At 39.2% G+C, this 1,151,513-nt stretch overlaps 9 protein-coding genes, 6 long non-coding RNA genes and 1 pseudogene across 37 annotated transcripts; 10 read left to right on the forward strand and 6 right to left on the reverse strand.

Moving 5' to 3' along the window:
* Window positions 1–15,657: 15,657 nt before the first annotated feature.
* Window positions 15,658–214,229, forward strand: KIF13B (kinesin family member 13B). Its single transcript, XM_078445580.2, has 40 exons — window positions 15,658–15,803; window positions 31,544–31,637; window positions 84,418–84,430; window positions 88,944–89,004; window positions 90,449–90,541; window positions 92,080–92,260; window positions 95,762–95,849; window positions 98,830–98,964; window positions 101,150–101,262; window positions 102,496–102,607; window positions 110,995–111,207; window positions 112,589–112,699; window positions 115,555–115,689; window positions 126,296–126,426; window positions 129,799–129,885; window positions 131,426–131,616; window positions 132,128–132,338; window positions 133,232–133,394; window positions 136,489–136,635; window positions 138,036–138,185; window positions 138,468–138,596; window positions 144,390–144,563; window positions 146,444–146,601; window positions 148,257–148,389; window positions 153,142–153,288; window positions 153,917–153,946; window positions 155,481–155,580; window positions 156,161–156,287; window positions 157,043–157,098; window positions 158,718–158,842; window positions 160,440–160,616; window positions 163,652–163,744; window positions 167,305–167,457; window positions 168,244–168,321; window positions 169,624–169,677; window positions 180,432–180,543; window positions 186,793–186,926; window positions 206,910–206,972; window positions 210,568–211,570; window positions 213,619–214,229. The coding sequence occupies exons 1-40, from the start codon at window positions 15,749–15,751 to the stop codon at window positions 213,906–213,908; spliced, it is 5,820 nt and encodes a 1,939-aa protein (XP_078301706.2). The 5' UTR covers window positions 15,658–15,748; the 3' UTR covers window positions 213,909–214,229.
* A 6,312-nt stretch (window positions 214,230–220,541) lies between these two features.
* HMBOX1 (homeobox containing 1) lies at window positions 220,542–414,167 on the reverse strand. Of its 9 annotated transcripts, none has more exons than XM_078445583.2 (11): window positions 413,859–414,167; window positions 338,585–338,664; window positions 322,203–322,679; window positions 314,210–314,295; window positions 283,124–283,234; window positions 271,790–271,943; window positions 239,563–239,645; window positions 237,904–237,999; window positions 236,662–236,750; window positions 236,350–236,421; window positions 220,542–234,661 (listed from the first exon to the last, which is right to left on the reverse strand). In XM_078445583.2, exons 2-11 carry the CDS (start codon window positions 338,605–338,607, stop codon window positions 234,524–234,526), a joined length of 1,329 nt encoding a protein of 442 aa, XP_078301709.1. In that variant the 5' UTR covers window positions 338,608–338,664; window positions 413,859–414,167; the 3' UTR covers window positions 220,542–234,523. The 9 variants fall into 9 exon arrangements, with proteins under 9 accessions (XP_078301709.1, XP_078301708.1, XP_078301707.1 ...); XM_078445582.2 differs by having other exon boundaries at window positions 236,662–236,753; XM_078445581.2 differs by having other exon boundaries at window positions 236,662–236,756; window positions 413,859–414,166.
* Window positions 401,135–407,682, forward strand: LOC144616119 (uncharacterized). Its single transcript, XR_013555073.1, has 3 exons — window positions 401,135–401,379; window positions 406,284–406,388; window positions 407,451–407,682. It is a non-coding gene; the product is annotated as an uncharacterized LOC144616119 (long non-coding RNA).
* A 244-nt stretch (window positions 414,168–414,411) lies between the features above and the next one.
* INTS9 (integrator complex subunit 9) lies at window positions 414,412–523,548 on the forward strand. 3 transcript variants are annotated; one of them, XM_078445577.2, is made up of 17 exons: window positions 414,412–414,665; window positions 446,127–446,254; window positions 455,277–455,337; window positions 458,661–458,723; window positions 463,448–463,587; window positions 471,557–471,643; window positions 487,088–487,208; window positions 488,048–488,182; window positions 498,355–498,466; window positions 500,706–500,886; window positions 504,734–504,794; window positions 508,256–508,427; window positions 511,453–511,577; window positions 513,862–514,029; window positions 517,642–517,740; window positions 519,009–519,146; window positions 522,861–523,548. In XM_078445577.2, the coding sequence occupies exons 1-17, from the start codon at window positions 414,657–414,659 to the stop codon at window positions 523,035–523,037; spliced, it is 1,977 nt and encodes a 658-aa protein (XP_078301703.1). In that variant the 5' UTR covers window positions 414,412–414,656; the 3' UTR covers window positions 523,038–523,548. The 3 variants fall into 3 exon arrangements, with proteins under 3 accessions (XP_078301703.1, XP_078301704.1, XP_078301705.1); XM_078445578.2 differs by lacking the exon at window positions 446,127–446,254 and having other exon boundaries at window positions 414,413–414,665; XM_078445579.2 differs by lacking the exons at window positions 414,412–414,665; window positions 455,277–455,337 and adding an exon at window positions 414,678–414,953.
* Window positions 523,549–534,444: 10,896 nt separating this feature from the next.
* EXTL3 (exostosin like glycosyltransferase 3) lies at window positions 534,445–572,170 on the reverse strand. Its single transcript, XM_060653684.3, has 5 exons — window positions 569,721–572,170; window positions 557,458–557,585; window positions 552,807–552,951; window positions 544,803–544,931; window positions 534,445–537,712 (listed from the first exon to the last, which is right to left on the reverse strand). Exons 1-5 carry the CDS (start codon window positions 571,866–571,868, stop codon window positions 537,503–537,505), a joined length of 2,760 nt encoding a protein of 919 aa, XP_060509667.2. The 5' UTR covers window positions 571,869–572,170; the 3' UTR covers window positions 534,445–537,502.
* A 36,144-nt stretch (window positions 572,171–608,314) lies between these two features.
* LOC145715424 (uncharacterized) lies at window positions 608,315–614,061 on the forward strand. The gene is made up of 3 exons (XM_081795433.1): window positions 608,315–608,381; window positions 611,223–612,341; window positions 613,207–614,061. The coding sequence occupies exons 1-2, from the start codon at window positions 608,315–608,317 to the stop codon at window positions 612,029–612,031; spliced, it is 876 nt and encodes a 291-aa protein (XP_081651559.1). The 3' UTR covers window positions 612,032–612,341; window positions 613,207–614,061.
* A 66,295-nt stretch (window positions 614,062–680,356) lies between these two features.
* LOC132691869 (uncharacterized) lies at window positions 680,357–714,535 on the forward strand. 4 transcript variants are annotated; one of them, XR_009616034.2, is made up of 4 exons: window positions 680,357–680,633; window positions 683,162–683,296; window positions 683,372–683,478; window positions 714,408–714,535. It is a non-coding gene; the product is annotated as an uncharacterized LOC132691869 (long non-coding RNA). The 4 variants fall into 4 exon arrangements; XR_009616032.3 differs by lacking the exon at window positions 714,408–714,535 and adding an exon at window positions 693,033–693,694; XR_009616033.3 differs by lacking the exon at window positions 714,408–714,535 and adding an exon at window positions 684,618–685,215.
* On the reverse strand, window positions 680,810–686,002 carry LOC132691868 (uncharacterized). The gene is made up of 3 exons (XR_009616031.3): window positions 685,684–686,002; window positions 684,705–684,778; window positions 680,810–680,970 (listed from the first exon to the last, which is right to left on the reverse strand). It is a non-coding gene; the product is annotated as an uncharacterized LOC132691868 (long non-coding RNA).
* Window positions 714,536–715,357: 822 nt separating the features above from the next.
* FZD3 (frizzled class receptor 3) lies at window positions 715,358–816,341 on the reverse strand. Of its 4 annotated transcripts, XM_078445574.2 has the most exons (7): window positions 816,197–816,307; window positions 805,352–806,005; window positions 779,439–779,635; window positions 774,558–775,575; window positions 737,940–738,088; window positions 733,009–733,242; window positions 715,358–721,775 (listed from the first exon to the last, which is right to left on the reverse strand). In XM_078445574.2, exons 2-7 carry the CDS (start codon window positions 805,538–805,540, stop codon window positions 721,562–721,564), a joined length of 2,001 nt encoding a protein of 666 aa, XP_078301700.1. In that variant the 5' UTR covers window positions 805,541–806,005; window positions 816,197–816,307; the 3' UTR covers window positions 715,358–721,561. The 4 variants fall into 4 exon arrangements, with proteins under 4 accessions (XP_078301700.1, XP_078301702.1, XP_060509666.1 ...); XM_078445576.2 differs by lacking the exon at window positions 805,352–806,005 and having other exon boundaries at window positions 816,197–816,341; XM_060653683.3 differs by lacking the exons at window positions 805,352–806,005; window positions 816,197–816,307 and adding an exon at window positions 794,646–794,777.
* Window positions 816,342–819,686: 3,345 nt separating this feature from the next.
* Window positions 819,687–876,827, forward strand: FBXO16 (F-box protein 16). Of its 3 annotated transcripts, XM_078445572.2 has the most exons (9): window positions 819,688–819,965; window positions 824,839–824,973; window positions 833,241–833,276; window positions 844,883–845,089; window positions 848,170–848,334; window positions 854,461–854,690; window positions 862,362–862,464; window positions 875,348–875,373; window positions 875,875–875,987. In XM_078445572.2, exons 2-9 carry the CDS (start codon window positions 824,875–824,877, stop codon window positions 875,882–875,884), a joined length of 876 nt encoding a protein of 291 aa, XP_078301698.1. In that variant the 5' UTR covers window positions 819,688–819,965; window positions 824,839–824,874; the 3' UTR covers window positions 875,885–875,987. The 3 variants fall into 3 exon arrangements, with proteins under 3 accessions (XP_078301699.1, XP_078301698.1, XP_078301697.1); XM_078445573.2 differs by lacking the exons at window positions 875,348–875,373; window positions 875,875–875,987 and adding an exon at window positions 866,517–869,164 and having other exon boundaries at window positions 819,687–819,965; XM_078445571.2 differs by lacking the exon at window positions 875,348–875,373 and having other exon boundaries at window positions 875,875–876,827.
* A 29,581-nt stretch (window positions 876,828–906,408) lies between these two features.
* On the forward strand, window positions 906,409–913,292 carry LOC132693217 (uncharacterized). The gene is made up of 3 exons (XR_009616661.3): window positions 906,409–906,573; window positions 912,683–912,799; window positions 913,119–913,292. It is a non-coding gene; the product is annotated as an uncharacterized LOC132693217 (long non-coding RNA).
* Window positions 913,293–913,561: 269 nt separating this feature from the next.
* Window positions 913,562–915,311, reverse strand: LOC132692936 (uncharacterized). The gene is made up of 2 exons (XR_013555071.1): window positions 915,224–915,311; window positions 913,562–913,872 (listed from the first exon to the last, which is right to left on the reverse strand). It is a non-coding gene; the product is annotated as an uncharacterized LOC132692936 (long non-coding RNA).
* Window positions 914,225–958,966, forward strand: ZNF395 (zinc finger protein 395). Of its 2 annotated transcripts, none has more exons than XM_060653676.3 (10): window positions 914,225–914,346; window positions 942,893–943,139; window positions 944,746–944,951; window positions 946,879–946,988; window positions 950,835–951,070; window positions 951,532–951,632; window positions 952,359–952,635; window positions 953,971–954,063; window positions 954,945–955,048; window positions 955,349–958,966. In XM_060653676.3, exons 2-10 carry the CDS (start codon window positions 942,906–942,908, stop codon window positions 955,458–955,460), a joined length of 1,473 nt encoding a protein of 490 aa, XP_060509659.1. In that variant the 5' UTR covers window positions 914,225–914,346; window positions 942,893–942,905; the 3' UTR covers window positions 955,461–958,966. The 2 variants fall into 2 exon arrangements, with proteins under 2 accessions (XP_060509659.1, XP_060509658.1); XM_060653675.3 differs by lacking the exon at window positions 914,225–914,346 and adding an exon at window positions 914,353–914,509.
* A 1,244-nt stretch (window positions 958,967–960,210) lies between these two features.
* PNOC (prepronociceptin) lies at window positions 960,211–984,275 on the reverse strand. 3 transcript variants are annotated; one of them, XM_060653679.3, is made up of 4 exons: window positions 983,924–984,275; window positions 973,077–973,234; window positions 964,084–964,477; window positions 960,211–961,060 (listed from the first exon to the last, which is right to left on the reverse strand). In XM_060653679.3, the coding sequence occupies exons 2-4, from the start codon at window positions 973,200–973,202 to the stop codon at window positions 960,975–960,977; spliced, it is 606 nt and encodes a 201-aa protein (XP_060509662.1). In that variant the 5' UTR covers window positions 973,203–973,234; window positions 983,924–984,275; the 3' UTR covers window positions 960,211–960,974. The 3 variants fall into 3 exon arrangements, with proteins under 3 accessions (XP_060509662.1, XP_060509661.1, XP_060509663.1); XM_060653678.3 differs by lacking the exon at window positions 983,924–984,275 and adding an exon at window positions 983,654–983,916; XM_060653680.3 differs by lacking the exon at window positions 983,924–984,275 and adding an exon at window positions 983,654–983,916 and having other exon boundaries at window positions 960,212–961,060; window positions 964,026–964,477.
* A 45,929-nt stretch (window positions 984,276–1,030,204) lies between these two features.
* On the forward strand, window positions 1,030,205–1,088,510 carry LOC132693216 (uncharacterized). 2 transcript variants are annotated; one of them, XR_009616659.1, is made up of 5 exons: window positions 1,030,205–1,030,300; window positions 1,033,854–1,033,896; window positions 1,038,923–1,039,017; window positions 1,041,302–1,041,352; window positions 1,088,303–1,088,510. It is a non-coding gene; the product is annotated as an uncharacterized LOC132693216 (long non-coding RNA). The 2 variants fall into 2 exon arrangements; XR_009616660.1 differs by lacking the exon at window positions 1,088,303–1,088,510 and adding an exon at window positions 1,042,471–1,042,736.
* On the forward strand, window positions 1,078,952–1,080,482 carry LOC132693215 (26S proteasome regulatory subunit 4-like; annotated as a pseudogene).
* Window positions 1,088,511–1,151,513: the final 63,003 nt, after the last annotated feature.

Raw genomic sequence — 1,151,513 nt, forward strand, 5'->3', positions numbered from 1 at the left:
TCATGGTTGGCAATTGCTCCTTCCTCAGACAGTATTAAAACATTTGATCTAATTATGTTTTTAAGCCATCAGGCAAATCTACAAGAGAAGGTCTGAAGGATAATTACATCAATTGTCTATGAAAGAAACAATGGCTCCAAGTCTGAGAAGAGCCTGTGAATGAAGACCAGCTTGAATTTTATGCAAAATGTAGCTGAATGAAGTGACCCTAAGGGTAGGGTCCCTTGGTGTCACTCGCTTGGACCTTGGATGGTATCTATCAAAATTGTTTTAACCTTCTCATCTTGACAGTGGCTAATCAAGAAATCTGGCCATACCTTAAAACTGCTCTGATTTCATTATAGTACAGAGAAGTTTACTGTCTTATTTTTATAGCACTTTGTCATTGAAATATGTAATTCAAAAATATGAAATGGTTAAATGTCACAAAAGCAAAAAAGTCAGAAAAAATTTATTGACTATAGAAAATTAGGAAAATATGGAAAGTATAATAAATCATTAAAATTAGCCATAGTCCTCCCAACTAAAATCTAACATTCTGGGGTATTTCTAGTTGTTCTTTTTCTTTTAGTGTACAGGTTTATATATGGGTATAAATGCATATCTTAGGTAAAAATGGAATCATACTGAAAACTGTTTTTAAAAATTATTGTTAGGAGGCACCTGGGTGGCTCAGTCGGTTAGGCGTCTGACTTCGGCTCAGGTCATGATCTTGCGATTTGTGAGTTTAAGCCCCATGTCGGGGGCTGTGCTGACAGCTCAGAGCCTGGAGCCTGCTTCAGATTCTGTGTCTCCCTCTCTCTCTGCCCCTCCCCCACTCACACTCTGTCTCTCTCTCTCTCTCTCAAAAATAAACATTAAAAAATTTTTTAAATTATTGTTAGAATGTATTTTTCCATGCCATTAAATATTTTCCAAAAACATGAATTTTAATGATTGTGTGTAATGACTGCATCCCTTTATAAGAGGTACATATAACAGTTTATCTATGTCCCTATTGTTGGAAATTTAAACTATTTTCAGTTTTTGAATACTATAAATAAAACCCAACTGATTATCCATAATTGTAAATGTTTATTTATGACCTCCTCTAATTACTTCTTTAGGATAAACTTCCTAGAAGTGGAATGACCAGAGGGTTCACAGGTATAAACATGTTTAAGACTCTTTAATGTCTAAGTTGCTCTCTAGAAAAGTTGCACCAATATATACTTCCTACCAGAAATATCTGAAAGCGCTGTTGTCATAGGGACTGTCCCCCTGTGGCTTTAGCACTGAAAGTTCCACATTCCAGGAAACCCCTCTAGATCTCCAAGTTTTCATTCAGTATGGGTGTGGAGGCTTGGGGGAAAAGTATAAGATGCATGTGGTTGCTAAAACATGTGGCTGAAAACAACATTGCTTTTAGCGTCAAATGGATATGGCATAGATTATCCACCCTCCATGGTCACCAACTACCCATGTTGGCTGCCATGACTTTCAGTTCCTTGTGATCATCAGCATGATTTGACTTAAGAGTGTAACTCAAAATGCCTTGTAACTGTGAGGCTTAACTGTCTTTGTCTCTGTCTATGGATTAACTGTTGTGCTTTGTTTGTACTGAGAATTTGTATTGAGTGCGAGTTTAATATTTAACATCGTGAATATTGTGATCATGTTTTCTAAGAATTCAGATTATAATACCAACTCCAGCATGACCCAGAAGTCGCTGAAAACGAGGGCTAAACTGTGTCATTTTACTGGCAGATGAAAAGACACAGGGACGGGGTTGGGGAGGTAAATAACCAAAACAGGGCACACTATGCAGGTGCAGAAAAAAAATTGGAGTCAGGTATGGTGGAGAAGATATAAAATCACAGATGAAGAATGAATCTCAGAAGTCTGGGATGAGACAATCAAAAGTTTGTTTGTTTGTTTCTCCAAAGGGCACCAATGCTTTGTGGAAAAGAGTGGCCATTGAATTAGTGTGAACATACCACACTAAGGAACACACAGTTTCATATTTCTCCTTTTGATTGCTCTGTGACTGAGTGAAGTCACATTTCCTGATTCAGAGGTTAAAACTGAAGTGTCCTGTGGGAGAACGGGAGAACAAAAAGAGGAAATTCTGATAACGAATGTATTGGCCTCCTGCAATGGAGAGCGACTCTGGCAGAGCTCACCAACATTACACTTTCTACAGTGTATCAAGTGATAAGTTAAATCACAGCAACAGTGGTGATACTAAAGGGGATCAGGATATGCCACCCCCAAATATGCCAGCTTGGCATATTCTTTTGAGCTGAAGTCACTAGAGAAACAGCGGATACAAAACATGCTCTCTGCCCTCTTCCATCTGCCTCAAAGCACTATATAAATTTTCCCTGGGGGCACCTGGGTGGCTCAGTGGGTTGAGCATCTGACTTCAGCTCAGGTCATGATCTTGCGGTTTCTGAGTTGGAGCCCTGCCTCAGGCTCACTGCTGTCAGCACAGAGCCTGCTTCGGATCCTCTGTCCCCCCAACCCCCTCTCTGCCCCTACACTCCTCACATGCGATCTCCCTCAAAAATAAATAAAAAAACATTAAATTTTCCCTGGAGAAAGGTGCCTCCCCACCCCTCCCCCCCAGCCCTGCCCCTTGCACCAGGAAGAAGAGCACTTTCATCATCAGAAATAGGGAGTCGAAACTGAGATGGGTTTGCATAAACAGACCTTACTAAAATATCCATTATTTTCCATTAGTTCCCCCATATATTCCCCAATCTCTTCCCTGTGATTTATCATCTCTTGGAACCCAAACCTCCTTTCCTTTGTTCAAATGGTATATACACCCCCAAGTCTAGCTGCTTCTTTGAGTTTCACTTCTTTTCTGTGAACTCCTGGGCACATAAATATTAAATAAAAATTATACCTTTTCTCCTGTTAATTGGTCTTTGTCAGTTTAATTCACAGGCTCCAGCTACTGAACTAAGAGGGCATAGGAAAACTTCCTCCCTGACAGCAAAAAAAGTTCTATTTCTTGGGTACTTTGATAGGAAAAACGGAATTCCAAATCATCTTCTTGATTTCTATGAAGACTTTAGTGCAACTATAGAAAACCTAAAACAAAAGGTTGTTGATATATTATCCAACTACAAGCTGGATCATGCTTATCTGCATATTTGGCAGACAGTTCAAAATGTAAATTTGGGCAAATTACATTCAGTCTATACTTTTTTCACCAAAGACTATGAAAAAAGATCTTTTCTGCTACATATTTTGCATACCTTGTACACCACCACCACATTGCTAAAAGAGGAATGTGATTTGCTCACCTATGAAATTGAAATTTTCATTACAAAAGATTTGGTCCTTTTTCAGGCTCTTGAAAACTGCAGAATAACTTAATGAGATATTTGGCTATAAAAATGGAAGGAGATAGCCTTCTGAGACATGGGCCTGGAGAATGGCTTGCTTTGGAGTGCTCACGAATGATGAGCATTTTAGATATGAATAGTTGATAAGATGGATGTAGAGACGCAAAGACGTTATTGATAAAGACATTGATAAGCTGTTATTTCTGCCAAAACAAGCTTGTAGTTGCAAAGTGGATGAACATTTTTGCAGAGTTGGATACAAATTCTTACATGTCTAAAACCGTGCTATTACTAGTAGGTAAAATCCTAAGTATTCCATGCTGAAATGCTTTGTTGAGAGGATATTAGCTTGTTTCCATCACATTGGAATTAGTGTAATGTGGGCTTGATAGGAGCATCTCTGTAAATCAAACTGACTTTTACATTTGAGTATATTCATTCTATCACTATATAAAACAAAAGGAGGCTCTAAGTTATTATAAAAGGAAACAGAAAGGGTAAAAATATCCTACGGTATTATGGGAGAGAAAGAAACATCTTTTGTTTTTTTTTTTTATTAAACATAGGTTAAGGTTTGTTTAATTAGTCCTACTGTTTTTACACTCCCCTTTTGAAAAGTATTACATTTGTGTATCTTAAGCATACACAATAATAATACAGCCTACAAAATGTAAATATCCAAAAAAAGAGTTTTAAAAAGTTAAAAGTAAGTTGCTGTATCAGAGAATCGAAAGAAACATGATAAAAATATCATTTTTCAAGGCACCTATCTGGATCAGTTGGTGGAGTGTGCGACTTTTGATCTTGAGGTTGTGGGTTCGAGCCCCACATTGGATGTAGAGGTTACTTAAAAATTAAAAACATTAAAAAAAACATATTTTTCCTGCACATCATTTTCTAATTTGTCTTGTTACCAAATATATGTTGCCCTTGTTAACTAGTCTTATTGTGGTTTTGTTTAAATAGCATTTATGGGAGTGCCTGAGTTGCTCAGTTGGTTAAATGTCTGGGTTTGCCTCAGGCCATGATCTCACAGTTCGTGGATTTGAGCCCTGCATTGGGTTCTCTGCTGTAAGTGCAGAGCCAGCTTTGGATCCTCTGTCTCCCTCTCTCTTTGCCTCTCCCCCTGCTCATGCATATGTGTGTGTGTGCATGTACTCACTCTCTCAAAAATAAACATTTAATAAATAAATAAATAGCATTTATGTAATGGATAAGTAAACAATACTAAATAACATATAGTTTTAGATTAATATCTTGTTTTCATATTTTTATGTTAAAATAATAACACATATATCTAGTTATTTATTATATATTCTATTGTTATTAATTGTTTTCTGGAATGATTGTGTCCTGGGTTGGCTCTCTAAAAAAACAGTCCCTTTACCAACTTTATGTCACCAAAAACTAGGCATTAATTTTTTGTTAGAAGTTTGTCAATTTGTTAGAAGGAAAATTGCCATGTCTTTGTCAAATGTGCATTTCTTTTTAAAATATTTTTTATTGTTTATTTTTAAGAGAGAGACAGTGACAGAGACAGAGACAGAGTGCAAGTGGGGGAGAGGCAGAGAGAGAAGGAGACACAGTATCTGAAGCAGGCTCCAGGCTCTGAGCTGTCAGCACAGAGCCCGACATGGGGCTCAAACTCACGAACTTCGAGATCATGACCTGAGCCAAAGCCTGACCCTTAACTGACTGAACCACCCAGGCACACCATCAAACGTGCATTTCTTTACTATGAAGCAGATTGAGCATTTTTCACACGTTCACGAACCCCATATTTTTCCTTTGGAAACAGCCTGTTTCTTACTTTTATCAAAATTTCTATTGGTCTTAAAAATAAATTTAAAAACATTTCTATTGGTCTCTTTCTGTCTTTTTGATTTATAAATCTTCTTTAGGACTGTAAGTCTACGTCAATCAAACTTGCCACACTTCTCAATTTGTGGCTTGGTCTTTCCATTTTTTTGGTGAAGTTTTTGGGCACACTTTAGAAATCTTTGTTTTTTGAACTACCCGTTTTTGTTTTTGTTTTTTCTTAAAGAAGCAGTTTTGTACAGGGTTGAGAATAGAGTTCTGGAGTTGCCCGGACCCACGTTTGAGTCCCACTTCCACCTATACAGACCTCGAACAAGTTCTTGGTACTTGTACTATTACTGATGACTTCTTTCTTTGCTTGCGATCAGCTAGATATTCACTTTTACTTTTCTCTAGTTCAAGTTGATGCATGTAAGCCTTTGATCTGTCTGGAATCATACTGGTGAATGATGGCTACATCTTTCTATATTTCGAAGGAGGTTTTGCTTTTCCTTCCACAGATGATGTGCCAGTGAGAGAATAGTGCAGCTGTCCCCACTCCGTTCTGGGGCTTGCTCAGCTGCCTCTGAGTCATTCTGTGGCATTGGGCGGGTGTTATAGCTCCTGGCTTTCTAGTGGGTAGAATAGCTTCCAGATTGGGTCCCAGCTGAATGAAGTCTCCCTTGGTGACATAGAAAAATGAACTCTATGATACTTCCTATTACAGAGGCCCCCCCAGGCTACAGCTGTCTTGGGTTTCTCTTTAACCACTTCTTGCCTGGTGCCTAGAAGATTAAAACCACACGTGGCATCTATCCTAGCCTGGAACATTTCCTCTCCTCTTGTCTTCCCTCCAGTATCGGGATTTGGGTGCCCCACCCTCATGCTTCCTGCCTAGGTGACACCTTCTAGATCTGAATCTGTGGTGACTCAGAATGGTCCTCTCTCCCCAGCTACACTTTGGCCTCCACCCCACCCACCTGCTACTGTGATATGTGACAATCTCCCCGGGAAAACAGGATCTTAATTACCTCCCTCGTATCAAAGGTGGAATTCTGTGGATATTTCCTTCCATTGTAACAGCATACTTATCTTCAAATAAATTATAACCTTTTGGAAATGTAGAGCTTGTCATACTCATTTTTTGCTTCCTTATCACAGGCAAGTATTTGATCACACACACATGCAATCAAATATTGGTTAGATTAGTTGCACCTGGGTGGTTCAGTCAGTTGAGCGTCCAACTCTTGGTTTCAGCTCAGGTCGTGATCTCACAGTTCATGGGATAGAGTTCCGTGTCCAGCTCTGCACTGACAGTGTGGAGCCTGCTCGGGATTCTCTCCCCCTCTCTAGACTCTGCCCCTCCCTGCTCATGCTGTTTCTGACTCTCTCAAAACGAATAAATAAACTTAAAAAAAACCCATAAATATTGGTTAGATTAAATAATATTTGATTTAACAATATCAATAAGGAACAAAGGGAGGAGAGTATCTTTGATGGCAAAGATTCCTCTCAAGGTATATTCCTGAGAGATTAATTTTCTTCCAGCTCTATACAATATTTCCCAGAGGAGGTTTTTGCTCCTTTTCCAGATAGCCTTCTTTGTGAAAAAGTCAGTCGCTTCCCTTAGGCAAGGAGCCTGAGCCAAATAGTTTACCTCCAGCCTGCCCTAAACTTTCAAAGATTCAAAAAATCCCTTTAAATTCTAAGTCAGATTTGTTGATGAGCTGTGGAAATCTCTGAGTTTAAGGGAGTAGACCACTGCAACCACAGATCTGACTAATCTAATCCCTTAGGTGGTGCAGCGGGTCCCCCAAGCAGTCAGTGCTTTGTGCCATAGCCCATGAATATTTTATAGATGTCCCTTTGTGCTCACTTACGGGCACTGATCTGTACAATCTGGCTTGAATAATATCAAAAGAATACCTCCTCTTGACCTCTGTTCCTGAATGATTTATGGAGATGCACTAAGCCTATCAGAGATTCGTTGTTGATGTCCTTAAGAGATGCTTTTCTTTTTTTTTTTAAGTTTATTTATTTATTTTGAGAGAGACAGAGTGCACGAGCAGGGGAGGGGCAGAGAGAGAGAACCCCAAGCAGCCTCCAAACTGTCAGCACAGAGCCCGATGTGGGGTTCAAACCCACAAACTGTGAGATCATGACCTAATCCGAAATTAAGTCAGATGCTTAACCGACTGAGCCACCCAGGCATCCCAAGAGATGCTTTTCAGCAAAGGGGGAAGTAAATTTATGTTTGTACATAGAGTGAACACTTTGGGGGAGCTTGGTGTAAAATCTGTGTTTTGGAAGGCCATCTTCTGGCTCTTCAGAGATTAGTAGGAATTTAAATTTCCTCAATAAAAAGGGCCAAATGATGTTCTATTTTTTTTTTAATTTTTTTTAATGTTTATTTATTTTTGAGACAGAGACACAGAGCATGAGCAGGGAAGGGGCAGAGAGAGAGGGAGACACAGAATGTGAAGCAGGCTCCAGGCTCTGAGCTGTCAGCACAGAGCCTGATGCGGGGCTCGAACTCACGGACTATGAGATCGTGACCTGAGCCGAAGTCGGACGCTCAACCGACTGAGCCACCCAGGCGCCCCTATTCTAAAGATCTTCTACCCCACTTCCTCTCCAGGCTTATTTATTCCTGGAATTTCTTGTTACTCTAGAATATCAGTCAAAATAATTAACTTAAATCCCTTCTCTTGTCTCCTGGCTCTTTCACCTCTGTGCCTTTTAAAAATGGAAACAATTCAGTCACCTAGTATATGCGGTGTTGGCTGTGTGCTCCTTGCTTTGAGCAATACCAAGAATGAGAAGACATCATCCCTGCTACTGAGTTCTCAGTCTAATTGGAGAAGACAAGACTTATATACATTATTGAAGTCGGCTCGTAACCTGATGCTAACATAGTACAGTACTAGAAAAGTTTCCAGAAGGGAAATAGTAATGTGTGTAGGATTAGTGAGGGATGACTTTACGGAGAAAATAGGGCTTGAATGGTTAGATTTCAACCGGCAGAGGGAGGGCATCCCAAGGACGGTAGCAGTTTTGAGTGAGAGTAATCAAAGCAAGTGTGGGGGATGATAGAGACTGTACCAACAGTCTTGGAGACAGCAGTAAGTGGTAAGGGCAGATGGTAAGGGAATGCCACGCTCCATAAAAGAGTAAAACCCAGGTCTGTGAAGCCAGCATGAAGAGAGGACTCTACTGGAGCAGAACCCAGTGATCTCAAATCTGTACTTCTGATTTGACTCTTGTGGTCTTTTCCCAGTCCCCACTGCCCTTACCACATTGGCCTCAGAGATAGACTTGCTTTTTAAAGATCTGTTAAAAAGCCCCTTCCTTTGCTTCCCCTTAGCATAGGTCAAATAAACATAAGTTTAAGAAAAGTTGACTAAGCACAAAAAGAGAACAAAAAGAACATTAGTACGTAAATAATTGAGTTTACAAGTTACACCTTGCTCTCTGGTCTCATAAACCATATCTCATTCCAAATGAGATCCCAGGGAAAGAGGGCCTTGCCTGGGGCCACCCTACTTAGTATATTCAGAGGACATCTTTTTTTTTTAATTTTTATGAGAGAGAGAGAGAGAGAGAGAGAGAGAGAGAAGGGCAGAGGCAGAGGTAGAGAGAGAGAGAATCCTAAATAGTCTCCATGCTCATGTGGAGCCCAATATGGGGCTCAGGATCATGACCTGGGCTGAAATCAAGTTGAATGCTCAACTGACTAAGCCACTCAGGCGCCCCTCAGAGGAGATCTTTAATCTCCAACCCTCAAGAGCACCCTTCTAATCATCTAAACCTCTCAAAATCCAAGCTAATTCCATTCAGCCTCCTAAACCCCAAGGCTGTGGCCTTACCCTTTTAGGAGAGTGCATACTACTGTTTCTTTCCTTTGCCTTCTTCTGCGCCTACTTTCTCTACCTCTTAGCTGCCCATTCTATCTCTTGGCTCTTCCTTCCCCACCCTGGAACTGGCTGGAGTATCCTTAGCTTTGCCTTCCGTGTGATCTCTCAGGCCTGGCATACTGAGCCTGCCCCTTTTTGAGGCCATTGTCTTTAAAGGGGACTCCTACATGGCACTGAGAAACAAGCAAAGAGGCAGCAAAAGAACTTGAAGAAGTTACTAATTTGCCAGAAATCTAAGCAAATCTTTTAGTTTTTAAGGACAGTTACCATGTCTTTCTTATCTTTGTATCCAAAGCACCTAACACAGTAGTGCCAAGCACATGATAGGGAAGTTTGTTGACTGGGGTAATAAGTTGATTAAAACAAGGAGAACAGAGTGCTGCCATAGAAATCAAGGGACAGACTCAAAAGCTTCAAGAAGAGGGATGGCTAATAACACCAAATATCACAGAGAAATCAAGTATCAAGTAAAATGCTGAAAGATACCCTACTGGGTTTGCAATAGGAAGGCTGATTGCAATGACAGTTTTATTAGAGGGGTGAGGGTGGGTGAAAGCATGATTAAATTAATAGTTGGTTGACTAATGATAGGTGAGGAAGGAAAAACAATGAGTATGGATTATTATTTGGGGGAGGTTGGCTACGAGGCAGAAAGGCTGGTAACTACAAGTGGACCAAGGGTTGACACAAAGTTGTCCTTGTTTTTTTTTTTCCTTGAGTTTTATTTTTTGTTTTGATTTTTCTGTGGGAGATACCAGCTAAAGAGAAGGAGCTAGTGGAGAAGGAAAGGTTGAATTGGTTAGACAGGGAATGACTAACAGAACAACTTTGCCATGGAGGTGGGATGAAAGATCATGGAACAGAGATCTTAGCCTTGAGCTGGAGGCTCAAGAGGTACACCTACCTCTGCAACTGGAGGGGAAAAGTTTGTGCTAATATAGTCCTAGATAAAATTACGGGCATAGGAAATTTAGGGAATTTTCACCTGAGAGCCTTGATCTTTTACTGCAATGTAGGAGTGGCATGATTTGGGAGTGGCCATGCTGGGCTGGGTGGCCTTGTTGGGCTGGGGGCTTGAAGAGAGTGATGAAGATGGTAAAAGCCTCTGGAGGAACAGGAGGGAGACCTGAGCAGGAGAACAGTTTTCAAGCTCTACTGAGGGCCACGCTGAGATCAAAGGCCACAGATTTGGTCTTTGATCAAAGACCACCACTGTGTATGGATGTGTGACTTCCTCTAGCTGGGTTCCTGGGCACACAAGATAAGGGAAATTGATTACATAAGTTTAAGGATTTACAGGTCATGAGTGGTGTTGATGATATAGTCAAGAGCAAGGTTTAGACTAGGGTTGTAAGAAAATGAATCTCTGGGGGCACTTGGATGGCTATCAGTTGAGTGTCCAACTTCGGGTCAGGTCATGATCCCACAACTTGTGAGTTCAAGCCTCATGTCAGGCTCTCTGTCAGCACAGAGCCTGTTTCAGATCCTCTGTCCCCCTCTGTCTCTATCCCTGCACCACTCACTATCTCTAGGAAGAAAGAAAGAAAGAACAAAAAAGAAAAAGAAAAAGAAAGAAAGAAAGAAAGAAAGAAAGAAAATAAGGTAAAAATGAACCCTTGAAGGAGTCTGAGTATGAGGGACACCTGGGTGGCTCAGTCAGTTAGGCATCCAACTCTTGGTTTCAGGTCAGGTCATAATCTCAAGGTTTGTGAGATTGAGCCCCATATCAGACTCTGAACAGACAGCATGGAACCTGCTTGGGATTCTCTCTCTCCCTCTCTCTCTGCCCCTCTCTCTCTCTCTCAAAATAAATAAACTTTTTTTTTTTAAAGGAGTTTGAGTATGAGAAATGAGGTAGGTTGAGGAACTAGAGGCTTAAGAACGATGTACTTGGTCCTTGGGAGTAGGAGGGTGAGGGAGTTTGGATGAAGTTGAGGTTATGGATGAGAGTTATTGAATTTCATAGGTGGAGCAGTCTTAGGTCATGGCAAGATCCAGGTGTGGTCCTGTTAGTGGGTGGTTGATGAGGAGTGTCAGTAAACACTGCAAGACCAGCTGAGCATCAGGCACTACATGAAGAGACAGGGTGGGGTAGTGGTAATGGTTTGGCAGTCTAGACAAGGGACACCCAGGATTTGCATTCAGGAACTTCTTACTCAGGCTACTGTGTGAGTTAACTTGCCTTATTAAGTCTCAGTTGTCCATCTGTCAAAGGCTATAATCATAGCACCCACTTCATGGGATAGTTGTGAAAACTAAATGAGATCATATATGGGGAGTGCTGAGCACAATGCCTGGCACAGAAGCATTCCATAAATAACAGCTATGACATGATGACTGCTATTATGGAGGCCGAGTCTCCCACCAAGGATTCACAAGGTAGAAAAGCATGAAAAATACATGAAAGGACCCATGGGGATGGCTACTTTGTGAAAACAGCCTAGATTTCTGGAATCAGACCAATTTGTGTTTGTCCTCCAGCCCAGCCGCTTACTAACTGTGTGATCTGAGGCAAGTCATCTAATCAATCTGTCTGAGGTCAATTGTGATGCTGTGTTGCTAGTATCTTCATTCCCCTAAATGTATTAAGTGCCTGCTTACTCAGTTTCAGGCATTGTAGTGAGTGTCGGAGACAAAGAGACTTGAAAAAGACACCCTCCTTGTGCTCACAGTATAGCTGAGGAGACTGGAAGAGACAATTCTAATTGGGAAAACTAAGCTCTGGCACAGCTAAGACACACAGGTAAATCCTGATTTATGCTGGAAAGAAATGTTTTGCCTGATGGAGCCATTAGCTCATTCCTTCCTTTTTAAAGGCAAAAACAGAACTTAGTACACAGTTCCCACTTTTTTACAATAATGGAGTTTTAGAAATGATTTTTGGAAAGTAGAATGGTGAAAAATAAATCTCAAGTTCCAAGGGGCTGAGCAATCTGCATGTAGACACCTCCCATCCGGGAAGACTGTGGATGGGAGGTCTGAACAGTAGGAGCACCGTGGCTCCTTCGGTGATTTGCTCAGGTCCTTGGTTTCCCCATCTGTAATGCAGGGATAATAACAGTAAGTGCTTCACAGAGTTAGTGAGTGGTAAGTGAATTAATTCGTGTAAAATGTTTATGACAGTATCTGGCACATAGTGAGCATTCAGAGTATGTTAGCTAGTATTATTCTGTAAGTGATGATCTTATAAAGAGAAAGCAAAATGTATTCCTCAGTCTACGCAGGCGTCTCCAGAAACTGCTGAATGAGTGGATCAAAGTAACAAAAAGTAAACCAGAAATCAGGTTTAGAATGAGTAAATTTGCAAAATGTCAGGGCAAAAAATAAGACACTTATCAACACAGCTCAAAATCAACCTTAAACAGACCTATCACAATGCCTTGAATCTAGTAGGTACCCAATAAATATTGGTTGGCTTCTTAAATCCTTGCTTTACAAAACAAAGGTCCAAGGGAGTGCTTTATTTACCAAGTTCTTTTTTCTCCCCTCATTCCTCTGAGTAGTTAAGAGAGAGACCTGACTTTTCCTGTCTCCTGTTGGAGCCTGAGCCCACACCCCCTGCATAGTGACTAGGCAGCTTTCCAGGTTCGCCTGATGTTAAAGCCCCCAAGTTCCTGGGCTGCAGGTTGAAACCTGTATCTCAGTCCTTTCTCTCTGGTCTACCTCAGGAAGACTTTCCATGGGAAGATAAAGGCACTTCTGGTCTTGGACTCTCTTCTCTAAGAATCCTCTCTCCTCATCTATATTGCAGAAGTTAAAAGAGAGAAGTTGGTGTGAATAGAAGTCAGAACAGAGAATGGCCCACAGGGGTTTTCTCTACAGTCCTTTGGGAAGCTACTATCATTTTCTTCCAATCAAACATTTCCCCAACAATTTAAATGATTTTGGAACTTTAGAGAAAGTCCTCACCTCTTCCCTATTAATTTCTGCCCCACCCCCACTTCACCTCCTTAGGGGCTTTCTTCTGAAATTTGAGCATAAATTCAAACACAAGGTTCCCACAGAAACTGTGCAGCCTTCTCTTTTTCTGCCTGTCTGACCTCGGTTTACAATGCTAGATTCAAGCTATCATCACAACATGCCTTTAAAAAAAATTTTTTTTAACGTTTATTTATTTTTGAGACAGAGAGAGACAGAGCATTAATGGGGGGAGGGTCAGAGAGAGAGGGAGACACAGAATCGGAAGCAGACTCCAGGCTCCAAGCTGTCAGCACAGAGCCCAACGTGGGGCTCGAACTCGCGAGCCACAAGATCGTGACCTGAGCCGAAGTCGCACACTTAACTGACTGAGCCACCCAGGCACCCCAACAACATGCCTTTTAAAACCAACATTTGCCACATTATAAAAGAGATATAAAGGGAAGAATGGCTGCCCAGGAACCTTGACACATTGGAAATCCTTATTTGCTATAATCTGAATGTGGGAAGACGGTTATTAGGAAGAATGTTTAGGACCAGAGTACCCAACTCTGGTAAAGGGGACATAACAAAACCTTTTTAAAAAGTTGTGGTAGGGCCATCTGGGTGGCTCAGTTGGTTAAGCGTCCGACTTCGGCTCAGGTCATGATCTCATGGTCCGTGAGTTCGAGCCCCGTGTCGGGCTCTGTGCTGACAGCTCAGAGCCTGGAGCCTGCTTCGGATTCTGTGTCTCCCTCTCTCTGACCCTCCCCTGTTCATGCTCTGTCTCTCCCTGTCTCAAAAAAAAAAAAAAAAAAAAAAAAGTTGTGGTAAAATATAACATAAATTTACCATTTAAAACACTTTTAAGTGTACAGTGGCATTAAGTATATCCCTATTGTTGTCAACAATCATCACTATCCTTCTCCAGAACTTTTTTCATCTTTCCAAACAGAAACTCTGTACTCTATTAAACACTAACTCACTGGGGCACTGGGTGGCTCAGTCGGTTAAGCATCCAACTTCGGCTCAGGTCATGACCTCACAACTCATGAGTTTGAGCCCCGTGTCAGGCTCTGTGCTGACAGCTCACAGCACAGAGCCTGGAGCCTGCTTTGGATTCTGTGCCTCCCTCTCTCTCTGCCCCTCCACTGCTCGAGCTCCATTTCTTTCTCTCTCTCTCTCAAACATTAAACAAAACAAAACAAAACACACTACCATTCCTGCTTTCCTCCAGCCCCCTGCAACCACCATTCTGCTTTCTGTCTCTATGAATTTCATTTTTCTAGGTATCTCATATACATGAAACCATACAGTGTTTTTGTGTGTGGTGTCTGGCTTATTTCAATGAGCATAATGTCTTCAATGTTCATCTATATGTGGTACAAGAATTACATTCCGCTTAAAGGTGCTTTTAACCTTTTTGACAGGTCAGCGATAGGATGGTTGGTAAAAGGGCAAGTCATGCTGGCTTTCTGTATTTATTCACCTGTAAAATAGTTCTGAGTTTTGTACTATCATTAAAGCATATCCAAGTAGGCATCACAAACCTACAGGATCCAGGCACATGAGTGGTAAAGCCCAGTGGAAGTAGGCAATGGTGAAAGGGAGAAACTTGCCTCTCATAAAAGTGGCCACTGCCACCTAGTTCTAATCCATTATTCTCAGGATGTAATTGCACAGGCCCAGAATTACACAGACAAGTCTCCTAATTTTCATGACAGTACTGTTGGTCCAAATGGAACATATTTACAGGTCAGATCTGGCCAGTAGGCCACCAGTTAGTAGTCTCTGCTTGGGTTTAATAACGAGCTAATTTTAGCGCGGCTTCATGCATGCATTCATTCACTCATTCACGCAATAAATGTTTACTGGGTCTCTACTACCTGCTACGCTACACACATAAGGCATGGTTTAAAAAATATATGGCAGGAGAACAAATAATCGCAGCATAAGTGCTATAACAAAGCGAAGATAATAATGACTTACTTTTATTGATCACTTCTTATGTGCCAGGGAGTTTTAAAAGAACTTATTCGTATTAACTCATTTAAGCCTTGCAACAATCCTATGAAGTAGGCATTAATGTCTCCATTTTAATCATGAAAAGACAAGCACTAAATATCAAATCACTTGTCCATGGTCACACCGCTGGAAAGTGCTGGTGCAGGATTTGAATTCGGATTGGTTCCAGAGCCCAAGGTCAAGACTGGAATAGATTGGTAGGGGCTCAGAGGGCGAGGTCGTATACGGTTAACCTGCGGATCTATGAAGACATCCTGAAGAGGTTAACTTTTGCCTTGTCTTGAAGGAAGATTTCAGCAAACAAGGCCGGGAGTGCAATCCAGGCAGAGGAAGTTGAGGCGGGGATCAAACTTTAAGGTTAGCGGGAAATAAGTCTGAAGAAATCGCTCTCAGGGTCTCCAATGTCATCTATTCAACTATTTTCAGGTGTGGTATCAGCCTACCGACGGCGTATGTTTCAGTACTAGCTGTGAGAGTAGAATGATGTAGAAACAGAGGAGCATTTACACGTTCCAGGGAGCGAAATGCGCCTAATGTCTCCTGCCCCACCCGAGCCCCTCCGCCGCTGTCCTGCCCACTGCCCACGACTGCCTTCAGGGACTACAAGTCCCGTCATGCAACCAGGGAGCGCCGAGAGCTCGGCGACCTGCCTCGCCCCGCCCCGGCTCCGCCCCCTCCCCGCCCCTCCCTCCCGCAGCCCCCTCCCGCCCGGCCAGCCCCGAAGAGTTGCCCGGTGGCCGAGGCAGACGGAAGCCGAGGGAGAGTCTCGGCAGCAGCAGGATGGGGGATTCCAAAGTGAAAGTGGCTGTGCGGATCCGGCCCATGAACCGGAGAGGTGAGAGCCGAGCCCGCCCGGGGCCGCCACGGTCGAGGCGGCAGGTGCCTGGCGCGCCCTTCCCTCACCCGCGGCCGCCGTGTGGGGTCCGGTCGGCCCCGCCCCTGCAGTCCGCGACCAAGCGAGAGGGCGGCCGGCGCACCCCGAATCCTTGTCTCCCCGCGCCCGGCCGTCCTGCGCGGGGACGCCCCTCCCCTCGCCCGCACCGCGTCCGGGACGCGGCGGGCCCCACGTCCCGGTCCGCTGCCCCTTCCGCCGGCGCGCCCGCCCCGCCCCGGCGCCCTTTCGCCCTCACGCCTCTCCTGCCCTTGCGGGAGGGCGCTCTGGTCCTTCGCCCCGGGCTCGTTTCCTCCTTCCCCCGCCCCTACTCCTCGCCCGTGCACCGACGCGTCCCCTGCTTTTTCCTTGCCAGCTGTCAGAGTGGCCCCCGCCCCTCGGTCTTCACCCCTCCACCCTGGCCGGGACGGCCAGGCACCCCGAGGCCCCACGTCTCCGGCCCAGTCACCTCAACCCTGCACTTTTGTGGTCCGCGGCAGGAAAAAATGGCAGGGAATTTGGTTTACTCTTGAGAAAGCACTCAAGTGCAAAAATTCCTCGTCTTGATTTTTCATTCTATACGTTTAACTGGGCGGTCATAAAGAATTGTAAAAACTTTGAAGTGAGAGGAGATGCCCTTCCATCCCCCGCTTTTTTGACTGTTGAGATAGTTTTGTTTTTGCTTGAAGTCATATTCGTCATCTCTCAACAATAAATAGTTTAAGTGCCAAGATTCTTGTGAAATTGTATCTTTCAGACATTCTCTCAATTCTGCAGGGAGGGTAGAGAAAGCAGATAAACCGAGTACATTTTAAATCCTCTTTAGACTGTCGAATGGAGTGAAGAGTACCGCGGTGAGGTGGGCTGGGTTTTGGCTTTAATGCTTAAGCAGCAGCGTGACTGAGCAAGGAACTTTCAATGAGATAATATATTTGAAAACACTTTCTGTACAAGGCTATGTTATTGAGATCACTGTTACAATCCCAGGAGATGACTTTTCAATTGATAAGACTCTTTTTGCAGCTTCTGTGTTCATATTCAAGTGTTAAGTCTATGTAGAAATCACGAGTTTTCCAATTTTCCTTTTCTCTGCTGTCTTTTGTATATATTGAGATATACAGATCAGCCAGTTGACGGTATGTTTTGTTGGTTTGTCCTTCTTTTCCAAGTTGGTTTATGTCTTCCCTAGGAGTCAGATCTTCCCAAAAGATCATTTCTTTTGGCGTTGCTAGGTCAGTGTAAGGCTGTCATGTGACCTAGGAGAGTTTTGTTTTTTGTTTTTTTCTCCTTCCCCTAAGAACTTAAACTAGTGCACATTTTGGGTCTTCAGTCTTTCCTTTGACAAAATCAAAGGGTCTTAGATGAACTCTGAAAGTTTTCAGAAGCTTTTGTTCTTAGGTGCTCAGGCATCTTTATTCAAGTTTATTACCATTACAATGGTTTAAAAAAAATGAAAAAGCAGGCCATATAAAACACAACTTTATCTGGAACTTGATTCTGAAAGGATGATTTCAGCACATTCTTAAAATTTCCTTTTCACAAAAAAACTAGGAAATGTCAGTGCTAAAAAGATGTAGCTAACCATCACAAAAGACCCATCTCAGATCATTAGAATCCTACCCTCTTCCCCTCCCCACATGAATTTCAGTTTTTAAACATTTTTTAAATGTTTTTTTAAATTTATTTTTGAGAGAGAGAGAGAGAGACAGAGCATGAGTGGGGGAGGGGCAGGGAACAAGAGGGAAACAATTTGAAGCAGCAGTTTTGTTTTTTTTTTTTTTAAGTGTATTTATTTTAAGTGAGAGAGAAGGAGGGAGAGCAGGGGAGAGGCAGAGAGAGAATCCCAAGCAGGCTCCACGCTGTGAGTGCAGAGCCTGACATGGGGCTTGATCTCAGAGAACTGTGAGATCATGACCTGAGCCTAAATCAAGTCAGATGCTTAACTGACTGAGCCACCCAGGTGCCCCATGAATCTCAGTTTTTGAGGGAAGGTACTATATAAATTGTCATTAATTAGATTATAATAATTGTTGTATCAGAGTGCCCAGGGACACATAGAATACTAATTTTCACTGTGGAATGGATATTAGCTGTTCCTTTGGTTGAACTCATTTTAAAATTAAGGTTTGGGGTGCCTGGGTGTCTCAGTGGGTTGAGTGTCTGATTCTTGATTTCAGCTTAGGTTATGATCTTGTGGTCATGGGATCGAGCCCCATATGGGGCTCCACGGTGGGTGTGGAGCCTGCTTGGAATTCTTTCTCACTCCCTCTACCCCTGCTTGTGCTATCGCTAAAAACAAACAAACCTGCCCCCCCCCAAAAAAAAAGATTTAAAATTAGGTTTATACATAGATTCATTACTCTGTAAATAGAAGTGCATTATTTTGGTAACTGCTTCCCCCTTCATTTAGTGCCATCTCTTACCTAGCCTTATTTCCTGAATGCATACGGACTTCTTTTTTCTGTAATTACCACAGATAATTAAGATTGGTTCTATTTCTGTTTTGTCATGAAGTAGTCATTTACATAAATCTAGAAGTTGTGGAATTCAGTGTATTATTATTGTGAAGCCAGTGATTTTTTTTTTTTTTTTTAAGATTTCATTTTTAAGTAATCCCACTCCCAGCTTGGGGCTCAAACTCACAACCCCAACATCAAGAGCTGCATGCTCCACCAACTGAGGCAGCCAGGCACCCCTAAAGCCAGTGATTTTTAAACTGCTATCTAGAATTTGTTTAAAAAGACTACAATGGAACTATATTCCTTTCCAGGAATTTTGAGAAGAATCATATTACTTTGTCTAATCATTACTTCTGTGAAAATTAGTGTATGAAGTAGTAGTATATGATTGTGACAAAGAGTAAACTTTTAGTCATAGCTGTTTCTCTCATAGCATATTAGTTCAGGAAGCAACCTCAGATATCACTCCTCACAAATAAGATTGAGATGAGAATGGGTTACAAGGATGTTTTACTGTGTAGTTTCTGATGTTTGGACTCATCGGCTACTTTTTGAGGAAAATTGAAATTTGCAGGAAGCTTCTAATGTACCATTAAGATCTTTATGTGGTTCAGTATCTGCTAAGGTGTTAAGGTAGTTAGTTGGCTTATTATTTAACATTTATCATGGAAGTAAGAGTGTTTCAGTCTTTTTTTTGCTAAATTATACGTGGGTTTGGGTATATGTAAATATACCCAATATAAAAAATTATATGTAATTTTACCTAGTTTTAACATTACAACTTCTGTTTTGCTTTTCTTCATCTGAAATATGAACTCAAATGAGCTGAAGAAAAGCTGTAAACCTGTTTTGTCATGCTCTCTTGAAGTTCTATTTGCAGATACTGTTTGGTTTTTCATATTCTTTTTCAGACATGGACAACTCACCACGTAACTCTGGTTGTGTTCTTCCACTGTAAGGAACACCCATTCATACATTATTAACCAGTATAATTATTAAATGAACCGAAAGGTTTACAAGCATAATTGATGGCACTAGGTAGATCAGTGACACTCTCCTATTCAGGAATTTGATGTTTTATGACTTCAGATGGTTTAAAAAATATTTAGTATTTACTGAATGCCTGCCAGATGTCTAGCTTATATTAGATAGTATGGGATCTTACTGCCTTTTTGCAAGAGGTTTCCCATATTTAAATATGCGTAAAATCAATTACCAAAGTAAATAAATTTACACCAAAAGTGTTTGGAAAATACCTTTGCTATCTATCTGGTCTAAGGTAGTGAAACCAAAAATTACATTAGATGTTTAGCTAGAGAGAAGAGTAGTGAAATGGGTTATTTCAGTTGTTAGGAAACATGGATAATAAATTTATTTCAACAGGTATTTCTCAAGGGTTTACTTTGCACTTTATAGTACTTAATTCAGTGAAAGGCTCAAAGACACAAAGAAGAATGTACTGATAGAAGTCAGTGCTTAAGGAAATCATAGTCTAGTATCTCAGTGGAAAAATTGTTATGTATCTATTAAGAATGATGACAATGGACATCATTTAACAAGGAAGACTTTTCTATGTTAGCAGAAAAACCAGAATGTAAAACAGAATGTGTAACTGTAAGGTTGAATTTGCTGTTAATTTTATTACTGTATAAAAATGTAAACAGGGATGGGCAAGGGCTAGAAAGAAACATGAAAAAATGAGATTGCTTATTCTTGTTGGGAGAATCTTAACATCCTAAAAACTCTTAGTGTTGACTAGTATTGTAATATTCAGTTTTTTAAAATGTGCTTCATGGGTCACGCTCATGAGGAAATGGCCGTCCTGTGAAAAGATAAGATTAAAAGGTAAACAAGCACCTATCACAGATTGCCAGGTGAGTGATCTGGCAATACTGGAATTCAGAGGAGTGAAAGGTCCCTGGAAGCCTGGTGATCAGGGAAGGCTTCTCTGGGGAGGGAGAACCTTGGTTAGACTTAGAGGGAGGAAGCTTAAGATCGGAATGGGTGCATGGTAGGAGGGGAGGAGAGAGCGTTGGGTCTTTGAGGAGGAAGTGTGGCCTGAGAGCAAAGGCACAGAAACAGGAATGAACCAGGCAAGTTTAGGCGGCAGAGACAGATAAGCCTGCCAGAAGGATGAGATTAGAAAGGTAGGGTGGAATTGCAGGGAGCCCTTAATGCTGGCTCGGCCCAGAAGTCCAGGTTAGGGTGGCTGGTCCATGTGCTCTCTTTAGCTCTGTAGAACTTCGCGTGGATCTCGGACACAGCATGGAGAAGGAAGACTGCCAGGTCTCAGAGCAGGATCAAAAGCCTGGGTAGATGCCTGATTCAGGGCACAGCTGGGCAACATTTAAGAGCGGGTTGTGAAAATGAAGCCACGTGAATAGGAAGAGTAAGGAGGCTGGTCAAAACTTAGGTAAGCAGTCATGACTCAGAAGACAAGGTGAAACTACAAGGTGAAACTGAGGAAGTAGGAAGCTTAGAGAACATGCTGACAGTCTGGGAAGACACACGTGATCCTTAGGAAATGAAGGGGCAGGGTAGCAAGGAGATTCTGATACAGGAAGGTGGTTTTGACCCTTAGGACATTGGTGGGCTCAGGGAGATGACTGATACTGGAGTTGAGGACGGCTGTGGATGGAAATTTCTGACATACTTTCTAAAACAGAAGATCCTTGTTTTCTAGCATCTGCTTGATATGCTAATGGAGAATGAGACACACAACTCTTACAACATTGTTTTGTTTCTGCTGTCTACTCAGTGACTGAAATTGGGATTTATACATACAGGGCCACAGGCTTTTGGAGAAGAAAGTACAAGTTTACATGATAAAATAAAATAAAAACTTGTTTGAGTTGGCATTTACTTTTACCCCCTCACCTCCATAAAACAATGACTAATGTCCAACTTTTCCAGTCCTTAAGGTCTGAAGATGGAGGATACTACTGACAAAACTATTCATTAAGCAGATGAATGGAGATGTTTATTGAGTGGAAATGGATTATTATTGATCTCTTGGCTTGCTGATCAGGTTTCCCTTGTGTTCAACATAACATATAAAAAAAAAACAACTTGGCAGAGATGAGCAGTGTAATTTATGGGGAAGTATGTGAAACTAATTGATCTCTAGGACACAAACCCATGACTTAATTGGTACTGGGCTTGAGCTTTTGGGTGCTAGAGATACCTTTATTATTTTTTTAAATTTATTTTTGATTGAGAGCACAAGGTGGGGAGGGACAGAGGATCTGAAGCAGGTTCCATGCTGACAGTAGTGAGCCAGATGTGGGGCTTGAACTCATGAACCATGAGATCATGACCTGAGCCAAAGTCAGACACTCAACTGACTGAGCCACCCAGGTGCCCCTGCTGTAGATATCTTTGAAAGATGGTATTAGCCCATTCAGTATGCGTTGATTGAAGAAAAGAATAATAGCTACTCCTTTTTAAGAGCTGTTTGTTAGCTACAGAGTTCGGTACTTTGTATATGTTATTCTTTAAACAAAACTTTGAAAGGTACTTTATAGAATTACCAGTTAACAAAATCTCAGACAGGGATAAGTAAATTTCCCCAGAATTACAAGACCAGTATTTTGGAGCCTGAGTTTCACCTACTTTCCCATTGAAGCCTGTGCTTTTACTGCTATATTGGATGTGATGATCTTTAAAGGGACCTTGCATTTTTTTGAGTTTATGTAATTTTCAAAGATGTGCAGGATATACGAGAAGCATAAGTCATGATCTTTGACCAAAGGGACTCCCTGTCTTGTTTGTAATAAGAGATGCATGCACAGGTGAGTCAATTACAAGAACATATGTACACAGTGATGCTAGTGCATTACAAATGAAAGAAATGGGGGTGGGACTTGAGAATGGTAAGGGTTGAGTTGAAGACAGTGGGCAGGGAGGCATGCATGGTAGGTGGGGTACATAACACAAGTTGTTGGAATTAATCTATGTATTTTTACCTTGCTCATAAGCTAATAAGTTAGCTAGTTACTGTTTCATGGATGCTAGGAGAAGACATAGGACTTCTGGGTCAGAAGACTTCATGGCAGAGCAGCCATTGTGAGTTGCTCCCCTCACTGGCCAATCCCACAGGGGTGATGTGGAGTGTCCAAATGGATGCCATGCAAGCAATTGGTTTGCGCTGCATCTGAGGAACACAGGACTTGGGGAATCCATTGTTTTAAGTGGTAAGCAAGCCTGCTCTCTGTCCCGAAGGACAAACTTGTCTCTCAAAGTTGCTGACTGCAGACCGATTCTTGACAGAGGTGCTGGGTAAAGAGCATTTATGGCTTAGCTCATACCACCAGCAGGAGCATGTCAAGATGGCATTAGAGCAACTGAAAGTTAGGAAATACAGGAAGACCGTAAAGCTTCTGGTTTAGATGATTTATATGACTAAGTGAACAAATGTTGGGGTCATTAACTGACATTAGAAGTATAGGAGAAGCCGGTTTTAGGGTGGAGGTGTAGGAAATGATGAGTTCTGTTCTTGGGCATTCAACAATATTTAGTCAGTGGTGCCTACTGCACCTACGACTATGAATAAGATATTGTACATAGGTGGAAGAAACTCTTAGGTGTCTGCAGTGCAGTGGGTGGATCCAGAAGGTTATTGCATAGGAGTCTGAACCTAAGGAACTGGAGATGTGTGTAGATTTGGGGGTCATTACTGTAGGTATAAGATAGAATACCAAATTAAGGTGTGTGCAAAGGAGGAGGTCATAGAGGCCAAGAGGAGAGACATAAGTAGAAGCAGGTAAAAGTAATATGGAACCCAGAGAGAAAATGTGTCAAAGGATGAATGGTCAGTAGGAGATCACAGGAATGGCATGTATGATAATGGCATGTATGAATTGTGTTCAGTGGACTAGGCAATATGGTGGTCAGTGGTAATTTTCAGAAGAATAATTTTGACTGAATGAATAAATTAGTGTTGGTGTGTTGGTAGTGGGCTGAGATGTAAGTGGGTTGCCAATATGGTGGAAGTGAGTATACATGAATATTCTTTCAAGAAACTCCATTTATGAAATTCTTTTTTTTTTTTTTTTTTTTTTTAAGTAGGCTTCATGCCTGATGTGGGGCTTGAACTCATGGCCCTGAGATCAAGACCTGAGCTGAGATCAAGAGTCATATGTTCAACTGACTGAGCCACTCAAGCACCCCTCAAAAAACTCCATTTAGAAGGGAAGGATAGAGTGGCATCCGGAGGTGTCCTAGGAACAGACCTTTTTCCCCTTTGAGTCTGAGAGATGTTTGAGCCTTGTGGTAGACAGAAAAAGCCAAGAGAGGGAAATTTTTGAAATATGGGAAGAAGAGGATAATTATATAATGGGAAAGCCCTGGAGTCCTTAATTTTCTTGATGAGGTGGATTGTGACGTTGTTATTTGAGAGTAAGAAGGATTGGCTTGACTGGGATCTTCAGAGCAATGTTCAGAAATTTAATTAAAGGGCTCTAACCATATTTTATATCTGTTGAGGGCAGTGGGGTCATTCTTGCTAATTTTTTTGAGATATAATTGACTCATCAAAAGCGTACAATTCAGTGGTTCTAGTGTTTTTGCAGAGTTGTGTACCCATCACCATTATCCAATGGCAGAACATATTCATCATCCCAAAGAGACTCTGACCCCACTAGCAGTCACTGTCCACCCTCCTGACACCCTCTGTCCTCCAGCACACACCTACCCCTCTCCCCTGTCCCGGGCATCCACTGTTCTACTTCTTGTCTCTATGGATTTGCCTATTCTGAACGTTTCATGTAAATGGAATCATGCAGTGTGTGGACTTCTGTATCTGACTTTTTTCACTTGGCATAATGTATTCAGGGTTTATCCATTGTTGTAGCATGAGTCAGTACTCATTCTTTTTTAAAGTAGAATAGTATTATACGATATGGATATGCTGCATGTGTTTACCTATTCATTAGTTGATGGGCATTTGGCTTGTTTCTACTTTTTTAGCTATTTTGAATACTGCTATGAACATTTATGTATATAACTTTTTGTGTGGATGTATATTTTTACTTCTTTTGGGTATGTGTGTGTGTATATATATGATATATATATATGTACATATATACATACACGTTCGTACATACACATACACACATATATACTACACACACGCACATAGAAGTGGAATTGCTGGGTCATATAGTAATTCTGACTTTTGAGGAACTCCTAAATTGTTTTCCAAAGTGACTGCACCATTTTACATTCCCACCAACCATGTATGAAAGTTTTTCTCCATGTCCTTCCTTGCCAGTACTTGTTTTATCTTTTTGATTATTGCTATCCTAGTGTGTGTGAAGTAGTACCTCATTGTGGTTTTGATTTGCATTTCTCCAGTATCTAATGATGTTGAACATCTTTTCATGTGTTTATTGGTCATTTGTATATCTTTGGAGAGATTTCTATTCAAATCATCATTGTTTTAAAAATTGGGTTGTCTTTTTATTATTGAGCTGTTGGAGTTCTTTATATATTCTGGATACCAGTCCCTTATCAGATAAATGATTTGCAAACATTTTCTTGATTTTTGTGGGTTGCCTTTTCATTTTATTAATGGTGTCTTTTGAAGCACACATTTTTTTTTTAAGATTTTATTTTTAAGTCATCTCTACACCCAATGTGGGGCTTGAACTCACAACCCCGAGATTAAGACTTGTATGCTCCACCAAGTGAGTCAGCCATGCACCCCTGAAGCCTATAAAATTTTTCATTTTGATATGGTCCAATGTATCCGTTTTTTTTTTTTTTTTCTTTAGTTGCTTGTGCTTTTGATATCATATGTAAGGAATCATTACCTTACTCAAGGTCACATGGATTTATGTCTATATGTTTTAAGAGTTTTATAGTTTTATGTATTTAGGTCTTTGGTCTGTTTGGAGTTAATTTTTGAATGTGACGTGAAGTAAAGGTTCCATTTTATTCTTCTGCATATGGATATCCAGTTGTCCCAGCACCACTTATTGAAAAGACTGTTCTTTCCCCACTGGATTTTCTTGGCACCCTTGTTGAAAATCAATTGACTATTGAATTTAAGAGTAAGATACAATAAGCTCTTTAGGAATGTGACTGGTAGGTAAAGGGAAGTACATTTACACTTCTGAGTAGTATATGTGGTTTGAAAATTATTAATAATTTTCTGGAGAATTAGAGAACAGATTAGTAAATGAGCAAGTCAGAATTATTTTATTCACACTGAGAATGATACATTTCCTCAGATGCAACATGAGTTATGTAAAGGGAGTGTCCCAGACCCTGCCTGTCTTTCACTGTGATGTCATTGAGGAACGAGCCATAGTTGATTTATGCATTGAAGAAAGACTTGTTTCAAATGATTGTTCACTTGTACAGGGTGACTAATTTGCTGGCTGAGTAAGCTGAATTGTCAGCTGTTAATATTTTAATATTCATCTTGAGGAACTTGACCTAGAAGAGGATCCTGTTTGGGAAATAATATGGGATCTTTAATGTTAGTGGAGTAAATTTCCTTTTTTTAAGGACTCATGGATACGTCAAAGCATTCATGGCTCTAAGTATGATAAAACTCAATTAGTCATGACATAAACTTATAGTATTACTTAACTTTAAGATCATTCTGGTTTTTTATTGGTTTTCAGACATAGTACTAATTAAATCCCAATCTCATTATTATAGACTTCGCTAGGTATAAGCTGTTGTCCATGTGTTACTTATTATAATAGTCGTGAGTGTTTAGTGCCTTTTTTTTTATTGTGTTAAGTATATATAACAAAATTTACCATCTTAAACCATTTTTAAGGGTGAAGTTTAGCGGCATTAAGTTGTTGTGCAACCATCACCACTATCCACCCCTAGAACGTTTTTTATCTTGTAAAACTGAAACTCTGTATCCATGAAACTCCTCTGTTGACTCTTAGGCCCAGCCCCTGGCATCTACCATCTTACTTCCTATCTCTATGAATTTGATTACTCTAGGTACCTCTTATAAGTGGAATCATATAGTATTTGACCTGTTACAACCAGTATATCTCATTTGGCATAATGTCTTCAAGGTTCATCCATGTTTTAGCAGAATTTCATTACTTTTTAAGGTTGAATAATATTACATTGAATTATACCACATTTTGTTTTTCCATTCATTCATTGATGGACACTTAGATTGTTTCTACCTTTTGGGTATTGTGACTACTGCTGTGCACATGGGTATACTTTAATGCAGTTTTTGCAAAGGCAGCTCATAGAAGTTAGGTCCTTATCTTTAAAAAAAAATTTTTTTTTTTTACATTTTATTTATTTTTGATAGAGAGAGACAGAGCACAAGCGGGGGAGGGGCAGAGAGAGAGGGAGGCACAGAATCCAGGCAGGCTCCAGGCTCCGAGCTGGAGCACAGAGACTGACGCGGGGCTCAAACTCACAAACCGTGAGATCATGACCTGAGCCAAAGTCGGACGCTTAACTGACTGAGCCACCAGGTGCTCCAGGTCCTTATCTTTTTAATCTAAGTATTGCTCCAAACTAAGAGGAAGCTGCTTATCTTTTGAATTTTTGGTAGGTGTTTTAAAATTTTTTTTTAATTTTTAAAATTCACATTAAAGTTAGGGCCTAAATTTGTTACTGTTATTTAACTACTACTTACTTTCTAAGCAGTATAGATCAAGAAGTCTTAAATGGAGAACATATCATATTTAGAATCTTGTTGCAGTATAATTGAATTCAACCAACTAGTAGCATTTGATGGTACTCTAGCTATAGCATTTTATATTAAATGTTTTTCATATATCTGATCCTTAAACTCTCTTCAGATCTCACAGATTTTATTTGCTTGCGTGTGTGTCCTAGATGTTCCACCCATATTCTAAACAGTCTTGTGAAAAGCCTTGTCTTAATATCTATTCATCAATCAACAGAATTGGAGTGGGAATTTTGTTTGATTAAAAACTGAGCTAATGAGGGGTGTCTGGGTGGCTCAGTCGGTTGAGCTTCCAACTTTGGCTCAGGTCATGATCTCGTGGTTTGTGAGTTTGAGCCCCACATTGGGCTCTGTGTTGATAGCTTGGAGCCTGGCGCCTGCTTCAGATTCTGTGTCTCCCTCTCTCTGCCCTTCCCCTGTTTGCATTCTGTCTGTCTCTCTCAAAAATAAATAAACATTAAAAAAAAAAACTGAAGTAATGAAATAAAGATAATTGTGAATATTTTAAAGGCCACCTTTCATGAGTGTTCGATGTAGGGACATTTCTAAGTGTTGCAGTCTTCAGGACAGAATGAATTTAGGTTGGATATTAGTTATTAGGTGATTCTGTGTATTATATAGGATTTTCCAGGCGTTGGTTCCTTCATGATGTCATTAATGCTCCCAAATTATTAGTTGTATCTATTGAAGTCATGAAGAAGAGGCAGAGAAGGGAGGAGCTATGAAGAGAATAAGGAAAAAGTATACAAATGTTGAAGGAAAATGTTTGGATCCCTTTTCAATTCAAGATCATTTAAAATGATGGCAGAGCACTTAGTGAGAAAATACTGGATTTACAGTTTTTCAGGCATGCATTCTAATGTGTACTTTTGCATGCAGAACTATACACACAGCTCCTTTGCTCAGACCAAACACTCTTGCAAGACACTAATAACTAATTTTGTGGTGGGTGGTGAGACAGTAGATTCTGAGTCACAGCACAGTTTCCGGAGGGTTGATAATGCATTTGTGTATAATATAGATTTGACTGTGAGGGGCCAGCCAATACAATGTGGTCAGACACCATTAAGAAGTGGTGTTAACAAAGTATGATTATAAACTTTCTTGAGCTCTGGGGCTATAGACTTTAGTGTCAGTTGACCACAGTGGAACATTTGCTGCTTTGGGATTAGTCTTCCACACCTAACTCTGTAGTTTTCCTTTCAGTTTTCTTTGCCTAAAAAAATGTGTTGGCTAAAAGAAAGACTGCTAAATTTTTTATACTTCTAGAATACATCTTTGAGAACAAATGTAGAATAACCAATATAAGTAAAATTGTGTCAGGTACAGGGAGGGAATTTTTTGTTTTGCTTTTTTTTTTTAAATTTGTCTCAGTTATGTAAGTTAAAATGTAAAAAATAAATGACCTTTCCTGGGAGTGGAAATACTTCTAAGTTATAATGAGGTGACATTGACATTTGGCCAAGGTTCTTTGGGAAATACAAAATAGCTCCAGGGCAGTGCAGCTCCTTTCCTTAGGGTTTATCTTTTGGTAATGGCAATAAGGCAAACAAATGGTTTCATACTTTGGGTCAGAAAAATATTAGAATATAAAAATATGAGAACATAAACATGCCGTGGCCTATACTTACAAAAAAATAGCTTTATTGAGATATAATTCACATATCATACAATTCAACCAATTCAGTGGTTTTTATTATGTGCAGTTATCAGCATAATCAATTGTAATATATCTTCATACCCCCAGAAGAAAACTATACCCATGTAACAGCATGGTTACTATAGTTAGTGATAGTGTATTGCATATTTGAAAGTTGCTAAGAGAGTAGATCTTAAGAATTCTCATAATGAAAAAAGTTTTTTTGTAATTGCATATGGTGACAGATGTTAATTAGACTTATGTGGTGAACATTTTGCAATATACATAAATATGGAATCATTTTACATGTTTTATACCTGGAACTAATACAATGTTATATGTCAATTATACCTCAATTTAAAAAAACCCTGTCATACCCATTAGCAGTCACTCCACAGCCATAGGAATAACTAGTCTATTTTCTGTGTCTTGTTTGCCTATTCTGGACATTTCAAATGAGTAGAATCATATAACATGTGGTATTTTGTAACTGACTTTTTTCAGTTCACACAAGCTTTGTTCATGTCGTGTAGTATGTATCAGTACCTTATTCCTTTTAATTGCCAAATAATGTTCCATTTTATGGATATAATAAATTTATCCATTTATTAGTTAATGGACATTTGGCTTGTTCCACTTTTTGGCTGTTATGAATAGCCAAATACTAGGGTTATGAACATTTATGCACAAGCTTTTGTGTGGACCTAGATTGTCATTTCTCTTGAATATATATGTAGGAGTGGAATTACTGGGTCATATACCAGCTCTCTGTTTAACTTTTTGAGGAGCTGCCAGACTGTTTTCCAAAGTAACTGCACCATTTTATATTCCCATCAGTGATGTATGAGGATTCCATTTTCTCCACATACTCATTAACACTTGTTATTATCTTTTTGACTATCGTTATGCTAGTGGGTGTGAAGTGGTATCTCATTGTACTTCTGATTTACATTTCCTAATGTGTAATCTGTTGAGCATCTTTTCTGCTTATTGGCCATTTTTGTATCTTTTTTTGAGAGATATCTGTTCAGATCATTGCCCATTTAAAAGTTGGATTATTGGTCTTTTTATTATTGAGTTGTAAGAGTTCTTTATATTTTCTGAGGTAAGCCCCTTATTAGATATTTGTTCAATTCTGTGGGTTGTCTTTTTACTCTTTTGATGGCGTCCATTGAAGTACAAAGGTTTTTCATATTGATGCTTTCCAGTTTATCTGTTTTCTTCTTTTGTGTTTGTGCTTTTGGTGTCTAAGAAACTATTACCTAACCCAACATCATGTGCATTTACTCATGTTTTTTTTTTTTTTTCCTTATGAGTTTTATAGTTTTAGCTCTTACGTATTTATTTCTATGATCTGTTGGAATTAGTTTTTGTGTATGGTGTTCATTTTTGTGTGTATGGATATCCAGTTGTCCCACCACCATTTGCTGGAAAGACTGTAGTTTCCCCACTGGATTGTCTTGTCAAAATCAGTTGGCCATAAATGTGACAAGTCTATTTCAGGACTGTCTATTCCATTAATCTATATGTCTGTCCTTCTGTCCTTATAGTAGCACTGCACTGTCTTGATTACTATAGCTTTCTAGTTAAGTTTGACATTGGTGAATGTAGTCTTTCTATTTTGTTTTTTTCAAGATTATTTGGCTATTCCTGGTTGTATGCATTTCTATATAGATTTAGGATTACCTTGGTAATTTTTGTTTTAAAAAAAAAAAAGCTAACAAGCTAACTGGGATTTTGATAGGGATTATCTTGAATTTTGTAGACCAATTTGGGATATATTGTCATCTTAATAGTATTAAGTCTTTCAGTTAATGAATGTAAAATAATTTTCTATGTATTTAAGTCTTGAATTTCAGCAGTGTTTTGGAATTTTCATTGTACAAGTCTTACACTTTTTTTTTTTTGCTTTTAGGAAGAGAGAGTGCAGGTGTGGGAGAGGGGTGGAGGGAGAGAGAGAATCCTAAGCAGGCTCCATGCTCAGCACAGAGCCCTATGTGGGGCTCAGTCCCATGTCTCTGGGATCATAACCTAAGCTGAAACCAAGAGTTGGACTCTCAACCAACTGAGCCTCCCAGGTGTCCCTGTCTTGCACTTCTTTTAAATTTATTCTTTTATATTCTATTTTATATTCTTTTAATACTTTTCAAAAGTATTTAAATCTTTTTGATGTCATTATAAATGAAATTGTTTTCTTGTTTCGGTTTTTTTTTTTTTTTTTAATTGCTGGTGTATAGAAACACAACTGCTTTTTGTATACGGTATTGATCTTGTATCCTACAACTTTGCAAAACTTGTTTATTCTAATAGTTTTAAAATGGGTTCCTTAGGATTTTCTTTTTTTAATTTAATTTATTTATTTAGAGAGAGAGAGAGTGCGTGTGGGAAGAGGGGGTAAAGGGAGAGAGAGAGGGGGAGGGAGAATCTTAAGCATGCTCCATGCTCAGCAAAGAGCCCAACACAGGGCTCCATCCCATGACCCTGGGATCATGACCTGAGCCAAAATCAAGAGTCCTCTTCTCAACTGACTGAGGTACCCAGGCACCCCTGATTCCTTAAGATTTTCTGTCTATAAGGACCATATCATCGCAAGTAGAGATAGTTTCACTTCTTTCTTTCCAATCTGGATCCTTTTTGTTTATCTTGCCTAACTGCCCTGACCAGAACTTCTAGAACAATGTTGAACAGAAGTTGCAGTCATAGAATATCCTTTTCTTATTCCTGATGTTAGTCTTTCACCATCAAATACGGTATTAACTGCAGGCTTTTGTAGATGTCCTTTATCAGGTTGAGAGGTTCCCTTCTAGGTTCCCTTCTTGTTGAGTGTAAAGAGTGTTGGATTTTTGTCAAATGATTTTTTCTGAAATAAACTACTTTAAAAATGACTATTTTCTCTGTTTTTTTTTTCTTTTTTCATCTGCAGAAATTGACTTGCATACCAAATGTGTGGTGGATGTAGATGCAAACAAGGTTATTCTTAGTCCTGTAAATACTAATCTTTCCAAAGGAGATGCCCGGTAAGTTAAGAAACAGTGTTATGTTCAATGGATTTTTATTATTTATTTATTTATTTATTTATTTATTTATTTAAAACAATTTTTTAGTGTTTATTCTTGACAGAGAGAGAGAGACACAGAGCGTGAGTTGGGGAGGGTTAGAGAGAGAGGGAGACATAGAATTTGAAGCAATCTCCAGGCTTTGAGCCATCAGCACAGAGCCTGACATGGGGCTTAAACCCATGAATGGCGAGATCATGACCTGAGCTGAAGTCAGACACTTAACCAACTGAACCCTCCCCCCCCCCCCCCCCCCCCCCCCCCCCCCCGGTGCCCCTGTTCAGTGGATTTTTAAATGACTGAAAGCAACAATGGCTGCTGAGTTGAGTTCAGCTTAGCAGATAACAAATGCCTAATGACTATGTAGAGACATGTAGCTGTCAAGTCAAAGAGGAAGGTCTATAATATGGAATGATTACGTGTTAGAGCGAGTGTTGTAGATAGCAGTTGTACCAGAAGCTCAGAGAAGAGAACTTTAGGTAAGATGGTGGAGTAACTGAGGAAGCCTTGAAGGAGATGATCTTGGCTAAAGGATTAGTGAGATGTAAATGGGAAGAAGTAGAGTAGAAGAGAAGGCCTTTAGGTTGTTCTTCAGCTTGGGCTGCTTTTACTTCTGCCACTTTGAATCCTGTCTGTCAGTTAGAGCCCATTTCAAGTGTTACTTCTTCCTGAAGGCATTGCTGCATCCCTCAGTGATTCCTCCCCTCTAAATCCCTGTAAACTATAATGTATACTACCCAACTGAATTATTATACATTATTTTAGATTGTTACTTGTAGCTCAATGGTGGATTGTAAGGTGTTGGAGGGAAGGGACTGTCTGTCAAGGGTTGAAGATGAATCACTTACAGATTTGGATGACAGTATAAACAAAAAAAGAGCAAGAAAGTGTTAAGAAAGCGAATTTGGGGAAGAAGCAAGAGATTTATTTGGTTTTTCTGAGCAAGTGCAGGGAAGTCAATTTAATAAAATAAGGTATGATCAGATTACAGAAGATCTTGAAAGAAGATAAGGAAATTTGACCTTTATTTTTATGGGTAAGATGTCATCTTTGACAGTTTTTAAACACTGTGGTTAAGCAGGTAGATTAGGAAAAGTTGTTAATTGGCCATATAGAGAATGGTTCCAAGTGGGGAAAGACTGGCTTTTCATAGAGATCAGCTTTAGTCAGAGTGAAGAACATAAATTAAACAGTGCCTTCCATGGTGCTTAGCATGAAGTAGATAACTTAAATTTGTAGAGAAAATGTTGTATGTGGAAATATACACAGAAGGCATTGCATAAATGTTCTTTCACACTTGATCTTAGACAAAAGGCCGAGAAGTGATCCATAAATGTTTTTTCAGATTCTTTGAGTTGAAAGAGCACTGAACTTAGTGTCAGAAAATCTTAAATTGAATCCCTACTTAACCATGATGTTTTTAACTATTAAGTAGCTACTAAATTAGTAGCTAGTTATTTTTGACTTTTTTTGAGCCTCATCTGTATGGCGTATGCCTTACCTATCTAATAGAAGTGTTTTCTGAAGATCAAATTAGTGATTGTTCTGTAATTGTCCAGGTTTATTGTCATTGATGTAGAAAAAAAATTTTTTAAGTTTATTTACTTGTTTTGAGAGGGAGAGGGAGAGAGTGCAAGCAGGGGAGGGGCAGAGAGAGAGGGAGACAGAGAATCCCAAGCAGGCTCTACACTGTCAGCGCAGAACTGGATACAGGGTTTGAACTCACAAACCGTGAGATTATAACCTGAGCTGAAATCAAGAGTGGGATGCTTAACGGACTGAGCCACCCAGGCACCCCAACATAGATTTTGTAAGCATCACTAGGATATGGGTACTGTTAGATAGGATGTTATTAGGGTGTGAAGGGTATAGATGTGTCAAAAATAATGCTAGAATTTTGAGCTTGCTAACTGAATGACCTATTGTCCTAAGTATTAATTGAAGTCATTAATACTGGAGGCTGTTTATTGCTCTTAGAATTCTCAATCTGGAGATTGTTGCTTTATTTGAAAATGTGGGTATCTCGGAACAAACATGGAGGCAATATCCTATGGTAGGAAGGGTATAGGCTTTACCTATAGGCTGACATGGATTCGAATTCTGGCTTTGCCATTTGGTAGATGGTTACCCACCTGTGATCCTTATTTATAAAGTGTTTTAGTTCTTATTGCTGCATAACCAGTTACTTTTAATAGCTTAGTGGCTTAAGAAACAATAATCATTTATTATCTTATGGTTTCCTGTGGGTCAGGAATTCAGACAGGACAAAGCAGGGAGGGCTTGTCTCTGCCCCATGCTGTCTGGGGTGTAGCTGGAAGACTTGAATGCTGGGTATGGGAATCATCTGGAAAAGGCCCAGTCACCCAGGTCTGGTGGTTAATGCTGCCTATTGGCTTGAGTGTAGCTGGGGTGGTAGGCAGAATACCTACTCACAATCTGGTGGCAAGTGTCCTGAGAGAGTGAGAAAGCCAGGTGGAAATAGTACTGGCTTTTATGTCCTAACCTTGGGAGTCACACGGTATCTTCTGTCCCATTTATTTACTCAGGTTGGTATAAAGATCTAAACAGTTTCCAGAAGAGGAGGCATAAACTCATCTTTTTTTTTTAATGTTTATTTATGTTTGAGAGAGAGAGAGAGAGACAGAATGCGAGTGGGGAAGGGGCAGAGAAAGAGGAAGACACAGAATCCTCAGCAGGCTCCAGGCTCTGAGCTGTCAGCACAGGGCCCGACGACGTGAGACTCAAACTCACAGACTGCAAGGTCATAACCTGAGCTGAAGTTGGACCCTCAACCAACTGAGTCACCTAGGCGCCCTTTAAATTTTTTTTTTTAATGTTTATTTATTTTTGAGAGAGAGAGAGAGAGAGAGAACATAGACTAATCTTTTAATGGAGGAACATCAGTGTCACATGAGAAAAGCCTTTGGGATGGGATATGTATTGTTGTGGCTGTCTTTGGAAAACACAGTCTCCCACAAGTGTGTAATAGTATCTACCTGATAAAGTTGTTGTGAGAAAAACATGACAATATAAAAGCTGAAAAATGTTTTCTTTCCTTTTGAGATCTTTAAATCTTAGGGGTTTCTGAAAGAATCAAATAGCTTTTCTTGGTTTCACAGAACATCTTGGATGGCTCTTTTTTTCCATGTGCTGAAAATACAAGTCGAATATCACTCAGTGCTATAGAACATTGTAAAAAAAAGTTTGTTTTTTTTTTTAAAATGACAGCTGCCAGTAAGGTTGATATGTAATGGTTTTTGATGAAGGAAAGTTAAGCACAGACTTAAGAAACAGCTTTTTAAAAAAAGCTTATTTATTTAAGTAATCTCTACACCTAACGTAGGGCTCGAACCCACTACTCCAAGATCAAGCATACATGCTCTTCCTACTGAGCCAGTCAGACACCCATTAAAAAACAGCTTTTTATTGACATATATAATATACATATAGCGAAGTATACATGGCTTCATAATTTTCATAAGTTGAATACACTCCTGTAATTGGCATCCAGAGAAAAAACAAGAACATTGCTGGGATGCCGGCTGGTTCAGTTTGAAGAACATGTGACTCTTGAGCTCAGGGTTGTGAGTTCAAGCTCACATGTTGGGTGTAGAGGTAACTAAAAGAAAATAAATAAACTTAAAGAAAAAAAAAAAACAACCAAGAACATTGCTAGTAAAACAAAAGATTGCCTCTGGGTGCCTGGTTGAGCATTTGACTCTTGATCTTGGCTCCGATCATGATCTCTCGGTTCACGAGATTGAGCCCTGCATCCGGCTCTGCACCGACAACGTGGGGACTGGTTGGGACTCTCCCTCTTCTTCTCTCTCTGCCCCTTCCCTGCTGTCTCTCTTTCTCTCTCTCTCTCAGAATAAAGAAATAAACTTAAAAAAAACAAAAAAGATTGCTTCTGGAGAAATGCTTTTTCTTTTAATATAATATCAAGGTAAAAAGAGAAAATAGAAATTTTGGAATATAGCAGTCTAGTGATATGTGTTGACTTTATTAAATCTGAGGAATAATTGGAAGGAAAGCATAAATAAAAAGCTATTTTATGTGATGTGTGGTTAATTACAATCTAGCTTGTAGAATGGCTAATCCATAAAACAACAAGTTATGCTAGCATATTTATAACTAGAGAGCCAGAAATTTGAAGTTAACATGTAAGTGATTTGAGTCTGTTTAAGGCTCTAGTCAGTTTAGGACTTAAGTTTAGTAGTCAGAAAGACTCAAATTAATATTTTTTCTTTAAAAGCTATAAAATCCTTGCTTTTAGAATAGTATCCAATTTTATTAATGTAAAATCATGACTAATTTTATATGTATACTTAACAACTCAAGTTGGTATACTTTGAAAGTGAACATATATACATTTTAAAGTAATGATTTGTATATTTTTCTGATTAGTTTTGTGTTAACTTCTGGCAGTTGTATGATTTGATGTTTGTGCTTATTAAAACTAATAGAAGCTATAGTTGAATGGGTAAACTATTTCCAACATAACAGCTTCATCATGGGAATTTGGGAAATATTTTTTGCTGTGCTAGATATGGAATTTCAAAACTGTTCTATAAAGTAAGATGCTTAAAATTCAGAAAATTGATAACACAAGGCTAGAGAAGAGATTAAGAATGCCAACTTTGGAGCCAGAAATAGTGGATTAAATCTCAGCCTCACCATTTACCATGTGTGTTGTGGAGCAGGTTACTTAATTGTCCTTTGCCTCTGTTTATTCACCTATAAAGTAGAGATTACATCAGTACCTGCTTGTAGGTTGTTATGGCAATTTAAACAAGTTAAAATATGTAAGATGGCAGTGCCTGGTATATAATAAACCATATATAAATATTAGCTATTACTTTATTAAAATTTTTTTAATGTTTATTTTTGAGAGAGAGACAGAGACAGAGTGCAAGTGGGGGAGGAGCAGAGAGGGATACACTGAATCCGAAGCGGGCTCTAGGCTCTGAGCTGTCAGCACAGAGCCCTATGTGGGGCTCGAACTCACGAACAGCAAGATCATGACCTGAGCCGAAGTCAGACGCTTAACTGACTGGGCCACCCAGGCGCCCCTGTTAGCTATTAGTTTAAATATTACTGTTATTATTATGGGCTGTATTTATGGTATATTCAGTGAGATATAATATAACTTCATAAAGGAAGTAAAAAATTTTAAAACAAAATATATTCAGTTCAATAATAGAGTATATATGCTTATCAAGAAATTACCTAGTTCTATAAAAATTTCAGCTGTGCAAGGTCAGAAACTTAATTTGATCTAGTTTGCCCAAAGTTGATGGAGCACTTAGGGACTAACATGCCATCTGTTAGAAAGCTATGACCCTTCATTTTATGTTTACAGTGAATAAAATAGTCCCTGCCATCAAGCTTCTCCTTAGTATCAACTAATTTGGGAAACCAGATCAAAACATTGCTTATGAGCATAGGGTAAGAACAAAAGGACATTTTATCAAATATGGAAAAGATTACGGACGAAGTATTTCTATTTCTACAATACTCAAAACACTAGAGACTATGGGGCGTCTGGGTGGCTTAGTCAGTTAAGCGTCTGACTTTGGCTCAGGTCATGATCTTGTGGTTCGTGGGTTTGAACCCCATGTCAGGCTCTGTGCTGACAGCTCAGAGCCTGGAGGCTGCTTCAGATTCTGTGTCTCCCTCTCTCTCTGCCCCTCCCCTGTTCATGCTCTGTGTCTCTCTCTCAAAAATAAATAAATATTAAAAAACAAAAACAAAAAAACCCACTAGAGACTGATACATTTGCATCCACCAGACCGATCTTTTTCTTGTGTATGGAGGACTGGGTACACACTCACAGATTTACTCTATGTATTTTCTCATGCGGTGCCACACGGCTTGGACTACTAGTACAATTAACTGTTTTTTTGGAATTACTTTCTTGCCCTGAATCAGTTTAGTTTTCTAGATTCGTCCTGGGGGTTTTTCAAATCTTCATAAGCACCATGTTCACAGATCATCTTTTAGAGCTAATGACCAATTCATTATCTATTTTTGGTACGTTTTTACAATTATAATTCTCAATGTTTGATTCTTAGCATTTAGGAGCACTTTAAGTTACAAATAATACCATGGTATAGAACAGCCTCCTTTTATGTATGTATGTATGTATTTATTTATTTGTTTGTTTATTCAACATCATACTTTTATTTTTTTAAATTTACATGCAAATTAGTTAGCATATAGTGCAACAGAGATTTTAGGAGTAGATTCCTTAATGCCCCTTACATGTTTAGCCCATCCCCCCTCCCTCACCCCCTCCAGTAACCCTCTGTTTGTTCTCCATATTTGAGTCTCTTATGCTTTGTCCCCCTCCCTGTTTTTATATTATTTTTTGTTTCCCTTCCCTTATGTTCATCTGTTTTGTCTCTTAAAGTCCTCATATGAGTGAAGTCATATGATATTTGTCTTTCTCTGACTGACTAATTTCACTTAGCATAATACCCTCCAGTTCCATCCATGTAGTTGCAAATGGCAAGATTTCATTCTTTTTGATTGCCGAGTAATACTCCAATATATATATATATACACACACACACACACACACACACACACACACACACACACACCACATTTTCTTTATCCATTCATCTATTGATGGACGTTTGGGGTCTTTCCATGCTTTGGCTATTGTCGATAGTGCTGCTATAAACATGGGGGTGCATGTGTCCCTTCGAAATAGCACACCTATATCCCTTGGATAAATACTTAGTAGTGCAATTGCTGGGTCACAGGGTAGGTCTTTTTTTAATTTTTTGAGGAACCTCCATACTGTTTTCCAGAGTGGCTGCACCAGCTTGCATTCCCAAGAACAGTCTCCTTTTAAATAACTGAATAAACCTTTAAGCCTTATTTGGTCTAAATCAAAAGAAAATTTTAATTTCAACTCAGGTCACAATCTCATGGTTTGTAGGTTCGAGTTCCGCATTGGGCTCTGTGCTGACAGCGCAGAGCCTGCTTGGTATTCTTTCTCTGTGTGTGTGTCTCTCTCTCAAAATAAATAAACTTAAAAAAAAAAAACCCAAAACTTAAAACTTAAACTCTTAAAACTTACTAAAATTTTATCCTGTAATAAATGTTAATGCTAGTTAGCCTGTCACCATGATAGGGCAAAATAGTTTCTTAGGCTGAGGTTGATCTTCTGCCTTTTGCCTTATTCCTTCCCTCATCTACCCACCAAACAGGCCTTTCCTACTAACCCTGGCTAAAGTCCATTGAAATACTAATATTGTTTTAAAAGGGAGTAAGGTGTGATTTCCCATGGAGAGTGGCAGCATCTACTTTATGAAACAGTTATGTTATAAAATTATGTATAGGTGAATTTGGAAATGGGAATGCATTTTCCCATGGGAACTGACAGTTGTTCCTCGTAAAAATGCTATTCTATTAAAAAAGTGACTAGTTTGGCCCACGACTCATGGAATCAATCACATATTTTTACATTTTGGTATGCAGCAGAAGTGCTTCATTTTGTCACACATAATTTTAAAAAGATTGTATTCAAGAGTTGAGATTGAATAAAATTAATAATTTTTCCTCCTTATTGAGGACATTCTGAAGTGAGACAAAAAATATATATATATATATATATACATATATATATATTTTGGCTCTGGGTGTGTGGCAGTGAATAATGCAAGACTATCAATAACCAGAATCCTTTAGTGTCACCATGCAGAAAGTCCCAGCAGTTAAACCCACTATTGTTTTTGAAACAATGAAAAAGGCAAATAACGGTATTATTATGAACATAGTTCTTACCTCAAGACCACTAGGAGTCCTTACACAACAATTAACATTTTTTAAAATGTTTATTCATTTTTGAGAGAGAGAGAGAGAGAGAAGAGAAGAGATAGGGGAGGGGCAGAGAGAGACTGGGACAGAGGATCTGAAGGTTCTGCACTGTCAGCAGAAAGCCTGATGTGGGGCTCGAACTCACAAACTGTGAGATCATGACCTGAGTTGAAGTCGGAGGCTTAACCAACTGAGCCACACAGGCACCCCATTACATGACCATTTAAGAACCAAATTTAGGCATTCATTCATAGCCTGTAAGAACTGGATGGATGTCTTTGGTTATTTACTTTTAAACTACTTTATTGAAATGTAATAAATATATCATGTAATTCACTGTAATTCATTGTTTAAACAGTTTAGTAGTTTTTATTATATTTACTGAGTTGTGCAACCAGCATCACGATCCAATTTTACGACATTTTAATCATTCTGTCACTCTACTTTCTATCTCTGTAGATTTGAGATTTGACAATTTTGGACATATAAATGAAATAATACAATACATGGTCTTCTGTGATTGGCTTCTTTTATGTAGCATAATGTGTTTGAGGTTTATCCATGTAGCATTTATCAGTACCTCATTCTTTTCATGGTGGAATAATATTTCATTGTATTCTGTTTTGTTTATCCGTTCATCAGTTGATGGATATTTGGGTTGTTCCACTTTTTGGCTATTATGAATAATGCTACTGTGAACATTTATGTACGAGTCTTTGTGTAGACATATGTTTTCATTTCTCTTAGGTAGATATCTAGGAGTGGAATGGCTGGGTCATGTGGTAACTCCATGCTTAATACTTTGAGGAGCTGCCAGACTATCCCAAAGCGGCTGCACCATTTTACATTCCTAACCAGCATTGTTTTTTTTTTTTTTTTTAATTTTTTTTTTCAACGTTTTTTATTTATTTTTGGGACAGAGAGAGACAGAGCATGAACGGGGGAGGGGCAGAGAGAGAGGGAGACACAGAATCGGAAACAGGCTCCAGGCTCCGAGCCATCAGCCCAGAGCCCGACGCGGGGCTCGAACTCACAGACCGCGAGATCGTGACCTGGCTGAAGTCGGACGCTCAACCGACTGCGCCACCCAGGTGCCCCTCCTAACCAGCATTGTATGAGGATTCTCATTTCTCAAGCTTTGAAAGAAGGCTTATTTACTGAAAGGAAAATGGTGGTGACTCTGGCTAATTGGAGAGCGCATACCCTGCCTGAAGGCATTCAAATTACAGTTAAAAAGCAAAACAAAACATTGTGCTGTCCAAACAAAACAGGTCTTGGCCAGATTCAGCCCTTGGCTGCTGATTTGGAACCCCAGGTTCCAGATACTTTCCTACTGAGTCTGACTTGACAGCTTTTTAAAAATTGAGCAAATTTTAAAAAGTAACAATGCAAAAAGGTTTAAAGAATAAAACACTTTTATGTTAATTGATCACGTTAACAAACCATTACCAATACAAACAATTTAAGTCTTGTGTGAACCTCCTTCCAATTTTAATCCCTTTCCTCTCTACTACAGTTAACCACTTTCCTGAAGTTTTTTTTTTTTATCTTTCCCTTGTGTTTCTTTATGTTTTTAGTTTGTGTACTTGTAAATTGTTTGCATATATTACGTGTATGTGAATGACTGTTTCTAGTAAAAGATCAGATAGATAAGTGACTCAAAGTTTGACTATTTATACAGTATAATGCCTGATTGATTGACTGATTTATAGCCTGGGGACAGGACGCGTGGGCAGGAAGAGCTGCCTAATGCCTGATTTTTAAAAGCAAAAAAAAAAAAAAAAAAAAAAAGTGTTAATAGGAGCCAAAAGAAATATAAGTTTATCTTAGGAGGGAAGCTAAAAATTGATATTTAATCATATACCATATTCCTCCTTTTTTCCTCTGAAAAAACCCAGACCTAAACCAAAGCTTTTCCCTCCTCCTCTATTGTTTGCAGTGACTTCCAGACAAGAATGGCAGTGACATTGTATTAGTGTGCCTCCAACCCTTTGAGGAGACTGTGGATCAGTGAGCTGTGCCTGTTCAGAGGTGCTGCTTGAAACACCACAGCTGAAACCTAATAAGAGAAGGAAATTCTCACTAAAAATTGCATTGTTCAGTCCCTTGGTCCACTAGTCTACTTTCCTCTTTAGCTCTGTGTTTTCTATCGTGTGTGTGTGTGTATGTGTGTGTGTGTGTGTGTGTGTGTGTGTGTTATGTAACACCGTAAGAGTTAATACATTAACTTGGGAGTCTTTCTTACAATTCTTTTTCACCCTGTCCCACCAAATGTAAGCTTTGAAGGTAAGAATTTTCTGAAATAGAAAACATTTGAGAGTTAGACTTTAAGACCTTAATGAATGTGAACACTGATTTTTTTGTGGTATTTTGTGAAATGGTTTGTTCTTTAGTACATGGTCTGTATTTTGTGAAATGGTCTGTTCTTTAGAAGAGTTTCTTCAACATGGATGTCATTAGCCATAAATGGCACAGGTATGCCGTGTTTTTCTGTTCTATAGTAAAACTATGGTGCTTCCTTCTTTTTTCCCATTTGGTCATGTTTAACCTAAAGACTAATTGATATGTATGAGGATAACTGCCAGTCTAGTGAGAAAAATACCTGAGATGTTGGTCTCAACCAGTACTGGTTAGTAAGGTCATTAAAAATCTTTTTATTCTTGGGGAACCTGGATGGTTCAGTAGGTTGAGTGTCCATCCAGCTCTTGATTTCGGCTCAGATCGTGATCTCACTGTCGTGGGATTGAGCCTTGAGTCAGGCTCTGTGCTCATAGCACAGAGCCTGCTTGGGATTCACTGTCTCCTTCTCTCTCTGCCCCTACCCCATTTGCACTCTCTTGCTCTCTCAAAAATAAATAAATAAACTTAAAAAAATTTTTTTTATTCCTTTTGATTTTATACTAGACATCAGTTTAGTCACGTCATTATTACTTAATATGAGCAAAACATACTCTGTCTTTCTTTGGAGGTTCATAGTACTCTGATCCTGGTAGAAGAATGAATATGTGCATATACATTCAAATATATACAAACTTTAGTGAGGCTGACCCATGCATATACATTTCTCTTGCAAATGGATTGAGCAATGCTGCCTAGGAGAGGGCCTAATGCCAATAATTGCTTTGAAATATCAGAAGTCATTTTCGGAGCAATTCCTTGTTAGTGGAAGGCATCATTAGGTCATATTAGATGATGACTTTTAAAATTTTCTACTGCTATATGGATACTAATTTAAGTAAAGATTTTAATTGAAGGAAGTCATGCAAAATGTAATTATGGTATGTACAATAGACCTGTTTGTTCTTTCTGCTGTGAAATGACTTGAGTGAGGCTAATAATTCTGCCCAAATAGAATTTACTCCTCTGGAGAACAGTATGTGGTATGTTTTAATTTTATAAAGAGCCTCTTCCTTGGGGAGCCTGTCCACCCTGATTATGTCAGAGTAAAGTGAGGAGAGCATTGTTCAGTATACTCAGAAAGTTAAGATGATTTTTCCCTCTATTTTAAAAAAGTACTATGACCATTGAGTATAGAAGTCATGTACTACTTTTGAATATAGTTATAAAAATGAATCAGATTGTTAAAGCTGAAAAGATAACAAAATATGTATAACTGTATTCATATCTTTATACAGTTAATATAGCAAATAATTAAATAGCTTTAAATATAGATTTTTTTGAAGTTTTGCCAGAAAAGGCTAGTAGATGGCCAAAATGAAATGTGAGATAGTTTGTTAGTAAACCTGCCTGAACAAAAATTAGACTTTTATAGTAGAATTGGTGATATTTTAACATTGCCATTGGGGATATAAATATTAATTATCTCATCCTTTTATTGGTATAACAAGAAATAAACTTTTAACTTTATTTTTTAAATGTCTATTTATTTTGAGAGAGAGAAAGAGAGCATGCGTGTGTGAGCAGGAGAGGGGCAGAGAGAAAGAGAGAGAGAATCCCAAGTGGAGTCCATACTGTTAGCACCGAGTCTGATGCGGGGTTCAAACCCACAAACTGTGAGATCATAACCTGAGCTGAAATCAAGAGTCGGACACCTAACTGACTGAGCCACCCAAGCACCCAGAAATAACCGTTTTTTAAAATACGAGAATAGAGAGTGTCTATCACTAAGTCTACTTGTTTACTAACATTTGCTATAATGAGAACTTAGCGTTATATGTGTTAGTTACTAGGTTAAGGTTAATAGGAATTAAATGTTTTGAATTTATCCAGAATTCGAGATTCGGCACAGAAAATTATCAGATAATATATATTAGATATCTAATTACAAATAAAATTTAGGTAAAACTATCAAGTCTCACTATTGAGGTTTTTAAATTGTCTTTGTTCTTTAGCAATACATTTTTTTAAGGGTTCTTTGTCTCAGTCTCTAGTGTAGGAGTTGTTGCTAACGTAAACTAGATATTATATAAGAATCCAAACTTTTCTTTAAAGATAGAGGTAGCACTACTCCTTGAGGAAGTGTCACATGAGAAACCACTCTAACCCAAAAAGTTGCTGTATCACAGTACCTTAGCAATCTTTATGATCTGTTCAACAGTTCAACATCAGCTCTTTGCCAAGTATCAAGCTAAGAGTTAGGATAATCTTTATTAATCCTTAGTTCCATTACATCGTGGTTAAATTATTTTTAGCTTAGAATGTATGTAAACACTAGTAAAACAAAACACAAAGCGAAACAGAAGACTGAAGAGTTGAGAAGTTGAATTACTCTCTTGTGGACTTTGTAAGGTTAGATTTTTGCAGACTCAGATTTGAAATGATTCTATTGTTTAATTTTGAGCATTGTGCATTTTTTTATGAGAGTGATATTTAGCTAAAATGAAAAATGATTTATTTTGAACATTAGTAGTTTACGGTTCTGGAGCCCTGTTTACTTCTTCCTAAGTTTGTTAAAGAAGTGTCTTGTTTGATGGTGAATTTTACTTTTGCTTCATTTTCATCAAACCTCATTTATATATATTTATAATTAAATAAAAACTTGTATAAAATGGGTAATAATTAAGAGCAATACTGAGTCTTTATCTTCCTGTTTTGGCCCTTATATGAAATAAGTCGGTAATCCCTTTGTTCTACTTTTAGGAAAACTGAAATGGAATTTGCATAAAGATCACTAAGTAGGTAAAAGTTGTATTTGTCACTTAATTTTTAAAAACTTTTTGTTACAGAGAATTTAAAAGATACACCAAAGTAGATAGGATAGTATAATAAACCCCCATGTGCCTATTACTCAGCCTTCAAAATCATTAGCTCGTGGCTAATAAGGTCCTAATCAGATCTTCAATTCTTTCTTCTTTCCTATATTATCATCAAGTTTTCAGTGTTCACTTGTCTAATTATCTGATAAAGTTTTTTCCCTATAGTTTGTTTTGAATAGCATATAAATATGGTCTCTACATTGTGATTGGATTATGTTTTTTGATTTATTGCTCCTTCAGTTGTTGAAGAAACTGGGTTGCTTGTTCTGTAGATAAAGAGGTGAATTTATTACAGAGGATGTGTTATCCTTAGTTAGATGTCAAATCTTCCTGATTTTTCTGGTGAGTATTTTTATCCCAAAATTCCTTTCCTCTCTCTGACATTACCCTAGTTAAGGACCGTAATTGCCTTATGTTTAGATTACAACATAGCTTTTAACTGATTTCTGAAACCCACTAATACCAGACTGATCTACCTTCAAGACTGCCACTACTTCCTGTGTTCTAGAATCTTTTGAATTTAGAGCATTTATTATTTCTAGTAACTAAGAAATGTCACTGTCTAGGTGACATCTTTTATGTTTGTCCTGTCCTATTTTCAAATGCTTATATTGTTTAGCTTTTTCTTGTGTGTTTTGAGGCCCCTCCCCTTTTAGACTGGCTACTTGAAAGCTGAGACCACTTCTATTCTTTGTGTCACTTGAAGTGCTTTCCAGCGAGGTGTTCAGTGAGTGTTTCTTGATTATAGCTATTGTATTAGTGCTTGTTTTCAGAAGCTCCCTCGTTCTGGTATTACCCCCAATTAGTAATTGGAAGGGTGATTTATAAATCAGGGAGTTAGATTTTATGAAGAGTATTTTTCAAGACAGTGGTAGAGCCTGATGAGCCTTCTCCATCCACTTTACCATATGGAGGGCAGTTTTCTAGTATCCTTGCCCACTAGATACAGTAGCTTGTTTATTCCCATAGCACCACGGCTTTTGTTTTATTTTTGTCGTTTGGACAACAACCTTTTGTTTCAATGCTGTTTCATTATATTTAAGTTTACCATTTCCTAGTGATCTAATATTAGGATCATACTGTAGGATAAATTTCCTTTGGGAAGAATTTCCTGAAGATTAAATAACTCTGTAATATAGAAAATACATTTTGCCAACTGGGGTGCCACGGAGTACATTTACCCATAGATGTGTTTTGTTTTGGTTTGCAGTTTCAGTATTTAAAAATCAGGAAGTTTCATATAAAAATTCAGATTTGTAGTTTTTCTTAAACAGCCCCAAAATCTGGCAACACTGGGCTTATTGCCTCCTTTGACAAGGCCATGAGCTCTTCAGGTCCCCAGCTGGTGAACTCCCTTATTTATGTTGTTTACCTGGCCCCTGTGGACCTTTCCATTTATAACCTTTGGTGTAGATTCTTACTGGTTCAGTCACAAAACACATTCTTTCCCGACCTCAGCTTAGGGGTTTGGGGCTCACATTACTCTTTGAGACCATCAGTGTTTGCATTCTAAATATGTTATCAGTTCTTCTTTATTAAGAAATGCGAATTCCATAATTGTTGACATGACTTTATTTATGAATTATTAAGTGTTCAACTTAATACATTGTATACATTTGTAAAAATATAAAACAATACTATCTTCACTAAATGTATAGTTATATTTACATATATAGTTTTCAGAACTGTGTTATTTTTCTTAAAATACTATGTTAACCTATAATCTTGCTATTTTTTAAATTAATTAATAAAATGTTTTAAAAATTTCTCAGTTTTAAATTCTCACTCAAACATGGACCTTAATTTATAAAAAAAAAAGCTCTTTAGGGTCCTCAGTAATATTTAAGAGTGTAAAGGAGTCCTGATACCAAAAGGTTTAAGAATTTCTGATCCTAAAGGATAATTAAAATTGTCTGAGGCACACACCAAAATTTTAGAACATAATTATTTTTCCCCTTCTGAGCAAATCATCTCTAGGTCCCTGCAAAAGCCTATTTAGCCCATGGTATTTCTGAAGTTTATAGCACTATTTAGCTAAGACATTTTAAGCAAACAATTCTTTGATTCAGAGTTCCAGGTTAGCAAGGCCAAGAAATCTAACCCTCTCTTTTATAGTGGGGAGTCAGGGATTACCTGGTTCTAAGCCTTTCTGATTCTCTTGCTCTTGATAGAGTTTGTCGGGTAAACGGTGGGAAGAGGATTTGAAGAAATGAGACGTAATTTTTTGTGATTTGGGATTTTTTGGGGGGCTCTCCTGTGAGATTCAGATGCTAGGGGGTGAGAGAAGGAGTTGTGGAGAAGAAAACAGGTTTCTTAAAGACTTTGGGGGTTTGAAATAATCCTACCTCCTTCCCTTTGAGGAGTGGACAAATTAGGAGAGAACATGCCCTGCCAGGACTTCCTGAAGTTTCTTCTCCCTCTTCTTTCCATCTATCAGTCACCCATTACTTGTCCCCAGCAGAGGATCAAGGAGGGAATCTTTCTTCCTCTCTCCACTTTGGTGTACTTTGTTCTATCATTACAGAGTCTTCACCTTATATTACTGGAGTAATAGAAGAGTTAAGTAAAGCAAGATATGGGTGGAGAAGAGGAATTTCTTTGCTTTTGCTGTGGTGAGATAGACAGGGAGATAGACAGTATGGAGAGACGTTCCCAGCAGCTGTTTGCGGATAGGGGAATTCCCAGGCCAGTTCAGTTGGGCAGCTGTCCAAGTAGAAGGATAGCACGTGTACTCCTGACACATGCTTGGTTTTTTTAAATTCTCTAGTTGCCAACACCTATCTTGTTTCTCCAACTATATTTTAGATCCCTTTGGGTTAGGGATTGAGTCTTATCCAGTTATCCTTCATGTTCAAAGGATTAATAGGTATAGAGTATCTATGTGCTAATATCTAGCATAGGGCTGGACACGCAGATGCTCAAGCAATACTTTTAGATTGAAAAAAATCACGTATATAGTCCTGTTGCCCTAAGAGGAAAGTGGAAAGTCCTCAACCTAATCTCATACAATTTCCTTTATGATGTGGATTGGAACAGGCTCTACAAGTCTTACAAGAGTATATATGGAGAAGACAAATTTAGGTGTATTTTAACTGTAGTGCTGGTCATTGGAGGTACTTTGGCCTGCCATCCCTGGTCTTGAGGAGGGCTAGTTCTGATGGCTTTCTTGGTCTGTGTTGTAGCTTTCAAGAAGGAGCTCCTCCAGGTGTGAGATTCCCGGGACAGGTCTGTTCTTCATAGTGGGTTATGTGAAGTTCTGTGTCTACCAGGGTATTAAAGAGGACAGAAAGGGCAAGAAATGAGTTTATATTAAAAGTGAAGTGAAGAAAGCAAGAAACCTTTGACAAATCAAAATCCTGCTTACTGTCAACAGGATGGATTTATTTGATTGTAAATTTGTATGTTGGAAAATTTATAATAATTTAACAAAAAAATTGAAAAATATCTCTGAATAGATGGGGCGCCTGGGTGGCTCAATCAGCTGGGCACAGGTCATGATCTCATGGTCTGTGGGTTCAGGCTCTGCGTCGGGCTCTGTGCTGACAGCTCAGAGCCTGGAGCCTGCTTTGGATTCTGTGTCTCCCTCTCTCACTTCTCCTCTCCCTGTTGTGTTCTATCAAAAATAAATAAACATTAAAAAAATAATTAAAAAAAAAAATCCCTAAATAGAAAGATTGGTAACTAAAGATTTCAGATGTCAACGGAATGTAGGTACTGTGAGGGAGAAAAGGATGGCCAAGACTAATCTTATTTTTATTTTCAGTTGGAAATATAGTAATTTAAGTTTCAGGATATCTGTTAGTTTTTATGTAGCTGGAGCCTTACAGATTTCTGGGAAGTTGAATTTGTGATGCATAAGCACTTTTGATTAGAGTTCTTTGTTTTGCAGCCTGGGACTTTTATAGCAATTTTATGCAAGAATACATATATATCTAAATCTTTATTAAGGTAAAACCTTTTCCTTTTTATTTCTTAGATGTTATAAACTTAAAAAAATTATCAAGTGTTGTAAAAAAATAAATTTTACCCAACAAAATGAAAACCATCATAAGAACCTGAAGAGTAGCTACTGTTCTTATAATTATACTTTATAATTTTACTTGACTTACATATCCTTCAGTGTAGAAAATTGGGTGACTTGATGTTTTGGTCATATGTAACAAATAAACTTCCTTGTTCAACTTTATTCGCAAAAAACAAAAACCCCGTGTATAAGTAAAACTTAGCCTGTTCAGTTATTACTCTCACTTAGTCTCTGGGCCAGTCATGGCTACCCTTGCAGTCTGCTATATACTCTTTGGGGGGATTGGAAACTGCAATATAATGGAAGCAAGTGGACACCATATACACATTTGGTACTATTTCACATTAGTCATTATAATTAAGTTATGTAAGTTAGTATAGGAAAACCCTATTGTGTGAAAATTCTTTTCCTGAAAGCTTGATTTATTAGAATTGAACCCACATGCTGGCCTTTATCCACTTGCATCAGGAAGGATGCTTAAAAGCAGCATACTGGGACAGAGGCTGGCTCAAGATTAAGTCATACCTTGGCACTGAACTAAGGCCTTGTCATTTCTGTAAGCTTCATAGGTTTTCTGACTCTTTCACCTTCGTCTCCTGTATCACATACTTTTTATGTGTCACTTTAGATCTTCCTGGCCTTATTCTCCCTAGAGCCTTTGATCATGTTGTAGCCCTAGCTGTTGCCAACTCAAACTGGATGCTGACCAACTTCATGTGGACATAATCTGACACCTCATGGCTCCCTCCTCTTCCCCTTTTTCCCTGGGACTGTGTTCTATGATAAGCCTTAGGTTTTGCTTTCTGAGGAATCCATGCTGAGAATGGACATCCTTTTTGTATGCCCTCACTCTATATGGTAATGGGTTCCCTTGATTGTGCATTAAGCTATCAGTTGATCTGATGTATTTTGGCCTAACCTGGTACTAATAATAAAGACTTGGACTTAATAGTTAGGAAGAGGATAGGCTTGTTGATCATAGAGTGAATTGATTTTTAAATTTATCAACCTTGGAAGAATTAGAAATGGTAAGGATTGAGGTGCTGCCAGTAGAGTTAACCATCATCATTGTTTATAAGGATAGGAAAAGGCAAGAGCTGGTTGAAGGGCATTCAAGAAGTAGGACTCAGACTACACTTTGAATTCTGGTCTGCCATTTACCAGCTGTGTGACTTTGGAAGTTTCCTTCACCTCCCTGAGCCTCAGTTTCATTTTCTGTAAAATGGAGGTGATAATACCATGGGCATAAATGAGTTATTTATATCAGATGCTTGGCACATGGTGGGTTAGTAGATGGTAGCTGCTGTTATTAGTCTTTGATTTATTTATCTTGATCAACTATATAAAACTTTTATTTATTGAAATGTCATATTTTAAGTAATTTTTTTTCTTTTTAAAAGTTTTTAAAATTTTATTTTGGAGAGAGAGAGCATGAGCAGGAGAGAGGGGCAAAGGAAGAGAGAGACTTAAGCTCCATGCTCAGTGCGGAGTCTGATGCAGGGCTCAATCCCACAACCCTGGGATCATGACCTGAGCTGAAATCGAGTCAGATAGATGCCCAACTGACTGAGCCACTCAGGTGCCCCAATAATTTTTTTTTTTCAAACAACACTGACATATGCTAGATACTCAGTAAATATTTATTGGCTGGGTTAGACATGTGGTAAACTATCATACCATGTTCCTAATAACAAATAATGCCCTTTTGCTTTTAATTGGCAAGAATCTGAGGTGGTTTAAGCTGTGGTTTCTAGTTTCTTAACCCTCTAGATAGCAACTGCAAGATGTTTATTTCAGGGATTGTGGGTTTCCTCTGAAGTGCATTGATTTGCGTACTGTTTCTCAGAGTTGGTTTCCTTGTTCTGGGCAAAGAACTATTATATATAGTAAAAGGAACTCAGTGGTCAAGGTTTTCGAATACTTGAAGGTGTAGGAAATGCAGAGACAGCTAGTTCAGAGTTCTTAGAAATACAAGGAGTGAATAGAATTTAGTTTTTGGATCTTCTGATTGTTGATAAATAGCACTTATTTATAGGTTGTATTATTGCTTACAGTGTGTCAGATACTTTGCAAGAGTTTTTTAATCTATAGGTATAACAAAAGTACCTACAACAAAAGATACAGGCACCATGCTTTCTCATAATTTTCTGGAGGTGAATGAGGCAGTAGGGCTTTCTGATATCACACAATTAGTAAGTGGCAGAGCTAGAATTGGAACTCAGGTTTTCCTGAGCTCATTTTCTCAAAGTCAGATGAACTCATTGTTTCTGTTTCCTTCTGAGATTTTACAGAAGAGTTTCTTCTTGATTTATAAACATTTGAAAAAATTATAATTGGTTATTTCATATTAGAGCAAATAGGCATTCAGCAGTTATCGATTGATATTTATTATTATGTAACCCTGGCAAGGTGCCTGATAAGGGAAAGATAAATATGACATGCTCTTTTATTTATTTTATTTTTTAAAGTTTATTTTTAGTAACCTCTACATCCATGTAGACCCTGAGGTCTAGAATCACATACTCATCCCACTGAGCCACCCAGGCACTCCTGAACTGCCCTTTTAAAAATGATTTTTAAAAAAATACTTTTAATTTTGGAATAGTTTTAGACCTACAGAAAAATTGCCAAGCTATTATAGAGAATTCTTCTGTTTACCCGTCACCCAGTTTCCTTTACTGTTTATTTTTTATCATTAATTCAGCAAATATTTATTGAATGCCTACTATGTGCCAAGCATTGTTCTAGGTGCTAGGGATATAGTAGTGAATAAAACAAAGTACCTGGTCTTACGAAATTTACATTTTTGAGGAATGAATTCATTTGGGAGCTAAGGCTGGAATAACAAGGTACAAAAGGAAGGCTTATCCAAGATATAACTAGAACTTTTAATTTCAAAACTTAAGTAACCTGAGATTTGTTTAAAAAAATGTTTTACTCTACATCTGTCTTTAGTTTTTCCTTTTCAGACCGAAAAGGTCTTTTATTTTATTTAATTATTCCTCTGTAATTTATTTTTATTTTTTAAAATGCTTATTTTTGAGAGAGAGAGTGAGAGCATGAGCTGGGGAGGGTCAGAGAGAGAGAGGGAGACACAGAATCTGAAACAGGCTCCAGGCTCCGAGCTGTCAGCACAGAGCCTGATGTGGGGCTCTAAGTCACACACGACAAGATCATGACCTGAGCCGAAGTCAGATGTTTAACCGACTGAGCCACCCAGGTGCCACCCTATTCCTTTGGAATTTAAGCAGCACTTTTATTTTTATTTTTTCACCATTTTATTATTAGTTTTCACTGAAATATAGTGGACATACAAAGTTACATTAGTTTCAGATGTACAACATAGTGATTCCACAACTTTATGTATTATGTTGTGCTCACCACAAGTGTACCCACCACCTGTCACCATACAACACTGTTACAATACCATTCATTGACTGTGTTCCTAAGGCTGTACTTTTTATCCCTGTGACTTATTCATTCCATAACTGGGAGCCTGTATCTCCCACTCGCCCTCGTCTATTTTGCTAATCTCCCCTCCCCCTTCCTGTGTGGCAGCTATCAGTTTGTTCTCTGCATTTATGGGTCTGTTTCTGCTTTTTTGTTTGTTTTTTAAATAACATATAGTATATATGCTGCTGAAGCGAGCACTTTAAATAACATATATAAGCAAAATCATGTGGTATTTGTCTTTCTCTGAATGCTCTTTTTTTTTTGTTTGTTTATAGGAACTTACATCTTGGAGTTAGGGAAACCCATACACTGTTAAGTATATCACATTCATTAATTCATTCACCAACTATTTGTTGAGTGACCTCTGTGTATGTCAGGATGGTATTGACCCTAAGAAAGCAATGATGAACAGAAGAAAATTTAGGTTCCAGGCTTTATGGAGCTTTTTAGTCTAGCACGGGTATTATGAACTGCTATCTTGGTTATTTATAATCAGATTAGATATAGATTAGATATAATCACCTAGGATTAGAGCTAGGTAGTCACTTATAGATATTTTCATCCCCGTAACTACAGTACCAGGAAATTCTGACTGAATTCTGCTACATGTTCATTAGCAGGTAAGCACAACATTAGTCAGACAAACCCGTTTGTATGAGCTCAGGGAGGTCACAGCTTTTAAATAAGAATCTTGCTAGAAAGTTTCCCTTGAGACAAATGTAGCAGAATTTGGTACCCCTTGGTTGGAATTATGTGACAGAATCTTAATTCAGGTCAAGCTGGAGCCCTAGGCCAATAATACTGTTCTCACTGGCACAGGATGCTAGGTTTGTGAGAGTCCTGGACTTTGTTCTCCTAAGAATGGAAGTACCTATTATAATATTTCTAACCAGTCTACATGGTTTTAACACAACACTTTTTATCAGTGAAAATTTATTTCTAACATTCCTTGTGTTGATTAACAAACCTTCCACTGTTGATCAGAAAAAAGATTAAAAAAATAAATAAAGAAAAAAGATAGTGGATGGTGTATAAAACCTACTGCTAGAGCAGAAATTCATAACCCATTTTTGCCATGAACCCTTTGGCAGCCTGATAAAGTCTGTGGGCCCTCCTCAGAATAATCTTTCTTTTTTTTAAAAAAGAAAAAATTTTTTTTAACGTTTGTTTTTGCGTGCACAAGAAAGACAGAGTGTGAGCAGGGGAGGGGCAGAGATAAAGGACACACAGAATTGGAAGCAGGCTCCAGGCTCTGAGCTGTCAGCACAGAGCCCCATGCAGGGCTCAAACTCACGAATAGTGAGATGAAACCTGAGCCAAAGTCGGATGCTTAACCAACTGAGCCACCAGGCGCCCCTCAGAATAATCTTTTAAAAGCATAAAATACAAAGGCTTACAGGACACCGAAAATGATGAAATGTAGTTATTAGAAATATTTTATTTATGCGAGGCAGTAATATGTGCTTATTTATTATGGTATTAACTAACAAGATCTAGTGTTGGGAACCATTGCTGCTTTAATTTCAAAATTGTGACAAATGTAAATGTAAGGTATTTGCAGCAATTGAAATGTGATCTGAAAATAGGTGTGATTTTTATTGGTAACAGTGTCACTGCTAATACTGTAATGTATTACCTACATTAATAATTGAGAGTACTTGCTAAACGTCAGTGATAAGTTCATGAAAAATCAAAGTATAACTTTTTCCCTGTCTTCTCAGGCATTCATTCTTTCTATCCAGTTTAATCTTCCCTACTCTAAGGTGTGCATTTTTTAAAATTTTTTTTTAGTTTAGAGAGAGAGAGAGCAAGAGCGAGTTGGGGAGAGGGGCAGAGGGAGAGAGAGAGAATCTTAAGCCCAACATGGGGCTAGATTCCATGACCCTGGGATCATGACCTGTGCCAAAATCAAGAGCCAGATGCTCAACCGAGACTCTTTCATATGCTACCTAATCAACCCTGGAGTGTATATTCATGATTAGGATATCAAATGTTAACTAATTATCCCTATATGTGGATTAAAACAAACACTTGCATTTATCACTGTTTTCCTTTTGGGGGGTATAATTTAGTAGGGATGATGGCATTGTACAAATAATGAATACAGACGGTGTGAGGAGTTCCATAGGAGAGAGCCATAAAGAGGATCTTGTCTAAAATAGAGGCTATATGATAAGAGGAGCTAGGTAAACATGAATACAGTGGTGTGTGCTGTGGGTGTTGGAAAAAAGTGAGGAGAAGGAATGAAGGTTATAATTACTGTAATTCTTTCTTTGAGGTTGAAAAAGACATCAGAAAAATATATGATTAGCAGGCTTTGTTCTGTCTGGTTCAGAAATAAAGATATTTCAGATATAGAGACTAGTATGATGGTGGGGGCGGAAGCTGGAAAGGCAGGATGGAGCCACACGTGAAGAAAGGGAGGGCACAGAAGGTTCTTTCACATGTGAGTGACCCAATTATCCAGGCACAGTTATAAGTACTTTAAACATGTTAAGTTATCTAATCCTCGCAGCAGCCTTATTATTATTTGCATTTTATGGATGAAGAAACAGGCATGGAGGGATTAAGTATCTTGCCCAGAGACAACAACTAGGCCTGTCTGGCTCCGCTGGACTGAGGACAACTCAATACAAGATCACACTGATGATGGTGTGGAGGAGAGGGTAGGCAGGGCACGACTGGAGATAGGAAAATCAGGTCAGAGACTTGTTAAGGTGATACTGGTACAGATGGTTATTGTGGCCTGAACACTGAGCAGTGAGAATAGGTGAAAAGCATTTTCCAGCTTGGAAGTCTACATGTTTGTATTTTCAAGTTAGGCAACATCTTCAAAATTGGAAATGAAAGTCCAGGGTTCTACACAGAGATTTTTACCAGCCCATTTAAAATATGTACTTGGCTGGATCAATTCCTATAAGTATCTCTTACTGCCTGTAGAATGATCATTGTGGGCAGGCTTTTATTGTAAGCACCAGTTAATGTTTACAGTAAGCATCCACTTAGCCACTTGTCTAGATAGAAACACCAGCAGAAAGCTTCCCAAGTGTTACATGGTGACTAAGCTCACAGTTATAAGATACACATACCTAGGCCTTGTCACAGCACAGGGAACATTCAAATTCTGGCTCACTGTTAGCAATCACTTTGAGAAAATTCCAGAGAAGTACGAGGGAAAGTTTTAGGCCAAGGGGAGACTAACAGTGCGCTTCGGACCTGGAGCAGGATTGATTCATACTTGAATGTAAAATGCAGCAGACACCTCAGTGAGTCCTGATTTCCTAGGTCTAAGACAAGTTCCTGGCAGTGTAGTGAGTTCTTTGACAGATTCAAGAGGGCTCAAAAACGTGAACTTGTAGTGCCTGGCAGATAAATAACCAGGGCCCATAGTTCTCTGTATTATAGATGATTGGCGCTAACTGGGAGTTCATAGAACATTCCTAATCCACATTTTGCATTTATAGGGATGAAGTAAATTCATTCCTGGTCACAAAGCTTTCTACTGGCTGTGTCCAGGTTCACCTCCAGGCCTCATAGATTGGATGGACGTTTCTTAGGGGCCTGTGGCAGGTGGGCAGGAAGTCCTGTGATGTCCTTTCCCAGCATGCTTACCCACACAGCTCTTCCTTTGACCTCAGACTGCCTGATATCTCTGCTCAGAAGTATGGTGTGTTTTTTGTTTTTTTTTTAATTTCTTTATTTTGAGAGAGAGAGAGAGAGAGTGAAAGAGGGAGAGAGAGAATCCCAAGCAGGCTTCACGCCTGGCACAGAGCCTGACGTGGACTCCATCCCATGACCATGTGATCATGACCTGAACTGAAATCAAGAGTTGGACGCTTCACCAGCTGAGCCACCCAGGTGACCCTGTTTTTAATCCACCATAAAGCAATGAGGATTTTCAGGTCAGTCAAGACTAAATGTTAAAAATTTCACCCTCATAGTCCTTCAAATATGTTCTCTTCTATATTCCCATTTTTACTTCCATGTTTTTATTTTTCACTTCGATGCTGACAGACTAGTGGTCTGATTTAAACTGTGGTTTCTTGATAAATTGCCTCTGTTTAGATCTAGTTGTTAATTACAGTTACCAAAGTGTAGGTTTCCAGGCTGGAAGGTGCAAGCAATTCTTTTCTATTCTTAATATTCATCCCTGGGACAAGCTGTTAATTGGAAGGCAAGGTACTTTCTGTCGAAGCAGGAAAACTGGAATTATTTCCTTAGGATGCATCAGCAAAATGTACAGGTAAAATTTTTATACCATTTGTTTCAGGTTTTCGATGTACCTTATTTAATAGGGATTCAATAAGGTAGTTAAAATGTACTTTTATTAAATCACATCATGAAGTATTTATTTCAGTTACAGTCGATCCTCATTTCAGGTGATAAAATATTTAATATTTCTGCCACCTGTTAACAGCATTTTATGCCAACTGCTAGAGTAGTTTACAATCTTCCATTAAATATGTAGAAAAAGTCTAATTTGATGTTTAAAAAAGTTAACTGACTGGGGTGCCTGGGTGGCTCAGTCAGTTAAGTGTCTGACTCTTGGTTTTGGCTCAGGTCATGATTTCACGGTTTATGAGATTGAGCCATGTGGGCAGCTCTGTGCTGACAGTGCAGGGCTTCCTTGGGATTCTCTCTCTCTGTTCCTCTCTGCCCCTCCCCCGCTCACGTGTGTACTCTCTCTCTCAAAATAAATATTAAAGAAAAAGTTAATGGACTTCTTTCTCATTCCTATTTAATTATTTTCAAGAACTCAGTATACTAGAGTTTGATATATGTGTTAACTGAATGAATACTATGTCTTTATCATACCCCGTGTTCTGTGAATAGCTTCTAGTTTTAGTTATACATTAAATTTTATTATTATAAATCAATTAATGAGAAACAACATACTGATATATCTTTTATCCATTTTAAATTACTAGATGTATATAATTTAAATCCTTACCTGATTATTTTTAGTGATTTATCTTACGAAATGTATTCCATAATACAGTTCTCCTTGAAATGAATGTTAAAACTTTTATTTAAATTTTAAAAAGAGGTCAGGCTATTTTGTACAGAAATCATGTTTATTTACCTGGTTAGTTTGATAATAAGATAACCAAGATTTGATAAGATATGTAAGATAAGGATTTGATACTAAAGCCACATTCCAGTCATATTATACGGGATAAACTTTCCCATAAATTGAATCAGCTAAAAAGGCTGCTTCAATTTTTTGAGGAAAATATATTTAAAGCATGTCATAAGAGGATATAATTTTGTTAAGTAGTAGTATTTTCTGAAAGGTGTAATGAGTTAAGGTTTGATTTTTTTTTTTCTTTATGAGTTTCAGAGGCTAAGCAAAGTTCCAGTAAGTAAAACTGTAGCAAGTGTGATTAATTTGTTATGATGAAGTCTTTGGCATATATCCATGAATATACTCTGTGATGTGAGTGCAACTCCTCTGACAAGTCAGGCAGTTTCCAGTTCTTTGCTTTCAGGAGCCTAATTGATTCATTAGCTTATAGATCATTAAAAATAATAGTTGATGTTAGATCACTATGTGATTTTTTTTTTTTTTTTTGGCATGTACCATGGCAGAAGTGCAAGGATTTGTGTGATGTTGCTATAACAAACTCCTTCCAGTCTCATACCTTATATATTTGAGCAAGGTTTTCAGTGTTTTGCTTTAGTACAAAAGAAAACAGGAATAGAATTAATGCTGAATGAGCAAATAAATTGAACCAGTTATCAAAAAACTCCCAACAAACAAAAGTCCAGCGCCAGATGGCTTCACAGGTGAATTCTGCCAAACATTTCAAGGAGAGTTAATACCTCTTCTTCTCAAACTATTTCAAAAAATATAAAAGGAAAGAAACCTTCCAAACCCATTCTGTGAGGCCAGCATTACCCTGATACCAAAACCAGATAAAGACTCCATTAAAAAAGAACTACAGGCCAATATCTTGTACATGATATGTACAATGATTTTGAACATGGATGCAAAAATTCTCAATAAAATACAAGCAAGCCAATTACAACAATGCATTAAAAAAATCATTCACGACAATCAAGTGGGATGTATTCCTGGGTTGCAAGTGTGTTTCAATATTTGCAAGTCAATCAACGTGATAAGCCACATTAATAAAAGAAAGGATAAGAGGGGCGCCTGGGTGGCGCAGTCCGTTAAGCGTCCGACTTCAGCCAGGTCACGATCTCGCGGTCCGTGAGTTCGAGCCCCGCGTCAGGCTCTGGGCTGATGGCTCGGAGCCTGGAGCCTGTTTCCGATTCTGTGTCTCCCTCTCTCTCTGCCCCTCCCCCGTTCATGCTCTGTCTCTCTCTGTCCCAAAAATAAATAAAAAACGTTGAAAAAAAAATTAAAAAAAAAAAAAAAAAAGAAAGGATAAGAACTGTATGATCATTTCAATAGATTCAGAAAAAGCATTTGACAAAGCACAACATCCATTCATGATAAAAATCCTCAACAAAATAGGCTTAGAGGGAACATACCTCAACATTATAAAGTCCATATATGAAAAACCCACAATAATATCATCCTCAATGGGGAAAAATAGAACTTTTCCTCTATAGTCAGGAACAAGACAGGGATGTCCACTCTCATCACTGTTATTTAACAGGGTACAACAAATCCCAGCCATAGCAATCAGACAACAAAAAGAAATAAAGGGCATCCAACTTGGCAAGAAAGAAGTCAAACTTTTACTATTTGCAGATGACATGATACTCTATGTAGAAAACCTTAAAGACTCCACCAAAAAATTGCTAGAACTGATACATGAATTCAGTAAAGTTTCAGGATGCAAAATGTTCAGAAATCTGTCACATTTCTACACATCAATAATAAAGCAACGGAAAGAGAAGTTAAGGAATTGATCCTATTTTCAGGAATAAACTTAACCAAAGAGGTGAAAGGCCTATATTCTGAAAACTACAAAACACTGATGAAAAATTGAAGATGACACGAAGAAATGGAAAGATATTCCATAAATTATCATGGATTGGAAGAATAAATATTTTTAAGATGTCTATAGTACCCAAAGCCATCTACACACTTAATGCAATCCCTACCACAGTACCAACAGCATTTTTCACAGAGCTAGAACAAAATAAGAATCTGTATGGAACCACAAAAGACCCCAAATAACCAAAGCAGCCTTGAAAAAGAAAAGCAAAGCTAAAGCTGGAAGCATCATAATTCCTGGCTTCAAGTTATGTTACAAAGCTGTAGTGGTCAAAACAGTATAGTACTGGCATAAAAGCTGTCACACATGTCAGTAGAACTGAATAGAAAACCCGCAAATGAACCCATAAGTATATGGTCAATCTTGGACAAAGCAGGAAAGAATATCAACAAATGGTGTTGGGAAAACTGGACAGCAACATGTAAAAGAATGAAACTGGCCAATTTTCTCGTACCAAACATATAAAAAAATTCAAAATGGATTAAAGACCTAAGTGTAAGATCTGAAACCATAAAAATCCTAGAGAACACAGGCAGTAACTTCTTTGACAACAGCTGTAGCAACTTCTTTCTAAATAGGTCTTTTGAAACAAGAGAACCAAAAGCAAAAATAAAGTTTGGGACTTCATCAAAATGAAAAGCTTCTGCACAGCGAAAGAAATAGTCAACAAAACTAAAAGGCCACCAACAGAATGGGAGAAGATACTTGCAGATGACATATCTAATAATGGGTTAGTGTCCAAAGTACATAAAGCACTTATAAAACTCAACACTGAAAAAGTGAATAATCCTAAAAAATGAGCAGAAAACATGAACAGACATTTCACCGAAGGAGATATCCAGATGGCCAACAGACACATGAAAAGATGCTTGACATCACTCATAATTAGGGAAATACAGATCAAAACTACATTGAGATATCACCTCATACCTGTCAGAATGGCTCAGATCAACAACACAAGAAACAACAAGTGTTGGCAAGGATGTGGAGAAAGGGGAACCCTCTTACAGTGTTGATGGGAATGCAAATTGGTGCAGCCACTGTGGAAAACAGTATGGAGGTTCCTCAAAAAGTTAAAAATAGAGCTACCCTATGATCCAACAATTGCACTACTGGGTATTTACCCAAAGAATACAAAAATACTAATTCAAAGGGATACATGCACCCTGGTGTTTATAGCAGCATTATCTACAATAGCCAAATTATGGAAACAGCCCAACTTTCCATTGACTGACAAATGGATGAAGAAGAGGTGGTGTGTGTGTATATGTATATGTATATGTATATGTATATGTATATGTATATGTATATGTATATGTATATATGTATATACATACATACAATGGAATATTAGCCATAAAACAGAATGAAGTCTTGCCATTTGCAACGACATGGATAGAGTTAGAGTATTATGTTAAGTGAGGTAAGTCAGACAAAGGCAAATACCATATGATTTCACTCGTGGAATTTAAAAAACAAAACAAATGGGCAAAGGGAACAAAGTAGACTCTTAACTATAGAGAACAAACTGGTAGTTACCAGTTGGGGGAATGGGTTAAATAGATGATGGGTTAAAGGCACTTGTGATGAGCACCTGTGATGAGCACCAGGTGTTGTTTAACTGACTGAGCCACCCAGGCGCCCCAAGCACCAGGTGTTGTATGGACATTTTGAATCACTCTATTACACACTTGAAGCTAATATTACACTGTATGTTAACTGAAATTTAGGTAAAAACTTAAAAAAAAGAATTAATGTTTGGTGACGTCTCATTTTAGTAGTAAGCTATAGTCAATCCATGGATTCATTTCATTAAAAGATGTTTTTCCAGGGGTGCCTGGGTGGCTCTGTTGGTTAAGCATCTGACTCCTAATTTTGGCTCAGGTCATAATCTCGGATCTCATGGTTTGTGGGATCACACCCTGCATTGGGCTTTGTGCTGACAGCGCAGAGCTTGCTTGGGATTCTCTCTCCCTGTGTCTCTACCCCTTCTCCACTAGTCCTCGGTCTTGCTCTCTCTCTCTCTCTCACAAAATAAACTTTAACCTCCCCCCCCCCCCAAAAAAACAAAGCAACAACAAAAGAGATACTTTTCCAGTACAGTTTTACTTTTTATGTCTATCACAATTTGTAATATGTTTTATTACATATTACATACAGAAGAATATGTTCTTCTTTTAGAAGAAAAGTAGAGAAATTAAAAATTTAATTTATATAGATTTTTTTGCTGAAAAGAATGGTAGAGTGGTTAACAAAAGATTTTATATTAGGATAAGATACTTTGTGGAAAGTGGAATGGAATGGAAACATGAGTTCATGGGGAAAAAAGTAAAGGTATAAAATTACTGACTATTAAAGAAGAGTTTTTTTATTAAAAAAAATAGTTGATAATATCAATAATAAAAATCATAAAATACCCAAATTTGCAAAAATGTATGGTACTTGGTTTCTGAAGGATATAATTAAGGGAATTTTATTAAAAAAATTTTTTTTACATTTATGTATTTTTGAGAGACAGAGTGAGACAGAGCGTGAGCAGGGGAGGGGCAGAGAGAGAAGGAGACACAGAATCTGAAGCAGGCTCCAGGCTCTGAGTGAGTGTTCAGCACAGAGCCTGATGTGGGGCTTGAACCCACAAACCGTGAGATCATGACCTGAGTCAAAGTTGGATGCTCAACCGACTGAGCCACCCAGGCGCCCCAAGGGAATTTTATTTTAAAATATGGTATTTCAGAAATTTTATCTTTTGTAACTATTTAAATTCAATTTTGAAAAATTTTATATGTCAACTTAAAAATATATTAGAAGTTATAAGATAATTTGGGGGTCTATGAGTGAAAAAGCTTGAGGATTATTGTAAGTAATGGGCATGTACTTTGATTTATTAATCTTAGACATATATTCAATGATTCACTGAAGATTTACTTATATAAAGTATATAGTATAAGGTTTATACCTCTTTTACCACTGTTTGATTTTTGTATTATTTTTATTTCTTCTGTTGGTCATTTCTGTGATGTTTTTACATAACATATTGAAACTTGTATTTCTTATTAAATTAACCTTAAATATTATCTCTTCACTATTTCTTTAACAAACTAAGGACCCTGTCCTCCTCCTGTCTAACTCTTTTCATAATCTACTTGCTTTATTTTTAAGTTGACATTATTTTATATGATATATGTATGTATCCATCTATCTACCCACCTGCCATCTTGCTTGTCTGTCTGTCCATCCATCCATCTACGCATTCACCCATCCATTTGTCTATCTATCTCTCAATGCTAGACCAAATAGTATGTTGGGATTGCTGGTCTTTCTCTGGGTTCAGTATCACAACCCACAGGCTGTTTGATGGAGAGTGTTCTAGCATAAAGTGCAAATAAATTCTCTTTTCTTAAATTCCGTCACTTGTATTAGATTTTACTGCATTTTTGTTTGCGTTGTATTTGGACAATGGCTTACTGAATAGCTTTTTATTTTTCCTGCAGTTTTAAAAAATATTTGATTATCTTTCTCATATTCTTAAAATTTTCCTTCCAAATTCTTAGCTGTACCATTCTACTAAATTCTTCCAGAGATCTCTACCTCAGAGCCTTCTGTCTTGTGGTTGCTCTTTCAGCCTGCTCCTGTGCAATCCCTTATCTGGAATTCAGTGAAGAATAATTAACATTTTCAGTTTCATTTTAATTTTTAGATCAATTCTTAAGGAAATTAGTACTTTGGAGTCTAGTGTGTAACAATTGAGGAAGGACAAGATGTTGACAAAGTATACATAGGAAAAGTGGCTACTGGAGATTTGAGGAGATGCTTATAAGGAAAGATTTTTTTTAGACAGGGCGTAGTCATGGTTAACCTAACTCTTAGTCTCTCATTTCAATAAACAGTCATTGATGCCTACAATTTGGCAGGGACTGAGCTAAATTTAGAGGCTGAGATATCAAGATGAAGGAGCTGGTGTGGAAGCAGCAGGCTGCAGAAGCACCTGTAGGCAGTTGATATAATGTAAAACATGTTATAAGAAAACATATTTAAGGAATTCTGGAAACTTTATAGTATTTTAATCCTTCACTACTGTGATTCTTTTATCTTATCCAGGAAGCATGATGTAGCTATGTTTATAATGTCCTAAGACGCAACGGGTGTTTCAGATAAGAAACAAGTCTAAAGAGGTTCAAGGGGGAATCAATTGATACCATAAAAGAAAGGAAAGGGGAGGGGAGGTGGTATTAGGAAAAGCTGCCTTACTTTAGCATATATTATTAGTGAGTGATCTGATTAATACAGCAAAGTATAAAGAACCATCTTGAGGGGTGTGCCCTGACAGCCCTTGGGCCTGGAAAAAACTTATTTTTGCAAATGAGTTTCCACTTGGTAGAATATGACTGGGGAAATTTTGAACTAGGCACTTGAGTTCCTTGTCTCCTCTGGACTAGCTCTTATTCTGGTGTTTCCTCCAAACTAGTTTACCAGAGAGTAAAATAAGACATTTGCATCATCTTGTCATCGTAGCCAAAAGGCATTCATCCCCATTTTTGAAAGAGATTCATTTTGTCTTTGGGATTTTTGTCCACCCCAACTGTGAACTGAGGTAGTCATGTGGGTTAGTAAGATAGAGGAAATATACAAACCAAAAATAAAAACACTACACGTGGTGTATAATATGCTCCAGGCACTGTTCTAATCTTCATAGCAATCCTGTGAAATAGGTTCTCTTATCATCTATAGGTAAGGGAAACCAGAGCATGGAAAGTTTAGGTTAGTTGTCCAATGTAACATAGTAAGTGGTAGAGCCGGGATTCAAAATCAGGCAATTTGATTCCAGAGCCTGATCTCTTTACCACTATTTTTATGCATCTCATTTCACCTCAGTTACTGATAGAACAGATGGAGAAAATGGCTTTAGGACTGAAACAAGTGGGTTTCCCGATTCCTCACCCCTGAATTACAGACTTTCCCAGGCACAGGCAAACTGGACAACTTGTATGCCTCCTTTGTGGTTGTGGAGGAACAGATCCCGTGTACTGCCCTGTCCCTTCTCTTGAACATCACTGACTGGATAATTCACCCTTCCTTTCCTCAGGAGGATGGAGTGAAGGGACTTAGAGACATCAGGAGTGTTACTTCGAATTTTTCCACATGGAAACACGAGGAATGAGGAATTAAATATCTTCACCTTAGCACTCCTGATTCATTAAAGGCCGAGTCTTTTGGATACTTAGCATAGGTATGCAGGAGCTTACAGAAAGGGCAGCCTTTCCCCAACAGGCAAGATTTAAACTAAGCACCTGAAGCTTACATAACTTCAGTTTTCTGCCACTGTATATACTTATCCATATAGCTTTCTGCAGTTTATAGCTCACTTTGTTATGCCATCCGTTTCATTTGAAGGCAAACAACAAAAAACTATAAAACTCCAAATTAGGTCGTTTTAAACAAACATCCTTCCTCAAGTTTCCTGAAACAAGCAAAGTTGTTTTTTGCTTGTTCCCCCACATCATTTGCCCTAAAAAGAGAGAGGCAAAATCCGAAAGTAGAAAGAGCATAATTTTTAGAACAAGAAACTTAGGTTTGAATCCCAATTTTGCCACTGAATAAATCATTTAATATCTCTGTGCTGTTCTTTCCTTATTAATCTATAAAATAGAGAGTGTAAGACCTATGATGTAGGGTCGGTGTGAGGATTAGAGATAAAGTATGCCAGGTATTTGACAGTAACAAAAAGTAGCTTCTAATGTTAATAAAGATATGAAAAATACAGACTTAAGCTTGTTGAATGCTTAAAAAATAATTTCAGCCTAAAAAATAATTTTATATGAACAGGTTTTTTAGGCAAGTCTCCTTTCAACACTGCTGGGAAACAGGAATACTGATGAATATTTGGGTATTTTGTCTGGTTATCTGTAGGCACACTCATGTATGAAGGTGAGTGCACAAAACTAATTTGCAACTAAGCCTCCAATATGTGGTACTGGTTATCTATATGTTGTATGCAAATCAGGTTTTAAATTTAAGAATTCATATCCTTATCTTTTTTTTTCCTTTTATTTCTGAGAGTCGAAATTTGCATTCAAAAGCTTCCAGTGCTTTTTTTCTTTGTCCTTCAAGCTAATGCATTCAAAGATTGCTGCTGCTTTCTGTAAAACATTTTAGCTTAGTTGAAGAATATCATAAATTCTGATGGCATAACTGTTTCTTTAAGAGTTTGTTGGTTATATCTTGGGATATTAAATAAACAAAGGATGTAGGTGCTTTTTTTCTTTTCTAGCACATTTCCCTTGTTGTCCCTCTCATCTTTACCCCCCAACCCCTAGCTCCCACTGCTGTGTTGCACAAAAATTAATGTTTTTGTTTGTTAGGTAGGCTTGATAAATCTTTTGTACCTGTAACCCCCCTTCCCTGTTCCCTACACACCACTTAGTCTACTTGGGGACTGGAACACATTTCCTCAGGTCTGTTTTCCTATTCAGGAACGGAGGGAGGGAAGGAGGACCAAAACAAAACCATGAAAGACTAAGTCACAGAAGGAAGAGCCACCACACAATTTGCTTTAGCAACTTGGTCCTGAAAAGAAAATTCAGTGTTGATGATCTCACAAGAACTGTATGGTTTCGATTTTGTCCCTCCAGCTGAGTATTGCTTCTGTCTTCGTTTGAATCCCCGTCTAACATTTAATTGTTGACTTTGAGCAAGTTATTTAATCTTTCTGAGCTTTGGTTCCCTCACTTATAAAATGAGGATAATAATAGGATCTACCTTTAAGGTTGTAGTGAGGATTAAAGAAAATGATACACGGGATGCACTTAAAATAATGCTTGGACTCAGGAAGATCACAAACCTTTATTGGATCCAAATTGAAACCCAAGTTGGCTTACTTCCACCATACACATGACATTGTACATTAGTGTCATGTAGGTTATGTATGTAGTAGTAGCCCCACCAGATTACTGAAGTAGCAGAGAGGTTTGATGAGGTTAACTGACCATTAGGATCATGAGCTAGTGAAAGGAAGAACCTAACTAAACGAAGGTTTCTCTTTAACTGCTGGTGTAGATGCCTTTTGCTCTAGCAGCATGCCATGAAGGCAGTGTCTTTGATATCTAATGATGTGTTGTTTTATCCACTGTATTGCAAGGTTCTTGAGGACTTCAGCTAAGTGCATGGTACCGTCTGATTATAGATGCTTACATAGTTAGAAACTGGAGACAAAGCAATAAAGACTACTTTAGCATAATGATTCAGGTGTATTTGTTGAGTCATCCAGTGTGGACATGAGTAATTAAATACAATTTACTGTAATTAATTTACACATGTTGAGCTTGGTCCAAAAAAGATTGGTCTAAATTTCAATAGGCAGTTTTGCACATATGGACCATTAAAAAGTATTAAATGTGAAGTTAAATGTATGCTGAACATATGACCTAGCAGTTTTACTCTTAGCTATCCAAGGGAAATAAACATGAATGTCTACACAAAGATTGTGAAGTAGCTCGGAACTGGTTAAAGAGGTAGAAAAAGTGGACGGAATAATAGAAATGGCACAGGGAAATGAGTATGAATGAGAATAAAGGAAAAGTGTGGATTTGACCAGGAGTTTGCCAGTCCTTATAGTAGTCTAAAAGTAAGGATATGGGAATTTTCCTGTTCTCTACAGTGAAACATAAACACTTCTTAAAAAACTCAACCACTTTGGTCCTTATGGAAATGTAAATTAGCATCTCAGTGAGATGCCACTCCATACCCACTTGAATGGCTGTAATATGAGACAGGTGGTATTAAGTGATGGTACAGAGATGGAGCGGTTGTAACTCTCACCTGTTGCTTGTGGCAATATAAAGCAGTAAATATACTTCAGAAAACAGTTTGTCTCTTGAAAAGGTAGATATACACTATGTGACCCAACATTCCTTCTCTTGGGTATCTCTTCAAGAGAAATAAAAAGAATCGTCTGCACAAAGACTTGTTCTTGAATGGTCACAGCCACACTATTCATAAGATCCCCAAACCAGAAACAATCCAAATGCCTATCAACTGATGAACGGAGAAACAAAAATGCTATTCAGCAGCAATAAAAAGGAACTGAGAACCAATAACATGCTACAACGTGGATAAACTTCAAAAACATGCTAAGTGAAAGACACCAGATGCAAAAGACCACATATTGTATGATTCCATTTATATGAAATGTCCAGAAAATAAGGAGGAAAGAAAACAGATAAGTAGTTGCCTGGGGCTGGGAGTAGGTCCTGGGATTGACTGCAGTCAGGCACGAGGGAACATTTTGGAGCAATGATGGAAATGGTCTCAAAACAGATTGTCATTGAACTGTTCACTTAGAATGGGTGATTTTATGGCATATAAATTATATCTCAATAAGTCTGTTAAGGAACTATGTACACACATATTTAGAATTTGTTAGGTTTTTTTATATCTTTGAAACTTGCTTTTTTTTTTTTTAAGATGCCAGAATTGGCAACTCTTAAGGAAATGCCAAAGATTTACCTGAGCTTTCACTCCTCTGTGACTTAATATTTCACACTTCTTCCTGATCTTCTTTTAGCAGCTGATATTGGCTAATTCACACAAAATGTGAAGGAACATGGGGTGACTGTGCAGATGCATGTAGTCTTTTGGGTTTTGTTTTGTTTTGTAAGTAGGCTTCACACCCAGTGCAGATCCCAAAGCAGGGCTTGAACTTGCGGCCCTGAGATCAAGACCTGAGCTGAGATCAAGAGTTGGACTCTTAACTGACTTAGCCACCTGAGCACCCCAGATGCATATAGTTTAAAGAATCCATTTGGTCTAAAGAAGGAGTTCTTCCGGTTGGCATTCATTTTGGCTCTTGCTGGTCCAGGCATTTTTGGTTCCTCAAAATAACTATCGCCATAGCTTTGTTTCTACATTGTAAAATGTTGCCATTTTTTGCTAGTGGCCTCAATTTAATCCTTAATCCTTTTTCTTCTTTCTATAGCTTGACTCTTTTCTCATTCCACAAATGACCAAGGCTTTTATTGATTTATTTTGCTTTCTCTGTTATTTCTTTGCTTATTAAAATCAATATTTACAGAGATGAAATTAATGGAAGCAGGGTGTTTTTTGGATGATGTAAAACTTATTTCCTTTGGGAAATGTTATAAGGTGAATGAACACAATTCCTGCTTACAAAAAGGAAAAAAAAGACTGTTGTAACTATACAATGAGAAATAGGTGTCTTTTTTCCTTCACATTTCAGGCTTTTACTAAAACAATGGTAGAATATTTCGCTCTGTGATATGTAGCAGAGATTCTAGCAGATAAATCCAAGTTAGTTTTTGGCAGAAGAAATTAATATCAATAGTATAATTAAAATTGATCAAAAATACAAATGCAATTTTGATTTGGAGGTTTTTTGTGAAAATATTCTGTTTACCTTGTCACATTTATCTTTGTAAAGCTAAGTAATTTCCAAATATCGTATTCCTACTTTGTTCTCTGGCACATTTTAGCATTACTTTTTAACGTTTTATGATTTTGCTTTTAGCACATTCCCTCCGATAGTATCTCAGATTATGAAATTTCTTTTAATGAAGAACAAGAGTGTCATGATTCATTAGTGACCTTCACCATGAGCTTGAAATGGGGAAATGGCTGACTGCCTTGTATTTGCTCCATTTTTGTAGCACCCAGCCTTTCTTTTATTTATTTATTTATTTATTTATTTATTTATTAAAAAAAAATTTTTTTTAACGTTTTTATTTATTTTTTATTTTTTTTTTTTCAACGTTTTTTATTTATTTTTGGGACAGAGAGAGACAGAGCATGAACGGGGGAGGGGCAGAGAGAGAGGGAGACACAGAATCGGAAACAGGCTCCAGGCTCCGAGCCATCAGCCCAGAGCCTGACGCGGGGCTCGAACTCACGGACCGCGAGATCGTGACCTGGCTGAAGTCGGACGCTTAACCGACTGCGCCACCCAGGCGCCCCTTAACGTTTTTATTTATTTTTGAGACAGAGAGAGACAGAGCATGAACAGGGAGGGTCAGAGAGAGGGAGACACAGAATCTGAAACAGGGTCCAGGCTCTGAGCTGTCAGCACAGAGCCCGACACAGGGCTCGAACTCAAGGACCGCGAGATCATGACCTGAGCTGAAGTCGGCCACTTAACCAACTGAGCCACCCAGGCGCCCCGCACCCAGCCTTTTAAACGTAGGCTTTGGATCAGGCAGATGCCAGTTTGAATCTTAATTCACCTCCACTAGCTATATTAATTGCTGAGTACTAATTGACTCAGGTGTAAAATGAGGATACTATCTCATAGGGTTTACCATGTTAGATATGATGATTGTGAAGTACTTAATATAGTGCTTGGTGCTTGGTTACCATTCCATAAAATCAGTTCTGTGTTAAGCCTGTATCTACAGGATTCCAAGTTAGAAGAGTCCAGATTGAGTGAGTTGTTGCTCCATCCTTTGTTGGTGTGAGTGAGACACTGGAAAGTCCTCATGGGTAATTTACTTATGGATCAGCTGGATATTGGCCTGTTTATAAGCTTTGTTAGGTTGGGGCCAGAGGAGCCTTTATTCTAGGGCAAGTTTAGCTGTACACCTAAATTGAGGCCTTTTGGGGCTCATCCACTAGCTGCTCTGTAGTGTCCAAGGAGATCTGTCCATTGTGGCTGCTTGTAACTCCTGTCTCCGAACCCTGTGTGAGCTCTGCAAAGTACACCTACTTCTCCAGCAGTAGCTCTTTCCCAGATAGTTTTTATGGCCGGTTGGCGTCTCACCTTCTGCATGTGCAATTTAGTATTCAGTCGGAGACAGTGGGGGCCCCATGCACATTCCTGGAGTTTTTCTTCTGGATTGTTTACGTCTCTCTGGCCAACAAATTCCAGCTGCGTCAGATCTCAGATGTCCAATCTTACCATCTCAGCCCAGGCCAACCTGTTCTGGCTTGGTTCCCTCTTCCCGTACAGAGCGTCTCTAGGTAGAAAGCTCGGGTAGCTGTAGGGCCCATCTTACTTGTTTGCCTTCTCCCCAAGATCATAATCCCGCACTGCCATTTTATGAAAACATTTGCTTCATATCTTTTGGGCAGTGTTCTTGTTTATGGTAGGAGAGCTAGAACCAGTTATTCTGTCTTGGCTAGAGTTGGAGACTTAACTTCCTTGTTGAATACTGAGGAGAAACATTTCCTGCAGCTCTGAGGGCAAACAGCTACTGTGAGTCCGAGTACTCTACAGGGCTTTTGTAGCAAATGGTGCTTTTGTGCAAATAAAGAAAAGGTGGCCCCTCTAGCCAGACCAGTTAGAAATAGGCATTCCTTCTGAGCTGTCCCAGTCTTGTGAAAAGCAAATGGTGCCTTTGTCTTTGAGCCCCTTCCTTTGCCATGGCCCATTTAGTGTTTGGTCATTGTAGCAGGGGCTGTGTTTTAGCTCGCACTGCACCTCTGGGCCAGGTGTTCCTTTGTGCAGTACACAGACATGCAACTGTGTGTCATGGCCAGTGGTCTGGCTTAACGTGGTACAGCTCTTCTTCCAGCCCCACATAGTATGTCAATTGCTGGAGCAAATGAAAATTAATACTGTTATTCTGGAACATTTGTACTCCAATTGTACCTCTTATGAGGAAAACTTGCTGAAAATTTCTTTTTCTACATTCTCCATTCAAAAGAGGGGTCAAATAAATTTGGCAAGAAGTTAAAGGCTAAGGACAGGGAAAAAGGTCCTTGACATTATTTTGAATTACATAGTAGGAAAATGTGTCAGGAACTCATTTTAGTAGATATCTGAAGACCAAATATTTCCTTTGGGTTCTCATTAGTTCGCTTGAAACAAATGTTATCTGCCCCACACATTTTGTTTCTGTCAAACTAATCAAAATGGAGTCCTATAAATTTGGGGGGGAACATGGCATTTTCTTGGGGCATTATTTTGGGGAGTGAGGCTGGAAATGGTATTGGGTGTGTGTGGGTATGACCTCGCCTGGAAGGGATCAGAAAAAAAGTCCTGTGCTGGTGTTCCCTGCAAGAAACATTTAACCACACAGTCCACTGTGTGGGGGATGGCTCTACAAGACTGGCTTTGTGCTCTGGAAAGAAACCTGGAATTCAAGTTTTTTTGTTTTTTTTTTAATTTATTTTTTTTGCAATCAAAACAAAAGTATAATGAATAATAATTCTGTGAACTTTTATTTAAAAAAATTTTTTAATGTTTATTTTTGAGAGGGAGAGAGAGACAGAGTGTGAGTGGTGGAGGGGCAGAGAGCCATGAATACACAGAATTTGAAGCAGGCTCCAGGCTCTGAGCTGTTAGCACAGAGCCTGATGCGGGTCTCAAACTCACAAACCACGAGATCATAACCTGAGCCGAAGTCAAACACTCAACCAACTGAATCACCCAGGTGCCCCTGTGAACTTTAATTGTAAATGTTTTATTTATTTATTTATTTTTTTGAGAGAGAGAGGCAAAACACAAGCAGGAGAAAGGTAGAGAGGGAGACACACAACCTGAAGCAGGCTTCAAGCTCCAGGCTGCCAGCACAGAGCCCAACGCGGGGCCCAAACCCATGAACTGCAAGATCATGACCTGAGCCAAAGTCAGACACCCAACTGACTGAGCCACCCAGGCGCCCCATGAACTTTAGTTTTAGATACCATCCCCTTGAGCCTATTACTGTCTTTTTTTTTTTTTTTTTTTTTTTGGGATATAACTGACATCTAAAATTTTTTTATGTGTACATTATTTCACCACCAAAAGTCCCCACCAAAATTAGGAGGTAGACCAAATGGAGCCTTCTACCCTCCTTAATTTGCTTGTTTTCTCAATACTGTTTGATACTGGTTATGCTTCTTCCTTCTTGAAGTTCTCTTTTTCCCTGCGATGCCACTCTTACCTGGTTTTCCTCCTTTGGTCATTCCTTTTCGGTTTCTTTTGAAAGTACCTTATTATCGAAATAAAAATTTGCAAGGTAGTGTTATTTTCATATTATGCCGATGCCTTTCATTTATATTTGGTCCTCAGTGTCTTTCTTATTTCTTATCTAAAATGTTAGCTAATCAATCTATGGAAATTAAACTAAGATGGGAACAAATAGAGGCTATTTGTTCAGTGTTTACTATAGCAAGGGAGTCTGCCACAGTCACTTGTGTTTGTCAGAGACTCAAAGGCAGGCAGAGGAGCACAAAAGCTTTATAGTAAAAAAAAAAAAAATGAAAAGAAAAAAAGAGCACTTCAGGTGTGCTTCTGATGGAGGTTGTTGGCATGAGGAAGCTGGAGGCTGGTTAACTAGAAGCAGGTGTCATTTGTGGTTGGTTTGGGAGCATATTTGGCTTTTTCTGGTTGGTTCTGAGTTGTAAACAGGGGCAGAAAATAGGGAAGTCACTGACCAATTCCTGACTGTTCTGGGTCAATTGCTGCAGAAGTTGTGGGTTCTAGTTGTCATATATGGTCTGGACATTGTCCATTTGTATATTCAGTCTTTTAAGCCAAACGTGGATTAGGACATGAAACTCCATTGCTCTTCGGAAAATGTCTCTGCAGCACTCTTTCTTAACCTTTTTTTGGGTTATAGACTCTATTTAGAGAATCTGAAAACTATAGCTCTTCTACCCAGAAAAAAAAATCAGGAATTTACTGACCCACTGAAGCCCATCCATGGACCAAAGATCTCACCTATTTTCATGCATATTTACTCATTTTGTTACTATGATACAATATTTTGTTTGTATGAAGTTTTGACTAGTCTTCCCTATACCTTAGGAGTCATTGTGAACAAGTATATGTACAAATGTGTTTAAACAGCACAATTTTTATGCAGTATCATGGGAGGTGACATGCTAGATGAGTCAACATTCCTGGATACTGAGAAATAAGCTCATTCAGCCACAAAAAAGATTGAACTTTTTATCATTTCAATAGTTTTTTTATATAAAGCTTTCTAAAATACATCTTATTTCCCTGACAGGGAAAAAAAATCGATGGAAGATAATGGCTTAGAATCTTTTTCATGAGGAACATGAAGAGCTCCTTGAGGGCAAGGAGTGGTTCCTTATTTATTCTGCAATCTGTCAGTAAATTTTAAAACGAGTACTTGCTCAGGGTTTGTACAGCAAATCGGCCCTAAGATATTGTGCTTTTCTTGTTGACATTTCTTTTCATCCCTTCGAGCAACAACTGATGGCTTCTAGTAAGATGTCACCTCAGATTCTCCTTAAACTGTCAAGATCGTTAGAGGGAAACAGATGAGCCGAACTCCTCTGGTCTACAGCTTTACATTACAGTTATGATATTAAGTCTTTAGGTCCTGGTCTGATAGGTCTGATATCATGAAGATAAGCATGGTGTCTGGTTTTTTTTTTTTTGTTTGTTTGTTTCTGGAAGCATTGTTTGCTTTTGATTTAAACATATTCTGAATAGTTGGTAAATGATATTCTAATCTCTGGTTAAAAAGGTATCTTATTGTATGTACCTAACAGCAAATGTTTTTTGGATGAACATTAGGACACTCAAAGAATTATAGAGACCCTGGGGATATTGTAAATCAGGAGTCCATTTAAGAACTGAACAGTTTGGACAAGCTCATCATCTGGTAATTCCAATAAGCATTGTTGTGCGCCTGCCATATGTCAGGCACTGAGAAAACGAAGAAGAATGAAACATGCCCTGTGCTCTCGAGGAACTCATTATCAAGGAGGAGGAAATACAGCCACAACACTTTCTTAGGAAAGAAGACCTAGGGGACCTAAAAGTTTCTAAAAACAGATAGAGAAGGTACCTTTTTGTAGTTTTGCACAAGAAGGTCATTACTAGGCTGAAAAGTGGGAGAAGTACGCAGGTCGCCGAAAGTACAAAAGTAACCAAGCCTGAAGGACATGACACATCCAAACGTGTGTAAAGCACAAGGCATTAGCAGGGAGGAGCAGTAGGAGACTGAGACTGGAGAGGTGGGAAGAGGTTCAACCCCAAGTTACCACTGTATCAGGACTCAAATCACGATAATGATGATATCTAACATTTATGGAGCGTGCACGAATGTATATGCATCAGAGCCTGTCCTGCTCAAAGAGTGGATTTTACCTTCTAGGGGATAGGGAGCCAGTGAAGGGTTGTAGGGCAGAATTATGACCTGCTGAGACATGTGGCTTAAATACATAGTGGATGAGAGAGGAATTGTAGAGAACAGATAGGAGGCGCGTGAGCACAGTTAGGAAGCTACATGGTGGGTAAATCTAGAGGGAGATGAAGAAATAGGGCATTGCTGCCAATGCATATGCCTTCTTACTTCCCATAGGCCTCCATGCAAATGCCATTCCACGAAGCTTCTAACCACCCTGTTTAAAATGTCAACCCCAGCTTCACTTCGTACTCCCCTTCCCTGCCTTATTTTTTTTCCCATAGCACTTACTGTATTACATATTCATTCATTCATTCATTCAACTGTAATAGGATTTAAGCTCTAACCGGGCTAGGATTTTTGTCTGATTTATTCAGTGCAATTTTGCCAGTACTGAGATTAGCACCTGGCTTTTCCTAGATACTCAGTAAAGACTGCTGAGGGAAAGGGTGAATGTGAGAAGGGACGAGGGGATGGGTTTGAGAGACGTGTCAAAGATGAAAATCATGGGGCGCCTGGGTGGCTCAGTCGGTTAAGCGTCCGACTTCAGCTCAGGTCACGATCTCACAGTCCGTGAGTTCGAGCCCCGTGTCGTGCTCTGGGCCAATGGCTCAGAGCCTGGAGCCTGCTTCCGATTCTGTGTCTCCCTCTCTCTCTGCCCCTCCCCCGTTCATGCTCTGTCTCTCTCTGTCTCAAAAATAAATAAACGTTAAAAAAAAAAATTTAAAAAAAGATGAAAATCATGTCTCAGGAGAAGGATAAACACAGCAATCTTTAGTAAGTTAACTAAGCAGTTCTTACCCTTCTAAGTAGTGAAGTATGTAGTTGGGGAATTCTTGGACATTGAATTTCCACTTAAGGAAGCTAAGGAAATCTTTGCTAAGTAGTGGATTTGGAGAGTAATTATAGTAATGAACTAGAAATTACAGTTTTTCTCAACCTGCTAACTGACTTAACCCCCAAGTTAACGTTTCATGAATCAAAATTGAGCGTGCATGAATGTATGTGCACCGGGCATTATATATATGCTCTTTTTTTCCTTGAAGCCCTCAGCCTTTCCACTTTTAGTCTGAATTCTAGGCTTGTTACTGCTTATAGTGAAGATAAGGACTTTAGCTCTCATTCTGTTTCCTGGCTACTGATTCTAATGTCATTACTGCTGCATGTGACATTTGAGTTTGGGACTCCTTATTTAGGATTTGACAGCCAGGATTATGTGTGGAGATATTAAAGAGGATTGTATTATTTAATTGGGTGGGCAGAATCTGTAGTATAGTCCTGATAGGATTATGATGGCACTCTACTTTGGGTTCTTGAGATTGGATATGGAAACCTTCTTATGTTTGTGAATTTGTAAGCCTCCATTTTCTTTGAGTACGAATAAAATCCAGTTCTACTTTTCTTTCTTAATAGGAGTTTAAAACTCAGCTGCCACCTGGTAGATCCATGTGGAAGACAGCAGTAGTTCAGATGTAGCCAATGTTGATGTGTGGGAATTTAGGCCTTGTGTTTCCAGATCCTCTGAATTTTTAAGAGAATTCTGATGAGGAATCTTCCAATTTTCGACTTTGTTCTATACTGTGAGGACTAAACAAAAGACAGCTGTGAGCTGTATTGGGGCTGTGGACCTTGAGTATGTGACTTCTGGTTTGGAGACTGAAGTCTAGATCTAGCTAAAAAGAGTAAGGGAACAGGAGAGTTAATTTCATACTCAGTAAAAACTTTTTCCTGCTAAATCCAGTCCAATCAAAGAGAAGTCTAATCACAATAAAACTGGAGAAATATGGGTTCATAAAATTAGAAACCCAAGGATAACTACAAACACCGAGAGAAGTAATTATAAGAGCTGCTTTGCTTGGAGCCTAAGAGTCTTTCGGTAATCTATACTAATCTCTTGTATACCTGGAAGTTACTTTAACATATAATTACTAAAATGAATATGTATGATTCTGTTAACATAGATGTGAAATATATTTCACAATCTCCCCCCCCCCCCCCCCCGCCGCCTCCACACACAAAAGTGCACCAATATTGTTGTAATTCTCTGGCCAGATTTAAACTTTCGAGCTCAGGTAGACAATAGATTAAAATTTACTGTGCTCGTGTCTCAGGAGAAAGATAAACACAGAGGGGAAGAAGCAGGTGATTTTCAAGTGACTGAGTTAATAGTGAATGTATTCTTTGAATTGCACTATCCCAATATTGATCATTGAAATTGTATGAATTTATAAATAAGGGTTTTCATATTTCTAAAGTTTTGTGATTGTGAAATATGCCAGTTGTGGTTCACCAGCCATATTTTTTGGATGTTCCCCTGTTCTCAACCAGTTGTAGTTTGTGTGGGTGGAAGATTCTAATAGAAGAGGATTGTTTCTCCAAGGACTGTCAGAGGTAGTGACCCAAATGTTCTTCCATTTCTGAAGACCCCTCCCTGCCTCATTTTTTGGGATATTCAGCATTGCCCATTTCTGATCTTTTCTGGCAGTCCATGGATGCATTTTCTCTCTTCATGTAATGTGTGTCATTTATAATTATCTCCTAGTTTCTCATTGAAGGCAGAATTTGTATTTGTTCTTTGTTTGCTTTATTGTTTGGGGGATGATGTTAGCAGAAATGCTGGAGGAAATGTCTTTATTCTATCCGGGGTAAATGCAACTGGGAATAACATAAGTGACCATTGGATGTTTAAGAAAGATAAATATAGAGAAATAATTAAGCTGAGAAATGATGTATGGATAGGAATTAGCCTCAAGATTTCAGGACAGAAAGAAAGTCACAAATGAAAGCCCTGAGGCTAGAAAACTGGGCACCCCTGGCCAATTAGAGATGGCCAGCGTGGGCCAAAGGCAGACGGTGCCGGATTGTGTGCCGGATTGTGATGCTGGATTGCAGGTGAGACAGAGGCAGGTGCCAGGCCACCTAGAGAGCTTAAAACAGTGTTTGCCGAATAACAAAGAGCCTTGTGTTGGATACTGATAAATTCAGAGAGATATACTCTGTCCTGTAGAAGCCTATGGTCTAGCTGAAGAGATTACCCAGGTATTAAAAAGTTTATATCATGCAGCCAAATGATAGGTAATATGACCAAATGATAGGTAGTAAGTAAACGTAGAGATAGTTTTGACTTGTAGGAATTATGGGAGGAAAACTCACTTTTGGGGTTCTTGTGGAAGGATTCTTTTTTTTTTAAGTTTATTTATTTTGAGAGAGAACAAGAGCAGGGGAGGGACAGAGAGAGAGACGGAGAGAGAGAATCCAAAGCAGCCTCTGCATTGTCAGCATGGAGACCAATGCAGTGCTCGATGCAGTGCTCAAACTCATGAAACATGAGATCCTGACCTCTGAGCCCAAATCAAGAGTTGGACGCTTAACTGACTGGGCCACCCAGGCGCCCCTATGGAAGGATTCTTAAGGGAGCTAGAGTTTGAGCTTTACTCATGGGGTAGGGCTTGAATAAACATAGTTGTTAGAGCGAGTGGCATTGTCTGAGTGTAAGTGTGTGGAATACAGGAAGTATGCTAGCTTGCTGGAGTGGAGGAATCTTATAGGGCTGTGATGTGGGAGATGATGCTCGACTAGTAACTTGGGTTACCTCTACATACCAGGCATCTGCAAATATCAGTGCTAGAAGTAACCAGAAATAGAACTTGTTGAATGCTTGATGTTCATGTTCTTATTATAAGTAAAAAGAGCTATACAAGTGATCTGGTTTATAACTTCTCATTTCTTCTGCAACATCGTTACCAGCTGCTTCTCTCTTCTCTCGTTAGATAGTTCCATTAATGGGGAACTGGCTCTTTAACACAGTGCTAATTATCCTTCTTTCTTTTCTTTTTTCTTTTCTCTTCTCGCCTCTTCTTTCCTTTCCTTTCCTTTTCTTTTTCTTTCTTTGAGAGAGAGAACATGAGCAGGGAAGAGGGGCAGAGGGAGAGAGAGAATCTTAAGCAGACTCTATGCCTAGCACAGAGCCCAACGTGGGGCTCAACATGGGACTCAACACAGGGCTCGATCTCATGACTGTAAGATCATGACCTGAGCTGAAATCAAGATGTTGGATGCTTAACTGACTGAGCCACCCAGGACCTCCCCTACTCCTGCCTTTTTAAAGTAGACTTCATGCCCAGTGCAAAGCCCAGCATGGGGCTCGAACTCATGACCCTGAGATCAAGACCTGAGTTGAGATCAAGAGTTGGATGCTTTACTGACTGAGCCACTCAAGTGCCCCAACACAGTGCTTATTATTCTTGTATTAGAGAGAGATCCCTCTTCTTTTTGCTTTCTCCAGTGGATCACCAAATTCAGCCTCTAAACTGACCTAGAACAAGTCTGTTTCTCCTCTTGGGGACAAGTATGTGAACCCTCTCAAATCAGAAGGTGGTGTCATGTCTTCCTTTAATCTTCCCTGCCCTGTGCCAGGCTACATATTTCCAGTCCTTTGATCTATTCTTTCAGTGGTAGCATTTTCAAACCCTTCTACATCCTGAGTGCTGTTCTCCAAAATATTCTAGTTTATCAATGATGCTTTTAAAATTTTTCTTCAAAAGTGGAGTACTCCAAATGTCAGTAAAACAATAAATAGGGCTTTTAGTGATGTTTATACTTATTAAAGTTGGCTAGAGAAGCAAAGATTGACTCAGGAGTCTGGTCAGTGTCAAGATTTTTAGTCAGATCAGCTTTATTCCTTAAGTGGAAAGCACATTGGGGGAGGGGTGACCAAGAAAAAATAATGATCATCACACAGATTGTTGTTTGGTTGCTGGTACTGCCAGCTAAGTCCAGAAAAGCAACAATATCATTACGTAGCATGGCTGTGTTAGAATAAGCTCTTTGTGATGTATACATCCGTTATGGAGTAAGTTGGAGAGAGATCCCGTTAAAATTGAGATTTCAAATATTTCTAATTGTGAAGGTTTCAGAAACTTAAATCTTTAAAAGAGGTGTTGATATTTGGATATAATGTTTAATTTTGGTAGGTGGACAGCAGTAATTGATTTGTAACTTGTCATTTTTTTAAAAATAAAGTCTTCTAATGTTTATTTTTGAGAGAGAGAGAGTGCAAGCAGGGGAGGGGCAGATAACAGAATCTGAAGTAGGCTCCAGGTTCTGGGCTGTCAGCACAGATCCCAACGTGGGGCTCGAACTCACAACCCATGAGATCATGACCTGAGCTGAAATCAGACGCTTAGCCAACTGAGCCACCCAGCTGCCCCTGTAACTTGTAATTCTACTGATATTGCTTTGTATTTTACACATAGAGGGTACTATGTGGGTTATTTTAGTCCCAAATTGATTTTTTTTGTTATGGTAAAAAATATCAATAAAAATTTCCAAAGATCACTAACATATAAAATCGTCATTAAATTTCTTCTTCATATTGTGGCATTCTAAAAATTAGGAGTGTAATTAGACATAATTTTATGGTATGGATTTATTATTTAAATGAGACATAAGCTGCACCCCTAAACCAGGTCAGTAAAAAGAAGGAGATGAGTAGCTTATCCACAGATAACTGTTCTGTCCAAACTACGCAACTAAATCATTTGTTTCCCAAGTTGACTTCTTCCTGAAAAGCACATCCATCCATGTTCATCCACCTGAGCTGTTAACATCTCCAGTAACTAGACAGTCACCATTTGGGAAACAGTAATTGTTGCAGGCAAGATTCATCAATGGATCCTCAAATTCATGGGTGAAAGTATGATGAGAAATGGTATTTACATAATCTCAAAGTCTCCCCTTAAAAGAAAAATGTTCGAAGGGAAAACTAGTAACATTACTAGTAATGTTAGTGGAGAAACCTAGTAGATACAACCATAAGCAAGTGATCACAGAGTTACTGTCATCAGTTATAAGATGTGGATGGACATCATCATGTGCCTTCTGGTATGAGGCACTGAGAAGGGCACAAGATTTTTTTGTGTGTTGTGCTTGCCAAAATGCTTAACCTGAATTTAGTTCTGAGGAAGCATTAGAGAAACCCAGATTGAAGGATGTTCTACAAAATAACTGGCTGGTCCTCTTCAAGTGTCAAGGTCATGAGAGACAGACTCTCCCAGATGGGAGGAGACAGACAATTGCATCTCAGGTGTGATCCTGGACCAGAGAAAGGACATCAGTGGGACACAATTGGCAAAATGTTTATATAAGGTTGGCTGTAGACTACTTAATATGTTTTGTGTTGATGGTTAATTTCCTGGTTCGATCATTATGACTATGGTTATGTAAGATGTCAACATTTGGGGAAGTTGGGTGAAGCATACACAGGAATTCTTTGTACTATTTTTGGAATGTTTTGTGATTCTGAAGGTATTTAAAGTGAAGTTAAGCAATAACAACAAAAAGTAATTCAGCTCAGCTGAGAGAACTAAGACTTTCAGGTTTTTATTTTGTGACATCTCTCTTGATTGGTCAGGGACTGATTTTCTTTGCTTCCTAAATGCCCACTGTAAGCTGGACACTGGGCACTGTGAGGTTTCTAAATGAGGGATTTGGGGAGAAGTTAGCCATTACTATATTGGATTGCGACTACACTTTTTGAAAGGTTTTGTTTAATTCATTAATTTACTTATTTATCTTTGTACAGAGCTGTAATTACATCTTTGGGTTTCCAATGGCTCTGTAGGTTATTTGAGCTTTGCTGCTGTAGTCACCAGAATCCCTAGCTGGAAACTTAGCTCTGTAATTAATTTGCTGGTTTGTTTCTGTTTTTATTATTAGGTTCTGAATTCAGGTTAGTCTCATGGATTCTTATGTGATGGGTCATATATTACTGAATTTTATATTTGTCGATTGTCTCTTAGGAAGAGCTGAGTTTTGTATAAAATATTTAAACTTGAAATATCATGCTAAATATCATATTTTTACCTCAGAAAAGACTGTCTGGAGTTTTATAAGTATAATGAATAAGTAAACTAACACTGGCATAAGCACCAGGTGGTAATCTTTTATTGGGTAATAATTAGAATGGAGGAAATTAATACATTGGGAAATGTTTCTGTTAGCAAGAGCAGTTGTTAATGTATGACTCATAGATTTTTAAGTCTAGAAGAAACTTGATGAGGCTGTTTTGATCAGTGTGGAAGAGGGGAAGAGCCTGGACTGGGGAGTCAGAAGACCTAGTTTTACATCCCAGACCCATCACTGCTCTTTATTGTCTAAGTCAGGTCATTTTACTTTTCTGAGCCTTGAGTTTCTCATCTGTAAAACTGGAAAAATTATAGTATCTTGCAAAATTATTGTGAGAATTACATGAAGTAGCATGCAATGTCCCTGGCCTGATGTGGGCGTTTCATATATGCCGGCTCTGTTCTTATTTCTAGCTAGCTCTATAAGTAAGCCATCTGCAATGGATGAGAATCTGCTTTGCTTTTAAAGACCTATGCAGAGATGCATATATGCAGTGGAACATTGCATAGTCATAAAAAAGGATGAGATCGTGCCATATTTCACCACATGGATGGACCTAGATAAGTCAGACTGAAAAAGACAAAATACCATATGACTTCACTCATGTGGAATCTAAAAAAATAAATTAATAAACAAACAAAAAGCAGAATCAGAGCTGTAAATATAGAGAACAAAGTGATGGTTGCCAGAGGGCATGCAGTGGATGGATGGACAAAATGGGTGAAGGGGAGTAAGAGGTATAGGCTTCTTGCTACGGAATGAATAGGTCATGGGGATGAAAGGTACAGCATAGGGAGTGTAATCAATGGTATTGTAATAAGGTTGTATAGTGACAGATGGTGGCCCTGCTTCCACCATCTCCATGTACTCACATGGGGTGAGTACAGCATAATGTATAAACTTGTGGAATCATTATGTTGTATGCCTGAAACTAATATAACATTGTTTGTCAACTATACTAAAAAACAACAATAGTAACAAACCCCCGAAAAACAGTAAAACCGCAAAGATGACAGCATGTGTCAGTGATCTCTACCAGTATTTCATAGGGTCTTTTTGTTGGGAAGTTTTTCCATATCTCTTATTCCAGAGAAATTACTTTCTTTTGTATGTCAGCCATAATTGGCTGTCACCCCAGGATCCATTAGACAAGTGTCACTCTTTGGTAGACTTTCCTTGGTATTTTCTTTCTTTTTTTTTTTAATTATTTTAATGTTTTTATTTATTTTTGAGACAGAGAGAGACAGAGCATGAGCAGGGGAGGGGCAGAGAGAGAGGGAGACACAGAATGTGAAGCAGGCTCCAGGCTCTGAGCTGTCAGCACAGAGCCCTACGCGGGGCTCGAACTCACAGACTGTGAGATCATGACCTGAGCTGAAGTCGGACACCCAACCGAATGAGCCACCCAGGCGCCCCTTTCCTTGGTATTTTAATGTTCTTATCTGAAATCATTTGATGTAAGTAAGTATTAAAATTTTTTTAGAAGAAATTTTTTTTATGAGACAAAGGGATAAGAAGTTGTATAGACAATTAGAAGGAAGCATTTCTGTGTTCAGTTTCCTTTAAAGTCTTAGGCTTGAGTTGTCATTTTGATCCTTGGAGAGAAACCAGTTATTCCTAAAATGCCAGTTACTGTTTTTGTCTCACTCCAGTTTCAAAAGTCCTTTCCTTTATTCTTAAACTTTCTGATTTTGACATTGTACTGTGGTGGTGAAAGTGAATATCATTGTTTTTAAGAATTACACACTGAAATGTTTAGCACTAATGGGCATGTCTGCAGCTTACTCTTGGATGATTAAGAGATGGGCGGTGGGGGGGAATGATAGAGTAGCTGTGGCAGTGTTAACTGGTGAAGTTGTTTTGGGGGAAGGGAGTTCCTTGTGCTTTTCTTGCAACTTTTCTCTAAGTTTAAAACTATCTTGGAGGATCTGGGTGACTCGGTCAGTTAAACATCTGACTCTTGATTTCAGCTTAGGTCATGACCTCATGGTTTGTGAGATTGAGCCCCACATTGGCTCTGTGCTGGCAGCACAGAGCCTGCTTGGGATTCTGTCTCTCTCTCTCTCTCTGCCCCTCCCCTGCTTGCTCTCTCTCTCTCTCTCTCTGTCTCTGTCTCCCTCCCTCAAATAAATAAACTTAAAAAAATTTTAAAAAACAATCTCAAAATTATATTGGGTTGAGTTGTATGCCTGTACCCTGAGGAGGTGTCAGTGTGTGGCAGTTTTGGGGTGAGGGGAGTTAGAAGCACCTGGGTAAGCATAGAATAAGTGAGTGATTCAGTAAGTAGTAATTTACTGGGAAAAAAATTAGTTGTTCCTTAAATTAAACCTTTTTTCCTTAGCCAGAACAGAATTCAGGTTTTTAAAAAAAAATTTTTTAATGTTTATTTTTGAGAGGGAGAGAGAGAGAGAGAGACAGAACAAGAGCAGGGGAGGGGCAGAGAGAGAGGGAGACACAGAATCCAAAGCAGGTTCTAGGCTCTGAGCCATCAGCACAGAGCCCAACGTGGGGCTCAAACTTATGAACCATGAGATCGTGACCTGGGCCGAAGTCAGATGCTTAACCGACTGAGCCACCCAGGCGCCCCAGAATTCAGTTTTTTAATAGAAGGACCTATATAAAGAGTGAGCTACTGCTGTATCAAAGCAGAGAAAACTACTTGGGAGTGAAATCAGATGGTAAAAAGTAATGAAGGTTTAAATTATATTTTTTACAAGACCCATACAAGGATAAGCAGAATGGATAAAGCAGAAATATTAGGACTTTAAAAACTATCCAGTGCTCAGATGATGCTTCTTCTTCCTGAGAGATACAAATTAGTTTTCTATAAATAAGGACTCTTAGGGGTGCCTAGGTGGCTCAGCTGGTTGAGTGTCCAACTTCGGCTCAGGTCATGGTCTTGCGGTTAGTGGGTTTGAGCCCTGCATCAGGCTTGCTGGTGTCAGTGGGGAGCCCTCTTGGGGTCTCTGTCTCCCTCTCTCTCTGCCCTTCCCCTGCTCGTGCTCTCTCTCAAAAATAAATAAACATTAAAAAAAATGAAGGACTCTACCCTACTAGTTAATAGATATTAATTTAGCCTTTATTTTAAATTGCTGTTTGATTTCAAAGTTAATATTTAGTAGTAGTAATAAAAATTTACATGATATTATCATTTTACCCTTCAAAAATTGTCTTCTAACCAAGAAAAAAATTTTTTTTTAACTTTCTTCCTCTTCTTTCATGTCCACAATGACATCCCTTTTGGAAACTCAGAAGCCAGCCAAAGGTAAGATACTTGATTTATTATAAATGCTTGTGAAGATCTTATGTGTGTATTTATAAGTACTGGTAATTTTCTTCTCAAAAATTTTTTCTGTCACTTTTGTAAAAGTAATGCAAGCTGTTCATAAATCCAAAATCATTTATTGGCATAGGAGGAACTGGAGGTTTATGGAAAAGCTGTATTTGTACTTTGACCAATTCTGGCCAGTTTCCTGGCAGCTATAACACAGATTCCTTTTGTGCTCTACTGTTCACCATGGATTGGCTCGAAACTGGTCGTTCCAGACTGTGGTCAGAACCGTGCTCGGCAGACTCATCCATGTTGCTCCTGAGACAGCTGGGGACACATTCTCAGGCCAACAGAAAGCAGTCCTGGCCCACAGCTTTGTCAGGCAAATGTGCTTTCATCTTAGATTTGAGCCCAGATTCTAAAGAAACTTCTGTGGAGCGCATCAGTATCTCCTAAGGAATTCATAGGTGTGCCAAAGTGGGCACAAGGACTATATTTTTGAATTGACCATACTCTGCCATTACTTGGAACTTGTCAGGAAATTCAGATTTTTATCTAAGTTCTTAGAATTTTGTTTTTGTTTTAAGAGTCTGTGGTTGAATTGTAATTCCAATCTCTATTATTGTTGCTAAAATATGTATAGGAATGGCTCTTTGGGACTGAATAATTTTTTAATAGTATAATGTGGCACTGGATTTCTTTATATTTATAAAATTCACTTTACTAGTTTGATCTCTTCTGTGTACAGGTATTGGATTATTTTTTGTTTTCTTATTTTTTTTGATGGAGCCAGAGACTGGAGATTGCAGTAAAGATGTGAGGAAGCATTACATGACCATTTAAAAACTATTCATGTTTTATTTAATTCAGTTTTGTCTTCATGTTTAGAGACAACATTTTGTTGACATAAAAAGTATAGAAGGACCAACATCACATTACTAACATAGTGGTTACTTCTAGGGAGAGGTATGCTTAGTGAATGGGACACCTTTAATTTTTACTTTATGTTTCTGTGTTATTTGACTTTGTGTAGTGAATGTGTGCTTCTTTACTGTTATTTGAAAATAAAGTTTTATTTTAAGGGAACAATATTTAGAAAGAAAAGGGCTTGTCCTTTAGGACATCCTTGGCTGAAGATTCTTATAATAATTGGAAGATTCCTATATAACAAAATTGCTTAAACTTAGAGACCATTCAGCATTGTGAGTAAATAAAAACTAAGTGTTCATTAGTTCCCAACTTTGTACCAGGCTGTGGCACTTTCACATAATTTGAGGAATACAGCTAATCCAACCTAATGGTGGAGAGCCTAGTGATAAGCAGACCCCAGCTGTTTCCAATCCCAGCTCCCTCACCTGCCAGCTACCAGATTCTTAATTTCTTTATACCTCAGTGTCCTGTGAACAGGGCCTAGCACCTGTATTGACTAGTGGTTTCTGTAATGGTAGCATTTCTACTGCAATTGAGAATTAGAAATGCAATTGTTAAAGAAATCCCTAAATTAAAAAAAGAAAGAAAAGGGGCGCCTGGGTGGCTCAGTCGGTTGAGCGTCCGACTTCGGCTCAGGTCACGATCTCACGGTCCGCGGGTTCGTGCCCCGCATCGGGCTCTGGGCTGATGGCTTGGAGCCTGGAGCCTGCTTCTGATTCTGTGTTTCCCTCTCTCTCTGCCCCTCCCCCGTTCATGCTGTGTCTCTCTCTGTCTGAAAAATAAATAAACGTTAAAAAAAGAAAGAAAAGGAAAAAAAAAACAACAACAAACAAACCCATAATGACTGAGAGAGGAGTGCCATTCTGAGCCTGCTCTCTGGTAAGTGCACGCATATGGGGATGGCACCTTTGAAGTGAGAGCTAAGCTTACAGAACAAGAAGCAGGATAGTTTCTACTTATCCTGATTAAGAACAGAATTAAATAAAATAAGAGATGAGAGTTGAAAGCTAGAACAGAAGAAACCTAATTTGAATTTCACATTTTATTCATCCTCACCATGCTGTAATGATTGTCACTATGGCTGACAAATGCAGTTTGAAAAGGACCCAAAATGCAGTTTGCCCCAACCCAAGTCCTTTGGGACCACCTTCCATATTCCTTTTTCTTTTCTTCCTCTCTCTGTTGGAGTATTGCTAACACAGCGAGCCACCACTCTTGACAGATACAGGTCTAGCTTTGGAAAAATGTTGAGGGTCAGTAATGTACAACATAGTGCTTCAGCCGGTGGATGGCTTCTGGGCTCCAGGGCTCCTACCTCTTCCTGGGTCTTGCTAGTCATTGGGCTTCTCCTTGCCTTCTTGGCCTAGCATTCCCATCACTGCTCCCTCCCAGGGAACAAACACCTCCCTGTCTGCTGTTTTGCAGAAAGATAGGGGTGTTCTGATCATTCTCTGCTTTAAAGGTCTTTTTAACCAGTCATCCTGGCGGCTGCCCCCAGGGTGCTCTCATGCCCATTTACTTGTTCTCTTGGTGCTCTCCCAGAACTGCTCTTACCTTTGCAACCATCTTCTTCTGCAGTGTTTTGGCCCCGTTCTGCCCTACCCTGTCCCCCATCAGTCTCATTATAGCTATTTTTCAGAGAATCTCCATTTCTATCCAGACAGAAGCAAGCAGTCTAGCTTTCAAAAACTTGCTCTCCTTTCCCCTCTTCTTTCCCCTTTTGGCCCTTTCCCTTCTTTCGCTCCATCATTTTGAGTTAATTTCAAGTGGGAGGGGGATATAGGCATGCATACTTAATTTACGGTTTTAATCTAATTTCCTTTCTTTAAAAAAATTTTTTTTAACTTTCGGAACTTCGATCCAGGTAGTCTTGTGAGTTTACACAGATGCACTCTCCTGGAGGGACAGATAAAATATTTTAAAATACTGAAATCATGTCATCATACTCAAAAACAACATAATGTGGGGCGCCTGGGTGGCTCAGTCGGTTTGACATCTGACTCTTCATTTCAGCTCAGGTTGTGATCCCAGGGTCGTGGGACTGAGCCCCTCATTGGGCTCTGCACTGATCTTGGAGACTGCTTAAGAGTGTCTTTCTCTCTCTCCCCCCCCCCATCCCTCTCTCCCTCTCCCTCCCTCCCTTTCCCCTCTCCCTTTCCCCGTCCCCCCTTCTGCTCTCTCTCCAAAAAAAAAATTGCTTCAAAAACAACATAATGTAACTTTAGGGACTAGCAGCAAGCTGGGGCTAATGCAGTGTTTACTGGACCTTGGGATCAGACACAGGTTCTCAGAAGTGATTAGAGGTTCACCTCTTATTAGATTAGATTAGAGGGGGCCCTGATGTATGGGTGGATGAGGACTGGAGAACTCATCATATGAAAACTGATTTGAGTGAGGCTCCAACATGAACGAAGTCTTAAGAAAAAGATTTTGGCCACCAACATTGAGCTGTCTGTGGAAATTAGAGGGCGTGGAGACATTGGACTTTGGAAAGACCAAAATCTGGGCTTCAGTATCTGGGAGTGGCCGTGTGACTAGTCATGTAAAGGTGGCCAGAGGGAGAGGAAAAAAACAAGCAACCACGTAAACCATAAAACACAAACTCCCTATTCAGATGCACTTGCAAACTGACATATAAAGGCCCAAGAGGAAAACTGTTATCAGGAAGTGAGGCAGCCGACTCCCAAAATTGGAGAGTTTGAACTACAGGCTGAAATGATTTTAAAAACAATTACACTTAAAATCCTTAGAGACTTAATTATAAAACATGAAATCAAAAAAAGAAAAACCAATGAAAAAAAGTTAAAGATTGCTAAATAAATAAATAAATAAGCAAGCAAGCAAGCAAGCATATTTTGGAAAGTCGTAAATGTAAAAGATCCAAACAGAGCTGGTCTGTGATATCTCACCAGGTGGCATTAACTACTAACCATTTTCCAGTGTGTATTCTTACTAAGCTTTTCATCTGTATAGATTTTGGAACAAACATGGGACTGTGGTCCAGACTTTATAACTTTCACATTAATACATGAACATTTTCTTATCAGTGTTCTGCAACTAAAAGCTATGCAGTATTGTACGTGGGTGTGTTATAATTTTTCGATTCTGCTGTCTTGTAACATTTTCAACATGCTGTAGTAACCATCTTTACATCTTAATTCTTTTAAAATACCTGTATTTTCTCTGAGAAAACTAAAACTGTAGAGAATGTATAAAAGCATAAAGAGGACAGAGATCACTAATCTTATGCAGAAATAAATTTTATATGTGTAACTAGGTATGTGTACATGTATATGTGTATATAATAACCACCATAAATATTGTTTTGTAACCTCCCCCTTTTCACTTAACATTGTGAAGTGTTTTCCATGTGAAATAAAGGTCTATATCATTTATAGAGTATTTGTTGTAAAACTGTACCATAAATAATTTAACTAACCTCCATTGTGAAGACGGTAAGTTATTTTTATTTCACTACTGTGAACAATGTTATCAATGTTACAACATTGTTATAGCATTATAAGTATATTAAGGGTTTATTCTTAGTACATACTATACTGTTTTTATTTTTCAACAGGTGTTTGCATATGATCATTGTTTCTGGTCCATGGATGAATCAGTCAGAGAAAAATATGCAGGTAAGTACAGCATCCTATTAACTACTTACAATATAGAAAAGGTGTTTTTATGTTTTTTCCATAAAGTATGACAGCATTATTTTTTGTATAACTTTAAAAACTATATAGAGAACTTCCTCCCGTCTTTGCTGTTTTTATATTAATCAGGAAATAGATTAACAAGGTGCTGTTCTTGGTATAAGACAATGAAGGTAGATTAATAGGGTACATGGTTGAAGTTATCACACGCATTCCCAGGCCTTACACGGGACCTGGAGTACACTAACCATTTAGATTCTCTTCGATGTCCGTGATGAGTCTAGTGAGGCAGCTTGATATAAGGAAAGATGAGCCAAGGAGAAAAGGAAACCCTTAGTTTAGTCCAGGCTCTGCTCCTACCTGCCTCTGTGACTAGTAAGTCACTTATGTTTCATTGTTTCATTTCTCTCTTTAATGGATTCTCTAAATTTGCTTGGAATTCTGTTATTTTCTTACTCTACTCAACGATGACTGTCTTAAGTTTAGAACTTGTCTACAAGTTTAGGACTACAGCGACAGCCTTCTAATTTCTTTTATTCCCAACTGCTTTTATGACACCTGTTTCTAAGCAGTATCTTTTAAATATTGTCATATTGTATTGGCTTTTGTCATGAGACAGAGTAGTATTACAGCTGGTTCAAAAACTTAAGGTTAGTTTAGTATAGCTGGCCTGACAGATTACTTACAGATTGCTTCTGTATTGGAAATAAGAGGCTGATACGCTAATCTGGGAAATTAACTAGGAAGTGGGGCATATTGGAATGCTATTTTTAGCACTCTAACAAACATACTTTCTATGTAAGTATATATATAAGTATATAACAAACTGGATGCATAACAGCATCCAGGTCTTTCATATTTCATATTATATTCAAGACTCAAAGAGAGGCTGAATGATTTTGTTTGATTATTGACATACTTAATTTAGCCTGTGGAAGAGAATTTGAACCTATTATTTTTGTCCATGATTGAAAGCTAGAAGAAATTTTCAAGATCTTCTCTCTTCTAGCTGGTATGTATTGTAGGCCCTATAATTAAAAATTATCATTGAAGAAAAGGAGAGGAGATTGATATATATAATTGTTTAATTCAGGTTTACTGAGGTTCCAAATATAAACTTTGGATATTTTTAATCATCGTTTACAAAATTAGCAGTTCATTAGCTTTTTGCATTGCAGAGGATTTTTGGCCAGTGTTTATTAATTCAAGTTCATATTATCCAGGAACTTTTTACTCATTTCCTATCCTGGGCTAACTAGAAATACTTGAAAGACATAAGCCTTTGGACACCTTCATCAAGTCCTAAAATCTTGTTTGGAGATCTACAGCTTGAAAAAGTGCATTTTTGAGGGGGTTGTTTTTAGTTTTTAAAAAGTTGTTCATATGTAGTTAAAATATCCTTTCTTATTCTTTTTCTCTCTTTCAGGTCAAGATGATGTTTTCAAGTGCCTTGGGGAGAATATCCTTCAGAATGCGTTTGATGGTTACAATGCATGTATCTTTGCCTATGGACAGACTGGTAATGTTAAATAATATATACTTTTTTAAGCTTTAAAGACCGTAACAGAGAAAGTAACAAAGAGAATACATATTGTTAGCATCTTATCAGTTACAATTGATAAGGAACATTTTGAATTCTGTACTTCTGTGGTTAACAGGAAAGAAAATCTATATAAAGTGAAGGAGTCACTCTTATAAGGGTATGTTGCATAGGTTGTCCAATTGAAAACTAGTCTTTGTGGAAGAATGGTTCTGGGAGCGCCTGGGTGGCTCAGTCATTTGAGTGCCCGACTCTTGATTTTGGCTCAGGTCATGATCTTATGTGAGATCAAGCTCCATATTGGGCTCTACACTAACAGCATGGAACTGGCTTGGGATTCTTTCTCTCCCTCTCTCTCTGCCCCTCCCCCACTTTCTCTCTCTCTCAAAATAAATAAATAAACATTAAAAAAATTAGAATGGTTGTGATATTTTTAAGAGCCAGTATATGATGTGGTTAAAAGAGCACAGATTCTGAGCCAGGGTAGCCCAGCTCCAGCCCAGCTCCTATGAAACTTCACCTCAGTTTTCTTATCTGTAAAATGTTGGTAAGTGTAAGCCTTCCTTATAGGGTTGTCACAATTAGTTAACATCAAAAACTTACAGAAAAAGCCTGGTACTTAAGAAGTGGTGTATTGGTTTGAGATATTATGACAATGATAAATGTCAAGTGATAAAAGCAGCAATTTGTAGAATTAAAAATATGTTTATAAAAGCATTGCTACTAAAGAAGGAAAAAGAGTTATACTTAAGTTAGGACTATACATGATTTAATGTTTTCCTTTCTATTTTCCTGTGTTTTCTAAATTTTCTTTAATGAATATGTATTTTTGGTACAATGGAGAAAATAATTTTATAGTAGAGAAAGAAGATTACTCTGGTTTTTACACGGTTGCCAAAGGGTAGTAAGTTAATTTGCTCTGGGGCCTATAGGGATAATGTGTATTTTTTGTGCTATGATTAGTGGTTGGGAACAGTCACAGTAGTATTCATCATATGGATCTTCCCAGTTAATTTTAGAAAACTAGTTAGACCTCACTTTTTTTCAGTTGTTTTAGGTAATTTTTTTAAAGTATGAAGATGGTTAAATTATGTTTTTATTTTCTTCCTAAAAGGTGCTTATTTTATTTATTTTGAAAGAGAGAAAACGTGCGTGCGTAGGGCAGTGGGGGCAGAGAGAGAGGGAGAGAGAGAATCCTAAGCAGGCTCCACGCTGTCAGCTTGAAGCCTGAGGCAGGGCTCAGTCCCACGAGCTGTGAGATCACTACCTGAACCGAAATCAAGAGTTGGATGCTCAACCAGCTGAGCCACCCAGGCTCCCCAAAAGTGTTTACTTTAGATTTTACATGTGTAATCGGAAAGCTTCCATATTTGGTTAGTCTCATCATTATACTTGGTATATTTCTTATTTTATTTTGGGCATTTTACTAAGTGCTATAATTTATTATGAGCAATGGAATGGAAGTTATGTATTTAAACTTCTCAGAGACAGTGATAACTATGATTTCCACTTTATAGGATCTGGAAAATCTTATACCATGATGGGCACAGCCGACCAACCTGGATTAATTCCAAGACTTTGCAGTGGACTCTTTGAACGAACTCAGAAAGAGGAAAATGAAGAGCAGAGTTTTAAAGTAGAAGTGTCCTATATGGAAATTTATAATGAAAAAGTTAGAGACCTTCTTGATCCCAAAGGGTAAAGGACTTTGAAACTTTAATGTTATAGCATTAAGGACTAAAACAGACTTCTAAATTGACTTAAGTGAATTTTTTTATATTGAACTCTGGTAGAGTTCTTTGTGCTTTTATCTGTTTATCTAGTTATTGTCCTTGTGACTGTGTTTTCAGTCACATTGAGCAGCTTCCTGCAGTCAATTCTGGCTTTTGAGTTTAGGGCTGAGTTGGGGAGGGAAGTATTGTTGAGCCACATGTATTTGCCTCATACTGCCTTTTTTCACATACATCCAAAGCCACAAACAAAAAATACGCAATGAAAATTAAGTTGCTTAGTATCATGAGGGACTGGTATCCTTAATCAAGTGGAGTTTCTTTCTTTCTTTTCTTTCTTTTATAAAAGGCCAAGAAATTTCAGGTTATTAGCCATTTTTTCTTTGCTTGCTGAGAAGGGCATAATCAGAGATTTGAACCCTGGACTTTAGGATAGTTAATTTTAAAGATCCCCAGAGAAAAAGAATGTTCCATTTTATGGCATAGACTTTGAAAGAGAAGTGGTTTGAAAGTATTAGAAAGCCTTAGAAAATGCTGTTCTCACTCTGCAGTCATAACTGAACCTAATGAGGAAGATAAGTATCTGAGGAAATCTGTCCATTGCACAGTTTTCTGAGTCAGATTTTAAGGAAGTGCAACAATGGTGAAAAAGAAACAGATAATAACCACAGCCTGTGGTTTATAGATGTAAGAACAGTGTTTATAAGGTCAAAGAGCCACATGAACTGAGGCTTAGAATGTGGAGTTAAAAGGGGATGCATAATTATGCTTGGATGAAGAAGATGATCAAAAAAAGGTGGTCTTAGAAGCAGTGAATCATAGTGATGCTCAATCGTAAGAAAACGTGTCAATCCCTCACTGGTATCTGTTTTCTTTGTCAAAGGTAATGATCTTCAGTCCTTTTACAATGACATTCAATTGGCACTTAGTGTTTCTCTGTAAAACTTAACATTTAGGCACGCCTGAGTGGCTCAGTTGGTTAAGTGTGTGACATCAGCTCAGGTCATGATCTCACAGTTCATGAGTTCGAGCCCCGTGTCGGGCTCTGTGCTGACAGCTCAGAGCCTAGAGCCTGCTTTGGATTCTGTGTCTCCCTCTCTCTCTGCCCCTCCCCCAGTCATTCTCTCTCTCTCTCTCTCTCTCTCTCTCTCTCTCTCTCTCAAAAATAAATAAACGTTAAAAAAAAAACAAAAAACCTTAACATTTATTGAATGATCATTATTACATGCCGAGCACTAGGCAAGTTGTAAAGGAAGATCTCACAGTGTGGACAGAATGAGAGTTTTGGAAACAAGTAATTGTAATACAGTGCAGTGATGCTTTTAAATTATGAAGGAGGCTTATATAAAATAGGTGAGGGGAAAGAGGGAATGAGGAGAAGGGAAGAGTCCACGAAGAGAACTGGATGATTTTTGTGCTGAGTAGCAGTTTGTCCACTGAGAAGTTAGGTGAGAACCATTCAGGCATAGGGGACAGCCTATGCTAAAAGAATGGAGGTATAAGACATCACTTGCTTGGAGAGTGACCCCACTGTCCAGGGTGGCTGGAGGACCCTGAGCATGGCTGGAGGGCACTGAGCATGGAAGTCTAAACAGGGAACCAAAGGAGGCCAGAGGTAGGAAGTTTCCAGCTTAAGTACCCACATCTTGCTGAATACTGTGTCCTTGTACTTTTTCTGCATCTTCACCTCAGTGAAGAGCATCACTTTCTTTGAGATCCCAAAGTTCTTCTTGCCAGGAATTCTTAGCTGACTTTGTATTCCACATTGCTTGTGTGCAATAGTTCCAACTTTTATCCACAGTTTGCCTGGAGTCTTTAATAATTTCTTATCTTTGTCTTGTATATAGTTAGTATTTAACAGCATGGGCTTGGGGTTCACATAGCTCTGCATCTGGGTCCCTCTAATTGTTACCTATTAAGCAAATTTAATATGCTTTCTGGGCCTCATTTGTACAGAGGGGCTGATAATATTACATAATATTGCAGAGGGCTGTTGTGAAGATTGGCTGGGATGATACACCTGAGGTCTTAGAACAGTTACATAGTAAGTGCTCAGTTAGCTGCTGTTGTCTCCTCCATGAAAGTTTCTTGAGGATTTTTGTAATGTTTCTGAAGAGTTGAAGTGAATAGAATTAAAAACTCTAAAAGTGATCCCTTTTCAGTCAAAGACTGTCTGAGAGAACTTAGTTTTTTAAATCAAGTACTGATTTTATGAATTCAGTATCTACTGTGTGTAATGATATAATTATGTTGTTTTATACTCAGGAGGTAATACAGTACACATTATCTTTAAAAGAAAAGAAAAATTAAAGGAAAAAGTTATAGTATATCTTGAGATCAGAATTAAGTCAAATATTTGTTCTATATTTACTTCATGTACAGTTCTATAGTGGTAAGTGAAATTTTTGGTGGTTGATCCTAGGGTGCTAGAGGATTCCAAATCATTAGAAAATCAGTACATAAAATAAGAATCACTTGTAATCTCACCAGCAACAAATATTCTTTTTTTCATTGTAATGTTTATATTTAAAAAAATTTTTAGTGTTTATTTTTGAGAGGTGGGGGAGGGGCAGAGGGGGGCGGGGACACAGAATTCGAAGCAGGCTCCAGGCTGTGTGCTGTGAGCACAGAGCCTGATGAAGAGCTGGAACCCATGAACTGTGAGATCATGACCTGAGCCGAAGTCAGACGCTTAACTTACTGAGCCACTCAGGTGCCCCATTGTATTGTTTATATTTTTTAAGGAGCTTTTTTGAGAGAGAATTCATGTACTATACAATCATCAACAAATATTTTTAATGTTTTTTGGTTGATGTATTAAGAATGCTGTATGTTCTAGGTTTTGGCAGATTCCCCTTACGGGGTTTATTAGTTCTTTCTTTTAAGTGGTATTTATTTATTTTTTAATCATGAATAAGTATTTCATTATACTGAATCCTTTTCACTACATGTATTGAAATGATTGTGTTTTGTTCCCCATTTAGTCTATCAGTCTAGTGTGATAATGGGCATGAATCAGTGTTAAAACAACCTAGCAGCCCTGGGATCAGCCTAATGTTACATTTTTAAATCATGATTAAATTCAGTGTATTGGCTTGTTTGTTTTTATTCATGACTGAGATTGGTCTGAGCTTTCTTGCACAGTTAACATTTATTGAGTTCTGTTCTTTGTACCACTTTTTGTGAAATGACAAGTAGATTGTTTGTATTTATTTGACTCTGCATTCTTTGTGGTAGGAAATAGACATCCCACAGTGTACCCTTTTGAGTGATGTGATATTTTACCACATTATGAAGTTTTTCTTACCAGTCAAGATTTTAAATTTTGGTTTAGATTCTTCTTGAATCAAGTTAGTTGGTTCTTTTTACTTGGGATCTTTATTGAATTCAGTGTATATTTTTATGGAGGACGATTGAGTCCTTTTAAAAACATGTTATTGTTTTAAAATTCTTTCTTTTTAATGAGCAGAAGTCGTCAAACGTTAAAAGTCAGAGAGCACAGTGTGTTGGGACCCTATGTCGATGGACTTTCTAAACTGGCTGTCACAAGCTACAAGGTAATAACATCCTTTATGTAAACTGCTTACAGTCACTGTAGCAAATTACTTCTTGTTTAAATTGTGATGATGATTTTTCTTGAAATTAAAAAAAAATTACAGTAGTATTACTTAAAAGCTACTTTTTACAAAAATCTGTCTTGAAAAGCTATTTATGGCTATTAGGACAGTTTAATTTTGAGAGAAGGTTATACACATTTGCCAAGCATACCTGGTCATCTGTTGTGAGATACATATTTTTTCATATTTTATGAACTCTAAAATTGTGATATTCTTTATGGTTACATCTTAAAATTATAAATGGCAGCATTTTTCTTCCCTAGCAGTACATAAAATAATGAAGTTGCTTATGATTTCATTGATTTAGTGAAATAAAATATATGAATTGGGTAGTTGGAATTCAAAGTCTGTTTCTAATTTGAGAGGATCACGCATTGGTCTTTTATTCTCTTCGTTTTCCAACTTCACACTTCTGCTTTGTGTGGATCCATCAGGCTTTGCGCGTTGGGGAAATGGGGGTGGAGTGAGATGCTGTGATGTCATGTACCTCGGATTAAGAGTCACAGAATATTGATCTGGTGATACTTAATCCTATTGCGTGACTCTTGTATGACTTTGGATTCATCTACCTCACTAAAAGCCTCTTTGTCCCAAGTTATAAAATGGAAATTAGTTGTATTGTCTTGAGTATATTATGAGGTAGGCCCATTTGGTTTTTTTTGTTCTTTAATCAGTTCTGTCATTTGGTCAGTGATACTTCATTTAGTAGGTGTTAGTTACTTCACTTGGTTAACATCTATTGAACATCTATCATGTGCCAGACATTGTACTAGGTGCTGAGGATATAAAAAATGAATGAGATGGTCCATCCCCTCAAGATACTTGTGGATGTTATTATAAAAGTATTCTGAAACAACATGACTAAGAGCAATGAGAAATTCTTGTCTAGGATTAGTAGTTTGGAGGAGGGGGATACCTAACTTAAATGAATATGTAGGTGTCTGGGGAGGGTGGAGTCTAGGAAGACTTCCTGGAGGAGATCAAATGAGATAATGCATGTGAAAAGTCTTTGAGAAACCTAGGGTATTAATGTTAGTAAGTATTGTTATTTTAATAATGATTATTTGAGGACTTATTATACAACACTGGAGAGAGATCAAGATGTTTTTGAATGCTCAGAGGAGATTGGAAAGTGACAAGAGACATTTTGCTTGTTTAAAAAATTTAAAGGCTCAGGGCACCTGGGTGGCTCAGCCAGTTGAACTTCTGACTTTGGCTCAGGTCATGATCTCATGGTTCATGAGTTTGAGCCTCACATCAGGCTCGCTACTGTCAGCCTGTCAGTGGAGAGCCCACTTAAGATCCTCTATCCCCTTCTCTTTCTGGCCTTCCCCCGCTTGTGTGCACGTGCTCTCTCTCTGTAGAAAAAAAAGGACTCAATACAGAGTTTATGCATGAGACAACAAATTAGAGGCCAATGAATAAGTGTAGGTTAAATAGGGTGAAGCTTTTACATTAAGTCTCAGGATGGTCAGATTTAATAGATCTAAAACATTTTGAATTTTTCTTTTTGTGTTGAATTTTCCATTTTGGTGCTTACTTAAACTTTTCTTTATAGTTAATGTTTCTACTTTGAGGCTTTTTATTTGTCAGATACAATTTTTCCTTAAACATTATTCTTTTTCATTGCTATGGCAAAATAGAAAATTATGATTTTCAAAGTTTTTTATATATATGTGTCAGTTAGGATTGTGTTGGCTGCAAGTAACAGGAAAATATAATAGGATTTAAGTTCTTTAGAATGTGAATTGTTATCTATTTTGTTCATTATTTTCAGTATTCAAAATGCACTAGCATCTAATAGGTGACTTCAATATATATTTAAATGAATAAATGAAAGAATGAATGGTGAGAGGGCTGATATAGTGGCTCCAAGATGCTGTTAGGGACCTAGATTCCTTCCAGCTCTCCACATGGAGCCAGCTCTGTAGTAATACCCTTATTCTCATAGTTCAAAATCTTAGCTCTTAGAACCAAGATGTGACAGCATGCCTACTCCCTTTAAGGAGAATTCCCAGATGACTTTACATCTCATTCACTAAAACTTAGTCCTATGGTCAGACTGAGCTGCAAGGGCATCTGGGAAATATAGTCTCTTAGTTCCACGGCAAGGTGCTTAGCTAAAATTTGGGTTCCTTTACTAGAAAGAAAAGGAGATGGGGTAAGAGGAGACAACTAGTCAACTCTTTCATACATACCATCTTTCTTGTTCCTCATTAAAATTCTTGTAAGGTAAATCATATTATAGCTCTGTACTGTTATTTATGAAACTAGAATTCAGTTTGGTTAAGTAACTATTTTTAGAGCTTGTAACATTTAAAAAAATGAAGATCCCATCCCATGATCTTTCAAGTGCATCTTGCTGTCTCCTTTTAGCAGTAATGGCAATGAAGTAGTAAATCTGTGCAGACATTCATTTCTTGATGTCTCAGTTTTCAGAAACAGGTCTGGTATAATACACACTAACATGGGTGATGCAGCACTGCTATGCCTGTGTGAAGGGTTTAGAATCATTTTTGTTTGTTGCTTATTCATATGATCTAATTTAACAGTTGTCTTCTGTTGCTTCTGTCATTAAAGAAACTAAATTTTTTGTTTAGATTAGATGAGGGGTGGCATCGTATGTTTGTCCATCTTGTGGGTCTCCACCCGTGGCTTCTAAACTTTCCTAATTCTCAAAGCTGCTACTTTATTTGGCATCTACAGAAAATAAATGTGGTTTTTTGTTTTTTTTTTTTTAGTTTTCAGAGACAGCATTGGCTATTTTACTCTGTTGGGCTTAATGTTCACTGAAAAACAAAGTGTAGATGTGTAAACTCCAAATGTGGTTGTCTGAGTAGTGATACTTGTAATGCATTTCATAGGATAGCAGAGTTTTATTTGACAATGGAATGTGTATCTATGACTTGTTTCCACTTAGGATATTGAGTCTTTGATGTCTGAGGGTAACAAGTCTCGTACAGTTGCTGCCACGAACATGAATGAGGAGAGCAGTCGATCCCATGCAGTCTTCAAAATCACCCTTACCCATACTTTATATGATGTGAAGTCTGGGGTAGGTATTCAGATGCCTGACCTTTTTGTTTGTTTGTTTGTTTGTTTAATATTTTAAAAGTGGATCACGATTTATCTTACTCTATTCCTTCAAGTGTCATATAACTTAGAATCCTAGCTAGACATGGGTATGAATTAGGAGTCAGCAAGAAACAGAAGTCACTGTAGATTAACAGCAAGGGATTTAACAGAGGGAATTGGGTGATTACAGCGTTGTTAGAACACCTGAGGGGGAGTGGGCTCTAGAGTAAATCTCTAGGAATAATCACACAGATCTCCCCCATCAAGGATGAGACTACCTCTGAGGCTACCACCAGGGCTGTGAGATCCAGGCATGCTCAGTAGCTGTGATCTAGGCCATAGGAGTTAATGAAGCTGCCTCTTAGTGATCTGGAAGCTGGAGAATGTAAGCTGAGACACTTGTAGAAAACCTCATATTTCCGTGATCCTGCTTGCCAGCAGAAAACAGCCAAAACAGTCCGGGGGATGACCTCTACTTTACTTCTCCTTTCCAAATCTGAAGCACATGTATCTGCTTGACAGAACCTAAGTCACATCATGAACCCTGGCTGTAAGGGAATCTGAAAAATGTAGTTTTTAGCCCCATCCTGTCCAACTAAAGGAACGTGGAACAGAAGTTAAACATGCTGATGGTTCACGGTCTCTGCCACAGAATTTTTTGAGCTTTAAACTTTGGTGGTGGCTGACTGCAGAAGCTAATGTTAACTCTAGCTAATTTAGTAGAGATTCTTTTGAAACGTTCTCTTCTGCTAAACAGCTAAGTATTAGAAGGAATAAACTATACTGGGGAAATTGTACTATAAAAGTATCAGATTTGTAGAGTAATGTTTTGAATACTTGGTTTTGAAGCTTATGAAGAGTAAACAGAGCCAGAAATGTATATGCTTCCACCATACTGAAACTTCTTGGTTTACTACTTACTTTTTATGTGAATATTTGCATATTTTATTATGATGCCTTACCCCCCACCCCAGCAAATCAGTTTTAAATGCCAGAAGCTAAAATAATCATGCTGACAAAATGCTAGATTTTGGTAAGATTTTCATTTGCTGAAAGCATATTTTTCTTTTTTTTGCCATCACAGCAAGATTAGTGTAACAACAAAGAGTTCTTTGTTTTCTGTTTCCTTTTCAGCATAAAACAAAAAACATACTGATGACTTTTTTTTTAAACCAAAAGTACTTTTGATTTGGGAAGCCAAATATCCTTTTGTTAGCAACATAGTTTATTTATGGAAATAAATATAAATGTGTATATTAAAGAAAAGTTTTAAAAAATAATTCAGTCTGGGGGGTGCCTGGGTGGCTCAGTCAGTTAAGCATCTGACTTCGGCTCAGGTCATGATCTCACGGTTTGTGAGTTTGAGCCCCACATCAGGCTCTGTGCTGACAGCTCAGAGCCTGGAGCCTGCTTCCAATTCTGTGTCTCCCTCTCTCTCTGCCCTTCTCTTGCTCTGACTCTCTCCCTCTCAAAAATAAATAAACATTAAAAAAAAAAAAGATCCAGTCTGTAGATTTGGGCATTGCTTTCCCACATTTCTTGTATTTCTGCTGAAGTATAAAATATGTGTTATGTGTGTGATTACATTACAGAACATTTTTGATAAAGGACATATCAATATATGTGTATATATATAATAACTAGAAAAATATGTAAGTTTATACTTGAAACTATGAAGTAAGGGAATTATTATATATAAATAATATGAAAAACTTAAGCAAGTGTTGGGTTTTTGAGAGACCCCATTATATAAAATTTTAATTTTTTTTTTTTTACATCAGTAAGAATTGCAAATATTTTCCTTCAGGGTTATTGGTAAATATTTGTGAAATTTTAAACAACTTTATGTCATTAAAATTTATATTTTACAAGTGCTGTTATATGAAAATTTTATTGGGCTCCCTTCAAACATCCCATTTTGGGGGCACTATTTTTCTGAGGCAGCTTTCACTCTTGTCTGAATTAGTAAAGCCGTGAATATTTTGTGTGTATCTATCTACTACTAGACTGGACAGTTCTCTTACTGTTTTATGTGAGCACAAGATAATTTTGAAATAACAGTAAATGTTTTAATAAAGGATTTAGATAATAAAATCATTCGGTAGAGATGTAGCATTTTCTGTATTCTTTAACTGTTTATAAGTGTTTGTTGATTTACTTTGTAGACATCTGGAGAGAAAGTGGGCAAACTGAGCTTGGTTGACTTAGCTGGCAGTGAGCGAGCAACGAAAACTGGAGCCGCAGGGGACAGGTTGAAGGAGGGGAGCAACATCAACAAGTAAGTTTTCCAGAAGCTTACTTTTATTACTTTACTGACTTAAGAGCCAAATGGGGAACTTCTGTGGTTATTAAAAGAATAAGGTTCTGGAATTATTGAGGCTATATTGAATAAATAATTGAGAATTTTTTCATATATATATACTTTTTTCAAATATATATCTATATTTATATAGACATAGATATTTATGGGCCCAAGCATATTTTATGTTTTGTTGAGATGTCTGATGGGGCTGAAGAGCACAGTCAAGTCAGAGGTTTCTCAAGAGCAGCCCTACTGAGATTTGGAGTGATTCTTTGTCCCAGGGACTGTTCTTTTGTGTTGTAGGATGTTTAGCAGCATCCCTGGCCTTACTCACTAGATGGCAGTAGTACCTGCCACCTCTCTTCTCCCACCCCCAGTTGTAACAACCCAAACATATCTGTGGACATTGCCAGCTGCTCCCTGTTTGGGGCACAGTAGCCCTCCACGGGAGAACCACTGGTCTAAGCTATGGAAAAGCTGTTGAGACATCTCAGCCTGGGTGTCACGGTCTGAGCAAACATCAACCTGTGTACTAGCCACGTTGAGCTTTTCCTTTTATGACTGTTGTGGTGCTTATTTATACCAAGAAGCCAGGGTTTTATAAAGTAATATTTTGTGTACCAATTCCTTTAAATGGTTATATTTTCTACCTCAAGCTAAATTATTAACTCCTGTGGGCAGGAATCCAGAAGGAAACACAGTGAGAGTCACTTACTGGAGATCATAAAAGACCATCATCCAGATGCTATGTTGTTATTGTATTATTGAATGGTGATATATATGAATGATATTGTGTGTGATATATTTATAGATATATATGACATATATATAGACAGATAGATATACTGACACACATATATAAATGTTTTTGCCTTATACTAAGTTTTAATTAATTGTATTGTGTTTGTGGCTTCCTTTCTTAAAGATATGTGGTGTTTGTATCTTATCTTAACCTAAAGGTTTACAGCTCATGCTGCTATTTACAAAAATGAAAAAAAATAATAGAGCTAAGCAATTTAATTGCTTGCAGTAGTATTAGAAGGATATTAGCTTTTAGAGTTCATGGGTTTTTCAACTGAGCAGCAAAATGCTGATGGCAGTGCTGTTCTAATGCAGGTACAAGGCATCTTGATGTTCAGTTTTGTGCTAAAATATGATACTTAATATACTCAGTTTTTTATGGTTATTCCGGTTTGTTGCACCATGCAGGTCCCTCACGACCCTCGGTCTCGTTATCTCAGCCCTAGCAGATCAGAGTGCTGGCAAAAACAAGAATAAATTTGTTCCATATCGTGACTCAGTTCTCACTTGGCTGCTCAAAGTAAGCTCCCCACCACCCCACCCCCATCCTTTCTGGCGTACTCTTAGTGGTTGGTAGAAAGGAAGAGAAGAGTAGATTGTTAATTCCTCCCAATTACCATTTCTTCTAATAATGTTCAAGTTTAAACTCTTACATGATAATCATAGTTTCAGTAGATTAAGCACCTGATTAATCAGAATCTGGAAGCAATGGGATTTAGGGCACACTGAATCACACAGTTGCCTCTGAGATTTTGGGGTGTAGCAGAAGGACCTCCTGTTAATCTGATAGCTGAGTGAGTCATAGGAAAGGATTTCCACTGTCTTATGGACTCAGCTGGACTACTCTGTCTTTCTCACAGACTCCTTTTGTTTGGCTGACATTTTGGACCTTGTTTTTCTGTTTAACATCAAGACTACTCATGATCATTTTAATTTACTTTCATCTTAGGTGTTGTTTAAGGATACAGAGTAGAGCACACAGTCATTAATTTGTTAATTGACTTAGTATGTGTAAGATAGATGGAAATGAGAAAGAAAAAAGACTATGGAGTGCTATGAGGAGAATGTAAAGAAATGTAAGACCCTCCTCCCTCTATAATAGCTCAGGATCTAGTAAGGGAAATAAGATGTGTACACAAAATATTATAAAAGAGTCAGTGATTCCATAAGAGAGATAGTAAGGACATGTAATAGGTGTTTGGTGAAGAGAGAGGCTATTTCCAGGTCTCTTCGTCTCTCGTCTTCAAGTTTCCCCGTAGTCTCTTTTTTTTTTTTTTTTAAGTTTATTTATTTTGAGAGAGAGAGAGAGAATAAGCAGGGGAGGGGCACATAGAGATGGAGAGAGAGAATCCCAAGTAGGCTTTATGCTGCCAGCGCAGAGCCTGACACGGAGCTCAATCTCAGGAACCATGAGATCATGATTTGAGCCAAAATCAAGAGTGAGACACTTAACCAACTGAGCCACCTAGGCAGGTGCCCTTCCCTGTAGTCCTCTTGGAGGTGTCGTGGTGAATTGGCTATGGGACTGGGAGCTAGAGGATTGAAAATCCAGTGACAGTTTCACTCTGTATAGAGTTACCAACCTAGAACAAAATATTTTACCTAATACTTTTTTTTCTATTTTTTTTTCAACGTTTTTATTTTTTTTTTTTTTTTTTTTTTTTTTTTTTAATTTTTGGGACAGAGAGAGACAGAGCATGAACGGGGGAGGGGCAGAGAGAGAGGGAGACACAGAATCGGAAACAGGCTCCAGGCTCCGAGCCATCAGCCCAGAGCCTGACGCGGGGCTCGAACTCACGGACCGCGAGATCGTGACCTGGCTGAAGTCGGACGCTTAACCGACTGCGCCACCCAGGCGCCCCTCTATTTTTTTAAAATAAATAATTTTATGAGCTCTGTTTAGTTTTGTGATAGGTTATTCTGTCACTGATCAAGACTTTATCGAACACCTGTTGCTCACTGTGCTAGGGGTTGAGAATATAACACTTAGTATAGGACACAACTCCTTTTTTTGGCTGTTTTAAAATTTTATTTTATTTTTTATTTTAATTCCAGTGTAGTTAACATACAATGTTACATTAGTTTCAGGTGTACAATATAGTGATTCAACAATTCCATACATCACCCAGTGCTCATCACGACAAGTGCACCTCCTAATCCCCATACCATAATTCACCTCCCCACCCCTGTAACCATCAGTTTGTTCTTTATAGTTATGAGTCAGCTTCTTGGTTTGTCTCCCTCTCTCTCTTTTGTTGTTCCCTTTGCTTGTTTGTTTTGTTTCTTAAATTCCACATATGAGTGAGATCATGCAGTATTTGTATTTCCCTGACTGACTTATGTTTGCTTAGTATTATTCTCTGTAGCTCTATCCATGTCATTGCAAATGGCAAGATTTCATTCCTTTTCATGGCTGAATAATATTCCATTGTGTGTATATACCACTTCTTTATCGATTCATCAGTTGATGGACACTTGGGCTGCTTTTGTAATTTGGCTATTGTAAAAAGTACTGCTATAAACACTGGGGTGCATGTATCCTTTTACATTAGTGTTTTTGTATTGTTTGGGTACATACCCAGCAGTGGGATTACTAGATTTTAGGGTACTTCTATTTTTAACTTTTTGAGGAACCTCCATACTTTTTCCAGAGTTTCTGCACCATTTTACTTTCCACGAACAGTGCAAGAGGGTTCCTTTTTTTCCACATCCTCTCCAGCACTTATTATTTTTGTGTGTTTTTTATTTTAGCCATTCTGAGAGGTATGAAGTAATTTTAATTTGCATCTCCCTGATGATGAGTGATGTTGAGCACTTTTCATGTGTCTGTTGGCCATCTGGATGTCTTCTTTGGAGAAATGTCTGTTCATGTCTTCTGCCCATTTTCTAATTGGATTGTTCATTATTTATTTTTTTGGTGTTGATTTGCGTAAATTCTTTGTATATTTTGGATACTAACTCTTTATCACGTAAGTCATTTGCAAATAATCTTCTTTCATTCAGTAGGTTGCCTTTCAGTTTCATTTACTGTTTCCTTCACTGTGCAGAAGCTTTTTATTTTGAAGTAGTCCTAATAGTTTATTTTTGCTTTTATTTCCCTTGCCTCTGGAGATATATCTAGACAAATGTTGCTATAGCCAATGTCACAGACATTTCTGTGCTCTCTTCTAGGATTTTGTTTTAAATTTTTTTAATGTTTATTTATTTTTGAGAGAGAGAGAGAGAGCGGGGGAGGGGCAGAGAGACAGAGGGATACATAGAATCTGAAGCAGGCTCCAGGCTCCAAGCTGTCAGCACAGAGCCCAATTTGGGGTTCAAACCCACAAACCATGATATCATGACCTGAGCTGAAGTCAGACGCTTAACCGACTGAGCCACCCAGGTGCCCCTCTTCTAGGATTTTTTATGGTTTCACCTCAATTAAAGGTGTTTTTAATCCATTTTGAATTTATTTTTGTGGGTGGTGTAAGATAAGTGGTCCAGTTTCATTCTGGACCACTCAGTACATTCATTCAAATGTAGCTGACACCCTTTTTTGAAGAGACTTTCTTTTTCCCATTGGATATTCTTTCCTGCTTTGTCGAAGATAAACTGACCATGTAATTGTGGGTTTATTTTTGGGTTTTCTGTTCCGCCTCATTGATCTATATGTCTGTTTTTGTGCCAGTACCATTACATTTTGATTTCTCCAGCCTTGTAGTATAACTTGAAATTTGGAATTGTTTTCCAAAATTGCTGTGACTATTCAGGGTCTTTTGTGGTTCCATACAAATTTTAGGATTTTTTCTTACAGTTCTGTGAAAAACGCTATTAGTATTTTGATAGGGACTGCATTAAATGTGTAGACTGCTTTGGGTAGTATGGACATTTTAACAATATTTGTTATTCCAAGGTGACACAACTTTTGACTTAGTCTATAACATGTTTATAAAGGAAGCTGAGTTTTCTTCTATTTTCTACTCTCTCAAAAGGTTAGTGGTATTCATCTTTACTTTCTAGAACTCTGCACACCATTTGAGCATGCTTCATTAAGTGAAACTGGCCACAGTGTAAAAAATCAGGTAGATTACTTCCATTGGCCAAAATGCAAAAAAAAAATAAAAAATAAAAAAAAAAATAGAAATTTAAAACAAAATAATAAACAAACAAAATTTGATAATTAAAAAACACTTGTAGATAGGTCTTGAATTTAAGGGGTATTACAAAACATTAATCATGCTGGTCATCAGTAATTAACCTTGAAATCTCATGTGTTTAATTTCCAGGAGACATTTTGATAAGATACTCATTTATTCCTCAGACTTTCCCACAGAAACGTTTCCTGATAATTCATGATTATTCCCTGGATGTGCCTGATTTAAAAGACATAATATTCATTGTCCTGTTTCAGTGTTACCACCTCAGTCCATTTAAACAAACACTAGGAAATATCTTTTATTAAATTAATTCACAGAATTAAAATAGCCAGTGTAATTATTGAGTGTTCATTCCATAGGTTGGAGGCCAGAAGAATCAATTACTTTGCAAAGTGCTTCATACACATGATCTCGTTTACTTCTCTGAAAGCAAATGGTAATGTTCCCATGTTACCGTGGGACAGTGGTTGCAGAAATAAGATTAGGGCTGACTTCGCTGCCCATCTTCTCTTGCCTAGGCTATATAGTGTACATCCTGTCAAAGGTTACTTTTTGTTAGAAGGAGAAACACTTTACTTTTACCACATGTTGATAGAAACTCATGATAATACTTGAAGAGCAAAACTAAATATTTTCGAAAACTCACTTTATCTTCTGTTCAATAAAATTAGGTTGTAATTATAACATCCGTGTGTCAGTTCTTAGGCTAAAAAAATGAAGTTTTCTTGTCATGTTTTTTACTTGAAAACTATGTGACCTTCTTTGTCATGTGTAACTTTTGCAGCAAGATCACAAGTGGGGCATTTTTGCAAGACTTATTCCGATGTTTAAACAGTTTTCCCAAAGGCCTCTCAGAATCCATTGATACATAAATCAGTCTCCTTTGAAGTAGCGTTTATGTCCTTTTTGCTCTGTCCTTCTTTAATTCTAAATTAGTCTAACTCTCCCTGATCCTTGTTCGACTTCGTATGATTCTAGTATTCTCCAACATAGCTATCATTGAACTCATAAAATTGCTCAGCCTTTATCAGATTTGCAGTTTCTTTTAAAAGTGTTTTTGCCTTGTATTTGCATTATAATTGTGTTATGCTCTTGATATTTACCACATCTGAGCGTCAGAGAAAATGAGTACCCTAGGTGATTTGGTGGGGCATACATATGAGTGCTCTTCTGTCACTCTTCTCTCCGGGTGGGTTGAGTGGTTACTCATTTGGTAAGTGGTCAGTGGAGAACCATTTCTTATCAAGAGATTTTTTTGCTTCTCTGTGTAACCTTCTAAATGTGAGCCTCTTAACATCAAATAATTTCTGGTAATAAACACTCAAATAATACGTATCTTTTGACTTCATCCACCTTCTTCGTTCTTACTGCCACTTACCTAATGAAGGCAACTTTCATCCCTTGCCTGGATGATTGAAACATCTCCCTTGAGTTTTTTTATTAATCCATTCCTTCTTTATAGTAAGGTTGTACTGTCTTAAAATTAATACTCTTCTTAAACTTCAGTCTCTTCAATAATTCTGTTAGAGGCCCTTATGATAAAGTCCAAATTCTTTAATGACTTGTGACTTAATAGGCCTTCAGTAATCTGACCCCTCACTACCTCTTATTGTTCTTCTTGCTCTTAATATGATCAGTCCTAGCTAAGTGTTGAGTCCTCTTACTTCTAGGACATTATTCTTACCGTGTTTGGAACATTCTTCCTCCTCTCTGCAATCTCCCCTCCCACTGCCCTCCCCATAAATCTTTATCTGGACAATGCTTATTCATCTTAGGTCTCAAATGTCACTTTCTCTGAAAGTCTTCCCTACCGTTTCAAGACTGGGCTTTCTGCTCATTCTCTGTTTTCTGTGACCATGTTGTGTTTATCCCTACTCTAGTTCTTACCGTGTTGTATGTAGAGCACCACCCTCTAGATGTAAACGCTGTAAAGAGCTGAGTGAATGAGTACCTTCAGCTCTGCTCTGAACCAGCATTATGACCTTTGGTAAGTCTGTCAATCTTCCTGGGTCTCAATTTCTCATCTGTAAAATGAAGTAATTTCATTAGATGACTTCAAAGAGTTCTTTCAGCTTCAAAAAATCCTGCCTTCCAAAATTCAATTTCTTTCCTATGTCCATTTAATTTGCAGTTGCCACATTTGAAACAAAGCTTGCCTGATTTGCCTAATTAAACAATTAAAGAGTAACAAGAAGCTTTATACTTTCTCCTTGAATGAGTGCCAGTTCTTTTGTTGCTGTTTCCTTTTTGCTAATGGCATGAGGCCATTTTTGAATATAAGCATATTGTTACTCATGCACAAGGGCTTTTAAAATATCAAGTATTTGTCATTTGCCAGGTTTCCTTTTCTCAGCACAAATTAAAGCACAATATGCATGCTTTTTCCCTTTGGTAGTTATTGTTACAAATCCCCTTTTACCCAATAGCATTTGCTGTTCATGTGGGCTAACAGAATGCTGTAGTTCTTGAAGGGCAACACTCTACCATGGTGCTGTTGGTGAACTGAATTATAATCTGACATGTAATTCATGTGATCTTTATATATAACATTGGAATTTCATTAATGTGCATCTTGGTATTCTTCTGGACGTTGCCAAAGCTGGGCACCAACAGTGTGATATCAGTGTCTAGAAGCGAAGAGGAAAGCAAGTGATCACACAGACTTGGCAGAAGTTGCTTCTGCTTTCTAGAGTCCAGATTACTTATGTTTCTTTCCTTTTCATGTGCTGGAGTGTATTTCCTTCAAAGACCTCATTAAGCTTTATTTTCTGTGGAAAACCTAGTTTTCAGTAGTGGATGAATAAACAGATACATAGTCTGCGATTGTATTGAACTGTTAGCAGTACCTAGGGAATTATTTTGACTCTGGCACTAAGACAAAATAACTTGGAAAGCTATCCAGTCACCTTACTTGCTCCTCAGATCTGAGCTCTCGCTCTGTTGCCAAGTGGCACTTTGTTGCTATATTATTGTGGGTGACTGTGGGGGAGTGAAATCATATTGGACTTGAAGGCAGAATACAACTGGATTAGAATATTGTTCAGTTTACTAGTTCTGGATCTTTAGGCAGAGTATTTGACCTGCTTTGTCAGAACAAACCTCTGGTTTTTGTTTTGTTTTTTATCTGTAAAATAATTCACAAAAGGCTGAGGACTAAGTAAAATTTGTACAAGGATGGTATAAATCACCGATTGCACAAACAAATTTTAGATATATTGATAATTGGAAAAACCTTTTATCTTCAAAGGTAAAAAGTTGGCTTTTTTATGATCTTTGATTCCCCATATTGGCCTGCTTGAGAATCCATAATTCAGTGATATCCTATTGCTGAAAGAGGGTATCAGATCTCTTTTTTTGGGTTGTTCTTTTCATCTTGGGATAGTATATTAGTGTATTATTAGATGTCTATTGCTATGTAACAGATTACCCCTAAAACTTAATAGCTAAAAACAACAACCATTTATTATCTCATAGTTTCTGTGGGTCAGGATTCTGGGTGTGGCCTAACCAAGTGGTTCTGGCTGGGGTCTCCCATGTGGCTGCAATCAAAGTGTCATCTGGGGCCGTCATTGCAAGGTTTGACCTGGGGTTGGATCTGCTCACCTCAGTGGTTGTTGGCAGGCTCCAGAAGATCTCTTTCCATATTCACTTTTGAGGTCTCTTCATAGGGCCACCTCACTTCATGACAGTGGTTTCCCAAGAGTGAGAGAAAATACCCACAACAGAAGCCATAGTCTTTTTATAATCTAACCTCAAAAGTGACATGCCATCACTTCTGCTGTATTCTGTTCCTTAGAGGTAAATCAGAAGTCCTGCCCACACTCAAGAGAGGGGGATGGTACTGAGGTATGAATACCTGGAGATGAGGATCCTGGGGGGCTGTCTTAGAGGCCGCCTGCCACAGGCGGGTGACATACAGCCTTTGGATGGTGAAGCGGAGTCCGGGTGGACTTGATTTCTAGTTTTGTAATTCTGAGTTATATGTAGTTGTTTTTTAGTGTTGTCAAGTGAAAATTTTTTGAATTTGTTGGAGCCTGTTCTAAAGCCCATTTCACCATACTGATCAGTTTTAGTATAATGAAGAGAGTATCTTTTCTTCAGCACCCTTGTCTGAACTGTAGAAGTGGTCGTGTAGAAAGTAAAGCCTTTTGAGTAGTTTTTGAAGTGCTGTCAGAGGGAATAAAATCAGGTGCCTCCAACATATCTTTTGTTTTAAAGACTATAATTCTACCTAGAATTCTTGAAAAATTCTTGAAAAAAATTACAAGATGACTGATAGTCTGTAACAGCAACACTTTCTGAGCCATTATTTAGGCTTCACATAGATTCCAAGTACATGGCATCATGCTCTAGATTGTAGGTAATCACTCTTTGATCAGATAACAAATAACATTATGATTGTTCAGTTTCTCTAAGGAAGATTTTTAGTCATTTAAGAAATCATTGTTTTTTGTTTTGAGTAGTGTGCTGACTTACGACATCATATTGCCTGTTAGAAGAGGACAAATTAACTTAGAACCAATTGTTATTAAACTGAAATAAATGGAGCCTTTTTTGTATTTCCCCGTCCTTTCTTAATAACCAGATCTCCCTTCTGCAGAAACACAGCTTGGCAGAGAAGAAAGAGCATGGGACTGGGGTTCAGCATATCGGTATTTCAGTTCTAGTTTTGTCCTTAAATATGTGTTCTCTCACCCTTTCTGACTTCATCTTTCTCATATGATGTTTTCTTCCAACTTAAAAATCCTACTCAATTTCATTCTTCATCTAGGACAGTCTTGGGGGTAACAGCAAGACAGCCATGGTGGCCACTGTTAGTCCAGCCGCCGATAACTATGATGAAACCCTTTCAACTCTGCGGTATGCAGACCGCGCCAAGCACATCGTGAACCATGCTGTGGTGAATGAGGATCCTAATGCACGAATTATCCGGGATCTCCGGGAAGAAGTAGAAAAACTCCGAGAACAGCTAACTAAAGCAGAGGTATAAGGCACAGCCAAGCCACACTTTATGGGTCTAGGAAAAGCTAGAACTTGAATTTTCTTCCCCTTAGCTGTAAGTGATAAGTACTCCACTTAAAATTTTTGAGTTTCCTATAGTAAGAGAAATTTGAGATGAATAATAAATAAAGGCAGATAGATTTTCATAGTTGAAATTTAGAGAGTTTTTTTTTTTTTTTTTACAGGTGTGAAAGGATTGAACAGAAAGAGAGAATATAGGGAATTGAGAAAATGTTCCTTTCCACAGTATAGGCAGCAGACAAAAAAGAAGAGGTATAATTGAATAAGGGAGAGAGGGAGAGAGACGCTTGAAACAAAATGTATATAATTTTAGCGCAGAAAATGGTGAAGAGTGGGCATAGACTAACAGGAAGAGAACTCAAGCAGATATTTGCTGTATCATTTGTTCACTGGCTGAAGTCAGAATGAAAATCTTAAGGACATCTTCCACTTCTTGATAACCTAGTTTTTTCATGTGGCTTAATTATGTTTATAGAAAAAGTATTTTATAGCAGAAATACCCACCTATTTAGAGGTACTCTATTTCTACTACCCTATGTACATTCTATAATGTATGGTATTTATGTTCCATTACTGAATTTGAAACCTACACAATTCTAACCTGCAACCAAATGTTTTTCTTTTGAAAAGTGAAATAAAATACTTTCAGGAGAGTAGAGATTCAGGATCTCTCCTTTATTAACATTTCTGTTCCCACAATTTCCCAGGACTATGGGACTCTTTCCTGGTGTTGGGACATTAGCCCTTTCTTTTCTTATAACCTGTTTTCTGGTAGTAGATTGGTAAAATACATGGTCAGAATGTCATTTTGGTTATATTTTTGCCTGTTGAAACTTATCCTGTTTTTATAGGAATAATTTTATGGTTTATTAAGATTCTTTGAAATTTTTGTTTCTGTCTTCCTGGTATTAATAACACCATTCAGTTTGTAACATGTACGTCTGTATATACTTGAATCAATACCTGAAGTCATCAGTAGAGACTAGAATGAATCCTGTGTATAAGTCTAGATATATGACCTATTGGGATTTAAAAATAAGCCCTTGAGAACTTGAACTTTCTGTGAAGCTACATCTTCACAGTGACAATTGGTTGGAGGAAAAGGAAGCAGTTAGGTCTTCCTTTCAAGCCCACCTTGGATGACTGAATGAGCTTGTGGGGTGCATACAGTCTGGATGCTGTGTGTCCGTGGCATTCATTGTTATGTCTTAAGTAGATCAGAGACCTTGGTGACTTGTAGAGCTGAGAGGAGGCAGACTGTTATTTTTATCCTTCTGGATTTAGTTAATGCTTTCTTCAGAGCATGGTATAGACATTTCATGAAATAAACATTTTGCTTATAGGCAATGAAATCTCCAGAGCTAAAAGACCGGCTAGAAGAATCAGAGAAGCTAATCCAGGAAATGACTGTGACCTGGGAGGAGAAATTAAGGAAAACCGAGGAGATTGCACAGGTTTGTGCTTTCTGATTAAAGACACAGAAACCTCTTGGCAGTTTGTGCAATGCAACTCAGATGTCATTTTGGGTTCCTGTTTTGATTTTTTAGCTTTGGAGATGGCAAATCTAGCACCACTAATAAGAACCTAGATTCAAGAGTCTCTGCCTTACAAAGACAAAGAAGACAAATTACAATTAATTGTTCATTGTGTAAGAAATACTTGTTTAGGGTCATAGAAGTTTTTTAAATGAAATAACTACTTTGTAGCCTCTGACTCTGAATACCTAGTTAAGTAAGACCTAAGGAACTTACCCAAACTATAAAATGCTTAGTGGTAGATATTAGGCTATAAGCCTCTGGCTTCATTATGACAACTCAGTAAAAGTAATATGAAATACCTAAATCTGAGGTGACTGTCTCTCACACTTAATACAGGTGGAGTTGTGAAATTTTAAGGTAGGAACATTAGCGTTTGGAAAGAATCTTAAATGTCTAGTTGTTTACTTAGTAAAAGACTTGCTCCATGGCTTTCCTGTTAGATGGATGTTCAGCCTCTGCTCTTAAAAATAGAATGTGGAGTTCATTACCCCACTGAGCAGTCTTTTCATGGTAAGGTAACCTCTGCCTATTCCCCTCCTTTTCTAAAGTTAAAAATCTCTAGTGTTTTCAACGGTTTCTTGTTTAGTAAATATATATAACTTGGTATTTCTTTTGTCACCCAGCAGGTTCCATCTTTAAATGTGCTGCCCAGAATCAATCTATACATCAGATGTTGTAGGATGGTACTACTGTTATGTAGCATAAAGTGGATGTTATATTTATATTAGTGCAGACAGACTTTAAATATTTTTTATTATATTCATTTTCAAAATAGATCAAAATAAGAGAAGAGTATGATGAATCTACATGTACCATCACCCAGTTTCATTAAAGATCACCATGTAATCCATCTTGTTTTAACTGTATCCCTATCCTGGGTTATTTTAATACATATCCTTCAAATTACAGAGAAGAGAATATTCCAGTGTATGAACTCCATTTCTCGTTACATATTTCACTTGTTTTTCATAAATTATAAGTCATTCTAATAATTATCCAGTTTAGAACTAATTTGTGTGAGCCTTTTTGAGCTACTCCAAAAGTAAACATTGACCCTGAAGTGCTACTGTATTTGAGTTGCTTTGCTGCTACAAGACAGGGTCGGTCTTAAGTAAAATTGCAGTGCGAATACTGGTGAATACTGGTGAATCTTATAGTTAGCATCTTTTCCTTACCTAACTGTTCTCTGCCTCTTTCACACGTCCCTTTTGAGAACCCTGCCTGATTTTATCTCACACCTCATTTAGCACCTTATCTTTGTGAGCCCCCAGGCTTCAGTGCTGCTGAGCTTGCTAACTCCTCTTTCATGGGAAAAGGCCTGGTCTGTTAGTCATTGACCTTTTTCCAAAAGAGACAAGCATATCCCAAATTGTATTTCTGGCAGTATAGCCACAAATTGTTAATAAGTCTTCTGGGAAGAAAAATGGTCCATGGTCAAATAACTTTGGGATGGTATCCCTAAAAATAGCAAATTCTTCAGGCTGTAATTTAATTGTGCTGCAAACTTACTGTGTGGCCCTAATTAAATGACTTAGCCTGTCTTGTCTTTCCTCAGAATCAAAGGCTTTTGGTGGCTGTGACTCATTACTATTTGTTATTTATATATAGTCAAAGACACCCTACTTTGCCCCAATTCATATACTTTAATTGTAGAGCATTGGTTGCAGGAGTCATGCGTCTCCCCCTATATGCAGACATTCATATATTGTGTGGTCTCAGAGACAGTCATAAAAAAGAAAGGTTCATACTCTTATTATGAAAGTAGTACTTGATGCATATGCAAGTTTTATTCATTTATTTATTTAGCACATGCTCAAGCAGAGGAGGGGCGGCAGGGAGGTAGAGAGAAAGAGAGAGAGAGAGAGAGAATGAGAATAAGAATGAATATGAATTGCAAGCAGGCTCCACGCCCAGTGCAGAGCCCAACGTGCAGCAGGGTCGATCTTACCATTGTGAGATCATGACCCGAGCCAAAATCACAAGTCAAATGCTTAACTGACTGAGCCACCCAGGTGCCCCTACAAGTTTTATTTTGGTAAATTTACAAACCTGATGTTTTGAGTGCTCACTGGTTATGCACTGTGCTTGCTAGGTGCCAGGAATTCACAGTGGATAGATAGGATCCATGCCCTCATAGAGAAATGGTCAAGTAAACAAGTCTGAGTTACCAAGTATGAGAACAAGTATACTTCAGATAGAAGAAACAGGTGTAAAATCTCTTAAGAGAGCATTCTTGACACTTTGAGGGACCTGGAAGAGTTCCATTTAACTATAGCACAGGCTTTGAGAGTAGGAATGATAAGACATGAAGGTGGAGAGGAAACGGGCCAGATTGAAGGGCCTTGTGGACTTTGTTGAGGGAGTTTGGCCCTTATCCTGCTGGGGAATCACTGAGGGTATCAAGCAAGGGAGTGTATTGAAAATTTGGCCTTTTAGAAAGATCACAGTTGGTAAAACACCTTTGCTCATATGTATAGAACTGTGAGAAACACAAATTCAAGATGTTAGATATTTTTAAGAAGGAACATTGGGAATTCAATAGTATACTTTGTTGCTATTGGTAATGGCTTATTTTTCAAAACGAAGTTTTAATTAACAAAATGAAAAACATTATATAGTTTGGAAAGAAAAAATGCAATAATCTATAATACCATGTCCTAAGATAACATACTTAAATTATAAAATTATTTAATGATTATTCCAACGTGAGACCTTTTATATCTTGCTGTGTCAATAGCTATGGAATTAATCCTTCTCTAATACATTTATAGGAGCGACAGAAGCAACTTGAGAGTCTTGGAATATCTCTTCAATCTTCTGGGATTAAAGTTGGGGATGATAAATGCTTCCTTGTTAATCTGAATGCTGATCCTGCTCTGAATGAACTTCTGGTTTACTATTTAAAGGTGAAGTAACAGGCTTTGCTGCTATTTCCTGCCATGATATAGAACAATATTTCATAGTATTTTTTTTAACTTGAAGAAACATGCTTATTCAAAAATAATGAATTAACACAATTGTTTCTATTCGAATAAACTAGAAGGTAGAAAAATCTTGAGTTTCTGAGATTAGTTACCCTTTTTAGTCTTCAAGTGATGTAATTCAACCTAGTAATATAAAAACTAATATTCTGATGTTATTTTCAAGACATTAACTATCTTAGCTACTATGATTGACTGTGATTTATGCCAGGGAGCTAAGTAGATAACTTTAAAGCTTAAAGAATGACTTTTCGAACTAAACAATTTATTAGTAGACTAAAGTTTTTGTCATTTATGTGAAGCACACCCTTTTCTGAGTGGTTATCAGATTACAAGAGGAAATGTTTAAAGAAAGTTATGGTGTAGGACCACTTACTATGAAATTTGTTTCCAGTAATTTAGGAAAATTCAAAAATTTGGATTATTGACTTACAAAAAAAGAATAGATGACTTAGAGAATGAGAGGGTCAGAAACCCAAATAGCGATGTATGTTGAAATCTGTAAATTGTGGCACTTATCAGGAAGATAAGAGACAACTTTAGAATAAGCAGGAATCCTGAGACACTACATAAATTACGAGGAGGAGCTCACCAAAATCACCTTGTCCCAGGGCGTAATGAATTAGGTAATGGACTATATGATTTTGACTTGTGGTTAATATATACTGGGAGGAAATCTTTTCCACCCTTACAATATGGATACTATATATGTAGGTTTAACTGAAGTGACTAAGAAATTAAAGATAATGAGCTGGTAAAGTTGGAAACTGCTTTAAAATTAGAAAATTGTGTGGTTTCATTTCTAAAGAGACTAAAGAATTCACGATGCATTGGCTAGTTTCCCAGGTTTTATTAAAGATATCCTGGGGTAATTGGTTTGTGTTATTTTGATAAATAAAGCCCCTTTATTAATGAGTATCTGATACCATGTTGTATTATGCTGTGAATTAAATTGTGTTTTTGATACGTATAGTATATGTGCACTCTCAGCTGTTGTGTTCAAGTGGGAGCAACATGGGAGTGGCAGGGAGATGACCCACGTTTTTAGTTTGGTATGCTGCTGAACGGATGTGTGATCTCAAGTCCTTTGCCCCCTCCAGTCTACAGATCCATCCTCTATAGAAGGGTGCTTTCCCTGTCTGACTCCCTCACAGGAGCCCTATGAGGATTAAATAAGACTTGATATTTACAAAGTACTTTGTAAACAGAAGCACTGTAAAATATAAAATATTCCACATACCATCTTCTTACTTGATACTCAGCGTGGTACCTTATGTATATTACCCTTGTCTATTGCAAAAAAATGATAAGTGATCATATCACTTACTATGTTTCTTAATGATGTGGGCAGCATTTTCTGTTAGGGTTTCAGCTATAGGTATTCATATGCTTTAGGAGAGGTACAAGACAGAATAAGACACAAATATTCTGCCCTTTTTATTTCTCAGAACTATGAATTCTTTTTCTTTCTGATGTGATGAAGTTCAAATTGGAACACACACATACGCCAACAAGAAAAAAAACCTGATTCTATCTGTTCCTTAACTAAAAAATTAAACAAAGAAACTATTTAAAGACTTTTGGAGAGTAGTCAAAATATTTCTGGTCATCTTGTGTGGAGGTGTTGGGATTCTGTTTCAGACTGTGTGGTCAAGCCTGTTTTGGCAGAGTCTAAGGCAGTGTTGATTTCTTCACTGCCCAGGCTAACCTCGTGACAAAAGTATATTCATGACCAAGCACATTCAAAAGGATGATCTCAATCCAAGAACAGTTTTTGCTTCAGTAAAGTGATACCATGATGTGGGTTGGAAGAATCTGGAGGCTGAGCATTTTTTATTTCTTGCCTTCAAATTCTGAAATCAATTTAGATGCTGGACAGATGACTTCATATCTCTGGGTGATTTTCAGCACCCCATCTATAAAAGAGGACCCTGGATTAAATTCTCTCTAACGTTCTTTTTAGTTCCAAGTGGTATGATTCTCTTCCAGAACAGAATCCTCCATATATTTGTTTTGTCTGGAACTGGTAGAGGCAAAGTATGGTGGCCAAACCATAGGTGGAACATAACTCACAAGATAATTTTGCATCTAATTTGCATGTGTGGGCAGTCCTTACATGCCATGGTTCCAACATACACAAATTCCAGTTACCACAATCTAGTAGATGATGCTGACGCCACTGCCGTTTGTGAGATTCTACACATGCAGCCAGGGAAATGTGAAGATGAACTTACCAATATAAATAATGAAAGTGTGATGAGAAGGATGAAGATGGCTCAAAGGGACACTGGAGAACACTTCACACTAAAGGAGCTCTTGGAGATATTTCACAGCATCTAGAGCACAGAGGTTAAAACGGTAGAAGCTTAGAAAGGAGTATCACAGTTTGTCAAGGCACAGGAAATATGCTCCCTCCATATTGTAAGTTACGTATTGAGAAGAAGGCAGGTACTGTTTATACTACTCCTGATAAGCTTTTAACGAAAATAAGATACTTTTTGTTTTTAAATAGGCTGCATGCCCAGCATGGAGCCCAAAGTGGGGCTTGAACTCACGACCCTGAGATCAAGACCTGAGCTGAGATGGGGCACTTGGATGACTCAGTCATTTAAGCATCTGACCCTTGATTTTGGCTTGGGTCATGATCTCACGGTTGTAAGATTGGAGCCCTGCGTCGGACTTTGCGATGACAACACAGAGTCTGCCTGGGATTCACTGTCTCTTTACCTCTCTCTCTCTACCTCTCCCCTGCTCATGCTCCCTTTCTCTCTCTCTCAAAATAAATAATCTTAAAAAAAAAAAAAAAAAAGACCTGAGCTGCGATCAAGAGTCCAATGCTTAGCCAACTGAGCCACCCAGGCACCCCAGAAATAAAATGCTTTAAATTTCAGTGTTTCTTTTAAAAAAAAAATTTTTTTTTTAATGTTTATTTTTGAGACAAAGCATGAACGGGGGAGGGTCAGAGAGAGGGAGACACAGAATCTGAAACAAGCTTCAGGCTCTGAGCTGTCAGCACCCAGCCCAGTGCGGGGCTCGAACTCATAGACGGCAAGATCATGACCTGAGCCGAAGTCGGCCGCTTAACCGACTGAGCCACCCAGGCGCCCCTCAGGGTTTCTAATAGTCTGAATTACAGTATACTAAATAAATATCGGTTTTACTATTTTTTCATTATCCTATATGTTGTAACAGTAAGAAAAATCTTAATGGTTTTACAGACATTTTAAAAAGTCACAGAATAATTGCAGTTTCCCCATTGATTATTAAGATCTCCTTGCAATGTTATTTTTACAATCCTTTGCTCTCATGCAAATCAAGGACTGCCTGTGATTCTAAGACAGTCTTGGACATTTATACCAGTGCCAGCCAAGCTTCTAGAGGGAAGAGCTGCTTCCCCCACCTTAAAAACATTATGCTAATAATACACTTTGTTTTCTGAAGAGTTTTATAAACACATACTAGAAAAAGAGGGGGGGATTTGTGCCCAAATTCCAACATGCAGAGATGACCACAGTTAACATTTAATAGTTTTATCTGTATCTGCTGGGTCTATTCCTATATGTATGTCTATAGGCTTATACTGATACATATTTTTAAATTACAGAAATGGGATCACAGTATAATTGATTCTCATCATGCCTTTCAATTATCCTCCAGATCTCTCAGGAGGGCTATTTTGCTTATGCGGTTCTGGATCTGCTCTTTGCACAAGTCAGCTATTAATGGCCCTGGAAACAAGGCTGATTCTGAAGGATTTAGAGCAAATTATACATGTACACACTTGATAAGGATTCATACCAGCGATTCAGCAACAACTTTAAATGTTTTTATTTATTTTTGAGACAGGGAGAGAGCACGTGCTAGTGGGGTAGGGAGTAGGGGCCAAGAGAAGGGGAGACGGAGGATCTAAAGTGGGCTTTGTGGCCCAAGCGTCCATCGATGGATGAATGGATAAAGAAGATGTGGTACATATATACAATGGAGTATTACTCGGCAATCAGAAAGAATGAAATCTTGCCATTTGCAACTATGTGGATGGAACTAGAGGGTATTATGCTAAGTAAAATTAGTCAGAGAAAGACAAAAATCATATGACTTCACTCATATGAGGACTTTAAGAGACAGAACAGATGAATGTAAGGGAAGGGAAGCAAAAATGATATAAAAACAGGGAGGGAGACAAAACATAAGAGACTCTTAAATATGGAGAACAAACAGAGGGTTACTGGAGGGGTTGTGGGGGGGGGGGGAATGGGCTAAATGGGTAGGGGGCATTAGGGAATCTACTCCTGAAGTCATTGTTGCACTATATGCTAACTAATTTGTATGTAAATTAAAAAAATAAAATTAAAAAAATAATAAAGTGGGCTCTGTGCTGACAGCAGAGAGTGGGACGTGGGGCTTAAACTCATGAACCGTGAAAATCATGACTGAGCTGAAGCTGGTCGCTTAACCAACTGAGTCACCCAGGTGCCCCAGGCAGCAGTTTTATTTATTTATTAAAAAAACATTTTTTTTAATTTTTTTTTTTTTTTTTTGAGAGAGAGAGAGAGAGAGAGAGAGAGAGACAGAGTGTGAGCGGGGGAGGGGCAGAGAGAGAGGGAGACACAGAATCTGAAGCAGGCTCCAGGCTCTGAGCTTCCAGCACAGAGCCTGATATGGGGCTTGAACTCATAAACGGCGAGATCATGACCTGAGCCGAAGTCGGATGCTTAACCGACTGAGCCACCCAGGTGCCCCTTTAAAACTTTTTTTTAATGTTTGTTTGTTTTTGAGAGAGACAGAGACAGAATGTGAGTGGGTTGCGGCAGAGAGAGAGGGAGACACAGAATCCTAAGCAGGCTCCAGGCTCTGAGGTGTCAGCACAGAGCCGACACGGGCTTGTGAGATCATGACACTCAACTGACTGAGCAATCCAGGCACCCCTCGGCAGCAGTTTTAAAACACATGTCTTTTATAGTATAGCTCCCATTGAAAGTAAACTGCCTGTTGTCCTCTTTGCCAGTATTCACAGTCACCGACTGAAGTGATGAGAATGGCAGAGGCATCAGCCATTCAGTGTTTGTGGAGCTGTGGGTTGGGCCCCAAGGACTCCAAGATGAAGAAGACACAGTCATGGCACAGTAGGAGTTCTTGGGTTGGCAGCGGTTTGGTCTGTGTGGTGTAGTGTTTGAATTTGTAAAAGATGGGAAGATAGCATTCCTGCCCTTTTCACCTCCATTCCAGAAAAGCTGTCTTCAGAGTCTAGGTTCTGTTAAGCTAGCATGACTTCTTTATTAAAGAATTTTGATTACTTAGATATGTGAAGAGTAACAGGTACTTTTCTGCTTAGTGCCGTTGGTACTTACTTACCTTTTCCTTCAGAAATTATCTGGGAATGCTGGTAAGACTGAGGGACCTCATGGGCTTTATCCATATGCTACTTTTTCTTCTTGCAGGCTGGGAAAAGCTACCCTGTGAAATATGTCACTAGTGGACAAGTCCTGTCTCTCTTCATCTTCCTTTTTCCCCCTCCCTCTTTTCCCCTCTGTCTCTGTCTTACTCTTTCTTTTAGGACTTAGCTGGTCAAAGGGAGATTCTCAAAAGAGCCACATAAATAGTTGATTTATAAAGGAAGCAAGGTACAGTAAATTCATAGAATAGTTAACTAATCTTCTCCAGTGAAATTAAACTTAAACGGATGAAAAAAGGTTAAAAACCATTTCTAGCCTCTGATTATTTCTGAGATTTTTACATATGGTATTTTATATTTGCTAAAGTTTTCCCTAAAACCAGTCTACTTTATTTATTTATTTATTTTTAACGTTTATTTATTTTTGAGACAAGAGAGAGACAGAGCATGAACAGGGGAGGGTCAGAGGGAGAGGAAGACACAGAATCCGAAGCAGACTCCAGGCTCTGAACTGTCAGCACAGAGCCCGACGCGGGGCTCGAACTCACAGACCGTGAGATCATGACTTGAGCCAAAGTCGGACGCTCAACCGACTAGGGCCACCCAGGCGCCCCTACTTTATTTTTTTAAATTTGTTTTTAATGTTTATTTATTTTTGAAAGAGAGAGAGAGAGACACAGAGCACAAGCAAGGGAAGGGCAGACAGAGAGGGAGACACAGAATCCAGGCAGGTTCCAGGCTCTGAGCTGTCAGCACAGAGCCTGATGTGGGGCTCGAACTTACGAACTGCGAGATCATGACCTGAGCTGAAGTTGGGCGCTTAACCGACTGAACCACCCAGGCGCCCCAAAAGTAGTCTGGTTTAAGAATCATTGTATCCACATATCACAAAGAGACTGAAAAGCCACCCCTGATTAATTTATCTTGTTTTGATTACCTTGTACTTTCATAGCACTTAGATACTCATTAGATAAACTGTGCCAACCTATGATAAGTTAATTTTTTTTTTCTTGTCAGTGTTTTTATTGCAGTGCTTAGAGCACAATAGGAAGAACTTATCAAAAAGCTTATTTAAGTTGCCTAAACATCAAACAATAATGCTTTGGCAGATTGAGCTGTTAGAGTGCAGTGTTTGAGATTACAGTGAATCATCATCCAAATCAGAATAGATTATAACCTCAACTGAGAGATTTAAGTTGTCACTGACATTGTAAGCACCATAATTGGGACTTTGTCTCTTGTGACTCAGTGCCCAACTCATAATAGGTACTTAGTATACATTTGTTAAAAAAATGAAGTTTTCCTTCCAGAATTTGGATTAGGCCTTTGCATGTTTGTGTTAATATCTTATCTCCAATAATTTTTAATTCAGTCTGTCAATAGATACTTAGCATACACCATGTGTCATGTACTGTGCTCATTGTTGTAGAAGATGCAGGAGTTCTGTGAAGACTGCTGTCTAAATAAAGGAAAAAAGCAACATTTGTGCAATTGATAGTGAAATATGGTATCCCCTCTAAGGGGATTCAGAGAAGGGAGAAGTCAGTGTTGCCTACTGGTGAAACTTTCTCAAGTAGAAAATGACCCTCAATTAGAAGACCCTTGTATTTAGATGAAGGGAAGAGGGAGTCTTTCAAGCAAAGAGAACAAGAGCAAAGGCACAGACATGGACCTGAATCTGTGTGCAGTCAGACTATGGTAGTGGGAGTTGGTTCTAGACTCAAACCCCAACCTGGGTTGTATAGTTCAAGGCAAGTGCTTTGACAATTTTTCCTTCTTTTTTAGGTGGTCTTGGGCCCTTTTTCTCTTTAGACTCTTTTCTCCCCCCTTTTGGAACTTCACTTCACTGTGGGGTTGGTGTTGTACGGTGGGGGGGGGGGGGGCGGGGCGGGGGGAGCCAAAGTGGGGAATGCAGATAGGCATGGAATAGATTCTTTAGGCCTGCTACTGAGCATCACAAAGCATTACTTGTAGTTTCATGGAGTCAAACCCTGTTCTCCAGATTAGGAAAGTATAGGATTGGCCAGAAAGCCTCAGCTAATAGTGAAGAGTAAAGCTTTATGTGGAATGTCCTCTGTATTTTATATACTCCTTGGGGACCGAATAGGATACCATGGGGCAGCTCTGGATCCCAGCTCTTTGTTTCCTTAGAATCACCACTGCAGTACAGCTGAGAGAAGAAACCCCCAGGAAAGGTGAAATGAATATACTAGTGGGGAAGGGCCCTTTTTATGAGATTGAGGTCCCAGAAGAGATAGGAATCACTGGGACCCACAACATAATTAGAAGGGTTACCAGCAAAGAGGAGGAGAGAATCATCTTCCTTTGAGTCTGAAGACAAATGATCATTTATTTTTCCTTTATATTTTTTTAATGACTAATTGTGCCAGGCATGTGTTAAGTGCTTGGATTACAGTGGGGAGCAGGTCAGGCTGTTCTCTGCTCTTGTGGTGTTTCCATGTTAGCTGTGGAGACATATAGTAAACCAACCCATAGTCAGTGCTAGGTAAGGAATTGAAATAGGAGAGTGGTGGGGTGCTTATATCTGATTGTCAGTTCCGAATACACCTCCCTGAGAATGTTCCCTTAAAAGGTGAGATAGAAATGATAAGAAACTACCAATATCAAGATTAGATGGAGGAACCAGCCAGTGTGCTCAAAGAACAGATAAAAGGCCAGTATGGCCTTATCATGTTCCAGGAGAAGGGGGAGTAGTAAGAGCTAGGATAGGAGAGGCAGGCAGGGCCACATCACTGAGCGTTTTTTGTAAGCCTGAGTAAGAATTTGGACTTCATTAGAAGTTCAAAGGGAAGCCACTTGAGGGTTTTAAATAGGGGGCGCTGCACGATCAGCTGTTGTGCTGGGAGTGGATGGGGGTGAGGGATTAGGAGTGGAGAGATAGTAGGAGGCACCTGTATTCACCTGAGCAGTAGAGTGTAAAGCGTGATCGTAGAGGTGGAGGGAAAATGAGCCAATTCTTGATATGTTTTGGAGGGACAGTCTGTAGGGATGTTCTGATCAACATGGATCCAGGAGTAGGCTGGTAAGGGGAAGATAGGGCTCAGTAGCACCTAACCTTTTTAGTTGACTACCTGGGTGGTGGCAGTACCACTATTAATGGAGAAGAGAATAGACTCATTGGGTGGAGGTTGGGGGAGCAAAAGTTCTGCTTTGGCCCTTTCACTTTGAAATGTCTTTAGATACTCAAATGTCATTAAGAATGACATTTAGAGGGTGGGTCAGTTGGTTAAGCCTCCGACTTGGGCTCAAGTCATGATCTTGTGGTTTGTGGGTTTGAGCCCTGTGTCGGGCTCTGTGCTGAAAGCTCAGAGCCTGGAGCCTGCTTGGGATTCTGTGTCTCCCTCTATCTCTGCCCCTCCCCTGCTTGCATTCTGTCTTTTTCTCTCATAAATAAATGAACATTAAAGACATTTAGACACCTTGAAATGTCTTTAGACATCCAAGTAGGCAACAAATAATGGTTATTGAGACTAGAATAGTGGTAGTGGAGGCAGGAAAATAATGAACTAAAGCTTATGGTTCCTGGTTAGTGATTTAATTTATATAGAAACAGTGTCACAGGCAGGCGAGGTCTGAGGACCCAGGTGGGGTTCTCCAGAACCAGCCAAGAAGGTTCTTGACTTCATTCAGGATGGAAACCAAATGTAAGCCAAGAGGAAATGAGAGCAGTTTATTGAAGATATGTAGAGAAAGCAGATACAGAGCAACTGGGAGACTCTGAAAGGAAAGTAAGTCTCATCTTTGTTTGAAGCCTGGGGTTTTTATTGAGGGTTGTGTCTTCTCAGGCATCCAGGAACATAGACAAGTGTTTAGGTGTCCTCCATAAGCCACTTGTGCCCTAGGGCCACAGTTCTTGGTGGATCAGTGGTCTTGGTCACTCCTTAGATGGTGTCTGTTGTGCTGGAAGACTCCAAAGAAGTCATTAACTCCTTTGCCTTTACCGGGAGGACACATTATCTGTTCTATAAGATGTGTATGTGTAGGGGGATGTGGGTCCTAGCAAGAACAGAAGCAGGAAAAGGAGCAAAACAAGCAGTTTTTCATAGGGTCCCTTTAGTTTTCCTGTCTCAACAGCATTTAAAACCCATGGGGCTGGATGAAGTCATTGTGATCAAAGGTCAGCAACTGTTTCCACTGGCCAAATCTAGCTCCCTGCCTGCTTCTATACTGCCTGGGAGCTAAGAATGGTTTTTACATTGTTTAAATAGTTGGAAAAAAAATAGAAAAGCTATAATATTTCAGACATGTGAAAATTATATGAAGTCCAAATTTCAGTGTTCATAAATAAAGTTTTGTTGGAAAGTAGCCACACTTGTTCATATGTGTGTTATCTGACTGCTTTCACACTATGAGGCAGAGTGGTTTTATAAAACTTGCAAAGCCTTACATATTTTGTATCTGACCCCTGATCCAGGTGTATGCAAGGAGGAGGTGGCCTAGGGACACATCCAGGTCTTATCAGCGTTTAATTATGTATGGGCAGTCAGATGTTGAAGAGGGAACTTAACTTTTACATCCACTTTCTCAGTTGCCAGCCAGAAAGCAAGGCTGGTGATTGGGGCTTCAAGAATTGCATAATTGCGACTCTACAGTAAGAAGAACACATCCATCATATCTTCTGTGAGGATTAGAGAGACCATGGGATTCATAAAATAATTGTAATCTTTTCAAAATTCTTAGATTTGAATAGCTTTTTATCTTTGTGGTTGACTCATCTTGATTGAGACCAGATAAATGATGTGCAGCTTAAGTAACTGTGGTCTTCAGACCAATATTTTTGGTATATCATTGACATATGGCTCATGCTCTGAGAGTAGTATAAAGTATTTGGAATCAAGATTGCGATGGAAAATAATGAATATAGTATAGACATTAATATAAAACTATAGCTTTAGGTTTAAAAGGTATAACTCAACTCTGCATTATTCCTTATAAGGAAATACAATTTGTAGAATGTATTTCAGAGAAAGCCAGAAATTCCCCCTACCCCATTCCATTTGCTTAAGAAAATCTTTTAGCTAAGGTAATGGATCAATATAAGAGGGCTCAGGGGAGATGATTTCAGTTTCTATACATGTAAGAATACAATGTTAATCAGTGAATTTGATTCTTTTGTAGGAGCATACATTGATAGGGTCAGCAAATTCCCAAGATATCCAGCTATGTGGAATGGGAATTCTTCCTGAACATTGTATTATAGACATCACATCAGAAGGCCAGGTTATGCTGACTCCTCAGAAGAACACCAGGTAATGTACTTTAATTAATGTTAATGTCACAGTCTTTAAGAGGAAGAAAGGACACTACTTGTGGATGCTTGGCCTTTGCTTTTTAAGTTCACTTAATGAAGATATTCACTTCATTACCAAGGCCTTTACATTTAACTTTTTAGTAGTTCTTAAGCCATGTTCCCTCTCTATACTCACTCTCGTGGCCTTATTTAAATAAGGCCCTCATAAAAAAAAAAAATAATAAAAAAACAAGGCCTTCATCATATCTTGATTGGAACCTTTTCTCCTGGGTCACTCACCAGATAGCCGAATGGCTTTCTACTATTTTTGATACAAAATCCCTTACATCCCTCCTGTCTGTCTCCTATTCCTCTATGTCTGCCATTCCTTTGGGCAGCTAATTCCTGTTTGACATTCAAGGTTAAGCTCTGTCATTATCTACTTTGGGGGAATTTCCTGTTTGGTCTAAGTGAAGGGCCCCTAGTACATATTCCCATACACCTTATGCTTCCTGTCAACACTTTGTATTTGTATTTTTGTGGTCTCTTAGCCTTTATTACCCCAATGGACTATGAACTCACTGAGGACAAGGGCCCTTCTATTTTTGGTTCTCTGTCCTTAGTATGTAATAGAAGACTAGTATATAAGTGCTCAGTAAGTAATGGATGAATGAAGAGGTGTACCATTATTTATAAATTAAATGTTTGTCAGTTTGTTTCCTTGGGCTGTGTGTTATATAATGATCCATAACTGTTAACTGATTTATATTGAATTTCCAAATGTTGGACCATTTCATCCTGTGATACTGAATAATCATTAATATCATTACTGATTTTATCCACAAAGTCTTTAAATATTGATAAGCAATCAAGCTCATGGTGAAGGATGCAAATAAGAAAGGGGAAAAAAAAGAGAAGACACTGGACCTGGCACTCCCAGTTAGGGCATGCCATTCTCCTATTAAAAAATCAACCTCAGGCAATGTTACTCTGAGGCTGTGATAAATAAGACAAAGCAGGCCACATCATCATTTTGTTTCAGCACAGACAAAAATCAAGGTCACTCTGCCACACACCAAATACCAAACACCTTCTCTTGGTTGAGGTGAGCGATTATTTCTTCACTCGTCACATCTTCATTGGAGTCTCCCCTCCATAGATAAGATTTTTTGAAATGCCCGATCATACAGCATCCAGCACATACAGCACCCCATGCTGTCAGAGCCCTTCCCAAGTCATCCAGCTAAAGCCCAGATCCTGCCACAGTCCTTCCCAGCACAGTCTCACTGAGATACCCTGTGCTTCCTGGGGCTGTGTCTTCTCCCTGTGCATGTTCACCACAGGAGTGCTCCTCATGGTCTTTGGGTGGAGGACACAGACACAAGTCTTCCAAACTCCAGTTCTCATTTGAAGTTTACAGTTGGCAACAAATACTGCCATTCGTTTCCTTGCTTTGTTTATTTGCAAGAAAATGCCCAAAATAACACTTTGTGTGTATGTCTTTTGCTCAGGACAGCCTTCATTCTTTGGTATGAATGGACACAGTGCTTTTTATGTACTTCCCATTTTGTCACCTGAAATGTTTAAAAAGTTGGGTACTCAGAGTCAAGAGTAAAAAAAAAAAAAACATAGTAATTTTTACTTCATCATCAAAGACATTCTCAAAGGAAACATTTTTTAAATGGGGCGCCTGGGTGGCTCAGTCGGTTAAGCGTCCGACTTCGGTTCAGGTCATGATCTCTCAGCCTGTGAGTTCGAGCCCCGCGTCGGGCTCTGTGTGGACAGCTCAGAGCCTGGAGCCTGTTTCAGATTCTGTGTTTCCCTCTCTCTGACCCTCCCCCTTTCATGCTCTGTCTCTCTCTGTCTCAAAAAAAAAAATAAACGTTAAAAAAAAAAAGTTGTGAGTGCATGGCAGTGAGTAGTCCAGTGACTACTAGAAATGTTTGGTGCCACTGCCTTGGTTTGTGCTAAAACACCAGCAGTTTTACTCATTTGCTGGTATAAATGACACAGTGAAAAAGGGCAGGTTAGCATTATTATAAAAATAGCTTTGATCTTGGGGACCCCCCCCAGAGACCACACTTTGGAAACTGTTATTGTGTTCATGCTTTTATTTACTAATTATAGCTTAACTGCTGTAGCCTTTAAAAATAAGCCTCTATATAAGTTTGCCTTTAATTAAACTCCTCATTGTATTTAAGGAATTTGTGTCATAAAAGCTAAAATCTGCTAATTTTAGTAGGTTCCCTCTTGTTATATTTTTTGAGCCTCGAGATTTACATAATCAGACTGTAGGAGGACCAATTACTTCTAGTGTTTAAAAACCCACATGGCAAGTGAAATCTAGATACAGAGAGTAAGATTTTGTGTGTATGCATATACATAAAAAGTAATTAGCAATATAAAACCAGGTAGTGCTTAGGATGGCAAAGAAACTAAGATACTATAGGCTGGGGTGATGAGCAGACTTTATAGAGGAAGCTGAAACCAGCTGAGCTGTGAGAGCTGAGGACTTGGGGGGAATGGAGAGGGACAGGAACTCTGTTCTAGTTTGCAGGACTGGCTGGTATAAGCCTGGCTTTGAAAGAAGAGTAAGTCAGCCATGTTCAGTGGACAGAACATAAACCTTTTGTTTTTTTGGCTGGAGTTGAGAATTCACTGGAAAGGGGAAAGGAGATAAAGAAGGCTTCCTTTTATGGGGTCTTGAGTATCAAGTTAAAGAACTTGACCTTTATCCTGTATCTAAGCAAATGAGTCCTTCAGCAGGAAGGAGGCTTGATGAAACTGGTATTCCAGGAATATCAGTCTTATAGTGGTATGCATAATTTTTCTGTTTATTTCCTGCCTCTGCAAATTCTTCCCTTCATATCCTTCTGTTCATCCATCTGTTGAACTCCATTGTCAAGATAAGCAGTCAAGTGGACCTGACAAGTCTTTTATATATTGATAGGATATGAATGTTTTTTCTGTGCTCTAGGAAGTTACAGAAGATTCTAGCATAGGTCTCATTTATTATTACTGATATCTGTAGATATTTCTAGATTCTGGTTGGTTGATTGGCTCTTATCCATGTAGATTGGACATATTCAATTTGAGTTGTAATGTATATGCTACCAGCTTTTTATTATTGGCTATAATAGTTCCATACTCCCTAATATACTATATAACAAATTTGAAACTTTGAAAAGTAGAGGATAATAATATATTATACTTAGTACCATAAGCTTTTTAGGTAAATCAGCAAAGAAGTAAATACAAATAATGAAATTTACTGGGAATCAATTTGGGGAATTGATTATTTTATTTTTCCTGGTAACTACATCTCTATGGTATAGTAAAGGAGAAAACGTTGATAATCATTGTTTGCATGTTTGACCTCTTCTCCCCACAGAACATTTGTAAATGGCTCTTCTGTATCTAGTCCTATACAGCTACACCATGGGGACAGGATATTATGGGGAAACAACCACTTCTTCAGGTATGACATTATTCATGGCTCTTAGAGATTGTTGAAGATTGTACTCTGAAATAGAAGAATATATATTAGGTAAACTTAGCTCCATAAAAATTAGACATTATTTTGTGTACATATATATTTATTGACTGTATATGGTTTGTTCACTATATGGTTTGAGCCTAGAGGCGTATGAACCCTATACTCAGGGACAATAAGGAGTTTACTTACTTATTTTTCCCTTTTCATTTCCCATTGGAAGATGATTGTTTTGCCATCTGGTATAAGAATTCATTAATTTTTTTTCTGACGTGCTTATTTTTTTATCTGTTTATTTTTTATTGGAAGAGTAGTACTTTTAGTTTCCTTCTTCATGAAATAAAATTTGTATTTCATTTAGGAATGTTTTCGGCTGCAAGTAATAGCAAACTGAACTATTAAAGTGACTTAAACAGTTTGTTCACTGACAGAATAAGAAATCCAAAGGTGGATGGTTGGTAGCATTGGCTAAGCCTTTCAAAACTGTCATGGTAGAAGTCTTGTCACTGTTTCACTGTCTTGGCATTTCCCTGTGGTCTGTGGTCTAAAGATGGCTACAGCACTCCAGGCTTCAAAGCAGCATCTGGGCACATATGAAGAAACTGAGAGAGATGGGTGGTGATACTAGCCCTGTCTTCTTGATCAGAAAAAGCAGAAATCTTCCAGAGTCCCCAGCAACCTTCTACTTTTGTCTCATTTGCTAGAATTTGCCTGTCCCCTGTAAGAGAGGCTGAGAAAGTGTGTGTCCCGGGACTGCACACATTATTTCCCATAGAAAACTGGTGTTGTATTGCTAACGAAGGGCGGACTAGAGATTGTACAGAATTAGAATCCTGCTGTGTTCCTCTTCCTGTCACTGGTCACCCTGCTTGGGATATCAGCTGACTTTTCTTATAGCTAATGGAGATCCTTTGCTTGTAGGCCAGTCGATATTTTGATTACTGAGGAAAGGGTAGAGGGGTACAAAGCATGTGGAAAATATTTTTCATTTTTTTCCTTCTTAAACTAAATCAAGTAGAAATTGCTTGGCTTGGTTTTCAAAACCTTCATAGTTTGGGATAAATTGATTTTTCCAGCATTATCTCCCACAATTCCTGCTATACACATTTTGTGTGCCCCTGTGTTGTTTTATTCATAATTTCTCCAGACTATGAGAGTTTCCATTTCTACATCTCTTCTCATGCTGTTCCCACTGCCCTAATTCCCTGCTTTCTCCTTATTGTTTAAGGCTTGCCTCAGATGACTTCCAACTCTGTCATCCTTTCTGTTGTTATCACAGTGTTCCTCAGCTTTTCTTCAGCACCTCGCTTGTTACAGTCATGTGGCCAAGTCATGCTGTCTGTTGTAACTATTCACACGTATGTGTATGTATTTCTACTAGTAGAGGATAAACTTCCTGGGTATAGTAATTGCCTTACACTTACATGGTGCCCCCTTGGCATCTAACAAATACCAGTATTTAATGAATGGAATGAATATGTGCCTATCTTTATTTTAAAAATAATACTCTTTTTTTTCTCCCAAGACTGAATTTGCCTAAAAAGAAGAAGAAAGCAGATAGAGAAGATGAGGAACAAGACAGCTCCATGAAGAATGATACCAGTTCTGAGCAACTGGATGTAGACGGAGACTCCTCCAGTGAGGTGTCCAGTGAAATCAACTTCAATTATGAGTATGCACAGATGGAGGTTACCATGAAGGCTCTGGGTAATAATGGTGAGCAGATCTGTTGTGAGTTTTAGAATCTTTTAAAGTTGGTGGAGAGTTAAACATGTTTGTGACTGAGACCTTTTAAATGTTAACCAAAAAAGGAAATCTTTATGTTATTCCCTGCACTCTATTCTTTTGTGTCTTTGGTTTTAATTTATTTATATAAACTTTTCATTCTTTCAGCCTTGATTACAAATCACTGCCAACTTTATTCTTAGTGGTAGAATTTCTCAGATTTGACACTTGACTGCCACTCTTAGGTTATGTGTAGAACACACAATAAGACCTGCTTTGTCTGGATGGAAAACAGTTCGGCATATATCTAACAAGAATAGATGATATGATGAGTAATTGTGAGTAAGGAAAACTGAGTTTATTCCAAACTGTCTTCAAGAGTCTTCTTTTACTAATTAGGGTGACAAACAGCATAGCAATATATAGAACAGCATTTGAAATATATTGTGTTGTACAGTCACCTTTCGTTCATTATTTACCTTTTTAAAAAACCCTTGTTTAGATCCAATGCAGTCCATATTGAACAGCCTAGAACAACAGCATGAAGAAGAGAAACGATCTGCATTAGAGCGCCAGAGGCTTATGTATGAACATGAATTGGAGCAGCTACGAAGAAGGCTGTCTCCTGAGAAGCAAAACTGCCGTAGCGGGGACAGGTTTTCTTTCCACTCACCCAGTGCTCAACAGCGACTGAGACAGTGGGCTGAAGAGAGGTAGGTGCATAGGGCCTTTATTACACATGCACAGCCAGTGCTTGTTACTGTAACCTGCCCAGGTCAGATGCAGGGTGAAGAGATCTAGAAATTACTTGAAAAAAAGTTAGATTAAAAAGAGAGTGTTACAGCTTAAGAATCATTTGGCATTATCTTATTTTTTTCATTTTTGAAAAAAACAGGAATTACCAATTTATATTGATTTCTTTAAAGTTGCCCTTGTTAGGTACTGCCACATTTTAGTCTGTATGGCTTTTGGATTGAATAAACAAATATTTGTACTTAGAAGTTATACTTTATCATTGTATTATACTTTAGGTTCTGAAGCTTGGGTAGATGCTTTTTAAAAAAAAAGAAAAAAAAAGAAAGGTGGTTATCTGGACTGATTAGTTCAGGTAGGTAAAGCATGGTGCTAATGAGATGCAGATTGCAAGTTTGATCTCTATATGGGCTAATTAGCATTGCACTAAAATGTCTCATCTACGGTTACAGATTGTACTTAACTAACCTCTTGCCATTCCAAGTTTGGTCTGCAGATAGGCAGCATCTCTCTGAGGTGGTGATTGATAGAAGTGTAGCATATCAGGTCCCACCCCAGCACTCATGAGTCAAAATCTTCAGTTTATCAAGACCCCCAGGTGACTTGTATACACAGTCAAGTGAGCACTGTCGTAATCAACGGCCAGCTTGTTACACGAGCGTGTGCCTATACGTATAACTTAGCCCGGATACAAGCGCATGCATGGGTCGGTGTCAGTAATGTATTCCCTGTGTGCAAAAGGCAGTTGTAAAGCTTGGTTCGCAGATTGGCATTTGTGTATTATGTAGTACATAATATTCTGATGTGCTGCTTGACGGTTATCCCCCTCCCCCCCCCCCCCTTTTTTTTAAAGAGAAGCAACACTGAATAACAGCCTGATGAGGCTGAGGGAACAAATTGTTAAAGCCAATCTGTTGGTGAGAGAAGCTAGTTACATTGCAGAGGAACTGGATAAAAGAACAGAGTATAAAGTAACCCTGCAGATTCCAGCCTCCAGCCTGGATGCCAACAGGAAGGTGAGGTTGCCATTCATGGAAGAGGCAAAGATGTCATTGGGGACATTGTCTATTTCACCAGTGTTATTAAATACCAGTGGATTTGCCCTTCTCCCCACCTATACTTTCTGCAGTCTGTATCCTTTTGTACTTGCTCTCTGCTCTCCAGTAGAGTTTATTTGCTTTTAATTCTCTGCCTCTGTGCATATATGTCCTTTGTCCACAAGAATATCCTCTCCACCTCCACCCACCACACTCTACCAATTTATTTCCCTCAACTCCCTTTCTTCCAGTTTGTTTAAATGATTTCTGAAAAGTCTTTCCTGATGAATCTTCTGAAAGTGGTGTTTCCCCTTCATTTTGTTACCACTGTACAACCCTCCTCCCTTAAGGTACCTGTTTATTTTACATAAACCATGTTATTTCCACTTGCTAACAGATTGCTCTGCAAAACTGTTTATTAGTTGTTTCATGTGTGCATTCATGGTCACAAATTTTTGTGGTATTATGTAATAAGCTTAATAAAATATAGAGGGAAGTTCCCATCAGAGTTTTCTATCCTTGCCATTCAGGTGTTTTCTTTGTTATTTAGGTTCTTTTCTAGCTCTCAATCATGTTCATATGTAATTTTTATGATAGAATGTTATATTCAGAAAAATATTTTGAGGGTCTGTGTGCTTTGTTTCCCCTACAGTATTTGACACAGCAGAGGTTTAATGAATCCTTCTTGGGTGTTCTAATTTGATAGCAAGGACCACATCTATCTTTTTCTTGTGGCATCACAACATCAAGGTCAATGATTCCACAGAACAGATATTTGGCAAATAATGATACTTAATGTTTTTAGTAATATAGGTATTGTGGATGTGATGCATTCATTGCTTTATGGAGACTTGCATTTTTTAAAAAAATTTATTTATTTGAGAGAGAGCATGCACACGCACATACAGGGGAGGGGCAGAGAGAGAGAGAGAGAGAGGGAGAGAGAATCCCAAACAGGCTGCATGCTGTCAGCACAGAGCCCGACATGGGGCTCTAACTCACAAACCGTGAGATCATGACCTGAGCTGAAATCAAGAGTTGGACACTTAACCGACTGAGCCACCCAGGTGCCCTGAGACTTGTCTTTTGGTATATATTCTGTGAACTTAGAACTTTATTTTGCTTGTTGGCATCTGTAGGGCAAACCATGGGTGCAGTGGGACTCAGACAAAAAGCAGTAGAGGAAAGCTAATCTTGGGCAGAAGGTATAGGGCTTATATTCTTCTAGAAGACTGAGCAGAGCAAGGTCTTTTTCCATTCTGTAGTGTTTGAGTTGGAAAAACAGAAACAAACATTTTTCCCCCATTAAGCATGACTCTCTGTAGCTTTTTCTGTGTATCCTGGCTCGGACCTTGTTGGAAAGATCAACCCTGTCTCCAGGCAGCCAGGTCAACACCTAGAAGTGACACAGGTCATTTTGGGCATCCCTCTCTCCCAGACACCTGGGAGTATGTTCATGGGGTATGTGATGGCCGGTAGAGATGATGCACATTGCTGGTGTTGAAGCAGCCATCGTTAACAGACGGCTACTAATCTACACTGCTATCATAGATTTACTAGATTAGTATTTTCAGATTTCACCTGGAGAGACGAGCTTGACAAGAAAGTATTTCTTAAGTAGAGAGTCTCCTTAACTCAGGCTGGGCCTTAACTCTTTTATCCAACAAAATCTTTTGGTTTTGGTACTTAAAAACTCTTCATTTCACTTAATGTCGTGTCCATGCTGTGCACGCCGTTATTTGTTCTGGTCTTACTCCTGACCTTGTACTTGCCTCTTTCTGGTGATTTTGGTGAGAGGCAGAAATTTCTTTTTTTTTTTTTTTTTTTCTTTTTTCCAATTCTTATTGTAATTGCAGGAGGGCCAAGTCTTGATGCTTCAGCATATTGCAGGTTGCCATTTCCTCCTGGTTCTAGCATTCTCTGCCTGTAGTACCACTCTCTGCAGATCACTGATGAGCTTTTTGTATTGATTCCCTGGTTGGCTGAGTATTAGGTAGGGGAGTCTTTATAGTATGAGAGAATGGTAATTTTTGAGCTTCAGAATTCTAAAATCTTTGTTTCATCATGTGAATTCTGTTTCTTTGAAAATGATTATACGTGGGATGTTAAAGTAACATGGGTGTATTCACAGTCCCCTAAAGTTCCGAGTAGACATATCCAAACAGTTGATAAATTATCTGGTGACTCTAAATTGATGAGTAACTGATAGATACGTCTCTATGGGGGAGATTCACAGGGGTATTTTTATTTTCTACTTTGTGGTTTTAAAAACTTTTTCTATATTAAAAACACATTGCTTTTTTAAGCTGGAAAAACTTCATTAAATTCTAGGTTTTTTTCTGGTGAGATTCATATAACATAAAATTAACCGTTTTAAAGCAAACAGTTCAGTGGCCTTTAGTGCATTCACAGTGTTGTGTGACCAGCATCTCTGTCTAGTTCTATACTGTTCTTTTAAATTTTAAATTTTAAATTCAAGCTATGTGTATTTTTACGTTGGTGTCATTTGTTGCCTCCAAATGGGTAAATGGGATTCTTTTCATGGTTTGCTCTTTTAAACATTTTGTGTTTTGTACCACATTAACATACTACCCATTCAAAAAGATTTTTAAATTCAAACTTGAAAGTAAAAGATCATTTCTTAGCTCTCCATCCCAGCAAACTTTCCCTTCCCATTCAATGCTTATGACTTTTTTTCTACCCACTGGGACTCTCTGATCATATGATGGTCTGAATAAAACATTTTTAATATCCCATTAAACATGATTTAGTCTGTTAGGTTTTAGATTCAAATTTATATCCCATTTACTATATGAATAATATACTATGTAAATTTACTTTGTAAATTACATGTAATTTATATACTTAAATTTAAATTTTGATCGCCATTGAATATAATGGCATCATATTAAGCTTGTAAGGTTTCTGGGAAGTTTTGCAGTGAACTGAATAGAGGATGATAGCAGCTTTAGTTTGGGTTGATGACATTTGACTGGTGGGTAGAGAATGGTCAGGGTTGACTTCCGTGATGGATATCTTTGTGTTTCACATGGTCACTCTTACTGTTTTACAGCGAGGCTCTCTTCTTAGTGAGCCTGCAATCCAGGTGAGAAGAAAAGGAAAAGGAAAACAGATTTGGTCTTTAGAAAAACTGGACAACAGATTGCTGGATATGAGAGACCTTTATCAGGAGTGGAAGGAGTGTGAAGAAGATACTCCAGTAAGTTATCTGAGAAAAAGGACTTAACCAGTAGTCATAGAAAGAATCAAGCAGGAAGGAGCCTAACCATTTTAGGGAAGAATTGTTCATTTTTCTAAAATAGTAATCCTGTTTTTAGAATAATACTTATTTTAACCTTCTAAATTGTTTTGCTAATCAAGAATCTTCTTTCCTCTCCTCATTGTATGTTCTCTGGATTACTTGTAGAATCTTCTACATTCCATTCTGACATCTGTAGTTGTCATGTGTGTCTGGTCCTGTGCAGGACTGTGAATTTACTTAGGACAGAGACCAGGCCTTATTATCTCTCTTCCCACTTCTCCACACATTTAACCTTGCAAATAGTATCCTGTAGTATCACTTTTTTGAGTACAACATCAGTGGTACCTTAATATTTATACCATTAAGAGCAGATTTTGAAGGTGTTTTGATCCTAAAGTGGGTGATGTAGAGCTGTACTCTGGAACTTTCTCCTCAAGTTGCAGGTTTTCCCATTTAGGTTGGCCATGTACTTGTGCATATTTAAAACAGAAATACATGTTATGTATATTTATACAACTTTCAACACTGTTGGTCTTGTTTCCTCAGAGTTGTTTACTTCCTTAGCATCTTGTTTTTAAAAATAAATGTTATTTTTCCAGATTGTCATAAAAAATGACTTTATAGTTAGATGACATTTTTTCTTAAATTTTTTTTCTTTTCTTCTGTATTTCTCTTGTATGTCAGCCTAGAAAGAAAACAACATTAACAAATTACAAAAAAGCAAACCACTCTTGCATATGGGGTCAGCTCTCGTTAAGCAGCACCATTATCTTATGGTTTGGCAGGAACAAGTGGAATAGATATGAATGACAACTGAAGAGCACTTTTGTACACTCGACTTCTTTTTCTAGCCAATATGTGTTTTCTATTTTCATGGCAAGATTTCCACATAAAGGAGAAGAAATAAAGTAATGATATACTGAAATGGCTCTGTCATGGGTGAAGGATGCTGATCCCCATTCTGATGGGGATGAGGAAGAGGGAGTGGGTGTGACCCAGTGTTGTACTTAAGCTGAGTTTGATCACTTTCTTACTGGCCATGAAAAGGTGGTAGTAGGTTGAATTAATTTGTTTTAAATTTTTTTTGAATGTTTATTTAGTTTTGAGAGAGAGAGAGAGAGAGAGAGAGAGCGAGCATGAGCGGAGGAGGAACAGAGAGAGAGGGAGGCACAGAATCCGAAGCAGGCTCCAAGCTCCAAGCTGTCAGCACAGAGCCCGACGCAGGGCTCGAACTCACGAGCTATGAGATCATGACCTGAGCCAAAGTCAGACGCTCAACTGACTGAGCCACCCAGCCTCCCTGAATTAATTTGTTTTAAGTGATTTCTGAAGTTGCGATGTTCCAAATCTCTTTAAAGGTCATACGATCCTACTTCAAGCGTGCTGATCCATTCTATGACGAACAGGAAAATCACAGTCTCATTGGGGTGGCGAATGTCTTCCTCGAGTCCCTCTTCTATGATGTGAAGTTACAGTATGCTGTTCCAATTGTCAACCAGAAAGGAGAGGTTAGTTTTCTCTTTATGCCTTATACCCTGCAGAGAAAAGTTTAGGAAACATTACGGTGGTGGTAGTACATTGTTGTGACTCTTTTTCATCAATAATAAGTGTTATTTATGTGTATTATTATTACCTGTGTTTCCATCTGCTTGGTGGTGATTATTCCAAGTACTTTGAGGAAAAGTAACTGTTAGAACCTACACTTCTAAATTCTCATTTACCATTAACCCAACCACCTGACTCTAAAATGGGAGAAATAACAAAATCCCATTTTTCTTCTCTTGTTATAGGTGGCAGGTCGGCTGCATGTGGAGGTGATGCGAATCAGTGGTGACATTGGGGAAAGGATTGCTGGAGGTGATGACACCACAGATCTCTCCTGTGATAAGGAAACCCAGGAGAATAGACTTGTGTGCATGGTAAGTCCCAGTTTCATTTAGAAGTAATGGAAGTGTGGTGGATTTTGAGGATTGTGGGTAGTTAGACAATAAATACTGTGTTCTCTTTCGAATTTTGAAATACCTGTCTCTAAAGAAATCTTTAGTATTGGTATTCTGGAGACCATATTTCATCATATATACTGATTTACCAGTTAGGTACTTCTACTACCTTCCTCTTTGAAGTTTCAGATAAGTCACCTCTTTTTCCGGGACATTCTGTTCCAAAGTTATATGGATTTATGTTTATGTGAACTTCTCTGTAGAGAAACAAAGTTTTTTTCACATGAATTTCTTCCTCCTATTGGACCTCTTGACTTGTGCTGATGCTAGAGATTTACTCCAGTCTTGGTTCTGCTCCTAAGCTCCTATTATATAGAAGTCACTCTTCACGTGTTTTTCCATGTGTTTTTGGTTCCCCTTACCCATGTGCCTTTGTGTATGCTACTCCAGCATGTGCTCATCCCAAACCCTGCTCTTTCTGGTCTTTCCATGCATACAATTCAAGAGTATTTTTGAGTGATACATTGTGCTGAGAACATAAAGATGAATAAGACAGGATTTCTGCTGTCAAGGAGCAACCTGTGTAGTTTCTGTTTATGTGGAGGGGGACACACAAGAATCCAATATCGTGTGACCCAAGTGCTCTGAGAGAGGTTGAAAGAGTTGCTCTGGGACATAGAGGAGAGGTAATTAATTCAGAGAGTAAAGTCTGAGGAAAATTTCTGGAGGTGAGACTCAGAGTGAACTTGAAGGGGGGGGAGCACGTGATATAAACCTCTTTCTCCATAGGGTACTGTCGTATTTTCATGGGTAATAGCTAGGTAGACCTTAAGTAGGTCATTACATTCCTGAACTCCTACCCAATTGGTGTAGTTAGTGCCACCTCTGTCACTCATTAGGACAATGAAAAATCTCTTACACATTTCCAAATAGTGTGTTGATCCAGTGTGCCATTGGTTGAGAATCTCTGTAGGACCCAGTTAAAAGGGTTTTTGAGGAAGAGAAATCCACGAGGATCATAGGACCAGTGTATGAGTGAGAAGAAGGCCATTAAAAGGTGAAATGAAGGAAGCCTAAACTTAACGTGTATTTCATAATCCATCCTTAGTCCAGTTCCATGTCTCAGTAAATATTGGAGTTAATACTGAAATACTAAATTGGAATACTAAACACTGAAATACTAAATACTAAAATTGGAGTTAATACTGAAAAGAGTAAGTGAAGCATTTGCTGCGAGCTATGGGGAAACTACTACAGCTGTTAAAGATGCGCTCCTTTCTATGGGTCTTTGTATATATTAAGAAGGCCTCGGATGTTTAAGTCAGGTGCTTCAGAATGTGAGGGAAAATTCTTAATTCACTAAAAGGTTAATCCTTACTGTATTATTCTTGATTCTAGAACATTTTCTCTGAGGTTGTATGATTATCAAAGGTGGAGACATAGACTTGATGACTCCATAATGGCTCCTTTTAAAAGTGATGGACTAGTAAATGCAACTATGTAAAAGTTTACCATTAGTAAGGTACCATACACAGATACAGTTTCATTTGAGAAAGTCAGAACTGAAAAAAAGAAGTAGTATATAATGGGTAACATAAGCTTTAAAAAAAAAAAGAATTTAAAATATTTTCAGATTTTTTTTAATGGAAGATACCAAACATATAAAAAAGTAGTGAGAAAAATGTTATTGATCCCTATTTACCCTCCCTCCACATTATCAACTCATGGTCAATCATGTCTGACTCATACACCCAAGCTGCTCTGTGCTGTCTTTCCCCTGGATTATTTTGAAACTATTCCAGACATCATATTTCATCTGTAGTAGTTTAGTATATATCTCCAAAAGAAGAGTACTTAAAAAAATAACTATTATACCAATAATCTAAAATTAATACTTTCTTAATATCATGATTTACCCAGTTTCCTTGATTGGCTTGTGTGATGTGTCACTTAAATCTTAATCTTTAGATTTAGATCTGAATCTAAAGTGTCACTGGCCTTGTGCTGGCTTGCTTCCTCTCTTGTTCTCTCTCTCTCTTACCCTATAGTTTCTTTATTGTAGAAACTGACTTACTGGTCTTGTATTATCTCATAATCTAGATTTTGCTGATTGGTATTATTGAATGTGTTAAACTGGTAGTTAGATATGAAGGTGATAATATGGGGAAGGGGAGTAGCAAGGGCATTTTATAGGTGTTGGTGTGTTCTTCAATCCGCAGTCATATTATGTCTGGTTTTCTTCTGGAGATGTTAGCAATTACTGATGATCATTACCTAGATATTTCATTAGGAGTTAGAAAAGAATGATACTATAATTATATCACCATTTGTTAGCTAGAATTCTTCTCTAGATTCTTGGGAGGGAAGCAAACCATAAGAGACGCTTAAATACAGGGAACAAACTGAGGGTTGATGGGGGCATTGGGGGGAGAGGGGAAAATGTGTGATGGGCATAGAGGAGAGCACTTGATGGGATGAGCACTGGGTGTTGTATATAAGTGAAGACGGGAGTCTACCCCCAAAACGAAGAGCACACTGTACACACTGTATGTTAGTTAATTTGACAATAAATTATATTAAAAAAATAGAACTCTTTAGATTCTAGAGAGAATCTTCCTATTATATCAGCTATTTTGTTCTTCAGGGATACAATTTGTATAGGAAAGGCAGGGTAAATGTTGCATTCTTTTCTCCTTTTTTTAAAAAACTAATTTTCAGGGCGCCTGGGTGGCTCATTCGGTTGAGTGGCCGACTTTGGCACACGTCCTGATCTCACGGTTTGTGAGTTCAAGCCCCGCGTCAGGCTCTGTGCTGACGGCTCAGAGCCTGGAGCCTGCTTCTGATTCTGTGCCTCCCTCTGTCTCTCTCTGCCCCTCCCCCACTCATGCTCTGTCTCTCTCTGTCTCAGAAATAAACATTGAAAAAAAATTTTTAAACTAATTTTCAAAAATAATTAATTGGTTTTCCTACTAACATACAAAAGTGGCCAGTGAGGTGTTTGTTGCTTTTTTTTTTTTTTTTTTGGGTTTTTTTTTTTGCCCAAATGTCATTGTGAACTCTTTGATTTAAAAATATTTGATGTGTTTTGATCCATTGTATTTATTACCTATATTGAAGCTCAAATTATCCCATCTTTGGCCTGTGGGCTCCTCTTCAGTTGTCTCTTGAGTCCTTTTGACACAAACGTAACCCTCATAGACTATGCTACAAGCTCTCTTGCTTCCTGGTATGATGAATATTCTAGTTTCATTCTGGACTTTTCCTCTCCCAGAACTAGAATCAGCTATGTCTCCAAGGAACCTAGTTCCTTTCAGTGGAAAGTGTTTTTTAGAGACCATATTCTAAGCATATAATGGTCTTTTGTGTAAAATGAGGAAGACAGACTATATGACAATAAAATATTGGTGGGAAAAACAAATCATTCTGGGACACTTAGTAATAGGTATCACCAGCTTATAACAGCAGTCTAGATTTATTTTTCTATGATGAAAGATAAGTGTGCACATATTCACATATTGATGTTTTCAATTACATTAAATTAGTGTATTTTAAAACCCCAAACAACATGTCTTCTAACATTCCTGGGCTTTATAATGAACAGTGGCAAGTCGAAATCTGTGGCATTCTGACACCTTGTGGTGATTTTGATTTCTGTATGTAGAAACTTAAAAAGCAAAAAGACCCAAAAACTGTGTTCTGGATGCAAGATATTCCTCATTCCTGGTATTCTTCGTTCCTGGCAGTCTTATTCCTGATAAGTTGCCTGTAGGATATAGTTCAGCATATGAAATCTTTTTAATTTATTTCAACCTTAAAATTGAGATTGATTTCTAAGGGGAAAAAATTGGCTTTCCAATGGAATTTAATCACAAAGAATAGTATCAAACATCTGTCCACTCAATGCTTTGATGTGTTTTCATTTCATTCCATTGGTATGGTCAGTACTCAGGCCAGTATCATTAGGTAGCTGTCCTGTTTCACATAGGAGAAGTCTCAGCCTGAGAAAACCAAGAATTTAATCTGTTCAAAAGCAGAAGCTAACATGTGACAGAGATTTTTATTTAGATTTATTCCACAGAAATCTTGTAATCTTCTCAAACACCATATTGTCTCACCTTAAAGAATATAATAAAAAAATTTTAAACACTTAGTGAAAAAGGGATGGTTTTTTAAATTTAACAAAAAATTAATTGCCAAACACCAATTGCTCTATTGGGTTTAGACGAATAAAATGCATTAGTCAATCTGTCTTTTTTGTAGCCTATCAGGGGAATTGCTATCTGAATGTCTCAAAATCTTGTTGCCATTGTAGGGAATAATGAATAATAATGGAGTTCTCCACCATTGCTTACCCCTTATGTACCGGGTATAGGAGAAAATAGTCCTCTACTTTGCATGATATTCTGTCTTATTATTGCTTCCTGAAATGTTAAGATGATTACATTTGTGGTTGCTGAACTATACCAACTTCAGCCACATATTCAAGTTTATTTTTATTAAATTTATCTACTGGAGACACAGTACATCATACAACATGCAGGAAGTGACTAAGTGAAAAACATAATAAATAATCAATGCTCAGTCATGAAAGTCAGCCCCTAATCAATTATAAAATCAGAATTTAGTTTTGCTCAGTTAATTTTAGAATTTAATTTCTGTCATAGCTGGAGGAGTTTTAGAATGTCACAACTTATCACAAAAATTCCAACTTAAAAATCAACTTGGCACTGCCTGCCAAAAGAAATATTTAGAATATTTGACTGCTTTAAAATCCATTATGGGCATTTATTCTTGGCACATTTGGGTCTAATTAGACATACATTTTTTTCTCTTTTCTTTCCTTTTCTCTTTTTTCTTCTCTTCTCTTTTCTTTCTTTTATAGTAGGCTTTATACACAGTGCAGAGCCCAACACAGGGATTGAACTCATGACTCTGAGACCAAGACCTGAGCTGAGATCAAGAGTTGGACATTTAACCGGCCAAGCCACTCAGGCACCCCTGATTAGACATATATTTCTAATTGCATGTTGTTATCACAAAGCCCTGCACTCCTACAGTCCAGGGTGCATTTCCTTTGATTCATCTCTTCCCTGAATCTGTGTGGAGGAGGCATTCAGTAAGAGTTGGTACAGAGATGGTCAGCATTCACCATCTTTAATCTCCATTTATCCCTTCAGATCTTCAAAGTATACATTCCCAAGGCGTTTTAAATTTTCCAGAAAATCCTCTAGTAGCATATAATATTCTACTCAAGAACCTTATTCTTTCTTATTCTTTAAAATATCAAATAAATGTTTTTCGCCCTTTACTGAATATACCTTATTGTCATGGATGCTGATTTCTTTCTTCATAAATCATTCTTAACACTCTTATGTTCTTATGACACATCCATAGTTAGCCAAATTCATATCATTGAATGGTGTTGATGTTGAGAACCTTCTTTTTCTCAGTTAATTATAATTAATAATAATATGATGATGATGATGAGATTGATGGTGATGATGATGTAGTTATAAGAAGCTAGAATTGCTCTGTAGATACTTGAAAACATCCAAGTCAAGGTCGTGTTACTCTCTTGTCAACCTCTCACTAAATATAATAGTTGTCGTCACCTTTTCACAGATGCAGAAATACAGCCCCCGAGTGAATGGGATTTGGTCAACAAAAACCAATAGTTGGTGACAGAGTCAAGACTGGGGTCCATCTCTAACTCAGAGTACTTGTTGCACCTTTTCTGAGTTAAAAACAAATAGAGCCTTCCTTTTCCTTCAGGTTAAAATACTTCAAGCCACTGGCTTGCCACAGCATCTGTCCCACTTTGTGTTCTGCAAATACAACTTCTGGGACCAACAGGAGCCAGTAATTGTTGCACCTGAAGTTGATACCTCCTCTTCCTCTCCTGTCAGCAAGGAGCCTCAATGCATGGTTGTCTTTGATCACTGCAATGTAAGTTTGTTTTCCAGACTCCGTCAGCATTTAAATACTTAGGTAAAAACAAAACTGTAAAGTGAGCAATATTTTGTTGAATAATTTGGTATCAATATATATCTTTTTAAAAAAATTTTTTATATTTTGAGAGAGAGAGCACTTGCAAGCAGGGAAAGGGCAGAGGGAGAGGGAGAGAGTCCTAAGCAGGCTCCATACTCAGCAGGGAGCCCTACTCAAGGCTTAATCTCACAACCATGAGATCATGTCCTGAGCTGAAATCAAAAGTCGGATGCTTAACTGACTGAGCCACCCAGGTGCTTCTTCCTTACAGTTTTCTTAATAACATTTTCTTTTCCATAGCTTACTTTATTGTAAGAATACAGTATAGGATATACATAACATACAAAATCTGTGTTTATCAACTGTTTAGGGGTGCCTGGGTGTCTCATTCAGTTAAGTGTCCAACTTTGGCTCAGGTCATGATCTCATGGCTCGTGAGTTCAAGCCCCGCGTTGGGCTCTGTGCTGACAGCTGAGAGGCTAGAGCCTGCTTCAGATTCTGTGTCTCTCTCTGTCTCTGCCCCTCTCCTGCTCACACTCTCACTCTCTCTCAAAAATAAATAAACATTAAAAAATTTTTAAAAACCTTTATGTTAGTGGTAAGGCTTTCTGGTCAATGGCAGGTTATTAGTAGTTCAGTTTGGGGGGGAGTCCAAAGTTCTGTGTGGAGTTTTGACTGCACGGGGTTTTGGTAACCGTTACGTTGTTCACGGGTCAGCCATATATACTCTTCTCAATGGAATACATGTGTTGAGTTAGAGTACTGGAGAGATTGTCATCTAAAAATTGTAAGAAACTAGTGTTTTTGAGAAAATGAAGATAGAAAAGAGACAATGATGAACTTCAGTGAACACCTGATGCCCTGCTAAGCAGTTTATATTATTCTTCATCTGATCTTTACCACTGTTGTATTTGATAATAGTGCTTTTATTGTTTTAGCAGCAGCAGTCAGTTCAGAGAAGTCAGTTTACCTGTGGCGAGTGATTAGAAGAGTCAGGATGGTCAGACTGTCGATTCTGTTTTTCTAGTGAACCACAGTTGATCCATCTCATTTCTTTCAAGACAGAGGTCTCTTTTTCATCTATTTTAAACATAGAAATACCTTTGTGTGTTAAAGACCAAGAGAGAGAGTGTGGATTTTATGACTTTTTAAAATAAACTATTTTGGAACTTAATAATTATTGCAAAATGCTGTCATATATATCTTGTAAAGATGGATAGGTTGGGAGAATTTTTAAAAATTGGGTGATTTTTTTTTTTGCACTGATAATCATTATTTATTCCTGCTCTCCTGTTATTGGAGATAATTGTGTCCTAAAGCTAGAAAAATTGTTGTTCTAACACTGTTACCTTATTGCATGTAATAACTTTTATATGAAGACATTGTAGATCATTGTTGGAAATCTTTTTTTTTTTTTTTAAGTAGGGTCCATGCCCAGTGTGGGGTTTGAACTCACAACCCCAAGATCAAGAGTCACATACTCTACCAGCTGAGCCAGCCATGCACCTCTCATTGTTGGAATTCTTAATATAACTATTTATACTTTTAAAATAGCTTCCCAAATATTGCTAACAAAATAGAATACAGTGCTGGTCTTTCACAACAGATTTTCAAGGCGAAAAGTTTTTTTTTTTAAATCAGAGTTACAATTATATTTAAAGTCAAGAACCTTAGACCTTCTGAGCACTCATCATGCATGTTCAAAGATTCTGTTTTAGAACTAAAACATTTTTTTTTCCATTTCTCTTCTCCATAATGGAGTAGATATGTGATGGTGGGTATGAATAATCATAAGGTTATCAGAAGGTATTTCCTCTTTTGTCATTATTTTCTTTTAGGAGTTTTCTGTTAACATTACTGAAGACTTCATTGAGCATCTTTCAGAAGGGGCATTGGCAATTGAAGTATATGGCCATAAGATGAATGATCCTCGGAAAAACCCAGCCCTGTGGGATTTAGGGATTATCCAAGCAAAAACACGTAGTCTTCGGGACAGGTGAATTTTAGATACCATCTGATTCCATTTATAATTTTAAAGAGTTGCTAGAGATTAATACTGCTATTTATAAAGGTAACCCTTTACTGAGCATTACTAGTGTTCCAGGGATAGATGGTATTATTTCCAGGGTATTTAAAGCACAGTTAAACTTCCTTGGAGGAGTGAACTTGAAAGAGTGAAGGAAGAGAAGTTAAATGTATAGATAGTTAAGAATAAAGAGTGAATGAATTTTTAGAGAATAGTTGCTTAGCATTACTTTTTTTTTTTTTTTTAAGTTTATTTTGAGAGAGACAGAGACAGTGCAAGCAGGGGAAGGGCAGAGAGAGAGGTGGGGAGAAAGAGAGAATCCCAAGCAAGCTCCATGCTGCCAGTGCAGAGTCCAATGCAGGACTTGAACCCATCAAACTGTTGAGATCGTGACCTGAGCTGAAACCAAGAGTCAGATGCTTAACAGACTGAGCTACCCAGGCACCCCATTCTGAATTACTTCTAGTTAATCAACTAGAGGGAGAATGGATCATGATATACCTGAGAATTCAGGTTTTACTTATTTTGTCTTTAGCTCAAAGTTCTTTTGAAATTCTATCAGTCATCTCTTCTCAGTCTTTTGGCTAAGATCAAGTGTGAAATGCCATCAGTCATGGAAGGAAGCAGGTTTATTTGTTGACCAGAATTTTAAAAAGAAAAGTTGGGGGCGCCTGGGTGGCTCAGTCAGTTAAGCATCTGACTTCGGCTCAGGTCATGATCTCGCGGTCCGTGAGTTCGAGCCCCGCGTCGGGCTCTGTGCTGACAGCTCAGAGCCTGGAGCCTGTTTCAGATTCTGTGTCTCCCTCTCTCTGACCCTCCCCCATTCATGCTCTGTCTCTCTCTGTCTCAAAAATAAATAAACGTTAAAAAAAAAAAAAGTTGAAGGGGAATGACTGAAAGCATATATTTGTGCTTTTCATTTTATTATAGAAGAGAACCAGATTTTCTTTTCTTGCATGTAGAAAGTTTTAGCAACTCCTAAACTTAGACATTGAGACTTTTTTCTTGATTCTTTTACTAACCTGAGCAAAGATACTTGTCAAGTTACCAAAGCATATATAGCACTACCTTTATCTATGAAAAGATAATCACTGTACTTGTTTCTGTGCATCTGATTACCATGTTTGGATTTTTGAATAACCACTTTGGAATATATTTATAATCATCATACCTTTTTTTTTTTTTTTAACTTTTTTTTATTTTTGAGAGAGAGAGTGTAAGCGGGGGCGGGACAGAGAGAGAGGGAGACACAGAACCCTAAGTAGGCTCCAAGCTCTGAGCTGTCAGCACAGAGCCCGATGCAGGGCTTGAACTCACGAACCATGAGATCATGACCTGAGCTGAAGTCGGAGGCTTAACTGACTGAGCCACCCAAGCACCCCATTATCATACCTTTTAGAATGAATTAAAAGAACTATTTCTAGTTCTGATGTTAAATTTGTTTAATTTTGCTTTTAATTATATGTGCTAGTATGTATTTGTGTATTACTCACTGAATCAGATCATTCTACTGAATTAGTTTGTTTGGAGGTCATTATCATTGCGAGTTGTCATGTGAAGGATCCTAAGCTGTCTGTGCTGAAATAGAAATGTATGATTTTCCAAGAACTTCACGTATTTCCTAGATGGAGTGAAGTCACCAGAAAAGTGGAATTCTGGGTCCAAATCTTGGAACAGAATGAGAATGGTGAATACTGCCCTGTAGAAGTAATTTCTGCAAAGGATGTGCCAACAGGAGGAATCTTTCAACTCCGGCAGGTAACAAAATTGTGAATGTTATCATTCTGAATGTTAACATTAAATTCTTTGGCACCATAAAGCTTAATATTGGATTCCTATTAGCGGAAATGTCATTGATCATGAAATCTAGACTGGCCAAGTCCATTTTTTGTATTAAAATTGTCTCCTACTTCATGTCTATTTTCTTTCATTTAAAAAAATATTGCTGTGTGGGGCACCTGGGTGACTCAGTCAGTTAAGTGTCTGACTTTGGCTGAAGTCATGATCTCACAGTTCGTGGGTTCGAGCCCTGCATCGGATTCTGTGCTGACCACTCAGAGTGTGGAGCCTGCTCTGGATTCTGTGTCTCTGCCCCTCCCCCACTCACACTCTGTCTCTCTCTCAAAAATAAATAAATGTTAAGAAAAAAAATATTGCTATTTATAATACTTTAAAATCAGCACCCGATAGGTTTAGTAAGAAAAAAGATAAGCTTAAAGAACAACTTAGAATTGAATTATGGGCAATAATAGAAACATTGAGCAGCATTAGAATATTTATAAGGACAAGGAGAAGCATTGTGATGTGGCAGAAAGAACAGGCACTTCACAGTCTAACATGCCAGGGTTCAGTTCTGGTCTCCTACAGCCTAGCTGTAAACCTGTGAGCAAGTTCAGTCACTTCTCAGAACCTTTCCTTAGGTATACAGTGGAAGTGTGATGATAACACCAACTTTGTAGGACAGGTGTGAGGTATAGAGATACTGTGTATGAAGCCCAGTGCTTGGTACTTGGGAAATGAAAGGGTTTTTTTTCTGTCTAGACCCAATTCTCTGATTATCTGTAGATACCAACTGGGTGTCCTACAGTTCAGTTCGGTTTGAATTGAAACCTCAGTTCACTCATAGTTAGTGTCAGACTGCACAGGTTTAAGGGCTTAGACTCAGCACAAGATTGTCCTCATTTCAGATGCCAGTTCCAAGTATCTGGTCCTCAATTCTGTCTAGCTTGGCTACAAAATCGGAGGTTCACCCAACTCTCCTCCCCTTTACTTACTATTAGTTCCCATAATAAAGGATACAGCTCAGGAATAGCCAGAAGGAAGAGATGATGGGACAAAGTACAGGAGGAGGGATAAGGAGCTTCTGCATCCTCCCTTTGTATGCCGCCCTCCCACCACCTTGTTTTGTTCACCAGCCTGGAGGCTCACTGAACCTCATTGTTTGTAGGTTTTTATGGATCATCATTATGTAGGCATAACTGATGAGTGATTAACTCAGTCTCCATCCTTTCTCTGCTCTCTCCTGAGGTTTTAGGGTGGACCTGACAGTTCCAGACTTCTGATCAAGGCTTGTTTTTTTTGGACTATTGGCCCCTCTCCTGAAGCTATCTAGGGGCTTGCCGAGGATTATAAGGTTTAAAGTTGCATCATTAAGGGGCCCCTGGGTGGCAGGGGCGGTTGAGCAACTGACTTCGGCTCAGGTCATGATCTCATGATTTGTGAGTTCAAGCCCCGCATTGGGCCCTGTGCTGGCAGCTCAGAGTCTGGAGCCTGCTTTAGATTCTGTGTCTCCCTCTCTCTGCCCCTCTCCTACTCACGCTCTCTCTCTGCCTCTCAAAAATAAATAAACATTAAAAAAAAATTTTTTAAGTTGCATCATTAAAAGATGCACCTATAATCATTATCACTCAGGAAGTTCTGTGAGTTTTAGGAGCTCTCTGCCAGGATCTGAGGACAAAGACAAAGTATCTTTGTATGATACTATAGGAGATGTTACATAAATGCAGCTGAGTTGCATGAATATTTGCTAGAAATCAATACAGCAGAGAAATATGTGGGAAATTTCACTTAACTGCAGGCAGATTGTAACCTATAAAGTGTCTACACTGCCATAGGAGAGAATATCTTAATAGAATTTACATAAAAGATTTGGAAATACTCTTTTTTTTGCTATACTTTACATTAATTCAGTATTTAGTAGAATATTGTATCCTATGATAGTTTCCATACTTTATTTATTTATTTGAGAGAGAGAGAGAGAGAGCGAATGAGCGAGCATGCACCTGTGGGAGGGGCAGAGAGAGAATCCCAAGCAGGATCCCAACCTGGGGCTTGATCTCATCAACTGTGAGATCATGACCTGAGCCGAAATCCAGAGTCAGATGCTTAACTGGCTGACCCATGCAGGTGCCCTGATAGTTTCCAGACTTTAGAACAATAGTAAAATATTAGAATAGCTTTTGAAAAATGAATATCAAAATCATTCAAAGCAAAACACGAGAAACGGTTAAAGGAAAAAGAAAGTTTGCTTAAATATTTAAGTTTCTGAATGTTTTAGAAGGAGGAAGGTGGTAAGTACTTGTTCTCTGACCCTAGCAAACGAATTTTAGCAAATTCATTCATATATGGGCAAAGATCTAAAAGCAAAAGGAAATTAGTTTAAATTATAACATCAGATGTATATATAAAATAGGATTCTCATGGGTGTGAAGAACATCTTTTTCTGAACATCTGTTAAAGAAGATATATATATATATATATATAAAATCTTCTTTGGATGCCTTAGAAATTCATCGCCTGGAAGGCAAGACCAGATAATTTTCTGTGGTTTAGTATAAATAGAATATATAAGTATTTGTCATATATCTGACAACATTTACTAAAAGTATTCAATGAGTTAAGTTAATCAAGGAAGGCTTTTTCTTAAATTTTTTTTTTTTTACATTTATTTATTTTTTGAGAGACATAGACAGAGCACAAGTTGGGGAGGGGCAGAGAAAGAAGGAGACACAGAATCCGAAGCAGGCTCCAGACTCTGAGCTGTCAGCACAGAGCCCGACGTGGGGCTCAAACTCACAAACTGTGAGATCATGACCTGAGCCAAAGTTGGGATGCTTAACCGACTGAGCCACCCAGGCACGCCAGGAAAGGCTTTTTCTGAAGGGTGTGAGTCTTGATGTGGATGCCAAAACAATCGTGCAAAGGCTGGAAACATTTTTCATACCTAAACAGCAAGAATAAAGATACAGTAGTTGGAATTAGGTAAGTTTGGGTAGAAAGTAATATGTAGGAAGATCTGGAAAACAGCAACAGAGGAGGTTATAGAAACATGTGGCAGCTAGTTCATAGAGGGCCTTGGATAGTAGTCTCATTTGAATTTAATGTGTTTGAAAACCAGAACGTACTGTTCTCGAACAGGAAAGTGGCAGAGGAGAGCTGATTAGGTTTGCCATAAAAAATTGCCAGTTTTGTAGTTAAAAAATGCTCAAATATCAGCAAGTTACACGAAGTTCAATCTATTAGTTTAGGTATACTGTTCAAAGCTTTTCTGTGGAACAGTAAGCAGTTTCAGATCTTCTGTGTCCTTTTTCTTCCTTCTGCCTACCTTGAATGCTCCCCCGACACAGTGCCTGTACTTCACCTTTTGCATGTGGGCACCCATGGAAAGTGGGTTACTTTCTGTCTTAGGGGAAGTAAACAAATAAAACGTAGCTAATTGAAATGAGTAAACTATTTTAGACAATCAAAATGTTTTCTGGGGGTACTCTTTCCACAAAATAAGCGATGCATAGTTATTGGAAAATATTAAATCAAAAGACATCTGTAACTCATCTCTTCAAATCTGGCCTTCAGATTAATCATTTGCCTAAATTGATTTCCCTGATAATGCAAAGCTCTTGGGAATTAAAAAATCTGATGGAAGGGGGGAGGAGATTTGAAATTGTATATTCAAATTTCATTGTTCAGATTCTGTTTTACATCCCTAAAATTTATAAGCCAACTCTGAAGTCAGTAATTTGGGAATATTGGGAATTTTAAAATACTGTTTCATTGTAAACATACAGGATCACATAGTATTTATTATGAAAATATGCTTAAGAAGGAACAGCTTTCTGTTCAATTCTTCATTTTGCAACATGGTTTTAAATTATTTGGGATTAGAGCAGTGATTCCAGGATAGTGGTCACCATTCTTATTTCTTACTCTGCTGATTTTTAAAAGTAGATCCTACTATATCTATTGGGTTTGGTAATCCCTCTTTTTTTTTTCTAAGTCTGGTTAACATTGTTTATCATACTTTTTAGCTTAATATATTATGTATGTTTTTCTACAACAATATTTTAATGACTGTATATTTTATATTTATATACTGTAGCTTAAGCAGTTGTCAATATTATGCATTTATTTGTATCTAGTTTCTTGTTATTCTTAACATTGTTTTAAGATCTTTATACACATATTATGATTATTTACTGAGAACAGCTTCCTAGAAAGTTGAATTGCTGAGCCAGGGGATACTTAAATTTTTAAGGCAAATTGCCTTGCAGAATGCTGTACCAATTTATATTCCCACTAACAATGTATGTAATTGCCTGATTCATAACCTTTGGGCAATATTGAAAATTGCCTTTTTAAAAGGTAATTGCTAGTTTAGTAAGTGAAAATAAGTGTTTTGTGCTTATTTTAATCTGCATTTATTTGATGGTAAGTGAGTTGAACAGTTTTGCTTGTCCCTTCCTTTTTGCAGTTCCTTTGTTAGAATTTTTTCTCATAATGTTTCTTTTTATTGAAAAAATATGCAGTCCATATATTCCATGTCTTTCTACTTGCTGAAAAGGTAAATTATTATTCCTGATTAGTTTTTCAATTTGTAGTTTACTACTTAAAGATGTGGTGAGATAGGTCTCCAAAGTTAAATGCTTTCTCAACATCAGCCTGTAGGGGTCTCTCTAAACCAAATATTTGGAAATTAAACTGATTTTAATAAATTTAAATTTGTCTCTGATACAGGGACAGTCTCGGCGAGTTCAAGTGGAAGTGAAGTCTGTGCAGGAATCTGGGACTTTACCACTGATGGAAGAATGTATATTGTCTGTTGGCATTGGATGTGTAAAAGTTAGAACATTCAGATCCCCCAAGACTCTTGAGACCTTTCATGTAAGTTTCTGTCTCTGTGCCAGTTATATTCTTGGTGAAAGACCCAATGAGATAAGAGAGTGTTTTGGAACTTGCCAGAAAACTGCCTTCCATGAACACTTCTTTCAGTTTTTAATTTGATGTCTTTTTTTGTTTGTTTGTTACTGTATTACTTTTGCATGAAATCAGTGCACCTGAACCAGACTGTGGTTTTGCCCTGGTACATGGCAAACTGAGGGTTAAGACATCTCAGCCTCCAGAAATTCCTCAGTTGCCTACTAGTGATTAACTTCCCCCATCACCCACCCTTCTACAGAAACCCCCTACTGGCTTGTAAAGACTCTTTGCCAGCAGGTGTTTGATTTCTCCTGGGGAGTGGGACTATAAACTCAGCAGGGAGAGTATTGTACTGGTTCCTGAAAAGGTCAAATGAGCATTCTTCACTTTCCTATGAGAAGCTTAAGGTTTTACTCCCAACTTCCTGAAAACTATAAAGCAAAGAGTGAGGGTGAACATAGGTGGGAGATGAAACAGTATTTTCATTAAATTAGAAAATATAAAGTCTGGCAAAAGATTCTGGCTGTTGAGCATAGCCTGATTCTTGAAAAAATAATTGTTTTAGTTATGTGTAATATATTTTTTCTTTTAGGAGGAAGAGGAGGACATGGACAGCTACCAGGTAAGGAAGCACCTGTTAGCTTCATCAAATGAGCTTGATTAAAGTACTGAAGTACACATTCCTGAGTCTTGCTATACTGTTATTTAATAATTACACAATTAATTTTGATTCAAATATTGCTTTTCTCAAATTAAAACAGAGTTTTGTAGTCTTATGTATAAGAAATCATTTGTGACTTTCATCATTTTCCAAACTTAGAGCTCCCCATCCAAGTTTCCTACAGATCCATTTCTCCAGATCCTTTTCCTTGCACTCCCTCTCTCCTTGAGTGGAGTCACCCCTCCTTTTCCCTGTAAGAGCTATCTCATACTGAGCTTCAGTCAAGCCACACTGCTTAGGTATTTTCCATCTTTTAAACCAGGTCTGCCTTCCCCACTTATAAGAGTCACACGGGTTTGGTTTTGCCCCCTCCACCCTTCCTAATCTCCTGCAAGATTTTGTTTATGTCTGTCCAGTTCTATCATGTTAGTCTTGCTAGTCATTGTTTAGGACTGTCAGAGCTCTTTGGATCCTGATTATGTCATCCAGTGTAGTCACTCTCCTGGTTTTGCATCATTCTAATTTGATAAAAATGTCTGCCTTCCTATAAGTGACTGATAAAAATATTGTATCAGATAGGGTTAAATACAGAGTCCTATGGCACAACAATAGAGACTTCTTTTAAGCTGACATTATTCCATTAATCACTGTTCTTTGGATGTGATATTTCAGTCATTTATGATTTCATTCAAGTAGATTCATTGCACATTTCTCCATCTTGTCCACAAGAATGTCATGAGCTATTTGGTTAAGTGCCTTAGTGAAATCCAGATACACACTGTATCTTCAGCATTCCACTGATCTACCCAGCCTTGTTAACTTTATTACAAAAGGAAATGAGGCAAGATTGGTATACAGTCAGGTGTTGAATGGTAGAGTTCTTCGTCTGTTGATAACGCCCTCTCCCCCTCCAAACTGCCCCCTACACACAAGAAACAAGGGAGAGAAACATTACATGTTGTTTGTAGAGACTAGTGAAACAAGTTGAAGGCTGAAACAAGTTAAGAGATTTGAGGAATTCTTATGATGGTTCCCAGGGATATAAATCTTAAGATTGTTGAGTAATATTTGTGATTTTTTTTTTAATTTACTTATTTTTAGTAGGATCTATATTCAGTTTGGGGCTTGAACTTACAGCCCCGAGATCAAGAGTCACATGAGCCAGCCAGGCGCCCCAGTATTTGTGATTTTTATCCAGCAAAGGGACATTGTAGATCTTAGTTGTAAGGCTTGCCCCTTGAACCAATAGAAATAAAACTGGTTCTAGGTATCAGAGAATGTCTTTTCAGAAGCTGTCTTGTTCTAGAACAACAATTCTTTGATTTCTGGAACTTTCTGTTCCAAATAATGATTAGTGTCAACTAGTAGTGAGGGCAAAGATATTGATGTGTGATACTTTACAGTTTGAAGACTTAGAGTAAGGTAGATGGAGCATTGGTTTCAAGTATTTTGTCTTGCCGTTATATTTGCCATAATTTCCCTCGTTTTCTTCCAGGATCGGGATTTAGAGAGACTGCGTAGAAAATGGCTAAATGCATTAACAAAACGTCAGGAGTACTTAGATCAACAACTGCAAAAGCTTGTCAGTAAACATGGTAGGAAAAGCAAATTGAATATTTATCCCCCCCAGTCTGTGCATAATTAATCTCTATTTGCAGCCACATCAATTAGAAGTAGATGAACACATCAATAATGGGGATGGCAAGAGCATAGGAATGTTTCTTATTTATGTCCTGTCCTTTCAGAATAACATTTATTTAACTGTAATAATATCTTTCTATAGGTTTCCCCTTACCCGCAACAAAGAGAGAAAATATAGTATGTAAACATTGTCCTTCAAAAATAAATTAAGGAGGGTGCTAACATTTTTGATTTCTTATCCAAAAGTACTTGAATCCTTCAACTCTGGAAGAAATTATTCATGTGCTGGTGGTCCATGTTGGCTTTCCAAAGATGGCCTTTCTATAAGAGTACAGCCATGCTCTTACAGTTCACTTTTTATCATGATTGTTTTTTTAATCACTCATTAGGGAAGTAATAAGTTTTTGGTGAACCCTCATCAACCAGTGACTGAAATGCAGGCAAATCCTGTGGATACGCTGGACAGAAGTGTAAATATCAAGAGAGAAATCTGTGTGAGAAATCTGTATTTCATCCTTATTCCTGACGTTCTAGATAAAACAGAGGATGATGCCGACCGTGAAGCTCAACTTCTAGAGATGAGACTGACCTTGACTGAGGAGCGGAATGCGGTAATGGTCCCCTCTGCCGGCAGTGGCATTCCAGGGGCCCCAGCAGAATGGTATGAATGCTGTCACATGTGTTCTGATGTTCCAAATGTTCCCTGAGCTGCCTGCTTTCTGTATGAATTTTGCCTGTGTTTCAATTAATGGAAGACTCATCCTAGCACAGGGGAAAAGAATTAGAGGAAGTGTTAAATTATTTTCATGAATTGGAATAACTATGGCCTTAAACCGTGTTTTATTAAATAATATTGTTATTGGCCCAAGTAATTAAGATTTCTGAGAATCTAAATCAATATTTAATACCAGTGCACTTAGCATTAAAAAAAAGTTAATATGTTAATTACTTGGGTCATTCCCTTAAAAGACCATTCGGTCATAATAAAATTGCATCTCCAGGAGTTTTGGGTTTTGGGGCTGGCTTAAACTGTACTGTCAGCAAATGTTCTGTGCCACTTTATCGAAATTAAAAATAGTAAATTAAGCCATATGAGGCCCTTCGGTATGTAATTTTATAAAAAAGTAACTTTAAACAAGTGAGCTGTATTATAAACAGATAGAGGTATCTTAGAAGACTGAATTCTAGTATCAGAGCATATGATAATTATACATGAGAGCACCAGTGAAAAGCAACAGCAGTTACAGGTCAGTTTAGGGGCATCTCTGATGTGAAATTATAACAAGAACACAATACCCACAGTTATTATTGGCTTCATCTGTACTATTCTCAGTGTGGATTAATGCTGTGACTCAAGGTACATGCTGCTCAGAAAGTCTGCTTTATTTGAGATGCTCTTTGTTCATTATGTTTTAGGACCCCAGTTCCTGGGATGGAAACACACATTCCTGTTATATTCCTTGACTTAAATGGTAAGTTAGGAGGTGCTTTCTGAAGGCTTACCTCTGACAAATTAGTGTCCAAGTAGCACCTGGATTCTAACGAAGTTTGCAGTTAGGCAGTTCTGTGAGCCTAAGGTTAGGGTCTATATTATGTATGCTGAGGGACACTGATACTTGACAAAGAATGACTTTTCTGTAAGAATAATATTTTTTGTAGCAGTGATAGGTATGTTTCATCATGGTGCGTTCTCACATTTCAATCTATAATCCATACAGTTGTGTGTATGCTTTGTTCTCATCATCAGGTTAGGTGTAGTGGTAGTATTTTCCTGCACTTAAAATAATTTCTTCTTTAATTCCTAGGAAAAGACTTCTGTCTGGAAAGAGATCCTCATGTAGCATGCTTCTTTTATCTGGTGTTTTCTTAGAACTATCTAATAAATTTCTTACTTTTTCTGTGAGTTCTTATGCCCTTCATTCCTGCATTGCTTAGTTATGAGAACCTGTCAATTTTTCCTTTCTTTTTTTCTCCTTCATGTAAAATGTTTTGGATGTGGCTACATTTACCTATACTCTGCCCAGGGAAGGAAAATAAAAATGAAAAGGCAGATTAAAGAGCTAAAAATAAGTTAAAAGTCAGCAGTTACATTCCTAAATATCTGCAGGAAAACCATGTGTTAAAATTAACTATCCTAAATAGACAAGCTTAGATGTCCTCAGTGTGTTTCTTCCACCTAGCTGAAAGTGAGTTATAATATCTGAGGTATTTAGCATTTTGTACTACTTAACTTATTTAGATATATGGAAAATTATTATATGCACACAGAGTTAGTAAATAATATTTAGCCATTTCTACTGTCTGTCTACCTGATGGGGTTTCAGTGTTTTGCCACAGCACTCTATCCTATCTTGTTCTCTTGAGCCTTGCATGCTGAGGGTTACTCCAGCCTATTCTTATGTTAGGTTTCTAGATAGGTGAGGTGCTCTTGTGTGTGCTTGTGTGTGCATGTGGAGGAGGGTAAGAGTGGAAAAGAATAAGCTTATAGAAGACCTGTTGTATGGATATTCCAAGACATGGTCAAGAGCTTGTTCAGCCTTTTGCCCATTCTTGATCCACACAAGCCCACATACTAGAAAAGATACTTTTGGTGCCTACTCACAAGCTTAAGATGGATAGGGTGTTGGAAGGTCCAGGCTTAGAACTAAATAACTAAAGGGTCAGGGGGCAACCCTCCAAGTTTCCGGCTCATGTAGCCAATTGATTCTTTTGTTGAACTCAACTGTCAGATAATTGGAATCACTCTCGCTTCTCATTTTTCAATGCACTAAAAAATAGGGAATTTCGGTTATAATCCTATCATTAACATTTATGGGCTGACCTTGAATAACCTCTTGGGTATCTTGGCTTCATTTTCCTTCCATGTAAAATAAAGCATAAAGGTAAGAGATTGGATAAGATAATTTCTTGAGAGTCTATCCATCTCTAAGAACTGTTTAATGGTCCTCTTCCATGTCATGTAAGATTTTAGAGCCAAAAGCAAATGAAATTTGAGGCAGTAGAATTTTAATACCAAGCACATTGAAATTTAGCTGGTAAGGGTTATCCCTTAAAATGATCTCTGTATTTAATGGAACTTCTTTGCTTTTAGCTGATGATTTCAGCTCCCAGGATAATCTTGATGACCCGGAAGCTGGTGGATGGGATGCTACCCTCACTGGAGAAGAAGAGGATGAGTTCTTTGAACTGCAGATTGTAAAACAGCATGATGGAGAGGTAAACAAAGCATAACTAGGGAAAATCAGATGAAAAGTAGTTTCTTTAACCTTTCCTTGAGTCTTTTTAAACAATCAGCAATGTAATCACTTTAATGCTTACATTTGTCAAGATGCATAAATGAAAACCTTTCATTACGACTTCCAGAAAGATTGGAACCGCTTCCAGAAGGAGTAGATGGTCAAATTACATCCATTTGCCATTTATTTCCCCTCCTGGTAAAGGATCTCTCTCTGTTAGTATTCATAGTTCAGGTCAGCTTTGGTCCATCATAAACCGACATGATGTTTGGGATTTGCTTTGAAATTCTTTACTAAAAACTTTTTTTTTTAAAGTTTATTTATTTTGAGAGAGAGAGAGAGAGAGAGAGAGAGAGAGAGAAAGCATGAAAAGGGAGGGGCAGAGAGAGAGGGAGAGAGACAATCTCAAGCTCTGTGCTGTCAGTGCAGAGCCTGATGCAGGGCTCGAACCCACCAACTGTGAGATCATAACCTCACCAATTGTGAGATCATAACCTGAGCCAAGATCAAGAGTCAGTCGCTTAACCAACTGAGCCACCCAGGTGGCCCTGTGGTAAAGGCTTTTTAAAGAGGAGAAAAAAGATGAAGTCAGTGTGGCAAAATCTAGATAATGTTTGAATCCGGGTGATGGGTATATAGTGGGAGCTTATTTTCTAATTTTGAGTATATCGGAAAAACAATAAAATAGTTTAAACAAGGAAAGCTGATGTGATGCTTAGGGCACATTATCACTTAGTGGTATTCCTAAGATGCAAAACTTTAATAGCAGGGAAAAAGACAACAAACCCAACTGTGATACATTCTGTGCAATTCTATACATTCTGTACATTCTTATTTAATAAGTCAGTATCATGAGCAACAAAGAAAGGGTTGGGAACCATTCCAGATTGACATGGACTAAAGGGACATGACCTCTAAATGCAGTTAGTGATCCTGGATTGGAACAGCTGAAAGATTTGAATGTAGACTATGTATAATATAATAGTATTTTATTGATGTTAAATTTCCTGAATATAATTGTCCTATGGTTAAGTCAGAGGATGTACCTGCTGTTAGAAGATACTTGTTAATGTATGTAGGCATGTAGAGTTACAAGTCTGTAACTTACTCTAAAGTAGTGCAGCAAAAAAATTATACTGCGTGTATATGTGTTGTGAGAAAGAGAAAGGAAAAGTGGCAAAATATTAACAGCTGATGATTGTAGATGGAAGATACACAGGAGTTCATTGTCCTGAACAGCTGATGATTCTAGATGGAAGATATACAGGAGTTCATTGTCCTGAATTTGCACTTTATGTTTGAGCATTTTTCAAAATAAAAACATTTTAAAAGCCAGCCAGCCAGGAATATCATGCTCTGTTCTTCCCAGACTAGGGTGGTGGAGACCATATCTTCCTATCCCATAGCTTTTCAGGGAGGTTCTAGTACATCTGCACTCATGACCAGCCTGTAGGACTGTAGCCAAGTCAAGATGTTTCCTCGTGAGGTTGTTTTTTGTTTTTTTTTGTTTGTTTTGTTTTGTTTTGTTTTGTTTTTCCAGGAGGAGAGGGAAAAGTATGTTCTTTCTGTCTCTGCAGGTGAGAGCAGAAGCCTCTTGGGACTCTGCAGTGCACAGCTGTCCTCAGCTCAGTAAAGGCACCCCTGCGGATGAGCGAGTGTATCTGATTGTGCGGGTGACAGTCCAGCTCAGCCATCCAGCTGACATGCAGTTAGTGTTACGGAAACGAATTTGTGTCAATGTTCATGGCCGGCAGGTGAGTCATTAATCCTCGTTGAAGAAATGACTTTAATCACAGGTCTGACGTTGAGGGCAGGGCCAGGGGATGATTGTTCTGGCCTCTCATCTAAGCAGACTCTATGAAGCATTTTCTCTTCAGCTTGCCTGTTACTGTCTTGTAACTGTGCCTGCTTCGTTCTGGCACATTCCATCCCGACTTCTCCAAGACAACATTAAGTTGTTACAATCAGTCTTTCTTATTACATAGTCACAAATTAATGCCATTCTTTTCGTTGCCACAGAGCCCAGTCAAAGTGAAGTTCACTGTTTTGTTTTTTGACTTTTCGTTTGGGTCACGCAAGATGTGAAGGTTCTCTGTAGGTTTGCTGTTGTTTGGACATCTTACCCTCCGCTTTGCATCTCTTTCTTCCCTTTCAGTCATCTCTGCTAATTCACTGATTCACATATTTAGAGAGTGTACTCTGTCAAGCTTTGGGTAACAGGATAAGTTAGAAGTAGTCTGCATCTTGAAATAGCTAGTGTCCGTTGGTGTATGTAGACATATATTAACAGGTGATCTGTCTCTGTTGGGTTAGTGCTGTAATGCCGGTGCTCCCTGAGTGCTGGAAGGCTGCAGGCCGAGGGATGGAGAATTCACACCAAGGGAGTCAGAGCAGGTATCAGAGAGGGGGGTAGCATGCGAGCCACTCCTTTACAGACAAGGGAGTTTGGCAGGCAGAGGAGGAATTGACTCTTCTGTGGAGAGGAGAAAACACGTGTGCAGGAGTAGTGAGGAGGGACAGCATGGAGGGCTCAGACCACGAGAAGCAGAGTGTTGACAGGTGTGCTGGGGGGCGGGGGCCAGGTCCGTGGCCAGCCACGCAGTTGCAGCTGGATCAGGAAGGACCTTGTGCCATGTGACTGGGGTTAGTAGAAAACTTCTAGGTAAGGGTATAAACTGTTTCTTTCATTGGCTTTGCAAATATAGGACTTGGGAGGCTCATTCTGGAGATTCTTTTAACTGTCTGTGCTCATTTTTTTTTTTTTTGAGGCCTTCTCAGTACACTGACTAAAACCAGGACATATGAAAAGAAATCTTTTCATTTAAAAGAGCACAGTCATGGTTGACAGAGTCCTAGATGTAATCTCCACCCCTAAAAATTAATCTTTAGTTCTAAATGTCACACTGATATCAATCTTTGAAATGAAGACTGGCGGTAATGCTGTTAAAATTGCAGCTCTTTAGCTTGGCAATCCAGCATCAATAAAATCCAGGTCATCGGGTCAGCTAGACGTATATGGTGTGGCTCCCGTTCGCTCTTCTCCATCTCTCTTTTCTCGGAAGTCTTTAAGGGATTGAAAAAGACGTGTTGCTCTTGAGCATTTTGAAGAGCGATTTGCCATGCCTGAGCTAGAGATTCTGGTTGCCAGGCACTGAGACTGCCCTGGGACAACCACCAGCCCCACAGAATCCTTAACAGAAAGGGTGCATCATGGCATCACTGAACTCCTTCTGGGGTGTGTGTGTGTGTGTGTGTGTGTGTGTGTGTGTGTGTGTTTCTCTAGTTTGTTTTTATTTTTTATTTTTTATTATAGCGACAAAAGTTGCCACATTTTTTCCCTGGTTGAAATGACATTATCAAATTGATGCTGAATGATGTAATAGTGTTTTAGGGCATGCCAGTTTCCCTCCTGATTTCAGATACTTCATTCCCAAAATTTGCTTCTTTATACAAGAACAGGGACTTCCTTATGACGCTAATGTGTGCAAATCAGCTTCAGTAGTTCCATACAGAAGGAAAGCAAAAAGTAGGTAACAACAGCACCCACACCTCCCTTCCCCACCCGTTAAAAAGAAAACAAACCTACAGCTGAGCTCTGACCAGTGTAATTGGCAGTGGCTCAGCATTGCAAGGCTGAAGTGGGTAGAATGAAGGGCTGAAATCAGTGGTCTGTTTGCATTCTAAAACTACATTTTTTATTTTAGTTTTTAATTTTTATTTTTTAATTTTTATTCTTATTTTTTTCTTCATGCTTATTTATTTATTTTGTGAGAGACAGAGAGAGAGAGCAAACAGGGGAGAGGCAGAGAGAGAGGGAGAGAGAGAATCCGAAGCAGGCTCCATGGTGTCAGCACAGAGCCTGCTTTAGGGATCGAACCCACAGACTGGGAGATCATGACCTGAGCCGAAATCAAGAGAGGCTTAACTGAGCCACCCAGGTGCCCCATAAAAGTTACAGTCTTTTAAAAAGTTAACTATAGATCACTGAAGAGGAGAGAAATTATTATTAAGGAGGTTTGTGAAAATATGTACTTCTAGGACCAAATAGCTGGATTTTTCTATTTTCTTTCAGAGGTTCTCACATATTTCCTGCTTCCCTTTTGAATGAGGGAAAAAGTTGGGCATCAGTTTAATATTCTCTCTTCTTCTTATCTTGATTCACCAATTGTATTCTGCCCTCATCCCTGCTCTCTTCAACCTCTACAGGATGTTCAGTCTTAGCAGCATCTTCAAATGAGTCATCTATGCATTAATTCAACAGTTCAATTCTTAACTGTGCAAAGAGCACAGTCAGCATAAACAATGACCATGCACTCTTAAATCATTCTTCATAACGATCCTGCTTTGGTCAAGAATTTAATGCCTGAACTTGTCAATATTCATGCTGCAAGATGTCCATTGTACTGGGAAAAAAAAAAAGTGTAACAGTACCAGTCCTTGCTTACATCTCAGAAGGTCACTTTATTGTGTCGAAGTCAACAGTCTTTTTTTTCTGTAGCCTTTAAGCAGAGCTGAACCAGATGCCCAGTGTCTGTTTCGAGTTTTGGGTTTATACTCTTCATATTATGGGTCTAGCACCTGTCACGCGGCAAGGATCTAATAAATTGGTTTTGTGCACTAAAATGAAGTTGAGGAGTCTCTATTTAGTGATTTGGATTTCAGCTTGCTTATGTTGGAAATATACTCTGTTTCTTTTTGTTAGAATGAATGCAGTATCCCTTATGCTTTGTTAATGAACACTCAGTTTTTGAGGTAGGAAACCATATCTTTCTGTTTTGTTTTTCTCTAGGGTTTTGCTCAGAGTCTCCTAAAAAAGATGTCACATCGAAGTTCTATTCCTGGCTGTGGAGTGACTTTTGAGATTGTCTCCAATATTCCAGAGGTGAAGGATTGTACAAAATTTGAGTTTACTAAAAATAAACATGTAAAAAGAGCTACGTCCCTGAAAAGTCACCTACCCAAGAAATACATAGTCCATGAAAATGTGTGTTTAGGCAAATGCTGTAGGTTTGTAGAGGAATTTTCTAATCTTAATGTGATTCATAGTAAAATGTACTTGTGGCTTCAAAGGTTCTGGTTTTAGTATTTTGTTGAAGAAGAACTTTCTTTTGAAAAGCAAATCAATACTCCTAGAAGACAGCACTCCTTTTCATTTCTAGTAGACATAAGGTAACAATATTGTAACCCTCAAAGGGAAGCAACATAGCGCAAAATAGAGATTCAAGCTTTGGAGATTCATTTTGGAATCACACAGAAATCTTACTTTCATCACCTCTCAGTGAGGTGCACTTAGTGAGTTACTTTGAGCCTCAATTTTTTCATTTATCAAATTGGGTTAGTGATACCTCTGTACAGGGTTGTTTTTTAAGGATGTTGTACACACACACAGCAGTAAATTGTAATTGCCATTATTATAGATCCTATTATTATTTTCCTCTCCTTATTTCCCTTTCTGAACTGAGAGAGCCATAGGAATCAAACAAATGGAGTTTCAAATACCCCCGGACAGAAGCTTGCTGGACGATGTAGTTTTCATTTGCTTCCTAATATTTAATCCCAGATTTATTCACCTGGTCTTCGACACAGCTGGCAATGGAGGCCTTCCTTACAGGGGTAGGAAGATATGAGGGTTCTTAGAAAAGGACTCTGCAAAAGGGAAATCAGAGCGGTCCTGTCTGTCACGCTCACCATCCAGAATCGAGGAGTGAGGAGGTGCAGATTATACTTTCCTAGGGAGTGAAGAATGGGAGAGTGTGCTGGGAGTGGACACTCCCTACTAAGCACACGGTCCACATCAGCACCCTATGCTTCATTTTTGAGTGCTGGAAGTTGTTGATTCTGTTGAGTGAACAGTAGGTGGACAAAATGTATTCTAAGCAGTGAGTTTTTGGAAGGGTGAAAAGATTATATAGTGCTTAGGCTCTGCTTTAGATTTCTTATACTACAGGAAGTCTTGTACTGGATCTCCAAAGTGTTAGACTTACATAGTAAGTATTAGCTGTTTAACTGTTTAATTTGGAGCCTGCTGCACATTTTAAAAATAAGTCTGTTTTCAGAGTTAGACTAGCTGCAAAATCTTGGGTCTGTAGTTGATTACTCTTTGTATACTTACATGCTCAGCAAGAGATGCAGTGTTTATTCTCTGTGTCTGAATGTTTTATGTCTTTCTGGTTGTTTCATACTTTAACTCTATACATGGTTTGAATGCAGTTGAGAAACAATGACTGCTGTAGTGAACTCTCTTCCATTTTTCCTTTTCTCTCATTTTCCTTCCCCTCCTGTCTCATCCCCTCCCAACTGTAGGTTCCTTATCCTCTTTAAAGGTGCTTTTATTCCCTGAGTGATACAGTTTTCAAAGGGAGGAAATACAGGGGGATCCATTGAGAGAGAAGCATATGGGCTCATGTGGTTGGGCTGCTTGTTAATAATTATCTAAACATCTAAGTTGGCAAGTGTTATTTTCACATTATCAAATCTTGATGATAAAGAAAAAGGAACAGCGAGACTTAAAACTTAACAGGAAAAGGACTACACTTAGTTTATTTTTTATTTAGAAACAAAAAGATTCCTCAAGGAATCTAGGTTTCATCATGAAAAATCCTTGAAAAGTTCTCTGTGTTCCCTGTTATAGCAGCTATGAGAGCTTAGTGGCAAAAGAACTGATGGTAGGCCAGAGAATAGGAAATGGTTTCAACTGTCTACCCCAGGACCCAGTAATTCCACCTCTAGGTGCTTACTCAAGAGAAGTGACCATGTGTGTCATAGAGATGTGTACAGGAATGCTCATAGCAGCTGAATCCAGAGGAACCCAAAACTGGAAACAATCCAAACATCCATTAGTGGATGAATGGATAAGCAAATTGTGGTATATCCATAGTGTGGACTATCACTTAGCTACACAAAGAAATGAACTTCTTCAATGAATCCAGAATCATTATGCTGAATGTAAGAAGCCAGACACAAGAAAGGATGATTCCATTTATGTGAAATTCTAAAACCGGTGAAACTAATCTGTGGTGAAAGAAATTACCTTGCCTTGGGGGGAAGGGTAGGCCGTAAGTGAACTTTCTGAAGTAATGGAAATGTTTTGTATCTTGATAGGGACATGGGTAACATGAGTGTATCTGTTTCTATAAAACTCAAGTTTCCCTTTTCTTATAAAATCAGGATAATGCCTGTTCCCTTCAGACACCAAAAAGTATTGTGTGTTGAGAGGTAAAAGGACTACTTTGTCAGGAGTATCAGGGGACCTAAGTTCTAGTCTTGACTCTCTTGCCAATTACGTGGCCTTCATCTTTCCTCATCCATGAAATGAGGATGATTGCTTCTTTTCAGAGTTATTAAAAGGCTCAAATGAATCCTATAGTGGTAGGAGACAGAAGTTTTGTGAAGTTAAGCCACCTTCCAGATTCTTCCACATTTTATCTGTTCTTAAAGCTTATTTAAATTTTAAGAAATATTTTTGATGTTAGAATGTGTCTAATAATTGATATCTTAAAATTAATTGGCAGAATTTTTTCTTTTCTCCTTAGTGGTATATAAAATGTTTTTCTTTTCCTTAAAGTTGATGGCATGTAAAGATGCAGTGGCATATGGATATATATTTTGTGGTTTTTGACATTATTCTGACAAATTCGCAAGTAAATAAAGTATCAGATTTTCTCTGAATAGAGTAATTTGTTAGGAGCCAAGCTTGCTTGACATGATTAAATACATTAACAACGTCCCTCCCTGACTTGTGAACATCTTGTTTATCTGCACGGGCCGCCCATGTCAGAGGAGCAGGGATGGGCTCTTGGCAAGAGCACAGCAAGTGAGAATTTCCCAGGATACTTTTCTTCTTGGTGGGTGCAATGCTGCCTTTGGCCTGTCTCACTCCAGAGTTGAGGACTGAGACCAGTTTTAAAAGCTGCTACTTCTTGGACGTGTAGTCCGTGGTCTGCTGCTTAGGGAACGGGTGGAAAGCCAACCTTCCTTTGCATTCTTCTTCTCCATACCTGTGTCTGCCTCCTACTGGAGTTATTTGGACCCGACCCCTGTCTTGCTGTCACCCCAGCTTCTTGTTCCTCTCTCTTGCCCCTCATGATGTATTTCTGAAGTATTGTGGTGGTGGTATATTTCCAGCTATTTCCACCAAATCCTTTGTAACCAGTAACATTTCTGTTTGCAACAGAAACATGGCAGAGGACAATTTTATTGAGAATGTGCTGTGTTTCAGTGGCACTGTGTTAACCTTTCAAGTTAACCTAACCACCAATTCATACCGTAATTTCTGTGGGGAAATGCATTTTGAGTTCTGAAAGCTGGCAGTAAAATGGAGTTTTGGAATATGTCCCATTTAGTTCAGTACTCTGTGTGTGTGTGTACTTGTATAGATCAAGAAGCTTTTATGTTTTCTTCTATCAAGTACTTAATTTTAATACACAACTTTCTGTTCTCCAGGATGCCCAGGGAGTAGAGGAACGAGAAACATTAGCAAGAATGGCAGCTAATGTTGAAAACACCGCTTCTGCTGACTCAGAGGCTTATATTGAAAAATACCTCAGAAGTGTGCTGGCTGTGGAGAACCTTCTCACTTTGGATCGTCTTCGCCAGGTTAGCCAACAGAGCTGGTAGCAGTGGTGCTGACCCAGCCTGATTCTCTTTGCCTCTCTACAATTCACAGGATTGTTACATCCAAACCTTTGAAGCATCTGTTTAAGTGGGGCATATTAATTTAGACTCAACTTATCAGTTAAGTCTTGGAACATACAAAAGCTACACTGGGAAGTTACTTTTCTCGGTACACTAAATGGTGTCTAGTTGCCCTGAGTTAATGGGAGAAAATATTTAACTCTCTCTGGCTGAAGAATTATTTTAAAAACTCTTTGGTAATGGACAAGAATGTTGTGGAAGAAATACGTAGGTATGAGGCAGAATGGACCCTTCTTTGCTTAGCTGGATATGCCAGCCACAGCCTTAGAGTGGTTCTCTAGAAGGGATAATAGAGATGCCAGCAGTAAACCTAATCCTTAGTGGAACCTTAAACCTCATTTTACATAGCAATATCGAGACTTTTATTATTTCTAACCAAAGATCCTAATGAAAAATAAAAGTGAATGATCTAATTTTCATGATCTTTCTCCTGGAACTAACTTCTGGCCAGCTTCAAGGGGGCCATCAAGAGATAAAAGAGTGATCTAAGTAACCAACAGCTATATAATTAACTTTGAATATTCCACAGTGATTGGAATTGGGTCATTCCATCATGTGAAGTAACAGCCATTATTTAAAGAACGAGGAACGTGTGTGTAGAGATAGTAGCTCAAAGACTGCTTTACATGCCATTGCTTTGGAGGTCTGTCTCAGATACGTGTTTTTCCTGTGTACATTTTCTGACAGGAAGTTACAGTGAAGGAACAGTTGACAGGAAAGGGGAAACTGAGTAGGAGGAGTATTAGCTCTCCAAATGTGAACAGAGTGAGTACATGGACTCCCCATTTGGTGCTCTGCCTGGGCTCTCCTTCCCTTTTCTTCTTTGCTTGGATAACTCTTCTCCATCCTTGTAACTCTCATCTCGGGTATCATTTCCTTCTCTGAACTGATGTAGCGACTGTGCTACTGTGCTAGCCAGTGTGGTAAGGAAAGTATCCATTAAAGTATTTTTCTAATGTCTCTCCTTTATTTTTGTATGAGCAGTGCCTAGCACAGTGACTGGGTGTTCAGTGAGTGTGTGTTGAACTAAAGCAAAACTAGCCAAGTGCCTTGCGTAAGTCATATGAATTTTCTGGGCCTAACTTCATTACTTTTAAATTGAGGAGAAGTCTGGACTCGGTTTACAAACTCAGTTGCTGAAAGGCCATCCAGGGTAGCATAAATGAGTAAAATAAGTTAGGTTTGTTTCATAACAGTGTCTTAAGTTTATTGTTGTTTTTTGAAGCATAGATATAATTTATGTGCATATTAAGCATACAAATAATTCTTCACAAAGAAATATGATTGTGGCCCTGTGATTTATCTTTCCTTTCCTTACTTCTGACAAAGATGTGGGTATGAAAAATACTACCTTTGTCTGAATTTTGCACTAAGGAAAACCACAGTACAAACATTGTAAAGAGCAGCTGACCCTTAACCTTAGTGTTTGAGAGACCATAGTGACAGGTAGGGAGAGTATCAGATGTGAGGGCACATGGGGCCTCCGAGTGACCGAATGACATCACTAATGATCTCAGACTGAAAGATTGGGAACATTCTCAGACAGTAAGAAATATTTTATTTCAACTTAAAATCTTCTCATTTCTTTAGAAAATGACACATCAAAATGCAGAGATACTTGCAGAGGTTTGGCATTTAGAATCCTATGGTTTAAAATTAAATAGCTTGTGTCTATACATCTGCTACGAATACCCAGAGAAGGAAGTCGTAAGATCAGGACATGGTAAGATAACCAGTAACCTGGTATTCTTTCAATAGAAGGGGAAACACAGATGAAGTACCCTTACTCAGGCCCAGCCAGTTGTTGCCTCAGTGTAAATGGGGTATCTGATCTTACACAAGCCTTCTGCCTTAAAGTTCCATTCAGTTAAAAAGAAAAAAAAATTGTGCCTAATAACATCCCAAAGTTTACGCTAGCCTGGTTTACAGCTTTGGTCTCCACAACGTCTCTACTATCAGACTTTAACGTCCTGTTGATTTGGTTTTCAAATTCTTGTATTTCCAGGACTGTAGATTTATATACTTTCTCACATAAAGGACTAAACACCCTCTGTATTTCTTCTTCAGTTGTCTGGCAGCCGACAAGACCTTATTCCATTCTACAGTCTAGGCAGCAACAAGGTAAGTGTTTATAACTTGTTTTCTGTCAGTCTTAGAACAGTTAGTTGCCCATTCAGCTTCCCCTGCTCAAATACCACACGCTAGTTTTGCGTGTCAGAATTTCTCCTTCTCTTCTATACTGTGTGAAATTTATTTGAAAGTGTTTAGAGTTCATTTCTTTTTATTTGCCAGTTAAATTAAGGTTTACTATGCCTTATTACTCTACTCTTTAAGGGTTAAACCCCAATATTATTACTTAGGTTCATGTTTCTACTTAAAATAATCTTCCTGTTTGTGTCAATAAAAGAACTTCGAATCAGATTTTTAATAGTAAAATGTCGATGGAATGATTACACATCTGTGAAGAATAAGAAGATTTTATCTGAGAGTTAATTTGCTAGAAGAAAGAAAAATAAGGGAACAGAACTTTTGTTAGCTGGAATTTATTCATTGTTAATGTAGTGTTCCCCAATTTAAGAGACTTTTAAGCATAGATAATTCTTTATCATTTACTTAAAGGGATCACACTTGAAATTGTTATAACTGGATGTCCTATATCACAGTATTTTTTGTGTCTGATGTTTTTTGAGGGACCTGGTTAGATATTGTGACATTCAACCAACTGTGGGCAACAAGCCCTGTATTGGTATCTTAACCCTTGAGGAGGTTAAAAGTGACTTATAAAAAGTGTCTTATAAAATAGCCTGATGCCAGGCATTTGTTTGAAAATAATCTGAGGGAGAGGACAGGGGTATAGATTAAAAAAAGATGGACTATTTACTGATAATTGTTATAGCTGCATGGGATTCATTATACTATCCTTTCTATTTTTGTTATTCTACACAGTTTTTGTGCATTTGAAATTTTCCTCATGAAAACTTAAGAAAAAGAACAATTAACTTGATGAATAATTAGACTCATTCTTAAGATCTAGGTTACTAGGAGTTTACCTGAAATAATACATAAAAATGTGTGTATATGCATATACATATATATATATATGTATATGCATATACACACACTATTATTTCAGGCAAACTTCTAGTAACCTAGATCTGAAAAATGAGCTATATATATATGTTTATAGACATACAAGTTTCTCTCCAGCTTATTAATTTACTAATCACCTACCATGTCTCTCAAAGTGTACTAAGTACTACTCCTTTATACTGATCCAGTGATGGGTTTGATTAGTTCTTTTTTTTTTTTTTTTTTTAACATTTATCTATTTTTGAGAGAGAGAGAGAGAGACAGAGCATGAGTCGGGGAGAGGCAGAGAGAGGGAGACACAGAATCCGAAGCAGCCTCCAGGCTCTGAGCTGTCAACGCAAATGTGAGATCATGACCTGAGCCGAAGTCAGATACCCCGTAATCAATTGAGCTTAATCAGTTGAGCCACCCAGGCACCCCTGATTTGTTCTTGATAAACACAGCATAAGTTGTGATTACCAGAACAAAGCTGAGATTTTGGGAAATTGATTATGTCATTATTTTTTAATGTAAATAAATTAAATACTTTAAGGAAAATATAAAGAAGAAAACATAACTTTTGCATTTTTTACGTTACTTCTAACCCAAATTCTCAATTATATTATAAATTCCTTGAAAGAAATGGCCAAAATTTTCTATCTACCCCGATTTCCTTATGTTTAAATAATATCATCACTCGAAAGAAAATTATTGTGCTTCATCTAAATCACAAATAAATGGAGTAAGGGAACATGGATGCTATACTAGAAGTATGATAGAGTAGGAGACCAAAGGAGGGAGTGGACACTTTTATAGGCAGTATTCACAGATCAGGAGAGGCTGCAGAGAGGTGATAATCCCTGTAAGCTGAAGGATAATGAAGTCCACTCAAGGCAGGGAAGGAGTCAAAGCAGCAGTGTGAACAAAAACATGGAGGGATGAAAAAGCTTGCTAAGTTCATGACAGTGCATGCATTGTGACTGAAAGAAGGCGGGGGCGGGGGGAGTACTGGGGGGTAGAACCCAGAGGAAAGGGGCCTGATTATAGAAGTTCTAACATTTTGTGCCAAGGAGTAATGGGGAGGCAGGTAGCTGCTGAAGGAGTAATGGCAGTAACATGGTTAAAGTTGAAGTGGAAAGTATTTTTTAACAGTCCACCTAAACCCCACTTGGGTTCCTGGCTGTGGCCTATAAAATTACATTAGAATAATGGATGTAGTACAAATACATACAGTTATCAATGTAAAAGTGTGAAAAAAATTTAATTGGAGGATGGAGGAGATCAGGGGAGTAGATTCAGCAGTGGGAGGGAGAGGGAGAGTGGTTCAGGTATATTAAAGAGAGAATGTCTAGAACTCTGAGGACCTGAAGAATGAGGTTGGCCAAGGGAGGAGACAAAGGTGACAGAATGGAGAGATGAACTGTAGGAAGGACAAGTTTGGGGCAGAAAATGATTTAGTTCAGTTTTTGACATAAGGTGTCTGTGCCAGTTGAAGGGTCTGGAAGCCTGGGCAGAAGACAGATTAGGGAGCTGAGGGGCATAGTTGAACAACCGAGTGAGGACTTAGATCTAAATAAAGGCTGAGCTCAAGGGCTTGATAATACTCACGAGCATGTGCCCGAGGAGAAGCTGGCCTGGCTGATGGAGAAGGAGTCCCCAAAGAGGAAAGAAGACCCCACAGAGAGTGGCTTGAAAACTGGGCAGAAAGGACTTTTTAAGTTTGAAGAAGGACTCCTTCCAGTTTCCTCAGGGACCGCAAGATGAGGACTGAAAAGACTGTTTCAGATGTGACAGTGAAGAGATTTTTGGAGCCTTTTCCATGGCAATTTCTGTGGAGGGTTGGGGAGAAGTTAGCAGGACCTATCATATTAAGTGAATAACTGTAACATTACACATTTTTGTTACTCTACTGAGGACCTTCCTTTTTTAGTCATCTTGATCTCTTGGAGTCCCTGAGTAACTTAGTGAAGATGAGGAAAGTCTGATTTTCACCCTCTCAGGTTTTACTGGTGTCATGGTGCCATCACAGCAACAAGGATTTGGATCCCTCCACTCTGTTTCAGTGTATGTTAGTAGTTGTCATACACTTCAAACAAGTTAAATGCCTCTTTTTTCCCATGGCAGCAGTTGGCAATCTTCCTCAAAATTTGGCTTCAGTTGCTTCTCCCCAACCATAGCGTTCCCCACCCTCTGGAAGTATTGTCAGGGAAAACGGAAGGTGCCAGCTTGCCATTACTAACTTTGCTCCCAGTTCAGCTGTGAAGCTATTATTTTACCTCCTTTTTGACTCTTGGCATCCCTGGGCCCTGAGGTTAGTAGGTGTAGCTGGGCTTTAGTCACCATCTCATTGCTGTGGGCATCCTGGGACTTCTCGCTAGGTTGCATGAAATGTCCATACATCATAATTAGAGACCTTTAGGAGAAAGGGAGGAGAAAACTGTTTCTAAGACTGATTTTTATGGGATGGACCTGTTGAATGGGTAAGGATATTCAGCTGATAGAGGCTTATATCCATGATGCTAGAAAACTAAGTGAAAATATAGAGCAAAGAGGATTCGATTCTAGGCTCACTTCAGAAGGGAGTACAGAGTAACTGCCCCATTTTCAGAGGAGGGGTTCCTCAGTAGTTGTATCATCTAAAGCAGAGCTTCTTAAAAGATTTTTAGGAAAAATAAATATTCTTAAAGTTATATTTTCTTGCTAGCGAGAAAACAAAAACAAAAACAAAACCCTTTCCCTGCTAATAGCAGCAAGGAACAGAGGCTCTCCCTCTGGCCTTTAAAGGAAACAATGGGAAACATTTTCAAATGCAGCATTGGCCTTGTATTCAAAACCTGTTTTTAACACTACCCATAATAGAATTCCTCAAGATTGGGTGGTGCTTTAACTAATTGACATACAAAATACCAGAATCCCTTTACACAGTAGCAGTGCTTACCTACATGTGTAGTGAGATATGGACAAGAGGGTCCACGAAACTTTGTTTATAATGGCAGCAGATTGGATGCAAATGTCCATTGGTTTGGTCTGGTTAAATACACTTTATCTGGGCACATGCTGCACATGTGCATGCACGTGCGAAACACACACACACACACATAAATAAATGGGATACTATGCAGCTGCAAGAATGATTAGGAGCCCTTCCAGGTACTAATATAGAAAAATAACCAGGATATACCTAATGATTAAAAATGAAGTGCAGACTGCTGGTGGGAATGCAAACTGGTGCAGCCACTCTGGGGAACAGTATCGAGGTTCCTCAAAAAACTAAAAAGAAAGCTACCTTATGATCCAGCAATTGCACTATTAGGTATTTACCTAAAGGATACAAAAATACGGATTTGAGAGGGTACATGCACCCCAGGTTTAATAGCAGCATTATCAACAGTAGCCAACTGAGAGGGACCTGGGGGGCTCAGTCAGTTAAACATCTGACTCTTGACTTCAGCTCAGGTCATGATCTCATGGTTTGTGAATTGCAGAGCTTGCTTGGGATTCTCTCTCTCTCCCTCTCTTACTGACCCTCCCCGACTCTCTCGCACTCACACGTGTACATATTTTCTCTCTCAAAATAAATAAACTTAAAAGAAAAAACTTAAAAAAAACCCACACACAATAGCCAGACCACGGAGAGAGCCCTAATGTCCATCAACTGATGAATGGGTAAAGAAGATGTGGTGTATATACAATGGAATATTACTCAGCCATCAAAAAGGATGAAATCTTGCCATTTACAATAATGTGTACGGAGCTAGGGTGTATTATGCTAAGTGAAATAAGTCAGAGAAGGACAAATGCAATATGATTTCACTCATGTGGAATTTAAGAAACAAAACATATAAACATCTAGGAAGGGAGGGAAGAGAGAAGGAAACAAACCATAAGAGGCGCACAATGATAGAAAACAAACAGAGCGGATAGAGGGAGGTGGATGAGAGATGTCTAGATGGATGATGGATATTAAGGAGGGCACTTGTGATGAACACTGGGTGTTGTATGTAAGTGATGAATCACTGAATTCTCCTCCTGAAACCAATATTACACTGTATGTTCACGAAAATCAAAATAAAATTAAAATAAAAAAATTAAGTGCAGAATAGTTTGCTGTCATTTGTATTACAAAAGGGACAGGAGAGAAGCGTGTGTGACTGTGTATAGATTTGCTTGCATATGCCTACGAAACCCTACAAGGATATATAAGAAGCTAATACCATTATTTACCTGCCTGGAGAGAGGGTGGAAGTGTGTGGGGAAGAGCAGGTAGGGGTAAAGGTAGGAGGTTTGTCATGATGCCTTTTTCTATTGTTTGATTTTTGGATCATGTGAACATATTAGCTATTTAAAAAATAAATTAGAATTAAAAAGCATATATAACATATATAAAACATGTATGTATGAAAATCTCAATAGGAGCAGAGAAAAACATTTGTCAAAATTCAACACCCTTTAAAAAACAGAAGTGAAGAATTTTACTTCCTACTCTTTTAAGTAGGAAGAGTTCTCTTGTGTATAGTGTTTGAGGAGGTCTCCAATTGCTTTATTTATAACAATTTATACACAAAATCCTAAAAGAAACTGTTTTGAAAAATCTCAGACTCATTTTTTTTTTTTCTTTTCTTTTCTTTGGGGAACTTCCTGCATTCTTCAGTTTTCAGATATCTAGGGAGAGGTAATTAATCCATTAGGTTTTCCTAATGAGTGGGATATAAATTCTATCCTACTACCTAAAACTTGTATCATGTTTGTTTTTACCTTGAGAATAAGAATGAATTTTTAGGGGTACCTGGGTGGCTCTGTCAGGCATCCGACTTTGGCTCAAGTCATGATCTCACAGTTCCTGAGTTTGAACCCCACGTCGGGCTCTGTGCTGACAACATGGAGCCTGCTTCAGATTCTGTGTCTCCTTCTCTGTGCCCTTCCCTGCTCATGCTCGCCCATTCTCAAAAATAAATAAACATTTTTAAAAATTATAAAAAATGAATTTTTAAATGTAGCTTTTATAAGATGACTAAATTTGACACTGTAATCATTTTTTTGGCTCTTTATTGTAAAAATAACTTTGGTAGTCAGTATGTAGGATTCCTTTCAAATGTTTCTTATTCTAAGACTGTGAAAGTATCTGTGAAAAGAGCCCAGGAATTAAGACATCTTACTGAATTTAGAAGGCTCTGGAATGTGAGAAGTTGGAATAATTCATATTAAGCAAATAATATAAATAAATATTTGAGAACTTGTAAGATGTCCTTTTCTCGAGCATGGGACAGGGAAAGAGGAGTAAAAAAAAAAAATGGCAGAAGTGCTTGGGGCATTCCTTTAACACCACAGAACTTTCCTTAGCAGGACCATCTTGGTTTCTTTGCAATGAAAGTATTTAATGCACAAGAGAGTTGAGTCAGAAACATAATTTTAATCTGAAGTTGATGATGCTTGCTTAAGATGCTAGAAAATGAGTTTTGAAATACTTGAATATTAGTTACATTTACCTTGCAAACTTGTGTGGGCCTATTTCTGGGTTCTGTGTCCCATTCATTTCTGTGTCTAGCCCTCTGATCTTGATTATGAAATCAGAATTATAGACTACAGACTTTGATGTGCTGTCTTCCCCTGTGTAATATGGGAGCATTCAGGTTAGATGAAATGATGTTCAGAAGCGGGGAGAGGCCACAGAAGAGGTTCACATCTCCCTTTTCCTCCTAATTTTCAGTTGATATGGCAAAGATTAGTCATTTCAGACAAAGTGACACTAAACGGTGTGGGAGGGAAGCAAGGGCAGAGAGTTCGTAGGATTAGGGCTCTTGGGGAGGTGAGAGGAGATGGTGAGCTACTTTTAAAACAGTCTCTAGTTTGGCCTATGATACTTGCAATTCGCCATATTTTACATGCCCTTATTATTGATGCTCACTCCATGTTAGAATTGGAATTGCTGTACTGAGCTCCACCAAGATTGAATTGATGGACTAATTAATCTTAAAAAGATAAATGGAATTTGATGAACCACTCCCAACTTTTAAGTTCACCTTAGGGCTTAAAAGCAATCATTCATTTTTTTTTTCTCAAGTTTTTATTGAAATTCCAGTTAGTTAACATACAGTGTAATACTAATTTCAGGTGTAGAATTTAGTAATTCATCACTTAAATAAAACACCCAGTGCTCATCAGAAGTGTCCTGTTTAATACCCATCACCCATTCAGCCCATCTCCCACCCATCTCCCCTCCAGTAAACGAACAATAACAAAAAAAAAGACCCTTAAAAACCAGACCCTTAAATACAGAGAACAAACTGGCTGTTGCCAGAAGGAAGGTGGGTGTGAGGATGGGTGAAATAGATAAAGGGAATTAAGAGTACACTTATCTTGATGAGCACTGAGAAATAGAAAAAATCTATCTATCTATCTATCTATCTATCTATCTATCTATAGATATAAAATTGCAGTGATGTTGCTATTTACTGCTATTTACTGTTACTGTCATTATTGTAAGCCAGTTTTTTAATAGATATAATGAAAACTTAGCAAGCTTTTTATGACCAGTCTACCAAGATGGACTTCGCTTGCAGAATTAATTTCAGCAGATTGTTTGTTTTTCTATCTAAAATTGGCTGTGCACTGAGACCTTTTGTGATGCAAGGAACACTGTCAACTTAAAAATATTGATATTTCTAAAGCCATTTTAGATGGAATTATACTTTTTATAATTTTTATATTTTTTAAGTTAGTAAGATATTGTGTTTATTGTCCTCTGATTGGAGTTTTTGATGCAGTAGCCAAATGCCTAAATGAATATTCAGTTAACAAAACTGATTTTTGTGTGTTTTGGCTGCCTCACCTTCCTGAAAACTGCAGTGATTTAGTGTGGCACAGGTAAAGGCCGATGCCAAATATGAGTCATTTCTTCTTTGGTTGCATTGGAAGCCACCTTTGGACCTGTAATGTCACTGGCACTTCTCATTCTTTACCTCTTTATCTCTTTCCTGATTAAAAACAGACCTCTTTCTGAAAAACCTAAAGAATTTGTGTCTGGAAAGAGCAGTAACGGAAATTTTAGGTGCACCAGGAGGACCTAAGCATGTTCTCAAATCAGCTGAGAGCCTCTCTGTTTTCCCTGTTTGATTTTGTCTTTAAGCATGATGGTAGCCACGCATAACTGCTGTCTCAAATAGGGTTTTATTTCTTTGAATTCAGCCTGTCAGCACAAATAATCCCTAATAAGTATGAAGCTAGTTTAAAAATCTTAAACAAAGCTGGAGTTTTCTCCCTTGTATATCCTCATCTTGGCTGATTTCTGAAGTTTGATAGACATGTAGAATGTTAGAAAAAAATCACAGATTTATCTTTTTAGATTCCAGGTATGTATGTATATATATGTATACATACATACATACATACTTTCTTCATTTTGAGAGCTGAGCTCCTAAGAGATCAGAATGATCTAGTGTTTGGCCAAGTCCTGTTTATTCACTGTCCTGAGTTCATCTCCCTCTGAAGTATCTGTAACTGGGATGCTACCTCTCCCCCTCCCCCAACATTTTAGTAAAGGGAGAATAACTGTGGAACAGCCAGGGATGTAAAATTTATTGGAAAGACAGTAATTGCCTTGTCCCTGGGGGGCAGTGTGTGTAGTTACACACTGAACCACAGGTTTCATTTTTGGCAAGAGAATGGACATGCATTATAGGAGGAAAAGAATAAGTGAATGATTTCAGTAGAATGTTTCCCCAGAGATCTGTGGGTGTCAGAAAGAGGAGGGAGGAGTGTTGTACCCAGTTTATCATCCAAATTTGTTGTTCCCTCTAAAGCAGCGTCTTTTCTACCCCAGATCTCTGTGTCCCTGCCTTTGATTGGTGAGACCTGGGAATAGTTAGCATGTGGAATTCCTCAAGGTTAAGATGACGGTTAAGGTAGATGGATGAAGCGAAATGTATTTCCATTTTTCATTATCCGACAGGGCTAGTGGTATGGCTAAGGCAGTATGTATATACTGTGTGCGTCCTTTCAAATGTTCTCACTTGAGATATTTGAATATATGATGCAGTAAAAGTTATTGCTTCCATTCCGATTTGTTAGTAACATTATGTGTGGGGGTGCCAGCTGGGAAATATTACCTGGGAAGCTAGCGGAGCCCCGAGTGTGCCTTGGGGGAAGAGAGGACACCAACATTATTTGTCATTGGACCATTATACACCAAATGGCTGAGGTGCTGACTCCAAATCAGCTACTTAGTTTTCCTAAGGGACAGAGTGCCACTATGTCAGCTGCCAAACAAGAAAGAGAAATCTGAAACACAAAAATACATTTATTCTCAAATTAAGTAAGTTGTCTTCAAAACAACCTTGCATGAGCTTAACACTGTAAACAAAGAATGAGGCTTTTCTTCCTCTGAGAAGCTCCAAAGAATATTGACCTTAGTGTTCAGCTACCTGATTGTGATGTCCCAGAATACACAGAGCTGCAGCTTCCCAGACAGACAATTAAATTTAAATGCAAAAGACATTAACGAAACATTAAAGTATGTAAATGAGTGTGTGATTCATAGTAACACAAATGCTCCTACAGTGAAGTATTTCAGAGTTCATGGTTTCCCTAATCATCTTTTCATGTCTGTTTTGTTTCCTGGCTTCCTAATGCTAAAACATCATACCATTTTTTTAAAACTATCAAGGGCTGAGAGAGTTCCTAGGGAAAAGTGGCATTCTCAGAGGTAAACAGGATCCAGATCACTTAGGGCTTATTGATTTTATGATCAGTACTTAGGTTGCTGCTAAAAGTGGATAGGTTTCCAATACGTATCTGAAACCTTAGAGGTCTTTCCACCTCCATCCATCTTTGGGAGCAGTGAAGAACTCACTCTGTAGGCGATTACTAAGGAGAACTCAAAAGTCGTTAGCATCACTTATCTGTGGGATACCAGCTTAAACTAATGTAAAATACTCTTATTTAACTTGGATACAAAAAAAGTCAGAGTGATTATCAAAGGATCAAAAGGGAACTTAAAGCTTTTATAAGATTTGCATCTCATCCCCATTACTGGGTGTTGTACTTCTAGCATTTGGTTGGGGTTTATTTCTTTATGAGATGGGACTGAAGTTAAAAGTGCTTTGATGATATCACCATTAATCCATCACCCAACTGGTGGTGTTCTTGTATTATGCAATGAAATCTTTTTAATGGGGATTTACAAAATAAGTTCAGGGTACAATAAAATTTGTTAATCCAGAGACTTCCATTATTGGGAACTGGTGATTACTTGATTTGTGCTCAACTGGAACTTTAATGCGTGTTGAAAATAAGAGCCTTGGTAATATACTGTTCTAGAATTTTTACTTTCATGAACGGTGTGTGAATGGATGGGAAGATACACCCTGGAGAAGGGAGAAGACACAGCCTACACCATTAAGAGTTTTTCCTCAGTCTCAGCTGAGAATCTGAAGCGAAAGGATCTTGAAGCAGATGAGCAGAAAGAAACAGCCTCTCTGAGGCAGAACGTAAGGGAGGTTTTCAAAAGGAATGTCTTCATGTATCTGTATTTCCTGGGAAGCAGCATGATTTACAGACAGAAGGTTAGGACAGAGCTGAGGAGACTGAATTGTGAACTGGAGAGGAGATCCAAATTTGAGGTATTGTTAGTATTTGGGAAATTTGCACTATAAAGATGAAAGTACAAGAGGAAAGGTACATAATCAAATCGGTCATGTCTTTAAAGGGAATAAAGCTTTAGAAATGATAACAGGTTTTTCTTAAATATCTTCAGGTTTTTCTGTCAACTATTTGATTTGAATAAAAATTGCTGTTTTTGTTTTTAACAGGGCCGGTGGGAAAGTCAACAGGATGTATCCCAAACTGCAGTTTCCAGAGGGATAGCTCCTGTTGCCCCATCTCTCCCAGACCGTCCCCATAATAACCATTCTCCCGACCCAGGTAGGTTACATTTTCATTTGTCAACCACTGTCATGGAATTTGAGCATCTTTCAGAAGTAGTTTAAAACAGGATTTCCTGGGGCACCTGGGTGGCTCAGTTGGTTAAGCGTCCAACTCTTGGTTTTGGTTCAGGTCATGATCTCACAGTACGTGAGATCCAGCCCTGCATCAGGCTCTGTGCTGACAGCATGGAGCCTGCTTGGGATTCTCTCTCACCTTCTCTCTCTCTGCCCCTCTTCTGCTCCCATTCTCTGTCTCTCTCAAAATACATACATACATACAACATACATAAACAAACAGACAAATTTTAAAAGAGAATTTCCTACCCTGTAACTACTATCCTACTAGTGAATGCTCATCTGATTTTTTCCCTTTTTTGGTTTATAACATGTTGTTACATTGATTTTTGAATGTTGAATTTATCCTGCATTACTGTGCTAAATACCACTTGATGTGTTATCATTTATATTTTCTTTATTCTACTTGCTAACTTTCTGTAAAGGATTTTTGTGTTTATGTTCTATGATGAATACTTCTCTTTTCTCATAATAATGCCTTAGTTAGGTTTTGATATGAATATGTTGGCCTCATAAAATGACTTGGGAAATATTTCCTTACCATCTTTTTTTCTGAAAGATTTTATATAAGCTTGGTATTACTTCTTCCTTAAATGTTTGACAGGATTCACCAGTGACACTATCTGGGCCTGGAATTTTCTCTTTGGGAAACTTTTAAATTATGACTTCATTTTCTTTAATAAAGTGCTATTTAACTTTTTGTATTTCTTTGTGAGTCAGTTTTCATAAGTTATGTTTTTCAGGTAATTTTCTGTTTCATCTAAATTATTACTCTTATTTCAGTAAATGTTATGGTGTTCCTTTATTGCCCTTTTAATGTTTATAGGATCTATTGTGATATTCCTTCTTTTTATTTATTTATTTAAGAAAATTTTTTAATGTTTATTTATTTATTTTGAGAGAGAGAGAGAGTGAGAGAATCCCAGGCAGGTTCCACATTGTCAGCACAGAGCAGGATGTGGGGCTCAATCTCACAAGCTGTGATATTATGACCTGAGCTGAAATCAAGAGCCAGATGTTTAACCAACTGAGCCATCTAGGCACCCCTCCTTTTTATTTTTGATAATTTTTGTTTTCTTTCTGTTTTTCTTGAGTACATTTGAGGCATGTCTTATTTTTCTCAGTCTTCTCTCAGAACGAAAGTTGGTCTTACTTTCTTCATTGTTTACTTTGTTTCATTGATTTTGTTTTTATTTTTGATTGTTTCATTGATTTCTATTTCTTTCTGCATTTCACAAATTTTGGAATATGGTGCTTTCATTTTCATTCTATTCAAAATATTTTCTAATTTCCCTCTGATTTATTCTTTGACTCGTAAGTTATTGGGTAGCATGTTAATTCATTTTCATATGTCTGGTGAGAATCTTTTTATTAATGGATTGCTTATTTGATTTCCTTATGATCAGAGAGACTCTTTAATATTTCAGTCTTTTGGAATGTTTTTGAGACTATGTTCTACCTTGGTAAACATTCCATGTATGCTTGGAAAGAAGGTCTGTTCTGTTTGAGGGCATAGCATTCTGTATATATCAGGTCAGTGTGGTTGATAAGCTTATTCAGTCAGATCGGTTCTTCAAATAGTCTGTCCTTCTACTGATTTTTTTTCTATTTGTCCTATCCATCACTGAGAGAGGGCATTAAATCTCCAAATATGATTATGAAAAATTACCTACTTTTTCATTTATCTGTTTTTACATCATTCTTGTAGGAACTTTGTTGTTAGGTATATACATTATTTTTTCCCAATAAAGTGATATTTCTATCATTATTAAATGTCCCTTTATATCTTTGGAATTCTCTTACTTTGAAATCTGTCTCACTTGATATTAACGTAGCCTCATCAACCTTCTTTTGCTTATTGTTTGAATGGTGTCTCCTTTTCTCAGTCTTTAAAATTTTAGCTATATTCGCTCTTTAAATGAACAAATATTTGCTATCTTGTCAGCATATAGTTAGCTCTAACTTATTTTCTAATCTAGCTTGACAAGTTTTGCCTTTTTCTTGGCATATTTAATTCTTCTACATCTAATATTATTATTATGTCTGCTACATTGCTGTTGGTTTCTCTTTGGCCGTTTGTATTTTATTTTATTTTTCCACTGTAACTTCTTTTCTGCCTTCTTTTGGGATAATTGGAAAAATATTTTTTAGTATTTAATTTTATTTCTATTTCTGACTGTTTGGTATTTCTGTGTTTATTTATTAAAGTCTTTGCTCAAGGATTCTAGTATAGATTCTTAACTTATCATAGTCTACTTAGAATTAATAATACATCACTTCCCACTGCACAAATATAAGAACCTTGTAAGTGTATAATTCCATTTGCCTGTTCCTGGAGCCCTCTTATTTTGTATTATTGTTGTTATATCTTTTATAGACATTATGAACCCATTTACGATGTTACTCTTTCTGCTTTAAAACAGCCAGATTAAAAGACTATAGAAAATCTTTTATATTTTTCTTCATATTTATTATTTCTGGCACTATCCAGTCCTTCGTGAAGTCTTATATTTATCCAATATCATTTCTCTATAGTCCAAAGAATATCCTATAGTATTTCTTATTGTGAAGTTCTCTTGGAGAGAAAAGAATGCTGTCTCCCCTTTTTGAGATTATCTTCACTTCACTTTATTTGAAGAATTTTTTCACTAGCTAGAGAATTCTGGGTAGATAGCTTCTTTCAACACTTCAAACATCTTACATTGTCTTTTAGATTCCTTTTCTGCTGAGAATCAGCCATCATTTCTGTCTCTTTTTCCTACATGTAATATGTCTGTGTTTACTCTCTTGTTTGCTTTCATAGTTCTCTCAATTTTTGTTTTTAGCACTTGGACTAAGGTATACTTAGGTATGGTTTTCTTAGTACTTATCTTACTTGTGTTTCATTGATATTCTTGGACCTGTAAGTTGTGGTTTTCAACAAATTTGGGAAATGTTCAGCTATTATTACATTTTACCCCCAACAATTTTTCTCTACTCTTTCTGAGATTCAAATTACACGTATTAGATTGTTTAATATTACCCTACAGGTCACAGGAGCTCAATTTTTTTTTAATTTTTATTTTTCATCCTTTTGTCTTATTCTTATATCTTCTGGTTGCATAATTTCTCCTTCCATTTCCAACCTTCTGTTAAGTACATCCAGAGAATATTTTATCTCAGTTATTATTCTTTTCAGTTCTAGAATTTCACTTGTTTCTTTATTTAAAGTTTTAATTTCTCTGTGGATATTTTATACCTATACATTTGTTAAGATCAGATTCTTCTTTACTTCCTTGGGCCTGTGTCTAAAACTACTTCAACATATTTATCTGCTAAATCCAGCATCTGGGCCGTCTCATGGTCTATTTACATTGACTGCTTTTTTCTTGACTATGGGTCATATTAATGAGTTTTGACAAATGCATTTACCTGTGTAACCTACCCACCAGTCAAGTTTACAAGATGTACAGGACTCCAGCTACTTTCCACAATCAGCCAGTGTTCTGATTTCTATTCCTTCAGATTAGTTTTGCCTGTTCTACAATTTCATACAAATGGCATCATGCAGTATATGCTCTTTTTGTGTTATGCTTCTTTTATTCAACATTTCTGTTCATGTTATCCACACGGTTGCATCCTTCAGTAATTTATTTTTTGTTGTTGAGAAACATTCACTATCACAGTTGAATTTGTCACGATTTTTAATTAGTTCTTCTATTTACGGACATGTGGCTTATTTCCACTTTTTGGTTACTGTGAATAAAGTTTGTTCTTGTATAAGTGTTTTTGTGAACACTTCTCTTGAGTTAATACCTAGGAGTGAAATACCTTGTTTTAAAGTTCTGTAAATTTGTTGTTGTTGTTTTAAAGCTTGTAATCCATGCTTACTTGATTTACATTATTTTCCACTTTGCTTTGCTCATCATAGCTTCTTGCATCCCACTCTGTCTTTCTGAGTTTAGTTTCTTTTTTGTGAATTACATGTATCATCAGTGCATTTAGCAGTCATCAGTTAGTGACAAACCCTTTAGAAATTTTTATTTTGGGGCTCCTGGGTGGCTCCGTTGGTTAAGCATCTGACTTCAGCGCAGGTCATGATCTCACAGCTCGTGGATTCGAGCCCCGCGTTGGACTCCGTGCTGACAGCTCAGATCCTGGAGCCTGCTTCAGATTCTTTGTCTTCCTCTCACTCTGCTCCTCCCCTGCTCATGCTCTGTCTCTCTCTCAAAAATAAATAAACATTAAAAAAAAATTTTTAAGTTTTTATTTTGTCTTCACTTTGAAGAATCCTTTTACTATGGAAAATATCAAACATACAAGAGTAGAAAGAATAACACCATATGCTCTCAGGTAGCCCTCCCAACTTCAGAATGATCAGTTCATCACTAGTCTGATGTACCCCTACTCCTGCTACATCTCCCAGCCCTCTCCTGGATAATTTGAAGCAAATCCCGGATACCATTTCATCTGTAAATATCTGTACATGTGTCTCTAGAGCAGTAACATTTCTCTAGAGCTGATAACATTTCACTCCTAAGAAAAATTAAAAATAAGTCCTTTATATCATCAAATATCTAGTCAGTATTTAGATTTCTCCAGTTGGCTCAAAAATACCTTTTAGTTATTTTGAATGAAAATCTAAGTAAGGTTCATTTATTGTGATGAGTTGATATGTGTCTTGAGTTAAAGTTTAATCTATATGTTCTTTGTCTTTTTCCCCCATCCATTGTATTTGCCGAAGAGACCATGTCTTTTGCACAGTAGACTATGTTACCATCCCCCTGAGGTTGTTTAAACAGGGTTCTCTATCAACCGTATTTCCTGTGAATTGGTAGTTAGCTCTACAGGCTTGAACAGATTCAGGCCATTTTGAGGGAGGGGTGGAAGGTAGGATAAATGGAAGGGTAGTTTTGTGTACTTACCTCAAGAGACACCTTGTGTCTGATTGTCTCACTTTGTGATATATGCAGCCTTTGAAAGATTTTTGGCCAGATCTTCATTTAATTAAGGGTCTTCCTCAGTGTAGAATGTTAATTTAACTGTAGGGAGAAGTCTAGATTGTCCCTGTTGTTTGGTCTCAGCGTTTAGATGATTATGTCCTTCTGGCTCTTTATTCATCTCAAACTTATTTTCTATTGGTTTCCTTTGTTTTGTTCTACTCTTTCCTAATTTTGCCTTCTTGTAAATTATTTGACTTTTTTGAAATCCGCTTTAACACATCTCTTGGAATTTATAGCTATCTCTTTGCTTTATTGTTTTAGTGATTGCTCTCATGATTATAAAATATCCTTACCTTTCACAGTCTACTTAGAGTTATTATACTACTTTATGTAAAATTTACAAACCTTGGAACTGTATGGGTCCATGTCACAACTGTATTGCCAATGAACTTAAAGTCATTTCAGGGGCCAGTGTAGAGTAGAGGTATGCTGGTGGCTGTGTGCTTCCATTGGGGCAGCATCACACACAGTTCCTCAGGTTGACTTGCTTGTTGTTTTTAAAGTATTATGTGGATACAGTGTTTTACAGTTTGTGACTTAGGTTACATTTTCCTAAAACTTCAGTTTTATTCACTAAGGGGAGAGAAATCTTTTTATATCATAGATATTGTCTGCATGTCTGATCCCAGCCTTTGGTAATTTAGAGCAAGTAAGAACGTGGTTGGTCAGGGCATTGATCCCTCTCCTGTAAAAACAAACACCACCTTCTTCCTAAAAGCTCCATTTCATCATCTTCATTCAGTAAGTAGGTATGAAAAGCTAAAGCTGGAGAAGACATAGTCCCTGACTTCAAAGAGTTTAAAGTCTAGATAGAGAGCTCTACATGTGTGTCACCAGCTGTGTGATGTAAAAATGAAAACCCCCATCTTATTCTAGGGCAGAAGGTAGTACTTGAACCAATTTGTGACAGGACTGGGGTTGGATTACCCTTCGGATACTAACAGGAACACTGGATATTAGAACGTTTTTGGACTACCCTAATTGCTGTTAATTTTAATTGGAAAAGGAAATAACATTTTGTTTGAGGAGAGCCATAATAATACTATGTTTTTCTAATACTTTTAAAGGATACTTTTGAATAATTTATATTGTTATATTTGCTACAAATGAAATTTGGCAAACTTGCAAGAAAGAAAACGTCTATGTAGTTGTTTACATTTTATCTCTTTTCCTTTCAATATTGTTGACAGGATTTAGTAGCCTAGCAGCCTCCTACTTGAATCCAGTAAAATCCTTTGTGCCGCAGATGCCAAAGCTCTTGAAGTCGCTCTTCCCTGTCCGTGATGAGAAAAGGGGCAAGCAGCCGTCTCCCCTTGTACATCAGGTAAAAGCATCAGGAAAGCAACGGTGAACATTTCCTAATTCCTGGTGGAATGATGCTCTGTGTCGTCGCATTGATGCTGAAGGGGAGGGATAGCAGTGGTGGTGGGGCCTTAGAACCAGCCTTTTTAGGCCTAGTAAAAGCTTGTGATAATTTCTCCTTCACTCTCTTCAGAGGTAACAGAGCTGTTGAAACTTACTGACAGTCTCAATCCTTTCTGCTTTTAAAAAGTGCCGAGTACACTGCTAATGTGATTTATGGTAATATTACTTAGAGCAACAATAGTAAAATTTATGAAGTGCACTTAGTGTTGTTTGTGTATTGCCAAACAGAAAATGTAATTCTATTTTTAATTCTTGATTTCATTTCTTATTTCAAACAATTTTATGTCATCACTGTCCTTCCCTCTCCACCTCTTTTTCCTCTGCTGTGGTCTACCTGTTCCTTCATTTAAAATGTTACAAGTGATCACTTGTCTTATTTCCCCTTTTTCTTAAAACTCTCCACCCAGCCTTCAAATAAGTTTTAAAGAAAATCTTAGAGGGTTTTCAACATAATCAGGAATCTGCTCTTATGCGATGGTGAATGGGAAGCCTGTTGGAAATGTAATTTCCAGCCTTATGTAGGTGTGAATTCAGCAGAAAATGATAAATGAGGATTTATTTATACTCCTTCAAAAACACATACAGTGCAAGTTCAGTTGTTGAAATAGGTCTTTTGACATCAGCTTATCCACATTCACTTAAAACATTCAAGTTGCAGAAATGCAGGTGAGTCCTTGTTTGAGACCTTTAACTATTTAAAAGAATTTTCTGAGTTTATGAATGCATATTCGGGGGGGTAGTATTAGTTTTGTAAGGCTGCAATATAAACATATAATTTTTTCAACTTAGCATTATATAAACATTACTTAAGCAGACATTTACACATATTGGATGGAAAAAAATCATGATTTTGGATGCTTAAACTAAATTTAAGCACATAAGGAGTGCTTGACAGTTATTGAAGGAATCTATGACCATGAGAGCTAAAAGAAATAGCAAGTCTAATCCTTGGTTGGAGTTTAGGCAAAAATGATTTTTCCAAGGATTTGTATATATTATTCTGTTACTGCATCATTGGTTTGTAGTGTATGATGCATGGACTCTCTGTGTCAGAATTTCCATGGTAGATTTTTAAGAATGTAACTTTAAAAAAAGCAATAACAGCCTGACCTCATAATCCATACCCCATCTGGGAGTGCCTTTATAATCTGTATTTATAAGCACCCAGGTGATTTTATCAAAATATAAAGTTTGATAACCACCATTTTCCAATTGCTATTTGGTGAAGACAGTTATAGAAGTTAAAGGAAATTGACACGGCATTAGAAGTTATTGAATCATACTCTGTAGTCATAGTTAGTTTTTCAGTGCTACTTTGAGTTTTTGATGTTGCAAGTCAAATCACCTGCTACAATAAATTATTTTTACTGTTTTGCCAGTAAATGATTGATTCTTCTGGATATGAGAGGAACAATAATGTGTTAGAAAGAAATGTAGTGATTGGCAAATAACTGCATTTTGTAATGTCCAGTTTAAGAAGGTAATCTTGAGATATTTCAAAGATACCTTACGCAATATTTGTCCATTTGGTTTACTTTTTTTGAGCATATATGAGCAATGGCATTGGAGAGAGTAGCCCAGATATTTCACATTTCATAAATAAATGATAATGTAAATACAAAACTTGCCTGAATGAAGATGCCTAGTGGTGGAGTTAAACAGTCCAGTTGGGGTTTGGTTTGTGAAAGCTCGACCCCACTGCAGGACCTTTCCTGAAGGTCACCAGGGAGCTGAATCTTGCCTGCACCATTCCAGTCCTCATCTGACTTGACATCATACCTGAAACACTTGCATCTCTAGGCTTCAGTGCTGTGACATTTCCTGGCATCCCTTCCTCTGACTGCTCAGTCTTTCTCAGTTGACTTTTCTGGGACCATCTATTCCATCAAGCTGCAAATATTCAGGTGCCCCAGAGCTCCATTCTGGGCCTTCTTTCCATGGGTCACCCCATTTACTTCCATGGCTCTGTTTATGCATTTTCAACGCTCAAATTTCTATCGCCAGCCCAAACTTTGCCCCTGATCTTGGGCTTCATGGAGCCAACTACCCATTAAGCTTTTTCACTCATAAATCAATTAGGCATTCACATTTTATAAGTCCAAAACATTACCGTTGGTTTCAGCTCACAAGTCTATTTACTCCCAACACACAAACTACTTAAAACTACAAATCCATCTCAGTATGTAGCACAAATGTCCACCTAGTTGCTCATATCTCAGAGTGCATCAGTAAAATTTTATAGGTACTGCTTCCAATCCAGTGACTTCTGACCATCTCCATCTTCATCAGTCATTCATGCCACCATCATCTCTTGCCTAGATTATTCCAGCAGCCTACATACAGGTCTGTCTGACACTTTTTGCCTCATAAAGTCTATTATTCATGAAGTAGCCAAAGTGACCTTCCAAAATCTTACTTAAATTCATGGCTTGAAGTCTTCCACTGCTTCTCACTAAAACTGAATAAAATCAAAATTCCTTACTGTGCCTTACAGCATCCTATATGATCTGTTCCCCTGACTTCTAATCTTTATTCCCTTTATTTCTTCTTTGTTCACCATACTAAGTCATGTTGGCCTTTTCCCCTTCTTCCTTCCTTCCTAACTTCCTTCCTTCCTCCCTTCCCTCCCTCCCTCCCTTCCCTCCCTCCCTCCCTCCCTCCCTTCCCTCCCTCCCTCCCTCCCTTCCCTTCCTCCCTCCTACCTTCCCTCCCTCCCTCCTACCTTCCCTCCCTCCCTTGCTTCCTAATCTCCTGAACACATGAAGTTCATTTTGGTCTCAAGAATTTTTTGCATTTGCCTTTCCTTATACTTGGAATACTCTTTCCCAAAGTTTTTGCATGGCTACTAGGTCTCTAATAGAGTGGTCTACTATTTAGAGTGGTCAAGATATACCAGTCTAAGGAAGTACACTTGCATTTAGAGAGGCCTTGACCAGCTAAACTAAAACAATAGCTTTCACCACATTAGTATACTATTACCATATTTAATCTTCATTGGATGTTATTGTTATGTTTATATGTTTATTAGCTCTTCTCTAGAATTGGTTGACCATTGACATATGCAGATTATAATATTAGATAGTTTGTATGTGTCAAGTGTCATCCAGTGGTATAAAGTACTATGTTTGCAGCTTAGAGGTGAGGGAATCACATCTGAGTGGGGATTTGCGATATCAAGACATAATTATGAACTTTCTTGCCTAGATTGATACAAGTTCCACTGAAGAACTATTCCTAAAGGAGGGGAAAACTTAAGCGTATCATCAGGACTTAGTTGATCAAAGATGCTTGTGCTCACATTTTTATTGACTGTCTGGGATAAAGCTCTCAGAGAAGTAAAGCATAATTTTAAATGACATTGCCAATATGGAGTTTTCTTTTGTTTAAATATGTTTTAAATTGTTGCCACCTGAATGGTGTTTCATCCTTGGAAATGGAGCACTGTAATGCAAATGGAATTTCAAAGTAACAGCAGTAAGAAGAATGTTGTATTGGTTAGACTTCTTTAGTGCTCCTCAATTTTTTTTAAATAGTAGTCTTTACTATAATGGCATCCCATTCACTTGGAAATGAGCTTTGATACCTAAAGTTGAGGGTCTTACTGTTGTTGATGATCTGTCCTGCCTCTCCTTGTGGGAACTCTTAGTCCTCCAGGAAAAAAATCCGCTTCCTTCCAACCAGTTTTTGCCTCAGAGTTTCCTCTGGTGTTACCTAGGAGTTAAAGGGAGGGGAGGAGAAGGTTCTCTCTAGACTTAATTAATAGCTATAGGTTAGTCCACTATATCTCATAATAAATGCTCCATCATTCTTCAGTTGCCTTGTCAGAGTCTTGCTTCAAGTGGGGAGCCTGGAAGTATTTTGAAACGCACACTTGAAAATAGTGGAATCATCATCTTCCTCTTCTAAATAATGTACTTCTACCAAAGCAACATATGACTGTACTTTTTTTTTTTTTTTTTTTTAAAGCCAGTATTAGCTTGTTGTGCCTCTGGTCAGTTAACATTCCCTTTTTTGTTTGTTTGTTTACACTCTTGTCAGTGCAGTTATTTTTTATTACTGTGTTGTCTAGCTGATGTATAAAAATACTTAAGGAACTTTAGATTCATTTCTAAAATTTTTCATCTTAGTTTTGTTTTAATGCTCCTAGAATATTAAGGTACTTTTTTTTTTTTAATTTTTTAATGTTTATTTTTGAGAGAGAGAGAGAGAGAGCATGAGTGGGGGTAAGGGGCAGAGAGAGAAGGAGACACAGAATCCGAAGCAGGCTCCAGGCTCTGAGCTGTCAGCACAGAGCTGGACATGGGGCTCGAACTCACGAACTGCGAGATCATGACCTGGGCCGAAGTTGGACGCTCAACCCACTGAGCCACCCAGGTACCTATCAAGGTATTTCTTAAGTAGTTATTTAGAAAATACATTTGATCCAGCTATCTCTGCAAACTTTTTAAGGACATAGTCTGTCTTCATTTGAGTCATAAGTAAAATAATTGAACGTTAGAGGGCCTAAGAGAGAGCCCTGTCATAGGCAACTAAAGATCACTCCTCAAGTCACAGGGTGACAGATCAGCATATTTCAGCTTTACGTGTTCAGCAACTACCATCTGCAGTCCACATTTCTTCCTCTTTCTACCAAAGAGATCATGGGAGACTTTGTTAGATACATTATGGAAATAAAGGGACACCATGTCCGTGGTCTTTCTCTGTATCACCAGTCTTGTAACAAGCCTAAAACACATTCATGCTGGCAAACATTCCTAAACTACTCTGTTCACTGCCTGGCTTTGCCATAGCTCTGTGTGAATTATCTAGTGGTAACATTTACCAGTAGTGCAAAGAAATACACAAATGCCATGAACCTTGCTCTCCTTTTGATTCTGTGTTTTATTTGCTGCTAGTGCTTTGTTAGTACACTCATTTCAGTAGCCTGTATAAATAGTCATTAAATAATCAATACCTAAGACTAAAAAACTTAGTGTGTTATAGAATAACATCAAAGATAGAACCCAGAAAAATAGAAATCAGTGCATATCCTAAAAGGAATCTGGATCAATTCTACAGTATGGGAAAGGATAAATTATTAATACTACATAAGATGTAGAGATAATATATAGTAACCTTGCTGAAGCTATATAATGTGCAACAGCACAAAAAACCCCCAAAACCCCAATGGTTTGAGTATCAACAATATGTGGTAACCAGATAGACCACATATGATAGGATATTATTTTATTTCTATTCCCCCCAACTTTCTCTTTTTATCATTTTTAAAGCTGTTTCCCACTGAACTATGATGAAAGATACTAAAACTTCTTCCTTTTTTATATTTCTGTCCCAGTTTAGTTTGAAGACTTAAAGTTCTTCTCTGAAATAGTCACAATAATGAAGAAACTCACATGGACTCACCTGAACACCACCCTTGGCATTATTAGACCACGCTTAGATTACTGCAGTTGGTCCTGGATGTGTCACTATGGGAAATCCATTGACCAATTGGAATTATTTCAGGGGATAACGTCAGAAATGATTTATGAGGAAGGATTAAAGGAGTTATTTATAGCTTGACCAAACAATGACTAAGAGAGCTGACTGTATAAGCAGTCAAGGGACGGCAGCACCGAGGCGGTGAGAGCTGTGTAGGATGGCTCTGCTACAGCAGGGGGTGGAAGGCGCAGAATGACAGAGGTGAAATTAACAGAGAGACTGGTAACAGCTGTGAATAAGTAGAATGATTTAGAGATAGCAGGGTGCTCTCTTCAAAAAAGCACCATGGAATTGCTCTCACTTCTGTTTTTTAAAAAATAAGATTTTGAAAATATAAAAATAGTCCAGGTAATAACTGAGGAATGGGATAGGTCTTGTTTCTACCCGTCATTCCTATAATTTCACTGTTAGGTGGAAGAGAGACAGAAGTTGTGTAATGAAGGCAGGATTATTCTCAGAAAAGTACTTTTAATCAGAGTGTCCTTGACATTTTCAAACAAGAGTGTTCAGTACTCTCCCTCATGGAAAGATACAAACATACAACTATGGTGAAACTCTAACGAAAAGATTAATGTTTATTAACTTGTTCTTTGGAGTCAGCAGGTTTTCACATCAAGATGCTATTATTTTTTGGCATTATATTTCAGTATTTGAAAAGATTCATGGATCTTTTCTTGTACAGTAGAAGTTAATAGTTTACTCTGAAGATTTAAAAACAAAGATTCTTACATTGTACAAAATGTTTTGGTTTGAACATGTTCATAAAGACTTATGTTTCTCATTTTTATGGAGATTTGTTTTTGTTTGTAATCAATTTCTGAGTTCCAGAAATGCATAGATATTGCACTGAAAGAGGTGGCAGCTGACAAAATTGCTGTCTTTGACCTTCTGATGCAAGTTTAGTAACTAATCTGGAAAATAATGAACTGCAATTAATGAAATCTGTACTCATATTCAAGTGTGTGTCTCAGACAGCACATAAAATAATTGAAAGAACTTCCTGCTCTCTAATTAGTTAGATTGAATTAATTTGGCATAATAGCTTTTTTCATGTATCAAGAAGTTTGTGTTCAGATGAAGCTATTTATGTGCTTCAAACTTTGGGACTCTAAATGATGCCTCTGGTTCATCTGGAGAATTAAAGAGTTAATATTCAGGTTTAATTTTCACCATCAAAAGCACAGTCCCATTTTCAGCCTATCTATGTTTTACAGTCTGTCCCTTTTCTGTGTCCTGCACTTTGCTTGGGGCTATCTTGTCAACCACAGGGATATTTTTCTCTCTTTCAACACTGTTTCCAGCATGGAGGATGGACAAAGCCTTGAGGTGAGAGAGCAGCACTGCACATCTCCAGTACTAATTGAAAAGATGCTTGTGTAGTTAGTTATTCCATCCTTTGTGTCAGCAATCCTTCTGCACATAAAATGGGGGGGAAAGGGGCACCTGGGTGGTGCAGTCAGTTAAGTGTCTGACTCTTGATCTCGGCTCAGGTCAGGTTTGTGAGTTTGAGCTCCCAGTTGAGCTCTGTGCTGACAGTGCGGAGCCTGCTTGGTATTCTCTCTCTTCTCTCTGCCCCTCCCCGGCTTGTGCTCTTTCTCTTTCTCTCAAAATAAATAAGCAAACCTGAAAAGATAAATAAATAAAATGGGAAAAAACAAACCAACTACTAGTTCTTCCCTTGTGCACACAGATGCTGTTTTTAGGGTTACTCATACGTGGACTCCTTGATGAAACAAACCTTATCAATGCTGCCCCATGTGTCATCACCATAACTAACTAAAATAAGAAAAAGGCTTTATATCTTGTTTTCCAGCCTTCAGTGTTCGTTAATTGTTCAGATTCTTTAAAAAATAACATAGGGGTGCCTGGGTAGCTCAGTAGGTTAAGCATCTGACTCTTCATTTTGGCTCAGGTCATGATCTCATGGTTCATGAGATCGTGCCCAGAGCCCAGCTCTGCATGGAACCTGTTTGGGATTCTCTGTCTTTCCCTTTCTTTCTGCTACTGCCCTGTTTGCATGCACACTCTCTTTCTCTTTCAAAATAAATAAATAAACTTAAAAGAAAATAATGTATATTTGCATTTCCTGCCTGTAATTTAGTAAGTGCCACATGTAATAAATACATTTGAATATGTTATCATACATTCAGTTGTTCTTGAGTTCATAAAGGCAAGTCTGCCTTTGGAGTACAGACTTTTTTTTTAAGTTTATTTATTTTGAGACAGAGTGCGAGTTGGGGAGGGGCATAGAGAGAGAGGGAGAGAGAATCCCAAGCAGGCTCCACATTGACAGTGTGGAGTCTGATGTGGGGTTTGAACTCACGAACTGTGAGATCATGACCTGAGCTGAAGTTGGGTGCTTAACTGACTGAGCCACCCAGCGCCCTCCCCGCTTTTTTTTTAATTTAAGGCAAATGATTTCCATTCAGTTGCTTTAGGGATGAATTCTTAGTCACTTTTAGTACTGTCAGTTTTCCAAAATTTTCATAATGTTTTGCTGCCTGTCTTTGCCCCAGAAATATATGGACACTGTATTGAAAGATACTGAGTTGACAGTGTTGTCTTCACAGTCAGGTATAATAGCTGATTTGAAAAATAGTGAAAATATGAGTTTCTGAGTCATTACTGAAGTTGATTGAAGAGAACTCAGTCTGCCAGTCATTTTTCAGAAATTGTCATTGTATACTTTTGTATGATTCTCTAGATCAGGGATTGGGAAACTTTTTTTAAGGGCCAGAAAGTATTATTTTAGGTTTTGTAGGCCTGTCAAAACTAGCCATAGATAATACTTCTAATAAATGAGTCTACTCTAATAAATGAGTGTTCTGAGAAAATTTTATTTATAACCCCCAAATTTGAATTTCATATAATTTTTTCATGTTACAAAGTATTCTTTTATTTCAATAATTTGAAAGTGTAAAAATCATTCTTAGCTTACAGGTTATACCAAACAGGTGATAGTCTACATTTAGACCCAGTTTTTAAAATTTTAAGATTAACAAATATTCTCTTTTAAGTAAACACCTTTTGTCCTTCATAGACACTTGAAAAACCAACAACCATTATTTTTAATGAAGTGAATATTACATCCTTTAAAAAAATGTAAGTTTTTTTCACATGAATATTTAAGTAAGCATTAATAGCTATCATGTGGAAGTTTAAAAAGTAAAAATAAGAAACTATCTTTTATCACAACTCCAGAAATACTAGCATTTAAAATTTCCTATACATAGTACCTCAAATAAGTTGAACTAACACATATATAAATAATATAGTAAAATAAAAAGTCTGTTTTGATGGTCTCACTCACTTTTACCCTCTGATAAAATAGTTCACTTGTTGATGGAAGAAATGGGCCTTTTAGTTGTTTTATATAATTAAAGTTAAATGGGAGTATAAGTTAGTCCCCGCGTGCCTGTTTCTGAGGAGCAAGGGACTCTGTGTGTGGTTTTGCCCCCCCTATATCCCCAGCTTCTGGCACAGTCATTGGAATATAGCAGACACCTGACATGTGTTTGTGAATGAGTAAATTGATGATATCTAAGGTTCTTTATTTGAAAGAAAATGGAATTAAAGTCCACGGGGGAGGGGAAGAAGAAAAAAAAAAAAAAAAGAGGTTAGAGAGGGAGAGAGCCAAAGCATAAGAGACTCTTAAAAACTGAGAACAGGGGCACCTGGGTGGCTCAGTCGGTTGAGCGTCCGACTTCGGCTCAGGTCACGATCTCACAGTCTGTGAGTTCGAGCCCCGCGTCGGGCTCTGTGCTGACAGCTCAGAGCCTGGAGCCTGCTTCAGATTCTGTGTCTCCCTCTCTCTCTGACCCTCCCCCGTTCATGCTCTCTCTCTGTCTCAAAAATAAATAAACATTAAAAAAAAAAAACAAAAACTGAGAACAAACTGAGGGTTGATGGGGGGTGGGAGGGAGGGGAGGGTGGGTGATAGGTACTGAGGTGGGCACCTTTTGGGATGAGCACTGGGTGTTGTCTGGAAACCAGTTTGACAATAAATTTCATATTAAAAAAAATATTGTATCCTGAATGGCTTTGGGACTGATAAACGAAGTAGAATCTTTGGATTTATATTTTACATCAGATATAATTGTTGATTATTTAAAACTGGGCTTGTAGCAACCTAAGCTAGAAGTATCTTTGAAGACACCACAAAATTCCAGTGATTAGGAAAACCATGGTATTTCCCAAATGTGCTGAGTGTTTACTGCGTGCTAGAGATTTTATATGCATTAGCTCAATAGTGGTGCTAAGTTAGATCAGCGCTGTCCAATAGAAGAATGTGAGCCCCACGTGACATTTTAAATTTTCTGGCAGGCACATTTAAAAAAGTAAAAAGAAACAGGTCAAATTAATTCTAGTAATATAATTTACTTAACCTAGTATAGTCATAATACTGTCACTTTAACCTGTAATCAGTATAAAAAATTTACTGAGATATTTCCTTCTTTTTTTCTGTAAAGTTCTTGAAATCAAGTGTGTATTTTACATTTCTAGCACATCTCAATGTGGATACTAAATTTTTGTCGGAAATACTTGATCTGCATTTAGAGTTCATGAAGTAGACAAAATAGATCCCCGTGCCCAATCTGTTCTAAACGTATTCAAAGGCACTTTAATTTTTAAATTTATATATTAATAATTAAAATTAAGTAAAATTAAAAATTCACTTCCTCAGTCACATTAGCTTCATTTCAAGTGCTCAGTAGCTACATGGGCTGGTGGCCACCATGTTGGAGAGCACAGGGTTAGAGGGTGATATTAGATACTGAGATATTGAGGAAAATGAGACTTTGGTAGGTTAAACACCTCATCTAAGGTTACAGAGCCTAGTGAGTGGCATACTGAGATTTATATTCAAGGAACAAAATTGCATGCACAATTGTGACCTTAAGAGATTTCACTGGATCTGACTAAAATATTACAAGCAATTATATTTATAGAATGAATGAATCTAAAGTATTTGAAGGAGTGGGGAGCACCTGGGTGACTCAGCCGGTTAAGCGTCCGACTTCAGCTCAGGTTATGATCTCATGGCTCACGAGTTTGAGCCCTGCATTGGGCTTTGTGCTGACAGTTCAGAGCCTGGAGCCTGCTTCAGATTCTGTGTCGCCCTCTCTCAGCCCCTGCCCTGGTCATGCTCTGTCTGTCTCTCTCTCTCTCAAAACTAAGCATTAAAAAAGCAAAATAAGTAAAATATTTGAATTAGGGACTGGTCAAACCATGGAAATACACTGAGTAGGACCTATTTGTATTTTCTTGCCCATTCCTTTCTAAAAAAATTATCTGTGGGCAGTGGAGAATCATTAACTGCTTTCTGGCAGGAGAGTGACATGGTCAAATTTGTATTTCAGAAAGTTCTTCTGACTGCAATTTGGAGGGTAGATTAGAAGAGGATAAAACTGAAAGAATCTATTTGAGTGTATCTAAAAACCTCATGAGGCATTGTAATTTTGGGCAGAAAAATGAAGTCACCTTCCCATGCCTGCCACATTGATACTTGATGTCACTGATTGAAAGGGGCATGAGGCAGGTAGAATAAAAGTGTGTCTGGAAGGGGACCAGCTGGTGGCCACCTGTCTTCCACTCTGTGTGGCATTGCTCAGAGAATGCATGTGGACTGGATTACCACCTTCTGGATGTGCAACACCAGAGATGATCAGGCTTACACACAAACAAATGACCGATGGGTCAGGTAGAATGCTGAGTCACTCATTTAAAATAAGAAATCTAATTGCCAGATGGACAGAAGTGCTGGAGTCATCATAGCTAACATACTCTTAACCCTGATCACCCTGGAAAGGCAGCGTGTAAATCTTGAGCCAGCTCTGTGAGTGGGGAGCTGGCTATGTGAACCAGTTCCTGCAGGCAGCTGAAGTGTCAGTCTCTGGACTAGTGCAGGGTGCTTCCTACCAGCCTTCCTCCTGTGACTTTCCAGTTCCCCTTCTTCCACCCTAACCACTCTGCCTCTGATTAACATAACCTTTAAAAAGTATGTTTATATTGATTAGGTTATTTATTGCTGAGTCTTGATCTTTAGGTAATTGTACATGACTGTTTTTATCCATTGTTTATTACGCTTATCAGAACATATTCAAAGATTAGGAAATATTTTATTTATATGCACTCGCCCTGCTTGGTTGGTCTCGTTTATTATATTTTTCTCACTTTAGCAGCATGAAAATCAAAGGTTGTCTATTGATTATTTGTAGCAAAGGTAAATCCTACATCTCTTGTTATGTATTCTTATGCTTGGATTTAAATGATTGGTTAGAGTTTTAAAAAGGAGCGGGGGGGGGGGGGGGGCGGGGGAGGGGCTCCTGGCTGGCTCAGTCACCAGAGCATGTGACTCTTGATCTTGGGGTTGTGAGTGTGAGCCACATGGTGGGTGTACAGATTACTTTAAGAAATAAAATCTTGAGGCACCTGGGTGGCTCAGTCGGTTAAGCATCCAACTCTTGATTTCAGCTCAGGCCATGACCTCATGGTTCATGAGATAAATCCTCGTGCTGGGTGAGGACCTGCTTGAGATTCTCTCTCTGTCCCTCTCCTCTTCTCAAAACAATAAATAAAAATAAAATCTTAAAAGACATGGAAGATCATATTTGCGTAGGATCCATTGGAAAATGACATTTAAGAATTTACCGCGTTCAGGGTGAAGGGGTGATTATTAGGAAAGGTTCATTTTCAAACAAGAAAAAAATTGCATCAGAAAATTCAGTGTTTTGGAACAAATTGTGTATTTTTTGCTTTAAAATATTTCTTCTGGGGCACCTGGGTGGCTCAGTTGGTTAAGCATCTGACTTCAGCCTAGGTCATGATCTCACAATTTGTGAATTTGAGCCCTGCATTGGGCTCTGTGCTGACAGCTCAGAGCCTGGAGCCTGCTTCGGATTCTGTGTCTCCCTCTCTCTCTGCCCCTCCTCACTCATGCTCTCTCTCTCTCTCTCTCTCAAAAATAAACAAACATTAAAAAAATTTTTTTAAATATTTTTTCTCCCCCCTACCTACCCTTGTGCCCAAATTTCAGCATGTCTAATCTTTTCCAGATTGTCTGTAACTGTACAGTTTGGCCTTCTTCATGTCACTTAGGTAATTAATTTGTTCATTTATGTATGTATTCATTCAGCAAACATGGAGTTATTCTCCTCTGTATGGGAATACAGAGATGATTGAGCCATATTGCCTACCCTTCAGAAAGCCAAATAGGATGATGTTGTAGATGCTGTAGTCTGTGTATGTCTGAGGCTGACTGACATGGTGAAGGTGTGCTCTAGCTGAGACAAACGTGACTGGCTGCGCACCATGAAGAAATCTTTGCCTAGGGAGAAAGAAGAGTGCAGGGAAGGCTCTGACAGAGCAGTGGAGTCAGTACAGAGTGGAGTTAGCCTAACAAGTGAGGAGAGGGTGCAGCCTCACGGAGAAGTGAGGGTCTGTACGTGTTGCCAAGATGTTAAACCTTTATATTCTTTTAGGCAAGGGGGTCTCCCAGTAAGTCTTATGCCTAGTTGAAATTCTGAGTTGATCTTCCCTATTTTCTTCATTCACGTGGCATGTGAAAACCAGAGTTAAAAAATGATGGGCTATGATATGGCAAGTGACCCTCATCTTTTCCGTGAAATACTTCTAAGCGGTTCTCTTGCTTGTAACCTACTCATCTGTTAAGTTTCAGTGATGCTCAGCAGACAGCACGATTGCAGGTTCAGCTGGTGCTTGAGAAGTCAGTCCTTTTCCATCTCTGTCACTGACTCATGGGGTAGCCTGGATGCATTTAACCATTAGGTGAATGTCTCTGAGCCTTGGTTTCTGTAGTGTGAGATGTAGATAATTACACTTCTATTCACTTGCCTCATGGGACTTCTCCTTAATATTTATAGCTGCAAAATACTTTGCAGTCATTTTTATTAATAGTTGCCAGATGTGTCGTAAGGATTAATGAACTTATGATCTGAAATGTTTTGAGCTCCTGAAATAGGAGGCAACTGTCTGCACAAGGGATATGTAAAAGAGCATTAAAATGCAAACAATACACATTTGAAAATTTGAGCTCTTATGTGTGAAGGACAAATGGCACACTTAAGATTTCAGTACACTTTGTAGGTATTTTTGGTATCCTTAATGAAGTTCTTGTATTCATCACAGGCCATCACCAAATACAGAAAGCTGGGTGCCCCCTGCCCCCCACACATAGGCACATGCACAGGTGTGCACACGTGTACACAAACAGACACTGATTCTGCTAATACCACTGTTTACCCTCCTCCCTGATATCCATCCTTTCTGGGCATCATCCTTTGACTCTGTTTCCCCAGCCTCCCCCGACGGTTGTTTCCAAGTGTTCAGTAGTCTCCCTCATATCTCCAAATTTCCATTTCCTTTTTCTCTTACCATCCAAGTTATTGACTTATTGACTCTCCACCAAACCACTGAAGCAACTTCTTGATTGATCTCTTCAAGCTTCGTATCTCCCCTGGTTCAGGATTAATCTTGTCTACATGTAGCTCTTATCACTGCTCATTCGGTACCTTTAATAGCTCATTCCTGTGGGTGAAAATCAGCCGTGAGCTCACAAGGCCTCCTGAACACCACCCTAACCTGCTTCCCTCTGCCCGATGTGGGTCACTCTAGATCATTCTCTCTTCCCCAAGACCTCCTGGAAGATTGAGTAGCTTTTCTTGGGGCAGAGGTGGCAGTAGAGGGAACAGATCATACTCAGAGAGCAGCTCCTTTGCCATGTCATTCTTCATGTTGAAAGTGTCCTCCTGCCCCAGGAAAGCCACTCAGTCTTCAAGGCCTGTCTCAAAGTAAAATCGCCCTCATGAGGGTATTCTAGACCTGTTTCATTTATCATTCCTTCTACTCTGAATTTTCTCTGCGTTTGAAACTTTGATTCTAATATCTATCATTTTCCTTGATGTTTCAGTTATTTGCATACATGTCCTTGCCAGTCTGTTGAGAGCAAAGCCTGTGACTTTGTGACCTTTGTATTCCTCACAGCGCTTGTCGCAGCAACCTGCACACCCAGACCTGAGTGTTTGTTGAACTGAATTTGGACATTGAATCAGAGTCCCAGTTATCTCCTTCATGTAGGACAGCTTTATGGAAACATTTGAAATACATAAAAGTAGAGAGGATACTACAGTGAGTCCCTGTGTGCTCGTCACCTTGTCTCAGTAACAATTATGGGTGCCTGGGTGGCTCAGTCGGTTAAGTGTCTGACTCTTGGTTTTGGCTCAGGTCATGATCTCACGATTTATGGATTTGAGCCCCACATCAGGTTTCACTCGGACAGTGTGGAGCCTGCTTGGGATTCTCTCTCTCTCTCTCTCTCTCTCTCTCTCTCTCTCTCTCTCTGCCCCTCCTTCCTCCCTCCCTCCCTCCCTTCTGTCTCTGCCCCTCCCCCACTCTCAAATAAACTTTTTTTTTTATGCAAGCCACTTAATTTCTTATTTTTAACCTCAAGCTAATTAAAAATAATAGACGGGCACCTGGATGGCTCAGTTGGTTAAGCAACCGACTCTTGATCTCAGCTCAGGTCTTTTTTTTTTTTAATATAGTTTATTGTCAAATTGGTTTCCATACAACACCCAGTGCTCATCCCAACAGGTGCCCTCCTCAGTGCTCAGTGCCCATCACCCACTTTCCCTTCTCCCCTACCCCCCATCAACCCTCAGTTTGTTCTCTGTATTTAAGAGTCTCTTATGGTTTGCCTCCCTCCCTCTCTGTAACTTTTTTTTCCCCTTCTCCTCCCCCATGGTCTTAAGTTTCTCAAGATCCACATATGAGTGAAAACATAGGGTATCTTTCTTTGACTGACTTATTTCACTTAGCATAATACCCTCCAGTTCTATCCATGTTACTGCAAATGGCCAGATTTCATTCTTTCTCATTGCCAAGTAGTATTCCATTGTATATATAAACCACATCTTCTTTATCCATTCGTCAGTTGATGGACATTTAGGCTCTTTCCATAATTTGGCTATTGTTGAAAGTGCTGCTATAAACATTGGGGTACAAGTGCCCCTATGCATCAGCACTCCTGTAGCCCTTGGGTAAATCCCTAGCAGTGCTATTGCTGGGTCATAGGGTAGGTCTATTTTTAATTTTTTGAGGAATCTCCATGCTGTTTTCCAGAGTGGCTGCACCAGTTTGCATTCCCATCAACAGTGCAGGAGGGTTCCCGTTTCTCCACATCCTCTCCAGCATCTATAGTTTCCTGATTTGTTCATTTTAGCCACTCTGACTGGTGTGAGGTGGTATCTCAGTATGGTTTTGATTTGTATTTCCCTGGTGAGGAGTGACATTGAGCAACTTTTCACGTGTCTGTTGACCATCTGGATGTCTTCTTTGGAAAAGTGTCTATTCATGTCGTCTGCCCATTTCTTCACTGGATTATTTGTTTTTCGGGTGTGGAGTTTGGTGAGTTCTTTATAGATTTTGGATACTAGCTCTTTATCTGATATGTCATTTGCAAATCTTTTTTCCCATTCTGTCGGTTGCCTTTTAGTTTTGTTGGTTGTTTCCTTTGCAGTGCAGAAGCTTTTTATCTTGGTGAGGTCCCAATAGTTCATTTTTGCTTTTAATTCCCTTGCCTTTGGAGATGTGTTGAGTAAGAAATTGCTGTGGCTGAGGTCAAAGAGGTTTATTCCTGCTTTCTCCTTTAGGGTTTTGATGGTTTCCTGTCTCACATTCAGGTCCTTCATCCATTTTGAGTTTATTTTTGTGTATGGTGTAAGAAAGTGGTCTAGTTTCATTCTTCTGCATGTTGCTGTCCAGTTCTCCCAGCACCATTTGTTAAAAAGACTTTTCCATTGGATACTCTTTTCTGCTTTGTCAAAGATTAGTTGGCCATACATTTGTGGGTCCCATTCTGGGTTCTCTATTCTATTCCATTGGTCTATGTGTCTGTTTTTGTGCCAATACCTGAGTCTTTGTTGAACTGAATTTGGACATTGAATCAGAGTCCCAGTTATCTCCTTCATGTAGGACAGCTTTATGGAAACATTTGAAATACCTAAAAGTAGAGAGGATACCACAGTGAACCCCTGTGTGCTCATCATCTAGTTTCAGTAACAGTTATAGGTGCCTCAGTCGGTTAAGTGTCTGACTCTTGGTTTTGGCTCAGGTCATGATATCACGGTTCATGGGTTTGTGCCCCACATTGGGATTCACTCTGGCAGTGTGGAGCCTGCTTGGGATTCTCTCTCTCTCTCTCTCTCTCTCTCTCTCTCTGTCTCTCTCTGCTGCTCCTCCCACCCTCTCCCCTCTTCTGTCTCTGCCCCTCCCCTACTCTCTCTCTCAAAATAAATAAACTTTAAAACAAAAAGAAAAAAAATATCAAAAAAATGAATACATGGCCAAGCTTGTATGCCCATACCCTACCGTCATTTGCACGTACCTCTCAGAGTCCTCTGGTGGAGAAATATCTACCTGACGCTTACTCGGCCAGAGTCGGTTTTCTGGCAGCCACCACTGCCTGGCTTCCCACAGAGCGGGCATCATGAGTGGGTAGCATGTGAACCAGAGAAGTAGGTGTGTGCAAAGTACTTGACATTACACTCAGGACCCCGCTCAGACCTGATCCCATCTTATTTTTGACACTATTTTTTGTGTGTCCAGTGTCCTGCTCTGCACCCCTGTCATCTGACTGGTGGAGTCAGGGTGGGCCTGTTTATGAAGCAGATGTGTTTCTTGATGAAATGGCCAATGGGGGTGACTGACTATGACAGGAAGCTTGTGAGAGGAAGATGTGAGGTCTCAGCTTAGTGGCCTATAGCCATGACATTGGGCCCTGGGTACCAGGGGTAACTTTAGATACTATGGGAGAAAGTAAATATAAAAATACAGACAGTAGCCCCTATATTCAAAGACTGTAAAGCAGGGTGGAGGATACTTGCTTGGAAATAACTCGAGTATCACTGTCTACTGAGTTGACAGTAGAGTGGAGAAATGGAGATTCCTGTGAGAGAGAACTGGCTAGGTGCTGTGAGGGATGGGGGAGTGATGTGTTGTGTGAGTTGAGGGGAGAGGCTTTCCTGGTCCAGGAATCCAAGGAAAGGCTGGAAGGTCTTGTGGTTGAGGCCCTCATCACGTGCAGCTGCCTTTCCCCCACCAGGATATTCTCCTTCATTCTCTTCCACTCACATTGTCTTTCTTTCTTTCTTTCTTTTTTTTTTTTTTTTAAGTTTATTTATTTTTAGAGAGAGAGAGAACATGAGTGGAGAAGGGGCATAAAGAGAGGGAGAGAGAGAGTCCCAAGCAGGCTTCATGCTGTCAGCACAGACCCCAACGCAGGGCTTGATCCCATGAACCATGAAATCATGACCTCAGCCAAAATCAAGAGTTGGACATTGGATGCTCAACTGACTGAGCCACTGAGGTGCCCCTGACATTGTCTTAAACATACCTCTGATGCTAGCTCTCCCTGGCCATTAGCCCCTGGTGGCTCCCCAGTGTTGCAGGGTAAAGTGTACTTTCCTTTAGTTTATCCCTAGGTTCTTCCATGTGTTTAGACTTACCTCCCACCGTTTCTTAAGTGCCTGTCCTCTCTGCCTTTTCTGAGATCCCACCACCATCCCCCTTACCTTCAGCAGAATTAATCCCTTCTAGCTCTTTTCTCCCAAAGGCAGTCGCAAAGCATGGTTACAGCAGTACCCTTTGCTAAAACGTGGTACTCTTTGCTAAAATGCTGTTATTTGATGCTGTGAACTCAGGTTCACCTCCTAAGTGAGCCATCTTGTTCCAAGTGGGCCCCTCTCCCTTCAGGTAAGAGTTTGGGCTGCTTAGTAGGAAGCAGGACTTTGGCCATCCAGTCTTAGTGCCTGTACACTGTCCAGAGCATCTTTAAAAAAAATTTTTTTTTAACATTTATTTATTTTTGAGAGAGAAGAAGTGGGAGAGGAGCAGAGAGAGAGGGAGACACAGAATCCAAAGCAGGCTCCAGGCTCTGAGCTGTCAGCACAGAGGCCAACGTGGGGCTTGAACCCACAAACCATGAGATCGTGACCTGAGCCGAAGTCAGACACTTAATCGATGAGCACCTAGCACCCCTGTCCAGAGAGCATCTTTATGGCAGAGAAGCCTCAGGCACCCAGATACATCTTGGGAACTGGGAGGACCTGGGGTCCGAAGGGGGTCAGAAGGAAATTGGGGAGATATGAAGTCTACATGTCTAGGCAGTTTAGGTCAGGTAGTAGATCCGTGGTTTGCTGCTTCTCCTTTTGGATCCAAGAAGAGAAAGGACACTCATACTGTACGGAAACAAACTGTGATGCCCAATTTTGGCTCCTCCTGGGGGCTTGTTTGTGGTGCCAGGATGGAGCCCTCTTGGGGCTGAGCATTCTGAGGCAAGGTCCAGACTCTTGCACTGGAACAGGGAGACCTGGGAAGGGGCCAGAGGTTGATTGTTGGAATAAAGGCAGAAGTGGTGGATTCTTGGTTTCTTTGAGAGAATCACGTCTGTAAACCCAGCAGCTACTAAAGGAATATCTGATTTCTTCCCCTCTGCAGTTACCAGCTCCTTCTTTTGACATACGTTTTCCTTATCCTGGTGCTAATTATTTTTTCACTGTTTTGGTTTTTTTTTAATGTTCCTTGAACCACATGTCCATAAGTAATGAGTCCTTCCTTGTGCTGTTGCTGACACCCATTAATTCAGGCTCTTACCCCTCATATCTGCTCTGTTGCTGGAGTCTCATCGTAATTTGTCTACCTTAGCCTTTAAATATTTCTCCAATCAGTTTGCCTTCTACCACCAGATCCATCTCCTCAAGCTTCTGCTTTCTCCACTCAGGCACCTGTGGTGGTTTTCGTCATTACCTGATGAGGGTAGCTGCAGACACCAAAGCCTCTATCCACATGTCTGTCCTGCTGTGTTTTATGCCCCAGACTTGTGTGCTAGCCCGACCAGCTTCCTTACTCCTCACTTCCTGTGACGATGCTTGGGCACCACTTCTCCCTGGCCATCAAGGCTTGCTTCGTGTCCCACCTCCTGCCTGAAGCCTTTCCTGTCCCAACCATTTCTCTCTAGAGTCCTGCAACACTAGTATGTGCAGAACAGCCCTTGACAAACAGGCTCCATATGTGAGTGGAGAGGGAGCCTGTGAGTGTGTAGGTGTGCCATCTATGGTGTGGTTTTTAGCATGTGTCCTGTGTTGCCAACTGGGGTATACGTGCTCGCTGTGCTCCGTATTTCCTACACTTCCCTGTGGAGTGTGGCGCCACTAGCCTTGGCATGCCTAACTGGCAGGGACTTGTTAGAATTCCTGAAGGTGTAAAAGTTCACGTTGAGTGCGTCCTCCTGATGGGCTGTCCCGTCTGTTCAATTAAAACCTTCTGTGGTGATCTCTCTGCTTCTCTTGGTCCCTTACGCCTGCCTGTTCACTTGTTTTCTCAGCCCGTGCCCCGAATCATGGTGCAGTCTGCCTTCCCGGACGTGGGGACGCCCAGAATGGTGGAGGTGAGTTAGTCGGGCGGAGGTGGCACCTTTGCTGGTGGCTGTCCCACATGTGGTGGGTGGCCCCAAGGCTCTAATTTTTGAGTCCACACCCATGGGTTTTTCATTTTAGTGTTCCCGTTTTGATAATTAGCTATAATATAGGTCACTGTCTTCTCCCTCTATATTTTCCTTGTTCTACTTTTCTATTTTCAACTTGTTAATCATATGATTGCTAAACTTTTAGGTGCTTGACTGCTAATGTAGTCTGCTGCTTTAATAGCCCACTGCTAGGCAAAGGCGATTTCTATAAACAGAACAATCTCCTTATCCTGAGTGTTTGCTTAATTCTCAGTTTTACATTTCATTCTGATTCATGATATCAGCGTGAAAAGACTAATGCTAAACTGGGGAGAAAATAGTCTCTTATGATCTCCCACAGATGAACAGCACTTCTCATCTTATGAATAGCAAATCTATTTTCTCCCACTGTGCGTTCATTCTCTTAGGAAGGGCTGTGTCTTTATCGGAAAATTTTATTTATTAAAACAACGGCCAAAAAGGGCAAATGATTTGAAAGAGAACTCAGACCTCCACGGATTCACTCCTTTCTAAAAAGGCCCTTTTCAATCCAGAACATATTTGATGTTCATGTGCACCAACCCACCCCCCCCACCCCCCCCCCCCCGCCAACCCTGTCCCCTGTGAGTTGTGTTTGTTATTTTGCTGAGGCAGGATTGGGATCCCAAGGCCAGTGGGACAGAGGGAGACCACGTCTTTCACGGGTGAGGGCACCAGACCTGTGACAGCCTCTGTGGCTCAGGGCAGCTCTGGAAGTGTCAGCGGTAAGGGAATAACCCACAGATGGGGGGAGACGGTTTCCACTCACATATCAACTCCAGTCAAGTGGGAGCGGCTTCCTGCAGTGCTGTAACGGAAGGAATCTGAGGCTGTGCTCAGGCTCAGCAGGAAAGAACCGAGCAATCAGCGCTTGCCTTCTGCCACCTTTGGTCCCTTTTGTCACTGTGGATCTGACCTCTGATCCCTGGTTATCACTTACTGGAGACTTTAGATAAATCCTTTAACCTCTCTGGGCCATGTTGTAAAATGCATATGGTAGTACTTGCCGGCCTACATCGAAGGATTCATGTGGAGGCAAATGGGATAATGACCAGGGAAATCCAAGCCACTGTCACTGGACTGTCACCTCCTCAGGACAGGACTGAGCTGGCCATTTGCAGACAGCTGTCCGTGTGGCAATGATGCAGTGTTACCATCGGAGAATAGGGAACATGTACTATTTCAGAACCACAGTTCCTGTGCAGATTCTAGACTCTGGTAGTTTTGTTTGTATATTCTTCCCTGCCTGGTCAGTGATATTAAAAATAAAATAGAAAAGGATAAATAAAACATGTACAAGTTGCAAAAGAAAAATGATTGAAGGATTGCCTAATCTTTTAGAGTATTTATGTTGGTGACAGTTATTGATCTATTGGATTTAGTAAATTTTGCAGCCTGGAGATCCATCACAAAAATGGGCTGTTAATCTCAAGAGGTGCCGTTAATTTCGTACCCTGAAAGTGTGCCTTGTGGGGAAAGGAGGGCCTCTGGAGACAGGAATATAAATGACAATTCACGTGAAAATGCATGATTTATCAGACTGCTGAGTTAAGCCAAGTAACTGTAAGAGACTTATAGATCTCAGCTGTTTCCCAGTTCAAATAAATCCTGTATTTCAAATGGAAAATGGCCATTCCTGTAATATAAATAATCTTTCCGTAAATATTGGAAAACATATTTCTTTTTCTGAACGGCATCCTTCTCCAGAGCACCAACCCCATTCCCTGTTCCTGCCTTCTCTCTTACCCCTGTCATTGTGAATCAGGAATAGAGAGATAATCTGCTAACTTCTTCAAATGGCTTCAGTTATCACTGAAAGAGCACCCTAGGAGCACCTGAGAACCAGTAGAATGTGGACGAGCAGTGGCTGTCGTCATTCCCCAGGGGATGGGGCTTTGTGTGTCTCTGTCAGAGTGAGGCAGACAAGTCATACGAGATGGGGAAGCCAGCCTCTGCGGCTCCTTCCACGCTCAGCCCCCCTTCACTGCAGGGGAGGTTACTGCCTGGCCTGCATCTCCCTGGACCAGAGGGCCCCCGAACCATGACATGGGACCAGCCTGCAGGCAGCCTGTCTCCTCTTCTTTCACCTGACTCCCGGCCAGGAGCCACAAGCTAGCCACCAGGCCCAAGGGTCATTCCTGGCAGCACTGGCGAAGCTGTGTTGAGGCACATCCACACCCTTCACTGAGATCCTCATTTCAACTTTGCAGGAGAAAGTATTCTTCTGGCTTCTAGTGATTCTCTCAGTCCCTCGTGAAGTTGGTGGTGGGCAGGAGGATCTGTTTCCATCAGAGCAGGGTGCTTAGCCTGAATGCCGGGAGGCTGGGGATGCTGGTGGGTAGGGAGGGAATCGAGATTTAATGTGCACCTATTGTGTGCTGCACCCTGTGGTAAGGACCTTGCCATGCCTCACTGACCCTACTACATGGCCGTCGAGTAGTCTTCTTTGCCACCACCAAGCCCTTGTCCCACAGCAGCTGAGTGTTCAACATAATTCTGACACCGTCTTCCCTGGAGATGGCATCAAAGCCCATGGGTTAAGGGCTCAGGCCCACAAGAATGTCCCTGCTTTGAGTATCAGTCCCAAGTCCAGGTGGTCGGTCACCTGTGCTTCTGATCAACCAGCTGTAGATAAGGGGTTCCAATGAACCTCTACTTGGGTTTGATTAATTTGTCAGAATGGTTCACACAACTCAAGAGAAACATTTTACTTACTAGATCACCAGTTTATTACAAGGGATACCACTGGGGAACAGCCACGTGGAAGAGGTGCATAGGGCCAGGTGTGGGGAGAAGGCGTGGACTTTTAACGCCCTCCCTGTGTGCAACACTCTCCCCATACCTCCATGTGTTCACCAAACCAGCAGCTCCCAGGAGCCTGTCCCTCTTGGTTTTTGTGGAGGCTTTATTACATAGGCATGATTGATTAAATCATTGGCAATTAGTGATTAGCTCACCTTCAGCCCCTCTTCCCTCCCTGGAGGTTGGCTGTGGGGCTGAAGCTCAAATCACAAGGTGGGTTGCCCTGGCAACCAGCCCCCATCCTTAGGTGCAGGCCCAGAGTCACCTCATTAACATGAACTCAGATGTTGTTGGAAGGGGCTTGTTAGGAATATCAAAACGCCTTTATCACTCTTACCACTTAGGAAACTCCAAGGGTTCCAGAGCTCTGTGGCAGAAACAGGATGAAGGCCAAATATGTATTTCTTATTATAAGTCACTCTATCTCAGGCAGCGAGCAGGTGGGTGACTGTTTGCTTGGTGCTCAGCATAGTGCAGAGTGCGGGCTCCTCAGTGTTTGCTGCGGAAAAAACTGGGGTCACCCGGATGGAAGTGGTGGAACAGAACTGGCACCCGGTCTGCCCAGGTGCACGGCAGCACTCTTTTCACTGTCAAAGCTGTAATGTTTCAACTGACCACAAGATCTGTCTGAATTCTTTTGGAAATGAGCAGCTGACTTTGAATTTTAACCTTTATTCTTGGCCCTTCCCTGCTTCAGGCTTACCGAGAGAGCGTGGGGATTAGTGCGGCTCCTGATGTGACTGTGCAGATGGCCCCCGTGAAGATGTTTGACAGACCCACGAAAGCACCTCCCCAGCAGTCCATCACTGCCAACACCCAGGCCCCCGAAGTTCAGGAAGGGCCGCCCAGCCCCCTGAGTGAGGCCTCCAGTGGGTACTTTTCCCACAGCGTCTCCACCGCGACACTGTCCGATGCATTGGTCCCTAGCCTTGATGCCGCGGCTGCAGTGGGGGGCCAGACGCCTGGCTCGCCCCCTCCTGCCCTCTGCCTGGCCACCCCGGACACGGAGCTCCCATTTCCATCTGCTGCTCCCACTGCAGACAGTGATCTTCCTGCCCAGTTGGAGGGTCAGCGCAGCCTTCTGTCCCTGCCACTCCTGGCAACGCAAAATGCTTGGGGCAACAGCAACGGTGCGTCCGAGGCCAGGGGAGCAGTTTCCTCGGAGAAGCAGAATGAAGAAGCAAGGGCTTCACTGACTCATCTCCCCATGCCTGCCCCCCAGAAGGAATCACCCAGCCAGCAAAGCGGCGGCAAAGTTTCCTCAGCCACCAAGCAGCTCGGAAGAGCCACGGACCATGTGAAGCCTGCCGCCAGCTTAGAGCTGGATGTCTCCAAACCACAGCCTCCAGACCTCCTGTCTCAATCACCTGCTCTGGCGTCTCCATTCAGAATCCAGAAGGTGCGAACCTCCGAGCTGAAGTCGTTCTCGCGCATGCTGGGTGGGGACTCCAGCTGCCCCTCTGGTGCTGAGGAGGACCTGCCGGCCTCCGGGGGGCCGAGCGACAGCAGTGCTGGGACACAGGCCCTGGGAAAGCTGGAGGTTTCCTCAGATTCTGAAGAAGCCAGCGAAGTCCCAGAGTGGCTCAAAGAGGGAGAATGTGTCACCGTGGGCACCAACAAGATAGGCATTGTGAGGTACATCGGGCCAACTGACTTTCAAGAGGGGACGTGGATCGGAGTAGAGTTACATTCACCTTCAGGTGAGTGCTACTTGTTTGGGACGGTTCCTGGGGCTCCTAAGGGGATTTCGCCAACTGTGGTCTGGGGGGAGAGTACTGGCCCTGTCCCAGCACTGCGGGGAACTTGCTATGTGCCCTTGGGCACATCATTTGACCTCCCTGAGCCTCCAGGTCACTTTTCAAAATCAGGAATGAAAGTTACCTAAGTGTTCTCTTTGTTAAACCTCCTTTTTTTTTTTTAAGTCACAGAGGCATCTGCTTTTGAACTGTAACAGTGTAACAGTAGCTGTGTCTGCTGTTTCTGCTCAGGTTGCAAACACTGATGCCTGAGTGCATGCTGGATGCCTTGGCTTGAGAACAGAAGAGGTGATCTCTTATGTCTCATTACAGAATGGCACACCTTAAAAGCAAATAGATCACCATTTTTTGAAAAACCAGGGCCACAACTTAAGGAAATACTTTGTCCTTTAGATGTTTCCTTTTATTAAAACAGCTTTACTCTGATACCAATTCACATATTGTAAAGTCTACCTGTTAAAAGTGTACAATTAATTTAATGGTTCTGAGTAGATTTACAGAGTTGTGCAATCACTACCATAGTCTAATCTTAGAACAGGTTCATCAACCTAAAAAGAAGCCACATGTCTGTTTTGAAGGCCCTCTCCCTCCCTAAGTCCTAGCTAACCAACCAATAATCAGTTTTTCATCTCTCTAAATTTATATGCAATGTCCTAATCTGGACTTTCACATAAAGGGGATCCTACAATATGCTGGGCTTTTGTGACTGGCTACTTTCATTCTGCATAATTTTCCAAGGTTTATCTGGTTACAACTTGTGTCAGCACTCCATCCCTTTTTCTGGGCAAATAGTATTCCAGCCTGTGGAAGTTCCACCTTTTGTTCATCCATTCATCAGTTGGTTTCCACTTTTTGGCTGCTGTGAAAAATGCTGTAAGTTGGAAGTGGTTCTAGAAGAGTAATGCAGCACAGGCCAGACATTTTTTAAAGAAGTGTCTGCTATTCTGTGCAGGGAAATTGGGAGAGAAGTTTATATCTGCAGTTGGACTCAAGAATTGAAGGGGAATTAGCAAATAGATGAATTCATTCAACAATTATGCGCCCACCATGTGGCAATCACTGTCTTGGTTTCCAAGGATACCTTGGGGAGCAAAACAAAGTCCCTGGTCTCACTGGACTTTCATTTTGGGAGGGAGAAAATAAACAAGTAAACAAACGAAGAAATAATTAACACTTGATAGTAGTAAGTGCTGTGAAGAAAACGAAATGGGGTGAGTGGGCAGAGGACAGTGGGGAGACTGGAAGTGGGGAGCTGGTGGGCAGGGGTGGGGGGTGTGCCCCGGGAGCCGAGGGATTAGCGGTGGCCACGCAGTGAGGGACATGGTCTGTTAGATGCGCTGAGAGGTGCTCCTGAGGGGTCCTTGCTGACAGAGAGGAGGTGGTGAGGGTGGGCCTGTTTGGAGTCGGGGGAAGAGAGAAGGGTAGGTTAGGATGTGCAGTGAGTGAAGACAATTCATGGTTGTTTTTGCTTCAAAGATCATGTTCCCCACCAACCTGTCACCATGAGATACTGACATTTAGGGGTCAGGGTGGTCCCTTTGCTCAGGTATCCTCTTCTCTCTACCCACTTGAGCACTGGGTTCATTCTTCACCTTAATGCATTTTCTGTTTTTACAAAGGAAACTTCTTTCCTCCATTTTGACACATTAAGCATGACATCTGACTAGCTACAATTTGGTAATTTGCCAGTTTCCATCTAATGGATTCAGGAAAAATAATCATTCCACCAACCACCTCCATCCAGGTTGAAAATGGTCTCTTCCCTGGAGGAGGGTGGGGTTGGTGCCACTTCTGCTTTGCTGACTTGCCTGCACCTGGCCATGGGAAATGGCAGGACGGGCGCATCGACCTCACCTGGGCTGCCTGGGGGTGCCTGTCACCGGCAGCCAGCACATGCTGCCTGGGAGCCTGTGCCCTCGGCCTCATCTGTTTGACAGGGAGCTAGAGGCCCTGGGAAGCCACCTCTGTGTCTTCTTCTCTTTTCCCATCAGGTAAGAATGACGGCTCCATCGGAGGGAAGCAGTACTTCAAGTGCAACCCCGGCCACGGGCTGCTGGTGAGGCCAAGCCGGGTGCGCAGAGCAACGGGCACAGGGCAGCGGCGCAGTGCGGGGCCCAGGCTGCAGGGTGCCCCTGAGCCCCGAAGGAGCAGCACCCTCTCCGGCTCCGCCACCAACCTGGCCTCCCTGACGGCGGCTCTGGCCAAGGCAGAGGGTGCCACAGCGCTGAGGGCCAACAAGAGCCATAAGAACCCGGAGAACCGAAAGTCCTGGGCCAGCTAAGCCGGTGCCCCGGCCCTCCTCCCTCACAGTCCTCCTGGGCTGCTGGCCTGCTTCCCTGGCCAGTGCTGCCGGAGGGCGTGGCTCCCGAGCCTTGCCGGTGACGTGACGGCCCTGGGGTGGGCAGTGACACCTCAGACTCCCTTCCCTGGGGAGCAGGGCAGTGAACTCTTTTTGCACAACACAGGGCTCGTGACCTTTCCCTGCTCCTCCCGGGACTCTGGAAGCTTCATTTCTTCCTCTGCTCAGAGAAGAGGCATCTCCACAAGGCGGTGGGGTTGAAGGTTCTAGGAGCCCAGAGCAGTCCTGGATGGTGGGAGCCAGGCCCCTGCCAACTCCCTGGTGGGAGCCAGGCCCCTGCCTGGAGATTTCCCCACCTGGGGCTGTTGTTCCTCTTTTCTGTTCTGATGACCCCACTAACCTCGTAACCAACCTCGGAACCAGTGCCTTTGTTTCCCACAGAGGCAGGGCATCCTCCCTCTGCCTCCAGGGCCAGCGCCCCAGCCGACCCGCTGTGGTTCTGGCTTGCTCCCCAGGCTCACTGCATCCTCTGGCCCCCCAGAGACCCAACACCAAGTAACAGACTCCCACAAGTGCCTCTGGTGGGACTTTTGGCACAAGGTCCTGGGCGCCACAGCAACGGGCACTGGGCCTGACCCTCCCACCTTTCCCTCCTCCTTTCCACAGGGTTTCTTAGCGGTTTCTTTGTGGGCATGTTAGTGTCATTATACCTGGAAAGCGTTTTCTCTTTGCCATTTGTTCCCTTAACAGAGTGCTTGGAATATATTTATTTATATTTATTTTTTCAAAATCCGAAATCTTTCGCGAGCCACAATCATCTGCCCAGGCATGAGTGCCCCGGGCCTGCCTTGCACATCACCAGCCTCTGAGGCTGCTCAGCAGCTGCCAGCCTCCTGCCTCCGGCAGGGGTTCCCAGGGGGACAGAGGGTGATGCCCCTCCTTAGGTTATCATTGACACAGATGCACAAGTGGCCTTACTCCAAGAGAGCAAAAACTTGGAGGATTATGTTATGGTGCATCTGCAATGTCAAAGTCAGCAGAGGTGTCATGACCCTATTTGGTGCAATTTTGGTTTCTTGGAAGGGCCTGAGACCAGTTTAACTTCTTGGCAGTTCTATACCCTGATGACTCCCTAAGGCTGGGGGGCTGTGGCCTAGCAGGTGGGCCTGTGCAAGGAGAGCTCCCCACTGTCCCTACCAGTCCAGACCTGGACAGCAGGAGACCCTCCACGAGCATTGCCCAGCTCTCGCAGGACACTTCCTGGAACCCTTCCCCGCCAGGCTGGTTGGGAGTTGGAACGGAGTCTGCAGAAGTGAGAAGAGGGCTGGTGCCTCTGGGACCAGGGGGTGGCATGTGGCTCCGGTGGGGAGTGCCAGGTGGGATGGAACCTCCATGGGAGAGCTAGTGCTTCTGGAACTTTCCACGGGAGTAGCCCAGGGACCTAGTGCCCAGCATTCAGCTACCTTCCATGTATGTCCTCACAAGGGAGCAGGACCCTAGGGGACACCCTGGGGACAGCCCGGGGACAAACCCCGGGTCAGGATTTGTGCATGGCACTGGGAGGCCTGTTTTTAGTTCTCACATTTAGACTCTTAGAAACGATGCCCAGGAAGCCCTTTTTGAAAAATCTCTGTTCCGTAGGGATTTGAAGCCCCTACGGAGAAGTCATGTCAGGTTCCCTGCCCCAGAGTGGGGCTGTGTGGGGCCCACGGGTACCTGAGGGTTTGCAGCTGCCGCAGGCCCGAATCCCCCTTGGGGAGGAGCCCGGGATTAATTAGCTTCCATTAATTACACGTGGCGCCGCCCGCCAGCCAACCGCTTTGGGGCCCAGCTTCCTAACAGCCAGCTGTGTGCCAGGTGAGAGCTGCCGCTCCCGCCCACCCTGTGGGCCTCAGTCCTCACTCCTCACTGGGCTGGGCCCCCGTGACTCGAGCTGCCACGGGAGGACGGGCCCGGAGCTGAAGGGCACACCCCTCGTGTAGCTTTATCTCAGCAAATGTTCAGTTTCTGCCTAACCTTCTCAGCACAAAAGTCCTCCACAAATCTGTGTTCAGGTAGGTCTTTTCTCTGCGGACACCAGCATCAGTGTGGTCCGTTGATGTGCGAACTGGCACCACCCCTTCCTCTGAGGGGAGCATGGATGCTCTCACAGCCTCCGACGACCTGCCTGTGGGCAGACGTCGCACGCCTGGCTCACTGGGGAAAACAAATGGAAGGTCATTTGGCCGTTTATGATCCTTATTTACCTGGCAAAGCACTTGCCGGAGCCCAGCCCTGCGCGTGCTTTCAGCAGCCTTCCGTAGAACTGTCTCGGGAAGGCCAGTCAGGAGATGGGTGTCATGCTCTGTCTCTGTCACTTGGTTTGGTTGACATGGAGTGGACTGCAGTGGAATTATGGACCTGAGCGGGGTCATATCAGCTGGAGCTTGCAGGAGCCGTGGAAGAGACCAGCCTGGGGTGTAAGGAGGTTTCGGGACCACCTTCTCTTTCTCCCAAGGTCCCCTCTGCAGCCAGCATGGCCTCCCTCCGTCCCCTGGGCCTGCTTTTCCAACATTCCCAGTTTCCTCTGCCTGAGATTCCCCACTACCCATCCCCGTTCCTTGCAGGCCTGCCTCCCAGGGGAGCAGCGTTGCCCCAGCCGTGGCTTCCCCTGGGTCTTGTGCAGAAGCAGCTGACAGAGTGAGCAGCGGAGCAGAGGGCCTGCCGGAACAGCCTGGCTGCCAACGGGGTGGGAGGGCCGTCATTGGTCTTGGGAGGAAGGCATTACTGTGGCTGCTGTCTGGTATGCAGCTCTCGCCTGCTTTGGAGCACGTTTTTTGGGCCCCGCCCTGCAGGGTGTGAGAGAGGAGACGTCTGTCCCGTTGGTGTCGTTGGCGAGCTGCCACTGTGGCTGGAGAGTCAACAGTGGGCCTGCCCCTGGACCGGGAGAGGCTGGTCTGGCTGTCCTGACTCAGCTCTGGCCCCACAGGCACCTTGAGAGCCACGAGGCCTGTGTGGCTTGTCCTAGGGACAGGGTTTGCAGTCCCGACCCTCCCTATCTTCTTGCTTCACAACCGGCACGTCCCTTCAAGGTCCGGGTGTGGCTGGGTTAAGCAGGGTGCAGGCGTCACTCCGTTGCAGTCTGCTGTCTTCCTGGGCAGCTCGGGGCAGCTCTCCTCCTCCAGGGGATAAGCAGTGCGAGTCGGAGGGAGGCCTCCCTGCTCTGGTCTGCGGCCTTCACTCTCGCTCCTCGGTGCAAACTCATGTTAACCTGTTACTAGAAAAGCAGTGGCGTGCGGAAGACGTGCTCACTAAAGCCATAGCCCAGGCAGTCCCTATGGCCCAGCGTTTATTGGGCCAAAGGTGCGGTCTTGCCGGGGGCATGGCCGTGGGAGGTGGAGGGAGGGGCTCCATCGCACCCACCTTCTGTTCTCACCTTACTAATAGGCCTGGTTTTAAATGAAGTGTCGGCACTAAGATTTGAGATGTGGTTCCAGCAGGTCCCAGGCTCTGGGATTGGGTGTGACAGCAGGAGGGGATGGGCCACCTGGATGCTGGGGCCACCCCCAACGGCCCCATGCAGCACCAGGATGTGTCAGAGGCCAGGCGGGGATCCTCCTGGGCTTCTGCCTCCCTTTCTGCACATGTACAATCTCCACTGGCCGTCACCCCCAGGGCACTGCAGTGGCGGTGGGGGGGTGGGGGGTTGGCGGCAGGGGGCAGCTGTCCAAAATCCCAGCCTGACCAGAGGGCACAGGAGAGTGAGAGAGCACGGCCAGTGCATGTGGCTGGGGTCAGCCACGAAGGGCCTTGTGCGTTTAGTGAGAGATTTGAGCTTCCATTGAGCTGTGAATGGGACCCTTGAAGAGTTTGAAAGGCTTAAACGGTGTTTAAATCCCTCATTACTTCCTTACATTTTCTCATCTTGACTTAACGTTCCCTGTATGTGAAACCCACAAGAAGTTCAAGGGTAGTTATTTTCCTGGCTGAGATTAGCTCCACTTGCTTGAGGTTGGCCTTGTAGGCCTGCGTCTGGGACAGGGAGTGCCTGAGAAGGCAGCCACCTGTCTGTCGTGCCTTTTTACCCTGGGGATGGTGGGTGCAGCCTGTCTTGCAGCCTAAAACACTGGCTCAACCGTCCCCACACGTGTCTTTCTCTCAGAGAAGTCCATTGTGCCTTCAGCCAGGCTGCTGACACTAATTTTGTGGGGGGTCTTGGAGGGTCTTCTCCACGTGTGGAGTTCTGTAAATACAACAGGTTCACATATAAAGAAGTGATTTTGATTGGGCGACTATATTGATTTGCTGCACATCAAGTGGGAGTTTAAAAAATCCAAAGACTCTGTAATGAATTGTAAAGACTTAATGATTTGTATTATATAATGAACTAAAGGTCTGTACTTTTGTACCATATATGCCTTTCCGTCGTATGACCAGCAGCCTCTAAATAAAACCAGATGATTTCATGCCTACATCCAAGGCTGGTCTCGTTGCTTTCCCCTCCCCCCACCCCTGAGGCAGGGGTGTTTGAGCTCATTCCAGGCTGTCCCATGGGGCAAGGGGTGGCCCGGGTCCAAGACTCTTCAAGACTGAGACTAGGACGGGGGGGTTCAGGGAAGCCGCAGGTCCCTGAGTGCACGTCTCCAGAACCCTGTACCCCTTGTGTTTTGGACTAAAGAACCGGGCAGGCCCCACAGGTTCCGTGGCCAAGTCTTACTCCCCTTGACCGAGACCCTCTTACAGGAGCCAAGAGCCAATAGAAACTTTCTGATGGCCTTAGAACTAGGGTAACTGGAGCTTCTGGGCTAACTGGGAGACAGCTGGTCTGGAGGAGGTTGGTGGTGGTGGGGGGACAGTCCCCTTCTCTGGAGCAGGATGTCCCTGTTCTCAGGCAACGGCTCCACTGTCCGCCTTGATCTACGTGATCAGCCCCACACCTGCGAGCTGAGGACTTCCTTGCGCTGCTGCACAAGCAGCTTGACCCTTGAAGGTTCTGCAACAGGCATTTGGGGGAGGAGATGATGCTTGTGGACACTGGCAGGGCTGGGTCACACCCTGCAGGCTTGGAACCCAGTGTTATTTGTTGGTTCCTGCTCGTACCCATGAGGCCAGCATCCTCAGGACGTCCTCCCGGCCGGGGCCCAGCACGGTTCGCAAGGGCACTAGGGGTGCTGGGCCCAGCCCCTCTTCCCTGGGGAGGTGACCAGGTCTCCTGAGATTGCCTGCAGGGAGCCCAGCACCAGGCAGGGGCAAGGCTGCTGGGTGTGCTGTTTTCACGGGCAAATGGGCTCCCCAGTGGCCCTGCATCAGATCACTTGGCTCTCCTCTGATGGATCATGTCCTTGCAGGTGGAAGGCCGACTGGAGGTGGCCACCAACCAGTCAGGGCACATCTTTGCAGGGCTGGTTTATATTCCTAAGTTCTCTGGGTTGTTCTCTGAGATAAGTACTGCCAAATTATGACAGAAATTTGGCAGCCAGGAGCTGCCCTGTTCTGAGGGAAGTCTGAATGTAGAATTGATCTAGCTCCTAGGATGAATCTCAATTTTCCAAGCTGCTACTTTCCTGCAGCTCATGAGAACTCCCACAGCATGAGGCTGTGGGGTTGTTACGGTTGCTCAGACCCCAAAACGAGCTCTAGTGGTTGTGTCACGTTTAGTCCTCTCGCTGAGTCACTCGGTGAACATTTGTGTGCTTCTTCCGCACCAGGCCTTGTGTAGCAAACAGCGCGGATGGGCAATCCCGACCAGTCCCCACGGTCGGAGCGCACGGTGCTCGCGGGAGGGGCCCTGGAGGATTTTAGGGGTTGAGGACGTTCCTTCTAGGCTGGTGCGTTTGCAGTATTCCTTTGCAGGCTTTGGCCCAGAGGAGGAGCGTGAGGAGACAATGTCCTCAGCATCCCCTCCCCCATCCCCTGCTCACCTCCACCTGGGGACTTAGGGTTTGGGGCAACTTAAAATTTTGCATAGCCCTTCCTAAGAGGAAACCATTTATTTCTTAGGTTTTCTCTGAGGAGGGGTAAAACAAGTCAATCCTAGGCTGTGGGATGAGTGGGGGGACAAGGGGGCTTGGGCACTCTGTCCTTGAGTCCCGGGTAAGAATCTTCCCCAACCATAGGTGTCTTTAAAGAAAAACAATGAAGCTTCAGCTTCGTTTCTTTTCATTTTTCACTGCAAACGGAAAGACGGCTCTTTGAGAAAATCAGGTGCTTGGGACGTGGCCTGGAGCCCGAGAGGGAAAGTGTGTGGAGCTTGTCAGCGTGGACAAGCTGCTAGGACCCCAGGGGCGCTGAGATGTGGGAAGACAGGGAAGGGAGGGAGGAGGCTGGGGTCGATGTGAGAGTGCCCCCCCCCAGCCAGGGCAAGGGAGCGAGGGGAAGGTGCGGCCTCTCCTGGGGTAGGAGAGCCCCATGGAGGAGGTGGGCAGGTTCAGGGGCTTTCCAGAGCAGAAGGCATTCCTGCCCCACCGCGTAGTGTCTGTCACCTCAACCCTTTCCAGGTGTCCTTGGCCTCTGGGCGTGCCAACTGCTTTTTAAAGCACGAAGGGACTGATGTCCAAAACGGAAGGCTGCCACCCGTTAGTGTTGGGGAGCTTCCCAAACGATCGTTATTCCCCCCCAAAGAAATCCCGGCCAGGCTTTGTTCAGTTATACATTTTATTCTCTAATAGGTACAATACTAAAATAAACACAAATTAAAAAAAAGTTTTATTAAAACAAAACTGTACAAAAAAGCAGTATACTACATTTTAATTACAGAACAGTCTACTGTCCAAAAGGCACTAATCCAGAATAGGAGATACAATGATACAGGACTCATTTGAACTATTTTAATCAATACAATAGAGCACTTGTTTCTTTGACCATTTACATCTAGAAACAAGGGCTTTTTGCTACAGTCATTACACATTGTTATAAATATGAGTCCCACAGGTGAAGGTGCAGTATCGCTCTCCCTAGAGAAGGTTCAGGCCACGAGGGACTGTGTGGGGCTGAGAGGTGGGTGGGGGGCGGGGCCCGGGCCCAGGGCTGCCGGGTGCCTTCCCAGCGGATGGGCCGACTGCCCTGGGTGCGCAGAGCTTGTCTTCCAGCCTGGCCTCCCAGATAGTTGGTTTCTGGCCATTACTGGCAGCCACTTTACCCCCCTCTTGTGTGTTAGCACCGGGAAAGTGGGTTCTGAGATGCTCCAGGGAACTGGGGCTGGAGGTCTGGGTGATGAAGCGCCAGCAGCTCAGCAGAGGGGAGGCATTTTGGTAACCTGATCTGAGAAAAGGCAGCGACTACTCAGAAGAGGGACACAGAGCCCAGGGACGGCTAGTGAGCTGGGCACTACGGCCAGGCAGAGCCCCCTGCTACCTTCTGGGCAAACTTCTGGCCCAGAAATAAGAGGTCCCGTTCCTCCATTCAGAGAGGCCCTGCATCCCCTACTGATGGACCCGGTGGAGAGTCTTCTGTTGAGAGAGACCTGTTACAATCTTGTGTTTTGGAACTTGCCTTCTAGAAGTGGGATTCTGCTTCCCAGAGGCTGTGCCCTGCCTCGCTGCTGCCTCAGAACCACGAACAGCTCCTGGGCAGTAGACGGCCAAGCTGTGTCTCTGCTTGTCCGTGTTTGGTGACCTGGACAACTCTCTAAACCCCAGATTTCATTCTCTAACGGACTCTGGACCTAAGGAAGAGAGATACTGCAGCTTTCCAAACAGTGTCATACACAGAGAAGACAAAGACAGGCATCTGATGTTAACAAAAATAAGTAACAAAGAAATAGGATTAAACCAAATCTCTTCTCACAGCATCCTATACTACATCCTCCTTCTGCTTAGCAGAAAATTGTACGTACACAAAAATACAAATACACAATTTTGTAGAACAGTCTGATTTTAATATATTTATATATATTTATATTTATACGAGTGGCAGGTTAGTTCATTATATAGAGCTTTTTGCACTTTTGGCTCATATGCAACAAGGCTTATAAATTCAGCTTTAGCTTTCATTCAGGTTTTATAGCTTTTGAACAATTGTTTTCACATTTAAAGCAGCATCCAATTTGCACTAGGAGTTTGTGGTGATTATAGGAAAGATGGGGTCAGGAGGTTACTGACAGGGAAGGCAGGGCCAGGGCCAGGGGCAGATATACATTCCAGTGTGTGTGGCGATGTCAGAAGGATTGCTATGGGACAGAGTTGACCATGATGACCCCTTGAGGTAGACTGAACACCTTACAGCAGACTCAGACACAGGTGCGACTCCCCTCAGGGACACATGGTGTACAGGATGGGGGACAGAGACCAGGAGACGCCAGAGGGAAACACAAAGACTAAGACACACGACGGCCAAGGCAGGGAAGGGCACTCTGCCCCAAAGCCATCTGGCAGGGACCCCACACAGCCCGTCGCAGATACTCGAGTATTTGGTGGACGCTAAAGACTTTCAGGCAGTCCCAAGGCATCTGGTCCATGGTATCTGATCGGATTACGACTGTCAACCTCACTTTCCACTTTCCAACCTGCGCCAGCTAGTTCCCACCCCCGCAGCGAACAGGGAGACACAGCTGCACACGGTTCCGCAACAGAAAACAGTCCCCCGCACTCTGTGCGCCGGGGTGTTCGGGTCCAGGTAACTGAGAAGAAAGGGGGGCTGTGGTGCCGCTTGCTGCACTGCTGTCCCCTGCTCTGCAGTGCTCCCGCGCACGCTCACTGGGACAACGGACAAGCACTCATAGAACCCGTAAACACGAGCAACTGGAGAACAGAGCAACAGCGCACTGCCCGGATCCGGGTTGGGGTGACGCGCTCCAGAGAAGCCTCCCTTCCATTTCCACCACGGATTCAAGATTCTCCCGTCTGACCACTTTCATCAACCTGCCTCCCTTCTCTCTCCCAATCCAAAGAATTCCTCTGGCAAATTTGCCCATACCTGTTAAATGTGAATGCCCACCATTTGGGTTATGACATTGTCTGAACAAAAACGCTGGATTATTAATGAAAATAAAGTGCCTGGTATGGATTTGTCCGTTTTGCAAAACGTTCTAATGCACCAACAAATCATCTGAGCGCTGCTTAGTGCCGTGATGTGAACAGAGTGCAGTCACAAAATAATCCGTCGTACACCCACCACATAATAAAGGCCCCAAATTTAGGTCAGACTTAAATTACTTTAAAAAAGAAGCAAACAGATAATCTCACACTCATTTTCAAAGACACACTTGTGATCTTGCTTCACCCCCAGCGACGATGGCCTTTCTGAGCCCTTGTGAGCAGACACCCTGATCCCTCAAATCTAGGGAGAGGACAAGAAGAGGCAGCCAGGGTTCCAGTGATTAATGATGGCAAATGAATCATTGTGTTTTAAACCATGATTATCTGACTCTTTGCCCTCTTGGGTCTGGATGCACTTTCCAGCTGCGGACAAAGACAGACCGAATTCTGCGCTGAGGCGGTCTTGCTCTCCCCGATCTCCCCACTCGACAGCTGTAGATTTTGCTAAGCAGGCTCCTTAACATTCTCTACGAACCAAGACCGTAACCCCATTGACAGAGACACCCTTAAAAAGCAGCGCAGGACAGAGTGACGGAGCCAGCCTGACGGGCCAGTGCCAATGCCGCCCTGCCCACGAACTTGCCCTTGTAGTTCCGCCAGCAGAATGCTGGGGGCCCTGCAGAGGGGCAGCTATCTGCACCCGCCCCTGAGGGCTAAGTGTAGGGAGGGGAAGAGGAGGGGGCAGGGCACAGGCCGACTCTCCGGCAGGTTCCAGAGGTCTGTAACTTGCTTAGGCACTTAAAAAACAGAACTAGAAATGTATCCTTGGAAGGTACTGCATACCTACTGGTGACTATGGCCGTGGAAGGGAGGGAGGGGAGCCCATGGGGAATCAGAGAAGGCTGTGGGCTCTTCCATGGGAGGCAACTATGATGTTCTTGGTCTCATCTGGCAGGGGCAATGTCCCACCTTGCAGCCTGGGTGAAGATGGAAACACCGGGGCTGGGCCCAGCAGCAGCTCTGCTCTTCCCTGTTTCTGCAGACCAGAGCAAACGGATCGGGGCAGAGTGGGTGTGTAGACGGTCTGCTCCAGACTCACGGCTACAGGACTGCACAGGCTTGCTTGCTATTTCCCGTGTGAGAAAAACTGCTAGAAGAGGCCCTTTCGAGAGAAGTGTTCCGGCGAAACCGTGAGCAACGAAGAAAAGCCTTGCCAGAGATGCCGACGCTTGAAGGGAGAACTCCCCCTGCCCCCAAAGAACTTTGGTTTTGTGGTGCCCATTTTCAGAGATGCAGGATTAAGGGGCTCACTGACTTTAACATATTGAAATGTGGTTTTCAAGGCAAATCACTAACAATAATGCTCTTGAAAGGAGCCCACAGCTGAGCCCTCACCTCTGTTCAATCCACTCTACTAATGTATGCGCTGCCTGCCCCCGCCCATGAATCTGGCATAAAAACAAAAGAGTTCAATGTAATATCACTAGAGTGGCTGCTGTTTACATTAATATAGCACTAATGTCGTTTTGTTTCCAGTTTAATAGCTTCAGTGAATGATGAAGTGGAAAAATGACCCTCATAAGTTTACGCTGGGCTCTTAGTTCCAGTAAAGCAACAAAAGGGGAGCGGTTTCTGGGCTTAAAGGAAGCCAGAAAACAAGACGGAGACTTCAACTTGACCTGGAAGTGATGGGAAGCTGGAAAAGTTATAAAGGCAACACAAATCTTGTGACTCATCTCTGCCACCCATACTGGTTGGTAAGAGTCACGTGCTCTTTCCAAGCATGGAGTTAATGTCTCCATTCCAAAATTTCAGTGGCACCCAACTGCCACCAGAGATGCCAAATCTGGACCAACAGCTAAACAGAAGGCACACATACCTTGTTCCCTTCACATTAGGCTGGGTTTTTTTTTTGGTGTGGGGTGGGGGAGATAATCAAAAATCCCATTAGCCAGCGAATGAAACAAGGTACCTATTACAGAGCCACCAAACTCAAATAGTCAACCTGATAGATCTGCTCACAGGGCCACTCCAACTGGGGCCTTCCTCCTGGGGTGGTTTCCACTCTCTTGGGCTCCAAGGATGCCTAGGATGTGATGGAGTGGATGAGAAGAGAGTGACAACCCCTGGGAACTTACTTTCAAGAGGAAAAGAGCTGGAGAAGCGAGGGGGAGAGAAACATGGAATTTTAGTTCAGTCCTCCGGTCAGCTTGGAGCCCGGGCCCCTGACAATGGTCACTGAGCTGCCACCTGAATCCCTAGGCAGCTGGCCCCTTTGCTGGACTGTGGTTCATTAGACAGTTCTATGCCGATCCCAAATCTGGACCTGTCTCCATGTGGGGCAGACACTAATACCAGAATCCCCGAATCTCCAAAAGTAATGGCTCAGCCCCACTGTCTCTCGTGTCTATGATGGGACAGCAGAACGAGCTGGAACGGCTTAGCTAAACACTTCTGTGCAGAAGCAGGATGCCTAACAGTAACAGGCACTAAGAAAATGCTTGAAGAGCTAAACAGAGGGAAAACAGGAAGTGCACTCTCTGCCTCAACTAACTGCAACTACACCCAAGGAGTGCTAGTAAATTCTACTTCTCCTCAAAACGCAGATGATGAGACAGCCATTCTGTTTCTCCTCCTGCCCGCAAAAGGCAGGACCTCACATTTGCCTTCTAGAGACAGGATGTTTGAAACAGGTTTCACATCACTGTTGCTGAGCCTCACTGAGTTCACTGCGTTTCTGTCACTATCACTAACCACGGAGAAAGGCCAAGGGGAAGGGATGCTCTAATGTCTAGATCATCAAAGTAACACTAGTTCAGTGTCAGGGGGAATGAAGTGCACAGACAGAGGATAGCGATGTGACAGTGTGCTAGTGGGGATTATCCAGCATTGTCTTGTGAGAGAACAAAATAGGTTAAGTGCATTGATTTCACTCAGAGCAATGCCAGGCAGACCCTGCAACCTGTTCTCCAAATAACATCTACTAACGTGAAAGAAGCAACTGGAGATTTTCCTCGACTCCATTAAGGTGATGCTGCTCAGTGTAGGGTCTGCGAATCTTCAAGAATAAACAAGACAGTAAGAACACTCAGCACAGTGCCTGGCGCATAGTACATGCTCAATAAATGTCAGCTGCTATGATCATGAGCTCTGAATGCTCAGGAGGTCTTAATGTTTGTCTCTTGTTGCATTATGATTTAGAATGACATCTTTCTTTACTCTGGTCTCTTGTAAGAGTAACTTCTGGTGTTTTCTTCCAAAAAAAATACTATTTCATGGGTAAGTACTACCCATGCTTTCAGGGATTTGGGTGAGTTGGCTTTCTTTTTTGCTTTTTTCTTTTTAGTGGGGGCTGCTGGTGGTAATGGCATTATAAGGTGTAGGGTTTTTGGAATCACCAAAATGGCCCGTGGAAACAACTGGGGAGGGAAATGTCTTGCCAACTCCAGTTCTTTTTTAGTAGCACCATTCCTTAAGCGGCACATCGAATACTTTGATCCCTAAAAGAGCAGATTGTGTTAGGTTTTAACTGCAGTGATAATTCTATTTTGTTTGAATATAAGCAGATAATCAGAACGTTGTGCTGGCTGTTTGAATGTCTGTCTCAGCAATCGGAATCATACTCCAGTGAGTTCTCAGAATTTCTAATCTTAAAACAGCTTCTCAACTGTAATGGAGATGGTGATCTTTCAGCAGCTGGGAAAATAACGGATGGGGTACTCTGCTCTTTGGGGCCATAAATCCACAATCATTCCAACTGTCAGAAGACTGATAGGACCCCACAGGGAAGTCTCCACACTAGCACATGTATCTTGAAAGTAGGCGCATGGGGGTGGGGCTGAAAGTCACTTTTAGATCCTATAGGAAGAGAAGCACCGTGTAAGAACTTTTAATGGCATTTTTCCTGATCTGGCCCAATGACTACACATTTTGGAGGTATTTTTGAGGAGAACAAGAATAAAAGACCTCAAGGCAGAACCTTTTCCCAAATTCTGTTTGTGGACGGGGAGAGAACAGTTATAGAGAAGCAGCCTGCCTCAGCATTTTCATCAAAATGAAGTATAACTAGCACTTGGTTAGGATCCCTTCTGATATGTGGAGACGGGGGAAAAGGTTTGTATGAGGGTAAGCAGCAAAATACGAACAAAAGCAAGAGTGGCATTTTCTCAGTGGTTACTAAGCAATCCCGGAGTGTCCAGGCTTGAAGGAAGAAGGCGCTCGTGGCCCAGGCTCACGGGCACAGCTAGGAGCCCCACGGAAACGAAGCAGCTTGTGAGAGGCTGCTTGGCACTATGCTGGGTGCTGGTATTCGTGCAGAGGCTCACTTGATCATAGAACTGAATGAAGACTTCTGCAAGTGATGGAAAAAACCAAAGCATATTCTAGAGAAAAGCTAGCTGGCGACACAGCAGCTCCCTTCCAGTGGGAGGCCTCGGCGGGAGAACAGCAGACATCCTGGGCAGGCGGTGTAAGGTGTCAAGGCCACACGATGCTCAGGGGGACAAAGTGATGAAGAGAAAGCAAGCAAAGTGAAAGGGAGAGAAAACATGCACCTGGGTGGGCTGGGGAGACAATCCCACTGACTCAGCAGAGCAATGGGGAAAACTAGGATAACAAAAGGCTGCTGACATAAGGAACCTGGTTTTGCCCTGTAAGAGCAATGTGGGGAAATCTGGGTGACACTCATGCATATACATTAACTACAGGACACTGTAAGTATCAGGACTCCATTTATGCCACATAGTTGTTAAAAGCTCATGTGTTTACATCTGTTTGTATCATGTCTGTCAAAGATCCTATGATTCAGTGAGGAAAACGCTATTTAACTCACGTGTACATTCCCATTTGATACTTTCTAATGGTGACAATGGAAATATCAAGTAACCAAGGAGAAAATCAAAATCCCAGGAAGCTTGTTAGACAGTAAATGTCCTCAAGTGAGGCCACATGATGTGCTTAGCTGGCCAGCAAGTGGGGCAGTCATGAAGGGCTTGTCAGGGACTGACTCAGTTTGGGGTTCTGACTAAAGTTTCTGCCAAAGGTGGAGCTAGTCAAAACTCGATGTGAGACAGAGGTTTCAAATAATATAGAAGTCAAGTGGGGAGCAACAGCGAAGGCTTCCATTCTGAAGTTGAAATAACTCCAAATCCTTCTCTTTCACTAAAGGGAGAGGACACGAACACCATGTCATTATTTTAGTTTACTGAGCTGCTGTTCCAAATGTTCTTGGGAGCATCAGTGCTAAAAGGGAACAGGGAATGGGAGATCTGCCATTTCCAATTGCATAAAGGACAGAAATCCTTTTAATTATGACCATGCCAATCTACATCTTGCTAAAACAGCTAATTACATGTCAGGAGGACACTCAGTCATTCAGAACAATTGTCGTTATATTTTTATATATTCATTCTGTGCCACCCCCCTCAATTACCATGGTTACAATTTGAAAGGATTCAGGCAAACCTTCATTTGATCACAGCACACCAATGTGAATTTGAGAGTTAATTATGGCTGTATAGAGCCACTTTTATTAAAAGAGAAAATGAAAATGGAGTTAAGGGAGCGGCATCCCAAGATGTCTGAGCCAGGCACACACGCCCTGCTCAGGTCAGCGTGTGGCAGTCATAGTGACAGGGCACACTCGACAGCTGCCCCCACACCACTGCACTTTGGGGCTCAGACACCCATGGAAGGCACGGTCATGCTATCCAGATGGGCAAATCAATTCCCAAACTTGTCAAGCAAAAAAGGTGTCAGGACTGAAAGGCAGAGCCTCCTGCAGATGCATCCCTGTTTGCTGTCAGGGCGCTGCACGGGCTAACAAGATAACGGGCGTGAAACATGGGTGGCTGACGGCCAGAAGTTAGACTTGACTTGAATCAGTTAGATTTAGTTCTGCGCAATGCTTGGCCCCAAGCATCCTATGAAGCGTGATAAAACAGAAGTCCAGGGTTCTGCACAATGGTTACCCACAGCATCTACTACACCCTCAAGGTCCCTGGGTGACGATAAGCACGGGGTGCAAGATCTTTTGGTGCAAGCAGATTTCCCCTCCCTTCTCCACCCTACGTACTCCCCTTTTAATTACTAAAGAAAACTAATGTTATAGGAAACTGGATTTCTCACATCGTTAGCTTTCTCTTTGCTGCTACTTTTCATCTCCACCAAGACTTCCAGCTTTCGAATGTCCATAGATAGGAACAGAGTTGCACTTCAGAGATAAGTGAGTCAACCGTTGGTCCTTTAAGATGACAAAAGCAGTCGCTTATCACTTTTAGCTTGTAAGTAAAGAGACTGAAGAACAGCCTTTCAGAACATAACCTGTTTATAAGAGGAGTTTTTGTGACTGGAAAAGGAACTTGTGGGGTCGATGTATTGAAAAAGTCTTTCCCACCATCTCAGTATGGTAGTTCTCCTTAGAGGGGTAAAGAAAGCTTTCCTCTTAGGTGATAGTCATCTTTTGAAGAGAAGAGCATGTGATGAAGGAGAGCGCGGTACTGAAAAAGAAAGGGCCTCTACTGTGACAATACGCTACCACTAGGGAAATCCTTACAAGATAACGTGGCCATTCATAGTTGCCTCCCTGGGAAAACCTTGTGTTCTCATTATGGTACAATACCTTCAAACTGGAAATCTTAGGTATTACTGAAGTAATGTAAATTAGTCTGGAAATTAAGAAACAGGAAGAAGGTTTTCGGGCAGGCAGCTCAGTTAGCCAAATTCAACATGGCTGACAACTGATACCCGAATCCTGAGTAAACATCCTTGCTATTTAGAGAGCACACAAAAAGGAATGTTTTAAATGTGTAATTCCCACCCCTTCCCCAGTGCATCCCCCACCCCATCCCTATGCTCCAGAAAGACGCTGTCAGCCAGCAGCTGGTCAGTGCGCCCAACTTTCACTTGGGAAATCTTGACAAACAAAACCGGCTCAGTAAAGCTATAAATGGATTTGGCTGGTCTCAATGCAGCCCCAGTGAATACAGTAGTAAAACATTACTAATAATCACAACAACAAAATGACAAAATCTATCACCACTCTGACCTAAGATTTAAATCACGGACAGAGATTAACACAGAAAACCAACGCACAACGTGAAGGGTCAGGACTATTCAGTGTAGAGTGCTACTGAGCACAAGATCATCAATAACAAGAAAAATTATTGCCTAAGAATCTGTTGAGACTTATTGGGGAAAAATACTCTGGTTGTTCTCTGAACAAAAAAAGACAAAAAGCAATTTTAAAAGGCAGAGCTACAAGTTACATGGGAAGACTGCTTCTACCCAAACCCTTCTTAGGACCAAGAGAGTAAGGACTTGAAGTTCACATTTTTAGGATGGGTAGGAGGACTGTGTGTGAAAAAGGGATTATTTCCACTGTTATGGGCAGAGATAATGTAGCTGGTCAGTGGAATACGTAGCTGGTCACAAAGATGGCCTGCAAGACAGAAAGGAGTGTTTGTGTGAAGAGATGGACCACACCCACATGCTCTGCCTTCTGTGGAAGATAAAAATCCCAGCAAAGATGTCTGCTCAAGATGAGGCCCTTAGTATTGGAGCCCAGAGGCAAATGGAAGGGGAGCTGTTCACAGAGGGAGAGAATGTGACTGGAGATTCCTGATGAAATAAGTCTATTTACACTTGGTGCTTGATGGCTAGAGTCCAGGAGGGAAGTTTGTAAAGAACTGAAATGAGTGTTTGAGCGAGCTCTTCATGAGTTGTCCCCTTTGAGGTAAAAATATATGTGGGTATCTGGCCCCAACAGCGGTACTGTCGGTTACTGGACTGCGTGCCATCGAAAATCTACCAGGAACCACAGTACTGGATTTGCATACTTCACTGTTGATGAGCAGCTGCTTCCTCACCCGTATCTTTTCAGGTGGTCACCTCTACTGAGCTACAGTGAAAGGTACCTTAAAGGGGTCTTCCTGTTCCAGGAACTTTCTTCCTGGGAAGGAACAGGAGAATGTGGGGGGGGGGGGTGCCCACCCAAAGACAGTGTGTGGGAACTGTATAGATCTCATAGGTAGGTGGAAGGTAACCGCACTTTTCAACCACTTAAAGGACTGAGACTGTGAAGAAATGCCCTAAGGGGTACTCAACAATTACAAGCTTTGCTGAAATAAACCAAAGTGTCTATTTGGTACTGACTGACACCAGAAGGTCTCAGCTAAGAGTGTACTGTATTGCCCTCCCTGGCCTTCACCCCACATTAGGGTTATCAACAGCAAATCAGAAATCTCATTCAGATGGTCCATCTTTAAAAGGTCCCTTTGTAAGGCTGTGTTGTAAGAAGAGTAGGAAGTTTACCCATGTGACTATAGTAATTCAATGAAAGTGTCTTTCAAAAAATAACAGACAAGTTCCTATAAGAACTGCTGACAAGGTTTCCACCCCACCCTTTTATTTAGTCTTCTTCACTAGGGAAGAGCAGTCCTGAAACAGTCCTCTGGGGCCTGAGGGATGTACAGGATGGAGTAAGAAAAGAGGGGTAGATCAACCCAAAAGTACATAATGGGATTTTTTTTTCTTTTTCTTTTTCTTTTTTTTTTTTGAGTCTGGCTCTTTTCCCTTCAGTAAGACAGGAATTTAGGGTTTTTTAAGAAAAAAATTCACCATCCAAAGATACTACAAATTAAGACAGTGACAACTCTGTGTGCCATTATGAGAACTAAGGTAGACTGGACAAGACAGCAGAATTGAACCCAGGGACAAAAACAAAACAAAAACAAAAACAAAAAAACAATGGCAGATTTAAATCTAGGCCCCAAAGAACTGTATTTTTGCTCTCGGTGAAAAAGCAAAAGTTATATGTAAGGCAGCGGGTCTTAAGAGCAGGCCAGCAGTCTTCTTCAATTAAAAGAAGAATTCTGGATGAAAGATTCCTTCTTCCTGAACCCAGTATGAGGCTATCCTGCATTGGTAGACATGTGCTCTTACTTTTTCCAGGTTGCCAGATAGGGCCTGCTACTGCTTTCATGGATACTGACTCCCCTTTTTTCTCTGAAGCTTTTCTCCTTCCTTAAGGCCTTAAAACAATGAAACCTTTTAGCTCTTCTCTGGCAATCACTGTATTTCTTTAGAAACTGCAGCTGTCTTAACAGTTTGAGTCTGTTTCTTTAAAAAGACCAGCAAGAACAAATGATACTAGCAATCCCATCATAAAGAAGCTATCAATTATAATAATCTCCTTACAATAAATCATGGATGTGGCTTGTCAGACAGTATATTTTCCTCTCTTTTCTTTCTGATTCAACTGAGAATAAGCAGACAAAATTTCACCGGAATGGGAAGATACAATACATTACATTTTTTTTTCTAAGTAATATAAAAGGAAAGAAAGATAACATAATCTCCTAATTGAAATAAAAACTCAAACACACCAAGAAAGAAAATGAGCAGGGGGATCATTCCTGAGAATAACAAATGCTACTCTTGAATCTGTTGGTTCAAGTAATACAGTAAAACAGAAAAGACTACCCCATTTTACTCCAATTCTTGGAAGCTGGAAGAAGTATATACATTTTCTGCCTGAAATCCACAGACAAGAGCAGGCCCAGTCCCTGCCCTTAGCTCTTTAAAGTCACAGACCCATATAAGGTGGCATTTTCATGCCCTCTAAAGGCTTCCGCACACTGGCGTAGGCAGGATGAACAGACAGGGAGAAGACCTTGTCAGCATACGCCTTAAATGGAGTCAGACCAGCTAAAAACTGGTGGGTATTTAATATCTACTAATGAGAAAGGGAAAAACAAAGAAGGTCAGTCTCACTCTCTTCTCAATGGTTTTAGGTTGAATACATCTGGTGGGGGCATGGAGGTGAAGAGGTAAGGAAATGGCGCCTTCCTTCCATCTTAGAAATTGTTCTTAGATAATGGACGAAAAGACAGTTAACAGCCAGCCCCAAATCCCCCTTTAAACAAGGCTCCACTGTGCGCAGAAAGGAGATGGAACGAGGCAGAAAATACACAGCAGTCATGCCTCCCTCAGACGCACCCTACGCCGCTACATTGAAGGCTGTTTCCTCTTCCCCACAGTGACAGTGTGTCATTTAATCGGGATGCCAAGAGATCATTTTCATACAAGGCCAGCAGATGTAATTTTCTTTGATGCATGAATAGTTCATCATTTTGCTACTAGATGACAAGGTGATCACAGGGTGACTTTATAACGCAAGTTCACTGTTTGGTATTTTGAGTTCTCAAAATGAAAAAAAGATTTATCAAATATAAATATCTTTAAAAAGTAACAAAAGTGCTACATATGTGATCAAGGAAAAAAATTCCATTAGTTACTGCCGCTTAAAGTAGATTAAACTTTACAAATATTACCACATCCATTATCAATATGGCTTCCAATTATTAAATAAATTGCCTGTAGCAATATAGCTTTTCACACCTCTACAAGGACAGAGTAAAGAGAACACCAAAGCAGTCACATCACGTTGTATCTTGAAGACACACCACGCAAGTGGCAATTGTCCCCTGCTTTTTTCTGCTCCTTTTTAGGAAAGTATTTGCAATTGTGATAGTCAGTCAGCATAATCCCACCATAAAGTCCTCTATCAACCTCTCATATTGAGGGGGCTTCAGTTAATGGATACAAAGACTGGAAGTTCATTCACTCATTTGTGACCTTAGCTCCATCCTTGAAAGACTTTTTTTTGGTAGCAGGGAAAGGGGACACAAACAGGAGGCAAAGCAGCGTCCATGATGACCTCCAGCACTTTTGCAGGCAGGCACATACCTGTGCCGCGTAACGTACAGTGGTTCTGAGAACTGGACTTAACATCCATTAGACATTCAGCTCATGTTTTTTGTTTTGTTTTGTTTTGTTTTGTTTCCAATGCTCTCAAGCTGGGTTTATTTTGTTTTGTTTTGTTTTTTTAAATGACTTTTGTTTTTTTGTGTGTTTGAATCATGGTCCCAAAGGCAGAAGGCAGTATTTTATCTACTAAGTCACACAGCTTGTGAGAGGAAAGGATGTCTGTGTCAGGCATGTTAACATCAACCAAAATCTGAGATCAAGTTTTTCCATGGACATTCCACATTTTTCCACAGCACCCAAAGAAGTATAATCTAGCCACAGTGTGACTATTATGAGGCACGGCTTATTGCAGCTGGAAATCAATTATTCCCACGCTGAGTGGGAATTCTAGTGTTCCTTTTACTCTGCAGATACTCCCCAAATGGTGTCTGTCAATCCTGGGCCACACTACCTCAGCTTGCATCCTATCAGTCTTGGGGAAGGAAAAGGGTACAGACTAGTGTTACAGGAATCTAAAGGTACCCAAGGTTTTACACGTAGCCTATTATTTGAGAACTGAGGGCTATCTAAATACCTGGAAGCACTTTCTTGGAATGCTAAGACAGAGCAGCAAGATTTTCTAGCCTCGGGGGCTGGGAGAGGGAAGTTTGGTTGGTTGGTTGGTTGGTTGGTTATTATTTACTGGGAATTAATACTGAGAGAGTATATGCAAAGGCTGAGGGCACCATGCCATCTTCACAGAACAAGACCCTAAGGGCTAACTGACATACAAGAAACTGCAAGTTATACTGTAAGAACACATGTTAAGGACCGAGGAAAGTCTGCTAAGGTGCTACGTCTAAACTAAGTTAACTTCTCATGTTCAACCCTCCCTGATCAGTCGTCATCCAGGGCCTCTGTCTTGATTTCGTTGGCTCCTTGTCGGGCCAAGGCCAAGATAGTGTGGTTGACTGCTGCCATTTCCACAGCTAATGAGATGGGGTCTTGGTGGTCACTATGGCTAGTGCTGTCATCCTAGACATGCAGAAATAAGAAACAAATGTTATTAGTGGATTGGTAAAATTCTCCAACTCACAGAAAGGCATGCTGAGGGCAAGGGAGGCAGAACATTCGTGGGAGGACACAGTGGGTGAGGGGCTCGTGACAGAGTAGAGGTGAAATGTATTTAAGTAGACACTGAATGGAAATAGGTCCAGACTTCCAGTTGACATTTCCAGGATTCAACAAATAAAAAGCACCAAAATGTTTTTTTCTTGCTGAGAATTTTTTCCTTCTATCAGAAAGATTGCTGGTGATGATAATCAAACCTGATCATTCTAGGTTTGCAACAAACATAGCACTAGTCACTGAAGGCCATACTAGTGAGCTATTGAATTCTGGACTAGTACTCGTACAGTTTATCAGAGCTCATGGTATCTTTCTACTGAGCTGAGAAAACTAGACTAAACTACAGACACCAACATCTTATGGATAAAAATGCATTTTCACAAAAGAACAAAAGACCCAAAAAACTCTCGATTACAACAGGACAAAAGTATAACTGCCAGCAATGGCTATGGGTGAAAACGTGTGGTGCTCTCCTGCAGGAAGACACCAGGGAAGCGGCAGGTGTCATATTTAGGGGGAGCGGGAAGCTCTCCCTCCGTGCACAACTCAGTGTGAAAGCTGTGAAGGAAACTGGCACCGCAGGATGTTTGTCAGGCACCAGAAGATGGTGTTACAAATAAGGGATAAGTTTCTCACCTGTCATGCCTTCAGGGGAACTCTCGCATCAAAAAGCTTGGGAAAGGGTAAGATCCTGGTGGGTTGGGGGGGGTGGGGTGGGGAGGGAGGGAATCATGGGATGTGCTGCCCTTAGGGCATCTGGAAAAAAAAAAACGGGGAGTGATCCATCTACATTAGTAGACTGAAAAATAACAGGAATGTTTCTGATTAGAAAGACAGATATTTTCTTCAGTAAAATGTGGAGCTATGATTTGGGAGTGTACAAAGAAAAAAGGTAACCCCTGGGAATTATGGGCCTCACTGTTTCATTCTCATTTCCACAAAGTGGTCTGTAGAGTTTAAAAGGGGCTCGTGTAAAGTTCGTGCATTCCTGCAGTGTCTGCGCTCAAGCTGGTAAACAGAGGCTGCAAAATGGATGGCAGAAGGAAGAACGTAAGTGGGCTATTATTTCAGAACTGACTGAGGGGCGAGGAAGAGATATATATATATATACTACAGGAAACAGCAAACATTCTCCTGCTGTGGTCCAGAAGACATCATACATTTTTTTCATATTCTAAACAGAAACGAATTTTAAAACCTATGAAAATTTTAATGAAATCTGTCAACAGGTATGTGGGGGGAAAATTCCCACATTCTTAGTTACTGAATTATTCCATCCAGTGGCTACAATTAAATATATATTTTTCCCCCAAGCAATGAAAACTAAGTCAGGGTGAGGTGAGAAGACATGCATTTATGAGAGGATGTGTGTGTCAATGTGCCAGAGACTCTGAAAGAACCACTCATCCGGGCATGAGGGTTCTCACTGCAATGGGGCCGTGGTGGGCGGGACCTTCCACTGTGTGCTGCATTGGTACAGGTTTAGGCATGGAGTATAGCTACCCAGTAGCCCTTAGTATTCTCAAACATTGAGTGTGTGTGTGGTGGATGGTGTAACTTGCTTGTTTGGATCAGATCCTCCTCTCTTCTTCTACCTTCTCTGCTTCTCTGCCTCCCTCTGAACTTCTTCCCTCCTCCTCCTCCCCATTGCGTACTTGCCAAGTATCCTGTTGTATGACAATAAATCCATGTGGGTGAATAACAGTTTCTTACAAATTTTACAGGACAACTGAATCTTATACCACATTCCTTTCAAATTACATGAAAATCTAACTACACACATGAGCAGAGTGGAGGGACATTAGATTGTCTCCTCTCTCCCACCCCGTACAAAACACACCCACAGAATTGAGTTGTCATACTATCCCACCCACTCTGTAACCAAGAACCTCTGCTCAGCTGCTCACCTGCTCTGAGTAGTCATTTCCGTCAACGTCATCACTGTTGGAATGGCCTCCTGGACTCTGTACATCTATCCCATGACTCTCCAGGATTGCTGCTTCTTCGAAAAAAGCAAATAGATCCCTAAATTATCTGTTACATTATTGTAATAGCCAAAACACTGAATTTATCTTTGTGCTGAGGAAATCAGAATGTAATTAAACAAGAACCTAGATTCCTCTACATTTTGATTCTTTTAAATTGCAGACAGGTAGAATTCAGCTGCACACAGGCCAGGAGAGGAACACAGTGGTCGTTCTGGAGCCCCTGCTGCCTCACATGCCACATCTGAGTGGTTGACTGTTACATACGTGCTTCATAAATACTTACCAACTAATTAAACAGCCCTCCTGTCTTGGGGTTCTGTAAAGTGTTTGAGAATTGTATTGATGGGGAGTAAGTTTAGAATTGAAACACAATTTTAGAAGCTGAAAACCAACCCCCCACCCCAATCTCATTAATTCATGTTTCTGAAATGTTCTTCTTAAAAATCTGTGTTTTGCTTAACAGAAACCCATGGGGGAGGGGAAGGAAAAAAAAAAAAAAAGAGGTTAGAGTGGGAGAGAGCCAAAGCATAAGAGACTCTTAAAAACTGAGAACAAGCTGAGGGTTGATGGGGGTAGGAGGGAGAGGAGGGTGGGTGATGGGTATTGAGGAGGGCACCTTTTGGGATGAGCACTGGGTGTTGTATGGAAACCAATTTGACAATAAACTTCATATATTGAAAATAAATAAATAAGTAAGTAAATAAATAAATAAATAAACAAACAAAATAAAAAATCTGTGTTTTGCTATGTTCCCTATTAAGACTCTTTCATTCCAGTTCTATTAATCGTACATTTCTTAATACCTAAGTCACAGCCCAGTAACAACAAAGAAGCTCAGGGTCTCACTCACTCTCTCAAGACCTTAACAAGCATCTTTACTATGAGGCACAGGAGTAATTGGTCAGGGGCCAGGTCTAATTCTAGATTCTAGAACATTAAGAACAATGCCATTATTAGTATAATACAAATACTGCAAGAAATACTAATTCTTAAAAACACAAAGAAAAACATAAGGACAATTCTTGTTAGGCTTAAAAGTAAGGATTGTTAAGACCTGCAGTTCTAAACTGCAGGTACTTTCAAAAAAAACCAAAAACCAAAAACCAAAAACTGATGTCTAGGACTGCTTCAAAAAAGAAAGCAGCCTCTCTGATACATTACCAATATTGGCTCTCCTCTTGATCTCCTTCCGTCTGTTAGCAAACCAATTATATACTTTCAGGGAGGTAACTCGTTCCAGATCTGACAGTTTTTTGCCTGTGAATGCATGCAATAAAATTCAGATAGTCTGCATCTGAGACTAGTTTTAAGGAATAATACTTTTTGAAAAGTTCTTTTGATTGCATTTATTGCCAGAACAACAGATACAGGGGGATTTTTTTTTTAGTAGTATGTATGCACTTAAATTATTACTGAATGAATAAACACTAAATACAGAAATAGCAACTAATAACAAAATATTTCAGAAAACCACACAATACTAAAGAAATTTCAATACTAAATACAAAATTAATAAATTCCACAAATTCAACTCTAGGGTTCAAAGGTCAGATGATAGCACATGGAGGCTTCATTCAATTAGCATCATTGTAGATGAGTGTGTTACTCTTCATCAAGTTTCCAGGTAGTTGAAGTTTACTTAAATCTTTAAAGCCTTATATAAACTAGTTTCCTGCTGTCTTAAGACAGAAGAATAATTATTGTCCATGTTTTCTTGACTCTGACCATCCATTATTATAACTATACTAGAACACATAGCACAATTCAGGTTGCATTTTAAATTTATTACCTTCTTTGCTGTCAAATGTGAATTCTTACAGATTAACACCATGCCTGCAAACAAGGGTCCACCTGTACCTTTTCCTCCTCCCCTGTCCTTTTCTGTCTACTAAGCTTTTAATCCACAGTGGGTGGAGAAGCCAGAAAAAAGGTTAAGGTGTTGATGACACAGGGTGAAGTGTTTTCCAGGAAGGCTCTGAGTTCCTGCACAGCTTCTGGGGTGGGACTGTGGCTGGTGTGAGGTTAGGGTATAGGTGTCACTGGAGATGTGTCTGTAGGGTCTAGATTGCTAGAAGTCAGGCTTCCGGGGAAGGGAGAATAAATTACAGTTTAATTATGATAAAATATTGACACTTTTGTATCTATAGCCTTTAGGCCATTCAAATTAACTGGCCAAATGAAGATCAATTGATCATCTTAACTGAGAACAGTTTCTGGTAACAAAAACCATAAAATGTGGAATAACATTTTAACACATGGAAAAAAAGTCTTGTGTCTTTAAGTGGCTCCATTGACTTGCACGGGAACAACAGGACTTTAGAATGGAACTACCCTAAGTTTTTCCTAACGATGCAGAACTCATCCCAATGCAGGAAAGATTAACAAGCCAATTTTAATAAGAATTCATTCTTCAAACAGGAATACAGAATTATATAACACTGGCAAAATACATACATACATACATACATCTTTTCATTTACAAGACTTGCTTAAATATTCCAAACTTTAAAATTATTTTGGAATTGATATAGTTATGCTCTATTTTTAAAGACATCTATCTAGTCTTTATCATTTCTAGGCCTCCTATCTTAAGCAGGGATACTCTCTTGCAACCTTCCATGTGAACACCTGATCTGGACCACCAGAACTACATCCCCGAGAAGTACCACCCAAACAGGACAGGGCAGTGACTGCACAGGAGGGTGGTGGGAATGGAACCTAGGGCACTCAGTTGCAATGAGTAAAAGAAGATTCTTGTCCCAGATGATGACGTGAGGCCGAGAGCTCCACCGCTGAGTTAAGTGGCAGCTGCCGCCTTACCTGGCTTCTGTATAACTGCATTGCAAGCATTTGCAATTTCTTCTCTCTTGGCTTCATCTGGGTATTGATTCTCATTGAAGTAACTGCAGGGGCAACCAATTAAGACACAAAGTTTGTACTTTAAGAAATGTGCTCTCATTAAAATGCTAACCCACTGAAAAATCACGTTCTTCTTTATGATGTGGCATTACAGCATCTAGTCCAGGCTGTCCAATGGAGCTTTCTGTGAGGATGGAAATGGTCTGTTCTTTACTATCCAATAGGGTAGCCACTACTCACATGTGGCCGCTGAGCAGCTGAAAGGAGGCTGATGTGACTGAGGAAGAGAATTTTTAATTTGATTTAATTTTAGCAAATTTAAATTTAAATTGCTAAATGTGACTAGTGGCTACTATATTAGTGCAGGCCTAGCTACTGCTTTGCCTCATTGAAAGATGTCCTTGATATAAAAGTTGCCTGTATACATATAGTTGGCTGAAATCATAGAGTTGTGTTACGGAGGTGCTGGTAACAGTAGGATCTTTTTGTGTGTGTCATATTGGTTGTAGTGGCAAAAATTTTAGATTACCAAATTGTGCAGAACAAATTACAGGACATCTATATTTATACACAGCTATTTAAAAATGACTAGGAAAAAATAAGAGCTCTATCCACTGACCTGGAGGGATGTTTACAACATTCCTAAGTGAGAAAAACAATCTGCAGAATAGTATGCATGGAAAATGCTATTATGGAATTTGAAAAAATCCTGTCTACGTGTACATAAATTTGCATGGATAAATGCTTAGAAGAGTACACATCAAGCTGTAAAAATCAATTACTTCATTGTGGGGGAAGGGGACTGGTGGTGGAGATTTAAATATTTTTGTCTTTTTTCATATGTTACAAAAGCACATATTACTTCTGTACGATAGTACTTAAAAGAAATTAGGTTTACTGAACTTCTCTTTAGCATTATCAGACCTGTGAGACTCTATGTGGGAAGAGAATGCTTACTAAATGCTACTTCTGTTGTCATCTATGATTTTAAGAAAGAAGATCTTCATACTTTGAATCCATCAACTTATGATCAGGAAATAATCCCTTGTCAAGGTGCTAAACCTCCCCTCTCTTCAGGGGCCTCCCTTCTCTTACAATGCAGCTTTTCCATTCCGTCCCCCTCTGGTAGATGTGCCATTCACCAGGAATAAACACAGGAGGCCGCAGACCCTTCTTGTGAGCCCCCAAACCCGACTTCTGACCCCACCTCCCATCCCCGCCGTCTCCATGGAATGCATCCTTTGCTGTGGTCCCGACACAGCTGCCAGGACTGGAAAGCCTTTCCTTTTTGAAAACAGTTTAAGTCCTAGAACTAGATCATACCAGTCCTGTCAACCATCTTCCACAGCGGTCTGCTTGATTCTGTGATTTAAGCATCTCATCCTACATGATTTTCTAGTGCTCATACCAAGTGACTGTCACCGTAACTGCCCCACTCCCACACTCTCACTGGACCTTTACCTTTACTCCACTTGTGCGAAAACACTCTGAATTAGTTTCAGGAGCCGGCAGCACCGGCATCAACTGGGAGCTTGTTAGAAAGGTAGAATCCCAGACCCCACCTCAGACTGAATCAGAATCTGAATTTTAACAAGATCTCCAGGTGATTCGAATGCACATTAGTGTTTGAGAAGCACTGGATTAGCTTCTTCATTTAAAATTCAACGAAGACAACAAAAGCAGTTATTAAGTACCTAACACTGTATGTTTGCACTGTGGGTAAAGAGAATTAGATAGTTTATGACTTCAAGGAGTTTACAATCTACTGGAGGAAGACATGGAAATCAATATACTTGTGGCCAAATTCCATAGGCTGTCTGAAGGGAGTACTCCTGGCGCACAGATGAAAGTGTGCCCAGTGTGGTGTACGGGCACCCAGAAGGATGTGGCAGAGGAAGTGTGGTCTTGAGTTAGGTCTTGAAGATGGGCAGGAGTTTGCAAGGCAAAGAAGAGGAGGAAGGGTATTTAATGCAAGGGGAACAGCATGTGTACAAGCAAAAGGTAGATAAAAGCGTTGAGGATTGTGACCACAGAGAATTCAGAGTGGTTGGACTATGGGGTTCACAGGAAGAAATGAGGAGATATTAGCCTGGAAAAGTAGGATGGGGTCAGCTTGTGATGAGCCTTATTTGTTCTTGTCAGTAGTACAGACATCACTTTGAAATACAGGTTTCCAAGTCACATAGAGACATACTCCGATCTGTGTTTTAGAAAGATTACAATCTTCCAGATTCAATCTTCTGAATTCAACCTCCATCATCTTAATTCTGAAATTCTCCAATCAACTTTCTACTTACCTACTCCTCCTCTTCAAAATAATTTTTTCACCTTCTTAATAATCTCAAATCCTTTTTAAAAAATGTTTATTTTATTTTTGAGAGAGAGAGAGACAGAGTATGAGCAGGAGAGGGGCAGAGAGAGAGGGAGACACAGGATCTGAAGCAGGCTCCAGGCTCTGAACTGTAAGCACAGACCCGACACAGGGCTCGAACTCACAGACTGTGAGATCATGACCAGAGTTGAAGTCAGATGATTAACCAACTGAGCCACCCAGGCGTCCCTCAAATCCTTTTTTTAATAAAGTTTTTATCTATTTATTTTGAGAGAGAGAGAGAATTGGAGAGAGGCTCCATGCCCATCGAGGAGCCTAATACAGGGGTGTGGGTGGAGTGATGTCACAAACTGTGAGAGTCGGACAAACCAAGAGTTGGATGTTCAACTGACTGAGCCACCCAGGTGTCCCTTGAATCCCTTTAAAAATGCTCCCCCCACCCAACTTAAAAAAATCTGTTTATCTATTCTTTTTCTGGCCTCACCTTTCATTTCTTAGCCTGAACTTCATGGTGAGCCAAATCAATAATATCCCTTGGGAGAAACTTAGATTATTTAGCTTTTCTGTCCTTCCACCATACCTGTCCAGCAAATCTCCTACCCTGCAGAAAGCACCTTCCACAAGTTTTCGTCCATCCTTCTCTCACGGTACCAAGTGTTCCTGGACAAAGTCATAAAATAGGGCCAGTTGGTTTCTTTATAAATCTGTGCTTTTCAACCTTAACTGGGCCCCTCATTTCTGATGGGAACTCATTCAGTCCTTGCTGTTTTTAATATTCCATCTTTCAGGCCCCACTTACCTGAAACCTTTTCACTCATAAGTCCCAAGCCCTCAAACCCACCACTGTCATTCTTTTTACAGATGACCTTGCCTCCTCTTTTACCACGATAGAGGTTATTTAATGAAGTTTGCTTAATGTTTTTAGCTTTTCAACTTCTAAACTTCTCGGAGTACTGCTCATTCATTTCTTTATCTCATGGTAGAGGAAGATGTGTTCTCTTCTTCAAGGTCTCCTTTTCCAATGGTATCTTTGATCTCTTCCTCCTTTCTTTCATTTGCTCAGCTTTCTCCTGTCTTTCTTGCATACCCAACCTTTTTCCCTATATATATGCAATTACTCTATTTTGCTGATTTTATGATGTATGTTTATTATTATAATCTCTAAAGTCAGGTTATATCTTATAATTAGTGGTGTCTAAAAATAACTGGCAGTGTTTTTTTTTTTGTCTCCCCTCACTGTACACAAAATAAAGGTGTGTCTTACAATCAACGCCTTCTCAGATTTGATGGAATATGGTTCAGACCTACAGGTTCTATTTCAGTAGCAGCTCTAGGGCCACTATACCTCATTATGGCAACTCTTCTTCCAAATTACTGCAAAGCCAGTGATTGACTCTATACCCCTATAATGTCTACTTAAGATTCCTAGTGCACATCTCTAGTCATGGCACTATTCTGTTAAAACTTTTTAAAGATTTATTATAGAGGTGTTCAGAGCTCTACCCCAAACTACCTTAGCTTCTTTATCTGCTGCTACTACTATATATGCACGCTACAGTCTAGGAAAATGGAATAACCTTGTAAACTCCTAGTATCTCTGTGCCCTTCTCCTGCCAGTGTATTTGCTTTTTGCCTCCCCCCAGCCCAAATCTTGTCTTTCAGGATATAGGTCAGGTATTAGCTCTTGGCCAGTCAAAGGTAAATATCACTCCATGAATCCCAAAGCACTCCATCTGTCCCTCTCTTACATTTTTTCATCTCGTATTATAGTCATCACTGTATACATCTCTCCCCGACTACGTTGAAAGCCACTTGAGGTACAAGGCTGATTCATCCTTATATGCCCTCCTCACTGATGACAGCACTGACAAGTCAATAATGATGAACAAAGTAAAGTCACCCTCAACCCAGTGTAGGAGTTTCCAAAAGAAATAAATACCACTGTAAGTGAACTGGTGGAAATCAAGAGTTATAGAAGTATTGTTAAGAGGGTCTCAAAGATACATATTAAAGAGATGATTATCTCTTGAGAGCAAGAATACTGGGATGAATGGAAGACAGGGAAATACTAGTAGTAATTAAGATTGGTTTTCACATTGTTTTATATACTTCTCAGCTGAATTTCTGAAATGAACATATGCTATTTTTATAAATTTTTAATAAAAGAACTTTGGGAAAACACTGAAACAATTAAACACTAGTTTAATGATTAATACTCCATAAACAATTTATGTTTGGAAAGTGTATTTAGATCAGCCAGGAAATATTAGGATTGTGACTACTATTCTAATGATTAGTAGAACAAAGCCACAGTATGTTTGGAAGCTAAGTTAGAATTTGCAGTTATTCATGGCATATGTGATTTAATGAGTTAAAAAGTCTCAAAAATCATTTTTACTGTGTATTTTTAGGATCTAATTATATAAAAGTAAGATGATCAGAGTAAAAATAAGTCAGTAACTTCTTCCAAATCAAAGAATGTAAGAACTCACTATAGTTTTAAATCTTTAAGCCTGACAATTAGTCATTTCTTCTCTGTTAAGGTCCTATTATTTTTATAATTAGAAATGTAGGACTACTGAAAATATAAGTTTTCAGTAAAATGTACTACTACAGTTGGAAGTGTGTATGCCAGACTATGGAATACCACTTTCATCTTTTGCCTTTCTATAGTATTTCAATGTTTAAAAAATATGAATTCAAGACAGACAGTATAATCTAAACTGATAAAATATAGTTTAAGATACCCCATCGTAATTATATAAGTTTAAGATGTACTAATTAAAAATATTCATTACAAAGCTCTTAAATTTTTTTTTTTGCAGTGGGAACAGATACACAATACCAACATAAAGTGGAAGCGGTTTTAGGAAAGACAAAGGTAGGCCAGGAAATAAAATATCCAACAAAAATGTATTACATGACTGTGAGTAAGGCCCTGTACTTGAGGAGTGAACGTAAGTTCAAATATAAGCCCTCATCTTTAGAACATGTGGTTCAGCTGAGGAGGAATATATAAAAAAAGTTAAATAGCAGAAGGAGTCAAAACAACAGTCAAAACAGTAACAGACAAACCAGAATACACCTAGCCGCTAAGAATATAAATGATGTGCTAAATAAATTCAGAATAGATTTCCCAACCCTGATCTGGGAAAGCTCACTGAATTGGGCAAGCTTTTGACGAAGGCACAGACTCCAGGCATTGGTGAGGAAAGGTCAAAGTTAACAGTACAAAGATATAAAGGCATAAAACCCTGAAATGTGCTTGGAAAACAAGACAACTGGTAATGCAATCTGATTAGACTATAGGGGTTATTTACAGGGAGATCTTGGTTTGCCTGAGATAGGGCTGTTACCTTGAATGATTAACAAACTCACTTGCCCAAAGTATCCCACTTTAGACAATACGTGGTCACCCTGCAACCACATCACATTATTGACTTATCTGAATTTAGTGTCAAAATGCCCTAATATTTTTCATATGTGCTCTCTGAAAGAGGGCATGTTAATTGCTCAGAAGAAAAGGAAGCATCAAAGAAAATGGTTAACTATAGTTTCTATCCAGTTACTCAAAAGAGGAGCTATCTAAGCCCAAAGAATCTGCATGGCACATAACAGAAATTCAGTAAGCAACTGTTTGATTAATAGATGGTTGAATAAATAAATACATGAGGGAATAAATGAATGAAAGAAAGAACAAAGATAAAAACAGAGAATAGTGGTTTCAGTTAAGGCTTTTTTTTTTTCAGTTTTTTTAAGTTTATTTATTTTGAAAGAGAGTATGTGAGTGCTCAGAGAAGGGGCAGAGAGAGAGGGAGAGAGAGAGAGAATCCCATGCAGGCTCCGTACAGTCAGTGGGAAGCCCAACAGAGGCCTCAAACTCATAAATCGTGAGATACAACCTGAGCAGAAACCTAGAGTCCAATGCTTAACCCAGGCGCCCCTTCAGTTAAGGCTTTTAATGAAACCAAGAATATCTTTCAGGAGAAAGCCAACTGAGATCTCACCATATTATATATTTAGACTAAGATATAGTTGAATAAAGTTATATTAGTATAATGTTTATTTCTGACATATATATAACGAATAGATTATCAGCAAGGTTGGGAAATAGGCCTAATGACTTTAATTTTGGAAATAATCATTTAGGCACGCCCCCCCCCCCCCCCAAATGTTAAGTCCTCGTTTACCCCAGGCAATTGGCTAAATGGTGGCAAAGATAATCAGACCAGGGATGTGTGTATGTAATAAAACATATAAAATATTACAGAATGGACTACATTGGGGTGCCTGGGTGGCTCTTTATTTCGGCTCAGGTCATGATCTCACAGTTCTTAAGTTTGAGCCCTGCATTGGGCTCCATGCTGACACGTGGAAACTGCTTGGGATTCTCTTTTTCCCTCTCTAGCTTATACATGGTCTCTTTCAAAATAAATAAGTAAACTTAAAAAAAAAAAAAAAGAATGTACTATATTGGTGGTATAAATATAGTATATAGGAACAAAGAGGAATGAGCATTTGTGCAGGGTCTTAAAAAAAGAGCAGGGAGGGTGGGTAAAGTGAATTTATACAAGGCAGAGGTAACAACATATACAAAGAAAGGGAGTTATGAAAGAGCTTAGAATGTTCTGAGAATGTGGAGGAACATGGCTGGAATATATTGTACCTAAGGTGGGGTAGTTGGGGATCAAACTGAAAAAAAACACTGGGTCCAGATTTTAATATGACAGAGTTTGCAGTAAACTTTTCAGGCAACTGGGAATGAAGGTTTTTACAGGGGTATTATATGGTCAGATTTATTTTTGTAGGGCAGTATCTCTGGTTATACTCGACACAGAAGCCAGTTAGCGTGGCAATAGCTGAGGAGAGGGTCTGCAGTAGGCTCAGGCATGGAAAGAGAGAAGAAAGGTGAGATTCAAGAGACATTTCAACATGGGAATAACTCAAGACCTCCTGCATTTAGGAACCTCTATCCCCATACACAAAAAAGATAGCCTTAGGAATAGTCCATGCTATTTATCATTTACCTTCAAGCATTTTAACCTTTAGATTATGTCAAAGAAATAGATATTTCTACTGTTACCGAGTGGACAAATTATAGGAGAATTTGTCATATTAAAGTCTCTAAGACTCTGAAAGAGATCTGTTTCTACACTGGAACTCTGGAGTTCAAAACATACTTCTGTCCCAAGTAAGAATATTTTATAATCCTAGACATTTTCCAAGACAAAAAAGGGTAAGAATGTAAACAGAAATCTACAGGTAGTAATAAAAAAGTAATAAAATAAATCCTAAGGCACTACACTTTTATAGACAAAGGACATCATCAGCTGAGTAATCAGTGAATATCTTCACAGAGAGAAATCAAATGATCGTTTTGCCAGACAATGACAGCAAAGAATTAAAATGAAAAGTGGCAAAATAATTTACATGAAATGAGAAACCATAAGCTAGTAACAAATGGAAATGTCCTTGAAGCACTTTCATTTCAATAACACTGAAGTCTATAAAAATTGCAGCCAGAAAATTCCTCCTTTTGTGTCTTGGTGAACATATAGAAAAGATGGGGAAGGACTCTTTAAGGGATAATGGCATGTAAATGAACTTTTTTCCCCCCCTGTGCCTTTATGTGAACTATGTCTCCTGGAGAGATATTTAAACCTCGCTATTTTAGTAATTCAAAATAAGGTTTCAGGACCTTCAAACACTGCCCACTATCTATAACCCGGTGTGCATTTCTTCACTACTAAGTAAAATTACTGAGCAGTAGACAGGAAAGAGAATAACATGAAACTAAAGCACTTTGGAACCCAACTGTCCCATCTCCTACTTGAGTCATCTATGTGTTACATGATCTTTGGCAACAAAAAAATTCTACATTTTATTTTCGTTTGTTTTTAAACAACAGACTGAAGACCGAGATGAAATGGGAAAACCTCCAAGCGTAGCAGCTATCTTTTGTTGATCCATAAAGGCCTAAGGAACCCCCTTAGTTCACATTCACGTGCAAACCAGGATAGTGATATTCTATATTTTATCCAAAGATGTCAAAGTCCCTCTGATACTAATCAGACCTTAAAGTACCCCTGAGAAACAATCAGCGACCAGAGAAACACAAGAGTAGAGCTAGAAATTAGCTATGCATATGATTCTTCACTAGTTAATGTAGACTTCAGGACAATTAGGGACCTTGAAAGATTATGCACTGATCAACATACTCATTTGAGAAATGGAGACAATGACAAGCTTATAGATGACAAGCTCTCCCCAAAATTATAGAACTGGCAAGGATCAGAGCCAAGCTTTTGTTCTCCTGAGCTCATGTTCTTTCTACTACTGCTTGCTAAGAACACTGCTGGGTGTAGTGAGCTGAATAGTGTCACCTAAAAATTCATGTTGGCCTAGAACCTAAGAAAGTGATCTTATTTGTTAATAGGGTCTTTGCAGATGTAATTATAGTAAGGCTCGAGATGAGCTCACACTAGGCCCTAAAACCACCAAGAGTGTCCTTGGAAGAGAATGAGAACACAGACACAGGGAAGACAAGTGTGGAAATGGGAAGCAGACACTGGGAGGATGCATGTGCAAGTCAAGGACTGTGGGCAACTGCCAATTCTGCTGGCACCCTGAGTTCAGATTCTGGCCTCTAGAACTGTGCGAGAGTACACATCTGTTGTTTTAAGCCATCTGGTTTACAGAAATTTGTTAGGTCTGCCTGGGAGACTAATCAGGGAAATAGAGTCAGTATAAGAATGGCCTTAAAGGCTAATGTGATTCAACTATCACAGTTTGATGGACTTTAGTTCACTGTAGACTAGAATAAGCAGCTGTTTTTGTAAGTAAGTAGTCTATCAGCTAAACAAAAGCTTTCTCTTCTCTAGAAAGTTTGGTCAAATACTGAAACATTCAAGCTTCAATTCCGTTTCTTTCTGTAATCCAAGTTAGACTACAACCCTTCTTCTGATGCTTAACACTGTCCTTCAATGGAACAGTTTTCATAAGCTCCCATTTCAAAGCTTTATTAAAAGTTTTTAGATTGGCTACTTCTTGATAAATAGGGCTACGAGACTGCCATATTCACTTTTATCTGCAACAATTAGTGCAGTGCTGATTTTGAAAAATCTTGGGACACGAAGTACTGATAACTACTTCTGTAATACAACCAAGATTACTGATAATTAAAAAATCTGCTAAGAGATACGTAATAAAACAAGTATAGTGAAATGTTATTGGTAGAATCTAGGTGGTAACTTTTCAACTCTGCTGTATGTTTAAAATTTTTCATAATAAAGTATTAGGAAAACATTAATAATAAAATGATAAAATGCTAGCAGCATCCCTACTAAATCAGAAACAATGTAAGAGAGCCCAATTTTTTCTCTGGCTACAATTTAATGTTTTTCTGAAAGTCCTAGTTTGTAGAATAAGACATGAAACAAAATTAAGAAACAAATTGGGAAGAAGGGCCACAAAATTATCATTGGCATATTATACTATACCAAGAAAGCCAAGGGATAAATTAAAAATGCCTCAGAAATAATTAGATGGTTGGGCACTAAATAGACAAAAATATCAAAACTTCCCAATGTATCAGTAATAATCAGTTTGATACAATCTAACAGAAGAAAGCATCTATTTAAGAGACCAAGAGAAATGAGAAACATAAAAATAGCTGACGAGAAAAATATAGAAACCACATAAAAAACTAAAAATATTTTACTCACTTTGTTGAGGTATAAAAAAGATATAAGAAATGAAGAGGCATATAACACATTGATAGATAAGAATGAATAATATGAGGGGTGCCTGGGTGGCTCAGTCGGTTGGGCGACCGACTTCAGCTCAGGTCATGATCTCATGGTCTGTGGGTTTGAGCCCCATGTTGGGCTCTGTGCTGACAGCTCAGAGCCTGGAGCGTCCTTCAGATTTTGTGTCTCTTCTCTCTCTTCTCCTTCCCCCAATTGTGTTCTATCAAAAATAAATAAACATTAAAAAAAATGAATATGGCAATGTCATTTCTTCCAAAATGAATTAAAAGTTTAATGCACTTTAATCAAATTAAAACACACATTGTTTTCTTCTCTCCTTTTGCTCGGTGGGAATGGTAGGAGTCAACAATATGATTTCAATGTTCACCTGGAAAAACAGACGTAAATGGCTAAGAATGTTTTGAAAATAAATAGTAATGAATGGGCCCTATCTTGTCAAATACTGTGAAATTATAAAGTTATAATAATCAAAACTGTGATTCAAGGATTACCGAGATCAACAGAACCAACAAATATAATAACTTTATATGCAAGAAAGGATCTTTATTTTTTTTAAGTTCATTTATTTATTTTGAAAGACAGAGAGAGCACAAATAGTGGAGGGCAGAGAGACAGGGAGAATCCCAAGCAGACTCAGCACTGTCAGCACAGAGACCGATGTAGGGCTTGAACTCAGGAAACTGAGATCATGACCTGAGCCAAAATCAAGAGTTGAACACTTAACTGACAGAATCACCCAAGTCGCCCCAAGAAAGAAAGAAAGAATCTTAAATTGAAGAAGAGAAAATCAGCTATCTAGAAAATAAGGCCAAACTAGATCCTCAATTTACAGACCCAATAATATTAGGGTTAAATATAAAAGTGAAATCATTTAAAAAATAAAATAAAATAAAATAAATAAAATACATAAAATACATACATACATACATACATACATACATACTAGAAGAAAGCATCTGAACAAGGAAACAAATGATGGAGGCAGCTGCACAAGAATAGAGCAACAGATTTACCTATATGTAAATGAAAAATAAATTACAAACAAGTGCAAATATATAGCAGAAAGGGTTAATGATCTCATTCTAAAAAGAGTTAATATACAAGTAATACACAACAGAAAAATGGCTAAAGGAAAAAATAAACACCAAACATGAATAATAAACATGTACAATGTTTAGCTTCACTAGCAATCAGAGAAGTTTAGTAGACAAAAATAAAACCCTGCTTTCACACCTACCGAACAGGCAAAACAAGGCTGATTTTTCCCTCCACAAAAAGATCATTACAGTGTGCATGGAAGGCAGGCTCTGGCGACAGGGGCAGTATATGCTCAAGGCCACTGTTAGTGATGTGGATCAATTCAGCTTTCTGGAGGGAAGTGGTGATAATATGGCCAAACGTATCATTATTCTTTTTTTTTTTTTTTAACGTTTATTTTTGAAGGAGAGAGAGACAGAGTGTGAGCGGGGAGGGCAGAGAGAGAGGGAGACACAGAATCCGAAGCAGGCTCCAGGCTCTGAGCCATCAGCACAGAGCCCAATGTGGGGCTTGAACCCATGAACTGTGAGATCATGATCTGGGCCGAAGTCGGATGCTTAACCGACAGAGCCACCCAGTGCCCCCAAACGTATCATTATTCTTAAGACAAAAAGCAAGTACAAACATGGTCATTGTTGGTACTATTTAGGAGGGCAAAATTGGGAAGATTTAAATGTTTAATAAAGTAATAATAGTTAAATAAATTATCTGAAGAAGAAAGTCATTTAAAAAAAATCACATTTTCAAAGAGTTCTTAATGACATGAAAAAACGTTGGAAAAAAAGCAGGTTACAAAATCATGTATGTGTTATTCTAATTATGTTAAAAATTATATATAGAGAGATACATAGATAGAAACACTAAATGTACCCAAATATTTTCAGTGTTATTTATGAATGGAAATATTTTATTTTTTACACCTTATGTTTTTTAAAAGTTTACAATGTGTAACTATCAACTTTCTAATAAAATGTTACCCAAAACAGAGTTATGTAATATTACAAAAAAAAATACTTCTGATTAATTTTAAAACTGCTTTTCAAAATGCCACTCTCTTCTTTCACCATCCCTGTATCTGTCTACAAACTGGCAATCTAGCCAGTTATGAAGTCAGGACCCAAACTAGATACAGTTGCCAACCTAAATGTCCAGCTACGAGGGACTGGGTAATAAATTATATATACTCTTAAAATGGATTTAGTCATTAAAAATCATGTTTTCAAAGAGCATATGAATGATCCTAAATCTAAAACTATGTATCTGGTATAAGCTTCTTTGAAAAGCTACATACATAACACAAAAATGACTGAAAAATTCATCAACAAAATATTTATGATGATCTCTAAATAATGGTGTTAAAGGGTATTTTAGTTTTCTTCTTTATATTTCCTTACATTTCTCTTTATTTTATATAATATGCATGTGCTAATTTTGTAATTTTAAAAAGCATTATCTGAAAATAAAGTTTGCAGTCTCAAAGCATGAGCAAAATAACATTGCATAAATTATTTTTAAATGATTTTCTTGCTTTTTCTTAATGCCTTTCAGCAACAAATTTACACTTTTAATGTTTGTTTTGCAAACTCACTATAATACAACAAACAAAAGATTTCTATACTAATGTATTTTTTATAAATAAGAGTTCATTTTGAATTCTACAGATTTATATTGGCTTTCTCCAAATCAGCCTTCTGGAAGGTTCACATGATTATAAAGAAAAGCTAAAATATAAATGAGTTCTATTACAGAAGAAGCTGTAAGTTTTCATGGCTTTGCAGCTTGTTAAAGTTTCAGAATAGAAAAGCCTGTAAAGTGGAAAAATCAGTATTACCCTATGAACAAATTAAAGAATTCAGATATGAGAAGTTGAATTTTGGAATCCTAATTCATAAATGCAATGGAATGCCATAAACATAACTCATTACACATGGATTTAGATATATCACAGAGTAGATCCTGACAAAGAATCAAAGTACTTTAAGCTGGAAGTATTATCAAGTCACCCTCTTTATTTTGCAGATGAGGACATGAACTTTATACAGATGAGACTTGACTTGTTCAAGGTCACATGACCTAGATCTCAGGTTTCCTGACTCAGTTCATTGGCTCGAAGGCCTCACAGGAATGGTCATTATTCCGTTAAGACTTGGTATTGTTTCAGACTTCCTTTAAGATGCAAATTTCTGTAGCAATGAATCATCTAAACCAAACTCTTGTAAATTTCACAAGCGCTCCTGGAAGCAAAGATGTGACAGCATCAGTAAGAAACCCAGGACAGCCCCAGGACCACAGCTATATCTTCACCTAAAGGCTCTTAGCAATTAGGAAATCTAAAACTGCTTTGGAGACAACCACAACACTGACCTACTTATTTTCCCCCTAAGCAGTGGAGAACTAAATAAACTGTGGGACTTGTTCCTTAAAACATAGTAATAACACACATTTAAATTCTATGTATATAGAGTAGTTAACCTAACAGAAGAGTTAGCAGTACCTCTTCAGACACTAGTGTGCACGCGCGCACACACATACACACACACACACACACACACACACACACACACACACGCTTTCCAAGTCCATATCAAGATGGTAAGATGCTTTTTGTTCACTTGCTTAAAAAAGAAAAATCCAGGGCGCCTGGGTGGCTCAGTTGGTTAAGCGTCCGACTTCAGCTCAGGTCACGATCTCACGGTCCGTGAGTTCGAGCCCCGCGTCGGGCCCTGGGCTGATGGCTCAGAGCCTGAAGCCTGCTTCTGATTCTCTGTCTCCCTCTCTCTCTCTGCCCCTCCCCCGTTCATGCTCTGTCTCTCTCTGTCTCAAAAATAAATAAACGTTAAAAGAAAAAAAAAGAAAAAGAAAAATCCATATATGAGAGAGTTATGGATACCATGTATGAAATGTGCCCAAATATAAAATTTTCATCTACCATACCGGTGGGAACTGTGGTACCTTGGAGAGTGACCTGTTTCTACCAGAGGGCATACTCAGAAGCACTGAAGGCTTGGAAGTCAAGGCATTGAAGCTGGTGTGCCCCTGGCTCTATTTGCTTCACTCCTGGCTGGGTTGCAGCTATATCTTCCTTTCCCTGTTTTGTCAGCCTTTGCTGATAGGAAGTAAGTTTACAAAAGAGACTTGTAAGGTGATGTGATTAAGTATCTTACACCTGGTGTACAAGATATCCTAAGGCAGGGAGCCTATTTTTAAATATAAAGCACTGAGTATAAACTGGTCACTCACCAACCTGACACTACCAACCAAAAATTTACTATAAAGTGAATACCAACAGAAGAGGATTGATCAAATCAATCCATTGTCTCCTGCATGGTTTTTCTTACAATCAATACTATTCTGCAAAGTAACTACTTCTTGCTAAAAGGAACAGTCTGTATCCAAAATGAGAACTTGTTCTCCCAGGGAGAGGTCTCAACAAATAGTAAACCAACCACAGACAACAGCACAGATTCTTTATAGAGAATCAGGAGTACACTAGTTGGGGATTATCCTCATACCTCCCTGAAGAGGGAGAAACACACTACTTTGTACTTAGGGGTACTTACTACTTCCTCTAAAACTTAACCTTTTACTTCCTGTGTCATAGGTTCACTGCTGTTTTTATTGGGAGTCAATCAAACCACCCAGGATAAATGACTCTAATTGCCTTTTAAAAAGCCAGATTAATTCTGATAACACTTGACAAAAAACATACTATTTACATCAATATTGTCAGAGCTGCAAGGTTATACCAACTGTATACAAGTTAAATTCCTTCATAGTAATACTACCAAGCAAATCTGGGGTATAGTTATGTTCCAAGGAAGATGTTTTGATAACAAAGTATAGTTTCTATTCCTTAGAAAGATGATAATTATAGGGTAGTCTCAAAATGGTTAGAACCTTTTAGTGAATAACATTTCAAAGGAGGAACCAATGAGACAGAATGATGAGGCACTATTATGATTGGGATTTCTAGGATATGCAGGTTTTCAAAGTATAAAGACCATTTTCAGATACTACTTCCTATTGCTGAAATTACATAGTCCATTTAGACTTCCTCAACCAAAAGGCAACTAAAACAGAAATAGAATATTTACCCACCAAGTCCATATTCTACTATCCCAAGATCTTCAAACATAAAACACATAAGCAAACCTTGGTACAGGCTGTGAATGTTTAGTCTACCAATAATGACTTCCTAATGCACTATTACAATGAGTGGGTACTAAGTAGAAGTTCAATAAATACTTGCTGAGTTTAAAAAAGAAAATGCTCATTCATTTTCTGTGAAGATTTTTCAGTTAGTCTATAAACTGGTCTCTGTCTGTATTAATGTTTATAATATGCTTATAATTCTGCTTCTGGGATGAATCATATCTTCATTGGTGACTCATCACCTACAACACCAATATTTCCCAAACTATATATACTTTATTTCTTTGTAAACTGTGTCCAAAGAACAGTATGAGGAACATGGGGTCTTTGTCGTGTTTAATTGGTCAAGGGACTAGAGAAATGAGGGGTCTTTTTTTTTTTTTACAAAATGAAACTGCTGGCAAATCTATATGAGGATAGTGAGAATTTTTAATCTGCCTCAAAAACACTGTGATAATTTCTTTTGGCTATTTCTGTTTGACCAAAAAGGAACCAGGAAGTGTAATTTGCCAATTTTAAAATGCATTTAAGGACAGTTCATCTTCTTACTGGCTATGAGAAATGGATTGGGATAACTTTACCTGTCAATAAGTGGGAAAGTTTTGTTGTTTTTTTCCTCAAATAGTCTAATGGATTGAAATGAGGTCATGTCCAGGCTCCTGCTGTCTTATATAAATGTTAAGAACTTCCTTCTATTTGCAGAGATACAGGAGGTGTAGTTCATTATGTTCTACCCGAGTCATTCCATAAGAAGTATGAAAGAGGTTGAACTCTTTTTAAAATTCAACTTCCAGCATCCATTAATTCCAAAATTTATAGGAAATTCTTGCAGCATTTTCCATCTTAGAACAGCAATGACATCAGAAGTGAGGGAAAGGAAAACCAGCTTGCCAGGGGTTGCAGTGATGGCAAGACAACCTAAGGGAGGGCAGAGTACATATATTTTAGGTTCTCATTCATTTTAGACCAGAACAAACATTTGATTTTACAGGACTCAACTCTATTCCCACAGAGTGGTTTGTGTGTGGGGGGAAATGGTGGCATGATGGTCAGGCCAAGAAAAAATGACATCAAGGCACTTGAAAGTCATTTTTCTGTTGTTTTTGAATCATTTTGATTGGATCATTTTAAATCATCAAATTATTATTCATCATAGAATTGAACCGAATTGAAGGACCTACAACTTTAACAAAAAAAATCCCCTATTCTGAGCCTAATATGTCTCATAGGGGATACATGGGGATAACATTTTCTAATTGAAGTTGTAGAGCCTTCCTAAATATTTAAGTTTTAAGCAACACTTACTGATGTCAGATTTCATGCACAGCACTGTGCTAGCCTAGGAGCCAGCTAAACATAACCACACCCTAGCCTGTGGGAGCATATAAACCTCACCACTGAAGTGCCAGGTAAAATTTACTTCATGGATAGTGAAATAACTCATTCTGGTAAAGATATGGTTCAAATTTTCTTCTATAACAGAAGTCAGTAGAAGAGTTGGATTTTATTTTATGATAATCCACTTCTGTAATGCAAGTGAGCAGGGGAAAAAATGGGTCAAAAGAATTCTTTAAAAAATGGAAACAGTTGGAATTTTAACATATTTCCTTGAACACATAGAAAAGAGAATATGATTTAGGCTCTTGTCTTTAAAAAAAGGAAGGCTGAAAAGATATTTCAAAATAGTTTCAATTTTTTAATTCACAGGATGTTTCGCAAATATTAGAACAAAATCTGCCACTATCCTCAAAATAATTTGACTCCCTGTCAGAAAAGAGTTCCTACTGATGCTTTATATGTGGGAGGAAAATGGCAGGAACAACCTAGAAAATGGATTAAGAGATTTTTTTCTTCTTCCAATCAGGACAACAACCATACTTGGGCATGGATGCAAATACACCTCCTTTGAGAAAGACAAATGTTACACTTGTGGCGCTACAAGGGTTTTCCACAATCTGGATGCAACTTACTTCCAGCCCCATTTCCTGCCTGACTGACCAGACACTCCAGGTACCTAATTTTTCATGCCTCTGTGCCTTTGCCAAGAATGCTTTTCTTCCTCTTCCCAATGCATCAAAACCACAATGCTTTATAGGACCCTGCTTGAACGTTGCCTCAGTATTGCCTTTCCTCATACCACTCTCCTCGGTCCCACTGCACTTGTATGTTGAATGTATCTTTATACCTTTTTTACATTATTTTAATAATGTAAGTTTTCTTTTATTGCTTAACATTATTTCATTCACATTTTTGTTCAGATTTACATGGTCACATCTGTCATTCTATCATGACATTCCATTCAATAGACTGATCATCACTGACTCAGGCACTTCCTAAAAAGCTATCATGGTTACATGTAAAGAAGTTGAAAGAAAAAAAGTCTCTGAATTTCCTATCCAAACAAAATTACTATCTTAGTCAGATACATGACCTCTTTGGTCCTAGATGTAAAGAAGTTATTCTCTTCAGTTAGTCCACTCAATTTAGCAGCAACATAACACAGAAGAAAATGAGATGTAAGTTTCTTTGCAATTGTAAAGTAATGAAGGAAGTTTTACTCTTAAGAGTTAAAATGAAAAATAGGAGTAAGCAAATTTCTTCTAATGAGTGAGGATATTTTTTTGTTTTCTCATAAGAAAGAAGGAACTAATCCTTACTACCTAAGCTCATAAAATGTAGGTGAACAATGATTTCTATGCATTTTCAGGTTGTAATACCCTTAAGGTATTTCATTACTATAATATAAGAACACAGAAATTGAGAGATCAGAACACAAGCTGACTGACAAGGTGCTGAGACAGATTATATGAATATACATAAATACAGTCCTAGATAACTAGTCTTCTGATAGAACTTAGTTATCATGGAGGTGATTCTGTTCTTTGAAGTTATTAATCTATTCATGTTGTTATGCTAAGCACCAATTATTTTCTAAAGATTTAATTCTAGGATTGGAAGTGTTTTCCTATCAAAAGCCATGGAGTCTAAGAACAAAGGGTCCACACGAAACAAATTATTTAGAATCATAGAGCAATACAATTTGAAAACTTGAAAGATCTTCAGAAATTCTATAACATTTACTAATTCTTTGAAAGATATAATGGCCAATTTGTTTTTAAATGATAAAGGAGCATAATACTTTATTCAATAAGTATAGGAAGTACTAAAGTATACATCGCAGTTCACATTATGATCAACTAAGAACAGAAGTGTGATGGTAGAAGGTGTACTTAAAGGAAAAAAATGTGAGGGAGGGAAAAGGGAAGACTCAGAGGGCATGAGAGAAGTAAGAGATGAATAAAGAAGCACAGACAAGAAGAAATTCAGTGAAATGTGGTAAGTGGACTTTTGTCTTACTCATCTTTGCATCCCAATTCTTGGCATACAGGTTAGCACACAGTAGACACTACACAAATGTTTATCACATAAAAATTAAAGAGGATAGAAAGAAAGGGCTGAGGGATACCTGGCTGGCTCAGTCAGAAGAGCATGCAGCTCTTGATCTCAGGTTCTTGAGTCTGAGCCCCACGTTGGGTGTAGAGATTACTTAATTAAGTAAATAAACTTTTAAAACAAGGGCTGAGAAGTTCAGCGAATATGCTTTTTTAAAAATCATATCCTATGGTTCATATGGGAATGGATTCAGAATAAGCAACTTAATCTCATTTCTTCTGTGAGTTTAGCCAAGTTGATTAACCTATTAACTATAGGTTCTTGGTTTAAAAAAATAAACTATTTGAACCATATGATCTTTAGGGTCTCTTCCTTATTCTCTGCAGAAATAGTGACCGAATATAGGTAAATAAAATCAAAGGAATGTTCTTAGCTCAAATGAGGCTAAACTAAATCAGTGGTCAGAAGATGCAATTTATATATTTTTGTACAACGGACACCAATTAGTCCCTTTATTGTTCATATGACACAAGTTGTCATTCAAAGAAACATCTGGATAGGTCTCAAGCTCTAAGAAGAGCAACATTAGGAAAACATTTTTTGTTTCTGGCTAGGTATATCTTACTGAAATGAGCAGGGTCTCTTACTCCTTGGATTCCTATTTGGTATGAATACCATCAAATAATATTGGGACACTACAAAATAATACAGAAGGATACTGGGTGGTTATTTTTTCATTTTACAAAGTAACAGGATTCTGTCCAAGAGATAGAGTGCTTTTTTTAAAAAAAAAAGGCGGGGAGGGATGTTATTAGGAGAACAAGCAGTTATTTCTCCATTTTTTTATGGTAAATAAAGTCTCAAACTATACTACACTAATAACTGTCCTATATAATGCAAAACATGAAGAAAACAACATTAAAAGAAAATGTGGCTTCATGAAATGGGAGCTGAAGTGGAGAAGATGTCCTGTGTAAAAACTTTTTAAATCACACAGTGGTAATTAAAAGTAATATAAGAATGATGGGAAGCAGCACGATGAAAACAGAGTGGGTTAATATCACTGGGAGATTACTATAAAAGATCACAGAAGAAAAAAACATCTTCCAGGGCCACTTAAGTTTGAACCTATGCGACTCTTTGGTCTTTATTTTATGTATATACATACAATGTGTGTACTATATATCATCATACCATCATAATTCAGCATATTTCAAAGTCAGAAGACTAGGAAAAGGAATGTTCCCTGTAGGTCAGGGTTTTGATGACTGGCAAAACACGAGCAAGCTTGCACTGCAGTTGTCTGAGCCACACCCAGTCTGCAGTTAAATATAGAATTTAGTTTCTGGAACTATTGGTCTTCTTAACCTTCACAGTCCAAGTATTCACTGAAAAAATTAAAAGTAAAAAGGAGAAAGGAAAGAGACTGAAACCAAAATCCAAGTACTAATAAACTGTCCTGGGAAGAATTCCAAGATGCAGTAAATACAAGAGAATTAAATTACAGAAGCCTCAAGCAACATTCTAGAAACACACTTTACAAACTTACTTGTCTCTTCTATGCAGATTCTACCAGGATGTAGAACACACTTATACAAAATGTATTTGTGTAGTTAGACCCATGTCTCTAATTCAGATTATATATTCAGACTGTATAACATGTCAGTTTAACAGCAGTGACACCAAATTTAGAGCTATGATTTAATTTTGGTTTGTTATAGTATTGTGGTTGTGACGCTATTTTTGCTCATGAAGAGGCACTTTTATCCTAAGAAGCTATTTTTAGATGCTTAAATTGGGGGAGCAGGGAGGAGAGACGCTCTCAAGTTAAAATTTTTAATACTGATTCTTTGCCGTTGGGAAGAATATTTTGGGTTTATTTTTAAAAGTTGTTTTGGAGACTGACAAAAGTTAAACAGCAACAAAAAATGTTTTCTTTATAATTTCAGAGGGTTCTGGGCTTTAGTAATGATTTTGTTTTATATTGCTCACTGAAGATAAACATGGAAAGAGAAGGAACAAAAAAAAATAGTATACAGGTATACTGGTTCCATAAAAAAAATAAAAACATGCAATAGTTTTAATTACAAATACACGAAGAATTACAAAATATTCATTTTGCCTCCGTTCTCCTGGACACATTCAGATACAGACTGATCATTCAGCTACTGTGATGAAAATTAACAGCAAGAAGTACCCTATGTACACAAATCTGGCTCCAAAGCTAGTACTCTTAACCATTATGTGCTATTTCTTCTACCTGTCACAGCCAGGTACTCTTACATTTATTCGTGTATCTAGTTAAAGTCCTCTCCAAGTGGTTGCTTCTCTTTCTATCTCGCTTAATTGGGCTGAAAACCCTACATACGGAGATTTGAAGTGTTCTTTTCTCTTTCTCCCTTAAGGCCAGAACAGGTGCACAGCCAGGTTTCATTCTTTTGTGTCCCAGTCATATCCTAACACTCCAGAGCCACACCTGTTTCCACATACCCTGCCCAAATTGCTGAAAGGGGAAAAGAAAGGAAAAAAGGAAGGAGTACATTAGACACCTTGTTCCTGGGCCATAAAGCCTCCAACACTTCTGACCATAAACTCTAAAGACTCAAGCCAACTAGGTTCATCATCCCTCTACTCCTTTCACCTAGAAGGTATCCATCCCTAGCACCTTGCCTCATACCTAGTAAGTCCTTTGTTGAATTAGCAAAAGGATGGTTAGGTTTGCTGAAGAAAAACCACATTTGAGTCTGACATTACATTATTTGCACAAGCAGCTATTTCTGACTTATGATATATATGATATTTTCTCCTCTTGTGAGTATGCAAACTACTGGAGGTAAGCTTACCTCAGTGCTAGCACATAGCAGATGCTATAAAAATAAATGAATAAGTATTAGTCAATTATCTATTCTATTTTATCCATTCAAATCTAGCCAGGTCCTCTTTAAATTTGTAACAATAATCTTTTTTTTAATTATGGAAAATTTCAAATCTATACATGTTTGTGTTTCTGAGTGTTTCACTCGCCTCATTTAAACAGGAAGCATGTCACCATGAGGAGAACGCGAGTTGGCAGAGAGAGCAAAGTGTGAAATAATTGTTTAGGATACTGGGAAAGACTGAACCAGGTGGGTATAGTATGAATGTCTGGCAGAATTACAGGCCCACTTGAGGTTCATGGTCATGAATTTAAAATGAGATCAGTCTGCAGGGTTTAAAGTTTTCTCTAGCCATATTTAGCTACAAAAATGCAGAAACAGTATAAGCAAAATGCAAGACATGGATTTGACCAGGGTTCACTGATATACTGTGGCTTTAACTGTACCTGATATAATGATGCCTCCTAAATCTCCTTTTCTAGAGACACTGAGATCTCTTAACATCTTGAAATGAGTTCGCAAAGTTCTAAGTGGAAAGAACTTAAATGGAAAAAGAACACTGGCTCAACACCAGTTATGAGGAAGGCATTCTACTGTGTGCTTTACATACATGATCTCATGCAACTCTTCTCATAATAGCATCTCCCATTTTATAGAAAACTGAAATTCTGAAGGATTAACATAAAATGAAGCTGGGACTAAACCGTAAATCTGTATGACTCTGAAGCCCATCCGCTTTTTACTGTATCGTAATACTTAACTCTTCTTTTTCTAAATATTTCAAATATTAAGAGATGTTGAATGATTTGCCCAAAATCAAACTATTTTCTAAAGGTACAGATTCTGTTTCCCAGAATCTGTTAAATTCTCTTTTACACCTCCTGCTTTGTCATTTCTATGTTCAGTCTGTAACTAGGTTAGGTTGTTCTTTTCTTCACATTTTTTTCTTATACCTATTACCTTCTATCCATTTTGTTTGCTTTGATATTATCCTTTGGGCCCTCGTCGTTCATGCATAGACTACTCTAACAGCTTCCTAGCTGGCCTTCATTTTTCCCACTTCCAATCCATTTACATGTAGGCTAGTCACACTTCCTTCCTCTAATGCTCTTACATAAAATCTGTAAATAATAAAATATATACAGTACAAAATTTTGAAGATTAAATAAGGTCAACTGTCATACAGAATTATCAGTAAGATCAATAATTGTATACAAACGGTAAAATCTTATTCAAATATAAGATGCCTTAAGATATATGAGGGCAGGTACTACAACTTAACATTTATTTAAATTTTATTTACCCTTGGCTCTAGGCATCTGGTATGTGTTCAAATACATACTTGATTGGCTGATTTCTTGCCTATCTTCCATACTCTTACTAATATTATCTAACAGACGATTCTAATCAGGTACAATCTCCTTTCTGAAAAAGCCTGAACACCAAGCTGTGGTAATAAATTAAGCATGGGACTTATTTAATTATAGCATGCACAGTATGATTAAGTCCTGTATAATCAAGGTAGAGATGCTCCTAACGAAAAACTCCACATTCTGCCACAAAGAACTTAGTGATAATCTAATATTATAATACTCTTTTTCTCCTTCTCTAATTGGTGAACTAGAATCTGTCATCCATCAAAATGCAACCAAAATGTCATCATTTTGTTAAAGTCTCTTTCCTCTGATTGCATCTCATGGTCCCATAAACTCAAGTACCCATCTTCATAATAGCATTTATTCCTCAGTTCTGTAATTGCTTATACTATAATGCTCCACTATATGCTCACTATAATTATAATGTAAGCATTATACTATAATGCTCCACTATATGCTTACTATAATGTAAAGGAATATATTTCAGGGTAACTAAAGAGTTGATGAGGGAAAGTTCTTCTTTATAGAAGAATTCAGCTGATTAATGCAGAAGAAATGAAAAAATTGGAAGATAACCATTTAAAAAATTTTTAATGTTTATTTATTTTTGAGAGAAAGAGAAAGAGCGCACAAGCAGGGAAGTGACAGAGAGAGGGAGACACAGAATCTGAAGCAGGCTCCAAGCTGTCAGCACACAGCCCGACGCACGGCTTGAACCCATGGACTGTGAGATCACGACCTGAGCCAAAGTTGGATGCTTAACCAACTGAATCACTCAGGCACCCTAGGAATGTAACTATTTTGTAACCCCTTATTAAAAAAGTGACTAGGAAAAAGTCATTAGTGGATGACACAACAGTGATTCTCAATCCTAGCTGTACTTTAAAATCACTTGGGAACTTTTCAAATATACCTCTGTCTATGTCCCTGTGGTCAGGGGTAGTGTCTCACTGATATTTTTAAAACCTCCCAGGTGCTCCTAACATGCAGTCAAAATTAGGAATCACTGCCCTAAAACTATTCACTAGATGGGGAACTTTCTAATAAGTGGATCAAGATGACAGAACTGAATCCCATGGTTAATCCTATAGTTACTAAAAATGGGACAACCAGACATAATGTGCCTCCTTATATGATGTACTAGTAAGGACAAAGTAGCCAAAAGAGCTAAACCAAAATCAAATGAGGACTCTAGATCTAACTACCACTCTACAGAAAATATGAGGTGATGTTAAGAGACACATAAGAGGATGTAATTGACCAAACCTAAAATGTGGGAAATTCAATACAACAAATGCCTTAGTATCTTCAACAAATGAACAACATGAACAAAGTGTGCGTGTGTGTGTGCGTGTGTGTGTGCATGTGTGTGTGCGTGTGTGTGTGCATGCACGCGTGTAAGGAACTGTTACAAATTAAAAGACTCAAGAGACATATCTATCAAATGCAGCATGTATAAATACTTCCGATAAACAAGTGAATGAGTGAATGCAAATTAAAAGACTCAAGAGACATATCTACCAGATGTAGCATGTATAAATACTTTTGATAAACAGGCGAATGAATGAATGCATGCATGCATGCATACTAAAGGAGAAAAAAGACCAATCATCATAAATAATAAATTCTTAAATCTTATACTCTGAAAAACAGGGCTGGGTGTGGAAAGCAGGGTTATATGTGGATACAGAAGCAAAATAATTTTGATATGGGAATGAGTAAAATCTGATTCTGTCACTGTCATATAGAAAATCTTCTAAAATATTTCAGTAGACTTAATGTTTGCTTTTTAATTTGTATTTGTATTTGCCTTATGATTTTGAGTAAAAAGAAAAACAAAAACAAATTATTATGGGGCAAATATACCCATTATTTTCTTTATTGGGGATGAGTTACAGTTGTTCTGTATCACAGCCATCTAATAAAATTTTCTGCAGCGATACAAATATTCCATATAAAATTTTCTGTGATAGAAATACTGTCTAAAACTACAGTCAGTAGCCATACACAACTAGTAGGTACTTAAATTGTGGCTAGTGTGACTGAAGAATTGAATTTTAAATTTTATTTCATCTTAAGTAATTTAAATTTAAATAGTCACATGTCATCACCGTATCAGACAGTGCAGTTCTAGATGACTACAGCTCTCCTCTCCACCTGCAATGTTTGCCCTTTTCCTTTTACTTCATTAACTCTTATCCTCTATTTACTTCATTACTCTTATCCTTTATTATAATATCTCACAGCACCATGAACCTTTCCTTTCATACATGTATTACCATTGCAATTTTACCTCGATTTGTCTAATTATGTTTAATGTCTGTCTCTCCAAGCTGATTGTAAACTTCAAGACTGAAGGAACTATTTATGCTCACACCATTGCATTGTATAGTGACATTTGTTTATTTGTTAAGTAAATGTTATTAGATAACATTGTGTAGTTGAGGTTTTTGGTAATGAAGACATTCATTTCTCATAATTCTACATGAATTGATCCAAAATTTAGATCTTTAACACACATACATGTACAAAAGTAGAGAAAACTGTACTATGAACCCCCAAGTAAGTACTACAGAAGCTATAGAAACCATCAACTTACAAATACTACTCTTGTTTTACCCACACCCTTGCCTCTGCCTTTCCACTTTGTCATTTTGAAGTAAATTCCAGATATCATATCATTTCATCATATTCTATATTTTAGTACATATTTCTAAAAGACAAAAACTCTTTTATAAATGTAGCACCACTTACATACAAGCTACCATTATCATAACTGAAATTAGAATCATCATTTATCCAGTGTATCAAATTTCTTTAATTGGCTAATACATTTTTTAAAAAGCACTTGAAATAACTGAGTTATTATATTCTTAGTATCTCTCACATCATGGATTTTGTTGACCTGAATTCCTCATAGTATTGTTTGACAGAACTTTGTTTAATATTTCCTACCAACCTAGAGCTAGACCTACACGCTTGATTTGATTCAGGTTCAATTTTGTTAGCAGAATACTCTATGTGGGTGGTGGTGTTTACATCCTCCAAGAGGTATATAATGCCTGGTTGTCTGTCTTTTTGTTAGCACCTATTCATGATCATTGTCAGATCTATTATTTCATTAGGAGTTTACAAAATGAAGATATTTTAATTATATTATTCCTTTTTCATTTATTAGTTGAGATCCTTCATTAAAGAAAGCCTTTTGGTTAATCAGGAATAAAGTTCATATGCGAAAGACAAGTTAAATAGTCAGTTCTTTCCTTTTACCACTTTTAAATATTTAGTTGGTTCTCTAACATTCTCTTGGTGTGACCAATAATTTTTTTAGTAACATTATTATATATGGATTTTTAATAAGTTTGTTGTGCTTCAATCTATTACCAATGGTAATAATAATAATGGTAATATAATTTGATGTTCAAATTACCCCCATCTTTGGAAGGGGGAGCCTCTTCAAGTTAGCTCCTGAGTCCCTTTGGTATTAGTCACTTATCTGTAATCTTGCTTTAACAGGATCTCTAGTCTTATCATGTATATTTCCTGTGCCAAGTCTAGAATCAGACATTTCTCCAAGGAGTGCTAATGGCACTTATGACCACACTCTGTGCCCTAGGACTGCTAATGTCTACTAAGTTGATCACTGTTCATGGGTTGTCTGAGTTAAGCAGAGATGGAAAGTACACCGCCTCCTTTTGTCCAAGAGAAACTATAACAAATTCACATTCTTATTTATAATTCATATTCAAGATTTTGGGATTTCCCACCAAAGTATAGCTGGCTTCTTAGCAGATACTGGCAAGCTGATCCTAAAATTCATGTGGAAATACAAGGAATCCAGAATAGCTGAAACAATCTTAAAAAAGAAGGAAGTGGAAAATTTGTATTTCCAGATTTCAAAATTTACTACAATAAAACAGTAATCATGACAGGGTGATATACAGATCAGTGGAACAGAATAGAAAAGAAGAGATCCTTCACATTTTTAGTCAACTGATTTTTGACAAGGGTACCAAGACTAGTCAATGGGAAAAGAATAGTTCTTTCAACAGTGTTGGGACAACTGGATGTCGCATGCAAAAGAATAATGTTCAGTCCCTAACCTCACTCACATCAGATGTAAAAATTAACTCTAATGGATCAAAGACCTAAATTTAAGAGTTAAAAGTACAAAACGCTTAGAAGAAACATAGAAATAAATCTTGTGACTTTGATGTAGGCACAGCTTTCTTAGACAAGCCAATAAAGGTGCAAACAACAGACGAGAAAATAAACTGGAGTTTATGAAAGTCAAAAACTTGTGTACTCCAAGATCATCATCAAAAATGTGAAAAGACTACCCACAGAATGGGAGAAAATATTTGGAAACCATGTATAAGTGACTTGTATGTAGAATACATAAAGAAAACTTACAATTCAATATACAAAGACAAATAACCCAATTTAAAAAATGGACAAAGGATCTGGATAGACATTTCTCTAAAGATGAAATACAAATAGCCAATGAAAAGATGCCCAACATTATTGGCCAGGGAAATGCAAATCAAAACCACAGTGAGAATCTACTTTGCACACACTAGGAGGGTAGTAACAGTAAGACAGATAATAAGTATTGGTGAGAAACTGGAACCATCATACAGTGCTGGGTGGAATGTAAAATGGTACATCTGCTTTGGAAAACAGTCTGGCAGTTTTTCAAAAGGCTGAACACAATTACTATATGACCCAGTAATTCCACTAGTACACAAATTTTGTTGACGGCAGCATTGGCGATGATAGCTGGAAAAGGGAAACAACTCCAAATGTCTATCAACAGATGAATGAATAAATAAACTATGGCATATCTATACAATGGAATATTATTTGGCAACAAAAAGGAATGCAGTATGTCAAACCTACAACATGGATGGACCTTGAAGATATGCTAAGTGAAAGAAGTGAGTCACACATGGCCACATTTGTATTATTCCATTCATATAAAATGTCCAGAATAGGGAAAATCTACATTCAGAGAATGCAGATTAATGGTTATGTAGGGTTGGGGGAGAATGAGTGGAAAAGGAGTGACTGTTACTGGATACAAGGGCTTTTTAGGGGGTGAAGCGAATATTCTAAAACTGATTATGGTGATGGTTGCATGACTGTAAATACACTAAAAAGCACTGAATGGTATACTTTACTTAGGTGAACTGTATCTCAATAAGACTGTTGTTAAAAGAATAAATTCGAGATAAATTTCTATATGCACACACATACACATTATAGTGTTTTACTTATTTTGATTTTATATCTGTTTTACACCAAAAACTTTGATTCCTAGGAACATTAATTATGATTGTCTTATTTATATCTGTATCTGTACAAATAAAAATAGCAACTGGGTAACAATATTAATATTATCAAATTAGTAAAAACAAGGTAAGATTTTTTTTGTAGTTCTTCTTATCCTAAGCTGTATCCCACCAAGAAGCATAGTCAAAATACTGTGTTATAAAGTTATTTGATATAGGTTATGAATGTTTAAGTCAGTGAGGTTTGTTTCATTATATTTTAGGGGTCACCTTCCCCCCCATTTCAACTTAATTTTGTTTTATAAATACATAAAATATTTACATGGTTACAATGTCAAAACGGTATATTTAGAGAAGTTGAGCTTCTATTCTTGTTCCTTCTGTTTTTTCTTTCTCTTCTTCTATTGGTAGCCGTTTATTTTATGGTGTATTCCTTCATTTTAAAACAAATTATAAGCAAATATATAAATACATAAATGATAGCCAACTATATACAACAGACAAAAAAATGTTTTTTTTAAACATTATATTCTGGAGATCACTGTATATAGAAAAGTATTCATTCCAGTAGTTACAAAAATGTAAAAAAGCCTTACGAAATATTTAACAGTGATAGTACAGAAGGACACAGTATGATTTTCATTCTCTAGGAAGGAAAATTCATTCCTTTTGTTGTGGCATAGCACTGTATTATTTGAGCCTGCACATCCAATGTGTGGGTGCACTATAGTTTAATTACCCAAGTCCACCACCTATAGACACACCGGTTGTATTCAATATTTTGACATTATTGCAAACAGGGATGCTGTATTTATATTTTTGTCAGTTTACCCCTGGGATAATTTTCTAGAAATGGGAATGCTGAGTCAAAGGGCAAATCTGTGAGTAACTGTCCCTAATAATGTCAAATTCCTGTCCACAGAAGTTGTTCCATTTTGCATTCCCCACAGGCAGTATGTGAGAGTGCCCATTTCCCTACAGCTCAATCAATATGAACATGTTATGGAACTTTTGGATTTTTGCCAGTGTGATAGAATAAGAATAGTATCTCAGTGTAATTTTAATATGAATTTCTCTTAGTGTGAGTTAAATTGAACATCTTTTTATATGTTCAAGAGCCATTTGCATTTGCTTTTCTGCTGATATCTTTAGTTTTCTACAGAGCTGTTGGTCTCTCTCTTATAAAAGCTGTTTATACATCAGGGATAATAATATGTGGCCAATATTTTTTTCCAATTTTTCTTTTGTTTTTGTTTTTTATCCCCAAAGTTTTTTTCTTTTTCAAAAAAGTTTACTTATTTATTTTGAGAGAGAGAGAGATAGCAGAAGTTGGGGAGGGGCAGAGAGAGAGGGGGAGAAAGAATCCCAAGCAGGCTCCCCACCGCTAGTGCAGAGCCCGATGCAGAGCTTGAGCCCATGAAACCATGAGATTGTGACCTGGGCTGAAACCAAGAGCTGGACACTTAATCGGCTGAGCCACCCGGGAGCCCCCTCAAAGTTTATCTTTTACTTTATGTAATCAAATTTATCAATCCTTTCTCATATTTTGGATTTTGAGTCCTAGTTAGGAAAAACTTCACCATTTCCAGGATACCCATACTTTCTTCCATTATTTATATGGACTACCTTTTTTGATTCATCTGAAATTTGTCTTGTGTATGGTATGAAGAATGGAGTGACTTTGACTTCTACTAATATATTTGAGTAACCCTAGTACTTTGCTGGATTTACAGTCTGTGCATAAATATTTATCCACCTATTCAGTGTAGGAAAAAACATCACACATTGCTCTGAGGCTAGGGAACTTTATATTCCATGTTAGAAAATAAAAAGTTCCACTTTCACAAAATGAAATCATTCCATGATCTTCTGTACTAATGCTATTAAATACTTTGAAAGACTTTTTGCGTTTCTACAACTACTGGAATAAACCACATACTTTCTTACTGGTTGTGCCAAGTAAGATAAAATTAAACCTAAGATAACCAATTCCTGGATACACTTATTAAAATTAAGGTTAAAAAATGAAAATTAAGATTAAATGGGAGTCTTACATGGGGTAAGTGCTCAATGTCTTTTTAACTGAAATTTAATTAGTGTGATTCCATGGGTAGATTTTGTTGCTTTGGGAAAAAATAAAAAGAATCGCAAAGCTTATGAGGTTCAATTCTGAAAATGCATTAGGAATATCGCCTATCATTATTAATATTATCAATTTTATTATTTTTCCCATCCCTAATATTATCAATTTTAAAATTAATCTCTCCTCACACAAACATTATGTGATAAATGTATATTGGTATCTTTATGAGTAAATTAAATGGCTGAATCAGTAGCAAAATTAGAACTTACACCAACTAGAAACTAATACCAAAGCCTACTTTGTTACCAAGAGGAAAAGGTATAGTACCACAAATAATTTTTAAGTTTGGTATTATTTAAATTTATGTGTGTTATGTGTAAGTTCTGGGGAAATTTTTTAATAGAATAAAAATTTTTAGATGAAAAAAATAAAGCAGATTATAAACATCAGGTCTCTGGGATGAAAATGTCTCACTCTTCTATTTTAACTGCTCAAGCATATAAGGATTTGTTATTCAATGAATGGCCTCTACGCTAATCTACAATAGACAGAGTGAGAAAAGTTATAGATGATAACATCAATGAATAATCTATAGTTTCATTTTGGCTACTGGATCCAACATCCTCAGTAAGCAAACCTTTTAATTTCAACCTAATCACAAGAACAAAAAACATGGCCTCAACTTTGGCATTTTAAATATCCTTCTACTTCAGGTAGTAATGTCTAATGAGCTGGGAGATAATCAGGAAATAGGCAGGAAGAGAGATGACAGAAGTCCAGATGACATATTAAAAACCTTCATTTTATAGATAAAAAAGTTACTGCTTAGAGTTTGTGAGCTGCAAAAGTTGCACAGTTGGTTAACGCCAAAGCCAAATCCAGGTTTCAGGTCTTTGACTCGCAGTCAAATGCTCTTTCCAGTTTGCTGTTCGACTGATCAGATTAGACAATTGGGGAAAAAAGGTGAAGCTGGCTCAATGTCAATATGTATTCTATGTCAACATTGTATTCTATGTAAACATATTCTATGTTTAACTTAGAAGTTAAACCCAGTTTTAAACGTTCAATTCCATTCTTTTCCATTATTGAAATTATTGAGAAATCTCAATATGAAAATTCAATTGTTTTTACCTTTGCCTAATATATTCTTTTTTCTCTATATTTATTCTTGGGAATAAATAGTTTTTAAGTGAAAAATTATTACCTTATTGAATATAAAACTCTCCATCAAAACAGAATTCCATAAACATTACTTTTAGGTAGGAGACTAAAAGGGCAATTCTACTACAGGATCTACCCTAAATATACTGAACATTTAATAATCATATTTAATTAATCTATACCATTTTGGGTAGAAAAACAAAAGCTAAGATCAAATTCCAATCTAAAACATACTGAATATACTGACTATGGATAAGGTACTGGTGCTAGAGTCAGAAGATAAATTAACAAATCAAAGTAAAAAACAGTATTTTTAACTTTTGGGACTGAGCTCATTTAGGCCATACTCCTGATTGAAGGAAGTAAAATCTCAGTGGCCTTCTATATAATTATTCAATATTTCTGATGAAAATAAGACTTCAAAGAGCATTTCCAAAATAAAATATAAAGATCTAAACTCAGAAAAAGTCTTCTAAAGTTTCTTAAGTTACTGAGAACACTGTTTAGTTATATTCATACATGTTAACTCCAGTTTTATGAATTATAAATGGTAAGATCTTATTTCAATAATATAACGTTTATAATACCCCAAAATATATTTTGAGATAGAACCTACATCCCAAATTACTCGTCTGAAATGGAAACTGTCCAAATCTATCTTGAAGTTTCTCTCTTTCCTAAGTTTGGGACATTGCTCACGGGAAAGGAGACACGTACCTTTCCATGACAGCGAGGCACTCCTTTCTCCAGGTAAATCGACTCCCTCGTCGTAGTCGGAAGGTGCCAGATGTGGCAGAGACTGGAGGAGGTGTTTGTCTCCATTCTGGGTCCTCTATTGGAATGGGGGCTGGTCTCATACTTAGTGTAGCCCCTGAAACAAACAAGACTTTTTAGCAAAATACCTTGCAATTTATTAAAACCAATGACAAATATAATCATGAAATCAACAATAAATTGTTGTCCTTCTATTGAAACTTGTGAGCCAAATACATTTGCTATTTACATAAAAAAAAAAAAAATCCCCAGGGTCTCTCACAGTGCCCCATGCCAGTGCAAACTGTTGCCTTGAAACATTGCCTGGCTTCTGTGCCACAGGCTACCGGCACTGAAGCATGGAGAAATAAAAAAAATTTTGCCCCAACAAAAATCCAAAAGGAAAAAAACTCTCCTTAAAAAATTCATCATTAATCATTTTAAAATGTCAAATTTTTTTGGTCGCTTGTCATTTATGTCATTTTTTGAAACAAAGCCCAAAATCTCTCTTTTTAGGGGAATAGGAAAGTGTTGGTCTTTGAACTAGTGAGAACTTAATTTTCCTTAAAACAAATGCTTATTTATTTATTTAAAGTTTATTTATTTATTTTGAGAGAAAGACTGTGAGTGTGAGTTGGGGAGGGGCAGAGAGAGAGGGAGAGAGAAGACAATCACAAGCAGGCTCTACACTAACAGTGCAGAGCCCCACGTAGGGCTCAAACCCACGAACCTAGAGATCATTACCTGAGCTGGTATCAAGAGTTGGACGCTCAACCAACTGAGCCACCCAGGCACCCATTTTAATCTTTTTGAACAATATACATTTCAAAACTTTTCATTACCACTCAAAGGACTTTTGTTATTGAGAAAATGGAGCCCTTAAAGAATGTATGCAGGTAGAAGATGAATTTAAAATAATCCTAATTATTGTAAACTTTTAAAGAAAAAAAGTTAAATATATATAGCACAAAGGCAGTAAGGTAGTTTTTGACATGATGTTAGTCTATTAGGTAACTAAATTAGATCTCCAAAGGTCTACCACCTCTTAAAGCTATATTATTTTCTGTTACCTTTTGAATGTAATAAAACCAATGGGGAAAAATGTAACTGGGATATTTTATTAATTTAGACTAGCCTTTTCTCAAATAATGAACTTCTGATAATGCGTGTATTCACCATTCGCCAACCTCCCCACCCCCCCCTTCTTTTGGCTTGCTATAGACTTAAGCTTGCTATAGAAGCTATGAATAAAACAAAACAAAACAAAAGAGCAATACTGTCTCTGAACTCTGTAGACTTATTTCAAAGAATTTAAATATAACTTGGTATGCATTCACAGAGCTCAGTCTCTGGATCTCCCATTGTTCCTTCATTCTTTATACTGTTAAATTCATCTTCCCAAAGCATAATTATGATCACAGCATTCCAGTGACCAAAAGCCTTCAAAAAGTTCCCTCTGCCTATGGAATAAAATACAAACTCTTAATCTAGCCCTAGAAAGGTTATAAATTATTAGAATTATGTGGAATAATGCACATATTAATAAATATATATTTATTTCTTCATAAAAAGAATACTTTATTTTTATTTTATTTATTTACTTATTTTTTTTTGAGAGAGAGACAAAGAGACACCATGCATGTGCACATACGCTGGGGAGGGGCAGAGGAGAGAGAGAGAGGGAGGGAGGGAGGGAGGGAGGGAGGGAGGGAGGGAGAGGGAGAGGGAGAGAGAGAGAGAGAGAGAGAGAGAGAGAGAGAGAGAATATCTTAAGCAGGCTCCATGTTCAGCACTGAGCCGGATGCAGGGATTGATCCCATAACCTGACCTGAGCTGAAATCAAGAGTTGGACGCACAACTAAGTCACCCAGGTGCACCCATACTTTGTATATTGTACCTTGTAATTAATACCTTGGGAAGTGTTTCTACTTCACTACATATAGATCTCTATGTAGATTTACCTTAATAGCTATATATTTATATGCATTCTCTTATACAGAGGCTCAATATTTTAACCAATCTTGATTTTCCTCTCCAAACCTGCTGTCTTACAGTCCTTCCCATCTGAGTAAATAGCATCCCTATTCTTCAAATTACTCAGTGCAAAATTCCAGATTCATCTTTGACTTCTCTATTTCTCTGACATACCACATATCCAGTCCATAGCAAACCCTGTCAATTTTATCTTCAAAGTATATCCAGGCTCAGATCAATTTGTATTACCTCCACTAGCTTTAGAACAAGCCAGCATCATCTCTCCAAAGCCTAACTTCCTGGGATAGTTCCAAAGATGGCCCTTCACAGTAAGTCTCACCTCTTGGTAATCATGCTCTTGAATGTAAGTTTGTCCTGTGACATGTTTTGACAACAGAAAACGGAAAGAGTTCAAGGCTAGGTAATAAGAAGCCTTGCAGCTTCTTACTAGATCTCCCGCAATGCTGGTTCTGGGAAAAGCCAGTTGCTATATAAGAAGTATGACTAACCTGACCCTATGATACTGTAAGGAAGCCCAAGTTAGCTACATGGAGTGAAAGATGCCTGGTCAGGGGTGCTTGGGTGGCTCATTTGGTTAAGTGTCCGACTTCAGCTCAGGTCGTTATCTCACGGCTCATGAGTTCTAGCCCCACATTGGGCTCTGTGCTGACAGCTCAGAGCCTGGAGCCTGCTTCCAATTCTTTGTCTCCCTGTCTCTCTGCCTGCCCCCCACCAAAACTGGCTCTCTCTCTCTCAAGAATAAATACACATGAGAAAAAAAAAATAAAACAAACAAAAAAGATGCCTGGCCAGCTCCCAGGTGCCACAATTGAGGAAAAAAAGCCATTCTGGACATTCTAGCTACATCAGATACCATGTAGAGAACAGTATAACCCAGCAGACAGAGAGGAATAAGACCTTAGGCATACAGTACCAATATAGCTATGTGGCAGTCAGCCTCCAAGATGGTTCCAAAGGATCCCTGTCTCCTGGTATTCACCCTGTTGTGTAGTTCCTTCTCATATTATACCAGGATTATTCTGTGTGACCAATAACATGTGGTAGAAGTGATGATATATCGCTTCTGATATCAGGTTATAGAATATATATACCATGGTGTCTGTCTTAGGTGCTCTACCTCTTAGATGAATGACTTGCTTGGGGGAAAAATAGTTGCCAGGTTGTAAGGACACTTGGGGAGCCAGAGGCGATGCCCATGTGGCGAGGACTTGGAAATCCCTGGGCAATAAGGAGGAAGGAACTGGGGCCTGCCAACCCTCACGAGAGTGGCCTTAGAGGTAGACTGTCCAGTCAGTTGATGGCTCAACTACAACCTCATGAGAACTCTGAGCAGAACCACCTTAGCTAAGCCACTCCTGGATTTCTGACCCAGAGAAATTGTGAGATAATAAATGTTTGCTGTTTTTGGCTGCTAAGTTGTAGGGTAATCTGTTGCACAATAATACAAAATAAATGTAAGACATTGCAACGATCTCCAGTTGTTTATTTCCCCATATTCCCCAGTGTACTGAAGATTATGAGTATTACTAACTATTCACATTTACAAATTTGGCAGGCAAAAAAAATTTCCTTTAATACTGAGATTTTACTATTAATGAGTATATTTTCTTGTTTACCAAAATTCACATAACTTTCCTTGTGAATTTATGTCTTTTGCCTTTTCTTTTGAGTTATTCACCTTACTGGTGTGTTAAAACAATACCAATTGCTAGTTACACAGATTGCAACTTTTTTTCCAGTTTGTTATTCACCTTTTATCTTTATTTATGGTGTGCTTTCTGATCTTAAATTTAATGAAGTCAAATTTGTCAACCTCTTCTTTTATGGCCAACATGTTTTGTTATCATTCAGAATATTTTTACAGACTTATTGTTTGAACCCTCAATAGATATGATTTCCTATTGTGTGTGAAGTAAATATTTACCTTCTTCCTCAAATGGACAAATGTATCATCACACAATGCTTTAGAGATTCATGGCTTAAATGTAGGCAGACTATGGCTTGCTGCCATAGTTTAAATAAAGTTTTACTGGAACACAGCCATACTCATTCATTTACATGTTAAATTTACATCAAAGTTTTACATTTACATTACATTTGCATCAAAGTTAACAAAGTTTAGGCAAAGGAAAAAAATGGGGTTGGAGTGTTTCAGTCTTTGCATTTTCTAAATGCAAGCAGGGATTACAGAATAACAAGGGCTCTAGAATCTACCTAAGTTACATTATATAAATTTTGTTCAACAGCCATGATAGAAGGTTCAAAACAGAGCCAAGCAGCTATCAAGGCTGATCAAGATGAGGTAAAAACAGACTGGCTAAGGCAGTAGTAGGTCCTTTCATACAAAGCCTGGCTTCTGGTAAAGGATAAAGTTTCAGGGCTTCAGTGGATGAAGGATGAGGAATAGGTCAATAAATTATAATTAGCAGTCCACATTAAAACTATGGCATGCTTTCTTAGTTGAGTGATAAATGGGTATAAATAAAACAAAGAATACAAAGATGAGGTTGAAGAAAAGAAACTAACTGATAATAATGGCTCTTTCTTGGTATTGGGGCTTATTGGTCATGTAACTATGCTTCTTTATAATATTCTGTATTGTCCAGTTTTTCTATAAAAAGGAAACTTAGGTGAAATAAAATTGGTCACAAAGGAAAAAGAAAGGGAGAGAGAATGAAGGAGGGAAAAAAAGAAGAGATGAAATTAAGTAGTGACCTGGTTACTTTAAAATAAATCAAGGCAATTTATAATTTATGCACAAGGTGGAAACTCTGGAAACTCTGTAATTTCAAACTTGTAAATATACTGAATTTGAAACATAGTATTATCACATTACTTTTGAGGTATTTTTTCTTGTTCCTTTTTCTTCTTCAATATAGCAGTATTTAAAAATAGCACAAGCAGCATTCTGGAAATACTCCAATAAACACAGATTTATTCTAGAAACCTTAGTTAATCTTGCTTTAGTCAACATGGATGGAAAGCAATGAATAATCCAAGAATGGTTTCAAAATTCTGGACTCTGACAGAAAAATACAAAGATACTAAGAATGCAGGAATAATGTATGTAAGACTCTAAACCCCTCTGAATATAGGAGTTCTAGATTAGCTAAAGAACCCACTTTTTTTCCCTACGGGAAATGTGTACCTATTTTCTTTATAGAAACATTTTTTTCTATCTTGTATCTGGGCTCTCATTAAGAACAAAATTTTGCACATTTATCTAGCAAATCTAAACCCAAGAGGAAAAGGAAAAAAACCTTTTCCTAATTTGCTAAGATCATTAGATTTTGATAAATGTTTTCTTTGTATATATGATAATTTTCTTGCTTATCAGGTTTACTTTTGGGTGAGCTTTTGCCAATCAACTAACAAAAGTATGACTACAACATACTATCCCATTCAGAGAAACTAGCTTCTTCAAAAGCAATTTCTCATTGTCCCCTATGTCACACACGTGATTTCCCCGACGCTCTTGACACTGCAGTAGTGAAGACAGAAGGCATTATTTCTGCTCTCCATATTTTACTTCATGTGCTCCCTGCATGAGCCTCCTGGCAAATTTTATTTGTTTAATTTAGAAAGAGGCAGAGCAGTACCACGAGCCAAGAGGAACTCAGCAAACCCTGTCTGCTATAGCAATGTTTAAATTAGACAAGGGAAAAGACTGCTGAGCTTAATTTGATTAAATAAAGGGGGGTTTGATGTCAACCATGGTGAATTTAGTACACACTTCTTTAAAAAAAATAGGTATTTTCTTGTAAATGTTTTCATAAGAAACAAGATAAAATGTATTTGATCAGTTTCCATCAGTCCATTTTATTCATACTCTTTGGCAGGCTTTGGGATATGCTGGGAAATTCTAATGATGTGTCTGTTATCAGAGAACTACACTATATCTATATCAACTGGATTATCAGTAAAAACAACCTAAATATCTACTTTATTCTTTTTCTTGCTGAGTCTACTTAAAAAGAGACTAAAAAACAAACAAACAAACAAAATCCTGTATCCAAATGGATCCAGAATGAAAAGGTTGAAAAAAAAAAAAAAGAACTTCAGTCAAGGTAATATAGAGAGAAATGATCTGAGCCCAAGAATAGAGGGACAGAATGTACAAACATTTTTTTAAATTTATTTTCTAAATACTTATATTTACAAAAAAAGCACTTTTCATCTTAATGATTTTTCTTAATTTTGCATTTTCCTCCCAGAATATATGCAATGGGATGGTACCATTTCCATTTATTCTGATGAGCAAGTAAAAAATTATGATATAAAAGAACTTATCAATAAACAGGTCTTGACTATGTGAACCTAGGTTCTGTAGTTTTTATATCTTGAAAGATGTTAACAAGGCAGGTTAATTTCTTTTTTTTGCCTCTCTCTCTCCTTCCCTCCCTTCCTTCTTTCCCTTTCTTCCTCCTTCTCTCTTTTCCATGAAACTTTGTATGTACTTTTTGAATATTATAGTACAAGTACAAAATTGATAAAGATACAAAAGGTTATACAGTTAATAGTATTCCTGCTATCTTGTACTCCCAGTCTCTCAGAGCCTCCACAGAACTTTTCTTAGGTCCGAATACAGCCTGATAGAGATGTTCTATGTTTACATAAGCATATACATGTGTGTATGTATTCCCTCTATATAAATGGCAGTATACTCTAATGTTTTCACCTTACTTTATTCACTTAAGAATTTGATATTTCTACATATTAAGTTTAACTCATATAAAGCCCTCTTTAAAACCTAGCTATTTAGTCTCCATACTATTCCATTTTATAGATATACTATAATTCATTTAACTGGTTCTTGATTGAGAGGCATTTAGGTAGATTCCAATCACCCCTGCAATGACCTGCAAAGAAAATTCTCATGTACTACAAGCAACTAATGACTGGACAGTGCATAAGCTATTTTTAGGTGTTAACATAATTTTAGTTCATCTTATCTAAACAGAATAGTAGTTTCAAAGGTCCATGAAGAAAAAATACTAATTCTTCAGCTACAATCAAAGGTTATTTTAAAGTCAACAAAGATGCATTTATACCTAGAAAGAATTCTATACCATATTAGCTCTTATATTAAAGGTGAAAATGCAATGAAAAACTTCTAAAAATTAACTTTCAATCACTAACATCCAATTACTGTTAATGCTATGAAAACTACCAGTTGACAATTATAAACTTATCCTCCTCTCTTCAGCTAACTTTAAATTTTGTCCTACAGAAAACCAGACTAGAAAGAACTTGGAACCTATATGGATTTGGTTTTCAAATAAAAATAGGAAGTCCTTTAAAAAGGGGACAATCAGCAATACAACTTCATTGAAAACCAAATGTACATAATTAGAGGAATTTAGTTATTTATTATTTACTTTTAAGTAAACTGTACATCCAACATGGGGCTCAAACTTACAACCCCAAGATCAAGAGTCACATGCTCTACCAAATGAGTCAGCCAGGTGCCCCTAGGGGAACTTATTTTTAAATGGAGGTACTAGTTCCTTAAAGAAACCAATTCCTTATCAACAGCTGGATGAATGCTATTAGTGTTTTCCCATTTTCCTGTTTTAATGCCCTAGTTCCACCTTCCTCCAATTTCCTGATAATAGTTTAGTGGAACTCTGATCCCAAGACAAACTGAAATAAAAAATAAGATAAAAAACAAAACATTTTTTCTTTTTGTTTTTAGTGATTATTTATTTTTGAGAGAGAGAGAGAGAAACAAAGCATGAGCAAGGGAGGGGTAGAGACAGAGAGGGAGCCAGAGAATCCAAAGCAGGCTCCAGGCTCTGAGCTGTCAGTACAGAGCCCAACGTGGGGCTTGAACCCATGACCTGAGCTGAAGTCAGATGCTTAACTGACTGAGCCACCCAGGTGTCCCTCTTTTTTTTTAAGTTAAGAAAATTTACTTTTACAAACCCTTGTGTAGAGCGCTTTCAATAGAACGCAGCTAGGGAGCTGCTTTGCTATGCAGGAAACCTGGACCCAGAAGCAGGTCACCTACGAATGGTTTAGCACCGGGTTCCCCACCAAAGTGCACTGCGTGAGGGGTGAGGGGTGGTCCCCTCTCCAGCCGGCCCGTTTCCTGACCTAGGGGCTCTCTGTACCCCACTGGTCCTGACCCCAGGCTGTATTGCTCCATCTGGGCGGGATTCTGACATAGAGACATTTAATCATAATCCCACAGATGGCAGTTTTGTCCCATTGGCTCCTCAGCCAAGCACTCAACAATTTTTAATAAAACAGCTTCAGAAGAACACTATATCACCCCAGTGCTAAAAACTGGACTCCAATAGTAGTATTCTGCAGTCAGCAGTGCTATCAGATCAGCTACAACAACAAGGCTGCGGTGGCCTGAGAGCTGTACCTTAGTCCCCTTCCTCTTTCTGGTGAATTTATTTTCCTGGCATCCTAGTCTCCTCCTGGAATTAGAGCTCAGCCTTGAAATCCCAGTGTGAGATAGGAATGTAGCCTCACCAACTGTGATGATATATCAAGGAACTATGCCTGACACAGTTGACTGGTATTTGTCCTTCAAATTCTTCACTGTTCTGCCCTATACATTTTGGAAGATCTTGACAATCTCTCGGGTGTTCCCTCCTGGCAGACAATTGCTGAGATGTGCCAGGTTTATAAACCCCCTAGGTATAGCTCCTTATTTACCTACCTGAACCTTTGTTATCAGCCTAAACTGCTCTATTAAGCAGACCAAGTGCCAAGTTTTTGTCATTCACCATCTGATTTGCTTTGTTGTATGTGAGTCATGGATGAAGTGATGTCTTTGGGAAGACTGCTTAGAGTTGAGTTTTAAGTGTTGCTTCAAGTATGATTTTATCTTAAGACTGTCTAATAGGGTAGCCACTAGCCACATGTGGCTATTGAGCACCTAAAAGTGGCTGGTTGAAAATGGTGTGTGCTTGAAGTGTAAAATACACTTGAATTTCAAAGAATCAGTACAAAGAGAAAGAAAAAGAGAAAGAAGTCTCAATAATTTTGAAAAGTATCGAATTAAACTTGAAGTGTCAATATATCTTTGCTAAATAAAATAGATTAGTAAAATTAATTTTAGCTATTTCTTACTTTTTAAAATGTGGCTACTAGATAATTTTAAATTACATGTCATTTGCATTGTATTTCTATTGAATTGTGCCCCTTTAGAACATTTAGCTAATGGCAGCAACAATAGAGTCATTAGTTTGAGAGATCTGCTTGCCTATCTACCTATCATAAGAATACCTAAAAATGAAGGTTCTTTGCAGAAAAACTGCCAGCTAATAAATTTCGAAGGAATACTAAATAAATAAGATCAACACCATTTTGCAATCCCCAACAGAATAACTCATTAAGTAAGCATCATCAATGGATGCTAAAACCATTAACAAAAGTTTCCTGTTCATCCAGTGACAAAATGACACCCTACAGATTATTTACAAATTGCAAAGACAAGATCCAGTGGTTCTTACTTTAACAAATGATTGAACTTAGCATATGAACAGTGCTACAACCTGACATTACATAAACCTTGATACATGAGGTAAACGTTACTCACAAAGCATTTTGCCCCAATGTTTGTGAACATTTTCAAACATACAGAAACAAAGAAGAAATTTTATGATGAAAATCTATATTCATATCATATAACATTGTACTCATTTACTTTATCACATTATCTACCTCCTTATCCACTTTATTTTGATGCATTTCAAAGTATATTGTAGACATTACTACATGCCCTCTCTAAATAATCTATGAAGTATTCCTGCCAAAAATGTTTAATTTGAATCTAATCAAGCCTCTAATCCTAACTTGTAGTTTACAGGAAATACAGGCACTAGAGAGGAATAATTTAATTGACCCTAAGAGGAAAGAGAAAAATGCAGAATATGGGACATTCTGTAAGGTTAGAGAGTTTAAAAAGTTTATGTTATGAAAAAAAAAAAGTTTGAGTGACCAGACTTAAGAGTCTAAAGAGGTATGACAAATTCCAATTTGTCAACCTAAATCAGATACTATTTGATTAAAAAAAAAGACATTCTTGCAACTAGAGAAATAGGAATATAAACTAGATGTTTGTATCTATTATACAACCATAGGGGCTGTGGTTATTCAGGCGATTATTCTTTTATTCAGGAGAGGAATGCTGAAGAGAAAGACAGGTGTATACATGCATATACATAAATAGATTTTTAAATTTATTCATTTATTTTACAGGGATAAAGCAAATACAGCAAAATGTTAACAATTATTGTATCTAAAAAGAGGGTAAACAGGTGTTCACTGTGTTGGTCTTTCAACTTTTCTGTACATCTGAAACATTTCAAAATAGAAACTGGGGGAGGGTAGATTAAAAAAAAATCCATTGCAGAGATGTTGATATGGTCTGTCTATTTTGTCCTGCCTGGGCCTTTCAGATCAGGAATGTGATCTTTAAAAAAACAAAAACAAAAAACTTACCACTCACATACACATAAATATGTTTTGCAACATTATTTCTATCTCAGAGTCAATACTATTATTAGCTAAGTCTTCAATATGCAATATTCCAACTGATGATTTAACCTATAATAAGCAATGGCTTTAATGCTGTGCTATTACAGAATACAGCTCAATCACAAGGTTAACCTTGAGATCAGGCTCGCTGCCACCAGTCTGTGTAGTGTGTAGATTGATACAGGCTGTCATACAACATCAGACTCTATATACCACTTGTTAAGGGTATCCTACAACAGATCTTGCCTACTCCTGGCAACTTCAGACATAAGGGTTCTCGCGATCTTTTTTCCTTCAGATTTTATTCTACTTTCCAACCTATTGCTGCTGCCAAAGTCATCAGGGCAGTTTCAGTCTAAAGTCCAAAGACATGCTCATCATCCAGGTAATTAGAAATAGAAGATCATTAGCAGAGATCACTGGATACAGTATAGAATAAACTAAATAAAAGTATGAAATTAACATTATTAACTAAAGTAACATTTAGAAAAAAATAGATATGGAATCTTATGTGTGAACCTATAGTTGAAAAAAGAAATCAGCCACTGCTGCTTTCAAACTATGGTTAGAAAAAGCATATAACCTGGAAACAAAGAGGTGCCTTGGAGGAAGGAGTGAAAAGGACTAGTATAGAGCCTAAACTAAAAACTGATATAATCAGGGCTTAGGTTTTACAGTTTAGAAGGAAAAAGGAACAACAGGAAAGTATGAAACTACCTTAGTGAAGACAAGTCAGCATACAAATTTAAAAAAGTAATTAATTATAGTCTTGTTTCAGATGCAATAAAATAAGGAAATGATATTTACCAGGGTTTGTCTTCTCAAGTTGATACCATCGGTAAAATGCTCTTTTCTTCTGTTCGCTCAGGTCTGATCCCTGCTGCAACAGCCAATGAGAGATCCGGCTCTGACTGATCCCTGTGTAGAAAGAGAAACAGCTGTTGCGGGTACTGAAATTACAGGGAAGCTGAGGGCTATGTTGGTCCTAGGTTAGTGGGTGCTTTATTCTCTGTGTTACTCTGTAAGGAAGCAACTCGAGCAAACTCTCTCATGATAAGACTTCTTTGTAAAGGCTGACCGCCCGCCCTGGCTAGAATATACTCAGCAATGATCTACTAGAGGTGAAAGCATTTTATTAACTGAGACTTGAAAGTGGTCTCTAAAATTAATCTATAAGCTAGGTTCATGTGAGATAAATGAAGAGATTCCTAATTAATAGTTATATGTCAGAAGTCTATTAGATTTGTGCTCCTTCTATCACCACCTATACCCCAATCCTGGTTGAGAATATTAGAACTTTTACCTGATACTGAGAAGAAAAAAAAAAAATGAAGCCAGCAAGTTTTGCTATTCATTATCAATACTGATGAAAAAGATTTAGGGACTGAGAAAGGAGAGGTCATGAAAACCTTTTCAATAAGGTTTCTGGCTTATTTGTTAATTTACGTAGGTGTTTTCAGACGTGTTACTATTAGTACAGGTGATGAAGAATTGAAAGAATTTTAGAATTAAGCTGCAGGATGACCTCTTAAGAAATCTCAAGAGGTAAAGACATTCTTCTAAGACACAGACTTATAACAGTAAAAAAAACTGAATAGAATATAAAGCAGTTTTCAACTACCTCTAAAAAGTTCCTGACAGCAATTAATTAGAAATGTGAAAAACCTCCACATCTGAAAGTAAAAACACATGTCTAAAACTTACTAGTATGAGAATCATGCTTCTTCTGGTCATTGTAGCTATTCCAAAATGAATAATTCAATATACAACTGGCAAAAGCAAAGAATAATAGGAAAGATAAAACTCTCTTATACACTCATAAGGCAACTTCCAAAAGACCCTTCAGTTCTCACAGAGGGTTAACAGTATCTAAATTCTCCCAAGGAATTACTTATGGTAACTGGATAGTACCGAATGCCACCTGTGCCAACACCTGTTTAAAACCACAATGCACAATAGGAAGGGTGCTGTCATGGAAGTAATCACACCTCCTAACATGAGAAGAAGCTGGGGGTCTGGTGATCACATTTAACTCATTAAAAGCAAGCCCCTGGAGTTTCATACTTTAAAAACCAATGTTAATAGAATATTTCAGGAAACCAGGGAAAGGAAATTTGTTAAAGAAAGGCTGGGGTTCGAAGAAAATTTCTCTGATTGGAAATACCCTTCACTTTCAGGGGTGAAAGTCAAATAGGTTCTAAAACCTAAGTGATTACATTATCAAGTAATTCACAGTAGTTTTCCAGTAGACTGAAGATGTATGTGATGCAGGTGTTGGCAGCTAGCACTGTATGCTTGTTCTAAGAGAATGCAAATTATTCTGGATAATTAAATTGGCTGTGTTTAGCAATGCTTTCACCAAAATTCTAGTTTCAGATATTATACTACCTTTTACACTACTTTTAAACAAAAGTGAAAAAAAACAACCATTTCCCACTATGAAATCAAAATTGGTTTTCAGGTCATAAAACGAAAATATTTAATATGGATTCTTCATATTGGCACCATAGTACTCGAAACCAGAGGTAATTTGAGAAAAATCTGTTGAGAAAATAAAAAAAAGAATATACAGAGATTCTGAAACTTTCAGTATTAAATCTGCACACAGATCACAGAGCCAGTAGATATTGGAACTGTCCAGGTTCTGGTGGTGCTGTAGTGGAGGAAGAGGGAAAAAGCCCATCAAAGGAGATTAAATTATGATCTAGTCACATAATAAAATATTGGGCAGACTTTTTTTTTAATGTTTATTTATTTTTGAGAGAGAAAAAAAGAGAGAGACAGAGCATGAGTCAGGAAGGGGCAGAGAGAGCCAGAGACACAGAATCCAAAGCAGTCTCCAGGCTCGGAGCTGTGAGCACAGAGCCCGACATGGGGCTCAAACTCCCGAACTGCAAGATCATGACCTGAGCTGAAGTTGGTGCTTAACTGACTGAGTCACCCAGGCGCCCCTGGGCAGACTTTTAAAAATATTCAAAAACAGCCATCAAAAACAAATAATAACAAACCAAACAAACAAAAAGGCATCAATACCAAATGGCTGGCAACAACGTACAATATATGGAACTCTCATACTGCTGATGGAAGGGTAAGAAGTCAGGGCCACTTTGGAAAACAACTGGGCAGTATCTACTAAAGGTGAATAAATGCATACCGTATGACCTAGTAATTTCTTTCCTTGATATACAGCAATTTGTACATACTCAATAGAAGTGTGTGCAAAAGGCATGTACATCTTGTACATGTACAGACCCACAGGAGCATTTATTCATAATGATCCCCAATCTGAAACAACTCAAATGTCTATCAACAGGAGAATACATAAAAATAATGATTTATACATTCAACTAGAGACTACCATACCAAATAGCAAAAGGATAAACAAACCACTGCTATATGCAACCAAATGAATAAATCTCACAAAAATAATATAGGCCAAAAAAAGTTAGATGCACATAAAAAAGTCACACACAACTATATGACTCAATGCATATACAGCTAAAAAACGGACACAATTTATCTATATGGGTGGCAATCAGAATAGTGGTTACCTACAGTTAGGAGAGGAAGTTTAAAGAAGGGTTATGTAGTGATTGGCATCATTACTGATCTTGATCTGGATGACAGTTATATGTGTATACTCACTTTATAGAAATCATTAAGCTTTATATGTGTATATTCACTTTATAAGAAGTCATTAATCATATAGTTTTATGAATATATTTTTACATAATCTACATTGTTTTGTGAAGTAACAAAACCTTATATATAGAAAGATACACAATAGGAATTCAGAATGGCATATTTTTCATACATTGTATACCTCTACATTATTTTCTTAATCTTTCTACAAATATGTATTAGTTTATTTTATATTTAGCCTTTCCTTATAAACACTACATACTTTGTTGGTTGCTTTAAAAACACTGTAATGATGCTAAACAACAGAGATCTGCAAAAAGAAGTTAATTTCAGCCTTCCCTCACCAATTCCACTGAGGTAAGTAATGTTAACTGTTAATTTATGTTGTTCCACAATTTTCTCCATATGTAATTATTAATTTATAAAACAAAAGAAGATAATAAAGAATATCCTCCTGTCTAGTCTTTTATGTGTGCAGATAATAAACAAAGAACTTCTTCCCTGTAAATTTAACTCATTTTCATATACTAAATACAGAAAACAAAGTAATAAAGCAAGTAGTTTTTTCCAGAAGAGGTACTACAAAAGCTGAGTATGTACAATAACACATTTCACAGTCATTTTTCTTGGTTAGCAGCTTGCTGATAGGCGAGGTTCCTTTAACATGCATCCTTCCGTGGCTGGTCCATGCCTTTGGTCCATGGTTCAGTTGAGTTGGTCCATGCTTCAACTGAGGTAGGTGTCAGAAAGCCCTGCTGCTTTTGTCTGCTTTGGTACTCCTTCTTGGGAGAAAAACTCCCTAACTCCCCTCCCACTGCTGAAAAAAATAAAAAGTCATTCTCCACATGTTTTAGCTCCTCATAACCCCTTCTCCACCTTTCACAGGGCAGAAGAAAAGAAAAATTTACATATAACTTTCATACACTCAGAGACTACAACTAACCCCCATTAATTTCTTTCCAATAAGAAAGTGATGGATCACAAAGGACAAAAAAATGCCAGTCTCATGCACATTCTTTTCTGAGCTTCAGCTTTGTCATGCTCCTTCCAGTTCCTCAAATGCCACGCTCCCTTCCACTAGAGGGCTCTCTACCACAACCCAATCTGGTCAAAATCCCTAATGCTACAATTTAAATGTTCTCTCTTCCTTCCGCGTCCTGTGGAAAGCCACAACTACTGACCACTCCCATCATCTTCATCTTTGAAATGCCAGATACAACTGCCCAGTGCGAGTTTTCAGTCAGCTTCAGGGACTGCTTTGCTAGCTCCTTAAATGCTAGTGTCCCAAGGGTTCCATCTCTAAGAATCTTCTCTTACTCTACACACTCTTCCTCTGGTCATCTCAACTGTCAATAATCGTGACGTTAAAATTCTAAGTGTCGATGACTTCCAGAGCACCAGACTGTTATTTCAACCATCTGCTAGATAGTTTCATGAAATTTTGCAACAGGTATTCAATATCATTAATTTAATTCATTATCCTCCTCCTTTAAATCTGCTCTTCTTCTGTGTCCCCCCCCCCCCCATCTCAATTTTACCTACCATTCTATTCTTTCCTCCAAATCTCACATGCTTACTATATCCAATCACTTCTTAAAATTCTCTTTATGTTCTCTCTAATTCTCATGTCTGCAGTTTGGAATCTCACCCCCTTCTGCCTGGAGAATTGAAATAACTTTGATACAAGAACAAGCCATCTAAGATCCACAAAGTACAAAATCCTCATGATCAGATCTTTTTTATTACAAGATCATTGCACAGTTGAAAAAGTAAAATGTGATTCTTCAAGTAATTTTCTACCTGAGAACTGCAGTCATCTCTATAATTTACCTTCCACAGTGTAACCAGAGTTGTATCTCAAAAGTGTTAAGTTAAAACACATTCTCCATAGGTGCCTGGGTGGCTGAGTCAATTAAGCATCTGACTTCAGCTCAGGTCATGATCTCACAGTTTGTGAGTTCAAGCCCCACGTCGGGCTCTGTGCTGACAGCTCAGAGCCTGGAACCTGCTTCAGATTCTGTGTCGCCCCCTCTCTCTGCCCCTTCCCTGCTCATGCTCTGTGTCTGTCTCTCAATAGTAAATAAACGTTAAAAAAAATGAAATAAAAAACGCATTCTCCATAAAAATAATTCATTAACATGCAGAAAAAAGTCCATCCTCCATCTCAACTTTTCTCTTATTCCCTATCCTAGAAATATCCTTGTTTATTTGGCATGAAACCTTCCATACTCTTTCCTATGCACTTATGTCTTTTAAGACATAAACATGTATCTGTATATATATATAGTTTTTTTAAAAAAAACACATATTTGTAGTTATTCTATACGTAATAAGTAATGTTTTGCACATAATGCCTTGGAATTTTCTCATGTAGTACATAATGAATTTTCATCATTCTAATGGCTATGTAATATTCTACACCACAATCCACCTACATATCTACCTGTTATTGAACATTTCAGTTGTTGCTAATGGTTTAATTATACATGATATATACATGACATACATGATATATAATATATATATATATATATATATATATATATATATATATATGCACACACACACATATACACACACACGATACAGGATAATTATGGTTTAATTACACATGATGATGAAATAAGCACTCTATGCATATCTCTGTGCATATGAATGGATATTTTAGGAGAGAGTCACAAGAATGGAATTTTTGATTCATAGTATATGAGCATTTAAGTTTGTGACAATACCGAAGAGGATTGTACCACATTTTATACTCTAACCAAGTGATGAGAATGTCTCCTTACATTCTCATGATTATTGAATACTATAAAACTTATTTTTGAAAGTCTTTCATTTTGAAATACATGCTCATTATAAAAAAAAATTATAAGCAATTCAAAAGGAAAAAAATAAGAGGAAAACTAATTAAAACAAAACAAAACAAAACAAAACACAGGAGCACCTGGGTGGCTCAGTCAGTTAAGTGTCCAACTTGTCCAACTCTTGATTTTGGCTCAGGTAATAATCTCATGGTTCGTGAGATCAAGCCCCATGTTGGGCTCTGTGCAGACAGTGCAGAGCCTATTTGGGATTCTTTCTTTCCCTCTCTCTCTCTCTCTCTCTCTCTCTCTGCCCCTCCCCTGCTCATGCAGTGCACTCTCTCTCTCAAAATAAATAAATAAATAAATAATAAAAAACATACACATCTAAAACAAAACCAAAAACCCCAAAAACCCCCCACCCCCACACGCATCCAAATTCTCACCACTAAAATATAACTATACTCATAACAAGATCATTCCAAGCATATGTAGACATAGGACAGGCAGAATTACTAAAATGACATACTACAGACAGAATTTAAAAAAATAAAAACATAAAATTCAGTCTGATTTAGATGTAAGAAAAAAATTTTTAATAAACTAGAGTGTAAATAAAGATCAATTCAACTTTAGTAAATGCTTCTGTGAATTTAGCAAATTCAAATAAGGTACCTAAAAAAATGCATTAAAACAAGAAAAAGGATTATACAAAAGCACTGGGAGGCTGGAAGCATTACTTTCTGACTTCTGGCCAGAATGTAATGGCTCCTGGCTAAAAAGCTGAGGAATTAGCAGGCTGTGGTGGCCAGGCTCTAAGATGACCCCTAATAATCCTCTTTGTCTTCCTCCTTTTGTGTAATCCCCTCCAACACTGCTTGAGGGTTGGTTTATGCAACTAACAGACTATGGCAGAAATGACAGTCTGTGACTTCTGTGCTAGGTCACAAATGACATTACAGTTTCTGCCTTGCTCTGAAAGTTGGTTCTGAGGGAAGCTAGTTGCCATGCTGTGAGACCACTCAACCAGACCTATGGATAAACTTATATGGCAAAAAACGGAGTCATTCTACTAACAGCTATGCAAGTGAATCACCCTGGAAGGGAGTCCTCTGGTCTTAGTTAAGACTCCCAATGACTGCTACTTCCTGAGAACACCCTGAACCAGAAAGATCTAAGCTGCTCTTGGACTCTTGACCCAGAGAAACTGAGACAATAAATATTTAGGTTTCAAGTTCATTAAGATCTGATATTCTTTTTTTTTTTTAATGTTTATTTATTTTAAGAGAAAGAGTGTGAGCAGGGGAGGGGCAGAGAGAGAGAGGAAGAGAGAGAGAATCCCAAGCAGGCCCTGCACTGTCTGCACAGAGCCCAGTGCGGGGCTCAGTCTCCTGAACCATGAGATCATGACCTCAAGCCTAAATCAAGAGTTGGATGCTTAACCAACTGAGCCACCCAGGCACCCCTAGATCTTATGTTATTTCTTATGCAGCAATAGATAACTCATATGCATACATATACTATACTTTCCTCATCTCTCTCCCTGGCCTTTATACCCCACTCCTGATATTTGGAATATATTTTTGCATAGTTAACATTTGTAATCTGTTCTGGATTCATAATTCCCATAGTTGTTTACTCAAAGCTCTAAATTTGAATGGATTCAAGATTTACCATACAGTTCCCCAGGTTTTCCACTCCATACATTTTTTGTTTTTAATTAAAACATATTTTACCTACAGTAAAGTACACTACTCTTAAATATATATTTCAATGACTTTTGACTGTGTATACACACATATGACCATTGCTCAAATTAGTATAATAGATTATTTTCATGCTCCCTAAAAGACCCTTCTTGTGCCTTTCCAGTTAATCCCAAATTCTACATTTTCAATTTAATTTTTGGCAGTATTTCTTCATCAAGAAGTTTTTATTACTGCAGGTTTATCGATGCTATTCTTCCCAGTCCTTGTATGCTTATGTTTGTCTTCCATGTTTATTTTTTGAGGACAACTCTATTGGGGGGATTAGGGTTTCCTTTGAAATCTGTTTGGCTGGAGTGATGTCAATGGGAATGGCAGAGTAAGGGCCTCTGAAAAGCCAGTCCTTCATAAATGCAACAAGAGCAAAAGCAGCTCTACCATAAAAATACTGACAAAAATTATTAGAATCAACGTTTTCAGAACTCTGGAAATTAACAAAAGGCTTGCAACAATCCGAGGAGTACTTATTCAAGAAAAAATGCTAAATTTTAATAAGAGATGTTTGACATTTTAACCAGACCTACACCCATTCCCATCATCCCAGCAGCACAGTAGACTTGAAAACCAATATTCCTGCAATCACAGTGGAAACCAGGTGTAGCCTAGTAGCCACTGGAGGGGGTAAAACAGGTTTGGAGTTCTCTAAAACACCATTCAAAGAGAACTGTCATTATTTGACCTGTCAATTCTCTGCCAACTCCCATGTGCAAGTCTTGTCCTTATTGATTCAGACCTCATTCAGGGTGAATAGCCTTTTCCCTGGGAGGGGAGAAAAAGGGTGGTGGTTTGTTGAAAACAATCAGAGGCAGTCATTTAACAACACCATTAATATTAACTGAGGTAATGACAACAGTTGGGGCAAACAAGCAATTGATCAAAATATTTAAAAAGCTGAGGAATGAGATGTCTATCAGTATCTCTGAAAAGCTTTGACAGGGGCACTTGTAAAGCATGCAACTCTTGACCTCAGGGTTATGACTTTGAGCCCCATACTGGGCATGGGCCTACTTAAAAAAAAAAATGCTTTGACATATTTTTGGCCTTTTAGGCCAGGTGCATGTGTAGGGCTGTGTATATGCCTAGGTCCATGTGCATGATCAGAGTAACGTACATGTGAAACTCCTAAGCTCTCACTTCTGGCTGACCTTGAGGCATGGTGTAAAGAGAAAGTGAAGGCAAAGGCAGAATTATGAAATGCCTACCTGAGCATTAAAAGCATACCATAATACACATTCAGAGCCCCTCTACAAAGCTGGGAAACTTATTGTTCCAGACATTTAAGGAAATCTCTGTCCAATAATTAGCTGACAACTAAGCTAACAAGAAACTTCAGTAGCCACACACTGTATATAGGATTAGTTCAAGAAAGTCACTAAACAAAGAAAGACCAACAATATCAAACACTAATAACAACAAATCCAAGGGTAAGGAGGAATCTGATTTCCAGATTTCTACATTATTTAAGAAGTGCCCAATTTGAAAAATAAAATTTATAAACCATGCAAAGAAATAAGAAGTATGACATATGCATAGTAAAAAAAGCCATCAATAAATGTCTTTGAAGAAATTTGTGGACTTACCAGACACAAATTTAAAATAGCTATTTTAAAGATATTCAAAGAAGCAGACAAAACATGTCTAAAGAACTAAAGGAAAGACTGAGAAAAATGCCTTATCAAACAAAACATCAATAAAGAGACAGGAATTATAAGAAAAAATCAAATAGAAATTTTGGAGTTGAAAAGTACAAAAAGTGAGAGGAAGAATTTACTAAAGAGGCTCAACATCAGAACTGGCAGGAGAAAACTAAAGACAGGTCAATTGAGATGATTTATTATGAGAAACAGAAAAGTAAAGAAAGAATATTTGAAAAAATAATGGCGAGTTTCCAAATTTTATAAGAAAACATTAATCTACACATCCAAGAAGCTCAGAAGTCTTTATGTAATGTAAATTTTGAGAGATCCACACGTAGAAACATAAACTGTTGAAAATCAAAGACTAAGAAAATTTGAAAGCAGCAAGAGAAAAAAGTGACTCATTATGTACAAGGAATACTCAGTAAGATTAATGGCTGATTTCTCATTAGAAACAGTCAGTAGAGGCAGTAAGATGATATATTCAAAGTGCTGGGGAGAAAAAAAGAATGTCAATCAAAAACTCTATATCCAGCAAAACTATCCTTCCAAAATGAAAGAGACATTAAGACACTATCAAACTCTGAGGTGCCTGGGTGGCTCACTCAGTTAAGCATCTGACTTCGGCTCAGGTCATGATCTCACAGTTTGTGGGTTCAAGCCCCATGCTGGGGGCTGACAGCTCTCTGGTGACAGCTTGGAGCCTGAAGCCTGCTTCTGATTCTATCTCCCTCTCTCTCTGCTCCTCCCCCACTTGTGCTCTGTTTCTCTCTCTCAAAAATAAATAAACATTAAAAAAATTAAAAAAAAAAAAAAAAGACATTGTCAAACTGGATAGAATCTGCTGTCAGCTGACCTGACCTACAAGAAAAGCTAAGAGAATTATTTTAGATGAAATGAAAGGACACAAAATAGTAATACAAATACACAAAAAGAAATAAACAGTGCCAGTAACTGCAATGATGAAGTAATGACAAAACACAGTCTAAAAGTATTTTTTTGTTTGGAACTACTTTTATCCCTATTTGATTTCAAATTAGATAATGCAATAATTACAAATCAAAGTTGATAGGCACACAATGTGTAGCGTATAATTTGTGTGACAATAATAGCACAAAGGAGAAGGAATGAAGCTATAAGGGAGGCAGGTTTTTCTATATTATTGAAATTAAGTGGCTATTAATCTGTACTAAGCTATTATAAATTAAATAATTATAATTACATAATTATAAGTTAATGGTAATCCTCAGGGCAACCACTAAGACAATAACTGAAAAAAAACATAGTAAAAGAAATGACAAGAGATTTAAACTGATATACTAGAAAATATCTATTTAACACAAAAGAAGGAAGTAACCAAGCAATAAGGGGAACAAAACAGACACAAGTCATGACAAACAAATAACAAAATGGCAGATGTAAATCCTACCTCATCATAATTATATTAAATTTAAATGGATTAAGCACCCCAATAAAAAAAGCAGAGACTGGCAGAATGGATGAAATAAAAACAAGATCCAACTGTATACTGTCTATAAGAAATACATTTTAGATTCAAAGACATGAAGAGGTTGAAAGTAAAAGAATGGTAAAAGATATACTATGTAAGCATAGGCAAATGAAAACCTGAGTGGCAATACTAATATCAGACAAAATAGACTTAAACAAAATTTGTAAGGAGGGACAAAAAAAGGACATTTTACAATGACAAAAGGGATAACACATGAGGAAAAAAACAAAACAAAACAAAAACACATACACACCAAACAACAGAATGCCAAAATACATGACACAAAAACTGACAGAATTGAAAGGAGAAATAGACAATTCAACAGTTATAGCTGGAGACTTCAATACTCACTTTTAACAGTAGATAAAACAACCAGACAGAAGACTAATAAGAAAAAAGACGTGAACATCATAAACCAACTAAACCTAATAAACGGCTTAAGAATGTTCCACTCAACAACAGTAGAACACGCATTCTTTTCAAGTGTATGTGGAACATTTTCTGGGACAGACATATGTTAGGCCACAAAACAAGTCTCAATAATTTTTAAATCATACAAAGTAGGCTCTCCAAACACAGCAGAATGAATTAGAAATGAATGAATTAGAATAGATTAGAACAGAAAATACTGGAAAATTCACAAACATATGGAAATTAAGAAGTCCTAACCAATGAGTCAGAGAAGAAATGACGGATATTAGAAAATACCTTGAGATGATTAAAACACATACAGACACTCACAAACACACACACAAACACACAAAACATACCAAAACATATGAGATGAAGATAAAGAAGTGCTCAGAGTGCTCAGAGAGAAATTTATTGCTGTGTCTCTACTGAAAAAAGAAAAAAAAAAAAAAGATGAATCAATACTCTAGCCTTGTACCTTAAAAACTCTAGAAAAAGAGCAAACTTACTCCAAGGCAGGCAGAAGAAAGAAAATGAAATAATATAGAGGAGAAATAAATGAAGCACAAAATAGAAACATAATAGAGAAAACCAACAAAATAATACATTTGTTCTTTGAAACAGGCCAATAGGATTGAGAAACTTTTAGGTAGACTGACAAGCAAAATGAGGGAAGACTCAAAACTAAAATCAGGAATGAAAGAGAGGGCATTACTACTGACCTAACAGAAATAAAAAGGGAACAACAATATGCCAACAAATTATAAAACCTACATGAAATGACAAATTCCTAGAACAACCTACCAAATCTGATTCAAGAAGAAACAGAAAATCTGAACAGGTCTATAGCAAGTAAAGGTACTGAATTAGTAGTCAAAATCTTCCCACAAAGTCAGATGACTGCACTGGTAAATTCTACCAAGTGTTTCAAAACTAATTAACACACACATACACACACTCACTCTAATCCTTCACACACTCAATTAGAAAAAGAAGGAAACACTTCCCAATTCATTCTGTAAGGCCAAAACCAGACAAAGACACTGCAAGAAAACTACAGATCAACATCCCTTATGAGTATAGATGTAAATATCCTCAACAAAATACTAGCAAACTGATTTCAACAACATATAAAAAGGATTTTATACCATGACCAAGTGGGATTTATCTCAGGAAAGCTAGGTTCACTGAATATGCGAAAATCAATGTAATATACCTTAGTAGTAAATGACAAAATCCATGGGATTACTTTAATAGACAGGAAAAAGAATTTGACAAAATCCAACACCCTTTTGTGATATAGAACACTGAATAAACCAAGAACAGAAGCAAACTCTCTTACCTTGATAGAGAACATCTATGAAAAATCCACAGCTGACATCATACTTAGTAGTTAAAGACTGAGAGCTTTGCCACTAAGATCAGCAACAACACAAGAAAGTTTGCTCTGGTTCCAGCCAGGACAACCATAAAGCAAGTTAAAGAAATAAAAGGCGTTCAGACTGGGAAGGAAAAAGGAAAATAACATGTTTGCAGATGACATGATGTTGAGTATTAAAGAATCTGAACGAATCCACATGAGCACATGCACAAACACAAAACTATTAGAATTTTGTTCACCAAGGTTGCAGAACACCAAAATCAACATACAGAATTAAATTTTATTTCCATCCACTAGCAATGACGCAAAAAAAAAAAAAAAAAAAAAAAAATTTCAACAACTATTTCTGCATACAATAGCATCAAAATGAATAAAATATTTAGGAATAAATCTAACAAAAATAATGCAAAACCTGTACAACAAAAACTACAAAATACTGTTGAAAAAAATTTAAGAATACCTAAGTAAATGGAAAGACATCTCGTATTCATGGATTGGAGGATTTAATATCATTAAAATGACAACACTCAACAAATTGATCTACAGATTCAAAGTAATTCTTATTAAAATTCCAGCTGCTTTTTTTTTTTTTTTTTTTTGCAGAAGTTAATAAAGTGATCCTCAAATTCCTATAGAAATGTAAGGGACCCAGAACAGACAAAACAATCTTTAAAAAAAAAAGAAGAAGAAGAACAAAGTTGGAGGATTCACACTTCCCAATTTCAAAATTTACTGTCAAATTGTATCAAGATTATGTGGTACTGGCATTTAGATAGACATATAGATCAATGGAATAGAACCAAGAGTCAAGAAATAAGTCCAGTCATTCATTTACAGTCAACTGATTTTTGAGAAAGTTGACAAGAAAATTCAATAAGCAAAGAATAGTCTTTTCAGCAAATGGTGCTGGAACTAGATATCCACCTGCAAAAAAATGATATTGGACTCCTATCTTATATCATATACAAAAATTACCTCAAAATGGATCAGGGACCTAAATGTAAGAGCTGAAATTATGAAACTCTCAGAAGAAAAGAGATATAAATCTGTGTGACTTTGAATTGGACAATGGTTTCTTAGCTATGACACCAAAAACAACAACAAAAAAAATGATGTCACCAAATTTAAAATACTGTGTGCTTCAAAGGTTACCACCAAGAATGTGAAAATATATGGAAACTCTATATCTGACAAGGCACTTTTATCTAGAATAAAGAACTCTTACAATTCAATACTAAAAAATAAAACTCATTTAAAAAAATAGATGAACAATTTCACTAGATGTTCCTCCAAAAATACATACCAATGGTCGAAAAGCACATGAAAATATGGTCAACATCATTGATCATTAAGGAGATATAAATCAAAACTATGAGATACCACTTTACAACCACTAGGATGGTTATAGTTAAACAGATGAATAATAACAAGTGTCGGTGATAATGTGAAGCAATTGGATCCCTCATACATTTGTGGGTTTGCAAAATGCAAAACAGTTTGACAGTTCTTCAAAATGTTAAACACTGAATTATCATATAACCCACAATTCCAGTACTAGGTATATTCCAAGAGAATCTGTCTACACAAAAACTTCACAGTTCAAAGCACTGTGCACAATAGCCCCAAAGTGGAAACAATCCAAATTTCCATCAACTGATGAGTAAATAAAGTGTAGTATATTTATGCAGTGGAAAATCATTTATCTATTAAAAGAAGTACTGATACGTGCCACAACATAGGTAAACCTTGAAAACATTATGCTAAGTAAAGGGAAGGTAGACATGAAAATTCACAGAGTAAATGAGCCTATTTTATGAAACAGCCAGAAATTTGTCTTTAGAGGTAAATCTATAGACAGAAAATAAGTTAGTGATTGCCAGGATCTGAGGGAATGAAGAACTGGGGAATGAATGCTTATAGGTATGGAGTTTCTATGTTGAACTTTATCTATAAAGGAATATTTCCATTATTCTTGTTGCAACATCCCTCTGGAACTGTTATTCTTAAACCAAAAATAATGGATCAATCATTCATAACTAAGATACCTTCAGGCAAACTTATTTCCTTCTCCAGGATGGAGGCATGTCAGTTCCCATCATTTTCTCTTGTTTGATTCAGAATTTTTATTTGATTCAGTCTGTGTTTTAAAGTCCATTGAAGACAGAATTTTTCTTTTCTGTTTATTTTTATTGTTTCTGCTTGGTTATGATAACCAGAAGTGAAGAAAAAATGTATTCCTTTTTTTTTTTTCCAGAGAGAGAGAGACAGAGAGAGAGCGAGCGAGCATGTGCCTGTGTGTGCAAGGAGAGGAGGGGCAGAGGAAGAAGGAGAGAGAGACTCTCAAGCAGGCTGCACACCCAGTGTGGAGCTAGATCTTACAACCATGAGATCATGACCTAAGCTGAATTCAGACATTTAACTGAATGAGCCACCCAGGTGCACCTTATACTGCTACTTTAAACCAGCACTTTCCCTTAATCTTCTAATGTTTGCTGGTCTAATGGGGGGGGGGGGGGGGGAGGGGGGACAAAAAAACACTGTTAACTTGCAGTTGATTGTTCTTATTTAATTTTCCAAGAGGCTGCAAATCTTTTTTATCTTTACTGGCCATTTATATTAAATCTTTTGTAAATTACATACTGATAGCCTTTGTAAATTTTTATATTGAATTATTTATTGCTTTCATAACATTAATTGTTCTTTTGATATATCATTGATATAAATCCTTTGCTCTCTATATTGCAAATATCTTTCAGTGTGAATCTTGTTACAGTGTCTTTTATTGGACATATCTTAAAAATTTTACATAGTTAAATCCACCTAACTTTCTTTTGGATTTTATTTATTATGTAGGAAAAGCTTTCTTACCTTAAAATTAAAAAAATATTCAATATTTTCTTCTAATAGTAATATAACAGTAACTTTCATCCAGTATTAAAAAGTATATATATCTAGTTCTCTATTCCATATGGAAACTGATGTTTGTTTCTGGTGTGATGTCAGCACCTATTTTGATTTTTTTCACTTTCAAAAAAACAACCAATGGAAAAACACCATTCCTTACAGATTTGAAATACTTCTTTTAAGCTAAATTTCCTCATATACAAGATCTATTAATGAATTCTGTTCTGTACCATCTGACAATATGATCTTATTTATTTACTCTAACCATACAGTATACTTTAATATCTAATAGGGCAAATTTGTTCAAACTCTCCTCTGTTTTTCTTAAAGAATGTTTTAGCTATGCTTATGCATTTTTCCTTAGTGATGAATTTTAGAATTATATCAAAAACAAAATTCTATTGATACTCTGATTCGTATCAAAAAGCACATAGAACAAGCTGGCAATACCTGAGGTGAATCTAGCCAGTGCACATTATTACTGAGCCTGTAACATGGTATAGGTTTTAAAAATTGATGCTTAACAATAAAATCAGTCACCTCCCTCCCACACCTTACATACAACACATTCCCTTCCTCATCCTACTGTAGACATATAGTGCTGCCTTATTCTTTTATAAACAAACAGTGCTCCATATTATGATACACCATAACTTGCCTAACTAGTCTCCTAGTCCTGGACACTTAGATAATGTTATTTGCGACCTTTTGCTAAAATATAATATGCTGCAATAAATATTCCTGCATATTCATCATTCTAGACATATGCAACTATTTCTATTGGATAAACTGCTAGAAGATAAATTACATGGTCAAAGGGAGTGTACATAAATATTAAAAAAAGTTACACATACAAAAGAATATGTGTAGTTAAAAATTTTTTTAATGTTTGTTTATTTTGAAACAGAGAGAAAGAAAACAGGGGAGGGGCAGAGAGGGAGGGAAAGAGAGAATCCCAAGCAGACTCCAGCTGCCAGCACTGAGCCTGACACAGGGTTCAATCCCACAAATTGCGACATCATGACCTGAGCCAATATCAATAGTCCAATGCTTAAATGACTGAGCCACCCAAGCACCCCAAAGAATATGTGTATTTAAAAGATGATCATTATCATCAAGATTAACCTTATTTAAATATTTATCTAAATTTTATTTATTTATTAAACAAGTATTTAATTAGTATCTGCATGTGGGATAAAGGCAAAAGGGTAGTTTAAGCAGCTACTAAATTGCTAAATGTTAACAGTTGACTGAAAATTGCAGTAGTTACAAGATGGGATACTATGCATTTTTTCAACAGTGATATACCAAAAATCACATTTTACATTTTAAATATATATAATTTTATTTGTAAAAAAAATTTTAAATTAAAACAAAACAAAACAGAAAAAGACAACCCTATAAAAATTGGTGACAGATTTAAACAGTCAATTCATAGAGTGTAAATGGTCAATATATATGAAGTGATGCTTTATCTACATATTAATCAGGAAAATCATTTAAAACTGCAGTACTGAAATCTGCTAAGAGAGTAAATCTTAAAAGTCCTCATCACAAGACAAAAAACAAATTTTATAACTATGCATGGTGATGGATGTTAATAGACTTATTGTGATTATTTCACAATGTATATAAATTTTGAATCATTATATTGCACACATAAGACTAATATGTTATTTGTCAATTATACCTTAAAAAATAAAAAGATAAAACTGCAGTGAAATACCATTTCACACTTATCGTGTTAGCAAAACAACGTACAAATTGTTGGCAAAAATGGACAGCAATGGTTAAAGTATAGATAGCTACAACTGATTTGGAGGTCAAGCCAAGCAGGATGTTCATCAATATTTTACCACATTTCATCAAATCTATGACAACACCGATTATAAGATGATCATTATTGTATGTACTAATAAAAGAACAAAACTGCCAAAACAAAAACAAAACAACCAAACCCAGTGATAATACTCTTTATGTATTGATACAGGATAATTTCCAAGTTAGAAAAGTTCAGTGCAGAATAGTGTAAATAGCATATTACCTGTCTGGCAAAAAACGAGAAAGGACTATAGACATACTATTTGTTTTTAAATGCATAAAGTATCCCTCCAGAAACTGGTAATGTCCGTATATCCTCTGGGAAGGGGATTAAGGCTGAGAGACAGAGATAGAAGACAGATTTAGCACCCTTATGTAATCTGAAGTTTGAACCACATGAATATATTTTTTAATACAAAAAGTAAATTTATATTTTATAATTTAATTATTTTATTTTTAGTTTATTAGGCTTTTATTCAGTAATAAGAATACATACAAAATTTTAAAATTCTACTTTGGGGAACTCTTTTCAAAGGATATTTTTGAAGCTTTTTATTTTCCCTTCTATCTTTTAAAACTGACTTATTACAATATAATTCACATACCATACAATTCACCCATTTAAAGTGTACAATTCAATGGTTTTTAGTACAGAGTTGTGCAACCATCACCACAATTGATTTTCCCTCCTTTTGAATAATAAAATGAGATATCAGACAGAATCCTGGCAACGTCTGCAAGTAGAAAAATTATGGAGCAGAGAAAAGGAAGATCTCCTACAAAGGGAGCTGGATATTTTCCTTCCCACCTAACATTTTTAAGGGAATTTTGTGTAAGACTAGTAAGGGTGAAGAAAGTTTCCCATGCTAATATCAAAATGAAATTTACACAGTATTTTTTTAGATGGAAAACGAAAGAGTATTTTAATACCTTTTTGCAATGACTTTTGGTATTTTCTGATATTACACTAAAACTTGACAAGTGATGTATTTTTAAAGGTTAGCTGCGATGTTGAATCTGAAATCACTAAGCTTTTTCACACTTTAAAAAAAATTTTTTTTAATGTTTATTTCTGAGACAGAGAGAGACAGAGCATGAGTTGGGGTGGGGGGGGGGAGAGGGAGACACAGTATCTGAAGTAGGCTCCAGGCTCTGAGCTGTCAGCACTGAGCCCGATGCGGGGTTCGAACTCAAAAACCATGAGATCATGACCTGAGCTGAAATCAGTCGCTCAACCGACTGAGCCACCCAGGCGCCCCTTTCACACTCTTACATTGAAATCCACCAAACTATCATGAACTTTTCAAAATTGTTAGTTTTATATAATATAATGATATATTTATTATGAAATGATTACCACAATAAGTTTAGTTAAAATCCATCACAATAGTTAAAATTCTTCTGTGTGTATAAGAACTTTTAAGATTTACTCTCAATATCTTTCAAATGTGTAATGAAGCATTGTTAACTATAGCTAACTATAGTGTCCAATAAAGCATTGTTAACTATTGTGCCCATTATATCCCTAGAACTTATTTATGTTATAACTGGGAAGTTTGTACCTTTTGACCACCTTCACCCATTTTGTCCAGCCCCCTACTCATCACCTCTAAGCAAACACCAATCTGTTCTCTGTATCTATGACTTTGTTTTTTTAAAGATTCTACATATAAATGATATCATACAATATCTTTCTGTCTTATTTAACATAACATCCTCAATGTCTATCCATATTGTTGCAAATGGCAGGATCTCCTTTTTTATGGGTAAATAATATTCCCCTGGGTAGGTTATTTTCATGTCTTGGCTTATAAATATGCTGCAATGAACAGGGGGGTGCTATATATTTTTAAAAATTCATTATTAAGTGGTCAGAGGTTAGAAACATTATGGTTAACATATTTAGTCTTAGGAAGCTTAGTTTCAGAAAAGTCAATTTGTAGAGGGATGAAGGACTATAATGGTTAATAATTATAATAATAAAAAAACACTTCTGTGGCATCACTGTGTGCCAGAAACTTTACATAAACCAATTCATTTAATTTCAAAAACGCTGTTAGGTGGGTATTACTATTATTCTCATTTTCCAAAAGAGGAAACTGAAGATTAAGATGTTCAGTAACCTGCCCAAAGTTATATAACTAGTGAGTGACAGAAGTCATATTTTGAACCTTCAAAGTCATGCTGTAGACCACTGCACTATACTGTATCTATATACTGAAATGCTATGTCATGAACACTGGCTTTGCAGCAAGACAAACAGTAATTAGCTGTGTGACTATAGGCAAATGATTGACTCGCCTTTATGCTCAGTTCTCTCGTCTGTAACTGAAGAAGTTAACACTTGCCTCTCAAATACATAAAACAGTTAGCACAGCATCTAGCACCTTGGTAAGTGTTAAAATAAATTACAGCTAAAAATAAAAACCCTCCAAAAAGAGAGGTTTAGCTAACCAGGTGCAAAGAAGTAAAATGCAGAGCCAAGGGTCATCTACAAACCACTCAAGAGGGCTATATGCTCTCCTGGTAGGTTACTTAGCACAATGATAAAGCTGAGTTAAAGACAAAAAAAGCATGGGCAATAATGGTTTAAGAGATACTGTTTCTTACTACATACTATTATATGTGATAATTATTTTAACACTTAGCACTCAAACATTTCAAAGACATTCTTTATGTCCTAGAAAAATCAAGACAACTGATAATATGTCTTCCAAAAAATATTTAGCAATGAAAGGGCCTGTGTGCAATGCTCAATCTTTTTAACAAAGGAAAAAAAAATGCACTTAAAAAAATTTTTTTTAATGTTTACTTATTTTTGAGAGAGAGACAGAGAACAAGTGGGGGGAGGGGCAGAGACAGAAAGGGAGACACAGAATCTGAAGCAGGCTCCAGGTGAGCTGTCAGCACAGAGCCCGATGAGGGGCTCGAACTCAGAAACAGTGAGATCATGACCTGAGCCAAAGTCAAACGCTTAACCGACTGAGCCACTCAGGCGCCCCCAAAAATGTACTTTTATGAAAACAGCATATTCTAGGTCTTAAATAAACATCATACTAAGAATGTTTCTAAAAACTCTTTCCTATGTTTCTCATCAAGAACAATGACAATAAGCCTGGGGCAATGTATATTGGATTCATACATTAAATCAATGTGTTCAAAACCAAGAAGTTGTCCACAGATCTGCTTGAGAAGAGATTTAGAGATACGTCACTTAGTATTTTTAAAACTACTACAGGAAGCAAAATCTCATAGCTTAAGTGAGTGAAAACTATGTTCTATACTCAGGCATAGGAGGGCACAGGGTTATGGCTCTATCTAAAGCAAATTCAATTTGGTTTGTGGTTTGTAACCTGGCAATTTTAGGCAACTGGCAAGAGAAAAGTATTTCTGCCAAGGACAGAATCATGTAGAAGAGTGCTGGCAACCTTTGAGGTATTAAGGACCTAATAATCTCCACTATTTCTATATTCTATCTGCTGCCTTCAGTACAGGGCACAAGCCCTTAACTAAGATCCTTTAGTTAAATAATAGCCAAGTGTAAGACAATCATCATCATCATCATCATCATCATCATCATCAAGAACAGTATTTAAGGAGGAAGTGCTACCAATTCTATACCAATTCTTCTAGAAACACAAGGGACTGAAACACTTTCCAACATGTCTTATGAGGCCACATTACCTTAACAAAACTAGACAAGGACATTACATGGAACAAGCAAAACAAACCCTGAATAATATTCCTAATGAACACAGATACTACAATTTTACAATACTAGAGTATCAGCAAATTGAACTAAACCATACACAAAAGGTAATACATTATGATTCAATGGAATTTTTCCCAGAGTGCAAGGCTGGTTTAACATCTGAAAATCTATCAGTGTAATTCACCATATTAACAAGACTAAAATAAGAAAAATCATATGGTAATCTCAATAGATGCAGAAAAGCATTTGATAAAGTACAAACATCCATTCATGATAAAAATTCTCAGAAACCAGAAATAGAAGGAAACTTCGCTTGAAGAGCATCTTGATAAAGGACATCTATGAAAAACTTAGAGCTAAGATCACATTTAATGGTGAAAAAGTGAATGCCTGCTCCCTAAGTTTGGAGAAAATGCAAAGATGTCTGCTCTCATTACCATGTTCAACATTTAACTGGTGGTCCTAGTCAGTGTGATTAAGGTAAGAAAAGGAAATAAAAGGCATACACATTGAAAAGGAAGAAGTAGAATTATCCTTATTCACAAATAATATGATTGTCCATGTAGAAAATCCCAAGAAATTTTTTTAAAGTTACTAGAACAAATAAACGAATTTAGCCAAGTTACAAAATAGAAGATCAATATAACCAAATCAATTATTCTATGACATAAGAAATAAACAACTGGAAATCGACATTAAGGATAATATCAATAGTATCAAAAATGTAAAATATTTAGAGATGAATTCAAGAAAAAATGTTCTGGACCTATACACTGAAAACTAACATTCTTGAGAGAAAATAAAGAAGACCTAAACAAATCGAGATATACCATGTTCATGGACAAAAACACTCAGTATCATTAAGATGTCAATTCCAAATGCTAGACTGACCTATACAATTAACACAATACCAATCCCAATCTCACTACAAATATTTTTTTTTGTCAAAATTAACAAGTTGATTGGGGCACCTGGATAGCTTGGTTGAGTTTCTGCCTTTGGCTCAGGTCATGATCTCATGGTTCATGAGTTTGAGCCCCGCATCAGGCTCTATGCTGACAGCTCAGAGCCTGGAATCTGCTCTGGATTCTGTGTCTCCCTCTCTCTCTCTGCCCCTCCCCCACTCGTATTCTGTCTCTCTCTCTTTCAAAATTAAACATTAAAGAAAATAAAAGAAATTAACAAGTTGATTTTAAAACATACATGGAAATTCAAAAGAGCTAGAATAACAACAGTGATCTTGAAAAAGAAAAACAGGGGCGCCTGGGTGACTCAGTTGGTTAAGCGTCCAACTTCAGCTCAGGTCACGATCTCGCGGTCCGCGAGTTCAAGCCCCGAGTCAGGCTCTGGGCTGATGGCTCAGAGCCTGGATCCTGCTTCCGATTCTGTGTTTCCCTCTCTCTCTGCCCCTCCCCTGTTCATGCTGTGTCTCTCTCTGTTTCAAAAATAAATAAACGTTAAAAAAAAATTTTTAAATAAGAAAAAGAAAAACAAAGTTGGGAGGAATTATGCTTTCTGCCTTCAAGACTACTATAATAATTTACAATTTTGTATTGGTATAAGAATAAACATAAAGACCAATGGGACACAACAGACAGCACAAAAATAGACCCACACATACAAATTCAATTGATTTTTAACAAAGGTGCCAATGTAACTGAATTAGAGAAAGACTAGTCTCGTGACCACTGCTGACCATTTTCAACAAATGGTGCTCCAACAATTGGACATCCATAGGGAAAAAAAATAGGTCTTAACCCTTACCTTACACATACACAAAAAATTAACTTGAAATGTTCACAGACCTAAATGTACAAGCTGAAACTATCAAACTTTCAGAAGAAAACATAAGAAAATCTTTGAGACTTAATTTAGGCATATTTTCTTAGGACACAAAAAATATGAACCATAAAGGAAAAAAAAACACAACTTCAGCAAAATTAAAAACATTTCATCTTTGTTTGTTTTTTTTTTAAACATTTCATCTTTGAAAGAGAACATTAAGAAAATGAAAATACAAGCCTCAGACTAGGATATCTGTGTATCCACATATTCAAGGACTTGAACCCAGAATATACATAGAACTCTTCTAATCAATAATAAGTGAAACAACCTGATTAAAAAACAATGAGTGAAAGATGTGACAGACATTTCACCTAAGATGATACATGAATAGCAAATGAGCATCTGAAAAGATGCTCAACATAATTAGTCATTAGAAAAATGCAAAATAAAACTAGAGTGAGATGCTATTACATATGCACTAGAATGGCTAAACTTAAAGAGAAATACAAATACCAAATACCAAGAGCTGAAGAGAATGCAAAGCAACTGGAAGTCTCATATGCTGCTAGTAGGAGTGCAAAATGGTCTAGTAATTTTGGAAAACAGTTTGACAGTTTCTTAAAAAGTTAAACATATACTTGCCACTAATCCCACAATCCCACTCCTAGGTATGAGAAAACAAATGTCCATGTAAAACCTTGCAAACGAATGTTCACAGCAGCTTAATTCATAATAGCCCAAACCTAAACATAGCTCAAATGCCCATCAATTAATCTGGATAAGTGAATTTTGTTATATCCATTCAACTGACTAATATTCATCATTTAAAACTTACAAACTACGGATACATGTAACAACTTTAATGAATCTCAAAAGTATCATGCTAAGTGAAAGAAGTCACAAAAAGAAAGAAGTCAGACATTAAAAAAAGGTATATATTGTAAGATTCTAGTCACATGATATTCTAGAAAATACAAAACTATCCTGACAGAACATAGATCTGTGACTGGCAGGGACTTGCAGTGGGGTGAGGTATGTGACTGCAAAGAGGCAAGAGAGAACTTAATGAAATACTGACAATGTTTTATCTCTTGCTTTTAGTTATACCACTGTATAAATCTGGTACAATTCAGAGAACTCTACTCCTACACAAATTTTATCTGACTATAAAGTGATTAAAAATAAAGAAAAAACCCACATTTCCCCTGCATACCTCAAGTTTATTTTGTGAGGATCACATGACATAGTTAAATTTAGCTGAAGTTGACCCATGTTGATATTAAAGGCTTTCTTAAAGGCCAAAAGAATTTGGCCTCACAGATGTCTCAGCTGTCACTGCCCCCAAACTGGTTAGTTTGGTTAGTTCAAGCTTCAGTTCCTTACCTAACTAAAGTTAGTAACTACACACTACTAAATCTAGTATATCTTTCTGACAACAAATTATTTGTAGCAATTGATGTCAAATCCTTTAAGATCGCTAAGTAAACTTCAAGAGTTAACAGGATAATTCCTTAATGCACAAAAGACCATATCTATGTTTACAAAAAATGTTATTTATCCCTCAGAGCTTTCTCCTGCAGGAAGTTATTTATAATATTGCCTGATGATTCACATGGACTTCAGCTGAAATTTAGACTTTGTTACTTCATCAGACACTTTCTTACTAGGGTATTCTTTGACTTTCTTCTGACTTTCTTACTAAGGTTTTCTTGTCATTTATCCCTGTCGCTTTTTTTTTTTTTTTAAATACAAGGAAAATTAACTTGGGTTAAGTAAGAAATAATTTATAAAACTGCCTAAGTAATATTTATACCTCAAGTACACACTTTCCTCCACAATCTTAGGAAACAAGAATTAGGGAGAAACAAAAATGAAAATTACTGATTGGGGGGAAAAGCCATTTGTGTCTAACCTTTTAGTCACTTTTGTCAAAGCTTATGGTAGAATAAAAAATTTTTAAATATAATTTCCACTTTAAATACAGGTGGAAGAAAAATCTTCTTACTTGCAAACCAACCTTCATAACTTTGACACTAAAAATGTACAGTCCTATACCCTGCCTTTGAGATGATGAAAGCCCTGGTAGGACAACAAATTTCAAGAACTGTAGAAAACTGATGTTCGAACAACAAAAGTATCCTCTGAAATTATTTCATCCCAACTTTTCATTTAGCTATCACCAAAGTGGGAAAATGTGAGTATTCAGATATAGAAGCTGGATTTTTTTTTTCATGGAAAAAAATGTGTTGTGTTTGTAATAAAATAGCCAACAAATTGCAGAAGATAGAAGAAAATGAGATAAAAACTTAAGAATTTTTTGAACCACAGGACAACATCTGTTCTTATTCTCTAGAGTCTACAAAACCAGAGAAAATTTTAAATTCACTCTACAAAAATATTTATATTGTTGGTAACTGAAATCCATTCAAAGATCTGAAAATAAGTTTTTCTCCTAATAAACAGAACCTCTAATCTTCTTCAATTTGGAGACAGAAGTTACATCTCAAATACAGAAATCTGCCCTTTTTGTAGACAGATAATTGCCTTCAAATTGGAGATCTACCTAAAACTAGTGAAACTCATTAGATAGGAATTGATAAAATCTTGTTAAATAAGCAGACAATTAATTATATTTGGTTATATGACAAGAGGACAATTCTTTAGTCTGTGATAAATGCCCTATCAACATTGCTTTTCTAATGTAGACATAAATTCTACTTGTTTATAGTAACTTTACTCATAACTGCCAGAACTTGGGAGGCAACCAAGATGTCCTTCAGTAGGTGAATGGAAAAATAAACTGTTATTTTGAGACAATGGGATATTATTTAGCACCAGAAAGAAATGAGCTAGTAAGCCATGAAAAGACCTTAAGTAATCTTAAAAGCATATTGCTAAGAGGAAGATGCCAATGTGAAAAGGCTACAAACTATATGGTAACATTCTGGAAAAAGCAAAACCATGGAGAAGTCAGTGGTTGCCAAGGGTCAGTGAGGAAGAAGGAAGGGATGAATAGGCGGAACACAGGATTTTTAGGCAGTGAAATCGTAGTATCATATTATGATACAACAACCGTGGATACTTGTCATGACACATTTTTCAAAACCCCACAGAATGTACAAAACCATTTATATGTAATGTGAAGTATGGACTTTGACAATGATGATGTCGATGTAGGTTCACACATTATAACACATGTAGCACTTCAGTGCCAGATGCTGAGGACGTGCCAGATGTAGGGAGGCTGTGCATGTGTAGGGGGCGTGGAGCAAAAGGAAATTCTACTTTCTACTCACTTTTGCAGTGAACCTAAAACTGCTCTAAAAAATGAAGTCTATTTTTTAAAAAGGTGTATGTACACTTTAGTTGGTTTTTAGTAGCTGGTATGAAGTTCTCTGATTAGGGAGAGGATCAATATATACCCACTTTGTAAAGAAACTATTATATAAATTGAATATGCAATGTTCTCATACTTCATTTTAAAGATACATTTGAAAAAGAGAAATGATCTCAGTACAGTTGGAACATTTCTAAAACCAGTTCAGAGATTCTCTTTACACAAATTCTTACATGTTGGGAATCAGAGTCACTAATATATGAGTAAGATCCACACTTGTTAAATGTACTTAGTTTAAAAACAGCCTAGAATCAGCTAACTAGAAAACATACTTGGAAATATTGGGTCAAAGCCCCTCATCTTAAAATAAGTAAAACAGAGGCTCAGAGAAGCTATATGATTCTCCCCAGGACTATTTAAGATAGAAGGACTAGAACTTTGGTATTCTAAAGTTTCAAGTTTGTCTTTTCATTATACTACTACCATTAAAGAAAACAAAATTATGATTTCTTAAAAGACACAGATGTAACTTTTTTTTCTTTTTCCACTTTAAGAGGGTAAGAATCCAATTAGTATATTTCTTTGGCTGATAAGCACTCACTCGAGCTGCCCACTTACTCATTTATTCTGCCTGCTTGATTTTTCCCAGAGGTCATATAAAAAGAAAATCATGTTTTAAGAATGCTAAAAGCCAAAGACAATGTTTCACCACGAAAGTGAATATAAAACCCACGTGTGGGTTATTATTCAAGCAAGGGCTACGATCCCCATCCCACCACTGATAGTCGGAATTTAGAATCTTGCTCGACGTCTTACAGAGGTAAAAATCCACCCTTAGTGGGAGCAGCTGTGACTCTGTGAAAGAAGCTACAAATAACATGCTGGGAAATTCAGCAGGCACTGTTATTATATCCTGTTTATACTGTCATTTTTCCTATCAGTAGGATATTATTTATACAGACCCCACCCATGAACTTCTTGTTTATCTTATTATAGAAATCCTCCAAATCTATAAAAAGAAGCCTCTGTATTAGTTTCTGGAACAAGCACATGTGTTATAATTTTGCACCTCACTACACTTTTTTTATTTAGCAATCTCTTTTGTTAGGCCCTACTCATTCTCATTTTTATCTCAAGGTTGATTTATTTCATTATTTCACATATTAGAGTTGAACTTAACTTTTTAAAGACTCCATAACAGGACATAGATTCTGGGGCTCCACACCTTAAACTTTATTTTGGGAAGATTTCATCAGGCAGAGATATTCTTGTAAGATACACTTCACTAATTTGTTTAAAGACAAAAAGTGGCTATACGCTGAGATCAGGTACCCCTAGTGAGTGAGTCCTAGATGTCTAGAAGCTTATGTAGGCTTCTCTATGCCAGGTATGCCAATTATGATGGACAGGTATGATGGATTCTCACTAACTCACTATTTTCTAGTTGGATCTCTTTTCTAGAATGAAAAGCCCTGCCCCTGAGGCTAGTTTGATGGGCCAGGTGAAAATGCAACACAGTAATACATGAGAAATAAATGAATTCATTAAGTTGACCAATGGGACAATGAAACAATCTTGTTATAAATCACCCTCACTCCCCTGCCTTATGTAAATAACTGAATTAAAGCAGATAAAAGAAAGATGCAAATTCCTTAAGGGCAGAAATTCACGCAGCATTTGGTGAACAAATAATTATTTTTGGAAAGGGAACGTCACTGGACAAAGTTAATATTGGATAAACTTTCATATGTTCAGCTACAAGACAGCACTACAAGGCAGCTAGGTAAACATGAAATCTTCAGAAAGTATGTATAATGCTTGACTCTCTGGGAATGTGCAAGAAAGATCACTGGTTTTTGTTTTTTTGCTTTTTTTAAAAAAAATGTTTATTTATTTTTGGCAGAGAGGGAGCAAGCATGAGCAGGAGAGGGGCAGAGAGAAAGGGAGACAGAGGATCTGAAGCGGACTCTGCACTGACAGCAGCAAGCCCCATGCAGAGCTTGAACCCATGAACCATGAGATTGTGACCTAAGCCGAAGTCAGATGTTCAACTGACTGAGCCACCCAGGTGCCCTGAAAGATCACTGCTTTTAAAGAACTTTACTCTAAAATGCATAACTGAAATGAGGCATAGTACCTAAGAGTGGTGAACTTAGTGTAACTGATTTCATAAAGAGAGAATTCTAAGAGCACCTGGGTGGCTCAGTTGATTGAGCATCTGACTCTTGATTTCAACTCAGGTCATAATCTCAGTTCATTGGATTGAGCCCCACATAAGGCTCCGAGCTGAGAGTGAGGAGCCTGCTTAGGATTCTTTTCCTTTGCCCCACCCCACCTCAAAATAAGTAAACATTTAAAAAAAAAAAAAAAAAAAAAAAAAGAGAGAGAGATCTACGTGTGCTAAAGTGATCAAAGAAGCCAGAATGAGGATAATAATTGAGGTAAAAAAATTTTTTTAATTTTATTTATTTTGAGAGAGAGAGAGTGGACAGAGCGAGAGGGAGAAAGAGAGATTCCCAAGCAGGCTCTGCACCATCAGCACAGAACCTGATGTGGAGCTTGAACTCACCAACTGTGAGATCATGACTTGAGCTGAAATCAAGAGCCAGATGCTTAACCAACTGAGCCACCCAGGCACCTCAAGGTAATCTTGATAAACAGAACTTTATAAGGCTGAAGTGTGAAGGGGAAAAGCATACTAGGCACAAACAATGATTTGTAAGCATCGAAATGAGAATTCTGAAAATGGTGAGTATCTAAATTTAGTTAGGGAGAATACTGAAGAGAAGATGGCAATAAAAAGAAGGCTGGAGTCAGACTATAAGGAGTTTCATTTTTCAGACAATGGAGAACCATTAAAGATATGTGATCAAGGGAAAATGTGCCCAAGCTTTTGGAATAGGAATGAAGAGGAGGAAGAATAAGTTGGATTGAGGTTGAAATGGGGGAAGAAGTTTTTAACAGTACCAAATCCTATGATTATAGAAGCAAAATAAAGGTCACGTGATATAACAAATAATAAATATGTAAAAATATTTTCAGAACCACAAGATGGCATTATGAGGACTCTTACTGAGTGGCACAATGTTAAAAATATGCCAGTCCACTGAAATTTAATGTCAGAAAAGCTTACCAATCTCCTAGAATTGTACTTCTCAAACCCAAATTATCTGGGGATCTGGTTAAAATGAAAATTCTGATTCAGCAGGTTTAGGGTGGTACTCTGTATCTTTACATTTCTAACAAGCTCCAAATAATGCTGTTCCACGGACTACACTTTGAGTAGCAAGACGCTAAAACATCTTTCAGCTTCCCTTTCCAAAAAGGCAATACTACTGTGTTTAATCCACTATGCTGTAGCTATTCCCTTTAGATATTCCTAAGAAATTCCTTTTAAAGGTATTTTCTTATAATGTGAATCAATGTCACATGGGTTTCAAAAGCTACTATTTTATTTACTTTCATTTTTTTAAGTTTATTTCTTTATTTTGAGAGAGAGAGAGAGCATAAGTGGGGGAGTGGCAGAGAGGGAATCCTAAGCAGGCTCTGCATTGTCAGCATAGAGCCAGATGTGGGTATTGAACTCACAAACTGTGAAATCATGACCTGAGCCAAAGTTGGACAGTTTACTGACTGAGCCACCCAGGCACCCCAAAAGCTACTATTTTAAAAGTCTAAGATGACTCAAGATTCGGGGGATTCAAGATCCTCAAAAACACTTCCACCTGGAAAAATAACCAACTCTATAATACCGTTCTATAACACTACAGTTTTATTCTTTTTTGTAGCTGACAAACTAGAAGATACTATTGTTTCTAATCTTAGAGATAAAGTAAAAGCCCTGAAAAGACAATACTCTGTCTTTTCACAGTGCACATCAGTGGGTTTTGGTAAAACCCACTTAACTTGCCCTTACAATGCCCTTAGCATATTCCTTAATCCTTGAAGATAAAGGTAAAAATGTATTTTACATATTCTATTGAAAGGTATAAAAATTAAATGTGTACACATCCTTCTATTAAGAAAGATTTCTACATGGAAGGATATGCCTTTAATTAGAATCTTTTACCATGAATATAGGCATCATTTGTAAAAGTATGTTAGTAGTGTTATATATCACACACACATATGTATTAGAATTGGTTGATTCTTGGGATGAAATTTAAGACTTCTGAAATCTCAAGTTTCATTTTTTACCATACTGATGGTCAATAACAACTTTTTTACATAAATTAGCTTCAATAAATACCGATGTCTAGAGAACAGAAATGATATCTTAAAATTGGAAGGTACTATGTAATTAGATCCAACTATTTCATCATATAGGTAAGAATCTGAGATGCAGAGGCTAAAAAGCCCAAAGTCACGTAGGTGCTAACGGCATGTCAAACAAGGAGGGGAGGAGGAAAAAACTAATTTTTAAATCCATTAATGTACAACATACAACAACGTACCAAATACAAAATGCAGTTAAAAGAGTTTCCAGTTCTTCTAATGACTAAGATATAGTTGAGTTTATATTAGGTCTTATAAATAAATCACTGATATCCAAGAAAGAAAGAATACATACCAACAAACACGACATGCTACCCCCATATTTAAGAACTCCATAAAAAACGCAATCTGAATAGAGAATGACACATATACACCACATACTTGAGATGGGGCTGCGGTGGGGTGGGTAATGGGATGGTATATAAAGAACAAAGAGAAGACAATGATAACTCTTATCTTCTCAGTAACAGTTCGAAGAGAGCTTCACATATGAAAAGGGCTTAAAAAAAAACTTCCTTTACTCTCATGGATAATTTTTTAATTGGTAAAATCGAGAATCAGGAGGACTGCAAGCTTTTAAAAACATGAAATGTAGATAGCAGTTGGATGTGCATGTGTCATAAGCTCTGTCAGTTACAAGAAAACCAGAGACCCTTTTTTAGTCATAAAATGGGGAATTTTGTGGTTATCACAAATGCTATAAAATTTACTAGCACCAGTTTAAAAAAAAATCACTGGAGAAGTTTCATGATATCAGAGACAATGGGTTTTAAATCACAGGCATACATTATTATGCCTAAGTTGACAGGTCTGCGCTGCAATGCAGAAATGCAAGCAATATTCCAACATCTGCACCAGAAGGCAGAGACTAGACATGATTCCAGAATAAAGGGCTCTTTAGCTCTTACCTGTTACCTGTGCAACAACTGCTTGGGAAATCCTCCGATTGGCAAGAAAGGCTTTGATTTCCTCTTTTATCACACTGCTGTCCCTCCTAACAAAAACAGAAGACAAGACCAACAATGTATGTTGAAGGTAGAAATCCTCATCTTTGCTAAGAAAGGTGAAGCAGAGAGGTGGGGAGCACATAGAAAGAAAGAACACAAAAATAAAGGTAAACAGACCAAGCTTGTGTGAAAATATGAAATTAAAACAAACCAAGAAACACCAAATATTCAAGTCCTAAAACATCACACCATCAGACAGACGCTTTAGTGAATGCCACAGTAGATATAAGTCTCATACCAGACGATGGTTAATCGCATGCTGTGTATAATTCACATTAGGAACAAGGCTGCCATATGGTATATACTAAGTTTCATTACTGAGGAATGAATATACCTTACAAAGACAGAAATCCTAGAAAAATAAAAAGCAATAACAACAACAAAAATCAGTTGTGAGTAGACTGTGGGCTCGCATGTTAACTATGAAACTGCATAAATAATGTTCATTTTAAAACCTTTGTTAAAGGAACAGAAATCATCATCATTCTTACAACTGCTAAAAACATTAGCCATTTGAAAATTTTAATTTGCCTTCTTTTTCCTGTATAAACCAAAAAAAAAAAAAATTAAGTGGGATGAAATGAATATAGAATTTTAATATAAAAAGGCAACATTAATTTCCTATTATATGTAATATAGAGTACTTAAAACTATATTGTGTCCTTGAGATTACATACATATTATAGATCTAATTTTTCCTCCACTAAGACAACAACAAATTCTCACAAGACGAGACATTTACTAGAACAACAATGAAAGGCAAGACTTCTATTTCTCCACCACAACAAATACACTTTAAGTAAAACTTATACCCTTAAAACCAACCAATTTCTCTTTGAATACTTTATGTTCAAAAGGATTACATAAATAAAGTATTGATTTTTGATCAAGCTCAAAAAAACCACAGAATAGTGGTAATTTATAATCTCATACAGGGTCAGCAAACTATGGCTAAATCTGGCCTCCCAACTGTTTTTATACAACCTGTAAGAGCTAAGTAAGAATGTTTTTCACACTTGCAGTCATTATGTGATGACAGAGAACACTAACTCTGAACATGAATTAAGCAAAGTATTATCTCCTCACCAAAAATTCCATCCTTCTATTGGTAGGCCTATGTTTTAAAAACTATATTCAATATTGTATTTTGTCAATAAAAATCTGTGACTTTTTTTTCCCTCTTAGATGTTAAGTATTAAGTATGTGTATTATATCCTCTATTTTGCCTCTTGGCCACAAAGTGTAAGATGTTTACCATCTACTCTTTCCGACCCCTGATCTGAGAAAAAAGGATCATGAAATCTTTACAAATCATTTTGTAAATGAACCACAAACTTCCAAACTACTTATAGGAGCCCAAGTCTTTCTAAAGATTATTTGGAGTAACAAAAGAAAAGATCCTACCCAAAAATAATCAGTTGTGATTTAACTTAGAGCAGGTATGTTAGCCCTTTCGTGAGGAGGGGCTATACATTGTGTGAGTGGATACCAATGTTCCCTTTCAGGAATTCTGGAAAAGAACAGAGAAGTAATAGTAGTGACAAGCTTTCAATCTGAAGCTCTACTGTATATTCCTGACCTACTGGTTAGAAATGCTAGTCAAAAAAATTCCTAAAGAAAGAAAACAGCTGCCTAATCCAATACTTAAAATTTCTCATACTCCTCTAGATTCTGATCTAGATACTGGCTAGATTCCCTCCAAAATGCTTGTTCATATTGGAAGTTATTTCTTTGAAAAACATGCACTCTCATTTGATTTAAAACTGTGTATCTGAAATAAAAAGGCACAATACATTTAAATACATTTTAAAGTCAAATAAAATAAACTGCTCTGTATAATACAGGTAGTATAGACCAAATGGCTCTCAAAATCCACCAATAAATACCTGCGCAAGGGATAATTTCAGCAGTATGAATTTGCCTTACGTAAATAAAACAACCAAATCATTTGGTCTCTGATACAGCTTCAAAATTAATCTGAAAAAATTTAAATAAAGCACTGCATTGCAATGTATAGACTATCCTTCTAGGAAAATGAAAAGTGAGTTTAACAGAATATTTATTAAGGTTAAATAAAAAACGTGCTTTCTGGGAAAAATGATTAAATGGTATTTTCTTGACTACGGATTTAAATTGGAATTTAAATCAATTTATTTTAAATCAAATTCACCTAGAGTAGACACTAAATCATAAAGAGGAGATAACATTCAATTATTCCAATAGGAAATATCCAATTTGTGAATTATTCACAGCCTTGCAGTATGACATTATCAAGGGCTGCAGAAAGACAAAAAGAACTTCAAAAAGTCTGCAAAACAGCAGCAATTCATTTACCCTCCCATAGACTATATTTTTAGATACTTGGCAAGTTCCTAAGTACCAAGTTAAAATAAGTTAAAAAAATAATAGTAACAAAACCTCTTTAGTCAACTGCTTTACCAGAGAGAAGCTTTTTCAAACTGAAGAAAAACTTAAGACTTAAAAGATAAGGATATGCTTGGGCAAGTCATTTAATAAAGCTGGACCCTGGTTTCATCATCTGGTAAAATGAGAACATTAATACCACCATCACAAGGCTTTTAAAATTTTTCTCCAAGCATGGAAATTAAATTTAAATAAAATTTAGTATTAAATGTATGTATATGTGTGTATATGTGCATAATATAAAAAAAAATTCTTCAATGAAAATTTTTTTGAAACTGTAAAACCATTAAACAATGACTATTATTTTATAAAACTCTAGAAAGAATCCCAGAAGAAGAAACAAAGGATCTGCTATAATTACCTACATCTGAAGTAAACATCTATATCAGGTGCTTCAAGGCACCATGGAAAGATTTAGACACAAGTAGTGATGTGTTTAGTTGGTTTCATCAGGTATAGGTATCCCCTGCTTTCTGAAGGTTCGCCGTATGCCACTCTGCTTTTATAAAAGAGCTACATTAGTTTGGTAAAAGCCAAAATCTCCTTCGGATTTCGGTTAGTGAAAACAGGTACGAATGTAGGTCTTTCCTAAAAGTGAAGTGGTATAACTCAAGCTTTCAGATGGTGCGCGGGGGGTGAGGGGAGACCTGTATTTTCAAAATAGTAATAGCATTCAACTTTCACTGTGTCCAGTTCTCTTGTGTATTTCAAAGACCTCCATTCTACAGGGTTAACTATGTTCTTTAAACTTTCACATATTCCCCCTCATTCAGTCTTCTTTAACAACAAGGCTCTCCTACTGTCCACATCAAAACTCTGAAATCACCAGTTTCCTGATGCAAAAACTCTTTTGTTTACTCCAAATCTAACTTCCTTATATTCTCCTACTGCTTACTTTCTGTCTTCATTTGAAATTTTTCATCCTCTTTAAAAAGAATGGATCCCTTTTTCTTCACTTTTTTTTTTTTTTTTTAGGAAAACCAATTTTTTCAAGTTTTTATTTTAATCACCAAGTGCTTATCATGATTCACTTCTCTTAAAAATCTCACATTCCTCATGATTTGTACTCCTCAAGTCTTACAAAATTAAAGTGAAACACAAGTTGATCTTCTTTGATTCCATGGCTTACTTCCAAGATAATCTACCACTCTATTTGCATCGAACCACTTAAAATCGATGTCATCTCCTCCTACTACCTTTTCCAAATCAGAGCCATGCTGAATTCATCTATCTGGGTGATTTCCACATGAGGATAAAATTCTTCCTTTCCACCCTCCATTGTCATTATTTTTATAACTTGCTAAACTTTCCATTGTTACCCACAGACCTTTCTTAATATCCAAATGAATTAATCAGGAATGCCTCTTTGTAGAATCACCCTTTCTTTAAGACACAATTTAACAGTCATCTATTCAGAGACGTTCTCCCTGATATAGCTAAGAAAGACCTCTTTCTTACAACAACTAACTTTATCATTTCAATTATACTACTCACATGCTAACCTATTACATGGTATTCTGTATTATAGCAGTTCCCCAGACCTGGTCTTATCGCTCCTACTAGCCTGTGAAGTCTTTTGGCACAAAGATTGCGTCTTATTCATCATGGGGTTTGCATATAATAGAGCTTAATTTGTTCAGTGAATGAACAAATTTGTAGTTGAAGATAAAAGGTTGTAGTATGGCAAACCTGATCTAGATAATTTATAAAACAGCTCTAAATTCTTAATCTCAGGTATGTTTAAGCTTCCTAAATCAGAATGGAAAAAGAGTTATTTATGCTAGTTCAAAATGGCAATCCTTCCATTTCCAGAATAAAGGCTATTAAAGACTACGTGTTTAAAAGTTGTATGCTTTAACATCTTCTGTATTTTCTCAGTTGATATACACTACACATTCTTTAGGACCCCTTAAAGGTAGCCATCTATCTCAAAGACTTCCAGAGATGGACCAGTCCCTACAAAGACTATTTCACAGGTGAGAAAATATAATTACATATAAATTCTTTAGCTTTTAAATAAAAATCTGCTCCTTTAATTTCTACTCATGGAGACAAAGCATAATTTAAAAATTTTAAAGATAATTTTCAAAGAAAAGCTACTCTATATGTATAAACAACATGATAACTGAATTTAGAAAATAAATATCCTAAATCACTTATTGTTAGGCATATAGATAACCACTCAGAATAAAGTCTTAGATCTTGTATAAAATACTAACGCAGTTTGTATAAAATACTAACATTTAAGTACATGGGTAGTTAAGCATAACACCTATAATATATGGCATTATGACTTCTTCATAAGCCTCATTTTACTTGTTATTTTATAATACATACGTGAAAGAGCAGACGCACTTTAATAGATGTACACTGTAATATAAACGGATGTATATATATACAACAGTATATAAATACGTGTGTTAATAGATGCATTTTAAAAATATTAATATGTGAAATGGGTTTTCATTCTAGCTCTTGGTTTTAAAGTTCTTCCTAAAATGTTATATATTCAATAATGTGTTGAGAGCTCACATTCTAGTTTCTTTCTTGTTTCACCATGATCAATTAAAAATGAGAAAAGTTACTTTCTTTCTGATTCTTTCCTAACAAGTTGATCAAATATACAATTATAATCTAATTTCTATAAAAAATTTCCTTATGTGCCCTGAAATTATTAGGTATTAAGTCTGAACTCAACGGCTTATGTAATTTGAAAAATATTTATCTTATGGTTGAGTGCTGTAGACGCAGGGAAATGTGAGCATGCAAGATGTGAATTACATGTATCTAGAAAAGGAGACAGGAAGGCATGCAGGTACTCATTCTCCCTACTTACAGCCACCAAATCTAATTCACTATAATGTCACCATAGTGTTGAGTGATTAGTGAGGGCAGGATAGCCCTATGTGGGCACAGGATACTGAAAGATCCACCGCTCAAAAATTTCTCTAACACTCTACCAAATAAAAATTCATCTGGTTAGTAAATGATCTAAAGTGGCAAATGCATGTGGGGGGTGAGGGAGGGAGGAACAACCCATTAAGGCATTCACAACTTTGTCTTGTGTTGTATCTACCACTGTTCTTAAAATCTTACTGAAATCTGCAGATGTGAAAAATTTATTTACAGAGGCAACAGATACCAGAGACATGGTAATAAAGACGTGGGTCAGAATTCAGGCTCTGCCACTTAATATCTAGGTTTTCTTGGGCTAGTTATTTAAATTTTGTGAATCTCAATTTTTCTGCTCCACTTCACACACAGCACTGTTATGATGATTAAAAGGTTGAGAATAGTCATGCAATAAACTTCTCCCTCTGATCTAAGGTTACTATGTGCAAACTTGAGAAAAATTAGAAGTGGGTACAAAGGAGGAGTGCCAGTGTGGGTGAGAACAAAATGGCAGAGGACCACAGAGAGCCAGAAAGTTCAGTGAGACCCCCTAGATGATTAGAGAACCAAAGTAGAAGTTCAAAGAAGCAGAGAATAGGACAAAGTATCCTAACTATACAACAAGTGGCAGTTTGTAAATTAAATGCTGGTAACAGTGCCTAAACATGTATACATTTAATGATGAAACGTGAATGTGCATTTATGGTGGGATTTAATTACAAATCCTATTCATTGCTAAATAGGTTTTCTGTTTATTTTGAAAACATAGTTGCATTACAACAATATGCCAATGTAAGAGTTAATAGTTAAGTTTTTAGACCATTGTAGTCAAGCTTTAGATCTTGGTCAATCTCCCAGAGCCCTTTGTTAACATGAAAGTTTCCCTAAATTTCATGGCAGTCTAATACACATTTGGGAATTAACTATTATATGTTAAAAGCTTATTAAAACTGATTAATGACAGCAACAACAAAAAACAAGTAGCATGTAAATTTTATTAGTGATACCCTCTCTACTCAGAATAATTAAAAGCTAACCTTGTTATATTTCAGTGACTTAAGTAACTTCTATTTGCCCAAATGGTTTTCTCGCTCAATCATGACAATGATATACATATTAAAATCAAAAGAACACCTAAACTGTGGCTAGCTGCTTTAATAAATGACAATGAATTCAAAGCCAAATTGATCTCTTATATTTTTAAGTTTTAAACATTTAAATAACAGGGTCCAATGGCTGCTCTATGAACCTATTCATCACAGGAATTACATTGGCATCTAGATGCAATAGCCCTTCAACTCATGATTCCATATAAGGCAGTGTAACCCTAAAAACAAATTTGGGACTGTTTGTTTAAAAGGTATTTTACCATGGCAGTACTATAGAATAGATCTTCCATACGGCAATATTAAGTCACCATTATACTATCTTCAAGTCTTAAAATCTTTAGGAAGAACTATAACTCATAGGTTTTAATTTTATTTCTGACAAAATTCGTACTGTAAATTCTTTCATTATCTATTGTAACTACCTGCAGGCTCTCCTCCCTACTACAGTAGTGGTAATCTATTGAAAACAATGCTTTTATCATGTCTATTCCCACAGACCTGTAAAAAAGCCTTAATTCCAGTCAAATTAAACATAAACTACTTGCGTGGAACTCAAATCTTCCAAAACCTGTACTGAGTCGTAATATTCTTATTACCATAGTCTAGCCCATACAATCTTTAGAAGCCTAAACATGTCTTGCCTTTTCTACCTATTATTTACTATTCCCTTAACTTTAAATAAAATTCCTATATTTCAAAACAAAGGCTATTCTTTCAGATTTAGCTCAAATTCATCCATTCACATAACATATTAAACCGTTACTGTGTGTCAAGGACAATTCTAGATTCTGGAAACACAACATTTGAAAACACATGGTTCTGTCCTCAAAGTGTTCCAGGTCCAGTGTGAAGTCTTTCCTAATCACCTCTGTTGAAAGTGGACTTTTCTCTTTTTCAGTGTTTAAAACAACAAAGGCTTATACTTCCCTTGTAACGGATAACAAAAAATATATAAATATATGCATCTCTTAAATTAGAACTTTAGCTGCTTAGGGGTAGAAACCATGTCTATTCTTCGTAAGTACACTTTTTAAATACCAGGTCCTCAAAATTCTTTTGTTGTGGTATGTTAGAGTGAAAAATTAAGAGTGTATACATTTTGTATCATAAAATCATCTCTCTCAAAAATTCTAAGGATCAAAAAAAAAATTCTAAGGATCAGAATGTGTCTGTTAAAAATCCAGAAAATACAGATGTTAGCAATTAGAACTACAAAGAGAAGGCTAACTTCTGCTTTGGTAAACAGAATGTAAAAGGTTGATCAAGCAGCAAAGAGAAAGGGCTAAGGTAGAGAAGACAAAATCTGAATTATAATCATAAAATTAGAAATTTTTTTTCTTTCATCTCCAAGAGGAGGAGGGGGAAATCACAATTCTTAACAGGTAAGTAGCTGAAATACAGTATATTACTCAAAACCAATCTAAGAACACAGACATTCTGGGGACTCTTGAGTAAGCAGAATAACTAACCTCATTAACTCCTCCACTTTATCATCTACATCTAGGTCCTCTTCTGAGGCTTCAAAACTGTATGACCTCTGACCCATGCTGTTTGCATGGTAGCGAGTGGGTGACATCTTTCCATTGGATGTAGATAATCGCTCGTTATTCTCTCTCCCATTTTGATTGGTAGTGCAAGGCTGTGGGGAGGTATCATAACTGTTGCTAGGTGATGGGGACATTCCAGAATGCTGGGTCTGTGTGGAAGCTGTAGCTGTAGAGGAAGATGCTGGAACATTGTTGGTACTATTCCCATAAGAACTTCCTCCATAGCTGGACCTTCTTCCAAACTTGTCACTATGCTCTTGATCAAGACGGTCCAACGTTTCCAAGGCATGGAGAATTTCATGTTTAGTCATTCCAGTACGCCGAAGGCGCTGAAGCAGATCTATCTGCTCTATGGTAAATCTGGGTTCATCTGTATAGTGAGACATGGTTTCCAGCAAACTAAAAAAAAAAAAAGTTTATTTACAATACTACCAAAAAACGTATCATTATAGAGAATGCTCAGAAGATGCAAAATATTTCTACACCTTAATGAAAGTGATTAAGACATTACTATTATAAAAAATTACATTATATATTATAATAATCTCTCCATGCCAAAACATTATTGTCATGGCAAATGGATTGGTATAGTTACGGAGTTTATTAGCAGATGGACATTAGATATAACGTAAAACCCAATTTGGCATACAATTTACATTTTCTGCAATTTGGTAAATATTTGAAGCACAATTTCAGATATGGCATTAATACCAAAATAGCAGATTAGATACATATACTTTTAATCCTAGCTTATCTGATTACTTGCAGGTATTTTTTACCATCTCAAATTCAGTACTCTACATTAGAGTACTATTAATGAAAAGTTATTGAGAAAATAGTTTGTATTGTCTCGATTTACTAAATATCAGCAAAACTGACCTAGGAACTCTATTATCTTCATTTAGTGTAAACAAATGATTTGGTAAGGTAAGCCTAGGCAAATACTAGTAACTAGCAAAAATATTTAAATGGAAAAGAGAAGTACATTAAAAATCTCATTAAGCATTTCACCCACCACTTAGCAATTTCGTTTAGTATCTCATCTCTGTAATGCATTCTCTCTTAACAGTTATCCCAAGAAATTGATCTTTCATGGTTGTAGCCAAACTATTCATTTTTCTTAGAAAATTGCTTCCACATGGTTCCTTTAACTAACACAAGAAACTGTAGCACACCACAAAATGCCAGAGTCATAACAATATTAAGTTTAAGGAAATTATCAAACTTAAATATTCTCACTACTTGAATTTTTTTCTTAAAAAACCTGACTATCCTAATTTAAGATTTTTTTTAAGTGGTAATTTCTTCTATTTTTACTATTATAGTTCTAGTGCCAAATAGGATTCATGGCATACAGTAGGCTCTAGATAAGTGTTTGCTAATGGAAATAAACGTCAAGGAATTTTCTCAACCTTTACAGGTAAATATCTGTTCTGGGCCAGTTCTCCATAGCTGTTCAAAGTCTGTTTCTTCATCCCTCTCTACTGCAAATTTATTGAACATTCACTTCTCAGCAGGAATTGGGCAACAGTTTCATATAATGAAATTTCATCTAATCTTCAAAACAACCCTCTGTGGCAGAATTTTAAGATTTTATATTGACTGATTATTGGGGAAACTAAGGCTCAGATTGGTTCTGTACCTTGCAAAAAGTCTGATTAAGAGCAGAAAAAAGATTTAAACCTAGATCTTATTGACTCCAAAAGCATGTATGATTCCGTTTTCCAGTATATTGCAGAACTTACTGGAATCCTATGATCTGAGATATAGGCTATACTCTTTTAAGTCTCCAGTTAAAACCACTTAGATAAAATCACTCTACTGATGGACTAGGGGTTCTAGGAATAGTTTTTTGTTTTTTTTTAATCTTTGGTCCATCTGGAATTTGTATTTACTTAGTAAGTGTGAAAGGATTTCAGCTTTATTTTTTCCCAAATGCTTCACTGAGTAATATGTTTATTTTCCTCTAACCTGAAATACCACCTTTCTCATATGCAAAATATCCATACAAACCTGTATCTATCTTTGGATTCTCTATTTTATTCCATTGATTGTTTTGTCTTTCAAATCCTAAAAATAAGCAGACAGAAATCTAGACCTTTTATGTGAAATCACTCTAGTTTTAGAGACAGGCTAATTAAAAATAAAAACAAACATTTTGTGAACCAAAAATAACATGTTGCAAGCCATTTGTGGTCACAGGCTACAATGTCTTACACCTAAACATTATCTTCTGTTTTCTTCCAATACTCACTGTGACAAGCTATCCATGACAAAAGTCCTATTTTCATGATTACTGTATTGCCTAAGTTTTTTCCTCCAACATTTTATAATGAAAAATAATAAACATACAGAAAAATTAAAATAAATTTACAGTGAACACCCACATACTAACCATCTGAATTTTCTCATTAGCATTTTACTTACTTTATAACTATCCATTATATCCATTAACTATCCATTCCCTATGCATTCCCTATGCATTCATACCTACATTCATACCTACATTCATCTTTTTTTATGCATTTCAAATTCAGTTACAGACATCTGTACACTTCCTCCTAGACACTTCCACATGCATTTCATTAACTTGAGTTCAGTTATTTGTTCACGTTTTTCTTTTGAGGTAAAATTTACATAAAAGAAAATGCATAAATCTTATGTTTACCATTCTAAGAGTTTTGAGAAGTACATACTGTAAAAATGAAATACATAAAAAATAAAATAAAAATAATTTAAAAAGGGACACTTGGATGGCTCAGTCAGTTAAGCATCTGACTCTTAGTTTTGGCTCAGATCATAATCTCACAGTCTTGAGATCGAGCCCTGCATCAGGCTCCACACTGGGAATGAAACCTACTTGGAATTCTCTCTCCTCCTCTCCCTCTGCCCCTCCCTGACTTGTGAAAACATCTGCATGCTCTCTCCTTCTCTCTCTCTCTCTCTGTCTCTCTCTCTCTCTCTCTCTCTCTCTCTCTCACACACACACACAATCTGTGAAAATGTGTATGAAGATAAAGAATTTTACTACCACTCCAAGAAGTGCCCATTTCCAGTTAATCCTTGGCCCCTTCCTAGTTAATCCGGGACTGCTTCTCTCATAGGGAACCACTGCTCAAATTTTTCCCACCCCAGATTAGTTTTCCCTGTTCTAGAACTTGATATAAATGGAAGTTCTATGTACTCTTTTGTGTAATTTCTATGTACTTTTTTCACTCAGCATAAAGTTTTTGAGGTTGATCTACAACATTGTATCAGTAGTTTGTTCCTTTTTATTGTTGAGTAGTACTTCATTATGGGAATATACTACATGTTTATCCATTCTATTTTAGACACATGGACTGTTCCCAATCGTTAGCTACCTAAATACTGTGGCTATTACAATTGTACTTTACTACTTGTTAGCTTAATAAATGCCCCCCTGCCACATATATCATAAGCTGGTTGACAGAGAAGAGAAAATTTCACAACCAGAGTAACTCATTTACTTTTTTTCCTGACCAATTTCAAAAGAACAATACACCCTGCTTAACATAAATGATATATTATTAAAATGCTATGCAGTGTTGCTAATGTTCTATGCTCTATGCTAGTTAACATTACACTGTTATATTCACTGTGAATATCCATCAAGTTGTGACTATTGATAGGTGTATTTTTCAGTAGGTATATTATGCTTAAATAAAGTTTGTTGAATATCTATGTGAACATTTTCTGAGTGGCTTATAAGTACACTTAACACTCCACTTTCTGTTATAACCCTTAACCTTTTGTCTGCTCCATCCAGTGCTTAGTAATATATTAACCCCTAATCCTAGGAACTTCTCTTTAAAATTAGCTGCAAATGACATAAACAAATGGAAAAATATTCCATGCTCATGAATTATAAAAGCCAATATTGTTAAAATGTCCACACTATGCAAAGCAATCTACAGATTTAATGCAACCCCTATCAAATTACCAATAGCATTTTTCACAGAACTAGAGTAAATCATCATAAAATTTGTATGCAACCACAAAAGACCCAAATAGCCAAAACGATCTTAAAAAAGAAGAACAAAACTGGAGGTATCACAATCCCAGATTTCAAGACATACTACAAAGTACCTTGCTACAAGATTTCAAGATATACTACAAAGTACCATTACTACTACTAAAGTAGTAGTAATCAAAACAGTATGGTACTGGCACAAAAACAGACACGTAGATCAATAGAACAGAATGGAGAGCCCTGAAATAAACTCACGATTATATGGTCAACTAATCTTTGGCAAAATACCAAGACTAAGCAATGGGGAAAAAACATTCTTTTTAACAAATGGTATTGGGAAAACTGGACAGCTACATGCAAAAGAATAAAATTAGACCACTTTCTTATACCATACACAAAAATAAACTCAAGATGAATTAAGGACCTGTGAGACCTGAAACCATAAGACCTAGACAGAACAGAGCACAATAATTTCTCTGACAACATCTTTCTAGATAGACCCCTGGGACAAGGGAAACAAAAAGAAAAACTATTGAGACTACATCAAAATAAAAGGCTTCTTTCTGCACAGCAAAGGAAACAGCAAAACTAAAAGACAACCTAATAAATGGCAGAAGATACTTACAAATGACATATCTGATAAAAGGTTAGTATCCAAAATACATAAAGAATTGACCCATGTATTTGCTGTCTACAAGAGACCCATTTTCAACTTGAAGACACCTTCTAATTGAAAGTGAGGGGATGGAGAACCATCTATTATGCTACTGGTAGTCAAAAGAAAGCTGGATTAGCCATACTTATATCAGACAAACTAGATTTTAAACTAAAGGCTGTATCAAAATGTGAAGAAGGGCATTATATCATAATTATGGGGTCTCTCCATCAAGAAGAGCTAACAATTATAAATGTTTATGCATCCAATTCGGGAGTACCCAAATATATAAAACAATTAATCACAAACATAAGAAATCTTATTGGTAGGAATGTGGTAATTGCAGGAGACTTTAATACTCCACTTACAATGATGGACAGATCATCTAACAGAAAATCAATAAAGAAACCATGGCTCTGAATGATATACTGGACCAGATGCACTTCACAGATATATTCAGAACTTTTCATCCTAAAGCAGCAGAACACACATTCTTCTTGAGTGCACATGGAACATTCTCCAAGATAGATCACATGCTGGGTCACAAAAGAGCCCTCAATAAATATTGAAGAATTCAGATCATACTACGCACATTTTCAGATCACAATGCTATGAAACTTGAAATCAACCACAGGAAAAAGTCTGGGAAAACCTCCAAATGCATGGAGGTTAAAGAACACCTTACTAAAGAATGAATGGGTCAACCAGGCACTTAGAGAAGAAATTTAAAAATATATGGAAACAAATGAAAATGAAAACACAACAGTCTAAACCTTTTGGGATGCAGCAAAGCAAAGGCAGTCATAAGAGGAAAATACATTGTAATCCAGGCCTATCTCAAGAAACAAGAAAAATCCCAAATACAAAATCTAACAGAAAACCTAGAGGAACTCAAAGCAGAACAACAAAGAAACTCCAAGGCCAGCAGCCGAGCAGAAATAAACAATATAGAATCCAAGAAAAACAGATCAATGTAACTAAGAGCTGACTTTTTGAAAAAATAAACAAAATTGATAAGCTGCTAGCCAGACTTCTCAGAAAAAGAGGGAGGATCCAAATACATAAAATCATGAATGAAAATGGATTTATCAAAACCAATCCCTCAGAAATACAGTTATCAGAGAACACTATGAAAAATTATATGCCAACAAACTGGACAACCTGGAAGAAATGGACAAATTCCTAGACACCCACACACTACCAAAACTCAAATGGGAAGAATAGAAAATTTGAACAGACCCATAACTAGTGAAGAAATTGAATCAGTTATCAAAAATCTCCCAACAAATAAGAGTTCTGGGCCAGATGGCTTCCCGGGGGAATTCTACTAGATATTTAAAGCAGAGTTAATACCTATCCATCTCAAGCTGTTCCAAAAAATAGAAACGAAGGAAAACTTCTGGACTCATTCTATGAAGCCAGCATTACCTTGATACCCAAACCAGACAGAGACTCACCAAAAAGGAGACTTACAGGCCAATATCCCTGATGAACATGGATGCAAAAATTCTCAATAAGATACTAGCAAAATGAATTCAACAGCATATAAAAAGAATTATTCGCCATGATCAAGTGGGATTCATTCCTGGGCTGCAGGGCTGGTCCAATATTCACAAATCAATGTGATATATCACATTAATAAAAGAGAGGATAAGAACCATATGATCCTGCCAATAGATGCAGAAAAAGCATCTGACAAAATACAGCATCCTTTCTTAATAAACACCCACAATAAAGTTGGGATAGAAGGAACATACCTAAACATCATAAAAGCCATATATGAAAAGCCCACAGCTAATATCATCCTCAATGCGGAAAAATTGAGAACTCTCCCTGAGGTCAAGAACATGACAGGGATGTCCACTCTCATCACTATTGTTTAACATAGTGCTGGAAGTCCTAGTATCAGCAATCAGACAACAAAATGAAATAAAAGGCATCAAAATTGGCAAAGAAGAAGTCGAACTTTCACTTTTCACAGACGACATGATACTCTACCTGGAACACCTGAATGACTCCACCAAAAAGCTGTTAGGACTGATACGTGAATTCAGCAAAGCTGCAGGTACAAAATCAATGTACAGAAATTGATCACATTTCTTTACACCAATAATGAAGCAACAGAAAGAGAAATCAAGAAACTGATCCCATTTACAACTACACCAAGAACCATAAAATACCTACGAATAAACCTAACCAAAGATGTAAAAGATCTGTTTGCTGAAAACTACAGAAAGCTTATGAAGGAAACTGAAGAAGACACAAAGAAATGGAAAAACATTCCCTGCTCATGAATTAGAAGAATAAATATCATCACATGTCTATAGTACCCAAAGCAGTCTGCACATTCAATGCAATCCCAGTCAAAATTGCACCGGCATTCTCCTCAAAGCTAGAAAAAACAATCCTAAAATTTATATGGAACCAGAAAAGACCCTGAATAGCCAAAGTAATATTGAAAAAGAAAACCAAAGTGGCAGGCATCACAATCCCAGACTTCAGCCTCTACTACAAAGTTGTAATCATCAAGACAGTATGGTATTGGCACAAAAACAGACACTCAGATCAGTGGAATAGAATAGAGAACCCAGAATCGGATCCACAAATGTATGGCCAACTAATCTTTGACAAAGCAGGAAAGAATATCCAATGGAATAAAGACAGTCTCTTCAGCAAATGGTGCCGGGAAAACTGGATAGCAACATGCAGAAAAATGAACCTGGACCACTTTCTTACACCACACACAAAAATAAACTCAAAATGGAGGAAAGACCTACATGTGAGACAGGAAACCATCAAAACCCTAGGGGAGAAAGCAGGCAACAACCTCTTTGACCTCAGCCACAGCAATTTCTTGCTTGACACATCTCCAAAGACAAGGGAATTAAAAGCAAAAATGATCTATTGGGCTCTCATCAAGATAAAAAGCTTCTGCACAGCAAAGGAAACAATCAGCAAAACTAAAAGGGAACCAATGGAATGGAAGAAGATATTTGCAAATGACATATCAGATAAAGCGTTAGTATCCAAAACCTATAAAGAACTTACCAAACTCCACACCCAAAAAACAAATAATCCACTTAAGACATGAGAAGAAATGAACAGACACTTGCCAAAGACGACATCCAGATGGGCAACAGACACATGAAAAGATGTTCAACATCACTCATCATCAGGGAAATACAAATCAAAACCACACTGAGATACCACCTCACGCCAGTCAGAATGGCTAAAACGAACAACTCAGGAAACAACAGATGCTGGCAAGGATGTGGAGAAACGGAACCCTCTTGCACTGTTGATGGGAATGCAAACTGGTGCAGCTGCTCTGGAAAACAGTATGGAGGTTCCTCAAAAAATTAAAAATAGAGCTACCGTTACAACCAGCAATAGCACTACTAGGAATTTACCCATAGGATACAGGAGTGCTGATTCATAGGGGCACATGTACCCCAATGTTTATAGCAGCACTTTCAACAATAGTCAAATTATGGAGAGAGCCTAATTGTCCGTCAACTGATGAATGGATAAAGAAGATATGGTTTATATATACAATGGAATACTACTGGCAATGAGAAAGAATGAAATGATGCCATTTGCAGCAACACAGATAGAACTGGAAGGTATTATGGTGAATGAAATAAGTCAGTCAGAGAAGGACAGATATTATATGTTTTCACTCATATGTGGACCTTGAGAAACTTAACAGAAGACCATGGGAGAAGGGAAAGGGAAAAAAATATAGTTACAAACAGAGAGGGAAGGAGACAAGCCATAAGAAACTCTTAAATACAGAGAACAAACTGAGGGTTGATGGAGGGGTGGGAGAAAGGGGAAAATGGGTGATGGGCATGGAGGAGGGTACTTGTTGGGATGAGCACTGGGTGGGTGTTGTATGCAAACGGTTAACCATGGGAATCTACCCCAAAAACCAAGAGCACGCTTTACACACTGTATGTTAGCCAATTTGACGATAAATTATATTAACTATATATATATATATATAAAGAATTTATACAACACCAAAAAAACAAATAATCCAATTAACAAATGAGAAGACAAGAACATTTTTCTTTTTTTTACATTATGTAAAAGATTTATTATATGTCATAAAGGTAATATGTGTTATTTTATATATATTAACATTCAACTGTTTTTAACTATCATTTTTTCTCTGTTGTAAGTATTTTCTATGACAGTGACTTTGTTTTTATATTTTTAAATTTATTTTTTTAATTTACATCCAAGTTAGCTAGCATATAGTGCAACAATGATTTCAGGAATAGATTCCTTAGTGCCCCTTACCCATTTGGATCATCCCCATCCCACAATCCCTCCAGCAACCCTCTGTTTGTTCTCTATAGTTAAGAGTCTCTTATGTTTTGTCCCCCACCCTGTTTTTATATTATTTTTGCTTCCCTTCCCTTATGTTCATCTGTTCTGTATCTTAAAGTCCTCACATGAGGAAGTCCTATGATTATCTGACTAATTTTGCTTAGCATAATACCCTCTAGCTCCATTCACATAGTTGCAAATGGCAAGATTTCATTCTTTTTGATTCCCGAGTAATACACTATTGTATGTATGTATGTATGTATGCGTGGTATGTGTGTGTATATACATATACATACCACATCTTCTTTATCCATTCATCCATTGATGGACATTTGGGCTCTTTCTATACTTTGGCTATTGTTGATAGTGCTGCTATAAACACTGGGGTGCACATGTGCCCCTTTGAAACAGCATACCTGTATCTCTTGGATAAATACCTAGTAGTGCAATTGCTGAGTCATGGGGTAGTTCTATTTTTAGTTTTTTGAGGAACCTCCACACTGCTTTCCAGAGTGACTGCACCAGTTTGCATTCCCACCAGCAGTGAAAAAGAGATCCTCTTTCTCTGCATCCTCACCAACATCTGTTGTTGCCTGAGTTGTTAATGTTAGCCATTGTGACAGGTGTGTGAGGTGATATCTCATTGTGGTTTTGAGTTGTATTTCCCTGATGATGAGTGATGTTGAGCATTTTTTCATGTGTTGGTTGGCCATCTGGATGTCTTCTTTGGAAAAGTGTCTATTTGTGTCTTTTGCCCATTTTTTCACTGGATTGTTTTTTGGATGTTGAGTTTGATAAGTTCTTCATAGATTTTGGATACTAACCCTTTATCTGATAAGTTGTTTGCAAATACCGTCTCCCATTACATCGGTTGCCTTTTAGTTTTGCTGATTGTTTCCTTTGCTGTGCAGAAGCTTTTTATCTTGATGAGGTCCCGATAGTTCATTTTTGCTTTTGTTTCCCTTGCCTCCGGAGGTGGAGACTTTTTGAGTAAGAAGTTGTTGTAGCCAAGGTCGAAGAGGTTTTTGCCTGCTTTCTCCTCTAGGCTTTTGATGGCTTTCTGTCTTACAGTTAGGTCTTTCATCCGTTTTGAGTTTATTTTTATGTATGGTGTAAGAAAGTGGTCCAGGTTCATTTTTCTGCATGTTGCTGTCTGGTTTTCCCAGCACCACTTGCTGAAAAGACTGTCTTTTTTCCATTGGATATTCTTTCCTGCTTTGTCAAAGATTAGTTGGGCAAACGTTTGTGGGTCCATTTCTGGGTTCTCTATTCTGTTCCACTGATCCGGTTTTGTGCCAGTACCATACTTTCTTGATGATTACAGCTTTGTAATACAGCTTAAAGACTGGGATGGTGATGCCTCCTGCTTTGGTTTTCTTTTTCAAGATTGCTTTGGCTATTCAGGGTCTTTTCTGGTTCCATACAAATTTTAGGATTGTTTGTTCTGGCTCTGTGAAGAATGCTGGTGTTATTTTCATAGGTATTGCATTGAATATGTAGATTGCTTTGGGTAGTATTAACATTTTAACAATATTTGTTCTAACTATCTAGGAGCATGGAATATTTTTCCATTTATTTTTCGAACAGACATGTTTCTAAAGACATACTTGGGGCGCCTGGGTGGCTCAGTCGGTTAAGCGGCCAACTTTGGCTCAGGTCATGATCTCGCAGTCCATGAGTTCGAGCCCAGTGTCGGGCTCTGTGCTGACGGCTCAGAGCCTGGAGCCTGTTTCGGATTCTGTGTCTCCCTCTCTCTGACCCTCCCCCGTTCATGCTCTGTCTCTCTCTGTCTCAAAAATAAACGTTAAAAAAAAAAAAAAAGACATACAGATGGTCAACAGACACACGAAAAGATGGTCAACATCACTATCATCAGGGAAATGCCAATCAAAACTACAAGATCCCTAGGGGCACCTGTGTGGCTCAATCAGTTAAGCATCTGCATTAGGCTCAGGTCATGATCTCACGGTTCACGTGTTCAAGCCCCGCGTTGGGCTCTGTGCTGACAGCTTGGAGCCTGGAGCCTGCTTCAGATTCTGTGTCTCTCTGTCCCTCCCTCCCCCCCACCCACCCCCACCCCCCGCTGACACTCTGTCTCTCAAAAACTTAAAAAAAAAACAAAAAAAAACAACTACAAGATCTCACCTCACACCTGTCAGAATGACTAAAATCAAAACCACAAGAAACAAGAAGTGTTGGTGAGGATGTGGAGAAAAAGGAACCCTCATGCACTACTGGTGGGAATGCAAACTGGCGCAGCCACTGTGGAAAACAGTATGGAGGTTCGTCAAAAATTTAAAAATAGAACTACCCTATGATGCAGTAATTTTACTACTGGGTATTTACCCAAAGAAAACAAAAAACTATTTCAAAAAGATAGATGAGCCCCTATGTTTACTGCAGCATTATTTACAAGAGTCAACTTACAGAAGTGGCCCAAGTATCCACTGACAGATGAATGGATAAAAAAGATGTGGTATAGATATACAATGGAATATTATTCAGTCATAAAAATAATGAAATCTTGCCATTTGCAACAATATGGATAGAACTAGAGAGTACAATGCTAAGTGAAATAAGTCAGTCAGAGAAAGACAAATACATATGATTTCACTCATGTGGAATTTAAGGAAGAAAACAAGCGAGCAGAGAAAAAAGGGACAAAGCAAAAAACAAACTCTTAACTATAGAGAACAAACTGATGGTTACCAAGGGGAAGGCTGGTGAGGGATGGGTGAAATAGGCGAAGAGGATTAAGAGTAATCCTGTCATCAATTATCATGATGAGCACTGAGTATATAATTGTATCACTATATTGTACATCTGCAACTAATATAACACTGCATGTTAACTATACTGGAAATAAAATTAAAAATTAAATTAAAAAATAAAAGATTGACTGCCCAATCCCTTTAGTAATCCAAAAAACTGACCCCTTAATTTACTGATTTGATAGGCTGAGGTTTCCATACACCATTCTTTTCTCTTGTAAATAAAGTAGGCCTGTCCTTTGCTAACATCAGTCTTAATGCTTTCAAAATACTTCATAAACTGACCTTACTTAAAATTTTTTAAAATATTTTATTTATCTTTCAGAGAGAGAGAGAGAGAGAGAGAGAGAGAGAGACATTATGAGTGAGGGCGGGGCAGAGAGACAGAGGGAGACACAGAATCCGAAGAAGGCTCTAGGCTCTGAGCTGTCAGCACAGAGCCTGACAGGGCACGAACTTGTGAACTGCGAGATCATGACCTGAGCTGAAGTTGGACACTTAACTGACTGAACCACCCAGGTACCCCAAAACTGACCTTAATTTAAATTTTTTAATTTTTTAATTGAGAGACAGAGACAGAGACAGAGACAGAGACAGAGACAGAGTGCAAGCAGGGGAAGGGCAGAGAGAGAGGAGACACCCAATCTGAAGCAGGTTCCAGGCTCCAAGCTGTCAGCATGGAGCCTGAGGTGGGACTCAAACTCACAAACTGTGAGATCATGACCTGAGCCGAAGTCAGACACCCAACCGACTAAGCCACCCAGGTGCCCCCAAAACTGACCTTACTTAAATGAGACTTCAAGAACTGTTTTATTATATGGACCAAAAAAAAAAAAAAAAAAAAAAAAAAAAAAAAAAAAAATCAATCAATACAATAGTATCTCGGGGCGCCTGGGTGGCGCAGTCGGTTAAGCGGCCGACTTCAGCCAGGTCACGATCTCACGGTCCGTGAGTTCGAGCCCCGCGTCAGGCTCTGAGCCCCGCGTCAGGCGCTGGGCTGATGGCTCGGAGCCTGGAGCCTGTTTCCGATTCTGTGTCTCCCTCTCTCTCTGCCCCTCCCCCGTTCATGCTCTGTCTCTCTCTGTCCCAAAAATAAATAAAAAACGTTGGAAAAAAAAAATTAAAAAAAAAAAAAAAAAAGTATCTGTATATAATTCTTCAAACCTTTCTCTGTATGGAGCAGCAGTCTGTATGTTAGCATAAAACTAAAATAAATTTTATGTGAATTTAACCAATTACTGAAAAGAATCCATCCTAAAGCTTGTATTGGAAATATCAAAACTAACAATTCACACAGAATCTAAAACAATTTAGTATTTTAGGTAATTTCAGATTAACTGACTATGGGAAACACTTTTATCCCAAAAGCCATAAAAAGAGATAACAGCCAGAAAAGGAGATAATGTGTATTATTTTGTCTGCCTAGAATGCCTCACTGTTTCCAATCACAGGGGTAGGTACACAAGGAAGTCAAGTCTTGCTTTCATCAAAATATTTAGGTTAGACCAGCAGGAAGATGGACAGTCACTCTAACTGTGCTCAGTTGCAGGAAGACATTAGTTTGGTACATTCTTCACCTTGTGGAAGAAGCCACTTTGTAGCAGAATAAAGCAGACATAGCAGGAAATGCAGAGCAAAAGGGAAAGCTCTGCAGTGTTCATATTCTTTGTTCTAGCAATTCCTGAGACACTGCTATATCTCTGCTCTTACTGTATGTGATGTAAGAGCTTAAATTTCCTCCCAAAGTTTGTTTAAATTAGATGTTTGTGCCTTGCACCAAAAGAGGTCCCTAGTACAAAGATATACCTAATGTAAAAAGATCTACAATTGCTAGAATGGAAGGTATGATCACTATAGAGTAGAATAACAATGGCATGATGAGCAGGATCAAATCCTACATATAACACTGAAGGTACTATGTTTCACTGAGAAAATGCCAAGATTAGAAGTTTTCTTAGATATCAAGAATAGTATTTCAATGTGCATTAACAAAGGTACATTCTGTCATTTCTACACTTTGTTTCTTATAATTTACCTAAAGCACGTAATCCTGAAATTATGGCAGTAAATGACCTACAAAGTTCATCTATGTCCACAATACCAGCAATTATTTTATAAGCAGAAAAAAAGATAATGTGTAAAAACTGAATTAATTTTCTTCTGTAGCACAAATACTATTCACAGGATAAGGAGTATCTTTCACTTTAAATTACTAATCTGAATGCAGACTCAGGCCAACAATAATTGAAAATGATGTGAGAAGAATTTTGACACTGCAGTAACACAATGTTTAAAGCAGAAAAGAACAATTAAATTCAGGAATTATGGCTCAGTTCATAAACGGATACTCTAAAAGACGATACTGTATCAGACCATAATAGTAAACCTATTTTATAATAAATTTTATCCCTACTTGGATATGCACCTAAACCCTTCTTAGATAACCATGAAGTCCAGAACACTTTCTTAAACTAAATTCTACAGGGGCGCCTGAGTGGCTCAGTTGGTTAAATGTCCGACTTTGGCTCAGGTCATGATCTCACGGTCCGTGAGTTTGAGCTCTGCGTCAGGCTCTGTGCTGACAGCTCAGAGCCTGGAGCCTGTTTCGGATTCTGTGTCTCCCTCTCTCTCTGACCCTCCCCCGTTCATGCTCTGTCTCTCTCTGTCTCAAAAATAAATAAACGTTAAAAAAAAATATTTTTTAAAAAAACCTAAATTCTACAAACATACAAAGCAAAGAAGGTTAAACCATCCACAAATGATTAATCTTGAAATCACCTGTGCAAAAATGACATTACTACCTTGCTTGTAAAGCATTAACAGTTAATAAGATTTTATTAAATAACAGCATTTTCTTCAGTTTGATTCTGCTATCTTTTCATCTAGAATGAGTAAGCAAAATATGATCTAGTCATAAGTTACTTTTGTTTTGCATACATGGTATTTACCACATGATGATCTAACACATTCTAATCATAATATTCATCAACTAAAGATGTACTCAGGCCCTTCTTAGTATTTATGGCACATTAACTTCTTTCATAATTATTACCATCAAAGGAGTGGAAGTCTTAAAGTTTAAAAATGACAGGAAGTGAGAGTAAGTGAGAAATGAAGATTTACTGGGGATTGAGTATGTTAAGATGATTCTATAATTCAAACCAGTAGGAGAACTGACTAAAGCAAAACAATAAAAAAAGTATAAAAAAGTAGTATAAAAAAGACAACAGTATAAAAAAGTTCTTTCATATATAAAAAGACTTTGAGAGAAACAAAATTATATTTCACTGTGCCAATCACACTTTACAATAATTACTTTTAAATTATCATTAAGATGACATTTTTTATTGTAGCCACCTCATACATGTTTGGGGAAACAAATTCAAGTAAAAACATGCAAGTTTATAGAAGGAAATATAAACTAGGTATGGAATCAGAAATCTGGACACTATTTAGAGAAAAATCATTCATTCAACTAACATTTACTGAATATGCCCTATGTGTCAGACCTTATACAAGGAAGAAAGGATGCAACAAGGAACTAATCAGGCAAAAACTCCTCACCTCATGATGCTTACATTCTAATGGCTATTAAAAATAGCTATCAGCAATTATATCATTAAAAAAAAAAGGAAATTAAGTCCCAAAGCAATGCAGTGCCTTGCCATTTCCCAAAGACATAGCTATTTACCAAAAATTCAGGCTACAGTTTACATCACTTGGGCCTATTCCAGAGACTTTTCGATATGTGATAGAGTCAATGAGACAGGAAAAAACTTTAATGAAAAACCTAAATGATAAAGAAAATCTATGTTAATGTCTACTTACTGGATTAGAGAACTGTCAAACAAAACGGAAGGAATTTAATCGAAACATAGACTACACCAAATTTTAGAAAATACTTATGCTAAAGGCACTCTGCATTAGACTTCAAAGATCCACTTAATGAGCTAATAGATACTTTATCTTCTCTAATATCTGAAATTCCCGGAATACTTTTATTCAGAGGCCTATTTAATATGAACTAGTGGTTACAGTTCATATCCTAGCACAAAAAAAAAAAAAAAAAAAAAAACAAAACTCTCAACATAATACCACCATCTCAATTTGTATTTTTTGCCTGACTCCAAAGAAAGGCTACCAATGACATTAGCTAATAGACTTAACTACATTATCTCCAGTAGGTAAAGGAAAATGGCTAAGGTGCTTAGGAGTCTGCATACAAAGGCAGTGTTAAAGTAACATGCTTCCAATATTCTGCTTGTCACAAGGAATCGAATAGTAGCTAGCCATCTATTTTGGAAGTTTCTAGGCTATTAAACAGTTTGAAATAATTAGTAGAGTAGTTTCAAGTTGAAAATTAATGTCAGACTTCAAAGTTGAAAACAGAAGAGAAAGGTAATTTGAAAATTCATTCCTTTCCACATGATTATGAAAAAATTCTTTCAACTCTACAAATGACTGCTGTCATTTCTGGATCATAATCATAATGATTTCTTCACTTTATTAAAACAATTAAGAGATAAAATTAAGAAAAGGACTAGATACTTACACCACTGGAAAGGAACTGAGCATACTTTACATGAGGTGAATCAATATCCTTTCTAGAGATGATCAGCGTTATTTATCATTCTGTAGAATAAAGACAGAAAATTCAGAAATACTTGGTAATCAAATATTGAATAAAAATTTTAATTACATATCGTAAAGATATTAACAGTCAACATCAGGTAGCCACGTTTTAAAAATTATTTTGTAATTTTAAGTGAAACCTTGGTTTGAAGCAAAATTTTAAAAATAAAAAAATATTATTGATAGCTTTCAAAATTATTACCTTGGAAAAAGTAATGAAAATCATACCCCTGAAATTTAATCTGTTATCAGACATCACCCAGGGAAACATTTAAACTTGTGACGGAACATATATATTATTGTGACATTCAAGCCTTTGAAAAAAAAAATGTTTATTTTTGAGAGAGAGAGAGAGTGTGTGCACAGCAGGGAGGGGCAGATAGACACAGAATTTGAAGCAGGCTCCAGGCTCTGAGCTGTCAGTGAAGAGTCTGACGTGGGGCTCGAACCCTCGAACCCATGAACCCTGACATAATGACCTGAACTGAAGTTGGATGCTTAACTGACTAAGCCACCAGGCACCCCTCAAGACAACTTTTTGATAACAGTATCAGTGCATTTATGTAGAATCCTCTAAAGCAAAAAACCCATGATTGCAGCTAAAGGTTTTAACTGTGGAATAAATTCTGGGGTATACTTCCATGTATTTTAGTACTTATTTAACTACTAGCCAAATCTTGAGTGACTTAATTTCTCTAAGTCTAAATGTCTGCATCTATAAAACAGGGATGATTGATAACTACCTTGAAGAGCTATAGAAGTTAACACATTTTTTTAAATGGTGGTCATGAAGCACTTCACAAACTCTCAAGTCGCAGGGGCTACTACCAATTTAAAAAGGAGACTAATATGCATGTTGCTTTAGATTACTGAACACAATGTAAATTAATAGAGTGAGTTTAGTACTTCTATCTTCTGATTAGCATTTTACTGCTTTTATTCACCATTCAGACCCTTCGACCCCTTTCAATTTAGACATAGATTTTAACAAAAAATGAAATCTACTATTCATGGTTTAGAAGCTAAAGATCATGTATTACTGATTGGACTTATTAGCAGTTTCAAACCACAATCTAAAGAGGCAACAATTTCCATTAACTCAAAGTTAAGATTATAAATTACACGAAAGTTAAAAATGTTGATGTCAAAACTCTCACACTAAAATACACACATAGCACTGAATTATATTAAGCAAGACCAAAGTGTCTAAGAGTGACTAATGATATATGCGAAATGTACAGGGTAAAGTTAGAAACCTTTCATATTTGCATATCCTGAATTGTAGCTTTAATGAAGTTCCTGTTGTGGTTAATTTTCTTGCTGACTTAAAAAATACCTGTCCTAAAAAAAAATAGAAGTACAAAGAAAACCTACTGAAAATGCTGCTGATTGTAAAAATATCAAAACTAAGCCACAAAACTGATTAATGGTCAATATACACTTTTCATTCTTGCTCAAATCCAGTTAAAATATGTTAAATTCTGAGGCCCCTGGGTTACTCGGTCAAGTGTCTGACTTTGGCTCAGGTCATGATCTCACGGTTTCTGAGTTCAAGCCCCACGTCGGGCTCTGTGCTGACAGCTCAGAGCCTGGGGCCTGCTTCAGATTCTGTGTCTCCCTCTCTCTCTGCCCCTCCCCTGCTCGTTCTCTCTCTCTCTCAAATAAATAGACATTAAAAAAATACACTAAATACCTACTTGCCCTGAGATAGGCAGAAAATCATAACAGTAAGATAAGACCCCAGTAATGCAGGAGCATATTAAACTATAGGAGAAGGTCAAATAAAAATTATACACACACACACACCCCTACCTCTATAATAACATGCATAATATGATAAGACTAAAAATACAAGTTTTCTGAGAGTAACAATTTAGAGATTATTTTAGGCTACAGAGAACTGGGAAGACTTCTTAGAGTGAGATCTCAGCTGTTAGCTGAAGATTAGAATAAGACTTCCACCAAACCAAAGTGTGAAGAGAAGTGTGAGAATCCGTGGAGGAAAGATTTTGGGGAGAAGGAACAGTTAAAGGAGACTATGAGGTATGTTTAGGGATTAAATAGACCTTTATTGACGGCCTTTTACATGTATACGTGAGGAATATACAGACTAGAAAGGGAATCCTTCCACAATCTTCAGAGGGCTGGCAAATGCCTCACAACAATCCTGACTGACCTTTATTATGCAAGTATGAGGACCACGGTACAACTGAATCAGACAATCTCAGAAGTAAATCACCAAAGACTGTCATTTCACAAGTGAGGAAACTGATATAAAGTTACTGATACAGACTTGTGTAACTGCAAATCACTGCGTTTATGTCATTCATATTATAGATATAAATGTGTTTAAAATATTCAGTAGAACTAAAATATTCTAGGGGCACCTGGGTGGCTCAGTCGGTTAAACATCTCTCAGGTCATGATCTCACGGTTCATGAGTTCAAGCCCTGCATCAGGCTCCACACCGACAGTACAGAGCCTGCTTGGAATTCTCTCTCTCACCCTTTCTCTCTGCCCCTCCTCTGCTCGTGTGTTCTCTAAGTTAAAAAGAAAAAAATAAAATAAAATAAAATAAAATAAAATAAAATAAAATAAAATAAAATAAAATAAAATAAAATAAAATAAAATAAAATAAAATAAATAGAACTAAAACATTCTAAAAAAGCAAGCAAGTACGGTGCTATGAGTTCTCTACTTTCAGGCTCATTGTCACAAAGCCCCCTCTACATAGAAGACAGATTTTTTTACACCTTGTTTTAAAAATGAGTTTAATAATTAAATAAAGATGTATATTAAGATCATAGCCATTAGAAAGGGCACTATCAAAAAAAAAAAAAACAACAGAAAATAACAAGCACTGACAAAGATGTGGAGAAAATGAAACCTTCTTACGTTGCTGGTGAGAATGTAAAAATCGTGCAGCCACTATGGAAAACAGCATGGAGGTTTCTTAAAAAACTAAAAATAGAAATACCTTATGATTTAGTACTTCCACTACTGAGTATTTGCCCAAATAAAATAAAAAACAATAAATCAAAAATATATATGCACCCCTATGTTTATTACAGCATCATTTAGAATAGACAAAATATGGAAGCAACCTAAGTATCCACTGATAAATGAATGGATAAAGAAAATGTGGGGGCGCCTGGGTGGCGCAGTCGGTTAAGCGTCCGACTTCAGCCAGGTCACGATCTCGCGGTCCGTGAGTTCGAGCCCCGCGTCAGGCTCTGGGCTGATGGCTCGGAGCCTGGAGCCTGTTTCCGATTCTGTGTCTCCCTCTCTCTCTGCCCCTCCCCCGTTCATGCTCTGTCTCTCTCTGTCCCAAAAATAAAAAAAAAATAAATAAATAAATAAAAAAAAAAAAAGAAAATGTGGCATATACATACAATGCAATATTACTCAGCCATAAAAAAGAATGGAATCTTGCCATCTGAGAAAACATGGATTGACCCAGAGAGTCAGATAGGAGTCAGATTGAAAAAGACACATGCCATATGATTTCACTCACGTATGGAATCTAAAAAATAAGTGAACAAAGAATAATCAGAATCAGACCTATAAATAACAGAAAACAAACTGATGGTTGCCAGAGGGAAGGGAGGTGAAGGGATAAATAAGCAAAATGGGAGGAAAGTGGGATACAAGCTTCCTATTCTGTGATGAATAAGTCATGGGAATAAAAGGTACAGCATATGGATTATAGTTAATGATATTGCAAAAGCACTGTTTGGTGACAGGTGGTAGCTACACTTGTGGTGAGCATAGCATAACATTAAGAGATGCTGAATCACTATGTTGTATACCTGAAATTAATGTAACATGTGTATCAACTATACTCAAAAAACTTAAAGCATAAGAAATCTGAGCTTAAGAAGGTTTTAAGGATAAAAATTCATGGATACTGGATCACATTCAGCTCTAAAAAGCAAGTAACCTAGGGGGCCACTGGGTGGCTCAGTCAGTTGAGCACACAGCTGGTGATTTTGGCTCAGGTCATGATCCCAGGGTGGTGGGACTGAGCCCCACGTCAGGTTGAGCATGGAACCTGCTTAAGATTCTCTTTTTTCCCCTGTCCCTGTCTCCTGTGTATGCTCTGTCTCTTTCTAAAAAAATAAAAATAAAATTAAAAGCAAGTAACTTATAAAAGTTAAAGATTCAGCTCCTCATTGGACTCTTCATCTTTTGTACTTTAAAAAGAGAGAAAGAGAGAGTGTGTGTTGAAGAACATTCTCAGATGACAAAGATAAAATAATTCTGTACCAACAAAGCTTACATTTGGTATGTGAAAAAAATTTGTAAATATGTAAAACTTCAGAGAATGTATTTTTTCAGGCATCCCAACTAAGAAAAATAATTAAGAAAAGGTTCTAAGAAAAAACAAACCAGAATAAGAGATGTGGTAATAGGGAAGATGAAGAGAAAGGATAATACTGTAAGCAATGAAACTTCCAGTTTCTATTATATAATACACATTTAAATAATAACCAAATGTCTAGGAATGTATAACTTGTATGATAAAGACTCCTGAAACAAAAACACTATATCATAAAAGAAATTTTAATAAATTTTTAAACTATACAAAGTAAAAGAGTTGTAGACAGGTGAGATGAAGGTAAGCAGAAGTAAAAATACTTCCAAGATCTCACAAGGAAGAAGAGGCTCAAGGGAAAAAAAGAAGAGAGGCAGAAAATAAAAGTACCCTTAAAAGTCTCATCTCTTCAAGGTCAAGGAGCCGGCAAGGAAAGCAATGAGCATCTTTTGGGGGAAAAGAGTATTTTGTTTTCAGGTAACTGCAGAGAAACATGTATCAGTCAAGGTATAATTTTAATGTCAAAAGTACTTATCAGTATAAAGAGAAAGAGTATATAATTATAAAATATACAGTTTATGATTAAAATATAAGAGTTACAAACTTGTATACACAAAATAACATAGCAGGTAAGAAAGCAAAATTTGCTAGAACTTTAATAAATTTATTTTTAAAAATAGAAATATACAGTAATTTCAGTATACTTTTTAGAATAGACAAATACAGTTGGAAAGAATATAAATTTAATTATAGTATCAATTAACATGATTTTTAAAAGCTACCTTGTAACCCTCTAACCAAAAACAGATTTTCCTATGTTCACTACCATGACCTATCATAAACATGGTCATAATGAAAGTTTTAATTAACTTCAGAGATATATACCTTAAAATTTTCAAAAAAAAATTACGATATCTTTCCTTAAAACCTATGACACTAGATAATCTTTGGATCAATTAGGAAATCAAAAGGGAAATTATGCTCTATGTGGTAAGCTATGACAATATATAAATAAAATCATAATTAAAACCCATGTGATCCAGTAAAATTTATATGCAGAAGTAAATTTATGGCCTTAAAGAATTTTAATATTTTTAAAAGGCAAGAGAGAAAAACACTTAAAAAAGAAATGAGAAAAGAAACAAAATTTATCAAAATAAATTAGGAAGAAGAAATTAAGAGATATTACTTAAAATTCATAAGAAGTAAAGACTTTATAGAGAACATAAATAAATCGAAAAGGTAGCTCTTTGAAAGATGATTAAATAATCAGAGTCTGATGAGTGGGTGGAAAAAAAAGGGAACAAGAGGAGTGAAAACTCACAAGATTCAGAATGAAAGAGAAATACAACCAAAAGTATAGGAGATAATTAAGAAAACAAGACAAATTTTAAAAAGACAAATGCAATTTCATGGCAATTCATTTCAAAACCTGAAAGAGAAGATGATTTCCCAGTAAAATAGAAAATATCAAAATTGACCCAGGAGAAATGAATTGAGTAGAACAAAACACCATAAATTAAAGGTAATTAAAAATCTACTATAGAAAAACATCAACACTGGGCTGGGTTCTCAGTAGATTCTTAATCTTTAAAAAAAACATAATTCTAATAATAGTAAACCACAGAAAAACACAAAAAATGCTTCAAGTCATTTTATCAAGTAAAAATAACTCAATGCAAAAATCTAATAAAGGTACTAGTACATAAAATATACCCATAAACTGATTTCACTTTAAAGTTAAATATGATTCTAGGGGCGCCGGGGAGACTCAGTCAGTTAAGCATCCCACTCTTGGTTTCAGCTCGGGTCATGATCTCCCAGGGTTCATGAAATCAAGTCCCACGTTGAGCTCTGTGCTGACAGTGCAGTCTACTTGTGTCTGCACACATGTGTTCTCTCTCTCAAAAATAAATAAACATTAAAAAAAATTAAATGTAATTATAAATTTAAAAAAATAAAATTAGACAATAGAGTCCAGGCACATGTCAAAAATAATATACTACTATAATTTATTGCAGAAATACAAGTGGTTCTTTTTTAATCAACATAATCTAATACATCAACAAATTAAGGAGAAAAAAATCATATCATCGTATCATTAGATGCTGAAAAGCATTTGATACAATTCAGCAACCATTTTTTAAATGTTTATTTATTTATTTTGAGAGAGAGAAAGAGTACTGGCAGGGGAGAGGGGCAGAGAGAGAGGAGAGAGAATCCCAAGTAGGCTCCATGCTCAGCACAGAACCCAATGTGAGGCTTGATCCCACAACTGTGAGATCATAACCTGAACAGAAACCAAGAGGATACTTAACTGACTGAGCAACCCAGGTGCCCCTCAGCTTTTTAATAAAGCTCTATGGAAAAAAATAAAACAAAAAAATTAAGCATTTCTGAAAAAAAGAACAGTAGTATCATATATAGCAAAACACGATAACCATTTCAAATAAAATTAAGGTTATATGAACATACAATAAATTTGTACATACATTGTACAGAGGTATGTGTGTTTATGTATAGATCAAGAACTTGCTTCTATATGGAAATCTGATGATCTGTGGTTACTTTGAGTACAGGGTGGGAAGTGAAACGATTAGGGAAAAGATGGGAAGGAGACTATTCACAGTTAATTTTTATTATTTTAATCATATGAATCATTGAATCATTACTCATTCAATAAATCAATAAATAAAATTAATTAAATTAGGGATTAGAACAGGAAGCCCACTAACCCCTTTAAAATTCAACAAAGACTTGGGCGCTTGGGTGGCTCAGTCGGTTAAGCATCCGACTTCAGCTCAGGTCACGATCTCACGGTCCGTGAGTTCAAGCCCCGCGTCGGGCTCTGGGCTGATGGCTCAGAGCCTGGAGCCTGCTTCCGATTCTGTGTCTCCCTCTCTCTCTGCCCCTCCCCCGTTCATGCTCTGTCTCTCTCTGTCTCAAAAATAAATAAATGTTAAAAAAATTAAAAAAAAAAAATTCAACAATGACTTAAAGACTATAGGAACTAATTAAGACACGAAAATGAATTAACTGGCATAATATCAGAATGAAAGACAAAATACCTTTTTGTTAATGACCTGATGGAATACTTAGAAAATACAAGCAATTATAGTAAAAGAAAATTGAAATAAAAGTAAATTATCAATAAGAGGTATGATACAATACAGTTAAAATTTTAAAAAGTTCTCAAAAATAAAAAATAAAAAAATAAAAAAAATTCTCTAGTTTAGAAACTAACACATACAAAAATAATGGGAAAAATATTTCATTCACAGTACTTTTTCCCAATATTTATACATGACCGTATTGAGAAATAATGCCAAAAGATTTGTTGTTTTTTTTTTTAATTTAAAAACAGGAACTTAAAGTTATAAAGCAAAAAGTCCAAGAATCACCAAAAAACCTGAGCAAAAGGAGAAAACTAAAAATAGACTTCAATGATATGTATCAAAATACATTCAAAAGACAATAATCAAATCAATATGGCACTGGTTTAAGAATAGACACACAGATGAGTGGAACAGAATAAAAGCCTTAAATATAGATTCCAGCACATATGAAAAAATGTACAAGTCAGAAGTTAAATTCTACTTCTGCAGTAAAGGATAAATTATTTTCTCAAATGATCATTACAAAACTGGTTATCAAGCAAAAAAAAAAAAATAGATCTTTATCTTACATTATTTATTAAAAAAAAAAAAAAAAAAAAAAAGAGCTCCAGGTAGGATAAAGAACAAGTGAAAAAAATAAATCACAGCAACACATTCTACAGTAAAATTTATAAGATGATATGTCTTTTAAACAATCTTAACAAAGAGCAAAAATTTGAAGAGACAGGCAGACATAAAAGTTCAAAATTTCTTAGACATAAAAAGTGAAAAAAGCATCAACAAACTAAGCAATTAAACTGGAAAAAATATTTGACATGTAGAGACAGAGCAGATTCAAATTATCAAGTTTATAAAAAATACTCAAACTTACTAAAAGTGAAATAACAATTAAGTGGTTCTAATGAGACAGCACTTTAGCAAAAATGTAGAAGACTGATAATATCTCATCAAGAAAGTACTGTCATATTTTATCATCTAAATGAATTAGGACATCCTTTTGTGTATTTTTTAAAGTTTATTTATTTTGAGAGCAAGAGCACACAGGGGAGGGGCAAAGAGACAGGGAGAGAGAATCCTAAGCAGGCTCCACAGCTCAGTGCAAGGCCTGATGAGCCAGGGCTCAATCCCACGACAGTTAGATCATGACCTGAGCAGAAATCAAGAGTCAGACACTTAACTGAGCCACCCAGGTGCCCCATTTTTGGAAAGAAATCTGGTATCATGTATAAAAGGTAAAGTACTTCCTTCTCCCTGTAACCTACCAGTCCAATTTCTGGGAATCTATCATACAGAAATAAAAGTAATCATATGTAATACATACAAAGATGTTTACTGTCACTTATTTTCCAATTTCTTGTCTGTATAAACAGTATTCTTTCTTTCTTTCTTTCTTTCTTTCTTTCTTTCTTTCTTTCTCAAGGTAGGCTCTATGACCAATGTGGGGCTTGAACTCACAATTCTGAGATCAAGAGTCACATGCTCTACTGACTGAGTCAGTCAGGCGCCCTAAGCAGAGTTGTTTCAATCAATACAGGAATGGCTGAATAAATTACAATATACTCTGATCAATTAACACAATGCAATCATTAAAAAGAATAAATCAGTTTTACTAAGTGACTTGGTGGGGATCTGCACAATGCAGTTGTTGACTGAAAAAAAAGTAAAATGCAATCAAATGAGTATAATATGATCAGGCTTAAAGAAAAAGAAACTACAGAGGCACCTGGGTGGCTCAGTCAGTTAAGCGACTGACTTCAGCTCAGAGCATGATCTCACTGTTTGTGAGATGGAGCCCCACATCAGGCTCTGTGCTGATAGCTCAGAGCCTGGAGCCTGTTTCAGATTCTATGTCTCCCTCTCTCTCTGTCCCTCCCCCACTCATTTTCTCTCTCTCTCTCTTTCTCTATGAAAAATAAACATTAAAAAATTAAAAAAAAAAAAGAAACCACAACCAAAAAATCACTTTGTATGTGTATGTCTTATGTCAGTGTGTATACCTATATACATACATAGACACATACCTAAGTACCTGAACATAGAAAAACAGGTACTCAACAGATAATGGAGTTGGGATTAAGGACGGGTATGTGTATTTGGAATATGATCAGGAAGGATAAATGCATCTATGCAATAGATACACATACACCCACATTTATGTAATAAAATTATAAAAATTCCTAATATCAGAAATGGACTCAATTATCAAATGATTAATTTAGGGTTACCAAAATACTACACAAAGTCAAGTTGAGCAATGAAGAAGCCTACTATCAGCATTGTTGACCCTTGAAGAAAAATAAAATCCAGAAAATCCATTAGGAATAAGAACCTGTAGATGCTGTGTAATCCACAGGTGGTAAAAGGTTTTTGTTTTTTTTTTTTTACCCTACATTTTCTCTTTAACATAAAAAGTAGTAACTGTAGAAGGTAAAGGAAAAGGTGAATTTCAGAAGACCTATACTATAAACGGTAAGTCTGCCTCTTACTCCAAACTCCTTTTCCTCTTCCACTCAGACACCATTCAGTTTCTTCATACATCTTAATACAAGAGTGACTATAACTTTATGATAATTTCCCAGCAGAAAAATTGTTATAACAAAGAATATGTACATTTTAAGTGATGCTAGGTTTTGTCAAATTGCCTCCCAAAAAGGCAACAATTTATACTCCCCACCTTCAGGTAAAGCTTAATTGTGAATCCAGTACATCCAGTGGCAATTTACAATCGAATTTATACTTTGCGGTTCAGCTTGTATGTTCCACTCAATAATAGTAAACACAGAAAGGACAGAATATTTAAATCAAGGAAGAAAGAAAGAAACAAGGAGTGTAAGGCTTTAGGAAGAAAGCAAAGCATAAGAAAGAGTGAAGAGTTAGCTTAGCTGTACCACAGGCAGTAAGCAAGCAATCAAGAGGAGAGATGACAGGGGACATTGCAAACATCAATTAGTGACCCTTTAAGCCCAGATTTGGATACCAAACATGAATTCTCAAAAGTTTAAAACAGCCATTACAGAGCTCTTTTTACTGCTCTTTCAGCATCTCACACAGAACCCAGTGCTACCATTTAAACTATTTAAAATAAAGCAAAAAATATGTTAAAATACAGAGGTACACAAGTCTCATGTTTCTGCAAGTTAGATGCTGTTAGTATTTTCAATTTACAGATTGTGAATTCAAAGAATTTACTAACGTGAACCTCCTTCCTGACTAGATATACAGTAAACACACACACACACACACACACACACACACACACACACGAAGCTAAAAAAGGTCTTAAATTCTTCTAAAGTGAACATCCCTTTCCCTTAGCTCTCAGTCCTTCTGTCCAAAGATAAATACTGTTAAGTTTCCTGTAAATCCTTATAAAGATAAAAATTAAGAAATAAATATACTTAGACCTGCATATAGCTACCATACAATTCCTTTTTTAATGGTCGTTTTAAAATACTTTTATTATGACAATTTGCAAACATGTACAAGGGCAGTTAGAACAGAGTAATAAATGCTCAAGTGCCCATCACCCAGCTTGAATAATTAAGAAGGGAGGGGAGTTGTTAATTATTTTCAAGTGAATTCCAGACATCTTAATCATTTTAACATACAATTCTTAGCAAGCCTGAATATCTGGTTTCCAAATCCAGAACAGATTAGACACAGAAAATTAGAAAGTGGTTGGGAGTGTTTAAAAAGGCTTTACCACAGAAAAAAAATGACAGCTGCCTGAGAAGAACAAAATAAAATAAATGAAAACAACTATTTAATTATAGATACACATAACACTAACTCATCAAAAAATTAAAGTCATGTTTAGGGTCTTTGTTTTAAAAAGGCAGGAAAGTATGTGTTACACTTGTTTCAAAAGTTGAAAATGGTTAAAAGTTTACATTTTAGGAAGTTAATCAGAAGGTGTTTCACTTATGCTAAACAATTTCCCCCTGAACAATGTTGGGTAAATGAGGATTTACTACATTTAGCTGTGATTTGAGAGGCAATTTGCAGAGTTCTGCAGTGAAGAATGCTTGGTGACTACAGGAAAACAGAACCACAGATATTGCAAATTAACTCATCTAGATTAGAATACTAATCTCTCAAATAATGCCTCTAGGTAGTTTAAAACCGTAAATAACAACCACTACCACTATTTAATGTTTACTTCCCTGGGCCAAATACTTACTGGTTAAGTATTTTACAAATACAAACTCATTTAATCTCACAATTCCCTGAGGTAGGGAATTAAGACAAGACACTACTTGCCCAACGTCAATAAACTAATGGGACTTCCCTTTTCTTATTAGAACTGTACTATAAGTACTTGTGTTGGGCTCCATCTTTCTGCAAGTATAAGCTTAGGGATACAATTTTTTATCATTTTTCTGGGGCAATGTTTCATTGTGATAGGTACCATGCAACAAGTTCAACAACAGACACACCACTAAAAAAAAATCTAGTATTTACATCAAGTTTTACTCATTATGATTCAGGATTAAAGGATATTGTATACCATGGACATTTTTATTCCAAAATAATTATTACATATGCTACTTGTCAAATTTTTAAAGACCTATATATACTCTTGTGGCTTTTCTTACATTTCCAGTGACAGGGAAGTTTAATGGAGAGTTTTGCTGATAAAGATCTTCCTTTTATAAAATTCTAAACTGTTTCTTAGAACTTCAATCCACTCATCTGGCTGAATCAATACAGACTAAGTTTTACCTTTTCTCTCCCACAAGGCAGCCTTTTAAATTATCTGCAGAATCTTGCAAAGAGTCTCCATGCTAAGTATTCCCAGTCCTGATTCCAGTTTGACATGGTTTCCTCATTTGTCATTATCCTGACTTCCCTTAAAAAGTGGCTCCCCAGGGGCGCCTGGGTGGCGCAGTCGGTTAAGCGTCCGACTTCAGCCAGGTCACGATCTCGCGGTCCGTGAGTTCGAGCCCCGCGTCAGGCTCTGGGCTGATGGCTCGGAGCCTGGAGCCTGTTTCCGAGTCTGTGTCTCCCTCTCTCTCTGCCCCTCCCCCGTTCATGCTCTGTCTCTCTCTGTCCCAAAAATAAATTAAAAACGTTGAAAAAAAAAAAAAATTTAAAAAAAAAAGTGGCTCCCCAAATTTGACACAACACTTTTGCAAAGAGCCTAATCAGAGCAGGATACAGGTTTTCCGGTACTAGACCTAAAACAATATTACTTTTTTCCATTACCAAGTCAATTTTGTGTGTACTAAATTTGCAGAAAAAAAAGTTTCCACACATTTATTCATGAAGCAGTGATTAAACATCTATGATGTTAACTGAATCAGGCTTCTTTTTTACGCCAAACTTCCCTTTCCTAAACTCAGGTTTTTTGTTTTTTTTTAACAAAAAAGCAAAATAGTTTCACTTTTGCTTCTTCTTCTAAGCAAATATTAATCTTTAATATATATGATTAATATATATGACCAATATTAATCAGCATGTTATATATTTATCGTATGTGTCTATTATCTGTGTCACGATTGCCTATTATCTGTACCAGCTCCTAAAGCAGTATCTGGAACACAACAGGCACTACAGTTATTTGTTGAACTAACTCATGAATAGACAGAAGAGGGTAGAACATTCATATTTTTTATAGCTTCTTGGAAGGAGTCTCTAGGCTACTATACTTCACTGTTAGATGTTGAAGCATTATCAATAAACACAATTAATCAGAAAAGCCACATGACTGCCACATGCCCTCTAGAATTTACTATGGTCGTCTAATATAGGAGTTAAAGGTTTTGATTACTTTAAGATATATGGTGGTTTTTGATGTTACCTTCAAAATATTACTTGCATTTCTCCATTCTAAAATAATTATATAACCTGAAAATAAAAATATACATTGTTAATAGAAGGTCACTAGTAAACTCTATTTAACTATGCTGTGAAATGTTAGGATATGCTTAAGTCAGAGGCTGAGCCAACCTCTCTGCCTTTATATGTGGCCTCAAATGTACTGGACTCCAACCAGAAGCACCTTTATATTACAGTCTGTTTAGATAACACTTTCTTGTGGATTTATATCTGAAAGAGTTGTAGTTCCAGATTTTATTTACTTGAGTTCAAAACACATGAAGCTGTTTTCATTTATTATCATACTGTTTATATTATACTATTTTGCATTCCTTACTATGAAAGTCTCAGGGTGTTTGAATCTCATGGGGTTGTTAATGTTAAGTTACACATGATCCTACTTCATTCTTACTGAATTGCAGTACAAGTATATTGTACCACGTCAGTTTAGGACAGGTGTTCCCAAACTGTGCCATGCATCAGAATTAAAAGCACAGAATCCCTAGCCAATTCTGTACCTACTGATTCCAAATAATTGAGGGTAGGGGTCCAAGAATACTTTTAAACAGCTCCTGGAGGTAATGCTGCTTGGAAACTACTAGGTTAGAGAACAAGCAAGAACTCTAACACCACAGTGCCAGAGAACAAGAAAGAATTAATATGGCAATGCCATACCTGGTGTATAAAATATAACATCTAGGCATAAAGACAATTTTGAGAATGTCATCCAAAATATTTCCTATTATTTCCCATACCAATCAATACTCTAAGCTGAGTAATCTTATTCATAATTGAAAGTAAATTTGGTAGAATTCTACTTCACTACAACAGGAAGACTTATTTTGAAGGCAAAGTCTATCATCATCATATATATATTTTTAAGTAGGCTCCATATCCAGTGTGGAACCAAACACGGGGCTTGAATTCACGACCCTGAGACCAAGACCTGAGCTGAGATCAAGAGTTGGAGGCTTAACCAACTGAGCCACACAGGTGCCCTCATTATAAATAATTTTTAAAGTTTATGTAGTATCATTCAAAAATGGAACTACCCCCTGGACTAAAACAAATACATAAAAAAATCCCTATTGACACACATCCAGAGTATTTTGATATTAAAATATTAACGATTTACTCACAGAACCAATTCACATGCCTTGATCCACGGCTCAAACATTCATATGGCTTTGAAGCCTCTATTTTCTTTTGCAGGCAAAGGATATAACATACTGATAAACAACCTCCAGAGCAAACCCTTGTGGTTCTGCATTTCTGAAAGATTCAATATTTTCTTCCCATTTTTGCATTTCCCCTATCCCAGCAGTTTTCCAAAGTTTAATAAATGAAATCATTATAGAATTGGCATAAAGGATTTCATTAAGCTACAATGAAGTAAATCATAAAATCTTAGATTAAGCTAGACCAGATGTTAGTGTTTTCCAATCACCTCTATTTACAGATGAAAACAAAAATCAGATAATAGGAGCCAGAAACCCTGACTCCCAGGTTAGTGCAAAAAATCCAACATAGTGCTCTAGAAACTTAGGGTCTATATAAATGCGTGTCATTTAAAGGTTTTGTTGAGTTCAGAATTGTTATAAACATGCCAAAAGAAGCTGTCCATAGTTGGTCCTGGGCAAGTATTTCTTGGAAAGGGATTAATAAAATTCATTATATTTTGCGAAACAACATAAGAAAAACTACACAACGAGATAATTGTTTGGTATTCACTTTCCCTATAGGCACTTCTTTTTATGCTCAATCCTGCAGTACCTTGTATTCATTTATGCTTTCAACAAATATTTACTGAGCATCTACTACATGTGAGAAATTACACTGGGAAATACAGCAATGATCAAAATCCCTATTCACATAAAGCTTACATTCTTGTGGTGAAAGGCAGGCAAATTTAAAAAAAAGTCAAACATACAGTATTTAAATCATGGTAGGTACAACAGAGAAAAATAAAGCTGGGAAAGCATTTAGGGATCGTGGGTGGTGGGGTTACAATTTTAAATAGGGTGCTCAGAGAAAGCCTCAGCAAGAAAGTTAAATCAGAGTAAAGACCTGAATGAAGTTAGGAAGCAAGCCATGTAGATAAAGGGGAGAAAGCATTTAAGATCAAGACCCTGAGGCAGAAACTGTCTATCATGTTCAAAGAACAGCACCGAAGACAGCGTGGCTAGAGTTGCATGAACAATAGAACATGAAATCAGAGAAGTGGGAGCTACCAGGAGGCCCAGATTAAAGAGGAACCTGTAGTTGAAAATTTCTATTAAAAATACTAAATATTATCTTGGCTAGATAGAAATTAAATCAGTAGCTTCACTAGGGATGACTCAATTTAATAGGAAACTTAGCATGAATCAGTAATGGTAGAAATTTCTGATAATATCAACAACAGGTTAATAGAAATGTTATTTTGGGGCATTCCCAGCATCCATTAAATTGACTTTAGAGAGCATCATCAACTACTCTTATGACTAGCTTTGAAGCATCCTCTTGTCAATTTATTAGGAGGTGAGTGCTAAAAGGAGGATATAAAGGCAGAGGATGAGGGAATTCATATGCTCTTCATTGCAAGAGAAGCGGAGAAGTGTTTTTACCTTCCACATCTCAGGAGGATATGCTAATATATAATTCAAAATAAGGAGGTAGCCAATCAGGTTATGTTTTACAACTGAACTTGAAGTCAAATTCCAAGGAGCCAAGTTATGTTTCATCCCAATACTTACAACACTAAAGGACAGCTGCAGTTTCTTTTACTTCCTGCATTCCCAGTCTATAGTTATTTCAGAGCCTTGCATTTTGTGTTGCCTGACTGAACAGATCTGAATAGCACCTCAAGTCATTAGAAAAGGCTCTCCACCTGAGTTAGGGAGCATAGAGCTTTCTCATGCTCATCTTTAAAAACCTGGGGGGCTGCAGATACCATCTCATTTTCCCTATTTCTTTTGCTCTTTTATGTTCCCCATGACCTGGCCATTCCCAACAAGATCATGTACTCTACTCCAGAATCATAATGGATTATCTAAATTTTATTTGCTATAATCTCTTTATATTTCAGATCTGTTATTCTGAATTATTTTCCTTAGATATCTACTGACAAACTCATGAGTTCTCAAACCTCAGTAACAAAGTATAATGCACGATACAAATATACAGTATTAATATTTTAAATTATTTATTATACGCTACCAAATACAACTAGCTCTCAAAAAGCACTCTCTGTACAATGGATTCATATCTAATTATAAGTGGCAAAACTTGTTCAATCTTTGGAATAATTTCCAGATTCAAATGAGTTTTACATTCTTTTATATTATGTCTAACCAGCATAAAAAAATATGCTAAATCCTGTGCTCTTTACTACTTCTTTTATATGAATTAATATATAAATAAAAGTAGAGATTTAAAAATACCTATCAAGCACATTCATATTAAAGAAAATCTCTACAAAGGACAGAGAATGATTCAGTCTTAAGATTCTGATTTATACTTTATGCCATATCCCCAAATACTAAGTGTTAATAGTTTCAACATATAATTGATAGGTTGTCATTTTAAACTGGAATTTATAGCTTGAAAAATCCACTCTTTATATGGTAAACTAAAAGAACACACAAGTATATGCTAAACCAACATTTCAATTACTCTCTTACCAGGCTCTTTTATCTGTGACCTTCTTTCTCTCTCGTACTTGAAACCTTTTTTCTGCTGCATTAATACCATGGTTTCCAACTGTCCTGCCTATCTCCATTCTTGTGATACATAGTTAACAAAACAATCTTTCTAAAATTCAAAACTGGGAATAAAATGGAATAATACAAAGAATAAGAGACTTGGAGCAAGATGGTTATGTGTTTGAAAGCTAAGGTTCTACAACTTGGTAACAGTTTGGTCTTGTACAAATGTCTTAACCTTGCTAACCCCTGGTTTCCTCCTCCGCGAACTGTAAACAGTGATATCTGCCTCAAGGGGTCACTATGAGGACTAAAATAAAATACAGAAAAAACCTAAAGTAGGCACTTGGAAAGGTTAGCTCCCTTGTTCCTTTGTCAGTATGAACCATCAATCTTTCAAAAAGGTTAGTGTAACCTAAGAGAAAACTAATTTAAGAAGACTATCAGAAAGACAATGTAATGGCTGGTATTGAGAACACTTGCTTTCTAGTAGGGGAGTTTATTTGGAAAACTATACCATGAGAAAGTAGTTTTGTGAGCATGCAGAAATGGAGAGCTAGACAGACAGCTCTCAGCCAAGAACTGCTTGGACAACGCTTGCTTCTCCCCAGTAACTGTCAGGACTCACTGTCCCAAGAGTTTTCCTCCCAAATCTAGTTGTTTTTTTTTTTTTATAGTGCCTCCAAATAACCTTTCAATTACTCTAAGTATGAATAAGTGACAAACTATTTGAGAAAAAACATCAAGAGCAGTAGTTTCTAACCATCTGACTGGGATGGGGGCAATGGAAGTCTATGACAAAAGGGAGGGAAGAGGTAATATTAACAATTGTATAACACTCTCTAGTAGGAAATTCTGGAACATGGAATACAAAAATATGAACTATGTAGGTAACAGTTTTTGATCCAATGGGAATCATCAGTGTCTGGGGACTTTGGCTCAAGGTATTAATTCCTCTTCCAATACCTCACTGAACAAAACACATTCAAAATGCTGCCATGAACGACTACAGCCTGGCTAAGTTTTATTTGAATACTTATTAACATCTATGATCATATCCTCCCAGTCCCTTCAAATAATGACCAAAATCTAGAAAGAATTCTGGTAGAGATCATGGAAAGAACAATGAATATCAGTGTTTTCTGATCCTGCCTGCTAAAGTTTTACACCTCTAAAATAGAAAATGCTTGCTGGAGTCATGGGATATGGCAACTAAATGAATAGAAATGAGATATTAAATCTCATGATTCTGTATGTTGTCCTCAAGGGTGAAGGAAGTTTCAAATAAAGATTTAAGAAAATAGAAAACGATGATATCCAGAACTGAATATTTAAGAATCAACAGAACACCCAGAGGCAGTATCTAGTTGATAGCAGATGATGAAGAACCAGAAAATGTGGGAGTCAGAGCTGGAGAAATAGACCAAATAAGCTACCTCTGTATGTGCAACAGTGGAGGGCATAAACTGGAGGCTTAGCAAGTTGGATCAATCCCATGGATTTTGTTTGGTCTACATGGAATTTTGACGTTAGGAGACAGAATATAAATATGAAGCCTTCTGAATTAAAGAAAAAAACTGCAGCATCTGTCACCACTGAGTCACCACTAAGTTTGTAATACCTAGTGTGCCAACAATTGGCTGGAGTTGAATTGCACTGTCCCCCTTCATATAAGGCATGCACCCTCCAGTTCAGCACAGTCCCTACTTAGACACTAAATATCAGCTGCCATTCATCACCAAGCTTATACTAAGGTTTGTTCCAGGATAGAGAAATAATTCTTTGTACTTTTATCTCTACGGAAAGTATGAAAACAAAAACAATTTTTTTTTCTCCTTACCTGGTCCACTTCTTTATGATTCCTGGGTACTACCTGAGCAATCACCAAATAAAATGAGGTAGTGACACAGCTCATTAAAGGAGGAGTCTAGAATATAAGCTAGAAATCAAAAACAAACTCCTAAGAATTTAGTAACTGAAAATGCAGCAGGTTCTAAATTACATAACCTTTAACCTAGCAATTCCAGTTCTGGGGATTTACCCCCCCACAGATATAGATGGGTAAAATAACTTATGTTAAATGTTATTCTCTGCAGCATTACTTGTAATAGAGAAAGATTAGAAGCAACCTAAATATCCAACATTAGGGGACAAGATAAATAAGTTATTATATAACCATGCAATGCAGCCATTAAAAAATAAGCAAAGTCTTGATTGCTAATGCAAAACAGTCTTCTAGTGAATAGAACAAGGACAAGCAGAGCAAACATGTCATTTGTGAAGAAGGGGGAGAGTGGGGAAGAATATATACATTAACTATACCGATTTATTTATACACACATAAAGAATTTCTAGAAGGAAACAGAAGAAACTGGTAATACTGATTCCCCCAAGGTGGGGAACTTGACACCTGTGGGATGAAAGTACTAAGAGACTTTTCACTGGACATATTTTTGTATCTTTTGAATTCTGTAGCAAGTGAAACCAGTTTTTAAAGAAGTAACAGGTTGACTGAGCTGATTCCAAGTATGATTAAGAATTCAGCAACTATCATGGATGATGCAAATTTCAGCAGGAATTTAGAGAAGGGCGAGAGGGTAAGCAAAGGAGAGTGAGATGAAATAAAGGCTAATGGGAGAAATGGCATGGTATCTTTTTCCATCTGGCTCTCTGAACTGGTTTTGAGCCCAGAAATAAAAGGATAGATGGAAAAGATAAGAAATCTTTTCAAGAGAGACTGAAACTCTGAGCACAAACTCTGCTGCTTTGGGATTTGGGGACAAAGCGTACAGAGATGGGAAGTAGGGAGAACTCTCTAATTCAGCCATGCACTCCTGGGTACTCTGAAGGCTGGCAGCTCTGAAAGCACCAAACAGAATCTAGCTACTACCCCTCACAGAAGACCCAGCAGCAGTGGCAGTGAAAAGGTACCACACTGGGGTGGCTTGAGGGGGATGGACTTCCCAAGTAAGCTGTAAGAAAAGAATATTCACTTCATGTTCCTGAACACATGTTACATTCCACTCAGACTCCCCAAAATACCTAAGGGAACTCTGAAAAGGGCTGGGGGGCTTGTGTGAGCAGGAGGGAACTAACAATTATATTCTATGTCTATATAGGTGATGAAGCCTAGAAACATTATGCTACAAAAATATACAAGTATTATGCAGAAGAGTGAAAGAACAGAAAACAATACCCTGGCAAGAGAGCCAGAAGTAAAGTCTTACTGGCCTTTTTTTTTTTTTTTTTTTAAACCTAGGCTATTGCTCACTGAACAGGAAGTAGAAGAGAAAAAACATGAGGATGGCTGGAAAGAGGTTACTCAAGGCTCTGCTGGGAACCAACACACTTAGTTATGCAGTACCTACTTTCCAAAGTGAAATCTTTCAACTGCTTTAAAATGTTTCTTTTCTAAGCCATTGAAAGCAATGAGATCATGTTCTTGATTAAGTGCCAGGTTTTTTCCCCTGCAACCCAAATTGTTGAAGTTAAAAAGAGGAAAAATTAGAGGAATGAAAAAGGATGAAGGTAGAAAGAACTGGAAACATAAAACACAGAGGGGGGGGCAACATAAATATATTTTAATAGGCTAGCGGAAGAAAATTATGGAATGACCACATATAGAGTCTGTTTTAAAAGTCGAGGGTATCTTGCCCTGTTCCAAAAATATACCAAAGTATCCATTCAATCTGTTTAACTGATGTTTTCGTATTCCATTTTACCCAGTCAACATATACAATCCCTTTATGCCTAACAGCACATAGTATTAAGTAATTACAAACACATAGATAAGCCATTTGTGAAAGATGAGGTACATATTAATACCACAGGGCTTGCTGAACCATAAAAAGAAATCTGAAGGCTAGTCTTGGGCAATTTTGGTTCATATGTTTTTCACAAGTAGAAATAAATGATATTCATTACCATAAAGAATGGATAGTGAGAGCTATAATTTGTGAAATAAACAAGAAGTCAAATGTACAAGAAGTAGAGATTAAATTCCATCTTGAAATGCAATTCCTATGGCTTAAACAATAAATAACAATAACATGGCTCATGTATTACACTCTGTATCCATGAGTGTCTTCCACTCATATCACTATTTAATGTAACTTTATATTTAAATAGCACTTTAGACTTTTCAAAGTGCCTGCACATTTCTCACTTAATGTCCTCGATAATGTCCTCAATACCCCGTGAACATCTGCCCTGTAGGCAGGACAGGTTTCACTCAGTTTTAGATCCCCAAACAGAAAGGTTAAGAGAGAACTTACAAGTCAGTTGTAAGCCAGGGATAGAATGTAAGGGTCCAGAACTTCTGGTCCAATACTTGTCTAAATGATGTCTGTGGACTATTATTCATCTATGCACACTATTTACTAAGCTAAGACAGTGTTCCAGGAACTATAGACAATAGGCATATATGCAGGCATGGCAATATAACACAGAACAAGAACATATATAATTTCCACCCTCATGAGCTTCCAGGTTAGTGAAAGTCATTCAAATAATTTTACAAATACATGGCAAAGCTTCACTTGTGATGGAATACTCAGTGCTCTGAGAATATATAATGTGGGGGAGTTGACCTAGTTAAGGATTTACTAGGAATCGGTTAGTAGGCTAGGAAAAGATTCCCTTAGGAATTAATGATAAACCTCAGATCTTATGGATAGGCACCACACAAAGAGAGAAAGGAAACACTGATTCTAGACTAAGGCAATATCATGTGCAAAAGACCTGCTGGAGAAGTCATGTAAAACACAAGCAACCATGTAAAACACAAGCACAGTGTGTCGGAAGCAGAAGGCCTGACTCCCAACTTCTAACTCCCAACTTATAAGGGGAGAGATCAAAATTCCCCATGTGATCTTAGACACATTTAAGGTTTGAGTGACTACTGCTCTACTCCAATTTATTTTATAATATTTAGATGTTTCACTCAAGAGTAATGGGTGGATTGAAAAGACTGAAAATAAAAGGCAACTGCTGTGTCCATTAAAGGTTTTATCTGAAGTCTAAGGGGTGATATTACTGAATCTGAATTATCTGAATTCTAAGGGGTGATACTACTTTTAATTCAGGGCATAAAGAGATAAATTATGAAGGTGGTGACATTTGCCCTAGGCTTTTAGAGGTGGACTGAATTTCCATCAAGGATTGAGAGGCTACTACAGATAAAGAAATGAAGAGACTGAAAAGACACCCCTTGCTGCTTCATAGAAGTGTGAATGTTTTATTTTAATGTAGCCTTTTCTAAGTGGTACTTTAGAAATATTATCCCTATAGTATCTTAGAATTGCAGAGGTTTTGTGCAGCTTACAAGGCTTTGTTTAATTTTAAACCCACAACAGATTCTATTAGGTTCAAGGACAAATATTAACTCTATCAAATTTGCAGATAAAGAAAGCCAGCTAAATGAGGCTGACTTGTGCAAGGTCACATTTCAACACTGCTCTTTCCTTTTAACGTTATAGATTTCTGATCATCAGGATGTGGAACAGATATCAAAGTTTGTTATCTGAAATATGGAGAACTGACCAGGCCTGGGATTCTAAGATACATAAGAGCTCTACTATAGTAATTTAAGGCAACAGCCAGTTATTTGTTTTTAATTAAATGAAAGTAATAATAGGTATGTGGTCTTCTTAGACAGTGAGAAACAGGAAATAACAGAAAGACAGAGATTCAAATGAGGCACCCTTATAAGCCCTAATAACTGAGGTATAAAAAAAAGCAATTGTGGGTAAAGGACTAAGGAGGTAGGGCAAAACAAAGTAGCATAATATACTGAAGGGCAAAAGTGAACAGATAAGCGGAAACACAAACAGCACTTGGTAATGTTTTGAAGTGATTTTTCAGTTTTCTCCCAGAAGTTGCCTTCAAGAAATCTCTTGATGATCACACTTTGAAATTCGATGCTATTCTTAGCCATCAAACATACTTATTGCTCTTTACCTTTTCTAACACATGAGGATTCTAAATGATGCAAATAACAATCTTACTTTTATTAATAAATATTAAGTCTCTACTTTGCATAAAATATTATGGAAGATACAAAAACAAAGTCACCAGTCTCAAAGGTTTATTTATTTTGGCAACATCAGCAGGTCCAATCACTATTCTGTATTCAACAAAATCTGTTGCACTTTATTCCCACAAACAGAAAGAACATTTTTTTTTTCTATAGAAAAACAAATTTTAAAAGCCATGAATAAGAAGATCCAAATCACATAGAGACTGATCCAAGGAACTAGGTGCCTCTGGCTTATGAATCTGGCCTATAACAAGTACTCCATAAAGTGATTATGTTGTACATATAAGAATAATTTTCTTTAGTAAAAAGGTAGCATAAAGTTGGAAAGAACAGAGGTGGAATAACAGTTAACTGCTAGTAAGAAACTTAGAGAACTTCAAGGAGTATGAATAACAGTAATAACTTATTACCACAATCCAAAGAACTTTGGGTCTCTGTATGGAAATACTAATACCCACTTTAAATCCTACAGAACCAATTTATAAATCTCTTTGTCTCCCTCAGCTATACCATCCTCACTACCAATCCTGTATCATTCCTCTTGTCCGTCTTTCTCATCCTGTCCCAATGAACTGGGTGACTAAACAGGTAGTGAACAACTGAAAAAAGGAAGACACAAGGAAGATAGTAGTTTTTTTCTTTCAATTTTTTTCCAATTCTACTGTCTCATATCCTATCTACCTTAATATAAAATGAAGAATAATACTGTACTTTACAAGTACAGTGATGATAATGTTTTCTAATTTTCTTGCTCCCAAATCCCTTAATTTGGTTTTCTTGAAAGTGACCTTGGTTGCCATTCTTTTTTGCTCAGTGGTCCTTGATAAACAAAAGGTTCTTAACTCTTGTAATATAGAAAGTTTAAATGTATAATGGATGAGTCATGGGTGAGTCTCTATAATCTAACTTTCAGACATTAAAAAACCCATCTTCCCTGTGCCAAAGACAAGTAGATTTGTGAAGCAATAGAGTTTATCTCATTTGACATGAAATCATTCTCTTTTTAGCTCAAAGTACCTAATATGTTCTTTGTTCTATGTAATATGTACATATGTACATGTACTTTACAAGTACAATGACGATAATGTTTTCTAATTTTCTTGCTCCCAAATCCCTTAATTTGGTTTTCTTGAAAGTGACCTTGGTTGCCATTCTTTTTTGTTCAGTCGTCGTTGATAAACAAAAGGTTCTTAACCTTTGTAATATAGAAAGTTTAAATTTATAATGGATGAGTCATGGGTGAGTCTCTGTAATCTAACTTTCAGATATTAAAAAAAACTCAATTTCCCTGTGCCAAAGACAAGTAGATTTGTGAAGCAATACAGTTTATCTCATTTGACATGAAATCATTCTCTTTTTAGCTCAAAGTACCTAATATGTTCTTTGTAACCACTTAACTATCTTTCATTCCTTACAGTAGATCATTACATGTTTTAGAGCACAGCTGAATTTCACTACACTAAAAAAGTAAACTAATGACCAATTAATCCTAGTTATTATAGTTTAAATATATAACACATAGTATATATTTATTTATAGGAAAATGACACAATTATTACTTATTATCTCTACCTCTCTAGAGAATGTTTCTTCAATAGCTCATAAAAGTACTGCTGTTAAAAAGAACTGGCTTGGTATAAAACTACAGAGCACACACAAAAGTAGTGTGAGCAGACTGTCCCTTAAGAGAAAAAAAAAAAAAAAAAGACTACATCCACTTTTGATTTCCATGGTCAACAAGGATCAGAAGGATAAACTGGAGTTTACGGATGTTCATACAGCTAGTAAAATATTTTTAAAAATTTTCAGGGAATGCTGCCTGGCTCAGTCAGTGCCAGTTCATGGAACATGCAACTCTTGATATCAGGGTTGTGGGTTCAAGCCCCACATTGGGTGTAGAGATTAAAAATTTTTTAATTAAAAAAAATTTAAAAACTTTAGACTCTCCTTAGATATAATTATAGTTAGGGGCACCTGGATGGCTCAGCTGGTTGAGCGTCAGACTTAGGCTCAGGCCATGATCTTGTGGTCCGTGAGTTCGAGCCCCACGTCAGGCTCTGTGCTGACAGCTCAGAGCCAGGAGCCTGCTTCAGATTCTGTGTCTCCCTCTCTCTCTGACCCTCCCTCACTTGTGCTCGTGTGTGCTCTCTCTCTCTCAAAAATAAACACTAAAAAAAATTTAAAAAGACATAATTATAGTTATGTGAAAAGGAGAGGTCTTTTCATACTAACCATTATTTAAGGGGAGTAACTAAGGCCCGATTATGTATGATAACAATAATGATGACAATGATACATTAAGAATAGTAATAGCATTCTATGGAGTGCCTGGGTCGCTCAGTTGGTTAAGCGTCTGACTTCAACTCTGGTCATGACCTCACGGTTTGTGAGTTCAAGCCTCGCATCAGGCTCTGTGCTGACAGCTCAGAGCCAGGAGCCTGCTTCAGATTCTGTGTCTCCCTCTCTCTCTGCCCCCTCTTCCACTCATGCTCTGTCTCTCTCTCTCTCTCTCTCAAGAATAAAAAAATATTTTAAAAAAATTTAATAAAAAAATAGCAATAGCATTCTAATATTTTTATACCTATTTTGTTTGAACATCATTACAAGCCTATTAGATAGGTATGAATATTACAATTTCACAAAAAAGAATGAACCTTCAAGGCTCAGAGAATGTGAAAAAACACTAAATTTCATAAACTGGACCTTTGACAAGTACTAAAGTTAGGATTATGTATGAGAAGTTCCTGAGTCTAAACCCCAGCACTTTTTCTACTACACTATACTGGAGTAATGGATTGCATAATAAGGCTACATACAAATTACACTCATCTCAGGATACTTTTTTTTGGTAATGTCACCCTGTTGCTTGCTCTTTAATCATGTCTCTCAAAGAAAGTCAGTCTTTAATTCTCAAGAAGTGAAATTTATCAATATTCATTCTCGTATCATTCATGCTTTTTGGGTTTTCTCTAAGAAACATTGCCTTAGCAAAGTCACATTCTCTTCTATAAGTTTTATAATAAGTTTCAGCTCTTAGGTTTACAACTATAATTCATTCAAGTTAATTTCTGGATACAGTATGACATAAGGGTCACAGCACATACCATAAACCTGAAGGATATACCATTCCTCCAGCACCATATGTTCAATTGCCTTGGCACCTTTGTCAAAAATCAATTGACTATAAATGTGTACATCTTTCTAGACTCTGCTCTGTTCAACTGATCTGTCCTTATGCTAACAACACAACTGTCCTGAATACTACAACTTTATCATGGCAAATCTTAAAATCAAATAGTGTTAATTCCTCAAATTTTGTTCTATTAAAAAAAATGTGTTATTTTAGATCTTCTGAATTTCCATATAAATTATAGACTCAGCTTATCAAGTCCTACTAAAAAGCCTCCTAGGGTTTTGATTGAGATTCTGTTGAATCTATAGATCAATTTTGAGAGAACTGAAATTTTAAAATTTTTGAGTCTTCTGATCCATGAAAATAGTATACATCTCCATTTACTTAGGTCTTCTTTATATCACAGTATTTTGTGGTCTTGTACACATTTATTATTTATTTTTCAGTATTTCATTTTTTATGTTATTATAAATGGTACTGTTAGTGAACTTCCACTTTCCAATTGTTCACTGCTATTATCTGATAAGCGTATACAAAACTAAAAATGGTGTATGTATACTGATTATATATACTGTGATTTCACTAGGCTGATTTAATAGTTCTAAGGGCTTCTTAAAAAATCCTTAGGATTTTCTAGAAACACAAGCAGGTTGTCTATGAATAAAGACAGTTTTATTTTTTTCTAGTCTATGTGTCTTTTATTTATTTTCTTACCTTACTGCACTGGCTAGGAATTTCAGTACACCGTTGAATAGAAATGGTAAGGTCAGAAATTCTTGCATTATTCCCAATCATAAAAGAAAAGCGTGCAGTCTTTCACCATTAAATATGACATTAGTTTTAGGTTTTTAGTAGATATCCTTTATCAGTTTAAGGAAGTTCTTTTTTATTCCTAATTTGCCTAGTTTTAGTTTTTTGTTTTTAAATCACAAGTGGCATTTTTCTGCATCTTCTGTACAACTTTCTGCAATTCCTGCATCTTCTGCAATGAAATTACAATAGTTTTTCCACTTCAGTCTATTAATATGATGAATCACACTGATTTCAGAATGTTAAACTAACCAACCTTATTTTGACATTACATTAGTCATGAGGTATTAACTTTTTACAATTTGTTATTTTGTTTATCCTTTCCTAATATTTCAATAAGAATTTCTGCATATGTTCCTGAGAATATTGGTTTAGATTTCTTTCTCTGTCATGTCTTTGTCTTGGTATCAGAGTAATACAGCCATCCTAAAACAAGTTGAGGAGTGTTCCTTTTCTCTTCTCTTTTCTGAGTTTATGTGGAATTGGCATTATTTCTTCTTTAAATGTTTGGGAGAATTCGCTGTAAAGCCCTGGAGTTTTCTTTGTGGGAAAATTTTTAACTACAAATCTAATCTAAGTAATAGACATAGGGACGTTCAGGTTGATCTATTTCTTCTTGAGTGGGCTTTCATAGTTTGTATCCAAGAAGGAATTTGATCATAAGTTGTTTTTTTTTTATCTAAGTTTTAATGTTTCAGGATCTATAGTGATATCCTTTTTTGTTGTTGTTGTTGTTGTTCCAGATATTTGTTGTGTCTTCTCTTTTTTTCTTGATCTCTTGACAGGTCTGTCAATTTTATGGATCTTTTCAAAGAACCAGCTAGCTATTGGTTTCACTGATTTTCATGCTTATTTTCTATTTCACTGATTACCATTCTTGATTATTTCTTTCCCTTGACTTATTCTGGGAAAGATATTTGCTCATCTCTACCTAGTTTTTTGAGCTAGAAACTTAGTTAACTTATTTGGTATTCTATTTAGTTTACAAGAGTCCAAATCAAAAGAGTTCCTGCACCAAAGGAACTGAACTTAAGGAGCCTATTCACATCTGAACCTGATGCAGATCAAGAGATCTTGGACTTGGAGAGCATGACTATAATCAGATAAGACTTTGTGGAATTTGGGAAGAGAATAAGTATATTTTCCATGTGGGAGAAATATAAAACGTAGTGGCCTGAGAGTGGACTGTGGTAATTATTTTCATAGATGGTTGTAATAATTTCTCCTTTGGTGTGTGACTTTGCTCCTCTGTCCATTGAGAGAGAGAACTGGAATCTGAGATTATACAACTTCCCAAACCAAACCTTGAGCCTCTGGTAAATTCTGCTTTTCACTTTTTTGGAGAGCTGCCCTGAGATTACCCTGTAAAGAAGATGGCCTACTTTACTGCCCTGAGATTACCTTGTAAAGAAGATGGCCACACAGAAGAGAACCAAGGCATGCCAGCAGACAGACATGTAGGTAATGCTGTCTTGGACTTTCAACCTTTCCAAACCTCCACCTAAATGGAGCACCATGAGTAAGCCCAGGCTAATCCAACAGAGGAGCAGCCCAATCAGTTCTCAAAACTATGACAAATAATAAATCTTTGTTGTTCACTCCTAAGTTGTAAAGTGGCTGGTTAATCTGTAGTTAACTGAAACTACTGAGTACTGATAGAAAATAGATAAAAGATTTTTCTCTTTATGGAGTTGTTAAGGGAAAAACATAAAGATAAGATTTAAACCAATTGAGATATTGCTAAACATACTCATTAAAAGCCACAAAAGCAAAAAAGAAAAAAAGATAAAAGAAGGAGTATGAAGTAGAAAAACTTAAATAAGGGCTTCCCATAATTTATATATTTGCTTTACACTATCAATGCCTGCTAATCTCTGCTCTCTTTGGTAAACAGAGCCTACCACCCATTCTCAATGGTAGCCAGAGTGATCTTTAAAGCTGTAACTCAAAATCATGTCATGTCCCTACTTAAAACCCTACAGTGCCTCCCCAGTGCACAGAGAATAAAACTTAAAATCTTCTATCATGATCTACACTGTCTTACAAGATATGGCCTCTGCCCTTCATTCCCCCAGTCTAGGCACAAGTTGCCTTACTTTTCATCCTTGAATACCCCACGCTCACTCCTATTTTAGATTCTTCAACTGCACTCTACCTAAAATATTCTTTTCACAGCTGGTTTCTTATTCTGATGTTAATTCAAATGTTACCTCAGAGAGACCTTTCTTGACCACCCAATTAAAATACTACCTACTATCATAACTTTGACTTCCATTCTTCTAGTACTTACTAAAATTATTTACTTATTTATTTGTGTATCTGTCCTCCCAGCTCTATCAAAGTAAAAATTGTTGGGGTGCCTGGGCTGGTTAAGTATCTGACTTCGGCTCAGGTCATGGTCTCACACAGTTCGTGAGCTCCAGCCCCACTTTGGGATTCTCTCTCTCCCTGCCCCTGGCTCACTCGTGCTCTTTCTCTCTCGGAAAAAAAAAAAAAAAAAAAAGGTAAAATTGTTTCAGGCTAGTTCACCATTGTGACCCTGCTTAGAATAATAAACTGTATTCCCAAGACCATAGTGTCTGGCACACAGGAAGTGCTTAAATACTTGTTTTCTTAATAAATGAATTATGTAAAGATAAGGTATTAGTTTGGGACTCTCACCCCACTCCCATGAGGGAAAAGTTGAGAACGATCAAGCTCCCTAATAATAAAGAACTAAGTATTTTGAAAGGTTTAAGAAAAGCATTCAATTATTTTTTTTTTTTTCAACGTTTTTTATTTATTTTTGGGACAGAGAGAGACAGAGCATGAACGGGGGAGGGGCAGAGAGAGAGGGAGACACAGAATCGGAAACAGGCTCCAGGCTCCGAGCCATCAGCCCAGAGCCTGACGCGGGGCTCGAACTCACGGACCGCGAGATTGTGACCTGGCTGAAGTCGGATGCTTAACCGACTGCGCCACCCAGGCGCCCCAAGCATTCAATTATTTAATAAGCTGTCACCCTTAACTAAAAAGGGTCTGTGCTAGCACAACTCCCACACTTTATGCTACAAACCAGGGTTCTGTGTGAGCACATGACACTAGTGCTTTCTAATTAGCTCCTATTGACAGAATTTTGACTGTAACTTTCTTCACAGGAGAACTCAAAACACAATTCAAGCCCCAAAGCCAAGCTTCAAGCCTGCTGGAGAAAATGAGGTAAGATACCCTCAGAAACCCCTAAGAGTCCTAAACAACACTTTAGGACTGAGATAACACTTTTGTTAAAAACAGATAGTCTGACAGGGCAACTCTCCCTTCTTTGGTAGAAGGCATGAGAAACTTATGTATGTCCATCAGTCTGATGAATCCTGGAACATGTCTCATCTTTGCTTATGTGATTTCTCCCACCAGAAATGTTTATATGCAGGATTTTTCATCTCTACAAAACCAATTCCATCTCTCAACGTTTAACCATATGCTTTCTGGAGCAAGTAATAAATAGCACCATTCAAAATGGCTTAAACTTACAAGAGTGTTTACTATTTCATATAATAAGAACTCAGGAAGATAAGGCAGCTTCAGAATAAGTTAACTGAGAAAACCAAAGATCTTTATCAAAGAACCTTTTCCCTTTTACCTGCTCGGCCATCCCAAATGAGAAAAAAAGAGCTTAAGAGATTTAAGCTATAGATAGGGCCATGTATAGGTACACCAACGTACACAATAACAATCAGAGCTCTACAAGGAGGGGAAAAAGAGCGATGCACTGACTAGGCAACCAAAAGTACAAAAAGGTCCAATCACAAATACTGATATTTCAATAAGTCTTTCTTGAGCACTCAAGCCTTCTGTGACATTACATGTATGACTTATATAATTATCTGGCATTTTAAATTATTCTTCTGATAGATTATAATTTTTTATGGAAATCTATAGTGAAGGAAATACCAAAGCAGGTTTACTTAATATGTGTGAAGACACAAGTAGATTAAATATTAAAATAAGACTATACAAATAAGAGAACTTCAAATTTGGTATATATCTACATCTACATAGATGTGTACAAATACTAAGCTGCAAGGATACTCAGAATAATGAAATATTGGAAACTCACATGTCCAACAATAGATGATTGTTACATATAACAACATGGTTACAGAATTCATTAATATATACTCTTACGGAAAAATTCTGGATATCAATACCTAATGACACAGAAAATACTCACGATTTAATTTTAAATGAAAAGGGGCTTACACAAACTGTACATAGTACATTTCATCCTAGACCATTTGAACTAAGCAACAGAATATGCCACATCAAGTAAAAGAGTCTCAAACATTTCAGTATTTTAAAGTACTAACTTGTCTTGACATAGAAGAGGCATCTGCAGATCAAGGTCAGATGAAGAACACACTGTCACTGTTTGTCAATTAATAAACATCAGGATACAGAAGAGTCAGAGGGCTATTGTGACTTTTTGGTTTGGTTCTAGACTGATAGTTCCTATATTTCAGGGCTGTCTTTCAACTCTGATTGGCACTATGAATCTCAAGTGCTTTGAGATTATTGAACAATAAAAAGTTCTTCTAGGTACTAAATTTTCAAAGTAAAAAAGTTAATTTTGTTACATTTATAAACTGCTGCTATGATGTTGCATGACTTCTAGAAAAGTACACATTGTTCTTAAACTAATCTGTGCCATGGACATACATTTTGTAATTTTGAAAAGTCTGTAAAAATGTGTAAACTCATTTCACATGAACGTGACACTGCTAAGTTTATTTTAAAAAATCATTAGGGGCACCTGGGTGGCTCTGTCAGTTAAGCAACCAACTTTTCATTTCGGCTCAGGTCATAATCTCACATTTCGTAGGATATAAAGCCCTGCGACAGCCTCTGCACTAACAGCATGGACAGCCTGCTTGGGATTCTCTCTCACCCTCTCTCTCTTCTCCTCCCCTACTCACACACTCTCTCTCAAAATAAACATTTTGAAAAAATAAAACATTAAAAAATCATTAAATTCTGAAAGTCTGTTTCAATACACCTAGTTTTTGTCTTTTTCTTTTTTCATTTATTAAATTCCACATGAGTGAAATCAATGATACTAGTCTTAGACTGACTTATTCTACTTAGTATTATACCTCCTAGGTCCAACCATGTTGTTGCAAAATGGCAAGATTTCACTCTTTTTTTAAAATGTTTATTTGTTTTTGAGATAGAGACACAGCACGAGCCAGGGAGGGGCAGAGAGAGAGGGAGACACAGAATCCCAAGCAGGTTCCAGGCTCTGAGCTGTTAAGCACAGAGCCCGACACGGGGCTCAAACCCACAAACCACAAGATCATGACCTAATCCAAAGTCAGACACTTAACTGACTGAGCCACCCAGGCACCCCGAGATTTCATTCTTTTTTATGGCTGAATAATAATACATATATACCACTCCTTTACCCATTCATCTATTGATAGACACTTGGGTTGCTTCCACATCTTGGCTACTGTAAATAATGCTGCAATGAACACAGGAGTGTTCGTATCTTTTTGAATTACTGTTTTTATTTATTTTTGTAATGTTTATTGATTGCAGGAGAGATAAAGGTCTTCCCAAACAAACAAAAACTGAAGGAATTTGTTACCACTAAACCAGCCCTACAAGAGATCCTAAGGGGGATCCTGTGAGACAAAGTACCAGAGACATCGCTACAAGCATAAAACATACAGACATCACAATGACTATAAACCCGTATCTTTCTATAATAACACTGAATGTAAACGGATTAAATGTGCCAACCAAAAGACATAGGGTATCAGAATGGATAAAAAAACAAGACCCATCTATTTGCTGTCTACAAGAGACTCATTTTAGATCTGAGGACACCTTTAGATTGAGAGTGAGGGGATGGAGAACTATTTATCATGCTACTGGAAGCCAAAAGAAAGCTGGAGTAGCCATACTTATATCAGACAAACTAGACTTTAAATTAAAGGCTGTAACAAGAGATGAAGAAGGGCATTATATAATAATTACAGGGTCTATCCATCAGGAAGAGCTAACAATTATAAATGTCTATGCGCCGAATACCCGAGCCCCCAGATATATAAAACAATTACTCACAAACATAAGCAACCTTATTGATAAGAATGTGGTAATTGCAGGGGACTTTAACACTCCACTTACAGAAATGGATAGATCATCTAGACACACGGTCAATAAAGAAACAAGGGCCCTGAATGACACATTGGATCAGATGGACTTGACAGATATATTTAGAACTCTGCATCCCAAAGCAACAGAATATACTTTCTTCTCGAGTGCACATGGAACAGTCTCCAAGATAGATCACACACTGGGTCACAAAACAGCCCTTCATAAGTATACAAGAATTGAAATTATACCATGCATACTTTCAGACCACAATGCCATGAAGCTTGAAATCAACCACAGGAAAAAGTCTGGAAAACCTCCAAAAGCATGGAGGTTAAAGAATGTTTATTGATTGCGAGCAAGCATGCAAGTGGGGGAACGGCAAAGAGAGAGGGGGACACAGGATTTGAAGCGGGCTCTGCGCTGACAGCGGCGAGCCTGATGTGAGGCTCGAACTCACGAACTGTGAGATCATGACCTGAGTTGAAGTTGGATGCTCAACCAACTGAGCCACCAAGATGTCTATTTTCATTTTCTTTGGGTAAATAACCAGTAGTGGAATTACTAGATCATATGGTAATTCTATTTTTTTTTTTTTTTTTTTTTTTTTTTTGAGGAACCTTCATACTGTCTTCCACAGCAGCTGCACCAGTTTGCGTTCCCACCAACAGTGCACTAGGGTTCTTTTTTCTCCACATCTTCACTAACACTTGTTGCATTTGTTTTTTTTAGTCATTCTGATATATGTAAAATGATATCTCTTGGTTTTAATTTGCATCTCCCTGATGATTAGTGATGCTGAGCAGCTTTTCATGTGTCTGTTGGCTATCATTGTATCTTGTTTAGAAAAATGTCTATTCAGGTCCTCTGACCATTTTTTAATTGAATTGTTTCTTGTTTTGTTTTGTTTGTGTTTTTTTGGAGTTGTTTAAATTCTTCATATATTTTGGGTATTAACTCCTTATTGGATATTTTATTTGCATATATTTAAAGACAGATAGTGGGTGTGTCTAAACTACCTATCACTGGGTCTCAAAACCAAAGCAACCATTTCAAATTTTTAAGGTCATCTTAGAAGAAAGCTCCTAGGAATAGATCAAACCACAGGTCTCCAGGAAATTCATGTGATTAAATTTATTAATTAAGAGGTAAATGGCATAATCAAAAGGCACTTTCTCCTAGGAAAGACAGCATCAGGAATTAGGATTAATTCTGTGGGAGCTCTCCAATACTACTGGGAAAGAAGAGAATCCACTTCATTTCCTAGGTTAGGGAGCTTAGGTGATTTTGTTAACTCCAAAAGTATTTTCACCTGGGCCCACAGAAAACACCATGAAAAACTTTGTATTTTAGAAAGAGAGGCAGAAGGACTCTGTAATGAGAGATGTCCCATCCTCATAAGGATATACTGAGTGTGACAACAATGTAGAGAGGCAGAAATTGAACAACTCTGGTATTACAAATGCTGTATTTGGAAAATTTTACTGAGTAGCTTTTATAACACTATGTACTGTATATGAAGAAATTTCCAGGTGTGGGGAATTTCATGCAGTAACTTCAAGTAATTTTTGAGACTATTTGAGGGTTGTCTAGAATGTGACAACCTGGACTTATGAGCTCTATGCTCTATCCTCTAAGTCACAGGCAGCATAGCAGCTGTATTTCTTTTCTTTATCTTTTATAGTACTAATCACATAGTGAAATTGAATATTACTTAATGGCCAAATAAATGTATACATACAACTTCACATAATTACATAGCTTTTAGTAGCTGGGTGCAGAAAGAAATCCAGGTTCACAGGCATTCAACAAATGAAATTTACTACTCTGGACACAAAAATGGGATAATCACTTATATGCAAATATATAAAATTACTGAAGTGAAAAAAGTAAAAAGAGAGACTATGAACAGCTATGCCAAGCACAATGACACAGAATTCCACTCTCAGTAAAACTCAATTTAAAATTATCATTTCAAGCCTTTCCTGAGATCTCATCTACAATTATTTACAATAACTTACATTTAACTGAAATGATCAGGAATGAGTCCTTTCTACATACTCTGGTTATGTGAGAATTCATTTTAAAGCAACAATATTCCATAGTAGTTGATTACTGAGAATCCCTCTAAAGTATATTGATACACAGTAGACCCTTGAACAATGCAGAGTTGGAGGCACCCTGCCATGCAGCTGAAAATCTGCATATAACTTCTGACTCCCCCAAAACTTATTAATAGTCTATTGTTGGTTCTTCCAGTAATATAAACAGTACATTAGCACATATTTTGTGTGTTATATGCACTATATGCTATATTCTTATAAAGCTAGAGAAAAGAAAACGTTAAGAAAATCATAAAATATATTTACAGTGTATAAGTGAACCCATGTTGTCTTTCAAGAGTCCACTGTACTGTTTAATTTAGTAAGAATACAGGCATACCCTGGAGATATTGCAGGTTTGGGGCCAGACTATCATAATAAAGCAAATATCGCAATAAAGCAAGTCAAATGAATTTCCTGATTTCCCAGTGCATATAATAGCTATGTTAAACTACCTACTAAGTGTGCAACAGCATATCTGAAAAATCAGCATATATATACCTTAATTAAAAAATACTCTACGGCTAAAAAATGCTAATCATTATCTGAGCTTTCAGCAAATCATAATCCTTTTGCTAGTGCAGGGTCTTGCCTCAAAGTTGATGGCTGCTGATGGATAGGGGTGGTAGCTGCTGAAGAATGGGATGGTTGTGGCAATTTCTTAAAATAAGACAGCAATAAAGTCTGCCATATCGATTTATTCTTCCTTTCACAAACAATTTCTCTGTCACATACGACGCTGTTTGATAGCATTTTACCCACAGTAGAACTTCTTCCAAAATTGGAATCAATCCTCTCAAACCCTGCCACTGCTTTATTACCTAAGTTTCTGTAATATTCTAACCCCTTTGTTGTCATTTCTACAATCTTCACAGAATCTTCAGCAGGAATAGTTCCTATCTCAAGAAACTACTTTCTTTGCTCATCAGTAAGAAGCAATTCTTCATCCATTAAAGGTTTATCACAAGATTACAGCAGTTCAGTCCCATTTTCAGGCTCTACTTCTAGTTTTCTTCCTATTTCCACCACATCTGCGGTCACTTTCTCCAAACAAGTCTCAAACCTCTCAAAGTTATCCAGAAGGGCTGGAATCCACTTCTTCCAAAGTCCTGTTAATGTTGATATTTTGACCTCCTCCCATGAATCACAAATATTGTTAATGGCATCTAGAATGGTGAAAACTTTCCAAAAGGTTTACAATTTACTTTACCTAGATCCATCAGAAGAATCCCTAACTATGACAGCTATAACCTTAGGAAATGTAGTTCTTAAATAATAACACTTGGATATTGAAATAACCCCTTGATCTATGAGCTGAAGAATGGATGTTGGCTTAGCGGCATGAAAACAACACTCATCTCAGAACTCTTGGGTGACCAGGCGCATTGTCAGTGAGCGGTAATATTTTGAAAGGAATCTTTTCTTCTGAGCAGTTATCAACAGTGGACTTAGAATATCTGTAAACAGATGTGCCGCCATCCAGGCTTTGTTGTTCTATTTTTAGAACACAGGCAGAGTAGAGTTAGCATAATTCTTAAGGGCCCTAGGATTTTCGGAATAGTAAATAAGCATTGACTTTAACTTAAAATTGCATTAGCTCCTAATGAGAGCCTGTTCTTTGAAGTTCTGAAGCCAGGCACTGACTTCTCCTCTCTAGCTATGAAAGTCCTAAATTGCATTTTTTTCAAACAGAAGACAGTTTCCTCTACACTGAAAATCTATTGCTTAGCATAGTTACCTTCACTAATTATCTTAGCTAGATCTTCTATTTTTAAAGCAGCACTTGCTGCTATACCTTTCCCTTTGATGTTATGTAGATGCCTTCTTTCTTTAAACCTCATGAACCACTGTTAGCTTCAAACTTTTCTTCTGCAACTTCCTCACCTCTCCCAGGCTACACAGAACTGAAGAGAGTTAGGGCCTTGCTATGGAGTAGGGTTTGGCTTAAGGGAATGTTGTGGCTGGTTTGATCTATGCAGACCACTCAAACTCTCTCCATATCAGCAAAAAAGCTACTTGACTTTCTTATCATTTGTATGTCCACTGAAGTAATACTATTAATTCCCTTCAAGAACTTTTCCTCTGCATTCACAACTTGGCTATTTAGCACATGAGGCCCAGCTTTCAGCCTATCTCAGCTTTCCATGTGCCTTCCTTTCTAAGTTTAATCATTTCTAACTTCTGATCTAAAGTGCAAGATATACGACTCTTCCTTTCACTTGAATACTGAGAGGCTATTGTGGGATTATTAATTGGACGAATTTGTGTTGTTGTTGTTTCAGGGAATACGGAGGCCCAAGAAGAGGGAGAGACAGGGAAATGGCAGGCTGGTGAAGCAGTCAGAAAACACACATTTGATTAAATTCACCATCTGAGATGGGCGCTCTTCTCAGTGTTCCAAAGGAATTACAATAGTAACACCAAGGATCACTGACAAATCATCATAATATACTAATAATGAAAAGTTTGATGGGGCGCCTGGGTGACTCAGTCGGTTGAGCATCTGACTTCAGCTCAGGTCGTGACCTCGAGGTTCACGAGTTCGAGCCCCGCATTGGGCTCTGTGCTGACAGCTCAGAGCCTGGAGCCTGCTTGGATCCTGTGTATCCCTCTCTTTCTGCCCCTCCCCCACTCACGCTTTGTCTCTCTCTCTCTCCCTCAAAAATATAAATAAACATAAAAAAATAAAAAATAAAAGTTTGAAATAGTGCAAGAATTACCAAAATGTGACATGAATGCACAAAGTGAGCAAATGCTGTTGGAAAAATGGTACTGATATTCTTGCTCCCCATAGGATTATCACAAACCCTCAATTAAAAAAAAAAAATGCAATTATCTGCAAAGTGCAATGAAACGAGGTATGTGTATTATAATCTAGATGTTTTGAATGTTTAGGTACTTGCTGTTGTTATTTTCTGAAATAGGCAAAATTTGTACAACTTCTGAATATTCTTTGAAAATCTTTGTCTCCGTTTTCTTTCACTTTCCCAACAATTTCTGGTTTATCTGAATTTTCCTCTCAGTTTGCTGCTTTATGCTCACCCAACAAAATTTCTTTTTGTCACCTCAGCACTTACGATTTTAATTCTCCCTCTCTGTTGCATACTTCCTTCCTTTTCTGCGACTGATTTTCCTCTTTTTTGCATTTTGCAGGAACTTGGTTTGTACACCAATAACAGAAAACTACTTTAAGTTCTCTATCTCCTCAGTTGGAGTGCCTAACATACAACTAAAAACTTCTGCTCTTCTCCATGTCTTGTCTACTATAACCCTACCATTCAAAACAATACTGTTTATTGGGAGCTTTTTTTTTTTAAATGTAATTTATTATCAAATTGGTTTACATACATTATTGGGAGCTTTTAATTAACTTGGGACCCAGGTGGTAAGTAACTATACTTTTTACGTTAGAGTTTCTTACAACTGAACTCAAAACAATTTCCTAATGCAATTCATGAAATACTCTGCAATTAATATGATCAATAAACCTTGTATGTTACTTTTCACTAGGGAAAAAAAGAAATTCATATTTTATTTTTTCTTTATTTTGAGAGAAAGAGAGAGAGAGAGAATGAGAATGAATGAACAGGGGAGGGTCAGAGAAAATCTCAAGCAGGCTCCATGCTGTCAGTGTAGAACCTGACGTGGGGCTCATTCCCATGACCTGGGCCAAAATCAAGAGTTAGATGCTTGATTGACTGAGCGACCCAGGTGCTCTGAGAAACGGATATTTTAGATACATGTCAGAGCAAAGATTTTCAATTCTAAAATGTTATTGTAACTCCTAAGAATAAACAATTCAACAGTATTTGGCAAGCACTCAACACATGATTTTTCTTGAATTTCACTTAAATTTGCTATGTCAAGTGAATAAAAAACACAAATTTGATGGTCATTGTTTTTCTTCCTCTCTTGGTATCACCTGGGTTATGACTCTTATAAGTAATTAAAAGCACAATTACATAGGAATGTGGTGCTAACCTTCATTCTAGCCAAATCTTAATGAAATGAGCAATATGGAGCTACTTAATACATCCACCCAATGGTGGTATTTAATACATCCACCCAATGCAATACTTTGCAAACGTAAGAAAGAATGAGGAAGTTCTCTATGCATCGATACAAAAAAAACCTGCCATTATACAACTGTCATATAAGATGAAAAACACAAAAATATGCTACCTTAGTTGAAAAAGGAAGTGAAAATAAGAGTATGTTATTTGCATAAAGAAATACTTGAAGAGCATACAATCTAAAAACAGAGTTACATGGGCACCGGGGGGGGGGGGGGTGCTCAGTCAGTTAGGCATCTGACTTCAGCTCAGGTCATGATCTCACGGTCCATGGGTTGGAGCCCCACATCAGGCTCTGACAGCTCAGAGCCTAGAGCCTGGAGCCTGTCTTGGATTCTGTGTCTCCCTTTCTCTCTGTCCCTCCCCGACTCACGCTCTGTCTCTCAAGTCTCTGTCTCTCAAAAATGAATAAATGTTGAGGCGCCTGGGTGGCTCAGTCATTTGAGCCTCCGACACGGCTCCGGTCACGATCTCATGGTTTGTGGGTCCGAGCCCCACATCGGGGGCTGATAGCTCAGAGCCTGGAGCCTGCTTTGTATTCTGTGTCTCCCTCTCTCTCTCTCCACTCCTCCCCTCTCTCTCTCTCTCTCTCTCTCAAAAATAAACATTAAAAAAATGAATAAATGTTTAAAAATATTTTTAAAAATAAAATAAGAACAGTATTACATAAGAAAGACTGCAGGCAGGAACTTGGTGGGGAAGGAACAAATACAGTCTTTCCAATTGTCAATATACAACTTCCTACATTTGTTAATTTTTAATCATTTGGAATATATTAGGTATTGAAAACTAATCTAACTAGTTTTAAATCTCCTCTCTTGAGATTATAAATAAATCTCAAGTTCAATGGAAAACAATCACTTTTAGTTAAAATATACTGAAAATTAATGTGCTAATAAAAAGCAAAAAAAGAGTTCCTAAAAGAATTTCTGGTCACTCTCTCAATACCATAGTATATCATAATCATAAATCATTTGCCTATAATTTTATTCAGAATACCCAGCTAGGTAATGAGTGACATTTTCCCTACCTCATAACTTTTACAACCTATTGTCAAGATAATTAAAATATAGTTACAAACAAACAACAATTTAAGGCAGAAAGGCCTAACACTAAACAAGTGGTACAAACAATATATGTTCCAACTGATTCAAACGAATGATCACAAAATGCAAATAAATTAAGATTTCATGTAAGATGTGGGAATTAGATAAGTAGAAAGAAAAGAAGACTAGTCCAGGAAAGTGAATTGCTGTAACAAAGATGCCAACAGAAGAAAAAAAAAAACACTAAGTATGCTTAAGGATACTGACTACACTAGTTTGACTAAAACAAGAGACTGGTAAAGGTAACAGTGAGAGAAAAAGAAGAAGTCTAATAACTAAAGTAATACTTGATATTTGTACAATATCTCACTTATATTACCTCATTTGATCACCAAAACAACCATATGAGAAAGGGTGGATGGCAGAGTCCCCTGAATATCAGGTATTAAATATCTAGCAGCAGCATCTAAGAGAGACTACTCCATCCATTAGAGGATAAAGAAGAAACTGGAGGCAAGGAGACTGGTTATGAAAGATGCAGTCTAAAGTTAATAAGGATGCAGGTTAAAGTGATAACAGTGAAAACAGAAAGGACGAAATTTATCAGAGTATGATGATAACTGGGGGAGAAGGTAAAAAGTCTGCCAGGGCTTAGACTCAGTTACAAGAGTATGATATGAAGTCCAGATAGAGAGGAGCTGTAAGAGTGATTTCAGAAATAGGTTTGAAGCAATAATGGCACATCCAGTTTCTAGAGCATCTATCTAATGAGTGATTCTATATACACCATCAAGTAGCCAAGTGAGACGTGTTTCTCTGCCATTAAGCTCAGGGCCTAACATCCTTAAAATGATAGCTGATATGGGAGGAAGGAATAGAGAGTGACTGCTTAATGGGTATGAGGTCTCTTTTGAAGATGCTTTGGAACTAGATAGGGGTGATGGCTGTACAACACTATAAACACATTAAAGCCATTGAACTGTACACTTTAAGATGGTTAATTTAGGGGTTCCTGGGTGGTTCAGTTGGTTGAGCATCTGACTCTTGATTTCAGCTCAGGTCATGATCCCAGGGTTGTGAGATGCAGCCCCACATCAGGCCCCACAATTGAGTGTGGAGTCTACTTAAGATTCTCTTTCTCTCTCCTTCCGCCCTTCTCCCCCATTCACACTCTCTCTAAAGATGATAATAATAATAATAATGTACATTATGTAAATTTCATTTCAATGGAAAAAAAAAGGCAGTCGAAATAAGACCATAATACCTTTCATCATATTGCTCAAAGTCTATGCCCAGAACACCCTGTGCTTTCCTGCCAATTCATTCTACCTATGCTTCTCTACCTTCTAAACTGATCCAGTGCGCCTCTGGCATTTTCTTTAGCAATAACCCAGACATTTTATCTTCAAACTTTTTTCTGATTGTATCTCCTTACTTTAAAATAAAGCTGGCTCTCCTCTAAATATAATACTAACTTGCAGCCCATCCAGTGGTGTGGGTGTGTGTGTGTGTGTGTGTGTGTGTGTGTGTTTTATTTTTTTCCCTTCACATGGTAGTCACCTCGGGGCTTGGAGGAAAAAAGGGGTTTCCCTGGTCCTACCCTAACCTCCAAAAATTACTCTTCTATCATCACATTAAAAAACAAACAAAACAACTTATTTCTTTGATGTTCAGGCCCTCTCAACTATATTACCATCTCTCTCCTCCTCACTGCTATCATTTTTTAACTTTCCAGGCATCCTCTCCTCATTTGTGTATGTCTTTGGCATCCAGCTTACAGCCTCCTTCCTCTAAGCCCTGTCATCATTTCAGATCCAAAAGAAATACTTTCCCAACAGTATGCTTTCAGGTTATGTCCAGTAATACTCTCCTTCACGCCATCATAATCATCCATTGCCAAGGTAAAATTTTGGACCCTGATCATCACTCAACTTGCTCTTTCACCAACATTAATAACTTAGATATCTTATTATTATCCATTTTCTCCATGCATGACTGCACCTGAGCAGTCAAGCAATTACTAGGGAGAGTTCTCCAAAGGACAAGTTCGTTCCATTATTAACTCATCATTACTGATCTCAAAGGAGACCTCCATGCAAGGGAACAATCCTACATTTCTTTGGTTAATGCATTCTTCCACATGCCCCCATGGCTACTGCAAATCTTCTCCAACTTTTTTGATCCTCTGACTGACACTTCTCTCTTTTGTTATGAAAGATGACCTTTCCTCCAACTTTAGAGAAACTAACCACTAGGCAAGAACCCCAACATCTTACCAATATGAAATGCAAAAAACATACCTACAACTGCATTCTATTCTCTCTTCCTAAACTCTTAACAGTGAAATGTTCCTTTTCTTACCTCAAGCTAACCTTATACTATCTCATTCCCTTCATTCATTCTTTCAACATCCAATAAATATTTACTGAAGGCCTACTAAATGCCAGGCACTGATCTCCAGGTGGGAGACACAGTGAAGACAAAATTTCATGTCCTCCTGGACCTTACCTTTTGGGACTTCGGGGAGGGTATGAATGATATACAATAAACATAAGCAATATGTGACGTATGTTTGTATCATATGACATGACAAATGACATAGTATGTTAGAAAATAAGTGCTATGGGGGAGAGAAAAGCACAGAAGAACCAAGGGTGTGTGGAGCAGAGGACAGCAGTGTTTCACTGTAAAAAGGGTAGTCAGAGGGGACCTCACAAATTTATTTCTCCATCTCAGATCTCTCCTCTGAGCTCCAGACATAAATATCCAACTCATGAAACTCAAACAGGTCCAAAGGGAATGCATGAATGTTTCCCACTCTCCAATCTCTATATCCTAAACAGATAACCCAATAAAAACCACTGTCTTATTTCAGTAAATAATACCTTCCATGAAGACTGTAAAAGCCAGACCTTGGAGTTATCCTTGATGTTCTACTCTCTTTCACTTGCCCAAAGTCTGTCAGTTTAATCTACCAAATATTTCTAGAATCTGTCACTTACCTCCCTCAACTGCTGTCATCATCACCACCACTACAATCCAAGTACAAGCTACCATCACCTCTTCTTGATTAGTCCATATTCATCTTGCTTCCTTATTTCCCTTCCCATAATCATTCTTTACAGAGCAACCAAAGTAACATTTTTCAAAACATTAAAACACTCTTAAGATAAAGACTAATTTCGGGGTGCCTGGGTGGCTCAGTCGGTTAAGCGACCGACTTCAGCTCAGGTCACGATCTCGCGGTCCGTGAGTTCGAGCCCCGCGTCGGGCTCTGGGCTGATGGCTCAGAGCCTGGAGCCTGCTTCCGATTCTGTGTCTCCCTCTCTCTCTGCCCCTCCCCCGTTCATGCTCTGTCTCTCTCTGTCTCAAAAATAAATAAACGTTAAAAAAAAAAAAGTTTAAAAAAAAAAAAGATAAAGACTAATTTCCTTAAGACATGTTATAAAAGGCCATGGGGTAATCTGACACCATCCTATTCTCCTTGCCTTATTGTATCACACCTGTCAGATCTTTCATCTCTAATCATACTGGCTGATCCTTATTTTTGTCAAACTCCACATTACCACAGGGTTTCTGCTTCAAATCATTTTTTCTCCTTCCAGATTGGTTAACTTCTACTCATCCCTCAGATTGCAGCTGAAGAAAAGTCTTTACTGACTTCCTAAACTAGGTCCAACTGGCAGGCATAGCACCACGCAACTATAGTAGTCGTTTATAGTAGTATATAGTATATATATAGTATAGTATACAGTATACAGTATATAGTATACTATATATAGTATATAGTATAGTATACAGTATACAGTATATAGTATATATATAGTATATAGTATATAGTAGTTGGTTATAGTAGTCGTTTCAGTGTCAATTTCCTATTTTTTGTATGGATGATCTGATTAAAGACTGTCTGCCTTGTAAAAATTGTTATTGACAAAATTAAAACAAATTGCTGAATTCATAGTAATAAAGCCTTATCTTAGAATGTTCTATCCTAGTAAATTAAGAATTAAATTGAATGTCTCTTAAACTAGATCTGGTATAAGTCATGAGGTTGCTAGAAGCACTGTAATTTTATGAGAGAAGTATTTTCTCAAAATCAAAGGTAAAAATTCAAACATTAGAAATTTAATATATTTAATACATCAATCTTCTAAATGAATGTGTACATATGTAGGGATGTGTATGTGTGTATAATCATCAATGAAGTCACAAAATTCTTTCATATTTAAATAGAAATTATTTAAGTATTTTACCAAATTTTGTAGAAAGCCAGCAACAAATTCAGATTTATTTTTTAATAACCAAATAAATCAATATCAAAAAACTAAAGCTTATGAAATGTTTGTGCTTCACTGGAGTAATAAACATCATTTTTGCCATTTGCACACTAGACTTTAGCTGTGTCCAACCTTTCACCTACCACAAATATTTAAAAGTAGATTCAAGGTCACCAAAGACAACAGTTGAGAGAACAGCTGTAAGTCACATGTAGTTTATTTTTAGAATCATATGTTTTAAAAATATACACAAATTGACTTCATAAGGATTAAATAAAAACATTTATTTGAAATAAAAGATGCCTCTCGTAAAAAGACCAAAAAAAAAAAAAAAAAGAAAGAAAAGAAAAGAAAAAGAAAGAAAAGAAAAAAAGAAAGAAACAACATGAGGAAGAAACAGCGTCGATGGATGCCTATAAAATAATGAGATATTTTCACAAATGATTTTCAGGTTTATAGGTGCTTTGAGTTAAACCCTCAAGACTAAGTCAATATTTCTGACTGGGTCAAAATACTTTACCTGCAGTGTTTTACTTAGAAACACATTTAATTTTCACTTATAGAACTCAACATGCTTTCAAAAGATTTTTCCCATCCTCACTAAGTAGCTGAAAGGAAGCAATAAGAAATATACTGTTAGCCAATAAAGAAACAAAAGAAAAGATTAAACAGTAACTATATGGCTCTAATTTAAAAAGAACAAAACTAGGATTAAGAAGAACACCCTGGGGAAATAAGTTTCTGCAAACCAGTGTGACCAGACGTAAATCTTGGCTTAGTCTCTCTTAAGGTTTTCCTCAGGGGCTCAGCTCCTAATCATTGATGAAAAACACCTGATATACTCTACAGCCACCACAAACAAGCGTGGCTGTGTTCCACTGAAACTATATTGTGGACAATTATACTTTTGTTACAAAATATTATTTTGTTGATTTTTTTTCAAATATTAAAAATTTTAAATTTAAAAATTAAAAATTTTAAATCATTCTTTGCTCATGGGCTGTACAAAAACAGGTGATCAACCAGAATGGACTCTGGTAGTTTATCAACCCATGGTCTAGAAGAAAAATCACTAATATGCCAGATGATGTGTTCTGGCTCTTATAGATATGTGATCCATGATTTCAGTAAACTTCACTTTCTTCAACATTAAAAAATATATATACATACAAAAATTACTTCAAAATGGATCAAATACCCAAACGTAAAAGTGCTAAAACTATAATACTCTTAGAGGAAACCATAGGGGAAATATTTTTATAATATTGGATTTGGCAAGGGATTTCTTGGCTATGACACTAAAAGCAAGAGCAACAAAATTAAAGAGCAGGTAAACTGAACTTCATCAAAATAAAAAAACTTTTGTGTATCAAGGGACACTAACACAAGAATGGAAAAACAAGCCAGAGAATTGGAAAATATATTTGCAAATCAATACTCAAAATATACAAAGAAGTCCTAAACTCAATGACAAAAAAAAACAAAACAACAACTGAATACAAAAATGGGCAAAAGACTTGAGTAGACATTTTTCCAAAGAAGATATACAAATGACCAACAAGCACATGAAAGGATGCTCAACATTAGTCATCACGGAAATGCAAATCAAAATTACAAGATACCACTTTATAACAGTGGCTAGAATTTTTTTTTTTTTTTTAAATTTTTTTTTTAATGTTTATTTATTTTTGAGACAGAGAGAGACAGAGCATGAACGGGGGAGGGGCAGAGAGAGAGGGAGACACAGAATCCGAAACAGGCTCCGGGCTCCGAGCTGTCAGCACAGAGCCCGACGTGGGGCTCGAACTCACGGACCGCGAGATCGTGACCTGAGCCGAAGTCGGACGCTTAGTCGACTGAGCCACCCAGGCGCCCCGATTTTTTTAAATGTTAAACAGCAAATGTGAATGAAGATGAGGACAAACTGGAACCCTTGTACATTGCTGATGGGAATGTAAAATGGCATAGTCACTGTGGTAACAGTTTGGTAGTTCGTCAAGAAATTAAACATAGAATTACCATATGATAATTCCAGTAATTCCCCTTCTTAGATATAAACCCGAAAGAACTGAAAACAAGTGTTCAAACAAAAATTTGCAAATTTTCATAGCAGCATTATTGATAATAGACAAAAGTAGAAACAATCCAAATGTCCATCAACTGATGAATGGATAAACAAAACGTGGCATACCCATGTAACAGATTATTAAGCTATAAAAAGGAATGAAGTACTGATTCATGTTATAACATGGGTGAACCCTAAAAACATCTTGAGTAAAATAAGCCAGACACAAAGCCTATATACAGTGTATAATTCTATTTATAGGAAATGTCCAGAATAGGCAAATCCATAGAGACTGAAAGTATGTAAGTCCTTCCTTGCCTGGGGATAGGGGGAGGGAGAATTGGCAGTCACTGCTTCATATAGGGCTTCCTTCCGTAGTGATAAAAAGTCCTGGAATTAAATAGGGGTGATGACTGCACAACACTGTGAATGTACTTCATGTTACTGAATTGCATGCATTAAAATGGTTAAAATTTTGTGTTATGTGCATTTACCACAGTAAAAAAAATCTTATAAGAAAAAGAACAAGAAGGGGAAAATGCTTGCCTATCTACATGTGTAAAATAAGACTGGGTACATAGCATCACTTTATAAACTATTATTATTCCAGAAAAGTATGATTGCTACCAAAACACACTCTGTATAAATGAGAATTCACAGAATATGGAATATATTTTATAGTATGTAATAGTATATATTCAAGTTGCTGATAGAATGAATATATTAGAAGTTATACATTGTCACTCCTCTTCAAACACAACTTTATGGGTTCAAAGTCTCCATTATAGAATAAGAACTTAAGAAAACAACTATAAAATTAATGCTTAACGAGTTTTTTTTTTTTTTTTTTTAGGTTTATTTGAGAGAGAGAGAGAACACACTGCACACACCAGCAAGCAGGGGAGGGGCAAGGCAGAGGGAGGGAGGGGAAGAGAGAAAAAGGGGGGGAGGGGAAGAGAGAAAAAGGGGGGAGGGGAAGAGAGAAAAGGGGGGAGGGGAAGAGAGAAAAAGGGGGGAGGGGGAGGGAGAGGGGGGGGAGAGAGAGAGAGAGAGAGAGAACGAATGAATGAATGAATCCCAAGCAGATTCTTAGCTGACAGTGCAGAGCCTGATGCAGTGCTCAAACTCACAAACCATGAGATCATGACCTGAGACGAAATCAAGAGTCAGGCACTTAGCCAGCTAAGCCAGCAGGTGCCCCTATGTTTGGTGAGTTCTTAACCAGAAGTCTGAGAGCTGCTTGAAATTATATGAAATTTTGTGTATGTGTGTGTATGTGTGCATGTGCATCTGTATGTCTATCACTATGAGTACACAATTTATGATTTTTAGATTTCAATGGTACCCAGGTTGACAACTACTGATACGCCACAAAGATTCCATTAAACAAAAGAACGATTTGATTTCTCAAAGAAAAGACTTGTCTTGCAAAGATAAAGTGCTTAAAAAAAGTAGAACTCAGAAATAAAAGCCTACCAAAGTAATGCTTTATTATTTCAAAGTTAAGCTTAGGTCCAGCCTCTTCCCTGAAGCTTTTCCTGAAGAGTTAGTTCATAATTATTTCTTTTATTATTATTTATTATTTTTCTTTTTTCCTCTTCTAAGTATTACCTTTGTGAATTACTTTTATATGTTCCACATGTCTTTTAAAATTAGTTTATAAGCATGTTTTATTTATTAAGGTTCATGTTCTATATTTCAAATGACATACATATTTTGGGATAATTTTGCAGTTTTAACAATAAAATGAAAACACAGTTATCAAAGTCATCATTAAAGTCACTCCTAACCATGTTGTCTCATTTGGTCAACCACATATACCAATGCTTCACTGCACTATTAATATTGTCCATAAATGCTTACTTTATCTACACGGAGAGAAATAAATTAAAATCTTTCCAGAACCTTTACAGACTTCCTTTATACCACACTACTCACTGCGTGGCAAACTAAGAATGTAAGGTCATTAGCCATCATTTTGACATCAAATGATGACAAAGGAACTATTAAAATATGTTTGGCCTAAATGTGATCTAAATGTTTATAAAATGCTCGTTTTAAAAGGGTTTTTTTTGCGGGGGGTGGTCATCACAATGTTAGAAGTATTCATAAATTACACTAGAATCCATAAAGAGTTTTCTTCTATGGTTAGTCTAGTTTACCTAAGTCATTCTTTAACTCAAAATAGGAAATAAAGGGGCGCCTGGGTGGCTCGGTCAGTTGAGCATCCGACTTCGGCTCAGGTCATGATCTCACGGTCCGTGAGTTCAAGCCCCACGTCGGGCTCTGTGCTGACAGCTCAGAGCCTGGAGCCTGCTTCAGATTCTGTGTCTCCCTCTCTCTCTGACCCTTCCCCATTCATGCTCTGTCTCTGTCTCAAAAATAAATAAACATTAAAAAAAATTTTTTTAAATAGGAAATAAATCTCCACTTAAGTTAGCAATTTCATTTATCCTAGGTTCTCCACTATTATTATTATTGCATCCCTCATTATTTTATAGAACTTCTAGTCTCTTGAAAGATAGATGAAGCCCTTTCTGAGACTCACCTCTCAAAAACCAAACCATAATTAAGCATTTTCCTTCTCTTTCCTTCTAAACCATCTTGGGCATATTTCCACTATGGCAATAATCACAGTACCCACTTCATTTATATTCTTATCTCCTTCATCATACAGTAAACCTTATAAGGTTAGGGTACTGTGTTTCATTCATATTATTTTTTTCTAAAACCTAAGCATAGTCTCTGATATACTACGTGCTCAATAAATGTTTGTTCATTAACTTCTTTGAGAAAGTATTTGGGTATGAGGGATACATGCTTATACGGAATCATTAAATAAGATAAAGCTCCTAATATAATCCAACCACACAATATCCTAACAGCTCTGTCTTTTCTATTATGTCAGCACAAAATAGTCATGGGATAAATTTCAAGCAGTGCCAGAATAACTTAGCCCTTTACACATATTTCAAGTACAAAGAATAGGATGTACTTAAACTATCCTCCCTCTCCATAAAAGAGAGCCTGAGTTAAAATTTCACTGGAGTCAAAATCACCTAATATCTAGAACCAAGTAGCTATCAATCTTTATTTATAACATCACCGTATCATTTAAAGAGTACATAGATGGTGTATGGCACACATTACATTTATAAAAATATTAAATTTATTTCCAACACTTTATTTTTTTAAGTTTATTTATTTATTTTTATTTTGAGAGACAGAGAACGACAGCGAGAGAGAACGAATGAACATGGGCAGGGTAGGGTAGGGGCAGAGAAAGAGAATCCCAAGCAGGCTCCAGGCTGTCAGCACGGAGCAATACATGGGGCTCAATTCCACAAACCGAACCGTGAGATCATGCTCTGAGCCAAAATCAAGAGTTGGACGCTTAACCGACTGAGCCACCCAGGTGTCCCCAACACTTCTATTTTGTATCAGTCTTTTATTGTTTTGCTTAGAAAGGAAATTCCTGATATGAGCTACAAAAACAAGAGAAAGAAAAATTATTCTACAGAAAATAATTATGGCAGGCATTGCTAATTGCTTGTTAAAAATCTCTTTTTATTCCTTACTAACAAAATTCTGATTTTGTTTGTAGTGGCAATGGGAGTCACCAGACACTTTTGAGAGTAGAGATGTCCACATAATATAGTTCTGATCTATGAGATTAAAGTAGAAAGAGTCAGCTAAGTCGAAATTGGAGAAAAAACTCCAAACAAACATAACCGGGGCAGTTAACAAAAGAAAAAGCTCATTTGCAGCTAACAGAGACTTCACAGGCTTTATTCTAATTTTTGCAAATTAATAAAATCACTTATTTTCTGGCAAAACACAGGTATTAGTTGACATAGTAATTGATAACATTAAACAGAGCCCTAACTATATAACAGGCACCAAATCTATGTGCTTTATACCAGGCAACTCATTAAATCCAATCCTGAGACAGGTGATAGTATTACCTTAAGATCACACAGCTTGTAAACAGCATATCTAGAATTCAAATTCAGATAACGTAACTCCAGAGTCTATGCTGTCAACCACTATGCTCTAATTATGTTCCAAACATGCCAATACACGTATGTAGTATATATGTACGGTCTTGCATAAATATGAGTAGAAATAAACATGTAAGGATATCACAAGTTAATGTTGAATTTGAACTTAACACATAAAATTCTCATAATGACATAACTGAAAATATATTCATGCTTTAAACAAATATTGTCTAGGGTTTTAATTTACAAACATAGTAAAGAGTTTATTGGTCTGGTGTAACCAAGTCTGTCTTATTCACAACTGTATTCTAGCCTTACTCCAGTGCCTCGTCCATAGTAGGAACTTTATAAAAATTTGGTAAACTGAATAAATAATATATATAAAAGGTTAACACACAGATTTGAAACTCGAGCTGTTATCAAGTTTACCTGGCTAATATTAAATCCTAGAAGAAATATTTTTAAAGTGCTATATTTGTCACAATAAACATAACTGTTTATTCATAAGCCAATTTTGTATGCAATACATCTCTGAGACTAGCTTTAAAAATTTCTGCTTGTTCTTCATAATATTTAACATCTGAAAGATCTTTTTGACTAAGGCTTTCATTTTTAAATTAAGGTAATGTTAACTCACGTAAAGAAAATCCATATCTACAGTTACCTGTGAACTTTAAAAAGGATAAACAAAGACTAAATTTTTCTAACAAAGATCTATGAGTACTGATTTTCCAAAAATTTTTTAAACAGGATTTTTTTTTTAGCTTTATCTGTTCTGCCTTATGGCATTTGCAACAAAATTTGGTATATGACAATTCAAATTATTTACTACCTCTCAAGGATATTTTTTGCTGAAAGAAAGTTAAATAGGTTTATTACTTTCACATCCAGAATCAAGTTGTGAATATCCTACATCTTTCTTTCTTTTTTTAATTTTAAGAGAGAGAGTGTGAGTGTGGGGAGGAGCAGAGAGAGGGAGAGAAATTCCAAGTAGGTTCCACTCTGTCAGCACAGAGTCCGAAGTGGGGCTTGAACCCATGAACCGTGAGATCATGTCCTAAGCTGAAATCAAGAGTCAGATGCTCGACTGACTGAGCCACCCAGGCGCCCCTCTACATCTTTCTTTTGCACATATCTGCTAAGAGAGTTAATCCTTCACTGTAAAAGGAAAGTTGGCTATGACGGGAACACTGAGAAACCAATATTCTATTCTGTCTGTCACTCTCCTCTTGGTACTTTGGCCAGGAAAAAAACTTCCATGTTTTTTAATTCCCAAAATTTTCAATTTAGAATTGACAGTATAAAAAATGCTGTAAAAATGACTACAATGTTTGGATAACGTCTTCAGAAGAGGCTCTGGCTATTTAAAACTGGATTATGACTTTAGTGGTCCTCACTAAATTCACATGCTTAAAATACTTTGATAACATATCATAAACACCATCAGCAGCCCTTTTTAAATTATTTGTTCACTCATGTCCCAGAAAATGACTACATTTGTTCTTTTTTAAAGTTTTTATTCAAATTGCAATTAGTCAACATACAGTGTAATATTAGTTTCAGGTATATAATTTAGAGATTCAACACTTCCATACAACATCCAGTGCTAATCACAACAAGTATACTTCTTAATTTCCATCACCTATTTCACCCATCCCCCCACCCACCTGCCTACTGGTAACCATCAGTTTGTTCTCTACAGTTAAGGGAAAAGGACTGTGTATTTGAATGACCTCAATTCTACCACTTTTAGACACTCAGGCTAAGTGAAAGGTTGAAAGCATTCAAATTTGGTACATTGGTCATAAAATTATGTTTATACACTCAAATGAAGTTCAAACATTTAATTAGTTACAGTTTTTTGATAATGAAAGAGAGGACATCACTAGAGACCCTACAGAAATTAAAACAATAAAATAAAAATAAGTATATGTCCATAAACTGAGCAACTAAGATAAAATAGACCAACTCCTTGAAATACACACATTACCAAAAGAAAAATCTAAATAGTCCAACAGCTATAAAAGAAGTTGAGATCATAGTTTTAAAACCCCCCCAAAAAAACCCTCTAGGCCTGGATGGTTTCACTGACTGCAGATGGCCAACTTGAGGAAATGGGGAGAAGCAGCATTCAGAAAAAGCAGAAACTTTAAAATTGTTTGTCTACTAAAGTAGCCACTAGTCATATGTGGTTACTGAGCCCTTGAAATGTGGCTAGTCCCAACTGGGATGTGTTAGAAGTGTAGAATACATCATGATTTTGAAGACAAAGCATGAAAAATAAAAAGAATGTAAAACATCTCATTAATAATTTTTATGCTGATTACATGCTGAATATTTTGGTGTTCTGTAGAAATTTTTTTTGTAATTCTTTCATTCCATTTATATATGTTTATTATGTTACATTAATGTTACATTAAATGTTGCATTCCATTTATAGGTTATCATTTTTTAATAAAGCACTTTCATAAAGTACTTCATTTCCATTCTAGATATTAGAAGTTAACACTGTTTTCAAATAAAGTGGAATAAATTCTAAGCAAATAAGTAGGTTCTCAATGAAATAATAGAAAAAAAGAAATTCTCACTGAAATGAAAACTGCATATTCATTTATGAATTCAAACATTATTGAGCCCCTACTTAGGCTAGGGATATCAAATATCATTGCCACATCATCTGTCATGGCTGTTTCTAGTCTAGTGCTATGGTTCAAAGGATGCTAGGCTGAATTTGATACAGATATTTATCAGAATAAAGGAGAAGAATGAAGGCATATTTCAGATATTTGCCTCTTCTGCAAAACAATGACTTAAAAGTTAAAAAGATCATTTTGATGGGAGCTAAATTTTGTAAACTTTTAATTAACAAGTTAAATTTCCCATTGACCATCTTTGATAGGTTATATATTTGATGAGAGTTAAATTTTGTAAACTTTTAATTAAGAAGTTAAATTTCCCACTGACCATTCTATAGATAGGTTTATGTATTTGATCTCAGAATTACAATTTCATTCTTAAGTTCCTAAACACAGATTTTATGACATAAGTTCCAATCATTTTCTAATATCCACTTTGACAACTTAGTTTTATAATTTAGGCAGAGTAGAAGTAGGAGGAAAAAGTGTCCTACTTAAATAGCAGGTGAGATAACAGAGGCAGGAAGAAGACTGCCCAACTGAGAAAGTGAAAAAAGTTCAGTATAGCTAGAATAGCAAGTACAAGAAAAGCAAAAATAAAGAATTCTACAGATAAGTGGGTACAAGTATCCTAGAGAGCCTTAACAGGCACATTAAATAGTTTGGACTCTCTAAGGGCAAGGGAGTACCATTAAAAGATTTAAGGAGTTACATCCATCTGGCTAGCCTATGGGAAAGAGGACAAGACCAGCACCAGGGAGTGAGTGTTATTAGAAGGTTCTACAGTAACCATTCTAGGCCATCATTGACTGTGGCTTGGACCAGAGTAACTGCAGGAGGAAAGGAAAGAATTGGTAAACTGGCAGTTATTCAGTAAATGTAATTCTAGAAGATGTGGTGTGAAGGAGACAGAAAAATCAGGGACAATCTCCAGGTTTCTAGCTTAAACAGATGTTGATTGGTGGTGTCATTTCAAGCAATAACAATACTAGAAGAAGGGAAAACCTGAGTGTGGTTTCTAAAAATAGTAATTTGGGGATGGCTTTGAGACAGAAGAAGAAATGGCTAGTTGGATATAAAGTTCTTTTTGAAATTCAACAGACAACTCTGGACAAGTGGTAACAGGTTATGGGAATAAATGAGCTTGCCTGTGCAATACGTAATGATAACAGGGCCCGGAGCAGACCCTTGAGGAATATGAAGAATTTGGAGGACAAGAAGAAGCCTCTGAGAGACTAAGAAAAAAAGCCAAAAGATGGAGGTATCAAAGAAGTAAGGAAGTGTTTCAGAAAAGAGGCATAATCATTGACAAAAACTGTTGAGATATCAAACTAGAAGACTGAAATTGTCCATGGATTTTAGCTATATTGTAGAAAACAGTTTTGGAGACTAGTGAGAATAGTGAATTCAGGAGTCTATGAAAGGTCAGGAAATGGAGGTGAGGGTAGTCAATATCATCTGTAGAGGAGAGAAGAGATATATGGCAGAATCTGCATGGGAAAATGAGGTTGAGAGAGCTTTTGTTTTGTCTCTTTAAGTTGGAAAATACTTAAACATTTTTCAAAATGTTTATTTTTGAGAGAAAGACCAACCATGAGGAGCAGGGGAGGGGCAGAGAGCAAGGGAGACATAGAATCCAAAGCAGGCTCCAGGCTCTGAGCTGTCAGCATAGAGCTGGACACGGGGCTCAAACTCACACACAGCGAGGTCATGACCTGAGCCAAAGTCGGACACTTAACCCCAATACTGGAGCATTTTTAAACAAGAGGTAGGATTTGTCTCTCATTAACAAGTTTGAAAATGCCAAATACTCATTTCCCAATTTCCTTTAGAAACAGCACATAAGCAGATGTACCTAACTTAGACTTTGAATGGGGAATTTTTGTCACAAACAACCAGAAAGAACCTCCTTAAATAAAAAGGTCCATTGCAGCAAGATTAAGTTTCAGGGGAGCAACAAAAGTCAAGTGCCAACCGGTCCTGGCTGTGGTTCCTGCCAGGGGACAGCTCCCAACAGTTCTTCCCATTGTACAAGCCTGGTTCTCTGGTCTTCCTAGAAATGCTGAGAGCTTCCTAACATCCACTTAACGAATTTACTTTTAGCTTAGTCATAGTCAGTTTTTGTTGCTCCAACTAAGAAACCTGACTGCTTGAGGAATTACAACAAAAGCTGATCTTTATGTCAATGATACTGTGGGAAAACAGCTCCCCCAACATACATACCAGGATATCTGGTTTCAAATACTGACTCAGTTATTAAGCATCACTCAGCAAACAAACTCTAGGATCATGTAAATCCTTTCTGAAATAGGGCTGAAAACAGAAAACTGGTCTTTTCATTAGTTCCTGTGGTTCTTTAAAATAAGGAACCATTTGGAAAATTATCACTTCAAAACACATCAGTAAAAGAAAGAAGAGCAAAAAACCAAACAGTAGTTAAAAACATCAGGAAAGCAAATATCTGAGAAGATAAAGAATTCTTACAACTTAGTAAGACAATCACCCCAATTATAAGATGGGCAAAATACCTGAATGAATATTTCACCAAAAAAGATATATGAATGACCAATAAACACATGAAAAGACAATGTCATTAGTGAAATGCAAATTAGTACCACTAAAAAGTAATGAAATATTAACTTTACTTCCACAAGAATGACTATAATCAAAAGGAAAATAACAAGTGTCCACAAGGATATGAATAAACTTCAACCCTAATACATTGCTGGTGGGAATGTAAAACAATTTTGCAGTTTCTTAAAAAACTAAATATAAGTTTACCATCCAAGCCAACAATACCGCCCCTTTATCTATCTAAGAGACATGAAAACATGTTCACACAAAAGTTGCATGCAAATGTTCACATAACATTATTCATAATATCCTCAAATTTGGAAACAATCCAAATATTCATTAGCTGGTGAATGAACAAAATGTATTATTTCCATACAATGGAATATTATTCAGCAATAAAAAAGAATGAAATACCAATATATGCCACAACATGGATAAGATTCAAAAATATTACACTAAGCAAAGAAGACCAGACACAAAAGACATATACTGTATGATCTCATTTACATAAAATGTCCAGAAAAGGCAAATCTATTGTCACAAAAAGTAGATTTGGGCTTACCTGAGGCTGGGGATAGGAATAGGAATTAAGTATAGAAGAGAATCAGAGATATTACCAAGGTGATGAAAATGTTCTATATTTTTATTCATCCATTCAACTGATACACATTCGAGTTGTTTCTACTTTTGTCTATTATGAATAATAATGCTGTCATGAACATTAATGTATAAATTTTTGTTTGAATACCTCATTTCAGTTCTTTTGGGTTTATACCTCAGGTGATATTTTGCAAAAAGTCAGCAAATTTACTAAAACATTGAACTGTACACTTAATACAATTGAATTTTATGTTATCTAAATTACATCTCAATAAAATTGTGTTTTTTCCTTTTTCTGTGTTCCCAAGTCTCACTTTTTGGTCACAGAGGCAAATTTAGCACTTCAGTAGGTCAAGCACCTGCATATTACTTGTAGGTAGTATTTGCTGTAAAAAGAGAGCTTTGTAGCCTAGTTATTTGTAACATTTGTGTGTTCTAGAACAGTGCTCCTCAAAGTGTAGTCTGCAGACCAATGCCTATCTATGTGCACTGTTACTGTATGAAATTGGTCCATGACTAGGTAATTACAGAAGTTGAGAATACATGTTTATAAATTTTAATAACAATGTGGGGTGTCCGGGTGGCTCAACCGGTTAAACATCCAACTATTGATTTCAGTTCAGGTCATGATCTCAGGGTTGCGAGACTGAGCCCCACATAGGGCTCCTTGCTGAGTATGGAGCCTGCTTAAGATTCTCTCTCCCACTGGAGTGCCTGGGTGGCTCAATTGTTAAGCATCCAACTTCAGCCCAGGTCATGATTTCACAGTTTTTGAGTTCGAGCCCCACATCAGGCTCTGCACACTGAGAGGGCGGAGCCTGCTTGGGATTCTTTCTCTCCCTCTCTGCCCCTCCTCAGTTCATGTTTTCTCTCTCAAAATAAATAAATAAACAAGCAAACAAACATTAAAAAAAAAAAAAAAAAAGATTCTCCCTCTCTCTCTGCCCCTTGCTCCCCTCACTACACATATGCACTCTCTCTAAAAACAAAAAATAAAAAAATAAATTTTAATAACAATTTGACAAAGTAGTATTACTGTATCTGTTGAATCTGATAAAATATTTGGACTTGTATCTTATATTTCTTTGGCTATTTTTTTCCATTTCATTTTTCTAGTCATTCATTTTTATTATATTTTACAGAAGAATCAGTCAGTCAGTGATTGGAAAATTAAAAAACAATGTGTTGCAGGCCCTTGGAAGGCGCAGTTGTTAAGCATCTGACTTCAGCTCAGGTCATGATCTCACAGTTTGTGAGTTTGAGCCCCATTATTTGGACTCTCCGCTGTAAGCACAGAACCGCTTGGGATCTTCTGTCCCACTCTCTCTCTCTGCCTCTCTCAGAGGCATTAAAAAACAAAAGTTTTCAAATGCTCCAACTACTCTGGTAGTATTATCTATCAATGCCAAATTTCAGGGCCTTCTGCATAATCCAGATTTTAATAAACGTTCATCTATTTTTGCTTTTATAAATATATTTTCAAGTTTATAATTAAAAGATAAAAATTCAAACGATATATAATTAATGTCAATTTTCTTCCCTTTTCCTCAATAAAAAAGTAGGTCTGAATTTGAAGGAAAAATTTAGTCTTTAAAATCAGATAGATTATTGTCCTAAGAAAGATCCTATAAATCAAAACAAGGCAAGCTGATTATATTTTCATTTTAAAATAAAAGTACAAACCAAACCAAACCACAGTTCCTATATTCATTTGGAAATTAATGCAAAAAATTATATTTCAATCAGCATAAACCATTAACTAGACATTATACACATGATGTTCCAAACTGTATCAATAAATTAAATCAGGTAATACAAAGACCAAGCATACATACGTTACTTAGGAGATCTCTAGGAGAGGGGTATAATGTGAAGGTCAACAAATGGTTAGACAACTCAAAACAAAAGTAGAAGAGAAGCTAAGATCCCTCAAAGATGCTGAGTAGCCTACAGGCCTCCTATGACATACAGTCAGGTGCACAGGCATATAAGAAATCACTAACTGTATAAATCATTTTTATACTACTTGTATAGGATTGTTTAGATGATGTTTACTATATAATAAATAATGTAAACAAAAGAGACATAAACTGAATGAATCACTGTTAAAAATCTATAAAAAGGAAGTTATTCAAATTCCCTAAATGTCCATCACAAATTTACAGAATTTGAGCACAATGAATTAGAAAGTTTAGTTGCCTTTTCTAACATGTAGTACAATAGAGAGAATGTCAAATGAGAAGATAGGTGACCTGGGTTCTACCCTGGCAATAAGACTTAAGACAAGAACATTTTTCTCCCTTCATTTCCTTATTGGACACAACTGATAAACCAGATTATTTTTGGTGCTTTCCTTTCAAGGATTCTGCATTAAAGCTTGTTGATAGAAGTACCAACAATGGAAAAATCATCATGACACATATTCAATAAACTGCCTTAAAATATTTACTGTGCCTCTTCTAAACTGAATCCTGCATAGATGGTTCATTTGGAAAATAATCTTTCATTTAAAAGAAATTAATTTTTCTGTCTCAAAATTCCCATTTAATTATTTTCCACATAATTCTGATAACATTTAAAATATGTTTGACTTAAAATTTATTATCTTGATACATCAGGAATTATTAGTTTGATAATCTGTTCAAAACATCCTTTTCAAAAAGTTTTTCCTAAGAATCTCTACTTATACTATTAGGCTTGAAAAGGCAGAGGGGTACGCCTGGGTGGCTCAGTCAGTTAAGCGACCAACTCTTGATCTCAGCTTGGGTCATGATCTCATGATTTCATGGGTTTGAGCCCCACATCAGGCTCTGCACGCTGACCATGCACGGAGCCTGCTTGAGATTCTCTCTCTCCCTCTCTTCTCTCTGCCCCTCTCCCACTCACACTCTCTCTCAAAATAAATAAATAAACTTTTTAAAAAAACAAAAGGGGAGTGGAAATGGAAATACAAAGTAAAAAAAATGTTCACATGAGTATTTCATAAATGTAATATATTTTATAAATGTCATGTAAGACAACTACATAAATACACAAATAAAATAGTTTTCTATGCAATAAATTTTGTTTTCATAAAAGCTTAAGAGAAATGATTATTTTTAAAAATCTCATTAAGAGTTAACCCAGCCATGATACTCTAAGTAATCTCTTATCCTTCTCTCACTGTTTCTCTAGATTTAAAAAAAAAAAAAAAAACAAAACAAACAAAAAACACCATTAAGAGAAAGTGCAGGGAAAAAGAGGTAATATGTTCCCCCAATAACTACACAAATAGTAATTAACAACTTTAACAATTCTATTCTAATTGAGCTTAATCTTCTAGCTCTGAAAGGAGCAACCATTTAATTCAGGTTCTATTTCCCACTGGATACTAGTTATTAGATAATTCACTGGGTATCTAAAATGCCAGTTTCTGGATTTCTCTGATTAATCTCTGATGAAATTCTAAGTAACACCACTTTATTAGGCAATAAATCAGCTTGCACAAATTCACGTAGCCAAAAGTATGCATATATTATGAAAATTCATATAATCAAAACTAAAAAATGTGCTAGTAATACAACGATTGAAAATGTGTTAGAACCAATTATTTAGTGAAAATTGAGATTCTGACTTTAAGTATTTTAAAGAAGTATAAAAAATGTTTTGGTAAAAAGCAGGAAACTGGCTGATGGGGTTTATTATGCAAAGGTCCAGATAAAGGTAATCCAGAAGTACAAGACAATCATGGAAGTTAACCTGCTTAAAACAGAGTTGGTAAATAGGATATAGCCAGCTGATAATAGTCTTTGAAGCACACACAAAAATATGCTTCATGAAAGGGATTGGAACCCAGCAAACAATTTATTAATTTTTAGATAGAAATGGCTTCCTGATAATCACAAATACCTAAAATTGCTAAGTTCCAAAGCACGTACATCAAGAGTGAAGATCATTATTCTCTTTTGAAGGCCACCACTGGTATTGCCTCTGTCCTTTATCCTCCATGATATCCTCACAAATTCTACCAGTTTGGAGTAAGACAAAACTCAATTGTAATATAACACTGTCTTATGCTTGTACTTTTTTTGTTTGTGTTTGCTTTCCACGTGTGTATGGTTTGTTTTGGACTTGTTCATTTATTTAAGAAATGGTTTTCAATGAACTTACTTTGAGAACAATTCTTTTTAACAAGAAAAATTCCTCAGTTCCTTACTGTTCATGTAGAAGCTCTTAGCCAACCTCCACTTAACCAACCATCACAACCAATCAATGCAATCCAAATTCCCCTTTTAAACCAGATACGGGATGCTAATGGCACCTACCTCATACAGTCTTCTTTGTGCCAACCAAGAGTAGGTTGGTTTGTATCCCTCGCAGGAATACATCAAGTATTCTTGCAATTGTGGGATTTAATTATCTATCATCTAAAACCAACAAAATAGGAGTATGAAGAATTGTTTCTATGAAAACTAAGTAGAAAAAAACAGATGGAATATTTTGGTATAATAGATGATTTACTTTAAAAAAGAAAATACTGGGGAACCTGGGTGGCTCAGTCAGTTAGGGGTCCAATTTCAGCTCAGGTCATGATCTCACAGTTCATGAGTTTGAGCCCCACACCAGGCTCTGTGCTGACAGCTTAGAGCCTGGAGCCTGCTTCAGATTCTGTGTCTCCCTCTCCGTCTCTGCCCCTCCCCTGCTTGCACACACAATCTCTCTCAAAAATAAATAAAATAAACATTAAAGAAAATTCTAAAAAAGAAAATGCTATTGAGTTGGGTGTGGGTGAGACTACCATAAAAAACTTGGGGAAAATAATAAAATATTAAGATTTGATTCACAGATTATAAAGTAAGTGTCTTCAAGGTCTCTCTCCATTTTAAAGAAATCAGAACTTGAAATCGTAAATAATACATTTGGGTATAGTATATGCATGAAAATCTAATGCAGAGTGCCAATCTGTGGATTCATATACCAAGAAAAGAAAGCCCTTAACTTTAGATCAAGGTTTCTTGATCCTGGCACTATGGACATTTTGGACTGGAAAATTCTTTGGAGATTGTGGTGCAATACTGCCCTCTGAATTCAAAGTTGTTTAGCAGCATATCCCTAGCCTCTTTACTACCCACAACGGCAACAGCACCCTCACCCAGCTATGACAATCAAAAATGTCTCCAAACATTGCCAAATATCTCTAGGGGGTAAAATTATCCCAACTGAGAACTACTGCCCTGTATCAAACAATTGATGAATACATGTATATGTATATATTTTCATTAAAGTAATTAGTTTTTAATGATTTTTACTATAACCAACTTTTTTGAATAAATGATCAACTACTAATTCAAATTAAGTCATATAAGATGGCTTTTCTATACATAACAGGAAGAAAAAAAAAACTACCCTTAACTTCACAACGTGGATAAGATAGTAAGTGAATAAGATAGCTTTAATTTATATATGATGATATTCCCATTTCTAGCACAACCTTTTTGAGATCAAAACAGAAGCAAAGAATTACTGAATAGGTCAGGGCAGGAAAAGATGGCAGAAGCAGCAAAAGAAACAAAAGAAATTTAAAAAACAACTTCCAGATGGTTGGAAGAGCAGCATAAGGAGAAAGCTTATTATCTTTGACTACACGGTTCTATTCACTGCAACATTTACTGCAGGACCATCCAACACCAGTCAAGAGAGGTTCCTTATGCATAAATTTCAGAAAGCTTAAATGTCTACCATTGTAATAGCAAATTATGTATGATTCACTCATTTTGATGTACAAAAATTTAAGGTGAGTCTTTATGTACTGACACCATCACATATTGTTAAATAGATGTAAGTTGGATATGATACAATTATTTAAGTTGGTATTTGGAAATACAATTTGTACGTGCAAAGAAAAAGATCTGACAGTAAACCAAATTACTAATAGCATTTATCCCATGCAATCCCTCTTGCATTTTCCGTAACTGGCATAACAATATTTCCTTCATACATGCTCTTCTAGAACCTTGCCACTCTTCCTATCAAGATTCTGTATTCCCTGCTCTTGAACCCAGGCAGGCCAGCAGGACTGCCTCAATAAACAGAATACAGAGGAAGTAACATTGTGTGGTTTCCAAGGCTAAGTCATAAAAAGTGATATGCCTAGCTTTCTTTCTCTCTGCAACACTTGAGTTTGGAGCCCTGAGGTACCATGTAGGAAGTCCAACTATCCTGAAGCCACCATACTGGAGAACCACCAGCCTTCAGTTGTTTTGAGTTCTCCCAACCTGGGCATCAGACACGAGTGAGCTAGTTCAGATGACTCCAGGTAAGAAATCCCAGGTAAGAATCACTTAACTAAACCCCCAGAACCCTGTAAGAGAATAATAAAATCATTTTGTTGTTTTAAGCTACTGTTTTGAAGAGGTTTGTTATGAGTAATAGAACACTGGGGTAGAATATGTTAGGAAGAGGAGAGGGTAGCTACACTTATTATTTTACAAATACTTCTTCATTGTTTGCATTCTTTTCTATGTAATAACATTATAATTGCAATTCTAAGTCCGTATATCTCCTGCTGTTCTGGCAAAAAGAGGGGAAAACTGAGCTTATCCTCAGGAAAGAGGGAACTTAAAACTCTTACATATCATCTACACTGACCATTCTTAATCACTATCATTGGTACCAGCATTCTACAGCCAAAAGTATTTGTCAGGAAGCTAAACTCGGCAATCTACCTGGTGTTAATCACTATTTTTGAGGGTAGATCAGAGAAATTACTGAACCAAGAATAACTCAGGTGCAGTATTGAAATCTGTACCTCTGGGTTCAGTCTTCTTTCTGATCTTATCAAATCCAAATTGTGAGCTTCCTAGAGTTTAGGCCTATGTCTTATATATCATATGTAATCAATATTAGATGAATAAGAATAAATGGACTTTGAAAATTAAAGGGGAAGGAAAAAGAATGCAGAGAGGGATAAGTCAATAAGAGATTGAAGGAACTTACACTTCAGCTAGAATCTAATTCATACACAAAATGAAAACTAGAATATTTAAAATGTGATACACATTGTAAGTAAATTCAAATTATATATACTATTAGCTGAGTGCACATGTACAGCTTATATATGGAGTAAATGACTGGGCCAAGTGTGACAGAGTTCATCGGAAAGTACCTCCTCAGAGAGAAAAGGCTTTAAGTGGGCTTTATTAAGAAGGTTTTAACTGGCAAGATAAGGATATACAAGATATTAAGTGGGAGAAAGTAGAAAATACCAAGAAATGAAGGCTGAAAACATATAGTAGGAAGAAAGGTAATTTACTTGAACGTAATTGAGAAAAAATCTTTAGGAATAAGAAAACACAATATCAGTAAGGGAGGAAAGAAAATGTTAAAGAACCTTAAAAAAAAAAGCATGGGGATTAAAATTGGAATATAACACAATTCAAACTAAGGTACAGCAACTTCTTGAATGACTTGATGAAAAGTGTTTGATGAAAATTATTCTAACAGTACTGTGCACCATGGAATAAAGTAGGGAAGAGGCAGAGAGGCCAGTTTTACTGTTGTAATCATCTCAGCAAGAAGCGATGAGGATGGCAACTATAGATGTAAAAAGATCTAAGAGATGTGATGGTGAAAGAATCAGTGGAACATTGCTGATGAATTAGATGGGGGAGGAGGGAGAGAAGCATGAAAAGGAAAGTACTAAAGGGGTGTTTTAAAGGTTTTAAGTCCAGGAACTTCAAGACCAGAGATAAATTTTAAAAAGAAAGTAAAAGGATGATGGAAGAGAGAAGATCTGGATAGAAAGAATTTTAACTAAAAGGAAATAGGCATTTTGCATCAAATGCAATTAAAGCCTACAAAAGGTTAACTGAGAAGAAAAACAAATCAACGAACAAAAATAGCTAGAAAAACATTACTTGCAACATATGAGAATTCTAATGATTCAGGAGAGTAAATACCTTAGAAACAGAAGCAGAGGCCAACTAATAGTAAAATGATAAGGTGTGCCTTCATCTGTGGAACCAGTCTCCTAAGCACTTTACAAATATTGCCTCAAATGCCCACAACAATCCTGTGATATGGGTACAATTATTTATCTCCAATTTATAGAAAGAAAAATGGATACATACAGCAAGGTTCATGCAAAGTTACACAGTAAGTTGTGTGGAAGTCAGATTTACACCTAGGTAGTCTCAAGTCCATGTTCTCAATCAGCTCAATATTCTAGGATTAATTAAAAGACTCTGAGAAGAATGATGACATTAAAAAAAAAAAAGAAAGAAAAAAAAGGTGAGAAATTACTTTGTGAGGGTAAAGGTTCATGAGATGGTTGATATATCAAAGCAGATATATTGAAAAAAAAACCTTGCTTAATAGATTTAGAAAACAAGGGTAAGGGAGAACTTATCGACCAAAGGGGGGTGGGAGTAGGGACCAGGGGAAGGATTGCCTTAAGAGTTGGTATATAAAAATATAAAAGTTTAAGGGGTGCCTGGGTGGCTCAGTCAGTTGAGCATCCGACTTCAGCTCAGGTCATATGGGTTTGAGCCCCACGTCAGGCTCTGTGCTGACAGCTCAGAGCCTGGGGCCTGGTTCAGATTCTGGGTCTTTGTCTCTCTCTCTGCCCTTTACCCACTCACACCATCTCTCTGTCTCTCTCTCAAAGGTAGACATTAAAAAAAATTTTTTTAAATATATAAAAGTTAAAGAAAATGAATGGATGATATAACCATAAAAGACTAGATGATTTGGGGTATAATACTAACCATTAAGTATAACATCTAGAAAAACAGCCACGATTAACCAAAACACATCCCATGGCACAATTTAGTGGCATAAGCAGTTATAGAGGATGGATATGGATATTTAAAATAAGGCAGGCACATGTCAGGGAGAAAACATTTCAAGTTGTATAGACATTTAACATTACTAAGTATTCTACCATAAAACCAAGCACATAGTAAGTTCTCAGTAGGTATTATGTTATGTCTGTGCATTTTCCAAAAGTTCCAAAGGCCATCTTATTAGAATTACCTGGCATTTACGAAGGACACATTCCTGGGCCCAACTAAAATTTTTTAAATCTGGGGGTGGAGCTCAGAAAACAAAAATCTTAATATATTTTCCAGGCAATTATTTTTCAAAGAGTTGAGATGTACTGCCTTCCTGTGTTGTCTAAGTATTAGAACTCTAGGACTCGCCAACCGTTTATCTTCGATGGCTTATATAATCTGACACAGATCTTCTAAATTCTTTCATTGCCTATGCTTGACTTATTCTAAATTCCCAGTCTTGGTTTGGTTAACACAATCAAGACTTTAGCTTTGGAGTTTTTAGCTCTTAAATCCATACCAACTCCAATACTGACACAGAGAGAAGAAAGCTCTAGTTCCTTTCCCTGACATCATGGATCCTCTGTTAAATATAGCATATGTTGTTGACTAGACACTGGATTGACCCAGTATGTCAATTCTTACGTTGTCAGATCTGTAGTGAAGAAAATAAAATGCTCACTACTACAGACTCACCATATGAATGCCTATTTATTGCCTTTAGAGTAAGGGGACCCAAATGTTCCATTTTTGTTACTAACTTTTGCTAGAAAGTTTAATGGGTATTAATTTAGCACAAAAGCTTGTCAGGAATGAAAGACGTTTTCATCTTTCATGAAATGAAAATGGTTGTCACCATATAGACCATATCTACAGCAGTGTTCCTGTTTCTGAAAAAGTGAGTTCTTTTAAGATGTCTCTTGACCTCAACGATGGGGCAAATGACAGCCAACAGGCTGTTTACTTGATAAGAGGCAGAACTGGAAAAAGAGCCTCTTTAGTCAACAGGGGACCCACCTTGACAGCAGCAACTAGGATCCTGAAAGAATAGCTTCATGTACTTTCAAACTTTAGCAGATCTGTGATTCAAACTGTTAAGATGGAACAGCCATGTCTAGTGTTACCTCTGGTTCTGTCCTTAATCCTGTCTAGTTCCATAGTTCTACTTTGTCATCTTTCTGGTTTGCCTGAGGTGAAGAACATAAAAAGCTAACACTAAATTACACTGAGACTTTTGCCATTTCCTGCAAATTATTTGATCTTTGAAGAAAAGGATTAAATCCAACTAATCTTTATATCCCACAGAGTACCTAAACATGCGCTGCTATACTTGACATGTTTAACTGAGTGCCCTGTTCAACCTCTACAAGAGAATCCTCCTCATGCAGAGCACCAAAAGCATTAGTCTTGTATAAAAAGGTGACTTCCCCTTGTGTCCTATCCCCAAGGTCATGAAATACAAATTGACATCTAACTCATGGTCATGCAATACATTCAGATTTCTCTCTAGCCACTTGAACTAAATAAAAGAAGCACAGTCACCACTAAGATGTAAGCTTTAGTCAAAAGAAAAGAACAGTTCAAGTCAGCACCACTGGCAAACCAAATCCACCTGTAAGTCAAAGTCATGGAGAAATAAACTGTGGAAAAAATACAGCAAGGCAAATAGAAGTGGAAAGGAGAAGTAACAAAAGGTTGATGAAGCAGACATAAAAAGAGAAGGCAAGACAAGAAACCATACATCCACAGAATGAGAGGCAGATAGACTAGCTTCTCAGATTCCTGATAGATCTCCCTTTTGCATAACCCCAAACAGCTGGATCCCTATAACAACCTCCCTCTAAAGCCAAAAGAATCCCTGATTAAAATACTATTTTTTTTTTTAGATTATACACCGAGATAAATAAAAAGCTGGCAACAGATAAATCCAAAGAGGAAAAAAAAATTGCACCAGGAAGTGTAACTTCAGGTTAGCCAAAAAGTTTTCTAAATACGAACCTGACTTATGAGAAAGTACCACCAACACTTGCCATATTCTTGTCAATGAAACAAATTAGAATTTAATTGATGTTTTCAAAGGAAATTATCATTGTGCACAAAAAACTGTCTCAAACTCAGAGGAGAAAAAGCCCACAATGATATATATCTTTTCTGGTAACATGTTTGAGAATCTTTTGTTAGCCTGTTTAAAGCAGATCTTTGTTATCTGATGTCTATGATAATTAGTAGTATATTAAATTAATAGCCTCATCTTTAAAGACAGGTTTCTTAATTTACACAACTGATAAAGAGAAGGCAAAGGTCAGTCCTGTAACCAGCCTTTAACCTGATAGTCCTTTCTTGTACCTAGACTAACAATAGTATCTGGAACCCTTTTTTTCCTCTACAGATCCTTTCTCTGGAAACAATCTTTGAACTGACTTTCTCTGAAGAGCGTTCCCTTAGAACAAATCCAAAATAAAACTACCACATGAGCTCACAATCAATTAATCTGGCAAGTTTGTTTTAACGCTATTAAAGACCAAACTAACATCAGAATAATTATAATTTGGTTATCTTATACAGATTCTAGCATACTTCCAGTCTGGCAAGAAATATATCACTTAAGCCTTGAATTCATTTAAAACTTTCACTTTACCAAAAATGTCAAGGTTACTAACTTTTACTAACAAGTTTAATGGGTATTAATATTATAAATCCTCAATTAAGTAAAGCTTGCCAATTTTTAAATTCTCACAAGTCTCATTGGAATTTTCCATAAGAAATTTCAAGATGTGCCAAAAGAATTTCTGAACTACTACAAAAGGCAAAAGAGTGAAATTACTGATTCAATAATTGGTTAATTGGTGTCCTTCTCCTTAGTTATATTTGACAAAACAAAATTTATGACTAAGAGGGGACTTACTCAATCTTTGTAACAACAGAATAGTTCTTGAATAGTATCTGATTGTGGTGGTGGTTATAGAATCCACACATAATAAAATGGCATAGAACTATAAACATACACTGTACCAATATCAATTTCCCAATTTTAATACTGCACTAAAGTTACATAAGATGTAACCATTAGGGGAAACTGGGTGAAAGGTATAGGGCCCTTTCTACTATTTTTGCAACGTCCTGTGAATCTACATTTCAAAATGAATAATAATTCAAAATAAATGAATAAGCAAACAACTTATTATTTTAATTAATAACAAAAATACCATATATATATTTTTTAATTAACCTAAATAGCCTATTTAGCTGACCAGAAAGTAGAGACCTAATCTTTTATACATACAAACTTACATTGTCAATAACATAGTGAACTCACTTAATTGACATGCTGTCAATTAAGACATTCTATTTCAGAAAATGGAACTTAAAATGGGAAGTAACCAATAACTTGTACTCTTGTAAGTAATTCCTTGTTTTAGGGAAGACAAGGTTGGATGATGGCTGTGTTGCATTGAAATAAAAGTAATAGATTTATTTTTAAATTATTATACTTTACTAAAAGAAAAGTACTTTTTTGAAGGCAAAAAACTAAAAAATATTTTTATTTAACCTTTAGACCTACCACCTTTGGAGGAAAATGAAAGTTTATTGGAAAAGAGGATACAGAATTTCAAATAAATAACATCATGCCATCTTTTCAGAGAGGTCTTCCTCAGACAACAGAGTGTACAGCAAATATTCTTGTCCTGAATGGTTCTAAACAGCTACTATGTAAAACTAAACATAGGCTATCTTTGACTCCAGAAAATGGATTTTCAACCAAATAAAGATAATATTCAGAACAGCTACTTTCAAGTTCTCCACGATGAACAATTATGTTCCATGAATGTATATGCCCAGCTAAATGACTGACTGCAAACTACAGTCATAATTTAGCCTCCTACAAAAATTACATTTTATCTGGATTGGTACCTTAGCTATCATCTTGCTGCCTCTATACCATAGTTTTGGGTAACATTTATCCTTGTCTCAATTTGGTAAAAACAGAACATTCTTTCTCCTCCTTGAGAGGAATGAGACACAAATATAAATTGCCATATGTGTATCATCTACCACTTTGGAAAATCAACTGAAGCAGTAGAAATAAACTAGCCACCCAACCTCAAGTATAAATATTAGTACATAAATAAAACAGATGTTTGTCAAAGAAGCTTCCAAATCCCATAATGCAACTACTCAATTGTCACTATAGCCATGTTAAACAAAACAAAACAAAACTGAAATAGAGTAAGAATTTGGATGTGTGGGGAAAAAAGTGAAAGAAACTATACAGATTTAAAGGGCTTTCATGAAGTTAGGTAAGAAGATGAATAGGTTGGATTAGCAAGGGGGAAACTATGTTAGAAACATAAAAATGTATTAACAAAGCAAAATAAATAAACTTTAAATTGTCTGAATTAGGCAATAATCTAATACTGCCTTTTATTTAGAGAGGAAAAAACAGAAGCCAAAGCAACAGAATATACTATCATTCTTTATACAGCAATAGGTTTTAAAGTTCACAATTAATTCCTTACTTTTGAAGACATTACTAACAATTGCAACCCTTACAGACTAATAATATACCCCACCCTCCTTATCTATGCTAAAGAGTGCCTGTTTGGCCTACCAGTAGTTTGGCATGGCAAAGGCATAGGGTCTGGAGTTGATAATGATAAAATACAAGGCAGGAACCAGAACACAAAATACATGGAATAACATGATAATAATAATAGTTAACATTTGGGGCGCCTGGGTGGCGCAGTCGGTTAAGCGTCCGACTTCAGCCAGGTCACGATCTCACGGTCCGTGAGTTCGAGCCCCGCGTCAGGCTCTGGGCTGATGGCTCAGAGCCTGGAGCCTGTTTCCGATTCTGTGTCTCCCTCTCTCTCTGTCCCTCCCCCGTTCATGCTCTGTCTCTCTCTGTCCCAAAAATAAAATAAAAAACGTTGAAAAAAAAAAAAAAGAAAGGCTGGGGAGCCACTGAAGGATTACAGGCAAAGTTACGGCTAACAATCAAATTCACATTTTGTTTTAGCAAGATCACTCAGTAGGAGTGAAAAATGACTAAGAAAAAATAGTGAAAGTAGTAAGATTAGTTAAGAGACTGATGTGGCAAGACAGAAATGATAAAGGCCTGAATTGAGGGAATAGCATATAATGAAAAGTGAACTGATAGATACAAAGGATATAAAATCAACTTGATTCTATGATTGGACGTGGAGAATCAGAATAACTCAAGTCTTGACTGACTAGGCCCCACCCTACAGCTTCACATTTTAATCACACCACTACTTTATCAAAATCTTAAAGCAGATAAATTTAGTCTCAGGTCATCTTCATTTCAGCAACAGCCACAGCATTTGACTTTCCCCTTTCTGAAAACTGTAACTATATACATTAAAATGACTGCCCCTTGGCAACGCCACACTAATTGTTTAATATGTATGCAGTAAAGAGAGCTATTAAATGTTTTTGATAAACCACATGCAGACTATCACTGAACATAAAATACAGAGAAGCTACTGAGAATATGTGCAATTTAGTAAACATTCTTATCTAATTGGCATTCTAAGTTGTAAAAAAACCTAAATGCCCTCTGAATAAATTAGATTCATCTGATCATTTATAAGGAAGGGTCTATAGACACCTATTTTAAGATTCAAAAAAAGTAAAATAACTCATAACTTCGAAGCTAAATATAGTTTTTTCTCCTTTGAAAAATGAAAAAGCAAAAATAAAAACTGCTATCCTTACTTATACCCCAAGTCAAGGATCTGTAAAGTACTGCATCAGAATTATAATAACTACTGGAAAAACTTACTGTAACTTCAACCTTATTACCATTGTAAGGGTAAAACTATGCTAGAGCCAAAGACTTCCAGTAACTAAATGCTCTTGGAAAGTGTCCAAGACATGTTATAGTAAATTTCCAACTTGTTTCATCTAAGATCAGGAAAAGCAAGTTATCTAAAGCACTGGATTAAGTTTAAACAGTCTCTAACTAGAAGTTATACCTCAAATAATCAGAAAAATCTTTAGTTATGTTGGGCCCTAAGACCTGTTAGGGTCAGGTGGGGAGACAGCTGCACGTAGGAATCTAAGTCACCTACTAATTAATATTATTTTGAGAAAAATTTCAATACCAATAGCTTCCATTTTGAGAGAAACAGATTTTGGCAGAATCTGTTAAAATAATGCTTTATAATGATGCTGAAAATCTCCATAGTTCCTATCATGTGGACAGCATATGGTGGTAGTTACTCCGGTTTCTAGTGTGAGCCACTGTTTAGCCTCCTGTTATCTATGGTTCAGATTCCTTTTTTACAGGCTGTATGTCTCACAAATATACACCAATTTCATATATAAACAAACATAATGGTGCTTTATGTGAGTGCATATGTAAATATAGCTATATGACACTCTAGACAAGCTGTGATTTCCACTCATAACAATTTTTTTTATAAATTAAAGTTCTACTAAATTGAGAAGCAAAACCCAGCAGTTAAAGAGAAAAATCCAGCCAAAAAGCAAAGGGAGCTACAAAATTAACTCTGGAAGCCAAAAAAAACTAAATAAAGCAGGTTCTCAAAACAAACAAATTCAACACATTTTCACTGAGCACTTTCTAGTTTACCTATAAATGTTCACATTTTTAAAAGGCTGAGTGGTACACCAACTTTCATTTATGAAAAATGACACCCTAGGGTAAATTTCTAATTTCCAAGAGAAATACTTCAAGTTTAAAGATCTGCAGACAAAAATAATAGATGCAAGAGCTGCAAAGAAATGAACCAAAAAAGCAAACATGGTTTTACAAGAAACACGGAAGCTGTCTGCAACATTTAAAAGTGGATGGACTGAAAATAACATACAAAAGACCCCAAATGAACAAACTTAGTATAAGTATCCCCAATGTGTTCAACATCTACTGAAACAAGCAATGCCATTTCAACACGTAGCACAAAAACAGCCATAAACTGGTTACCTCTATTTTTTAAAAATGATTAACTTACGAGATTTGTTGCAATATATTTTATAATTTACCAATACTATTAGTGATGCTTCAACTATGGATTTGTGCTAAGAAGAGTGAAATCTGTTCATACACCAGTGAAAATGAAGCCCCACCAAAGACATTCAACATAAAGCTGACCCCTAAAGGCTCCCTGATGCACATTTGCAACCACAGTATTCATGATATGCAATACACTAAACTAGCAACAGATTGGTTAAAAACAGTTTGGATTCTCAACTTCCCATAATACAGGCAACATTTTTAGAAGCAATCATATTCAAATAAATGTGTCTTTCACAGTTACGGGATGAAATTTTAAGCTGGACAGGCACCAATGCCCTGATTTTCTACTTTTTTCATAAACCATATGACTTCCACACGCTGACAATGTTTTATGTTTTAACCTGCAGTAAAGGCTTTACATCATTTTAATGATCAGTGCTTAAAATGCAACAGAATCACCTCCACTAAATGCAAGGAATAGGTTTGGTTTACCTTTAGTGATTTCAACCAGACTACTAGTCAGAAAAAGTTTAATGAAAGCTTTTCCAGTAAGTAACTTTGCATTTCCACGGAAGAAAACAAAAAGAAAATCTGAGGTAGGGAAGGTGGAAGATAATATTTTACCAACTCTTAAACATTTGAGTTTTTTATTTCTAAAATAAGTACTTAACATCTAAAAACTACATCTAAAAGGATATCTTTCAGCAAATGTATACTCTATTATATAATTATACAGGATTTTCCTCCAGTTTTGGCAAAGTAATATTTCAGGTTAAGATAGAAGATTAAAACAAAAAATTGTGGAAATCCTAGTCTGTAACAAATCAAAGGTTCAGCCTTGTATCAACATAGCCTAAATTTGAGATTTAAAAAACACAAGTTTTTTTTCTATTCAGGTCAATCTAAATATACATACTACCTCATATTTATAGTCAGCTTATCTGTGTGAATGATCAACTGCAGAAATTTCAAATCTAAGGTTATAAGACATACCATAAAACCACATACTATAACTATGTGACTTTTCAGTTTTTATGGAATCTGAGGTCCTTTACTCTTAGGTTCAAGAATTGATCAATTTGGAGCCAAATATGTAAATGCTTTGAAGTCTCAACAGTTAAAAGAGCAATTATGCCAATTCCTTTAGTCATGTAAAGGTCCATTACACACACACACACACACACACACACACACACCTGTCACAGAAGGGTTGGTGAAAATTTCAATTTTGGACTGAAAAAACTACAAAATATACGGTCTTAAATTCTCCTGGTGTAATGTTATTAAATATTAAAGACTGTGAGAAAAAAAGATGTTGCAATCCTCTTGCCTTTATAACTCTACTTTAAACTTGAGAAAAAAAAATCAGAATTCAAATATTCCAATTCACCTAGCTCTAACAACTTAGTTGTGCAATTTTAAAATCAGTTTAATGCAAAGCACTTCAATCCTGATGTGACAATTACCTGTGGCATAAATGCAAAATAAAAACAAATGCAAGTCCTCTTCATCTAATGATGCATTTTATAGCAAAACCACAAAAAGCACAATCATATTAGCACAAACTAAATAAACAGGCACAAGAGGCATCATGTCCATCCAGGAAAAGAAATGTAGCATGCCAAGAAAGAAAGGAAGGACTGAAACAACGAAGAAGGGAAGGAAGAAGGGAAGGAAGACAGAGGTTTCTATACCTGAAGGATCCGAGAGAAATGAACTAGTCACATCATTCTATCTTATTAGATACATAAGGGTTTCTTAAAGCTTCAGGGTAAAAAGCAGCAATCACTTTACACCATTCAACTTTACACAGTATAGTATATTTCATGTCAACTGCCTTTCATCCTTCACTCACCCAATGCTTCCTCACTCTTCCATACGAGCTTTCAGACAAATCCGAAACAGAACAGGGTGGGGTAGAAGAAAAATACAAGCAGCGCTTTTCTGCTACTCCCCCCGCCCCCAAATAATTTCCAACAGTTTTTCCTACTACGAAAATAAGTCTCCCTATCTTAAGATACACAACAGTCATTCTATGTCCTTAGTAGACACACAGAGACGCATACACATGTCAGCACTCCAGACCCCCACAGCACGCCCCCGAACCTTAAGTAATGTTTATTTCATTTAACGTGAAGACGACAAGATACATCTACCTACTGTTTCGGGGTGAGGGTGGGTGGAGGACTCCTTTCAAAGTAGCCCCAATAGTGTAACCAAAACACGGTTCCGGAATAAAATATTAAGAACACTTTTCCTTTCCCACCTATCTATGGACTTAAGGATGCAAAAATCCATCTCCAAACCACCTCATTTCTAAAATTCTTCAGCCCGGAGTTTGGGGTGGAGATTTGTCCAGGGGAGGGGGCGGAGGCGGGGAGAAGCGTGAGCCGGCAATGGGACACAAACGAGTTGCTAACCCCAGCTACCCCGCACCACGTCGCCAGCCCAGAGGTCCAGAACTCGGGACCTCACGCACGCTTCTCTGCCCAGGCCCAGTTAAAAGCTATGACTCCAGCTATCTAACTTCGTATCTACAGACATTTATTCGTTACTAACACATCACACAAGTACACGTCACACAGTTTAAAACACACTTATAAACCCCAAACAAATCCACACACCTCAAATTCACCTCGCAGTTTCCCAAACTCCAAACAGGAGACCCCACCTCCAGGATTCAAACCTTCCGCCCACAGTGGAGGAAACCAGGAGAAAAGAGTTGGGGAGCAGCCGACGCCTTTCAATTATCGCCTCCCAAAAACTGCCCCACCCCACACCCTGCGTTCGGGTTACCCACTCGGAAGCCCCGTTTCCTCCCTCTTCTCAATCGGGCCGCTTAAGGGACCCATCCCCAGCCCACTCACTTTCTCCCCAAAACCCCTCAAAAAAACAAAAAAAGTGAAGAGAAAGAAGTGAGGAAAGAGACTTGAGGTAGTCCGGCTTCAAAACCGCTCGACTCACCTCAGAATCCTTGCTGAGTTCTCTCCGCCCGGCACAGCCCCCTCCCCAACGTCCCAGTACGAAAGGCTGAGGCAGGGAGGAGGGGAAAGCGGGAGGGGGAGGGGTGTCTTCCGCGTGGGGCGCCAGTCGGGAGGGGACTGGGGAGGGGTTGAGGCCCGCACAGGAAGAGGAGAAGGGGGAGGGGAGGCCCCTATCTCCCAGTCTCCCCCTGAAAACCTCCCTTGTCTCAATCACATCAGACTGACTGTCTTTGTCTGGCTGACAACCGCCATATTGATATCAACAGCCCGGCTCCCACCTGCTGCAGCCAGGCGGTCCTGGGAGTTGTAGTTCCTGCCTCCCTTGAGTAAAAGCTCGGAACTTGGCATCCAGAGGCCCCAGGGAACTACAGATCCCGGCAAGTCCCGCGCCCATCTGCCTTCCCACAGGGAGGAGGGGAAAGGGGCGGCCAGAGCCATGGGGACTACACATCCCAGAATACCATGGGTCCCAGGCCGGGCTAGGGCGCATGATATCATGCTGGGGTGCAGAGGGAGGATGAATTGGCGGCGGGGATGAATTTGAGCTGACCGAGGGAGGTGTTGGAGAGAAATGGGACGAAAAAGAAAGATGACCACAGTTCCCATGATGCACGGAGAGAGGACTACATTTCCCATCATGCCCCGGGAAGGGGGCGTAGAGAAAAAGAACTGCATGTCCCGCGATGCTCTCGGCGGGCTAGTGGCAGAGATTGAACCGGAAGACGCTTTCTGCGTTTGAGAAGTGGAGTGTCTGGTACTGAGCAACCAAAAGTCCAATATGAAACTGGTGAGTCTCCGCTCCTAGGTCAGAGGGCAAAGGTGATGCCATATCCTTTTGGACTTCGTCGTTTCCACTTTGGGAAGGGAAGTAGACAGTGGGGTGGACCAAGGAAAACTGCTGTGTTGAGGAGGTTTGAATCTTACTCCCCCCACTCTTCACCCCCAGCTACCCGGAGATCTTATCCATCCATTGGCGGGTCCCTTTGGTTAAAGACGTTCACTCTGTCGCATTTCTTCTCCTACAAACTAAAGTTGGGCTTTACGAGCCAGGGTGGTTTTGTGTCTCAGCTGCCACGTGAGTGTTGTAATAGGTTAACTTCTTTCATGCTGCTTACACTTGATTAGCGTTTTTCCCACCGTTCACGTGGCTTTGGTTAGATATGAGTAGAGTAGAAAATACTGAGCAGAGGGTAATCACTTATTAAATTTTGTGTTATAGACTTTTAACTGCCCTAGGAATTCAGAGAGGGACAAAGTCAGGGTGTGATCTTGGAAGATTTAAGTCTTAAATCCTGTCACAGTGTTCTGAGAGGAAGTATTAAGGCATTCCAACCTAGGGACTGCATGAACCAAGGTTAGACGGAACATGCCGGTATATCTGGAGAAGTCTTTGTATCACAAAACCCAAATACTTGGCATACAGAAAAGCTTCCAAGACCTTTATTTTGGGCCATTTTACTCGTATTGTGTAATCTACCTAGTTTATTCCATACCTGTATGGAATTAATAGCATAATTCGGTGTGAGATACTGTTTGTCAACCTTCTAAAATTCCTGTTCCTGCAGCCAAGTATTGTCAAGCTTTACTTTCTGTGATTTTTATACAAAAACAAAATGTTTGTTTTCCTATTTGAACATACTTTCCAAAGCATGTGTGCCCGTATGCGCGCACCCACGCACACATACTATAGACATATACTCTGTGAAGTGTCAGTTGTTTTCTGAAAAGAAGTCACAGAAAGTATTAAAGTAGATTTAACTTCAAAACTGCTTCCATTTCAAGCTGTTTATGTAGGGAGAAGGGTACAGATCAGTAAATCTTGACTGTTAATTTGTTCCTGGGTCAGCGTGTAAAACATGTAAGAATGCAGAATTGAAGGTCACTGCCTTGCCCTAAAGAAATATGTAATTTAATGAAGAAGACAGAAAAGAGGCAAAATTATAATGCATTATGATCATGGTAAAAGAAGAGCGTGTTCAGGGTTTGGGGAATTGAAAGGATAATGGGGTGGGAGAGAGGAGGGAGATAGACAAGACTCAAACTGATAGGAAAAATGAGTAGGCCTTCCATGAAGAGGGCTCGGGTTACAGGTGCAAAGAAATTGCACTTAAGTGGTTGGAACACAGACCATGTGTCCTCAATAAAGGATAAATCACATTTGGTGTGCTTACTGAGAAGGCATGCAAATGTGAAACAATTTTTTCCATAAAAACTCATTTGAGTATCGGAGAGCCAAGTTTACATAAACTTTGGTTTGCTCATAATATCCTCCTGCTTAATTTATTTACAAATGTGAAAACATGGGAAAAAAGTAACTTATTTTTTCCTTTAAGAACCAAAATATGCCTGGGGCAAAAATAAATAAAGATTAAAAATTTTTTTAATGTTTTTTAATGTAATTTTTTAATCTTTGAGAGAGACAGAGTGCGAGCAGGGAAGGGCCAGAGGAAGAGGGAGACACAGAATCCCAAGCAGGCTCTGGGCTCCAGGCTCTGAGCTGTCAGCACACAGCCGGACTCGGGGCTCTAACTCGCGAACCGCTAGATCATGACCCGAACCAAAGTCAGATGCCCAACCCACTAAGCCACCCAGGCGCCCCTAAAAAAATTTTTTTTGTTAAGAACCAAAATGTGCCTCAAAGGAAGAGAAAGTGTTCTATCTATAGTCCCTCCCGCTTTACTTTCAATCCATGTGTTACATATTAAAACTCATTTGGTGGTTAGAAGATCTTTAATGTGGAATTACTGTCAACATAGCAAAGTGGTTTCAAAACCATTGACTAAACCATTGACACTCACTAAGACTTCTTTTGTGGGTCATGCCTCCCATAAAGTTGAAATAAATCATCTGATGGCCTAAAATTTTTAACTTTGTGCACTGCTTCAGGAATAATGTGATAATAAGTCATGTTTTACATTTATATCATGAAACACAGAAATATATTTTATTGAGCACATTCATGTTTTTGAGATTATGACTTCCCAAAATACCCTCCCCATGCACAATCTGACCATATCTTGTTGATTCTCCGTCTGTTCTTGAACAAGTCTGTTTCTCTCCAGTCCCACTAATACTGCTTTTGTAGTGGCTCTTTTCACTTGACACTTGGAATTCAACAATACCTTCTAACTGATCACCCTGCATTCAATCTTTATTTTTCTTTTATCTTCTTCAAATGTTTATTTTTGAGAAAGAGAGAGACAGAGACAGAGAATCCCAAGCAGGCTCCACACTGTCAGCGCAGTGGCTGACACTCGAACCCACAAACCCTGAGATCATGACCTGAGCTGAAATCAAGAGTTGGACACTTAACCAGTTGAGCCACCCACGTGCCCAGTCCCTGCATTCAATCTTAACTCCATCCAGTTTGTTCTTTACTCTGCATCCCAGAAGTTATTTTAAATTGCAGAGTTCCATGGGGAGCTTGGGTGGCTCAGTCGGTTGGGTGTCCGACTTCAGCTCAGGTCACGATCTCACGGTCCATGAGTTCGAGCCCCGCGTCGGGCTCTGGGCTGATGGCTCAGAGCCTGGAGCCTGCTTCCGATTCTGTGTCTCCCTCTCTCTCTGCCCCTCCCCCATTCATGCTCTGTGTCTCTCTGTCTCAAAAATAAATAAACGTTAAAAAAAAATTTTTTTTTTTTTTAAATTGCAGAGTTCCATAAAACCCCTCAGTAGCTTCCTTTGCCCTTAGGATAAGGTCTTATAATTCTTAATTTGGCTTACTTGGTCCTGCAAAATATGACCCTGCCTACCTTTTCAGGCTTCTGTCTAGCCCTCATCTCCCTTGCTGTCCGGTTTCAATTGTATTGCACATCTTCCGGGTCCTTCAGCTCACCATTGTCTCTGGGACTTTAAATGTGTTGCATCACCTACAACACTTTTTTGCTTGCCCACTTTCTTCATATAGGTCAGGTCTTGGTTGAGCACTTCTTCAAGGATTCCTTGAATTGGGCACCCCTGTTATATCCTTCCATGGCACATGTTCTTTTTGTGGCAGTTGTTGGTTTTATGTCTGTCCTCCCTCATATATTCCCATGGCCTGACACATAGTATGATGCCACTGAATAGTTGAATAATTTCTGAAAGATTGTCAAGATCTGTGACTGTTGATAAGAAAAGATTAAGGAGTGTTTAAGCAGCAATTTGCTGTGTGCTGGGCACTTGCTGTTTGGTGTCCCACTTACTCCTTTGATCTAGGTGATAGTATTCCCATTTTACAGATAAAAAGTCTGAGCCTCAGGGAAGTGAAGTGGCTCAAAGTTACACAGATGAAAAAGTGGTAGAACCAAGATTCCTTCCTCAAGAGTCTGTTGTCTAATGAAAGCAGGGATTCCAGCACCTTTCACAGTGCGTGGCATATGTTAGGTGATCTCTTGATAAAAGGAAGCCAGAGTGCATTTTAAGCTTATTTATTTTGAGAGAGCACGCGAGCAAGTGATAGGAAGAGAGAGAATCCCTGCACTAACAGCACAGAGCCTGACGTGGGGCTCGATCTTAACAGCTGTGAGATCATGACCTGAGCCAAAATCAAGAGTCTGATGCTTAACGTACTGAGCCACCCAGGTGCCCCTGAAGGCTGTTTTTAAAATTAGCTTTAAATGTGATTAAGTTAAGATCTTTGAAAAAGATTACAGGTAAAGAAATCAAAGTTAGGAAACTTCCTTGATAATATAAAGGGCTCCATATCAGATCATACCGATGAGGTTGCGTGCTCAGGTTAGTTTTTATACTGCTCAGTTTAGCCTCTGTAATACCATTTATAGTTCTCTTAACTTTACACATCACTCTCTTGGTGGCTTTTCACACACCCAAGGGAAGACCATGGATATCATTATAAAGTAATCCTTGGATATCTCCTCCCTAGAGAGATACTAACTCAAAAGGATCTTAATGACTGTCTACAATATCATGCAGTATTCAGGTGGCTTTATTTAACTGAAAAAATTTTATTGGCACCTTCAGTTAACCAGAATCATTTTTAAAGAACTGGAAAATTGGAAGTGTATCCTCTAAATCAGGATATTTTACAGCATGTTCTGTTATTAGTATTAACTGAGCATAATTAGCTATGCCCCGATGGCCAATTCAGCAAAGGATAGAAACTGGAATTCATTACGGTCCTTAACAAGAACCTTGTGGAACAAAAAAATACTGAATACGTTGACAAATTGAGTTTGGAACATCATATCCAGGAATTTAGTCATTCAAATAGATGAAGATTAAAGTGAATGAATAAAAGAAGCAGTGTGCAAGAATGCAGCATGTGTCATACTTTTTTTTTTTTTTTTAACGTTTATTTATTTTTGAGACAGGGAGAGACAGAGCATGAACGGGGGAGGGTCAGAAAGAGGGAGACACAGAATCTGAAACAGGCTCCAGGCTCTGAGCTGTCAGCACAGAGCCCGAAGCGGGGCTCGAACTCACAGACCGTGGGATTATAACCCGAGCCGAAGTCGGCCGCTTAACCGACTGAGCCACCCAGGCGCCCCTGTCATACTTTCTATAGATAGTTCCAGACATGGAGAGAATCTTCTAGTTGATTAAGTCAACAAAGATTTATTATGCAACCACAGTATACTGGCATTCAAAGTTTTAATACTTTCCATTTTAATTTTTACGTTTGACCCCAAAGATTGATGACAGGGAATTATTGGGATTTTGCTGAGGCACAAATTTGAATGTGACTTTAAGATTAGTGATAATCCTTAGTGAATGAATGAGCCTGATTACCTCAGAGTCCGTGGCTTTCTGTAGTTATTGTTGCTGTCTTGTTCAAGTTCTGAAAGGAAGGTTACTTATTTATTTTTAAAAATTTTTTAATGTTTGCTTATTTTTGAGACAGAGACAGAGCATGAACGGGGGAGGGTCAGAGAGAGAGGGAGACACAGAATCTGAAGTAGGCTTCAGGCTCTGAGCTGTCAGCACAGAGCCCGACGCGGGGCTCGAACTCACAGACCGTGAGATCATGACCTGGGCCGAAGTCAGAAGCTCAACCAACTGAGCCACCAGGCGCCGCTGAAAGGAAGGTTATTTAAATGCTTGTTATGCTATACTTTTTTAATTTGATGGAGGAAATTGTATGCTATAGTTGTATTTACAAATTAAAAAATTCAAGAAGGCCAGGAGATGTTCTTCAGTGATCTAGTCTCCTTTATACAAAGTGCTATTTCATTTGGGGGAAGGCTCAAACTTTTCACTCACCATTTCTCCTAGGAAAACAGATGGAGCAGAGAAATGGATTCATGGACTGTTCCCTGTGGAGGACAGATAAAATACCAACTGGAATTGTAGATGATCTACAAGATCTTTACTTGAAAGGGGCAAATTCTACCACAAAGTCAATGTAACAAATTATTAGGATGGGTGTGGTTAATCCTTACTTGGATCTGAGAGTGATATTTTATTTCTCCAGTTTACAGAATTGCAGAATCCTTTAGGCTTCTTAGAACTTGGGTGAAGAATAGAAAATCTCTTGCTATAAATTACCAACATTCACAATTTTGCCAGTGCTTATTAATTCACCTATTTCAGATTGATTGTTAAAATGTCAACCTGATTTCACTCTTTTCTATTTCTTTTTGCTGGTTGATTAGAGTGCCCTCGTGTGTCTTTTTGATGTAATATCATTTTGAGCTTCAGAAAGGTCATGTTTTATCACCACCTTGGTATTTGGTATGATAGGTGTTTTTCCTTTCTTTCCTCAAACTGAAAAGCAATGTGTAACATAAGGCCAAGTCACATACTTTGTTCAGCAGTGCTGTGAGATAAAAACAGATATTTTACTTTCGGACATTTCAAAGTCATAATTATTACTGTGAATAAATCTTTTATACTTAATGCAAAAAAAAAAAAGTGTACCAATCATAGATTTTTTTCAGTAATGATAGTTGAAAATAATGGTTGAATTGAAATAGTTATATTGGCTCTCAATGTAAGCATGACATCATTAGTGTTGCATATAACTGCAGTAGTACATCTGTTTTGTGACTGGTTTGCTTTGAGCACTCAAATCCTGCTATCAGTGTCTCTGATGATCAGTAGAGTGTACTTGGCAGACAAAGGCCAGGAGTGTAGCATGGCCTGAAAATCAGTAAAATACAGTATTCCAAATGGAAAATTTGCTCCTGGCGTGCTAAATACCAACTGAGGTCCAGGCACAAACTACCCCTCAGATCTCCATTATGATTCATTTATTCATTCAACAAATATTCCTGAACACCTTCCTCCTCTGTGCTAGGCATTGCTCAAGGTACGGGGTATATTGCAGTGAACAAAACAGATTTACTCCCTGCCTTTATGAAAGGTAATGTCTAGTGGGCTTACTGGTGCAATTCAAACAATATTACGGTGAACTTCCTGATGTGGAGATGTCATTGGGCACTGGCTCAAGCATTTTTTTAATGTAATGGCCAAACAATGCATTTAATTGTACCCAAGAACATTCCTTCTTAAAATTTTAACAATTATGGCCAACTTGCCTGCTAGTTTACCATTGTACCAGTAGCGTATGAGAATGCATTAACTCCCCCTTGCCAACAATGCCATCTGTTTCTTTACTCTTACTATGTGTCTTCCTAATGCAACTTCCTTTCATCAATCCACACGCCCTCTTGTCTCTTAGACTTCAGCCATATTTAGTAAAACGTCCTTACAGTAATGATGTATGGATGTGGGAAAATGTACTGGAAAGGGGAACACGTTTCTTCAGATAAAACAGTGGTGTCATGAAAGTCTTTAAAAGGAATTTTTTAAAGAATTTTTGGTGTTGCTTTGAAAATGCTGATGCGCATGGGTGTAGTAATTAAGATGGCAGTATTTTGGGATCAAATGGGCTGGAAAGGCAACCAGACCAGGTGTGTGTAAATGACAGATGAGATCCCCCATCATCCCCAGAAAAGGAATAACCTGTGAGATGAAGCTAGAACTTGATGTATCAGGAAGGGCTAAGAAAAAGGGCCAGAATTTTCAGAGATTAAGAAAAAAGGCAACGCTGCAAACCAAAAGGATGAAGGGAAATAAGAAACACTGTAAGAAGAAAAGAGTCAGTTTGAAAACCCCAAGACACTCAGTGATCAAGTCTAAGAACTATGTGGTGGGAACTTTACTGTGAGAAAAACAGGAAGTTTCAATTGTCCCTGATTGACCATATATCTGAAGGAAATGCCTGTAAGGTCTAAAACATTTAAATTTATTGAATGCACAACTGAATGAACTTTAGCTCTCTCAAGGATATATAATCAGATAGATGATCTTCAAGAAAGTGTTTTTTTTAATAGAAGTTGCAAAACGAACACCCTTTTTGCCCTTAAGGTACAGTTTATTTTTCATCATTCATGTTTATGAAAGAGTGGGAGAAGGTGAATAATAAAAGGTCTTGCATAATCCATTCCTCAGATTTATGGCCCAAGCAGAGATTCTCTTTTCCGAAATACAATATTTTTGCATTTTTTTAAATTTCAGTGAAATAGAGGAAGGCATAATTAGATGTTCTAATTTAATAAGTCTTCCTTCCCATATGTTTTTCCAACATGTGGAAATAGGAGTAAACAAGCAATAGTGTTAATAAGGTAGAGGAGGGACACCTGGGTGGCTCAGTCAGTTAAGCAGCTGACTTCAGCTCTGGTCATGATCTCTCACTTTGTGGGTTTGAGCCCCGCATCAGGCTCTGTGCTGACAGCTAAGAGCCTGGAGCCTGCTTCAGATTCTGTGTCTCCCTCCCTCTCTGCCACTCCCCAACTTGCGCTCTCTCTTTCTTTCTCTCAAAAAATGAATAAACATTTACAAATTTTTTTAGTAATGTAGATATTATAACCCCTACCCTTTTTTTTTTTTACATTTTTAAAGCAATTTTATTGAGGTATAATTTACATACCACAGAATTCATGCATTTAAAGGGTACTATGTAGTAACTTTTAGTAAACTTACAGAAATATGCAATAGTCGCCAAAATCCACTTTTAGAATATTTCTGTCACTCCAAAAAGATCCCTTGTGCCCATTAGCAGTCAATCCCCATTACTATCTCCAGGCTCAGACAATCACTTATCTACTTTCTGTCTTGTAGATTTGCCCTTTCTTGTCATTTCATATAAATTGACTCCTACAGTATGCAGTCTTTTGTGTCTGACTTCTTTCACTTAGCATAATGTTTTTGAGGTTCACCCATGTTGTAGCATATGTTGCTCAATAATATTCCACTATATGAGTATGCCACATTTTGTTTATCCATGAACCATTTGATAGACATTTGGATTGTTTTCACTTTGGGGCTATTATGTGTGGAGAGTTTTCATTTCTAATATCTCCATATTTTCATTTCTTTTTCTTGCATGATTGCACTGGCTAGAACCTCCAGTAAATATTGAATAGAAGCAGTGTGAGCAGACATCCCTGCCAATCTTTTCCCAGTTCCCCGTCTGAAGGGGAAGGGATTTAGTCTTTACTGGATTAGATATGAGCTTTGGTTTTTTTGTAGATCAGGTTGAGGGTGTTCCCTTCTATCCTTAGTTTATGGAGCATTTTTATCATGAATGGGTCTTGGATTTTACCAAATGCTTTTTCTTTACATGTCAAGAGGATTGTATGGTTTTTGTCCTTTATTATTATGGTGTGTTACCTTGATTGAATGTTGAATATTAAGTCAGTCTTTCATTCTAGGTATAATTCCCATTTGGTCGTGATGTATAATCCTTTAAACATATTAATGGAATTGGTTTGCTAGTATTTTCTTGAGGATTTTTGCATGTATATTCACAAAAGATATTCTGTAGTTTTCTTTTCTTTTCTTTTCTTTTCTTTTTTGCTTTTAATAAATGTTTATTTTTGAGAGAGTGAGCAGGGAAGGGACAGAGGATCCAAAGCGGGCTCTGTGCTGACAGCAGTGAGCCCAATGTGGGACTCAAACTCACAGTGAGATCATGACCTGAGCTGAAGTTAGGTGCTCAACTGACTGAGCCACCCAGGTGCCCCTGTTCGGTAGTTTTCTTATGAGATCTTTGGTTTTGGTATCAGAGTAATATTGTTCTCATAGAGTGAGTTAGGAAATGTTCCCTTCTCTGTATTCTAGAAGAATGCTCAAAGAATTGATATCATTTATTTAAATGTTTGATAGAATTCATCAATGAAGTCATTTGGGCTTTTCTTTATGGACAGATTTTTAATTGACTGATTCACTTTCTTTACTTGCTATATAGGTCTCCAGATTTTCTCTTTGTGTGTTACGGTTTTTAGAAATTATAGTCAAATATACACAACATAAGATTAACTGTTTTAACCATTTTTAAGCATACAGTTCAGCTGCATTAAGTACATTCACATTGTTGTGTGACCATCACCGTTGATCTCCAGACATCACTTAGCATAATATCTTCAAGGTTTGTCCATGTTGTGGCATGTGTCAGAATTTTCTTCCTTTTCAAGGCTGAATAATACTCCATCAACCGTGTATAACGCATTTTGTTTATCCATTCATCTGTGTACGCTTAGGTCATTTCTACCTTTTGGCTATTGCAAATAAAACTGTTTTGAACATGGATGTACAAATACCTCTTCAGATCTCTGTTTGAATTCTTTGGGATATATTCCCAGAAATAAAATTGCTAGATCACACGGTAATTCTCAGTTTAACTTTTTGAGGAATGAACACACTTGTTTTTCACAGCATATGCACCTGCGCCATTTTACATTCTGAGCAGCAAGACACAGGTGTTCTAATTTCTCCACATCTTCACCACTTGCCAACACTTGTCATTTTCAGTTGTTTTGATAATACCCATCCTATTGGGTGTGAACTAGTTTCTCGCTGTGACTTTGATTTACATTTCCGTAATGTTTGGTGATGTTGAGCATCTTTTTGTATTTTTTTAGATAGGTAATACACGTACATTGTTTAACTTTTAAAAAGGGTAAACTGTACAACAAGTTTAAGGGACAAAAAAAAATGAAGCGATCTCCTATCTGTGTCTTCCTCCCCACTAGCAGTCTCAGTGATCAGTTTCTTGTGTACCCTTCAGAGATATTCTGTGGACTTACATATATAAAATTTCCATCCTTTTTTAAAATTTTTTTTTACATACACGGTGAGATCCCACCCACACTGGTTTTGTGAATTCCTTTTTCTTTTTTAAGTTAGAAATGCATCTTACCTATCATTTCATATCAATATCTACCACGGCTTCATTTTATAAAACACTATATAATCATACCTAATGAGTCAGAGTCTGCATTCGATAAGATCTTGGGTCATCTGTTTTCACAATACTTTCATGCTAGGCAATAAAATATTTTCAGTGCTCCTTTCAGATACTTTAAAAATATTTCTAACAGACATTTTGTATTTTCATTGTCTAAAGGCTGAGTTTAGAATTATGGATGTTGGGCTGGAAGATACAGTTCTACTCCCTGCACCTACATCCCTCACAATGATTTTGAAATCATTCATTGTTTAGGGCATGGTTTTGTTGCTAATATAAGACATAACATGAAATTAGTGTCAACATATCTCAAAAATATATCATACTATTGCTAGAAAAAAAATCAGTTGGTAGTCTTTTATTGTTTAGATATACCATAATTTATCTGGCCAAACCTTCAGTGATGAGCATTTCATTGTTTCCAATCTTTTGCAATTAGAAATCATGTTGCAGGATGATCTCCTTTGTGAGCATCTCTAGATGTATGTAGGATACATTTCTGGGTGAAATGGGTGTTTCAAAGGGTATGTGCATTTTTTATTTCATTTTATTGCCAAAATGCCCCCATAGAGACCTATCAGATTACACTCTCCAGCAGCATAGCCCGGTGTACCACTGCAATGTAACCATCACACTGTCTTATATTTTTCTCACTGAAAAGTGAAAAAATAGTGTGTCATTAGACTTTAAAAATTTTTTTCCTCCTAGGTGTAAGATGTAGAACATACTTCTATGTGTTTACAAAAGCATCTATGTTTCTATTTCCTTCTCAACTCTTTTATCCCACTTGATCTATTAATTTTACAGTACTTAAACTATTTCATCTTTTGTAGTTTTAGAATGTATTTTAATATCTTATAGTACTTGTTCCCACTCATTGCTCTTCACTTTAGAATTTTCCAGACTGCTGTCAAACATTTTTTGTATAAAATTTAGAATTTTAGATGTCATATAAAATTTAAAATTATTAGTTCCCACTAAAATATTTCTATTTTTATTGGAATCGGGTTAAATTTATAAAATGTAAGGAGAGAAGTGACTTATTTCTTTCAACATATAATTGAGTCTAAGAACAAATGTGCTTTCCTTTAAATCTTAAACATCTTTTTTTGTTGTTACTGTAATTGGAATCTTTTCCTACATAGTTTACATATAAGATGGGTATTTCTTTCTTGTATTCTCTCTACAGCCCCTTGTTGAATTGTTTTAATTTTTAGTAGTTTTTCCAACTAATTCTTACGGGTCTTCCAGGTGTATAACTTTGCAGAGAATCTTTTTTCTTTTTCTTTTTTTTTTTTTAATGTTTATTTCTTTTTGAGACAGAGACAGAGCATGAATGGGGAGGGTCAGAGAAAGAGGGAGACACAGAATCCAAAGCAGGCTCCAGGCTCTGAGCTGTCAGCACAGAGCCCGACACGGGACTCGTGAAATCATGACCTGAGCCGAAGTCGGATGCTTAACCGACTGAGCTGCCCAGGCGCCCCATAGCAGAGAATCTTTTTAAACTCATTGTTTTCCTGTGGTGTAATGACATTGGCTTATACTTGCAGGATAGTTTGGAACAGGAGTGGTAGTGGTAGGCCTCTCTGTTCTATTTCTGACACCAATGGATATGCTGCTTTAATTCGACATGTCACTATTAGATCAACTTTTGGCTTGAAATTTTTGTATATTTTAATTTACATGCTGTAACTAGCTACTTTCTTGCTCTAGAATTTTCTAGTCACTAAGAAAGTGAGATTCTTTCACATAGACCAACAATAAGTTATTTTTTAAGGGGAAGATCTATTTGTGTTGTAGGGTATTGTTTGTTCTAGTCAGCTAATTATATCTTGCAAGCCATTTCCAGACTTTTGAGAAAACAATGGTTTTTAGAACTTAAAGTCTTGGGTGGTGTATAGCAGATTCACAGAAGTAAAAGACTTCTGTGACCTTAAGAGAAAATTGCAGGGTTTCCTTAGAAAACAGAACAGCCAGAAATAGTTTCTCTCTCTGTACTTAAGAGACAGGCCTGATAAAGGCAAGAAATGTAAACAAATTGGCCTGTTAAAATAAACATAATTACCCCACCACCAACAACAAAAAAAATCTCTGTAGAAACAAAAGGGTTCAGAGCCCTAGGCAGGGGCTTATTTATTTTAAGCTGTGTTTGATTCAAGCTCTGTAGATCCAGTAGGAAGAAACTGTTGATGAATGGCTATGTGATAGTTAAAATTAACAGAAAAGAGAAGCAGTAACAAAAATCCTTTGTTTGGCTGTACAGTCCAACAAATGCTACTAAATGCCTATCACATACAAAACCTCCTTGATGTCATGGGACATACTAAAGATGAGTAAGAGATAGATCCTACTATCAATAACTCACTATTTAACAAACCATGGATACAGTATATTTATACAGTATACTATGTATATGTATACTGTGTACGTATGTGAGAGTGTTTGTAGTTTTAGTAACAGACTTTGATAAAAGGCAGTAGTAGGGTTTGTAAGTTTAGGATTATGAAGGATGTATTGCAACCAGAAAATCAAAGTTGTCTAGAAGAGTAAAATCTGAGTTGGCCTTGGAAAGGTATGCTGGCTGGCAAATATGTCAGAAGAGTTTTGTGTCACTGCCATTGGAGTCAGGGGTGAACTTTCTGAGAAACAAAAGTTGGAAAGGTAGATTGAAGCCACAGTGGTGGCTTTGAATATGAGACTTAGTGGTTTGGACAGTCACAGAGTAAGGATATTTACATATATATACACATATATATATATACATATATATATATATATATGTGTGTGTGTGTGTGTATGTATATATATATATTTCAATGAAGTTTTGGAGCTTTAAAGTAAGAATGTTTAAACACCTAGAGTTTTTAATTTATCCCTTTGGAAATCTAGGTCAAAGGAATTGGAAGAACTATATTTTACACACTTAAGAAAAACTTCGGAATGTGAAATCAGAGAAGTATGGTTCATTGCAGTTACAGAAAATATTTTGAAAAGTGAAATATAATTAAGAAGCATTAGGAAAGATAGCAAATGCATCAAAGTAAGCACAAAGTCAGAATTACCCTACTTAGGACAAGATTTTTCTAAGTACTTTACGAGGACCTCATAAGCAATAACAGAATTCATAAATACATCAGAAGGTGAAAGGGATTTGGAGAATCAGTGGGACAAATTGATGGGCACCATAGAAGAACAATACCCAGGTAGGAAAAAAAGGAGAGAACAGAAACAGTGAATTCCTTGACATTCACCTCTATTGAGAAAAAGCTGGGCAAGGGTCCCATTCCTACAGAATTGATAAATGCATAGAATATTCTTGGTTACATCGACAGCTTGAATATAGATAAATCACTAGAAAGTGTGATGCTGTCCTTGGATTTTTTTAAATATAATTTTCGTACATTTAAACTAGCATAAATTTCAAGTGTGCTTATAGTTTGATGAATTTTTATCTAGTTATGCATTCATGTGTGTTCTCATTTATGTCTGGCCTCTTTAACTCAACACATTGTTGACCTGAAAGTTTTGGAGGATGAAATTGTTGACTTGTTGGCTAACCTATGCCCACCCCGCCTCCCCCCATGATAAAGAGCAATTTGTAGAGGACTGGCAAGCTGCCTGTGAGATTACCATCTCTTTGTAGGGTTCTTGAAGGAACCCTGAGAAATTCAGCCTGGTAAAACCTATTTCTGGGCTTGGCAAGCCACTGCAATTCAGTGGGAGACTGTCGGGCAAACACAACATGGTTTCTTTTAAAAAGAAAATCTGAATTATCAGAGTTCTGCAGAGGGACTAAATAAAACTTGGTTTTTAATTCACTCGAATTTTTAGAATGCTTTTCTGAAAATAAAAATAACTATTGTAGAATCAATACATAAATTTTTTTTTTCATAATATGATTGAAAGATACAAAGGAGGAAACAAAAATCACCTGTAATCTCACTGCTTAGAGTAATCACCGTTTAACATTTTGGCAGGTAATCTGTGGTGGATGTGTGCACTGATATCCTTCTATATCAGTAACTCTAAAGTTATAAATCTCTTAGGATTAGATTCCACTCTGAATGATAGGAAGCCTGAAATAATCATGGCTTAAATAGGGTTGATGTTTGTTTCTCTCTTACATAATGAAGTCTGAGGGTAAATAGTCCAGAGCTGATATAACAGGTCCATCATCCTTAGACACCTTATTGCCACCATCTTCAATATGTGGCTTACTCTTTGTGATCCAGTGTGACTTTTTCATCTAAGGCCATCAAGTCCTTATTTCGCGGAAGGAGGAAGAGGCAAAGAAAGACATGCACCTTCCCTTTGTTAGTTTCTCAGAGTTGCATATTCCACTTTGATCTATCTTTTTGACCAGGATTTACATTGCTAATCTAGTTGCAAGAGAGACTAGCTAGGAAATAGCCTTTATTCCAGGTGGCCATAATTCCAGCTGAGATTTGGGTTTCTCCTTTAAAAGGACAGAAGGAGATGGGGTGCCTGGGTGGCTCAGTCGGTTGAGTGTCTGACTTCGGCTCGGGTCATGATCTCGCGGTCTGTGAGTTCAAGCCCCGCGTCGGGCTCTGTGCTGACAGCTCAGAGCCTAGAGCCTGTTTCGGATTCTGTGTTTCCCTCTCTCTGACCCTCCCCCGTTCATGCTCTGTCTCTCTCTGTCTCAAAAATAAATAAACGTTAAAAAAAAAAAAAAATTAAAAAAAAAAAAAAGACAGAAGGAGATACAGATAATGGGACAATAGTGTCACAAGCATTTCCATTTTAAATATGTATATCGCTCATTTGGAGCATTTTATAGTATTGCATTATGTGAATTTAGTCTGCTGTTGAATATTTTGGTTTCCATCCCCTATTATCCTGCACAATGCTGAAGAGAACATATTTTTATTTGCCTTTTTTTTTTTTTTCACCCACCTGGTTTTTGTCTTACTGTAAGTAAATTCCTTAAGTAAAATTGCAAGGTCAAGGACTACACATGCACATTTTAAATTTTGATTCATTTCTGCTTTTCAGAAGTCCTTTCATTTTCACCTACCAGGAATAATTGAGTTTCCATTTCCCCACGTCCTCATGATTAGTTTCTTTATGTGAGTGTTTGGACAAACCATTTCCTCTCTGTAGTTTTAATCTACACTTCCATTACTTGTAGGTTGATCAGCTTTTCATTTGTTTTTGGTGTTTTGTGATTTCAGTATTTTGTTGGCCTTCGTTTGCAAATTGCCTGTTTCTGATTTTGGCTCATTTTTGTCTTGGAATCTTTGTCTTTTTCTCAGTTATTAGAGTTCTTTATATATTAAGGATATCAATTCCTGGTTTTATAGTTTTTGCCAGTATATCTTTCTTTCTTTTTTTGCCTTGTTTTGTTTCTCACATAAATAAACACATCTTTTATTATTTTCTTCAGGATCATGGCTTTAGGATGACACTTAAAAGTCCTTTTCCACCCCAAGATTATATCAAATATTTCCCTAAAGTTTTAGAATCTCTCTCTAGTATTCCATACAAAGATTTTTAAAGAAATACTTTATCAACTACAACAAACTGAAAATCAAAATCAAACTGCTTTCCCCAGTAAGTGTGGGTCTCCCTGTTGCCATTTTTGCAGGCTCAGTATTAATTAGTAAAAGAAGCTGCCTCTTCTATTCTCTCCCAAGGACCCAGATGGTACAGGCAAATGAAAACTTTTTTTTTTAATGTCTATTTCTTTTGAGAGAGAGAAGGAGCAGGGGAGGGGCAGAGAGATGGAGAGACAGAGAATCTCAAGCAAGCTCTGCACTGCCAGCACGGAGCCTGACACAGGGCTCAAATTCATGAACTATGAGATCAGGACCTAACCCGAAATCAAGAGTCAGAGGCTTAACTGACTGAGCTACCCAGGTGTCCCCAAAACCCTTTCCTTTACTCTGATCCCTGACATGTTAACTGGTGTGATTAGTAGGAAATTTTTTGGTTGAAAAGCCTTTTCCAGACCCCAAAACATTGCTGATTGCCTGATTTTTGTCCAGACATAAATGCATGTGAGGGACCCAGCATAAAGTGTTCAATAAATGGTAGCTGTTTTTATAAACTTCTTCACTTAATCAAAAGCAGTTTTTAAATCCATTTCTTTGAAAATCTAAAGGAATAAAAGGGGCTTGTCCCCTAATTATACCTGACACCTTCCCACTAAACAGCACAGTTTTGTCAGCATTGAAAGTCTGTTCAGTTAGGTAACACCTCTTGCCAGTTACCTACCCACGTGCCACAGGGAACTCCCTAGTGACCATGGTATCTGTGCCCTCTCCTTCACAGTTGACTTTGATGTCCACATTTGTCTGGACACTGAAGTTTGAACCAATGCATTCATTATCTGTGGTTTGGGTTGGGGGGAGTGCACAACGTTTTTATTTTTATTTTTTTTTAATGCAATTTATTGTCAAATTGGCTAACATACAGTGTATACAGTGTGCTCTTGGTTTTGGGGATAGATTCCCATGGTTCATCGCTTACATACAACACTCAGTTCTCATCCCAACATAACATGACTAGAATAAACTAGCTTACTCTTGAATTAATGTTAAACGAATAATGATTCTCCTTGTTGATGCTGATCTTCTTAGCCACTTACTGGTGTACCATTTTATTAACCTTTTTCCTTTTTTCTCACCCATTGTCATTGCTGTGGATTTTCAGCAACTCGTATAAATTCTATTGTCCTTAACTTGCCTCTGCTTCTAAATTATTCATCCCATAAATAATACTTGTAGTTTCCATCTCTCTCTCTCCCTTTTTAATGGTATCTTTACTTTTATCCATCATATTCATATGTTGCTTTTTACTAGCACTTTTATCACCCTTGCTACTTTTGTTCTTATAGGACATACTGGGTTAATAATGTTCATTAAACACCTGAGAAGCAATCTCAAATAAAACAAACATTATGGAACAGAAGCATCATGTAGGCCTGTCGTGTATGATCTTTAACGCAGTTTCTTTTTGGTGGTTGTGGACCACAGCTTTTGCTTTGAAGTGTAGATATATCCATAGTGTGAGAGATTAGGTTAGAGTAGTACTTATTTTTTTAATTTATTATTATCATTAACTATTTCTAACCTTATCTTTATATCCCATATTCCTTATTTCCTTTCCTCTAAATGCTGTTACCTGTTTGCTGTCAACCTTTTAAAATGTTGTCTCTAATAGAAACTTCTGTGGTAATTGCTCTGTATTCCCAAAGAGAAAAAAAAAATGTCTTGGTTCTTCCCCCCATCCCCCCAAAAATCTGGTTGAAATCTGGTTTTAAAAAGAATTCAAGGGGCACCTGGGTGGCCAACTTCGGCTCTGGTCATGATGTCACAGTTTATGGGTTTGAGCCCTGTGTCAGGCTCTGCTGACAGCTCACAGCCTGGAGCCTGTCTCAGGTTCTGTGTCTCCCTCTCTCTCTGCCCCTCCCCCACTCGCACTCTGTCTCTCTCTCTCTCTCTCAAAAATAAACACCAAAAATAAAAATTTAAAAAGAACTCAAGAGTGTATATATAAGAAGTAGCTAAAGTAGAAAGTGAAAGTTGTAGTATTGTCAACCACCCTCTCCCCTGCAGTAACCACTTTTACCAGTTTGGTATATGCGCTCAGTCTTTTTTAATTACATCTATATATTTACATAAATGAGGTCATATGCGTAGCTCTGTGAATTTCTTTACCATCAACTCTAATTACTTTGTAACATTTTTAAAGTTCTGGTACCAGGGGCGCCTGGGTGGCGCAGTCGGTTAAGTGTCCGACTTCAGCCAGGTCACGATCTCGCGGTCTGTGAGTTCGAGCCCCGCGTCAGGCTCTGGGCTGATGGCTCGGAGCCTGGAGCCTGTTTCCGATTCTGTGTCTCCCTCTCTCTCTGCCCCTCCCCAATTCATGCTCTGTCTCTCTCTGTCCCAAAAATAAATAAAAAACGTTGAAAAAAAAAAAAATTTTAAAAAAAAAGTTCTGGTACCAGACAGCCAATGATGTTTGCTCCCAAGCCAACTGCTGCCTATTTTCCCTCTCTCTTTAATATTGACTGCCAACATTCCCACCCTTCCTGAACTTAAGTTGGGCTGTTTTCTTTCTATGACCACTCTCCTCTGCTTTACGCATTTACTGAAGAGTCAAGTCAGAGAAGAGGATAAGCATGAAGGAGCAGCCATAAGTGTCAATTCCCCAGCTGTGTGTGTTATCTAGCCACTCTCCAACCAGAAAGTGGCTTCACTGTGTTCACCATGCATGCTGCAGATTCTCTGCTCAAATGGAAAATTATCCCTCTATCCAGCTGTGTAGTCAGCTTAACAGTGAGTATGATTGGCACATTTAACAGCTCTCCTGCAAGATAGAATCAAGATAGAAAGCTAAAGAAAGTGCAAGATTACCAAATAAAATTGAGATGTATTTATAGAAATCTCTGAGTGTTGGAGAGCCTTGCCGAAAATCCTTAGCAGGGGTAATAGTTCCAAATTAGGCAAATTTGGCTCAGCGGTAACCATTTTTAACTCAGGATGGTGTGGTACAAGGTGGAGATTCTCAATAGAGTGTGCTCTCTTTCCCTGCGGCACTAAGAATCTTATACATCTCTATTGGGGCATAGAGTATCTCCTAGTGAGCTGTAACTATCCATGGCAACAAGTGTATGTACACTCAGGGGTGTTGGTTCAAAGAAAGTTCACAAGCCCTGTTAAGAGCTAGGTTCCTCATTTTTCAAAGAGGTATTTGGACTAGATGATCTTATAAATTGTGTATTATGTTTTCAGAAAGTCAATTGTAAACAACACAGTGGTATAAACACATCTTGATGACAGGTTATATAAAAGAGTGAGGGTGCAGTCCACCCAGGGAAATGATGGAATGATGAAAAGGAACATTTTTGTGTTAAGCGAGAGGTTAGAAATAATCTAATTAAGTCTCATTCATCAGGTAAAGAAATTTGAGGCCCAGAGAATTTAGGGATTTGGACTAATAACAAATTAGAGGCAAAGTTAAAAACTAATACTTTATGCCTAGAACTAATCACAGCCCAGCAATAAAATCTGACTGATTTTTTTTTTTTAAGCTAAAAATAAATTTCTACTTTGGAAAACAGTTTGGTAGTTTCTTATAAAGTTAAACATTTAACCCAGAAATGTCACTATTAAGTATTTACCCAAGAGAAGTGAAATTATATGCCCCTACAAAAACCTATAATGTAAATGTCTTATAACTGCTTTATTAATACTTGGCAAAAACTGGAACAGCAACCCAAATGTCCATCAGCTTGTGAATGCATAAGCCAATTCTGGTACATCCATACATTGGAATACTTTTTAGCAATAAAAGGGAATGACCTGCTGAGAGCAACAAGAAGGATGAATCTCAAAAACATTATGCTTGTAGTATATGAAATTTCGAGTTGCTCAGCCTCCTTGCCAGCTCTGGTCAGTCTTTCACTTTGACCCTTGTAGTAAAAGTGTAGTGGTATCCTATTGTGGTTTTAATTTGTATTTCTCTAAGGACTAATATTGAGCATCTTTTCATTTGAAAAGATTTGAAGTTGTAAGGATTTTATTTTATTTTATTTTCTGCTTTCAAGTTCTTTATGAGATACGTGTTTTGCAAGTATATTCTCCCAGTCTGAGTTATCTTACATTTTCTGAAGAGTGTCTTTTGAAGAACTAAAGTTTCAAGTTTCAATTAAGTTCAATTTATAGATTTTCTGTTATGGTTCTTGTTCTGTGTCTAATCTAAAATTTTTGGCTAACATAAAGCACAAAGATTTTCCTCTGTTTTACTAGAGTCGCCCTGTCCAGTAGAGTATCCACCAGCGGTATATGGCTATTAAACACAAAGTTGCTATTATGACTAAGGAACTGAAATTTAAAATGTATTTTAATTAAACTTTAAAGGCTGATACTCGGGGCACATAGGTAGCTCAATCAGTTGAGCTCCGGCTCAGTTGGATGACTTCGGCTCAGGTCATAATATCCCGGTTCGTGGGTTCAATCCCCACATCAGGCTTTGTGCTGACAGCTCAGAGCCTGGAGCCTGCTTCAGATTCTGTGTCTCCCTCTCTCTCTACCCCTCCCCTGCACACACTCTGTCTGTCTGTGTCTCTCTCTCTCTCTCTCAAAAACGAATAAATGTTAAAAAAAAATTTTTAATAAAAGCTGATAATTCAATTATTGAGAAAATTTTAAGTATGTTTGAAAGAACTTGAGTATGTGGATCTACTTTTTCAACTGTAAGTTTTATGAAATCTCAATACATACTAAGTATTTCAGATGAAAATTTATCATCTGAATTGAAATATGCTGCAAGTATAATGTTAACACTAGATTTTGGAGACTTGGTACCGTAAAGTAATGTAAAAATGTCTCATTAATATTTTATATCAATTCTATGTTGAAAATTTAGATATATTGGGTTAAATGAAATATAGTACTAAAATTAATTTCACCTGTTCCTTTTACTTTCTTAATTTACCTACTAGAAAATTAAAAATTATGTATGTAGCATGTATTGTATTTATATTGCATGTACTTCCCAGAAGTTTTTATTGTTTTAGCTCTTACATTTAGTTCTATGATCCATTCCAAGTTTAAAGGCCCCTTTAACCTCAATATTTTATGATTTTTATGGAAGCTAAGAGTCCAATGAACATAAGCAAGGCTGGGAAAAAGAATTAAATTTTTTTTTTAAATCTGTAGATTTTATCATTAGGAAATATATTTTTTAATGTTAAAATGCACTAGGGTACAACTTCTCAGGGATATAGAAATGACAGTGTCAGTAGTCTTAATTAGTAGTCAGTAAGTCAGTAGTCTTAATCCCAAGCTGTCTGCCTTAGAAGTAAGCTAGCAGGGGTTAGTGGTACAACAGGAAAGCAATATTGAGGGAAAAGATGACTAGAACAAATTATAGTCACTTTTGTTTCTAAGATTCTTAAGTTTTTTTCCTATCCATATTAAATATGTTGCTCTTAATATAGTACACTATCATAGGTTTCCTACTAGTTTATTAGTGGAAAGATTTAAGAGAAAGCAGTTAGAACTTGTGCTGGTTTGAGTGCAAATTCAGTCTGTTATTAATTGTGTGATCTTGGGCCTTGACAGTTAAGTTAGTATCAATAACATTTATTCAGTTGTTGGGAAAGGACTAATTAAATACTGGATAGAAAATATTTGTCAGTAATTCTTATTGTTTGTGAAGGTAATTCATACAATGAAGTTTCCAGTTGCTACTCCTTTCTGAGCTGTGGTCTAATTTTATTTTTAGAATTCCTTTTCAAGTGTCAGCATTACTGTGTATTTTTATGAATATGTATATCTTATAAATATAGCCATCATATTAATATAACATTTCTGGTAATTAAATAACGCTCAACATCACTTGAAAAACTTCTTGTAAAATTATAAAGCCTTGCCAAATCTTGTTAGGGAAGTGTTTTACTAAACTTCATAAGACTAGGAAGCATCAAGGAGTTCACTGAAGGTACTAACATAATCTCAAAATTTTAGGCTAAAAATCTGGGAGTTATCTTTATTTCTTTCCTTTCCCCCTGCCCAAGGCCATATCTTGTACCATGAGACTTTTGTCATAAGGAAAACAGCACTACAGATTTTGACAATGGTAGGAAAGGTATAATTAAATAATTCTGATGTCTGCGGAAGTTTCTGGTAACAATACAGAAAAGACACCTTAGCACTTGTTACTAATATTAAATAGTTGTAAATAGTTTGCCTTTTTTAAAAAACCAGATCTCCTTGCTCCCCTTACCCCCTTTTTAAAGACATAGTTATATCTAAGGTTAAAATCACCAACCTTTGCTTTTCCTCCCTTACTACTTTCCTCAAGTTGATGTGCATCATACCTATACATGCCTTTATTAGCTTAGTATATTTAAAGTATGTATTCAATATTATTAGTATTGCCAAATTCTTGAGAGTTACACCAATTTATACTCCATTTTTACTATATTCTCTTCAGTACTTAGCATCATTAGTCCATTTGCTCGTTATCATCTTATTTTGCATTTCCCTGATTCTAGTGATTTTGAGCTTTTTATATCTACATTTATTGCCCACTCTTGTTTCCTCATTTCTATTGGGTTTTTAAATCGTTTTTTGTTGATTTATATGAATTTTTTATACTGAATAGGTTACAAATAAAAGGCACTAGTGAAGTTATTAGCAATAACTTATTAGTTATTAGTTACTAATAACTTTATTAGTGCTTTTTTATTAACACGTATGGGAAATATCCTCTCCCAATCTCTGGCTTGTGTTTTCACTCTGTTACTGGTGTCTTTTGAAGATTTTCATTTTACTTTATTAATTTTTTAATGTCTATTTTTGAGAGAGAAAGAGAGCAAGCGAGAGCGGGGGAGGGGCAGAGAGCAATGGAAACAGAATCTGAAGCAGGCTCCAGGCTCTGGGCTGTCAGCACAGATTCTGATGCAGGACTCAAACTCACAGACCACGAGATCATGACCTGAGCCAAAGTTGGACACTTAACCTTCTGAGCCACCCAGGCGCCCTGAAGATTTCATTTTAAAGTACTGTAGTCAGGTTTCTTAATCTTTGTCTTATTTGTACTTTTTTGTCTCTAAAGAAAGTCTCCACTACCCTAGGGTAGTAAAGAACTTACCCTCTTTTTATTTTTCACTGAAAGTTTTAAATTTTTTGCCTTTGTACCTTAAGTATTTAAGTCCTCTGGAATTGATTTTTGTGTATGGTATGAAGTAAATTTTTTCAGATGGGTTGCAAACTTCCCCAGCATTATATATTAGAAATGCCACATTTATCATATGGCAAGCCCCTGGATATGTGTGTCTGTTTGCTGGACTGTTTATTTCTATTTCATTTGTCCATTAACTATCACAGTTCAACATCCTACTGTTAATTACATTATAGTTAAGTTGTAATATCAGAAAATTTAAGTCTTCACTAATCATTGGTCTTTAGTTTTTTCCTAGGTAATCTTAGCCCTTGACTCTTTGATATGATTCTTAAACTCTATAAAAAAGAAGATTAGTGAGAATTGCTATTTTTGCAGAAGTTTATTTTCCTTTCCAATTAATATTATCTCTGACAAGAGTTTTATAAAATTTTTTGTTAAAGATTTTACACTTTTTTACTTTTATGGTGCATTTAAATTTTTGCCATATAAATGGTATTCTAATTTTTAACTCTTATTACTTTTTACTAATTGTTTATTGCTGGCATGTAATAGCTTAATTAAGGGGCGCCTGGGTGGCTCAGTTGGTTGGGCGTCTGACATCAGCTCAGGTCATGATCTCATGGTTTGTGAATTCGAGCCCCAAGTTGGGCTCTGTGCTGACAGCTCAGAGCCTGGAGCCTGCTTCAGATTCTGTGTGTCTCTCTGTCTGCCTCTGCCCTGCTCCACACTCTGTCTCTCTCAAAAATAAATAAACATTAAAAAAAATTTTTTAAATAAAAAATAAATAAAATAACTCAATTAATTTTGGTACTTTGATTTTTGTATCCAGCAACCTTGATGAACTCTCTTATTAGCTGTAATAGTTTGTTTTCAGAGTGTCTTTTAATCATATCAACTGGGAACAGTGACTTTTTGTTTCTCTATTTCTAATCATCTTTTTTAGTTTTCTTGTCTTATTGCATTATATAACATTTCCAGGTATAGTGTTGAATTTAAGCAGTCATAGTGAGTATCCTTGTTTTGTTTTGTTTTTTTTAATTTTTTTTTAACGTTTATTTATTTTTGAGACAGAGAGAGACAGAGCATGAACAGGGGAGGGGCAGAGAGAGAGGGAGACACAGAATCTGAAACAGGCTCCAGGCTCTGAGCTGTCAGCACAGAGCCCGACGCGGGGCTCGAACTCACGGACCGTGAGATCATGACTTGAGCCGAAGTCAGACACTTAACCGACCAAGCCACCCAGGCCCCCCTCCTTGTTTTGTTCTTGACTATAAGTTTTGTGTACTTCATCATTAACTATGATAAAGGATTTGGTTATGAACCTTTTATCAAATTAAAGAAATACCCTTCCATTTATAGTTTGCTAGGAGTTTCTGCCTAGAATCAATGTTGTGGTTTTCAAATATATTTTCTGAATCTATTGAGATTTGTTTTTTCCTATACTCGTTTATGTCTGAATTATATTAATAGGTTTTCTAATGTTGTACCAGGAAGCAAAACTATTACACAAAAATCAATTGGCTAAAAGTATTTTTTTTAATATTGTATTTGAATGAGAAGCAACCAAAGTCACTTCTTTATTTCACTGCCAGGGAGAAAAGCAAACTAAACCTGTTTTCTCTTTGCTCATAGATATACATAGTGAATATATGACTTAGTTAAATAGACAAAGGAGAAAAAGGAAATAAATGGTGATATCATTTATAACTTATTTCATTAACACAATTGCCTATAAAAAGCAGTTCATTTATAGTGCTGTGCAATTGTTCCAAACAATATTAAAGAGCTTTTGGCATTAACTCAACCTAAAGTTATAGTTTACATTAAAGATAATGAAAAGTAATTTCAGAGCAAAACTACTTTACAGTGAGAGAATCCTAATACTTTTTTTTTTTTAACGGAAGAGAACACCCAACAAAAGAAAATTTCTGTTATGATGGATTATAGACTAATTTAATATTGTGATTTAGTTGGGATCTTTGCTTTATCTTACATTAGCCAGCTAACTAATTTTCTTTGTTCTCAACTAGATTATAAATTCAGTCTATGTTCTTATCAATTCACATTGTGGCCTTTTAGAGCACATTATCTCTGCAAAAAAAAAAAAAAAAAAAAAAAAACCAAAAACTTGTTTTTTTAAATCTCTGATGATTCTTTTTTCTCTGTGTTACATGAAATGCCATGGTGGTTAAGCGTACTCTTTCTGGATCTCACTGTCCTGCATTCTAGTCCTGATACAGCTCTTACAACTTTGGGAACATGTGCAAATTTCATAATCTCTGTGTCTCATTTTCTTCATTTGTAAGATAGGAATACACTTCCTACCTCATAACTTTCTTGAGAGGATTAAAGAAGTTAAATATAAAGTTTTTACAGAGTGCCTTACACTGCAAAAAACACCATATCAAAATAACTGTGTATATTGTTATTTTAAACAACACTAGGAAGTAGAAGAACATACATGATATTTTGGTCCATGATTCTTTCTGCAGAAGACAGCCAATTCTCTAAAATTCAGTTTGCTATGACCAAATTGCCAAGTGTACCAAATGTACTAATTTGTTAAATTTTCTGGTTTTGTTTTATGAAGTTTACAGTAATTCGTACTGCTTTTGAAGATTTCTGTGAGGTTAATTTGGCCAGTTGTCATTTTGTCTTCATAGCAGCTTTTGAAAGTATTAGAACTGCTGAAACCTGAGGTTGTGATGTGAGTCTTGTTAGTAATAGATGTAATATTCAGAAACACATATTTCACGGTCAGTAATCTGAAACCTCCAAAGGGTATGTGCCTAAGTGAAAGGAGAACTAGAAAAGTATCATTCACTTGCTCAAGAAGTCAATAAGGAAGATGGTCTCTGCAAGGAGCTTGAGCCAATTGCTTTGAGAGTGTTGAAAGTCTGATTTATATAATGTTAACCACTTAATGGACTGAGCCACATAGGCGCCCTCGCCTGAGTGCATATTGTAATCAGCTGTACATTTAACAGCAGAAATTTCTAAAATGTAACAGAACAATAAAACTGAGAACATAAGTTAAATACAAATTGAAAGGCAGGGGAGCCTGGGTGGCTCAGTCAATTGATCATCCGACTTTGGCTCAAGTCATGATCTCTTGGTTTCGTAGGTTTGAGCCCTGTGTCAGGCTCTGTGCTAACAGCTTGGAGCCTGGAGCCTGCTTCAGATTCTGTGTTTCTGTGTTTCCCTCTCTCTCTGTCCCTCCCCCGCTCATGCTCTCTCTCTGTCTCTCAAAAATAAATAATTTTTTAAAAAGTTAAAAAAAAAATTGAAAAGCAAAATATACTTAACATTATTGATAATTGAATAGTTGCTTATGTACTAAAGAAAAATATTAAAAAAAAATTTTTTTACATTTATTTATTTTTGAGAGACAGAGAGCACAAGTGGGGGAGGGACAGAGAGAGAATGAAACATAGAATCCGAAGCAGGCTCCAGGTTCTGAGCTGTCAGCACAGAGCCCAACGCAGGGCTCAAACTCAAAAACCATGAGATCATGACCTGAGCCGAAGTCGAAGGCCTAACCAACTGAGCCACCCAGGCGCCCCTAAGGGAAAATATTTTAAATTGTAAAGGAAGAAAAAATAAAATTAATAGAAGAAAAAAACACTGCATTGCTCCTGGCTTGAGAAATGTTATTGTATAATAAAAATGGCAGCATTCTGTAAATTCACATATAGATTGAATGAAGTAGCCTCCATTGACATCTTTGGGGAACATGAGTGTTTAAAAGTCTAGTCATTCTAATTTACTTGAAAATATTACAAAATATAAATGTTACAGCATTGGTATTAAAAATGAAAAACAAGGGGCGCCTGGGTGGCGCAGTCGGTTAAGCGTCCGACTTCAGCCAGGTCACGATCTCACGGTCCGTGAGTTCGAGCCCCGCGTCAGGCTCTGGGCTGATGGCTCAGAGCCTGGAGCCTGTTTCTGATTCTGTGTCTCCCTCTCTCTCTGTCCCTCCCCCGTTCATGCTCTGTCTCTCTCTGTCCCAAAAATAAATAAACGTTGGAAAAAAAAAAAAAAATGAAAAACAAGACCAGGGAATAAAACAGAGGCTTCAAAAATATAAAATATTACAGAACTTGGAGGTGTAACTTACAAACCAAGAATAACTTAAAGGTGAAAGGAATCACCTTTAATGAATTTTGCTAGGACCCTGAGGAAAATGGACTTAGGTTTTTGTCCCTGTTGTGGATAAGAGATCAATTTAGGACTATTTACAAAAATCTATTTTCAGAGATCAGTTAGGTTTGTCACCATAATAGCTATTCTTCTGAAATGTGTCAATATCAGAAGGAAAGCAGCAAAGGCAGAATAAGGATAGTTGTTAAACCTATCCAAGTTGAGTAATAGGAGTTTATTATACTAGTTTTGCTTACTTGTATATTTGGGATTTTCCATAATAATTTTTTCAATGAAAGTAAAAAAAAATGGGAAAGATATATAGTGTGTATAACTGATAAAATTTTTATCCAAAAATATGAACAATGTTTATATATGTTAAACATATATGTTCTATAACCACATTCTATTTATTCAGTGGAAAAAAGGGATCAACAGGCAGACAATGAAGTATTGATAATAAATCATTACACAGAAAAACCTGCAGCTTTGGTATTAGTTAGAAATAAAATTAACATGAAAGCATTGGTGTGTGTTTATTAAGCTAGAAAAAAAAGTGTGAAACCTTATGTTGGCTAGAATATTCACTTATGTACTTGGTAGTGACTGTATCTAACTAGAGGGAAAACTAGCAATAGACGGTATTTATAAAATTGTTCACTCACTGTCCCTACTCTTCTGGGATAACAAGTATCTAAGACATTAGTGAATGCTACTATAGAATAGAATTTCTTCTCTAAAACGCTGTCGATTTAGGTGGCCTTTTCAGTCCCTTAACGGTTCTATAACTAGCAGTAAACACACTCTGTGGGTCAGGCACTGTTTCCATTCATTTAGACCTCACAACTTAAGGAGGGTAGTGTCTGTCTGCATCTTACAGATAGGAGGATTCAGTCTTTGCAAAATGAAGTGATTTTCCCCAAATCACATGTTAATAATGAGCTCAACCAGGATCTGAGCCCAGGCAGTCTTATTTCAGACCCCCTGCTTTAAATCATTTCTCCAAACTCCCTCTCAGAATTAAAACCTTGTATCAAGTAGTTGACTTTCCTTTTGAGGGCCATATAATTGCTTTAAGATGGCTACTATTAACATTCAGCTTCATTTTAGTATAGCTTCTAGATGGTTTTGACCATAATGCTGATGGGAATAAGCAGTGAAACAGATCTTCTGATATATAACTGATGTCATTGTAAATAGGTACAGCCTTTTTTGGAAAGCATTTTGGCAGCATATTTCAAGAGCCATAAAATGCTTACATTTTTTGACCTAGTTAATGCCATTTCTGGGAATCCTCTAAAGAAATAGTCTAATATGGAAAAAGCCATAAGCACTACAGTGATCACCACAGCCATGTTTGTAATAGAGCAACTGGAAGCAACCCTGAATGTTCATCAGTAGAGGAATGATTAAACACACCATGGTATATTTACTTAGGCAGCCAATAAAAATGAAGTGTGATGCAGCACAAAGAAAACAGGCATCTTGAGTTTTCAAAGTAGCACACAGCAGTATGTTTACAAAAATTACATTCTTTACAAATATGAAAAAAAAATGGAATAGAAAACTGTGTGTAATATTTTTTCTTTCTGCTGTTTTTCAAGCTTTTTGTAATATAAATTTATTCCTAACCTTAAGATTTAAATCACATGATTACCTAGTGTTTTTGTGTATTCGTCTCCTAACCCTCACTAGATTATAACAACTGCTTGATTATAAGCTGTGTGGTTGCAGGCTGCATGTTAAAAAACATGCAGAGAGCATCACTGGACACAGGCAGACTTCAAGAACCTTGCAGGTGCTTCATTTACTGGTTGCATGAACCTCGGCCAGTCACTCTGTCTCACCTGACTCATTTGACCCATGAAGTGAGCAGTGCAGTTTGCAAAGCATGACTAGAATCTTTGGAGTCAGGGGACCTTACTGTGTGTGTCTTTGGCTCTTAGACAAGTAGCTCAAACTTTGTAAAGCTCAATTTCCTCATCCATAAAAATGGAGCTAGTGAGATCAAGGTCTGGCACTCCTTTAGTAGATGCTCTGAAAATGTTCCTTCCATTCAGTTATGGCCCTTATAAAGTGTTCCTCACCTTTCTCTTTGCATGACAAGAGCAAATATAAAGTCTTTCAGCTAACTTCTTTTGTCTGAAATCTTTTGAGCAGCAGCTTTTACACGTCTGTCTTCTAGAGTAACTTGTTACCTGTAATTTAGAGTTAAGGATGAAGGAAGAAAAGATTTTGTCATTCAGTATGGCCAGCAAACTTTTCAGTTTTGTTGTAATCCTTTTCTTATCTGATTATAAAAAAAAGTAAGTGGCCATTGTTGAACATGTGAAAAATGTGGAAACCTGGAAGAAGAAAGCTATGCGATAATCTTCCCACCAAGAAATAACCATTATACGTTTCATTTTATTTCTTCTTAATTTTTTCTAAATATGACTTTTTTTTTTTTTTTTTTTTTAAGTAGAACTATAGGAAAGCTCTCATTAGATCGTTTGTATGTTTGGGGCAAGTTTATTATGACGTTTTCTGTTTGCTTTGAGGTAGTGTACCTTTTTGTATTTTAATATTCATTTTTGAGAGGGAGACAGCACAAGTAGGGGAGGGGCAGAGAGAGAAGGAGACACAGAATCTGAAGCAGGCTCCATGGTCTGAGCTGTCAGCACAGAGCCCAATGCAGGGCGCGAACCCACAAACAACAAGATCGTGACCTGAGCCGAAGTCATACACTTAACTGACTGAGCCACCCAAGCGTCCCAAGGTAGTTTACCTTTAACAAGTAATTCTTATACAGAGATAAAGACCAAACTAGCAATAGGGAACCAGATGGAGGATGGGGTAAGGATAGCTCTGTCTTAATTAGTAGGACAATTTTTTCTGTAATTCTGATACCTGTCAAAGAATGTACTTATGTAAAGTATAATTACCCGAATCATACTTCCTGGACTTTTTTAGGACAATTACAATTTTAAATAACTTGTGATATTTTCATTGCAGGTTATCTTGTACCATTTCAGACCATGAGTTGTGAAGTTTGGTCTGGAAAATATAATCACCAGACATAAACTTGGAATAAAAAAAAAAAAAAGCTTGCAGAATAACCACAATTTCTTGGCTCTTGTCCTTATCATTTTTAGAACATGCAGTTTTAAAAAATCGTCAGTCCCTGTAACATCCTCTGGAGAAAAGGGGGAAATTTATCCAGTGACAGAACCAACAGAGCAGCAAATACCTAGAAAGGCAGCCTGACCTACTGTGTCTGTGCAGGGCCAGGCATTGATGCCACATTACCCTGACTTGTGTTGAGCTTGTACTGAAATCAGAAAGAGAGAATGTTACTTGTTGAGGGATTAAGAACGTCGATCCTTCCGTTTCTGGGCTTTGCTGTTCAAGGCAGGCTTCTCCGGAATGACTTTAAAGGTGGGGGGAAAGGTGTTTTCCTTCTTCCATTTCTTTTCTTCACAGCAGTAGTAGAATTATGAAAGGTGACAGGGTACACCCTATATAAATAATTTTCATTGTGGCATATCTGTCATCCCCACTACATCGAGGAAGACATGAGAAATGTTTGAGGTCAGTGTATTGTCTTGCCTCATCACTCTCCTTGGAATATGCCACTGTGGCTTGTGCCCTTTTCACTTTTGAGGTCTGCTTCCACAGGCAAGAGACTGTTGATTGGTTGGGAGTAGGTGCCCCTCACTCCTGCTTTAGAATCTGCACATCAGGACAGTCACTTGTCCTTTTGAGTCTTGTCTTCTGACAAGGAAGGGCCATAACTCCTTACTGATACTTGCTTGTTAACCCTTCCCAATCATTTCCTCTTTGAGGAAAATCACTTATTTACGGGAGAAAACCTAACCTATAGTACAGTTTGAGAATCCAGATTAGAATTTAATGGACCTCCACAGCGTTAGGCAGTACTTAGGTGCAGTGGGATAGTAGAGATTTGGAAGTGTCGTGTGGGAGTGGGACAGATAACTATAGCCTGTAAACCTTCTACTTGGAATAACTTTGGTCTCTTCAAAACTGTGTTTGCCTGAGATGGAACTTGGTACTCTGTGAAAAATGATGACCTGAGATTTTTGAGCTGCTGAGGGAAGTGGTACCCAGAGCTGTAAAAGGGAGGAAGCTGCATAGAAAGTTAGCTGAATCTACATGCTATTCTTATGAGAGAAAATGATCAGTTCTACTTAATTCACTATATCACTTCTTAGATTTTTCTCTGTAACTGATTATTGATAAAAGTGATTTTATTTCTTTCAGTATTGCCTGTCAGGGCACCCAACCTTACCATGCAATGTGCTCAAATTCAAATCAACTACTATTATGTTGGACTGTGGACTGGACATGACTTCCACTCTCAATTTCCTTCCTTTGCCACTTGTTCAAAGGTATGTGCTGCTGCATCTGAGACAAAATGAGATTTCGTTTTTTGAAAAATGGTACCGATTAGCATAGAGATTACTAGTACCTTGTGTGTTGTCCTTAGTTTACTTTGTTCCCTAAAAATGTTCTTTATCAGAATCATTTCCTTTGGCTGGGTTGATGGAAAGTGTTGTATTGATTTATTGATTGACTTCTTTATTATAACTTCTGAGCTTCTGTAAAATGTTCCTGCAACTGCTCTATGCAAGTGAGGTCATGTATATTTCATCTTTCTTGCTAATTCATATAAGAGCTGATAAATAGTCAGCTGATGAGCCCAAAAATTGAATTTTAGAACCATTTAACTGCCTTTGCAGCGACTTGACATCATAGAGCCTGACATTTCTTTTTGATAGGTATCTATGGATTATATTCATAATTGTCAGCTGTAGATATCATAGAATCATATATGAAGCCAAAGTCCTTGTCTTAAAGCAGATATCTCAAGACTATAGTCACCACTGTTTACTCTTACAAATACTTTGTCATGGAAATCGGCTTCCCAGTTTGCTGTTATTTGGAAGCAGCAATTTATAAGAGAAGTGGGTAACTTATATAAGCAAATATGCTCCCAGTAACAAAAAGTGGTATCACATAGGAGAGACAGAAAAGCTATCTAAAACAGATTTTTTTTTTTTTTTTTTTTAATTTATTTTTGGGACAGAGAGAGACAGAGCATGAATGGGGGAGGGGCAGAGAGAGAGGGAGACACAGAATCGGAAACAGGCTCCAGGCTCCGAGCCATCGGCCCAGAGCCCGACGCGGGGCTCGAACTCACGGACTGCGAGATCGTGACCTGGCTGAAGTCGGACGCTTAACCGACTGCGCCACCCAGGCGCCCCTCTAAAACAGATTTAAGAGCTTAAAAGCATAGCAGCCTAGGTAAACCATCTAATATACCTCATTCCTGAAGATATCACCGTATGCAATGATTATTCATAATGATAATCTCCTGAACCATCTAGAAAAAGTATAATTAAAAATCCGTCTTTGGGTTTTGTTTTTGTTTTTTTGTTTTTTTGAGACAAGGAATACCAATAAGGTAAAGGGGACAGAGATAATTCCAGATTACGTTTTGTGTAAAGCTGATAAAATTCAGTTATAATCACACCTAAAACTTAGAAATACATTTATTATCCACAGATACTATCTATCTCTATATATATTTACAACTGTTTCAGAAATTGTAGGTATCACGTATATTTCTGTACAAAAGTGACTGACAAGTTATTTCATACTAAAATAGCCTGATATTATTGTCTGTTTATCCCCCAAACATTACAGTGTCCATTTGTTTGTTGTTTATTAAGAATCTGCACTGGACTGGAGCAGGGGATACAGATCTAAACAAGACCACTTTCTTTTTCTCGTGGAGCTTACATTGTGTTGGAGAGAAAGTATTCCACAGTTGAAAATTTCATTATACTTGTGTTAAGAGAACAACTATACACTTGTGATAATTACTAAAAAAAACAAAATATAAGTACTATGAGAGTTTCCAAGAGGCGGCCTCTATGCACTGCGAGGTCATGAATTACCTAGGTGCTCCAGTCCTGAATTGGGCAATTTTAGCTACATATTTTCCCTTTCCTGTTCACTTTTGTCTTTACCTAATTCTGTGTTCTCACAGCCCTGGCTCAGCATTGGAATCCACTTCTACTCTCTCTTCCCCTTTGTCATTGTTCTTCTCTCAGAGGGAAGTTATACTAGAGGGATGATTGGCAACCCATATGTAGTTCCTTAAAAAAAAAAAGTGTTTTCTGTTGCTCAGGCCAGAAACCTTAGAGATACAGTTGGCCAAAATAGTATCCCCAGTCCCTCCCTAGCCCTTCATCCTGCTTTATTTTTCTTCATAGCACTTGTCCTTACATTATATATACATATTTAGTTTATATGTTGTCTGTCTTCTCCACTAAAAGTTTTATAAGGGCTGGGATCTTTTTGTTCACCACTGAATCCCCCTTGCCTAAAATACTTCTTGGCACGTAGTAGCTACTCAGTACAAGATTTGTCCTATGAGTGAATCTTCTCTGGATTCCTGCCCTCTTGAAGTGTGATTTCATTATTCATTATAATCTTTTCTTTATCTTGAACCTTCCCATCTTGATTCAGTTCTTCCCATTTAATTATGCTCAATTACTTCTAACTTAATATTTAAAAAAACCTTTTTTAACCTTCTCTCGACTCCACTTTCCGTTTCAGCATTACTTAACTCTTCTCCAGTCTATGTGCCCACACCACCTACCAGAACACCTCTCACTAGAATCACAAATGACTTCGTGTCATTAGATGCACGTTTGTCAGTTCTCATCCCCACTTGGCCATTCAGCATTGTTCTCCTCCATCATAATGCATTCCTGGTTCTCCTCTTCTCTAACTCTTCCTCTTCTATCTACCTTGGAGATTCATCTTTTTTTGACTGACAATCATATATCAGAATTCTTTGATATCCAGTACTTGGCCATCAGAGTATCCACCAAGGAAATTTCCTAAATGCTCAGGGCTTTGATTACCATCTAAACAATAACCTACAAATGTGTATCTTTAGTTAGTAATCCTCTTCTGAGTTCCAGATTCATAAACCCAAAATGCCTACTGAGTTTCTCTCCTTGGATGTGGCTTTGGAGGTACTTCAAAACTCAGCATGCCCCAAGCTCAGCTCATGAATTGATGGTTCAGAAGAGAAGACCCTCCCAGACCTGGTTATCCCCCACAGTACCCTATCTTAATGACTGGCATGCTGTTCTGAAAGCCAGAAAACTGGGAGTTAACTTAGATATGCCACTATTTCTCATTCCCCGTATCCAGTCTTTCATGAAGCCTTGTTAGTTTTACCTTCTCAAACAGTTTCGAATCCAGTAACTTCTCTTTAAGTTCTGCTGCAGGTGTTATCGTATTTTACAGGCATTACTGCCAAGGCCTCCTCATCAGTGTCTTCAGTTCTGATCTTGCCCTTTTCTGAATCCAGAGCCATTTTTGTGTAACTTTTTCATTTTGAAATCACTTCAGATTTACAGAAAAGTTGCAAGAATAGTACAAACATCTCCCAGTTACTCTTGTTAACATTTTATCATATGTACTTTTATAATTTTCTGTTTATACATATGCATACAACTTTTTCTGACCCAGTTGAAAGATACAGACAGGATGCTCCTTTACCACCTAAATACTTGAGGCCTATTTTCTAGGAAAAAGGAAATTATTTTACATAACCACAATACAATAATCAAAATCAGGAAACTCACACTGGCACTATGCTAGTATCTAAGCTGTCTACCTTCTTCGTATTTCCCGAGTTACACCAATTCATATTTCAGTATAATGCCTTTTATAGCAAAAAAGAAGAATAACAGTAGTGTTCCAGGATCCAGTGCAGATCACACATTTCATTTAGTTGTTTTGTCTTCAGTCTCCATTAATCTGGAAGAGTTTTGCAGTCTATCTTTATGACCTTGCCATTTTTAGGAGTACGGGCTAATTATTTTATGTAATGTCTTTCAGTTTGGAATTGTCTGATACCTCTGCATGATTAGGTTAGGATTATTTTGATAGAAATACCACACAAATAAATGGTGGTATATGTTATCAGAATGCACATGATATCAATTTTCTTCAACATTGTCTTGTAGAAATATACATCTAGTCTTGTCTCTCACCTGTTTAAAATGTTTCACTGGTTTTCATCGCTCTTAGGATAAATACCAAGTTCATCTTGGTATATTACGGTTTATGCCTACCCCTCTAGTATCTTACTTTTTATTTCCTTTTAGTTTCAAAGAAATCCTACTTCTTGCCTGGGAGCAGTCACACTCATTTTTTCCGTCAGTCGTAAAGGCTCTTCTCCCCCAGCCCCATCCTGCTTTCCCTGAGCCTACTTCACAGGAGCTCGTGTTTCAGGTCATTTATGACTTCAGTTTCTATATAAGAAGGACATAAAGATGGTATTCTGGTCGGGTGAGGGGGACAGAGTGTGTGGGCCTCTTCTTGAATTTTCATTTGAATAACCTTCTATGTAAGATGTCCATGCCAAAGGCTGGTGAGAATTACTGGAGGAAAATATGGGTCTTGTCTTTCTCTGTTCCCTCCAACCCTGTCCTTTGGCCCAGTTTCCCCTTGAATCTAGGACTGTCCAGATCTCAGCTCAGTCATCAGACCCAGAGAAGTCTTTTGATGCTGCCTAGACCAGTCCCTCTTTTTTTTTTTTTTTTTTTTAATTTTTTTTTTTTTAATTTTTTTTTTTAATGTTTATTTATTTTTGATACAGAGAGAGACAGAGCATGAATGGGGGAGGGTCAGAGAGAGGGAGACACAGAATTTGAAACAGGCTCCAGGCTCTGAGCTGTCAGCACAGAGCCCGACGCAGGACTCGAACTCACGGACCGCGAGATCATGACCCGAGCTGAAGTCGGCCACTTAACCAACTGAGCCACCCAGGCGCCCCTAGACCAGTCCCTCTTTAGGGAATTTTGTACCATCCTGCATCATCATTTTTAGTATCTTTTTCTCTATTTGTGTGATTACTTGTAATGTCTGTCTTCCCTGCTAACTTGGGGACAGGTATGTTTTGTTCACCGTCATATCACCAGCATGCCTGACACATAAATATTCATTAATGAATGAGTGAAGATGAACAATACTCCTACAGTACTACACCAAATGTTGAAGTTCTTCCCTCCATGTTCCCTTTTTATGGAAACACTTCCTCCACCCTCACCTCCTAACTCCTATTCCCAGCTCTCCCACAACACCACACGCTGTCAAAGGTGCCCTTCCTATGTGAAGCTGTAACACTTCTGCTTACCCCATCATGCTTTTATTTTATTCTGTTTAATTGCTGTTTACCATCTCGCTTTACTAAAGTGCAAACTCCTAAAACTCAAGGTTTATTTTGAACTGTCATTACATTACAGTACATTGTTACGTGCACTTTGTATACTTGGCTCAGAGTAAGCTTTTATTAAATATTATTTGAATGAATGAATGTAGTCATGCCTCTTAGATTATTTTCTGATTATAAAAGTAATACATTTCAAAATAGGCATTTGGAAAAATGAAAGGTATAAGGGGAAAATGAATTGCATACCGTGTTCATTCTAACTTTTGCTATTTTGTTAGGTAACAGATTACTTTTAAATGCCTTGGGTTATTTATTTACTTATGGGAATATTTTACCTAATTTTTATACTTAAAAAAATATTTATTTATTTTGAGAGAGAGAATGAGCGGGGGAGGGTAGAGAGAAAAGGAGAATCCCAAGCAGGCTCTGTGCTGCCAGCACAGGGCCCAACATGAGACCCAATCCCACAATCATGACATGAGCCAAAATCAAGAGTCAGATGCTTAACCGACTGAGCCACCCAGACACCCCGATAATATTTTACTTATTTAAAAAAAAAAATAAACAGGGGAAGGGGATTAAGAGGCACAGACTTCCAGTTATTAAGTAAATAAGTCACAGAGATGAAAAGGACAGTCATTAATATTGTAATGTATGGTAATCTGGTGACTGCAGTTCTCATGGTGAGCATTTAGTAATATGTAGAATTGTCAGATCAATATATTGTACACCTAAATCTAATTTAATGCTGTCAGTCAACTATACTTCAATAATATAAAATACTGAAAAAGATCTTGTATACATGTTTTTTCTCGACTATATTTTTAATGGCATTCTTTTCTAAGAAATTATTAAATAGGGGATGCAAAGATGTGTTAATCTATAATCATAATTTATCTAATATCTTCACCTCTCATATTTTAATAAGGTATATTTCTATGGAGACACTTCTTCTTCCTTGCTTTAAAAAACTTATGGGGTGCCTGGGTGGCTCAGTCGGTTGAGCATCGACTTCAGCTCAGGTCATGATCTCACAGTTTGTGGGTTCGAGCCCCACATCAGGCTCTGTGCTGACCGCTTGCTTAGAGCCTGGAGCCTGCTTCAGTTTCTGTGTCTCCTTCTCTCTCTGCCCCTCCCCCGCTCACGCTTTGTCTCACTGTTTCTCAAAAATAAATAAATGTAAAAAAAAAATTTTTTTTAAAAACTTAGGGGCCCCTAGGTGGCTCAATCAGCTGAACGTCCAGCTCTCAATTTCAGCTTAGGTCGTGATCCCAGGGTGGTGTGATGGAGCCCTGTGTCAGGCTCCCCGCTGTGTGTGAAGCCTGCTTAAGATTTTCTCTCTCCCTCTCCACTAGTCCCTCCCCCACTTGTGCACATAACTAACTAACTAACTAATACAAATTCTGTAATCATTAAGAGCAAAGTCCTAAGTCCCTTCCCTTTTGGTAGCTTAAAGTGTACTGACTCTTTATGATTTAGTCATTAACTGAGTGGAACTCAGTAAGTAAATATTTTCATCTCTGTAGTCAGCATCCCTTTGCCGTTTGGTGACACGTCTGTGGCCCTCATTTTTGGCACTATTGTTATAACATGGCCAGGCTCTTTGAGCAGTCATTCCCATTTACTGGCAATTTCTCAAATCCAGAACAACCACACGTGTTTTATAGAAGGCTTTGATGTTTAAAAAAAGTATTTAGCAAGAGTTAAAACTATAGGATCTTAGGAGCACCTGGCTGGCTCAGTTGGTAGAGTATGTGACTCTTGATCTTGGGGCTGGCTGTAAGTTCAAGCCCCATGTTGGTAGAGATTACTTAAAAATAAAATCTTAAAAAAAAAAGGTTGGGGGGGGTACCTGGGTGGCTCAGTCAGTTATGGGTCTGACTCTTGATTTCAGCTCAGGTCATGATCTGACTGTTAGTGAGATCCCACCCCATGTCAAACTCTGCGCTGACAGCATGGAGCCTGCTTGGTATTCCCTCTCTCCTCTCGCTGTATCTCTCCCCGACTTGTGTTTTTTCTCTCTTGCTCCCTCTCAAAATAATAAACATTAAAAAAAAAAAAAAAAGTACAGTATCTGAAAATTTTACGTTTTAAAAAAGTTATTTTTGGGCTCCTGGGTGGCTCAGTTGGTTGAGTGTCTAGTTCTTGATTTCAACTCAGGTCATGATCCCAGGTTCATGGGATTGAGCCTTGTGTCAGGCTCCATTGTAAGTGTGGAGCCTGCTTAAGGTTCTCTCTGTCTCTGTCTGTCTGTCTGTCTCTCTCTCTCTCTCTCTCTGTCTCACACTCTCACTCCCCCTCCCCCTCCCTTCCTCCCTCCACCCCTTTCTGGCTTTTGTACTCTCTTGCTTGCTCTCTTGCTCCCTCTCTCGCTCCCTCTCTCGCTCCCTCTCTCGCTTTCTAAATAAACAAACAAATTTCTCTGATAAGCAGTGTACCATTCTGATCATTTGTTGAAGACAACTAACTGAATCAGTTATCTGTAATTTGAAGGCTGATTTCTGTGTGTCTGATGGGAAACAGAATGCATGTCCTATGATTCAGTTCACTTTTAAAGGGAAGTGAATATTTACAACCTTCCTTTAGAGAGCTAGCATGCACAGAATGAGAACAGTATTCACACTGTTTTGTCATTACATTTTTATCTGAATGCTTGGTTTTTTTAATCTGACCTGGCAGTCAATGTATTTTTCAAGAAATAAGTCTATAAGTGAAGACACACGTGACTTTGAAACGAGATGGGAATTAAAGAGCTAATGATAGAATATTTTTCTGTGAGGTTAGTGCAGAAAACTCCCAGAGTTTAAAAAACAAGTTTATCAGGTATAACTTATATGACCCAAACTTACTCTGCTAGTAGTAATTTTCATTCCCAAGTGTGAAATCAAAATTCTCACTTTTTGGTAAATCAAAGCAAAATGTAAACAGAATGTAGGCAAAGCGTATGTGGGACTTCCTAGTCTTTACATTCTCACACCTTCTCTGTAAGTTTTGAATTACTTCAAAATTAATAGATATCCCCCAAATTCCTATTGTTTTCTGAAATTAGATGCATGTGTATTTTTATTCAGGCTTTTAGCCTTTCCTAGAAGATTGGAAAATATTCACAATATTTATGTTTCTTATTTTCATTCTCTTTCACCTAATTACAAAGTCAGAATTTGATAAACCTATTTGGCAAGAGGCTAAGGGACTGTATATTAATTTGGTTTCTGATTATAGTCTTTTAGTCCCACACTGTTACCTTGCCCTTAATTTTTACTTTACAGACTAATTTTGTGAGGAGGCGCTAAAATCCTGTTGCCACCCAACTTGTACTCCCAACGTGCTTTTCTTCACCTAACACCTGGATCATTAAGTTCTTCTTTTAACCAGCATATTTCTCCCTAAGGTATTTGCATTTTCAGCCTTCAGCATAATTCTGCTAGTCAACTGATAGCACACAGTTAAAACCTGAGATTGCCAGAAGTGCATGATTTCTGAATCTAGACTTTCTTAGTGTATCCTACATGTGAAACGAGCCTCACCTCCTAGAAATTATTCACCTATGCTGTCATTTTGTAACACTCAGGAAAACTAGGTTCGTTTTCCAGATTTGGAAACCCAAGCCACAGGTGCAAAGTGACTAATCCACTTATAAGCAGTGGATGTGGAATGTGGACTTGACCAGAATTCAGGTACTGTATTTTTATTTGCAGTGAATTTAGACTGATAGGCAGCTAAGTGTTCTTGTCAGAACACCTGACCCCTCTGAGTCTGTTTTCTCATCCACAGTATGATGATCCTGTTTAGCCTTCCCCGCAGGCTTGTTGTCAGGCACAAGCAGGGTGAAGTCAGGGGCAGTAATTGGAAAACTATAAAATGCTCTAGTGTCTCATCTTTCTTTTTTCTCTTTATTATTTTGCATAGGATTCTCTTAATTTTCCCAGTTGAGTGCTAAACTCTTTGGCTTGTTAATGTTCCATCCCCACATAATTCTTAAGCTTGCTACAGTGTGGTTATTTTTCTTTCATCTTTTTGATTAGTGTTTTGGGTGGACATTGTTGCCAGTAATTTCAAACTGTTTTTAACTTTATGGAGATGATAACAGTCACCATGAAATCACTGAGGACTGTAATCGATTTAGGATAATTTAATCTTTTGTTTTGCAGTCCCAGGCTGTCTAATCTTCCTGGCTGGTCCCTAAAGGATGGAAATGCTTTCTTGGACAAGGTAATGATAACTGAAGCATATCTATACCCAGTGGAAAGCCATCTTGTCACACCAGAGCCACCGTATAGTACTGTGACTGATGGGTTCATTTTTTTCTCAATATATTCTCTCAGAAAAACCCCAAGATCCATGTAGGGTCTTCAGTACTTGGTGATTATTGTCTTTAAGAGCCTTTTAGGGAATCTCAGTGTTCAAATTCAGGTCCAATTTGCTCGTATGTAAAAATCTAAAAACTTGTGCTGCAAATACATTTTATCACCACAGAAAGAAAACTATTATTTTTAGAATTGCGATGAGAGTTTCAAAGGTAATACTGATAGAGAGTTCCATCCAATTCATTCTATTTTCAGGCTAGACTGACACCATGACTGGAAAGAGTAAAACTTTAAAAAAAAAAAAAAAAGACTTTAAAATCCTCAAGTATGTGAGTTTTAAACTGCTTCTATCCATGCTTAGGGAAGGTGGGGCTTTGAAAAATTTTGGTTCTTACTCTTTGGGTGAGGAGAGGCCATGGAAGATTGCAGGAGGGCAGTGTCATCATCTGATCAGATCTCTTGCTGCCTTGTGGGGAACAGACTATGAAGCCAGTGTTTAACTTCCCAGGCAATGTTCTTGGGGGAGTGGGAGAGTAACATGATCTTGGGTGAATTCAAATTGAGGGCCTTCCAAACTATGAACTAAGATCTCACTCCAGCCTTTCCTGGTAGCCTGGAATGGATAACCTTATAGGTATGAAAAGAGAGCACACAACTAGGAATCCAGGATTTGGGGCCCTACTCTGACTTTAATCATGGACTAGCCCTACAGTAAATGACTTAAATAACTTTTTTCTTCAAGGCTATTAAATTTTTGACATTGGATTATCATCACAATAATTCCTTCCTCCGACCAGTTTTTAGGCAGTTAATTTATAAATGAGAGACCAAAGGTACAAAAAATGTTAAAACTATAATCTAGTCACATTTTCTCCTAAAAAAAAATCACAGGCAAAGGAAGGTCAAAAACTGTGAAGCTCATCCATGCCATTCTCAGTCCTCTAAATCATTCTTCCTCTCCCAAGTTTCACAATTGAAAGACTAAAGAAATTTAAAGATCCTCAAAATGACTCATCCGCATAAGGCATTTCCTTCTTGTAATAGGTACTGTTAAATAAAGAGGGGATCTTTTTACAGAATTAATTTCTGTAACTGCATCCCAACCTCCAGTGCAAGGCAAATGCATAATTTGAAACCAGGTTTCCCTCATAGCCAACTATAAAATTATGTGACATTCAGAAACCTGTGCACCTGATTTCAGCCTAACTCTCCTGCTGGCTGTAAATCATTATTCCCTGAGAAAGGCTCAGAAGCATCCCATTACCAGTGCATTGTGAGCGAAAATGACTTGCATGTGTATGTGGGAGCATTTCATTAGAAGGGAGTGGTGAATAAAATACAGGGGCACTGTAAGTGCGTGGAATGCAAATATGCTTCTCCAGGCCAGAAAGCGTCAGAAGAGGCTCTGTCATGTGAGCTAGACATGCCCTGATGTGCAGCATTATGGAGAAGAAGATTACATAGCCAGTTTAAGAGCAGTCAGGGCTTTGAAATTTCCCATGATTTGTCTCTAATCATATTTAACCTCATCCTAAGGGAGTTGGGAGTCTTCTCCCATTAAACGTAATTGTTCATTTGTTTTTAGCTAGCAGGTACATTGTAATTAAGAACTATTTTCAGTCCGTTTTTGGCTTAGTGTTTCACTGTTTAAAAGGTAGTCATATAAAGAGAGGAACCGGAACCAGAGTTTACTGTGGAAGGTAAGGGGAGGAAACCTTCTGTCAAGGTTCTGATATAAGACCTGTAAAATTCAAAAGGAGAATTACACAGTTAATACCCTAATTTCAGATAAAGATTGAGAATAAAACCATTCAAGCTCCCATGTGTAAAGACACTTGTATATGAATATATAGAAATACATGTTCAATGACTAATGAAAACATGATGGAACAAAATTCTAACAGTATTTTTCTTTTTCTGGAAAGAGCAAACTGTCGAGCAAATTCTCACTTTTACTGGTTTCCTTATAAAGTCACAGAAAACTTTGACCTTGATAAAGCAAAAAATCCTCCACAGATTTCAGTTTCAAGTATAATGTGGGAAGATAGCCACTCGAGTGGCTTTCTGGAGGCATTTGTAGCAGACCCCATAGGTGGCCCCCTCGTGCTTCTTCAGTGTGCTGCTCTGTCATAATTTCAGCTGCCCATACCTGTATGAGTCTGCCGGAGAGTTTTCCCCTGAAGCTGCACAAATGCAGGAGTTACCGTGTAAATAAATATCCTAGATCCGTTGCCTCTGAGGAGGGTAACTCCAAGGTGTGTGTTTCACACCATTTCTCAGAGTTCCCCATGGGAAGAAGTCCCAGCTACCCACAGTGGGGTACAGCTTAGTAACATACCCATGATCAGCCCCCTTCCTTTCCCCTGATCGCCCATCAGGGCTCTCATCCTCCTGCCCTTTTTTCAGCACTTCCGTGTTAGCTTGCACTCACCATTTTCTCAAGGTCTGTTTATGAGGGAATTCAAACTAAGACATATTAAATATGGTAGGGCACAAGCAGAGTAGGGAATTGTACTGTATTCTCTTTCTATATAAGTGTACTTTTTTCTCTTGAATAAATACATGTGGTTTATAATCCCAAATGAATTGTGCGCTCCGTGAGGACAAAGGTTACGTTCACAGAGGTGATAGTAGTGGTGGTGGTTTAATCCCTACCCTCTGCGCTTCATCTCCCTCCTTGCTTGCCCCTTGTCCCTCACCCCTCGATCCTTGGTAGGAGGAGAAAAAGCCTCTAAGTCGTTTGTCCTTGGCCAGGACTCCTAACCTGATTGCATAACAAAATCATTAGAGGTGCTTATTATAAATACAGGTTTCAAGGCCTCATATCCAGATTTCTAATCCCTTGATGGGGCCCAGGAATCTTTACTTCCATCAGCGTTCCCAGATGATTCTGATATTGCTGGTATAGGCTATGTAACTATTACTTGGGAAGCACTGCATTGTGATTTAGAAAGCAGCGTATATCCACACATGCTTGAAGAGACATCGAGAAATGCACGTTGAAGCCCCAAGTCAGCCACCAACCAGCGTTTTTTATCCTGCATAAGACACTTAATCTCCCTGAGCCTAAACACGAAAGCAGTTGGCCTGAATAACCTTCCGACTTCCCTCCAACTCTCTAGCAGTCTGTGATTCTTCATGGAAAGTTTGGTTTGGGGATGAAGTTTCTTTGGTGCTTTATCTGTTGGATATCTCTTCCTAGAATTTTTTCCTTTTGGTTTCTTTTAGGAATTAAAAGAGTGCTCAGGTCATGTATTTGTGGATTCTGTGCCTGAATTCTGCTTGCCAGAGGTAAGATGAAAGTGATTCTTATTGTAGAAACAAAGCATATCTTGTCATCTCTCAAAATGGAAGTCAAGAAATAATCTTAAGGGGCTTAGCTTTCTGTTTTCAAAATGAAATGAATCTATTATTCCAGGCGCATTATCATGCAACTAAAATATAATCATTTAGGAGCCTTTTATATTATCTGTAAGAAATTTAACTCTCCTTTTTGTATTCCTAGCTCTTTCTATAATCCCCACTGACACTTGTACCAGGGCATAGTTCTGAGCATGATACAGAAATAACTCAAGCCTTTCAGTTTTGTAATTATATCCCTGTGTCTTAGATTAGCCATACTGTTTGTAGTCTTGCTTACAGTGGGTAATTGGGAATTGCTGTTATTCAACCAATACAGTAAACTGTAATATCAAATATTGCTTGAAATTCACAGATTCTGAATTGAGCCACGGATACCTATTCACTTACATATTATTATCACAGTGACACTTGTTTTAAGAGTTTGGGGTCAGTTTTATCATTTTAAAGAAAACAAAGGTCAGTTTCCATTCATTTTAATTTTTTGTTTCCTTGTTTTTATTTTTTTTAATTTTTTTTTAATGTTTTATTTATTTTTGAGACAGAGAGAGACAGAACATGAACGGGGGAGGGTAAGAGAGAGGGAGACACAGAACCTGAAACAGGCTCCAGGCTCTGAGCTGTCAGCACAGAGCCCGACGCGGGGCTTGAACTCACGGACCGCGAGATCATGACCTGAGCCGAAGTCGGCCGCTCAACCGACTGAGCCACCCAGGCGCCCCTGTTTTTATTTATTTTTGAGAGAGAGACAGAGAGGCGAGCGGGAGAGGGTTAGAGAGAGAGGGACAGAGAACCCGAAGGAGGCTCCAGGCTCCATGCTGTCAGCACAGAGCCCAACACGTGACTCAAACTCAGGAACCATGAGATCATGACCTGAGCCGAAGTCGGACACTTAACCAACTGAGCCACCCAGGCGTGCCCCTGCCCCATTCACTTTAAATGCAGCTAAGTAATCTCAGTTGACAGAGTCCTGATCTCTAGAGCGGTCTAGATGGCATTCTCAACAGACAAAGTATAGGGAGGCCAGTAGCTAGTCCCAGGTTCCTAAGGAAATCAGTGAGAAGCTACCATCCTGGTCTTTCCATGTACCCAGTGGATTATGGTGCCTCTAGAAAATACTGTCACAATTCAGTGCCAGAAGAAAATCTGAAGTACTATTTCCCTTATTTTTGTACTCTTTCTCCGTCTCTTTCCATTTTAACACCTTCTTTGATATTCTGTAGATAAACTTGTTTTCTCTCGTTGAATTATGTGTATGTGTCCTTTTGGAGTTGTGGAGCAAGATTGGTAACTGAAGGTGGCAGACAAGGGAACAAGTTTGAGATAAAGTAGTAAGAGAAACAGTGAAGGTAAAGAGTTGCCAAGAATCCTGAGCTCTTCCTAACTGCTATTCAAATCTTTTGTCACCTTCATTTGTCATTTAGGAATTGGTGGGGCAGGTCCCCATCTGTTCAAAGATTCCTAATCCCAGGTGCTGCATTTATTTTCAGCTTGCTACATATGGCACTGACTGCAGCAACCTTCAGTTTATGGACCACAGTGTAGAATTTATGAATTGGTGTTCTGATGACTTTCGGACCTGCTCCATTGAGTACTAATCAATTAGAAATTGGAATTAAATAATTCGTATTTTGGGCACCTGGTTGGCTCAGTCAGTTAGGTGTCCGACTTCGGCTCAAGTCATGATCTCACGGTCCATGAGTTTGAGCCCTGTGTCAGGCTCTGTGCTGATAGCTCAGAGGCTGGACCTGCTTTGGATTCTGTGTCTCCCTCTCTCTCTGCCCCTCCCCTGCTCATGCTCTGTGTCTCTCATTTAGATGTTTTAAATAAACATTTTTTAAAAATTACTATTTCACAGTTCACCTTTCCTTGGCTAAAGGATTATTGATATATTTAGGCTTCTAGAGCTATGTAAGTTTTTTCAGCTTGTATTGTCTTGTAGTTTGTGTCAAGTTAGTAATAGTCACTATTTTAAGGTAGAGGCAGGGCATTGTATGATTGGGAGAAAATAGGAGAGTCACAGAATCAGGACAGATATACTTATTCCAGTGCAGTCTTCAGAGACTTATAGGTGAGCTAATCCCAGTCTTCCTGGAATTTAAAATCTAGTGCAACTACCTTAAATATTTTTGTATCTGCCTAAGTCCACACTGTAGACTGAGTATAAAGTCTAGGGCAATATAGTAAGAAACCAATAAATTATGAGTGTTTGACCCAATTCATGGTCTATAGAACCCAAATGTCTATATACAACAAGTTTAAAATTAAAATAATCTTAATGGATTTTGAGTGAGAGAATGTAAATAAAAACATAAATGCGAGTATATAAACATGGTTTGGATGTTAAATTTATTTCTCAGGAAAAATGCTTATGTAGGCACCCTTGATATATATACAGACAGAATATATATGTATACATATATTTTTTTCTTCTAGCTGTCCTTACCAAATTTCTAATCATTCTAGACTCTGTGGGCTGACTCTTACATATTAAAGAGAAATTTCAAACTCACCCAGTTTCTCTGTGCAAGAGGGAAAGGAGATGCTTTTGAGCTTTCTTGTTGTTTCAACCGTTGTTTTCTTGTTTTCTAAAGTTTTTTTTTTTTTAAGTTTATTTATTTATTTGGGGGGGCGGGGGGAAGGGCAGAGAGAAAGGGAGAGAAAGAATCCCAAGCAGGCTCCACAGTGCCAGCACAGAGCCTGACACAGGGCTCAATCCCACAAACTGTGAGATCATGACCTGAACCGAAATCAAGAGTCAGACATTTAACTGATTGAGCCACCCAGGCATTCCCTTGTTTTCTTCTGGATCTGTCACTCTGCGATTATGTCTTAATTTTCTTATTTGTTTAAGAATGGTTCTAGAGAGGTAGTAGGGAATAGAACTATTGGAATGTTACATGACCCTTCCTTATGAGGATATTGTCCTGGAAGTGCAATGCACACATGGAGTTAAGGGTGGTGTAAATTAGCTGTTACTGTCATTAGGCATTTTATTCACACAGATTGCCATTGCCCTAGCAGTGAGTAACTTCTGACCTCTAATCTACATGCTGTCCTCAGGAGCTGATTATCTCTTGCCGGCTTTATTAAATTAACTTACTTTGTATGTAAAGCCATTCAACCACAAAATACCCACAGCCAAAATGGCAAACTGTCTCTATTATTTGCAAGATGGCACAGAGCTCTTTGTTCTTACTTCTTCTCTGTGGGAGACATATTAGTTCAACAACCCATTCTCCCATCTGAAACACTTCCTTGACTTACCCTATGCTGTCCTTAGTACACCATACAATTTCTCAGAGGTAACTTTAGTGATTGAGACAATGTATCTGAATAATCGCAATTCACTTTTCCCACAGAAAGTGCCAGTTCTAATGATGCATTCCTCCAACAACAGTGCGCCTAGGCCTGTTTTGCACTTGCCTACCACAACTGGGAGGGGACAGAGATGAGTCACACAGGATTCTTACCCTCAGAGACATTTAATATTGGAGGGACAAAGTGGTGCTTTGAGGAGCTGTTTTACAGAATGGCAACAGTCATAAGAGGGGCATCTACATAGAGACACCTGGGTGGCTCAGTTGGTTGAGCATCCAGCTTTGGCTCAGGTCATCATCTCACAGTTTGTGAGTTCAAGCCCCACATCAGGCGGATAGTGCAGAACCTGCTTGGGATTCTCTCCCTTTGTCTCTCTGCCCTCCCAAACTCACTCACTCTCTCTCTCTCTCTCACACACACTCTCTCTCTCTCTCTCTCTCTCTCTCTCTCCCCCCCCCAACCCATAATAAATAAACTTAAAAAAAAAAAAAAGAGGGCTTCCAGAAAATGCCTTGGTAATTCTGAGAAAGAATTGTGTTTTTTTCATCTGGGCAAATCAGGAAGGTTTAACAGAGGAAGTGAATTAAGCTTTAAAGGACAAGTAGGACTTAAATATATGGGGAAATATTCCTTTCTGCTGAAAGAGTTTTCATAAAGTTTACTAAACACGAGTGGCATTTTTCCCTCACCTGCCAACCTGTCTTTCCCTTTTCATGTGACCTTAATAGTGGAGTAAAAGGTAAATTTAAGGTTAAGGCTAGGGCAGAATATGACAGTATAATTTCCTTTTGTGATTCTGACACTAGGTTTGTTTTGGATCTATATCCAGCACTAGTGGTCAAAATTTCCCTCTAGAAGAAAAAGAAGTTTCCTCCTGCATTTGCCTTGTGAAGGGCTAGTTTGTGCCTAAGCTGCTCCCTCTGTCACCAGTAATCCATGGCAGTGGTGCATTAGATTCGCATTCCCCTCACGGCTTCTGTCGTGCTCTTTCTGCTTCACGGTACCTGGTTGCACGTGCTAGGCAGCAGCTGCTGAGACATCCTGTTGTCATTTCCCCTCATCTGCCTAACTCAGAACTCTATTTCGGTAAAATCTGAGTGCTGCTGGTGCACTGACTGGCTGCATTCTCGCTGTTAGCCATCCTGTCCTGCTACTTAATGCCAACATTAGGAAACATCCTAAAATGAGAGAATAGAAGCGTTGCGTGAAAGGCATCATTATTCTGTAGTACAAGAACAACTCCTCTGCATTCTGACAGCATCATTTTTCAGTCACATCATGTTGATCTATGTGCCCTGAACAGATATGTATCATTCCCTCCCCTTTCTTTTCAGACTGAGCTAATAGATCTGTCTACGGTAGATGTGATCCTCATCTCTAACTACCACTGCATGATGGCACTGCCCTACATCACTGAGCACACTGGTTTCACAGGCACAGTGTATGCCACAGAGCCCACCGTCCAGATCGGCAGGTGAGAGTATTTATTCTCCCAGCAGCAGAAAGTGGCTGAAGAACTCCTTCCTTCCTTGGTGACCATTTAACAGAATGTTGTGCCAAGAGTGATTGGTGTTTCCTTCTGAGCAACTAACCCAGAAGTAGAATTGGTGTGAGTAGACTACTCTCCACAAATAAAACAAGCATTCATTGGAATTGCCTCAAGATTAATGCAGCAAGTAGTCTCAGTCTTTTGTTTGGTTTTTTGAAACAGAGTGGAAGAAGGTGTTCACAGAGACCGGTCCTCTGTGCAGATGACCCTAATTAGAGGAGGTAACGTTGAGTAAGATGTCACAAAGATGTAATGCAAAGAGCTTCAGGAGAAAGGAGCATAGCCTATTGAAAAGAAGAGATCGTATTACTTTGCTTTCAGAATTTCCTCCCTGTATGATTTAGCACAGACTGTAAATGGAGACAGCTTGTAGAAAACAGGATAAGTAATTAGATGGTTAAGTTGACTGTACTTGTGACAGGGTGAAACTCAGAGCTCTAAGGAGTAAAAGGAGCCTGGCTTTGTCTCTGAGAATGCTCTGCTGTCTCTTCCTCTGCCCCTCCCAAGCCTTCACGATGCAAGTGGTTGCTGCCAGTACCTATAGCATCATTTAGTGAGAGAAAAATCACGTGAAGAAAATTACCTACCCCAGAAAAAAGAATTATGTTGAAGCAGACTAACAAGTATGGTATAAAGTGAAACTAGCAAGACTCAAAATACAGGATCGAGGTGTTGATACAGACTCTTAGCTTCGGGTTCCAGTGTCTTGCAAAAGTACAAGATGGAATTACCAGAAAGAAACCAAATGTGTCCTTGTTTTTTGTGTCCGTTCACGTTAAAGAACATTTCATGTGTACAGGAGAAGCCTGGAGATCTGAGGAAGGGACATTATAGGAAAGGCAAACACATGGTGGTGGATCACTGATAATGAGAGGATAAGCTGAAAACATCAGACTCTACTCTGAAAAGGTTAAAGCATGAGGAAGGACACGCCAGACTGTTCTCCAGGAACTCCAGCCAGAACGATAATGTGCCTGGGTCCCAGATCTTTGAATGTGCTAGAACTAATGCTGCTCCTTCAAGATGAAAGGAGATGGGATGGGGAATAAATAAATCGATGGAAATGAAATGAAGTTGTTCAACGTTCAAGTGCTAACTACAGCCTACCGTATCTCTATGTTGATTGGGAGAGGATTTGAGTCAATATGGGTCCTCTCTACTGCGTTCTGAAAGGGGAGTCAAGATGTTGAAAATCTTTTTCTTGCTTTTTGGTCATCCTCTAGTCATCCAGGATTCTCACAGGTCTCTGCCATGCACTTCTCAGAGCACATTGCATCATCGATCCACTCGAGTAAAGCATTTCTTAGGTTCCCCTCTGTTGTGATTTTGTGGTAATCTATCTCATGATCTGCACACAGAACCTGTCCTTTTGCAAGTCTTGAGTTAGGCTTTTAGGATTAATTCTTAAGAGTATTCTTCCATGTGGAATTTTGTAAATTCCCAAAACGCATGTCAAGAAAACGTGCTTTTCGGGGGGGTTCCGGAAGATGGCGGCGTAGGAGGACGCGGGGCTCACAGCGCGTCCTGCCGATCACTTAGATTCCACCTACACCTGCCTAAAGAACCCAGAAAACCGCCAGAGGATTAGCAGAAGGGAGTCTCCGGAGTCAAGCGCAGACCAGAGGCCCACGGAAGAGGGTAGGAAGGGCGGCGAGGCGGTGCGCGCTCCACGGACTGGCGGGAGGGAGCCGGGGCGGAGGGGCGGCTCGCCGGCCAAGCGGAGCCCCCGAGTCTGGCTGGCAAAAGCGGAGGGGCCGGACAGACTGTGTTCCCACAGCAAGCGCGACTTAGCGTCTGGGAGGTCATAAGTTAACAGCTCTGCTCGGAAAGCGGGAAGGCTGGAGGACAAAGGGAGGGAGAGCTGCTGAGCCCCCGGACGGCAGAGCTCAGCTTGGCGGGGAACAAAGGCGCCAGCTCCATCTCCCCCGCCCATCCCCCAGCCAAAATCCCAAAGGGAACCAGTTCCTGCCAGGGAACTTGCTCGCTCCGCGCAAACACCCAACTCTGTGCTTCTGCGGAGCCAAACCTCCGGCAGCGGATCTGACTCCCTCCCGCTGCCACAGGGCTCCTCCTGAAGTGGATCACCTAAGGAGAAGCGAGCTAAGCCTGCCCCTCCAGCCCCCGTGCACCTTGCCTACCCACCCCAGCTAATACGCCAGATCCCCAGCAACACAAGCCTGGCAGTGTGCAAGTAGCCCAGACGGGACACGCCACCCCACAGTGAATCCTGCCCCTAGGAGAGGGGAAGAGAAGGCACACACCAGTCTGACTGTGGCCCCTGCAGTGGGCTGGGGGCAGACATCGGGTCGGACTGCGGCCCCGCCCACTAACTCCAGTTATACACCACAGCACAGGGGAAGTGCACTGCAGGTCCTCACCACACCAGGGACTCTCCAAAATGACCAAACGGAAGAATTCCCCTCAGAAGAATCTCCAGGAAATAACAACAGCTAATGAACTGATCAAAAAGGATTTAAATAATATAACAGAAAGTGAATTTAGAATAATAGTCATAAAATTAATCGCTGGGCTTGAAAACAGTATACAGGACAGCAGAGAATCTCTTGCCACAAAGATCGAGGGACTAAGGAACAGTCACGAGGAGCTGAAAAACGCTTTAAACGAAATGCAAAACAAAATGGAATCCACGATGGCTCGGCTTGAAGAGGCAGAGGAGAGAATAGGTGAACTAGAAGATAAAGTTATGGAGAAAGAGGAAGCTGAAAGAAAGATAAAAAAATCCAGGAGTATGAGGGGAAAATTAGAGAACTAAGTGATACACTAAAAAAAAATAATATACGCATAATTGGTATCCCAGAGGAGGAAGAGAGAGGGAAGGGTGCTGAAGGGGTACTTGAACAAATTATAGCTGAGAACTTCCCTGAACTGGGGAAGGAAAAAGGCATTGAAATCCAAGAGGCACAGAGAACTCCCTTCAGACGTAACTTGAATCGATCTTCTGCACGACATATCATAGTGAAACTGGCAAAATACAAGGATAAAGAGAAAATTCTGAAAGCAGCAAGGGATAAACGTGCCCTCACATATAAAGGGAGACCTATAAGACTCGTGACTAATCTCTCCTTTGAAACTTGGCAGGCCAGAAAGGCTTGGCACGATATCTACAGTGTGCTAAACAGAAAAAATATGCAGCCGAGAATCCTTTATCCAGCAAGTCTGTCATTTAGAATAGAAGGAGAGATAAAGGTCTTCCCAAACAAACAAAAACTGAAGGAATTTGTCACCACGAAACCAGCCCTACAAGAGATCCTAAGGGGGATCCTGTGAGACAAAGTACCAGAGACATCACTACGAGCATAAAACATACAGACATCACAATGACTCTAAACCCATATCTTTCTATAATAACACTGAATGTAAATGGATTAAATGCGCCAACTAAAAGACATAGGGTATCAGAATGGATAAAAAAACAAGACCCATCTATTTGCTGTCTACAAGAGACTCATTTTAGATCTGAGGACACCTTTAGATTGAGAGTGAGGGGATGGAGAACTATTTATCATGCTCCTGGAAGCCAAAAGAAAGCTGGAGTAGCCATACTTATATCAGACAAACTAGACTTTAAATTAAAGGCTGTAACAAGAGATGAAGAAGGGCATTATATAATAATCACAGGGTCTATCCACCAGGAAGAGCTAACTATTATAAATGTCTATGCGCCAAATACCCGAGCCCCCAGATATATAAAACAATTACTCATAAACATAAGCAACCTTATTGATAAGAATGTGGTCATTGCAGGGGACTTTAACACCCCACTTACAGAAATGGATAGATCATCTAGACACACAGTCAATAAAGAAACAAGGGCCCTGAATGATACATTGGATCAGATGGACTTGACAGATATATTTAGAACTCTGCATCCCAAAGCAACAGAATATACTTTCTTCTCGAGTGCACATGGAACATTCTCCAAGATAGATCATATACTGGGTCACAAAACAGCCCTTCATAAGTTTACAAGAATTGAAATTATACCATGCATACTTTCAGACCACAATGCTATGAAGCTTGAAATCAACCACAGGAAAAAGTCTGGAAAACCTCCAAAAGCATGGAGGTTAAAGAACACCCTACTAACGAATGAGTGGGTCAACCAGGCAATTAGAGAAGAAATTAAAACATATATGGAAACAAACAAAAATGAAAATACAACAATCCAAACGCTTTGGGATGCAGCGAAGGCAGTCCTGAGAGGAAAATACATTGCAATCCAGGCCTATCTCAAGAAACAAGAAAAATCCCAAATACAAAACCTAACAGCACACCTAAAGGAAATAGAAGCAGAACAGCAAAGGCAGCCTAAACCCAGCAGAAGAAGAGAAATAATAAAGATCAGAGCAGAAATAAACAATATAGAATCTAAAAAAACTGTAGAGCAGATCAACGAAACCAAGAGTTGGTTTTTTGAAAAAATAAACAAAATTGACAAACCTCTAGCCAGGCTTCTCAAAAAGAAAAGGGAGATGACCCAAATAGATAAAATCATGAATGAAAATGGAATGATTACAACCAATCCCTCAGAGATACAAACAATTATCAGGGAATACTATGAAAAATTATATGCCAGCAAATTGGACAACCTGGAAGAAATGGACAAATTTCTAAACACCCACACTCTTCCAAAACTCAATCAGGAGGAAATAGAAAGCTTGAACAGACCCATAACCAGCGAAGAAATTGAATCGGTTATCAAAAATCTCCCAACAAATAAGAGTCCAGGACCAGATGGCTTCCCAGGGGAGTTCTACCAGACATTTAAAGCAGAGATAATACCTATCCTTCTCAAGCTATTCCAAGAAATAGAAAGGGAAGGAAAACTTCCAGACTCATTCTATGAAGCCAGTATTACTTTGATTCCTAAACCAGACAGAGACCCAGTAAAAAAAGAGAACTACAGGCCAATATCCCTGATGAATATGGATGCAAAAATTCTTAATAAGATACTAGCTAATCGAATTCAACAGCATATAAAAAGAATTATTCACCATGATCAAGTGGGATTCATTCCTGGGATGCAGGGCTGGTTCAACATTCGCAAATCGATCAACGTGATACATCACATTAACAAAAAAAAAGAGAAGAACCATATGATCCTGTCAATCGATGCAGAAAAGGCCTTTGACAAAATCCAGCACCCTTTCTTAATAAAAACCCTTGAGAAAGTCGGGATAGAAGGAACATACTTAAAGATCATGAAGGCCATTTATGAAAAGCCCACAGCTAACATCATCCTCAACGGGGAAAAACTGAGAGCTTTTCCCCTGAGATCAGGAACACGACAGGGATGCCCACTGTCACCGCTCTTGTTTAACATAGTGCTGGAAGTTCTAGCATCAGCAATCAGACAACAATAGGAAATCAAAGGCATCAAAATTGGCAAAGATGAAGTCAAGCTTTCGCTTTTTGCAGATGACATGATATTATACATGGAAAATCCGATAGACTCCACCAAAAGTCTGCTAGAACTGATACATGAATTCAGCAAAGTTGCAGGATACAAAATCAATGTGCAGAAATCAGTTGCATTCTTATACACTAACAATGAAGCAACAGAAAGACAAATGAAGAAACTGATCCCATTCACAATTGCACCAAGTAGCATAAAATACCTAGGAATAAATCTAACCAAAGATGTAAAAGATCTGTATGCTGAAAACTATAGAAAGCTTATGCAGGTAATTGAAGAAGATATAAAGAAATGGAAAGACATTCCCTGCTCATGGATTGGAAGAATAAATATTGTCAAAATGTCAATACTACCCAAAGCTATCTACACATTCAATGCAATCCCAATCAAAATTGCACCAGCATTCTTCTCGAAACTAGAACAAGCAATCCTAAAATTCATATGGAACCACAAAAGGCCCCGAATAGCCAAAGTAATTTTGAAGAAGAAGACCAAAGCAGGAGGCATCACAATCCCAGACTTTAGCCTCTACTACAAAGCTGTCATCATCAAGACAGCATGGTATTGGCATAAAAACAGACACATAGACCAATGGAATAGAATAGAAACCCCAGAACTAGACCCACAAACGTATGGCCAACTCATCTTTGACAAAGCAGGAAAGAACATCCAATGGAAAAAAGACAGTCTCTTTAACAAATGGTGCTGGGAGAACTGGACAGCAACATGCAGAAGGTTGAAACTAGACCACTTTCTCACACCATTCACAAAAATAAACTCAAAATGGATAAAGGACCTGAATGTGAGACAGGAAACCATCAAAACCTTAGAGGAGAAAGCAGGAAAAGACCTCTCTGACCTCAGCCGTAGCAATCTCTTACTCGGCACATCCCCAAAGGCAAGGGAATTAAAAGCAAAAGTGAATTACTGGGACCTTATGAAGATAAAAAGCTTCTGCACAGCAAAGGAAACAACCAACAAAACTAAAAGGCAACCAACGGAATGGGAAAAGATATTTGCAAATGACACATCGGACAAAGGGCTAGTATCCAAAATCTATAAAGAGCTCATCAAACTCCACACCCAAAAAACAAATAACCCAGTGAAGAAATGGGCAGAAAACATGAATAGACACTTCTCTAAAGAAGACATCCGGATGGCCAACAGGCACATGAAAAGATGTTCAACGTCGCTCCTTATCAGGGAAATACAAATCAAAACCACACTCAGATACCACCTCACGCCAGTCAGAGTGGCCAAAATGAAGAAATCAGGAGACTATAGATGCTGGAGAGGATGTGGAGAAACAGGAACCCTCTTGCACTGTTGGTGGGAATGCAAATTGGTGCAGCCGCTCTGGAAAGCAGTGTGGAGGTTCCTCAGAAAATTAAAAATAGACCTACCCTATGACCCAGCAATAGCACTGCTAGGAATTTATCCAAGGGATACAGGAGTACTGATGCATAGGGGCACCTGTACCCCAATGTTTATAGCGGCACTCTCAACAATAGCCAAATTATGGAAAGAGCCTAAATGTCCATCAACTGATGAATGGATAAAGAAATTCTGGTTTATATACACAATGGAATACTACGTGGCAATGAGAAAAAATGAAATATGGCCTTTTGTAGCAACATGGATGGAACTGGAGAGTGTGATGCTAAGTGAAATAAGCCATACAGAGAAAGACAGATACCATATGGTTTCACTCTTATGTGGATCCTGAGAAACATAACAGAAACCCATGGGGGAGGGGAAGGAAAAAAAAAAAAAAAAAAAAAAAAGAGGTTAGAGTGGGAGAGAGCCAAAGCATTAGAGACTGTTAAAAACTGAGAACAAACTGAGGGTTGATGGGGGGTGGGAGGGAGGGCAGGGTGGGTGATGGGTATTGAGGAGGGCACCTTTTGGGATGAGCACTGGGTGTTGTATGGAAACCAATTTGACAGTAAATTTCATATATTAAAAAAAATAAAAAATAAAAAATAAAAAATAAAAAAAAAATAAAAAAAAAAATAAATAAATAAATAAATAAATAAATAAAAACATTTAAAAAAAACAATCCTACCCCACCCCTGCTGCCACCAAAATCAGGTACTTCACAGTCATTTGGCTTTTCCTCCTTTCATATTTTTAGTTCCATGAAGGCAGAGATCTTAAGAATGAGAGCTAAACCATGGGCTTGTATATTTCAGTGTCCAAAGATAAGATACATGCCAAGCTTGTTTTAAAGGTGAATTAAATCATTTATGTTCGAAATGTCTAACATGGAAATTCAAAAGATGGTTGGGTTTCTGTTCAGGTTTATGTGAATGGGTGTCCAAATTTATATGCAACAGAGAGAAAAATGATTAGGGAGGGGGAAGGCAGACAAGCCCACTCGTCTTGGCTACCATGTTACGAATGTGGTGTTTTTCTCATTTTTCTATGAGGGCTCATCACTTTTTTCTTTAAACTCAGGCTTCTCATGGAAGAGCTGGTGAATTTCATTGAAAGAGTGCCCAAGGCTCAGTCTGCCTCCTTGTGGAAGAACAAGGATATTCAGCGGTGAGCAGTAGACCTGTCTGTTCCCCTTGACAGTAGACCCACAGGCTTTGTGAAACAGTACCATTTGTTCCTTGTGTTATGCTTTACGCTTTTACTGTTAGAACTCCCTATCTTATGGAAGGGCTATGTTTGATACAACCAATATATTGTGAGAGACCATGTCCAAGGTACTGTACAGGGTCCAAAAGGTTTTTAAAATTAGTAAAACAATTGGCGCTGTCTTTGAGGTGCTCAGGGGTTGATGGGAAGTCAGACCATTGACAGATAAATTACAGCTTTGGATGGCATGTATTGTAAGAGGTGCTCGTCACAGTGCTATAGGCACTCAGAGAATGAAGAACTCTTTGTGTAGGGAAGCTGATGAGGACATCCTTAGGAGGTGGCAGTTAAGGTGGGTCTTGAAGGAAGAAAAGGACTTTCCTGATAGAAAAGGTCAGGAAGTGCGTCCCAGCACAGCATGACAGGATATAGTATATTCAGGGAACAGTGAGAAGTACAGGGTGGATGAGAGTGGGAAAGCAGAGAGGTGAGAAATGAAACTATAGAGGTACATTGGAGCAAGATAATGAAGAATCTGATGTGTGAAGTTTGAGTTTTGTGTTGTGGAGAGTGGGAAGTCCCTCTGTGGAGGTTTGTAAGGAGAAGAATGTTGTGATCACACATTTGGGGGAAAGTGACTCTAGAAGCAGCACGAAAGATGGGTTGGCTGCAGAGATGGAGGCAAAAGACCAGGTGTAGGACTCTTTCAGAAACCCAGGGGAGAGAACAAAAGCCTGAACGGAGGCAGTAGCAGGGAGCATGAAGAAATTTCTAAGACAGAATGGAGAAGAATTGATATGAATTGTGAAAGAGGCTGTGAAGTCATCCTTAGGAAGATCAAAGGAGAGCTGAGCGGCAGCCCAGGGTAAAAGGGAATTTCCCCACACCTGGCCTTGTCATTTGGTATCAGATGCTGCAGAAATATCATCATGTAAGATGGAGGTAAGACCCTTGGTTAATGGAAGTCCCAGGGAGGTTAGTTTCACTAGAGTGCTAGGATCAAAAACCAGATCGTAAGAGGTGACATAGTAGAAATATAATAGTAGAGGCAAGGAGGCAGCTTGATTCTACTTCCATGCTCATGTTTCAGTAGTAGCGGAGGACCCTAGCCAGTCTGAACATACTACGGTTTCTGTGAGCCTACCCTCCATCACGGTAGTCCCAGCCTTCCAGGCCTAGCATCCAGAGTCTGGAGTAAAAACTCGTCATTGGCTTTTTAAGTAGTGGGTGTCCCATGTGTGCCTGCCCAAGTCCACTCTTTTCCAGCCACCTTGCCACTGTGTTCTCTTTCCCTCTAGGTCAGTGATTTGTGAGCTCTCTAGTTATCTAAGCGTTAGAATGTCTTAATTCTTAGACTTAATTCGTAGACTATTCCTTCTACAAAAATATGTATGTGTAGCTAAGAGAATATGCTTTGTTTTTATACTGTAACTGTTTCAGAGTTTGAGCATATGAGTTTCCTCTGTGTATGTGTTGTTTTATTTAACTTACACTGTGTGCCAGACACTTGTTTTTCTTAATTCACTTAAAGTCTCAGCATTTTACTTAATTTATTTAGTTTTGTAACATGATCATTTTGCAGAAGAGAAAACAGTCACAGATAGGTTAAGTAACTTGCTCAAGGTCAGCCAACTAGTGACTGGTAGGATTTCAATTAGAACCCAGGCAGTAGGGCTAGCCTGGTTCCAGAGTTTGTGCTTTTAACCATTATGCCAGGCTGCCTTGAGGGCACACATGTCACTTTTTGAGTGCATGTGAGCCCCCTCAGGTGAGGAGAGGAGGAAGTATGTGTAACTGTGCTCATTTTTCTCCTCTGTTTTATTGATATTGTTTGGGTCTCGATTTCTGTGATTTAGGGATATGGTGTCTGTATGGCTTCATGGTAGGAAAGACTCACACGTGTGTCTGACTCTTCTGTGTGTACACCCACCTGCCTAAAACAAGGTCCCTTTCCCTTCTCATTTTGCATTCTTATTCTCAGCTGCCTCTCCTCCTGCCCATTGCTATCCCTCCTTCCCCTTTTCTTTCTCTCTCCTGTGTGCCCACTGGAGCACATCAGACCTAGCTGTGTGCATTTCCCGCCTTAGAAATTTTAGGACTTTGTTCTCTTTCCCCATGGAACATGTACACATTGGCTCTTATTTCCTCCTTTTAAATTTATACCCCTTACAGTATTCTTCCACAAATAATTTTGGCACACCAGAAGTGATGTTCAAAGGTCACTGTTTCCTGGCTCCCAAACCCTGGGCCAAGTCTTAGGAAGTCCCATGTCCTTATTTTGCCTTTTCCTCTGTGACCTTGGGCAGAGTCCTTGGCAATTTTCCTTTGCCTCCCATTCTTTGTAAAATACAACGAGATAACTAACTTACAAAAGAAGTGCCATCGTTTATGAGGGAGAAGGGTGAAATGACCTTGAAGGAGCAGAGGATGGGGAGGGCAAGGTTGCAGGGGTAGACTGGAAGTTATTTCCTAAGATGCTTAGGAAATCTCCCTTTTAAAGAAGGGTGCTCCTTGAATTAAAACCTTGAATTCGCTATCTCGCCACCTAGTGGGCAAAAATCTGAAACTGTTGAAAGCTAACTTGGTAAAGGAGCAAGCCGAATAACTTGGACTAGTGGAGAAGACCTCATTTCATTATTTCATATATTGAAACCATATTTCTGATCCTGATCAAGTATTGTGTTTTGGCATCTGAGCACAAGATGAGCCATAGTTATTGATAAAGAGAAGACTCTTATTGGAAGGAATATGCTGAGTGTTAGAGAAACAAACCGAGCAAGCCATGTCCTCTTTTTCTCCTGGATAAACTCCGCATAAATATTACAAGCGGTAGAGGAATTTGAAGAGCTGTTTTGTAATTGACATCAGACAAAAGAGTTCTTGTGAAATACTCACCTAGAATTTAACCTTGGGCCAGAATACTAAAAGTGCTTCATTTGAATAACATTTATGCTGAAGGCTTTACATCACTTTAAAATTTCTGTCACGAGCCAGTTCATATCTAGTGTCCCAAAGTATTGTGGCACACTAAATTGAGTGAGAAACACTGTTTTTTGCTGTCTGCTACATTGACATTTTTCCCAAGTGATATGGGCTGTGTCTTCTATTTTTTCATTCCCCCCTTTTCTTCCTCCTTTAATTCCTGTACTCACCTTGTTGAGAGGGGTCTTAAGTAGGGCTTACAAACTCAGATGACTCCAGGGATGGGAAAGGTCAATACAAGAGTAAGGTGGGCCACCTGTAACTGTGGACTAGGGATCACATCCCTCTAAAGGGGCACAGCTTCAGCAGATTATGGCCATATGGAAACGTGAGTCTATTGCTGCCAAATCTTCCTTTTCTTTTTCTTTTTTTCTTTTTTTAAGAGAAACCCAAACTCTGGATGTTTTAAATGTGATTTTTTTTTTTCATCTTTTTAAAATGTTGGCTCACACATGAAGATAAAATCCTGTATGATCCAAGTAAAACACCTCTGAGTTGGATTTGAGACTCAGGCCCCCAGTTTTTGACTTAAACTTCACACAGGCGGTCTCTTGGTTAAGTGCCTAGAATTGATGCATTTTGGTAGCTTAAGTTATTTAATAAGACCATGAACTAAAAAAATAAATAAATTAAAACCTTTCAGACTCATTGGTCAAAGGAATCTGACAAATTCTCTTAAATCATTTGAAGTTAGTTTGAGTTAGCGTTTGATTTAGTATTAGGATGTATACCAAAAGAAGCTATTACTCTTGCTTTTTGGCAGCTGTCTGACTCCCCTGCCTCAGTTGACACCGCTCCTTGAGATTTATTTAGAAGTTAGACATCTTTCTTCCTCATTTTGATGGCCGCAGTTTACTCTTCTTGAAAAAGAGATTTTGAAGGGTAGGAAAAGGAGACTCCCTCTGCAAGATAATTTTTGAGTCTCTGACTTTCCCATACCCACTTCAAGGTTTAGGGTTTTTAACAGGAAAATTTAGAACAGAATATTCCACTTAAGAAACTAAACCAGCAGGTAGGATTTTCCTGTATTAGCCTAGAAGTCTACGGTTATAATTAAGGATAAATCATTACAGGATATTGTCATAACCTTCTTGCAAGCATTAAGGAATTATGCACCGATATATTCCTGGCAGAAATGTTGTGGCAGTTTTCAGTAGTCAGAGCTCAAATATGTGGGTTCATCCCTTATAAAAAACATAAAAGAAGACATGGTTGAAGTTCCTCAGCTCTGATGCTCCATGGGTATTTATAGAGGAATTTATCAGGGCTAACTATATGGTCGGGAAAAAATTAAAGCTATGGGCTTGGAGATCAAATAGACAGGTGTTTAAATTTCATATCTGCTTCTCAGTAGCTGTAGCAATTTATTTCTTCTAGGCTCTGTTTCTTCATTTATAAAACAAGAATAACATTAGCAGCCTTGCAGGGTTGTGTTGAGGACTAAATAAGTAGCATGAGAGTCCTTCAAACAATGCAAGGCACATTGTAGGTGCTCTGTAAACACCAGCATCCTTTTCCCCTTTAATGATACCCTTGGCTCACATAACCTCTTTTCCGTAATCAGCACACATGTGCCTTCCACAACCTAATTTATCTTTAGGTGCTACCTTTCCTGATGAAAGTAAGGTAGTATAAAAGAAGGAAAACCATTTTTCTGATTCCACAGTTGTCTCCTGTTAGTTAGCACTGTCATCCAGACGCTGGCACTCAGTCTCCTTTTCTGTAAAACAAGAGAATTGAATTAAATTATCTCTAAGTTCACTTAGGTTACAGCTTTTAAAGATGTCCAAGGGAGAGGCTCCTTAAGCCAGTGTTCATGGAGTGGCAGTACTTTGATGAAGTCATCACTGCTTGTCCTTGAGCTTTGCAGTTCCAGAAACTTAATCATTTCATTTCACTCAGAGTTGATTAGCCTCTGAGGGACTGATTCCGGCTAACTAAACTCCCAGGATATTGACTGACAAACAAAAATCCCATTTAATTACTTTATACTGAGACATCTGCCTGGCTCCAGAACTAAAATGGTTCATCTATCTAGGACACTCTGGTCTGGTCAGCAAGTCCACTTAAGAGATCAAGTTATAGATAAGAGGTTTTTTTGATGAGAATCGAATCAAAGCAAAGGTAGTTTAGGTACTCTGGAGAATTGTTTCTATTGTGCTTTAGTAGCCTAAGCAATTGCCTTTGTCCTTTTTAGAGATAAATGGGTCTAAAACAGAAATCAGAAATTATAGTTTTAGGTTAATATTAAATGCCCAGGGCGCCTGGGTAGCTCAGTTGGTTAAGTGTCAGACTCTTCTTGATCTTGGCTCAGGTCATGGTCTCACAGTTCAGGAGTTCAAGCCCCACCTCGGGCTCTGCACTGACAGTGCAGGACTACTTGGATTGTCCGTCTCCCTCTTCTCTGTCTTACTCCTTCGCCCCCACCCCCACCCCCTCCGCTGCTCACGTGCTTTTTCTCTCTCATATAAACTTAAAAAGAAATATTGAGAAATGCTTGATTATCAAGCTCCACTTTAGTAAACTCCACATAGATCATCACTCTGCTAAAACATCTCCACCCCACCCCATTCACATGTATATTAAGCACACTTTCCTGTAATGAGAGGAAAAAGACGTTGCTGTTGCTTATATTCTTTGTATTCTGCTCTTACATTCATTTTGCAGATTCCTTCATTCATCACACACTTAGAAAAAACCCAACCAGGGTTTTATCTCTAAGCTTTTAAGTGGTCCCTATGGACTTAAAAGTCTTACTCTTTAACACAAACACATGGTCTTTGCTGCTTGTTGGATGCTGGTAGGATGGAAGAAGAGACAGCAGAGCTCTGGCATGATGTCAGAACACTGGGGGAAAGTTTCTTAAGTACTCAAGTGTGATAAGAAAAAACAAAACAATGAAATCTTTTAGAAAGTACTTATTAAACATTTAGACTCTGAGAACTTGACTTTGATAAATTAGAAAGCCAGAAAAAATAGAACTAGTTCCCACTGGGTTTCTTTATCCAACTTTTCCTGAATCAGCCAATCATCTTAATAGCTTCGAATGGCTCTATAAATCCCTCTCTATAATTACAGCCTCAGGTAAGCACAAGCAGAATTTTAGGGAAAGTTAGGTTAGATGTTAGGAAATATAAGGAAGTAGTGACCAAGTGACTAAATATCGCAAAGGAGTAAGAAAAGGGTGTCAATGAAAGGAATTTGTGAATATAAATATGGAATTCAGACGACTTATTGACTAACTGCCAAGTGCCTGACATCATGATAAGTTTGCAGGAAAATGCCCCCAAAAGTTTAAGACATAATCCCTGTACCCAAGGAGCTTGTCAAGCAAAGATTATATACTAAGTGGCCAGACTTATACTGGACTTGGCAGATTTAAGTAGAGTTTCAAAGAGGGAAGAGGCGATTCTAAGATAAAGGAAGGGTAGAGGCAAAAACAGGGCAACATGGCATGATTGAGAAGTGACTGGATTGGTTCAAACCAGCCAGTGCATACCAGGAAAGAGAGAAAAGAATTGGAAATTAACATTGTAGAAAGGATTATTGAAACTTTGGTCATTTGAAAAAGCCACCAGTATATTTGACTAATTCCTAGTTTAAATCTCTTCTGCAGCTGATAGGAAATTCACCAAAATTGTGGAAATTTTGTCACCAAACCTGTATGAAAAAGGAAACCTCTGGATATTTCCCAATAGAAAAATGACAAATAATTAGTTTTAAATCTGAAAAATAGTGTACTCAATAAAAGTTACCAGAATAAGATACCCAAAGAATTTAAGTATAAGGGGGGAGCTAAAGTGATTGAATTTCATTAAAAAGCTGAATTTCATAAAGCACTGATTATCCTATATATGATTTTATATATACACACACACACACACACACACACACACACACACACATATATATATATATATATATATATATATATATATATATAAATATATATATATATATATATATATATATATATATATATATAAACACATTTGCTGTAGTCCTCACAACAATCTTTGAAGGAAGTATTTTACCCTCAGTTTAGAAATATGGTGGAAAGAAAAGGTTAAGTAAATCGCTCAATGTTGCAACCAAAATAAGCAAAAATTGAAGTTAAATTGGATATGAAGAATACCCTTCTACAGAAGTTCTGTATAATTAGTGCTTGTAAAAATGTCATTGAGGAGACCTCAGGAAAGCCCAGACTTAGTTAAGGTATTTAAACATGGGTTCCGTGCTAACATGTGATCCAGAAAACTATAATTTATGAATAACACTGGGTTGTCTGTTCTGAGTCGCCTACAAGAGCTTCACCTCTCTCTGGCTCCACTGGGAAGGAATCACTCATGTGGGTGATGGCACAGTTCTGTTCCTCACAGGTGATGGACTGAAGCCTCCTTCAGGCCCTTGTGTGTGGACCTGTCCACAGAGCGTCTCATAGCGGTTTCATCATAGTGAGCAAGAGGACAAAAGAGAGAATATGGGCAAGATGGAAGTCACAGTCATTAGTAAACTAATCTTAGAAGAAGTGACATCCCTTCAGTTTTGTCATATTCTCTTCACTTGAAGCAAACCACTAGGTCCAGCCCACCCTCTGGGGAGGGGAACCACACAAGGGAGTGAATACAGAAGGCCAGGGATCCTTAGGACCATGTTAGAAGCTGCCTGTCATAAAATCCTACACTGAGCAGGTCAGACTCCAGACCAGAGTCCTTGGGACCTGCATAGCCTTCCTCTTCTGGCTCACTGGTTGGTTCTTCCCTGAAGTTCTCACCTCCTCACACACTGTCATAGGGCTCTCTAGCCAAACTTATTGGTGCACTTTGGACAGAACTTGTCAATAATTGACTCACTGGTTCCTGCCTTTCCTGGGGCAACAAGTGAACAGACATTTTTATTTTGTGAGTGTCTTTTGTGTTGGGCACTGCTCAGTCAGGATACAAAAATGCAAAAAGATACTATGGTGTGAGTAATACAATATAATGGAATAAAAACATATATGTTATTGTTTTTATTGTTGTATTTAATAAGGCTATTATCTCCTTCCCAACAGTGCTCTCCTAAACTAGTTATTAAAAATCATCATGAATGTTTGTTTATAAACAGATGCTTTCCTCAGTTTCTCTGGAACATAAATTTATTATTTCTATGCCATTTGCCCTAACGGGAAGATGAGAGAAGATCCAAGTTGAAATATACCTGAATTTTTCACAAGTCTTTTGTTTTGCTTAAGGAAATTGTTATTCTCTACACTCTAGTAATTTCTCCAGAAGTAGGTTCTGGACTGTTGAAGACAAAAGTAATAGATATTTCACATCTTTGGTCTTCCCTTTTTCTCTTATCAAGGGCTCAGCATTTGGTGGCTTATTCTAGAGGTTGAATATATAATTGTTTACTCTCCAACAGAGAGTGAAGGAAACATTAGCCAAATGCATCGTCTTGAGAAAGACTGTTTCATATTTTAATCTGCTTAATTTGTAGAGGACATTGTCCCAGATGGGAAGGGGAGAGTATGCTGGGAAGGGTCCTCAAGGGAAGAAAGTAAAGCCCAGAAAGTTGTTTTGGGTAATGGCCGTACTGGTTGTCAAGGGATGGGAAGAAGGTTCACTGTAAGGAAAGCGGGTTGAATCTAGCCTTGAGTATGACTTTTTGCTCCACCTCTAACAGAGATGACTCTGTTGCAGCGCCTTGGCAAAGCTGAGGGCAGTGTAAGACAAATTCACCTAAGTTGAAAGATGTGATTAGGCTGCAAGTGTTATTTTTCATCCGCCCCACCCTCTCAAGCCACTCCCATAATAGCCTTCCAGCTCTGGCTTAAAGCTTAGAAACAAACCCTTCTTCTCCTACCCAGCCCAAAGTAAGAAGTCTTTATTTTTATGAAGGTCAGCACTAGGGTGCCCAAACCATGAAGCTCCCTGATCCTGAGGAATTTAAAGGAGCTACAGCAGGGGAGTAGCTTGGGTTCTTTCTTGAGACCCTATAGAGCAGTGCGTGGGCCACTCAAGTTCAGAGTCATTGCTGCTCATTGAAGTAAATCACCCTGGGCTGAAGTTTACTCTGATACTGTTGGAAAATGCATATGTTCCTGGAGCTGTGTTGGCTGTGTTTTGGGAGGGGAGGAGTTGGGGGAGGGAGTGGTTAGAGACCATCTTTATTCAGCATCTGTTCTCTGCCAGACATTCATGTACATTATACTATTTACCCCTCACAGAACAACTCTAAATTCTTCTAGAGGTGCTGCTCTCCCAGTTTCACAAATGAGGAAACTGAGGCTCAGAGGTGAAGAAGTAATGCTGGGATTTATATCCAGACAAGACTGTAAATCCTGTTTCTTCCATCAGGTGCCTCTGAGAGAAACCTCTCCTTCCTCCAAGTAGTTGGCAGAGAGTCAACAAGGGTGTGAAAGGAGAAGAGAAGCAGTAGCAGCAGCCCCTACCATAGCTGCATCCAAAGGGCTCTCCTGTACCACTTCCCTGTCTCTGATACACAGTTAGGCCATTCTCCCAAAGAGCACATAGGATGTGTACCTGGCCTTGACCACTGTCACAAGACCTGAGAAAAAGAAGCTGTCTAGATTTTAAAGGAGTAAGTGTTGTCCACACAAAATATGAAGAGGAGACAACATGATAGGTTACAGGCTGGAGGAAACGTGGCACCAAGAGAGCTGTTTATAACTCAGTATACAGAACAAAGGCTGAGGCAGGACCCAGATAAAGAAGGGCCTTATAAAGTCATGCTAAGAGCCTTGGATTTTATTCTGAATGTAATGGAAAGCATTAAAGTGAAAAAGGGGAGGGAGGGAGGGTGGGTGGGTGGGTGGGCGTGTGTGTGTGTGTGTGTGTGTGTGTGTGTGTGGATTTGCATTTTCAATATATCTTTTAGACCCTTCAGTGAGAGAAGGCAAGTCTGCAGGCAGGGATGACTCATGGCTTTTGACATCTTTTTATTGCCTTGTACTGTTGTAAAAATGTTTTAGACTTAAACTCCTTATGAGCAGAAGCCTTTATGTTGTGCCTGTTCTAGCCCTTATAGGACTTCAGTGCTATGGCCATAGTCAGGGCTAAATATTTATTGAATAAATATTGTAAAACCTAAAGCAATCCAGTGTATGTAGGACAGATAAGTGAAATAAAATCTTCATGAGTGTGTTTATGCAGAAGGTAAAGAGAAGGATTATTAATATTTTGTTGCTGGAGAAACAAAGGTAAGGAGAATTGGGACAGCGTGATCCATGTGCTAGGTTAGCTAAACCTCTATTCAGTGTTTATATTATTCTGACTGTATAAATGCAACTCCCTGGCCTTATAACATTGTTAGGATTACTTTTCTTGTACAACTTTTTGTTTTCCCTTGAGTTAGTAATGATCTTGTCTGCTTAGTTTCCTATACACTTCTTACTAATTTATCTCCAACCTGTCTCTTTGTACAAGTCTCTCCTCAGTATGTTCAAACTCAGTGTGTTGTAACAGTTTTATCTTCTTGGAAATTCTCTCCCAGAACCTTCTCTTTCCCCCGTCTGATCTCAGCTGCTCTTGGGCCTGCAGCATGGCTCTCCATGTAGGATTTTCTTCACCATTATCCTGAAGAGATCCTCACCTCTTTCTTCTGTTGCAACCTCTGTTTTCTGGGTCTTTTTCTTGTTCATGCCTTCATTTTGCCAGGCACATTCCCTACTAACTTCCTGAGGAAGAGTGCATGGGAGGCAAACTTTCTGAGACACTGCACATCTAAAATGCCTTTGTTGTGCCCTCACCCTCCAATGGGTAGAAATCCGGATTTGATAAATTTTCTCTAGCTTCCAGAAGTGCTGTTGAAAAGTCCAGTACTGGGGCGCCTGGGTGGCGCAGTCGGTTAAGCGTCTGACTTCAGCCAGGTCACGATCTCACGGTCCGTGAGTTCGAGCCCCGCGTCAGGCTCTGAGCCCCGCGTCAGGCGCTGGGCTGATGGCTCGGAGCCTGGAGCCTGTTTCCGATTCTGTGTCTCCCTCTCTCTCTCTGCCCCTCCCCCGTTCATACTCTGTCTCTCTCTGTCCCAAAAATAAATAAAAAAAGTTGAAAAAAAAAATTTTTTAAAAAAAGAAAAGTCCAGTACTATTCTGAGTCTAAATCTGTGGTATGTATCCCTCTTACTCCTCTGTGAAAACTTAGAATATCCTCTTTGTTCCTTAAACTCACGATGATATTAAAAAAAGAAAGAAAGAAAATCATGATGATGTGGTTTTACTAAGGGACAGTTTTCATTCATGGGCTGAGTACTTAGTGGGTCCTTATCTAGAACAGAGGTTGCAACTGTGGCCAAGCCCCTGTTTTGTGGGCCAAATGTGTCCTGCCAGTTTTTATAAGTAAAGTTCTATTGGCATACAGCCACATTCATGCATTTACATATTTTCTGTGGCATTACATAGCTAGGTTGAATGATGCGACAGAATGTGGTCTACAGAGCTTAAAATATTGTTTTTTTTTTTTAGAAAGCATGTTTGCTTTATAAAAACTTTAAGTCTGAAAAGTTAAGAACTTCAATTTTGGCAAAAAAATTTTTTTGTTTTTAAAATGTTCTCCCTTGTGTTTTATGTTCTTTCTTTCTGGAATTCTTAACACTTAGATGTTGAACCTCTTGGACAGGAACTCAGGTGTTTTTTTTTTTCTGTCTTCTTTTTCCATCCCTTTGTTTTTGTTTGCTCTTTCGTCTGAGAAATTCTCTTTACCTCCCAACCTATCCATGAGTTTTTCATTTCTGCTATTATAATTTCTTATTTGGGCATAGTTTTTTCTATTTTTTAAATGAACTTCTATTGTAATATACAAATAAAAAACAGATAATATATAGTTAATAAATTACTATAAAGCAACCATCCTTATAACTGCTACTCAGGTCTAAAATAGAAGATTTCCAGTAACTCAGAAGCTCCTCTCCGTGCCCCAATCTAATTATAATCCACTCTGACACATATGTCATGGATTTTGACCCATTCCAATATTGTCTTTTTGCAGCTCAGATTTTCCCATCTTTGGACAGTGAGCCTTTTCATGGTGTCCACTGTGTCCTTTTATTGTGACCTTTGTATGTACCCTTTGTTTCCTTGCTAATCTAGTTTAACACTCCTCTTGTTTATTCCCTGTCCTAAATCTTGAAGCCCCCATTTCTCTAAAAAAACTCTGTATTCTTTTAGTTGGAAATGGAATTTTAAGCTCCCGTTCTGGTTGCTAACAATACTCCTTACTTCTGATTGGTTGTTGTTTCTAGGTTGTCATTCAAAGGAAGGAGCATATGTATTTTTCCTTCCCTTTTTTTCATGCTTTTATTATATTTATATTATCAGAACATACAGCCCTCACATTCTATCCTCTCTCCCTCTGAACCTTCATTTGGCCTTACTTCTGGAAAACTGCACATAAACGTTCAGCTGATACATTGATGTTTCTGTAGTCAATTTGGTTATCGGAAACTCATTCTTCAGAAGCTGTCTCAGGATGGGATCATGAGAACAATATTCCCTGAGTTCTCGCAGGTTAATAATTGTTTATCTGTGCTCAGTGACCTTGAAAGTCAGTTTTGCTAGTTGTATAATCTTTGGCTTGCATTTTCTTGCTTTGAATGTCTTAAATATTTTACTCTGTTTTCTTTGAGTAAAACAGCATTGCTGTTGAAACTCTGGTATCATATTTTTTCCTTTGTAAGTCACTCGCTCTTTTTGCCTAGTTGCCCCCAAAGTTTGTTTTATTTATAGTGTAAATATTTTCCCAGAATATATCTTGTGTTCTTCTGGGTCAGTATTTCAGGTATGCGTTCAGTTCTTTCAGTGTGTAGTTTCAAGCCTCTTTTTATTTTAGCAATTAGAGGTTTTAGTATTTGGCTTGGATTTCTGTTAGGGACTCCTGTGCTCTGTATGTTGCATCTTCCTTGCCTGATTTTTGTTTTATGTGGTTCTTTTGTGTCTTGTATAATTTTTTTTATGTTTTTAACTTATTTTGAAATTTTGATATGTTGGCATGATTTCATTGTCTCTGCTGTTATATTTTTATGTCTAAACTTTTTCTCATTATCCCTCTTCTTTAAAAAGTCTCTTCTCTTTTCTTAGATATACTATCTTGTTTATCTAAGGATCATAATGATAGTATTTTTTTAAGTTTTATTCTACCAGCCTAATTTATTTCCTGTCCTCCTCCCTTCATTTGTTTTGGCCTTTATCATTTTAGAGACTTTCCTCACATGTATGGTAATCCTTGGTTCTTGGCTCATGTTGAAGAGTTGGACAGTAAAAAAAAGATTTTTTTAAAAAGAGTCGGACAGTAAAAAAACTGATTAGAAAATCTGTGTACCATGAGTTAAGTCTTGCTGAATTATAGACTTCACCATACTGTAATCTGGTTGGGCCTTTTTATCATGAAACCCCCAGTGGCGGTGTCTTTTAGTTGATTGTTTTCTTTGGTACTGATCAAATTTTTCAGAGAAGTTTCTTCTGGTCTCCTACCCCCCTGGAGGATATAAGCCTGACTGATAGTGTTCTGGGAGCCATATGAGGAGAAGAAAATTGTTACTCTTGGTATATAAACTTTGCTTAATAAAGCTTCTTCTAGGGGCACCTGAGTGGCTCAGTCGGTTGAGCATCTGACTTCGGCTCAGGTCATGATCTCATGGTTCATGAGTTCAAGCCCTACATTGGCCTCTGTGCTGACAGTTTGGAGCCTGCTTCGGATTCTGTGTGTGTGTGTGTGTGTGTGTGTGTGTGTGTGTGTGTGTGTGTGCGTGCGCGCGCGCGCGCGCGCACCCCTTCCCTGCTTGCACTCTCTCTCTCTCTCAAAAATAAACATTAAAAAAAATTTAAAAGAAAAATAACAGAGCTGCTTCTAGTTGTTGGTTTCCCCTAGTCCAGACCCTCATTTTTATTCTCTCCAGAGAATAACCTCTAGCAACATGCCTGGGAGGAGAAGAGGCAGTGCTGAGCTATGTGGAATAGATGAGAATTGGAAGGTTCTATTTCTCATCAGTTTTTTTCAACAAATCCCCTTGTTTTTAGGCTCACCTTCAGTCTCACTTCCAGATATACCTATTGTTTCAGATTGCTGAGCTTTTTATGGGTTCTGCAGTATAAATTGCTTGAGTTAAACTTTCCTGTGTCTGCTAAGTCAGTTTTTTGTCTTCCTACTTTCCACTTTCTAAAATGCTGTTGCTATGTCTCTTCTCTCATTCTCTTTGTCTTAAAGGCGTGTGTGTGTGTGTGTGTGTGTGTGTGTGTGTGTGTGTGTGTGTGTGTGTGTATGTGTAGCCCTTAACTATATTCAGTGGTATTTAAGGAGAGAGAACAGAACTAACGCACACTTTCAGTTCACCAGAAAATCCTTGACCTATTTGTACAGAGAATCTCAGGGAAGTCCCTCTCTCAGGTCTGTTCCTGAGTCTGTTACAGCAAACAATACAGTGTTTTTCTAATGACAAATTTTTGTTTGCTTGTTTTAAGGGATACTCCTGATGCTAATCTGAAAGGTCACAAATTGTGTTTTATTTTCCTCCCTTATGCCAAGCTTCAGCTGTGTTTAACTCAATCCCTTTCTATAGCTTTGCAGGCCTATGAGTAAAGTGTATTTCATATATCACTCGTGAACAGGGAGGAGCAGTTGAAATGTCCTATTGAAATGCTCTTTGTTAAGATGTATATGATAAGCCCTAGAACAATCACTAAGGAAAAAAAATACAGTGAAACATCGTGAAGGAAATTAAAAGGCTGCATCAGTAGTAAAGTAGTAAAGGAGGAACAGAGGGGAAAAAAAGACCTGAGGCACACAGAAAACAAAAGTTAAATTGGGAAACATAATCCAACTATATCAATAATAAATGTGAATGTATTAAGCAGTCCAAATGTCAGAGATGGTCAGACTAAATTAAAAAAAACATATCCAGCTTTGTGCTCGATAAACAGAATGGAGAATAGGAAAATAAAGAAAAGTTAGGGTTTTTTAAAAAAGGATCAACAAAACTGAAAAACTTTTAGCTAGACCAAGAAAAAAGAGAGAGGACTCAGAAGTGAAAGGGGGACAGTACTACCACCCTTACAGAAATAAAAATGATTATAAAAGAATCCTGTCAGGGTGCCTGGGTGGCTCAGTTGGTTAAGCCTCCGACTCTTGGTTTCAGCTCAGGTCATGATCTCACAGTTCTTTAGTTCAAGCCCCACATCAGGCTCCATGCTGATGGTGCAGAGCCTGCTTGGGATTCTCTCTCTCCCTCTCTGTCAGCATCTCCCCCAACTCACTCTCTGTGTCTCTCTCTCAAAAAAAATGAATAAACTTTAAAAAATTAAAATAAAAAAAAAAGAATCCTGGAGGCAGTTATATGCCAGTAAGTTGTAATAACTCAGATAAAGTGGACAAATTACTTGAAAGGATTTCGTGATAACATAGAGTTGGCATTGTGATGCATTTACAGGCTGCTGCCTTCTCCACTCAAGGACGCAGTCGAAGTATCAACCTGGAGAAGATGTTATACAATGCAAGAGGTGAACTCTGCCCTTAGCAAAATCCAGCTGGTGGGATATTCTCAGAAAATTGTGAGTGTTAATATGGTTTTAAGTGATGCATGAATGCTTTTGATTCATCCTGTTACCCTTTGGGAGGATCTTCTCGTTCCCTTTCTTCAGCCATTCACTTACTGAGAATCTTGTACAAGGTGAAAAAACAGAGCAATTGTCATTATCATCTGTCTTCCACCCTCCAGGCTGATAGTTGTGTTCTTTCCTAACCCTTACATTCCCCATCGTTAGCCAGCATTCTACTGACCAGCATGTAATGAGTCAGGAGAAAGACATCTCATCCTATTCACTTAAGAACAGTGGGCGCAGCTTTATAGATTTTGGACAAGTGAAATAATACAAGAGCATAAAACAGATCAAGAAGCGATTTGTTGGCAGGTATAACTTTTGAGCTCTGACCTGATAGTAAGTGTCCCCATTTTTGTTAACTTAGGCCCAGAGCCACTCAGTATAGAACAACCAGGCAATTAATGCCTAACCTAAAAAAAGAAAAAGAAAACCCAAGTATTTGTCTCTTTGGTGTTGCTGGTAATCTATTGCCTCTTTATTTAAAAAAATAAAAAATCTATTGCCTCAGTCTTTTCATGAGTGAGGCCTGAGTGCCTGGTACATGTAGATATTCTGAAACTCAGGGGGTAAGGATTGCTTTCTGGGTCTACCATCTGGTCTCCATTGATTTTTTTTTTTGCTTTATACTTTCTGTTTTACTTTCAAATTTGTATATCTAAGTAGAGAAGGATATTTCTGGGGTTTTTTGGTGGTTTTTTTTTTTTTTTTTTTTTCCTGCAAAGACTTATCTGGTATGACTGTACTGCTGAAAGCTCATCACACATTCTCTTACTGTGGTTCTTTTCTAGGAGCTTTTTGGTGCAGTTCAGGTGACTCCACTAAGCTCAGGCTATGCCCTTGGAAGCTCCAACTGGATTATCCAGTCCCATTATGAGAAAGTATCCTATGTCTCCGGATCCTCCTTACTTACCACACATCCCCAGGTAGTTCTGATTCTCTTTTAACAGTTCAGTGTTTTGGTTACTGAACCCAAATTGATAATGTATCCAGAACATCATCATTTGTTTTTAAATCTTCCTAATTTTGGTTTCTACAAGTATCCTATTTAAAAAAAAAAAAAAAAAATTATTGTTATTTTGGTAAGAATGCTTAACATGAAATCTACCGTTTTAATAATTTTTATACTATACATTATTGTTGACTACAGTACAGTGTTGTATAGCAGATCTCTAGAGCTTATCTTGCTTAACTGAAACCTTATGTTAAGACACTCTTCCTGAAAGGTAGATTTCCCATGTCCCAGTGTTTAGGATTGCAAGGTCCTCTGTAAGATCCTGCTGCCTTTGGGTCCATCTCTAGGATTTTGAGATTTCCCACCACTTTCAATAACCATAGCCTAATATACAACAGAAATGGTCACCCATTTACTCAGCAGATGTTAATTATTTCTTTATTAAGGGTCTACTATGTATGTGTCAAGCACTCATTAGGTATTAGAGGGTCCATGGTGACCCACAGGCAAAGTCCTAGCTCATGAATCTATGTTCAGAAGAGCAAGGAGGGGCCATTGTGATTGCAGCATGCTGAGTATGGTCAGCAGGGGTGTCCATGAAATGAGCACAGCCAGGTGAGGTGGAACTTTGTTGACCATGATGAGAAATTTGGATTTTATTTTAATGTATTTTGTTTATTTTTCAATGTTTGTTTATTTGAGAGAGAGAGAGGGAGAGGGAGAGAGGGAAGCAGCAGAGAGAGAGGAAGACAGAATCTGAAGCAGGCTCCAGGCTCTGAGCTGTCAGCACAGAGCCCTATGTGGGGCTTGAACTGACAAATCATGAGATCATAACCTGAGTCGAAGTTGGACACTTAACGACTGAGCCACCCAGGTGCTCCTTAATTTATTTTATTTAAACGTGTTGAGGGAAGCTATTAGAAGATTTTAGCTTGGTTATTTGTTAAGTCATATTTGACAAGAAGCTAAGTACATACGTACCCATTGTTACAAATGTATCGTTTGTTCCTTTTTAGGTATTTGTAATGAATTTATTGTCCATTTCATAAATCCTGATTCTTTCCATATTTGTAAAGGAGGGGCAGAAATCAGATAGTTAGCTGATGGATGGATATGTAGATGGATAACTTGGGGAAGCCCAAATCTTATTTTAATACGAAGAGGAAAAATGCCTGCTGTAGGTCTAGAACAATAGGATGCTTATGATCTGTCACCATGTATTGGTTTTTTTCATACCTTCTTTTATAATCAAATTTCATCTCCAGGTCTAGAGGAGGGGACAAGTTGCTTTTTTTTTTCCTATAGCTAGCAGAATTCTGGGCCTTTCCCGCTTATTGAAATCAAAAGCCCATCAGTGTCATCTTAATCTGCTTCATTGAATCAAAATACTTTATTGGCAGCTTCTATCATTCTTGATATATTCTTCCATAAAAGACAGAAAAATTATTTGGCTGCCAACTCTTCCGATTTGTCCTGCTTAGATCAAAGGCTTTACAGTACTACTGATGTAATTTCCAGTAAATTATTCTTCCAAGGTTCGTAAATTTAAAGGGAAAATAAGGTCTTGAAAGTAATGAGCAACATACCTAAGTAATTAATTTTAATTTCAAGCTGGCAACCAGTGTTGTATATAAAAAAGATAATGAATTCGATTTCCTTTCACCCAGATAATTGGATTTTTTTTTTTTTTTTTTTTTTTTTTTTTTTGAGAGAGAGAGAGAGAAAGAGCATAAGCAGAGAACAGGGGCAGAGAGAGAGAATCCTAAGCAGGGGCTCGCTCCTACGACCTTGGGATCATGACCTGAGCCAAAACCAAGAGTTGGATACTCAACCGACTGAGCCACCTGGGCGCCGCAATGATAATTGGATTCTGCATTGAATTAGCAAGGATAAGAAAAGTTTAAGTTTGAAAAACTTAACAGTCAGCTTCCGAGGTCAGCAAGCTATTGTCCATGGACCAAATTTGGCTTGCTACCTGTTTTCATAAATGATGTCTTCTTGCAGTACAGCCACATCCATTTGGTTATGGATGGTTTATGGCTGCTTGCACACTGTACCAGCAAAGTTCTGCTTTAGACTTTACAGAAAAGGCCAACCACTGGTCTACTTGAGTGGAACCTCCCTAGGTAGAAAAAATAGGCTGCTTTAGTGATCTAATAAGCATAGCAGAGTGAGGCTTTGGATTAAGCCTGAAATGGTAAGAATGGAATGACAAAGAAAACATTGGCAGGTCTTTATTTCAACAAATACTTATTGAATGCTTGCTGTCTCCAGGGTAGGAAAAATACAGGCCAGAGATTTCATGCCAAGATGATATTGAGAATGGTAATGATGACACTTACCCACTTGACAAGAAGGAGTTGACAAAGGGGGTTCTGGTTTTAGAAGGGAGTAGTGAGTATGATGCATAGCAATTTGAGTGAACACCGGGGACATGAAAATCTAGAACTGGAACTTGGATTTGACAGCAAGCCTGAGACAAATTAGAGCATCAGATTTTTTAAAGTATGTAAATAAAGAGCCTAAGGGGAAAGACTGATGAGCTGTGAGGGACATTTACCAATAGAAGGTGGAAGGAAGAAAAATAATCTTGAATAAGAATGGAGAGTTAGAGGAGAACTGAGGCCCACAAAAGTACAGCATCTCATCCCAAATGGCAGAAGAGAACTAGCTTTTACTGACTGGAAAGCCTCAGTACTAATTTTCCTATTGATCTGGTGTTCAACAACATACTGAATTCTTATATTCTAGTATTTATCTACTAATGATAATATTATCTGCAAAGAAGTAACAATTTTGTCACTTTTCTTTCAATCTTTTTATCTTTTATTTCGTTTTCCTGTCTTACAATCACATATTCTAGTCCCATGTAAACAGAAGTGATGACAGTGGCAGCCTTTTCTTATATCAGATTTTAAAGGGAATGCTTTTGTAGCTTCTTCATTAAATAGGATGGCTTCCTACTGGTTTTTGTCTATCAGGTTAGGGAGTTTCTCCTTTGTTCCTAATTTTCTTATTTTTAAAAGTCAGATGTAGACATTATACCTTATCAAGTGCTTCTTCCAGTCTGTGAGATGATCATGTGATTTATTTCCTTTAAACCAGTAATGTAATGAATTGTAGTATTAGCTTTTCTCACATTTTTTTTTAAGTTATTTTGAGAGAGAGAGCATGAGTGGGGCAGAGAGAGCGAGAGCGAGAGAGAGAGAGAGAGAGAGAGAATATCCCAAGCAGGCTCTGCACTGTCAGCACAGAGCCCAAAGTGGGGCTCAAACCCATGAACCATGAGATCACGACCAGAGCCAAAATCAAGAGTCAGACACTTAACTGAGCCGCCCAGACCCCCAGCTTTTCTCACATTTAACCATCCTTTAGTCTTGTGATAAATCTTATTTGATCAGTTTTTTCTTTTTAAAATATACTCCTGGAATATAAGTTGGTCAGTATTTTTTTGAAATTTATACAGGTATATCTCATTTCATTGTGCTTTGCTTTATTGCATTTCTTACATACTGCCTTATTTACAGATTGAAGGCTTGTGGCAACCTTGCATTGAGCAAGGCCATCAGCACTTTTTTCCAACACCATTTGGTCACTTTGTGTCTCTGGGTCACATTTTGGTAATTCCCACAACATTTCAAATTTTTTCATTGTTATTACATTTGTTATGGTGACCTGTGATCAGTGATTTTAACTTGCTAAAAGCTCAGATGATGGTTAGCATTTTTTAGCAATCAGATATTTTTTTAATTAAAGTATGTAGGGTTTTTTTTTTTTTTTTTAAGACATAATGCTATTTCATACTTAACAGAATAGTATGTATAAATGTAACTTTTATATGCACTGGGAAACCAGAAATTTGTTTGACTCTTTTTATTGCCATATTCAGTTTATTGGTCTGGGCCTCAACCTGTGATATCTCCAAGTTATGCCTATAATCTGTATTCATAAGTGAAAAATAGACCCATACCTTATTTTCTCGTTCTGTCTTCATTTGTTTGGCATCAGTATACATTTAGTCTCATGAGATGATTTGAGTACCTTCCACTCTTTTTCTTTTTTTTTTTAATTTTTTTTTAAATTTTTTTATTGCTTATTTGTGAGAGAGAGAGAGAGAGAGAGAGAGAGCGCACAAGATGGGAGGGGCAGAGAGAGAGGGAGACACAGACTGAAGCAGGCTCCAGGCTCTGAGCTGTCAGCACAGAGCCCAACACAGGGCTGGAACTCACAAACTAAGAGATCATGACCTGAACCGAAGTCAGGTGCTCAACCAACTGAGCCACCCAGGAGCCCCATTTTCACTCTATAGCTATACACAAGATAGCTGTTCTCTTTTTTTGAAAGTCAGTTCCCCATAAAATTATCCAGGCCTGAGATTATCATTTTAACTTTCTCATGACCTTTGAACTATATTCTCTGGGTCAGAGCTGTGCGAATATAGCAGAGATTTGTCCATTTTACCTAGGTTTCCAAAATCATATCCATGGAAGTTGTTTATTACCCTTTTTATTTGTTTAAACTTTTTTGTGTAATTCTATTTTCATTCTACATTTTAACACCTTTTTTCTTGATCAGATTTGCCAGAGGTTTATCTGCATTACTGATTTTCTTTAAAGAATAAGTTTTTTAGATGAACGTAAGGGAAGGGAAACAAAAGTAATATAAAAACAAGGAGGGAGACAAAACAGAACAGACTTATAAATATGGAAAACAAACTGAGGGTTGCTGGAGGGGTTGTGGGAGGGAGGATGGGCTAAATGGGTAAGGGGCATTAAGGAATCTACTCCTGAAATCATTGTTTCACTATATGCTAACTAATTTGGATGTAAATTTTTAAAAATAAAAAATTAAATTAAAAAAAAAAAAGAATAAGTTTTTGTTTTTAATTGTTTTTGTTGTATTTTCATTTTCTATTCTGCCCTTTATTATTTCCTGCCTTTCATCTTTGGGTTGTCTCTGTTGCTTTTACTTTAATACTTTACCCCATTCATTTCCATCCTTTTGTGCTTTCCAATAAGTGTACTTAAAGCTATATTTCTCTCAGTATCATTTAACTCTGTTAAATTGTTAATATGTAGGGGTCTGTCATTCATCTCTCAGTATATCGTAATTTCCTTCATAATGTTCATAATTTAAGTAGCCAAAGGTTGTTTTATAGTGCTTGTGTTTGTTTCTGGTCCATCCAATATGATTAGACCTAGGGTTAGACAAGAGACTTTTTCCAATCATGCTTAAATGTTTCTGGATTTTTCCTTTTTTTTTTTAATTGGCATTATGATAAGAATATACTCCTTCACTGAAGCGTTGCTTTGAAACAGTCCATTTTTGTAAATGTTTTGTGTATGTTGTAAAAGACTGTGTTTACCGTTGAATGAAAACTTTTCTAATTATTGTGTTATTCTGTTCTATCATATCTTTGCTTAGTTCCCAGTTTCTGGAAAGAAAGTTATTTGTTGATTTATCTACTTCTGCCTATACTTTCACCAGTTACTGCTTTTTATAGTTTTAAGCAATGTGATCAGATGTATATGTGATCATTATGTTTTATTGAACAATTACTCCTTTTATCAGGATGCTGATTTTTTTCTCTATCAAACCTGCATTAAAAGCTAAGAGACATTTTCCCCCTCCATATTTGCCTGATACTATTTTCCATCTGTTTCTTTTCATTCCTTCTGTATCCTTTTCTAGTGAGTCCCTTGTAGACATAGTAAGGGTTTTTTCTTTTTTAGTCAAGAGTCTCTGGAATGGTGAAACTATTTATATTTACTGTAATTACTATTGTACTGAGGGTTTATTTTTGTAATTTTATTTCATGGTTTTTTTAGTTCATTCTTTTCCCCATCCTTTCTCCCCTTCTTTTAGATGACATAATTTCTTTCTGTTAAGTTTGAACACACATTTTATTTTTATTCTTCTGGGTTGTTGCTTCATTTATTTTTCCTTTGAGTGTCCTAAGTTTATCAATATCTTTGTCTTTCCCTCCAGAGCCACACCTTCCTCTTGTCTTTCCTGTCTTTCTCCTCTTCCTTCTCCCCTGACCCACCATGTTCATACTGTCTGGAATTTTAGTTCTGGGTTATCTAGGCTATACATCAAGTGTTGAATATATCACTTATTTAGACAGTGAGCTTTACTGAGTTGTTGTTGGGTTTTTTTTTCCAACTTACCTTCCCATATATCTCATAATCCTCTAGATTGACTTTCCTTCTTCCAGGAGTGCTTGAGGAATGTTCACCAAGAGCGTCTTAAAATGGTAAACCTTATGAGGCTTTGAAGTACTAAGAATAGTTTTAATTTTTTCTCACATTTAAATGATAGCTTGGATAGATATAAAATTCAAGGAAAAGAATTTGGAAACTATAAAGCTTTGAAAATCTTTATTCATTTTCCATTTGTACCCTTGTTGTACTTAAGAACTGCAAAACTCTTTAGATTTGTGTTCCTTTATGGGATTTGCTTTTAGAATCTTCACTGTATCTTCAGTATTCTTAAGTTTTACTGTGACATATCTTAAATGTGTATTTTTTCTGTATAATACTTTGAGAAATCTTCCAACTTTAACACAAAAAGATTTTTAATTGTTTTTAAAATTATTCCTTCTGGTTGATTTTTTATTTCTCCTTATGGAATTTCTCATACACAGGTATTGACGCTTCTATGTTTTGTATATCTCTTTCTTCCTTTTTTTTTTTTTAACCCCCTTCTCCTGCTTGATGCCTCCTGAAAAAAAACTCCTCAACTTGATCTTCCAGCTCAAGATCTTCTTTAGCTCTATCCATACTGCCCTTCAGCCTTTGTGTTGGATTCTTTATTTCAGTCACTGTATTTTTATACATAATATTTTGAAATGTTTCTCTTTATATTTGTTTTTCTTTTGCTTATTTTGTGTGTGGACTTTTTTAATGCATATTCTGCTGTTTGATTTGGTTTATTAATTCTCCACGTGGCGTAGGTTTTTAGCTTATTGTATTTAGTAGATGTTGTTTTCCTCAGTGGTCTTGTTTTATTTCCCTGTGAGCTCTTACTACTTGGCTTTCAGGGACATCCTCTTGTACCTCTGCTCTAGACACTGCTTTTTTCCCAGGATTTGTCTTCCTGATGTGTTACCACTTAGCCTGGTAGTGTGAGGAAACAAGGAACGGCTGATAGGTCTGCCTGTACCTTTTATGAACATTCATCCCACTATTCTGCTATGTTCTGCTTCACAGTATGGTGGAGCAGGCCATAGGCAGTATGGAAGAGAGAGAAAAGGACAAGGAGTTCCTTGCCACCCTCTATTCTTCCTGCAGTGCAAGCCCTCTTTGGCTCTTGCTTGCCATCTTGTCTCTATTCCAACACCCATGGTTTCCCAGGAATTCATCGTGGTTGTTTAGTTTCTCAAAACTGTCAGGTGCCCTTATTTCTATGCTTTCTCTCAGCTTAGATTCTAGAAGGGAGCCAGCGGCCTGTGTTCATTCTCTATCTTGTTGGGAATCTCATAGTGGAATTTTTGTTTTCTTTTAAAATATTTTTATTTCCTTATATTTCTGATTAGAACACTAATTTGTATTTATTGTAGTCGTTTTGGAACATACAAAGTGTGTGTTTGAATAAAATGTTCCCACTTGAAGCACTCAGTGAGTTGCCATAGACACCTGTAATATGTACATTTGCTCTTTGGTGATGAAATGGAGATGTTGGCAGTGTCAGCTTGGTTCAGAGGATGTCACTACAAGGTGTTAAGGGCTAACTCTTTACAGTAGCCCTAGTAATCTACAAGAAATGTCTCCCAAGTATGTCTCCTAAAATCACAAACATCTTGTCTGATCTGATCATGAAGTATCTCATAACTTCCAACTTGGTGGTATTTGTATTACAGTACTGCCTTTGTTTTGTTTTGTTGTTTTTTTTTTTTTTGTGGACATTTAATTTTCAAAGGACGGCAGCGTCGATGACTGAGGTACAGAGATAATGTTTTCAGGGCCACAGTTTGATCTCCATTAGATGCTTTCATTCAGATTGGTAGTTCTTAACCTTTTGGGGGTTATGGCCCCATATGACAGCCCAGTCACCTCTGGGAAAATGTACATAGGCGCACACACAGAATTGTGTATGCTATTTCTAGGGTTCCTAGACCATCTGAATTCCCCCATCAGCCCTGTGAATCATTATTGGTTTGTTCTAATAAGGTTCTTATAAAATTGTCATTTTAAGCTAAATATGCTGTCTAACAAAGTTTGATCCCTTTTGTCCGCATTCCAGGTCCTTCTGTTTGATGCATGCACACAGTGAACATTTCTAGGCTCATTGCACATCTGCTACTATAAACCATTGTATTTCTTCTTCTCTGGAAACAATGCATATGTATTTTATTAGAGAAGTGCAAATAGGAATCAGAATCTATTAGATATAGCTGTCACGACTATACTTATCTGTGTTAAAGAAATGTTTCTCGGGTTAGAAAGCAGCTTATATAACTGCAGTCATGTTATTTAAAAAAAATAATGAAGCCTTATATTCATGTTTATATAAAATGCTAAAGGAATATACATCAAAAGGTGCATATACTCAGAGATAACATTGCAGGTGGTGGGTCTTTGCTTGCTACTGTTTGGAATTTTCTTTGTTGGAAAATACGGGTTGAACAGAGAAAGGAGGGATGAAGCTTCTTACTAAACTGGGTTTCTGACTTTTATCTTCGTGTGTTCCATTGAGTATGTGGAACGACACTAAGGAAAAGACATGCTACGAAATGAGACCTAGCATCTCAATCCCTGGGCCCTCATTTTTGTTTTCAGTTTGAATCCCGGTTTCTTTGGAAAAGGCAGTTACTTACTTACTTACTTACTTACTTACTTAACTAACTTACTTACTTACTTACTTACTTACTTCCTTATTTATTTAGATGCTCTGAAAACCATCAAAATTAAATTCAGTCTGTGCAAGGTAAAATAAAAATTCAACATCCTGAGGACCACATAATAGTGCACTGTTGAGACTTCATAGTTTACAAGAAGATCATGTATATTAGCTCATAAGACTCTCAGAACTCAATGAAGGTTTATGGGTCACAAATATGCCCATGTTATGAGAAACCCAGCTCAGAGCCTTACCTGAGGTCCGTGACCAGTAAGAGAATGGGAAGGAAGCTCGTTGTTTCTGGATCCTAATTCAGTATTCTTCCTGGCTTCTCTGCCACTGAGACTTAGGGAAAATTGCCTTGACTAGTTGAGTCCCAGGTTGCATGTTTTCATAATATAAACTTCATGTATTTATTTCAAGTCTTTACACTTGTTTTCATTTTGCAGAGCTGTCTTGAGAATCAGATTATACAGCACAATGGTTCTCAAGGCGTGACCCAGACCGGCACCAGGAGCATCTCTTGGTAGCTCATTAGAAATGCAAATTCTTAGGCCCACCTCAGACCTGAATCAGAAACTCTGGGTTCAGTGCCCAGCAACCCACAGTTGAGTAAACCGTCCAGGTGATTCTAATACACACTCATGTTGGAAACCCACCAGCGACATGTGTGACATGACATTTTCAAAAGAGCAAAGCGCTCTACAAATTTGAGATCATAAGCTCTTTTTTTTTTTCATTGAGGTACAATTTTATGTATAGTGAAACCCAGAGATCTTAAGCATACAGCTCTATGAATTTTCACATCACGTGATTACCACACCAGCCGAGGCATAGAACTTTTTTTTTTTTTAATTTTTTTAAATATTTCTTTATTCTTGGGAGACAGAGAGACAGAGTGCAAGCAAGGAAGAGACAGAGAGAGAGAGAGATACAGAATTTGAAGCAGGCTCCAGGCTCAGAGCTCTCAGCACAGAGCCTGACGTGGGGCTTGAACCCACGAAGCATGAGATTATGACCTGGGCTGAAGTCGGACTCTTAACTGACTGAGCCAGCCAGGTGCCCCGGCATAGAACTCTTTTATCATGGCTGTAAAGTTCCCTCATGCCTCCTCTCATCTGTCCCTATCCCCAATGGGCAGCTACTTAACTGTTCACTGACAGACTTCATTAGAGGAAGTAAGGGAACAGGACAGTGATGAGCCAAACACAGAAAGAGCAATGACTATTCTCTTTTTCCTTCACTACTTGCACTTCCCATTTCCTTTTGAAGTACTGAGCGTAGTTCTCTCTGGTTTTTCAGCCCATGGACCAAGCTTCTCTCAAAAACAGCGACGTTCTCGTTCTGACAGGCCTCACCCAGATCCCCACCGCCAACCCGGATGGCATGGTGGGAGAGTTCTGCAGCAACCTGGGTATGTGTCCAGCTCAGGCCATGAACAGGATGAAATGTGCTAAATTTACTTTTCAGTTCTTGCTTCTGTAGCATTTTGTGTTCCTTCTCTTCACGTTCACCCCCTCTGATACCCCGGTTCAAGGTTTCCCCTGCCCCGCCTACTCTACCCTTCCTGCCCATCCTTCAAAGCTTGCTGTTGTCAGCAAAAGCAATTCTTAAACAACATAAATCTGAAGAATGTAAGAATGGTTGTAAGGGTAAATTCAAATGTTTAGCACGTTTATGCAACAGATACTCAACATTCTCCCACTTGATTTATGTTGAAAATTCTTGTTTGCTCTGTGGTGGGATTTGGGGGCAAGACGGGGGTGCATACAGGATAGCAGTTGTCAAAAAAGGGAACAATCACATCTTTGCTTGTAAGTAATAGCACAGAAAAGACTTAATACTTTGCATTCACAATAGCAATATACTTCGCAGATACATTTTTCCACCAATATTTGGTCAGTGTTGTTTTTTTCTTTGAGAGAAGACTAAATTTGGAGAAGAGACTTGCTACCCGGAAGAAACGTATGTTTCTTTGGATATAATTGTCAGTAAAATCTAGAAATCCTGCCTTTCTTTTAGAAAAGTATAGGTTGCTTACTGTCTTAACATGGGCTGCTGTAACAAAATGCCACAGACTGAGTGGCTTAAAGAACAAACATTTCTCACAGTTCTGGAGGCAGGGAAGTCTGAGATCAGATTGTCAGTGTGGTCAGGGTCTGACCAGTGGAAGAGGGCTCTCTTCCTGGCTTGCAGACACCCGCAAGTGTGTCCTCCCTTGGCCGAAAGAAGCAGCTCTCGTGTCGTCTTCTTCTTATGAGGGCAAAAATCCCATCATGGAGGCTGTACCCTCATGGCCTCATCTAAACCCAGTTACCTCCCAAAGCACCCCTGACCCAGTACCATCACATTGGGAGTTAGGGCTTCAATATATGAACTTTAAGGGGATACAGATGTTCAGTCCATAACAGTTGCCAAAGAGGAGTTAATGAGCTCAGACCTTTCACCCCTTTCACACAGTTTATTCTTCCTTGAAAAAAATTATTGGACTAGTCTCAAATAGCACCCCTGATTTGTATGTTTTGTTTGCTTATTGTCTAGAATCACAGACTCAAAACACTTTAGATCTGAAAGGAACCTTGCATCTAATCTACTGTTTCTTAAGTCCACTAACCACTTGCCTCATGATCAGTGAGGCCACTTCTTAAAGATGCAAATTTGAGGGCCCATCCACAGACCTAGTAAGTCAGATTCTCTGGGGACAGGAGAGACCCAGCAGCAAAGTTGCATTTTCAACATGTTCCCTGGCAATTTTCACACTTACGAAAGCTTGAATCTAGTCCACTCCTCTCATAACCAATCAGGAAACAGGCCCAGCCAGGTTTCAGTGACTTACATGGGGTCCTATAGCATGATGAATGCAGGAGTAGATCCAGGCCTCTTGAGCCCTGACCACTGTCTCTCCCCTCGGTACCATACTCTAGTAATAGCAAGTCAACCAGTACTCCAAGTACAGCGTCTGGGAGAACCCATATGTCAGGGTTGGGAACAGAGGAGGATACAAGACACCAGAGGCTTCAAGATCTACACCCGAAAGCTCTGCGTTTCAGTTTGTTTTGGAAACTAAACAAAAGAGAAACTTAAGAGGGCTTTGATATTTTTTTTCTTTTGTAGCCAGTTATAACTTCTAATATAATTATACCATTAAGTTGCAAGTCCTTTTTGATAACTTGTTTTTAAGTATTTAAAGTGTAGAGGATGTTCTTACAAATAACACATTAATGAAAGAAAATGCCACTAAAATGAGTCAAATGGAAAAACTTGGCCTATTTCCTTATATGTCATACAGCAGTGGTCAGAGACTGAACAGAGACAAATCCAGCAAAGTTTTGAGCAGGAGCTAAAAAGAGAAGGAGCTTGGAGGGTCTGTCCTGAAGTTCGGCTGCCATTGGTAACCTTTAAAGCCCAAACCCTTAACTGCACACCTTGTTCCCAGGGACTGAGACGTCCATTAAAAACCCAACTGATTGTTAGGCTCTGGATTCTCCCACTCTTGTGCTATTCTTCAAAAGAAGCAGATCATTGTACCTGAGAAATGAATTGTATGAACAGAAGTAGGAAATGAAAGAAATCCAAATATTAAAGTTTCTTTCTACCTTTATAAAACTGTTCTTCTGACACCACTGTTTTCTCTCTGACTTCAACTTTTCTAGCACTGACAGTCCGGAATGGAGGAAACGTGTTGGTGCCCTGTTACCCTTCTGGAGTGATCTATGACCTCCTGGAATGCCTGTATCAGTACATTGACTCCGCCGGCCTCTCCAACATCCCTTTCTACTTCATCTCCCCCGTGGCCAACAGTTCACTTGAGTTTTCCCAGATTTTTGCTGAGTGGTATGTCTGCATTCTTCTCCACGATTCAGTACATTCAAGCAGTAAGAATAAAATGGAAAAAGTTTTTTTAATGAGAAAAGTATAGGGGCGGCTGGGTGGCTCAGTTGGTTAAGCGTCCAACTCTTGATTTCGGCTCAGGTCATGATCTCACGGTTGAGCCCCGCATTGGCTCTGCGCTTAAGACTGTCTCTCTCTCTCTCTGTCTCCACCCCACCCCACACCCTGCTCACTCACGTGCATGTCCACACACTCTCATTCCACACATACGCACTCTCTGTCAAAAATAAAAATATAAAGGGTTTTTTTTTTCTCACATTACTATGAGACTTTGATTTTGTTGTCTTTCCATGTCTGTGATGTGAAAATTGTATTAATGAAAGCCAAATCTGTTACATTGCTAGAGTTTGGAGGAATAGTTGTCAAGGAAGGAAGGATGAAAGGCAAAGGGTTAACTTAGCACTTTCAAATTCAGTGACAAAATATTATACATTTATCTTCTCCCATGCTACCCTCTGCCTGTTACAAAGTGAAGTGACATTCTAGAGGCTCAAAAAAAGCCCAAGTTCATGTTGTCTGGAATTTCTAATACCAAATCTGATGATAAGAAAAGCTAGGTTCTTTTTCATTTCAATAGCATGATATTTGATAAAACTAAGTTTTATTACAGTAGGAAATTGTTTGATCCAGCTGAGATGGGTAAATTATTGAACAGTATGAAGTTAGTGAACCTTTTTAGGATTATTTAGATGCATGTTTGAATCTAACTCACCTGTCCCAAAAAAGGGAGGGATGAGGGAAATACAGAACTTTTACAGTCGACCTTCAAGTGCCTTAGAGTGGTGTTTTTAGACGGGGGCATGACACTTGCATAGGGTGTGTAATCCATTTTGATTGTATGGTAGTGTAATGGACACAGTGTTCTACCAAGTTTCTAATTAAGAAGGGATTTGTATATCATTCTGTCCTAACATGTTCTATATGCTGTCTCCCCATTCCACCTTCTTAAAGGGCATTTTTTCCTCCCCTTTTAAAAGTTGTAGTCAAGGACTTTTTTTCTCTATCTCCATTCAGACAAACTTCTCCATCTTGTGTGCATGTTAGTCATGTTTGTCCGTAGGGCCGTCACTTTATTGGTACCTGTTGAATTTTATCCTTTGCATTGGGTCATTTCTCCCCGAGCATAGGAAGTTAATCTTGAAACTAGTAGTCCAGCCTAAGGATCACTTGCACAATTAGCATGTTCTGAATTTCTTCATCCAGATCCTTAATAAAAAACTCCAGCCAGCCCTGCGAGGCCTGGGGGATGGTGTGCTCCTCAAAGCCACTCCGTCCCCACTGTGTGCTGTTCTTGTCAAAATGATATCTTACGGGCTAGAAGTCAGGACCACTCTAATTAGAGTAGGTTGTTTTTGTTTCTGGGTGTTTATATTTGTTCGTTTCTAATATATGTGTAATACACACTTACTATAGAAAACGATACAAGTTACAGAAAACAGGAAAAACTGAACCTGTAAACCCACTATCCAGAAGTAATATCACTGTTGGCATTTGGATGGATTTCTTCTTTCTATATGGGGATCATACCAATTATTTAATTTTGGATCCTGCTTTTAAATATTTTAATTTTCTTTTTTTAATGTTTATTTTTGAAAGAGAGACAGAGTGCAAGTGGAGGAGGGGCAGAGAGAGAGGGAGACACAGAATCTGAAGCAGGCTCCAGGCTCTGAGCTGTCAGCACAGAGCCCGACGCGCGGCTCAAACTCACGGACCGCCCGAGATCATGACCTGAGCTGAAGTCAGACACCCAACCAACTGAGCCACTCAGGTGCCCCCTGCTAATCTCACATTTTTAATGTGAGATTAGAGGATTAAAATAAAACTTTGAGGACATAGTTTTTACATGAATACATTATTACATCATTTGTATACTGTATTATTTATTTAACTGTTGTCTTATTGTTGGACGAACAGGCTTTGCCCAGTTTTTTCCTTTTAGTAATAAATCTTCAATTAATATCGTTGTATGTATATACGACTGCATCTTTTGCTTTAGGTAAATTACTAACAGTGGAATTACAGGAACAAAGAGTATAAATATGTTTTAATGTTGATTATACAAATCTCAGTTGCTTTCCAGAAAGATTTTTGTCTTCTGTAAATTGTTCCTCTTGCCCATTGTCTTCTGTAAATTATCCCTTTTTTACTGATTAGAGATGTTATACTTTTCTTACCAATTTATTTGAACTCTACTCTTTGTTATACATCTGCAGATATTTTTTTCCCCTTCTTGGCACTTTGGATTTTAACTTTGATTTGTTTTTTAAATAATAAAGTCATTACTTTGGAATAATTTTGAATTTACAGAAAAGTTGTAGAGGTAGTACAGAAAGAACTATATACCTTCTACTTAGTTTTCCCTAATGGCCACATCTTACATGGCCATACACATGTATCAAAACCAAGAAATGAACATTAGCACACATTATTAGCTGAACTACAATCTTTTTCAGATTGTACCAGTTTTCCCACTAATGTCAGTTTTCTATTCCAGGATCCAGTCAAGGATACCACAATGCATTTAAGTTATTGTTTTGCTTTGTTTTGTCTTGGTTTTTTTTTTTGTCAGAAATACTTTAGTTTTTTTATATATTGATACTAACTAATGCAACATAGTATCCTTTGCAACAATCTAAGAAACCTTAAATGAAGATCTTCTATTTGTCTCTCTTCCTGACTTTAAAAAGTTTTGTCTTCCTGATTAGATATTATGTATAATTCTATGTATATAAATATATGTAATTTAGATATTATAAGGTAACCCTCCAAAAATATCTTCCTTCCCTATTTACATCTTCCTCCAAAAAGGATATAAAGTAATGTTTTTTAAAACAAGATTAAAGGAAATTTTAAGTGTAGGAAAAATTAATAAGTTGTATTCATGAAGTTCATATAAAACCCAAACCCTGGAGTCCTGAACTACTCCCCAAAAAATAGGATCTGGTAGAACTGTTGAAATACTTTAATACTGTTTTAGTAGAATTCTTACAAGTAGTCGTGAACAAACATGCGTTATTACTACATAACGCCAAACCTACAGAACACCTGTCTTTTGAGTTATCAGTTGTTAACTTTGGCCACAATTGCTTTATTCAGACATCTCCATTTTTAAATGTCCGCTCTGTCTAGGAAAGAAATATAGACTACCTGAAACATTTATAGAGTCTCCCAGTTGAGATACCACGTTACTCTCCAGTTTCAGTGACCAGTGTTGCTTAGTGCATGTGCAAAACAGAAAGTTGGGTCTCTGAAGAAAGCCTGTCACTTTCTCCTCAAAAGTGATCACTACTAATGCAATATGATATTTCAAATTGGATCCTGGAGCAAAAAAAAAAAAAAAAAGACATTAGTGGAAAAACTGGTGAAATCCAAATAAAGTCTGGAATTTAGTTAGTTGTAATGCACTAATGTTAATTTCACAGTTCAACAAATGTATCATGCATGGTTATGTAAGATGTTAACATTAAGGGGGCCCTGGGTAAAGGGCCCAAGGGAAGTCAGTACTGTCTCTGCAACTTTTCTATAAATCTAAAATTATTCCAAAATAACAAGCTTATTTTTCAAGGAAAAAATGTACTCAGGAATTTTAATGGTTAAAAAATGCTCACAAGGGTCTTGTTCTGAATACTCCCGTACGTAGATCCTGGCTTTCAATCACAGTGAGATTGGATTGGTTAACAGGAAAATTTTGAATACGCTTTACTAGTGTTTTTGCTGCTACCACTAGGTGGCAACAAATGATCCTGTATGCCCTACCCTAACAGGCTCATCCGTTTTTCCTCTTTAAAAGGCTTTGTCACAACAAACAGACTAAGGTGTATCTCCCAGAACCACCTTTTCCTCATGCAGAGGTAAGAAATGGCATTATTGGGTCAAAGCAAGAAAAAACTGTAGATAAATGGATGATAACATGTCACTAGATTATAGAAATCCTTAGGTAAACTCATATAGTCCCTTGTTTCCCATGTGAGATGACCGCGAAGTACTCTAACTCAAGATATGTTACTTTCTCTTCTCATTAACACATTCTATTGCCAGTACGTGTCTGCAGTTCATAACCTACCTCTGTTCTGTTCACTGAGTGTTATCTGACCCCTACTACTAATTTCTTTGCATAACAACAGATTCATTTATAGTCAAAGTCTTCTTTCCAGTTAGTCATGTTGATCATAGATGTGAAGTTTTAATGATGAAAATAATAACATTTAAGTTTTTAAAAAATAGAGGGTCAAAGGTACAAACTTCTTCTAAAATAATTCATGGGATGTAAGTACATCATAGTGACTGTAGTTAACCATACTGTATTGCATGTTTAAAAGTTGCTGAGAGCAGATATTAAGAGTTCTCAAAAAAAAATCTTTTGTAACTATCTATGATGATGGATGGTAACTAGGCTTACTGTGGTGATTTTTTTTCCACAATATATATATTATTGGACACTTGAAACAAATACAATATATATAACGTGACAACATAACATAGCCAGTTTTGTTTTCATTACATTTTTCACCAAACAGTGTATCATGGATATTTTTCTGAGTGCCTCCTATTATTATTATTGCTGCCTAGTATTCCATAGCATATCATATGAACATATTATAATGTACTTAACCATTCTCTTACTATCCAACAAAAGAGTTACTCCCAATTTTTTGTTACATTTTTAAAAAGGATGTTTAAATTGGTATGAGCCACTTTAGGAAACTGGCAATATCTGCTAAAGCTGAAATGCTTCAGCAATTTTTTCCTGAATTATATACCAAACAGAAATACATGGGTATGTCACCAAAAGACACAGACAAAAATCTTCAGAGCATTCTTGGTAATAGTGCTGAAATATACCTAAATGCCGTTAATAGTCAAGCGGATTTTGTGGTATATTCTGTACAATGGAATACCTTACTTACATCAGTGAGAATGAATGAATTCCAATTATACGAAGTTATGTAAACAAATCTCATAAACATCATGCGAGTGAAAGAAGTGAGATATAAGTAGACAGTGTGATTTTCTTTATATGAAAGTTCAAGAACACACAAAACAATTCTGTGGTATCGGAAGCCAGGATTGCAGTTATCCTGGAGGGTGGGGTTGGAGGCAGTAGTAAGTGGAAAAGGACAAAGGGGAACCTCTAAGAAGCTGGTCACACTGCTCCTTAGTGTGCAGTTGGGAACATGGACTTTTCAGTTTGTACAGACTTCATCCATCCACAGATGTCTGTGTGGATGTGCTTGTATAGGATTTAGTTGGTTTATTTGTTTTACAGTTAACTGTTTGATTCAGCGTAAATAGCAACAAATGTCCCGCTATTTTAAATTTGACAACTCCTGCCACCCCTGCTTATTGCTACTCCAAAGGACCTTTATGAGCCAGAATTTCATGCGGAAGGTTCTGACAAAGTCATGTTTCAGTCCGCACATTCCGTTACAGCAGCCAAAGTTTTTCCAAGCTTTGTCATTACCACAGTGAACTTCAGGCTAGAAATGCAGTGATGTCTGAAAATTAAGCGTGGCAAAGCATACTTTATGGTGGACTTTACCACTGAAGGCTGGTTTTTTCTCCCCCCAACAAAAATTAGCTTTTTTTTGTTTTCTAAGAGTGTTACTCTACGTTTTTACCCACATATTGTCACAGATTACTTTTGTCCCATTTAGTTAGGAATATGAAAAGAACATAGTTGCATGATCAGGGTTCCTGAAACGCACTTGCCTACTTTAGGATATGATGGAGTTGACTCAGTATTGTGACCAGTGCCAAAGAGAAAATATTCTAGCCTTAGTACTGATAATTAAAAAAAAAAAAAAAATTTTTTTTTACAGAATTCCTACCCTACAGCTTCATTGCCTATACAGTTGGACCTTAAATAAGTACAGAGGTAATGAATGGTCAAATGTAGTAAGTCAGCTAGAAAGGTAGCTCCAGTGGGCAAAAGAAAAGAGATGAATTTATCTTAGTTGCTATGCATTGATCAGTAGAACTTCAGGAACTGTAGGTAATGCCTAAAAAGTGATTTAAGTTGTGTGCAAAGACCCACTGCTATTCTTAGAATCCCATTCGTCTCCTTGACGGCAATGGATACAGTAGGCTTAGTCTTTTAGACAGCGCTCACCCATTTCAATGGGACAAGTAATGATTTGGGGGCAGATCAGTTATAAAAAGAATGTCCCTTTTGTTTGTATATAACTTGGAAGGGAGGTGGGAATTCAGCATTTGCCCCATCTTTACTACAACATATCCCATCCAAACCAGGGATGCCTGGCTAAGATCTCTAGAGTAGTGTTGCAGTGTTACCAGTAAAAGCAATCTCTCTGAATTAAAAATTAAATCTTTATAGTGAAGAGAGTTTAGCTTCCATTTGGGGGTAGTCCCATTCCGGCCACACTTCACTATTTGGGTGACTTCTGTTGGATTTGGGCTCCCCTCTTATGCATTATTGGTTGGTTCAGGATTAACTTATGTCACAGACTATTTCTTTATCTATTAGACAATATCTCAGGGCAGTATTCCCTTTGATCTAGCTGGCATTTAAGGTCTCTGAAGTCTGGGTGTTTGTCATCTTACCTTTTGGTGCTAGAGTAGGGAGGTGGAGGCAGGGCCAGGGCAGCAGGAAGAGCTGCTGAGCCATGTCACAAGATGCCATCTGTGGCTGTAACTATATGGTGTTGCCTTGAGTCGGTTATGACGTTGGGAGAGAATTGCCAGGTATTGCTCTGGAAGGGAGATCATTTGATTCAAAACGTACACTTTTGAGACAAGTCTGAGGCTGTACATGGCCCACTTCTTACTACAGCTCTCTGCGTAGGACATCTCTGGGAGGACATCACACTCCCAAATTTCTGAAAGCCAATTTGGCCTTTGTCTTTGGTAAGTTGCTGCAGTAACTTACATCTCAAGAGATGGTCCTGTGCAGGTAAACAGTTTTTCTTGTGTGAAGTGTTTATTGTTGACAGAACTTGGTGAGTCACATGTTTGGGGAAAATTACTTGTACTTCAAATAATAACTGATCCTGGGAACTTCTAGGGCCGGGACTCCCGAGTGTCAGGAAGCTCTAAAGGAAGGGTTAGACTGCATCAGGCCTTTAACAGCCTGAATAATATGTTAATACGTACCAGAAGGTTGTATCTGTTCAGAAAGTCACATTGTACATAACAACAACAACAACAACAACAACAACAAAAAACACAATCTCCCACAAATTCTAATCAGATTCATTTGTATTCTTCCTTCTGCTCATGCTCCCATGCTGTGCAGTCCTTCCCTCCACCTGGACAGGCTAACATCTCTTTGTGTGCTTCCCTGTACATATTGTAGCTCATTCAGACCAACAAGCTGAAGCACTACCCGAGCCTCCACGGAGACTTCAGCAGTGATTTCCGGCAACCGTGTGTGGTGTTCACTGGGCACCCCTCCCTCCGATTTGGGGACGTGGTCCATTTCATGGAGCTCTGGGGGAAATCTAGTCTCAACACCGTCATATTCACAGGTAAGTAAACAAACAAATAAAACCCTGCCCTTTCCACTGGGACTTTCACCCAGTGCACCGACCAGGACAAAATTTTCAGTAAGGCATAAATATGAACACTCATCTGACGTAAACCACAAGGGAAAGAGTAAAGCAAGATGGACTGTTAGGAAACTGTACTGGACAAAGCTTTCATACCCATTTTTCGGAGATTTTTCCGTGAGGCAGATTTCTACTGAACTGCTTTTGATAGGATTTTGTAAGCTGTTTCAAGAACGGCAGTAATCCTAGTAACCACTCTTGTGTTACCCTTTAGGAATTATTTCTTGAGTTGGGTTTTTCTCCTTTGGTTATAGTTTGCTCTGGCTTACACTGTTTTTTCTGGAGACAAACCCCTCAGAGTAAAACAAATCCTTTAATGAAGCCAAGCAGGGGTTTTACTTAATCACTATATTATTTTAGCAACTTTAGGTCTTCAGACAGCCTCGGGATTTGGAAATCTTACGGGCAATTGAGTGGAAAACCTTGATCTGAATCTGTTCCAGTGTAGTATAATCTAAGCCAAGTTACCTCACCTCCCTGAGCCTCACTTTCTTCATCGTAAAATGGGATTGTTGATGGCTCCTTCCTTGGGCGACTCTGTGTGTTTACTGAAATGTTATCAGAAGGCACTTCATGCAGTGCCTGGCACATAAAAGTTGTTGAGAAAGTTATCAGTTGATTTCTTTCTCATTGCTTTTAAGACTTGAATGATGGAATAGAGTCTAACTGTGCCCAAATCTTCAAGATCAGGGACACTGGGGCCCTTTCCTGTGCTCAGCCTGTTTGTGAGGAGTGCCAGAGGCCTCCATCACACCACCGGTCAAACAAAGTTGGCTTTATTGATTCATTGCAGCTGAGAAGAACACATGGGGAAGTGGGAGGCATCTCAGAACATGTTGGAAAGAACTTATGGATTTGGACTTGTGTTGGGTGATTTTGAGGTAGGTTCACAGATGTGGGACACTGCTCTGGATTGGCCGCTGTTAGGAAGCAGGAGTGGTTAAATGATTGAATATCTTAATAGTTCTTATCTAGAAGGCAAGAAGAATGGAGCCAGGATAGGGTAATGTTTGCTCCTTTTGTGGTTCGAGAACAGTGTTGTGGTTGTGTGTTCAGGCATGATTATGGAGGGGTTCTTGTTTTTGTCTTGATCCATTGTGGTCACCAAATGGCTATGTCTGGTGTTAGGGTTCTGTGAAATTGTTGATGTCCAATAGGAGAACAACATGGCCTGGCCATGACTGACAGGCCGGCTCCAGCTATAACTCCAAGACCTGGTAGAAAGTGCCAGGAGAGCTCAGAAAAGCAGCTTCAGGGGCTTCTTGTCTTTTTCCTAGGCCCCCTTTTGGCCAAAGGCAGAGGAAGTCAGGTCACAAGACATTGACCCACAATACCCAGAACCTCACCATGGCCAACTTTTGCTAAGCAAGAGGTATTCTGGAGAACATTGTAGTAGGACTAAAGGTGGTCTTTCATTCTTTTTGAGGGGTTACTGACTCTGATATGACAGTGGGTACAGTATTTTTATAGGCACAGTAAGAAGTGTTTGCTGTAGTATAATTTTTCCTTTAGCCAGCTAAGAAGAAATCAAGGATTGTTTGATTGTCCATAACAACCCTGGTAATGAATTTAAATCTAAACCCATTTTGAGGGACTTTCAGAGCAGCTATGTCATGTATGATGTCTGGTCACGTCAGAGATGAGTTTTGGACCACTTTTTTGGATTGTATTACAGCTGTGGGAAAGTTGTAGCTCACATAGTACACGTAAAAAGGGAGTCAGTTTTCTCCTAGGTAGCTGTCCTTGCCTCATATTTGGGGGGTTCTTCTTAGAGAAACAGGAGCCACCAAGGGGAAGTAATTGAAAAATCGGGAAGTTCCAGGGTGCCTGGGTGGTTCATTCAGTTAAGTGTCTGACTTCTGCTCAGTTCATGATCTTGCAGTTCGTGAGTTTAAGCCCCACATCAGGCTCTGTGCTAACAGCTCAGAGCCTGGAGCCTGCTTCAGATTCTGTGTCTCCCCCCCACTCTCTGCTCCTCCCCTGCTCATACTCGCTTGCTTGCTTTCTCGAATAAACATTAAAAAAAATTTTTTTTTTTTAATAAAAATCTGGAAGTTCCATCAGTCATCCTTAATGCACTGGGAGAGTTAATGGGATGGGTAAATGTAAGCCAGAGGGCTGTAAGAAGTGATGTCCTCATGGGGGCACAGGCTGTTGTGAGTCTAAGTATTATATTTCACACCAGAAATGTAATCTCTGCCACACAGGCCACAGTGAGTAGTTCTGGGTTTAACAAATGGGCTGTCATGGCAAGCGTGGTTCCCAGTCACTGCGCACGCCATGCTTTGCCGAGAGGAGCATGACAGTTGCAGCAAAAGCATCTGTTGACATGAGGCCAGGGTCCTTTTCTCATGTCTGCCCTGTCAAGTCAGTGGTATGTCATTTGTCTCATACCTGCTTGTTAACTTCGAGCACTTGATTCGAGAGGCCTGTGCCAGGTTTCCCCACTGTGAAGTCAGTTTTTACATTTAATCAGTATCTTGGGTGGGGGGACACTTTGAGACTATGTATCCTTGTCTTCCTCAAATTTTTATCTAATTTTTTTTGCATCTATTGATGATCCTGGTCCGAAGAAATTATTCCTGTGATGCTTGCCAAATGATAAATTTTTTTTTACTTTCATTGTTTACATTTATTTGGCATTCTGTTGCAACAAAGAGTTTTCCCTTCTCCCCCATTTACTTATGTATCCCCTCATTTATCTCCTCCGTCTCTCTGTGTTGAAAATCTTGAGCCCACACCCACCCGGGGAGAGGTTCATCCTGGCCTCTCCCCGTCCTTACCTGTGAGTAAGTGACCCTCTGCAGTGATCAGGAATCCAGCTCCCGCCAGCCTCTGCACTTCGGTACGGATCCTGCCTGGCCTTGACCACACCAGCCGCCTCCTCACTTGGTAGCAACTCTGTTGCTTGCATTTTAAATTTTCCTTTTTGTGCTCCCATTAGAACCTGATTTCTCCTACCTGGAAGCACTGGCTCCCTACCAGCCCTTGGCCATGAAATGCATTTACTGCCCCATCGATACGCGACTGAACTTCATCCAAGTGTCAAAGCTGCTCAAAGAAGTACAGGTAAGGAAGGGAAGTGCTGGTGTCTCCCCATGGCCCTGATACAGCAGGGAGTTTGCGGCAGGGCGGGCTGTCTGGCTGCGCTTCTTCCCTTCCTCGCGTCTCAGGGAGTCCTGAGTCCGCAGCATGCTGGCACGTGTGCCGGTCACTGCCCCCCTCCCCCCACCCCCCGCCCCGCCCCAGGTAGGAGGCTTTAAGACCTGGAAGCAGTTTCTGTTCTAAAGAAATCATAGGTGGAAGGGAAGGAAAGCATTAGCCTGTTATTTTTGATGAGGACCGTCTGTGTCCAGTCAAAAGCAAATCGCCCCGTCTCCCCACCAAAATAGCCCTAGAAACAGACTCCTCAAGCCGAAAGGCAGTTTCACTGAAACCTGTACTGGTTCCTCGTTGCAGATGTGGGTTAGTACCATGGACACTGTTATTTTGCTTTTTTTTTTTTTTTTTTTAATTGTTTTTTTTTTTTTTAACATTTATTTATTTTTGAGACAGAGAGAGACAGAGCATGAATGGGGGAGGGTCAGAGAGAGGGAGACACAGAATCTGAAACAGGCTCCAGGCTCTGAGCTGTCGGCACAGTGCCCGACGCGGGGCTTGAACTCGCGGACCGTTAGATCATGACCCGAGCTGAAGTCGGCCGCTTAACCGACCGAGCCACCCAGGCGCCCCTGTTATTTTGCTTTTTGTTAGGGGTTTGTTTTGATTTATTTTTTGTGGCTTCTGTTTGTTTTTTCCTTTTGCATCTTCTGCCGTAGGGCAAGGGAAGAAGTAGTTGGGTAAAGCGGTGGGTTAAGGAAGACCATCTACACAGGAGAATGTAGGGGGGGCGGGGGCAGGGAGTAAAAATCACTGCACCGGGTGAGCAACCTCTTGGCAGAAGTTTGATAGTGGGGTTGGGGGAGGCTGCTTGCAGTTGGCGAGGGAGAGAGGCAAGAGGAAAACTTCTCATTCCCCATTGCCTCAGGGGCTTAAAGGAGCACCAGGGCACCCTGGCACGTCTTCTGTCGTTTCACCTAGTAATTTAGCAAGGTACGATTAGCTCCCTTCATTTTTCTTGGCCCAGGTCAGAAGTTTGCTTTCCTCCTCACAGAACCTATGACCTCAGGATGGGAGGCACTTACCCAGAGCTCTAAGGAAGGGTAACAAGAAATGAAAAGCTGAAGAACCTCAGGAATGCAGAAATAATGGATTATGGCCATCACTAGCTTGCTGGCCCTACAAGGAAAGAATATGGGCTTTCTCTAGACATGATTGAGAGTAGTGGATAAGTTTGGGCTGATTTGGCAATTCGATACCCACCGTGTACTCATCAGCACGCTGGCAGAAGCAGTTAAGAGCCTGTTGTTTTCATGACTAAGTTCCCCCTGTGGTCCACACGGCAGCGATGTGCTCATGGAGCCCCTGGCGGTATATGACTGTGGGAGCCAGAGGCCACCTGGTCCCCACTGTAGGAGAGGGAAGCGGGGACGGGTCCTCAGGCTGCGACTGTGCACTCGGATGGCTTCGAGAAGAGTTAGGAGATCCTAACCTAACCTTCCGTCAGGAGGAAGAAAAGGATCAGCCCAACGGAACAAGTGCTGTTTTTAGTGCATCCGGTCGGCTGTTCCAGTGCTTCCTGTTAGAAGGCCTTCCAGGAGCTGGAGGTGAGCTCCAGGCTCTTAAGTAAAATCAGTGTCAGTACAACTCAGTGGGCTACCGGGATCCATTTTCACTTGGGTGGTATTTGTCCCAAGTAAATGCTGGTTTACTATTTTTGTCTCTCAGAATAACAAAGAGATATTTTGCAAAAAGATCTGATTCAGTGTGTCCCACACAGTGGAGTATGTGAGCTGTGCACTGCCCACTGTCTAACACCAGTGCACCTGCAGATACCAGAGAAGCCCCCACCCCAAAACACCAGACTAGCACCAAAGTCAGCAGTTCTTGCCAATCGGCCAACAGCTGTACCGGTCAGTGATGGTAGGTGTGACAAGAAGACTGCCCTCAAGGGGCTTGGGCACCAGTTGGGCATAGACCTATGGAAGTTACCATCAAAATGACTTAAAAACAGTGAAAACATAAAAACAAATGCAAACGGAGGCAGTGGATCCCCCACTAGTCCACATGACTGGCAGTTGAGGGCTTTTCTCTGAAATGTTTATTTTTTTCCCCCGCACTGCACTCCCCTCTCCTGCTGCCCAGTGTTTGGGTTTGAGGGGAGGGGGGTCAGGAGGTGGTGAGGCGGAGCAGGAGTGCGGGCACACTGAGGTGGGCCTCCTCCCTTACTTGCCCCTGTCCTGTTGGTTCTCAGCCACTGCACGTGGTCTGCCCTGAGCAGTACACGCAGCCACCCCCAGCGCAGTCCCACCGCATGGACCTGATGATCGACTGCCAGCCGCCCGCAATGTCCTATCGGCGGGCCGAGGTCCTCGCCTTGCCTTTCAAGCGTCGGTACGAGAAGATCGAAATCATGCCAGAGGTGAGCTGTTCTCTTTCTCATGGTCAGACCCAGGTTTTCCACTTGAGTATCTGAAAAAAGATGATCTCAGAGGTGGCTTTCTTGGCTTTGTGTCAAATGCGGATGAACCAAAGAACACAGCCCCTTAGGCAAGGAACTGGCAAGAGAGGCGGGATCTTCAGAACCGCCTTATTTTTCAGGCAATGAAGTAACAGCTGTTAACATCAGGACCGCTGCTTGTGTTCACATTTAACATGTGAAGCCAGGGCCTCTCAGAACAGAGGCACTGATGTCAGCTCCGTCCCTGACCACGGTGGATTTTTCTCATCCTTTCTGGACCTCATTTGAGTGTGAGTCAAGTTTCATCAAATTCAGAGATAGATGGAGGAAATAAGAGTAATCAACATATAAGGATTATAAATGTGATTATTTGTGTGCATATTGTACACGTGAGACAGTTGAGGTATACTGTGCATGAGCGACCAACTGAGGGCAAGGCAGCCCGAGTCACATGGCCTAGCTCCTGCAATGTTAGTGTGGAAGGCTCTGTAGGAAGCTACTTTTGGCTTCCTTTTGCCTCTTGAGATAGCTTGAACATGTCCTCAAAATTCCTGGTCTCAAAACTTCTTAAAAATTAGAACCCAAGGGGCGCCTGGGTGGCTCAGTCAGTTAAGCATCTGACTCTTAATCTCAGCTCAGGTCGTGCTCTCATGCCCAGCATGGAGCCTACTTAAAAAAATTAGAACCTCAGAGAGCTTTTGTTTATGTGGGTTACATCTATTGATATTTGCTATATTAGATGTTAAAACGAAGACATTTTAAAAATATTTATTCATTTTAAAAATAATGATTTAGGGGGTGCCTGGGTGGCTCAGTTGGTTGAGCATCCAACTCTCGATTTTGGCTCAGGTCATGATCTCACAGTCTTGAGATTGAGCCCCACGTCGGGATCTATGCTGAGCGTGGAGCCTACTTGATTCTCCTTTTTCCTCTGCCCCTCTCCCTCTTGTGATCTTGTTCTCTCTAAAATAAAATTTTTAAAAAGCTATAAAAATAATGACATAAACCCATTCGATGCTAACACAACTAAAATATCTTTTATGAGAAAATGTTTCTGAAAAAAGGTAATGAGAACAGGGGCACTATTTTCCATTTGCAAATCTCTTTAATGTCTGCTTGTGGACTGTCCTATCTCCTTTTGCTTTCACTTTGTTGTGGATAATCTATGTCATGTAACCTTGAGAAAATCCCAGTGAACACTCGTGATAGCAAGAGTGAAAAGGCTAAAACTGTCACATTATTAGGACAGTCACATTGACCACGATGCCCCTGAAAGAGGCTCAGGTCCCACACTTTCCTGAGAGCAGTGCTCTGCACAGCCATCTTTTTAAGGCCCTTCTGCCTTCTCTTGCTGTTTTATTAGGATTCTGTTACTATTAGAGTTACTTTCCAATAAAAGTATGCATACTCTTTCTGGAAAATTCGGAAAATAGAATAAAAAAAAGGATAAAGACAAAATAATCAGTCGTGGTCCCCGTACCAGAGATAACTACTGCTCAGAATTTTGTGTATTTGCCTTGTCTGTTCTGTGTGTGTGTGTGTGTGTGTGTGTGTGTGTAGTTGAATCCTACCCGGCATGCTGCCTTGGTCATGGAACAGTAGTAGGTCACAACAAGTAAACATCTTAGTGGGGGTGTAATGGTCTATCATAAGTTTATCATAACTATTCCTTCATTGGTGAGCTTTATTATTTCTGCTTTTTCTATGTTATAAGTAATGCTTTCAGAAACATTCTTTTACATAAATTTTTGTCCGTGGACGTAATGTAGAGTTTTGCCTGGGAGACGCATGTGCGAGATGAGGAGGTTAAAATCTGGCGCTGCTCTTTAGGTTTTGCTGCTACTAAAGGATGCTTATTCCTCCCCCAAACGAGAGTGTGTCCTCTGCAGCTTCCCATAAATCCTCCCCCTTTGTCCCTCTGAGTGCAAGACGGGAGATCGGATGCGACAACCCTCATGGACGGGTTCTCGGAAGACTGTCTATTCGAGGGCGGCGAGGGGTGCTCCCTCCCTCATGGAGGTATCTGAGTGGAGACCTCCCTCAAGCCTAGATGAGTCTTAGATCTCCCTCACAGGGCCGCCCAGGGAGAGTATCTCACCTGCTGTGTTCCCACAGTGCCGTCCCCAAACCTCCCAGGCCAGTTCTTTGGCTTTAAAGTTCTGCTAGGCAGGCTCCCCTGGGATGGGCGTAACTGCAGTGTAGGAAGGAAAAGGATGCTCACGGACGGGTGTTGTCTGGAGACCGGAGCAGACATGTCTCCCCCGGGGGGAACGTTTCACACTTGTGCCACATATGTTTTCTTATTTCGTGAAACAATTTTCACATTCCGCTTTCCAGTTCTTCTAAATACCCTGAGCTGCTTCCTCTGCCCATGTGATATAGATCTTCATATTTACCTAAGTGGCATCTTGCATATTTGTTTACTTTTGTTCTTAAATCTAGGAGACTGGGACAGACCGGGGTCTACGTGTATTCTGTTTTCCAAATTTTCCAGAAAGAGTATGCATACTGTTACTGGAAAGTAACTCTTATAGTCACAGAATCCTAATAAAACAGCAAGAGCAATAGCCAACTAAAGCTGAGCGCTACGGCCTCTTAGAAGATCACACATCACTGCCAGTGGCGGGGTCAGGGAGCTCTAAAGCTGCCCAGGAGATGGGGTACACCTCAGATTCGGGTGGTAGGGAAAGAGATGGCCCCCAGGTAAAGGTTGGATGTTCCGCCTTTGGGAGAAGTCACGTTTCCAGGAATTAGCTCACTCAGTCCAAATGCTACTGCCCTGTCCTTCCTGCCTGACACTAGTCACCTAGTGGTCATGAGGACAGAGGCGGAGGCTAGCATGAAAAGTCAGCACTCAGTAGGTATTTCTGCATAAAGAGAAGCCCTCTGAGGTTTTGGAGAATACTGTGAAAGTGTTCGGAGCCGCCTGGAAGCCACCTGAAAGATGGATGTGAGGTTGTGGCAGTTCAGGTGATGGGCCCTTAGCACAGTGTGGGCATCTCATCATTTGGGGTGGGGGTGGAGCTAACAAAAGGGAGAAGCAGAAGGGTCAGCATGCTGGGGTCCCAGCACGCAGTGGCACAGGCTTGCAACTGGGTGACGGCTGGAGAGTGTTGGGCTGTCGCCGGGAAGGGCACCCAGAACACTGTCTAAGAAGTTGCAGTCGGACGAGTTCTCTAAGTCTTCGCAGCCCAGTTTACCCACCACCACTATCCCCTTTGCCTCTCCGGCTTCTCTTACCTCCTTTCTTTATTACAACCGAGGTACACATTTGTGTGTGCGATACATTTTTGATTAACGTTATTTTAAAAATGTTTTTACCTTCTTCCTTAAAATTATGGCCATGTTAGACTGCAGTGATGTAGACAGAAGTTCAAAAGAAAAGGAAATGAATAAAGGTGATCATGAAAGGCTCAGCGCTATGGCGTTTGATGCCGTGTCTTTCCCACCAGGCTGGCGGGGGCACTTAAGCCCCAGCCCGGTGTGGCCTCCAGATCCTGACTGGACAGCACAGCTGCTGCACCTCGTCCCCAAATTGAGGCGAGCCCGACTGAAACCCCTGTGTGCTTCCAGCTTGCAGATTCACTGGTGCCCATGGAGATTAAGCCTGGCATTTCCTTGGCAACGGTCTCGGCAGTGCTGCACACGAAAGATAACAAGCACGTCCTTCAGGTATGGGGGAGTGTGGGCTGCGCCTGAGTCCACGAGGAAGCGCCCACGATCGTGGTCCCAGTGTCCCACTGCAGAAGTTAGCACACTACGTAATGGATTCGATCTGAAACAAAGAGGGCCCTGCATATAGATTCTTCACTACTTACTTCTCTGGCCACATGCCTCAGAGAGATAAAAGGGAAGAGCAGCTATTACTTGTAGAGTGGAGGCCACACATCAGCCTGAGTGCCCTTCCCGGCTCCCAAAGTGCCGGCCCCACTCAGCTCCCGCGGGCGCATTTGTTAGGCAGCGGGCAGTGCGGAGAGCTGGGTGGGTGCCAGCCCCACACCTGCGGAAGTGGGTGGGGCCTGGGAGCCACCCACGGTTGTCCCCTCTGCGCCCCCCCCCCCCATGCCCTACGTTCACGCATATTCACTGCCTCACGGTGCAGCTCTTCAGGCACTCCTCCTCCCTCATCCCCCTTAGAAAAACTCCTTCCGGACTTGGCTGTGCTGCTCTGACACCCTGAATGAGCTGCACGGAGCTGCCACTTCAAATACATGAGGCGCATGCTGTGCCCTCACCTGCTGTATTTCCCACTTCGCCTTTACTGCACCCTCCCGAAGCTCCACCATCACCGCTTTTTAGACAATTTCTCTGACCTTCATGTCGGCCCATGAGTCTGACCCCACCGCTAGTGGCTGTGACCAACCTGCTGTTGCTACACCTGCAGTGGCCAGCACAGGTTATTATTAAGAATTTACTCAGAAGGGACACCTGGGTGGCAGTTGAGCATCCGACTCTTGATTTCAGCTCAGGTCATGATCTCAGGGTTCAATGAGAGGGAGCCCCATGTTGGACTCTGTGGTGGCAGCTTGGAGCCTCCTTGGGATTCTCTCTTTCTCCCCCTCCCTGCCCCTCTCCCCCACTCACACTCTCTCTCTCTCTAAATAAATAAACTTTAAAAAAATAAAATCTTAAAAATTTTATTCAGAAGATACTGAATTGAATCAGAGACGAGTCTTGATGAAAGGGAGATCTCTTTGCCAAAAATATTGATGCTGTGTGGATGCTTTGGCATTAGCTTATGTTATGAAGAACTCCAGATGGAGCCCCCAGCTAACAGTGACTCTGAACTCAAGAGCTGGCTGACCTCACACGGGGTGACGCCGGACTGGGCGCCAGGGCCTCCACCAGGAAAAAGGTTGTGTTGGTAGGATGGACAGACGGGTTCTGGCTGTGGCCTGCACTGACCTCTTGCTGAGATGGTGTTTTTGTTCCCTCTCTAGCCCCCACCCAGGCCCACCCAGCCCACAGGCGGTAAGAAGAGAAAGCGGGCGAGCGATGACATTCCAGACTGCAAAGTGCTGAAGCCACTGCTGAGCGGCTCCATCCCGGTAGAACAGTTCGTGCAGGCCCTGGAGAAGGTGAGCGCATTCGGTTTGCACCTGCAAAAGCTGCACAGGAGCCTCCCTTCCTGCTGTTCACCTGCTTCAAGAAATGTGTGCTGCTGCCTTTCTCATAGTCTCCACAGTCTGGGCTCCTGTCTCTGAAGCATCTGCTTGATCCAGGGCCGTGGCAGGAAACAGAACCAGGGGAGGGTCACAGAGTTGAGAGAAGACCATGCCCTCCTTCACTGTAGGTCCCCCACTTGCTTCTCTGCCAGCCTCTTCCTCCCCATCAGGCACCAGGCCGCTAGAAGACCGCCTCATGACATCTGTGTCTTGTGGGAACTAAACCAAGGAAGTCCCTTCCTCAAAAACCTAGATGCGATGGATGGGCAAGGTGGGAGCGGCCAGGAAGTCTGCCCCTTAGAGCCTCACTTCTCAAGCAGACCCCTTGCTGCCAGAGCACCAACATGGCTTGTCACAAGAGAAGAGAGGCTTGGGCCTGGGGGGCACTGAGGGCAGAGGCGCCAGTGTTGCTGGATCCCTGGATCCCTGGGAATTCTAGAAGCAGGGCCAGCAATCCCCAGACGGGGTGGGAGGAGAGGGAAGAAATAAGCAGTCACCTGGAAGACACTGGTCCTTTCCCAAATCAGCAGCCATCCATTAGAATTTTAATATTCCCTGAAGAAGACTGCAGCCACATTGTGCAGCCCTCCTAGCCCCTGAGAGTAGGGTCACTAGTAATTAACATGGGAGTGTCCCCTGTGATGCAGGTGAACATGTCAATCACTGCTTCCTTGTGACCTTGTGCAGTGCTCCAGCCCCTGTTGGTAGGACTCGAGCTTGACTTGTTTTTTATAAACTTGGAACAACTCGCTCTCCCAGAAAGACCTTCACTTAGTTCGCCTGGGTCATCAAGGAATTGACCCTTAGGATCTGACCTGGACTCTTCCTTTTCACCATTTCTGCCTCCTCTCCTGCAAGAGGAACATCAGTACCTGCCCTAACCTATACAAGCTTTCTAGAACTAAGGGTAGAGACTTTTCCTAGCCCATTTTCTTTGCCTATCCTGTGTCCCTTTCAGGCATATCAGCCTTATTTCTACTACTATTCTGCTTTCTCAACTTTATGTATGATGTGAAAGAAAATTCTATAACTCAAATTAAGGTAGCTAGAGAAGTATTTCTTGTGCTGCCTTGTGTCCTTCCTTGAAAGGGATTCGCCAAATCACAAGGTCACTGGTGTCTTGCTTTGAGGAATGCATTTTCCTGAGATAGGATGGAGATTTTTTTATCAGAGACCATTGGCATATGGAGGCTGGTGATGGACGGCCCAGTGTCCTGGACTCCTGAACCCAAGCTTAGATGTGTTCCCCAGATAACTTACAAAAGTTTAAGCAGGTTATAGAAATTTTGTTGTGGTTTGTATAATCTTGCATGTTTGGAGGCTTCTTTTAAAGTATATGAAGCTATGTTTGAATTCTATTGCTATAGAAGGTCATGTGACAAGTGTGAAGAATTGTATGGAGGAGCATCAAAAATGGCAGTTTCTAGAATGTTCAGTTTAGCCAAGTCTAGGAAGTGTCATTTCTTTTTTTTAATAATTGTTTTTTTTAATTTAAATCCAAGTTGGTTAGCATATAGTGCAATAATGATTTCAGGAGTAGATTCCTTAATACCCCTTACCCATTTAGCCCATCCCCCCCCATTACCCCTCCAGCAACCCTCTGTTCTCTATAGTTAAGAGTCTCTTCTGTTTTTTCCCCCCTCCCTGTTTTTATATTATTTTTGTTTCCCTTCCCTTATGTTCGTCTGTTTTGTCTCTTAAAGTCCTCATATGAGGGAAGTCATATGATATTTGTCTTTCTCTAATTTCGCTTACTACCGTCTAGTTCCAGCCACATAGTTGCAAATGGCAAGATTTCATTCTTTTTGATTGCCGAGTAATACTCCAGTGTGTGTGTGTGTGCATACACACACACACAATGCACACACACACATATATACACCACATCTTCTTTTGGGCTCTTTCCATACTTTGGCTATTGTTGATAGTGCTTCTGTAAACATTGGGGTGCATGTGCCCCTTGGAAAGAGCATACCTGTATCCCTTGGATAAATAGTAGTGCAGTTGCTGGGTTGTAGGGTAGTTCTGTTTTTAATTTTTTGAGGAACCTCCATACTGTTTTCCAGAGTGGCTGCACCAGTTTGCATTCCTACCGGCAGTGCAAAAGAGATCCTCTTTCTCCGCATCCTCGCCAACATCTGTTGTTGCCTGAGTTGTTCATGTTAGCCATTCTGACAGGTGTGAGGTGGTATCTCATTGTGGTTTTGATTTGTATTTCCCTGATGATGAGTGATGTTGAGCATTTTTTTCGTATGTCTGCTGACCATCTGGATGTCCTCTTTGGAGAAGTGTCTATTCATGTCTTTTGCCCATTCCTTCACTGGACTATTTGTTTTTTAGGTGTTGAGTTTGATAAGTTCTTTATAGATTTTGGATACTAACCCTTTATCTGATACATCGTTTGCAAATATCTTCTCCCATTCCATCAGTTGCCTTTTAGTTTTGCTGATTGTTTCCTTCACTGTGCAGAAGCTTTATTTTGATGAGGTCCCAATAGTTCATTTTTGCTTTTGTTTCCCTTGCCTCCAGAGACGTGTTGAGTAAGAAGTTGCTGCAGACAAGATCAAAGAGGTTTTTGCCTGCTTTCTCCTCGAGGATTTTGATGGCTTCCTGTGTTACATTGAGGTCTTTCATCCACTATGAGTTTATTTTTGTGTATGGTGTAAGAAAGTGGTCCAGGTTCATTCTTCTGCATGTCGCTGTCCAGTTTCCCAGCACCATTTGCTGAAGAGATTGTCTTTATTCCATTGGATATTCTTTCCTGCTTTGTCAAAGATGAGTTGGCCATATGTTTGTGAGTCCATTTCTGGGTTCTGTATTCTCTTCCACTGATCTGAGTGTCTGTTTTTGTGCCAGTACCATATTGTCTTGATGATTACAGCTTTGTAATACAGCTTGAAGCCCGGGATTGTGATGCCTCCAGCTTTGGTTTTCTTTTTCAAGATTGCTTTGTCTATGCAGGTCTTTTCTGGTTCCATATAAATTTTAGGATTGTTCTAGCTCTGTGAAGAATGCTGGTGTTATTTTGATAGGTATTGCATTGAACATGTAGATTGCTTTGGGTAGTATCGACATTTTAACAATATTTGTTCTTCCTATCCGGGAGCATGGAATCTTTTTCCATTTTCTTGTGTCTTCTTCAGTTTCTTTCATAAGCTTTCTATAGTTTTCAGTGTATAGATTTTTCACCTCTGTGGTTGATTTATTCCTAGGTATCTTACGGTTTTTGGTGCAACTGTAAATGGAACCGATTCCTTGAGTTCTCTTTCTGTTGCTTCATTGTTGGTGTATAGGAATGCAGCTGATTTCCGTGCATTGATTTTATATCCTGTGACTTTGCTGAATTCATGGATCAGTTCTAGCAGTTTTTTGGTGGAATCTTTTGGGTTTTCCATATAGAGTATCACATCATCTGCGAAGAGTGAAAGTTTGAGCTCTCCCTGGCTGATTTGGATACCTTTTATTTGTGATACTGTGTTGAATAATGTGGTGAAAGGGGACATCCTTGTCTTGTCCCGTAGGGAGTGTCATTTCTTGGAACTGTCAGTTGCAATATCCTCCAGCCTTTCAGGCAGCCCCTTGCTTTCAGAGTATCCATCATCTTCCTCTCTCTTTTCTTTGGAACAGCATGGCTTCAGCGACGTTAAGGTAGAAGACACAGCAAAGGGCCATATTGTCCTGCTCCAGGAAGCTGAGACACTCATCCAGATTGAGGAAGATTCGACCCATATCATTTGTGACAATGATGAGATGCTCAGGGTACGACTGCGGGACCTCGTTCTCAAATTCCTACAGAAGTTCTAAATGGAACATCTAAACCATTTGTATTTCACTGAAACCCTTCAGTTCTTCACTGTGGCTGCCCAGCACAAACCAAGGAAGGGCACAGTTGGCCATGTCTTTGTGGTCAGTGGCTTAAGGAATAAGTGACCCTTGAGGGACGTGATTATCGGGAGTTATGGCCAGAATCTCCTGGAGAACTTCTGCTTTAAACTTACATTCATTTTCTTCCCAATTCTGGGTAGCCGGGAACGGTAAGGCAGCGAGCTGAGGAGTAGCATAAAAGTAACAGAAGCAGCTTCCCAAGAGGTTAATGGTGGAAGGGGTAGGTAAAAAGATGACTGACTTAAGTGGTCCGTGTTTATTTTTATGGTTTCACAGGCCTTGGGCAGGAAAACTAGTCTTCGATTGTGTTTTATTTACTTGTCTACAGTGCCATGCCCGGTAAGAAAGATGATCCCCCAAATTGGTAAAATGAACCATCTTTATTTTATATTGTGAGCCCATTTTGTTAATAAAACTTATTTTTATAGAAGTATCTGTGCCCTGTTTAACCTAGAATTTATATATTTATTTAGTGTCTGAAAACCTATGAAAATATACAGAACAGCATAAACTTAGAAAATACCATGGCAAATTTTAATTTGATGTGTGCATTCATATATTTTTCTTAAACTGTATGAAAAGGTGCTTAACTTTATCTGAGCTGTATCTGTATAAAAAACACTGACACAGGGGTGCCTGTGGCTTATTCAGTTAAGCGTCTGACTCTTAATGTCAGCTCAGGTCATGATTTCATAGATCATGAGTTCAAGCCCTGCATCTGGCTCTGTGCTGACAACACGGAGCCTGCTTGGGATTCTCTCACTGCCCGTCTCTCTGCCCCTTCCCCTGCTTGCTCTCAAATAAACTAAAAAAAAAAACAACAAAAAAACACCAACACAGATTGGTATCAACCTTCAGCCTAACCTTCTGGAGGAAGGTCCAGAACAAACAGTTCAGGCTCTGCTAGTTAATCCCTGCCCATCACTGCCTTCCTTGCAGATTATCAGGATTGTCTGCATTAAGCAGAGCATTAAACTCCACTGCCCATAGATCCTCATAATAGTAAGCTACTGCACTGGAAATAATACTGCTTAATTGTTCAAAACAGATATGTCAGATGACCTCTATCTAAGCATCAGTTGTCACACACACACGCCAGTTATGCAAGTACTGGGGAGGCTGGGGGGTAAGAGTACAAGTCTTGGAATTGGTCAGCTAGGGAAGTAGGCCCAGGTCAGCCTGTCCCTACAATCTTTGCAGACTGGTTGAAATTCAGTCAGTAGTCCCCATCCTCCAACTTAGCCACCAGCTAAGCATCACAAAGGGATTTACTGAGTCAAGAATGAATGATGTAAAATCCTATAGAACTACTTACTCAGGCTTTATGGAGACTGGATTGTCCATTCTCTGGAATGGCCCTACCAATGGGAAGGAATTCTTCATTAGAGGACGATGCCTTCTCTGACTTGGCCAGACTCGGACACAGGAGTGCTCGGCTTCAGCAGGCCTCTGTTTTCCAGGGTACAGGTCATCACCCCAATCAGGGGGCCTAGGATGTGTCTACAGAATGACCTGGGGGGTTGGGGGGGGCGGGGCTACAGCCATGGGAGGGGATGGACATTACAAGAGATTGACAAGCCATCACCGTGAAAGTTTACTTTTTATCTTAGGAGGAAATGATAAATATGCATCACATGTAGGAATACTTTGTACGAAAACTTTTGAGAGAAATCAAGTTAAATTTCAAGCATCTTTAAAAATATAAAAGTAGTATAAAATAGAGCTCAAGAAAATCAAAATGGTTACTTTACTTTGATTTGTCCAAGTTTGATTTTTGTTAAAGGGCTTGCTCAGAGAGCCCCAGGCACTGATCCTTTGAGAGGTGATTACTCAACAAACCGTATATAAATGCAAATTAGTACACTGTCAGGCAAGGAATACACATGATCTTAGCCAAAAGGCTGAGAAGCAATGACAGGCAAGAAATAATTGAGAAATTATAAAGGCTGTAATCAAGTCACCATCACCTACTTAGTGGCAGAAGCCAGAGAGGCAGGAAGAAGCAAAGAGTCATTTGTTAGAGCAGAGAGAAAATCTAGAACTGGCCTTTGCAAGTATTAGGAGAGAGCAGTTATGAATAACTACCTAGAGTTCAGGTATTTGGATAGCAAACTAGGTTGGTTGGTAGAAGACCCAGAAGAAATGGCAGGACCTGCCTTCCCATGCTACAGTTATACCACTGATGGTGTGTCAGTGGTATAGACATGCAGCCCACTGATGCTGACCTGGTGAAGGGTATGACATTTAGACCAGTGTCTACTCAAGCCCAACAAAATCCTAATAATTAGTAACTGAAAAACCATTAATAGTGAAGGAGAACCTGGTTTTATTTCTTTTCATCTAAGAAGCGGTATTCTATTGTGCAACAAATTACTCCCAAAACTCGGTGGCTTAAAGCAACATTATCTCATTTCTGTGGGTCAGGAATCTGACCTGGCTTGGCTGGGTGCTCCTGCCTCAGGGTGGTCTCTCCATGTTAAGATTTTGGATGAGGAAACTGAGGTACAAAGTTTAAGTAACTTTTCCCAAAACATATAGTCAGTACATGGTATCTGCCTTACCATAATGTCCTATGTGAGTATCAGGGATCGGGAGCGAGCTGGGGAAGGGGACATACCTGTTCGTCCACTGCTTTTCAAGAAAGGCAACAGCTACGCCTCTCCTTGATCCCTTGGGAGCTTGAAGCTTTTTGGACTTTACAGTTGTCCTAGAGAGGCAGGAGTTGGCTTTTCCAGACCATAGTGAAATACCAGCAGAAATAAGAATGAAGACATCTCCTAAGCTGTATGATGATACTTTCATAAGAGCCAAGCAAACTGGTGGATAGGAAAGGGAGATACTGTTTTTCTCTGGCCCTGAGTTGTCTTCCCTACAGCCATAAAGGAAGCTGAATATTGTCTCAGTGTTTTATTGCTACACTGTGGGTAAGGTAGGAAACATCTGATGTTCTCAAAACCACCATAGTGGAACTAGGGGTAAATAATGTTACTCTCTGAACCCAGAATGAGGTTAGAAATAACCAGCTACAATTCTAAAGGAAGTTGCAAAACCTTGAGACAGGCAGTGTAGAACAACAGCCAAAGATGTCTAATCTTGCCAGAGGATAAAGCCAACATCAATCATGAGTTTGTTTACTAAAGACTAAACACCATAGTCTCTACTGCTTTTTAGTAGCCTGTTAATAGGTTTTAGTCATATCATAAAAACATTTTACCATCCATAGATTCAATACAATACTTAGCAAATTTACAATGACATTTTCACAGAAATAGAAAAAACAACCCTAAAATTTGTGTGGAACCACAAAAGACCCTGAATAGCCAAAGTAATCTTGAGAAAGAACAAAGCTGGAGGCATCACAATTCCTGATGCAAGTTTTACTACAAAGCTATAGTAATCAAGACAGTATAGTACTGGCATAAAAATAGACACATAAGCCAATGGTACAGACTCAAGAGCCCGGAAACAAACCCACACTTAAACAGTCAACTAACGGGGGGGGGGGGGGGGGGGGCAAGAATACTCAATGGGAAGAGGATAGTCTTTTCAGTAAATGGGAACTGTATAACCACATGCAGAACAATGTAATTAGATTGCTATCCAACGTGGATGGAACTGGAGGGTATTATGCTAAGTGAAATCAGTCAGAGAAAGACAGATACCCTATGTTTTCACTCATGTAGATCCTGAGAAACTTAACAGAAGACCAAGGGGGAGGGAAGGGCGGGGGGAAAGTTACAGAGAGGGAGGGAGGCAAACCATAAGAGACTCTTGGATACTGAGAAAAAACTGAGGGTTGATGGGGGGTAGGGGAGAGGGGAAAGTGGGTGATGGGCATTGAGGGCACTTGGGATGAGCACTGGGTGTTGGAACCAATTTGATAATAAATTATATTTTTTTTAATTTTTTTTAAACGTTTTTATTTTCTTTTTGAGACAGAGAGAGAGCATGAACAGGGAAGGGTGAGAGAGAGAGGGAGACACAGAATCCCAAGCAGGCTCCAGGCTCTGAGCTGTCAGCACAGAGCCCGATGTGGGGCTCGAACACACAGACTGTGAGATCATGACCTGAGCCGAAGTCGGCCGCTTAACCGACTGAGCCACCCAGGCGCCCCATAAATTATATTATAAAGTAATTGGACTGCTATCTTACACCACTCAAAAATTAATTTGAAAAGGATTAAAGCCTTAAATTTAAGACCCAAAATTGCTGGAAGAAAATATAGGGAGAAAGCACCTTGACACTGGCCTCGGCAATATTTTAGATAGGACGCCAAGCGCAAGCAGCAAAAGTGAAACTCAACAAGTAGAAGTACATCAAACTAAAGAGTTCTGCACAGCAAAGGAAACTATCAGAATAAAAGGAAGCCTACCAAATGGGAGAAAATACTTGCAAACCATCTATCTGACAAGGAGTTAATATACAAAATATATAAAGAACTCCTACAACTCAACAACAACAAAAAAAAAACTTTTTAAAATGGGCAAAGGATTTGAATAGACATTTTTCCAAAGAAGACCTACAAGTGGCCAACAGGTACATGGAAAGGTGCTCAACATCACTATCAGGAAAATGTAAATATTGGTATCACTTCACACCTGTTAGAAAAGCTATTATCAAAGAGATAAGAAATAAGTGTTGGCAAGGATGTGGAGAAAAGGGAACCTTGTGCACTACTGGTGGGAATGCAAATTGGTGCAGTCACTGTGAAAAACAAAAAAAATTGAACCTACAAAAAAAAATTGAAACTACAACTACCATGTGATCCAGTATTCCACTTCTAGGCATATATTCCAAGGAAATAAAATCATTATCTCAGAGGTATCTGCAGCCCCTGTGTTCACTACAGCAGTATTCAAAACAGCCAAAACATGGAAGCAGCCTGAGTGTCCATAAATGGATGAATGGATAAGGAAAATGTGGGATATACACACGCGCACGTGCACACACACAGTGGGAGATTATTCAGCCATAAAAAAAGTAAATTCTACCTTTTACAGCCACACAGCTAGCCCTTACAGGCATTATGCTATGTGAAATAAGTCAGAGAAAGACAAATACTGTGCAGGCATTTTGTGATTTGCAGATACTGCATTTTTTACATGTTGAAGTTTCAGGACTTCAGTGGAGGAAGTAACCGCAGATGTGTAAATAGCGAGGGAAATAGAAGTAGAGCCTGGAGATGGGACTGACTTGCTACAATCCTGTGATAACATTTTTTTTTACATTATCTAATATAACTTTTTAATCTAGTAACTAGTTACAATGTTCAGAGTATTTTGAAAATAGTGAACTTTGATGTTATATAGTCTTTTCCAGTCATCTATAGGCCCTTCCAGTCATCAATGAGCATTTATTAGGCACCTATTATATAATCTATGCATTGTGCTCTTTTGACTTTAGTTCACAAGCATAACAGATAAAACTTAAGTTTCTCCTAAATTTCTCCTAAGTACAGAAGAACAAATTTCCAAGACCACATGTGTGTGTGTGCAAAATGACATATTATCCAACCATAAAAAGGAAATTCTGACACATGCTACATGATGAACTTTGAAAACATGCTAAGTAAATTAAATCAGACACATAAAACTCCATATTATGTGATTCCATTTATATGAATGTCCAGAATAGACAGATTCATAGCAACAAAACAGAGGTTCTCAGGGACTGAAAGGAGTGAGGAACAGACTTTTTCTGTTGGGAAGACGAGAAAGCTCCAGAAATTGCTAGTGGTAGTGGTTACACACTGTGAGTGTACTTCATGACACTGAATTGTCCATTTAAAAACAGACTAAGGGGCGCCTGGGTGGCTCAGTCGGTTGGCGTCCGACTTCGGCTCAGGTCATGATCTCACGGTCCGTGAGTTCGAGCCCCGCGTCGGGCTCTAGGCTGACAGCTCGGAGCCTGGAGCCTGTTTCAGATTCTGTGTCTCCCTCTCTCTCTCTGACCCTCCCCCATTCATGCTCTGTCTCTGTCTCAAAAATAAATAAACGTTAAAAAAATAAATAAAAATAAAAACAGACTAAAAGGTCATTTGTACGTTATGTAAATTTTACCAGAATAAAAATATTTTAATTTTAGGTTTTTAAAAGAAATTGACAAATTAACCCTAAAATTTAGAGAACTACAAAGTAACCACCATCGTACCCGAAGCAATCTTGAGAACAGTGACCACGTTGGAGGACGTCTACTTCCTGCAAGACTACCTTGTGAGCTCCAGTAACCCAGCCAGGACAGTGCTAGCAACCAGCACTGACAAATCAGCTCGGACAATAGAGAGAGATGGGAAATACCCCCACCTACACAGTCACTACATTTTCAACAAAGGCCCCAAAGCAACTCAATTAAAGTCTTTAACAAATGGTGTTAGAATGATCGGACATTCAGGGGCACCTGGGTGGCTCAGTCGGTTGAGCGTGCAACTTTGGCTTAGGTCATGATCTCATGGTTTGTGAGTTCAAGCCCCGCGTCAGGCTCTGTGCTGATGGCTCAGAGTCTGGAGCCTGTTTCAGATTCTGTGTCTCCTTCTCTCTCTGCCCCTCCCCAACTTGTGCTCTATGTCTCTCAAAAAATAAATGTAAAAAAAAAAAAAAAAAGAATTATCAGACATTCATAATAGAAAATAAGAAAGAATTAGAACCTTGACTACTATACTCCATGCCCCCAAATTAATTTGAGATAGATCCTAGACCTAAGTGTAAATGCTAACACCATAAAGCTTTCAATGGAAAACATAAGAGAATGTCTTTAGAACTCATGGCATGGGTTTCTTGAGTCATAGAAAGCAATAACAAAGAGAAAATGTTATAAATTGGACCTCATTAAAATTAAAAGCTTCTGCTGATCAGAAGATACAAAGAAAAAGGATAGGCAAGCCACAAGTTGGGGGAAATATGTATAAAACAGATGTCTGACAGTGGACTAGTATCAACAATAAAAAGACATTACAATGGAATATTATCCAGCAATAATAAGAAATGGGCTATCAAACCACAAAAACAATGAAGAACCTGACATTCATATTGCTAAGTGGAAGAAGCCATTCTGTGAAGGCTGCATTTATACAATTCCAACTATGTAACATTCTGGAAAAGGCAAAATGAAAGAGACAGTTAAAGGATCAATGGCTGCCAGGAGTTAGAGACAAGGAGGCACCAAACAGTGGGAGCAGAGAGAATTTGGAGGACAGTGAAACTTCCATGGAATACTGTCATAGTCAGTAGGTCTGGGGCAGGTCACTGTACTTTTGTCAAAGTCACAGAATATACTGCACAAAGAATGAACCCTGATGTAAGCTGGGACTTGAGTTAATATGTCAATACTGGCTTATCAGTTGTAACAAATTTACCACACTAATGCAAGAGAGGAGGGAGCTATCCTTTTCCACTCAAGTTTTCTGTGAACCTAAAACTGCTCAAAAAAATCAAATCTGTTAAAAATGTTTTTTTAAACAATACAAAAAAAAAAAAAAGAGAGAGAGAGAGACAAACCCCATGTGGGCAAAAAGATTTGTCCAGATACTTCACAAAGGGAATATATATATAAATGGTGTAAGCATGTAAAAAAACATGCTTAATGTCATTAGTCTTCAGGGAAATGCACACTGAAACTACAAGATACCATTACCCACCAGCATGGCTAAAAAGATTAACAACAGCATAGACTGATGAGGAGGTGAGTAATTGGAACCCTCAACATTATTGGTAGGGGTATGAAATGGGTACAATCACCTTGGGAAAAGGTCCAGCATTTTTTTTTTTTTATAAAACTAAATATATATATACCTACCTTATCACACAATTCCACTCCTAGGTATTTATCTGGGAGAAAACCATAAATCCACAAAAAGACTTGCACATGAACTTACTAGACACATCTCCAGAGGCAAGGGAAACAAAAGCAAAAATGAACTATTGGGACCTCATCAAGATAAAAAGCTTCTGCACAGCAAAGGAAATAATCAACAAAACTAAAAAGCAACCTTCAGAATGGAAGACGATATTTGCAAATGACATATTGAAAGGTTAGTATCCAAAATCTATAAAGAACTTATCAAACTCAACAACCAAAAAATGATCCAGTTAAAAAATGGGCAGAAGACATAAACATTTTCCCAAAGAAGACATCCAGATGGCTAACAAAACACATGAAAAGATGCTTAGTATCACTCATCATGAGAGAAATGCAAATCAAAACTACAATGAGAGGGATGCCTGGGTGGCTCAGTTGGTTGAGCGTCCCACTCTTAATTTCAGCTCAGGGCATGACTCCAGTGTTGTGGGATTGAGCCCCATGTCAGGCACCGATCCGCACTAAGCATGGAACCTGCTTAAGATTTTCTCCCTACCTCTTCCCTTCTCCCCCACTCATGCTCTAAAAAAACAAAACAAACAAAAAAAACTACAATAAGATACCACCTCACACCTGTCAGAATAGCCATAATTAACACAAGAAACAACAGATGTTGGCAAGGATGCGGAAGGAGAATGGGGAACCCTCTTAACACTGTTTGTGGGAATGCAAACTGGAGCAGCCACTATGGAAAACAGTATAGATATTCCTCAAAAAGTTAAAACCCTACAATCCAGCAATTGCACTACTAGGTATTTATCCAAAGGATACAAAAATGCTGATTCAGAAGGACACATGTACCCCAATGTTTATAGCAGTGCTATCGACAATAGCCAAATTATGGAAAGAGCCCAAATGTCCGCTCGTCCCAACTGATGGATAAAGACACACACACACACAATGGAATATTTATTAGCCATAAAAAAGAATGAAACCTTAATTTGCAACTATATGGATGGACCTAGACAGTATAATGTTAAGCGAAATAGTGAAATAAGTCAGAGAAAGACAAGTACCATATGATTTCACTCATATATGGAATTTAAGAAATGAAACAGGTGAACATAGGGGGAAAGAATAAAAAGAAGGAAGTGAACCATAAAAGAGAGTCTTAACTACAGAAAACAAACTGAGGGTTGCTGAAGGGGAGGTGGGCGGGGGATGAGCTAGATGGGTGACAGGTTTTAAGGAGGGCACTTGTTGGGATGAGCACTGGGTGTTACATGTAAATGATAATCACTAAATTCTACTCCTGAAACTAATATTACACTACATGTTAACTAACTAGAAATAAAAATTTGAAGCATTTTAAAAAAGGCAAAAAAAAAAAACCTTGCACATGAATATTCATGGCAGTTTTATTCCTGATAGCTAAAAACCATAAACAGCCCAATTCCCAGCAATAGAATGGACAAATGTTGCCATACAAGTATATTCTACTTAGCAATAAAAGGAACCAATTAATAAATGCAGCATGGGGTGAATCTCAACAATATTATGCGGAGTTTCTAGAAGCCTTCCACAAAGAAGTAAAATTATATGACACCATTATATGAAATTCTAGAACAGGGAAAACTAATCCAATGTGGAAAACACAAAATCAAAATCACTGGATTTCTCTGGGGGGGTGGAAGCAGAGATTGACAAGGAAGAAACATAAGGGAACTTTCTGGGCTTGACAGTAATGTTCTGTATCTTGATTGGGGGGTAGGGTTACACAGGTGGATGCATTTGTCAAAACTCAAGAGAATGTACACTAAGATCTGAGTGCTTCAGTGTGTAAATTTAGTATTTAAATTTTACATGGAACACACAGAAACTAACACTGACCTCCAGTTAATGACATGTGTGCTTATATATTTGGAAGGAAGTGTACTAATGTAATTCACTTAGAAATGTACCAGAAATAGGATGAATAAAAAGATGAATAGGGGCACCTGGGTGGCTCAGTTGGTTGAGTGTCCAGCTTCAGCTCCAGGTCATGATCTCACCGTTCATGGGTTTGAGCCCCACATCAGGCTCTGTGCTGATAGCTAAGAGCCTGGAACCTGCTTCAAATTCTGTGTCTCTCCCTCTCTCTGCCCCTCCCTTGCTCATACTCTATCTCTCTCAAAAATGAATAAACATCAAAATAATAGAAATAAAGGATGAATAGAGGGACGAATAGCTGGATGGAGCAATAAATAGATAGCTATAAAGCAAGTATAGTAAAATAATTGTTAGGTATACAAGTTTATACCATAAAAATTATACTTAATTTTTCATAATGAAATATTGAGACCAATAGTTTAAATAAATCCTAACAGGACAACCCTGCAATATGAGGATTGTAATTTCACAAAATACGAAGACAAATTGAGAAAGAGAAAACAACTGGCTGAATTAAGAGTTAACTTAAATAAAACTAAGAGTTAATTTAAATAAAAACTTGAAAAACTTGAAAACAAGCATACATACATACATACATCAGTCAGTCAAGAAACAGGTGAAATTAAGTAACAAACCAGGCTTGCCCACCTTACTTTAATGGTCTCTTCTGGAACCCGTTCTGTGTCTTTTAACTCTTCTTGGCATGCTCTCTCGTCTTCCTTTGTCAATGAAGATTAAAGAATAAAAACTTGTCAACCATTACGGGCCAGGCTTCCTTTCACTATCTGATAATACCACATTAGCTCTAGTCCAAAAACGCTAGGATACTGGTTACTATTCAGCTTGTTGCCAGCTAGGATTCCTAGGTGACCCTCTTTGGATTTGTCAAATCATTATTATCAAAAAGCTATTCAGCACTCAGGATATGCTCAGTTCTCAAGAGACTTCCAATGTGGCATGGGTTGCAGAGCTGGAAGCCATCAGGTGTGCGGTGCGGTGACGGGCAGGTCAAGCTGCCGAAACAGGAGACGGGGCAGGGGCAAGCAGTGGTGTCGAGGAAGGGAAGACTTCCTGAAGCCAGTGCTTCAACTGCCTTGAACAATGAGTTGGCATTAAGACAAATGGAATGCAGAAAGAGCTGCTGAGAAATTCTCAGCGCGTTACCCCAGTAATCATTCATCTGTGCTGCATGCCAAACAGCAGACTCCTTGCATTTATTAACTCTCAGCAGATCTTTGAGATTTAAACGCACTAGCCCCCAGCATCACAACACACTTAATTACCATGAAAAAAGGAAGGAGGTAGAATGTGGCAAATGCCATCCTCTATCCCAGTCAATTCAGTTAAAGGACACCCAAATTCCTTTCAATGTAATCAAATGGCTAATCCCAGAAATGGACCCAGGCGAGGCTGCCCACATCCACGTGTGTTTACAGCATCACCCAGGTTCAAGTGCGAAGGCTGCACCAAGACCAAACCACACAGCCCATGGCCTTCTGCTGGCAGGGGCCCCAGCTGTGGCTCCCTGGAATCAGGTAGGCACCTTCTCTTGGGTCACTCTTCCGTTCCTGCAGAGGAAAATCACAAAGGACCTCCAGGCTGCTTGAGTTAAAGTCTCCATTTATTTTTTTCTTTTTTTACAAAAATCCAACATAAGACCATTGTGCTCATGACTGGAAAAAGGGTGGGGCGGATGGACACGGCCTGGACATCAAAGAGCTTCCCCCTTCAACATATCATCATTTCAAAGCGGGAGCTCCCTGAGCACACACACAGGCAGCTCCTGCACAGACCACTCCACCTGCCAACACAGGACCCCGGTGACCACGAGCCGGCCCGGCCTGAGGAGCAGTCCGCACCAGACAGACAACCACTGCCAGTAGTGCAAAGGCTCAAGACAGACTGATGAGCACCTTGGGGAGGCTCTCACTTAGGTGAATGTCCCTCATGGTGAAAAGCAACTGGCTACCTGGGGACAAGGATGTCCGGGGCCCTGGGTGCAAAGACTAGGCAACAAGGTGTTACCTACAGACAGCTGGGGAAACCCATGTGAGCGGTTTTCACCTTCCAAATGAGTCACAGTTACATGGTAGAGATGACATCTGTGTTTCCCAAGGTGACCGATCAGCATCAAAGGCATTTGAAGCATGGAGCTGGGCCTCCCCCTAACCCAGCTTACAAAAAGCAGCAGCCACTCACTCTCCAGTAGCACCTAACCAAGCAACATAAAAGGTCTGACTGCCCCACCTCTTGCTACTGAGGAGAGTCCCTTAAGAACATGGCCAGTGTCCACCAGGGCCTGCTGTTCGGAGTCCTTCAGGTTAGTGTTCCATTCAAGTCAAAATAGTGCTCGCCTTGTCAGGGGCTCTGACATCCTAGCCCTTCTGCAGTGTGCTTTGATGTCATCCATAATCTCAGACCACTCAGCTACTCCTGGATCCACCAAGAGCATTCAGGGACCAAAAAACCTGGCTCCAATATATGGGGGTCCTAACACAGACTGCTCTTTTCTCACCAGGTCCCACTAAAAGTCAGTTTATGAGTTCCTCACATTAAAATAAACAAGATAAAAATAGCAGCCACATATATAGCTCAAAACACCACACTCTTTGGCTCCCCGGAGGGAAGAAGGCTACCGCTAAAAAGGATAAAGTCAGGAATCAAGAAAAGGGTAGTTAGAAAGCTAGGATGCAGGGAGTTGGACCCCTTTGCTGGGTTGCTGAGAAGCTGAATTGAATTTCCTGGGTAGCTGCCTCTGTGGAAGAGCCAGTGGGATGCCAGTGGGAACCTCTGGACGACACAAGTCCCAGGCGCAGCCCTGGTCTTGTCTGCCAAGAAGGAGAGGTCCCTTAGGTCCAGCTAGCCCTCCAGCTGGATGGGATCTATACGGGACAGAGTCTGGCTTCGAAATGATATTTGAAGAGACCCACTGATACAGACATGTCAGAGGAGAACGTGCCCCCAAGAAATAGAAGCACAGGGTGTCAAGGTCTGGGGAAGACGGAACTGGCTTAAGGCATGTGCATGACCAGGACAGACCTGAGCTTTTGTCCAGCTGTAGGAAACCACCTATATTCAACTTCACTGAAAGAAAGTGGGGTCCAGAAAAATGGTACAAGCCATGGGCTAAATCCCTGCCAAATGCCTCTAATACCCTCTTCCATTCCCCTACTGCCACTACCACCAAAAACAAAAAACAAAAAACAAACAAAAAAAAAACCCAATAGCTTATTTCCATTTCAGCCCAAGGAATAGAAATGTAAACCTGGAGTGAAAGTGGTAATGTGGGTACAAATGCCTGTGAAATCTCAGGCTGGACTGGAGCCTAACTTAACAAATTAGATCTTCCTATCGTTCTGGCACATACCAAACCTCAAGGGGTCCTGGAACCAACCTGGCATTGGGGATCTAAAAACTACAGGTAACATAGGGCACAGGTCCAGACAAAGGCGGAGGGGAAGGTGAATTTCACCAAGGTATTTATCCCAAGGCAGGCGCCTTGCTGTAAGACTTCCCGGCCAGCCGGGTGGGGATCCGCAAAGGATGCTCACTCATTCTACGCCAGAGAGAGGAGGCCAACCCGCAAACCACTGCAGATCACACCTGGAAGTGCCTGCCAGTTCTCTGTTCTCTTACACAAGAGATAACTTTCAGGAAAGCCTGAAGCCAAAGCACAACATGTGTTTTAAAAGGAGGGCTGAACAAAAAGAGCCATCTGGGAGAGCTGTCTTCAGGTCTCACTCCTTCCTCATTCTTCTTTCCAACAGGGGAGAGAATGGGGGCGCAGGGACAAGTTCTGGGACGGCACGGCCTAATGATGAATCCTTGAAACCACTGAATCCAGCACAGGGAAGCTCCGCTGTTCCCAGAGGTGCAGGTCCTCCCCACAGACTCAAGCGACAGGAAGACGCGAGTTCCAGATCGCCGGGTGGCAACAGATGGGGGAAGGAACAAACCGACACGGCTTATCTCGTCCAGGCCCCACAGGAGGGCCAAGCCTGGCCTTTTTGTTTCTGCGCAATGATGCCCTGGGGAGTGTGGAGATGATCCTTAAGGATGAGCTAGATACCATGAGGCCAGGATCCGTCTCCACCAACATACAGAACATCAGAAGACCTGATGGGTCCCTCACTTTGTGAAACAGGCAGAAATTTCAAACTCCCCCCCCCCCAAATATATATATATATATGTATATGTATATGTATGTGAGAGTGTGTGTGTGCATCTATATACATATATACACACATATATATGTATATATACACACACATATATATAAATAAGCCTTGAATGGCAAATCTGAAACTTTTTCCTTTTAAATAATAATAATAGCTGTTACTGAATTTAAAAATCACAAACCAGCTGTCCTGGGCTTATGAACTGCGTGAGTGACTCTCCGGAGTCCCCATGGTCCTCAGTGTAAGCTATCAGTCAGTGCCCTGTATAGGGAACCCCGGTGTCCTTGGACCAGGGTTCCAGGCCCAGTGTGGCCGACTTTAAGAGAAAGAAGGCTATTTCCTTTCCATTCTTCCTGCCACCTCTCCCAGCAGAGGGCGTGGGCCACCCACCCAGCGGATGTCCCTGAGGTCCTTCAATGTCTAGGAACCTTAGGAGCCATCTCCCCCTCTCTGCTCATCCTCTCCCTAAAACTTGCAATGCCCCTAGATGAACTTGAAGCACTTGGTCTTGTCGTGGGGCAGGCGGGTTTTGAAGAGCACAGAGTCCACCCTGAATTGAGTGTACAGCAGGGGCATATAGCCATACACCTTGACAAAAAAGTTGATACATTTGTGCCGCTCATGAAAGTGGGAATCATCGTGTGACAGGGCCTGAGGGCATCCTGGGCATCGGAAAGTCCACCGAGAGGTCACCTGGGAATAGGGAAGAAAGAGCAAACAGAGTGAGAATCGCAGGTGCTAGTACAACAGAAATCCTGCAGCTTAACCAATCCGATGCTTCCAATTTCCCAGGGAAGACAGTGACCCTGGGTGGCCACATTCACCCACAGAGCACGTCAGGAGCCACAGCCCAGGCTTTCTTTCTGTCACATATGTATCTATATCATTGAAAAGGGTGCTCTTTCCAAATAACCTGAACTGTAGATACCAAAAGCCTTATAATGTTTAGTATTACTTGTCTCAGTAACTCCACCTCTAGTATTTATCTTGGTTGCACAGCAAGACGTAGGTATGAGATGGTTCATTTCATCAATGTTTTGCAATAGCAAGATAATAGAAAAGTACCCATCAAAAGGGGACTATTTACATAATTATAAAATACTACACATCCATTAAAAAGAGGCTTAGGGGGACACCTGGGTGGCTCAGTCAGTTAAGTCAGACTTCGGCTCAGGTCATGATCTCCCAGCACACATGAGTTCGAGCCCGGCAACAGGCTCTGTGCTGACAGCTCAGAGCCTGGAGTCTGCTTCAGATTCTGTGTCTCCCTCTCTCTCTGCCCCTCGCCCGCTCCCACTTTATCTCTCTCTCTCAAAAATAAACATTAAAAAAATGTTTACAAAAAAAGAGGTTTAGGAAAATTATAAAGGCATGGAAAAGTGGTTATACAGCAGTAGTTACGATGATGCCCGGGAAATTTCAAGAAATTAGAAAAGCATAATAAATAATTTAACAGCTTCAAGATCAGCAATGTGGCAGACCAAATGACATAAGAACACCCTCAGCACAGAGTACCTGAAAATTCAGTATGAACTATATACACCATCTCTTTAAATGTATGGCCAAGCTCATAATGAAAGAAAGGAGATGAAATGTCAGGAAAGAAGTGAAATCCTCAGAGGCCAAAATAATGAAAAAGTCTGAATCCAATGAGATAGCCAGGAGCTTTGGATTTTAACGGGCTGGGGAGGCAAGAGCTACAAAACCTTACTGGAGACTTTTTTACACACCAGGACCCAGTGGAAGGCTGCATGGGTTGGAGGCAGCTCCACAGAAAGCTGTTTTCTTCCCAGTCTTAGCTCTAAGTGGAAGAGGAAACATCACCTGTGAGAATGTATAACCAACCACATGCTAGCCCTCACACACCTGAGTTATGTTACCTGTGTGTCCTGAAAAGCCCCAAGATGCTAATTTAGCTTCAACAGGTCTCAAGGTATTGACCCCAGGTGCATGGAAGAAGCAAATCCTCTCTGGTATAAATGCACCCCTCCTTCCTACAAATGCCATAAGTAAAATCTCAAAGAATAGGATTTCACAATCAAAAGTCACACACAAGAAAAGGGAATGAGCCACATGAGGGAAAATCTGCAGAAACAAACAACAGAATTAGACTCCAAAACCCTGTAAAATCACAAAACCCAAAACCCTGCAAAAATGCAGGATTATCAGATGGTTACTAGGACAATAAATGTGTATTCGTGCAAGGAAATTTTGCAAGATTACTTAAGGTTTGATAAAGAAAAAAGGGATTATCAAAACAGTCCTAGAGACTATGAAAAAGAACCAAAGAGAATAGGAATGAAAAGCATACTGAATTCAATCAATGGATGGGTGTGAAGAGGTCAGTGATGAAAAGTATAATAAAATTATTATAAATAGAAAATATCAACTAAAAGCTTTAAAAAATATGAAAGCAAGACTGAGAGACATGGAGAGGAGATATTGTATGACTCCATTTATATAAAGTTCAAAAAAGGCAAAGCTGATCCTGCAACAGAAAAAAAAGACCCTGACTCACTACCATTCCCTGGCTGAACTCTCAGGCCTGCTAAGAGCTGCTCCCGCCCACCCCTGCCTGTGGGAGCCCGGCCTCTCTTCGCCCTGCCCTGCCTCCAGGGCGGGTGGTATGGGAGAATGACTAAGGAACAAGGAGAAAAATGCTCAACCTCTCTAATAATCAGGCAAGTGTAAATTAAGACAATGGGATACACTTTATACCTATCAAGTAGGCAAAAATGAAAGTTTAACAGTACCAAATGTTAATAAAGATGTGTAGGAACTGCAACTATTATACAGTGTGGGTGAGAATATCCATTGGTACATCTGTTTTGAAGATAGTTTGGCATAATCAAGTATAACCGAAGGTACATGTAGCCATGACCCAGCAGAAGAGGAATGAACAGGGTGATACACGGATCTACTCCATTTGTTTCTTTTTTAAAAAAGGAAGAAAAATATATAATCTGACACAAATAGGGCAAAATGTCAATATTTGGCAAAACTGCTGGGTACGGATGTTTGTTATATTCTTCCCTTTTTAAAAACATTTCATTCACATATTGTAAACCAGTAGTAAATAGCAAGCGTTCCATATATATGTGTGTGTGTGTGTGTGTGTGTGTGTGTATGTGTGTGTGTGTGTATAATAAGCACTTTATTCATATATGTACAGATGTATCTGATTCTCTGCCTTTGACAGGCCCAACGGTTCTTCACTCCTTTTCACGTGAGTGATAAAACACAAGCCTCTGGAAGGATGAAATTAACAGCATCCCAGCCAAGGGAGTTCCAGTGACACCTTACATGCTTGCCACTCTCATTTTTAGTTCCCCCTTCCTGTCTTATAATAAGCCCAACTATACAGTGAAAGAAAAGTCTGTTACATAAACACTAAAAACATGTTATTTTTAGGTTACCTAGTCCACAATACTGCCAGAACCAGAAAATTTACTGTGAACTTTTTAAAAAGCAGACTACAAAAAAGTACATATTTAAAAAAAAATAAAAATAAAAAGGCTACCACCACAGAGAACGAAAAAAAAAAAAATGCCAAAAGGCTTGAGTAATTTTTATTTATGAACAGATACTTTAACAAATAATTTAAAAATTATTATTACTAATATAAATTGAGGGAAGAAATTAAGCTTAAATGACCCATCCCATAATTTTTAGCTAACAAGTAAACATCACATATAGCCAATCATAGCTGTCAGCGCACAAGTCTCCATAGTTGAACCGGGTGAGCAGTGGTCAGTGCTCCGAGGTGCTGCTCACCACACAGCCAAAAGTCTGAGGGGGTCAGGACTTCTACAGAGGTGGTCCCTTGGTCCCTGTAAAGGAGCCCACCAGGCCCCCCCACTTCCCAGTTCTCACAGGATCCTTGTTGTGTACAGGAAGTAGTGAGTTACCACTTTTTCCACCACCCTCACTGAAACAGGAGATGGGCATCAAGAATTCATCAAAAGGGGCGCCTGGGTTGCTTAAGTGTCTGACTTCAGTTCAGGCCATGATCTCGTGGTTCATGAGATCAAGCCCCTTGTTAGCCTCTGTGCTGGTATCTCAGAGCCTGGAGCCTGCTTCGGATTCTGTCTCCCTCTCTCTCTGCCCCTCCCCCACTCATTCTCCCTCCCTCCCTCCCTCCCTCTCTCTCTCTGTCTCTCTCTCTCTCTGTCTCTCAAAAATAAACATTAAAAAAAAAAAAAAAAAGGATTCGTCAAGAGAAGGATATTATCAAACAGCATCTATATCCAGTATTCTAGTCTGTTCTCCCTATACCTGAAAATCTTCCTCCTCATCCCAGACACCATCTAACCACAGAGAAGCCCCTAACCCTGCAAATGATCCCATTTGACACAAAAAGATATTTTATGCTGTTCTCACTAAAGCAGTGGTTTCTAATTATGTGCCCCACCAGTAAAAATAAATTTGAGACAGCAACCCCAGTACATTTATAAAATACATTTCTATACATTTTGGGATATGTATTTATATATTATAAAACACTGTATTATGTAACAAAACAAAGGAATTTAGAAACATGAAGCAACAGCTGTAGTATAAAATGAAGTTTGAACTTTTAACACTTAACCAATACTATAGATTATATTTTATGTGGGAACATTCAGTCCAAGAGAAGTATTAGTGTCAGGCATAGTAACAGAAAGGAAAGCCCTTCAACAGATGGTGAGACTCTCTTATTACTAGAGAATTAAGATACGTACTTATGCTTTCTACCTCTACTTCCTTATCACTCTCTACTTCCTTTTTAATTCCTGCTGGGCTTTTAAATCCTTTATTTTTTTTTAATGTTTATTTATTTATTTTTGAGAGAGAGTGCGTGTGTGTGTAAGTGGAGCAGAGAGAGAGGGAGACAGAGAATCCCAAGTAGGTTCCTGCTGTCAGTGCAGAGACCCACATGGGGCTTGAACTCATGAACTGTGAGATCGTGACCTGAGCTGAAGTCAGATGCTTAACCAACTGAACCACCCAGGTGCCCCTTAAGCCCTTTATTCTGAATGAAGCTTATTTACATTCTAGATCTTCTCCTCCTTGAATGAAAACAGTACATTTTTCAAAGCAATAATATGAAACTAATTCCTTTTTCTTTATTTAGTCAATATTGTTAAAATATTAACATTTTATTATTATTTATTATACTTTTCGTGGGGGTGGGGGAGAGAGCACAAGCAGGGAAGAGGGGCGGAGGGAAGGGGGGAGAGGGGGAGAGAGGGAGAGGGAGAGGGAGAGGGGGAGAGAGAGAGAGAGAGAATGAGAATCTCAAGCAGGCGTCACAGTCAGCACAGAGCCTGACGAGAAGCTGGATCCCATGACCCTGAGTTCATGACCTGAGTCAAAATCAAGAGTCGGATGCTCAAATGACTGAGCCACCCAGGAGCACCTACAATATTAACATTTTTCAAAGAACACTGCTAATCGTATAAAACAGTCATACCTGCTTAATCATAACAAGGGAGAGAATATAGTTTGATAGTGAAAATTTGAAGTAGTTAAACGGAAAAAAAGAATTACTATTTTAGAACATAAAATAGCACATATACCTAATACTATTAAAATTAGGTAAATTAGGGGCGCCTGGGTGGCTTAGTCGGTTAAGCAGCCGACTTAGGCTCAGGTCATGATCTCGCGGTCCGTGAGTTCGAGCCCCACATCGGGCTCTGTGCTGACAGCTCAGAGCCTGGAGCCTGTTTCAGATTCTGTGTCTCCCTCTCTCTGACCCTCCCCTCTTCATGTTCTGTCTCTCTCTGTTTCAAAAATAAATAAACATTAAAAAATTTAAAAAAAAAAATTAGGTAAATTAATTGAAATATTTAGCTCAAACTGGTTCTATACTATTAAGTAAATCACTGGACTCAGAATTTGAAGGAATTAAGAATTTGAAGACATTCTTAATTTATTGACTTTTGACTTAAAAAAGTCATCCTAATCTTGAACTCTTCTTATATTCTCACAGAACTGAGAAAATTCACAGAGAATACTTATTTTTCAAGTTTTTACTTGGTAAGGATCATGTATACCAAGTGCAAATTATTTGTGTCTAACTCTCTACACTGAAGAGATGGTTTGGCTCATGAAACACTGGCCTAATATGGTAGACAAACACGCTTTAATAAGGATGAAAAATTCATCATGTCTGTGAGTGCTTCAGGTGACTGATGATATTATTAGGTACCTAATCACTCAGATACTTTAAATTTTCATGGATAATGTCTTCTGATCTACTAGGGAAGTATAAATAGAAGCATACATCTTGGATGAAGTTTAGTCCCTGGTCACGTAAGAAAGGATGAAGAAAGAAAAGAAAATTGCACCAATCATTAATTTCTGAGAACCCTGTCTCTTTAGCTTAACGTTTATAAGGAAGTTTGCTTTTTATCTAACATCACATAAAATGAAAACAAAGATTTTCATTTAATATTTAATTAGTATCTATCACTGCACCTGGGAAACATACTATACTTTTATATAAGTAATTGTAATGACTATTATTCACAGTTTAAAAAAAATTTTTGGTGCATTGTTTTGCTAATTATTTTCTTGTGAGGCTTTAGCAGAAGGCCCAGGAATAGAAAAAAACTATGGAGTAATCCGGAGTTAAGTTATAATGTTGAGCCATACTTGGGAAAAGGTTTGATTAGGCATAAATGAATGCATAAGGCCTCCGATTGCTTTTCTTTCTTTCCTTTTATGCTTTGTTGCATGGACCCAAGGTCCTCTGTTTACCACTCTGCTACCACTACAGATATGACTGGAGTATCATTAGCATATGCTGGTGGTTACTTCGTCTACAACTTACCTTCAAAATATAAGAGGAATGAAATATCCGCCCAATTATTATTAATTAATACGTGAAGGTAAACTTATTTTATAAAATTAAATAATATGCCTTTTTAACAATAAAGACAACAGGATCTTAATCAGCTTTTTAATTTTTAACCTCAAGGACAGCAGGTGTGAATCCATAACACAAATACTGACAGAATAGTTATAAATACTATTAGTTTGAACTGACAAACAGGTTCTCAAATATTAACTGCTGCAAGGTCCTTACGAGGCCGACCCTCATCCCTACCAGAAGAGCTTTCACTTGTCTGAACCTGCGATGATGACATAAAAGGTTATGTAACCAGTCTCTCTGTGCACAGAGTATTAAGTTATTATATTCTGGTCAAATCTATTCACTAACTCAAAGACAAAAACAGAATTCAAATTTCTAGAATCCAGAAGGTACTGATGATTTGTTTTTGAGTAAATGCCTTTCATAGCACTACTTATGTGCCAGGAACTATTCTTAGAGCTTTACGTATGTTAACACAGAAACCTTACATTTTTTATGCCATGGATCTATGGAAAACTTAGTAACTACCATAATTTCAAAGCAATGGTGAATATAAATAATACTTCAAGATGCAGCAACAAATGTAATGTGATATGAAAATATCTGTCAGTTCTATTGGTGACAAATCAGTTACTGTAAATACTCTTAGGAACTGTAGCATGTTTGATAACTGATGGAAATGCTAACTCCAGTTAGAGATTAGTGAAAATTAAAGATGTAACATTTTCCCCATCCAAGTTCCAAACCCTCCAAGTTCTGTCCATTTATGCCTTAGCGGCAGAGAGCCCCTGTATGAACAACTCACTTAACTCTGCAACAACTGCAGATGAGGACTCTGAGGTACGGTTCATTACCTATTGCACTACCGCAAAATAAGTGACTGAAGTACACATGCACCCCCAGTTCCAGAAGTACTGGCACCCTCACCTTGATGGGGGGTTTCCGAGTGATGTGGGAGACAAGGAAGTTCATGGCAATGTCCTCACAGTTGATGTATTCATCCACCATATCTCGGATGGCCTGGGGCATCACGTAAGAATACAGGTAGGCATAATACTGTCAGGGGTAGAAAAAAAATCACATACTCTGTTAGAGGCCACAGTTCTTTGGCTTTCAGCAAAAACATACATGGATCTAGGAGCTGTTAGGAAGTGTAGTGGGGGTGGGAGGGCTGGGTGTGACAATCATTAGTGGAATCGCTACTGGCATTTATTTAGGGGGTTGTGGCCAAGGATGCTAAACATCCTACAAGGCAGATCTTCTGCAATAATAAATAATTTTCCCGTCCAAATCGCCATTATCACCCCCCTTTGAGCATCAAAAGTTCATTTTACAACAATATAAAGATTTTTTCAAATTAGGTCAGACAGTGGCTCAGTTGAACATTCTGTGACAATGACAATAAGGGATAAGTGAGGGGGAAAGCCTGGTTATTGAGCCATAAAACATCCAATCCCTCAGTTCCTCTACATATGGATTCTAGAATCTGATTATTTCTCAACCATTGCCATAGGCTACTCCCTGCTCCAAGCCACCATCATCTCTTGCCTGGATTATTCATACTGTCCCTAAACAGTTTCCCTGCTGTCATATTTTCTTCCCTACAGTCCGTTCTATGCACAGCAGGGTGATCATGTTCAAACACAAGTCCAACTTAACATGCCAGTCCAAAACCCTTCAACAGCTTTTCATTTCACTCAGAGTAAAAACCTACTTTCTTTCTTTTTTTTTTAATGTTTTATTTTATTTTTGAGAGAGAGTGACAGAGTGAGAGCAGGGGAAGGGCAGAGAGAGAGGGAGACACAGAATCTGAAGCAGGCTCCAGGCTCCGAGCTGTCAGCACAGAGCCTGACACGGGGCTCAAACCCACGAACCACAAGATCATGACCCGAGCTGAAGTCAGATGCTTAACCGAATGAACTACCCAGGCGCCCCAAAGTCTACATTCTGAAAATTGTCCTGAAAGGCCCACAAAATGGTGTGCGAAAGCTGGCTCACACCTGCTAATGAATGTCAATTGCTAACCAAGAATTTTGAGACTGTTTAGGAATTCTGTGAGCGTGTTATGAAAAATAGCCATTATTAAAAATATAATCACATAAACTTAAAATTAAATAAGTTATATTAAAACCAATAAATACCTAAAGCACATCACTTAATTAGCTTACTATTATTTATTACATTTTACTGTTATCTTGAGGTTGTTTATATCTACCATATCTGGATGGTGAAAATACTATATAATGGTGCAGAACTGCCCATCCCTTCCTAACTTCAAGTTCAGTGACTCATGTCTATAGCTTGAAATCAGTCGCAGCAAGAATACTTATACCACAGAAAAGGACAAATGCTATAAAACAAGGCAATTATTAATTATGATGTGTTGCAATGTGCTAATGATGAATGAACAGGTAAGGTGCCCAATAAAACGGATTTATATATTTTATTACCTTAAATAGTTAGAATCTATGTAGTGAAATAATGATAATAAAATTTTTGTACCACATAGTGGTTTGCTGGTTATCTTACGGCAAAGTACTTAAGTGAACTTAAAAGATGAATTATACATTTTTCTCTTACAGAAAGAGGATTAAAACTTGCCGACTCTTTATTTTTTTTTAAGTGTTATTTATTTTGAGAGAGAGAGAGAGAAAGAGAGAGCAAGCGAGGTGCACAGTGACAGGGAGAGAGAGAATCCCAAGCAGGCTCTTTGATGTTAATGCCGAGCCCGAAGTAGGGCTTGATCTCACAAAATAAAAGATCCTGACCTGAGCCAAAATCAAGAGTGGGATGCTTAACTGACTGAGCCACCCAAGTGCCTGTCGACCCTTTAAATGGACAGTGGCTGCCATTAGTGTGCAAATGAGAACATAGGTAGAGAACATAATCCATATCCTCAACAAGGGAAGGTGACATGAAAACAAGAAGAAAGAACTGCATTCTTTTAAAAATATGGAGAAGAGAATAGCCAAAGTAATTTTGAAGAAGAAGACCAAAGCAGGAGGCATCACAATCCCAGACTTTAGCCTCTACTACAAAGCTGTAATCATCAAGACAGCATGGTATTGGCACAAAAACAGACACATAGACCAATGGAATAGAATAGAAACCCCAGAACAAGACCCACAAATGTATGGCCAACTAATCTTTGACAAAGCAGGAAAGAATATCCAATGGAAAAAAGACAGTCTCTTTAACAAATGGTAATGGGAGAACTGGATAGCAACATGCAGAAGATTGAAACTAGACCACTTTCTCACACCATTCACAAAAATAAACTCAAAATAGATAAAGGACCTGAATGTGAGACAGGAAACCATCAAAACCCTAGAGGAGAAAGCAGGAAAAGACCTCTCTGACCTCAGCCATAGCAATTTCTTACTTGACACATCCCCAAAGGCAAGGGAATTAAAAGCAAAAATGAACTACTGGGACCTTATGAAGATAAAAAGCTTCTGCACAGCAAAGGAAACAACCAACAAAACTAAAAGGCAACCAACGGAATGGGAAAAGATATTTGCAAATGACTTATCGGACAAAGGGCTAGGATCCAAAATCTATAAAGAGCTCACCAAACTCCACACCCAAAAAACAAATAACCCACTGAAGAAATGGGCAGAAAACACGAATAGACACTTCTCTAAAGAAGACATCCAGATGGCCAACAGGCACGTGAAAAGATGCTCAACGTCGCTCATCAGGGAAATACAAATCAAAACCACACTCAGATATCACCTCACGCCAGTCAGAGTGGCCAAAATGAACAAATCAGGAGACTATAGATGCTGGAGAGGATGTGGAGAAACGGGAACCCTCTTGCACTGTTGGTGGGAATGCAAATTGGTGCAGCCGCTCTGGAAAGCAGTGTGGAGGTTCCTCAGAAAATTAAAAATAGACCTACCCTATGACCCAGCAATAGCACTGCTAGGAATTTACCCAAGGGATACAGGAGTATTGATGCATAGGGGCACTTGTACCCCAATGTTTATAGCAGCACTCTCAACAATAGCCAAATTATAGAAAGAGCCTAAATGTCCATCAACTGATGAATGGATAAAAAAATTGTGGTTTATATACACAATGGAGTACTACGTGGCAATGAGAAAGAATGAAATATGGCCCTTTGTAGCAACATGGATGGAACTGGAGAGTGTTATGCTAAGTGAAATAAGCCATACAGAGAAAGACAGATACCATATGGTTTCACTCTTATGTGGATCCTGAGAAACTTAACAGAAACCCATGGGGCAGGGGAAGGAAAAAAAAAAAAAAAAAAGAGGTTAGAATGGAAGAGAGCCAAAGCATAAGAGACTCTTTTAAAAACTGAGAACAAACTGAGGGTTGAGGGGGGGTGGGAGGGAGGGGAGGGTGGGTGATGGGTATTGAGGAGGGCACCTTTTAGGATGAGCACTGGGTGTTGTATGGAAACCAATTTGACAATAAACTTCATATATTGAAAAAATAAAAAAATAAAAATATGGAGAAGACATTATGAACACAAATGTTTAGAAGTATTTCCACCATTATGTGATTATGATTGATGCCATAAATAAACGCTTTCATGTTGTACATTTTAAAAAAATAAAAACTTTGTAGCCTGTTTAAAAATATTTTAAATGAAAAGTTTCAATGCATTTAGAACCTACTCTAAGAAAAGTAACACTTTCTCATTAGTTTCCTTAAAAAAAAAAAAAAGGCATTTCAGAAGATGAAAATTCTAAGCGGATTTTAACAAAATGCTACCAAATTAGTGGATGAATATCATGACTTAATAAGTCCAGCAATCTGGCATTTCTTACATGGACAGTGACTAAAACCAATTATCAAAAATATGCTTACTTTAGAAATAGATCTGAGTACCCAAGTGGCTCAGTTGGTTAAGCAGCCAACTTCAGCTCAGGTCATGATCTCACAGATCGTGGGTTCAAGCCCCGCATCAGGCTCTGTGCTGACAGCTCAGAGCCTGGAGCCTGCTTCTAGTTCTGTGTGTGTGTGTCTGTCTGTCTGTCTCCCTGCCCCTCTCCAGCTCACGCTCAGTATCTCTCCCTCAAAAATAAACATTAAAAAAAAAAAAGAAATAGATCTCTGACTTGCCATAAGACAGTGTCAAATTAAGGTTTTAAAATAATACACCTGAAACTAATATAACACTGTATGTTAACTGGAATTAAAACAAAAAAAGGAAAGGAAAGGAAAGGAAAGGAAAGGAAAGGAAAGGAAAGGAAAGGAAAGAGGGAGGAAGAAGAATATTCAATCATTTGCTTTCACTAAAATATAAAAATTCAGTAAGAATATCATTTTGAAACTTTATTTCATCTTTATCTCAACATTATAAAAATTTCTATAAGTACAGTAGTGCATATAAATAAATACACACATATATGAGGTACAGGTTTAAAATTTTTTATTGATTGGTACTTATAAACAGAAAACTTGAGTTCTCAAATCAGGGATGACCAACTTCATTGCTTTCAAGGACCAAACAAGTAAGGTAAATAAATAAGTGACACTTTAAAGAAACTGGTGTAAGAAAAATAAAGAGACGTGGGGCAAATAAGTGCATACAAGCCCATCAGCAGGGGACAGTGACTACACAGCTTCAGGCAATTGGTGCCAGGCAGGAAGAACACCCAAGTATGACCTGATCTTCATGTTCACCGAAGTCCAGATGTTTGTGTAAACTTCTCTGGTGTTTAAAACCTGGCAGTGCATGGGATGGCATTAGGGGACTAAATAAACATTTCTGTTAGCCACAGAAGGCTTGAGGGCTGCTACTCTATAACCTTTGCTCTAGATTTTCAAATAGAAAAAAAAAACCAAAACCCTAAGGTTTATTAAGTAAATTATTTATTACTTAAAAGTGAAGGGATATGGCTATTGTAACTTTTAAAGAGCAATCAGAATTTGAGAACAGGCAGACTTTTCAGAAGGCAAGTAAATTCTTAAGGTATGAGTAGCAATGCTAAAATTGGTGGCTCTTTCTCAGATGACCAGTAGGAAAATAAATGACTCCAGTTAAGTATGGTTTCTCAGCCGATAGTTTCTAATCCTACTTGCAACTCCTATCCAACCAAAGCCCACCCATGTTTGGAAAATAAGCATGGGGCGCCTGGGTGGCGCAGTCGGTTAAGCGTCCCGACTTCAGCTCAGGTCACGATCTCGCGGTCCATGAGTTCGAGCCCCACGTCGGGCTCTGGGCTGATGGCTCAGAGCCTGAAGCCTGCTTCCGATTCTGTGTCTCCTTCTCTCTCTGCCCCTCCCCCCTTCATGCTCTGTCTCTCTCTGTCTCAAAAATAAATAAACATTAAAAAAAAAAAAAAGCACAAGGGTTAAAGATGGAACAAGCAGATCAGCTTCACACATTAAGTTTTAAAAAGAAAAAAAAAATCTGAAAGTTTAATGATCTCTTAGTCTAGTTCAAAATGTCCCTAGTAAGATAGCTTTCAAGGTTCTGTTTGAGGTGGGTCACAAGATGCCACCACAGGAAATATGAAATACATGAGGGACAAAAGATTGGAGAAACTTGGGATGTCAGTTTGAAGTTTGAAGAGGGACATATAGGGGATGTCCTGAAAACATCATTAGGTATAGGAGTACAGAATTCAGGCAACAGCCAAGGCTGGAATATAGACACAGAAATCACCAGCCTGTAGATGTTAATCCACAAGACCTTGAGATATGAGAGAATGTCTAGGGAAAACACAAAGTGAGAAGAGCACTATATACAGAAGCCAGAACTCTAAGACACTTCAACATTTATGGGGAAAACAGTGTGCAAGTTGCCCAGGATGAGAGAGGGCATGGAGTGGAGATCAGGATGATGGGCCACGTGGCAATGTCTTTGATGACCAGGAAGAAATAACTAGGAGGTTCCTAGATGGAAGCAACAAGACAGATGCTCAAATGAGACTCAAATGAGATTTTATATGAGAGCTGAGAATTGTCTGGAAGTGTCATTGGTAAGCAATAAAAATGATTCTCTGTACCTTCCCTGCTCCAAAGTACATATCTGGGGAAATGAGCAGACTAAATCACTGTCCCAGGAAGAAATATAGGAACAGGGTAAAGGGGAAGCACTATCCTCAGAGAAAAGTCAGGTATTAATCAGGTCAAGGAGACAGAAGAGGTATTCTGTGAAGTGAGGGGTGCAGGGAATTGGCTATCTAAGAAAAAGGATTCTTCAGAGCCCAGAGGAAGTACTTGGAAGGAAAGGTATAGAGCAACACTATCTAAGATATATTATGTGAGTCACATCTCTAGTAGCCACATTTTTAAAAAGTAAAAGAAACAGTATGGGAATGCAAGCTGGTACTGCCACTCTGGAAAACAGTATGGAGGTTTCTTCAAAAACTAAAAATACAACTACCCTACAAACCAGCAACTGCACTACTAGATTTATCCAAGGGATACAGGTGTGCTGTTTCGAAGGGACACATGCACGCCAATGTTTATAGCAGCACTATCGACAATAGCCAAAGTATGGAAAGAGACCAAAGGTCCATCCATGGATGAATGGATAAAGAAAATGTAGTATATATATACAATGGAGTATTACTCGGCAATCAAAAAGAATGAAATCTTGCCATTGGCAACTACATGGATGGAACTAGAGGGTATTATGCTAAGTGAAATTAGTCAGAGAAAGACAAAAATCATATGACTTCACTCATATGAGGACTTTAAGAGACAAAACAGATGAACATAAGGGAAGGGAAACAAAAATAACACAAAAACAGGGAGGGGGACAAAACATAAGAGACTCATAAATATGGAGAACAAACAGAGGGTTACTGGAGTAGGTGTGGGAGGGGGGATGGTCTAAATGGGTAAGGGTAACTTAGGAATCTACTCCTGAAATCGTTGTTGCACTATATGCTAACTTGGATGTAAATTTTTAAAAAATTAAATTAAAAAAAGAAACAGTAAAATTAATTAGAACATATTTTATTTAACCCAGTGTATCCAAAATAATTGCATTTTAACATACAATCAATATAAAAATTATTGAGATAGTTTACATTCTTTCTTTCATGCCAAATTTTCAAAATCTGGTGTGCACTTTATACTTACAGCTCATCTCAATAATGACCAGTCACATTTCAAGTACTCAATAGCCACGTGTGGCCAGTGGCTACTTCATAGTATAGACAAGATACAGATGAAAGATGAGTCAGGAGCAAAAACATTTAGCAATAACAATACAGGAGAAAAGTAATGACTGCAGGGGTATGCATTTTGGATATTCATTAAAAACTGGGATGCATGCCATGGTGAAAGCTCTAAGGAATAAACAAAACTTGCACAACCACTACAGAGGCTCATAGTGGGGTTTGATAGTGTGGGTTAGCCTGAATCAGAAGAGAATCAGCCAGGCCATGTCTAGGATGGCAATGGTAAAACAACAATATTTAGCCCAAAGCTCTCAGTTTTAAGGATGAGAGCCAATGCCCAGAAAGGTAAACTAATTTCCCTAATGGCCTACATGCAATCGTGCAGGCAACCTTACTACCTTGACTTTTTATTCCAGAGTTGCTTTGAGCATCTTGAAAACAATCTTTAAAAATAGAAATAACTTACTTCTAGCATAAAAGGAACATATAAGAGGGGCACCTGGGTGGCTCAATCAGTTAAGTGTCGGTCTTCGGCTCAGGTCATGATCTCACACTTTGTGGATTCGAGCCCCACATCGGACTCTGTGCTGACAGCTCAGAGCCTGGAGCTTGCTTTGCATTCTGTGTCTCCCTCTCTCTCTGCCCCTCCCCCACTCATACTCTGTCCCTCAAAAATGAATAAACATTTAAAAAAATTAAAAGAAAAAAAATGAACATATAAGAAACATTAGGATGGCTAACTTTAGGGCAGCATTTCACTACCACCCAAAGGCTCAACTCTTAACCAAGTTCATGCCAATCTTATCAAGCTTTTTCTTACCTTGTGAAAGAAGGCAGCACCTGTCAGCACCATGGACAGCTCACAGGAGTAGTTGGAGTTGTAGAGCCAGGACTGATGAGGGATGTCCCACGCATGGTAACGGCCAGGGAAACCCACAATGCGGTCCCGTGCTTCTCTCCACACCCTTGAAAAACACAAGTATATGCACACACCTGAGTATGAAGCTCTAAGATAACCAGAAAGTTTAAAATTACCGTCTCTATCTTGCAGGCTCTGGTCCTTGGGCTGTTACTTCTTTTTTCCTTTAAAAGGTTTTTCTTTAAATAACAAGATCAATCACAGGCCAAACAGGATAAAAACAAGCAAAGAGTGCCACATGTAGTTTCCTTAATAAGCACTTGCTTACTGCTCTTCTAACTTCTGGCAGCCAGCACCTCTCTAAGCCTTTACAGAAAGAACAAGCTGGAATAACATGGAAAGGAGTTAACTAGAAGTCAAGAGTCTCCAAAATGGGGTATGAACAGCAATCTGCTAACAAGTAGGAAGAAATATCAATTTCTACTTCTATTTATTTTTAATCTTAATTTCCAAAAAAAGTTGTTATATTTTTATGTGCTATTTTCTATTTTTTTCTGTTCTATTTTCTATTTTTTATTTTTATTTTTTCTCAAAAGTTTTGTTTTACATGAGCATAATATGTTAGTACAGTAGGACTTGTATATAATTTACGTGTATTGCATACAGAACTGTTCTTTTACTGAGGGGGTACACCATTAAAAAAAAAACTTGGAGCGCCCTGGTTTAACCACAGGAGACTACTGCTTGCAGTAGGTGCAACAGTCTTAATTCCTGAATTGAGCACAGCTGAGGCCGAAACCTGTACCATCAAAAGAAGTGGTCTATAGGACTATACAAATGAAAGATTCGTAAATGCATGAAATAATAAATTCAGAATTCAGTATGTTTCCAGGCTAAACTTTTATATAATCCCTAAATTTATAGGTAAGGTAGGACAATAAAATTGGTTCCCCAATTTCACAGGCTAAAATCATAGAGCTGAAAGTACTTATCGTCTACAGAACCCTACAAGCTGTAGAAGTGCTTCTGGTTTCATAAGCAATAAACCACCATATCCCCACTCCATCTCACCCCCAAACAGAGATTTAAACTGCCTGAGAAACTCTCTCATCACTTACATGGAGTTTCAATTCCTAAAACACAAAGAAGATTTCATTCCAAAAGACTTCCTCTCCTATTAAGTTTGAAAGCAATTAATCTAGTCCAATACACCAGAAACCACAACTTCTATCACAATGTAACAGCCTCCTAGGTGGCCTTCTGGCATCTCCTACCCAAGTCTTACCTCTGTCCTAATTTATCTCCTAAGAAGGAATCCAAATTACTAGCCCAAAAAGCTACAAGAAGTTTTTATTATATACTTTGACATTTACAGAATGTAAGAATTACTAATAAATACCACCAGGATATCCAAATGTTCTACCAATACTCCTAAAAATATTGATCTCTTCAAATGCCTATTACTTCTACTAGTCCTGAAATAGCAGCAGAAAGAATAGGAAACTGAATTTTTTTTTAATTTTTTTTTAACATTTATTCATTTTCTGAGAGACAGAGAGAGACAGAGCATGAGCGGGAAAGGGGCAGAGAAACGGATACACAGAATCCGAAGCAGGCTCCAGGCTCTGAGCTGTCAGCACAGAGCCCGACGCAGGGCTCGAACTCACGAACTGCGAGATCATGACCTGAGCCGAAGTCGGACGCTCAACCGACTGAGCCACCCAGGCGCCCCAGAAACTGAGTATTTTAATCATCTATTTGGCTAATTTAAGTCAATATAATGCAATTAGTCCTTAATAAGACAGAATCTCATTTGCTACATACATGATATCAAAAGGTACCATATCTAATTTGTTTTAAGGGCTGCCAACCATGATATGGTCAATTATATATTAAATAATAATAAATAAGGCTAATTATATATCATAAAAATATGGTTAATTAGCTATTAAATAATAAGGGGAAAACTCAATACGGAAGCACTGGTATGAGATAAATTCAGATAAAGGCTTAAATAAATTCTTGGGGCAATGCATCAGTAGTTTTAGACGGTATGGCCTCAGTGAATATTTGAAAGTTAGGCATTTTAAAATATTGACTATAAATAATGCTACTGATTTACATATAAAAACAAAGGACATAATCAGTTCCTTAACCTTATACTCAACCTGCGCTGCACTAAATATGTTTAACTCATGTGCCATATTATAATAGGTCATGCTTTGGTATGCCTTACCCTTAATGAATTATTCTTTAAATGTGCTAATGTTCTAATTACCAACACACTACAATCGGTTATTAGGCACATAAAAAGATACTGAACATCATTAGTCATTAGGGAAATGCAAGTCAAAATTATACTGAAATACTACTTCATCACAAACAATAGAATGGCTATAAATAAAAAATGAAAAACAAGTATTATCAAAGACATGGAGAAATTAGAACACTTATATACTGCTGGTGGCAATATAAAATGGTGCACCCTCTGTGGAAAAAAATATAGCAGTTCCTCAAAATGTTGGAGTTACCACACGATTTAGCTGTTCCAGTCCAATGTATATATCTAAGAGAAAGGAAATGTTCATACAAACACTTGTACATAAATTTTCACAGGAAAAAAAAAAAAATAAAATAAAATAAATTTTCACAGGAGCATTATTCACAATAACCGAGAAGCAGAAATGACCCAAATGTCCACCAACAGAGAAATGGACCAACCAAATGCATATATACAAAAGGCAATACACTCACATGCTCAGATGGGTGAACCTTTTTTTTTTAATGTTTGTTTATTTTTGAGAGAGAGAGACACACAGACAGAACATAAGTGGGGGAGGGACAGAGAGAGAGGGACACAAAATCTGAAGCAGACTCCAGGCTGTCAGCACAAAGCCCGATACAGGGCTCAAACCCATGAACCACAAGATCATGACCTGAGCTGAAGTCGGATGCTTTAACCAGTCGACTGAGCCACCCAGGCGCCCCCAGATGGGTGAACCTTTTAAAATCTATTAAGTGAAAGAAGCCGGTTACAAAATGGCACATGTTATATGGAACCATTTATTTTCGATATCCACAATAAGCAAATTTATAGAGGCACAGATAGATTAATAATTGCCTAGGGCTTAGAGAAGGTGGAGGAAAATGGGAAGTGATCACTAATGGGTACAGGGTTTCTTTCAGTGGTAATAAAAGATTTCTATTTTTTTTTTTTTTTTTTAATTTTTTTTTTTTCAACTTTTTTTTTTTTTATTTATTTTTGGGACAGAGAGAGACAGAGCATGAACGGGGGAGGGGCAGAGAGAGAAGGAGACACAGAATCGGAAAGAGGCTCCAGGCTCCGAGCTGTCAGCCCAGAGCCTGACGCGGGGCTCGAACTCACGGACCGCGAGATCGTGACCTGGCTGAAGTCGGACGCTTAACCGACTGCGCCACCCAGGCGCCCCGGTAATAAAAGATTTCTAAAAAGATCACAGTGATGGTTCCATAACTCTGTAAATATACTAAAAACTGTTGAATGATTACACTTAAATGAGTGAATTGTATGACTTATGAATTGTACTCAATAAACATTACCCAAAAATGATTTGCAAGAAAATGATCACAAGCTTGGATGTCACAATAAATGTCAAATTGCTTTAAAGTTGCTAAGGCCTACCCTCAATTTTTGTACTTACTTCACTGTGGACACATAATAAACTGCCCATGGGCCTGCATACTAGTCCATGACACACTTTGAATAACCCTGATGTACTCCATTCTCTTATCTGTAATGATCCTTCAACTGGGATATATAAACCCCGGTAAGAACTACTAAGATTCAAGAAAACTACATAGTTTAGTGATTGACTGGAAATTCTGGAGTCAGACAAACTTGCATTTGAATTCCAGTTCTGCCATTTACTTTCTAACATCATGATTTTGCTCTCCTTGATCTCAGTTTACTCCTATGTGATATGGAGAGGAGTACAACTTACATCGTCAAGTTATTAATGAGATAAAATCACACAAAGTGCTCAGCTAGTCTCTGGAACACAGTATGGATTCAAAAATGTCACGCATTTTGATCATAAGAACCACCTCCTCCTCCCTCTCTTTCTCCTCTTGGATCTTTGCTCCTAACCCCATCTTTCCCCAAATCTTTCAAGCCCCAGGATTCTGGCACCATTCCATTACCCAACACATAGCAACATGCCTGACTGGGAGCTATTCCTGCAAACACAAAAACCTCACATTTCCATTAGGGAACTATCTCTTGCCTCCACTCAGTCCATGTTTGTGGCTGGAGGATGATATAGTTTCAGCTCCAGGGCCAGGCAGATAACCCTGATCTAGCCAATCACAGAATCCATCTCCCTGCCCTCCCTCAAAGGGAGAGCCTATGGGAGATCACAGGCAACAAAGAGGAAAGCAAAACCTAGAGATGAAGAGAAATGGAGTTCTCCAACATCACCTAAGACCCAAAATCCAGCTATGTCCTGTCAGCCCTTACTACCTCTGAGTACTTATTATCAGCCAAGAAATTCATTTTGCTGCCTAATCCACCTTTGAGTTGGTTTTCTGTCACTTGCAAACAAAAGTGTTTCTTGATTAAAAAGTAGCTGCTCACCGAAACCCAAACATGATTTCATCATGACGGAGGTGAGCATCATCATCAATAGACAGGATAGCCTCTGTCTCAATTTCATTCCAGGGCAAGAAGCGGTTGTTCAAACTGTTCTTCTCAGTCCGGACCACCTGTAAGGAGGAAGGAAAAACACTAATGATCAATGCTGCATTATAGAATGCAAAACCAAAACTGCCTCTGGTCAAAGGAGACTGTGGCTAAATTTACTAAATAATCTTGCCAGGTTGCCTACCACTCATAAAACCCAGTACATGTCTTTCAGGAACAGAAACTGATCTTATAATTCAGCAAATGTATAAGGATTTCACATTTTAAGCTTTATTCATTTGCTAACTAATTTTCTTGTGAAACAAGTTAAAGCTGAGGATTATTTTACATAAACGATAAACAGTCTACAGAAATTAAAAATAACTCTCCCAAGAGAACACAAGGTGGCAGAGTAGAACTGAGATTATAATTCCCAGCTCTGAAATCCCCAGGCTTACTCATAAATTTTAAAGCCCAACTCAGAAATCCCTTGAGTTTGTGTCATTTCTGATGCCTAAAAAAGGAGAGCCCATCCAGTTGAGGTTAATTACCTCACCTTTGCAATTCCCACTGACTACACATACAGATGCTTTTTCTTTCAAGGGGTACCTAACTCAGCAAAATTAACAGCTGTGTTAACTTACAGCAAATCCCAATTCAAAGATTCTCTATCCAAAGTGACCCATATATGCAAAGCAGTATTTTCTTCATAAAACAAAGATTAGTGCCCAAACAGAATTACATTACAAAGAAAATGTTTTACTTAGACATCTTAGATAAGCACAGTTTACTAACAATGTAGGTGGTAGCTTTGTTATTCACCTTGCCCAATATGAAGATGACCATACTCAGTACTTTAATAGCTCATTTTATTTTTATTGTACCTATATCTAATTAATCCACCTAATGGGAAACTATCAATTTATTCTCAAAAACCAGAAACAAAGGGAACTTCCTGAGGAATCATCTTTTTAGAAAGACAGAGAGGGTCATCTTACTTTCAACAGAAACTTTTACTTGTACTGAGAATAAGCTCTACCTAGCTTGATGAATGGAATTATATCCATGGTCTAAAACTTCATGAATGCTTTCAAAGGTACTCCTGTGATCTCACAAATACTGTCTCCATAGCTTAAAATACTCTTTCTCCTCTTCTTCTACCAGAATCATTCTCTCCCTGGAGACCCAGCTCACATGCCTCCTGTCAACTTACACCCTTGTCAAAATTAATCACTTCTATGTTCTTTTTTTTTTTTAATTTTTTAAGGTTTTATTTATTTTTGAGTCAGAGAGAGACAGAGCATGAACGGGGGAGGGGCAGAGAGAGAGGGAGACACAGAATCAGAAGCAGGCTCCAGGCTCTGAGCCATCAGCCCAGAGCCCGACGCGGGGCTCGAACTCACGGACCGCGAGATCGTGACCTGAGCTGAAGTCGGACGCTTAACCGACTGAGCCATCCAGGCGCCCCAATCACTTCTATGTTCTTAGAGCAGAGTCCTCATACTTCAACTAATGCATTCTAACATACTTAGAATCCAATTAGTTCAGAGATCAAAAGGCCTTACAGATCATATGGCCAACTCTCACCTTGTACATGGACAAATGGCAAGTGGCAGAGCTAGACACTAATTGGTGCCTTCTAACTCCAAATCAGTCTTTTTCTGCTAAACTTACATTAAATTTATCAATCTCATCAAACCAAACATCACTTAGAATGTTTACTTTACTAAAGAGCTTTAAAAAGTCTTAAAAGACTTTGCCTCAGCCCCAGAGGAGTTCCTCCCAAGTCAAGACAAGAAAGGATCTATAATCTATAATCAGATTTGCTACTACAGAAAACAGATGTCAGAGCCAAGCAATAGACACAGAAATCCCCCTTGCCCTGCAGCACGTTTGGCCATATAAAAAGTCCCTGGAAGCAAGCCCAGGTCTCCCAAGCTCAGAGTCAGCAGTTGCAGAACAAAGCACTGAGGTCTGGGTTGCAGTAAAGATGAGCAGGGAGGGGGAGATGACCAACTACTCACCACAGTAGCTGCTGGGCTCCATCCCCAGGGAGCAGGGAAATGGTCAGAAGTAGCAGGAGCCAAATGCCAACCTCAGCAAACACAAAATGCCATCTATCTTAAGACACACCCAATTTCAGAGATGTTAAAATATAAAATAACGTCCACCTTAGAATCAATGCACTATGGCAGCTGTTTGCTCAACCACCCCCAACAAACCACTCTTGGTCATTCATTTTACTTTCCTAACACACCTAGCATCCACTTAATACAGAACTGCAATTCTGGCAGCTCAGGTGGACAAAGCTCCCCCTCAATTCTAGCAGCAAATACACACAGCTTAAAATGAAGAAAACATACTCAATTCTTGAATATTCAACTGTAGATTATCAGTTTTACAGGTTAGACACTAGGAAGATTATCTACAGCAAAATTAGCAATCCAAGAACACAGCACAGAACTTTAGTAAAGTGTAAGCCAAACACCACCAACACGGGCCTCCCCTAGGGCTCTCTTGAAACACAGGCCTACCCCAAGCCTACCAAGTCAGAAACCTGCAAAATCCCCAGGTGATTCCTATGCACATTAAATTTTGAGAGGGTTGGTAGAGGAAAAGCATGGTTTTGGAGTCCATCAAAAAAGCCTGGGGGCGCCTAGATGGCTCATTTGGTTGAGTGTCCGACTCTCAGTTATGACCCTAGCGTCATGGGATCAAGGCCTGTGTCAGGCTCCAGACCAAGATTCTCTCTCTCTCTCTCTCTCCCCCTCTGACCCTCTCATCAGCTCACACGCTCTCCTTCTAAAAAGGGGGAGGGGGGGAAAGAAAGAAAAGAAAATAGAGACAATTTTTTTTTTAAAAAGAAAAGCCTGAGTTCACATTCCCACTCCACCACTTACTTGTGCAAAGGTAAGTGAGGAACCTCTCTCCTAAATACAGCCCCATACTGTGTGCAAAAATGGAACTTATTCATCAGCCAAACGTGACCATCTTATAAACAACCTCATTCACTCTAAAAACAACACAAACTAAAATAGTCATGATTTGATGCCTAGAGCACATCCAAAATTTTTGTCCAATTTACAAAATAAACCAAATCAAGAGGACCTGCTTGTCTTCTGGAAGACTTAGAACTGAAGATCTAATACCAAATGTGTTTTAGCCTAGATTTCACATCTGTATTTTTTAGCAAGTTTATTAAAGTCCAGTAAGAGGCAAGTCCATTACAAACAACTACTGTGGATTCCAGAAATATAGTATACATACTACCTTTGCTCATCCTGGCACAACCCCTCTGGGCTGGATGGCAGCAAGATTTTCAGGATTAGGGAACTGACGCAACAGCCATCAGAATGAAAGGAAAGATTTGAGGATTCACAGAAACACAGCATCATGAACTGCAGCAGCTTATTTCTGGTTGGCTCACAAACAATTGTGGTCAAAAAGTCTGCTTTAAGAATTTACAGCAGTGATTCTTAACTATGAGCGATTCTGCCCAAGAAACATCTAAAACAATGACGCTGGACAGTCTTGGTTGTCATAACTGGTAGTGGAACGGGGTGAGCTACTCGTATCTAGTCAGCAGAGGCCAGGAATGCTGCTAAATACTACAAGCACGGGACAACCACCCAGAGCAAAGAATTATCCAGCCCTACATGTCATTAGTGCCACTGAGGAGATACTCTGATTTAGAGTCAACATTCAGAAGACAGTACAGCACATACAGTTCATTATTTAAGAACAATTTACCTTTTCCTTACAACCAAAAGGAGATTTCTGCACTTACAGACATTGCAAATATAAACTAAAATTAACTAGGAGGAAAGAGTAAAAGCTTTCTTCTAACAGTTTTGCTTCAAAGCTATACTGCTTAATAGCTAGACAAAATTTTGCTCAGCAAACCTACTGTTATCAATTCTGGCACCAAAAACATAAGGACTAAAAAACTTAAATATCTGTAATGCAGACATCCATCAGATCAGCATTGGCATCTAAGATTTTTGAGAAACGGCAGATCGAAAAGGATAGAAATGAGTCAACCAGAGTAGTAAGTCATGTTGCTCATTTTTGTTGACATTGTTTTGTTTTGTTTTTAAAACTAAAAAACAGCTCCTGCTTCTTCAACAATGGCTATTTTCTCATGCCTAATGATTATACCTTGGTAACTCGTGGACATGAAAACTGACCCTCAAGTTACTAAGTCAATTACTGGTTATGACACTGACCAGAATGTACCGAGCAATGTGCCTGGCATACAGTAGGTGTTCAACACATCTTATAAATGAGCAAATAACCAAACGACTAGGAAATAAACCCTACTTTAGCCCTGTCCATTCTATTTTCAGAATATGGAATAAAGACTTGATAACTTTATGTATCAAAACTATAACATTCTACATACTAAAACCTCCTAGCATTTAATCTAGTATTCCAGAGCAAAACAATCCATCAACCTACAACTGCCAAGTCAGGAGCCATGCACGCCAACATTCATTTTTAGTTTGTTTCATGAACAATGCTTCCTGGGGAAGCTACATGAGTTCTCCTGCTGACTAGTTCTACCATCATTCATAAAAGCCTAGACTTCCACTCACTGCACGTTTCTTCCCATCACAATGGAACAATACAGCAGTCATGGCCTGGAGTCCTACTGTATGCAAATGTATGCAAGTACATGCATGATCAAAAAATAATTAGTAACCTCACATAACATTTAAGTTGGTTCTTGAGGAATTCTGGAATTTATGAATGATAAAGAGCTACTACTCTACAAAGATCCTTTCTCCTAGTATGCTAATAAGGTATTTGGCTTCTAAATCCTGGCAGAAATCAGCAAATTCACATTAATTAGGAAAGTATCAATTTACATCATAAATATTTAATTAGCTATCATAAGTTAGATCCCCAATTAATAGATAGCCAATATCTCTTAATATGTAAGGGATGGAAATGTAAGTAGTTATTGCTATTAACAAGCAACAATCGAACATTTCTACAATTTGGTAAGTGACAGTTGCTGAAGTGCAGCAGAGGAATTTGGATTCAAATGGAAGAACTACCTAAATATGGAATCTTTTATAAAAGCAGCTCACAACTAGCCATAGGCAGGTCTTTGAAGTTGGGAAGCAAGAAAAATAGGGCATGAAGAAATTAAGTGTATGAACCCAAGTCATAAAGTAGACCAAGAACAGGGAACACAAAAAGGTAAAACATACTTGACAAGTAATAAAATTAGAAAATATGTGTGGAAAATATAAAGCACCATACAAACACATAATGCCACCTATTAAATTCAGCAATTTAAATACACTTAAAATGTTCTCCTTTCTCTCCTTAAAATTTTGCCTAGCCAAAGTCAACAGTCTCCAGTCTCAAACAACACATACACATGTGTGATACACTTCTGTAATGAATCCATTTCTGAAAATGAGCCTTATGTCAAGTCACCATACAGGCAATAAGGTAAACAGCAATTAGCTTTTGTCCTCCATCCTCCCCTTTCCTCTAACTTAAAAAAGTAACCCAGGACGCCTGGGGGGCTCAGTCAGTTGAGTTTCCGACTGCAGCTCAGGTCATGATCTCACACTTCACGGGTTCAAGCCCCGTGCCAGGCTCTGTGCTGATGGCTCAGAGCCCGGAGCCTGCTTCAGATTCTGTGTCTCCCTCTCTCTCTGCCCCGACCCCGCTCTACTCTCTCAAAAATAGACATTAAAAATATATTTAAAAAATTTAAAAAGTTTTAAAAAGAAGTAACCCATCACAGAGCTCAGGAATTAAGAAAATGAGGTATAAAAGGAAGCTCATAGTCCTGTATACCTGCTTTTGAGACAAGGACCCATGTGAAACAGCTTGAGGTGACTAGGGTGGAGAGATAATCAACAGAGAGAGACCAAGCAGCATTAAAATATCTTGATTTTTCAAGGGACTCATTCATTCAATAAACATTAAGCAGTAGGGAAAGTTAGGTAATGAAAAGAAAGGGAAAGGAATAAGAAGGTGAACACAGTGAACTACTTTTCTATTTATAACTTACTTTAAATTTGGGTCTGATGCAGTATTAAAAAACAATTTAGGTTTTGATTTTAGGTTATATTTTAGGTTATGAGATAAGTCTGTTTTAACTCATAAAAGAAGTTGTACATGATCCCTATAAAGCTGTAGGTCAAATAGCATAGGTTAGAGGTTCACCATCAAATGAGAGAATGCAGGGGTGTCTGGGTGGCTCAGTCAGCTAAGTGTCCAACTCTTGATTTTGGCTCAGGTCGTAATTTCACGGGTTCTTGGTATGGAGCCCTGAGTCGGGCTCCACGCTGACAGTGCAAAGCCTGCTTGCAATTCTCTCTCTCCCTGGCTCTCTGCCCCTCCACCGCTCATGTGCCCACGCTCTCTTGCTTTCTCTCAAAATATATAAATAGTTTTTAAACAAGAGAATGCATATCAAGAGGACAACACAGTGCTGACCGAGCACATAGAAAATGCTCAAAACTTGTTAGCAATTATTATCACATAAGATTAATACAATCTCCTCCTATTTTACTTTGTAAACATTTTATTTATGCATGTAAGCTGTGCCTTTTCAAGAAATTTAGATTTGGTAAAAAAGAAAAACATGCACTGACCACGGTCAGAAGTCCTAAGACCTAAGTTCTAATTTGGGTATTAATTGGTTGAGTGACCCAAAACAAAATTCTCTCAGTCTCAGATTCCTTACTTTGAATTAGTAAAGAGTACAAATAGACTAAGAGGAGGAGACATTCCCTAAAGAATTGATTTGTAGCAATTAAGAAATCATTTATGCAACATGACTTTTCAGCAATTCCTTTATATTACACATTTATAATTTTTGCTATAATTTCTGATTTCTGGTAGCTCTGTTTTATAGAATTCTCCTTCACAGCCACGTAGCCTCTTCTCAAACAGAAAAACGAGAGCCATAGCTATAATCACCAAGTTATTAAATAATGTCAAAGAAAAAAACCAGAGATGCTAAACCTAGTGAAGTCTACCAGACTTTGTACAATCTTAGACCTAGAAAAACTGGACAAGATTTTTCCTGTTAGTTTTGCTTAGAAATCACATTTTAGGAAAATATCATCTGATCTATTCATGTAACATATATACTACTTGCAGAGCCCAACTCAGGGCTTGACCTTACAACCCTAAGATCAAGACCTGAGCTAAAATCAACCAACTGAGCCACTGAGGCACCCCTCAAGTAATATTTCTTAAAGGAGAGTGGACACAGATAAAAAAACAATGTGTATCAACTTTATAAGGAATAGCCTTTATTATTATCTCTACTGTTGCCTGAGGTCTAGCCAGAAGTAAAGCCTTTAACAGCCTGACTGGCAGAAGTCCAAGCCTGATTATTAATGACACTGAGTTCTCTTCTAGTCTTCCTTCTTGTTCCCTTAGTTGACCATGATGACTGACATGACAATAACTACTCTGGCATGACATTAGGTTTCCAAAATGGGGTTCTCCTTTTACAGTTTTACTATTAAGGGCTGGGAGGGAGGGAAAATGGCAGTGAAAAACAATCTCGTATCTCTCTATATAGTTTTCATTTGGAAAAATGGGCACATTCTGGTCTTAACACTTCCACAGAGACCTTGGATTCTAGTAGGGAGATGTGATATGCTTAGCTGACCCTCTCTACCACTGCTGCTCTGGTCCAAGTTTACAACACCCCTCACCTAGGCTCCTGCAATAATAGCCTCTGAACTGTTCCTTCTGCTCTTTTCCCCATAGTCCAACACATATTACCCTTTCCTCAAAACCCTCCAATGGCATCCTAACATACTTCTAATAAAATCTAGAATCCTTACCATGGCCAAGCATGCATGCATGCTTGGTACTATCTGTAAGCAGACTAATAAAAGATAAAAAGATTGAACTAACATTTGAGTTGCCACTCACTCAAGAGACGGAACTTGCCATTTGAGTCCAACCAAATAAACTGCTTGTGAAAACTAAAGTATCAATACTTCACAGAGAAATAAAACAAAATCCAGTCTTCACAATGTAATATTCACAATGTACAGAGTTTAATACAAAACTGTGCGATGTACCAAGAACCAGAAAAACATGACCTTCAAGAAAAAAGAAAAATCAATGAAAGCAAAACCCCAAATGTTGGAATCAGCAAAGGTGTTAAAGTAGCTATTATAACTATGCTCAATAAAATGTACTCAGAATGGAAAAAAAAAAGGGAGGAAATCTCATCAGGGAAATGGAAACTATTACTTTAAAAACATGGATATTCTGGAACTGGAAAATATAATATTTGCAATTTAAAATTGACTGGATGAGCTTAAGTGTAGAGATGACACAAAAGTTTGTGAACATGATGATAAATCAAGAGAAATTATCAAAATTGCAGAACAGAAAAAAAGATTAAAAAAAATGAATAGAGACACTAAGAACTGTGGGATGGAATCAAAATGTCTAATATTCACAGGGCATCTGGGTGGCTCAGTCGATTGAACATCTGACTCTTGATTTCAGTTCAGGTTATCATCTCATAATTCATGAGATCAAGCCCCACATCAGACTCTGCACCGACAGTGCAAAGCCTGCTTGGGATTCATTCATTCATTCTCATTCTCATTCTCTCTCTCTCTCTCTCTCTCTCTCCCTCCCTCCCTCCCTCCCTCCCTCTGCCTCTCCCCAGCATGCGTATGCATGCTCTCTCACTCTCTCAAAATAAATAAATATTTTTAAATGTCTAATATACATATAATGAAGCCCCCAAAGGAGAGGAGGAAAAGAATGGGGCAGAGAAATATACCTGAATAGATAATGACATAAAAATTTTCCAATATATGAAGAAAAAATAAATTGACAGATTTAAGAAGCTTAGTGAACCCCAGTCAGAACACAAATAGAAGAAAACCATGCCAAGGCATATCATACTCAAAGCACTGAAAACTAAATATAAAGTCTTGAAAGCAGCCAGAGGAAAAGAACATGTTCCATATAGGAAAACAAAAATTTGAAGACCACTGACATACCATCAGAAACAAGGGAGACCTGAAAACAGTGGAACATCTTTAAGACGCATGAAAGTGGTGGTCCCCAACCCAGTAGGGAGTTTTTCTCAAAGGACTAGCTTTCAAATCCTTTGACATAATACTTATTCCCCACACAGGGCACCTGGATGGCTGGGTCCATTGAGTGTCAGACTTGATTTTGGCTCAGGTCATATTCTCACAGTTCCTGAGACTGAGCCCTACATCGGGCTCTGCACTCAGTGTGGAGCCTGCTTGAGATTCTCTCTCTCTCCCTCTGCCATTCTCTCCCACTTGCACTCCCTCTCTCTCTCTAAAATTTAAAAAAAAAATTAATACTACTCTCCACTTCCATTAGACATTCTTAGTTATTAAGCTCCCAGAGCTAATGAACCTGATTCAACTGTTTACAAAACAGGCAAGAGACAGAGCAGTCACCCACCACCACCACCTCTGTTCAGCAGCCCCGCCCCATTCTGACGAGTCAGCTACTTCAACTAGTGGCACTTGCCCCATCTCTCTGGGTGGAGTCTAGTCACCTTGCCCAGGCCCTTTCCCATTTGAACTGAAGAGAATTAAATCTTTTGGGGCAAGAGTGTCAAAGGATGGTGGTAAAGATCACATTTGCTTTAAGCCGGATCCAATGTAGTTTCCCCTTTGTCATCTAAATAATAGACAAGTATGAGGAATTTGACAAATCCCAGAAGGCACCCCTAAGACAATCCCTCTCTACTCAAAAACCTAGTGCTCAATACATTTCATAGCCCACAAATATTTACCATTTATGCCTCATGCTTAGGTGAGAACCTGAGCACAAGGGAAGCACAAATTGCCCCTCAATTTCTGAAATGATATGTGTGGGTTCCTAGATTAATTCAAATATGCTGATTTGAAATCATTTTCCCTTAAGGATTGGAATCTGACAGATTGCCTGGGAACCACCCTACTGCTAATTTTATAAAGACCCGTTAATTATAACATAATGAATTGGGTACATCTGCATCCTGGGTAGGAAAACTACTCTGCAACGTCTCATAACGGTGCCATTTCTCCACAGGGGAGAGAGAGAGCTGCGAGTCCCTCCTAGTATTGATACCTGGTAGTGTTGGCTCTGTGCCCAAGAGGTCAGCAATTCAACCACTGCCCCCCAAAAAACCTGCCTCTCTTAAACAGAAAGAACAGGCAAAATATTTAGAGAATACAGTGAATTCTCCAGCTTAAAAATGTTTCCTCTTTTTCAGAAGAACTAGGAAAAAAACTGGTATCATGAGTATGGGCAAGCTATTCAGAATGGCCCCCCATTTGGAAAGTTTCTGGCACTTTCCAACTAGGCATTGTATTATTGCAATGAGCTGCCCAGTAATCAAAGAGGAGTACTTATTTCCCACCAGAGCTAAAAGAGAGGATTAGTTCTGGTAAGTTCTCTAACTAATTTCAGTCATTGTTAACAGGGTGGCATCAGCTTCTCTACATCCCTATCAAATTCAAAGAAAACTCAGGAAAAAAGGAAAACCAAGGCTGCTTTATTATTCTATTTGAGCAGCATCCACCTTTCACAGAACAAACGCTTTTTTCTTTTTAATTTCAATGACATTTAAGAAGCTGTAACTGAGAAAGAAAAAAGTGAAATTTATTTGGAAAGAAATCTTATAAAGAAATCTCCCTATTTATAACACTTTTCTTAATATACAAGATAAATTCTGGGATCAAAAGTTTTTAGAACACTACACAGTCTCTGAAGAGCCTCAGAGTATAAATTCAACTAAATAAAAGAAAAGAAAAGATGAGCAGTGGTGGTAAGCACACAGCAGCAGTAATAAGAAAGACAATTTTAAAGATTTGTACAGGAGAAAGCAAGTAATAAGAGCTGTTATGCAGAGGATACAAGAAGCCTTTATCAGTGAAGTGAGTTAACCCTGTCCACAACATAGACAGATATCCATACTGCCTCCCATCTTCTTGGACATGAAAGGGTAAGTAGGAATCAAAAAATTATTAGGCACCTTTCTAGATTCCTTACTTGTATTATTTTATTTTTCTGTTTAACCCATAAGTCAAAGAAGTTAATTAACTCATCAAAGATCCAAAAGGACTACTTAATCCCAGGTCTATATTAATCCAAAACTCATACTGCCCTAACATTATACCATGCTGCTGCTTAGAAAATACTTCACATGAATTAGTTTCTTGATATAAATTTTCAAAACACTGGTCTAGTCCAAACATTCCCCTTCAGACAAGTTCTTCCTAAAAATTACACTAATTTTCTTAGGCAAGCTTTTGGCAATGGATGGCCCACCAGAACTTTTGCCTATCTTTGCTACCTTTTTCTGGAAAGTCTATGCCATGGGGTAAGTGGTTGGAACTTTGTTTGCTTATGACTTGCTCTAAGGCCTCACATTTAAGATAAATGGGTAATCTGCTAAGGCCAAATTTATGTCAGAAGGTGGATAAACAAAGTACTCAGAACTAAAGCCCTATTCTACATAACAGATTATTTTTCCTGTAAAATACAACATCCAAGTCAACAGATAAAGTAAAGAATCTGAGAAAGAACCTGTAAGAGACCATAGAAAAGGTGCAGGATCTCCAACTCCCAAATATTTCAAACCCCCAACTCTAATCCTTCAAAAGACTTCTGTAATATCCTGATAAAGAAATGGGTCTTCCTGCTAAAACAGGGAGGTGATTAAAAATGCAGCTTCTGGAATCAGACACTAAAGCTCAGCTTGTCCTTTATTAATCATGACCTTGGGCAGAACAGTTAATCTCTCGAAGCCTTAGTTTCCATAGATATAAAGTGAAGAGACCATAATAATGTAAGTTCTATAAATCCTAAATTCTATAAACCCTGAAATCACAGGTGCTTACTAATAGCTCTGTCATCATCATTCTCATCAACATGTTTGTTATGACACAGAAAACATCAATGGGGTAACTGAAGGGCTTTTGTAAACCTTCATGAGGCCAGTATGGATTTCAGTTTTGGAGAGTCTTAGGAGATTTAGAGGAAGTAAGTAGCAGAAATGGAACTGGCAAGGCCTGAAAGGACTGAAAAAGAAGCAAGCAGAAATTCCATGGGGAAAGGAAATCTGTATGGGGGGGAAAAAGTGTATCTATAAAGATACACTTTATATATATTTGGAAAAAGGATTAAGGAGTAAAATGCTATCTCATGCAGTAAAACAAACTGCTTTTTTCTATTACCATAATAGGAACGCCAATGTCGGGCCACAGAAGGTCCTCTGACGGTAGCTTGGGAGAATTCCATACCACCACGACCTTGTTCAGGTAAGGGAGGCCATTCAGTCTCTCTAAAGAGTTCATAAGCACTTCCTCCCTCTCATAAGTCAACATCACCACCGTGAACTGCTCTCGTGGAACGTTGCCTCCAAGTGCTGCCTGAAACTCCTTGCCAGAACCCCCAGCTCCACCACCAATAGGCCGAAATCCAGTCCCTGAGCCCAAGAATTTGGCCTCTGAGGGCAATACAGGGTCAAAGGGTGTGTGGGGGAACAGATGGAAAGGCCCTGGAGCAGAGTTCCAGCTGCGGTAAAAATCAGTGACAGTCAAAGTAAAGTTGCGGAGGTATTTGGGTGAGGCATAAGGCGGCTCCGTTTCCACTGGCCCCAGGTCCAGATCCCCATTGTCGGCCATGTTAGGGTCCGTTCCAGCCGCCTTGCCTGAACGATGGGGGATCTCAGCTGCCGCCTCTTCCCGGATGGGAGCAGCTGGGATCTGTATGCGAGTCCTAATCATAGCCAGCACGGTATTAAAAATACTGTCAGCGGTTGAGAAGTACGTCTCCCAGAGAAAGCGGCCTTGCCGCCTCATAGCCAGCAGATCACTATCTGAGAGGCTTCGTAACAGAAAATGAACCTCGGTAACACGTGGCTTGGGCACCACCAGGGCTGCCTCATTCCACTGCAGCATGTCCTGGTAGGGAAGCTGGACTTGCTCCCCCAGCACAACTGGGACAGCACCAACTTCCAGGGCTTCAAAGAGCCGTGTTGCACACCCAGATGAAATAACCAAGTGAGGGTCCCCAGGAGTGATAATGAGGGCAAAGGTGGAAAGCTTCAGTAATTCTAAGCGGTCCTCACGCTCCCCACACAGTGCCCACTCAGTAGGCAGACTGGGTTTAGGCTGGTTTTTGCAGGTAAATTCTACCAGGACCTGATCTAGCTTGCTGTCCTGTACAGCCTTTAAGGTGGCAATGATACGATCATCATAGTCGGCTGGAGGGTCACCCTCCATTTCTTCTTCAAAGGAGCGGGCCTCCTGAAGGCTGGATCTCAGTGATTCAATCTTCTCACCCTGGAAGGTGAAAAGATATTTCCGCTTAACTGGCACCTGTGGTGGGATTTCCATGAAGTTGGGCTCTGACATGGCATGGACTAGTGGTGACACTACCAAGTCAAATCCAGGTCTGTACTGGGCAGCATAGAAAGTAGACTGGGCCACCATGGCCCGGCCTGTACTGACATTATATAGTAAATTCTGTGTATCTGACTTCCGCGACAGATTGATGATGACATGGTTGTGTCCATCTGTCCGCCAATGTGGTAGAGAATAGAGCTGCTTCTCAAGTTCAGCAGGCCGAAGCACTACTGGCTCCTGTATTTCTCCCACTAATATCACATAAAGGCAGGCAATGTCCGCATTTTCTGTAACATAAACGCTGGCTCGTGCTGTAGCCTGAAAAGCCTGCTTGACCAAAGGATCCAGGTAGCTGCCAAAGGCAAACTGGTCACTGTCATACACATAGACTGGAAAACCAGAGGTGAGAGGACAGCGAGAATAATCGAAACAATTGTGCAGCCGGCATCCCCGTATGACCTTTGGGGGAGGAAGACCGGCATCGTCCTTCTCTGGAAGCAATCGGATAGGCAAAGAAAGTTTGGGCTGATTTTGAGCCATCAGCTCTTTGTAAGAATGCTCAGTCTGGCTAATGACATTCTTGAGCTGAAGCAAGTCCTGCTTGGCATTCTCAATGCTCTTCTTACAGGCTTCAATCTTCAGATTCAGCTTGGCAATTTCACTGTTCAGCTCTTGCCGCTTGGCTTCCAGCTGCAAAAGCTCTTCGCTTACAGACTCACGAATCCGGCAAAGATCCAGTACATGCTTTACCTCGCATAGTTCATTACCAGCCCTTGGGCCAAAAATCCGCTTGCCTGCCTCATCAGCCTCATCCAGAGTGGTGAGATAATAGTGAGCAATAAGGGGGAAGAAAACCAGAATGATGAAGAGCGTGAAACTGAGCCACGTGAGTCGGATCCGGTTGGACCACCGTAACATACAGGTTTGACCTCCATTCCCCACTCCCCCATTCCGCAACATGGTATAGCCCGTCATGAGTTCCTGTGTGGCTCTTGCCCCCTCTAATCACGTTGGGTCACTCGCCATAACCATGAGTTTCTATTAGACGAACTCAATCTCTTTTCACTCAGACCTTTCTATTAAGAGTTAGTGTGCTCCCTGTACAAGGCACCAAATAAAATGGAAATTTCATTTTCCTCAGCTGTAATTGAAATGGTCTCTGACCTTATTCCAGCAGATTTTAAGTTCTGGTTGCTGACCAAAGAACATGTCCTCAATCTTTACTGAATGGTAAAAGGTACCACATTGTTGATGAGATGAAAAGGAGAAGGTCCCTGATGATGAAACCCAGGAAAAATACCCTGGAATCAGACAGACTTTTTCAACTGCCATAGCTCTTGTTCCTTGGTTTTGCTGAGCAACAAATATGCATAGTTACTATTCACAGTTATAAAGTAGCTGGTTAGAACAGAAATGAATGTCACCCTCTTATCGATGTCCTTGCCAACAATGAGGCCTGCAAAAAAAAAGAGAACCATGTAAGTCTTGAAAAGATTATGTGCGACAACCCCACCCTTCCCCAGTTTCTAGAAAATGCTTAAATCTGAAAAGGTAAAATAATAGTTGGAACACTGATGTGTGTCTCACAGAACATTTTAAGTTTGGTTCAGGTTGTCTTAGTATGGATATTTTACAGTATGGTTAATAAGAAATGGGTAAGCGTCCAAAAACAACTTCAGTTTTTATATACACATAGACACACCCTGTCCTCCAATTTAACAAGATACAGGGCAGAATTAGAACTCTATAAAATGAAGATCAACAACATTTAACAGAGGGCAAAGATGTATGCGACAATTTGTTATTCTAAATGGAAAGAAACACCATCCTGTCCAGCCTTGATAGTCATGTTCATTCCTTAGTCATGTTTATTCCTAACATGAGCCTCCTTTTGAACCACTTAAAAAAAAAAAAGACTCTGAAAAGCTCAAGGCTTTACAGTCAGAGTTGAAATTAATGGAAGAGAACTCTTTTGATCTTTACCCAGTAGTAGGTGCATTAATCCAGAGACAAAATGTATTTCCTAGTTTGCTTCTCATTTATCTTATGCTAGCAGACATCAAGTGTTCCTCTTTAAAATATAAATAGTAACTTGGTCTTTCAGAAAGACTACTATACTTAGAAATGTGGGGCATTATTTCTTCTCCTTTGGAGACACATTTGCTTTCAAACCTTATACCTCAGTTTCCTAATCTCCCCAAATGGAGATAAGTATACTGAGACAGAAACAATATATTGTGTTGCTATGACAAGAAAGGACAGAGAATGTGAGAGTACTTTCAGCTAATAAATCTTGAAACAACATTCTCACTCCTGTTCATTTACCAACTTTACTATCGCAGGCTACAAAAGCTCTTCACTTGCTTTCATCTTGAACTCAACATATCTAGAACTGAATTCATAATATTCTACGCCAAAGAATATTCCCAATTCCTTTCATTTATTTCCTCCAGAAAGTATTTACCATACTCTTAACATGTCTAAAACATGCTCAGTATAACTACAGGAGAAGCGAGAATGCAAAATAATCTTCAACCTTGTGGAACCTCCTTTAACCTAAGAGATAAAATATAAACAAACAGCAAGGACACTACTACAGGGTAGTATAAGTAGCACATCACAGGTGCTCAATCTTCTCTCTAGCTTCTATGCTTGTTAGAGGTGTAAAATTATTAGAGCTGGGATAGAATCACCTCTCCTTTAAATAAAAAAAGTTGCCAATGTTAATAAAAGGCTTGAGTAAGCAGAATAAGAGAATAATGACAACAAAAAACAAAAACTATTGATCACAAAAAAGCTTAAACTTGGAGGATCAAAAGTTGGATAATTAACAGCTAACCAAATATCCCAGAAAATGTAAGTCAATATTTCTAAAGCATTATCCTTTTAAATCAAATGTTAAAAATTTCTCTTCCTGTTTTCAAAAGAATATTCTCTACACCTTACAAACAAATTATAACAAAGAAAGAATTAAGTGGAAGAAAAAAAGGAATGCATAATCAAGGAAATTCAGTTGATTCATTCCCTCCTTACCATATGTTTCTGGATCCTTCCTTTCTCTAACTCATGCAGCATTTTACTTCAGTATATAATTTCTTAAAATAGTGAGCTCCAGGTCCAGGGCTTGCTCTCCTGATAGAAAATAGAAAAGTGACATGCTATTAGAAAAATACTCAATACTAAAGGCATTATTAAAGAATGTATTTACTGAAGGGGAAGATGCTGGGGGAGTACGAGGACCCCAGGCTCACCTTGTCCCATGAACACAACTAGATAACTACCAAATCATCCTCAATACCCCAGAAATAAACCTAAAGGCTGGAAGAACAAACTCTACAACTAAAGGTAGAGAAGGCAGGAAGAGTGGACACATGGTTTGTGAGAGAAATGGATCCTGGCCACTGTGGTGGGTGGGGAGCCACAGAAGGGCAAGAGAGACCAGGACACAGGGAACACAAATTCCCATAGCAATTGGCTCGGAAAGCGAGAGGGGCCGAATGTCATGAATTCTTGCAATTGGTGGGGCTTAAAGCCTGGAGTTTTAACAGTAGGTGTGGGGGGGGGGGGGGCTGGGGGGTGGTGGGAGGGTACAGACTAAGGGAGAGGCCAAAGGGCATTGGGACTATTCCTAGAGAGAAGGCAGGGCACAGTCAGTGGACTTTCAGTAGAAACATCAATCTGAAGAGCACCTGGAGCACACAGTGGGGAGGTTACCTGCTCATCCTAGAGCCTGGGTAGTATTTGCAGAGAGACCTCTCTGGGAACAATGGAACTGACCTGCACCACTTCTCTCCCCTGCACCTCAGCATAAGCACAGAGTCACCTGCAGGAACCAGCACACCGCTGACACTCCCTACCTAACTTGCTTACACCAAGCCCCCAACCCCTCAAGCTCAGGTGGAACTGCCCTCAATCCCAGCTCAGCAGGACCCCTACCCCAGGAGACTGGCATAACCCCCTGCCCACACCACATCTTCCAACCTGGGAGTTTTGCAGGGCCTTGGTTCAGGCAATAGTGGTAACAGGTCTCATTTCATAAGCAGACCAGAACACATCTAGTTAGAACTCACCACATTCAGGCCAGAGATGAAACACTGCTCACTACAGACAAAGAAAGCCTCTGCAGACAACTGGCCTAAAGGATAAAGCGACCAGAACACAATAGCAGAGCACATGCAGCACACACTGAAGACACTCTCTGAAGTGCTAGGCCCTGGGGAACACGGGACACTACACTGCAGGGCACTACTAGATCTCTTCTTCATAAGGCCATTACCCTCAAGAACAGGAGACATACCTGACTTTCCTAACATAGAGAAACAGGACCAGAGAATTAGAAAAAATAAGAAGACAGAGGTATTTGTCCCAAATGAAAGAAGAGGAGAAAGCCACAGCCAGAGATATAAGTGAAACAGATATAAGTAACATGCCTGACAGAGAATCTAAAGTAATGATCCTAAAGATACTAGCTGGACTTGAGAAAAGAGTGGAAAGCATCACTGAGACCATTAACACAGAGATAAGGAATAACATAGCAGAGATAAAGGGCTCAATAAATGAAATTAAAAACACACTTGATGGAATGAACAGCAGGTTGGAAGAACCAGAGGAACAAATTAATGACATAGAAGACAGAGTAATAGAAAGTAATCAAGATGAACAAAAGAGAGAAAAGAAAACTACACAAAACAAGAACAGACTTAAGGAATTCAGTGACTCTATCAAACATAATACCATTGGTATTACAGTAGTCCCAAAAGAAGAAGAGAGAGAAAGGGGGCAAAAAATTTATTTGAAGAAATAACAGCTTAAAACTTCCCTAATATGGGGGAGGAAACAGATATCCAGATCCAGTAAGTACAGAGAACCCCCAACAAAATCAACAGAAGGCAATCCACACCAAGAGATATTGTAATTAGAATGGCAAAAGGTAGTGATAAAGAAAACACGTTTAAAGAAACAAAAGAAGGCAGTTACATACAAAGGAAACCACATAAGCCTATCAGTGGGTTTTCAGCAGAAACTCTGAAAGCCAAAAGGGAGTGGCATGATATATTCAGAGTGCCAAATGGGAGAAATCTACAGACAAGAATATGCTATCCAGCAAAGCTATCACTCAAAATAGAGGAAAGATAAAGTTTCCCAGACAAACAAAAAAATAAAGGAGTCTGTGACCATTAAACCAGCCCTGCAAGAAATATTAAAGAGGACTCTGAGTAGAAAGGAAATATCAAAAGTGATAGTATGAAAGTAGGAAACAAAAGAGAAAAAAAATGAATATTTCTGTAAAAAAACAGTTAAGGAACTCACAAAGTAAAAGGATATATAACACCATATACCTAAAATGTATGGAGGAGGAGTAAAGAATGAATTCAAACTTAAACAACCATCAACTTAATATACACTGTTATATGCAGATGTTATATATAAATCTAATGGTAACCACAACTAAAAACTACTAATAGATATGCAAATAATAAAGAAAAAGGAATCCAAATATATCACTAAAGAAAACTAGTAAACCATGAGAGGGAAAGAGAAGAACAAATCAGAGAAAAACTTCAAAAATAACTGCAGAACAAGGAATAAAATGGCAATAAATACCTATCTATCAATAATTACCTTGAATGTAAATGGACTAAATGTTCCAGTCACAAGACATAGGTGACAGAATGAATTAAAAAACAAGACCCACCTATATGCTGCTTACATGAGATGCATTTTAGACCTAGACACGTGCAGACTGAAAGTGAAGGAATGGAAAAATATTTATCATGCAAATGGATGTCAAAAGAAAGCCAGAGTAGTATTCATATCAGACAAAACAGATTTTAAAACAAAGACTGTTAACAAGAGACAAAGAAGGTCACTACATAATAATAAAGGAGACAATCCAACAGGATGATATAACATTATAAATATTTATGCACCCAACATGAAAGCACCCAAATACATAAAACATTTTATAACAAACATGAAGGAACTAGTCAACAGTAATACAATAATAGTAGGGGACTTTACTTATTTATCTATCTAGTTATCTTTTTTAATTTATTTTTTTAACGTTTATTCATTTTTTGAGAGACAGAACATGAGTGGGGGGGGGGGCAGAGAGAGAGGGAGACACAGAATCTTAAGCAGACTCCAGGTTCTGAGCCATCAGCACAAAGCCCACACAGGGCTTGAACTCATGAACCATGAGATCATGACCTGGGTGATGTTGGACACTTAACCAGCTGAGCCACCCAGGTGCCCCTCTATTTATTTATTTTTAAAGCAAGCTCTGTGCCCAATGTGGGGCTTGAACTCACAACCCTGAGACCAAGGGTCACATGCTTTACCAACTGAGACAGCCAGGTGCCCCAATAATAATAGGGGACTTAACCCGACACTTATACCAGTTGACAGATCATCCAATCAGAAAATCAACAAGGAAAAAATGGCTTTGAATGACACATTGGATCAGGTGGATTTAATAGCTATATTAGAACATTCCATCCTAAAACAGCAGAATACATATTCTTTCAAAGTGCACATGGAACATTCTCCAAAACAGACCACATATTAGGCCACAAAATAGATCTCAACAAATTCGAAAAGATCGAAGTCATACCATGCATATTTTCTGACCACAACAGTATGAAACTAGAAATCAAACACACACACATAAAAAAAAAAAAAAATCTGGAAAGAACACAAATACATGCAGGGTAAATAACATGCTACTAAGCAATGAATGGGTCAACCAAGAGTGCAAAGAAGAAATCAAAAAGTACATGGAAACAAATGAAAATGAAAACACAAGGGTCCCAAACCTTTGAGATGCAGCAAAAGCAGTTCTGAGAGAGAAGTTTACAGCAATACAGGTAACAACCCAACCTTAGATCTAAAGGAGCTAGAAAAAGAACAAACAAAACCCCCAAACAACAGGAGACAATACAGATTAGAGCAGAAATAAATGATAGAGAAACAAAAAAACAGTAGAAGAGATAAATAAACCAGCAGCTGGTTCTTTGAAAAGATCAACAAAATTCATAAACCTCTAGCCAGACTCATCAAAAAACAAAGAGAGGACTCAAATAAAATTATAAATGGAAAGAGGAGACATAACAACCAACACCACAGAAATACAAATAATTTCAAGAGAATATTATGAAAACCTAATGCCAACAAATTAGACAACCTAGAAGAAAGGGATAAAATCCTAGAAACAAATAACCTACCAAAACTGAGATAGGAATAGAAAATTTGAATAGACCTATTAGCAGCAAGGAGACTGAATCAGTAATCTAAAAAAAAAAAAAAAAAAAACCTCAAAGAATGAAAAGTCCACGATCAGACAGCTTCATAGGCAAATTCTACCAAACATTTAAAGAAGAGTTAATACCCATTATTCTCAAACTATTCCAAAAAGTAGAAGAGGAAGGAAAACTTCCAAATTAATTGTATGAGGCCAACATTACCCTGATACCAAAACCAGATAAAGACACCACAAAAAAAAAGAGAACTACAGGCCAATATCTTTGATGATGAATATTGATGCAAAAATCCCCAATAAAATACTAGTAAATAGAATCCAACAATACATTAAAAAAATCATTCACCATGATCAAGTGGGATTTATTCCAGTATACAAGGGTGGCTTAGTCTCTGCAAATCAATGTTATACATCACATAAATAAGAAAAAAGATAAAAACCATATGATCATCTCAATAGACACAGAAAAAATATTTGACAAAGTACAATATCTATTAATGATAAAAGTTCAACAAAATAGGTTTAGAGGGAACATACCTCACCATAATAAAGGCCATATATGAAAAAACTACAGTGAATATCATATTCAATGGGGAAAAACTGAGAGCTTTTCCCCTAAGGTCAAGAACAACACAAGGATGTGCACTCTCACCATTTTTATTCAACAGAGTACTGGAAATCCTAGCCAGAGCAATCAGACAACATAAAGAAATAAAAGACATCCAAATTGGTAAGGAAGAAGTAAAACTCACTATTTTCAGATGACATGATACAGAAAACCCTAAAAATTCTACAAGAACCAATAAATGAATTCAGTAAAGTCACAAGATACAAAATCAAGGTACAGAAATCTGTTGCATTTCTATACACCAATAATAAAGCAACAGAAAGAGAAATTAAGAAAACAATCCCATTTCCAACTGCACCAAAATTAGTAAAATACCTAGGAATAAACCTAACCAAAGAAGTGAAAGACTTGTACTCTGAAAACTATAAAACACTGGTGAAAGAAACTGAAAATGACATAAAGAAATGGAAAGATATTCCCTGCTCATAGAGAAGAATATTATTAAAATGTCTATACTACCCAAAGCAATCCACACATTTAATGTAATTTCTATCAAAATACCAACACCATTTTTCACAAAGCTAGAACAAACAATCCTAAAATTTATATGGAAACACAAAAGACCCAGAATTGCCAAAGCAACTTTGAAAAAGAAAAACAAAGCTGGAGGTATCACAATTCCAGACTTCAAGTTACATTACAAAGCTGTAGTAATCAAAACAGTATGGTACTCACACAAAAACAGACACCTAGATCAATGGAACAGAATAGAAAACCCAGAAATGAACCCACAACTACATGGTCAACTAATCTTCAACAAAACAGGAAAGAATATCTAATGGGAAAAAGTCTCTTCAACAAATGGTGTTGGGAAAACTGGATAGCTATATGCAAAATATGAAACTGGAGGGGTGTCTGTGTGGCTCAGTCAGTTAAGCATCTGACTTTGGCTCAGGTCATGATCTCACGGTTCGTGAGTTTAAGTCCCGCATCAGTCTCTGTGCTGACACCTCAGAACCTGGAGCCTGCTTCAGATTCTGTGTCTCCTTCCCTGCCCATTCAGACTCTGTCTGTCTCTCAAAAATAAAGATTAAAAAAAAAATTTTTTTTAATGAAACTGGATCACTTCCTTATACCAAACACAAAAATAAACTCAAAATGGATTAATGAATGACCTAAATGTGAGACCTGAAACAATAAAAATCCTAGAAGAGAGCACAGGCAATAAGGTCTCTGTCGTTGGCTGTTGCAACATTTTTCTAGATACGTCTCCTGAGGCAAGGGAAATAAAAGCAAAAATAAACTATTGGGACTACATCAAAATAAAAATCTTATGCATAGTAAATGAAGCAATCAACAAAACTAAAAGGTAACAGACAATCCAATTAAAAAATGAGAATAAATGAACAGTTTTCCAAAGAAGACATACAGATGGCCAACAGACACATGAAAAGATAGATGCTCAACATCAATCACCATAGAATTTAACATTCAAACAGAGACACCCTTTTAAGTGAAAAGGGATGCTATCAATAATTACACTGGAACAAGAGGCATAAATTAACACTCTTGAAGACAAATCATCCAGATATATAGTTACCTATTTGTGTGCTCTAAGAAGAGGGAATAAACCAAAACAATGAAATGTTAAAAAAAAAAAAAAAAGTTCCTACCTTTTAGAAGCATATACTGAGATTTTTACAGAGAAAACAATTTATCTGGAATTTGCTTAAAAGTAAACAGGATGAATGAGGGTGGTGAAGAGTGTTTAGAAGTATAGATGAAACAAGATTAGCCGTGAGCTAACTGCTGTTGACACTGAATGATGGGGATACATGGGGATTTATTACACTATAGTCTGCATTTACATGTTTGTAATTTTTTTACATTTAGAACTCTCAAATATATTACACAGAGTCTAAACAAAACGTTTTTTTAAATGTTATCTGGAGACTGGCTACACTTAATCTAATACTGCTAGTGCTACCAACTTATATGAACACAGGTAGGAAAAAAAAACAAAAGTTCTAATGGGAACCAATAATTCAATAATGATTCAAAAGAATTTCTTCCAATTAAGTTCCATCTCTTTTATTGGAATAAAGCAAAACTGTCATCAATGTCCAGGAGCATAAAACGTTCTTTCCTAAACAGCTAATTAAATTATTGCAAGCACAAAAGAAAAAGAAAACCCCCAGAGTCTCCTCTGTCATTCTCTGGAAAATGGCAATGAAGTTATTAGGATCTAGAAATAAATGTCAATGAAACACTGATAAGAAGCAATCTCCAGAGTTTTTTTTTTTTTAATCCAACTACAATATAACCTGCCTTATTCTTTACCATCTGCCCCAGCAGTGAATGCCTAACTTGTCAGCCTGCTTTAAAATTTTCTTAAATCTTTTTTTTTTTTTTTTGAGAGAGAGAGAGCGAGAGAGCGAGAGAGAGAGAAACCATAAGTGGGAGAGGAACAGAGAGAGGGAGAGAGAGGGAGACACAGAATCCGAAGCAGGTTCCCAGGTCTGAGCTGTCAGCACAGAGCCTGACACAGGGCTCGAACTCACCAACCGTGAGATCATGATCTGAGCAGAAGTTGGACACTTAACCAACTGAGCCACACAGGCACCCCTTAGCCTGCTTTTACAATGCATTCTACACACAGCAACCAGAATCATCATTTTAAAAACATGAATTAGAATTTTTTTTAATGTTCATTTATTTTTGAGAGAGAGACAGAGTGCAAGCAGGGAAGGGGCAGAGAAAGAGGAAGACATAGAATCCGAAGCAGGCTCCACCTAGGCTCCAAGCAGTCAGCACAGAGCCCGATCCCATGAACTGTGAGATCATGACCTGAAGTGAAGTTGGACGTTTAACTGACTGAACCAGCCAGGTACTCCAAAACATGAATTAGAATATTGGTGGTTCAAGAGGGCAGTGTAGGAAGACCATGAATTCACCTCCTACCAAGGACACACTGAATCTATTCCTACATATAAAGCAATTCGTCCTGAAGAAGAATCGAGGGCTGACTGAACAGCTTCTACACAACAAACAATGGAGGGAACACACACAGAAAGGGGTAGGAAACAGAGACACTGTAATGACAGGAACCCCACCCACAAAACATCAAGCTGCAGTAGGGAGGAATGTTACTGAGGGGCCTGTGCACTGACTCATGTACCCCAGGTCACAGTGAGAAAACAGTGATTTAAAGGGCAACTACACAACAAGTGAGGGAAATTCATTTACTAACTCCTGAGCATACACCATACAGGAGGGAAACTGCTTGAGCTCTGTGGAGTCAGAGGCACCAGTGAGTCCTTCCACCTTGATAGTTTGAACAAGAGCAAGGTCCAGGTGCTCTAGCTGACCTGCTAGGGCCTCCCCAGCACATCCCAGACTCCCAACCCACACTAGCTCCAGCCGTTCCACCAACGCAGCTCCTGTGTAACACGCTGCATGCATCCTTTGGCCCATGCTCACTCCAACTGGCCTTATAAGAAATGTTAAGGAGTCTTTAACTGGAAAAGAAAAGGCCATTACTAGAAATAGGAAAATCAATCATAACTACAATAAATAGTTAAGGGATACAAAAAAAAATGGATGTAAAACATGAAGTCAAAAACATAAAATGGTGGGGGTGGGAGAGTACAAATGTAGTGCTTTTAGAATGCATTTGAACTTAAGTGACTAACAACTATGTATATAGGTCAATATATATGAACCTCACGGTAACCACAAACCAAAACCTACAAAAGATACACAAAAAATAAAGACAAAGGAACCCAAACATAACATTAAAGAAAACCATCAAACCACAAGAAAAGACACTAAGAAAAGAAGAAAGGAACAGAAGAGGGCTACAAAAACAACCATAAAACAATTAACAAAATGGCAATAAGTACATATATATCAATAATTACTTTAAATGTAAAGAGACTTAACACTCCAATCAAAAGATAAAGTGTGAAAGGGAAAAAAAAGCCCCAATATGCTGCCTGTAAGAGACTCACTTCAGATCTAAAGACACACAAAAGCTCAGAGTAAAAAGATAGAAAAAGGCATTCCATGCCATGCAAACGAAAATGAAAAGAAAGCTGGAGTAGCAATATTTGTATCAGACAAACAGATTTTAAAACAAACATTGTAAAAAAACACAAAGAAGGACACTACATAATGATAAAAGGGTCAATACAAAATGAGGACATAACATGCATAAGTATTTATACATCTAACATAGGGGCACCTAAATATTAAAAACAAGTATTAACGGACATAAAGGGAGAAAGTGAAAATAATACAATAATAATAGGGAACATCAAACTCCCAATTACATTAATGCATAGATCCCCTAGACAGAAAATCAACAAGTAAACAAACATTGGCCTTAAACAACACATTGTACAGAAAGACTCAATAGATACATATACAAAACATTTTATCACAAACTGCAGGATACACTTTTTTTTCAGGTACACATGGAACATTCTCCCAGATAGATCACGTTAGGCCACAAAACGAGTCTCAATAAATTCAAGAAGACTGAAAATGTATCAAGCATTTTTTTCCAACTACTAACAGTATGAAACTAGAATTTAGTTACAATAAAACTAGAAATTCCAAAACACAAACATGTGGACACTAAATAATATGCTACTAAAAAATAAAACCAATGGATCTATGAAGAAATCAAAGAGAACATTTTAAAAATACCTTAACACAAATTAAAATAGAAACCCAACTTTCCAAAATCTATGGGACAAGCAAAATCAGTTCTAAAAGGAAGTTCACAGCAACGCAGCCCTCTCTCAAAACACAAACAGACAAAATCCCAAATTATAAATAATCTAAAAGAATTAAAAAAAGAAAAACAATGCCCAAAGTCAGTAAAAAGGAAAGAAATAATAAAGATCAGAGCAGAAATAAATGAAACAAAGATAAAGAACAGAAAAGATCAATAAAAAAAAGATCAATTAAAAGCTGGTTCTTTGAAAAGATAAACAAAATCAATAAACCTCTAGCCAGATTCAAGAAAAAAAGCACCCAAATGAATAAAATCAGAAATGAAAGAGAAGTTACAACTCACACCACAGAAATACAAAAGGATCATAAAAGACTTACAATTATACACCAACAAATTGGAAAGTATAGAAAAATAAATAAATTCCTAGAAACATAACCTTCCAACACTGAATAACAAAGAAACAAAATCTGAATAGACCAATTATAAGTAATGAAATTGGGTCAGTAATTTTAAAACTCCCCCAACAACAAAACTCCAGAACTGGATGGCTTTACACATGAATTCTACCACATAAAAAATATCTAGTACTGATCCTTCTCAAATTATTCCAAAAAACTTAAAGAAATAAGGAATGCTTCCAAACTCATTTTATGATGCCAGCATTACCCTGATACCAAAACCCAGAAAAAGACACCACAAAAAGGAAGTAAATAACAGGATGATATCCTTGATAAATCCAGATGCACAAACTTTCAACAAAATATTAGCAAACTGAATTCAACAACACGTTAAAAAGGTTCACATACCATAATCACATGGGGTTTATTCCAGGAATGCAAAGATGGTTCAACATTCACAAATTAATCAACACAATATACCACATTAAATAAGCAAAGGATAAAATGCAGATGGTCATTTCAATAGATGCAGAAAAAGCATTTGACAAATGCTACATCCATTTATGATAAAAAAAAAAAAACTCTCAACAAAATGGGCATAGAAGGAATGTACCTCAATGTAATAAAGGCCACATTTAACAAACCCATAGCTAGCATCACACTCAGTGGTGAAAAGCTGAGAGTTTTTCCTCTAAGATCAATAAGACAAGGATGCCCATTCTTGCCACTCATTCAACATAGCATTGGAAGTCCTAGCCACAGCAATTAGGCAAGGAAAAGAAATAAAAGGCATTCAAATGGAAAAAGAAGTAAAACACTATTTGCATATGATAAGATACCATATATATATACATATATATATATACACATATATGTGTATATATATATATGTATATATATATGTGTATATATATATATATGTATATATATATACATACACACACACACACACACACACATACACACACACACACACATAACCCTAAAGCCTCAACCAGCAAACCACTAAATGAATTCAGTTAAGCAGCAGGATACAAAATTAGCATACAAAAATCAGTAGCATTTCTATACACTAATAACAAGCGATTGTAAAGAGACATTAAGAAAATAATCCCATTTACAATTGCATAAGAAAACATAAAATGCCATTTTTAATCTTGCCTCTGCTCTCTGCTGATGTGCTGCACTGGGGGTTCTGGAATGGTAAGTAGTTCAGGATACACAGCCTCTTGGGCAACCAGGCCAGGGGTGAGTCTGAGGGTCCCATGACCTGAATGTGTGGAGGGCAGCAGCCTGGCCCAGACCACATTGTCCAGGAGACCTCAAGAGGTCCCCAAGAGGCTCCCAGTCTGTGTTCCCATGCCAGGATATGGGGAGGTTGGTTTGAGTACATTTTAGTTTACTCGTCATCAGCTGTATGCCAGGCAGAGATTTCTCTCATGCAAAAGAGAGAGACCTCACTGTATAACTGTCATGTATGCCTGCCCTATCACAGTGTGAAATCACGTCACCATTTAAGGTGCCATTTAAGGTTTAGATCTTGATAACTGTTTCAAATTGTAAAACTCTGCAAAAATCAAATGAATATCATTAACTTTGCAGATGAAAGATGGATGCTTGAAACAGAGACTGCTGCTAACTGAATCTTTTCTAGGAGCGCAAAGGTGACCTAAGGATGTCCTCAGTAAAAAAAAAAAAAAGGAAAAGAAAACTTGACCTTCACAAAAGTTTCTTGGATCATTTAACATTTCCAGGAGTCTGAGGGGGTACTGAAACTATTGCTTTTGGACAGTCCATAAATACACATTTAAAATAGTGGGACTATGAATAAATATTTCAATAAGCTTCTTGGAAAAAAAGAAGGAATAAAATATATAGGAATAAATTTCACCAAGGAGGTAAAAGACCTGTACTCTGAAAACTATAGGACATTGATACAAGAAACTAAAGGCAACATAAATAGAAAGATATTCTGTGCTCATGAATTGGAAGAATTAATACTGTTAATGTTAATTTTTGAGAGAGACAGAGACAGAGACAGAGAGACAGAATGCAAGCAGGGGTTGGGGCAAAGACAAAAGGAGACACAGAATTGGAAGCATGCTCCAGGCTCTGAGCTGTCAGCACAGAGCCCAACAACACGCGGCTCAAACCCACGAACTGCAAGATCACGAACAGAGCTGAAGTCAGACGCTTAACTGACTGAACCACTCAGGTGCCCCGGAAGAATTAATACTGTTAAAATGTCCATACTACTCAAAGCAATCCATAGATTTGATGCAATCCCCATCAAAATACCAGCGGCACTCTTCACAGTAATAGAACAAACAATCCTAAAATTTGTATAAAACCACAAAAGACCTCAAATAGCTAAAGCAATATTGAGAAAGAACAAAGCTGGAGGTGTTATGTTTCCTGATTTCAAACTATACCACAAAGATGTGGTAATCAAAACAGTATGATACTGGCATAAAAACACACACATAGATCAATGCAATAGAAAGCCCAGAAAGAAACCCACACATATGTGGTCAATTTACACGAGAAGCGCCAAGAATATACAATGGGGAAAGGATACTATCTTCAATAAATGGTGTTGGAAAAACTGGACAGCTATGTACAAAAGAATGAAACTGGACTTTTATCTTACACAAAAATATCATACACAAAAATAAATTCAAAATGGATGAGACTTGAATGTAAGATCTAAAAAAACTCCTAGAAGGAAATATAGGCAGTAATCTATTTGACATCAGTCTTAGCAATATTTTTTGGATCAGTCTCCTCAGACAAGGACAACAAAAACTAAAACAATTGAGATTATATCCAACCAAAAAGCTTTTGCAGAGCAATTCAGGAAACCATCAACAAAATGAAAAGGCAACTACAGAATGGGAGAAGATATCTGCAAATCATACATCTGATAAGAGATTAATACCAAATTCTATAAAGAACTTACACAATTTAACATCAAAAAACCAAACTGATTAAAAACTGGGCAAAGGACTTGAACAAACATTTTTCCAAAGAAGATATACACACACACACAAAAAGCACATGAAAAGATGCTCAACATCATTAATCATCAGGGAAATGGAAATCAAAACCACAATGAGATATCACCTCACACCTATTAAACTGGTATTATCAAAAAAGACGAAAAATTACAAGTGTTGGTGAGGATGTAGAGAAAAGAAAATGTGGTGAGAATGTAAACTGGTGCAGTCAAAATGGACAACAGTACGGAAGTTCCTCAAAAAAATTCAAAAACAGAACTACGAGACCGTCCAAATTGCACTTCTGTGTATTTATCCAAAGAAAACAAAAACACAAAAATGAACTACTGGGACGTAATCAAGATAAAAAGCTTCTGCACAGCAAAGGAAACAATCAGCAAAATTAAAAGGCAACCAACAGAATGAGAGAAGGTATTTGCAAATGACACACCAGATAAAGGGTCAGTATCCAAAATCTATAAAGAACTTATCAAACTCAACACCCAAAAACAAGTAATCCAGTGAAGAAATGGGCAAAAGACATGAATAGACACTTCTCCAAAGAAGACAAACAGATGGCTAACAGACACATGAAAAAATGTTCAACATCCCTCATCATCAGGGAAATACAAATCAAAACCACACCGAGATACCACCTCACACCTGTCAGAAGGGCTAAAATTAACAACTTAGGCAACAACAGATGTTGGTGAGGATGCAGAGAAAGAGGATCTTTTTTGCACTGCTGGTGGGAATGCAAACTGCTGCAGCCACTCTGGAAAACAGTATGGAGGTTCCTCAAAAAGTTAAAAATAGAATTACCCTATGACCCACGAATTGCACTACTAGGCATTTATCCAAAGGATACAGATATGCTCTTTCCAAGGGGTACATGTACCCCAATGTTTATAGCAGCACTATCAACAATAGCCAATGTATGGAAAGAGCCCAAATGTCCATCGACAGATGAATGGATAAAGAAGATGTGGTGTATATATATGCAATGAAGTATTACTCAGCAATCAAAAAGAATGAAATCTTGCCATTTGCAACTATGTAGATGGAACTAGAGGGTATTATGCTAAGCGAAATAAGTCAGAGAAAGACAAAGATCATATGATTTCACTCATATGAGGACTCTAAGATACAAAACAGATGAACATAAGGGAAGGGAAGTAAAAATAATATAAAAACAAAGAGGGGGACAAAATATAAGAGACTCTTAAATACAGAGAACAAACTGAGGGTTGCTGGAGGGGTTGTGGGAGGGGGGAGGGGCTAAATGGGTAAGGTGCATTAAGGAAGACACTTGTTGGGATGAGCACTAGGTGTTATACATAGGGGATGAATCATTGCAATCTACTCCTGAAATCATTATTGCACTATATGCTAACTGGGATGTAACTTAAAAAATAAATTAATTAATTGAAATTAAAAAACAAAAACAAAAACAGCAATTTGAAGAGATATATGCACCCCCACATTCACTGTAGCATTTTCACAATAGCCAAAATTACGAAAGCAACCTAAGTGTCCATCAATAGATGAATGGATAAAGATGTGGTGTGTGTATACACACACACACACACACACACACACACACACACACACACACACAGTAGAATATCACTTAACCATAAAGAATGAAATGTTGCCATCAAAGACAACATGTATGGACGTAGAGGGTATAATGCTAAGTGAAATAAGGCACACATAGAAAGACAAATACTGTATGATTTCACATATATCTAAAAAACAAAACAATCAAAACAAAAGAGAAACAGACTCACAGATACAGGACACAAACTGTTAATTACCAGAGGGGGACTGAAAGGGTGTTGGGGGTGGGCAAAATAGGTGAAGGGGATTAAGAGGTACAAATTTCTAGTTATAAAATAAATAAGTCATGGGGATATAATGTACAGCATAAGGAATATAATCAATAATATTGTAGTAACTTTGTATGGTGACAGTAACCAGATTTACCATGGGGATAAAATATCAAGTCACTATGATGTACCCCTAAAACTAACAGAATATTTTATGTCTATTACATATTAGTTAAAAAAACAAACAGGAATTAAACCATGTCTTTCCCGTCCTTAAAAATTTTCAGTGGCTTCCCACTCTACTGCCAGGCCCTTTGTAACTACATCCTGACCACCTATCTAATCTCATTTGCCATCATTGTTCCACTTGCTCCCTCAACTTTAGCTAAACTAGGCTCCTTTCAATTCCCTAACTACACCAAGCTCTTTACTGCCTCAGAACTCTTATATCTGCCATCTGTTTAGTCTCAAATGCTCTTCCCCAGGGTTTCTCTGGCTGACTTTCATCCTTCAGTTCTTAACTTCCTTGCTGTTCCCATTGAAGGTAGTCATTCTTACCTCCTGACACTTTACGGCACTGATCTATTTATTTCCTTCATATCTTTTCATTTATTTACTTACTATTTATCTTCCCCACCAAAACCTTGAGGACAGGAATCTCATTTGCTTGGATCACTGCTATATCACCAGTACCCAGCACAGTGTATTTATAAGTCCTCTATAAACATCAGTTAAATAAATTAATTATATCACTGATCACTTTCTCATTCTACATTCTACTTAATTTCTCATGAAACCATACTTCCTGGTGTTCTACCGAATTCCCCAATTTACTCGCCCTTTTTGCTTTGTTGGCAAAACAAACCAGTATTCTAACTATTTCATATGGAAAATGCTGCCCGCCATGGTTTTCAACTTAACCTAGTAATGAATCCAGTCACTTAAATGGCTTCAACCCCCAGAGCTAATACTCCAACCTTAGCCTTTCTGCTCTGCTCTACTTGACCAATATTTCCAACTCCCTGAAGGATACCTCTCCTAGGATATATATCACCATCATGATTCCAAATACCTCATCTTTCCAATAACTTTCAGTGCTGCCCATGATACTACATCCTTCCAGTCTTTCCAACTAAAAACAATGTGATATACAGGAAAGCGAACAGACTTCAGGGCTCGCAAGACTGGGATCAAATCCCAGCTTTACAAGCTATTAGATGGTCACTTAACCATTCTGAGGCACAGTTTTTTCATCAGCAAAAAGATAACAGTCATGCTTAGGACTGTTATGAGAATTAGAAATAGCAAATAAAAAAACCTTGCATGATATCTAACATATTGTAGGCTATTTATTAACCACAAGTCTTAGAGTTATTTTTTAATTCCTCCAACTGCTTATGTCCACACCTGACCTCCTGCCAAACTATACTCATTCTTTCTTATAATAATCACAGTAATAATATTTATAACAGCAATAATAATAATTTACAATAATGTTTGCATTTATCCCTTTTATTCTGCCTTCACTCTAGTACTGGACCGTGACAAACCATAATGCCTAATCTCACATTCTCCATCAATTTATCCTGTTTTACTCTAAGTCAGTATTTATTTCATCTAATAGTGCTTCAGTTTGAATAATTTCAATTGACTTGTCTTTGAGTTCACCAAACCATATCTAGTCTATCATTAATTTCATCCAATAAATTCTTAATTTTAGGTATTTTTCAGTTCTAGAATGTCCATTAGGCCCTTTTTCCTCTACTGTGTGGTAAAAAAGTATGAAAGACATAACACGTGCCATCTCAATCACTTTTAAGTGTACCACTCAACAGTAATAATTACATTCACAATGTTGTGCAACCATCATCACTATCTATCTCCAAAACTTTTTCATGACCCCAAACAGAAATTCTTGTAACCATTAAGCAGTAACTCTGTTTCTCCTCTAAGTCACTAGTAACCTCTAATTAACTTTGTCTCTATTAGTTTGTCTATTCTAGATATTCATATAAGTATAATCATACAATGTTTGTCCTTATGTGCCTGGCTTATTTCACTTAGCATAATTATGTTTCAAGGTTTGTCTATGTTGTAGCATGTCTCAGAACTTCATTCCTTTTTATGGCTGAACAATATTCCATTGTATGCCTATACCACCATTTTGTTTATCCATTCATCTGTTGATAGTCACTTAGGCTGTTTCCACCTTTCCAGAAACTGAGGTCTTAGTTAATATTTGCTTAGCTGAACTTTCTCCATTCTTCTTCTAGCAAACTTTCCATATTCTTGTGTTTCAGGTACCTCTTACAAACATTTGAGAACAAGACTTCATTTTTTAAATAAAACTCCAATATAACAATCTTTGTCTTTAAACTAGTGTTTGATCCACTTACACTGTGATACATTAAGATTTACTTATAACACTCTTAATCTGTGTTATTTATGTTTTTCTATGCTCCTCACCCCTTTCTTATCTTCTGTTATCAAGGTTTTTGTTCTTTTTTAACCCCTCTACCAGTCTATAAGTTAATACTCAACTTATCTTTAAGAGGTTAACTCTTAAAATGTAACATACATTCTTTTTTCTTAAGATTTTATTATTTTGTAAGTTATCTCTGCACCCAATGTGGGGCTCAAACTTACAACCCTGAGATCAAGAGTCACATATTCTACTGACTTAGCTAGCCAGACTCCCCATATCATGCATTCCTAAGTCAAAAGTTTAACAGTATCTCTAATATTTCCTCCCTCTTCTCAATTAACAAAAGATCTTTGGGGCACCTGGGTGGCTCGGTCGGTTAAGCATCCAACTTTGGCTCAGGTCATGATCTCGCAGTTGATGAGTTTGAGCCCCATGTCAGGCTCTGTGCTGACATCTCAGAACCTAGAGCCTGTTTTCTCTCTCTGCCCCTGCCTCACTCATTTTCTCTCTGTCTCTCTCTCTCTCTCTCAAAAATAAAACATTACAGAATTTAAAAAATAAATAAAAGATCTTCACCTATACTGACCTACCTCTTGACTTTCATGTCATTATTGACTGATATTTTAGCTCCACCTTGTTTTTATGCTCAATATTAGCCCTTATCATTACTAATAGGATTCATGCTTGTTTCGATTCACCCACATAGTTACCAATTTCCTTACTCAGAATTCCATTCCTTTTTGCATTTCATTCCCACCCTATGGTTTTCTTTTTCCTTAAGTAGTTCCCTCAGTGAGAGACTACTGGTGATAAACTATTTTTATGTGGAAATACTTTATTTTACCCTAAATCAAAATGATGATCTAGCTAGATAGACAATTCTAGGTTCACAATTCTTTTCCACTAAGAGTGAAGAATCCTCTGGATTCCATCACTGCTGCTGCTGAGAAGTGAAATGTCAGTCTAACGGTTGTACTTTATGGATAATAAGACTTTTCATCCTGGTCATTAAGATCTTTTCAGCAGTGCCTGGGTAGCTCAGTCGGTTAAGCATCTGACTTCAGCTCAGGTAATGATCTCACGGTTCACGAGTTCAAGCCCCACATTGGGCTCTGTGCTGACAGCTCACAGCCTGGAGCCTACTTGGGATTCTGCGTCTCCCTCTCTTTCTGCCCTTCTACTGACACTCTGTCTCTTTCTCTCTCAAAAATAAATAAACATTAAAAAAAATTTGTAATAAAATATCTTTTCACTTGTGGGGTTCTGCAGGTGTCTACATGTACAATTGGGGTAGTGGGGGAAGGGGCACTCAGCATTCATTAAACATTGATTCTTAAGATTCATGTCTTTCATTAATCTAAAAAATTCTTAGCCATCATCTCTTTGAATATTGCCTATCCCTCATTCTCTCCTTCTTGAACTCCTATTAGATGACTAGATACATGTCAGAATTCCTCATTCCATTCTCCATGTCTTTAAACCTCTCTTTTATATTTTCTTTGTCCTTTGTGCTACCTTCTGGAAATTTCCTCAGATCTATCCAGTTTAGGGACAGGAAATTTTTTCAGTAAAGAGCCAGAAAATAAATATATTAGGGTTTGGGAGCCACATACAGTCTACATAAATAGAATGTTTTCTTTAGTCTCTTTTTTTTTTTTTTTAAAACAATCCTTTAAAAGCATAAAAAACTATTTTTACCAGGGCACCTACGTAGCTCAGTCAGTTAAGCATTTGACCAGCTCAGGTCATGATCTCATAGTTTGTGGGTTCAAGCCTCACATTGGGCTCTGAGCTCAGAGCCTGGAGCCTGCTCCAGATTGTTTGTTTGCGTGTGTGTGTGTCTGTCTGTCTGTCTGTCTCTGGCCCTCCCCTGTTTGTGTTCACTCTTCTCTCTCTCAAAAATAATATTAAAAAAAAATTCTTGCCATGCAGGCTATACAAAAACAAGCCACAACTCAGATTCACCCAATAAGCCACGGTTTGCCAAATTCTGATCTAGCTCATTAATTCTCTCTTCTGTTTCTAAGCTGCTGTTTATCCTACCCACTGGGTTTAAATTTTACATTTTCAGAAATTCTACTAGTTTCTTTTTTAAGTGGCCTTATGTTTATGATAGCACCTATTCTTTATCATATTTTCTATTCCTTCCCTTCATGTGTTTAATTTGTTCTATCTGCTAATTCTTGCTTTTAGAGGAATAATGGACTGTTTCTTCACGTGCTTTATAATTCTATATTAAGTTCATTTTTGGTAGTGTTTTATTTCTGGGAATTACATGTGTTCTGGGTTGAGGATATGCCCCTCTAGAACAGTTTCTGTTTTCCAAATACCTCTGTCATATCATCAGCCTTAAACCATTTTTTTAATGTCAATTCTCAATCTGGAGATTCTCCCAGACCCCACATGTACTGTAAATTCAAACATAATACCGACATGAAGGGGAAAGTCATGGTCTTGAGTTCTCAGCACTCCCCCCCCCCAACAAATCCAGGATCCAGACTAACAGAGACATCTGTGTATGCTCACAGGCACATTTTTTCTAGTCTATCTACTCCTTAAGTGAATGTTCAGCCCTTTGAATATACTCTTATCTGCTGTCTCAATTCTAACACGCACAGGCCTAAGGGTTTTTCTCTGGTCTCTATGGAAACTAAAATGCAAGTTACTAAGACTAGCAAACACTCTAAGGGAATATAACATCAAATTGCACACCACATGCTTTTTCGATCCCCATCCTTGCCTGCTCCTACCACACTTTTTTATTTTAATGAGGATTGTTACCTTTTTTTCTGGAGAGTACAATATGCATTTTGTGGCAGCAGGGGCGTTATATTTATCTGGTCTGCTATTTTGTCAAAACCAGAGACCTCTTCCAGTCTTTTCTCTATGCATGAATAAATATGCATACAAAAACATATTAAACATGTATATTCTTTTTGTAATTTGATTTTTTCCCTGACATCAAGAACAGTCTAATGTCCCACATCATTAGACATTTTACTACATGATCATTAATAGCGGAAACCTCTATAACAAGGTTTGCTCTACCTATCCACCTTATTTAAACTATTCCACATACATTCAAATCATGACTCTTTCGAGCGCTCCCGTAATGCAAAGAATGAGTCAGCTCAAGTTGTGGCTCTTTCTCCAATCTTCTCCATCTCTCCTCCCCAACAGACACACTAACAGACACTTGGATTGGCATTCTTTCTCTTTTCCACTTACCCATTTATTCTTTGGGGACATTTTTTTTTAATGTTTATTTATTTTGAGAGAAAGTGAGAAAAAGCCAGTGAGAGAGGGGTAGAGGACAGAGAGAGAGAGAAAGAGTGAGCAAGTGAGAGAGCAAGAGAGAGAGAACCCGTAGCAGGCTCCACATTGTCAGCACAGAGTGGGGCCATTTTAAAGACTGACTTCTTTCATAAATCTTTCTCCAACTACACTTGATTTCTCAAGTCTCTAAACACCCACTTTCAGAGGATTCAGAACTTAATCAACTGTTCATTAGTTTTATTTAAGTAATTTATTTCTTGCCAGCTAGATTAAAACTCCTTCTAGAAAGAAACTACTTTTCTCACCACTTTTGAAATCCCCCCACAGAACACTACAAAGTTCTGGGTATCTAATCATTGCTCAATGAATAATGATGCCAGTTGAAAGTCTTAATTTACATTTTCATTCTACATCAAGTTTAAGATTTAGAGACTAGGTAGTCTTGATTCAAGGAAAATAAAACATTGTAAAATAAAAAGAGAACTTCACAGCTAGGAGGAAGCTTGAAGGCCACCTTGACTTGCAGCCATACCATCTGTCTCAGGACTCCACAAAGCTTTGATAATTTAGGAATGTTATATAATTTCCTCCTTAAAGTGATGTTGAAAATCCCCAGGGCGCCTGGGTGACTTAGTCAGTTAAGCATCTGACTTTGGCTTAGGTCATGATCACATGATTCATGAGTTCGAGCTCCATGTCAAGCTCTGTGCTGACAGCTCAGAGCCTGGAGCCTGCTTCAGATTCTGTGTCTCCCTCTCTCTCTGCCCCTCCCATGCTCGTGCTCTGTCTCTCTCTCTCTCTCTCAAAAATAAACATTAAAAAAAAAGAAAGAAAAGAAAATCCTACCTACTTCCAGGGTTCAATAACATATTATACACAAAAAATATTCATGGGGCTCAGCTAAAGCAGTGCTCAAAAGAAAATGTATTCATGGAGTGCCCACATTAGAAAAGAGGTAAAGTTTTACACATTTCAGAAAAGAGGTAAAGTCTTAAGTCAATAACCTAGGCTCCTACTTCAAAAACCTAGAAAAATGGGCTCCTGGGTGTCTCAGTCAGGTAAAGCATCTAACTCTTGGTTTCAGCTCAGGTCATGATCTCACAGTTTCTTGAGTTCGAGCCCCACATCAGGCTCCATGCTGACAGTACAGAGCCTGCTTGGGGTTCTCTCTCCCTCTGTCTGCCCCTCGCCGACTTGTGCTGTCTCTGTCTCTCTCAAAATAAATAAATAAACTTAGGGGAAAAAAAGAACCTAGAAAAAGAACAAAATAAACACAAAGTAAACAGGAAGGAAAGAGCAGACCAATAAAAAAACAGAAAAACAAAAACAAAATATCAATTTAAAAACCAAGTTTGTCAAGAGTTTTGAAAAACCTGCAAGACTGACAAAAAAAGAAAAGTTGCAAATTCCAACGTCAAGAATGAAACAGGATCACTACAGTCCCTGCAGGCATCAAAAAGATAGTAAGGGAAGACTGAAATAACATATCATACACAAAAAATATTTGTGGGACTCAGCTAACGCAGTGCATCTACACATGTAAATTTGACAGCTTAGATGAAATGAAATAACATTTGAAATAATTAATTCTATAAATAAGTCAACTTTGTAATTTTAACCCCTCCCCACAGAGGAATCTCCAGCCCTCATGATACAATCTCTACCACAGGGAATACTTCTCAGTTTATTTCATAAAGCTAGCATTACCCTGATACCAAAACCAGACAAAAACCACCAAAAAAGAAAGCTACAAATAATCTCTCATGAATACAGGGATGAAAAAACTTAACATTAGTGAACAGAATTCAGTAATATATACAAAAGAATTATGTTGCATTTAAGTATGGAAGTATTATTTTCATATAATCTTATCCAGAAGCATGAAAATCCATCCATTTATTCACATTTTCTTTTATTTCTTCCATCCAAATGTTTTGTCATTTTTCTCACACACACCTCTTATCTCATACTAAGTTAATTTGTATTTTATACTTTTTTAGTCATCTGCTGTCTTGGTTCTCCATGCCAACAGCTCTTTCTCTGACTCCTTTCACCACTTTTAAAGACAATAGTTCTTCACCAGTTCGTCCTTTGTTCTCTTTTAGTATTCACTTACAAGAGCTCACCAATTAGCTTCAATTAGCCCCCCCAACCAGATGACTCTAAATTTACCTAACCTTGACCTCCTCCTGATATCTCCCTTTCCACGGTCAGCAACACAGACATGCACACCTTAATGTTCCAATGGTAATAAGAGTACATCTATGATTATAAGGAAGTTACAGTAGTTAAGTTTCTTCTTGTAGCAAAGAAAAAGAAAAAATTCTAAATACTTGTACACGGTGATTTACCATTCAGATCATGGCTGGCTGATGCCTAACTTTCTAATCTTCCTCTAATCAAAACATTTTGCTGATTAAAATACAAAGTAGAATTCTTCATCCACTAGCCACTCGCTTGAGGGCTTGAAACAAGTTCCGTTCCTGTTAAGTAGAAATATGAAAAACTCAATTCAAAAGTCCAAGAGGTTTACAGTTCCAATTCAGAATTTTGCATGCACTTGTATTCCCCCCTCATCTTCCTCATATCAATGCTCTCTGTTATCACCTTTTCTTTGCAGCAGTCTTCTCTTGTGACATTCCTTTTCACAACTGGCAAACTCTTATTATCAGCAGGAATGTTACCTGTGATCAGGAGTTGGCTTTCAAGCGTCTGATGATACAACAACCATCCTACTGAATGGACTTTTCTTCTTTTAAAACTAAAATACTCTGGGGGCTCCTGAGTGGCTTGGTCAGTTAAGCATCCAACTCTTGATTTAGGCTCAGGTCATGATCTCATGGTTTGTGGATTTGAGCCTCTCATCAGGCTCTGCACTGACAGGGTAGGGCCTGCTTGGAATTTCTTTCTTTCTCCTTCTCTCTCCAACCCTCTCCAGCTCATGTGCTCTCTCTCTCTCTCAAAATAAATAAAATTTTTTTAAAAATAAAATATTTGGGGGTTGCCTGGATGGCTAAGTCGTTTAAACACCCAACTCTTGGTTTCCACTCAGGTCATGGTCTCACAGTTGGGAGATCAAGCCCTGTAACAGGCTCCGTGCTGACCATGGAGCCTGCTTAAGAGTCCCTTTCCCTCTTCCCCTCCTCCACTTGTGTGTTCACATGCCCTCTCTCAAAAAAATTTTTTTTAAAAACCACTAAAATACTTTGATATTTAAACTCTTTATCATGGATGTGGGATATCTGTTTATTCAGGTCTTCTCTTATGCCTTTTAATAAACTTATATAATTTTCTTCATATCAAAAACAAAAATAACCTGAACTAAAGTAAAACACACAGGGGAAGAGAAAAAAATTAGAAGGGAGGAAAGAAGGGAATGGCTGGTTCCATTTGGGCTGCCATCATGTATCACATCTGAAAGGTATGAAGAGTGAATGGGGCAAGAAACAGGAAGAAGCTCAACACTATAAGACGTTCCCAAATGAAACTTTCAACTGACTTTAATATTGTCAGTAATTATAATAGCTAACAGTTATTGAATGTTTACTGTTCCTGGTTAAACTGATTATACTTCTAAACATACTTAATCTACACAACAATCCTATGAAACAGGTACTACTCTAATTCTCACATGAGGAAACCAAAGAACAGAGGTTAGGTAATTTGCCTGAGACCATCCATACTAAATAAAGCTTAGCTTCAAATCAAACTCTTAGAGTTGCTTTGATTTGAGGGTTCATTTTAGAGTTGCTCACACTATTAATCCCTTAACCATTAATGGTGAATTGCCTGTGACATTAACTCAAGGAACATAGTGCACATGCATACCATGCATAAATTATTTTAAAATTATCCATATTACTATTGCTCCACTGTAACCATGAATAATTATAATTAAAACACAGTAATACTACTTCAGAACCAAAAGCTAACACTCTATTCATATTTGAAGTATTTATCTGCTAAACAAAGTAAGACAATAATATGTTCAGCAAAATACCTTTGCTGATGTAACCTATGACTTACCTGTGTATCTGTGGATGCAGTGCTACTTTTTTTTTTTTTAAAGTCAAAATTGGCCCATCAAGGAGGCAGCATCTCATTTCAACCCAGGTGCAGGTTCTACAGAACTGTTTGTACATTGCTGCTGTTATTGCCACTAACCCTTCAAATTAGGTAAACACAGTTCTGTACAGGAAATCATTTCAGTAAGGTTGTTGAAAGCAATATTTCAGAGGTTTTGTTTTGTTTTTAAATACCAGCAACCCAAAAGAACATCATTTCCTGATTTCCTACTAAACACAGGCATGACTAACAGCCTGTTATGGCAAGGTAGTGCCTCGTTCAAAAATCAGGAAATATTTTAAAAAGCACTAAAACAATTCCCCGATACTAGTACTACTGTTAAGATTCTGACTACTCTCGTCTGTTGTTCAAAACAACATAAGGCACTTTCCAGAGAAGCTAACTGTAAATAAAGCATAATTGGTAAGAACTGCACATAGGCACTTCACAAGATAAAGGAGATAGAGGCCATGGGTGTTTTTTTTCCCCACTATGATTTTTTTTAAGCTTTTATTTAAATTCCAGTTAGTTAACATTCAGTGTAATACTAGTTTCAGGTGTACAACATACTGATTCAACACTTCCATGCAACACCCAGCACCCATCACAGGTGCACTCTTTAATCCCCGTCACCTATTTAACCCCTCCCCCCACCCACGTCCCTTCTGGTAAACATCAGTTTGTACTCTACAGTTAAGAGTCTGTTTCTCAGTGTGCCTTTTTTTCCGCCTTTGCTTGTTTGCTTTCTTAAATTCCAGTATGAGTGAAATCGTATGCATAGTATTTGTCTTTCTCTGACTTATTTCACTTAACATAATACTCTCTAGCTCCATCCATGTTGCTGCAAATGGCAAGGTTTTGTTCTTTTGATGGCTGAGTAATATTCCACTGTATACGTATATATCACCTCTTCTTTATCCATTAATCAGTCGATAGACACTTGGGCTATTTCTATAATTTGGCTATTGTAGACAATGCTATTTATAAAACACTGGGGAGCACGCAGCCTTTTGAATTGTATTTTCGTATTCTTTGGGTAAATACTTAGTGCAACTGCTAAATTGTAGGGTGATTCTATTTTTCTGAGGAACTTCCACACTGTTTTCCTCAGGGGCTGTACCAGTTTGCATTCCCACCAACAGTGCATGTGGGTTCCCCTTGCTCCTCGCCAACATCAGCTGTTTCCTGTATTGTTAATTTTAGCCATTCTGACAGGTGTGAGATGATATCTCATTGTAGTTTTGATCTGCTTTTCCTGATGATGAGTGATGTTGAGTATCTTTTCATGTGTTAGCTATCTGTATGCCTTCTTTGGAAAAAATGTCTATTCATGTCTTCTGCCCATTTCTTAACTGGATTGTTTTTTGAGTGTTGAGTTTGATAAGTTCTTTATAGATTTTGGATACCGACCCTTTATCGGATGTCATTTGCAAATATCTTCTTCATACTGAAGGTTGCCTTTAATTTTATTGCTGTGGTTTCTTTTGCTGTGCAGAAGCTTTTTATTTTGATGTAGTCCCAATAGTTCATTTTTGCTTTTATTTCCCTTGCCTCAGGAGACATATCTAGGAAAATGCCGCTATAGCCAACAAAGGCCTGTGTTCTTCTCTAGGATTTTTACTGTTTCAGATCTCACATTTAAGTCATTAACCCATTTTGAATTTGTTTTTGTGTTTGGTATAAGGAAGTGGTCCAGTTTCACTTTTTGCATGTAGCTAACCAAATGTGTTTGGTGTTTTCCCAACACCATTTGTTTTTTTTTTTTTTTTAAATTTTTTCCCAACGTTTTTTATTTATTTTTGGGACAGAGAGAGACAGAGCATGAACGGGGGAGGGGCAGAGAGAGAGGGAGACACAGAATCGGAAACAGGCTCCAGGCTCCGAGCCATCAGCCCAGAGCCTGACGCGGGGCTCGAACTCACAGACCGCGAGATCGTGACCTGGCTGAAGTCGGACGCTTAACCGACTGCGCCACCCAGGCGCCCCACCAACACCATTTGTTGAAGAGACTGTCTTTTTCCCACAGATATTCTTTCCTGCTTTGTCGATTAGTTGACCATATAGTTGTGGGTTCATTTCTGGGTTTTCTATTCTGTTTCACTGATCTCTGTGTCTATTTTTGTGCCAATACCATACTGTTTTGATCACTACAGATTTGTAATATAACTTGAGGTCTGGAACTGTGATGTCTCCAGCTTTGCTTTTTCAAAGTTACTTCGCCTATGTGGTGTCTTTTCTGGTTCCATACAAATTTTAGGTTTGTTCTAGCTGTGAAAAATGCTGTTGGTATTCTCATAGGGATTGCATTAAATGTGTAGATTGCTTTGGGTAGTATGCATATTTTAACATTTGTTCTTCCAATCCACGAGCATGGAATGTCTTTCCATTTCTTTGTGTCATCTTGAATTTCTTTCATCAGGGTTTTATAGTTTTTCAGAGTACAGGTCTTTTACCTCTTTGGTTAGGTTTATTCCTAGGTATCTTATTGTTTTTGGTGCAACTGTTTTGTTTTCTTAGTTTCTCTTTCTGCTGCTTCGTTATTGGTATATAGAAATGCAACAGATTTCTGTATATTGATTTTGTAGCCTGCAACTTTACTGAATTCATGTATCAGTTCTAGCAGTTTTTTGAGCCATGTGTTTTTCACAATACAACAACCACAGTAGCTTATTTATTGGATAAACTCAACCTGGGTATAAAACAAGGGAAATAGAAAGTTGTCACCAATTAAAAGCCAAAGTAAGAAAAATTAGCATACTGAGTTGAGACTCAAGATTACAATACAATCACAAACTTAACCACAGTGAAGCCACCTTTATTATAGGGCTGTTAGAAAGAGAACAAGTATTCTTTGGGCTCAAGAGCAGATTTCTAAGGCCAAAGATGTTCCACAAATATCACTCGCAAACAAATCAAGGTATTAACAAGTAAACAAAAATTATTGATTAACCCAGGTCACCTGTTTAGTCAGCAATAAACCTGAAACCAGAACTCTCAACTCCTAACATAAGTCTTCAATTTGAAAATTATGCCATTTCCTATACGTTTCCCTTCCCACCAGTTTCATAACGTCCCACAAACCAAAAGCATATTGCTTCACCAGTCATTTTTTAACTAAGGTTACAAATCAGATTCACAACTCACTCAAGAATTTTTTCAAATGATAAACTGCGGCCCTGCCTACATTAACTGAATCAGAACTCCAAAGTGTGGGCCAAGGATCCTGTGGTTTGACAAAACTCCCAGGTGATTTTAACACAGGACACACAACTCTAACTCAAAACCACTGGACTAACAAAGAATTAATGACAACTCCCATTCAGATTGATGACATCTGAATCAATGTAATTAGACACAACTAAGGAAGGCCAACAACAATACACCTTATTCAAGTAAGAATTCTACAGACTACACCTTTGGAAGACATGGAAGGTAGAGGAGGCTTTTCACTTGTTGTAACTGTATTTATTTATATTTACAATGTACTCTAGATAACACACTTTACACATATTATCTCATTCCATCCTCATGTCCACCATCTGTGGGTAGGTATTATTTCTTCTTTACTGATAAAGGAGTATGAATCACTGATGTTAGGTATCTTGTTCAAGGCCATACAGCAAATAAGTGGAGGAGACCAGATACAAATCCAGGTCTATCTGTTCTATACCATGCTACTCACATGTCTACTATTTGCTTACTTAACACTCATTTTTGTCATCATTCATTTTTACAAAAAGCATGTATTAGTTTTATAAAGAAAAATATTACCTTGCTGCCCTCACTTTAAAGTACACCACGCTAGATTTTTCAAAAAATAATGTGACAATTCACTTTTCTGGAAAAAAATAAATTCAAATTCCTGTATGACAAACCAAATCTAAAAATAAGTCCCAGATGGATTCAAGAGGTAATTGTAATAAATGAAACCATAAAAAGAACAAAAGGAATACATGTAATATCATCTCAAGGTGAGTACAGCCACTACTACAGGAATTCAAAGAAGAACATTATCTGTAAAAGTTCAACAGATTTGACTACATAAGTCTCAAAAGATTCTATATATTTACTTTTTTAAAAGTTGAGATTCAATGAAAAGACTGGGGAAAATATTTGCAATATGACATTAATAGAAGTAAAGGCAATACAACTTGAGTGGTCAAGGGAAATAAACAGGAAATTACATGCATACCTCATTTTATTTTGCTTCATTTAATTGCACTTCACAATACTGTGTTCTTTATAAGTTCAAAGCCTGTGGCAACCTGAGTCAAGCAAGTTTATCTGCCATTTTTCCAACAGTTGCTTACTTCGTGTCTCTATGTCATATTTTGGTAATTCTCACAATATTTCAATCTTTTTCATCATTATTTTATTTGTTAGGGTGATCTGTAATCAGTGATCTTTGATGTTACTATTGTAATTACTTCGGGGCCCCACCAACCGTGCCCATCTAAGATAGCAAACTTAATAGATAACTGTTGTATGTGTGTGTTCTGACTGCTCCACCTATGCTATTCCCCTGTATCTTTCCCTCTCCTCAGGTGTCCCTATTCCCTGACACACAACAATATGGAAATGAGGCCAATTAGTAACCAGACAATGGCCTGTAAGTGTTCAAGTTATAGGAAGAGTCACATGTCTCTCACTTTAAATCAAAAGCTGGGAATGATTAAGCTTAGTAAGGAAGGCATGTTGAAAGCCACAAGGCCAAAACCTAGGGCTCTCATGCCAAACAGCCAAGTTGTGAATGCAAAGGAAAAATTCTTGAAGGAAATTAAAAATGTTCACACAAACGGTAAGAAAGCAAAATAGCCTTGTTGCTAATATGAAGCAAGTGGTGTGGACAAAAGATCAAACCAGCATAACATTCTGTTAAACCAAAGCCTAATCCAGGGCAAGGCCCTAAAGGTTTTCAATTCTGTGAAGGCTGAGAGATAAGGAAGCTGCAGAAGAAAAGCCTGAAACTAGCAGAGGTTGGTTCAAGAGGTTTCAGGAAATAAGCCATCTCTGTAACATCAAAGTGCAAGGTAAAGCAGCAAGTGCTGCTGTAGAAGCTGCAGCAAGTTATCCAGATGATCTAAGATAATTAATGAAGGTGGCTAAGCTAAACTAATTTTTAATATAGATGAAACAGCTTTCTATTGAAAGAAGATGCCATCAAGGACTTCCATAGCTAGAGAGGAGAAGACAATGCCTGGCTTCAAAGCTTTTTAAAGGATAGACTCTCCTCTTAGGGGCTAATGCAGCTAAGTTGAAGCCAATGCTCATTTATCACTGTGAAAATTCTAGGGTCCTTAATTATGATAAATTTACTCTGCCTGTGCTCTATAAATGGAACAAACCCTGGATGACAGCACATCTGTTTACAACACGGTTTACTGAATATTCTAAGCCTGTGTTGAGACCTACTGCTCAGAAAAAAAAAGATTTCTTTCAAAATATTATTGCTCACTTACAGCGCACCTGGTCACTCATGACCAACAGTTTGATAGAGATGAACAATAAGATTTATGTTGTTTTCATGCCCGCTAACACAACATCCATTCAGTAGCTCGGAAGCACTTCAACTTCCACGTCATATTATTTAAAAAATACATGTTGTGGGGCACCTGTGACAGTCAGTTAAGTGTCTAACTCTTGATCTCGGCTCAGGTCATGATCTCACGGTTTGTGGGTTCGAGCCTCGCATCAGGCTCTGCACTGATGGCACAGAGCCTGCTTGGGATTCTGTCTCCCCTTCTCTCTGCCTTTCCCCCACTTGTGTGTGCTAAGTAAGAAAACTAAAAAAAATAAAAGAAAAAAGAAATATATGTTGTAAGGCTTACAGCTCCCACAGACAGGGATTCTTCTGATGGATCTAGGCAAAGTAAATTAAAAACCTTCTGAAAAGGAATCACCATTCCAGATACCATTAAGAATATTTGTGATTCATGGGAAGAGGTCAAAATACCAACATGAACAGAATTTTGGAGAAATCTGATTGTAACTTTCATGGATGACTTTGAGGGGTTCAGGACTTCAGCAGAGGAAGTAACTGCACATGTGGTGGAAACAGCAAGAGAACAAGGACAAGGAGTGGAACCTGAAAGAGGCTGGGCTCTGGCCCCACGATTCTGGTTCACAGGGTCTGGCATAAGCCCTGGAATCTACAGATTTAAAAGGTGATTCTTGGGGCGTCTGAGTGGCTCAGTCAGTTGAGCATCTGACTCTTGATTTCGGCTCAGGTCATGATCCCAGGGTCTGTGGGATCGAGTCCCATGTCAGGCTCTGTGCCAGGTGTGGAGCTGGCTTGAGATTCTCTATCCCTCCCTCTCTGTCTCTCAAAAAAAAAAAAGAAGTGGAGCCTAACAACTGAAGTTACGACTGACTTGCTGCAATCTCATGATAACGAACAGATGAGCAATTGCTTCTTACAGATGAGCAAAGAAAGTGGTTTCTTGAGATGGAATCTACTCCCAGTGAAGATGCTGGGAAAGCTGTAGAAATGACAACAAAGGGGTTAGAACAACAACGCAGTGGCAGGGTTTGAGGGAACTGACTCCAGTTTCGAAAGAAGTTCTACTGTGTATAAAATGCTATCAAACAGCTTCATACACTACAGAGAAATTGTTCGAGGGTCAATTGATGGGGCAGACTTCACTGTTGTCTTCTTCGAAGAAACAGCCACAGCCACCCCAACCTCCAACACCACCACCCAGATCGATCAGCAGCCATTAGCATTGAGGCAACACCCTCCACCAGAAGAAAGATCGTGACTTGCCAAAAACTCAGATGATAGCATATTTTGGCAATATTTTTTAATTAAGGTATGTACATTTTTTAGACATAATGTTACTGTGCACTTAATTGACTACACTGCAGCATAAACATAACTTTTATATGCACAGAGGGAAAAAAAATCATTTGGCATGCTTTATTGTGTTACTTACTTTACTGCAGTGGTCTGCCATGTGTCTGAGGTATGCCAGTATATAAGAAGGGCCCAAATGATAAACAGTTTTAGATGATTGATTACCCTGACAATCATAGAAATTGACATATAATCAAGATACAGGGACATTTTCCACATGTGTATCAGCAAAGAATTGTAAAATTTTAACATACGGTGCTAGCCTGGATTAAGGGTAACATCCCCACATTCTGCCGCTGGAAGTGAAAACTGGCACACCTCTGGAGCACAATTCAGCACTAAGTAATAAGAGCCCTGAAACTGTGCCTACACTCTGACCCTACAATTCCACTTCCAGAAATTATTATTAGGTAAGATTCAGGGATGAGAAAAAAGATTTAACCTCAAGAATGTTCACACTAAAACATTACAAAGTATACCACTAATAAGGTACTGTGCAGCTCTGCACCACATGGGCAGCTACGCTGTGAGGCAGGTACTCTTGCTTAAGTTAGTAGGAAGGTTAATGGAAAGGTAATTTGCCATTTGTAACAAAAGTCTTTAAAATGTCCAGCAATTTCACTTTCTAGGAATGTATTCCATGTGAACGAAGATTTGTTTTATAAGGATGTAATAACCACAGCATTCTTTTTAATAGCAAAAATAAAAACAAAAATTTTAATTAAATTTCCAAAATTAGAAGCATGGTTAAGTATAAAGTATGATAAAATCCATGTCACTAAAATGACTATCAAGCTGTCAATAAGCTTTTCAATCATTTTAAATAAAATTGGAAAATATTCAGTGGAAAAATAGAGATTCCACTATACAGGAGGGAGGGAAGTGGAAAAACACATTTTTAAAAATAAGGTCTTCAGATGGATTTTGCTAAAGTATCTTCCTGGAACAGTCAACTTGATGTACAAGTGCCTAGAGTGCAAACTAATTTCTCTAAGGTTTCCATGACTCAGGAAAACATGATTTTTATTTTACGCTATGAATGGCACAGAAAACTGAAGTAAAAGTGTGCTAAGTCACACATAAATCAGCTTTATGACTCAGGCATCTGACTGCAACCTTCATGGGTGAATTCAACCTGAGACTCCAGTTTTGCTGTCCCTCTCTCATTACCATCTGATTCATCAGGTCCTCTAACTTCACAATTTCTTGTCCTTCTGGACTCATATGCTCCTTATCCTTTTTAAACTCCTAAATTAAAGGACTGAAGTAGATGACCTCAAAGATCCTTTTAGATTCTTGGATCCCCACTGACTTACAACCACCTTGCACACTGAAAGCACATACATATATATTTTATTGTGGGGGTAGAATAGTACCAACAGGTCAACTTAGGACAGCTAGGCTCTTCCCAAGACCTTTTGTTTCACCTCCAAGATTTTCAACACAATGCTTTCTTTGAGGCCCCCCTTAATTTTCCATTTGTAACAGGGTCCTCATCAACTATTTCCTAAGCCACAGTGCTTTTATATTTTACAGCTCTATTTCAACAATAAACAAGTCATGCTGGGAAGAGTAAGTCAAGGCTGGAAAAAAATTCAGGATACAAAAAGATTTTATCAATCTGGACTATCAAAGCAGATAAAATTTAATAGAGATAAAGGGAAGTTCAGCACTTAGATGCCGAAACTACATGGAAATGATCTGATTTAACTGCACCATGCACACTCACATACACACACAAAAAACCCTTAGGGCAAAAAACCCAAAGTTTAAACTTTGTTTTTCTGCTGTTCTCTTTCTTTTTTTTTCTTAACCTAGTGTTGAAGTAGGAAGGAGTAAAGGTTACTCTCCACCCTGTAAGGCGACAGTGAATGTTGAATACCATAAGCTGTGCTGAGTACACTTTAAGAGGGACAGTAAAAAGTAAATGAAAGGCAGAGGACTAAGAAGCTGATGAGGAGATCTGAAACTGTCAAATAAGAAACATTTGAAGGAAATGGGAATGTTTATTTAGACTGTGGAACAGAAAACCTTAAGAAAAGGACAGCAATCTCAAGGACTACAAAAGCCCTCAAAGTGAAGTAAACTAGTGAAGCCAGCAGGTAGACACTTTAGCAAAATGGAGAGTATATTTAGCATCTAAGGGAGATTACTACCATCAGAAATTGTGAGCTCTGTATCACTGAATCCTCTAAGTTTTTTTCTCAAGAAATGCCAGATAGAAATTTTTATGTGAAATATCCCCATTTCTAAAAGTCGGCTCCCAATTTAAGTTTTTGCATAAACTGGGCAGCCAAATGATTATGTGTGCAGGCCTTATTTGACCCCTGCACACCAGTTTGCAACTCGTGTCCTGGGGAAACATGATGACTACCTTCCAACATCTGAAGAACTGTCACAGAGAAGAGGTATAGATTTGTTTCATACTGCCCTGAAAGGTGACAATTACAGAGGCCAACCGCAGCTCAATTAGGAAAAAGAAAACTCATCTACAAATTCAAATGAGCTGCCCAGGGAGGTTCATGTCATTGTAAATATTCAAATGGAGACAGCTCTGTAAGTACTACTGGCCAGTTCAAGAATTCTGCACTTACTACCACTAAACTTGGTCAAATAAATAAACCTCACCACATCTCACTTTTCTTTCTGACCTTCCTTCCCGCTCAAAAGAAGGAATATTGTTAACATTTAGTCTCCTATCTCTCAAAGTTACTGTAAAGATCAAAACCCATGTGACCAAAAAAAAAAAAAAAAAAAAAGAGTACTATATGATGCCAAAGAACTACAGTCATTTAAGACATATTACAACCTACCATCATAAGGTATTTATGTATTTCTTTTATTATACAAGCTAGGCGTATATTCCCAACCTAATTCATTTTTTATTCCTCCCACAGATCAAACATTTGCTGCAAAAAATGTTTCAAAGGAAGGTGGAAAACAAGGTTAAACTGACAACAATATAAGAAGATAGGATAACAGAGTAAACTGTCACCAAAGCAAACATCCAGGATGTTAATCATTAATATCACCGACCAGTCTAAAAGGTATTGTGCACAAGCAGAGGAATATACAAAAGGTAATGACATGTGTGTGAGGGGCTGATCCACTAAGGCAGGCACTGGTAAACTACAGCCAGCTGCCTGTTTTGTAAATAAAGTTACAGTGGAACACAGCCTTGCTCATTCAATTATGGATTGTATGTATATACTACTGTATTTATTTATTGTAATATGTATCACATATATGCTGCTTTCACCCTACAGCAGCATAGCTGAAATGCTGCAAAGCCTAAAATAGTTATTATTTGGCCCTTTACAGAAAAAGTTTACCTACTTTTCTGTAAAGGTACTCTCAGGTTACAAACCACACAGGTGACTGAATACTGAGACATAGTTCATCTTCCTATGGTTCCATCCCTGAAAAAGTTTACCTACTTTTCTGTAAAGGTACTCTCAGGTTACAAACCACACAGGTGGCTGAATACTGAGACGTAGTTCATCTTCCTATGGTTCCATCCCTGGAATGTTACTGGGTCATTCTGGTGCAAAATCCTACACTAAACATTATGGCCTAGGTGTAGGGGAGGCAAATATGCTGCTAAATGGAGACTCCATATTCCTCTTACATACTCAAGATTACAAAATTTTTAATCCTGCCTCTCTTCCACCTAGTAACATCAGCAAAGAGAGGTGAAAAATTCCCAGTGTACAGGAGATGGGACTGGTTCAGGCAGGAAAAAATGGTGCTTCTAGGTGAATCTACCTCTGTCCCTCTTAAGTTCTCAGACTCCCATGTGTCTGAGCCCCACTATTTTCATGGAACATACAAATACATGAAAAATCTTTTCTTTCCTCTTATCCTATCATACGTCTTCAAAAGAGTTACCAAAAACTATGAGGGAATAAAAATAAAATGGAAATATGCTAAAATAAGTTTTCTGATATAAACTTAATATCCAGCAGAAATAAGTGCACAGTGTTAGGACTTTACGAAAGATTCATATTCCTTGACTCACTCTTAAGTTACTACATGCAAAGACACTCAAATCTCTACCAACAGTAGATCTAGAGGGATCTTCATTTTTCTAATACCTGACTCTATTTCTACTTCAGCAATATTTCCAATCCTCCTCCCAGGACTACTTACCAGTCTCACCTCAGGTAGGGACCACACACACACACACACACACACACACACACACACACACACACACCCCTGCCACCACCTCACTCCACACCACCCGTCAATGACTTTCCACACAACAGCAAGCCTAGTGTCGTGAGGGAAAGGGCACGTCCTTATCTTACCACCACATTCTTCTGATAGCATTCAACCATCCTTTGAACCTTCCACAGTATCATACAAATCCACTTCTCAGGCCCAACCCCTGACCCATTTCTAACTTGTCTTTTTACTCATAGGTTACAACTCTGAGGCCTCATCATTAAGAGATTCCAACTACCCACCAAACATTTAATGCCAGTTTTTTCCCTAGAAAATGGAGAGAAATATGAAGAAATGAAGACACATTCTTTTCAATATTTGGTTAGTAGCTACGCCCACTGAGAGCACTGACCATTCTCTTTGGGTATTGAATAAAAATTTCGAGTATTCCGAAGATTCACAATTCTAATTCTCTTCTAGAAAGTATTTAAGCTAGCATCCCACATACTTATGAGTACTTAGGACTCCTCAGGCTCCCCCAGAAGATCAGGAAATTCCCACAGGATAAGGTATTTTTAACTCACCAAATAAGAGTTTTAGAAGACAGCCTTTCTTTCATCAGGAAATATTGAAAAGCCTCCTTGCTAAATAAGTTGTGGAGAATGCTTAGATTCACTCAAGACTATCAAGACCCCACAGGTTACTATCCCAGGCACTCTAGATATATCGTATAATAACTGGACAGAGTGCAAGACTAACCACTAAGCAAAACAGGGAAAAATTCAGATAGTCTCCATGACCACAACACACAAAGATCTTTTTAAAACAAAAGAAAATATGGAGAGCCCAGCCTTAAAAAGTGAAGCTACCTAAATTAGAGGAAAAATTGGACAAAGTGAGGGGAAGAACTGCCAAAGACACCTCTTAAGTAAATCACATATGGGGCGGGGGGAGGACACACGTTGTTCTGCATTGCCTCCTCCCCCTCCTCCTCCATGGGAGTTGAACCAAGAGGATTTGATGAAGCCCTTGGAATTTTTTAAAAGGAAAGAAAAGAAGTTCACATCTACCAAATTCAAGTCTTTTGAGAACTACAGATACCTAAAAAGGAACTGAACCACTGGCTCAATGTGGAGAAGAGATAAACATTCTATCTGGCAGCCCTGCCTGATCTTCAAAAGGTTCGCGATTTGTACTGTCCCCTGCAGCGCACGGGTCGGGTCACTGGGCTAAGATTTCAGTAGTGCAGACAGGCACCCTGCAGCCCTTTTGCCCAAGCAGCGCTAGGCCCATCGCTACACAGCTGGGCCTGGGCACAAGAGCCCCAAATGCAGAGAACAGCGGCACCTGAACCCTCGGACAGGAAGTGGCTATTCTGACTGAGGGCTTATGATCAAAGGAGGTGAACCCCGTGAAAAGAGCCAAAGGAGAAACAGCTGCGGGCGACTGTGTCTGAACGCAGCGCAAAGCAGATGTGGGAGTGTGTGCACCGGGAACATGGGAGGGAGGCAGACATGGGCTGCCCCTTCGTCGACAGAAGATGCTCTTACACAAGCAGCTGGACAAACACAGGGGGCAGGAGGATGGAGGGCTTAGGGAACAGAAGACGCTGCACAGCTGAAGCCGAGCTTCCAGAAGAAGAGGTGGAGGTGGGAGCGCAGCCCCAAACTGAGGCTACAAGGGGCGCCGGGGAGAGGGAGGGGCGTGTTAGAACCCCCGGAACCCGGCTAACCCCTCCTTGCTGGTGGCTAAGGCCCTGGAGGTCCTCTCCCCAGTTCCTCGAGACGTCTGGGAAGGCCTACTCCGAAGCTGCACGCCCCCGCCGCGCAGAGCAGCAGTCTCCCCAGGGCTCCCGCGGCCCCAGCACTGCCGGACCCGGTCCCTCCCGCCTGCCCGGTGCCCAGCGCTCAGGGCCAGCCCCAGGATCCCTACCACGAGCCGCTTCCTGGTCGCCGCTTCCCTGCTCGGGGCCCCAGCCGCCGCCGTCGCCAGGAGTCCGACCGGCTTCCAGCTCAGGGACGAGCCTCCGCCGCCTGTGCGAAACTCGGGTGCCCAAGAGCCGCTCTCGCCGCCTCCCGCCCGCCTTCCAGGCCGCGCCGGATCCTCCGCTCCCCCTGCCGGTGGGCAGCCATTTCCGACAAGCGTCTGCGGAACTTGCCGAAGTGCGCCGGGCCGGAAATGGCCGAACCCGGGCTCTCACGAGCCGAGGGGCGAGGGGCGGGGGCGACTTTCCGGGCAGCGCCCGAAGGGCCGCCGAGGCCTCGGGCTCAGCCGCCGGGTTCGCCAGGGTCCAGGAACTGTGGCGGCGGCGACAGAGCCGGGGATTGTGGGAAAGCGAGTGCGAGGGCGGCCAGCCGGGCGAGCGGGAAGAAAAGACGCGGCAGGTCCCCTGAGCCTTCAAACCAGCGCCCTACAAATGCTCCTCGTCCTTTAGAGAAACCTACCTATGGAGTGCGGAGAGAATGCCCCCGACAGTTCTGGAACAGGTTGCGACTACGACAGCCTCAGCTGCTTCGAGCGGGCCCAGTGAAATTCAATCCAAAAATAAACCCAGACCCGTAGAAAAGGCCCTCCTAAATGAGCTGACCGGCTCCAACAATGGACTGGAGTTTTGAAACACTTTTAATATTTAACAACAAAGAAAAGGCCAGGCGGCATGCATGCTTCGGGGAAAAAACAAAAACAAAAAGCCCGGGGCTTTGCAAAAACAATAGCTTAATCCAGTCGTGTGGCAAGATCAACCAAAACTAGGAGGGAAAAGAAATACCGTTTGAAACACTTAAGAGCCAATCCCTGTGAATCTGAAAATGCACATATTCTACAATCCTAAGAGACACTCCAACACCTGCAAAGTCAGGACAAGATTTTTAGGGTAACTGGAACAATGGGGGTGGGCGAAGGAACTCTACCAATCTTAAAAGACACACCTGATCATTATTGTTAACTCAAGAATGAGTTTAAACCATCTAAAATCTATAAGTGCAGTAAAATCTGAGATTAAATTTGCTTCAACATTTTTTTTTTTTTTAGCATGTTTTTAATCCCCAAAAGGCAGGGCTTCTATTCCAGGGTTTCCTAAGCAGGAAACCAAAAACACACCAGAACCTGGAGAAGCTGAGGAGGGCCAGGGGCCGGCTCCCATCCCTGTGCGTGGGTGGTCTGGTAGTTCAGAGGAACTGCACCCCCTGAGACAGGTCCACAGCTGCCATGTAACCCATCCAAACACCCTTCCTGCTGGAGCCCAGGCCCACGCTCTAGCTAGGAGGCTGAGAAACCATTGAAGATTGATTAGTTTCCCACAGGGGACAGTTTGAGCTCAGGATTCCATCTGCAAAACAAAACTTTAAAAAAAACCTAGCAAACTGTTTTCCAGAACATACTCTTCATCTCTCCACACCCATCAGCCCCTCCTCTTTCTGATCCTCCTTTTTCTTCTTTCTTGACACCTCCTTACTCACCCCTATTTCCCTTTCTTCTCATACCTCACTGTTTTCCTTACCTTTATTACTTTATTGTAATAATTTCACTATGAACAAATATCCAGAGCCTCACCACCATTACATATGTACAAAAAAAATTTTCTTTTATCAATGTGTTCAGGAAAGTCATAGAGGGGGAATCAAATTTTTAAAAATGAGAACCATTCCAGGAAGTGAAAATGAGGAAAACTGTTGCCCGAATATCCTGAAAAATCTGAAGTTGGCTTTTTTCTTTTCTCTTTCTCTTTTTTTAAACAGTTCATCTTCCTGGCTCTCCTCCAGAGGTGTGTGGCAGCAGGCAGAAGTCTGGCAGTGTGGGAGGAGACACAGGCCCAGAAGCTATGGTAAGAATTACCAGGTATTGGTTCATCTCCACGCTGACAAGAGAGGACCTGCAAATAGCTGCTACCTGAGGACTCAGCCTAAATAACTTCTTACACTTTTGAGTGAATTAACACATTGTTTCACCACCTGGTGGTGCCTATTCTTAGGATAGGCAGGCTTTAAGACGAAAAAGGGATACCCAACCAAAATATGATGTATCGTTGACTTTACTGGAGCCCCTAATGCCGACCATCCTCTTCCTTTGGCTCTTTTGAGCCTGTCCTCTCTCGTATCTCCTTCTCTCAAACAGTTCTAGCTCAGTCTCTTCCTCTGGTTCCTGTTCCTTCTCCTGACTCCTAAGAGGTGTTCTCTGAAAAGATATGACGGGCTACTTTCTTCTTCTTCTTCTCCACACTCTGTTGCCAATTTCAGTCAGCTCCCTTGCATCATCTGCACCTTTAAGCAGATCCCTCCCTATGGCGCTCCAGTCCCTGTCTTCCAGCTATACTCCAGACACCATCACATCATCGTCATACTCTTAATACATGTTTTATAAATACTTAATTGCCAAGCAATAAGCTAAACCCTTTATAGGCATTGTCTCATTTTAATCCTTACAGGGAGATATCAGTGTATAGACGGAGAACTGAGACATTAAGAGGCTAAATAAAGTGCCCAAGATCACAGAGTGAGGTGTGAAGTACAAATGGAACTCCAAGTCCTCTGAACTCCAAAGCCAGTATTCTTCACCAGAACAATCAGATTGTCTCACCAGGACTTTATTATTTTTTTAATGTCTATTTATTTATTTATTTATTTACTTATTTATTTATTTATTTATTATTGAGAGAGAGAGCACGCATGAGCAAGTGAGCAGGGGAGGGGCAGAGAGAGAATCCCAAGTAGGATTTTATTGTGTGTGTGTGTGAGACAGAAAGCGAGAGAGAGAGTGAGAGAGAGCAGGGGAGAGGCAGAGAGAGAGAGAGAGAAAGAGAGTGAATCCCAAGCAGGCTCCATGCTGTCACAAACTGTGAGATCATGAATCAATTCTAGAGCCAGAATCAAGAATCAGACACTTAACTGACTGAGCCACCCAGTCACACCTCACCAGGACTTTAAACTTAGTATATCCCACACTGAACTCATCTTTACTGCTTCCCCCTTTGCTCCCCTCAAATGTCCTTTTGATAATATTGATAATGGTGTTACCATTATTTTTCCTAACTCAGAAACTCAAACCTGGCACCATCTTGACTTCTCTCTTTACCCTCACACTAAATCAAATTCTAAGACTCGAAGCCTTCACCTACATTTATTGTCTCTACTTTGTATTTTGGAACTTAATCAAAATAGTTTTGCATTGTTCTTTAACAATCATATATGCAGATCTTTATCTGCTCCAGGAGCCTATGGGTCTTCTCTCTAGAGCACAGTCATAGGGACTCTGCAGTACCCAGTCTCTCTCTTTCTGTTCCAAATTTTAAATTCCCAGAAAAGAGACATGATTGTCCTGGCTTGTCTCCTGTGTCAACCCCTCGATCAATCAGCTTTGGCTAAGCAGCAGGTCAGCCTTGTCTAAATACAGCAATTAGAGCCTCTCATATAAATAGGGCTTGTTCCGAGAAAAGGAAACGGCATACACCATTGTTCATTTGTTCATTCATTCCATCAACAAATACTTGAGCACCCTCTCAAAATATATTCTGGGTTTTTTCATATATGCAAAATGTTTACAACCTAACCCTACCCTCATACCATGAAATACACAACATAAAAAGATAAGAAATCACCAGATAAAGTGCATAACAATATTCACCCATAAGAGACTACCAATTCAATTGCATGTGATGGAAAATAATTCAGCACACCCTGTATGAGCCTGTGGTGGTGAAAGTACTCAGCAGTGGGGCCCCCCGGGTGGCTCAGTTGGTTGAACATCCGACTTCGACTCCAGTCACAATCTCATGGTTTACGAGTTCAAGCCCCACGTCGGGCTCTGTGGGGACAGCTCAGAGCCTGGATCCTGCTTCGGATTCTGTGTCTCCCTCTCTCTCTGCCCTTCCCCCACTCATGCGCGTGCTCTCTATCTCTCTCTCTCTCTCTCAAAAATAAATAAACATTAAAAAAAGTAATCAGTAGTAATGTGTGCATATTCTACAAAACAAGCTCACAAACAGCACCGTGAGGAATAGACAGAAACAGAAAACTACCTAAAGTCCATCAGTAATAGACTAGATCAACAAAGTATAGTGTATTCACCCAAATGACTACTTTACAGCAATGAGAATGCTCTACAAATACATACAACAATACTGATGAATCTCACAAACAATGCTAAGCAAAAGAAGCCAGACACAAAAAGGTACATAGGATATGATTCCATTTACAAAAAGTATAAAACCAGGCAAAAGTAATATACCTGTCAAGAGCAATGACAAGAGCAGGAGTGCCTGGGTGGCTCAGTCGATTAAGTGTCAGACGACTCTCAATTTCGGCTCAAGTCATGATCTCACAGTTCATGAGATCGAGCTCTGTGTTGGGCTCTGTACTAACAGCGCAGAGCCTACTTGGGATTCTCTCTATCCCTCTCTCTCTCTCAAAATAAATACATAAACTTTAAAAAAAAAAAAAAAAAGTAGCAGTGACCAGAGGAGAACAAAAGGAGCTGCATGGGTACTGGTCATGCGCTATTTTGTGAGCTGCATGCTGCTTACACAGGTTATCAGTTTGTGAAAATTCATCAAGTTGTACACTTATGTTAGTATCCTTCGCTATATGTGTATTATCCCTTAATAAAAAGATTTTTCAAATAAGTAATTCATGGGGGCACCTGGGGGGCTCAGTTGGTTAAGCATCTGACTCTTAATTTCAGCTCAGGTCATGATCTCACAGTTGTGAGTTTAAACCTCGTGTCGGGCTCTGCGCTGACAGCATGGAGTTTGCTTGGGATTCTCTCTCTCCTCTCTCTCTGCCCTCCCCCACCTCAAGATAAATGAATAAACTTAAAAAAAGTAATTCATGGGCAAAACGAGCCTTTAAGCACCCTTGAACATTGTCACTATAAATATCCTAGAGTTGCCAATTACTGCACATACCTGCACCATTACACCACCTTCTTAGAGACCGTAAGCCACTATCAGCCTTTGCATATCGCCACCATTCTTATCACATGGCCTCATCCCCTTCAGCCCCAGCTGACTGGACTTCCTGCTCATCTGGAAACTTGGGAGCAGAACACGTGAAGCTGAGTCAGGTGATAAGAGTGCTTCATCTAATAAACTGTATGGAACTGGGAAAAAAATAATTCCTGGACATACGCACAGCAATAAGCCAAGAACGCTGGTCTGCAGAAAACAGAGCCAACACACAGAAGGAAGCAAACAAACCTGTGAGAAATGGAGGGGAAAGCTTCAGAGGCTGCTCACTCTCCAGCTCAAGTCTCATATATCCCAGCTGTCACTGGGTATCCATGAGATTGCTCATGTTGCCTTACTACTGAAAAAAAGAAAGAAAAGAAGACCTTACTTATTTAAGCTAGGGTGAATATGTTTCTGTGTGTGGAATGTATAGTCTCATTTAGTCCTTTTAACAACCCTATATGGTTCAGTTCCATTATGAGTCCCACTTCACAGTTGAGAAAACTGAAGCCCAGGGAGGTTATATGTAACTTGTGTAAATCACACACCTGGTAAGTGGTGGTGCCAGGATTTGGACCCAAGGAGTCTGACTCCAGAGCCTGAAATCTGAAAACTATCCTACACTGCAGTGCAACAGAAATGCAGAAAACGGCAATGTGATTTCTATGTTGCATTAATGGATTTAACTAAAGCATCTGATTCCGTTAAATGAGTTCAAATGTAGAAATGGTACAAAAGATTAAAAGACTGGCTGCCTAAGAAGTTGGTAAGCATTTATTTCTTTCACAAGGGAATTATACTTTGAGTTGTAGATGTTAGAGAAATATAAAACGCATGCAGTGTGACAGATTATACTAATGAGACTGTGTTATTATGCCAGGAAATTTATCTTATAGATTTCAGCAAAATGCTCTCCTAGAAGATCCCTGCTGGTTACCTGTTTCTCCCAAAATGTTAATATCCAGGAGAAGGGGGGTTTAGTCTCATGGAAGGAGGAATTGATAAAAGTTAACTTCAAGTCTTAAGGAGAGAGGCACCGGTGGTCACTTTCCATGAAGGTAGCTGCCAGACCCACAATCCACTCAGCAAGGCTGCTAGATCAATCACAGGCAAGCCACTGGTGACCCCCAGCAACCTTCAAAAGGTATGATTCAGGAATTATCAGTGAGTTTAAGTCAGGTAAGAACTTGTTCTATCAGTAATGCTTTGATTTTAAAGGAAAGTGCTGACAACCACTATTCAAGATCTTTTCTATATATAAATGATTGAGCAATTTTTGTGGCTTATAATTAGAACAATGCATGACAATTTCCAGATTGGAGTTCCAAGGTTACTCTTTCCCTTTGGTCCATCAGTGCCAAAAAGACAAAAGGTCATCTTCTGAGGCTCCATGGATAGCACTCACTAGCCTGCTAAGTGGCTCACTCTGAAAGTCCTGGCTTTGATGTTATCTTTTAAAAGTGGCTGTTTTTTATCTGGCAAAAGGTGCAACAGTTCGGATGTTTTGTAAAATACTTTGTAGTAAGAACACTGAGTTAATATCAGGTCCAAAACAAAACACACATTATTGTCAGAAGACGGTTTGTTAACTCCTTGCCTCATGTCACAGTACTCACTATCTTGCATGTGGCTGTGAAAAATAAATTTTGTACTAGTTTCACATTCATTAGGAAGCTTAGCATGGCTCAAACCTGTCACTTACATAAGACTTATAATCTGTAATGACCAATTAACATTCTAAAAATTAGCTGTCGTCCCTAAAATATAACCTATCTGTCTCTAAAGTCCCTTCTTCCTTCAAGCACTGTTTCCCCTGTGAGTTTTTATTCCCTCCCCACCATGTCGGCACAGCTTGCAGAGGCAGTCAGGTTTGACCATCGGTAGATATCAAATGCCACCAAAAGCTTGCTCCTGGTAGTTCCAAGTAATGATACAAATGTCCCCCCAAGGCAAAAATACAGGCACCTAACATTTACCCTAAATTATGCCAGTGAGGAGTAAAACTGTGCTCAGTTTTACAACAACATGCCACAACATGGCATGTCTGAGTGTTTGCAGAATTTAGCATAATGAGAGTTGTAACCAGGAAGAAGGAGAAGGAGGAGAAGAAGAAAAATCAGGCAGAGCATTGATAAAGTTCCAATGTCACATTGTAGCTCTATCACTTCAGGATTGTCCTTACACCAAAAAAGCTACCCATACATTCAAAAAATCAACTACTCACTACTTAAAAATGCCTCACATAAACAAGGCACTCCAATTGAAAATGGGCAGAATGTCATAGAAGTACTTACAGAACATCAATTAACTTCTTAGTTAACCCATTTAGCTATAAAATCAAAATTGAAAGCAAAATTTCTGAAAATAATAATACTAAAAACTTTTTAAAACTTTAAAAATATATATAAGTTGGTAATAACATGGAGTTCATGTATATTTAAAAAACAAACAAACAGTAGTTTCTACCAACCATTATCAAGAAAAAAATGTGTAGGTTTTAAACCAACTCATGAATGTTTACAGTAAGATTTTATTGAAGAGAAGGTTTTTCACTATTTTCCTAAATATTGCTTGAGATTAATTCTCAACCTAAATGATAAGAGCATGAATCTAGTGGGACCCAGTCAATGCCAGAACAAACTAATCACTGATCCCTTCCTCAATCCATGCCTTCAGCCTTGCAAATACTATGCCACAGGTCAAAAATGAAACCAAATGAAAATGTGACATTTCTCCAAATCCATCAATTCAGTGGGCTAAAATTAACAACCCAAAGCTCACTCCTAATGGACAGTTTCAGATATTTCATCCTCACTTTTTTAAAAAAGATTTTATTATTAAGTAATCTCTACACCCAACAAGGAGCTTGAACTCACAACCCTGAGATCAAGAGTCGCATGCTCCACTGACTGAGCCAGCCAGGCACTCCAGATGTTTCATCTTCTGTAAAAAGGGACACACATGATAACATTGTGTGGGTTATAAGGAAATGCATATCTCTAAAATGAAGAAGGGATTATTGAAGTTTATTTATTTATTTTGAGAGAGGCAGAGAGAGTGTGAGCAGGGAGAATCTCAAGCAGGCTCTGCACTGTCAGCACAGAACCAGACACGGGGCTCAAACTCATACAACTGGGAGATCATGACCTGACCCAGAATCAAGAGTTAGGCCCTCAACCAGCTGAGCCACCCAGGTGCCCAAAGAGGTGATTGTTTAGAAAAAAGATGATTGAAATAAATGAAGAAAATAATCCAAAAATATATTAACTATATATTAACTAAATATGAAAATACTTTAAAAGTTCAAATACCACCACGCATTTGTATTACTTTTATGTACATTTAACTATGCTGCAATGATGTTCAATTTTTTTTTTAATTTTTCAACATTTATTCATTTCTGAGAGACAGAGAGACAGAACATGAGTAGGGGAGGGGCAGAGAGAGAGGGAGACACAGAATCCGAAGCAGGCTCCAGGCTCTGAGCTGTCAGCACAGAGCCTGACGCAGGGCTCGAACCCACAAACTGTGAGATCATGACCTGAGCCAAAGTTGGAAGCTTAACCGACTGAGCCAGCCATGCACCCCTGTTCAATTTTTTTTTTAAGTTTTATTTGTTTTTTGAGAGACAGCGTGTACAAGTAGGGGAGGGGCAGAGAGAGAAGGGTACAGAGGATCCGAAGCGGGCTCTGTGCTGACAGGCTGACAGCAGCAAGCCTGATGTGGGGCTCAAACTCAGGAACCATGAGATCATGACCTGAGCTGAAGTCAGACAATCAATTGAGCCACCCAGACACCCCAATGTTCAATTTTTTGTATTTCATCTTTAATTAGCTTAAATAATAAACACTTAAATATTCGTAGGAACACAAATAATAAAAAACACATAAACTGATAAATATTTGCCAGCTCTGTGGCTTCCTTCAAGCTCACAAGCATAATTTTATAAAATTGCTATCTTTATGTATCAACCATTTCAATTTCTTCCTTTTTCACTTACTTTGAATGGATTATTATGTGTTTCTACATCATTCTCATAGTCATCTTTACAGGTACTAGAACATTCCATATCTGTTCTCAGTAGTTCCTGAATGATAGTTTGTAGACCAATATAGGATGAAATTTTTGTCAGTCCACAGTTAAATGAGAAAAGCAAAGGCAAGTTATTGAGGTTTCAATTTTATTCAATTTAAAGATTGTCCTTTATTTTGAGATTATGTCCTTTCCCCTTTCTTGTGTTAAAATTTGTTTTTATGAAATGATAGTGATGGCAGCTTTTTAAAAATCTTCCTTACATGACAGAATATTGAGACATATTTAGTTTGGTTCCCTGCTCCCACCCCACCCCCGGACCACCAATTACTTGTTATTTTACTAGTCCATTAAATCCAGAAGTCAGCTAACTATCTAACTACACCCCTCCATTTTAAAATATGAGCCCACACAGACACACAAACACCCAAAATGTTTTTGGAAAGACTTCTATGGTAACCAGCCTCCAAAATGTCCCTAATGATCTCTCTCCCTAGTATTTCTACCCTCATATAGTATTTCCACACTGTACCACAGATGATCTATGTGACCAACAGAACGCTGCAGAAGTGATGGTGTGTCACTCCTGAGATTAATTTATAGAAGGCATTTCAGCTTTCACTGTGGTTGTTCTTTTTTTTTTTCAATCACTCACTCTGAAAGGAGCTAGATGCCATGTCATGAGAAACAGTGTAGAGAGGCCCCTGTGGTGAGGAAGTGAGGCTTCCTGCCAACAGCCATGTGAGTGGGATTGGGGAGCAGATCCTCCAGCCCCAGTCTAGCCTTCAGATGATGCTGCTGCCTCTGAAAGACCCCAAGCCAGAACCAACCAGCTAAGTGCCCCCTGAATTCCTGACATATAGAAAATAAGAAATAATAAGTAGTTGTGTTTTAAATTATTACATTTGAGATAATTTGTTATGGAACAACAAATAACTAACGCGACTCCTGTATCCCTTTTCAGCTACAAGATGAATATGACAAAACTGCTGAGCATGTTTGTGTTCATGCCTGTGTGGGGGGGAGAAAGGATTAGCAAGGACTGTGATCTCAATTATCCTGACTTTAGTTTACATACACTGACTCTTCCCTTCTCCATTGCTTTTTCTACTTTTCTCATATTGACCAGAGCACTTGGTAAACTGAATAATCCATCTCTAGCAAAGGAATCAATTCTATAAGTTTTTATAGGCTTAGTTAAAGGAATCATTCTATGTAAATGTGGTATTTTATCAAAGTTTAGAAATCTGGTAAATTTCTATTGACAGAATCCCTCACCTTAGCTGTCAAATCTTTCCTAGATCCATCCCTACCTCAACAGAAGAAGATCTCTCATGTGCATTGAGAAAATAGAAGCAATCCCTTTCAATTCTCTCCTCCCACATTTACACCATCTTTAAACTCTGAGGTGAAAAAAAAATTATTTCAGCAGCTGATGCCAGAGCTCCTCTTAGGAATAGAAAATACCTTATTGAGGAAACTATCTTGATATGACACCTGGAGTATGGAGGAAGAAAGCTTGGCTTGTAACAAAACTGTAAAACAGAGATAGCTAAACAGATCTGGATAAAAAAGAAGAAGAAGATGAAGGAGGAGGAGGAGGAGGAGGAGGAGGAAGAGAAAAAGAAGAATATGAAGACTGGAACAGGGCAAAGAGGACAGGAAATGGGAGGAGAGTAAGAAGAGATGAGGCTTAAATAATGGTGTGGGAGGCTGAAGGTTGGGGAGTGAGTTCCAGTGATGGGGGAGCTGAAAGCATGTTTAAAATAGAAATATCTATTATTGGACTTCACATTGTTTGTGTTGCTAAGGATATAAAATCCCTGAAGTCTTCAGTAATATCTGACATATGCACAAGTGCCTTATGTGAGTGATTTGGGGGGAGATCAAGGGAAAAAGATGTAGAGGGGACTGGTCTGAGTTCTACAGCCAGGTCAGATGGAAATAAGGAATAAGAACATGGGAATTGAATTACAAGTGAGACGAATTTAATAGAAGCAAAACTCAAAAGCTAAAGAAACTATTAGATGAGCTCGCAGGAATTAACAGAAATCTTGGAATAGGCATTGAACTTCCACATGAAATCCCAATGTGGAATGGGAACTTAAGTCAATTTTACTTAAATCTCAAAAAAAAAAAATCTATCTTAACTGACATCTGGGTCCATATTCATGGATTATTCTCTCATCTGTTCTGGCCTTTGACAAAGGGATGTCCAAGACTAGCACTCTCTTTTTTAATGTGATCTGATATCCTTCCTTCCTCTGACCTTGCTCTGTCAATTATTCTCTCTAATACATATAGTCAATATTCTCCCCATTACAGAGGAAATCTCACTGCTTATACCCCCACTGCTTATACACAGGCTCAGGCCCAGGCCCAAACTACCACCATCTTACAACACCAGATTTGAATTCCCAAAGATTTAGATTTTGAAACCTTGATTTATTATTAGTCGGGTAACCGTGGGCATATTACTTAACCTCTATATGCTCTCCTCACTATAATTTTCTCATCAGAAAATGGGGATAATAATAGTACACACCTCACAGGAATACAGTAAGGATTAACCTAGATAATGAGTATAAATTGTCAGTCCAGTGCCTGGCAAATAGCCCTCTTACTTAACTGCTATCATCATCATCATTCACCAGAATTCTCAAAAGAGTAATCTCTACTCTATGTCCACTTCTCTACCACCATTCACTCTTTCATATCCAGAAAGCTGGCTCCTGTCAAACTACTGAAATTGCTCTCATTATGGTAACCAGAGACTTCCTCGTTCAGTAATGCCAGTGAAACTTCTCAGGCCTCCTTTTGGAATTCTTCTTAATCCTCTACACTTAGCTTCTTGAAATGGTTCAATCCTGGCTTCTCAACACATCGCTCTCTCATTACCCTCTCTCTTTTCTCTCACTGAATCTTCTTTCCCCACCACCCTTTAAATGTTGGTGTGCCATCATCTTCCATTCTCATTGAGCACGTATTCATGACTTTAGCAGCCAGACCACTACCCTGAACCAAGACCCTTCTTCTGAGCTCCTGAGCCAAACTGCCCACTAGGTATCTTGCCCTAGGTGTTTCACAAACCCAGCCAGTCACCCAAACCATGTTTATAGGTACTGTTAGCACAATCATCATTCTGACTTCCCCAATTCTTTCCCTCCCCTCGTAGTCATTTTCCTGATTAACACCAGCTGTGATTCTTCCTGTTTCCATCCTTGACCTCACTGTAGTTCCAAGTGGGCTTTAGAGTCACATGGGCCTGGGTCCAAATACTAACTATGATGGTTCTCGGCCAAATTACTTAACCTCTCTGACCTCAGGTTTTTGTGGTGATGAAATGAGATATCACATGCAAAATGGCCAGCACACAGTAGGACTTCAGCAAACACTCCCCTACACCTCTTCCTTCGGGTCTTCTTCACCACCTGCTGAAATACAATATCTACCTATTTGGTCTCTCTTGCCCTTTTCTCCTCCAAATTGCCCTAGTCTTTCTTATAAATAAATAAATAAATAAATAAATAAATAAATAAATAAATGTGATACTATTATCCCTTTGCTTACAAATCTTCAACATTTTCTTTTTTCCTATGGAGCAAAGTCCAAATTCCTTAACATGGTAAGTTCCAACTGGCTTTCTGGTTCCTTCTCTCCCAGACCAGTTACTCTAAAATACTGGCTGCTCACCAGCTATTTCTGTACATACTAGCTTACATCTCTGCACATGTGAATCCCTCTGGCTATAATTCCCTTCCTGTGCCCAAGTTCTTTTGTCCAACTGGCAAGTTTATTCATCCCCCTTAAGACTTACCTCAAAAGATGTCACTTATATGGCAACAAAAGCTCAGCCACCAAAAAGTAAACAAGTTTAAAAGCTTCTGCACAGCAAGAAGACAATAAAATGAAAAGGTAAACTACAGATTAGAAGAAAACATTTGCAAACCATATATCTGATAAGAGTTAATATCCAAAATACAGAAACAACTCCTACAATTCAGTGGCAAAAAGGAAAAATTTTTTTTTAAATGGTAAAAGTCCTGAATAGACAGTTTTCCAAAGATAACCATACAAATGGTTAGCAAGTACAAAAAAGGTGCTCAGCATCACTAATCATCAGGGAAATGCATATCAAAACCATAATAAGATATCACCTCATACTTGTTAGGATGACTATCATCAAAAAAGTAAGAGATAACAGGGACCCCTGGGTGGCTCCATTGGTTGAGCGTCCAACTTCAGCTCAGGTCATGATCTCACGGTTGATGAGTCCTGGTTCATGAGTCCATGGTTCGAGTCCTGCTTTGGACTCTGTGCTGTCAGCGCAAAGCCTACTTTGGGTCCTCTGTCCTCCTGTCTCTCAACCCGTCTCCTGCTCGCTCTCTATCAAAAATGAAAAAAAGACTAAAAAAAAAAGATACAAGATAACAAGTGTTGGCAAGGATGTGGAGAAAAGGGAACCCCTGTGCACTGTTGATGGGAATCTAATTTTGGTACAGCCACTTTGGAAAAAAGTATGGAGGTCCCACCCCCCAAAAAAGAACTACCATATGACCTGGCAATCCCTAGTCTGGGTATATATCCAAAAGAAGTAAAGTCATTACCTTGAAGAAATACCTGCACTCCCATGTTCACTGCAGCATTCTTCACAATAACTGAGACATGGTGAAAACTTAATTGTCCATCAATGGACAAATGCATAAAAAAATTTGATATACATTTATGCCATAACTGTATTACATATGTGTATGTGTGCACATGCACCCACACACACACACAAACAATAGAATGTTATTCAGCCTTAAAAAAGAAAGAAATCCTGCCATTTGTGACAACTTGGATGAGCCTGAAGGACATTAAGCTGAGTGAAATAAGCCAGATGCAGAAAGAAAAAGACTGCATGATGTGACTTATATGTAGAATCTAAACAAGTCCAATACATAGAAGCAGAGAATAAAATGGTGGTTTCTAGGGGCCTGGGGGTGGGGGAAATGGGGGAAATGTTGATCAGAGGGTACAAAGCTGCAATTAAATGGGATGAATAAGTTTATAGATCTAATGTACATCATGATGACTATATTTAATAATATTGTATTGAACATTGGCAATTTGCTAAGAGGTTAAATTTCAGGTACTCTCGCCACAAAGAAGAAAAACATGGTAACTACTTTTGGGTGAGGAAGTGGATTTGTTAATTAGCTTGATTGCAGTCATCATTCCACTATGGATATACATACAAAATCATGTTGTATGCTTTAAATATATAAATTTTTTATTTAAAATTTTAAAAAGTTTAAGGGGCGCCTGGGTGGTTCAGTCGCTTAAGCGTCCAACTTTGGCTCGGGTCATGATCTCGCAGTTCGTGAGTTCGAGCCCTGCATTGGGCTCTGCTCTGACAGCTCGGAGCCTAGAGTCTGCTTCAGATTCGGTGTCTCCCTCTCTCTCTGCCCCTCCCCGGCTCATGCTCTCTCAAAAATGAATAAATGTTAAAAATATTTTTTCAAAGCAAAAATGAATTACTGGGACCTTATGAAGATAAAAAGCTTCTGCACAGCAAAGGAAACAACCAACAAAACTAAAAGGCAACCAACGGAATGGGAAAAGATATTTGCAAATGACATATCGGACAAAGGGCTAGTATACAAAATCTATAAAGAGCTCACCAAACTCCACACCCAAAAAACAAATAACCCAGTGAAGAAATGGGCAGAACACATGAATAGACACTTCTCTAAAGAAGACATCCGGATGGCCAACAGGCACATGAAAAGATGCTCAACGTCGCTCCTCATCAGGGAAATACAAATCAAAACCACACTCAGATATCACCTCACGCCAGTCAGAGTGGCCAAAATGAACAAATCAGGAGACTATAGATGCTGGCGAGGATGTGGAGGAACGGGAACCCTCTTGCACTGTTGGTGGGAATGCAAATTGGTGCAGCCACTCTGGAAAACAGTGTGGAGGTTCCTCAGAAAATTAAAAATAGACCTACCCTATGACCCAGCAATAGCACTGCTAGGAATTTACCCAAGGGATACAGGAGTACTGATGCATAGGGGCACTTGTACCCCAATGTTTATAGCAGCACTCTCAACAGTAGCCAAATTATGGAAAGAGCCTAAATGTCCATCAACTGATGAATGGACAAAGAAATTGTGGTTTATATACACAATGGAGTACTACAGGGCAATGAGAAAGAACGAAATATGGCCCTTTGTAGCAACGTGGATGGAACTGGAGAGTGTTATGCTAAGTGAAATAAGCCATACAGAGAAAGACAGATACCATACGTTTTCACTTCTATGTGGATCCTGAGAAACTTAACAGAAACCCATGGGGGAGGGGAAGGAAAAAAAAAAAAAGAGGTTAGAGTGGGAGAGAGCCAAAGCATAAGAGACTCTTAAAAACTGAGAACAAACTGAGGGTTGATGGGGGGTGGGAGGGAGGGGAGGGTGGGTGATAGGTATTGAGGAGGGCACCTTTTGGGATGAGCACTGGGTGTTGTATGGAAACAAATTTGACAATAAATTTCATATATTGAAAAAAAATAAAAATAAAAAAATAAAAATAAACCTATCTTGCTTACATTAAATAAGTATAAGCTTTTTAAAAAAATATTTTTTTCAAAAAAAAATAATAAAATAAAATAAAATTTTAAAAAGTGTAAGCTGTCATTAAAAGGGTGACAGCTATTCTTTACTGGTTCAGAATTTAAAAAAGAAACTAGTCTAGGGGCACCTGGCTGGCTCATTCTTGGGGTCATGAGTTTAAGCCCTACTTTGGGCGTAGAGCTTACTTTAAAAAAAAAAAAAAACAACTATTCTATACACACACAGCACACACACACACACACACACCAAACATAAAAGGAGAAGGAGAGGAAGAAAGAATGGTAAATGTGGATACGACACAATGTTAAAAATTGGTGAATCTGGGTAAGAATTATTTGGAACTCATAAAAAATTGCAAAACTCTATATAATTCTGGCTTTTATGTAAGTTTGAAACTGTTTCAAAGGAAAAAAAGAAGAAAGCATGGGGCAATCTAACCATGAAGTAACAATCAAACAAACCCAAGTTGAGGAACATTTCACCAAATAACTGGCCTAGATTCTTAAAATGTCAATGTCATGAAAAAAAGAGAGGAAGTTCAGAGGGAAGGAGGGAGGTAGGCGGTGGGCTGAGGAAATATTCAAGATCAAAGGAGACTAAAGAAACATGACAACTAAATGCAATGTGTATTCCTGGATTGGATGTTAGTTTGGAAAAAAAAATGCTATAAAATACGTTATAGAAACAAGTAGGTAAATTTGAAAATGGACTCTCTATTATATAATAGCATTACAGTAATATTAAATTTCCTGAATTTAAAAATTGCACTGTAGTTATGGAAGAGAATGTCCTTGTTCTTAAGAGATACATCCTGAGGTATTTAGGATGCTGGTATTAGGATGATGGTAATGTCTACAACTAAAATATGTTTCAGCAAAATTCAAAATAACAGTTAAAATGTGTCTGTGTGTATCTAGAGAAAGAATAGAGCAAAATGTTAACAATTGGTGAATCTGAGTTAATGTTTACCATTCTTGCACCTTTTCTATAAGTTTGATTTTTTTTCAAAATAAGTTTTTTTTTTTTTAAAGCTGTAACTCAAGTAAAATATTTTCCCACTCTCCCAGTTAGAATTAATGCTGCCTCCTCTAAGCTATGGGTTTTTTTTAAGTTTATTTATTTATTTTGAGAGACAAAGAGAGAGTTCAAGCAGGGGAGGGGCAGAGAGAGGAAGAGAGAGAATCCCAAGCAGTCTCTACACCAACAGCACTGAGCCCAGTGAGGAGCTCAAACCCATGAACCATGAGATCATGACCTGAGCCAAAACCAAAAGTCAGATGCTTAAACAACTGAGCCACCCCTGTGCCCCTAAATGTTTTGATTTTTACTCTAAAATGCTCAGATTGGGTTGTAATTATTTATTTAAGCATTTGTCTTATTCTGCTAGATTGAGAGCCTCTTGGGGCAGGAACTTAAGTTGCCTTTGGAATTTAATAATGGGAGAAGTATTCTCCTTCAGGATAACTTTATGCTGCTGGCATTGTATTACTACTAGAGTACAATGATGCTACAATTTGGGCTCATTGCAAAACATGGCTGGACATTGCTGAGATGAGAACTAGAATGGAAAACAAAACTTAGTTTGTAGCATAGGAAATTACTGGAGTTGATTTACAATGTACCATTCTGTCTTTTACGGAGACTTCTGCCGGCAAAGCTGGAAAGCCCTTGCAGATACACAAGGTCCCATGCAGATACACAAGGGTGCTATATGTATGAGGGAGAGGGCCCCTGAAGGTAGAGATGAATTACAACCCCAGATGTATCTGTCTTATCACTTCCAACACATGTGTAACAGGAGGGCAGTCCCATCCTCAGTTGGCCACAGGGCTAATTATAAAACCCTTGGGTTAAGGGTGCCTGGGTGGCTCAGTTGGTTAAGTGTCTGACTCTTAATTTTGGCTCAGGTCATGATCTCACGGTTTGTGAGTTTGACCCCCACATTGGGCTCTGTGCTGACAGTGTGGAGTCTACGTGGGATTCTCTCTCTCTCTCTCTCTCTCTCTCAAAATGAATAAACAAACGTAAAAAAAAATTTTTTAATAAAATAAAAATAAATAAATAAAACTCATGGGTTAGAAGATCAGACCATGGGAGAGTGTAGGTGAAACCATGCTCCTCCCATCTCCCCATGTTTGCTTTGATCAAGAACATAGGAAATAATCTTTTCCATAGTACTGAGAAGATAGCTTCTATCCTTCTCTTCCCACTTCCTTTATATACTCCTCAAGGAAGAAACACATCACTTAGATTATTGATAAGCCTACCTACAGGGTCATTACACACTCACTACCCAAGCTCCTTGCAAGTTTGTCTTTCAGAGATGTCTGCCCCACGGGCCATATGTGTTCTCTCCTCATGCAGTGGCAGGTTAAGCAGTTTCCAGCCACCCTGCCTATGTCCAGGGAGAAAGTTCAGTTCCCGGAGGAAGAAATGAGAAGCCAATTTTGGGCTCGGGTCTAAGCAACATTCTCCAGACCAGCTTTAGCAGCAAGAAAGATGATATTTCAATCCCAGTCTGTTTCCTCTATGTCATTCTGGTTCAGGACTTGGAAAAGAAAGGGGCATGAAAGGCCCCCTCAGAATCCCAACATTATTTTACTAACCTTTGGATCTCGGTGGTGGCTTGTTCTATGACAAGCCCTCAGTAAACTTTTGTTGTCTTGAACTCAGACAATGTGATGCATACACAGGCATGTGATTGCTCACAGCTATCCTTGTGGTGGTGGTTGTATTTTTTAATCATACAAAGTGATTTTTGAAGCTTTTCTAGTTTGTCCGAGGGCTCTGGGGCTACAAGGAAGCAGGCTTTCATTAGTAAGAGAGAGAGAGCTGTGTCTTTGTGCTTCACTGTGATGGCAATACCAGGGAGCGATATCCCAGGGGATCTGCCAAGCAGCTTGACAGCAATTCTAGCAAGAAGGTGGTAGAAACACAATTTTAGCAATAATGATCAAACCTTTTTTGAAATGTTCCTTTATCCTTGAAATGCCTTGTGTTGCTGAAAGCCTATTCATTACCGATCATTCATCTGTAGCCAGTCGTGTCTTTATGTGTCTGTACCCAGAAGTGACCACACTGGGAGGGTTTTCACAGAGAGACAAAGGCTCCTAGGCACAGTGAGAGAGCCAGAGAGGTAAAAGTGAACAGCAGCCCGAGGAGGCAGGAGATAAAAACACAAAACAGAGGAAGGAGAAGCTATAAGAAAGTCATCTTACTTAAAGGGGCTTTGGTATTTAAAGTGGACGTTCACAGCCCTCTGATATTTTTACTGGGACCATATCTGGAACCTCCATCTTCTTTTGGGATCATTCCTCTGATCTCATCTATGAATCACTGCCTTCCTCTCCAGGATGTCCAACTTCTCCCTGTCTCCTTCACGTCCACCTGTAAACATGAGCAAGGTTCTTACATCCCCTGGAGCCTCGAACTACCCTCCAATGACCACTCTCTTGCCTCCTTGTTGAGTATTCCAGTGCCTCCCAAAGTGTGGCTTGTGGCCAGCAGGATCAACAGCACGTGAAGTGCATCTGAAATGCAATCCTCAGGCCCACCCCAGAGCCACGGAATTAGGATTTCCGTGGGTGGGAGTCCAAGATCTTCCATTTTAATATGCTCTCCAAGTGATTCTGAGGCAACCTGAGTTTGAGAAGCACTGCCTCTGCTCCATGTTTCTGCTTCCTCGCCATTTTGGAATGCCTTCCTATGTCCCTTTAATGTTTGATTCCCCAAAGCTCTGTCCTGGCCTCTTCTTTTCCTAGCTATCTCCTTTCTCTAAGTGATCTTAGCCACCCAAAGACTGATTTAGTTGTTTGTTTGAACACAGGTATGCATCAGTTTAAGAATCACTGCTTCCCTGGCCTCGTCTCCGAGCCTTGAGAATGGCCAGTTGCTTTGTGGACCTTTCTGACAAAATGTTGCACAATTTTCTAAACTCGGTAGATCTAAAACAAACCCAGTATCTCCTCCTATACCCACTCCATATCTCTTTTAACTGGGCTGCAGGGTAGCACTACCACCCACATAGTCACCTCGGACCCCTCACCCACTCCGAGCCAGTCTCCAAGCGTGAACAGTTCCACCTCCACCACTTCCCCAGTGTGCACCCTGTCAATGCTCCTCTTCCCTAATCAGTCCTCCTTCATGCTGCCACCCCATCACCTCCCTGCTTAAGGCCCTTTAATGAATCCCCATTGTTTACATAACTCCTAAGCCCCTTAACCTGGGCTCCAATGTATTTCCCATCCATCCTCCCCTCCATAAACAAATATTTCAGTAGTATCAAATTACCTCCCATTCTGGGAATGGTCCATGCCACTTTGCAACTTTGTGTCTTGGCACCTACTAGTGCCTGATTCTGATATGTCCTTCCTTCTGCATGCCTTCCTACCTCAGCTGGTGGTCCTGGCAAACTTCTATTCATCCTCTAAAACCTCACTCAGATGATGTCAAATCCTCTGGGAAGTCTTCCTTACACTATAGAGTACTTACCAATGTTTCTCTCCGCAATAAGGCTAGATCACCTTCATGCCGGAAGCCTGCCTTATTTGCCTTTGTATAGCCAGCACCAAGCACAGGCCCTGACACTGAGGACGTTTAGAAAATTTTTTTTTCCTTATGTTAATTGGTGCACCCAACAAAAATTTACTGAACATACATCATGCAAGGAGCATTGTGGATACAATGAGCAAGACAAAAACTCTCTGCCCTCTAAGCTAACAAGTAGGCCAATAATTTTAACAGTATACTCAATTTGACATGAGGGATAAGCTTAGGGAGGTACATGGAGTGACACCTAAATCAGTGTGGGGGTAATCTTACTGTGTCTTTGGGAATATATTCAGTCTTTGGATCTGCAAGGAAAAATGACCATTTGTATTTTTAAAGGATATCACAATGTCTAATCATTGATATTATTGCCAATAACAGGCATACTTGTCCTTGGGCAAATGTCTTTCCCTCTACTTAATTCTGAGGAGGAAAAACATGAAAATAACTCTCCACATGATTTTCTTCATGGCAGCTGCCATGCAGGTAAACAGGAGCCCCTCAACAGATTTTCTTTCAAATAGGGCTGAGAAAACAGTAAGACCTTGGGTTGCTGATGGTCATAATCTGTGTGCTCCATCTCTGTTCCCATTCCATGAGCTTCTTTAACCTAATCTTCAGAAGTTCTGTCAGCTGATAGAGAAAGCCAATGCTAAAAGGGCACAATCACGATGGCAAGTTCACCTGCATACATCTCTTCTCCCTCATCCGTTTCACACCATTTGGGCCACAAGAAGTATCACCCTTGTGTCATTATTTCTTATAACTTTTTAATGTTTATTTAATTTTTGAAAGAGAGAAAGAGACAGAGCACAAGTGGGGGAGGGCCAGAGAGAGAGGGAGACACAGAATCTGAAGCAGGCTCCAGCCTCTGAGCTGTCAGCACAGAGCCCAACGCAGGGCCCAAACCCACGAACCGTGAGATCGTGACCTGAGCTGAAGTCAGACGCTTAACCAACTGAGCCACCCAGGCGCCCCTAACTTGTGTGTCATTACTAAAGGACATCAAGGTATGACAAATTCCATTTGTGGGTGATCCCCCCTTCAAATTGATGATCAATCAAAACATATAAAAGGACATAACTAAATCAAGCAAGGCTTATATTCACCACACAGTAATGAGAATATCTGCTCTGAGGAAGAATGTTTCCTGTATAGTTTTGGAGTTCTTTAGAATTATGGTTTACATACCCTGCTAATGGCTATGGTTCCTCAACTTCAAGATATGTGTATCACTCCCAAGCATTAATTGCAAAGATACCAGATTAGCAATTCTCAAATTTGAGCAAGCATCAGAATTATCCGGAAGGCTTGATGTCATGCGAACTTCTGAGTCTCAACCCTAGAGTTTCTGATTCAGTAGGTTGAGGTGGGACCAAAGATTTCCTAGTTCTAAAAAATTCCCAGGTGATACTGATATTGCTGATATTGCTGCTTTGAGAAGCAGCAAAGTCAAGGGTAGAATTCCTATACCTGCCAATCTTTACCACCAAGAGAGACTAACCCTGCGTGCCTCAAGAAAACCATATCATAAGAAAAGCAAATAATCATTATAATTATACATTTTAACAGCCTCTGCCTATTCCATGCTACGTATGAGAGGAGAATGTCAGCTGTTAGATAAAAGCTAAGTTTTGGAACAGACGCATAGACCAATGGAATAGAATAGAAACCCCAGAACTAGACCCACAAACGTATGGCCAACTCATCTTTGACAAAGCAGGAAAGAACATCCAATGGAAAAAAGACAGTCTATTTAACAAATGGTGCTGGGAGAACTGGACAGCAACATGCAGAAGGTTGAAACTAGACCACTTTCTCACACCATTCACAAAAATAAACTCAAAATGGATAAAGGACCTGAATGTGAGACAGGAAACCATCAAAACCTTAGAGGAGAAAGCAGGAAAAGACCTCTCTGACCTCAGCCGTAGCAATCTCTTACTCGGCACATCCCCAAAGGCAAGGGAATTAAAAGCAAAAGTGAATTACTGGGACCTTATGAAGATAAAAAGCTTCTGCACAGCAAAGGAAACAACCAACAAAACTAAAAGGCAACCAACGGAATGGGAAAAGATATTTGCAAATGACACATCGGACAAAGGGCTAGTATCCAAAATCTATAAAGAGCTCACCAAACTCCATACCAGAAAAACAAATAACCCAGTGAAGAAATGGGCAGAAAACATGAATAGACACTTCTCTAAAGAAGACATCCGGATGGCCAACAGGCACATGAAAAGATGTTCAACGTCGCTCCTTATCAGGGAAATACAAATCAAAACCACACTCAGATACCACCTCACGCCAGTCAGAGTGGCCAAAATGAAGAAATCAGGAGACTATAGATGCTGGAGAGGATGTGGAGAAACAGGAACCCTCTTGCACTGTTGGTGGGAATGCAAATTGGTGCAGCCGCTCTGGAAAGCAGTGTGGAGGTTCCTCAGAAAATTAAAAATAGACCTACCCTATGACCCAGCAATAGCACTGCTAGGAATTTATCCAAGGGATACAGGAGTACTGATGCATAGGGGCACCTGTACCCCAATGTTTATAGCGGCACTCTCAACAATAGCCAAATTATGGAAAGAGCCTAAATGTCCATCAACTGATGAATGGATAAAGAAATTCTGGTTTATATACACAATGGAATACTACGTGGCAATGAGAAAAAATGAAATATGGCCTTTTGTAGCAACATGGATGGAACTGGAGAGTGTGATGCTAAGTGAAATAAGCCATACAGAGAAAGACAGATACCATATGGTTTCACTCTTATGTGGATCCTGAGAAACATAACAGAAACCCATGGGGGAGGGGAAGGAAAAAAAAAAAAAAAAAGAGGTTAGAGTGGGAGAGAGCCAAAGCATTAGAGACTGTTAAAAACTGAGAACAAACTGAGGGTTGATGGGGGGTGGGAGGGAGGGCAGGGTGGGTGATGGGTATTGAGGAGGGCACCTTTTGGGATGAGCACTGGGTGTTGTATGGAAACCAATTTGACAGTAAATTTCATATATTAAAAAATAAAAAATAAAAATAAAAAAAATAAAAAAAATAAAAAAAAAAAAAAAAAAGCTAAGTTTTGGGAAAGCAAGAGGAACATGGGTTCCAAACGCTTGCAGTGCTCTTCTCCTGTGAAAAACAACTGCAGCAAAGGCAGAAAATACCTACAATAAAGAAATCATTCCCATGATTTCCCATTCTCCTGAGGTTTCCTTCTCCTCACAGAGTGGTGTCAGTGGAAAGAAGAATTTTAGTAACTACTATTTATCCTGGCTTAGTGACTGATGTGTTAACATCAGGTGAGTTTAAGAGTCCAATTAACATTTCAAGCAGGCACCCTGATGCTCTCAGGAAAAGAATTAAGGATTTGCTGTCACACTGTTCTGTCCTTCTTTATGTTTCCCAAAGTTGAAGGGATTATCCTCTATATTATTATCAAAATAATATAGACGGGGAGGCACTTGTGATGGTTAATTTTATGTGTCAACTTGACTGGGCCAGGAGGGGATGGGGCCCAGAAGTTTGAACAGGATTCTGGGCATGTCTGTGAGGGTCTTTTTTGGATGAAGTTAATGTCTGAATCAGTAGACTAAATAAAACAGACTGCCCTCACCTATGTGGGTGAGCCTCAGCTGAAGGCCTGAACAGAACAAAAAGGCTGAGTAAGAGGGAATTCTTCCTTCCTGACTACCTTGAGCTGGGATGTGGATCTTTCTTCCACCTTCAGACTCGAACTGAAATGTTGGCTCTTTTGGGGTCTCGAGCCTGAAGGCTTTTGGACCAGAACTTACACCATTAGCTCTCCTGGGTCTCTGGCTTGCTGCCTGAAGATCTTGAGACTTCTCGCCTCCATAACTGCACGAGCCAATGCCCTATAATAAATCTCTTTATCTATATAAAAAGAGATTACACACACATACACGGACTCACATCCCATTGATACTGTTTCTCTGAAGAATCCTAATACAGCACTGGACACAAATTTCTTTCTAAATCACCTGTTTTCTGCTTTAATTTCTACTTAATTAAAAATCAGCACCATTCCTAGCAACCTCTACCAAAGTCCCTTTAAAGGATGTCTGTAACTAGACATTTCAGTAGAGGTGATTCTGATTCAGTGACTCACTGGTGATTTCAGCCCTGTTGTGCTCTCAGCCCTGGTGAAGTAAAGTCCAGGTTGAAACCTGCTGAAAGGGGAACATGTGCTCATTTAAGATAGCCATTGTTATATTGGGGCGCCTGGGTGGCTCAGTCGGTTGAGCGTCCCACTTCGGCTCAGGTCACGATCTCGCGGTCCGTGAGTTCGAGCCCCGCGTCAGACTCTGGGCTGATGGCTCAGAGCCTGGAGCCTGCTTCCGGTTCTGTGTCTCCCTCTCTCTCTGCCCCTCCCCCGTTCATGCTCTGTCTCTCTCTGTCCCAAAAATGAATAAACGTTAAAAAAAAAAAAAAGATAGCCATTGTTATAACCTAGGCAGTGTTGATTTTTCTTTATTATTATCTGAGAGTAGAGAAGTTAGAAATGATATCAAAAGCAGAAACAATGTTTGTGGTCTCCATAATTTGCAAGGATCCTGCTCCATTTCACACACACACACACACACACACACACACACACACACACACACTCCTTGTGAAACTTCTGAAAACTTTTAGCTGTACTTTTTGAAAGTAAAAAAGCCATAGAGGACATATCAATTAATTAAAAAGAGTAACAGCATTTTGCAGGAGATAGTAACTTAAAGAGAAGCATCTGATTGGCATGAGAGAGCAGATAAGCTGTATAACATTAACACTCCACTCTAAGTACTAATATAGGTAACCACTTTAGTAATTATGCCATAAAAAAAGAATGTTCCAATGGTTTTGATGTGCCTATTGGAATAAAGTTAGGACATTTTCCTTATAGGTAGCACAGTGTAAGATGAAGGAACCCGAGAATACTATTCAGAGTAAGAAAGCTACCATTGAGGGCCTCAGTGACTCTGCTTCTACCAGAGCAAACGGGGCTACTCTGTAGGTTACTGGTATCTAGTAGATATTCACCAGTCTGCCAGGTTCAGGGAAATTTGTGTATCAGTCCTGGTATAGGGAATACTGTTGAGGTTAGCTTCAGGAGATCCAGATAATGTGAGTCTGGGTCAAAAATAATATTAATATCAATGGTAGCTTCCATTTAATTAGCAGTGATAATTACATTAATAGCTAACTCATAGAAGAAGGTATTTTTAAGTGACCTGCCCGAAGCCATACAGCTAATAAGTAGCAAAGATCTGACCCCAAGTGCTTCCCATTCCAAAACATGTTCTCTGAACTGCAATTCATTTCTGCTTTCTAAAGTGCTAGAAATAACTAATCTTTAAGGAAATATCATGAATCAAATATAAATAAATAAACAAAACAAACAAACAAATAAATAAGAATGAGATATCACATTAAGTCTAGACTATTATTTCAATTAGGATGATAGCCACTTGGTCAGGAGGCCAAGAATCCCAGTACTGAACGGAAATATTCACATGTACATAGAATGAGGAAGGGGCTGACAAGGATCCCTTTTTTGACCAAACTTTGGTCCAGCTCTTCTGAGCTCTCTTCTTGACTAGACTGTGTCCTAAAGCTACCACCCTCAGCCTGCTTAAGGCCAGTTCAGCACAATCCTGCCAATCCTTTAGCAAGGATCCCCCAACCCTGGGTATCCAACCAAGTTCCTCTTAGTAATTTCCCATCCACTGATGCCTCTCATCCTGCCTGTTGGCTACAACACCCCAGCTACTTCTGTTGTATCCAGAGTTGAGTTCCATCTCTCACCCCTACTGCAACAGTCTTGACCCCTAATGCATTAGTCTTGAATAAAGTCTTCCTCACCTATTTATTTTTTTTTAATTTTTAAAGTTTATTTATTTTTGAGACAGAGAGAGACAGAGCATGAACGGGGGAGGGGCAGAGAGAGAGGGAGACACAGAATCGGAAGCAGGCTCCAGGCTCTGAGCCATCAGCACAGAGCCTGATGCGGGGCCCGAACTCAGGGACCGCGAGATCGTGACCTGAGCCGAAGTCGGACGCTTAACCGACTGAGCCACCCAGGTGCCCCTCTTCCTCACCTATTTAATTAGTCTGATACAACTTTTCTTTGACAGGGCATAGGCAAACACTGGAAGAGCTGTTAGTATGGTTGTATTCTCTCACCCCTGCAGTCACAGAGTAACTTGGTGATGACTCAACAAACCTACCATTACAAGGAGCTCCCAAATCCAGCCTACCTAGAGAGTTTTCCAGAATGCTTAGTTGTGGGAACCTTCCTGCAAACTAAAAAGATAAGCCAAAGAGTGTATGTGAGGGAAGGGAGGGAGGTGGAGGAGAGGAGAAGACCAGGCTACAATTTTAAGGAAGAAAGCCTTCCAGTTTAAACTGGTGGGTATAAGACCTTTCTCCTCTCCCATCCAAAAGCCCACGGAAATGCTACAAAGATATTTCGAGAAAGAATGAAGTCATAACAGCAGTACAAAAATAAGAAAAGGTGGCCATCATAGGCCCAGAAATCTTGAGAATTCTTAGAAGGCAGAGAGCATTAGAATGCAGTTAACAAAGAACAAGCTAAGGACACCACAATTTAAACACCTCAGGGGAACAGAGGTCTTGAAAAGAAGTTCCATGGAAGCTTCGAAGTGAGTGGCAACAGATAGAAAGTACAAAAGTGCCCCACAGACAACTATTAGGGTAATTTGTTAACAAGCATTCTAGGCTGCTGGCAAAGTTGGGACCTCCAGTGTTCTCCGCCTAAACAAATTTAGCTTTTGCCCTCCAGGTAAACATGGAAAACTGTTCTAGAAAAGAACTAAAAAAAAGAGCAATTGGTAATGAAACTATACTTATTGGGGGTGGGGAGGAAATCCAATAGAAGAACTGAATTTATTAGAACATACACAGGCAAAGTCTCAATTTGTTTTTTTCTCTCTCTTTTTTTTAGTTAGCATATAGTGCAATAATGATTTCAGGAGTAGAATCTAGTGATTCACCCCCTACATATAACACTCAATGCTCATCCCAACAAGTGTCCTCCCTAATGCCCCTTACCCGTTTAGCCCATCCCCCCTCCACCCCAATCCCCTCCAGCAACCCTCAGTTTGTTCCCTGTATTTAAGAGTCTCTTGGGGTGCCTGAGTGGCTCAGTCAGTTAAGTATCTAACTTCGGCTCAAGTCATGATCTCATGGTTCGTCAGTTCGAGCCCCGTGTTGGGCTCTGTGCTGACAGCTTGGAGCCTGGCGGCTGCTTCAGATTCTGTGTCTCCCTCTCTCTTTGCCCCTCCCCTGTGCTTGCTCACTCTCTCTGTCAAAAATAAACATTAAAAAATTTTTAATTAAAAAGAGTCTCTTATGTTTTGTCCTGTTTTATATATTATTTTTGCTTCCCTTCCCTTATGTTAATCTGTTTTGTATCTTAAATTCCACATATGAGTAAAGTCATATGATATCTCTTTCTCTAATTTCTCTTAGCATAATACACTCTAGTTCCATCCATGTTGTTGCAAATGGCAAGATTTCATTCTTTTTGATAGGCAAAGACTCAATTTGAAATATGGACATAAAGGAGAACTTTCAGAATAAAGAGCAAATAGACAAAAATAAGGAAATAAGAGAGAAAAGATATGGCTTGTGGATGATAGAGCCAGGTAGCCTAATATTCCTTCAATAGGAATTCCAGATGGAACAAAAGAAATAAGAAAGGGAAGGAAATCATAAAAGATATTGAAGACAATGTCTCTGAGCTGAAAATGAACCAAAGTCTTCAGATTAAAAGGGCCCACTGAGTGCTGTGCAGAGCAAACGAACAAACACCCAACTTAGTCACCTTCTTGGGAAAGTTAAAACTTCAAGAAATTTTGAATGTTTCCAACAAGAGGGAAAAATGTTTATGAAGAGGAAAGAGAATTAAACAAACATCAAACTTCATCAACAATACTGGTTGCTAGAAGACCATAGAGAAATGTCTTCAAACTCCTGAGAGAAAGAATATTTGGAGCTCTGAATTCTGTGGTTAAATGATCATTCAAAATATAACATTCAGATTATGAATAAACTGTTTTTTATTTGATAAAAAACTCAAGATAGTCTACAACACTCATCCTATCTGAAAAAAATTACTTCAGGTGTTCACTCACACAAAATGAAAAAAATCCAAGAGAGGGAGTGATCTGGGTCTCATGAAATCATGGCAGGTGATTTTATGAATGAGATGCTCTGTACTCTTCTGTGGGTCATTTGCCCTTTCCTTCCACCCTGGTGCTCACTGAGAGATGAGTCACCGAACTCAAACTCGGACATTGGCCTTATTCCTTTCTTTAATCGCTCCAACCCTACACAGATGTCCCACCACCACCACCATCTGACTTTTTGTCATACTTTTGGTACTGGTGTACTATAAAATCCCAATTATCAGAGGGCTCTCTGAAATATTGAGCTTTCTCGCTAATGCCTTAAAATTTCTGGCTCTCTTTCAGTGTTTGTAATTTTTAAAATAGTTTTGAATGTATTTGTCTTATCTTTTGCCAAAGTAAACATGCAGTGAACAAAATGCAACTTGTTCCTCAGTTCAGGATCTTGTACCACAGAAGGGCGCACCATTCCCCACAATCAAAATGTTTGCCTTAACACCCAGAAAATCAATAAAGTGACGTGCCTAAGATCACAGCCTCTTAGTGGCACAGTCTGGGTTAAAACCCTCATATTCTGAGGTGCCTGGGTGGCTCAGTCAGTTGAGCATCTGACTATTGATTTCAGCTCAGGTCATGATCCCAGGGTCTTGGGATTGAGTCTTGCATCAGGCTCTGTGCTAAGCATGGAGGTGAAGCAGGTGGCTGGCTGCAAACCAGGAGGAAAACTCTTACCAGAACCAAACTATGCTAGCATCCTGATCTTAGACTTGCAGCCTCCAGAATTGTAAGAAAATAAATTTCTGTTGTTTAAGCCACCTAAGCAGACTGATATGGACCAAATGTTTTCTTTCCCCCAAATTTATTTGTTGAAACCTCATCCCCAGTAGGTTGGTATTAGGAGGTGGGACCTTTGACAGGGTGGAGCCTCAGGAATGAGATTAGTGCCCTTATGAAAAGATTCTACAAAGATTCCTGACCCCTTCTGCTGTGAGGTTACAGCATCAATGAGGAAGCAGACTTCACCAGACAGTGAATCTGCCATTGCCTTGATCTTGGATTTTCCAGCCTCCAGAACTGTGAGAAATAAATGTTGTTCACAAGCCACCCTGTCTGTGGTATTCTCTTATATAAGCCCGAACGCACTAAGACACTCAGCCAAATTCCATTTCACTTCTCTCTGCTCATTCTCACATCAATTGTTTGTCAAGTGCATTTTTATCAAATGGTCACTCTGTCACAGACAAAGAAGATGTTGAATACCTGAAAATCTGTATAGCTCCTTCTATAAAATAAACATTCATATTTCAGCATTAAGGCCCCATTAGCTTACTTATTAGGCTTCTGCCTTTTTTGCAAGCATCCCTAAAAGAGCCCATATTCGTAAATTCATAACAGATTTATGGGACCGTCTTTTTCTTCCTTTTTTTCCCCCAGCAACAAAGTTTCTATCAAATTTCACCAAACTGTTTTTTAGCTTCATGGTGAGGTAACTGTTTTTCCATCACTCAACAGAATATCTATCATAATTTTATTATTTTTATTGAGATACAATTGACATAGAACATTGTATTAATTTCAGGTGTATATCTGTCACGATTGTAAACATCAAACTGCCCCTTCTAAAAATACCCACGGCTTACACAAGTATACAGATGATATAAAATGTCATTTTACTTTTCACTGAGGATCAGCTTTGAGAATCCCTTTAAGTGGACAAGCAAGCAAGCACACTCGCGTTGTTGACAAGGCTAAGAGAGAAGACCCAGCTAACACCAGGTCAGGCCCCACTTGCATTCTGAAAGGTACAGAGATAGCAATATTTTCCTATTTTTCTCTTCTTTTCCCAAGAGTCTCTTCATAACCCCTATCCATTGGAACAGCCAAATTCTGGAGTCTGCATTTTAAGATCAAGTGTCTGCAGTCCGGTGACCAGCCTGGACCAGCAGTCTCCTCAGCCCTGTTACACAACAGAAAAAAGAAGATAACCATAACCTCTATCTGATATGTGTTCCACTGAGGGCAGGTTTAAGAAAGTTGTGGTAAAGTGGAAAAAAACTAGGGGTTTTGACAAATAGTGGTCTTCACATGGGGGTATACAAACACTTTCTACATGGTACGAGGCAACAGCAGCTGAGGGAATCAATTTCCATATACTCAACAAAAACTCAACAATTTACCTGCCTGAGATCTTGCCTGTGCTGCATGAGCAAATTCTTCCTTTCCCCAGTAGTCCTTCTTCCACTTTGGGAAAGATGAGAACACCTCTCACCCATGCTGTTCTCACTATGGCACACTTCCCTGGGCACCAAACAGAAAGAGGATTGGGAATACCAGGGTTCGTGCCGAGGCAAGAAATGGCTTTAAAGACTGAGGAAGACATGCTTGTGTAAGGCAGGGGGTTTCTAAAGCTAAGTGTTCAACAAAATTGAAGGAGACCTCAGAGAGTCACAAACTTAGCATTCAAAATGATTTTTGACAATAGGGCAACATAGGATTTTTGGCACTGTAACACAATTCTTTCCATTCTCTCTCTCTCTCTTTTTTAACTTTTTTAGTGTTTATTTCTTTTTGAGAGGTGGGAGGGGAGGGGCAGAGAGAGAGAGGAAGACACAGATTCTGAAGCAGGCTCCAGGCTCCAAGCTGTCAGCACAGAGCCCAACTCGGGGCTTGAATTCATGAATTGGGAGATCATGACCTGAGCCAAAGTCGGACACTTAACTGCCTGAGCCACCCAGGGACCCTAGTTCCTATCTTCTTTTTGTATGAACAGGATTCCCCTGTGTTTCTACTGAGAAACACAATTGATACTGAACGCTGGCCTACTCTAGCAGTGAATAATAATCAAACCCAGATACATATACTCACTGTGGTAAAAAGCCCATCTCTCTCCTTAGAGGATATATTTCCACCAAAATGTAACTTTATATTTAGTAGTTATTTACTAATTTGGATATATATTGTTGTTTTGACCAAGTATCTTGCTAATAATTGTAATGATAACTCCATCAGAAGAGATTATTCACGAGCACCTGGGTGGCTCAGTCAGTTAAGCATCTTCCTCTTGATTTCAGCTCAGGTCATGATCACATGGTTCATGGGTTGCAGCCACACATCGCGCTCTGTGCTGACGGTGTGGACCCTGCTTGCGATTCTCTCTCCCTCTCTCTCTGCCCTCCCCCCACCACAAAAAAAATAAATAAATAAACTTTAAAAATATATATTAAAAAAAAGAAGAGATTATTCAACGATCATAGGACTTATGGTCACAGGAAATAAAAATATTAATTTCAATTTATACATGTATATAGTTATATTGTTGCAGTACAATAGGGTGACCACTGAAAGATTTTCAAGCATAAAAATATATATGGAAAAGGTCCATATGGGAAGTGGAATGGAAATTCAAATTCAGGGGGAAAAAAGGAATGATATAAAATTTCTGATGTTTAAAGGAGAGCTTGTTCCTGTATTCTTTTTTTTTTTTTTAACGTTTATTTATTTTTGAGACAGAGAGAGACAGAGCATGAACGGGGGAGGGGCAGAGAGAGAGGGAGACACAGAATCGGAAGCAGGCTCCAGGCTCTGGGCAATCAGCCCAGAGCCTGATGCGGGGCTCGAACTCACGGACCGCAAGATCGTGACCTGAGCCGAAGTCGGACGCTCAACCGACTGAGCCACCCAGGCGCCCCTGTTCCTGTATTCTTTTAATGGATGATGGTGGGTATCAGACACTATTAGATTCCTCTGTAGACATTTAAAAGAATAAAGTTACAGTTTTCTGGGTGTGTCACATACATACATATATAGGGACATCTGAATGGATATATATATATATATAAAATGGTATATATAAATATATCTGTGTTAATGCTCTGTAGTTTAGAATCTATGGTTTATATGAATATATTTAGATTTTATTTATAAATTATATAAAATATAAATATATTCTTATATAATATACAGCTTCAGTAGGGATATATGTGTGTGTGTGTGTGTGTGTATATACATTCCTATATATGTGCTATATCATATAAACTAAATATATATGTGTGTTTACATATGCCTAATAAATATATAGATAGATCTGTATATATTCATGTTAAAACTTTATATTTTGGTGTGTATATTTTAATAAATGCACATACACATATACATGCACACATACATATTTGCACATTTATATTTGTGCTAAGGCTTTACACTGTATATAAATGCATACATGTATTATACATATACATACACATGCCTCAACATGAATATACTTGTGAAATTATGTAATTACATACAATTACCAAAATTCTTCAAATTGTACACTTAAAATTGACATTCTATTGTATGTAAATAAAACAAAGAGAGGAAAATTCTCCCCATTCCTATAGGAATAGGAAATTCCTATAAAATAAATAAATAAATAAAATAAATATATTCCTATTCCTATAGGAATAGGAAATTCCTATAAAATAAATAAATAAAACAAAGAGAGGAAATTCTCTCCTGTTCCTATAGGAATAGGAAAAAAAGGAAAAAAGTAGAAACAGAGGGATATTTCCCTGGTATGATTGATAAATATCCTGTGTATGTGTATAATGGCTTAACACACACACATACACACACACACATATATATACATACATATGTAAGTGCATGTATATTCAATTTTTTTTAATGTTTATTTATTTATTTATTTTGAGAAAGGTGCAAGTAAGTGAGGGGCAGAGAGAGAGGAGGAGAGAGAATACTAAGCAGGCTCTATGCTTGGCCCTGAGCCCAGTGCAGGGCTCAAACTCATGAACAGTGAGATCATGACCTGAGCTGAAATCGAGAGTCGGACACTTAACCAATTGAGCCACCCAGGCACCCTTCAGCAATTATTTTTTAAAGTCAATATTGACAATGAGCTCTAAAATATATCCTTCACAACTAATTAAACAAAATAAAATTTTAGATAGAGACTGTAAATGGGTGAGGGGGGCATGTAATTTTACAAAATCCTCTGGAGGATGTGCAAGCCAAAAAGTTTGAAAATCCCTGGATGCTGATACAGGATAATATATATGGGTGAAGCCAACATAGCAGAAACAGAGAACAAAGAAACCATCAGTATATTTTTGCTACGAAGATATAGGAAAGCTAGATTACAATGACATAATGTTTACATTTGCAGTAGACATAAAAAGTTTAAAAGCAGCTCTTTGTTCTCCTGCTTACTGTGGGGCAGGCACTGGCACATGTGAAGGAAAAGAGATGACAGCACAGGCACGCAGTTTGACCTGCTGATGCCAAGGCGTCACCAGATCGAATCTGGGAAAATGACCCTGGGTTCCAGGACAGAAGCCCACACACATGCCCTTCCACTGCAAGCCCAGGTCACAACACCTCATGTCAGGACTCATTCCATGACTACCTGCAACAAGGCCTCATAATTACTTTACTTTGGAGGGGAGAAGTCAGTTCACTTGAACTCTTACCAAGTACAGAAATCTTTGATCAGTAAGGTTTAACTGGCTTCTTTTCCCAAATGACACTGCAAATAAATTTATTGTGCTCCTAGGGTGCCATATGATATCATTTTATAAATGCAGATGATTCAAAAGCAGTAAATGCTTCGTCTTTGCTCTCAATAAACCTGTCACCTAATCAGGAGGACAGCATCCAAGTTAAGACAACTGAAGAACAATTCAAAGCAACGTGAAAGAAGCATGTAATAATCCCCCAAGAGAAACAACAATTTTCATACTTTCCCAGTGGATGTATAAATTGGTACAATCCCTGTGAAAGAAATTTGTGGACAGAGATCCGACAGAATTCCTGTGGACAAAGATAAAAATTACAACCAAGTATCTCCTTTGACCTAGTAATTTAACTTCTGGGAATTTGTGTTTCCGCCATACTTAAGAAATAACATATATACAAAGTTACTCATTGCAGCATGACTCAAAATAACATAAGATTGGAAAGGACTCAAATATCCTTGAATAGGGAACTGGTTAAATAAATTATGCTATGTATATACAACAGAATATTTGAAGGTATAAAAATGCATGAGGAAGCTTTCAGTGCACAGGTATTTTTAAAAGTCTCCAAGATCTACTAAGAGGTGTGGAGGGTGGGGGGGAGGAACCCCAGCAGGTTGCAGAAAATGTATGTACAATGCATCCTTTTGTTTACAAGGAGGGAAAAACAAGAATGTAGAATATGTTTGTATTTGCTTTGATATTTATAAGTAAACTCTCGATGAATACACACAAAAAACTAAAAGCTGAGACCAGCAGTGAGTTGGAGGGGGAAAAGTGGGTGCCGTGGAAGGGAGGAGGGAGACTTCTGCTGTATAAAACACACTGATCTATTTTGAACCATGTGAATGTCCTCCCATTCAAAACAATTAAGAAGACAGTAATGTAAAAACACCCCCCAAGGAGGCCCAGCATAATGAGGATGAAACTGGTTTCCATGGGACTCCTCCTTGCCCTATGTCAGGCATGGACCTACGCTTCGGCCAGCTCTGTGAACAGTAGGGAAAATGAAAGGGAGCGAGAACACATAGTTTCTGCACTGCAGCACTGAAGGCTTCTGAGCCACTGCCCAGCTGAAATGCTTCCCTGCCCAGTACCTCTCGTTCATGAGAGCCCAGATTCCATTCCTGCCTCCCCTGTTGCCAGGAGGTTCATGCCCAGCCATCCTCACCAGTTACCAGAATCCTCAAGCAGCTGGCTTTAATTTTTACTATGGCAGGGTGGGGTGGGGGTGGAGGTAGAAGGGGGAGGGCAGGGTTGATTAAGTAAATTTCTATTAAGGGAAGAGTAACGCGCAGGAGGTCAAAGAGTCTGGGACAGATGCCTGGCTGCCTGCCAAATCAAGCTTAGCAAATACTCCCCAAAGATACCAGAGAAATCTGCCCAAATGTGAATGCTGATGGCTTCAAATTGTGTAATCATGGGTGTTTTTTTTCCCCTGGTCTTTATGCTTTGATGTGCTTTCCAATTTTTTATTTTATTTTATTTATTTATTTATTTATTTATTTATTTAAATGTTTTTATTTATTTTTGAGATGGAGAGAGAGCATGAGCAGGGGAGGAGCAGAGAGAGAGGGAGACACGGAATCTGAAGCAGGCTCCAGGCTCTGAGCCGTCGGCACAGAGCCCGACGCGGGGCTCGAACTCACTGACTGTGAGATCGTGACCTGGGCGGAAGTGGGACGCTCAACCGACTGAGCCACCCAGGCGCCCCGTCCAATTTTGTTTTAAATCAGTATAGATTACTCTTAGAAAACGATATTGCAAAAAAAAAAAAAAAGAAAGAAAGAAAGAAAAAGAAAACAATATTGCATACAATGTGAAAGATGTATATATTAAAAACCAAACCATGATTCTTACATAGCCCAGAAACTTTGAATGATAAAGAAAGGCAGCTCAAATGGGCACCATAAGAATTTCACAGGCATAGGGGCACCTGGCTGGCTCAGCTGATAGAGCATGTGATTCTTGATCCTGGGGTCATGAGTTCAAGCCCCATGTTGGGCATAGAGCCTACTTAAAAAAAATAATAATAACAAAATACAATTTCAAAAAAATTTTACAGCTGTAAACAATAAAAATAAGAATACCGTAATTTTTCTTTTAATTTTCCTATAATGCTGAAGATGTCACCTAACTGTATGTCAGTGTGACCTGCCTCGTCAGGCTAGGCAGAGTGGAACTGTCCATGGTTCCAGGGCAGGAAAGGGCAGACATTTAAGAGATGCCTGTATTAGTCCTAGCTTTCCAGGTCACAGCCAGGGCCTGCCCAATCTTTCTTTCATTGAGTTTGAAACTCCGTATCCAGCACTTCAAACTCAAATGGTGGGGCGCCCAGGTGGCTCAGTCGTTTGGGCATCTGACTCTTGATTTCAGCTCAGGTCATGATCTCATGGTTCGTGAATTCAAGTCCCAGGTCGGACTCCATGCTGACAGTGTGGAGCCTGCTTGGGATTCTCACTCTCTCTCTGCCCCTCTCCTGCTTGTGCTCTCTCTCTCTCTCTCTCTCTCTCTCAAAATAAATAAATAAACTTTATCATTATTTTATCTTTCTTTTTTTCTTAAAATTTAAATCCAAGTTAGTTAACAAATCGTGTAATGATTTCAGGAGCAGAATTTAGTAGAATATCCATCACTTACATATAACACCCAGTGTTCATCCCAACAAGTGCCTTCCTCAATGCCCATCATTCATTTAGCCCATCCCCCCACCCAACACCCCTCCAGCAACCCTGTTTGTGCTCTTTATTTAGGAGTCTCTTATGGTTTGCCTCACTCTCTGTTCTTATCTTATTTTTGCTTCCCTTCCCCTATGTCCATCTGTTTTGTTTCTTAAATTCCACATATGAGTGAAATCATATTATATTTGTCTTTGTCTAATTTCGCTTAGCATAATACATTCTAGTTCCATCCACGTAGTTGCAAATGGCAAGATTTCATTCTTTTTGATTGCTGAGTAATATTCCATTGTATGTATATATTTACCCCATCTTCTTTATCCATTGGTCAGTTGATGGGCATTTAAGGTCTTTCCATAATTTGGCTATTGTTGATAGTGCGGCTATAAACGTTGGGTGCATGTGCCCCTTTGAATCAGCATTTTGTATCCTTTGGATAAATACCTAGTAATGTAATTGCTGGGTCATAGGGTAGTTCTATTTCTGATTTTTTCAGAAACCTCCATATTGTTTTCCAGAGTGGCTGCACCAGTTTGAATTCCCACCAGCAGTGCAAAAGTGTTCCCCTTTCTCTACATCTTCGCCAACATCTGTTGTTGTCTGAGTTGTTAATGTTAGCCATTCTGACAGACGTGAGGTGGTATCTCATTGTGGTTTTGATTTGTATTTCCCTGATGATGAGTGATGTTGAGCATTTTTTCATGTGTCTGCTAGCCATCTGGATGTCTTCTTTGGAAAAATGTCTATTCATGGCTTTTGCCCATTTCTTCACTGGATTGTTTTTTGGGTATTGACTTTCCTAAGTTCTTTGTAGATTTTGGATACTAAACCTTTATCTGATATGCGATTTGCAAATATCTTCTCCCATTCCATCAATTGCCTTTTAGTTTCGCTGATTGTTTCCTTTGCTGTGCAGAAGATTTTTATCTTGATGAGGTCCCAGTAGTTCACTTTTGCTTTTCTTTCCCTTGCCTCTGGAGACATGTCGAGTAAGAAGTTGCTGCGGCCGAGGTCAGAAAGGTTGCTGCCTGTTTTCTCCTCTAGGATTTTGATAGCTTCCTGTCTTACATTTAGGTTTTTCATCCATTTTGAGTTTATATTTGTGTATGGTGTAAGAAAGTGGTCCAAGTTCATTCCTCTGCATGTTGCTTTCCAGTTTTTCCAACACCATTTGCTGAAGAGACTGTCATTTTTCCATTGGATATTCTTTCCTGCTTTCTCAAAGATTAGTTGTCCATACATTTGTGGGTCCATTTCTGGGTTCTCTATTCTGTTCAACTGATCTTAAATAAATAATTTAAAAAAAACTCAAATGATGATGATAGTCCTATTCATCTCAGAACCTTAACAAATACTTTTTGAAAGTTGGCCAGTTTTTCCTTTCAGCTCCTTAGTAATTGTGGGAAAAGTAAGTTAATATTCAAATTACTGGATTAGGTTTGGACATAGTTGAGGCTAACAAGGTTTCTCACCGTTTAAAAAACAGTTTTACCTAAAGAAAAGTCAGTAGAGTTAGATGCAAAATCGAGCCCTTCAGTGCTTGAAAAAATATAGAGTTGGGGCACCTGGGTGGCTCAGTTAAGCATCTGACTTCAGCTCAGGACATGATCTCATGGCTTGTGGGTTCAAGCCCCACATCAGGCTCTGCGGTGACAGCTCAGAGCCTGAAGCCTGCTTTAGATTTTGGGTCTCCCTCTCTCCCTGCCCCTCCCCCTGCTCGCTCTCTCTCTCTCTCTCTCTCTCTCTCAAAATAAATAAACTTAATAAAAAAAAATTTTAAAGAAAAAATATAGAGTGGCCCTTGATGTTTGCAATGGATCTATCCTAAAACCCTCCTGAATCCCAAATGTGACAACAGCATTATCACATAAAACTTTCCCCTTTATTAGTCTTTTGATTGTAAATGATAGGCACTCGAATGACAAAAAAAGTAGTATATCACAGGACAGAATTCAAGGAATGGCTGAACAACCAAATCTAAGAAAAGATAGGGGTGCAGTAGGCTACCAAAAAAAATAGGACCCAGGGACACATACACTGTCCAGACTCTGTCCATCTCTCATTTATACTTCTCCAGGCAAGCCATTTTCATTTCCTACTCCACATGATAGGAAACGTGGCCATTGAGAGGTCCATCTAGTATTACCATTGGCAAGGAGTTGCTCAAATTTTTTCTGGTCTTAAGTTCAAATATCCTGAGAAGAGTCTTTAATTGGTCAGCAAAGGTCAGGTGTCCACCCTGGACCAATGAGCTCTAAGAACATGGCAGTTCCTTCTAGAATCACATGGCTGAAGTAAAGGAAAAGCTGATCTCAGTATACAGAAGGTGCCAGACAGACCAAAATAAATAAACAAAAAGACAGAGGGCTACTACACTCCAGTATAAAAGAATATTGTAAAACTGAAAAATGTAAGTGACATTTCAACTTTTATGGGAGTCCTTTTTTATTTTTTATGCAGCAAAGCTACAGCGAGATAAAGAGACTGGGCCTTTGCCTAGGTGCTCTCAGAAGCAAGGAGCTTCCCTCCCACACACCAGCCTCACAGCACACACAATTCAAGATTATTCCACCTTAGCTCAATCCAAACTGTTATGTCATGGATTCCGATTGCTCACAGATGGTAAATTATAAATAACAAGGGTCTATAATGCCTCAGAGAAAAGCATTTTTAATGGAAGGTGCTTCTCTAAAATGAATAGATTATATAAAAAGGCAGAATGATTCTCAATGAGCCTACATCCTGACTCATCTTGACACCACCTGCTCTTTACCACCCACTCAGTTACCAACTAAATCCTATTATTTCTATGTCAATAGCAACCCCCCTTGATGTACCACCATCCTGGTTCAGGACATTATAACCAGGCTGAATCATTCTATAAATACTAGAAAGAGAAATAGGATGCCTAGGCTCTTATTTGCAAAATACCTATTGAGAAATAAATTATTTTTAGTCCCAAAGTTTAAGATTAATGAAGCCAAGCCTAGGAAATGACAAGAGCATGGATGTTGAAACCAGATAGCTCTGGTTTGAACACAGCCCTGTTACTTACTCTCTGTGTGACCATTGCAAGTTATTAGATTTCTCTGAGGCTGATTTTCTTATAAAACTGGCATAATAATATTTGTCTTGAAGACCTTCTGTAAAAACAGGTGACAGAATTTAAAATGCCCAGAATGTTAAGGGAATATCTAATATTTGCTTCTGATATTAGAGGACTTATGCTAACCTTACGAAGGTCAATAAGCAAATGCAAGGTAAATGTTTAAGCCAGTAGACTAAATCTGCTCCCTTCCTCCCATCCTGCTTTGGCTCACAAAGAGCCACCATTTTTTCCTCCTAAGCCTGGAAGGTATGCCTAAATAGTAGATCTTAGTTTCTTTGTTAAGCACTGCTTTGATGCAGAACAGTTATCTGTAAGAAAAAGGCTTGGAGTCTTTCTTGGGACTGTATTTAAGGAGACAGAAAAGTTTGAGAATGCTAATTCCCTGAATGCTTTAGTAAAATTTGAGTAACTTAAGTAATTTTCACACCATACTGCTGAACTGTTAATGATGGGGTTAGGAGGAGTGTGTAGCATGTGCCAGTAAATTTAAATGTTTGAAGAATTATGACTAATTTGGGGTAGGAGAAAGAATACAGGGCTTTGGATCAAACACCTGGAGTATTCTGTCCTATATTATTATATGATATAAATTGCAATGGAATATAACGATAGAAGATGTAATTAGAGAAGATTTTGCAATGTTGAAGATGGATTCAATAAGAAGATGTTCTGAGGCACCTATGTGGCTCAGTTGGTCAAGCATCCAACTCTTGACTTCAGCTCAGGTCGTGATCTCACAGTTCATGAGATCAAGCCCCATGTCTGGCTCTACACTGACAGTGCAGAGCCTGCCTGCTTAGGATTCTCTCTCTCTCCCTCTCTCTCTGCCCCTCCCAGCTTGTTCTCTCTCTCTTTCTTTCTCTCTCTTTCTCTCTTTCTCTCTCTCTTTCTAACTCTCAAAATAAGTAAATAAACATTAAAAAAAATCTTCCTGAAAAAATTTTTTAGTCAAATTCAACATAGAATAAACTAATCTCTTCTGACCTTCTGAGGACAATGAGGTCAACAAAATCTCCTAAGAATCTTTAAGCCAGAGAAGTTTCTATCTCTTTTTCCTTATTAAACAATCCTACAAGATTATGACTAGGGAAACCAATTCTGGTACTAAAAGTAAATACTATGTTGCTTTCTCCCATTTTAGGTAACATTTATAGGACTTTACATCTCAGGGAAAATCTCTTACCTTGTATTATAGAGAGTGCTACTATCTTCCCAGCAAGTATCAGCAAACAAACAACATAAGCCATCAGTGAAAAAAATGTAAAACACTGCTGAAAGAAAGTAAAGATCTAAATAAATAGGAAGACATCCCATGTTCATGGATTAGAAGATTTAATATTCTTGAGATGATAATACTACCCAAAGCAACACATAGATTCAATGTGGTCTCTATCAAAATCTCAAAGGTCTTTTTTTTTGAAATGGAAAAACCCAACCTAAAAATTTGCACAGAATTTCAAGGGACCCAGAATAGCCAAAATAACCTTGAAAAGGAAGAACAAAGTTGGAAGATTCACACCACTTGATTTTAAAACTTATTACAAAACTATATAGTAGTCAAAACTGTGTTGCTGGCATACAAACAGACATATAGACTAATGGAATAAAATTTAGAACTTAGCAATAAACCAAATCTATGGCCAACTGATATCAACAAGGGTGCCAAAAGCTCTCAAAGGAGAAAGAACAATCTCTTCAAAACTGATGCCGGAAAAACCAGATGTCCACATGAAAAAGAATGAAGTTGAGCCTTACTTTATACCATGTACAAAAATTAAGTCAAAATGAATCAAAGACCTAAATTTAAGAGCTAATAATATAAACTTAGAGAAAACATAGGGGAAATTTTGGATTGACCTTGCATGACCTTGGATTTGTTAATGGTTTCTTAAATATGATACCAAAAGCATAGACAACACAAGAAAAAATAAACTGGACTTCATGAAAATTGAAAACTTCTGTGTATCAAAAGACACTATAAAGAGAATGAAAAGACAACCCACAAAATGGGAGAAAATATTTGCAACTCATATATCCAATACAAGTTTAATATCCAGAATACATAAATAACTCCTAACACTCAACAATACAAAAACAAACAACCCAGTTTAAAAATGGGCAAAGGGAGTGGTAGAAAGGAGAGACAGATAAACAGGTGAGACACAGAGGATTTCAGGGCAGCGAAATTATTCTGTCTGCTACTATAATGGTGAATATATGTCATTATATATTTTTAAAACTCATGACCTCCAATGTAAACTATAAACCTTGGGTGATAATGATGGGGTGCCTGGGTGGTACAGTCAGTTAAGCAGCTAACTTCTTGATTTTGGTTCAGATCATGATCTCAAGGTTCGTGGGATCAAGCCCCATGTTGGGCTCTGTGCTGACAGCATGGAGCCTGCTTGGGATTCTCTCTCTCCCTCTCTCTGCCTCTGCTCCACTCACACACACTCTCTCTTTCAAAATAAATAAATAAACTTAAAAAAAGATAATGAGGCATCAATATAGGTTCACTGATTGTACCTCTCTGGTACTAGATAAGCTGATCCTAAAATCCAATGGAAGAATAAAGAACTAGGAATAACAGAAAACAATTTTGAAAAAAATAAAAACAAGGTAGACCTCCTGTCTGTATGAGGTATGAAGATATATAAAAAGTTATAGTATTTAGATAGTGTTATATTAGCCCAGGAATAGATAACTAGATCAATCAACCAAAGAAGTCCCCAAAACAAACCCAACTGTATGGAAACTTGGTTTCAGACAGACATAACAGATCAGTGGAGAAAGAAACTGATTTATTTATACAATAAACGTGCTGGACTCATTGATTATCTGTATGAAAGAATAAGAGAAATGGATACCAATCACAGAATAAATTCTAGATGTGTTACATGATTAATGTGAATATCAAACCTGAAAAAAAATTTAGAAAGAAAATATGCATATGCTTTTGGAGTGGGAGAAAAAAAAATTTAATAAGACCTGAAGGAGCACCTGGGTGGCTCAGTCAGTTAAGCGTCCAACTCTTGATTTTGGCTCAAGTTGAGATCTCACAGTTTGTGGGGTTGAGCCCTACATCTGGCTCTGTGCTGACAGTTTGGAGCATGCTTAGAATTCTCCCTTTCCTCTCTCTCTCTCTGCCCCTCCTCTCACTTGTGCTCTCTCTCTTAAAATAAATAAATATTTAAAAATAAATAAGACTTGAAAACACAAATAATAAAGATTGTGAGGTCACTAAGTTTAAAATTAAATTTGTCTGTATATTGAAATACCCCATAAACAAAGCAAAAGACAAGCAAGAGACTTGGAGATCCCTGCACAGTGCATGACTAGTAAAGGGTAAGTAACCAGAACATACAATGAACTACTTCAACCCATAAGAAAAAGAACAACACAGGAGACAAAAAAGCAAAGAATATGAACAAATAATTCAACAAAGAGGAGACTCAAATGGCCAATAACCACATGAAAAAATGTTCAATCTCATTAGTAATCAGGAAAATACAAACCATTACGAGAAACCATTTCACATGGATCAGATTGGCAAAAAATTGTAAAAGTCAGACAACAGTAGGCATGACTATTATAAGTAAGGCAGTGCAGAAGCAGAAGCTGTCACACAAACCATCAACTGGTACAACCACCGTGGAGAGAAATTTGGCGATATCAGGGTACATTCACTATGACTCAACAATTGCAGCTATAGACAAACACCCTAGAGAAACTCCCACCCAAGTGTACAAGGACCCGGCTACAAGAATATGCCTCAGAGCATCATGCGTTAAGTGTGTTTATCCACATATGTATATGTAGCAAGTGACAGAATGAAATCATGCCCTGTAACAATACTTCAGAACAGTCGTGGCCTCTGGAAGGGAGGGAGGGAGGAGAGTGAAATTGGGGAGAGGGCTTCACCGAGGATTCAGCTACATGCATACATTTTCTTAAAAAAAAAAAAAAGGAACTGGAACAAAAAGGCAAAATCTTAAGATTTGACAAAACTAAGTTGTGAGTACATGATGTTCTTCACACTTTTCTAGACCCTTGAAATATTTCATAAGAGCAATTTTTGAAATTCTAGCAGTAGTTAGCCAGCATGGCTTTGAGGACATGAACATTCCAGACAGTTGGGCAACTACAGAAGATGAGAGATATTTAGAGCTGGAGAAGCTGCATCTTTCTTTCCTAAAGACTCCGAGCCAGGAAACATAAATGATGCAACATCATCAGATACAAACCGGAGGCATCAACTTCTTTGTTTCCTTCCTGGTAGGATGATCAGCATCAAGGGAACTCCCCTGGGAGTCTCCCCCCAGACCCCATCTACGTGCCGCTCTCAAGACTGCACCGTGACTTCTCCCTCTAATGGTGACCCCTTTTCTACACATGGAGGAGAGTCATTTATTCCCTCTCTGAGTATTTCCTGCAAAGATAATTAAGTATTTTAATACGAAATAAGGAACACTCAAATTTCATTCCCTTGAAGCTCCCACTGCAGAGCAAAAAGCATTGGCAAGAAAGTGAAGAAAATAACAATCACCAATAACTTACCAAGTGTAGGCGGCAAGGTGTGGTGGTGAAGTGGCTTTGAATATGAACTCCTCCACTTATTTGCTAACTTAATGTACATTACCTCTCTGATGCTCAGTTTCCACAACATCAAGTAACAACAATAATCCCTACCTCACAAGGTTAATGAGAAACTAAGATTATATATGAAAATCACTCACACAGTGCCTGGCACATAACATATTCATAGTAATAACAGAAATTTGTATTATCAGTAACCATGGGTTGGACTACATTGTATTTAATCTTTGCATTTGCTAGAATGTAAACTCCATGATAACAGGAAAGTCTGTTTCGTCTTTTTTGTTCACTGGTAAAACCCAAGTACCTAGAACTCTGGCCCACACTAAACACTCAATAAATGTTTGCTGAATGAATGAGTGTGAATCTCAGTATTTGGCACATATTAGGTACTTAATAGTTGCTATTTACTGAGAGCTTACTATGTGCTAAGCATTATACATTTTGTTTCTCATTTAATCCTTACAACAACAATGTATTATACTATTCATTTTATACATGAGGAAACCGAGGCCCCGAGAAATTAACTTACTTCTCCAAGCTCACAGAGTTAAAGGGAAGAGCCAGGATTTGATTCCAGGTTGTCAATTTTCAGATATTTGTTGAATTAATAGCTCATAATTATTTTGACAATTTAGTAAATGTTCACAGTAGTTTGGGTAAGAGTGATGAGTTACCCTAGGTGGCCAGGTGAATTATTACGAATTTTATAGTAAATTGATTCCCCTTAATTTAGTATTTATTATGTGTACCTATGGCTTCTTGGCAAAGATTGGCCATGTTCTAGTCCAGGAGTAGAGCCCACTATCCAGTGTCTCTGCTGGGATAGTAATGAGGAAGTTCTCCACATTTCACAGAGAGTTACTAGACAAAAAGCTAAAAATTAAATGTCCTAAGTTCTTTTATTTTTTTAATTTTTTTAATGTTTTTATTTATTTTGGAGACAGAGAGAGACAGAGCATGAGCAGGGGAGGGGCAGAGAGAGAGGGAGACACAGAATCTGAAGCAGGCTCCAGGCTCCGAGCAGTCAGCACAGAGCCTGATGCGGGGCTCGAACTCACAGACTGTGAGATCGTGACCTGAACTGAAGTCGGACACTCAACCGACTGAGCCATCCAGGCAGCACTAAACGTCCCAAGTTCTAAAGAGAATTGAAGTAAACTAGTGTGCTTTCTTCTCACAACACTCCAACTAACATAGCTATTGATTTGGAATCCACTGCATCTAGAAAAAACAGTATGAAGGCAAGAAAGTAAAAGAAACACTTTCCTTTTCATAAGACCTCAAATATCTCCACATTTATTTATAATCAATTACTTCTCAAGAAAAAGATCATAGAAAATAATGACATTAATGAAAACTGTTTTGTTTGGAGCAGTTTCTAATTTAAATATAACCTTATAGAAATTTATTGTATAAAAGTTTAAAAAATTACAGATTAAAAAATTGATTTCATTACCACCATATAATCTTTGTATCTCCTCCTAGTCATTTCTGCCTATTTTTCTTCTACAAAAGTGGGGTGAAACTGCACACTTTATTTATTTATATATAAATACATATATTGAGAGAGAGAGAGCATGCATGCCCACGGGAGAGAGGCAGAGGGTGAGAGAGACATTTAAGCAGGCCCATGCCCAGCACCAGCCCCATGCAGGGCTGAATCCCACAACCCTGGGATCATGACCTGAGCCGAAATCAAGAGGCGGATGTTCAACCAACGGGGCCACCCAAGGGCCCTGAATCTGTATACACTTTATAACTTACGTTTTCCAATTAATAAAGGTAACTATCTTTATATGTCCATAAGTGCATCTTTTTTAACTGAGGAATTCCATTGTATTTATATGTTAAGTCCCAGTGGCTAAAAATTCAAGTTGTTTCTGATTCTTCCCCATTATAAACAAGGCTGAGATGAACATGGTAGAGATAAATCTTTTTGCATGTGTTTAATTATTTCCATAGGATCGATTTCGAGAAGTAGGCTTGCTGGGTCAAAGGGTTACATTTGGAATTTTTTAAGTTAAGCACAGACATCTGTTTTAAATATACTTTAACTTGTCTTTCACTTCATTTTTAGTTTCCTTTTTAGTATCAAGAACTACGACAAATAACATGCCAAGCCTCCAACAGAGACTGGTTGATTGAGCATCTCTTTATATATTCTATTTCTCTCTCTCCTTTTTGGAAGAAATAGTATCTGCAAGTTAAAAAGAAGGGGGTAAGGATGAAACAAAACAATGTTGACCCAGAGTGAGAAAGACTAGTTGGTAATACTGTGGCTTCTCAAATAGGGATAATAAAAGTTCATGGCCCATCAAAATAAAACAAAAAACAAAGGAAGAATAGCTGGCCCCCAAAATAGGTTGGGAAACAAAATTCCATCATCAAAGGCATATGCACAACATTGCATTAGGCACCCTACGAAGATTTAGAAGAAAGGAAATATGTAGGGCTAGTCCGAGCCCTTGAAAAGCAGGGCATCATGATGAAAAAATATATTGAACGTTATATTTTAAATTAATGCTTGAAGAACATTTATTTATACACAATCTCTGAATGAACCGTCAAGGCATTTTCTTTTGGAATAGGTCCATTAACTGGAGTTTCATAATGCTTTGGTTAAGTGGTTCCATTTTTGGTTTCCTTACAATTCTTTTTTAAATTTTTAACAAATTAAGTGGCCTTGAGGATAACTTGCACTGGTCTACCTTCTGCTTCCCTGGAAAGGATGAATTTACATCATTTGACAAGCCTATTTCAGGTTTTTTTGTTGTTACTGTTTGTTTGCTTGTTTTTGTTTTCGCAGCCTAAAATTAAAATGTCATATAATTTTAGTTCTCACAAAAATAAAGTAAAATAAAAATTTTACTAAATTAAAATTTTAAATTAAAAAATTTTTAATTAACTAAAAACTTTCCCTAATATTTGTTTCCTCACCCATACCCAATTCTTTTTTTTTTAATGTTTATTTATTTTTGAGAGAGAGCGTGAGCAGGGGAGGGGCAGAGAGAGAGAGGGGAGACACAGAATCTGAAGCAGGATCTAAGCTCTGAGCTGTCAGCACAGAGCCCAACACGGGGCTCGAACTCATGAACTGTGAGCTCATGACCTGCGCTGAAGTCGGATGCCTAACGGACTGAGCCACCCAGGCGCCCTCACCCATACTCAATTCTATTATAATTATCCTTAGTAAGTTACTCTCACCCAGTCTTTTTCCACATCTCGACTTGGCTTTTATAAAAGCAATTCTCATCGCTTCTTGGCCTTTTGGCTAAAATCAAGTGTAGAAGCAATTCTCTTTTCAAGCTCCTGTTTCATATTGGACATCAGAGAGGCAATGGAGAACAGAAGTTCACACGAGTTAAACAGAAGTGTGTTGCTTCCTTTACACAACATGAGTGTTCCTCAGATCAAATCCAGATGGCATCTACTCAGTAATTACCCTTCCGAGGCAAAACAGTGAAGCAATGAATCCAACGCATAACTTCTAGTTCTTTGTTAGAGAGCCAAGGGCATCCACCATCAACCCTACCTGGGAGGAGAGAACTCCAGATGACACTTGGGTATCCACAGACCAAGCAGTGGTTTTCATCCTGAGAAAGTGTTAGAATCTATTGAGATGTACAGGATCATGAAGTATATTTTAAAAAGTAAAACATGTGAGGTTAGAGGCAATAAGATTCCTTTGAATTAATATAATAATCATACTACACTAGTCTGTTAGAAGTGCTGATATCATGATGCCATAGAAGAAGAAGCCATTCTGCAAGTCATGAGCTCTGAGTTCTAGTCCAATTAGCTCTGTGGCTTGTACATGTTACAGTCCCTCTGGGCTGTCTTTCTCATCGGCCAAATGAAGGGAGGTAGATGAGTGCTAGGATCCTCTTCGGTTCTAAAACTCTACTATTCTTGGGTGCCTGGGTGGCTCGGTCGTTAAGCATCTGACTTCAGCTCAGAGCATGATCACACGGTTTGAGCCCTACTTCAGGTGAGCATGAGCCTTGCTTTGGGTGAAAAAACACAAGCCCCGGGTGAGTCCCACTTCTCTCTCTCTCTCTCCCTCCCCCTATCTCTCTCACTCTCTCTGTTCCCCCCCTACTTGTGCCTGAAAGAAAGAATGAAAGAAAGAAAACTACTATTCTTTAAGGAGGACCAATAAGCATAGTTTCAAAAAGGCAGTAGACATTGTATTCTAGATATTCCAATAGCCTATTGAAACAACCCAGATTCTAAAATCTAGAAGAAAACTGGAAAATCCTTTAGAACAATAATGTCTCATTTTATGTCACAATTGCAATAAATATTTATTGAGTGTCTTACTCTGATGCTGAGGATATTTCATAAAACATGGGAAATGTCTGCTTTTGCAGACTATATGGTCTGCTGCGGGGTATAGATAATTTAACAATTACAACAGAGTGTGATAATTGCTAAGATGGGAAAGTAGAACGCTCTTACAGGAAAAAATATGTGCACAATGCAATATGGAAGGCTTTTCTCAATACAGTTGTATCTAATGTGGGAACTGAAAAGAGAAGTAGAGGTTCATGAGGAAGGGGGCTCAAGAGGGAAATGGTCCAGGTGCAGGGAGTGCTACGTGAAAAGGTGCACAGCCGGGAGACAGGTGGCTAATCTGGCATCTATGGCTGAACTGCCTAGAACAAGAGATGAAGTCAAAAGTGAAACAAGCAAGAGCTGAATCACACGAGTGTTTACAGAACTTAACTTGCCTTTAGCTTCCCACCAATGTGGGGTCATCAAAGGCTTGTGATAGGATCAGATGAACATTTTCAAAAGATGACCCTGGTTGGAATGTGAAGAAAAAATTGAGAAAATCACTGGGAGGCTGTTGCAGGAATATAGACAAAAAGTGGTGACCTGAACTAAAATACTGGCAGCAGAGAGGGGATAGATATTTAGAAGCTGGGATGGGACTTAGTGATTAAGCAGTGGGGGAAGAGGACTCAAAAACTGATTCCTAGAACTCCAGATTGAGAAATTGGGTAGAAATTTTTCCATTGTTTGTTAAGAGGATTGGATATAAGCCTAGAGTTGCTGGCAGGCATTTTGCCATCATTTGGAAAGAGGCTGCCTGAGAATGGAGTCAACACAGGAAGAACAAAGCTAAGAGATAGAATGAGGCTGTTTGTGACGTCCTTATTTTATGTCTCTGGACCGGCTATCCCAGCAGGCACATGAATCAATGCATTTCCTTTGTTGTGGTTTTTGGTGGTGGTGATGGTGGTAGTGGTGGTTTGGTTGGTAGGTTGTTCAGTTCAATTTGAAGTGGGGTCCTATTACTTGGAACCAAAAGAACACTGGGAAGAGTGGGGGCAGAGCCCAGGGTAGAACTACCACTGAAGAGGTGACACAGGAAAGTGAGCCCAAGAAGAAAGCAAGAGGAAAAAGGAACCCAGGAAAGTATAGTGCCAAAAGAAGAGAACTCTTCAAAGAGAAGCATGTAGTCAGTAAAGTCAAATGCTTTTGAGAGATAAGACAAATGCACTGGGGTCAACAACACGGCAGTAGTCAGTGGCCTTTGTGAGGACAATTTCAGTGGAGTGATAAGAGTACAAGCCAGAGTAAAGAAAGCTGAAGAGTTGAGATGAGGAAGTAGAATAGAAACAATTCTAAATCAAGAAGCTGAGTTGTGGAAGCACCTGGGTGGCTCAGTTGGTTAAGTGTCTGACTTCAGCTCAGGTCATGATCTCATGGTTTGTGAGTTCAAGCCCCACATCAGGCTCTCTGCTTTCAGTGCAGAGCCTGCTCTCGGCCTCTCTGCTTTCAGTGCAGAGCCCACTTCAGATCCTCTGTCTCCCTGTGTCTCTGACCCTCCCCTATTCATTCTCTCTCTCTCTCTCTCAAATAAACGAACATTTAAAAAAATTTTTTTTAAATAAGTCATGTCGTGAAGACAAGGGCTGTCCGAGGGAGTGATTTTCAGATGGGTGAGATGGAGGCATGTATAAAGGCTAGTGCCAAGAACTCAGCAATCATTGGGAGGGGTCCCTGAGAAGGAGAGTGGAGAAGGTCCAGAGCACAGGCCAAGGCACAGATTTAAAGGCTGGCCCTAACTCAAGGGAAGGATACCTCTTGAGTTGGGACTGTACAGAAAGAGCAGAGGATACATGCAAAATTAACCAGACATTTTCACATGGCAGTAGGAACTCAAGGCATTACTGTTTGACCGCCTCTATCTTCCCTGTAAAGTAGTGGGCATGGTCCTTTGTGGAGAGCAAGGAGAACCTGGGTGGTGGGAGGTTTAAGGAGAAGAGAGGCTGTTTGAAAACTTGCTCTGGGGAACAGGAGAGAGGCTAGGAAAATAAAAAAGAATTGACTAGAAACTCTGAGGGCCCACTTTATGACAGTAACCATTCCCTGGTTTTACCCAAATCTGGTAAGTCGAAGAAAGAACGAAACCTGAAAGTAAATTTCTAATGATAATGAGACAACTGATTTACAAACGAGACCATTATAAGAGAGTCTCTTTTATAAATAAAAGAAAATGTTAGTACTGGAATATTCGTCATTACTAACCTAAAGGAGGAACTGGTAAGTATGCTTCTATGACATTCAGCTTTTCTGCACAGTGAACTGCCAACTTGGTGGAGATAAACCACAGGAAGACCTCACAAAATGGCGTGACCAAGCCCAAAGTGGCTGATAAGATGCAGCAGGCTAGGAGATGATAAGGAGTCTGGGTTTTCAAAGCAAATCAAAATTCAAACCATGCTGGCAAACTAAAGGTTTTGAGATCTTAGTGACAGCCCAATGAAGAGATCGAAGTTATGGGCAACAGCTCTCTGCTCTCTGTAAGAGCAGATACAACCCCTTGGGCTGACAGAATATCAAATATCAAGAGGCTACTAGATAAGGTCCCTTTGCAGTGTCAAGACTCTGAAGTTTCAGACGAGAGTGACAAGAACTCATGTGAGGCATCTGCATGAAGAGATGGCCTTCCTCCGTCCAGTTAGCTATCTATGTGTTCAAGTTTATCCATATACCCTGTTCCATTACCATCATGTGGTTTGGGGACCATATTAGCTCAGCCCTTCCTGAAACATCTTCTCTAAATTACAATGGAGTCTTGTGATGTCTATCTTCAGGAAGCTATGATGCCAATACTCTGAAGAGTGTTTTTTGTCTTTTAGGGTTGAGGGTACTCCTAAATGGAATTACTCAATGTTCTTCAGAAAACAAAAACAAAAACAAAAACCCAGCCAGGAACTTTGCTATCCTGGGTCCTCCTTGCCTGGATTTTCGTTTTTCTGCCCCATTTCTTACCTCTTTCCAGGTTCTTGAGCTGGAGAGTTCATTCCTCCTTTAGAATACTGTGATTCTCCTTCTCGGCCTTCACACGTGGAGGTTACCACGTCCCAGAAGTAAGCGATTAGGACATCTTCCCTAACTTTGAAGGATTCATAGACTAAGTAAATATAAAGGGACAGGTGCTGTGATAGGAGGTACACGGGCAAAAAGGTGGGAGTGATCATCTCTTACAGCATGGGCAGAATTTTACATCATTTTCATTTGTCATGAAATAGTATTCTTCTGACTTTTTCAACCATGTAAATATGTAAAAAACACTCTTACCTCACTGTCTATACAAAAACAGATATGAGCTTGATTGCCTGTGGATGAAAGTTTGCTGACCCCTATTCCAAGCACGAGTTCCCAGGGCAAAGATGGCCTCCTTCATTTTTATCTACTCAGTTTATTATTATAACTGATACCAATAATACTAATACACACCAACTGTTGAGAACCTAGGTGCCAGGTAGTATGTACCACAGAGAACTGCTCTGAAGAATAAACAAAATAATGCATGTAAAGCACTTCACATAATGCTTCATCCAAAGTAAGCATCAATAATTGTTAGCTACCATTACTATTTTTGTTTATACATCTTATCCCTGATCAGTAAAATGACTCATAAAAGGAAAATATTACCATCCTATGGAGGATGAGAAAAAGGAAGTAATTTGTGAAATCACATAGCTAATAAGTAGCAGAGCTAGGAATTGAACCTGATTTATCTGACTTCAAAGCCTGTGGCCTTTCCATTACCTCACAACCTCCTGTTTAGTTAACATGAAGTAAATTCACTGCCTGCTTGTTACTTGCTGGCCGATCCGTGAGCAGCAGGTACTATTGTTCCTGGAGCCTGCCATCTTGTGTCAAGAGTAGCACAGGGCTTATTCTATTCTTGCTTCAAAGCTTAAATGCCTGTTGGGCCACTCAGTTCTTGTTTCCTGCCAAGGGATACTCTTCTTTATGACAGTAAAGATGACTAAACTCAATGAACAGTTAAGCCTTTTCCTGCTCAGGTGTCCAATTCTGTCCGCTTCCCCAAGTTCTTCTGATGACTCATCCTTAGGTAACTTCCTGAAAATGACTCCCCTGGGATCCTACCACAACAGCATTCTAACAGAAAAGTACTTTACACTTCCAGTGATAACTCCAGATAGTTTCCACCAAAGCTAAAAGTGTTAGTTGCATAAAAACCATTCCTGTCTGCATGATGTTTTCAGAGTGGATTATAAAATAGTATTGAAGATATTGTCCACAGCTTCAAAATTATATTCAAGGGAGCCTATGTGATAAATCCTTCTTTGAATTTAGTTCCAGAGGAAAAAAAAGGTCTTCTCTATAGTTGAATCTGTATATTTTATCTTGCCGGAATAAGAATATGATGTAACCCAACCTGTTTCCTCTTATATTGTGGCTTCCAAGAAACATAAAGCCAAATTCCATGCCAAAGTGTCTCATCCCAGGTGCCTAGTAGAATCTATTTCTGCTTCATTGCTATGACCACTTTTACATGTTACAATTTTAAATCTAGCTCGAATATAATGTGTGTCTCCTCTACGCCAGGCACTGTGACTTTCTCATGTGCCCTTCCTTCTTAAGTGGTTTCAAATCTGGTGCTTGTTTTACTGAACTACCCTAGTGCCTTATTTTTTAAGTTCTGTTTTACCTTATGTCCTATACTTAAGATCTCCTGAAAGCAGGTAAGTCCATACACTGGAAAGAAAAAAAGCCTCCGTTCACCTTTATGCACATAGTTGTGAAGGGCCAACCTGGCTTTATCCTTACAGGCCTCACGATAGGGGTGTCATTCCATGAATGTCAGGGCTTTTCCAGATTGCCCTGTCTTCCACATCTCTCTCTTTCTACCTCTGCTTGTCTCTTGTGTATCACTCTTTTTGTTTATCTTTTGGGGTTCCCACTGTGGGTATCACTGACCCTCCATGCAGTCATTAAGAACTTCAGGCAATCCCCACACTTGTCTGTGCCGGGGAGAGTTACATGAGTAGGACTCCCATCCTGATGGGTCTGCAGCCACTAGACACACGTCCTAATGAGAATCCTTTAGCTCCATGTGGCTTCCTCTCGGGAAGCACAACTCTCTTTGGTATCTGTCACCCTCACGTCACTTCCCCTCCAATTGTATCTGTTCCCCTCTTGACCTTTCTGTAAGTCAGGAAGGTTAATGCAACTTAGAGTTTATGTCCAAGGGTGATTGGCAGAGCAGCATCTAGAATAAAGCTAGCAGACAGCTGTTACTTGATGGAAAAATTGGAAACTGGAAAGGATATGTGGCACAACAGAGGCCCTCAAATATTTGATAATGAATGAATGAATGAATGAACAAACTCTAACTTCTCCCCACTTTCCCACCTCACCTTGATACCTAGACAAAGCCAGCAACCAAACACCAGTGCCAAGCACGCAAATCTCTGCAGTAATTGTAATCGTCTGCATTGACTGCAGCAAGGCTAATAAAGATGGAAATCCTGGTTTCTTTCTCCTTAGAAAGAAAGCCAAAGCACACCTCTGTCAGCTCAAAGAGGTGCCTTGCCAGCACCAGGCACAACTGTCTGGCAGAGGCCAGGTTTTTGCTTTAAATTCTCCCTTTGCCTGAACTTGCTCAGTGACCCTGGGCAAGTCACTTGACGACTCTGGGTCTCACTGTGCTCATCTGTAAAAGGTGGAGGTTGAACTAAACGGTACCTCTGGGACCTTCCAACTTTACACTTCCGTAATCTGTCCTCCGGGAATCCAGCCAGCATTCTTTGCTTGGGCTGGGCCTTTTGAGATGTCTGCTTTAATTTTTGACTTACATTGCCTAGTCTTCTTATCACAAATTTATTTAAAGTTTCTGGACTTTGGTCATCTGACCAAAGTGCTCAATAGGCTCAATAGGCTTTTTTTTTTTTTTTTTTTTTTTTTTTTTGTGGTGGCGGTGGTGGTAAAATAAAATCGATCACTTTAGCCATTTTTAAGTGTACCATTCAGAGTCATTAAGCACGCTCACACTGTTGTGCCACCATCACTTCTGCTAATCCACAGAACTCTTTTCATCTCATCTAAACTGAAACTCTACTCATTAAACAGCAGTTTCCCACTCTCCTCTTCCCCTGTGCCTGGCAACCACCAGCCTACTTTCCATCTCTACCATATGTAAATCCTACACTATTTGTTCTGTTGTGACTGGCTCTCTACTTAGCATGATGTCCTCAAGGTTCATCTGTCTTGAAGCACATGTCAGAATGTCCTTCCTTTTTAAGGCTGAGTAAATAATACTTCATTGTATGGATAGACCACGTTTTGTTTATCCATTTGTCCACTGATGGACACTTGAGTTGATCCCCCTTTTGACTCCTGTGAATAATGTTGCTATAAACACAGGCATACAAACATCTGTTTGAGGACTTGCTTTCACTTTTTTGGGTAATACACCGAGAACTGGAATTGCTGGATCACATGGTAATTCTATGTTTACTATTTTGAGGAACTGTCACACTGTTTTGTTCAATGGGACGTTTAAATGCAAAGACAGAACTACTTAGGAAGCTAGGGTTGCAGGGGTGCCTGGGTGGCTCAGTTGGTTAAGCATCAGACTCTTGGTTTTGGCTCAGGTCATGATCTCACGGTTTCGTGGGTTTGAGCCTCACATTGGGCTCTGTACTGGCAGCACAGAGCCTGCTTGAGATTCTCTGTCTCCCTCCTCTCTGCCCCTCCCCCACTCATGCTGTCTCTGTCTCTCAAGATAAATAAAATTTAAAAAACTGGTATTTCAGTCTTTTTGCCAGGCTGACTCCTGAGAGGTGTTTCCAGGGTATAGATTTGCCTAGAAGGGTTGTCTTGCCTCATTCTCAAGAGGGGCAGGACCCACTTGCTGTTCAGAATGAATCCTGCACTAGACACTGGATCTGGAGCCACTTCTGACTCTGCCTCAGTATCAACATCTGTAGAGTAACCTCATAATACTTAATTTGCAGAGTTATTATGAGGGTCGAGGATGATGCACACAAAGCACTCAGGTAAGCACTTAGAAAATGAAGACATGAATCTTACCCTACCCTGATTGCAAAGGGTGGTTCTAAAAACCAAATGAAAATATGAGAAAGCCAGAAATAGTAATGCATTCTACAAATGCTAAGCCCTCATCATTGCTTTTCCAATCACTGCTATCGCCACCTACCTCCTGGCCTCCCAGGTCTAGCCTTCACTCAGGCTTGAGAGTAACTGTCTAAAGCACATACAACCCTGTTGTTCTCCCGCTAAAGATTTCAGTGGCTCCCCTCCCCCTTGCCCAGGCCTTTTCTGCCCTGACCCCTACCTCTCTCTTCAGTCTTATTTCTAATCTTTGTAGGCCTCCTATATTGCCACTTCACCCCCATGATTTTGTTAATACCTGTCCCCTCTACCTGGAGAACTCTTCCTCCCCTTTCCTGGCTAAAAGTCATTCTTTCATATGAATTTCAGGCACTGCCTTTTCCAGAAGGCCTTTCCCAACTCCACCAAACCATAATAGGAGCCCATAGCAGCATGAGCAGACATCATCATACCAAGCACACACTTTCTTGGAATTATCTGTAGGTTGATTTCCCCAACTAAATCAGCTTCTTAAAGTCAGGGGTTAGATTATTTGCATTTCCAGTGTTAGCACAGTGGTAGGATGTTTATTGAATAAATATATGAATATGAACAAATAGGGTGGTTTTATTGTAAAGTTGGGATAGTTCGCATATGATTAACTCTTGAGTTAATGCTTCTATAATCTCATATTACATGACTCCATCATTAGAATAATTTTAGTATCACTATATAATGATTTTTTTGTTAATTTGGTGTCTTTTTGTTGTTGTTGTTGTTGTTAACTGGCACCATAAGGGATAGAAGCCAGAGGGGAAATATTTAAAGGTATTTTCTCTATCCCCTTCTCCTTCCAAAATAATTGGTGTGTCTTTAAATTGAGGTCCTCTGGTCTTCACGGTGCTTCTTCTTTAAAAAAAAAAAAAACAGTATTTATTTTGAGACAGAGAGAGCGCGTGTGCGCATGCATTCAAGGAAGGGGGCGCAGAGAGGAAGAGAGAGAATCCTAAGCAGGCTCCATGCTGTCAGGGTGAAGCCCGACCTCACCAACCATGAGATCATGGTCTGAGCCAGAAGAGTCTTGATGCTTAACCGACTAAGCCACCCAGGCGCCCCTTCACGGTTCTTTTGAAAGATGCTTTTGCTTCCTTAGCAGGCAAGAACTATCCAGGCCCTTAATTGTATGGTCCTGATGACACAGCCCCCAATAAGAGATCTTCCCTACAGCTATTTTTCACAAGGAGTAGACTAAAGCAGTGAGTCCACTCTTACACTTAGTAGGTACCTGATAAAGATCTGCTCAAGAAAGGAGTAAATTATGAGTTGCTTGTTTGTGCTAACTCCTGTAAACCAGCTTGTGGCTAGAGGTCAGTTTTTTTTTTTAATTTATTTTTTTTTATTTTATTTTTGGGACAGAGAGAGACAGAGCATGAACGGGGGAGGGGCAGAGAGAGAGGGAGACACAGAATCGGAAACAGGCTCCAGGCTCCGAGCCATCAGCCCAGAGCCTGACGCGGGGCTCGAACTCACGGACCGCGAGATCGTGACCTGGCTGAAGTCGGACGCTTAACCGACTGCGCCACCCAGGCGCCCCTAGAGGTCAGTTTTTAAGTTGATCTCCTTCAGAAGCAAGAACTGTGCCAGCTGTGCCATTTTTGAATAAGGGCATTGGAAGACTGTAAAAGCAATGGGTTGTTTAAGCTAACTAAAATGCATATATTTACAGCTGATATAGGAAACATTTGATCTGCTTATTTTTTGTGAGCCCACGAATTTGTATTTAAGTTTCCTTATGTGGGTGTCGGTGTCTTTCCACATGACTCTCTTGAGGCTATGGGCTCACTGATGCTTACAATGTACTATGCAAAGTTATCTCTAACATGTTCTTAAACTGCTCCTTTTAAGCTTCAAAGAGTCCCCTCTCGTTCTTATGGGTGTTGGTGACTATTAACGACATACTGGATTTTGGTTTTATCTTTTGGGTTTATTGCCAATAACCGAAGACCTCATGATGGGAACCACTGATGTATACCAACACAATTTTTTTCTTGTATTTAGTTTTTTAAAGGTTTGTATCTTTTTACTCATAAATACATAATGCTATAAAATAACAGTAATGTTAAATGTGGAGAATACAAATCTTTTCCAAATAGAAAATATTTTACATAACGAGTAATTCATAATTTCACATTTTGATAGAAAACTGACGTTTCTGGAGCAAAGTACCCAGAGACAGCATTAAGGACCATTAAGAATCCCTGCTTAACAAAAATTTAGAATCCTAACAATTTCTAGACCTACCCTCTTTCCTTGGGCATAGGTAAGGTGGTAACAGTTCGAAAGAATTTTCTTAGTTTTTATTGGTATCTCCAATCAAGAGCTGTGTCTAGCAAAAAAAAAAAAAAAAAAAATCTGTGTTGATTCATGGCATTTTATATTTGAAAGGAACAATAAAGAAAATTTAATCATCCAACAGTTCTCTTCTTGGAGGCAAAAATGTTTTATTTTATTTTTTTGAGAGAAAGAGAAACAGAGCACAAGTTGGGAAGGGGCAGAGAAGGAGGGAGACACAGAATCTGAAGCAGGCTCCAGGCTCTGAGCTGTCAAAACAGAGCCAGAAGCGGGGCTCAAACTCACCAACCATGAGATCATGACCTGAGCCAAAGTCAGACGCTCAGCTGACTGAGCCACCCAGGCACCTCTAGGCAGAAATGTTTTAGAATCAAGCTTGTCTGATTTCCCATCTTCTGCCTTTTATGATGAGCTAGTTTGCTAATTAGGATCACGTTCAACTGAAGAATATATCTTTTAGCTTTCCTAGTTATAATCTTTATTATTAAACAATAAATGAAACTGCATGTATATCATAAGTAAAATCAATCAATTGATAATGATTAGAATGGATATAATATAGGGTAAGGGTTTTTAAAATCTATATACCTTTAAAAATATAATTTATTTTACGCTGGGGATAGGGATCAGAGGACTAATGGGCTTTTCTGAACCTTTAGAAGTGGGCAAAAGGGACATCATTTTAGAACCAAAGCCTGGAGTTTTCAGGATGGGATTATTTTGGGTTGGCATTATTACCAGGAAGGGAGACTGAATGAATGGAGCCATGCAGTGTGACCCAGAAACAGGCTGAGGAGGACAGACGCCAACAAGCTTAAGCTATCGCAGGTGCCCACTCCCCCATTCAGTGCATTCAATTTGGCAAACTTTATTTTTTGGAAAGCTCAAACTGTGCGATCTCCAAACTAGGCTCAGCTGTGCTGTTAAGGGGGCTCTGGCTGTGGCAGCAGGGACTGCCGGGAAGCAGGTCCTGGGAAGGAGTCCTGGGGTGCGGTGTGTTTGGGTCTATTATAACTTGAGGACACCCACTGGCTTTCGATCACAGGATAGCCACCTCCGGATAGGGTGTCGCAGGCGGCGCACGCGACAGACGCCACTCACTACCTGAAACAGCAGGGGCTCAGGATCCTCACGCACACTGTGAAACAGACCCCGACCGACATCTAAATTTTCCTGAGTTCTCACACATGCACACATCCGAAGAAACCCAGCCCACACCCACACAAGTTCTCACACATTCTAACCCCACCCCGAAGTCTGCACACACAAGGCAGAACGGATGAACCAAGAGCTTGAAATTACCCAGGCACAAACTCCCCAAATCAGGCTTCCCAAAGCCCAACAGAGTCTAGAGGGAGCCGAGAAGGGGTCGCAGACAAAAGAGTTTTAAAACAGGTCCCTTGGAGCCAACCCGGTTGCTCCATGTCTAAATTTTGGCAGCTTAAGTCTTCTCCAGTTTGAACAAGAAAAGACTCCACACACACCCCGCCACAGGGACGGTCCTGAGAAGCCCCCCTACCTTACTACAGCGCCAGGTGGACAGCTCCCGGAGGCTGGGAAGGGTGCGACGTAAATCCCGGCGGCTGCCCGCAGGAGCCGCACAGCTGTGGGCCACAGCGGCTGCGGCGCCTGGCCCCGCCCCCGCCTCAGCCCCGCCCCCCTGGACGCCCCGCCCCCCGGACGCCTGGCCCGCGCGCCCCAAACCTTCCGGGCTCAGCCGCCGCCGCTTGGTCCCCTCCCGGCTCAAGGACTACAGGTCCCGGTGCATTGTGGGAAGCCAGAGCCCAAAGCTAGGCGGACGCTGACCCCTGGTGGGTGCAGTTCCAAAGGGAGCCGGCGGCTCACGGTGGGGGCACTCGCAGGAGCGGCGGGAGCTGCAAGCTAAGAGAGAGGGAAGGCCGACCACCCAAGGCCACCCCAGCGAACTAGTGTCTATTGCACATCGCTCCTATGTCGGTAAAATAGCACTATAAACCCAGATGCTTTCAAAGTGCCTGGGGCCCCCTGCCTAGTAGTGATATAAGTAAAAACTAAGGAAACTAAGGAAAGCTTTTTTTTTTAATTTTTTTTTTTTAACATTTATTTATTTTTGAGACAGAGAGAGACAGAGCATGAACGAGGGAGGGGCAGAGAGAGAGGGAGACACAGAATCTGAAACAGGCTCCAGGCTCTGAGCAGTCAGCACAGAGCCCGACGCGGGGCTCGAACCCACGGACAGTGAGATCGTGACCTGAGCCGAGTCGGACGCTTAACCGCCTGAGCCACCCAGGCGCCCCAGGAAAGCTTTTTAAATAGGGAAATTCATTTTTTAAATTGTAAGACTAAATGACGTCAACGTTATGGAAAAATCTGCACTTAATTTTTATTTCTGGTAAAACCACAGATGGGCTCAACCTGTCTAGAGAATATGGGGAAAAAATGTAACAGAAACTAGGAAACTGGAATCCAGGACTTTCTCTTCTGGGCATGTGTACCTCAAGGAAATAGTTCAAAAGAAGTATGTTTTTAAAGAGTAAACTATATAAAAATATTCATAGTGAAAAATTAGAAAATAACAAATGACCGATAATACATGAAAGGCACAAAAATAATGCGTACCTATTTAAATAAGAATATGAAGAGTATCACCCTGTAGAATGATTTCTATCAAATAATGTTAAATGAAAAACACAGAACACAAGAAAGCACAAAGCCAATGATTCCAACCATGTGAAAATGTATGTGTTCACAAATATAAAAAGAAACTTTGGAGTAATGTGAATACAGTTTAATGTGTCTTAAGATTCTTTTATTTTTATTAAATAATTTTTTAAACATTTCTAAATTGTTGGGGCTAGTTCTAATTTTGGATAGCATATGCAAGATTTCAGTTTCCCCTGGCTGTAAGCAATAAACAAAGTTATCTAAAAAGAAAAAATTCTGAGGCTGTAGTGAACCATGATAATTTTACTTGTCTACAAATGCTGGTGGGACACAAAAGGAAATAAATTTATTGGGAGTGGGGTGGGGAGGTGTATTAATCTGCCAGGACCGCCTAAGGAAGTACCACAGACTGGGGGGCTTAAACAGATATGTATTGTCTCGCAGTTCTGGAAGCCGCAAGTCTGAGATCAAGGTTCTCTCTGAGGGCTGTTGAGGGAAAAAAAATCTGTTCTGGGCCACTCTGTTGGTTTGTAGACGGCCATCTTCACATTCACATGGTGTTCCCTGTGTCCAAATTTTCCCCTTTCATAAGGACACCAGTCATATTGGATTAAGGGCCCACTTTACTCTAGTATGACTTCCTTTTTTCTAACTACATCCACAACCATATTTCCAAATAGGTTCATGATCTGGGGTACTAATGATTAGGACTTTAGTAATTGGAGGGTGAGGGAGAGGGGTGGAAAGAGGACACAATTCAACCCATCACAGGATTCCAAGTGTAATCTTACGAAAATTGTACCTGGCGAATGACAAAAATAATAGTATAACGTATGCAATCTCAAAACATATCAAAACCCTAACAACTTAAACACAGTAAAACCCAGTTGATTACAACTTTCTTCTTTCTGTCCTTTAACACCATCCAGGCCTTTTTAGTTGAAACTGGGGATGTTAATGAGCTAACAAAGCCTAGAGGCTTTAAAGATAATATATCTGATGTGTCCAGTCTCCTGCAGCAAGGCCTTGAAGATGTGTCCAAATGCCTGGGAGGAGGGTGGCTTCTCTTGCATTTGAACCTCAGGAACATGGGCAGAGAGAACATGGGTTGAGAATTACAGGAAGCAGGATCCCCATCACTGGAGGGCGCCCACAAATACCCTCCTGCTGAAGAATTTATCTTTAGTGCAAGAGGCTGATGAGAGCCCTTGCAGCTTGGGGGGGATGCCCTACTGGGGAGGAATCTGGTCTCCCCAAACAGAGCCAGCCTCTCCCAATTAACCTTACCATGTGGGTGGGAAGAGAAGCTCTAAATCTTCACTGAGCCCTGCCTCCTACCTTCTGAGGTGATGAGGACCCAGAAGATCTCTGAGAGAAATGAAGTCCTTAAGATTTCTGGATCAGTTTGCTTGTTCGTTCATTTGTTTAAAGAACCAGAAGCCCAGTCAGTGGTATACTGATAAAAAGGACAACTGGCTCTCCAGAAAGAAAAGCTCTCATTTGTGGGGTTTACAGATTTCTGTGGTGTAAACACTCCCACCATGGCTGATTGCAAGCTGCCAACATGAGCTCACTGAACACAGAGTTGAAGCTCCAGCACACCACCAAGCCCCCATAACTGGCTTAACAGAGTCTCAAAGCTGGGGAGCAGGGAGCCATATCTGGAGCACCCCAGTGAGAGGTGGAGAGAATGGGCACCCCTTGTGGGTTAGGAGAAGAGCCCCCGGCTGGCAGCCGTACTAGTGGGGAGCCATGGGCAGTGGGATGACTCAGTGAGAAGCAGGGTCCACACATAGCCTGCAGGGCAGTGAGGATGGCCGATGGGCAGGAAGGTCAAACATAGCAGGCAAAAAGGAGGAAGTGCATTCTTTCAGAGCTGAGAGAGGCTCACCCGGTCTGGTAGGAGAATTAGGACAGGTAGCTTTAGGGCAGGAGAGGCGATCAGAATTTTCTCAGACTGGAGAGAAACACCCCTCTTTTATTTCCTTTATGAGGGCATTTTCCCGGGAGGACCTTACCAGGAAGCGACACATTTAGGTTAGAGCTTCCAGGGCTCACACAGATGATCCTTGTCAACTGAGCTAAATCCCACATGGACTTCCTCCCCGTGTAGAGATTTGGTGTCAGTCTGAGCCCAGCAAAGGACACATGTGGGCTCCTGTTACAACAGGGTAAAGCTTGTGTGAAGGCAGGTAAGAAAACCAAGACAACTTGGTGGGTCTCCTGTCACTTACACTGTATCTCAAGGGTGTCGTATATATGGTGGAGATCAGTGGTGAGCCTGGGCCACAGCTTAGTAACTCTTGCCTAGCCACACCTGGCAGTGTTCGTACTCAGCACTGCTTTCAATACTGTTCTTGTACAACACATCCCCCATACCTGCCAGAGCGATCTGTCTCACAGGCAAACCTGATCATATATATGTTCCTCCTACTTAAGAACCCTTTCCTGGGGCCAGTTCACTGTCATTCGGCACACAGGCTTTTCCCGATCTGATGTCTATTCATCCCTCTAACTTTATCTGCTGCTCTGCTCCTGGTAACTTCACTCTATCTAGGTTGTCATTCCCAAACAAGCTCTGTTTTCTTGATTCTAGACCTTCTTTTTGTGTTTCCTCTAAGTTTTTACTCTTTTCCTAGCTCTATGAGTCTATTCCCATGCCAGGATCTTGAGTCACATCTATAGTTTTATTATTAAATTCCTGTTTTTTTAATTTTACTATCTTTTTATTGTGGGAAAATATATAGGACATAAAACTTACCATTTTTCACCAAAAAAATTTAGTGGCATTAATTACATTCACAATATTGTGCAACCATCACCACTATTTCCATAATTTCTCATCACCCTAAACAGGAACTCTGTACCTATTAAACAATAATAACCCACACCCCACTCATCCAACCTCTGCTAACATCAAATCTACTTTCTGTCTCTATGAATTTGCCTATTCTAGATATTTAATATAAATGGAATCATACAATAGTTGTCCTTTTGTGTCTGGCTTCTTCCATCTATCATAATATTCTCAAGGTTCATTCATGTTGTAGCATGTGTCAGAACTTCTTTCCTTTTCCATGGCTGGATAATATTCCATTGTATAGACATACTACATTTTGTTTACACATTCATCTGCTGATAGACACTTGGATTGTTTCCACCTCTGGGCTATTGTGAAAAATGCTGCTCTTGAACATTGGCATATACTTCACGCATTTTTCCCTCCTCATGATAAGATCTTATTTCTCTTGTAGACCTGGTGAACTCCTATTTATGGTACAGAATCCTTTATATGTAGAAAATGGAGCCCGGACCCAAACCTCCTGACTATGACCAAAGATGTTTCCACTTTGCCCCACTGAATGACAGTCTTTCCTGGATGGGCTATCAAAATGCAAGGGTGGGCCAAGGGTGGCAAAAGTGGGTCTGCATTTGATACTCATAAATGTCTCCAGGCAGCCATTTTCATAAAGTAACAATATGTGTAGGTCACTGTAGGGTGTGCATGTATGACTAAGTTAACAGGAGAAGAGTAGAAAAGAATGGGAGGCAGATGAGAAAGAGAGACATGAGAATAAATGGTCGTGTGAATACTTAACAGAACTTTAGTCAAGCTACTAAATCATACTATAACAACAACAAATATGTCCCCACAAGGACAAAGCAGGTGGCAGGATGCCAGCATGCAACTTCATTTCGTCTGTTTTTACATGAAAATAAGTAATAGAGCATACTGAAGACAAACAAGGATATTTAATTGACCATATATTAAGTGTCATGATCTAGACTGAATTGGTCAAACCCAATTCATTGCTATTAATCTGCCCCCTAAGAAATAGTCACTGAGAGCCTTTTGCTCTCCCCTGCCCCAAGGCCTTGAGACCTTGTATTGAATATTGTCAGCACTTACTGCAAAGTTGTAAGACATTCCAAATTGTACACTCAGAAGTCCTTTTATTTTTTTAAGTTTATTTTACTTATTTTGAGGGAAAGGGAGAGAGAGAGAGAGAGACAGAGAGAGACAGAATCCCATCAGGCTCTGCACTGTCAGCACAGAGCCTAATGCGGGGCACGAACCCACGAACTGTAAGGTCATGACCTGAGCCAAAACCAAGAGTCAGACGCTCAACCAAATGAGCCACCCAGGTGCCCCAGAAATCCCTTTTGTAACCCTAGTCATGGGTCATCATGAAGCAAAATTGGAAGTAAACAGCCAGTATCTTCTTTCTGTGTCTTTTCCTTCCAGGCACCAGCTGTTAACAGGTATGAATCATTAAGGGCGGAATTTTAGGCATGAGTGGAAAATAAAATTTTTTGGATGTAGCAACCTTTCTGGCACTCCTTAAATCACACCATCAAGACACACCACATATTCAGCTTGGCTGAAAGGCCAGTCCTGCCTGGACAGATCCTCTCAAGCCTGAGACACTCTGACAGGAAGCCGGCTTTGAAAGAATGTCCTGCTTCTTAGGGTTGAGCATAACCAGACATACTGGTGCCATCTTGATGCAGTCTGAGTAAAAAGTGTTCAAGGTGATACAAGAGGATGTGGCTAAAAGAAGGAAGCAAAAAGGAACCTTGGGGAATAAGCCTGGGAATCAATTTTGCCTTTCCCTCAATTTCCTAAGCCTAGTGAGAGAAACCACAGAAAGTTCTAAGACCTACAGGGAGCCACTAGGTATTGTGGCACTGGGCCATTCCTTAGAGCCCTTGTGTATTCGTAGCTCCCTCTCCATATCCAAGTCTACCCTCGGTGCACAACTGCTAATGGACTCACTTAGAAAGGAAAGCTCTAAAGCATTCAGGCAACATCAGCCTTGTGCATAAATCTCAAAGAACACAAGATTTTCCTTTTACATCTGTCTCTCTCCTTTCTTTCTGTGGAGCTTGAATCTTCCTGTCTCAGTTACAGACTCTTAATCTCTTACCACTTCCCCATTTCTTTCCACGAAAAATTATCTTTACCTTTAACAGGATCGCCTATATTAATTCATACTAAAGTATACTCTGGTTTCTCTTCAGATCACATAAACCTTTTGCCCCTTTAATTCATACTAAAGTATGAATGACTGAAAATAGCTTACACACTGTCTTTTGCAAGAGTAGTTACATTTTCCAAAGTAATACTTTCATCAGTGATAGATTTCATGTAGTATTTTTTAAAAATTCAAGAGATAGGGGCGCCTGGGTGGCTCAGTCAGTTAGGCGTCTGACTTCGGCTCAGGTCACGATCTCACGGTCCGTGAGTTCGAGCCCTGCGTCGGGCTCTGGGCTGATGGCTCAGAGCCTGGAGCCTGCTTCCGATTCTGTGTCTCCCTCTCTCTCTGCCCCTCCCCCGTTCATGCTCTGTCTCTCTCTGTCTCAAAAATAAATAAACGTTAAAAAAAATTTTTTTAAATAAAAAATTCAAGAGATGGAAAAAGGTACACCATGATAACACTAATCAAAGGAATGCTAGAGTAGCTACTAGTTATATTACTTTCAGATAAAGCAGACTTCAGAGCAAGGAAAATTATCAGGGATAAAGAGGGGCATTACATAATGATAAAAGAGTCAATTCTTCAAGAAGACATAATAATCCTTATTGTATATGTGCCTAACAACATTGTTAAAATATGTGAGGCAAAAATGGATAGAACTACAAGGAGAAATAGATGAATCCACGATTATAGTTGGACACTTCAACGGCCCTCTGCCAGAAATGGATAGGTCCAGCAGGCAGAAAATCAGTAAGGACAGGGGTGCCTGTGTGGCTCACAGGGGTGTCCGACTTTGGCTCAGGACATGATACCACAGTTCGTGAATTTGAGCCCCACATCGGGCTCTCTGCTGCCAGCATGGAGCCTGCTTCAGATCCTCTGTCCTCCCCACCCCACCTCTGCCCTCCCTCACTCATTCTCTCTCTCTCTCTCTCTCTCTCTCTCAAAAATAAATAAATAAAGTTAAAAAAATCAGTAAGGACATAGTTGAACTCAACTTCACCAATCAAGTGGACATAATTGACATCTACCAATTACTTCACTGAACAACAACAGAAAACACATTTCTCTCAAGGTCACATGGAATAGTCACCAAGACAGACCACATTCTGGGCCATAAACACATATCAACAAATTTAAAAAATAGAAACTATACAAGGTATGCTCTCAAAGCATACAGAATTAAACCAGAAATCAATCACATTAAGATATTCTAGTGTTTATTTATTTTTGAGACAGAGAGACAGAGAGAGACAGAGAACGAGCAGGGAAGAGGCAGAGAGAGAGACACAGAATCTGAAGCAGGATCCAGGTTCTGAGCTGACAGCAGAGAACCTGACGTGGGGCTCGAACTCACAAACCGTAAGATCATGACCTGAGTATAAGGTCAGACACTTAATCAACTAAGCCACCCAGGTGCCCCAACATTAAGATATTCTAAAATATTTAGAGAGTAAAAAACACACTTCTAAGTAACATATGGGTCAAAGAAGTCTCAAGAGAAATTTTAAAATGTTTTGAACTAAGTGAAAATGAAAATACAACTTACCAAAATTTGTAGGATCCAGTGCAAGGAGTGCATAACAGGACACTTATAGCACTGAATGCACATATTAGAAAAGAAGAAGGACCTAAAACCAGCCATATGAGCTACCACCCTAGGAACTTAAAGAGAAGAGCAAATTAAATCCAAAGTAAGCACAAGAAAATAAATAACAAAAAATAGAGTAGAAATCAATGAAGCTGAAAACAGAAAATCAATTTTAAAAATCAACAAAACTAAAGTGGATTCTTTGAATAGATCAATAAGATGGATAAACCTCTGGACAGACAAGCCAAGCAAAAAGGAGAGAAGATACAAATTATCAATACCAAAAATCAAAGATCCCATGTACATTCAAAATCCATTAATACATTATGTAGATATATAGTTAAAAACCATAAATACTGATCCCATGGACATTAAAAGGATAATTAAGGAATATTATAAATAATTCTATGCTCACAAATTTGATAACTTAGATGAAACAGGTCAATTCCCTGAAAGACACAAGTCTTCTACCAAGTTCATTTCTAGCAAAATTTATACAAGGAGAAATATATAATCTGAATAGGACTTTATCTATGAAAGAAATGGAATCAATAATTAGTAACTTTTCAAACCTGAAAGCACCAGGCTCAGATGGTTTTACTGATGATGCCAACAAACATTTAAGGAAGAAATCACATTGATTATCTATCACCTCTTCCAGAAAACAGAGGCAAAGGGAATATTTCCTAATTCATTCTGACGACAGCATTATCCTAATACCGAAACAGACAAAGCCATTGCAAGAAGGAAACCTACAAACCAGTATCTCTTCTGAACATAGTTGCAAAAATCCTTCAACAAATTATTAGCAAATGGATTCCAAAAGTGTGTGAAAAGAATTATACACTACAACCAAGTGGGATTTATCCTGGGTGTACAAGGCTAGTTCAACACCCAAAAATCAGTTCATGTAATCCAGCATATAAACAGACTAAAGAAAAATCATTTGACCATATCAATAGATGCAGAAAAAGTACTTGACAAAATCTAACATCCAATCATGATAAAAATTGTTCATGTTGGATCTTTCTTAAAAAATAAGATAAGGGGAACCTGGGTGACTCAGTCAGTTAAGCGTCCACCCTCGGCTCAGGTAATGATCTCACGACTCATGAGTTGGAGCCCCATGTCGGGCTCTGTGCTGACAGCTTGGAGCCTGAAGCCTGCTTCAGATTCTGTGTCCCTATAGGGACACTATAGGGGATAGTGCCCCTATCCCACTCATTCTCTCTCTCTCTCTCTCAAAAATAAATAAACATTAAAAAAAAAAAAAGTAAGATAAGGGCCAGCTCAGTCCATGGAACATGTGGCTCCTGATCTTGGGGTCATGAGTTTGAGCTCCATGTTGGGTGTAGAGATTTCTTAAATAAATAAACTTTAAAAAATTAATAAGACAGATACATTTCACCTAAATAAAGAATACTAAGAGAGAAAAGACTTGCCTTCCTAGAGTTTTAAAACATGTTATAAATGGACAACCACTCCCACTTATTCAACCCCCAAGATAACTTTTGCACTGAAGATAGGTTTTGACCAGGGGCACCTGGATGGCTTGGTTAAGCGACCGACTCTTGATTTCAGCTCAGGTCACAGTATCAGGGTTCGTGGTGCTCTTTTGGCCCCAAGCAGGCAAACATCAGTTAAGAAGGAGCCACTTGCCCTTTGCTGGTGGCAAAGTCTAAAGGAAATGATGACCCTGGAATGTGGAGCCTCTGCTCTCACAATGGAGTCAAGAGGACGAGGTCTGGGGTGACAATGGCAGGCTTCTGCTGCTAGAAGTGAACAGAATCACTTCTGATTTAACCCCGTGTCTCCTTTGACATTCCTCTGGCCAACTTGGTCTTCAAAGCACAAGGATTTAGAAGATGAGAAGGATTTTCCAGACATAGAGGAAGAAAAGAAGAAATCAAGAGCTGTAAACAAGGGGGACAAAGAAGCTAAGACAGTATCCTTTGTATTTCTAAGTGGCCTTCACTTCCTGGTGTCAGAAGAACAAACCCCTGTGCCGGATGCTCCAGATTTGAGGTCATTATCCTCTCTGGCCTTAAAGGGGTGGGAATCATGCTCTGGTTAAAGCATTTGTCACAGTATGGTTCAGAACTCTCACTCAGAAAAAGAATTAAACTCATTCAAAGGCATTTAGAATCCCAAATATTAGAGCTAGTTGAGGCCATAAACATTGATTTTTTTCATGTCCCCTTTAATGAATGAGAAGACCCCAGCCCAGAGAGGTTATAAAAGACTGGCCGCAGGACACACGACAAGGAAAGACAACAGAGGATAATGCAACCAAGCAGACCTGGGCTGGATTCCCAAACTTGCAGAAATCATACTTCATCTGTCGGAGTCCCTGCTACTTCATCTGTGAAATGGGGATAAGAAGAACCATTTTGCATGATTGGTGTGGAAACTAAGATAGAAAACCTGCAGGGGTGCCTATGTGGCTCAGCCCGTTGAGTGCCCTTCTTCACCTCAGGTTGTGACTCTTGAGCCCTGCATCGGGCTCCCTGTCGTCAGTGCGGAGCCTGCTTTGGATCCTATGTCTACCTCTCTGCCCCTCCCCTGCTTACGCACTACGTAAAGTACTCAATAACTATTTTCCTTTCCTTTGGTTTCCAGTGTCAGAGCCTGTACTCAGTGCCTGGGCTCTGGAATCCCAGTTCCTTCCTCTTTCCTCTGGTCCAACTGACAGCAATAGGTAGTGTAATGCAGGTATCAGGTCATGTTGGAGAGGGGCGAGGTCACGGGTGGGCTACAATGGGTCTGTGCTTCTGCTACCTGCCATGGGACACACTCAGCTGGTTTCAGCTTCTGCCTCTCCCACCGATAAGTTGTGCAGGAAAACCTAGATCCACCTATAGTTTCATTTTTCCATCTGAGAAATAGCGCAAAGGCCATTAAAATGGATATTATCTGGTATTTTAGAAGTCTCCCCAGTGAACTTCTCTTCATCTGTATTTATGTGTACATTTGCTGCAAGAAAAAAATCCAAATTCCTTCCCCTGAGTCACAAAGTCCTCAATGACCTGGCCCCAGGCTGTCTTTCTAAGATCTCATACCCACTGTCTGTGTGCTCACTGTGCTCTAGACAAATTCGCCTTGTTTCTGTGCCTCAAATATGCCAATCTGGGTCCTGCCTTAGGGCCTCTATACTAGCTGGGCCTCTGCCTGGAATGCACTTCCCTCACATCTCTGCATGGAAGGCTCCTTCAGAACTCAGCTTGATGTCACCATCTCAGACAACTCATAGAAGAAACCACCCATTCACTCACTATCACATCACCTTATTTTAATTCTCTATGTAGCTCTTCTCACTTGTCGATCATTTTCTTATTTCTCTAGTTACTGTCTGTCTCACCCTACTGGAAGGGAAGCTCTACGAGACAGCAATCTACCTTATTTATTGTACCTTAGTGTCCAGAAACTGTTCTGGCACATGGGAGGCACTCAACAAATACTTGTTGATTGAATAGAATAAGGAATGAACTCCAAACCACCAAAAGTGAACTAAAGAGCATTGTCTCAGGGGAGTGTTCATTCTAACTAAATCCTGCCTCACAGAAAGTTGCCAAGATTCAGAAACTCGCCAGGTCAACCAGGCAGCAGTACATGAGTGAGAAGAGCATGGGCAAGGGACGAATCTTCTTCTAAAGGATCTCAACTGGCTGGACATCCAAAGGCATCTCTACCAAGAGACCTCTGAAAATATAGTTCTCTATGTGTTTCTGCAATGAGACTGGCTCAAATATCCATTTAAAGACGTTAAATTGTGTTTCGAATGCTCCCTGCTATATAAATGCTATGGTCTCTCTTAAATGAGACAATTCTGAATGGGAGTGGTGCTCTCAAGCCAGGGCAGAGCAGTTGTTAAGAAAGATTAGTTACCTAAAGCAAATGTGAACTTTTCCTATTTTGCCAGTACCCACCCCACCTCCAATCTGGACCACTGAAATCCTGCTACTTCATTTTTTTTAACAAGTTTATTTATTTTGAAAGAGAGAGAACCGGCAGGGGAGGGGTAGAGAGATCCAAAGCAGGCTCTGTGCTGACAGTGGAGAGCCCAATATGGGGTTCGAACTCATAAACCCCGAGATCATGACCTGTGTGACCTGAGCTGAAGTTGGATGCTTAACTGACTGAGCCACCCAGGCACCCACCTACATCTTCATTTTTAAGGCACAACTATAATGCTACAGCTTCTGAGAAACTCTTCAATAAGCCAATACTTTCCCAAATTTCATTACCCTTTTGTATATAAATCCATTATATTACTTCTTTTATTTACCTTATATTATAATTACATTTATATACCTAGGGTTACCCTAGAAGATTACAAGTTCCTTTATCTCCCCCTAGCAACTATCACAGTTATTTACACAGAGGAGGTGCTCAATAAGTGTTAGTAAAATGAAGAAAGGAATAAGAGAGGGTAGTGTTACTCCTACTCAGGTGGTGGCTAAACACTGATTTAGGACTGAGAACAGCAGACAGGGGCAGGGATCTTGAACTTCCACCAGCATTTACTTATATGCACAGACCTTCTTTCCTCTCAGCACTGGGAGGATGAAAAGGCAAATCAACACCTTGCTATGATTTGCTCATTTAACCCGGACGAGATGAACAGACTTCCCCTAACAGGCTTCCAAGGCATGTGATGTCCAGCCATCCCGAAGGCTGAACATTAACTGGTAAGATCGGATATATTGCTTACAAAGTTGTTCTCGACTGCAATCTCTAAAATAATTAAACTGTTTTAAGTTTAGGTAAATAAGGCTGGAAAATTCATGCTGGAGACATTAAGTTTTGATCTACAATAACCAAGTCTTCACCATCACTACCACAGGATGGCCACAGAACAGGATTTCAGAGGGTAATGATTTTTGTTTTTGTCTTCAGGGAAATGAATTTACTCATTTTTATAGGCAACTGGCTTGGTTCCAATTGGTTTTGTCTTCTTATACAACTTTGTCTTCTCCATTTTTTTCTCTTTTGTGATCAGCAAGAGAATATTCACTACTGAAGAACCATCCATAACCAGCCACAGTGTCCTCTCTACTGTCTTCATTTGCCTTGACCTCAACATCCCATAACCAAATCTTAACTCCATGTGCTGGAGCCCTGTCTCCCATTTCTGTTTTCCTTCCTGCTCTGTTTCTTTTCTTTTATAATCTCCCGTCAGAGTACTCCTCATGTCCCTCCCTATTCCCCATCCTCTGACAGTTTACTGAGTCTTCTACAAAACTACCGATAAGAGTCTCTATGGAGAATTCTTGTCACTCTAAGGCACTTTGGATTAAAGTAACCAAGGGTTCCATCACCTACTAAATCTAAACCTGCATATATCCTCTGACTCAGTAATTCCACTCTAGGGTACATATAGTAAAGAACTGAGTGTCTATGCACACCCAGCACATGTACAAGAATGTTCACAGCAGCTTTATTCATAATAACCCAAAGCTAGAAACAACAAAATGTCCATCAACAACAAAATGGATAAAGTATGATACATTTACACAATGGAATGATACACACCAAAGAAAAAGAATGAATTATTGCTATACACAACACCATCCATGGATGAATCTCAAAGAGAATGATGAGAAAAAAGAGCCAAAACACACAGATGTCTCCTGCTACCCGCCCCCCCCCCCCCCCATATATATAAATCAAACAGGCAGAGCTCATTTATAGGGATAGAGACTGGCAAAGTGGTTACCTCTGGGGAGATCCAGACTGGGAGAGAGCATAAGGGATGCTATTGGAGTCCAGAAACACAATTTACCTTAATCTGGTTTGTGGGTGGTTACATGGTCCTAATACACATATTAAAAGTTGTCATGATTAGTATACTTTATAGAAGTTATACATCAGTTAAAAAGAAAATACATTGAGATAAAAAAAAAGAAAGTAACCCATGTATTACCACAAATTCCCAAACAAAAAACAAGCTGTGCTCTATCCCTCTCCCCCACATTCTAATTTCGCTTCCTCCTTTTGTGTTTGTGCCAGGATGGCACACGATGGGTGCTGTTAGCATATGACGTGGGGAGAATGTGCAAAGCAAGCAGACAGCGTGGCAGATGGAAGCATACTCACCTTGTGAGAGGAGTAGTTCTGGACCTTCCTTTTGCAATTTCTTCAGCTGTGGCTCTGGAAGATGAGCATATGCCCTGAGAAAGACAGTGGAATAAGCAGTCTCTCTGTGATTATTTTCCCCCTTGCCTTTCCTCTGATTTCACCCTCACACTCTACCTCATGGTCAAGGAAAACTCTCTCTTAAAGCACCAACACCCATGTTCTCCTTTCCATCCATTTAACCCACCACGGCAGGCACGAGGCGCAGTGCCCAGCATGTCTCTCTTCTCTTTTCCCTGCATCACCTGTTTCATCCTCTTCCTCACATCCTTCTCCCAGCCCTCCCCCCACTACATTCCCTCTTTGTCTTCCTACTTCTTTTTCTATCCCCACCCCTCTGTGAGTCCCTCTCTCCTCCCGATCTGCTCATCCATGTCTTTTCTCCACAGTGTGGAACAAAGATCTAATGATTTTCTACAGCATTCTGAATTGTTTAATTTTAAAAAGGAATTTGGGAAAAGCCAGATTTGGGTTTATAAATAACACCTTTCCTGTTCATTGAGACTCATCTACATCATGACATGGATGTTTGATTTTTAAACTGCACGGCTGTCACTGTAAAGTTAGAAAAATGAAACCTAATGAAATTGTGGTACGGTGGGCTTGCTGTTCTCTCCTTAGGAAAACAATTTCCAGCAACACTGTTATTAAGTACTGAAAAGATTTACTCAAAGTGAAAGTCACATAAAATTTCTAAATGACCTCGATTTATATACACAATAACTTACAAAATGCCTAGTGGTAGAAAAGCAGTTATGGGAGATTTGTTTCATTTCTACTTTATGACCCACAGGGAGAGGAGTAGGGGCGGGGAGGAGGGAGCTCCCCTGGGGGAGGGCTAGACTGCAGAGGTCAAAGGGATGTGCCTGGAGACCAGGCAGGTGAGAGGCAGATGGAACCAGGGCTGGACTGCGGTAGCCTCAGGAGGCTAACGATTTACCTGGCCTTCAAATCCGCAGTCTTTAACCACTGTTTAGTGCTGGGAAGGAGGGCGAAGGGCTGCTAAGTGCGGAGGTGTCCGGAAGCAGGGGGGAGGGGGGAAGGGCGCCCTCTGGCGGCAGCTGCTCAGCCCTTCCTCCGCTGTCTTGAAGAATTCCGCTCTAACCCAGCATAGCAACCCAGCAAACCAGAACCTGCGTCGCTCACCCTCCCGCATACTCCAGGAGGCCGTTTAGCAGCCAGGGGTTGATTTTACCCCACCGCCAGGGGCCCACCGACTGTCTTTTACAGCTGTTTACTCCTTTCCCCCAAGAGAAGTACTGGAAATAAAACATTCTCCACCTCGCTAGATTTCAGCAGGTGTCAGCACTCTTTAGAGGATGATGCTAGGCAACTACAGTTGGCCCCACCTTTGATTCAGCTCCGCAGTAGCTATTGTGGGACCCTTCAGAATGTCCACAGTAGGGGGGTGCCTGGGTGGCTCAGTCAGTTAAGCATCTGACTTCAGTTCTCACAGTTCACAAGTTCAAGGCCCACATTGGGCCATGCAGAGAGCCCATTTCAGATCCTCTGCCCCGCCCCTCCTCCCACTGCTCCTCCCCTGCTCATACTCTCTCTCAAAAATAAATAAAAGGGTTTAAAATTAGAAACAGAATGTCCACAGCAGGAACATGTTCCTAAATTTTCAAAACTAGAATAATAACTTTCAAAACTAGGAATAATAATACCTACCTCCCGGGGCTGTATGAGTTACAGTGCCAGGCACACAGTAGTGCTCAGTAAATGCTGGTTCCTTCCCATGTCCCTTCCACATCCGTCCCATGTTCCTTAAAAAAGATGAGTTGGTAAGTTTATTTCCTCCACGCTACTTGGCTGGCAGGGCCAACACAGGCTTGTGGCAGTTTGGTGCAGCTGCTTTGATGTAGGAGCATCTTAATATGGCCTAAAAGGCCATCAGTGTTTTTTTTCCTTAAGCAATATCACCAATAATGTGAGAAACAGATATCCTCCCTCCTTCCCTGAGACTCCCATCGATGACTTCCATTTCCCATCCCCAGATGGATGTCAGCCTTGCACATGGTAAGAAAACAAACAGACAAGGGGCGCCTGGGTGGCTCAGTCGGTTGAGCGTCTGACTTCGGCTCAGGTCATGATCTCACGGTTTGTGAGTTCGAGCCCCACATCGGGCTCTGTGCTGGCAGCTCAGAGCCTGGAGCCTGCCTCAAATTCTATGTCTCCCTCTCTCTCTGCTCCTCCCTGGCTCATGCTCTGTCTCTCTCTCCTTCAAAAATAAATAAAAACATTTAAAAAAAAAAAAAAGAAAACAAACAGACGAGGAAGCCATTTTACATTTGGACACTGCCACATTACATCACCAAATCCCTAAGTCAAACAGCAACCTCAAATCAGTTGCAAAAGGAGGTAGTGACCAAAGAGCTCTGCTTTATTACAATCATGTTCAGAAGCTGGCAGAGTTGACCGCTTCAGAAAATGGGAGTCCTGTTAGGGTATGTTTTAAAGTCATCTTACAAGCTGCCTTCAAGAAAAATAGGTCATGCTCAGAGAGGCAGGTTCTTTTATTCTGCTGAGCTCTTTGATGGTTATGGCTAAGCAAAGGGGGGCCTGGAGCTAAGGTCTCCCATTAAAGCCAGAAAGTGTCTTATAGACTATTTTTTTTAACCATAGCTCTTATTATTTATACGGTATGATCAAAATGCATTTCACAAAACAATAGTTACTATGCACACACTTGTATTTTCTATTTTATTTAAAAGAAAATCTTTGTGACCCTCTAAATTGGCTCTACCACCCACTAAGGGATTATGACACAGATTGAAAAATGGTGGGCTAGGATGCTGAATTATCCTGTTAAATAGAGAAAAATAAGTGTGTACTAGGATAACTGGGAAAAAGCATGTGAGGAAGAGAGGCAAAGGAAGAGCTGTAAGATGTAGTGAAGACAGAGCAATAAGGCAGGTAAGATGACCAAGAGCCAGCACCCTGGCTGATGGACTTTTAAAAATAGAAATTTCTTGGGACACCCGGGTGGATCAGTTGGTTGAGCGTCCATCCCACTCTCAGGTCATGACTCTCACAGTTTGTGAGTTCGAGCCCCCCATCAGGCTCTGTGCCAGCTCTGTGCTCATGGCACAGAGCCTGCTTGGGATTCTCTCTCTCTCTCTCTCTCTCTCTCTCTCTCTGCCCCTCCCACACTCACACTCTCTCAAAATAAATAAATACACTTAAAAAAATAATACTTTTCCCTTTCCAGACTTGTTGATATAATTAAGGTGTACTATGTGATGGTTTGATATATGTATATGTTGTGAAGCGACTACCACAATAAGGTTCATTCACACGCCCTTTACCTCATATGTTTACCTTCTGTGTGTGTTTGTGGTGAGAACTTTTAAGACCTACTCTCGGCAACTGTCAAATACCCGATACACTACTGTTAACTGTGGTCCCTGCGTTGTACATTGTTCATCTTAACACTGGAAGCTTGTACCTTTTGACTACCTTCACCCATCTTCTTCCTTTTTCCCCAGCCCCTGGCAATGACCAATCTCTCTCAAAAACAGATATTTGGGTATCTGGGTGGCTCAGTCACTTAAGCATTCAACCCTTGAATTTGGCTCAGGTCATGATCTCAAGGATCCTGCTTCAGATTCTCTCTCTCCCTCTCTCTCTCTGCCCCTCCCCTGCTCATACTTCTCTCTCTCTCTCTCTCTCTCTCTCAAAATAAATAAACATAAAATTTAAAAAAACACACACACACAGAAAAAAACACAGGAATTACTGATGTCCCTTTTGAAGCTGTTTGCCTTGAAGCATTTGTGACCCCCTACTCTTGAACACTCAGTCAAGTTTGTTCCTCACACAAATACCTCCTGTAAGTAGGTTTGGGGCAGAAACGGAGGGAAAGGCTGAATCTCATTTCCAGGTGGACACAGTGCAGAACACAGACAGCTCTTACGGGGTGAGCATGAGACCTGTAAGCTACACTAATGGTAGAGGCAGGGCTCAGAGTCAGGAAATAACAGAAATGGGGGCAAACTTCTGGACTCTTCCCTGGGGTATTCAAACCAATCTTTCTTGGATCTTAAGGGCAGGGTTAGGCAGGATTTTGAGACTGAACATCCCAAATCCCCAGTTCTCAGGAGCAGTGTCATACCTCTGTCAGAGAAGGTGTGTGGGAATGGCAGAAGAAAAAGGTCCCTCCCATGAAAGGCTCTGAGATAGGGGCTCTTACCTGGGAAAAGGAATGAGGGGCTGAACCTGAGCCTGTATGAAAACTTAGGAGAGGGAAGAGTATGTGGGAGAGAGGGTGTAGGAGAGAGACAGGGGAGACCTGGAGGTTAAGAGAAAAGGAGGGATGCATGTGACTTAGGGTGGACGAAAGGCGAGAGTGTTTAGGGGCAGAGGATTGAAGGGGAAACGTGATAATACTGGAAAAAAACCTATATCTATGCCATAAAAGCTGTCCTTAGATAAAAGAGGCAGATGAAGCACCTGGGCAGCTCAGTGGGCTAAATGTCCGACTTCACCTCAGGTCATGATCTCACAGCTCATGGGTTCAAGCCCTGTGCCTGGAGCCTGCTTCAGAGTCTGTGTCTCCCTCTCTCCACCCCGCCCTCCCTCCCTCTCTCTCTCCCTCAAAAATAAATAAACATTAAAAAAAAAATTAAATGAGAGGCAGGTGGCTTGGGCTACCTCCCAATTGCTGAATGTCAAGGTAACATTTTGCTACCTTGCTAAAGGTAATGCTTCAGCATTAGGAAATGCTTCACTTGAGACCATGCCCTGGGCACGGGCACAGCTTCCACCTTCTCTGCCCACAGCCGCTGAGCACAGTGATAGTGCAAGACACAGCTGTTGGTTGTGCGGGAGATGATCAGGTCCGCGTAGACGTCAGCCAGGGTTAACATCGCTGACTCTTGTGAGCTGCCCCTGGGGCTCATTTTTGACAGGGGTGATAATCCCTTCCTCAAAGTGCACTTGTGAGGAGGACATAGATTGCTGTTCCTCTGTATGCCCTCTGTTTACTTGCCTGTAAACATGGAAGCAAACCTCTTAAATGTTGAGCTGATGATCTCTAAACTAACACCTCAAATGAATTTGCGAATTGGGAATTTGTGAAGCTTTTGGATTATATTTTCTTGAATTGCTGATTACAACCCCAGTGCCAAAGCAAAATAGGGCTATTTATTTCATGTAATACTGAAATCCTAATGCGTCAGTTTTTGGAGAGGTGGTATGACACAGTGTTTAAGAGCGTAGGTTTTGGAGCCAGATGGCACAGTTCAGATTCTAGCCCCAACAGAACTAGTGTGCAACCTTGGAAAATTTACTTCATCTTCCTCTACTTTCCCCATCTTGAGATGGACATGATAATAGAATTATGAAGATGAAGTGAGTCAATACAAAGAATTTACAACAGTGCTTAGCAGATATTGCATATTTGGGGTTTTTTTTAGTTTATAATTTATGAAATTAAATATCGGAACAAAATTTTAGTGCACTTCAAGTTAAACAATTGTAAACACATAAAACCATCAGATAGAAGATGTATATTTATAAATGGTATTTAATGATACCGAAATGATAAAAATGAGGGGCTCCTGGGTGGCTCAGTCGGTTGGGGGTCTGACTCTTGATATAGGCTCAGGTCATGGTCTTCTGGTTCATGGGTTCTGGCCCGAGTTGGGCTCTGTGCTAACAGTTGGAGCCTGCTTAGAATTTTCTCTCTCTTTGCCCCTTCCTGAATGCACATGAGTTCTCTCTCTTTCAAAATAAACATTTTAAAATAATAATAAAAGAAAATAAAAATGAAAATGATCATGAAAAATTTTAACACGAAATTCAATTTCAGCTCTTAAAAAAAGTGAAAAACTGAAGAACAAAATACTCCAATAGTATCACTGTTCACTTTTGAGTATATGTGTACAAATTTTCCCCATTGCTGAGAAAGCATTTTTTTTTAAACATTTATTTATTTTTGAGACAGAGAGAGACAGAGCATGAATGGGGGAGGGTCAGAGAGAGAGGGAGACACAGAATCTGAAACAGGCTCCAGGCTCTGAGCTGTCAGCACAGAGCCTGACGCGGGGCTCGAACTCACAGACCGTGAGATCATGACCTGAGCTGAAGTCAGCCACTTAACCAACTGAGCCACCCAGGCGCCCCGAGAAAGCATTTTTTAACTCTACCCTAGTTAGGGGGAGAGTGAGAAAATACTAGTTATAAGGTATTTCCAAATACTCTCCTCTGAGTCCATCTTCAAATGATATATATATTTTTTGTTATGCTCTGTAACTTTGAAAAAATCTTTTTAGGACAGCTTCTTCCCCACCTCCGCACCCCAGAGATAGCACTTATTTCATTGTTCTAGTTTTTGTCTGCATTGTTTTAACCTTTTTTTGTTTTTGTCACATGTAGCTGGCGATTCTAACACAGAGTTATCTGTATCCATTTCAATGATGTCATGTTCATTCTTTGCTTGTTCAAAAGTCTTTGAAAACAAAGACCCTTTTTTTTTTTTTTTTAAAGTAGGCTTCATGCCCAGCAGCATGGACCTCAATTCTGGGCTTGAACTCACCACCCTGAGATCAAGACCTGTGCTGAAATTAAGAGTCAGATGCTTAACCAACTGAGCCACCCAGGCGCCCTGTAAGAGATTATCAATTATTTTTCTTTCTTTTCTTGAACATTATAGGGACATAAAGTCCTCCCGGATGAGTACACATTTACTCCATTTGAAAATTTATGGAGTGTCTAATTTTATGACTACATCTCAGGATGTAAATGTTTCTGATTTTAAAAATACCATGATGGTGGGGTGGCACCTGGGTGGCTCAGTAGGTTAAGTGTCCAACCCTTGATTTTGGCTCAGGTCATGATCTCACAGTTGGTGAGTTCTAGCCCCACGTTGCTGATAGCACAGAGTCTGCTTTAGATTTTCTGTCTCACTCTCTCTGTGTCTCCTCTGCTCTCTCTCTCTTTCAAAAGTTAATAAAATAAACATTAAAAAATATAATGATGGCAGCATCATGCAAACAAAGATACTGGAATATTAATATATCGAAACATCAAAACACTGGAAAGCGAGAGTGCACTTTGTACAGATTGTACACTTGAATGTCAAAGATCTGCTCTAATTGTTGAGGTAAATCAAGGAGGGTCTCCTATTGCTCAGATGTCAGACCCTTCCTTGTTTCCTCTGCCTCTTCCCTCTGTATGTCTGCAGCCATCTTTCTTGATAGCCCAGCAAGCTGCGGAAAACAGTCCCTGCTCATGGACTCAAATTCTGTTAGGTTTATTGTCTTTTGGGTTATCCTCCTCCGCCATGTAGTAAGCAACCTAAAACTGTGACTGTAGGGGGAGCAAGCGTGCTCTGGGTGTCTAAAGACCAAGGTCAGGAAACTGTTCTCATGCATAGCTGTGGGCTCATGGGGGCAAAATCGACTCTCACAGATAAGCTAAGAAGTAGCCAACAACTATCCCTCATATATATATATATGTGTGTGTGTGTATATATATATATATGTATGTATATATATATATGTATGTATATATATATATGTATGTATATATATATATATATACACACACACACATACACACATATATATATACATATATATATATATATATATATGGTTTTTTTTTTAGAAAAATCTAAAATGTCCAACTCAGTGGCTGTTAAAATTAGGAACATAGGGGTGCCTGGGTGGCTCAGTAGGTTAAGAGTCCGACTTCGGCTCAGGTCATGATCTCATGGTTTATGGGTTCGAGCCCCACATCAGGCTCTGTGCTGACAGCTCGGAGCCTGGAGCCTGCTTTGGATTCTGTCTCCCTCTCTCTCTACCCCTCCCTGGCTATCACTCTGTCTCTGTCTCTCCCTCAAAAATAAATAAACATTTAAAAAAAATTTTTTTAATTTTTAAAAAATTTTTTAAAAATTAAAAAAAAATAAAATTAAGAACATAATTAGGGAGCCTAAACATTTAGCTACTGAGCACCTCAACATGTGACAATTATTAGTGTTTATGTTTGTATTATGGGCAGATTTCAGAAGGAAAAAGAGAGGGTACGGGGCAGGAAGCCAAAGGTAGAAGGAGAAAGAGAGAAGACATGAGAGAAGAGACAGGAAGGAGTGGGCTGAGGGAAGAGGGTGAAAACAGTGTAACTGTCAGAATCCTAGCGAGGCAGAGGGAGGCTCAGAAAGGAGGCAAAGGAGGAAAAATCTAGAATAATGGTTCTTAACTGTTTTTAGTGATAGTCCACTTTGAGAATATAAGAAATGAGAGACCTTTTCCCATAAAATGCACATATGTTTGTATATTCCAGGGCCCCACAAACCACAGGTTGAAAACTCCTGGTCTAAACAGGGATACAGAGAAGCAGAGAAGCATCTTCTTCAGAGGAAGATGCAGAGGCAGGAAGATGGAGAGGTGGGTGGAAAGAGCCCCAAGGAAAAGGGCCGGCCCTGGTTTCCACCTCCTCTCTCACACCTAGATCAGTGCTGGACCTGACTTTGAAGCTGGGCCTTCCTCAGGGCGTGTTTGATCTCCCCATCCCTTCTTCTCTCTCATCCAGACACACCCCCCCTTATGACAAGAGCTCACTGTGGCTTAGAATTTACAGATATGAGCTATTCTAGGGAAACCTCAGAAAGGAGACCTCACTCCTGAGCAGCGTTATCTCAGCCGGTCTTTTTCCTCTCAGAGCCCCTGTTTCTCAAGGGATTCACACAGATGAAAACGCACATTTGTGAGTCACCGCGACGTCAGCTCAGAAGTTGTCCAGGGCTGGGTCAGTAGGAGTCTTAGGTGACATGGAGGGACAGCAGGAGCAAAGGCTGCCAGAAAGACCAGCTAAGGCTTCCTCTGCCTTCCAGCCCTGTGCGCTACAGAAATGAAGGCAGGAATGGAGGGAAACTCCCTTTTTTGGGGAGAGGGAGGAACCTCTCTTTTTGCACTTCTGTATAGTGTGGTCTTATGGTTAAAGAAGGTGGCTATCTATGTTGAAAGCATCAACCATAAAGAATCTAAATCTGACCATTGCCTTAGGCCTCTTCCCTTTCCTTGGAGAGTCGGATGGAGATGGCCCTGGAAAGCAATTTGAAATTGAGCCCCATAAATTCCATCTTATCTCATAACTTAACATTTATTTATTTATTTATTTTAAAGTTTACTTTTGAGAGAGATAGAAAGAGAGAGAGAGAGCGAGAACGAGTGGGGGAAAGGCAGAAAGAGAGGAGACAGAGAATCCCAAGCAGCCTCCCTGCTGTCAATGCAGAACATGACACAGGGCTCGAACCCATGAGCCTCAAGAGCATGGCCTGAGCCCAACTCAAGAGTCAAACGCTTAACCACTGAGCCACCCAGGCACCCCTTATAACTTAACTTTTAATTCCAATATATACGCCTAGCTCTAGAGTTCTTACAAAGAGATGAAGAACTATGAGGAAAAGGTACTGCAGGGGGTTTGAAATTGGGATAATGTCAGAAACGAAGTTTCTGGATTAGGCCAGTCCCTTTACAGGAATAGGGACTCCTGACGTAATATTCTTAACCACATGTTGTTTTCTTAGGGGTTATATTTCCTAAGCATCTGGGGGATTGGGGGGCAGAAATTACTCAAAAGAACAGAGGCTTTGTTTTGGATGACTTGGAGCAGACAATATCCCCATTCAAGGGATCAAGGTGCACTGGGCAGGGGTAATGGATTGAGGAAGAAAGAAATAGATCAAGTGTGAAAATTCCATGCCAAACTACCTCCACAAGCTTCCTCCAGCCAATCTGACCCTTTTCAATGAGAAGTGTGAACCAAATTGTTGCTTTGATGATTTTTCCACTTTTTTCTACTGAGGTGAACAAGGAAGCCTTATGGCATCCTTTCATCTGCAATCCCAGAGAAGGCTTCAGGCCAAAAGTGCATAACAAGCGCCTCCCCCCTAGTCCGTCAACAAGTGATGCTCATTAGGAAAGCTGGCTCAAAACTGCCCTGTCACCTCCCTAGAGTTAAACTTCGCCCACTAGGCCAGCTGGCAGGTGTCGGCATACTTCCTGCAGGCCCGCCCCATGGCACAGGCAAGCTGCTACAGACCAAGGGATTCTGGAGCAAAGGGGAAGGGAAAAAAATCGGGAGAAGTATTCAAAACCATTCCTCATCCCCCGCTTACTTGTCCATCTGTGATACGGAGGATTTACTCGTTGCCTAGGGGATTCAAGAATCTATGATGTGGGGAGGGATATTTATCATGTGTGCTTTTTTCTGGGTCCTACTTCAGACCAAATGAATCTAAATCTATGAAGAGTGGGCCTGAGAATCTGTTTTTTCATAATTTTATCCCTTCTATCCCCCAGGTGATTTTTATGCAAAGGAAAATTTGAGAATCTTTGTTGTAGTAAGATGAGCTCTTCTCTGAGGCTCAGGGAAAGTAGATTCTTGTCCTGGCTTTCCTTCATGCTAATTGGGTCTCAGTTTTATCACCTCTTGGGGTGGATCGGGGGTTAGCAAACTATGGCCCTTGGAACAAATCTAGCCCACTGCCTGGTTTTATAAATAAAGTTTTATTGGAAAACAACCCCACCTGTTTATGTGTTGTCTCTGGCTGCTTTTGTGCTACAACAGCAGAGTTGAGTAATTGTGATGCAGATTGTTGAAATTTGAGAGCCTAAAATATTCACCATCTGGCCCTTTACAGAAAAAGTCTGCCTGTCCCTAAATTAGATGATGTCTAGGGCCTTTTCCAACCCTGACATACTTTCATTTTTTTTTTTAAGTTTTATTTATTTATTTTTGAGAGAGACAGAGAGCACACTCAAGAGTGAGGGAGGCCCAGAGAGAAGGGAAGAGAGAGAATTCCAAGCAGGCTCTACCCTATCAGTGCAGAGCCTGATTCGGGGCTTGAATTCACGAACCGTGAGATCATGACCTGAGCTGAAATCAAGAGTGGGATGCTTAACCGACTGAGCCACCCAGATGCCCCCCGACCCTGACATTCTGTAAAAGAAAGTTAACTGCCCCCTCCACAGACATATTTACGTTGTTTCTGTATTAATAATTTATTTTACTTTAGGCATGACCAGGGAAAGTGAGGGAAGCCAGAGATGAAAGAGGAAGAAGACAACCTTTGGAGACAGAACTAAGGGAATTCCAGAGAAGGCAGGTTCCTCGCCGAGTTTGCTTGTTCAGTTGTTTTAAACTGGCAAGGGGTCATCTAGTCTAAAACCATGAGGGGCGCCTGGTGGGCTCAGTTGGTTAAGCATCCGACTTTGTCTCAGGTCATGATCTCGCAGTTCATGGGTTCAAGCTCCGCGTCGGGCTCTGTGCTAACAGCTCCAAGCCTGGAGCCCGCTTTGGATTCTGGATCTCCCTCTTTCTCTGCTCCTCCCCACACTCGCACTCTGTCTCTTTATCTCTAAAATAAAAATAAACATTAAAAAAATTTTTTAAACCGTGAAATAGATGAAGTTGGTTTGGGTGCCTAAAACCTTTGACCTGTCCTCATTCAAAGCATTTTCCCAGCACAGGCCTTCCAGCCCCAGGCTCAACCACTGTATTTCCTTCTGCCTCACAGAATTTCCTGTCTTTATCTCACCTATTCCAAAAGAAAGATGTTCATCTATAAATGAATCCAGTGAATCCATGTTGATGAGCTAATGAATGAATAAAAGAAGCTCATGCTCAAGTAGAAAACGGACTTTTTTTTTAAATGTTTATTTATTTTTGGCAGAGAGAGAGACAGAGCATGAGCAGGGGAGGGGCAGAGGGAGAGGGAGACACAGAATCCAAAACAGGCTCCAGGCTCTGAGCTGTCAGCGCAGAGCCTGATGTGGGGCTCGAACTCACAGACTGTGAGATCATGACCTGAGCTGAGGTTGGACGCTCAACCGACTAAGCCACCCAGGAGGCCCTAGAAAAAGGACATTTTAACTGCATCTCTTTGTTATCTACTTGTTACCTCTAACCTATTAATAACCCTCAGTTACCTCATCTCCAGTAACCATCTCTGATGCTCCCCCTTGGTCATCTACTCTCATCGATATGCCTAGACTTCTTATCTCCATTCTTAGTCCCACCGGAAATGGGTTTTCTGCCTCATTCCTCTACCAAAAGCATGTGTTTGAAACTGACTTGCAGTTGCTAAATCAATGGCCATCTCTCAGTCCTCATCTTATTAGACTTAGCAGCACTTTCCAACAGGAGAGTTGATTATGCAACCCCCCTGGAAAAACTTCCTTCCCTCGCTTTCCAGGACAACACATTGCCTACCTTTCTGGCCACTTCTTGATCCCTCTTGCTGGTTTCCTCTTACACTTTCAACTTCTAAATGTTAGACTGTCCAGGTGAACCTCTACCTGCTATCTCTGTGTAGACAGTGTCAGGATGGTGTCATCAGGGCCTGGTTGGTGGTATGTGTGTGTGTTGGGGGGGGGGGGTCCCCCTCAACATACACTCTAGAATTGGTGATCAGGAACAAAAGAATGTATATATAGCAAAATGATTACCACAATAAATTTAGTCAACATTCATCACCTCATGTAATTATAATTTTTTTTCTTCTGATGAGAACTTTTAAGATTTACTCTATTAGCAACTTTCAAATGTACAATACTGTTAACTATAGTCACCATGCTGTCCATTACATCCCCAGAATTTCCAGCAATTTATTTTTAATGAATGATGACTCAAGTTTTTAGTGACGACTTTGTAGGTATTGACTCCACAGTTAAAGTCAATCTGGTTTTTTTTTTTCCTTAGCTTTTTTGAGGTGTCATTTACCTCAAAAAGTCACCTGTTTAGATTTATAGGAAAGTTATATGAAGTTGTGCAACCATCGCCACAGTACAATTTTAGAGCATTTTCATCATTGCCAAAAAAAAAAAAAAAATCTCTCGTGCCCATTTCCACTAATCTATCTGTCTCTATAGATTTGACATTTCTGCCCATTCCATAAAAATGGAATCATACAAAATGTAACCTCTTGCATTTTGCTTCTTTCATTTAACATAATATCTTTGAGGTTTATTTCCACTGTATATAGTAGTAATTCCTTCCTTTTTATTGATGGATAGAATCTCATTATATGGATATGCCACATTTTGTTGACCCATTCACCAGTTAACAAGGATGTGGATTGTTTCCATCTGGGGGAGTGTTATGAATAATGCTGCTATGAACATTCATGTGTAAGTCTCTGTGTGGACATATGTTTTAATTTCTCATGTGCAAACACCTCATAGTAGAATTCCTGGGTTGTATGTTAAATTTATGTTTAGCTTTTTAAGAAAGTGCCCAATTGTTTTCCGAAGTGTATATACCATTTTATGTTCTCACCAGCAATATATGAGGTTTCCAGTTTCTCCACAGCTTCATCAACACTTGCTATTATCTGTCTTTTTTAGCATAGCCATTTTGCTGGGGTATGGTTTAACTTGTAGGTTAACTGGAATTAGCCTAGTAACTGAGATTGGGCATCTTTGCATGTGTCTATTAGCCAAGTATACATCTTCTTTGGGGAAATGTCTCTTTAAATCTTTTGAACTTTAGGGGTGCCTGGGTGGCTCAGTCAGTGAAGCATCTGACTTCGGCTCAGGTCATGATCTCACAGCTGTGAGTTCAAGCCCCGCATTGGGCTCTGTGCAGGCAACTCAGAACCTGGAGCCTGCTTCAGATTCTGTGTCTCCCTCTCTCTCTGTCCCTTCCCTGCTCACGCTCTGTCTCTCTCTCCTTCAAAAATAAATAAACATGAAATCTTTTGAACTTTAAAAAATTGGGTTGTTGGGGTGCCTGGGTTGCTTAGTCAGTTGGGCATCCAAACTTTGGCTCAGGTCATGATCTCACTGCTCATGGGTTCAAGCCCCACATCAGACTCTGTGCTGACAGCTTGGAGCCTGGAGACTGCTTCAGCTTCTGTCTCCATCTCTCTGCCCCTCCCCTACTCGTGTTCTGTCTCTCTCTCAAATATAAAATAAATCATAAAAAAAAATTAAACATCCAACTCTTGATGCCAGCTCAGGTCATGATCTCATGGTTTGTGAGTTCGAGCTCCTACCAGCAAGGAGCCTGCTTGGGATTCTCTCTCTCCTCTCTCTGTCCCCCATCCTCTCTAAAAATAAATAAATAAACTTAAAAAATTTTTTTAATTAAAAATTGGGTTGGGGTGCCTGGATGGCTCAGTTGGTTAAGCGCTGACTTCGGCTCAGGTGATGATCTCGCGATTCATGAGTTCCAGTCCTGCATCAGGCTCTGTGCTGGCGGTTCAGAGCCTGGGGACTGCTTCGGATTCTGTGTCTCCCTCTCTCTCTGCCCACCCCCCCCCCCCAACTCACACTGTCTCTCTCTGTCTCTCAAAAATAAATAAATGTTGAAAAAATTTTTTTAATTGGGTTGTTTTCTCATTACTGAATTGTGAGAGCTCTTTATATGATTTTCAAATATTTTTTTCCCACGTTGTGGCCTGTTTTCTAATTTTCTTAGTAGTGTCTTTTGGAACACAAAACTTTTTAATTGTGGCAAAGCCAATTTACCAATTTTTATTTTATGGATTGAACTTTTGTTGGACAACTTTTGTATGGACAACTTTTGTTGTCACATCTGAAGATTTATATCTATGTTTTCTTCTAGAAGCTTTTTAGTTTTGTTCTTACATATTGGTGAACACTGTATTTTAGCTGAACATTTGTGTATAGTATGAGGTTAGGGTCTAAGTTCATTTTTTTTTTTTTTTTTTGCAAGTGGTTATCTACTTGTCCCAACATAATTTGTTAAAAAAGAAAACCTATCCTTTCCTCTCTTGAATTTTGTTAGAACCATTGTTGAGAATTGATCAACCATAAATTAAAGATTTTAATTGCTGTCTGCCTATCTTTATACCAATACCACATGGTCTTATTTATTGTGGCTTTATAAGTTTTGAAATTCAGTAGTGTGAGTCCTCCACCTTCTTTCTTTTCAAAATTGTTCTGATTATTCTAGATATATTATATTTCCATAAATTTTAGACTCAACTTGTCATGTTTTACAAAAGTCCTGCTAGAATTTTGACAGGGATTACATTAAATTTATAGATCCGTTTGAAAAGAATTTCAATCTTTTTTTAAATGTTTATTTATTTTTGAGAGAGAGAAAGAGTACGAGCAGGCGAGGGGCAGAGAGAGAGGGAGACACAGAATCCAAAGCAGGCCCTGACCTGAGCTGGAGACAGACGCTTAACTGACTGAGCCACCAAGGCACCCTGAAAAGAATTTCAGTCTTAATAATACTGAGTCTCCCAAACCATGAAGATGGATTTAGCTCTTCACGGTTTTGAGATCTTCTTTAGCTTCTTTTAGCAATGTTTTGTAGTTTTCAGGGTACAGGTTTCACAATTCTTTTGGTAAATTTATTCATATTTCATTCTTCATGATGCTGTTGTAAATGGACTTTAAAATTTTATTTGGAAATTGCTTATTGCTAGTACATTAAGAAAATAAATGATTTTTAAAATATTGATCTTGTATTCTGTGACACTACTAAACTCATTTATTAGTTCTTCATAGGTTTTTGGGTGTAGATTTTTTGGGATTGTCTCCATATAGTGTTGTCATATGCAGATAAAGATAGTTTTCTTTCTTTCCAGTTTGAAATCGTTCAATCATTTTCTAGGCTTTCATACTAGTCACAACCTTGTACAATGTTGAAAGAGGAAAGAATAGACATATTTGCCTTATTTTCTTTTTTTTTTATTAAATTTTTTTTTTTCAACGTTTTTTATTTATTTTTGGGACAGAGAGAGACGGAGCATGAACGGGGGAGGGGCAGAGAGAGAGGGAGACACAGAATCGAAAACAGGCTCCAGGCTCCGAGCCATCAGCCCAGAGCCTGACGCGGCGCTCGAACTCACGGACCGCGAGATCGTGACCTGGCTGAAGTCGGACGCTTAACCGACTGCGCCACCCAGGCGCCCCTATTTGCCTTATTTTCAATCTTAAGGGAAAAGCATTTAGTTTTTTATGATTAAATAAAGTGTTAGTTGTTCACAAATACTCTTTATCAAATTGAGGACATTCTCTTCTGTTCGTAATTTACTAAGAGTTTCTACCATGAGGGGGTGTTGGACTTTGTCAAGTGCTTTTTCCATATTGAGATGCTCATGTGACTTTCGTCCTTTTGTTCATAATACATTGCATCTGTTGATATTTCAGATGTTAAACCAACATTGCATTCTTGGGATAAATCCCACTTAGCCATGATGCATATAATTATTATATATAAATATTTTATATATAATATATATATTTATATATAATAAATATAAATATAAATAGTTATATATATAATATAATATTATTATATATACAATATTTTATAATATTGATGGATTCAGTTTGCTAATATCTTATTAAAGATTTTTTTCATCTATGTTCATGAGGTATATTGGTATATAGTTTCATTTTCCTGATGTCTTTGTCTTTGATATTAGGATAATAGAATGAATTTGGGGTTGATCTTTCTAAATTCATTGTTGTTGTTTTTTTAAGTTTATTTGTTTATTTTTGAGAGAGAAAGACCATGGGAGCAGGGGAGTGGCAGAAAGAGAGGGAAAGAGAATCCTCAGTAGGCTCCACTTAGTGCAGAGCCTGATGTGGGGCTCAATCTCACAATGTGTGAGATCATGACCTGAGCCAAAACCAAGAGTCAGATGCTTAACCAACTGAGCCACTCAGGTGCTCCTCATTGTTTTGTTTTCATTTTCATTTATCACAAAATATCTTCTGATTTCCCTTGTGACGTCTTTTTAATTTGTGAGTTATGTAGTAGTGTGTTTCATATAAAAAATAGTTATTCAAGATTTCTTTCTGTTAATGATTTCTTATTTAACTCTGCTGTGTTTGAAGAAAATACTGTGCATTCTTTCAATCCTTTTACACTAATTGGGACTTGTTTTATGGCATAGCACAGAGGTTGGCAAACTATGACCCGCAAATCAAATCTGGCCTGCCACCTGTTTAGTAAACAAAATTTTATTGGAACACAGCCATGCCTGTCTATGCATTATCTCTGACTAGTTTTGTGCTACAAGAATAAACAGGCACAGCTGCAGCAGAGACTGTGTGGTTCACAAAGCAAAAAAAAAAAAAAAAAAAAAAAAAATTATTTTCTGGTCATTTATAGGAGATGTTTGCCAATCTTTGCTCATAGCATATGGTCTATTCACTAGAATGTTCCATGTGTCCTTGGAAAGAATATGTATTCTGTAATATTTAATTATTTATTTATCTATTTATTTTTAAGTGTTTATTTTAACAGAGAGAGAGAGAGAGGGAGAGAAAGAGAATGTGCAAATGGGGGAGGGGCAGAGAGAGAAGGAGAGAGAGAATCCCAAGCAGGCTCCATCAACACAGAGCTCCATGCTAGGCTCAATCCCATGAATCATGAGATCATGAGTGGAAATCAAGAGTCCTTTGCTTTACTGACTGAGTTCCTCCGGTGCCCCTGCAATATTTAGATCACATATTTTATATATGTCAGTTAGGCTGAGATGTTTGATAGTTTTCTATATTGTCACTGCTTTTATGTCTAGTTGTTCTACCAGTTACTAAAAACCCCAAACCATTACTGTTGAATTGTCTATTTCCCCTTTCATTTCTGTTAGGTTTAATTCCATGTATTTTGAGGTTCTGCTTTTAGGTATGTATACATTTATAATTGTTACATTTTCCTCAGGTATTGACACTTTTATTATTATAATAATTCTATTATTATAATAACAATATTGATTCTCTTTAACATGTCTGGTGTTAGCATAGCCACTATAGCTCCCTTATGGTTATTGTTTGCATGGCATATCTTTTTTCGTGTTTTTACTTTCAACCCATTTGTGTCTTTGAATCTAAGGTGTACCTGTTGGAAAGAGCAGATAGGATTAAATTGCTTTTTTGTGCAGGTTGTTGACTGATAGCTTTTGAGGGAGGATTTATCATATTCATGTTAATAAATGTAATTATCGATATGGTTAGAGTTACATTTGCTACTTTGTTACTCCTTTGTTATATCTCTTGTCCTTCTTGTTCCACTATTCTCCCTTTACTTCCTTCTTTTGTGTTAAAGAAAAAATTATTTAGGAGCCCCTGGGTGGCTCAGTTGGTTAAGCGTCTGACTTAGCTCAGGTCATGATCTCAAGGTTTGTGAATTCAAGCCCCATGTCAGACTCTGTGTTGTCCATCTCTGCTCTCTGCCTCTCCCCTTCTTGTGCTCTGTCTCTGTCTCTGTGTCTCTCAAAAATGAATAAACATTAAACAAGGTTTTTAAAAAATATGTAGTAGAACATGCTAATGCCTATTTTGATTTTTTTACTGTATTTTTTTTTACAGTTATTTTCTTGCCATATGGATTTTCTTTTACGAGGGATTATAGTATGCATTATCAGAACTACTTAAAATTAATACTAATTTATTGCTAGTGTAGACTGTTCCAATGTAGCTCCATTCCCTTCCCCCTCCTTTGTGTTTGTCATATATGTTGTCAAATTATCATATATTAGTATATAATATAAATATTATAAATCCAACAAATTTTAAATCTTTTTTAAAAAATGTTTATTAGTTTTAAGAGAGAGACAGAGCATGAGTAGGGGAGGGGTGGAGAGGGAGGGAGACACAGAATCCAAAGCAGGCTCCAGGCTCTGAGCTGTCAGCACAGAGCCCAACATGGGGATTGAACCCACCAACTGTGAGCACCCAGGCGACCCTAAATCCAACAAATTTTAATTATTGTTTTATATAATAAAATTATTGTTTTATGTAATAAAACATATAAAATAAAATATATTTTTATGTTTATAATATATAAAATAAAATATTTTTATACTATATAAAATTATATAATAAAATATATAATATAAAACATAATTAAAACTTGTTGGATATAAAACAATACTAATACTATAAAATAATTAAAATAGGGGCGCCTGGGTGGCTTGGTCGGTTAAGCGTCCAACTTCGGCTCAGGTCATGATCTCACGGTCCATGAGTTTGAGCCCCGCATCGGGCTCTGTGCTGACAGCTCAGAGCCTGGAACCTGTTTCAGATTCTGTGTTTCCCTCTCTCTCTGCCCCTCCCCTGTTCATGCTCTGTCTCTCTCTGTCTCAAAAATAAATAAACGTTAAAAAAAAATTAAAAAAATATATAAAATAATTAAAATAATTAAAAATAATTAGAAAAGTAAGAAAGTGTTTCCCTGAGTTCTATGAGCTGCCCTAGCAAATAAATCAAAACTAAGGTGGAGGTCATTGTGTGGCCGGTGTGTCAGAAGCACAGGTAATAGCCCAGGGCTTGTCACTGGCATCTGAAGTGTGGTTGGGGGCGGTTGTATAGGACTGAATTCTTATCCTGTGGAATCTGATGCTATCTCTGGGTGGACAGTGTCAGAATTGAGTGGAATTCTTGGACACCCTGCTAGTGTCTGAGAATTACTTGGTGGTGTGTATGGGAAATAGCCTCCCCCCACCCCGAAAATGGATCTAGGAAACTTAAAAAACATATGAACCCACATATTTATCATTTATCCATTTCCTCCTGTGTACTTGAGCTACTATCTGGCGTCATTTCCTTTTGGCCTAATGGACTTCCTTCAGTATGATTTTTATATAATCCAGTATTTTGACTGCTTTCATTGGGAGAGTCATTAAAAGTATGTAGTCTTCCAGCTGCTCAAAATGCGAGTTCCCCATTTACTTTCCAATCCGCTCCACAACGGCTTCTCTCCCACTTCTTTTCAATAACCTACATATTGTAAAATCATGTCGTCTTCCTTAGTCATCATCTTATTTGATCTTTATCCATCATTTGACCAGTTGAACTATTCCCTCCTCTTAGAACACTTTTCTCTCCCGGCTTCCCTAACATATTCTCTTGATTTTCTTCTTAGCTAACTGGCCTCCCCCTCTCAGTCCCCTTTCCTGACTTTTTGTGCTCTACACAACTTCTCTTCTCTATCCACTTTTTTCCAAGGTGATCTCATATAGCCTGATGGCTTTAGATCCCATCTACACCTTGATGAGTCTCAAATTTCTATCACAGGTCAAAATCTCAACTGGAGCTCCAGACTCCTATCCAACAGCTTACATGGCATCTTCACTTGGATAGCTAGTAGTGTTACCTTAAGCTTAACCTGTCCAAAACAGAACCCTCTAACATCTATACTTCTTCCAGTCTTTTCCACTTCGGTGACATCATAACCTACCTAGCTGCCCTGGCTAAAAAACTAAGAATTATCTTTTATTCACCCCCTTTTCCTTATCTATAACATCCAGTATATTGGTCTTATTGACTCTAACTTCAAAAGACATCCTTAATCTTCCTTTTTTGTCCATCTCTGCAAAACCATCTGCATGAAAGTCACTATTATCTCTAACCCATACTAACTCAACTGCTTTTTTATTGGTTTCCCTGTGTGAATTCTCAGTCCTCATAATCCATTTTCATAAAGCTACCAGAATAATTTTTTTAATTTTTATTTATTTTTGAGAGAGAGAGGGTGCCTGTGCCTGCGAGTGGGGGAGGGGCAGAGAGGGGGCGGTGAACAGAGGATCTGAAGCAGGCTCTGCACTGACAGCAGAAAGTCCATGAGGGCTCGAACTCACAGACTGTGAGATCATGACCTGAGCCTAAGTCGGATGCTCAACCGACCGAGCCACCCAGGAACCCCCAGAATAATTTCTCATCTTATTTATTTATTTATTGCATATAAAGTGGCACATTTATTTATTATTTTTTTCAATATGAAATTTATTGTCAAATTGGTTTCCATACAACACCCAGTGCTCATCCCAACAGGTGCCCTCCTCGATACCCATCACCCACCCTCCCCTCCCTCCCACCCCCCATCAACCCTCAGTTTGTTCTCAGTTTTTAAGAGTCTATTATGTTTTGGCTCCCTCCCTCTCTAACCTTTTTTTTTTTTCCCTTCCCCTCCCCCATGGTCTTCTGTTAAGTTTTTCAGGATCCACATAAGAGTGAAAACATGGTATCTGTCTTTCTCTGTATGACTTATTTCACTTAGCATAACACTCTCCAGTTCCATCCACATTGCTACAAAAGGCCATATTTCATTCTTTCTCATTGCCACTACAATTGCCATTGTAGTATTCCATTGTGTATATAAACCGCAATTTATCCATTCATCAGTTGATGGACATTTAGGCTCTTTCCATAATTTGGCTATTGTTGAAAGTGCTGCTATAAACATTGTGGTACAAGTGCCCCTGTGCATCAGCACTCCTGTATCCCTTGGGTAAATTCCTATTGCTATTGCTATAGGGTAGCAGTGCTATTGCTGGGTCATAGGGTAGATCTATCTTTAATTTTTTGAGGAACCTCCACACTCTGAATAATTTTTTAAAAGAAAATTATGTTAATCACTTAATTAAAATGCTTCAATGCACCCTTTTGCATTTTGTAAATTTTTTAAATGTTTTTTATTTTTGAGGGAGAGAGAGTGAATGGGGGAGGGACAGAGAGAGAGGGCAACAGAGGATCTGCAACAGGCTCTGCACTGTTAGCAGAGAGCCCGATGTGGGGCTCTAACTCACAAACAGATAGATCATGACCTGAACAGAAGTTGGACGCTCAACCGACTGAGCCACCCAAAAGGCCTGAGCACCAAAAGGCGCTCCCACCCTTTTGCGTTTTGAACAAAATCCATTAATTTTTTACCAAGACTTTAACCCCCTGCCTATAGGAAAGTTATAGCATTTATTATCTTAATATGTTAATTTTTTACTTAGTTATTGTCTGTTTCCTCCTTTTGCACTCAACATTCTGATTACAGGACTGCCACAGAACAACTGCCTGTTTTGTCCCCTACATAATCAATTAATTCTTTCACATTCCATAAAGTTCTCTGTATGCCCGGTCTTCATGGCGGAAGTAAGTTCTTCCACATTTGTGCTTACATAACACTTTGAGCACACCAGTGTTAGAAATCTCATCTCCTCACTGGAGTGTGAACTTTGCAAGAGTATACACCATGTCATTTTCTTCTTTGAGTTCCTAGGGTCTTACTACTTGGTAAAGAGTAGGTAAACAAATGAGTATTTGCTGAATAAAAGAATGAATTAATACAAGCTATTGAATGCTCCCAGAAACATGAAACATCATTTACTAAAGTAGCTTTCATCAACGGACAAGAAAAACACTACAAATATGAACTTGGCTCTGAAAAAAACAACTAAAATTATGATCGCTAAAAGTCTTATAGTTAAATATGGCATGGTTCTGCAAAGGAAATTAACAGTAAGTAGAAAAAAAGAGAGGAAAGGAAGAATTTTTAAGTTTAAATGATTTAGTTTGTTCTCCTCTGGATTTACTAACAAATTTAAGTGCTGTAGCAATGGCTCCAGAAACAAGCCAGTATCTGGCGGCCATAGGACCTAGACAATCTTTGGAATTTTCAGAATGTTTATTTTCACTCTGAGAATGTGAGGGACTTATCTCCTCATTGTTATGGTAAGGGCTCATTTGGAATCGACTAAATTTATGGCCAAGGGCACCTGTATTACCTCTGCCTTCAGGACTATTAACAGTTCCTTTAAACTGGCTCAACCATGCCTGATCTGTTGCCAGAGAACACCCCTTCTGCCCTTTTAGCCACCAGGACATTTGGGAAACCCGAAGTCTGCATGTTGGTATTAGTGTGTGAATTTATTCCCCATATTCAGCACTTTCTACCAAATCTGGTGCCAAAAAATTCTTAAAATAAAAAATATACCTACTTCATTGATTCACCTCATGTGACATGTTTAAATGCTTCAATTGTATTTATTACCATACAGTAGCTCATCTAATATTATTTGAAGTTGATGAACTATTAGCCCCTTAGGGTGTTTAGTTTTGAGCTGTCTACAGAGATAGTGAAAAGTGCTCAGCATAATTCTTCAGCTGCAGAATAGAAGATAGTGACTAATCAATACCTTAGCAAAAAGCTTTTGTTATTTTTCAAAAATTTTTGAGTTCCTGCTTAGCTTAGTTTAAAGAGAGAAATAGCATGAGTTGTTGAGAGGGGTGGGGGTGGGGGGGAGAGAATCTCAAGCAGTCTCCACGCTTAGTATGGAGCCCAACGCAGGCCTCGATCCCATGACCCTGGGATCATGACCTAAGCCAAAATCAAGAGTCAGACGCTCAACAGACTAAGCCACCCAGGAGCCCGTTTTGTTTTGTTTTGAATAAATCAATTTGCATATAACCCTCTTGGTGCATGGAGTACCCAGACCAGGTGATAAATGATTTTTAACCTTTTGGCTCCTTGCTGCACCTGAAAATCTTGATATTTTTCCAAGGCTTATTCTTCTGACAAATGGGTGGGTATGCTGGTGGGAATGTGGAGTAGATAAAAACATATACTTGATTAACAGGGAAAAATGAACAGCAGAGTTTTAAAGAGGAGGAAAGGATGGAAGAGAGGATAAGAGGAATGGGAATAAATGAAAATGAAAAATAATGGTGGAAAAGATGAAGACTAAAAGAGAGAATAGGAAGAAAGGCACCAGGGAGTGACTGCTCTTATTACTCAATACTTCCAACCTGTCTCCACCAACCTCAACAGTCTGTTGCAGGCAACTCACCAGCTCTCTGAAGTGCTTCTGATTTTTAATGGACTCCTTGAGCCATTTTCCATTACTTGTTTTTTCACTGCTTACACTCTGCAGATGTGGGGGTATGAGGCTCAGTTTATTAGTTTTTGATTCCTGCTATAACAAATTACCCTAAATTTAGGGGCTTAAGCAACACAAATTTATTATCTCTGTAGGTCAGAAGTCTGACATGGGTCTCATGGGGGCTAAAATGAAGATGTCAGTAGTTTCTTTCTGGAGACTTCAGAGGAATATTAATTTCCTTGTTCATTCTGGTTGGCAGAATTTAGTGCCCTGCTGTTGTAGGACTGAGATTTATGTTTTCTTGTTGGCTGTCAGCTGAAAGCCATTCCTAGCTGAGAGGCCACTACATTCCCTCACTCATGGTCTCCCTCCTCCACCTTTAAAGCCAGCAACAGTGGGTTAAGTCCTTCCCATGTTGCATCTCTTTTACACCTTCATCCTTTTTCACCTCCCTGCCCGCAGCTGGGAAGAGTTCTCTGCTTCTAAGGACTCATGTGATTAGACTGGGCGCACATGAATAATCTGGGATAATCTCCATCTCAAGGTCTGCAATCTTAAATTCATCTACGAAGTCCCTTTTTCCATGAAAATAACACATTCACAAGTTCTGGGAATTGGGGGCCATTATTCTGCTGACCACACTCAAAAGTCTGGGGTGATTCTGATTGTTATTCCTGGAAACTTTAGAAGAAGGGGAATGGGAACAGGCAAAATGTATGGAGCACATTAGCAGGGTCTTGTTTTCATGTGAGAATATCAAATTAGGAAAGGCAAAACAAGAACTGAAGGACTCCTGGGTAAATGACATTTACCAAGAGTCTCTTCAAAAATAATTCTAATAGGTTCTTTAGAATTAACAGAAGGAAAAAAACAGCTAGAAAATGAATGGGGCATTAATTACAGAATTTTAGAAGGGACCTAAGATCACTTAGTTCACTAATTTAAAAAATTTGTTAACCTTTTTGAGATACAGATTTACATGCAGTTTTAAGAAATAATACCCATACCCAGTTTTCCCCAATGGTAACATTTTTTTTGTAACTGTAGTGCAATAGCAAAACCAAGAAATTGGTATAGATACAATTCATCTATTTTATATAGATTTCACAAGTTTTACAAGCTCTCATTTCTGTGTATAGTTCCCTGCAATTTTATCACGTGTAGATTCATGTGACCACAGCCAGAGTCAAATTGTAATGTAATTTATAAAGTTGGTTCTTTGAGCTCTTAAGAGTTCTGTCTAGATGATTCAAGGATGCTGTAGTGAAGAGATAAAAGGACTAGGTCAAATAATTAAGATTTCAGGCACTTTCTCTTTTAAAAATCCTGCTTTTATCTGTTTTACGTACTGAGACATGTACTATTTTATTTGATGAAATGATCCCATACCTAAAAAACAATGGTTTAGTCTATGTATTTGCCCCAGCACATACACTATGATTAGTACTCAAACTATTAATGATCAAAATTTGTGTAGTTAGCTAATGATCACCATAAAACAAAACACTCAAAAAAATTCTTCCCTAATTTAGCAGTCATAAAACAATTTAGGGTATTTTCACATCTTTATTAAATATTTGGTTCACCTTAGAAATAAACTGTCAGGAGATTAAGAATTTTATTTAGTTCATTGCCTGGCACACAGTAAATGACCAATCAGTGCCTTAGAGAAATATCTGAAATTGGCAAACATTAGAGTTTGAACAATTGATGGACATGTATATATGCATATCTTCATCCTTCAATAATTGGAGGGAGATCATTAAAAAAAAAGTGCTCCATTCTTCTGTGATAAACTTAATATAAGTAATAGTGTACAGAATATAGTGTACATTAGATTCTTCACTAGTTTTATAGAATCTGGAGATACGTGTTCAGTTCTATGGAAATTTTAAGAGGAATATTCCTAACTGTAGTCTTTTGGAAGGGAACAACTAGGATCTGATAGGAAGTCATGGAGAAACTGGAAAATAGGACATGTTTTGCTTATAGAAAAGATTTGGAGGAAACAACATATCTTTTCTCCAATGTCTAGCAAATAGTCCTGTGAAAGAATTACGGTGTATCTGTAGAGTACTACCAGTGTATGAAGGTAACAAAGAAATACATTTTCCACCCAATATATGCAAGGCCTTTTACAACAATTAGAGTTTCCTCAAAATGGAATGGAAGGCCTTACAGAGTAGTGAGCTTCCTGTTACTGAAATCATTCCAGCAGAGGCTTATAAAAGATAGTTTTGAAGAATTTTTGTACTGGCTTGGAAGTTAGACCTTATGATTCCAAAGGTTCCTTGGAACCAAAGGCTGTATGATCCAGGCAAGAAACTCTAATAATAGTTTGAATCCTGGTCTGCCTTCCTATGCATGAAAAAAATCAACTGATTTGTTAATGTGAGTAGGATTTCTAATTAGAAAACTGATACAGATACTTTTCAATTTTATCAACAGATATGTATTGAACCCCTATTATGTGCCCAGTAGTGTTATATAAACAGAGATCAGTCTTATCTATATTGACAAAATAAGTGTGAGAGAAAAGGATATGATACTGGACAGTTTTTGTTTACATATTTCTATATTCCAGAATAATGTGAATTCTATGTTATAAATGAAAAATATTAGTAATATTAGAATATAAAATATGAAACCCAATTGAAAAATAGCAGTGTAATATGTTAATTAAGTAGTCTAGAAGGTGATACAGAAAATTATATGCAATCAGATACTAATGACAAAATAGAGAACAATTTAATTTTATTAAAAATTTCCAATTTATAACCAAAATATACAACCACTACATTTAAAATCAGTTTGTACACTCACAGTTAAAGTGCTAAGTAAAAACATTTACAAAAATGGACATCAGTCTACTGTAAACAAAATAAATCTACAAGAGCAGAGTGCAAAGCACATCCAGCTAACGTGAAAGTACAGTTCATGCTCTAATCAAGTGCACCTGCCCTATACATATCTCAATAACAGTAACTTTCCCACTCAGAAATGAACAATTTTAAATACATAAAAAAGAAATGTGAAGAACTAATGCCACAAAATACAAGTCTTTAGCATAAACACTAACTAGATGCTTACATGATAAAAGCAAGATTAAGATTTTAGAATCAATTTTAGAATCACCATATCAATTTAATTCAGAATAGGGTGTGAAAACTAAATTGCTAAGTGCCAGCTGTTTAAAAATAATTTTTTTTTTAAATAATGAAAAAGGAATATCGCTTCTACCTTTTTATCTCTTGAAAAAAGGAGAAGGTGGTGTCACTGTCAATAAAAGTAAAATGAGGAAAGCTATTGTCTATAGTATCAATGAGCAGAGCTGGAAGATAGACAGGACTAGCTGGGAGGTAGAGAAAACTGAGGCTCGAGCACAGAATCTTAAGAGTGTGGGTGACGGACATCTAAGATGCTCCTGACACAGCTCTTGAACTGAAAAACACAGGATCAGCAAGACCCTGACTTCAATGACCCAGAATTACAAATGACTAGCTCCCCTCCTCAAAGTCACTGAAAATATACGGCACTTTCAGACATCACATGCATTCAGAGAAAGAGCAAGAGATGCTTAAGTTAGGTCACTTAATGGTATCTCTTGCCTCAAAAGAATCCAACCAACACTATTTCCATTTTTGTTTTAAAGCTCAATATTCCAATTGATAGTAATTTGTGCTAATAGCAATGTGTTTGTCTTTAATGCAGATTTATCTTTAAGCAGGTTAAAAGGGCTATAGTGACTAACACTTGAATACAAATTAAAGCAAATTTCCTTCTTCCTAATGCTTGAATATAGATTATACTTCGGAAGTATTGATAAGGAAGACTGGGGATAGAAGGCAGGTAGGAAGGTCTTGAGGAATGTAGCATTAGAGGAATAGGCCAGATGGAGAGTGTGTGTACCTGGGCAGGACTCAGGGTATCTCCTAGAAAGAAGTATACCAAGTGATTACTGAGAGATCTAAGTCAATTTTCCCCACCATAAAAGTATAGTCAAAACTGAGACACTAGATTAATATGAAGTGCACCAGATCAGCTCTTGTTGGCTAATGTGTTGCCCTTATTATTCATAATATTATTTATATGAGATGTAGTGTGAGTTTAGAACAATCCAATTTACAACCTCTTAGATAATAGCTCTTCTAAAATTCTGGATTTCCTGTGTAGGAGATTCATATTTTTTACATGCATTTTTACACCCATATACTTTGATTCTTATAATTTGAAACATAGGTATAAAGAAAATCTTTAAATGGCATTTTAAGGCAAATCTGTTGACTCTATAACATAGTAGTATCATTTCAGAATGCCTACCAAGAAGATAAAATTCTATAGCTAGCAAAATTTGAGTCCATAGTAGATATGGAAGGGGGGGGGGGCACTTATTTTGCCTCTAATGATATTTACATACTAGTTCTTTGATATGTGATAATATCCCAGGTTATGAAAGTTTTTATATAACTTACATATTCCCAAAAGGTATTTGCTTTCAATTACTAAAATCATTTTGACTAAATATCTTTAAAACTAGGCAATTTAACTACAAAACAAAGCAGACTTTTCTTGATGGACCTATGGTTATCTATAGTTTGAATCTCCTTCGTAAGGTCTCTGATAGGTTAATAAGAGGAATTAGAATGGAAAGTTAATATATTTATTCTAAAACACCTTTTGTTTGATTGTTTCTTGAATATATATTATGAAATTGCAAACATTTGATCACTCTTGATGAACAAAACCAGCAATTTCACAAAACCAGCAAATTCAGGATAATACTATCCAACTATGATGACATAGTATAAATCTCTTTAAATTGTTCTTTCTGAGAATCAGGCTATCTAACAAAGGATTTTCTGCTGAGAGGACCATAATAACCTAACACACAACACTAACAAAACAAGACAAAATAAAGGCTTACCAAAAAAATTAAAAAAAAAAAAGTTCACATTAAATAAATTTAAGCTTCAGGTATCACAATATTATAGAAAACAAAGTAACTCAGAACTATTATTAGTTGTAGACACATATATTTATATAAACAATCCCCTAAATTCACTATCAGATTAAAATACAGTAAAGTCAGTATTTTCTTGAACAATTTTAAATTAGAAGAAACAGCTTCCATAGCTCTTCCAAATAAAAAAAAATAAGACAATTTAATAGCTTTTGAGTGTCAAATGAACTCTTCTTTCTGGGTTTCGGAGAAAGCAGTGGTAGTGGTATTATCTTTATCATACCAAAGTAAATGTCTAAACTGCAGTCACTCCTTCACATATGCAATACTTTGAAACTTCAATGAAGAAATAAAACTCAAAAATAAAATTTGGCGTTTGAAAACAGAAGCAGAAAAGTTGTTTGAAGTTGGTGTTAAAGATATGTGAAATGGACGGGGCCCCTGGGTGGCTCAGTCGGTTAAGCGGCCGACTTCAGCTCAGGTCATGATCTCACGGTCCGTGAGTTCAAGCCCCGCGTCGGACTCTGTGCTGACAGCTCAGAGCCTGGAGCCTGTTTCGGATTCTGTGTCTCCCTCTCTCTGACCCTCCCCCATTCATGCTCTGTTCTGTCTCTCTCTGTCTCAAAAATAAATAAACGTTAAAAAAAATTTTTTTTAAAAGATATGTGAAATGGAGTAATTCTAGAGAAGTTAGTTTTTTAAAAAGATGAATGATAAAGAATTCAGATTTACTCTGATAAGGTAGAAATAGCACCTGATGACAAAAGAACTTCCAGACTAATATTTTCAAATCAGAGACCCCTTTTTATAATTAAAAAATAATTTTAAGTTCACATATTAAAAAAATACAGTATTTTCAACTACATATTCACCTCAGTTCAATGCCAAGAACTTTTTTGTTGATCTTGTTCCAGAAATATAGAATCATTTCCTATTAAATGTTTCTGCTGACAAGAGTTTAGGGAAAAACTATGTGAGGCAGGGGCTAACTAAGGGAGTGAAGGAAGACAACTCTAAACGTCCTTTTCAAAACTGGGGAGGGGAGAAGTAGGTAGAAAAATGGTGGATGGATAAATATAAATTAAATCACACTAGGATTATCTGCTTTATCTTCTAGAATATCCTATTATCAAAACCCAGAAAATCTTCAATGAAATGTTTGGACCTCAGATTCAAGTTTAACAAGTGTAATAACAAAACATGCAGAGCCAGAGAACTGAAAATAAAGGTCTGGTGTTTGTTGCTGTTGTTGTTGTTTTTCTTTACAGGCAATCAAAATAACACTGTAATATAGCTGTGTCTGAATGAGAGAAGCTAGTCATCTCATTTAATTTCTGAAAGCCAGGAAAGTTGATCCATTGGACTGACCAAAGACAAGGAATCAAGTATAGCCTAAGACATCACACCATCTTCCAACATCAACCTTCCATTATTCTTCTCTACCTAGCCAACACCAAACCCAATACCTGGATTATAAATCTATAGACCAATGTGTTCAACAGATTGATATGAGCTAATGCAGACAATTAGAGAGAGGCAGTGATCTCTAAAAGTAACAAGTAACTTCCTTGGCTCTTCCCTGGTTCTCAGAGAGCACAATTAAATCTGTAAGAGAACTCTGCTGAGACATGGAACTAATGCAATCTCTATTTTATTAGACAGTTAAGGAGGCTTTATGAAAACATCTTCTGCATAGCCAGAAAAAAAAAAAAAACTACATTTATCTCTAACATTTTAAAGTAGGACAATGCTCATGGCAATCTGGCAATTACACTTATTCAATGAATCTAAGAACATTTTAAGAATAATTGTTAAACAGAAAAATTTCAATCCACTTCTCGAAATTCCTTTTACATTTGATAATTATATTAATGTTGGTAAAAGCCAAGAGCTTTTTAATTAGCTATATGGGCCAGTGCTATCACCGCTTTGCTCACTAATTTTATCATGAATACATTTTGTTTAAAGTTAAGGCTAAATAGCTATATTCATATTTAAGAGAACAAAGACCACAGAATTTTGTCATTTTTCTCCTATATATCAGTTTTAAGGTGCTTATGTTAGTGCTTTAGGAGACTTTTCCTATGGAAGAAAAAAAAAGGTCGTGTCAATTATTTGTAACCTTTCTTTTATTTTTATTATCTGTAATATAATTTCCTCCTTAAAATTACTCAAAATTATAAGTGGAAAACAAAGTTAATAACATACCTGAATCCTAGCAATTTAAGCATAGATTTCATTAACAGTACAGGCTGAACTAGTAAATATAGTTCATGGGAAGAATAACAAGAATAAAAGTAAGCCAGAATAATGATTACAAAATGGTCAAGCGACACCCAAATTACAGGCAGGTGGAATTTGAGACACTACCTAAACTAGTCCCCTGTTTCTTCACATCTATTCACAGATGATAAAACCTGAGGTCCCAAGAGGTAAAATTCTAGTTACAAAGCTCACTGAAAACAGAGGCAATACTAGAAACCAGGTCTCCTGACTCAAAATTCTGTGGTATTTAAAAAATAACATAATGTATTTTTACTAAGCATTAGGGAAAGAAATCTGCCAATTCTGAAAAGAGAAAATTATGAAGCTCTAAAGCTTTTTAAGTCAATAAGCACAAGACAAAGAAATATTTGCAAGTTAGCAATATAAACAAGATGACATACAACAAAAACACCAGGGCTACAACAACAATAAAGTAGTTCACCCTACTTCAGGAAATATAAAATAATAAGTTTAAAAATATCACTGTCTTATAAATACTAATATTACTAGTAAATGGTAATCATCAAAATAATGGAACACCGAATCTTCAAAAAATGAATTATTACAAGGTAAAAAACTTATTTATCAGGAAAAACTGGTAACAGTAGCCAATAAAATGAAAATAAATTAACAGCAATGCTAGCATACCAATGAAAATGTCCAAGAAAGGACATAATAGATTTCCTGAGATAAATAATTACTAAAAAAATAATAATCTGAAGGGAACTATTCTTTAATGCATTTATATAGATGGAACTACTTTCTTTTATAGGATGTAATGTTGTACTGCTGTGGGATTTGACTAAAATATAAGTGAAACTTTACTTTCTTTTATCTTTATGGCAACAAAATTTTACTTTCTAATTAGAGATCACAGAATAGGAAATATGCTTATTAACTTAGTATATTACATCTTTGTGAATCCAATAGAAATGTCTAAGAAATGGCTGGTTTTAGGTAGACCTTAGTATTTTCTATCCTAGAAGATTTTGGATCCTGGGAGAAAATTACAATCCTATTTCAGTTTGACTATTAAAGAAGTATAGGATTAAAATTAAATTAGAAAAAAATCCCAGGAGACTGTTTACAGTCAGATGAAGGGTACGGGATGCTTAGTCTCCCTATTCCTTTCCCTAAACCCATACAACTGGAACAAAAAGAGAAGAGAATTAGTTAAATTATGAAGAGATGTCAACATAATTCTTTTCATATAAAATAGAAATGATACAAGAATAATGTATAAATGTGGCTACTAGGAAATAAATGAATATAAACACTTTTTCTTATTTTAGTCAGTTGTAAAAAGGTATAAAAGAAATTAAAAGAAGCATGAGTTCCTTGGTAAATCTAGGTTCCATAAAAATGCTCTTTTGTGTGTTGATGTGCGGAAAAGAATGGAGAAATCCTTACTTTATGTAGGTTTAAAAAAATTATATATACAAACATACAATTAAGATAATTTTAAATAACTTAAAATTTCAAGTTTTGCCATGATGAATATCAGCAAGTTACAGCTATTACCTTTTTAAAACTTGTTCTTAATCAGAAAGAAATAGGCACATGAAAGTCCTCAAAGAAAAGTTAAAGGGCCTACACTCTTCTTTGTATTTTTCTTACAAGTTTCAGTGAAGTCAAGCTCATGTACTTACATAATTCCATCAAAAGAATAATATAATGGAGATCTCAAACTTGCTGTTGAGATTGACCTGCAAATTTAATTGTATACAATTTGAGAGCACACACTGGCTATATATATACTCAAGAGCTAGCACAGTTTCAGGACATACCTACTCTTGAAAAAGAACCTCATTTTCAAAAAGTTAATTGGATTGTTGATTTAAAGATTGTACCAAATTGTACCAAGATTGTACTGGTCTAATTGCCTATTTTGTTGTTGTTGCTAAATACTACTGAAGACCATATCCTTGTTTTCTACAACCCCCAAATTCTAACAAAAACAAATAATATCAGAGCAATTTATAGGTTAGAGAGCATGATAATTCATGTTATCTCATTTGTTCCTTACAACCAAAGTCCAGTGAGGTAGGTTTGGGGCTCAACAATTAACTTATCCTCATTTTACACTGAAGAAATTGAGACTAAATGACCTGTCCTGTTCACATCATAATTATGGGTCTCTGAATCCCAAGCCTAAAGGGATTTTCACTGCACTAGATGATGAAAATCATCCAAGTGATAATACAGGAATATACCTCTGGCATGTCAAAAGCAGTACAAATATCATCATAATGAAATTTTGGTCTGTTACTGTTTTCTAAGCTCTGGCCACCATTTTCTAAAAACATTTTAAGTAGTTCCTTTTACATCACAGGGATATAGCCTCAACTAAGATAGGTATAATTTGTTATATCCAGCTCTTATCACAAAGAAACTAATGAGGTAGGCTAAAATGTAGGAAATTTTTCTAATTTAAAAAGATTTTTAGAATTTTCATACATTTGCTCTAAGAAGCAGCAGAAAAAGAAAATCACTACTAACAAAGGTTTACTTGAATATTTGTTTACCCAACTAGTATACAAAGATTTAATTTCACATAAAGCAACAAGAGCTTAAATACTTCTAAGAATTGGTGTTCACCTTTTAAAATTAATATCAAGTTTTGGTACAAGCTTATGTAAGTATTTCTTGTGTAAGTTATGTATTTATTACTTGCCACATGTTATTCTGGTAAAGCAGAGACTTCATTTCATTCAGTTTAAATTTAGATACTTCAAATTCCTTTGAGGTGAGATTCTCACTACTAAGGGTAAATGTGAGTTGCATAACATGAGTTGTTCATTCGTAAATATTTGTTGAAAAACCTACTCTGTACTTAGCCCTGTGCTAGTTGTTATTAATCAATTGTTCTTTCAAACCAATTATTGTTTTGAGCTTAGTATGATCTTTTGCTTTAATTATTGAATAAATTAAATACAGTATTGCTAAAATCAAAGTACTTTTTGAAAGCTCTTGATTATATATTAACATCTTGGAGAAACTATTATTTTCGCAGTTGTCAGCTGAACAAATAAAATACTAAACATTATCACATGCCAATCAAAACACAAATTAAAGTTAAACATATGGTAAGAAAGCTGTCTCGACTTGTTCAAGTTGGTTTAAGGGAACTGAGACTTTGAAATTGCTGGTTTGCTATAGTTCTTTAACAGTTTCTTAAAAATATTTCTTAATTTAAAGCACCAGTTTGATAAATAACCTGACCCAAACTAAATACTGTTATTTAAAACAAGGGACTGATGATATTAAGTAAATTTCATGGAGCAAAATTAAGATACTGAAAGTAAATGAAAGATCAATATAGCATTTACATATATGCCAACAGGGAGTTTAACAAACAAGAGAAATGAATATATAAAAATCAGGAAGCACAAAAATTAAGATTTTCATAGGGATGTGCACTTAACTGTCTACACTTGGCCTACTTGCACAAGAAAATCAATTAACATTTTGGCAATTGATAATATAATGCAGATGGCGATGGATGACAACATCTTTGAGCTCAAACTGGTACCTTCTATTTTAACTTCTTATTTTTGTTTCTGAATGTTTGTTTTGGTCTTCTCATGCTGTTCTCAGGAGAGATTTTCAGAAAAAAGCCTTATGAATTATTGATTTATTGTATAAACGAGTTGTTCTAAGTCTGGCCTTCAGAGAAACGGTTTACTAATTGTCAGTTATGAGGGAATTTCAAATTCTGCGTATCTTGAGTACGAACTCCAGCTCCAAGGAGAAAGACAATAAAGACAGAGGAAAAAGAAAAACACTTTGGGGCTAAATGTTCAAATATGTCCTATAAAGAGTCAATAATAAACAATAAGATATATGTACTTTGAAAGAAATATGATATACAAATTATTATCAGAAAACTGATTTTTGCATGATGAAGCCTTTTTTTCAACACCTAATTTCTTGGTATTTTTGTTTTAAAGGAGAGAGAAAAAAGTACACATAAATTAAACACATGTCAAGGAATGTACAATAGTAGCCCTCAAATCTCTTAAATCCTTAATCTTAATCCTTTATATTTCATAATGCTTTACAGTTTTCAAAGAGCTTTTGTATGATTTTTCATTTGATCCCTATTCGACAACTTTGTGAGGTAGGTACTTCTCCCTCTATCTTCATTTATAAACAAGGGAACTGAGGCTCAGAGCAGTTTACTCGTTAAAGGTAAAAAACTGGCATATGGCAAAGCCAGGCCTCTCTAGAGTCTAGAACATTTTTCAAAGTATGATTCTTGCATTACCTGCATTAAGAATTACGTGTGATATTTTTAGAACTCAGGTTTTAAAGTCCTACCACCTTTGACTTACTGAATAAGAAACTTTAGGAGTGGGGCCCCAGATTCCACATTTTATAATGGAAAATAAAGTGGAGAACAATTGCATATCAGGTAATGATATATAAAAGCACAAAATTGAGTCCGCCTAGATATTCATGTGATATCATATGATGCCATCAGATCACTATCAGGGGGCAAGTTAGTTCAAAACAACCTGAAGTCTGGCTGCAGATTAGAATAAAACATAGAAAACTTAAAAAAAAAAACAACCCTACAAATTCTCCTCTGAAAGAGAGGAAGGTGTTGGGCATCAGAGGTTCCCCAAGTGATTCTTGTCTAGTCAAGGCTGAGGACCACTTGTTTAAATACACTTTACTATAAAACACATCCACCATTTTCCAGAATTTTTCTTTCCCTTCTGATCAATTTCATGCCTAATAAAGTTCACGGTTTTATTGTAAATTATTTAAACATTACACAACAGAATGTCAAACATTTTTGAATTGATATTGGTAAGACTAAAAGATACTTCACAGCAAGACTAATCATGCTTCATTTAGTTACAATGGTTTCCAAATACCTCAAATTAATCACCACTTTGGACTTAAGTTATATATATTTCAACTGTAAGGAAAGAATGATCCAGAATCTGAAAATAAGAATGTGGGGGCAGAAAGCTGTAGTCTAGTGGCTCCTGGGCAATGCAAATGCACACAATCAACTCACTGTTAGGAGGGGCCTGGTGGCTTTGGCAAGATCACATCTCACTGTAGAAAAATACAACAATGAATGTAGAGAAAACATTTTGCCATTTTGAAATTGTGGTTCCCACAAAAAAAGCTTATAATGTGTGATGCTTATCTTATTACATGCCTCCACGGAACAGATCTGAACATGAAGTTCTCTATGAATCAATACTACTACATGGAAAAAGGTGGCTACAAATTAAACTTTTTCCACCATGCATATGGTTAAGTTATAAAAACACAGCCAGTAAAAGTAATATTTACAAAAGTAATAAAGACAGCACAATCACAGGGGAAAAAAGATCCATCTCTGTTTTTATTCCATTGCTAATCCTAATCCTGTGTGTCTCTGGATGAAGATTATTTTGATAGAATTTTAAAAGAGCCTTCAATAGACTATTCAGTTTCTTCTGTTGATCTTATATCTTATTAGCTAAAATACCCTTGCTGATTTATCAAATTCTCCTACAGTTTAAAAACACAGTTCTTTTTCACTTAGTGGAAAGAAAACTACAAAGTCCAACTATTCATCTGAGAAATAAACCTTGCATAGAAAATTTCCTTAATTCTGAAATTTTGTTTTATTAATACAACTACCAGAATGTTATCTCACAACTAGTTGATATCATATGAAAGTTTGCTACAAAGCAGTCACCACACATTTAGGATTTTTCTAAATATAAAATAAGTAGGTTTATAAAAATGCTTACCAGACAAATAATCTCTTCATAACCTAGAAATAAGAATTATTTATGTGATGACATAATTATTAGCATTTTTGATGCCTTGATGTTCTAAGGTTGATGCAATATAAAAAGCAAAAATTTACTTTCCCAATGGACACAATCTGCACCTGACTGAAAGCATGGTAACGGTTGAGTTACAGCAATCAGTCATGCAAAGGCAAAGAATAAAATCTGCTTTTTAAACAGCACAAGTTCTCCATCTTAGGACAATTTAAGCACTGGTTCCATCTTCTTCAATAACCCGATTCATGCTGGTACCATGTGTGATGTGAGTCATAGGATTACTACTGAGATCTCTGATGCTGCTATGCCGTGACTGTTCATTGAGCCGATGAGAACTACTGTGTCTGGAGTGATCGGTCAGTCGTGATGTGCTGCCATGAGGGAGCCTCTCTTCCATTCCTCTGTAACTGCAGGGCGTATACCTAACACAGAAGAGTTTATTTTGAAGTAGGTAAGACAACACACTAGAAAATAAAACTAAAAATCTCATGAAAACGTCTCATTAAGCAAAATGATTAGGAAACCAACCAGTGAAAAAGTAACCATCAATTTTTGATGATTTATAGTAATTTCAAAAAGTAGACATTCACACGGCTAACCTGAAAGGGTAAAAACCCATCTCACTAAATTCAGAATGAAGGTCTTACTCATTGCACAGGGACAGATATTAAGGTTAAACAGAGCTGGCTGATACAGAGCTATGCTAAGCATGGATACTTTGCTCATTCAAATGGGAGAGGAGGAACAATGATAGAAGCAACATGGCCTTGTCCCAGGGAGCCTATGAGGGTGGTTATAATCAGTAGTACAACAAAACAAATTTTATTGAAAGACTAGGGTTGGAAGAGGGAGCATATGAAATTAGAGGACAAATTAGTGTAACCTAAAAATAAAAAGGTGAATGAATTGGCAAGCAATGATGACGGTTATGTGCCGACAGCTTCTTTCCAGATAGCCCAGCTAACGGCTGAAGAGCTACCTGTAAATGTCTTAATTACTTTTCATTAGGGCTTGAGGCTGTGAACATCTATTTCATAGAAGCTACATTTACTTAAATATTCTAGTAACATCCTCTGAACATTTGTAGCTATATTCCAGACGAAGCAAATTCTCCCCTTACCCCTAGCCCAAGACCCAGCTTTTGAGTAGTACAATGTATAATGTATGCTAACTGAGCTACACTGCTTAGTGCAGGCAGGCAGTCTTCTCTCCATCACTGTGCTTATCTTGAAAGGCAACAGTGGGAACATCAAAGATAAGAAAACACACGCACACCTCTTAAAGTATTTAATTTAGTAAAACAAAGCCCAAAGAAAATGTAACTGCATATAATTTATAATTTTAATAGATACTAAATTTTACTTCAATACCTCTAAAATTAAAAAGGATTCAGCAGGACATTCCGTCTTAAAATAGTCAGCAAAAGAACGAATCCTGAGCAGCTGAAGATCTACTGGCTGTCAAAAATCATTCCTTTATCATTCCTTCATAATAATTACAAATTTCATGATTCAGTAAGAATCATTTATAAAATTTAAAGATTTTAAAGACTGATTCATACACTAGTGAGGTGATTTAGTTTTATAGAAGTGCTTATCAAATAAAGTTTTCATCAGATCACAGAGTTTAACAATTGAGAAGTCCTTTTATTTATTTTTATTTTTTAAAGATTTTATTTTTAAGTAATCTCTATATCCAACTCACAAGCTGGAGAGTCATATGTTCCATCTACTGAGCCAGGCAGGCACTCCAGAAGTCCTTTTAAAATGATAAAAAGAAAGCATGTCTTTTGCTTCCAGTTTGAATAAAGCAAAAAAGAAAATATGAAAATGAAACGATGCATTGCGGCAACTGAGTGGCTTAGTTGGTTGAGCATCCCACTCTTAATTTCAGCTCAGGTCATGGTCCCAGGGTCATGGGATCCAGCCCCTGTATTGGGCTCTGTGCTCAGTATGGAGCAGGCTTAAAATCCTCTCTTTCTCCCTCTGCCCCTCTCCTGCTCTCTCTCTCACTCAAAAAGAAAAAAAGACAAAGAAAAAAAAAGAAAAAAAAAGAAAAAGAAAAAGAAAAAGAAAAGGAATGAAAAGATGAATTTCAAAAATTTAAAAAGCTTCTTATGCTAACAGGTAAAAAAGCATTTAATTCTTATCTATTAAAAGATATTTCACATTCAGGGCAAACAGTTTTAACTTTGATTTGCATGTTTGGGTAAACTAATTACATTGTTTACAAATGAAAATATTTCAGAATGAGCTTGTTATTCTAGTTAATAATTATTATTTGACATCATGATTATTGTCCTAAATCAAGTGAAAGATTATTTCCAAATGTAATTTGCCAGCTAACTGGAGATCTTTCACCTCTCAAAATGATTTCATAAGCATCTATTTCAAATGAATTGGCAAACAAAAAAAAGCAAAGTATGATGCAGTGCTTACTAAATGATATCAAAGTAGTTAAAAAATGAAAACCAACCATTATTTAAAAATATGAATTGAGTATTTTCTAAAATAAAACTAAATCTTTGAGTTTACCAAATAAGACTCAAAGAATACATTTTTCATAGAAAAAATTACCATACTGAGTTCTTTTGTCTATTTAAGTGAAATATAAGGCTATTCATGAAATTCTAGAATATGAACAACCTGCCCATGGATAATTAGGAATCAACTACACAGAAAAATAAATTTATAGTGTTTAATCTCAATTGTATATATAGCAATTACCAAGTTTATTTATCTTTTGCCAGTCATTTAAAAAACTGTAACCATCTACTCTAATACACAATATAAAAATGTACATTAATTTTAATATAAACTTAGGCAAAATAATTTGGTTAATTTGCTGAAAAGATAATAAGGTATATTTCCAAAGTCAAAATGAGAGAAACTTAAAGATGATTTATTCTTTTTGGTTCTCTAAACTAGTTGCTACCATTTATATAAATAATTGAATTCATTTGGGTTTAACCAGTATCTCATTATTCATTCTCTAGCTTTCCCTTGTCACCCTCTCATGTCACCTACTTATCACCACATCATTCATTTCCAAACCTCAACCTACTTACTCCTCCACTTCCTTTTCTACCCATCCTCTAAGCCAACAATACTTATAATACACATAATAACAATTACTTATTCTTTGAAGTTGACATACATGTGTAGGTGTGTTTACCTCAGGCTATTTTATTTCATGGAGCACTGAGATCAATAAGTATCCATCAAGGAGTCTACACTAGAGTGAATATGGAGAAGCAGGTAGGTGTGTGTGTGTGTGTGTGATCTCATAGTCAAGATACCATGAGATGATGAGAAAGTGATGGCCAAAAGATAGTGTTAACATGTAAACTTAAAAACTGACAGTTAAGAAAGAAATCTCTACGAGATGATTTTTGTAATTATGAAAACCCCTATTTAGACTTTTAGGTTCAAGATGGCCTTGGACTCTTCAGATCAGCTATTTTAAAGTTTTTACTTATTTATTTTTGAGAGAGAGAGAGAGCACAAGTGGGGGAAAGGCAGAGAGTGAGGGGGTCAGAGGATCTGAAGTAGGCTCTGGGTGGACAGCAGAGGGCCTGACGTGGGGCTCGAACCCACGAACTGTGAGATCATGACCTGAGCTGAAGGCAGACGCTTAACCGACTGAGCCACAAAGGCTCCCCCAGATCTGCTATTAAGTTCTGGCTATGGCAGAGGGCCTTGCAGTATGAATATTCATGTACCACACACAACACCCTTAGTAGACTGTTGTTTTAGTTTTGGGCCCTGAATTCCTGGGAAATGTGACCCTTCGCTTCCCTTCTTTTCCCTCCCTCCCTCATTCATTCATTCATTCACTCATTCATTCAAAGTAATCTTTACCGCGGGGCTCAAACTCATGATACTGAGCTCAGCATGCTCCACTGACGAAGCCAGCCAGGTGCCCCTAAATGCCCACATTCATTCATTCATTCATTCATTCTTTCTTTCTTTTTCTTTCTTTCTTTCTTTTTCTTTCTTTCTTTCTGTCTTTCAAAAAAATTTTTAAGTGTTTGTTTATTTTTGAGAAAGAGAGACACAGAGCAGGGGAGGGGCAGAGAGAGAGGGAGACACAAAATCCGAAGCAGGCTCCAAGCTCTGAGCTGTCAGCACAGAGCTAGTTATGGGGCTCAAACTCACAAACAGTGAGATTATGACCTGAGCTGAAGTCGGATGCTTAACTGACTGAGCCACCCAGGTGCCCCGCCTACATTATTTCTAAAGTCATCTATTCAACAGATTTATCTCTCTCTCTAGATAGATAGATAGACAGATACAGGAAGATAGATATAGAAGATAGAAATATATGCCTAGAACTGTGCTAGGTACTGTGGGGAAATACAGAAATGTCTGTCATCTAGTTCTCATTCTCTAGAAGTTACACATTTAGCTGAGGAAAGACTGCTGTATGGAAAATAGGTCATACCATAAAAATGATTAAAAAGCAATTAACTGCCATGGACATGGGAATTAAGCAGGCCTTAAAGGATGGGTATGATTTTGATTAAGCACAGAGGTAGGAAAGGCCATTACAGGAAGTCATAATCTATCCTCTGGTTCTCATGACAGTATACTTTTATAGATTCTTTCATATGCCAATAAGCTCTTTCTTTGATTCACATCTTGGCTATTCTTCTTGTATTATTATTACTGTAAGTATTTATTAAGGTCTTGTTCTTGGTCTGTTCTTTTTTTTTTTGGTTATGTTTCAAGTAATTCTATCTCACAATTTTAATTATCAACTACCTTTTTTTTTCTTTTTAATTTAAATTCAAGTTAGTTAACATACAGTGTAGTATTGGCTTCAGGAGTAGAACCCAATGATTCATCATTTACATATAACACCCAGTGCTCATCCCAACAAGTGTCTTCCTTAATGCCCATCACCTATCTAGCCCATCCATTCCCCCACTCACCTCCCCTCCAGCAATCTTCAGTTTGTTCTCTGTGGTTGAGTCTCTTATGGCTTGCCTCCCTCTCTGTTTTTATCTTATTTTTGCTTCCCTTCCCCTGTGTTCATCTGTTTTCTTTCTTAAATTCCACATATGAGTGAAATCATATGGTATTTGTCTTTCTCTGACTTATTTCGCTTAGCATAATATATTCTGGTTCCATTCACGATGTTGCAAATGGCAAGATTTCATTCTTTTTGATGGCCACGTAATATTCCAGTGTATATACATACCACATCTTTATCTATTCATTAGTTGATAGACATTTGGGCTCTTTCCATAATTTGGCTATTGTTGATAGTGCTGCTATAAACATTGGTATGCATGTGTCCCTTCCAATCAGCACTTCAAATTGTTTTTTATTTTTAAACTTTTTTTAAAAGTTTACCTATTAATTTTGAGAGAGACAGAGACAGTGCCAGTGAGGGAGGGGCAGAGAGAGGAGAGAGAGAATTCCATGCAGGCTCTGCACTGTGAGCACAGAGCCTGATGTGGGGCTCAAACTCATGAAACTGTGAGTGACCTGAGCCGAAACCAAGAGTCAGATGCTTAACCGACTGAGCCACCCAGGTGCCCCAAATTAGCAATTTTGTATCCTTTGGATAAATATCTGGTAGCACAATAGCTGGGTCGAAGGGTACTTCTATTTTTAATTTTTTGACAAAAAGAAGTAAAAAGCATACAAATTGGCATAGAAGAAGTCAAATTTTCCCTATTCACATATAACATGACACACTCTACGTGGAAAATCCAAGACTCCACCAAAAAACTGCTAGAACTGATATGTGAATTCAGCAAAGTCAGAGGATAGAAAATCAATGTACAGAAATCAGTTGCATTTCTATACACCAATAATTAAGCAACAGAAAGAAAAATCAAGGAATCAATCCCATTTACAATTGCACCAAAAACCCTAAGATACCTAGGAATAAAGCTAACCAGAGGTAAAAGATCTGTACGCTGAAAACTATAGGAAGCTTATGAAAGAAATCAAAGACGACACAAAGAGATGGAAAAACATTCTATTCCTCATGGATTAGAAAAACAAATATTGTTAAAATGTCAACTACCTTAATGATTATAAATGTCCTTACCTAAGTTCCAGTTCCATTCAGATTAGAAAGACTGAATACCCTATATTTATTTGCCTTCAGAAATTCTCTACTCAGTATCAACTTATTTGTTATTACCATTCATTCACCTTCCATATTTCCTCTAATGTTCTATAATGTCAATTGTCTCTAACAATCACTGTTTTAATTATATGTTGGCTTACACTGTTATGTAATTGGCTCCTAGGTATATGTCTTCTCTTTCTTATAAGATTATGCTCCTAGAATGCAGAAATTAGCTTTCTTCTATATATCCCTTTACACACAGAATGCCACATGCATAGGAGGTGTGTTATAAATAATTGTTCATTCCTTATTGAAAAGGATGAGGCTAATAATGTCCAATGTCAAATAATACTGATAGTTCATAGAGGGTAATGTTGACAAAACATATTCTAAAAGACTCTCAGATCCCCTCCCTCCTTATGAGTATCTTAAGATAGGACCCATAAATTACTGCAGAAACTTCTCAACTGCAATTACTTACAATCTCCTCTTCTCCTATGCTGTTGCCAAAGTAATCTTTCTTAAACACAAATCTGATTTTATTATCCCCAGGCTCCAAATCCAACTATTAAAGAATAGTTTCTTATTGCTGTCAGGAAAAAAATCCAAGTTTCTCAGCATGTTTCATCTGCCCAAGTGTACAAACTATGCTCTAGCCATACTCTGGTACCTAACTGCCTGCTTGACCTCCTTGCCTCCACATATGCTATTTTCCTGTCTTTAATTTCAACTGCCTCCTCTGCATCCTATTCCAAGTAGAAATGCTATCTTGTTTGTGGGGTTTTCTTTGACTTTCTATAATAAGTTAAATGTTTTTCTTCTCTGGGATTTCAAAGCATTTTGTATATGATTTTATTATACCCATTAAAGTGTATTATAACCGATTGTTTACTCTTCTGTCTTCCATCTGTATGTCCTTAACACTTAGAAGAGCACTTCTCTCATACGAGTGTTGAACGCAAGGAAAAAAGCAAAAAAGTGAAAGGATCTTTGAATGTGGTTAAAACAGGTCATTGGTGATGTTAGAAAGTACAGTTTAAGTGGGTAAGAAGAAAAAAAAAGACTGGATATATATGAAATGAAATATTCAAAATATTCATTTAAAAAATTTGGCAGGAAAAGAAAAAAGAAATGGATAAAAGATAGAAAAAATATCACAAAGACACTGCTATTTTTTTTTAAACACAGAGTAGCGGACCAAATTAAAAGGCAAAAGAAAGCAAGTTGAAAGAAAAAACCAGAGGTTTAAAAGAGTACATGTAAGAATCATGACCTATGCTCAGAGGACAGAGAAGACTGGGAGAAAGGCTAGAATGAGATTGAAGGATATAAGACAGTTGTAGAAACAGGTATTTTATTTATTTATTAAAAAAAATTTTTTTTTGAATGTAAAAAAGTTTTAAAAGTTTGTTTATTTATTTAGAACACAAGCAGGGGAGGGGCAGAGAAAGATAATTTCAAGCAGGCTCCGAGCTGTCAGCACAGAGCTCAATGCAGGGCTTGAACCATGAACCACAAAATGAACCATCTGAGCTGAAATCAAGAGTCAGATGATTAACCAACTGAGCCACCCAGGGGCTTAAACTGTCTTAAAGTGAGCATAGCCTGTTTTCCATTTCAGGCATTAGAATTTTCATTCTTTCAGTTTCCTAAACTAGAAATCTTAAAAACAAAAAAAACAAAACCAAATAAACAAAAGATCTTTTGGCACATTTCTTCTATCCAGCTGTTATTAATGTGTAATCAACTACTATCATTTCTTCTTTCTACATATTTTTCAAATCAGCTCTTCCTCTCTTCCCACTGCAACTACTCTCCTAATATAAGCCTTCATCAACTCCCAACCGAATTATTGCAAAGCTCCTAAGAAGTTTCTTTTTTTTTTTTAATTTGTGTTGTTTTAAATGTTTATGTATTTTTGAGAGAGAGAGAGAGAGAGAGAGAGAGAGAGAGAAAGAGAGAGAGAGAGAGAAAGAGAGAGAGAGAGAGAACACATGCATGAGTGGGGCAGGTGCACAGAGAGAGGGAGCAGAAGATCCAAAGCCAGTTATGTGCTGAGAACGGAGATCCCAATGCAGGGCTCGAACTCACAAACCATGAGATCATGATCTGAGTCCAAGTCGGAGCTTAACCAACTGAGCCACCCAGGCCCCAAGTCCTAAGAAGTTTCTAATTCTGGTGTCTCCATCATCTAATTTGAAAAAACACATCCAGCCTTCTCTCAAAGATTCTCTGTGAAGCTATCTGACCCTGTCCCCGACCAGATTCACTCCCTCCTCCATGTCACCACTGCTCCTACAAAATGGGTTGGCAAACTGGCTCAGTGGCCAACTCTGGCTCTTGCTATTTCTATAAATAAAGCTTAATTGAAAAACAAATAAATAAAAAGGAAAAGCTGTTTCCATTTGACTGTACACATTTTCTATGGCTACTTTCATGCTACAACAGAAATGAATAGCTGCAACAGAGACAGTGTGCTCAACCCACAAAGCCTAAAATATGTACTAAGTGGCTTTTTATAGAAAAAGTTTGCCAAGTTCTGTACTCTGCCATCATACTTATATTTTACTTTACTTGTTCATTTACAGTAACAGAAGTTGATATCAGGTATCTACTGAGATAAGCACTGTTCCAAGCAATTACCCATATTATCTCATTTACTCTTTACAACATTCCTAAAGGGGCAGATATTTCTATTTCCATTGTACAAATGAGGAAACCGAGCATTTTCATTCCAGACCTCATGTTTTTAACTACAGCACTAATACTGACTACACTATCTTTCTTGAGCTTATTAAGAACAAAGATTATACCTAAATCATCTTATTCCCAGAGTCTAGCATAGTGTTTAACATAGTATGCATTCTGTAATTGCTTGCTAAATATATCTTACTAAAATATCCACTTTCACCCTGACCTTCTCCCTGCTCAAAACCCTTCAATGCCTCCATTATTTGTTTACTGCATCAGGTCTAAATTCTAAACTCCTCTGAGCGGCTTTAAGTCTGATGGACACAATCCAGGGCAACCATACCTAGCAAAGTTTAAAAGCTTAATAATGTCCAACTTCTAGGAATTTTATGGTTTCAGGTCTCACATTAGGTCTTTCACCCATTTTGAATTTATTTTTGTGTATGGTGTAAGAAAGTGGTCCAGTTTCATTCTTTTGCCTATTACAAAAAGTCCAGTTTTCCCAACACCATTTGTTGAAGAGACTGTCTGTTCTCCATTGTATATTCTTACCTCTTTTGTCATAGATTAATTGACCACATATGTGTGGGTTTATTTTTGGACTATCGATGTGTCTATTTTTGTCCTAGTACCGTCTTGTTTTGATTACTACAGTTTTATAGTATATTGTGAAATCTGGGATTATGCTACCTACAACTTTGTTCTTCCTTCTCAAGACTGCTTTGGTTATTCAGAACTTTTGTGGTTCCACTCAAATTTTAGGATTATTTGATCTAGTTCTGTGAAAACTACTGTTGGTATTTTAACAAAGATTGCATTAAATCTGTAGATTGTTTTGGGTAGTATGGACATTTTAATAATATTGGTTCTTCCAAAACTTAATCATGGAATATTTTTCCATTTGTTATGTCCTCTTTAATTTATTTCATCAATGTTATATAGTTTTCAGAATATAGGTCTTTTGCCTCTTTGATTTATTCTTAGGTATTTAATTATTTTTGGTGCAATTGTAAATGCGATTGTTTTTTGAATTTCTCTTTCTGCTACTTCATTATTAATGTAAAGAAATGCAACAGATTTCTGTATATTAATTTTCTATCCTGTGACTTTACTGAATTCATGTATCAGTTCTTACAGTTTTCTGGTGGAGTCTTTAGGGTTTTCTCTATATACCATCATGTCATCTGCACATAGTGTTAAGTTTTATTCTTCAGTACCAATTTGGATGTTTTGAACATAGGCCAGAGAAACATTTTTCTAGATCTGTCTCCTCAGGCAAGGGAAACAAAAGCAAAATTAAACTATTGGGACTACACCAAAATAAAAAGCTTTTGCACAGTGAAGGAAACTGTCAATAAGCAACAAGGCAACCTACTGAGTGGGAGAAGATATTTGCAAATGATATATCCAATAAGGAGTTAGTATCTAAAATATATCAAGAACTTACACAAGTCAATACCAGAAAAACAAATAATCCAATTAAAAAATGAACGGAGGACCTGATTAGACATTTTCCCAAAGAAGATACATAGATGGCCAACAGACACATGAAAAGATGCTCAACATCACTAATCATCAGGGAAATACAAATCAAAACCATGAGATATCATTACATGCCTGTCAGAATGACTAAAATAAAAAAGGCACAAGATAACAAATGTTGGTGCAGATGTAGAGAAAAAGGAACCTTAGTGCATTATTGGTGGGAATGCAAACTGGTGCAGCTACTGTGGAAAACGGTATGGAGGTTCCCCACAAAATGTAAAATAGAATTACTATATGATCCAGTAATCCCACTAGTGGGTATTTACCAAAAGAAAATGAAAACACGAGTTTGAAAAGATACATGCACCCTTATGTTTACTGCAGCGTTATTTACAATAGTTAAGATACGGAAGCAACCCAAATGTCCACCCATATATGAATGGATAAATAAGATGTGGTATATAGGGGCGCCTGGGTGGCTCAGTCGGTTAAGTGTCTGACTTTGGTTCAGGTCATGATCTCATGGTTCATGGGTTCAATGCCCAAGTCGGACTCTGTGCTGACAGCGCCAAGCCTGGAGCATGCTTCGGATTCTGTTGTCTCCCCCTCTTTCTCTCAGTCCCTTCCCTGCTCATGCTCCATCTCTCTCTCTCTCTCAAAAATGAATAAACTTAAAAAAAAATAAAAAAAAAATAAAAAAGAAGATGTGGTATATATAAAAAAGGGAATACGGGCACCTGGGTGGCTCAGTTGGTTAAGCATCCAACTCTTGATATTGGCTCAGGTCATGATCTCATTTGTGGGATCAAGCCCCATGTCAGTCTCCATGCAGAGTGTAGAGCCTGCTTGGGATTCATTTTCTCTCTCTCTCTCTCTCTCTCCTCCCGCTCAACCTTCCTCTCTCTCTCTCAAAATAAATAAATAAACTTTAAAAAATAAAAGGGGGTAACATTACTCTCAGCCATAAAAAAGATCTTGCCATCGGTGACAACATGGATAAACCTAGAGGGTATAATGCTAAGTAAAATAAGTCAGACAGAAAAAGACAAATACCATATGATTTCACTCACATTACATTTGGAATTTAAGAAGCAAAATAAATGAACAAAGAAAAAAGAGACAAAAAAAGATTCTTAAATTCTTTAAGATGGGTGAAACAGACTAAGACTATAGTTTTTATGATGAGCACTGAATAATGTATAGAACTGTTGAATCATTATATTGCACACCTGAAAGTAACATAACACTCTATGTTAATTATACTTCAATTAAAATTTTTTTTAAAAAATACAAATGATGTCCAACTTCTATTTCAGATTTGGCTACTCTTCATTCTTAAGTTGTGTGACTAATTCAACTTATGAAATAAACTAAGCTTCCAATAAAACTCACCTGCCATCACGGGATCTGTGGAGACTGCCGTGGTAGCTGCTTACTTTGCTGTGGACACTCCCTGCTTTGCTTCTCTGATCATCCACCATAGCAAGCTGGGTTGAAGAAGCATGTGTGGATGTTCCTTGAGTGGAAGTTCCCCTTGATTTTCTTATAATAGGAGTATTTGGATCCCTCAGGAGAGACTGAGCAAAATCAGGTTCCTGTAGTACCTGTCGGCTCTCATTCACTATCCTAGAAAACAAAATACTAAGTTTAAGATACAGACTAACATTCCCATAGACGAATAAACAACACTTTGGTGACATACTGACATTATTCTTGAAATTAATTGCTCTTCAAATAATGTCTTTAGCAGAGATATAAGGTAACATTGTTGACAGAGGAAAGAATACAACAAAAATCCCTATCAATCTGTACTCTAAAGTGGTATGATGGAAAGAAGCCTGAATCAAAATAAGGAAATCAGGATTTTAGTTCAATAAATACACGATCTTAAGCAAGTCATTATTCCCTTTCTTTCATTTTCGTCATCTATGAAATGAAGCTATACAATTTTATCATTTCTAAAAGGTTCCCTTCAATTAAAGAAGTTTATAATTCTAGGAGTGCCTGGGTGGCTCAGTCAGTTAAGTGTCCAACTCTTGATGTCAGCTCAGGTTATGATCTCACAGTTTGTGAGGCAGAGGAGCACAGAGCCTGCTTGGGATTCTCTCTCTCTCTCTCTCTCTCTCTCTCTCTCTCTCTTTCTCAAAATAAATAAATAAGTAAACTAAAAAAAAAAAAGAAATTTATGATTCTCAATCACACTGAAATATTATAAAAGATTTTATAATAAAGTAGAGAAATTTGTTCTTGCATGGTTTATGGATGTATCAGAGGCCTCACTGTAACACAGATATTTTTTGAACTTGTAAGTTACAACAGTTGTTTTTAGGCTACAAGTTGGTTTTATGGTAAAGCAGTTGTTCAGTGCTAGATTAAACATGATTGGTCATAATTAAAACAAAACATATGAAAAATTAAGTGAACATAAAATTAACTACCGGATATATTAAAGCCTCAAGGAAAAAAAATTTAAGGAGATGAATTACTGTCAAGAGCAAAAGTTTTTAACTGCTATGAAAAGGTTAAAAACATTTATTTATAATGATAAAGTAGTAATTAAACTGATAAGAAGAGCCAGTGAAATAGTTGCAAAGATCAGTGTCAGTTTATGTAAACAAGCAACTATGAGAATCAGACGTTTAAATTAAAATTAGATAAACAATTTCATGAAAAAAACAAAACTCTAACATATAAAGACTGGATCATACATTAACAAAGTGCATATATTCTAGGGGCGCCTGGGTGGCTCAGTTAGTTAAACGTACGACTTCAACTCAGGTCATGATCTCGCAGTTCATGGGTTTGAGCTGTGGGGCTCGAGCCATGGGTTCATGTGGGGCTCTGTGCTGACAGCTCAGAGCCTGGGGCCTGATTCGGATTCTGTGTGTCCCCCTATGTCTCCCCCATCCCTTGCTCATGCTCGGTCTCTCTCTCTCTCAAAATAAAAATGAATAAAATTTAAAAAAATGAATAAAATGAATGAATAAAAATTTTTTTTAAAAGAGTGCATATATTCTAAGTTTTCAGATTACAAAAGGATTGTTGTTACTGTTATTGTTTTAGCAGTGAGGTAAAAGGGCTAAAGGAAGGCAAATATCTGTTGAGTACCCACACTGTGCCAGGTATTTTACATACACTCTCCTTTGATCCTTCTTAATAATGTTTTTATTTTATTATGGAGATCAATGTCCTAAGAGGGTATCTCTAAGAGAGTATGAGTTATCTGTTATGAATAGGTATCTATTAAGAATAAATACTGTGATCTCTATTTTATAGATGAAAAATCTGAGGTTCTAAAGGATTAGAGAACTTCCAAAAGTCACGCAATAAAACCAACAGTCGAGGATCAAACTTAATGATAAAACATAACATGTGTGTGTGTGTGTGTGTGTGTGTGTGTGTGTGAGAGAGAGACAGAGAGAGAGAGAGAGAGACAGACACACACACACACACACACACACACACCCTGGAAACAAAGTGTCAAAAACTGGATAGAAGAAAGAACAAGTCAAAGATAGCAAAACTGGATAGAAGAAAGAACAAGTCAAAGATAGCTGAAAAAAACAAACAGTATTTGTTTCTCCTTCATCAGAGGCCCTACTCATATATTCATAAATCCCAAGTCAGCCTTGATTGCTGACTTTATTTTCTAAACTTATTTTTAAAACTTGGTTCAAACTGACATCTGGTTATGCCAAAAATTTAATCCACCTTGAAATGGTAAAGGTTTGTCCCCTCATTTTACAGAGAAATTAGGTGATATGATCCAGATAATTCCAAAAGAAGATTTCTAAAAATATTTCAATCAGTGTCAGCATTACTAGTATAAGCACAACCTTAAGTGTGGCTTCACTTAGAGGGAAAACACTAATTTGATTAGCACAATTTTAGAAACTAGTCTCTTTGTAGCACAGTACATAACAAAGAGGTTGAGAGCAAAGACTAGAGCCAAGAGTCAGAATGCTTGGTTCTGAATCTCAATTCTAGCATTCACTATGAAACCCTGAATCCATGCCTCAGTTTCCTTATTTGTAAAATGATGATCTTTCTTACAAGGCTTTTTGAAGGATTAAATGGTTTAATAATATATACAATGTTTAGAACAGTGCTTAGAATACTAAATGTGCTCAATTAATTGGTAACCATTATTACGATTACTCTACAGTTATTTCTCAAGGCTAAAGTAGAAGACACATGTTAGAAATAGCTATGGGATGCTCATACCCTTGAGCTCCAGCATAAGGAGCTGCCCTCTAGCCCAGGGCACGGTCCTGGCTTGGAGGATTACAATGGCTTTGTTAGGTGGGGATCCATGGTCACAGAAAACCAAATAGAAGGGTCTTGGGAGTTCTGACCAGTTTCAAAATGATTCTGGCCCAACCAGGATCCCCCAAATAATTAAGATAATTCTCCATAAGAGTAGCTTGGGTTTAGTTCTACCTAGACTTTCTAATATAACCCTATTACAGAACTGTTTGTATAAGGTCCAGAGGTGACCAGAAATGTTTAATACAAGACCTTTCCTCAGTATTATCTCTTAGTGTGATTAAAATATATTTAAAAATTTCAAAGAATATACACATAAGTCACAGTAAATCCCATAGGGACAGATATTCCATGAAAGCAGGGACTCAGCCTATTTGTTTGCTGCTGCATCCCTGGTGTTGCAACATAGTTCATAGCACATAGTAAGCATTCTATAAAGACTTTCTTAAAAAAATGAATGCCCAGGAAATAGGTTTTTGTTGTTATTGTTGAATAACTCTTTCCCCTTCTTTCCTTCTCTGCTCTGTGAAACTGTTACTTAAAGGAGAAATGCATTATCTGATATCACTAGTAGCAGTCTCAGATATAGTAATAAGAAATGTACATTTAAAATTTTTTTTTCCCCAATGTTTTTTATTTATTTTTGGGACAGAGAGAGACAGAGCATGAACGGGGGAGGGGCAGAGAGAGAGGGAGACACAGAAGTGGAAACAGGCTCCAGGCTCTGAGCCATCAGCCCAGAGCCTGACGCGGGGCTCGAACTCACGGACCGCGAGATTGTGACCTGGCTGAAGTCGGACGCTTAACCGACTGCGCCACCCAGGCGCCCCAGAAATGTACATTTTAAAACTGTGCATTTTTATCTCAATCTAATCTGTGTAATAGTAACGCCTAATTACTGTACTTAAGAAAATACAGATTTTGTTAATGAGGCATTTTAAGTTGTATGGGAAAAGTACATTAACCCATGTATGGCACAACATTAAAAAAATTTTTTTTAGTGTTTATTTATTTTGAGAGAGACAGAGTGTGAGTTGGGGAGGGGCAGAGAGAGAGAGGGAGACACAGAATCCAAAGCAGGCCCCAGGCTCTGAGCTGTCAGCACAGAGCCCAACTCAGGGCTTGAACACACGAGCTATGAGATCATGACCTGAGCCAAAGTCGATGCTCAACCGACTGAGCCACACAGGCACCCCAAGGCACAACATTTTAAATATAACCTTAAGAGCTTCACAAACCTTCTCCCAAAACCCATTTTCCATGGCCCTTAGTTTAGGTAAAATCATAAGCATACAGACTCAACTCAGAATTTGTGATAATTCAGGTATAGTATACATGTAAGATTTAGACTGAATAAAAGTTTGAAATGATTTGTTCCTTTGTGAATACTGTAGTCTTGTTTTCCTTTTGCTTTATGATTAAAGATGCTGTAAATATATTTTACCATGACATTCTAATATGCAGTGTGGCCAACAATGATTTAAAATAATTTCTTTAATGTATTTCATTATCATTTTATAATGCATTTAATATCATCTGTTTTGGCTTTAACATATACTTTATCATAATGGAATAACATGTTATCTCTTTATATCATTTCTGGTATACTTGGAAGAATAATGGGCAACTGAAAAGGAAAGTCTAACCTAATACCTGTGATTTTGGCCAAAGCATTTAACCTCTCTGTGTCAGTTTTCTCATCTGTAACACAGAAATAATACATACCAGCACTCACAAGAATACTGAGAAGATCAAATAATAATATATATAAAAGCATTAATTTGTTAATTTTAGTTAAAATTTAAATTTTTGAAAATAAGATTGGCTTTCTCTCAAATATTCTGAATTAGTAAGGCATAGACCTCAAGTCTGGTTCTACTTGGCTACGTTGTCAGAATAAACTTTTAGCTTTTGACATGCTACTGTGCTAAGTGGTAGCAGCTGAGGTTATAATCATGTCGAAACACATCCTCCAAATTCAAAGTGTTTTAACATAAGCAACGTAAAACTTTTATGTGAATATGAGGTTTGTGAACACTGTGATAATTTCAACTTACTCTTTTTTCCTACGACCATGAAAAAAACTGGCCCATTCAAAGCATGTCTTTTTGCTTCCAACCCAAAAAATGGAGGGAATACCAACTATGAGAGCCATCAGGTATTTCATCAGAAAGAGAATCAGGTCTGGACGACTCATTTGAGTAACCTACAAGAGAAAGAAAAATACCTTAAATATATAGAAAAAACTTTCTATCAAAGGCCATTATAAATCCTTTAAATAAACAACAGTAAAGTAATTCTACAATTTGATATTTTCACTTACATAGTTCTACAGTTAATTTTGTTATATGTAAAAGATACACACTCTTCAACTAAGTTTCTATTTTGTATTTTGAGTCCTATATTTTTCTTATTAGCTCACAATGGTATCTTCTAAAGAAAAAGATTATTAATGTAGAAAATAAGCCATGAGTAGGAATAGAGCCTCAAATATAATACCTATATTCTTCTTGGCCAATTCTGTTAGTCCTATCATTGATCATTACAATATAAAATTAGGGAAGTATTAATCCCCCCCCTCCATTTTATTAGTTTTTGTGCTTATCTTTTATAGCCCTTCCTTCTACCTACCTGCTGGCTGTTTTCAAGCTTCCTCTTTAACCTATGAGTTATCTGTAAGTACATTTTCTAGTTTCTATTGATATGAGTTTTTAAAAATCTCTTTTTATTGTTGGTTTCAATTTTAATTATTGTGGTTAGAGAACATGGTCTATATTATTCTGGTTACCTTAAATTTTGGAGACTTCCTTTGTGATTTAGGACACGATTTTTCTAAGTATTCCTTGTGTACTCGAAAATAGCACATACTCTCTGTTGGGTACAAAATCTCCTGTGTGTACTATATCAATTAGTTCTGTCGTTCAAATTTTCTATACATTCAATTTTCTGTTCACCTGTTTTAATAGAGGTATGCCAAAATCGATCACATAAACAGGGACTCATCAGTTTTCTTCGAATCCTGTCAGTTTTCACTTTCAAGCCTCTGTTAGATGTTATGTAAATTCAATAATGCTCTAGTTGCTCATTTTGCTTATTAATGCTCTTCACCTTAAACTGTATCTTATCTGAGATTAATATTGTCACATCAGCTTTTCACTTCATCACAGCAATAGATTTTCCAGGTGCATCCTTTCCTGTCTACCAATGTATTCAAGTCTGTCTGTTTGGGTTATACTGTTTCTTTTAAGCAGTATACAGTTTACTTCCACTAAAATATACACTCCATGAAGAGATTATTTTCTCCACTGTTTTATCCCCAGAATCTAGACCAGTGCCAGCACATAGTAGGTACTCAATAAACACATACATTTAGAAAATATACTTCATTTTATTTAAAAAAATTATAGCTAAAACGATCAGCACCTTCATCTTTTTGAATACTCCTAGCACACTTTAGCCAACTATGGATTATTTTCCAGAAATTCAAAGCAACCTTTACAAAAATAATTATTTTCATTATCTTTAGTTATACTAAAGACAATAGTCTTTTTTGTCAAAAAGTACACCCTATGCCTACCTTTGGATTCCCTTTTCTTCTTGCTAAAGGATGACGTTTAGAAATTCTTACAGATAGGGTATGCCAGCGATAAATTATTTTAGTCTTTGCCTGAAATGTCTTTATTTTGCCCTCAATCTTGAATGGTGGTATAGATGGGTAAAGTTTCTCTTAGCATTTTAAAAACATTAGTTCATTGTCTTCTAGTTTCTATTGTTTCTGTTGAGAAGGTTAACTGATAATGTTTTAGAGATTTATTTCCTCTCTCTGGCAGCTTTTAAGTTTTTCTTTAACCTTTTCACTTTGTAGTTGCACTGAATGTTTCTCATTGTGATTTTTATTTCTTCTACTTAGTATGCAGAATGTACTTTTAATGTAAGGACCCAAGTTTTCATTTCTGGAGAATTTTCAGACATTAGGTCTTTGGTTACTGCTTCTTAGCCATTCTTATGGCCTCTTCTTCTAGAACTCCCATTAGATGTATACTGAAATTCCTCAATCCTTATTTTTCATGTTCTTAACTACATTACATAATTTTTTACTATTGCATGTCTCTCTATATTCTGTATTCTGGGTGAACTCTTGAGAATAACTTTCTTCTTCCCTAATTCCCTCTTCAACCATGTCTTATGTTAGGGTTCATTCTATCTACTGATTTAATTTTCATAAATTCAATTCTAAGATGTCTTAAAATTGGTTCTTATTTGTCTATTATTATTTCATTTCTGCTGACTTATCATAATTTCTTATTCTTTTAAATGGTTTATATTGTTTATCTTTTGGAGAATCCTAAACATTCTTATTCTTAAGTCTTTAAAAAATTATCTTACTACTTTCATTTCATCTGGTAGCAAATCCATCTTCTGATTGTTGATTTTGTTATATGCTTTCTAGGTTTGGCCTTTTTTTTAAAATTGTACTTTGGGATTTTAGTTTGCAGATCTTGAGTAAGAATTTTCTCTCTCTCTCCCTTCTTCTCTCCCTCATCTCACCCTGTCTTATGGCTTTTGGTTTGTCTTCACCAGTGCCCACAGGGACCTCATCAAAAACCAGGTTGTGTATTATTGGTTACTGGAGATTCAGGTATGGAGTCATTACAGTTTGGCTTAAATATTGAATGTCTTAAGGCTGTGCTGGCGCTCTCCCACATCTATAGATAATATTTTTATATTAACTACAGCTTCAGGGGACAGGTGGTATCACTATACAAACTTCATTTCAGGAGCAGGGAAGCCCCATTTCCAATTCCTTTTTTTTTTTTTTTTTAATGTTTATTTATTTATTTTGAGGAAGAGAGAGAGGCAGTGTGAGCAGGGAAGAGGCAGAGAGAGAAAGGGAGAGAGTCCCAAGTAGGCTCTGCATTGTCAGTGCAGAACCCAACATAGGGCTTGATCTCATGAACCGTGAGATCATGACCTGAGCTGAAATGAAGAGCTGTCCACTTAACCAACTGGTGCACCAATTCTTATTTTTAACCAGTGAGCCTAGTTCTGGTCCTCTGACTTCCATGTGATACTTATACTTTTCAATACTCCCCAGAAACTGAACACCAAATCACCTCTTCATACCTGAAGTTGAGTAGGCCCATGTTTTTAATCACTGGTCATCAGTTTGCATTTCTATTATATAAATCAGTTTATTTTGTCTTTTATATTGATTTCATTTAGAAATTTTGTTATGTTTTATCTGTAACTGTGATTTTATGTTTATGTTTAGATTTTATGTTTATGTTTATTATAGTAGCCTGGTAAGCTCAAAACATAGAACTTATATTACAATTGTAACTTAGAACTAAGGTGTGATTCCTTTAGGATTTACCTAAAAAATCAAACAGCAAATATTTATAGATCATCCACCACTCTAAGAATAATTCTTTTCAAAGTCCCATGAGACTTATAAAACAGATGTAAGGTTTGATTAATGTTTCCATCAAGCTGATAATCTAAATGAAAATACAAATTAAAGAAACTACTGAATAGTTAAGAACTATAATTAAGAAGCAGATGGAGATGCTAAAGCAGATCACAAATAACCTCCTCATTAAAAAATACAACGGCTTGTTGTTGTTTAAGATTTTATTTTTAAGTAATCTCTATACCCAATGTGGCGCTTGAACTCACAACCCCAAGATCAAGATCAGTTGCATGGTCTACCAACTGAGCCAGCCAGACATCCCTGTTTCACTTTTTCTTAATACTTCTATGTAGCATCAGTTATTGATGACTATCTCACATTTTACAAAACTTTTATCTCCCCTGGCTTCTAGAACACTGTATAGTCATGATTATTCTCCTAATAAGGCATTACATTCTCACTTTCATTACTTTCTTCTTGACTTCCTACTCCTGTTCTTCTACCCTTTGCTCCCCCACTACCCTCTATACAAGAGTTCTTAAAGTCACTCCTCAATTCTCTCTTTATACTCTCAACTATCATTAAGACTTAGAAGTCATCTAGTCTTATTCTTTACCTAACAAATTAATTTGCTTTCAACCTAGTTACTGTATGAATATAATTAGACAGTGGTATTGATGATAAAATACAAGCTTGCTTCTTCCCACTTCCCTCTTCTAGCTATTCTTTTTTTTTCTTAATTCTTTTTAACGTTTATTTATTATTGACAGAGCATGAACAGGGGAGGGGCACAGAGAGAGGGAGACACAGAATCGGAAACAGGCTCTAGGCTCTGAGCGGTCAGCACAGAGCTCGACATGGGGCTTGAACTCACAAACCACAAGATCATGCCCTGAGTCGAAGTCAGACGCTTAACCGAATGAGCCACCCAGGCACCCCCTCTTCCAGCTATTCTGGCCACCTGTCCTAGTTTTGTCCTTTGGTACTATAAAGAATAAGGCTACCATTCCAGAAGTTCTTGTCAGTTCAATAAGATGCCGTGCCAGAAGCAACACACACACAAAAAAACACTGTAAATATTGGGAACAAGGAGACAAAAGACTATCCAGAAAATCCAAGAGAATCAAAGGGTTCAGTAACTAAGTTAGGCAAGATCATACAAAAATCAAATGTTTTCTTATATACCATCAATAACCAGAGAAGAAACATAATGAAAACAATTTCATTTATAATGCAAACAAAAACTAAAAAAATATCTAGAAATAAACCTAGCAAGAAATACAAAGAAAATGATAAAACTCTATCAAAGGACACAGAGAAAAAGAGTTCACGTTTCTACATGCAAACACGCAATGGTTTTTTTTTTTGTTTTTTTGTTTTTTTTTTTTTTTTAATTTTTTTTTCAACGTTTTTTATTTATTTTTGGGACAGAGAGAGACAGAGCATGAACGGGGGAGGGGCAGAGAGAGAGGGAGACACAGAATCGGAAACAGGCTCCAGGCTCCGAGCCATCAGCCCAGAGCCTGACGCGGGGCTCGAACTCACAGACCGCGAGATCGTGACCTGGCTGAAGTCGGACGCTTAACCGACTGCGCCACCCAGGCGCCCCTCAAACACGCAATGTTTTAAAGATATCAATTCAATTATCCCCCAAATTAATCCTATAAACTTGGTACAATCCAAAAAGAGCAACAGGATTTTTCATAGAATGTTGAAAGTTTAGTATATAATAAAAGTATTTCAAATAAATGGGGGAAAAGATCATATATTGTTTAATAAATAATTTTGGGATGGTTGGCAATCCATCTGGAAATAAAATAATTTAGATGTCACTTCATATAAGAAAAGGAAATTCTAGACGGATTACAACAAATCATAAAAGTATGAACAGAATGAAGAACATTTTTATAATGATGGTGCAGAAGGCCATTTTAAAAACAGTAACACTAAGGGGCACCTGGTGGCTCAGTCAGTTAAGCGACCTACTCTTGATTTTGGCTCAGGCCATGATCTTACAATTTGTGAGATTGCAGCCACGACAGACTCCATGCCTGCTTCAGACTCTTTCTTCTCTCTCTCTCTGCCCTTCCCCCTGCTCACGTGCTCTCTCTCAAAATAAATATTTAAAAAAATAAAAAAAAAAATTAAAAAGTAACATGAAAGAAGCCATAAGAGGAAAAGACTGACAGTTTTGATTACTAAAAACTTAAAATTTCTGCAGAACAAGAACTGTATTCACCTTAATAGATCAATGACTAACTAGGAATGTTAACTATATTATCTATCAATAAAGCAAACTAAGGAACAGAAACTAATAAAAATAGAAGAAACAAACAAAGGGAAGAAAACAGCAAATACACATGCACATGCCTGCATTCACACAGCTACAATTAAGAACAAAAATGCGGCACCTGGGTGGCTCAGTCAGTTAGGCATCAACCTCTTGCTTTTGGCTCAGGTCATGAGCTCGTGTAATTTGCGAGATTGAGACCTGTGTTGGGGGGAGGGATTCTCTTGGAATTCTCTCTCTTCCTCTCTGCCTCTCCCCTGCTTGCACATGCTCTCTCTCTCAAAATAAACATTAAGAAAAAGAGAACAAAACTAAAATAGCTTTAAGAGATTACTTTGCTCAATTCCATTCAAATAAACTTGAAAATTAATTGAAACAGATGATAGTAAAATATTAACTGATTCCACAAGCAAGCATAAAGTTGTACCTAACTCAACAGACTCTATAAAACAATAAAACTATATGTATCATTTATGAATTTTTATGCAAACAGAATCCAACAGCAAATTCAAAGAATATGCCATCACCAAAATACAAAGTACAAAAATACAATGATGGTTCAATAGGAAACCAATTTATAAATTCAACACACTGGATCAAAGGAAAAATATACATAATCATTTTCGTGTACGCCAAAGGCATTTGATAAATTGAACATCCATTTTTGTTTTTTAAAAAGTTATAATAAAATATGGAGATGATGAATAAGTTCTTAAAGTAACAAAATAACTATCTTGAGGTGCCTGGGTGGCTCAGTCGGTTAAGCACCCAACTTCAGCTCAGGTCATGATCTCACAGTTTGTGAGTTTGAGCCCCACGTAGGGCTCTGTGCTGACAGCTCAGAGCCTGGAGCCTGCTTCGGATTCTGTGTCTCCTTTTCTTTCTGACCCTGTCCTGCTCCTGCTCTTTGTCTCTCAAAAATAAAATAAACGTTAAAAAAATTTTTTTAATAACTCTATCTCAATCTAAAAGTATCATGCTTAATGGGAATGCCAGAAGCCACTAAATATTCTCATTAACGTCAGGAATACAAGAAGAATATGTACTATACCACCACTCTTAGCCTTGTTTCAACAGTTCTAACAGATTGCAACCAAAGAAACAAATTGTGAGTATAGAAACTATAAAGGAGATAAAATTATTATTTATAAGTAATATAATTTTATACCTGGAAAAACTAAGAGAAAGGTAAAAATTATTACAAATCATAAGGTGGCAAGGTACAAGGTAAAATACAGAAATCACTTTCATATATACATACATAACAATCAGTTAGTAGGCAAAAAAAAAGGCCCTAAAATTCATATGTTGAAGTCTTAACTCTCAGTACCTCATAAGATGACTCATTTGGAGATAGAGCCTTTAAAGAGATAATTAAGGTTACATGAGGTCATATGGGTGGGTCCTAAACAAATCTGACTGGTGTCCTCACAAGAAGAAATTTGGACACCTACACACCAAGGATGCACCATGTGAGAAAAGACCATATTAAAAAAAAAAAAAAAAAAAAAAGACTACTAGAAAAGGCCATGTGAGGAAATGGTAAGAGGGTGATCATCCACAAAACAAAGAGAGAGTTCTCAGAGGAAACCAACCCTGCTGATACCTTGATCTTGGACTTCCAGCCTCCAGAACTGTGAGAAAATAAACTTTTGTTGTTTAAACTGCCTAGTCTATAGTATACTGTTATGGCAGCCTTAGCAAACAAGTACAAACACAGTTTAAAAAAAAAAAAAAGCTAAACAACTAGGAAGGAATATATTTAATAAGAAAAATGAGTGATATATTGGAAGAACTTTAAAATATACTCCTCTTAAAACATGTTCTTTGCTAGAAACAATCACTATTATAAAAATGCAAATTCTCCTTGATTTCGCCATTAAATTTAACACAAGTCTAATAAAAATACCAACAGAGTTACCTGGGAATTAAACAGGATGATTCTAAAGTTCATATAGAAGAACACACAAGTCTAAACTGAAAGAGAAAAGAAATATGTAGGGGCCCCTGAGTGGCTCAGTTAGTTAAGCATCTGACTTTAGCTCAGGTCATGATCTAGCAATTTGTGGGTTCGAGCCCCACATCAGGCTCTGTGCTGACAGCTCAGAGCCTGGTGCCTGCTTCAGATTCTGTGTCTCCCTCTCTCTGCCCCTACCCCACTTGCATTCTCTCTCTCAAAAAATAAACATTAAAAATAAATAAATAAATAAGAAATAAGTAGATTTGAGCTATAATATAATTGTGTATACTGGAAGCATAGTTTTACTATTTATTACATGTGATATTTCAAGTCATCTGGAAAAGATGAATTATTCAGTAAGTGGATTCTAGTTAGGTATTTGGAAAAAAATAGCACTGAAGCCACACCATATCTCATACCAGGATAAATTCCTAGTAGATCAAAATTCAAATGTAAAAAAAAAGTAAACAACCAAAAAGAAACCACAAAGTTCAAGATGAAAGCTTTTAAATTCTCAGGATGGAGAATGACTTTCTAGTTATAACACAAAATCTACAAGCCATAAAAGTGAAGACAGATAAATCTGACTTCATAAAACCCCAACATTTCTGCATGGCTATAACTTCCATAAAGCCAAAAGACAATAAAAAAGCTGGTATAAAATTGTTACAAATGTATGGCAGATAAGGGGACTAATTTTATTAATAAATAAGTTTTATAAATAGATAAAAGTCTACTACTTAAGGAAAATTAGCAAAAGATATGGATAGTTTATAAAAAATGAAATACAAATATACGAGCTTAGGCTCACAGTTTAAAAAAATTAAAATTACATGACAATTCTACATTTTTAATCTATCAGATAGGTTAAGATCCAAGTCTGATAGTATGTTGCATTTGCAAATGTGTGGAGAAATATACTCTCATATATTGGAGATAGGAATATAAATCCATACCACCTCTATAAAAGACAATTTGGTAATATTTACCAAAATTATATACTTTATGAAGCTAATATAATATCATATGTCAACTGTATCTAAAAAATTATACTCTTGATCAAGCAATTCTTTTAAAAATTTATGTACAGATTTATTCACATTTATGTGAAATGATATATAAAAACTGTTTGCAATAGTAAAATATTAGAAACAATGTGTTTATCCAGTGAATGGCATATTATGAGGTCATAAAAAATATTGAGGAAGCCTTTTCTCTTCAGGTATTAGTCTCCAAGATATATAGTTAAATGTGAATAGTACCTACCATTTGAGTGAACAAAGAAAAAGGAATATACCTGCTTGTACATGCATAAGCATCTCTGAAAGGATATAAAAATTCATTGTAATATTCAAGTTACCTTGGGAAGGGCACTGGGTAGCTGGGAGACACAGGCATAAATGGGAGATTTTTTTTCCCATATACTCATATAACTTTTGGGTTTTTAACTGTGTGAATATCTATTAAACATTTTTAATTTTTTTTTTTAACGTTTATTTATTTTTGAGACAGAGAGAGACAGAGCATGAACAGGGGAGGGGCAGAGAGAGAGGGAGACACAGAATCTGAAACAGGCTCCAGGCTCTGAGCTGTCAGCACAGAGCCCGACGCGGGGCTCGAACTCACGGACCGTGAGATCGTGACCTGAGCCGAAGTCGGCCGCTTAACCAACTGAGCCACCCAGGCGCCCCTCTATTAAACATTTTTTAAGAATAAAAGTAGAGAACTTCATTTTTTTAAGTCTGAGCATTCCAAATATAAAACTAAGAGTTGGGTGTGGTATGAGGAAATATCTCCATGGAAGAGCAGTATATAAATGAGTATAATATTTCTGATAGACAATCTCACAGTACTTACTAAAAATTGTAATGTGTATACCTTTTAAGTGACAAATTCTGTTTCAAGAAATACACGCTAAAGGAACAGTAGACCAATAATAGGAAATTGTTTAAATAAAGATACATTCTAGTTAGGTATCTAGAAAAAATAACCAAATAAGTAGCCATTCAACAATGATAACGTAAGTAAAGTGAAAAAAGGAAGATACAGTGGTATGCTTATGAATGTTTAACAACTGGCTTTCTGGATGGAGGTAAGCTCTGTTTTGTAGCATCTACAAAGTCTGTAGTGTAAATACACCAACCATGCCACTTTCAAGCTACTCACTTACTATGGAGTCATGAAGAAAGGCACACAACTGCCTCTTGTGAGCCTGTGTGAGCAACCTCTAGTACACTACCAGGTGTAGACTAATGTGTCAAATATGATATTTATATTACATATATATATTTTTTGAGAGAGAGCGTGCAAGCGAAGGAGGGGCAGAGAGAGAGGGAGAATCCCAAGCAGGCTCTGTGCTGTCAGTGAACAGCCCCAACATGGGACTCAAACTCACAACCTGTGGGATCAGGACATGAGCTGAAATCAAGAGTTGGACGCTCAACCACTGGGCCACCCAGGCCTCCCATTTATATTTAAAAATTACATATAATATCTGTAACATATTACATACATATCGAATATGACTTTTTAGTGTTTTGTTACATATCACTATGCACTGTTCTAGCTATCTACTCTTGTGTAGACACCAAAACTTAATAGCTTAAAACAGGTACTTATTATCTCTGACAGTTCTGTGAGTTGACTGGGCTCAGTTGGGTGACTCTCACTTGGGTTCTTGCATAGTTGCAGTTAATTCCAGCCCCATTTGTCATTTAACTGCATCATCTATCTGAACGTAATACTGAGATGGATATACATATAAGATGGTTTCTTCACTCAAACATGTAGAATATCAGTTAGGATTGCTGGGAAAGGTGGGAGGCTGGCTGGGACCTTTCCCTGCTCTCCTCTTCCTCCCTTCATGCAGCCTCACCATATAAGCTTATGACTAGTTTGGAGTTCCACACATTTTGTGGTTTCAGAGCAGGCTGACTTCTTACTAGAGGTTCGTTCCTCTCACAGGAAGCATTTCAAGAAAACCTGGAAAAAATGGCAAGGCTTCTTATGACTTAGCCTCAAGGTCACACAGAATCACTTTTGCTGCATTCCACTAATCAAAAACAAGTCACAAAGCCAGCCCGATTCAAGGAAAAGAACTACGTAGACAAGAGCAAAAAGTGTGATTCACTGGCTGGAGGCAACAGAGTATATATTTCTACAGTAGCTACCAAAATGTTAGAAAGGGGTGCCAGCTTGGCTCAGTCAGTAGAGCATGTGACTCTTGATCTCAGGGTTGTAAGTTCAAGCCTCACATTGGGTGTAGAGATTAAAAATAAAATCTTTAAAAAAATGGTAGAGTCAGAGGCTTAACCGATTGAGCCACCCAGGTGCCTCTGACAGCTCAGAACCTGGAGCCTGCTTTGAATTCTGCGTCTTTCTCTCTGCTCTCTCTCTCTCTCAATAAATAAACATTATTTTTTTAAATGTTAGAAAAATGTAAAGAAAAATGCAAATACTGGTTATACTGATGGGGAGGTGTGTTTTTCTTCCTAGCATGTTTTACAATAATATTTTCCTAATATTCTGGAATTTTTTTAAGTGGAGAAAACCATATGTATATAATCAACATTTACAAAACATATTAACCACGAGAATTTCTCTCGTATTAATGGAATGTTAAAAGCTCATGAGATACAGTGTAAATCTAGATTATGGTAGATACCAGTAAATGTTCTACAAATGAATTGCTCTAAGAAAATACCAAGTTATATTCGTATTTAATAAAGTGTATAGTGAATATCATAAGTATCTAAAGTAAGTTATATAAAGAGACCAATGATCACCTAAATAGAACACTTGATGATGAGCTGTAAATGAATCAATGCCCAGGACTTATATTCAGCATTTACACACACACACACATCTTGTGACTTCCTTATATTCTCTACTATGGCACATTATTTCTTGAACACAGATCTTCACATAATAATAAGAACAAACGAATACAGACAGTATGTAAAATGAGTTGAAACATGTAAAGTACTTAGAACTGCACTTGACATCTAATAAATGTTCAAACATGTGGTACATGGGTACTACTGTCCCAGAAGATACTAAAAGATAATCCATAGTAAGATATTCTGTGGTAAAATACAATTGGATATTATTATAATTCCTCCTTGGAGATTCACATGCATATTCATATATTAAAGGCTCTGAGAAGTCCTGAAGTAAACAACCATTTATCTTTGTTTATTCCAGTGTTTCCAATGCTATTATATACAGTTAAATTTCCCCATGTGAAAATTGAGGGATTAGACTAGGTAAATTCTAAGGTTTATCCTAATAACCTGTAGCCCTATTAATCTTTTTTTTTTTAACTTTATGTATTTATTTTGAGAGATAGACAGACAGACAGAGCAAGCACAAGCAGGGAACAGGCAGAGAGGGAGGCAGAGAGAGAATCCCAAGCAGGCTCTGCATTGACAGTGCAGCCCCTAATGTGGGGCTCAAGTTCACAAACTGTGAGATCATGACCTGAACCCAAATGAGATGTTTAACTGATTGAGCCACCAGGCGCCCCTAATCTTTTTGTTTTTAATGTTGTTGTTGTTTTTAATTTATTTTGAGAGAGCGAGTGAGTGAGCAGGGGAGCGCCAGAGAGAGAGGAGAGAGAATCCAAAGCAAGCTTGCATTGTCAGCACACAGCCCAAGGTGGGGCTTGATCTCAAGGTTAGTATGATCGTGACCTGAGTCGAAATCAAGAGTTGGATGCTTAACTGACTGAGACACCCAGGCACCCCTGTAATCCTACTATTCTTGAAAATTTTTCTAGGGGAATTAGAGACTAGTCTCTAATTTTTATTAGGTCTAATTTTGCTCCAAAAGTTATTTTCCATGATTTAAAAATCTATCATAGTAGTTAACACATATATTTTAACCATAACTATATACTTTTGACTCACAAAAGAGAAAGTTCCTATAAAAGTGGAGGAAGATAAGGGGAAGAATGAGACCATTCAGAAGCATGCTTCAAATCATATCAGCTTATATTCAGTGAATGGTGAGAAAAGAATAACTGAAGAAAAACAATTATTTGTAAATGTAAAGACAGGGCTCACATAATAAATAGGAAGAAGGCCAAGAACCTAAAAATTAAAACTAGTCAAAACTGTAAATAAGGTATGGAGGGAGATCTAATCAGATTTGAGTACAGAAGCAGAGCTATTATGTAATGTGAAAAGAGCACTGGCCTGAGCAATGTGACCTTGATAAAACCATTTTTAAAAAATTGCAGGCTTTAACTTAATGACTTTGAGGTTGCCTTCAATTCCAGATGACTGGTCATCTGCAGTCTAAAATACTCTTCTTCAGAGATCTTATCCAGTCAAATTCCTTCGTTTTATATGTGTGGAATCAAAGTAGGGAGGTAGACTGATTTGCTCAAGGTCATATAGCTAATTATTTCAGTCACTCAAGTACTGAGTGCCTACTATATCCTGGTACAAGAGATTTAACAGTAAATGAGTCAGAAAATTCTCTGCTCCACTGAGCTTACATTCTAGGGAGAGGTGGGGGCAGGGTGAGGGTGGAGTGCTGTCAATTAACAAGGAAATAAAGAAATCCTGTGATATCAGGTGGTAATAAAAACTCAGAACTAAAGCAGAGCAGGGGATAAAGTTTTGGAGGTGGTGCAAGTGCATGGGCCACATATTTTAGATCAAAATAGTGAGAAAAGGCATCTCCGAGAATACAGTATTTAAACAGGGATTCGGAATATACTCTGCAGTGAGAGTATTTCAAGCAGTAGGAATAGCAATGACAATAATCCTGAGAGAACAAATCTGTTGTTTCTCAAGATCAATAACAAGGAGACCAGCGTGTCTAGAGCAGAGCAAGCAAGCAGAAAGGTAGGCAGTAGGTCAGAGAAGGCAGGAACCACATTATAAATGGCCCTGCAGGCAATAAAGAAAATGATGACTTTTTTCTTAAGAGTAACAGGAAGTCATTTGAGGGTTTTGTTTGAAGGCACAATATGATCTCATTTATGTTTTATTTTTTTAATGTTTATTTATTTTTGAAGGAGAGAGAGACAGAGTGTGAGTGGGGGAGGGGCAGAGAAGGAGGGAGGCACACAATTGGAAGCAGGTTCTAGGCACAGAGCCCGATGCGGGGCTCAAACTCACAAGCTGTGAGATCATGACCTGAGCCGAAGTCAGACACTTAAACTGACTGAGTCACCCAGGCACCCCTCATTTATGTTTTAAAAAGTTCACCCTGGTCACTTATTGTAAACAAATTGTAAAGGAACAAGAATAGAAGAAGATGAACTGGAAGGCCACTGTTGAAATATCAAATAGCGTGGACCAAGGTAGAAGTGAAGGTGGTCGGAAGTTGATGGGTTGGGTGTGATGAGGTATGTGAGAAAAAGAGGGTTCAAAATGGCTCCTAATTTGGGGTGAGAGCAACTCATGAATCATAACATAATTTACTAAATGGGGGAAGAACCGGGGATGTGACACAGGAAGCAGGTTCTAGGAGAAAAACAAAGAGTTCTGTTTTAGACATGTTAAGTTGCAAATGCCTTGTAGATTTCTGAAAGGAAATGTCGTGTGTGTGTGTGTGTGTGTGTGTGTGTGTGTGTGTGTGTGTGTTTATGTCTGGAACTCAGAAATGAAGTTGGGCTATATAGTCTAAAACATGGGACTGGACAAGACAATCCAGGTAAGGGGAGGGAGGAAAAAAGATATCCTAAGTGAGAAACCATGTCTTCTAACTTCTTTAGTGTTTTAAACTGCATTGTACTGCCTTTTATGAATTAGAAATACTGTCCACATAACAGAAATGCTTGAATTAAAGGGAAGAAGTGCTAAAAACAAAAAGCAGTGAAGTCAACAACAACAAATCAGTAAAAACAGCAACAACCAAAATCTTCAATCAGGCAAGGCAATACAGTGAGGAACTGAAGGACAGAGGGATATAACATGGAATATTTTGTATTATAAGATTCTGGTTAAAACCAAAATTCCAGGGATGACAAATCAGCACCTGCCCATGTTCAGAATACAGTAACAAAGCGACTCAAGAAATACCTTTGTGAACGTGCCGTATGCAAAGAGTGCTGGAGCCAGAGGGCCAAGACTCTGCAAAAGAATGGCCAACCTATTGATGTAAGGAAAGGAATTTTCCCTTATACACAAGGAAAAAGAGAAAAGAAAATGCATTATTATCTAGCTGTAAAACACACAAAAAATTCAGGCAGTTAGCATGTAAAACAGGATCTGTAGTAGCTAGAAAGGCAAAACTCACTAAAGAAAAATATTTAAATAAAGGAAAAGGGGGGCACCTGGGTGGCACAGTAGGTTAAGCTTTCAACTTTGGCTCAGGTCATGATCTCACAGCCAGGCTAATGAGTTTGAACCCTGCTTTGGGCTCTGTGCTGACAGCTCAGAGCCTGGAGCCTGCTTCGGATTCTGTCTCCCTCTCACTCTGCCCATCTCGCACTCACACTCTCTCTCAAAAATAAACATTAAAAAAAATAATAAAGGAAAAGGAATACAATGTTCAGTTTTTATTTTAAAACAGCCCTATATTGAGCTGAATGCTTACAGATGTTTTTTTTTTTTTTTTTTTTTTTTTTTTTTTTTTTTTTTTTTTTTTTTTTTAGGAAAAAACCCACCAAATACCTCAGTTCCTGGTATAATTAGAATGGACAAACAAGAAACTTTACTGTCTCATTTATAACTGTCCTTTTAAAACACTATATTCCTGGGACGACTGGGTGGCTTGATTTTGGCTCAGGTCATGATCCCAGGATCATGGGATCAAGCCCCACATCAGGCTCCATGCTGAGTGTGGAGCCTGCTTGGGATTCACTCTCTCTCTTCCCCTCTCCCATATGTACATGCTCTCTCCAAATATAAAAAATGAGTAAGTTTTAAAAAGTTAAAAAAATAATAAAATGCTATATTCCTACTGATGCTAAAATAAATCAACTTAATAATGCAAAAAACTGACCTGACATATTTCTTTGGTCTATTTACTGGGAACTAAAGGAGAATCCCAGGAAGAGAAGGTAGACAATCAGCATCTACTCTAAGCCCTGTATCTTGATTACTATAATTTTTCTACAACAGCCTGGCTAGCTGTGAAAAGCCTACATTCACTCTCTTCTGAATAACTGATCTCCTCTACCACCACTCTAATTTCAACCAATAGAACGTTGCAATATGGTATTATTCAACCATAATATGAAAAATATTTTTCCATATTTTGTTTTTTTCAAAATTAGAACCATAATCCACCAAAGACCCCTGAACTTAAGTTCTTTTTAATTATATAGAAAAAATTATGTTATGGGAGAAAACAACCTCACAAAGAAAGAAAACCACCAAGGGTGTATTTTTGGCTGTTGTGGTGACCTAAATTCAATTATTGTTTTTGAGACTTTGGATTTGAATCAGGTTGCAGAGTCTTTGGCCACTTTCCCTATCAAGTGGAATCTATACTAATGGAAACACATATTGCATTAGGTTTGCTTCCATTTTATTTATTTAATGTCATCTTATATAACCTTCTTTTATGTTATTTTCTGCCTGTTTTGCTTTCATTTTTAAAAAGATCCATTACAAATGTTGACTCACATTAAGCCTGTGGTCCCCTAAAGCCCACATAAAAATAAACTATTGATCAGGCTCATGCAGAATCTATCATGTTGATAAGTGACAACAGTTTTAGAATACAGGTCTTCTGATTCCAAATTTTGTGCACTTATACACTACATTGCTCTATCTGCCTTTCATTCTGCTTTGAAAAGTCACCTACTTGCCCCATCAGATATAAAGACTTATGGTAATGTTATGGTAATTAAGACAATGATAGAAAATAAAGGACAGAAAACAAACCATGGAATAGTGAAATAAGTTTCACACATGTAACTTAACATATGACAGAGGCAGCACTACAGATCAGTAGATAAAAGATGGACTAAATAAATAGCACTAATTGGATATCTATATACTTAAAAAATAGTATTTCCCCTGCACACCAGATATAAAAATAAATTCTATAGTTTAAAAATCATAAATCTGGAAAGCAAAACTTTAAAACTGCTAGACAAAAACACAAATGAATATTTCTTTTATTTAAAATTTTTTTTCATGTTTATTTATTTTTGTGAGAGAGAGAGACAGAGCATGAGCAGGGAAGGGGCAGAGAGAGAGAGGGAGACACAGAATCTGAAGCAGGCTCTAGGCTCTGAGCTGTCAGCATAGAGCCCAACGCAGGGCTTGAACTCACGAATGGTGAGATCATGACCTGAGCCGAAGTTGGACACTTAACTGACTGAGCCACCCAGGTGACCCCAGATGAATATTTTTTATGACCTTCAGGTAGAGATTTCTTAAAATACATTAAAAAAAAAACAACAAAGAAAAAATGGATATCTACATTAAAATTTTAAACTTCAGTTCAACAAAGGACACCATTAAAAAAGTAAAAAGCCAAGCTAGATGGTATCTGTAATGTATAAACTGACAAAGAATTGTAATCCAGAATATATGTGTGCATATTTGTGTGTGTGTGTGTATAAAAAAAAGCAATTCACAGAAGACAAAACCTAAACAGTTAATGAACATAAGAAGTTCAATCTTACTAGCAATACAAATTAAAGAATTTGAGGAATTCTCAAATTAGGGAAATACAAATTAAAATAGCAATGACTACAATAAGATTGCTCAAAATTAAAAGGTCTGATGACACCAAATGATGATGAGGATGTAAAATAATGAAAACTTTCTGTACTTTCATATGGGGGGGGGGGGTGTCTAAACTGGTTAAACCAGGGGCACCTGGGTAGCTCAGTCAGTTAAGCACCCAACTTCAGCTCAGGTCATGATCTCACAGTTCGTGGGTTCGAGCCCCACGTCAGGCTGTGTGCTGACAGCTCAAAGCCTGTAGCCTGCTTCAGATTCTGTGTCTCTCTCTCTCTGTCCCCCCACCCCCAACTCATGCTCTGTTCTGTCTCTCTCTCTCAAAAATAAATGAACATTAAAAAAAAAAAAACCCTTTAAATTGGTTAAAACATTTTGGAAAGCAATTTGGCAACATCCTAGTAAAGCTGAAGAATCACAGATTTTATGACCCAACAATTACATTTTTAGGTATATATTCTAGAGAAGCTCAAATGGATACACAAGAATATTCATAGCAGCATTATTTATAATAGAGGAAAAAAAGGTACAACCTGAATATCCAGAGTAAAATAAACAAACGTGATATAGTCATACAACAGAATACTGAACAGCAGAAAAAGCAAATAAACCCTTATATATTACCGCATCTCACAAACACAATGTATGACAAAAGCAAGCTGTAAAAAATGCATAGTTTTGACACTATAACGTTATAAAATAAATACTACATATAATTTAGGAAAAAATACATGTAAGTAAATATCTAAGTAAACATACAAAAACACCAAGTTCTAAATAATGACAGTTTAGAAGAGAGTTTCAATCAGGGAGGGAGATCTGAGGTTTTGGTAGTGTTTTATTTATTAAGTGGTTGACAAATCTATTGGTATCTCATGTTTACTCTTCATATATCTCTGTATGTCAGAAACATTTAAAACAACTTTTAAAAAGAAAAGACAAAAAGGAAGTCAAGGATCCTGTAATTACAATACTTTGTTCCTCTCGGGGTGGCAATAGTTCTAAAATTTATTTATTTATTTTTAAATGTTCATTTATTTTGCGAGAGAGAGAATGAACACAAGCAAGGGAGGGGTAGAGAGAGGAGAGAGAATTCTAAGCAGGCTCCACACTGTCAGTACAGAGCCGGACACGGGGCTCAATCCCACAAACCGTGAGATCAAGATCTGAGCTGAAATCAAGAGTCGGAAGCTTAACAGACTGAGCCACCTAGGCACCAAAGCAGTACTATGTAGGATAAGTAGAGAGCTAATTAGTAATTCACTTCTTTCATTAGATCTGTATCTATGCATCTTCCTTTTACTTTCCAAGTTTATCTTTTCCAATCTTTGGCCTATTGACTTATTTCTAATCCTGTGAAAATAAATACAGTAAGCTGATTAGGAAGGAATTAACTAGTAAATGCTCAGAAAGGTAACCACAGAGTATTATTACCTCAAAAATTTATCATGACATCTTGATATATTGTGCCTATTATTTAATTAACTTCATAAAAACCCACAAATGAGGTTAAGGCTTAAAGCCAAAATTTATCCAATAACTTAAAATGAAAGCAAAAATAATTCAGTTATCTCATTCCAGTCTACCTTTGCTTTGATGGCATTATGAAAAAGAAAATCTCTTCTTCAGAAGTTACACTTGATTAATAAAGCACAACATCTTGAATTTTCATCCAAATTATACCTGAGATAAAAAATAATCACTGTGATGTCACTTTAGTCTTACAAATTAGAAATAACTAGAAAATGGAAAGTATACTATATACATATACTTTACAATATGTATGCAATAACTGGGAAGCAAATAATTAAAAACACTGTAGAATTTATACTTGATCTTGATGCACATAAAGAATTCTCATGTTCATTCACAATATGATGATGACCATTCATCTTGTGAAAAGCATAATCTTTCTTTTTTAGATTAAAAAAATAAACTAGTTTTCCCCCCAACAAATAAAGGGTAAATCATTCTGAAAAGTTCCCTTCTCTCTTCCAAAATATTAACTGGAGAAACTAAATTAGTATGTCATTAAGTATAAAATAATGTAACAGAAACATGGTTTAGATTTTGCCAAGCATTATTACTACAACAGATCAACTTCCTCAGCCTTGCAAAAACTATTTAGGGGATAGACCATGTTCAGAAATGAGTTATTTGAAACTCCTCAAAATTGCTCTGCAATCTCATGATTTATAGATTAATAAAACAAGACATTAATGAAAGAAATGCAAGACAAATAAATGGAAAGGTAATTTGTGCTCATGAATTAGAAAAATTAATATGGTTGAAATGTCCATTATTGCCTAAGAAAATCTACAGATTAAATGCAATCCCTACCAAAATTCCAATGGCATTTTCACAGAAATAGAACAAATAATCCTAAAATTTGTTTGGAACCACAAAACACAAAATAGCCAAAGCAACCTTAAGAAAGGAGAACAAAGATGGAGACATCACGCTCCCTGATTTCAAACTATATTACAAAGCTATAGCAATCAAACCAGTATGGTATTGGCATAAAAACAGACACGCAGATCAACAGAACAGAATAGAGAGCCCAGAAGTAAACGCATGCATACATATATGGTCAGTTAATTTACAACAAAGGAGTTAAGAATATACAATGGGGAAAGGATAGTCTCTTTAATAAACAGTGTCAGGAAAACTAGACAGTTTTAATCCATACACAGAAAAGGACTCAAAATAGATTAAAGACTTGAATGTAAGATCTGACACCATTAAACTCCTAGAAGAAAACACAAGCAGTAAGCTCCGTGACTTGGTCTTGGCAATAAATTTTGGGATATGACATCAAAGGCAAAAGTAACAAAAGCAAAACTAAACAAGTTGCACTACATCAACTAACAAGTTTCTGCAGAGCAAAGGAAAGCATCAACAAAAGGATGCTTCCATACAACCCACTGTATGGAAGAAAATATTTGCAAATCATATAGTTGATAAGGGATCAATATCCAAAATACATAAATAACTCATACAACTTCAAAGCAAAACAATATTCAATCCAATTTAAAAATGGGCAGAAGATCTGAATAGACAGCTCTCTGAAGACACGGCAGACATGTACATGAAAAGATGTTCAACATGGCTAATTATCAGGGAAATGCAAATCAAAACCACAACATCACCTCACACCTGATAGGACTATTATCAAAAAGGCAAGAATGTGTCAGCAAGGATGTGGAGAAAAGGGAACCCTTGTTCCCTATGGTGCAGGCACTATGGAAAACAGTGTAGAGGTTCCTCAAAAACTTAAAAATAGAACTACCATATGATCCAGCAATTCCACTTCTGGGTATTTCTCAAAAGAACATGAAAACACTAACTTGAAAAGATCTATGCACCCCCGTGTTCACTGCAGCATTATTTACAATATCAAGATACACAAACACCCTGTGTCCACTGACAGATGAAGTGATAAAGAAAATGTGGTGTACACACACACACACACACACACACACACACACACACACACACACACACAATCTTAGCCAGCCATACAAAAGGATGAACTTTTGCCGTTTGTGGCAGTATGATTGGATCTTTACAGCATCATGCTAAATAAGTCAAACAGAGGAAGACAAATGCCATATGATCTCACTTATATGTGGAATCCAAGAAACAAAACCAAGCTCACAGATACAAATTGGTAAAACAGATTGGTAGTTAAGAAATGAGTGAAGGGGGTCAAAAGATACAAACTTCCAGTTTTAAAATAAGTCATAGGGATGTAATATATAGCATGGTGACTAAAGTTAATGCTACAGTATCACATATTTGGAAGCTACTAAGAGTAAATCTTAAAAATTTTCCTAAGAAAAAATTGTTATAATTATGTATGGTAATAAATGTTTAAACTAGACTTATTGTGGTGATCATTTCACAGTATATACAAACATTGAATCATTATGTTGTACACCCTAATGTCAATTATACCTCAATTAAAAAAACCTGATCTTACATTTTAATACTTAAAATGATAAAAACAATTTCCATTTGGAATAAATAGGCACAAACTTTCCAATTTCATGAATATATTCTGAAACACCTGAATCACTTTCCAGAAAGCATGAGTTTCTATTAATCACATTCACTTTAAAAAATAGTTTTCCTTTCAATTAGGCCAATGCTAGGAAAGCTCTTTGAAATTTTCATTAAGACATGCATGAAATGTGGTTTTATGGTTCTAATTTATGTTTACAGGTATAAAGCAAAAGTTATGACACCTAGCATCAAAATACATGGTTAATTATGCTTTCTGGATCTTAAGGTCAAAAATGGTTAAGGAATGAAGGGAATTAAATTTAGTGACTTCTTACTGTGTGCTGAGCTCTTTTAAGTATATTATGTCTTTCTCAAGACAGTCTCAGAGGAAAAAAAAATTCTGTATATAAATACAAGAAGCTATGGACACGGGGTGAAAATTGAGAATATGAGGAATAAAAGTAGGAATAATGCTTTTAACTATACATTTTTACTATTATTAATCATTCTAACACAGCACCTATTCAAAAAGTTAAAAAACAATCAGGAAAAAAAAACCCAAACCTCTGAAGAACAAGTGGCCAATGGGAGAGGGGGCAGGAGAGAAAGCAAAAAAGAGTAAAGAGAGAAGGGCATTTAATCAGGGATTCTGGAATAATAATTGATTTCTGATGCAACTCACTGATTGAAGCATTAACCCAATGATGGTCTATATACATTTTTTGTACTTTTTTTTCTACTGGATTTTAGGTATGTATTTTAAAACCCCAAATTATGCAGCTACTAGTATTTTACAGAAACTGTATTTGCTTTGCTTAATATCCAATTTTATTTCCTTGTCATTCTTTCATCTCCTATCCCTCAGAGATCATTTCATTCTTCTTGAAATACAACCTTTAGAAATGCCTTTAGTACAAGTCTCTTGGTGATAAACTCTGTTTTTGTTTATATGGAAATGGCTTCATTTCATCCTTGTTCTTGAGAACAGGCTGAATTCTCCAGAAGATGCAGAATTGAATTTTGGAGTATTAAGGCATTTATGAGGAAGAGACCTGTGAAGCAAAGGGTTCCATGGAAGCAGGACTGAGCAAAGGAAAAGTGACCTGCCATGAATTCTCAGAAAAGCCTCCACTAACTGGTAGGGAGTCTTGGAGCAAATAATGACCTTTAAAATGTCCCACGTTGGGCCAATCGCCAGGGCTATCCCACCCTAACAATTGGTAGTTGCAGGCCATCCCAGGAAGGGATGAAGTCAGATAAGGCAGCTCTCTGAAGCTGAAAGGGTGTCTGCCAACCACACTTCCTGCAATGGAGAGTCTTTCTTTGAAGGAGATCTGGCAGTACATCTCCATGCTTACCACAGCAGTTTCACAAGGCGCAAAATTCTGGTTGAAGTTTTTCTCCATATTTAAAGATATTATACTGTCTTCTATTTTCATTGTTGTTGTGGACTCTGCTATTATTCTGTTGGTCTTTTTTGTTGTTTTGGGTTGGGTTTTTTGTTTTTTTTGTTTGTTTGTTTTGTTTTTGGTGAGCTGTCCTTTCTTTGTTGACTGTTTTCAAGATTTTTGTCTCTGGTGCTCACCAAAAGTTTCACAAAAGTGTTATTCTTATTTATTCTGCTAGGGGTATATAGTACCTCCTTGATCTATGGATTCACATATTTGCAGTTTTGTAAAATTTACAGCCATTACCTCCTTAAATATTGTCTCCTATGCATTATTTCAGTTTTCTCCTCTAGCAAGTCATTTCCTGGGACTCTAATTTTCCTCTTTTTAAACTTCTCATTCTGTCCTCCATTTCTCTTAATATCACTTTCATATTTTCCCTGTCTCTCTTGCTGCATTCTGGGTAACTTTTTCACCTACATACACCAGTTAAATTTCTCTTTAAACAGCAGTCTAACCTGTTTTGCATTTCAAAATTCAGTTTCTATTTCAAAAATTGTTTCTAGACATCTGATTTTTTTAAACAAAAACTGTTATTTATTCCAAGTAGTTTCTTGTAGATTGGTAATCTTTGTGACTATACCTATTATTTCTATAAATATTACATACTTTATTATCTCACAATTTCAGTATCTGTGGTTCTAAGTTTGATGTTGTTATATGGAATGACTCAGTCATAGGAATGACTCAGTCACAGGGGCTTGTTTTCTAATGTGTTTGGGAGCGTTATATTGCCAGCTATTTGGTTAATTACTCAGTGAGGATCCTGCAGAAAAGAATTTGCTTCTGCTGATTGCCAGGACATAGAACTAACTTGCAAACACTTAAACCTCTGACTCTGGTGATCTAGGCTCACAAGGAGTACTTGACTCCCTTTCTTAACCTTAACTTCCCAGCTGGCTCAGGTCTCAATTTCCACCACCAACCCCTCAGACAACCCCTCCCCTTCCATTTGCCTGAGAGCCCCAGTTTGACCAGCCCTACTTCTTACTGTGCTGGTTCCAATTTATATTTTTGAAGTGGGGGACCATTTGGTGATCTCTCCTAAATCATGTAAGATCAGTGATGTCTCAAATAGTATATTGTTCCCAGATTTTATTGGTTCAGGCTTTAATTGTTGATGCTTCCATTCAGACATATTGTCAGGAGTCTTACTGTCATTAGGAAGTTGAGTGTATTTTTAATTTTGCTAGTGCTCTACTAAGAGACAAACTTCTTAGCTCTTTCTTTAGCAAAATCTGAAAATATCAGTGAACTCAGTCACCTGATAAAATATATAAGGTCACTGATAAAACAGGTGTGATTCACTAAAGGATACAAAATGGAAGATTTCATATTTGACATAATCGGGCAGTTGGTTAGTATTAAAAAAAAAATCACACACACAAAATATATTTATTTGGAATTAACAGCTAATCATCTGATGTAAGGTCAAGGCTTTTTCTTTAATTGCTGATCTGCTAATTAATATTTGTTATTTCTTAGATGTTACAAGCTTTTCACCATCCATGATTTCCAGTTTCTATTTCTTTAAGGTGAACAGAGAACTCAAATACTCATAAAGCAATCTATGTGCAAATCCTTGATGTTTTTCAGTCTCCTCAACCCAACCTTTAACACTTCACCTTGCCTATATTAACTTCAATCTTTTTAAAAAGCAACTTGACTTCATCAAGTCTTTCCAAAGCAGTCAACTTAAGTTTCATGAAAATAATGCTTTCTTTTCCAATCCATTCTTCAGTGGTTTACCTAATATTTAATTCAATTCTGCACTGAAGTAACACATACTACTTGACATAAACAGATTTTAGAATAAACATAATTTAGAATAGACACCATTAACATGTAACCCTACTGGTAAGGAAGAGAAGTCTGTAGGTATTCCAGAAAATAGTCTTCCAGCCCAAGCATCCAACATGCACTGATTATCAGTTTATTTTATAGAAGGCTTGGGAAATATCCTTCAACCTAGCAACTCAGAAAGGTGTCTGATACAGACCAAGAACAAAATGGAATCCCCAGAGAGAACAAATATGGCAGTGTACCAACAGATGAACGTTTTGTAAGAGGAGGAAAATAACTGAAAAGGATTGGGTGAAAACTCTAATAATCCTCTTTGTCTTTTTTCCCTTGCTGATGTGTCCCTTCCATTGTAAGGGCTATCAAAAGTAGGCAGCGATCTGGGAGAAAACAGGCATAAAGGGTAGTTTATAAACAGCTTTAAGCCTTAGGATAAGTGTTATTATTTTCAGATCTTCACTTTCTCCAATTAAGGTACAAGTGGTAAATGTCAGATATGGCCAAGACCAGAAGTCGACCTAGGACAAAAATTTATAAAGCAGATCATTTGGCCTTTCTCTTGTTAAAAAAGGGCAAGAGGAAAGCCATTAGACAGATGGACGCACACACATCCCTTTGAAAAAAACATCACTGTAAGCAGCTAGTCAAGAATTTGGGCTTTAGAATTAGAGCCACCATTCTCTATCAGCTTTGCAAAATGTACTGTAATATTCACATAAGAACATATATTTGTATGCATAGTGTTATATTTAGTGGTAAATTTAAGACATCACTTATTTTTATTTTTTCCATAGTTACTACCCAAAAGGGATTACTGAGACAGCTAAGTGCTCCTGTATTGAACATTTTTAATACCATTATGTAATTGAGTAAAATAATGATTCTCAGAAGCAGTAATGAGAATGAAACAGTGACAATTTACATGGGACACAAAAATGCCACAGTTCACCATGTTATGAAAGAGTAATAAAGAATAATGTTTGCTGTAGATCAGGGGTTGGCAAACTACAGCCTGCAGACCAAATTTGCTGCAATTCTGTTTTTGTAACTAAAGCTTTATTGGAACTTCCATTTGTTCATGTACTGTCTATGGCTGCTTTTGTATTACACCAGCAGAGTTGAGTAGTTTTGACAAAAAACATACAGCTGGCAAAGCTTCAAATATTTACTATCGGATCTTTTACAGAAAGTTTGTTATGCCCTGCTGTAGACTGTGGCAAGCACACTGAATTATTCCTAAAAAACCATTTGTACACCAGATATATCTGAACATAAGACTTACACTAAACTCATGGCTTCAGCTATTCTGTGTAACAGAAGCCAGAATAATAGGGACTTGTATGTTTTAATCTATTTATTCAAAAGTGCCATTGTGACAGCATTTTACAACCTATATATGACAGTATTAATAGTTTTCTATAAATTTAATATTTAATATTTTATATATTTTTGTACAAGGAATATATTTTTTCAGGGAATTCTCTTTTCCTCCACTACAGACACTGAACAAATTTGAGGAAAAATTAATTTGGTGCTAGGAAGTCACAGGCAACATTTACCACTTTAAAAATTGCAGAAAAAAAAAGATTGGTAGTACTATATATATTTACACAGAATTACTCACTGTTGCTAATGTGAGAAGTGTCCCATATTACCCATTTCCCCTATGGTCCTTTCATAGGCATTGCTGATACCTTTGGGAATTGCCTGGTAAAGTGAAGCACTCTTATCAGAAAATGAAGCTAAAATCATAACAAGTTAGATTTGACGTTATTCTGCTATTTTTGCATTTTTCTGGATCAAGACTAGATAAATAACAGATGGGTTCCCTTGTGTGACTGAATTCAAATACAATTTTTTGTTTGCTATAAGATTTTTTTTTCAGAATTCTACAAATGGCTCTAATGTGAAAGTGACAGTTTTAGTTAAGCTGCTTGTATCATGGTAACATATTTCTATTACCAAAACACAGGTTCTGGTATCAAAATTCCTTGAGACATAGAGCACTGAATTGGATGGATGGAAGAGATTTTAAAAAAATGAAGGGGCAGTTTAGGAAAGGACACGTGTTCTTTTGAAAATGAATGCTTAAAAGAAAAAAAATGAAGGATAGGGATAATCTTTCTTCAAATCTCAATTATTATGTACTTATAACAGCATTACTGAAGTTTTTCTTTGTGCAAGGCACTCTATTACAAGGTTTAAATTTATTGGTTCATTGAATCTTCACAGCTACCCATGAGGTAAATATTACTATATTTAACCTATTGTTTGTGTTTTACATAAGGAATTGAGCTCAGAATGTTAGGGGCAGAACATAAAGCCAGCCAATATGACTTAAAGCCCATTTTTTAACCAATATATTATGTTCAAATGGCTTTCTAAGAATATCAACAATCTTTGAGACTTTAACTATTTTATAAAATGCTTTAAGCTTCTTTGAAGGCACTAAGTAGAGGGAATTATTTTTAAAGAAAAAAACTCCCCAAGTACCTGGAAAATTATTGTGTTCTTTAAATAATACATAAGATAGAAACATATTCTAGGAATATACTCTACTGATCTTAAACTATAAAATATGCACCATTCTGACAACTCCGGCTAAATTTCATAATTAATTCTGGATTCAGGCATTAAATACTACTTTCTCAAGTGTTATTTAAAAAAAAATTTTTTTAATGTTTGTTTATTCTTGAGACAGAGACAGAGCATGAACAGGGGAGGGGCAGAGAGAGAGAGGGAGACACAGAATCTGAAACAGGCTCCAGGCTCTGAGCTGTCAGCACAGAGCCCAACACCGGGCTCAAACCCACAAACTGTGAGATCATGACCTGAGCCAAAGTCGGACACTTAACCAACTGAGCCACCCAGGCGCCCCTCTTAAGTATTATTTAATACATTTTTAAAAATCATTCTTGCTAAATAGTTGGCAAGAAGTATTTTAAATATTTTAGAAGACTTTACACCAGCCCATTTTCCTTCAAATTATTTCTTCAAACTAATACATGCAATTTGCATTAAATGCAATTAGTGTTCTGAGACAATGATCAACTACTTCACAAACCTATTAAATATTTGAAACTTCAGTAACATGCAAAATGACTATTAAGCAACCTTATTTTAACTTTTTTTTAAGTTTATTTATCTTGAGAGAGAGAGACAGAGCAAGCAGGGGAGGGGCAGAGAGAGAGGGAGAGAGAATCCCAAGCAGGCTCCACACTGCCAGTGGGAAGCCTGATGTGGGGCTTGAACCCATGAACAGAACTGTGAGATCATGACCTAAGCTGACTGAACCACCCAGGCTCCCCACAACCTTACTTATCTTAGAGCCAACTTATTCAAATATTATGTTAAGTCACCTGAAGAGGCTACCCCAAGGACAACATCACTGTTTAATACATTTTTTTTTTAATTTTTTTTTTCAACGTTTTTTATTTATTTTTGGGACAGAGAGAGACAGAGCATGAACGGGGGAGGGGCCTTCTGGGGGGAGGTGCCCCAGAATTTGTATTAGTTTTTATTCAGAATTTTCCTTTAGAGGAATCATATAGACTTATGAATTGAGCACCGGAGATCACAAATTCCTATTTGAAGTCATATCACTGAGCATACCTGAAGGAATACTTAACAGCCTCTGATAATAATTACTAATGGGAAGTTTTTTAAATGTATTAAACAGTGGGGCGCCTGGGTGGCGCCGTCGGTTAAGCGTCCGACTTCAGCCAGGTCACGATCTCGCGGTCCGTGAGTTCGAGCCCCGCGTCAGGCTCTGGGCTGATGGCTCGGAGCCTGGAGCCTGTTTCCGATTCTGTGTCTCCCTCTCTCTCTCTGCCCCTCCCCTGTTCATGCTCTCTCTCTTCTCAAAAATAAATAAACGTTAAGAAAAAAATGAAAAAAAAAAAAACTAATACATATTCTAATACTTGAATATTAAAAAAAAATCATAAAGTAGGGCAAATACTGTATGATCCCATTTATATGAGGTACCTAGAGTAGTCAAATTCATATAGACATAAAGTAGATGATCATTGCCAGAGGTAGGGAGGCAGGGAAAAATGGGAGTTAATGATTAACGGGTAGAGAGTTTTTAATTTAAGAAGATGAAAAGGTTTCTGGAGATAGACAGTGGTGATGGTTGCACAACAATGTGAATGTACTTAATGCCACAGAACTGTACACTTAAAAATGGTTAAAATGGTAAATCTTATGTTATCACTTACTGGGGATATTTTACCACAAAAAAAAAAAACAAAAAAAAAACCTAACCCAGATGGCCGGTGCTATTGTTGGTCAGTGGGCTATAGTTTGGATGGGCTATAGTTTGCTGACCCCCGACACAGTTTATTAATGTAACTCTGAGTAAGTCATATTATTCTTACTGCTTCACCTTCCTCCAATTAGAGTGTCAGAAATGAAGCCATACTATCTATTTCATATGGTTCTTGTGGATATCAAGTAAGATAACAGATTTTGACCAAAACGAAGTTTATACTAGTAAGACTTCATATTTACAGCACTTTTTTTTTGAACAAGCAAGATTTAATTCAACATCTATTACTTAAACAAGATTGAAAAGCAGGAGTCACAAGAGAATTAATGAGATTCACACACAGATAAAGCTTTAATCACTCCTGCACTATGTTCCAGAATAGCCTCTAAACTATTATGCTAAAGACAAATGTTTTTTGTTTTTTGAAATTTAATATTTTACAGCTTTATTGATATATATATTTACATAAAATTCATCCTTTTAAAGTGCACAGTTGAGAGTTTTTAGTATACTCAGAGTTGTGCAACCATCACCATAATCTAATTTTTTGTTATATATGTATCTTTAACGCAAGGTAGTTAACATATAGTGTAATAATGGTTTCAGAGTAGAATTTAGTGATTCATCACTTACATATAACACCCAGTGCTCATTCCAAGTGCCCTCCTTAATGTCCATCACACATTTAATACATCCCCCCCACTCTCCTCCTTCAGGCAGCCCTCAGTTTGTTCTCTGTATTTAAAAGTCTCTTATGGTTTGACTCCCTCTCTGTTTTTATCTTATTTTTCCTTATGTTCATCCATTTTGTTTCTCAAATTCCACGAGTGAAATCATATAACTTTCTCTGACTTATTATGCTTCATATAATACATTCTAGTCCCATCCACGTTGTAGCACATGGCCAGATTTCATTCTGATCACTGAGTAATACTCCACTGTGTGTATATATACCACATCTTCTTTACCCATTCATCAGTCAGTGGACATTTGGGCTCTTTACATACTTTGGCTATTGTTGATAGTGCTGCTATAAACACTGGGGTGCATGTGTCCCTTCGAATCAGCATTTTTGTATCCTTTGGTATCCTAAATACCTAGTAGTGCAATTGTTGGGTAATAGGGTAGCTCTATTTTTAATTTTTCAAGCTTATCCATTTATTTTTGAGAGAGAGAGTGAGCAAAAGTGGGCAGAGAGAGGGAGACACAGAATCCAAAGCAGGCTATAGGCTCTGAGCTGTCAGCGCAGAGCTCAACGTGGGGCTTGAACCCACGAACTGCAAGATCGTAACCTGAAGTCTGACGCTCAACCAAATAAGCCACCCAGGTGCCTCTATTTTCAACCTTTTGAGGAACCTCCATACTGTTTTCCAGAGTGGCTGCACCAGTTTGCATTCCCACCAAGAGTGCAAAAGGGTTCCCCTTTCTCCGCATCCTTGCCAAAGTTTGTTTCCTGAGTTGTTAATTTTAGCCATTCTGATAGATGTGAGGTAGTATCTCATCGTGGTTTTGATTTGTATTTCCCTGATGATGAGTGATGCTGAGCATCTTTTCATGTGTCTGTTAGCCATGTGGAGGTCTTCTTTGGAAAAGTATCTGTAAATCTCTTCCACCCATTTCTTCACTGGATTATTTATTTTTTGGGTGTTGAGTTTGAGAAGTTCTTTATAGATTTTGGATACTAGCTCATTATCCAATACGTCATTTGCAAATACCTTTTCCCATTCAGTTGGTTGCCTTTTCGTTTTATTGTTTGTTTCCTTCTCTGTGCAGAAGATTTTAATATCCCAATGAGGTCTCAAAAGTTCTTTCTTGCTTTTGTTTCCCTCGCATCTGGAGACATGCCTAGTAAGAAGTTGCTACTGCCAAGGTCAAAGAGGTTGTTGCTGGTTTTGTCCTGTACGATTTTAATGGTTTCCTGTCTTATATTTAGGTCTTTGATCCATTTTAAATTTATATTTGTGTATGGTGTAAGAAAGTGGATCAGGTTCATTCTTCTGCATCTTACTGTCCAGTTTTCCCAACACCATTTGCTGAAGAAAGTCTTTTTTTCCACTGGGTATTCTTTCCTGCTTTGTTGAAGATTACTTGGCCATACATTTATGGGTCCATTTCTGGGGTCTCTATTCTGTTCCATTGATCTGAGTGCCTTGTTTTTGTGCCAGTACCATACTGTCTTGATGATTACAGCTTTGTAATAGTTTGAAGTCTGGAATTGTGATGCCTCCAGCTTTTTCTTTTTCAACATTACCTTGGCTATTTGGGATCTTTTCTGGTTCCACACAAATTTTAGAATTGTTTGTTCTAGCTCTGTAAAGAATGCTGATGTTATTTTGATGGGGATTGCACTGAATATATAGATTACTCTGGATAGTATAGACATTTTAATAATATTTATTCTTCCAATCCATAAGCATGGAATGTTTTTCCATTTCTTTGTGCTTTCAATTTCTTTCATAAGCTTTCTATAGTTTTCAGTAAACAAATCTTTTACCTCTTTGGTAAGGTTTATTCCTAGCTATCTTATGGTTTTTGGTACAACTGTAAATGTGAAGACAAAGGTTAATACTAACTCTGGGGGGAAAAATACATACTGCAGGAAATTAAAAAAACAATGTATGTATTTGAGAATTATTAATCCATGAGGTGTTAGTGTGAAATACAGCCCTTCCATCAGATTTAGGAAATTTTCAATGAAGAAAAAGAGGCCAGAGAGTCCCTAACTTGAATTAATAAAAGGTTGTCAAAAAGAAAAAAAAAAAAAAAATCACAAATATGCTTGGAGCCAAGTATGAGAAACAAAATGAGTGACCAACATGGTTAATAATAGTTTTTTGGTTAAATTTAAAATGACTATGGTAACTTTTTTAAGTTTATTTATTTTGAAACAGAGTACAAGTGGGGGAGGGGCAGAGAGGGAGAGCAAGAGAGAATCTCAAACAGGCTCCATGCTGCCAGTGCAGAGCCTGATGCAGGGATCAAACTCACAAAACCGCAAGATCACGACCTGAGCCAAAACCAGAGTTGGATACTTAACTGACTGAGCCACCCAGAAGAGCCTAAAATGACTATTAAATGCACTTAAACAATTGGAAAATATTGAAAATGTATGAGTTAAGCTTTTAAGAATATAGAAAAACAAAGTAATTCTAAGAAAAGCATTAGTAAGAAAATTAGCACAGAAATAACTGAATTAAAAAGATAATCCTCTAACAAGACTGATCAAGGTAGAATAAAGAGAACATACATTACAAACAAAAAAATGGTAACAATTCACAAAACAAAACATACATGAATAACTTTATACCAGTGTATTTAAAAAGTTAGATAAAATAATATTCAAAAAAGTATATAAATTAACAAAATGCCCTAAGAAGAAATAAAGCTATGGGGCACCTGGGTAGATCAGTCAGTTAAGTGTCTGACTTCGGCTCAGGTGGTGATCTTGCAGTTCATGAGTTTGAGCCCTACACTGGGCTCTGGGATGACAGCTCAGAGCCTGGAGCCTGTTTCAGATTCTGTGTCTCCCTCTCTCTCTGCCCCTCCCCTGCTTGCACTCTGTTTCTCTCTCTCTCTCAAAAATAAAAAAAAAAAAAACATTAAAAATAATTTTATTTAAAAAGGAGAAATACAGCTATTACTATTTGAGAAACTGAAATAGTAATTTAAAAACCTAGTGTCTTCCACAACTTCTCTCTTCTTACTTTAAAGCTATTAGGACAGTTTTTAACAGGAGGCTATACCAACTCTTTCAAAGAGCAGATAGCCCCTATTTGCTGTAAAAATTATTTCAGAGAATTAAAGAAAAAAAAAACACCTCTCTTTATGAAGCTGTTATAACCTTGACACTCAGAACTGGACAATACAAGAAAAGTAAAAATTATCATAAACTATTTTACTTATGAGTATAGATGCAAAAATCTTAAAATGTAAGAACCAGAAAGCAAGCAAGAGACAAGTCTGTCCTTATTTGCAGACAACAATTCTACAAAGAATATTTAAAAGAATCTACATGATTAGAATTCAAAAAAAAGAGTTCAGCAGAGATGGATGCTTGAGCATCCATTATATTACTTACTATATGTCTATATATTTAAAACATTTTACAATATAAACTTCCTTAAAAGGAAACACATTTTAAAAAATAAACTAGAGCTATAGCATTACTATAAATACATCTCAAAAACTAAATGTTAAAAGTTAAAAAACCAAGTTACAGAAATATGTGTAGTATAGTATCACTGTATTACATATTATGTAAAACAAAGTTTTACTATAGCTCATACATATTGGCAGTTGTATAGACTTTCATGGAATGGCATACTCAAGTTCAGGATGACAGTTACCTCTGGGTAGGGAATAAGAGGTGAAGAGGCCTGGGGAAGGGTACATAGGGAGCTTCAGACAAATCTGTAAAGATTTCTTTCAAAAGTCTGAAGCAAGGGGCACCTGGCTGGCTCAGTCAGTAGAGTGTGTGACTCTTGATCTCGGGGTCGTGATTCAAGCCCCGCCGCGTTGGGTGTTGAGCTTAAAAATATTAAATAAACAAAGCGTGAAGCAAATACATCATTTGGTAAAGATTGGTACTGGATGGTTTTAAGAAGCCCATATTCATATATGTATATATACACACAAATGCGTGTAAATAACAACAGTAGGAACAATAATAGGTGAAGAAAATGAGAGCTAACATCCACGCACTTATGTAGCAGGCACTCTTCTAAGTGTGTGTGCTTCTCTACTCCTAAGAACAACCTCAGGGGATAGATTCTACTTATATTTCTACTTAACATTATCTATCTATTACTATTTTACTACTATTATAGTCTATTATTCATTTTACAGATGAGGAACTAAAGCAGAGAGGTCAAGTTGGCCTAAGGTTATAAAGCTAGTAAATAATGAAAGTAAGATATGAAGCTGGGATTCATGTTCTAGGGTTTACAGCTTAATAACTATGTTATTGTTGTTAAGTCATTCTCTATTCTTTTCAGTATTCATTTCCAATGTTATTTCTATATGCTGGAAATGAAAAACACTTTTTAACCCATGACCATAAAAAGATGCATACACACACATATTTCTGTGTAGCTCAAACTGATTATAAAGATGCTGAGGGGTGCATGGATGGCTCAGTCGTTAAGTGTCTGACTCGATTCTGGCTCAGGTCGTGATCTCGTTGTTTGTGAGTTTGAGCTCCACGCTGGGCTCAGCACTGACAAGCATGGCAAGCCTGCTTGGGATTCTCTCTCTCCCTTTCTCTCTGCCCCTCCCCCTGCTCGTGCTGGCTCTCTCTCAAAATAAACATTAAAAAAAGATGTTGACAGGGGTGCCTGGGTGGCTCAGTTGGTTAAGCGTCTGACTTCAGTTCAGGTCATGATCTCATGGTTCGTGGGTTTGACCCCACGTCAGGCTCTGTACTGACAGCTCAGAACCTGAAGCCCACTTCAGATTGTCTCCCCGTCACTCTACCCCTCCCCCGCTTGCACTCTCTCTCTCTCTCTCTCAAAAATAAATAAACGTTAAAAAAAAAAAAAAAAAGATGCTCATAGGGGTGCCTGTGTGGCTCAGCTGGTTAAGTATCCAACTTTGACTCAGGTCATGAACTCACCGTTTGTGAGTTCAAGCCCCAAGTCGGGCTTTGTGACAGCTCTGAGCCTGGAGCCTGCTTTGGATTCTGTGTTTCCATCTCTTTCTCTGCCCCACCGCTGCTTGCATTCTGTCTCTCAAAAATGAATAAATGTTAGGGGCGCCTGGGTGGCTCAGTCGGTTAAGCGTCCGACTTCAGCTCAGGTCACGATCTCGCGGTCCGCGAGTTCGAGCCCCGCGTCGGGCTCTGGGCTGATGGCTCAGAGCCTGGAGCCTGCTTCCAATTCTGTGTCTCCCTCTCTCTCTGCCCCTCCCCCATTCATGCTGTGTCTCTGTCTCAAAAATAAATAAACGTTAAAAAAAAATTTAAAAAAAATGAATAAATGTTAAAAAAATATATATTAAAAAATAAAAAAAATTTTAAAAGATACTGAAAGAATTCTAGGAATGTCTTGAAAACAGTGGCATCCCAACTACTCTAATTTATCAATTTACATGTTTCAGGTTTGGTATTTTTTAGATCATCATTTCATAGTCAAATATTATTCTTTAATAGTCCTAAGATAACATATATTTAGAATCCTAAATAAGTTATATAGAGAAGCATATATGATGTAATTCTACCATCTCTCTCTCTCATTAAAGGCAAAATTCCATTACTTGGCTTCAGGTCTGAAAACTAATATTAAGAGTTTTAAATAAGTCATTCTGCCAAGAAATTCAATTTCAATTATTATTATTTTTTTTTTTTTGGTCTCTCAGTAGGAGTTGGTTTTTTTTAAAAGCCCAGAGCTAATATTTATACAATAATAAAAATATTTTGTATAGGACTGTTTACACCGCAAAATAAAAGAAGGGGAATTGGCATTCTCAGTCATTAAATATTTATAAGCATTAAGTGCTAATCACACTTTGTCCCCAGTACCACTGTTACCAGTTCTTGAAAATGTCTTTTCTCCATCTATAGCCACATTCTCAATGTTATCATCTACTAACCTACAGAATATGAATTCAGAAATTATGAAAATAAAGGGGTGCCTGGGTGGCTCAGTCTGTTAAGCTTCCAACTTCAGCTCAGGCCATGATCTCGTGGTTCTTGAGTTTGAGCCCCGCATTGGGCTCTGTGCTGACAGCTCAGAGCCTGGAGCTGCTTCAGATTCTGTGTCTCCCTCTTTCTCTGCCCCTCCCCTGCTCACACTCTGTCTCTATCAAAAATAAACAAACGCTAAAATAAAAATAATTATAAAAATATGAAAAAAGTTCTTGCTTTCAAAGAGTTCACTGTCTAGCAGGGGAAAGAGACAAGTAAACAAAAATTATCTATAATACCTAAGTACTTTAATAAAGGTAATTAAAACACAAAGATCAGGGGAGATGAAAGGGTGGCTGGTGCACTTTTAACAGCAAACCTGAAACACGATGAAGGAGACAGCAATGGAGACTGCTGTTTCAAGAAAACTTGTCTTGAAGGGAGGATGATAGCTAGGGGCACAGGTTCTAGAGAAGGTTTTAAGATAGAGACGTAACTTAGCATCAACTATTCTGGACTACTTTCCTTGCTTCATTCCTCCCTTAGCAATGAAATCTCAGTTTGAATGTAAGAAGAAAGTCATCGAACATTTCTAAGCCTCGAATGAGATAGATGTTTAAGAACTCTAAATTATAAAGGAAACGAATAAATTATCTCAAATTCTTTCTAGACCTAAAATTCTATGATTTCATGACTATGATTATCTGATCTGTTTAAATTCAAAGGTAAATCATAAAATATTCACCATGCAAAAAAGAAAAACTAAGACCAATTAAGGGATGAACTAGTTCATACAAGTGCATTCTATTATTTTTTCGAAACTGTTAAAACAATTCCTCTTCCGACCATCAGTAAAATTTTCACAAAAGACAGTGCCTTTTTATCAGTTGGTAAAGTGCTTCTTGCTCTCAAACCTGTAGACTTCTAAACAATCAACAAGCAAACTATTTTGTGAGAACAGAAGTAAACTGCTTAAAAGCCCATAGCTTAGACTTGTAAAAGTCATCTTTTAAAAAGAAGACGTTTATGGAAACACGTGCATTACCTTCTTTCTACAATGTATTTGTTCATTATCTTCACTTTAAAATTTTAATGTACAGATTGAAATTCATAAACAGTTTTGTTTAAAATAAAAAAACTAGCTAAGATTAGATCTTCATAGTAATATGCCTTCTTTCCACTATTACACATTCTGAAATTTAGAACAAGGTTTCCCTTACCTGATATGGACATGGAATGTGATATTCTCTGCAGCGTTCTTGTATCCATGTTGTTTCCCAGATGCCACGGTAAGCTTGCTCATAAAAGTAGCATCCAATTACAACCAAGAGTGGTACGAGATAGAGAATGCTGAAAACACCAATCCGGATCATAAACTTCACCAATTTATCTTGGTTCTCCTTTTCTAATGGAATTTCAATTCGAACTCTGTTTAAGGATATAATGCCAGCTAAGAGGAGAGAAACTCCAACTACCACATACAGGCAGAGGGGAGCAAGAACAAAATATCTCAATGCATCAACATCGTAGAGGCCAACAAAACACACGCCACTGATATTGTCACCTTCAATTTTATTCATCGCTAAAAGGATGATAGTTAGAGTTCCGGGGATGCCCCATGCACTGGCATGAAATAGCAATGCTTTCTTCTCAATAGCTTCACTACCCCACTTTGGCACAGCTGCCAAGAACCATGTGATGGTAAGAATTACCCACCAAACACTGCCAGCCATAGTAAAAAAATAGAGTACCATAAAAAGCATGGTACAGGCTTTATTATGAGATCCTTGTGTCACTGTGGAAGCCTTATACTGTGAAGGGCTAGATGCATTGCAGGCTACTCGGTCCTCAAGCAAAAACCCAATGAAGAAAATTAATGACACCATCATGTAGCAGACTGCATAAAATATAATAGGTCTTTCAGGATAACGGAATCTTGTGACATCAATCAAAAAAGTTAAAAAAGTAAACAACGTGGCAGAGAGGCAAATGATTGAAATCAATCCTATGAAGTATCGAGCAAATGAAAGTTCTTCTCTCCTAAAGTACATATTTGGACAAGGAGGTGAACAATCACGCACGTGTAAAAAAGAATAACCAAGATCAGGATCAATTTTCAATTCTCGAGGACACCAAAAACCATAGTCCCTCTGCACTGCCACTGGAGCTCCTTCAGTAGGATCACCAGCTAAATTCAGATCCACAAGTCGAGGATATGGCTCATCACAATCTGGGAACCTAAAAAACAAAACAAGATGAGAACCATTTTCACTTACTGGGAAATCTATGGATACCAAACAATTTGGATTTCCAAATTTAGTACTCATGACCTTATTGATTCTTATATCCTTAGAGTACAATCACATTAAGTAGGAATAAAGTAAATGTTGATATCTTGTTTATGGGTCATACAACTAGATTTTCCATTGTTGATCAAAAAAGGATATGGTTTGGGGTGCCTAGGTGGCTCAATCAGTTGAGCGTCCGACTTCAGCTCAGGTTATGATCTCATGGTTCATGGGTTTGAGCCCCACGTCAGGCTCCGTGTTGACAGCTCGGAGCTTGAAGCCTGCTTCAGATTCTGTGTCTCCTTCTCTCTCTGCCTCTCCCCCAGCCCCCACTCACACTCTGTTTCTCTCTCTCAAAAAACTAAATAAAAACTTAAAAAAAATTTTTTTTAAACTATATGGTTTTATACTTAATTTTGTTTTGGCTTCAAAAACAGTACTTTTTTAAAGTTTATTATCTTTTTAGTAACCGCTATACCCAACATGGGGCTCAGACTCATGACTCCTGAGATCAAGAGTCCCATGCTCTTCTGACTGAGCCAGCCAGGTTCCCCAAACAGTACTCTTTATTACAATAGTCTAACATAGCCATCAATAAGTAACACTGTATAAAGAAACTATTTCTGACATTATCTATTTATTATCTCCCACTACTACCGTAACTACTAAAATTTTAGTTCTGTAAGAACCAAGACTATATTTTGTTCACTACTCATCTTCAGGATCTAGACTAGTGCCTAGCACAGGAGACACATCCAATTAACATTTGTTGAGTTAATGACTGTTGAAGAAATATATACATATAGACCTAACCCAAGTAATTAGAAATATGACTAGCAGCAGTGTGGAAGACAGACTTGGGCAAAAATGGGAGCAGAGATACTAGCTGAGCCAGAATGAAAACCAGATAAGGTAGGGGCACCTGGCTGGCTCAGTTGGTAGAACATACAACTCTTGATCTTAGGGTTAAAAGTTCAAGACCCACACTGGGTGTAGAGATTACTTAAAAATAACAAAATCTTAAAAAAATAACATAAAACAAAGACAAATAAGGCAGTGGGAATGAGACAGACATGAAACTGATTAGATAAAAGCAACAGTTTGTAACTGATTGGATGCAGAAGCTAAAGTGAATGAAGGAGAAACAGAAGATAACTTATAGAGAATTAAAAAACGAGCAAAGGAATAAATCAATTTTAGGTCTGTTGAAACTGAGGAATTTAAGACAAATGCAGGTTAGAATTTCCAAAATGGATGCTAGATACGCAGATTTGGAACTCAGCAGAAGAGTCAAGTCTAAGATTTAGGTGTAGGAGTCATTAGCAGATGAGTAAGAGTTAAAATGAGTGAGATGAGATCATCCAGGGAAAGCACATAGAATAAAAACGAATAGGTACAGAACTCTGTGAAGCACCAATATTTAAGGTGTAGAAAGAGGAACAGGATCAAAAAAAAAAAAAAAATTGAGAATAACTCGTCTGAGAAGTAGCCGACCACAATAGTTCATACATTAAGGCCTAAATGATTTTCATGAAAAGAGGGCAAACTGAGGTTGAGGGGAATATAGAATAAAGGCAAAATATGGGTTTGAAGCAAGAGATATAGATTTGGCAGAGATGCTGAGAGTAATAAACAAATTATTCTGTTGATCAAACTGGAAATTTACCAAAGACAAACAGCAAATAGAACGGCTATGGTTGGCATCATTAAATATATAGCATAATTAATCTGTTGGAAATTGATTCAATGGATCCATCTGGGGATCTGAACAAGTTTAGTAGAAGGAATGAATTGAAATTGCTAGCAAGAATGTTATTACAAGTGATGGGCCACAAAGCTTAAGCTAAGTAAGGAAATAAATGAGATTAGGAAGAGGGATATGAGGAAGGGGAAATACAAATCCAAAGTCTGGGAGTGTCAATTAAGTTCAAGAACAGCAGGAACAAGGATTTGAGCAATGCAGAAGAATGAAAGGTTGTTAGGGGCGCTGGGTGGCTCAGTCGGTTGAGCGTCCAACTTCAGCTCAGGTCATGATCTCGTGGTTGAGGAATTCGAGCCCCGCATCTGGCTCTGTGCTGACAGCTCAGAGCCTGGAGCCTGCTTTGGATTCTGTGTCTCCCTCTCTTTCTGTCCCTCCCTCGCTCATGCTCTGCCTCTGTCTCAAAAATTAGCAAACAGTAAAAAAAAATTAAAAAAAAAAAAAAAAAAAATGAAAGGTTGTTATGAAAGACCACCGTGCCAGACTTTAAGGTTTCAGAGTTACTCAATCCCAGACGACAGTAAGGACATAAAATAGATTTAATCCCAACAAAACAAAGAAATAAAGATAATAATGAGATGTCTATACTTGTATACAAACTGTTAATATAAAAGACTACTAAACAGTGGGAGTTAATTACAAGAAACAAAATAGGGTTCTTGCCCAAGCAATTCATAGCTATTATAAACACCAAGAGATTAACAGACTTCTAAAAGAGGAACTATAAACACTACCATATTCTTGGGGAGAAGGTGGATGAATGGCTACATGGGGCTAGATAAGAAAACAGGTTAAACATGTGGGAAACAGAATAAATAAATACAAGAAAGCAAAATGTCCGTGAACTGACTAGGAGAAACTAATATATGTTTTATTTCTTAAGTTTTTCAAATGCCAAATGAGAGTAACAAGTCCTGCTATTAACCTACCTCCAAGGGCCATTGTTAGGTGGTAAACAAAATTAATTTTAAACATGAAGGAAAAAAGAATGTTCACTGCAGCATTATTGAAAACAGCAAACACCCAGAAATAACTTAAGTGACCATCAACAGGAAATGGTCAAATTGCCCTAGAATATTAATACCATTATGTAGCAATTAAAAGGAATGAACCAAATCTACAGATACAACTATATATACATATAAAAAAATTAATGTTGTTTATAGATATGTATATATGTAGCAAGAGTATAAAAACAAATATAGGAATGATTAACAACACAATCATTATTACCTCATCTCTGAGGAGGAAAGAAGGGAATGAAATCAAGATAGGTACCAAGAAAGGAACTTTCAACTCTATCTGTATTGTTTTATTTGAGGGGAAAAAAAAAGTGACTGAGGCAAGTATCACAAAATGTTAAGACTGGATAAAGTTAGACAACAATAGGTACATACCCATTTATCTTACTATTCTTTATCCTTGAAATACTTCACAATACAGAAAGGTACATTATCATATAAGAAATACAGTATTACTGTACACGTTATTACTCTCATATAAATCTGTAAGACTGTCTAGTAAACATCTTGAATCTTTAGAAAATGCTTACAATCTATATTTGGAAGTGATCTGAAAAGTATCTGACATTTTCTGATTCTGGTTTGCTAATACATGACAGAAAAGCAGAGTTGACAGAACTTCTTTAGTCATTAACACATTTAAATCATATGGATACTTAACTTCCATTAAATCATCATTAAAGACATTTAATGGTGAGGTAATGAATGATTATTTTCTTCTCTATATTTTCTAACTGCATTACTCATACTTGTATAACCAGAAATTTTTGAGGAAAAAAATTGTCTTGTTTTTCTTCATTCTTTTAAAAATTTCTTCACAGAAACGTTTTTTCTTTTCTACCTTTTTCATTTAGTGATTCCAAGTCCCTAAGGAAATGAACAGTTCAGAGGTCATGAAACCTCTGTTCAAAATTAAAACTAATATATGCTACATTTCAAAAGTTTTAAAAAACTGATGAACTAGAAGACAAGTAATTTTAACATACTGCAGCATACCATAAGTAATGATCTATGAAAATCTGATTTTCGCACCTACTGCATTCCATATCTTCAGGCCAAGGAACACCAAACATCTCCATGAGCTCCGAACACTCACTGTAAGCCCGCTGACACAGCCTACGACAGGGAAGTGTGACACGTCCATATTCCATACAAATAGGAGCATAGAGTGCACAAAGAAATGGCCGAAAATCCCGAGAACAATCCAGATTCACCATTGGGTGGAATGGCTAGGAAAAAGTTAAAATTGAATAATTAGAGAAGGAGTTGTATACAAGTTAAAGTTTACTATATGAAATATTACAAGATTCTTTTTTTTTCCATTTTAAAAATGTCTGGAGGTTATTAAACTTTTCTGAAAAAAAGATTTTGTTTTTCTAAACAAAATCCTCTTAGCTATATCCCTGAAGAGTCTGAATTGGTTAAGACTGAGTTATATCTCAGAATCTAAATTTTAATTCTTAAAGGTGATATTAATGAAGAGGCAGGGCTCAGAATCACATTATGATCCATTTTACATATGAAAATAAAAATTCATGAAAGATATGCCAAAAGCTCAAAAAGTGATTACTGCTTGGTGACAGGATTTTAAGAAATTTTGATTTTCTTCTTTTCATGTATTTCAATTTCTACATTTTCTTCAACTAACAAGTATCAACAGAGAGCAGACAAAAGTTAAAAGAGGAAAGGGAGAGGGGGTGGAGGAAGAGACGTAGTTATACATAGCAGTAGTTATTTTGAGCGTAAGGGAGAGGGAAGAATCTTTCACATTTGTCCATATTTTCTTGTTCTCGTTACATTAAAAATTTTATAGAGAGTTCTTTGAACTCTGGTATCGCATAATGTAAGCAGAAATAACACTGTAAGCTGATATTAAGGAAACAAAAGGAAAAAAATAGTGGCGCAAACATAAAACCATGTTAAAATAATTATAACCACAAGAATAGATCAAATATCCCAATAAATGTGCACCTGGGTTTTTGACTATCAAATACATTTCCCACTTATTTATACAATAATTTCAGAGTCATTGCTGATTTTGATCTGGTAACACATATTTTCACCACTAAGCCTTTCTACTGAGTAAGAATCAATTTCTACATTGATATATAATATTTTCCAAAGGTCCGCCATACACAATGCAGTCAGAAAACCAAGAGTCACTTAAGGAAACTGATGTCAAAGAAGTTAACTGTATAATGGATGTGGTAACCAACAAATAACAACAAACTGTATATGGCCATCACTTCCATGAATGAAGGAATAGTTTATGTTATACCAATGTTTCCATCAAGAACAATTTTAAAATACAGAAAAAAAGTTTAAAAACACCTATTTAAAGCTACTGAAGAACTGCTGAAGTAAAAGAACTAAAAGAACCAAGAATACAGAAGAGCAGGGAAACATGGAGAGGTGGCCTGATAAATGCAGCCACTTTTCCAAGGAGGCATTTGTTGAAATTGGGCATAAGGCAAGAGGCCGTGAATCAGGCTTTGACTGGGCTGGTGCTAGAAAACGGAGAAACCAGCAGAACTGTGGTGGTCTTACAAGGCTACAAACAAAATTCAAAACAAAAGGAATAACACACAGGTGAGAAGGGCAAGTGCCAAGGATAGAGTCTGACACACAGCCAATTTTCCCTTCAAGAAATTTGAAAATTCTGAAGCTGCATAAGGAAGGACACTAAGAAGCTAAGCAGAAAACCTCTGAAAAGCAGAGTGGAGATTTTGGCAGTTTTACATGCTGGATTAGAGTTCAAGTTCTGCCAGGGGAACTGAACATACCAGACTCAGCCTCTGAATGGCTATACTCGAGTTGCAGGAGCAAATCAGAGGGAGGCAGAGACCTGCCAAAACTGTAACCCAGCCTCAACTCAGCTCACTTCCTGATGGAAGTAAGGTGATCTCCCATTTATCTGCTTATCAGAAGAAAGGGTGAACCTCCTCTGGAGCTATATGACATCATCTGGAACCTCGCCAATATTTTGTAATATCTAACACTCAATAAAAAATTACTAGGCATTTCTAAAAACAGGACCACATTGGGCACTTGGGTGGCTCAGTCGGCTGAACAGCCGACTTAGGCTCAGGTCATGATCTTATGGTTAGTGAGTTTGAGCCCTGCATCGGGCTCTGTGCTGACAGCTAGGAGCCTGGAGCCTGCTTCAGATTCTGTCTCCCTCTCTCTCTGCCCCTTCCCAGCTCATGCGCTCTTTCTCTCTCAAAAATAAACATTAAAAAACAAAACAAAACAAAAACAGGATCATACGATTAAAACCCAGAAAAAAAATTACATCGATTTGGTGACCCAGCTATTGATCTTAATACACAAGACTGTATATAATTACATCAAATATATTCAGGGAAACAAAAATGTATTTTATCAGAAACTAAAATCTATTATAAAAGGAATCAAATGGAAATTCTATAACTGAAATATACAATCTGAAGAACTCATTAGATCAGAAGACAGAATTGGCAAAATGGAACACAAGACAATAGGAAATATTCAAACAGAAGCACACAGACCAAAAAAATACTGAAAAAATACATAAAATAAGAGACGTGTAAAACATGGAAAAGTCTAAGATATGCATACCTGGAACCTCAGAAGGAGGGGAGAGAGAGAATGTGCAGAGGCAATATATAAAAAGATGATGACTGAGAATTTTCTAAAACTAATTGAAGACAACAACCTACAGATTCAAAAACTTTTACAAACCCCAAGGATAAATACAAGAAAATCACACCTAGGCAAATGTTATCTCGATTGTTGAAAACAGAAGAAAAATATCTAAAAAGCAGCCAGTGTTAAAAAAGACAACTTACTTTTAACAGAGCAACAGTTAACATTCAGAGCTTGCTTTGGAAAACCATAAATCAATAGAGCTTAAAGAGCTAAGAAAATATAACTGCAAACCCATAATTCTATAGCCAGCAAAAATATCCTTCATAAATGAAGGCAAAGTAAAGACATTTTCAGACAGACAAAAATGGGAGAAAATAGGTCACCAGCAAACCTGCACTACAAGGAATACTCAACAGTTCTTTAGACAGAAGGAAAACGATCAAAGATAAAAACTCCAGAAGTACTTAAAAGAAACAAAAGAGGTGAATATGTGGGAAAATATAAATGAATACTCCTTGTACCAATAACAAAATAATGCCTTAAAATACATACAACCCACAGGTATATTAATATATAATAATCAAATGGAAAAGACGGGAGGCCAGAGGAACACTAATGGGGTAGTGGTTTAAACAATGATTTTTATTAGAATATTATATATTATAAGTCATGGGTACATATCAATTTCTATGATAAGCAATAAAAAAATGCACAACATGGTAAAAGAGAGGCAAACAGAGTAACACAAAAGGCGGCAAAACTGGAGAGAAAGAAACACAAAACAGTCTGCACATATTGAAATCAAATAGTAAGACAGTAAATATTAACCCAAGTATATCAGTAATTACTTTAAATATACATGGACTAAAAACTCTAAGTAAAAGACTAAGAGTTTTGGACTAGGTAAAAACAAAAACAGGAAAAAAAACCCAACTATGCTGTTTACAAAAGACATTTTTCAATATAAGCAAATGGGTTAAAAATAAAAGAAAGAGGGGCACCTGGGTGGCTCAGTCAGTTGAGTGTCCAACTTCAGCTCAGGTGTCATGATCTCACAGTTTGTGAGTTTGGGCCCCGTATCGAGCCCTGTGCTGTCAGCTGAAAGCCTGGAGCCTGCTTCCAATTCTGTGTCTCCCTCTCTCTCTGCCCCTCCCTCACTCACACTCTGTCTCTCTCTGCCTCTTAAAAATAAATTAAAAAGGGGCACCTGGGTGGCGCAGTCGGTTAAGCGTCCGACTTCAGCCAGGTCACGATCTCACGGTCCGTGAGTTCGAGCCCCGCGTCGGGCTCTGGGCTGATGGCTCGGAGCCTGGAGCCTGTTTCCGATTCTGTGTCTCCCTCTCTCTCTGTCCCTCCCCCGTTCATGCTCTGTCTCTCTCTGTCCCAAAAATAAAATAAACGTTGAAAAAAAAAATTTAAAAAAAAAAAATAAATAAATAAATTAATTAAAAAAATTTTTTTTTAAATAAGTAAAAGAAAGGTAAATGGTAATGGAAGAATTAGCCAAAGGAAAGAGTAGATTTTATGACAAGTGTTCCCAGAGATAAAGAGCATTTCATAAGACAAAGAATCAATTCACTGATCCTAAAAAGCAAATCTAAACATATATGCACCACTTAACATAGCTTCAAAATATTTTAATCAGAAATATACAAAATAAAAGGGAAAATGTACAAACCCACACTCTGAGCGAAAGACTGATACACTTCTTTCAGTAAGTGACAGAAGAGTGAGGCAAAAATTCTGTAAGAATACAGAAAATCTAAACAAGCCAACTACAAATTTGATCTACATATTTATAATCATGATGCCCAACAATGACTGGATCCTATTTAACAGACACATGGAATCTATCAAAATTGACCATATTCTAGATCCTAAAAATCATGCCACAACAAAACAGAGAACTAAAATCATTCATAGAAGGTTCTATGACTAAAATGTAATTAAGGTAGAAAAAAGTTACAGAAAAAGCCCAAACCCACTGTTTGAAATAGCAGACAACAAGCTTGTAAATAACTCATAATCAACAAAAGGAATCATAATTGAAATTTAAATTGTATAATTACATAGATTATATAGAGAAGTAAATAAAAACAATAAAACAACAGCAAAAGCTGTACCGAGAAGAAATTTACAAGCCGATATACACATATAAGAAACTAAGAAAGCCTGAAAACAAGCAATGATATTAGCACCATCTCCAGAAGCTAGAAAAAGAGTGGCCAAACTTAGAGAATATAGAAGACAGACAATAATTAGGAAAAGAAAAGGGAGGGGAAAAAAAAAAACCCCAAATCTCAAATTACCAATATCAGAAATGGAGGAGAGAACATTACTAGAAAAATAATGTAGATATCATAAATAATAAATTTGATATGTTAGATGAAATGAACAAATGCCTTGGGAAAAAATTAAAATTTACCAAAACTCAAAGAAAATCCAGTCTTCTATCTACAAAGAAATTTAATCCATTATTAGCAATGGCCCCCCCTCAAAGAAACCCCTAAGTTATGATGTCACTAGAAAAATGTATCAAACATCAAAGCAAGAAGTTGCAGTAATCATACACAAACTCTCTCTAAAAAAGGAAAAAAAGGAACCTTTCCCAATTCATCTTATGAAACCAGAGTAATTTTTATAACAAAACCCAACGGGACTACCTAAGAAGGAAAATTATTCTTCATGACCATAGATGTAAAAATCATATCCCAGTATCAGTAAATTAATCCATAATATATAAAAAGTCAATATACCACACTAAATGCATTTTTTCCCCAAGGATTAACATCTGAAAAACCAGTTAATATAATTAATGTCATTAATTGAAAAAGGGGGGGTAATCACATGATCCATTAAAAAGCTGTAGTAAAAGTATTAGATGAAATTCAACATCCATTTATTATGAACTCTTAAGAGACTAAGAAATTTCCTCAAATCTTATGGCAAGTATATACATCAAACCACAGAAAACCTCATACTTGTTGGTAAATTATTAAAGGCTTCCTGAGATCAAAGATGAGACAAAAATAACTGTTACCACTATCTTATTTAACACTGTATTGAAAGTCCTCACCAAGGCAGTAAAAATATAGGAATAAAAGGTAAAAGAATTAGAAGGCAAGAAATATAAAAATTAAAGGTATATGGATCAGAAAGAAACTATCATTATTCAGAGAGGACTTGTGTTCTAGTTACCAAACTTTTATCTCTGTTCCACATTCACTCTTCAATATCAATGCTCTATGATAATAGATGGGATTTATGTCACCACTTCTCCTTTACAGTAAGCATGTGTTTAAACTTTCTCAATAAAGAGTGTTAGAGGAACACTGCAGGACAAAGGGGGCTTCCTTGTTGGTTGTGGCTGCTGTGCAGTCAGGCAGCAGTGCAAATGTAAAGAAATCTATGGTGCTGTGTCCCAGCCATGTGCCCAGAAATGTCTCTTAGTAAGTAGCCTCACAATCACGACATAGCCTAGTGACACCCTTCCTGCAGCCCTTCCAATATGGACACTGCATGCTTGAGGCCTCCTACCTGCGGCAGTGCCTTGACTCCCTCTATCTACTCAACCACCAGCTAACACTTGCCTATGTATGCCCTGAAGAACTGCTTCTTGCTTGCCCAGCAACCATGGACCAGCTCTGGCCCAGGCAACCCAGTGAACGTCTCTGCCATCCACTGAGTTGCAACTACATCATCTACAATTAAGGTCTGAGCCTTGGTGTTTGGAAGTCCCTTCCAAGATTGTCCCTCTGCCCTAGAGAGCCCTACTGAGCTCTCTCTATATTTTATAAATACTCTCCTATAATGGCTTATTATTTTTATTATACTTCCCTTATTTAAATCATTGAGTGTGTCTGCCTTTGTTTTAAACTTTTTTTTTTTTAATGTTTATTTTTGAGAGAGAGAGAGGCGGGGGGGGGGGGGGGGGGGGCGGAGAGGATGAGTGCCAGAGGGGAAGAGAGGGAGACACAGAATTTGAAGCAGGCTCCAGGCTCTGAGCTGTCAGCACAGAGCCCGACGTGGGGCTTGAACTCATGAAATACAAGATCATGATCTGAGCCGAAGTTGAACGCTTAACCAACTGAGCCACCCAGATGCCCCAAGAGTGTCTGTCTTCTAATAGAACCAGACTAATAAAAACCTGTCACAAAGAAAATCCAAAATAATCTATAAACCATTAGAATAAATGAATTTACTAGGAACACTGGATATAAAGTCAATAAAGATAAAAGCTATGTTTCTACCTTTCAGCAATACACTAAAAATGAAATTAAAAAAAAAAAAACAATTGAAATTAAGAAAACAACTTCAGTTTAAGACCATCAAAAGGAAAGTACAGCATCCTATATTCAGGAATAAAGTTAACCAATGTGGTGCAAGACAGAAAACTACGACGTGTTACTGAAAAAAACTGAAGACTACCTAACAAATAGACATCCTATATTCAGGAATTAGAGGACAATGTTGTTAAGATGGCAATAGTCCTTAAAGTGATCCAGAGATTCAATTTAAACCCTTAAAATGGCAGGTTTTTTTTTTTTTTTTTTGCAAAAATGGAAAAGTTGATCCTAAAATTCCTATGGAATTGCAACAGAGTCTGAACAGATCAAAACAACCTTGAAAAAAAGAACAAAGTTGGTGTACTCATACTTTCCAATTTCAAAACTTAACATAAAGCTATAGTAATCAAAACACTCTGGTATTGGCAGAAGTCTAAACATGCAAAAGAATAAAGCTGGGGACCCTGTGTTATACCACATACAAAAATTAACTCAAAACTTGTAAAAGAAAATAGAGGTAAACCTTCATGACCTTGGATTTGGCAATGGTTTCTTAGATCTGACAACAAAAGCACAAGCACAAAATAAAAAAAAACCAGATATATCAGACTTCATCTAAACAGAATGCTTTCATATATTTCAGAACATTTTCAGTAGAGTACACAGACAACTCACAAAATGGAAAAAAATATTTATAAGACATATATCTGATAAGAGTCTAGTATCCAGAATAAAGAACCCCACAACTCAACCAAAAGACAACCTAATTTTTTGAATGGGCAAAGAACTTGAAGAGACATTTCTTTAAAGAAGTTAATGCAATGGCCAATAAACATATGAAAAAATGTTCAATGTCATTAGGAAAACGTAAATCAAAATGACAATGAAATACTATATTACACCAAGATAGCTGTAATCTATAAACAAATAAATAAATGAATGAATAAATGAATAAATAACAAATGCTGACAAGGATATGGAGAAATCATGGAGAACACATGGAGAACCCCATGTGTTGCTGTGGGAATGCAAAATGATGCAACCACTACGGAAAACAATTTGGTGATTCCTTAAGAAGTTAAACATAGATTACCATATGACCCAGCAATTTTACTCCTAGGTATATACCCAAAAGAATTAAAAAATGACGTTCAAGGGAAAACTTGTATATGAATTTTCACAGAACATTATTTGTAATAGCCCTAGAGAGCAAAATAAAGCAAAAACAAGCAAAGAGAAGGAATAAAGAAGAAAAATTGGGGCACCTGGGTGATCAGTCAGTTACGCGTCTGACTTCAGCTCAGGTCATCATTTCGCGCATGGTCCAGGAGTTCAAGCCCTGCGTCGGGCTCTGTGCTGACAGCTCAGAGCCTGAAGCCTGCTTCGGATTCTATGTCTCCCTCTCTCTCTGCCCCTCCCCAGCTCACGCGTGTGCACGCATGCTCTCTCTCTCTCAAAAACGAACATTAAAAAAATTAAAAAATTTTTAAAAAAGAAAAAAATCAATAAAACTGGAAACAGTAAAATAGAGAAAAATCACTCAAATAAGAGATGGTTCTTTGAAATTACCAATAAAATTGATTAGCTTCTGGCAAGATTATTTAAGTTTATTTATTTTGAGAGAGAGAGAGAGAGAGAGAGAGAGAGAGAGAGGGAGACAGTGTGTGTGTGTGTGTGTGTATGGGAGGGAGGGAGGGAGGGAGGGAGGGAGAGGGAGAGAGACAGAGAGAGAGAATCCTGAGAAGGCTCTGAATTGACAGCATGGAGTCCAACGCGGGGCTTGAACTCTCACAAACCATGAGATCATGACCTGAGCAGAAATCAAGAGTTGGATGCTTTTAACCAACTGAACCACCCAGGTGCCCCTAGCAAGGCTATTAAATAAAAAGGAAAAACACAAATTACCAATATACTAAGACTGAAAAAGAAGATGTCACTGAGGCTCCACCAGCATTAAAAAGGCAGTTAAGCGGGGGCGCCTGGGTGGCTCAGTCAGTTAAGTGACCAACTTCGGCTCAGGTCATGATCTCATGGTTGTGGGTTTGAGCCCCACGTCAGGCTCTGTGCTGAACACTTGCTCAGAGCCTGGAGCCTGCTTCAGATTCTGTGTCTCCTTCTCTCTCTGCCCCTCCCCCAATTGTGTTCTGTCTCACTCTGTCCCTCAAAAATAAATAAATGTAAGGAAAAAAATTTTTTTAAATAAATAAAAATAAAAAGGCAATAAGGGAATATTACAAACAACCCTGTGCACATAAACTAGATGCCTTACATGAAGTAGACCAATTCTTCAAAGTCAGACTACCAAAACTCACTCAAGATGAAGCTGATAATCTGAATAGTCCTGTTAAGTACTAAAGAATTTGAATTTGTGGTTAAAAACCTCCAGAAAAGAAGTCCAGGCCAGATGGTTTCATAGCTAAAATCTAACATTTAAAGAAATAGTAACACCAACTCTACATAACCTCTTCAAGATAACAGCAGAGAAGGGAACACATCTCAACTAATTCTATGAAACAAGGGGTGTTTAATATTAAAACCAAACAAAGATAGCACAAAAGAAGAAACTACAGACCAATATCTCTCATGAACATAAATGTAAAAATCCTTAAAAAACAGTAGCAAAGCAAATCCAAAAATATATTAAAAGCATTATATACCACAACCTAGTAGAGTTTCCTCCAGAAATTCAAGGCTGGCTCAATATTCAAAAACCAATTAATGTAATCCCAATTACCAGGCTAAGAGAAAAATCGCATTATACCAAATGATGCAGAAAAAGCACTCATGAGGGGCACCTGGGTGGCTCGGTTGAGTGTCCAACTTCAGCTCAGGTCATGATCTCACATTTCATGAGTTCAAGCCCCACATCGGGCTCACTACTGCCAGCACAGAACCTGCTTCGGATTCTCTGTCTCCCTCTCACTGTCCCTCCCCTGCTTACACTCTCTCAAAAATAAATAAAACGTTAAAAAAAGAAAAAGAAAAAGAAAAAGCACTCATGATTTTAAGTTTTCAACAAACTAGAAATAGAGGATAATTTCCTCATCTTGATAAAGAACATCTACAAACACCCTGCAGCTATCATAATTAATGGTGAAACATGGATTCTTACTCCTAAGATTGTAAATAAGGGAAGGATGCCTATTCTTACCACTCTTATTCAACATGGGACGGGAAATCCTGCCAATACAATAAAGCAAGAAAAGGAGAGACTAGAAAAAGAAAACTGCTCCTATTTGCAGGTGACATTATTGTCTACGTAGAAAATCCCAAGGCATTTACAAAGAACACCTCTTTGAACTAGTGAGTTCAGCAAGGTTGCAGGACACAAGAAAAACATACAAAAACCCCAACTATTTCTATATAGATTTGCACTCCATATATAAAGAGCACATGAAAAACTAAAACAATACACTTATAACCACAAAAGAAAGAAAGAAAGTGAAAAAGAAAAAGAAAGAAAGAAAAAACACCTGTGTAGAAATTCAACAAAACATGTATAGGGCTTGTATGCAAAAAACCATAAAATGCTGATAAAAATAAATCAAAGAATATAAAAAAAAAGACAGATATATACTTGTGTTAGTTTGCTAGGGCTACTGTAACAAAGTACCATAAGCTGAATGACTTAAACAACAGAAATTCACTGTCTCATATATCTAAAAGCTAGAAGTCTGAATCAAGATGTCAACAGAACCATGTTTGCTCTGCAGATGCTAGAGAAGGATCTGCTCCAGGCCTCTCTCCTAGCTTTTGGTATCCTCAGATTGTGATAGCATAAATCTGATCTTCACATTGCATTCCCCCTGTGCCTCTTCACATCATCATCCCTCCATGTGTGTCTGTGTCCAAATTTCCCTTTTCTAAGGATACCAGTCATAACTAAATTAGGGACCCTTCCTACTCCAGTATGACCTCATTTTAACTAATTACACTTATAATGATCCTACTTCCAAAAAAGGTCACATTCTGAGGTACTGGAGTTAGTACTTCATCATATATGTTTTAGGGGGACTCAATTCAACCCATAACAACACTGTTCATGGTTTGAAGATTCAACATTAAAGATGCCAATTCTCCCCCAAAAGATTTCCAGATTTAACGAAATTTTTATCAAAACTCAGCATGACTGTTAGTAGATAAAAAGGAACTTATTCTAAAATTATATGGGGAAAAAATAGATTTTGAAAAAAAAAGTGGAAAGAATCATGCTATCCAATTTTAAGACTTACTATATTGTTAACAGTAATCAAGACAATGTGGAGAATCAGTGGAGACAATATGGACAATCAGTGGAGAGACAGATACAAAAGATCAACAGAACATAAAGAGAACCCAGAATTAAACCTACCTAAGAATGGACAACTGAGTTTTGAGAAAAGAGCAAGAGCAATTCAATGGTGAAAGGATAGTTTTTTCAATAAATGGTGCTGGAACCAGAGGACATTAATAGACAAGAAAATGAACCATACTTTATACAGATTAACTCAAAAGTGATCATGGATTTAAATGTACAAAACGAATAAGAAAGAAGAAGAAAGAAGAATTCTGGACCAAGAGTTAGGTGAAAAGTTCTTAGAAATTATACCAAAAGGACAATTCATAAAGGAAAAAAAAATTGGTAAATTGGACTTAATTTTAACATTTACAACTTTTGTTCTCTTCAGGACCTTGTTAAAAGGATATAAAGACATGCTACAGACTAGGATAAACTATTTGCACACCATACATCCAATAATGGATTTGCATCCAGAGTATGTATAGCATTCTGAAAACTCAAAAGAAACCATTGCAAAACGAACAAAAGACATAAACAGATATTTAACCAAAAAGGATACATGAATGACAAATAAGCACATGAAAAGATGTTCACTATCACTAGCCACAAGGGAAATGTAAATTAAAATCACATGAGGTACCACTATATACATATATACTATATATATATTAGAAAAACTGAAATAAAAAACTGTGATAATACCAAATGATAGTAAGAATGCAGACAAAGTAAATCTCTCATACACTGCTGGTGAGAATGTAAAAAAAAATTTTTTTAACATTTATTTAGAGAGACAGAGAGAGACAGAGCATGAGCAGGGGAGGGGCAGAGAGAGAGGGAGACACAGAATCAGAAGGAGGCTTCAGGCTCTGAGCTGTCAGCACAGAGCCCAATGCAGGTCTCGAACCCACGAATCATGAGATCATGACCCGAGCCGAGGTGAGACGCTTAACCGACTGAGCCACCCAGGTGCCCCTGTTGGTGAGAATGTAAAATGGTACAACCACTATGGAAAACAGTTCAGCAGTTTCTTAAAAATCCAAATATATGCTTATCACATGATCCAGCAATTACACTCCTGGGCATTTGTCCCCCAAAATAAAAATGTATGTCTACACAAAAACCTATACACCAATGTTCATAGCAACGTTATTTGTAATAGCAAAGAACTGGAAACTGAAATGTCCTTCAATGGGTGGTTGATTAAACAAATTGTGGTATATCTATAAAACAAAGTATTCTGAAATTAAAAATAATGACTACTGATACCTGGAATAACGAGTATGGATCCCAAACGGTATTATGCTAAGTGAAATAAAACCAATCTCAAAAGATTACATACTATATGACTCCATTTATACAACATTCTTGAAATGACAAAATTATAGAGAACAAAGTAGTGGTTGCTTAGGATTGGAAAAAGGGAGGAGAGAGAAAATAAGCATGAGGGAGTTCCTTGGTGGTGATAAAACAGTTCTTTAACGGTATATATTTTATATATAATTTTTATATATTTTATATATTTTTTTTTAATTTTTTTTTTTTAATGTTTATTTACTTTTGAGACAGAGAGAGACAGAGCATGAACAGGGGAGGGTCAGAGAGAGAGGGAGACACAGAATCTGAAGCAGGCTCCAGGCTCTGAGCTGTCAGCACGGAGCCCGATGCGGGGCTTGAACTCACTGACCGTGAGATCATGACCCGAGCCGAAGTCGGACGCCCAACCAACTGAGCCACCCAGGCGCCCCTATTTTATATATATTTAAGGGAAATAGATCTATATCTGTGTATCTATATCTACATATAATTACAAAGACTAGGGGTGCCTGGCTGGCTCATTTGGTGAAGCATGCAACTCTTGATCCTGAGTTCAAGCCCCATGTTAGGCACAGAGCTTTTTTTTTTTTTTTTTTTTAAATTGCAGGGGCACCTGGGTGGCTCAGTCGTTTAAGCGTCCAACTTCAGCTCAGGTCATGATCTCAGGCTTGTTGAGTTCAGACCCGGAGTCAGGCTCTGTACTGACAGTTTGGAGCCTGGAGCTTGCTTGGGATTCTGTGTCTCCCTTTCTCTCTGCCCCTCCCTTGCTCACGCTCTGCCTCTCTTTCTCAAAAATAAACAAACATAAAAAAAACAAACATTTTAAAAAGTTGCAAAGACTACACATAGATGGACAAGTGCATATACACACACAAAACTGAGTACATGTAAAAACTGATGAAATATGGTAAGGCCTGTAAATAATGTCTATAGTACCAATGTTAATTGCCTAGTTTTGATGCTGTATGATAGTTATATAAGATACTAAGATGGGGGGGGGCAGCGGGTAGGGGTGGAGCAGGCTAGGTAAGGTACAAAGAATTTGTACTGTTTGTAAAAGACTGTACTGTTTGTAAATTACTATAAAATTAAAAATTAAAAACATATCCACATGCTAATGATATATGTACATATATGCACATGTATGCCTTTTAATGTATGTCTTAGGTCTCAAAACTTGCTTGGTACTTAGCAATATATAAAATACCAACCAATCCAATATCGCTGTGTTACTATGTTAGTCAAACCTCCATCTGTGAATTACATATGAATTATAAAATTGATTTGAGTGGCTATTTTGTGCTGCCTGCAATGAGCCTAAATCTAGAAGTTCATGCTTTTGCCATTTATTAGCTATTAAGTATCCTGTGCTGAGTATCTCAGCTAGTTAATTACTAACACTAAAGGGACAGGCAGTGTTCTAAGTGTCTTACACACATTATCTCATTTAATCCTCTCAATAATCCCATAAGGTAGGTACTATTAGTAATCACATTTTATAATATATATGAAGAAAATGAGACACAGAAATCAAGTAACTCGCCCAAGATCACAGAGCTACAAAGAGACCCAAGATTCAAGACGCTGACATTCCTGTCTAGAGCCCTTGAACTTAATGTTCTACATAACCTCCCTAAACTTCAATTTTCTCGTCTGCAAAATGGTCTTAATAACATATAAATAATAGTATATTCAACAGTTAGCATACAGAACCCAGCAAAAGCTTTAAAAAGGGATTAAGGAAGCACTGCAAGTTAACAGAGCAATAGCAATCCTTTAAGGTGGGTGTAAGGAACCCTGAATTCCCTGTTCTCAACAAGTAAAAGTCAACTGGAAAAGGGGCGCCTGGGTGGCGCAGTCGGTTAAGCGTCCGACTTCAGCCAGGTCACGATCTCGCGGTCCGTGAGTTCGAGCCCCGCGTCAGGCTCTGGGCTGATGGCTCGGAGCCTGGAGCCTGTTTCCGATTCTGTGTCTCCCTCTCTCTCTGCCCCTCCCCCGTTCATGCTCTGTCTCTCTCTGTCCCAAAAATAAATAAAAAACGTTGAAAAAAAAAAAAAAAAGTCAACTGGAATGATGTGATTAAAAAGAAAAACAAAACATGGATGAATATCAAAGTCATTATGCTGGGTAAAGGAAACCAGACAAAAAAAAAAAATAGGTACCATATGATTATATAAAACTCTAGTAAATGAAAACTAATCCACAGTGACAGAAAACAGATCACTAGTTGCTTGGAGCAGGGTGTAACGATGGGCGTAGACTACAAAGGCATACAAGAAAGCTTTTGAGGTAATAGAAATGTTCTATATCTTGATCGTGTTGATTGGTTTTATGGGTATATAATTTGTCAGAACACTGAACACTTTAGGTGAAGTTGTGTATATATACTGTACCTCAATAAAGCAGTTATACAAAAACAAAAATATTAATATTTTTCAAATGAGCAAATTGCGTTGACTTTAACAATTTTAAACTCAGCAAAATCAAAATTAAATGAGGTAGCCTGAATACTGTAAAGCCGAGAATATATAAGAAATACTATTAAAGTTCTATCAAATAGAAAAACAATTTAGCTGATTAATTTTTTAAAGATTCCTACTGAGTACCTCCTTAAATAGTAATACTTTTGTTCACTAAATCAAGACCAAGGTATACGAAGTTTACAAACTGAAAAGTAACATTCTAAAATTAAATTTCTGGTTTCTACAACAAAGGTGCAGTACATGGAACCTTCTATTCTTTGTTCAAATTCAAATCAACCAAGCCTTTGTGCTCCCATTCTCTTTCTTCTTTCAAATTTCCATTCCTGTTACCATAGGAACCTGGTAGCTGACAAGCCTTCAAGCAAGCAACAGCCCAAGCTTAGCAAGGGGTATGAAAAGGGAACAGAGTCAAAGGCCAAAATTTGACTCATGAGAATCAGAATTCCAATCTTTGTCATTCTACAAAGGGTCTGGTAACCATAGAAACTGTATCCCACTGGGTTTGGGAATATTATGACTAAATTCACTAAATGTGAAACCAAATGTGGAATGGCCTTGGAAATTCAAAAAAATGGTATTCATTCTACTTCAGATCCAAATTAGAATAAGAAATTATTCAAAAACAACTTTTTACAATAATTTTAAATGATTAAAAATAAGACCTTTAAAAAACTCCTTTTCTGTAAAAATAAATTCTCAATGAGAAAGGATCTAAAACTTTAGGAATTTTGTATTAAAAAAAGTTCTAGGTTTGAAAAACACCTTTAACCTATAAATCTGCTTTTCTTTTACAAATCTTAATTAAAAAAAAAAGTCTTGGGATAGCGGTTTGCAGAAATTTGCCATTATGAGAGGAACATGTTTATCTTCTTAAGTCAATGGAGAGTTCCCAGAGCAACCCGTAACATTTGACTTTAAGGAAGCAAATTTTAATATTTCAAATATCATGAACAGTTCTGAACTATGGTTTCTCTCAAAAGATAAAACTTTACAAAATTCCACCACACTTCATAATTTAATTGGAAATAAGTATTTTAAAGGTATTTCTTTAAAGTGATTTGTCATACAAGAAAATCAAAGAAAAAATTTTTTAAGTTTTTCCACAGAGTCAGAAATAAATAAATGCAATTAATTCTCTACTACTTCTATGTACATTTTTCGATTTAGAAGATTCTTAATTACTGACAGGTTTCCCTGTCACACAACAGACTTTTCAAGCTACTTCACTAGACTGTTGTTTGCTTAGGGAAAACCACCTATGAATACTAACCCAAACAAAAGATAATAAGGGAAATAAATTTGATAATACATGTATTCTGAAGATATAAACCATGAATTGCAAGAACATAATCAAATTTCGTTTTCTAAAAAGCCTACCTACAAAACATTAATTACTACTACTATACAGGGGTATATTATACTGTTTTCTTACAAAAAACAACAAAAAAAATCTGTCTTTCAAGGCCCATTCAAATACTTTCTACAACTGATCCCTTTCACATAAGATCCTTTGTTTCAGTCATTCAATCAAAATATATTTAATATACTAACTCTTAGGTACTACAACTGAGAACTAAACAAAAAAAAACAGTTTGGATTATTAAAAAAAAAAAGTTTCTGTACCAAATTACTATCTTAAAGGCACAATATGTTTCTTACAGAAAAATAAAAAAATACAAACATTAAATAAGACATAGAAAACACAAATAAATTGTACTAATTCAGGAAAACCACTGTTGGCCTTGGTGAAAATCCTTCCACATCACTTACTCTGCATAAACACGCATATATATTTTTTTAAACAAAAACAGGATGATACCATACATGTTATCTACTTTTTTTTTCCTACTTAATAATGTATCAAATCCAACCATTAGAATTCTGACAAAAGATAGAGACTATTTAAGGCAGAAGGAACATTAAGGGCCTAGAGATGGGAAAGGTGGGTTGCTCTGTTCTTTTGCGTAATTACACCACTTATAAGTACAAACACATAAATGTTCAAAGTTCTGAGTCACTCTGACCAGTTGTTCCTCACCCCTGAAAAGGCAAAGTAAAATACTAGTGTTCACAGTTACATAGTACTCTTGGTACTGGGATTACCATCCCCATTCCCATCCAGCACACTCCTATTTACAACTCCAGGAGATCAAGTGCTTAGATATAACATCATAACCCTGACCAAGTCTGACTACTATCATCTCTTAAGGAACTTACAGTTTATAAAGTTCATTAATTAATTCAAACACTTATTTAGCACCTCCTATGTGTGAGGCATTATGTTGGGTACTAGGTATACAAAGATGAATAAGGACAAGCTCTGGTTTCAAAAGCAAAAGGCAGAAAACCCGAATGTCCATTAACAGTAATTGAATGAAAAAAATGAGAACAACTTAACACCCATTAGGATGACTATTATAAAAACAAAAAACAAAAATAAAAAATAACAAGTGTTAGCGAGAATGTGGAGAAACTGGAACCTTTGTGGCACTGCTGATGGGAATATAAAATGGAGCAACTGCTATGAAAAACAGTATGGTGGTTCCTCAAAAAATTAAACAGAATTATCATATGTCCCAGCAATTCCACTTCTGGGTATATATCCCCAAAAATTGAAAGCAGAGATTCAAACAGGTATTTACACACATGTTCACAGCAGCATTATTTGTCATAGACAAGAGGTCGAAGGAACTCAAGTGTTTGATGGATGAGTGGATAAACAAAATGTGGTGTGTATATATACCATGGAATATTATTTGGTTTTAAACAGAAAGGAAATTCTGGCATATCCTACATGAATGAACTTTGAAGACATTATGTTAAGTGAAATAAGCCAGTCACAAAGGAGAAATATTGTATGATTCCACTTATTATTGGGTACTTAGAGTAGTCAAACTCGGAGAGAAAGAAAAATGGAAGGAGGGTGCCAGGGGCTCAGAGGAGGGGAGAATGGGGAGTTATTGTTTACTATGTACAGAATTTCAGTTTTGTTAGATGAAAAAGTGCTACGGATAGTGGTTATGACTACATAACAAGATGAATATACTTAATGCACTGAACTATAGTGCACAATCCTTAAAAGGATTGGAATGGTGAACTTTATATGTATTTTGCCAGTTAAAACAAATATTTGTAATGAATATCTGTAAATATTACTATGGAATATCCATGATATTATTGTTAAACAGAAAAAGTAATATAGAGAAAACAAATACTCTATCAAAGAAAGGTAAAAGAATACATATTTATCACATAAACATTTCACATAAATATATTTATGATTTTTTAATGGAAGAATAAGCAAAAAAAGTTTTTAAAATGACTACATTTAGGAGGAAGGAAAGAACAAGGTAGAAGGGAAAGGGCCAGAAACTAAACTTCTCTGAATATATCTTGTTCTATATATAAAATTGTGAAACACAATTATAAAATAAATTTTAAGTTTATTAATTTTGAGCAGGGGAGGGGCAGAGAGAGAAAGGGAGAAAGAGAATCCCAAGCAAGCTCTGCACCAGCAGCACTGAACCCAGTGCAGTGCTTGAACTCACAAACCATGAGATCAAGAGTCACTCAACTGAATGAGCCACTAAATTTAGACCAAAAAAAATTTAAGTTATTCCTCAAAAAATGAAACATAGGAATCTAAATGTGTTTTGAGTTTAACCACACAGAGAAATATTTAACTTTAAATATAAAACTTTAAACATTTAAATTTTTAAATTAAAACTTTAAAGTAATTTGTACTGTATATCAATGGTGAGTCACATCCCTAAAGACAAAAATAAGTACAAAACAATCAATTGGCTTTCAATAATCATATTGTTAGTAATAACACTGTTATTATTCTGAAATGATAGAATGTATGTGTAATGTAAAGCTTTAGTATAAGAGAATAGAGAAACAAAAATAAGATATTAAAATGGTAAATAAAAACTCTGTGATAGAGGCACCAGATGGCTCAGCCAGTTCTATCTAAATCTTGATTTTGGCTCACGTCATGATCTCATGGTTCATGGGATCAAGCCCCCCATGGAGCTTTGTGCTGACAGAGTGGAGCCTGCTCGGTATTCTCTCTCTCCCTTTCTGCCCTCCCTCCTCAAAAAAACAAAACAAAACAAAACAACAACCAAAAAAACTGTGATATTATTTGATTTAAAACATCAATCTAAACTCATGATGTACTTAAAAAAAATTTAAAAAGTGGAGAGCCTGGGTGGCTCAGTCAGTTAAGCATCCAACTTCAGCTCAGGTCATGATCTCACAGTTCGGGAGTTTGAGCCCCGTGTCAAGCTCTGTGCTGACAGCTCAGAGCCTGGAGCCTGCTTCAGATTCTAGGTCTACATCTCTCTCTGCCCCTCCCCTGCTCATGCTCTCTCGCTCTCTCTCTCTCTCTCTCAAGAATAAACATTAAAAAAAATTTTTAAACCCTGTGGAGGTTCCTCAAAAAATTAAAAATAGAACTACCCTATGACCCAGCAATAGCACTGCTAGGAATTTACCCAAGAGATACAGGAGTGCTGATGCACAGGGGCACATGTATCCCAATGTTATGGCAGCACTTTCAACAATAGCCAAATTATGGAAAGAGCCTAAATGTCTATCAACTGACGAATGGATAAAGATGTGGTTTACACCTACAATGGAATACTACTTGGCAATGAGAAAGAATGAAATCTGGCCATTTGCAGCAATGTGGATGGAACTGGAAGATATTAAGCTAAGTGAAATAAGTCAGTCAGAGAAAGATACCATATGTTTTCACTCATATGTGGATCTTGAGAAATTTAACAGAAGACCATGGGGGAAGGGAAGGGGGAAAAGTTACAGAGAGGGAGGGAGGCAAACCATAAGAGACTCTTGGATACTGAGAACAAAGTGAGGGTAGATGGGGGTGGGGGAGAGGGGAAAGTGGGTGATGGGCATTGAGGAGGGCACTTGTTGGGATGAGCACTGGGTGTTATATGGAAACCAATTTGTCAATAAATTATATATAAAAAAGAAATAAGAACTACAACTATTAAATATATAAAATGATATGTTAACTTATCCATAATAAGAAAAATGCAAATTAAAATCATACTGAGAAGTGAAAAAAAACAATAATAAAAATTAAAAAAAATTTAAAAAGTGTTTCCTAGTTTTGTCTACAAATAGGCCTAAAAATGGCTAACCTAGTATCAACAGGCTTAGCACCCAGATAATGGTCTCTAAATATCATTTCCAACTAAAAGGAACCAGTGCTTTCTAGGGAAACCTCTGGTTCAAAGTTTGAGGCAGAATTTTAAGAAAGGAGCTTGGATCATACCAGAAAGCAAGCAAGCTAGAGTAGTGTCAAAAACCCAGGAGCTATCTTGAAGAGGCTCCCACTACCAAAGACAGTGCAGTTAGAGCTCCAATAGGAATAATAACTGGAGTAGGATTGAAACACATCAAATATGTTAAATTCACAAGTTCATAATGATACCTTAAAAAAAAAAAAAAAAGACTTCATTGGTCACCTCTGAAGGATACTCATTATCTTAAAAACTACTAAATTCAGGAGAATGATCAAGTATATATCCTGTCTTTCTTACATAAACTGTACAAGAGTCTAACTCAGTAGCCCAACAGTAAAGACAGGAAATTTCTGTTTATAAAGCATTCCAGCTGAGAAAAGAATGACAGAATTAGAATATCACCCTTTTACAAAACTTTAATGAAATTACCGATCTAGGAAATGATCAAGAATGGCTGCTAAAAATTATAAAGAGTGACAACCAAGTATTATAGGCCTATGAAGTATTCTTTAAAAAAATTAAAAAGGGAGATAAAGGAACATGGTAAATCAAACCACACGGATGCAATCGGCAAAATAAAGACTATGGGAAACTCCATATGGCAAACGCATTACATGAAAAAAAGGAGAGAGGAAAGGGAAGGAGAAATTATATGTTAAAAGAAACTTAAGAGACCTCTCAATTGAATGGGACAGATGAACCCTGATTTGAAAAGCCAACTATAAAAAATGTGAAATGATCAAAGTAATTTGAACATCAACTGGACATTTGAGGATACTGACAAAGAGATAAAAGTATGGTGTTTATATATTTTGTTTTTTTTTTTTTTTTTTAAACGTTTATTTATTTTTGAGACAGAGAGAGACAGAGCATGAAAGGGGGAGGGGCAGAGAGAGAGGGAGACACAGAATCGGAAGCAGGCTCCAGGCTCTGAGCCGTCAGCCCAGAGCCCGACGCGGGGCTCGAACTCACAGACTCACAGACCGTGAGATCATGACCTGAGGTGAAGTCAGACGCTTAACCGACTGAGCCACCCAGGCGCCCCTGGTGTTTATATATTTTGAAAGAGCCCTTACTTTTTAGAGATTTACACAGAAATATTTATGGATGAAATTATGGTGTTAGAGATTTGCTTCAAAGTAACCCAGCTGGACATGCAGTCACAATTGAAACAAAACTAGCTGTCAGTTGATAATTTTTGAAGCTGGATGATGGGTATATGTTGTCCACTATATTATCTTACCTACGTTTCTATATAATTGAGATTTACTATAATAAAAAGGTTGTTTTTTTTTTTAATTTTTTTAACGATTTATTTTTGAGACAGAGAGAGACAGAGCATGAAGAGGGGAGGGTCATAGAGAGAGGGAGACACAGAATCTGAAACAGGCTCCAGGCTCTGAGCTGTCAGCACAGAGCCCGACGCGGGGCTCGAACTCACGGACCGCGAGATCATGACCTGAGCCGAGATCGGATGCTTAACCGACTGAGCCACCCAGGTGCCCCAAAAAGGTTTTTTTTTTTTATGTTTATTTATTTTTGAGAGAGAGAGAGACAGAGAGAGAGACAAGAGTGTGAGCAGGGGAGGGGCAGATTGAGAGGGAGACACAGAATCTGAAGCAGGCTCCAGGCTCTGAGCTGTCAGCACAGAGCCTGATGCGGGGCTCGAACTCACAGACTGTGAGATCATGACCTGAGCCGAGGTTGGACGCTTAACCAAACTGTGCCACCCAGGTGCCCCAGAAGTTTTTTTTTTAAGGTACAATTTGAGTTTGGATAACAGCAAGACTGGTTTGAACATGTTCTGTTCTTTACAAAAAAAATTTTTTTTAAATGTTTATTTTTGAGAGACAGAGAGAGACAGAGCATGAGCGGGGGGAGGAGCAAAGAGAGGGGGGGAGACACAGAATCCAAAGCAGGCTCCAGGCTCTGAGCTATCAGCATAGAACCCAACACGGGGCTCAAACCCATAAACCTGAGCCAAAGTCAGACACTTAACCAACTGAACCAACCCATGTGCCCCCAAACATGTTTTGATCTTAATGAATCATAAAGAATACCAAGGATTTGAGGCTTTTAGGCTCTGTTGTTCTCAGTAGGATCTATCCCACTGTCAGCCAGCTCTCCATGCTATAGAAAATCTTTAATGCTGATGACAAAAAACAGGAAATGGAGGCAAAACACAAACCATCCCAAAAGTTTTTCCTCTGATTATTCTACAGTGGTCAAGTTTCCTTAAAAAAAAAGACAAGTGATCAACCTCCTAAAAAGGTAAGAGTGCTTGTTCCACATACTAACTGAAGTTAAAAGGATGACAGGGCGACAGACAACAAGGACTACTATTTTGCATTCACACAGCACTTTAACTTTTCAAAGTTTTTATTTTTATTCTTTTGAGAGAAAGAGGGCACAAGTGAGGGGGAGAAAGAATCTCACAAGGAGAGAGACAGAGGGAGAGAGAAGCAGGGCTCATCCGAAGTAGGGCTCATGCTCACCCAAGCGGGGCACAAGCTCACCGGATGTGGGACTCGAACTCACAAACAATGAGATCATGAACTGAAGCCGAACTCAGATGCTAACGACTGAGCCACCCAGGTGCCCCTCAAAGTTTTTAAATATACAGATCACTTACATCATTTGATCTTAACAACCTTGTAAAATGTACAGGGAAAAAGAATCACTTCCTAGAAGAAACCAACACAAAGAAGTGACAAAACTAGTTAGTGGCAAAATACAAATTTCTTATCTCCATTTCAGTGCTTTTTCCACTAAACTGTCCCCTTCCTATTCAACTGCATTTATTTAGTATAGGGGGAGAGGCTCTTAAGATCTCTTTTATTACCAATGGAGTCATAAATACCTGATAACGTGTGGTTGGTAAAGATAGTTACAATTTGTTGACAATTTGTTGTCCACGCTGGACAGCTCCCAAAAATTAACTTAGCAATCCAGACAGCTCAAAATGGTTTGGAAAACTCAGGAAGGAGGAAAAAAAAGTTGTTTTCTATCAAAAGCCACTGATGCTCAAAGAGAAAGATACCAAGTTAAGAACTTACAAAAATTTAGCGTGTGTGTCTGTGTATAGATGAGTATGTTTTGGAAGGGAGGAACAGAGAAACATACAAAGATCTTTTCTAACTTAATGAATTGATACATTAACCCATTTATTTAAACATGTTCCAATTTCAATGAAAGTACTAAGAACCCCGTATCTACAATGAAAGAACACCCAACCTGTTGACTATGAATAATCAAATTTGAGATAACCCAGATTCTATATTTCCTCTCATCTGTGGTATCCCTCTCTCACTGCCATATACTAGTATATTCCAGGCACTCATCAGTACAGGAATGAACCCTAGGCAGGCTTGAAACATGGGCCTGCTAAAAGATGCTGCACTTGGGAAATTATCCTTTAATTCACCAAGTCCCACAATGAACACTCAAAAATATCCTCCAATTGTTGGCTCCAATGACTTGCTCCTGGTAAAAGCTGACATACATTTTCTGAGAGCAGAGATAGAGGGTGTCATCAGCAGATTCGAGTCCTTGTAAGGACCCAAGATCCTTACTTCCATTTGGAAGGGTGTGTTGACTGCTGAGTTCCCATGTCCTCTGCTATTACAGAAACTTTACACTCTCAAACTGTCTGACATCTCTTTTTGTCAGTGGCATCACTGTCCTGATATTGACAACAATGCAATAAAAAACTATCTGCAACTTTACTTCAAAGAACTGGAGCCTTTCCCTTAGAAAATATTGTCCACTGAGGTGCTCTCCCTAGAATGTGTGAAATTTAAACAGAAGCAACCTTATTGCCAATAAAATACGCAGACTACACAGGCAACTTTAAGAAGAGGTTAGTGACAGTTTACTATGTCATCATCGTGAATGTCCCAAGAGCCTACAAATGAATGCAAGTTCATTTGGAACAAATATATTAACTTTTCTAGTACCTTCTCTTTGGGATCATTTAGAAATGGAATTTGGAATAGAATTAACATTTGCAGATCACCTTTTGTATGCTACACAGTGTGCTAGCTACTTTATAAATTTCTTGTTTAATCCTAACAGCCCTTAAAAGTATTTTTGTTATTACTGCCGTTTCACAAATGAAGAAACCAAGGCTAAGGGACTTGTTAAGGGACTTATTCAGTCTTAAAGCTACTACAAAGAAGAGTCAATAGCTGAACCCACATCAATTCAAATATCTTGATGACTTGCTTACTACCCTATCTACTTCCCAAAGGAATTACATTGATTTATGATACTAAAAACAAAGGTTTTCCTACTTCAATTTCTTTGTGAGAGAATTGATAGTTTCAAAAAACAGCAAGGACTGCTATGCCCAGAACCAAATTAATGTACTAAACCAATACCCATTTTCATATCCTAATCTGATAGTCTATACCAAATCTCTCTTGGCTAGCCTGTACCAAGCTAGTTATACCTTGTATATTCAGAAGAGCAGAAAATGTTTTGTTCAACCTCTATAATATTTTCAAATATTTAGGATATATAAGATGCCCTTCACATTTAAAAAATCTATGAACAATAATCTTTCTACCAATTTTCCTAGACACACTTATGCTAGTCTACTTGGAAGTAATGAATCTTTGGGTTTTACCATAAAATGAAAAATTCCAAAACACATAGGCCTCGATGTGCTGAAAACACTGTAACAATAGATTAAAGGCTAAAGTACAAAACATTCAATGTATAATTATTATTAGCTCCATTTTACAAGAAGCTTTACATGCCTTAAACTTACAAGAAGCTTTACATAGCAAAGAAACTACGGTAAGAAAGTTCACATAATTTGCCCAAAGTAATAAAGCTAGAAAGTGACAGAGCTAGAATTCAAACCCAGGTTTGTATAAGCCTATGCTCCCTACTGCCACCATCCACGGCCTCCCTAATTCTCACCTGGTAAACATATTATCCTTGTCCACAATTCTAAAACCTCTACAAAAATGCACGCATATTTATTTAAACCTACTGTTAACTATATTCATTAATTTGTCATAGTTTCTAAAGTAAAATCATTAAAAAGTTACCTGAAGAGTTACCACTAGAAAAATTCAAGAAAGGCAACAAATTTTCATAAAATTGTGACAGGTCAACAACAGATAATTTACACAACCAAACCTTCATTCATCAGCATTGATCCTTCTTAAATTGATGTGAACAAAGTAAAATGAGAAAAATGTTTTTAAATTTCAAGAAAATTCAAATATGACAAACCACCAGCCTAAAGGCTGAACAATAGAATTTATTTCACAAGATCATGTTACCTTCAATACTTAAGGACTGAATTATGAATATTATTATTATAGTCTACTCTTTATCTGAGGTTTTATGATCAGCCAAACAGGAAAAAAATGTAATCATAACTTGCACAATTTTGAATTTCTGAATAACTATTATCTCCCATGTACCAGTGTTTCATATTTCTTTATATAAAAGCATGTCTAAAAATAGGTCAAGAGTAACATTCCCCAAACATAAATTCTTCAATCTATTAGAGTTTGAACTTAAATCTCTAACTTTTTAATGTACAAGACAGAGTTAAAAATAATGTATTCTTTTGCTGTTATCAGACACTTTCATTAGATTAGTAACAAGACAATGTAAGAATCATTGTCTAAGATATGTCAAATAATAGAACAAGTCTTACCTCCATTGCTAAAGCAGCTGTCTGTTGGTCATAGTGATTCAGAAGATTAGGCATGAAGGTAGTATTATAAGGCAAATCTTGGCACATCCTCAAGGTAATAGGTTCGCAAGAAAACAAACTGTGCCCACCTATATGCCCCACAAATATAGTCAAGGGCCAAATGTAGAAGACAATCCAACTCATAGCCATCCTTCCTGGATCTGAATGAGATTCGGATGATGAGGCCTACTCAATATGTATTTTAGATCTTTATACACCTGCAGGTCTCAGCTTGAAAGTTTTTCTTCTATATCTTACTGTTAAGTTCTTCAAACAGTTAAATACTCTTTGCACCGTCAGAGGTTTGTTAGCTTGATCTCACAAAAGGCATTTGTTTTTGGTTTCACAATACGGGAAAATGACATCATCTTGTCTCTTCTTTTCATTTTATTACATAGGGCACATTTGGCCAACATATCAAGTTGATCAACCACATTCCCAAACAACAGATTCCATCTTAGGAGAAGAGCTATTTCTTCCTCTGATTGAAATATCTGAGAAGTATTTTTTAATGAAAGAAATTAATTTCCTCTCAAAATCTTTGATGAGTTCAGTGACGTTGCAGGATACAAAATCAATATACAAAAATCTGTGTTTCCGTACACCAACAATGAACTAAGAGAAAGAGAAATAAAACAATCTTTCATGAAAGATGTCATACTGACCTAATAGATAAAATACATGAGTATTTCAGAGACACAGTAGAGTTTTTCTACTTATCATTTATGCTATAGATATACTAAGACAATCCTTAACCAGAATTTAAAGGCAAATTTTCTTCCCTCAATTGCCAACATATGGTTTTATTTCTTATCTAGAATGGCAGTTTTTCATTTGTCACAGATATAACTGATCCATTTTCAAAAATGCTTATGCTATTGTCCTAATTTAAATATGCCATAATTGGAACTATTAAATTTAAAATATACTTTATGTGTTTTAATCATTAATAGTACCTTTTTACATTAACTGGCTTGGCAGAATGTATTTGTGAAAAAGGTGAAATATAAATAAACTGAAAGATATAAATTCAAGTCCCTTACTAGCTGTGTAAGTGTAAACGTACTATTTAACTTCTCTGAACTCAGAATTTTTCTTCTGAAAATACTACCTCCTTTACAAGGATGACATATGAGTGAACTGAGATAATATATGTAAACATACTTTATAAAATGGTAAAGCAGCATCAAAGATTAGGTAATTTTATTACTGAATCACAGTTATACAAAGGCTACCTCCATCAACCAATAGTGAACTGGCAAATAGAAGGTTCTAAAGTACTATCAGGAAATTTTTCCAACATTACATCATCTTTTTAGATAGTACAAAAACTTTGTACCATAGATGTAGAAATATTTGACTAACAAATGTTTCACTGCACAGCCAGGCTGCAAAGAATAAAAATCATCCCTAAAAACAACAACAACAACAACAAAACACAGCAGGAATAGGATTCCCAGTTATGGTTTCCACTAAGCTTTATAGTATTTTCACTTGCTCCTACTTTTCCAGGGGCAAGAATACATATCTTATTTGGGGCTGAGAGGTGGTGGACGGGGTAGAAGGTAGGTCTGGTAGGAAGAAAGCATATACTAAGTTGTTATACTTTCATTTGGCTTAATAATGATGTTGAATTTACTTTAATTTCATTTTGTTTTATATGCATTGAGTATTTTTAAGTTTGTTGTGGAAAGCCTGAGCTCGGAAAACATGAGAAAGGTCAGGTTCAGAAATTCTCAGAGACACAGGTTAATAAGACAACTTAAATACTAGGGCCCATGACAGTTTAGATCTTGAGACCTGGACTGGTTTCACTGAAGCAGGGAAAGAAACTGTTCTTTGTTCACGCTCAATGCTTGGGACCTCTGCATCCCAAGCTTTAGTTATTAGGCAGAAAAAACTATTTGGATAAAATAAAGCAGTGGTTGAATCTTTCTAGTTTCTTCCTGTAGTACATGGTATTGAGTGGTGGAAGGGAAAAGGAGAGTCTAAGAATTAGAATTTGGAATATTAAGGTTATAAGCCAATCTTTGCTCCAAATGACTAATCTCTCTATACAAAATCTCTAAGTCAGAGATCTTTGCGACAGCTTCTTGGCCTGCCATATTTTTCCTTCCTTCAAACTGGCCCCAGAAATGTGGGGTCTGGCTATATAAAACTGGTAGTAAACATAATCATTTACAATTAAGCTTAATTACATGCAACACAGTAACAATCATGCATATCATTAAATGTGTGTCAAAAAAAAACTACTGAAAGCTTTATCAGTTTACAACATTAAAATATCCATGTAAGTTCAGTCTTTGTAGTTTGCTGCTTATGCAGCATGTTCATCTGCTTAGAACTTAAAAAAAAAAAAAAAAAAACAAAACTACTAAAGAGAACACTGCTCCTTACTGAATATATATATAGTAATACCAAAAATTTTTTGAAGTTCATTTAAACTGAAGAGTTTTTAAAATTTCACTGTTTCAAATTTGTGGTTCAAAGACGACTACCATATAAAAGAAGGAATGAAAAATGCCTCACTGAGTTTTTAAAACTAGATGAGACACCTCCTGATACTTCTACCCACTTTATTTTACCTGATTTCCTCTCGGTTACTTCTTTTCCTCATGTAGAAGTGAAGCTTCCCACCGCCTTCTAAAATGGTTTCCTTTGTGTACCACAACATCCAAATTACCATATATCAAAACACTCCTGTAAAATCTATTGTTAGGCTGAAGTAGGATGACAATCTTAATATTTTAAGACTGTAGTTTATGATTATTGAAATAAGAAAAAAGTGAACTCAAAAAGACAAAAAGAAGAGTAAAAATCTTACTTTATATTTCCTCCAAATCAGAGGTTCTAATTTTAATGTGTAGCAGATTCATGAATCCCCTCACAAGTCTCAGAAATCTGAATCTCTGGAAAATGAACTGCATTTTCTAACCAATCATCTCAGATACTATTACAAGTTAAGTGGCCCATAAGTCATGTTTTGAGATATGCTATCCTAAAAGAGTAACAGAGTATAGGTATATTTAAAAATAATTAAATGCTTAGCAAAATACATAAAACAAATTTAAAAAGTAAAAGCAAATAAAGAATAACACTTTAATAGAAAAATGGGAAAAGAACATAAACTTATAACCAAACTGCAAATAACCAACAAATATGTGAAAAGATATTCAACTTTACTAATAAAAAAATGCAAATATGAGAGAACATTTTCACCACTCAGGCAAAAATAACAACGAAGAGAACACAGGATGGGAGAGGGTACAGAAAAAAAGAACACTTTCAACATTCTAACAACTTGAAATACTACTGTAAACTGGTTGGTATTTTAAAAAATGGCTACTTACATCAAAAGCCCTTAAAACGTGCACAAATTGATGCAATAAATATATTCTCTATTCTAAGTAAACACACAAGTACATATGATGCATAAACAAAATGTTAGAGTAACACTGTTTATAAAATAAAAAACTAGGTGGGGGGCCTGGGTGGCTCAGTCAGTTAAGCAATCCCGCTCTTGATTTCTGTTCAGGTTATGATTTCACAGTTTGTGAGTTTGACCCTACACTGGGCTCTGCACAGGCAGCATGGAGCCTGCTTGGGTCAGTTTCTCTCTCTCTTTCTTTCTCTCTCTTTCTTTCTCTCTCTCTCTCTCTCTCTCTCTCTCCCTCTCTCCCTCCCTCCACCCCTCCCTCCCTCTCTCTCTCTCTCTCTCTCTGCCTACAGCATGGAGCCTGCTTGGAATTCTCTCTCTCCCTCTGCCTCTGTTCCCTCCCCCACTTGCAGTGTAGTGCTCTTTCTCAAAAAAGAAAAAAAAAACAAAACCTTGAAACAACCTAAAAGCCTACCAGTAAGGGACTTGTTAAAAACAAACAAACAAACAAACAAACAAACTATGGTACAGGGGCGACTGGGTGGCTCAGTTGGTTAGGTGTCTGACTTTACCTCAGGTCATAATCTCACGGTTCAGGAGTTCGAGCCCCACATTGGGTTCTGTGCTGACAGCTCTGGGCCTGGAGCCTGCTTTGGATTCTCTGTCTCCCTGTCTCTCTGCCCCTCCCCTGCTAGCGCGCTCTCTGTCTCTCAAAAATAAATGGATATTTTAAAAAATTAAATAACAAAACAAAACACTAAGGTACAGGGGTGCCTGGGTGGATCAGTTGGTTGAGTGTCGGACTCTTGATTTTGCCTCAGGTTATGATCCCAGGTCATGGGATTGAGCCCTGTGTAAGTCTCTGTGCTGAGCATAGAGCCTGTTTAGGATTTTCTCCCTCCCTCCCTCTCTCTCTCTCTCCCCCACTCTCCCAGCTCACTTCTGTGTATGTGTTCTCTCTCTCTCTCAAAAAACAAAAAAACCCACTATGGCACAACCACGTAGTGAAATATTACATAGTCACTAAAAATAATGAGCAAGATCTGTATCTACTGACATGGTAAGACAGTAACAATAGGTAAAAAATAAAATTAAAACAATTTCCTAAACAGCATATATATCCATTTTTGTGAAAAAAATGCACAGAATAAAACTATTTCAATTACTTAAAAAATAAAATAAATGCTCTGAGATTTTATAAAAGAACCTATGGTATATTACTCTGTGTATGAAATAATTAGCTCTGCTAAATCTATAAATGTGTACTGACTGGCTAACAATAAACATTGGTGAATCACTGATTTATTGGCTGCTAATTGAGCAACAAGCCAGGGGACACTCTAATGCCCTACTGCAGGTAGAAAGAAAAGCAAAAGAGCAATGATCAATTTAGTTTGAGTAAAAACTGATTTTTGTTAAGTTTATTTATTTTGAGAGAGAGAAAGAGAGACAGACAGACAGACACAGAATCCCAAGCTGACTCCCTGCTGTCAGTGCAGAGCCCTATGCAGGGCTCGAATTCATGAAGCCTGAGATCATGACCTGAAGAAAATCAAGAGTTGGACACTTAACTGAGTCACCAGGGGCCCCAAAACTGTTTTTCAATATATATTTTTTAACATTTATTCATTTGAGACAGAGCGTGAGTGGGGGAGGGGCAGGGAGAGAGGGAAACACAGAATCCAAAATCCACACAGAATCCAGAGCTGACAGCTCAGAGCCCTGTGTGGGGCCAGAAACCACAAACCGTGAGATCATGACCTGAGCCGAAGTCAGATGCTTAATCAACTAAGCCACCCAGGCAGCCACCTGATTTTCAATATTAAAAAAATCAGATGACCTATCAGCTGAATCAAATGGTATGCACATTTTAAAAGAACTCTTCAGGGGTGCCTGGGTGGCTCAGTTGCTTAAAGTGTCCAACGCTTGATTTCAGCTCAGGTCATGATCTCAGGGTTCATGGGATCAAGCCCCACATCTGCACTGTGAGTGCAGAGCCTGCTTGGGATTCTCTCTCTCAAAATAAATAAATAAACAAACACTAAGAAAAAAAACAAAATAAAAGGGGGCACCTGGTGGCTTGGTCAGTTAAGTGTTCAACTTCAGCTCAGGTCATAATCTCATAGTTCGTGAGTTCAAGCCCCACATCAGGCTGTGCGCTGACAGCTCGGAGCCTGGAGCCTGCTTCGGATTCTGTGTCTCCCTGTCTCTCTGCCTCCCCACCCCTGTTCCTGCTCTGTCTCTCTCTATATATTCAAAGTAAATATTTAAAAAAAAATTTTAATAAATAAAAGAACTTTTGATATATATTCCAAATCTCTCTTTAGTAACAATGAGATACTGCTTCTAAACAGGATTGCGTGGGTAACAAAAGTGATTTTTCCTAAGGTTTTCCTAAAGTACAACTTAGGAAAAAGTTGTAAGTTGAAGTTACAGATCTATAGAAAATAGAGAAGATCATGGACCCAAAGAGGTCCTGCCAATGTAACAGCAACTCTTAAGCAAAGATTAACAGTCATTTTGGCATTCTTACTGATATTACACTGTTTACTACAGGAATCTGCAATATCTCAAATAAATAAAGGAACCTGCTAAGTTAACATAACTGGAGTAAACACCATCAGAAGCCAGGGCTCATCAGAAAGTGAGTGATATAGCAATAGCTGTTCATGCCCTACTTGTAGGAAAAGACACACACTCACTTCTTTGCAGAGAGCAATGAAAGATGCTTGGAAAACTAAGTTACTTGATTATCGTTCCATTAGAAAACAAAAGGACTTGACACATCTAATTTTTATGAAAGTGTAACATCAGAAATCTGATCTTACCAGCTTTCTTTTGAATATTAATTTTAAAAGCCCTTAAAATAGGGGCACCTGGGTGGCTCAGTTGGTTAAGCTCCAACTTCAGCTCAGGTCATGATCTCACAGTTCGTGAGTTTGAGCCCCGTGTCAGGCTCTGTGCTGACAGCCTGGAGCCTGCTTCCGATTCTCTCTCATTCTCTCTCATTCTCTCTCTCTCTCTCTCTCTCTCTCTCTCTGTCTCTGTCTCTCTCTCTGCCCCTCCCCCACTCATGCTCTGTCTCTCTCTCTCTCTCAAATATAAACATTAAAATTTTTTAAAAATAAATAAAAAATAAAAGCCCTTAAAATAAAATAAGCTAAGTATCTGTCCTGAAAAACAGCAATAAAGGGGCAGGAGGGGCGCCTGACATAGCTCAGCTGGTTGAGCATCTGACTCTTAATTTTGGCTCAGGTCATGATCCCAGAGTCGTGGGATCAAGCCCTGTGTCTGGCTCCACACTGAGCTTAGAACCTGCTTAAGATTCTCTCTCTCTCTCTCTCTCTCTCTCTCTCCCTCTCCCTCTCCCTCTCCCCCCTCTGCCTCTGCCTCTCAAAATAAAAAAAGGGGAGGGGGGTAGGAGATGCAACTTTTAGGAGGCTGTTTTCAGGCTGGCTACAAAGCCAGACCGAAAAAACACAGGTGGGAAAAGCAGGATGCGGCAACTGAAGAGGAAAGCAGACTGAATCCAGAAATACTGACAAAGTAGGCCCTGAGGGCTGTCAAGAGGGTCCCGCAAAAGATTATGTTCAGTAATTCTATTTCAATTCACATTGTCTGTAAATAAAGTGATCCATTTCATCATTCTCAGTTCAGATTTAATTTTCTTGACACCTTATATGTATACACAACGTTTTGCATTTCCAATTCAGAAATACCATCCCAAGGTTGTCTCACACACAGGGGCTACAGTGGGAACAGGAGGGATATTCTTTGTCTTCTTTCAGTTTCCCAAGAATGCACTGCAAGACCAGCAATGACTATTTCTTGATAATGAAGTTCCGCCTCCAAGGAAAATTACTGTATTGTTAGAGAAAATATACACTCAAAGCATATTCACTGTTCTAAGTGTTACTTTCCTTTTCCTAAAATCCATATGTCCTTTGGCCATTTGTTTTCCACATCTTATTATCTAAAAAATAAATTCAGTCTCAAAATTTTGTTTCCTGGTTGCTGAGTTTATATAGCTTCATATTTAACTCATAGGGGCTCAATTCCTATTAATCTCAGAATGAGGATTTCTTTTCAGGTCTATTTCATCTAATTTTTAAAGTCCATGTGTGCCACAAATAACCTAATCATGCAATGTGCTCAGTGATGACAGGGTTTAAAAACCCAAACAGGAAAAACCAATACATTTAGGTTCAAAATCAAAATGAATGGTAGACATCAAAATACAGTCTAAAGAAAGCAGAAAAGCTTTTACAACCAACTTGAAAACCAAATGGAAAGTTAAAGAGGTGCCTGCCTGGTTCAGTGGGTAGAGCATGTGACTCTTAATCTTGGAGTTGTGAATTCAAGCCCCACATTGGGTATAGAGATTTTTTTTTTTTTTTTTTTTTTTAAAATCCAGGGGTACCTGGGTGGCTCAGATTAGGCATCGACTTCAGGTCAGGTCATGATCTCGTGTCTCATGAGTTCGAGCCCCATGTCAGGCTCTGTGCCAACAGCTTGGAGCCTGCTTTGAATTCTGTGTCTCCCTCTCTGTCTCTCCCCTGCTCACATTCTGTCTGTCTCTCAAAAATAAAACAATTTAAAAAAATTTTTTTAATTAAATCTTTAAAAAAAGGAAAAGTTAAAAGATGGCCAGATTCTGAACTAAAAAAAAAAAAAAAAAAAAAATCATATTGAAATTCTAGCCCAGTTTCCTCTTCCAATTAAAATCTATTAATCATGGGGCGCCTGGGTGGCTCAGCCGGTTAAGCGGCCGACTTCGGCTCAGGTCATGATCTCACGGTCCGTGAGTTCGAGCCCCGCATCGGGCTCTGTGCTGACAGCTCAGAGCCTGGAGCCTGTTTCAAATTCTGTGCCTCCCTCTCTCTGACCCTCCCCCGTTCATGCTCTGTCTCTCTCTGTCTCAAAAATAAATAAAACATTTTAAAAATAAAAAAATAAATTAAAAAAAATCTATTAATCAGAAAACTCTAATATAAGCCCGATTTTTCCCTTAGCAAGGTGGTATGGTTTGTATGCTTTGGCTATAAAATTATTTCAGTAAGATAAAATTTAAAGACCAGGATTTCAGTTAAAACCTCTTTCCTGGCCAGTAAAGAGTTGTTACTTTTTTTTCCAAATCTATATTGAATAATTTCTTCAACATGTACTTTCCAAATCATTCTTTTTATTTGATTTATTGCTCTTTTATGTGGGCAGCTACAGCTTTAAGTAGCCATAGTTCTAGAGTTTTTGGGGTTAAAAATACCATGAAGACAACATCACCTCTGTGAAAAGTAAAGATGTACCACATGTCTCCTAAAGAAAATAAAATCAACAGCAGCCTAACATCAACAAATTAATATGCTCAGAATTACTTTTGAGTATACAATCTGATAGTTTTACTAACAAACTAATATGAAATTTAAGATGGGTAGAGTTTTTCCTGAAGCCAAATGGGAAACAGAGGACTTATTATGAGTTAAACTCCTTTCTCCTTCTCTGATGGCAAAGCCTTCCACGCTGTACAATACAAAGGAAGAATGTGCACTTTATTAAGTTGCTCTCAACATTCCCTACTTCAAATATTTCAATCATGGAACTCCCAAGAAAAACCCACCTAAATAAATGCCCAAAGCACAAAATAAAGCTCAAAGGAATACAGCAGCTAAAATGGGGAAATGAATGATAGAGCTCACAGTCATTTCTTCTATTAATGGGACACTCTTACAGATTTAGAAGAGGTGTAGAGGTAGAGAATATTAGTAAGTGGATGAGATTTAAAAAAAAAAAAGTAGGAAAGGAAAGGGAGGATGGTAGGTTTTATTATTTACTTACTCTCCTAATAGTTTCAAAACATTTGGGGGGCTGAGGAGGAACATGTTATTGCACTAAATAAACGGCAACAGGGTAAGAAAAGGGCTGCATCTTAATTAAATCTTGAGCTCCATCCTTCCAAGCCAGCCCAGTTAAGCTTTCACACCTCTTTCCTACACTCCCTAATTCTGAATCTTTTTGCCTTTTTGTGGCGGCTTGTGGCTTAGTAGTTCACGTAACTGCCTTGTTTTTTTTCCCCTGGAGGAAAAAGACAGTATTGATTTGCTTAAAAGTATGTATGGAAAGCATTATCTTTCTTCTTAATAACAGAATTAAGGATTTGTCTATTCCTTAGACTGTCAGCACACCACTGAAGACTAAAAGAGGCTGAAGAGGGAGGTAACATCCCTCATGTCAGTCAGGTCTTTGTTTCCTTGCTCTTGTGGTGTTGGCTTTGCAAAGTAACCCAATTCCCATAAATAAACATTACAGGTCTATCAAAGCTACTTTTATGAAATAAGATTTTAAGATACTTTTATTTTTTATAGCTGTTAGTCTGCTCTGCTGCTGCATCTGCCCAAATTTAGGGAACCAAAATTAAAAATTTAATTTTAATACAGGGGAAAAAATTGGATTTCTTTTATTGAGTAGGTAACTTTCAAATCTATCCCGTGCCTAAATTGATGGCATGCGCTTTTGTTCTTAAAAAAAAAAAAAAGGAAAGAAAGAAAAGAAAGAAAAAAGAAAAGCTTTCTCCTAGAGAGGAGCCGCCTAACTCCAAGTCTCCTGAGATTTAACGAGCCTCTAGGAAGATGTTAAAATGTCTTGAAACGTTTTTACAGCACCTTTATTTGCGAGGCCGTCTATTAATTACCCAGCAGTACCCCCACGGCAAATGCACATTAGCATAAAAGAGGGCAGCTGGGGGAAGCGTTGGGGAGGGAGCGCAGACTTTGCAAACTGATGGGATGGAGGGGACAACTTTTAGGCACTGGAAAGAAGAGGTCGGCCAAATGCCAACACAACATCTAAACCTGAAGCAATTCTAACTTGGGTCTCCGGCCGGCCCCAGACGCCCAGGGCGCCAGAGCCCTGGATGCATTGTCCTCCCCCCGGCCGCCGCCGCGTCCTCCACCCACGCTCCGGCGAGCGGGGAGCGCCACACGCCCCCGCGGCGCCGACCCAGGGAGCGGGCGCCTATCGCAGACGCCCTCCTCCACCAAGGATTTGGGCAAGGGGGAGGCGGAAGGGGAGCCGCGGTCCACACTCGCACAGGTTGCCCAGCGCGGGCTTAGGACACAGAGGGTTAATAATCTCCCGGGCGTCTGCCCACCTCAGCCCTCACCCCAAACTCGGCTCCTCCGCACCCCCTAGGCCCGCCGTCGGTCCCAAGGAGCCCCTCCGACGCCCCGCCACAGCCTGGCGCCGAAGGCTTTTGTTTTGGCCGCGACGAGAATAACGATCCCTGAGGAGGAGGAGGTGCCGGAGCTGCTGGTGGCTCCTCAGCACAGGGTTAGGCAGAGGAGCGGGCAGCCGCGGCGGCACCTCCTCATTCCCCACACTCCCCGCGCCCTTTTCCAGCTAAGAGGGACTGGGGAACCGCTCGCCTCGTCGCTCACCTCACATCTCGGAGCCGGGCTCCAAGGGGGCTTCAGCGCCGGCCGGGGGCGGCCACGGGTCCCTCGGGTAAACGGAGCCAGCGAGGACCGCCGACGCGCGCGCCGCTTCGGAGCAACCGCGAGCTTTCGGGAGCGCCAGAGCGCGCGGCCCAGGGAGCGAGCGCGCGCGCGCGCACGCACGGCGCAGGCGCGCTGCGCACACTCGGCCGCACGCTCCCATTTTGAGACCCACTTGGAGGTGCCGGCTCGGAGCTCTCGGCCGGTCTCTGCCTCGTGTTTGGGGGACGCCTTGCGCTAGTTATCCCGCTCCGGCGGAGTGGTTTCGAGCTCTGGAAGCGTTTCTCTGAAATGCGCTCAGCCCTCTTTGCAAAGCCCTCCCTCCCCCGCTGAAAAAGCGTGGCGACTCTTCTTATCCAAACTGGGGATTCTGTTATTGCAAGACCACCAAAACCTGTTCTACGAACGAGGGTGCTGACCTAGGGATCCGGGGTTGAAGGTGGTCAAGAGTAGGAATACAGGTGTTAAGGGTGGCACTGGGTGCAGATAGGAGTAGGCATCTGACCTGTTGCAGAGCTTCACGCTTAAACAACAGACTAGACAAGATTCTAGCCTAGGAGCAGTTTATATCCCCTTTGCCAGCACCTTAGTGCACAGGTGGAGATTGTGGTTATTGGTAGCATTTCCCATCTTTTTCTACATAAGCCATTTCAGAGCTGAAAGAGTTCTTAAAGATCATCTAAACTCAACCTCTCATTTTTCAGACGAGGAAAATAGCACTCAGAAGGGTTAAATGACATCCAAAGTCACACAGCTTTTTAAGAAAAAGTCTGGATTCATTCAAGGCCAGGCAGTTCTTTTTTACTATACTGTTTTCCTTTTCGTCCCATTTCAAGCTAGACTTAATAGGCATCATCTTGTTCTGTTGATAGCCATGGAACTTAAAGTATATTGATCCTGTTGCACAACAATGTGAATGTACTTGCCACTACTCAACTGTACATTTAAACAATGGCTAAAATGGTAAATTTGTGTTAAGTGTATTTTATCACAGTTTTTAAAAGGCACTGAATAAGTGTTAAATAAGCAATGAGTATTGAGCTTAGGCAGCCATAAATATAGTTTAACATCAGAAGGTGAGCTATGGGGAAAAGCAAAAATTAATATATGAAGCAACATTTTCAATTTTCATAGTAAATACTTGTGCAGTAACAGTTTTGGTTTTTTGTTTGTTTTTTAAAGTAATACTGATCCTCAGGCTGATTCTAAGCAAGACAGTGTGTCCTGTTGAGCCAACACTGGCTCTACTGAGGAGGAGTGAGGAGGCAAATAGTGTATGTGAAAATCTGTATGCGGTATGTACTTCCACATCCCTTGTCCCTGCAGAACCTCTGAAGATGTGCAGCTAGATGTACTTTTATGCAATTTACACACCATCCTGTGAAAACTGTGAGGCATAGGACATATCATAGCTCACATGGGAAGTGAGAGTGATGTAGAAATTATCACTGTGTGTGTCAACATGATTAAATCTCAGAAATATAACATTGAAAAAAGTGAACTACAAGATATGTAAATTATGGTATCGCTTTAAAAACAGCCATATTGTGGGGCGCCTGGGTGGCGCAGTCGGTTAAGCGTCCGACTTCAGCCAGGTCACGATCTCGCGGTCCGTGAGTTCGAGCCCCGCGTCAGGCTCTGTGCTGACGGCTCGGAGCCTGGAGCCTGTTTCCGATTCTGTGTCTCCCTCTCTCTCTGCCCCTCCCCCGTTCATGCTCTGTCTCTCTCTGTCCCAAAAATAAATAAAAAAACGTTGAAAAAAAAAATTTAAAAAAAAAAAAAAAAAAAAAAAACAGCCATATTGTTTGAGATCAAACATGCATCTATAAAAAGCATAAAAACTGGAAAAGGAGGCTACACACCAATTTCATAGATGGTGGTTGCCTCTAGGCAAGCAGGGAGGGAAATAAGATCTGGAAAATGTACAAAAGGGGGCTTCAACAGTTAATCACACACATGAAACGAAAATGTTAATATTTTTTAAATTTTTGGTGGGGTTACAAGGGTGTTTCTATGTAGTCTCTACATTTTTCTTTATATTTGAAGTAATGTTGAAGTATTTCAGACATTGAACTGATGTGCTCACTGTGAATATAGCCTGAATGTTGTCATTCAGAACAGAAGGTAAGGAGTGTCTTCAGTTAGATGATAAGGTGCCAGACAAGAGGAAGCCTAGAGAGTGCTGGTTGAGAGGATAGTCAAAAGGGAGCTTATTTTCACGTATAAGATTATTCAAATTAAACAGGGATAACATGAGATGGTTTCTTTTATCCCATCTCTCTTTCATTCCATGTTGTAACCACCAATAGAAAGTCTTTAATGAGTGAGAACTTCGCAGAGAGACACAGCACTCAAACGGAATGTTGTTAAAACTGGTCTCTTGATGAACCCGTTTTGAAACTATAAATGTTAACTGGCAATGCTGCACATGGTAATTTAGTATTGCATCTACTACCTCCCCCGAGGTCTCCACCCCCCACCAAAGGCTTTGTTTACTCATTTATATACAACCTGATCATGTGGAAAAACCACAAAGCTGGAATTCAAACAACCTGGGTTCTAATTTCAGTTTGGCCACTCACAGACCTTTGTTAAGTCAAGGAAAGCAACAATCTCTATGAGCTTCACTCTCCTAAGCTGGAGGTATGCAAATGTTGCCGATTTCAAAACTACAAAACACAATACAAACATAGGTTTACATTTAAGTTGGAGGAGAATGTATTCTTATCTATTTTAGGAATGTAAGGTAGTGAAGTTTTGGGTTTTTTTGTTTTGTGTTTGTTTTTGGGATTTTTTGGTTGTTGTTTTTGCTTGCTGCCCATAGGAACTGCTTTATATTTATCATGGAGCTCCTTCTGAAATTTTGAATTTTTGGTTGTTTTCTAGCACTTGTTAATAGTTCTATCACAACAGTTATCAGTGTGGGCCTTATATTAGGTATTTACACATTGCATCTTCCAGTCTTCCTCATTTTTTTATCCTTGTGTTCTCACCCTGCCCTTTATTACGTGGTGGGTACTCAATAAATTTAATTAGACTGGATTGTAAAAGTTTCTAAATTTGGAGTTATTCTTATTAAGCCATGCCATCTGCTGGTTCTCCGGTGTATCTGTCAGTCAGCCTGAATTCCTCTTGAAATTCAGGATGAAGCATTTGTGAATTTGTGTGTTGGGCAATTTTCCCGTGTCCTCCCACTTCCTTTTGCAGGTGCTTTTCTTTAATTGAACCAGTCGCGAATTCTTTTTCCTCCTACCCTCTTTTACCTGTTGGCCACTCTTAAAACCTGGAAAAGTGGAGTTTGCATTTCGGAGCCTCGGAATGACCAGAGAAATATAATTGGGCATGCTCAGTTGGTTGTCCTGATTTGGAACACAAATATGTCTTGAGTGCCTGTCAATTCTGTTTGTTTCAGGATCAGATGCATTTTCCTCCCAGCATTATATTGGGAGATTGCAGCCCCTCCCAACCTCTTGCGCTCTTGCTTTTTAATTTTATCCGTGTGCCCAATTTTGGAGCCAGCCCTTCTGAATCTCTTGGCCAATCAAGAGACCACACATTGTTGCCTAAGAGACCCCGGATGCCAGCGAAAGGATTTATAGATGGTGATTGGACTACTGACTGGAAAGAAGGGTGGGGGCTGGACAGAGTCAAAGGAAAAGCTGCCATGGCAACACCAGAGCTTGAGGCTTGAAGAAGGAGATGAGCTAAAGAGGTGAGAGCAGTGGGCAGTGCATGAAAAAGATGGAGACTTTTTTGAGAGCTCCATTCTAAGATCCTCCTGGGCCTCTCACAAGCCTTGTTAGTGTTCCTGGGGATTACATTTCGCTCCGTTTCAGCTGCAGTTAAAGTACCAGATGCCTCGTACTTGCGAAATTAACAACAACAATTATTTCTATACCTAGCAAACACTCGCTCTTTGTATTGCAGTATAGTTTTTGCTTAGTCTCTACCCAGTTGAATGAAAGATGAATTCGTATTTAAATCTGACTATACCTTGTTGCCTGATAATTTCCTGATACTATCTGAGATCTTCTCTGATGATACTGCAGTGCACAATGAGTTGTGTGTTGGCAGAGAAACTCAGTCTTATTCTCTGTGTATTCCAAATAAAAATCCGATAACCTTGAGTATAATTCCAGTGCTCAATTCATAATGTTCTGAGTTTTATCCTACATTCCTATTAGTTTTCGTCTTTAAACTGCTTCCCCACTATTGTATTCATTCAGTTGATTTAACCAATATTTGAGTACCAATTATGTAGTACTGGGATTCAGATTCATGTGAGCAATGTAAGAAAATGACATGAGCCAAGAAGCCTCAGAATTTTGTACTAGTTGTTTTTTTTTTTTTTTTAATTTTTTTTTCAACGTTTTTTATTTATTTTTGGGACAGAGAGAGACAGAGCATGAACGAGGGAGGGGCAGAGAGAGAGGGAGACACAGAATCGGAAACAGGCTCCAGGCTCCGAGCCATCAGCCCAGAGCCTGACGCGGGGCTCGAACTCACAGACTGCGAGATCGTGACCTGGCTGAAGTCGGACGCTTAACCGACTGCGCCACCCAGGCGCCCCTGTACTAGTTGTTTTGTACCAAAGCTCAGTGTGTCTGGGCGGATAGTGCACGGTGTGAGGGGCTGGGAGATGAGGCTGAAAAGGTCAATTGAGGTAAATTCTTAGTGGACCTAGACTTCCTTGCTAAGGAGTCTGGTTATGCTGTAGCCCTCAGAGAGCCTCTGAAGGTTTTTGAGCTGAAAAGTGACACAATCAACTGGTCCTTCAAAAAATACTTCCATTAGTAGATTGGTGGTTACCAGAGGCTGGGAGATGGGGAAAATGGGGAAACATTGATCAAAGGGTACAAACTTTCAGTTATAAGATGAGTAAGTTCTGGAGATCTAATGTCCAGCATGGTGACTATAATTAATAATAATGTTTTATACTTGAAACCTACTGAGTAGATCTCAAGTGTTCTCACCACACACACACACACACACACACACACACACAAATGGTAGCTATGGGAGATGATGGATGAATAATACTTTGTAATCATTTCACAATATAAACATACACCAAAACATTAAGTTGTACATCTTAATTACATACAATTTTTATTTATAAAAAATAAAACAAAAAAGCAACCCTTTCTGACAGTAGATTGCATGGTATATTAAAGCAGAGACTCTTATCTTTGTACCCCCTAACTCAGGGCTAATAGGTCCTTAGTATAATTGAATAATGGTGACAGTGTGAAGAATGGCTCAGAAAATGGGATTGGAGATTTGTGACCACTGTAACTTTACCAGAGGACCCATCCTTGCTGTTGGACATGGAACTAGAACCATACCATACATTGGGGGTTAGGGCCAAAGAATCTTCCTTTTTATTCAAAGAAAACTTAAAGGTCAACATTCCAGGATGGCAATTAAGGTGGAAAGAGGTCTCACACACACACACACACACACACACACACACACACACACACACACAAAACAGCAAGCTTTATATGTGGAAGGAGAGGAAGACAACTTGCTTTGTCTTGCTGAAAGAGTGGGGATAGTTATTTCTTGTGCATGTTATATACAAGTGTCTGTCTTGTAATAGTACTGAGTGTTTATACCATGAACATGTGTGTGCATGCAGATATGTATACTGCGGGAGGAGGAAAAAAACACAAAAGGATAATGATGAAGGCAAGGGCAGGACAACCCCATTTGAATGCTTCAGCAGAACTGTATTACCAAGAGGGCTGTTTCTCCTGGCCAGACCTATCTCCTTAAGGCCAAGTTAATTGAAGAGAAGCTAATTTAAATAATTTCTAGCTGTTAGGCACCAGGAAAAAGAGAATAGCCAGTGCAGGGCCTTAGGGAGGCCCAAGAGAAGTTACTTTGCCCTAATTCAGAAATTGTACCTAGCTTGTTTCCTATACAAACTGGAAAGTTCTCAGCTTACAGCAGGAATTTTTCACCTGGGGTAAGCAAAATGTTATATTCATGTGCATTTTTCTACAGAAAGGATTCCTAGCTGTTATCATATTCTCAAATATCTTTATGGCCCTCAAAAAAAAGATTAAAAATAACAACTGGTTTAAAGAGAAAAAAGGTCAGACATAAATAAGAACAATACAAAAAGAAATATGTAATTTTTAACTGGGCGGATCTAGGCTCCGAGACCATGCTTTGTATCTATAATTTGCCCACTCACATACTTTTATAGCTGCCAATTAATAATACTGTAATGAAATAATTTCCTATACCTTTTGCAATTTGGCTAAACATGTGTGACTCAGATAATTAGCTGTTAGAGGTAGGGAAGAATGTGAGTGCTGATCTGGGTCCTCTTTATATCAGTGGTATGGTGGCAGTAGGCTACTGCCAAGAAGGAATTGTGTAATGATGACCTTGTGGTTTTAAAATATTGGCTTTCTCTTCAGCTGTAACTCAACCCTAAGAGAGAATATTACCTGTCGAGTGAAAACCTCAAAGATTTCAGATCTAGCATTTGGAGGAGCCCCATATCAGCCGAAAAGTAATGTTTTTTTTTTTTTAATTGTCCAAATTGTCCAGCCTTTGCTACCGTAGAGTAATTTTTGGAGCCCATAAATCAGGCACGCAAGCCCTAGCTTCCTCGGTCACTACTGCTTTTTAATATGCAACCCATCTTTAAAGAGCAAGGAAGGCAGAAGCAAACAGAAACACTGAGGATATACATTGAAACTACCATCAGTCTGCTTCAAATGGTTTCCACCTTAAAATATTTTGCTATGGCTCTCTAATGGGTTTCGAGACACTCTGTAAATGACAGGAAGTTCTAAGAAAGGTTGCAAGGAAGCTACCACTTCTTGAGACCACTCATCTGTCAGACACTCTGCTGGACCAGTTTAATCTTCAAAACAGTGGTTGATGGTAGATGCAGATAGATTAAATGCTCACATAGATTGGGGGTCCCTGTGTGGCTCATGCAGTTAAGCATCCAACTCTTAATATCTGCTCAAGTCGTGATCTCATGGTTCATGAGTTCACGCCCCAAGTTGGGCTCTGCACTGACAGTGCAGACTCTGCTTGGGATCCTCTCTCTCCCTCTCTCTGCCCCTACCCTTCTCTCTCTGTCTCTCAAAATAAATAAATAAACATTTTTTATAAAATGCTCAGATAGATTGAATAACTTGTAAAAAGTTATACAGCTAGTAGGTTTTAGAGCCAGGATCAAACTTGTATGAGGTAAAAAGTTTTGTAATTTTTTAATGTAAGCAAATGTAATATTTTCAATGAAGCAAATAAGTGAAAGAGGAAATTTATTGCAAGAATATCAGGTGGCTCACAAAATGGACAAGAAAAGACAGGGGGCTTCTGAGGGGTGAGGCAGTGGGAGCAAATTAACAGAATATCAGTGCTATTGTGAACAACCCTTCAGTTGTTAGGTAAGGATGAACTAGCACCAGTCCAGCTGGCCTAGCTTGGTTTTATGACCCCATCTTGCCTGGGAAAGGGGAAGCCACCTTGATGAACCAACCCAGCAGACTCTAAACAATGAGAAGAATGTAATTCTTCATGGAAATTAAAGGGTTTGTTTTCTTTTTTAATTTTTTTAATGTTTATTTATTTTTGAGAGAGACAGAGCACGAGCAGGGGAGGAGCAGAGAGAGAGGGAGACACAGAATCCGAGATAGGCTCCAGGCTCCAAGCTGTCAGCACAGAGCCCGACATGGGGCTCAAACTCACAAACCGTGAGATCATGACCTGAGCCAAAGCCGGACACTCAACCAACCGAGCCACCCAGGCACCCCTAAAGGGTTTTAATCAAATGAAGGCAGACATATACTGGGCATCTAAAAATAGCACATTTTCCAACCCAAATCTGTCCATCTCTAAAGGCTTGGCTTTGTCCATTACACCATTCTACTTTTTTTTTTTTTAATTTATTTATTTTGAGAGAGAGAGGGAGAGAAAGTACACATAAGCAGGGAGGGGCAGAGAGAGAGAATGAGAGAGAATCCCAAGCAGGCTCCACACTCAGCGCAGAACCTGACGCAGGGCTTGATCCCACAACCCTGGGATCATGACCTGAGCCAAAAGCAAGAGTCGGACACTTAACTGACTGCACCACCTAGGTGCCCGTACACCATTCTACTTCTTAAATATGGTGTCAAGCTAGAACCCTTGTTACTTAGAGATCAGAAGGAGGAGAGGAAGAAAGACACAGGGGCAAAGATGGAGTGCTTTATACTGCACTATGATTTTATAAGTTAAAATACTTCTTTCTGGCAAATGGGGTATATTTTTACCTGGGAATGATTTTAAACAGACCTGATCTGATTTCTAGTTCCAGCAGTTCCTGCTTCTGTAAACTTTGGCAGGGTGTGTAACTTCGGTGAGCCTCATTTTCTTCATGTGTAAAATGGGCTAAAATCTACAACCTTACCAGATTGTTGTGAGCTTTAATTAAGCATGCATGTAAAGTGCCTGACATGTAAAATGATCCCAGTAAATGTTCTTCCCCCCATTTCCCTCTTTCAACATACTAAAAGATGGCATGGTATTAGTATTTTTCATATTCTGAAGATTATATGATTCATTTCTTCTGATAGGTATGGTTTTTCTTATGGAAAGTATTCAGTTATTTCATGATGGCATTTGCACCTCCAAAAAGCATAGATGGCCCCAAAATGCAGACAAAGATGAGTACCTGGACACCCCTAAACCATCAGCTTTTGAATGACCGGGTAAGTAACCAGAGCTATTTTATCAATGAATCCATGCCTTAAGGTGTGTGTGTGGGGGGGGGGGGGGGGGGGGAAGTATAAAAACGTTAGTTATCAAAATATGAACAGGAATTGTTTAGGATTGTGTAATGGGTTAAAATAAAAGAGAGATGTAGGATTTTTTCCAAAAGCTTTTATTGAGCTCTTGCTATATGGGCAAAGCTGGTTGTAGACAGAATCTTTGCCCATGATGACAATGTCTTAGATTTGCTCTTTCCTCTACTGTCGCTGCTCCTCTCTCTCTCTCATCCCAAGTGCCTTTTTTCTCCCATCACTGGTTCTCTGCTAGAATAGCCAGGAATGAGAGAGAAGAGGGTACTCTGTGAGGAGTTCCCCAAAAAGATTTTCTTGCTATAGTTGCAGTTACTGGATAATGGTGGACATTTAACCAAATAAATAAAATGAGTAAATCTCAACTGATGACTCACATTACTAGGCTTCTCCTAAAAAGTTTCTTTCTTACCTGCATTCTGGGGAAGCACGAGTAGAATACACCAAAGGATTGCAGAGATGGGAAGCTGAGTATCATGCTGGGGTGTGAGATTGGCCAGCCTCTGGGGATTTCCATTCCTGCTTCAGTTGGAGGCAGAATTTACCAACAGGCCTGTGAGCTCCTATTATCAATACCTATCCCAAGGACCACACCTCGTTGGCAGTAAAATACAATCAACATCAATAAAACTGACTTCATTATCTTGCTCCTACACACCAGTTCCTCCTCCTGGTAAAAGGCATCACTTTACACCAAGTCACTCGAGCCAGAAATCATCCTTCTCCCTGCCAGCTCTGGGTTGGTTTTCCCCAATTTACAAGCTCATAACTTAGCCTGTTACTGATGGCATAGAAGACATTACTGTTTCATAGTAAAACACAAGATTCTTGGAGAGACAAAGAGCTTCATTACTCACAGTGCAGCAAGCAGCTGTAGCATCATGTTTGCATTGTTTCTTGCCCACCTTGTCCCACAAGAATGCTATAGAAGGCCCAGAAAAATACTACACACCATGGATTTGTAGCACAAACCCTTACTGAGGAACAGTAAACCCACTGCTTTTCTTTCTTTCTTTTTTTTTGATCCAAGTTAGTTAACATATAGTGTAATAATGATTTCAGGAATAGAATTTAGTGATTCATCACTTACATATAATATTCAGTGCTCATCCCAAGTGCCCTCCTTAATGCCCATCACCCATTTAGCCCATCCCCCCACCCAACACCCCACCAGCAACCCTTAGTTTGTTCTCTGTATTTAAGAGTCTCTTATGGGTTGTCTCCCTGTTTTTGTCTTATTTTTGCTTCCCTTCCCTTCTCTTATGTTCATCTGTTTTGTTTCTTACATTCCTTATATGAGTGAAATCATATATTTGTCTTTCTATGACTGACTTATCTCGCTTAGCATAATACACTCTCATTCCATCTATATTGTTGCAAATGGCAAGATTTCATTCTTTTTGATCACCAAGTAATATTCTGTTGTATATGTATATACCACATCTTCTTTATTCATTTATCAGTCAATGGACATTTGGGCTCTTTCCATACTTTGGCTATCATCGATAGCACTGCTATAAACATTGGGGTCATGTGCCCCTTTTAATCAGCATTTTTGTATCCTTTGGATAAATACCTAGTAGTGCAGTTGCTAGGTCAGAGGGTAGTTCTGTTTTTAATTTTTTTTTTTTTAATTTTTTTTCAACGTTTTTTATTTATTTTTGGGACAGAGAGAGACAGAGCATGAACGGGGGAGGGGCAGAGAGAGAGGGAGACACAGAATCGGAAACAGGCTCCAGGCTCCGAGCCATCAGCCTAGAGCCTGATGCTGGGCTCGAACTCACGGACCGCGAGATCGTGACCTGGCTGAAGTCGGACGCTTAACCGACTGCGCCACCCAGGCGCCCCTGTTTTTAATTTTTTGAGGAACCTCTATACTGTTTTCCAGAGTGGCTGTACTAGTTTGGAAGGAATCCATTGCTTTTGTAGTAAGCAGTAAGCAAGTCTGCTCTTGGTCCCAAAAGGAGACAGTACCTCATTACTCAAAGTTGCCTTGCTCCAAACATAACTTGGAGAAATGGCCCAAGGAAAGAGCAATGACTCTCAGTATTCCAACACATTTAGGAGTATGAGAAGGAGGCCCAGGGAGGTATTTCTTCCAGCACCCCCTCATTTCCATATCCAATTCATTTTCAAGTTCTAGGAGACTTCCTTTTCATCCAGGGCTCTCTCCATTATTCATCTATATGCCTCCAGCTTCACCTTGTCAGTTCACACTCTCATCACCCTTTGCCTGATGCAGTGCTGTAACCCCTAACTGGCTTCACTCCCTCTAGTCCTACCAGTCCATCTTCTGCACTGGTCCCAGGATGATTTTTCTAAAATACCAAACTAAAAAAATTAAAATAAACATAAATAAAATTTTAAAGTAAAATACCAAGCTAATCCTATTATGTAAAACTGATAACACACCCTGCTCCAAAGAGTAAATTCCAAACCCCTACACATAGCATTGAGGATCTTTCTTAAGTTGACCTCAGCCAACCTCTCGGTTCCTACCCCTGCCACTGCTTCCTCCCATCCTATGTCCAGGCTAACTAAGTGGCCTCCAGATGAGCCATTGTTGCTCCCTCTAAGCACTAACTCCAATACGATTTTCTCTGGAAAGCCTCCTCCTGCTTGCTTTTCTTTGCTCTCATCACTGTTTACCAACTTTCCCACTCAACTGCAATGTGTTGAGTTGAGATTCTGTCTTTTCTCTCTGTATTTCCAGTGCCTGATAACATTCCTGAAGCACAAAAGATGGAGTCAGAATTCAGCCATCCTCCCTGGGACCTCCTTCAACTGACTCTCTTGCCTTCTAGTTCCTAAATCCCTCCTTTCTTAGTCTGGATTTGACCCTTGCCCTCTAAACCTAACTGATGTGCTAATCACTCTGGCAAAGCAAGAGCTTCAGTCCTGACCCCTCCTGTTCAGTACTTTCCTGTTTCTATTCTTCTGGTGTGAAACCTGAGTGACTTTGGGAGACAGATAAGCAGCCAGCACAGCAATCAGAACAGTGAGAAATAAAAGGGAGAGAGACTGAAAAGGAAAAAGATTTTTAAAAAAGTGAGGAAAGAAGAATGAGACATAGAATAAAAGGAGGGACCAGGAGAAACAAAAGGAAGGCAGAGAATGAGAGAGAGAAATCCAGCCTTCATCTGGCCATGAACACAAGTCTATTGGGAGTATTTTTTATTCAGCTCAACAACTGTTTATTGAGCACCTGTTTGTAAATGTTCTTAACTTTCCAACAGTTTATATAACAGCTTCTCTGCTTTCCCCCCCAAAAGTTCAATGTTTAGATTTGAAATCTGTTTCCACATAGAATTGTGAAGATTTTACACATATGTGAAAAAGTGACTTGAATTGAAATACATATTTGTTGGATGCCTTGATTTTCAGAAATTTTCTTTGAAAAATTGGAAGTCTTGATCGATTTAGCAGCTATGGAGAAAAAAAGTATCTTAGTTGCCTGATTGCCTGTTGCAGGTTGGTTAACTAGAGAAGCAGACTCTGGTATAGCATATAGAGCATCCACTGTGGAAGGCTTTCTGGATCAGCACTAAGGAAGGGAAAGGAGTAGAGGTAGGTGAGGGGGGAAAGGGAGGAGAAGGGAGAGAAGGTCGCAAGTTTGAGGCCTGGCACTGTAGCCACCAGCCTTTATACTTCCATATTGGGGCGCCTAGCTGGCTCAGTCAGTGGAGCATCCTACCCTTGATCTTAGGGTCATGAGTTGGAGTCCCACACTGGGTGTAGAAATCACATACATACACTTCTACACCGACCATTCAGTAGATGCTAGCTGCCCCATGGAAGAGCCTGACCTTGGACAAAGCAGAGCTCTCAACCTCATGGTTAACAGCCAGCAGCACTCCCCAACAGGTGGAATAAACCCAGGGCAGTGCATCACAGCAAGCATTACATTGTCTTATCTTGGTCGTTGAAAAGCTTTTGTCTAGAAATGATAATTTCTAGAGATAATATTTATTTTGTTCTTTAGAGCTCTCATTTTTTACCACAAATTACTTTTCGGTTTAGTTAGATTTTAGTTTGGAGTAAAATTATTTTTTTAAATCTTTGCATGTATACACATATGTATGTATTTATTTAAATGTGCATAGACACACACATAAAATTTGTATATGGGTATACCAAACTATTAATAGTCGTTTCCCCCAAAGAGGTGGATGGCACTGGGGGAGGTGGTCCTGTAAAATGAAAGCTTTCATTTTTTGCTTTACATAGTGCAATAAAATTACAAATCTTAAAACAATTTTAAAATTATGTAAATAAAAATAAAGAACAGTAACTCTGGGAATTGGAAATTCTGGTTTCAGATCACCGATAATTTCCTGCATGACTTGAATAAGTCATTTACTTTCTCTGGGTTTTACCATCATCCTTTATAAAATGAGTATGTTCAAAAAAAATAAAAAATAAAATGAGTATGTTCGACCAGATTACCTTGGAGGTTGCTTCCAGATCTAACATTCTAACTGTGCAAAAGGTATTAAAAAACAGATACCAAGGATACAGCTGGCCAGAAGGTGTCCACACAATAATTTCAAGGAAAGAAATTCTTCTTTTTTTTTTTTTAATGTTTATTTATTTTGAGAGATGGAGAAAGCATGAGCAGGGGAGGGGCAGAGAGAGAAAGGGAGAGAGAGAAACCCAAGCAGGCTCTACACTGTCAGTGCAGAGCCCAGCACCGGGCTTGATCCCACAAACTGTGAGTTCATGACCTGAGCCAAAACCAAAAATCAGACACTTAATCCACTGAGCCATCCAGGTGCCCCTCTACACTTCTAAAACAGGGCATTTGTCATTAATGACCACTGTAATTTTGAGGTCCTGTTTTCTGTTTTTGTTTTAATTTTGTCTTTCTTCAATTCTGTAGTAATAGGTAAAAGACATAACTATTTCAGACTGAAACAGGATCATAGACTTTTTTTTAAGTTTTTATTTAAATTCCGGTTAGTTAACATACAGTGTAATATTAGTTTCAGAGGTACAATATAGTGATTCAACACTTCCATACAACACTTGGTGCTCATTGGGTCACGGGATTTTAACTTCACAGCAGACTTTAAGCAGAGAGATTGAATTCAAATTTGGGTGTCTAAAAAATAGCATGATCAGCATAGGCAAATGTAACAGATTTCAAATTAATTTAGGCATTATGATTTTTAAAGGAAGAATGTTTTAAACATACACATTTCTTTGCCATCTAGTGTTTTTTTTAATTTTCTTTTTTTTTTTTTTAAGTTCATTTAATTTATTTTTGAGAGAGAGAGAGCAAGCCAGGGGAGGGGCAGAGATAGAGAGGAGAGAGAGAATGCCAAACAGGTTCTGCACTGTCTGTGCAGAGCCCAATACGAGGCAAAGCTGAAACCAAGAGTCAGTTGCTTAACAGACTGAGCTACCCAGGCACTCCACCATCTAGCGTTTTAGTTGAAAGTAACCAACATTTCTTTTCAAGTACGGTTTACAAATGTAGTACAGTACATGTTAAAAGGGTGTTCTGAGAAAAACACCTAGTTGCCATCAATCAGTCATAATTTAGGAGCCCCTAAATGTCTTACTCCTACACTGTAATGATGTCACATGGTGAAATATGTAACTTCAGTGTCAACAGACTAAAATACAACCGTAGGATTTTGACTTAACAGCAGGCTCTGAGTAAACTGTGATATAAACAGACTGCAGTGTTCTGCGAGGAAAGAAGATCCATTTTAATATTTCTATTTTGAGTCAATACTTTGTTTTCCAGCTCTTTAAGACGATGAACCTGATTGCAAATCTTGGGAATGAAGACTTGCTCCAAACCAGAGAGTATAAGATTCTGAGTCTGACTGAGGACCTGACAAATAGCATGTCCCAAATTATATTTCTTGCAAGGGTAGAACAAGAACCATATCTGAGCTTGTCTAGTGGTTTTCCTCTCCCCACTCATTCCCATCCGTTTCTACTTGGGTCTAGATGCCTTTGGTAAGAACTGGATTTGCTTGGACCCGCTTAGACTTGGTCATTGGCTCTCTAAGGACTATTGTTTTAGCCTGAGTGACACTCCCCACCTCCCACCCCATTCCTTTCCTCCTACCTTCTTGCTGACTCTTCTCTCCCCTTCAAGTCAGTGCCCCTTTGTTTCCAAATGCCCCGTATTGTCATTGGGCACCATGATGGTCATCTCATCCTCCTTTTGAAAGGAGGTTGTGGTCTTGGAATCTAACCTTTTCTTATTCCCACTGTAAGGCCCAAGTATGGGCAGCAGTTCATTGTGAAAATAGGGCTGGGAGTCAGGACAGGGGAGACCAAGGTTTAGTGAGGAACCCAGTACAGAGTTGAGCTGAACAGACAGACTGGAACCAGTGATTCTTAAAAAATTATAAATGTAATCCTTCAGGCCTCTGCTTGTCCTCTCTAACATAAGGAAATGAAAAGCTCTTAGGGATTCCTTTTAGCTTTAAAATTCTATGACTTTTGAAGCTTTTTTATTGTTGTTCAATCAGCAGATGCTCGTTGAGGGCCTGCCATGCAACCCATACAGATTATAGAGAAATCTGTAATCCACATGGGAACATAAAATGACTGGAAGCAACTAGAGAGCCATAGCAAACCCTATAAACCCCAAGTGGAGTGTGGGCTATAAGTGGAATATGAGTTGAGAGGAGCCAGATCCCTAGATATCAGAGAAGTGCTGGTGCTGGTGACTTGGATTGGGCGAGAGATGATTGACAGGCTTTGGTTAGATAGAGGGCGAGAGTCCAGGAAATATTTGAATCCAGATTTTTAAATCTTCTGTATTCTATAGGTTCTCTTCTGTTTTCATCTAGAAATCCTGAGTTTATCTGTTGCCATTATTTGAGAGTCCTAATAGCCCAGGTGACAGTTAACAGGGGGAAGGGGAGAAGGGCATTCTTTTTCTTCTTCTTTAATGTGTGAAAAGTGTTTACCTGTGATGTGTGAGATCTTCTGGCCAGGAGCAAAACCGATGTTTCACAGGCCATGAGGTTTCTGTTGGACCAATTATTTCAATTCTTATTTTCCTATGCCCTTTGAAACTAGAGTTTGAGAGTCTAAAAAAGGAAGGAAAGCATTATCTGTTAGAACATAAAACCAGCTCCTCACCCTCCTCCACAAAAAGGGAAGAAATAGGCCTTAGATTCTCTCCAAGGGGGAACATTCTTACAGGGCTGGAAAATCTAGGCAGTGCTAAGAGGAAGGGAGAAACATCAATCCCAATTTTGAAAGCTGCCAGTGGGGGTGTGTGTAGGAGTGAGAGAGACATTCATGTCTGCTCATGACTCTCCCTTGCTTCCTGTCTCCATAACTCCCTCCTCTGCCACACATTCTCACATCAGTCTCCTTCCCTCATTCATTCTAATGCACACATGACTCCTGAAACCAATACTACACTGTATGTTAACTCATTTGAATTTAAATAAATTGATTAAATTAAAAAAACAATACACACATGACTGATGCTCAGAAAAACACCTCTGCGCTAACATATAAATCCATCCACATTGCACTGATACATCCATAAGGATATTCATTATCCAGCAAACACAAGTATCTGAGTATCTGTAATATGCTTTGCACTCTATACTGGAAATGTAAAAAATGGATCAGACGTGGTTTCTGTCCTAAATAGTCTATAATAACAAACCTATACAGATAAACACTGACTTGTATGTCCAGAGGTGTACATAAACACATTTCTAAGCCCACAGACATTTCAGTGCAGGTACACCCACTGAGGGGTGTACATACCAAGATATAAAAACAGAGCTGTTCGTTCATAAATTTCACAGGTTCTCGTACGGTTGGTATTTGGGGGAGGATCTCTATTTTCCTGTTTTTCCTTTATCAGGTCTTTCATCTCTTTTCAAATTCTAAAATTGATTTCACTTTACAATTCCATTCTTTTCTTATTTCTTGCCTTTAAAAAAAAGGATTACTTTTTCTTTAAGATGAATTATTCCCCATGGATAAACTGAAAAAAATGATACCTTCCCCAAGTTAAAAATAAGTAAAGTACCCTCTCAGGAATGAAATCTGTCTTTTTATACTCAGTTGGTACAGTCAAAAGACTGTCAATTTTTATTTATTGATACTTTAATGATGTCTTTCTTACAATGGGTATTTTGAACCATGAAATATAAAACCATTCCATTCTTTTTTATTTATTGCAGGTATTTGAAGAAAGAAGAGCTCTGCTTGGAAAATGGGTAACCATTCAAAATATAGTTACTTCAATATTATGTTATGTCACATTATCATAGAGCCCAAAGAATTCAGTTTGAACATAAACATAACTGAACACTTATTGCCTGAGAAATTTAACTGGTACCATCTGTGTGAATCGGTTAGGGTTCTACACTCATGAAGTAGGGTTCCATCTCTCACAAAACAGCGTTCAGAAAGGTGAGTTCGGATATGAGATGACCACTTAGTAACCAGCACGGTTCATCCATTGAGCTGCTTAGCATCCATCTACACCCTTCTGCCTCTATTTAAATTTCCAAAGGAAAGCTGTAACAACTTTATGCTTTTATTTAACAAGGTACCACTATTCGTTACACAACTGAAAACTTTCTCACTCTTTCCTCAAGGGAGACACAGAGTCCCCGTGGTCATTGTCCTTCCCTGGGTCATGATCAAACTCTAAGCAGTGTTTACTACTCATCAGATTCCTCTCTGAGCCCCACCTGTCTCTACCACCCAAGAGAACTGAAAGCATACAGTCATGCCAAAATGTGTACATGAATGTTAATAGCAGTATTATTCCTAATAGTCAGAGTGTAAATACCCAAATATCCATCAACTGATGAATAGATAAACAAAATGTGGTCTATTCTTTTTTTTTTTAACTTTTTTAAAATGTTTATTTTTGAGAGAGAGAGACAGAGCATGAGTGGGGAGAGGAGCAGGGAGAAAGGGAGACATAGAATCCTAAGTAGGCTCCAGGCTCTGAGCTGTCAGCACAGAGTCCAATGTGGGACTCAAACCCACAAACTGTGAGATCATGACCTGAGCCAAAGTCATATGCTTAACTGACTGAGCCACCCAGGTGCCCCAAAATGTGATCTATTCTATGGTAGACTATTATTCAGCCTTAAAAGGGAAGGAAATCCTGATACCTGCTACCACATGGATGAACTTTGAAGGCAATATGCTAAGTGAAAGAAGCCAGACACAAAAGGACAACTATTGTATTGATTCCACTTATATAAGGTACCTAGAGTAGTCAAATTCATAGAGACAGCAAGTAGAATAGAGATTACCAAGGGATGAGGACTTATTATTTAACAAGTACAGAGTTTCAGTTTGGAAAGATGAAAAAGTTCTGCAGATGGATGGTGGTGATGGTACATTACAACAGTGTAAATGTACTTAATGCCACAGAACAGTACACTTAAGAGTGGTTAAAATGGTAAATTTTATGTTACATTTATTTTGCTAAAATTTTTTAAAGGTAAGAAAATTTTTAAATTTTTTGAAAGGTAGGAGAAAGGAATAAAGTAATGATACATGCTACAACATGGATGAACCTTAAAAATAATATGCTAAGTAAGGGGCACCTGGGTGGCTCAGTTGGTTAAGCATCCAACTGTGGCTCACGTCATGATCCCATAGTTTGTGAGTTCGAGCCCCATATCAGGCTCTGTGCTGACAGCTCAGACCCTGGAGCCTGCTTTGGATTCTGTGTCTTCCTCTCTGTCTCTGCCCCACCTCCCCCCTCAAAAATAAATAAACATTGAAAAAAATTTTTAAAAATAATAATATGCTAAGTGAAAAAAAAACAGACATAGAGGCCGCATACTGTATGATCCCATTTATATGAAATGTCCAGAATAGGCAAATCCATAGAGACACAAAATAGATTAGTGGTTTCCAAGAGCTGGGGGAATGACTCTAATGGGTACAGGCTTTCTTTGGGGAGATAATGAAGATGTTCTGGGGGCGCCTGGGTGGCTCAGTTGGTTGGGCATCCAACTCTTGATTTCAACTCAAGTGGTGATCTCATGGGTTTGTGAGATTGAGCCCCACATGGGACTCTGCCACTGATAGCAGAGCCTGCTTAGGATCCTCTCTTTCCCTCTCTCTCTGCCCCTCCTCTGCATGTGCTCACTCTTTCTCTCTCTCTCAAAATTAATAAATACACATTAAGAAGAAAAGAGGGGCATTCACTTTCAAATATCCCCTCTCTATAAGGAGAGCTTTTCTACTATTCTTCTTTTCTAATCTTATACTCTGTTAAACTTTTGCCTGCTGCTCAAAAAAAAAAAAAAAGTGTTCTGGAAATAGATAGTAGTGTTGACTACACAACCTTCTGAATACACTAAAAGCCACTGACTTGTAAACTTAAAATGCCGAATTTTATGGCATGGGAATTATATCTCAGTTTAGAAAATAAATTAGGATTACTTAAAAAAAAAAAACTATCCGGGGCACCTGGGTGGCTTAGTAGGTTAAGCGTCCGACTTTGGCTCAGGTCATGATCTCACGGTTCGTGGGTTCGAGCCCCGCATCGGGCTCTGTGCTGACAGCTCAGAGCCTGGAGCCTGTTTCAGATTCTGTGTCTCCCTGACCCTCCCCTGTTCATGCTTTCTCTCTCTCTGTCTCAAAAATAAATAAATGTTAAAAAAAAAGAAACTATCCTTAGATTTCTCTAACTCTTGTTACATGTAATATACTTGAAATACCCCATTTTTAAGCATACCGCTAACACTTTTTCCGTAAGAGAGCATCTCTGACTGGAATGTAACTGGACAGGACGCCCTTTCCTATGAATTACTGAAACTCATTTTCCTAAGGAAAATAGAAAGTTTTAGCCTGCTATAACAGCCTAAAGTTCTTAGGAAAGTTCGGGCTGCTATAACAAATTACATAGATTGGGTAGCATATAAACAGCAGAAGCTTATTTCTCATAGTTCTAGAGGCTGGGAAGTCCAAGATCAAGGCATGGGCAGATTGAAGTCTGGGAAGATCCCACTTTTTGATTCATAGATGGCCTTCTTTTCACTGTAGCGTCACATGGCAGGAGTGGGGAGAGAACTCTCTGGGATCTCCTTTTTAAGGACACTAACTCATTCATGAAGGCTTTATCCTCATGACCTAATCACCTCCCATAGGCCCCACCTCCTAGTACCATCACCTTGTAGGTTAGGTTTCAACCTATGAATTTTGGAGAGCTACAAACATTCAGTCCATTGCACTAAGACTAACATAAATACTATGTCTTAATGTTCTTATTTGTTTTAGTTGGTCACCAATTCTTTTTTGTGTTGGTCTACAAGCTCCTGTCTAGGATATTTATTAGCCTAAGTACATTTTTAAAACTTGTATACATAGTATATCTGGAAGGATACACAAGAAAAGAGGCAACATTGGTTTCCCCTAGGGAGAAGGATGAGTCTGGGACAAGGTGGAAGGGACTCCTTTAGCTGAATAGCCTTTTGTACCTTTTGATATTTTTAATCATATGAATGTATTACCTATTCAAAATAATAAAATTTTATAAATATGCTAAAAATTAAGAAATTAAAAACACCAAAATTTTAAACCTAGCAGAGTTTTTCTCATATCCTATTTACATTTTATTTATTTTTTTTTTTTCAACGTTTTTTTTTTTTTTTTATTTATTTTTGGGACAGAGAGAGACAGAGCATGAACGGGGGAGGGGCAGAGAGAGAGAGGAAGACACAGAATTGGAAACAGGCTCCAGGCTCCGAGCCATCAGCCCAGAGCCTGACGCGGGGCTCGAACTCACGGACCGCGAGATCGTGACCTGGCTGAAGTCGGACGCTTAACCGACTGCGCCACCCAGGCGCCCCTATCCTATTTACATTTTAAACATTTTATTTTTTTTTAAATTTTTTTTTTTTGATGTTTATTTATTTTTGAGACATAGACAGAGTATGAACGGGGGAGGGTCAGAGAGAGAGGGAGACACAGAATCTGAAACAGGCTCCAAGCTGTCAGCACAGAGCCCAATGCGGGGCTCAAACCCACGGACTGTGAGATCATGACCTGAGCCGAAGCCAGTCGCCCAACCGACTGAGCCACCCAGGCGCCCCTCCTATTTACATTTTAAAACTAACTTCATACTTGTCACCAACAACTTAAAAAAAGGCTTACTTAGAATAACTGTTTTTACACTATCATTCCAGTGGAAATCCCTGAATTAATATAACCGAGGCCAGTTCAGCCAGTATTTGGTGTGACCAGCTTTTGAATGGTTGGTGGGATTGCTGGTTGTTAAGTATTTTTAATATCACCCTGTATAAAATTCAAGGTCTTTAAACCTTTAAAAATATTTTGTTTATTCTTTTACCATAGCTAATAGAAATATATTTGCAAAGATCACTAATTATCTCTCTTCTCCAATAGACTAGTTTATATAGGGAAGGCATAGTTCTGTATCTTGCTCTTTGTACACTTCTTGACACACCCAGACATTTAATAAATACTTTCTAAATGAATAAGTGATAATTACTGGTTTTTCTCTTTTGTCCAACATCAAATTTATACCCCGAATTTACTATGTCATGTGGTAGTCTATATACCTCCACAAAAGCCACATGAATTGAGTTTGAGGAGATTATTTCCAATTTGCCCTATTAATTTTCTATCTCCATTTTAGATTTTTTTTGTTTATGTTTCAGGAAAACCATGAGACTGATAACATAAGAAATGCAGTGCCAGGGTGCCTGGGCAGCTCAGTCGGTTGAGCGTCTGACTCTTGATTTCAGCTCAGGTCATAATCCCAAGGTTGTGGGATTGAGCCCTGAGTTGGATTCCACACTAAGTAATACTTAGCATTACTTAGGCTTTTCATTATAGGGATCAAATATTGGTTTTAAAGCGCAATCTAGTATTAGAAGTAAAGTCATTTTTAAAAATAATCTGGACTGGGGTGCCTAGGTGGCTCAGTTGGTTAAGCGTCCAACTCCAGCACAAGTCATGGTCATATGGTTCATGCATTTGAGCCACGCATCAGGCTCTTTGCTGACAGCTTGAAGCCTGGAGGCTGCTTCAGATTCTGTGTCTCCCTTTCTCTCTGCCCCTCCCCCACTTCTGCATGTTCTCTCTCTCGTTCTCTTCCCTCCCTTCCTCCTTCTCTCCCCCCCCCGCCCCCTGTCAAAAATAAATAAATAAACATTAGAAAAATTTAAAATAATCTGGTCATTGTGAAGTAAGACATAATATAAAACCTATCCAATAATAGTTCAAAATATATTTGGCCATAGAATGTCATTTTTATTCATACATAAGTGCATAGTCTTATCTGATATTTTGTATAGTAACAAACAAAATAATTAAGAGAAACTGCAAACCTCTTCTACTTTACTGCTCCCTGCTACTACTTAATCCTTTATGTCTTAAATCTTCTCTGCCCTTCAATCCTTGTTAGAAAAGGCAATTGCCTCCCAAGAAAAACAACTCTCCAAAACAAACAGAACTATTTTGGTTGAAAAGAAAGCATCTCAAACTTTTTCTAGGCTTCTGCATTGTTAACAGGAATAGGGGGAAGCCTGGCTGGCTCAGTCAGTAGAGCATGTGACTCTTGATCTCAGGGTTGTAAATTCAAGCCCCATGTTGGGTGTGAAGATTACTTAAAAATAAAATCTAAACAAACAAACAAACAAACAAACAAAAAGAATGTGTTAGAAAGAATTTGAAAAAAGTAGATGGCATCACTTTTAATTTGCTGGCAACAACTGTAATCAGAGCTGAAATTCAAAAGAGAAACAGGAGAAAAAATTTTGTAAATTGCATGATAGGTAAAGATTAATATCTAGGATTGTAAAGCATTTCTACAAATCAATAAGAAAAATACAGATATTCCTATGGGATAATGAGCTAATAGAAGAATGAGAAATATACAAAAATATACAAATGGCCAAAAAACTGAAATTAGAGAAATACAAATTAAAACAATGAGATTCCCAGTCCCTCCCTTTGCCTATGTGACAAAAATTAAGGAGATAGATAATATTCGATATAAGTAAGGACTTATTGGAGAGTAGGAGGATATGCTTAAACACAATTGGAGGAACTGTAAAATGGTAAAGACTTTTAAAAGACAATTTGACAGGATCAATTAAAGTTTTAAAGGCAAATGTCCTCTGAACCTGTAATTCCACTTCTGTGTTTCTGTACTAGAGAAATATTCACACAGGGCATGAAAAGGCATGTTTTGGAATATTGCAGTTGGTTTGTTTTTGGGTTTTTTTTTGGTCTTTCTTTCTTTCTTTCTTTCCTTCTTTCTTTCTTTCGTATTGGAAACAACCTAAATGATATTGGTAGTAAATTGAGTATGTAGATCATGGTATAGCTATAATGAATGGATAAATGAGAAAATGAAAATACTATGAATGAATGAGAAAACAATATGCTCCAGGTTCATTACATATCAGGTCATTTATGGCTATATCTTGTTTGTTTGTTATTTTATTTTATTATTTTTAAAAATATTATTTGAGAGAGAAAGACTGAACAGGGGAGAGGGACAGAGGATGAGGGAGAGAGAGAGAGAGAGAGAGAGAGAGAGAGAGAGACCATCTCAAGCAGATTCCATGCTCAGCACAGAGCCCAATGAGGGGCTTGATCCCACAATCCCAGGATCATGAACTGAGCCAAAATCAAGAGTTGGATACTCAACCAACTGAGCCATCCAGGTGCCCCCTGTTTGTTTTTTAAACTGCTTAGCAGTATCCCACAGGATAGGTATACTCTAATTTACTTAAGTGTTTCCTTATTGATAGCTATAAGTGTATGCAAATGCATAGAAATGCACAGCGGTGGGTACCTGGGTGGCTCAGTTGGTTAAGTGTCCGATTTCAGCTGAGGTCATGATCTCATGATTCATGGGTTCCAGCCCCACATCAGCTCTGCACTGACAGCTCAGAACCTGGAGACTGCTTTGGATTCTGTGTCTCCCTCTCTCTCTCTCTCTGCCCCTCCCCTGCTATGCTCACTTATGTGTGCGTGCTCTCTCTCTCTCAAATATAAATAAACTTAAAGTGGAATTGCATGGTGGTTATTTCTGGGGAATGGAATGCGATTAGATGGGGAGGAGCAGTTACAGAGGATTTTCATGTTTAATTGTATATGTACCTGTTTGAAACTTTTTAAAAGTTTATTTATTTATTTTGAGAGAGAGAGGGTGGGTGCACAAGTGGGGGACAGGCAGAGAGAGAGAGAGGGAGAGAAAGAATCCCAAGCAGGTTTTGCCCTGTCCACACAGAGCCCAACATGGGGCTTAATCTCATAAACTGTGAGATCATGACCTAGGCTGAGATCAAGAGTTGGATACTTAACCAACTGAGCCACCCAGGCACCCCATGAAACTCTTGAATAATAATGTATCCATACCTTAATTGTGAAAGTCGGTTTTTGGTAACAGGACTCAGAAACTCAACCAGATTGGGACAAATAACCAATAAGCAAAAAATAACAAGCCTTCTTCATTTTGTCCCCCCACTCACAGTAAACTTTTCTTTGCCAGTCTGTGTGAGGTGAGTGGAAACTGATGGCTGTAGCAACTGTCCTGATGTCCTGCAACTGCATTAAGAATCCTTGGAACAACTACTCCAAACACAGGATTTTCACAATTCTGTTAAGTCCAGAAAGCCCTGTAAAAAGGCATTAAAATAATTATAAAATATAATTGTGATAGAACATAACGTAACATAATTGATTTAATGTAATATAATGTAAACAAAGGAACTAACTGTGAAGGGAGGTACCATCTGTGTGATACAGGATGGGAGAATGGTCCTAGCTACTCCCCAAATTTCACATATTGGATCCCTGGCTACAATGTTATGGGTATTTTTACTTGAAAGGAGATTATCGAATTCCTGGACAATTAACTCTTCCGTGGATTATTTACTTTTTGGATTATTCCTAGCACCTTTTAAATTCCAAAGGGATTTCCCCCAACTGTGAAGCGTTCTTCTGAGTCATCAACCCACCTTCAATTGGTAGGAGTTCAAGGAATGCAAATTCATTTTGTATTAGCCTAAACAAACACAATTAGAAAGGAAAATCCCTCGAGGCAAAAAACACCTATCAACGCCAGATATAAATTACCTTTGACCATTATAATCAGGGAAATAAATGAGAAACCAATGTAATTATCTTTTTAATCTCTAGAGGAAAATGTTTTAATGTTTTCTTTTATAGATTTCTTCAGCACTTTATAATCCTAGTGTTCTTTTACATTCATTTTAAATCACTGTTATTCAAGCTGAGCTCATTCTCTTTTTGTGGGCAGCAATGAAAGTAGATGAGCTAACCTCCGTCATTCTAAATGTAATTCCCATCCTTGCCAATGCACAGACATAATTTTATGCTTTTTAATTTAATTGTTTGCATATATATTCTTTTTACACTGATTTAACCCACATACTCATTATTTTTAACATCACTTTGATATTTTATAATAAGCTGCCATGTATAATGAGTCATAAATCCTATTAAGAATTTTATACATAGATTATTTAATCCTCACAACAACCCTACCATTTAGATATAATTATTCCTAATGTATAAATGAGGAAATTGAGAGGTTGTTAGTGGTGGAGCTGGAATTTAGTGATTTATTTCCAAAGAGTATTGGAAATAATAGAATACTGGAAGTAAGACTTCCAATAGTCTCATTACCAAACCCATCATCAATCTGTAATGCCATCCTCTATTAGGCATTTTTGATTATTTCTGATTTTGTGCAGTGATAATAATAACTCATGAAAATTTTTTTTGTAACCATAATCATCCTGGGTCCCCATGTGGCTCAGTTTCTACAGAACCACAGAGCACTGCCTATAAGTCATTTTAAAAATGAATTCCAATTTTCACTTTGTGTCTCAAAGGAAAATCACAGCAGAACCAGTTTAAAACTCATAGCAGTACTTCTCAGGTCTCCTTTTGTTAAACAACAGAAATTCAGCCGAGTATTAAAAGTTAACAATTTAAAAGTTCAAATTGGCTTTATTGAACAATTTGTGAATCAGGCAGCATCCTATCTAGCAAATAGGAGCTCCATCAAGCTGTAGAAAAGGAAAGGTTTTTAAAGGTAGAGAGGGAGCCTAAAAACAAAATTACTAGCAAAGAATGCATTGTTTTAGGCAAGGTTTTCTTCCTAAGTGGAATGGAAGGGATCCATCAGTAAATTGCCTAGTACTAACCGGGAAATTCCATGTTGACTGGTTAAAGTTATATTCCTGGGGAATTTATGATATGCAATTAGGTTAGGTATTAAATCTTGGTTTGCTGAAGTGGGGCCCTTAACATAGGTGACTCCATTTTGGTACTGTGGTTTTCTAGTTAACACCTTCCTTCATTCCTCAGCTCTCTCGTTCTCTAATTGCTATCTAAGGCAATGAATGACTGTCTGAACCCCCAAACCCCCAACAAGCCAAAATCTTACTGCTTTTCTTTCTCCTCACACTTCCCCTTTGGTTCTTTATTTTATAGATCAATGCAGTTTCTCAGGCATGGTCCTTCCCCTGGCCCCAGTCATTCTGGTCTGGCTTCTCTCTCTTCATTGTAATAATCCATCCCAAAAGGAAAGAAGTCCTGTATTGTGAGAGTTGGAAATATGGATTGTGCAGAAATAGGGATAGGAGAAATCAGGGAACACTCACACACGAATAGATTTTTATTCATTTATTTGTAAGTTGAGGTTTTGGGCTTTTTCTTCCCTGCCATGAGCACACCATAAAGGCCTCTACAGGAGTTGTGTCTTGACAATGTCAGGATTCCAAACTCAATGACAATTCACTACCCATTTAACTTGGCTTCATACACGTCACACAAAACAAAGCATAATACAAAGTCACCCAACAAAGAAGATACAACAGGGGGCAAGAAATTAATGAACCAAATGTGAAGTCAGTCAGTCCCTAAGTGCACAGTTAGGGTGAGGCCGCGGTCCGGTCTAGGTCATCTCTCAGCTCACACTGCTTATTATGTTCAAAAAGTGGGCATCTCTGTTATGTTCAAGATCAATCAGTAGGGGCCTTTGGCAGCATTTGCCTTTCAAATATGATCAGAAGTTGAAGGGTTAGGGTTTGGACAGTTTGCCGTAGAAATCCCCCCTTTTGAAAGGAGTTTAATTGGGGCGCGTGGGTGGCTCAGTTGGTTAAATGTGCGACTTCAGCTCAGGTCATGATCTCACAGTTTGTGAGTTTGAGCCCCGTGTCAGGCTCTGTGCTGACAGCTCAGCTGCTTCAGATTCTGTGTCTCCCTCTGTCTCTGCCCCTGCCCTCCTTGTGCTTTGCATATCTCTCAAAAATAAATAAACATTAAAAAAACTTTTTTTTTGAAAGTTTAATCAGTCTTGGGCCTTTGCAGGCCTCTTCTGGTTCTAGTGATTATCAGCTCTTGGTTCTTCCAGGTTCTTATCAGTTCTTAGCACTTCCAGTCTGTGCCGGTTTGGGTGAAATCTGGTCTTAGCTGCAACACCCTTCGCTGCTTATGTCACTGTTTGACAGGAGTGACTCTATCTTGCTTATTACATTCACCCTCCTGTCCTTGAATTATAGTCTGCAAACTGAGATTCCTGGGTCATTAAATAGATCTATAATAGTGAATAGTTTTTGATTAAGAAGTATTCTTGCCAGGGTGCCTGGGTGGCTCAGTTGGGTAAGCTTTCAACTCTTGATTTCAGTCCAGGTTGTGATTGCATGGTTCATGGGATCAAGCCCCACATCGGGCTTTGTGCTGTTGGTGTGGAGTCTGCTTGGGATTCTCTCTCTCCCTCTTTCTCTGCCCTTCACCTGCTTGCATTCTCTCTCTCAAAATAAATAAGCATTTTTTAACTTTAAAAAAAGAAGTATTCTTGCTAATTAAATATAAATACATATGACTATAATGAAGTTGATTTGTCATGCTTTATATGCCTTTTTAGGTAGTGTATTTTATGATTACAACTAAAGTTCCTTATAAAATTCTCATTACTTTATGATGACTGTAATAAATACCTATACATGATATGCAATAGTATACAGAATACAGGTAGCCCCAAACTTTCCTATTTCTCTTCTCTAATGGGCTAAGGAAAAAAAAGACAGATTTAGACTCTGGTAAACTGACTCATTCAATTGGTAGATGTTCCCATAAGAGCCTTTCTCTGGGTTTTGGCCAGCCCTCAAATTCTTACCTTTCATCAGTCATTGATCTTGGAACTGATTAAGGGTTATCTCTGGGGAAAATTATGAAGTAACCAAAGCTTTTGTTTGGCATGCCTCCAGATTACTCTGGCATCTACTTCCTGTCTCTGGCAGTCTTTTTTCCAGGTCCTCTTATTGACATTTTCTCTCCAATCAATCATTTACACATTACTGGGGCTTTAACCCAATATACTCCCCTTCTCAGGGATATTTGCATATTTTACCTTATCTCCAATTGTGAGTGCAAAGCTTTGTTTCTGATCCTGGAGTTTGGCACTAATGAGCTAATATAGAAACTCTGGTGGGAAAGGGGCTGCCCAGGTGCCTTCTCTTGAAATTGTATCTTTAAGTATATATTTTCTCAGTTTACAAATATGGCCAGCTCCCAACTTACTGATCTTATATAACGGCAAGTTCTGAGGTCGAGTGCACTTCTGTGTATGCACTCAGGTCTTGTACACGCTTGCATGTATAAATGTGAGGAAGACAGGTAAGTGGCAAAACATCAATTTACTAATTAGGGGAAGAAGTACATGCTATTCATTAGTAATAAAATATGAAACTTACTTTCTCTGCCATTCTTCTCTCTTCCTCTAATGAATCTCTGGTATCAGACTGAACCTGGAGGGTTTTTTCTTTCTTTTTTCCAGTTTGACAAATGGACAGACTCTCAACGGAGAAGAATCTTGACAGGCCTGTTAGAACGTTGCTCCCTGGCACAGCAAAAGTTCTGCTGTCGAAAGCTTCAGGAAAAAATTCCAGCAGAAGCTCTGGATTTTACTACCAAGCTTCCAAGGGTGTTATCTTTATACATCTTTTCTTTCCTGGACCCCCGAAGCCTTTGTCGTTGTGCACAGGTAAAGGCAAAGAATTAGTGTCCAACATTTTATAGTTATAGCCTAGAAAACTCTAAAATGAGAAGGAAAAAAAAACACATGCACAAAACCAAGAAATAAGATGAGATGGTCAATATGTTTAGTCTATATAGTTTGAATTAATCCCTATTTTCTTTGTACCTAACTCTGTATTTAGTGCTCAAAAGTAGATAAAAATAATGTAAGACATCATTAGTATCCGCAGAATAGTATCTGCTGGTTGGGGAGACAGATACACATATATGAAATGGTTCATCAGCAGGATAGTCTTACAGTGCATAGCATACAACTAGGATAAAATTCTAAATTGTATGGTACAGCCCATTCATAAACAGAAGAGCTCAAAATAAGGTGCTAATGAGATACGTACCAAAGACTATGAGAGTAAGAGTTCAGAGTGAGTAGACATGCTTCCAGCGGCCTTGGAAAAGGGGCTTCTGTTTTTTTATAAGTAAATCCACCATGTATTAAAGTATACTTCAGTCACTTATGAGATAAACTAGTAGCCATTTTATTAAGTGTTTCCATAGAGGTTTGTAACACTAGAAGTTACTAGTCACCATGCAGTCACATATGTGTAACATGTTAACTTTAGTTTTTAAAGTTAAGAAGATGGATGCAGTAAGAAAGATGAATTAATAAATGGTGTTAGGACAATTGGGCAGCTATCTGAAAAAAGTATTCTAGTAGGATAAAAGATTGGTATGAAATCAAAGGAAATCATAAAATACTCAAAGAAAACATAAGGAAGGAGGGCTTTGTGAGTATTCTATAATACCAGAAGCTTTTAAAGAAAATACACAATTTAGGGGCACCTGAGTGGCTCAGTCACTTAAGCCTCCGACTCTTGATTTTGGCTCAGGTCATGATGTCTCATGAGTTTGAGCCCCTCATTGGGCTCTCCACTAACAGGCTTTCTTGGGAGTCTCTCTCTATCCCCACCCCCCTCAAAATAAATAAATAAATTAAAAAAAAAAGAGTATCATATAGCTATAGGATGAATTACTGTGGGGACATTAGAAAACATGTTTTCAAAACACAAAGATGCTTATAATATGTAAAATGAAGAAACACAATTTAAAATTGTGTATATAGAGTTTCCCAATTTTGTTTCACAATGCCTAGAAAAAAAGAAAAGAACTCTGTCAGGTTGTTAATAAAGGTAATCTCTGATTTTGGGGTTATGGGTATTGTTTTTCTTTTTAAATGATTATTTTATTTTATTTTATTTTATTTTATTTTATTTTATTTATTTATTTATTTTTTTTTGAGAGAGAGAGAGAGAGCGAGCACACAGGGGGAAGGACAGAGAGAGAATCCCAAGCAGGCTTCAGGATGTCAGCGCAGTCTCTTTCTTAGGACTCAATCTCACATGGGATCACCACCTGAGCCAAAATCGAGACACTTAACTGACTGAGCCACCTAGGTGCCCCGGGTATTATTTTTCTTTAAACTTCTTGGAATTTTTCAAATTTTGCACACTGAGACTGTTTCCATTTGAGGGAAATGTTATTTGAAATCACTAATCCTATCATATATGTGTACCATATGTCAATCTTACAAGATCCTGGCATTATGTTTTTTTCCCAGTACTGACTGTGAAGAAAACACAGGCAGTTGTTCTTCAGCTAGATTTAAACAATGTCATTGCAGTAAAATGAGCTTTGAGTTGTTTAAAAAGATGGAGGCAGGAAGGGTCTGATAATTTCGAAAGCTCCTACCCTCCTACCTACTCTTCAATTTGCCTCATTCCTGTCTACCTTAAAAACAAGCAAAAAAAAAACACCAAAGAGCAAAAACAAAACATACAAAAACCTTATCTACCCCCGGGGAGTGGGGGAGGGAGGGAAAAACTTAATACCCAGGTCAAAACAAGATGTAAGGAAAATAAGGGAAAGAGTGAGAATTGAGATATTTTTCTCCTCATCCCATCCCTCCGAAACCCCACCTCTCCACTGAATTCTGAGTTAATGAACCATATGGGGATTAAGGTTGCTGTTGTTTCATTTCTGCATTGAACAAAGTAGATGTGATTTCTGTTCCTGCCTGCAGGGCTCTGTCAGATTCTCTACCCTTTTTCATTCTTCCAGCTCCTGAACCTGTTATTTCTTGTAATTGTGCCCTCCCCTCTCCTGTTTGTCTCCTCTTCAGCCCAGAAAACAATGCTAAACATAATGGAACTCAGTATTTGGTAGATGGAAGGAGGAAGAGAGGGCTAGATAAATGGATGGATGAATACTATAGTGTTCTGCCTTTGTGTGTGTGCTCAAAAATTATTAATGACTTAATCTTGAAAAAGCGACTAATTTCCCAAGATTGAAATTTAGGTTTGAAGGTTAGATGTTGTCTTTGCGACTCTTACAACACGACACAGAACCCCTGGGCTGAACTTTATATATGAACTAGCTTTCAGCAAGACTTGTTCAAAATCTGAAGTAAGTTACTATAAATACTGCTGCACCATAGTAGGGTCATTTCCAACATTTGCTGGATGTGTGAGAATGACCAGAATGCCATGGGAATGGAATGTAGAGAATAAACAGTGTATGCTCTATGGAATCTTAAAGGCTACAACGGGCACACCATAAGATATCAGTAATTGCGTTCTGTTTATAAAATTTCTATTTAGTTAAATCATAAGAACGGGGGGAAAATGGAAGCATACCAAAAATGAGTAAATAATATGCAGACCTGAGTTTCTATAACCCTCCTATAACTTTCATATGAACTTCTAGGAAGTTCCAAAGTCTATTTGAGCCACGGTTGCCTTGTTTGCAACATGAGAGTAGTAATAACACCTACCTCCTTAGGTTGCTGTGGGGATGGTTAATAGGTACTTAATAAATATTAGTTGACTCTGAATCTAAGTGTGATTTAACATTTACAGAAAATCCTCCTGCCTAGGTAGAGAGCATTTCAGGTAGATAATTATTTAAGTTGTGATTTGGAGGAAAAGAACAATAGAGTTATCTCAGGTCCAGGGTGACAGCTCAAGACCTAGAAAAAATGGGCATGTAAACTGAGTTAAGTTTTTTTTTTTCTTTCCAATTACTTTTTTTCAGGTGAGCTGGCACTGGAAGAACTTAACTGAGCTGGATCAGCTCTGGATGCTCAAATGTTTACGATTTAACTGGTACATCAATTTCTCTCCAACTCCCTTTGAGCAGGGTATATGGAAGAAGCACTACATTCAAATGGTAAAAGAACTTCATGTTACCAAGCCTAAGGTACATTTGGGACGAAAAGCAACAAATATACAAATATCAGCTATTTAGGAATACCAGAGGGGAGATGGATGGGGAGGGGGCGGGGAATGGGTTAAACAGGTGATGAGGATTAAGGAGGGCACTTGTAATGAGCACCTGGTGTTGTATGTAAGTGTTGAATCACTATATTGTACACCTGAAATGAATATTACACTGTATGTTAACTAAGTGGAATTTAAATTAAAACTTAGGGGCACCTGGGTGGCTCAGTCGGTTGAGCGCCCGACTTCGGCTCAGGTCATGATCTCATGGTCCGTGAGTTTGAGCACAGTCTGGCGCTGTGCTGACAGCTCAGAGCCTGGAGCCTGCTTCGAATTCTGAGTCCACCCTCCCCTGTTCTCACTCACTCTTTCTCTCTCTCTTTCAAAAATAAATAAACATTAAAAAAACTTTTTTTAATAAATTAAAACTTAAAAAAAAAAGGGAATTCCAGAACTAAGACTAAATGATCAAACTTGAAGTTGGGGAGGGGACTTGGTTGAAAGGAAGTACACTATTAGGTCAAAATTTTCCTTTTCTGAGAACTTGATAGCCTTGTTCAAGACATCCATGCTAGTTGAGAGTCCTCATGGGACACTCCCAAAACCACAGTTCCACCCAGGAGGCTAGGACTGCGGAACTCCTCATTCTGTTCAGATTCCTGGATTTCTGTGTCTCTGACTCACACACCAAGCAATTCTGACACTGACACTCTGTGGAGAATGTGCAGTATTTGCTATCAAAGGGTCATCAAATTTTACTTTATTAATTCAAATTTTCTGATTCTATCAGGTGAGCTAAAGTTTATTTGTGTATCATTTACAAAGAAAATTTTTCCAATAAATCTGTAATTATGGAAATGAGTATGAGTATACTAAAGTTCTTTTTAATCTAGAAACTAAGCAATGTAAAGCATTTACATATGATCATAAAAAGTAAATAATGCAGGAATAATTTTTCTAGTTGTTTTGTCTGCATTATAACCAATGTTTATGTTCATTCTTATAGTCACAGTTAATTAGATAACTCATGGGAAAATTTTATGAGCCTTTTCTTTATGGTGTGATCTATACACATGCAGAGTTGTGCATCGTTTTGTACAATAGATAAGTTCCTGAAAATTATGTGTAAATTAAATTTTTTAAATGATTTTTAAAACCACAGGGGTATCATATCCTGTGAAAAAATTGCAGTGAATCCTTTTAAAATTGAAGAATCCTTTTGAAAGATGAATAGTCAGCTCCTAACTTGTTCATTTAGGTTTAGTTTTATTGTTTTAAAGTAGAATCCATCTACATTTAATATAGTAATAAACTATGCATAATTAATATTGTTACAATTGCAACGATAAAACTAGTCTTTCAGATTTCAGTAATGGGTGTGCTCCATGAGGATTTCTTTTTTTTTTTTTTTTTTTTTTTAATTTTTTTTTTTTTTTTAACATTTATTTATTTTTGAGACAGAGAGAGACAGAGCATGAACGGGGGAGGGTCAGAGAGAGAGGGAGACACAGAATCTGAAACAGGCTCCAGGCTCTGACCAGTCAGCACAGAGCCCGATGCGGGGCTCGAACTCACATACCGCGAGATCGTGACCTGAGCCGAAGTCGGACGCTTAACCGACTGAGCCACCCAGGCGCCCCGAGGATTTCTTTTTTTTTTTTTTTTTTTTTTTTTTTTTTTTTTTATATTTATTTTTTTTTTTGGGACAGAGAGAGACAGAGCATGAACGGGGGAGGGGCAGAGAGAGAGGGAGACACAGAATCGGAAACAGGCTCCAGGCTCCGAGCCATCAGCCCAGAGCCTGACGCGGGGCTCGAACTCACGGACCGTGAGATCGTGACCTGGCTGAAGTCGGACGCTCAACCGACTGCGCCACCCAGGCGCCCCCGAGGATTTCTTTTAAAAAAGAAAAGTTTAAGTTGCAGTGATGGAAGAAGTTATTTTCAAAATTACCATGACTGTGACTTCTTTTCAGATCTGATAAGGCTTTTCTCGACTCTCATTTTCAGTTGGGGGCAGGGAATGTCATTCAATAGCTGAAGCTTGGGCAGTTCTGGGGCAGAGAAGAGAAAAGTGATTAACCAGTTTGTAGAGGAAAAGAGGTTTTGAGTATTACTTATAAAACTGACTTTACAGCTTTGTCTTTAGCAATAATTCTTTTCTATAAAATATGTATAACTGTATTTAAAAATAATGAATAGTTCTGATGCGAGAAAATTGCCACCTCTTTGCTTAGTATTATATTTCTTTAGCAAACACTTTGTTATATTAAACTTTAATTTTTCTGCTTGATAAATAGACCTAAATCAGAACAACAAAGGTTAATAAAATCTACTAATAAACTTAATGATTAAAGAAATAGACCTTGGGGCACCTGGGTGGCTCAGTCAGTTGAGTGTTCGACTTCAGCTCAGGTCTTGATCTCACAGTCTGTGAGTTCGAGCCCCGTGTCAGGCTCTGTGCTGACAGCTCAGAGCCTGGAGCCTGCTTCAGATTCTGTGCCTCCCTCTCTCTCTTCCCCTCCCCTGCTCATGCTCTGTCTCTCAAGGTCTCAAAAATAAATAAAAACATTAAAAAAAAAAATTAAAAAAAAAAAAAAAGAAATAGACCTAAGTCAGAAACACTGAAGAGTCATGTGATTAAGGTTAATAAAGTCATGTGACTAAGGTTAAAAAGTCAACTGTCAGCACCATACATACTTGAGTAATTTGTGTAGTTTCCTGTGAGGTTACTTCAGTGATGATGAATGTAGGCAGCCACTGGAGTTTACCTTCACTCAAGCACCTCCCCCTTCCACCTCCCCCCCACCCCCAGTACCTTGTACCTGGCATGTGCTTCAGCAGAGCTTTTGAAAGCATTTTATGAGCAAATGGTTGTGGTTAATATTAGTTTCCTCAAGCTTAACATGAAGACTGGACTAGAATGATCTTTGTAACTATCTGCAAGGCTCTGTTATCCACCCCACACAATATAATTTCAAAAAGACTCAATCTAGAAAAGGAAGAGTAAGCTGAACCCAAAGTAGATAGAAGGAAGAAATAATAAAGAGCTAATATCAATGAAATCAGAGTAAACAATAGAGAAAAATCAGTAAAACCAAAGCTGCTTCTTTGAAAACATAAATAAATTTCATAAGTTTCTAGCTAGGCTGATCAAGGAAAAAAAGAGAGAAAACATTCATTACTTGTAACAGAAATGAAAGAGGGGGCATCAGTACAGATCCTGTAAACATGAGAAGAATAATGAGAGAATACTATGAATTAGTTCACATCACTAAATTTGACCACTTAGATGAAATACAGTTTTTGAAAATACAAATTACAAAAAGTCTCAATAGGAAATAGAAAACATGAATAAATGTTTATCATTTATGAAATTGAATTCATAATTTTCCATAAAACTCTAGACCCAGATAGCTTCATTGGTGAATTCTATCACAGATTTAAGGAAAGAATACTAATTCTTTTTTTTTTTTTTTTTTTAATTTGAGAGAGAGAGCATGAGCAAGTGGAGGGGAGGGGCAGAGGGATAGAGAGAGAATCTCAAGCAGGCTCCACACTCAGCATAGAGCCTGATGCGGGGCTTGATCCCATGACCCTGGGATCATGACCTGAACTTAAATCAAGAGTCAGACACTTGGGGCACCTAGGTGGCTCAGTTGGTTGAGCAGCCGACTTTGGCTCAGGTCATGATCTCGCAGTTTGTGGGTTTGAGCCGTGTCGGGCTCTGTGCTGACAGCTCAGAGCCTGGAACCTGCTTCGGATTCTGTGTCTGTCTCTCTCTCTCTCTCTCTCTCTCTCTCTCTGCCCCTCCCCTGCTCATGCTCTGTCTCTCTCTGTCTCAAAAATAAATACAAACATTAAAAAAACATTTTTAAGAGTTGGATGCTCAGGGGCGGCTGGGTGGCTCAGTCGGTTGAGCCTCCAACTTCAGCTCAGGTCATGATCTCACAGTCCAGGGGTTTGAGCCCTGTGTCAGGCTCTGTGCTGACAGCTTGGAGCCTGGAGCCTGCTTCTGATTCTGTGTCTCCATCTATCTACTCCTCCCCTGCTTGCACTCTGCCTCTCTCTCTCTAAAAAATAAACAACAACAAAAAAATTAGATCTTTAAAAAAAAAAAAAAAGTTGGACGCTCAGCCAACTGAGCCACCCAAATATTAATTCTACATAAATCCTTTTATAAAATGGAAGACAGGAACACTTCCCAACTCATTACCTTTATACCAAAACCAGATAGAACCTTTATAAGAAAAGAAAACAAAACCCCAGACTAATGTCCCTCAGGAAAACAAACATAAAAATCCTTTAAAAATATTAGCAAATTAAATCAAGTTATTTATAAAGAAAGAATAATACATGATGACCAAGTGGGATGTATCCATGGAGAGTAAGGTTGGCATAATATTAAAAAATTAACCAATGTAATTCACGGAATAAAAGAAAAAAGATGTATGATCATTTCAGTTTATGCAACAAAAGCATTTAACAGAAGTTCAATATCCACTCATGATTTTAAAAATTCTCAAAAAGGCTTTAGGTGAACATCATTTTGTTTACTTAATACAGAGAAGTATCACAGTTTCTATTCTGTTTTGTTAAAGTGTCAAACATTTTGTTACTTTTCAGAATGAATAATGTTTGTATAAAATTACTAACACACATGAGTTTTTTCTGCCTGAAATTGTTTATTGTTGTGTATTATTTATTCCCAGTAGTATTAAATAAGGTCTTCTTCAGCAAAAACAGACAGATTCTGTTTGATATAAGCTCAGAGAAATGAAATGAATGACCATTCTAAATGAGACCTGAAGAAAATATTGAATACTAAACCAATAATGAGCTATCAATTATATAAATATGAAAGGTCTTCTTAACAATCATTCATTAAATTAGTAAATATTTATTAAGTACTGTTATATGCTGGGTGCTGAGTATAAGGGTCCTAACCCTGCTTTCAAGGAGCCTAGTCTAGTGGCCTAGGACTTAAACAAATACATAATTACAACACGGAGTAATACATGCTATTCTGTAATAGAAATGTATACAATGAACAGTTAACACAAGGATAAGAAACTAACTGATTCTGCTTGAAGAGATTGGGGAATTTATTAATTTTCACCAACAATTCAAGCAAACCAATTTACCACGCAAAGCTTCCCTAATCTCTTAAAAAACAAAAATTAAGCCTTTAATGGCTTCTCAACATACCATTACCACTTCCCTTAGGTTACAACCACATAAAAAACCTTATGAATTTCACACACAAAAATAGACTTTCAATTTGGGAAATTAAAGCAAAACTATTCTTTGGGAGCAGTTAAGGTTTTGAAAACCGATAAAATCTATAGTTTACCCCCCATATAACTCGAAGTTGTCCCTGTGTGTTATAGATAATTAAGCCTGGAGTACCTTTTTTGGAATGTGTACATTTTTAGGAATAAGTTAACTGCAATTGTGGAAAAATTATACAATGATGTGGTAGAAGAGGTCGCAGTACAGGATAGAGAGGTTTAGAGCGAGGACTTGAAAGCACGACAGTCCTAGATTCAAATTCTGACCCTTTGGGGTCCCTGGGTGGCTCAGTCCATTACGCATCTGACTTCAGTTCAAGTCACGATCTCACAGTTCATGAGTTTGGGCCTCGCATAGGGCTCTCTGCCATCAGCATAGAGTCCGCTTTTGACCCTCTATCCCCCTCTCCCTCTGATCTCTCCTTCCCCTGCTTGCTCTTTCTCTCTCTCTCTCTCTCTCTCTCTCTCTCAAAAATGAATAAACATTAAAGAAAAAAAATTCTGACCCTCTGTCTTACTACTTATGTAATAGTGGGCAAGCTCATTGGTTTATCCTATCTTCAGTTTCCGCTTCTGTAAATGAGAGTAGTAACTATTACCTTTTAGAATTAATATGAAGGTTAAATAAAATAATGCATGAAAACTTCCTGAGAAAGTACCTGACACATACAAGTACTCCTGGATTGGTGGCTGCTATAATTATTGTCACCATTATCATTGCAGTTGGGGCAATGATGATGGTGGTGATGGTGGTGTTTTGTTTTTCGTTGTAATTATTATGATGTTTTAAGAACAGAAATAATTTTCTTCTTCTAGACACCTCCAAAAGACAGGTTTGCGGTTGCTGACATTCAACCAGTTACAAGCAGTTCTCCAGAGGAAAAGCAGTTTCCAGCATCCGCTTTCCGGTCCTCTTCCTCTTTGAGAAAGAAGACTCACGGGGAGAAAGAACTCCCACCCTGGCGATCCTCTGACAAACATCCAACTGATATCATTCGCTTCAATTACCTGGACAACTGTGATCCCATTGTGCAAATCTGGCAAGGGTGAGAAGCTCCGTGCTCTTTTCTACTTATTTGCCATTAGACACAATTTGCTGGCACTTCAGTATAGGAAAAGATGAAAATAGAATTTACTGTGAAAAAAAATGCTCTTCAATGAATAGAAGCAAAAAGTAATTGAGAAGTAAACCATTATTGGTAAATTTGCCTTGTTCATTAGGTTTTGTTTGCATTTTGTAGCTCTTATAATTTCACATTACAGCTTCTTTTGATATATATATTTTTAATGTTTATTTATTTTTGAAAGAGAGAGAGACACAGAGCATAAGCAGAGGAAGGACAGAGAGATTGGAAGACACGGAATTTGAAGCAGGCTCCAGGCTCCGAGCTGTCAGCACAGAGCCCAACACGGGGCTCAAACTCACGAACCATGAGATCATGACCTGAGCCAAAGCTGGACACTTAACCGACTGAACCACCCAGGCGCCCCTTCTTTTGATATTTTAATACTTCAGGTTTCAGTCTAGCACCATAGAATTCATTCTGGTCTTTTCCTTTTCCATATTTACACCTCCCTTCTCTGACAGTGAGAAACCAGGCTCTCATATTTATTTATGCAAGTTATATATGTACATATATAATTTTGATTATATACTATATGTATAATTTATATAAAAATTGCATACTAGGGGCGCCTGGGTGGCGCAGTCGGTTAAGCGGCCGACTTCAGCCAGGTCACGATCTCGCGGTCCGTGAGTTCGAGCCCCGCGTCAGGCTCTGAGCCCCGCGTCAGGCGCTGGGCTGATGGCTCGGAGCCTGGAGCCTGTTTCCGATTCTGTGTCTCCCTCTCTCTCTCTGCCCCTCCCCCGTTCATGCTCTGTCTCTCTCTGTCCCAAAAAATAAATAAAAAACGTTGGAAAAAAAAATTTAAAAATTGCATACTATACACACACACATATACATGAACAGTATGTATTTACTTACAAATACTGAAAGTAATTTTAAAATTGCTAACCTATTTCATTATTAAAACAAATCTGCTGGGGCGCTTGGGTGGCTTGGTCGGTTAAGCGTCCGACTTCAGCTCAGGTCACGATCTCGCGGTCCGTGAATTCGAGCCCCGCGTCGGGCTCTGTGCCGACAGCTCAGAGCCTGGAGCCTGTTTCAGATTCTGTGTCTCCCTCTCTCTGTGACCCTCCCCCGTTCATGCTCTGTCTCTCTCTGTCTCAAAAATAAATAAACGTTAAAAAAAAAAAATTAAAAAAAAAAACAAATCTGCTAACTAGACAGTATTTGCTTATGGTTCTTTTTTTTTTTAATGTTTATTTTGAGCAAGAGAGAGTGCAAGCGAGGGAAGGGCAGAGAGAAAAGGAGACACAGAATCCAAGGCAGGCCCTAGGCTCTAGGCTCCAACGTGTCAGCACAGAGCCCAACATGGGACTCAAACCCACAAACCATGAGATCATGACCTGAGCTGAAGTTGGACGCTTAACCAACTGAGCCAGGCAACCCTGTTTATGGTTCTTTTTGACTTTAGTCTGAGGGCATATATTCATAACACTGTGTTCAAAAGTTATGTGGGTTCTTTTTTTAAATATCTCCCTTCACTGTGGTTTGTTACATAGTTCTAAAGTTCAAACTACATAAAAGCAAACAAGAAGTGGGCGCCTGGGTGGCTCAGTAGGTTAAGCCTCTGGCTCTTAATTTCGGTTCAGGTCATGATCCCAGAGTTAGTGAGATCAAACCCTAAATCGGGCTCTGTGCTGACAGTGTGGAGCCTGCTTGGGATTCATTCTCTCTCTCTCTCTCTCTCTCTCTCCCCCTCTCTGCCTTCTCCCCCCAATAAATAAATAAAAACTCTTTTTAAAATGTATACGGAAAGTGCACAAAAGGTATACTCAGAGAAGTGCCACACCCCCATCTCTTCCATTCCTCTCCCATCCTGCCATCTTTTCCACCCCATTCCCACTAACAAACCTAATTATTTTACCATTTTCAACTATCTGACTGGCAAACAGTTTAAAGGTTGACAATACATTCTGTTGGTGAGGCTATGGGCAAACAGGCACCTCATACATTGCTAGTAGGAATATAAATTGGCACAAACCTTATAGAGGGATATTTGGCAATTACCCAGCAAAAATACATATGTCTTTACATTTTGACCCCAAAATCCCACTTCTAGGAATCAACCTTGAAAATAAGAAAAGTAGGGGCACCTGGGTGGTTCAGTCAGTTAAGTGTCTGACTCTTGATTTTGGCTCAGGTCGTGATCTCATGGTTAGTGAGTTTGAGCCCTGTATCGGGCTCTGCAGCGTGGAGCCTCCTTGGGATTCTCTCTCTCCCTTTCTCTCTCTGCCTCTCCCCTGCTCACACTTTCTCTCTTGTCTCTGAAAATAAATAAACTTTAAAAAAAGAAAATATGAGAAGTATATCTGTATAAGGATATTTATTGCAGGGGTGTTTCCTATTTTAAAGTATTGGGAATAACTTAAATTTTCATACATGGAGAATGTCTGTTGAATAAACTGGGTATGGTCCATTCACACAATGGAGTACTAGGCACATATGAAAATGAGGAAGAGCTCTCTGAACTGATTGGCAGTAAGAAGGTATGTTAAGGGAGAGAGGCACATTTCAAGAGAGTATCTGTAGTATGCCACCCATAGTACAGAAAGAAGAGAAAGTAGGAAAATATACATCTGTGTCTGTATATACACATGTATCTGTTTGTTAATATACACATACATACATGTTTACAGGATAAATAAGAAATAAAGGAAATAAATTTTGAAATGTTTTGTAATGTTTCAATATGTCTGCTATGTTTTCAGAATATATTTAAACAGATTAACATCAAGGCAGCATAAGATAGTGAAAGTGTACAGGCTCTGGAGCCATACTGCTTGGGTTCAAATCCAGACTCCCACATTTCTAGCTTTGTGATCCTGGGGAGTTCCGTAACTTCTCTGTGCCTTAGTTTCCACACCTGTAAACTGGCAATAATAGTAATACCTAGCTCATAGGATCCCTGTGAGGTAATCCTCATATATGCAACATGCCTACGAAAGCGCCTAACACGTAGTAAGTAAGCACTTATTTTGTAGGATGGTTTACTCAAATTATATTATGTGGCTATAGTAAAAGAAAGGGTAATCCCACAAAGTCTGCTGAGTTGGGGACATTCAGATTACTTGTGTATTTTGTATTTTCAGGACTACTCGAGTCCCTTTGGAGGTGAGATGAGAGTGGTATCCCAAATTAGGCAAGAATCAAGCTCTTTGAGGGTGCAGACCATGTGCCTTACTCATTTTTATATCATCACTGACTAGCTTTGCAATACTCATTAACTGATTTTGCAAGAAGTGTAGCCTTTCTGTTCATAAACTTTAAATTTTAGTTGCATCAGAAAAAAATCTAATTGAGTTGCTAATAACTTAGAAAGTACTGGGTGAAAAAAAAAAATCAAGGTACAAAACAGAGTTTTAGGAGTGGCTCAGTTGGTTGAGCATCCAACTCAAAATTTCAGCTCAGGTCATGATCTCATGGTGGCGAGATCAAGACTGAGTCCCATTTTGGGCTCCACACTGGGCATGGAGCCTGCTTGAGGTTGTCTCCCTCCCTCTCCCACCCCCCACTTGCATGCACGCACACTCTCTCCCTCAAAAAAATAAAATAAAACAAATTTTGGGGGCACCTGGGTGGCTCAGGTGGTTAAGCGTCCAACTCTTGGTTTCAGCTCAGGTCATGGTCTCACAGTGTTCATGGGTTTGCTGCGCTGACAGTATGGAGCCTGCTTGGGATTCTCTGTCTCCCTCTCTCTCTCTGCCCCTCTTGCATGTGCTCTCTTTCTCACTCAAAAGTAAATAAATAAAACTTAAAAAAAAAAAAAAGCAGAGTTTAAAAGAAATACTACCATTTATATTAAAATGGGTGGGAGGGTGCCTGGGGTGGCTCATTTGTTAAGCCTCTGACTTTGGCTCAGGTCATGATCTCACAGTTCATGAGTTTCAGTCCCACATCAGGTGAGCTTGAGCCCTGCTTCTCTCTCTGTCTCTCCCTCTTCCTCTGCCCCTCATGGGATTCTCTCTCTCGAAAAAAAAAAAAAAAGGTGGAGAAGAAAGAATATATATATATATACATATATATATATATATATGTATATATATATATATATATATACACACACACACACACACATATATCCATAAAATATCTATACATAAAGTATCTTTGGAATATACACAAGAAACTGATACTATACTGTTTGCCTTCAAGGAGAACTGTAAGTTGGAGACAAGAATAGATGGAAAAAATTTCACTGAACATCCTTTTGAACTCTTGAATTTTGAATCATTGTGAATGTATTGACTATGTATTGATCAATGTATTCCTGAAGATAGTATTTAAGAGTTTGTGTGTGGCCCTTATACTGGACTATGGTGGTAAATAGGAGAGAGACAAACTTAGATACCCAGGCATATGAATGGTACATTAACATGAGATAAACTGATAATGTCCTGAGTTTTCTGTGAAACTCAGATACCATTTATGAAAGGCAATAATCACATTAAGTGTTAATGCACTGAACACCCAATTAAAAGACAGAGATTATAGAATGGGTAAAAAGGCAAGAACTGACCATATACTTTTTACAAGAGACACACCTTAAATACAAAGACACAGATAGGTTTAAAAGTGAAGTGATGGAAAGAGATGTACCATGCAAAGAGTAAGCATAAGAAGGCTAGGATGACCACTAATATCAAATAAAAGAGCCATCAGGACAAAGAGTATTACCAAAGATAAAGAGGGACATTTCATAATGATACAGGGGTTAACTAAAGAGGAAGATATAACTGTTACAAATGCATATCTACTTAATTACAAGGCTCAAAGTACTTAAGAGAAAAATTGATGGATCTAAAGAGATAAATAGACAATTCCACGAACACCCTTTTTTAAGTGCATGTGCTACATTCACCAAGACAGACACGATGCTTGGACTCTTCAAAAAGTCAGTGCCATGAGGAAAAAAAGAAGTGGGAAAAATGTTCTAGACATAAGAAACATAACAACCAAATGCAGTTTGAATCTATATAGGATTCTGATTTAAAAAAAAAAAAAAAAAAAGACTGGGGTGCCTGGGTGGCTCAGTCGGTTAAGCATCCGACCTCAGTTCAGGTCATGATCTCACAGTTTGTGAGTTCAAGCCCAGCATCAGGCTCTGTGCTGACAGCTCAGAGCCTGGAACCTGCTTCAGATTCTGGGTCTCCCTCTCTCTCCCCCTCCCCTGCTCACTCCGTGTCTCTCTCTCTCAAAAATAAATAAACATTAAAAAAAAAAAGGTTATAGAAGACATTCTTGGAACAATTGCAGAAATTTGAATATGAATTGAATATTAAATGATATTAAAGAATTACCATTAATTTTCCAAAGTATGATGACACTAATGTGGTTAGGTAGGCAAATACTCTCTGAGGAGATGAGTATTGAAGTATTTAGGGGTGAAGTGTCTGTAATTTATTTTCTTACAGTATGGGAAAAATGCATACATACATATATATACACACATACATATATACGTGATGTGTGTATCTATATATATGTATCTATATAGAGACAGGGATAAAGCAAAAATATCAAAATGTTAGTAATTGTTGAATCTAGTTGGAGAGTATATGGGTAATCAGTGTGCTATTCTTTCAAATGTTCTTTATATTCAAAAGTTCTTAATTAAAAGTTGGGGGACATTTTTGAAAACTAAGCAACAAGAAATATTTGAGCAAAGCTGGACTTTTTAAATAAAAATTTTTATACTGGATATTCAAATATCAAAATACAACCACTTGTAACCATCAGCTAGCATTAACAGTTTTGAACTCATGACCAATCTGGTTTCATTTATCCCTCACCCCTTGTTCCCTTTCCCCAGGTTACTTTGAAGACAAATCTAAAGGTTGTATTATTTCATTCATATATATTTCAATATATATTGAAATTGTGATATTTCATATCACATCTAAATCCATGGATGATTTCGTAATAAATCAAATATCAAACCAGTTTTGAGGTATCTTTGTCTGATAAAAGGTATTTTTAAACAGTTGGTTTGTTTAATCAGCTTCCATATAAGGTTTGCATGTTGTATTTAGTCCATGTGTCACTTAAATCTTTTTTTTTTCTTTTTTCTTTTTTTGGATCTATAGGCTTATCCTCTGTCCTTTTTTTCTCCCCTTGCAATTTGTTTGTTATAGAAATCAGGCTATTTATTCTGTAGAGCTTCTCACATTCTGATTTTGCTGATTGTACTCCCAACGTGCAGCTTGGCATGTCCCTCTGTCTCCTGTACTTGGCCATACTGGTGGTCAGAGCTAGAGGCTTGAGGAGATAGGATCATGTACTTCCATCATGAGGTGCAAATCTCCGGTTGTCTCTTTTTTTGTGATGTTAGTGGCTATTGAGGATCATTGCTTAGATCCATTACTTCAGGCAGACTTTTTTGGAAAGTGCCAGAGAATAAACGCTTTACAGGATATATCTCTGTCACAACTGTTCGACTTTGCCATTGTAGTCTGAAAACAGTCAAAGACGAGATGCAAAAAAATATAAGCATGACTATGTCCCCATATAACTTTATTTACAAAAATAGGCATTGGGCCAGAGTTCACCTCTGGGCTGCAGTTTGCTGATCCCTACTTTATCCTAATATGTATGATAGTTTTAGAAAACCAATACTAATATTAATACAAACAATAGGATTACTAAAAAACAGTTTAAGATTTCTTTGCCTGTATTTTTGTCCTTAGTTCTTAGTAGAATACTACAAAGAATATGCGGACAAATTACTGTGTTAAAGTCCCATGAACTAACTAATTCCTCCATGTGTAATAATGCCACTAACTCCATAGACAAGGTTGTTTCTTTTATTTGTTCTTAGATTTTAGGGATTTTCTTCCTTTGTTTTATTTTATAATTTTGAGAAAAATTGAGATGGTTCCAAAGTCAAATATATAAAACAAAGTATATTTGGAGAAGTCTAGCTTCTGTTCCTACCCCTCCATACTGTTCTTTGTTCTTGATTGGATCACATAGGGATCCTACTTATAGGTAACCATTTTTCAAGATGTTATGGTGTCGTCCTTCCATTTAAAAAAATTTAAGCAAATACACACAGGCATTTTTGAAATAAACATACCACTTTATTCACCTTTCTTTTTTTTTTTTTTTTTTTTAACATTTTTAATGTTTATTTATTTTTGAGAGAGAGAGAGACAGAGTGTGAGCAGGGGAGGGGCAGAGAGAGACACACACAGAATCCAAAGCAGACTCCAGGCTCTGAGCTGTCAGCACAGAGCCTGACATAGGGCTCAAACCCATGAACTGCAAGATCATGACCTGACCTAAGTCAGAAGCTTAACCAACTGATCCACCCAGGCACCCCCACCTTTCTTTTTTCATGTAACAATATATCCTGGTGATCACTCCACAGTTGTATGTAGAATTACCCTGCCTTACTTTTTATAGCTCATGGTACTCCATTGTGTGGATGCATCAGAGTTTATTCAACCAGTTCTCTTATGATCTACATTTGGCCCATTTCCACTTGAGTGAAAACAATCATTTAAATCATAGGAACAACAAAATCAAACAGACAAATAGCCATGCAAATTTAAAATGATTGTTTGTAATTTTCCAATGATTTCTAATTTACAGAAGGAGGAAAAGACATGAAATGAACCCAGATTTCAGCCGACAGTCACATGATAAGAAAAATAAATTGCAGGATAGATCTAAACTAAGGAAAGCACAGTCACTGGTAAGTATTGCTTACAAAAGCTTCCCCACCATAACATTTGTGAAGATTGCTGGATCTTGAATCCTATTTGTGAAACTAAATTTGTTTTTTTTAATCAGAATCATCAAGTGGTGGTTTAAATTCTGGTCTCTGACAAGCTGTGTGACCTTAAAGACATCTTTTATTTAATTTCTCTTAGGTTCTATTTAAAAAAATTTTTTTGAGTATAGTTGACGTACAATGCTGCATTAATTTCAGGTGTATAAAGGAGTGACTTAACATCTCTATATGTTAAGCTTTGCTCACCACAAGTTGTAGCTACCATCTGATGACACCACACAACGCTATCATAATATCAGTGCCTATAATCCCTGTGCTGTACCTTTTATTTATTTATTTTTAATATTTTAAGTGTTTATTTTTGAGAGAGAGAGAGAGAGGGAGAGAAACAGAGTGGGGGAGGGGCAGAGAGAGAGAGAGAGACATAGAATCAAGAGCAGGCTCCAGGCTCCGAGCTGTCAGCACCAGCCCAACACAGGGCTTGAACCCACAATCATGACCTGAGCCAAAGTTGGACGCTTAACCAACTGAGCCACCCAGGCACCCCTGTAGCTTTTATTACCATGAGACTCTACACCTCTATTTTCTTATCTGCTAAAAAAATAAAAAATAAAAAACAGACTGGATGAAGTGAAATGGATGAATCTGCTTTGAAAGTATACAATATAAAGGGAGTACAATTATCATTGGTTCTTTCTTCTGCTGTGAGTCTGTTGGGGTGGGGGGTCTCTATAGATTATTTCCTTATAGAGTGAAGGTTCCACTGACCTAAGAAAAAGGTATGCTTTCCTGCTCCCAGTGGGGCATGATTGTAAAAGTGCATTTGAAGTAACTTCAGAAAAAAGGAATTAGGAATTTTTCTTTCCCCACTGACTAATAAAGTCAGTGATTGTGATTAGGGAACATTATTATTTCAGAGCAGAGTTTCCCAAATTGTGGTTATGTACCCCCAGTGGATCTCTCTCAGCCCGTATGAGTCTTTGGAGCAAAGTAGAAGAGAATAAGGATGAAATAAAAAGTTCATTTTAGCAGTAAAGATTTAGGGAAAAAAAGCTGAGGATACACACGCAAGGAAAATTAATGTAAAGTGGATGTCAATTGGGAGAGGAATAAGTATGTACTCGTGAATAAATCACTTTTATAGCTCTCTTTTAAAGCTCTATTACTTTCTGTTTAAATGTATTTTCAAGTGTTATGTTTCAAAAAAAAGAGAGAGCTTTTATAAAATGAGCTTTTTTAAAAATAGGGCAGTCTGTATTCTGAGGGGCCAATTTTGTTGGAACATTGGAGCAAATTAGGGAACATTATTATTTCAGAGCAGAGTTTCCCAAATTGTGGTTATGTACCCCCAGTGGATCTCTCTCAGCCCGTATGAGTCTTTGGAGCAAAGTAGAAGAGAATAAGGATGAAATAAAAAGTTCATTTTAGCAGTAAAGATTTAGGGAAAAAAAGCTGAGGATACACACGCAAGGAAAATTAATGTAAAGTGGATGTCAATTGGGAGAGGAATAAGTATGTACTCGTGAATAAATCACTTTTATAGCTCTCTTTTAAAGCTCTATTACTTTCTGTTTAAATGTATTTTCAAGTGTTATGTTTCAAAAAAAAGAGAGAGCTTTTATAAAATGAGCTTTTTTAAAAATAGGGCAGTCTGTATTCTGAGGGGCCAATTTTGTTGGACTGGATGAGGCTTATCACAGACATATGTACAGATGCCCAAGGGAATGAGGAAGCTGAAAGCAGAGCAGTAAAATTGTCAGTGAAAACCATTAATTGAGAAAAATAACTTTATGAGGCTTATCACATAGGCCATTTAGGCATGCTTCTGCCTGGTTTCCAGGCCCCTCCTGGGCCAGGAGTAGAAGAGAAATCCAGGGGAGAGCCAGGAATTTAAAGCACATAAAAGTTGATGGTTGATGTATGCTTACAAATTATCAGCACAAACATTTCTCTGGCCTAAAAAACAAAACAAAATCAAAGGCTAAACAGAAGCCTTCCCCATGGGCTTTTGACATTAACCATCTGTCACACACTAGAGGGGCTTGCTTAAGTTAAAAAATTCATTATATTTATAAACTTTAAAAGTTGTGCTAATTAAAGCTGGAAGGGAAACCAGGGCAAATTAAACAATGATGGAGAACAACGAAGCTATTAATAAAATGAAGTGTGCAATGGTGGTGATCTACTTGTGTTGTTTATGTAAATGTACTAATTATAATCACTATTTATGCTTCGTACTTTTGATAAGGAGCAGAAAGCACAATTAAACCCTCCAAAAGTGTGCTAGGATCTTTTTCTCAGTCTGATCTGGCCGTTTGGGCCACGAGGCTGCATGTGGCTAAGGTTTCCCCCTCTCCAGGCAGTGGCAGTTTGCTCTCTCAGTGGGCCACGTAGCTCAGAGGAAATAAGCAACCTCCTAAGTGATGCAAGGCGATTGTGCAAATTTTGGAAATGCTGGATGTGGGACCACAGAGAAGAGGAAATGGGTTTTGAAGAAATTGAATTAGGGGACAGAAGGAGAGAAGCAAGGAAAACTCTGAGAATTGCCACTATGGAGAGGGTGGTGGACAAAGCCCCATGCAATTGCAGCAGAGGGAACCCTGTGTTCATTTGATAGAAAGGTCTCACGTCATTAAGATAGGTGTATGTAGGAAGATTTCAGGAGGAACTAGAGAAACGGGAGCAGGCAGAACTCGGGAACATATTATTAAGGTGAGGATGAGAAGGACAGACCCACAAAGCTCTGCCCAGCAGGTGCCTGACACCTGAACACTGAGTCTTTCTTGCCCCTGTAAGCAGAAAATACTTGGATACTTGGAAAAGGTAGAGCTTTGTGGAATGGAAGGGTTGAAACAGAACAAAGCTCGGGAGTATAAGAGAATACAGAGAATATTCCTTAAGTCATCTCTCCAGGACTGTGGCCATGAGGCTACTGAGACCCGTCTTCTTCACTTTTTGTCTGTCACGATTTATAGTTTTCAAATATGAGAAATGTCTCCAAAAAGAGAAATCTGCTTAGGGAAACAGTTTCAGATCCACATGTATTACGGTGAACTTGTGATGTTTTGTATTATTTACTAGACTTGAGCTTTCAAAACCTGCCCATTTAAAGGGTACCTGATTTCCATGTATGGCTTTCAATTCTAAAGCTGCCTCTTTACAGCTGTTTCATTTAACCCCTTCTGGTGTGAATCATTGATAGAAGATGGGAATAAAGCCTAGGTCTGATCACTAATGCTTTATAATTTTGAAGATTGTTTATTAAAATTATATAAAGAAATGTCCGTTGCTCTTAGTTATTAAAATTTCATAAAGAACAAAGCAATTTAAATATATAAACGCCACAGTACAGCAAGTACTATCTTTTAAAAAAAATTTTTTTTTAAGTTTATTTATTTATTTTGAGAGTGAGAGAGAGCACGAGCGTGCGCGTGTGCGTGGGAGCAAGCAGGGGAAGGGCAGAGAGAGGGAATCCCAAATGGGTTTAGAGCCTTCAGCACAGAGCCAGACATGGGGCTTAACACGGGGCTCAAACCCAAGAACTATGAGATCATGACCTGAGCCCAAATCAAGAGTCACCCAACTGCCTGAGCCACCCAGGGACCCCAGCAAGTACTATCTTAAGAAAATTTTCCATCTTGTATAAAGACATGGGAATTTCTTTTTTTTTTTTTTTTTCTCCAAATCTTAACAGCCAGACCTACAATGCCTGTTCAGGAAGGGGAAAGAGGGAGCTGTCTCCTTGGGGGAAAGCTTTGATGAGCTTGTGGGGAGGGATGCCACCTTGAGGGCTTGGATGTTACAGGCACCTGGTCTCCAGAGGAAGGGAAACCTGCTCTGCCGGAGATTAGAGGAAGTTTGTTGTTTCTCTTCCAGCTTGGGAGGAGGGAGAGAAGTGGTGGAGAAAGAGCCAGCCAGGTGCTGAGACAGGTCGGGAAGTGAGGCCAGGACCCATTCAGATCCGAATTTATTTGCTGTTACTGAGATGTAAACCCCGCCTTCCATCTCTACAGTAAATTCTCAATTTACACATGGAAGCAAGATCTCGGAAGTCTAGAAGACAGGAAAAACAAAACCTCCTGGGACAATTCACAAAAACTGAAGGGTGGGCTTTGGACGTCCTGGGACCTGGAGGTAGACTCAGAGGACCCCAGCTGACATCTTGTTTCATGTCATTTTTCTTTTTCTTTTTCCTACCAAGTTAAGTGTAAAAACATTAAGTACCTTTTAGCTCACACTGCTTTTTCTTGGCGATCAGAGAAGTCCTCACTTTCTAGGTTCTGATCTGGCCACGGATTTCAAAAAGCTTGCTGTTTCAGACCATTCACCTAAATGCAAGTAACAAAAGCCTTTAATTGCCTGCTTACTCTAATTGCTCTAGATAAGACCTTATCTTTTTCTGTACTCTGCTAATTCAAGCTTCTGCAGTTACCTTCCAACGCTTTCCAAGCTAACTTGGTTTTTAGAGTCCTGATCTTTTAAATGCTTCTGTAAGCTTTGTCACCTTTTTTTCATCCCCTCTCTGAATCAGAAGAGGAGGAAAAAAGAATATACTCCAAAGTGATAGCTGATTCTTGTCGTGAAAGAACAATGGCTTAAGAATCAGGAAAGCCAGTTTTCTGGCCTCTGCTCTACAATTAACTAGCAGTCACTCAAACTTTGAGTTTTCATTTTCCCATTTATAAAATGAGAGTTTGGATCCCACCATCTTTAAAGTCCATTCCTGCCTAACTAAAGCCTGGAGCTGCAGAACCCCACAGTCCCCTGCACATTTATTCCCTGGTTTCTTCTGATGCCAGAGGGACACAGCTGTGACTAAAGTGACTTTGCATAGAATACCAGAAAGAATCAATTACACTGGTGAGTTCTGATTATAAACCAATGGAAACTGGTTTCTGTCTCCTATCCTTTTCTTTGAACTTTAGAAAATACAATTAACTGTAACAGAAGTATTTACGAAACAAACCCATGCAGTGGTTTCCTTACAGGCAGTCTTTAATAGACTTCTTTCAAAGTCTGATGACTTCCCCAGGTGTTTGTTTATTTGGTTTGGATGGGCAGAATTAGAAATCTCAACAGGAGAGATCTTTAATTATTCAGCTCAATCAGTGAAACTCATGAGAGTTCCATTTGGAATACAGAGTAAGAAAGAATATGGGCTTTGTGGTCAGAGAGACCAGAGTTCTTTTACCAAATGGCACAATTTTGGATAAGTGAGTGACCAAACCTTTCTGAGCCTCTATTTCTTCATCTGTAAAATGGGAATAATGATTCCTCCCTTGCAGGATTGTTGTCCGGACTAAATGCCAGGTGTATCTTAGGTATTCAACACTTGTTTGTGTTCTCTCTCATTAAATACCATCTTATCTTGCAGGGCACCTGGCTGGCTCAGTTGGAAGAACATGAGACTCTTGATATCCAGATCATGAGTTCAAGCCCCATGTTGGGTGTAGAGTATTACTTAAATAAACTTAAAAAGAAATACCATATTATCTTTCACTTTGCTGACCAAGAGTATAGGTTTGGGACTCAAACAGCCTAGGTTCAATGCCTGATACCACAATTTTATTTGTTTTTTAAATGTTTATTTATTTTGGTGGGGGGAGGGGCAGAGAGGGAGACAGAGAATCCTAAGCAGGCCCAAACCCTTGAACTGTGAGATCATGATCCTACTGGAGCAGAAATCCGGAGTCAGATGCTCAACCACTCAACTGACTGAGCCACCCAGGTGCCCCTATTTTATTTATTTATTTTTTAAAAGCTCCAGACCCAACATAGGCTTGAACTCATGACCCCGAGAGATCAAGAGTCTCATGCTCTGCCAACTGAGCCAGCCAGGTGGCCCATGGCACCAGTTTTATTAGCTCAGTGATTTGGGTCAGTTATCAACCTCTGGGAGGTTCTGTTTCCTCATCTGTAAAATGGAGTTAGTAATGACACTAACCTCACAGAGTTAGCAGAGGGGGTATAAGGCATTTAGTAGTGCCTAGCTCAAATAAGTATTCAGTAAGTAGCAGCTGGTGTGGGTAATAGCAATTACCAGTATCAAAATCCTACCAGGTCACTGCCTGAGGCTGCAGGAGAGAGAGAGAGAGAGAGAGAGCACTGATGGTGAAAGCTGCAGAGAGGTCAGGCAGCAGCCAAGGGACATTGGCAGCAGGCTCCCCCCCTATGGAATAAGCTTCTCTTTCTCGCTTGTACTTTTACTTGCCCTCAGTTTTAGCTCCCTTTGTCTTTTCTTTCCCCCATGGTTTCCACTATGTGAAAAGTGATTGCATCCATAGCGGCTGAAATGTGAGCTACCTATTTTTTTTCCTGCATGGTCTCTGTACAGTCTGCCCCTGCACATACATACATGTATTCCCTCCTCAGCGACATTGGGTCTTTTATTCCACACTCAGACTGAACTGTGCATGTGTGTTGAACTCAATACTGTGAATTCTGTGCTACCTGTGCTCCTCTGCTTACTAATTACAATATTGGTTGTTGTTAATTTTTGATGCCTATGAGAAGAAAGGGCCTAATTGCTAAGAATCCCGGGGGCAAAATTAACTCTTAGGAAGGACCACTACTTAGAGTCTTTGCATTTATCCTTTGCCTCTAAAAGAGCATAGTTTTCTTGTTCTGTCTTGTTATCTTCTTTGTGATGCTTTGCATAATAAATTACCCTGGCATTTCCAACAAGAGTGACTCTACCTGCTTCTCTTTTACTGAATATTTATTTTTTATTAAAAAAAATTTTTTTAATATTTATTTATTTTTGAGAGACAGAGACAGAGCGCCAGAGAGAGGCAGAGAGGGAGACACAGAATCTGAAATAGGCTCCAGGCTCTAAGCTGTCAGCACAGAGCACCATGCGGGGCTCCAACCCATGGACTGCGAGATCATGACGTGAGCCGAAGTCAGACACTTAACTGATTGAGCCACTTAGGCGCCCCTCACTAAATATTCAGACTGTAGCATAATGGCTACTTGTTTTTAAGAGTTACACACAAAATATTTGACACAAATTGGCTTCTCTTTGGGATCTATCAGAAGAGAAGAACCATGTTTGTGAGTTATGTAATATTATTAGTTATATACATATTAGTTATGATGGGTATTTAATCACTGTTACTGCTGGGTTTAAAATATATATGTATGTGGGCTGCCTGGCTGGCTCGCTCAGTAGAGCATGTGGTTCTTGATCTCAGGATTGTGAGTTCAAGCCCCACTTTGGGCCTAGATCTTACTTAAAAAAAAAAAAGTATAGGGGCGCCTGGGTGGCTCAGTCGGTTGAGCGACCAACTTCGGCTCAGGTCATGATCTCACAGTTTGTGAGTTCGAGCCCCGCGTCGGGCTCTGTGCTGCCAGCGCAGCACAGAGCCTGGAGCCTGCTTCTGATTCTGTGTGTGTCTCTCTCTGCCCCTCCCCCGCTCATGCTCTGTCTCTCTGCCTCAGAAATAAATAAAAATTTAAAAAAAGTATATATGTGTGTATATATATATATACACACACACACATTCATACATACACACATTTATATGTGAATGAACACATACACACATATATGTATGTAGTATATATATTTGTGTGTTGTATAACATTTAGTAATATAGCATTTCACCACAAACTACATTAGAAGCCAATTTTCTAAGACATGGCTGTTTTGAAATCCGAGTTCACAATCATTACTAACAAACAACCATTGGAACTTTATGGCCTATGCACATTTTGCAACACACCCCTACCTTACTTCACTTGGGAGACTGAATGGTGCCATCACATAGTCTTGGATTTAAATTTCAAAACCCTGCCTAGGGGTTGCTTAGTCTTCCTCCACAGCTCACAGCTCTACCCCAAGGTTCCTTAAAAGATAAACCAAGAGCAAAGACAAGCCTGTGACTTCTTTAAAACTCTGTTGATGATTTTTCCCTAACACCCTCCCTCTGTTTCTCACGGAAGCAGAGTGAGCAAGGACAAAAAGGGAACACCCTCTCCATAGTGTTGACCAAAGCAGGGGCCCCCTGGAAGGGTGACCACACGGCTCTGAGCAGCAATCTGGGATCCTAAGTAGGCAGGAGGACAGCAGGGAGCCTTCTCACAGAATTCTCAGATTGAAAAATCCAGGAAGCAGCTCCATTCTGGAGATTAAGCATCCAGGACTCTAAGACTTTCTTCCCAGAAGGAAACCCCTCTCAGGCGAGCACTCCTCAGCCACCTTCTCTGTCCTCTGAACCTTTGTCCCCACCAGTGACCCTTACTTATTGCTCAACCCATATCCTATGCTGAGACAATTTCTAAGAGTGAGTTGAAGCTGTGTTTATATGACTAAAACAAAATACTTCTGACTTTATTATTTTCAAATACAATATTCCATGTTTATACATAGTATTACCACATTACTCTTGAACTGGGTGTCATAAGAAAGTGTTGAGTGTAGATTTTTGTAAAAGGGGAAGGTGGATAGGGTCTCCTACGGAGTGAAGATTGTTTACCTTTCTTCCTTACCTTTCTTTACCATATCACAGGCTTGGGAAGATTAAATGAAATAATAAAGGTATGACACAGCACAAGGCAGTCAGATATGTGCAATTGTTTTTACTGGTATTTCTAGAAGGATGATTGACACACAGCAGGGGCTGTCATTATGGTTACTATATCTATCTGTTTTCCATATCTAGACACTCCTTACCTAGTCTATTCTCTTAAATGATCCCTGGTTTTATCCAGTGGTGTTGTTTGTATCAATGATCATTTGCAAGTTTCTGCAAATAATGTGAATGGAGAACCAGAAAACAAAATTGAAGTGGGGAGTGACACCCAGAAGTATATTCAAGCTGCTATACACAATTCAAGCTGCTTGTTCCTGGGTTGATAGCCCTTCTTGGGTCATAGCCTCCTATAAGGTCCTACCCTTTCTTGGGTCACTCAGCCTCCATAGCCTCTCCCCATTCTCACTCTTCTGTGCCCAATAAAATGACCATCCAGTTTGAAGATAAGAATTTTCTATCTCTACTTCAAAGTCCACCTGCAAGGTGCTTTTAGCCATTGCCCTGAAATGAAAGAGGAAAAATCATTCATATATTTATTCATTTATCCAACAAATATTTACAGGTACAAGGGTGGGCATTAGGGATACAACCATAATAAGATACAGTCCCTGCCCTCCAGGGGCTTACAGGCTGGAGGGGGAAAGCTTCCAATCAAGGAAGGGGTAACTCCTAGGTATCTGGATTGGACAGTTGTGTTAATGCTCATACCACCCATCACTGAGACTGGAAACGCAGCAGGACATGCTAGGTGCGAGAGACCTGTAGGAGTACCAGTGTACATATTCAGAAGAGAGCTGAATTTATGAGCCAAGAGCTCAGGAGGGACAGCGGGGCAAGAGATATAAAACCAGCAATTGAAGATGTAGGTACTGATTGCCTAGGAAGTGGGACAAGAACAGAACCCTGGAGACTTCTGTTATGTAAAGCATGGCCTTTACATATAAATGTCTTCCCTTTTAAAGACATGCTGACGAGACATAGAAATATTATTGGGTAGGGGCACCTGGGTGGCTCAGTTGGTTGAGCGTCCAGCTTCAGCTCAGGTCATGGTCTCACAGTTTGTGAGTTTGAGCCCTGTGTCGGACTCTGTGCTGACAGCTCAGAGCCTGGAGCCTGCTTCAGATTCTGTGTGTCCCTCTCTCTCCGCCCCACCCCTGCTTGTGCTCCGTCTCTCTCTTTCAAAAACGAATAAACATAAAAAGAAAATTAAAAAAAAATTTTTTTAAAGAAATATTGTTGGGTAAATATCTCTAGAAAAAGAACAGTAAGGGGCTCCCAGCTGGCTTAGTTGGTAGAGCACATGCTCTTGACCTCGGAGTCATAGGTTCCAGCAGCATCGCATGTAGGGTGTAGAGAAAAGAAAAGAGAACAGTAAGTTCAACCAGCAAGAAAAATGTATTTAGGGGCGCCTGGGTGGCTCAGTCAGTTAAGCGTCCGACTTCGGCTCAGGTCATGATCTCGCGGTATGTGAGTTCAAGCCCCGCATCGGGCTCTGTGCTGACTGCTCAGAGCCTGGAGCCTGTTTCAGATTCTGTGTCTCCTTCTCTCTCTGACCCTCCCCCGTTCGTGCTCTGTCTCTCTCTGTCTCAAAAATAAATAAACGTTAAAAAAATTAAAAAAAAAAAAAAAAAAAAAAAAAGAAAAATGTATTTAAATGATAGATGGTCCCTGGCTTTGAATGGTTTGATTTAGGATTAACCATCAACTTTACAATGGTGAAAGGTGATTCATATTCAGTAGAAACCATACTTTGAGTTTGGAATTTTGATCTTTTCCCAGGCTGGCAATATGTAGTACAACACTCTCTTGTGATGCAGGCCGGGGAGTCACAGCTCCCAGTCGGCCACACAATCACGAGGGTAAACAGCTGATAGTTACAACCATTCTGTATCCACACAACCATTCTGTTTCTCACTTTTTTAAAAAATTCAATACATTATATAAGCTATTCCACACTTTATTATAAAATAGGCTGTGTGTTTGATGATTTTGCCCAACCGTAGGCTAATGTAAGAGTTCTGAGCATGTGTAAGGTAGGCTAGGTTGAGCTATCTATCATGGTCGGTAAGTTAGGTGTATTAAATGCATTTTTGACTTACAATATTTTCAATTCATGGTGTGTTTATCGGGACATAACCCCATTGTGAGTTGAGAAAGATCGGTAGCTGATTCCCTCCCTCTTCATGGGAATAGACTGAGGAAAGGCTACAGCAGATGGACCTGCACGTAAGTAAAGATAATTTATAACAACATTGTTTGTAAGAGCAACTTCATCCATTTGGGATTCTCATGGAGGCTTCGGCACCAAGGCACAATCAATTATTAACTCCATTTCTAGCTCCTCTCCCCTCTCTGGAGGATGGTCAATGGGGCTGAAAATTCTAAGCTTCTAATCATGGCTTGGCCTTTCTGGTGACCAGTCCCCATCCAGGAGCCCATCCAGAGTCCCCTCAATAAAACAAAAGATGCTTCCAGTGCTCTTATCACTCAGGAAATTATAAGGGTTTGAGGAGCCCTGTGTCAGGAACATGGAGCAGAGACCAATGTGTATTTTTCTATTATCTTATAACCAATGTTGGTATAAAACACATTGCCAGTTATTTTAACCAGATCATCAGATGCTGTGGATCAAGGTACAAGACTGTCAGATTTATACCCTTTATGTAACTTCCTCATGTTTTTCCCTTAAATCTTATCTTTTCTCTTGCAATGATGGAAATTAAAGCCTTAAAATGAAGAGGGTCTACGAACTTGTTTTCAGGGACAGAAAGAAAGGGTGAATGTATGGAGACCATCTTTCTAGAGCCAATCTTAGAGGAAAGAGGAACCCAACAGTCTGGATAGGCAATGGCAATTACCAAGGGTGGGGGGGATGGTGGGTATGGGGAAGTGAATCCCTGGGACCTGCTTGGCTAAAAAGGAGAGTTTGAGAGAAGCCTGCCTCAGCATGTGAACTTTCCCCTGGGGACTTAGGAGAAAGAAGATCCTCAAATGCAGTGATAAATAAGCTTTGCAGAGTAATAGGATTAAATTTGAAACTGTTACAGGTGAGGTGTGACTAGCCCATTCTTGTATCCCAGAGAACTAGTCCTTTTTTTTCATTCAACAAGTATTATTTTTACCTTCATTGTCACTAAAATAGCAGAAAGGAACACCTCTGTTCTCTTACTTTATGTTGATCTTAGAACACTGAAAATGCTTATTCTCCATTGCTCTTAAAACAACACTGAAAGCTGCAAAAGAGGGAAGATTACCTACTCCCTTTTCTTCCCCTTTTTCCTCTCCAAGTCTAACAACTTACTACATTTAATTCCAGTTTTACCTACTTTTTTCCAGAAAAATTATCAACAAAAATGTATGGATCTCCTATAGGCAGGAACCCATAGATTCACTGAAGTGTAAGATTCCAGCTTTGCTCTCAGGAAGTTTGCAGTCCTGTCAGGGCACAAATAATTACATCCAGGAATGAATACAAATGTCCAAGAACATATGTTTAATGCAAAATCTGAGGTCTCAATAATAATGGCTTCAGGAATCCAGCTGAGGCAGAAATCCCTGAGGGTTAAGACACTCAAGCTTCTTGGAGAAGGTAGACCTTGAAGGATAGGCTAGATGTAGAGAAGAAATAGAGTGCATGAGGCTAGTGTAGGGTGTGAGGCAAGACCAGACAGTGTGGGGCATCTTTGTGGAATAATGAGGGACCTGGTTCCCTGGAGAAGAGAAAAGGAGACAGCAGTCATTGGCTAAATCAATTTCTTTTTTTGTTTATTTATTTTTGAGAGAGACAGAGACAGAGCATGAGTGGGGGAAGGGCAGAGAGAGAGCGAGACACAGAATCAAGAGCAGGCTCCAGGCTCCCAGCTGTCAGCACAGAACCCGACTGGGGGTTCGAGCCCACAAACCGTGAGATCATGACCTGAGCCAAAGTCAGACGCTCAACCAACTGAGCCACCCAGGCGCCTAGGCTGAAGCAATTTTTGATTTGTCAAAGCCTAAAGTAGGATTACTTCCAGATTAACAGAAACTCTGCTGCAAACATACCCAGCAGAGCATGAGAGGGATATAACAAACCATCTGATGGCTGGGCCATGCCAGCTGAATATGGAATCTTGTGGGATCAGGATTTTATTCAGGGAAGGCTACAGTATCTGCATACCTGCCCCGTCTCCTTGTGTCTCTCTGCCGAGTAGGGGCCAACGCAAGAGGGAACTTACAAGACTCCATTGCTCCTGCTCCTGCAAGCTCAGCTCGTATCTTTTTTTCTCTTGTTCTCCCCATCTTCCCCTCTTCCCTTTCTTGCTCACGGCCAGATGTCCAGGAGATATCCTTTCTCACTGTGAGTTTTGGTTGGAATGTCAACCAAATATGTTGCCTTTGCCTTTTTAGAACGAATGTGTGCATGCACAGATTAGTAGTGAGTGAAAATATGGGAACTCTACCTATGCTCACCTGACCTGAGAGTCCCAAGTCTCGAAACCAGGCCCTAATACCTTTCTGGTCTGTGAACTTGGGCTGGCACGTAAACTGCCTGTTCTTCGGTTCCATTTATTTGTAAAACGGAGATGCTAATGCCTCCCTACCTACCTTGCAGAATTTTCTTGAGGTTCAAATGAAATTATGGTTGTGAAAGCACTTTGGAGACTAACAAACTTATTATTAGCTCAAGGTGAAGATTGCATGGGGGTTAAGGGTGGTCATATTGAGAAGTCTCATTAAATCCCATCCAGCCCTACAATTTGATAAAGCTGTTTTGTGTCATTAAAATAAGTTTAATTATATGGCTTCCTCTGTGATGTTTTGGTGGCTGTCACTTGAACGATGTGTTTTTCCTCCCTAGATATCCCTGAGTGCAGAACTCAGCCCTGCTCTACAAGTTCCTGCTCATCTCGCCTGGTCTCCTCATGGGTGGGCAGGGCTCCCAGCCACCGAAGCAGCAACGAAAATCCTCACACAGCATCTCCAGAGGCACTCTGGGCTTCAGGCAATACCCATCCAGGCTCCAGATCCGGAGTCAGTTTAAACCTGTGAAAGGATTTCGATAGAAATGACAAGGTGCTCTACACATTGGAGAGTTGGATAGTACTTGGCTCATCTATTAGAAACTTTCTGCTTAGGTACCTTCTTGGGATAGCGAATTCTACAGTATTTCAGTGAAAGGTATTCATGGCATAAGTGCTGACATATTTACACACTTAGATACAAATGTGATGATAGATACCATGTGGTTGATAAAGGGACACAGGTTAGCAGGGATGGCCTGCTTTTGAGGAGGCAAAAGGGAAAGGGCCTGTTGTTGTTCTAGAACCCAGGAAGAGCTGTAGCCACAGGAGAGGGGCCATCCAACAGGATGTATTCTGTGTGGTGCAGGAACACAGCCACTTCAGAAACCAAGGCCTAGTGGGGAAGGAAGAGGGAGAAGACCCAACCCCTCTCACTCCCTGGCCCTCGACACTGACAGTGCTTGGCTTTGGTCAAACCTATCTGGAAGTCAGAGAACAAAGAAGCCTGGGGAGAAATGTGGCCAGGAGTGGGTCGGAGGGGTGTTTCCCAAGAAGGAATTACATTTCCCAAGAAGGAATTATAACTGATAGTCAAGCAACGTAAGTGGGCTCGAAAGAGTAATTTGGAAAATAGAAAATGTTACTTAGCTGCAAAAGTATTAGTCATACATTCTAAACTAAACCACCTACTCATGTACCATTTCAAGGTCCCAGAAGTTACCATTCTAAGATACTAATTTACCTAAGTAAAGCAGAATGATAGAAAAATAAATGTTTGTCAATCATGCAATGCTGAACATGTTATGTTATTATATTGCATACCATAACATGTACTAATATACACATATTTGAATGTTTAAAATATTCAAATTCCATGGTCTGGAAGCATGGCCCAGGATACAGTGGTTTGGATGCCCAAATGATTGGTGTAGGACAAAACATGACCAGCTTACATTTGATTAATTTGCACCACCCAAGGTGACACTAATACAGGACTTTGAGGCAGAGAAGAAGGAAAACACACCCAGGATGAGACCTTGTGTTCTTCCCATGGGGCAAAGCAGCTGGCTATCAGTTAAGATTTCTTCTTCCTGAAGGCTGAGCCCTCATGGTCGGCCCCCAGGAGTCAGGTGCAGCTGTGTAGCTGGGATGGCCTACAGCTTCTGCCCTGCTTTGCCCCACTGGCCCCCCTGGGTTATGTCAGGATCCAGTCACATTGTGGGCATATGTTTGAATGAACCAGTCTAGAGTATGTCCCCAGTATCTTCTGAAATAAACCAGAATCCTCTGGGGCAAGGACCTATCAAGAGAAAGAAGGGCTCGTCTAGTACAAGTGGTTTTATCTTAAGCTGTATTTGAGTTACCTATTCCTATAAAACAAGCCACACCCAAACTTACAACAAGAGCCTGTTATTCCCCTCATAAATATGCAGTTTGGGAGGGTTCTGGGGAAGAACTTGTCTCTGATCCACACAACACCCTCTGGGTATTCCCAACAGAGGGATGGAAGAGCCAATTCCAAGATGGTGTAGGGGCACGGTTGGGAAGTGCATGCTAGCCTTCCACTGGGTACTCAGCCAGGGCTGAGGGCAGGAGCCACTGTTGTTCTTCATTTGGGCTGGGATTACCTAGCATGGGGGTTGGGTTCTAAGGATGAGCATCCCAAGAGAAGACAGGTGGACTCTGAATCACCTCTTTTGTCTTAGCCTTGGAAGTATCTTGGTGTCACTCCATTGTTCCCTGGAGACCACAGAGGTTTGTCCAGTTTCAAGCAGAGCGGGCATAGAGTATGGAGAGTTGCAAGGTTCTGGAAGAACATGTGGGATGAGAAAGAGAATTGTGACCATTTTGGAATAGACTGTCTACCTCAGGGTAATGGTTCCCTGTGTGCCCCTTAATTATCATTGGTCACAGCACAGTTATATGAACTAGGTACACCCATGGAATTAGTCTGCTTGGGCAGCATAACAAAATACTACAGACTAAGTGGCTTATATAGCAGACATTTATTTTCTCAAAGTTCTGGAGGCTGGAAGTCCAAGATCAAGGTGTTGGCGTGGTTGGTGTCTGGTGAGACCTCTCTCTTTGGGTTGCCTTTTCTTTGTGTGCTCACATTGCCTTTCCTTGGTACTTGTGGAGAGAAAGAGAGAGAGATTTCCCTGGTGTCTCTTCTAAGGACACAATCCTCTCAGATCAGGACCCCACTCTTATGGCCTAATTTAACCCTAACACTTTTTTGTTGGCCTGATCTCCAAATACTGTTAGTCTAGGGGTTAAGACTACAACATATGAATTTGCATGGGGACACAAGCATTCGGTACATGACATCCCCCATAGTGATATGAATTAGATGACAATTGATAAAGATAAATTTATATTGATATTCATTAATTCAAGAGAACTTTATTGAACACCTACCTTGTGCCAGGCACTCTGCTAGGCTCTGGGTATATAGGTAGGAGAAAAAAACCTTCCTACCTTTAGTGGGTTTATAACCGGGGGGGGGGGGGGGGGAGACAAAACAGCCATTAAAAGAGAGTGGTAGCTACAAGTTGTGCAGGCTGCGACAGCTCTGGGAAGGGACAAATAAATCGCTCCTTGTGGAGCTGCACAAGTGATGTCCAAGCAGAAACGGAGGATGAGTAGTGTTGAGCAGTAAATGGGAGGTGGGTCAAACAAGGGGAGGCATTCGAGAGAAAGGAATGAGCCATGCAGAGACCCAAGGCAAAACTAGGGTGACCGCCATTCTGGTTTGCACAGCCCTGTAGAGCCTGGTCTTTGTACTGAAGTCCCACATCCAGGAACACCTCAGTCACTGTGCCTTCCTGATCCTTGGCGCTATCAATGGTTCAGTACAGCTGGCACACAGAGGGGGTGCAGTGGCGGCAGGATTGGTGAGAGAGAAAGCTGAAAAAGTAGGCAGGAGTCCAAACGGGAACCAAGACGTGCTAAGGAATGAATACTTCATTTTGAAAGAAGTTGAGCAATCAATAAGCGATCTCCCATAGGAGAGTGACTGGCTCAGATTTGGATGGAGGAAGAGCTCTATCTTCTGGGTAATTAGGAAGAGAGACAATTCTGGGGGTGCCTGGGTGGCTCAGCTGGTTAAATGTCTGACTCTTGATTTGGGCTCAGGTCATGATCTCATGATTCATGGGATGGAGCCCTGTGTTGGGCTCTGTGCTGACAGCATGGAGCCTGCTTGGGATTCTCTCTTTCCCCCCTCTGCCCCTACCCTGCTTGCACACGAGTGCTTGTTTCTTTCTCTCTCTCAATATAAAACAAAACATTTTTTTAAAGGGACAATTCTGAAAGTCAGTGAGGAAGCCATTGTGGATTTCCAGGGACAAGACAAGTTTGACTTAAAATAATGCAGGGGGATGGAGAGAACCCTAGGATTTAGAATATCTTGAGGAGAAGTAACAGAACTTAGAAATGTAGATAAGGGGGTGAGAGACAAGGAGAATTCAAGGATGACTCCCAGATTTCTGGCTTGGGCAGCTGGAAATAGCTTGGAAATACCTTCCCCACACCACCCTACATGAGAATACCAACAAAGCAACTATTCTTCTGCTTCCCATACAGCTCTTGCTGACCTAAAAATTCTGTTATTGCGCCACTGACCCAGAAGTCTCAGCCATAGCCATTAGACTTACAGGAACAGAAGGAGGCTGGGGGCCAGAGGGGGAAGAAGATGGGCGTTTATTACATGCAGTACTTCCTAAATGATTTATGTACTCTAGCTTATTTAACTTTCACAAGAATCCTTGGAGGTAGGCAGGCTGTTACCCTCATTTCATAACATCAGATTGGGGATAAGGTGATGTGCTGCAGGTGGCCACAGCTACAGGCAGCAGAGCTGGGCTTTAAGCCCAGATGTGTTTGACCATAAAGAACTGTTTGGTTTTTTTTTTGTTTTGTTTTGTTTTGTTTTTTACACGATGCTGCTTCCCTAATGAACATTAGTTTCTATCTGATTGGATATTTTGTCACATCTACTGCCATGCCTAGCTCCATTTTCATTCAGCATTGAAGAAGGATGAAGACCAAGGGAAGGATTCTACCCACTCTAAGAGGCCAGCTGGAGGTTGCTTCTGGGAGCAAGGATTGCGAGAGAGCCTTTTAATCCTTTATAACTGGTCCCCATACTTGTTATATGTGCAAAAACCCTAAAGCCAGAGGACCTATGTAATTATTTTTGTGAGCATCGGGGCCAAGGGAAGCTATGAGACAGTGTCCCAGTCAACAGCCAGTTTAGGGAAGGAGGAAGTGTCAGGAGATGATATTCAAGAGATAGGGAGCTAGGGGAAAGACACAAAAGGGAAGAAAGGAACACGGGATGAGTTCCCAGGGCCTCCCTCCAAAAGATAGATGAGCTTGTCTAAACCTTGCAAAGAGCTCTGGAAACCTAACAGCTAGACCCCTGTGGCCCCTTCATGGAGGCTGCCCTCCCAGCTCAGGGACACCCTGCATCTGGAACCTTAAGAGAATCTCCAGTGCCAACCACAGCTCCTTCTTAGCCAGCTGGATTTACATTTTGATACAAATTTTGGCTTATCCCCTACGAAGTATTAATCTTTCTGTATCCACATAGCAATCTATCCATTTTGCTTCTAGTCATCTATTGTTATTTCTGCAATATTTTACTCTCCCCACCCACCACCTGCCTTCTAAATTTTTTGTTAATGTTTATTTTATTTTTGAGAGAGAGACAGAACACAAGCAGGGGAGGGGCAGAGAGAGGGAGAGGGAGACCCAGAATCCAAAGCAGGCTCCAGGCTCTAAGCTGTCAGCACAGAGCCTGACCACGGCTCAAACCCACAAACTGTGAGATCATGACCTGAGCCTAAGTCAAAAGCTTAACCAGCTGAGCCACCCAGGCGCGCCCCCACCTGCCTTCTAGATTGGGAATTCTTCAGAGGATCCCAGTTTCACTTGCTCTGTATTTCCACATTCTCTTTTATGCAGTAGGCACATGATTGGAGTTTGACTTGTCATTGGAATGTCATCAGAAGGTCTGAAATGTTCATTTCTCAGCGGGCTTCCTTATCCACTGACACTGGCAGAGAAAGGGCACAAGAGGGCGCTCCTTCCTCTCTTATCTCAGTCCAGGGAGCAGCACCTTTTCTGCCCATTTATATCTCTTGAAAATTCACCATATGTTTTCACTCTTATGTGGATCCTGAGAAACTTAACAGAAACCCATGGGGGAGGGGAAGGAAAAAAAAAGAGGTTAGAGTGGGAGAGAGCCAAAGCAAAGAAGACTCTTAAAAACTGAGAACAAACTGAGGGTTGATGGGGGGTGTGAGGGAGGGGAGGGTGGGTGATGGGTATTGAAGAGGGCATTTTTTGGGATGAGCACTGGGTGTTGTGTGGAAACCAATTTGACAATAAATTTCATAAAAAAAAAAAGAAAAGAAAATTCAGACATGACTGACATGGGTGAAGACATATTTTTACTCCTATTGGGGAGAGGTTTGGGACAATTTTGAATATTTATACAGACACCCTTAGGGAAATATGTATTCAGCTTAGGTCTTTGATTTCATTTGAATCAAATACCCAACAAGTCAGAACTTTGAGGAAGAAATATATATTTTAAAAAGTAACCTACCACTTTACACCCATTAGGATGGCTATTGTTGAAAACATCAATAACAAGTGTTGACAAAGAATGTGGAGAAACTGGAACCTTTGTGTATTTGTTGGCAGGGTTGTAAAGTGACAAGTGCTATGGAAAAATTAAACATGGAATTACCTTATGATTCAGCAATTTGGGTATAAACCAAAGCAGTTGAGAACAGGGACTCAAAGAGATACTAGTATACCCATGTTCATAGCAGTGTAATTTATAATAGCCAGAAGGTGGACGCAGCACAAGGGTCCATTGACAGATGAATGGAGAAACTAAGTGTGATCTATACATACACTGGAATATTATTCAGCCTTAGAAAGGAAGGAAATTCTGACACAGGCTACAACATGGATGAACCTTGAGAACATTATGCTAAATGAGAGAAGCCAGCCTGGCTGGCTCAGTTGTTGGAGTGTGCAACTCAGGCTTGATCTCAGGCTTGTGGCTTTGAGCCCCATGTTGAGTGTGAAGATTACTTAAAAAAAAAAAAAAAAAAAAAGAATCTTAAAAAAAAAAAAAGAAGAGGGGTGCCTGGGTGGCTCAATAGGTTAAGCATCTGACTTTGGCTTGGGTCATGATCTCACGGTTTGTGAGTTTGAACCCTGTGTCGGGCTCTGTGCTGACAGCTCAGAGCCTGGAGCCTGCTTTGGATTCTGTGTCTCCCCCTCTCTCTGCCCCTCCCAAGCTCATTCTCTGTCTCTCAATAATAAATAAACGTTAAAAAAAAAAAAAGAAGAAGAAGCCAGTCACAAGAAGAATTACTATATGATTCCACTTACATGAAGAACCTAGAGTAGGCAAATTCAAAGAGATGGAAGTATAATAAAGGTTTCCAGGGTCTGTGGAAGGGGGAAGAATGGGGAGTTAGTGTTTAGTTGGTATAGAGTTTCTGCTTTGGAAAATGGGTGGTGGTGCCAGTCACACAACAATGTGAATGTACTTAGTGCCACTGAATCGTACACTTGAAAATGGTTAAGACTGAAAACAAATGGTTAAAATTGTAAATTTTATGTTATGGGTATTTTATCACAATAAAAAGGAAGAAAGGGGAGAAACACCCAAAATGTACAGTTACCAGTACTAAAATAGAGGCAAGTACTGATGATGGAGAAGCAGCTTATTTAAAATTTTTTAAATGTTTATTTATTTTTGAGAGAGAGAGAGAGAGAGTGTGAGTGGAGGAGGGGCAGAGAGAGAGGCACAGAGCCAGATGCAGGGCTTGAACCCAAGAACTATAAGATCATGACCTGAGCTGAAGTCAGATGCTCAACCGACTGAGCCATCCAGGCACCCCAGCAAAACAGATTATTTTATGTGGGGAGAGAGACTAGGAAAAATTATAATCAGGGATAACACTGATCTGGATCTTAAAGGATGTATGTCTTAAAGGTAGGTAAAGCAAGATAAGTTCTTAGGTTCTTCTTTATGCCCTAAATTATAGTTTTTATGCTACAGTAGTCTCTCTGACACTCTACATTCTCCCCAAGCTTATTTTTTTCTTTATTTTGTGTATTTCCATAATTTAGGTTCTCTAGCTCCTGCCCTGATTTTATCAGAATCCAGATTTTTAAAAATAGTATTTGCTAGATTACAATGCCCTTTCTCCTACACGATCAACACATTTGAAACTTTATTTTTTTTTAATTTTTTTTTAACGTTTTATTTATTTTTGAGACAGAGACAGAGCATGAACAGGGGAGGGGCAGAGAGAGAGGGAGACACAGAATCGGAAGCAGGCTCCAGGCTCTGAGCCATCAGCCCAGAGCCCGACGCGGGGCTCGAAATCACGGACCGCGAGATCGTGACCTGAGCTGAAGTCAGCCGCTTAACTGACTGAGCCACCCAGGAGCCCCCACATTTGAAACTTTAAACAATCTCATGAGACAAACATGGAAGATACTCCTTTCACCAATATACAGGTGAGGATTACAAGATTCACAGATGTTAATGGACCCTGCCGGGGTGTTCCAGTTAATATAGAGCCAAGGCAGGAACCAGATCTGTACTTCCTTTTCCTGGCGTTGGTTCTAAATACCATGTGGCCTCCCCTATCCTCTGCATCCACCCCGGGGTCAACTATTGCCAGCGGCCCCACTCTGACCTTGGGTTTTCTTCCTGTAGCTTTTCAGTTTAGGAGGGTTCATTCTCTCCTCTCACTGCATTTCTGCCCTTCCTCCTTACATCTCATACCCTCATTACTCTTAAGATCCCAGTTGAGAAATAGCCCAAATTCTTCCTACTTATCCTGAGATTTCTGTAGTAGAAATAAATCACCTTGTTAAGCCCTAATTTTGGCCGGATCAAAAAACATATTTATGAGACAGTATTTAAGAGATGTATCTTTTATACCCGTGTTCATAGCATTATTTGTAATAGCCAAAGGTGGAAGTAACCCAGGTGTTCATTGATGGATGAATGGATAAACAAATGTGGTCTATCCATACAACGGGATATTATTCAGCCTTAAAAACAAAGGAACTTCTGACAAATGGTACAATGTGGGCAAACCTTGAGGACCTAATGCTAAGTGAAATAAGCCAGACACAAAAGGACAAATACTGTGTGATTCCACTCGCATGAGGTACCTAGAATAGACAAATTCATAGAGACAGAAAGTAGAATGGGGGTTGTCAGAGGCACCAAGTGTTTAATGGGTACAGAATTTCAGTTTGGGAAGATGGAAAAGTTCTGGAGATGGATGGTACTGATGGCTACACAGCAATGTGAACCTACCGAATTCTACTCAATCTTACACTTAAAGATGGAAGAATAAACAAAGAGAAAGAAAGAGAGAGAGATGTGTTTAAGAGCCCAGTTTCAGATACAGCCTCATCTCTTACAGCGGTGGAGACTCTAAGAGTTGTGCGTTGCTATGTCTGTAAGGGAGAGGACCCAGGTTTCTGACAAAATGGCACCCACGGAAACTAATGTTTCCACCCACCTAGGCTCCTGGTTCCATCCTCTGCGCTGCCTAGGACCATGCCTTCTCAGTTAAACCTTTTTCAGATGTCTTACATTCTTCACCTCACATTTACAACCTGCTTCCAAAATGTCATGATTTGACCCAGACTTGTTCCTCTCCTTCATTTTCACTAAACACTCTCCTGCAGGTGACATGCGTCTCTTTCTTCTGTTCTTCAAGATCTACTCCCCTTAAATCAGGAAATCTGGTCTCAGCCTCACCCTCATGGCAATTGCATTCTCATGGTGTCTTAATCTGTTGGGCGGCTCAAACAAAATATAGCCACATAGATTGGATGGCTTATAAACAACAGAAATTTATGCCTCACAGTTCTAGAGACTGGGAAGTCCAAGATCGAATTGCTGACATGTCTAGTGTCTGCTTCCTGGTTTATAGACCACAGCATTCTCCCTGTGTCCTCACATAGTAGAAGGAGTAAGGGAACTCTCTGGGGTCTCTTTTATAAGGGCACTAATCCCAATTGTGGGGGCTCCACCCTCATGACCTAATCACCTCCCAAAGGCCTCCACCTCCTAAAATCATCATCTTGGGGGTTAGGATTTCAGCGTGAATTTTGGAGTGACACAAACGTTCATACCATAGCATGTAGGTTCCCAGGATACTTCTAATTGCCAAATCAAATGGTCATTTCTCCCATCTTCATCCTACTGGATCTCTCTGTAGCATTTGATCTAGATGAGTATTCTTTTCTTTTTAGAAGTCTGTCCCCAGTGTGGTGACTGCTGCCTCCTCATGAGTGCACCATTACACACAAATGGGATCTAAGGTAATCTAGAGAGGCTTCTGCAAGAGTAGATGAGTTGTTTGTCAGGGTGGCCTGTTCCTGCCTGAGAAGAAGTGCATGTAATTCCTGCACCTGGCATATTTGTCGAGCAAACTGTCTTACTCATTCATGCTCAAAGATCAAAGAACACTCTAGGAAAGGTCCAATTGTAACCCAGTGTGATAGAAATAATCTCTCTCTTTTTTTTTTAAGCAGGCTCCATGCCTAACATGGGGCTCGAACTTATGACCCCGAGATCCATAGTCACATGCTTTACTGACTGAGCCTGCCAGGTGCCCAGAAATAAGCTTATTTTAATAAATATCACCAATAGTTTCAGCATTCTCATGATTGGTGATCTCAACCCCAACACACATAAAGGAGATGACTCTCCTATTAGTAATTAGTAATAGTACTAGTAGGTCTCTGTGGTGATGATTCTGGGGGAATGCATAAATATCAGGGTGGGTAATGTGATATCCAACACAAGATATTTATCCTTTGTTAATATTGTTGAAACACTGAATAGCTGATTCATCATGAGCCCCCATCCACCTGGTAATCAGTGTTATTTAGCAAAGATACCATCGTTTGTACTCAATAACAAAGCTGTTTCTTTTCCAGACCCCTTAAAAGATTCTAAAGGTAAGATAGGATCCCTGCAATCCAGGAAACTAACAATGTGACAGGAAGGTGTGCCTGATAGACAAGAAAGTACTGGAGAACCTCTGCATTTTAAAGATGTTAAGCATAGTTGTAGTTCAAAGAACAAAGTCAGTGTGGGCAGGAGTGATCGAAAAGCAGTTGTGAAGGTGACCCAAGCTCTGGAGGAAGGGTGGGCCTTGGATAGGCAGAAAGGAGGAGGCAACTGTAGGAGCCAGAAGAGTAGGAAAGGGTTTGCTACTGGGAGAGGAGTCAAAGCTTGACCTGTGTCCCGTGAGGGCAGAGCAGGAAGGGCAGGTGGAGAAGGCAGGGCCAAGGGCAGGCAACACCTGAACAAGATGTAGTGAGGAGCATTGTGGGCTGTTGAAGAGAGAAATAATCTGATGAAACCATTTCCAGAAGATTAGTGAGAAACAGGATAGATTTGAGAGGTAAAAGACGAGGGTAAAACCATGCAGCAAAAACCATGCGTTGACGATGCAGCAAAATTCAGGATAAGATAAAGAAGGGCTGGATTAGGGAGAGTGGCCCTAATGATGAAAATAAATCGATGGGTTAAAATGATAGGACTTTCTCAGTATCCACAAATCAATCAACATGATACACCACATTAACAAAATGAAGGAGAAAAATCATACGATCATGTCAGTAGATGAAGAAAAAGCATTTAACAGAATTCAATCCATTCATGATAAAAACAAGGTATAGAGGGGAAATACCTTGTCATAATAAAGACCATATATGACAAGCCCACAGATAACATCACATTCAATGGTGAAAAGCTGAAAACTTTTCCTCTGAGATCAGAAAAAAGACGAGGATGCCCTACTCTTGCCACTTTTATTCAACATAGTATTGGAAGTCCTAACCAGAGCAACGAGGCAAGAAAAAGAAATGAATAAAAGAAAAAGAAATAAAAGATCAGAAAGGAAAAAGTAAAACTGTCTCTATTTGCAAATGACATGATATTATGTGTAGAAAACCCTAAAGATTGTCCAAAAAACGATTAGATATAATAAATGAATTCAGTAAAGCTGAGACATAAAAAATCAGTGTACAAAAATCTGTTGTTTTGGGGCACCTGGGTGGGTCAGTTGGTTAAGCATCTGACTTTAGCTTAGGCCATGATCTCACATTTCGTGGGTTTGAGCCCTGCGTCAGGCTCTTTGCTGACAACTCAGAGCCTGGAGCCTGCTTCGGATTCTGTGTCTTCCTCTCTCTCTCTCTGCCCTTCCCCCGCTCTCTCTCTTTCTTTCTATCTCTCAAAAACAATGACTATACCTTTAAAAAATTAGAAAAAATCTGTTGTTTCTATATACTCATAAACTATCAAAAAGAGAAATTAAGAAATTACATCAAAAAGAATAAAATACTAAGAATAAGGAGGTGAAAAATCTGTACACTGAAAACTGTAAGACAATGATGAAAGAAATTAAAGGAGATACAAATAAATGGGAATATATTCTGTGCTCATGGATAGGAAGAATAGTGTTAAAATGCCCATATGACCCAAAGCAATCTGCAGATTCAATGCAATCCCTATCAAAATTCCGATAGTACTTTTCATAGAAAAAGGACAAGCAATCCTAAAATCTCTATAGAATAACTCAAGACCCCAAATACCTGAAGCAATCCTGAGAAAGAATAAAGATGGGGGCATAGTGCAGTCTGATTTCAAACTACATTACAAAGTTACAGCAATCAAAACAGTATTGTATTGGCATAAAAACAAACCCAGAGATGAATGATACAGACTAGAATCCCAAAATAAACCCATACATATGTGGTAAATTAATTTACAACAGAGGAGCCAAGAATATACCAAGGAAAAAGGACAGTCTCTTCAATAAATGGTGTTGGGAAAACTGGACAGCCAAATATGCAAAAAAATGAAACTGGACCCTTATCTCACACCATACACAAAAATAACCTTAAAATGAATTAGAGACTTGAATGTGAGACCTGAAACCATAAAACCCCTAAAAGAAAACATAGGGGTCCTTGGACATTGGTCTTGGGAATGATGTTTTAGATTTGACACCAAAAACAAAGGTAACAAAAGCAAAAATAAACAAGTGGACTACATCAAACTAAAAAGTTCTGCTCGGCAAAGGAAACTATGAACAAAATGAAAAAGTAACCTACAGAATGGAGAAAAGATTTGCATATCATTTATCTGATAAGGGGTTAATAATATCCAAAATGTATAAAGAATTCATACAACTCAAAAGCAAAAAAAAAAAAAACCCAAATAATCTGATTTTAAAATGGACAGAAGAAATGAAGAAACACCTTTCCAAAGAAGACATACAAATGACCAATAAGTCCATGAAAAGGTAGTCAACATCACTAATCATCAGGCAGATGCAAATCAAAACCACAATGAGATATCACCTCACACCTGTTAGAATGGCTAAAATAAAAAACACAAGCAATAACAAATATTGGCAATATGTGGGAAAAGGGACCCTCGTGCACTGTTGGTGGGAGTGCAAACTGGTGCAGCCACTAAGGAAAACAATATGGAGGTTCCTCAGAAAATTTAAAATAGAATTACCTTATGATCCAGGAATCACACATCTGGTATTTATCCAAAGAAAATGAAAAAGGATATCAAAGGGGCCTCTGCACTCCCATAATTGCAGCATTATTCACGATAGCCAAGGCATGGATACAAACTAAGTGTCCATCAACAGGTGAATGGATAAAGAAGATATTATTGAGCCATAAGAAAGAAGGACATCCTGACATTTGTGACCACATGGATGGAACTTGAAGGCATTATGCTAAGTGAAATAAGGAAAACGTAGACAAACACTGCATGGTATCACTGCATGGTATCACTTTATAGAAAGAAAAGAAAGAAAGAAAGAAAGAAAGAAAGAAAGAAAGAAAGAAAGAAAGGAGAAAGAAAAGAAAGAAAGAAAAGGTGCAAATTTTAGCTGTGAGATGAAAAAGGTCTGAGAATCTAATATAAAACATTGTGATTATAGGGGTGTCTGGGTGGCTCCTTTTGTTAAATGTCCAACTCTTGATTTCCGCTCAGGTCATATCTCACGGTCATGAGATGGAGTCCCATATCTGGCTCTGCGCTGGGCATGGTGCCTGCTTGAGATTATTTCTGTCCCTCTGCCCCTCTCCCCAACTCATGCCTCTCTCTTCCTCAAAACAAGAAATATTGTGATTATAGTTGATAACACTGTATTGTATAATTGAAATTTGGTAAGAATATAACTTAAAATGTTCTCACAAAAACAAAAAACTCTGCATTTTATTTTGTATTTTCTTAAATGATCATTTATTTTGAGAGAGAGACAGAGACAGAGACAGAGAGAGAGAGGAAGGGGCAGAGAGAGAGGGAGAGAGGGAATCCCAAGCAGTCTCCATGCTGACAGCAGAGCCCCACACAGGGCTTGATCTCAAGAACTATGAGATCATGCCCTGAGCCTAAATCAAGAGTTGGATGCTTAACTGACTGAGCCACCCAGATGCCCCCAAAACTCTGCATTTTAGAAAGATTTCCAGGTGTTTCTTATGCCCTCTGATGTTTGAGAAACTGCTGCATACCATTGTGTTCTTTCTCATGCGTTTTCCATGTAACATAGTGCGTTAGAAGGAGAGATAATCATGATTTTAGAAGTTTCACCAAGTGGAGAGTTGATTTGGTCCTTTAAGGCTGTATGGGGTTTGTTTGGACAGGCGTGAGCCAGGACAGAGTTCCCGGGAGATGGAATGGTTTGTGCAAAGCAAAAGGGGAAAAAAAAAAGCAAAAGCGAACAGAGATTAAACAACTTTGTCTGAAGTCAAGAATTCATGAAGGGGGAGTAGTAGCGATAAGGTTGGAAAAACCCTGAATAATAGGTCAAGGTATTTATTTGGGAGTGCAGTTTTTTCTCAAACTTATTTATGATGAAATTTTAATACATTTCACTTTATCATAAAAAAGCAAATTTTAAGGAAGACAATGAATGACTATACAATTGACATGCATCATAAAAATCTCAGCTACCAAACATGTGCCCATGAGAAAACCAAGCTGTTGAAGTAAACATGATCTGTTGTTGCCAAATATGTGTTATTAATTTGCTGCTTTTTCATTCAGTTTGTCATCTGCTTATGATAGCGAATAAAAGTTGGGATTCTTACTACATGGGAAAAAAATACATAGAGGAAAAAAAACTTACAAGTTGAGGACATTCTATCCATTAAATTTTATTTTCTCTATGAATAGGACAAAGGTCATGGTTATTTGATATGATGGCAGACCACCTTGGTGCAACTCAAAGAACATCAGTCTTCCTAGGGAATATGGATTAAGCCCCACTGTGCACTGTGGGAAGCAAGGGCCCTAAAGGATAAATGTGTGCTTTTAGGCAGATTACTCTGGTAACTGTATACAGGATGGGTTGTTAAAGAGAGCGACCAAAGACAGGAAGAACAGTTAGAAAATTATAGCAGTAAGCAGCAGTAATCCAGGCTTGAGATGGAGAGATAGGACTTTATGTTTATATGGTACTTTGTTATACAAATTCTCTTCACAAACGCTCCTTAAAACGATCATGTGCGGTAGGAAGTATCATTTAAAAAAAAAAAAAAAAAACAAGCTGGAAGTTTAATTTGAAAGGTGTCTATGTGAGAGATATTTAAAAAAAATAATTGACAGGACTTAGTAGTCAAGTGGTGAGAAAGGAGTTGGGGTGAGGGGCGGTGGAGGAAGAGGGAGAAATCAAAGATGATCCCAAAGTTTTTAAACTTGGAAAGTGGGAGAGGCCTAGAGGAAAAGCTAATTTGGAGGGGGGTAAATTTTCTTTTTTCTTTTTCTTTTGAAATAATTTCAAACTTAAAAAAATATATATGTATTTATTTAAGTAATCTCTACACCCCGACGTGAGGCTTGAACCCATGACCCTGAGATCAAGAGTCACACGCTTCTCTGACTGAGCCACCCAGGTGCCTCAAAATAATTTCAAACTTTGAGAAAAGTTATACTAAGGGAATAGTACAAAATAAGTATTCTATTCCCTTTGCTCAGAGACTCATTCAGCTTTTACCTGTCATCTTAATACCATTCTTTGTAGCAAAAGGATCCAACACGGGATCATGCATTGCACCCAACTGTGGTGTCTTTCAAATCTGCATCCTAGAGAAAAATTCCTCAACTTTCCTTTACTTTCATGGCCTTGGCTTTTTTTTTTTTTTTTTAAATATTACAGGCCATTTTGCAGGCTGTCCCTTGGTTTGGGTTTGTCCAGTGTTTCCTCATGATTAGACCAGGTTATGCACCTTTGGCTGGAATACCACAGAAATGGCTGTGTGCTCGTTGCATCTTCAGACGGCACACAGTACCGATTTATCTAGTACTTGTGATGTAACTGTCATGATGCAAGATGGTACCTGACAGTTTTTTTCTATGGCAAACTTACTCCCCACCTCCCTTTTTGATTACTAAAATATTTTGTGAGGAGATAATTTGAAAGGTGGTGGCAAGGCTTGGCTTTGTGGCATTGCACAAAGAAGGTCCTGCACTTAGAAGGGACCCAGGCTTGGTTTATTTGTTGCTCAGTTCCCACAAAGAAAGAAGGAAAGAAGGAAGGAAAGGCCGAAGAAGCATACATTCAATTTCTGACTTGTTACATTGGAGTTGCCAGGACACCTAAGAGAAAAGCAAGACGAGGACTTGGGAGGGAAATCTGGGCTGGAGATAATGACTGGAGCTTTACATGCACACAGGTGGGGACTAAAATGGGGAGGACAGTCTCTCCAAGGGAATTAGAGAGAAAATGAGGAACAGAGGACCTAACCTTTGGGAACACACACAGATGCAGAACAGGAGAATGGGAAGCCAGCAGAGGAGTTGGAGAAATGCATCAGAGAGGGAGGGAAATTCAATAGTGCCCTGTGACAGAAACCAAAGGAAAAGGGGGTTTTATAAGAAAAAAGTGTAGTCAACCACGTCAATGCTGTGAAGAAGTTTAAGGAGGTAGCTGACCAAGGGAAAAGATCCCCAGTTCTAGTAACTAGCCACAATGAAGAGATTGTTTGTTCTTTTAACAACAAAGGTTTGTGGGTGCGGGTTAGAGCACAGGCTTGACAATAGAAAAGGTGCTGGTAGGGCCAGCTTCATGGGTATACCACCTGTGGAGACACACAGGGTCCTGTACTTGACAATAGTCCCTGGCTGGGGCACCTGTGTGACTCAGTCGGTTAGGCTTGGGACTCTTGGCTTCAGCTCAGGTCATAATCTCAAGATTGGGGTGTTCCAGGCCCGCATGGGGCTCTGTGCTGACAGCTCGGAGGGAGCCTGGAGCCTGCTTCTGATTCTGTGTCTCCCTCTCTGTCTGCCCCTCCCCAAATCCTGCTCTCTCAAAAATAAATAAACATTAATTTTTATGTAATGTAATGTAATGTAATGTAATGTAATGTAATGTAATGTAATGTATGTATAGTTTCTGTCTTGGTTTAGTGCTCTTGAAGTTCTCAACATTTTGGCAAGAGGTCCAGAGTTTTCATTTGGCCCTAGACCCTGCAAATTATGTAGCTGATTCTGGGGTGAGGGGGCAAGTGTAAACTCTCTTTTTCTTTGGGAATGTTTGTTGATGGCAGTGAGAGGGCACTATCTTGTGTCCCAATGGCAAAGTAGAGGTAAAATTTCATTTCGCCTTGGGCACGTGTGTTGGCAGAGGGTAGTGGATGGTAACGAGTTTACCAAAGCTGGTGAGGTAAGGCAGATTTACAGAAGAGAAAGACAGGTTCAAGGCCTTTGGTGCGGCAGACTTAACCTTGGGAAGAACTGCGGCAGAACTGGAGGAAACTGGTCGAGAGACAGCCCAGGCGAAGAAGGACGCCAAGCGCCAACGCCAGCCCTCAGCCTCCCGGGCTAGCCCACACCGACGCTAACGCGCGCGCACCGCTAGGGACGCGATTCCGATCCGCCAGCCGAGCACGACTGCGGGACAAAGGGGCCCAAAGAGCCAGAAGGCCGAGCGTCCGGGCTGCGGGCCGGGTACCGACCTCCTCCGCGTCCCTCCCTGCGTGCCCCCGCGGGGCTGGGCCCGGAGGGAGCAAGCCGCGCGCCCCGGGGGTGGTGCCGGGAGGCCTCCGTGGGCCCGGGCACGTCCGCGCCGCCGCCCTCCCGGCCTCGCGCGCCCTGAGGCTGAGCTGGCGGGGAGGGGCCTCGCTCTCCCTCCCGGGCTCGGGCGCTTCCGCCCGCCGCGGCCAGGGTTAGGCGCTGGGCCCGGGGAGAAGACGGGGCGGGGGGCGCGTGTGGCCTCCGCTCCTGGGCCGGGCCCGGCGGCGCGCGGGGTGGAGGGCCGACGAGCCCACACGCAGCCTCTCCAGGATTCGCCGCGCGCTGCAACGGGGCGTCCGGTGCCCCGCTCCTCGGAGGACTGAGGACACGGAACCGCTCTGGCCGCACAGCCCCATCTGCACTCGCGGTGGGGGAAGGGACGCGCAGAAACCCGCCCGAGCCAGACACCGCCGTCCCCGGAGGGCCCCGCGTAACCTTCAAAACTTTTCAGAGGGGCCTCCCAGGAAATAAACCTGATTCAAAGAATTGGGAAGGAAACTGAGGAGATTTGAGGTCGGTTTCAGCCTCCGTCTGCCACCAAGTAATCAAAGTAGTATGTGCTTACTGTATAAACTGTGGCAAATACAGAAAAGTGTAAACAATTAGACCAAAGAAAAGCACCCACAATTCCACTACCCGCAAGCAAACACTTTACATATTGGGACAATCCTTCGCATGTTGGTACACACACGCACACACACAATTGCTAATTCTGTGCAAATTATCTTTTGTGTTTAAACATTTCTCATTTTCTTGCGCATGTCATTTTTAATGGTTCTATACTAACATTGTATAGCTATTCCAAAATGTAACCATTTTCATTCTTTAAAGGTCCAAAAGATAACGTATTTGTAAAATTCTTGATTCTTCATATTCAATTGTTCTCCACAATGTGTGCCTTAATATTTCCAGTCTCTCTGAGTGAATGGCCAGTCTTACCATACCTATGAACAGCGATCAGAGAAAGACACCAGGCCTTGAATGGGTATCCCCATCTCTCCTAGGCACCAAGCCTCTAATCTACCTTCCTCCTCTCATGAAAAATGTAAAGAAAAATTCAGAGCCTTTTGGATTCAGACATTCAAACTATTGGGGACTTTGGCCAGTTCTTGCTTTTCAGTCTCCCCATCATTTTCTATTCCCCTAAAGCTTAAAAACAATACCACCCAATCAATATCTTAAAGATGGCAAAGGAATCAGTCGGAAATCTCTCTTCTAGAACCCTGGCCTTCCCTACCTCCAGGTGAGGCTCCTTCAATATTTTCCTCAGGAGCTTCAGCCTGCTTATAGATGCAGTGGCTCCCGGGGTGGGGGGTGTCAACAAGAAGTCAAAGCTTAGGTATTAAATAATTATTCCTACTAAGAATCCCCGGGATGGGAGCCTGGGTGGCTCAGTCAGTTGGGTGTCTGACTCTTGAGTTCACAGGTCATGATCTCACAGTTTGTGAGATTGAGCCCGGTGCTCACAGCACAGAGCCTGCTGGGGTTTCTCTCTCTCTCTCCCTCTCTCTCTGCCCATCCCCCACTCGTGCATGCATTCTCTCTCTCTCTCTCTCTCTGTCAGAATAAATAAATAAACATTAAAAAAAGAAAGAATCCCCTGGAGAAACAACCTAAGTGTCAATCAATGGAGAAAGAAGATGTGGTGTGTTTGCAACACACACACACACACACACACACACACACACACACACACACACACCCCATGGAATATTATTCAGTCATGAGAAAGAAGGAAATCCTGCCATTTGCAACACTGGATGGACCTTGAGGACATTAAACTAAGTTAAGGTAAGTCAGACAGAGAAAGACAAATATCATATGGTACCACTTACATATGGAATCTAAAAAAAGCCAAACTCATAAAAAGAGAGAGTAAAATGGCAGTTACCAAGGGCTGGGGAAGTAGGGTAGTAGAAGAAATGTTGTTTAAGAGTACAAACTGGGGTGCTTGGGTGGCTCAGTCAATTAAGTGTCTGACTTTGGCTCAAGTCATGATCTCACAGTTCATGAGTTTGAACCCCACTTTGGGCTCCATGCTAACGATGCAGAGCCTGCTTGGGATTCTCTGTCTCTCTCCCTCTCTTTGCCCCTTCCCCTGCTCATGCTCTCTTTCCCAAAATAAATAAACTTTTAACAAAAGTACAAACTAGTAGATAAATAAATCCTGGAGATCTAATGCTCAATATAGTAATTATAGACAATAATACTGTATTAGAGACATCGAACTTGCTAAGATAGTAAATATTAATTATTCCTACCACAAAAAACAAATGATCATTTGGTGACACGATAGAGGTGCTAGCTAATGCTACAATAGTAATCATATTGTAATCTATAGATGTATCAAATCAACATTTACACTTTAAACTTCCACAATATATATTTCAATACAAAAAAGGTCCCATATAACTTGGACCTTCCAGAATAAAATAAATTGGAGGGTAAAGAAGCAACATTCTGCATACAAATGACCTCACTCAGGCTTATCTCACAAAAAATTAAAATTAAAATTAAAAATTAAAATTAAAAATTTAAATGGACAAATGCTATAATAAAGGTAAATGCAAAATGCCATGGGGGGAGGGGGAAGAACCCTCTGGAAAACTCTCCCCACTCAGGACACTTTGGCAAGTCATGGTCCTGGAAGATTTATTCTCCGAATCAGTGGCTGAAGGGACTGTGCAGCTTTCTGGAGCTTCGGCATTGCATTATAATAATGAATAATAATAGCTATTCTATTGAGCCCTAGCTTGCTCTGAGTGTTATAACAGGTCACAGCCACCCCGTGAGGAAGGTAGTATTATGACCCTCATTTTATAGATGAGGAAACTGCAGCTCAGAGTGGCTTTCTGATTCCTTGATACTCTGTAACTTATAGCACGTTGCTTTCTTTCTCTTCTCCCACTTTGCACCTGCAGAGAGTGTGACCTGAATAGGACATACACTTCTCACGTATTTTACACCCTTGTGTGCTATGCCTACTCAATCACAGCATAGCACTGATGGGATCAAAACATAGCAGCAGCAACCACTTTTCATGTTTACTTCTATTTGGCTGCAAATTTTTCATCATGTGGTTTTACCATATTCTATCTGTTGAGCTGGCCTGCTTCCCCAGCCCCATAAATTCAGCTTGCTCCTGCTGCTGCACCCAGAGCCTCTTGTTTTGCCCTTATCTTTGAAACTTTTTTTGTAATGTTTATTTATTTTTGAGAGAGAGAGAGAGAGAGAGAGCGCAGCAGGGGAGGGGCAGAGGGAGAGAGAGACACAGATTCTGAAGCAGGCTCCAGGCTCTGAGCTGTCAACACAGAGCACGACATGGAGCTTGAACCCACGAACCACGAGATCATGACCTGAGCTGAGATCGAGAGTCAGACGCTTAACCGACTGAGGCACTCAGGCGCCCCTTTGCCCTTATCTTGGAAGTCGGTAATATTCATGTGTTTGCCTGGCATCTCCCATCTGGGTCACTGGCCTTGTGATAATTTTGAAGACTGCTTTACCAACTATTCTTTCCAGGGTGGGTTTGCTATTTACTTCTCCTTTCAGGTTTCCTTAAGACTATTCTCTCAGTATCGCTAGATCACAAAATGATTGCATTTTCAATCTAGAAGAGACTATCCATTCATTGCCTAGCTATCATTTTACAGAAGAGGTGCTCAGGTTACAGACGTCCAGTGCTCTTTCCTTCAGTCTCTGGTCCCTGGCTGTTTCCTTGGCTGCAGGAGCTAGCCTCACAGATAAGAGTAGGTATCCCACCAATGCCCTTAGAAAGAGCAGAGGCCTCTGTCTCTTGGCTCCTTAGGATGATTGCTTAGCCAATCCTGAATTAGTGAGCAATGTGGATTTTTCCTGTGTTAACTCCATAAGACATCCTGATAAACTGTCTTTTTTATTGGTCTGCCTCAGCTAAGTATCTGACCCTCAGTAGTGTAAAAGGGAGAACAGGTATAAGGAAAACCTTTCAAAAATCCTGCTAGGTCATGCAGAAGAAAAAATCCTCCCTCCTCCTGGCCCAACACTTAAAGTTTCCTTAAAGCTGGATAGAGAGCTTTATTTTGTTTTTCAAATGATTTAAAATTTATTTTATTTTTTTATTTTTATTTTATCTTAATTTTTTTTAAGTTTACTTATTTTTGAGAGAAAGAGAGTGAGAACAAGGGGGGTGGGGGCAGAGAGAGACACACACAGAATCCGAAGCAGGCTCCAGGCTCTGAGCTGTCAGCACAGAGCCCAATACGGGGCTCGAACTCATGAGCCACGAGATCATGACCTGAGCCAAAGTAGGATGCTTAACTGAATGAGCCATCCAGGCACCCCTAAAATTTATTTTATAACATTACCGCAAACATATAGCACATTCACACCTTTCTAATTCATTGTCAGATTTTTAAAATATTATTCTTTGTGTTGTATTTTTATGTAATTTATATATTATTTTAATTTTGCAATTTGCTTTCCTCCCTCTTTGTACATATACAGAGAGATGCAGGTATCAAAAGTGATGAATTTTCCCAAACTGAACACGGTTATTTGCATTCAGATCAAAAAAAGTTTCCATCATCCCAGAGCCCCCCAGTACAGAGCTTTTGGTTGTTCTTTGCTCTCTCCTTTCGGAAATTTGCCTCATGTGAGAATAGATTTTCATTTGATTTAAAGGTGGCACATTTCCCATCTTCCTAACCTGCCAAATGTATACAATAAAAGAAACATTTCTTTCCTTCCCACCCTTATGAGACCAACTTAAAATTAAGTTAATTAAAAACTTTGGCATCTTAGGAGAAAGTTGAAGGTGGATTCATAGATTCATACATGGTTAAAGCTTCGGGAGGGGCGCCTGGGTGGCGCAGTCGGTTAAGCGTCCGACTTCAGCCAGGTCACGATCTCACGGTCCGTGAGTTCGAGCCCCGCGTCAGGCTCTGGGCTGATGGCTCAGAGCCTGGAGCCTGTTTCCGATTCTGTGTCTCCCTCTCTCTCTGTCCCTCCCCCGTTCATGCTCTGTCTCTCTCTGTCCCAAAAATAAATAAATGTTGAAAAAAAAAAAAAAAAAAAAAGCTTCGGGAGACTTTGGAAAGAGGAGGTTATGGTTAAGATGTTGTCTTAGAGCCCAGGCCTCCCCACCCATATCTTTCCTTGCTTTGTTGATATTTTGTAAATAGCCACAACAGAGAGTGGAGAGAGCTCTTAGGAAGAGAGACTTCAGGAAGATTTCCTGTGGAGAACTGAATAGTAACACTGTGGCAGATTGTGGAGGGTAAAGGTGGTTCCCCCTCTTCTATTCTGCCAGAGGGAACTCTGATGCCTTCTGGTTACTTCCTGGAATAGTCTCTATTCCTTAATGGTCCTTAATGGATGATACTCAAATTGTGAGCAGAGGCACCCCCTAGGGACAGAGAAAATTCACAGGGGTGCCTCGGAATATTTTACGTTTTTGAAGGAAAGATGGTGATACCTGACATCTGTCGCAAACTGTATAAACTGTTACTTAAAGGAAATCCACAGTTTCAACATTAGATTGCATGACATTTCTTTTGACAACATCCTACCTTTATAGAGTTGGGTTTTGAGTGGATGCTGTGTTCCAAAGAAAATTGATGGGGAAAAGGAACTGAGGGTGGTTATATGCAATCTGATTCCAAGGTTTGAGTTGTACAGTTCTTCACAGGTGCACAAATTTCATTACAAAGTAATTATAGTCGGGGTGCCTGGGTGGCTCAGTCGGTTAAGCGACCGACTTCGGCTCAGGTCATGATCTCATGGTTCCTGAGTTCAAGCCCCGGGGTCATGCTCTGTGCTGACAGCCCGGCGCCTGGAGCCTGCTGCAGATTCTGTGTCTCCCTTTCTCTGTGCTCCTCCCCCACTAGCCCTCTGTCTCTCTCTCTCAAAAAATAAACATTTAAAAAAATTAATAAAATCGCCTTAAAAAAGAAATTGTTATTTAAAAATAAAATATAAACATCTAGTTCTTTCCATTTATGTGTATTATTTTTGGAAACAACCACTAAATTGTTTGGATCTAACTGCTTAACAAATGGACCCATTAGGTGTTTCCTTTGGCCTAGGGTCTCCGTGAACCTTTCCCTTAGGCATAGGCTGGGTGAGATCAGCTTTTTTAGTAGTGTGTGTCAATTGGATGTTCAGCTGGTAGAGGCAGAGTCTAGGTGATTTTATTCAGATGAGGAAACTGAGTCTCAGAAAGTAAATTGACACAGATCATCCAGTAGGGCAGAGCCAGGTTTTATGGGCCTGAAGCCATACAATTGTTGGAGCTTTGCACTTGCCCTCTTTAAGTACCACAATGCACAATTAGTTTCAAATTTGGGTAGAGGGCTTGCCAGGGGCCTATTCATGTAAGGGGTTCCTGAAGCTTAAGGTTCATTGGCTTCACAGAAAGTCCACTTGGCCGCCAGCTGGTAAGTGGTGGAAATGGAATTCAAACCCAGCTTTATCTGCCTCTAAAGACACAAAATAGGAATTTTCTTTCCCTAAAGATAAGCATAGAAAACCAGGGATGTGAAAATACTGCTAGAAATGTAAGCCTAGCTGGGTTATCTCCACACTTGACACCCACCCCCGTCCCCAAGAAGGAACCTGAGAGTAGGAACATAATTCCTGTATCCTCTCACTGGAAATTTGTGACAGGGGACTGGAGAGAGCTTTGGTGTCAAAGCTGAGTTTGAATTCTGGCCCCATGGCTTCCTAGTTCTGAGATCTGGGAAAGTTACTTACCATCTCTGGGTGTTACTGGAGCAGCAGGACCCACACCCCACCAGACTGGGAGGATTAAATAAGCTATCACTGATGAAAGTGCCTGGTCTTACAGCAGGCACACAAACTCTGTTAATCTCCCACTCCTTCCTCTGCTCCCACACAGATATGTGTATTTGGAGACTAAATAAATACACACAAGCTAGTTGGTAGAGTTTCCTTCATGTGTGGGTAAATTAAGTAAATGCACATATATGGCAAGCAACTGTCTACAAAAGATGCAAATCAGACCAAGTTGGCAGATGCTTGCCTGGTGTCTTGTCTTGGTTCAGTGCCTAGCTCAGGGCCTACTTTCAGGGGTTCCCCGTTATCCACAGACTAAGGTCAAAACTCCTTACGCTGGTATCTGAAATTTTCCTAAATCTGGCCTCACCTTAACCTACCATTTTCTCCCACTATGATCCAACCCAAACCTCTCTTCTAACCCAACTGGTTTCCTCAACCTTTAAATATCTACCGTGGCCTCAGTGGAAAGCCACTTCCCCCACCAGGAATTCTCTCTCTCTTCTACTGTCCTGAATCCCACCAATCCTTCAGGACCAGTTCTGTCTCTTGCAGTATTTTCTGACGGATCCCAGCCCTTGGGGACGCTAGTCCTGTCAACTCCTACCTTTCTGCCCATTTGCACCATGCCTCATATCTTAACCACACACTGCCTTACTTTGTTCTACAGCTTTTAGGGAGTTTGTTTTTCCTTCCAATTGCACTGTAAGTTCAATGCAGTGTCATGGAAATAACATCAGACTGAAGCAGAGACTTGGCTTCTGTTGGCAACTTGCTGTATAACCCCAGGCAAACAGCTTCCTTTAACTCAGAAGTGAGGGGGTTGGATAGGCAAACTCTGAGATTCCTTTCCTAAAATCAGGGCCCTCTCCACAGGGCCCAGCTCCATGACATGTATATATAATTTCACTCGAAAAACACTCAAACATTTGTTGATCACTGATTGCCAAAACACTGGCTAAAGGATAAATAAAGGGGAACACAATACAGGGCTTGCTCTTAAGGAACTCACAAGGGAGGACTAGATACACATAGTCACTTGTAGAATTTACTGAATGAGGGTCAGAAGCGAAAAGGTCAGGAACTGGTTGATTATCTGTCTGACATTCTGCCTGGTGGTTGCCTTTGTCTCCTCTCTGCACTGTTGGGCTCCGTGGCTGACAGCGCCAGCCCCTCCCATGCTCACCTCACGAATGCAGAGCTCAGAAGCTCCCTACTTCTGTCCTCACTATGCCACACATCCTGTTCCCCTCAGCTTACAAGTCAGCTGTGCAGCTCTCAACTTGGGGATGCCCCAGTCAACGTGGCTACCCTGCCCTCTGCCCTTCCATAACTGTCTGCTGGAACCTGAAGGCAGTCCTCTAAAGCTGGGCCTGACCTAATAGATTAAAATCTGGCTGCAATATAGAGTGGGAGGCTTCAGGGAAGAGGAAGAACATAGAGCATCAGGAAGAACACTAAGAAAACCAGCATAGTGGACAGCCCAGAGTTATTTCTTTGATGAGTTTGTTATATGCCAAATGCTTTCCTGAACACTATACCTATATTAACTCCTTTAAACCTCACAACATTATTCTCGATTTATGAATGAGGAACCCGAGGCCGAGAGACGTCAAATAACTGCCCAGATAGCTAGTAGGTAGAGAAGCTAGAACTGGAATTCAGGCTGCCTGGCTGCACAGTCCGCTGTCCCAACCTCTAGATATAAAACCGCCTCTTCTGCAGTACCCGGTAAAAGCTTTCTTTTCTGTCAACTACGATTATTTCCTGGAGCTACCCTGAGACAGACAGAAGGTAACAGGCAGATACATTTTCCCTGGTGTGTGGTGGGATCTGGAAGGTGCAAACTGGGTAATCAAGACTGGAGTTACCGGTTTCAGGGTAGTCAGTCTGACTCTGAATTGCAGGAAAGGATCAGGCTACAAAGAAGGCCCTGGCAATAGGAGGTCTGAGCTCCGGTCTTAGTTCCAATCTAGAAAATATTTCCACCTTGCTGAACCTCAAGTTTCCCCCAACTTAAAAGTGACAGAAAGGGAAGGGAGTTGCACCAGGTGAGCTCCCCGGCCCCTTCAACAATCCGGTTACGGAGTTGGTAATGGAGAAGTGTGGGAAGAAGACCGTACAATATAAGGTCTGTGTGTGCAGAAAGACGTCTCTATGGGTGGAGGCAGGAAGGCGGTGTGTTTATGCAGCGGGGGTTGGGGGTGGGGGTGTGATTTTACAGGGTCTGTGGACCCCAGGCAAGAAACTTAAGGAAAGAGGCTTTGCCGGGTAGGGACTTGGGGGAAGAGTTGAGGGCGAGCCCCTAAGCCGCGCTGCGCGCGGAGGGTGCATGAGGAGGCGCCGTAACAGTGGCAAAGTCAACGGGAGGCCTAGCGCAGCGCTCGCCGGGCGAGGAGCCAGAGCAGGGCCCCGGCCGGGCCAGAGGAGGGGCGGGGCGGGCGGGCCGACCGAGGCCTACGCGAGCTCCGGGGCGAGAGCTAGGCGAGGCCCGCGCCCACCCTCCCCCGGGCCACCTCCGCCGGCGTCTCAGCCGGCGCAGGCTCCGCCCACAGCACGTGTCACGTGTGCGCCACGCACCCTCCCTCGGCGCGGGCCGGGGGCGCTCGGGCGGGCCGCGGGGTCCCGAGGGAGGAAGCTCCGGGGGCGGACCAGGGACTGGGCACGGGGCCGAACACTGGGCACAGGGCCGGGACACGGCCAGAGCCGGCGGACGCCGCCAAGGGGAAGGCGGGCGACTTGGAAGGCGCGGGGCGGGGCCTGTCGTGAGGGGCGGGGCCTGTTGCTGGGGCTGGCGCAGGAAACGAGGAGAAGGGGCCAGTCCTACTGGCTGCCTGTTTGGGCTGCTTGTTTACTCCTGGCGGGGGAGCTTTAACCCGAAGGGCGGGAGAGAGAGAGGGAAAACGCGGAGCCGGATTTTCGAGCGTCTGGAGCAGGAGTGGGCGGAAGGAGGGGACTGCCGCGAAGGTGCCAAGGCCGCTGCGTTCCTGGAAGGGTCCAGCAGCAGACATTCTGTAGTTTTTGTTTTTGTTTTTTGGCGTGTTTTTAAAATTTCCTAGTCTGTCTTGTGCTCCCTTCTTCTCCCGCCTCCACTCTTCTCTTCTCTTCTCTCTCTCTCTCTCTCTCTCTCTCACACACACACACACACACACACACACACACACACACACACACGTTAGGGATCGGTGCTTGGCCCTGAAATTCCATAACCCTAGAGTGGACTCCCCAGAGGAGAGGGCTGTGCCTACGTGCTCATAGGGATCCCTGCCTTATGATGTGCGTGCCTGCGTGCGTGTTGTCCCTGAGTGAGTCTCTGACACTTTTCTTAATCCAGGAAATGATTCAATTGCAGTATCGTCATATATTTTGCGTGTCTGCGTGTGGGTACAGTTACACAAATAAGTTAATTTTAGTCTGTATTCGAAGCATTCCAGCTCCTTCAGCTTCGTTTTCCAATTTGTGTGGTAGATGAAAGAGCTTTTCGTAAAATGTGAAGTGCTCCATAAATGTACTCGCATAAAAATAGAGGAGTGGGGGCCGGCGCTGTTGCATTGCCTTCTTCAACTCAGTTTTTCATTATCTGAAAATTCAGTTGGTACCAGCACAGAGATACTGTAACATATAATTTAATATTGTACTGGCAACTTCCATATAACCATTTCATACGTGAAGAGTTGAGGCTCAAAAAGGCGAAGTGGCTTGTCAACAATCACACATCCCAATCACAAAGAGCACAGGGACACAAATCCTTTCACTCCCAAACGGTGTCCTAACCCTCCATCCATTCGTGTAGTGGACATATGTCATTTTCTCTGTCCAGCATTCATTCTTTTGGGACATCAGTCCTCTCCCTTTCCTGTGGTTTTGTGTAGGCTCAAAACTACAGTATCCCATTCCTCTGGCAACAGTGGACCAAAGGGTGGGCATTTCAACTAAGCAGAATCAATTAGAGTCTTTCCCTGGAATTAGTATATGAATACCAAGAGAGGGATTTTGTGTTCTGCTGGTATTGCTAAATTGGGGTGTCATAGTTGGTAACTGCCAGCAACAGTCTTCCCAAGTGTATGACAGAAGCTCTTTTTTTGGGGGGTGGGGGAACTCTTTTGAAGTAGGAAAGACTGGGACTAATAAGGGGCAAAAAGAAATGAGAGGTTTAGAGGACAAACCCTGACAACTTTGTTTTAACCTGGGGCCTAGCTGTGTCCGTGGCCAGTACAAACTCCTGGATTTCCCAGTTAAGTGAGCCAACAAATTCATTTTTTTGCTTAAGCTAGCATGAATTGAGTTCCTGTCACTTGTCTCCAAAGAGAGGCCTGTCTAATAAGTTTGGCACAGTATTATTTATTTATCCCTCAGAAAATAATGGAAGTTGGGTGCTTGCCACAACTATCACTTCTTAAGTATTCTAGTTCCCATGAGTCATACCAAGTGTGAGTTCCATGGATGTGGGTAGGCAGAAGAAAATAGAATTCTTCCTCAATATTATTGTATGATAAACAGGACACAATTCAACAAACCCAAATTAGAAGTTGGACAGATAACATTTAACTTTGGTGTATTGTGACGGCCTGAAGCATGAAGAGGGTAAGACTGAGATTTTTGAGATGAGATTATTAGAAGGTTTTCAGTGCGATGGTAAATAAAGAGGGACTGATAACAACTGCAGTTGGAACAACGTGAGGGTTAAGAGTGCCCACCCCCATCTCCCACCCAATGCCTCTGGAAGTCAAAAATCCATGCAGAAGTTTTGACTTTCTGAAAACTAATGCCTAGCAAGCCTTACTGGTAATACAAACAGTTGATTAACACATATTTTGTATGTTATATGTGTTATGTAGTGGATTCTTACAATAAAGTAAGCTAGAGAAAGGAAAATGTTATTAAGAATATCATAAGGGGTGGGGGGCTCTCTTAACCCTCACGTTGTTCTGAGTCAACTGCAGTCCGACTCTTGATTTCTGCTCAGGTCATGATCTCCTGGTTTTTTGAGTTCGAGTCCCTTGTCGGGCTCTGTGCTGACGGTGTAGAGCCTGCTTAGGATTCTCTCTCTCTCCCTCTCTCTCTCTCTCTCTGCCTCTCTATTTCTCTCAAAAATAAATAAATTTTAAAAAAGAAACTTTTAAAAAAAGAAAACTTTAAAAAACTTAAAAAAAGAAAATCACAAGGAAGAGAAAATACATTTATGATACTGTATGTGTCTTTATTTTTTAAAAAATCTGCTCATCAGTGGACCCACGCAGTTTCAAACTGTGTTGTTCAAGGGTCAACTGTATGCTATTGGCTAAAGGATAGAAAGGTGAGCAGTCAGTTTTAAAGAAGTAATGAGGACAGGGCATTGAACTGCAAGGAGCAGGGGCATTTGGAATCACAGACACAGAAGGAGTCCCTGACAGATCATTCTTCTTCCTCCTGAATGATTCTGGTGATGGACAGCTAGCTAGGTCACCAAGCAAAAGGTGGTCAATGGTCCAAGGAGAGCAGCGAAGAATGGTCCTTCACATCCTTTGTCTGCTGTTCTAAGGGTCTGGGGATAAAACTGTAGAGGCCCTGTGTGTGTTCCTTGGGAACTCAGCAGGGAGACTGGATCTGGTCTGATACTGCTGTCATGAGAAGGAAAAAAAATTAAAATTTAAATGTATACAATACCAGTCCCTTGCCATTCCTTGACTTCCAGAGGAAGGATTCTTGGCTGGCTCACTCACCTGCTAGGTCTTTGACAAAATTAAGAGACAGAAGTCAGGAGTAGGCTTATTTCTCCACTTGAGGAGGGAGGAAAGAGGGAGAAGGGGTAGTAAGGAAGCAAAGAGAACAAGGTTGAAGACAGTGGAAGAGAGGAGGAGGGGAGAGAAACAGCTGTTGGTGGGAGGTGGGGGGCAGAAATTCAAAAAGAGGATTCCCGGGAGCTTTGTTGGGTGTGGTGAGATAAAATCCTTCCTTGGATTCCTCCTAAAGAGAATCTCAACAAAAACTCACATTATTTTCAAGGCATTTTTGAATTGAATTTGCTTTTCTCCTGGCTCTGTCACCCAGACCTCGCAGGTCTGCCATCAGCATTTTGAAACTCCTCCAGCTAACTGAAGGTGCTATCACATCTCACCTCCTGCACCTTTTCCCAACACATGGAAGAAACCAGAGTGACAATAATAACTTCCATTTATCAAGTGGTGGGTTAGCATACTGGCAATGGTGCCAGTGGAAGCTGAAGTACATGATAGTAATGATTTTCCAGCCATTTTGACTCTTAGTATTCATGTCAAAGAAGCCTGGCAGATTATTGGCTAGTGCATTTCAAAGATTCTCTTGATTAGTTTAGATCAGGAGGTAAACCATGAGGGAAGAGTAAAAATGTCCAAGAAATAACAACCTAGAATGGTCTGGGAGTGGATGGAAATCTGGTTTTCGTATATGGCAGATCTTCACTCCCATGGCTGGGTGCTAAATGGCTGAAAACCCAGTTGCTAGCCATTTCTCTTGCCCTCAGGAATCATTGCAAGCTTGTTGGGGGAACCTGAGAGGCAATCAATTATACTGTCAGAAGGAGCTGGTTGAGATTTGGTGATTCAACAGTTTATGAGAAGATTATGAGATTGGTCATGTCTGAAACCGGGATGAGAAAATCAGAGTGCTCCCAGGTGGATAATATAAAAAGGTAATTGAACAGGATTTTACTAATTCACATGATTTGTACTCCAATGTATTATAAGGATTATTGACCCAGGATATGGCCTAAAGCTAGCTGAATTGTAGGTTAAGAAAATCTGTGTGGAACTGGATATGTTATCAAGGTAAGATTATGGGTAAGTGTTTGATTGACTTTCTCCAGAAGACTAAAGATCAGGAGTCCCATTCTTTTCATCTAAATTAATTTAGGCTGGTCTGTGCAAAGAGAAGCTTTTGTGACTAAATGATTTGAACTTGGAAAAATTAAATTTGAAGGAGAATCTAAGTTTCAGACATTGCTATTTGTACTGAAACACAAAAGGGAATTAGATGATGTGTGTCAATCCCTTTTTGCTTCTAGCATCTTACAAATTGGTCTTGTGCAGTGGAATATCCCCCTGGATGGTGATGGAGGCTAGCCTATGATAGATGTAAGAAATTGTGCTAACTGCAAATACAATGAAATGTTTGGTACACATAGGGAACAGTCCCTGATGTTCGATTCATAAGAGCCAGAAATTGTCATAAAATAATTGGCAGCGTTTAAAATGCCTTTAGAAACACGCTTTTGTCTGATTGGCTTATGGGTTTACGGAGTTTTAGAAAAATCTTTTTATTTTGTTTGTCAAAAAGTCATCCAGTTGATCAGCCCCAAATCCTGGGCAGTGGTTAGCTGGCCCAACACTGGTGTGGCCCTGTGGAGATTTTAAGTATTTCCTGGTGTTGATGGTGCTGCCATCCGACGGTTTAGAGAGTGGGTGCAAATCATCCTGTGCCCATTGTGTTTAGCTTGTCAAGAAGTATGGTACTCTTGCACACTTGGAGTTAAACAGGGTTTGAAACATTCTTTTTTTTTTTTAATGTTTATTTTTTGAGAGAGAAAGAGAGAAAGAGGGTGAACAGGAGAGGGACAGGGAGAGGGGGACAGAGGATCTGAAGCAGGCTCTGTGCTGACAGCGGACAGCCTGATGTGGGGCTGGTAGGACTCCCAGGGCTTGAACTCGGGAGCCATGAGATAATGACCTGAGGAGAAGTCTGACGCTGAACCGAGTCACCCAGGTGCCACTGGGCCCTTCTTGACATCTGGGTGGTCTGGGTTGTGGCAGGCATACCTGCCTTGGCAGGAGTTTGGTCCTATAGAAGAATAAGGAAGAATGGCAGAATGCTTATGTGAGGCTAGTGAACAAAATGGAATATATTTGAGGGGATGAAGTTTAACAGCTTGACAAAAATGAAACTCTGGTAACTTTACTAGGCCAGCAGCCCCTTCTGCCATTACAGGGAAAGTAGGAAAGCTTTAAGGGCAGAGTTACATGACCAAAACAGGGGACAGAAAAGTTAATTATTACTGTTGATTGGAACCCAAGAAAATAAAATAAAGGATGGCCTGGGTGGGCATTCACAGTGTATACTTTTCTGGCAATTCTGTGCTTCTGACTGGTTGTCCTGCCTTTGCCTGATCTCTCCTCTCTCTCTTTTGATAGCCCCCAATCTATTTTTTGAGTAACATTTGTAATCTAGGGGCCGAGGTGACTTCAGGCTCCCTGCAACCCCAAGCATAACCCAGTCCTCTTTAATTTCACAGTCTAATGTTTCTTGTCCTTTCCCACCTTATTTAATGTTGCTTATCTCTTAAATAGCTCGGTGTTATCTCTCCAATGGGTGGGAAAAGCTGGCTACATCAGCCCATTTTAAGGACTTTCTATGAGAAGATTATTATCACAGAGGTTATAATGTGGAAACCTTGTAGAGAAGGACTCTGTTAGTATTTAGTATTTAATAGTATTTGTTGAGTTGAGCTGAATTGGTATTTTCACCACGTGGTATTTTCCTGTACCTGGTATGTTTCAGAGTGAAATCCATGTCTAGATAGTCTTAAGCCTGTGCAAAAATTATTTCCTCGGACTTGCACTCCTCTGGTCTCAGTTACTAGCACCTCCCCCGGGGCACAGTGTAGGATGAAGCTGGAGTTGGTCCACCCTCAAAATGGTCCTGTTCTGGATTTTATCTTTCTGCTCTGACCAGCGAGATAAACATACTTTTAATCCCCATTTTTAATGCACTCACTAGAAAGCAGACAGGGTTGTTCCAGAATGGATTTCCTGTGTCATAGAAATCACAGAAGCATAAAAGGAAAAACCAGATGTGCGCAGAGAGCCTGCCTGGGCTTACACATTCTTTCATACCCAGAGTCATAGGGCTTTATGGTCCATGTTCCCAAAGCCAGCTCATTTTTTCCTCTTTCGATTATGTACTGTTGTCCATATTCACAGAGTTTTAGAGCTGGGAGGAAGCAGGCACGGATCTGGGTGTTTATGCAGTGGGGTGTATCTGTGGGTATCTTAACACATGTGAGGACTTGTTTGCTTGAAAGCATGGCTGTGCTGAGCCAAGCAATCTATTCCAAGGATACCCTTAAGCTTTGAACAACCTACTTGCAACCTATCAATCCTTTCTCTTTAATGAAATGCAAAGCCCACCTTCTCCAGGAAAGCCTTACAGATTGAGCAGATCAGAGAGAAGACACCATTTGCCCCAGGCATACTTGAATACTCCTTTCTCTTGAGAGTTTCGGAGTCTTGTGCCTTTTAGAATGCAAAAGCTTAAAATAAGTGCTGGGCCTGTTTTGTCCAGTAGGATATATTGTGCTTTTTCTCAACCAAAAAAAAAGCAAAAAGTATGTTGCAAATGCAGACTTAGTGGTATTATCCTTTTCACTTGAAACTGTAGCCTGGTTTGAGGCTGTGTTTAGAGCTGTGTGGCATCTCTGATAACTCAAGTCCTGAGTGTAAGTGGATGAGAGACAGGTGGCAAGCAATTGGGCAGCTGGGACCTTGATGCCCTAGTGTAGGAGAGCTAAATTCTGGAGGGATTATTTGGGACTAAAGCGGTGGATAGGGACCCAGTACAGGGGTAATGTTCTGGCGGTCTAACCAGACCCTTGATTCGTGATTATTTCTTGAATGCGTATTCTATGCCGGACACTATTCTAGAAGCTGGGGATACAGCAGGAAATAAAAAATAGTTTCTGTTATCCTTGAACCTATAGTTGAGTGGATGGAGACAGGCTGGCAGGTGATGATAAGTGCTAAGAAGAAAACTAAAGCAAAGCCAAGGGATGGTTAGGTGGTGCTATTTTAGATAGATTAGCAAGAGAATGTCTTTCTCAAAAGGATGCCTTTGAGCAGAGACCTGAATCAAGAGATGGAGAAGTCATGTGGGAATCTGGAGGAAGAGCATTCCAACTTAAAGGAACAGCCTTGGAAAGGCTGAGTTGGGTTGGCCAACCCAGCCTTTGGAACTGGGTCTGAGAATAGCAAGGGAGCCAAAGTGGCTGGCACTGGGTGAACCAGGGAAGTGTGGTGGGCAGTCAGAGAGTTGACTGGGGCAAGACTAGGTAGGACCTTCTGGTGAGGGAGGTGGGAAGCCACTGAAGGTTTTGAGCAGAATAGTGATATGAACTGACTTAGGTTTTAAAAGGATCATTCTGACTGCCATGTTGTTGAATATGGAGGCAACAGAAAAAGCAGGGAGACCAGTTAGGAACCTCTTATGGAAGTCCAGGTCAGAGAGGCAGTGGTCTGGGTAGGAAAGTCATGGAAAAGTAGTGGAAATCACCCCCCCCCCCACCCCCATTTCCGCTACTTTCCCACTACTTCATAGATAGAACCAACAGGATTTTCTGGTGGATTGGACATGGATTATGAGAAAAAGTAAGGAGTTAAGGATGACTCCAAGTTTTTGTTTGTCTGTTTCCTGAGCAACTACAAAAATGGAATTGGCATTTACTGAGAGGCAGAGAAGCAGAATTCTGGAGGGAAATCAGAAGTCTGGTTTTGGACATGGTACATTTGAGATGTGATTGGACACCCAAGTGGAGATGTCAAATAGGGAGTTGATTGGTGACAAGAATCTGGAGCTCAGGGGGCCAGGGTAGGTATAAAATCAGGCTCTGGTGGAAGTGGAACCTGAGGACTCAGTTCATTCCATAGGCCTCATCCTGTTCTAAATAAATGGTTAGAAAGTCTTCACCAGCCCTGGAATCTAACTGAGCATCTGAGACATATTTTGAACCAGGGATTGCCCAGATCATGGATGAAATAGCTCTATCAGTCCCCCAGTCCAACTAGCAATTCATTGTTAATCAATGTTTATCAAGTGCCTAGTACCTGCTGGCACTGTACCAAATGTTGGGTATTCAGTGGAGAATAAGAGACGTTCCTCGTCCTCATAAAATGTTTAGTCTTATAGGGGATTAGGACAAGAGAGAGAAGCTCTCAAGACAGTGCAGTGGGGTAAGTATGGGGTACTATTAGACACAAGGGAGAGAGGCACGTAATCCAGTCTTGGAGGCTAGAGAATGTGCTATGGAAGCCAGCCGACTCCTGAAGAATGAGTAGGGATAGTTAGGTAAAGAGGTGAGAGAGAGGGCTGGAGAGTGTTCTAGGCAGAGAAAAGAGCATGTATCAAGTAAAGAAAAAGTCTGTTCAGGCAAAGGACAAAAATTCCATTTAGCATGTCTGGAGTGCAGTGTGAAGGGGGTTGAAACAGAAGGGCAGGTAGTAGCTGGAGAATTAATTAGGAGTCACACCACGAAGGATCTAAATGAGCTTTGCCAGGACTTTATTATAAAGCTATGGGAAGAAAGCCTTTGAGGAGTTGCAAGGCAGAGGGAAGAGGCCATAGTAAAGAGTGAATTGGAGGGAGGCAAGGCTGGAAGCAGTTACATCAGGGGTTTGGGGATAGTGGCAATCTCAGACTCATATTGCCCTAAAAATCACCTATAAATATACCCATATGATATGAGGCAGAGCCTGGGCTGCTTTGCTTAACCTTAGCTAATGGGAGATGCTTTCCAAGAAGATAATTACTGTGATGGAAAAGAGATACAAGATGCTTGCATTGTAATGGGGGGCTAGGGTATGGGAGGAAGCAAGGTGGAGGGAGAGCCTCCAGGAAGGGCAAGCTCTAGTCGCTGGCTGGCGGTGGGGGGAGCCAAGATTGCAAAGCAACAAGTTAAAGTCTTTCTACAGTTTGCTTTGTGTAATGTGTGTGCTATTCGGTGCGTCTTTAGGACAGGGCCTGGATTCTGTGTGAAGAGGCTGAGTGCTGGGTGTGTGTTTGGTACTGGATGTTTGTGATGGGAAGTTCTCTCTGAGTCTCTGTTAATGTGCAAAACTCTGGAATGCAAACTGTACAAGTACATACCTGCAGTGGAAAGGGGTATGCGTGCAGTACATGCTGTGAGAGAGCACAGGCCTTTTTCTGGCCTGTGTTCACAAGACAGTCTCAAACAGCATAAACTACGGGTTCTGTTCAAACTTAGAGACCCTTTTGGTTCACTTTGCACCCAGCGGGAACTCACTTATTTGTCAAATGAATGATTGTTCCTGTTTTATTAAAGTTCAATCGTTTGGGGGGGAGGATTTATAGGTTTGGTTACAAGCAGGAACTAGATGTTTTAAGAAAAATAAACTGACAGCCCAGCACCAACATCCATTTACAAAATCTGGCAGTTTACGTACTGTAATGGAGTTTATATACTAGTTGGAGTCCTACCTTGTGTAAAAAGCTTTCACTATTTCATTTTGTTCGACAAACATTTACTGAATACCTCAGCCACGTAGGCAGCACCGGGCTGTTGCTGCCGGAACTCATTTCCCTCTCCTCTGAGCCACCTTAGTCTGGGTGCTGCAATTAAAGCTTAATTATATGCTATCTTGTATTGTTCCTTAATTGTTGCATGTGCATGAATCCACTTCAACTAGGCTGTCTGTTCCTTGGGGGCAGGGACTATATTGCAAACTTCAGGAATAGGCGAGGAACTTAGCAAAGGTGAATATACAGTCAATAAACACCCGCTGTTTGAGAAAAAAGGGAAAAAACATGAACCTATTTGTAAACTGTAGTACTACATAACATATACGATACCTTAATAAGGGAACATAACATTATTGTAATTAACGAAAATATTCTTGTAATAATAAAATGTAAAATTCGAATCTGCGTTTTCCTGGTAAAGAAAGGTTTTGTGCATTAATAGAATTGCTATGATCCTCACAGTGGCTTCATTCTGGTTCTTTTTAATGCAAAACAAGAATGTTTCCTTGAGGATGAGAGTCGAAAGGTACAATCAGTCTTTGGTGAACTATTGGATAGCAGTATTATCCGAAGCAGGATTTCTCAACAGTGGCACTATTGACATTTGACACCAGGTAATTCTTTGTTGTGTGGGGCTGTCCTGTGTGTTGCAGGATGTTTAGCAGCATCATTGGCCTATACAAATTAGATGCTGGTAGCACTCCCCTCCTCCTACTGCCCCCCACCCCCACCTCAGTTGTGTGCAGACATTGCTACCATCTCCTGAGGGCAAAATCACCCCCAGTTGAGAACACATGTCCTATAGGAATTTTGTTCTATTTAGATATTTTTCTAATGTAACAAATGGTGGGAGAAAGGGGATGGGAAACGATATTTATTGCCTATTTGATAGGAGCTAGGCACTATACCTATGTTTTCTATTTCATTTTACAGGTAGAGAAGCTGAGGTTCAGAGACATAAAAATCTGCTGAAGATCATAAAGATAAAGCAGGAAAGTCAGGATTGCAAACCAGTCTTGTCTGACTGCAAAGTTTAGTCCTTTCCAGCACACACCCCACTGACTCTCTGCAAGAAAAACAGCATACCTCAAGTTGAAGAAGTGCAACAAGTATGTTCAAAAATATTTAAAACTTTTTGGGGGAGGGAAATTATTGCTTCTATTCCTTAAACTTACTTGAATGTAACTGTATATTGCCCATACCTATCGACACAGGGGCCCCTCACTACCGTTGTAACTCTGGTCTTATCTCTGAAAAACATAGAGCAACACAATGGAATAGCTTCAATTCTCCTTGTTACAAATTATACAAAAGCCAGAGCCTAACGGTGCCAAAAGCAACTGGTGTCGTTTACATAAGGGCTCGAGAGCTAATAGTTAACTTTCTCTCATTTAATTCCAGAAAGAGTCAATACCGCCTTACTTTACAACTACAAACGGGTAAAATCGAGTAAAATGTCATAAAATGGAGAAGAAAACATTAACCCAAAAGGAAAATGGAAAGGTTGGCTCCGACGCTCCCTCCCTCTCACGCTTTCGTTTGCGCTCCGGGCGGGTGCCGGCTGCGCGGCCTCGGACTCTATCGCCCCCGCCAAGCTCCCGTCCTTGGCGCCTCGAGCTTTCTGGCTTCCTTTCCCGCCCTGGGGCGAGCTCGGCCTCTAGCGGAGAAGCCCGTCCCGGAGCCAGGCCTGGAAAAACAACAGCAAGAAACTTTGGCTCGGTTTGCGGTTCAGTGAAACAAGGCAAACACTCAAGTTTGGTTCGGGGCTGCAGCCGCCGGTTCCGATTTTGGGGTGGGGGTGGGGGGAGGTGTCACAACTCGGTCAGGTTCAAGTGCGCATGTGCGCGTGGAGTCGCTCGGGCACTTATTGAGCGCCCACTGTCTACAAGCCGCCGGGGGTGTGTATCCCCGGCGCGCGGTGGGTGTGCGGGGAGGGCGCGTGCGCGCGTGGCCGGCGGGGGCGCGCGGGCCGCGTGCGCGCGCGCGGCGCCTGTGGCTGGGGAGGGGGGCGGGCGGGGGGGTGTGTCCCCGAGGCTCGCTCTTTCGCTCGCTGGCTGGCGCGCTCCTCCGCTCCCTTCCCGGGCGGGGAATCCGGGCCGGGTTGTGGCCGCGGCCGCGTACGTGAGCGCAGTGTCCCGGAGAGGGAGGGCAGGCCGGCCAGGTGGGCGCGAACGGAGCCTCGGCGGGCGGGCGGCCGGAGAGGAGCGGGGCGGTGGGCCGCGCCGGGTGGGCGGGCTGGGGCCGCGGCAGCTGCAGCCCCGAGCCAAGCCGAGCTGTCCGAGCGGGAGCTGCCCGGCCCGCGCTGCTGCTCGTGGCGGGGCGAGGTGAGCTGCGCGGGGACCTCGCGGCGCTGCAGCCCGGGGACTGGGGCGGCCCGGGAACTTCCCACGCTCCGCGCGCCCGCGGGGGCCGGGCCGGCGGCCTGGGGGCCCGGGAGGCGGGCGCCGCCGGGGCAGCGGCCGGTCGGGGCGCGGGGGCGCTGCGGCAGTGCCAGTGCCCGCGCTGGCCGGGTGGGGGGTGGCCGCCCGCTCTCCCGTGCGCCGCCTTGTTTATCTCGCCCGCCGCGGGCGCTCGCAGAGGAACCCCCTCCCCAACTTTGAGCGGTTGTCCGGAGTCGCCTCTTCGACGGAGACTGAACTGCCCCCTCCCTGACCCTTTCCGGCTGGGCCGCCAGCCCAACCCTCCCGGCGCCTCGCGCGTTCCTGCCCACTCCACCGAGCGAGCGAGCGGGCGAGTGCCGGGCTGCGGGACGCGCGGCGCGACACACCCTCCACCTCGGGGGTTGCCCCCTTCCCTTTCTGGCCCCTTTTGTCCACCCCCACTTCCTTACATGCGGTTTAATCTTGCCTCTCCTCACCGGTGTCTCCTGGCCCTCCTTGGAACTGGCACTGTGGGCAAGTGGGGTGCTCGGGTGGGGGCCTGGGCTGGGAGTTTGTCATGTGCAAACAATTTCAAAGGCAGATTTTTCTTCCCTGTCTTGGAGTTCAGGGCTCAGCGCCTTCACTTTAGGAATGACTCAGAAATCTAAAGAAGCCCACCTGCCAGGCGGTGGGGGTGCCACCGCCTCCTTGATATCAGGCAGTCCTAGGCAGTTTTCGGGAGCTTTGGAACATTTCCACCAGGCAGGCGTTTTCATGATGTCAGGCCGCCAGGCGCAGGGTTACGTACAGGCCACCACTATCTTCTTTACACTCCTCGTTCTAGAAAAGTGTCTCTGGTGCAGTTTGCCTGAAAGTGAGTGATCAACAGGTATCGCAGGCTTTTGTGACGCCCTCCTAAGGTGTTGTGTAAACAGAGGTTCCAGGTCTCAAGGAACTTGAAACACAGGGGAACATGGGAATTAAGTTAAACTCTACAGGCACTTTTGAGGGGCTGCTGTGTTCTCAGCACTATGCCAGGCTCTCAGGGAACGATGATAAGAGGCACACAAGAAATCTAAGGCCTCAGAAATCCCATTGGTGGAAGTGATTTGAGAGCTCCAGTTCAAATTAATGTGCTATGGCTGCCTGAGGCACTGTAAATGCTGGGGGTGGGAGGAGGAATATGGAAGGAAAGGTTACAGTTGGGGGATGGATTTATGGTACTAAGTCATGAAGTAAGTCAGCACTTGGAGAATAACTCGCTGGCCAAGGCCCAAAGGCAAGAGAGGGAGAAACTACAGGTGCCAGAGGTAGCAGAGGTACTGCCAGAGGAGAATAGGTCTGAACAGTTATCTCAGTGAGGGAGGATACAAAAGATACAGGAGATGATTCCGTCCAGGACTTAGTCTCAGGGAGGAGACAGAAACACTTAAGCACGTGAAATAAGACCTCAAGATAAGGCACAATTAACTGTCGAAATGCAAGGTATAGGAGAGGTGCTGCTGGAGCTCAGAGAAGAGTGTTATGGGCAGGAATCGCCAGGACTTTATTCCTGGAGGATGAGACCCTTGAGATGGGTCATGAGGTGTGATTGAACATGGCTTTCCTGAGAGACAGGAGGTGGGCTTGGCCAGACCAGGGAACGTTTCCTGAGCAGGAGATAAAGATGGAGAGGAACAATGGTTAGGATTGTGAAAGTCCTAGAAAGCCAGGCTGGGGAATTGCACTTTACCCTGTGTGTGCTGGGGAGACATTAAAGGATTTTGAGCCAGAGAGTGACGTAACAGGAAGGTATTTGGAAAGGTTTTTTAAAAGTAATGTTAGGAGACAAATCGGTAGACTGTTATAGTTGTGGAGTGCTCAGAATTTGGACTGGGATAACTGAAAATGGAAAAGAGGGTGGATTTTAGAAGCATTACTGTTGAAATAATCTGTTGACAGGGGCAGGGTGAAGGAAGGAGATGAATGGAAATTAATTCTTTGTGGAAATTGATTACACGCCAGGGCCTTGGAACTGCTGTCGTTGGTAACTCGAGAAATCGGAAATGTGTATTTTGGAGAGAAGCAATTGACACTCAGGCTGCAGAGATTTCCTGTATTTGCCAAGACATCCAAACATAGGTGTCCTGCAAGCCACTGAAGCTCTGGGACTGGTGGGAAACCAGGCTGCCCGAGCTGGGGGAAAGAAGACCCTCAGAGTGGGGCATCGGCTTGGTCATAGCAGTAGAGGATGCTAGTGAGTGGGACTGAGAGTCTGAACTGGAAGACTGAGCTGTATTGCCATTCCTGTGACATTGTCAGGTACTGAACCTGAAGTTGGCAAAGCAAGTTGGGATTGGAGACTTGACGAAGAATGGAATTTGCTAAACACATAAATTGCTGGGCTTTGAAACAAGTTAAATTTTGCTCTCCACCGAGACCCTTAGGCTAGTAGTCCTGGTGTCCCTTCATAGGTGTGTGTGTGTGGGGGGGGGTGGGGGTTGGGGTGGGGAAGCAACAAGATGGGGGAGCAGCAAGGTGACAAGGAGCAAGGAGGAAATTTGGGGCCCAGGGATACTGCCTTTCCCAGGGCCAGGTCTGTCCTAACCTGTGCCATTACCAGTTCCCGAGGAACGTGCAGTGGGAAGCTAGCTGGTGCCGGGTTTTTCCTGAGCTCTGAATTCTGCTTTCTTGTTGCAAGGATGACTTAGGGTGATTTGCTGAACAAATTCCCCAAGCCTCAACTTGCAACATCTGAGGGCTGGTGAGTTTGAAGGATGATTGCAAAAAGTTGCAGAATGGAGTGGAGAATAGAATAGCAGTTCCTTAGCCTCTGTATTTCTCTGAAATGCAAGATCAGTGAACTAGCAGGGGAAGCTGACTTGGGTGGGCAGAGGCGTCCATTGGATATTTTTTCTTTATAGGTAATATATAGGTATAGGTCAAAAAAATTTCACAGAGCAGTGGTTGAGCTAATTTACTCTTTAAGAATAGGGTGTTTTGACTGTGACCTACATTAAGAAATAAAAATTACGTCATGACCTAGGTACACTAAATCATGTATGTAAGAATCTTAATTTAAGTTCACAAAGCACTACCTTCTTTTGTGTGGTGCAATCTCCTTTGGTACTTTTATTCTTTTATTTTTCATTTAAAAATGCTTTTTGTCTCCCATTAAGGTGACTTAACTGCTCTGTAGTGGATGTAACCCATGGTTTGAAAACCGGTTAAAGAGAGTTTTCCAATCTAGTAAGTATTTATTAAGCTGCTCAGGTGCAGGGCTCCCCTTACTGGTGCCGTAAGTGGAAGCAAGCATGAGGAAGAGATTGAACATTTACAGGCTAGTTGGAGAGATAAGATATACCTGTGATTAAGAAGCAAGGCAAGATGATTAAATGCCAGAGTGAAAAGTAAGTACCTGTAGGGTTCATAGGAGGGGGTGAGCATCTTGTGCTGGAGTGGCTTGGGAAAACTTTTGGGAATAGTGAAGGGAGTCTGGGATGAACTCTTTGGGGTGTCTTATGGTGCCGCATAGGTAGGAGGGTGTGTAACACAGACAGAGGCTTGGAGTTAGGATGTGCACAGTATATGTAAGAGTGAATCAAAGGGTTCTTGTTAGAGAGTGGGGGGAAACCAGTCTAGAAAGGTGGGTTACGATCAAAGTTAGGGGTTGTAAGCCAGCCTACAGAAGTGTTATAATTTTCAGTACACAAAGGTTTTGAAAAATTGGGAACAACCCAGAAAACCTCCAGGTTTGGGACTCTATAAAGAAGCAGATCAGGCAGTGAGCAGTGGCTGCCTCCTGTGCACGGGAGATGGGCCCTGTGGTCCCCAGTTGTCACTGTCCCCAGACTCCCTGTCACATCGTGTGGCCGCTTGACACTCCCTGTTTAGTCTTGCAGGACTTTGGGTTTGCGACCTGATCTTTCAAGAGGCTTAAATGCCAACCTGGGGGAATTTGGGATGGCTGTGCAGGCTCCGGGTGGCCACTGGCGGATTTGGGTGGGAGTCTGACATGATGGAATCTGAGAGATTTGTGTGCAAGTGATTTGTTTTAGGCAAGTCAACAGTACTTTCTGAGTTGCTGCTGGCTAAGACTTTGGAATCTTTTTCTGATGATTGGAATGGTGCTAATTAGGGAAGGCTTTGGGCTGTATTCTCTTATTGTGAGGCCCGTTTCTAGTGACCCCAAGATCTCTCAGACACTCCCCATTGTCTGCTTCTGGCTGGCATGATTAGATGGTGGCTCCTGGTATGTATGTTCTGAGAATGCTGTTGGGGTAATAATTTGGTGTGATGTGAGTCATGATTGTCAAATGCCATACGACATTAGATTAGATCTTTGGTCATGTGATTCAGTAATAAAGGAACAGCAAAGAGAGGGGCTGTTTCACTTCTTATTTCCTTACTCCTAGGATTACCCCAGGGGGTAGGCCTCTAGGATCCAGAGATTCATAAGCCAGTATTCAAAATGACCACAGAATTATTGGCTCAAACTCACGTGTTTGTGCAAAACGACTCCTGAAAACTAGGCTTATTTTGGGACGAGCTGAAGTGAGTAAATTCAGGTCTCTGTGGTCTAGAGACAGTTTGGTTTACCCTGGAAGTCCATAGCCACCAGTGATTCAGAACATTTCCCCAGGTAAGCTACAGGTGAGAGGGACCAAACAGTAGTCACCCTGCTTTATACAGGTTGCACAATCTGATGACTTAAAATTTTGCTGTTGTAACATTAACAGAAGTCAAAACTGAAGTGCTCTTTGCTGAAAAATGTGTATTAAGGACATGGCTTTAGGACATGAGGATAACCAGAAGTCAGCCTAATGGTATCAAACTGAACCCATTTCCTGTCTTACGTGGTGGTTTGGTTACTAGAACAGAGGAATGAGGCAGTAGCTGTGGTGCACTGTGACTTTGGTAAGGTATTTAACAGTTTCTTGAGATATGATGGTCTGTATTAAATAAGTCGTAGAATGTGCTGGTTGGTGTTATTAATTTGACAGTTGTATGCAAAATCTGTTAATTAGTGGCACTGAGTCAGCCTGGAAGGGGGTCTGAAAATGAGTGTCACAGGGTTCTATTCTTGGCCTTGAGCTGTTAACATTTTTTCCAGTGTTGCAGATGGCAATACAAGAAGGTGCGTTTGTCAACTTTGTTGATGGCGCAGAGGTGGGACAGATTGCTTATTTAGTAGATGAATCAAGGTTCACTATCATTCAGAATGAAGGCCCAAATTAAAAAAGAAATGCAGTAAGGGGTAAATGTAAAGTCTGATGTCGTTTTTAAAATTTGAATTGTAATTTATCGAGATGTTCATACGTTCTGGTAAGTTAGTTCTACTTCTAGAGGTACAGCTAAGACCATATCCAAAATGTAGATGATGTTTTATGCACAGAGATTATTCAGAGGTTTTTTTTTTTTTTTTTTAACTGGAGTGAAAAATTAGAAACAGCCTAAATATTCAGTGGTATGAGTGGGCTGGAAGTCATCTATAAGTGATTCTGATGGATATGTCTTTATAATGGAATATTATGAAGCCATTAAAAATAACGTTTAGGAATAGCTGTAAAATAACATGCACAAATGTTTCTGCTAAAAGCTAAGGTGCATCTATAATATGATTTCAAATCTTAAAGAAACAAAGTGTATAGAAAATGGCTGGAAATGGGGCACCTGGGTGGCTCAGTCCATTAAGTGTCTGACTTTGGCTCAGGTCATGATGTCATGGTTTGTGAGTTCGAGCCCCGTGTTAGGCTATGTGCTGACAGCTCGGAGCCTGGCTCCTGCTTCAGATTCCGTGTCTCCCTCTCTCGCTGCCCCTCCCTCCCTCACTCTCTCTGTCTCTCAAAAATAAATAAACATAAAAAAAAAAAAAGAAAATGGCTGGAAGTAAATATATTAGTAATTCTGATACCAAAATACTAACACTGGATAGATGGATGGAGTTAACGGACTTATTTTTACATTTTACATTTATTATTTATATACTCTATAACATGTATTTATAACATAGTGGGGAGAAAACACTGCTATATATTTTTAAATGTATTTTCTAGAGTAGTTTTGGGCTTACAGCAAAACTGAGAAGGTACAGAGATTTCCCATTTGCCTGGGACGCATGCATAGCCTCCCCCACTATCAGTTTCCCACCAGAGTTGTACAACTGTTGCAATTGATGAACCTACATTGACCCATCTAATCACCCAAAGACCATAGTTTACATTAGGGTTTACTCTTGTACATTCTAGGAGTTTGGACAAATGTATAATGCCATGTATCCACCATTATTACAGTATCATACAGAGAGAGTACTTTTACTGCCCTAAAATCCTCTGTGCTTTGCCTATTTACCCGTCCCTCCCCCCAACCCTTGGCAACCACTTTTACTTTTTCCTGTGGGCAGTTTAGCTTTTTCCAGAATGCTGTATAGTTGGAATCATACAGCATGTAGTCTTTTCAGATTGGCTTATTTGGCTCAGTAATATGCAATTAAACTTTCTCTCTATCTTTTGATAGTTTGATAGCTCATTCCTTTTTAGCACTGAAGAGTATTCCATTGTCTGGATGTACCACCGTTTGTTTATCCATTCCTCTACTGAAGGGCATCTTGGCTGCTTCCAAGTTTTAACACTTTTTAGGAATAAAGCTGCTGTAAACATCTGCAGCTGTGTAGGTTTTTGTGTGGACATAGTTTTCAACTCCTGTGGACAAATGCCAAGAGGTGTGATTGCTAGATCGTATGATAAGAGTATGCTTAATTTTGTAAGGGACTGCCAAACTGTTTTCCAAAGTGGCTGTACCATTTTACGTCCCCCCCCCCCCCCCCCCCCAGCAGTGAATGAGAGTTCCTGCTATTCCACATCCTCACCGGCATTCGGTGTGGTCATTGCTCTGGATTTTGGCCATTCTGGTAGGTGTGTAGTGGTGTCTTGTTCTAATTTGCATTTTCCTAGTGACATGCAGACGACATCTCTTCATGTGATTTTTGCCATCTCTGTATCTCCTTGGGTGAGGTGTCTGTTAAGACCTTTGGCCCCCTTTTTAAAATCGAGTTGTTGTTTTCTTACTGTTGAGTTTAAAGAGCTCTTTGTATATTATGGATAATTGTCCTTTATCAGATGTGTCTTTTGCAAATATGTTTTCCCAGTCTATGGTTTGTCTTTTCATTCCCTTGAACACTGATGTTTAAAAACACAAAACATTTTATTGTTCAAGGACAGGATAGGGTAAGGGTAGATGGTTTATTCAGTGGCTGATCTTGAGTACCTACCTGCTATGTGTCAAGCAGTGGATTAGGCACTGGAGTCACAAAATAAGACTCAGTCCCTGACCTGACGTTGATGATCTGATTGCAAGGGGGAGATCGTCCTGTGAATAGACAAGCACACTGTAGCCTGGGTGGTACCGTAGGCACACTGAAGAGGGCAAATCATGTGGGGAAAAAAGTTTTGAGATTGCTCTGTTGTTCATGGTTTAATGTGAGCCCTGAGTGGGATGAGGCTTTTAAAAAATTGAATCTAGTTAGTTCATAACTGGATCAGAAATTCATTGTTCCAAGCAAAGGATCTAGTTTTAGCGACCTCTACCGGTCATTTGACATTTGGGCCATGATGGGGATCCTTTTACACTAGGATGATGCAGGATCAGGAATGATGGGAGTGAGGACGCTCGTGGGGTGGGTACACAATAGTGCTTTTGAGTATTTTCATGTATTAGCGGGTATAGGAAAGAGTAGATTTACTCATTGTTGCTTTTGGTGTTGGAATATGACCAGTGGATAGTACAGTTGGTTTATCCTTTCTAGCTTCAGATTTCTTATCTGTAGAATGATTATACATTATAGGATTCCTTATCTGTAGAATGATTACACCAGGTTGATGAGCTCTCAGTTTCCTTTTAACCCTAAATACTGGGAGAACAGACGTCAGTTCAATACGAAAAAGGGCTTTTTAGCTGGCAGAACTGTCCAACAATGGAAATGTCTGCCCATGGAATAGTAAGTTTCCCGTTGTCAGAGGTATTCAATTCGGGCTGAATGCTGTTGATAAGAAATGCCGTAGAAGAGAAGGACAGGAATTAGGCTGACCTCCAAAGTCCTTTCTAGCTGTTAGGGTCAGGTTATTAAGTGACTTGTCAAAGCTGAAAGATAATGTGGAGGAGGGGATATACCTTTAGTTGCGTAGTATTTGAGTCAACATCATCATGTAAGCTCTTGTAAAAATGTTTCTTAAAAAAAATGTTTTTAAGTGGGTCCCCACACTTGAGAGACACCTTTGGGGTCATTTTAGAAAGGTTGAGGAGACCCGTTTCCAGGTTGGTTAGGGTTGTGGCCCCAGGGCTACTGAAAATTGAATTTGGTCTTTACGAAAAGCAAGAAGGTGGTGGTGGGGTGGAAGTGGCAAGTACTAATAAAAGAGATTAACATGTAGAAGACCAATGTGTTTATTGGCCAGTTTTATTCAGTAATAATGAATGAATCAAGATGGGGTCCCTTAATTGAACACTGGGTTCTCTGCTTGGCTTTGGAAGGACCAGGGAGTGCCGTTGACCATCTCCTTCCTAGTTCATTTCCCACATTGCACACATATCACCAGGTATCGCACGTTAAACACCACCCTGACATCAGGGATAACACTGAGCCTCGTGATGGCTTTGTAGGTTTAGGGACAAAGAGAATGAGGGATGGATAAATTTAAAGAAACTTTGGAGTGGGATTTTCCAGGAATGTACATAGTTAGTTTATATCAGACAATAAGTTTGTGGTTTGAGTTAAAAATGTTTACTTTTTCATTTTTATTTATAGCTTACACGTAGAAAATTTGATTTAATTTTGTCTAAATTTTACTTAAATATATGGTTTGTTTAGAATCCACTCTGATTATTTAAAGTTTTTAGATTTTCTTCCTGCTACTTTTGGATTACTTTTTTGTTGTTGTTGGGGGCACTGTTAGGGCTAAATCCCATAGCAGAAGTTTCTTGGCTCTGCAGAGAGAATGGAGGTTTATCTCATCTTTGGAGAATATCATGAGATGGTTTCTGTCTCCATTGTCCATCTTCACATTTTGGCACTTGAAAAATCAGTATTTGGCAAGAAGGTGCTCTTTTTGCACAGAGTAAAAGAATTTGGGGGTACACAAAATAGGGAACGACAACTTTAGCTGCGTGTAAGAAACATAGGCAGAACTTGGCCATTTAGAACTGTGGTTGGAAATGCTTGTGTACTTAAAGTGCTCGGGTGTCCTCTATCTCAGTATCATTTGGGGCTCACAGTGTGCGGCACATCAGCTGTGCTTGTTGAATTGCTGTGAACTGGTTCCTTGGGCCACATACAGGAGGCATGGAAACCACTCAGAGTATCATATGCTTTTTTTTTTTTTTTTAAAGCAAAGTATGATAAGAGATAACCGCTCACAGCCTTTTTTGTCCTCTGAGTATTGGGAAGCCATAAAACTCTTTTAGTAAAAACAACCACATTCAGTGGCTGTTTTTTTTTTTTCTTTTCCCAAAGTGCTGGTGGAATGAAAAACTCCCTCTCCTCTTTCTATTTTTCTTCTGCTGCAAATGAATTGCTCTTGGTGTGCCGTTCTTAAATTCATGTGTCCTCTATCCATTTTAATCTTGTTATCTATTTTTATGGTGACTGTCGCCATGGTACTCGAGCTCTTTACATAGCACAACAGAGATTTCAGATGTCTGATAGGACAGCTCAAAGTTCTGCTGCAGCTAGCAGAGAAACAGTGTTTGAGTAGCTTTTTTTTTTTTAATTGAGGTATAATTTGCATACAGTGGAATGCTTAGATCTTAAGTGTGCTGTTCAATCAGTTTTGACAAATGCATTTTGAGATAAGACATTTCCATCACCCCAGACATGTTCCTTATGACCATTACCAGATTATCCTCCCCTGTAACCAGAAGTATTTCAGCTCTGATTTCTGTCACCCTGGGTTAGTTTTGCCTTAGTAGGTTCTTAATTTTAAAATGTGTTTCTAGTAGTGCTTTGAAGAGGTGGAGGAGTATTCTATATGGCTAGGTGGCCCTGGTAAGTAAATAATTTTTGGCACTTGTGTGCTGGGGCATTCAGATTCTTTCTCATAAGTCCACGGCATCCAGATTAATGTCAGAAATTCTGATTCCCAGGTAGAAGAGTCTGAGGCACAGCCAGCCCAGTGTGGGATATGTGTGGTTGGGCAAGGGTGTTTAGTTGGTTGTGTTTGGGAGAGCTAGAACGCTCAGCCAGAAGAACTGGAATTGCTCCTAGGACATCCCCTTGGATTACCCAGAAAGCCCCCTGACATACTTTCTATCTTTTGCCTCTTCCTTGAGCTAGCATATAAATTTAAGAATTCACAGAGTTAGAGCGTTGGGCTTGTAATATTGTAACAAGATTGGTGTTACAAAACCCACTCTCTGCACTGCTGAGTGCTCAGCCTCCTGGAAAGCATGTGTCAAATTCAGATAGAAATTGCCCCCAACACATTATGAAATGTATTGAACCGGGTCAGTTTCTTTCTTTTTAAAAAACTTAAATGGCTAAATGAAACTTTCATTACAAAAGTAGTACATGAATACATTCTCTGTAGGAAAAAAAACAATGCAAACCTTCCAGAGGAAACAAAATCTTCCTTGACAGCCACTCCTAATCCCAGTCCTTCTCCAGAGGTTAACCACTGTTAGGAGTTCGTTGGTGTCCAGATGCTTTACATACTTGGGTTTATACCTATAGAACTTAAAACAAGTTAAGTGTATTTAACTGGCACTAGGAGCACTGTGCTGTGCTCCCTGTCTTCCACAACAGAACATCTTGGTGATTGCTTCCTGTACGTATGTATATCTAGGACTTCTTGATTTTGTCCAACTCCTGCATGGCCTTCCTAAGAACCTTCCTAAGCAATGGACATTTAAATTATTTCTAAATCTACTGTTACAAAACCTGTTACAATAAACTCAGCTGCACATGCCTCTTTGCAACACAGGTGAGTATTTCTCTGGGGTAGGGAAAGAGCAATTGCTGAGTAATGGGGCACTCCAATTTGAAATCTTAAGGAAGATACATTATAAGGCTAGTTCTTAGCTTAGACTTAATGTAGGCCTGGGCATACTTGAAGCATGCTCACATACAAAGTAAAGTCTTCCCTCCCTCCCTTCCTTTCCTTCCTTCTTTCCTTCCTTCTTTCCTTCCTTCCTTCCTTCCTTCCTTCCCTCCCCGCTTCCTTCCTTCCTTCCCTCTCCCTCCCTCCCTCCCTCCCTTCCTTCCTTCCTTCCTTCCTCCCTCCCTTCCTCCCTTCCCCCCTTCCCCTCCCTCCCTCTCTTTCTTGTTGACACACAATGTTATATTAGTTTCAGGTATACAACACAGTGATTCAACAATTCTATACCACATGTGTAGCTACCATCTGTCACCATGCAACTCTATTACGATACCACTGACTGTATTCCCTATGCTGTGCCTTTCATCCCCATGACTTAACTCATTCCATGACTGGAAGCCTGTACCGCTCACTCCCCTTCACCCATTTTGGCTGTCCTCCCACCCCTGTCCCCTCTGGCAGCCATCAGTTCTCTGTACTTATGAGCCTGATTCTGCTTTTTTATTTGCTTTGTTTTTTAGATTTCACATGAGTGAAATCATATGGCCATTTGTCTTTCTCTGACTTATTTCACATAGCATAATACCCTCTAGGTCCATCCATGTTGTTGCAAATGTCAAGACTTCTTGTTTTTATGGCTGAGTAATATTCCATTGTGTATATACCCTGCATCTTATTTATCCATCCATGGACACTGGGTTGCTTCCATATCTTGGCTATTGTAAATAATCCTTCAGTAAACATAAGGGTGCATATATCTTTTCAAAATTAGTATTTTTATTTTCTTTGGGTAAATACCCAGTAGTGGAATCATATGGTATTTCTATTTTTAATTTTTTGGGGAAACTCCATGCTGTTTTCACACTGGCTGCACCAATTTGCATTCCCACCAGCAGTATATGAGAGTTCCTTTTTCATTACATCCTCACCAATACTTGTGATTTCTTTTTTTTAATATTAAAATTCTTAAAATTTCTTTTTGATTTTAGGCATTCTGACAGGTGTAAGGTGATATCGCACTGTGCTTTTGATTTGCATCTCCCTGATAATTAGTGATGTTCAGCATCTTTTCATGTGTCTCTTGGCCATCTGTATGTCTTCTTAGAAAAGTGTCTATTCAGTTTCTCTGCCCATTTTTAATTGGATTTTTTTTTTTTTTTTTTTTTTTTTTTTTTGGTGTTGAGTTGTATAGTTTCTTCCTATATTTTGGATGCTAACCCCTTATTGGATATACTATTTGCAGATATCTTCTCCCATTCACTAGAGTTGCCCTTTTATTTTGTTGCTGGTTTCCTTTATTGTGCAAAAATTTATTTTTATGTAGCCCCAATAGTTTATTTTTGTTTTGTTTCTCTTGCCTCGGGAGGCAAGCCTTGAAAAATGTTGCTAAGGTTTCCAATGTCAAAGAAATTACTGCCTATGTTCTCTTGTAGGATTTTCATGGTTTCAGGTCTCACATTTAGCTCTTTGATCCATTTTCGGTTTCTTTTTGGGTATCGTGTAAACAAGTGGTCATTCTTTTGCATGTAGCTGTTCCATTTTCCCAGCACCATTTATTGAAGACACTGTCTTTTCTCCATTGTATATTCTTGCCTCCCTTGTCATAGATTAGTTGACCATATAAGCATGGGTTTATTTCTGGATCTATTCTGTTCTTTTGATCCATGTGTCTGTTTTTGGGCCAGTACCATACTTTTTTGTTTACTACAGCTTTGTAGCATATCTTGAAGTCTGGCATTATGATACGTCCAACTTTGTTCTTCTTTCTCAAGGTTGGTTTGGCTATTCAGGGTCTTTTGTGGTTCCTTACAAATTTAAGTATTACTTGTTTTAGTTCTGTGAAAATTTCTGTTGATATTTTTGGTTTGCATAAAATCTGTAGATTGCTTTGGGTAGTATGGGCATTTTAATAATATTAATTCTTCCAATCCATGAGCATGTGTCATCTTCAATTTCTTTCATTGATGTTTTATAGTTTTCAGTGGTATACATAGATATTTTATTCTTTTTGGTGTGGTTGTAAATGGAATTGTTTCCGTAATTTTTCTCTCTGCTATTTCATTATTAGTGTATAGAAATAGAACTGATTTGTACGTATTAATTTTGTGTCCTGCAACTATATTGAATTTATTTATAACTTCTAATAGTTTTTTGGTGGGGCTTTAACTGTTTTCTATGTATAGTATTATATCATCTGCAGATAGTGACCTTTTAACTTCTTCTTTACCAATTTGGATGCCTTTTTTCCCCCTCTCATGTCTGATTGCTCTGGCAATTGTTTTCTAAGACTAGGGCAGGATTTAGGTTGTGCTAGATGTATGCCCCCCATGAGTCAGGGCTGCTTGGCTAGAAGGGTTGGTGTTGCAAGAACCCCTTTGAGCCTCATGGTTCGTTCTGTTTGGTCTCCCCAAGGACTTTGGTCTGCATGTTGGTTGTGGTTATGTGGAGAAGAATCACAGGATGGATAAGCAGCACACTGAGGATTCTGGATGATAAATTTTAAATCCAGTTAATTTCCTAACGGGAGACCTTCAATGCATCTGTAATTCTTTTCCATGACATCTTTAGAATACAAAGTGTAGCTTAAATGCTCAAGCCAAGGGCGAGGCACATTTGGAAGCATTTTAGTGTTCTTAAAAAAAAATCTAGAACACTGTCATGTTACTTTTATTAACAGTTTCATTTTATTTGGAGAAGGATGATGTGTGTCTCTCTGTATTCACACTTCTTGCCATCGTCTCTGGATTTCTGAGAACTCTAGAAATGATGAAAATTCATCATGTCAAGCCAAGTCCTTGCCTTTAGAAGCCAGTGTGGCAAAGGAGGACTTGGCTGTGTCCCTCTTGAAGGCACATGCTGGTGCTGCTGGTCACCTATTTGCTGGTGAGAGGTGGAACCCTTTTGCAGCCTGAATTATTTTACATGTATTTGCCTTCAGATCCCTTGTGCAGATACTAATGAAAACAGTTCTGGTTCTGACCCCAGGGGAACCCCACTGTTGCATTAAAACTATTGTCCAAACCCAGTAATGCATTTATATTGCATTTATATTGCCTTCTTTTGGGGGGGTATTGAGGCATCTCCTTTTCCCGTCTCCCTGGAGTGTTAACAGGCATTCCCTCCTCGGTCATTTAGGATTTGGGGACAAAGTTGGCATCCACCTTATCTCTCCCGTTTGATAGATTCTCTCGAGGCCCTCCTGGCCTTGATCTTTCTGGCTTTCTTAGCATGCCCTCCCCATCACACCACACAGCCTATGTTTTACAGTATCTCTTTCTTGTTGGGCAGCAACCAGTGTCCCCGGTGTGGATGAATCTCTAAATTTATGGCGTGGGGGGTAGGTGGGCGGTGTGTTTCTTTTTGTTTTTAGTACTCTTGTAGTGGTGCTGGTGCTGGACAAACAGTTGGTTTGTTCGTCTTTTGACTTTTGTGATCACAGTAGTATGACAGTCTGATCTGTAGTGACATACAGGTCTTTTTATGGCGTTCTGACTGTTGCCCCGGAGCTTTACATGGTTATACTGTTTTTTCCTTAAATGTACTACATTGCCTTTATCATTGTTAAAATTTACTGGCTGCTTTCCGCCCTATTCAAAATTTCCCCTGTGATCTTCCCATAAGTTTGGCTCATCACTACCCGGAGTTTGGTGCCTTATTTCTGTTATTATTATTATTATTATTATTATTATTATTATTTATTTATTTATTTTGGCTATCACTTATCTGCAGGGAAGGGACAACGTTTAGTACTTGAAGTGCATTTTTTCATTTTTTTTCCCTAGGCTTCTCTGTCAGACTGAGGGAATCAGAATCTCTAGGAAGAGGAGTGTGGAGACTCTTTAAAATTTTTTTTTTTTTCAACGTTTTTAATTTATTTTTGGGACAGAGAGAGACAGAGCATGAATGGGGGAGGGGCAGAGAGAGAGGGAAACACAGAATCAGAAACAGGCTCCAGGCTCCGAGCCATCAGCCCAGAGCCTGACGCGGGGCTCGAACTCACGGACCGCGAGATCGTGACCTGGCTGAAGTCGGACGCTTAACCGACTGCGCCACCCAGGCGCCCCATGAGACTCTTAAAAACCACGACACTTTGGAAAAAAGCTGCATTGCTTCCTCAAAGCTCCAAATTATCCTTTGAGTAGGAGCCAATGTTTTCCTCATTTTACAGGTGAGGAAACTGAGGCAGAGAGGTGAGGTAATCTGCCTGAGGTCACATAACTGGGAAGTTAGAGTTCATTTGCAACCCAGTCTCACTGTGCATTCTCTCTGGGGTATTTATAAAAGTGTTAAATAAGAATAATTGTAGTCCTAATCCTGGGTAAGCCCCACACTTGATACTTGGCTATCATAATGCCCATTTCATTTCCTCTTCCAGGCCCAAACCACCAATACCACATTAACCTCTCAGTGACTCAAAGTTTTTACTAACAAGGAGCCTTTAAGAGGCTATTTAGTCTAGCCTCTTACTCTTCCTGATGCATAGTTTTCTTGCATAAGATAGTAGACAGAGCATAGCTTTTGGAGTCAGACATATCTGATCTGATCACATGTCTGTTCTGTCACTGTCTAGCTGTGTGGCTTTGGGCATATTACTTAACCTCTCTGAGTTTCAGCATCTCATCTGTAAAAAGGAAAAGATGATGGTACTTGTCTCATGAGATTATCGTGAGGAATGAAATGTGATACCGTATATGAAATGCTCAGCAAGTGACTGGCATATAAGTCTTTGGCAGATAATAGCTATTGGAACATTCCTGAAAGAACATCAGTCTTTGAAAGGCTGTTTATTCCATAGAAGATCCCTATTTTTCTTTTGCCAGTTTATTCTCTAACAGTTCTAGCAAAGTGGTTAGATGTGATTTTGTGTGTGTGTGTGTGTGTGTGTGTGTGCGCGCGCACACATGGCAGTGCCTTTTCCCTCAAAAGGTCCTAGTCCTCTGAACTAAGTATAGTCTACCTGCTAGCCTGATACAGGGCTGAGATTCCATGTGGCGGTGGCCTCCTTGACTGTCCTTGGGGCAGGCAGGAGCTCACCAGTGCCGCGTAACCATGGCCTGTGTATCTTGGCCTACTGAGCACTGATTTCATCCTTCACTTGTCTCAAAACTCAGGAGCGTAAGCCATCTGGTCTCTGTGATTGATCCACATTTGTTTTGGCATTTTGGCTTAGAACATCCTCTCCAGTGAGCGCTCTCTGACCAATGCCATTAGCCTATCCATTTTAGGAGAAACATTCAAGAGTGGACACCCTGATATCCTGAGCCAAGACGGGGGTGACTGACCACTCATTCATCCAGTGTCTCCATCTCTTTTGTATTTGAACTCATCGTCAGCCCCACAGTTATGGGGGCATGAAGACGCCTTAAACAGCCTTCTTCAGAGAAAGGTACTTCCTTAGTGGTCATGCTTTGGGTAAGCACCTTGTCCACTGTGTTCATTTTTCACTGTGTATTTAAACAGTCTTCCTTTATGATGTCTGTAGTCTTTTCACTTAGGCCGACTTTCTATTTTCTGGGGAAATGTGTCTGTCTCCCTCACTCTCCAAGCACCCAGCAGATTTTTTTTTTAATAGATTTATAACATACTTTATTTCGGTTTAATTAACTTATGTCAAACACTTAAAATTTTAACATGCACATTCATCTAACTTTAGGAGCTTAATGCTAAGAACCGTCTTTTTCTCAGGTTTCAGTGTCAGAGTGCTGGGTGTTCTTTGCCTTTTCCTGAAAGAAGCCCATTCTGATTCATTCATCTAATTATACAGCGCAAATATATGAATGTAGCTCCGGAGCATATTAAGTGCTTTTATAAACAAGTGCTGGATGTGTGATCCAGGTGGGAGCTCATAGTTCTTTAAAGGCAGGGTCTGAAGCTTAGGCTTCTTAATTATTCTGTTCAGTTCATTGGTAAGAGCCTGGCACATGTGTTGAATATCAGCAGGTTTTTAAAAACGCTGTTCTGGGGTGCTTCTTTCCCTGGGCTTCTGGTGAGTTGGTGCTGAATTGTTTCCCATATGGGTCTGCACCGGTGTGGGCCTGATCCGGATCTGGGACAGCTGGAATCTCAGACTGAAGTGTCTGCAGGAGGCAGGCCCTGGAGGTTGTTCAGAGAGGCCGGTCAAGTTACGCCTCAGGGAGCTTTGGCAGCAGGCCTTGAACCACCCTGGGCAGGGCACCAAGAGTGAGATTTTGGCTTGGGGGAGGAGAGCAGGATTGGGACCTGTGTGCAGAGAGTGAAGTGAGTAGGGGCCAGGTCATGTGGGAGACGGGCAGTGGCCTGGGGCTCTGGCTTTCAACTGCAGGGGCAAAGCTGTCTGGCTTGGTGTTGAACTCTAAGCCCTGATCCCTGGGGTTGATTCATTGTGGCCAGCAGGCCTCCAAATGGAATATGCTGGACTCCCCTATCTTGCCGAAATCAGTTTTGTTGTGATTTCAGTTAATCAGTGGCTTACCTGCAGTCTACTTCTTGGTTTCCCTTAGGGCCAGTCGTTGTATTACTGGTTCTGGTTGAATATCCTTTGCTAATCGCAGTTCCCAGATGCCAGCTTGACAGTGGCTGCTGAGCATTCAGAGTGGCCCGTTGTGGTACGTAGCTATCTAGCACTGGTCTGGAGTAAGGGGACGGGGAAGGAAACACGTCTGTCGAGTTCCTTCCTGGTGCTGGGAACTTTTCTCAGTTTTCACAGGTGAGGCCGGAAATTGAGGTTCCAAGATGGTGACTGAGTGTCACAAGTCACACAGGTGGAGGTAGACCTGTTCGCATCCCTATCTACCAGCTGTTCTTTCCCTAGAGAAGTGCCCCCTGCAGGGAGTGTGCCTTGGCTCAGCTTCTCCTGCACAGGCTGGGTGTTCATTTTGATGAGCCAGGTTCAGCCCCTCAGCAGTGTCTAGCCTTTTTTCCTCTCTGAGCCATGGCATTCCTGGGGGATTGGAAGCATTCCCGTTGGTATTGGAGGAATGCTTCCCTCTCAGAGCATAGCAGAGTCTCCCAGGGGAAGGTGATAGAGTGATAGGGTGAGGAGCTGCCCCCCATCTGGAAACAGAAAACACACGTAGTTAATTGGGGAGTGGGAATAAAGGGAAAAGTTAGATTAAAAGTTGATTTGTGGGGCGCCTGGGTGGCTCAGTCGGTTAAGCGGCCGACTTCAGCCCAGGTCATGATCTCACTGTCCGTGAGTTCGAGCCCCGCGTCGGGCTCTGTGCTGACAGCTCAGAGCCTGCGGCCTGTTTCAGATTCTGCGTCTCCCTCTCTCTGACTCTCCCCCGTTCATGCTCTGTCTCTCTCTGTCTCAAAAATAAATAAACGTTAAGAAAAAAATTTAAAAAAAAAAAAAAAAAAAAAAAGTTGATTTGTAGTAGCTTGCCACCTCCCTTCTCGCCAGACAGGTCTGTAGCCATTGGCTAGTCAGCCATTTTGGTCTTAGAACAAATTCTGGTGTCCAGCTCCTATTTCAGGATTTAAATGCTTTCACCCACTAGAATATTCTGCCAGGCCAACATCACGTTTCTTGTGATTTATAGTTTCCGAGATTATAGCTTCCCATTAGCTTGCCTTTTAGACCGGTGCCTCCCAGATGAATCTTGGATTCCTGAGAGATATTGGGGGCACCTTGATCCCTTTCCTTACCTGTTTATCTTTCCTGGTTAGGTGTCTCTGAGTTGACCTGTCTTGTCTGCATGTGCATGGTTTCTTATGTTTAATTTTGGGGCTCACTCTGCTGGCCCGCCCCCAGACAAGGTGGCACCTTTCTTGGGCACCCGAAGCCCCTTTGTGCTCTGATCATTCGCCACAGGACAGGGCTGCTGCCTTTTTATTACCTGTTGATTCCAGCCAGGCAAGGCAGCGGGTGGCTCACACCCTCCTTACAAGCCCCACTATCTGTTTACTTAGCATTGTGGACAAATGCGATTATTATTTTCTCCAGTTTTATTGAGAAATAATTGACCTGTATCACTGCAGGAGTTGAAAGCATACAGCATGATGGTTTGATTTACATATTTTGTGAAATGATGATTGCAACAGACTCAACTAATACCTGTCATCTCATATAGATACAATAAAAAGGAAAGAAGAAAGGGAGGAAAGTGTTCCTCAGGATTTACTGTCTTAACATCTTGTCTATAGATCACACAGCAGTGTTGGCTCTAGTCATCATGTTGGGACATCACTTACTTATCACTGGAAGTTGGTGTCTTCTGGCCACCTTCCTCTGATTCCCCCCTTCGCCATCTGCCTGCCTTTGGTAACTACAAGTCTGATTTCTTTTTCTATGAGTTTCTGTTTGCTTGTTTGCGATGTTGTAAATGGTAGGATTTACTCGTTTTTCATGGCTGAGTAACATTCCATAGTGTATGTATACATATTCTTTATTCATCCATTGATGGACACTTAGCTTGTTTCCATTTCTTAGCTATTGTAAATAATGCTGCTGTGAATGAAGGGGTGCAGAGATATCTGACTTAAGGTTTTCTGTACCTTTGGGTAAATTCCTAGAAGTGGAATTACTAGTATGGTAGTGCTGGTTTTAATTTTTGAGAACCCTCCACACTGTTTTCCACAGCAGCTGAGCAGCTGCACCAGTTTGCATTCCCTCCGACAATGCACAAGCGCTCCCTTTTCTCCACATCCTCACCAGCACTTGTTGTCTTTTGTCTTTTTGATGATGGCTGTTCTGACAGGTGTGAGGTGTTATCTCATTGTGGTTTTACTTTGCATTTCCCTGATGATGAGTGATGTTGAGCATCCTTTCATGCACCTATTGGCCTTCTATATATCTTCTTTGGAGAAATGTCTGTTCAGGTCTTTTGCTCACTTTTAATTGGGTTATTTGTAGGTTTTGTTGTTGTTTGTTTCTTGCTGTTGAGTTGGATGAGTTCTTTATATGTTTTGGATATTAATCCCTTATCAGATATATGGTTTGCAAGTATTTTTTCCCCCATTCTGTAGGTTGTCTTTAGGGAATGTGATGATTCATTCAAATGACTGTTGAATCCAAAATAGTTTTTTCTACTTTAACCACTTACATGAAAAAAAAAAAAAAAATAGAGAATGAATTTCTCTGCCTTTTTTTTTTTTTTTGTCTCAGGATTGGCACCTTGAGCGTCATTACTGCACAGGCTTCCCTTTTGGCATGTGCACTACTCAGGGCCTTATGCTAATGGGCTCTGGATTGGTAGGCTTTTTAAATTCTCACCTCCATGTTTTATTCTTTTTTTCTAAATTCTTTTTAATGTTTATTTGTATTTGAGAGAGAGAGAGAGAGGGAGAGAGAGACAGTGCATGAGTGGGGGAGGGCAGAGAGAGAGGGAGACCCAGAATCTGAAGCAGGCTCCAGGCTCTGAGCTGTCAGCACAGAACCCGATGTGGTGCTTGAACTCACCAGCTGTGAGATCATGACCTGAGCCAAAGTCAGATGCTTAATCGACTGAGCCAACCAGGTGCCCCTCACCTCCATGTTTTATATTTTTGGGGGTGGTTCTTTTGTTGCCAGCTTGAGCTTTGCATTACTGTGAAAAGTAATAGGTCCCTTCTATTAGATCCCTTCTTCTGATAGATCCCTCTTCCCAGTGAAACTCACACTTTCTTTCTCATAGTCCTATGAAGATCAGATAAGGCCATGGGGAAGGCATCAGGGCTGGGAACTCCAGAGCCCTCCAACCTGAGCCCCTGTCCTGCTGCTGGGTCTCCACTTGTACAGAAGACAGAACTAGATCAGAGAGGATCCAAGAAAGCTGCAAACACCACAGCTTGCTAGCTTGGGCAAATAAATGACCTTGAGGAGCCTCAGTTTTCTGAGCTGTAAAATGGAGATTATATCGTCCTTCCATATTTTTTTGAGTTGGTGGGAGGTCAGGAAGAAAAGGAAGACCCCAAATGTGTGCATTAAAGTGAGTGTAAACCCAAGTGTCATTCGAACAGTCCTTGGTGGTTTGAGTTAATGAGCAGATCTCTTACATGCCTACTCTAAAAACTGCTAGAGAGAACTGTTAGTTCTCTGTGGCTCGTTCTCCAGGACATAGTCAGCTCCTGGTTCCCTCCCTCCCACTGGGCTCTGGGTAAAATGCCGAGTCAGCAATCACTCATCTCCCCGCCTCCTTCTGGAACGCTCATAGTTTTAGCCCAGTTGAGATCAGGTTTAACCACAGTGCATGCACGCACACACACGTACATATGTCCTTATGTGCTCTCCCTTCCCCTCATGCATGTACAAAAACAGTGCTGCATAAACTGTCTCCCTCACACAGCACATTTGCAAGCATGTTTTTCTTTAATGCCTGCTACTTTATATAAATTCTCTGCCTGTTTTCAATAGAACACTAAAACTCTATCTTTGCTTTTGATAACCTGCCTTCATTTTAGGGCAAGCTGCAGGTATTCTTTCTTATGACGTTACTTTTGAACGTGGGACTCTCCTCACCCACAGGAGTATCATCCATTTAAAAATCCTAAATCTGATGGGCTAAACGAGATTTGGTCTGTGTCCTCAAAGGGCTTACAGTCTAAGGGAGTTGCAGCCCTACTGGCAGCGGTAGAAATAGATCCCTGAGCCTGACCATGTGCCAAGCACTGGCCTGAGAAGTGTCTCGTGTAACACAGAGTAGTGTATGCAGGCCAGAGCAGTGGAACAAAGGGCATCACAGCAGCGGTTTTGAAAGCGACCCGGGGAGCTAGGTGTGAAGGAAGGGGAAGTGCTTGTTCCTGGGCAGAACTGTGAAAACAGCTTTCCTTCCCTGCTGGCAGTGCAAACAGAATGGTCCCTTTTACTTGATTGAATGATCGCTGTGCAGTCAGACTAACAAAAGTGTTTGTTGATGAGGGTCCTTTATTATTTGCTGGAGAAAATTCAGTGTAACTAGATCAGATGACCTATTTCTATGGCCCATCTGCTGGAATATGAAAATAGCAGTGCTATTTGGGACCCTTATTTTTTCCTTCCATTATTCTATTACATGTATTACAATAATGGGAAGGCTCGGTACTCACAGGGGGATGCTGTGGAGAGGCTGGGGGATAGGCAGCCTTTAAGGTGCCTGTCAATCCTGATAGTCTATAATTTTAATTTTACTGGTAGTCTAACCCATCATATACCGATGTGGTGTAATCTAGCTTTCTGAAACCATCAGAAAAAGAAGATGATTAGAATGCCCTGAGAGTCCAAATGGTCATTTTTCAAACAGCTGATTTAGAAATGTTGGTACGGAATCAATCACTAATGTGCCCAGTGCTGTATATCTTAAAGCTTGTATTGTGAAAATCTAAAATGCACACCACATATTTTGAAATGCTATAATAGGGCCTGATAAATAACTTGAGAGGTCTGAAAGTTTTAGCTTAGGCCCTTGGCCACTCTTGGAGGGGTTTCTTTCAAAAGCCAGGCTGGGCAGAGTCCTCTGGGAAGAAAGGTTGAGGTATGACCAGTGAAGGCAGTATTTTGTTTGTTAGTTTTTTACTTTTTCTGGAGAAGGCACTCCAGGAAAAAACACAAAGCTTTAGAACCACCAGTGGTAATAACAGAGTATGACAGCTGGTTTCTGCCAGGGTTCAAATGGTGATCTGAAAACTATGAAGACCACAGACATGTTTGCATATTGTCATAAATATGCTGTAAATGCACATGGCATCTCTTGACAGAGATCATCCCTGGCTAAGAATTGCTGGAAAATGAATTGTGTGGGAATCCTGTTCTCCAGTGAGTTCTGTTGTAAAATAATAGATATGCTTTGCTACAATATTTTGACCTTTGGATGAGCTTAGAAAATCACTGCGGGGAGTGCCTGGATGGCTCAGTCAGTTAAGCGACCGCCTGGATTTCAGCTCAGGTCACATCTCGCGGTTCATGAGTTCGAGCCCCACATCGGGCTCTGTGCTGACAGTGCAGAGTCCGCTTGAGAGTCTCTCTCTGCTCCTCCCCAGCTTGCGCACTCTCTCTCTCTAAATAAAGAAACTTAAACTTTTTAGAAGAAAAAAATCACAGTGAAAACAATTTTAAGTTAAAACTTTATAGTTTTAAGAGAAAAAAATAGCTTTCTGATAAAAGATTTAAGACTGATATGCAAAATACTAGCCAAAGAACTGAAAACTCAAGCTGTTATTCTGGGTAGTGGTTACTCAGTGGAGATCATAAAATAGGCAGAAAGCTGAGGTTTAGTAGAGGACCTGAAACTCTTGGCAGAGGGTTGATGTCCCTCACCATGCTCCATAAACTATTCATTAGAGAGGAAGCAAGCACCCAGGATTTAGCAAATGGGAGCCTTATTCCAAATTTCACTCTCCTTAAAACAACAACAACAACAACAACAACAACAACAAAAAACTCCCAAGAAATCCCATTAGTTGTGTACTGAATCACGTTGCCTTACGACTTGCATCCTGTAAGTGCCATTAGGTGATGTCCTGGCTTGCTGCAGTGTCCTTGGGTGGTAGGAGAGAGCAGCCATCGTGCATGAGTACATGCACACACACGTACGTGTGCTGAGACAGGTGGTTGTCCAGCACCAGTCACATGTCAAATAGCAATTTGCAACTCAGAACCACAGAAAGGGTTTGTTTTCCTACTCTGTCTGTTCCAGTTATTTAACTGATGGCAGATGTCCTCATTAAGGGCTATTAGCACATCAGAATATGTTTGCTGAGCCTGGAAAAGAGTTAACCCCTTTTGGACACTGACCAATATATGAGGGCAGCCAACCCCACCCATTAGTGACAACAGCAGGGTGAGAAGCACAAGGTGACTCAGGATCCTCTTAAAGCTGTCCATAACTGGGTAGGCTGTTTTTTAGAGTGAGTTTATGCTTCAAAGAATTCTACAGATAACTTCATAAAGTGGGATTTGGCTACTTGTTGAAACACTTTTAGCGTTAACCTGAAATAGATGTTTCTTGATCTCTTTTTGTTGCACTAGACCCATATAGTAAATTAAGGCATGGCTCTTTATGTGGACCACCAATAGCTCCCAAGAGAAAATCCATATGGGGAATGACTAGAAGTAGATAGGAGGGAAGAGGGGTTTGAAGGAGGCTATAGTTAGACTGAGAGAAGCATGCTAAGGAGGGACGGTAGGATCCTCACTCAAGGTGCAAAGTAGTAGGTGATCCTAGAAAGTCACTCTAGGTCCAGAGTTAACCTGGCTCCTTTACCCACTTGCATCATAGACCCCTGTAGGTACTGCAGTTCATTTCTGAATCCCTGAAGGACTCTGTTGATGATGTTGTCCATAAAGCCATGTCCATAAAATAATGAGTTTACTAATGAGCACAAGAGAGGCATTGATCGCCCCTGGTGATGCTGCCTGCTCTACATTTAGTCTGATTTGTATTCTTCACTTCCAGCTATCAATTCCCAGTATAAACTTAGCGAAAATTTTCCTTAACTTTTGGGATTGTCCCATTATCTCTTTGTGCCCTCTCAGAGGGCAATCAATAAGTGTGTAAAGGTCTTCCTGAACCACTGAATGATTAACAGTGACTTGGACTGTTTGACAAGGTCATGCTAAAGCACTGACCTTTATTTTGTAGGTAGGAGGCCAAGTGGAGAAGAGATTTTCAAGGAAAGAAAATGCACAAAGAAATGGAGAGACTTGCAGGGAGCTATTTTTTTCTATCAAGGTTCATTGACATAGGAAAAAAATACCATGTAGATGAAAAGTGGCTTAATTGACTGTTTTATTTTGAAAGACCCCACACCTACTAGAAACCTCCCTTCCCCTGCCCAGGAGCACTGGCTCCTATTTGTGTAGTCTCAGCAAGCTGACCTCTCTGTGGCTCAGTTTCCTCATCAGAAATAGAAGACTGTTGATCTCAAGTTGTTTTTGAGGATTTAATTAGGTACAATCTGTGAAAGCTAGTGCCTATTAGGTACTTAATAAAGGCAGTTTCCCTTCCTTGTTTCTCTTCTGCTTTTAAAAATTAAGATGTGGGCATACTATAAATAAATCAAATAATAAAATGTATTTCAGTGGATTTGGGCCAGTTAAAGGAGAAAGGCCAGAGAGAATGAAAGCAAATGCTGGGATGAGCATTGGGTGTTGTATGTAAGTGATGAATCACTAAATTCTACTCTTGAAATCATTATTACACTAACTTCGATTTAAATAAAACTGAAAAATTAAAAAAAAAATTAAAAGTAACAACAAAAGCAACGAAACAAGCATCACAACAAAATGAAAGCAAATGCATGTGGGGACAGGCTGGAAGTGGACAGGTTCACCAACTTGACACAAATCCAGCAGGCTTTGGAGGGCTTGGGCGTCACAAACCAAGTAAAAAGTATCCTTTAAATTAAAAAAGAAAAAGTCTTACAAAAACATCGTCAGAGTCTGTTAGCCAAATATTTCAGGCCCCATCTGAAGACTGGAAGCCCAGGAATTTTGGAAATATTATCCTTTCTTCATTTTCAGTGCTAGAAACCTCAGACTTCCTGCTGTGGAAAAGTGGGGGTGGCCACTGTGTTTTTTGGTCAAGAAAAGGTTGGTTTTTTTCCTTTTTTTTTTTTCTTTTCTTTTTTTTTTTTTTTTTTTTCCTGGATGGGTGCTGCCATCTGATGTCTCCAAGTGGCACTGCGGCTTTGCCTCTAGCTCTTAGGACCACATTGAAATTAAAAAGTCAGAGGTTCTTGTTTCTGGCTGGAGGCTTCAAGGGTGAGGGTAGATGACTGAGTTCCTAGAACTGACTTAGCTTGGATATACTTTTTTTTTTTTTGTAGTGGTAAATAATTTACTCCTTACATTTTTCTTCCTTTTTAGTGTTCTAGTAAAGCTTCCCAATAGTGTTATTCAGTAACACTGTGAAGTCACCAGACAGCTAAACAGGAACTCTATAGGATGCTGTGACTCTGACCTTTTCTTATCTGTTCTTTGCTTTCTAGGGAAATCATGGTAGAGATTCCATGCTATCTGGTTCCATCTGATTCCGATACCATGCTATCTGAAGCTTGGAGTAAAATACTTGTAAAAATGAGCCAGTTACTTTTTCTCGGTGTCTGCAACTTTATCGTTATCTTTTAAACTTATTTTTCCCATTTGTGTTACTGTAGAGAGATGTTTGCTTAGCATAATTTGCTGGAATATGGTTGGAAAGAGGCCAGGATTAGGAGATGTGGAGATAGCATGGGACCCAAACAAAGCCCCGAGACACTTTGGGACAAAGTAGGGAAAGTTTATGGAACTGTTCAAAATAAGTTTGAATTCATAGCTGTGATGATGGTTTTCTTCTGGTGTGAGTGTGGCCAGGGGAGGGGGAGTGGAAGGGAGGAGAAATGTGGCTGGAATAGTCTCTTGAAATGCCAAACTTAAGAGACTGCAGTAGAGTTAGCCTGGTGGGGAATGAATTATCATTGGTATAGAGGTCTATGAACATCCTTGTATTTTATACCTCCTACAGCACTGGGGAATGTGCTTTGCACATAGCAATTCCTCAACTAATTATTAACGAATAAATGACTAGGAGGGTACAGAGGACCTGGAACGGCAGAGATTAGGAATGTGCTAGCGAACCCAAAGGAAATGAACCACAGGACAGCCAAAGAACTATGAGTGCTGTGCAGAAGGAGGGCAGCCTGAGTTTGAAAAGGGGTGGGTCTAACTCTTCTTCTGCCAGGAGACCCAGGCCTGAGAGGTAGGCCCCCTGGTAGGCACCTGCCCCTGAAACCCTGTGTAGGAGCAAAGGGTTCAGGTTTGTGGTGGTGAAGGGACTGCAAAGGCCTGTCCTGTTGTTAGGTGACCAGTGGAAGTCAGTTATCAGGAGTTGGTGAGAAGGGCACCTAAGTAGGCTGGGGGAACCAAGAAGGAGGCTTCTGACAGTGCTACTTTGTATTTCTATCATACTTCACAGGTTGTGAAGAGCTTCTACAGAATGTTCTCATTTGCTCCCCCAACATATTGGTGAAGGGAGTATTAGTGTTGTGATTTACAGATGAGGAAATAGGCTGTGAATAGGCACTGACCATGTGGTCTGAGGGCAGATCTGTGTTTTCCCTGCATCTCACTTAGTGGGAAGGAAGGCTGCAGGGCAGGGGAGGGGTTTCCCAAGGGTAAGCTTGTTGACTGATTCAGATCACTGAGGGATCTGGAAGATGAAGTTCTTGTTTTCTGGAATGGTGTAGGTGCATGAAAGTCAGGGAGGGGCCCAGAGAACTCCTGAGGGTCCCACCCAGCCCTGGAGTTCACCGAGGGCCACAGTGGTTAGAACCCCTCCTCTCTCACAGGAGGATTTTGACTAGTGAAACATCAGACCAAGGTTTCTAGCTTCAGTCTCCTCCCTAGCTTTTCCCTCTCTAGAATGTGGAAGACAGTGCTACCCAGTTCCCTGCTTTCTGCAGTATGATAAATGGGGGTACATGGATGCCTCAGAGTATGCTGAAAGGACACTCCCCATTTTTCACAGTGGCTCCTGTTTATCATGGGATGAACACGCCGACCACTTTTACTGCTGTGAAGTCAAGCTCTCAGCGTTAGTTTCTCAAGTGTAAAGTAAGGAAAGGAGAGTTAGCTTCTCATTTCTGTGGCTCTTTGCAACTTTGAAGCCAACTAAGCTTGAGAATCTATGAGTCTCTGACAAATGTCCTCATGCTTTGACTTAGCGATGTCCTACATAAGGACCTGACCTAAGGAAGCGTCCTTGGTATGTGTGTGCTGAGGTTGAGCTTGGAGGACGCTCCTTGCAGGCTCTGACAAATGTCCTCATGCTTTGACTTAGCGATGTCCTACATAAGGACCTGACCTAAGGAAGCGTCCTTGGTATGTGTGTGCTGAGGTTGAGCTTGGAGGACGCTCCTTGCAGGCAGAGCAGATTAAACAGCACAATGCAGGATACAGCCCTCAGGTACGATAATAAAGGATGTGTTAAGTTAGCAATGATGCATCTGCCTAAGAAAATACTTTGTGGCTTCTAAAAGCATTTTTTATAGAATAGCATTTAATGATATAGTAAAACCTACACAAACTATTAAGTGAGAATTCATGATCCCATATTTGTAGAAACAGAAGTATGTAAATATGTATGTAGAAGAAAGCATGGAATGTTACATAGGAAAATTGGGTATCATCTCTGGGAGGCAGCATTTTGCCTGGTTTGTTTTTCTTTGTGCTTATCAATATTTTCTAAATGTCCTACTAGACTGGCTATTACTTTTGTAAAAACAAAAATTGTAGAAGTTACTTTACAATGTTTCTTCTACTTTAATGGATACTTCTGGACTCCTGCTGCATGTAGGGCGTTGTACTAAAAAGCTTCCTGATTACTCCAGATAGTGGATAAAGGACTCCCTGTCCCCTTTGCCTCCCCAGGAAAGGCAGCAGCATGGCCAGCGTGCTGTCCCGGCGCCTTGGTAAGCGGTCCCTCCTGGGGGCCCGGGTGTTGGGGCCCCCTGGGGCAGCCCCATCCTCAGAGCCTCAGACTGAGCTGCTGGAAGGGGCGGCTACCCAGCACTTCCTCGCCTCTAAGGACACTTCCTGCCGGGAGCAGCCCAAGGAGATCCTCAAGGCTCCTGGCCCCTCGGGCCTCCAGCAGGTGGCCTTTCAACCTGGGCAGAAGGTAGGTTGATTCACGTGTGGCCAGGTGTCTGATCTCCCCAGGCTTGGGGCTGGCAGGCCAGCAGTGCCCTGAGCGACAGGCCACAAACTCTCTGGGCACCAGTTTGTACACAGACCTTTTACTTGTATCCCTGTGAGCCCTTGGGCAGCAGGCTTCTCTAGAGAACGAGCCATCGTTAGCAGACCCAGGGCTCCTCCATGACAGTGCTGTCTGGTGTCTGTTATTCTGGACTTAGGCCTACTCAAAACCTCAGCTCAAAGCATGGTAAGAGCTCAGTTTCTCGTCTACCTCTGCCTCAGTTTCCAGCTTGATAAAACAAGAATCTCAGGCTCATGAGAGACAGATAATATTTCATCTTTGAATCACCTTTAGACATTTTCAAGAGGCAAAGGTGTTTGTTAAGTCAGGATGACATTTGGATTTCCTTTTCTAGTGTTCCCTCCCCTTGTGGCAGGGCTCAGTCATCACCTGTACCTGATATTATCACCAGGTCCAAATGCATTGCCTTCTCAAGGGCCCATAAATAGAGACTCTACCTTCTACCTCCTTGCTGAGGCTTCTGTTGTCCAGGCCTCTCTTCCCATGATATAAGTTGACTTGCCAACTGCTAGGCACCCCTTGAGAGAAGTCAGCCTACCTCTCCACCCCTCTATCTAGTCCTTAGGTAGACTTAGAATTCTCTGAAGGGAAAAATTCAGAGTGTGATCAATTCAAGGTAATAGTTGGAAATATATATAGGCAGCAGATATAAAGGACTTCAAAGGCAAGACGGAGTAAGACATCAGGAGGTTGGATACAGATTCCAAATTCATTTGGTTAGAGAATTTAATCCATTTACATTTAAAGTAATTATTGATAGGTAAGGACTTCTATTTTGTTAATTGTTTTCTGACTGTTTTGTAGTTCATTTCTTCCTCTTGCTGTCTTTTTTTGTGAATTGTTGATTTTTTTGTAGTCATATAGTTCGATTCCTTTCTCTTATCTTTTGCGTATCTACTAGAGGTTTTTTTCTTTCCTAACAGAAAGCTAACAGAAAACATCTTATGGTTATCACAGTCTATTTCAAGATGATAACAAGCTAACTGTAATTGTACATGGATTCCATGATCAGAAAATAATTCCAGAAAATGGCATGTTTGCTCTCTCCATCTAGAGAGTTTATACGGATCTGTTTTGGGAAGAACTGATCCACTGTGGCTAATTTGGGTGCCCAGGTGGGAGCAGGTACTTGAGCTGGGAACATCTACTTGAATTAAAAATGAGTCAGAGATAGGGGCACTTGGGTGGCTCAGTTGGTTAAGCATCCAACTTCAGCTCAGGTCATGATATCATGGTTCATGGGTTTGAGTCCCATGTCCGTCTCTGTGCTGACAGCTCAGAGTCTAGAACCTGCTTCAGATTCTGTATCTCCCTCTCTTTCTGCCCCTCCACTACTTGTGCTCTATCTCTCTCTGTCTCAAAAATGAATTTAAAAAGTTAAAAAAATTTAAAAAATGAGTCATGGAACTAGTTTGTGGCAGGTGGATCCTGGCTCTCACAACTGGGGGCATATGGCATAAGAACTACCAAGTACTGACCACTGGTTGCTCTTTTTTTCCCCCCTCAGGTTTATGTGTGGTATGGGGGTCAAGAGTGCACAGGACTAGTGGAGCAACATAGTTGGGCAGAGGACAAGGTGACTGTCTGGCTTTTGGATCAGAAGTTACAAATCTGCTGTAAAGCGGAGGAGGTGTGGCTGGCTGAGCTGCAGGGCCCCATTTCCCAGGCACCAGCCTATAGGCCTGTCTCCAGGAACATTGATGTCCCAAAGAGGTTTGTGTGGGAGCGCTTGGGCTCTGGGCTCTGGAAGTCATGTGGGTGGTGAGGTACGGGGTTGTGGGACGTCTTGTGATGGGAAAGGAATGTGAAAGTCCTAGCTGTCTAGTTGTCAAGATACTGGACAAATGGGATACAGAGAGGGGGCATCCTTTCAAACAAACAAACAAACAAACAAACCCAGAATGGCGTCTTTTCTTCCCTGTAACTCTATTATGAGTGGTATATCTTTGGCATGGCTAAGGGCTATTTTTGCCCCTTCATTCTTAAATTAAAATTAGTAGTTTTTCATGATGAAAGACGGGAAAAATGGCTTAGATCAGGAGTTGGCCAACTTGTTCTGAGTGGGCCAGATAGTGAATCATGTAGTGTGTGGCCCAACCAGTCTTTGTCCCAACTACTTAGCTCTGCTGTGGCAGTGTGAAAACAGCCACAGACAGTACACAAAGGGCGTGGCCGTGCTCCAATAAAATGTTACCTATGGACACTCAGATTAAAATTTTATCTAATTTTCTTGTGTCACATATCAAGAGAGAATTATTTTTAGAACCATATAACAATTGTGCCACTCTTAGCTTATGAGCTGTATAAAAGTAAGCAGCAGAGCACGTTTGTCCCATAGATTGCTGACCCCTGGCTTAGATCTTCAAAACCGCTGATGAGTGAAGAATGCCTATTTTGCTTTAGAATTTTATGATACAATTTTCCCCCAAGAATGAATGAATATATATATATATTATATGAATATATATATGAATTATGTGAATGAATATATATATATATTCTCATCTCCTAATTTCTGTATTATATATTCCATTGGTCTTGTAAGACTAAGAAGGAAAATTGGCCAGTGGGGATTGCCATATGTTCAGGGTGTACAAGTAGTCAAGCCCCATTCCATTATTTCTGTGTCTGTCTGTGGGTACTACCCTTGTTGACAGCATATCCAGTGTCTTCAGACCAGACCAGAGCAATAGTATTTGCTTGTGAATTCAGTAGAACGCTGGCAAAGAAATTGTTTTGTTATTCTATGGAAATAAAAATTCAAAGATGACACACAAAAAGGGGATGCTAATATGTTTACTATATTACTAGTCTTGGTTTAGCTGCCTCAAACATGGTCCCAGATTTCAGTGGATCTGAACTGTAAAGAAAGAATTAATATAGTCCTTTGAAATAGATGAGCCACCTAGAAATTTACTTCAGAATAACTTTTCAAACATTGGCCGTAACTTATAGACAGCTCTAAGTTTACTTCCACATGATGTTTATATGGATTTTTAAAAGTCCATATGGATTTTTTAACATATGGATTTAAAAAAATTACATGTAAAATTTTATAGACCTCTGGTTTCTAAGCATTGAGATTTACACCAGGAGATCTAGTGTTTCTGGTTTACTTGCTCATTGGCTTGTGTACTACGTTCAGGAGCTATCAGAACACCTCATCATTTTTCTTAAGGGGAAGGGAAAAGAACTGGTTAGTGTAATTGCACCTTTCTTAAATTTCAATAGAAGATGAGGAAAGGAGGGTAATTTTAGTGCCTTTGAATTCCAGCAGGCGTCTTTTATCCCTGTGGTTGATTTTATTGCTTTTGCTCTTCTTCCTTTCCCCCAAGTAAAATTCTCAATTTTAAGCCACAGTTAGAGTTACAAAGTGAATTTCGGGGACAGTGGCGCTGCCTCCAGGTGTCAGCAATGGCATGGGGACCGACCTGCTTGCATTGGAGTTGACTGATACTAGAAATGCAATTCAGAATGGGTATTTTTCATGAAGAATGAGGAGAGAGACCTTCATGCTTTAGTTAGCATGCACACTGGCTGAGTGGAGTGGGGGTATAGAAGGGACAGTCCAGAAGTGCAAGACGATCATGCTACCCGCTGTGTCGGAAGTAACCTTTGGCATTTACCCACTTCAATCTAGGAAGTCGGATGCAGTGGAAATGGATGAGATGATGGCGGCCATGGTGCTGACATCCCTGTCCTGCAGTCCAGTCGTGCAGAGCCCTCCTGGGGCTGAGGCCAACTTCTCTGGTGAGGAAGGGGTCCCTGGTGGGTACTGGGTGTGGCACAGGCCCGCCACTAACTGCCTCTGCTTAGACCAGCCAATTGCCTGGCAGTAGGATTTCCGGAGTCTCTTCTCGCTTGCATCTCAGACTGGCTGAGTGGCATTGAGTTAGATGCTTCCATTCTTTTTCTTCAGTTTCCTCAGCTGGGGAGGAGTTTCCTGGTGCATTGTGAAGATGATTGAGCATGAGGCTGAGCCACACTGGCCACTCGAGTAAGTTCTTCTATGGGAGTAAGTGAGTGAGGCACTTTGGTGGGGGCCTGAACAAGGCCAGTAGAGGAATATTTAGTTCACAGAGAAACTTACTAAATGGTCCCCTAGTGGCCTCAGAAGATTCATGCCCCCATTCCAAGTGCCTAATTCAGCCTTGTAAATTCGTGCGGGCCTACAGGCCAAGGACCTGGAATAAATGAGCTGAAGTCTAACAAATCCAATTGCTTAACACAGAGCAATAGTATGACTTCACAGCAAATTCCTGAATTAAAAGAAAATCCTTCTGGTGCGACCCCTAAAATATATATGATCAGTAATATGGGAGGAAGAAGGGTTGCCTTATGTTAGTAGTTTGACCAGACTGATAGTGAACCTGAAGTTGTTTTTGAACTTCATTATAGGGCTGGCCTAACTTACTCCCAGGGAATAACTTTTCTTCATTGGTGACATCTAACTGAATTGTAGGCTACTTAAAAGCTTACAGGAAAATATGAGTTAGCTGTGAACACTTGTCAGGAGGAAGGTGGCCTTTGCAAGTATCCCTCATAAGGAATTTCCCTAGATAGAAGGTAAATTGAAAGGTGTGGTAAAGCAGGCTTACTTCCTTCACCCAGAGCCTGCCAGACGGCACCTATGTGTGAAGCTGAGCATTGCACACCTGCTCTGTTAGTGCCTGGGAGCTGCACAGGCAAAATGGGGAGGAAAGGAGCCAACTTTAAGTTTTTTAGGAAATTCCACAAGTTTAGGAGATCCAGGAGGAAGATCAGGAAAGTGTCATAAAGGCAAAGAAAATCATTGACTCCAATTCCCATCAGGTCGTGTGCGTCTTGTGTGTGTATCATACATAAGTACACGTTCACACACACACATCCCAGCACCAACATTAGACACATCTAACTGATAATATGCCGTGATCCTGATATCTTAAGTCCCAGTTTGACAGACATTTTTAATGGTCTATTAAAGATTTTTTTTCCATTACAGTGTATTTCTGATCTTATGGTTGAAGTCAGTGGAAAAATAAGGTTCCTTGGCAGCTAATTATATTGAAGTATTTTGCCAGGTGTGGTCTATGCCTTGCTGTAATAATCATAGGTACTATTTGCACAGAAACCACATATTCTCTTTGTTCTCTGTACTGTTGGGATGGCTGTGTGTGTGTGTGTATGTGTGTGGAACAGAGGGAATTCTACACATTTCTGAGAAATTCACTGTAAACTCTCATAGCTGTGCATTTGCAGAGGAGCGCTTTGTTTTCATGGTATAGAAAATCTGTTACCCTTGCCCTAGAAGATCTTATGATCTAAGGTAGAGTCATTTATGTTTATCTTATAACATAGAGATTAATGTATGATACTACATTTTTCTTTTGTTTTCTGTTTTTCTCCCATTGTATGTCAATTTGCCAGTTCCAGTGTTTGAGCCATTTGGGCAGTTCCTGTGTGGAAGGCTGCTGTACTATAGGGTGAACCTGCCATTTGACCTGCCCTTTTTCTCCAGAGGCCTGGTCACACTAGATGCAGCATTCTATTCCCTGGCCTGTCTCCCCCTGATGTACATGTGTGGGCCTTGGACCTGTTGGCCCATTGGTGGCTTCTGAGTTCTTCCCTGAAGGGTTATCCTGTTTTAAGCCCTACATGTGCATGTTTTCAAGACATGGGTCGCTTCAAACTGGGTTTTCAAGAAGTCATAGCTTTGAGACTTGACAGTGATACTTAGGGAGGGAAGAGTTCCTCCATCCCATTCTCTTCATTTGGAGGAGAGCCTGCCTTGGAAACATGGAATGCTGGGAATTTCAAATGTCTAGATTAGCCTAGAAGTAGGCTAATCGAGCTTGGGAATCGAGCAAGATGAGAGAAAAGCATTAGGGTTTTTATCCTGACCATAAGGGATGTAGTAGTTGACCTTAGAATCCAGGGTAGGGCAGCTGTTTGGAATGGCTACCCATGCCAGCAGGTGGGGCTTTAGGGGACATGGCCATCATATGACACATGTCACAGTTCCCCACCCCCCCTTCTCTTGCTATTTCTGTGTCTCAAAATTTCACATTCTCCTGTACTATAAATTAATCTGGATTTATGGCCTAGTCATGGAGAGTCTAGGTTGGATCTAAAACAGCAACAGGCAGTTGTTTGTTTGTTTGTTTTAAATGTTTATTTATTTTTGGGGCAGAGAGAGAGGGGGACAGAGGATCCCAAGTGGGCTCTGCTCTGACGGCAGCGACCCCCATGCAGGGCTTGAACTTAGAAATCATGAGATCATGACCTGAGCCGAAGTCTTGTGCTTAAGCAACTGAACCACTCAGGCGCCCAAGACAGGCAGTTATAAACTGAAAATTGCACCTGTCTCCCTGTGGTCTTCTTCCTGTCTAGACGCACCACTGGGAGCAGGGCAGTGGGTTCGGGGCTGTGTTGGATGGAAGGGCCTCCCCGTCAACTCATGATTATTTGAACTGGCTTTGCCACTCCATGGTGGGGCGGGGGGAACCCTAAAACCTCTCATTTCTGAGCTCTGGTGAAAGGATCCCTGCTCTGCACTACTGGCCATTTCTTACCACAGCCACGTGGGTAATCATTAACCGACAGACACACACTGCAACTTTGTTTTATGTATTATTAATAGAAAGATAACGAACTCTCAGAAGTTCGTCTTTCCTTCTCCAGATGTGTTGCTTGTGGATAAAAGCAGGAGTTACCCAGGCTGTAGCTAGTCTAGTAAATGTCACACCTCTTGTAGCCATAAGAGCTGGTGCAACTGTTTTTTCACGTGCAGGTTTTGAGGGCTTTCCCTGTGTTTAAATTCTTGAAAGGCATTTTTCAAGAAAGCCTGGCCCAGAAGCCCTTAAGTTGGCCTTGACATCTGACTCTGCTGCTGGAGGAAGGATCCCACATGAGATCCAGCAGGCTTGTGGTGCAAGTTCTCATCAACCCTTTCAGGCCTAGATGCAGGAGGAGGGGCTCTCCCTCCCCACACCCCACTCTCCTCCCTGCTTTTCTTTTTTTTTTTTTTTCAACGTTTTTTATTTATTTTTGGGACAGAGAGAGACAGAGCATGAACGGGGGAGGGACAGAGAGAGAGGGAGACACAGAATCGGAAACAGGCTCCAGGCTCCGAGCCATCAGCCCAGAGCCCGACGTGGGGCTCAAACTCACGGACCGCGAGATCGTGACCTGGCTGAAGTCGCCTGCCACCCAGGCACCCCCCTGCTTTTCTTTTTAACATATAAAGTGAGAAATACATTTTAATTAGGTTATCTTTCTATTAACAACACATAAAATGAAGTTGCATTGTGTGTATAGCGGTTAATGATTACCCACGTGGCTGTGGTAGGAAATGGCCAGTAGTGCAGAGTAGGGATCCTTTACTGGAGCTTAGAAATGAAAGGTTTTAGGGTCCCCCCCCCCCCCCCCCCCCCCCCTGGAGCGGCAAAGCCAGTCAGAGCCAGAGCCAGGAATTGGATTCAGGAACCCAGACTGCAAACTAGAATTTCATGGTCTCTGACTGGGGCTGTTGGTCTGGATCTGGTGTAGACAGGTGTGCCAGAGGTGTCCCCTGCCTGGGGATAGCGTGTGAGCGCCCTCTGTCTTCTCTCTGGTCAGTTTCCCGCGCGGCCTGTGATCCTTGGAAGGAAAGCGGTGATGTGTCGGACAGTGGCAGCAGCACCACCAGCGGGCACTGGAGCGCGAGCAGTGGCATTTCTACGCCCTCGCCTCCCCACCCCCAGGCCAGCCCCAAGTATTTGGGGGATGCCTTTGGTTCTCCCCAAACTGATAACGGATTTGAGACTGACCCGGATGCTTTCCTGTTGGATGAACCAGCTCCACGCAAAAGAAAGGTATGTGATGTGGTGTGGGGCTGACGTCAGCTTGGGGCTGGCTTTGGAGGGTATGGGGGGCCCCCCAGGTCCTGGGTGTTCTCAGGCTCCATCCCATTTCAGTTTTCCTTTGTTCCTCTGTTCTGTCATGATATCCCCAGGAGCCCACTCCTCCTCTTTTATGCTTGTTCCTTTTCACCTCTGCCCTGATCCCTGCCCTCTTTGCTGCTCTCACATAGGGCCTGTGTGTAAGGGCCTCTGGCAGGGTCTTACCCACAGCACGAAGCACTGGTGTTGGCAGTGGGACCGAATCCTGGGACCAGGCTCTCTGCCCCTGCCTGTCAGTTTCTCTGGTCCCAAATCCCTTCCCTAGAGCCTTTTGTTGGCTTGTGTTTGAAGGCAGCTCAAGTCTCCACTGGATAAGGGTGAGGAGTGGGGAGGGGAGGGGCACATCCCAATGCTCCCATCTTCCTTTCTCCTAGAACTCTGTGAAGGTGATGTACAAGTGCCTGTGGCCAAACTGTGGCAAAGTTCTGCGCTCAATTGTGGGCATCAAACGACATGTCAAAGCCCTCCACCTGGGGTAGGTATCAAGCCCGGGGCATCTTTGCCTAGAGACCCACTCGGGTCTGCCACCCACAGCCAAGAATGGTTCTGAGAAAACGATTTGCTGAGAATACCACCTGGTGCCTATCCCCGACCCCTGTGCCTGGCAAAATAGCCTGTTGGAAAGAGATCTGTGCTTGGAAGGGAAGACCCTCTTCTCATGGTGAATGATGATGCCATTCATGGGGAAGGAGCACCACCCATCCTGTGGACGTGTCTTCCTGCCTCACTGTAGGGGGAAAGATGTGTGAATTCTGGGTAGAAATTGGATAATTTGACGACACCTCATTGCGGCTTCTGCACCTGCTTCCCCTCAGGGAGCTGGGCTCCATTAGCTCTGACTCCCTGGAGCCAGAGCTGCTCAGGGAGGTGGAAGATGACCCCCCAGCCCTCTCCCTTGAGGAGAGAGTGTGACCACAGGTAGGTGGGACCTGGAGGGGACCCGGGGCAGAGCCAGATGGCTGTTGCAGGAAGAGAGACACGTTCTGTGAGAGGAGGAGCCTGAGGTGCCAGGAAAAACCGTGTTCAAGCACGTAATCCTCTATGACGCCTTCTGGCGTCCCAGGACAGGGCCTTCTGGATGTTCTCGCGGGCTCCTTCCCTGACTTATTGGGTGGGCCTGGGCAAGTGCTCTTCCCTCTTCTGCCATGCGTTTCCTGAGGCAACTTGTTCCTGACCCTCACTGCATCTCCTTCCCTCACAGAGACACTGTGGACTCCGACCAGTTCAAGCGGGAGGAGGATTTCTACTACACAGAGGTGCAGATGAAGGAGGAAGCTGCCGCTGGTGCCCCCACAGCTGACCCAGCCCCAACCCCCAGCATGACCAGCCCGCCCCTTGCTCTCCTCCCACCACCTCCTCCCAAAACTCAGTCCTCAGGCCCAGAACACCCTGGCCTGGAGTCTTATCTGCCCTCTGGTGCTCTCAGCAAGTCAGCTCCTGGCTCCTTCTGGCACATTCAGGCCGACCATGCATACCAGGTATGAGGCTGGGGCATATTGGGAGCTCAGCCGTGTGGCCGTAAAGGATATTTGGTGTCTGACATGTCACTGGCCAGCCTGATCACAGGCCACTGACCACCCTGACCGAAGGCTGAACCCTTTGGCTAAATTGCTGATCTCTAGCTTCTATAAAGAGGGAAAGAAAAATGATTTCACACTCAACAAATGTGGGAATTCCAGAGTTCTGCATCAGTGGCTGTCATGAGTAGTCACTAGAATCTGGCTGAATCCCTGAGTAACCAGGTGGATGGATTTGGACTGGGGAATCGTTATATCACTGCTTACAAAAGTGGATGGAATAGTGCAGTTGGGTTGCCCAGAGTAAATCTGTAACTTCTCTAAAATTGTGTTACATTAACAATCCAGCACCCTTTGTTTTGAATACCTACCGTGTGTCAAACGTTGGGCTAAACTTTTTAAATAGAATAAGACATAGTCCCCAACCAACCTTGTGAAATGCATGGTTTAGCTGGAGAGAGAAATGAATATGTAAGTTTGATTGAGTATAATGAGTGGTCAAAGTACCTTACGAGAGGCATGAGAAATTGCTGTGGGCACAGGAAGAATCACGCTGTTATGCCCACGTAGCTGGGAAAGTTGTCATGGAGGGGGTTACATGTAGGATGGTCCACATAGGTACTCTGAACACAGAGTTTGCTTTCTGGCATTTTTTTTCTTAAAATCTTTTTATGCCTTCAGCTTGGTTTTATCAGACTCTAGGGTGATTTACACGTTAGTAATTAAAAAGCAGTGCTCTCAGACAGCCGTCACAAAATGAGCCAGCTCTCCTTCTCATTAGAACGAGTGGCTGCCTGGTTAGTTTATGTTTGGCCAACTTCAGGAGGCCCTTCGGGAAGCTGGCTGACCCTGCAAGTTGGGACCTATAGAGGGCGGCTGCATCCGGGCTTCCAGGAAAGTGTTGCTGCTTCCCAGTGGTTGCCTGGGGACATCATATACTTGGTGCAGCAACACCACCTGTGCTCAGAAGGGTTTTGGACTGCTTTGGGGAACTGCCTGTAGCATGTTCTTGGTAGGTGAGCCAGCTGAGAAGCTAATCCACTGTGATGATTCAGTCATGGGGCTGGCCTGAAGACCAGCTCTCAGAGAAGGGATCCAGCAAACAACTGGAGCCAGGGACTAAGGAGGGTATCAGAGTTGGGCTCGCTCTGCCGGGAGCAGAGTATTCGCGTGCACCCCCGTCTTTTCCTCTTGGAGGCCCATGCTCTGTGGCGGACCGTGAAGTCGCAGGGAACATGGGCGGACTTGCTAGCTGCCTGACTGGGCTCCAGGCTGACCTGCTCTCATCTCTGGCAGGCTCTGCCATCTTTCCAGATTCCCGTGTCGCCACACATCTACACCAGTATTAGCTGGGCTGCTGCCCCCTCCACGGCCTCCTCCCTCTCTCCGGTGAGTGTGCCTATCTCTGAGCCCGTGGGCCCCCCTGGGGGTAAGCCTCCGCATGTTACCAGTGCTGGAGGCCATCTCCCCGCGCTTGCCTCCAGCGCCCAAACTTCCTGAAGGCCTCCATACACTCTCCCCCTTGCCTTGCCCTCCCTAGTGGGTCACAGCCCTCCTAGGAGGTGCAAGGAGTGTGTCTGCAGAGGAGAAGCCAGATAAAGCAAGTTTACTGCCTAGGAAGTCACCAGGCAGGTCTGCAGTCAGTGCCCTATTGAGCTCTGAGTGTGGGTGGGTGCTCGTTAAGGTTTCAGTGTGGAGAGAGAGGAGGGCAGAGAATATGGAGGAGGTGGGGAGGATGAGGGGAGGAGCATGAAAGAAGATGGGTGCTAGTGGGGGCACTGGGAGGACCGTGGCCTTAGGTGGCTTGCCTCTGAGCTAAAATAAATCAGATGTCCTTTTGAACCACCCATAGTGGTCGTGGTCTTAAATATCGCCTACAGGAAGGCATCACACATTGTCAAACCTGGGTGCCTGAAGGTGGCTTTCAGGCAGCGCAGTCTCTCCCTCGTTCCACATGTGGTAACTCCATCTAAACTTGCAGGGAGCAGCCCACCAGGAGGCCAGGTCAAGAGCCTCCCCTGTTCAGGTCACTCAGTCTTTCGAAAATGTGGTTTAAAGGCCTGTCCCTCACTCTGCAGCCTTTCCTCCCTACCTGGCGCCTGCTCACCTGTGCCTGGAATATCTTACCAGGGAAAGCCTCCTGCCCTCCTGCCACAAAGAGGGGCTTGGCGGGTGTGGCTGACTTTCTGGTGGGATGGTTGTCTCACCTTTTGCTTCTGCCCTCATGCCCTTGGCCTGTGCTTATGGCCTCTCTCTCTCCCCATGGCCAGGTCCGGAGCAGGTCACTAAGCTTCAGCGAGCCCCAGCAGCCTCCACCTGCAATGAAATCCCACCTGATTGTTACTTCTCCACCCCGGGCCCAGAGCAGCGCCAGGTGAGACAGTTTGCTTCGTGGCCTCCCTTCTGGTTTCTGTCCTCACTGTCCCCACTACAAGTGTGGGTTCTGAGTCCACCAACCCTAGTCTCCTGGGTTAGTTCCCCCAGGGTGGCTGGGGGTGAGGGGGTGGGGGTGGATGCAGGGGAGGGTAGATGCAGGGGCGGAGGCCTTTGCTCCTCTGGCCCCTTGGCTCTTGCCCTTCCAGCCTCTGCTGGTTTGCTCAGCCTCTCGCCTGGCCACTGTCCAGGTCTGCAGCCGCCACTGCGTGTCTGTATCCTCCTTATTCTTTTTTGCCAGGAAAGCCCGTGGGGAGGCTAAGAAGTGCCGCAAAGTGTATGGCATCGAGCACCGGGACCAGTGGTGCACGGCCTGCCGCTGGAAGAAGGCCTGCCAGCGCTTCCTGGACTGAACCCGCCCTGCCACCGGCTCATCCTCCCTGCTCCCTGCCCCCACCGGCAGCCAGACCGCGAAAGACAGACGCGTCCCACGCCCTCTGCAGAAACCTGAACGATAAAGAGTGGACATTGGGAGTTTGGGTTCTATTGGCTAAGGTTTAATACGTAAAACATTTCCCCCCTCCCTTTAGGGAACATTTGAGTTTTTAAAAGAAGAAAGGAAAATACTCCCCCCGTACCCCTAAAATAGGAGAGAGCCGAAACTGACCAAGGGTATTCTGCAGTGAACCAGAGACCAAAGAATTAATTACCCTCTCTTTCCCACGTCTCTGTCTAGGGGATTAGTTTGCATGTATCAAAAGAAGGAACAGCTCATTCTGTTTTCCTGCTGAGTTGGTGAATTCTTTGCTTTCTCAACTCTTCCAGAAGGGACTGTGAGCAAGATGAATTTACTTTTCTTAAAAAAAAAAAAAAAAGAAAGAAAAAAAAGTTTCTGGCTGATGACTCCGAGAGCAGGACCTGCTGTGGTTGGTGGGGGGATAGTGGGGGTATCTGTGCACTTTTTAAGGTGCAGCCAGCCCCTCTTCTCCACCCGAATCCAGGAGAAGGGAGAGCCTGTCCTCACCGAGCAGCTTCTATGGAAGTAAAAGGAAAACCCTTTCTTGATGACAACTGTTTGAATCTGGGTTCTCTCTGAAGTTGGGTTGCATCCCAACAAGTATTGTATGGCTTCTTCTTAAAGCCCAGACTAATAGGTTTTTAAAGACTGTCCCCAAATAGCTGAGCCAAAAGGCTATACGAATTCACTTTTTGAAATGTGGCAGTTAAACACTACCTTGATCATTCTTTCCTCTGTTCCTTGAGGAAACATTGGAGGGTTTAAGTGTTCGTGAAAGCCCTCTGCTGTTACCTGAGTGAATAAATTCCCTCTTGATGTTCCTCCCTCCAGTTGTGGAGGTGACACCTTTAAAACACTTTGTTTTCTTTTCCCAGTGTATTCAGAAGCCTTTTATCTGATTCAAGTTCCCTTTCATTTGGGTGAGAGACCCCACCCCCACCCCTGTGCAGGTTCCTCTTTGTCTCTGGCTTTACCTGGGATTTTCCCATTCCCTCCGAAGGCTGCAGTTGGGGCTGGCGTGGGGGATGGAGAGAAAAATAAAAAAAGGAGAGAGAAAGGTAAGTGGCAGCTTGCCCCCATGTTGGAGCGTGAGTTGGCAGGTTCCCAATTTTTAGGTTGGGTCAGAGGGCCTGGGAGAATGTGATAGGACAGGACTCTGCCATCAATGCAGGAGGTCTCTGGAATTTTATCAGTGTTGGTCCAGTTCCTGAGATGGGAGGGTCAATTTGATGTGGTGCGACCTTCTCGGAGGTATCTGCTGAGCACCATTTCTTGCCTGCAGGTGGGAGGGGGAAAGTTAACTCTGAAGAACTCTCTGGAGGAGGGGTTGGGTTAGCAGCTCCTAGTGCTTTAGCCCTCGTTTCTGGAGGCCTGAAGAACTGAGAGCAGCCTGGATTGCATTGCTTGGGAAGTAAATATGCAAAACTATTCTTGTTGATGAGGGAGATGTGGACGGGGAGCTTGGGGCCCTGCCGATCAGTGCTTAATTAAACTGTTTCATCCATTTCTTGGATGAAAGACAAGCTGAGACCTCAAGGGAGGGCATGTTTTGTTTTGGGGCTCCCCTTTCTTTTAAGCCTGACTTGTTTGGGAGTTTGTCAGGTCGGCATGAGCATGGCCACTCGGTGCCCAGCTGTCTGGGGTCCCAGTACTGCACTTATATCCCTGAAGTCGGGGGCTCGAGAATCCCACCAGACCACCTATCCTGGGGCTGGGCAGCAGCGTCCGTCCCCTGGCTGTAACCAGGCCATCCTCTCTTACTCCCAGGTGGAGATACTGGCCTACTGAGGATCCTTTGGCCACTGCATGTGGGACTTGTGCAGGTGCTTGTCAATCTGTGACACACAGAGTATTAGAAAACCCGCCAACCTTAGAAGCATGGTGTTGTGAAGGGTGATAGTGACCCGGGTTTGGTGATGGAGGGAAAGACACTCATTCATAGGTGTCTTTGGTGGTAATGGGGTATATTTTTATAACTTAGTAAAAAAAAATGTGGAATCTGTCCCTAAAGCTAGAAACCAGGCCAGCAAGAGGTGGCCCAGTGTCCTTCTTCCTGTCTCTTCTGCCACCCTGAGAATTAAAAGCTGATGGCAGGTTGTGGATTGTCCTGACTGCTCACTTTCCTCGTTCATCTTCAGATCTTCTTGGTGAGGGGAGGGAGCTTCTGAGACGTGAGGACTCTGCCCAGCAGCATCCTCCCCTCTCTTAATCAGGCTCTTGTTGAGTCTTGTCTTCAGAAAAGCTGTTTTCATTTTCCCCCTCAGTTTGGACCGTGTCGATATAACTGGACAGCAAGACTTCCTCTAAGTGAGGTAGGCTTCTCATGTCCTTGGTACACAGGGCAGAAAAGGAAGAGGGGAAACAAGAAATGGATGAAACAGTTTAAAAACTGAGGTGGCTTTTTTTTTTTTTTTAATGTTTTATTTTGGTGCAGCTTTCCCCTATCTGTATGTGCTCCTCTCTCCTTTTCCATGGTGATGGCCTCCTCTAGCCTCTGCCCTCTCGCTCCATCTTGTGGCTGTTGTGTTCTTGACGTGTGGTCTGTCCTTGGGGTTGCCCCGTTTGTTCTTCTCGGAGGGTGGGGGTGGCTTGTGAACTGATCAGCAATTTTGCCTGTTCTCTACATCTTTGTGTCTCTCCCTGCTTCCCAGCCCACCTGGGCAGCAGAATCTGATAGGTCAGGTGCCACAGGAGTGCATTTGAAACTAACAGGACTGATTTTTGAAAGAAGTGATGTTGGGAAACCCATTTATTCCAGGGATGTTGACCCTATTCAAAGTATTTCTTGGAATTTACCTTTGGAGTCTGTGGTGCCTGCTTGAAATAGCCTTAATGATACTAAATCTGTACCTATGCTCATTCAGTGCGGAGTCTGGTGAATGATGTCTGTGGTCAAGTAAGATCACAGGCGCAAAGCTCATGGATGGACCAGTGAGGAAAATAGCTTGGATTTATGTGGTTCTTAAGCTGGCTGTGAAAGCAGGTTTGTAATTTCAGAGAGCGTTTTGAGTGATAGCCACATTGTGATTCTAAGCCTATAGCTTGACTCCTTGGAGGACATTATTAATTTGGATATGGAAACTCTGATTTGTTTGAAGAAATCTGTCCTGTTACTTTCTGGACCTCCCAGGTTCTGACTTTACCAGGGGCCAAAAAGAAAAAAAAAAAAAAGAAAGAAAGAAAAAAAAAGAAAAGAAAAAAAAAAACAAAGGAAAAAAGGAGAGAGAGAAGAGGGAGATAAATCCCATCTGTGAATTTGTCTTATTGGCGCCTTTTCCCCCAGCTGTCTTCCAAGTATTATTTTTACTGTTAAAAATTTTTTTAAAAAAATGTGAAATGTAATGTTTTTACAGCAACAATATGAAATATATTTTATAAGGAATAAAATGGTACATTGTCTGATTTAATGTGTGCCTGTCCCTCTACCCCTTCCCCCTACAAAGGATAAGATTACTGTTGTTCTTGGTGTTAAACAAATGGTGGCATGTGGGCAAAGCGTACACATTCATTCATTCATTCATTCATTAGCTTATAATAACGATAGGGACCAGGGACCAGGCCAAGTGCATACATGAATAACCAAGTGCTGACCTAAATAATCCAATGAGAGAGTTACTACTACTATTCCCATTTTACAGATGAGAAGAGGGAAGCACAGAAGTCAAATAACTTACCCCAGGTCATAAACTGTGAAATAACGGCACTAAGATTGTAATCCAGGTAGGAACCATTTTATATACTGCTTGTATTGACAGTGGGGAGCGTGTTCTTGGCTATATCCCTGAGTTGGTTGAGGAGTTGGCAAATGACTTAGGAAAAAATAAGTCCTCTTCTGCTTATGAGATGGGTTCTGACTTCAGGGAACAATACGGGACACTCCCCGAGTTCTTTGATTCCATGTACTGTGATGGCCCAAATGGCTAGTTAAAAGCTGGCCTACGTGGGAAGCAGAGAGCAAACTCCCATCCTTGTGCACTGGGGCTGCTTTAAGCAATTTTAGCTTCCGGGACCATAGGCGTCTCTGGGAGCAGGATCTGGAGACCCCTAAAAGGCCCTGATGGTGAGAGTGGTGTGCCCCTAGACCCAGGGGCTGGATTACATCACTCAAGCCCAGCAGCATGTAAAGCTGGTATGGGGATGGCCATTTTCCTTACCTCGTGGTAGAGCACAGGGCTTCTTTTGCCCCGTTTTCCCTTGTCCCCTGCCTCCCAAGAAAAGTCCCAGTAGAATCGATTGCTCCACTGCCGTTTGCCCAAGCTCCTCTACATCACTTGTGACTCTGGGCTACATATTCTCAATTTGTACTTCCCAGGCTCACCTTTATGGCTGCATGCACAGACTCCCTAACTTTCCAGCTTCTAGTTGGGTTTGACCCACAGGTGACAGACTGGGGTTTGAAGGGCTGGAGGACAGAGAAATTGGGGGATTGCATCACCTAGCCCTTCCTGCAGTGTCTGAATGGCTAAGGTTCCCTACTGAGAGCTCAGCAGGGCTCTCCAGTTCCCCAGCAGAGCTCCTTACCCTCCTGACTGATTTCCCATCATCCAGTATACACTCTAGACATTTGAGTCTCCTCAATTGCCCTGTCTGGGTGCACCATATGTTTCTTCGCCTGACAGTTACACCTTGACATGTTTCGTGTTAAATTGGAGATAAACATGACATCAGCGAGTTCATCTAGGCTCTGCCCTTTTCCTCATGTCTTAATCCAGTGGTCTCAAAACAGCAAGATCTGCATCACTTGGAACTTGTTAAAAATGCAAATTCCTTCTGAGTCAGAAACTGGGGGTGGATTCTGTGTCTCCACCAGCAACCCGCCACTGGGTGATGTTGACAGGCACCCGGAGGTTCTGAGCACCCTGCCTCTCCCCTCCCCACTCATCCATTCATGCACTTGCTGGAGATGCAGTGCAATCGGAGTGTTTATGCTCCGTGTTCTTGCCTGTCGTGCTTTATATAAAGCAGAGCCATGTGCTTTTTGCTTCTCCTTCCCAAGAGAGGCAGCGCTGATGGTGTGTTTGGAGTCTGGGCTTCTCAGACTCCTCAGACGGACATACAGCCAACCAACTTATTAACTGTTTGCTGAGTAGAAGTTTAATGGAGAAATATCTGTTTAAAACAATCAGCCAGAAAGAACAGCTCTTTTACAAACAAGTTATGGCAGTGACAAGTCAAAACCCCGGGTTTGATTTCCTGTTCCTTTGACCCACCCCTGGAAGAGGAAAGAGGGAAGTGAGAAGGAAAGATGGGGCTGTCAATATGTTAGCTGGAGGAATTACAAAAATACACTCTGATGTAGCAACAAGATTATCATGAAACATGCCATGGGGGCGGGGTGGGGGAGTGGGAAGGGAAAGACAGACTGGGAGAGTCTCCACCCTGGGGTGGAGACCTGGAGGCAAAGCTTGCCTCAGTGTCTTGGGGAAGAAGGAATCCCGATTCCCAGCCGGCAGGTCTGGGGCTGGAGACATGCTGTTTTGGGGATCACCCGGAGACCTGGGGAGACAGAAATGATTAAAATGGCAAACTCAGTAGTTTTCCTGACCTTTCAATCCTATTTGTCCTGGTGACTGAGCAATAGAAGGGAGGCAATAAAAAGCTTATCAATGGAATAAATAGCCACTAAAACAGCAAGTAGGGTTCCCTAACTTCTATACACCTTGAGTCTACCGGTAGGACTCACGGAATAAAGAGGAGGTCTGTGGGCTGGGACTTGAAAGGCATAACATAGGCCCCATGCCCAGAAACAGCTCTCTTATCCCTAGTATTTGGAATCCATATGTAGTAATTAATTCATTTCTTGAGGCTAAATAGTGTTCTCATTTATGGCTCTTTAAACCAAGTTTCACTAATTCCTCACCATGAATGAATCTGCTCACTTTCCACTGTCTACAACGGTTAGGGGATGGGGGCATAAGACATAGTGTGGGGACAGGGAAAATGATGGTAAGTAGATACCCCTTTTCACAGTTCTGTCTAGGACTGGACCGCCATGTCCCTCTTTCCTAACACATCATTACGCATTCTAAATAGGGCTCTTTATCCCATTTCGCTGTTAGGTGGCCCTACTTCCTCTAACCTTCTAAGTATAGATTAGTATTGGATATCTCAGAAGTCCAGAACAGCCCTGGCAACAGGATCTCCCAAGATGGAGAAATCTCAGGCATGTGTAGGGCTCGCTGGGCTACGTGTAGGTGAGTGAAGACAAGGTTTAAGCTGCCTGTTGTGGACTCATAAGTACGTATCCATATTGGAACTCAGCTACCATGAATGTGTGCAAAAAGGAAATTCAGAGATCATTACAGTAAGAGGAAGGAGAGCAATCAATAATACCCAACATGAACTGGTTAACGTTTCCAATGGTTCCATCAAGAACTTCGTATCTTGAGCAAAGCAGCAGACAGAGGCTAGTTGCCAGTTATGTTTCAGTGCCTCTCAGTGGGAAGCTTAATAGAAAATTGGGAAAATCAGTTGCCTGAATAGGGGCTGAGATCATTTCTTTTTGTTCTGTTTTTAAATAAATTGATTCCTGCTAATGTAATTGATTTTAAACTGTCTTTAGGTAAAGAAAACGGTTGTGGTTCAGAATTAGACAAGAGCCTCAGTGTCCCTTAAGAGCCACTTTAAAGAAGAATAAATGTCTGAGATTTGAAAGAATTCAATCCATGCCACTTCTGAAGGATATACTGAGTTAGGTAATGTGCAAATATGGCTTAGGAAGAAATAGGGTGTTGGTTAAGGATCCAAGAGTATGACTTCAAAAATGGCGTGGGTTAATTCAGGGCCTTCGGAAATTAGTCATTCTGCTAAAATATACAGGGCAGGCTTCTCCTCACAACTTAATACATATGTCTGTATTTGGCAATGGGCCTGTTGCAAACCAGATTACCTGCAAGGAGCTATGTGGGCTGCCTCCATGCTGAAGTGTGGGTGCCAAAGATTAACATTTGTATTAATATACTTTGAATGAAGATTATTAACATTTATTTACTTTTGAGAGACAGAGAAGGAATGGGAGAAGGGGAGAGAGAGAGGGAGACACAGAATCTGAAGCAGGCTCCAGGCTCTGAGCTGTCAGTACAGAGCCCAACATGGGGCTCTAACTCAGAAACCGTGAGATCACGACCTGAACTCAAGTTGGACGCTTAACCGACTGAGCCACCCAGGCGCCCCATTTGAATCAAGATTATTAATGATCTGCCTACCTTTGACATACGGGAAGCAAAACAAAACAGCACATATAGACATTTTTTTTTGTTTTATGCTTCTGAGTCAGGGAAGACCCCCCCACTTGGGTAATGTTTGGGGAATGTTTTTGACCAACTGGTTAATTCTTTCCATTAGGGTAAGTTTCTAGACTGTTAGAGAAGAGGTATGAGGCTCTGAAGATAATCAGAATCCCAAATATGAATTAAGGCACATATACTTGATGGGTGGGATTTTCTTAGATTTTTGGAAAATTCCACTGTGCTAGTTTCCTATGCTATTCAAAGTTATATACAGGTTGATGGGCTGAGGAAAGTGGAGTTTGTAATGACTGGGCAATAAACTAGGGTTTTTGATGTTTATTATCTGATATGTATTTTAGTATCCGTATAAGCATTCCCATGGGAGTAATGGCCAGGACGGAGAGAGGAATAAAAGCAGGCAAACAAACAAAATAAAACAAAAATGGCCTCTGGGAAGAAAGTGAGGAAAGATGATGATCTCTTAGTCTCTGTTCTAAAACTACTGGGTCAGTTGGGCCAAATCCTCAAAGGCTTGCTCAGTAATGATGCCATTGACATCAACAAATCAGTCCATCTCTGGCAAGGTGGCAGTATGGACAGATGACAAGTGGAAGAAAGAAAAGCAGAAAGTGTAACTCCTGGTCCTAACAAGAACTCCTTGATGGGGGAGAGTGGGAAAGTGTAGTGCTTTCTGTGGAATCCAGGCACCTTGAGATACAGGGGGTAGAGGAGGAGATAGCTAAGCTGTCTCTGAAGGTGAAATAGCAACAGCACAGCCACAGAAATCAGGCAGCAGATAGCTAAAGGTAGGTCTAGCTATTGGTTCTTAGAGATAGTCTCTGAGGAAAGGTGAATTGAATGGTTGTTATGGCAACCGGATAGGAGGATTGGTCCACTTAACTGTCCCCATAGTAACTGAGCTGCTGGAGAGCTATAGAGGAATTAGTTATCTTAACATGCTACTATTATCCCCATGGTAACCAATCTCTAAATGGCAGTGGTCAGCCTTAAGGAGTAATCCCAGGAAAATCTTTGCTCCCTAGAGAAAGGGTGGGTAGGAGGCAGGGAGGTGAATTGACTTCCCCTGCCTCCCAGAGGCTGAACACCTTGAGGTGGTGTAGGGTGTGTGTATGTGGCTGGGGGCTAATGTGCTTCCAGGCCCAGGAGGAAGGCTAAGACAGTTGGGTATATAAGGTTTCCTTTGGCCCCCAGCTCATTCGTGCCCAACTCACTCATGGGTTGAAGTGGATGGTGCAGCTGGGAGGGGCTCCCCTTCCGGCTACACATTACCATTCTGATGCAGAGTGCGCCGGCGCTGGCTGGACTGCAAGCTCAGGACCAGGTACTGCCTCATGAACTCACTGAACCGCTTCTGGTTGGCCAACTTCCGGGCCGACTTCCGGGCCCCGGTGAAGCCCCCAAACCTCTTTTGCAGCTGCTTCTGCTCCATTTCTCCAGTCTCATCCATGCCGGGCTCTGTCCCTTTCTGGGCTTGGATTAGGCTCCTGATGCGAGGCATTCGCTTCAGTTGTATCTCGGAGGAGGCGCTTGGCTGGTAAAGGGCAGCTGCCACGTGCTCTGGGTCAGCAGGGCTGAGCTGCCAGGAGCCCCTGGCCATGACCTTGGTGCATGGAGTCCAGAGAGGGCTGCTGAAGACCTTCCCTTCACACTCAAGGATGCACACCTGCAAAGACAGAGGTGGGAGAAGGGAGGAGGACCAGGAATGCCTATTATATTAGTCCAAAGAAATAGTCTTTTTCTTTTTTTTAATGTTTATTCATTTTTGAGAGACAGAGAGCATGAGTGGGAGGCAGAGAGAGAGAGAGAGAGAGAGAGGAGAGAGAGAGAGAGAGAGAGAGAGAGAGAGAGAGAGAGAGAGAAAATCCTAAGCAGGCTCCAGGTTCTGCACTGTCAGCACAAAGCCCGATGTGGGACTCAAACTCATGAACTGTGAGATCATGACCTGAGCCGAAGTCGGACGCTTAACTGACTGAGCCACCCAGGTGTGCCAGTAGTCTTTTATTGTATACAAAATTTACATCGATACCAATACAAATGCTTCAGAAGCATCTCTTTATTAAGTCACCATTCAGTAGTTACTTTGGTTCAGAGAATTTCCAAGTTATAAAGAAACAGAAAACGATCTGGCCAAGCTCCATCATGTCACAAAGGAAGAAACCTGGGACTCAAAGAGGTGAGATTAATTTGTCCCAGGTGACACAGAAAGTTAATGCAGAATGAGTGCCCCAAACTACACACAGAGCCCTCGTTGAGTTTTTGAAGCCAAACACAACTCATGGCACCCACAAAGAAGAATTTTATTTTGTTCTCTTTTTGGCTTGAGAGAGGTCAGATTGGCTTAAGAAATTGGGGATGTCAAAGCATGTGCTGAAATCTGCAAGGCTATTTTAAGGCCACTGTGTTAAGACGAACCCTGGTGTTGTTCATTTTTTAGCCCACATACTCTAATTATACTATCTGTGCATCAGCTCTAGAGAATGAGGGTCAAGACCCTTTGGGATGTAGGTAGGTTGGGCAGTTGGGTTCCAGGTGGGGAAGAGGGGCCATCAGATGCAATCTTTTAGACTTGCCAGGCCCCTGGGAACTTCGGGCACTGCTCTGTCTCTCCAGGCATCTCCCACTTCTACTCTAGACCAACAGCTTGACCATGCTGTTTCCACGTTCCTCCTAACTGATCCTGGCCTTGGCCTTGCCTCCCACATTCCTGTCTCTGATTGGGTCTTCTGGAAGCGTCTACCTCCAATTTTTCTTATTGTTTGCTGTTTTGGCTTCACCTCGAATGCTTCTCTGTGAAAATCCCACTGCAGCTTCTCTTTGGACAGCTGCAGGACATCAGAAGACTGGTGTACATGCCCAGTACCCCCTATCTGGGGAGCAAAACCCTCGCCCCGGTGTTCAGAGAGGCACAGATGCCAATATGAGCAAGGTTTCCAACCTGACCCCTAACCGAAGAGTGAGATGTGCATGCAGCTATATCACAGACCTTACAGCCATTCCACCAAACCCTAGAAAATGTCTCCTCCAATCCTACTTCTCTCGCAACCCCTTGCCACCCCTGACCCTGACTCTCTTTTGTCCTCACCAGGCTTCTCCAAGATGTGGTCTGCACTCATGCTTCTATCTCAGCATCTTCAATTTTTTTCTCATGTCCTTGAAATCTGCTTCCCACCCTCATCTTCCACTAACTGCCTTCTTCAGGACCACCAGTGAATTCTGGTCACCAGATCCAATTAGCCCTCATTCTCTCTGACTTTGCAGCATTTGGCAATGTGCACCACACCCTCCCCCAAATTCTCTGACATTGCACTCACCTCTCAGACTATGCACCTTCCTCCTGTGTTCTATCTTTAAGATTCTTTCTTCTCATCTCTCTTTATAATCTACCTCTTGGTGACTGTTCATTTCTGTGATCATGGTCATTTCATCTAGGGCATCCCAGGTTTATATGTCCAGCATCTGATATCTATCGAACTCCAGACACTTCTCTGATCCCTGTCTGGTATCTCCACCAAAGTGTCTGACTAGCACTTAAAACACAATTTGTAAAGAATGAAGCCTACCTTCCCTTCTGGGGCAGAGACTGCCAATGCACATAGGATACCTTTACTAACAGGACACTTGTCCTCCCCAAGGCCACATGTATGTTTCTCAGTCTCCTTTGTAGCCAGAGGTGGCCAATGACATATAAACGGCAGTGACCAAGTGAGGCTTCTGAGGAAAGTAGGGGGCTGACTTATCTGAGAAAAGCATCCTTTTTTAATCTTCTTCTTCCCCTTCTTCCAGCCTCCTGCTTAGAATGTGGACATTTTGGCTGGTGCTCCACTGGCCATCTTGAAGCCATGAGGTGACTCAGGGTATGGAAGCCATGTGAGGGTGGCAGCCATATACAGATAAAGCAGAAAGGGAAGGAGCCTGGGACATGGGTGATGTGGAGGAGCTACACAATACCAACCCTGTATTGTCCACCTCCCAACTTCTGCATAGGGAATCAAATCTCTGTCTTATTTGAGCCACTGTTACTTTAGGTCTCTCTTTCTAGCAGGTGGATTTAATCATCCAGTATTACTTTTAATCATCCAATAGACTTTCACTACCCTAAGTCTGCCCTTCTGCTTGGTCTGGGTGTGAATCGAAATCATCTCAACTTTAAAAATATTTTTTAAATGTTTATTTTTGAGAGGGGGGGAGGGGGAGGGACAGAGAGAGGGAGACACAGAATCTGAAGCAGGCTCCAGGCTCTGAGTTGTGCTCTGTCAGCACAGAGCCCTACGCAGGGCTCAAACTCATGAACTGCAAGATCCTGACCTGAGCTGAAGTTGGACGCCCAACCGACAGCCTCCTAGGCACCCCCAAATCATCTCAACTTTAAAAAAGACAGAATTCAAAAGCCAGTTAAATTCCTGAGGAATAGCACTGGCATTTAAAACTTAACTTTTACAGGGGTGCCTGGGTGGCTCAGTCGGTTGAGTGTCCGACTTTGGCTCAGGTCATGATCTCACGGTCCGTGAGTTCGAGCCCCACGTCGGGCTCTGTGCTGACAGCTCAGAGCCTGGATCCTGCTTCAGATTCTGTGTCTCCCTCTCTCTCTGCCTCTCCCCCACTCACACTCTGTGTGTCTCTCTCTATCAAAAATAAATAAACATTAAAAAAAAACTTAACTTTTACAAGTAAAGCTCAGGTAATTCTGATATCTGCCTGGGTTTGGAAACCACTGACGTAGTCCATGTTTGCATGTTATGATGAGGTTCGGTAATGTGTCCAAAACTATACTGTTAGACAACGTATCACCTGAACAAGAAACCAAATGTCTTGAGTTCCAACCCAGGAGCTCTGTGTGCTTGCAATACAAATTGGTGGAAATTAATGCAAGAGTAAGGATCTTGTGAGACCAAAGGTAACGTTCTAATGGGAAAATTACTCATTTTCTGTTGGGTCAGAGTGGGGAAAGAGACCGTATCCAGTGGGAGTGCCATTCCTCTTCACTGATAAAGTTTCCAAGGTGCATCATTTGCCAAGCCCTCCCCCACGGCCCCCTGCTAGCCATAGGTGGTGACAGGGGTCCCTGTTGATACACAAGTCATGGGCTTTCTGAGCATGTCTTTGCAATTTAGATTTTCCTCAGAGATGCTGACAGAACAAATATCATCAGTGCCAACTTTTTCACACCCACAATGTCACTGGGTATGAAAGAATGATAGACAACTTCCATTGGTAGGGATAGCAGAGTTTAAAACAATGGTACCTGCAAACTTGAGTGTTCTTTAAGAATTGCTACTGGTTTGCTAGAATCCAAAATCTTTTTTTTTAATGTTTTTATTTATTTTTGAAAGAGAGAGAGAGACAGAGTGTGAGCAGGGGAGGGACAGAGAGAGAGAGAAGGAGATACAGAATCCAAAGCAGGCTCCCGGATCTGAGCTGTCAGCACAGAGTCCGATGTGGTGCTCGAACTTGTGAACCACAAAGTCATGACCTGAGCCCAACCCATGAACTACAACATCATGACCTGAACTGGAGTCGGACACTTAACCAACTAAGCCATCCAGGTGCCCCTAGAATGTAAATTCTTAAACTACACCCCTGGAGACACTGATTAGTAAGCCAAGGGTGGGGCCCAAGAATCTTCGTTTTTAACAAACACTCAGGTGATTTGGAGGCTGGACTGTGAGAAATCCTGCTTTGGAACTTGTTCTGAGGAAGGTGTCATCATGGAAGTGGTCAGAGTCTCCTTCAGAGAAAGGGTTACTGGGGTCTGTATTTAGCCTGCTCCTGAAATATTTTGAATAAAACTAGGTAGAACCAATTTGTAGGATGTTCTTTCAGATCAAAATCCTATTGGGTTATTACTGTATAGCAGTGGGTGTCTCTGGGGACAATTTTGTTCCCAGGAGCTATTTGGCAATATCTGGAGACATTTTTGGTTGTCATACGGTGGGTGGGGGTGGGGGAGATGCTACTGCTATCCCATGAGTAGAGGTCAGGGATGCTAGTAGACATCCTACAGGACAGCCCCACATGACAAATAATAACCAACTTAAAATGTCCACAGTGGTGAGTCTGAGGAATCCTACCTTCCAGGATAAAAGGGAAAGCATGAATAGTATTGGGAAAACCAGCAGAAGTGTCAAATTTTGGCACCAACAAGGACTTTGAGCGGACTTGGTCCAATCCTCACAGTATAGGAGCCCCAAATGCTTGTTGAACTGTTCTGTGCCTTCAGTTTACAAGAACAGGTGGAGGTTGTTAAACCTAGAGGCTATTAGATCTTCTATGAGCCCCTGGGTTGCTAAGCCCAGATGGTAATTAGATTGTGTGTCAATCAGAGAAAATGCAATTCTATGATCAAACCAGATGCATAGGTTGTACAGAGACTCAACATACTGTTAGATGCATTAGGTACTAACAAAATCATCTCAACTCTTGATTTAGGAGAAGGTTTGGGGCAAATGTGGAGGATCCAAATTCACAACAGCATTTGTGGCGCCAGATGGGCATATGAGCTTAATGCCTAACACTCTGGTCTAAGGGACCCACCAGCCTCTTTCCAGAGATTGGATAATGGCCTCTTAAGTGAGCTGGACACATTTTCGCAGCCCACACTGATGACATTTCTATATTAAGCCAGAGTGTGGATGAGCATCTGGAAAGTTTCAGACTGGTGCCAAATTGATCTGTAAAGCTGGGTTTGTGGGGAAACTGAGCAAAGGGCCATTTGGACATCTGAGATCAAACATTAGGGAAATAGGCACATGAGCCCACTGGAAGGAAACGAGGAAGCTCATTGATATTGTCAAGCGTTTGCCACTAAAGAATCAAATCGCCTCTGACCAAGAGACATTTGGGAGCTATTTGTTTTAGGAGGTTGTTCTAGAATATCTGAGGGCTAACACGAATTGGCAAGCAGATGAATAGTGCAAAAGAAAAACATGCTAGGAACTCTTACTGCAAATTAACTAGGAAGAGTTTTTGTGTAATGAAGATACAAAGCACTACGAGAAGTTAGTTTCTTTTGCTATTAATCAAGTTCCAGGGAGTTTTAGGTAAATTTCCCCAGACCTTGAGGGTTACTTTCTCCTTTGTCTCTAAAACGACTCAGCGAATCTTGTTTTTTCTACTTTAGCTGAGGGGGTAAGTGCCATTCATAATTAGGTGGAAGGAGCCCAAGATATTGCAGTGGGTTTGAGTGTATGAGTCATTTACTGACCAAAATTATAGTCTAACAAAAAGCCAGCCATACTTGGACCATTGACCTGGAATGAGAAATGCAGAACTTCTTGATAAAACCAAGAACTTAGGGGATCCTAGGAATTGCTCAGTAATACATAACTTAGTGGAGGGATTGGGAAGGTGACCCTTGCTGAGATATCTAAGTTCCCCCCACCCCCCATAATTCACAGAGTGGAAAAAGGTTGCAAGATTTGGAAATGAGGTGTGGTTGCCAACATTCTAGGCATTTCATCAAACGTTTGAAAATAGGTTAAAAGTGAATACAAACTAGAGGCAAAACAGCCAGGCAGCCGTCAGGTCCTCTGAAGGTCAGCAGGCACTTTGAAGCATTTATCCCTCAACCATGAGGCTGTAACTGGCCATATTTTAACTTGTTTCAAAGAAGTATCTAACAGCGTTTTCAGGACCCCAGAGATTTAACATGCTATGGAGGAATGAAAACAAATTCTTTAATGGCTTTGAAAGACACCAATGTGAAAATGTGGCAGCGTCTGCAGTGGATGGACCTATTAGGAGACTAAGGGTCTTGCAATTTTACAGTTTCCATGGGACATGTTTATTGAGTACTGCTCTGTGCCACACTCAGTGCTGCATGCTGGGGATACCCAGGACAATCAGAAGAGGAAGCTCACACATTATGGTGAGAGAGTAGCAGATACGGATAACTGTCAGAAGACAAAGGAGTGAGGGGCTGGCTCTCTTGGGGGCAGGTGGAGAATCAGCACAGTGTTCTCACAGGTGAAATTTAATCTGAGTTTTGAAGTAGGGGTATTGGATGAAGATGAAGGGAGAGGCATGTGCGAGATGGTGGGGCAAGTTCCTGAAGCCTTAGCAAGGCCGGGAAGGGAAAGTGGGATTTCCCAGGAACTATGAAAAGTGATTGAGCCCAGCAGAGAGGAGGTGAGGCATGTACCTTTGGGAGTCCCCTACAGCCTGGGGAGAGCTGAAGGCCTGGGGTCCAGGGATGGCATCTCAGAAGGAGAGAGTATGGGGAGGAAAGAATTCCGAATCTTGATCACTTAGGTTTAGAGGGTGGGGAGGGAAACAGGAACCCACCAGGAGGTAATAAAAAATGAATCCGAATGGGGAAGAGAACCAGGCGAATTCACCGAGTTGACTGGGAGAGGACAGGGAGGAGGAAACCTGCAAATTGGCTCCAGACCTCTGAGAGAGCAGATAAGAAGTGATGCAGCCCAAAGGGGTGAGGGCTGCAAGTGTAGATTACTCTCTGGGTGTACAGATATCTTTTCAAGTCCTAATGCTTTCTTTGATGGGGGAAAACAAAGCATTGCCATGAAAGCTAGAGATTCCAGCATTGTGCATAATTTTCAGTCTTGTCTAGGCTGCAGATGGAGAATTTAGCAGTGTGGAGATGATCAGATTATTGCTTAATCAACTCATCATTGGTTTACATGTAAACCAAGTTGGCCGCTCTCCTTACTAAGACTAGGGCAAAGTGTTTTTTTAGATGAGCTTTTAAGCCTCTCTGGGCTGCACGGAAAAAGCCTGTGGGCCTTCTGTGTTCCAGCCAAACTCAGCTTTTCTCAGTTCCGTAAATGCCACTTCCCTCTGGCACAGGCATTTGAACGTGTATTCCCCACTCTCTCTATCACCTGGGACCCTCTCTCTGCCTCTTCGCTCCCATTCTTTAGGTTTCCTTAGAGACTTCAGTTCCTTCAAGAGTCCCGTCTGTCCTTCTAGTCTGGGTTGGGGTCCACAGTCTGTGCTTCCCCAGCATCCAGTAGTTAAGCCCTCTTGAAGGGATTGTGGGATCTTCTCTCCCACTGGTTGCAGACTCCATCCATCTGCTTCCTGGACCCTTTGGCCTGGCCCTGTGCTCAGCATACAGAAAACCAAAATGGATGAATGAGGACGGGCCAACTTTGGATGGGTCATCTGGGGATGCTCTTCATGATGCTGTAGAAACCCACTGAGCAGGCGAGGGAAGAGCTTGCTGTTTGGGTCTGTAGGGCCTGTGTCTGCTCATCATTAGTGAGCTAGCCCAATGTAAATATGTGTTCTATATTTGTACACTCGCCTTAAGGAGCAGTAGTTACTTTTGGTTGTTTTTAACGGTTGAGGAGTTTGAATTATGACATCTTTTGAAAGAAGTTTGACTACAAAGAAAAAATGATTGAGTTATGTTGGATTTAATAGAGGAATAACTCTTTAGGCTGACATGAAAGCAGTTGAAAAAGTTTATTTAAGGAAAAGAAATTTAATGCCAGATTAGAACCTCAAATTAAAAATTTAAAATATAGGGGCTCCTGGGTGGCTCAGTCGGTTAAGTGTTCAACTTCGGCTCCGGTCATGATCTCATGGCTTGTGAGTTTGAACCCCGCATCGGGCTCTGTGCTGACAACTCAATGCCTGGAGCCTGCTTCGGATTCCATGTCTCCCTCTCTCTCTGCCCCTCCCCCTCTTGCACTGTCTCTCTCTCTCTCTCTCTCTCTCTCTCACAAATAAATAAAACATTAAAAAAAAAACCTAGGAAAACCAAAAACCAAAACAAAATTTAAAATATAAACAAAATTTAAAATATAAGAGAGCATTTGGGTATTCACTGTAGAATTATCTATAATATCAAAAATGGAGGGCAACGTACATGTTAAACAGGAGGGGAATAGTTAAACAAATTATACTGTATTCCTAGAAAGAAAGAACTTAAAATCATGTTTAATAACATGAGGAAATTATCCTGGTATAATGTAGCAAGTGAAAAACCAGGACTCTTTCTCTGACAGGTGGGATTAAAGTAACGTTCTTCTGTTACACTTCTCTGAATTTGCCAAATTCTCTAAAATGAGTATGCATTATTTAATAATGGGAACAAAATGGCAGCACAGGCAGGTCTTTATTTGAAGTGGAAAAGGGGAAAGATGACAGAGTTTGCATTTAGAAGATGCTAAAGTCAGCATCTGTTTCCTATCCACCACGTGGCACCAGGTGAGTCACATGCCCCCTGGGCAAGGCCTTAATTTCTCATTCTGGGTTGGAGGAAGGAGGGAGAAGAAGACGGAGGGCATTCCATGGCCTACCTCAAGGTTGAAGCTGTCAAGAGCTGGGCGGAGCTTCTCTCTGCAGGTCAGACAGTCCTTCTGGCAGCTGCTGGACACGCTGGAGAAGAGGCTGAGCAGCAGGAGGTCACAAAGCAGGATTTTCATGGTGCAGGAGCAGGAAGCAGGGGGCTAAAATACTAAAAGAAGTGAGGGTGCGCCGCAATTAGAACAGCCTTTCTGGGGGGGTCTCACACAGGGGATGCCACCAGAGGGGACGGCGCCAGGCCCAAGATTCGCCTCCCAGGAGGGAGCGGGTTGTCAAGGATACAAGAGGCTTGCTCCTGCCAGCCAGGCCTACCGTTCATGCAGGGGTGAGTGTCTGGGATCCTAGGCGGAGCACCCCTGTGATTCCTGCCACCTAGCTGGCCTCGACGTGCACAAGCACTTCCAGGGGCATACAGACCTCACTTTGCAACTTACTAACTTGTGGCTGTAAGACAACCTCTCCAAGCTTCAGTTTTCATGTCTGTAAAAGGGGGATAGTGCTACCTGTCTCGTCATAGGGCCATTGCGAAGAGATGAGATCTGTAAGGAGGTTTGGCAAAGTGCCGTGCATGAGTGAGACATGTGCAGTGAGGTTCATGGATGACTCGTGTCCTTTGTCTCCTCCTCCCCAGCCTTCCCTGCCTCAGCCAGGAAAGCCCCACATCCCAGAATTTGCTCTTCCAGGAAGCTCCCAGATTCCTTGTCTGTTTCCCCTGCGAGAGGTGAGCTTGCTTCCTGAGCACAGGGCCAGTATGTCCACCCTGCGAGGCCATCCAAAACACAGGACCAGGTATGTGGAGTTATTTATTGAAAAATGAACAAAGACACTAAGATAATAGCTCAAATTATTATTAGTTGGACCAGTAGTGTATAATTTTTATGTAGGATGGCCTGAAAGATGTGCGGTTTTTCCTGTTCCTCTTTAAATTTATCCTGTGAGCAAGCCTCCTGAATCAAAAAGCTATTTCCTTAGACTGCATCATTTTGGGTCCCTGTAGAAACATCTGTATTTGGAAGATTAAATGGAAAGGGAACAAAGGAACTTTCTGGCAATGTTGTGAATGTTCTTGATTGAGGTATAGGTCGCAGGGGGGGTATACATTTGCCAAAACCTGTGTGCATTTCCCTATATGTAAATTTTACCTCAACAGAGTCCAGCGTAGAGAAATAAAAATTATCGCCTTGATTGCTTTTTCATCAGACAAAACTAAGAAAATGTATAAGCCTTGCTACTCAAATGCAGTCTGCAGTCCAGCATCAACATCAGCTGGGGTCTTGCTAGAAATGCAGAATTTCAGGCAGGAACCGAGAACCACTGAATTTGATCTGCCTTTTTAGCAAGATCTTCAGGGGATCCATACACATGCTAAAGTCCGGGAAGCCCTGGGAGAAGATGGATGTGGAATGGAGAGGGTCAATAAGAGAAGGAAGGGGATCCTGCAGTTGAATTCACCCAATGGCCATATTGGGAGACTCCCCCAGCCCTTCTTGTGTGTCATCCAAGCATCTCCTACCAAGAGGATGTCCACTAAAAGATGCTCAATCAGTGTTTTGTTTTTTATTTTGTTAATGTTTCTTTATTTTTGAGAGAGAGAGAGACAGAGTGTGAGCAAGGGAGGGGCAGGGAGAGAGGGAGACACAGAATCCGAAGCAGGATCCAGGCTCCGAGCTGTCAGCACAGAGCCTGATGCAGGGCTCGAACTCATGAACCATAAGATCATGACCTAAGCCGCAGTGGGACACTTAACCAACTGAGCCCCCCAGGCATCCTAGTGTTTGTTAAGTCAAAGAGGTGACATTTGAGATGGGTTTTGAATGAATGACAGTTTTCCAAGAGGACAAAGAAGAGGGCATCTGAGCGGCCCGAGAAATAGCCTTTGGAGAGGCAGAGTCAGGCTCACAGCCTGTGAGGCAAACAGGCCGATGTACTGGGGCCACCTGCCCACACTCCCTGAGGGAAGCTCCCTGCTAAAAAGAGAGGTTCGGTCCAGATGGAACCATGTCTTGTTTGCCATCAAAAGGGTTTGGGCTTTATCCTACAGGTGATGGGATGTCCAGGGCTAATGAACAATGAAGACAAACACCTATACAAATAAACATATCATACGCATTTTTCTTCTCTATCCCAAGGGCCAGTGCTGTAATTGAGACTTATTGCCTTGGTTATTGTGATGACCCCTAATTAGTCCACCTAATGATCTGGCCTCCCACCAAGCCATGTCCACATCTGATGCCATCACTTCATACTTAAAATAAATCTGTAACCTCCAATGGGACTTAGTATTCCTCCTGCCTGCTTTTTGTAGCGTTCTCTCCTATCATTCACCCTGCTGTCTCTTCCGGTCCTAGCGAATCATGTATAGCTCCCAATTCTATCCTGTCCTTAATGCGTTTGTATCTTGGCAAATGATCTTCTTTCTGCACAGACTAGTTGTCTCCACCTCAAACTTCTGACACATCTCAAGAGTTATCCCCTCTGGAAAGCCATCTCTAACCCCTGGTCTGAGTTAGATGAATCTCCTCTGCTTCTATGGCATCGTGAAACATATCACAGTGGGAAGGCACAGAGCCTCAGGGGCCTGTCAAACAGGCACAACAGACCTGTGTGATAGAGTTGTGATTTTCTTACCTGCTCATCATTGCAGAGTGACTGGGTTCAGATTCCATACCTGCAACTCAACCTCTCAGTTCCTCATCTGTAAAAACTGGACAATAATAGTACCTATCTCATATGATGATGAATGTGTTGATGTTTGTAAGCAGTTAAAATAGCACCTGGCACATAACCAGAACTATACCCAGGGGCACCTGGGTGGCTCAGTTGGTTAAGTGTCTGACTCTTGATCTCAGCTCAGGTCTTGATCTCATGGTCGTGAGTTCAGGCCCCATGATGGGCTTTGTGCTGGGCATGAAGCCTACTTAAAAAAAAAAAAAAAAAAAAAGAAGGAAAAGAAAGAAAGAAAGAAAGAGCCCCAGTACATAGCCTTCACTTTATAACACTATCATTGTCTCTCACATGGCACTTATGACATTATACTGTAAACTTCGACTTAGGTATTTATTTCTCCCACTGGACTGTGACTTCCTAAAGGGTGGAAACCATGTTCTATGGTTCTCTGTATTTCCAGCACCCAGCACAGGGTGAACAGGCACCTAAGAGGTGCTCAGAAAGTCTGATAAGTGACAGTGGAGACTTTTAGGAACACTTTTTGTTCTTAGTTACCATAGAGTTGAGGAGTGTCTAGGAGCATCGGCCCCACTAATGGCACAGGAGCCACTTCGGGACCCGTGTAACTGACAACATGTCCATTAGCTAATTGTTCAGTTCAAGACCCCTGGGGAGGGGTGGGAACCACGTTGTTCCAGAGCAAGGCAAGATGCCATCCTAATCTGGAACCCCATGCCTGCTGTGGCAGAAGACTGGTTACAAATGGCTGTGAGGGCATCGTTGGAATAGTGTTGTATGGTAAATTTGCAGGTTAAATAGCTGTTGGTACGCCAGCCACAGAAGCTCATCACACTTACAGACTCTTTTGAGGACTGCTTGCATATGTCTTTTGTTTAACTTGAGACTTGCCTTTACATTTCTTAATCTACTACTCTTGAGTCATTCTACTTAAAGGGACATTTGTGTAGAACTTGTCCAGAATGGCATGGCTGTGCCCTCTATGGCCACGTGATGGCAGTGCCTGTACGTCACAGAGGAAAGGGAAGGCTAGGAGAAAAGGGACTGTTTCCTTCCCAATACACAATTGCAATACATAATGTTTGCATAGGCTGAGCTGATAAGTTGTGACAGATGTTAATGAAATGCTCTCCAGCTGAGGTTTTTCATGAACCTCATTAACTGCGGCTACTTGTACATTCAGGAAATGCCTGGTGGATTGATTGATGTTTGTTATCTCAAATTCCGGGTAAATGGGTTTTTAGGGTGAGGTGAAGAAAGAAGATGAGCTCCTGGGACATTTAACGTGTAAAATGTGTTTGAGAGCCTCCCTGCATGTAAAATATGAGCTGTCCTTGGTTTGGCACTTGGCAAACCTTGTCGAATTTACTTGGCATTAGCTTGGCCCTCCGGCTGGTCCCTGATACGTCGCTCTTCCAGTCTCCAACCACCCTACCCTCTGTGTCCTTCCCACTCCTCATTTTGAAAAAGTGACTCCACCTATTATGCAAAAACCGTCCACACACAAAGCTATTTATTCCCTCCAATTCAAAGAATCCTTAAAATGGGTCCGACCACATATGCCCATCTCAGGCCTATCCTGGTTGTGATATTTCAGTGACATCAATGTAAGTGAAAGCTCAAAGTAAATCTAATTAATCCTTACAAAGGGGACCATATTTTGTACCCTTTGGTATACTCCTCACAACACCTAGTACAATTGCATTCTAGGTTAAGTTAGATTTTGAACTGTATTAAAAACTCAGTAGAAGTTTTTCATTTGTCAGAAATCTCAACAACATCTACATGCTTTTTTTTGTAGCTCTGTGTACAAGTTCATGTCAATTACAATGAAGGCAAGTGGGGCTCCTGAGTGGCTCGGTTGGTTGAGCGTCCGACTTTTCTTTTTTTTTTTTTTTTTTTTTTTTTAATTTTTTTTAACGTTTATTTATTTTTGAGACAGAGAGAGACAGAGCACGAACGGGGGAGGGTCAGAGAGAGGGAGACACAGAATCTGAAACAGGCTCCAGGCTCTGAGCCGTCAGCACAGAGCCCGACGCGGGGCTCGAACTCACGGACCGCGAGATCATGACCTGAGCCGAAGTCGGCCGCTTAACCGACTGAGCTACCCAGGCGCCCCGAGCGTCCGACTTTTCGATTTCAGCTCAAGTCGTGATTCCAGGGTGATGAGATCAAGCCCCACATCAAGCTCCATGTGAGCATGGAGCCTGCCTGGGATGCTCTCTCGCTGCCCCTCCCCCACTCGCGTGTGCATGCTCTCTCTCTCTCTCTCAAATAAAAAATTAAAAAAATAAAAAAAAATAAAATGAGGGTGAGGAATTAGTTAATTCATGGGTTATATTTATATTTCATCTTTACTCTTTGTGCGACTCTGGGCAAATTATCTTACCTCCGAGAGTGTTTGTCTTCTCACCTGCACAGTGGGGATCATGACAGGTGGTTGCCATTTATTGCACAGTACTGACAGTCAGTAAGATAAAACTGCCTGGAATATGTTGGAATTTTACCTGTATTTACTTGTATTTCACTTGGCGACCCACGCTCAGGCTAACACGTCCATGTGGTGATACTATAATCTGGACATCTCTTATTGAATAAAGAAATGTTTAATTACCTTTTATTTCAGTAGTGACACCTCCTAAATTTAATTGTGCCTCATGGTTTATGAAGACAAAATACCACTGTGTGTTAGCCTTAATCTATTTGCATGTAATCTTCCTTCCAAGGGCAATATAATTAGTTGCTTATCTGTTTGGAGGATTACGTATGAAGCAAAAAGTTAATTGAGTTTTGTCTCGTGACCTATGAGAAAGCCTGTAATTTTGGAGCTTTTAGTGGAGAAGGGAGGAGGGGCCTCCTGATAGAGGCACATATGTGTAGATGTTGTTCTCATCAACTGTGCGTGAAGATACTGCTCTTCTACAGGTAACGAATGCTTTTCATATTCATATAAAACCCTATCATCTAGGGTTAATAGTATACTTCTTTTTGGGGCCCCTGGGTGGCTCAGTCGGTTAAGCAGACTTCGGCTCAGGGCATGATCTCGCAGTTCGTGAGTTTGAGCCCCGTGATGGGCTCTGTGCTGACAGCTCAGAGCCTGGAGCCTGCTTCGGATTCTGTGTGTGTCTCTCTCTCTGCCCCTCCCCTGCTCGTGCTCTGACTCTCTCTCAAAATAAATAAACATGAAAAAATTTAAAGAAAATAATATACCTCTTTTTGAGAGGCACATAAGTTCATAGGGGTTAAGCAACTTGCCAAAGATTATCCAGCTTATAAATAGCAGAGCCAGGGCTTAACCTCAGGTGTTTGAACATCAAATTGTGTGTTCTGGGAAACCATAAATTCTATATTCTGATTCTGCTTCAGAAAGGTTGGCAGATTCTGGCGGAATCTCACTGGAATAGTCTCTCTTTGTATTTAACAGTAATCCCATCACTATTATATTCATAATACGATGTGCCAGGTGTTGTCCTAATTGCTTTGTAAGCATCCATCCTATGGAATAAGTGCTATTATCCCCATTTTACAGCTGAGAAAACTGAGACTGGAAGAAGAGAAGTAACTTGGAGCAGCAGAGGTGAGCCTCAAGCCCCTCTGATTTCCAAGCTCATGCTCTCACTAGGCTACTCGTTGATCTCTGCAGCTGTCTGTCTCCATGTAAGTGAATTCTTTCTAAGGACCTGAACCCTAGGCTTCCCCTCTCTGATTGTGACATCCTTATTGTTGCCTCCCCTTTGTAGAAGAATTTTTCATTGCCTACAGGCACAGGGTTTATCTTCTACACCCCCCATTTCTTTGACCCATTGCAGACAGGACTCCTACACTGAGATTTTGCTTGTTTACCAGCTATTACTGAGGAAGGCGTCTGTAATGTCTTTTCCTCCTCTGACTAATGCACTTACATCCCAAAAGGTCCTTCTTCTGCTCTAAGCTTCCACCTGGAAGGAGGCAGTGAGCATAGAGGAGGTGGAGAGCAAAGCAAGTCCCCCGTCCTACAGAGACCAAGTGTGCCTGGTGCTGGTGAACAATGAATGAGAGCCCTGTGCCTTGAAGCAAGAGGCCTGGGCTCCAACTTCTACTTTGTAGTTACCTGTGGGATCTTGAGCAAGAGCTTTTCTTTCTGTGGGCCTCAGTTTCCCCTTCTCTAGAAAGAGGCAATTGGGTTAGAAGGTTAATATTTTTTATTTTATAAATACCCAGATATTTGTGCTCTCCTGGTAAGAGGAAGCAAGAAGGAAGGAGGGAACAGGGAGGAAAGATGAGGGTTTCATGAGGCAGTGGCTTCGGGGCAGCACGGGACAGAGGTGGACACAGCTGGGGCTCAGGAGAGGACCTGGGGCAGGGCAACAGACACATTTCCTGTCAAAGCTGCCACAAAGTTAGAAAGGTAACACCTTTTTTTTTTTTTTTAAGCAGTCTCCACACCCTGCTTGAAGCCCAATGCAGGGCTCGAACTCACAACCCTGAGATCAAGATCTGAGCAGACATCAAGAGTTGTCTAGCTCAATCGACTGAGCTACCCAGATGCCCTTGGAAAGGTATCGCTCTTAAATTTGATCTCCCGTAACTTTGAATTGCCCACGGTTCCACATACACTGTCAAAATAATGTAAATGGATTTTTAAAAGGCTTTTATGTACTTTTATAACAAAATCACTTAATGGTCTTTCAAAAAGATTCAAAAATACAAATAAGCAAAAGAGCAATGAATCTAGACCTATCATCTTCAAACTTCTTTAACTTTGTACCTCCAGCAATCCATTTTGAGCACACATTCCCAACTTACTTATAAGTTCTATACATTATAAAACCCAGTACAGTGCAAAGTAAGAGCAATAGCATAAAAAATAAGGATTTAATATCCCAAAGCCCAGTGGGTTGCTGGGCATCCATGATCCTTTTGCAGACCATTAGCCTACACTCGTTAGCATTCAGCTACATGGATGTGGGTTCCAAGGAGGCAGAGGACAGTTTGACAGTCTTCCTCCCGCATTTAGCACTACTCAGCGTCTGTCAGGATCATCACATGTTTCTTGGCTGAATGAATGAAATGATGAATGGGGCGTGCGGGGTTGGGGAAAGAGGGGAGGCTGGCTCTGAGCCTTCGCTGTGTGGTGATTCACTGATATTTTCACTGGGACTTGGACTCCTTGGAAGCAAGCTTTGCACTTCACCTGCCAAGCCAGGCCCTTCAGAGCTGGCAAAACTTGTTTCTGCAATGCTGAGGCAGCAGCCAATATTTGCAAAACCACAGGATCACAGAAAGTCAAGACTGAATGTGATAGTAGCCTATCTAGGGAAATGCCCAGAAAAAATCAGCTTGCCCCCAAATTTGATGCGCCCCAAATCTCACGGTTTGTGGTTAGTGGGAAACCTTCATGTTAGACAGTGGGAGCACCTATAGGCATTTAAATAAAAGTGTTTAGAAAAATCCAGTGTGCTTAATGAATTCTCAGCCATTCAAGCCACTGCAAGATGCTGTCATGATGACTCCGTTTTCTGAGAAGGGCCCACCCCCTCCCAAGGATGTAGCTCCAGATGTGGGGTGATGGGTAGATTGCAAGTTTCCATCATGGGCTTTGGGAGCAGTGGGGCTATGGGGTGGGGCGCACTGAACCATGCTGATGAAAACATAGCACACTCACCCTAAACCTCACATCCCTACTGTGTATAGGGAACGTGGGGTTTATCAGCAAGGAATAAGCACGTAGAGAAGTTTAGCTCACTGCCTGGCACATAGTAGGTTTCAATAAAAATGAATTCTTTTGCCCTCCTTCTGTGCCTTTGTCCTGGCTGCCACCTCCCTCTCCAAAGCCCTTGACCCATCCAAATTTTACCTCTTTGCCTGCCCCTGGAATCTCTGGAGCATGTGTTCCTTCTTCCAAATCCCTCCAGCACTTGCTGTCTGGACCGTGCAATTTAGGACTTAATTACAGCCAGCCTTGCATTGTCTTCTAATTGTTTGTCCCCTTCCCCCCCACTGCCCCCCCTCATTAGTTGGTAAGCACCCTGGGCCCTGAGGGGGTGGCGTGCAGAAGCCAGGTGGGCTGGACTCAGTCCTCACAGGGCTCAGTCCAGTTCAGTCCTGAACACATTATTTAGCCTCTCAGCTTCAATTTCTTCAACTGCAACAAGGAGATAATGACACTACCTCACAGGGCTGTTGCTGGGGATAATGGGTGTGAAAGCGTGAAGATGTAAATCATTGTACGCATGGAAAAGGCTGTTATTGTCGCCTCTGTTGAATCCACCGGCCCCCGCCATGCACTTCTCTGCCTGGTGGAGTGTAGATGATAAATACCTGATTGATTGAATACAGAATAGCTTTGTGACAGCTCCTGTCATAGGCTCCAGAGAGCACGGGTTTGAGCCTAATCCTGCAATTACTCCCTTCATTGACAATGCAAAATCTCCTGCATCCTCTAAATCCTGGAGTACCCTCAGCCTTCAGCTGATAAAGCAGGGGCTCGTGCCCCATGGAGAACAGAGCTGCACCCCCAAAACAGCCCCAGGATGGGCCACAGTGCCCTCGAACGGCAGCATGCAGAACGGTGGAAACTGCTTCTTTTACTAGGGCGGTGGTTGAAGACAGTCTTTGCAGGCACCCTCGCCTGCAGAGGACTCAGCAAGCCCAAAGGAACACTAATCTTTTCTGTTAAAGGTATCACAGCATCAGTGGAAGTATATTGAATATTTCCCTGCCATACTTTATAAATGCGAAAAAGGAGCAACCACCCACAGGCAATGAGAAAGCAGCAATTTCTTTGGGAGGTTTTGATAAGAAGCCAGGCAGTTACTTTCCCCCTTCTATGTTGAAAACTCTGGTTTAGGCTTGCTGGCAAATGCCATGCAAAGCTCATCTTTTGTTAGTCTGCCGAACAATGTTATTGGTTATAATTGGGGCAATTATGGGCTGCTCGAGGAAGCGAAACACAGATGTTTAAGCCCAGGATCAGGGTATTCAAGTCCAAAGCAGCTTGCTTTAAATAGTCCATTTCCCGAATCATCCTGCTTTACTTGAAATTCCCCCAGAACTTGCCCATGTTCAGAGTGAGATGGGGGGAGGGGTACTGAAGGGAGGGGAAGGAGACACACATGGGGCAGGGGGAGAGAGAGAGAGAGAGGTGCACAAAGGAGACAGAAAGGAGGCTGAGAAAGAGCAAGAGTTTGGATGACTTCTGAACGTTATATTCATCAGGACCCTCAGAGACCTTTTAGTGGGAGAGGTGGGCAGGAGGAGAAACATGCAAAGAAAGAGAAGAAACCGCCACATAATTCAGGGTCTGGGAGTCCAAGGTCATCCCTGCAGAAATCTACTTGGGATTCACACACAGTGGCCCTGTTCAGCACTGTACTGGTTGAGCACGGTGCCCCGGGTCCCACTTTTCCCCACATCATTACTAGCAATTTCTATTCAGTGCATAAGGGAGAAGGGTTCCCTCAGGACAGAAAAACTCAAACCCAAATCAAGTTCAGTGGTATGTTGAAAACCAGCCTGAATACACTACGAGGGAAAGGAAAGAAAGGAAGTCAGCCACAGAGAAAAATCACTCACAAGGATGCCCTGAAAGGCAAGTCCCCTGCCCCAGTGCCTGCTCCTCCCCTAATCCCACTCCTGCATCCACCTTTTCTCAGTAGGGGCCGCATCTGGGGAATCAAAACTTTTCTCATTTCCAAGTTCAGCTCTTTCTTCTTCTGCGTCTCTTCAGGATAAAAACCTCAGCCCTCCCCTCCTACCCCCCATCTGAGCACTGAAACTAAGACGAACGAAGAAATAATTCCCTAGGAGGCCAGCGGCATCCACCCTGGACAAAGAGAGGGTGAGGAGAGAGCCCCGGGCTCCCAGCTGTTTGTCTTGGGGCTGGGGTTCGCATGCAGTTGCCTACCTGAGAGCTGTCAGTAGCCTGGCTCCTTCGGATGTGAGGCTCGGTTCCGCCGTATCAGCCACACCAGCATATATATATCCTCCCCCCACCCGCTCAGCCCTCCCCTTCCCTGCCCACCTCGATGACACATACACACGCTGACCCCCTTAATCAAGCGAATAGCAGAACCTACAATCCTCCCTGGCTGCTCCCCGCCCCCTTGGCTCTGTGCTCAGACCTGTGACACCCCAGCCTCCCCCCACCATCCATCCATTCTCAAGCCTGCTTTACCTGGACTCTGTTCAGCCAGGATCCCACAGCTGCCTTCCCTTTGCTTCCAGAGGCACGGCGAGGGCTGATGGGGAGCTCTGGCAAGTCAGAAAAAAAGACTCCTGGTGACAGTGACGAGGCAGACCCCAATCCTGGAGTCTCCTTGAACAACCCTTTTGCACAAGGAGTAAAGAGTAGGAAGCGGGCAGAAGGAGGGGGAATCTCACACGAAGCTCCCACCGGCACAGGGAAGCCCAGAGCTGGGCTAAGCCAAGCCCCCTTTACTGCAAATGCCCCACAGGCGGCAACTATAAGGCCACTCCAGGGAGTGGTTCTACCTGCGATGGGTCAAGTCAGGAGGCATTTTGCAGGTGCCCGCAGCCTGGCACAATGTAAAATGCTGAGCCTTTCAACTCAGAGTGAAGTGTCTGAGATTCTGGCTTCTGTCAGAGCAAGTTACTTCTCTTTGGGAACCTCAGGTCCTTCCTCTGTAAAATGGGTATGCTACTGCCCAGGGTGATTGTGAGTAGAAAAACGAGATTCTGTTTCTATTTGGAACATAGGAGACCTTTAATAAATGAGTGCTGCACCCCCTTCGTCCTCTTAACGTTAAATAAGACCAACTGAATCTGACAATTCCCTGTCAACAGCTAGTGTCACAACAGAGTACTTTCAGAGCTGCTGCTGTACCTTAGGGCGTTGCCCCCGAGTGCCTTGGAGTCTCAGAAGCTGTTGGAGATGCCCCCACCACTCAGTGTGGAGCCTCCTTCCCTTCCCACGGGGAAGGCAGATCATGGTCAGCCCAGGCAGGCCATGTTTAAATCTGCAGCATTCTTGGGGATCCCTCCTTTCTTTGGCCCTAGGCGAATTGCCCCATGACTTCCTCCTTGGCTCTCCTGAGAAGATGCAAAAATATTCCAGAATCCCAAGACATGAGGCTATGTCATTCAAGAAGTTCAAGCACCCTCTATTTGCCTCGAGAGTGGCAAATCTGGCTCTCTCATGGACCTAAGAACGGTGGGGAAGGATGAAAGAAAGCATCTGCTTTGACTGCTAATGGCATGGTTTTTTTTTAGGGGGTGGGTGATTGAAACGTTCTGGAATTAGATAGTGCTGATGGTTGCACAACATTGTGGATATACTGAAAACCACGGAATTATGTCCTTTAAAACAGTGAATTTCATGTTATGTAAATTACATCTCAATAAAAAAAATAGAAAGCAAGCGAGGAAGCACCTGCGCCAAGTTAAGATCAACAAGTTCTAAGAAGACAACTTCCCTTCCATCTGTATTCATAGCAAAAGGGTCCAGGAGACCAACATACCCTAATTTTAGATCTCTAGTGCCTGAAACTTACACTTTGTTGTTATTACAGGTCAAAGCCACCACTCTGAACTCTGAACAATTAGCATGATATGTGGTCAGTTTTGCATCCTGATGTATGTTGGAATGTAGGCATGGAGTTTGATTTCACACATAATGGGGCAGATATTCCTGGTTGCCTTCCTGATACTCATTCCTCTGTTCTTTCTTACTAAACAGTAACCTTGATTGTATTCTAGGTGGCAATGTGCTCTGCTACCCAGCCTTCTTCAAAGCTAAAGGTAGCCAATGAGAATCAAGTTGCTAGTCATTGGGTGGGGCTTCCAGGAAATCTTTTAAAGGGGGCCAATTCAACTAGACAAAGCGTCTTCTTTGCTCTCCTTCCTTTCTGCCTGGAACACAAATGTGATGGCTGGAACTCTAGTAGCTATCTTGGGTCATGAGACAACTTTGAGGATGAAAGCCATGAACTAAAGATGGTGATGCATAAAGACAGAAGAATTCTGGGTCCCTGATGACTATGGAGATGCCATATCCATCCTGGATTTCCAACCTCAACTTTTTTTTTTTTTTTTCAAGAGAAGAACCTGAGATTTTTATTTTAAGTATCAGTCAGAGTTCAGTTAGCTATTGCTGCATAACAAGCCACACCAAAGTGAGAGGCTTAAACAAATCCTTTATGTGGCTCGTGATACTGCAAACTGGCCATTTTCGGCAGGGTGATTCTTTTGATCTCAGTTTGGCTTCCTCATGAATCTGCAGTCAGTTGTGTGTTGGCTTCAGGAAGTTGGCTGCTGTTAACTGGGGGCACCTTGGTTCTCCTCCATTTGTCTTATCCTTCATGTGTCTTTCGGATCCCTTCAACAGGCTGGTCTGGCATAGTTTCATAGCAAGGCTGAGGTGCAAGCCCAAGCAAGTATAATCAAGCAAGGAAACCAGCAGATGCACGTAGTATCACTTGAGACCTAAGCTCAGAGCTGGCACTCCACTGCTTTTGCTGCATTTACTGGCTCAAGGCAGTGACTCAAGGCCAGTCCAGAGCCAGGTTGGGTGGAAACTACAAAGTCATAGGGCGAAGGGGGTGGCTCTACAGAGGCTATTCACTGGAGCCATTGATAACTCTAATCTACCATGTTTTGTTTAAGCCACTTATTTGGATTTTCTGTCACATACAGTAAGAAAATCATCTTGAATGATATACCTGCCTTTGAGCACCTGGTCATTCCCAGGGTGTTTGGTAGCCAAGTGCTTTTCTTCCCATGCAGTTGAGGGAAAGAAAGCACAACAGTGAGAAGTCACAGCTTCTTTGAACTCTTGTCGCCTCATAGCAAATGAAAGAGTTGAGCCAAATGACCCAGAAGTTCTCTTTGGGTTGAATGAAGCTACATATTCTGATAGGGTCGTCTCCTATAATGCACGGAGGGGAAGGGCAGGAATGAATCTAGGACGGGACTTTACAACCATTGTTCTGTGGGGGGTATAAGAACCAAAAGCCAGAGAAGATTAGAAAGGGTGCAAATTGGGTATACTCACAATCACATAAAGACTTTCTCCTGGGCACTTTGCCCCTGAATCATGGCACCTTCCGGTCCATAGCCTTCCCTTAGGTGTGATAACTGGTCATTGAAGAATACGCTGTCCTCTGCTTTTCTGACAGTGTACATTTATTAAAATCATTGGTGAGGAAAGGTCACACAGCCTATCTCTAGCGATTACGAGGCAACGGCCGTTCACTTCTGCTTGTACCATCTTGCCGTCCTCTTGCAATAGAGACACCCAAGCCAAAGGGGCTGCAAGAATTAGACTCCATTCTGTTCAGATGGGTAAGTTTTGAGGCAGCCGTTAGAAGCTTTTAAAACCGCCACCAGAAAATTTCAGTAAAGAGAGTATAAGGGGAAGAAGGCAGCCATAGCTAGGCTCCCACAGTGAACTCCTGGAACCTCCACCCACCCAGCAATTTTCCCCTCTCAACGTAAAGAGCCTCTCACCATCAGGTTTTTGGCTGCTCAGAGTTTACTGATTAATTACAGCACCTACAGCCAATTGGTCTCCTTAGTAACCACACTAGCAGGGTCCCAGCTGGAAAAGCTGCTTCTTATTTCCAAAGAGGGCGAACCCTCTTCACATTTTAAAACACCTCCAATTGGAACACAAACAGACTTTTATTATATTTATTTATTTGTTTATTTTTTAGAGAAAAACATCCCTGCTTGTTGCAACAGAGAACTTTATTTTTATTCATTTTTATCTTCACTTATTTTTAAAATATTATTTAAATCCAAGTTAGCAAACATACAGTGCAATATTGGTTTCAGGAATAGAGCCCAGTGATTCATCACTTATGTACAACACCCAGTGCTCATCCCAACAAGTGCCCTCTTAATGCCCATCGCCCATTTAACCTCCCCACCCCCTACCCCTCCCCTACATGTAGCAACCCTCAGTTTGTTCTCTGTATTTAAGAGTCTCTTATGGTTTGCCTCCCTGTCTGTTTTTATCTTATCAACAGAGAACTTTAAAGTATTAAGTCTGTTTTCCTTTTTCCTTTTTTTTTTTTTTAAAGTACAGTTGACACTCAATGTTACATTAGTTTCAGGTGTACAACATAGTGATTCAACATGTCCATTATGCTGTGCTCACCACAGGTTTAGCTACCATCAGTCACCATATAATACTATTATGATACCATGATTATATTCCCTCTGCTGTACTTTTCATCCCTGTGGCTTATTCATTCCATAACTGGGAGCCTGTATCTCCCCCTCCCCTTCACCCATCTTGCCCAACCCTGTACCCTCTTCCTCTCTGGTAACCACCAGTTTGTTCCCTGTATTTATAGGTCTGTTTCTGCTTTTTGTTTGTTAGTTTATTCACTTGTTTTTTATTTTTTTATTACTTTTTTATTTGAGAGAGAGAACCTGCAAGCGGGGGAGAGGGGAAGAGAGAGAAAGAGAGAGAGAGAAGCTTAAGCAGGCTTCATGTTCAGCATGGAGCCTGATGTGGGGTTTGATCTCACAAAACTTGGGATCATAACCTGAGCTGAAATTAAGAGTCAGAAGCTCAACTGACTGAACCACCCGGGTGCCCCTTCATTTGTTTTTTTAGATTCCACATATAAGTAAAATCATATAGTATTTGTCTTTCTCTGGCTTATTTCACTTGGCATAATACCCTCTAGGTCCACCCATGCTGTTGCAAATGGCAAGATCTCATTTTTTTTTTTTTTTTTGGCTGAGTAATATTCCAGCATATATAAATCCCACCTCTTCTTTCTCCATCCATCTATCTAACCCAACACTTGCGTTGCTTCCAAATCTTGGTTATGGTAAATAATGCTGCAACAAACATAAGGGTGCATATATATTTTTGAATTAGTGTTTTTGTTTTCTTTGGGTAAATGCCCAGTAGTGGAATTTACTGGATCATAGAGTAGTTCTATTTTTACTTTTTGAGGAAACTCCATACTGTTTTCCACAGTTGTTGCACCAATTCACATTCTCACCAACAGTGCATGTGGGTTTCTTTTTCTTCACATCCTCACCAGCATTTGCTATTTCTTATCTTTTTGATTCTAGCCATCTGGTAAATGTAAGGTGTCATCTCATTGTGGTTTTGATTGGCATCTCCCTGATTATTAGTGATGCTGACCATCTTTTCATGTGTCTGTTGGCCATCTGGATGTCTTCTTTAGAAAAGTGTCTATTCAGGTTCTCTGTCCATTTTTATTTGGATTATTTGTTTTTTTGTTGTTGTTGAGTCGTGTAAGTTCTTCACATACTTTGGATATTACCCCCTTATTGGATATGTCATTTGCAAGTATCTTTTCTCATATATTAGGTTATATTTTCATTTGTTGATAATTTCCTCCATTGCGCGTATTCCCAGTAGTTTATTTTTGCTCTTGTTTTTTTTCCCCCCCTTAGGAGACATATGTAGAAAAATGTTGCTTTGGACAAAATTTTAAAACAAACCCATGTTTCTCTACAACCTTGCTTCCAACAATGAATGGATTTTTGAGCAATTGAGGGAAACTTGAATTTTAGTGATCAGTAAGAGATGGGTTTTATTTATTTATTTATTTATTAAAAATTTTTTAAAATGTTTATTTATTTTTGAGACAGAGAGAGACAGAGCATGAATGGGGGAGGGGCAGAGAGAGAGGGAGACACAGAATCGGAAGCAGGCTCCAGGCTCTGAGCCATCAGCCCAGAGCCCGACGCGGGGCTCAAACTCACGGACCACGAGATCATGACCTGAGCTGAAGTCGGACGCTCAACCGACTGAGCCACCCAGGCGCCCCAGAGATGGGTTTTAAATGAAGACCTAGTCAAATATAATTTTAAGGCAAACAACCAGTTTGACCTTTACAAGTGTAAGTTTGACTACTCAGAGTATCTATTCGAGTGCTATGCTAGGCGATGTGAGAACAAGAAGGACCTGGACACAGGTGTCTGCCTCAAGAAGCTGGCCTGGCGGACAAGACATATGATAATGAATGGTGGCTCGGACAGGGTATACTATAGTGTCTCAGACAACTTAAGAATTAGAAAGGGGCGCCTGGGTGGCTCAGTCAATTGAGTATCGTTTAGTATCCGACTTCGACTTAGGTCATGATCTCTCTCGCAGCTCGTGAGTTCGAGCCCTGCGTCAGACTCTGTGCTGACAGCTCAGAGCCTGGAACCTGCTTCAGATTCTGTGTCTCTCAATCTCTCTGCCCCTCCCGGGCTCGTGCTCTGTCTCTTTCTCAAAAATAAATGAACATTAAAAAAAAAAAAGAATTAGAAAGCACACAGTAAGGTGCTAATTGTAGATCAGATTAGAGGTTAAAGAGAAGTTCAAGTGAGAAGGGAGAGAGGGCATGATGTCTATCTTCTGTTTTGAGTGAAATGTTGAGATGCAGATGATTGACAGCAGGATCTGAGTAGGAGAAAAGTGACAGCAGGGCTTCAGTGTGGGTGAGTATGAGGACTGCTGGGACATTAGTCTGCTCCGGCCACCATAGCAAAGTACCACGGACTGGGGGTCTTCAGCAACAGGCACTTATTTTCTCACAGTTCTGGAGGCTGGAAATCTAAAATCAAGGTGTCGCAGGGTTGGTGTCTCTTGAGGCCTCTCTCCTTGGCTTGCAGGAGAGGCCATTTTCTCCCTGTGTCCTCACATGATCGTCCCTCTGTGTGTCTGTGTCCTAATCTCCTCTTTTTATTATATTTTTTATTTAAATGCTTATTTTTGAGAGAGAGAAAGAGAGAGAGCACAAGCGGGGGAGGAGCAGAGGGAGAGGGAGACACAGAATCTGAAGCAGACTCCAGGCTCTGAGCTGTCAGCACAGAGCCTGATGTGGGGCTTGAACTCACAAACTGTGATATCATGATCTGAGCTGAAGTTGGATGCTTAACCAACTGAGCCACCCGGGCACCCCATAATCTCCTCTTCTTATAAGAACACCAGCCATATTGGATTAGGGCCCACCTAATGGTCTTATTTATCCATAATCGTTTCTGTAGAGGCCCTGTCTCCAAATACAGTCACATTCTGAAGTGTTGGGGGTTAGGACTTCAGCATATGAATTTTTCTTGGTGGGGAGAACCCAGTTCAGCCTATAACAGGAGGGAAATGATACTGTGCCATTAGATAATAGTTCCAGAAAGGGAACTAAAGATCACTATGTGTTAGTGGGTGACTAGCGTGCACAGTGGATTTTTTCTACCCTCTGGCCCCCAGGCTCGGGCACTGGTATCCCCAGACACCAAGCTGATAATGTACATCCCGCTTTGATATATCACAGTGTTCCTGGAACATCCATGCATTTAAAAAAATTTTTTTTTTGGTAATGTTTATTCATTTTCGAGACAGAGAGAGACAGAGCATGAGCAGGGGAGGGGCAGAGAGAGAGAGGGAAACACAGAATCTGAAGCAGGCTTCAGGCTCTGAGCTGTCAGCACAGAGCCTGGCTCGACGCGGGCTCAAACTCACAGAGCCCAAGATCATGACCTGAGCTGAAGTCAGACGCTCAACCGACTGAGCCACCCAGGTGCCCCCATCCATGCAGTTTTCATGGCTATGTCTTAAGAGTCTCAGCACCACTGGGAGGTGTATCCTGAAACTTGGAATGTGCAGAACAGAGCAACTGCAGACATGCCATGCTCAGAGTAAGAAGGCATCTAGCCACTTTGGGCACTTCAGATCATGGTTCCTGAGAAGTTTGTAGGATGGTGCGGTTTTTCTCTGTGGGGTCAGTATCTGAATGCCAGGGGGTGGCTCCGATATCCTAATATTCCATTACTCCCTATAAATAAGTGCATGTTCCACATTGTAGACACAAACCCCTCTCCAGCTTGTTTCTCTGTCAGATTAGGCATGAGTTTTGTGTGCAAGCTCATTTTCTTCCACAGCTCCACCCCTTGTGGGGACTCTTAGGTCCCGCTGCTGTCCACATCTCCCCTTGAGCTTTGGATGCCATATTTCCAATACCTTCAAGATCTCCAGATGTCACATTGATGCCCACAAGGATATTGTCATAGCCCCCTTAACTAACTCCTGCCCACATCTGCTAGGCCTATTACCACATTCATTCACCCCTACCACTCAATTATCAATAAACCTAGGGATGGCCATCCCTCTATGAGCCGGTACTGTAGTTACTGGATTCCGTTATAAAACAAAAGCATCCTTAGCTCACTTCTTACCCCAGGGAATGCCTCTTCCTTTAATTCCTATGCTTGTAATTATTGAAACTATTAGCCTCTCCATCCAACCAATAGCCTCAGCCGTACGACTAATAGCCAACATCACTGCAGGCCCCATCTAATTGGAGGGGCTACTTTAGCCTTAATAAGTATTAGCACCTCTGTCACTCTGATCACCTTCATCATTCTTGTCTTACTAACAGTCCTTGAATTTGCTGTAGCCCTTATTCAAGCTTATATCTTCACCTTGTTAGTGAGCCTATACACACAACAATACTTAATGACCCACCAAACCCATGCATATCACGTAGTTAACCTGAGTCCATGACCACTCACAGGAGCTCTTTCAGCCCTCTAATAACTTCAGGATTAGCAATATGATTTCACTACAACTCGGTATTACTATTAACTCTAGGAATAACAACCAATTTATTAACCATATGCCAATGATGACGAGACATCGTCCGAGAAATCACGTTCCAAGGCCACCAAACACCTATCGTTCAAAAGGGCCTACAATATGGGATGATGCTCTTCAGTATTTCAGAAGTGCTTTTCTTCGCAGGTTTCTTGGGAGCCTTCTATCATTCAAGCCTTGCTCTGACCCCAGAATTAGGAAGCTGCTGGCCACCTACAGGTATCACCCCTCTCAACCCCCTAGAATGGGGTCCAACACTTCCGTACTGGACTGACACTGAGAAATCTGGGCAGGAAATTTGTCTTGAACGGACTTCCTTCTTGCTCTTTCCACATCCTGTACCCAGGGTGTTATCAAATGTAATCATTTCATCTTTATTGCCATTTGTTAGAGCTCCAGCTCTCCATCTTTCTTCAATCTCGCCTATATACAGCAGCTTGCAGAATATTTTCTAAGCAGCATTTTCAGATTTCTTCAATCCCTTGCTCCAAAATTCCAATTTAAAGGCAAAGAGTGATAGGGTTGGAAGATAGTGGAGGTGCACTACAGAGCCCATTGGACTTGAACTCTAAAGACCCGGGTTGGAGTCTCAGCCCTTTTCCTGACATGTGACTTTGGCCAAGTCACACCTGCTTTTAGGACCTTGTACTCTTATACATTTTTAAAAAAATTTTTTAACATTTATTTAGTTTTGAGAGAGAGAGAGAGTGCAAGCGGGAGAGGAGCAGTGAGAGGGAGACACAGAATCCGAAGCAGGCTCCAGGCTCTGAGCTGTCAGCACAGAGCCCGACACGGGGCTCGAACTCATGAGCCATGAGATCATGACCTGAGCCGAAGTTGGACACTCAACTGACTGAGCCACCCAGGTGCCCCAGACCTTCTACTCTTATTCTTTAAAAAGGGACATAGTAATACCTAACAGTGGTGGTGTAAAATTTATACAGTTAATGTAAATGAAGGGGCTTTGAAAACTCTGAGCTACCTCACAGATAGAAAACACACCGATTATCCCTTAAGACCATCTCAAGTAACACTACCTCTTATAACTAATTAAAAATTGGCCTTTTCCTTTCCTGAACTTCCATAGCACTTTTCTGGACAGTGTTTTGTATTCAGATTTGCAGTTTGCATTGGATAGTGTGCCCCTGCTGTTCTCTGTGGGGTGGTCGTGGGGGTTGATATCTTGCCTGGCCAGGAAGACTGTAAACCACCAGAGGGAAGCAATTTGTATTCTCTCCTATTTCTCTCCAGTGAGCACAGAGCCAAGCACACCAAAGTCAACCAATCCCACATGCATGTGTTAAACAACAACTATTTGTTGATATGCACAAGGAACATATTAATAGGCAAGAGAGTGAATGAAATATAATAAAAATCCCAGCACTCAAAGAGCTCACAGTCTAGCTTGGAAGATAAACTGCAAGAGCTAAAAAGGGATGTACAGTTGACCCTTGAACAATGTGGCGGCTGGGGTGCCAACCACCCCCTCCGCCTCCCCCCCCCCCCCCCCGCCAACCATGGAAAGGAAAATACATGGAGGGGTGCCTGGGTGGCTCAGGCGGTTGAACATCCACTCGACTTTGGCTCAGGTCATGATCTCGTGATTCATGAGTTCAAGCCCTGCGTTGGGCTCTGTGTGGACTGCTCGGAGCCTAGAGCCTGCTTCAGATTCTGTCTCCCTCTCTCTCTGCCCCTCTCCTGCTTGTGCTCTGTCTCTCTCTCAAAAATAAATAAACATTAAAAATTTTTTTTAAAGAATAAAAGAAAATACATGTGTAATTTTGACTTCCTCAAAACTAATAGCCTATTGTTGACCAGAAGGCTTACTGATAGCATAAACAACACGTATTTTATATGTTACATGTATTACATACAGTATTCTTTTCAGTAAAGTAAGCTATAGAAAAAGGAAATGTTTTTAAGAAAATCATAAAGAAGAGAAAAATATGTTTATGGTACTGTACTGTAGAAAGTCCATGTGTAAGTGGACCCATGTATGAGTGGGCCTACACAGTTCAAATCTGTATCATTCAAGGGTGAACTGCATAAGGCCGTTACACTGTTAGCACAGGATGGGTGGGCATTTAAGGGTGATGAATTCCCCTCTGGCTGGGATGGTAGGAAAGGCTTGGCCAAAAGGGAAGATTTGAGCTGGGACTTGAAAGATGGGTGGTATCTGGATAAGTAGAGATGGGAGGATGTAGGAGAGAGTGGACAGGACAGGTGAACTGAAACAGAGGAGCCTTTGCAGAAGAGAGTGGTAGAAGGGGCTGGACATTCGGTCTGCATGAGAAATAGAAGGTCTTGAATGGTGGCCTCAGTAATTGGTACGTTGGCAATCAGAAGAGACTGAAGATTTCTGCACAAGGGGTGAAATGTTCAAGGAGGTCTTTTGGGAGTGTGAAGCTAGGACTGACACTAAGTACTTATTGATTGGAGAAAGCAGGAGAGTATCTACCTGTGTAGGTGTTCATCAGTCTCTGTGGCTGGTTCTGTTTGGATGACTGAAGCCTCAAACTCCCACAAGAAATAGACAAATAGTCAAGCAACTGCCCTGAAAGCTTCCTATTTTTTCAGCAAATAATGTCACATGAAAATCTCCTAACCTCTTGACATTTCCAGTTTCTAGACCAACTCCCACCTCTCTTCACCATCACGATCAGAGCCCTAACAGCCAGGGACAGTCTGAACCTGTGCCTAGCAAAGAAGGACCCCTTCTTCCTCCCTCTGTTCAAAAAGTGGCTGGCGTAAATCGTAGAATGACATTTCACAAAATTGTGTTGTTGTTCATGCAAGATGACTACCTTCCTAGAGCCATTTCATGGTTCTGGAAGGGGAAAATATAAAAATAAAGATTTTTTTTTTTGAGAAAGAAAATTGTTTCAGTCGTTTGCAAAGTAAAATAACGGATCTCCAAGTCCAATTTTTTTCTGCTTCAATTAAAAGATATTTCCTAAGAACCTTGTTGTAACCTTCTCCCTCCTGCATATCCTCTGCCCACCCTGGGTCTCTACTGGCCACACACAAACATACAGCTGGTACTTCCGGCTCTGTCTACGATCATTACAATCAAAGAGCTTTTTACCAGCACCCACATGAGCTGGTGCCATTAGAGTTACTTGCAAAATTTGTCTTGTTGAATCATAAGAGCACAGCGCCTAAAAGAAAAAAAAAATCCAAAGCCACTTGGCTGGTTAGGATAATGAAATTGTTTCTCCGAGGGAAAGCTAGGTGATTAACCTCTTGTGTCACATAATAACAAAACTGAGAGCAGACCGCCAGGAGAGGAACTTTTTCAGCAACGAACTGGTGCTTGCCAAACATTGGCTCTGCCTTTTTTTTGTCCCGTTGCCCACCAATGTGGAAGAGTTATCTAGTCCTAGGCCGCAGGAGTTCAGGCTTCTATCCTAATGACAGATAAGACTAAATGAGAATGGGACTCCCCCCCGAGGTAGCACATCTGTGTTCCAGGCTGCCACGCCGCCTCCGTGGGGCTGCATCCAGGACCTGAACGTTTTATTGAAGCATTAATAGTGAATTTTCTGCTTGGATTCCTTGCTGCTTGGAGACAAAAGGCACCAGAGGGCTCTGAGTCAGGGCTCAGGGGTGGGGTGGAAACATTCTTATTTGCATTCCATGGCTTCGTGTGTGTGCACAGTCTAAACGCACACCGACCATCCCCTCCCCGCCAGCATAACTACATATTCCGGTTAATTCATTCAGCAAACACAGACCGAGGGCCTCCTCGGTGGGCAGGCACTGTGCTAGGAGCTGGGCACACAGATGACAATGAGACAGGATCCCGGCTGCAGCACACCGTAGCCCTTGAAGCTTGAAAAATGCATTTAGGATTAACACAGAGCAGTATATCTGCCAAACATGAATGGATTGCAGGGGATTTTAAATTAATGAACAGAAGATTCAGAAGAAAGCAGTAAAGGAAGGCCAGATGATTACAGCTGGGTAAATGATATGGATATAGATTGGTGGGAAACAGGAAAGAGAGAAATCATTGACATGGTGATTTTTCCTTCTTTTCAGAATTTTGTTTCATGTGTTGCTGTAATATTTATGCGGTAAAATAGGGAGAAAACACTTAAGTTTAGATGAGATGTTCAAGATATATCCGGAGTCTTTGCAAGCAACTCAGTATTCTCTCATACTGAAATATTTGCTAAATGAATATTTCATCACACAAATAATTGTCTCCACCATTTCCAGAGATGGAAAGACAATTTATGGAATAGGAAATGGTGTTTTCCCCCCAAAATGAAAATAGTTATTTTTCTGACTCTGTAAGCAATGTGTGCTCATTGTAACAAAAAAAATAGACTATACCCCCCCCCCAAGCATAAAAATGAAAGCATAAAAAAATCTGGAAACCCACAGAGATATAGTCAACTGATCTTTGACAAAGAAGCAAAGGGAATACAATGGAACAAAGATAGTCTTTTCAACAAATGGTGCTAGAACAACTTGACATTCGCATGTAAAAAAAATACAGGTAGACATAGACCTTACACCCTTTACAAAAATTAACTCAAAAATCCATCGTAGACCCAAATGTAAAACACAAAACTATAAAACTCCAAGAAATAACATGGGAGAGAACTTAGATGACCTTGAGTATGGAGATGACATCTCAGAAATGCTACCAAAAGAACAGTCCATGAAAGAAAGAATTGATAAGCTGGATTTTATTAGAATTAAAAATTTCAAACCCGTAGAAAAGTTGAAAGAACAGAACAATAAACCTTTCATGAAATTCATCAATTGTTAACATTTTTCCATGTTCATGTGCCTTCTCTCTCTCCATACACACTCACACATTGGTTTTTTTTGCTGAACTATTTGAAAGTCATGATACTTGAATCCTTCAGCATGATCTCCTAAGGTAGAGATGTCTTTTGAACAACTATACCCTTATTGCACCTAAGAAAATTAACCACAATTCAACAATATCATCTAATGTCCAGTATATAGTGGACACCTGGGTGGTTCAGTCAGTTAAGCATCTGATTTCGGATCAGATCATGACCTCGCCTTTCGGGAGTTTGAACCCTGCATCCAGCTCTGTGTTGACAGCTCAGAGCCTGGAGCCTGCTTCAGGTTCTGTGTCTCCCTCTTTCTCTGCACCTCCCCCGCTTGTGCTCTGTCTCTCTTTATCTCTCTCTCTCTCAAAAATAAATAAACATTAAGAAATTTTTAAAAATTGTTTTTAACATTTATTTATTATTGAGAGAGAGAGAGAGACAGAGCATGAGCAGGGGAAAGGCAGAGAGGGGGAGACACAGAATCCAAAGCAGGCTCCAGGTTCTGAGCTGTCAGCACAGAGCCCAACACTGGGCTCAAACCCAGATCATGACCTGAGCCGAAGTCGGACACTTAACTGGCTGAGCCACCCAGGTGCCCCTAAGAAAATTTTAAGGTCCAGTATATATTTAAAATTTCCCAAGTGTCCCACATTTTCCTTTATAATTTTTTTATCAAGGATCCAATCAAAATTTTTATATTGCATATCTTTGGTCATTTAAAAATCTGTAACAGTCATCCTGCCTTTCTTTTGTGTTTCTTTCTTTTTTAAAATTTTTTGAGAGTGTGAGTATACACAGTGGGGGAGGGGCAGAGAGGGAGAGAGGGAGAGGACTTTAAGCAGGCTCCACACCAGTGTGGAGCCTGATGCAGGGCTTGATCTCATGACTGTGAGATCATGTGCTGAGCTGAAATCAAGAATCAGATGCTCAACTGACTGAGCCAACAAGGCACCCCTCTTGATATTGACTGTTTTGAAACATTCTGGCCAGTTGTCATATAGAATGTCCTTCCTTCTGGATTTGACTAGTGTTTCTTCATTATTAGGTTAAGATGAAATATATTTTTTGGTGAATCAATTATCTAGGTGATGTTGTGTACTGCTCATTTCATCACATCAGGGGATAACTCCTAGTGATATTAAGTTTGATTACTTAGTTAATATAGTAACTACAAAGTCTTTCCATTGTAATGATACATTTTGACTTTCTAATCAGTAAGAAATCTGTGGGTGATAACTTTGAGATTGTTTCCCTATAAATTTACCTAATATTTTTAATGAACTTTGCCTGAATCAATTAGTATTTTGGAGTTTGCAAAATAATAATTTTCTATCATTCCTTCTTTATTTTTAAGTGGCATTTTTGTAAAGAAGAGTTTTCTCCATCCCCTGCCCCTGCCCTCAACCTCATCTTTAGGGGAGCTATAGAATGTATATCTTAAAAAAAAAACTCAACCTCAAAGTATTAGAAACACTTACTGTAATTTTTCTTTTTTGATACTCAGATTGCTCCCAAATTTGGCCAGTGAGAGTGCTTCAAGTTGGCTTTTGTGTCCTAAGCCGATGCTATTAATCTTTGAACACTGTGTTTTCTGGCACAATATGTTCCAGAATTATCTTGCAGTTCCTTGCCCCATATCTGGAATCAACAAAAAGAGAGAATCTAAATGGCTTAACATGAATCTGTTACCCCTCACCTTTGACCCCAGTGGCTATGGAGAGGGGTAGGGTAGGGGGTAAGGGCCCCACAGAACAAACCTTCCTACCTGTGTGTGAGTGTGTTAGTGTGTGTGTGTGTGTGTCTGGTGGGAATGGGGATGCCTGTGGGGGCTGGAAAAATCTGGAAGTTTTAATATTCCAAGACACCAAGACTAGGACCAGTGACTAAACCAAGATTTTCTCACGTTACCCTTTTGGGACATCTCTATCACATCTTTCCACTTTAAATCTACTTCTGATGTTCATTTGAACCAAGTTTCACCTGTTTGAAAATGCTGGTGGGAACACAGCAGTTTTATTTGGGCTCCTCACCTCTAGAGATCCACATTCAGAAAGACTCTCAGAAATTCAGCTAATGTTTACTGATCCTTCCACTACATTCCAGGATAGCTGATTTCACAGACATCATCTCATTTAGACCTAAAAACAATCATGCAAACTAGATACTATTGTTCTCATTTTACACACATGGAAAGGAGTGTCAGGTTAAGTAACATGCTTAAGGTCACATACTAGTAAGTGGCAGAGTCCAGGCTTGAATCCATTCTTCAGACCCCAAATGTGGGTATCTCCCATTCCTTGTAACCTTGTATGTGAAAACAACCTGGTGTCCTTATACAGTCAATCACCAAGTACGTCCTAAGTACCTATTATGTTTTCACCGCTACATTAGGCATGTGCAAGGATATATCATTTATTAAGCACTGACTGTATGCAGTGTTAAATTCATTAATGTAGCAAATGAACAGAAGGTATGATTCCCACTGTTCAGGACTTTATACTCTTGCTTGGGAGTGAGGAGAGACACACACAGAAGGACTCATATAAAGAAGTAAGTGCAGGTTAGCTGGACCCAATGTGAAAAAAGTGTCATAAGAATGTCTAACGAATAGATGCTGTAACAACCATGCTATGTTATTTCAACTTGTAAGAATTTTGTAAAAAAAAAAAAATTTGACCTGGGAGCCAAAAGACTTTAATAATAATTAGATACTCCACCCTCTTTTTAACTGAAGTGTAATTAACATACAGTGTAATACTAGTTTCAGGAGTACAACATATTCATTCAACAATTCTGTGCAACACTCAGTGCTCACCAAGATAAGCAAAGTCACCGTGCAGCGTTGTTACAGGGTTATTGACTATATTTGCTACGTTGTACCGTTCATCTCTGTGACTCATTTAGTTTGTAACTGGAAGTTTGTACCTCTTCATCCAGAATCGAATTTTCTTTTTAAGGCATCCAGTCTGTGGTATTTTGTTATGGCAGCCCGCGCAAGCCAATGCGCACCCATTCAAGGAAGGCAATAGGACCTCCACCTTTCAGACAAAGAGAACACGGTTCCGAGAGGCAAAGAAACTTTCCTAAGTTCCTGCAAATACGAAGTAGTGATAGCAGAATTCAAATCTAGGGCTGTCTCACACTGAAGCTATGACTTTTTTTCACTGCACTCTCCTTTGATTGCATTTGGGCACTGCCGCAGCTGAAGTACGTGCCATAAAGGCAAGGATGATGTCTAATTTGCCTACTGTTATGTCCGTATGGGCTGCTACAGCACCAGTCACAGTGCTCAAATGTTTGCTGACTAAATAAGGTTGCCCTAAAGAGCTTTATGATTTGGTTAAGGTAAGAAGGGAAGCAAATCTATAACTCACATTTAACCCCTGGTATGGAGAAGGGTTTTGGGATGGTAATTCTGGAAGGAAAATTCAGGGTGGGCTGGAACATGAGGGAAGGTTCTAGAAGGTAGGTGGAGCTCCAGCTGGACCTGAACTCTCAAGACACAAAGAAAAATAGTCACCATCAGGAAGGCTCAATGGTTTATTTATTGATCTTTTATATTTTAAGTCATTTTGTGAATACAGAAGTGAAAATAAAGGGAGAGTGAAAAACAACTTGATTATAATTTTAATAAGAATCCAAACAAGGCAAACGTCTTTGTATCAAGTAAGTTTTGAGGCACAAACACCGTCAAAAACGAAACAATGGTGTCACATGTCTTTTTAGCAAAATGGGATAAGCCAGGTTCTGTCACAACCTATTGCATGAAGAAGTTCTTCCTTTGACTGACTAACTAGAAGAAAATGCCATCTTCCCTTTTTGTCCTTAAAAGCACATTATTCATATGTTGATTCTTAAATTTGAGAAAAATCACGAGAATAGTGTCATTTGAGGACTCACTGTCTGAGATTTCACTTATGGGATACATTTTACCGTATTAATTGGGTCTAGTGTGCTGTTGTCTGTCTCTTTTCATGTCATCTTCTGGTTGTCTAATAATTTGAGATATCTTCTCCCGTTCATTTTCTTTTCTTTGCCTTTAAGAGTAGAAAATGAAAAATTCTGAATTGTCATTTGTTTCCAATGAAGGCTGAATGCAGACTACAAAGACGGCATGTCCCGCCTTCTGTTATCTGTTATGCCCCTTGAGAGATGATATATTTCTTTTAGCGATAGGAAAACCGAAAGATAGTGATTTCTTCACTACTGGTTCATCTTTCCAGACAATTCCATCATTCTTCCACCTAAAAGCTATAATTATTATCATTTTTTAGTATAGTTGGGGACAGTTGATGAGTAGTGATGAGGGATGATGAGTAACAATAATTCCAGGTAATGGAACAGTAACATGCTTGAAGATATAGGAAAAAATAAGATCATTAAGATCCCACATTGCATCTTAGACACATTGCCCTTCGATAAAACGGTTCATATGGTGATTTCAAGCTAAAATAAGTTTTGTGTAATTAAAAAACATTCAAGAGGTGCCTGGATGGCTCAGTCAGTTAAGCATCCGACTTCAGCTCGGGTCGTGATCTCACCATTTGTGAGTTCTAGCCTGGTGTTGGGCTCTGTGCTGACAGCTCAGAACCTGGAGCCTGCTTCGGATTCTGTGTCTCCCTCTCTCTCGGCCCCTCCCTGCTCATGCTCTGTCTCTCTCTCAAAAATAAATAAACATATTAAAAAATGCAAATTCTCCTTTTGTTCTTTGGAAGACCTCTAGGAAAGGATGAAGTCATAAATATCAATCCTTATAAACAGTTGGAATTCAGAAAAGAAACACAAAAGGGGACTTCCAGCTGTGTGGGGCAGAGTTGGCAAAACACGCAACTGGGAGAGGCAACACAGCACTGTGTGTATGGGAGTCCGTGAGTAGATGAGATTGATCACAGCTGATATTTTGTTGGAAAGTAGGGGGCTGATGATGGCTACCATCCACTTGAGCAATGCAGTCTCTATTCTGCAAGGCACAGCATAATAATTCTGAAAGCTTTTGAGCAGGGGTGGCAAGATGTGTGCAAACATTTTCTGGCTGTTTTCTACTATGATTGTGAAGCTTTATTCCTAAGGAAAAAATTTAACTTTGAACATGTAATAAAAATCATACATAAGAATCTTAATATTCAGTTCAGTGCCGTACATATTTATTTTCTAGTCCTTCAACATGTATTTCATTCTTTTAAACAAAGTAAAAACCCATATGCTTTCGTCCAATTAAAAGCCAATGAAAACCATACACATTGTAACAAATAAATTACTTAGTAATGTCCCATTTCGTTGGGAGTTTATGCTGACTCCATAGGCCTTGAATGTTTTAGCTGCTGAACTGGTTTGCCAGTAGGGGATGTGATGAGAAATTCTAGACGGTTCAGCTTGGAAAGGTGAAGTTTGAGTGAATATGATTGTAAGTTCTGAAATGGTAAGTGCAGTACATGAATCGAACATGCATTTGTTTTTCCAGTTCTGGAAGAGTTTCGTAGGGAAGAAGCTTATGGAACCATTATCCCAAGAGGGGGTAGTGCCTGAAAAAGTAATTTCAAAGATTAAGATAAATGTGGAGATGACAGCCATAATTGGCTATTAAAGAAACCCAAGTGCCCTGAGTGGTACTCCCCTAGAAGCTATTGTCAGGGCCATAATTTCTAGCTGCTTAGGCTGAATCACACCTAGTATAGCCCTTCTTACATTCTTAGGAGTCAGTCTGTACCAAGAGGAGAAACTCAGAACACATGCCAATTTCCTTCTGCCTCCCTCCCTCCCTTCCTTCCCTTCCTTCCTTGCTTTCTTCCTTCCCTTTCTTTTTCTTCCTTCCTTCCTTCCTTCCTTTATCTCTCTCTCTCTCTTAAAAAAACAATCCTTTATTTTTAACTGGGTTTAGGAGGTGGTTCTCACTTGGGGTTTCTCATGAGGCTGCAATCAGATAATGACAGGAGCTGGAGTCCTCGCAAAGGCTGTTAGTGCTCTCTGGTTGTTAGGACCTAGATTGGGGCTGAGGACCTGGCTTCTCCATTTTTGTCTGGGCGTTCTCACATTATGGTGGTGGGACTGAAGAGTATCCCAAGAGAGGAAGAGCATCTTTTATGACCTAGCCTTGGAAGTCACACAATGCCACTTCTGCCCATTCTCTTCATTAGAAGTGAGTCTCTAAGTCCAGCCCAATACAAGGACAGGGGAATTAGATTCTACCTCTTCATAGGAGGCTCACTGACTTAACTGTCGTTACCACATATTGGCAATAATTATACCTAACATCTCTCTCTCTTTTCCATTCAATCAATCATTCATTCAGCAAATATTTATTATGTTGGCATTTCGTCTATACTTGACATCTCAATGGGGCCTCATTGCTTCAAAGCATCATTTACCTTTTTTGCTTGATATTCTCAACAGCCATGTATAATAAACTGAGCATATTTCATTACTTCAGTTTTTTTTTGTTTTTTTTTTTTTTTTTCAGATAAAGCAAGAGAGTAAGGAACTCATCTATGGCTGGTGCCTGGTACAGAGGTTATTCTAACCCAAGTCTGTCCTGGGACCATATTCTTACTATCCGCAGCACCACCACATCTCATTCTCTCAGCATGTCTAAGATTGGGGAGGTTGATGGACAGCCAGACAGACTTGCTCTGAAGTTGCATATCCTCTATACTGGGTGATAACATTATACCAGATGGGGATACTTTGAGAGTGAAAGGCAATGCTACTAATAATTATACAGTGATGATGGACATAGATCAGAAATGTTCCAGGTAAACAGGCCATATCGTCACCCTATCCACATAGTCAAACTGCATTGGAAACTATGTCCTGTGTATTTCCACCAAATTCCTGTCATATTTATTCAACTTCTCACCTCCTAAAGCAAACCCTGCAACTGTTAAGAGAGCCATCAGCGTGTGAGTGATTTACAGCTTCCCCGCATAAGTCACAGGGGCACCTACACACTTACATGCAACTGCTCGATCAATTCCTGGGACCTGGCTCATCCCATATGAGTGGAGGCCACAGTACAGGTTTGGATTGATGGGCAGAGGCCTGTGGGGAGACTGTCCAGCTGTCCTAGGCTTCTTTTCTCCTGTGTTACATTGTTGGCTGGGGAGGCAGGAAGACCACAATCTTGAGAGTTGGACGTGAGGGTAAAGGGGGTGACTTGGGGAATGGGTAAGAAAGGAAGGCTGCCCTGAATGGGTGGCCTAGAATGAGGGCTCAAGCCTAGAATTAGGGTGGGCAAGTCAAGGATGAACAAAATTGAGGAGAAGGTGGTTGCCAGTTGAGTGTGGGTGTGGCATAGCCCGGAGAGGCAAGTGCGGCAGGTAGGGTGCTCCAGAAACAGATGCTAAGAAGTATGGGATGGGAGATGTTTATTAGGAATCAGCATCTGTGAAAGAAAAAGGAGGGAAACAAGACTGGGCTCAGGAAGAAATCACAGTGTGATGCAGGTCTGGCAAAACCCTGGCTAGCCCAGTGGGAAGCTCTGGAGTGAATATTGCCTGCCAGTGTTGCCCCTATTAGGCAGAGATGTCTGGGTCTTTATATCCTGGCTTATTTAGTCAATGGATACAGGCTCCCCTGGGAAGGATGTGACTTTGGGTGACATTTCTACAAGTCCACTTCTACAATTGAGGCAGACCCTCATGGTGCGGAGAGCTGTAGGCTGTGTGCAGACCAGGCTTCCCACAGTGGACCACAGTCCTTCCTGGGAGGGAGTCTGGGTGGTGCATGTCTATGTCTACCCTGGGCTGTTATAGGAAGAACAGAAAAATAGGGAGAAATTTCTATTGTAAATTAGGTACAGTCTCACATTTAAGAGATCCAGAACTGCTGCAGATCCTGGTGCAGATTTGCTACTAATTAGTTGTGTGACCCCAGACGTGTCTTTGCCTCTCCCCAGACTCACCATTCCCACCTGTAAAAGTGAGACAGCCCAATTAGAGTTGGAGCCAGCCTCCAAGCAGGGCACTTCCCAGCTCAAAGTTACCTGGGCTAGGCAGACTTTTCTGCCTCCTACGGTGGGTTGAATGAAGCATTTTTGCTGTTGGTTAGGGATATATGTCACAGGCTGTTCAAAGTAAACTAGAATACCCCCTGGAGAATAATGTTTTAAATGGAAGTACAGAAAATTTATTGTGACTGTTAAGTGGCTAAAGAACAGAGGATCCCTAGGGAGTGATCAGATGCCACTTGTCACACTTGGAAAAGATTTAGGCTTTCCATTAATGGGAAAGAGTATAGAATTGTGGTTAATAACTGCAGTGTGCCATCCTTAGCATTTATGGAGAACATTTTCGTGTCTTCCCTCCTCTTTGGATTTTACTTCCTTCCTGAAAACCTGTCACTGGCCTCCTTTGTGTCTTGTGAGCACCAACTTTAAATTGCACACTTGATGTGGAAGGTTTCTTTTGAAACTAATGGATTATCTTCAGCTTTCGATTATTCTTATCTCCTGTTCCCAAGGTAATTAAAAGATGGCTGGGCCACTGAGTGATTTCAAGCGCTTCATCCAGTTATCTATGGTTTTTATCTTTCTCTGTGTGGCTGAACATCCTCTTTCATTTCATTGAAGAAATGTTGGCACCTTCATTGTTTCTGACAGATTGCTGGTAGGAAGGATGGAGGTCACTCTGGGACTTGCGAGTTCTCTGGGCAGTCAGGTTTAAATGAGGTTGAGGTGGGAGCCTTGGTTGGCATCTTAGAACATTTTGCCCCCTGACTCCCCCGAGGACAGGTGGAGGATAAAGGGGAACCTGGGGACTTTGGGAAGTGGAAGTCTCTGCAGCGTGTGCAGCTTTGTTGGGGAGAGGTTCAGGGGGCTGTGACTTCTGCCAGGTTGGGGAGAGTAGAAAGGGTCCCTTTTGGCAGAAGGACCACCTTTGATGGTGCTGGTCTTCAGCAGTGACAGGGGAGCTAGGGAACCAAAATTTGGGGGTTTACCCAGTTGATAATGGTCATCTGTGAGCTAATCCCAGGTTTCCTGGAGGAGAGTTGCTGGCTGGATATTGAAGAAGAGGGGTATAGATGAATGGAGGGGAGTCAGACAAGTGACATGAAGAGACACTGACAGCAGGACCCAGCCAGTCACTCATGCATGTCTGAAAACAGACCTCGGCTGGCAGCAGGCTCAAGGGGGCACACTACGTAGATGAAATAGGATGACTGTTAGTAATCAGAAGTCCTTCCTCTCCATTTGCTGCCAGGAATCTGAGAGGTTGAAGTGGGAACCACTTCAGGTTCTTGAGCCAGTGGGAACATGCATTGGCAGCGTGATTCTAATAGCCTCTTGGGAATGGATCACTGTGTGGAAAAGACAGACCTGCAGGGGAGCAGCACCCGAGGGAGACTGGTGTAACCCAGCTATGAGAAAAGGGAAGGGAAAGTGGTGTGGAAACTCCAAAGTGCTGCACAAATGCTTGCTTAATGTCACCAATACTCTAGAAACCTGGACCTGAAACCCTGGTAATATCCCAAAGAGCTCCACAGTGAATCATTTCCAATATCACTGTCCTGCCCCTAATCCAGCCCATTAATAATGTGAATTTGGACTATTATAAGAGCTTCCTACCTGGGCTTCCTGCCTCTATCTCTTCTCCTTCTGGTTATGACTCCTTCACTGCATCTGGAGCAGTCTTTAAAAAAATTTTTTTTAATGTTTATTTATTTTTGACAGAGAGAGAGAGAGAGAGAGAGAGAGAGACAATGCATGAGCGGGCGAGGGGCGGAGAGAGAAAGACACAGAATCTGAAGCAGGCTCCAGGCTCTGAGCCGTCAGCACAGAGCCTGACTCTGGGCTCGAACTCACAGACCATGAGATCATGACCTGAGCCGAAGTTGGACGCTTAACCGACTGAGCCACCCAGGTGACCTGGAGCAGTCTTACTAAAACACAGCTGTGATCCCCTCTTCTGGCTGAAAACCTCTTTGCATCCCCCCAGCCCCTCCAAGTGTGGCTGACTTCCTTAGCAAACACTAAGCCCTCTAGCTTGCTTTTTATTCTTATGTCCTGTCTCCCCACTCCCCCTGACCTTTTAGAAAGTGAATTTTAATTGTGCTGCTTTTGTGTGCTTATTTATAGCTTGCCCTCCAGATTAGAACCTCCTTTTCTCCCCCACCCCAACCTCAGATATAGAACTCTTACCATCCCTAAGGCCTCTTTCTGATGCCACTTTGCCCAAAAAGCTGACCAGCTTCTCTGGGAAGAATCTGTCTTTTTTTTCTCTGATACCCTATCACTATTATTTATTGCATGTAACCCAGTTTGCCTTATTTATTGGTTCTTTTCTTGTCTTTCTTGTGAACTGCTGGTAATCGAGGGCAGGGGTGGCACCTGACTGATCTGTATGTGCCACATGGTACCTGGAGACTCAGGGACAAATTGTTATAACTGTTACTACTCTCTCCCTTGAACTGTGGGAATCATTTACTCTCATCCTACATGCTATTCCTCTTGGGCACCAAGATCCCCTCCCCAAAGTCCTGGTTTTGATTCTCCATAGTACCAATACTATTCTGCTCCCAATGTTCCCTTGGATATATAATAACATTATATTTTCAGCCCCACTCCTGTGGCAGAAGCGTGATCTCACATAAGATTCATTTTACCTGTCCCAACATGGTAACCCATCAGGGTCAGAAGGGCTGAATCACTGGGCAAGGTCCCTAGCCTTATTTTGTAGATGTTAAAAATAGTGGTCAATAATTACTTCTCAAGGGGTATTAAGGATAACAATCAAAAGTGGGCAAAAAAGCACTGGTAAATAAAAGTTTAAACCTCAAGATAAAACACTTAGATGATCCTTTGTTCATTGTTTGTATTTTGGATGTTGTTGAAAGTGTTAGTTAACCTCCATTTATCACCTATAATGTTAGAATTCAGGGTCCTCAGAAGAATTGTCTGACCCCCTGGAAGTGTGAGGGGTGGACGGAAGTTTAGTAACTGGCCCAAGGTCACACAGCTAGTGGGTGCTGCATTATATACATGACACAGCATTAACCCAAATACAGAGAGAAGGAAGTTCTGATTGAAGCTAGCTAAAGGGAAGATTTCCTTCCTGAACAGATAGACCTGGCATCTTCTCAACATGTTAAGTTGATTGCCGAGGCCATGGCTGTTGACTAAATGGGTCACCTGACTCACCTGTACCTCTTTCCAAACATAGACTCTGCCTTTGGGGTATCATGCTGAAGCTAGCTTACAAATGTTGCCATTATGGACAAAAGCGGTGTGAAAATGCATGGCCAGGAAGACATTAGCTTTCTCGTTGAGTCGGCTTGGAGAGTTGGTGCAAAAGTTAAGAGATAACATGTTCGAAACTCACTCCCCAGCTCCCAACATAGAGTAAGCATTTAATGAATGTCACCCATTGTTGTTATGTTTATTCATTCCACATTCCAGAACTGTAGCGTGAACTACCTTTATATCATCTCAGAATATTCAGCTGGAAGAAACTTTGGAGATCTAGTTTAACCTCTTCAAAGCGGAATTCCTGACAGATGGTGTAGACTGGAGTCTTGCTACCCATTTAATCAGAACTACTGCATTTTAATAGGATTTTTAAAAATAGGAGATCCTGTTAAAACAATCTATATACCTTTAAGTATCACTAGGGAAGGGGTTCTAACTACTCCCCTATTGGTTGGTTTTGTTAGTTCTTCCTTATACTGAATCTAAGTCTTGCTCAAGTGATGTGCACCCCTTGGTTGGAGTTTGGCATCTTGGTGCCACACAAACAAGGTCTTCCCTGCTTTCTCAAGGGCAATCTTTCAGTTATTTGAAGACAACCATCATTTCTCCCCTGAGTCATCTTTCTGCCCAAAGGAGCCTGATCCCTTTAATTGTTCATTCTGACCCATGACTTCCTGAGACTTCATAATCTTGCTTCCCTGCCTTTGGACATTTTTTCGGGTCTATAATTAATGCAGAGCATCCTTCCCAAAAGGATTAGAGGTGGTTTATGATGACAAGAGAAAAAATGCAACAAGGTTTGGCTTTATTCCTTATATTAAAGAGAAACCAAGATAAGGGAAAATGAAGGAAACAATATGAGAACTCTAAGGATTAATGAAATCGATATAATCCAGTGTAGCATTTGGCTCTGAGCATCTGAACAGCAAAAGTAAAAAGAAAAGGACAATAAGTTGTGGGTACTTATTGTTAAAAAAGAAGAAAGCATATATAATCTCTTGGGATATATATATATATCTAACTCTAAGCTTCTCACACAAGCCTTTTCTTTCTAAATGAACTTAATTTTGTAATAATTTTAGATTCATGGAAAAGTTGCAAAGATAGTACAGTGTTTCTGCAGACTCCTCACTCAGTTTCTCCTAACGTTAACATTTTACACAACCATGGCATGTTTGCCCAAAGTAAGGAATTGGCACTGTTGACCTTAAAAATAAAACAGCTAGTTATTTTACAAGGAAAATGAGTTTAGTTGGAAATAGCAGAGGAATTACAATTTGGAACAGTCAAGCTATAGCAAAAGCAGGAAGTTGGGAGGGGCTATTATAAACAAAAAGCCCATTGGTACAAACCAGAAGTTTGAAGTATAGTGGCTTTTCATTGGCTGAGTTGTGATAGTCTCTCATTGGCTGGGCTGTTGCTGGCCAAGGAGAAAATCTTCTTTCCCTCTGCTGAGGTGGCAAAACATCAGCTGAGTATTGGTGGAAGATTTTTTCCATAAAGAGGATAGTAGCAGATCCAATAGGGACAAATGATCAGTATCCTTAGACTCAGCCATAGTGCTGCTAGAGGTGGGACAAACACAAGATGTCTGGAGGTCATTTAATTCACTTGGTTGGCCATTTTGATTGTTACTGTCAAATTCCAGAATTGTTACCCCCTTTTGGGAGAAAGAAATTCCAGCATAATATTTTTCTAAGAAATCTTGACCCAGTAAATGAATAGTGGCAGAGGAGGAATTAAGGAGAAAAAGATGGGTATCTCTCAAAAGGCCTAGGCCAAAGGGAATAGGTTCAGAGAATGGAACCTGTTGAGGTTTATTAGAGACCCCCACTATTTGGACCATTTTAGTACTCCAAGGCAGGGGCTGCTTTATAGAAGCTGGGTTGAGCACTGAGAGTGTAGCTCCAGTGGCAATAAGACACCAAGAGATAAGAGAGAGATCAATTCCCAGTCTGGAGAGTTGTTTTTCCAAGCTGATTAAGAGGGAAGATTGGGAAAAGTCCTTGTTGTTCCTCAAAGCCCCATCACTTCGAATTAGAAGGATACTGGAAAGGCTGGTTAGGGGGCTTAAGGCTCCTGGAGCACTTCAGTTTATAAAAATATTTTTCCCAATGTACTGGCTTTTTGCAATAGTGGAGACCATGAGCTTTTTGGTTTTATTTTGGGGCCTCCATTTTCCAGAGTTGAAATTTAAGACTTGTGGTGGTCTTCCTTTTAGTTGAATCATCAACTAAAAGTTGAATCATCTAGGGAGTGGGTAAGCTGATTTGCCAAGTTAACTAAATCTGGAGTGGATATAGTTTCCCATTCTATCCTGGTACTTTTAACTAAAAGAGAAAGACCCTGGTTTAGCCTCTTTATAAACATAGAATTAAATGCTACCAGAGTGGATTCAACATCTAAAGAAAGACCAGATTTATAATAGTCATGAACAGGTTCATCAGGCTTTTATATGCTAGCCTGAATTTTGTTTCAACCAACAGGCTTAGGAAAAGCTATGGTAATTGCTTGGTGGAGATTTCCAGTGAGTGTTCTAGCATTTTGCTAAAAGTTAGGGGTCTGTTTCTCTAAATCTCTTTGTGAGGATATTCCCAGTGGGGCAAGTTTCATCCAATGTTTGGCCTGACCCTCACAAACAAGCATGTGGACTAATTAATATAATCTAAGAAACCATGTTGGTAAATTTGAATGACTATGTTGAATTCTTCAGCAAACCTGTGGGGGTCCTCAGTTACTTTAACTATGCACTTTAACTATGGCTTACACTTCAGCTTGAGTCCAGGGAGCAAAATTTGGGATTTATTTGGATCCTCAGAAGACTTAACTTTAAAGGGATAGGTTTTAATAGGTTCAGGAAAGGAGGGAGCAGGGAGAGTTTGGGAGGAAAAGGGAAGTTGAGCAAAAGGATTAGAATGAGAGAGTGGGAGAGGAAGTGAGACCCTGAAAAAGGAACAGAGAAAATGGCACCAGATGGGGCCTTAAGCACAAGATGGTTGCTGCAAGCGAGACAGGGTGGGGGGTTAGGGGGTTGGGGGGAGGGAGGCCTCAGAAGTCATTTTGACTTCTTTTGATTATTTGCCTCAGTTAATTTAGAAATAGTATTTTGCAAAGAGGCAATTTTAAAATCCTGAAAACATTTGGAAGCCTCATTGTATCAATTAAAATAGGCATCCCATTCAAGTTTTTTTTTTTTTAATTTAAATTTTGGAGCTTTCTAATTTAATTTTGAGAAAAATAAGTTTTGGGAGATTGAAAGTTCCCCATAATGGCCATTGAGGTTCTAAATTATCTTTAGCCAAGTTGGTCCATTTAGTTAAAAATGCACACGAGGAAGAACCATAGTTTTTAAACATAAAGCCAGCCAATGTTCCTGAAAGGGGTTGCCCTTAGAGCATTTAGATGACTAGGATTTTCTCTAGGGTTTTCCAGGGTTTTTCTCTAGAGCAAAAGAAAAACTAAACAGCCTGGCTGCAAAGGAGTGAGGCCAAATGAGCACAGTTCCAATAGGAACAGCCTGATTCCAAAGCATTTGGGCCAAATGCACAGTTCCAGGGGGAACAGCCTGATTCCAAAGGAGTCAGGCCAATACCAAATGAGTACTCACAAAAAGGACAAAGCCTTTAAACACCACCCTCCCCAAACAGGTCCCAGAAAAATCCTGGAGAGCTCAATGTGCAAAGAGAGTAGAGCTTGAGTTCAGGAGAAAAATTACCTTCAAACTCAAGAGTCTGTGAGAAAGAAGTGAGCTCAATGGGATCAGTGGGTACAGGCACCTATTTGCTCTTCAGCCTCAGAGTTGTTGGGGCGTCTTCTCTGGATTCTCTGACACCAAGTAATGTCGACTTTGAAAGCAATATGGCTAGTTATTTTACCAGCCAAGTGGGTTTATTTGGGAATAGGAGAGGAATTGCAATTCAGAGCAAGCAAGCTATAGGAGAAGCCATAGGCAAGTCCGGAGAACAAAAGAGGAATCCTCCTCCCGAGAGAAAAGGGGGAGGTTGGGATGACTGTTGTAAACAAAAAAATCCATTGGACTAACCTAGGAACTTGAAGTATACTGGCTTCTCATTGGCTGAGTTGTAAGAGTTTCTCATTGGCTGGGCTGTGGCTGGGCAAAGAGAAAATCTTCCTTCCTCCTGCTGAGGTGTAAGCACAGGCTTCTTCCTATTGGGTCTGCAAAGCGCTGTCACATGTGGAAAGTTGTGAGAGCTCCCCTTCCTGGCTCCTGAGTCCCTTTTAAATAGGGTTTTCTATATTCATTTTCACAGTACACAATTCTTAATTAAACTCCAGAGTTAATTTGGATTTCACCAGTTTCCCCACTAATATCTTTTTTCCTGTTCTAATGTTTAGTCCTAAATACCACATTGAATTTGTCATCTGGTTTCTCTAGTCTCCTCTGGTTTGTGAATTTCTCAGGCTTTACACAGGGTTTGTATTGTCCTCATTATTGGAACTGCTGAATAATTTCCTTAGTCACAAGATTTTTAGCAAAAGCAGAATCACATTTCATATACCACCTCTTGTAGTGATGCGCAATAAGAGTTGGTGTTAAAACGTTTAAGTGCACTTCAGTGAAGATGTTTCTGTAGCTCAGGCTAATGGGGGCCAAGTATAAATCCTTTTGGAGGTTTGACCTGAATGAACAATCGGTAGATTGAAGTTAGCAACAGATGACTCTAGGCTTTCTTTAAACCTCACATCTCTTAACAAGGCTTTCTAAAAGAGCCAGAGTATGTGATTCAAGGTTATATTCTCTGACAGTGGCCTGCAGTACTGGTGTCTATATTGCTGATTAAAGTAGTGTCTATATTACTAAATCCTCATCTTTTGAAAAATCAGGTAATCATGTGGTAGCTCTTTGTCATACTGATATAAAATCCATCTTCTTGTTACATTTTAAAATTTAGTCTATGCTGCTTTACTCTCCTTCCTTCCTTCCTTCCTTTCTTCTCTTTTTCTTTCTTTTTCCTTTCCTTTCCTTCAAACTTAGAAAATGAGTATTCTCTTCAAACGTGTTTTTTTTTTCAAGTTGCTTTCACCTCAACTTGTTGAGTGTTCACTCAACAAGAGCATGAGTGAACAGTGAGAATTGTTGCCAAATCGAATTCCCTACAGGATGTAGGTCATGGAAATTATATGGTGGTGATATATGGCAGTTATTAATCAGGCCAGATGAAAAGGGGTTTCGAAAAGAATGTATTGAATGGACCAGAAAATGTTTCTCTTTCTTCAAAGAGAAACTGACACCGGTCTGGTTGAAGGAATCCTCTGGCAAAGCAGCCAAGTCTTTTACCAGAGTGAGAATCATACATTCACTGCCGATAGCACATGTTGGCCTTCTTCACGTGGTTCATTATAGAATTTTGTGACATTGGCAGTATGAATGAGTTCTTCTGGTCTAGATGAACAAAAGTGTCAAGTTTGGATATACAGTGTGGTATCATTTTGGCCAAAATATTCATGTACAGAAACCCAAGTAATATTCCAATCTCAAATTGCTCTTAACATCCAGTATTACATGTAAAATAATAGAAAATTATTTATCATGTGAGTTGCATATGATAATAAAGTTTAAATACTTAAATTCATTAAATAATTGTCTTAGTCCTGCAGGGCTGCTATAACAGAGTAGCATAGACTGGATGGCTGATAAACAATAGAAATTTATTTTTTACAGTCTTAAATTATTTTTTAGCAGTCCAAGATACAGGCACCAACAGATTCAGTGTCTGGTGAGAGCCAATTTCCTGGTTAATAGGTGACCATCTTGGTGTGTCTCCATATGGCAGAAGGGGCAAGAAAACTCACTGAGATCTCTCTAATAAGGGTGCTAATTCCATTCATGAAGACTCTACCCTCATGACCTTATCACGCCCCAAAGGCCCTACTTCCTCATGCTATTATATTGGGGATCAGGTTTCAAATATATGAATTTTGGGGGACACAAACATTCAATCTATAGCAATAGTTATGGAACATTTGTGGAAGGATTGTAACAAAAAAAAGTAGAAATTTCAGTTCAGTTGGAAACTGTTTAACTCAATAAATAATATTTTGTGGACATGCCAAGTGTTCAGCACTGTGCTAGGCTTTAGAAATACATAAATGAATAAGACAAAGTCCTTCACCTTGAGGAGGAGTTAACACTTAGAAGGAGACAACACAACTGAAGTTCAATAAAATGTGTGGTAAACATTATGAAAGAGGCATTCACAAAGTGCTATGAGAGTACTGATGAAGAGTATTCAACCCAACCTAGGGGTTTAGGGACAGCTTCTTAGAGGTGGTGACACCTGAGCTTATCTTGAGAAAAAGAAAACTTGGAAATGAGATATAGCAGCATCAGCAAGTGTACATGGATGTTGGAACTACAAGCAGTTCTGTCCTATTCAGGTGTAAAATATGCATCCGTGATTGGTAGAATAAAACTAGTAAACTCTGGTATACAGCTTGCACCTCATTTTTGTGTGAAGGAGTATCACAGAGGGTTCTCATCACGTATGTTTTTATGTGTTAGATACATCCCTCTGGAGACTATTTGAAAGATAAATTCAGTAGTCATAGGACTGGATGCAGAGACTCTGGAGAGGTTGGATGGAGCGCACACTTTTATGGCCCCCGTCCTCTTCTCTGCTGGGATCATCAACTAAGAAGAAAGTTGTGTTTCACTGCTGGAGCCTGGAGGGGAATCCCCAACACATCTGGAGCTCTGAGTGGGAGAAGTGTGGGTATGGACCAGTAGAAGGTTACATTTGTGCACCATTATTTGCAATTTCGGGGAAAAGCCAAAGGACTTGGGAGGAAGCCAGACTTTCTGGCCAAGGCTAGGCCAGAGCCCACTGATCCAAAGGGCATGGACTACTGGTTCCACCAGTCCTTGGGAACTTCTTTGCTGGTTGAACTGCTTTCTTTCCATGTAATTGTGAGACAACTTTTCCCTCTGTAGTTCCTGTAAAATTGGGTGTCTCTTCAGGTGCCTCAGTCAAGAGATCCCAGCATGCCAGGCCATTTGACTCTGACTGAGAGTCAGAGATTCCTTCCTAAGCAGCCAGCTCCCCATTGCCTGTAAGAGCCCAGCATCCTAACCTGTATTAAGTGATGCAAGTAGGCAAAGAAAGTAGCTTGAAGGCAAATCTAACTAAAACCTGATTTGGTTCTGATTAAGACTCAGGAAGAAACAAGAGATTTAAAAAAATTATATAAATCTTACAGAGATATTAAACTATATTGCAAAGGGATGGTCAGAGAGCCAAAAATGTTTCTAGAAGTATAAAATTCTTTCTCAGTTGAAAAAAGTGAACAGAATGCCTGAAAAAATGGAACAAACATGACGATTTAGTAATCTGAAAGATCAAAAGGAGAACTGAATCTGTAGATAAGTAGATCTCTGCTCAGTTATCAAGGGATTACCAGGGATTTTCAAAGGTAGAAACAATGGGGCCATATTATGCATATGCATTTTACAAATTTATAAGCCCAATTATATATTTTTTTAATTTTTTAAGTATTTATTTATTTTAAAAAATTTTTTTTTTTCAACGTTTTTTATTTATTTTTGGGACAGAGAGAGACAGAGCATGAACGGGGGAGGGGCAGAGAGAGAGGGAGACACAGAATCGGAAACAGGCTCCAGGCTCCGAGCCATCAGCCCAGAGCCTGACGCGGGGCTCGAGCTCACGGACCGCGAGATCGTGACCTGGCTGAAGTCGGACGCTTAACCGACTGCGCCACCCAGGCGCCCCAGTATTTATTTATTTTTGAGAGACAGAGAGAGACAGAGTGTGGGGGGGGGGGGGAGGTGCAGAGAGAGATGGAGACACAGAATCCAAAGGAGGCTTCCGGCTCTGAGCTGTCAGCACAGACCCCGATGCGGGGCTCAAACCCACGAATGTGAGATCATGAAGTCCAATTATATTTTAACTAAAACTTTACTGCATTGTTGTTCACCTTCTCAAAGGTTGTGTATGGGTTGTATTTTGCGATGTCATCTCCTATAACATTTCAGTGAATAGATTCAGTTCTTCATTTTAGTTCTTCGGTCTATATATTTACGTCATTTGTATGTTATTGTACACATTTGTTGGATTTTGCATCCATCACAGTTACTTTGTATTGTAATGTCTGGAAAACCAGTGAAATGAAGAACAGGAGAACATTTTATATCAAAACCAATTGGAAACAGCGAAAGTAACATGTAAGGGAAACTTTGTCTTAAAATGTAGTGTAGTATTTGCCCAGTTTACAAAGAAGGATGGATGGCTTGGAAGTGGTTCAATGAAGCGTAAAAATAGAGGTGAAAACAATAATGTAAACACTACAATTCAAATGTAGAATGTGCTGGAACAAGTAAAACTGCACAATTTGTCAAAAGAAGTGCAAGTAACAAGTATTACAATAAATTAGAAATTGGATTTTGTTGGACAGGTAATCCATTTTCCCCCTCGTCTCTAATATGCTGTCTGCTATGAAACTTTGTCAAGTAGTGGTATAGAGCCACCAAAATTCTTGCAAATGAAGCACAGAAATCTCTTCAGTAAACCTCCAACTGATTGATTTTGATGCATAAAGCAAAAAAGACGCCAAATCTAGCGGCATCTTTCAGAGTTGCAATCCCCATAGCAATAAAAAGGTATTAGTTACATTATTGATGGGAAGTTTGTAAAACCAACCAAAAGGTGATGATAAATATGCTTGGAGAGGAAAGCATAACAAGTTGTTGAAAAATTCATTAAAAAAATAATGCTGTTGAACATCATAAGCAATATGAAAGAGCAATTACCATCAGGTAAGTTTGGACGAAACTAGTGATGTATAGAGTATGAAATAGCTCTGATATAGGTGTGATATATACATAAGGGAGAAGGGCTTTGAGACATTTTGCCTTGCTTATCATTTGAAAAGCACATGCTGCAAAAGAGATTTTTCATTTTGTTGCTAATTCGCTCATGAGTGTTGGTGTAGATTGGAAATTAAGTGTTGAGATCTTCTCTGAACTTACTTAACTAGGTGTAGAGCAAGAAGGGGTGTTCATTGCTCTACAAAGAAAAGAATTTGCTCCATAATGTCTTCCACTTATTGCCCTATTCACTGAGAACAGTTGGTGGCCAGCAGTATTCATGCTGTATTAAGCATGTCTTCTATTTTCTGTTTGTTGATGCTTTGACATCTAAGTCCTTGCAAACACTGGAGGGACTGCCTGTCCCAGGGTTGGCCAATTCTTAGAGACAGAAAATGATCCCCATGTGAGTGTGACTTTCATATGCAAACCAACCAATCCACAGCCCATACTCCACCTACTTTATAAGGCTCTCATACCCTGGGGCCAGTATCCATCTGCTAATCACTCCAGGACCAGATAGCAGACCACTAGTGACAGCCCCTGTGCCCCAGAGCGTGATGAAATTATCCAAACCAGCCAATCCTTACCTGGTTTACCCTGCTTCACCTCTTCCTTCCCGTTCAAACCACAATAAAGACTCTTGCCCACATTTCTCCTCCTTCACCTTTGCCTCAGGACGGACCCTGGTGCTTCCTCATGTGCTCTCCCCCACTCCCACGAAATGGTGTGCTCCTACCTCCTGGTATCTGTATAATCTATATAACAATCTGTCTTTTCAATGGCAATTTTCTGTTGGCTTCTGTTGGCTTCACCATACCTGAATAATAATAAAGTCTACATTTCAAACACAATTTGACCTTGATTCAAGGTTAATAGAAGTAGTGAAAGTTGTAAACCCATCCAAATTATGCCCACCGGCAGTGTATCTTTTCAACACGGTATGTCAAGAAATGGACATCTAGTACAAGACGTTTTATACACGGAAGTACCCTAGCTGTCAGAGAGAAGGTAGCTCTCAAGAGCTTTTGAAATTAGGAATGAAATAAAAACATTTCTTCAGGACACCGATAATGTCATAAACTCCATTTCTAAGACTTCAAGTGTTTTGCTCAACTCTGTATCTCAGCAAGGTATTTATGGTCTTTATAGCCTGAGCCTATTGCCTAAGGGTTGAATAATAATGAATTTTAATATGGAGGATAAGATATCAGAATTTGTCCGTGGTACAAATAGCTCAGTTGCAGAAAGTTTGTCTTTTTTCTAGCACTTGCTGATTTTCTTCTCAGGGAGAAAGAAATCAATGATATATTATTGGGCATATTTTAAAATTACCTCCAAGGGCTGCAATGGAGCATGAAAAGCTACTTTCCAAAGAGTAGATTAGGAATCCATTCAGCACCAATTCCCAAATTCAGAGTCATCCGTCCAGCCTTTGAGTGTGATATGCTTACTGACTTAGCATCTGATGGAGAGCTAAAAGACTTGTGACTCATCTCTTCATGATTTCTGTGTCCCTATTCAACCCAAATATCTAGCACTATGTGCCAGAGCCAAAGTCTTGCTGTCCTGCTCAATAACATCATTGAAACTTAGTATTTTATAATTTGGTGGAAATAAAAGAAACTAATTGGATGTAGAATCTGGTGGCACAAACTAGGTCATCAAGCCAAAAAGTACAAGAGTTCAAATTGTCACCCCTTTCAATTGATCTGAAATAAACAGTATTGACTTTAAAGGATTTAATTTTTGTTATTAAAATTATGGTGACTCTCTAGAAATGACCTAAAATTTGGCCCGTTAAGTGGTCTTTGGATGCCCAAAGTCAGAGAAGTCCCAGTTTAATGTAACAGCTCCTGAAGAATTGCCCTTCCATTCCTTACTGGGTCAAGTACATTTCCTTATTCTTCTAGGATCATTTCTCTGGCAAGAGGGTCTGTATTAGGGTTCCCCAGACAAACAAAACAAATAGAATATTTATGCATGTATGTATGTATGTATTTAAGAATTGGCTCACATGATTGTGGAGGCTGAGAAGTCCCTAGATCTACAATCCAAAGGCCTGAGAACCAGGAGAGTCAGTGGTGTAAATTCAAATCTGAGTCCAAAAGCATGAGAAGACTGATGTCCTAGCATGAAAACTATCAGGTAGAAAGCAAATTTTATCTTAGCCTTTTGTTCCATTCAAGCCCTCAGTGGATCAGATGAGGTCCCCCATCATATTGGGGAGAGCAATCTGCTTTACTCAGTCTGCTGATTCAGATGCTAATTTTATTACCAAACACCCCCACAGACAAACTTAGAAAAATATTTAATCAAATATCAGGATACCCTATGACTCAGTCAAGCTGACACATAAAATTAAGCATCACAAGGTCTTCAGTCCTCCTGCACAGAGGATTATGTGTGACCATTCCATTAGCCTGCCATAAAAGGTATGATGAAGTCCAGCAAAGAATAGATCTTAAATTTTCTTTCCAAGAGGCACCACAGCCCATATAATTCCTGCACTAATAGACTTCTGGTGTGACTGTGCCATCAACTTTCTAGGTGTGCCTAGAGCCTGGATCTTTCTGGAGTTTCTGGATCTTTCATCCTCATCCAGGATCTCTCATCCTGGATCTGTCAAAGTTCTTAACTGCAGGCAACAGAAATTGATTCTGATTGATGTTAGTGGCAAAGTCATTTATTAAAAAGATATTTGGAAGGAAACTCTTGTGTACTATTGGTGGGAATGTAAATTGGTGCAGCCGCTATAAAGCAGTATGGAGATTTCTCAAAAAATTAAAAATAGATATACCATATGATTCAACAATTCTCCTCCTGGATATTTATCCAAAGAAAGCAGTCACTAGCTCAAAAAGATCCCTACGCTTCCATGTTCCTTGCAGCATTATTTACAATAGCCAAAACATGGAAGCAACCTAAGTGTCCATCAACGGATGAATGGATAAAGAAGATGTGGTGTACTGGAATATTATTCAACCATAAAAAAGGAGGTCCTGTCATTTGTGAAAACATGGATGGAACTTGAATTATGCTAAGTGAAATAATTCAGACAGAGCAAGATAATACTGAATGATCTCACTTGAATGCGGAATCTGAAAAAAGGAAATAACCAGAACTCAAAGATAGAGATTGGTAGTTGCCAGAGGCACAGGGTAGGTGTGGGGGTGAGGGAAATGGGTAAAGGTTGTCCAAAGGTACAAACTTCCAGTTATAAGATAAATAAGTCATGGGGATATAATCTCCTGCACAATGACTATAGTTAATAATATTGTATTGTATATTTGAATATATTGCTAAGACAGTAGGTCTTAAAAGTTCTTATCACAAGAAAAAAAATTGTAACTATGTGTGGTGATGGATGTTAACTAAACTTATTATAGTGATCATTTTGCAGTATATACATATATCAAATCATTATGTTGCACACCTAAAACTAATATAATGTAATACATCAATTATATCTCAATAAAAAAGAATAAAAATAATAAAATTATGATAATTCCAAAAAAAAAACAAGAAAAGATATTGGGTAGCTCACAGAAGCCCTGGCTGAGGAAGGGTTTGGAAAACTAGGCTTGGAGGCCATACAACCAGGAGTAATGATCAAAATTATGCCTTAGATCTATCTGTGACTCCCACTGCTGACTCCACCATCAAGCACTCAGGTGTAGGTTGTTGACACTTTTGACCTTGGATAGAGCAATAGCATGGCTGCCATGTGGCTCAGGAGCTCAATCAGTGCAATGCCACTGCCTCCAGGCAAGTTCTCCGTGGTTTTCACTTCTTTGCACCGTACACCTGGCTCCAAGTCTGGGGCAGGTGCTTCAGATTGGTAGAGTCTAGATTCTGGGCCCATGACTGCAGGGGGTTCCTGGGAAGTAAATTTCTGAAATTTTCTAAATGCTTCTAAAATGGCAGTTGGGTTCTGCCTTCCACCAGAAACCGCAAGATGGCAAATGTTCTGAATACAGTTAATAGAGTGAGGGCAATAGAGAGTAGTAAAGTGTGGACTTTGGGGTCAAACTCTCTAGGTACAAATTCAGGGTCTGCCACTTACTAACTGTTAAGTTAAATTATACAACATCCCTGTGACTGAGTTTCCTCATCTGTAAAAGGTGGAGAGTGATAGTACCTATCTCATAGGGTTGCCATGAGGATTTTATTAGTTAATATAGATAAAACATTTGAAACAGTGCCTGACATATGATGAGCACTCAATAAATGTGAGCTGTAAAGATGGGGAGTTCAAATGCTGTGTGGCCAAAAAATTGGATGTCCATCAGAGTCCACCATTTTGATTGTCCAGTGTCATATACACACACCCTTCTTCCCATATTTATATTTCCAAATGTAAATTTAAGAGCTCTAGCCTCACATAATATAGCAGTAGTACAATAGAAAATGCATCCATCAAAGAGGGTTGACTCAAATACTCATCAATGATCACATCTAGTTCCATTTTAGGATCTTGGGATAAAAGCCATTCTTGTAGTCTACCTACTACTAATCCTATATAGTTGATGAGGGCAAGGGAGAGGGATATCAGGGTAAAATTAAAATGCAGAATGTTTATTTGACATGTCAGAAAAGAAGATATGGAGAGATGTTATAGTTCTTGTTTCTAAATTATTCATGAAGCTGAGGTTGAGAGTTATGACCACCCTTCTACAGCACCATCCATCCCTTCTTCTCTTTGTTGTCAGCTAGCACTTCAGTTGACTGGAATTTGTCTCTCAGTAGGGTGAACCAAATCTTCATTCTTGAAAGCCCAAAGTTTTGATGGTCCTGCCTGTTTAGGGTAGCTCTGACCCTCCATTAATTTAAATGACTGTACATGTGCTTTAGGGTGCTTTTGTCAGCAAGTAATAGAAAACCTATTGAAATGGCTTAAAAGAAGATGACATTCATTCATTCTCTCATTTGAAAATGTTTATTGGGTGCTAATGGTACCCTAACCCATCTAGGTGCTGAGGATTCAACAGTGAACAAAATGTTCCTCCTTCATGAAAAATTCTGTTTGGAGGAAGTAGGAAGGAAGAAAATAAATCAATAAACTATATATAGGGTATTAGTGATAAACTATTTTTGGGTGTATAAGTGCAAAGGAGAAAAACAAAGCGGGTTAGAGTAACTAAGTGAGGTAGGGTCTGCTATTTTTAATAGTGTGGTCAAGGAGAGGTTCCTCAATTAGGTGACATTTGAGCAGAGACCTGAAGGTAATGAGGGAGTCAGTTATGTGAATATCTGGGGGAAGGGCTTCCATTTTCAAATTAAGGTTAATTGGATTATTCTGACAAACTCTGTTTCTGAAAATAACTAAAAACGTTGGATTAATTTTTTAAGCAAACTTTTCCTTTTGAAACAGATTTAGGTTTACAGAAAAATTGCCAAACTAATACAGAGAGTCCCCATTTACCCCTCATCCAGTTACCTTTATTGTTAACATCTTACATAAGAATGATACATTTCATGACCCAGCAAGAACACTGCTAGGAATTTACCCAAGGGATACAGGAGTGCTGATGCATAGGTGCACATGTATTCCAATGTTTATAGCAACACTTTCAACAATAGCCAAATTATGGAAAGAGCCTAAATGTCCATCAACTGACGATTGAAAGAAGATGTGGTGTATATATACAATGGAATACTACTTGGCAATGAGAAAGAATGCAATCTGGCCTTTTGTAGCAACGTGGATGGAACTGGAGAGTGTTATGCTAAGTGAAGTAAGTCAGAGAAAGACAGATACCATATGTTTTCACTCTTATGTGGATCCTGAGAAACTTAACAGAAGACCATGGGGGAGAGGAAGGGGAAAAAAAGTTAACAGAGAGGGAGGGAGGCAAACCATAAGAGACTCTTAAGGATTGAGAACAAACTGAGGGTTGATGGGGGGTGGGGGAGAAGGGAAAGTAGGTGATGGGCATGGAGGAGGGCACTTGTTGGGATGAGCACTGGGTGTTGTATGGAAACCAATTTGACAATAAATTATATTAAAAAAAGAAAAAATAATAAAAAAGAATGATACATTTGTCAAAACTAGGAAACTGGCATTGACACATTACTATTAAATAAAGTCTAGATATTATTCAGATCTCATTAGTCTTAAACTAATACCCTCTTTCTGTTCCAGGATCCAATCCAGGATATACCACATTACATTTAATTCTTATGTCCCCTTCTGATCTTGTCTCAGTCTGTTCGGGCTGCTTTAACAAATTAATATAGCCTGGGTAACATAACATACATAGAAATTTATTTCTCACTGTTCTGGAGGTTGGGAATTCCAAGGTCAAGATACTGGCAGATTTGGCATCTGGTTAGGACCCAGTTCCTCATTCATAGATGACTCTTTTTGCTGTGTCCTCACATGATGGAAGGGCAAGAAAGCTCTGTGGGGTCTCTTTTTTTTTCTTTTTTTTTTTTGTGGGGTCTCTTTTATAAGGGTGCTAATCCCATTCATGAAGGCTCTGCTCATGACCTAGTTACCTCCCATATGCCCCATCTTCTAGTACCCTCTCCATGGAGGTTAGGATTTCAACGTATGAATTTGGGGGGACATAAACATTCAGTCTATAGCAGTTCTGTATAAGCTTTTCTGTATTTTTCATCACCTTGACAGTTTTGAGGAATACTGGTTAGGTATTTTGCAAAATGACTCTCAGTTTGATTCTGTCTGATGTTTTTCTTATGATCAAGTTGGACTATTGGTTTGGGGGAAGAATACCAAAGAGGTGAAGCATTCTTGTCACATCATATCACAAGGTACACAATATCAACATGACTCATCATGGGTCGTGTTAACCTTGATCAAGGTAGTGTCTGCCTGGTTTCTTCAGTATTGAGTTGTCTCTCCACCTCCACCTGCCCCTTTCCGCACTCTGATCTTTGGAATCAAGTCATAAATCCAGTCCACACTGGGGTCTGGGAGGTGGGGTCAAAGATGAGAATGGTTGATTAAACTCCACCTCTGGGAGGGCATATCATCTACATAGATTATTTGGAATTCTTCTGTAAGGAAGATTTGCTCCTTCTTTACCATTTATTTATTTATGAAATGATTTACTTTAGATTATAACCCAGTACTATGATATTTATCTCACTGTTCATATTGTTCCAACTTTGGCCATTGGAAGCTCCTTCAGCTGCCTCTTGTGCCCCTTTGACATGTCCTTTTCTCTTATTTTTTGAACATTTTCTTACTCTCTGGCACTACAAGATACTCCAGATTCATCTTGTTTTTCCTTTGCCTCATCCTTAGGACAAGCCATTTCTCTACAGAATCCTGGTTCCTTTTATTGGGGAATAGTATTTAGAAAACAAGATATGGGTGCTGGATGATTTTGTTGCTAGTTGGGTGTTACTGTTGTTGGTCACTTCCACAGTCAGAGCCAGGACATGCATGTATATATACTAACCCATGTGTGCACATATAATTATTTCTGTATCTGTAATAAGGTTGACATGAATTCATACTGATGTCTTCAACTCTAATTCAGTATCTTCATTCTGGTCTTCCTTTCTTATTCGTAACTTACCTATCGAACATAGAGAAACTTGGCTCCCAGTGGCTCTGTCCAGTCCTACCTTTACTGCTTTCCTCTGGTGGTGCTGGTCTCACCCAACATCACGGCTAGGTGATTCAGAGAATATCTAGTTCATAGGCACTTCAGCTGTCATGGCCTCCTGGAGCCCCATGTCAGGTGTTTCATTCCTCAAAAAGAAAAGTGTTATGTACTAAGGAAGTAATATAGCTTTGTTCCCACAACTTTGGGGCTGCTATTGAGATTATCCTTTTTGGGTGGGGTGCCTGGGTGGCTCAGTCAGTTAAGTGTCCAACTTCGACTCATGGTTTGTGAGTCAAGCCCCGTGTCAGACTCTAGGCTGACAACTCAGAGCCTGGAGCATGCTCAGATTCTGTGTCTCCTTCTCTCTCTGTACTTCCCGGCTCATGCTCTGTCTCTCAAAAATAAATAAACATTAAAAAAATTAAAAAAAAATATTATCCTTCTTGGGTTTACTATGGCTCCCAAAGAGCATCTCAATGTGGCATAAGCATGCGGAATACCACTGGAAGCCCTGAGTCATGAGATAGGGCAAGTGGCATTGCAGTTTCCATGAAGTATGGGCAGCTCTTCCTCTACGCATTGCAGCTCTAGTATTGGGACAAATATCAGGAGAAAGTCAAGATACTATAGTATGTTAGTTTGCATATAGATTTCAGCAAACTCCCACAAGAGAAGGAGTAATTTAGAGGAGAGGTTGAGAAAAGAAAATATGACTTAAAGAGAGACATTCATTTCCAGCAAGTTACAGTCTATCTTAACTGAAACTTCTACAATTTGGAGCCTTGAGGGATTGGGAAAGCCAACTTCTCTAGGCCAAAATGAAGCTCGTAGCAGCAGCAGCCTTACCAGTTAGTGAAAAGACTAAAAGTTATTTACCCCCAGGGGGTGCCAGGGTAGCTCAGTCGGTTAAGCATTGGACTCTTGATTGAGGCTCAGGACATGATCTCACGGCTCCTGAGAGGAAACCCTGTGTCAGGCTGCGTGCGGACAGTGCAGAGCCTGCCTGGGATTTTCTCTCTCGTGTTCTCTGTGTCCCTCCCCCACTCATGTTTTTTTTTCTCTCTCTCTGTCTCTCTCTCTCTGTCTCTCAAAATAAATAAGTAAATAAACTTAAATAAATTTATTTATTCCCAAATCCATTTTGCTCCTTGTCTTTAGTATTATGTTGCAAAGCACGTTGCTTTTTGGAATAAAGGACTAGGGGGATGGGTAGAACATACAAAGTGTTATATAAAAGGCATGAATTTTCAATCTTCCAGGTGCTGCTTAAACAACATCTTTGTGGTTAGTAACATGTGAAGTTGATCAGAAACGAATAAATTGGAAGCCTCTAAGTTTTTTAAAGCTGATTTTATTGAGATACCATTCATAAACCATACAATTTACCCATTTAATGTTTATTTATTGACAGAGAGAGAGAGAGAGAGAGAGAGAGAACACTAGTAGGGGAGGGCCAAAGAGAGAGGGAGACACAGAATTGGAAGCAGGCTCCATGCTCTGAGCTGTCAGCACTAAGCCTGACACGGGGCTCGAACCCACGAGCCATGAATTCATGACCTAAGCCGAAGTCCGAAGCTTAACCAACTGAGCCACCCAGGCGCCCCAATTTACCCATTTAAAGTGTATATCTCAACGGCTTTTAGTATGGCCTACCAAGTTAAAATCTTTTCATTGTGATAGAATATACATAACATAAAACTGGAAGTTTTAACTGTTTTAGTGTGCAGTTCAGTGACGTTAAGTACCTTCACATTGTTGTGCAACCATCACCACCATCCATCTCCAGAAATTTTTCACTTTCCCAAACTGAAACTCTGTCCCCAGTGAAAAGCAACATCCCGGTAACCCTCCTCCCGGTATCTGGTAACCCATGCTACCTTCTGTCTTTATGAATTTAACTACCCTAAGTACCTTGTGTAAATGGAGTCATACATATTTATCCTTTTGTGATTGGCTTATTTCACTTAGCATCTCAGCCCCAAGATTCACCCATGTTGTGGCCTGTGTCAGAATTTCCTTCCTTTTCAAGGCTGCATAACATCCCACTGTATGTATATATCACATTTTGTTTATTCATTCATTGGGACATTTGGGTAATTTCCATTTTTTGGCAATTTGAACAATGCTGCTGTAAACATTGGCCTATCAAGTGCTTAATTAAAAATTTTAAATAGCTAATGTATTCGTATGGCTCCAATACAAAAGAATGGGTACACAGTGAAAAGTTTTGCTCCCATGGTTGCAGCCACCCAATTCCCTTCCTCACTGCAATCTTTGTTACCAGTTTCTTGAGTGTCCTTCCAGAGACAGATGACTTCCTTTCTGACACAAATGACACTTTCTATCCTATATGCACTGTTCTGCACCTGGTTTTGAAATTTTGCATTTCTTGGAGTCCTAAATTAAGAGCCTTTTCATCCCTTTTTTAAATAGCTGCATAGGATATCATTGTATGGGTATATCATACTTTATTTAACTGATCTCTATTGATTGTCACTTAGGTGGTTTCCAATCTTGTGCTTCAGAAACACAGCTGCAATGAATAATCTTGTACAAATGTCATTTTGTGTATATGAATACATTTGTATGATAAATTCCTAGAAGTGGAATTAGTCAAAAGATATTGCATGAGTAATGTATATGTATATAGCCAAATGCATTTAGATATCTATATATATCTCAAAATTACTCATATGTATATATGAATAATATATTTAGTCAAATTGCCCTCCAGGGAAGTAGTTCGAGTTTATGCTCCCATCAGCATATATATGAGAGTGCCTGCTTGCACAGCCTTGCCAACACAGTGTGTTATCAAAGTTTTTGATCTCTTCTAACCTGCTGGGTGAAAAATGGTTTCTGATAACCATTTTGACTTGTATAACAATGTATATAGTAGTCATGCTCATAATAATAAAAACCACATGTATCAATTTTAAAAGGCTGTGAAAGCCATGCAGCTCCCAGAAGGCCATCTTCCTCCATGTCCACCTCAGAGGGGCTGCAGAGGACAATGGGCATGGCAGTTTCTCTCAGAGGCCAGGACAAGGGGTCACAGAGGCCAATGGACAAAGGGGGCCATTCCAAGAGCAGAACCAGGAATTTCTGTGTTAGCTGATTAAGTAACTCATTCTTCTGCCAATGAATGTCTACTCTACTCATCTTCAGTGGAATATGGCACGTGTGATGGACCAGTGAACGAAGGAAAACTCCGTTCTCTTTTCAGGAAAATGTTATTCACCTATCTTATTCCTTTCTTATCACTGTATATTGGGTAAATTCAACTAGGTGAATTAAATACTTTTTTTATTTTTTTTTTTTAGGTTACAGGTCATTAGAACTTGAGAAGGCACATTTGGGTCTAAGATCTTGGACTTGGAACTGGTAACTGGATCAGATATTAGGGTGTTGGCTTGTCTCATGGGTAGACTGTGGCAGATGTTGTTAGATCCTTGATAAACATTTATCCCATTTTCCTTTGGCCTCTGGGGCAGAACATAATAAAGAAGCCTGGGTCTTTGGTCTCATTGGACTTCTACACCAGCCCTGTAATTCTTATTTCTAGAGTTCTTTTTATAGATTATAATTGAAATCCTTATTGTTTAAGCTACTGTTGACATAAATATTTTATGACTTCCAGCTGAAAACATTCCTAATGGATACACATGAAACTGCCAAAGTCCCATTTGTTAAACTAGTGGGATTTTTTTTTTTTTTTTCTCTTAAGCTCTGACCATTTCAGATAACCAACCTCCCAGGTCCACCATACTTCTTGTGTTTGTTGTCAAGAACTGTGAAAGATATGAGATTTTGTCTAATTGCAAGCTAATAAATTAGGTTGCCAAAATTTCATGGATGCTGGTGGAAGACATGAAACTCTTGGGTTAGAGACAAAGGACTACTACTCACTGCAATGGCAATATCCAGAATATCAACAATTTACACTAGTTTGCTGAGCGTCAATTCTCATAGGGTAATGTAAAGAGGTCCAGGTGATATCTACACACACACAGTGGGGTGTGCTTCAAGAAAGGAATGCCAACTTTAAGTAAACTGAATCTTTTATAATAGATGTAAACCTGCCTAATTTTTGTCCTAGAAGGAGACATTGTCTTCGTTATACCAGACTGTAACAAATCTGCCCTGCCCTCTGCTCCTGAGGAAGACCCTATGTTTTCCAAGGCTGTTCACTATACAAACATCCTTGAACAGATAGTCTGGTATAGAGTCAGAATCTCTGCTCTGATATGCAAAAATGTGGGAGACCCATGGATAATTGTTTCTTACCATCATTCTACATTCTTAGTTATAAATTGACTTTAGCTGGTGTCAGCAACAGAATAGACTTGTTAAAATGATATAAGATGCAACCACTTTAGAGGACTAGATATATGACAATATCTAGTAGACCTGGAAATGCTCATATGGTATGATGCAGCAATTTTACTCCTAAAAATATACCCTCTGGGAACCCCTGCACACGCATACCAGGAGACATGTACAAGAGGGTCTATAGCAGTATTATTTATATTAGTATAACATTTGAATAACTTAAATGTCTGCCTTTAGGGGAATATATAAATTGTGGTATATTCATTCAATGGAATTCTATAGAGTCACAGAAATAAAAAATGAATGAACTAATAGCCACATATATATCATCCTGGTAGAATTCCATAGTCATAAAATTGAGTGAAAAAAGCCACGTGCAGAAAGATACATATAGTAAGACACCATTTATATAAAATTAAAGAATATATAAGATTATTACTATTTAGTGCTTAGGGTTATATACATATGTGAATGCAAACACATATGAGAATGCAAATACCAACTGAAAGCAGTGTGGTTGCCTCACTGGGGAAAGGCAAGTGGGATTTAACTGATTTGTCAATGTTTTAGTTTTATAGTTTACTATCTATAAACCCTTTATGCCTTACATTTTGCTCTCTAAATTAAAATTTTATAAGAAATATATTGGCGGGGCATCTAGGTGGCTCAGTCAGTTAAACATCAGACTTTGGCTCAGGTCATGATCTCATCATTTGTGAGTTTGAGCTCTGCACTGGGCTGTCTGCTGTCAGCACAGAGCCCACTTTGGATCCTCTGTCCCCCCCGCCCCTGCCCTTCCTCCCCTTATGCTCTCTCTCAAAAATAAATAAAAACATTAAAGAAAAAGAGAAATATATTGGCTAGTCCACTGAAGTGCTAGAGGGATATAGACATGGGCTCAGAGGCCACCAGGCCAAGATCAAGGAATAAGACCCCAGTACATTGCAATACAGAGTAGACTGGGGAGGGCACCTTTGGTGGTCTGCTAAGCACAGGGCCTCCTGTGCAGCACCAGAACCACTGGCTCCAAACACAGGCAGCCACCACTAGCACTGCACCATTCTAGAACTCTAGAACTTCAATCTTGTTTAAATTCCAGACAGAATCATCTGTGGTTCTTGAGTCTACCTCACTCACCCCCGTTTCAAAGTCTAGAGTGAGTATATCTGATTGTCAGAACTTGGGCTGTATGGCCATGACCTAGTTGCAGAGGAGACTAGAAAGGTAACCAATTGGCACTTTCAGCCTCTATAGTGGGAGGTGGGCTCTTCTTCTCACTAAAATTTGTGAAGTTGGTAATTCCCCAACTTCAGTGTTGGACGGAAGTTCTGATTCTGGGTGATCCAAAAGTGAAAATACCCATGAAAAGCCTTCAAAACATGTGGTCAGGTAGAGTTAGTAAAAAAAAGCATCCCAGGTAGAGGAAAATAGAAGAAATGAAAACATTTAAATGGTGTTTTTCTAGAATGTAGAAAAAAATAGTAGGAGAAAATTAATAGGCTAAACTTCACCTGGTTATAAGGAGTATTGAAATCTCAATCTCTCTGTCTGTGTTTCTTTTCTATTTAGTCATCATAATACATATTTTTGTATCAAACCAAAATGATCTCCTCTATTAGACCATAATCTTCTCAAAGTCAAGGATCATTTTTTACCTTGGAGAGACACCATGTTTGCTTTGGAAAGCATTGGCATTCAGGTCAGATGGAACTGAGCTTGAATCTTGGGTCTACTACTGATTAGCTAAGTAATAGTGGTTGTATAAGGCAGGCTCGCTGTGATTTGGTATCCTTGCGAGTAAAATGGAGATTGCACTTGCTTTTCTGTTTGGTAAATATTATATCCAGTATAAATAAGATTACAGCATAGATGTTCAGTAAAGATTTCCTTCATTACCTTATGTTTAGGCCCTTTCTGTTCCTCCTAAGGTCCTGCACTGGGCTTAGAAAACACTTGTCTGGTGTTTGCAGAAAGAATGAACTTTGCTTCATCACATCTGTAGATGTGCTTCTACCCCTTCCTGCCATATTTGAGCTGATTTCGGTAACAATTTAGGTAGCTTACTGTAGTTCCTTTTTACATGACAGCTTTGGGAGATTTTTACATAGTAAAGGACTTCACTCGTGCTACTTTTTCTTTTTTTTTAATTTTTTTTAATGTTTATTTATTTTTGAAAGACAGAGAGAGACAGAACAAAAGCAGGGGTGGGCCTGAGAGAGGGGGACACAGAATCTGAAGCAGGCTCCAGGCTCTGAGCTGTCAGCACAGAGCCGGACGCGGGGCTCAAACTCCCAAACCGCGAGATCATGACCTGAGCTGAAGTGGAATGATCAACCGACTGAGCCACTCAGGCGTCCCTTGTGCTACTTTTTCTTCATTTACTAAATAGTTCATTTGATAAATGGGACATCTGATATGTGCCAGGCTCTTGAGATGAATTACATGAATTTCACCATCATGGAATGTACGGTTGTTATAGGAGAGATGAGTTTTGAATTGCTACCGTATAACAGTAAGTGCTGCAGTAGAGGTAAACAGACAATGAGCAGCTCTCATGACCATCTCTCTTAGGAGTTCAACATACACCATTTTATTCCATTGTTATGCCATATAATTCTTAGGGTTTTCCCAAAAATATGAGCAATCAGATAATGATGTCTAAGTATTTTATAAGAATATTTTTAGAAGAAGACATCCCTATACATGCCTCATCAATATGCCCATATCACAACTTTCACTTTACTTTTATTTACCTGTCTTGTGGTCTTCTTGAGTAGGAATTAGTCAAAGGTCCCATCTCAAATTTCCTGCTTCATGTAGTTTCAAAAAGCTCTATTCCCAGAGTTCATCTTGGCTTCTTCCTACTGAGAAGGATCAAGACAATAACAATTTCCACTGAGAACTAATTATGAAGATAGCAGTGAAATTACTATATCAACAGTCCCATTAATGTAATCACTCGAGAAACCGGATGGAAATTAGTGAAAGCTGTAACGTAGTAAGGGATTGGCCCACCGGAAGCACAGGAGTGATCACTGAACCCATCTGGCTCCAAAATCTGACACTCAGTCCTGAGGAGGAGGATGGAAAGAAGGCAGACACTGGACTTTTAGCAAGTCTTTAGCTGTTGAAAAGAGGTGAGGCCATGGAATACTAAATAGTTTAAATGAATTAATTAGAGTTAATACGTGGACAAAGCTCAAGACCATTCTAGAAAGGAAAAAAACAAGTTGCAGAATAATATAAAAGACTTCCAAATCTGCAAAACAATGCTCTTTGATATTTATGTGTAGATACTCAAGTAAGAAAACTATCAAAATGACAGAAATGACAAATTCTGAGTTCAAGAGAGTGGTTATTTCTGGAAGGGAGGAAGGATGATGAGATCCAGGTAGGGACTCAAATATTATCATGATTTAATTAAAAATAACAAAGATTTGAAGCAAATGGAAGGAAAATGTGTGAGAATTGAAGCTCTGCCACCCCATGCATACAGCCAAGGTGACAGAGAAAAGTGGATGGAACTGGTTGGGGAGGAGGGACATAAATCCAAGTCTTATCTCTGCTATGCTAGGTTGTGAAACCTCAGATGAGTTTCTTCAATGAATTTCTTCTGGGCTTCTTTTTGTAGGATGAGGAAAATCAGATTTAGCCATACCTTCTTTAAAGTGTTTCTGTGAATATTCCTTAATCAATGTGTATGAATACATTATGAAGACTGTTGAGTGTTCTCCAAATGAGGGTTTTTTTTTTTAAGCAACCAATTATAGCTTTAGAGTATATTATGGTTAAGCCAGGAAAAGATTGAGATTAGCAACCAGACTATAGGAGGCAACCTCTGTATTTATCAGCAATATAGAGCTTAGACAGAAAACAGAGTGTTTCCAAAAACCTGCTAATCACTGAAGAAAAATATCCCTAAAACTCTGCGTTATGTTCCACATTCCCACCCACATGCCACCTTTAGGGTTGTCACATCTCTATCTCTGATGGTGCTCATTGGAACCTTCTGAGGGTGTGTGCTTACTGGTACAAAGGGCAGAGTGTGGGTGGGAAAGAACATCTGACATTACCCTGAACTGCAATGGTCTGATGTTACCTACAGCTAATTACCTGCTCTTCCTTAAGGGTGTGAATACTTGTGCAAGATTCATTTGGATGCATGAGGCCAAGGGCTCTCTATCCAGACTTTCCCATGGGGAGTAGCTTACTGGAGACCCAGGGTGGATGCAATTATACCTTAGAGACTTTCACCTGCAGTCTTTCCTAAAAAGATGGTCACTTCAATGACACACTCATCACCAAGGGTTTTGACTAATGATTTTGGGCTAAGACAGAGAACCTCTGCCAGTAGTCGTTTTGCCTATTGGTTTTTGTGTTTTTGCATTTGTCTCCACATGTCTGTCTCCATTGGCTGTGTCTGGCTGACCCTTACTGTTCTTTTTATTTCCTCCCAAGTCTTACCTGTCATTCATTTCTCCCCCCTCATTTCTCCTCCAAGCTTTTTGCTACTGCTGTGCATACTATATCTTGCTTTCTTGGATGTAGTCTCTCTTTTCTTTTTCTTTTTGGTGTGTGTGTGTGTGTGTGTGTGTGTGTGTGTTGTGGCTCTTTCTCCCTTTTGTCTCCTTATTTTGTGTTTTTCTGCATGTTATCTGATGCCTATTGTTTGGGGACCCCAGACTACTCTTTAGATTGGATGGGTTGGAAATCTTTCTCTGTTAAAATGGTTACTCATACTTAAACCAGTTAATGCTTTTTCCCTATTGTTCTGCAGGAACACATTTTGTCTGAGTAGAGTGTGCCAGGAGAAAGCAAATGTGAGTCACCGTTCTTTTTCTTCTGTGTGTGCCATGGTTCTGCTTTTACAAGACACCAAGAGTGAGAGAAGGCTATTGTTGTACTGAGTACCTTTTCCCTTGAGATTATGCTGAGTCATGGCTGAGGGAGTTACTTTTCAGGGAAGCAGACTCCAAGGAGTTACTAGGTGAGCAATATGACCTTGCTGTTCAGATATGATTATATGTTGGGAATTCAGAGAGCAGTTCAGTAGACAGAAGAATCCTCATTTCAGGGAGTCATAATTTTCATGGTAGCATGTCCCTGCAGATGGTATCAGAAAGAAAAAGAAACAACAGAAAAAAAATGGTTTAATTTCTCCTGTGGTCACTTGTCCAGCCCATACTTACTACACTGGGATGGTGAAATGAAGATGGAATTTTCTTGGGTTTGTGGAACTAATTAGCTCCCCAAACTGACAAAAACATGAACTGAGGCATTGAAGAATGATGTAGAGGTATCTTTTTTTTTTAAGTTTATTTATTTATTTTGAGAGAGAGAGAAAGGGAGCACAAGCAGGTGAGGGGCAGAGAGAGAGGGAGAAAGAACACCAAGCATGCCCCACACTGTCAACATGGAGCCTGATGCGAGGCTCAAACCCAGGAACCATGAAATCATAACCTGAGCTGAAACCAAGAGTTAGAATCTTAACCGACCAAGCCACTCAGGCATCCCTAATTTTATTTATTCTTTAATTTTTTAACTTTTACATTTTTCAAGTTTTTAAAAATTTACATCCAAGTTAGTTAGCATATAGTACAGCAATGATTTCAGGAGTAGATTCCTTAATGCCCCTTACCCATTTAGCCCATCCCCCCCTCCCACAACCCCTCCAGTAACCCTCTGTTTGTTCTCCATATTTAAGAGTCTCTTATGTTTTGTCCCCCTCCCTGTTTTTGTATTATTTTTACTTCCCTTTCCTTGTGTTCATCTGTTCTATGTCTTAAAGTCCTCATATGAGTGAAGTCATATATTTGTCTTTCTCTGACAGACTAATTTCACTTAGCATAATAGCCTCCAGTTCCATCCACGTAATTGCAAATGGCAAGATTTCATTCTTTTTGATTGCCGAGTAATTCTCCATTGTGATATAGAGGTATCTTAAGGCAGCTTTCAATGAGCAGAGTGTGGAATTCAAGGTAGCAAAAAAGAGCTCCTGCCTCTCCCCAAGGTCTCCAATTCTTTTTGTCAATGTTGACAAAGGCTGTTGGCTCAAGGCACAGAAGCTTCAGCTGCCAATTCACACGTAGATGTTTCTCTAGGTTTTAACGTTAGGGTTGTGTCTAAGGCAGCCGTAAACTTTATTCTGATGAGTTCACACACAGTCCCTCCCCCCATGTACACACAGTATGCATCATGCAGCCATGAGCATAGATGCACCCTTACACACAAACCCTTTGCAAAGTGTAGACAGGTTTCCCCTCTCTTTGGAAATGACCTTGCCCTCATACCATGTCCTATGGGCTCTGATTTGATGCTTGCTGCTTCTTGCCAATGCACCTAAAGAGGCCAAGTGTCTTGATCTCACCTCCACACCCTTTTACTACTCCTCTTCCCTGTGGCCCTGGTTTTGACCCATTCTCCTGGTTGCTGCATTGCTCTTTCTGCTGCTCTCATATGCTTCAAAAAAATGATCTTGCCTCTTCCCACTCAAATCAAAGAGCAACTTTATTGTTTCAAACTTAGAGAGATGGATACAAAATAGTATAATGAAAACCCACATACCCATTATCCAGCTTCATCAAATCTTTATATTAAGCCATACTTGCAGGAGAATTCTTTAAAAGAAATTACACGTTATAGATATAATGGAGGCTTCCTGTGTACTCTTCTCAGATATATTTCCTCTCCCTCCCTCGCTCCCCAGAGGGGATCATACTCATGAATTCAGCCTTTATCATTTCCATCTATGTTTTTTATATTTTTGCCACATATGCTATGTACCCATAAAAATTATAAAACATTGTTATGCCCATTGTAAAAGTTGATATAAATGATGTCTTGTTGGAAATGTCACACTGTATCTTGGCTCTTTTGCTGGAAGTTGTTTCTGGGATTTATTCAGAGTTGATAGATGTAGCTCTGGCGCTTTCATTTTTAAATGCCAGATGGTGTTGCAATGTCTGAATATAACGTAATTGACCCATTCATTCTCCTGTGGGTGGGCATTAGGTTATTTCCATTTTTTTTTGGACTTGTTTTGATTCTATCACATACAATCAACATTCTTGTACATGTGTTTTTGTGCACATATGTTAGAGGTTCTTTATGGCATTTATAGACTTTAAATTTGCAGATCAAAGAGTATGTACATTTTCAGCTGGGCTAGATAATGCCAGATAGCTTCCTAACATCATAACAATGCATACTCCTCTGTGAGTATATGGCGTTCCCTGGCTTTCTTCATCTTTGCTAGCCTCTTCATCATCAGATTTCACATGTTTTGCCAATCTGATGGTTGAGGGCATCTCACTGTTGTTTTACTTTGCATATTCCTCATTGCTAGAGACGTTAATTCATTTTTTCATGTGTCTGTTGGCTACTTGGGTTTACTCTACTGGAAACTGCCCATCATACTCTGTCCATTTTGCCTCTTGGGTGTGATTAGCACCTTCCCTCCAAGAAAAAGAAAGGGCATTCTGTATTCACGTGTTGACACAGATAGCACATTGTCCAAGCCATAAAATACAAACCCCATCCCTGCTGGTGGTAGGCAGAAGTCCAAGCTCCCTCACTTAGAGGCAGAATTCCCAGCCCCTGGTGCACACACATTTTCCTTCAGTATTCAGTAAACAGTAACCCAGGTACTGTTGTGAAGGGATTTTTACAGATGTGATTGAAGTCCCAAATCAGTTGACCTTAAAATGGAGATCTTCTGTAGTCCTGACGTAATTCCATGAGACTTTCAAAAGCAGAGAGTTTTCTCTGTCTGACTCTAGAAGAAAAGGTCAGGGACACACTCTGGCCGACCTGAAAGAAAGCCAACATCCATGTTGGGAGCTGCCTTATGAAAACTGCACCTGGCAGAGACCGCAGGGAGCCTCAAGATCTGAGAGCTATTCCCACCAACAGCTGGAAGGGAAATGGTGAGCTGAGTCCTCTCTTGCAAGGAAATAGATTCTGCTAACAGCCACTGAGCTGGAAGGAAGATCCTGAACCTTAAAGAGAATGGCAGCCCTCACCTGGTGAGACCGTACCTTGGTGTGCTGACCCTGACCTACAGAAACTGTGATAATACATATGCGTTGTTCTACACCACTAAGTTTATGGTCATTTGTTACAAAGCAATAGAAGACTAATGCCCCCATCTCCCAGCTACTGTAAGTGCCTGCTGCACCCTTACCACTTAGAGCTTTAGCCTTAGTCTACCTTCCCTTCTCTTAGGTAAGGTTTATTAAAATGCCCATAGAATTACCCATGCTTCCTGACAGTATTCAGTCCAGGGTGAAGCCTTGCTTACTTATACCTACCCCAAATCCCCTAACACAAACCCCAGTCCTATGATTTTGTACATCCTCTCATGGGGATGCCCCACAGTCTCCCATGGTGTGTGTTTCCACTTGCTGCCAGGTGCAATAAACCCAACTCCTTCTATAGGTGTGTTCCTGCTGTCCTTGCCTGGAGGACACTGACGCCCTGCATAGGATAGATGCCTGCACTTTTGAACCACCTTGGGTACTCACCGGCCATATTACCTTCCTGAGTCATCAATTTTAAGAGATCTTAGACTTTTCTTCTGTAGAATGAGAAGGTGGGGCTAGTTGATCTGGAGGGAAAATGTGTGTGGGGGAAATCGGCACAGACGTTTGGAGTTTGTCAGTCCTAGGTTTAATCTCTATTCTGCTTTTACTAGCTATGTGGCTTGGGCTACACATTCATCTTCCTGAGCCTCAGTTTTTTCATCTCTAAATTGGGATCAACAAACCAAACAGGTTTGGTGTGAGGATTAATTAAATGTAAATTTCTTGGACTACATGGATGGTCCCTCCAATATCTCTCAATTTTTAAAATTATTTTTAATGTTTATTTATTTTTGAGAGAGAGAGAGAGACAGAGACAGACTGTGAGTGGGGGAGGGCAGAGAGAGACACACACAGAGAATCTAAAGCAGGCTCCAGGCTTTGAGCCATCAGCACAGAGCCCAACGCTGGGCTGGAACCCATGAAACACGATATCATGACCTGAGCCAAAGTTGGATGCTTACCTGACTGAGCCACCCAGGTGCCCCAATCTCTACTTAATTTTAAATGCACATAAACTTTATAGCAATAAAAAGTATTTTGACAATAGAGGATGCTGATGTTAACTAATGCTTGTTTTGACTACCTTAACGTTTCAACTGTTCAAAATGCCTGATGCCAGCAAGATGTTAACAAGGGTGTGGTACAGGCAGTGGTATATGTGTTTATTTGCCCCTAAAAAGGGAAAACATATTTTTCTATTAGGAGATTCCCAGTGAATTTCCTTTTTCCTTCCTTCTTCCAAAAGATTCAAGCTCTTAACCTTTATGATTATGCTATAATCTTTGCTGGTATGTATTAAAGTGGTGGTTCAATTTTATGTCACCAACGCCACTCACACACATGGACAGAATCTCACCAGGCTTTGACTCTCCAGGGGATCTCATCAGCATTCATAGCTGTCCCTCGCAAATAGTGCCCGTGTAGAGCTCCTCCAGGAGTCCCCTTCCCTTCATCTTCCTGGGGACCCCCAAAGAACGACCTGAAGCCCTCATGTGCGGAGACACTTCTAGATTGTGGCTCACTGCACCGCTGCTTTGGACTGGGCCCCCACTCCCCGCCTGCCCGGAGCCCTGCCTGAGCTGTCTGCTCCCTCCACCACTCTCAGATCAAGGCCATGCCCCTTTTAGGCCTCAGTTTTGCAGGTGCCTTGCATTTGTCTGTGAGGTAAGACTAACAGATGGGTCTCACAGCAATGTTGCTGGGGTCCCCAGGGATGACAGATAAGGTGAGCACTCGTTTAATTCATCAGAGTTCTTTCTCTCAGGAAATACACTTGCCACCAAGATGTTTGGGTTCAGATGGATTTGAGGAAAAGCCACCACTGCCTCTCCCCACTCCTCAGGTCTGGACCTGTATCAGGTGCGGCTTATCCTGTCAAAACTTGTGTTAGGGCACCTGGGTGGCTCAGTTAAGCAACTGACTTCGGCTCAGGTCATGATCTCACGGTTCGTGAGTTAGAGGCCTGTTTTGGGTGAGTTCGAGCCTGCCACGGGTAAAACATGAGCCTTGCTGCGGGTGAGCCCCACTTCTCTCTCTCTCCCCCTCGCTCTCTACTCCCTCTGGGATTCTCTCTCTCTCTCTGCCCCTCACTCACTTGTGCCCCCCCCTCAAGAAACAACAACAACAACCCCCCCCCCCCCCCCCCGCCAAACTTGTGTTAGAGTTCTTCAGAGAAACAGAAGCAATAGGACAATATATATGTGAGGGGGGAGGATTTATTATAATAAGAAAATGGCTCATGTGATTATGAAAACTCAGAAGCCCCATGATCTGCAGTCAGCAAGCTGGAGACCCGGGAGAACCAGTGAAAGTTTGAGTATGAAGAGCCAGGAAGGCTGATGGTGTAAGTCTTAGTCTGAGGGCAGGAGAAGACTGATGTCCCCCCTCAGCAGTTGGGCAAAGATTGTAAATTCTCACTTCGTCTGCTTTTTATGCTATTCAGGGCTCCAACAGGCCCACACACACTGAGGAGGGCAATCTGCTTTACTCAGTCTACTGATTTATATGTCAATCTCATCTAGAAACGCCCTCACAGACACCCCGAGAAATGCTGTGTGACCAAATATCTGAGCACCCTGTGACCCAGTCAAGGTGATGCCTCATATTAACCCTCACAAAGCTCTTCAGAGATGAAATCTGTGGGTGGCCCTGAAATCTCTTCTTCCCTGAAAGCTGTCTTCTGAGCCATGCTGGTTCTCTAGACGTATTTTGTCTATATCTGAATCTAAATAACCAACAATTCCTTATTCTGACACATGTTTAGGGAGCACCCCTCTGGGTCAGGCATTACTCCAGGTGCTGGGGATGTAAGGGGGACAAGAGAAGTAACATTGCTGCTGTCAGGTAACCTGTGCAGTGACAGAGCCAATGAACAAGTACCATAATAAGACAATTATAGAGTATGATCAATGCCAAGGAGGAAATAAATAGAGGGGGTAGGGTATGGGGGTGAGATACTTAGAGCGGCCTACTGTCTTCGTTTGCTCCGGCTGCTGTAACAAAAACCATTACCAGGTGGCTTAAGCAAACACTTAGTTCTCACAGTTCTGGAAGTCTGAGATCAGTGCCGGTGTGTTTGGGTTCTGGTGAGGGCCCTCTTCCTGGATTGCAGAAGGATGTCTTCTTTTGTTTTTAATGTTTTGTTTATTTTTGAGAGAGAGCTTGAGCAAGGGAGGGGCAGAGAGAGAGGGGGACAGAGGATCGAAAGCAGACTCTAATCTGACAGCAGCAAGCCCAGCGCAGGGCTAGAACTCATGAACCGTGAGATCATGACCTGAGCCGAAGTCAATGCTCAAATGACTGAGCCACCCAGGCTCCCCCAGAGGGATGTCTTCTTGCTGTGTTCTCACATGGGGGAGAGAGACCTTTGGCCTCTTCATTTTCTTACAAATACACTAATCCCATCATGGGGGCTTCATCCAAATCCAATTACTCCCAAAGGGTCCAACTCTAAACACAACCACATTGGGGATTTGGGCCTCCACATGTGAGTTTTGGGGGGACACACACATTCAGTCTACAGCAGCAGGTGAGACCTTCCTGGGAGGAGTCACAAGGAGGCAGATGCAGAATAAACAGGATCACGTTTGCAGAGTCACGGAGGAGCTGCTGATCATGCCAGGTCCTAAAGGCCTTGGTCAAGGCGTTTGGATTTCATTCCAGTAAGCAATATGAGGCAAATAAGTTACATGAACTTTGTCATAGTTAGAAGAAAGGCTAGGCTAATGTAACAAAGCCACCCAAGAACATTTAGTGGCTTCAAGAACACAGAAATTTATTCTTCTCTCATACTAAGGTCCAAGGTAGGTAGGTGGCCTCTGCACCATGACTCTTAGGAGCCCAGGCTGGCAGATGCCATTCTCAACAAGTGACGTGGAAGTTGCACACATCACTTTCAACTACAACCCACGGGCTAGAACAAGTCCCATGGGCATACCTGGCAGTAAGGGAAACTGGGAGATCCTTTCTCTAGCTGTCCAGCCATGTATCCTGGAAAGAGGGGAGAAAAAAACTGAGGAAGGGCAGTACAACGGGCCTGGTGGAATTTGTCACATCTTGTTTGGTGATGCTAGAGGAAAGTATATCTGTATTAAGTTTTATATGATTTCTCTGTTAATTGATAATTTTTTTTTGTTTGCTCCAGGTGTCATCTGCAAAAGGAAAATGTATTCTATTCTTGGAGTGAAGCCTTGGGGTAAGATTCAAGGTTGTTGATGGTGGGGGGAGGTGTTGTCAGGAGACAGAAGCTCAGAACACTACCCGGGGCTGTAAGTTAATTGAGCAGAAACAATGATTTAGTCAATTGTCATTCGAGTCAGATATGTCTGACACACTCTATCATCAAAGCCAAGGCATTTTGGGAGAGAATGATTATTCCCATTCATTACATGGGGAGATTTTAGACACTTCAAAACCGTTGGATTACAAAGTTGCTGGGGCAGAACCTGCAAAAGATAAAGTTATAATTGAAAGCTACTTACGTGATATATTTAAAATGAGTTCAACGTTCTACTTCTAGGCATGTTAAGAAATCTCAAATAATTGTTTTTGGCCAGAGCTAAATTTTGAACCCCTAAGACAGATGGTTCTGACATGCTCTCACTCAAGTAATGTTAATGGTTTCTGTTTATTACATGCTATCACCGAGTTCCTTCTGCAGGTGTGAGGATGACAGGCCCTTGTAATCATTTTATTTAAACCTCACAATATCCCTGGGTAAGTTCTGGATTTAGCAAATAAAATACAGGATGCCAGGTGAAATTTGAATTTTATATAAATAATAAATAATTTTTCATAGTAAAAGTATGTCCCCAATATTGCATAGAACATACTTATAATAAAAAAAATGTTATTGAGGTGGCTCACCTGGGTGGCTCAGTTGAGTGTTCAACTCTTGATTTTGGCTCAGGTCATGATTTCATGGTTCATGAGTTCAAGCCCCACATTGGGCTCTGTGCTAACAGTGTGGAGCCTGCTTGGGATTCTCTCACTCTCTCTCTGCCCCTCCCCTACTCTCTCTCTCTCTCTCTCTCTCTCAAAAATAAATAAACTTAAAAAACAATAAATTTTTTAAAAATGTTATTGATTTGAAATTTAAATTTAACCAGACATTCCTGCATTGTATCTGGCAACCACACCTGAAAAGTAAGTGGTACCTTCCTAATTTTTCACATGTAGAAATGGGAGATTCAGGGAAGCTTAAGTGGCCTCCTTGGGTCATATAGCCAGTAAGGATGAGTACAGGATTTAGACACAGTCTTTTGGATTTTTGAGTTCATGACCTTGCCAGCACATTGTGTTTTTATCCTTTAGAGTGCTCCTTGATACCCTGCGGACCTGGCCCTAACTTCCCTCCAGTCTTACATCACCTCTCCTGTGCTCAGCTCCAACAGGACTCTGCTGGCTGCCAGGGCATCCCTGTCCTCAAGAAGCTTCCATCCATTAGAGGCCAGAATCCAGATAAGAATCCAGCTTATTATAGTACAAAGTGTTAGGTGAGGGGGACCAGTTGAGGAAATAATTTAATCTGTAGTAAAATACCATTGATTGGGTGGTTTAAACAAAGGGAATTTGTTTTCTATCTGTTCTGGAAGTTGGGAAATTCAAGATCGACATGTTGGCAAGGTAAATTTCGTTCTGAGGTCTCTTTTCTTGGCTTGCAGGTGGCCACCATCTCACTATGTGCTCATATAACCAATTCTTTGTATACATGCTATGGGGGGAGAGAGAGAGAGAGAGAGACAGATATATATATATATATATATATATATATATATATATATATACACACACACACACTGAGGGAGAGCTCTGGTGTCTTTTCCCACAAGGACATGAATCCTATCAGATTAGGGCCTCATCCTTATGACCTTATTTGACCTTAACGACTTCCTTAGAGCCCCCCTCTCTAAATACAACCACACTGGGGATTATGACTTTAACATACAAATTTTGGGGGGACATAAACATTCAGTCCATATCAGAGGGACAGTGAAGACTTTGTGGGGCAGGTGACATTTAAGCCAGGTTTAGAAAAATTAGCAGGCATCAACAAAGAAGGAATAAAGATGTTCTAGGTGGAGAGCACAAAACTATGCGCTATGTTAGAGGAACAGTGAGCAGTTCTGGCTTTGGAGCATTGACTTTCAAGCTTTTGTCTAGCTTTTGTGGACCAGAACATCACCTGGGAAATTTGTTTTCAATTCTGCATCAGTACATGGGCTTAGCAGTCTGCAACATGACCAGAAACCAGGTGATTCTGTTACAGATGGTCTACCAGTCACACTGAGAAACTTGTTTCCAGAAAGCCCCCAGAGATGAAGCTGAATGGGCAGATTGCACCAGGTGGTGAAGAGTTTTTATGCTAGATTGAGAAGTTAAGATCTTATTTGAATGACAACTTTAGACATTCCTAAGGACAGAGATCAAGATGAAGGCTCCTCAAATAAGAATAGAGGTGTTTCTTGAAGTTTCACTTTGAAAAGATTCCAAATAATAAAACTAGAGCCACATTGATAATTCATCTCAATGGGATCTGGGACTAGGGTTAATCCCAAGGATCAGCTGGAGATAGGGATGCTGGCCAGATGTGCTGTGGGTTGACTGACTTTTATTTATTTTTAAAAAAATTTTTTAATGTTTATTTTTGAGAGAGAGAGAGACAGACAGAGCATTAGTGGGGGAGGGGCAGAGAGAAAGGGAGACACAGAATCCAAAGCAGGCTCAGGCTCTGAGCTGTCAGCACAGAGCTTGACATGGTTCTTGAATTCACAAACCGTGAAATCATGACCTGAGCTGAAGTTGGATGCTTAACCGACTGAGCCACCCAGGCACTCTGACTGACTTTTAGATGCTTGGCTTCTGTCTGTCAGAGCTTGACTGAACATATGTTTCACTCTGGTAGAATTTTCAGCCAGTTGAGCCAGAAAACTGGTGAATGATTTTTTCAGGCTGAAGAAACAATGTATTTGTCTTAATACTATTTTGAAAAAGAGCATCTAGTGGATTAAACATAATGATAATATTTCTGTTTTCTGATTTATTCATTTAAAAGTTAATTTTTGTTATGAATAAGCACACCCCTCTTTAAGTAAATTAGGAAAACACTAAAAAGTAGAAGAAAAAAGTCACTCATTATTACTTCCCAAGCAAAATACATTACTTTTTTTGATTTTTAAAATTTAAAAAAGTTTATATTTTAAATAATTTCTTATTTGATGTTGTTTCCTATTTGGACTGGCTGTTTGCAAATGTCCCCAGCTTATCTCAATGAATGTGACTTTTTAAAAAGTTGGACCTGAATTGATGACCTAGTTTAAATTATATTCAATTTGACAATATCTACTGAATGCCTGCCATCTGCACCGTTTTGAGTTAGATCCTGTGGTGGTTACAAAGATTAACAAGACATAGCACTTGACTTAAGTAGGTTATTAGCTAGTGAGACAGCCAGACCTGTGTAGAACACAATAGAAAGATAATATGGCGGTCAACAAAGGAACAAGCTAATTCCAGTTGAAATGTTTATGTGTAGGGTGGAAATGAAGTACACAAACAGAGGTTTTTGAGAAGTTCCATTGAGCTGGAACTGAAAGGGTCCCTTGGCATTCAAGTATAATCTGAAGAAAGGAGAGCAAATATGTGAGACCACATGGTACTGGTCTTGGCAAGTGTGGTCATCATGCTTGAGTAAGTCATGAAGTAGAGAATGGGTCCATCTGAATTCTGAGTGGCTCTCCCTGCAAAAAAAGAAGAGTCAGTGAAGGAGAAGAGATTATATTTCCCATGGGGTGTTGGAAAGCAGTGAGGGTCTCTGGGCACAGAAATGATGGCCAGGGCAGGGAGAGGATGTGCAGGGAGAGTGATGTGTCAGGGAGGTAGGGAATGTATGTGTGTGCTCCTGTGTACACGTGTGTGCAGTGTGTGTGTATGTGCACGAGATCATGTGTGTGCACGTGTGTATGTGTGTAAGCAGAAAAAGGGAGGGTGAGAGATTGATTTTTAGCAGTTGCTGTTGTGAAAAACATTTGATAAAGAGAGACTCTAAAGAGGATTCTAGAAACCTTTCCCTTTAAAAAAATTTGTTTTTACATTTATTTATTTTTGATAGAGAGAGACAGAGCACAAGTGGGGGAGGGGCAGAGAGAGAAGGAGACTCGGAATCTGAAGCAGGCTCCAGGCTGTCAGCACAGAGCCCGATGTGGGGCTTGAACTCACAAACAGCGAGATCATGACCTGAGCCGAAGTCAGACGCTTAACCTACTGAGCCACCCAGGCACTCCTAGAAAGCTTTCTATATGACATACCTTATAAACTCCATAAGCCACTTTTTCTCACCTTTTAAGAGTATCCTTGAAGAATGTGGTGTCAGATAATTGCTGTTTTGGGATGAGTTGACATGCAGAGTCAGATGGTCCATTATAGTCTGACTTCCTGTATGCTTTCTAAGATTGGGCCCTGAAAACTTTCCATTGATTGAGATGTATTTTCATTTTCTTGTTCTCTCACACTGGGTCAGTTATCTATTGCTGTAGCAGAGCACCCCAGATCTCTGTGGTTAAAAACAACTGTTTTGTTGCTTGTGAATCTGTGGGTCAGGAATTTGGGCAGAGCTCTGTGAGGACGGCTCATCTGTTTCATGTGGTGTCATTTGAGATCTAATATACCTCCCTCACATGGATGGAGTCCCAATGTGGTTGTCAGCCCAGGGATCTTTGCTTTCTTTCCTCTCCCTATAATTTCTCATCCTTGAGGATCTCTCCCTCTATGTGGCCTTTTTCTCTGGAAGGAGATCCTGGACTTCTTTACATGGTGGTTGTGTCAAAACAAAGAGCAAGTGGAAGCTGCAGGGCTCTTAAGATCTAGAACCTCACAATGTCCCTTCTACCACATTCAGTTGACCAAAGTAAGTATCAAGACCAGTCCAGATTCAAAGGGTGGGGGAATAGACCCTGTGTCTTGGTGGGAGATGCTGAAACATGCTGTGGTCATGATTTCCAATCCCCCAAATTTCCCAACAGCATTCCCAGGGGCTTCTTTTTACCAGCCCTGGCCCTGCCCTCCCAGCGAAAGTCTCCAGGTTCTCAAGCAGGCAGCCTCAACCTGGGGTCCCACACTTGCTCGACAGCCACCCCAAACCCTCTGCGGATGGGATGGGGCCCAGAGTAGAGACTCCGTATGTCGCATCTTCACGGGTCTCCTCTCCCCTTCCAGGGAAGAATTCAGTTTCCTGGAGAATTAGGACATCCCAAATTGTGTTTGGGTTACATATATATGTAGTAAACTCCTTTTTTAAAAAGCCAGGGACTGGGGCACCCAGGTGGCTCAGTCAGTTAAGCATCTGACTTCAGCTCAGGTGATGATCTCATGGTTTGTGGGTTTAAGCTCCACATCGGGGCTCTGTGCTAACAGCTCAGAGGCTGGTGACTGCTTTGGATTCTGTGTCTCCCTCTCTCTCTGCCACCCACCCCACTTGTGCTCTCTCTCTCTCTCTCTCTCTCTCTCTCTCTCTCAAAAATAAACATTTAAAAAAAAGGCAGAGACTAATAAACACAACATTCATGATGACGACTGCCTCTTGGGGGCTATGGTGAGGAGGCGGGGAGCTGGAATTAGGGAGAAGCTACCAGTAAAAAGATATATGTGTGTGTGTGTGTGTGTGTGTGTGTGTGTGTGTATACATGTGTATGTGTATAAACACATACACACACACACACATCTGGGAAAAGTTCAAGCACTAGAGAAATGTACAAAATAAGTAAAAGTCTCCTTCCCTTCTCAATCCCCAGCCTCATAGGTAACTACTGTTAATAGTACCCTTCTGATAAATTTTCAAAAATATTTTATGCACATCTCAGGCAGAGGGAACAGCCTCCATGGGTGCCCAGAGGCAGAAAGGAGCTTGGTGTGGCATAGAGCTGAGCAGCGAGTGTGCCTGGCGGAGAGTGAGCTGGGGAAAAAGAGGCATAAGGCCTTGAAGCCATGGTGGGAAGTTTGGATTTTAAGTGCACACAGAAGGGTTTCGAACAGAGGAATGAATGGATCTGATTTGCATTTTTACCAGGCTCACTTGGCTGCTGTCGCAGAAGGGCTTCAAGGGACTTCCTCTATCATTGACAAGTCTTTACAATTTCTGATTGAATTTGTAACCTATTAGCTCAATCGGACATCAAATGGGCTTTGACTTGCATATTCCCAGAATTAAAACTGACTTAAATTTAATCACTGATGTTTTCTGCTGCTTCTGATACAAGCATATCGCTTTGACTTATTTCTCTTCTATACTCAGGCACTTGTGTGTGCTCATTCTGGTTAGTCCAGCAAGACTCAAAAATCCCAGTGTGGGGCTGCAAAGTCCTTTAGGACTCCATGTAAGTGACACTCCTTCTTATCTCAGGGTCATCCTGGGTATCTTTTCTAAGAGCCTGGAACACAAACCCCACCCCTTGCCCACACTAACCTTGTCCATACAAGCCTTATCCATCTGTCAGCTTCAGCTTCACCTCACTTCTTTCCAGAAGCCTTTGCTTCACTCCAAAACACTCCCGCCTACTATGTGTGCCCAAACATCCTGCCCTTCTCCTTTGTAAGACTCAACACTTCTGCACTTATTTAATATCTGTCTTCCTTGTTAAGCAAAAGTTCCATGAGGCTGGAGTGTTTGTTTTGTTCACTCTTGACCATTCTCTGAAAGAATCGTTTTGTTGAAAAAATAGTTTCCCTGTTTATTGTTGTCTGTGTGGGTCTTGGGGCCTCGTCCATCTCATCTATCATTGTAGTGCAGCACCTAATAGGCCCCGACACAGAGTAAGCTCTTCCAAAAGTTATGAATGAGAACACAGGTGTTGTGGAAAGGGGGCGGGGGTGGAATCACTCATGCCTGTGTGCCGGTCCCAGGTCACCTCTTACAACCTCTTACACCTCTTAACTTGGCCAAGTCTCAACCTCTTGGAACCTTAATTTCTTTATCTGCAAAAGAAAAAATTAAGATGGACTAATTATGCTTCAGAGGATCGCTGTGAGAATCAAATAAGGTAATAATTGTAAAGTGGCTTATTCTCTTGAAGCCTGCTGAGTTCCCCTTACTTCCCCGTTTTAAGGATTGTAGGGTTCCCAGTTGGGAGGGTACTATGGCAACACTCCTGCCCTAGCCCCGCTGAGACGCATCACCTGCCAGAATCCAATTTCCTCTTCCTCAAAGACTTTACTGTCAGTCGCTGTCTCTTGGCCAATTTTTTCCCTAAGGGGTCTGCTCTCTGAGATGTGAAAATTAGCTCCTTCGTACCATTCTGGGGACCCCTACATTGGACCCTGCTGGTCACAACCAAAGGGGATTTTTTCCCCATGTGAAGGGTCCTAGGAGTTGTCTTGCAAACAGCACTAAATTATGGTGAGTGGCTGGTGTCAGTTTCATTCATACAGCACTGCAGTCACCCTGTAAGCCTGATAATTATCTTCATTTCACAAATTTTCCCGTTGTCCCTTCTCAAAGCTAGAAAGTGGTGGCACCAGGTTCTCTGGTTCTGGAGCCCTTGCTCTCACCCTAAACCAGAGGGTTGATAATAAAGCCCTTACCTGATGGTCCTGGGTGCTTGACCCTAGGGGGGAGTATGGAAATATCTCTGAGAGGATTTTATTATTTTATTTTATTTTATTTGAAATTTATTGTCAAATTGGTTTCCATACAACACCCAGTGCTCATCCCAAAAGGTGCCCTCCTCAATACCCATCACCCACCCTCCCCTCCCTCCCACCCCCCGTCAACCCTCAGTTTGTTCTCGGTTTTTAAGAGTCTCTTATGCTTTGGCTCTGAGAGGATTTTATAGTGACAGGATATCAAGGTGAATTGACCTCATTTCCAAATTCATCTGATTGATTCACAATAAATGTCCACAGTTTTGATCTGGATTTTTGAGCCCTGCATGATTTTGATGATAGACTCCTAAGGCTGTGATTCTGAATTGATGGCTCCTACTTTTAAAAAGTGTGGTGTCCAGGGCCATACAATAACTTCTGAGGACTCTTTGTTTTTGGAAAAGTGATCTATGGATGTAGTGAAGTGGAGTTCTTGGCCATAGTTTTCCTCATTTGTTACAGCTTCTCTGCTGTCGAGGCCTTTCTTTGCACAACTTGTTCCCATCTTGGGCTCACTGGTGCTAGAAGAGCGTATTAGTCAAGGTTCTCCAGCGAAACAGAAACAGAATACACATTTCTGTCTCTGTCTTTCTCTCTCTCTGTCACCTATTTATCATATCATATCATATCATATCATATCATATCATATCAATCAAACATATCTATCTATCATCTATCTACCTATCTATGCATCCAACCATCCATCTATTTAGATTTATTCTAAGGAATTGGCTGATGTGATTGTGGTGGCTGGCAAGTCTGAAAACTGTAGGGTACACTGGCAGGCTGGAGATTCAGTAAGACTTGATGTTGCAGTCTTGAATCTGAATTCCACAGGGTAGCAGGCTGGAAACTTAGGTAGAAATTCTGTGCTGCAATCTTGAGAAGAATTGCTCTGGAAAACCTGTCTTTGCTCTTAAGACCTTTGACTGATGCATGAGGTCCACCCATATTATGGAGGATAGTCTGTTTTATGCAAAGTCTACTGACTTAAATGCAATCATATCTAAAAAATAACTACACAGAAACATCTAGACTAGTGTTTGATCAAACAACTGCGTACTAGAACCTACCAAACTGACACTTAAAGTTAACCAAAAAAAGGGAACGTGGCACACTCTGACCCCAGTGTCTGTTGCTGCTATCCATGTTGGTTCTCCTCTCCCCCACCTACTACCAACAATTTTGCCAAAGTTTGGATGACTCCTTACTTTATTTTCTCCTTCCAGAATAATGATGGGGGCATTTGGCTCTCTTTGGCTCTTACATGTTTCCTGCCACCCCACCTGCTCAGCTTACCACCTACAAAGCTCTGAGGTTGCTCTAAGCTAAATCAGATCATTTTGAATACTTCTATTTGCTATACCTGTCTGAACTTTTCCAATTAACTCTTTAGGAAACTTGGACTGTCCAAACCATCTTCTCAAAGTTTGTCCAGATACCAAAAAAGACAAGGAAAGTTAGTATTAATTCCGTGTTTATAGTTATTATGGTTAATATGTTGTGGATAACAAATTATGATAAATAGAATCATACATTCATGTATGTTTATGAGTGTTCTATGGAATCCCTCTTTTAATCAGTATGTATAGAATATTTAAAATATATTTATGCCAATTCTTGCATACATTTTTCTTGTAAATAATTAGAGCACTATTTTATAGGTAGCACATCTTTGCTTTCATGGTATATTAATGGTACTCAATCAACTTCCAGTTATAATATGGTTTTCACCTGGAAAATATAATCTGCTTTATGATCTTTATGAAATAATTTTTCAGAATTCATTTTAGCCATCATGTGGGTGTCTAGTGCACTTTTCACTTCTGACCTTGGACCTCCCTTCCTTATTCTACCAGAGGCTTAGCTTTCCTCCAGCATCATTGAAGGCCAGCATCTAGTTATCTCTGGTGTAGCTTGAGAGAAAGTAGCACAGATATATTTTACTACATACCTATCCTGAGGATCAGATTTAATCCATAAAAATGGAATGTTTGCCTTCTAAGAAGAAATGTATATTTTTCTTGCTTTCAGAAGGAAGCCTCAAGCTAACATCCCTGTACATTTTAAAATGAAAAAGAGTCTTCAAACAAATCTTTGAATTCACCTTTTAGGAAAAAGCCGTGGGTCCTCGTTACTAATTTATTTTGAAAGGAGCTTTCCATCAAATGGAAGCAGTGTTTGTGAACATTCTGAGTCATGGGAATGGTAAGGCAGTGCAGGGTGATCTCTGAACAAAGGGAATAATTGTTCAATGAAATGCAGATTCAGGCAGTTTTGAGGCATATGGAGCTTGGAAAGAGAGGTGTAGCAGTAGTCCAGGAAGACTTCAGAGAGAAATAAAACTGGCCTTGTATAGGTACGCTTGGTGTGAGAGGAGAGGGGAAGAAAAGCAAGAGCAAAGTGTTGAGTATGGCTGAAAAGAGAGAGCTGGGAAACGGGCCCCACAACCTGGAGGGGGCTCATAGAAAAGGTTAAACAAAGGTGGTGATGCTGGCCGTGGAGCCAAATGAAGGACATGATTTCCTTTACACATCAGGTGTAAGGGGGGGTTGGGAAAGGTTCTTGGAAGAGACCAAATGAAGAGACTGTTTTGGAAGAATGAGTCTAGATGAATTTGAGGGGCAGAGATATATTTGAGTTATGCTAATATGGTAATTAAGGCTTAGTCTAGTTGGCAATCTGCCCAAAGACTCTACCCACACCAGAATCAGGACTCGAACTCATGTCCTTGGACTCTAGGTCTGGGTTCTCCTGGGTGGGGGGGTTGCTAGAAAGATAGCAGTCATCAGGTACCTGACAGACACCTCCTCTAAGCAAGGCCTGTGTGAGAGGGAAAGCCTGCTCATTTATTTCCTTCCTCATTCTGGAAAAAACTTGTTATTTGTTCCTTGTTTTAGGATATGTTTCCCTTCACATGGGGCTTTTAAAGAATTAGAAATGTTTCTGGCAGGCAGCCCATTCCCAGATTCTTTCTCCCTTTAGTGAATCAAAAATCTCTATGGAAGGCAACACAGTTGAGGAGCTCCTAAAAACTGGATTAGGAAATGTGGAGCACAAGAGGAAAAGGGTGTGGGGGTGCAGCATTTACTGATTGTTCTTTTTCATGGTGCTCAATCTTTTACACATTTGTACTCACATCACCCCATCAGGTTGATGGTTGCATCCTCATTTGCAGAAGAAGAAATGAAGGCTTACATATCTTGGTCCAGAGCCAACTTGGAATTCTTGGCCATGAGTCAAGCCAAGTAAAAATTCAGAGTCAGAATTCAGATTCTCAAGATTCCCGTACCTTTACAAGGAAACAAAATATCTGGGAAAACTCTTCCTCTTACAGTTAGGTATTGTATTTATGTTCCTTCTTTTCATAAAAGAAAAAAAGAGTATATATATTTTTTTTCCTTGGGAGAGGAGAAGGTTCTGTGGAAAGAAGTAAGGGAGAGACTCAGTCCAGAATTTGGGGCTTTGGAGAATGGGGTTGTGTTTGTTTGCTCAGGGCTCCTGAGACAGTACCCGTTGGAGCTCTTAGCCAGAAGACCTACAGAGGGAGAGCAGGATTCCAAAAGCATCAAGAGGGAAAAACACAGAGCTTTAGGATTGGGGAAGTACACCCCTTGTACCGTTGTCTGTGTTCTGCTTTTATAAAGACTGGTAAATCTACTACTCAAAAGATGGGGAGGAACTCTTTACACTTAGAGGTATGGCAAAGAAGTAGTTAAAAGAGTGGTTATTGCCCTGTGGGTTGGGAGGACTCCTTTGCTTTTAATTTTAAAAATTTAAGCAAGTTTACAGATTAAAGAACCTCATAAATGAAACATTTTCTTTCTATTGCTACAGTTTCATCTTGGGTCTGTCAGTGCTGGTTGATTAATGTTTGCGTAGACACAACCTTTGTGGATGCAATCATGTGTCCTGCTTTTATCACTTGGTATTTTTCAAACACATTCCCAGTGTTAAAATCATTTATCTATTTGACATTATTTGCAGCTTCAGAATAGACCAGCCTATTGATTTATTATCCTTTACAATTTCTCTAGTTTTGGTGGGGGTAGTGGCTGGGGGTGGGGAGTGGTGGTACATGTCGAGGTGAGTATTTGAGTTATTTCTAAACTTTCAGTTTTCTGTATGAAACCACTGTGAACCTCTTTGTACAAATTATCTTTTTTTCTTGGGGATTTTCCTGGAGGCTCTTCCCCAAAGTAGAATTACTAGGTCAAAGAATGCAAACACTTTTATAGAACTTACTAGATGGTTTGGAAGTATTTTGCAAACAGTCATCACCCTCCCTTTCCCCTTCCTCCAATGATAGAGATATAGTTAGCTCTGTATTTTGTTCAAATCCTTTAGATTTTCCTGTTTATCTTTTCTATTTTAACTGAAAATCAAGTAAAACTCAGATGAAAACGTATGTAAAAGTACCAAGAAATCTACAAGTGAAGGTCGTTATCTTTAAGATCAGGAAAGGCAAGCGATTATACGCCTTGCAGGTGTCAGGCACGTCTTAAACTTCACCTTATTTAATCCAGTCTCATTGGATTCTTATTTGACCTTGCGAGGTAGGAGCCCACCTTTAATGCAAGAAGAAACTAAGATCCAGAGACAGTAGGTCATTTTCCCAAGTCACACAGCTAGGAAATGGCAGACACAGAATTCTAACCCAGGTTGGTTTCATTCTGAGTCCAGGCTACATCCAGGTTAGAGTCCTCTGGGACCGTTTGCTGTATCTCACTGGCTGACAATAAATTGAAGACTTTTTATTGATTGATTGATTGATTGATTTTTTTCTTTTTCATTTTTAAAAAATATAATTTATTGTCAAGTTGGCTAACATACAATGTATACAGTGTGCTCTTGGTTTTAGGGGTAGATTCCCATGATTCATCACTTACAACATCCAGTGCCTATCCCAACAAGTGCTCTCCTTAATGCCCATCATCCATTTTCCTCTCTCCCTCACCCTCCATGAACCCCCAGTTTGTTCTCTGTATTTAAGAGTCTCTTATGGTTTGCCTCCCTCCCTCTCTGTTTGTAACTATTTTTTCCCCTTCCCTTCCCCCATGGTCTTCTGTTAAGTTTCTCAAGTTCCACATATGAGTGAAAACATATGATATCTGTCTTTCTCTGACTGACTTATTTCACTCAGCATAATACCTTCCATTTCCATCCACGTTGCTGCAAATGGCATGATTTCATTCTTTCTCATTGCCGAGTAGTATTCCATTGTATATATAAACCACATCTTCTTTATCCATTCATCAGTTGATGGACATTTGGGTTCTTTCCATAATTTGGCTATTTTTGAAAGTGCTACTATAAACATTGGGGTACGTGTGCCCCTATGAATCAGCACTCCTGTATCCTTTGGATAAATTCTTAGTAGTGTTATTGCTGGGTTGTAGGGTAGTTCTATTTTTAATTTTTTGAGGAACCTCCACACTGTTTTCCAGAGTGGCTGCACCAGTTTGTATTCCCACCAGTACAAGAGGGTTCTCATTTCTGTACATCTGCACCAGCATTTGTTGTTTCCTGAGTTGTTAGTTTTAGCCACTCTGACCGGTGTGAGATGGTATCTCAGTGTGATTTTGGTTTGTATTTTTCTGATGATGAGTGACATTGAGCCTCTTTTCATGTGTCTCTTGGCCATCTGGATGTCTAAATTGAAGACTTTTTAATGCAGGGGGGTTCAAGGTAGATGTGTTAATTTGCTACGGCTGTCATTACAAAGTACCATAGCCTGGGTGGATTAAACAACAGAAATTTATTTTCTCATTGTTCTGGAAGCTGGAAGTCTGAGATCAAGGTGTTGGCAGGGTTGATTTCTTCTGAGGCCTCTCTCCTTGGCTTGTAGATGGTCATCTTCTCACTGTGTCCTCATATGGTCTTTCTTCTGTGTGTCTGTGTCCTAATGCCTTCTTCTTGTAAGGACACTAGTCATATGGGCACAGGGCCCACTCTAATGACCTCATTTTTTTTTTTTTTTAATTTTTTTATGTTTTTATTTTTATTTTTGAGAGAGAGAAAGAGAGAGACAGAGTGCTAGTGGGGGGAGGGGCAGAGAGAGAAGAAGACACAGAATCTGAAGTAGGCTCCAGGCTCCAAGCTGTCAGCAGAGAGCGCGATGCGGGGCTTGAACTCAGGGACGGTGAGATCATGACCTGAGCTGAGGTCGGACACCCAACCCACTGAGCCACCCAGGCGCCCCTCAAAAAAGAAACATTTAAAAATAGTTCAATTCTGAAAAAAAAAAAAGAAATAATGAAAGACAGTTCTACCAAAGACTAAAATAAATAAATATACAGTAATTAAAATAGTTTGATACAAGTACAGAAATAGTGTGACAGAACACTGGAACAGACAGAGTCTAATGACCTCATTTTAATTTAGGTTAATTTTTAACTGAATCTTTAGGAGATAATCTTTAAAGACACTATCTCCAAATACGGTCCCATTCTGAGGTTCTGTGGATTAGGATTTCAACATAGGAATTTGGAGGGGACAAAATTCATCCCATAACAGTAGATAGAATTAATTAATTCCTTACTTCAGCCAATTTTAGTCAATGAAATGTGTGTACTGAATTTATCTGAAACAGAACTACTTTATAATTGCATACTACCTTGGATTTACAGTGGATTACAGATTGGACACACCTTGCCATTTCAAGCCTTATTTAACAATGCTGTGAGGCATATAGGAGAGATGTTATTAATCTTCTGAAGAAACTGAGGCTTAGAGGTTTCATATGACTCATTCATGGACAGATTAAATTGGGTGTAGTTTTTGCTAGTCTTGCAGTAAAAAGTAAAACCTGGCGTTTGCATATGAAATGTATTGAGTAAAATATGTTGAGCTATTCTCCAGAATGCTGTACTATATACCTTAGACAAACTATTAAAGATGGGGGGGGGGGGGAGAGATAATCACAGTTTTACAATTTTAGGAAAAATATTCTCTATAATTCTACTCCGAATACACCTATTCCCAGTTTTGTGTATTTTTTCTAATCTTTGCACATATTTTTACATAGTTGCAATTATTGTGTATAGCATCTATATACTGTTTTCACTGCATTTTTTTGGTTTTACTTTCTATTTTGAGATAATTGTAATTCACATGCACTTGTAAATAATACAGAGAGATTCCATATTCCCTTTACTCAGTCTCCCCCCATGGTCACATTTTATAAAAATCTAGTACAATATAACAACCAGGATATTGGCAATGATATAATCAAGGTACAGAACATTTTCATAGCCACAAGGATCCCTCATGTTGCTCTTTGATAGCCACTGGCATCTCCACTAATCTGTTCTATAATTTTGATTCTATTCTCTAATTTTGTTATTTCAAGAATGTTACATAAATTGGCTCATGCAGTATATAACCTTTTGATATAACCTTTTTGTTGTACATGTACATGTGTTTCTCTGGCATATATACACAGGAGTGGAATTTATAGAGTATGTGTGTCTTATACTATATAATAGCAACTTGTTTTCTAAATTGATTACACCAATTTATATTCCTACTGGCGATCTAATTTTCTACTGCTCCATATTTTTTTTATAACATTTTATGTTTATTTTCTGAATTCTAATTTTTGTCTGTCTGCTGGGGGTGCAGTGGGTTCCCACTGCGATTTAATTAAAATTTCTCTGGTTGTTAATGAAACTCAGCATCTCTTTTCATATGATTATTATTGGCCTTTTGGATTTCCTGTTTTTGTGTGAAGAGTTTGTGTAATTCGTTTTAATAGTTCCTCCCACCCCAGCTTTGTCTGTGTTTTCAAGTTTAATTTTTTAACCTGAGGTTGTCCAGTTGCTCCAGCATCAATTGTTAAAAATGATATCATTCCTCTCTTGGGTTCCTAGGTGACCTATGTTGATATATGTTCCACAAGTACTTGAAAAGAATGTGTATTCTGTTGTTTGATGGAGTATTCTACCATTGATTGGATCCTGTTGGTTGATGGTTATGTTGAGTTATTTTATTTCCTTGTTGATTTTCTGTGTAGCTGTTCTATCAATTGTTGAAGTCTCCAACTATAACTGTGGATTCGTTTATTTCAATTTTACCGGTTTTTGCTCTATGTATTTTGTTTTGTTTTGTATGTCTTCTTGGTAGATTGACCCTTTTATCATTATGTAAAGTCTCTGTCTCTACTAATTTTCTTATTTTGAAGTTTATTTTATCTGCTATTAATATAGCCACTCCTGCTTCTTTTTATTAATGTTTGAATCATATATCTTCTTTTTATTTTCAACTTGCTTGCTTCATTATATTTGAAATGTTTTCTATAGTCATCATAAAATTGGGTCATATTTCCTAATTTACTCTGCCAGTCCCTGTCTTTTGATTGGTTGTCTGGATCATTTACATTTAAAGTAACTATTCAGATGTTAGGTCTTAAGTTTTTCATTTTATTTTTGTTTGTTCTTTTTGTTTTCTTTTCCCCCTCTGTTTTCTGTTTCCTCCCTTTATGTGGAACACTTGGACATTAAAAAAATTTTTTTTTCTAATGTTTATTTATTTTTGAGAGAGAGACAGAGATAGAGCACCAACAGGGGAGGGGCAGAGAGAGAAGGAGATACAGAATCCAAAGCAGGCTCCAGGCTCTGAGCTGACAGTACAGAGCCCCGTGGGGCTCAAACCCACCAACGGTGAGATCATGACTTGAGCCGAGGTCAGATGCTTAACTGATTGAGCCACCCAGGCACCCCACCACTTGGACATTTTTAAAAGTTTCATTTTTATGTTGTTTTCTTTATTTTATATGTTTATTTTATATTGTTTTTAGTGTGTGTATGTAGTACACAACTTATAACAGTCTTCTGGTATCAACACATTACCAGTTCAAGTAAAATGTAGAAACATTAGCTCTTTTAACTTTGCTTTATCCTTTTTGTTTACAATAGAATTGTCTTTAATACTTCCTTTACATACATGTAGCATCATATCAGACAAATGTTATTATTTTTGCTTCAATCATCAAATATAATTTAGAAAATTTAAGGAGAGATGGAAAGTCTCTATTTACTAATATTTTTCTTTATCATGTTTTTTTCTTACTTCCTGGTATTCCAAGGGTTCTTTTTTTTTAATTGTTTCCTTTCTGTTTAGGAAACTTCTTTAGCCATGAGAAATCCATTGTAATTTGAAATGTTTTCCCTTTATAGACAAGGTGTCATTTTTTCCCTCACTGCTTTCAAGATGTTTTCTTCATTTTTAGTTTTTAGAAATTTGACTATGATGCATCTTGGTATAGATTTCTTAAAGTTTATTTTCTTTGGGATTTGCTAAGTTTCTTGAATTTGTAGGGTTAGGTCTTTTGCCAAATTTGGAAAGTTTTCAGCCATTATTTCTTCAAGTAATTTTTCAGCCCAGCCCTTTTACATCTCTCCTGTTGAGACTCCAATGACAAATGTTAGATCTCTTGTTCTGGTTCCACACTTTACTGAGGCTCTGTTCATTTTTTGTCTACTCTATTTTTGCTTTGATGTTCAGACTGAGGAATTTCTTTTTTTATGTTTATTTATTTATTCTGAGAGAGAGAGAAAGAGCCTGAGTGAGGCGAGTGAGAAAGATAGAGGGGGAGAGAGAATCCCAAGCAGACTCCACACTGCCAGCACAGAACCCCATGAGGGACTCAGTTTCACCAACTGTGAGATCGTGATCTGACCTGAAATCAAGAGTCAGATTCTCAACCTACTGAGCCACCCAGGTGCCCCAGACTGGGGAATATCTATTGTTTATATTCAAGTTCACTGATTCTTTTCTGTTTCTCTATTCTGTGTTGAATCTATCTATTGAGTTATCCTTGCCCAGCCTTACTGAGGTATTAGTTGACAATTTAAAGTTACATATATGTAAGATGTACAACTCAATGATTTGGTATACGTATATATAGTGAAATATTTACTATAAGCAGAGTACTTAACATATCCTTTATCTCATATTGTTATCATCTCCTTTCTTTTGTTTTGGTGATGAGAATACTTAAGACATACCCTGTTAGCAAATTTAAAGTATAAAATACAATATTAACTATAGTCACATTGTTGTTCATTAGATCTCCAGAACTTATTCATCTTGCAAAGCTGAAACTTTGTACCTCTTGACTAACATCTCCCGATTTTCCTTTCCCCTCATCCCTTTATAATCACCACTTTATTCTCTGTTTCTATGAACTTGACTATTTTAGATTCCACATGTAAATGAGACCATTAGTTTCAGATATGCAACATAGTGATTCAACAACTCTATACATTATAGTATGCTCACCAAAAGTATAGCTACCATCTGTCACCACATAATGCTATTAAAATACCATTGACTATATTCCCTGTGCTGTAAATTTTATACCCATGATTTATTCATTCTATAATAGTATTTCCCCCTTTCCTTCACCCATTTTGCCCATCTCTCAAACCCCCTCTCCTCCAGCAACTATCAGTTTGTTCTCTGTGTTTGTAAGTCTGACTTTGATTTTTGAGTGTTTATTCATTTGTTTTGTTTTTTATTTTTCAAAAAAATTTTTTTAACGTTTATTCATTTTTTGAGAGACAGAGAGACAGAGCATGAGTGAGGAAGGGGCAGAGAGAGGGAGACACAGAATCTGAGGCAGTATCCAGGCTCCAAGCTGTCAGCACAGAGCCCTACGCGGGGCTTGAACTCATGGAGTGTGAGATCATGACCTGAGCCCAAGTCGGACGCTCAACTGACTGAGCCACCCAGGCGCCCCCATTTGTTTTGTTTTTTAGATTCCACATGTAAGTGGAAGATAAGGTAACACTAGATGTATGGATCTATTTTGGGGCTTTCCATTCTGTTCCATCAGGCATTATGCCTTTTTTTTTTTTTTTAACACTAGTACCCATAGTGTTTTGATTACTATAGCTTTGTAATATATTGTTAAACCAGGAAGTGTAACATCTCCAGCTTTGTTTTTCTTACTCAAGATTGCTTTGGTTATTCAGGGTCTTTTGTGGTTTCATATAAATCTCAGTATTATTTTTATCTATTTCTATAAAAATGCCACTGGGATTTTGATAAGGATTGCATTGAATCTGTAGGCCACTTTGGATAGTATGGATGTTTTAACAATGTTGGTTCTTCCAATTCATGAACATGGGATGTCTTTCCATTTATCTGTGTCTTCTATAATTTCCTTCATCAATGGTTTCTAATTTTTATGGTATAAGTCTTTCACCTCTTTGGTGAATTTATTTAGGTTTATTTCTTGTTGCTCTTGCCATTGTGAATGGTATTATTTTCTTAATTTCTTTTTCTGATAGTTTGTTGTTTGTGTATATGGAAATGTGGTTGATTTTTGTATATTTATTTGTATCCTGCATCTTTACCGAATTTATTAGTTCTAATAATTTTTTGTTCAATCTTAGGATTTTCAGTGTACATAATCATATCTGCAAAAAAAGATAATTTAACTTTGCCTCCTCTGGTTTGGATGCCTTTAATTTTTTTTTTTTTTTCTGTCTAATTGCCCTGGCTAGGACTTCTAGTACCATATTGGAAAGAAGTGTTGAGAGTGGGCATTTTTGCCTTTTACCAGATGTTAGAGGGAAATCTTTCAGTTTTTCCCTATTGATTTTGTTGTTATCTGTGGGTTTTTAACATATGGCTTTATTGTGTTGACACAAGTTCCTTCTATACTTATTTTGCTGAGAGTTTTAATCATACGTGAATGATGAAAGTCATTCATACCAGGAAGTAAGAAAAAACATAAAGAAAAATATTAGTAAATAGAGACTTTCCATCTCTCCTTAAATTTTCTAAATTATATTTGGTGATTGAAGCAAAATTTATCAAATGCATTTTTCTGTGTGATTGAGAGATCATGTGGGTTTTCTTCTTTCATTTTGTTAATGTGTTGTATCATATTGACTGATTTCTGAATGTTGAGCAATCCTTGCATCTCAGGGGATTATTCTACTTCATCATGGGAATGATCCTTTAGATGTGCAGCTGAATTTGGTTTGCTAGTATTTTATTGAGAATTTTTACATTTGTATTCATCTGGGATGTTGGCCTGTAGTTTTCTTTTCTGCTAGTTTTTTTTTCTTTTCTTTTTTTAAATCTAGGTTTGGTATCAGGGTAAGTCTGACCTTATAAAATGAATTTGGAATGTTCCCTCCTCTGATTTTTTGGAAGAGCTTGAGAAGGATTGGTGTGAATTTTTCTTTATACATTTGGTAAAAATCCACCAATGAAGCTACTTGGTTCTGGGATTTTCATTGTTGGGAGATTTTTTTTAAAAGTTACTGATTCAATCTCCTTACTAGTGGTTGGTCTGTTCAGATTTTCTATTTCTTCATGAGTCAATCTTAGTAGGTCATATGTTTCTAGGAGTTTGTCCATTTCTTGTAGGATTTCCAATTTGTTGGTATGTAATTGTTCATAGTAGTTTCATGACCCTTTGTATTTCTGTGGCATTCTGTGTATTCCAGTTACAGCATCTCTTTCATTTCTAATTTCATGTATTCAAGTTCCTTTTCTCTTCTCTGTATGTCTCTTTGGTGAGTCTAGCTAAAGGTTTATCAATTTTGTTCATTTTTTCAAAGAGCCAGCTCTTATTTTTACTGATATTTTCTACTGTCTTTTTTAGTCTCTATTCATTTATTTCCACTCTGATCTTTGTTATTTCCTTCCTTCTGCTAACTTTGGGCTTCATTTGTTTTTCATTTCCTAGTTCCTTGACGTGCTAAGTTATTTGCAGATCTTGTTTCTTAATGAGGGCATTTATTGCTATAAACTTCCTTCTTAGAACTGCTTTTGCTGCATCTCATAGGTTTTGGTATTGTATTTCCATTTTGATTTGTCCCAATTTTGATTTCTCTTTTATTTTTTAAATGTTTCATTCATTCATTCATTCATTCATTCATTCATATATTGAGGGAGAGGGAGGGGGAGAGAGAGAGAGAGAGAAGGAAAGGGGCTGAGAGAGAGGGAGAGAGAGAATCCCAAGCAGGTTCTGTGAGGTCAGCACAGAGCCCAACATGGGGCTTGATCTCACAAACTGAAAGATCATGACCTGAGCTGAAATCAAGAGTTGGATGTTTAACCAGCTGAACCATGCAGGTGCCCCTGATTTCTCTGTTGATTTTTTCTTTGAACCATTGGTTTTTCACTACCATGTTGTTTAATCTTTACATATTTGTGAACCTTCCAGTTTTTTCTCTGTAATCAATTTCTAGTTTCATACCATTGTGATTGGAAAAAACACTTGATATGATGTTAATCTTCTTAAGTTTATTAAGACTTGTTTTGTCTATCCCTTGGGTAAATTCCTAGCAGTGCTATTGCTGGGTAGGTCTATTTTTAATTTTCTGAGGAACCTCCACACTGCTTTCCAGAGCGGCTGCACCAATTTGCATTCCCACCAACAGTGCAAGAGGGTTCCCGTTTCTCCACATCTTCGCCAACATCTATAGTCTCCTGATTTGTTCATTTTGGCCACTCTGACTGGCGTGAGGTGATATCTGAGTGTGGTTTTGATTTGTATTTCCCTGATAAGGAGTGACGTTGAGCATCTTTTCATGTGCCTGTTGGCCATCCGGATGTCTTCTTTAGAGAAGTGTCTATTCATGTTTTCTGCCCATTTCTTCACTGGGTTATTTGTTTTTCAGGTGTGGAGTTTGGTGAGCTCTTTATAGATTTTGGATACTAGCCCTTTGTCCGATATGTCATTTGCGAATATCTTTTCCCATTCCGTTGGTTGCCTTTTAGTTTTGTTGGTTGTTCCTTTGCTGTGCAGAAGCTTTTTATCTTCATAAGGTCCCAGTAATTCATTTTTGCTTTTAACTCCCTTGCCTTTGGGGAAGTGTTGAGTAAGAGATTGCTATGGCTGAGGTCAGAGAGGTCTTTTCCTGCTTTCTCCTCTAGGGTTTTGATGGTTTCCTGTCTCACATTCAGGTCCTTTATCCATTTTGAGTTTATTTTTGTGAATGGTGTGAGAAAGTGGTCTAGTTTCAACCTTCTGCATGTTGCTGTCCAGTTCTCCCAGCACCATTTGTTAAAGAGACTGTCTTTTTTCCATTGGATGTTCTTTCCTGCTTTGTCAAAGATGAGTTGGCCATACGTTTGTGGGTCTAGTTCTGGGGTTTCTATTCTATTCCATTGGTCTATGTGTCTGTTTTTGTGCCAATACCATGCTGTCTTGATGATGACAGCTTTGTAGTAGAGGCTAAAGTCTGGGATTGTGATGCCTTCTTGGAGACTTTTCTATGTGTGCTTAAGAAAAATATGTATTTTGCTGCTCTTTGATGGATTATTCTGAACATATTTGTTAAGTTCATTTGATAAGGTATAGTTTATTTCTAATACTTCCTTATTGACTTCTGTCTGGATAATCTATCCATTGAGGAAGGTCAAGTATTATAATCCTCTGTTATTTTTGTACTGCTATCTATTTCTCTCTTTAGGTCTGTTAATATTTACTCTATATATTTAGGTACTACTATGTTGGGTGCATGAATATTTACAAACACTATATCCTCTTATTGGATTGACCCCTTTATCATTATATGATGACCTTCTTCGTCTCTTATTACAGACTTTGTCTTAAAGTCTGTTTTGTCTGATATAAGTATAGCTACCCCAGATTTTTTTTGGTTTCAATTTGTCTGAAATATGTTTTTCTATATCTTCATTTTTAGTCTGTGTGTGTCTTTAAAGCTGAAGTGACTATATTACAGGCAGCATATAGATAGGTCTTGATTGTTATACATTCAGCCACTTTATGCCTTTGATTGGAGAATTTAGTCTGTTCACACAGTAATAAGTAATAAGTAATTATTGATAGCTATGAAATTATTGTTATTTTGTTAATTGTTTTCTGGATGTCTTTAATTCTTTTGTTCTTTTCTTCTTCTCTTACTCTCTTCTTTTATGATTTTATGATTTTCTATAGTGGTATGCTTAGATTAGATGCATGCAGAACCAGGGTCCAAAGTGAGGGTGTGTGTGTGTGGAGTAAATGTGTCTCCAGGGTCCAGGACACAGGTGCTCCCTCTATAATAGTGGCTCCATCCACTGAATTTTTATTTGATTATTTTACTTTTCAGTTCTATATTTTTTATTAGATTCTTCTTTATATTTTCTATTTCTTTCCTGAGGCATTCTAATTTTTGTTCCTTAAAGTGCATTTTAAATTGCTTATTGAAACACTTTTATGCTGTCTTTTTCAACATCTTTGTCAGATAATTCTAACATCTCTGTCATTTCACTGTGGTCATCTATGATTTTTTTTTTTTTTTTTAGATCTTCTTGGTTCTTGGTAAGACAAGTGGTTATTTTATTTTTTGATGTTTTTATTTATTTTTGAGACAGAGAGAGACAGAGCGTGAGCAGGGGAGGGGAAGAGAGAGAGGGAGACACAGAATGTGACGCAGGCTCCAGGCTCTGAGCTGTCAGCACAGAGCCCGACGCAGGGCTCGAACTCACAGACTGTGAGATCATGACCTGAGCTGAAGTCGGACGCCTAACCGACTGAGCCACCCAGGCACCCCAAGACAAGTGATTTTTAATGGAGATATTCATTTGGGTATTATGTTATGAGACTGACTCTTTTTAAGCCTTCTGTTTTTGTTGCCTTCCTCTGACACCACTCCATTAAGTGAGGGGAGATGTTGCCTCACTATTTCCAGTGGAGGTAAAAGTCCACATTCCTCTCAGCTTCTGATGATACCTCAATGGAGATTTCCTCATTACTACTGGAGACATGTAATAGCTGTATCTTCCTACTAGGCTTCCGCTATTACTAACTTGGCTATGAGAGGCAAGAGTGCCTTGTTATACTGCTCCCCATGTAGCTCCACTGACACTTTTTTTTTTTAACGTTTATTTATTTTTGAGACAGAGAGAGACAGAGCATGAACGGGGGAGGGTCAGAGAGAGGGAGACACAGAATCTGAAACAGGCTCCAGGCTCTGAGCTGTCAGCACAGAGCCCGACGCGGGGCTCAAACTCACAGACCGTGAGATCATGACCTGAGCCGAAGTCGGCCGCTTAACCGACTGAGCCACCCAGGCGCCCCTCCACTGACACTTTTAATGGGGGAACTGGTTTTGTTTCTGAGGTATGGCGATGAAAGTCCTGATTCTCCATGAGGAAAGCTCTGATAGCATTCCAGAGGGGAGAGGCAGGGTGCTTCTTTACTACCAGGTAGGAATAGAAGTCCAGACTCCCAGTATAGTCTCCGTTGACACTGTGGGGAGGGGTGGTGGTAGTGAACACCATTATCCCCTGGCAGGGTTGAGCATCCTGGTCAGTACTCAGCCTTTTCTGACACCACCATGGTTGAACAGGGTATGTGTTGGAGTGCCTTGCAACAGCCTGGCAAGGTAGAAATCTAGGCTCTCCATTTGGCCTTTGCTGGCACGGGTGGGAGTGGGGCCACACTTTTTAAAGTGGTGTTTCACTGGAGAAGAGTGATTCTAAATGTTTTCTGTCTTACTAGGCTGCTGTTTACTGGTTTTGGATAGAGAGAACAAGCTTTTTTTTGAGCTTTTTCATCTGCACTCATTTGTGTTTCTGAGTTGGTGGCTTCTTAGCTCCAGGTCTGTGATATGTGAAGCAAAAAGAAAACCCAGGGAATACACCACTAGGTTTCTTAGTAACCAAAGTCCCTACATATTTGACCATATTGTCTCCACCTTTCAGGGTCTTATTTTTTTTCCATATATAATGTTCAGAGTTTTAGTTGTACTTACCAGCAAGGATAGGGAAACGTCTGTCTTTTCCATCTATCCAGAAGTAGAAATCTCTACTGCAGATTATATCACACAATAGTTTATTTTTCAACATTGTCTTCATGACCCCAATTTTTCTATATTTGAGGTCCATCCCTGGATATATCTAAAGCTGGAGTTTGTTCAACATTTATTTTCATATGGGTTTCTCTCCAAATAATGGCTTATACATTTTATACATTTTCAAAGCATTTTTGTAACCCATTTTGCCTTTCTAGCTTTGCTTTCTTTAGCATAAAATTTCTTTCCCCACATGACCAAATTCCTCTGACTTAGTAGAATGCTACCTCTATCTAAAAGTAGACTCTGTCTTCTGAACTTCTGTATTTGATCTGTTCTTGTGTTCTAGCACCACACCATCCTTTGTTGTTTCTGTATTTCACATTTACCTTTCTGGACTACACATTCCTTGAAGGTAGAGACAGTTGTGCCTTTTCATCTTTCTATGCTGCATGTACTCACTGGTTAAGTTTTGTTTTGTTTTAAGAGAGAGAGAGAGAGGGCACAAGTGAGCGAGGGACAGAGAGAGACAGAGAGAGGAAGAGAGAGAAGAGAGAGAGAGAGGAGAGAGAGACAAGTGCACCTCATCCAGGGCTCTTGCTCACTGGATGTGGGGCTCGTGTTCACCTGATGTGGGACTTGAACTCACAAACTGTGTGATCATGACCTGAGCCAAAGTCAGATGTTTAATGACTGAGACACCCAAGACATCCAAAACTCATTATATTATGTGAATGAATCAATAATCTTATCTGACCCCTTACCTTATGTGCTGTGAGGTAGACAAGATTTACTATCTTCTCTACCAAGGGGGTTTCCATGTGCTCCCAATATGTGTATATTTGACTTTGAGGAGATGTGGTAGAATTCAAGGAGAAGGACCTTTGTGGTCAGACAAGTTTGCATTGTAACCTGGCCTCTTCTCTTACTGTGACCTCAAGTCCCTCAACCTCTTAGAACCTCCTTTTTATCATATGTAAAATGTGGACAATAACACCTGCCTCTCAGGATTGTCCAGGGTTAAATTAAATATTCTTTTATTTCTTTTATTCTGTCTGTTCACTTTACTTTGTTACTTCATTTTTATTCAGTGTCTCTGCACTAAATAATTTGCCATCACTTGGGAGTTTTATGTAAGGCCTTAAAAAAACACTTTTTACTCATTATTTGCTCCCACCTCCACCTGCCCCCATACTCCTTGGAGTAAAAGATGCCGAGCTTTGGGACTCCTCAGCAGCACCTGAGAGGTTCCTGAACCTCACAGATAAGGCCAAATCTTTCTGTATGCTCCCAGAGGGAGAGATAACAATAGCTCTATATACAATGTTACTGTTAAAATGGTGCATTGTAAAATGAATCTCCTTGTAACTGTAAGTGAAAGAACAATATATCTCTTTGGGTTTCTTTCTAAGTGTCCTCTTCCTCATTCAGATATCCTTACGATTGTATCAATACTTTTTCTACAGTGGAAAATGGGATCAAAGTGAAGGTCTGATTCCCAGAGTGGCATTAATTAGTTGCATTAATTGGTTGCAATAATACATGATTTATTTTTTATTTTATTATCAGGATGCTAGTAAGATCAATTCTTTGGATCGAAGAGTGACTGTCTATGGGTTTTTAAATGGTTTGACCTTGAGCATAGGCCTGACGGAAATAGACTCAAGATATAAAAATCTACCTACCCTCACCCTCTCTCTCAGGAAAGGAGCTGCAATTCATATCCACAGGCAGATCAATACTGTTGTGTCTTCAGCTGTGCACATTTTCACACAACAATTGTACCCATAGCACTTACGCCTGGGGGAAGTCCTGTAATTCCAACTGTTTCTTTGGCCAGTTGAGGAATGTAAAACTGTATATTTCCCAGGCAAGGATGTATTCAGGTGCAGAAGGTGAGAGGGTATGTTGGTACCCTATGGCTACTCTATCAAACTATTACAAACTTGGTAATCTGAAATAACAGAACTTTGTTCTCTTACAATTCTGGAGGTTGGAAGTTTGAAATCTATTAGGGTTGTGCTCCTGTAGGGGCCCTAGCAGAGTCCATTTCTTGACACTTCCTGCATTCTTGGGCTTGGGGTTGCCTCACCCCAGTCTCTGCTTTCATCTTCACATCATCCTCTCCTCTGTGTGTCTGTGTCTTCCCTTTTGTCCATCTTTTTTTAATGTTTATTTATTTGAGAGAGAGAGACAGAGAGAATGGAGGAAGGGCAAAGAGAGAGGGAGACACAGAACTCGAAGCAGGCTCCAGGCTCTGAGCTGTCAACACAGAGTCTAATAATACAGGGCTCGAACTCACAAGTGGTGAGATCATGACCTGAGCCAAAGTCGGATGCTTAACCGACTGAGCCACCCAGGCGCCCCTCCCTTCTGTCTGTCTGAAATCTCCCTCTGCGTTTTTCTTGCAAAAACACCTGTGGCTGGATTTAGGGCCCACCTGAATAACCCTCATTTCAAGATCCTTAATTATATCTGCAAAACCCTTTGTTCCAAATAAGGTCACAGTCACAGGTTCCAGATTTGATATAGATGTCTTTTGAAGGGTCACTGTTTTACCCCACCACAGAGGACTAAGAATGACTTTGAACTGAATAACTTGTAGATATTTTCTCATTAGTTTCATGCTTTGATGTTTGGGATGCAGCAAGATCTTTGTAGACTCACATACTAGACAGTTCCTTGGAAAGTACACAGTTATGTAACTAATATAAGCACTATAATTCTGATGATTTCTCCAATTCTGACAGTGAAATCTCACTGATTATAAATATTTTGTAATATGTGTGATTTCTAGGACTCACAGTATGCAAAAAGGAAACCCTTCATTGTTTCCCTTTAATTTCTATCTCAAGCTTCATTTACCTGACTGAAATTCAATCAAGCCACTTCGAAAAACTCAACCTCTTCAGTGATTTCTCAGTCCTTTAAGACTTAAAGTTAGTTAAGGATTTCTCCCACTCTGCTTTCTTCTCTGCAGGATTGATTCTAAATTCTCAGCTTAGGCATGCCAAAGAGTGTAATTGTTTTGTTAGCTTTCAAATCCATACTACCTGCACGGAAAACCAGCATCCTTACTTAGTAGCTGTGCAATCTGGGTGCTGCAGATTGGGTTCCCAGGGAGCAGACTATGAGATGTGAGAGATGTTTGCTAAGGAGTGCCTTTAGGGTCAATACTGTTGAAGGGTGGTGTAGGGAGCAGGAGTGGACACAGGAAGATGTCCAACTGAGATGCAGGCTCAGTGACGGCTTTGGTCAACCCCACAGAGAGCTCTGGAGCTAGGAAAGCCTTCAGAGCTGCCCCAAGTTGAGCCCAGATAGCCAGATCTTTATACTGTCGCTGGCTAATCATTGGATGTAAGCTGCCCTGGGAAGAGATGTGATCTCTGGCAAAGCAGCTCTCTGCAGTTGAGGCAGAGTCCCTTAAGGGGCTGACAGTTGAAAGCTAACTGCCAATAGCCACCCAGTAGGTGCAGATCTAGGTGATGATTTACAGGGTCCACTACAGCCCATTGCACTGCTTGGAAACACTTTCCCATCTATGCATGGGATGCCAGTGTACTTCTCCTCCTGGGGGAAATTTATACGGGGAATGTTTCTGGGAGGAACTACAACACTACTTCTGAACTGGCCTCCGGGCCATGCTGACACTCATCATCTCCCTCTTCTGCTCTCCGTTCTAGGTTACCCTCAAACTCAGCTAGCACCTTTGCTGGTCCCAGTGGCTACCCTGGTAGCATAACACAGACTCTCACCTCTAAGGGGTTCTGAGCCCTTGTCACCAAATCCCACTCAGGCTGGGATTCCTGCACTTGTCCATTTTTGTTCGTTTGTTCTTTCTTTTTCTTCTTTCATTTTTTCAAGTTTTTATTTAAATTCCTGTTAGTTAATATACAGTGTAATATAGTTTCAGGTGTAGAATTTAGTGATTCATCACTCACATACAACACCCAGTGCTCATCACAAGTGCCCTTCTTAATGCCTATCACCCATCTAGCCCACCCCCCCTCCCCAGTAACCCTCAGTTTTTTCTCTGTAACTAAGAGTCTGGTTTGCCTCTCTTTTTTTCCTTTTCCCCCATATTCATTTGTTTTATTTTCTAAATTCCACATATGAGTGAAATCATATGATATTTGTCTTTCTCTGACTGACTTATTTCACTTAGCATAATACTCTAGCTCCATCCATGGCATTGCAAATGGCAAGGTTTCATTCTTTTTGATGGCTAATATTCCGTTGTATATATATATATATATATATATATATATATACAACGTATATATACATGTATATATCACACCACATCTTCTATATCCGTTCATCAGTTGAAGGACATTTGGGCTCTTTCCAGTGTTTGGGTGTTGTTAATAAGGCTGCTATAAACATCAGAGTGCATGTATCCCTTTGAATCAGTATTTTTGTATCCTTTGAGTAAATAACTAGTAGTGCAATTGCTGGATTGTAGGGTTTTATTTTTAACTTTTTGAGGAATATCCATACTGTTTTCCAGAGTGGCTGCACCAGTTTGCATTCCCACCAACAGTGTAAGAGGGTTCCCCTTTCTCCACATCCTTGCCAACATCTGTGTTTCCTGTGTTTTTTTCCTGTGTTTCCTGTGTTCGGGGTCTTTTGTACTTCCACACAAATTTTAGGATTGTTTGTTCTAGCTCTGTGAAAAATGCTGGTGGTATTTTGATAGGGATTGCATTAAATGTGTAGATTGCTGTGGGTAGGATAGACATTTAAAAATGTTTGTTCTTGCAATTCTAAAATTCATATGGAACCACAAAAGGCCCGAATAGCCAAAGTAATTTTGAAGAAGAAGACCAAAGCAGGAGGCATCACAATCCCAGACTTTAGCCTCTACTACAAAGCTGTCATCATCAAGACAGCATGGTATTGGCACAAAAACAGACACATAGACCAATGGAATAGAATAGAAACCCCAGAACTAGACCCACAAACGTATGGCCAACTCATCTTTGACAAAGCAGGAAAGAACATCCAATGGAAAAAAGACAGTCTCTTTAACAAATGGTGCTGGGAGAACTGGACAGCAACATGCAGAAGGTTGAAACTAGACCACTTTCTCACACCATTCACAAAAATAAACTCAAAATGGATAAAGGACCTGAATGTGAGACAGGAAACCATCAAAACCCTAGAGGAGAAAGCAGGAAAAGACCTCTCTGACCTCAGCCGTAGCAATCTCTTACTCAACACTTCCCCAAAGGCAAGGGAATTAAAAGCAAAAATGAATTACTGGGACCTTATGAAGATAAAAAGCTTCTGCACAGCAAAGGAACAACCAACAAAACTAAAAGGCAACCAACGGAATGGGAAAAGATATTCGCAAATGACATATCGGACAAAGGATTAGTATCCAAAATCTATAAAGAGCTCACCAAACTCCACACCCGAAAAACAAATAACCCAGTGAAGAAATGGGCAGAAAACATGAATAGACACTTCTCTAAAGAAGACATCCAGATGGCCAATAGGCACATGAAAAGATGCTCAACGTCGCTCCTTATCAGGGAAATACAAATCAAAACCACACTCAGATATCACCTCACGCCAGTCAGAGTGGCCAAAATGAACAAATCAGGAGACTATAGATGTTGGCGAAGATGTGGAGAAATGGGAACCCTCTTGCACTGTTGGTGGGAATACAAATTGGTGCAGCCACTCTGGAAAGCAGTGTGGAGGTTCCTCAGAAAATTAAAAATAGACCTACCCTATGACCCAGCAATAGCACTGCTAGGAATTTACCCAAGGGATACAGGAGTACTGATGCATAGGGGCACTTGTACCCCAATGTTTATAGCAGCACTCTCAACAATAGCCAAATTATGGAAAGAGCCTAAATGTCCATCAGCTGATGAATGGATAAAGAAATTGTGGTTTATATACACAATGGAGTACTACATGGCAATGAGAAAGAACGAAATATGGCCCTTTGTAGCAACGTGGATGGAACTGGAGAGTGTGATGCTAAGTGAAATAAGCCATACAGAGAAAGACAGATACCATATGTTTTCACTCTTATGTGGATCCTGAGAAACTTAACAGAAACCCATGGGGGAGGGGAAGGAAAAAAAAAAAAGAGGTTAGAGTGGGAGAGAGCCAAAGCATAAGAGACTGTTAAAAACTGAGAACAAACTGAGTGTTGATGGGGGGTGGGAGGGAGGGGAGGGTGGGGGATGGGTATTGAGGAGGGCACCTTTTGGGATGAGCACTGGGTGTTGTATGGAAACCAATTTGACAATAAATTTCATATATTGAAAAAAAATGTTTTTTCTTCCAATCTCACATCTGTCAGAATGGCTAAAATGTTTTCAATCCATGAGCATGGAATGTCTTTCCATTTCTTTGTGTCATCTTGACTTGTTTTTTATCAGTGTTTTATATTTTTCAGAGTACAGATCTTTGATCACTTTGGCTAAGTTTATTTCTAGGTATCTTAAGGTTTTTGGTACAACTGTAAATGGGATTGATTCCTTTATTTCTCTTTCTGCTGCTTCATTTTTGGTGTATAGAAATGCAACAGATTTCTGTACATTGATTTTGTATCCTGTGACTTTACTGAATTTGTGTATCAGTTCTAGCAATTTTTTGGTGGAGTCTTTTGTGTTTTCTACATAGAATATCATGTCATCTATAAATAGTGACAGTTTGATTTCTTCCTTGCTGATTTGGATATCTTTTATTTCTTTTTTTTCAATATATGAAATTTATTGTCAAATTGGTTTCCATACAACACCCAGTGCTCATCCCAAAAGGTGCCCTCCTCAATACCCATCACCCACCTTCCCCTCCCTCCCAGCCCCCATCAACCCTCAGTTTGTTCTCAGTTTTTAAAAGAGTCTCTTATGCTTTGGCTCTCTCCCACTCTAACCTCTTTTTTTTTTTTTTTCCTTCCCCTCCACCATAGGTTTCTGTAAAGTTTCTCAGGATCCACATAAGAGTGAAAACATATGGTATCTGTCTTTCTCTGTATGGCTTATTTCACTTAGCATCACACTCTCCAGCTCCATCCACGTTGCTACAAAGGGCCATATTTCATTCTTTCTCATTGCCATGTAGTACTCCGTTGTGTATATAAACCACAATTTCTTTATCCATTCATCAGTTGATGGACATTTAGGTTCTTTCCACAATTTGGCTATTGTTGAGAGTGCTGCTATAAACATTGGGGTACAAGTGCCCCTATGCATCAGTACTCCTGTATCCCTTGGGTAAATTCCTAGCAGTGCTATTGCTGGGTCATAGGGTAGGTCTATTTTTAATTTTCTGAGGAACCTCCACACTGTTTTCCAGAGTGGCTGCACCAATTTGCATTCCCACCAACAGTGCAAGAGGGTTCCCATTTCTCCACATCCTCGCCAGCATCTATAGTCTCCTGATTTGTTCATTTTGGCCACTCTGGCGTCAGGTGATATCTGAGTGTGGTTTTGATTTGTATTTCCCTGATGAGGAGCGATGCCGAGCATCCTTTCATGTGCCTGTTGGCCATCCGGATGTCTTCTTTAGAGAAGTGTCTATTAATGTCTTCTGCCCATTTCTTCACTGGCTTATTTGTTTTTCGGGTGTGGAGAGCTCTTTATAGATTTTGGATACTAGCCCTTTGTCCGATATGTCATTTGCGAATATCTTTTCCCATTCCGTTGGTTGCCTTTTAGTTTTGTTGGTTGTTTCCTTTGCTGTGCAGAAGCTTTTTATCTTCATAAGGTCCAGTAGTTCATTTTTGCTTTTAATTCCCTTGCCTTTGGGGATGTGTCAAGTAAGAAATTGCTACAGCTGAGGTCAGAGAGGTCTTTTCCTGCTTCTTTTATTTCTTGGTGTTGTCCAATTGCTGAGGCTAGGACTTCCAGTGCTCTGATAAATAATAGTGGTGAGAGTGGACATCCCTGTTAATTTCCTGACTGTAGAGGAAAAGCTCATAGTTTTTCCCCATTGAGGATCATATTAGCTGTGGGTCTTTTGTATGGCCTTTATGATGTTGAGGTATGTTCTCTGTACCCCTACTTTGTTGAGGGTTTTAATCAAGAATGGATAATGTACTTTGTCAGATGCTTTTTTCTGCATCTATTGAGAAGTTCATATGGTTCTTATTCTTTCTTTTATTAATGTGGTATATTACACTGATTGATTTGTGAATATTGAACCACCTTTGCAATGCAAGAATAAATTCCCCTTGATCGTGGTGAATGATTCTTTTAATGTATGTTGGATTCAATTTGTTAGTATTTTGTTGAGAAATTTTGCATTCATGTTCATTGGGGATATTGGCCTTTAGTTTTCTTTTTTAGTGGAGTCTTTGTCTCGTTTTGGGATCAGGGTAAATGCTGGCCTCGTAGAATGAGTTTGGAAGTTTCCTTTCATTTCTATTTTTTGGAATAGTTTGAGAAAAATAGGTATTAACACCTCTTTAAATGTTTGGTAGAATACCCCTGTGAAGCCATCTGGCCCTGGACTTCTGTTTGTTGGGAGATTTTTGATTACTGATTCAATTTCTTTGCTGGTTATCGGTCTGTTCAAGTTTTCTGTTTCTTCCTATTTCAGCTTTGGTAGTTTATATGTTTCTAGGAATCTATAAATTTGTTCTAGATTACCCAATTTGTTGGCATATAATTTTTCATAATATTCTCTTATAATTTGTTTGTATTTCTGTGGTGGTGTTTGTTATTTTTCCTCTGTTATTAGTGATTTTATTTATTTGGGTTCTTTCTCTTTTATTTTTGATGAGTCTGGTTAGGAGTTTTTTAATTTTATTAATTTTTTCAAAGAACCAGCTCCTGGTTTCATTGATTTGTTCTACTGTTTTTATAGTTTCTATATCATTTATTTCTACTCTAATCTTTATTATTTCCTTTCTCCTGCTGGCTTTAGGCTTCAATTGTTGCTCTTTCTCTAGCTCTTTAGGTGTAAGGTTAGGTTATATATTTGAGATTTTTCTTGCTTCTTGAGGTAGGCCTGTATTGCTATATATGTCACTCTTATGACTGTTTTGCTGCATCCCAAAGGTTTTTGACTCATATTTTAATTTTCATTTATTTCCATGTATTTAAAAAATTTCTGGTTTAATTTCTTGGTTGACCCATTCATTCTTTTTTTTTTTTTTATTTAAAAAAATTTTTTTAATGTTTATTTATTTTTGAGAGTGAGAGAGATAGAACACAAGTGGGGGAGGGGCAGAGAGAGAGAGGGAGACACAGAATCTGAAGCAGGCTCCAGGCTCTGAGCTGTCAGCATAGAGCCTGATGTATGGCTTGAACTCACAAACTGCAAAATCACAACCTGAGCCAAAAATCGGACGCTCAACTGACTGAGCCACCCAGGCACCCCACCCCCATTCATTCTTTAGTAGGATGTTCTTTAACCTCCATGTGTTTGTGGCCTTTCCAATTTTTTTCTAGTTTCATAGCATTGTGGTCAGAAAATATGCATGGTATGATCTCAATCCTTTTGTACTTGTTGAGGCCTTATTTGTGACTTAGTATGTGATCTATTCTGAGAATGTTCCCTGTGCACTCAAAAAGAATGTGTTTTCTGCTGCTTTAGGAAGAAATGTTCTGAATATATCTGTTAAGTACATCTCGTCTAGAGTGTCATTCAAAGCCCTTGTTTCCTTGTTGATTTTCTGCTTAGAATATCTGTTCCCTGATGTAAATGGGGTATTAAAGTTCCCCACTGTTATTGTATTATTATCAATGAGTTTCTTTATGTTTGTGATTAATTGATTGATATATTTGGGTGTTTTAAGTTGGGGGCATAAATAATTATAATTGTTAGATCTTCTTGTTGGATAGACCCCTTTATTAAGATGCAGTGCCCTTCTTCATCTCTTGTTACAATCTTTGGTTTAAAACCTGATTTGTCTGATATAAATATGGCTACTCTGGTTTTCTTTTGACATCCATTTGCATGATAAATATTTCTCCATCCTCTCACATTCAATCTGCAGATGTCTTTAGGTCTAAAATGAATCTCTTGGAGTGCCTGGGTGGCTCAGTCAGTTAAGCATCCTACTTTGGCTCAGGTCATGATCTCACGGTTCATGAGATCGAGCCCCGCATCAGGCTCTGTGCTGACAGTTCAGAGCCAGGAGCCTGCTTCCAATTCTGTGTCTCCCTCTCTCTCTCTGCTCCTCCCCCACTCACTCTCTGTCTCTTTTTCTCAAAAATAAATAAACATTAAAAAAATTTTTTTAAATGAATCTCTTGTAGGCAGCAAATAGTTGGACCTTGTTTTTTTTTAATCCATTTTGACACCTTATGACTTTTGATTGAAGCATTTAGTCCGTTTAAATTCAGAGTAATGATATGAATTTAGTGCCATTTAATTACTTGTTTTGTCATTGTCTCTGGATATTTTCTCTGTTCCTTCTAGTATTTGTTGCTTTTGGTCTTTCTTTTGCACTCAGAGTCCCCTTTAATATTTTGTGCAGGGCTGGTTTAGTGGTCATAAACTACTTTAGTTTTTCTTTGTCTGGGAACTCTTTATCTCTTCTTCTATTCTGAATGATAGCTTTGTTGGATAGAGTATTCTTGGCTGCAGATTTTTCCCATTCAGCACACATGACATATCATGCCACTCCCTTCTGGCATGTCAAGTTTCTGTGGACAGATCTGTTTCTAGCCTTACTGGTCTTCCCCTACAAGTTAGGGACTTCTTTTGTCTTGCTGATTTTAGGATTTTTTTAAATCTCTATATTTTGCAAATTTAATCGCAATATGTCTTGGCATTGGCCTGTTTTTATTGATTTTGATAGGAATTCTCTGTGCCTCCTGGATTTGGAAGTCTGTTTCCTTCCCCAGATTGGGGAAGTTTTCAGCTCTAATTTCTTCAAATAAATCTTCTGCCCCCATTTCTCTCTTTTCTTCTTTTGAGACCCCTATAACACAAATGTTATTACATTTCATGGAGTCATTGAGTTCCCTGAGTCTACTTTCATGATCCAAGATTTTCTTTCCCTCTTTTGATCAACTTCATTATTTTCTATAATTCTATCTTCTATATTACTTATTCATTCCTCATTGTGGTCAGTTTTGTATCATGGTTATTGCATTTTTCATTTTGGCCTGATTGGTTTTAAGCTCTTTTATCTCTGTGGTAAGGGTATCTCTGATGCCTTCTATGCTTTTCTCCACTTGATCTTAGCCAAAAGGCCGAGAAGCGATTCTATGCTTTTCTCAAGTCTAGCTACTATTAAGATTGTTGCTTTAAATCAATCTAGGTATGTTGGATTAGGCATACTACTTATATCTGTTTTGATTAGATCCCTGGCCATGACCTTTTCTTGTTCTCTTTTGGGATGAATTTCTCTGTCTTTGCATCTTATCTAGGTCTCTGTATTCTTCTGTGTGTTAGGAAAGCCTGTTATGTTTCTTGATCCTGAGAGTAATGGCTTTATGAAGAAGAAGTTATATAATATCCACACTTATAGGTTATATAATGCCTAGCACTTCAGGAAGTGTCTCTGGTGTACGTTGTGTGCATTCTGCTATTGTGTTATTGCTGCTCTATTCCTCAGGTCAGTCCTCTGCAGAGTTTATCCTTGCTGATGGTGGGGAATGTTTGGATCATGGCCAGAGTATGGTGTGTTTTAACTAGGTGTGCTCTGGTATAATTGTTAAAAGAGATATGATACTATTTCCACTAGAGTTGAAACTTTGGAGAATTCTATGGTCAGTAGACATGTTGCATGTGGGAGTTTGTGCTGGTCTTCTGGGGGAAGGGACCCACTGCACTGGTTCTTAGGCACACTTGCCCAAGAAAAGCATTGCCAGGATAGTACAGGGGGGTGGGAATAGGTTTAGTGTAAGCAGATTAAGCAGCCAATGTTGGCACTGTCCTGTTTACTGAAGTTAATTTATGCTGAGGGGCAGGGGAGAGAAATGGTGCTAGCCAGCTCCTTTGTCCCTGGAGAGGCAATGCCACCTCTCTCAGATGTGCTCCAAGAAGGAGGAATCTTCTCTCCAAGTGCATCTCAGACGATCCTCAGATGATTATGCCTTCTGCCCCCAGGTTACTTGCCTGCCTTCTCTACAGGAGCACTGCAGCACCTTCAGGGCTCTACACCAGGACTTCTAAAACTACAGCTTTTAGATTTAGATTTAGATTTAGATTTAGATTTAGATTTAGATTTAGATTTAGATTTAGATTTTATGGTTGCAAAAACTCATAAAAATCAGCCCCTCTTATTTTCCCAGTCAATGACTTTGTGGAAGTGTTTTCCTTGTGTGATCCTTTGTGCACTCCTCTCTCCTTTCTCTCTTTTCTCTCTCCATGACCAGGGCTCTCTCCCCTCTGCAGCACCCACAATCCATTTCTCCCCCAAAACATGTCTCCACACCTCCTACCTTCCATGATGTGGCCTCTTTTCTCCCTCTAGGTGTGCAGTTTGTTCTGTCAGTCCTCAGTTTCATTTGTTGGGTATTTAGAATGATTTGTTATTTATTTAGCTGTGTTCAAAGAACAAGCAAGCCCAGGGTCCTTCTACTACTCCATCACCTTAGCTCCCACCCACTCTTGTCCATTTTCTATCCAAACTGAACAAAGGAAATGCACCCAAATGGATCCTTTCTCCCTCCATTTTATCACAGCAGACATATCCTACTAATGATCAGTGTCAATTAGCCTGCCAGACCAAAACCAGATAAGAACACCACAAAAAAGAAAATTACGGGCTAATTAATGTCTCTGATGAATATAGATGCAAAATCCTAACAAAATATTAGCAAACTGAATTCAACAATACATTAAATAGCTCATACACCATGATCAAGTGAAATTTATTCCAGGGATGCAAAGATGGTTCAACAAATCAATCAACATGATGTACTACATTAACAATAAAATGAAGGATAAAAATCACATGATCATCTCAATATATGAAGAACAGCATTTGACAAAATTCAACATTCATTTATGATAAAAACTCAACAAAATGGATATATAGGAATGTACCTCAGGATAATAAAGACCATATATGATAAGCCCACAGCTAACATGCAAAATGGTGAAAAGCTGAAAGCTTTTCCTCTAGTTAGGAACAAGACAAGGATGCCCACTCTCACTACTTTTATTTAACACAGTATTGGAAAGCCTCATCAGAGAAATTAAGCAAGAAAAAGAAATAAAAGGCATCCAAATCAGAAAGGATGGCATGATTTACAGATGACATGGTTTTATATATAGAAATCCATAAAAACTCCATGAAAAAACTGTCAGAACTATTCAACAAATTCATAGTATAGTCACAGGATACAAAATCAATATATAAAATCTACTGTTTCTATACACTAACACTGAGCCATCTATCAGAAAGAGAAATTAAGAAAACAATCTTAATTGCATCAAAAAGAATAAAATACCCATTTGAACGGCTGAAGCAAGATGCGTCAGAGTCAGAGTGGTGATCATGGCCCTGGAGGTGGCAAGAAGGATGACAAGGACAACAAAAAGAAATATGAACTTCCTGGGGCGCCTGGGTGGCTCAGTGGGTTAAGTGTCTGACTTTAGCTCAGGTCATGATCTCGCAGTTCATGAGTTCAAGTCCCACATCGGGCTCTGTGCTGACAGCTCAGAGCCTGGAGCCTGCTTTGGATTCTGTGTCTCCCTCCCAACTCATGCTCTCTCTCTCTCTCTCAAAAATAAATAAACATAAAAAAGAAATAGGAACGTTCTGTACCAACTAGAGCGGGGAAAAAGAAGAAGAAAACAAAGGGACCAGATGCTGCCAGCAAGCTGCCACTGGTGACACCTCACACTCTGCTGGTTAAAATTACTGAAGTTAGAATTAAAGACTGTGTTCTCATGGAGGAAGAATTCATTAGAATTCATGAACAAATGAAGCCTTTAGAAGAAAAGCAAGAGGAGGAAAGATCAAAAGTGGGTGATCTGAGGGGGACCCCAAAGTTGGTAGGAACGTTGGAAGGGATCATTGATGACAACCATGTGGATCATCGTGTCCACATCTGTGGGCTCAGAACACTATGTCAGCATTCTTTACTTTGTAGACAAGGATCTGCTGGAACCAGGCTGCCAGTCCTTCTCAACCACAAGGTGCATGCCATCATAGGGGTGCTCATGGATGACATGGATCCCTTAGTCACAGTAATGAAGTTAGAAAAGCTCCCCCAGGAAATCTACGCTGATACTGTGGGTTGGACAGCCAAATCCAAGAAATTAAGGATCTGTGGAGCTTCCTCTCACTCATCCTGAATATTATGAAGAGATGGGTATAAAGCCCCCAAAGAGGGCCATTCTCTAAGGTCCACCTGGTACAAGTAAAACCTTATTAGCCAAAGCAGTAGCAAACCAAACCTTAGTCACTGCCCTAAGAGTGGTTGGCTCTGAACTTATTCAGAAGTACCTAGGTGATGGGCCCAAACTCGTTTGGGAATTGTTTCAAGTTGCAGAAGAACACGTGCCATCCATTATGTTTTTTGATGAAATTGATGCTATTGGAATAAAAAGATAGGACTCAAATTCTGGTGGTGAGAGAGAAATTTAATGAACAATGTTGGAACTGTGGAACCAGTTGGATGGATTTGATTCAAGGAATGATGTGAAAGTTATCATAGCCACAAACTGAATAGAAACTTTGGATCCAGCACTTATCAGACCAGGCAACATTGACAGGACAAATGAGTTCCCCGGCCAGATGAAAAGATTATGAAGCACATCTTTCAGATCCAGATAAGCAGGATGACGCTGGCTGATGATGTAACCCTGGATGACTTGATCGTGGCTAAAGATGACCTCTCTGGGGCCGGCATCAAGGCAATCTGTACAGAAGCTGGTCTGATGGCCTTGAGAGACCATAGAATGAAAGTAGCAAATGAAGACTTCAAAAAATCTAAAGAAACTGTTTTTTATAAAAAACAAGAAGGTACCCCTGAGGGGCTCTACCTGTAGCAACCACATTTGCCTTCAAGGAAGTGGTCGGGAGTGTCCCGACTCTTTAGAGGGATGAGGTTGGGGAAGTTGTCCAGAGGAACCCATGTTTCAGTTGATCTTTCTTAGCAAAACCTCCTGTGTACATTTCTAAGTGTTGTGTGTAGAATGCCCACGAGGCTGCCTTCATCTGTTGGCCACATGCAGTGCCCTCCCCCCAATAAAGTGAGCTCCTCCTAAAATAAATAAATAAATAAATAAATAAATAAATAAATAAAACCTAAGAATAAATTTAACCAAGGAGATGAAAAACCTATACACTGAAAATTATAAGACATTGATGAAAGAAATTGAAGAAGACACACATAAATGGAAAGATATTCCATGCTTATGGATCAGAAAAATTAATATTGTTAATATATCTATGTTACTCAGAGCAATCTACAGATTCAGTGCAATCCCTATCAAAATTCCAAAAGCATTTTACACAGAACTGGAACAATCTTATAACTTATATGAAACGAGAAAAGACCCCAAATAGATAATGAAATCTTGGGTAACAAAGCAGGAGGCATCATGATACCTGTTTTTGAACTAAATGACACAACTGTAGTAATGAAAACTGTATGATATTGGCAGAAAAACAGACACATAGATCAACTGAACAGAATAGAAAAACCTCGAAATAACCCACATAGATATGGTCAATTAATTTACAATAAAGGGGCCAAGATACAATACGGAAGGACAGTTTCTTCAAAAAATGATGTTGGGAAAACTGAACATCCACATGCAAAAGTATAAGACTAGACTATCTTACATCATATACAAAAATTAACTCAAAATGGACTAAAGACTTGAATGTAAGACCAGAAACCATAAAATTTTTAGAAGAAAACAAAGGCAGTAGACTCCTTGACATTGGTCTTAGAGATGATTTTTTGAATCTGACTTTAAAAGCAAAAGGCAACAAAAGCAAAAGTACAGTTAATTCTGAACTGCATGGGTCCACTTACACATGGATTTTTTTCAATAAACACAGTACAGTACTATAAATGTATTTTCTCTTTCTTATGATTTTCTTTTATTAAAATGTTTATTTTCAGACACAGAGATCAAGCACACATTGGAGAGGGACAGAGAGAGAGGGAGAGAGAGAGAATCCTAAGCAAGCTCCACACTGTCAGCAGAGAGCCTGACATGGGGCTCGATCTCACGATCCATGAAATCTGAGCCAAAATCAAGAGTTGGTTGCTTAACCTACTGAGCCACACAGGTGCCCTCTTTCTTATGATTTTCTTTTCTCTAGCTTTATTATAAAAATATAGTATACATGTATACAAACATACAAAGTAAGTATTAATCAGCTATTTATGTTATCATTAAGGCTTCCACTCAACAGTAGGCTGTTAGTAGTTACATTTTTGGGGACCAAAAAAATCCACACATGGATGGATTTTCTACTGTGTAGGGTGTCAGCGCCCTAACCTCCACATTGTTCAAACTCAGCTGTGAACAAGTGTAGCTATATCAAACAAAAATCTTCTGAACAGCAAAAGAAACCATCCATAAAATGAGGAGGCAACCTACTAAATGGCAGAAGATATTTGCAAATAACATATCTGATAAAGGTTAATATCCAAAATGTATAAAGAACTCATACAATTCAATCACAAACAAACAAACAAACAATCCCAAACAATTAAAAATTGGGCAGAGGATCTGAATAGTCATTTTTCTGAAGAAGACACACATATTACAAACATGCACATAAAAAGATGCTCAACATCACTAATCATCAGAGAAATGCAAATCAAAACCACAGTGAGGTATTACTTCATACTTATTAGAATGGCTAATATCAAGAAAATAAGAAATAAAAAGTATTGGTGAGGATATAGGGAAAGGGACCTCTTGTACATTGTTGGTGGAAATATAAATTGATGCAGCCACTATAGAAAATAAAAAAAGTTGCAAATACAACTAGCATATGATCCAACAATTCCACTTCTAGGTATTTATCCAAAGAAAATTAAAACAGTAATTCAAAAAGATATATGCACCCTTCTGACCTTTGCAGCCAGCATTATTTACAGTAGCCAAGATATGGAAACAACCTAATTGTTCACTAACGAATGAGTGGATAAAGAAGATTCCATATGATGGAATACTACTTAGCCATAAAAAGTTACATCTTGCCATTTGAAACAACATGGGTGAACCTAGAAGGTATTATGCTAAGTGAAGTAAGTCAAACAGAGAAAATGCCATATGACTTTGCTTATATGTGGTCTAAAAAAACAAATGAGAAATCAAAACTCATAAATACTGAGAACAGAATGGTGGTTGGCAGAGGGGACCTTGAGGGTTAGGGAGTATGTGAAATGGGTGAAAACAGTCAAGAGATACAAACTTCCATTTATAGAATAAATAAGTCATGGGATGTAATGCTCAGTATGGTGACTGTAGTCAATAATATTGTATTGCATATTTGCAAGTTGCCAGGAGAGTAAATCTTAAATGTTCTAGTCACGAAAAAATTTTGTGACTTTATATAACAATGGATGTAACTAGACTTATTGTGGTGATTATTTTGCAGTGAATACAGTTATAGAATCATTATGTTGTACACCTGAAATGAATATAATGTTATGTGTCAATTGTACCTAAAAACATAATAGCCCTGCCAGACTGGTGTCTCCCCTTCTTCCCTGGTGGTCCTTTGGCTCAAGTTGCTGAGATACACAGGTGGCAGTCACAGCTTAAACTTGAAGGGATTTTTGCTATGTCTCCTGGAAGAGATGTTCTCCCTTTGGGAACCAGGAGTTGAAGAGCCCAGAGTTGTGAGGACAGGAAGCACAAATTCCCTATGTGGTTTACTGAATGCGGTGGTAAGTGATGTCACTCCTTGGTTCCCAAGCCATGTATTCTTTCTTTGGGGGCACAGCCCCATATAAGGGTTTTGATTAAAAGTGGGTACTGCTTTGGGGGCACCCCATCATCTGAAATTATTACTGTCCAGCTTTGGTATCCAATTTGCCATTAATACCAGGCCCTATTCCCAGCAGAGTGTAATCACTGGGCACTGTTCCCTCTAATCCTGTCAGGTGGCCTGAGTAGTTTCCTCACTTGTGTGCACTATCAATGCTTTGCTGAATACTTGTGGGAGACCCTCTGCAGAGCTCCAGAGTTCTCTTCCTATACAGCTCTGTGTCCTACAAACTCTAGCCTCCTTGGCCTCTCTAGATTCTCTGATCTGTCTTTCCAATTTAGGAGGTCTGCTAGGTTTTATCTGATCCCCCACCCTTCACCATGACTTGGAAACTGTCCCAAGGCCTTATCTGGGGCAATTGTAGGGCTTACCTGTTTATTTCCTATCTCGGAGAGCACTCCTTCCCTACCTGATGTCCACTCTCTTGAAAATCATTTTTCATGTATTTTGTCCAGTTTTTTTTTTGTTTCAGAAGGAACAGAGGTCTGTGTAACTCTCAGTGTGTGAAGAATTTAACTGGGGTTTTGTAAACCTCAATGTTCTCTCCAGTTTCTCCATCACTCCTTTTCCATTGGAGCAATGTCAGCCTGGGATTTCCTGGCCTGCAAAGCAAAGGCTCACAGGTTAAAATAATAGCAGGACAATAACAAACAAAAACAAATATTCCTTAATGACATCTTTCCTGAGGAAGAGATGCAGAAGATTCTGTTGATTTCTAAACCCTATTTATTCTTGGTTTTGTTTTGTGGGGGAAATTGTCCAACCACACACGTGAGGAACAAAATTGCCCAATTTCAGGAACTTCAAATGTACCTAAGGAGAGTCCATTGTGCCCCCTGACGCTCTCTCCTCTCAGTAAGATCCATTTCTGCTTGCTTTAATATATAGAGAGTTTAGGTTTTGTTTGTGTGTCTTGATCTTTATAGCCCAGTGGCAGTCTCTGTAGTATTTCAGGCACTTTCCTATGTGCCTCACTGATGCAGGGGAGAGAGAGAAAACTGGCCTGGCTCCTAGTGGGGCTCCCATAAACCCTGTTCTCTGTGGGCATCACAGGGAAAGCAGAGGCTAGAACCCTGAGCATTTGACCCCTTACAGCATCTCTGGCTGTTTATAACCTATTCTGTGGCATTGAACTGATATAGAAGTGAAAGCCCAGCTTCTTTAAACTAACACTGTAGGAGAATGAGTGCTTTAAGTGGACTTCACTGAGGTGCACTGAAGATTCATTTTGGTTGATCTCCAAATAGCTCAGGGAAAAAATTCAACATTCAGCTAAAATGGAGGCAGAAGCCTCCTATCTTACTCCTATATTGCTATCATATAGTAAGAACTTAGAGGATATAGAATGAATCCGGCATTTTATTAAAAATTTAAAATTCTAGGGGCACCTGGGTGGCTCAATGGTTGAGCATCCGACTTGTGATTTCAGCTCAGGTCATGATCTCATGGTTCATGGGATTGAGCTCCGCCTGGGGCTCTGTGCTGTCAGCACAGAGCCTGCTTGGGATTATCTCTCTCCCTCTCCCTGTGCCTCTCCCCCCTCCTTAAAATAATAAATCAACATTTAAAAACTTTTAAAATCTGAAGTTCCACTTATAGTGAAAAACATGCATTTATTGTGTGTGGCTCAAACAGCCATATTAAAAATTCTTGGCATTTTGATTAAACACACATATGTACCTTGCACCATTACAATTGCACATAACAATTTAATTTTTGAAAATATATTGTTTAGATACATCACAAGTTCTGTTAAACATAAGTACTCACTTTCAAATCTGATACTCAAGGTGTGTAATTTGCCTGTACACAGGTAAGCTGATGGTTCAATATGCTTTAGTTGGAGGTGCAACAGATCAGTTGCTGAAGTTCTGAATTTCCTGGTAGTGTCCATCTTGTACTTTGATGACACCCATAGAATGCTTAAGGGTACTGAAGTTTAGGAGATAAAGGCCAGATGTGTTCACTTACCTGCTGAATCAAACTCATGCATAACACAATAAATAGTACTTAAAACCTCCTTTAAATTACTATTTCCAGATCTGCTCCAACCACAGACTGTTCTTGCTTTGGGAACAGAAAAGAGAAAGACAGCTGTTGAGCATATTTCTTTTTATTTGTAGTGTTCCATTGAAGAAAAAGACTAAATTAGTTTGCTTTCTTTCCTGAATGATGGCAATTTCAGGAAATCCTGGAACAAATTGTTTCCAACTCAATGAATTCAGGTGATTTTCTTTTTTATTGTGGTGGACATTGGCTTAGGCTAAGCAGATGGACCCATATGCAAAAAAGTCTCTGTATATCTGATCTAGGTCTTATATACAAGCCCTACTAAGCATTTGCAAACACTTTTTGGCTATATTTGACTGTTTAATTATACTTAGTTTAAATTATACTTAGTACAGTTTGGAAATTTCTTACAAAACTAAACATACTCTCACCATATGATATGCAACAATCACTCCATGGTATTTAGTTAAAGGAGTTGAAAACTCATGTCTACACAGGTATCTGCACACAGATATGTAAAAGTGCTTTATTCACAACTGCCAAAACTTGAAAGCAACCAAGATGTCCTTTGGTAGGTGAATAGATAATAACCTGTGGTACATCTAGACAATGGAATATTATTTAGTGCTAAAAAGAAATGAGCTATTAAGCCATGAATAGATATGGAGGAAACTTAAATGTATATTACTGAAATAAGCCAATCTGAAAAGTCTACATACTCTATGTGATTCCAACTATATGGTATTCTGGAAAGACAAAGCTATGGAAACAGGTAAAAAGATCAATGATTGCCAGGGATTAGCAAGAGGGAGGGATGAATAGATAAAACAGAGGATTTTCAGGGCAATAAATACTGTAATGATGGATATATGTCAGTATATATGATGGTCCAAACTCATAAAATGTACAACACCAAGAGTGCACCCTAATGTAAACTGTGTACTTTGGGTGATCAGTGTGGCTTATGTGTGCCAATGGAGGTTCATCAATTGTAAAAAATGTACCATTCTCTTGGTGTACCACTCCCCATAATAGGGGAGGCTGTGCATGTGTGGGATTGCTCTGCCCTTTTTACTCAGTTTTCCTGTGAACCTAAAACTGCTCTAAAAAATAAAGACTATTTGAAAAAGATACTTAATAGTGAAATGAAGGATATTCCTACTGTTAAACACCTAATCAAAACTCCTCTTTCAATAATCTGATTAAACTATGGAATGCTAATGCAAATTATTTTATAGAAACACTTGAAGGGGGAAAAAATCAAATGATATTTCTAAATAACATTTTATTTAAAAAAAATTTTTTTTTTTACGCTTATTTATTTTTGAGACAGAGAAAGACAGAGCATGAAAGGGGGAGGGGCAGAGAGAGAGGGAGACACAGAATCGGAAGCAGGCTCCAGGCTCCGAGCCATCAGCCCAGAGCCCACGCGGGGCTCGAACTTACGGACCGTGAGATCGTGACCTGAGCTGAAGTCGGACGCTCAACCGACTGAGCCACCCAGGCGCCCCCCCCCCTTTTTTTTTTTTAATTTTTTTTTTACATTTATTTATTTTTGAGACAGAGAGAGACAGAGCATGAACGGGGGAGAGGCAGAGAGAGAGGGAGACACAGAATCGGAAGCATCTAAATAACATTTTAAAGGGAGATAAGTTGATCAGCCTCTGAAGGTTAGTGTTTCCTACACTGTCATCTTGCTCCCCCACTGGGATGTGGCTGGACCATGACATTGAATTTATTACTTTTGTGTTTTTTTCAATACTGTTGGAATTTTCCATGTCATCTTCCTCGCAGACTGAGTATGCTCTCATATTGTGTTAAGAGCAGGATTAGCCCCAAATGACTAGTGTATGAGTTTGCTTAGGCTGCCCTTTTATAGTACCACAGACTAGGTGGCTTCAACAACAGAAATTTATTGTCTCAGAGTTCTGGAGGCTGAAAGTCCAAAATCAAGGTGTGGGCAGGTGGGCCTCTCTCCTTGGCTTGGTGATGGCTGTCTTCTTTGTATGTCTTTAGTTGGTCTTCCCTCTGTGTGTGTCTGTGTCCTTTATCTATCTATCTATCTATCTATCTATCTAATCTATCTAGTTTTTAAAGTTTATTTATTTTGAGAGAGAGAGAGAGTGAGCAGGGGAGGGGCAGCGAGAGAGGGAGGGAGAGAGAGAATCCAAAGTAGACTGTGTTGACAGCAAGGAGCCCAATATGGGCTCAAATCATGAACTGTGAGATTATGACCTGAGTTGGGCCTCAAATCATGAGCTGTGAGATTATGACCTGAGTTGAAACCAAGAGTTAGACACAGGTGCCCCCTAATCTCTTATAAAGGCACCAGTCATTGGAGTAAGGCCCACTCTGATGACCTCTTTCACCTTAATTACACCTTTAAAGACTCCATCTCCAAATGCAGTCACATTCAGAGGTAATATAAAGCTCCTTTTTTTTTTTAACGTTTATTTATTTTTTTGAGAAGAGAGAGACAGAGCATGAGCGGGGGAGGAGAGAGAAAGAGGGAGATGCAGAATCTGAAGCAGGCTCCAGGCTCTGAGCTGTCAGCACAGAGCCAGATGCGGGGCTCGAACTCACTGACCACGAGATAATGACCTGAGCCGAAGTCGGATGCTTAACCAACTGAGCCACCCAGGTGCCCCCACATTCAGAGGTAATAGGGTTAGAACTTCAACATATGAATTTTGGGAAGATACAGTTCAGCCCACAACAGCTAGTTTCTGACCCAAGCTAAAGGTCTATGGGGTGTGCTTGGAGAGTTCATGACCACTCTGTGTTACAGTCAATTTTTCTGAGAAGGCACCCTTTTGTTTGTTTGTTTGTTTGTTTACAGATGAGACAACTTGTTTTTGGATGTGTTTAACCAAGAGTCTACAACTACATGTTTGCAGTGATAAATATGGAAACTGAGAAGTTTGCTGAGCTGTTCCCATCTCCACATTCATCCAGGCAGATGGCACATACATCATACCCATCTCCTTTCTGGAAATTACATAGACAACGCCTCTTAAGATGATCTTTATAAAATATTTTTTCTAGTTGGATGTTTGTCCTGGAAAAATTGTGTGAATATGAAAATGAGTGTCAGGATGAGATGAATGAATTAAAAAGAAGGAAGAATTCCAGAAGTCAGCTTAATTCTGGAACTGAATCAATGTCACTTCTTTCTTCATATGTGAATTCATCTTTCATAGAGTTACCTGATACTTTCCCAACAAAGGCAGATGGAATGTCACCTTTTCCCCCCAAAACACATTATGTGGATTCCATACTAATTACTTCAACAGTATCAATATTGTGAACTATGGCTGCTTTGTATCCTGTTCTCTGTGTATTTAAAATCTTAATATCAAAATTACCCTTGATAGAACTGGGCAGAGAAATACAAGATGAGCTTAGAGCATCTTGAAAGCAGGGAAGTAAGGAAGTTCTCACTAAAGAAATAAAGTAAGGAAATAGTAAGGAAGGAAGAGACATGGAGAGAGAGAAATAGAAATTGGAGGTTGAGGGAAGAGTGGTGGGGAAAAACAGAGGGAAAAAAGGAAAGAAGAAAGAAAGAAAGAAAGAAAGAAAGAAAGAAAGAAAGAAAAGAAGGGATGAAGGATGGGGGAGTGTCAAAGGGACACAGGAGCCAACCGAAAGAACTCCCAATGGCCAAAGTTAGAAAATTTTGAACAATAACAAAAAATGATAGTAATGGATTATAACACAAAGAATAAAGTAACTATCCATTAATCTATACTGATATAAATGACTAAAGAAATAAATGGAGAAGGGACAAATCTTCCTTAAAGAGAATACCAAATTATATATGTGGATTCTCCTCCTTCCAGGAGGTGGATCTTAATTCCCCCACTCTTGAATGTGAGCTAGACTTGGTGATTCACTTCCAAAAAATTGAGTGTAGAAAGGGAAAAGTCAGTAACTTTACAGTGGAGAATCCTCATGGGCATGACCTTAACCAAATGATCAAGGTCAACATCACCAGTGATAAATTGTGTTGATGTGTATTCTTTGACATGAAATGATGAGAACAGCACTTTATATCTGTGGCATTCTTGCCAAACCCATAACCCCAGTCTAATAATGAGAAAATACCAGACAAACCCAACTTGAGGGACTTCTACAATACACCTGACCTTTCAAGTTACGAAAACAAGAAAAGACTGAAAAACTGTCACAGAACAGAGGAGACTAAAAAGGCATGGTTCAAAGCAGAACCCTGGATCACATCCGGAGACAGAGGGCAGACATTAATGGAAAAACTAGTGAAGTTCACATAGTGTCTGTAGTTCAATTAATAGTATTGTACTAGTGTTAATTTCTTAGTTTTGACACATGTACCATGGTTAGGTAACGTGTTAACATTAGGGGAAGTTGGATGAGGGGCATATAGGAACCCTGAACTATCTTTGCAACTTTCTGTAAATTGAAAATTATTCCAAAATAAAAATTTAATTTAAAAAGTTACACATGAAAAGCTGCTCAACATCACTCATCATGAGGGAAACACAAATCAAAACCACAATGAACAATCCCCTCACACCTGTCTGAATGACTAATTTCAAAAAAAACAAAAAATAACAAGTGAAGGATGTGAAGAAACGAGAAACTTCATGCAGTTGGTGGGAATGTAAATTGGTGCAGTCACTGTGGAAAACAGTATGGAGGTCTCTCAAAAAATTAGAGATAGATCACCTAGAATCCAGCGATTTCACTGGATTTCCAAAGAAAATGAAAACACTAACTTGAAAAGATATTTGTATCTCCATGTTCACTGCAGCATTATTTACAATAGCCCAGATATGGAAACAACCTAAGTGCCTATCAATGGATGAATGGATAAAGAAGATGTGATACACACAAACACAGATACTCTGAACTGTCATTCAACCATTAAAAAAAATGACATCTTGCCATTTGCTACAATATGGATGGACTGTGAGGGTATTATGCTAAGTGAAATAAATCAGACAAAGAAAGACAAATACCGTATGATCTCACTTACATGTGGAATCTAAAAAACAAAACAAAAACCAAGTTCATAGATATAGAGAACAGATTGGTGGTTGCCAGAATTGAGGGGTAGAGGGAGAGAGAAATAGGTGAAGGGGGTCCAAAGGTACAAACTTGTAGTTACAAAAGAAATGTCATGGGGATATGATGTACAGCATGGAAACTATGGTTAATAATACATATTGCACATTTGAAAGTAGCTAAGAGAGTAAATCTTAAAAGTTCTCATCATAAGAAAAAATGTATTAATTATGTATGGTCACAGATGTTAACTTACTGTGGTGATTATTTACAATATATACAAATATTGAATCATTATGTTGTATACCTAAAACTACTATAATGTAATACCTCAAGTTTAAAACAATCCATGGAAAGATAAAAAATTATAATCATTTTTCTAATTAACTCAATGACTATCCTAGTGATTTTTCAGTGGTGAAGGTGTTGTAAGCTTCTTCTCTGGTTCTAAATTAATCTCTGGTTCAAGCCTTTAGCCTAAAGTCTATAACCAAATCTTGCTTAGGGACATCAAATGTCTAAGGTACATTTTCAAAACTACACTAAATATGTAAAAATATCTCCATCTAAGGTCAATAGGTTTGAGAATACAAGGTGTCAAACAGCCATAATGGCCTGTATCTCAGTGGGCAATAGCATTAACATTGCCAGAGGGATAGCCCCAGAACACAAATAAGGTTGCTTGGCCATATAGCTACAGGAGGAATCTCTGCCAGGACTTCAGGATAAGTGTCCACACTCGTTGCTACAGCCTCAAGAGCAAGCCTACAAATGAATATTATTATATTTTTGTTGTCGAAAGTTTCTAACTCAAATTCTAAAAGTATAACACTCTAGTGAAGGAGTAATAATATTGCCTCGCACTTAGCAACTACATTCTTGCTCTTATTGCTATGCTATTTGCAACACCAAATAAGTGCTGGCTTTTAATGGCACATCAAAAAAATATAATTAATCCTTTTGTGGTGAGCCCTTATAGACATTTCCCCTTTTGAAGCCAACATTGTGGCTGGATCAGCTCTCGTGGTTCCTGTGATTGCAAGACATACCTCAGCAACAACGATGAGGAAACTTTGAAAACACAAGGTACTCTGGAAGACACCTGGGGTCTCATCACCTTGCTGAGCCCTGCAGGACCCTCCAAAGGGCCCACACCTGTGCCTCATGACAGAGCAAGCACATGGATGCCAGCTGGCCAGAGAGCCAGGCACCCTCATTTGGGAATAGCAACAATCAACCAAGACAGGGACCAACATATTTTGGATTTTTTTCCCCTAGAAAAAGCAAATTCTGTCATGGAAAGTTCTAAAATACATGATAGCCATTTCCATGCAGTATACTTTGCTACCAAATAACCCCATGTGCTTAGAAACAAGAACTCGGGCTTTAAAAAAAAAAAAAAAAGCAGATCACAGACCTTGTGAATGAAGCTCTACGCTATCTCAGTGCTTATAGCAGCATCCTGGTTGCTGTTAAGCCTCACAGGGAGGAGAAGGTGGTTTGTCCTGGGCTCTAAGAGGAGGAGGTGATGGCAGGAGCCCAGGTGAGTGCACATGGCCACGATGTTTAACATGGTAGGGCATGGGGTCCCTCCATCCTGCACAGTGTGATGTGTTGATGGTACACCTGTTGAAATGTTGCTTCCTCCAGATCTGATCCCGGAACTCTGCAGGATGGCTCTCAGAAAGTCTTGTTCCAGAACGGAGGTATTTCTTAAAATAAGACGTGTGTTCTAAGTGGCTTGACCACCAGCCAGAGGCTAGTGCACGGCATAAAATAGTTTAGTGTTTTAATTATCATATTTTCTAGAAGTAACTCGATACCTAGGGGTCATAGCTTAGGTGAATCAAAAAGCCCTCCATCTTTACCTGCAGGCAGCATTCTCCAGTGAGTATGTTTACACAACTTTTGTTTAATATGTCTGTTTCTCTAGATCCCAAACTATAGGGAATTGTTTTCTTAAAGAATTCTTATGAAGTCTGTTGTTTTCAGTTTGATGAGTAAACAAAAAAATGTGTTTTGGGTACCCCATTTTTCTCTATCATGTTCTTAATGACTTCATATATTTTATATTCTTTGTACCTGAATCAAAGATGATTAATCATGGATATTATAGCACATAATTTGGGAGTTTTACTCTCTTAAGAAATTTTTGAGAGCCCAGAAACAGAACCACCTGTGTATGGGAATGTCTTGCTATTGCAAGTTTGGAGGTCTAAAGTTTGTTTTGCACTCATGGCCTCTTAAGGGTAGGCCTGATTTTTTTTTTTTTTTCTATTTGCAATAGAGTCCTAAAATATTATCATTTCAATGTGTAACCAATGTAAAAAATTAAGATATTCTAGCTTCTTTTTTTACTGAGTCTTTGAAATCTGGTGTTTATTTTACACTTCCGGTGCATCTAAACCTGACCATTTTGACTAGCCCCATTTCTGGTGTTCACCACCTAAATGAGGCTGCCTAGTTGTAGACGTAATTCTCAAACATGCCTTGTTTGTTTGCTTCTTCACCCTCAAGTCTGTCTTTCAACTTGATGGGAATCACCTGGCAACTGTGTTACGCTAGAGTGGTTAGTGGTGGAGTAGATGGTGGCAGTCCTAATCTGATTTGGCTGTAGTGCTGATTCCCTCTGTGTAATTAAGGAACCTGGGTGTACTAGTGAAGCTTTTAGGGTTTAGATTCTTGGTTCAGCTTTTCCGACCCAAAATTTTATGCTACTTCCTCATCTTTGTTCTCAAACCAACTGTTGTCACCTGTGCTCAACTCTTCCTCATAATCCTTGCTGAATGCAGCAAACACCAACACGTGCTACCACTCCAACTTGTCCAACCATTTTCCTTATGACGATGGTCTCCAGTGGGCATTTGGTCTACCTTCCAAGTTATCCCAGGTGACAGTTTCACCAATGGTTTACCAAATGTTGGTTTGGCCTATGAAATCTATTTCCTGGTAGCTTGCCCTCAATTGCTAAGCTACGGTTACATATTTTGGTTTTAGTATGGCAGCACCCCACTTCAGACCAGGAATTTCTGATAAGGGGTAATGTTAGATGCTCTAGCAGTCCCCCCAAATTTCCATGGTTTTACATGATCAAAGTTCATTTTTTTCTCATATAACAACCCAGCTGGTGGGAATGAGGCTCTGTCTGTCTTGTGGATCCCAAATCCCCTAAGGCCTAATAATTCTCTGCTTTCAGCCAGAATGGGGGAAAAAAGGGAGTGTAGGGAAAGTATGAGTACTTAAAAGTCTTGGCCTGAAATTGACACATTGCTCACATTTCATTGATTAGAAAATAATCCCCTGGCCACATGAACAGCAAGGGAAGCTGGAAAGGGTAATCTTGGTACCCAGGAAGAAAAGGAGAGCTTGGGTTTTGTTGAGTGGTAGGCATCCTTACCATATGAGTGAAGTTGGCATTTAACATCCCTTTGCATACTTTTTTTTTTTTTTTTTTTTAAGAGAGAGAGGGCAAAAGTGGGGGAGAGGGCCAGAGAGAAAGAGAGAGAATCTTAAGCAGGCTCCACGCTCATCATGGAGCCCGATGTCAGGCTCCATCTCATGACTGAGCTGAAATCAAGAGTCAAATGCTTAACTAACTGAGCTACCCAGGCACCCTTCTTTTTCATACATTTCTTGTCTGGTGTTTGGTATTCAAGGTTAGATTTGATTGTGCTAGTCCTAAAAAGATATAAATTGGGAGTAGTAGTTCTTTTTTTGAAAGAATTTGGGGAAGACTGAAATTTACCCATTTTTTAAATGATTGGTAGATTTTTCCACGCAAGTGCTTTGCTTCTTTGTAGAAAGAGTTTTAACCATTGATTCAGTTTGTTAAGTGGTTATGGAATGATTCAGGTTTTCTATTCTTATTAATTTTGGTAGGCTCTACTTTTTAAAGAAATTGATCCATTTCTTTTTTTTTTTATGTTTATTTTTGAGAGAGACAGACAGACAGATACAGAGTGTGAGCAGAGAAAGGGAGGCACAGAATCCAAAGCAGACTCCAGACTCTGAGCTGTCAGCACAGAGCCTGATGTGGGGCTTGAACCCACAAGCTGCAGGCTCATGACCTGAGCTGAAGTTGGACGCTTAACCAACTGAGCCACCCAGGCACCCCAGAAATTGATCCATTTCAATGAATTTTTCAATGAACTTGATAAATATGCTCACAATATACACTCCATGTCTTCTTTTATTTCTGCAGCATTTGGAAGTGTTTCCATTTTCATTTTTAGTATTTATCTACCTCTTTTAGGAATGTAGTTGAGGTTGTTCTCCAGCAAGACCAGGGTATAAACCAGGAAAGGTGAAAACATGGAATTGATGGCCTCTAACCCTGGAGGGAAGGGCAGGAATCCTGGGAGACAACTGTGTGATGGCCTCTGAAAGTCTCAGCCCACAAAGGAGAAGAGGAGTAAGGGTGGTCTTCAGGAAAAAAAGAGGGGGACAGTTCACTGAATGGAGAGTATGACTAAAAGTTTGGGGGGAAAGGCAGATCATTAAAGAAAATGAACTGAGAAAATATAAGGGATAAAACTGCACAAGAAACATATAAGCCAACATAAAATGTGACATAATTATTAGGAATTAATGGGGTGTAAAAATAGAGAATCTTATCTTTCCTCCATGCTAGAGATACTGTCTTTCAAGTGGACCGGTGTCATAAAATTGAATCCACAGAGGAATCAATGTAATTCTAACAATGCCATGCAGCCCAGCATGGGAAAATATTTGTATAACCATAATAATAAAATGCTTTTATGGATTTCAACTTAGACAGTGCGTAGGGATGGGCAAACACTTCATTGAAGGACAGAAGTAGAGTTTAATAAGCCTTGAAAAATATTCTAAAAAGTAAAAACTACAGTTATTCTCATAATGTACATCTTTATACATATGTCCCATTATTTCTTTAGGATGAGTTTCCAGGGGCTGGGTGTCTGCAAATATGGGTGTACACTTAGAATTAATACACTCTCCTTAGAATTAAATCACCCTCTGGAAAAGTGCACTAATTCATAGTCTCTAGGATGTCTCCCTGATCCTATCTGCTTCAGTTCTAGGAAATCCTCAGAGCTTCTGGCCTGTTTATGGTATCCTTCTCTGTTTTCCAGCCTTGCTACAGTTAGTTCCCTGTCTATTACTATTTAGTGGAACATTTCAAAGGATTTTTGCATCAGGCAGGAGTTGGAGCATGTGTCCTCAAATTACCATCTTGAAAGCAGGAGGCCCCTGCCAGCTTTTTAAGTGTAATTTTTTTTTTCTTCCTGATTATAAAAGTAATGCATGCTCATTGTAGAAACAGTGTGAAGTGAAGCTAAAACACCTGAGCTTTCGAAAAGGCCTAGAAGTAGGAGCATACTGGCCAGGGCAGTCTGTTCTGTGGAGAGTGGTGAAGAGCCTTTTTGGTGTCTCATCTGCTGGGGCAGGGAAAGGAAAAAAACCACCTCTTTCTCCCTCTTGTTTGCCAAAAATATTAAGAGACCAAGATCATCTGGTTTTGCCTGGTAATTTTCCCAGTGGAAGCAGCAAGGCTTTATTTTGGTATCTTCCTGTGATCATTGGTGCTCCTACAATTGGGTTTGCCCCAATGTCTTTCTTTGGCCTCCCTGTACTCCTGAACAGTGAGCCCCATACCCTGGAACCCTGCTGACTGTGCCTGTTCCTTCCTGCAGCAAGATCATTCAGCTGGTTCATTTAGAACTGCTAATGACTTAGAAATCTATATGAAACGTATGTTACATCAGCCTGTGCCTGATGGATTGCCACCACCACGGGGAGAAAAGGAACTCTGCTAAACCAGTTAGATCCAGACTTGATTGGTAAAGAACCAGATGTCCTCAGGGGCTCGAGCACCCCTTGGAAGTCTGGTGGAACTTGACCTGAAATTCTTTCCACAGCCTTGGATTTTCAGTTTCCATACACTTCCTGTCTTTGTTCTCTTGTGGTTTTCTTCTCTGTTCCCACTTCACATCAGCAGCCTCGATTCACAGACATCTGACACATTCAGTAAGTGAAGTTTCATAGGGAGAGACCATTTCCAGCACCACTCACCTCCAACCTTGTCTTTTGTCTTTACTCTCCCTCACCCCCATGCCTCCCTACCCTCACACCTGCTCAACCACCCATATGCAGGGCCTTAGAAAGGGCGACCCATCCAGGCTCCCAACCATTCACATTACACCAGATTGCCTATCCCCAACGCACTGAAATCCCGGTGAATTAAAATGTCTCCATCTTGTTTTTTTTTACTTTATTATTTGAAAAGAATGCTCTTATGTGATGGTTGGTTTTATATGTCACCTTGGCTGGGCTACTGCACTTAGTTATTTAATCACTGATCTAGGTGTCTCTGTGAAGATATTTCACAGATGTGGTTAACATCTACAATCGGTTGACTTTAAGGAGACCCTCGATATGGGTGCGCCCCATCCCATCCGTTGGAGGCTTTAAGACCAAACACTGAGGTTTTTCCTGACAGGAAGTTCTGCCTCAAGACTGGAACGTTAACTCCTGTTGGAGGTGCCAGCCTGTCAGCCTGCCCTACACATTTTGGACTTGCCAGACTCCACAATCATGCAACCAGATTTCTTTCTCTTTTTTTTTTCATTTATTTATTTTTGAGAGACAGAGCACAAGTGGGGAGGGGCAGAGAGAAGGAGACAGAATCCAAAGTAGGCTCCAGGCTCTGAGCTGTCAGCACAGAGCCCTACGCTGGGCTCAAACTCACAAACTGTGAGATCATGACTTGAGCTGAAGTCCGACGTTTCACTGACTGAGCTACCCAGGAGCCCCTTACAACCTGATTTCTTAAAAATAAATCTCTTTACACACCCACACACACCTATATGAATATTTCTTGTATGAATGTATATCTTCTATCTATCTGTTTTTTCTTATTGGTTTTATACACATCCTATTGATTCTATTTTTTGGAGAACCCTGACAGATATACCTTGTGTATTTGTTGCAATTCATAACTGAAGCATATTTAGTATAGACAATTACAAATCAGAGGAAAAATCTTACCAGCAATTTTACCACCATCAGAAAATAATCACTATTAACCTTTGAAGAGCTATGTGTAGGTGTACATATTTCAAAAAGGTGTATTTTACACTTTTAAAAAACATGTTAATTTTTATTTTGCAAGAGAGTGAATGGGGGATGGGGAAGAGGGAGAGAGAGAAAATCCCAAACAGTCTCCATGCAGAGCTTGACACGGGGCTCGATCTCCTGAACTGTGAGATCATGACCTGAGCAGAAACCAGGACTCAGATTCTTAACTGACTGAGCCACCCAGGGGTTCCTACACATTTTTATAAATAGCTTTCCCACTTAATATATTATGAATAGCTTTCTATGTCATTAGGTACAGAGATACATAATTTTAAATGGTTGCCAAATATTACATTGCTGGCTTTACTGGAATTTCTTTAGTCCTTCTAGTATCGGAAGATTACATTGTCGATTTTCATTATTATAAACAAGGTTGTAAAAAAACATCCTTGCACATATATCTTTGTGCCCTTGGTCTATGATTTCTAAAGGAAAAATTGTCCTGGCCACCCTCTCATGCTCCCACACACCCATACCCCCTGAGGATATTTTCTATAAAACAGTGATGTGCTTGGGCTGTTGACCTAAGTGGGGCTCATACATAGTTAGAGCTGGAAAGACCTTAGAGATCTGGTCAAGCCTCATCATTTTATCAACAATAAATGAAGGCCTCATCAACAATAAATGAAGGCCATGAGAGGGGATGTAATTCCCCAATGTTACATAGCCAGCTGAGCACTACTGATCAGGGCCCAGAACTAAGTTTCACTAAATCTGTGCTTTAAGATGAATTGAGTGCATTCCCTTCAATTGGTGGATTTTATCTCTGCAGAGCACTACACCCTGTTTAGGTAATATCCTTCAGTTGTGTGAAAGTCAACATTCAGGGAAAATGTCTTTAGCATTTTGCCCCAGGGAAGCCAGCCCAGTGAAAGATGAAAGAGAAAAACTCAAGTTCTCAATTTCTGGAGGACCTAACTTCTGTGACTTTTTGATTAGGTAAACTATCCTGCAGGCAAGATAGTGGTTGCTGCTAAATCAATGTGCACAGTAATTATTCATGACAATAAAATATCCTTTTTATTAGGCAAAAAAGTTTTTACATTATAAAAATAACATATGGTCTTGAAAGCCAGGCATTTTGAAGAGTAGGAAGAAAACAAATTTTCTGTAGTCCTATCATCTAAAGATGTTAATATTTTAGTTAATTTATTTCTAGTTTTTGTGTGTTTGTAATTTCTATAATATGAAGTTATGAGAGTCTATATGGATTTCTTCCTTACTGTCACATTGTAAACATTGCCTTTGTTATTATATAGTCTTCATAAATATAATTTTAATAACTGCATAATAACATTAATGTGCCAGTGTAGCATTCCCCTATTATTGGACACGTGGTTGTTTCTACTCTTACACTGCAGGAGATAGAGACGGGGACAGAAAAAGGTCCTCCAAAGGATGTATAGGTTGGTAATGGTGGAAATGGTATTTCAAGGCTAACGTGTATTGGTAGCCCTCGGCTGCACTTCTGTTCAATAGACAGTGATAACTAGAAATAAGATAACAAGGATAATTCTAACCTGACATTATTCTTAGAGTCTTGAGCACCTGTTTGAAGGAGGGACTCTTAACATTCCTATTCAATCTAAGGATTTAAAAAAAATGATCACTTGTCCTGTACATTAAATTTGCAAGATTCTTTATAGGCTGATAAAGTCCTTACAGCCCCATTTTGTAAAACTGTCCTCTGCAAATGAATTGCCTGGGAAATATGTTAACATTTAGACTCCTGAGCTCACCTGTAGAAAGTCTGATTTGGGATTAGGATGGGACCTGAGGATATGCATTCTTATCCAGCACTTCAGGTGCTTCTAATACAGGTTAGACATCAGCCCACCTCAAGGAATTATGATGCTTGTTAGTGGAGTATCTTCTGCGAGATGGATGGGTATATGTCCCACATGTTCAAGTCCATTCACCCACAGAATATTTCTCCCATGCCTCAGCAGTTAGCGATGAATCAGATCTTTCCCCCCATATAAATGCAACTTATCCTTAATTGCAGCTGACATTTTACATCAAGATTAAGTTATAAATGATAGCAGGTATTACTGACTATCCCTTCTGTGGTAGGTATAAATCTAAACATTTTTTCTTAGTTTCAGTTTATTAAAAGGGAGAATTAGACCCTTTGTTTCACAAAATTCACCATAGTCTTCTATTGGACTCTTTTTAAGCAACGATTATGCTTTGACTAGATCTTGGAGTGGTGCACACTGTAAATATCTGTCTTTCCTATGAGCCCCCAGATTACATGAAGACAGAACTGCGGCCAATTATAACAGAGCAATGTTCTGTAGCACAGTCCAAAATAGACTTGTCCATTTTACTGAAGTCACAGCAGTAGGAGACATGAAATGTAACCCATAGTTCAGGGCCTTACTAACAGATATGGCCAACTGGGCTAAAAACAATGGCCATTAAGAAAAAATGGACTCAACAACAAAAAGACAATGCTAAAAAATGGGCAAAGGGCTTGGGTAGACATCTGTCCAAATGGACAATAAATACATGAAAAGATGTTTAGCATCATTATTCATTAGGGAAATCCAGATCAAAATCACAATGAGATACCATTTTATACCCACTAAAATGGCTATAGTGATCATCATCATCATTATTATAAAGAACTTAAGTATTGGTGAGGATGTGGAGAAATTTTAACCCATTGCTGGTGGGAATGTAAAGTGGTATATATAGCCTCTGTGGAAAATGATTTGGCCGTTCCTCACAAAAGGTAGAACCGCCACATAACCCAGCAATTACACTCTTAGGTGTATGCCCAAAAGAATTGAAAACAGACCCTGAAACAGATACCTGTTTACCAATGTTCACGGCGGCATTATTTACAGTAGCTCAAAGTTGAAAACAAACAAGTGTCTGTTAACAAATGAGTGGCTAAACAACAAATGGTATATACATCCAACTGAAAACACTCCATCCTAAAAAGGAATGTAGTTCTGGTACATGCTTCATGTGGGTGAACCTCAAAAGCATTATGCTAAGTGAAAGCAGGCAATAATAAAAGACCACCTATCATATGATTCCATTTATATAAAATGTCCAGAACGGGCAAATCAGTAGAGAGACAAAATAACTGAGGGCTGGGGGGGGGGGGGGGGTATGGTAGGGGGATAAGTAAGGTATTCGGGTTTCTGTTTGTGGAGATGAAAACATTCTAAAATTGATCATGGCGATGGATATGCAATTCTGTGAATATGTTGAAAAGCATCGAACTGTACATTTTAAATGTGTGAAATGTACAGTATATAAATTATATTTCAACAAGCTGCTTTAAAAAAGGAAGAAAAATTGGCATAAATACATTTATAGCTTAAATTCCAGGGGCGCCTGGGTGGCTCAGTCGGTTAGGTATCTGACTTTGGCTGGGGCCATGATCTCGTGGTTCATGGGTTCAAGCCTAGCGTCAGGCTCTGTGCTGGCAGCTCGGAGCCCGGTTCGGATACTGTGACTCCCTCTCTCTGCCTCTCCCCCACTTGTACTCTGTCTGTCTCTCAAAAATAAATAAACATTAAAAAAATTAAAAAAGAAAAAGGCTTATAGCTTATATTCCAGATTCAGAGGGATTTAAAAAAATCAGGATAACTATTGACATGGAACTCTGCTCATAATTTTATTTAAAAAAATTTTTTTAAACATTTATTTATTATTGATAGAGATAGAGCATGAGTGTGGGAGGGGTAGAGAGCGGGGGGAGACACAGAATCTGAAGCAGGCTCCAGGCTCTGTGCTGATAGCACAGACACGGGGCTCGAACTCACCAACCGTGAGATTATGACTTGAGCCCAAGTCGGATGCTTAGACAACTGAACCACCTAGGCGCCCCAGAACTCTGCTTATAATTTTAAAAGAAAAAGAGACAACAGAATACTTTAAGAAAACAAAACACCCAAAAGCTATGTATTAGTGCACAGCTTGTTGTCCAAAAAACCTACAAGCTGGCATTAAGTTGCAAATTGATATTAGATGATGAAAACTGGAAATATTTTCTTTTGCATTTTGGCTAAAGGCACACGCTCAGGAGAATGTTTTCTGACCTCTTCCATATATATACGTGCCTGTGAGTGCACATCTACATGTATTGTGCATATAAATTTATGTATAACCTAAGATGCATGCATATACATGCAGAGATCTAAAAATTGCTGGCCAGATCCTTTCTTATTCCTTTGTGGCTGAACTTGTTCTCCTTACTTGCATTCTGTGAAGAATGCTCTTGATTATGTGAATAACCATGAGCAACTGATGGGCCTTGTATGGAAACTTCCTATGCACAGCATCTAATCCCTTCTGGGTTCCAGCTCCTGTTTTCCTAATGTCTTTCACAGTCTGGCCAATCCACTTGTTAATTCAACCAAAGAACCGGTGATAAAATTTACATCCTGAGACTTTGAATGGAGCCCATTAGAGTGGGAAGGAGTGGAAGGAAAAACATAAGGAGAAAAACAATGTTTCAGAAAAAGATTTTTTGCCACATTTTGGTGGTTTGGTTTAAAAGGTCGGAAATGGAGCACACACGTTCCAGTAGGTTCCAGGAAGAGCCTGATGTGTGTGAAGAACACTGTGCCTCCTGGCCCAAGAGTTTTTCATGTAGCTGTTCATCTGATCCTTTGTCATAGAGAGAGGTATGCACTATTGTTTCCACATGACCTGAAGTATTGTTCTTAAAATCTTTGCCCTTATGATTTTTTAAATAGACTTTCTTTTCTAGAGCAGTTTTAGATTCACCACAAAACTGAGCAGAAAGTTCAAAGTTCCCTTATACCCCCTGCCCCACACACTCACAGCCTTCCTACAACCACCATGCCTTACCAGAATGGTACATTTGTTACAATGAATGGGCCAACATTTACACACCATTGTCACCTAGAGTCTGTGGTTTACAGTTGGGTTCACTGTCAGTGTTGTTTATTCTATGAGTTTGTCCGTTCTAGTATCATCCAGAATAGTTCCACTGACCTGACAATCCTCTGTGCTCTACCTGTTTATCCCTTCCTCCCCCAATCCCTGATATTTTTACTGTCTCCATGGTTTTTGTTTTGTAGATTTTTAAAAAAAATTTTTAATACAAGTATAATGAACATACAATGTTACATTAGTTTCAGGTGTACATCATATTGATTCAACAATTCAATGCATTACTCAATGCTTAAACACAGTAAGTGTAGTTATCTGTCAACAAAATGGTGTTACAATATTACTAACTATATTCCCTATGCTGTACTTTTCAGCTCTATGACTTATTTATTTCATAACTGGAAGTTTGTACCTCTTAATCCCCTTTATCTATTTCACCCAACCCCCTACTTACCTTCCCTCTGACAACCATTAGTTCTCTGTATTTAAGAGTCTGTTTATTCCCTTTTTTAGATTCCACATATAAGTAAAATCGTATGGAACTATTTTGCTCTTATTTCACGTAGCCTGATATCCTCTAGGTCCATCATGTTGTTACAAATGGGAAGACCTCATTCTTTTTTAGTGCTGAGTAATATTCTATTACATGTATATACCACATCTAATTTATCTTTTCATCTGTCAATGGACATTTGAGTTGCTTCAATAACTTGGTTATTGTAAATAACTCTGCAAAAACATAAGGGTACACATATATTTTTGAATTAGTGTTTTCTTTTTCATTGGGTAAATAACAATAGTGGAATTACCAGGTTGTATGGTAGATCTATTTGTAATTTTTTGAGGAAACTTCATATTGTTTTCCACAGTGGAAATTTACATTCCCACCAACAGTGCACCAGGGTTCTTTGTTCTCCAAAATTTCACCAACACTTGTTGTTTCTTGTTTTTTTGATTCTAACCATTCTTACAGGTGTGAAGTGCTATCTCATTATAGTTCTGATTTGCATTTCCCTGACAATTAGCGATGTTGAACGTCTTTTAGTGTGTCCATTGGATATCCATATGTCTTTTTGGAAAGATATCTATTCAGGTCCTCTGCCCATTTTTAATCAGGTTATTTGTTTTTCTGGTGTTGAGTTCTATAAGCTCTTTGTATATTTTGGATATTAACCCCTCATTGAATGTATCATTTGTAAATATATTCTCCCATTCAGTAGGGTTGCCTTGTTGTTTGTTGATGGTTTCCTTTACTGTGCAAAAGCTTTTTATTTTGGTGTAGTCCCAATAGTTTATTTTTGCTTTAATTTCCCTTGCCTCAGGAGATCTATCAAGAAAAAATGTTGCTAAGGCCAATGTCAAAGAAATTACTGCCTAAGTTTTATGGTTTCAGGTCTTACATTTAGGTCTTTAATCCTTTTGGAGTTTTCTTTTGCAGAAGATGGAAAAAAATGGTCCAATTTCATTCTTTTGCATGTAGCTGTCCAGTTTTCCCAGAACCATTCACTGAAGAGACTGTTTTTTGGGTTTGTTTTTTTTTTTTGCCATTGTTTATTCTTGCTTCCTTTGTCATAGATTAATTGACCATATAAGCATAGGTTTATTTTTTGGGTTCTCTATTCTGTTCTATTGATCTCTGTGTCTATACTTGTGTCCATCTCATACTGTTTTGATTACTACAGCTTTTTAGTATATCTTGAAATCGGGGATTCTAATACCTCTGGTTTTGTTCTTCTTTCTCAAGATTGCTTTGGCTACTCAGGGTCTTTTGAGGTTCCAGACAAATTTTAGTATTATTTGTTCTACTTCCGTGAAAAATATCTGTAGTTTGCTTTGGTAGTATGGATGTTTTAACAATATTAATTCTTCCAATCCATGAGCACAGAATATCTTTTCATTTGTGTCATCTTCAGTTTCTTCAAATAAATTTTCTATCCCCTTTTTCTCTGTTTTTTTAAGGATCCCTATAAAGATTTGGACCATTGTGTTTTGATTTTTCTCCATCTATTTTTTATTTCCTCTTTGATTTTTTGGTTAGCCCATTCATTATTTGGTAACATGTTGCTTAGCCTCCCTGTACTTATGTTCTTTCTGGAGTTTTTCTTATAATTGACTTCCAGTTTCATACCACTGTAGTCAGAAAAGATGCTTGATATGATTTCAATCTTGGATTTATTGATACTTATTTTGTGAACTACACGTGATCTATCCTGGAGACTATTCCATGTGCACCTGAGAAGAATTTGTATTCTGCTAGTTTGGGATGAAATGTTCTGTATACATCATTGTGTTCATCTGGTCTATTGTGTTGTTCAAAGCCACTATGTTCTTGCTGATTTTTCTCCCTTCTGTTGATGTAATTAGGACATTAAAGCCCCCTACTATTATTGTATCACTGTCAATTTCTCTGGTTTTATCTGTTAATCATTTATGTATTCAGGTGCTCCTATGTTGGATGCATAGATATTTATAATTGTTATATCCTATTGTTGGATTGTTCTCTATCATTATGTGCTGTCCTTTGTCTCTTGCTGCAGTCTTTAAGTTTATTCATTTTTAGAGAAAGAGAGAGTGTGTGCATGCATGTGCGAGCAAGCAGGGAGGGGCAGAGAGAATCCCAAGCAGGCTCGGTGCTGTCAGTGCAGAGTCTGATGTGGGGCTTGAACTCACAAACCATGAGAACGTGACCTGAGCTGAAGTCAGACCCTAACCGACCCAGGCCCCCCTATGGTCTTGTCTTAAAGTCTACTTTGTCTGACACAAATAGCTGGGATTGCTACTCCAGCATTTTTTCTTTTGGGGCTTCCATTTTTATGGTATATGATATATGGTATATGTTTTTCCAGCCCCTCACTTTTAGTCTTTAAGTGTGAAATGACTCTCTTATAGGTAGCAGGTAGATGGTTTTTTTTTTTTTTAATCCATTTATGTCTTTTGACTGAAGTATTTAGTTCATTTACATGAAAAGTCATTATTGATAGTTCTGTACTTCTTGCCATTTTGTTACTTGTTGTTTGGTTGTTTTTGTAATTCTTCTTTGTTCCTTTCTTCTTCTCTAGATAGTTTGATAGCTTTCTGTAGTATTATGCTTGGATTCCTTTCTCTTTATATTTTGTGTACTATTATAGGTTTTAGATCTGTGGTTACTATTAGGTTCATATATAACATCCTATGTGGATAGCAGTCTATATGAGGTTGATGGTCACTTATGTTCGAGTACATTCTAAAAGCACTAATTTTTTACCCCCTCCTCCATGTTTTATGTATATGATGTCATTATTTACAATCTTTTGTGTATGCCTTGACTGATTTTGGTAGATATAATTGATTTTACTACTTTTGCATTTTAACTTCCATTCTGGTATTGTAAGTGATTAATCTACTACTTTCATTATATGTTTGTATTTACCTATGGAAAATTTTCCTTTCATAATCTTACTTCTAGTTTTCTTTCCATTCAGAAGTTTTCTTTAACATTTATTGTAAGGCTGGTTTAGTGGTGATGAACTCTTAAATTTTGTTTGTTGGGAAACTCTTTATCTCTCCTTCTATTCTGAATTATAAACTTTCTGCACAGAGTAATCTTGGTTGTAGGTTTTTTCCTTTCAGCACTTTGAAAATATCATGCCACTCCATTCTGGCCTGCAAAGTTTTGCTGCAAAATCAGCTGATAGCCTTATGGGGTTTCTATTGTATGGAATTGTTTTCTTTTCACTTGCTGCTTTTTTTTTTTTTAAGTTTATTTATTTTTGAGAGAGAGAGAGAGAGAGAGCACATGAGTAGGCAAGGGGCAGAGAGAGAGAGAGAGACAGAGAGAGAGAGAATCCCAAGAGAGAGATCCCATGGATGTCATGAACCATGAGATCATGGCCTGAGACGAGATCAAGAGTTGGACGCTTAACTGACTGAGCCACCCAGGTGCCCCTCTTGCTGCTTTAAAAATTTTCTCTTTGTAATTACTTTTTGCCGTTTTAATTATTATGTGTCTTTGTGTGGACCTCCTTGGATTAATCTTGTTAGGGATTCTCTGTGCCTCCTGTATCTGGATGTCTGTTTCCTTCCCCAGGTTAGAAAAGTATTCAGCTATTAATTCTTCAAATATTTTCAGCTCCCACCCCCCACTTCTCTTTCTGGAATCCTTATGATATGAATGTTATTATACTTGATGATGTCCCAGTTCCCTTACTCTATTTTCATTTTTTAAAAATTATTTTCTTTTCTTTTTGCTGTTCAGCTTGGTTGCTTTCTGTTACCCTGTCTTCCAGGTCACTGATATGTTTTTCTGCATCCTCTAATCTGCTGTTGATTCCCTCTAGTGTATTTCAAATACTGGTTCTTTATCTGTGACTGATTCTTTTTTATATTTTCTGTTTGTTGATGTTTTCACTGATATCCTTCACTCTTTTTTCAAGTCCAATGAGTATCTTTATGACCATTACTTTGAATTCTTTATCAGGCATATTGCTTATCTTTTTTTTTTTTTAATTTTTTTTTTTTTTTTTTTAATTTTTTTTCAACGTTTTTTATTTATTTTTGGGACAGAGAGAGACAGAGCATGAACGGGGGAGGGGCAGAGAGAGAGGGAGACACAGAATCGGAATCAGGCTCCAGGCTCTGAGCCATCAGCCCAGAGCCTGACGCGGGGCTCGAACTCACGGACCGCGAGATCGTGACCTGGCTGAAGTCGGACGCTTAACCGACTGCGCCACCCAGGCGCCCCTTAATTTTTTTTTTTAAACATTTATTTATTTTTGAGACAGAGACAGAGCATGAACGGGGGAGGGGCAGAGAGAGAGGGAGACACAGAATCAGAAGCAGGCTCCAGGCTCTGAGCCATCAGCCCAGAGCCTGACGCGGGGCTCAAACTCACGGACCGTGAGATCTTGACCTGAGCTGAAGTCGGACACTCAACCGACTGAGCCACCCAGGCGCCCCTATTGCTTATCTCTTTTATTCAGTTCTTTTGCTGTCATTTTGTCCTTTTCTTTCATTTGGGACATACTCCTCTCTTCATTTTGTCTAACTCTCTGTGTTTGTTTTTATGTGCTAGGGAGGTCAGCTACATCTCCTGGTTTTGAAAGCAGTGGGCTTATGCATAAGAATTCCAGTGGTGCCCTGTAGCACCATGCCCCTGGTCACTAGAACCAGACACTCCAGAGTGTCATCTACTTGGGCTGCATGGGCCTTACTGTTGTGGCTGAGCTGTGTTTGTCTTCCGTTCTGTCAGCTGCATTGACTACTTTGCCTGCTGTGGGCACACTGGACAGAATTTGGTCCCTGCATTGTTGAGGGTCCTGTCTGAGGCCAACAGGGGCTTATAGCTGGGCAGACTAGCACTCAGACTTGATGTCTGTGTGTAGTCTCTCTACCACAGATGGAGTCACACTGAACGGCAGGGTGCTTTCCTTACACAGTCAGCTAAAAGGCTTGGCTGCTGCAACTGGGGTTGTGCTGATGTGTGGTGTTATCTCCACCTCTCTCCTGGGCAGGAGTTACTTTGGAGTTGTACCAACCCCTAATGGGGTTGCTTGCAGGGTATGGCAGACAGAAGTTACTTTGGAGGGATGCCTTGCAAGGCAGGTGGGTTAGATGGAACAGGTGCACAGGGGAAAATGGAGGGTAGGCCCATCATGCTAGCAAGATATGTGGAGAGCGTTAGCACTGGTTCCCATAAGTGTCTAGCTATCTAGGCTGGAGGGAGGGGAGAAGTCTTCTTAGAGAAGTCTCCTGAAGATCTCTACCCCTCCAGGGCATGTTCAAACTGCTGCCTTTATACTGTATCTTGGCCAAATTATTTATTATAATTGCTCTTTAAGGGAAAAGTCTGTTTCTTAAGCCCCACTGTTTTTTCAAAGCTGGATATTATTGGGACTTGTCTGACAGTACTGGTCTCCAGAGCCTGGTGTGGGGTCTGATCCTTTGGCTTCTCCATGCTTGGTTGTGTCCCACTCATTTTAATTGGTTCCCCAGCGTTTAGTTCCACGTTGTACCTCCACCCCTTCTACACTTTTCAGTGTGGCCTCTTATCTATGATTAACTGTGGAATGTCTGTTCTCCCTGACTTTGGGTTACTTTCAGAGCTAGTTACACAGATCTAGCTGTTATCTCATGTGTCCATAGGATGAGGTGAACTCAGGATCCTCCTACTCTCTCATCTTCCCAGAACTCCTTACTGTGTCCATAGATTTGCTTTTCCAGAATGTCATATAGCTGAAATCATACATCATGTAGTCTTTTCAGATTGGCTTCTTTCACTTAATGATATACGTTTAAGATTCCTCCATGTCTTTTCAATTCTTTGTAGTGCTGAGTAATAATCTACTGTCTGGATGTATCATAGTTTATTTACCTATTCACTTACTGAAGGGCATCTTGGTTGCTCCCAAGTTCTGGCAATTATGAATAAAGCTGCTATATATATCCATATGTGTGCTTTTGTATGGATGTGTTTTCAACTCCTTTGGATAAAAACGAAGGACAGCGATTGCTGGATTGTATTGTAAGAAAATGTGTAGTTTTGTAAAGAACTATCAAATTGTCCTCCAAAATGGTGTACCATTTTGTACTCTCACCAAGAGTGAATGAGAGTTCCTATTACTCTACATCCTCGCCAGCATTTGGTATTGTCATTGCTCTGGATTTTGGTCATTCTAATAGATATGTCGTGGTATCTTATTGTTTTTATTTATTTATTTTTAAAGTAGGCTCTACACTTAGTGTGTGGCTTGAACTTGCAACCCCAAGAACAAGAGTCACATGCTAGAGCCAACTGAGCCAGCCAGGCACTCCTCATTGTTTTTTTAATTTATAGTTTCTGAATGTCCTATGATGTTGAGTATCTTTTAATATACTTAAATGCCACTTGTATATCTTCTTTGGTGAGGTGTCTGTTCAGATCTCATCCCCTATTCCTAATTGGGTTGTTACTGTTGGATTTTAGGTGGTTTTTTTGTTTTTTTTTTTTGTATAGTTTGGGTAAAAGTCCTTTATCAGATATGTCTTTTAGAAAATTGAAGTATAACTGACATACAATATCCTATTACTTTCATACATATACCATAGTGATTTGATATTTTTATACATTAGGAAATTATCTCTATGACAAGTCTAGTTACCATTTGTCACCATGTAAAGTTATTATAATATTGTTTATATTTCCTATGCTGTACATTACATTCCCATAACTTATAAGTGGAAGTTTGTACCTCTTAATGTCCTTCATCTATTGTGCCCATCCCTGGTAACCAACAGTTTGTTTCCTGTATCTTTGAACTTGTTTCTGTTTTGCTTTGGGTTTTTTTTGTTGTTTTTTATATTCCACATAAGTGAAATCATACTATACTTGTCTTTCTATGTCTGATTTATTTCATATGAATACCCTCTAGGTCTATTCATATTGTCATAAATGGCAATATTTCATTTTTCATGGCTGAGTAATGTTCCATTGTGTGTGTGTATATGTGTGTACATATAAATAAATACACACACACACACACACACACACACACACACACACACCATGACTTATTCATTTATCTATCAATGAACACTTAGATTGTTTCCTTATCTTGGCTATTGTAAATAAATCTGCAGTGAACATAGGGATACATATAGTTCTTCAAGTTGGTATTTTGTTTTCTTTGAGTAAATACCCAGAAGTGAAATTGCTGGATTGTAGGGTAGTTCTATTTTTATTTATGTATTTATTTTTTTGAGGAACTCTCACATTATCTCCCATTGTGACTCTATCAATTTACATTCCCACCAATACTGCATGAGGGTTCCTTTTTTCCACATATTTGCCAACAAAGATACTTTTATATACTAGCCATTTTGATAGATGTGAGGTGATCTCACTGTGGTTTGATTTGCATTTCCCTGATTGCTGGTGTTAAACATCTTTCCACATAACTATTAGCCATAGGTAAGTCTTCCTTGGGAAAATGTCTTTCAAGTTCTCTGCCCATTTTGTAATTGGGTTTTTAATTAGTGTTTTTAATAGTAACTTGTGTAAGTTCTTTATGTATTTTGGATATTAACCTCTTATCAGATGTATGATTTGCAAATATCTCTCATTCAGTAGGTTGCCTTTTTTTTTTTGCTAATAGTTTCCTTCACCGTATAAAAGCTTTTAAGTTTGATTTGATGTAATCTCTTTTTTAAAAATTTGTTTCAGCTTTTTTTGCCCTTGGCCTGAAGAGACTGATGCAAAAAAAATACTGTTAAGATTGATATCAAAAATCTTACTGCCTATATTTTCTTCTAGGAGATTTATGGTTTCAGGTCTTACATTCAAGTTTTTAACCTATTTTGAATGTATTTTTGTATATGGTACAAGATAATGGTCCAGTTTTATTCTTTTGCATATAGCTGTCCAGTTTTATCAACATCATTTATTGAAGACACCGTATTTTCCACATGGTATATTCTTGCCACCTTTGACATAGATTGACCATATAAGTATGGATTTATTTCTAGGCTCTCTATTCTCTTGTATTGATCTATGTGTCTATTTTTGTGCCAGTACCATATTGTTTTGTTGACTATAGTTTTATAATAAAGTTTGAAATCTTGGAATATGATGCCTCTAGCTTTGTTGGGCTTTCACCAGATTGCTTTGGCTATTCAGTGTCTTTTGTGGTTCCATACAAATTATGTGATTGTTAGTTCTGTGAAAAAATACTGTTGGTGATTTTGATAGGGATTGCACTGAATCTGTAGATTGCTTTGGGTAGTATGGACGTTTTAGCAATATTAATTTTTCCAAACCGTGAGCATGGAATATCTTTGCATTTATGTGTGTCTTCTTTAATTTCTTTCATCAATGTCATAACATTTTCAGAGTGTAGGTCTTTTACCTCCTTGGTTAATTTTTTTCTCCTTGGTTAAATTAAAAAAAAATTTTTTTTGAGAGAGTGCAAGTTGGGTAGGAACAGAGAGAGAGAGAGAGAGAGAGAATCCCAAGCAGACTCCATGCTGTCAGTGTGGAGCCTGACACAGGGCTTGATCTCATGAACCATGAGGTCATAATCTGAGCCAAAATCAAAAGTTGGACACTTAACTAACTGAGCCACCCGGATCCGCCTTTGGTTAAATTTATTCCTGGGTATTTTATCTTTTTTAGTGAGATTCTAAGTGAGACTGTTTTCTTCTCTTTCTGATAGTTTGCTATTAATGTGTATAGACACAACCAATTTCTGTATGTTAATTTTATATTCTGTGACTTTATTGTATTCATTTATTAGTTCTAATAGTTTTTTGGTGGAGTCTTAAGAGTTTTCTATATATAGTATCTTGTCATGTACAAATAGTGACAGTTTTACTTTGTACTTGCAATTTGCATATATGTCGTTTCTTTTTCTTGCCTAATTGCTATGGGCAGGACTTCTAATATCATATTGAATAAATGTGGTGAAATGATCATCCTTGCTTTGTTCCTGGTGTTAGAAGAATGGCTGTCAGCTTTTCACCATTAAGTATGATGTTAGCTGTGGGTTTGTCATATATGGTCTTTATTATGTTGAGGTACATTCTACCTATATCCACTTTGTTGAGAGTTTTTATCATAAACTGCTGTTGAATTTTGTCAAATGCTTTTTGTACATCTATTGAGGTGATCATATGATTTTTTTCCTTCATTTTGTGAATGTAGTGTATCATATTGATTGATTTGTGAATGTTGAACAATCTCTTCAGTATGTTGTTGAATTTGATTTGCTAACATTTTGTTAAGGATTTTTTTTTGTTTGGTTCTGGACTTCTGTTTTTTGAGAGTTTTAAATTACTGATTTAATTATACTACTTGTAATCTATTCAGATTTTCTTCATGATTTATTCTTAGAAGATTGTGTGTTTCTAGGGATTTATCAATTCTAGGTTTTCCAATTTGTTGGCATATAATTGTTCATAGTAGTCTTATGATCCTTTGTATTTCTGTGATGTCAGTTGTAACTTCTCTTTCATTTATTTGGGTTCTCTCAATTCCTTAATGAGTCTGCCTACAGGTTTATCTCCATTTTGTTCATCTTTTCAAAAAACCAGCTTTTAGTTTCAGTGATCTTTTCTATTGTTTAGTCTCTAATTTATTTCTGCTCTGGTCTTTATTATTTCCTTCTGTCTACTACCTTTGCACTGTGTTTATTCTTCCTTTTGTAGTTCCTTTATTTTTTTTTTTTTTTTAATTTTTTTCAATGTTTTTATTTATTTTTGGGACAGAGAGAGACAGAGCATGAAAGGGGGAGGGGCAGAGAGAGAGGGAGACACAGAATCGGAAACAGGCTCCAGGCTCCGAGCCATCAGCCCAGAGCCCGACGCGGGGCTGGAACTCACGGACCGCGAGATCGTGACCTGGCTGAAGTCGGAGGCTTAACTGACTGCGCCACCCAGGCGCCCCTGTAGTTCCTTTAGATGTAAGGTTAAATTGTTTATTTGGAATTTTTCTTGTTTCTTGAAGTAGGCCTGAATTTCCCTCTTAGAACTGCTTTTGTTGTGTGCCACAGGTTTTGGGAAGTTGTGTTTCCATTTTTATTTGTCTCAAGGCAATTTTTCACTTCCTCCTTGATTTCTAGATTGATCTATTGGTTCTTTTTTTTTTTTAATTAAAAAAAATTTTTTTTAACATTTATTTATTTTTGAGACAGAGAGAGACAGAGCATGAATGGGGGAGGGGCAGAGAGAGAGAGGGAGACACAGAATCCGAAGCAGGCTCCAGGCTCTGAGCCATCAGCCCAGAGCCTGATATAGGGCTCGAACTCACGGACCGCCAGATCGTGACCTGAGCTGAAGTCGGACACTCAACCGACTGAGCCACCCAGGGGCCCCTGATCTATTGGTTCTTTAGTAACATGATGTTTAGTCTTCTCATGCTTGTGTTTTTTCCAGTTTTGTTCTTGTAATTGGTTTACAATTGATTTAATACTATTGTGACTGGAAAGGATGCTTTTTATATGATTGCTGTCTTTTTGAATTTATTGAGGCTTGTTTTGTGGGATAAGATGTGATATATTCTGAAGAATGTTCTGTGTGCACTTGAAAAGAATGTATATTCTGCATTTTGGGGATGAAAGGTTCTATTGTATCTATTGAGTCCATCTGTCTAATGTGTCACTTAAAGCCAACGTTCCCTTATTGATTTTCTGTCTGAGAGATCTATCCACTGAATGTAAGTGGGATATTACATTCTCCTACTATTGTTGTATTACTGTCAATTTCTGCTTTTATGTCTATTAACATTTGCTTTATATGTTTAGGTCCTCCTACATTAAGTACCTAAACATTTATGCATGTAATATCCTCTTCTTGGTTTGGCTACTTTAACTTTATGTAATTTTCTTCTTTGCCTATTACTACAGTCTTTGTTTTAAATATTATTTTGTCTCTGGGGCACCTGGGTGGCTCAGTTGGTTAAGTGTCCAACTTCGGCTCAGGTCACTATCTCACCATTTGTGAGTATGAACCTTGTGTCAGGCTCTGTGCTGACAGCTCAGAGCCTCGAGCCCACTTCAGATTCTGTGTCTCCCCCTCTCTCTGCCCCTTCCCTGCTTGCACTCTGTCTCTCTCTCACTCTCAAAAATAATAAACATTAAAAAAAATAAAGTTTATTTTGTCTCATATAAGTATTGATATTCCACCATTCCAACTTTCTTTCTATCTGCATGGAATAACTTTTTCCATTCCTTTACTTTCAAGTTTGTGTGTTTGGATCTGAAGCGAATCTCTTGTAGGCAGCATATAGATGGATATTTAAAAAATTTTTTTTAAATGTTTATTTATTTTTGAGAGAGAGAAAGAGTCTGAGCGGGGGAGGGGCAGAGAGAGAGGGAGACAGAATCTGAAGTAGGCTCCAGGCTCTGAGCTGTCAGCACAGAGCCAAATGTGGGGCTTTAACTCACCAACTGCAAGATCATGACTTGAGTCGAAGTTGGACACTTAACCAATTGAGCCACACAGGCACCCCTAGATGGGTCTTAAAAAAAATCCATTCGGTCACCCTGTATCTTTTGATTGGAACATTTAGTCTGTTTACATTTAAAGTAATTCTTGATAGGGGCACCTGGGTGGCTCAGTTGGTTAAGCATCCAACTTCAGCTCAGGTCATGATCTCACACTGTGGATTCAAGCCCCACATGGGGCTCTGTGCTGACAGCTCAGAGCCTGGAGCCTGCTTCAGATTCTGTGTCTCCCTCTCTCTCTGCTCCTCCCCTGCTCTCTCTCAAAAATACATAAACATTAAAAAAATTAAAGTAATTCTTGATAGGTGTGTACTTACTGTCATTTATTCATTGTATTGGAGTTGTTTTTTTAGTTCCCTATTCCTTTCTTCTTCTCTTGGTCTCTTCTCTTGTGGTTTGATGAGTTTCTTTAGTGTTATGTTTAGATTCCTTTCTGTACATGTGTGTGTGTGTGTGTGTGTGTGTGTGTGTGTGTGTGTGTGTGTGTCTATTGTAGATTTCAGTTTGTGATTACCATGAGATTCATATATATTCAGTCTATTTTCAGCTAATAGTCACTTAAGTTTGAATGCATCCTAAAGGAATTACATTATTACTCTTCCCACGTTTTATATTTTTGACATCCTATTTTACATTTTTATTGTGTGTATCTCTTAACTACTATAGTTGATTTTACTATTTTTTTCTTTTTACCTTTGCACTAGTTTTTAAAGTGACTGTTTCACTGACTTTATATTTGCCTATATATTTGCTTGACCAATGAGATTTTTTTTCTTTCAAATATTTACTTATTTCTAGTTATTCCCTCTTCTGTTTAAAGGAGATCTGTTAACATTTTTCATAACACCAGTTTAGTGGCAATGATCTCCTTTAGCTTTTGCCTGTCTGGGAAACTCTTTATCTCTCTTTCAGTTTTGAATGACAGTCTTGCTGGGTAGAATAGTCTTGGTTGTAAGTTTTTCCCTTTCAGCACTTTATTTTTTTGAAGTTTATTTATTTTGACAGAGAGAGAGAAGAGAGAAAATCCCAAGCAGGTTCTGCACTGTCAGTGTAGAACCCGATGCAGGGCTCAAACTCATGAACTGTGAGATCATGACCTTACCTGAAATCAAGAGTCAGACACTCAACCACCTGAACCACCCAGGTGCCCCTGCTTTCAGCACTTTAAGCCTTTCCACTCCCTGCAGGAAATTCAGCTGATAATCTTATGGTGTTTTCTATGCATGAGACTATATTTTATCTTGCTGCTTTTAAGATTCTCTCTTTCTCTTTTTAAAAATTAAAGTGTAGTTAACATACAATATTAAATTAGTTTCAGGTGTATAGCATAGTGATTCAACACTTATACACATTATGAAGTGATTACCATGGTAAATCTAGCTACCATCTGTCACCAAACTTATTACATATTAACTGTATTCTCTGTGCTGTACATTGTATTTCTATGCCTTAATTATTTTAGAGCTGGAAGTTTGTACATTTTAATAGCCTTTCCCTATTTTGCCTATCTCCCACCCCCATTCCTTTGGCCACCAGTAGATTTTTCTTTGCATCTAGGATTCTGTTTCTGTTTTTGTTTATTTGTTTTAGATTCCACATGTAAGTGAAATCATATGATATTTGTCTTTCTCTGATATATTTCCCTTCATGTAATACCCTCTAGGTCCATCCATGTTATCACAAATAGCAAGATTTTTATTTTTTATTTTATTTTTTTAATGTTTCTTTGAGAGAGAGAGAGAGAGAGAGAGAGAGAGAGAGAACGTGAGTGGGGAAGAAGGGCAGAGGGAGAGAGAGAGGGCGAATCTGAAGCAGGCTCCACAGTCAGCACAGATCCCAACACAGGGCTCAATCTCATGACCATGAGATCATGACCTGAGCCAAAATCAAGAGTCAGACACCTAACTGACTAAGCCTCTCAGGTGCCCCCAAAACTTTTTTCTTATGGCTGAATAATATTCCATTGTGCATGTGTTTGTGTACATACATATGCATATACACACACACACACAGATCTACCACATCGTCTTTAGTCATCCATTCAGGTTGCTTCCACAGCTTGGCTATTGTAAATAATGTTACAGGGAACATAGGTTGCATGTATCTTTTCAAATGAGTGTTTTCACTTCTTCATAGAAATACCCAGAGGTAAAATTGCTGGATTGTATCAGAGTTCTTTTTAATATTGTGAAGAATCTCCATACTGTTTTCCACAGTGGCCGTACCAATTTGCATTTCTACCAGCAGTGTGTGAGGGTTCTCTTTTCTCCACATCCTACCAACACTTCTTGTTTCTTATGTTTCTAGGCTTCTATGTTTCTTATGTTTTTTAGTTTAGCCATTCTTTCAGGTGTGAGGTGATATTGTTATTTTGATTTTCATTTCCCTGATGACTAGTGATAGTGCACATCTTTGCATGTGTTTGTTTGTCATCTTTGTGTCTTCTTTAGAGAAAGGTTTACTCAGGTCCTCTGCCCATTTTTGAAGTAGATTGTTAAGATTCTCTCTTTAACTTTTGCCATTTAAATTTAAATATGCCTTGGTTTGGATCTCTTTGGGTTCATTCTGTTTGGGACTCTGTACACTTCCTTGACCTGGATGTCTGTTTTCTTCTCCAGATTGGGAAGCTTTTCAGCCATTATTTCTTCAAATACGTTTTCTGCCCCTTTCTCTCTCTTCTCCTGGGACCTCTAAAATGCAAATGTTAAGGTGCTTGATGTTGTCCTAGGAGTTCCTTAAATTATCCTCATTGGGTAATATCTATTTTTCTGTCGTTCAGATCACTTATCTGTTCTTTATCATCTAGTCTGTTGTTAATTCCCTCCAGTGTATTTTTTATTTTAATTATTGTATACTTCAGCTCTGATTGGTTGTCTTTGTTGAGTTTCTATTTCTTATATTTCAACTCTGTTGAAGTTCTCACTTTGTTCCTCCATTCTTCTCTTGAGTTTGGAAAATATCCTTATGATTATTTGAACTGACTGTCAGGTAAGTTACTTATCTCCATTTTATTAGCAGTCCCCCCCCCCCCACCACTTCCAACGTTTTATCTTGTTCTTAAATTTAGAATATATTCCTCTGTCTCCTCATTTTGTTTGACTTTCTGTGTTTGTTCTATAAATGAGGCAGAATTGCTGCTTCTTCCAGTCTTGAAGGAGTAGCCTTGTGTAGGAGTATCCCCTTTATAGACTGCATGTGCCTCGTGGCTTTGGCAGGTCAGGTGAAGGCGAAGCAAGCATAATCTGGGGGTCATGAGGTGCTCTGCACTGGGGTTGCCTTGGTGGGACGGCTGGAGCTGGAGCAGGTATATGCCAAGGGGATCCTGGTGCACACTGCTCTGGGGCCATTTTAGCTGGAGAGATGGATCAGGCACTGGCTAGGTCTGTCCCAGGGCATGTCATGCCAGGGCTGCCTTGGGATGGATAGAGCTGGAGCAGGTATGGGGTAGGGGAGTTTCCTGGGACCTACTCTGCTGGTGCTGCCCTGGTAGGATAGTTGGATCAGGCACAGTCTGGGGGTGGGTCCTGGAACATGCTGTGCCAGGGCTGCCTTGTGGGGAAGGCCAGAGCTCATACAGGCTGAGGGTCTGGGGTGTGCTGGGGCAGTACTAGATGGCTATTATGCAGGGAACCTGCTTCTTCATGAGCTGTCAAGGTGGAGGGGGGATATAAAAAATGGTGCTCATCAGCACCTCCAACCCTAGAGAGAGAAATTCCACCCATTTAATGGAGACTCTCATTTAGTGAACTCACACCCTCAGTTCTGTCTTTTGGAATTTTTTTCTCCCACCATGTGGCTCATATTCTCATTCTTGTGTTACGGTCTTTCTCAGAGCAGAAGTTTTTAGTTTTAATGAATTTCAGCTGTATCAATTCCTTCACACATCGTGTCTTTGGTGTCATATCTAAAAACTCATCACATACCCAAGGTCATCCAGGTTTTCTCCTGCTATTTTCTAGGATTTTCGTAGTTTTGCATTTTATGTTTAGATCTCTGATCCATTTGGAGTTAATCTGTGGGAAAGATATAAATTCTGTGTCTAGATTAATGTTTTTGCATATAGATTGCTGGACCATTTTTGGAAAAAAAAATGTTTAAAGGAATGTTTCTTTTCCCTTCAGTGCGGGCCTTTTCAAAGTCACATCATTCTAATAATTCTTAAACAGTTTTCAAACACAGAGAAAGGTTTTTTCAGCCTCAGTCAGGGACATGAATTTCTTGCTTATCATTTAGAAACAGCGTGAGCAAGAGCCAAGCACAGATCTGTTCTCTTGTTGATCTGATTTTCTTTTCTTTTTGAGTTTGGTTAGTAGCCTGGCAAGGCAGGGCATTTATCAGTGACAACAAGTTTCAGGTAAACAATGAGTTGGGGAAAAGATTACTGCTGATTTTCATTTAGCCAGCAGTGGCAGCTGTTGTATGGGGCCAGAAGCACAGAAGCAGATCCTAAATTGTCTCTGGAAGGGAAAACACAAAGTAGAAGCTACTGAGCAGGGCAGGAGGGGGCATTGGTGATTCAGTGTTTTATGGCTCCTTCTCTGTGAGTCATCACAGAAGCAATTTTCTCAAAGGAATGGTGAGGAGTGTTTGAGGAATGGGACCTGGTAAGTCAAGCCAAGCCTAGTTCTGCAAAGGGAACAAATGACACTGAAGGTGGGCCAGGCTGGTGCTCCTTTCCCTCAGGAGGTGGGGGTGGATGAGTGAAATTTCAACAGAAAAGTAATGTGGGACCTCTCCAATGGTGCACTGTCATGGCCTATGACTGTAGTGGTAGATGAGGTGGTAATCATCAGCAAGATATGGAAATAACTTTTCCTTATCAGTCCTACTTTTCTTATGTCTCTATTTCTTTCCTGGGTTTATTCCTTCATCTTTCCCCTTTTCTTGACCCTCTCTTTCTACTCTGATTCTCACACAGCTCCCTCCCTTGCTGTAGATTGGAGTTTTCACTGAGCCTCCAGCTCAGATTAAATTGAATATCTGCTCTGAGCCCAGACACTGGACCACCACTGGGCATTGGGGAAGAGGGAGAAGAAGAGGTAAAGAAATGTACAGTGGTGTCCTCTGATGTGGAGAACAAAGGGAAAAGGAAATGTAGATAAAATTAAATTTCCTTACAACTTGCAGCCCATTGACAAATACTTAGATTGGCAGAGTATGACATTCCTACAGGAACTCCCAACTGTGTTAATGTTAATGCTTTGCTAGAGGCAAAAAAACATTAGCTTGACAATAGCCAGGCCTCCAGGATCCTGTAAGTCATCTTTAACACAAGCAAATTCTCATGGAAACTTCCTTTGTCCCTAACCACGCCCACCCCCCCACCCCCCCACCAATTTAAGCATATAACCAATTGCTCCTCACAATCCTAGGGCAGCTATTCCTGCCCCTAGGTCCTGTTCCTGTGCTATAATAAAACCACCTTTTGTGCACTGAAAATGATCAAGAATTCTTTCTTGACTGTTCACTGCTGGACCCCACATCACATCACCTTCTTATCCGTGGGGGATATGTTCCAAGTCCTACAGTGGATGCCTGAAACTGCAGATAGTATTTAATGTTATATATACTATGTTTTTTCCTATGTATACATACCTATAATAAATAAAATAAAGTAAAATAAAAATAAAAATAAAATAAAATAAAATAATAAAGTTTGATTTATAATTTAGGGGCAGTAGGAGAGTAACAACAAGAATAATAAAATAGAACAATTATAAGAATACTGTGATAAAAGTTATGTAACTCTCTCAAAATATCTTATTGTACTGTGCTCACCCTTCTTGTGATTATGTGAGATGATAAAATGCCTACGTGATGAGACAAAGTAAGGTAGATGACTTAGGCATTCTGATGTAGCATTAGGTTACTATTGACCTTCTGATAGTACATGAAATGGAGAATCATCTGCTTCTGGACCATGGTTGATTGGGGTAACTGAAACCATGGAATGCAAAACTTCAGACAATGGAGGACTACTCTATAAGACATAGTACCTTTTACAGAGATCTTGGAGTGGGAAGATGCAAGACATATCAATATCACCATTCAATATCAGGATCATTTCTTAAAATTATGGTGAAAAATATAATATTAGATGAAAAAATGCTCAGCATCACTCATCATCAGGAAAATGTGAATCAAAACCACAATGAAATATCACCTCACAACTGTCAGGAATGGCTAACATTAACAACTCAGGCAATGACAGATGTTAGCAAGGATGCAGAGAAAAGGGAACCCTTTTGTATTGCTGGTGGGAATGCAAACTGGTGCAGCCACTCTGGAAAACAGTATGGAGTTTCCTCAAAAAATTATAAGTAGAACTACCCTACAACCCAGCAATTGCCTACTAGGTATTTATCCAAACAATACAAAAAATGCTGATTCGAAGGGACACATGCACCCCAATGCTTACAGCAGCACTATTGACAATAGCCAAAGTATGGAAAGACCCCAAATGTCCATCAACTGATGAATGGATAAAGAAAATGTGGCATGTATATATACATATACATACATACACACACACACACACACACACACACACACACTGGAATATTACTTGGAGATCAAAAAGAATGAAATCTTGCCATTTGCAACAATGTGGATGGAACTAGAATGTATTATGTTAAGCAAAATAAGTCAGAGAAAGACAAATATCCTATGACTTCACTAATATGTGGAATTTAAGATACAAAACAGATGAACACAAGGGAAGAGGAGCAAAAATAATATAAAAACAGAGAGGGAGGCAAACCATAAGAGACTCTTAAATACAGAGAACAGACAGAGGGTTGCTGGCGTGGTGTTGGGTGGGGATAAGGGTTAAAGGGGTGAGAGGCATTAAGGAAGACACTTGTTGGGATGAGCACTGGGTGTTATATGTAAGTGATGAACCACTAAATTCTATTCCTGAAGCTTTTATTACACTATATGTTAACTAACTTGTATTTAAATTAAAAAAAATTAAAAACTATGTAATATTAGATTTCTGGGGAAGATAGAGGAATAAAAGGACTCTAAGCTCAGTAGTCCCATGGATAACACTCATATAAATCTAAATAACCCAGAAAATGATCCAAAGACTGGGAGAACAAACTCCATAGTTCAATATAAAGAAGAAGCTACATTGAAGAGAGTAGGAAGGGTGGAGATGCTGTGGGGAACTAAACCCCACAGGAGTGGTCAATAGAGGGAGAGAGCCACCGGCCTAGAGAGAAGAGAGAAACAGACTATTACACCAGAGAGTCTGCATAGGGAAGGCAAATCCTCATAACATTTGGCTTTGAAAACCAGAGGGGCAAAGTTCATGAGTTCTTACAACCAACAGGACTTAAAGTCTGGAACTTCAAAAATCAGCAGGCTCAGCTCTGGGAGAGCTCGGAGGGCAACAGAAAATGGAGTCCTTACCCTTGAAACAGCACAACACACAGCCCATGGAGATTACAGTCTGAAAAATGCCTGAGGTATATGGGAAGGAGTTATTTACTAATCTCAGAGAAGCTGAGGGAATTCTCTAGGGACAAAGGAACTGGCAGGTGCAATTTCTCTCCCCTAGCTGCAGTATAAACACACCTATAGGAACCAGCACTGTGCAGACACTCCCTACTTAACTTGCTTACACTGTGCCAAGCCACCTCCAGCCAAGCCTCCCTCAGTGTCTGTGCTGTGGTCCTCTCCCCCAGAAGACCAGTGCAAACCTTGCCAACATCACATCTCCCAACCATATACCTTCTGTGGGGCCTTGGTTCCAGTGGTGGCTGATCACTTCCTGTGAAAGACTCATGCCCCTTGTTAAAACTGCATGCCCCATCCACAACTTTCAAAGGCAAGAGATGTAGCTGACTTTTGTAACAAGAGAAACAGACCAAATGGGAAGACTGAGGAATGTGTCCCTAATGAAAAATGAGACAGGGGCACCTAGGTGGCTCAGTCAGTTAAGAATCTGACTTTGGCTCAGGTCATGATCGAATGGTTTGTGGGGTCAAGCCCTGCATCGGGCTCTGTGCTGACAGCTCAGAGCCTGGAGTCTGCTTCAGATTCTGTGTCTCCCTCTCTGCCCCTTTCCTGCTTGCACTCTGTCTCAAAAATAAACAATAAAAAAATTTAAAAAAACAGGAAAAAATCACAGGAAGAGACTCATGGAGATAAGCAAAATGGAGATAAGCAAAATGTCTGATAGAGAATTTAAAGTAATGATTATAAAGATACTCACTGGACTTGAGAAGAGTAGAGGACCCTTATGAAAGATTAAAAAAAAGAACGAGTCAGAGATGAAGAACACAGTACTTGAAAGCAAAAATACTAGATGGAATAAATAGCAGGCTAGAGGAAGCAAAGAACAAATCAACCTGGAGGAAAGAGTAATGGAAAGTAATCGAGCTGAGCAGGTGAGAGGGAAAAAAAATATGCAAAATGAGAATAAACTTAGGGAACTCAGTGACTCCATCAAGTGTAATAACATTCACATTATAGGAATCCTAGAAGAAGAGAGAAAAGAAGATAGAAAATTTATTTGAAAAAATAAAGCTGAAAATTGGGGGAAGGAAATAGAAATTCAGATCCAGAAGGCAGAGGCACAGAGATCTCCTAACAAAATTAACCCAAGGAGGTCCACACCAAGACACACAGTAATTAAAACTGCAAAAAGCAGTGATAAAGAATTTTAAAAGCAGCAACAGAAAATAAAATAGTTATATACAAGGGAAACCTTACAAGGCTATAACCTGATTTTTCAGCAGAAACTTTAGAAGACAGTGACACGATATATTCAAAGTGCTGAAAAGGAAAAATCTGCAGCTAAGAATTCTCTATCCAGCCAAGGCTATCATTTAGAATAGAAGGGGAGATAAAGAATTTCCCAGACAAGCAAAGTTAAAATAGATCATGACCACTAAATTATCCTTGTAAGTAATATTAAAAGGGACTCTTTGAGAAGGAAAAACCATAAGTAGGAGTAAGGAAAGTGAGAAGTAAAAAAGCAGTAACGTAAATGTATCTGTAAAAATCAAAGGATTCACAAAATAAAAGGATGTAAAGTATGACACCATATATCTAAAACATGGAAAGGAGAGGAGTAAAGAATAGGTTCGAACTTAAGTGACCATCAAGTTAATATAGACTGCTATAGGCACAGGATTTTGTATACAAATATAATGGTAACCACAAATCAAAAACTAGTAATATATCCAAAAAATAAAGACATAGGGATCCAAGTATATTACTAAAGAAAGCCAACCTAGAGAAGACAGCAAAGGAAGAAAGGAACAGAGAAGATCCACAAAAATAAACACAAAACAAATAACAAAATGGCAATAACTACCTATTTATCAATAATTACTTTGAATGTTAATGGACTAAATACTCCAATCATAGAGTAATGGAATGGATTAAACAAAAGAAAACAAAACAAAAAGACCCATCTATATGCTACCTACAAGAGGCTCATTTCAGCCCTAAAGACACATGGAGATGGAAAGCAAGGGGATGGAGAAACATTTATCACACAAATGGATGTGAAGAGAAAACCAAGCTAACAATACTTGTAACAGACAAAAATGACTTTAAAACAAACACTGTAATGAGAGAAAGAAGGACACTGTATAACCATGAAGGGGACAATCCAACAAAAATACACAATTTAAAATATTTATGCACCCAAAATGAAAGCTCCTGAATACATAAAACAGTTAATAACAAACATAAAGGAACAATCTGATGATAATACAATAACAGTAGGGAACTTTAACATCCCACTTATGTCAATGGACAGACAATCTAAAAGGAAAATCAATAAGGAAACGATGTTTGATTTTGAATGATACACTGGGAGAGAGGGACCTAAGAAAAATTTAGAACATTCCATCCTAAAACAGCAGGATACACATTCTTTTCAAGTGCACATGGAACATGTTCCAGAATAGATCACATATTACATAACAAAACAAGTCTCAATAAATTAAAAAAGATCGAAGTTATAGCATGCATCTTTTCTGACCACAATGCAATGAAATAAGAAGTCAACCACAAGAAAAATCTGGACAGATCACAAATACATGAAGGTTAAATAACATGCTACTAAACAGTGAATGGGTCAACCAAGAAATAAAGGAAAAAATCAAAAAGTACATGGAAACAAAAATGAAACAAAAGGGTTCAAAATCTTTGGGATGCAAGCAAAAGTGGTTCTAAGAGGGAAATTTACAGAAATGCAGGCCTAACTCAAGAAGAAAAATCTCAAATAAACAACCTAGCCTTACACCTAAAGGAGCTAGAAAAAGAACAAACAACACCCAAATGCAGCAAAAGGAAGAAAAAAATAAAGGTTAGAGCAGAAGTAAATGATATAGAAACTAAAACAAACAAACACAAGAACAGATCAATGAAACCAGGTGATGGTTCTTTGAAAAGATAAATTGATAAGCCTCTACCCAGACTCATAAAAAAAGAACTCAAAATCACAAAGGAAAGAGGAGAGATAACTAACACTACAGAAATACAAAGGATTATAAGAGAATATTATGAAACATTATATGCCAACAAACTGGACAACCTAGAAGAAATGGATAAATTCCTAGAAACATATAACCTACCAAATCGGAAACAGGAAGAAATAGAAAACTTGAACGGACTGATTACCAGCAATGAAATTAAATAAGTAATCAAAAAACTCCCCACAAGTAAAAGTCCAAGACCAGATGGTTTCTCGGGTGACTTCTACCAAACATTTATAGAAGAGTTAATACCTATTCTTCTCAAACTATTCCAAAAAGTAGAAAAGGAAGAAAAACTTAGCAATTCATTCTATGAGGCCAGCATTACCCTGATACCAAAACAAGATAAAGACTCCACGAAAAAAAGAGAACTATAGGCCAATATCTCTCATGAATATAGATGCAACACCTCAACAAAATATTGGCAAACCAAATCCTACAATACATTAAAAAAAATCATTCACAACAATCAAGTGGGATTTATTCCCAGATTGCAAGGGTGGTTCAATATTTGTAAATCAATCAACGTGATACATAACATCAATAAGAGGAAGGAAAGAACCATATGACCATTTCAATAGATTTGAAAAAACATTTGACCAAGTACAACAATTATTTATGATACAAACACTCAACAAAGTAGGTTTACAAGGAACATACCTCAACATAATAAAAGCCATGTATGACAAACCCCTAGGTAACATCATACTCAATGGTGGAAAAACTGAGAGCTTCCCTTCTAAGGTCAGGAACAAGACAAGGATGTGTAATGCCTGAAGTTCCAAAACCTCCCACAAAAGACCACCAGAGTCGTAAGTCAAAGCCAAGCGGCAAGGGTCGTTTATTGCAGGTTCGAACCTGGTCCTCTGCGCACTCGTCGCCGGTGACGCAAGAGGCCACGATCAGGGTTGGGACAGCGTTTTTATAGACAGAGACAAATAGCACAGGGGAGGTTTCAAATTATGAGGGGCCTGATTAGTTGATTTTAAAGTAAGGACATTTGTTGTTCTCTGATTGGGCATCCTTTGTCCTTTGGCGGGAAGGCTTTGTTCGTTACTTGTGGAGGGAGGAAAAGGGGGAAGGGGGAAGGGGGAAGGGGAGGAATGTGTTGAGCAAGCAGGTTTACAGAAGCGAGAAATGCCGGTTAGTTTATGTACAATCACTCATTCCATTACATATCAGACTACATTTATGAAGTTTTACAACCCATTCTACTACACAGCGGGTTACATTCAGGAAAGGCCTCACAATGCTCGTAGCAAACAGCAAGCAAAACAGACTTCTCAGCAATTGTATTTCTTATCAAAGATCCATAATAAGCAGAAAAGAGAACCTAGCTTTAAACTAAGGCAGGGCTGTCATTTGGATTGTTCCTTTCAGATGTTCACTCTTAACCACATTTACCCACATAGTACTGAAAGTCCTCACAGCAGGAATCAAACAATGTAAAGAAATAAAAGGCATCCAAATCGGTAAGGAATAAGTAAAACTCACTTTTGGTAGATGACATGATACTATATATAAAAAACTTGAAAGACTACACCAAAAAAAAAAAAATGCTAGAACTGATAAATGAATGCAGTACAGTTGCAAGATACAAAATCAATGTACAGAACTCTGTTGCATTTCTATACACAAATAAGCAGCAGAAAGAGAAATTAAGAAGAAATTTCTGTATACAGTTGCACCAAAAGTAATCAAATACCTAGAAATAAACCTAACCTGGGCACCTGGGTGGCTCAGTTGGTTAAGTGTCCAACTTTGGCTCAGGTCATGATCTCGTGGTTCACGAGTTTGAGCCCCATGTCAGGCTCTGTGCTGACAGTACCAAGCCTGCTGGGGATTCTCTCTCTCCCTCTATCTCTGCCCCTCCCCTGCTCACATTCTCTCTCTGTCTGTCTCTCTCTAAATAAATAAATAAGTAAACTTCAAAAAATCCTAGAAGAGAGCACAGACAGCTCAATGCTCTTTTACATTGGTCATAGCAACGTCCTTCTAGATATGTCTTTTAAGGCAAGGGAAACAAGAGCAAAATAAACTGTTGGAATTACATCGAAATAAAAGGCTTCTGCACAGAGAAAGGAAACAATTAACAAAACTAAAAGACAACCTACTGAATGGGAGCAGATATTTACAAGTGACATATCTGATAAAGGATTAGTATCCAAAATACATAACTTCTACAACTCAATACCAAAAAAAAAAAAAAAAATTGTCCAATTAAAAAGTGGGCAGAAGACATGAACAGACATTTCTCCAAGAACAGATGGCCCACAGACACATGAAAAGATACTTAGCTTCACTCATCATCAGGGAAATGCAAATCAAAACCACAATATCACCTTACATCTGTCCAAAAGGCTAAAATCAAAAACACAAGAAACAAGAAGTATTGGTGAGGGTGTGTACTGTTGATGGGAATGCAAATTGGTGCAGCCACTCTGGAAAACACTATAGAGGTTTCCCAAAAGTGAAAAATAGAACTACCCTATTGATGCAGTTTTGGAGTAATGGTGGGGGTCCAGAGCTGATGGCCAAGAAAGAATTCTTGGGATCTTTGGTGCAAAAAGGTGATTTTATTAAAGCACGGGGACAGGACTCTGGGCAGGAAGAGCTGCACTGGGGCTGTAAGTAGTAACTAATTATATACTAAGAAGTAGAAGGAGGTAAAGGCAAAAGGGAGGTTTCCAAAAGGACTTTCATATGCTAAAGAAGACTCAAATGATACCGGAGGCCTAGCTATTGTCAAGCTAAGATTGTTTTTCCCTCTAGAAAAACATTAACATTAAGACAGTAGGGAGTTTCTGGAGGAATCTTATACTCTATATTTGCCTCAAGTATTTGTCAATGGGCTGCAGGTTATAAGGAAATTTAATTTTATCTACCATTTTCTTCTTGCCTTTGTTCTCCACATCGCAATGGAGGGGAGGGTGATGTTGGGGCTCCATAAAACTGAGTCTATGGGTTTCTGGAGGTTAGGCTATTGATAAGATTGTCTTTTTTTTTTTTGTCATTTACTAAGGCTTTTGTAAACTGATGGAGACTCCTGTCCTGCATGGCTGTAATCTCTATCAGTTAACCATAGTTTTAGCCTTTCCTTTGTTCTTGAGCAGCAAGGACTACCTGAGGAATATCACACATATCCCCTCTGAGGGCAGGGGGTAGGTTGCTAGCTTGTGCTTTGCCCTCAGCTTGCTGAGGTTCCTTCATCACTATGATCTGGTAATTGCACTACTAGGTATTAATGCAAAGAATACAAAAACACTAATTTGAAGAGATATAGGCACCCCTTATATTTATAGCAGCATTATTTACAGTAGCCAAATTATGGAAACAGCCCAATATCCATTGATTGATGAATGAATGGATAAAAAGGAAGTGGTATATATATATATATATACACACACACACACACACACACACACACACACACACACAATATACATACACAACGGAATGTTATTCAGCCATAAAAAATAATGAAATTTTGCCATTTGCAATGACATGGATGGATCTAGACAGTATAATACTAAGTGAAATAAGCCAGTCAGAGAAAGACAAATACCATATGATTTCACTCAAATGTGGAATTTAAGAAACAAAACAAATGAACAAAGGGGGAAAAAAAGAGGTAAGCCAAAAAACACTCTTAACTATAGAGAACAAACAGATGGTTAACAGAAGTGAGGTGCGTGGGGGGATGGGTGAAATAGGTGAAGAGAATTAAGAGTACATGTACCTCGGTGAGCACTGAGTAAGGTATAGAATTGCTGAAGCAATGTATTGTATACCTGAAACGAATATAACACTGTAAGTTAAGTACATTGGAATTAAAATTATATATATATATATATATATATATATATATACACACACACACACACACACACACACACACACACACACACGTGTGTGTGAAATGAAATATATATAGTGTGTGTGTGTATGGCATTAAATTTACCATCAACAACTTTTAAGTGTGCAATTCAGTGGCATTAAGTGTATTCACATTGTTGTGTGACAGATCTTTAGAAATTTTTCATCTTGCAACACTGAAGTGTGATACTCATTAAACACTCATTCCCTCCACATCAGGACAGGTTTAATATCTATCCTGACAACCACAATTTCAGAAAACAAGCAATTGCATTTTCACCTTTAAAAATATTAAGCATATATATTGATATGCTTTCATTTTCACTGAATATCTCTGAAAAGATGAGTGGTTGCTTTTGGGAGAGGGTGGGGTGTCTGGGGACAGGGTGGTAAAGGAGGTTTATTTTTCATGACATATCCTTCATAGCTTTGGAATTTTGACAGGTGTGCCTGCATATCTAATGAGTAAAGGCTGAGAAGAGAAAGAGTTCAAGTCGTGTGCACCACAGACCCTCTGTTAAAGAACAAAAATTTAATGGAGTAAATTTTAAAGGTCTAATTGGCTCTATTAAATGATTCATGAATGAGGCAACATCCCATCCAGCAAGTAGAGGGGTTCCAAGGAGGGGTACAGAATGGAAGGTGTTTATAGAAGGAGGGCAGAGCAAGACGTTACTAGCCAAAGAACAAGATTGTTCCAGGCAAGGCTGCTTTTCCTTAGGGGGAACGGCAAGAATTCTCATCCTGCAGATTACCTCATCGTTCGGGGGTGATGGAGAGGGCCCATGTGGAGGATGCACTGGCGCTGTTAGAAAAACTCCTGACTGACCCGTTAAGACTACATTTCTGGAGGAGGTGCAAACTGCAATTAGATTATATATGAAGCCCTGATCTGGGGACTCTGTCTAAGTGATAGCATTTTTGGCCTGTGGTTTTCTTTTTATTATAAAAAAGTGGTCAAGGCAGTGAAAATCAAGATGATTGCTAGAGAAAGTTCGAGGAAAGCATTCAAAAGTTGGCTACATAGGCAGTGGGGAGTGGGGAAAGACAAGGAAGAAAGCAAAGTCCATAGTGACCACAGACTCAGTCTGGGCAGTTGGAACGATATTGAAGCCATTAACAGAAATAGAAGTCAGACAGGGCAGCACTTTTATGGGGATGGATGGGGTCAAGTTTAATTTCAGATGACTTTAAGGTAACAGTGGGCCATTACAGTAAAAATGTCAAGAATGCAATTGGAAATGGGTGACTGGAGCTCATGAAGAGGGGACACGATTGTCACTAATAGAGTCACATTGCACCTTAGAGCAGAGTGGATGCATTGTCAGTGTGGAAAGGGGACAGGAGGCAGAGGGGAGGGCAGTGGGGGTGTTCAGATGTACATTATAAAATGTCATAGAAGACCAAGGAAGGTGGGAGGGGTCATCAAAATCCCAGGCAAAGAGGCCCAGGAGGAAAAACTCAGGAGAAAGGCTGCCAGAGTTCAAAGTAGGAGATCAATGTTGACAGTTTAAAGCATAGACAAGTTTTTCATAAAAACACTTGAAGTAAAATCTCCCCCACTCACAATATTAAAAGCAAACTATAAAATGTACAGCATCTTTGGTTAATTTTGTGTTTGGCAAGACAAGTGCAAAAAGATTCAGAAAAACAACATTTGGATTGACCACAATACCCTCAGCTTCTTTATAGTGTCTCCCTAATTCCACCACAGAACAAGGACCGCCATGTTTGCCGTTCTTCCAAAGAATGGCACTTCCAGAGGCCTTCTGGGTGCTGCCTGGGCTCTGGGAATACAAAGGTGAAGGGGGTGTCTGGTGTCATTGAGCCTGAGTAAGCTGGGGTTAAGGACGCTGCATTTGCAGCTCTGTGATCCCTCCCCCATCCTGCCCTTTGCTGCTATATTTTGAGTCCTCAGATGCCTTCTCTCCTTCACCTTTGTTCAGCCTATTGCTTTCTAAAACTGGTCTTTTTATTGTCTCCCCAGCTCCAGTCACCTCTAGGATGCATGCTGCAGCCTGTGGGATTCCCTTAGCCTAGAATTCTCTCTGCAGCATCTTGTTCCTCCTCATGCCCGCCCCTTCCCCATAGAAAGCTTTCTGGATTTCTCCTACTGAGTGTACACCCCCTAGCTTTCTGTAGATTTCCTACAGTCCAGATCTTGGTAATCAATGAATGCCCTCAACTGGTCTCCAATGAACAGTTTTTGAGTGTTGACTTCCTCAAGGTAGCTAAACCTGCTGTGTAATTTCCAGGTGAGGGATAAGAGTGTTAACGGAGATTACAGATTTTGAGAAGATGTTGTGATTTCCTGAACTTTTTGCATATGAGGTGTAGAGTCTAAAGATGAATATTCAAAATTCATCCTATTTTTAACCCTGTTAATGAAATTTCCTTAAGTGTTTTAAATCACATTCAGGAATTCGTATCAATTCAGTACTAGTCAGCTTATGACCTGAACAACAATAATTCCCAAGTAATTATTTTTAAAAAATCTTATAATCTAGGGTCACCTGCATGGATTCTTTATTTTAGCTTAAGTCATGATCTCATGGTTTGTGAGTTTGAGCCCCTTGTCAGACTCTCTACTGCTTGGGATTCTCTCTCTCTCCCTCTCTCTCCTGCATTCATTCTCTCTCTCTCTCTCAAAATAAATAACTGGAATTTAAATAAAACCTTTAAAGGAAATTAAACTTTAAAAATCTTATAATTTAATACATAAAAATTTCAATATAGCAAATCTCAACTTAAATATTCCAGGATTATGTACAAATATAGTCAAATTCTCTCACACCTTCCCACTTAGAATCATGTCTAGAAACCAACTCCACATTTTATTTATTTATTTATTTATTTATTTATTTATTTATTTATTTATTATTTGGGGTTTACTCTTTTTTTTTTTTAATTTTTAATTTCCATCCAAATTAGCATATAGTGAAACAATGATTTCAGGAGTAGATTCCTTAATGCTCCTTACCCATTTAGCCCATCCCCCCTCCCACACCCCCTCCAGTAGCCCTCAGTTTGTTCTCCATATTTATGAATCTCTTCTGTTTTGTCCCCCTGCCTGTTTTTATATTCTTTTTGTTTCTCTTCCCTTATGTTCATCTGTTTTGTCTCTTAAAGTCCTCATATGAGTGAAATCATATGATTTTTGTCTTTCTCTAATTTCACTTAGCATAATACCCTCCAGTTCCATTCATGTAGTTGCAAATGGCAAGATTTCATTCTTTTTGATGCTGAGTAATACTCCATTGTATATGTGTACCACATTTTCTTTATCTACTCATCCATCGAGGGACATTTGGGCTCTTTCCATACTTTGGCCATTCCAACTGCACATTTTAAATTGGAATCACAGACTAATCTGTCATGTAATCTAAAATGTCAAATTCTCTGAAACATGACACTTTAAACTCTGAATGCAGACTGTCCTTAACCCCAAAGTATTGATAGTAAGAATTTCCTTTCATTGTAAACTTTTCTGTTGTTAAACAATTTCACACATTACATATTCCCAGTCTGAGGACTGAAGGCTGATTCTGCCGTTACAGAGCAATGTCAGATTCCATACCTGTCACCAACAGGGGTAATCGATGACTAAACCAAAAATGGTAGTTAAATATTTGTTGTTCATTTTTCTTTCAGTCTTCAATTTAAAGTGGAAATCTAGTGTTGTCTATGCTAATCAAATAGGCTGACTGAGCAGATAGAGCATGACCATAGCTATCTTGAAGGAGTCCAGCTGATGGAAGGTTCTCAAGGGACATCCATGAGTTTTATGATCTCTCTCAGGTAATACAATGTCCCACCTTTTCCTTGAGCCCCTCAACACAGTCCTAGTTCAATAATGAGAATGTCCTGTCCCATACACTATCCATGGTTCAAAGGTGTGACCTCTGCCCTTTCCCCAGTGGGGGCCTGCTGCACTGGGGTGTCAGTGCCTCCTTCCCCCATGCCCCACTCCCTGCAAGAGGAAGGTAAGAAGAAGGATTTTAATATGATAGGCCTGTCCTAAGCTGGCTTTGTGCTCTCTGGGCCAGCAGAGGGTTAAGCCAACGTGACAGAACATCATGCATCTCTATTTTGGTTGGCCACTTATTCTTTCTGTAGCCCTTGGAATCTGGAAGTGCTTTCAGTTTCTCCTAGCTTAGACCTATTTGCCCCAGGAAGCCCTAGTTACCCCATGCTTCCTCTCCTGTGTGGCTTGCCTCTGGTTCCTGGAAATACTCCAACAACTGTATCCAGACACATCCTGAGAACAGGCGTCCTTCCCTCATCTCCTTCCTTATTCCTATTCCTCTCACTTTCCCTGGAGGGGCTGTCAGAACCTTTCACATTTCCCTGGAGAGAGATCCCATGCCCATGCAGGGGGGGGCACATAACTAGCTTTCCAGGATCCTGTTGAAGCTTTATTTAGGAGAGGGGCCACCCTTCACCTCACTTCTTTGAGGAAAGGGATGGATCTCTCTTTTTAAAAATCTTTGAAAAATTATCTCTTCATCTGCATTTAGACTTGCTATGCTCCTGATCTGGATGAGAGGTTTAAGATGAGTGTAAAGATCTCCAACCATGTGAGGCGAGTATCTCATTTGGACAGTTCCCTTCTCAGGACTCTGCTGTAGCTTCCGTTTTACCTTTTGTTATACAGACCAGCTCAGCTGGCATCATCAGAAAGCAACTTTCTTTCTTTCTTTCCTTCCTTCCTTCTTTCTTTCTTTCTTTCTTTTTTTCTTTCTTTCTTTCTTTCTTTCTTTCTTTCTCTTTTTCTTTCATTTATTTTACCACCCTTGCCTTCACAAGTCTCCATCCATCTTCTTCCCTGCCCCCCAGTGACATCTCAGATCCATGATTTCCCTGTTTTAGCTATAAGAGCTGTTTCCTTTGTTGGCATTAAAACAAACAAACAAAAAAACAAACAAACAAAAAACAGTTCAAGTCAACAATGCAATGTACCACCCAGTTCCAGACCTTCTCCTCCCCTAGCCATGAGGAAGGGACCTAGATGTCCTGTCACTCTTCTCCATCTTGCTCTGTCACTGTACCTACCTCAAGGTGGGAGGCTCCTCAAAGGTGTGAGGGGGACAGGGGCCATAGAAGAGAAGGGGTAAAGCAGTCTGTGACAGAAGGTGCTGTTATAAGCCCACCAGGCACCTTTTACTCTAAATGCATGAGGTGCATTTCTGGGTCCTGGGAAGACTTTTGCAAGGACTTTTATACCACACTGCTTCTTGCTATCTGGCAGATTATTTCCCACCCTGATCCTCCCACCCTATCTGTATCTATAGTTTCTGCTATGGTCTGAATATTTGTGTCCCACCGAATGCATAGGTTGGAATTCTAACCCTTACTGTGATTGGTATCTGGAGGTGGTGCCTCTGGGGTGATTAGGTCATGGGGGTGGAGCCCTCATGAATGAGATTAGTGCTCTTACAAAAGAGACCCCAGGGAGATCCCTTGTCCCTCCTGCTGAAGATGGCCATCAGTGAACTAGGATATAAGCTCTCACCAGACACCAAATTTGCTGGTGTTTGATCTTGGACTTCCCAGCTTCCAAAACAGAAATAAATTGTTGTGTTTAAGCTACCCAGTGATATTTGTAACATGGACTAGAACTGTCTCTTCTTGTCAACTCCTTTCATTTCTGCAGACACTCCTCTTGGGAGGACTAACTTCAAGATGTCTCAAGCAGTCTGTGTTCCTGGGTCTGTGTTTTCATGAGAACATGTCATCCTTGTATTGGTACTCCCCACTGTCCCCTCTCCTCTGTTGTCCTGACTATCCCAGTTGGCTCCCACTTGAGAATTCTCCTTCAGAGGTAGGCACTGGACTTCATGTTCAATATATCCCCTGTTTCTTCCACAAACCCTTTCTCACCATGTATACCCTGGTGGACACACAGAAATAGGCCCATAGGTTTCTACAGCTGGAGGGAGGCATGAGGCTCCCCTTTCCCAGGCACCCGCATCTTGCCTAGTAGTTCTCTTGGAGACTCTTCAGCTGGTTTGTGGGAGACCCCTGTCTCCCTCTTTTCCCATGAATTCCCTTCCAATAATACTCCTTTTCCCATTTCAGTCTCCCCTTTTTAGGCTGAGGGTGTCCAGCTAGATGGGTTCCGCTCTAGTTTATTAAACCCCTCTAGTTGGTCGAATCTCCATTTTCTGTAGAAGTAGAGTCTTCATCACTATCATCCTCAGCTTGGAGACTTTGGCCAAAATTCTGAGACAACAGGAAGAGTATCCCCAAATCTTGCTTGAAACACATACTTACGCCATAGTTTTGGTGGTTCTTTTTCTTAAACCAACTTTACTCATTTACGTTAATCCCTTGGCCACTGCGGGCATTTGAAATTTATCACCCCTGCTCTGTAGTTTTATATATTAAAAAAAAAATTGTTTGATCTTACTCTGACAAAGATGAGTTAGTCTCTCATTGCTATTGTGTTTTGTCAATTTTTCCTTGCAGGTATGGCTTTTTGTTCTTTTGCAAAAAAGGTTATCTGAAACTTGGAAAGGGGTAAAAGAGATTACTAGGTGTTTTGTTTTTTTTTCAGTGCAATGCTGGCCTTAACTCTACTTACTAGGTATTTTCTAGGTCTGATAGGGCAGAAGTTAACTTTTAAATGGTTGTCAGGTAGAGATGGAAATAACTTCTAAGCAGAGGAACAGATAACCCCAAAGTTTACAGTTTATGGCCCTGTTGGACATTAACTAGTGTTGTATCTAACTCATATCCTATTAACTGTATGTACATATCTAGCTTCTCAGATGGTCTTTTGATTGGTTTTATGTTTTTCTGGTTCTCTCATTAATTAGGTAGTTAAATAAAATCTTTGACACATGTTCTCTTTGTATTTGCCTGGGAGTCCAGATTTTACCTTTTTGAAAATTATACTTTAATCATTTATTTATTTGATACTTTTATGTGGTACATAATAATTGATGTCAGTTATGACCTCAGTGTGGAACATCAGCTCTTTTGTGATAAAGTTTTGTGTGTTTAATACTTTTTGTCTCAAACTCAGCTTTGTCTGATATTAACATAATTCTGCTTTTGCTTTTGGTTGATGTTTAATAATCATGGGTTAAATTTAATAGGTTAGATACTTGTTAATTTCCATCTTTCTGAGCCACTTTACCTTAAATATTTCCTATTCAGGATTTACTTGAGCTATATTATTTGACCTAATGTGAGTTTGTTCTATTTACATGTTAAAATTAAAGCATGTGTTTGGTTTTAATGCTGTTATCTTCTTATTTTGTTTTATCTTCAATTCCTCGTTGTGATTTTCCTTTATCCCTTTACTTTTTTTAACAATTCTATTTTCCAAAATAAAATCAAGTAAAATAAATAGTGCATAAAAGTCTGTATGCCTCTCAGGTCTCCTGGTTTCTTCAGTCTTGTTTTCCAGAGGCTCATGGTCTTTTCTGTACCCTTCTCCCCTGCCATCTTCTTTGCATATTGGACAATTATAGATTATTTTTAGTTTTTGTGTTAATGACCATTACAACTTTGTCCTCTGTTTCTTGATCTGTCAAGGTAAAAAGTGAAGTTGAGTCTATTGATTCTTGTTATTAAATATGAGAAAATCAGTGCACTCATATTTATATCTTCCTTCCCTTTGTTTCTTATACTTCCTAATTTTTATTCATAGTAAACTGTCCCAGTACATTATGATTATAATTCTCTTACATTGTATAGTGCTTTTCTTTTTAATCCATTTTAATAAGTGGGAAATATATCATATTTTAAGGCATACAAAATATATATATAAAGTATGAAAAGGAATAAAATAAACACCTGTTCTTACCTTATCACAACTTTATTATTATTTTTTAAACTTTATTTAAATCCAAGCTAATTAACATATAGTGTAGTAATGGTTTCAGAAGTAGAATTTAATGATTCATCACTTATATATAACACCCAGGGCTCATCCCAACAAGTGCCCTCGTTAATGCCCATCACCCATTTAGACCATCCCCCTACCCACTACCCCTGCAGTAACCCTCAGTTTATTCTCTGTATTGAAAAATCTCTAATGGTTTATCTTCCTCTCTGTTTTTATCTTATTTTTCCTTCCTTTCCCCTATGTTCATCTGTTTTGTTTCTTAAATTCCACATATGAGTGCAATTTGAAGTCTGGAAATCATTCCACTCTGACTGACTTATTTTGCTTGGCATAGTATACTCTAGTTCCATCCATATTGTTGCAAATGGCAAGATTTCATTCTTTCTGATGGCTGAGTAATATTCCATTGTATATATATACCATGTCTTCTTTATCCATTTGTCAGTCAATGAACATTTGGGCTCTTTCCATACTTTGGCTATTGTTGATAGTGCTGCTATAAACATTATTTTGCTTATGTTTCCCTTGCCTTAGGAGCCATATTGAGAAGGATATTGCTATGGCCAATGTAAAAGAGGTTACTGCCTGTGCTCTCTTCAAGGATTTTCTTTAAGTTTATTTATTGAGAGAGAGAGAGAGAGAAAATGTGAGTGGGGGAGGGGAAGAGAGGGAAGGAGAGAGAATCCTAAGCAGGCTCCATGCTGTCAGCACAGAGCCTGACACAGGGCTCAATCTCACAAACTCTGATATCATGACCCAAGCTGAAATCAAGAGTCGGACACTTAACTGACTGAGCCACCCAGGTGCCACTGTCTTCTAGGATTTTTAAGGTTTCAGTACATACATATAGGTCCTTAATCCATTTTGAGTTTATTTTTGTATATGGTGTAAGAAAGTGGTCCTGTTTCATTATTTTGCATGTAGCTCTCCAGTTTTCCCAGCACCATTTGTTCAAGAGACTCTCTTTTTTTCCATTGCATATTCTTGCCCCCTTTGTCAAAGATAAATTGGCCATATGATTGTGGGTTTATTTCTGGGCTTTTTGTTCTGTTCCATTGATCTTTGTGTCTATTTTTGTGCCAGCACCATACTGTTTTGATTACTACAGCTTTATAATATAACTTGAAGCCTGGAATTGTGATACTTCCAGTTTTGTTTTTCTTTTTCTTTCTTTATTTAAAATTTTTTTTTAATGTTTTATTTATTTTTGAGATAGAGAGAGACAGAGCATGAGCAGGGGAGGGGCAGAGACAGAGGGAGACACAGAGTCCAAAGCAGGCTCCAGGCTCTGAGCTGTCAGCACAGAGCCTGAGGCAGGGCTCAAACTCACAAACCGTGAGATCATGACCTGAGCCGAAGTCAGATGCTTAACTGACTGAGCCACCCAGGGGCCCTTGTTTTTCTTTTTCAAGATTGCTTTGGCTATCCAGGGTCTTTTGTGGTTCCATACAAATTTTAAGATTGTTTGTTATAGTTCTGTGAAAAATGCCATTGGCATTTTGATAGGGATTGCATTACATCTCTAGATTGCTTTGAGTAGTATAGATATTTTAACAATATTTATTCTTCCAGTCTATGAGCATGGAATATCTTTCCATTTCTTTGAGTTGTCTTGAATTTCTTTCATCAGTGTTTTATGGTTTTCAGAGTATAGGTCTTTCACCTCTTAGGTTAGGTTTATTTCTAGGTATTTTATTATTTTTCATGCAACTGTATACAGAAATTCCTTCTTAATTTCTCTTTCTGTTGCTTCATTGTTTGTGTATGGAAATGCAACAGATGTGCACGTCGATTTTATATCCTGAAGCTGGACTGCATTCATCTATCAGCTCTAGCACTTTTTTGGTGTAGTCTTTCAGGTTTTCTATATATAGTATCATGTCATCTACCAAAAGTGAGTTTTACTTATTCCTTACCGATTTGGATGTCTTTTATTTCTTTACGTTGTTTGATTGCTGCTGTGAGGACTTTCAGTACTATGTGGGTAAATGTGATTAAGAGTGAACATCCTTGGGGCGCCTGGGTGGCGTAGTCGGTTAAGCGTCCGACTTCAGCCAGGTCACGATCTCGCGGTCTGTGAGTTCGAGCCCCGCATCGGGCTCTGGGCTGATGGCTCGGAGCCTGGAGCCTGTTTCCGATTCTGTGTCTCCCTCTCTCTCTGCCCCTCCCCCGTTCATGCTCTGTCTCTCTCTGTCCCAAAAATAAATAAAAAACATTGAAAAAAAAATTTAAAAAAAAAAAAAAAAAAAAAAAAAAAGAGTGAACATCCTTGTCTTGTTCCTGACCTTAGAGAGGAAGCTCTCAGTTTTTCCACCATTGAGTACGATGTTACCTATGGGTTTTTCATATATGGTTTTTATTATGTTGAGTGTTTGTATCATAAATAATTGTATGTAAACCTACTTTGTTGAGTGTTTGTATCATAAATAATTGTTGTACTTGGTCAAATATTTTTTTTCAAATCTATTGAAATGGTCATATGGTTCTTTCCTTCCTTTTATTGATGTGATGTATCACGTTGATTGATTTGCAAATATTGAACCACCCTTGCAACCTGGGAATAAATCCCACCTGACTGTGGTGAATAATTTTTTTAATGTATTGTAGGACTTGTTTGCCAATATTTTGTTGAGGTTTTACATCTGTATTTATCAGAGATAGTGGCCTACAATTCTCTCTCTCTCTCTCTCTCTCTCTCTGTCTTTTTGTGGAGACTTTATCTGATTTTGATATCAGCGTAATACTGGCTCATAGAATGAATTTGGAAGTTTTCCTTCCTTTTCTGTTTTTAGAATAGTTTGAGAAGAATAGGTATTAACTTGTCTTTAAATATTTGGTAGAATTCAACTGTAAAACCATCTGGTGCTGAACTTTTGTTTTTTGGGAGTGTTTTTATTACTGATTTAATTTCTTTGCTGGTTATCAGTCTTGTCAAATTTTCTATTTCTTCTTGTTTCTGTTTTGGTAGGTTATATGTTTCTAGGACCTTCTCCATTTCTTCTAGGTTTTTCTATTTGTTGGCATATAGTTTTTCACAATATCTCTTATAATTTTGTTTCTATGCTGTTGGTTGTTATTTCTTCTCTCTCATTTGCAAGTTTATTTACTTGAGTCCTCTTTTTTTCTTGGTAAGTCTTGTTAGGGGTTTATAAATTTTATTGATTTTTTAAATTTTATTTTTTTAAATTTACAAATTAGTTAGCATATAGTGTAACAATGATTTTAAGAGTAGATTCCTTAATGCCCCTTACCCACTTAGCCCATCCCCCCTCCTACAACCCCTCCAGCAACCCTCAGTTTGTTCTCCATATTTATGAGTTCCAGTTCCTGGTTTCATTGATCTATTGTTTTGTTTTAGTTTCTATGTCATTTATTTCTGCTCTAACCTTTATTATTTCCTTCTTTCTGCTGGTTTTACATTTTATTTGTTTTTCTTTTTCTAGCTCCGTTAGGTGTGATGTTAGGTTGTTAATTTGAGATTTTTCTTGCTTCTTGAGGTAAGCCTGTATTGTTTATACTTCCCTCTTATGACTGCTTTTGCTGCATGCCAAAGGTTTTGGACCCTTGTGTTTTCATTTTCATTTGTTTCCGTGTTGTTTTAAATTCTTTTATATTCTTGTTGACCCATTTGTTGTTTAGTTGCATGTTTTTAACCTCCATGTATTTTTGCTCATTCCACATTTTTTCTTGTGGCTGATTTCTAGTTTTATAGCAGTGTGGTCAGAAAAGCTGCATGGTATGACTCTGACCTTCTTGAATTTGTTGAGACTTGTTTTGTGGCCTAATATGTGATCTATTCTGAAGAATGTTCCATGTGCCTCTGAAAAGAATGTGTATTCTGCTATGTTAGGATAGAACGTTCTGAATATATCTGTTAAATCCATCTGGTCCAGTGTGTCCTTCAAAGCCATTGTTTTCTTGTTGATTTTCTGATTGGATGATCTGTCCATGCTGTAAAGTGGGTATTAAAATCTCCTACTATTATTGTATTATTATTTATTAGTTCCTTTATTTTGAAATTAACTGTTTTATGTATTTGGTTGTTTTCATGTTGGGTACATAAGTATTTATAATTGTTCATCTCATTGGATTGCCCCTTTTATTATTATATAGTGTCCTTCTTTGTCTCTTATTACCATCTTTGTTTAAAAGTTTATTTTGCCCAATATAAATATTGCTACGCTGGCTTTCTTTTGACTTCCATTTGCATGATAGATATTTTTCCAGCCCCTCACTTTCAATCTGCAGGTGTTTTTAAGCCTAATATGAATCTCTTGCAGGCAGTATATAGATGTGTCTTTTTTTTTAATCCATTCCGTCATCTCATGTCTTTTGATTGTAACGGCTAGTCAATTTACCATCAAAGTAATTATTGATAGATATGTATTTGTTGCCATTTTCTCTCTTTGGTGATATATTTGGATTCCTTTCTCTTTATTCTTTGCATATTAGTGGTTTTTGATTTGTGGTTACCATTAGGTTGGTATATAACATCTGCACATAGCAGTCTGTAATAACTTGATGATCATTTAAGTTTGAATGCATTCTTTACTTCCCTCCTCCTCATGTTTTAGGTATATGGTGTCATTTTTTACCTCCTTTTATTTTGTGGGTTCCTTGGCTGTTTTTTACAGAACTATTCATTTTTACTGCTTTTGTGTTTCTTACTTTCATACTGCACTTTTATTCTTTCCACTTAGAGTCCCCTCTAATATTTCTTGCGGGATGGCTTAATGGTCACAAACTCCTTTTTATTTTGTTTGTCTGAGAAACTCTGTATCTCCCCATCTATTCTGAATGATAGCCTTGCTGGATAGAGTGTTTTTGTGTGTTGATTTTTCCCAGATATATCATGCCACTCCCTTTTGGCTTGGAAAATTCCCACTGAAAAATCCTCTGATAGCCTTATGAGGTTTTCCATATATGTTAAAGTCTTCTCTTGTCTTGCTATTTTTTATATTTTTCTTTATCACTATATTTTACCAGTTGAATTTCAATATGTCTTGGTGTGGATCCGCTTTTGATTTTATTTGGAATTTTCTGTGATTCCCAGATCTAGCTATCTGTTTCTTCATCCAGTTTAGAGAAGTTTTTAGCTGGTTTCTCTTCAAATAATTGTTCTGCCCCTCTTCTTCTTCTGGGAATTCTATACTATGGATGTTATTACATTTGATGGAGTCACTGAGTTCCCTAAGTCTATTCTCCTTTTGCATAATTCTTTTTTCTTTTTACAACTTGGTTACTTTTTATTACTCTATCTTCTAGGTCATTAATTTGTTCCTCTGATTCTTCCAGCCTGCTGTTCATTGCATCAGGAACATTTCTAATGTAATTTATTGCACTCTTCATCTCTGATTTGTTCTTTTCTATCTCTGTGTTAAGGGTCTCACTGATGTCTTCCACTCTTTTCTCAAGTCCAGTGAGTATCCTTATGATAATTGCTTTAAATACTCCATCAGGCATTTTGCTTACATCTGTTTCACTGAGATCTCTGGTAATGGCCTTGTCCTGTTCTTTCATTTGGGATAAATTTCTCTGTCTTCTCTTTTTCTCTAAGTCTCTGTGACTGTTTCTCTGTGTTAGGAAATTGAGCTATATCTCCTGTTGTTGAGGGTAATGGCCTTATGAAGAAGAGGTGCTGTAGTGCCCTACAGTATAGTGTCCCCTATTCCCTAGGGACTGGCACTCCTGGGAGTGTCTCCAATGTGTGCTGCATGTGCTCTGCTGTTGTGTTCTGGCCACTCCATACTTCAGGCCAGTCATCTGTGGAGGCTCTTTTTGTCTGTTGTGGGCAGTGTTTGGTCCCTGGCCTGAATGTGGCATGTTTTTACTAGGTGTGTTCTTGTCTGTTTGTAAAATGAGACCTGTCACCACCACCACCGCCACCAGCACTGAGACCCCCCAAAACTCCTGGGTCAGGAGATGTGGTTTTGGCAGGGGTTTGGGTTGGCCTTCTGGGGGAGGAGCCCCACTGTACTGGGACTGAGGCAAGTATGACCGGGGATGGCGGTTCCACTGGAATGCAGGGGGCAGGGCTTGGTGTAAGCAAATTAGGTAACTAGCGTGGGCATCACAATGGGTCCCACAGGTGGCCTTATGCTGAGGATGGGGTAGGGAAATGACTCTGGACAGTTTCTTTGTTCCAGAGGGGACTCTCCATGAGTGCTGGCTTCTCTGGGATGCTCTCTGAGATGAACAAATAACCTCCCCACTGTGTGCCCCAGGTGATCTTCAGATTGATGTTTCCACACTGTATGTCTAGGGGCTGTTTATCACTCCTTCACTCCTTCACCCCAATGCCCTCCTGGCTCTATCCAAGCCAAGCCCACTGACCTTTAAAACTTCAGGCTTTAAGCCCCACGTGATTGTAAGAACTCCCTAAATTCAGGCCCTCTCACTTTTCAAGCCATTTGCTATGGGGGCTCATTTTCCCTGTGTGCTAGTCTGTCTCTCACCCTTCACAGTCCCCACTGCAGCAGCCATAATCCATTTCTCTCCCAAACTACATCTCCACACTTCCTATTCAGTGTGGCCTCTTATTTATCTTTAGCTGTGGAGTTTGTTCTGCCAAACTTCAGTTCAATTTCTGGGGTATTTAGGGTGATTTGATAGTTATCTAGTTGTATGTGTGGGATGAGGTGAGCCTAGGGCTGCCACCTTCCCCTCCACCTTTCTCATTTCTTAATGTGTTTATTGCTAGGAACATCCCTCTTAGGACTGCTTTTGCTGCAACTCATACATTTTGTTATGTTGTGTTTCCATTTTTGTTTGTCTCAAGGTGCTTTTTTATTTCTCCTTTAATTTCCTATTTGATCTATTGGTTGTTTGGAAAAGTTTTATCTCATTTTTATTATTCATGTGTGCTAGAAGTTTTCCTCTTCGTATTGATTTCTAGTCCCATACAATTTTTGTCAGAGTAGATATTTGGTATGATTTCAATCTTCTTGAATTTGCTAAGACTTTTTTTGTGGCCTAACTTATGGTCTATCCAGAAAATGTTCCATGTGCACTTAAGAAGAATGTGTATTCTACTGTTGTCTGATAGAATGTTCTGCATGTATCTGTTAGGTCCATTTGTGTCTATAGTGTTGTTCAAATCTGTTTTATTATTTATTGTTTGGATGACTACTGAAAGTGGGGTATTAAAGTCCTCAACTAATATTATTGTTTAATTCTCCTTTGGCTTTGCCAGTTTTTACTTTATATATATAGGTTCTCTAATGTTGGGTGTATAAATATACAATTATATTTTCTTGATGGATTGACCCTTTTATATAATGGTCTTCTTTGTCTATTTTTTATTTACCATTTTTAGTCAAGGTATATTTTATCTAATATATGTGCTTCTGCTTTTTTTGGTTACCATTTTCTTGGTAAATCTTTTCCATCCCTTCACTCTCAGTCTATTTGTGTCTTTAAAGTTAAACTGAGTCTCTTATAGGCAGCATACTACTGGATCTTGTCTTCAAAATGCTTTCAGCTATTCTATGTCTTTTTAGTGGAGAATTTAATCCATTTACGTTTAAAGTAATTATTGATAGATAATAGTCATTTTATCTATAAAATGACTATAGTCATTTTATTAATTGTTTACTGGCTATTTGGTAGAATTGGTGTTCCTTATTTCTAATCCTGTTGTCTTTCTTTGTATGTTGTCTTTTGGCATCAGTATGCTTTTACTTCTTTATCATATTCTTGTGTGTAATCACTATAGGTTTTTTTCTTGTGGTTACCATGAGGCTTACATAAAATGTCTTGAAATTATAACACCCTATTTTGAACTGATTAAAAGCTTCAATAGTACTCCTAAACTTTATTATAATTTTACTTTTCTCCCCTGTCACAATTTAGGTTATTGATGTTACGATTTATTGTGTAACCAATAATAGCTTATTGTAGTTATGGTTATATTTACATTTCTTTTTTGACTTTTAAACTATCATTATAAGTGAATTATGTACCACCATTACCATATTATAGAATCTAACTTTGACTATATACTTATCATTACTAGCGAGTTTTATGCTACCATTTTATGTTTTTATGATGTTAATTAACATCCTTTTACTTCAGATTAGAGACCTCCCTTTATCATTTATTTATAAAGTAAATATAGTTTGGGGAAATCTTTTGTTTGGGAAAATCTTTATCTCTTCTTAATCTCTGAAGGACGGCTTTGCCAGGTGTTGAATTCTTGTTTGGCAGTTTTTTTCTTTGAATATTTTAAATATCTCATCCCATTCTCTCCTGGCCTGAAAAGTTTCCATTGAGAAATCTGCCAGTAATCTTAGAGGGGTTCTCTTATACATAACTTCTCTCTTTTCTCTTGCTATTTTAAAAGTTCTTTGAATTTGACTTTTGATAATTAATTACAGTATGTGTTGGTGGCCTTTTTCAGGTCCAACCTATTTGGGATCTTTTTAGTCTCATGGATTGATGTCCATTTCTCTCCCCAGGTTTGGGAAGTTTTCAGCCATTATTGTTTTCAATATGCTTTGTCTCTTTTTTTAACTCTTCTCTTTCTGGAATTCCCACAATGTGGGTATTATTTCTTTTTATTGTGTTCTATAAATCCCATAGACTTTCTTTACTTTTTCCCAATTCTCTTTTCCTTTTCCTCCTCTGACTGGATAATTTCAAAAGTCCTGTATTCTACACCACTGATCCTTCTGCATGGTCAAATCTGCTTTTGAAGCTCCATATTGAATTCTTTACTTCTCTCATTGTATTTTTTCAGCTCTAGATTAAAAAAAATTTTTTTGATGGTTTCTACTTCTTTCTTGAACTTCTTCCTTTTCATTTTCCCTTAATTTCATTTATTTGTGTGTTCTAATAGTATGCTAAGCTTCTTTAAGAGAATTATTCTGAATGCTTTGACAGTTCATTGATCTCTAATTCTTTAGGTTCAGTTATTGGAGCTTTATTAGTTTTCTTTGGTGGTGTCATGTTTACTTGATTTTTTTTTTTTAACAGTCCTTGATTCCTTACACTGGTGTCTGTACATTTGGGTAAGTGATCTCCTCTTCCAGACTTTACAGATTCCCTTTGGCAGAGACGGTTACTTACCAGTCAGCTCAGTTTGGGTTTCTGGATATGTGTGCTGGTAACTTCCTTGGGCAGATGGAGATTGCTAAACAGTGCCTATTTTTTTGGGTGAGGCCACTGCCTAAACCTCTGAGGTTGGTGGATGTGTCACTGGCTTAGAACAGTTGGCTAGGACTCCTGCCTTGGTTCCCTGTAGGATGAGATCTGTGCCTGCTGGGTTCTCTAGTCAGGCTTACTAGATGGTTAGGACTGGGTACTATACCCAGAAGTAGACAGAGCTATGAATTCTCTTCCCTTGCTCTGGCAGTGAAGCAGGATGGGCCCCAGGGCTTGCATGGCTCATCATTTGGGAATTTGAAATGGCAAGACTGTGCACTGAATTTCCTGGCCAGATGGGGCCACTGGTTTTGTTCTTCAAATGGGGAAAGCCACAGGGTACTCTCTGTTCAAGTGCCTCTGTCAGCAGGGCCTTATGCAGCTTCCCATATGCCCTGGTTAAGTTCCTGATAAGGTGGGATGAAAGCTGTACTTAGCAGCAGGTGAGGATACAAATTAGTTTCCCTGTCCAGACAGAGTGGGGAACCAGCTCCAAGATCAACAAGGCTTTTTTGTGGTCTTGCCTCATGCCAACTAATGCCCCAAGTTTCCTGGCCAAATGGTGTCCCTGGCTTTGCTCTGTGGATGATCAGTTCTGCCTGTTATACTCTCTTCTAGAATGTTGCTGGGCTACACAGCTTCCAGGTGTTCTTGTCAGGTTTTCTGGTCAGGAGGGCCCACAAGCTACACTCAGCAGTGAGCTGGGCTATGATTCAGCTTGTCTGCCTGGGCAAAGCAGAGGAACCCTCCAAGCCTGGCAAGACATTTGTTTGTGTTCTTGACTCAAGCCAACCTACTCTCTACGTCCCCTGGCTGAATGGTGCCACTGGATTTGCTCTGTAGGTCAGTTCTGCCTGCCATTCTCTCTGCTCAGCTTCAGCATGTTGGGTTATGCAGCTTCCAGGTGTTCCTGATCAAACTTTCTGGTTGGGAGGGGCCAGAAGCTACACTCAGCAATGGGTTGGGCTACATATAACTCAGCTCCCTGAGTGAAGGCAGAAGGACAAGGCCAGTAAACTTCATTTGGGTACCTGAATGAGGTAGACTTGCATCCGGCTGAATTCCCTGGACAGACTGTGCCATCTTGGCTCTGCAAGTGAACAAAGCAGCGGCAGTCATTGCTACTACTAGGTGCCGCAGACATGAACTGGGTCTGTCAGGACCCTAGTGTGGGTGGTTGTGAGCTCTTCCCCCTTCTCCATCACAATCATATTCCCAGGGGTTGAGCCCCTCATATTTCCCTGAAATCCCCACAGGGCTCCCAGGAAGAGACCCACAATGCTGGGGAAGCTGGGTGTCTGCTATAGGCTTTCTTTTATCACTGGAGGAACCACAGACTCAGGGCAGACCTCTTGGTGTGGTGCTGTGCCAGCCTGGGTGAGGGGCAATACAGTCCACATGTACCACTCCTCTTACCCTTCAAATGCAGCCTGTCTTGGTCTCTTGTGGTGCAGAGGATGGTTCAGCCTTATCCCCATGTTCTAGAATTCTCTCAGTGGTGGGCTGCCTGTGGATAATTGTTAGCTGTCCTTCTTGTGAAGGGGAGCAAGTCAGGAACAACCTACGTCACCATCTTGTTGATGTCACTCTCCCCTGTTGTCTCTTCTTATAAGGACACTAATATTATTGGATCAAGGCTCCACCCTTATGACCTCACTTTGCCTTAATTACCTCATTCAAAGGGTCTATCTCCAAATATAGTTACATTGGGCTTCAATATATGAATTTTGGAGGGGGGATACAAACATTCAGTCCATGACACAGGGGCTTAACCAATTTTGCTGTGGAGTGGCCATTTGGGCTGTTTCCCGAGGAACTCCAAATGACAGTCTCTTTTTTAGGCCCTACCTCTAGGGCTGGTTAGATTCTCCAGAAGAGTCTTTCAATTTCTAGTCTGTAGGGAAACGTTTCAGCTGCCAGCATTCTGAAAACTGAGTTTCAGTACTCACTATTTGGTGTGCGTGGGTTGACTGAATCATCCTGTATTTGGTTATATTACCCCAACTTCAACTTTGCCTAGAGTTCTGTCATTCAAAGATCGTCAGTTTGACCCTCTTCAAGAAATAAGCCTCCTGGCCATTCGTGAGGTGGGAAACAGAGCATCTGCTTAATGCAGGGAGCAGGTACAGGGACCCAGGGGCCTACCTGATACCAATTGATTTCCATCGGTCCTCCTTATTTTGGCCTCTTCTCTTCCTCTCCAACACCTGCTGCTGTCAGTTCCTGTGGCTTTTGGTTTCTGTGGTATGAACTGTATTATTGGCTGTGAACTTTCTCCATTGTTCAGTTTCAACTGCTAAGTGAGTTACTACTATCCATCTGCTTTATAGCTTCCAAAATCTTATCACTTTCGTCTCTTCTGTTCTTCCTGTTGTATGAATTTTTAAAAATCCCATTTAGTCTGTGTGAGCTTTGGGTGGGAACAAAACTAGATCTGTGTATTCAGTCCTCCATTTTAACCCAGAAACTTCCATTCTTTTCCAAAGCAGTAACTTCTGGGATTAGTTTCAGTTCTGTATTTAAATAGATTGATTCCTTACTGCTGGTTCTTTCTTCCCATATCTCCCCTAGTTCCAAGTTCTTTATTTGGATGTATCTCTTGGCTGCATTTCTTCATCAAGTAGTTTTTTAGGGAAGAGCTTACTGGCAGTTGTGCTAAGAGGTGGCTTGAGGTAGGTGGGGTGGAGGGCAGATGGTATCTTGTAGGAAAACGTAGCTTAAAAAACACCCTTTTCTAACCCAATTGCCAGCCTGAACCCTTTTGTTTAGAAATTTAGAGTCCTTAAGTCTTTGCAAGTTTGTGAATGCCAGTTTGTTGCCTTTATGTTCAACTCTTCACTTCCTAGTTTTGTGGACTTGGTTGACTTGTTTGGGACCTTGGTTTCTAGTTTGTAAAATGGAGGCCATAATTCCTCAGAGGGTTGTTGGAAGGGCAACACCAGGCCTATCTGTTCAACAGATACTACTTCCCTTTCTCTGCCCTGTGCCCCCTTCCCAGCATTCCTTCCTCCCTTTTCCTCAGATGGATGTAAAGGATCCTTTTGCCTGCTGCTTTAGCACCCCCAGTACGCAGTGGTCCAAGATGCTGTGGAAACAAGCCTCAAACCCAGGCAGCTAAAAGCCAGGCTGGCTCTTCCTAGAGGTTCAGGTGCTGAGCCCTTTCCACCTACCCTGGTTGGGACAGCAGCAACTGTAATCTCGTGCTCACGGCTGCTAACCTCACAGATAAGATCAGCCCTGAGATAAGAGCATAACTTTCACTGCAGGGCTTTAGCGGGCAAAGGAATCTGATTCAAGGCAGTAACTTCCATCAGGGGAGAAAAGATAAGGTACGGTCACTTCTAATCTCAATAAGAGCATGTTCACGGTCTAGTGCCTTTCCGTGAACCAGCAGCTTGACATTTTCTATCATGGGACTTGTTCACAGTCAGGCCTGCCGCTGCTTTCTGAATGAAAAAGGCCAAGTGCCAGACAGGTTTGCTTCTTCCCCATTTCCTACAAGGTGCGTTGTGAGTGAAGGACTGAAAGACTTGGGGGTGGTCCATGCAGCTGCCATGGACGAATGAATGCTTGTAGAAAAAAAAATTTAAAGGAGCAAATCTTAGTGTTGAATCAACTTATGTGTGCAGCCCCCCTGCCTAATACATGATTCTAGCTATTGTGACAATGAGAATATAAGAGAACGGAAGACACGAAAGACCTGCTTCCATAAACTGTGGCATCTGCAGACAATAGAATAGTAGTTATAGTTCTATTCATTATAGGTAGCCATTAAAAAGGATTAAATGGATCTATGTGTACAGACACAGGAAGATGTTTACATTTGGTTAAGCTACCAAGGTTACAAAGCAACGTGCATAGTGTGAACATTTTGTGTGGAACTGATGATACGCGTGTGCTCACGTGCAGGTGGATGGAGGATGTTCATCACAGTGTTTATTTTACCACGGTTATCTCTGATGGTGGATTTCAGGGGACTTTGTGCTTTACTGGTTCATTTCAATTAGTTATAATGAGAATATATAATTTTTAGAGCCAAAAGCTTGCTTATCTATTTTAGCTATGTTCATTTAAATAAAAGCAGACTCTGCTTTGCATTCTCTCTTGACCTCATTCACTTCCACTATGTGCAATTTTAAAAACTGGGACAATAGGATTTTCCTCACCGGTTGTTTGTTGTGAGGATGAAATACTATGAAAGCCCACAGGCTTGTTGCTCAAAACCTGCAGGCTGAACAGCTTTAAACAGAAGAGGACTGAAATTTTTTTCCCCTTAAAACAGGAAATGTTGGGTAGAGTGGAGTGAGAAAGGCTGAGTCACTGACTTGTTTGACTCATATATTTATGTATTTATTTTTTTAAAGTTTGAGAGAGAGAGCATGTGTGCGAGCATGAGTGGGGGATGGGCAGAGAGAGAAGAAGAGAGAGAATCCTAAGCAGGTTTTGTGCTGTTAGTGCAGAGCCCCAGGTGGAGCTCTAACCTATGAACCGTGAGATCATGATCTGAGCCAAAATCAAGAGTAAGATGCTCAACCGACTGAGTCACTTAGGTGCCCCGAATCCTATATCCATTTGGTAGCTAAGATCAGGGCTGCCGTGCTTGGTCTTAGGGGCACTTTCATATCACAGTGCATGTGACCCTGATGCTTGAGGACTGGCACAGACTGGAACTGGGCGATGTGGCGGTCCTGCCTGACTCGAGGCTCAGAGGTGAAGATGCCTGCCCGAGTCCTCATTGGTCACGTGGGGGAGTCTGACATTCACCGTTAGAAGAGGACTTTTTTTTTTTTTCAATATATGAAGTTTATTGTCAAATTGGTTTCCATACAACACCCAGTGCTCATCCCAAAAGGTGCCCTCCTCAATACCCATCACCCACCTTCCCCTCCCTCCCGCCCCCCATCAACCCTCAGTTCTCAGTTTTTAAGAGTCTCTTATGCTTTGGCTCTCTCCCACTCTAACCTCCTTTTTTTTCCCCTTCCCCCCACCCCCCATGGGTTTCTGTTAAGTTTCTCAGGATCCACATAAGAGTGAAAACATATGGTATCTTTCTCTGTATGGCTTATTTCACTTAGCATAACACTCTCCAGTTCCATCCATGTTGCTACAAAGGGCCATATTTCATTCTTTCTCATTGCCATGTAGTACTCCATTGTGTATATAAACCACAATTTGTCCATTCATCAGTTGATGGACATTTAGGCTCTTTCCATAATTTGGCTACTGTTGAGAGTGCTGCTATAAACATTGGGGTACAAGTGCCCCTATGCATCAGTACTCCTGTATCCCTTGGGTACATTCCTAGCAGTGCTATTGCTGGGTCCTAGGGTAGGTCTATTTTTAATTTTTTGAGGAACCTCCACACTGTTTTCCAGAGTGGCTGCACCAGTTTGCATTCCCACCAACAGTACAAGAGGGTTCCCATTTCTCCACATCCTCTCCAGCATCTATAGTCTCCTGATTTGTTCATTTTTGGCCACTCTGACTGGTGTGAGGTGATATCTGGGTGTGGTTTTGATTTGTATTTCCCTGATGAGGAGCGACGTTGAGCATCTTTTCATGTGCCTGTTGGCCATCTGGATGTCTTCTTTAGAGAAGTGTCTATTCATGTTTTCTGCCCATTTAGAAGAGGACTTTCTAGTAAAGAATGGGAAGGGCCTGGGGTGGAGCCCAGTGCAGTGGGGCTCAGCAGAT

Source organism: Panthera onca, chromosome B1 (genome assembly GCF_046562875.1).
Source record: "Panthera onca isolate mPanOnc1 chromosome B1, mPanOnc1 haplotype 2, whole genome shotgun sequence".
NCBI lineage: Eukaryota > Metazoa > Chordata > Mammalia > Carnivora > Felidae > Panthera > Panthera onca.

Bases quoted from the DNA above. Each gene is read 5' to 3' on its own strand.
- KIF13B (XM_078445580.2), top strand. From the start codon at position 15,749: ATGGGGGATTCCAAAGTGAAAGTGGCTGTGCGGATCCGGCCCATGAAC. The intron at 102,608-110,994 runs GTAAGCTCCCCA...TTCTTCATCTAG, and splicing joins TTCTCACTTGGCTGCTCAAA to GACAGTCTTGGGGGTAACAG. The intron at 168,322-169,623 runs GTGAGTACATGG...TTTCTTCTTCAG, and splicing joins GCTCTCCAAATGTGAACAGA to TTGTCTGGCAGCCGACAAGA.
- HMBOX1 (XM_078445581.2), bottom strand. From the start codon at position 338,607: ATGCTCAGTTCCTTTCCAGTGGT. The intron at 314,296-322,202 runs GTTAGTTATTCT...TGTTTTTGTTAG, and splicing joins AAAGTGGAGGAGTTAATGAG to GAGGGACAGCAGTGTGATAA. The intron at 238,000-239,562 runs GTAAGGCGGCAG...ATGCATTCACAG, and splicing joins TGCAGTTATACAGAAGCCAG to GCAAAAAACTGTCAGATCTG.
- INTS9 (XM_078445579.2), top strand. From the start codon at position 414,701: ATGCCATATCCTTTTGGACTTCGTCGTTTCCACTTTGGGAAGGGAAGT. The intron at 488,183-498,354 runs GTAGTTCTGATT...CTGGTTTTTCAG, and splicing joins TACTTACCACACATCCCCAG to CCCATGGACCAAGCTTCTCT. The intron at 500,887-504,733 runs GTATGTCTGCAT...CCTCTTTAAAAG, and splicing joins TCCCAGATTTTTGCTGAGTG to GCTTTGTCACAACAAACAGA.
- EXTL3 (XM_060653684.3), bottom strand. From the start codon at position 571,868: ATGACGGGCTATACCATGTTGCGGAATGGGGGAGTGGGGAATGGAGGT. The intron at 544,932-552,806 runs GTAAGAAAAAGC...TACCCCTGACAG, and splicing joins GTGCTGCCTTCTTTCACAAG to TATTATGCCTACCTGTATTC. The intron at 537,713-544,802 runs GTGAGGGTGCCA...CCCTATTCCCAG, and splicing joins CTCGGAAACCCCCCATCAAG to GTGACCTCTCGGTGGACTTT.
- LOC145715424 (XM_081795433.1), top strand. From the start codon at position 608,315: ATGTTAATCATTAATATCACCGACCAGTCTAAAAGGTATTGTGCACAA. The intron at 608,382-611,222 runs GTAATGACATGT...CTGGTGGCTAAG, and splicing joins AGCAGAGGAATATACAAAAG to GCCCTGGAGGTCCTCTCCCC.
- FZD3 (XM_078445574.2), bottom strand. From the start codon at position 805,540: ATGGCTATGAGTTGGATTGTCTTCTACATTTGGCCCTTGACTATATTT. The intron at 775,576-779,438 runs GTGCGAAAATCA...TTTGTTTTTTAG, and splicing joins GAAGATATGGAATGCAGTAG to GTTCCCAGATTGTGATGAGC. The intron at 721,776-733,008 runs GTGAGTTTTATT...CTTCTGTGTTAG, and splicing joins CACAGATCCCGTGATGGCAG to GTATACGCCCTGCAGTTACA.
- FBXO16 (XM_078445571.2), top strand. From the start codon at position 824,875: ATGATGGCATTTGCACCTCCAAAAAGCATAGATGGCCCCAAAATGCAG. The intron at 854,691-862,361 runs GTGAGAAGCTCC...TCTAATTTACAG, and splicing joins ATTGTGCAAATCTGGCAAGG to AAGGAGGAAAAGACATGAAA. The intron at 862,465-875,874 runs GTAAGTATTGCT...TTTCCTCCCTAG, and splicing joins TAAGGAAAGCACAGTCACTG to ATATCCCTGAGTGCAGAACT.
- ZNF395 (XM_060653676.3), top strand. From the start codon at position 942,906: ATGGCCAGCGTGCTGTCCCGGCGCCTTGGTAAGCGGTCCCTCCTGGGG. The intron at 944,952-946,878 runs GTTTGTGTGGGA...ACTTCAATCTAG, and splicing joins AACATTGATGTCCCAAAGAG to GAAGTCGGATGCAGTGGAAA. The intron at 955,049-955,348 runs GTGAGACAGTTT...CTTTTTTGCCAG, and splicing joins CGGGCCCAGAGCAGCGCCAG to GAAAGCCCGTGGGGAGGCTA.
- PNOC (XM_060653679.3), bottom strand. From the start codon at position 973,202: ATGAAAATCCTGCTTTGTGACCTCCTGCTGCTCAGCCTCTTCTCCAGC. The intron at 964,478-973,076 runs GTAGGCCATGGA...CTGTCTTTGCAG, and splicing joins TTGACAGCTTCAACCTTGAG to GTGTGCATCCTTGAGTGTGA. The intron at 961,061-964,083 runs GTAATGTGTAGC...CTGTCTCCCCAG, and splicing joins GCGCACTCTGCATCAGAATG to GTCTCCGGGTGATCCCCAAA.